The following is a 1,058,940-nucleotide window of genomic DNA, read 5'->3' as shown; positions in this document are numbered from 1 at the left end:
ACCTATCCAGCTTATAATAAATAGACATAAGGTTTGTTCCATAGGCAATTTGTGATTCAGTAGCCAATTGGTTTGTGATTATTTTGAGCGCATGTGCAATCCAAGAAGGTTTGAATTCTTTACGAAGCAAATAAGAGAGAGAGGAGAACCAATAGATATCTAACTTTAAGATTGGCTGTTCTAACCAATCTCACAAAGTAACTTAAATCAGAGCGGTCAGTAAACATAAGCTAAGTTGCTTACATTTGTTTGATTATAAAAGGTTACCAAAAATATTTTCAAACTTTGTTGGCATACAAAAAGTTATTAAAACATTCCAATATAATTTCAATTCAAACCAATCAGGGTCACAGAAACGCACTAAGGTAATAAAAAAAACAAATTAGGTACTAATCACTAACTGCTTACTGAAAAAACACAGTAAAATGATAATTGTGTTATACGACAGGACTAACATGGTGGCCAATTCTCCAGATAGATCTCAACTAGAAACAACTATAATCCACCCTAAATTTTGGCGTGTTATTTACTTTTAGGTTTCGGTCAAGTTAAAAAATAAAATAAATAAATGAAAATAGTAATTAATGACGTAAGAGAAAAGATGTTTCAGTTTTTTTTAAAACATATCATCGCAAGATTGTGTTGAAACTGTTAGGGCTTAGAAAAAAAAAATGAAATGAAGAAAGGAGCGTAAAAAAACCTACAATAAATCAGATTAGAAGGGACATATCCTTTGGAAGGATGTCAGGAGATGCTCAAGGAAGCCATGGTAGGCGGGAGAAGAACTTCAAGGCAGTTACGGACTGGGAGGATAAGTGAAGAACATCAACTTTCAGGCAATCTCCCTTGGTGGTTAGAAGAACGGCTGTGCTAATAAAAAAGTAAATAAATTCGTCTGTAAACAACGGAACTATTTAACGCCCATTCGGATGACCAGACGCCTCCAAATGGGGTTCAGCAAAAAACTAAGAAATTACATAAATCGTAAGCGCCCGAAGACAAAAAGCTTGTGTTAGTTCGGGTCAGACAAGGATGAAAACGGCATCATATATGGGGGAAGTTTGATTTTTCTTAAAAGAAAAACTCACCTGGCTAGCAGGCAGTTGTGACGATTAACTTCTCTAGCTCAAGCTTACGATTTCTCTGGCCAATCTTTATGTAATCTAATGAACGCAATAAGCAATTTGAAAGATAGAACCATCAAGAAAGATAATTGAGAGGAGTGTCGGCCATATTGATCCCATCATAAATCACCATTAGCAAAACGAAATATATCAAAATAATAACAACAATAATAAAACACATACAACAGATAACAGATTATCTCGTATATGTCGAGCAATTATATACATGACTAGTTATTGGGGTTTTGATTCGTGTTTTTTGATCTTTTCCTTTAAAAAAACAAAAAACAAAATCTGATAATTTTATCTTGAAAATAAAGGGGAACATTAAATTAAAATGATAATATTAAACAAATCGTTAGAAAAAAAAAACTGCCTCCACAAAATTTAAATTAAAATATACACCAACTTCGGGATCATTTATATTTAAGTTATTAAAAATTATTTGTAAATTCAACATTAGGCACTTTGTTTCTTTTTCGGTACAAACAAATAAGAGCGCATAAATTCGATGTAATTATTAGTATTTTAAAAAATTCAGAATTTACAGCAATTTCATTTCAGCTGCATTTGTTTTCATTTTTTTTAATAAATATAAAAAGCAACCAAATAATAGCACTAACCTTCTTTCTTTATTTTCCTGTAAACCTTTTATTTTTTTAGATTTAATACTAAAAATTACAAATAATATTATTGTTTATTTCTAAAAACCACCTTTAATAAAATTGTTTCTTATTGCACACGACTAATTGTAGTATTCGCTTTTTTTTACTTTGTATCCTAGAAATTGTTAAGTACGGAGAAATTTTTTTACTTTTTTAAATTTTATTATTTTGTTTTTTAATTATGTATATATATCAATATTTATATAGCTATTCTTCTCATACCACAATAGCAGCAAAATTTAGCCACTGCGACTGGATACTGTGTCCCACATTCATGGCAAAATCTGGATTGCTCAAGCTTAAATGTATCTTTTCCCCCTCCACCGCTAAAGCCTCCTCCTCCACCACCTTCTGATAAGACTCGTGTCAAGCTGTGGGATGAAAAAAAAAAAAAAATTAAATGAAGATCCAAGTTTATGCCCAGAATAATTGTGATTTCTTTTCACATAAGTAGTTTATGTAATGCCAACATCAGCAAAGCCGTTGTTGTAATGAGGTGTTAAAACAGTTCCTTTAAGTGTTCAACACGAAACTTTCTTCTAGTCCTTTCAATAAATGAAAAAGATAAAACTCCAAACACAGACGAAAAGGCCATCCCTTGAAAGTTAGGTAGATTATTAATCTTAGGTTAATCTAGAATATTGGCTTGAGATTTTAGATCTGTGATAATTGAATAAAAAAAAATAATATGAATTGATCTGTTTTTAACTCAGATTTTAATTGTTTAAATTTTCTTTTTAAATTGATATTTAATTTACTTACGATAAATTATTTCAATAATTGGCAAGGTAGGTAATCTTGAAGTTGATATTAGTCGCAAATGGTAAGTTTTAAGTAAGTTATCTACTTATTTTCCAGCAACTGATTTACTTTTAGGAGAAGTATTGCAGAAAAATATTTGTCACTATCACATGTAAATAACCCCCGCGTCGTTTGTCCAATATGTAGAAGAAGGTTTCTCTTAGGTTACAGAAGAGTGATGTGGAAAATTTCATGTATATAATATTTGAAAGATGTATAAATTTTATCTAATAACAATTAATATTCGTTCAACACTAAATATTTTAAATGACTGGTTTGCTAAGTACAAGAAGAAAAATAAAAGAATTACTTATAAATAGTGAATTTAAGTATGAAAACTCACTAATTAAGCACACGTATTAATAGTACAAAGTAAAAATGTATAAACAATTGTACTTCCTTCAACCATTTATTCAATAATGGGATCCAATATTTACCGAATGCAAATAAATTATTTTTTATAAGAACCGTTCAAGAAAAATACACAAAAAATCCTTTTATGGACACTCACTAGATTGTTATTTGCCCCTAAAACACTTCTAGTGAAAACGTTATCAAAGATTGGATGATGCACTGCTTCTAAGGCACAGGACATGTACCGAAATTAAATTTATATGTACTCCTCATTCTAACACTTCCCCAAAATTTGTTGTATTTAATATTTAATAGAAGAGGTTTTAAGAGATGATTTATGATAAAAATATGGTCATTAATTTAATTTACTTTGTTTTCACGGTTTCGTTTGTATCCTTTATGGTGTCACCTAGTAAAATGAAAAGGTATTTCACCTATTACCGCCTCTACTAAAAACAGAGGCAGTAAGTAGAAGGCCTTAGAACCAATTTTTTAAGTTAATAATGAAACTAAATGGTAGATAGACAGAACTTACCTACTATAAGCAGAATCTATAGTTGTATTGCCGACACTTCTCTTATCGCCAGAGAGTTTGTCCATTGTTTCAGGCTGATCATCACTGGAACAAATAGCAAAGGAAGATTGGATGGAAGGAAGCTGAGGAGAAGGTGGTGTAATGGTCGTTGATGATTGAGCAGTCAACATCTTTTCCAATTCTAACATTAATTCAGCTTCACATTCCTCTAGAAGCCCAACAGTAGCAGCGTTTATATCTTCAGAAGTAGGTTTGTCAACAGTTAAACTTAAATTACTATTACTAGCATGCGAGGGAGGTGGACTATCACCAAATAACATCTGTTGCATGTTCAATTTATATTTATTGGACGAACGCCCACTTCCGGCAGAATTTGATTTACCTACGCCATCACCAGTGGGTTTTCTAAGTTTAGGCGCTACTATATCACTATTTGAACGTAAATATTTCCCACCGGCTAATGACAACAAAGGCGCACTTTTATTGCTATCTACCACTGAATCTATACTAACCACTGAACAAGATTCCAAATTATTCAATAATAATTCTTTTTCTAATTCATCAAGTGGTTTGTTGATAAATGCAATTGGCGAAGATGGCCTGTTCTCATTAGCTTGATTATTATCACCGTCAATAGCTAATTCATTATCATTAATCTTTTTATTGTTATCATCATCAACAGACGCTGATAAATTATCAGTTGGGGTTGATTTTCTGGTATAAAGGGCAAATGCGGAAATAGGAGTGGGCGATTTTGTTGGAGTGGTGGAAGAGGATTTTTGGAGATCGGGGGTGATTTGTTCCGGTGAAACGGTCGATTGTTTGTAATCGTTGTTATTGTTGTGGATGGTAGTGCTGGAATTATCATTTTTACGATTTTTTCCATTGGTTGATTCTCGTTGGCTATCAGCACTAAACAATTCCATCATTTGCTGTTCGGCCGACTCAAAAGGATCATATTTATTGATGTCACTGTTACAAAAAGAAAAAAAAAAGAAAGAAAAGAAATAAATAAGAAATGTTAAAAAGTAGACAAAGAACATTTTAAAGAAATGTTAATTTCAATCAAAAATTTTTATATAATGAAATAAAATAAGAATAATATAGAAATAAAAAGTAAAAACTTCTGATTATTTAATTTTTCAAAATTGAAATCTAGATTCAGTGCATAAAGTGTCTTTATTTGCTTCGGGATACAATTTTTCTAGGACAGAAATTATAAAGGCTTATGAAACTTCAATTATACCCAGAGCGTACCAGGTATTACTGAAATATCAAAGTGTTTTACAAGTCAAATCAATTCTAGAAAAATCAATTGGTAATACTGTGGTCCTGCCTATATATTCTGTGTAAGTGTAGAGCGGTGAGCAATAAGTGCATTGACTAAGGGAACTTGTTCCGGCGTTGATTAGTGTCAAGCGACGGCGTGTTTATCTACATGGAAATACTCTTGAGAAACATTTTGAGATTCGCAAGCGACTCTCTAAATAACTAGCTGAATTCTACTTATATATTTTCTTGTGGTGTTACCGTTTCTTGGATTAATCTTTTGTTCTTTTTATTTAAAAAGATTGCATCTTCGAAACGTCTGTAACTTACATCGAAATAAGTTGCACAGCGATCGATTTCGTTAATAATCCCTTTCTTTCTAGAATAATGTGTTTCGCAATATTGATTCCCAGATTTTCTTTTTTTTAATTTTTTCTACACTTAATAGTGTGTAGTTTTTATGCCTAGTAAGAGGCATTTCTGCGCTAGTCACCAAAAAAAAAGACTAGAAATAAAATTTCGAAGTCCACTGAGTACAAAAAAGTGTTTATTTGGAAGACGCAATTAACAACCCAAAACATTGGTTCAAAAAAAGAAATGTGAGTGGAAATACTACGGAAAAAATTAGAAGAAAAAAAATACTTGAACACTTGTGCAAAAGAGAATTAAGTGCTAACTGGTAAGTGTTTTTTCTTTTCAATTTTTAAGTGCTAGGTTGTTATAAATCACTCACGCTAAAGTAATTTTTTTTGGAAGCACAGTAGCTATAACATGTCGAACGACTTGAGGAAAAATTCTAGAATATTAATAAAACAAAAAAAAAAAAATTAATTTAAATTAACTTTATTTGATCTTAAGATGTATAAAAAATAAATCTACAGAAGGAAATTATAATCGTGATAGCTACAAGTCTAGCATTTCCATGGAAACGGCGAACACTGGTCTAACGAAGGAGAAAAACAAAAGCATGGAAAAACAAAAATTTCGCTGATTTTATCCATCGTGGCGTACATGTTTTAGTATTACTAACTGGTTTTGAACGCCATGAACAGAGATTAGTAGTTTGTGACGGAAACATATCAAAATTTCGGACAATCTTTCAGTGTACCCTGGACAATAATCTATCGATACAGAAAACACTGCCAATCACCGGGCGGCAGCGAGCTGCAAGAGGCCCTAGGAAGTAAAGAAAAACCTAAGGGCAGGCAGATCTCTAGAAACCGGGATATCCGCTGAGTCCAGTGCACATTAATAGACTCAGATAATCCCTTTCCGAATTCATATTTTGATAGCTGTGGCTTAAACTAAACTAACACTGCAATGAAATGACGAACTTCAATTTTTTTATCAAAAACAACTAATAAAACTGAAAAAAAACAATAGTAATCGAATGAAAATTATGAAGAAAATTAATTATCACTGCGTTTTCTTTTTTTTAACAAAATTGACCACAAATTTTCGTCACCTGACAATTTTTCAGTGTACCCTGGACAGTAATCAATCTATCCATACAGAAAACACTGCAAATACAATAGCTCAAATTCAATTTCAAACTCAATTTCCCCTAGTAGTTTCCCCAGCAATTATCTTGTAATGGGCGACATTGTCTTCGTTGAGAACCAGTCCTCGAGATACTTCGGCGACATCGACTAGTTAGCGTCAAGATTTCATCCAATTAGTTTAGGAGGAATTTAGGCTGAGTGTCTGAAACTTCACAATCACAGTCCAAGGCAAATCCACTTTTTCCTATGAACGACAATAACGGTTTTGAAGAAAGTAGAATAACGCAGCAGCTGGATGATTTCGTGCTAACTAAATAACATTTTATTTATTTTAAGGAAGTATCGTGGCAATTTGAGAATTGAAAGCTGGAGTTGGAATACCTATCTTGATACGAAGATTTACATGAACTAACACTAGCTAATCCTTAATCTCGACTTAAGAACTTCGAATACGATCCTGGTGAAGATCAACATTTCCCCCAGAAGTAAGAAAACAAAATTAAAAAAAAAAAAATTATATTGTGCCTTTACTGAATTAATGAATAATCAATTTTAACCATTATTGCTACTGTAGAATTCATTATAGTATCCGAAAACTTGTATTTAGTTAAGATAGTATTAATTAAATTTAAATTTTCTTTATAAACAAACCTTGTAGACTGTTTTATTATCCTGGACACTAGTGGTGGCAATTTCTCAAAGGCTTTTGGTTTGGATGTTCTGTTCTTCTTTGGTACTCTACCGATGGGTGTTCTATTTTCGATCCATTTTGATGAATACGGAGGAGAATTCCAATTTCTCTTGTATTCTTTATTACTGTCATATTGATTGTTCAATAATGGTAGTTTTGCAAAATTTGTTTTTACAGTTTGATAATCTAAAGGATCTTTTTTATATTCAATTTTTTCATAATATTCAATTTTTTTCTTATGCACGGTGAAATTATCTTTATCTGTTGAATAAGTAATTGGATAATAATAATTAAAATATCTCTCAGGATTATAATCAACATCACTGTATGCTGCACTGCTACAACTAGCGAAATATTTACTCTCGTTATCGCCCCAAATTGACTCATCTGAACTATTATCACAAACATGATCAGTACTGTTGTATTCATTGTCAGAAGAGAGAAAATGCTCCATAGAAGAATCATTTCTGGGTCTCAGATAGAAACTACAATATTTGTCAATATTTTTATGTGGGCTGCCATTTTCTTTTTCAAAATAATACTCAGGTGTATCTAAAGAGAAACTGTCAGACTTTGAATCCTCTTGCTTAGCTATAACGTCTTCGATTCTTGTTGTCAGTGTGTTATCTTCTTCAGTATTTAATGGATGCAAGTTTAAGTAAAGTTGATCATCACTATTTGGTACAAGATTTGAGGACTGTTCTAATGAATATTCAATATTGATAGCATGATTACTGTGTGATTCTTTAAATATTAGATTCTCAGAAGACCTGATGACTGAATGAGTTTTATCTAATTCAGTTTTCATCTCACATTCAGCACTTATTTGGGAAAATTTCCTAAGCGGTAATAATATGAACTTTTTCCCAAAATTTGTATTTGTCGTAGTTTGATTCCTTTTCCTTTTATTTCGGTCACTTTCTCTGGAGAAGTTACAAATAGTTGACACTGCATTTAATGATATGTTCATTGTTAGAAACAATGGAACACAGAATAGGAATGAATGTAAATAATTAAATATTGTATAAACTGTTGATCTTCCATTATAAATGATTTTATATTGATTTAATTCTTTTTTATGAATGACACTTAATGATCCTTTGTTAGTATTTCTAACAATATAATTGCTTTCTTCGATTTGTCTCTCATATTCTGAATCAGATAGCTCTATGATTTTATTACTGTTAAATCTATTGCTTTTTTCGTGAAAATTATTGTTGGTTACAAAGGCTGCGTAATCTTCATCTATGTTTGTACTATCTAAATATGTCCAAGGAGAAAATTGACTATCATTATAATCACCACAGCTTTGTATATTTTCATAGATACCTTCCACATCATTCATAATTTCCAAAAAAGTTGTTTCCAATGACTCACATGGTAGTTTTGTAGCGCTTGAAGTATTTAAAATCCAATTACTTGTTTGTAATACATTTTGATTATAATTATTTTCTTTGTGTTCAGCATTGTATCTTTTATCTGACATATAATCTTGAATCAGTTGTGATTTAGTTTTTGTAACGGAGTCAAGGAAATCGTTAATTATATCGTTTACTTTTTCAGTATTAGTTGGCTTAAAAATATCTACAAACAAATCTTCGTTCATAAAAGTATGGTTTTCACTAAAATCATCATTATCTCTATCTGATTTTTCATCCAAAATATGGTCAGAAAGGTGATTAGAAGAGGGTGAATCTGAAGTATAAGTTACTTCTTCTTTGTTAGTTGAACTTTTAAGTACAGCATCATCTTCTTCTTCAGTTCTTGTCTGTAAAGTAAAATCTTCAATAAAACTGTGATTTTGTTTTAAACTGTACGTTAAAGTTGGTGATTCAAGATTTGATTCTTCATTTAAATGATCAATGGAAACAATAAAAGTTTCATTACTTGATTTATCATATTCATCGATTTGTGATGCAATTTTCATACTGCTAATGTTTTCTTGACTTACATCTGAATCATTAGTTTCTTTGTTAGTTTCAACAATAGTATTCATATAGATAATATTTGAATGATCATTTCCATATCTGTTACTGGAAAATGAAGCAGGTACCACAATGCTCGTTTCATCTACCAGCTTCATCTCAAATATTTCTTCAACATGTTCAATAGAATCTTCAATATCATTCAAAGAAACCACTTTTTTAGCATTATTTTTTAATCTTTTAGAATCTATACTAATCTGTTTGGTTACCATTTCTTTCATCTTAACATTCCATGATTCATCTTCTTTGAATTTAGCCCAGGCACTGTCGATTTCATGGTCAATATTGCTAGTAGATGGTGGAAAAATTGATTTATTTGTTTTTAAACTTTCATATAACTTATTAGTTGCTGATTTATTTACTGCATTTTGATGAGAAGTTATAGCTATGCTAGGGTTTACTTCAGTTTTTTCATTTCTATTCATTGGACTATCTTTGTTTACTTGAGAATTTTCATTTTTCAAAACATGCCTATTATTAATTCTTTTCAAAACATTTCTATCAATTTTTTTCACCTTTGGCACATTAACATTTTTACTTCTAAGTATGTCATTAGGTGTTGGCAAACGATAAATAATTTTATTATCTTTTTTTTTAAAAACATTACTGTTATTACTTTTATTATCACTTTTATTTATATTTACAAGCCTACCTTTATTTCCTTGATTATTTGACATTGATAATACATCTAAACGAACATCTGGGACATATGGTAAAACTTTTAAATCTGGTGATTGATTATTTACACTAACATCATTAAGTTTTAATTTCAGTTTTTGCTTTTTTCTTAAATAACGAGGATATTTAACACTTTTTAATTCTGAATCGTCCAAAAAAGAACACATAGTTATGTAGTCATTTAGAATTTTGTTCTTCAAAAGATTTTTTTTTAAAAAAAAATGTTACCACACAAATTCTTCAAATTTTATTAAAAATAGAAACTCATATAATGTACTAATTAAATTTTTCAAAATACACATGATTAAAGATATTACAAGGGCATTTGTGCAACGACTCGAAACACTTTCTGGATACAACCACATTAACTGGTCCACAAAGAAGCTCAAGATCCTGCATGAACCAACCAACTTTTGTCCAAATTAAATAAAAATTGATCATTTTTTTTTTTTGTTTGTTTATTCTTTAAATCCGTTTATCGAATAATTTACTTTGCAAGAAGTTTTCTTATGCTGTTTTACTATTTCAGATGTCATATGACTTTGGTTTCTCTGGTTACGTGATATTACGTGGTAAATTTTTAGGCTTCAATTTCGCCTATGAAACCGTGTTTGGTGATGATGTGGCTAGAGTCGATTTGAAAATAATTTTTAAGGTTTTTCGCTCTCTTTATTACTCTGGGGACCCTATTAATGTGTACGAGGTGTGTTCAAAAAGTAACGGGAATTTTTAAATTTCGCGGGTTTGGAGAGTCTGATTGTAAATTTTTTTTTTTTATTATGTTGGTACACATGCCCCTGAAGTACGATAAAATTTTCAGTAATATTCATTGTTTACTTCTTAAGTGGCAGCCGTTAAGGTTAGACGTGTTTTTCGAGCTTGGCGATTTTTGTTTGTTAAAAAAAATGGATCAAAGAATTTGTATTAAATTTTGCGTAAAAAATGAAATAAAGTGTGTGAAATGTTAATAAAGGCTTATGGTGAGTCTGCTATGAGTAAAACAAGGATTTACGAGTGGTATAAGCGTTTCCAAGATGGCCGCGAAAACGTTGAAGATGACGAACGACCTGGACGTCCAAGCACATCAACAACCGATGAAAACGTGAAAAAAGTGAAAGAAATGGTTATGAACGATCGCCGAATCACAATCAGAGAAGTCGCTGATGATGTTGCCATATCAATTGGCTCATGCCATGAAATTTTTTCGGATGTTTTGGGTATGAAACGTGTGGCAGCAAAATTTGTTCCAAAATTGTTGAATTTCGAACAAAAACAGCGGAGAATGGAAGTTGCTCAAGAGTCACTCAATGAAGTCGACAACGATGCGGATCTACTGAAACGTGTTATAACAGGTGACGAAACATGGGTTTACGGATATGATGTCGAAACTAAGGCTCAATCGTCCCAGTGGAGGCATTCTGGATCGCCAAGACCGAAAAAGGCTCGACAAGTGCGGTCGAATGTGAAGGTTATGCTCACTGTGTTCTTCGATTTTAATGGCATAGTGCATCATGAATTCTTGCCACAAGGTCAAACAATCAATAAGGAGTACTACCTACAAGTTCAACGCCGTTTGCGTGAAGCAATCCGAAAAAAACGCCCGGATTTGTGGCAAAACAATTCATGGATTTTGCACCACGATAATGCACCTGCTCACACTTCATTGCTTGTTCGTGAATTTTTGGCCAAAAACAAAACTTTAACGATGCCCCAGCCTCCATATTCGCCAGACATGGCTCCATGTGACTTTTTTCTATTTCCAAACATAAAGAGAACATTAAAAGGCCGTCGTTTTACAAGCATAGATGACATTAAAAGCGAATCGCTGAAAGAGCTGAAAGCTATCACAAAGATCGAGTTTCAGAAGTGTTTCGAGGATTGGAAAAAGCGCTGGCACAAGTGTATTGTATGCGAAGGGGACTACTTTGAAGGCGACAATATTAATGTAGATGAATAAATAAATATTTTTTTCAAAAAACGAAAATTCCCGTTACTTTTTGAACACACCTCGTATATTAAAGTCATAACATATTTAAGCAGTAAATTTTTTTTTTTTTTTATCAGATACTCTTAATAAGCAATTATTTAAACAAAATTAAAAAAGCTCAGCCTTTTTTTTATCCTTTTAGCCTTGAAAATTGGGAGGCTCCTTAAGATTTACAGAGGAAAACGGTGTTGTAGGCCGAAGCAAACCGGAAAATTTGTGAAGAAGAGGAAGCATAAACGATCTGTACGATACTTTCAAAAAATTAAGAAGTGGAAAACTCGGTCACTAGAAAGAAATTTTTTCAACAGAAAAACCAATATAAGCAGTGAACCAAGGGAAAATGCCTAGAAGCAATGTAACAAGTGAATTACCGACACCAGTTCATCTTAACCTTAACGCAACCAAAATCAAAGAAGCAAATTATAGCAGGACGACTGGAACACAGAACCTAGAGTGATATCACCTATTTGTAAAGGATTCAGGACCAATTAGGAAGATCTATGACTCTTGAATGCCTCAAATCTCTAAATCCAAATCACGCAACTACAGACCCCCAAGGCTGAAACTACCCAAAAAAATCTTTTTGAAACAAGAAAATGGCTTTCTTAATAGTTTTTCATCAAATAATTGAAACTCTTTTTCCACTACTACTGAATTAAATAAAGTCCAGCGTTAATTGTTCACAAACTACAACAAAGGCTCTGTGCCGCCTTAGTTCGGGCACTTCTTCAAGTTTATTTGCTCAAACAGTATGCGGATAAGATGGGCACCATCAGAAGCCTTTGGAAAGATAACCAAAAGCACTATGAAACGCGATGAACAAATAAAAATTACATATTTTTTTTTTTTTTACTTGAAACGTTTTTGTTTTTTGCCTTTGCGAACCTTTTAAAGCATCTTAATTTGTAAAAAAGTATAATTTGTGAAGTTCGAAAATATTACGTTACCTTTTCTCTAAAGAATTCGATTTTGCAAGCGGTAATACAACACTCTTCATCGGCGTTGAAATTGTTTCGTTCTCAACCTTAATTTTTCTCTTCGTTGTCAATGGTGACGTTAAATTCAAATTGGGTGTTTGATTTATTCTGCTGCAAAACAGAATTTTGCTTATTAGCAATAATTTGGATAAATTATTATATATATATATACAATAAAATACAAGTATATAACCTTTCAATGGCCTGTCCTCCAACTGGTGTTCTAGATAAATTAAACGTCTGCGACCTACTAATTGGTTCACTTACTTTTGATTTTGCAGAATCAGCTGAAAAATAATAAAACTAACTTTAAATAAAATGAAAAAGCAAAACAAAAATCTGCAAAAAATATATATATTAAGACATAAGCACTTTTGACCTTTTGTAAAAGGCGGCTAGTTTTTTTTTACCAATAATAGGCAATGCAACCGAAAATTCGATATAGTTTTGTCTCATCCCTCAAAAAATCGATTGTATAATGTTTGAAAGGACAAATTAAAACGTTCTCTACACTTCCATCCTTCTTGATTTCAAAGCATACGTAGTGTTTAAGATTCTAATTTAAAACCACTAAGAGTTCCAAAACTTATCTAGTAATCTTAAACTGAAGTTTACCTTTGGTAAGACTTGGATCTCGGCTGCGAGGCCCTCCAGGTTGGTACTTATCTCTTGTTAATACTTTATTTGGTAATGGTGCTCGATACTGGAAAATAGATCAAATCCACGATATTAGAGAAAAGCTGTTTTGAAAATGAAGAATTACATGTTACAATCCAACATCATCTGGAAGAATCCTGGGTAGAATTCTTCGACTCCTAGTAAAAGCTAAGTTCTCCAGGAAAGTTCTGGGAAGAGAGAGAAGCCCTCCCACTTACTATTTCCCTTACCAAAACTCCACCAGATATTCTGAAAACTGCTCTCAGATTAAGGGAACTATACTGCACAGAAAAGTTCATGGCAGAGATTTGATGGCTCTGCATCCCGATCCTGGTACATCTCAATGTTCCCAGCCATTGGCCCCTTGTAAGAACAGGGAGGCTAAAGGCATAACCTCAATGTAAAGGAAAACTTAAATAATTATCAAGTTTTCGTTTTTAATCTCTCAAATTTCAATCTTTTCGAACTTAACCTTATAAGTCCCTTAATAAATAACAAGTGTAAACAACTTCCAGCTCAAAGAGAATAAAATGTAAAAGACAAAAAATAAAGAATGTCCAAGTGAAACTGAATGGGCATTGGAATAGTTGGGGGGTTCACCGCTCTAAATGCAATAGAATGCACAAGCCTTTTCTTTCGTTTACTATTTTCTTGAGTAAGTGGAATGACAAAATGTCATATTTTAAGAAAGGAATGCAAAAGCAGTAATTGAAGATACGAGATAAGTTAAGAAATACCATAAAAGACTGGGATTAGATATGAGGGGAATCCCTTGCAAGGATGAAAAGGATAGTTTAGGACAAGGTCCGATGGAAGACTGGATTTAGGACAGCTTGACTACATCTAAACATGATTGAAAATATAAATAATTAAATTGACTTACTCCAGTTCTAACTTGTAATCGTTCTCTAGCCTCAATGTTGATATTAGTGTGTTTGAATTTGAGCTGTTGTCCTTTACACCAATCAACATGTCTTCCATACGCTTTAGGACCAAAATATCTTTCACAAAATGGACATTTCTGATGATCAGATGGTTTAGCTGTAACCACTGCACTTGGTGTTGTACTTAAAGACTTTTTTGCCGCTTGTATTGTCTTAACCACGTCTGATTGTTTTTCCTTCCATTTGCTTGGACTAGTTTTAGTCCTAATAACTGGATCATCCTTTTTTTTTGGCGTTTTTACTGGTGCTAAAGTTGCATACGCTTCAAGTTCTGTACCTTGTAGTCTTTGTTTGGAAGAATCAAAGGTTTTACGTTTTTTCATTAAAATCTTCTCACATACTTTCGAATGTTTGGCTAGTGCCTCTGGTAAGAATGTACGATTACAGGAGCCACATGCGAACAGTATTGGCTCTTTTTCTGCACCATCTGCAACAATTTTGGAACAGAAAAGAAAAAAAAAAAAATTAGAAATGCATTAAGTATTCAGTTAAGAAAATATGTACTTCTAACAGCTAGAAGTGGCTATAATTGGGTTCAAAGTAGTCTCAACGCATTCTAACAGTTACTACTTGACAAAATGCCAAGCTATCTTCTTCCATTAATAAAGGTTCAAAACAGGGGAGAGAATACAAACGTGATAAAGTAAAATATAAATCACCTATACACTACAAATATAACCAAAATTAAATGTAAATAATTTGATAAATAAAACCTTTAATTCTGGCACATCTTCTGCTTCTTTTTTTTGCAGTCTTTACAGAAATCATTCCCTTTTATAAATTTATTTCGTTTGATGCTACATCGATATTGATAAATAAACAAGATAAATCGTTATTGTTTAATAAAATAAATAGAACATGAAAAAAGCATTTCCCTATTTTGTTTTTTTAAATAGTATACAAGTGAAAAGTGATCATAAATTTGCTTTGTCTGAATATTCTTAAGTTTTTATAAATTAAACTACAACTTTAAAGAACTTTAAAAAAAAAGAATCAAAATAGTGGTAAGTTTTAAAAAAAATAAGTAACACATATGATCCAAATTTAAATTTTCCGTGTTTACAGGGTAAACAAAAATATATATTGTCATATTTATCTTCTTTTTTTTTTGAACTAGACTTTTTCTTTTTTTAAAAACCGTATATCCTTTTTACAAAAACTGTTTATGGAATTTCAATTTATTTATTTAATTGAAAATTTCGAAAATAAAACTATTGTGCAATGTATTGTTCAAGTTTGGTGTTATTGTTTACTTTTGGAAACAACTCCTCCCGTACAATGATAGTGTTCGTTTCAAAAAAGAAAATAAGGTAAAACAAAAACTATTACCAATTGTTAAAAAAAAAAACAAAAACAAAGTAAATTATTGAACACTAGTTTTGAGTTTAACATTTTCATAAATAAAACATTATAGATACATAATATTGTTTTAAACTTTGAATGTTTGAAAACATTCAGACTTTAGACTGTTCTTTGACTACTGGTAAAATACATGTTTTACTATTACTTTTTTTTAAACAGAATACCATTATCATAAACTGTACTCAATAATTTAAGAAATACTAATAAAACGTTTAATAATTGAAAAACAAATTTTGTGTCGAAGTAAGCCAAGGTTATAACCAAAAGAGAGAGAACAGAAAAAAAAAACACCTGTTTACAAAACATTTCGTATTTTAACCAACACAATAATATTATAGTTTTTATTTTTTGAATTCTAAATTTGTTTTTCGTATTGTTTTTAAAAAATTGAAATTTAACAAAAAAATATATTTTCATATTTTAATAAAATAGTTACTTTAAAAAGCTGGAACTCACCATTTAGATCGGCCATTCTGGTTGCTGTGGGCAACTGACTACTGCCCACGTTTTTTGTTTTGCACTTCCATATCAATAAATTTCTTAGTTTCTTATAATTAATCATATTTTTATTTATTTTGAAATTGTAAATAAATTTTAATAGTAGTAAAATAAATTCTATTTTTCTACGTTAACTATTTAAGAATTAATTATTCCTTAAAATACTAGTATACACTAAAAAAAAATGAAATTCAAAAGACAAACTTTTTAGAAAAGAAGTCACAAAACTAAAAAAAAACAAAAATAATTAAAAGAGCTTTTCGTAAAGTCCCTTCCACAAACTCAACCATCTATCTCTGGAGTCGGTTATATTTTTAGAGGCAAATATTCCAAGAGGGTTTGAACAAAAAAAGAATAGAATAGGGGGCCTTCCCTAGTTACATTGTCGGGCCGGCTGGAGCGCTGGAGTTGTAGCAGGTGTGATTTGGAGCCAAGTCAGGTGTAAATTCAACTGGTCAAACGCCAGGATCCATTCTCCATCGGATGGTCCCGTGGAGAAGTACTCTTAAAGTGAAGTAAGAAAGAGTTGTGCCCCAATTATTTTTTTTTTTTTTACGGTTTCGTGTTTTCTTTAGACTTTAAACGCAAAGAAACTTTTCTTCAAGTGTTTATAATACAATTAATACTAAATATTTTTTAAATTAAAATAAAATCTAAAATGCAAGAAAGAATTACTCAGTGTTTAATTGATGACAGCAATATTTCTGATGCAGAAGTACGAATTATTTATTTTTAACAATAATGTTTTTGGTTTTTAACAAAAAAACTAAAAAACTATTTACCAATTTCGCTTTCTTTTTTTTTAAAGGCAACCATAGAAGACAACTTGGATGTACTGATACCGACAGATGTTGAAGGTAAGCAGTTATTAAATTCAATTAATTATATTTTACAAAAAAAACATGGGAAATAAATGTTAAGTAAATAAATTATTGTTATAAAATGACAAAAATTAATTTTTTTTAAAAAAAAATTTTCTCTGTGAGGAGCAGATGGTGTTCCACACAGCTGATAAGATATTTCCCCCCTCAAAATGAGCGAGAGACACCTGCACCATTCAAACTTTTAATTTTTTTTAATCTATATATAATACAAGTGCATGTTTTAAATTATCTAATAAATCTAATTATCTAATTATTTTTAAACTGATATAGTCAAAAGTCACTTATCGAAAACGCACACTTTTTGCACTCAGATGACTTCAAAACGGATATTTGTCTTAACGAATTTGACAAGAAACAATTCTTATCTAAACTGCAGTTTGAATAAAAACAGTTAAACTGCAGTTAAAACAAAAACCAAAAAATTAAAAGCATTAATAGAATAAAAAGTTTCGTTAAAAGTAGCGTTTAATGAAATCGATTAACGGAAGTGCGATAATTTACGGTTTTTTTTTAAACATTCTTAGACAGGGTTCCTACAGAGATTTCCTCTTAATCTTGTCTTGAACTGTTGATTCCTTAAAGGGCAAAAAATGGAGGTTTTATCGTGCAGAATCCTGGACGGATTCATGCTGTCTTGGAGATCTAGTACTGACAAATGGACTAGCCAACATGTTAGTTAACCAATATTTACAACCCCACCATTCCCCATCTATCCTCAAGAAGAGAGATACACTCGTTTTAAGGAGATTGATCTATTCTAACTGAGGTAAGATGAAGTTGTATGTACGGAGGATTCTAGTAGATTCGAGGGTGAAGTTCAAGAACGGAGGCAGATAGCTAACCTACTCTAATACGAATTAACACACATTTCTTATCTTAATACGACAATACATTATCCAGGCTAGGACCGGAAATGGGAAAAATCATACTCTGAAATCAAATTTATCTTCTGTGTAATCTTTATTCCGGCGTTTCTTCGTCCTTAACATTTCTTGTAGATTGCGTAGGGATGCCGCAAATGTAGGCTCACCCCACTAATCTTTTTTTTTAAAAAATCAGGGGGACGACACAAAACGGATATTTCCGGCAGAAATTTCAAAATAGAAAATCTGCCCAATTGTAATGCCTTCTCTTGCTAAACAGAGTAAGGAAAAGTGAACAATTTCATTTCTCTAGTGATCACATGACCACCAATAAACCTCTGGCTACAACTTTGAAAAAGAGAGTGTAAATAAAAACTGTACAGGATTACCACCACCTTAATAAACACAGTCCGGTCCGCCAGATGTGCAGAATGTGCAGGCAGGTGAGAGATAGTAGACGCTGGGAATGGCCCAGAAGTGGAAGAGATATTCAAATGGTTAATATCCTTAAGCTTCTCTACTCGAAAGATGTTGACAAACTTCTCTGGTATCTATCTATTGGTGAGATGAATCCGTTCTTCATCTTAAAAACAGAAGAAAAAGATTTTTCAGATTTTCAATTTTTTTGGAGGTGGTCCATTGAATAACAGAAAAAAATGTTTTTCAAAAAAAAAAAAAAAAAATTGGAATGTGAGTGTGTGTGTAATCTGTCAATCAGTCAATGTGTGTAGTCTCAAAACTCAACTACGTCATCAACTTGCAGGAGGATGTGCCCGCTTTACTGTCTTGCATTATTTTTTTAAAAAAATAATATTTACGAGCATTAAATATAACCGGAAGAACATCTTTACAGCTTTTCTTTGATAATATAGTACAAATTTTTAAAATCTGATTGTATTATACTCGCACAACTACATCCCACTTCCGCTTGAACTTTGACGTCCCTTATAAGCCTACCACTTTTTCTTCGGAGAAAATTAATGGTAGATGGGCTTTAGTGCACAGCCCTTATATCTTTTCCTTACAATAGAATATAATATTGTACTAAAATTCCTTTTAAACACAATTTATTTTTCAAGAAAATGTAATATTACGTAAACTAAAAACTTCAATTTATCTTAAAAACACAACATTAAAAATTTAATATGGTATACTTCCACTTTAATAGCGTTAAGACAAAGTAAAGAATAAATGTTTTCAACAAAATCATTTAGAGACCCAATAAACAATAGCTTAGTATGAAGTTACAATAAGAGTTAACTAGGGGCTCGGTTATGCTATACAACAAAACCTTTATGAAATGTAAATAACATAAGTAAAATTCTGCTAGAAAGTTTATGTTGTAGAAAGCAATTAAAAAGAAAGATACTTTTATGTTCTTTTTATTACGTAATTAATTTAAACGAATAAGAAAAAAATAACGGGTAATATTTCTTTCTTTTTTCTTTTTATACAAATAATACAAAGGAGAGTGAAAAGGAAATTCTTCAGTATTTAATTACAAATAATAAAAGTAAAGGTTAAATTTTCCAGCAGCAGCAGAGAGCGCGCTGTTGTTTTTTAATTTATGCTTTAATTACGATGAGGAGAGGTGTGGGGGCCACAGCCCCCCCGTCATCCTGTGGCGCTTATTCTTCCTTTTTAATTAAAATATTACAAAGCTGTGAATATTTTATAGCTGGGGGGGGGGGAATAATCTAAAATGATTTATCTAACAATTTATCACTATTACAGCATTTATTAAAACCTAATCGCTTTATAACCCGATCTCATATAAAGAGGATATTTTTTTAAGGTATTTAATATATTTTATTAAATTAATACTAGTCGAATTAAATATATTAAAAGCTCTCATAAAGTTAATCAACTTTCTATTAGAAATCTTTTTCTTTGAAAATTGATTTCCTGTTGTGGGAGAGCTTTAAGTTTCCTTTTAAAACGCTCTTTCAGTACTGTTTTTTTTTTGCCACCTATTAAGTGCCAGACTTCTTAATTTAAAGGATAAGACATCAGGAAAAACCGGATGAGTGATTTTATTTGACTATCAAACAATTTTGTGTTCACTTCTTCTTCTTTGTCTAATGCTCTTATGCCTTCCAGCGTCGAGCTTTAGATAACTTAGGCCCTTAACAAACGGATGTACTCTTCGCTGTTGTTTGCCAATTCTTGGATAGAAGACCTTGTCTGACCTCGCTTTTGTGCCAATCGCCCGATGTAATCCAAATAGCCCAATCTTGGTCTACAGCCTTCTCATTTGGCCTCCATCAAGCACCTAATCTTCTCCTCTTCTCTTCTCCCTGCAGACGTGGCCAAACCACTCCCAATTGCCGATTCTCCAACTTGGTTACGAAGGTTTATACCTCTAAGCTGTTCCTTATTGTTTCATTTCTAATTTTTTATCACGCTTAGTTTTCCCTTCGACCCGGCGGGAGAAATCTCATTTCGGCAGCTGTAGCCCGGCATAGTCCACGATTCTGCCCCATACTGAAGAAGAGTTGAGTAGACGGTCTTGAAGACGGTCATTTTCACTTTTTTGCTGACCTCTCTTTTACCGACCACAGTATTCCTGATCAGACCGTAGGCCACCTATGGAGTGCCGGATTTTAATTGACGATCAAACAATTTTGTGTTCACCACAATTTAAAAAAAACGAAAACGTTTTTTGAGTTTTTCAAATTTGAAATTTGGATTACGTGAATCTTGGGATGTGCGGCTTTCTGATAAAATCATCAACCAACCGAAAGTGCCACTGTATTGAATTGATTTTTCATGAGGATCTCTCCAAAAAATCAATTTCTCTAAAGATTCTCTTTGGAGGTCTATAATTGAAAAAATTAAAAAAAAAAAAAAATCGATTAAAGCCAGTTTCAGGAGAGGAGAAGATAGATTTTGTTTCTCTTAAGCGCCACATTATTTAAGGCGCCACCTGATACCTACATTAATAAATAATTGACGCCATTATCAATAGAACCATTTTATTGAATAGATTTTACGAGGGTCGTTTGAAAAGTCCGTGCAAAAATAAAAACTACTTAATTTTTTGAGGTAAACCTTTTTTATTTTTCAACATAGTCTCCTTTTAGGCTTATACACTTCGTCCAACGCTGCTCTAGTTTGTTGATCCCTTCCGAATAATAGGATTTGTCCAAGTCTGAAAAATAGCCATTCGTTTCTGCAATCACAATCAACCTTTTCCAGGTAGTCGATGAGGATTATTCCTTGCGAATCCCAAAAGACAGTCGCCATAATCTTTCCGGCCGAAGGAACGGTCTTCGCCTTTTTTGGCGCAGATTCCCCCTTGGTAACCCATTGTTTAGATTGTTCTTTGGTCTCAGGAGTGTAGTGATGTATCCATGTTTCATCCACAGTGACGAAACGACGCTTAAAGTCCTGCGGATTCTTCTGGAACAGCTGCAAACCGTCCTTGCAACACTTCACACGATTTCGTTTTTGGTCAAGCGTGAGCAATCGCGGCACCCATCTTGCGGATAGCTTTGTCATGTCCAAATGTTGATGCAAAATATTATGTACCCGTTCATTCGAGATGCCCACAGCACTAGCAATCTCACGCACCTTCACTCTTCTGTCATCCAACACCATATCATGGATTTTATCAATGATTTCTGGAGTAGTAACCTCAACAGGGCGTCCAGAACGTTCAGCGTCACTTGTGCCCATATGGCCACTCCGAAAATTTTGAAACCACTTATAAACTGTTCTAATCGAAGGTGCAGAGTCACCATAATGTTTATCAAGCTTCTCTTTAGTCTCCTGAGGCGTTTTGCCTTTCATAAAGTAGCGTTTAATCAACACACGAAATTCTTTTTCGTCCATTTTTTGAAAATCACTCGACTTCCTCGATTCAAACGAATGCCAAACACAAAGAAATAGACCGATCTGGCTGAAACTTGGTGTGTGTTCTTCCAAGAGATGCTACTAACTAAACATAACCTCGATACGCGCCAGTGGTGCTATCTCTTGACTTTGCACGGACTTTTCAAACGACCCTCGTATATGTTTGTAGTATTTTTATTTATTTATTTATTTTTTTTCAAAGACTTTTTTTTTTAATTACTTTATTTAATTACTGTTAAAGATGTAGCTGAAATGGTGAGCGGTTATGCTGAATGTATGGCCGAAGCGGTACGCTATTTAACCCAAGTGGAGAACTACCCAGTGCACCATCCAGCCGTAAGGGCTTTGCAATGCCATCTGGCCGACTATAGAAGGAAATTACTACAGACAGCCTTGTATAATAGTAGTTATCAATTCTAAAGAAAAACTGTGACAATCCCCCCCTCTTGATCACCGGTCCATCCTCCCCCTTTCCGTCCTTGTTTGTTTCATTTTTTCGTTTGTTTACAAAAGAAATAAAAATAAAATAAACTAGTTAATAAGTATTTGTGGGGAAAAAAGTAACCTCCAATAAAAAGTTAAGGTTAGTTTACCAATCATCACCCTGAGTAGGTTATAAAAGAGCAGGTTATAATTCTAAAAAATTCTGTAACTATCTTTTACTGAAATCATTAAATCATAAATGATAAAAATAAACTTTAAACGTTTAGTCCCCCCCCAACACCTCAAATGAATAAATGATAGAAATATTAAAATAAAAAAAAATAAAAATACATTGTTTACGTAGGATTCTAAAATCCTCTAAATTGCAACCGATGGTTACATCCGCTTTCTAAAGAACGTAAAAAAAAAAGAAGAAAATCTGGACTCTCGAGAATTTCCGGTCAACTAATTTTGCTATATCGTAATTTGGAATTTCAGCAATATTTTTCTTCGATTTTTATTTGCGAAACTGTAGGAATGCTTTACAGGAAAGCTTAAAAAGGCCTGTTCATTCATTTATTTATTTTATTTTTTTGAACCGGAAGTTCCCACAAATTCAATATTTTTAAGAAAAAAAAAAAAAACTAGAATGCAACCACTGCTTCGCGAAGTTCGTAACCCGAATCATTTTGTGACATCTCTTTCCAATAGAAAATTTGGTTTCGAAAAATCTAACTTAATCTACGTAAGTAATTTTTTATGAGTCGTAAGAGAAATTAAAGTAGCATGATTAGCTATTCTTCGGCAGGCGTTTCCGGCTTTAAAAATTGCCACGACACAATTGTGAACATTATTAGTTTATTGGATAAGCCCTGGTAGGAGCCCTTTTCCGTTTTGTCCAAAGAAAAGAATAGATATTAAAAACTAGCTCTAGTACTATTAGATTCATTTCTACTCTCCCTTAAAGTAGGTTCCGATAGCGACAAATAGCAGATAAATATTCCATTAGATACAGTTTTAAAAGCATTTAGGTTTGTAAAAGAAAAATTTTAGTAAATAACTTTTTAAAAAGTTTCTTTGTTTTGGAAACTACAATTAAATTTTTGTTTAAAGAATTTTAAAAAATAGAAGAGCAAATAAACAGTGCAAAGAGGTTGCACTTTGTGATATATTATGTAAATTAATGATGTAAATATTTTTATATTAATTTTTTTTAAAATAAATATGTTAAACATGGGAGATTTTAGTTTATTTTTTCCACCTAGACAGTGTATTTGAATTTATTCTACCATGACCTTCCAGAAATTCTGAAGGATAACCAGAAGGGCTCCTGCAAGGATCCCAAAAGGTTCATGAAGCTTTATTGGTTCAATTGAACGCGAAACTTTCATTAGAATTTTTGAACATCTTTAATGTCTATTTTACAGGGAACTACATCGTCACAGATGGACTACTGGTGGTATTGACAGAACGGTGGTAAAACGGATGTAATCGCAAGAAAAACCAGCTGAAATTAATCAATTCTTTGGAAGTTCAACAGCATCACTTTTTTCTTTCTTCTTCTTCTTCTTCTTCTTTGGGTTACCGGGTATAGTCCGCTTGGTGAGGAATAGGAATTGGGGTGGTTCACGAGACCTTATTGTAGTGTTGTTCAGTTGAGGTTCGAGCTGAAGGCTCAACCGAGTGTCGAGCTTCGACTCGAGCCTTATAGCCCTCGAAGCTCGAGCCGTGAAGCTCAAGTTGGAGGCTCACAAACCTGGAGTTGAAGACGCTCACAAAGTGCAAGCCTTTTAAAATTCTTAAGGAATGACGAATTATCAATGAGCAACGAACATTTTAAAAATTATTGTATTCATTTATACAAAAATATGTTTGAAAAATTCATTAGCTGCTATAACTTGATTTTATTTTAAGAAATGAATTTATTAATTAGCACAAATAAAATGCTTCACATAAAAAAATAAAGCTCCAGCCTTTTGAGCCGAGCCTTGGAGGCTCACCGAGCTCTCTGTGAGGCTTCAGCTCCGAGCTCTCACTCGAACCACCCGCTGAGCCCTGAGAGCTCGAGCGCTCAAGGCTCGAACCTTATAGCCTTATAGCTCAGCTCTTGGAACAACACTACCTTAGGGTTCTCAAACAAAACTTATGACGACTTTAAATGAATAGATTCCATCCCTTTTAGCAAAATACGTATCCAAAGATTGAGGCCTTTTTTATTGCCACGTACGTTCCTAACTCTAGGAACTACTTATGTGGGATAAATATGTTCCTAAAAATTCTAAGTGTGAGCAAGTAAATTTGGGAATTAGAATCTTCAAAATAGCAGCAAGAGAAACTCGCATGAACTCGGCGGACTAAATTCATTTAAACATTTATTAAACTTAGAATAATAAATGGTGGCCTAGAAAGCGGACCCACTTAAAGTTGAGAGTAGCTCATAGGAGCGGAAGGTCGCGAGAAAAAAGAGCATTCCTGCCACTGCCTCAGTTATGGGGCTCTTTCTCTCGTTTCTGTTGAAAGGGAACTTTTTGTACCAATATAACGTACAAAAGGTAATTTGCAAATGCTTTTAAAATAGACACGGCGAAGGGAAACGAGAGTAGGCCAATTTGTGAGGGTAATTTTATAAAGAAGATGGCGGAGGAAGTGAGTGAATGAAATGTCAGTGGAAAGCACAGAGGAAAGCGCCCTTAGACTTGATTCAAAAGCATTTAAATAAGTTTGCAGATGAGCGGTGCTTTTTATCGATTTAGTATGTGTGTAGACTAGCTCCAGTCTGGTGTGAGGGAGCTCCCGCCTGTTTCTCTCCTCTTCTCTCCCGCGCGCGCAAACTAAACTGATTTCTCTTTCTCCAGCCTTACAGTTTCTCTTTCTCTCAGCCACCCCATTCGCCCGCACAAAGAGCTTTCTCTTCTCCTTATTTAACTTGAATTATAACAATGGATTCTGGTGTTTAGCTACGCTCCTCTCTTTCTCTCTTTTAAAGAAATTAATTTCTACTGACTCTGAAAGAGGAGAAAGACTGTGACGAGACTTTTAATTCATTTAATTCTATATAAACTTATTTACATATTCATTGATTATAAAGTTTACCCTCAAAAAAGAATCTGGTCCTAACACACTCACCTGACTCACCCACACTTCCGAGATCAAGTTTTCACAATTATATTCAACTTCCGGGCCATTCAGTCGTATAATATACCAAGTTGACAGGAAATTCTAGACGCCATTTTTGTTTTGTTTTTTTTGTAGAAAGTATTGAATATAACAGAATATATAATACAGGATGTTACCGAGGATGGGCCACAACCAACCAGCTCTCTCTAGGTTAAAAGGAACAGATTGGCAAGCTAAGAGATCGTGGAAGATTATCAGGACTGGAGTGGGTAGATAAAGATTGGACAAGAAGGTTCAGGTGTGATCTGCTAGATTGAGGTGGAAATTTAGGAATAAGCGTAGACTAATTCATTGGACCTAGGTACTTGAAGCGATCATTTCGGATACATTTACAGGGCTGCAAAACTCTTTAGACAGGAAGGATTGTCTAGGTTGAATGTTAAGACGGGTTTGGCGCAGCCCTACAATTCTGCTCCCTAAGGCTGGAAACATAGTGGGAGCGGCGTTGATAGCGGAAGAGCAAAGCGGCGAAAACAAACTCAAGCAAAGCGAAGATAGAGCAACGCTATCTATAGAGAGTAGAGCAACGCGTTGTGACATGTTTAAATTTCTTCGCTCTCATCGCGCTCAATTTTCTAGGTTAAAATGGCATATTGCTGCATTTATTGGTGTAGTTTTTTTTAAAGAAACCTCTGTGAGACCAAAAGGATCCTCTACATCAAAACCGATTTGTGTTGGATAAGAAATGGGACAGTATTAATGGGGTTAACATTGAAATTCGTCCTATTCTTGATTAACATGCCTTCAACACTGGTTAGTATGTAATCAAATGTTGAAATAGACATTCGAAAATACGCATGAAACTTGCCAGAATGCTCCCGAAGTTGTTGATACAAGTGATGGAATTCATCAAGTTCATGTCTAGTCCTGTTTATATCATGTACACTGCAGCTCCTGCTACTAAGCTGCTGTAAATACCAAATTTTCCAAGGAAGAATTTTCGTATAGAAATAATTCCTCCATCATGTCTCGTCGAAAGAAGAACGCGACTAAACTCGTCACTATGTGCCAGCGACTCTTTGCTCGCTGCAATGTCGGCCTCTTTGAACTGAAGCAGCTATCAACGCCGCTCCACTATGTTTCCAGCCTAAGTCCATATTGGATCAGTTCAGTTCTTACAAGTCATAAATAAGGATGTTTTGATATGTGTACGAGATGTGAACTACAAAACCCCGGGGAAGTCAAATAATAATTATTTGAAAAAATTTTTGAAAATTTAATTACTTAATCTGCGCAAAGAGGAAATCGTTTGTAAATGTGCATTACAGAATCTGTTTAAAAGGAACTATGCAGATACGATTGGCACAGTATACGTACTTCCCGTACAGCATCTCCACGGAATAATGCTTTATACCCACTTAAGTGAATTGCCACTCAAACCTTTCGATGTTAGCAAGATAGTTTTACTTCTGTTTTGGTAATGTAAATAAACGTCAAAATAAAAACTGTTATATTTCAGCTCCATTCATAAACAAACATAGATCTTACAATTTGGCACCTGTCCAAGTCGCTTGGCGAATTGCCAACACAGGAATAAACTGAGAGGTGAAGAGAGGGTGAGTGGGAGAAGCTCTCTCTCTCTCTCTCTCTCTGGATATAAATATAAATTAGATGGTCGTGGTAATGAAATTCACACTGACCAGTTCCTCGAGAATAACAGTAGAAGAGGAAGTCATGTGAGTTATCGCACCTGATGTTTGCCAGAGATAGCTGGGCAATGAATGGGGCTGAAAGTTAGGTAGGGTTTATAAAAACATTTTAATAAAAAATAAAATGTTATCGATACGAACTCATTTCTGTAGATAAACAAAACTTTATTAATAATTTAATTTTAGTTTTTATCTACTAAAACAGTGTTGACAATACACACACAAGGGGTGGAATGGCATGCGCTGTTGTTAAAAGTGTGGCTGCCAGATGTCTACCAAACCCAACCGTCATATAACCTCTTTGCTCTGTTAAAAACGCACTGAATTAGCAGCTGTTCAACGACCGCTAGAACTCTCGCTAGAACATTTTAGCTACCATATAGTCCATAATAAAGCAACAACCCTCCTCTAGACCCATTATACTTCATGCACATATGTGTACGTTTGTATATACATACATACACACATTTGGTGGACATAACTTAAGTTTTTTTTATTTAACTCAGTTGTGTAGAGTTCACGATTCAGTCAGCAACGAGCGTAGTATACTCGGACTTCACTTCATTCAATCTAAATCCAGCAGGTAATTTATCTTCAATTTCTTTTTCTTTTTTCTTTAGATTAGGTAACGAAATTTGGGTGGATTGCAAGTCATTTCTCGTAAAGAGGAAGATCGTGAATGAGTCTGTGCAGAAGTACGGTGGGTGTTAGAGAGTCAGAGAGAACAAAATATTCACAAACGTGCCTTCATTGTCTTAAAAACTTTAAATTTCTAAAAACTAATTAAAAACAGCTGATTTGAATGTCATCCAAGTCCACTTAAGGTAACATTTACATTTTAAAGGTACCATTTTCGAAAAAGAATTGTTTAAAGCTAAAATAAAACGGTGCACCATTTTCCTTGAATTTGGTATTTTGATAACATAAGAGCCGAAAACAATATATTTAAATGACACTTAATTGGAAAACCCAACCACCATACTCGTCCAGAATATTTCCTATTAATCGAATTATAAATGACTTAATCGCTTCTTTTTTCTCATTGTAGTACAATATATGCGCAGTAATTATATTAGATTTAAGAAAAATCATAAGATCTGTTTTAGAGAAAAGTCTGAGAAAAATAAAAAAAATTGGTTCAATAAGCATTTTCTTCGGTTCAAAGACGATGCCAAGACTAGTTTTCAAATTTCAACTTCCAGCGATTTTTCTTAGTTTAAGTTTCGCTTACCCCAACCTTGACCAAAAATTAGTCACAAACATACCAACCACATTTTTGGACTTAAGAACAGATTTTTCCGGTAAGCTCGACTCTTAAGAGAGAGTAGAGATGATTTATGTACAAACTGGATTTCAGATGACCAAATCAACTCTTGTTATGATTCAAAGTACATGCAATGGATCAATATTTTTAGACGAGAACATTTATGTAACAAAAAGAAAATACAAAGAGAAATAGTGAAGAGAAAATGTTGTAAGGGTTGGCATTACTGAGAAAACTTACTGTTTTATGCATTTAGTGATGGATTATTTAGAAGAGAAAAAGAAGTTTTGAAGTCGGTTGTCGGCTTTACATAATTCATGAATACTTGATAGACTCATATACAAACTTTTCACTACAAAAAATTAAGTTTTTTTTTTTTATTATTTGCAATTTATTATCTTCTCTTTCTAACATTGCCATAGTTAGGAGAGATGTTTCGCTTGTTTCAGAGGAAGGTGTATAACTTAAAATTGTATAACACAATTATAACTCGGCCAACTTAATCAAGATAAGCAAAATTAGTATCAAAATTCGTTTAAAGTAAATTTATCCTATTACTGCAAGTGAAATTCTGGTGTGAAAACACACGACGAGTTCTAACCCACAAATTTTCTTCATACTCCGAAAGTTTTGAGTCATCTACCCAGATACTTCCGGTGAAGTAACCGAAATTTTGACTTCCTCTTACGTAGCATACTAGGAGAAAGTAATAAATATCTTCACAAATATTGAATGAAACATTGCCATCAAAATGGGAATTATTCTCCATTCGGTAAATTGATTCAATTAGCCCAAGTGATATCACCATTCACAAAGATGACGTCAAGCCTAGTTAAGACAATTACTCCCATGAATGTGTCCATGTACTGTATCATCATCATCATCATCATGGAGATGTTTCTATGGTAACAGATTGTCCTAGTTGTAATACATGTGTACATAGTTATTTGGTTGACCAGAAAATGGTACGTAATTTTTTTAAATAGTTTTTTTTTTTTAATCCAAACCAAGGACAAAAATTGAGTTAATCAATTCTAATTAAGTTGAGGCTGTATCAATTAAAGCCAAATGTACTTTACTAATTGTGCTTCTAGACTTTGCACGTCCTTCCTGTAACTATTTTTTTGAATATTTCAAGGAATTCGTTTAATGGCACTCTAAGAAGAGATTGAGTTAATTTATATGTGTAATTTCAGTTTTTACGCACAGTTTTATACGTTATAAAGAATTTTTTGCGTTTTAAGATTTGGTATACATATGTAACTTACAAATTCGAAAATTGTAGTAACAGAAAATCGGCTGGGCGTTTACAATATTTTTTCAACATTTACATACAGAAATATACAAAAGTATTGTTTACTTACAATCTAATGTCCCTTTAGCAGCCCAGAAATACAGTTGGCATCTTCATTTTTTTAAGATGTTTACTTACACATCAGTTATCTAAAAACACATAAAAACAATACCTTTGATTTACCTTACAGTCGCAGGAAAAAAAGGTAGAGTGTAGGTTACAAGTGTGTTAATAATTGCAGGTTTGCCGACAGACATCTTCATATCTTGTAGGTTGTTAATAATAAAAAAAAAGGAGCTAAAACTAACAATCGAGTGAAGGGGGCGTTTATTAGATAGATTTTCATTAGATAGACATTTATTTGGTTTGTTAGTTTTGTTAAGTTAAAACCTATTCGAATAACACATCAGTTAGATGAACATATTTCTACAGAACTAGCACTAAATCAAAACTCTTTTCTAAAAAAAAAAAACTATGGTTGAGTTCATTAAAAAAAAAAATAACATCATCAGTTAAGGTGTGGACCATTTTTAAGGAAATGAATCAATCAAAAAAGAACGGAATTGAGAAGAACCCTGGAACTTGCTTTAACGTGCTTATGAGCCTCTGGCTATATGTGTCCAAACCTTGAAATGTAAACACTGCAGGTAACCTAATACAAACAGAATAAACAAACAAAAGTTGAACAAGACGAAAGAAGCGGGGTGGATGTGCGTGAAAAACAAACACCCATAATTTTATCTCTGATCAGGTGTTTTTTAGGGGGCGGATCCCTAGCGAGATATCACTCTGATTTAGTCATCCCTCTGGCTAAAAAATTAAATTTATGATACTCGACTGGAATAACATCTTAATATAGTTGATTCGTAAAGGTTTGATTATCAACTGTTACTTTTTCTTACTAATAAAAAGATGTATTCCGATCGTTCAAGTATTCCAAATAAAGTTTTAACTGGAAAACGTCTGCCGTAATTTTTAGAAAACGATGTCCGAAACCTATTACAAAAACATTCTTTAGAATCTTGAAACTTTTGAGTCTCGCCTTGGGATCCAACAGTGACTCAGCGATCTATAAATCCCTCAATCAGAGATCCACACTTTACTGGATGAATTTTTCAGTATATTTAGATTCCTCAAAAATTGTAGCAACAATTATCTTTAAACTTAGCACGCTAATTGCATCCGTAAAGTTCTTTCAACTATTAGAAACAATTTTTCACGGAAATTCTATCAACCACATGTTTAGAAAAGTTGATGGATAAAACTCCGTTTTCTTAATTCCAAACGATCGCAGTACTTCCTAGGAGTAAGAGGAAGTAAAACTTATAATAAAAATGCCCCGGAAAGTTTGCGTAACACAATTATATTGAATGCGTCAAAGGCGTACTTACAATCTTGTGGCTGGAGAAATTTACTTGTTTATATTAAATGTCACGTCCAACTATATCCATAACAACGGATTTTATGTTACTTTTGAGAACTTAAGATTTCTAGAGGGAACTGTTATCGTGTTTTTTCTTAAATTGAAACTGAGTAGAACAATCGCTGTTGGTATTTAGTTCTGAAGTTACACTCTTTAACCTTTCTTTACGTATGTATAACCTCTCTAAAGTGGTTTATATCAATTAACTTTAGTCGTTTAGTGTGTGTTCAGTATCTTTCTTTTCGATTATGGGCATCGAACTGGTGAGTCGTTTTAATAATTGTTCCTAATTATTCTTTACAAATTCCTTATACTCATCGTAACATTATGTATGATCACTACTTATGCTGACGATACCGGTATACTTTCCACACTCCCTGCCTCTCTCTCTTAAATCCTAACGAAATATGATGGATCATTTTGCTCTTGAAGTAGATCAGAGCTCTCGTTGAGAAAATTACTTTCAAACCAAAAAAAATCCTTTCCGACTGAACTGACATATAACCAACATACATACATTAACATCTAACCAATTCTGCTATCTGGGGTTCTACCTGGATAGAAGAACCCAAAACTTGAAGGCAAAACTAATCAGGCCAGTAGTCTTCTAAGACGGCTACTAGGACCGAATTTCTCTGTGACACTCATACAAAATTATTTTTAAAAAAACACTTTTACGGCCCGTACTGAGCGGACAGTCAAAGAGGGACTGTGAGGATCCGTTAAATCCTCTAAAATCCAGAAGTTTGCCTTCTAATCCATAGTCCTTAAACGAATCGTCAATGATTTTTTTTTCTATGTCTCCAATGATTCCTCGATGAAGATCTTAACAATCTTTTATTACCTAACTCACTTTTTCGCTTTATTAATAAGCTCACGTTTTCTTATTTTCCTCAATAATATCTCTCCAGTCATTCTAATCTTGCTGTACAAGCCTTCTTTGCCGCCACTTCCCGCTCCATAATTCACCTCGCCGCTTGAAACCGCGATGTCCTAAGCTACGCCTAATGTGGATTTTTAATCGACAAAGGAGATCTATGTGAGTATTCCCTCAATAATGAAACTCCAATAACTCACAAATTCACACAGGGCATGCAGAGGTACTTGCAGAAATTTGGGTTTAGCGAACCCATATATGTGACCCATAGTTGGGGACGTGCCAAAAACATTGCCTACAAAAGAAACCAGATCTTCTCTCGGAATAACAACCCTCTTCTGAAGTGACGCGCACCTAAGAAGTGTCGTGAACATTCCCAGAAAACCAAGTAGATGTTGAAGGAGTAGATACCCTCTCTTTTAAGAGTACGGGTGTTTAGGTCAAGAAAATGATTGTCCTTAACTGTTTTACCCCTCTACAGCGGGTTGGTAGTTACTATTGTATTTGAGTTTGATCAGTATTTATGACTCGTGAGAATCGTGTGAATGGTAATATTAATAATATAATGAATTGTACACCACATTTGTTTAAACATTTTTTTTTGCTCATATTATAAATAAAATTAGCCATTAATAGGTGGACAATGAAAATCCAGTTATTCTAGAATCACAATACTAATCGCTTTTTACCTACCTGAAACCATTCTTAGTCTCAAAATTATATAAAAGAAAAAAATTAAAACCTGACATAAACCTTCCCCTATGAAAACAAAGTGGGTACCGTTACCATAGTTTATAAGTGAAGTCTGTTCCAAATTTTAGCATTGTTAGTTGGTCCTGACTACTTACCTACATCGTTGTTCTTTAAAATTCAGTTAGTTAAACGTTCAGTTCTGTGGTGAGTTGTTCACTAGCTTGAAATTAAAGATTGCATTTCTGTACATCATCAGATTTATTTCTACAATTGCACCGGTTTTATCTGTTCCTGTTTTTGGAATAATTTTTTCAGTTTTCTCTCTTATAGATACTGATATAATGGACGCATATAATGTAGTTTGGTTTGGCTCGTATGAGGTAAACAATACTTTTATTAAAACTGTCCGGTAGGACAGTTGTATAAGGGTTGACCATCAAAAACTGCACGAAAAAGCGTAACGTTGAAAAACACCCAACTTTGACAATTTTTTTCTCTTTTTCTATAAAAGATAAAATTCCCAAATTTTCTTTAAATCTTACTCCAAACCCTCCTTCATAACTGTAATTTTTTTGCAACCACCCAGATCTAATAGGTTTCGAGAAATTATTAGAACGTTTACAATCAATGTTTCATCTAACGCTCATTCAGCCTTATTTGCTGAGTAAGACCAAGTATTTAAACGATCAAACGTTGAAAATAATTTTTCTTTGGAAATATATATTCCGGAATCCCCTAAAGTCAAAAAAGTTATAAGTAAAATTTCAAAATTGAAGACGTACTATTGAGGGGAATTGCTTCAAAAAATTTCAATTTTAATCTCTTTATTGAAGTTAAGGAAAGTCATTGTATGAATTTCAGAATCATTCTTGAGAACTGCTAAAAAGTCTGGTAAAAACTTTCAAATTAAAGTGCTTTGCTTTTGTATGAATGTTAAGTGATATACTCTGTGTAAAGAAAAAAAGAAAAACCTCCAAATTGTAAATTCTATTGAAAAACAAATTCGAAAAATTACCAGAAGTGTCCTAAAATTAATAAAGTTGTAGCTATCATGTAAAGATGTTCACAAAAATGTTTTAAAAATGCACTAATACCCGTTTTCAGAATAATCGTGGAATTTGTTTTGCTGAAAAAAATGGTTTTAAGTGTGTTCTGGGTGTTTGGAGAATCTATGTTTATCTCGTCAAGAAAAACATGTTAATGTAATAAATAGACGCTTTATTTAAGAAATCATCACTCCAAATTAGAAAAATTTAGCTTTTATGAAAATCTATCATTTATAATTGTATTTCGACTTAGAGATAGTCGTCTGAGAGTAAACGCCAGATTTATTTTTCCTCCATAGTTTATTGCTTCTGGTTGATTAATATTCGCTAATAATATGGTTCTTTTTTCTTTTTTTCCTCGCAGACAATGCGTGCCATCGAAGAGCCATTCGCTGGCTATAGAGAGAAAACCAGACTGCGTCTTCGTGAACTAATGCTAAAAGATGGTTACCATCCAGGACATCCTCTAGTCGTGGCTACTGGTCAACATCTAGAAATGGGCACAGCCGAGAAAACAGCGGAGAAATATTGGACAGTCCATCCCACACAATACTATCAAGGTTGTGACTTAATCTACAAAGTGCCCTGTAGACCGGCCTCGCCTATTTCACCAGCTCCGGCCAGAAATCCTAAAAAGACTTCGTAGTTCTAGTCCATAAAAGATAAAAGTCCCTTTGAGTTAGACGGTATTTTTGTTTTTAGGAAAATAATATCAGAATTTTAATTAATTGTATTTGTCAGATAGATAAATAAGCATCTATAATTTGATACAATTCTTATAATCCAACTAGCTCGATGCTTAGCCAAGTAGCTAATGCTTATTTTTAAAATCTACATAAAATTTGTTACATATACGTTAAGAAATTGATAGATATTTTTTAGAAAAACTAATTTTAAATATGAATTAACATTAAATAGTTCAATTATTTAAGCTAATAGCTTAGTATAAGTTTATATTTTATTAGTAAACCTAGAATGTTCTTAGTTAAAATATTTATATTTATATAACCTAAACTAGGCCGGTTAAAAGTTTGAATTTATAATCAATCAAATTTCAGTCATATTAAAAAACTTGTTAGTCTATTGTTTTTTGATCTAATTTTATTAATACAACTGAAGTTATGCTTCGTATCTTAACTGTGGATTCTATAGATTATACGCAAGCGCGAAGAAAATTCCCACAAAACAAGCATTTTTCCCGATTCTACATTTTGTAAGCTTTATATATATCTCTTTAACAAAAACTTACAGTTTAAAATGTTAAGTATAAGGGTTGATTAAACGCCAAAAGGTACACAAATCAGCTAGTACCCAACATTTCATTGATATTATTTTAAGTAATTTTAGTACATTAATTTTCATTAATATTTTTTTGAATTTATTAGATGTTTCACAGACCCTTATGCTGGCCATTTTAATCTACAAAATATTTGTTCAAGTAGAACACCATTTAACTTAGAATGACTGTAATAAGATAAATAAGATATGCATATTTTTATGACAGCTAACATAATTATTCCAGTATTTTACTATAAGTAAAATTAGAGGGACTACATTAAATTACAATTGAGAAATGAATAATTATTGTTGAATAATTTACTTGATATTACCTACGCGTTATTTGTGCTCACAAATACTTCGGAAAGACGAATTCTAGACTGAAATATTGTTTTAAATCCGTGATTCAAATTTAAATAGTAGCCGACTCTGCCTTTGTCTTTTTTTACTTTAACGTGCATGTACATACATACGATATATGTGACTATTCAGAATAAAGAGCATAATAAAGATAAATCAGAAGAATAATTTGGAATAAAGCTAAAATAAAGTACCTATTTAATTACGAAAATATAATATACATTTTATCATAATTATAACAAAAAAATAAAATATTATGAATGAACAAAGGGAAGGGATTAGCTATGCGGTTAGCATATTGGATTCCCACGTGGAGGTTCCGGGTTCGAATCCAGCTGCTGACCCTTAGATTTTCTCTTTCTAAGAGCTTCTTACAGCTCACTGTCCGGGTGATGGACAGAGTTGTCTGTAACGAGAGAACACTGTCCGGAGGCCGGCAGTGCACTGAAAAAAGCTCCGGGCGCCAATAACCTTGATGTTGACGCGACTTAAATCATAAAAGAAAAGAAAAAGAAAATGAATGAACTGGCCAGCATAAGGGTCTGTGAAACATCTAATAAATTCAAAAAAATATTAATGAAAATTAATGTAGTAAAATTACTTAAAATAATATCAATGAAATGTTGGGTACTAGCTGATTTGTGTACCTTTTGGCGTTTAATCAACCCTTATACTTAACATTTTAAACTGTAAGTTTTTGTTAAAGAGATTTTTGTACCTTTTGGATAGATTTTCTTTTTTGTATGTTTTGCAAAGTTACATATCTGCTTTTCAGATTTTATTAAAATTGGGAATAATAAATTTAATTTTATCATTATAACCTGAAAAGGTGTTAAGTCGGAGTTACTACCACTGGACAGATCTTTTTAAAGAATGATTATATTTGCGGTCCCCAAACCATCCTCAATAACAATTTTTTTGAGAAAGCGTTTTGAATAAAATAGGAAGGTAATTTGTACGTAAATAGCAAAATTAAACTGCGATTTCAGTACTTCCCTTTAAGAGGAGTAAGAAAAATAAACTGCGATTACAGTACTTCTCCCTAAAAGGCAAAGAGGCAAAGATTTTGAATCGAACTACAATTCATTGATGAAAATCGGTTCACTCATTGAAAATTTTAACGATTGCAATACTTCCTCTTAGTAGGTGTAAGAGCATGATGGCACTTCACAGCCACGTAGAGGAGCTTTAACCACTTCTTCTTACTAAATTTTATCAAAATCGGACTAACCGTTATAGAAATATTGGTAATAATAGTTTTAGAAAGGGCCTTACTTGGGTGGGGCAAACTCCCCTCCTTATGAGGCACAGCGTCGAGACTTTTAAAGTGCAAATCTGTACAAAATTTCGATTCGAATGACACTTTATTCATGAAAATCGGTTTACGTTTCGATAATTTGAAACGATTGCTATACTTCCCCTTAACAAGTGTAAGAGCAGATCGTCGCTTTAATGTTAGGTAGGGGAGCCCAAACCCTGTCATCCTACCAAATTTTATCAAAATCGGGCTAAGATTTACAGAGTAATTAATGATAATAATTTTGGAGGGGGCCTTACATAAAAGGGGCTAACTCCTCTCCCATTCCATGTACAGCGTCGCGACCCCCAAAAGGCACATCTACATAAAATTCCGAATCGAATGACATCTCATTCATGAAAATCGGTTCACGCGTTTAGGCGCTACGTTGTTTACAAAAAAGGTAACAACAACAACAAGAAGAACAAGAACAAGAACATTTTTTGAAAATGCCGTTTTTGCTCATTTTGAGCATCTTTTTTCTCAATATCTATCAAATCTAGCTTGTTGCAAAAAAATTACAGTCATAAAGGAGGATTTGCCCTATATTTTAAAGAAAATTTGGGAATTTTATCTTTTATAGAAAAAGAGAAAAAAATTGTCAAAGTTGGGTGTTTTTAAACCTAACGCTTTTTCGTGCAGTTTTTGATGATCAACCCTTATACAACTGTCCTACCGGACAGTTTTAATATATTTTTTCCGTCATTTTAACCTTTTTCCCCCGAAAAATCACTGAAATAGTTTTAGGGAAGTAATTTTCGTAATCATCTGTTCAACTTTTTCCAATTGTTCGATCTCAACCCTCATCTTAAAAAAAGAAACGCTTTTGTAACTTTTTAACCTTGTTCAAAGTTTCCTTAGAGTATTTTCCTGATATTGCTTTCATCGAGAGCTTGCTATCACCGGGATACTGGTAAAGACTGCGCACTGAACTGGAGCCATTTCATCTTGCTTCTTTCACAAACCCTGCATATTCTTCTGGAATATGCTGAAACACTTGCCGTTGATTTCAGTGACCAGTTCAACTGTAGGATTCATCCCCCCTCTCTTACATCTAGCGCCCCAGGCTCCTCAGGGGTTCTCACGATTCAAGATTAGTTCATATATCTCATTGTGTGGGAACCCAGTCTAGGCTCTAAGCTGCGCGTATTTATATATAATTGTTGTTTTCATTTTTTCAAGCAATAGTAATAAGTATGTAATTAACCTGGTAACCGAGCGTGTTCTATTCTGTCAAAACTTAACACTGTAAATACTTCTGCAATAATACTTTAAAAGCACAAACTGTTTCGAGAAGGTGGTGAATAGATATAAAGTTAAAGTATAATTTTAAGACACTAACATTGATAGAGTTTGGAATAATGGAAGTAAACCTTTTGATCGAATACCATTTGCAAGAACTTGGACAGTTTCTACATTATTTTGTATTGTTAATAAAAATGCAATTTCCTGTATTGATAGATCTAGTGCAATTGTTATTGCCTTTAAAAGAAAACTATTAATAGGTGTTTTGTGATTTATCTAGTCACCATGAAATGCTTATATAAATATTTATGAGGAATGTTTTAGTTAATAAAGAATATTTTTTATTTAGTTAGTTTTCTTTTTATTTATTTGTTTTTAAGAGGTGTAAACATCTATCATTGGCGCTCGGAGCTTTTCCGTGTGCACCCTCCAGCCACCAGACTGAGGTTGTCCATGACTGGACAGAAGCTCCTATGAAGAGAAAAAATCTAAGGACCAGCAGCTGCATTCTTTATTTTATTATATATAAAAACTTTTCTTGTTCCTAAAATTTAAATTTAGCATCTTAATTTTACCCTTAAAGCTTAACATTGCTGTAAGTACAGAATGCAGACTTTATTTAGCGGTGTGATCGCTTCTACGACAGCAATTCTCGACTTGTTGACAAATTTAATCAAAATTTGGGACATCAAAATGCCCAAATTAAATTTTTCCCAGGAAAAATTGTGGAAATAAATAGTTTTGATCAGTATCGATTTAATAAAGTGGCAGTTTTGAGCGGCAGCTAAACGAAATGTTTTGCATAAACACCCTGAGTTAGGGTGGATTCTATATTACACGAAAATCTTTAGAGGGGTTTGGAAAAAGTCAAAATTTCTCATTGATTAGAAAATGGCATGGTGGTTAATGGTTGAAAATCTTTGTGGCCTCAAAAACTATTTAGTGACTATGGTAGCATATACAAAGATGAACCACAAGGCATTTAAAAAAAACTCCAATTACCAAAACATCTTGTCCCGGGCCAGCAATAAATTAACGTTAGTAAACCGTTTTGAAACCTCTTCATTTGGAAGAGACATGAAAGCTGATAATGTTCAGTGAGGATCTAGGATGTCCAGCTGTGACAAAAGGTGTGGACCTCATGCCGAGAACTAATGTAAGTTCGCATTCATAACTCTTTTAAGTACATATTATGTATAATAAAGTTAATATATCCAGTCAGATATATTATGATTAGTTTCTGTTTTGACACATTATGTCCTGTTCGGTTTTGTGTTATACTTCAAAGAGATAGTAGTTATTTGACGAGAGCTAGAGAATGAAATTCTTAATATGTTTCTTCTTTGATCATGATTAATCTTCCTTGGTGTCTTCTGATTGGAAACTCTAGCAAAGCAAAAGGTAGTAAGGCGATCGGATCGTATTACGTTTTCACAGGTAATGTCTAGTTTTGAGGAGCTCTGAATCAATAAATGTGCTTTTTGAGTGTGAACAAAATATTTTTTTAAAAAATCCCTGGAATGAACTATGAATGAGATTAAAATCTCTCAACCGGCAATACCATTTCATTTTTTTGGAATTTTCTCGAAAACTGTGCTTGTCGTGGAAGTGCCTTTAGAATTTTTTTTAAAAAAACCATTTCCCTCGGCAAATGTTTCAATAAAAATGAAGTTTGTATATACTTGGTCAATGTACAAACTTTAAACAAAATCATGGGAGCCACTTAAGAGAAAAATTGAATCAGCTGCATTTCTACTTCATGGAGTTCAGCCAAAATTTAAGTATTGTTTGTTAGCGAAGTACCAAAACATAATATCAGAACGTTTTTGAGAAATTCCGTAAACCCAACCGCATTCACACTTGAAACATATATTTCCGATTATTATACTCAAAACAGAAACTGCACTATATCCAAACTTCCTCTTATGTGGAGTAAGAGAAAGCAAAATAGCCACTAGAATTTATTTTGAATACTAATTAAATATTATTATAGAGATTATTCAAGAAATCTGGAATATCTTAATGGTAGATATTGCAATGTAATGGTAATGTGGACATGCTAATGTTTCCATTTACTAAGAGGTATTTAACGAGTCGCCTTAAGGAAGGTAAAAATTACCGAAAAATATAAATAAAAAACACGACCTCGAGGGAATACCTGTAATTTAAACTTTCAAAAAAAAAGTAATAATTAAAGTAAATAATAGATTGAGATTTAATTCAATTTGAATAAACTTGGCTAGATTTGTAGATTAGGTAGCCTTAGGCATCAACTCTTCTTATCTTAACTAGCTGCATCTGCAGTGTATAGTCAGTTATATCATTCATTATTAAATATACGTCATTATTAATATCATCAACAATAGTAAGATCATCATTTAATTTGGAATTAATATTTCATTTTCTAATTCGCAGAGAGTAGGATAATTAGAGAGAAGAGATTAGCTCAGATGATTAGCATAGGAGGTGGATTCCCACGCGGAGAACCTGGGTTCGAATCCAGGATTTTCTCTTCATAGAAGGTTCTTACAGTTTACAGTCCGGCAGAGATCAGTGTTATCTGTAAGGAAAGAACACTGTTCAGAGGCTGGCAGTGCATTGTAAAAGCTCAAAGCGCCAATGATCTTTACAGTTGACGCGCCTTACAAAAAATAGATAAATATAAATGCGTTATTAGACCATGTTGAATCAAGACTTTGTTTATTCAATATTTTGTAAGGTTTTCGCAAGATCACAACAGTATTAATGTAAAAATAAGCACAACTCACACGACCTTTTAACTGCAAATATTTGCCGCAAGTGACTACTCACTTTCTGCCCACGTTTTTCCAATCATTTCCATGAATGTGGCTGGGTTGTGAAGAGGTAGTAAGTACTAGTAGCTATGTAAGGTTTCTAATCCTATAGGACCCAGAAAGGGTTCATAAAACATCTTCACAGGTATTACTCACAAGAGATGAGCTCAGCCTCTGCAGATGGTGGAAGTTGGTATTTTGTTTTAGCATTTTGTCACTTCAAACAATCAATTTTTGGCCAAAATCCGTCAACCAATATAACGACTTTATTCATGCGGTTTTTCATCTCGTGATTTTCAAGAAAATGATATCACTGATTACCTTTAAAATGCTGCAGATACAAATAAATGTCTATTAAATGAATTTGGAATTTTTTCAAGGTAAATGATTTTTCGGCATTGTGAGATTTCAAGTTAGCAATAGATTATTTTCTAAAACTCTAAAAACACACTTTTGTAGAACCAGTCTATCTCAAAAAACTTGCTTTTCTGGTAAAAATGTTATTTGTTAGAAATGTCACGATTCTCATACAAGGAAGTATAAGAGAAAACAATAATTAATCTCATTGATTTCATATGTAGCACCAGAATTTTTACTGGCAAAATGCTTTTTACACACACACAAACACAACCTTCTGGAAACCTATGAGAAGGTTACAAACAGCCAGAGGGGGAGGTTGGTTGCAACGGGAAAGGTTAATTGAATTCATGATTGGTTTAGCAAAAAACAATAATTGAATTTCCCCTTTCAAACAGCTTTCTGATACAGTTCTACAGGTGTATATTGTTTCTGCTTTTTTTTTTTGTCTGATTTTTTATTTTTTTGATTTATGGAGATTATTTTAGCTTTAAAGGTTCGCATTTTGAGTCTGCATAGTTCTTCGTTTTGTTTTTTTTTACTTTACTATTTTTTATTCTGAAAGAGTTTCAGCAAACAGGTGGATGTGCATATAAATGAACTCATCTAGGGACTCTTTAACCTTCCATCATTCCCTATCACCCACGGGTGGTCCTTTCGAGCCCGGAAATGGACAGCTTCTACTTCATTTCAAACTAATGAGTTTTATTTTTTTTGTAATAGCTGAACAATTCAATAGGCCTTTTTACTTTTTTTATTTAATGAAAAGGTATTGAAATCGTGTAAAAGTTTTCTTTTTACAGGAAATACATTTTTTCTGTCAGTCTATAAACAGTATGTACGGAATTCACTCCTAAGACGGTCAATAGTTTGCTAAAATCTTTCGTTAATGACAATAATATTGAAGTAAGGATAGAAGAATTGCCGGCAGTCTTAGCAATAATACAGACTAGATACTTAAGTTCTTTCTATAGGCTTGACGTATTTACGAAAATAAATGTTCATCCTTATATGACGCAATTAACGGCGTGAGCCACCCCAAACCCTCAAATAACTCTACCACTTTTTCCCGCACAAAAAGATTCAAACCCAAGTTTCACATATTAACCCAAGCTTTAATGTATTAACATTGACTGGAACTTCAAATGGTACCACTTCACAGAGCGGATTCTTGAGGTTTTCGAGATTTCATTTTCAGCAATGTTACCATCAATTTTCTTTGAACTTTGAACACGTTTTGTACTGTTGATGGTCTAGTAGTTTTACCCCAGACAGGAATCTCCCAGGAAAGTTCAATGAAGGGCACAACTGGGAGAAGGGAGTCGATAGGCGTTTTCCCTAAAGCTACATTTGAATATAATGCACGATTTTGAGGTCGACATATTAACATTTTACCGAATGGACTGTTCACTTTTCTGAGATTTTGTTTCAAAAATGTTCTTTTAAATTTTATATTTAAAGTTTTTATTTTTAATAATTTTTCAGTGAAAATTTGTCTTGGGCTTTTTGAGGTCCGTTAAAATGTTCGTAAATATTAACTTGAGCATTTTATTGAGGGACAGAATGTTCACACAAGATTAACTTTTTTTTTTTACTTCATTTACATGAAATTATGTAAGAGTTATTAAAAGGTTTGCTTCTATATGTTAGGGGAAGGACTCGGAGTCTTTTTTTTATTACTAAGGATTAAGCAACGCTCTAGGGATGATCATGCTGTGAAAAAGTTCCGACCTCAATCAGATTGCCTTTTTTTTCCACCATTAAGCGCCTTTAAGTTGCATCCATTTTCTTGGGTGAAGCAATTTATGTTTTTGTTGATCACTAAATTCAACTTGTCATGGAGGAAGACATGTTGATGGCAAGAAAAAAAAAACTTTTTAAATAAACTTGGAAGGAGGGGGTCTCTGAAACTTGCATAACCTTTTCTGCAGTACTGGTTTTTACTTTTTCAATTTTTTTACAATGCGCTTCTAGAGGGGTGGAAGTTAACTGAACCCTTTTTTTATCTAATGAGAATACTTGCCATTCGAGGAGGGGGTACCATTTTGCAATTTATCGAGAGAAGAGATCTGGTGAACACTCTTACAACTGTCTCTTAATGCATTCCTCTAGAACTTACAATTCGTACTAGCCGGAAGTAGACATCAATAGTGTACTTTTTCACTTTAAACGTAAAATCAAATATAAATAATTACTAAAATGGCATTTCCGGTTAGCCATTTTTCTCTGAATTTAGAGTTTTAGCTACATTTACTATCCTCAATAGGAGATAAGTCCATAAATTATATTGCGATTGCACTTTAGGAAAAAAAAGCTGTAACATCCCCTCGCAGAAAAATGGTTTCATTCGAATTTTAATGAAAATCGTGACAGAAAAATCTCGTGGAACTTCCGGTTTTATAGTGTAATTTATTCAAGAAGTGGGAGTACTTTGCTCCCACCCACCTTAGGATGGATAATCGCCAAATGAATGGAAATTAATGGGCAAATAATGAGACCTGCGAAGTTAGTATGCATTGTGGTACTGGGTTCAATTCCCGGTCTTAGCCTTGGATTTTATTTAATGATTAAATGAGAAATAGTAAAGTATGTTTGCTATTCGCCTCGGTCCACGACACCTAGTAAATGGTAGTTGTTGTAGTAAATAGATGTTAAGCCCCGCCTGAAAAAATAGGCGATTACTTAATTTTTTACTTTTAATAGGCAAATAAAAGCAAGGCTAAAGAAACCATATTGAAGCTGAAATCTAAATCGTAAGATTTTTCTTTTAATTAGTTCCATCTTAGCCCAGTTAGCCTAGGAAGGCTGTCTCAAGAAGGATCTGGTACCAGCAGACTTAACACCTCCTTAACAAATTCCTCCAACCAAACTGACCTTCCTCTAGCTAACCGGCAGTTTAATTAACTAAAGCTAACACATCTCCTGGGTACTAGTTAGCTCTTACCTTTAGCGCGCCGACCGCTAGAGTGTGCTCATTCGTGTGCGTGCATTCACACACTACTACTCGAGTATATAAATGAGATCAATGTAAGTAATAAAGTTCACTCTATTCACGAGAAGAGGCCATCGCTTTGCTCCTATTAATGGAAGTGTGAAGTGTTTTGTTAATGCTTGTCCGTAACACAAAGAGACGGGTTTAGGCGGGAGGTTTTTGCCGCTAAAAAGATTGCTCTTAGGACATATTAAGAGTAAAGGCTTAGCGCTATAAATTAAGAGTAAGAGAGGGTATAAAAACCCCTCCCCTCTACCGGTTCAGGGCGCTCCAACTTGCTGCATGCGGACACCTGCTCATTTATTAAGTTTTGTTCGCTGATAAAAAAAAAAAAAAAATCACCGTACATTTTACAAAATACGCACGTTAGAGAGAACCAGCAAAATTTAGGAAATTTAAGGTAATTAAGGCCCAAGTTAACCGAAATTTTTTAAAATTTGTATTGAATTTATCTAAATATTATTTCAATAAAAATATGATTTGATTTCCTGCGCTGGTTAATGTCTCTGATTTTATCCGCCGCATTTCGCACGTTTATTGCATTGCTAACCAGTTTCAGATTTTTATTCATCATCAGGGGCTAGACTAATCAGATTGATGTAGAGATTTGGACTATGTGGAAATTGGGAAACTTAAATGGAAAGAAACCTAACTTAAACTTACAATTTGCTAGTTACAATGAGTTTTTTTTTTAATTTATTTTGTAATTTTCAATCTGTATACAGTATACAATAAGTAAATAACTATGAAGACTCTGATGAACTGGTGCGTGAGGAGAGCAGGAGGAGAGAAACTACCCAGCGGTAGCACTCTCTATCTGAGAGAGGAGAATGTGAGGAGGAGAGAGGAGAGAGAAGAGATAGGAGAATAATTATATTTAGGTCTTCAGACTGTAAGGAAGTCGCAGGGCCACTGGCGATTTAGTCGGCAAGGAGTATTAGGGATGTCAGAAGAAGTGGGAGACAGTACAAGTGGATTAGAGCTGGTCGAGAGAGCAGTATGGAATTTTTGGTATTTAGTCTTAGCGAGTTGGTCTATGAAGGGAATGTTGAGGTCGTTGTGAAGAGTGAGGTTAGTCACCGTAGAAAGGAGCGTCAGCTATCTGTCGGAGGAGTTTTGATTGAAATGTTAGGTACTGTCCGTATGTTTGTAGGTTTAGCTGAATCCCACAGCTCTAGTCCGAAATGTCCACATAGGTTTGAGGATAGTGTTGTATGTTAAACGTTTGAGTTCTAAGGGCAATTTGGAGCGTCGTCCAAGTAATCTGTAAAGAAGTTTCGCACGTTTTGTCATTGCTAGTTACAATGCGTTGTTGAAATTCAAAATACCAATCCGAATAACATTATTAAACATTCAACTACCGGAAGTACCACTTTTCTGAATGGAATTTTTGACTTGTTTGGATTTTCTTCCGGATTCTATGTATAAGATAGAATCCTGAGAACTGTAGTAACAGAATATCCGGAGTGTTCGCCCTAGGTTTCCTTTTATTTTTATACATTAAATATATTTTTACAATTCTAAGAGTCAAGAAAAATTAATTTCGTAAATTATAGGAATCAAAAGGGTGATTTTTTTTTTTTTAATGTTTAATTCTGTCTGGTTAGGAGTAGTGATGAATGTGGCCAATGGAGAGATCAGAGAGAACAGGTCTTTCCGTTAAAAAATTCATGCGGTAAGCATTACTGGAGGATAGTAATAATTCATAAAGTATTATAAAGTGAAATAAATATAAAGTCCACGTAAGTGAGGGGGAGGTTTTGGCTTGTGAGGGGTGCCCCTCTCTCCCTCCCAAGGCAAAAAAACCTGGGTTTTGGCCGCAATGGGAGAGGGGAAGGGGATCTTCTCTCTTTTCCTCGGATATTTCTTTATTTCGTTGCATAATTCAGTAAGGAGGTAATATAATCTACACTGTTCAAGTTTCTTTTTTTTTACTACTCTAAGTCTATCTCAGCTTTATTTGAATACTAAAGAGCGTGTTTGCATGTCTGTCTGTGTGTCTGTGTACGAAGATGGGACCCATAAATCATAATGGCATCAAATAATCTTACTTTTTGCTCTCTTCAAAGCCTAGTGTTTGGGTATTTACAAGACAGCCACTGCTTTAAGCTTACAGAGGATGTCACCACTGTGCATTCAACTACATCATTAAAGTTTCGATGATGATACTCTACTGGAAGTAGTAGAGGGAAGGCCCGGCATGTACGGACAGTATGGAGAAGCCAGTTTGGATGAATAATATCCCGCTGACTGGGGGTTGAAAAAACCATCAACTTGGCTGTTGGGATGGATTAGGGAGATTTATGTGAGTAGTCTGAAGCAACCATCCCAGCTGGTTCTCTTAATTCCTCTTACTGCTAGTAACAGTTATCACCGGATGTACAGTGTATATGTACAGTACAAGCAGATATCTTGAACAAAATTTGACTTGAACCTCCAACCGACTTATTTTTTTCGACTGTTCTTGTGTAGTTTACTTATAGAAATATTTTAACACACTTCAAAAACACTAGGTACCTTTAATTAGTAGAATCGTAATCTTTTCTTTTTTCTCTAGGTAGGCAAACCTGTTAGTTATCCCGCGCATAGTGAAAACAAGCCCAATCAAAGAACAGACGAAAATTCCCCTGTTGTCCCTACTTCTACCGTTCGTGTAGGTTAAGTATGCACGCCAAGGTAGTCCCTGCATCTTGGGTGGTCTTCAAAAAAAAAAAAAAAAAAAAAAAGGAAAGAAAGAAAATTGCATCCCAGTTTGCCTTTCGAGATATTTCCTCTTAGAAAAGTAAAAGTCAGGTAAGAAATTTCTAAACTGTATAATTTTATTGATACTAATTGGTTAGCCAACAATCCGTGGACATTACTAGAAAACTTTAATTAATATGTCTTTAGTGAGAGAACACTGTCCAGAAAGACGGCAGTGCAGTGAAAAAAAGAAAGCTTCTGGTGCCAATAACCTTGGATGTTGACGCGCCTTAAATTTAAAATAAAATTGCAAGCAAATAAAGAAAGTGAATATGAAACTTGTTTTAAGTTTCATTGTGTTGACTAATGGCGCTAAACAGACAGGAATTCTAAGAGGATCCATTTCTCAAATCCGGGGAAGCTGGAATTATTGATTCGACTTTCGATTTTGTAGTCAACCTAAGCGATGATCCCTTATCAATCTTTCTTTTCGTTCGTCGAAAGTGAAAATGCAGTCGTGTCTTAAGCTTCATCGACTATAATCTCGGTAGATTCCCTCGGAGCCCCCTACCCTCGCTTTATTTTACGCCTCCCGATAACATATCGATTGATAAATCGATAATCCATTTATTGCCTTGCAGCGCTTTTTTTTTTGTCGCTGATCATGAGAAACTGAACTTTTTTTTTTTTGAAAAAACGCTATTCGTGTCTAAAGCCGTGTACAAAAAAAACTTACTTTGTAAATGAACAAATTAGATTTAGATATTTCTTTTTGGAAGCCAGGTTTGCAGAGCGGCCAGTTGATTATTGGGTTTTCAATTTTCACACCTCCCGTGCCCTGAACTAAAGAACTGAGTGTGAGAGAGAATGCTGCTCATTACCAACATCCCAAGAACGGACACAACTTCGGCGCTAATTCAGCCCTAGGGTATAAAGGTGTAAATTATAATTTTTACAAGTGTGTCTTTATATATTTTATTGTTAATTTTATTGCTTTTTTTTAAAGGTTAACTACCAATGGACCTTTCTACTCATCATTTTTTTTTTTGTTCTTTCTCTACTCTAACAAGAAATGGTGGTAGAAAGTGAAGGATACACTAACGAACTAACCTATAACCTGTAAAACTTACAAGGTGTAAACAAAAACTCTACTGTTGATTATTAAATCTATAAGTCACCTTCAGGGCAGAAATCGTTATTTATTAATAAAAATAGAAAAGTAGTTTTTATTATATTGCCTTCTTTATCCAAGAGCTAATACTTGTTTACTTTAACACAAAACGCAACTGACATGTGTGCGTTATATTGATTTGTTTTTGTGTGTATATTCCGACAATACTGTGGCGGCCATAAATGCTATCATTGCAAGGCAGTAAAGTTAACTAGCTTAAAGCTCATGTCAAACAGAATAACCATTAAATATACCCACCTTTAAGTATATAAATACACCCATGTGTTACAGTTGTGTGTGTACAGTTTAATTGGAGTCATTATTACAGCCGTGAATGTAACTTTTCATTGGAAAAATTAGGTGCAAACACCATAATGACCTTCTGGTGCATATCCAAAGAGTGTTAAAAGGCAAAGTCACCGAATCCAAAACATCGAACCCTCACAAGTCATTCGCTTACAGCAACTCTCAAACTATTAACCTACATTATATTCTCCAAAAATCATAATTTCAAAACATATGTTACACTCAGATTATACCGTCGTAAGATCAGAAAATTACATTAGAGTGTAACCCTGAAACCTCCTCTCTACAACTGCCCCCCCCCCAATTGAATATGCTAGAAAAATTCTTCAATTAAAAGTTCTAGATCTTCGGCCATGAAATATAAACAGGAAGTTTAGAGAAAATCTCCAAAAGATGGGAAATTCACTTGGAAAAATCACTTTTCAAATACTTAACTTCTTATGAGAATGTACGTATAAAACTGATCTTAACATGGTTTTATTACTTTGATGTTAACAAAATGAAATTTACCTTTACTTTGCGTAATGCTTACATTAGGTAACTTAAAATGCTGCACATCTTGCACTTATAAAGAAAAGATTAGATAAAAAAGTCGAGAAAATTGGGCAAAATTAAAATATTGAAGCGATGAGCTAGGTGATATCTGCACAAATTTTCCCCAAAACGGTATGTATTTAGTCAGAATAAGAATATAATTAATCAAAAAAGATAAAGCTTGAGGGGGTAATTAAAGAACTTCTTTAGTGGAAGCAGTAATGAATAACATTTTAGTACATGTTTATTATTTTCATAACTTTATTATGATACGGTTATAAAAGTAAAAAGAAATCATAAAAGTTATTAAGGTTTTATATTATGTATAATATAAGTGAATTATAGTTATACATAAAACTGATGATAACTTTCTGCAAGCTAAGAACATGGTACGTGTTTAGAATTTACCTGATCTGGCGGCGCTTATAGATGCGATTTTATGGCAAAGGAGAAAATAATATCGATTTCTTACATCGATCGTAAAAAAATGTATTTAGCTTTTATTAACTCTTGTAATCTTTATCTATGGTATTTTATTTGCTTTAAAGGGAGCTTTTAAGCGAATCTGCAATTTGTAGAGGCCACCCAGTATGTTTTTTCCAAGTCTTTGCTGGTAGTTAAGATCTCCTTTTTCAAACGATAACTTGCTGGATTGTTAAAGGCATATTTTAGTTGTCTACATATCTTCACAATAGGGACGATGTAGTGGCAAGAAGTCATACTGATACAAGTAAATGGTCAGCTAAATGGATGTTGCAGAAGAAGTTTTCTGTACCCTCGATCAGAGTATCCCGAGTAGGGTATTTATGTCCGTTGGCACCCTTCTCACTTTTCATAATGAAGCAGAAATTAAAGCAAAAATTATGACCGCTAATAAAAAAAATCTATTTCAGTGCACCTGACGACGAGGTAATGCACTAACCTGCTTGCTCTTCAACCTCTTCGGGGAATCAGTTTTAAGAAATAATCTTTTATTAAGAATCTTACAAGCTAATGGCGTGCCTGGATATCTGGACATTGTAGCAAAAACTACCTAAGAGTGAAGAATTCTTTGCCGGATATCGAAATCAAAGACTCCCAGGAGTAAGGTAAAAAAAAAAAAATTATTACCATGAGTTTTTACTTGCAGCAGAAACTTATAGATTAATGAAGAAAACTATGATTTAGTAACAATCTGTTCACTTTATTATAATTTTCAGTTGAGATATTTTAGCCACACACTGGCCATTTTCGAAAAAATAAAAATTTTTGAACTTCTCAAAATAGATTTTTCTTTGAGGTTTAGCTAATTCATTTAGTTTGTAATTATTTTTAAGTTTTTTAGAAGCCAATTCACTGTGTGTTGATCCGCATATCTGATAATAAATCAAAACTATGACTACATAAAATTTACAATTGATTTTCGGCTTTATAAAGAATACACTTCAAACAGAAAGTGGAATAAAAACTCTAGTTTGGAAACCAAATTACCAGTTAAGAATTTAAAATTGGCGATGAATATTTAAAGTTTAGAATTACCCACAATAATCTTGACAATACACTCACCATAGAAACAAAACGACCTTGAAAATATAAAATATGGGTGGGGTTCACATCGAACTATAATAAAATGAGCGGCAGCAAAAGTACACTCTAGTTGAATAGTTAAAAGTATGATAGAACCCTGCGGCACAAGACAAAGAGACCACCGCAGGTTAGTGAGGAGGATTCAGAGGAGTGAGGGAGGAGTTGCAGCTGCAAAACTGCACCTGTGATTAGAGAATGCATACAAGATGTCATGGAGACACAGTATTAAAGATACGTTGAAAAGCAAACATACAATACTTCTAATATGAGCAAACTTTTGTAATAATTCTATATCTCCTGTAATACAGAGGAGCTTTCTCAGACTTTAAATGACGAAGTATTAATGTCAAGTCAAATTTACGAAACTGAGTTAGCAGCGTAAGGTTTAAGGCCCCATAATTGAAATTACTTAAGACCAATTTTTTAGAAACTTAAAATTTCAAAATTATCAATATAATGATATTATAAAAATCGAACTATAAGCATGGTTTGCAATTTTTAAAGGCCAACGAGAAGTTACTTTTGTTCGAATGAAAAATTGTATGTTCATCTGTTAAGGAATCCTCGTTTTGTCTCTCAAGACAAAGTCATAAACAAACTAAATTACGCTAGAATTAGACTATTAATTAAAACTGACTAGAAAATTAAATTAACAATTTCAATATGTAGAATTATTTAATTAGAATCTGTGATTTTAATTAAAACTTTTTAAAATGCACACAAAAGAACAAAGAATATTTTATAAATGAAAGAATGAAATTAATTACTAATGACAAGTTGAAATTTGTTAGAACTAAAATTGAAATTCAATTTTAATAAGAGTAGAAGAGAGAGAGGTGTTAAATTAATTATTAAATTAATTAGTCGAAACGAATCTGATACAGCTCTTTACATTTATCTTGAGTTCGAAATAACGTTCAAACTTGATTCTAGATGATAGAAATGATAAAAAGTCCTGGGTAAATAATTATGTTTTTCTAATGTATCAGTATACGTAATAGAAATAAAATCAAAAAAAGGGCGTACATGGAACTGATGATGGAAGTAGAAAAAAAGAAAAGTCGTACAAAATAATAAACTAGAAGCCAATTAGTAGCGATGCTGTATAAAGCGCCCTGATCTGAAGCAGGTGATTTAATAACTGCCGCTGTTACAGTAAGAATTCGAAACCGATCGACCATCCTTCTATCTGTCCTCTTTTAACATGTCGGCGGTGCCTTTTTATGTTTCCTTATTTATACATTTATTTCTGTTATTTATTTTTTTACAATTTAATAAACATCACAGATACTTCTTTAATTTTCTTGAAAGGCTATTTTTTAAGGAGGATATCCTTTAAAGAAGTGGCTGCCGTTCATTTCTACTTTCTCTCGATATATTGCGACGGGTCAAAATTTTTGAAAGCGAGCGTACAAAGAAAATATCTGTTTTGAGATCTCTTCGAAAAAGTGGTTAATAAAAATTGATGTACATCACTGTAAGTTGAAAAGTAAAAATCGCAGAAAAATCAAATTTCACATTTTAATCAATTTCACCAGATTTTTAGAAAGTAATCTATGTGTGGGATCATTCCACCCTCCAATAGAATTAATGTTGTGGGTGAGACAACAAGCCGTGCTCTTAAAGTATTACATAAATGCGTCAATTCAACGAAAACAACAATTATTCTACAAAATTTCAAATTCAAATTAAGCAATGGACTACAAGTATATGGACATTATACGCAAAAAGTACAATCGCAGTTAACTCAAATAAATGGGTTGTTACGACCAATGAGCAGGCTGAGAGCGAACCACGCGGTGTGCGGATCGTATCTTCGCAGGATCAACAAAAAGGTCCTCTCTCCTCTTTGCGTAGATTGCAATGAGGAGGAGGATTTCAAACATATAATAATGATATGTCCACGTTATGTAGTAGAAAGGAAACGAATGTTTGACGACATATACAGGGTATTTAGATGCACCATTTCGCTACGAAGACATGATATTCTCCACCAACATCTACGTGCTTAAGTCTATAGCAGAGCTAGCAAAGAAATATGAATGTATTTAAAAGTTATAGCCGATTAGAATGAATGGTAGAAAATGATTAGAGAAGGATTACGGTGATTTTAATTTCAGTTAAGCTGTAAGGATGGCAGGAATATAGAGTACTGATGCATCCATTAGCTGCAGTTTAGTAAATGGTTGTATATAGTGGAGGGATGAATGTGTGAAGCGAATGTATTTATAAGTAAGAATGGAGAGCGAGTGATATTCTAGTGATAAGCACCTAGACGATGTTGGGGCTGTATGCGGAAGACAATGCCCCAAAAAAAACTCTCAAATTCCATATTACGTTTAGGTACCACCATGGGTCTCATCATAGCTAATTAGCGACCGAAAACATTCAACCATAAGTTAATTTTATGAGATTTCTGCCTAACGGAGCCCCGACGATTCTTTTTAAACTTAGAGAACTCACATTACTCTTGGTAGAATCTACATTTTATCGATAGATTTACCCTTGAAAAATAGATTATTTTTACTTGATAATGAATTTTACTTGAGTTAACACAGATTTTTATTACAGTTTACAACGGAAAGAAAATAAACTTTTAATTGCTAAATAATTTAAAATATTATTCCGAATTGTGCGTAGATAAAAGTCAAGTTTATTATTTTTTTTAAATCTTATAAATGGGCTGCAAATATAAGCGAGAGTAAGATGGCGTGCTTTGGTTATTATTTGTTAGATAAAGTATGGTGAAGTTTGCATGTTCTGGCAACATTAGTCAAATTTATTTAAATGGTAATAGTTTTGAAACTGGGTTAATTGAAATGGTATTTTATGAACTCACTATTAATTTATGTTTATTTAAATTTTATTAAATATTTAAAATATGATTTAACTTTTAACTATTTCAATTAAAACTGCAATTTTTGAAACTTTTAAGAATGATTAATAGCCGATTAGGCGGGGCGCCTCTTCGGTAATTATTAAAATGAGGGCCTCTTAACTAAACAATATGGTAGGTTGTTTATATTTCTTAAACAATTATTATTTACCTTTATACTGATGTATCATCACTTTGTACTTCACCCAATCATTGTCAAGGTAATGCAGTAGGTCTCCTTTTTTCTACCAATTAGCCTTTCCAATTTTCCATTGCACCACATTTGTTTGGGGTCTTTCATTTAGCTCTTCACCTACTTCTCTTTTGCCGACTCTAAGGGGCTGAATTTCAGATATTAATATCAATAAAAATTAACTTTTTTACACTTGAAAATATAACAAAGAGCTAGTTTTTATCCCAGCTTTATAGAAATAATAGATACTTTAATAAGTGAGTAACATTGTCAGAGAAAGATTTCACCATCATTCAAAAATCCGTTTTATTTAATCAAAATATGTTTTCCCCTTAATACAGAACAAGCACGCCTTTCGAAGCCATAGTCAACTAGTTAGCCAAACACCTAGATTAAAAAGAAATAGCAATTGTGGCTCCCATTCATCTCGTAAAACGTAATAAAAATAAACTTCATATCTATCTTTATCTGGCAGTTGATTTAAGATGCTGATAGTTGCAAAAAATTACAAAGGATAGCGCCTCACTGCATTCAAAGAGAACTAAACAATGTTACATTCAAATACCATTTTTTCTTTTTGAAACTCTTTCCTTTTAGACATATTCCTACCAGCTCGCCTGGCTAATTGTTATGCAAGCATCTTGGTATAATAATAGACCTTCGTTGTTGCAACAATACTATATTGTAGAGATATTTTTGCCTCAAGTAAACAAGGTGAATGTATACGCACTATAGTATGCATTCAACAAAATACGCAACACATTTTGCTAACAATACAATAACAAAAAGTAATGTCCTATTTTTCCTTCACTATTTGCAAAAAATTCAATAACCACATACAGTTTACAACAATGGTCAAAATATCTTTCCATTTTGTCATAATTCACCATTGTTAACACCAAAAGTGTCTGGCCTCCAATTTTACTCCTTTCTTCCATTTGACAAGGTTTTTTTATTTCTTGTTAAAAAAAATAATAAAAACAAGACGGAAACAGTATAATAAATAATTTTATGTTATTTCATCCACTTCCTTAAACTTCAGCACGTTTCATTTAATTTCATTATTTCTATACTATTTTGCTTGCCAACCACTGTCTTTTCAATATTATCTTCACCAATGAAGTTCTGAATACAAAATAAACCGGCTCCAGATTCTCAAGACTCTTTTACCGCATTATTACCATCGTAAATGACTTTATGTTCAACGAATACTGAATCTTGGTGTTCAGTAATGCTAAGTCCTCTTTTTACTTACAAGCAGGTGAAAAAGCTTTTCCATATAATCGGAACTGCGGATTTACTGCGTAGACGAAATTTTAACCAAATATTAGTTGATAGAAATATAAAAATAAAAACGGCACAATAACGTAGAGCCTTACTTCTCCCATCCCTAAGTACGCTGCGTAAATAAAGTTGCCTAAAATTCATCAGTAGCCCACCCACATGTAAAGTTTACTTATTTTTTGGAGAAAAGAGAACTTTTATTAAATGAAGTACAATAAGATCGCTTGAATGCTTGAAAATTAAGATCTTGACTTTGTGTAAAATAAACATGTAACCACAAAATGCGATTTATTTACAAAAGATTTGATACATCTGCGGTGGATACTGTGTGGACGGCATCTTTTGTTAAGCCCACAATGGGCACATCTATAATTTAATCTAAACAGTGGCCAGTCCCAAAACAGTAGGGGTCCAGCGAACCACCCACGTTTAGATGAATGTTGTGTTCAGAAGTTTGTCACACTCTATTCTTGTGAATTATTGTCGCTTTACCACTGAATGATCGTTTACCACTTTATCACTATTTGTGAAAATTAAACTAACCCCACTCATGTATTTTCTTATAAGTTCAAATTTTAAAAAGTATTTTTTTTTACGGTTTTTAAAGTGTACATTCGCTGAAATTACATTTAAAAAAGATCCGTCGTATTTTTAGTCAACCCTATAATGGACCCTTAAAAAAAATTAATCCTCCTTAATAGTATATATGCGGCAAGAATACGCTATATACTAAAAAGATGCTTTTGAAGGAAGCGAAAACAATACTCACATCTTGAAGAGCCCGAAGAAGAATTCTCTCAGGAAAATGTTGCAAATAGTTGAACATCTCAGGGTATGCAATGAGTGCTTTTAAAGAAAATAGTTCGAAACGTTTTCGAGAGAGTGTCAAAAAAAAAAAATGGGAGAAAATCCTGCAGTTAAATGCTACTTTTTAACGTTACTTTTTTGGTGGTATTTATCCAGTTGGAGCTACCACTCAATATTTTAATTAGGAAGGTGAAGCACAATTATTAGGAGTTACCAGAGTACCCAAAATAAAATTGTTTATTTATTTAAAAACACAAAGAATACATTAACTTTTTAAAAACACATGCAATTAAAGTTCTGAACGTTCGGAGCTCAAACAGGAAACTCTAATAGTAACTAAAAGAAGGTTGATGGCTGGTTATAAACCTGTAGCTTTGCCGCCACACTATCGCTAACTTATTGTCAAGAGTTTTTAGTTTTCAATTAGTCTATTCACCATAATTAAAAATACTTTTACAACCCCAGATATCCTCATATATTTGCAGTAAAAACTAAAAACACTATCGCATGCTTCTTGTACTCAAATAGTAAGAAATGTAAAAAATTAGCATCATTTATAACCGAGTAAGGAGGTTTTATAACTTTACTTCATTTAAACAAATTAATTTCAACAACTTTGACTGTAATTAGCCAATCAGCTGGTATGAACCAAAAGTTTTTTTAAAGGAATATTATTTTGTATGAACTGAAAGTAATATCAAATACATTCGATTTTAGGTGGATTTCAGGAATGAATACGCTACGTGGACGGAGCACCTTTTACGGATGGATTAGAATTCAATTCTGAAGAAACTAAACTATGCAGAGAGCTAACCAGAAAAAGAAAAGTAAGAATACCAGGGGGAATGCAATTTAATACCTACAATTTCCAAAAAGGTTTTTCCAATTTTCTTATTTTTATTTTTTTTCTAAAAATGTCTGTCGAGATTTCTGCATGTTGTAATTTAAACTCTTCTCACTTTTGCTTCATTTTTTTTTTTTTCCTTAAAAGGGTTTTTTAAGGCATTCTGAGAGAGTATATATAACCTCTTGAACTGCAGCAGAGCAGTTAGAGTTACAGTGTAGTTTCTTGAAGGATATAATTATTTGTTCTTTACTTCGTGCACATCCTCCATTTTTGTAATATACTACCTTACTTTGTACGTTACCAAGTCAGCAAGTATCATTGGGCCGTTTAGATGGATGTTTTTTTTTGGTCCACAGTCTTGTTAAGAGTCCATACATTCAACTAAATTGTAGCTCCTCTAGTATTATCAGGCTATAAAGTACCTACAACTTAACTTTTTAAAAGTATTATTGGTACTGTAAATAGTATGGTTACCTATTTCCTACTGTAAGGAATCCCTATTATAGGAAGGAGTGGAGTAGTAATGATAATTGGGCCAGTAAGTCCTAGACCACACTTCCAGGGTGGTCTACACCCTTAACTAGACCCCCCACTTTGCCACCAACTTGGAGGGTAAGTTCCATATCTAAGTGTATCCTTGGTCATTCCTTTTCTACTTCGCCATATAAAGCAATTAATGTGTCATTGAAAGGTCGGTTTGGTTCAGATCTTCTACATTAAAATGACCATTTATAAAGGTTGAGTTGAAGAAAAAAAAAATCGATCTTTATATACTCAAAGTACTTTCTGTTACACTACAAGTTTTCAAAATAAAATTTTCCTTAAATTAAGAATTTTTAATTTATTTTATACCTAGTGGAGGAAGGTTCAATAATTTCGATCAGTCACCTAATATTGTCAATACTATTTACTCAATAATATTAACCCTCATTTAGGATTCGACTGTCAGCTAAATAATGTTTATTCTACTTGCTATTCTGAAATAAATGTGAAAACAATATAGCTTCAATAAAAAAGTAAATAAAACTTGCTATAAAGGGTAGTCTACAATCACCACGGCATTAAGTAAATAATTCATTAATAATAACATATTTATTTTACCTAGTTTTACATATTTACACGTTAATAATAAATGCCAAATTATCTTCATTTAATTATTAATTTATACGGGTAAAATAAGATTGAATGACTATAAACTAAAAGCTGTTGACTTATTAATAACATGACTAAAATTTAAGTTAATATAATGAAGAAAATATGTTCATAATTATAAAAAAAATTATATAAAAGAATAGTAGTTAAAAGTAATGTAAATAAATATACATATCTAAACCAGAAAACTGGTTGAATACATAATAATTATTGTATTTTTATATCATATAATATACAACAGTAAAAATTTAATTAGTTATTTTTAAAATTTTGGAGGCAAAATTTAGAGAATGCCGTATTCTAGATTTTCGTTAATTCCATTAGTCTGGGAATAAGGCAATATTTTAGATAGTTTAGTAAATAGTTTTTAAAAGAGTATTTTTTCTGTCTAGTAAATAAACTTTACCACTTTGAAACTTTAAACATAAATTATGTGCACTTAAAAAGATTAAATTTTGCACTTTATAATATTAGGAAAAAAGGACGTTAAAAAAAAAAATCTAATACATTGTCAAACAAAAATTAATTTGCAATATTCTATTAACTTATTTTGTGTCTTTTTAGAACAGTCACGTTATTTGTATTATTAACTGGTTTTCAGCATACAGTTCTGTCTATACAAAGAATAAACCTATTTGCAGCTTCCTTTATGGTATCGCTAGTAGATCGTAGGCAGACCTGCCTTGTTGTGGAACGCGTATTAATGTGTATTTAGAGGTATCAGTTGTAAATCTCAAGAATTTGTTCTGGACTTTCTAGAGTTGGATACGAGTAATCCTATGATGTAGCAGGATTAGTTAATACTTTGTTCTCACTACTATCAAATATGTTAGGTGTTTTTTTTTGGCTGGTATTTTACTGGAAACTTCAATATAAAAATGGAAAGAGCAAAACAGTTTGTATCTTACAATGTCTGTGATGTCAGTCCCAAATACTTTTCTTGAGGCATCCAATTTTCTGTTTAGTTACCATTTTGTGTGAAAAAGAATTGTCTTTGTCTTGGATTCGTTGATTTTGATTTTCCAATGGAAGATATTTTTGCAAAATTCTGTTAAGGTTTTCTGTTTAGAGTAAAACTTGCTGTTGGTAGAATCATCTGAGTATTAAGGATAAAGAAATTCCCTCTTTTTATGGTATATCATTTTTAAAAATGAAAAATAAATAGATAAATTAAAAAGTTAAACATTTTTATTATATTTATTTAGAAAAACGCTTTAAAAAATATGCATATCAAAACCTGCAAAACTATCCAGTTTATTTATGTTTTATTATTTTTAATGTTTCTATTTTTTTTTTTAAATTTGGGGTGAACACTCTTAATACTTTTCCAACCTAGAAAGAGAAAGCATCTAAAAAATAAAAGAAATTTGGAAACATCTGATTTAATCACAAATGACATTTATTTTCTTAAAATTAATTAATTTTTAATTAAGTATAAACTTAAGGAAAGTAGAGGTAAACGTTTCCCATCAGGGTTTTATTTTTTTGGTAGTAATTTTCTTTCAGTAATTGGCTCATTTTATTTTTGGGTGATTTTTCCATTGTAAATTGGAAATTTTAATGCAGATAGAAACATAAAAGTACAATGGAATGAAGTAAAATTGTTGATTGAAGAAAGATTGTACAATTTTATTTTACAATAACTCAATGAATTTGTTGCAGTATACAATATTAACGTTACTCTTGTGTTACATAGCAGGTGAGTTATTTCTTGTTACTGAAGACAACATCTGGTGTGAAACACCCACTCGACTTTCTCTTAGTTGTGACAATTTTGGTTTTTCTTAACATTTTTATAAAAAACTTCTTCAAGAATGATATCTTCCTCGCATTATATAGCACACGAAAACCGCAAATTATAATTATGTAGGACTGGAGGAATGTATATGTTACAGTGATATATCCATACGTTATACTGAAATTAAAACTTTAGAGATAAGCCCAGTTTGGTTGGTCTTTATTTTGTCTAACAGCTTTCCATGTAAGTCTCCGGTCTCTGTGTTCATGTGATGTAGACACATTTCTTCTTCTACAGCTGCTGCTCGTAGAGTTTTGATAATTTCGTAAGGAGCGACAGGTACGCAAATGGCTTGGTAATTGATTCCCCTGTCCTTAGAGAGGTTCTTGAGCCTTGTAAAACTTGAAAGTTCTCTTTTTTTTTTTTATTGATGATCATTTCGCGTTTCTTTAAACGTTATATTATTTTTTATACTGCATTTACACCTAAATCTCCATATTCTCTTTCTAGAGTTTCATCTACCGTAACCCGGTCATCTTTCACTTCTTCTTTATCTGTATACTAGAAAAATCTGGTTTTGAATTAATTTCTTTGGGTTTTTCAATTTTTTTCGACTTTGGAGTTTTTGGTCTTCCAAGTCCAGTTTGATTACGTTTCCATTATTTTCTCCTTTTAATTTTTTACTATTATCATTTTTCGTTTGACTCTTTTTATCTTGAGCTTTGCTTCATATTGGTTCTCATCTGTGAAGTACCAAAAGTGTACCATTATTACCTTCATTAATGTCCAGTCTAACAATTTGAAGTCTCATGCTTCTGTTACAATTTGCTTACCTGGTTCCAGATAAGAGTTGATAAACTTTTGATTCTTGGGAATAAACAAATAGATTTTTGGATTATTTTAATTATTATTAATACACCATATAATAAAATATTCTTTAATTATGGTTAAAATATATAATTATGTTTATTATATTTTTCTATTTAGTCATTTACCATTTAATAAAAATTCTTAATCGTAAAGAAATCCAGCTGTAAGGAAAAATTAAAAAAATATTAAAGAAAATATATGCAATTGTGTGCTTGGAAAAAATCCAAGGGACGTACCCATGATGAATGAAATTGCAACTGTTGCATTTTGTAAGTTATTTTACATTTAACATAAAAATTGACTGTGTTTTTTATTTAATTTAATTTATTTATTATCATTTTTAGTACTTAATTTCTACTGATTATTTTATGTTTACTCTAATGACTGACGAAAACGCACTTGTGAGAGTTACCCAGATATCCTCTTAGAGAGAAATATACGCACTGGAAATACAGAAAAAGAATTACACAGACGCTACCTATTCAGGAGACTGCATATTTTTGGCGTAATCCAGACCAAATTCAAAATTACACCTAACCTTATGAATCAAGCGATCCTCTCGCAAGCCCAATCTAAAACTAATAATCATGCAATCCATTTAAAACAACATCGAGCTTAAGACTTCATCACTACCGCAGTCTGGATTACGCTTGTGGCCCACTTTTAATCATAAACGTTGATGATAGGGTCACCCAGTTGATAATTTTAGGTAAAAATTTGTCAAAAATAATTGTCACAATTACAGCTAGAGAAAGTCTTGTAAATTTTACACCAGATTTCTATGTGTAATGTGAAAGTTTCAAGCTCAACTTTACTCAACTTCTGGGTGGTGCATTTTTTGGCTCACAGTCTAGATGGTAGTTAAAAGTTTAATGCAACAAGCATTGAAATTATTTTCGCCAAAAAATTGGCCAAATTAAACTAATTTACAAGTAAAGCCGCCAAGACAGTGAAAATATTTTGATTCAAACTTTCGAGACGGAAGTAAAGTTGATGCCTATTACAAATTTTTCCAATTTCTTATAAGTAATAATCCATAATTTTATTTTTTTGAACAGTACCCACAACTATTTGCACAATATCTGATGAGTTAGCATTCGAAGGTCCAAGCACTTATGATGCGGAACCTTCACTGATCGATTTGAACAATCCGTTTGGTTTTTTCTTTGAGAAACTCAAAATTATGGCTCAGCCAAAGGAAATGTGGCCAATAGGTCTTTGTAATTGTGAAGCTGAAAATAATCTGTTGGCTGAGAGGCTGTTGAAACGGTTGGGATCTGGAGAGAACGGTGAGAGCAGTCGCTTGGAACATGTTGAATTGAAAATTGACGAAAATTTTGGTAAAACCAAGAAAGGAATGATTAAACAAGGAACAAACAAGACTTTGAAGGATGAACTTTGACCAGCAATAAGACTCTAAATTGAGTAATTTTGAGTAAAATTGAATGAATAATGAAATAAAGATAATAGTAAGATCGTGCTTTTTTTAAATTTCATTTATGAGAGTAGGGCACTACTCTTGCTGGCTGAGTAAGGAAGGTTACTTATTATTAGTGCAAGATGGAAACTTAAGTGAAGTCCAAAATCTCTACACCAAACTGAGTAATCTAGCTCTGATGATGGATGCAAGTCCGTAACCGGTCAGGGAATCACAGATATTATCCAGCCCTTCTTGCCTAACCACATTTTCAAAATCGAAACATTGTACTTTTTTGCAAAGTTCTATTATTTATTGACAGAGCTTTAAGGTTAGATTATCTCTAATTAGTAAAATGTAAAAATGCTCAAGTTTTGAGAAAATATTTTGAATTGCAAGACGAGAAATGATTGAAAGAAAAAAGAGGCATTATAGTTTTGATTTTTATTCAATTGCTTTCTTTTTTTTATCACTATTTTTTTTAAAAAGCCCTACTCTATATTTGACTAGAACTTTTTATTTTTATTTTTTGAGGCAGTTAGCGGCGGGCAGGCCTTGAGGGCCGATCCTCACCTTGTAAAGCTGTTTAAAAAAGGTGAGAAAATGGGCGTTGTCGTAATACTGTTGGTCCGGGCAGCCGGTCTGTCATTATCTGTCTAACAAGGTTGCTTACACTGTCAGATACATCTAGTTTGTAACATAATTGATAGTTTTCTGATGCGGCCGGGCTCTACAAAAAGGCACTGTATGTAGGTAATATAACCATAACATAAGTCCAGAGGCTTCTCTCGGCGAAACTATCTTCTGCGCATGGCCGAAAATCAAATCTTTTTTAAAACTGTAAAACAAAATCTAGCGTTGACAACTCACACAACTTTTTTGAAGATTATTTTCAGTTGTTACCAATATAGTATATATCTTATATATTTACTTTATACACCCCAAATGTTTGTTAACATATTTGTTCTTTAATAACATTCATAACCGTTGTAAAGCCCACCGCATATTCTTAATGAATGCAAGACATGCGATTTCATTTTGCACCATTCACAACTTGAAATTATACTCACCACATCTTTCGACTAAAGTTTATTCTATATTTTTGATGTCATCTTCTTTCTGGAATAACCAGGAACTCCTTCCACGCTCCAGGATGTTTATTGTGTTTCTTTTCACCCATTTTCATGAGACATCTTTCAATCTATAAATTTCCAAAAGAGAATATTTTCAAAAGTACATACCGGATGCTACTTTTTTTTTAATCTTCATTCTATGAAGTGCAGATTTACGACAAAATCTTTGAGGTCTTTTTTTTTACGTTGCATTTTATTTTTTATTTATTTTATAGTTTACCTTGCTCTTTGACAGAAAGTAGTGAATTCGTACAAGTTTATTATTTTGAAACGTCACAGGAGAGAGCTGTTTTGAAGTCCCTGAGTCTGAAATTGTGGTTTATAATTATGCGTGTTTGTCGGTCTATGTAAGCCCGCTTAAACAAACAAAAAACAGAAGTAAGTTCAAATTTGATCGTTCTAATCGGTGCCGCCAGTCCAATCTTAAACATGTCACTTTAATAAATCGATTTTGGAGTTTTACGAGTTTTCTCAAAGTCGATGTACGCATTGCAAAGTAGTTTTGCGAGTTTCTTTCTAGATAAAATTGATTTAGAGCATTTTCTGGGCGAGGAGAGTGGTTGGGATTTCATCTAGAACCCCATTTTAGTGACTCAAAGATTGAGAAACGCTACTCTACAATATTTACGTTGATACTGGCGTTGCCTCAGGACGGATGCTGAAGAGAATTCATTGGATGAAAGAAGTATGATGATATGCGAGAATGGTCATTGAAATAGATTCTTATACTGAACATATACACTGGAGTATAAATTATTTAATTAAATTTTGGCGTTTTTACTTACTGTTTATTGATTATGTGATGCTTATGCGTTAGAATGTGTTGTTAAGATTCTGTATCGTCACCAAATGATGGGTGAGAAATTTCTATTGTTAACATATAGATCAAGAGTCATAAAAAAAAAACTATGTGAACTGTACACCAATCTTTGTATTTAAAGAAAACAATGGATAAAATTTTCTTCTAGAATTTAGCAGCAGTGGAGGTTACGTAAGAAAACGTAACCAAGAGCGGTTATTATTCTTTCATTAGAGGACAGCTAGTGCGGATAGACAACGCCAGGTGGTTCTCTGGTAGCCGACCTATTCGAGAACTAATTCTGCGCCCTCCCATTAAGTGCTTAATTTCTAACAGAAATTAAGGATAAAGCCCCTTTCCATGTTGTTTACTTTCTCTGAACTTTACAAATTTGTCCAGTACTATATGTCTGGTTAGCTTCATTGGCTTCTTTTGAAGACCCCCAATACAAAGACTACTCAAAAAATATATATTTTTTTAAATTGAACATTGCTTTTATTAGTAATTTTGTGACAACCTATATTTCAGCATACAAATGCAGCTTTGTCGTCTTTGGCAGCCTCATGCAGTAGCGTAGACTGTCCAGTGTAGGTACGACTACTGCTTGGTAATGTTGAGGGTCTGAAGGCTAACCATTTCTTAGTGTTTTCCGGAAAGCACATCACTGCTTTCTAGCTGCATTAGTGTGAAATTTTTTCTTATTGGGAAGTTTCAAATTAATTTATGTTTCGGTTATAGTCAGGTATAGATATAGTGGAAAATGAAAATTATTTCTTTTTGAATTATTATATTATTTGCGTAAGAAAGAATCGTGGCTTGAATTGAAAATGAAAATTTGACTGAGACTTTAATAATATTTGCGTTTTTACGTGACTTTTTGTTTTTGAGTGACGGAGGATACATTCACTCAGATAGAATTGAATCACTTTTTCGAAATCAGGAGATCTTGAAATTATTTCTGGTAAAAAGTCAAAATTGAAAATCTGCACGCTTACAATAACCAAGGAAATCTTGAGAGTTGTTATGGCAGAGTGTCGAGTGAAGGTTCATAACAGATTTTTCCGCTTTTTAGGGGGGTGGGGGCAACAAAACATTTATTTCTGGAAAGAACGAAATTTCAAAAAATATATTGATACGGTCGCAATTCTTCCTTTTCAATTGAGAAAGTAGAAATTGGTTAGAAGAGGTTTTACATCATTAATCCCAGTTTTCATTTTTTACTATTTATAATATTTTGAGCTTAATAAGTACTGTACGACTATTTAGTGCTGGAGGCGACAGAATTCCGGCAACACTGAAGTCTTGTTCTCGGTGCTATATGATACACTGACGAACAGATATATACACTCATAGGCTAGCCAGCATACCAATTTAGTTGTTTAATTAAGGCACTAGTGACTTAAAGCAATGCCCGCCGGCAAACACCTTAGACCAGACTCACTGCGCTCCAACCTGCACATTATTATTTCATTGTCTGTCATTTCCTCCGTCTGTAGTTTTCCGACCGTTCGTTTTATATAGGATGGTAAATATAATCATCTTAAGATTGATTTGTATTTTTGTTATCATTATATTGTTGCTTCCATAGAGTTTTTTAAGTTTATCGATTAAGTGGGGTGATTGAAAAAAAAAGATTTTTTCCTGCTCTTTTACTGTTTTCTTGTCCGCTGTGTACAATCAATCGAATTTTTGTTGCTTCAACTCTCATGGTTCTAGTAGATAGTCTATTCAACGAGGTCCACAGTTCTGCTCACATGATCTTAAATCTCAGCATGCAAAAGATGCAAACAAGGAGCCCTTTAGCTTCTGTTCCTGATATAAACTGTTATCAATACTATCCTTTGAATAAATAAGTCTTCTCTTCTAATGTTACTAACATTTACAGTTCTAGTTGGAAAAACCTCGCCTGTTCACCAGGTACCTACCTACCGGTCGTTTTTGCGCAGTTACCTCTGGTTAGCAAGTACCTGATGTCATATAGCAATCTAGAGAAGACGTTTGCTATTCTTCTGTCTCAGTATCCAAAGATACTAGACCCAAACTAAATGTTTGAAGATGATATTTGCAACGATAACCGCAGTAAGAGATAGTCATATTAGTATTAGCACCAGAATCTTTAAAAATATCGAACAACAAAGCGCCAATTGGTACATATTACAGGAAGTAAAAAAGTATAGAACAAGGGTGGGGATGATGTTCGCTGTTATTTTCTGCTTATCCTATTAAGTGGAGGAATATGGTCGGCCCGGTCTCACCTGTACAACATGTTAAGAGGGTCGTGTGTTGAGGCACATGCCCGCCACTGCTGGCATGTTCGTCGCCACGATCGAGAGAGCACTCCATCTACATCCTGCCACGCGACAGCTGTATCCGCTCTCGTGTGCCCACAGCATCTGTTCCTCTGCCGCTGAACTGGGGAACTGTTGTTTCTTATTTAGCACGGCCACCACCTGACGGTCCCAGATCTCACTTTGTATTCTATAGATGGCCAAACACAATGAGCTATTTTTTTGTATTTTCCACCCTTTCTGTTTCTTTCCAAATAATAACCTTTATTTGTCTCTTGTTCTCTGGTTTTCTTCTAGAAAAGTAACTAAGAGGAAAATTATAGTTTTTCTATTGTTGGAAATTAACTAGAAATGTCTTATATTGTTCTTTGTTATGATTTCGAATTGTTGCTTTGAAATTCGCTTTCACTTTCTTTTAGTCAATTTGCTACCATTGTGTGCTTTACTTTGTATTTATTTCTTGAGATGGAGAACCAATTGTTATAGAAATCTAGTGAACACCCTCGAAAGACTTTCCTACAAGACAAGAGTTATATTCCAAGTTCAGAATGGCATTTAATGACAGATGGTGACTAAAGAGATTCACTTTAATCCAGAGACTTTAGAGGTAAGTGAGAGACCTTTCCAGTAGCACATCCTTAGGACCTATGCTTTTCATGAAGAGAACTTAAAAGCGATCTTAGTTTATTAAAAAATTTGAGTGAAAAGGGCACTTTAGTAGTAAGTAGGCCATATTGTTCGCACCCACATCTGCCATAAAATGACTCCCATTTTATTATTTCGATGCCATAAATGGTAATTTTTCATTTTAGTACGTTTGCTGCTGCGCAACTTGTTCAATAAAATGCCAAAAAATAACTCTGTTTTTCTTCTGTTTTTTTTGAGGGGCAAATTTTGCGATCTTGTTCCTTTATTTCATGTGTTGCTGATTGCCATATTAATTGCGTTCTACTTTTCTTCTATTTTCCTATTACTTTTAATGAGAATTTATTGTGATCGAGCAGATAATTGACATTAAGTTTTCAGAAATATACGTTTTGAGGTTTTTAAATATAAAAAAGAAGTTCAAAAAAATAAAATAAATAAATTAGTTTGTGTTGAAACGGGCTACCTGGAGCACCACCATTCTGAGCAGATTTTTCTAAGGACCTGTCTGTATATTACTCAGCCTCACCACCTGTCTAATATTAATAAAAATTAAAACTGGGACTTAATTTTCAAATTTGACTCGTTACATGTGCAGTTCAGAAAAATTAGCTTTATCCAAATGTTCTAAGTTGAAAAATAATTGATGAGTGGTAACCTTGAGAATAGTGGCAAGAGACAGTCATGTGAGTAGTCACACCAATTTTTTTTTACGTTAAATTTGTCTCTTCTCGTTTATGATAATATCCAGGAATAATTATTACAATAGATACTAAACAGCCTTCAAGTAGCATATTAAGTGGCGGCCAGGAATGCAGATGTCGTTGAATACAATAGTATCAGTTTTATTCAATAGGTCGCGTGCCGGTAGCATTTCATTCTCTGTTGGATCGCTAATAGATCAGTGTAAAGATTTGTTCGGAGATTCGAAGAGGAAGGGTAATAATTTTTGACACTAATATCATTGTTACCTGCATAATAGAACACAATGTGTGCATAAAGGAATGTATCATGTGTCGTGATGGAAACGTGATGTTTAATAACGTGTAGAAGGTTTTCCATCTGGAAGGTTATTTATGTTCGGAATTACCGGTTAATTTATATGGAACAAAGAGAAACATTATTTAGGGCAGGTTGTTTTTGGGTTACAAACTGTTATTTCTCGTTAAGACGTTTCTCAAAAATACCATTTCAATTAATTTACAATCTTATCACATATCTTTTAAGAACAGTTAAAGTATTACTAAAAATTCTGAATTTAAAACGAATTTTTAAACCATTCAGATATAGTGGAACTTACTGTAACAGTCCAGTAACAGGAATGGCAGGTTACTAGCAAATTTCACATACATATTCACTTGTTCGAACGTATGAATGGAGATCTTAATTTGTGTTTAACGGAGACCGCTAATAAATTTTTCTTGAGGGCATTTGCTTATCAAAGAATTTTTGGAAACATTTAAAGTGGTGGAAAATGAAATCTTTATAGAACTGGAAGTCACCTTGTAAAGAGGTATCTCTGAGTGAAATAGGCTTGTATAGAGATTTTGGTTGCAGTTGAATGAAACCATTAGAAATAAACACAACAATAAGTAGGCTCTCTGTATTTGAAGGTAATTTAGTTTATACATTTGTATTAATTATAAGGTTTATTCATTACATAAAGTTTCATTGTAAACAGTTATAATGAATCTAGAGAATTCTAGCGTAGTGTTTTTCTATTTGAGAAAAAATAAATAATTATTATGGGTTGCTTCTCACTTTTTAAAGTCTAAGCTCATCGTCAACTCCAACTTCGTACTCTTCATTTCCACGGCCCAACATGTAGCCTTTCTACATAACCTTTGGTAAGACCTCAATAAATTTGCTGTTTACTCCGCTCTTGTTTCCGCATGTTGCCCCTTGATCTCGGGCAATTACAGTTAAATTTTGTTACTCACAAAGAAAAGAAATGAGATTTTTTGTTTTATCTTTTCTTATTTGAGTGTAAAAGTACAATTTTTTTCATAACTTGCGATTTAATCATTTACACAGAATGGCAGCTCTGCGATCTTTTTTTTCCCACTTTTAATAATAGCATTCACTTCTGCCAAAGTTTTCCCCGCGGATTCTGGTAAAATTACGTAGATTACAACTGCGGTAATTAAAGCAAAGAATGAGAAGATAGCGTAATTAATATAAATTCCAACAGCAACAGTAAGAACTTGATACAATTTGAGTACAATAAAGGTAACCACAGCTGAAACAATACCGGAAATTGCTCCACCCTTACCGCGAGTATTTGATGGGAAGAATTCTGCTTGCACTACCATCACTAATTGGGCAAGGCCCATATTAGCAGCCGTACAAAATATGGCTACAGCCAGATACATAATCCATTCAGTGCCCGCTAAATTTAGGCTGACCTCTTTGTAAAGATAAAAGTAGACAGCTATCGTTAAATTGGCCACAGCTGCACCCAACGATGTCCAGATAAGCAGTGTTCTTCGGCCGAGCATGTCCGAAACCAATGAAGATATTAAAGCACTAACTGTAAGAATAACGCCCATCGCAATGGCCAATTGATCTGAAGCTAACAGTTGATTGGATGAACTGAGTGTTTGGAACATTTGACGGCCGAATGAGATATAAGTTGGTAGACCAATTGCACATTTCGCTATACATATTGATTGGACAATCAACAAAGCTTTTCGGTCGCTTTTTGTCGCTATCAAATCCTTCCAACCTCCTCTAGAGGCCATCTCATCCTGGACAGCTTGTTCGATCTTGCTCAAGTCACCATTATCATTTTTCAACCAATTATAACTCTTAACAGCCTCTGCCGTTTTCCCCACCATAAAATAATAATAAGGAGTCTCCGGCATAAATAGTAATAACAGAAAGAAACCAACCGGCAATACCATCAGAATCCTGAGATAGGTTACATAGTTCAGGTAGCTGCCGATTACATGGCAGAACAGTGTACCTGATGATAGCAGAACACAAAAATGGCCGCCTAAAAATCCACGAATTTTTGGATCGGATATCTCGGCCACGTACATTGGTGCGACGGTGAACGCTACGGCTGCAAAAATGCCTTGGATAAATCGAATCACATAGAGCACTACGATGTCTCTGGTCAGTGTTGCCAGTATCCACGATAGAAAGCATAATGGGGCTGCACTCAGCAAAACTCGTTTTCTTCCGTACCTGCAAATTATTAGTAGCATTACTATTGGAATAAGTTAAATAATTCTTCAATAATTACATTGTTGAACATTCAAAAGACTCAGCATTAATATTCAATCTATCGAGTGTAGAAGCTTCCCAAGTTAGTGAGAAAATGCCTTCGTGACAAACAATACCAAAAAGTAAAAGAGAAAGTGAAAATTTTCTTCGATCCCTAAATTGAGTGAAATTTTAAAATTTTGGAGAGTATTTCTCCTTTCGTATAATCTGCACGGCTCCCGCCACTCCATAGAGACAAACTTAGCATGTTTTATTAACATTAATAAAAAAAAATAATATTTAAATGATAAGGTTCACGATTTTATCTGTGTTCAAGAGTAGATACAAAGTAGACAATCTTCGCTTCCAAAAAAGATAAAACAAGTTTTTGACAAGAAAACGACTTTAAAATTATTGTAGGGTACATGCCCAAAATTTCCAGTCAACTCGATATGAATACTTGACTCGATTGCAAGACTTCCAACTACCGCAGTAAGAGGAACAATTGCTACATATGTTTATAAATATAAACTTTGTTTACCTATCGGCTAATATTCCAGCTGGTATTACAAAGGCTAATATACCCAACTCTATAGTCGCAGTAATCCAGGAGAAGTCCTTGTCCGTCATCTTAATTTCACTCTGATCAGAAGTCAACCATAACGCTATAGGTGCCAACCAGGTGGCGCATGTTCCGGTCACAAAGCCGGCTAGATTACCTTATACAATAAATACGAATATTAATGTAGTATAAATAGAAGGATTATTAAGGTATCTGATTGATTAGTCTTTAAATTAGATTTAACATTAAGACTGAAGGATGCAGTTGGGAGCAGAAGATTCTGCAAATATAAATTAATGAAGAAAACTAGAATACAGCACTCCTTTAGGATGTGTTTAGTGCGGGCCAAGACCGCCTCGTAAGGTGGGTAGAAAATAAACCAGAGAGGTGGGGCCACTGAAATTAAATATAAAAAAATTAACTTGCAAAATAAATAGAAAATGTATTTATAGTTAATTTCGTTCAGAAGAGGGAATTGATCGCCAACAAGGGTTTGTACCACCTACTACATGTACAAGCTTAGTCTGTTTACGCAATGGACATTATTTTTATTGAATTTATTGAACCGAGCAATACAAGCACTTCAGTGGCAAGTTCAGGCTTTATTGCTTTCTTAAAACTCCATTAAAATGAAGTTTCCAGAGAAAACGTGACAGTTATAAGTAATAAGCTGCGTGAATTTAGTGAATTTATCAAGTTTGAAGTAAATCTTTTCATCATTTTCGAAAAAATTGCAAAAATTTAAAAAATCTATTCGTAAAGAGTCAATTCCGAACAGTTTTCTCCGTGAGATAAGTTATTTATTTATTTTATTTTTCTGTGGCGCCAAAATATGGATATATATTTTTAACAAATATTTTCTATGTATAAGACTAAAGAGATGAATAATTTTCGGATTCAAACAATTTTTTTTATTGAGGTCAAAAAAATAAAAACCGGAATGATGAACTATATACAATATATCTAATTTCGATTAAGACCACTTAATAGACGGGTGACAGGTTGTTAACCAAAAAAATGTCTACCGTTAAAAAATGAATGTGATAACAGCAGAGCCTGAATACAGTCTCAGATTATTTGTTTTATTAACTACATAGCGAAACGTTTCGAACCAACAAAAGTTAAATTAAAATGTCTGAAAATTTAATTAACTAAGAATGAATGTTTAAGCACTATTTAGTTACATAAGCTTATCTACAAATTACATAAATCATTTATGTACTTGTATTATTTACCATTTTTTATTATATTAAATTAAAATAATTTTTAGAACCTAAGCACGGTTTTTATTCATTCTAAACATAATGAATCAGCAAGCGCCTGTGGTCCAAACAAGTTCATTATAACATTTAAAAAAATACTATTCACCACTGGGAACTTTATCTTTCGTTTCATACAGAATATTTTACTATCACAATAAGTCATATCTTAATATTTTCAAGAGTTAGACCAGTGATTCCCAAAGTGTGCGCCGCGGTGCCGTCATAAGGGCGCCGCGAAATATTCAATTAAACAATTCGGCAATTTTCTTGGAATTTCCAATTCACGAATTTTTGCGCCAACAATCGTGTATGCTGACAAAATTCCAAGAATTTAGCACCTTTCGAGTCTTTCATTGTTTTCTTTCCAATCCGCATCTTTTGAAAAAAAATCTTTTGAAAATCTTATGTATTAAGGGCGCCGCGGAAAAAAATTCGATTATTTAGGGAACCGCAAACCGAAAAAGATTGGGAACGTCTGAGTTAGAGTAAAAGCAAAGTAGACATTCATGTAAAGATTATCTAATACAACTGTCAGATTGGTAATGAACCTTTGATTGGTTCGAAATGTTTCACTAATGTAGTTTTTAATAAAAATAAATCAACCGAGATTATGCTTTTTTTACTCATATCATCTAAAACAACAATCTACAAATAACAGCATTGAATAAGAAATTAAAATTAACCCAGATTCTAACAAAAAAAAGAAAAGAAGCTAAATTCGAATTATTTTTCTCATATGAAAAACTTGTGAATTGAAGTGAAAGGAAATTCTGTCAAAATCACACCAGATTATTATCGAGTTTATTTCCTGTTAACGACCCAAATTTTTATTTAAAAAAATTGTAATACTTACAAGAGAATGAGGCTATAATTTGACGATAAGTTTTATGTAAAATTGCCGAATTACTAAAAATGAATGACATTTTCTTTTGTTTTGTTTTAGAAAATATTCATAAATTTATGAGAGTTGTTGGTCGACAGTTAACTGTAGTATGCACCTGATAAGTATAATGAAGTGAATGCAACTGAGTGTTGATTATTTCATTCTTTACCGGAGGGAAATAGGCTAATGATTATCTAGTGTTTGTTTGATTTAGTTGTAATGAGGAAAATCTTATCTTAAAGTAATACATTGTAAGAAATGGCGCCCAACCTTGAACCAAATAATTCACCGCAAACATGTCTGTATGGAATTAATTTATCAAGAAATCACTCTTTTTACCTGGTCAAAAATTAAGATAAAGAAAATTGAACTGTAATAATTCTACAAACGTTGGAAATGAACTTAAAAAAAAAAACTTGTCTCTGTCATCAATGTTAAAAGTAAGGAAACTCTTACTGTGAACGTGACCAAAATTGTACCCGGAAATGCAGATCTTGAGGGTTCCGGAATAAAATAATCTGAAGTGGACACTCCACCTAACTCTCAACATTTTCAAGGTTTTTTTAACTTCAGTTTTAGTTCGAATGTGCTTCCGCTCGACAACATCTAATTAATTCTTGGACGTTAAGCTCCGGCTGAAAAAGTAGGCAATTACTTTACTTACTTACGATTTCTTTTATTACCACCAGACTAAGAGAATAATATAGTGTAGTGTGAACTGTCTTTCTCTTATTATTTTTCATCTTTTCTCTCAACTCTGTGTTTAAACTAAATTTTAATTGGCTAAAGTTCGTTCTAATAGAATGTTGACAAGCAATTTTCTTCAATATTTTTAAATTTTTCACTAAAAAAGATAATATATTGTATAATTTTATTAAATAGCACTTTAGAGGAAAAAAAACATTGCCCAATGTTTTTGGTCCAATCACAGAACTGCCCTAAAGTGAATTTTCCGGGACGGCGGAAAAAAAAAAAACTTCGAACAAGATTTACATAATACAAGTAGGGAACATAAAATGTTTTTTTTTTTTTTTCTCGGAAAACAGAACAAATGTTATCATGAAAAACGCGGAAAACTGAAAGAACTTTTCAAGATATTCCCACTTCTACAGAGGTAAATTTTCTTTCATTATTTTCACATTAATTTTTTTATAAAATCTTTGGATAATTTCAAGCTAAGATGCCTGTGGTCTATTCTAAACTTAACATGTCTGCTATCTACCGGTTTCTTCTGGAACTAAATTTCTCAACATCTCTGAAAGTGCTTTAATTAATTAGTTACTTAGCGTCTTTAAAAACTATTAGTGTGTTATTAATTTAGTAATAATATTAATAATTAATCTAAAAATAAAGTTAAATTTCTTACAATTTATTTTTTTGCTTTTACATGGCTTTTTTTAAATCATTTTAATCGTTTCTTTCGTTTTCTTACACTGTAAGTAAGAGAAGTTATTGTTATCATTCATGTTATCGGTTTGAGTACAGGAAATAACTGTAAGGTTACATTTCAGTGAAATTAAAGGTTATACAAACTGTATAGTGACAAGAATTAAATTTAGGAGTTTGAAGAAATTTTGTTATTTAGAACCATAAGAATAGTAGTAAGAGTTAATAGTTTGAGTGATCTAACCAGATGCCGATAAGAAACGACTTCTGCCATTAATTTAGGTATTTGATTTGTTTTTGTTTCGTGAACGTTGATTTAAGAGTTACGCCAGTTAGAGAATGAAAATCATTCTTGATGGATGATTGTATTTAGTTGCAGTAGTTTTAGGGGAAATGGGAAATGTCTTATGTCTTTTCCAAAACATAGTTCTATATATATTCCTTTAATTTTTCTCATTTATCTTTCCACAATTCAGATCTGTCTTGTACGATAGAAATTCTTCTCAGTAACATTCAGAGAAACATCCCCACTCATGAAATATCGTATACATAAATGTTTATACATTTTTGTTTTCCAGTAAGCTTTTCCTGTTTTTCTTTATAAAATTTTGGCTAACTATTCAGGTGATAAGTTTTGTTTAAATTTTTTTTGATCTTGCAGTACTAGTGCCCTTTCTGGCGGTTACTTCTGAAACTATCATTTAAGAATCAGCCCAAAAGCTGCAATCCTAAATATATTTTATTAATCAGTGATTAATTTTATATTATATTTGTTATTAATATAAATTTAAGAAAATAAATTTTTTCCTGTTAACTAAAGGAAATAAAATTGGGTAAGAAACATTATAAGTAAGAGGAGTAATAGAAATCAGAGTGCAAAAAATATATATACTTTATATACATATACATTTTTATGTAATTTAATTTAATTTAAAAAAAAGTAATCACAGTTTTATTATTACAAAATTTATTTATTTTTTTACTTTATTATGTTGAAAGACAAATTTACAACACCATATTATCTAAATTCTCTAATAAGTACAGATCGATTATAAGATCAATAATTAAGTAAGAAGTGAAATCTTTAAAAAAAAAAGCAATTTACATTAAGTTGGTTGAGCAATAAAGTTAAGGAAGGAAATAAAGTTTCTAAAGATATGAAGTGGTAATAAGTTTATCTAGAGGGAACACTCACACGACCTCAAGAAAGACAAATTTTCTCAAACATTTAATTTCTCTCAAATTGGTCAAGATAATGTGGGACTATATAATTTGGACAATGCAACTACTCTACATTCCAGAACTCCCAAAATCCTTGAAAGACTTTCCATTACCTCACAAGATCACTATTTTTAATAGTCTCATTTCCATTTTTCCTCAAAATGTGACTTTCTAGCAATACTCTGACGTCTGACATAGGATTCATGTAAGAAAAAGGAGTTTCCACTCCATTTTATACATATAATACATTATATGTATACATTATACAAAATATGCATTATAGTCGTATCACTGAGAAGAGTTTAAACGATGGCGATCTTACATACAAAAGTTTCATGCAATTTGTCCTTTGAAAAATATCATTTAAGGAGATAATATCGCTAGCACCCACTAAAATTCTTACTGTAAAAGAGTTCATACTTTACATTAATATCAAATCAATTATAATAGCTCTATTTGATCTTCAATAATTTGAATCAGTAGCATCACAGTTAATGGTCAGATCTTCTAGTAATCTGAGCGATTATTTTCTACAAGAGGAGGACGAAATTTTTAGAAATTAAAATTGATTTTAAAAAAACTTTTTGTTTAAATTTTAAAAGGCTTGTATGAAATGATTAAAATAAGTTAGAATTAACTTCTTTTTTTTACAGCTGGTCTTCTTAGGAAACATTGCAAGTACAGACAAAAATACATTAAGAAGAGTATGGACCAAGCTAACAAGAGCAGAAGTGTGGATTATGTTTTCGTTCAAAGACAAACATTGTTATGAGTCAAGCATTCATTACTAACCAGCTAAAGACGGACGAACTACCTACGGGGACAACAAAATGAAGACAATAGCTTTGGAACTGAGTATGTGGCACAAAATACCTAAGAATTTAGTTACGTTAAAATTTATAATCGTCTGATTAAACTAAAACTAGGAATTAGTAACAAGTTGGAATAAAATCCACTGGCGTAGCTTCCGTTGAAACTCCTTTGCAGAGCCTATCCAAAATATTTTTAGAATTACGAAAACATTGCTTTTTTTACTTGAGTGTATTTTTTAAAAATTAATTCTTACTGAATTATAAATTTGTGAATGACAGAGATCTTAGCTTTAACTCAAACAAAAATGAATTTATACGTCACGTCATAATTAAGTTTCATTCGCATTTCGTTCAGAAAAAAAGAAAACGAACTAAAGTTTTTTTTAGGTTTTCTAAAACTTTATAGGTTGTGAAACAGCTAACAACGAACGTGGCTCGGATGAGTTCGTTAGGAGTTAGCCTGCTGAGCTACAACTTACCACACTACTCTACTGATAAGAACAAAGTAAATTTAGATTAGAATAATCCTTATCTTCTCGAGAAGTGAAATCTTCTCGAGATTAGGTGTGTTATCACAAAGAATCTATAAGCAGTTATCCTATGATGTTACACTAGAGTCTAGAGAGAAGGGCGAACTCGGAAATCGCATTTTTGGAAGTGGCCTAATGAAACAGAAATTACTCAAACTACCAGCTCAATTTTCTCTTCTATCTGCTCTGATTCAGCAACCCCACTTGATTTTTCCACCTTGACCAATGAATTAACTTCAGCCAAAGTTTTCCCAGCTGATTCGGGTAAATAAATATGTATTAAAAAAAGACTGACAGCAATCGATACTGCATAAAAGAAAAAATTCATATAAATACCAACTGAATCGATCAAGGGTTGATACAGTTTCAATACTAGGAATGTACTCAAAGCGGAAGTGATTCCGGTGATCGCACCACCTTTCCCACGTGTATGCGATGGAAAGAATTCCGCTTGTACCACCGTCTGTAAGTTCCCTGTACCTGTGTTTGCAGACATACAAAAGCCTAATACAGCAAGATACAGGATCCATATTGTTAGATTAACTGAAGTCTCCAGTTCTAGGTAGAAATATACACCAACGGCTAGATTCGAGATTATCGTGCCGACAGATGATAGAATTAGAAGAAATCTACGACCAGCAGTGTCTGAGAATAAAGCAGCTAGAAACGTGCAGATTAAGAGTACAATGACCATTATGAGGGCTAATACATCTGTTGGGAATATGTTCTTGGAGCTGGCGGCGAATATTTGCGTGCCGTAAGCTGCATATGATGGCATACCCGTCGCAGCTCTCATAAACGAGACCAGTTGGACTAGCCACAAGGCTCGTCTGTCGCATTTCCTGGCTATTAAGTCAACCCAACCTGTCTTGTTCTTCATATCCTCTTGGACGTTTTCTTCAATTTTCAACAACTCTTCTGTAGCTTGTTTGCCGGAAAGCCAGTAGTAGGAACTGTAAGCTTGCTCTTTTCTCTTCACCATGAAGTAGTAATAAGGAGATTCAGGCATGAAGCTAAACGTTGCCAGAAACATTAACGATAATATCATCTGTACATAAATATAAGTCTGATAACTTAGGTAAAGTCCTGCCACATAGGAAACCACAGTGCCAACTTGTAACATTAACGAAAACTGGCCGCCGAGGAGTCCTCGAACCTTAGGACTGGACACTTCAGCCACGTATACTGGAGCCACAGTGAACGCTATAGCAATGGTGATCCCTTGGATAAGACGGACTATAAATAAGACGGTAATGTCTCTGGTGGTCGCTACCAGAATCCAGGCCAGCAGGCTGAGTGGTGCTGCAGAGATCAGGACAGTCTTCCTTCCGTATCTGGTTAAAAAAATATATAATAATTAATAATTAAAAGGAATCATTGCGATTGTGCAAATTAAAAAATAAAAAATCAAGTGAGTTTTTTCCAGTTTACTCCCAGTCTCCGGACAGCGTTCTCTCGTTTCAGATAACAATGTCCACCAGCAGAACAGTGAGCTATAAGAAGCTTTTAGAAAGAGATAATCTAAGGTCCAGGTGTTGGATTCGAACCCGGGATCTCAAGACTTTTGGGGGGGGGGGGGAATACAAACCGGATATTTCCCTCGATAATCTTCGCTTGCAAAGCTGTGAAAAAAAAAACAACTTCTTCAATGTCACATGCATGAGTCATTCTACTTGGAATTGTTTTCATTCTTGTTACAACGCTTTAACTAGAGAATATTTAATTGATATAAGCAATAGGTTTTATTTTGTTATCTAAGAATGCTATTATCTATCTATGCGTTGTGTGTACCACGCGTGATGTTGTGTAATTTTTGTTATCATTTATTGTTCGTACTTGAAAAAAAAGTTTATACTGATAGATAAAATATGGAGCAAATAGAAACCATATCTATAACTAATTAAAAACAAAAATTCTCCAAGAATATTAGTCATTGATATGTTTGTTTGTATATCCCAACTGGGACTGGATTTCTGAACTGGAAGTAGCTGGGTTACTTCCTGTAAAGTAGCTCTTTGGCTTAACTGCAAACTTCGTATTGTACGGATTGAGTTTCCTGTAATATACGCTACGGTGAGATGTACGTTTTACAAACTATATCGTTGATGAGAAAATAAGAAGCTTGAAGCTGGTAGTAAAAGATAGTAGTGTGAGTGATCATAAAAGCTTTCTCAATAGCATGAAGTTGACGTGAAACTGGGCTAAGTAGAAGTATGCAAGCAAAGCACATGGGCATTCCCAGCACGGTGTAGAGCGGAATCCGGTATCTGCATCAGGGTTTTAGGTTCACCTTGCGAGCTAATCCACGAGAACAGGAGCACAGTTACAAACAAAGCCAAAAAAAAAACCTTTACCTGTCCGCCAGCATGCCGGAAGGTACTACGCTCAATAAAAACCCAATTTGTGGACAGGAAGTTAACCAAGAAAATTGAGTCAGTGTCATGTTGATTTCACTTTCCTCTGACGTCAGCCATAGAACTATAGGAGCCAGCCATGAAAATCCGCTTCCAGCAATTAGTGCTGATAAATTGCCTGGAAAATTAAAAGAAGTGATAAAACGTGTGAAATCTAAATTAAGTCGTGTATTGCAGCTATATTGTTAGGATATTGTGGAACAAGCGCACAAACAAGACTGACGCCTCTTTACATTACATTCCAGACATTAGTGTATTCTACATGTATGCAAGACTACTGTACATCCATTCTTATCTTAATACCTATTTTATCTATTCTCAAACAACTAGTTCTTCCACGCTTGGCCGGCCTAGATCGAGAGGGATTCTTACCAGTTTGTGAATTCAAATTTCCCGTAAATGGTTTTAATGATTTTCTTTTAATTTGGTGCCCAAATTTTACGACATTGACTAGTAACTTCTAATTTAGAACTAAAGTGACGTACCAGTACATTTTACGGATATACCATTATATAAAATCAAGAAGGGTTAAAAGTTTTGCTAAAGTTCCGGAATTAAAGATAATTTCTTGACCGAAAATGTCACTTTACGGACTGATTTTTATATTATTTTTTTCACTTAGAGATGATTACGTTACTTAAACTCTATAACTTTCATTCAATAACTTAAATCTGTATATTTCCTGTGAAAATAGATTTTATAAAAGTGTTAAGGCTAGCCTTCCCTGTACAGGTCAATTCAGCGTCATGTACGAGTTTAACAGCAGAATATTAGAAAAAAATTAAATATGCTTCTTGCAAGTTTGAATCCGAACAGAGTAGTTATTTAATCTAAAGATACAAGAACGCTCTAGCAACAACTAAACGAACGCAGAATGCAGATATTGTTCTCGCTCTTGGCTCTAGTTCTTAGTTTAAGACACCATCCAATCATCTTTAAAAAGTTCGTTAACCCCTTCAAGCACTGAACGGCGTCACAAAAGTTCTGGTCGCTGAGAACTTGACTTTACAGCCGCATCTAACACTCTTTAACATTCTTAAAAATCGAGGTGATTTTTCCTCATAAGATTAAAGTCGATCTCATGTCAATGGCAATACTCAAATAAATTTTAATTTACCATATATTTATAGATGTTGAAAAATTCAATAAATTAACTTACAAGACACCGTAGCTGCAATTTGATGCATCATCGGCACTCCGATCTGTGGTTTTTTCCACGTACAAAAAAACTTGCACATCTTTGCCTGAATGGTTTTCGTTTTTCACTTTACATTAAACAAAGATTTTAGCACAAAAGGAAAGGATAACCTGAAAATATAAGATACGAAATTATTCAAACATATTTATATTACATAATAATGAAATCTTATCTTATTAGACATATATACTTTTTTTTTTTTTTTAATCTTTTAACCTAGATAGCTATAATAACCTAATTTTATGTTCTACTAATATCTAATGGAAAAGCTAATACAAGCAAAATTATTTACTTTTCTTGAGAGATTGCAAAAATTGTTCATTGTTTTAAAATTTTCATAATTTAATACCACTTTATTGATTAGTGCAGATTGTTTCATTAATTTGCAACTTCTAAACAAAGTTATATTAATAAAATATACATTTTAATCATTGAAAATTACAAACAAACAAAAAAGTTGAAAACTATTGAAAATATCGTATTTCTCACGTAGATTTATATATATTGATTTTTTTTTAAAATGAAAATTCTGTTTACGGCCACTTCTCTGCGAGGAAATGTTTAGCATTTATTCTCCGAGATTCCCTCGGAAAACTTCGTAACAGGAAACAGTGGTTGCACAATTGTGCTCGCGAATATAATCATGTTTATAAGAAAAGCGAAGCCATTCGCTAAAAACATATTTTTTTTACTCACTCATGCGAACTGAGATAATTCTGCTGAGCTAAAACATGACCCGGATTCTAAAACATCTCTTTTACTAAGAGAGATGTAAAATAAAACTGATATCTGATATGGATTACATTAAAACAAAAACAAAAATATGCATTAATTAAAATTGTACTGGTTTAAATAGTTCGCGCTAGATGGACCCACCATTCAGGTTCGGTGGTAATGTTTTATTTCTAAGATTTGTTTTTTTCTTAATTCTATATCTTAAAAGTGTAAGAATAAAATTGATCTATCATGTAGGAACGATCGTGTCCAATGTTGAAAGATTATTTTTCGGAATTTCCGATTTTTGAGGTGGTTAAACCCTTTTTTGGTGTGTCTTCGAAATTCGGTACAATTATTTACTTACAATTTACAACCCTAAAAATTTCAGTGTTTGCTGAAAATACGATAAATGTAAACTTACAACGGAGGAAAAATTTTTAAGAGTAAATCCCATGCGGGTATTTCACTGACTTTTATTTTTATTTTATTTTTTTTAAAGACAAACATAATTATACTTCAAATGATGATTCATAATAAATATTACTATCCCAATTTATTGTTGTTTTTCATTATTTCTATTGTTTAACCTGATTGAGAAAAATAATTAGAAAAATATAAATAAATACAAACATAATTAAATACTTTATAATAGGATAAGATAAAATAAAAATATAATTAAAAAATAAAACGCCCGGCGGATATTTCCATTCACTTAAGTGTTTGTATGTTTCCGTTCGCAATTTAAAAAAAAAATTGTTCATAGAGTTTTTTAAAGAGAAATTTGACTTCATCTTTATAACTGAAAAGTTGAAGTCCTCTACCCAAACTTGAATGAACGATCTCTGAAGATTAATGAAGGATCCCAAGCATGTGAAAATGAAAAGAAGTGTAAGCTCCGAACGAAAGAAATCATTGATGTCATCCGCGTTGTATTGTAGAAGTAATGACTTTACGGCGAGCAGTTTAGAAAAAAAAAAAATCCTGAATTGCTACTGCGACTTCCTCTAAATTCTTGTATTGCTTCGAAGTGGAAATTCATTTTCTCGATAGAAGGATAACAATAGATAGAAACAAATTATTTGTGTAGCCAAATGCATGCAGTGAGCAGAGAGAAGTAACAGCTCAATTTCTTCAATATCTTGAGTTCTCTCGTGTTAATTTCAAAGAAAGGGGTCGTTCAAGAAGTCGGGGATTTTCTTTTTTTTATCCAAAGATGCTTTATATTGAAGTTGTGGTTAGGTCCGCAGGGCTGGATAAAATCAATGTTTTAGCTGGCAATGCTTTGATCATCAGCATGAGTATCGCAGCATACTTTTTGTACTCTTGTTGTTCAGCTCTTTTTTAAGAACATTATTCCAGAAAAAAAATCGTTTGAAAAGCTTTATTTGAAACTTTTTTTTTTTCAGAGAAAATGCATTTTAGGACATTTAAGGATAGAATTTTCTCTAAAAAGTATTTAAAGTTAAAAACAGTCATATATAAAACTGAATATCTAATCGCTTTGATCGCTGATCTGAATGCAACAGAATGGACTCTGTGTGAGATACATTTAATCAATCTCTTATTGTGTTGCCCTTATCTGTGTATTTTGAAGCGATGAAAGTGATAGAACAAAAGAGAGGAAATCAGCTCCACAAATGTTATATAATAATATTATTTCAAGGACATTTTTTTTATACAAAATATGACCAATCATCCATTCACGCGTATTTGCTTCAATGAAAATTTAGAAGAATTGAAATTACAAGGAGCCCAATTTTAGATAATGCGTGAGCTGTGTAAGTAAAATTCTGGCATAATCTCGAAGTTCCAAACGACTTCTTTTGCAGCAGTAATTACAGTTATATTACATTCATTTTTTTAAATAATTATCACCCTCAGTAAAGAGCAAGTATTACGATGTTAAACTTCTTAGGATAATGGGTATTTGTTTGGAAATTTACGTTTTCTGGTAAACCTTATGACGAGATATTCTGGTAAACAATTCTGACAAGTTTTATGTAAATTTAGTTCTTTCAACAAAAATTGAATTATTTTGCCAGAAAATTCGAATGAAGCAGTTATAGTGGAAGGTTAAGGTTAGCCATCCATCTAAAAGGTAATTTCTGTGCAATGTACGATTTCTCCAATTATATGGTTTGATAAATAATATATTAACCATGATTCTGATATATGTACGCAGTTTAGAAAAATTACTCAAGATTGAGTCGTGTGAGTGTTTACATGCTATATTTCTTATGAAAATTGAATCCATTAGCAGCGCTCTATCCTTGCATCAAATTTGATCTCAAGATTATCGGTCTTTTATTTATACTTATACACTCATGTGACTCGCCAAAAATAGTCCTGTTAGAGTAAACAGGAAGTAATTCGTTACGCAAACCATGGTTTTCATGCACTGTTACTATCTCTTACTGATGGTAAGGGGGGACTCTGCGTTCTTAAAATTTAAGATACGTAGTTTTAAAAAAAACTGCATGCCACGACGATTAAAATCCGCGATATTATCTGATCCTTTTCAACAGTTCAGCTAGTTTAGGCTGAGTTATATTTTTGGGTATAATTGGACCGATTTTATGAATATATGTACATATGTATGTGTTTATTATCAACATCTTTAAATTTTAGAACAGCAGAATTGATAAAATCATGTGATTTTTTTTAAGTTATAATTGCTCTTAATAATTCATCAATTGAAATTTTAATTAGTTATTTTTTTAGCATGCTTGATTTACATTGAATTTTACTATATCTATTAAATTTAACTTCTCTCACAATCTTGAGTAGCACCTGAACTGCTCTTAAGGGTTAACCTAACCTGAAGTGCTTTTTTGTATTTGTGTGTAGGTTACGTAGCAGTTACCATACAATTCTGTTGTGGCGTGAACGCGGCCAAAACATAGATCCAAGAAAGCCAAAGTTCTTTAATTGTAATTAAACATTTGTTTTGTCGATGAGTACTAGTGCTTAAAAAATAGTAAAGATTGATAATTAAATAAAAATCATTCAAAATGCTTTTTCAGTAAAGGTTACTATAATAGAATTTCAATTTCAATAAATTGTTATGACTTCTTATCATCAACTTGCGACCTTGCTGAGGAAGTCCTCTTCGCTAATTCCTCCAGTTGTGAAGTGTAACAAGAATGTTATAAATCAAGTTTTAGCATCATCTGTCTGTTAGTATATTATTAAATTAATAATTTTTAAAAGTTGTTTACGAAGTTATTTCGGTTATTAATCGCGAATTTCATGTCAGTTAGGCCATTTTTAAAGTTTAAGATTTGCAAAATAACGATATATTAAAGAAAGGTAAATTTTGTATTCAACAGAGAAACATAATAGAGTTTGAAATAGAAATACCTGTTTTATGTGTACAATAGGCTGGTGGCCTCGCGATTTTCTCTCACCTGAGGAGAGTGGTTAAATTGGAGATGACAGGGAGTGTTACCGCTAGGTAACTTCTACCCTCAGTTAGTAAATGCGTAGTGATGACAGTTGTTGATATAGTTACTAATAGTGTATCTAGCGCTTGTGTAACTTAACAAATAAATAATAGGAAAAAAAAAATATGTACGCTGTAATATGCATGGTTATATTGTACTTATATGTTTACGAAAGATAATGTAATTATAAACTCTGTGTACTGTTGTTGATTCCTGTTTTTTAGATTTAGAAGCTAATAATTCTTGAACTCCAGGTGTTCCAAATTATAGCAATTTAAAAGGTCATTACTCCGAATTTTATTGAATCGCTGGTCTTGAAGGAAAGTGAGCCATTGAACAAATGAGGTGATCGAGATTTTGTACTCGATTGAAGTAAAAGCTCAATTTCTTGAATTTTCTTCTGGCTTAATTTACATGTATGTGGCCTAAATTATCCTGTTGGAAGAGTAATCATTTTCGGTTCACCAAAGCCGCGTATTTTTGTGTCAAAAATTACACACAGAGGTAAAAATTTAACAACTAAATCCAATCTGATACAAAATACCTTGCAGTTAAAGAAACAAACAAAAAAAAACTTATTTATCTCGGGATTTCCTTAATTGTTCTGTGCGACGCTTATTAACACCTAGATTCAATGGGAATCGACAAGGAAGTATACGCTACAGAGGGGCCTAATGTGGCATTGATATGCACCTAGCAACAAGTTTTACTACTAAATCTGAAAATGCTCCTTGTACGTGACGCGTGTTACTTAAAATCCATTCCCTTCTGAACGGTTAATGTGTCAAATAAATTAAATGAATATCAACCTGTTGTAACCTGTGAATTATTGAAATTGATTTTAAATTTTGAAGTTAATTTATTATTTTTGTCTTTTTTTAATTTTTTTTTAGGTAATATAAATGTTTTGGTTGCATATTCGGGTTTTACCTTCTTAGAGCCATTAACAGTCTGGTTAACTTCAGAAGAAAGTGAAATCAGGATGACCTCGAAGGATGTTTCTTGGCTTTCAGCTTCCATTGAATTGGGTGAACTGATCATCGGTATACCTTCCGGATATTTTGCTGATTTGTAAATACTTGCAAATATTTGATAATTTATTAATTTTTATTTTTTCATGCTTCTTTCGTTTGTGATGTAATCAGAAATCTCAGTAGGAAAGATCGTTATTATGTTCTTTTGCCTTAACGCCACGCCCTTGAGTTGGCCTTACATATTTTCCGTGAATGCAAGACAGTTGTCTTATATTAAATTCGTATTTAATTAATTTCAGTCGAAATTAGTGCATGTTAATGTTGCTGAAACAATTCATTTCGCAACGTTCACAATATTCCAATATGTTAGACAAATATCTTGTAATTCACGCGAGATCTGTATTACGTATTCTCCATGCTGCCAGTAAATTGATTTTGACGCTAAATTGTGGTTGGGTTTCATGGTGGGGCCCAATAGACCTACATACATACGTACGTATCATTTTATAATAAAAAATTATTTTCTCAGACTCAGGGAGCCACAAAATGGATATCTTTTTATGAAAACTTATCTAAAATAGGGCACTATCGCAATCTTCCTATTGAGTAAAAGAGTGTTAAAGGGCTACTGCCCTTTATTCCGTTGAACAAGGCGACTTACTGTGCCTTTGGATATTGCAAGTTCTTTACCATGTTCATGTGTAATATTAAGGTTAGATTTGACTTGACCTGCTAAGTCCCATAAATTACTGCTTGAACTCGTCTTTCTTCCTAAGGTGGTATCACTATCTATTAAAATTTTTAAATCAACGCGGAACAGTTTTCTGATCAAGGACATCTGCCCCTTCGCTTCCAATATAGTGCAATTGGCTAGAGGCTGTACAGTTTGTTTTTCTTTAAGTAATGGAGTAAAATCGTGAGGTGCAGTCTTTTCTGAAGAAAAAAAGAAGCTCATAGATCTAATGAGTCCATTACGTTAACTACTGAGCTGATCCCTTTTCTACAGACTTGCTATTCTCTTGTAGATTTGATTTAATACTTCAAGGTTTTTGCCAAAAAGCTTATATCTCCACGACCCCGTGGGTAGCACCCATTTGTTATAGCACCAGTCATGTATTTTAACTTATTCTTGAATTTAATTAAATTAGTTTTCTTAGTCTTACTTTTCTTTGAAGATCCGTAAAATTTATTTTTTCCCTTGACTGGTCGTTAGCCCATTCTTCCGCTGTAGTTCTGGTACCTCCATCTTCAGATGATGTGTTGATTGCAAGTTTAAGCTCCTTTACAGTACAGCTCCCTTACCTGCTGCCGTAACATATCTTGTAGTCCATTTAGCCATAATTTGCTGTGTTACCAAAGACTCTACGAGGAAGTGGCCTAGCTGCATAACATTATTCCTCAGGATTATATTCAAATCCTCCTTAGATTAATTCCATGTCGCATGTAAGCGGTGTTCTACTCAAAGGGAAGTACAATTTCGTCATATGTTATAATTTTATTCTAATTATTAGCTACATTGTTATTTTTTGTAATTTAGTTGTTTTACTACCATTTCCAGACTTCACTAAATCCCTTATTACATGCAATTTGAAGTAAAAAATAAGTAAATTTGTTAATGAGCTTTTGAATGGAAACCAATTCAAATAATAAGTGTAGGCCACTTTTTTAACTTTAACTAAATAAATTCTGTGTTCCAGATGGGGCAGAAAACCATTGCTTTTATCAATTGCACCAATCGGTCTGATCACCTACCTCTTGGCAATGTTCACGAGGAATATCCCTGCACTATATGTGGTACGGGTGTTGCAAGGCATTAATTTAGGCATTAGTATGACTGTAACGCCTACATATATCGCGGAAATCTCTAGTCCTGAATTGCGAGGTGCACTTGGCGGATTCACCATAGTATCTATTTATTTGGGCTTCCTGTTCTCATACTCCACCGGACATTATTTAAACTATCGAAACTACATTTACTGTATGGCCGCCTTGCCCGTAATACTGTTCCTTACATATTTGTTTGTACCAGAATCTCCGTATTACTATTTCATGAAAGAAAAGGAGATGAAAGCTGTTAATGCACTCGTATGGTTAAGAGGTGGTCGAAAAGATACAAGAGTCATTAGAGAAGCCATAGACATACAGAAAGCCGTCAGAAGGGATATGAAACGTAAAAGTAATTGGAAAGATTTAATGGCCACGAAAAGTGATCGTAGAGCTATGCTTATTGTGCAGGCAGTGAACATTGCTACATATATGACCGGTGTACAATCTGTGGCCATGTATGCTGGACAAACTTTCATGACAACGTCATTATTGTGGATTAATTCTTCTGATTTAACTATTTTAATGAGTTTAGTGCTAGCTGGAAGTGCATTTGTTGCGGCTTTTGTCACGGACACCATTGGCAGAAGAAAGCTATTGCTGTTTTCTTCAGTAGGTATTGCAATATCAAATGTTGTAATTTCTGTATATTACTATTTAGCCGAGAATACCACAGTGTTCAAAGGTATCACTTGGTCGCCATCGATATTATATTATGGAATATTCGGCCTGTGTGTTACGACGAATATTGGGGTTGGTGAGCTGGTTCACACATTGCAAGGCGAATATTTTCCCTCTCATACAAGAAGTCTAGCTGGTGGCGTAACCAGTGCTATAGGAGCTGTAGCGATTTTCATTAGCGTGAAACTATATCAACCATTTATAGATCATTTTGGTGTTTTCGCAAACTTTATTATGTACACTTTAATCGCTATAGTAACGTTCGTAATTATTTTGATTTACATGACGGAATCCTCTTGCAAAACTTTAGCCCAAGTTAATGCAGATATAAGAGAAGCTGTACACGAGGTAGTTGTGGATGTAGATGTTGATTAATGGGAAAATAAATAGATTGTACTACTTTTAATTGTTTCATTTCATTTTATTTATTTAGCAATGTTACGTTACTATTGTTTCTAATATTGGATGTGTAAGCTAAAACTGATGAGTGAGGGATGTAAATAGAAAGAACTCAAAAGTTGACTAAGCAAAGGAATAGAAAATCTTTCAGACATAAATTATTTTATACTTCTATGGAATGTACGCCGAATTTGCTCGAATGTAACCGTGGTTGTTTTTCGTTTTTTTGCTTGCTTATTTTCTACCATTAATTGGAGGATCAAACTATCTTGGGAACGGACTATACGCGAGATATAAGATGTTGCCTTGTATTTGAATTCGACTGGGCTTTTCAGTTATTTCGCAGGTATTTTTGTTTCTATGTTGATGATGGAAAAATTATTTCAGTTTATATTTTTAATAATATCTGGTGAATGTTTTTAACTTTTCTATTTTTTGAGAAACTATGTATTTTTTATTTCATTTATTTGATTATTACTATTATTTTAATAATAATTAAACATTTATTATTAGTAGAGTAGTTAATGGAATCTTTTCTGTCTTGATGTAGTGACTCATCATCCCTCTTCTTTATTATCTACCTGCTTGTACAGTTGAAACTGTGAACAGTTAGGATTAGACAATATAAATACAGGCAAAGTAAAAATTATCTTTTACTTTAGATTTGGAAATTCTTAAATTGTCTTTCACATAGAGGTGTTAAACACATTTTATTTTAATTCATAACTGATATTGGATTGGTAATATTGTTATTTTATAAACATCTCAACTTTCAATTTATCGCAGTTTGGCTTGAAGTTACTAACCAGAAGGTTAATCTAATTGAACATTTTTGCTACTAATAAATGTTCATACCCTAAATTACAATCAAACAAGATAAAACCATTCATATCAGTGTGGAATTTATATACATCCTAGGCAATATAACCTGCTTAAATAATGTGGATTAGTACTAAAGTTTTCTCGCACCTTCGTAACCAATAAATTAAATTTTAAATTCATATAAACTAATTCAAATTTTCATTAACATGGAAGTGCTAGGGTAGCCGATTCCGACACAGAAGAAAGTGGCTTAAAAAGTGTAGGGAGATTTCCTGTTTGTCCAAAAGTGGCCGCCCTGGGAATCTCATGTTCCCCTCACCCTCATTCAATTAACTGCCTATTTGACTATAATAAATAGAATATACTTCTCATTTTAAATAAATAAATCCATGGATACTTCAGTTTCAAAAATACATACTATAAATAAATTAGGTGCAGAATATATAAAATCTTAGTAATTCTTGGACCTTCTCCCTAAGTTTTTACCATCCTTGAGGGTCTTTGGCTTTGATGCGCGATCTTTATACACCAGTCCGATGCAACCACCTAAGCCAAGGGCGCCCTCGTAACCTCTTTTCCTGCTGTTTTTCAACACAAAAGTTTTCTCGGGAACCTACTTTGAGGCATCCTTTCCACATGACCCAATCATCACAATCTTCCTCTCTTCATATGAGCAAACTAATATACGAGGTGTGTTCAAAAAGTAACGGGAATTTTCGTTTTTTGAAAAAAATATTTATTTATTCATCTACATTAATATTGTCGCCTTCAAAGTAGTCCCCTTCGCATACAATACACTTGTGCCAGCGCTTTTTCCAATCCTCGAAACACTTCTGAAACTCGATCTTTGTGATAGCTTTCAGCTCTTTCAGCGATTCGCTTTTAATGTCATCTATGCTTGTAAAACGACGGCCTTTTAATGTTCTCTTTATGTCTGGAAATAGAAAAAAGTCACATGGAGCCATGTCTGGCGAATATGGAGGCTGGGGCATCGTTAAAGTTTTGTTTTTGGCCAAAAATTCACGAACAAGCAATGAAGTGTGAGCAGGTGCATTATCGTGGTGCAAAATCCATGAATTGTTTTGCCACAAATCCGGGCGTTTTTTTCGGATTGCTTCACGCAAACGGCGTTGAACTTGTAGGTAGTACTCCTTATTGATTGTTTGACCTTGTGGCAAGAATTCATGATGCACTATGCCATTAAAATCGAAGAACACAGTGAGCATAACCTTCACATTCGACCGCACTTGTCGAGCCTTTTTCGGTCTTGGCGATCCAGAATGCCTCCACTGGGACGATTGAGCCTTAGTTTCGACATCACATCCGTAAACCCATGTTTCGTCACCTGTTATAACACGTTTCAGTAGACCCGCATCGTTGTCGACTTCATTGAGTGACTCTTGAGCAACTTCCATTCTCCGCTGTTTTTGTTCGAAATTCAACAATTTTGGAACAAATTTTGCTGCCACACGTTTCATACCCAAAACATCCGAAAAAATTTCATGGCATGAGCCAATTGATATGGCAACATCATCAGCGACTTCTCTGATAGTGATTCGGCGATCGTTCATAACCATTTCTTTCACTTTTTTCACGTTTTCATCGGTTGTTGATGTGCTTGGACGTCCAGGTCGTTCGTCATCTTCAACGTTTTCGCGGCCATCTTGGAAACGCTTATACCACTCGTAAATCCTTGTTTTACTCATAGCAGACTCACCATATGCCTTTATTAACATTTCACACACTTTATTTCACTTTATTTCATTTTTTACGCAAAATTTAATACAAATTCTTTGATCCATTTTTTTTAACAAACAAAAATCGCCAAGCTCGAAAAACACGTCTAACCTTAACGGCTGCCACTTAAGAAGTAAACAATGAATATTACTGAAAATTTTATCGTACTTCAGGGGCATGTGTACCAACATAATAAAAAAAAAAAAATTACAATCAGACTCTCCAAACCCGCGAAATTTAAAAATTCCCGTTACTTTTTGAACACACCTCGTATTTACGGCTAACCAAAATAGCTGCTTTTTTTCGTCATTTTCTATCGCATTTTCCATATTCCATTAACAAATCAAGGTGAAATCAGTATTTTTCTTTTCGAATACATTTGATACATTTTATTAATAAGTTATATAAAAAAAAAAAAAGCTGAGCATTTATGTATTTTTATTTTTTTGCTAGTTATGTAATTGTAAAAAGAATTTCATCAGCCTCAAACGGAATAGTCCGTGTGTAGATTCTCAGAAAAGACACACAAGGAAAGTACGTCAAGACTTGGAAATTATGCAAACTACTTATTCCTATGGATAAATACCAAACTGGTTCTTATGATACACACACATAAATAATTTAATTTCAAATAATTTTACAAACTTCTTCGAGGTAAGCAATTCACTAGATGAGGAAACTGTAATTTGGTTTGGTCACGTGATTATTTTTTTATTTTTTATCCATATTGTGACATTAATTTTTACTTTCTCTTCTAGCTTAAGGAGGAAAGTATCAAGATATCGAGTTCAATTTTTTTAAATGGATCGTTTTAATACTCTACATTTGATTAACTTCGTTTTAACCCTCAAACCACAAGATGCGGGTCGGATCCGACCCGAGGCGAAAATATATTTCCATTGTTCCCCCCACAATTAACTCTTAGCGATTAGACTCGGTATACCCTTTCTGTGAGTCCTTAGGAAGAGCCCACACTGTTTCCGCCGATTCGGTAAGTGTCACTTCGCTCTCTGGGTTCTTATTTTTGTCAGTAAGTCAGATTCTAGGTCGGATCCGACCCGACCTTGGTATTAACGTTATACGTTTCGTCCTGTACAAGTGGAACAAAAATGAAGAAAGTTACTCTGGAGATGCACGTTCGACGTTTCTCAAGAACCTTGCATTTTCCTTGACGCAACCTCTTGTAGGAAAAAGACTGAAAAACGAGCGTTTTCCAAAGGAATTTTTCCTTACGATTGGAAAATATGTCCTACTTGTTCCCACTGATAATGGCGAACAATCAAATGGTTTTTTTTCCATAACGATGCGATAATTTTGTTACCACACAACTATTTTACTTTAATTTTCATTCAAGCTTTTTGTAAACTGTTTTATTTTTATTGAGACAAGGTTCCTTTTTCAAGTTCATTTCTTCATGTATTAGTCTATTCTAAGTTAATTGTGCCATAAAATTATACAATTTATTAAAAAATTTATACATTTTATATAGAAATAAATGTGTTATTTTGAGTTATATTTGAGTTTTTCACTGTAAGCAAGAAAATATAGTATCGGGTCGGATCCGACCCTACCTTAGTGTTCGTGTCAGGAAAATTCATCATGTGGTTTGAGGGTTAAATAGGAATCTCATTGCCATAGGATGTAAAATAAAACTTACATATATCATACTCGTATTCTGACATTAAATAAAAAATTGATGTGCAAATTCATAACACTTTATTTTAATATTCTCAAGCTTTCCCACAAACTTACAATATTTTTGCTTCATATTTTAATTCTTACTCAAATTTTTTTTTTTTTTTTTTTTTTTTTTTTTTTTTATTTATTTGTAAAGTTACACCAGCGCTAGACACGCTATTAGTAACAATGACAATAACTGACATCGAACTAACTAATTGAGGGGAGAAGTTACCCAGCGATAACACTCCCTAAGCTTACTCAAATTAAACAGATAAAATCATATATTAACCAAAAATATAACCTTACCTATCCGTATTTCAAAAAGAAAAGGATAACCTATTAAATAAAGACTTCTTATTTTCTTCTTACTCCGACTTCTTTGACTTTTAGCCATACATTTGACCCTCCAAGTATTCATGTCATCCTTCTCTCTGAAGTGCCGTTAATCAAATTTTCAGGTAAAATAATTCAAATCAAAGTTTTAGATTTGTTTGTGTTTAATTGTGTAAAAAAAGTTTAGATAAAATTGTAGGAGGCATTTGTAAATCCCGTGATTGCGGTTTATTAATTTTAACGTAAAACCTTGCATTTCTATGTTGGCATCTATGCTAAAATATCAAACTTGAAGTTTCTGCGATTTTACTTATTGGAGTTACGGGTGGATACAAACGCACAAATGCAAACCCACACAGATCATTTGGTAAATCTGGTGAAAACTTGAAAAATCTATACAGTAATGTGGCTTTTTCCTGTTAACTAATTTGATTCAATTTTTTAATTTTACTTTATCGTTTAATTCCAAATAAAACCACCCAAGGAACAGACTATTATGACGGATGAAATCACTGTGATTAATTATTCACGTATAATTTAGTAATGAAAGTAAAAGTAGTGAGAGTTATTTCTTATGAAACTTAAATTTTATTTAATAAGGTTCGTAAAAGAGTTTAGTTATTTATTAGTATGTTTTGTTTTAGTTATGAATTGTGAAAGAGTTTCTGTCCCGAGGATAATGAAGACATCTGCAATTAAACGTTATTAGTCTTAATGAACAATTATGTATGTATGAACAATTACTGTACAAACTTAAATTAAAAACAAAGAAAAAATTTAACTTCTCGTCTCTGAATATACATAAAATCATTTGTTAAAAACAGTTATTTTCTTATTCAGGACTCCCAAATATTCGTAGTTTTTGTGGAAACTAATTCTAAAGTTTAATACATTCGCAGTATTTTCTCTTTTTTTTTTTGTAGTAAAACAAAAATCAAAAAAGTTACTGCTTCCTTGCATTCCAGTCCATCTGCTCACTTTCAAGCTTCTATGGTCTTCCAATACATCGTCTAGCTAGCCAAATCAACTTCCTCCTGTTGATCACCATTATTATAATTCCAATCGACAGCCAAACGGATAATAAGCGTAAAAACAGTTTTGCTTCTCCGTGGAATGCTTAAATTTAAACATAAAAAATCAATCACGACCCCATTCTTGAACATAATTCACATCTACGTTACCAATTCAGAGTATCATTTAAACTTAATGTAGTAAGTTCTGTGATTGCTACTTATACTTTATATTTTGGAGTCGTATTTAATCAGTGTACAGATTCAATATTTTACCTTTAGCATTAATCTTACCCTTACGTTTTCTTCCACAAGTCTAATTCAACTCTCTAATCTACATTTACAATCAAAACTATTGTATTTCACTAAACCTCAATGTTATTACTAATTTGTTCTTGAAATTATTTTAGGGTATTCGTGGGAGTACTCAAAGCATATTTTCCATAAGCCGTGGACGTCAGAATTTTAGAACCAAATCTAGGATACAAACGTTTTGTTTAAGGAGTAAGAGAATGTTAAACCATTTCTGCTATTTCAAGGTTAGCTAATGCTTGAACACTTTATAAAATTATAGAGATGTGCAGTCGTTGTCCAGCATCAACACTCACGAGTCTAATAATATTATTTACAAGCTAGGAAAATCCAGCCGTAATTCTATAATACTACGATACTATAGAACAATGGATACTTCGGCATAGAACACACACACACACATACATACATACATATGTTGACTGAATTATGTATTTTTGTGAGTGTTGCTGCATTTAATTACAATATTTTCCTAGTACTCGAGATTTATGAAGGACATCAATCTCTTTGTTATTTAGTTTTAAATAAAATCTCGTAGAACTGACCGAACTGTTTGACGATAAACGTTATATTTTAAATATTGTTTTCTTAGAAAATCTTTAAGAAGTTCAGAACAAGAACAAGAAAATCGTTGGAACTATTTTGAGAAAAACTAAAACCGCCAAGTTACTGTTAGGTTCTCATAGTTTGAGCTTGCTTTTTATGACAACAGTTTTTGAGGTAACTGGCACCAGCAAGTGGTCATTCCTGACTACCTGCTCCCCCGTTATTTCTAGAACTTACATAGAAACCCTAGGTCTCATTAGATTGTAGTACTTGTTGGTCTCATTCAGCACTAATGGGGCAAAATAGGATTAGGAATTTGGCCGCGCATTATTTACTCGAAAAATAGATTTTATTTTGAAAATCCTTTACCAGCAATATATGAAAAAAGCACAAACATTCGCCTCTCATTTAAGACCACACTTTTAGGCTCCTACCACTCGCAGTTCTAACCGGGCTGGCAAAAATGGAATAAGCAAGGGTCATGCACATCTAAATATGTGCTAAATTTTGATAGGTACAAGAGAAAAAGACTTAAACAGAAAACCTACTAATTAATGCTTATATCTGCGCTAACGTTTTATAGATTTACCTTCCATGTTTTCGAGAAATAAGGAAAAGCTAGTTTTTTTCAAGAAAATCAATTTTAATAAATCTATTAGGAAATAAACGTCTTTTGAAAAGAAGGAAAACATTGATTGGGGAAATTCTGCAAAAAGTTTCTTCAAGGTTATTGATTCTCCGCTTTAAGAAGATTATAATTACATGTAAGGCACCAGCGCATGTCTCGGAAATATGGTTAAATGCTAATAGGTAGATAAAGAAACATTTACCCTTAAATCGTTTCCTTTTTGAGTTTTTCGAAAAACAAAATATTTCTGGCGTAAAGATGATATAACTCTGATCTGTAGGAAATAGAAATATGTCACTTCCGAAGTTAATGGCATAGTAGAGGAGAAGTATCGTTTTTTAAATAAATGTTTGATCAGATTTGGTCCAAAAGGTTTGAACCAGGACTGTATAGAGGGTAATGCGAGACAATTCCGTATCATTGTCACTAACTTACTAGCCAAACGCCGATTAGAAGTCTGTAAAACTAATCTTAAAAGTCCGAGTGATTTTCATGTTCTCATGTTAAGACGTAAAAAGTGGATTTATTTTTGACAATCCGAACAACCAAAAACATTGGATTATTATTACAGGTCAACCTATTTTCTCAAAGAGATAGACTTAGGGTGTGAGAACGTTGTTCTTTTTGAGCTGGTTCCTAGTTGGCTCAAGGCTTTGTGCGAGCTATGTTTTGAGCTTCATCTTAGTGGGGGGGGGGGGGGGGGGGTTGAAGGATATTCAATAGTCTTGATCGTATTGCTAGAGAAGAAATGTGAAGAGACATGCTGGGGTAGAAGGCAGTAAGAAAATGAACGAGAAGATTAGGTTGGATTGTCGACACTGTTCTATTGTACCAGGAAGGTTAAAGACTGGAGAATAAACGGATAAAGCCTTAGTCAAACAAGGGTGACTCCAGGTTAAAGGTTTATAAAATGGATCTGATGGTGACCAACTTATTCCTCCGTTGGGGTACCTCGAGAGAACACCTATTCATCCATGCTTACTGCTTGGAGTGCTTACGATAGCAGAGTCCCTCCTCTCCACCGACATCTTTTTGGAAAGACCTATTCTAAAATAAGTTTTCCCTCCCACGAAGTGTTGCCGCGCGGAGTTTTTAATGTGAATTTGAAAAAATTACAGGAATTTTAAAACTCATCCAAATTATAGTGGCTTTTTACTTTACTTTTCCCTTTCTGTTGTATATTTCTTTTACAAAATACAAAACAACGTAATGTAGTTTATGACCGCAATATAATAAAATCAAACTCGAAAGGTTCATCTTATTTTATTTATTTTACTGCGATTTTGCTTTTTAAATATTATTTAATATTCTAAACGTTCAGGATCATTTGTTACCCAAGGTTAATGGAGACATTTCAATCCATATAAACGTCTTAATAAGTTTTTCGTATCATGGTTCAATTGTTCTTGCTGTGATCTTTTTTTAGGGAAAAAAAAAAAAAAAAAAAACCAATTACAAATCAAAACAATTATGTTAAATGGCAGATATCAAGTGAACATTCAACAGAATTATTGGGGCCAATATTAATTGAAACAATTTTATGACTGAAGTGAAAGATTAATGGAAAAAGAAGGCTGTTGACCTTGATTTATTTTGCTAAATTTATTTTAAATTTCTCTTCAAGAGTATGTTGCAATCTCCGGTTTGGTTCTGATCCAAGTATTCAGTCCACCTGTATACCTACTTCTACAGCTGTATCAAAAGGCTGCAATTTAACTATAGGATTTATTTGTTTGATTCAAATTTGTCGAAATTGCAGTTTTTGTATAAATTTCAGCATAATGAGGAATTCTGTGGATAACACTCGTGATTTTCACTTATGACCATTATTACAATACTAATTTTACTTACAATTTTCCACCAACACTAAAATTTACTGATGATGATTGTTAGTTAACCAAGTATCAGATAAGCCTGTAATCGGGGGAGATCCCTGGTTCTGAGATGGTTCCAGAGAAAGAATTTCTTCCGGTACTTTGTAATTTCTCTGTTGTCTGAATCTTGCGTGGATAAGCATCGCGGTCAGTTTGTAGATTTATTTGAAATTCTTCCAATCTCCCAACAAAATCTCTCGTGCCATCACGTTCTAGTAATCTCACTTAAGGCTTTACACGTACTAATACTGATATAAAATATGTGATAATATAATAGGAAAGTGTGCAGAAGAAAATGGAATCTTGAATATCGAATACTCAGTGAATTTGTGTTTCTGATGAACAAGGAACGGTTAGTGCTATATGAAATACTTGGTTTTGAAGTGTCTATAATCGCTTCGTCAGTGTGTTATTAGCTTTTATCTAAACTAGGCAGGCATAACTGTAAGTCTGAGGCGTGTCTTCAAGAGAAGTACAATGCTTGAGTGTTTCATAATTATTCATAACCTCAGTCGGGTGTATGCTTGTTGCATTTTTTGGTTTTTGTATAGATTCCTGTATAGCCTATTTTTTTTTGAGATATTTTTTTCACAGACCATTTTCTAAGACCCACTTTTTCAGAAGCAGCGATCCTCAAAACGGATATTTGCTGTGAAAACTCAATTTCGAAAATTTGGCAAATCGTAATTTCGCCTAGTTCCTCTACAAGTACTAGTAAGAGAAAGTTCAACTGTACAATTAAGTAGTTAGTAATTTTTGATAAGTCTACCCGAAGAATATAAAGTTTGGACTTGCGATTTTTCTCTAAAAACCATAATTTCGAACTCGGGGAACCACATAACAGAATATTTTTCGAATTTACTCGAACATTTTTCCCCCGTCATCGTACTTCCTCTAAATGGCAAAAGAGAAAGAAAAAGGAAATACGTTTGTGAGTACTTAAAAGTACTACGATTCGAATCTCGAATGAATTTGAGATTGACTTTAAGTGGCTTGGACGGAGGAGAGGAGCTACATCTGCAATGGTAGGGATATGGTGGGAGTTACTACCCTGTTTTAAAGAACCTCCCTCTTGGCGGCGGGTCGATTACAACAGTTAGTTTGCTAGCGTAGCATTATTCGTTTCCAGAGGGAATTATAATAAAAAGTATGTAGCAATTTTATTCAACCGGTCAGTTAATTGAGATTAATTTTTGTATTAATCGGCTGTACATTCACGTCTATTTTTTTTAAGTAATAAAGGTTTATCTTAATTTAATTTAAATATTATATTAACTTGCGTCATCAAAACCCAGTCCTTGAAATAATAGCTTCTTTAACTAGCCATGTTATCTGGGAGTTAGAGTGTATTACTCAAAACCAGTTTTATTAATTCGTCTTCCAAGAAAACAAGTGCACTGAAGAATAGTGTAGGAAGGATTCTTTTAGTCTGGCCAACGATAAGGTTATAACCAGATCTCGTCCTGGAGATCAGTATCAGTTTTACACGGTAGTAAACAATGCCAGTCTTTCAGTTCAGTATAGTGGAAAAGTGCAACAAGAAATTTTTAAATCAATTTTTAGCATCATTTTTATGTAAGTATTCAGTTACCTATTTGTTAAAGTTGTTCAGCTTGTATTTTAACTTTTAATAGATATTAAATGGTGTCTATAGTGAATATGGGTATTTGAAATTTTGTTTGTGTTATGTAATTTTGCAAATAAAAACACTTACCTATTCGGCAGACAGACAAATGTCCATTGTCTATAGTGTATTTGAATTTTCGTTAGTATTTTGTAAAACTAAACACTACTTATCTATGTATCTAGAAATTAAATTGTGTCAGTAAAGTATTTTCGATTTTTTCTTATTCATTTGTTTTAAACAATCATTACATTTTAAATCTCTAGCTGTTAAAGGCGGTGTTTATTTATTGAGTAGTATAATTAAAGAAAATTGACAGTACTACATATTTTCTAATTTTACGACGATACATAATTAATAACTAATATATTTTCAAAAAAATATATTAGAATTTTGAAATTATTCAAACTGTATTCGGTCCGTTTTTCGTGTTTTTTCTAACGTTATCTTAATTGTTTTAACATTTCATGACGTAACAGTTTAAGGGTTAACGAGATTTGATTGTGTTGTACAGCAATATTATTTTCTCAATTGATCTAATGGTTTGATTCATTGCAATTATCTTACATAAAATTGAGATGCAGGGGGTGTTTAGAGAGTATAATACATTTTTAATTTGATACTAATCTTTCTTATTATTTATAACCTAGTAAGATTGTTATAAGTTTCAACCTTAACCGTCATTTAAACCGTTAACCATAAGTTAGTCATTTGTTTACGAAAAGCATGGTATTTCTTGTAAATCTTACTTTTGTAATATCAGCTTTCTTTTGTCATCGTGATTCGTCAGATTAAACGGAGAGTTTTTCTTGATTTTAAATGCGAAGAGAAAAATCAGTTTGACGTTCTATGTGAATGAAAATTAAGTCTTCCGTTTGATTTTTAAAAATAATATTCAGTGCAAATTTTTAACAATTTCGATACGTACATTTGTACATTAAAAGATGGTTCGAGATAATTTCTCGAATTGCTTCAAATTAGTAAACAAAACAAGGGACCGACGTACTATTGACTGATGAACTACGTACCCTGAATTCAGGTACCCAACTTTGATCACATCTTCGCGTGAACTTACTACAGATCATAGTAGTACCATAATAGTCCCATCAACTTGATTTTCTCTTGAAGTACGCGTAATTTTAATCTATTGTTTGGCGCGATAATCCTGGCCTTTTTTATGAACTCTTTCATTGATGATGTTCAATTAGGACAATTCCTGTCATCGGCAACTACCCCATCTACCTACCTTAGTTTTGGTCTGCCGGTCCTTCTTATTCTGTATATCTTCTCTTCTCACATTTTTCAAGGGATCTCAGGTTCCTCTATCCTAAGTGGTGTGCACAACAATATCATCTTTTTTGATTCCACAGTTCATGAAGCACTTTAGCCTACTCAATAACTCTCCAGTTCTCTCGGCCCTGTGTCTCTTTTGCATCTTTTCATATTAAATATCTTCAAATCAGTCTCATTTTCTATCGAGGACTTCCTGAATTCTACCTCCCCTGAAACAGTTTTTTTAACTATTCTCACATTTTTCATACTCTCCAAACAGCCTTCTTTAACTAGAGGGAGGACTCTTTATTTTTCATAATTCGCCCGTCTTCTTTTATCTTCAGGCCGTACATCTTCAAAGGATAAATGAGAAATACTTTTCATCAGGTTTTCTCAGGATCCTAGACGCCATTCGTAAGCACTGGGCGGTTTAGCGAATTGTAAAGTCTGGCCGCAGTTTCTCATACAGTCTGCTTCTCATTTATTTTTTTTTTAATCCGAAATAGCGTTTGTCGCCTATAGCTGTTGCTTTATTAATTTCCTCAGGTGTGTCGTTAGATGAGTTAACCTGTATTCTGCGATGCAAAAAATTCATCCACTTTTGCAAAGACCTTACGAAATGTTACTGACCTCCAGTAAAAAAATAATTCGTCCTCGTCTGATTAACTTTAAGGTCTACTCGTTAAGCAGCCTTTTAAAAATCTTAGAATGCACTTTCTAATGAGGAGAAAGAACGCGCTATAAGGTCACGGTCGTCTGCTTAGCTCAGCAGTTAAACAAACTGTTCAGTAGAAAACTGCCTAATTGGGTATTAATCTTATTCATCTGACCCCTTCCCTACAAAAATCATATTCTTTATTTTTGGCCTGATATGAGAAATAGATTAATTAATTCGAACCCTCTATTGCAGACCTACAGTTTTCGGAAAATAATAATGTATGTGAAATAACGAACAAGAATATTCGCTGAAAGGTAATGAAAAACAATTTTAGATTAGTTGATTGGCAGACCTCACAGGAAAAAAAAATTGCAATTTTTGTAACTGATAAAACTTTATTTTGACGATAAAGCCCAGTCACGCATAGCCTTGAAGATTCAAACAAAAAATTATTACAATTGAGATGGAAATACTCATTCCGTACATTTTTCCGACCTTGTAGAGCTGGATTAACACTTTTTATGGTTTCTCTATATATTTTTTTTAATTAGAAATTAATTTGTCTTTCCTTTTTTTTAAAGGTAATTTAAATGTGTTGGTGGCATGTTCTTGTTTTACCTGGTTAGAACCATTGACAATTTGGTTAACATCAGATGAGAGTGAAATTAAGATGACCCCAGCGGATATTTCATGGTTATCCGCCTCAATTGAACTTGGAGAATTCGTGGCCGGCATACCTTCTGGATATCTCGCTGATAAGTAATATCTTTATTACAGTTAATTCATGCACTATTTATTTAAACATTAAGAACTCCGAAATTATAAAGTTTTCTCGAAATAAGTAAGAAGATTTTTGATCGGTTTCAAATATGCATGGATTAGTTTAAAAAAAACAACAAAAAAAAAACATTAACTTTGGATTTATTTCTTATTGTATTAATGTTAGTAATTCTGTTGTCATCAATAAGTGGACGAACAGCAAAGCTAAGATATGCCATGTCATAAATCCATATGATATTGGTTGGAGAGTAAATTTATAGTGCAGTTTCCGATACCAACCATCTTTCTAATCAGTAGTTGGACGAAAGCTCATCTGATTTTTAGGGAATGCTTTTATTAAAAAATGACTATGCTCCTAAGGGACATATGCCCTCGGTAAAAAAACTGAAATATTCTCGATTTTACACATCTTTTTGGGCCATCCACTTTCGGTAGGTCTTCATTAACATCGTTCAATCAACCAGTTCTCTCTCCAGGATACTCTTAAAACTTTTCTTGAGCAATGGTGCCCATCTTTTTCATGCAAGACCTTAAGTATGTCTTGACTTGAATCCCTTTTTTCAAGCTTCTTTTATCTTTATGACTTTCCAACGCAGTAGAGTAGATCCACGAGTCAGAACCAAAAGTAAAGACAGACCTGAGCAGTGCCGTTCAAGCATTCGCAGGGTCCGGGGCAAAACTAAAATGCGGGACCTCCTTTATAAATTATTTTTCATTTCTCACTAACTTGTTATTTCTTAGTTAGTTGAAAGTAGTTGTACCCGTCAACTATCACTACCAATAATAACTATTTCTGAAAGTATTGTGCGAAGCTAATCCTTTTCGCCTCTACGTTGTGAAAAATAATACATTTTTTTTCATATTTTTTTAATGGCAGTAAGGGCAAATAAAAAAGGGTTTACCTATGTTTAAATTGTGAAATTTGGATTCGACGTTTCGAACATCTTGGTTGTTCTTTATCAGAAACTTAACGTAAGGAAGCAAAATCTAGTGTGAACACTTTACGACTTTCCCTTGTCACACTTGTGTTTACATATTAAATTTAATTGCAACTTAATTTTTCTAAAAAGATAGTTGAATTCAGTATCAAATACTTCTCCTCTTTAATGGAAATATATTCTAAATTAATATCATCTTAATGCTACTTTCTTGACTTCTCACCTTATAGCCGCCTTGTTCCATAAAACAACTAGATATAAACAAGGTTCTAGTAAGATATGACACTTCGGCGAGTTTCGGTCGATGGTAAGCGCCGTAATTTACACTTCAGTGCGGACAAAATAGTTTGCATTTTAGAGTTGTAAAACTAGTATTCTATCTCAGATATATATCTATTACGTTTTTTATTTCTAGCTTATGTTAAGTATTTGCAAAAAAAAAGTTTTGTTTTCGATCTATGTACTGAACAAAGATGGAACAAAACAAGGTATACGAAACGTCGAATCAATTGTTTCATATTTAGTAGTAATTTGTTTTTGCCCCTTGCCTCCTTTAGGAATTCATTACTTATGTGTAACGTCCAAAAACGATTTAGTTTAGTTAAGAAATTTGATGTTTACTTTTTCTGATTAGGTATTTTTAATCCATAAACGTTTTGTTTTTTAACAAATGACAAAATTTTCTTTCAGATGGGGAAGAAAACCAGTCATCTTATCTATTGGACCAATTGGATTGATCTGTTGGTTGTTGGCGATATTTACTAGAAATCTACCTGTGATGTATGTAATCCGGGTATTACAAGGTATTATATTAGGCATTAGTATGACCGTAACACCTACATATATTGCAGAAATATCCAGCGCAAATATTCGAGGTGCTTTTGGTGGTCATACAGTGGTATTTATATATTTAGGATTCTTATATTCCTATTGTGCAGGATATTATCTTAAATTTGAACATTATATTTATGCGCAGACTGTATTACCTATTTTATTTTTTTTAACTTATATATTTGTACCTGAATCACCGTATTATTTATATATGAAGAGTAAAGAAGAGAAGGCGTCTAAAGCGCTTACCTGGTTAAGAGGTGGTAACGATGTGACTGAAGAAGCTACAGAGATAAGCGAATCTGTGAAAGAGGATATGAAACGAAAAGGCAGTTGGAAGGATTTGATTGCCACGAAAAGTGATCGTAGAGCTATGCTTATTGTGCAGATAGTGAACATTGCTACATATATGACCGGTGTGCAATCTGTGGCCATGTATGCTGGACAAACTTTCTTGACTACTCCATTGTTATGGCTTAATGCTGGCCAGTTGACCATTGCAATGGGGGTGGTGCTTTGTGTTAGCGCGTTCTTAGCATCCTTTGTCGCTGATACTGTTGGCAGGAGGAAATTGTTGATTATCTCTTCAGCAGGGATAACTATTTCCAATTTGATAATCACAATCTACTATTTCTTAGCGGAAAAGACTGATGTAAATATCGGCCAGGAATCCTGGATTCTGTTTATTGGTGTATTCGGTCTGTGTGTATTGACAAACATAGGTGTAGGAGAGCTGGTCCATACCATGCAGGGCGAATTCTTTCCCTCGCATACACGTAGCTTAGCTGGTGGTGTAACCAGTGCTGTAGCTTCTGTAGCGATTTTTATTAGTGTTAAAACTTACCAACCACTAATAGAAATGTTCGGTGTTTATATGAATTTTGCTGTATACAGTATAATTTCTTTCATTTCCTATGTACTTATAATAATTTACATGACTGAATCGGCCGGGAAAACCCTGTCGCAAGTTAATCAACATATAAACGAGGTAGTCCAGAATAAAGCAGGAAAAACGGAAACAAGTGCTTGCTAAATTAAAGTTATTATTAGCTATCTCATTCTTGATGTCTTTCTGCAACCCAATCGGGTATGGATGCTTTAAATAAAAACTATCTTTCTTGTAAAGAACATGGTATCACCAGAGCTTATGGTGCGTAAATTAGGCATTTTTACTTAAGATTGCTAGTTAGATTTTTCTCTCCCTAAGAATTTACCGGAGAGTTTATCTGTTGTTTCCTCTTCCTTTTGAGCCAAAAACTTTTAAAAAAATTGGTTAAATCGGAATATTGACGATTTTTATGCACAAAGTGCAAAATATACCTTATTTTCTTCCATTACTAAAATAAATTAAGTATGTATTAGTCCGTCTTAGTCATGGTTTTTCACGCTTCTTAGAATAATATTGTCTTCAATTTTTATTTGAAGCAAACAATTCTAGAGCTTTGAGTGAAAAATGAAACGTCTATATAAATTCGAGAAATTGTAAGGTTAAATGAAAGAAAAGGTACCCGGTGTATCTTAATTTATTCTTTTAATTTGAAGTTATTCCGGAAACTTAATGGACCAAGCCCTTTCGTGTTTTGCCTTAAAAGAGTTTTTTAAAAAAAAATCCATTTGTAAAAAGTTTCAAAGATAATTTTAATACACAGTCAGAGGAAAGGATTTAGCTGAGTGGTGTAGCAATGGATTCTCATGCGAAAATCCGAGGTTCGAATCCAGCTGCTAACTGTTAAATCATTCTTCCTAATCGCCTCTTACAGCTCACGGTCCGTTGTTGGACAGTGTTAATCTCTTAACGTGAGAACCTTATGTGCAGGACGTCAGTGTACTGGAAAAGACTTGGGGCGCCAATGACTTAAATGTTGATGCGCCTTGAAGTAAAAAAAAAAAATAGCGAAGAGCGCTTGCAGTATACTGATTTTTAGAAGTTTAGAACTGAATGTGACTTTGAAAACTATAGAGACAGAATCGAGTGTTACAGTTGAGGAATTAAAGGTTGCCTAAAGTTCATATGCTTTGAATTCTGCTGGGCGAATTATAGTAAATTATTTTTTGGTAATATTAGTTTTAAGTTGTTAAGAATCGGTTTTCCAGCAGAGGCACCTAAATACTCGGAAGAAGTGACTGGTTCCAATTCTCCTACAATTAGGTATGAGGCTTTTTTTTTTACTTTTCACCTCTTCACTGCTTCCAACACTAGGTAGAACTGTTTCATTATTCCTTTTTGGTTGAACACCTACCCCTTTCGTTTCGCACTGTACTTTTCTTCACAAATCTTCACTTTAAATTGAAATAAATGAATTCTCATAAGTAGGTCATTATCTAGTAATTATTAAGTAATTTTTGTACGAGCAAAGTACTTAGTGTATTAGAAGCACAAAGCAAGATGTTTCACTAATATTAGAACAATTTTTTTTGTAACAATAGCTTTTAAGTAGACATTTATTTTATTGGAGACCTCCAAGCTAACTGTTCAAAACATTTTTATTCATAACATCCACGATCCTAACCATCTACTTATTTTTATCTTTCTCACACCTGCTTCGCCATGCTCATGAAAATATAGAGAATATACGAGGTTGGTTTGCCAACAGTCCCTAATGACTTAATTTTATGAAACCAAAAATATTTATGTTAATGCAAGAAAAGTAAATATTTCAAATAAAAATATAAAGCGTGCCTTAAAAATGAATTTTTTTTTTTTGCTTTTTCATGCAAATGTTTGCAAATAAAAATATATTTTTGCAAATTTTCTTGGAAATTGATATTTTTCTATTTATTGCAATTTTATAACTGATGAGTTATGTGTTAACTGAGGGGCGTATCTGAGAAAACAGTGATATTAAGTAAATTGTAAATATACATTGTTCTATCTGATTTAGATCTTGCCATAGTTTATATAGATTTACCAGAAATGTTTAGGCATGAAGGAATGGTCCAGATATCTAAAATGAAGGAAGTCTTGCAAACAATACTATTCTCGATGCAACTGTAGTATTTCATTGAGATTGTTAGTATTGGAGTTTACAGTAACTGTACTTTCTGTCGATACATCAGCTTAACCATTGTCTTTTTTCTTTTGACAAAAACCACCCGTATTTCAAAAAAAAAGTTCAGTATTTGAGATCCTGTCAACCGTCCGAAAAACGCATCTAAAAAAAGTATTTTTCCCTCAATTTGTTTTTAACCGTACTGAGAAGAATTACATTTTTTTTTATTATTATTTTTGTAATGGGGTTTTCAGGTTTGGAGAGTAATTGGAATATTTATTTATTTATTTTGTGGTGATTAATTTCGTGTTTATATTTAAGAGAAAGGGTTTGTACGATTGCGGTATCATTTCACTGATAATGAACCTGTGTCGCTCAAGCTTATTTTTTTTCGTTCCACTTTATCACACAAGAGAAAACCAAATAGAGATCATTTACCATTAATTTCCTCGTCGTAGTAAATGAAGAATCGCAGATAAATTGATAAAAAGAACTTTGTTTTTTTGTAGTGGGAATTGCAGAAAAAAAAAAGTCAGAACTTCTTTCACTGATAGAATATATAGACAAATAGCAATCTATTATAGGTTTCTAAATCAGGAAGTAACAATGCAGAGACAACAAAAATTTAGCCACAAGGCGAAAATGCAAAAATATTTTTCTGTCATTTCAAGAAACCGTTTGAAATAGCTGAAGAAATGTCTTGCCTTTAGGTTTCCTTTTAGTAAGAGTGAGCTCTGCAGATCTTCAAATAATTAACAATCTTCGCCTTCCGAACTAATATCATCACGGTACCTGTTGTTTCTGGTGCAGATTTTCTTGAAATAAATTGCTGCATCTTCAGTTAGAATGCTGAAGAAATTGTTTTCTTTGTAATTTGTAAATATTGTAAATTTTAAATGTTATTAATTTTTGTTTTTTGTTGTATGTCACAAACTTAAAAAAATCTACCATCATTACTTAAGGTTCAAGCGATATTAAAAAAAAAAAACTGCAGGTCTGACCTGCATAACGTTATGAGGATCTGGAACATGCATGATCGCTAAAAAAAAAAATCTTTTGCATTTGTAAATCCCCTTTACACATAACTCTTCAATTATCATTGCTGATTAGCATAATTAAGATAAGCAACTTGAGAAAGCTTTATTTTTTATACAACATACATTGCATAAAAATGTTTTGTTTGAATTCTGTACAAAAAAAAAGTTACCGCATGATATAGGCAATCAGGTTCAATATTAAATATTTATTAAAAATAAATAATAAAGATTGTTCGGTTCAATACATTGTTTTAAATTAAAACAGTTAAAACTGTAATTACTATTTCAATTTAAAACTGGTGTGTTTACTTTTTGTATTTGTGATAATTTATTTTTATGTATAAATAAAAAGTGATCTTGTTTATTTATGTATTAATTTTTTGTTTTTCTATATTAATATTTAAGCCGTCTTAATAATTCCTTATTAAATTAAGGTATCACCTTGTTAAAAACCAGTCATTCCAGACTGTTCCTCAAGAGTAATGAAAAATTGTTGAAAAAAAATCTCTCTCTCTCTCTCTCTCAAATTCCTGCTTATTATTTTGAAAATAGTGTTTATATAAATATAAACTTTAATGCAAATTGCGGCTTGTACTAATATGCTAAATGCAAAGGCAGTCAGATTCCTTTGCACCAAGATAAAAAGAGGCTTATTTGCAAACTCCTTGTAGAGACCAGTACGAGAACCTCTTTTTTTCAAATGGTCCAGTCCAGGATTTTCCAACACGTTTTCTTGCGCAATCAACTCCTCTGTTCTCTTAGAGATAAGTAGGATTTAAGAGACTATTTCCTCTACATATTTTCTTTTTAAGGATTTGGTAAGTCCACTCCAGAGTTGGTGTTTACTGAGTCTATAATACCTTGTAAGTAGAACAATTGAGCAGGTTGAATTGAAGTGGGAGATTTAGTCTGGTTCAGGCGCGACACGCAGCCAGTCACCGACATGGCCTCAAGGAGGTTGGGTCATTTGTTTTGTAAAGTTAATAGGCTTACAAGTTCTTATGTCGCCTTAAGTTACTGTCTCTCTCTAGTCTTAAAAGTTCTAAGGGCTTACACAGCAAAGGTATCCTCTAGATCGGCTGCTTTTCATCTCTTGGTAGCAATAGGGACTGCTCAGATCACGCCTATACTTTGGTAACAGATATTCCGAACTATGAACCCAGTTTAAAGACTATTTCTTGCGTCCTGTGATGACCACAGTTAAAAAAAAGGAAGGAAAAAGGCTGGAAATAGTGAGTTTTCCTTCTTTTTTTTAGAAGGAAAAATTAGAGCAATTTGTTGCTTTAAGAATTTTTTATTAATTTTTTAATTGTAAATCTTTAAGAAAAATCTTTAGTTCGTTACCGCTCCGAAAGATAGCAGTAATTCCTTGGGAAAAGTGTGTATGTACTATTAGTTGTGGGTTGATCCCAATGCAAAAAATTTTTGAACTCTTGTTAGTAAACACTGACAATGTTATACCTCAACTTTTCCCCGAGAACTGCTTTAAAACAAATTTTTCGAGAAAAAGAGTATAAATTAAAGTTTGAGATCTAAGACTATGTTATAGTACGTTTAGATAAAATCGTCAAGGCCAGTTGCGAAAAAAATGAAAAATCCCATCGGTGAAGTGCTATTTCCTCTTGAATTTTATTTTAACTCAGAATTAAAGTTTCCCACTTAACTCTCTTTGAAGAATATGAGTCAAGAACGCACACATAATCTGAAAAGACATTTAAGAAAGTACGTCCGTATTCTCCTCTCCGAATAAAGTCATAAAAAGTATATTTCTATAAATATATTTTAAACAGAAGTTATAGATATACCCTTGGTCAAGTTACATGTTTAAAGATAATTGTAAAAACTATTTCAGAAAAATAAGTATGTATAATGGTTGAGAAATCTCTTTGGTTGAGATATTTTCTTCAAAATTTTTAGTTGGATGGATTGTTAGTTACAGATTTAACCCTCTTTAATGTGGATATTTCTGATGAAAACCCGAACCGAAAAATCGCAATACTTTCCTTTTCTATTGAGAGAAAGTAATAATAATTAAAAAAACGTTTGTTCATGCCAGTTAAGTGCATCATCAAAGGATGAATGTTAAAAAATCTAATTAAATTGCTGAAAAAAAACGAGTGTATCGGTACAGCTGACTGTGTCGAGATGCGTTTCTGAGTTTTAATTAAAATTGTTACACTCCAATCATTTATTTAACGTTTAGTATGTTGGAATACATTCTCTCTTAATATTACATATATGTATATGTTTATTGATGGTTAACTTATATCAGAGGTCTTTTATGGATAAGTCACATTGTTAGTCATTGAGAATCCCTTTTTAAGAGACTTATTTGATTGCAGAATAGTAAAATGCAAGAAATATTAGTGATGAGCAAAAATATAGCAATAACTTTGCAAATGGAGAAACCTAAATTTAAAGTCGAGTGAGTATTTTGATCATTCCAACTATAGTTTGTAAAAGAGCAATTATGGATTATTGTAAAGAAAATAATAATTTAATAAAAATTAGCAGCTTTAACCTGCAGTTCAAAAGGCTTCGTCTGATAACAGAAACTTGCGGTTATGTAAATTTTACTTTGTAAGTTAACAGCAATACCATTTTTGAGAAGCGTAACTTATTTATTGTAAAATGTTTGGTTATTAAGAATAGATTAGATGAGCAGGTATTTTTATTTTTTAACAATTTGCAATGGGTCGAAATATATAAGTGGTTGAATATTATATGCGAAATAAGGTAACCTAAAAAAACATCTAATGACCTGTATAACAAAAAAAAATTGCAATTAAAAATTAATCTATTTATTGACAAAATTTGAATTTTCGATTCTTGGCGCTCAACCTTACCGTGTTACCGTGCAAAGTGGTGGGGCAGTGAACAGTGCGCTGACATTTGTTGGGTATAGCTACAATACGTTTTCTTAAGGTGTAAGGACGAAAATGTCTCATGTTTTAAATTGTGTTAAATTGTCGTAAGGCATTGCGAGTGTTCTAGAAGAAGGATTACTACTATTTACCATCTTTTTAATATAGAATTTTACAAATGGAAGGCCCTCCATCATTGGAAACGGTATACCAAGCCGTATATACTCTACACCATAATCCAGATCCTTCGGAAAAAGAAAAAGCATCATTATGGTTGGGAGAATTACAGAAATCTGTAAGTAGTTTCATTTTAATTGAATTGTAATGTTTTTGTTTTTTTCATTAAGGATTGCCTCATATTAATATTTCTAACCTAACAAATAGATTGAACATTTGCATTTTATAAATCCTTCAGTAAATAAATATTAATTAAAGATTTTTTTTACTTTTACATGGTTTTAGCATCTGTAGCAGATGTTTTCGCTATTTAGTTTGCTGAATTACGATGTGAGGCAAACCCTTTTAACTTCTAATTCTTACACAATTCAAGACTTAAGAACTGTTATTTTCAAGTAATTTTCATCAAAGCGTCTTAATATTTCACAATGGGCTCTTTCTTCTTAGTTAAGTAAATTAAATAAATATAACTAACTTTAGGGATTGACCAGGAAATGTTTTTCTTTTGACATTAATGAACGAATAAATTTTTTAAGGTATACGCTTGGAAAATATCAGACGAGATACTTCACGGAAGCAATGAACTAGAATGGTGTTATTTTGCTGCACAAACTATGAGGACAAAAATCCAATTATCATTCCATGAACTTCCTCCTGAATCTCATAAATCTTTAAGGGATTCTTTAATGGAACATATTAGTAGGATTGTTGAAAATACGAATTCCGTTATCGTTACTCAGGTATTGTTTTTTATAAATAATGTTTTCAATAGTCCTAATTACTGCTCAAGAAGATTTATATTGAATATAATTAAACCAGTAGTGCATCCTACAGTTTCATAGCTTATCAAGGATTTGACCTTCCCAGTTTCAATTGATTATAATCTAGAAATTTGTTCTACACTTACCCGGTGCACTGTGTACTATCTAAACGTGTACCTTTTTGTTTTCTTGAGAAGTGATTTTGGAATTTATTACGGGTGAATTAATTTTCTTTAACCGCTTAAACTGTTTTTTTTTTTGTTTTTTTTAAGTACCATATAACATAGATTAACATTATATCTAATGCTATATAACATGAACAATTCAAATTTACTAAATATAGAACAGTGTATTAAACGAACGAATCAAGCAACAGTCTAGGTCTACGATAGAGTATATGAGAAGCCATTCAAATTTTTCTATTTTCATTAGGAAGGAACGAGAAAGGAAGTATACGGAATGCTCTTATTAATAGATGTTAATCTGGTAACCTTTTCTTAACTAATTGGTATTATGTATATTAACAAGGTTACGATCTAATTCCCTTATTTTTGTGTAAATATGAAATAACTGTTAATATACGGAAATATTAAAATAAATATGTACACATATGCAAGGTGTAAATTTCTCGGACTGGCATTCAAACTTTTGACTTTCGTGATTTTGATGTTTTCTGTGAAGTCGCTCATCAAGTTCAATCCGCTTTGAACTGTTTTTTTCAATAAATAGATTGCATTCCAGAAGGTTTGCTAAATTTCTATTACGTCTACTATCACATCTTCATTTGACACAAAACGTGGGGTTTGGCATATGTGACTTCTTCTTCTTCACCTAATTTGCTCTCATGATAAACATCAATTCTGTTTACAGTTATGTGCTGCGCTTGGAGATCTAGCTTTGCAAATGAGTTCTTGGGAAAAACCTGTCTTGGACCTGATAGAAAGATACTCTTCCACCGTTCCTCTGGCACTTCTTGAAATTCTTACAGTTTTACCAGAAGAAACAGCTTCAAGGGCTCTTAGGTTAGGTGCTAACAGGAGGAAACAAGTTCTTAAGCAATTTTTAATGTCATTATCCAATGTCTTACAATTCTTGGTTGGTACTTTTTGTGCGCCTTAAGTGATTAAAAACCAATTTTATGATATAATTTTTTAAACATCTATTTTATTGTTATTCAGAAAGCTTGCTTAGAAACGTCTGGCAACATACCACAGGTTCAAATAAAAGTTCTGAAATGTTTCACTTCCTGGGTGACTGTACCCATGATATCTCTGCCTGAAATGGTTGATAATGTGGTTGTAGCTACTGCATTTCATGTGTTGGCTAATAGATCGGTGAGATTTGTTTAATTGCTGGAGTTTCCCGTTAATTTTCTTCTTTACACTTCAAGCTAATAAAAGTTATATTTCTCGCAGGCTTCACCATTACTTCATGAGGCGGCCGCGGATTGTGTATGTGCACTTCTTCAATGTCTTGAGGATAATAACAATCAACAGGAAATCGAAATGCAACTATTTAATGGGGTGATATCGTTGGAACAACCTTTTCATTTGTCTGTGGCACATGAAGACCAAGAGAAGTAAGTTATGATGAATTTTTTTTTTTTTTTCATTTTTGGTATGTTGATAAATCTGTGTTAACTTTGGAATAACTTAAGAAGTGATCATGGTTATCTAAAATATTGAAATATCAAGATTGATAAGTGGTGTTAAAATCCACTCGTTCCACTTTTTACGAAAATTTTACTGATTTAGTGGTTAGGACATTGCGTTGTAGAATTTTGTATTAGAAAGGAGCAAAACTTGCTTTATCCTATGGTTCTTACTTTCTCTTGCTTTACATCTGAGAAAGAAAGTATTGAAATCGTGCTGATTTTAGAATTTTTTTGTTTAACTGGAAATGTTTCTGAGTATGAAAAAGTGGTTTTTTAAGTTGACCTGTTAATTGTTTTTTTGTGTGTAACTTCTGTTACTCTAGAAACATAATAGCAGATATTTGAAATTTAATATTTTGCTTAGATGCCACAATTTAGGTTTTAGTCTAAATCGGTCAATCTTTCGATATCACTGTATACATAAAACTTGTATAAGAAACATTTTTTCCTGAAAAATTCTATTAAGGGTATGGCTGGAAAAAAAGGTTGGATAGATTCCGTCTAAAGTTCTATTTTCTTTAACGTACTTGATTGATTGTTGTGAGTTTTAAAAGGATAAGTGTTGCTAAACTCGAGTAAGAGGAATTCCTCAATCTGAAACACTGTGGATTGTTATCTTTCTGGGCTGCAAACTCCGTACATACAAATAGATTTTTACTTTTATCAGTTTTAAGTGATATTCGCAGGAGCGCCAGGACAAGGCAGAAATTTTTCTCGTTGTACATTGTATCTGCATAAAATCAGAGAATCAATCTGGCTGGAAATATCAACTATTCGAAACCTGTCAGAATGAAGAAAAACAAGCTCTCTGACAGACATGCAACCTATTGCCAATAGTACTTTATGGTGGAATGTATCAAACCGGATTTAAAAAAAATAATAATAATAATAAGGAAAGGTTAGCGCATTGCATTTCCAAGCAGAGATAACGGCGTTCGAATCCAGCAGCCGACACTTAAATTTTCTCTTACTAGTTGTTTCTTACAGCTCACTGTCCGATGGTGGACAGAATTGCCTTTAAAGAGAGAATACTGTTCAGATGATCTCAATATTGATAGGTGCCTGGAATTAAATTTAATAATAATATAAAAAACTATTTATTTATTTTCCTGTTCTATGGGCAGCTGTTTAAATTATTGTCGTGTATTTACGGAACTGGCGGAATCCTTTCTGGAGAAAATTGTGAGTGGTTCAACTCCTGAAAATCCTCATTTTGCAATCAAAATATTTGATTTGGTACTAACTTGTGTTGGACACCATGATTATGAGGTAATATAATATTGTAAATTTTTAATTTGTAAAATATTTTTCTAAATACTATCAGAAACGTTTTGCATTGTTTTTCTTTTTTACTTTCTCGTTAATTAAGATTTGAACTTAATTTTTTTTTACAGGTGGCTGCAATCACGTTTAATTTGTGGTACCGTTTATCAGAAGAACTTTACCAAAAGAATAATGATAGGTTAACGTTATTATTTAAACCGTTCATAGAAAGATTAATAGAAGCTTTATGTCGACATTGTCAGATGGAACCTGACCATGTGCGTAAACAGTTTTATTATTTATTGTACATATGTATTTTTTTCCAATTTAAATAAGTCTAATCCATAAGAAAGTGTGGTACGCAGAGAAATGTTCTGTTCATTACGAACAAACCGTGCACTAAGCACAAAGCACATTGCTTTTACATGTTAACTTGCTAGCAGGAAAGTGTTCCGCTATTTCTATCCTAAACTGTCTATTTACTCCAAAGTAATGAAATTTTTTTTTTTATGGCAAAATTGTAGTAGCACGACCCTCCCACTAATTTCTTGTGCGCTGTGATATGCTAACGGGATCTTGATATCAGCAATTTCATCGGGAAAGAATGGTATCAAGGACTCTTCTATCTGTTTCCTTTGATAAGAGAATATAAGCAAAATCTCGCCTCTCCTGATTTTAATGCTATAAGAGACAGACATTTGGAAGCAATAAGATATTAAAATCATTAATTGTATTACGAGGTTGGAATTGCTGATGAGCCTAGTTCTTAGAGATTAGGTAGGAGAACAAAATTGGGGTGAACACTTATGACTTTCTCACACTATGTTTTAATTTAAAAATTTTTATCAATCACCGAATTTCGTAGCAGATATGCCGCTTATCAATATTTTACAATTTTATTAACATTCACTTCTTACATAGCTTTAAAAGTCCGAAAAAGTTGCATCCAAATATTCTTATAAAACATTAAAAATTGAGGCCAGCATTGCCTAAAGGGTCTTTAGGTACTTTCTCTTAGCCTATAATAATAGAAGTTATTATGGATTTTGGATTTTATCGGAAATATCTGTTTTCCGGAAAAAGTCTTTTCACTAATTGGCGTATGGTTTTGGTAAAAGGATAAGTTTGACAAACTTTATAATGTTGGCAAGAATTAATTGTGACTCTAATGACCGTACATTGAAGAAAATGTTTTTGAGGTAGATCCTTGAGATTAGGTAGGAGAACAAAATTGGGGTGAACACTTATGACTTTCTCACACTATGTTTTAATTTAAAAATTTTTATCAATCACCGAATTTCGTAGCAGATATGCCGCTTATCAATATTTTACAATTTTATTAACATTCACTTCTTACATAGCTTTAAAAGTCCGAAAAAGTTGCATCCAAATATTCTTATAAAACATTAAAAATTGAGGCCAGCATTGCCTAAAGGGTCTTTAGGTACTTTCTCTTAGCCTATAATAATAGAAGTTATTATGGATTTTGGATTTTATCGGAAATATCTGTTTTCCGGAAAAAGTCTTTTCACTAATTGGCGTATGGTTTTGGTAAAAGGATAAGTTTGACAAACTTTATAATGTTGGCAAGAATTAATTGTGACTCTAATGACCGTACATTGAAGAAAATGTTTTTGAGGTAGATCCTTGAGATTAGTAGTATTTCTTATACTACTTTCTTAGTCGTGTGAGTGTTCACGCCACTTTTTTTTTTTAATAGTAAAGGCAGAAATAATATACGAAATTTAATATCTTCAAATTTAAAACTAATTAAGAAGGCAGTGGCCATAGTCATCTGTATAGTCACCTGATGGTAACCACAATAGAGTATAAATTGCTCATACTTCCATTTTCATATCAGACCTTCATACAATTCCAATTAACCTTGAGAGTGCTCCAATTCATGCCAAAATTTGTGGAGCAAATAAAGAAAAAGTAATCAAAATATCTATTTAACAAAACATCATTTCAGAAATAATTTTTTAATTTTAGGAAGGCTTATTAGAAGAATTGGACGATTTTTCTGAATTCAGGACAAAAGTTGCTGAATTAATTAGAGACGTGGTTTTCGTAGTAGGCTCAGCAAATTGTTTCAGACAGATGTTTATGTCTTTACAATCTGGTCAGTCCAGCTGGGACACATGTGAAGCTGCCCTGTTCATAATGCAGGCTGTTGCAAATAACATTATACCGTAAGTATTACACTTATTTTTTTATAATTTCACGTTTTGCTTAGATAATATTCTGTATAATTTGGCCAGAAAGCGAATCTCTTCCAGTTATCACTTTAAGTCTTGTGTAGAGCTCGTGGTTCTTAATATAAAGGCATTAGTTTTTCTTCTCCGAAGAACTTCGAGCTTTCCAAGCTGGCATAATTTATGAAGTCTGAATTGTAAATTCTGGAGGGCTCTCCCCATAAAGGAAAGCTTAACCTATTTCTTATTAACTTATAGATTGAGTGGAACCATTTTCGAGAGACTCCAAAATTAAGTGAAAAATCCACTTACTTAGTAAACATACTTCGTTTACTATATTTCAGGAGAAAATTTAACACAATCGCAATACATTCTCTCACTCGCAATAAAAGAAAGTAAAAAGACAAGACATTTTGAGAAAGTTATTGATATCAAATAATTAAGATGATTTTGTTATTTGTTTCTCAGTACGCATTGTGTGTTATAAATTTAAAGAAATATATATTAACTATTTATTATAGTGAAGAAAACGATGTAGTACCAAAAGTTGTTGAGTCAATACTAAATCTTCCAACAAATACTCATATAGCGGTCAGACATACTTCGTTGCTCTTGCTAGGTCAGTTATCTGAATGGATAGAAAAACATCCGCAATATTTAGGTAATTAATTGTGTGTACTTTTTTTTTTTTTACTTTATTTAGAAGTTGTTTCTATTCTAAAGTATTAAATTTTCTAAAATCATAATTCTAGAGCCGGTACTCAACTCAGTAACGTATTCGCTACATCAAGACCATAGACTTGCTTCTGCAGCCGCTAATTGTTTACAAGGAGTTTGTGTTGCATGCAGGGGACACATGCCGCTTAGATTTTCTAGTGTTTTACAAGTATTAGAATCATTAGATAAATTGCAGATACCCAACACTGCTCACTGTGGCGTAATCAAAGGTATAGTTAGTGTTTGTTATCTTTTTAGTTATTTTTAATTAAGAAATTTATATAAGTTGTTTTGAGTGCCCAATCATACCTTTAAATTTTATTTAATCATTTATTATACGTACATAGTATACTTAATATTAATGGTATATTTCCTAATTTGTTACAAAGGGCAAAACTATGTTGAACTTTCAGTTAGTCTTCGCACTACTTTTAAAATCCATCAACACGACCAGCTGTTCACGTTTAAAACTATTCTGACTTCATTTTCTGTCTACGGCATTTCTTTCTTTCTTTTTTAAATTTATTTACACAAATCTGTCCTACTTGTATACACTTCTAGAGCTATTGCTTTAAACAGTTACAAAAGCTGCTTTATTTTCTTTACTTTTATTATGACTGCGTTGTTTACTCCGGTATTTAATGTCACATTATCATGTCTTATGTTCTTTACGCATTCTTACCATTTATAATTGTACATATTTTTCCAAGCTTAATTGTTCCGCATGGAAGAAATTTGCAGATGATAGACACATTAATCTTCAGCCACACCAACATCTTCCTCTCCTTAGACATCACGATCAATATTTTTATAAAGATGGGATGATTACTTCTTTATTTCAAGCATTTTTTACCCCATTATCTTCTTTTATTTATAACAGTTTTATTGGGTAGTTTCTTGAAACAGCTTGCTTGGAATAATATTAATTAATAGTGAAATTGACACAATATTAACATTCTAAAAAATTCCTCAGAACTCTCAGATAAGTGGGTTCGCTTAAATTAAGAGTATTTTTTTAAGGTCAACTTCATGTCATCATCCTTTTGCCAATTTTGAAGTAGAACTCTTAGATTAGTGTAATACGTGTGCAGGTGTAGCAGCTATATTAGAAAATATACCACCAGAACAAATACAGCAAGCATTGAAAGATGTCTGCTTAATCCAAGTGAAACCTCTCTGTCATCTTATAGAGGTAAGTTGTTGGTTTTTTATCTTTCTTCTTCCTAGTACATAAGAGGAAGTACTGCATCAAATTTTACTCTCCAGAAACATCCATTCAAAATACTATACTTTGGAGTTTTTATTTATATTCTATTTTAATACATCAGATCTCTTTTACAATAATAATTATCATTTTCCTTAGAATGACGTCAAACCAGAAAGAGGAACGAAAACTGATCCAGCTGTATGGTTAGATCGATTAGCTGCTGTGTTCAGGCATGTAAATTTACAGGCACAAAACGGTGGTGTACATCCTTGTCAGCCAGTTATTACTGAGGTAACATTGTTGTTTCTACTTCATCTAGTCATCAATATATCAACTCGATTTCTTTGTCAATTAAATTTTAATAGCCGTTGAAAGTCTCAGTTTTACTAATTTATTTAATTTAATCATGTACGAAGACATTTCAGACCAACTTGGGTTCATCTTCAAGTTGATATGTTCGTAAATGTAACCGACTTTTTCAAACTTGTCTACAAACTCTAGGATGGTTCTTATTAAAAAATTATAGGGCTTTATTCTCCTTATGCACTGCATGTTCTCCAGTCTAATAAAGGAAGCGATAAAGATGTGGCACAAAGATAGAAAAAAGGTACTAAAATCCAGAGTGATCGTATGGTTTTTGAACAAAGGAGATTTGCAGGAGTCTATGTTGCGCATAAGGAGATTGAAGCGTATAGTTTTTAGCCTTCATTTTTTTTTCTTAGAAAATATTGAAAAAGTTTTTCACGTGACAGTTTTAAACATCCTTGAGTGAAAATTGACTATTGACATATTACTCGAACGTCTCTATTTGAAGATACCATCATCATTTTTGCCATCATATCTGTATATAAAATTCCACCAAATTTGTTTGCCCTTTTGTTTTTTTACTCTTGAAGTTTTTTAATCATCAAAATGCCTGTTGGAATTAAAATGACATTTACAAAGTAGCTACGCATCATTCAGTGTGCAATGAATTATATTCCAAGAGTTGAAATGTAAAATTGTTACAAATTCTGTACATTATAGCTTGAAGCATTCATTTATTTTATATTTACAGACTTCCATTTAATATGAATTAGTCAGACTTCAATAATATTAACATGTAAATGTTTTTCCAAATAGATATGGCCAGTTCTGTCCTCAGCTTGCACAAAATATCAAGCGGACGGTCATATTACCGAAAGATGTTGTAGGTGTTTGCGATATATAGTACGATGTCTACGAAAACATTCGGCACATTTATTACAACCAATGGTAAAGCAGGTAAAAACACTCTTATTCATGAATATGACCCACATTAATTTCAAAACTGATTTAAGATATAAATAATATATATCTTCCTTTCTTTATTTTATTCTCTCCAGATCGTCACATTGTATTCACAACATCAGCATAGCTGTTTCCTATATTTAGGCTCTATACTTGTAGACGAATATGCTACAGATCCAGGTTGTACACAAGGTCTTGTAGATATGTTACAAGTGTTCATAGGTCCTACGTTTACAATTCTTCAAGAGCCGAACGGATTAAAAAATCATCCAGATACAGTTGATGACCTTTTTAGGCTCTGTGGAAGGTAATTAAAAAAAGAAAAGAAAGTATTTATTACATTTTTTTGTTTGCTAGTTAATTTTTTGAGCATATATTTCACTTTATTCTTGAAAATGAATGATTAGAAGTAACACTTCTTATCTGATGTTATACACCCACATTTGCAAACAACTTAAATTTTACAAGCGGAAATTAGCAAAAGTTATTTCAAATAATTATTTAATAGATGGTTTCATCAAAGGCTTATTTAAAATTGTTCAGAATAACATCAATAGTAGGATATGGTGTCAAGCAGCGACTTTGGAGCGTACGTCCAAGTTAAGTATATTAGGCCTTCCATAACTGCATTAGAAAAAGGTTAATTTTTTTAGTCTTTACGTATGGTTTTTCGTTCAAACCAACATCAAACCTCTTACTCGTTTTTCTACAACATTTTGTTCAAGAGATCCTTAGAGATCCATATCATTCGCGAATTATAAATTGTGGTATGATTATTATAGTTTCTAAGATCTTGAATTTTACAATCCTTCCAAAAAAAAAGTTATAATTTTGTTCAGGTTTCTTCAAAGAGCACCTGTAGCATTGCTTACAGCGCCCTGCATAGATTCCATATTGCAGTGCGCCTTAATGGCTGTTGCATTAGATCATCGGGACGCTAACGCTAGCGTTATGAAATTTTTTTTCGATTTAGTACACGTGGGAAGAGTATTAGAGGTAAAATTTGAAATTATATTTTTTTTTGTAATTAATTTTTTGCATTTTGATTATAATTCCACTAGCGAGTAATATATTTTCGATTACAGCAAGATAACGAAGACAAATTAAGGAAAAATCTTGGCCACAGACTGATTGAAGAAAAAGGACAAGAGCTAGTGACAAATTTAATTCAGGCTTCGGTATTCTGTTTACACACGTACATGTTATCAGAAGTAGCCGATGTTATCATGGAATTAATGATTACCCATCAACCGGTAAGTTTATAGAAAATTGGTATACATACTCCAAACCAATAAGTATGTAGTACTATTACTTCCATTTGAAATATTTTTCGTGAAAAAATTATTAGTGAGGTTCTTTGGGAGGATGAAGTTTAGCTCTACTCTAAAGGGCTATATTATTATGTTGTACGATTCTAATACCTGTATGTTTAAGAGTAAGAAATGTCTACCCAAATTCCGAGTTAGAATATCATTCTAGTGTGATTTAACAAAACTTTTTTTAAGTTTTTTGTAGATTTAGAATAATTGAAAGATTTGTTCTTGGAAAAGAAGATTCTTTAGTTAAAGATAACCATTCCCTGATGCCAATTCACCCCACTCCTAAACCCCAGTTATTCGAAGTTATCACTTCAAATTAAAAATTTTGGAGAGTTCCAAGAGAGTGTACATTCTTGTAACCTTGGTCATCATCCAGGTTCTCCAGAGATTCCCTGAGAAAAACAGGGAGCTAGTAATTAGGTAAGAATGACTACTCTAGTTGGCTAATCGCCTTCATCCTCTACACCTAATTTGGTAGTTGGTCGTACAACCCTACTGAAAAAATTGGCATTTTTCAAGCATTCTCTCGTGTTAGAATATATCCCCTTTATCACCTCGAAGTCCCAGACCTCTTGAAGAGAAAAGTCGGTAGAGAGGGATAACCATTCCCTGAACCAATACATCTAACTCCCCAACGACTTCCACTAGATGTTCTGAAGGTTGAGAGTTTCCTTTATCCCCGCTGTTAGATGCCCATTCACTGTAACTGTCAGTCTGCACCATGAATCAGTTGTCCAGGATACTTCTTGGGGAGCTAGAGATTTTGCCCCCAAAAAAGTAGCATCATTAAGAAGGTTCTCTCTTGAGGTGCCATTACAATAGTTACCACTATTCTATCGTTATGATTCCAAATTAAATGAGAAGTCGTGGGATGTGTGTTGAGAAGGGTGTTGTATGAAAACGTTCGAATGCGCTTTAGTCTTTATGTGTTACAATGTTATTATGATTATTTAATATTTTTGTAGTCGATGAGCCGTTGGGTAGAAGAAGCAATTAAAACAATGCCCACACAGAACAGCGGGGGCAGTGTTACTGCAACTCCTAAACAGTTAGAAGACTTCCATAGATCTGTTTTAAGGTATGAGATTCTTATTGAATAAATTAATTGTATTTAATATTTGTGTGTATCACTTAGTGTATTTTTTATTTGCCACACGTTGATGATTCTGAAAACATTTAACATGTGCTTGTGCCTTCTTCTATCTTCACTTGACAATACATTCGGCTGATGAATTCCAAGACGTAGAATACTCTATTTGAAATCAGCTACTTTTTTTTTGGCTAAGGAGTTGTGTCTGCACGAATACTTCATTATTAAGTTGAAGAAAAGTAAATAATTTTGTAACGAATATATTATACCTCTTAATTCAGAATAGAATTCAGATATCGCTTCTGAAGACATAATTGTTGAAACTTGTATTTAAATTTTTCATTTGCTGTTAGTTGCAATGTACAGAATTTTTAAAGCCAAAATTTAATGGGCGTGTTGTTCTACTTTGAAGTATCTTATCTGTGGTTGAAATCTGAATGAAGAGCATGCAACTGTTGGCAATTAGTAATAACATCATCATTTTTCTCTACCATTAATTTTGGGGACTGATTGAAATCCCTTGGTCCTAAACGTGGCTTCTATAAAAGAATTTTTGTCTAAAGTAGAAAAAACACTCCATGCTCTCGTTAATTCATTTCTTTAACTTCTAGCTACCGATTTTTTTAGCCAGTGTTATGTATGCCGCCGCAATACTCAATCTAATTACGTAGAGGTGGCCTAATAAAAATAGTACCATTAAAATTTGAATAATTCCAACTTACAAATTAAAACTATTTGGTAGGGCAGCTGTTTTTGATCGTCAAAAACTACGGAAAAGCGTAATGTCGAAAAACTTAAAAATACAGTGTCACAGAACAACAACATTGAAATTGGAAATCTTTTTTTATTGAGTGAGCGGCAGTGCAATGTGCAAGTAATGAAATAAGTATTTTCCTAACATTAGCTTCAGGCATCTTGATAACATCGTTTTAGCACAGACTGATCTTAAGAAAGTTGCCATTATGCCATTACCGATGTAATAACTTCCGAATTTATTATATTTTGCTTGAAGTAGGAAATGGTAATTAATTATTATTTAATATTTCAATTTATTCATCTCTTATACCTTGTTTTTATTTTCAGCTGTGAAAGTACCAAAGCAATGACGCATATACTAAGAGATTTCGCCAGATTATATCGCTGACATGTTATCTTAAGATAATAGCAACGTGTTTTTTTTTTTAATTAAAAAAAGTAAATACATATATTTTCATTGTACAGTGTGGAGTTTTGAAAAAGCAGAACAATAATTAAAATAACAAAATCAACTACTCTAACTCTTATAAACTATAACTTCTCAGAATTAAAACAATAATCTTAAAAAAAAAAACTTAAATAACCCATGACTGTTTTATGTGCAAGCAATTTTAAATTGTGACTTTTTTTTTTAAGTGAAGCACTTTTAAGTTCACGAATTATTGTTTATTTACTCAAAAGCAAAATGTTGTGATAATTGTGTACTAAAAAAGAGAAAGTATTTTCTGGTAAGTTTTTATTATTATTTTTATTTTGTATTAAAAGAGAGATTATCAGTGCGGGAATTGAGAGAAAATTATTGAAATGTTTTTATGAATTTGTGATATAACAAAAAAATTCATTTGTTTGATATGGGTTTTCGTAATTGCGTTTTAATTTTCTGTCAGTTATAAACCCTCTTATTTTTTAAAATTTTATTATTTTTTTGTTATACCCAATAATTTTGAAAAGTTAAGGGTAAATTTACACGTGGAAATCTCTCAGAGGTTTCCTGCATGTCAGGTTATACTAATGTGTGTGTTATAATTGTTTATGCTTCTCCGTTGCAGCCTTACAGTTTGCCGTATAACAATGTTTCTCAAAAGAGGTTGAAAGTGTTGAAAAAAGTTTAAGAGTAGTTAAAAAAGTGTAGAATAACTCATCCATTAGACAAAATCTTCATTTTTTGTTTCAGAATTTTGCTGAGTGTCTGTGGTTATCTTCGTTCGTACTACTCTTCAATGAGAGTTCTCTAATATTCCTCTAAAGGAAATTTTCTCCTACATTCCTCTGTGCCGTTTATTAATTTCTTCCAATGTTACTTCTTTAATCTATCTTTTTTAATTTGATGGAAGGCATATAATTTAGGATGGTCCCAGATAGGATTTATACTTGCTTACTTTAGTAGTTTTTGTAGATTGCATCAATTGTCGGATATAACAGTTTCTAACCCATTTTTTATTTATGCTGATTTTCCAAAAATCCATTTCTGTTGCAAACAGTCGTTCTTACTACTACTCCTGCTTTCTGTCAAAAAGGAAGTTTGCTGCATTTCTAATCTTTAAGTCGCCTCCTTATCATTTCTGGATGATTAGCGTATCACAAATCTAAGGTTGACAATGAATATGGAAAGCGTAAATATGAACGTTTTTTTGTTGTACAGTCAATTTTATTTTTATTTTTAAAAAATCAAGAGTGCATTACGTTTAAAATAGTTTTTTCTTTAGTGAAATAACAGTAGATACTTTTTAAATAAGTATTAAAATAGCAATAAATGTGTGAGTTATTCTACTCTTAACCAGAAAACTAAACCAAATGAGTCAGTTTGAAAAAAAAGAAAGAAGTGGCAAGCCTCAAATTAGTACATAAACAAACATACTGCCTGAATTTTGTTTCAGCAGAGATTGGAGCATCATTTTCTCACAATTAAGGTATGTCAATAATTTTACTAAGTTATCGGGCTAAACAAAAAAAACATTGGATTTAAAAAATTAGACAAATAAACCTTAATTTATTCATTTTAAAAAAAAAAAGAAATCACAGCGTAATACGAGTATATGTGCAACTGGTCACTTTTAACTAAACTCTTGTTTAGGATAAGCGATGTAAAAAAAAAAAAAAAAAATGTGTAAATATATATCATAACTTGTATTATAGTACGTATATATATAAATATATAATATAAATATTTTTCTTTTATTTATTTTTTCTCTTAAGTTTCCTTTTATTTCTGCAGTTTTACAGTTTTCGTTTTGTGAATTTTTTTTTAAATTTATTTATAAATTATTTTTTATTTTTATTTAAATATTATTGTTACCATAATTGGATAAAAAGTGTATATTAAAACAATAATTATTAAAACAGCTTGTATTTAAAATTAGCAACTCTTTTCCTAATGTTTTAATATTGATTTTTTTTTTTTAAAGTGGGAAAATTATCTTTATTTTTCCTCCATCTTTGGCTACCAGTTTTTCTTTTGTAACTTTGTAAAAATAAATCCTAAAATAAAAAGAAAAATTTAGAGTGAACACTCATCCGAGGACTTTCTCTATTAGCAAATAAATTTTGTTTTTTTTTTTACAAAAAAGATGTTGACTTCAATACATATTTTTTGTTCTTTAGTTTTAAAGGGTACTGTTAAAGAGTGACGTAGCAATAAAAAGGTATAGAACTTTACTCTTTCACTTTTGATTAATTTTAAATATTACTTGATTGTTTTATGACGGTCGAATCATACTATTTTTTTTATCTGAAACCCTAGTACAGGGATGGCGAACCTTTTTGAGACGAGGATCAAATTTTGTTCATTTTTTTTTTAGTACTAGCTCTTGGGTCACTAATGCCCATTTGCACAAGAGTTAAGTTTAAAAATTTTAAACTGAATATTTTCAAAACTAAACATCTTTAAAATTCAGTTGGCTTAACGGGTAAAACGGGGCGAAACAAGTGCTATGGAAGTCTCTTTTTACAAACAACTGAACAAAAACCTTACAAAAGTGTGTTTTATTTGAAGAAAAATTTAAATATGGTTATTTGCTTTGGGTTGTCGGATTTTTTTAACAAACAAAATATGAGTAAAATTATACATTTTATTTGATATTTTATAAACAGTTTTGCTTTATTTCAAATACTACAAAAGCATTTGTCGTCATTTGCGTTTTGGAACTGTAATGATCAAACTAAAGGTTTTAGATAGCATTTAAATTGCTTTTGTGTCAATGCGTGATTGAAAAAAATACAGATAGAATATAAATTATCCACACAATTAGAAAATCTAAATCAACCCGCGTAAACAAACAAATGGTTGCCTAGCAATAGTGGATCAGTGAAAAAGCTTGCGCGGGTCATAGGTTCGTCATCACTGCCCTAGTACAAAGGTAGTCAATCTGATCCCTAATGCCCCTAGTGGTGTGCGGTAAGGGTTTTGTCTGATTTCCTATAGGGGCGAATTTTTATGTTTAAAAAAAATGTGATACATCCAAGAATATGCTGAAAATTATATTTAATAACTTTTCCATACCTTGTATCTAGTAGAATGAGGCTTTAGTGGTATTAATATTTTCACCAAATAGAGAAACCGTCTGAATATTTCCAAAAGAGGAGACCTTCGATTGTACCTTACGTAAATTGAACCAGCTATAAAATAATTAGTTTCGCTCCGTCAACTTCAAGGATTTCATTAACGATAAATATAAGTTGTTTCCAAAGAGTAGTTTATTTTTGTTCCTCTCAATTTAACAGCTTCCCATTAGTAGGCGCTGTATGTATGAATGGAAACGCTGAAGGAAATCAAATTGAAATTTCTGAGCGATATAAACTTACGCAGTGTTAAAAAAGAAATTAAATTAATTACGTATTTTTACTAAATGTCTTTAATTAGATAGATCTTTTTACCTGCATTTTGTAAGTTCCCGCGGAACGGATGGAGGCGTTGAAGATTGATTGACTGTGATAGCTTCAGTGGCAGTTACATTAGAAAAACGCCCTTTTATAAGATTTTTTTAAAGGAGAGTATTCGCCAAATTAACTGCAGACAATATTCAAGATGCAGGATAACAAGAAAAAGTGAAGAAAAATGGATAGATGGAATAAAACCAAAACAAACACAGATATGGATAGATTATTCAAAGCTATATATATTTAAAAGCTAAACAGAATAAGCATTAATAAAATTACAAAGACTAGTGGTCTCGGAAGTCTTCTTTTTTTAAAATTAGATAATAACATCGCTTTGTCATTCTGTTTAATGATTTCGTTAGAATTCAAGTATCAAGAACTATATGTTTTTTTTTTTTTTTGCACAAAGATTGCACAAATTAATAAGAGAATTTTATCATAGTTATCCGTGATTTTGCATTCGTATAGATTTTTTTTTTTTTAAGGAACATATTACTTCCTTGTAAATTCGAATTAGTTATATTTTAAAATCATGTTTATAAACAGCAACGTCATTGTGAAAAAATTTTACACAATTTATTTTATTTAAACTACTGGTTAAATTTTTATTCAAAACTTTTTGATAAGTTACGAAGAAAAACAAAAAAAATAACACACCATCTTTTTATACAATATTTCTGCAACTCTGAACTCAGTAATGATTATACTTTAACTCACTGTTAAAAAAATAAAAAATAAAGATAGGTACCAATTTTTCAACTTCTAGTGTAAGATATCTTTTTTTATAAAACGATTTTCCTCCATGGTTAAAAAATAAATAAAATTCTATTATTAACGAACGAAAAATTGTTATCCTTTTTCATTTTTTTTGTATAAGAATTTTTTTTAATATCAATTCTAATTATGTTGGTACACAATAAAAAATCTATGTTAAAAGTAATTTACATACGTATACATTAGGAGCAATAAGATGAAAACCTATTTTTTGCTGAGTAAAGATTCAAATTTATCAGTTTTAAAGATGTATCTAATAATTAAAAAAAAGTAATGAATATAATATGTAAAATATATATTGAATAAAAATATAAATTATAAAGAAGAAAATAATATATCAGTCCTATACTTTAAATAAGTAGGACTGATTTATGTAATTGTTAAATCTTCCAGTTTGTGAAAGAAAATTTTGTTTTTTTCGCCCAAAAAATAAAAGTGTAATGTTAAAAAAAAAAAACAGTAAAAATTGGTAAAAAAAAACTGAAATATGACTTTGTTTTATAGGGGGGGGACTTACATCATAGACTTTAGTTTGCTCAAAAAAGAAGAATAGGATGATAAAGGGGAATAAAGTTTTCCAATTTTCTCTTCTTTAGTTTCCATTTCGATCTTTGGATTCACGTTCCCTAGATAAAAGAAAAAAAAAAATTATTAATTACTTATTTTCAATTTAATTTTAGATAAATTAGGCAATTAACTGTGAGATCCTCCACTAATAAGACCTAGACGGGGGCTACAATACGCTCTCCCTCTCTCTTACTCACACCCTACAACTCTCTCTAACAGGCGCAACTTTCGACAAATGAATTTTTATTTTATTTTTTTCAGAAATTAAGTCTTTGGAATGTGTACATATATACATATATGTATAAAATGAAGTAGGGCATCGCTGATGTTATGGATTTTCTTTCACATCATTTTATGTTAACACGGATGGTGGACAAAAATCTAAAACTGGGCAGTAAGTTTCAGAAGAAATATGCAATGACGGATAAGATCTTTATGTCCAGATTGTAGATCCAACATTCTTTTGACGTAACAGGAAAAAACGCAGACTGTAGTTACACCTTATCCTTTACATTGAACTTTAATTTATTGATTTTGCTGGTCTTTTTTTTAGACAATTAAACACTATTATTCAATAGTCGTCTTCATATAATTTTGAAGAAGACCTACATTAAAGTAACGAAATACGATTCAAATAAACATGATTTCCTTTACCTCCTAATTAAATTTTGTTTAAATAATTTTAAACCATAACTAACCTTGATCGAGATTTAGAATTGGATCTGGACTTTCTGTCACGTGATCTTGATCGTGATCTAGAATGTGACCGACTTCTTGACCTTCTCTCACGTGATCTTGAACGAGATCTTGATCTTGAATATGACCTGTCAACAACAATTTAAATATAAAAATAAAGTTAAAATTGTTTTAATAATTGAATAATAATAATTGAAAAGAATAATTAGATTGTAGACAAAAAATAATAATAATAATAATAAAAGTAGACAGAGAAGGTTGGAATTATTAGCAGAATTCAATCAATTTATTTTTTTAGAAATCTAAAAAGACTTCAAAGAGCAACATTACTATTTCCTTAAATTGAACTGAAATGCGCCTTTCTAAACTGCGTCAGTATTAAATTTAAGTACATTAAAAATGTAGGAAGAAAAAAATATAAAATTGATAAAGAATCGAAATGATTTCATATGTGTGAAATTAAGTGACCATTTGATTTTTTTTTTTTGTTTAAATAGAAACCGACATAATTATATGGCCCATGGAAATCATGATGAGATGATATAAAAAGCTCCAATTTAATGATCGTTAAACGACAAGGTGCTAAACTCATACAAATTGAATTCACGTGTTTGAAGACCAGCTGCTCTGGATCTCATTCAACAAGAACATGAGAAAAAGTCATAAGATGACGTTCTCTCGTTATGACGTATAACTGTGACGAATTAAGCTGATTGCTTTTGCTTCCTCCAAAACGAACGGTAAGCATTTAATAACATTGGACTTTATTTAACCATCACCATATTAGAGTGTAATCCCGTACGAGGAAAAACAGCCACTACCTACTAGCTAGCTTATCCAGGGTAACAAAAAAAAAAAAAAAAAAACGATACAATAATTAGCACTTAAAAATTAAAAATCTTGGATTACAGTTGTTTTAAAATATAAATTTTTTCGAAGGCATCAGTGAATGTCGGGTCCTCTTAATACTGCACATCAAAGGGTAGCCAGTTTGTTCCAGTAATTAGAGCGTTAATCAAAGGAAGAATTTTATGTTCGTTTCCGGAAATGAAATAAGGCTGGCCTACTTTTACTTTTATATATTTGTACCAACCCGTTCTTCCGGCAGCACTACGGCTAACAAATTAAAGCTGATAAAAGTAAGAGTGGAATTTTTAGCTTGAGAAAGGCTGTGGAAAACCGTACTGAAGACGGACAAGTTTTTTTATTTAAACTAAAGTATTTTTTAAGTACTACATGGCAGAACAAATCCAATTTTAAACGCACCCAACACAATTCAATTTTCACCTAACCTATTAAATCAGCAAAAGAGTGAATCCCAGAACTATAGAACTGGTTAGCTCACTGGAAAAATGCAAAGAAGCAAAGAGTCAAGACGAAGGCGTTTAATTTGATTGGGACGGGTAACTCGGATGCTACAAAACCACAAGCAGGTCGTTAAAGTAAACAGTCGACAATGATCAATCTTCAGGTAACAAATGTAATCCAAAATAATGCTTAACTTTTATGACTGATAAATGCTCATAAGAAATATTTCACACTGAACGCTTTTCTGAACTTCATTTGATCCAATTTCTGATTTTGATTTTCACCAGCATACAGAGTCGGTGATTTTAGCTACATTCTATATATAATTGATTTTAATTCCACATTATTATTTTTGAATATTCTGACAAACCACCATTCACTCAAAGGCGAGCCTATCTAGAATTTATACTATACATCAATCGTTGAAGAAAAAGAAGCAGGCCATTAAAAACGGAAACAATGTCAGTTACATCCGGCCACTGTTAACCCAGCCACCAAATGCCAAAAAATTCGTAATTATAATTATTAATAATCATGCAAATATTTATTTGGATAAATATTTGTTAATTCCAAAAAATGGACGGACAAAGGCTTTTAGAAACACAAAAGAACTAACTGCAACGAAATTAGTAGAGAAGGGTCTATACAACCCCACCATTTTTAAAGCTGGTTAGGAAATCGCAAAAGTAATGAAATTTTCTAATAATACAAACTATTAAAATAATAGAAATAAATAAAACATACATGAAAATAAAAATAAAATAAAACTTAACATAATAATAATGTTTGAAACAACATTATCTGTTGTTTTTATTATATGAGAGACTCACATTGTTCTCACTTGAGTGCGATTGGGATCTACGAGATTCTCTGAGAGGAGACACACTTCGAGAGAGCAGAAGAAGGCATGTGCGATTGAGTAGGTAGTTCACGAAGTTGTTGGAAGTTGGCTCGTTCGTCACAATGTTGTTACTCATCTAGGCGCAAACCTGGGTGATATTGTTTTGTGCAACTAGGAAGGATTCTCGTCTACATCACCATGGACGAAGATCGACGAAGTGCGAGCAGTAGTCCTGGTCGAGGGAGAAGCAGAAGCAGGGAACATTAGGGTGTTGTTCCCCTGCCGAAGCAAACTTTCTTTATTTTCTATCTCCCTCTCTCTCTTTGTCTATCTGTCTCTCATTGTGTGTAATATTTTTTTTTTTCTTACATCATTTGAAGCTGGACGATGGTTCAGGCCAAACGTTCAGGGAATTTATTTGTTGAAGAACGAAGAAGTAGATGGTGGCCAGCCCCCTTTCTCTTTATTGCACTATTTTTTCGGAGATAGGCGCAGAGACGTTCGCAGATGTCCTCCCCTCTAAAACTACCTGTCCATCTCCTCATCCTCTGAATCTCTCTCTTTCGCAATAGTACTGCTAGATTTTATCCTTAAATGATTTTTAACAGATATTCTTATATCCATTGACCTATTGATTATTCATGAAACTAGTTCAGGCAAGTGAATATAAAAATAGCTGTAAGCCGATTCCACACAGTGACTCCTATATTCAAGCGAGTTTGATACGTAAATGTATAAGAAAACGCGGCCATTAGATTTTGATCAAAATCCCTTAAAATCCCGTGGGGAGATGTGGAACGATCAACAACTTCATCAGGAACGTTGGAGATTAACCAGGCAACCTAGCAATATAACAAGCATTCAAACATGGCCAGTTTCGCAACGTTTATCTTTTGGAATTGCTTAATGAGTTATCAACTGTCAAAAGTAGTGATTTGTGATATGATCTATAGTGTATAGTGTAGCTCACATTCGAATCTTTTCTAGGTACTTGGATGTCTAACTGGACATTGAAGTTCAAAATGGGATGTAGAAATAGGAGCATTTAGCTTACGGAGGTAGAAATACCCATCATCATATGTATAGATTGCTTAACTACAAGGAAACTAGTTAATATTGGTAACACTGTGTGGAATTGCTTTTTAACAAAACAGACTAGCGAAAGCATCCATTGTTTTGCTTACACGTTTATTATTCCCCTTTTTCTGACGTAATTAACAACCCCCAAATTCTCTTGCTTATACAAACATATTTGTCTATAAGGACATCAAAATTAGCATCGGAGCAGTGTATAAAGAGAAATGAGAGAGATGGACAGGTACAGTGGCGACGCCGAAGCCGAAGTCTCGAGACCAGTGTGTGTGCGTAGCGTGCTGGCTGTGAGTTCGACGGAGAGCGGAACTAGCAGAAGACGACGAAGTTCGACGACGAACAGTGACACCGACAGAGTAACACAACCCGAAGTATGAGAACAACTTTACTAGCCGCATTCCCTACAAACCATACAGCTCTATTTATTATTAAATATATTATTTTTTTTTTAATTGATTTTATTTTATTAACACTCTTATAATTTTATTTCATTTTTTGTTTTTTATTTCCCTCATTTATATTTTATTTTTTGGTTAATTTTTATTTTTTTTATTTTAAAGCTATTCATTGTTTAAAAAAACCATCACCTCCTTCTTAATAGTACATTTATGTATTCATAAATGTATGAAATAAAAATAACGAAAACAAAAAATAAATAAATATGTATGAAAAAATCAAATCAAAATAAAAACTCAATTAACAATACCATAACAGTAATAACTACCAAGAAACTCTTACGCTTTCCTTTATCTTACACAAATTTATTAGAAAAATCAATTTTCAAAGTGATCTACTTTTGAAAATGTGGTTAGACCAGTTGCAGGATAATAAGTTTGCTTTTTTGAGTCATAACAAGCATCTTTCTTGTATCCCTGACCGGTTTCGGACTTTTATGCTAGACTTTTCATCAAAACTAGATTAAGATTGTTGAGATTTTGATTTCATTTATGTTGATGATTATTCATGATTATTGATATCAATAATGCACTTTATCTGTATTGGCGATTCACAAATGCTGAACAGAACTCGTGGTTAAGTAATGTTCTTCAAACTCAGAATTTAGTCAAGTATTTACTTCTCAAGAATATTCGGCAGGATATAATACCGTACCATTCTATTAACTGGCACTTTACGAGTGACTAAATTTAAATGAAAATTTAAACGAAATTTCCCAACGAATTTCCACTTGAATGAAAAAAAAAAAAGTGGCACTTTCGGCCACAGCTATCACTTTAAAACATTCCACATATTTCAATTAATAGTCCTTTGGAAAGTACAAAAATCAATCCTCCTTAGAATCCTGAATCAAATTTTCTTTAAAAAAAAAGTTCCAAAGAAAATTTGTACGCAATAAGTTTGTGGGATTTTCATTTTTGAGGCACACAATGAAAATAATTTGATCCATCGACAGCAAAATGAAAGTTATCTGTGAGAGGTTCTTGATAGTAAAATATAAATTAAAATAAGGGGAAAGTATACATATCAGTGGTCTAGTGGTTAATTTTCTGGCTTATATAGAAAATAAATTACAAAATATTAACGTTTTTAATTAATTGAAAATACAAATAACTAAAAATTTAAAATTCCAAAAAGGTCGAAAAATGTTTTGTCATTTAATTAAACCATAATACCACCAATATTAAATAATAATAATTAAAAAAAACATCAAAGGCAAATGGGTGCTTTTATGTTTTTATTTTTAAAAAATCAGTTGTTCACCCTCCATAGCTTACTCTTACTGCGGTTAAGGAATTAAGTTTTCTGGAACTTAAGAAAAGATAGCTAACTTGAAATTATTTAAGTTTCAATGAAACCATATTTGAAAAAATACTACGACTTCGGTGAAACGGTACTCAGGATAGTTTAAAACTTGATATTTAATTTTTGTTTAATATTTAAAAGGCGAGAAGTCCATGTATCAGAAGCAGACTAAGATATCAAAATTATACATTAATTGTGAGGTAAAAAAATTGGGAATCTTTTAAAATTGTAACATAACGAGGTGTGTATAACCAAAACTTTTGCACGAAAGACATTCAATTATTTATAGTATATGGCGGGGATAAAAATCATCCCTTAAGATATTGTGCAAAGTGAGCTTACGGTTGTGGAAAATATTTTGCCTCTCTACAAAATAATTTACAATACACACATTTGCCCTTTATTAAAAAAAATAAGACGGGGGAAAAAATGTTGAAAAATAAACTGAATTCTTCTTCGTAAAAAAATTATTATCAAAAGTACCTTTTATTACGTGAAGAACGCTTATTGTATCTCGAACAATCTCTTGCATAATGGCCCCTTTCACCACATTCGTAGCACTTGTCCTCCGGATGGAAAGGGCGCCCGCGTCTTACATTACCACGCCGGCTTCGAGCCCCGTTTGACATTTCCACTCTTACTCGTCGACCGCATACATTCCTTAAAAATAAAGAAATGTTTAGACTTTACTTCAAAACTTTTATAGAACTAACAAATGAATTATAAAAAATTACCTCCCATCCAAGCCCCTTACGGCATCTTCTGCGTCACGAGCATCTTCGAATTCAACAAACGCAAATCCAGGCGGGTTTCGAGCGATCCAAACACTTCTAATGGGTCCGTAATATGAAAATGCATCTTCTAAATCTTGCTTATTGGCAGCACTTCCTGTAAAACCATAAATTTATTTTTAATAAAAATCTTAAAGGATAACATGAAAATAAATTAATAGTCAAATCTTACCTAAATCACCTATATATATTTTACACTCAGGATTAGAATCTCTATACCTCGACATTGGTCTAAAAGAGAAATAAATTAATATAAAATTATGAAAAGAAACTCTAGAAGATTAAAGTACCGCCTAAATTCTTTTTTTTAACAAGCACACCGCATACACAATTGTAATTTCAATAAAATATGTAAAGTTGAACAGAGAGAAAATAAAACTGCTTACTTACTTTCTTTTCTTGTTAAAAGATATGTTTAAGATTATAAGAAGGTATCTCAAATGTTAAATTTTTCCTAAACTATCCGATGAAAACTGACGCCAAACTACTACTTAGAACAAAATGGTGACTGGTCAATGCGCATCTAAAGCGTCTCTTCAAACAATAAACAATCAATGCCAATGGTGGGGTGACCGTCAATAAACTGCTGGAATAATCAAAGAGCTTTTCAAAAATGAGTCTAATTTTACATTTTTTTAAAGTGTTTTTTTTTAAAGGAAATATTGGTTATATTTTGTTATTTTATGGGTATTTAAAAATCAATAACAGAGAACAAATAATTTAACATTTGTGAGTACTATGGTGTTATGGCATGTTTCATAAGAAATACCCCATACTTCATTTCTCTTTTGAAGATACCAATATTTTTTTTTGTCCCGTACCTACACAAATTAATTTTGTTTGTGGTGCCTTAACATAAAAATCATTCCAGCCGAGCTGGTTATAACCTCTACTCTTAACTAATGTTTTTGAGCGGGAGGAACCAATTACGATCCCAAGGTACCCAAGTCTAGCACTAAATGTCCAATCGGATCGTATTATGACTTTAAGTTCTAGAGTGAATTCCCGCTCATATTGTACAAGCTTAACAATACAGGCTAAATATATTTAGTTATAGCTGTTATAACCAAATTTCACTTTTGTTTGAGTTACATTCCTCATTAGATTTTATAAGAAGTGCTCTTATTTTTGTGATAGTTTAAAAAAAAGTATTTTCTTCACCAAAATGGTTTCTGAATCAAATAAAAATGATAGTCATATTAAGAGCAGGCTCTTTGTAATTAAACGAGGTATGTCTTATATGTATTACATGATTGTATAGACCTAAAATACACTCTTATTTTACATTCAAGATTGTTTCTTAGGGGGCCGAAAAGAAGATGTGCATTTCGATAAAATTACCTCAAGGATTCATAAACTTTGTTATGGACTCAATTCAGATTACATTGACCCAGTAAGTTGCTTACCCAGTTTAATACAATATTTTTATATTTTATTGATTGAAACAGTAAAAAAATATAAAAATAACTCGTATTATAAATGAATAAATATCGTTTATAAATCACTGAAATACTTAACAATTACCGGAGAAATTATCTTCCTTCACGATTAGAAATTTTACTTCTTTTACCCCTTTATTTTCAGTCAAATTTAGCTTAAGAAGTTTTAAATGTGTAATCGTTATAGGTTGAGATAACTATGAAAGTAATAAGTGGACTATACCCTGGAGTCACAACCGTGGAATTGGATAATTTAGCTGCGGAGACTGCTGCTACAATGACTACCAAACATCCGGATTTTGCTATATTGGCAGCTAGAATTGCAATTTCTAATTTACACAAAGAGACCAAAAAGACATTTAGTGGTTAGTAGAATAACGTAATAGGTATTACATTATGTCTCCTTCTTAATTAATACAGAACGGTCTTAACAGTTGTTTTAGATTGGTTGCATAAAAAGCAATTTTCAACTCCTAAACGCTTTATTTTTCTTAACAAATTTCGGATCAATCCAGACTGAGGCATCAGTTTTAACATATTTCTACAAAACAGACAAATGGTTTAATTGGTACATGTACAAATATGTATAAACTGATGATGCGACTGGGGTGGTACAAAACGATTTAGAGAAAATTTAGAAGAAACCGTTAAAAATTGCTATTTTATAATATAACCTAGCAAATGCTTAAGATCAGAGTACAGTACCCTAGTTATAATAGAATTAAAATTATTTTTGTTTTCATTATTTTTATTCTTTTTCCTTTCTGTAAAAGTTTTTTTGTTTAATATTAATCTGACTACTCACGATATTAAAAATATTATGAACCAATACTTTGTTTCAGATGTTGTTCACGACTTGTTTACATTCAAAAAATTTAAGACTGGAGAGTCTAGGCCTTTGATTTCTGATACTCATCATAAAATTGTTATGGATAATGCAGATCGACTCAACTCAGCAATCATTTACGATAGGGATTTTAACTACAATTATTTTGGCTTTAAGGTATAAGGCAAAATCTAATTTTTTTTTATACTTGTAGGTACGTTATTTATGCCGAGTTTAAAGGCAATTTTTAGAGCCATTCTGTCAAAAAACTAAGTAAAGTGAAACATTATCCTAGTAAAGTGGTATTTTCGATTAAGTTATTTTATTCACTAAGTTTCTGTCAATATGTTTGGCGGGACCAAATCTACAGTTTCAGCTTCCTGCATATTTTTGCTTTTGAGATATTTTGTTCACTTACAATCATTTTCTATAAACCACTTTTTCTGTCTCAGGAAAGCTTAAAAATAATATTTCCTGTAAAAACTGAATTTTGAAAATTTAGCATGATCTCTTATCAATAGTAAGAGAAAGTTAAATGAAAAAATTAGTGGAGATATTGCTAATGAAACTTCTGATTGTTTTAAGTATTTATTTCTTTTTTTTTTTAGACATTGGAACGTTCATATTTATTAAAAATCCATGATAAAGTAGTGGAACGCCCTCAGCATATGTTGATGAGGGTTGCTGTGGGTATTCACGGCGATGATATTGACGCAGCCATAGAGACTTACAATCTGATGTCGGAAGGTTACTTCACGCATGCATCACCTACGATGTTCAATGCAGCTACACCCAAGCCACAGTTGTCTAGGTGAGTATAAGATATCTTTTCATACTCCCAAGATAATTATCCCTTTTAATCGTATGGATTTATTGAATGGGTATTTGGATACCCGGTGGCTAATACGTATAGTTAATCTTTCAACAGTTTTGTTGATAGTAATTGAATATCAGTCTCATATTCTTGATCGATTTCTTTTTGATAAGAAGCTGTGATAAATATTTGTAAAGGTAAAAGATCTATTGTGGTTCCCTTCAGTGTTCGTGTATTTAGTCGTCGTTGTAACTGTGTATATTGTGCAAGTGTGAGAGAAGAGCTAGTGTTTGTGGGTTTGATTTTCTTACATCAACTACTTCCGCAGATCTTATTTACATTGTGTGTTAGAGAAAAGGATGGCATTGAAACATGTATCCTAAGGCCAAGATCCCCGAAGAAGTGGCTGGCCTACTTACATATCAACAATGAATAGAGTGCATATATGTAGCTTAGTTCTGTTTCATAAACATTAAAAAACACATCTTTTCATTCCCATCTGCGTTCTGCAGTTTCTACTCGTATGTTTATGAGCTGATACTGATAGTGACTATAATTTGTATTTATAATAGCATAATTATTATTGCTAGGTGATTAAGACAGTATTCATTAGTTTTAAATATGGAGTGGAAGAATGAAGAGTCAAACTACTCAATTGAAATTTTATAAAAATATGCTAGCTTTAAAATTTTGAACCTGGTGAAGGAAAAACCTGTGAGTAAAATCCGTTAAGGTTAACGCCAAACTCTCCCAATTTTTTCCAAAAAATAGTATTCCGTTTATTAATCAGGATATATTTATTTTGTACTTTATTATTATCATTTAATAATAATAAATGTGTATTTAAAAACACTCAGATATCGCAAATAGAAAACTTCGGTTTCCTGAAATATTAAGGCAGTAATGATATATAATAATTTAAAGTTTAAAGAAAATTGTTCTCAAACTAGTTTTTACAAGTTTTACTAGTAGTGCAATTTTTATTACAGTGAAAAAAAAACATTAATGACTATTTCACAATTAAATTAAACAATTTTTCTATTTCTACAGCTGTTTCTTGGTGGCCATGCGTGAAGATTCTATTGAAGGTATTTACGACACTTTAAAACAAACGGCTTTGATCTCCAAAACTGCTGGTGGAATAGGTGTCCATGTACATTGTATCAGAGCAAAGGGTACATTTATTGCTGGAACAAATGGTGTTTCAAACGGATTGGTTCCAATGTTGAGAGTGTTCAATAATACAGCAAAATATGTGGACCAAGGTGGAAATAAGGTGAGAAATACTTCAGTTTCTATAAAATAATAAAACTCTACTATGAGACTACGAAATTATAACAAAAGTCTCTAAATTTTTATCCTCCTAATCAATATGTGTATATCCAAGACCTTTGCTCTTTCTCATTATCTCTTCAATCTCCATAATCCACTTTTTAAGTGATAAAAATGAAAAATATAGAGCTTCGAAGTTTGTTGAACTAACTATGTAGCACCTAATATTGAAAGGTACATCATGTAATGTCTCATCTATAGCTTCAGTTACAGAATAAGATTTTCACTATTTCCAGAAGTAAAGTTAATCATTTTGTCGATGTGTGGGGAAAACCCCAGACTTATGTACACCTTGGTTACATATCCTAGTTGTATCATTTTGAAATTTTCAAAGAGAGTTATTTTTCTATAAATAAACGTGAATAAAAATCTATTTTCAGAGACCAGGGGCATTTGCAATTTATTTAGAGCCATGGCATGCAGATTTATTAGAATTTCTGGATTTAAGGAAAAATACTGGAAAAGAAGAGGTTTGTCTTCAACATTGTTGTTCACTTTATTTGTTTAATAATACTGTTCGATTAAAATTAATACATACTAGTTTTCTATTTCTAATGTTGGCTTTTTACCGGAAATGCTTGTTTCGAGGCCCGGAAGTAGTATGAAAAAGAAGTTACTCTCCTTGAGATTCACTCTTGTAAATTGAGTGAATGCACGGAAATTCAAACATGAAAAATCGTAGAAAGTTCATATTTCTTATTCAACAATCGTAATATTTGTTACAAATGATCTATATAATTTTATTTTCCTCTTTGTTTTCCTCACCAAGATTGCATATGTTATTCCTTAAAGTTTTAAGTTTGATTAATTACGTATGCCTCTGGCAGATGGATGTTTGTCCATGTCTGAATATTGAACCTGGTTCCTTTAATTTGGAAGAGCAAAACTCAGAACATTTAGGGAAAATAAATTGCACTATAAATCTGTCTTAAGATTTTCTCCGCTCTTATTGGATCTTTCCTAGATGACCTGAAAGAGTGGTTCCTCCATCAGATTGACTGAAGTTTGAATCAATTGAAACAATTACGTAGGAAGTATATTTCATTTAACTTTTCCACTGTAAAACCTATCACTTTTTATTTTTTTATTTTTGTTATTATTACATTGTGTTCAAGGCCATCGCTTTTTGCAGTTGAATATAAATATTTCAATCCGATCGCAGGGAGGCTATACTGGTGTGTAGTGGAACTAAGCCAGTTGCTGAAAGTACTGTAGGCATTACTCGTAAAGTCTCTACTTCCACAGCCTCTTTATTTCTATGCTAACTTCTGATGGATAAGTTTGGGCTCCTAGAGAACTTGCGAAAAGGTGCTCCATCGCCAGAGCTTATTATATGCTGTGTCACAAAATCTTCCGTCTCTGTTCACGAATTTCCTCTCGTGAGCCTTGCGTTCTCGACTTTTTATTATAAAATCGTAGGGAGGTTATACCGGTATTTAATAGTATATAAAGGAAAATGTATTTTTACGAATGTATGTTGGGAACATGCTTTTCTCAAATGAGATTCTAATTCCGTATACTTTTTAGAAGCCAGTAAGTTTTTAATTTAAATTACTGTAACAAAAAGTTGCGTGAATGTGTGAGAACTGTTTTTGATGTTTTGTTGATTTCTTTTTTTAAAATTTTTTTATAGGTAAGAGCTAGAGATCTTTTCTATGCATTATGGATTCCTGATCTTTTTATGGAACGAGTTGAGTCAAATGGTGTATGGTCGTTGATGTGTCCACATGTGTCGCCAGGCTTAGCAGATGTTTGGGGCGAGGAGTTCAACAAACTTTATATTAAGTAAGTGTATTATTGTAAAGTTGTTATTACTTTTTTATTTGAAATCCGCCAACAAAATTGTTGGCAACATATTTTGGTGATGGTAGTATTCTCAGTGAAGTTAATGTAATTTTTGTGGTGCTAAGTTAGTGATGTTTGTGATACAGAAAATAAGTTAAACTGATATCCTTTTAAAATGAGGTTTTGCACCAAAACTAAATGAAAATTGTACTATAGATAATGAGGTTTGGCTCGCAGTGCTGAATTAAATATCGATGATTAAAAAAAAGGGTGCCTCGATGGATAAAATCAACGAAAACTATACTGTTAAAATATAAATTTACTCTAAGAGAGATTACGAAAGTATTTTCATAATATAATTTGAAAGCAACTGAACAACTAAGAAAAAGTAGGACGAAACCAAATTATATTTAATAATGATTAAATAAATGGACCTAAAGTATAAACTAAATTACGAATTGGCAGCATAAATAATATTAATGATTACACGAAACAATTTATATATTTTTGCAAGAGATAAACTAGTTTGAAAATGGTTAGTATGCAGAATTATAATTTTCTTAGTTTTTGTCTTTTACTGAGAAAATATTTCGAAAAGATCTATTGGCAGTAAATTGAATGAGTCACTCCTTAAAGGAGTATAAGTAAGGAAAAGTTGGCGTAATTGTGATACCAAGTTTAAATATTTCTGTTTAAGCTGAGATTAGCTTTGTGTATAACTTCACCTTCATGTAGCAGCAACTGGCTACCCGACAATTCTAAGCAATTTTCAAATTTCCTGAAGTTCTGAGGAGTTCCTTGCTTTAATATGATTGAATCAGATTTCAATAAAATTGAATGACGATTAATTTCATCAGTTATGGCTGTGGTTTTCTGGGATGTAAAAAGAGATATTTTTTTAAAGAACGCTTTGCTAATGGTGAAACAGTAAGTGGCAAATACTTCTTCCGTTCTGTGGACTGGATGATAAGATTTGGACAAAAGGCCAGGGGAGAAAAAAATTCTTTCATCTGGACAATGCTCCTTTACACAAAATTGCTTTGGAAATTAATGACTTAAAAAAGTGTCGGATCAGACGAAGAGGATGGCAGACGCTGATTGATTCGGCACACCTTCCAAAATCGCATTTTAGGTGTGGAATCTTTAATTGGAAACATTTTTGGACAACATTGAACTAATACGTAGAAAAAGAAATGCTATTTAGAACTTGAAAAGTTTCACTTCACCCTTGTAAGAACTTAAGTAGGAACCCTAATTTCATTTCCCACCTCTACACTATCGCCCTTTAAAAACATTTTCTTGGTTAAATGTTCCAAACAATAGAGTTAGATATACGTATAGTGGGTTACTGTTTTCGAAAAAATCTTAAAGTATAAAAAAAAATCTTTAAAAATACTAGTATTATTTATATATGTACATAGACGATTGTAAATTCTATTGTTTCAACTTTTATCTTTATCTACGACAAATAGATAATTATAATTAAGTAAAAATGCATAAATAATTTTGAATTTGTTTATATTTTTAGATTAGATAACACGTTTTTTTTTAAATTTGCTACTTTTTTTTCTTGATAAGTATTAAGATTTAAATTAAATACACATTGTTCCATAAAATAAATAGAAGTGGGAGTTAAATAATTATTGATAACTAAGTTTATATAAATATTTAATAAAGAGAAGGCCGATATCAGTAGCTTCCTCTACATTGGAATTGTGGAATTCTCGTTCAAAAAATTAGATATGACATTATCAAGTTCGTCAATATAGTTAGGTACGTGGCACGGAGAAGTAGAATTACACAGAATTACTTTGCTTCTAAATTATTTTTAGTGATGTTCTGTGAGTCAGCAGGAAACATCTTCTATTCATCTCTCGTAGTTTTATTCTCAAGGCCATAACTAATATCTTTGATCTTATTATCTCAAGTGAATAAAATAAATTGAAGTCTATAGTTTATTTTCTCTTGCTGGTTATTATTATCAATATTATTAATAATTATGGAAAACACCATTGATCCATTGTCAAACGATTTATTTGAAACTTTTTTAAAATTTGATCAATATAAAAACTCCATACTTAAAGTGAAAAAAATCAATTTTTCTCAATTATCAAAAGGTGAAAATTTTATCGCCGAAGCATATCGACTAGAAGTGCAATATTTACGCGGTGATGGTGTCACAGTTACTAAATATTATTTTTTGAAGTTGGCTCCGACAACACCATTAAAGCGGAAATACGTCGACGATCTTGGTTTAATGCATAAAGAAATTAGGGTAAGTAATAGAATATAATGTAATAATGTACTTTAAAATTCAGGGCTTCTTAAATTTTCTGATATGTTAATAATTCGATAGAAAAGTGAAATCTGGTGAGAACATGAATTTCTCATATTTCTTTTTCTTAAGATTTTCTTTAATTCTATTTCAGTGTAATGTACAGTAAAGAGAATACCTATCTCCACCTCTATATTTCGAAATTACGCGAACCTAAGCGTGAAAGACTCTATTTTGCCGACCAGTTTTTCTTATTCTTACATTGCCTTCCATTCTCACTTCGTGGCCGTTGTGTACCACTTGTCGAGTCTCCATAATTTGCCATCCTGAATCTTATTTAGTTCGTCTTTAATTGCCATATTACTAATGCAATATCTCTTAGTTTTTTCCTAGGATACTTCTAAGAATGTGCATTTCCGTTGTTCTTATTTTGCTGGCTTGCCTAGCAAGTAGTGTCCAACATTCAGCACCGTGGAGAAGCACCGACAGCACCGGCTTGGCGTCAAGGCTCAACTCCCACGTTCCAATCAGAATAGTAAGACACCCTTTAATCTTCTTTATTATATTCAACATCTCTTTGTTACGGCTAGCTGGTCTTGCTCCGTTAAATTGCTCACCAGCCCTGTTTTATTGACGTAACTGCTTTTTCCAGTTGTCATTTGTCGGTTAGTACAATAGATACCTATGTTATATCCTCAGAACATGGATTTAAGTAGTCACCCTGCTTGACTCTTTGTAGGTTTTAGAAACATTCAGATTCCCCTCCACTGAGACTTACTTTGCAATTATTCCTGCTACACCCATTTAATGGCGTGCATTAGATTGTCTGGTATTTCCTTGCATTTCAGAGCTAACCCACCTAGGGACTGAGTGGAATACAGCCTGTAGATCCAAGAAAGTCAGATATTTGTTTTTATTTCTGTTTTTAGTTTCTTTTGTACTATCAGCATTCTGCAAGAGAATATGTGGACGTAGATTTGTTTAGTCTGAAGGCTGCTAGTTTCTCTTCTAACTCTTCTTCCACCAATATCCTAAGACTTACAATACCCTAGCATATTGTAATACTATATTCTACACAGATCTGTAATTAATGCAAGGCCGATATGTTGCCTTTCTCATGTAAGGGATTAAAATGTCTGAATGAATATTTAAGAAGCTCTCAATTTAGAACTTAGAATTAAATACTATTCAAGCCCTATAGGATAATACATTCTTTACTTTTGTTATATTTAAAGGTGTATATCGAACTGTTACCACAAATGGAACAGTTAGCACACTCAGTAGGTGATTACACAGAACTATTATGGCCGGTTTGTGTTGGTACACAATATTACGATCTACTGTTAATGGAAGATTTAATTTCACAAGGATATCATAAATGTGATAAAAGAATAGGTTTGGATTTGGAACATTCACTTTTAGTACTGAAAGCGATTGCAAAGTAAGAGATATGTGTAGTTTATATTTTGTATCTTTGTTTTGTCAAGTAAAAAAAATTGTTACAAAACTATTTAAAAATACTTTGGTCTAGGTTTCATGCAATAACTGTAGTATTAAAAGACAAAATGTTAATAGATTTGAAAAATTTTGAACCATTTGGTTTTACTCAAGAAAATGAAGACTTGTTTAAAGTTATAAAGAGTAGAATGAAAATTACTGCAGAGTTAATGAAAAACTGGGGAAATGAATGGTAAAAATTATTATTTATAATTTTTTCAGTAAAGTAACAATTCTAAATTTTAGAAACATCCACACTAACCGCTTTCAAAAAAATATTGCACCATCAATGATAAAAGTTAAAGGATTTAAGTTTCAGTTTATTTATGTTAAACTAACTGTAAATATATAGTATGTAGCTAGTTATTTCGATGGGGAAGGGAAGCAGCGATTAAAGTTGTTAAATAATGAGTTGTCTTTAACATGAATAAAGACACACTCAACAAGATCTCCTCCAAAACTGATCTCAAGATCTCCTTAGTATAAAAAGTGCATTGAATCAGTCTTATATAAAGATCAAAAGTGACCTAAACACAATGCTTGTTGCATTCTCCAAGCACTATAACAAGATGTAACGCCACTGTGTCCTCGACCAGCTAACTCAAAATTGTGCCTTTTACCCTACAACGTCTCATTATCAATCTACGATCATTTTTGTCACAGACAAAGTCTTGGCATTGTTGAATCTTTGCCACTTGTTAATTGTGACATTGGTAGCCTTCGACATGGTCGATAGATGTGAACAACTGACTACGTTATTTAGTTATGCGCAGGTAAATTGATTGCGTGGAAACTTTTTGTCCTAAGTCTTTTATGGAATTATCCCTAATAGTAGCTGAAGGATGAAGTATTTCTCATTGTCAGAGGCGCTTAATGGGCTGGGCATTGGTTACCTACTCTAGGACGTCTATTCCCAAAACTTCGAGATGGATGCCTTCCACATTTCTGACCAAAGTAAGCACGATTAAATTTTGTGATTACCAATATTCCTGTATATATAAACTTTTTTAATTATTTTTGTCCCAATTCGATATCATTTAATACTTAAGCGTACACGCTTAAAGCCTCTAACTTTATTGCTTCTGTGGTGCAATTTTTTATTTAGTTACTTATAATTTTTTTTTTTAAATCCCGATGGATTATTTGTTTATTATAGGCAGAATTTACAAAAATCAATGGAAGAAAATGTCGACGTGGGCCATCAAATGATAAATAACTCTTGTAAATTGAATGCAAATAATTTCAATGTAGTCTTACATGGCGACTTATGGACTAGTAATATTTTATTTAAACGTTGTGCTTTTACTGGTAATCTTTGCGGTGTAAAGTAAGTCGAATTAAATAAAAAAAATTCTTAACATAAAGGCAGATATAAAATTTATTCTAAAAGCAAAATAATGACTTAAACTTTACAGATTTTTAGACTATCAAGAAGTGCATTACAATTCTTTTGCAATTGATTTACAATATTTTTTAAATACTAGCGTACAAGGAAATATCAGAAAAGAATACTATAATGATTTAATGGCCGCATATCGTAAATCCTTAATTGATGCTTTTAAATTATTACGCCATGAACCGCAAAATCTGCCCACATTAGACGAAATATTTGTGGAAATGGAAAAGAAAAAAGTTTTTGGCATTATTGTTAGTTTATTTTTGCTGCATTTAATGCAAGCAAAACCAGAAGAGGCTATTGACTTAGAAGATTGGTTGGAAAATAATGAAGTGGATGCTATTACAGATTCCAAACATTTTGAGCTTAAAGCGAAAGAGATACTGGAACCATTTTTAAATGTTGATTTAAAATGTTTTATTTGATTATTATGTTGTATTAAATTTAGTTTGATATTTTAATATTTTAGTATAATATTTCATATATTATATATAGGAAGACTCCTATATATACTTTTTATCATATGATTAGTTCGGAATATTGTTTTTTTGTATGTTGCGCACTGCGACCTTCACAGATCTAATGTGGCTCTTATTGCTGTTGCTAAGCGAGACTTATTTAGCAGCACCTCCTCCAGATAGAGTTATCTGAGAAATCTCAATACGTTGGAAAGACCTAAACTGGTGCCCTCTCCTCTTTTAACTATCCAAGCATCCAGATATTAATTGAATGACATCATCGCTGTCGTCTAAAGCATTCTACTCATTTCTCAAAAGAATGTGCTGTCGCTTCCACATTCTCAGTAGGCCCATCTTTTTCAGTGTCCTCCGAGTCGAAAATACTATCTTGGAGTAGCCTTGAAGGCTCTTATTCATGGAAGGGTTCAGGCCTCATCAAATACTATTAGGCAGACGTAATTTTTACTAATAACATGTAAGAGCTACTGATTAAAAGTAATAAATAACTCTTATCAATTGAATTTTTTCAACTAACTAAACATTCCAGAATTAGTTATTAGTTGAAACCCTACAATTGGTAATTGAAGATATTAGACTACAAATTAAACTAAAATTCAGTATTTACGTATATATATATAGTCCTCGATTAAATTATTAGAATAGGAGTGCCTAATAAATTTAATAATAATAAAAAGAAAAGGGATTATTAGCTAAGTGGATAGCGAATACTGGTTCTATCATGGAGATCACAGGTACGAATCCAGCTACTGGCCCTTAGATTTTCTCAACCTAGGAGCTTCTCAAAGCTCACTCTCCGAAGGCTATAAAAAAAAAAAAGCTCCGGGCGCCAATAACCTCAGTTGTTGACGCACCTTAAATAAATAATAATGTTACAACTAAAAAAAAAAGTCATTAGATAGCATCTCCTACTAAATACACGTAAGATCCTGTGAGTGCCTATGAAAAAACCTGTTTGTTTACTTGGTAATGTTTCCATAAGGCTAACAACGTTAAAAGACATAAGTTGCAACAAATTTGACTTTGTAACAGGAGTGCATACTGTCGCAGAAGCTCACCGGGTCTTATGTGACCAGTAGGTTTTGAACTTTTTTTAAAAAAATTATGCTACTCTACTTTTTTTTTCGCTTACTGATAAAGTAAGTTTTTCGTTTTTATTTTTACTCTTGACAAAGATAATAAAACTATGTATATTTTCTGTTAATGTAGAAATTTATTTTATAAAAACTGAATTATAAAGTAAAATATGTACATGAATAAATAAATGCATTTAGATATTTCAAGTTTACTGTCCCGAGATAATAGCAATTATTTCTTGCACAATAGTTTTGTTTTTGTATTATATCGTAAAGAGATTACAAAGATGCTATATGTAATCATAATTTCATGAACATGTTTGTATAAGGGTAAGTGAAAATTTAATATCTTTTCATTATAGTTTAATAATTTACAAAATATAGTTATAAAGGTTGTTGCAATACATAAAATAAATTTTTCAAAATAAGTTATAAAAATTCCAGAATACTTAATTTTGTTTCTTTAATTTTTTTAATTTAGATACGAACAAGACGGACGATTTGTTCGCCAAGTAGATGCTAGAACCGTTTGGAGTGCTATAATTGATTCACAAGTGGAAACTGGAGTACCGTATATGTTATACAAAGATTCATGTAATCGTAAATCAAATCAACAAAATTTGGGAACTATTAAATGTAGCAATTTATGTACGGAAATTGTTGAATATACTTCACCGGATGAGGTGAGCCATAAATAAATATATACATTTTGTGAATTTCTTTTTTGTTTAATGAATCTAAGTTATTTTATAGCTGGTTTTATTTATTCTATAGTCTGTTATTTTCAACCAAATCTTCTTTAAAATTTGGCAATAAAAGACACTTAGAAAATTAGAGACAGAAAGGAGACGAGAAAGTAAGTCTTGTGATTTATAATTGGATTTTTCATTTTACAGGTAGCTGTTTGTAATTTAGCATCAATAGCATTAAACAAATATATGAATCCAAATAGAAGTTATGATTTTAAAAAATTGAAAGAAGTAACCAAAATTGTTACAAAGAATCTCAACAAAATCATTGATGTTAACTATTATCCCATAGTTGAGGTAATAATTAATTTTGTCAATTTACTGTAATTTAGTTATTAAAAATTTTGCCTTTTTTATATTAAGTTAGAAATTATTTTGTTAGTTGAAATTTTATTGTTAATAAATAGGCGAGGAGATCAAATATGTTGCACAGACCGATCGGTATTGGTGTACAAGGACTGGCTGATCTTTTTATCCAGATGAGGATACCATTTGAAAGTGAACGCGCTCAAGAGTTGAACAAACAGATCTTCGAAACAATATATTATGGAGCTTTAGAAGCTAGCTGTGAACTTGCACAAATACATGGAACTTATGATTCTTATGAAGGTTCACCGGCTAGTAAAGGGGTAATAAGAATTTGTGTAACACAGTTTTGATATCATCTGTAAAGTAAAATAGTCAATGTGACATCATCATTTTAATTTTTTATGTTTTTGAAACATAAATGTTTTTTCGATTAAATTAACAATAGTATTTAATCCCTTAGGATTTAAGGCCATTTTCATGGTATAAAAATCGTGAAGCATTAAAAGTTCTCGAAAACAGTAAAGCTTATTTTTAAATAGATTGTCCGCTTAATCATTTTTTCTATGGCCAAGTTTATCTAATTATACTTTGCATAACTTATCCACGGTTCATCTCTATCCTTTTTTTTTTTTTTGTCAGATATTACAGTATGACATGTGGAATGTAACACCAACCACACTCTGGGACTGGACTGCTTTGAAGCGAAAAATTGCCGAACATGGTCTGAGAAATTCCTTGCTACTAGCACCAATGCCTACAGCTTCTACAGCGCAGATACTTGGCAACAATGAATCATTTGAACCGTTTACTACAAATATGTACACAAGAAGGGTCTTATCTGGAGAATTTCAAGTAATTCGTTTGACTTTATTTATTACTTATCTAGTAGTGATCATATATATGACCATATCGTTATCGTTAATTTAACAGAGTTAAAATTTATTGTATAGAGAAAATAGCCTAACTATAATTGCGTATTTCCAGAGATAATCATTTAGTTGTCCGCGAATTTCCCTAAACCATTCGCGTTGATCTAAGTATTCATAAAAATAGTTGTAACTTTTTGAAAAACAAAGAAATTTTTGTCGTTTTTTATTTTGAGAATTTTTTACATCACATTTTTTTTTAAATTTGGTGACATCTGAAGCCATTAGCGCTCCGAAGCCTTTTCAATGCACTGTCAGCTTCTGAAAAGCATTCTCTTATAACAATCAAACACCATGTATTCTAAGTGTCTCGGGAAAAAAGAAAAAGATATAAGGACTTTCAGATAAAAACGAAATCGGGATTTCCCATTCTGAGACCAAGAACGATCTGGTGTCTGATTTGTCGATTTCAATGAGTTTTTAAATATATTTGTAATTCATAAAATGTAATTTAGCTGTGATGAAGGCTAGATCGTCTAATCTAAGAATCTGTTCTTTCACTTGAATTTGCAGTTAGATTAAGAAATTCTTATTACTTTTTTATGAACTCTTATCTACATCAATAGCACCAGCACTCATTTTTCCAATAATTTTGTTTGAATTAACGACTGTCTTATTTTCAATTAATCGGATGAGTGCTATTTTTTCTAATAGAATCGAGACGTGAGTTAAAAATTAACTCAAAATACTGAAGAAAAATGATCACTCAAAAGATATTTAAAAGGATAATTTCCTTTTTAGAAGAACATTCAAAGGATTGAAGGAAGAAATATAATTATTTATTAAGTTTATAATTTTAGCATTCATTATTTTATATTTTAATTTATTATATTTTCTTACGTAAATTTCTTCTTCTTTCTTGGCCTTTTGATATTTAAAATATTTACAATTAAATTTTTATTGTTATATTATTATTCATAATTACAGCTGACAAGATAGAATAAACTAACAGTATTGTCAGCTGATGTAGTCGAATTAATGGAAGTGGATTTGTTAGGGTGATGAGATTGTCAATGATATTATCACGATTTATTTAATTTAAATTTAGGCACTTAAATTAGCTCATTCTACAACATGATTTATGTCCTTCAAGTAATGAAGCTGAATACAGTTTTCCAATATTCTAAACATTGCGGTCTTCGTAATTGTTTTGCAGGTAGTAAATCACCATCTGCTCAGAGATTTAGTAGATTTGAAAATCTGGAATGAAGATATGAAGAATGAATTAATCAAAAACAATGGCTCTGTTCAGGTAAACTTAATTCACTACTTAAACTATTTAGATTCAAAATAGTTATTTGTTTAGCCTAAATTGACAATGCTAGGATGAAGTATTATTTGCTGTTTAGTGATTTTATTTTGATAAAAATGGAAAACTAGTGGAATACAGTGACAAAATAATTCAGTTGAATTGTAACTGAGGAAAAGGAATCTTATGAGTGGATTTTTTATGTAGTTGGCTGCCTCATTGGCTACACATTATTATCAGTGAAATCATAACAGATATTTTTACATGCACATTTTTGGGTTCGTTAATTCATTGTAACGAAATAAATACTTAATATCAAACAATTCCGAGGCTATAATGGGGGGGAAATAACTCGAAAAGGAAGTGCTTGTACAGCCAAATAAAAAAAAAATGAACCTTACCCAGATTAAGTACTACAATTTGTTTCGTAACTTGATTTACTTTGATAAAAGTATGATAGTAATTTTAATTAACTTTCAAGCGCTAATAACCTCAGCTGTTGATGCGCTAAAAAAAAAAAAAAAAAAAAAAAAATTAACTTTCAAGGTACCCAACGCTCCAAAATTGTCTGTCCTCTTAAAAAGTAAGAATTTTTCCTGTTTGAATAGAATAATTCTTCAAAACTTTATTTTGTTGTAGAACATCAAAGGAATTCCGGATGATTTAAAAGCTATTTACAAAACAGTGTGGGAAATTTCACAGAAAACTATATTAAAAATGGCAGCAGATAGAGGAGCATTTATCGATCAATCACAATCCTTAAATGTACATATTGCTGAACCAAATTATGGAAAATTAACTTCTATGCATTTCTACGGGTGGAAACTTGTAAGAACTTGTTGATTCTTTCTAGAGAGAGACACATTATAAAAGTTATTAATTTTGTTTTTGAGATTTGTATTAAAATTGTTACAATTTTAGGGACTGAAAACTGGAATGTACTATTTGCGGACAAAACCGGCCGCTCAAGCTATACAATTCACTGTTGATAAATCCAAAACCAAAGAAACCGTTGAAAATGGCAAGAAAATTGAAAAAAATGTTAGTCAAAGTGATACTACGGCAGCGTTCAACATGGCTGCAATGGTTTGTTCGTTAGAAAATAAAGACGATTGTGTAATGTGTGGATCATGATTTAGTTTTTAGTTAATTTAATTTTAAATTGACTTTTTCAAACGGGCATTTCATGCATTTTGCAGCTAACATTTCATACAAAATCATAAAAGAACTCTTATTTCTAAAATGAAAGTTACAATTTTTTTCGTGTTATGTTTTTGTTTTTTATAATTTCTAGGTTCACTGAATTAAATATATACTTAGAGAAAAAATTTTTTTTTTTGTTTTTGCAAAATTCCAACATTCATCATCTATTAATATTCTTCCAAGCTTTCTCCCTATCGTAAACACTATACAGATTCACTGTTCTACGCCACTCCAGATAAATCTATGGATGAAGGGACTCACGATTATTTTTTTCAAAAGCTATTAATAAGTACTCCTGCTTCTTCTGCCTCTGGTTCCTGAAGAAATGGCGTCTGCTGGCGTGTCTCCTCTTCTCAATGTGCAGTTGTTCGAACTTTAATTATTACCATTTGTTAGAATATTATGGTTTAATTATTAAGGTATTCAGTAATCTTTGGATCTCGAATTAATAAAAAAATATCAGATTTTTTTTTTATTTTAAAATAAGTTAGTCATTCATTTACTTTCAAGGTACCCAACATTCAAAAATTGTATCTTGGAAAGTAAAAATTTTTCCTGTTTCAATAGAAACGTTATTGTATTGTAGAACACCAAAGGAATCCGGATGATTTAAAAGCTAATTATAAAAAAGTGTAATTAATACCTTAATTGTACTTAATATCTTAATTTTACTTTAAACGTCTGTTTCAGAGGATACTTATGTTTGTTTTAATGATAACTATACTCAGTACAAATTATGCTGGATTCTAGCTGTTAAACAAATTATTCAAGTCGAAGAATTTTTTTTTTAATTTAATTTCATTTTATTTATTTTGTAATTTACAATCTGTGTACATGGTATACAATAGTAAATATGGAGAGAGTGATGAACTGGAGTTGGCCTTGGTCAGTTGCAGTGAACAGACGTACTTGTTAGTGCTCTATGTTTTTTGTGTTTTTCCTATGTTTAGTCAATAGTTTTGAACTTAATTTCGGTGAAAAAATAAGTGCTTTGATTTGTTTTTCTTTTTCATTGATTATCTAAAAGTAAATTATTAATTTAAAATAACAAAATAAAGAAAAAACTTTATAATTAAGCTTATATTGGTTTGGTGTGTGTTTACTTGATCTTCGAACTATGAGTTTAGACAAAGATAATGTCTCTGGTGTTAGTGGTAGTGGAATTGATATAAACAACTTGATTCTTGCAAAGTTAGATTCGCTGTCAACAGATATCGCTACTGTTAGAAAAGAGCAAAATGCTCTGTCTGCAGATGTAAAAAAAATTAAAACAGATTTTAAAAAACTAGCAGCTAATTTGGAAAAAGATTTAAAGGTTTGTAAGAACAAAATTTCCTTCTTGATAGAAGAAAATAAATTACTACGGAATGAAATTAATAATTTAAGTAAAGAAGTGTTACATTGTTCTCAGTCCGTTTACCAAAATTATGTTAAAATAGATAATGTTCATATAAATGAAAATGATAGTTTGTTTGATGTTCTCAAACATATCGGCAGTTTGATAGACTTGGAGTTGAGAGAAGATATGATTGATTACATTTATAAACGAAAGTTTGGAAATCAAAATGTTTCATCTATTATATGCAAATTCGTATACACTTCACTGAAAAATAAATTCGTAATAGAGGCAAAGAAAAATAAGGCGAAGCTAAAATCGGGGACGGGGCAGAATATTTATGTTAATGAATATCTTTCATCATTCACTTATAAGCTACTAAAGCAGGCTAGAGATTTGAAAGTGCAAGGAAGGCTAGTCTCAGTTTGGCATAGAAATGGCTCCATACTAGTGAAACAAGGAACGAACGATAAACCGAAAGTCATTCGGAATACTCAAGATTTGCTGTTTTTTACTCAGTCAGAAATACGTCAGTTACCAGGCAATGCTTCTGATGAAGAGGAAAATGGTGCTTACGATTCAGATATTTCATCCGTCTCTAACATCTCCAAAAGGAAACGAAAGGAAAAACTGCAACCGACAACTGCTTCAATTACTGATTTTTTATACAAGAAACCAAAATAACTTCATACAGTAGCGTTTCTGTGATCTCAAGCAGCCAGCCAAACACTGATAAAAAATCCAAAATAGTCAGGTATGTTTGTAATGATCATAATTTTATTAAATTTTTATTGTGGAATGTACACGGTTACAACAATTTTCTTACACACTGTAATGAATTCACTGGTTATGATGTAATATGCTTGAATGAGACATGGCTTACTTCCTCTTTGATCAATCCTCCTGTTTGTTTCAATGGTTTCACTGTATTTTCGTCTCGAGCAATTAAAGAAAAGAGTCGAGGGCGTGCAAGTGGAGGAAACTTGGTTTTAGTTAAAAATAGTTTAGGCCCGGCTGAGATAATTGAAATAACTGAATGGTGGATTTTTTTTAGGGTTGTTTTGACCATGAGCTCACTAGTAATCGGAGTAATATATTGTAAGCCTAATTTGTCAATAAGTGAATGGCTGGTTTGTTTGGATTCCACCTTATATGATATAAAAGATAGATTTACTAATTCTATTATTCTAATCTGTGGGGATTTTAATTCAAGAATGGGTTTGTTAGACCAATGTATTCAAGATTTTACTGTATATACAAATTTATCTGAAAATAGATCTAGTTTAGATATAAATTATAATTCGAAAGGAAGTCAGTTAATGAATTTTATGGATGAAAGATCGTTTGTATTATTGAATGGTCGAACGGTATCGGACAATCCTAGTCAGTTTACTTGTGTGACACCTCTCGGTAGGTCAGTCATTGATTTGGTTTGGATGGATGTTTGCAGCCTGTCATGCTTTCGTGACTTAAAGGTTCTTGATTTTGTTTCGCAATCGGACCATTTTCCTCTACAGTTTAGTTTAAATCTGGGGATACAAAAAGAAGTTGAATTGCCTGCAGAAAAAGCAACTTTGATACATGAATCGGTAATCAAATGGAAATCGAATTTGGTTGAGCGCTATATAAATGTCATGATGTTAAGCGGTAATTTAGCTATTAATTTTGGGGATAAAACTGTTGAGGACATCCATTGTAATTTAATTTCTACAATTAGGGAAACAGCAAAAGTGTTGGGAATGGTACGGAATAAAGTATCTAGTTCTACCGGTACTTCGGTTTATAAAATTAAAAGAAAAAATCCCTGGTATGACTATGACTGTGCCAGATCAAAGAAAGAAGTTAAGAAACTACTACTTTTATGTAAGAAAAGAAATTTCAACGATGAAGTAACAAAACGTTATCTTAATGAAAAGAAAGTTTATAGGTCACTTGTAAAATTCAAGAAATCCGAATTTTTTAATACTATTTCTAATCAACTTAGTAATTGTAAAGATATTGCCCAGTTCTGGAAAATTGTAAATAATATGAAAATAAAAAATAAAGATTGTAATAAGAATTCAATAAACGCGAATTCATGGGAGGCGTATTTACTTGCAAAATTAAGTCCAACTAATGTAAATCGTGAAATTTTTTTTGATCCTGCAAATGAAATTTTAGATAGATATATTACATCTGATGATATTTTACGTTCACTTAAAAAATGTAGGGAAAATAAGGCCGCTGGAGTTGATCAATTATCATATGAATTTTTCAAATACTTGCCTGGCAATTGGCTGCTTTATATTGAGGTATTTTTTAATAAAATCTTAGAAGCCGAACAACTGCCAGATGATTGGCAACATACTATTTTATATATGCTATTTAAAAAAGGAGATAGAAATTTGCCGGATAATTATAGATCAATAGGTTTAGTTAATTGTATTACAAAAATTTTCACACAAGTAATTTTATTTAGATTGGAAGAGTTGGATCAAATTTACAATATTATCCCACAGAGCCAAAGTGGCTTTAGGAAAAATAGGGGTTGTATTGACAACATTTTTATATTAAATTCAGTTATACAAATTCACTTTGGAATAAAAAATAAGCAATTCTACTGTCTTTTTATTGATTTTGAAAAGGCTTTTGACTCCATACCTCACGATCTACTTTGGAAAAAATTACGTTCCATAGGCTTATATGGGAAAATGTTTAGAATAATGCAGTGTCTTTATGAAAATATGAGGGTAAGCATAAGGGGCAATACGTTCAGAACTGGAGAGATGGTCCTTTCCAGAGGTGTCATACAGGGCGAGATATTAAGTCCGATGCTTTTCAACTTATATTTGGTGGATATTGAGACTTTTTTCAGAGAAAAGAACGTTGGTGGAATTAGAATAAATAACCAATCGGATGTAATATTGTTATCATACGCAGATGATTTGGTAATTTTTGGTGATAGTTTCACTGACTTACAACAAAAAATTAAGATTTTAGAGGAATATTGTTCTATTAATAGGCTTGTTGTGAATGTAAATAAATCGAAAATATTAAAGTTTGGTAAAGGTAGAAGTCCGGCCAGACATAGACAGTTTTATTATAATAATACTAAAATAGAATTGGTAAATCGGTTTACATATCTTGGTATACCATTTTTTAAATCTGCTTTGTACAATCAAACTTCTCAGGCGTTTATTTGTAAGTGTAACGCAGTAACCAGTGTAGTAATGCAAATATTATGTAGAGGTAAATGCAAATCGTGGGATTCCCAGGTGTATCTGTTTGACTCTCTGGTGAGAAATACATTGATATATTGTTCACCGGTATGGGCACTCAGGCATTTAGAGGACTTGGAAAGGGTGCAATTAAATTTTTATAAAAGACTATTCCAAATTCCTCGTAACACACCAGGTTATCTTGTTCGTTTGGAGACTGGACGGTTAAAGATTCATTATGCTATAGTTAAATCTGCTCTTAATCTGTTGTTAAAAATTGTAAACCTTAATACTCAGAACTATTCTAAATTGTGTCTTTCTCAGTTAGTTTTATTTAACGATAAATCTAATAATAAACTAAAGTATAATTGGTATTCGCAACTGTCAAATTTATTGCTGAATGTACTCGTAAATCTAGAAAATGTAAACGATTTGGTATCCTTTATAAAAGATAAGTCCCATGTTCGCACGCTGTTAGAGAAGTATAAAGAAAGTTTAATTTCCATGGACTATGACAAAATGATAAATTCTAGTTTTCTTACTTTTACTAAAAACTCTTATCTTAATAAACAAATAATACAACCATATCTTAATAACAAATTATCATTTCATATTATTAAATTATTCTTTCAATTCAGAATGTCAGGACCTTATGTACTGAAGTTTACTGTCAAAAATATTATATATACAATAGATTCAAATAAATTTTGTATGGTTTGTAATGGAGGTCAGCGTGAAAATATCGCTCATTTGTTTTTAGAATGTCCTGCATATAGCATTTATAGGCAAAGTTTAAACCTTGATAACAACAATTTAGCGAGAGAAATGGAAATATTAGCGAATGATTATTCTCAATCAAACATTCACAACGTGTACAAATATGTTAAAAATATACTAATGTTACGGTCATTTCTGTTGAATGAGTAAAGTTTGAATTTAGTTGTATGTTAGATTCTTATTATTTCGTTTGTATTTTTTGTACCAAGTTGTATTCATTGTTGTTAAGGATAAAACCAACTCCTTTTGTTACAGGTTTATAACCTATAAAACAAATAAAATGAAATAATAATATTCTTCCAAGCTTTCTCCCTATCGTAAACACTATACAGATTCACTGTTCTACGCCACTCCAGATAAATCTATTGATGAAGGGACTCACGATTATTTTTTTCAAAAGCTATTAATAAGTACTCCTGCTTCTTCTGCCTCTGGTTCCTGAAGAAATGGCGTCTGCTGGCGTGTCTCCTCTTCTCAATGTGCAGTTGTTCGAACTTTAATTATTACCATTTGTTAGAATATTATGGTTTAATTATTAAGGTATGCAGTAATCTTTGGATCTCGAATTAATAAAAAAATATCAGATTTTTTTTTTATTTTAAAATAAGTTAGTCATTCATTTACTTTCAAGGTACCCAACATTCAAAAATTGTATCTTGGAAAGTAAAAATTTTTCCTGTTTCAATAGAAACGTTATTGTATTGTAGAACACCAAAGGAATCCGGATGATTTAAAAGCTAATTATAAAAAAGTGTAATTAATACCTTAATTGTACTTAATATCTTAATTTTACTTTAAACGTCTGTTTCAGAGGATACTTATGTTTGTTTTAATGATAACTATACTCAGTACAAATTATGCTGGATTCTAGCTGTTAAACAAATTATTCAAGTCGAAGAATTTTTTTTTTAATTTAATTTCATTTTATTTATTTTGTAATTTACAATCTGTGTACATGGTATACAATAGTAAATATGGAGAGAGTGATGAACTGGTGCGGTAGCACTCTCTATAGGAGAGAGGAGAGATAGGAGAATAATAGCGTTTAGGCCTTCAGACTACAAGGTAGTTGCGGGGCCATTGGCGATTCAGTCGGCGAGGAGTATTAGGGATTTCAGAGGAAGCGAGAGACAGTACAAGAGGATTAGAGCTAGTCGAGAGAGCAGAATGGAATTTTTAGTATTTAGTATTGGCGAGTTGGTCTATGAAGGGAATGTTGAGGTCGGTGTGAAGAGTGAGGTTAGTCACCGTAGAAAGGAGCGTCAGCTATCTGTCGACAGGAGTTTTGACTGAAATGTTTGTACTTTTGTCTTGTAATTTGTAAGGAAAATATACTACGACCAAAAGTCGAAGAATACTTTTTTATTTCATTTGAACTTCAAAGTAAATTAGGTATTATTATTATTTAATTTAAGGCACGGTAATATCTGAGTTCCTTGGCATCCGGAGCTTTTTCCAGAACACTGTCTCTAAAAAGTGTTCTCTCGTTACAGACAACACATTTCTTAATGAAAAATGTAATGGCCAGCAGCTGGATGTGAACCCGGTATCTCCGGTTTAAAAAACAAAAAGGAGGGAATCCTGGCCTAGATTGTTATTGTCTATTAAACTAAATGTTGGATTTATTATGCACATATGTACTCGTGGCAGTTGTAAAAGAAAGTTACATGGTAAATCTAAAGATAACCTCACTTTTCGTGTTTTCTGTTTTGCCCGAAGCCTTTCAGTTAAATTGGGATGATAAATCGTTTTTTTTCGAGTGGCAATGTAGTTGTGTTCACTTTCTTCTTTAACTGTTTAATCTTAAACTTATTTTTTGTAACAAAGAATAGTATATTAGAAAGAAAAAAGAAATCACTTTTCAGTTAACGAAAGCAACTTGTTACAAGGTATAGTCAAATTTCTTTTTTTTATGTAGTTAAGGCAATGCATTTAACTTTAGATATCGGTATTAGAAGTGTTTATCTCAGATTTGGTACTAACAAAAAAGTCGGCTGACATCTAGCAAAGATTGACTTACTTTAATACTATAGTAAGTATTAAATCTTCTTTGTCTAACACTTCTTTATTCAATTTACTTACTTTTAATGAAATAATTACTTTTCTTAGAGTAATTACATTACGGCTTTATTCAAATCTGTACTCTAAGTAGACTATAAACAAATAATATTAGTAACTTATACTTTTGTGAAATACAAATAAAAACTGTTGCATTCGTTTAAGCTGAGTATTGTCCCCGTACTTAGTTATACTTTTTTGCAATTAAATCAAGAACATAAACTCAAAACTAATTTTTATTTGTCTTCTTCAACGGAATCTTTAAACTACAGCGAAGTCTACGAGAATTGACAGTTCCGTGAAAGGTCTGTCCTTTCCACCCTTTGTTACCTAATTCAACATCCCTTTAACATGCACCTTGTTACTTCCACTGATAAGCAATAATAAGGTAAATTATGAATTTATTTATACCTGAAAGTTGTAAGCTCTTCATGTATCTTGAGAGTTCTCTAAATAATTTCTTTTTTTGTAAAAATGATATTCAAACCAAATTGAATAAACCATCGAAATGGTTAGAGTCTGATTGAAACTTTATTTCTATCGTTCTAATTATGATTGGTTTTGATCAGGACTGAGGTAATTAGAATAATCTTAAAACATTTTACTAACTCTTTTGTATTTTAATTATTTCTGTTTTTTTTTTATAAAAATGTGAATGTTGAGCATTTTTTATTTATGTTTGAACTGTTTAAGAGATTTTTATTAAACGCTCCACTAGATCATTAGATCCACTAGAGTAAAAGGAGAATGGTTTTTGAAAAATCCTAGTGCAAACAGTGATTGCCCCGCTACCTGGGAGAGGCAGCATGAACTAAAGTTGATTAGTTAATAATTTTCTTTGTTTCTTTTAATTACTCTTTTACTTTGTGTTTTTTAAAAAAGGCATTATGGCATTTAGATGGTATTAGGTAAGTGTTAATTAATGATACCGGAAGTGAGCTGAAATAAATTGTTTTTCATTGGAGAATAATGCAAAAAAGAATCTTCCTTGTCGAGTGTGCAACAGTACATCCTGGCTATATAAGTAAGTGAAGTTTGCAGGGAGGGAGGGTGGGGCATATATTTTTATATATTTTTGATGGTTACTTTTGTACAATGTATGAAAAAGATGTTAGACGCATCACATTGTGTGTGGTGATACCTTCAAGTTTGATGATAGAGTTGTAGCACTAGATTAGTTAGGTTCGTTTGGAGAGACGAGCGACAAAGCGTCTACTCTCCTGCATAGCTGAAATCGTACTGAAGAAAAATAGTTTTCACAGGTATATAAAAATATGGATGTTTAGTGCTTGCTACCTCGTGGCGAATATTTGAACTAACTTACCATTTAGGTAAAAGGCGAATGGTTTTTGAAAAATACTAGTACCAACAGTGATTGACACCGCATCCTGGGAGAGGCTGCATAAACTAAAGTTGATTAGCTAATAATTTTCTTTGTTTCTTTTAATTACTCTTTTACTTTGTGTTTTTTAAAAAAGGCATTATAGCATTTAGATGGTATTAGGTAAGTGTTAATTAATGATACCGGAAGTGAGCTGAAATAAATTGTAGCACTAGATTAGGTTCGTTTGGAGAGACGAGCGACAAAGCGATCTACCCTCCTGCATAACTGAAATCGTACTGAAGAAAAACAGTTTTTACTGGGGTATAAATATATGGAGGTTTAGTGCTACCTCGTGGCGAATATTTGAACTAACTTACCATTAAAAGGCGAATGGTTTTTGAAAAATACTAGTACAAACAGTGATTGCGCCGCTTCCTGGGAGAGGCAGCATGAACTAAAGTTGATTAGTTAATAATTTTCTTTGTTTCTTTTAATTACTCTTTTACTTTGTGTTTTTTAAAAAAGGCATTATAGCATTTAGATGGTATTAGGAAAGTGTTAATTAATGATACCGGAAGTGAGCTGAAATAAATTGTTTTCTTTGGAGAATAATGCAAAAAAGAATCTTCCTTGTCGAGTGTGCAATAGTACATCCTGGCTATATAAGTAAGTGAAGTTTGCAGGGAGGGAGGGTGGAGCATATATTTTTAATGGTTACTTTTGTACAATGTATGAAAAAGATGTTAGACGCATACATTGTGTGTGATACCTTCAAGTTTGATGATAGAGATGTAGCACTAGGTAGGTTCGTTTGGAGAGACGAGCGACAAAGCGTCTACTATCTTGCATTACTGAAATCGTACTGAAGAAAAGCAGTTTTCACAGGTGTATAAATATATGGAGGTTTAGTGCTACCTCGTAGCAAATATTTGAACTAACTTACTATTATTTTGGGTATTGAGATAAAAGGAGTTGGTATATTTTTAATAGTTACTTAGATACAATTTATGATAAAGTTGTTAGACTAGACTGGTGCATACATTGTGTATGATACCTTCAAGTTTGATGATAGAGAGGTTTGGAGAGACGAGCGACAAAGCGATCTACTCTCCTGCATTACTGAAATCGTACTGAAGAAAAACTGTTTTTACTGGGGTATAAATACTATATGGATGTTTAGTGCTACCTCGTGGCGAATGTTTGAACTAAGGTCATTTTCTAGGTTTACGTTATTGATGATATTTTTATTTTGTTATTGTAAGGTTGGTGTGTTTTTCTGTCCTGACTTAATGGTCTCCAAGGGTCTCCTGTGACACCTGTTCTTACTGCTGATGAGTTAATGGAGATATCCCTTAACTTTACATCTGCATATACTGGGAGGAATCGTAAGTTTGTTAAATTATCTATATCTCGTTAGTTGTTATTTTTAGGTTGAGAGTAATAAATAAACGTAGACATTTATGAAGAATATTTTTGATAATAATTCTTTTGTTTAATAGACTGTTGAGAAATTGATAGTTTTTCGTTTAGTTTACGATTTAAGATATTATTCTAATTCGTGTTATAGTGTTCTCATTTGGTTGCAGGAATAAAATTGGTCTGGTTTGTATGAGTGCAGATTTATTATGTGGTGTCAAAATGCTGGAACAAGCATTTCAACTTTTTAAATGTTTCCAAGAATATTCTGTTATAACTCTCTGTTTCCACACTAAAACGGGTTTACTCAATATTATGAAGTAAATGTCTGCAGTAGATCACTGATCTACACTGGATGTATCGACAATCTCTTAGAATGTACAATGTTTTGGATCAGTTCTACTTTCACCAACACATTTTCTTTGAACCTGAATTTTGCAAGAGTAGTTAGAAGATAAGGAATGCTCCAGCCAGTGAGTAAAAGATTTAAGTCTAAAGCTATTTCTTTTTGTAAAATTATAAGATAATACTTTAAAAGCTTGATATTCAATTCTTGATAGATGAATATTTCTTTCTTTATGAGTAAAATTTTTTGGGGAGGAATAATTTCCTATTCATCATCTTGAATCCTCTTGAAGCAAGTTATTCCCGCCGTTTAAAAAAAATAGTGGGTGGAGCACATAACTCTGGTCACCCTGTATTATCTATAGCAATATTTTTTAGAATTTGCTTATTTAGTTAGTTTAATTAAAAGTATATTAAAGTACCATAAAGTAAGAACTATAAGTTTAATTATATTTTGTAGTTCAATAGCTGCTGAAATACTGCAGTCAAGAGCTCCCTATGTGAATCCAGTGCTTTCCAACAAACAATTTGCCAGGTAGCTGCTAAGCTTTCATCAGGAAATGGTTACCTCTGTGGCTCTTCTTTAAATCCAACTGAACGCCTATAATATTATTGGTGATGCACATTGAGTCTATTCTGGAGTTTAAAGAAGAAAAGGAAATGTACTTACCATTCTGTGCCTGTCACGACGGACTGTTCTTCAGGTAGTCTTAACTATTATTTCATACATTATAAGTATAACATAGACTAAAACTTTTTTCCCAAATATTTTCCTTTAATGTGAATAATGTTTTAATTTTTGTAAAAGTTGATTGAAATATTGACGAATGCTGTAGCGTTTTCAATCTAACAAGAGCAGTCCACAACCAGATTAAACCTTTTTCAAAAAAAAAAAAGTTTACGTTCATAAAAATTTATTTAAATCAATGCTTTATTTTAATTTTGGAGAATAATATTTTCCAGTGGTATACATTTTATATGTCTATAGCGTTTAGATTGAAATTGAATAATTCGGAACAAAATTGATTTTTTTTTGCATGGAAATTAAATGAAAACTAGTTTATTTTGATGGTAACAAACTAAAAAAGCCAATCTTTAAATTTATGGCTATAACACTAACTTTAACTAAGTAAATTTACAACGTAGTTATTTTCATTTTTTTAAATTTATTCCTTTCATTCCTTTAAGGTAAAAATGTATCTCTAAAAACGATTGATTTTTATTCCTAGTATCTTAATAGAATAGAACGTTTTTTATTCAAGATTAACTATTTTCATTGAATAATGATTTTTAGGTTGAAAAAACCCAATACCGGGATTACCACTGTTAATAAAATAAAGTTAAAAAGAAAAAGACGTAAGGAAAACATCAAATGTGAACAGTCAAAAAACGTTTGTTATAAATCAATGACTAAAAATGTATAATTTAGGAGCAGGATAAAAAAAAATCATTAAAAAAAGTATATTTATTGGTATACCAATTTATAATTGATTAACAGAATTAAAATGTATTATGTTAACAGAATAAAGAAAACGTTTTAATGAAGTGTTCATTTATTTCCTGAAAAAATTTCTGATTAAGACTTAAGAGCGGAAGAAGGTATCGATGTGTTCAGTTCGACAATTCACCCTATTGTAGCTGTAATAACTTATAATCAAAGCACAATGTAATAAATACATGAATCAAACAAGAATAGTATCTAAATTGTATTTTTATCAATAAAGTTGTACAATACAAACATGAAAGACTGTTTATTTCTACACCATTCCCTCGTAAGAATTTTTATTTTAATTATAAACCATATTACAGTATTTTAGAATGGGGTGTGTAGCATTCCGGTCGGCTTTAAAACTTATATTTTTCCACCAGTCAGCAACCAATAGGATGAATAGGTGTCAGACTGAATGAGTTTTGATATACAAGGAGTAAACTGCTGTTTATTTGTTATATTATTGTACTAAAACAAAGGTTTTAGGCTATTTGTTTCATCTCAATGTTTATTAAATGTTATAAATAAGCTAGTTCATCAATTTAAGAATTGTATAAATGTTTTCAAATTGCCATTTTAATATCCACATACAATATAACTTTCTATTACTATTTTACGTTTTAGCCGGCGAAACAACAATTTTAATTTTCTTTTCTTGCCGTATATGTAAGGAAATGGACCAACTTAACAACTAAGAAGAGCCTGCTAGTTGATAGGTCATTAATACATATTTATTTTAGCTGTAATAACTTATTGTCAAAGAACAATGTAATAAATACATGATTTAAACTTAAGAATAGTGGCTAAAGTGTATTTTATGCAATATTGTAGTAAAATACGATCTTAAAAGTCCGTTTATTTGTGTATATGTAAGATAATGAACCAACTTAGCCACTCAAAACTACCTGTGCGTTGTTAATACGTCATTAGCACTTACTTTTTCTGGCTGTAATACCTTAAAATCAAAGCACAATGTAATAAATGCATGAAGTAAACATAAGAATAGTGTCTAAACTGTACTTTAAACAATAAAGTTGTACAATACAAGCTTAAAAGACCGTTTATTTGAATACCTATCCCTTTTAATCATTTTAATTTTAATTACAAACTATATATTTTTTATTATTATGTATTTTGTAGTAATATATGGTTAATTAGACTTCTATTAACTCGAAAATAAAGGAAATAAAAGGAAAAACTCAAAATTCGATGTTTAAAAGTGCACAAAAAGTGGGTAAAATTGACTATTTCTATCCGGGTAACATAATACGGTAGGAGCTTTGCTTACAATCCTGTTCTGCTGGCTTGCACCGAATTGGACAATATGACAGCCAATCAGATTACAGTATTTTAGAACAGGGTGTGTAGCATTCCGGTTGGCTTTAAAATTAATATTTTTCCACCAGTCAGCAACCAATAGGACGAATAGGTGTCAGCCTGAATGAATTTTGATATAAAAGGAGTAAACTGCTGTTTATTTGTTATATTATTGTACTAAAACTAATGTTTTAGGCTAATTCCTTCATCTCAATGGTTGTTAAATGTTATAAATAAGCTAGTTCATCAATTTAAGAATTGTATAAATGTTTTCAAATTGCCATTTTAATATCCACATACAATATAACTTTCTATTACTATTTTACGTTTTAGCCGGCGAAACAATTTTAATTTTCTTTTCTTGCCGTATATGTAAGGAAATGGACCAACTTAACAACTAAGAAGAGCCTGCTAGTTGATAGGTCATTAATACATATTTATTTTAGCTGTAATAACTTATTGTCAAAGAACAATGTAATAAATACATGATTTAAACTTAAGAATAGTGGCTAAAGTGTATTTTATGCAATATTGCAGTAAAATACGATCTTAAAAGCCGTTTATTTGTGTATATATAAGGAAATGAACTAACTTAGCCACTCAAAACTACCTGTGCGTTGTTTAATACGTCATTAGTACTTACTTTTTCTGGCTGTAATACCTTAAAATCAAAGCACAATGTAATAAATGCATGAAGTTAACATAAGAATAGTATCTAAACTGTATTTTAAACAATAAAGTTGTACAATACAAGCTTAAAAGACCGTTTATTTGAATACCTATCCCTTTTAATCATTTTAATTTTAATTACAAACTATATATTTTTTATTATTATGTATTTTGTAGTAATATATGGTTAATTAGACTTCTATTAACTCGAAAATAAAGGAAATAAAAGGAAAAACTCAAAATTCGATGTTTAAAAGTGCACAAAAAGTGGGTAAAATTGACTATTTCTATCCGGGTAACATAATACGGTAGGAGCTTTGCTTACAATCCTGTTCTGCTGGCTTGCACCGAATTGGACAATATGACAGCCAATCAGATTACAGTATTTTAGAACAGGGTATGTAGCATTCCGGTTGGCTTTAAAATTAATATTTTTCCACCAGTCAGCAACCAATAGGACGAATAGGTGTCAGCCTGAATCAATTTTGATATAAAAGGAGTAAACTGCTGTTTATTTGTTATATTATTGTACTAAAACTAATGTTTTAGGCTAATTCCTTCATCTCAATGGTTATTAAATGTTATAAATAAGCTAGTTCATCAATTTAAGAATTGTATAAATGTTTTCAAATTGCCATTTTAATATCCACATACAATATAACTTTCTATTACTATTTTACGTTTTAGCCGGCGAAACAACAATTTTAATTTTCTTTTCTTGCCGTATATGTAAGGAAATGGACCAACTTAACAACTAAGAAGAGCCTGCTAGTTGATAGGTCATTAATACATATTTATTTTAGCTGTAATACCTTAAAATCAAAGCACAATGTAATAAATGCATGAAGTAAACATAAGAATAGTGTCTAAACAGTATTTTAAACAATAAAGTTGTACAATACAAGCTTAAAAGACCGTTTATTTGAATTCCTATCCCTTTTAATCATCTTAATTTTAATTACAAACTATATATTTTTTATTATTAAGTATTTTGTAGTAATATATGGTTAATTAGACTTCTATTAACTCGAAAATAAAGGAAATAAAAGGAAAAACTCAAAATTCGATGTTTAAAAGTGCACAAAAAGTGGGTAAAATTGACTATTTCTATCCGGGTAACATAATACGGTAGGAGCTTTGCTTACAATCCTGTTCTGCTGGCTTGCACCGAATTGGACAATATGACAGCCAATCAGATTACAGTATTTTAGAACAGGGTATGTAGCATTCCGGTTGGCTTTAAAATTAATATTTTTCCACCAGTCAGCAACCAATAGGACGAATAGGTGTCAGCCTGAATCAATTTTGATATAAAAGGAGTAAACTGCTGTTTATTTGTTATATTATTGTACTAAAACTAATGTTTTAGGCTAATTCCTTCATCTCAATGGTTATTAAATGTTATAAATAAGCTAGTTCATCAATTTAAGAATTGTATAAATGTTTTCAAATTGCCATTTTAATATCCACATACAATATAACTTTCTATTACTATTTTACGTTTTAGCCGGCGAAACAATTTTAATTTTCTTTTCTTGCCGTATATGTAAGGAAATGGACCAACTTAACAACTAAGAAGAGCCTGCTAGTTGATAGGTCATTAATACATATTTATTTTAGCTGTAATACCTTAAAATCAAAGCACAATGTAATAAATACATGATTTAAACTTAAGAATAGTGGCTAAAGTGTATTTTAAACAATAAAGTTGTACAATACAAGCTTAAAAGACCGTTTATTTGAATACCTATCCCTTTTAATCATCTTAATTTTAATTACAAACTATATATTTTTTATTATTAAGTATTTTGTAGTAATATATGGTTAATTAGACTTCTATTAACTCGAAAATAAAGGAAATAAAAGGAAAAACTCAGAATTCGATGTTTAAAAGTGCACAAAAAGTGGGTAAAATTGACTATTTCTATCCGGGTAACATAATACGGTAAGAGCTTTGCTTACAATCCTGTTCTGCTGGCTTGCACCGAATTGGACAATATGACAGCCAATCAGATTACAGTATTTTAGAATAGGGTGTGTAGCATTCCGGTTGGCTTTAAAATTAATATTTTTCCACCAGTCAGCAACCAATAGGACGAATAGGTGTCACCCTGAATCAATTTTGATATAAAAGGAGTAAACTGCTGTTTATTTGTTATATTATTGTACTAAAACTAATGTTTTAGGCTAATTCCTTCATCTCAATGGTTATTAAATGTTATAAATAAGCTAGTTCATCAATTTAAGAATTGTATAAATGTTTTCAAATTGCCATTTTAATATCCACATACAATATAACTTTCTATTACTATTTTACGTTTTAGCCGGCGAAACAACAATTTTAATTTTCTTTTCTTGCCGTATATGTAAGGAAATGGACCAACTTAACAACTAAGAAGAGCCTGCTAGTTGATAGGTCATTAATACATATTTATTTTAGCTGTAATACCTTAAAATCAAAGCACAATGTAATAAATGCATGAAGTAAACATAAGAATAGTGTCTAAACTGTATTTTAAACAATAAAGTTGTACAATACAAGCTTAAAAGACCGTTTATTTGAATACCTATCCCTTTTAATCATCTTAATTTTAATTACAAACTATATATTTTTTATTATTAAGTATTTTGTAGTAATATATGGTTAATTAGACTTCTATTAACTCGAAAATAAAGGAAATAAAAGGAAAAACTCAGAATTCGATGTTTAAAAGTGCACAAAAAGTGGGTAAAATTGACTATTTCTATCCGGGTAACATAATACGGTAGGAGCTTTGCTTACAATCCTGTTCTGCTGGCTTGCACCGAATTGGACAATATGACAGCCAATCAGATTACAGTATTTTAGAATAGGGTGTGTAGCATTCCGGTTGGCTTTAAAATTAATATTTTTCCACCAGTCAGCAACCAATAGGACGAATAGGTGTCACCCTGAATCAATTTTGATATAAAAGGAGTAAACTGCTGTTTATTTGTTATATTATTGTACTAAAACTAATGTTTTAGGCTAATTCCTTCATCTCAATGGTTGTTAAATGTTATAAATAAGCTAGTTCATCAATTTAAGAATTGTATAAATGTTTTCAAATTGCCATTTTAATATCCACATACAATATAACTTTCTAGGGAAGGGATTAGCTATGAGGTTAGCATACTGGACTCCCACGCGGAGGTCCCGGGTTCGAATCCAGCAGCTGACCCTTAGATTTTCTCTTCCTAGGAGCTCCTTACAGCTCACTGTCCGGTGAGGGACAGTGTTGTCTGTAACGAGAGAACACTGTCCGGAGGCCGGCAGTGCACTGGAAAAAGCTCCGGGCGCTAATGACCTCAGCTGTTGATGCGCCAAAAAAAAAAAAAAAAAAAAAAAAAAAATATAACTTTCTATTACTATTTTACGTTTTAGCCGGCGAAACAATTTTAATTTTCTTTTCTTGCCGTATATGTAAGGAAATGGACCAACTTAACAACTAAGAAGAGCCTGCTAGTTGATAGGTCATTAATACATATTTATTTTAGCTGTAATAACTTATTGTCAAAGAACAATGTAATAAATACATGATTTAAACTTAAGAATAGTGGCTAAAGTGTATTTTATGCAATATTGCAGTAAAATACGATCTTAAAAGCCGTTTATTTGTGTATATATAAGGAAATGAACTAACTTAGCCACTCAAAACTACCTGTGCTTTGTTTAATACGTCATTAGTACTTACTTTTTCTGGCTGTAATACCTTAAAATCAAAGCACAATGTAATAAATGCATGAAGTTAACATAAGAATAGTATCTAAACTGTATTTTAAACAATAAAGTTGTACAATACAAGCTTAAAAGACCGTTTATTTGAATACCTATCCCTTTTAATCATTTTAATTTTAATTACAAACTATATATTTTTTATTATTATGTATTTTGTAGTAATATATGGTTAATTAGACTTCTATTAACTCGAAAATAAAGGAAATAAAAGGAAAAACTCAAAATTCGATGTTTAAAAGTGCACAAAAAGTGGGTAAAATTGACTATTTCTATCCGGGTAACATAATACGGTAGGAGCTTTGCTTACAATCCTGTTCTGCTGGCTTGCACCGAATTGGACGATATGACAGCCAATCAGATTACAGTATTTTAGAACAGGGTATGTAGCATTCCGGTTGGCTTTAAAATTAATATTTTTCCACCAGTCAGCAACCAATAGGACGAATAGGTGTCAGCCTGAATCAATTTTGATATAAAAGGAGTAAACTGCTGTTTATTTGTTATATTATTGTACTAAAACTAATGTTTTAGGCTAATTCCTTCATCTCAATGGTTATTAAATGTTATAAATAAGCTAGTTCATCAATTTAAGAATTGTATAAATGTTTTCAAATTGCCATTTTAATATCCACATACAATATAACTTTCTATTACTATTTTACGTTTTAGCCGGCGAAACAACAATTTTAATTTTCTTTTCTTGCCGTATATGTAAGGAAATGGACCAACTTAACAACTAAGAAGAGCCTGCTAGTTGATAGGTAATTAATACATATTTATTTTAGCTGTAATACCTTAAAATCAAAGCACAATGTAATAAATGCATGAAGTAAACATAAGAATAGTGTCTAAACTGTATTTTAAACAATAAAGTTGTACAATACAAGCTTAAAAGACCGTTTATTTGAATACCTATCCCTTTTAATCATCTTAATTTTAATTACAAACTATATATTTTTTATTATTAAGTATTTTGTAGTAATATATGGTTAATTAGACTTCTATTAACTCGAAAATAAAGGAAATAAAAGGAAAAACTCAGAATTCGATGTTTAAAAGTGCACAAAAAGTGGGTAAAATTGACTATTTCTATCCGGGTAACATAATACGGTAGGAGCTTTGCTTACAATCCTGTTCTGCTGGCTTGCACCGAATTGGACAATATGACAGCCAATCAGATTACAGTATTTTAGAATAGGGTGTGTAGCATTCCGGTTGGCTTTAAAATTAATATTTTTCCACCAGTCAGCAACCAATAGGACGAATAGGTGTCACCCTGAATCAATTTTGATATAAAAGGAGTAAACTGCTGTTTATTTGTTATATTATTGTACTAAAACTAATGTTTTAGGCTAATTCCTTCATCTCAATGGTTGTTAAATGTTATAAATAAGCTAGTTCATCAATTTAAGAATTGTATAAATGTTTTCAAATTGCCATTTTAATATCCACATACAATATAACTTTCTAGGGAAGGGATTAGCTATGAGGTTAGCATACTGGACTCCCACGCGGAGGTCCCGGGTTCGAATCCAGCAGCTGACCCTTAGATTTTCTCTTCCTAGGAGCTCCTTACAGCTCACTGTCCGGTGAGGGACAGTGTTGTCTGTAACGAGAGAACACTGTCCGGAGGCCGGCAGTGCACTGGAAAAAGCTCCGGGCGCTAATGACCTCAGCTGTTGATGCGCCAAAAAAAAAAAAAAAAAAAAAAAAAAAATATAACTTTCTATTACTATTTTACGTTTTAGCCGGCGAAACAATTTTAATTTTCTTTTCTTGCCGTATATGTAAGGAAATGGACCAACTTAACAACTAAGAAGAGCCTGCTAGTTGATAGGTCATTAATACATATTTATTTTAGCTGTAATAACTTATTGTCAAAGAACAATGTAATAAATACATGATTTAAACTTAAGAATAGTGGCTAAAGTGTATTTTATGCAATATTGCAGTAAAATACGATCTTAAAAGCCGTTTATTTGTGTATATATAAGGAAATGAACTAACTTAGCCACTCAAAACTACCTGTGCTTTGTTTAATACGTCATTAGTACTTACTTTTTCTGGCTGTAATACCTTAAAATCAAAGCACAATGTAATAAATGCATGAAGTTAACATAAGAATAGTATCTAAACTGTATTTTAAACAATAAAGTTGTACAATACAAGCTTAAAAGACCGTTTATTTGAATACCTATCCCTTTTAATCATTTTAATTTTAATTACAAACTATATATTTTTTATTATTATGTATTTTGTAGTAATATATGGTTAATTAGACTTCTATTAACTCGAAAATAAAGGAAATAAAAGGAAAAACTCAAAATTCGATGTTTAAAAGTGCACAAAAAGTGGGTAAAATTGACTATTTCTATCCGGGTAACATAATACGGTAGGAGCTTTGCTTACAATCCTGTTCTGCTGGCTTGCACCGAATTGGACGATATGACAGCCAATCAGATTACAGTATTTTAGAACAGGGTATGTAGCATTCCGGTTGGCTTTAAAATTAATATTTTTCCACCAGTCAGCAACCAATAGGACGAATAGGTGTCAGCCTGAATCAATTTTGATATAAAAGGAGTAAACTGCTGTTTATTTGTTATATTATTGTACTAAAACTAATGTTTTAGGCTAATTCCTTCATCTCAATGGTTATTAAATGTTATAAATAAGCTAGTTCATCAATTTAAGAATTGTATAAATGTTTTCAAATTGCCATTTTAATATCCACATACAATATAACTTTCTATTACTATTTTACGTTTTAGCCGGCGAAACAACAATTTTAATTTTCTTTTCTTGCCGTATATGTAAGGAAATGGACCAACTTAACAACTAAGAAGAGCCTGCTAGTTGATAGGTAATTAATACATATTTATTTTAGCTGTAATACCTTAAAATCAAAGCACAATGTAATAAATGCATGAAGTAAACATAAGAATAGTGTCTAAACTGTATTTTAAACAATAAAGTTGTACAATACAAGCTTAAAAGACCGTTTATTTGAATACCTATCCCTTTTAATCATCTTAATTTTAATTACAAACTATATATTTTTTATTATTAAGTATTTTGTAGTAATATATGGTTAATTAGACTTCTATTAACTCGAAAATAAAGGAAATAAAAGGAAAAACCCAAAATTCGATGTTTAAAAGTGCACAAAAAGTGGGTAAAATTGACTATTTCTATCCGGGTAACATAATACGGTAGGAGCTTTGCTTACAATCCTGTTCTGCTGGCTTGCACCGAATTGGACAATATGACAGCCAATCAGATTACAGTATTTTAGAATAGGGTGTGTAGCATTCCGGTTGGCTTTAAAATTAATATTTTTCCACCAGTCAGCAACCAATAGGTCATGGATGATCCAAGATTAATTATCAATAATTCAACAATCAATCCACAATTCATGGGTAAGACGCAAGACGCTCAACTTACTGTCAAAATTAGAAAAGTATTACTAAAAGTTCCAAAACTGTTACCACCAATGCCATAACAATAATCGATATACTATTTACAATCGATATACTATTTACTATTAATATACTAATGCATTTATATCTGTACATAAGTAGATGTGCTGAGTTTAGTATTTAGTTTAATATTATTTTAAAAAAAATTGTCATATTTTACTACTTGTACTAATGGACAGTTTGACCAAGTTTTGAATGAAGTTTAAGAAATTTAATATAATCACATAAGAAGCCAATATTAACAGCCTCATGATTATTACATATTTTATTATTTAACATATTTAAAACTTTTTCAGTTTTTTATAAAATGTCTTAGATGTAATAAATAATAATAACACTACCTGTAGAACAATCAGCTCCTTAAACCTCAAAACAGCATAGTACTAAATTTGAATGGAATGCAGAAATGGATAAAAATCAACTCAATTTGCCACAATTCTTCCCCACTCCCGTGTTTGAATAATTCGAACAATTTTTGAAGCACCCTTTATATTGTTCCTTGTTAGTGTGGATATAGTTTTTAATTTCTACTTTGTAGTTTTAAGGTGTCCCTTGAAGAACGCAATATCGAGAATAAGTGAGGCTAAATGTAATGTTTGTGTTTTTTTTCAGTCAGGCTTTGGTGGACGGAAGAGAAACACTTCAATTTTCGGAAAGAACTAATACAAGAAATATAAAGTCAAAGATCCAGCACAGTTTCAAGGCCCGATCGTAACTATGTCCGCCCAGGGTGAGAAAGAAAATAAAAAAATAGAGAAAACGGAATTTTATATCTACTATACCCTAGCAACCGTTATTAAGCTAGACGTAATCTAACAGTCGGCCATTCAGAACAAAGAAAAATTTATATTAAAAATTGTATTTGTATTTTGTATTTCATGTATTATACTCTTTATAATAATAAAGTGAAATTGCGAAATGAATTGTTTCCTTTTTATTGCGCTTCTACTATTTCCTATAAACCTATATTGCAAATATTTATGTATATATTTAAAGTTGGTCTTCTAATAAGTCGATGGCAGGTCTTTTTAGTTGAAGTTAAAGCTGTGTTTTCGGCAATAAGAACAAGTGTAGCAAAAGGAATTTTGCATCACGCCTTAGTATCATTCTAACCAAAAAAAGTCAAAAAAGAGGATATTAGATGCGCTTTATTTTACAGTCACTAATACGTTTATCATCTTAATAAGTATGACTCTAGCTTTCTAAAACAAGCAATACTAGAATTTTATATAGGGTAGATTTTATTTCTACAACACTTACTTATTAATTGTGGTAACATCAGTTGACAGCAACTTACATATGTGCATTTCTATTTCCTAAGAATTTCTGTTGACGGCATTTCAGAACATTTCGAAGTAGCTGAACCAATAAAACATGTTTTTGAAAACTAAAATTGAAATTTGGGACACAATAACATGAAGTAGGTCCAATTATCATATCTCACTCTTCGGATGCATCTAATGAGCACAAAACCTATATAGAGGATTCAAGCTCTTTAAATATGTCTTAATCTAGACTCAGGTCAACTAATTATGAGAATACTTTTGTTGATATTTTGAATAGACTCATCACTTTTTCTAGATTAATAATAGATGCTTACAAAGTTAATCTTTCGTGGCTAGCTATAAGTTACACTGATCCACGATACTAGATGTAGTCAAAATAAAATTCGTAGTGAATCGATTATGATACCTCAATGTTTCAAAAAAATGAATATTCAAAATAGAATTTCAAATTATAAAAGTTAGACAATAAACTTTGAGAAATATTCGAGACATTACCTTATGCAGGTTTGAAAAGATTATGAAAAAGCTAAAATTGTTACATTCGCTTAGTACAACTAGGTAATGAACGATTATGTTCAGACACATCGATTGTTACACAAGAGAATTCTCTACACACTTCACTTTCATCGGTCGTTGTAAACTGTACGAAGAGGTTTCATTGTAAATTATCTGCTAACGGCGTTATCATATTTACCATAGACAGTGGTGATAATGTAAGTTAGTTACTTCTGTGTAGTTAATAATTAATTTTTTTTGTTAAGTAAAGTTATTCATTATGGAACGAAAAGATGACGGACGTTTGGAGGTAAGTTCCATACTTGATTCATCTGTTTTGTACCTTTTACTTGAAGTTGTATTTCTTTCATTATTTGGTAGATGTACGATGAAGGAAATGATTTAGGAGGATTGGATGGAACTTTAAGCGGTTCCCTGCCACAAAATGTAAACAACGGTCCGTTAGAATTTAACACACTTGATGAACCTATAAGTGATACTATTGTAAGTAACTGTTTCTTAATAAATAATTTTTAGAACCTTCTAGTTTTAAATGGCTATATTTTGTATTTTTTAGAAAAGAGATTTAAAAGCAGTTGGAACAAAATTTAAGCACGTGCTGTATCCTACGGAGAAAAAGGCATTACTTAAAGAATGTGAGTATACTAATGCTTTGCTTTAGAAGTACTCCTAACTTAATGACCTCCCTGACTGAATTCTCATTTCACATTTTTTTGACAAAGAAAATATTTTTTCTAATAAGTGTATGTAAAATTTAACCAAAACATAAATTACTTGTAATTCCTAGCATTGGATTCTGTGCTGGTTATGACATTCCACATTAACATTAAAGTTTTAACCTATTAAGAAAATGTAAATTTTAGAAAAACTGTATTTTTTACAATTCTAATTACATTTACATAAATGAATGTTGTTTATATTAATCAATAATTAATCGCGGATAAAGAATGGCTCAGGAGATGGTTAGAGCAAGTGTTGGAACGGTGCTGTAGGATTGAAGAAAAAGAGGTCACCCGAGACCTCCTGAGAAGCAATCTATTTACAATATTTAGTGAGTTGTTAACAATCAGTAGCGAGTCATTATTTTTTTGCCTAATATTACAGCATTCTTTTTATTGTTGTTGTTGAAGTTGTATGTCTTGCCGTTCTCCGAGGTTTTGAAAGAACGTTGTCATGTATACGTACATTTAAGTATTATTGAACAGTACTAGGAAAGCGCAAATTAGAAAAAAATGAAGGATAATTTGTATTGACCCTGGATCTAGTTTTGTTCTGGACTTCACGAATGCTAGGGTTGGCCCAGAATTAACATTAATCTGAATTACACAATGCATATTGTTTTTGTAATTTAGAAATAAGATTATTTATTTTTCTTCATTGTTTTTTTGTTAAATAGGGGACTTATGGGGACCTCTTCTGTTGTGTACGTTCATGGCCATGTAAGTAAGAACATATCAGTGAATGAATTCATATACTGAGATATTACTTAGATTGTTAAAATTTAATAAAATAATTCTTTGAATAGGGTACTACAAGGTAGAGAATCTGCTGGCACAAACGACGGTGGTCCAGAATTTGCTGAAGTATTTGTGATCGTTTGGTTAGGTGCAATTGTAGTTACAATAAATTGTAAACTTCTAGGTGGTAACATGTAAGTTACTTAAACCACAATTTACTTTTTAAAATTATTCATTTTTTTCTCTTATTTTTTCCCCCGGCGTATCGTCTATGATGGATAATATTTCAGTGCCAGTCCTCTAACTATTACTGATGAGAAAAGTATTTCGAAAGTATCCTATTTTCTCCGGATATCCTGAGTATAAAAACAGTTTTTATAAGTGGTCTTTTTGAGTGATCGTAATATTTATGTGGTGTTAAATGTACTTGTTACCCTTACGTATTTATAGGAAATCCAAAAATTGTGACACAGTTATAAAAACTGTAGTTGAAAGTTGTGTGTTAGTTGAAATCATATTTGGTTTTTATACCTTTATTTTTCTGATACAGATCCTTCTTTCAAAGTGTATGCGTACTTGGATATTGCCTTCTTCCGACTGTATTAGCGTTGGTCGTCTGCAGACTAATATTGATCATGCAACAAACTAATGTATTGTTTGCGCTCAGATTTGTAGTTACAATGCTGGGATTTGCTTGGGCTACCTTTGGTAAGTGTAAAATTAAAAATAAATTGTTTTTATAGTTTTTTTTTTTCAATTGTTTTCTAACACAAAGAAAATTAAACTCTGTACAAATATAACACCATTTTTGTTTTGTTTTGGGATCAACCCAATTTTCAGCTAGCATGGTGTTCCTTGGTGACAGTCAACCTCCTGGTAGGAAAGCATTAGCAGTATATCCAATATTTTTGTTTTATTTGGTCATATCATGGCTTGTTCTTTCCCATACTGTAGAATCTTAATTTTGTAATTAATTTATTTGCATTTAAAGAAATACCTTATTGCAACAAAATTAAAATGCATTTTAAAGCTATTCGATTTTTTGTTTTGTTTTGCAATAACTCATAATTATTTATCTGCTTTTTAATTCCTCTACTTAAATTATTAGCAATAATTAAGTAGAATACTAGGATTGCTTTTTTGTACCTTAGCATTAAGAAAAAACTTAATTGACATTAACAGTTCGGGTAAAAGCTTGTGATTATCTTTGCGATTTTGATTGAACAAATAGTACCAAAAAATAACAAAATAATAATTTTTGATAAAGTTCTTACCAAATAATTGTCAATGCCTGCTTATATTGTGCAGCTCTTAAGTTCAATCGAATATTGTTGAACATTTGCCAGTTTTTAGTTTTGTTTAGTGCAGGTCTTGGAAGCACGACCTCCTTATACGTACATCAAGTGCCCTTCGATGATAAAAAAGAAAGGTACCGTGAGATGAATGATCAATGCGGTTGCTTCTTACTCAGTTGTGGTTACATTAATGGCCCCTATTGCGTCTGCCTCCTTGAAATGAATTTTAACAATTTGTTTTAAAATTTCGAGTTATTCGTGTCTATTTAGATGTTTGACGAATGCTTATCACCTTGAATATATTTCTTTTGTTTTTATTTTTCATTTTTTTGCCCTCAATCATACAGTTTTGGGGTTGAATGTTTGGTTTAGAGTGTTGAGTGGAATATTAATTTTTTTTGTTTCTTTTGTCCGTTTTTCTAATGGAAGACAAAGCCTGATGGTAACCTTAATAATCTCCACACGGATCACACATCCTCACGTAGCATACTCTACTCGTAATTCATTGTAACGGAGTCAAATTTGTTATGCACCCTTATATTAATGCCAAAAAGGTTTTTCAACGAGCTTTACAAGACCTGTACTCAGCAAATTAGAGTTAAATACATTAGAAAAAAGAAAACTTAAATATATTGTATAAGACATACGTTATTTGCCGGGCAGAAATGGAATACATACTTACTTTTTTTCAGTTTATACTTATAGGCGATTCTCTAGAACTAATCGAATAGCTATTACATTTAATTTTTATTTTTAAAATGATGAATTATCGATTTTGATTAATGATCTTCGAATTCACAGAAAGCGTGATCTTAAAAATCTTGTTAGTTATGTGTGTATTGTATGTCCAAAATTAATTTTTATAGGAAAAAATATAAGAAATTATTAATTTTGTTTTTTAGTTTATAAAGAAAAAGCTATTACTTATATTTCAGTATTTAGCAATAAAAAAATTAAGGAAGATTTTTGTATATATGTGTACGAATTAAATGTAATTTATTTTATTAATTTGGTCTTTCATTGTGTCAAAATGAAATTAATTTACCCCAGTGAGAATTTGTGGTAATACAATTTTATCTTTTGATATAAATTTTGTTGAATACTGTATTTTTAATTTCCTCTACCTAAAAAAACGTATCTAATGTAATGTATGTCAATTAAGCATTTTTTTTAAAGTTTCTAATACTATTTTTTGTGTACTGGATTATGATACTAAGATCCTGGGTTTGAATCTAGCGACAGTGTTAACTGTAACGAGAGAACCTGACCTGAGGTACTGAAAATAGCTCCAAGCGCTAACGACCTCTGATTTACACGCCTTGAATTAAAAAAAAAGAAGTCTATTTTCATATTATTGAGAAAAATTAGAAAATCCTTTAAAGGTTTTCAGTGAACACTAGAATATTCTGGCGAATCATTTGGATGTAATGACCATTGCGATTATTGTTTGAAATCCATATTAAGGAGAAGTTCGTACGGTAGCTGTAGGGAAGCTGAGAACTATTGACTCGTCACTGCTGGGACGATCTAGATATTTTAAAGAACGGGGACTGGCCAACAAAGTTTCTTACCATTTAAGTTGTCAGTTTCAATGGAGATGATCTCTGTTTACTTCAGGGGATGATGGGTACATTTTGGCAAAAAGTTTTAATCAGAATCATTCCGAAATATCTGATGTTTGGATGAAGAAACTCTTTATTTATATCTGTATCGTAAAGATCACTCTGACCGTTAGGCACATTTCTGAAAGCTCTTTCAGAAACCATGTGCTATGAATACAAATTATATTGTAGGAAAATCAACTGAGATAGCATTGCATTGACTGGCCAGTTGGGATAGAATTTATGCTTTTTTGGTGAGCAGAGAGAGAGTCTTCGATAAGTAATTGTTTAAGACTACCTTTGAAGAAAAAGTTCAAGCGCTTTAATTGCCAAATAGAAGTATTCAGCCTTTCCTGTCCTAAGACATGGGACAAAATTATAAAGACCAAAGTGAGAAAAAAAAACGTAAGGTTGCAACAGGAGTAAATGGGTAGCAGCAAAAGTTAAGAAGCCCTAACAACAAACTGCAGCTCTAACTCAGGAAGAAGGCTCAGTCTATCGAATTTCATGGAAGACTCCGTAAAATAGTAATGTTTCGTACCCGTGGCTGGAGAAAAGGACACTATATGGGAGATATGGACGCCATATTCCACAGCTGTCAGTATCGAACTTTCACAGAAATATAATATACTAATTAATCTGTATTTGTATTTACAGCAAGATAGATATCCAAATTGGGCTCCACACCTATGGAGCTTTATAGGAAAAATAAATGAATAAAGGTTTTTGTTGGCAGTACGGTGAGGGGGAAGAATCATGACCGATTAAGCTTTACTGTATTGTAAACACCTTTGTGTGGAGAAGGAAATTCAACAGAAAAGCCCTGATAGATTCACGCAGGGCGAACATAACTCCTCAATCCATTGGAAGACCCTTCTTCCCTGTTGGGCCTACTTCAAAGATTTAATACCTATTTTCCCTCTCTATATGATGAACACTACAGCTAAGCTTTCATCATCGGCAATGACATCATGATTGAAGAATGATGCAACAAAACTAGTTGTATTTTTTTTTTTGTTGCATATATCTCCGAAATTGGGTCATCATCAAACGATGTAGGGGAATACAAGTTGATCAATTCTGGGTCCACCTTTGACGAAATAAATTAATGTAATATGTTGGAAGAAATGGAAAACATTTTTAACATTAATGAAATACAATGTTAAGCATCATACTTATTGATGTGTTCAATATTACTGCATAAAAATTAAGAAATTATATTTTTATGTATTATTGCTTCAGAACTTACAAAATAATCAGCCAAGTGCTAATGCAGGATTCACAAATAGTGACTCTTTTGAGTGCTCCCTATAACAGTCTGTACCCAAAATGCTCCCAGTGAAGGTTTTACGTGAAAGTTGAACGAACCTTAAGCATAACTGAAAGTTTAGAAAAGAGTACATATTAGAAGGAAAAATTGTTTTAAGTGAATTTTTTTTACAAATACTGTAGTAGAAAAACAAAAAGTAAGTGAGTATTGTAAATTAGCAAACTTTCGATTTTTAGTACTCAAAAGAAATCCGTTTTGGGTTATCCCTAAGTGTTTTTACTAATTTTTCCGTGAGTCTGTCTCACTGTGTACACATCCACGCCACTAAAAACTCAGAATAAAAATAAAAATTTATTTCATTTTGATGATACCTGGTGGTAATAAGGTTTTTTTTTGGAATCTAAAAACTTGATCCACTTTTATTTGTAACATATTTCCAGAATTTCTTAGGGTGGGTATAGAGATGTTAAACTTTCCTCATAACTATCGTTCCAATATATTGTTCGATTCTAGCACATGTACCGACAGTACTTAACATACTTCTATCAATTTCGTTTGAAACTTATTTCTGTACGAAAAAATTGTGACAAGAGATATAGTCATGTTCACTTAATAACAATATTGAATGTTATTTAAACCAAGTTCTTGTCTGTATGTTAGCACATTTGGTCTTCACTTACATTTATTTATAAGTCAAATACATTTATACTTTTTTTTTCCTTTTTCAACAAAAATAATACAAACAAATATCTATACAAAATTGGTATTTTAAATTCTAAATTATATTTTCTAATAGAATTTTTACACATTAAAACATTTTTTTAAAAATCTATACCAAAAATATACAATATATATTTATTTTTCAAAAAAAATAAAAAAATAAACATATAGAGGAGTTTAAATCATCTTTATGGTAACATTTAAAATGGAGAAAAGGAACTCAAGAATTTAAATTTGGTATTTTTTGATATAATCATTTAGTGTGCTAATAATTCGGGTCCCTTTTTTAAATTTTTAATTCTTTATAAACAAATTATAGCACAATTAAAATTAAAACATTTAAAAAATCCCATTATATGGAATAATAGTAATAACAAAAAGCCCAGTTTTATCCGAATCTTAAAACTTAACGTAACAAAAATATAATAATAGTAATATTACAGTAAGTCAGTCACAATAAAATAAGTTTCGTTTCTTTTTTTTAAATTACTACTTGTAAAATTTTTTTTCATAGAAAAAATGTGAATTTCTTCTTTGTTTTGATTTTTTGGTGAAAAATATTTGTTATTTTTCTTAATTATATAATTAAACTAGAATTTTGTTTGTACCATTACATAAAAAAATGTTAATATATACATACATATGGTAATAAAATAAATGATTCACTTTTTGAGTTCAATTAATTTCTTGCATTCCAGAACAAATGGTTGGTCCTTTGTTCAACAGACAAGAGTCAGCCTTTATTTCATTTACCTGGAAAAGAAACAAAAAAAATATTTATTTTGTTTTGTTACAAAGACTGTAGATAGAAAATTTTTATTCTGTCTCCAGGAGCTATTTTTATTTTTTTAAAAATGCTTTTTAGGAGTGGGAATTAGTAGAAAGAAAGATTTTATTTAATAGCTGAAAGTATATACATATGTTCATCGGAGTTCCAGTATAAATACTATAACCTCCAGCTAATTACATAAATTGTTACAAAATAAAAAAATTATAAAAGTAAGTAATGAGGGGAAAAAAACACAGAAAAACCCTCAGCCTCTAAGGAAAGTTCTACCTCTGGGAGTCCTTAACTCTTCTGTGCACCGTGTCCAAACTATAGTCCCCTATTTGCCTGCATAGCTGGTTGTGACTTGATTCACACTTACTGAAGAAACCAGTAGCGAGGTACTTGATATAGTGTTCTACATAGTCCATGTTGGTGTAAGTCTATAATACGGTCTGTAGCGGGGGGGAAGTTGTCACAAGCCTGAGAAAATTTATTTTGTATGATTGGCAGCAAGGCGGTTATTGGATCGACATGTCAGACTCCAAGAGGGACAAGCATAAAGTAACATGGGCCTGACCACTACCTTGTACAGCAGGAGTTTATTCTCTTAGAGACAGTTTAGAGTCCCTGCAGAACAGCGGAAATAACACTCGATTGGCTGCCTTACCCTTTATTGACTCTATCCTTTATGTGGGGGGTAAAGGTCAGCCCACGATCCAGTAATACTCCAAGATATTTGATAGTAACAGCCCACGGCACAATCCCTCCTCCGAAGTGAACATGTCGATAGGGAATTAGTAAGGCCACACACAAGCTATTGAAAAGTTATTGAAGTTTCTCCTTAAGTGATTCCCGTTCCGAGTAATATCCCAAACTCAGAAGGTTACTACGTATCAGATGAAAATAGCCACGAATTTCGGTATGAATATAATTTAGTTAAGGAGGAGAGTTATTTTATGAATACTGCATTGAATACTTGTGTAAAACCTTGTACAGTGAAATTATTATTTGTTAACACATTCATGTGCATACGATATTTTCACCACATTAGGCATTATTGGTGCTTAGGGCAACTAAACGAGAGTTGAGAGTTTTAGTAACATCTTTAAATGTAGGTCTAATTCAGTAACGGTACGTATATTAGAAATTAACTAGTTGTTTCAGAGAAAAATCGCGTAAACTGAGAAAGAAACTTTAGAGACATTCGCTTTTCCGTTCTAAAATCAAACTCAGGAAATTAACAACTAACTGAACTCGTAATTTAGTAACTATTAATTAATGATGGGAGAGGAGGTAGAGAATCCCTCTAAAGTAGGTACTATTCAATGTTAGTAGATATTTCAAAACATTAAACTTACAAGATTTAAACATCTTTTAAATTAATATCAATTTTTTTTATGAGAAATTAAACTTACTAAATGTGAATTGGTAACAGTTTTCGGTAAAGTAGGTCTCCTAACGTTGAGATCAGTTGGCACACTCGACATGAAGCTTGTCATGCAACTCTCTGCTGTACCTTTCAACAGAAAATTCAATATTCTTATTTCCATTCTTGAAACAATTACATTATTAATTTCCATTGTATTAAATGTTTCAATTATTCTCAAATGCTTTCTTTTTTTTTTTGGTATTGCTATAAAAAGTTCATTATATAATTGACAGAAATGATAATGGGCAAAATTGAGAGAGTAATAGAAATAATTTAGTTGGTCGCCCTAATCTACATCTAAATGTAACTAACTATTCAAGGTGAGGCCTCATTCATCTGACTAGCGCATTGTACCTCAGCTTAACTCTGGACAATAAATTCAACTACTCTGCCCAAAAACAGGACGAAAAGAATTCCAGTCAAGTGACTTCGTTTCCCCAATACTTCCCATGCGACTTGAAGAAATGTATAAAACATTCCTTCACCATCCAGTGGTCATCAGACCAATGTTTGGTTTAATGCTTGTTTCTGGCCCAATTAATATTATTTTATTTTTATCTTTTTATTATTAATTTGTTTATATTTTTTAAGATTAAAAAAAAATCAGCAAAGAAGTTTCTTACAAATAGAAACTTTTTCTTCTACAGAAGTCAAGAATGTGGCGTTAAAACGATTTTATTTGAAACCTCTAATCTTTTCTTCTGATAAAATAAGGACTGAACAGAAATTTACTTAAAATCTGTACATAATATGAGGACAAACCCGTTTATCTTATTGTATAAGAGTTTTAAGATAATATGTTAACGTTGCTTATCGTTATTTCTTGTATTTTAATTATTATTTGTAATAAAAATATTTATAAAAAAACTACTTGGCACGGGTCTAATGAACACTTTATTAATGATTGATAGCACTTTGAAAGTAAATGATTAAGTAGCTTATCATCGTGATTAATCTATAAGTTATTGTTTTCACAAGTGAAGAGGCTATTATTACCAACTGTTTTGTTTGGTTAATTATTTAAAATTACTGTTAAAAGTGGTGTTTTTTTTTAGAGTACAAGATTATGTAGAAATTTTTTATGGTTTTCCCACATAATTCCGTAACAAAACACTCGAAACTAAATTGGTTTGAATCGATTCTACCAGTTTAAATTCTCATAAATGGACTTATTTTCGAGCAGATTTTCGATTTATTCATAAAAAAAAAAAAAAAAAAAAAAAAAAAGGAAAATCGATTTTATATTGTACTACTTCCAGTTACGATATTTTGTTTAAACTCGTAATTTTAGCGGTAAATTTAATTTTCTTTAATCTACGCGCAAAAAATTAGTGTAACAAGTTTTAGTACCAAGAAAATAGTGGGGAAAATAAACAATTAAGTGTTAGGATGCAGAATAGTACTCACGAAATTCAAAGATTCTTTACTTTTGACTGATTGTTCACACCTAAACGGAAGGCTTTTTTTTTTTTTTTTTTTTTTTGAAAAACCACATTTTTTGGATTTGGTAAATCGCGAAACGGATATTTACTCTGACAAGACAATAAATTCGATCGTAATATTTTCCTTAAAGGGTATCTAGCTGCTGGGGAACTGTAAACATTTCGGAGAAGTCTTGTGAAAAGAAGGTTGTACCTCAAATCGCCCTAGATAATTGAAGAATATCAGCATGAATTGACTGAATAGTTGGATTTTATTTATATAAAATGGCAAGAAGCTATTTTCTTGTTTTTTTTTTTATTTTTTCATGAAGTCGAATTCTCCAATTATAAACTTAATAATCATCAAACAACTACTGATGGATAAAGTTCAAAACCGATAGGATACAAACAAACATGCGTTCTATAATGCATAAAATTAATGGTATTACCTAGTACTGCACACCTAACCACATTAAATTTCCTGCTTGGAGCCATCGGTGAAACAGCTGATCAAACCCTCTGTCTCCTTTAACCTTTACATTGAAGACTTCCCTTCTTTCCAGTTTGTCCTAGCCAATACCGACTTTTTTTCTCTTTTTTTTTTGTATGAAATCACACCATTAAATAGGTCATATCGCATTTGAAGACCACGATTTTCATCTCCTTGTTTAATTTGAAAGTTCTTCACGAAATCTTTTGACCTACTTTACCTAGCAAGTAAGCTTCTGCATCTACATCTCTGCATCTACACTATACATCTACTTCTTCTTCTTCTACCACTGTGAAGAGTCGCTAAAATGAGGTTATATGTGTTATGAAAATCCCGAACTTAAGACAGAAAGTGCGAATTTCCCAAAAGTTTTCTTTCTGGTTTTCGAGATTTCCTCGAAAAGCACCAGCTAGCTAATTTCTAAAAACGAGCAGACTAAAAGTGCCTTCTGCATTCTATCCTTCTTAACTTAGTTTCCTATCTAGGTTTGAGATAATTCCTTTGCTCCGAACAAGATTCTCCCTTTGGTATTTTTTTTTTATAGATCTTTAGAAAACGAAGATAACAAGACTTTGAAATAAGAGTCAATCCATGTTAAGAGTATTCATTAGATTGTGTTTAAATTTTTTTTTTTTTAAAATGATTTAAGGCGCGCCAACATCTAAGGTTATTGGCCCCCGGAGCTTTTTTTCAATGCACTGCCGGCCTCCGGACAGTGTTCTCTCGTTACAGACAACACTGTCCATCACCGGACAGTGAGCTGTAAGAAGCTCCTAGGAAGAGAAAAAATCTAAGGGTCAGCAGATGGATTCGAACCCGGGACCTCCGCGTGGGAGTCCAATACGCTAACCGCATAGCAAATTCCTTCCCTTAAAAAATTGTTCGAGAAATTAAGAAGAATAAGAGAAAAGTTTGTAAAGAATTCAATTTTGTAAATTTTAGGTTTTTAGAATGGGCCACCAATCAAGTTAAACAATTTCATGTAAAATCCATGAGTTAATAAGAAAAATTTAATTTAAACCGTTAGATAAAACAAAAAACCCAGTGACGTGTAAAAGTCCTCCTTTATTACCTTCAGAGTGTAATTTTGTTGACAAGCACTAAAAATACTTACTTCCCTATTATTAAATAAAAAACAATTTTACCGTCTAATTTAAGAATTTCTTATCTCTCAAATATTAATAAATCATAAAAAGAAATGAGTAAACATAATTAATACTTATAGGAAGAACAAAGGCAAAGTGTTCTCCCATTTATAATGTGAGATAATTTATTTTGATACTTTATAAAAATACGATAAAAACTGCAGGTCGTTAAAAACGAAATTAATTTGATTGGATAAAAAATTTGTACTTTTTTTTGTTTTGCATATAGATTGTTTGCTATCTAACTTGTATGTAAAGTCACGGATCTTTTGATTGTTTGTATAGTTTCATTGAGTCAAAAAAAAATGGCTCATTAAAGAAAAAAAAGTATTTTTTTGATTGTGAGAAATAAAAGAGTAAAGATTCTCACGCCTACTTTAGACAAATAGTTCCTTATCTAATTATTGATTCACGTAAAAGAATGAACAAAATGTTTATCAAAAAGTGGAGGCTGAAGCAATTGGAGATGGTCAGGACAAGAAAATTCTCCTGCAAAAGTCGAAATTCCTTCACCAAAATAAAAGAACATTTGCAAACCTAAAAATATGAATCCTAATTTGAACTCAGTAGGTTTTCTGCTGTCAGGGTCCAGGGTAAGGCTGATAGTAAAAGTTGATTCAATGTTTTACACTAACACCCCGGAGGCGTTCCTTACTGGAATCTCGAGGTTTAAGAAGAGAACAGGGCCTATTTTGTATAGTTTTTGAGATAATCACATTAACAACATGGTTAATTTATCCCATTTGTTTCGGGCAATTAACAAAATCTGATCATCGAAAAGAAAAAAAACAGATGACTTAAAGAGACTGGGTCTGGTTTTTGTCCTAGACCAGGTTTAGAGTAAAGTAAAGCCGATTCCAAGCAATCTCAGATTTGTTCTAAGCAGCTCTGTGTACAGTACAGCTACTTTCATTCTCCAATGTTTGCTCGGAATTATTGGATGGCAGGCAAATAGATGTCTTGATGAACATGCATATGTCGCGGACACTAAACCAAACTACGACTGAAAATAGTTCTAAGACTCGGACGTGAGATCTACTTCAAATAGTCGTTAATTTTGAGAGGGAATCACCCTTACTAATAGTCAAAATTAAATCAAGAAACTAAAGCTTAACTGTGAAACAAAAAAAAAAAATAAATGAAAAAACACAATAAACTTACTGCCCCTTTTCTGCCTTTTGGCCAATCTAAAAAAGCTAGATATTGGTCTGTCGGTGACACTATACTGGTTTTGAAAATATTGCGGACTGCGTTTATTCCAAGAGAGTTTGGAAATTTCGGTTCGAACTTCTCCATTCATAAAACAGTATAGGACAGCAATCACAAAACCCTGGAACAAAATATTGAACATAAATATGATATTTTCTCTAAATACAATTTTCGTAGTGAAATGCCCTAAATAGAACATTGTTTATAAATTAAAGAAATAACCTTATGTGTAACTTCACTTAAAGAATAATTTTGTTTAAAGCTGTTTCGAATAAGTTAAGATTAAGATTAAGATTCTAATAGGGCGGCCTTTAAGGTCTACGCCACTGCGACCCCTTTGGATATTGTGGCTCCCCTCACTCTAAAGCTCACCCTCCAGACCTGTCCTTTTGATCAGACTCTTAATGCTGGAGAGCGACTCTTAGGTAAACCTTATAGGCCTTGGTTTTTCCTCACCGAGATTCGAATAACCTTATGTGTAACTTAACTTGAAGAATAATTTTGTTTAAAGCTGTATCGAATAAATTGCAAATAATTTTCATTTAACTAATTAGTTAAGCAATCACACTTTCATTATAAACTATCAGCTTTACTGCAATTGATTACTATATAATGTAAAAGAGAAAAGTTGGGAATTTTGTTCGTAAGTTCATGTTTGGCTCGTCCAAGTGTAGCGAGTGGCATCTGGATGATGAAGTCAAATGTTTACTCCAAGTATTAAATTTGATGTGTTATCATTTCAACAATTTGAAACGCAAATACTTCGTAAATTTTAGACATAAAAAAAACTACCAATAATATAAGCATGAAGTAACGTGTAAAAATACATCCTTCTCTAAAAATATGTATAGTACCATAATATGTCTATTATTTAAGGATTGAAAAGTATTTTACACGGATTTCTGGGGGATGTTGAATTCCAATTTTATTCTTACAAATTACCAGACGGTGGCGCTCCAAATTGGTAGTTAGTGTAACTAGTCACATTAACATGCAAGTGTAAATTACGGCTAACCCTTTCTGCTGTATCAGTAAACTATACTAAACCGAGGTTTAGTTAACCTACTCGTTCATAGATGGCTATAAATTACAAAAAAAGTTTACAAATCTCTGGGAGTTTTAAGAAAAGTCAGTTTACAGAATCCCACTCAGTACCACCTAAGCCGCAGTTAACGTGTTAAATAGTTATGTAGTAATGTTATTTAAGGTGAAGCATGGTACCCTCAACTTTGTTAATTAATTAATGTTTATTTATTACCCATTAAAATGAATTATGCAAGCAAGGATTCATTGCCACCGGCCAACCACTAACTCATAAAGAGGGGTCAGCTGAATACATGTTATCTTAGGATACTTGGATAACAAATGCCCCTCGGTTAACTGCCCCTTAGAGAAATGGATCCGATTGGGCCAAATTTTCGGTAATGAGGAAAATTACCAAACAAAAAAGTCTTGAATTATACGATTCCTGTTTTTTTTGTTTTACTTGGAATTTTAAAAAAAATCTTTTAATCCTCCATATTGTGTAAGTGATATAAGGGGATATTAGAGGGTACCGCAACCGCCACCCGGGGATAAGGGAAAATTTATTAAACGTCTAAGTAAAGATTAGGTCCCGCAGTTTGTTTGTTTTTTCGACCCTTTTGTTTTCTCGGAACATCAAAAACGTTCCTTTCTCGGGAAAACTAAAAAAAAAAAAGGACAGTAAATCTTCTGGAAATTCTAAAAGGAAGGAACAAAAAAAAGGCTGGAAAACTGAGAGAAATATACAGGATCAGTATTAATGGGGTGGATAAATATAAGGATTATTTCTAAAATAAACTAGGACCCGGCCAAGGAGAAGTAAGAAGAGGAATAAAAGAGGAAAACAGACACTCAGGAAGTCAGTTATAGTATAGGAATCGAGATAAACAAGGATTGCAATGTGGAGAGGGGTTTTTAAGTTCACTTCAGCCAGGAAGAAAAACAAGTTGGCCATCCAGGGTCCCGAGATATCTGCGCTACTACGCTTTCGTATTCAATGGGCCCTTTTATAATCCCATTCCGCTGCTACTTTCTTGTCAGCAATCTGGTAACCTGCTGATCAATATCTTTTATCTACTTTGAAATGGGTCGAACTAATCTATCACGATTCTTTAGACAGAGGGATGGCTTCAAAATTTCCCTCTAGCCACTAACATGTTTTCTTAATTAATTATTCCCTTTCAAAGCAAACAACAAGAACGTTATCCATGTCCTGTCACGGTTATGAAATTAACGACTGACAAAGGCCCTGGTAATATCCATGGTACACTATCTAGTAACAAAGGCATTATTGTTTCCATCTATTAGTAACATCGCGGTTCTTGTTAACTAAAATTACTCGTGACTACATCCTTAGCACTTCCAAAGAACTGTAGTTAACTTAGGCTGAACCATTGTTTTTTTTCTCCTGGGTTACAGTGCACTAGTAACAGGATAGAAATAGGGAAAATTTTTAAACAGAATCCTGGTCTAGTGTCACCGAATTAGGAAACTATGACGTCTTAAAAAGTGGCTAGTTAAGCGGTCCAAGCATCTGAGAGTATGACACTAAAACCACTGTTCTGCATCGCATTCACTCTGCTCGCAGTATTTCTGTCGTTATTTCTACACGTCATCCGTTCAACCAATTGATATATTAACAGTTTAGTTTTTTTCTGCACCAAAACAAACTTATAAGAGAGTTTTCCCCTAAATACTTTCAACCAATAATCTCAAAATGGCTCTTTGCAATATACATTAGCAATGCCAAACCGTAGATCAGAGAGCAGCATCATTCAGAAAAACTAATCCTGAGGTTCTCTTTCCATGGAAGGTTATAATAGAAACTTCGCGAAATTCATGAAAATAATTTACCGAAGTTTCCAGGACGTACATTGTAAGTGAAACTTGTTGATGATCACCTGATTATTTGATAAATAAATAAATAATTCAGGAATTTCATACCGCACCACAAAAATGGTTCTCGGACCACGGGTTACACAGATCTGCCCAAAAGACTTTTCATGGTGCCCCTATTTAAATAAATAAATACACTTTAAAACTGTTTAAGATAAAATTAAATTTTTGAAAAGGGGACAAGTTGAATTTCAGAATAGTAATTAAATTAATGTTAGATCACTTTAACTAATAGAGAAATCTAAATTAAGGCAGGAAGTCCTAAAAGAGAAAATGAATTTACCAAAGTAAACTATCAAATTTGGTCAAAGCGAAATGTAAAATACATTTCGTGTTAGTGTTATATATGTCTGAAGGTAAATTCGATTATTCTTTGCTAACTGCTTGCGTTCTATGTCGCTTAAAATGACACTCCTCGCCCATTTGATCTCCCTTTCACGAACCAAAACCATTTTCAATATTAAAACATTACAGTAATTACATTTCTTATATACATATTACGACCATAGCACTACTTTAAATTGGGTTTAATTTCTTTTTCTCTGACGTAAATTGACAAAATGAGGCCATCAAAACTGCAGAAAAAAGAAGTTAAGTTCAACTTTCTTTCTCCTTATCTACGAGTCTACTAATCTAGTAAATAAATAATGGCTTTTATAATTTTTTTATTTAAAAGAAGAAGAAGAAAATTATTCATTTGTTTAAACTTTAAACGTAAGAATTTGTAAATAAAAAAAAAGGTAACAAACAAATATAATAAGACAAATGTTTTGCTCGTGAAATTTTAACTCATTTTCATCTATTATAAACTGAGAACCATATCAGATTCAGATAATTGGAGCATAAAATATAAAGACAAAGTTGAAAAATAAGAAAACTAATGAACAAAACGAACAGTTAAATTCTAAAAGTTTGAAACATAAAAACTGTTGATTCGATAAATAAGGTGATAATACCCCATCCGGGGATCTTTATCATCCTCATTTAATCACTTATGTAACTATTTCAAAAATATCACTCAATTGGCAAAAAACTCAATAAATAATAAATATAAAAACAATTATTCAGGAAGATCGATAACTTTTAGGATACTACTTACCTAAACTTTATTAGGGTCTTTCCTTTCTTTTGGACTTTTGTTTTTGTTGTTGTTGGATGTAAGACTTGAAAAAGCGACGTCGACAAAAAAAAAGTGTGCTTCTTTGCACGCTACTGTTACGACACTTAAAGTTTATGACGGTTCTACTGAGCGTTGAGGTTACAGTCTGCTTTGTTTATGATCAGGTTAAAAAAAAAAGTTTCGACAATAAAGTAGTTTATTAGCTAAAATTATTTTGTGTCAGCTCCATAATTTATTAAATACTAGAACTTTATGTATATTATCTCTAATATATATTTTTTTGTTGTTGTAGCAGCTGTATAACACTTGCAAATTGAAATATTGGAAATGGAATGGGTAAGAATGTGGAATCTTTTTTAATTTTTTTAAAGTTGAGGTTGCCTAAAAAGTGGTACAGAGCTTGTTGCTAACTGACGGGAGTAATAAGAAGCAGTTTCGAGTGATTTAAGTGTACCTTTATTAATAGAGTGTGCCCGGAAGAATGTCCGTCTATTAGCATCGACGTAATCTAAGCCTTCACGTTTACCGTGTGGTGATCCGCTGTCATGATTGATTTATCTTTTGTCTCGAAATCTAGTGTTGTTGAATTCAAGATATATTTCATTCCCCCCCTCCAAATACTGTGAAGTCTGTCCACTATTTGTGGAGGCTAAATCGTTACAGTCGAGTTTATATTCCTGACGTGGCCAGAAAAGAGTGGATTTACTTAAATTGTTATGTACTTAAAGATCTGTCCAGACATCTGAATTCTCTATATAATACTCCGGAGATAATAGGCGCCACGATAACCGAGCGGTTAGAGGCGAGACCTGCGAAGCTAATATGTATTGTGGTACTGGGTTCGATTCCCGGTCTTAAGGCCTTGGATTTTATTTAATGGTTAATAAAAGAAGTTTACAGTAAAGTATGTTTGCTAGTCGCCTCCGTCCACGACACCTAGTTGGTAGTTGGACGTTAAGCCCCGCCTGAAAAAATAGGCGATTACTTTACTTTACTTTTTACTCCGGAGATAGAAAACGTACTATTTTTTTGTTGTATGTCCCTGACTCAAGGAATCCAGATTTAAATACTTTAATAAGAATAGTTACTTCATAGAGGAGTAAACTATATATACGTTGGGTGGGAGCCCAATCTGTATTGGTGGTGAAATATTATTATTTTTGTCAGATTGTTCCCTGATCAAACTAACGAGCTTTCCGCTTTCCTCCTTTTTTTCCGATTGGCATATCCAAGTTGACTATCTGATTCAATCTTTTCTTTAATCGTGGCCATGTTCCAATTCAGTTACTTGATGCTTGATGAAGAATGTTGCTCGGTAAATCTGATGTGTTGGGAAAGTGCTGAATGCCAGGAGATTTCATATGTTTTTTTTTTCTTTAAAAATTCATTTCCAGAATGCAAAAGTACTGGTTTTCCAATTCAATATCCACACTAAGCAGCTGTATAGCGTCGCGCTCATTAACAGTACATGTAGTAGTTTCTTTTTTGGTATCTGCACAGTAATGCTGACGACTGCGGGTAATAAATTATTTTGAACCCCACTTGTGGATCTCCTTCCAATCGATATCTGGTCTCTGTATCTCTACATCTAGATGTTGTTTCCTTAAATTTATTTCAATTCCTCCACCAAATTCTTAGGTAAGAAAAAATAATAAAAGGAGAAAGTTCCATCTGTAAAACCTTGAGAATGAACGATCGTTTCAATTACGCCCATAAAGTAGAAAAATAAACTCTGTAAAGAAATACCTCTAGTATAGAAAGCTGAAAGTGAAATTGTTAGAGGTAGACCAAGATGATCCCTAGATAGTCGAGGATAATGGATTAGAAGGAGGTACTACGTATCAAAACCTTGAAGAATGAAGCAAAAAGTTGTGATAGTAGTCTGGGGTTACACTTTGATAAATGAAAAATAAACGTCCTCTCCGAACCTAAATTGTTTACCAATAGCATTTAAAGTTAACTTTACTACATCCTCGGTTCATCTAGGCCTGAATAAGATCTAGACTACATCATAAAACAATAGCATTGGAGAAAATTAAAGCTATACTAATAATAAAGATAAATCTCTCAGTTAGTTAAATACTACACAAAATTTCACCCTCTCGTTGATGATGATGTCAGTAAAGAAACGAAAACTCATTTTTTTAAAAATTTATTCTGTGAACCCTTTCTAGTGTGAAGTGAAGTGAAACTCTAAAAAAAGTTGATCAATCAAAATAGAAATATCGTATAATTCATTTCTCATTAGCTTTTTCTTTTAAAAAGTTTATCTCTCACAATCTTATTTAAAAAAAAATGTCAAAATAATTATTAATACAAAAATAAATAATTTAATACAGATAAGAAAATACAAACAAGGGCAAATCAATTTATTTTTTTTTAAAATAAATGTACCGTGCATCTGATAACAAAGATAATAATGAAATAGACACAAATTTGGAAATGAATATAACATCGGCTAAAAATAAAAATTAATTTAAACTAATAAAAGAATGAATTAACAAATAATTATTGAAAATTAATTTAATATAACCAAAAATAAGGTGATAATGAAACTGTTACGCGCTACCTCTATTACAATATCTTTGATTTTATCCATTATATTGTGATACAATGATTTCTTATTTCCCTGACCGGTTTTGGACTTCTTCATCAGAGATAGTAGATTAATAAGTTTAGTGCAGAGATTTCGACTGAGTTAGCAGCAAGTGTAGTGCTAGAAGCTGCCGTTAAAAGAAGTCGAAATCTCAACTAAATTGATTGGGCTACCACTGATTACTAAATGAAAATCCGAACCGTTCAGGGATTCAAGAAATGTGCGTGCTACGAAAGATAAAATAGAAGATATTATCCATCCAGCACTGCGGACCTTAATTACATTTTCAATATCTTTTAAGAAGAATTGCTATGCTGAAGAATTGCAACCGAGAGAATCTTTTGTACCAAGTTTTTAGAAATAGGACAAAATGCATGTTAGTAAGGCTAAATAAAAAGTTACAGGGTTCTTATTGTTGCTTCGTGTGATTTTTGTTAAGAGATTTCTTGTATGTAGGTACACATCTTTCACTAGGATTTATTGTGCATGTCTAACAGTTTCTAACGATCAAAAGTCTTTGAACGGCTCTTTTTATATGAACGTTTTTGTTTTTGAAAGTAGACTTTAGAAGGGTGAAGTTTTGTAATAAATGGACTCAACGAAGTTGAATCAAATCATGCGCATTTTACTTATCGCTTGATCCCAAATAAATTCTGTTAGCAAAGATTTTAGTGGTTTCTCTAATAAAGCTACTTTAGCACCATTCTTTTGCATAACTGTGGCAATAATCTTAAAATATCTCAAGACATTTATCGTAGGTCTTTTACTAGTCGGCTCTAGACATATTGCTCTGGGAATTGTAGAGAACGGTGCACACTGAGTGAGTAGGAGTTAATAAAGTAGCAGAGTTGAAAGTTGGCCCAGACAAGTTTAGAGAAAAGATAGATTCAAATAAATGACATGCTTGATTTCTGTTAAGCACAAGAATGTACCCTGAAGCAAAGGGCTAGACCGCAATACTGGTGCGTCAGTCAATTCCCACAACAATAACTGGGACCCAACTTGGTTTTCCTTGAGTGGTAGTTTTAACCATGAACAGTCCAGGGACAAGTAGGTCAAGATCTGCTACTTAATCTTCTCAACTATGAAATTCAATTAAATGTTGATTAAGTGAAGGAGATTTTTTTCCCCCCACTTTTAACTATGTAAATGAGAGCTGTTTCTTTAGAAGATAGATGGTTGTATGAATGGCAAAAAACACAAACTTGCTACGTTTTTCTAGAATTCTAGCTAAGCGATGTCAGGCCCATATATTTATTGTAAAGGTTGGTTAAAGTTGTAGCAACGAAAACACCCTCCAACTAAACTTTATAATAGAAGAAACTCCGACGCGACGGGGCAAAGGGATCCATTGAAGTTACCTCTAGCGCCTAGCAATTCTAGGGCAAATACTGGCTGTTGAAATGAGCAGTAGGGTGCTTACTGCTAGTCTATAATCTTCCTTTCCCATTTCGCAGCACATTGAACTACTGAAGATAAAACTTTATATATAATCAGTTGCAGATCTAACTTTCTCTTAAAACATTCAAAACAGCTTCTTTTCGGCCTGTCTCTTACTTTTCTCTTTTAGCTTTAGGGCAACCCTATTGTGAGTAATGTCATCATGGTTGTAGTTCCCAGTTAGAGCATTACCCCAGCGGAAGAGGAACTGTACAGTACTGTTTTCTCAAGTTTTCTTAGGTCAGTCGTCTAAGAAAAAGGCCTACTTTTTGGATGGAAACTTCTTAGGGAATTCCAACAACCTTTTTGTGATTTTTTAAAACATAATAATAATTATGTTCACTATGGTGAAACAAAGTCGTAAGAGGAAGGAATAAGTTGTTCAGTTCACACTAGATTCATTTAAAACATCAATAATTCTAAAAAAAAATATGAAATTTACAAAATGGAAATCTTAAATCACCTGAAAGCTGGCGAACAGCTGTTCACAGAATAACCACACCATTTCCACGTATTGATTTTTATTCATACTGGAGGACATTCCGATTAGAAGTGCGTAATGTACACCAAACAGCGGCACCAACAGCAGAGTAGATTTGGCCCAACGTCTGTTAAAACAAATGAATAATAAAATAATCAAATAAATTTGGAATTTGAATAATACATATGGCACCTTTTAACGTCTAAAAATTTGCAGTTAGAAACTCGAGGTTTTAAGAAAGATAAAGTTATGTGAGTATACACACACCAGATGTTTTTCCATTCAAATGGAAAACTGCGTTGATTTCAGAATAAGAAATTAGTAAAATTTATTCACACAGAAAATAAAGTTTTTAAAAAAAATTATAAAGCAGATGGAAAAAGTAAAAGAAAAAGTCGAGGTTGCAAAAATACAAAGTTATGATAAGTACATTAATCACATGAAGTCAAAACGGTGAACAAGATCAGCCCTATTTCCCTCTCTAAACCTCACAAAACTGCAAGAGAAACTCATGCAAGGAGAATAAACGGTGCTTACATATTGCTACATTCTAGTTTTCTAAAGAAGTTTAGTTATTTTATCGTGTCCAATCTAGAAGGGGTGGAATAAGACTCCTATTCGCTTAAAAAAAAATTTAACATTTACCAATAGCCAATGGCTGGCGTCTCTCATCATGTCTCAGCGAATGTGGTAATTAGAATATTCTAAATGTGTCAAATGCTACAAAAAAAAAGCACGATATATAAATTCATTTGTAAGGGCGCTACGATATCCAAGAGGTTAGAGGCGAGGCCCGCAAAGCTAAGATGTACTGTTGGTTTAGTGCAGCGTTTTCCAACCTTTTTTGGCTCGCGTATCACATGGTAGTACATCATGCTAAATTGTACACCACGTCGTAAAAATTATTGTACTTCCTGAAATTTGTTATTCCGAATGTGTTATTTTATTATTATTATCATCTTTATTTTCTATAGAAATACAAATGTATCTGTTACAAAGGAGTTCAAGTTCATGTTCCCTTTATAAACTTTGTAAAGTGTAAGATCTTAGTTTTAAAATGTTTTTTAAAAAATTAAAAATTGCGTACATATTTTTCTCTTCAAAATTATTCATTAATTCACAAAGTTCTTCTTTAGGTTTATTATATTTGAGCCCAAATCTTCTAAATTAATATCTTATAAGCATTCAACTACCTGTAAGTACCAGTGAAATTTATAGTTGCTTGGATAGAGCTTACTCATTACAATCAGTCTCTTTAAGCAGATCTTTTCATGATTATCATTGTAAGTTCTGTCACATGATAATTCTACTAAATTTTCCTTATCTTTTATTAATAATGATGCAGCTTCTCCTAAATTTTCTTTACAGAAGGGGTGTGAAATCCAATTATCAATTGTGTTTTCGGGTTTTGGAAAATACACCATGAAAGACAATTTTGATCTTGTTAAAATATGCATTATATTTTCTCGATTTACTCGTATATCTTAAAACAGACTAACCTTATTATTATCCATACATATTAACAACTTTACTATAAATTAATTTATTAATTAAATTTTTTTTTTTATGAATAATAAGCAAAAACGTTTCTATGATATCTTTATGATTTAATTTTTTAGGCCGCCATTGATTATTTTTCGCGGACTACCAACCAGCCACCTACGTACCACAGGTTGGGAAACGCTGCTCTAGAACATTGCAATTTGTATCAGTAAATTTCGTTAAAGAAATCATTGATATCTAATAGGTACGAAAAAAGTTATAAACATTTGAAATTTCACCGAAATCGAAACGGATTCGAAAACGTCAGAAATTTAATCTTAAAAATCTCATGAAATGTTATCACAAAAACATTGCCATTTATACCACCTATACAGTTTACTTTTCTCTACATTTTGGTAAAGAAATCATTGAAATCTGATAAGTAGGAAAAGAGATATAATCTTTTGAAATATGATCTAAATTGAAAACATCCAAAATTTAACCTTCAATATCTCGTTAACTATTATCACTGGAACATTGCTGCTTGTAACACCTATACTCCTTTCTTTTCCCTACAATTTGGTGAAAAATTCATTAAAATCGGTTAAGTACGAAAAGAAATATATACGTTTGAAATTCGAACGAATTAGAAAACGTACAAAAATTTTATTATAAACATCTCACGAACTATAATGATTAGAACATTGCCATTTATACCACCTATACAGTTTACTTTTCTCTACATTTTGGTATGGAAATAATTTTTTATGTTTGCCATTTTGATTATTTTTCGCGTACCACCTGTACGCGTAATACGCGTTCCTCAGGTTGGAAAATGCTGTTTTAGTGGATTGGTTTCACGATCTAAACTGAGATATTTCTTAATGAAGTATGTTTGCTAGTCGCCACTGCTCACAACACCTAATTTAGTAGTTGGTAGTAGAGACCGGTATCGAACTCAGCACCACAAATACTTCTTAGTTTTCTGGGACTCGGCTACCGTAACACCTTCAGGCACTCCAGGCGGCGGAAAGGATTCGAAGGAAGGTTACTATGGAACAGATTGTGTATGACTGGGATGTTGTAATAGGGCCCATTTGCAATTAAATCTGAAGTAACAAGATGGAGCTAATGCTATTATAAAGGACAAATGGGATTATTTGGTCAGTGTGGTAGTTTGATTGTTAACATAAATACGTTAATGTTAGTGTGAGCGATTTTGGATTGGAGTGATTAGAAACGTTCAATATTGGAAAGTTTAAATTATTAATTTTAATAACGCTTAGAAGAACCAGAAAAATCCGTGCCATTTCTTTTGAATCTGAGTCACTATGGTAACACAAACAAAATAATGTTAACTACCCTTACAGTAGTGCCTGAGTTTTTAGTGTTGTAAGTTTATTTTGAAGAACTATTGCCCTAAAGATTATACGAGTATATACGTCTGTGCCACAGTTGGTCAAAATAGACTTACGTTATAGGTGCCTATTTACATATTTAGTAGAGTTAAACCGCATGACATACGCGATTTGTGTTCTAGGTATCATAACTAACATATATATCAAAACAGCTGATTAGAATCACGTGATGCATGACGGTAATATATATACCGAATATTGATAACTGCAATAAGAGAAAATCTGAGAGTATTTTTACAGCATATTTTCTTCCAATGTATTTATAAGTTTAATACATGACTTGAAGTGCGAAAAACCTCCCAGCAAAGAATCAGTACCATTAAAAACCATCCTCCATGAATCAAATAGATATTTTTATTTTACCTAAAATTAGATTTGAGGAAGTACTAAAAAAAGGAAGTTATTGTGAAATCTCACTTAAGTGCACGTATACCGAAAATAGCAAAGATAACTTTGGCCCAGAATTTTTCACAATTTGCTAAAAAGGATTCTAAATGAAGAACAGCTGGTCGAGTGGAAAATACCCGTTAACTATTTCCAAGCTTTACTGTTTTCGTACGCCACACTACTCTTAAGAATCTTATTAACTATTTTTAGTTGCATGAAAAATGAAAAAAAAAAATATTAAGTGTTCTTGTGATATGGGAAATATGAAAGAAAATGAAGAACCGAAGAGCTTTCAAGACATTGATGTTAGCAAAATACTCTGTTTAAGTGGGCAATGTGTTATTTGTAGGAACAGTTCACTGTTCTCTAACAAAAATATGCAAGCAGCAATTCTAATTTTAAGATAACAACGAGATTTTATTCATTCCCTAATTTTATTTTATAGCATCCGAGAAATTTAATGTAAGCACTTGCCAATATCCTCTACTATTGTCAGCAGTAGCACAGTACGAGGTTATGGTTATTTTACTTCGAATATACTGGAGTTGTGGTCACTTTTCGATTGTTGGTTGCTATACTAAACCTTCGCTACCTTCTGAAGTGCTATTTCAGAAGTACAGTATTAATTAGATACTATAAAAAAAAAGATTGTTGCCAATTTGATTACAATTTGATTTTTTGCCAAGCTTTCGACTTAGGGACTAGGTCATCTTCATCTTCAAGGCTTATACTAATATTTGTTTTACATAGTTAACATTAAAAATGGCTTCTGTTCAGACTATTTCGATAGTTTATTATAATACCTAAATAACAGTGAGAGCAGAAGACATACTACCATTAATTCATGTTTATATCGTTAAACAAATTAGAGTATAAGCCCTGAATATGCCTAGTCCCCTTGGTTAAAAGCCTGGCCAAAAAATGAATACAAATTCAAAACTCTTAATACTTTTTTTCCCCTTTGGATAGATGAGTTACCAGAAAAAAAAGATGAACAATAATCTACAATTAAATGCAGATTTTGAATTAAAATCCCATTGATTTTTAAAATGTGGACATCATTAAGTTAGGATTAAATGTGTTTGGAAAAAAGGACCTCGAAAATGGTTTGAAATAAGAGAAAATTGTGGATTGAGGGTCATTAGAATACCCAGGTCGTGTTCTGATACAGGAAGTCATAATAATGGAAGAGTAAACTTCTTTATCTACCAGCAGCAACATCGTTAGAAGAGATAACTATGTGGCCGAAGGGATCACGAAGAGAGTGGCCAGAGATACTTTTTCGGGATTAGTCAACATGTAAAGAGGAAACTTGTGTCTGGTAAGGCCAATTAATTAGAAGGCCGATGGAAAAAATGTTTTTCTTTTGCAAAGAAGATTGCCTCGGCTTTATATATGGTTCTACAAAAAAAGCTGGAGAAGATTCTAATATGGATTTGATACGTCTATTTCAGCTACCGGACTTCATTAAAGTGAGTAGAGGCTGTGTTTGGCTGTCTACGCGGATTAAATGTTAGGATAATAATGCGATGCTCAGAAGGAGAATGGGAAGAAAATGTTAATGCTGGCTGGGATTGGTGGAGGCCAAGCTTGGAATTAGAATGAACTGTGATGGAAACAGCTGAGAAAGCAAAACGAAGAAACCAAGACCAAGATGGGCTGTAAAAATTGAAATTTCATAATATGGCATTTTTTTTTTTAATAGTAATAATGGAAAAGGTAAATTAGTTTGCACATGAATGCACTTAATCCTACCTGTACCTGTAACGTTTTTTCTCTTCTGATATCGATACAGTTAACTTCAACATCAGCACTCTTACTATATTTATGAAGAGTATAAAGTTCAACTGCAACAGATATGAATAAGACTGTTAGTATTAATAATATACAAAAAGGTAATTAAGAATTAAGAAAATAAATGCAGCATACAAATATCAGAGCAGAGAATCAACAATAGTTAAATCTTATCGCTTGAAATCGTGATCCTTAACATGATTTTTTTGGCAGGATAGTATTCATGATGGAGATGGTTACATTTACAGATGTAGGTAGTACTATTGTCTGTGTAAATCACATTAAGAGTTGTGTGATGGCGTAGTTGTGGATAATTCTTATAATAAGTATCAAGAAGAGCGAAAGTTCCATTGTGGTATCTTCTCCTTTAACAAAGAATCCGGTAGAGCGGTGGTCACCATCAAGAATTGAGGAATACTCACTTGATATTTATCTTGCGGAAACACACTAATATATTAAAATTTAAGGTAAAATGTGTTAAGTATTAGTGAGTATTATAAGAAAAAAAAAAAAAAATACATCAAGTTGCATTTTTACAGTTGCATGAACTATTAAAAAATATATTATTAAGCTAACATAACAGAATATGCACCTTATTTTCCATACAAATTAATTACTTTCTTTTATTGTCAAACATATTTCCACTTATCTGATCTTTTTTATTACATTATCTTTCACCTTTTATCTCTAAATCATTTGCAATCGTCTCTTCAATGTGTGTTACAAGTGCAGATGACTAAATTTTTTTTCTATTAAAGTCAATTCTTGAAAAGTTTGAGCGATCAATTGCTTTACTTGGATTCCTTGTTAAAGGCGAAGTTGCTACAGTGGAACCTTCGCTTCTCTTGACAGTTCATAACTAAAGAGTCTTCCACAACTACTCTATTTGCACAACTCTTAAATAAAAAAATAAAAAATCATGTTAGGGATCAGTGATTTACATATGTTTGTGAGGCACAGTTTACGTTTCATCACAAGTTTTTTTTATGAAAGATTAAAATGAAATCATAGATGACCAATGGTTCTTTCAACTCTATGAAGCTTTTGTTTTTGACGTCTTTGAATAAAATATCAATTTTACGTACATTAGAACCTATCTTTAGATTCTATCAGCTGATTGTTATCCTTAAAACATATTTATTCAAAACAATCGATCATCAACACTATAATACTCTCTTTATAATTTGAGAATAAAGTTGGATCTTGATATTCCTGCCTATATATGTATACATATACATACTTATATGGAAAAGAACACGTAAAACAAAGCTGGCAGCGTTAGTGGATCGCCGTAAAAAATAACAAACTCAGAGCTATCGAAAAAAAAAACAACTGTGCACACCTGGGACTTATCAAATAGAATTTATCCGTAGTCATGAGAGGCTAGGCTGCAAATTGGCCTATACTCAGCTAACACATAGAAACCTGACGAAATAAACAATAGGTTGAGCAAAATATATAAACTTAGAAATGCCTGGATATTGAATTAGCAGTATAATTTTTGTAATTAACCTACATTCCTTTATTTATCCCTTCGCGTCCAGTTTCGACAGGAAAAAAAGAAAAGCATTGAAAACAAACATAAGACTCATTAATAACAACAACAATTGTTTATAAAATTATGTTTGGATATCTAATCTATTAATACGTATGTGAGGGAACATGGGTAAGTAAATTAATTGAACAAACCACATTAAACTATCGCTATATATCTCTTTAGTTATTGCAACATTGGGCATTTTAGTTACCACAATTCAATATATTACAGTGAGAATAATAAATTAATATGTAAACATTTTTTTTTTTTAACCCAAAATTAACATTCATTAATCACTGGTGATTCATTATTCTACAGCGCAATAGTTTCGAGATTACATTGCAGCAATCTGAATATTTTTAAGATACAGTTTGGACCAAAATAAAAGAGAACATGAAAGTGTAGTGCTTTACATTTAACAGAAGCCAACAAAAATAATGTTTAACAATCAACTCTTGACTTTAATATCCAATAAATTTCTTCTTTGTAAATGAATTAACATTGTCAGCAGGTAGCTCTTCTGTGCGTGCTTTTTAATAGATTGTTTCTTAAATTAAGATTAGCACTTGTTTCGTATTTAAAGTTAACAATGAATAAATCATGAATCACTATGAAAGTATAAACAGGTGCACTCTGATTACTTTATTTCAGATTTTGCTTCAACATTTGTTTTTTCAAGATCTTGGAGCACTACTAAACTTTTCATTTAGCAATAAAATTGTGTAAAATTTTGGAAGTCAAGTGTTTACACCGTTAACATCTGTTTTGTGATTACAAAATATCGCTGGAAATTGGATATTTCGATTATCGTAGGCAATCGTAATATCCCTCAAAACTGAAGTACAACCCAGAGACCTTCATTTTGTGTTAACCTGAGACTCCCCGAGTTAAAACACGAAATCACGATTAGAAGAGAAAAACTTGACGTATGGATGTAATCGAGAAATCAGCCATTCTGTCGAAACAAAGTGACATGTATTTGCATCCAATGATCCACATATATGTATAACATACTAATGGTAAAGTACATACATATGTTACACTAAATCAAATAAACAGGCTCAATGGACTATATCCTTTGAATCAAGTTAATACATCGTACCATGTAATATTAGTATGGAGATGCTTACATATTCTGTATTATATATTGTGATTGGGGTATTTATAGTAGCAAAATTAACATCATTTAGCTTTTGTCCGTCTGTAGCATGCTGGTTTACTTAATTCCTCGGCTTTGCATACAAAATCAGAAGTCAATTCATCAGTATGTGTAGAGATTTTGCGTTACAATTTCTTAGTTTTTGTTTTAAAATCTAAATGAATATCTGACCATGTTTAGGGTTTTTAATCAGAACTCCAACAGAGGTCATCATTATGCAGAATCATGGAAAACTTTTTTTTTTTTAGGAAAAAGCGAATTTCCATGATGTACTTCAATGAATGGAGACACATTTTCTATGTAGCTTTTCATACTGCTCATGGTTTGGTAATTGGTAATTGCGGAATTTGAGGTATGAATTCTGATACTCTGATTTCCACCTCTCCAAACCTAAAAAGATGGGAGATGTTTTGGGTCAAATGAAGAGGTGATACTTAGCAGCCCTAATTAGACACCTTCCAGAAGTTCATTCTTTATAGGGATAGAATCTATTAATTGGAGAAACGTTAAAACTAAGCGCATTGACAAGGCTCACTTCCATTTTTAACGCAAGCCGTGCTGAAGGACTGGAGTCATCATCATTCAAGAGCCACAGTCAAATTTAGAAGTCTTCTTTTTACCTTAATGCCTACATAATGCTTTAGGATTAAGCAACTATAGTCTTAGGCGACGAAATCTTGGCGTCAATCGGAAAAACAACTTTACTTGAATCGATTTATCAAAACTAGAAAATTGGTCGAACGAATTCTTCAATTTAAATGAATGCCAATCATTTTAATTTGAAACTTCTTTTTCCCTCTAAAGATATTGTATTTTTGGGTAGGTTCTCAGGAAGGAGTAAGTGTGATGCCAACTAATCAGATCAGATCGTACAAAATCAGAGTATAGTGACACCTTGAACATCACGATATTAGTTTCAACATTCTCTTAATCCTAGCGAGTGGAAGTACTGCGATTAAGCAATTTCAAGACAAATCCTTTAATCAACCACTACTTAGAATAACCTAGACAACATATTCTTTAATGTAGTTACTAATAATATTTTATAGCTGGAAATCGTAAGTTCCTGAACAATTAAAAATATTTTTCCCTACTTGTATGATTAAAAAAAAAAAATTATACTAATAATCTGTAGTAAAAACTTACCACTACTGATGAAGCAATCGGTGCCCTAATAATCCAGAAATAATAGGGATTGTTGTTCACTGTCCAGCACAGGGTGTTTTCATAAACAGCTCTCACTATAACCCACGGTACCACGAACAACAGTGGCAATCCTGAAGAACAAGTAGAACATAAAGTTGATAATTTTATTCACTAAAACTCAATAACCAATCATCTTGCATAAGTTCAATGATTTCAATCAATCAGGTGCTTATTACGGCGACCGTACAGTTCCATACTATATTAGCGCGATGATACATCACTACCAGTCAATCAGCTGATAGTATCGTACGTCAGGTTATTGCCATCATATCACCTGTAACTTATGAAGTAATTTACTGAAAATTTAAATATTTTAATTATTAAAAAAATAATAATTAGAATCGGCGCTAATGTCCAAGTTGTCGATGGCCCAAGAAAAAAAAATAATAATAATAATTAGAATTCATAAAATAAATTATTTCTATATCGAAAATTATCGATTTGTCATTGTCAATTTAATAAATTCATTTCCTTACTTCAATCATTTGGAGTGTTTGTGAAATTATCGAATTAAAATACCATTCGTGCAATAATTTGTCTTCGATAATTTTGAGTAGACAGACTTTTGCCTCGTTTGTGTCGTGCACTTTTCGCTCAGATGAACGTTTTCGCATATTTCTAAAATAATAATAATAAAATCAAGACCTGAATGAGTGAGCACTCAATCGCTGACGAAATTCCATTTTATCTTTTGAAGAATCGAGAGCATTAATGCTTTAAAACGATACTTAATGTTCGGGCACCAACAACTCGGAGCCGAACTTAGGGGGTTTAGGGGTTTAAAATTTGTGGAAAATTCGTTCGAAATAATCTTTTTTTTGTTGAATAGAGAAAATAAAAATATCAGGACGGCCTTCTTATTTTTTTAAAAGAAGGTACATGACAAACAAAATAAACTTACCCCATCCAAGTAGAACATAGACCGTGATAGCACTGGTGTCCGAGAAGAGAGCAAGGAATATTAGATTGTGCAGGTAAAGTCCTTCCATGAGGATCCACGAGTAGTTTGCCACGATGCAGTACTGCCAGAGACCAGTCACGAATTTGCATATCCAATTGTCCTGTTTGCGGAAACATAAAAAATAAATAAAAAAAAAAATCTAAATGAATATCTGACCATGTTTAGGGTTTTTAATCAGAACTCCAACAGAGGTCATCATTATGCAGAATCATGGAAAACTTTTTTAAGAAAAAGCGAATTTCCATGATATACTTCAATGAATGGAGACACACATTTTCTATGTCGCTTTTTCTTTATACAGCTTTTCATACTGTTCATGGTTTGGTAATGGGTAATTGCGGAATTTGAGGTATGAATTCTGATTCTCTGATTTCCACCTCTCCAAACCTAAAAAGATGGGAGATGTTTTGGGTCAAATGAAGAGGTGATACTTAGCAGCCCTAATTAGACACCTTCCAGAAAGAAGTTCACTCCTTATAGGAATGGAATCTATTAATTGAAGAAACGTTAAAACTAAGCGCATTGAATAGTAAATATTTCTCTCAAACTCAACGTTCGTTAATTCTTCTCTCATACCCATCATTAGTAATAAAATTTAAATGGATGAAATCCCCAGTGTAATTTACTAAATCCATTTTAAAGCTTACATTCCCCTACACTACTTAACACGATTCAAAGCTCTCAATAAGTTTGGTTGAATGTTCAACCAAATGAATCCAATTAATTTGAAATTTACATGTTTTATAACAACATGCACTTTGGTGGCCATCATATCTTTAATGTACTTTTAATATCTTTTTTTTTTTTTAGCACAGAAATTTTAATTGCATTCATCGATTAGCATTTTTAAGGTGCCTTTCTATCGAGCGATTATTTTTACGATCGTGTTGAATTCTTTTTAAAGAAAAAATGATGTGTATGTGAAAACTAATACTTTATTAAAAAAAAAAAAAATCGATCTACTCGTTCGATATCGATCAAGGAATCTGACCAAAGCGATCACCGGAAGCATATCTTTATCAAAATGTTTTTACTTCTACAAAAGACTTTTTCACTGCATTCACTCCTCTTTGATTGAGATAAAAGATACCTTACCAGCATCCAAAATTTTTGTATACGTCCCTCATTGTATACGTACAACTCACAATAAAGGGCATGAATTCAAAGCATTAAACCAATGAAAGATGAAGATCCAAGTAATCAAGTAATGCGGTCACGGATAACAGAGTAAAAGCTTCATCAAAAGAAAATGTTTCTTTTACTCCCATCTTTGAAATTAAGAAGCTTTATTAATTCTTCAATGAATAAAAACCACAATTTTTGCTGCATACGAGGTGTGTTCAAAAAGTAACGGGAATTTTCGTTTTTTGAAAAAAATATTTATTTATTCATCTACATTAATATTGTCGCCTTCAAAGTAGTCCCCTTCGCATACAATACACTTGTGCCAGCGCTTTTTCCAATCCTCGAAACACTTCTGAAACTCGATCTTTGTGATAGCTTTCAGCTCTTTCAGCGATTCGCTTTTAATGTCATCTATGCTTGTAAAACGACGGCCTTTTAATGTTCTCTTTATGTTTGGAAATAGAAAAAAGTCAATGGAGCCATGTCTGGCGAATATGGAGGCTGGGACATCGTTAAAGTTTTGTTTTTGGCCAAAAATTCACGAACAAGCAATGAAGTGTGAGCAGGTGCATTATCGTGGTGCAAAATCCATGAATTGTTTTGCCACAAATCCGGGCGTTTTTTTCGGATTGCTTCACGCAAACGGCGTTGAACTTGTAGGTAGTACTCCTTATTGATTGTTTGACCTTGTGGCAAGAATTCATGATGCACTATGCCATTAAAATCGAAGAACACAGTGAGCATAACCTTCACATTCAACCGCACTTGTCGAGCCTTTTTCGGTCTTGGCGATCCAGAATGCCTCCACTGGGACGATTGAGCCTTAGTTTCGACATCATATCCGTAAACCCATGTTTCGTCACCTGTTATAACACGTTTCAGTAGATCCGCATCGTTGTCGACTTCATTGAGTGACTCTTGAGCAACTTCCATTCTCCGCTGTTTTTGTTCGAAATTCAACAATTTTGGAACAAATTTTGCTGCCACACGTTTCATACCCAAAACATCCGAAAAAATTTCATGGCATGAGCCAATTGATATGGCAACATCATCAGCGACTTCTCTGATTGTGATTCGGCGATCGTTCATAACCATTTCTTTCACTTTTTTCACGTTTTCATCGGTTGTTGATGTGCTTGGACGTCCAGGTCGTTCGTCATCTTCAACGTTTTCGCGGCCATCTTGGAAACGCTTATACCACTCGTAAATCCTTGTTTTACTCATAGCAGACTCACCATATGCCTTTATTAACATTTCACACACTTTATTACACTTTATTTCATTTTTTACGCAAAATTTAATACAAATTCTTTGATCCATTTTTTTTAACAAACAAAAATCGCCAAGCTCGAAAAACACGTCTAACCTTAACGGCTGCCACTTAAGAAGTAAACAATGAATATTACTGAAAATTTTATCGTACTTCAGGGGCATGTGTACCAACATAATAAAAAAAAAAATTTTACAATCAGACTCTCCAAACCCGCGAAATTTAAAAATTCCCGTTACTTTTTGAACACACCTCGTATAGGAGGAGGACTAATGTAATCCACATGGCAGATAGAATGAGCTGGGGTCCATCACAGAAATCTAGTGATTTTTTTTTTAAAGATACGTAGAAAGAAATGAGCGCACATTTAACATTCTTATTATAGAAAATTATATATTTATTAAGGAAAAGAAAAAAGGTTATTAAAATCTTTCCATTAAAATTTAGAAGATTAATCTAAATTGCAGGAATACCAAGCGTGTCTGGAACAATGTTACTTAGATTTAATTAAAATCTTACATTCACAGATAATTTTCCAAATTTTCTTGAAAGTAACTAGAATTATTTTCCTTCAATCTTCGCTTACAGATTAGAAGAAACCTTGAGGAAAAGTAAGGAACTATTCTTTACAGTATAGTTTCGAAACTTGGCACCCCTCATTGCACATATGTAGAGCTACCAGTTTTTTCTGTAACATTTTTCTCCAAGGCAATTGGATAAGGGCACTTCTGGAGCTGGGTGGACTTTTTTCTTACCTTCTCATTGTATCTCAAAGTACACTCTTAGTAAAAAAAAGATTTTGTAAGAAATGACCCTAACATTTCCTCTTATGTAAAAATGGTACGCACAAAGCTATATATAACTTTTATTGTAATAATTTATTTTTCATTTTTAGTAAATATCCTTTGGAGAGAAGTGGGGGTAAGGCGCCCTTTCTAATGTGTCATTTCAGTATGATGTATGGTTTTACAGTACAATGTAAAGAAGAATTTTTTATTTTGCTCTGTCTCTTCAGAAAAGTGGTTATCTGACCCTTCTAACTTGAATAGAAAGCTTGACGCTTAACACAAGTATTGCCTTTTCCATTTCTCTCTCTCTCTCTCTCTCTGGCTGAGGACCTCTTCTTCTCTGAATCCTTATTCAGCCATATTCTTTTATAGACCTCACTTATCCATGTTCTTTTCGTTCGGCATTCTTCATTCGTTTTACATGCCCAAACCAATGCGGCACTCCCTGCTTTTCACCAGTTCAGCAATAGAGTTTTTCTTTATTATTATTCTCAATATATCTCTTCTTTAGGAATATTTAATTTTCTCACTTCTTGATCCAATATCTTCGGTAACTTCTATAATAAATACAGTATTGGGTTCGAATTCTAGTCTTGACCTTTGTTTTATTTAAATTGTTATTTTGACAAATGTTTAGCTGTTAGCGTCCGCAATTTCTAATCTGGTTGATGAATGTAAAACTCACTTGAAATAACAGGCGTTACTCTACTCCAGTCTCTTTGCCCCTCTCTGTCTCTCTAAATATCCGCTGTCTGAATTAGAGCAAGTTATTTAAATAACAAAAGTTAATTCCAAAATGTGCTCCATTAGAGCGTAGGCTAAATAAAAAGTTACCAAAACAAAAGCAATGATTGTTGAAAGTACCATAAATGTTAACAATTCTTTCTGAAAATTAACTTAGATCAGAGATTTCTATTCCCTAAGTAAGTAAAATAATTGCCTATTTTTTCAGGGGGGGCTTAACGTCTAACTACCAAATTAGGTGTCGTGGACGGAGGCGACTAGCGCAAACATACTTTACTGTAAATTTCTTTTATTAACCATTAAATAAAAATCCAAGGCCTAAAGACCGGGGAATGGAACCCACTAACCAACAATACATCCTAGCATTGCGGGTCTCGCCTCTTAACCGCTCGGCTACCGTGATGCCTATTCCCCATGTAGTCTCCACAAAATGTTTGGGTGTAACAGCCACTAAGTTATTGTTTCAACTGCAGAGATAGATTAAAAATTGCATAAGCCTCTTTGATCGGTTTTATTTTGAATGTAAAGCGAAATGAACATATTACACTTCATTTCATCTTTCTTAATCAGCTGACTGTGAAGTTCAGCAGGAAGTATATTTTACCTTGGCAAAATTTCCTGTACACGCTCTTCAGAAATCAACACATTTATTTCATTTAATATGTTCATTATTATTAAAGCCCTTTATGATTAAGAAAACTCCAGAATACTTTTCAATTCCATATTTATCCATTTAGAATTGTGCCTACAAAACTTAAATCCTCTTTAATCCGGAATTCTTCACCACCATCTTAAATCCATAAAATAATAGTTTAATTTTAAAATGCATTGTGTAACCCACTAAATGCAGATCATCCAGAGATGTCTTTCAAAATAATAGACTTACCTTTACTTATGCATACAATAAAATGAACAAATAAGGGAAGGTATTCATTCAACTCAATGGTAAGAGCGCTGAATTCCCCCATGCAAATATCACGGGTTCGAATCCAGTTGCCTGGCCTTAGATTTTTCTACTTCTTATATCTTTCTGAACACCTCTATAGTTTTAACAATATTTACTAGGATTGGCAAGATTCTAATGTCCGGATAAGGTTTTGGAGGTGCCAGCGGAGCTTCTTACTTCCTCTTTCTTTTCTTTCTTCTTCACCAGAACTCGAGAAGTTCAACCACCAGACAACCTTCAATAAGGCCTCCGATATGGCAGACACCACCCTTACAAGATGGACTTAATAACATTCTATATCTTCTCATCACGTCCGTACTAACTCCAACTATTGTCCTTATTTCTCCGGGGAACTGACCATTTCTTTATAACCTCCTCCACAGCATCCTCTCTTGGAAAGTCATTCGTCCTCCACTCCAACTTTTTATTTCTTTTTAATAAATTCTAGTTCTTCTAGACGATTTTCATTAGCTACATTTTCTTCTTGAGCTGATATTTCATTTCTATCTTTTTTTTTAAAAAAAAAAGCTTTCAAATTCTCTGAGGTTACTGTACGCGTATATTTCATTATATTTAATAAGGAGTGAAGCAAAGCGGTGAATAAAGATTCATTAATTAAGAACATATTATTTTCAGGTTCTTTACCTGCAAAATAATCTAGGCTGGAGAAAAGCTAAAAAATAATTTAAAAGAAGCTACTTTAATACAAAAAAGAAGAAGAAGACAAGAATTAAGTAAAAATAAAGCCAAAGCTCGCTGGATTAATGAGCAAAGAGAAAAGTACCGTTCTTTAATAAAGTTGAAAGTCCTAACTTGCCAAGTATTAAGTTCGTTTTTATGCCAAATTTTCACTGATTCCTTATTTAAAAATATATCCGGTGCAAAACATAACTGATGAGCGTTGAAACGTTGGTGAAAAATCCACAACCGGAAGAACCATTTTGCAGAATGGATTTTTACACTTTTCTGATGGTTTTCCTCTCTGAAAGAGTATACCTTATAATAGATAATGTTAATAAAAAAAATTAGTTTTACGAATCGGACTTTTTTCGTATAAATGTACGAGTATACAAGCGCTCGCGCACCAATCAAATTGTAAAAACCACTTTTTTGAGGGGGAATATCTGGAATCTCTCAAAAGAGATATTTCAAGGATAGGTATATAACCTGAAGAATATCCGCTTGGGAATCCAGTGTATATCGTAATTGATAAAACACTTCAAAAAATCTTTATTCACCTAAAAAAGGGGATACCCCCTCTTTTTTTTAGTATAAAAAAGTTTATCTGGATGTTCAACGATATTCCAGTTACCCCGATGTTCCTGTCATGTACAAGAGATTGATGTGGGAACACTTTTCCTCTATTATTCTGATGATGTAGGGTATAAGGGGAAAATTATGTGTTGTTTACAAGTTTTCACCAACAACTTCGTGGCTATTCGTGTATATTCTCGTATATATATATTGAAAAAACAATTTCCTGAAAAAATAAAAAACTAGGGGAGAGAGAGGGAGAGAAAAATAACGGGAAGTTTGGAAAAACATGGCTCGCTATCTGCTGAAAAATAAAAACTTTTTTTAAAGCAAGTTTTTCACGATAAATAGCTTGTTTACTATTTCACGAGCATTTTTTTTTCTAAACCATCAAGAGTTTATACATTTATCAGCTTCAAGAAAACTGTTGTAGAAATAATGCAACATCAAAAATACTTGGGAAAATTCTTAATGCTCCTGTTTTGTGTATCTAACCTTATAGGCCATAAACAACCTTAATAAAATCCCTTCCGTCAATGTACTAGCAGAAACTCGTTTTCTCCAATTTCATTCCTTAACAGCAGCTCATCCTAATCCTTTAATCGAACACATCTATCCTCTTCCGCTTTACCAGGTAATCCTCCGAGAAGATTGAAGAGAAGATAGCCTCACGATCTACTCTTATCAAGAGAGCAGTATAGCATATGTTCACAATAAATTTATTTTAAGACTAAAGAATAAGAAAAATGCACCACTCCTGCAACTAATTAGCCATTAAACATCAAACAAGAACAGTGTAATAAAGTAGTGTTTACAGCACTAACTAACATTTTGTAACGAGTAAAACTGTTCAGCCCGTTACCCCGCCGCTCAGCCCGTGTATGTAAACTTAAAAAAGAACTTCCCAAGTCCAACCTGCCGCAACCAGCAGTAAACAAGGTTATATTTTCCAAACTACAACTACAACTACAAACTACTTAGCTAAAGAGAATTATTTTGCTGCAGAAAACAAATACCAAACTGTCACATATCATCTCTTATTTCAATTAACTTTAGTCATAATTTGTTTAAAATGGCGCTGTTGTTGTTCTCTGATAACTGATAGATAAAAAATATATCCTAGATTCTATTTTTAACACGGACATTATTGCAATAAATCTGTTTCTTTTTTTTTAAATTTATATATCTATTTTTGAAGTTTAATTTATGTACTTGTTTGCATTCTAAATTCTTGGTGTAAATATTGAGATGACGTCAAAGTTTGCATCCCCCATCGCCTTTAATCCTTAAGGATAACCTAAGGCACCTAACAATCTGAGGCACAGCCAAATGAGGCTAATAGTGCCGACCTCTAACCTTGAAAGTTCCAAAGATCCGGCAACGTAAACAGAGCGACACATAAGAAACTGTTTTCTTCTCCTTCTGTTCACTCAGTTCTATTATAAAGAGATGTTTTAAGATCTGTTTATCCAGTAAAAAAAAAGGTATAAGAATAGGAATGGGTACATAGCCTAGGGTTAGTCCTCGGCTTGTCTCCAATATTGTGGACCACTTCCCCAAGATGCGCCGATCCCTAGAATTTTCCCTAGAAATCTCTGGAATTATCGGCTTAAAGTGCTCAAGATCAAGAAGCTGGGGCTAAGAATGCGAAAACACCTGCAGATACTGGAGGAGGGCGCCACGGTAGCCGAGCGGTTAGAGGCGAGACCTGCGAAGCTAATATGTATTGTGGTACTGGGTTCGATTTCCCGGTCTTAGGCCTTGGATTTTATTTAATGGTTAATAAAAGAACTTTACAGTAAAGTATGTTTGCTAGTCGCCTCCGTCCACGACACCTAGGTGGTAATTGGTAGGTGGACGTTAAGCCCCGCCTGAAAAAGTAGGCGATTACTTTACTTACTACTAGAGGAGGGAAGTCCACTACTACTCCCACTAAGTGCAATTTACCTATAAACTGGAAAAGGATATAAGCCTCAGAATCTTGAGATTACTGAGATATCTTGAACTGAACTCTATCAAATAGAAGATAATTAACGTGAAGATGATATTCGAATTTTGAGATCTCATCAAAATGTATCCATCTTAAACTTCTTAGATATTATACACTGATAAGTAGTGTTGTTCAGTTGAGGTCCGAGCTGAATGGCTCAACCGAGTCGAGCTTCGACTCGGTTGAGCCTTCAGAGCTCGAGCCGTGAAGCTCAAGTTGGAGGCTTATAAACCTGGAGTTGAAGGCTCACCAAGTGCAAGCCTTTTAAAATTCTTAAGGAATGACGAGTAATCAATGAACAAGGAACATTTTAGAAATTATTGTATTCATTTATACAAAAATATTTTTGAAAAATTCATTAGCTGTTATAACTTGATTTTATTTTAAGAAATGAATTTATTAATAGTACAAATAAAATGCTTCATAAAAAAAAAAAAAAAAGCTTGAGCTTTTTGAGCCGAGCCTTAGAGGCTCACCCAGCTCTCTGTGAGGCTTCAGCTCAAGCTCTCTGACTCGAGCCACCCGCTGAGCCCTGACAGCTCGAGCGCTCAAGGTTCGAACCTTAAGGCCTTATAGCTCACAGCTCTTGAACAACACTACTGATAAGTCTCTTTACTTTTATTCTACCAGTAAAATTTATGAACAAAGAATTTTAGAAAAAGCATACGTAATAAACTGGGGGCGGATGTTGGTCTAGTGGTTTTAAGAGCGTGGCTTTGTAAGTGGGAGATCCGTAGTTCGAATTCCCGCGTATGACTACTTTTTATTTGTTAGAAAAAAAATTGTTTGTAGTAAAGTATGAGCTTCCGCCTACGTCACCTAATTTGGGAGTTGGACGTTAAGCTCCGCCTGAAAAAATAGGCGATTACTTATTTTTTACTTTACTGCGATAAACTGAAGTGTTAATGAATTGCCAGTCTGAATGAATTAAAGGAGTTTGTTGCTGCGGCTAGAAAAATGTTTACGCTAGAGTAATTCAGCGGGTAAATAGAGAACTAAATGGAGGGCAGATGGTAACAATAGTTCACTGCAACACAATCCTCTAGTTATTTAAATTTCAACAAACAAAAACAAGAACAGATGTTACCGACAGATATTTAGACAGAGTGTTTGAATTCTGTTTGATAAATGTTCCATTTTGGCGAGAGTTAAGGCAACGACGCGCAACAACATGGCGGCCATGGGCTAACTTCAGTATTATGCTATTTCACTACCGCTTGGACAATAAACTAGTTAGAGTCATGGAGGGTGGGAAGGGCGCGCGCGGCGAAACTCAGATTAATAATTTCCCAACTAACCTCCATTCATTTCTTAGGTTTACGTGATCTCCCTCCAAGTTCAACACAAAACAACACCAGTGAATACAAGAATAATCCTTATTCCCTCAACACAGCATCTACTCTAAAAAGGTGTGCTTGATTAATGAAGCCGTGAAATGAGAAGTTCATAATTGTTCTCTTTAATAAGAGTTAATCAAGTACCTGGATTTTTTTACTTTCTCTGATTCTATGAAATAGATGAGATAATTAACGGTGCGGATATTCGACTTCGAATCCTCACCGGATGTATCCATGTTAACGAATCCGTGAGTACGAAGAAGTGGTTTTTGAAAATTGGGGAAGGGGTATGTATCCGCCGTAACTCACTTTCCCAAAAAACTCTTCCAGATTTCCGAATATCTCAGATTCCAGGTGGTGATGTTAAAGGAAGAAGAAGAATGATGTGGCGCCATTAAAGGGGAGGTATTCCACTGGAGCCCCTCCATAAAAGTAATTTCACGTCTGAACCATCTGTGATGATCCTCATGAGTATTTATGGTTAAGCATTGCCCAATACTGTGCACAATACACACAAGTGGCATCTGAAGAAGTGGCTAATCCAATTCTATTTACCTTTAAGATCAGGAAAAGCAGTTAGGCAGATAGGAAAGGATGTGGAAGTTACAGATCTTGCGACAATTTCCAGTCCTTCATGGGTTTGGCGAAACATGAAATTCTCCATAAATGAAACGGAAAGCACTACGTAAATCTCCCATCCGGAATAATTTCTGTGTCCTCTTAAGTTGATTTCACCAATTGCCACATGGGAGAAGTGTTAATTGACCGGAATTCTTCCTGCTTTTTCTGCCTCTAGAACTTCTGTTTAGGGAAAATTCTATTGATGGAGCTTGTTTTCTTCTAAATTATCATCCCCAGTATCTTCACTGATGAAAGGGCTTGCAGCAAGAATCCAGGCAGACCCAGTCCAAACAGAAATACTTTCCTTCTAGCTTGATAAACAAATAAAACGTTTTCGTCTTAACTGTAAACCGTACGGATTCATTCCGAGAGGAATGCGTTAGACCAGTGATGGGCAAAGTACGGCCCGCGGGCTAACTCCGGCCCGCCGAGGGTACATCGGCATGGATTGTATATGGCCCGCTATATTACGTTTTGACGGTCGAGAAGTATAAAGTAGATTCTACTTAGTAGAATAATAGATGCATAACCTATAGGTGAAACTAAACTAGCCGCGTAGTTTACACAAGTGTGTAATGCTGTAATGTTTTTATAATATTATGATTAAAAGCTTTAACACAAAATGCATTTTTTCTATAATTCTGGCCCTCCTCTAGAATTTCTTAAACTTTGTGGCCCCCCCATTAAAAAAGTTTGCTCACCACTGCGTTAGATGTTAGAGGAATCTAACTTGTAATATTATGGATAAAGTCAAGGTGAACGCCCTGGGAGTCAGCAAAAGGAAAAGGGTTATTTTAATAAATTAACAGGATTAGACAGTGGAAAAGGGATTAGATCTGGAACATCTAGACGTGGAGAGAGATTTGAAGAAAAATATTTTCTTTTAAGACCAGAATTTTCCAATTATTTATCCTCCAATGAAAAATTTAGTATTTAATTGAAGTTGATTACGAGACATTTTTCTTGGAACTTGGCTAAGTACCACAGGCTATCCGAGCTAAAACCTTCTTCCTTTATATTCGTGGATTTTGGTGGGGGTGGCAGAGGTAACAAGGACTGCATTTAGAGTCAGGTACCTAGTTGGGAATGTTTGCTATCTTTAAGGGGAACCAACGAGGACTTGCAATCAGTAAAAGTAAAAAGTAATCGCCTATTTTTTCAGGCGGGGCTTAACGTCCGGCTACCCATTAGGTGTCGTGGATGGAGGCGACTAGCAAACATACTTTACTGTAAATTTTTTTTATTAACCATTAAATAAAATCCAAGACCTAGACACTGGGAATCGAACCTAGTACCACAACACATATAAGCTTCGCAGGTCTCGCCTCTAACCGCTCGGCTACCGTGGCGCCCCGTCATGCAATCAGTATGTGGTGTAGTTTGGGGGGGGCGGGAAGCTGTAGCGAGAGGATGCATCTTACACATTCAAATCTCTTTCAGATAGCCAAGGGTTTAAAAAATTATTTATATCAATAATTCAAACTAATATTATTCACAGAAGAAAAGAATAACAATGTGGCTACTTTGTCAGTGCTGGCGATTGTTCACCAATGGATACTCCTCCAACTTTTGGGTTGGAGAAGAAGTAACTTAGGGCTAGGATGCGGCGTATTAGCCGGGATAGGGATACTAAACGCATACGTGCTAGGACCGTTAAAATCGGCTATATTATTCAGCACTGTGGCCCTAATCACATTTTCCTGGCATAAGAGTAGTTCTACATTTATTTGAAACATTTTCCAGAGGAAATTCAATTAAGGTTCCTTCCAGTCAAAGCAAGTCCTCTCCATAACTCCCTTTCTAAGTAATGAATGGACTTATCTCAAATTAAATATTAATAAGGAATAAAAGTTATTTCCTTTTTCTATTAGGAATTAAGGAAATGCAATTTCCTGTATTATTTCTTTTCCTCTGTAGCGAGATTTTTAAGAAAAGAAAACCTCTAAAGTGGACATGCTTAATAAATTTAAGTCAGCGTTTCCCAACCTGTAGTACGCGAGTTGCTGGTCGATGGTACGCGAAAAATAATCAATAATGGCGGTCATAAATGACGGTCATTGATCTAGTACACTACCGGCTCAATCGATCTAAACTAAAAAAAAAAACCTGAGGCAACCCCTCTGTAGGTATCTAAGTGAGTGACATCACATTAGGACTTCCTGCATGTTATTATAACACAAACACACACACACGCATTTAGCAAAAACTACTTTTCCTGACCCCCCTCCCAAAAAAAGGACGTTTCCGGTGAACAAATTCAAAACGATACTACAATCGATTAAGAGAAGAAAAAGAAAAACTTATCTAACCAGCTGACGTTTTTCTGTCGAAATAAACTTGGAACTCCAGTCTCGTAATTCTACTTCGCCAGTATCCCTACTATAAACCGTAGGGTTTTATTTAATTTTAAGTAAAGAGGAAAGCACTTCTATTAAATAAAAGACGAGGTACTACTTTAAGTAAGGAAATAAAGAGTGTAAAGTTGTCCCCAGTTATTTTACTACACAAATAGGAAAAGATGAAAGATACCGACAAAGCAACGAAGAAGATACCGGACTAAATATAGATATACAAAATGACTCCGGAAAAAAAGAAGTAGAAAAATACCAAGTCTGATTGCTAACAGCTTTTATCTTACTAATAATATTATTTTTCAAATAAAGAAAGTTTGGATAATGGAGGAAGAAAATGGTGAAAGGAGACTAGCAAGTCTGGCCCTTGAAGGGACAGTTCTGATTGCAAAGGGTGTGCGTTGAAAAAATACGGGCCAAGGAAGTGTAAAAATAAAAAGGGACTAAAGAAAACCTAAAGCACTACCTCCAAGACTGCCTTCTTATTTATAGTTGAAAGTATTCAGCCCTTAAATAAATTCAAAGGGCAATAAATAACTGAGGGCAAAGATAATTAAATATTCATATATATTTTTTTTAAATATTTATTTATTAAATCAAAGATGGAAAAATAAGTCGAGGAAGACTTTAAAGAATATTATGATTATTACTTAAATTTGTCTGGTAGCGTATTAAAACGATTCTATAATTAAAATTGAAATGGGTGCAAACATTCATACAACTTCTTATAAAGTAATTAAATTTTAATGTAAATTTAGAATTAGCACTAAAAAGCACAGAATAATTCAATATTTAACTCGTACCATTTTATGTCCATTCATCCTAACCTTAATGTCATACTCATTCCAATCCTAATGTCCCGCTGCCATTTATGTTCCTCGCCACATTCTAGATCATCCTCTTAGGCGATTAAAACGCCAGTTACCTAGCGCGATTTTCTCTCTCTCTCTTCTGAAGAGAGTAGAGTTAATCCCTAAACGCTGGGTAACTTCTCCTCTCAGTTTAGTGAGAGCGTGTAATAGAGTCAATATAAGTTAACTAATCGTGCAGCTAGCTTTGGTGTGATAACTTTCAAAATAAATCAATACTCTCATTAACAAATATTAAAATTTTTGATACCAAGTTTAAAGAAAATCATTAAAACGGGTTTTGTATTTCTTCTCTTATTTGGTATAAAGAAAATGTGAGGGTTACCCTCCTCTGCTTTCTTAGGAAAAATTCGCTTTTCATCCACCCGCCACAAACTAAGGATGAGAAAATTATTAAAAATTTTCCTGGTAAAGAGACGAGTTTTTCGCACACATAATGACGACACTTTTGTTGTTGTCAAGTATTTAACCGTCTACAAGAAGCTGTAGAAGAATCTTGAATTAGTTCTGTTGTGATTAAGGACCAAGATTAAACGCTTTGAAAGCCGAATGATTAACGATAATGGGGTACCGCGTTAGCTAGTTAAAATTCATACTTGTCGCTCGTAGTCAACGCATGAGACTGTGGACCCCAGTTGCGTAATCCGTGGGGACGTCTGTTACGAGAGGATTATCGCTTAACACTACTCTGAAGTGTCGAAGAAGACTATTTTACAGAGAGACTATTTCCATTACCGGAAACACAGTGTTTTCTGTCCAGCTGTGCACTGTAAACAAAAAGCTCCGGCCCGCCGCTAACAGTCCTTAAATGTTGACTTGCCTTATACTAAAAATATTAAGGTAAAAAAAAATTCTAGTCTTACCGGTAAGTCGTTACTATAAGAGTAATTAGATGCATATTCAATGAGTGCCCTTATTTCATAATGAAATCCTAGGCCAGAGAAGAAAACGGTATCCCTTAATAGTTTTATCCCAGCTCGCATGATGAATGACACGAACAGATGCATGTGGAGCACGTTTCTGGGACATCTTAATTTCCTGAAACAAACAAGAAATTGAAATTAATTGAAGAAAATTTTAAAAAAAATCATTCGCAATTATTTGGGTAGACCACTCTCTCTAAAGCTTTACCAAGTATTTGCACAGAAGCATTTATAATGCTGTAATAAAAAATTGAAGTTTCCACATAGTTTTTGCGACTTTTCTGATGCTACAGTTTACTCTGGGTTAACTAACTTAAAAGCCAGCTTATTAATGCTTAATCATGTCGTACAGTTTTTAAGTTTTTGCTTTTGTTCTATAACAAATTGATTTAAAAAGTTTTATACAATAGAGTGTTATCTCTTAATACCTTTCTTCTGTTTTCACTTTTTTACGTTTTCTTGGGGGGGTCTTTTTGTTTGGCATACATCTTAAAGAAGCTTATATTTCTCTATTTGCCAAAAAACATTTTGCGTACTCTACGCACTCATTATAGTTGTTTAGATATGAGCAACATGAGAGGAGAGCATGATCCTTGGAGTAGGTTATAACTCTTTTACGATCAGGTGACTTCTAAGGCGGCAATAGCCACTGCCTCTTATAGCGTTCCAAGTCTTATTTATGTATTTATATATTTGGTAAAAGTTAGTGCCTATTCTGTAGGATCTTTGACTATTCCTGGATCATCACTAATATATTTCTTTTCGTTTTTTTTTTTGGCATTGGCTTCCGCCATACAGCCAGCATCGTCTAGGTGCTTATCACTAGAATATCACTCACTCTCCATTCTTACCTATAAATACATTCGCTTCACACATTCATCCCTCTACTATATACAACTATTTACATAAACCTTGCAACTAATGGATGGATCAGTACTCTATATTCCTGCCATCCTTATAGCTTAACCTAAATTAAAATCACCGTAATCCTTCTCTAATCATTTTCTTCCATTCATTCTAATCGGCCATAACTTTTAAATACATTCATATTTCTTTGCTAGCTCTGCTAAAGATTTAAGCACCTAGATGTTGGTGGAGAATATTATGTCCTCGAAGCGAAATGGTGCACCTAAATACCTGTATATGTCGTCAAACATTCGTTTCCTTTCTACCACATAATGTGGACATATCATTATTATATTGTCTTGAAATCCTTCTCCTCATTGCAATCTACGGCAAAGAGGAGAGAGGACCTTTTTGTCGATCCTGTGAAGATCAACGATCCGCACACCGGCGTGGTTCGCTCTCAGCCTGCTTATTGTCGTAACAACCCATTTATTAGTGACAGTTCCCCCCTTAAACCATGGTTGTCTAGGTAGGTAACTGATCTGCCATAGTTTTATTGTATCTCCCTTCATTACCGTTACTGTAATCTGTTTGCCATCCTGGCGGTTATTGGGGTTGCACTTGTGGTTAAGTGTTTCGCTGTGAAAAAAGTACGGTAGGCTTTCCCTTACTGTTATTCCCGTATCACGCTATTCATTTACTCCAACGAGTAATCATTTTTGTAACTGATCTGTTTTGTTGAGTGGCAACTTGAATTTGTTTTTTTAGTCACTGCTTACCTTTTTTTGGTATAGAGCGAATGTGATTGGTGGTTTTTAAAATATTCATCACCTGTTCCTGATGAGAGCCCGCTTGTCCAAGGTACTTTAATTCCATTTATTCGAGCTTTATTTTTATTTTTATCTTGGCGAACTTCAGAGCAAATGACCGTACTTTCGCAAACACTTTCCCAAAACACCATATTTGAGCCCCCTCCATATACTTTTCCATTTTCCCATTCACACGTATGAAAAAAAAATGCTATTGTTGGGCTAAGACTATTTGAAAATCAGTAGCCTGTGATGACGCTATTCTTAACTCTATTTGATTCTGTGGAATTTGCCACCAGTTCTAGGCTACAAAGAAGCCTAGACTACAGAGCTAACCACTTTTTCTCGAATGCTGTGGAAAGTTTTTTTTTTTCCTTAATAAGAGAAAGAATCAAGACTTCTTAGTTTTACATGTTACAAAGTTTCTAGATCTGAAAATTACTTTAGTTTACCAAAGAGATAATAACATAACAAATTGTAGAATATAATCTCACCTTGATAGACCTAGATTTTTTAATAGGAAAACTAATTCAATTTCAGGCCAGAATAGATGCATAAATTACCTAGTTTTGATTTTATACATCAGCTTATATTCAAAATACACGTTTTTCACTGTTTTATGTTCTTGATATATGTATTATATTTATTCAAGTTCATACTTTTGCCTCAAGCTTATTATTAACCATTATTCTATCATAATATACATTTTAATTGCATATAATTTCTATAAATAAGCTCTATTAACTTTGATACATATGAAGTAATGAAAATTTAAATATTTATTCTGTTCAAAACTCAAGAAATTATTTTTTTTTAAAAAAAGAGTTGAAAATATTAAAGTAAAACTTGATTTTGCAATATGAAATGAACTTTTATTAAACTTACTCTTACGAAAGTCATTGTGATCGATCAAGTTGCAAGATTTTTTTTCTTCTATTCGTTTTTTACTATTATGATCTCCTTTGGTCTCAAAGTGCCAAAGATCACAATGGCTGCAACGCAATCAAACAGAATATAAGAAGCTGCTCCTTTACTTATAAAGAGTACATGGTTTTGGAAATCCATCAATTGAATGCACAAATTATCCAGACGAAAGAGGGGAGCACACTCAAGTTCGAAACCACAGCAAAATATTCTTCCTCTTATCTGTACCATAAAAGTTAAGAAGTGGAAAACAATGGAATATGGTTTGATTTATATTAAGACATAAACACCTCTTCAAGAGTTTCAGAGTGTTATCAGAACATATAAAATAATTTATTTTGTTCTCTAGTTCAACTTCTTCTTCTTCTACTATTGTATCTGCACAAATCGTGAGGGGAGGGGGGCCTTTCTTAAACAATAACAAAAAGGAGAAGAACTCTCACTTCTCTTTGATACAGGAAGTACCCCCCCGCCATCAAGGAAGATAGACCGTGAGGGTAAGAAATGCACGAGAAACAAGAGAAGGAAGGAAGATTTAATTTGTAAAACAACGCATAACAACTGGGGGACATGCGCACAACAAACACACCCAGTTGAGTGCTACGAGTATTTGGGCAAGGCGGAAGAAGGTATTGTGCCCTAATGGAAATGATTACGTCACAATGGAAACAAGTTTCCTGACTGTGCAAAGAAATGAAAATTTAACTGCGCTCTTCACGAAATGTACAAAAGGATGTGATGAGGAGTTGCCATGGTAATATCATCTTTGAGAAGCCGTTACATAGAATATTCGGTACAAGTGGAAAAGTACCTTACTGCTTTACGTAAGACCAAGTGATTGGTAAGAGAGGAGTATGTTTTTTGTTTCCTCTTTAAGGACATGATTATAATAGTAAACAAACTTCTGCTTTCTAGACTTCTGTATCATTTCAGGCGTCCGGATGTTGCCTACCATTTTAGAAAGGCAATCTGGTACGATTCTTACAGTTTATTTTTCATTTCTCACTAATAAGAACGGTCATTGTTAGCCGGCTAGGAAAGTACCTTCGGTATGTTAAAAGATGTTCCTCCGGGCGGGCTACAAAGAATATGATTCCTAATATACAGTACGTATATACCAACAGGAAGATTAATTTCTTTTTGAGTTTTTCACTATCATAAACCAAGATAAAGGTTAATGAACCTTGTAAGGTAATTTATTAAAGAACATTTGAAGAAAGGCGGCTAAAATTGGGAACATATTTTGGGAATTAAAGTTGAAGCTGTGCCAACTAGTGGACTTGTTGAAAATGTTCAGTTAACAAACCCTACAACCCCCGGGGTTCACTTCGGAGGACATGACGGCGATTTATTGTCCTATCAGCCCCCACACATCCCCCCACACATCGATTACTGCTCCCAGTAATTTGGTACTTGCACAAGAATGGAATTGCGTGAAAAAAGCTTCCAAACCAATTTCCCTTCCTTCCTCCACGTTTTATAAGGTTCTCATTGACAATACACTGGGAATTTTCCTTGCCGAGTTTAGTTACCTTAAGTTTTGGAAACACTCTGGACTGGGCATTCGCACAATTTTCACTTAACAAGAAAAGTTAAGGGAAGATTATCCAAAAATCTCGGAATGTTTGTTATGTTTACTTAAATCACAGTGACATTAAATAACTTGAAAAATACACATATGTACTAGAGAAGGGAATTAGAAGAAGGGTTATTGCTGAATTCCCTGGATTTTGGATTCGAATCATCCAGTTGCCAGTCCTTAAAGTTTTTTTTTTTTCTAAAAGCTTCATAATCTAACTATCCAGTGATGGAGAATACATACTGTTAAAAACGAGAGAATTATGTCCTAAAGCCGGCAGTGCACAGAAAAGGGCCGTCCAATGACCACAGATATTGAAGCGACTAAAAATAAGAAGTTCACAGAAAAAGAGTCTCAGTTCCCACTAGGTTTAAAAAATCTCAGAGATTTCAGCAACCAATTTAATCTATATTGTTGATTCAAATAGAGATCCATATATTACACTTCAATGGTGATTTAGAAGAAATCTTCATTACAATCTTTTTCCGCGAATGCCTTAAAATGATGAAAGAATTCCAAATAAAGGTTGTAGATCTACTAAGTTTAAAGAAAATCGATAGTGATGTAATCGAGAATCACAAAAAAAACTATTATACCTATTAACTACAGGAAATTTGTCCAAAATCTTGCTGCAGGATCTTTAGTGGTAGACAACTTTTTTTTTGCGTTTATTGTGCTACAATCAGCGCGTTAGCGCTATAAGTAACAGTGATACAATAGAGTAGTAAATGATAAGTAACGAGTGGAGAAGTTACCCAGTGGTAACACTCCAAACATTATATGGTTAGTCACTCTCTTCACTTGAGAGGAGATCACGAGGCCACTGTCTCTTAAGGCGTCTTGTCCGGGTTGTCAGGAAGAGTTTTAGAAGAAAGATTTTGGAGCTAGAGGATTTATATGAGATTGCAAACTGAAGTGGAGTTATCTGTATCGTGTTTTCAGCGACTTGGGTGTCAAAAGGAATGTTAAGGTCAGTGTGTATAGTCCAGGTTGGAGACATAAAATGGAGCGTTTACGATAGTTCGAAGTATTTTAGATTGTAGAGACTGAATCCTTTGGAGATTGGAGCGTTTGGTTGAACCCTCTCTGCTCTATTCCATACGCCCAGATGGGTTTCAAAATAGAAGTATAAATTAGTCTTTTGTTGTCCAGAGAGAGTTTTGATCTGTCGTCTAAGAGTCTTTTAAGTAGTCGATAGCGTCTGTTTAGTTCTGTTCTTTTAAGTCTAGAGGGGGGGGGGGTAGAAAATAAAATTTAAATGTGAACGAACAATCTGCAACCGACCGATTTTTGCAATAATAATAATAATAATAGGGAAGGGATTAGCTATGAGGTTAGCGTACTGGACTCCCACGCGGAGGTCCCGGGTTCGAATCCAGCTGCTGACCCTTAGATTTTCTCTTCCTAGGAGCTTCTTACAGCTCACTGTCCGGTGATAGACAGTGTTGTCTGTAGCGAGAGAACACTGTCCGGAGGCCGGTAGTGCACTGAAAAAAGCTCCGGGCGCCAATAACCTTAGATGTTGACGCGCCTTAAATCATAAAAAATAATAATTATTATTATTATTACAATTACAAAAAAAAATACTGAATCAATTTCGAGCAATTCTGAAAAAAAAGTGATTTCCGGTTTTTTGGAATCATGGACTTGCATAAAAATCAACAATTTTAAAAAAATAATTTTTTCAAACGTGTTTCCCTGGTGAAAATTGAATAAGGACAATTTGAAACGATCGTATGATTTCCTATTTTCAGAAAAAGAATTTTCTTCTTAACTATAAAAAAGTAGAAATTAAAAAATACACATATATACGAGTAAGGTCAAAGATTTTTAGAAACTTGAAAGCACAAAAGCTTTCCTCTGTAAAAAAAGACACCACCCTCTGTGGGGGTGCCAAAGCAACAACCGATTTGGCAACTCATTCATCAATCACTCTCTCCATCCAGCTTCACACCTCACCATCACAGACATACCAAAAAAAGAAGTGAACTGCTAGTAAATATATCAGATAAAACCCAAAAGGGCTAATTTGGTTATCCAAGTGGGAATCAAACCACAGTTTTCAGCGTCATGATTCAAGGTAATCATTTTTATATTTCCTTGATATCTTGCCAGGAGGATTTCCGGATTTTTCCCGGTGAAAAATGAAAATCTGTACGATTATATTTCAGAGAAAATAATAACAAGGTTCATCAATCCTAAACTAAAAAGTAAAAGTAAAGTAAAGTAATCGCCTATTTTTTCAGGCGGGGCTTAACGTCCAACTACCATTTACTAGGTGTCGTGGACGGAGGCGACTAGCAAACGTACTTTACTATTTCTTATTTAACCATTAAATAAAATCCAAGGCCAAGACCGGGAATCAAACCCAGTACCACATTTCATATTAGCTTTGCAGGTCTCGCCTCTTAGCCCGCTCGGCTACCGTGGCGCCTCAATCCTAAACTATAAGTTTGGTGCAACAAAGTACTACACAAAACAAAACAAAAAGTACCAAATTTAAGAACCAAAAAAGATGGATAAAAACATTATTTTGTTTATTAAAAAACTATGAGCTAACATGGTATTAACAAAAGAATGGTTAACGGACTTTTTACTATCTCTAGAAAGATGGGAGCATAAAGATTTAAAAAATGATAGTCTTACTTGAAACTGGCCAATAGGATGAATGCAAATATGAGCGATATCAGCGACACACTGTAGCCAATCTGTGAGATGATCTTTAACGTTGGAAGATATTTCTGTAACAAATTTAAAAAAATATATATAAATTTACTTGTCAAAGAAAATAATCGGGGAGATGGGAAACGATAAGTTAGGGCGGCTGCTGGAGAAAAGAATAAAGAAAAATTTCATTAAACAAATGGCAAAGGAAAAACGCTTTCAATAAGGTGTTCATCCTCAAAAAGAAAAAAAGAAAATGGATTAAAAAACGAAACTGAATTCTTCCATCCTAAAATTTGAAAGTGCTCCAATTTAAACTAGACTGAACACTTAATAAATGTCCATATTTTGGCTCTATTTATAGAGAATGCTGCAGTCTTTGTATTTACTTCAAGTGTAGCTGGAGACACTTTTAGATTTACAATAAACTACTCCTCCCTGTCTAAACACTGGAGGAACTACAAACATCTGAAAAAGCTCTATAAGAGAGAAACCGGATCTCACTCGAAACTGCAAAAAGCTCCGCCGCACTAACCACCATCATTAATGTAATGGACGAACTGAACTTTTCTACAAATTGAATAACTTTGTAAAACAAAACACAGACTTTTGCAAGTTAGAACATGGAGCAAGAAGTTTTCATTGTGAGCCGACAAAATAAGTAAATAAATGTTTTTTTAAGACCTCAATAATTTAATATTAATGTCGAACATTATCGGATCTATAATCTACAAAGTAGGTTATTAAAGTTTTTTTTTTAAATTCATTATTTTTAAAAGCCATAATTTTTTCATAAAATAAATATTCTATTGTATGAGCAAGTTGATGTATTTTGAAACCATAGGAAACAAAAGAAAGAACAAATAACTTGACATTTTTAGCAAAGGTCGGTCGGTCTATAAGAAAATAATAAATTCCAAAAACGAAAACTAACTGTAAGTTAAAAGATTATATTTTTTATTTATTTAAAAAAAAGAAATAAAAAAAAACAAGCGAAATACTGTTATTGTTTTATTCCTTTTGTTATAAACAATGTAAACAACATATGGCTCGCATATCTGATATAAAAGAAACATTATAAACAAACGTTTTGCAGATAAAAAGCAACAAACTATAATTTACAACCTCAAAAAACACCCATTTTCTCTCTAAACACTGAAATTGAAAACACAGTAACCACTGAAAGGGCATCGCCGTTTTTACTTTAAAAAAAAACTTGAAACATGTAACGTACAAATAAGATTTCGGCTAATATTATTACATTGCATATACAGGGTGTTCATTTTAAGACGGCTCTTCACGCTTAAACGGTTGATCTGAGCGAAAAAATGGTAGAGGAAAAATTTGTTGCCCGTCACCTCTAGTTTCAGAATATGTGACTTGATTTAAGATAGCTGCCCGCATACGCGGGACCAAAAGTGAGGGTTCGCAGTTGATCCCCATTTTCATATACACACTTTTAAAGAGTATTAGATTAGATTAGATTAAATTAGGGTGGCCTCAAGGCCTGGGCCACCGCGACCCCTATGGATCTATTGTGGCTCCCCGGCTTTAGAGCTCACCCTCCAGACCCGTCCGTTTAATCAGACTCTTAATTCTGGAGAGTGGCTCCTGGGTAAAGCTCTCAGGCCTTGGTTTTTCCTCCCCGAGAAGTAACATCCTTAGCCCATATTTGAAAGAGTATAAAAAGTTATGAAAGAAACCGGAAACCGCAATTCGATATCTTAAAAATTAAAGGTGCTAGGCCGTTTCAAAATCTGGTATTTATTAATCATATTTCAATTTTTTAACTTGTTATCAATGAGAAAGAAGAGCACGCGATAGGTCATTTTTATGTATTTTTTTCATCCCCTTTCTACTAAGAATATTGCCCAGGCCGTAAAGCTAGTATTTTTCTTTTAATATCGGGAAATAAGTGTTTTCCCGAGTGATTTTCTAAGAAAAATCAAATGTTAAGAGCTTTAGATGTACTTAAGCATATACAAAATGACTAAAAATTAATTTTACATCTGTTACAAACAAGAAGGTTTAATAATTATTTGGTAATTTTGGGAGAGTTGCGTTTAATTACCAAAAATATTGGAAAAACCTCCTGCCACATATTTAAGTGATCAATATCTTTCATGTAAAGGATCAAACTTATTCCTTAATTTATCAAATAATGCACTTTACTCAACTTGTGAAGCATGTACTGTGCCTTCAAAGGTGCCTCCTCAGATACAGAGAGCAGTTGATAACCTCCAGAGGCTAACCTGGCTTGCAAGCCAGAGGAGGCACCTTTGAAGGCACAGTTGAATGCTGCACAAGTTGCATTAAAGTGCATTATTCAATAAATAAAATTCAATGGATTTGAACGTCGTACTCCTTGATAGAATGATTTTGATCGTTAAGTTACAATAATGGGATGTCTAATGGCCGCCCCGTTTCTTCTTCAAGAGATTTTTTTTCTCCATTTTTTGAGATATTTTTACTCCCACAAATAGACCATTTTGGAAAAAGTATTTTCCAAATTCTGGAGCCCTCAAAACGGATATTTCTGAGGGAAAATTTGTTAACAAAAATTTGACTAAGTTGGAATGTTTACTTTTACAAAAAATAGGTCAACAAATTTAAGAAAATATTTTGTATTTCAACTAAAAAAAATGAAGTATGGTGTAATGCCAAAGAATTTTGGGTTACAATAACAACAAATGCTAGGATGAAGAAATTCATCCAGAATATTTGTAAAGGAAATGGAAAAATATTGTTTGGAAATGATGAAGCGGAGAAATTAATCGAAATAAAAAAGTTACCCTTAAAAAAAACTTGTTCCTTTAACCATAAATGAAAATTTAAAATTTAATTATTTTATTGAGAAAATTGTTCTATCAACAAAGCTCAAAAAAGTTAAATTTTAGTAATAATTGAAGATTATTTATAAGAAAAATGGGTCACTTGATGATTTTTGTGTGCACTTGAGTTTGTGGGTACATGGGAAGAGTTTTATGCGGTGCTTCAGGTTATGGCCTAAAGTTTATTGTCTGGCGCAAAACACTGTTCCATTTAGTGTTTGTTCTGTTACCCACTAAAAGTGCGATAAAATTCCAAACACTCGTGCAAGAAATAAATTTAATATTAAACCCTTTTTTACACAGAATGGGTAAAGAACTAAATCTTGCCAAAACAAAAAAATTATAGTGACGTGTATGAAGTTTACAATGCAGAGATCACGACGCAACAGCATCCTTACAGAAGGTGAGGGGGTGTATTTGTTGGTAATAGTGAGTTTCTCATGGCATATCAGAAATCTATCATTGAATCTATTTTTACTGGCAATCTAATATGGCGGAATTTATTGCCGCTTAGTCGCATCAACTTTTAATATTAACAGAAGCATCATTTTTTTTTTTTAAATTTTTTAAATAAATAATTTTTTGACAGTCTTAAAACATCAACTACCATCTATCAATTTTAAATACTCTGATTACAGATAAGTAATTACGAGATCTGTAAATTAAGTAATGAGACTGATTTTTTTAAAAATTTTTTATTCAAAAAGAATTACAATTCTATATTGCCACCTTCAAAATAACTTCCTTCTGAAGCCACACAGCGCTGGAGACGTTTCTTCCACTCCTCAACAAATGCTAGGATACAAATGCTAGGTGTCGAACTCCGACACTGGAATAGCCTTCAGCTGGTCGGTTACAGCCGTTTTTGGATTTTTTTGATTCAATTGAAAATGACCCATATTTTCTGGAACGTATCATTTACTAGTGACGAGTCTTGGGTGTTTGAGTAAGACCCAGAAACTAAACGCCAGAGCATGGAGTGGCACACTTCAACCTCTCCAAAGCCCAAAAAAGCAAGGATGGCGAAGTCGAAGATCGTAATGCATGCTGATTTGTTTTATTTCGATATCCACGGGGAATCGTCCACAAGGAGTTTCTACCTCAAGGTAAAACGGTCAGTCAATCAACACTTTTACCGAGAGGTTCTTGAAAAACTTCGAAAAAGGGTCATTCGTATGAGACCAAACATCCAAGAACAAGTGGGTGTTGCATCACTATAATGCTCCTTGTCACACAGCAATTTCAATAAACAGAAAACATTCCTGTGGCTCCTCAGCCTCCTTATTCGCCTGATTTGAGACCTTGTGACTTTTTTTCTCTTCCTGAAATTGAAAAATCACCTCAAGGGAACTCATTTTGGGACAGTCGAAAATATTCAAACGGCTGTGTAACCGACCAGCTGAAGGCTATTCCAGAATCGGAGTTCGAGCTCTGCTATGAGAAGTAGAAGAAACGTCTCCAGCGCTGTGTGGCTTCAGAAGGAAGTTATTTTGAAGGTGACAATATAGAATTGTAATTCTTTTTGAATAAAAAAATTTAAAAAAAAATCAGTCTCATTACTTAATTTACAGACCTTGTATATAGATCATGTTTGATGTAGAATCTTCACAGCAAATATTCCTGCTGAAGTCTTTAAATTCTCCTCAAAACAATTTGGTGTCTATCTCAAACCGAGTTTTATGTAATTAAAGTTTCTGTGGAACTTAGAATTTGCATTCATCTAGATAAATAAGTGGCACTTGCGGTCAGTTGATTAACTAAAACAAAAAAAATGCAATTTTTATTATACGAGGGACGTTTGAAAAGTGCGTGCAAAGTCAGAGAGATAGCACCACTGGCGCGTATCGAGGTTATGTTTAGTTAGTAGCATCTCTTGGAAGAACACACACCAAGTTTCAGCCAGATCGGTCTATTTCTTTGTGTTTGGCATTCGTTTGAATCGAGGAAGTCGAGTGATTTTCAAATCGTGTGAAGTGTTGCAAGGACGGTTTGCAGCTGTTCCAGAAGAATCCGCAGGACTTTAAGCGTCGTTTCGTCACTGTGGATGAAACATGGATACATCACTACATTCCTGAGACCAAAGAACAATCTAAACAATGGGTTACCAAGGGGGAATCTGCGCCAAAAAAGGCGAAGACCGTTCCTTCGGCCGGAAAGATTATGGCGACTGTCTTTTGGGATTCGCAAGGAATAATCCTCATCGACTATCTGGAAAAGGGGTTAAACTATTACAAGTGCATATTATTCATCGTTATTGGACCGTTTGAAAACCGAGCTGCAAGAAAAACGCCCACGATTGGCCCACAAAAAAAGTCCTTTTCCATCACGACAACGCACCAGCTCACACCTCAGCAGTTGTGGTCGCAAAATTAATGGAAATAGGGTTCCAACTCGTTTCACATCCCCCCTATTCTCCAGACTTGGCTCCCTCGGACTACTATTTGTTCCCCCAAATATGAAGAAATGGCTGGCGGGAAAAAGATTTTATTCAAACGATGAGGTGATTGCAGAAACGAATGGCTATTTTTCAGACTTGGACAAATCCTATTATTCGGAAGGGATCAACAAACTAGAGCAGCGTTGGACGAAGTGTATAAGCCTAAAAGGAGACTATGTTGAAAAATAAAAAAGGTTTACCCCAAAAAATTAAGTAGTTTTTATTTTTGCACGGACTTTTCAAACGACCCTCGTATATTTAATTTAAAAAACAATCAGAACTCAGAGGACCTAAAAGTGGTTATTTCCTGGTTGAAGTGAAACAGAAAATTTGACATGTTCGGGATATCTTCTTCTAACCTAGTTATGATTGGAGTAACGAAAAATTAGGGCTTCAGTAAACGGTCATTGCCAATTGTTTTATCAATACAAGATGAAAATTACAGCAACGCCATCTCTCAGCACGTCCGAGAACTTTTCAACCTGCCTTAATTTTACAAAAATTTGTTGATTAAAAAAAAAGATTTTTTATAAACAATATAATGAATAATTCGTTTAAAAATTTGGTTTAACCTCTTTCCATAATACCTAGCTGCATCTATTTTCATAGCTAATCATTAAACTAGTCAATAGATAATTGTGCTGATATAAAATAAAGCAAAAAGAAAAGCTATAAAACTATCCTGGAACGGAGGTTTTTTTTGCTCCCTTTCCCTAATACCTAAATGGAGATAAAAGGCTCAAGTTTCCATAGAAACAGGTTCTACACCATTAATCTAAATAACTAAGATTATCCGCGCCAGTATAAAAAATATATTAGACAAACCTCGAGGATCAAAAAAAGAAAGGACATTTAAGGTAGATTTATTTAAATAAAGTAGATAATCTATTTGCTTATCTCTTACGTTGGCTTAGCAACAGAAAATAGAATTCTAGTGCAAATAATCTGATCTGGTGTGAATACAAAAGCATCTTTTTTTACCTCTCTTTACGATAATTTTATTATTTTTTTTATGGATTTGTTTAATTACTTTTAGTGGGATTCTACAAGATTGAGTTCTCACCAATTCTCCTGGCAATTCCCACGTTCTGGTGTCATTTGTCACCAAAAAAAAAGACTGCGGCTGTGTCATGGACACGGCCGTGTGTTGTAAGTGAATAAGTTTACGTAACGGGTTATATTTTTTATATAAAATATTTATATTTATGTATTTAGGATGAAATCAAGAAAACAAATCGACGATCGAACACAATCTACGCCTATACAGTCCGTCGTCGATGTAGAAGCGATTTCATCATCCACTTCCATAATTTCAACCGCCTCAGATGTACTGGACACCGTCGTTGATCCGCTCGGCCGCATTCATTCTTTTACGTTCCCGGCACAGCTTGACTCGGTCATATGGTGTTTTATTATTACCAATCGATTATTCTTGAGAAGCCCCTTCCAACCGTATACGATCTCTGTATTTGGTTTTGGCTTTTCGACGCGTATAGACCGAAATTATATATTTTTGATTATATTTTTTTATTCTAACACCTTATTATATTCACTGTCACTATTTTACACTAATGCTTTATATACAATCGATAGTTTGTGACTACAGCTGACGATTAAAACTTAAACGAACATCGTAGCTTCTCCGAGCCAAAAGTTATACTAATTTCAAATCTCGAAACGCAGCAAAATGGCGGCGCTTCCCCCTCGACCGCGCGCGATTCGTCACAGACTCGCTTAACGTAATGAATTCTTTGATTCTTTAGCTATCCAGTGGTCTAATTTAATTTTAGATGTAGACGATAGATTCGAAACTATAATGCCAAACTGTATCCCCCGATTTTGTTATCATTAGGTTTTTTTGGATTGCCTCCATATGATAGCAAAATTAAAGACGTATTCACGTGAAAAAAGTGCTGTTACAAATTGTTGTGTGGGTGTTAAGCTTAATAACATAATCACGGAGAATCGTCGAAAGATATTTGGTTTAGGCTCCTTTGGGACGCCGACAATGGAGAACTTTCAAAAAAATAGAAGTTATTCGGAATTGTCAATGCAGTGACTCTCATCAAACGCTTTACTAACAACATTAAGTGTAGATCTATAAATCTTACTCAGGAAAATTTTACTTCTTAGGGGAGGTCCCTAAGAGAAGCGAGATTACTTTCCCCCTTAGATGTAATAGTTGTTGAGACGTGCCTGAAACATTAAATGGTGCATTAGAAAAAAAGAACCTTAACAACCACCCTTTTCTAGAAGGAAATTAAAAGTTATACAACTCTTTTTATTGGTAGTTGCACCAAATTAAAATATACATATATATATAAGGAGCCGTTTTAACAGGAAACAAGACTACTAGCACAGCTGGGAAAAGTGAAGGAAAAAACCCGAAGAAAAACAAACGTCTGTGGGCATATTTGTTTTTTCCGGTGGATGACCGTATATTGCGACCTTTTAAGACCACTGGGCCCCCGTAACACGTGTCAGGCGAGTTTCTGCAGCACTCCTTAAGAGTCCAAGATGTCGGAGGAGGAATCCCAAGATTGTGGGAGGATTCCAGGTGGCTTCTTCTAGCACCTTGTAGTTTCCACAGGTTTCTAAATCTTGCTTGACTTGTGTGGCTAAGGATGTTACTTCCTCGGGGGAGGAAAAAACCAAGGCCTGTGAGCTTTACTCAGGAGTCGCTCTCCAGAATTAAGTAAGAGTCTGATCAATCAAAAGGACGGGTCTGTAGGGCTAGCTTTAGAGTGAGGGGAGCCACAATAGATCCAAAGGGGTTGCAGTGGCGTCCTAGTTTAATCCTAATTTAGATCTTGCTTGAATAATATGGTTACGCTTAGTTAAGTGGTGCATTTCAATTCCCTCCGTCTCCCTCCACAAAATCTACAAGAACCATCACATTGCGTTCAAGGTAACCCAGCTTCTTCAATTGCCCTATGCGGAATTTCTCTTTATTCATAGGCCAAGGTAAGCTTCAGATTGGTTCCGGTTCCAGATCTTCGCCTGTTTGCGGACTAGGAAGAAAGGTACTTCTGCAGACCTTTTTCTTTCAGCTCCTCATAATGAAAACCAACGCCTACATAACTAAATAAAAAAAGCAAGGCTTAGTTCCCATGAAGGAGGTTTTGGCAACAAACGCTCGCTAGCGCTAGGTCATCTCATTCCCTTCAACGCCAAGGTGCCCCCCACCCGAGCACCATCTTTTAATCTCAATTACTGGTAGTTCAGATTCCATTCACCGTTTACAATAAAAATCGCAATAATCTGGAATATCGATTACTGAAAGTAGTGCTACGATTGAACGTTCTCTTGTTGACTGAACCTGAACGAAATATCAATACTTCTGTTTTTGAGTTATGCTGATTGCCTTCGTTTATTGATTTTAGGTCACACAAAAAAATTAGGAAAGTACGCAGTATCTAGGAGGTCAGCAAGGACTGTGCAGATATATGGCCGGTACGTGTCAGGACGGAAGTCCTCCTGTCTATAGAGAGCCTAAGTGCTTGAATGTGAACACAATGTTAAGAAAAATAATAGCATTCTATTCGTGCCAGAATCGATACTTGTGCAATATCCAAATTTGCATAATGTTATTGGAGCAAGTAATGCTTTCCATTTAGTCAATTTCAGCAATTTTTTTTTACTTTCTCTTACTGTTCTTAAGAGGAAGTAATGACTGCAATGGTATGAATTTTAGAAATTGTAATTATTTCCTGGAAGTACATGTTCTGAAGTCTCTTGAACATAAAAGAAACTTTTTTTTTTTTCAGAGAATTTGTGAACCTCAAAAACGAAAAGTTTTTCAATTCAATCTTGGTATTCCGTTTGGGTACTGGTACCATTGTCGCTTCAAGTACTGAGTGTCTGGCGGAAATCCGTCAACCTAAAGTACTTCTTTAATGAAGGGATGTTTCTATTTTTAAATGACCCAAACGAATTTCGTTCGAATGCCTGAAGCTATCGAGAGAAAAAGTAGTAAAGTGCCTTTTTTTTCAGGCGGGGCTTAACGCCCAACTACCAATTAGGTGTCGTGGACGGAGGCGACCAGCAAACATACTTTACTGTAAATTTCTTTTATTAACCATTAAATAAAAATCCAAGGCCTAAAGACCGGGGAATCGAACCCACCAAATCAACAATACATCCTAGCTTTGCAGGTCTCGCCTCTAACCGCTCGGCTACCGTGGCGCCTTGAAGCTATCGAGATTTTTCCGTTTTTATGGGAAAACTATTTTTTTTCTCCCCCATGAGACGTCATGCACAAGAACTTCTTGAAAATTCTGTACATTGTGTGACATCCCAAAAAAAAGTATTAACTGATTAATAAATTTTGGGAAAAAGATGTTCCCGTTACTTAAGAAAACATAGTTGAATCAGCCTCTCAGTTGGAATGGCTGAAATTAAACCGACCATACCAGTTAAGTGTTGGCCAACGTAGAAATGAATTAAGAACAGTGTGCCAACAGTATGCCATAAATTGTTATCAACTATTAGCTGACATAAACGCAAGTGGCAAGTGTCTTATGTGGTGGAACTCTAGTGTTGCAAATAGTGGTGTGGGCTACTAAGTAAGGTTGATGAATGGTCTGGAGTATTGTGTTACTCCGTGGACTAGTTGTTCCTCCACCTAAGGGAGTGTGTAAAGGATGGAGATTGGTAGGTGGAGAGGCAGTGTCTCATGGTCTAGGTCAACTATGAATTACAGTAAAGGTTAATAATTTTATTTATTTTCCTGCTGAAATTTACTTTCTTTTATTTGATTAAAAACTAATAAATGTTTGTTTCGTCATAAAAACTAACTTCTAAAAACTATTGCAACAATAATACAACTAATTTCATCCAAGAAATGGCAACAGCCAGCAATATTATATTTCATAATTAAATTATTATTATTATTATTATTATTTCTTGTACAGTAACAAGAAACGGAAATATTAAAAGTTCAAAGGAAATACAATTAGCAGCAATGCTTCTTTTTTTAGGATGGTTTTTAATGCGGTTACCAACTACGACTCATGCGTTGTTTATCATTTTTTTGTTTTTGTGAATAAATGGTTTCCTTCTTCTTACACCGTTTAAACCAATAAATAGAAATAAGTTAATTTATTACGGCCTAAAATAAGGTTCAACTTTATTTAGTATGGATTATTATGAAACAGATGTTTCCTTTCAGTTCATAGTCTAACCTCTAAGAAATAGTTCGAGTTTTTTATTTATTTATTTAAGGCACGACAACGTCTGAGGTTACTGGTGCCCGGAGCTTATTTTAACGCACTGCTGGCCTCTGGCAATTTCTTGTTACAGACCAACACTGTCCATCACCAGTGCCAGTATCTCCTAAGATGAGCACATCTAAGGGTCTACAGCTGGAATGGAGAACCTTGGCATTTCCGCGTGGAAATTCAATATGCTAACCCCGCTAGGCTAATTCCTTCCAGAAGAATTTGATTAAGGGCCCAAAATTCGAATGGAGTGGAAATGGTCAGACCTTACTCTTAGGTGCTATTACTGTTCCATCGTACTTTGGTACGGAAAACCATCTTCACCTGTAATGGTGTGGTCAGTCCAAGCTGACACCTGGAGGATGTAGAGAAACCGTAAGTCATGAGCTGGGCATGACTGGGCTAGCAACCATTCTAGGCCTTTAAGAAGGAGTCTTAGTCTCTCTATTAAATGGTACCATGGGATCGTGAGTCAGCCCGCTGGAGTTCTGTCTTCAGGCTCACGAGTTGAGGAAAGGTTTCGTGGTGGTCGAGGTATTGCAAAGATGATGGTGGAGTCCCCCATGATCTATTGTGTGGGAGGAGGTTGGTTGGTTGGCCTTCGGGAATAGTTACGCCACCTTCTTTCTAAGTCTCCACAAGAACATGTTCCATCGTACTATCTAACCAACTACAGTCGAGCCTCCCATAAAGGACACTCTCACTAGCGGCCACCTCCATTTACGGATAGTTTTTGGATTTCCCCGTTTTACCCCTATACACTTTCTATATAAAAGAACCTCCGTCTGACGGACACTCTATATAGCGACCGCGGACATTCGATTTTGGGGAACGGATTAAATGTTTCACCTCCCACCAACGACCACCTTATTATTAAAAGTTCATTGGACGCGGAGATCAAAATAATTATCCCCTCTCAAGTTTTTCTTTTTTTCTGGTTTTTCCTAAAGTTTCCTATATAAGCTCCATACATCTTGTACCATTTTAATCATTTTTCAATATAACTTTGGACGAACAATATTATTTTTTCCGATATGTCTCTCAAACGACAGTGGTTAACTCTAGAAGAGAAAATAAATATGTTGGAAGATTTTGCAAAAATCAAATCGGATAATTAAGAAAAACTTGATGCATATCATATAGCTGCAATAATCTCCTTAACAAAAACTTACAGTTTTAAAAGTTAAGTATAAGGGTTGATTAAACACCAAAAGGTACACAAATCAGCTAGTACCCAACATTTCATTCATGCTTAGTTCATATAATTTAAGTAATTTTGCTGCATTAACTTTTCCTTCACATTTTTTAGAATTTATTAGATATCACAGACCCTTATGCTGGCCATATTTATCTACAAAATATTTGTTTAAGTAGCACTGTAAATTGACTTTAATATCTATTAATATTAATCTATAATAATCAAACTATTAATTACAGGTTAAAAAATTCAAAAACTTTTTGAAAAAATGCTTACATCAACATACATCAATGATTTTGTTTATTTTATTTATTTATTTTATTTTATTTATTTTTTTAAATCGTTTGTTTAAGTTCATTCTTCGATTAAAGTAATTGTTATTTTATGTAGTAGTCAAACGTTTATAATAATAGGTAATAATTACCTGGCTTTATCGCAAATAATATGGTTTTCTTCAATTACATTCTCAATCTAGGTGTTCTTCCCACAATGTTGTATACATGTAATATAAAATAAATGAGATATGCATACGTTTAGGACATCTAATTATTCCAGTATTTTACTATAAGTAAAATTAGGGGGTCTAAATTAAATTACAATTGAGAAATGAATAAATAATGTTGAATAATCTACTTGTTATTAACTGTGTGTTATTTGTGCTCACGAATATTTCGGTAAGACGAATTCAAGACTGAAATATTCTTTTAAATCCGTGATTCAAATTTAAACAGTAGCCGACTCTAACTTTGTCTTTTTCTACTTTTGCATATATCGTATATATGTGACATCTCAGAATAAAGGGCAAATTAAAGCTAAATCCGAAGAATAATTCGGAATAGAGTTAAAATAAAGTACCTATTTAAAAACGGATATAATATACATCTTATCATAATTATAACAAAATAATATTATGAATGAACTGGCCAGCATAAGGGTCTGTGATATCTAATAAATTCTAAAAAATGTGAAGGAAAAGTTAATGCAGCAAAATTACTTAAATTATATGAACTAAGCATGAATGAAATGTTGGGTACTAGCTGATTTGTGTACCTTTTGGTGTTTAATCAACCCTTATACTTAACTTTTAAAACTGTAAGTTTTTGTTAAGGAGATTTTTGTACCTTTTGGATAGATTTTCATTTTTGTCTATTTTGCGAAGTTACATATCTGCTTTACAGATTTGTTTAAAATTTGGAATAAGCAATTCTATCATTATAACCTGAAAAGGTGTTAAGTCGGAACTGTAACTACCACTGGAGAGATCTTTATAAAGAATGATTATAGTTGCCATCCTCAATAACAATTTTTTTGAGAAAGCGTTTTGAATAAAATAGGAAGGTATTTGTACGTAACTAGCAAAATTAAACTGCGATTTCAGTACTTCCTTTTAAGAGGAGTAAGAAAAACAAACTGCGAATACAGTACTTCTCCCAAAAAGGCAAAGAGGCAAAGATTTTGAATCGAACGACAATTCATTGATGTAAATCGGTTCACCCATTGATAATTTTAACAGTTGCAAGACTTCCTCTTAGTAGGTGTAAGAGCATGATGGCACTTCACTGCCACGTAGAGGACCTTTAATCACTTCTTCGTGCTAAATTTTATCAAAATCGGACTAAGCGTTATGGAAATATTGGTAATAATAGTTTTAGAAAGGGCTTTACTTGGGTGGGGCAAACTCCCCTCCTTATGAGGCGTAGCGTCGAGACTTTTAAAATGCAAATCTGTACAAAATTTCGATTCGAATGACACTTTATTCATGAAAATCAGTTCACGTGTCGATAATTTGAAACGATTGCTATACTTCCCCTTAACAAGTGTAAGATTAGATCGTCGCTTTAATGTTATGTAGGGGAGCCCTAACCCTATCATCCTACCAAATTTTATCAAAATCGGGCCAAGATTTACAGAGTAATTAGTAATAATAATTTTGGAGGGGGCTTACATAAAGGGGGCTAACTCCTCTCCCATTCGATGTACAGCGACGAGACCCCCAAAAGGCACATCTACATAAAATTCCGAATCGAATGACACCTCATTCATGAAAATCGGTTCACGCGTTTAGGCGCTACGCAGTTTACAAAAAAGGTAACAACAACAACAACAACAACAACAACAACAACAACAACAAGAAGAACAAGAACAACAACAATTTTTGAAAATGCCGTTTTTGCACATTTTCGGCAACTTTTTTCTCAAAATCTATCAGATCTAGGTTGTTGCAAAAAAATTACAGTTATAAAGGAGGATTTGCCCTACATTATAAAGAAAATTTGGGAATTTTATCTTTTATAGAAAAAGAGAAAAAAATTGTCAAAGTTGGGTGTTTTTCAACGTTACGCTTTTTCCTGCAGTTTTTGATGATCAACCCTTATACAACTGTCCTACCGGACAGTTTTAATTATGCAATTTATGTACGTTTTTAAATCTATTAATAATAAACAAGTTTTAAAAAGATGTTTGGAAAAAAAAAAACCATATTTTTTCATTATGAAACTTGCCTACCTCCTTCTAACGACCACCTCCAAATAGCGGCCACTTTGCTTTCCCCCGCCAGTGCCGTTACTGAGAGGTTCGTTATATAATCATCAATAAGAACCAAACTGTGCTACTAAATATCAAAATTTAAAAAGAATCACTGACTAATAAACGGTTCCAATTGTTTTGTTATTTCTTACATTGAAATACATACACAGAACCTTTATTTGAAAGATTTTGCCCAAGCAGCTTTGATTAGAGGTACGTACTTCAAGGAGAGGAGATGAATAGATTTCCTCTGTGATATTCTGTGTGATTTACAGTCCAATCTCTTGGGTTTACTCATAAGGAGGATCCCATTTGTTATTAAAATTACTTGTTTGAAGAAAATTCCCCAATCCGAAGTAGGACTTTAATCCATGGATTTACTGGAAAATGGCTCCCAGGATTTTCTGCAAACTTAGTGTATATATCGTACATTATATACATACATATATAATACATTTCTAGGTTGTACTTTGGGTGAGGGTCCCTGTAACGTTTTAGTGTAACATTTTAACAAACTACAAATTTATTTTTTTGTAATTTAAGGCGAGTCCAACATCTGATGTCGCGCGGAGCTTTTATTGAAAGCACTGCCGCCCTACAAAAAGTCTTCTCTAGGTATATACAACCAACACTATTCATTATCGGACAGTGGAGCTGTAAAGAATACCCTAGGAAGAGATAATCTAATAACCTACAGCTGGATAAGATAAGAACGGGATCTTCCAATGGGCTACGCAAACCACTAAGCTATCTCTAAAAAACATTTTGAGAGTAAGAACCTTGAGAGTAAAAGATTTTCTTTTTTAGTTTCCTCAATGTATTTCCGACGGAAACTCGATGACGAAAATTTGATTCCTAGAAGCAACATGACCATTATTAAAACATGGTGGAATGATATCCAACGAATATATAATTACATTTGTATAGAGCTGATCCTAACGCCATTAATTCAATTTTATTAATACAAATTCAAACAGTGTAATACGAGAAAAAATAAATTTATCATACGAGAGAGAGCTAGAGATAGAGAAAGAGAGAGTTTCCCAAGTATGAAAACAATGCCGGGCAACTTGAGTAATAATATTAAAATTAATTTTCTTAGAAGGAAAAGTAGAAAATTGCTGAGTAAGGTTGAATCCCAATTGGTAAACAGAATTGAGAAACTCGATCTTCAACAAATATAATTTGGCCAGCTGGAAGAGGACGAAGATGGAAGACACTGTTTGGTTTGTGAAGAAGATAAAGATGGTGACGTAGCAAGATTACCTTACCCAACTATACGGGGGGAGAGAGTAATATTATCTGGAAATTTTTTGCTCTTTGGAAGATGGTAACTCTTAAGAAAGACCTGTTTTAATTCTTATCACGAGCGGAGAAAGATTTCTAGACAGAGAGAATGATTGGAACAGCTTTCTTCCTTAGAATATGTGAACTATAAAGTTAAATAAAATTTCTTAAATTAACAATAAAAGAAGTTTATTGCTATCCTCTGATCCTGATGCAGTAATCTCCCCAGTTTAGAGAAATGCTTCTACGAAAATAACGACAAAGTGGAAGCAAGTGTCTGTCTTTTCGAAAAATTACACTGCCTCCTCTAAACTATGACCAATCTCCTCTCCCAATCTCCGCTGTTAGCCGCCCATGTCGATAAAAGACTAACATGGAACCCCTTCACACTCGTCTTAAGCGACTAGAATGAACACAAGATCCTGACAAATCAATATAGAGAAAAAAAAGCCTCTTATATCATATTCCATGGACCTATAACCTATGGAATTAAGAGGTTCAGCCATGTGTTTTAACACTAAACCTACCGCCATTTATGCATAACTATTCCTACCGTGACCGGTCAAATGACCGCACTTTAAAATCACTTAAATTTCTTATTTTAGAATGAAGATAATAATTATTTAACAATGAAAAAGCGTAGTTTCTTTTGTTTAAAAATAAATCTCGTAGATTTTACTCTTTATTGCATCATTTTTTATAATTATAGGCTTCTCAATTGCACATTTCCCGCATAAGCATTTTTTACAGTTTAGACAGCATTTTTTTAGTCTTATTGCCTTTGCAGTATCTTATATTTGGCTATTTTCCGACCACTTGTTCGTGTACTAATATTTGTCATGCTTTTGCAATGGTTAATAGAAAGTTTTGCCTTGAAATTTCACTTCCGGTAGTTTTTTTTTAAAATACAAAATCCATGCATTTATCCCCTGCTAAGTCTCTAGGATATTGGAAACTAATTTTTTTTTGAAACTCCTAAGAAACCAAACATTACAACCAAAAATTCTCCGCACTATGCCCTTCCTCAATATTCCTAACCTGTCCGACGTAACCTCAATCAAGGTAATCCCACAATCTGCACTTTAAAAAAATCCTTTAGTCTGTCGCCTCTATTCCCGAATAATTACTGCGACGTCCCTCCTAGACATCTTAAACGTCAATGGCCTCTTGATTTGCTCCAATGAATATATCTAGTTCAAGTCATGTAAAATCTCTCATGATGCGTGCTACCAACTCATATTAATCATTAATTATGTTGTAAAGAACAGCTGTATTACTTATTGCAAAGTTCTGCCATTGTAATCAAATAAAAAATTGGAGGAGCTTGAAATTCTTTAAGTTTGTTTTATACATGAATGACATATTGTATAAAGTAAAGTAATCGCCTATTTTTTCAGGCGGGGCTTAACGTCCAACTACCAATTAGGTGTCGTGGATGGAGGCGACTAGCAAACATACTTTACTAGAAATTGCTTTTATTAACCATTAAATAAAATCCAAGACCTAGACCGGGGCTTGAACCTACTAAACCAACAATACATATTAGCTGCGCAGGACTCGCCTCTAACCGCTCGGCTACCGTGGCGTGGCGCCATAACACATATTGTATATTTATATACATAAAAAAAGACCACCCAGAGTTTTGCGAATGGCACAGGTAATAAGATAAAAGTCTCTCCCAAGATAGAGGCCACGAAATAGAGGGGACTCCAAAACATTACACCGACAGAAGGAAGACGCTGAGCTCTCACCAAACAGGATTCTTCTACGTAATAGCTCCCACATTTTAAACAAAATTCCTGTTTAAAGCCTTTTGAAGGGGGGAAAAAATTGTGTTTGGGCTTAAATGTAAATTTCCCAAAGTATTTTTTTTTTCTAATTTTGGCTCAGTTTTTCGATCAGTTTATAAAGTGGGATAGGATTTAATATCCTAACATGTGATGTTGGTGAGCAGATGCTGTTTTACAAAGGAATAACACACTACTACAGGAAGAGAAAGTTAGTGTGAGCTAAAGTTTGCCAATATACGACAGCCAATCCCACAAAGTGGCATCTAACAGCTCATACAAGCTCTATTTTATATAATATATTAGAGCTTTAAGCGCTGAGAAAGATTGAATCTCGCCGGAATGCCAGAATCACTGAGTAAATAGCTAAGCCGTTTCACTTTTACAATAAAAAGAGGATATTACCTTTAAATGTAATAATAAAATGAAATATTAATCAAACCAGTACACTATATGGGACATCAAATGGATAAGATATTAAATATCGCTTTGAAATTAAATATCAATTTTTATATTATTCTGATCCTATATTCCACAATAACTTACATTTTCAGTTTTATCTACTACTAATGATCCCTTTTTCGATAACCGGGAGTTGGTGAATGGGGTTCTATTTTCTTGAACCTGTAGAATTAGTAATAAAAAAGCAGTGACTTCAATATTAAAAGTGTTCAGTTAAAAAGTCAAACAACCAATTTACCTCAAATTGATTTACATAATTAACCCTTATTAATATTTATATAAGTGATAAGTCCATAAATTTTTACCGAAAAGTAACTTTAAGGGCATGTCTAACACCTTGCTTCTCGGTGCTCTCGGAGAAGTGCTCAAAAAATTCGACTTTCACTGCAAAACAAAAACAATCCTGCGCCATATTATGCACATCTATAGTTTTGACGAAAATCGTGGGGAGCCATTTAGAAGGAAATCTATTAAAGAAAACTGGGAAAATCTTTACAGTGAAGTGCCACTTTCGGTACTTCAATGATTTTGTTTTCAAATTGTCCAAAGCTTAGTGTTCAATGGTAACAACTGAACCAATATTGAATCGGAATTTTCTAGCGGTTTTCAGTTTTTTTTGAGTTATTATGCTGATTCAAAGACAGTACTCAAAATATCCAAAATCTGCAAGATTTCATTTCTTCCTCAAGCTACTTTCTTCCGAGGGGGGTGCCACAGGCACCTTCCAGATTAAGATTGGCTGTTGTGTGGGGTTCCGCCCACTAAACCCCCCCCTCTTCAGACATAACTTCCACCCCGGAACCTCCATAAGCATTACTTTTCAGGGTGATGCCTCGTATTGAATGCAACGATCTTTGAATTAGCAAATTCTCTGGGCCGTAGATCTTATCGAGACGGTCTAGCTCCTTCTTCTTTGTTCTTAGCACAGACCAAGAACAAAATAGGAAACTTCCTCCCATAGGTCCTAGGCTAACCATCACAGTATCCACTATGCTGTGCCGGTGAAAGCGGACCAGTTCTTTCCTGCAGTCTCGCTCTTTCCTCCGCCTAATAATAGTAATAATAATAATAGAGAAGGGATCAGCTATGCGGTTAGCGTACTGGACTCCCACGCGGAGGTCCCGAGTTCTAATCCAGCTGCTGACCCTTAGATTTTCTCTTCCTAGGAGCTTCTTACAGCTCACTGTCCGGTGATGGACAGTGTTGTCTGTAACGAGAGAACACTGTCCGGAGGCCGGCAGTGCACTGGAAAAAAAGCTCCGGGCGCCAATAACCTTAGGATGTTGACGCGCCTTAAATCATTAAATAATAATAATAATAATAATGATGTTCTCTCCTTCAAGAATTACCACAACAACAAACCCCTAGGAATAATCCCTACGAAGAAGAAGCACAAATTTAACAAAAGTGAATTGCTTACCTCGAGATACATAATGTTGGATTTTGGTGGCAATAAGTCTTCTTCTGGATCATTCTCCATACAGGCGGTATAATCAGTCCAGGTTTGATTGAGTGAATAATCAAAATACCAGGTGCCATTCGACTGGCAGTACTTTGTGGCGTTCCTCTGGAAATAAAAAGAAAGAGGAAACTCATTTAAATATATGCTATTTAAAGTATTGTAAGTTATAATTGGTGAACACCTAGGTGCCATCCTTCACAATTCTTTTCTTGTTTTTTGTGCTTCCAGTTCGGCCAAGGTATGACAGTTTTCCAATGTAACCGAGATTTGTCCACAGTAAAGCGGCATTTTCGGTTGACCGTAAGCTAAATATCAGAATCTTACTTTCTGCGATTTTTTGTTTTTTAGTTACGGTAGCCGCCCCCAAAACACACACAGACAGGGAAGACCCATTCGAATTCAGGAACCTCAAAACGGATATTACTCCTCTTACGAATTCTTCAGGAATCATAAAACGGATATTACTCTTACGTACTGGAAACATAGTGGAGCGGCGAGCAAAGCGGCGAAAACAAACACAAGTTAACATATGGGACCGCGCATAGTGGCGAGCAAAGCGAAGATAGAGCAATACTATCTATAGAGAGTAGAGCAAAGCGTTATGACATGTTTGATTTCTTTGCTCTCATCGCGCTCAATTTTTAAAGGTTATGGATATTGATACATTTAGTTTAGTTTGTTTAAAGAATCCTCTGTGGAACATAGTATTTGCGAAGCTACAATAGTTTTTAACAATTAATAATTAATAGTTAAAATTAATTAATAATTAGTAGTTAATGGAGAATTCGGGTAATTTTTGCTACATTTAATTTGGTTCTCATTCCCTTAATGCTAACTTTCAACTAAATACTAGGCAAAATTAAATTACATTTTCACGTCCTACTACTTCTGATCAGAACGAATTCTCCAATCCTTCTTCTGTAGCGTCGTACTAATCCAGTTTTTCAGATGAACAACATTAATTTACGACAAATCATGGAGTAGTGATTTAATAAAATTATTGTTTTTTTTTAATTGACTAATTTCTTTTTATCTGTATATATTTCTATTTTGTTACCTCAAAGTAACTGCTAGGATTAATGGGGTAACACTGGGCTAGTATGTAATCAAATGTTAAAATAGATATTCTAAAATACGAATGAATCTTGCCAGGATGCTCCCGAAGTTGTTGGTACAAGTGATGGAATTCACAAAGTTCATGTCTAAATATGTTTGTACACTGCAGGAGAAAGGCAATCTCGCTAAACTCGCCACTATGTGCACACGACTCTTTGCTCGCTGTTCGTCGCTCTCTTTGATCTGAAGCAGCTATCATCGTCGCTTTGCTCGCCGCTCCACTATGTTTCCAGCCTTAGGTACCTCAAAACAGATGTTTCCGATATCTCAAAATAGATAATCCTAATTACGAGAATTATAATCTCCTACAATCAGTAAGAAGACACTAAAAAATAAATATGGCTGAGAAGCAAATTTGTGTAATAAAACTACATCCATTTTTTTTTCCCTTTGACCAGGGCTATAATTTATCAAATCAACCATCAAATTACCAATCAAAAATCACAGAGAGAAATCAACTACCTTCGCATTCCCCCCCCCCAACTCGAAAACTTATCGCTCGTTTTTATTGTACTACTGATGACGTGATTATTCAAATATTTGACTGGTTTTAGTACCATAGCAGCCCACGTGGTGGTGTTATTTATCGCGCTAGGAATAGTACCAGTAACAATAACTGCCGTATTATTCAAACTCCATTTCTTCGGTGAAATGAATAGCGACAAATACTTTGATTAACTAATTTAAGTTCCTTTTAAAATGATCATCAAAATATTGTTACTACACCATTATGACTTGCCCAGATTGTAATTACATTGAGGACCATGTCTGGTGACATATCGATTGAAGTAATAATAACACTGTCCAACTGTTAACTTGAAAAGTGAGACGACAGTCTATGTCGCTTTTGTTGAGGGAATTTGCGGAGGTGTGCATTGAAGCTTGGTAGCCATTATATGCAGGGATGTGTGAACAGTTCCAAGTGATTCTGATGAATGGAAGTAATTTATTGAATGAAAATGTCCTCCATGTGTGAATGGTGACAATTCATGTGTTTAGTTATAGTAAAGGTAGTCAGAGGTTTTTTTGTTTCTCTTGAATGAATGAAATTTATTGATTGAACGGAGATGAATGAAGTTGAAATTCAATGCTAAGTTTTTAGTTGTCAGAGATTCTCCTTGGAGGTTCAAGTATTAGAGGTGGAGTGGTAGTTTAAGCTGACGATATGGCTACTCGGAGTAGAATGAACTGCGATTATCCTCTCAGCTGATTTCTGGTAAACATATACATATATTTGCCATAAATTATCAGTTATGAGCGTGAGATCGGTTTTTTCGTTGAATTCTTCAAAAACAGTATAACTAGGAGAACAATATTTGGTTATTCAGGAAACCTTAAAGGCAAGGAAAAACACACTGACGTCTTAGGAAAATATCTTGATGTAGGAGCCATGTTTGTTGAGTCAGCACTATCTGTAGGGAGTGTACGAGTATAGTATAAACAACATTTGTAGCGATGGGCTCTCAGAGAAACACCGAAATTACCACCACTTTCTAACAATGCACAAAAGTTGTAAACCTAACAGTATCTCCTCTTACATACCCAATTGTAGGTAACTTAAAGCAAATATTTTTTTTTCACTTCATTAGCCATATGTTATTTACAACTACAACAAATATTGCATCAAGTAAAATTTGATCGTATAGGTTAAATTCACATGAAAGTCATGATAAGAGTAATCACCCATTGGTGAAACTCTTTCTCGGTGGATATTACACTCACATCAATAGGTCCCTAGGCCACTTCCGCTTCAAGCGACGAGGAGGATTGTCTGGAAGGATTGAGAAGAGGAGAGTTGTTGCACAAGAGGATTAGAATGGAGAGAGCTAGGAGGCTGTGAAAGTTGCGGTAGCGAGACTTTATTTAGATCGGTGACAAAAGGGATGTGAAGGTCCAGTGTGAATGGGTAAGGTTAGAAATGTAGTATGGAGCATTCAGGATTTTCCTGTAGAATTTTAGACTGTGTAGTGTCTGCAGGCGTTTTGGAGTTTGCAAGGGTTTGGTTGAGCCCCACACTTCTGCTCCGTATGTCCAGTAACAGTGTCTTGCAAATTGTCTGTCAGTTTGTGATTCAAGTCGAGTTTGGATCTGCGGTCTAGAAGACTAGTAAGTAGCTTGTAGCGTCAGTTCACGTCTTGTCGTTTCAGTCGAGTATATGGGGTCCCACGTGAGTCTCTCTTGTCAATGTACAGTCCTAAGTACCGTACTACGTCAGCTGGAGGAAAAAGTTACACCGTTCAGTTGAACTGGTGAATTCGCAGATTTTCGTAAAGTAAACGTAATGTGCTCATGATTTTTGCTCATTAATTTTTTATTTTCCATTTTCGGAACCAGGTTTCGAGAAAATTGAAATGGATTTGACGAATGGTGTGACTGGCTTGGACCGGATCGGAGTAGGCGATTACTTTACTTTACTTGACTTCCTTTCCATGCTTTTAAAGGAAATGGCAAGAGTCATTTCCAGGGAGACAAAAAAAAACTAAAGCAAATATACATCTCAAAATGGTTTTATTAACAGAATTACTCTAGAAATATTTCAGTGCAAATCTACCACAATTCATTGATTCTTTTATTTTGTGGATGCTTTTGAGTTTTGAGGACTTACAATTTTAGAATGGCTCTCTGAAGAGGATGCAATAAAATTCAAGACTAGATGGGTATGTAGATTTTTTAAAAAAGAGTAGTCACAGTCAAATTGACCATGATCCAGGGTTTGCCTGTGGGTACCTGAACTCAGTGGGTCGTTGCAAACAAATTAACTCTGCATGCCCTAAGTGAATTATTCAACTTCAAATTGGGGGGGGGGGGACGGTAATATCAGCTAGCAGAGGCATTTTTTTTTTAATTATTTTGTTACGGTACACATACACACATTATGACAAATTTTCTGGAAAATTGCTCCTATTTTCTTTTAATTCCGTACATACATTCCACAAACAATCTTGGCACCCAGAAACACGGGAGTGAACGTCTTTTTCTTACTCTAAATCGATCATCAATTCGATCCCATGACGTCCTTCCACAAACTAAAAAAAAAGAAAAAGTAAAGTAATAGCCTATTTTATCAGGTGGGGCTTAACGTCCAACTACCAATTAGGTGTCGTAAAAAAGTCTTTTCTTACTACAGCCAGGCGGCAATGAATAATTACAGTCTGAATTCATAAATACTTAAAACAATGACACAATAAATATATTTCAAAGATGGTGAATGCTGCCACCGTCAAGTTAACTTTTTATCAAAACTAATTTTGCAGAAAACTTTGGAAAACTTCTCCACCCGCCCTCCCCACAGTTCTAAATAAAATTAAAATTTAAATGAATTTTCACTTTCAAAAACTTTCCTCAATGTGTACAGAGTAATGGTTTTTATTTACATAATAAATTTTATTCATGTTTATTAATAAATGAACTTTTTACTAATTATTACTGGCTTCCGGCAGGAGTTGGAGTTATAAAGTGGTGGGGAGGAGTTAAGGGGGATTAGCAACTTCTTTAGAAATCTCGGAATGCCGCTATTGGTGGAGTGACACAAGAGATTCTAAAGAAGTGAGAATATTTCATGAAATCAGTTCACCTTAGGGCTCACAGCTGATTCAAAGGATATTAAGTTAGAGACTGTAATTTTATTGGTCAGAGAGGTAACGTGAATACACTGTGGTCACCTACAGTGACGTAGCTTCCTGTTTGGTTCCTACTGCTTCCACTAATGTCCAAACATTTTTTTTTTTTCTTGGTAGTCGCTGATTAGGTTTCTAATTTTTCACCGGAATACACATTTCGAAGTGTCTTGAGTATCCTGAAGGCACAAAAGGGATACTGGTAAGGTTTATTCGGGTCTTCTGGAAAGCCTAAATCGAAGCATAAAGTTTCGGCTTTCTGCCACTTTTTTCCACCAATATTTAACAACACAAACTAACATTGAGATGGGAATAGTTGGTAGAATAATTTATTGTCCAGTCGTTGAACAGACAGCCTCGATTAACTAATTAAGAACCATAAGTAAATATTAAGATAAACTTACGTAAATAGTTAGAAAACTTTAAATGAACGGTAGTTGAATCATAAGAAATTTGTTATACCAGATGTGGCTATTAAATACCGAGACTGATGCTGCTACAGTAGAACTATGCATGCGCCAAATCCTAACGACCGAACAGCTGTGCAGCGTAAAGCCTTCTCTTTCGATTACAGCGTCTCACGTGTTTGTAGAGAAATCTGTCTGACCGGAACCGTCGTTTGTGTAAGAGGTGTTAGTTTCGTTTTGCCGCAAAACATGATACTACACAAGTAGTAGAGCAACGAATTGTCGTGAAATTTCACATCAAAACTTGATAAAACCGCTACTGAAACCTATCTTTTATTAAAAGAAGTTTATGGCGATCAAATGCGCAAGTTTTTGAATGGTTCAAGCGTTTCCAAGAAGATGGCCGAGAAGACGTCGGAGATGATGACCGCCCGGGTCGCCCTTCCACGTCCAAAAACAGATGAAAATATCTGTTATAATTAATGAACATTACTACCGTGAGGTGCTCGCTCAACTCCGTGAAAGAGTTAGGAAAAAACGACCCGATTTGTGGAAGAACAAGTCACGGGATTCTCCATCAAGACAACCGGCGCCGGCTCACACTGCATTGTCTGTCAAGACGACGTTTCTAGCCAAGTACAACATCCCAGTTTTAGGCCATCCTAGCCTTATTCGCCTGACCTGGCCGCCCCATGTGACTTTAGATCTGTACCCCAAAGTCAAATCTGCATTAAAAGGAACACTGGATTTCAGACCGCTGTGAAGCTGTGAAAGAAAAAGCGGCACGCGGCCATGCAGGAGCTCACAGAAAAATACTTGCCAGCACTGTTTCGAACAATGGTAAATTCGCATGGAGCGTTGTAGGGATAGGGGTGGGGTGCATATTGAAGGTGATAATAACTAAATATGTATAAATTTAAAATAAAATGTTTTACAGCATCAGTCTCGTTATTTAATAGCCACACCTCGTACATCATAATCACAGCGTAAATGTACTTTTATTTAGTTACATCTGAGCTGTAAGTAAATCACAAGTAACTAAGCTATAGTAAATCCTAAATGAATCGTATTTAAAACTCACGTAGACTTGTATGTCATGTATAAGAGAATCGTAACTATAATTCGTAAGAGAATTATGAGCATATCGTAAATAAATGGCAAGAGAAACATAAATTAGATTAAGGGCCCCTTCAGAGCGTACGTCATTACAGTGAAGTACCATATTCAATTAAAAATTAGGTAAACGTAATTAGAAATCGACATAAGTAATCGAAATACGTAAACGTAATCGAAAGAGCCACTTAATACATTTTTAATAATATATTTATATCAACAATCAGCCAAAGTGGTTGAGTACGTACAAAAGACAAATCGATAACAGGTACACAAATAAAAGTCAGAGACTGTTAAGTATCAAGTGATTACAGCATACAAGAACTTCTTTTACCTTTTTTTTTTTTATATACATCAAAATGTTAATCTTCTTTATCTGATGCAAACATGTCCAGCTTTTCCAACACTTCTATAGCAAAAGCACCTGTCTACCAACTTTTCTATTCACTGAATGTACTCTGAATGAAGAAATGTTAAAGAAAACATTGCGAAACGTTTCAGCCTGACAGGTATGAAAGAAAAGTCACTCTAGAAGGCACAATCAACTTTAGTTATTTAGAGAATCTTGGAATACAAAAAGATAGATCATACCTCTGTCGCCTATCCATCCTCAAAGGAAATCCAAATTTATCTCACCGTCTTTGCACTAATTTTCTTTTCCATGATTTTTGTAAACCTTGATGTTCTTGCTATGCTTAAACATAAACCCCGGTAGATTTTTTTTTTTTTTCAGCTAACTTCTTACACAATTCATCAATGTTTTCCTGTAAGGTTTAACGTACTGTTGAAGAGGTAGTTACAATATATTGTTAAAATAGAGTTTGTGTTCTACAAGTTTGTTCAATGTAAAGGCAACACTCATTTTTTTACTTAAAAACGTTAATTTTTAACTGTTTCAAGTTTTAAAATAATGATTTTGGAGAATATCGTGGTGCGGTCATAAGTACAAGAACAAATTTTATTACTTCATACCAACGTTTCGGTAAAGATATCTTCTTCAGGGTATTGTAAAATTTGTGGAGTTAAATGTTTTGGCAACATCATCATAACTGTTGATAACTCCACAAATTTTACAATACCCTGAAGAAGATATCTTTACCGAAACGTTGGTATGAAGTAATAAAATTTGTTCTTGTATTTATGACCGCACCTTGATATTCCCCAAAATCATCAATCAACAACGGTCGAAAAAAACAAAACCATCATTTTAAAATAATAAAAACTGTACCAAATAACCAAGTACCTATAAGTATTCATGCTGATAAAAGTAATCATTGATCTCAATAATTATTATAATTAAACAAATGAATACAAATTTTTAGTTAATATAATGCTACCTGCACAAGATGTAACTGCGATAAGAACTGAAACTCATTCTGCCAGTTAACCAATTAACTTAAGCCAATTTAACATTATAATACAACACTACGCATAATGTTCATCCATAAGAATACCTTTAAAAAAAACACACAAAAATAATTTACTAATTTTATACTTTAAAAAGATTAATGCTAGTTTTACTACAATACGAACCTAAAGAGAAGTGGAGAAGTGGACAAAGCGACTGAGTAGAACAGCTGTTAAAATATAAAGCAGGATGACCAACCTAACTTCAAACAATTGAAATAATAATATCAACTGTCAGCTACAAAATGTTTAAGAGTACAACACTGTAAGCATTTAATACAATTATTAATTATGAACAAACAATTCTTCGAAGAAGTTTACTTTGTTTATACTTTCCTTAACTACTAGAATGTTCTCTTAAGAAATGACAAGTTCTGATTAAATAAGTCTTCATTTAGAAAAACCTTTCTTTTGTTTATTTCTTGTTAAAACTATAAAAACCTTTCTAATGTTTATTTTCAAGTAATTTAATTGCTTCAGTTTAGTTAGTACATTTTTTTCTATTACTTCTTCTGCTAACAAATAAATAATTTACTGGTGTATAGTATTTTGCAAATTTTTCTACTTATTTCAACCAATAATAATCTACATGTTTCGAAGTCTCAGTAGCCAGAAACAAAGTCTCTGGTTTAAACACTCACATGAAAAAATTCAAAATTCCGAGATCTGTGTTTGGCTGACGGTAAAAATAATTGCCTACCAGCACAACACAATTATATTTAAAAAATAATAATAAAAATGGCCATTTAACAATCTAATATCAAGAGATAAGATTATTGACCCTCACAATAAAACAAGTGTGTCTCATATAAGAGAATGTATTTCTTTCAAAACCAAGGGATGTATACTAAATCTAGCCGTTTCCATCGATCTTGTCATATGGAAATTCTTTCACGAATGGATGCAATAAATGAAATGTTAATATAAAAATGGCGTTATGCAAACATTACCATTTCTCATTTTCACCCAATATATTACAAAAAATTTCCATTTTCATCAGTTTCCTTTTACACACTTTTTTTCTCACAAATAAAATAAGATATTCAAAACCGAAGGAATTGCATTCGAATACGATTGGTGCATGAATAAAGAGAGTAATTTCTATATTTCATCTGTTATTTTGCAACTTTTTATCATATACATCTAAAAAAGGACAAAACTAACTTTTGGGGAACGTTTAAAACATGTATCTCTTAAGGCTGAAAAAAACCATATCTGCACTAAGCAGACCAATGGCAAACGTTGGAGGACCTTTGTCTAGCAAGAGACGGCTCCTGATGTCCGCAGCAAATGCGGTCATGTTATATGGCTGTGAGATTTGGGCGGAAGCCCTAAATAAAAGGAAATATAAGAAGTGGCTGGCGGCAGTCCAAAGAAAAGGAGCACTGAGGTCTGTCTATTAGTGCTTACAGGGCGGTTTCGGGGTCGGCGGCCCTGGTAATAGCAGGGGTTCCACCCATTGACTTGGTGGCAATAACCAGAAGACTGGCCTACCTGCTGAGGGCGTCTCTCGGTAGTATTGACGCCAAAAAGAGGGCGACTGCTCGGCTGGCACAATAATGAAGAGACTGCTGGGCGAATGACGACCAAGGGCGATGGACTACAGGGTTGATTGTTGTTCCGATGACCTGGGCAGATAGGAAACATGGAGAGGTGGATTATTACCTCACATAATTTCTTACTGGCCACGGATATTTCACAGGTTTCCTTAATAAAATCGGGAAAAGGCCGTCTGAGGCGTGCATTTACGGGGACTCGGACACGGATGACGCTCTGCACACATTTTTTGAATGTACACATTGGGTACAAGAAAGAAGAAGATTGCAGGAAGTTGGACCGGTCCGATAACTCCGGACAGCATCGTCGGACGGATGCTGGAAGATAACGAAGCCTGGGCGAGGGTCTCTTCCATGGTAAGGAGGATCCTAATTAGCAAAAGAAAGGACCTGGATCGTTGCAGGTACAATTGAAGAGTAGTAAAAAGAAGGAAAACCAAGTTTATGAGGCGCCATCCCGAAGTAATGCGGGATGGACATTTTACGCCTGAAGGGGAGGTTTTTTTTTAGTGGCTCGAGCCCCACACACCCGACAGATTGTCGGAAGGTGCCTTTGGCATTTTTCCCCCTCGAAGAAAAAAAAAAAAAAATCATACACATCTAAATGTCATTTCTCAAACAAAATTGTCACTGCTGTTACACCTTAGAACCTGCGATACAAGCATAAGGGATCTCCAATCTCCCAACCAGAAGGGTCATATTGGTTTGATATTTTCTTTAAAAATGAAAGCAAAAATTTTCTTTAAAAATGAAAGCAAAAATTTTCTTTTAAAATAGTACGTTCATATATACATAGATCTAAACTTTTCATTAAAAATATTTTTAGGAAAATGGGACAAGCGAAAGTGCCACTTTCCTAAAGGCGTTTCTACGAGTACATCCTTAGTTTCCTGCAGCTGTTAAGAGCGAATCGCATCAAGTGTTTTCCAGAACCTGTAGCATTACGTAGCGAACATTTTGATTTCCCCCCACACCCCGATTTATTGATGACTCCCAACTTACCCTACAGAAAATATTCATGATTATAAGAAAGCCATTTTTTTTTCTTAAATCTTGATTGTTTACAAATTATCCAGCCCTCTGTGTTAAACTGAATTCTGTGCCCTGAAAGTTTGGTTGTCAGATGGCTTCGGATGTCAAGAACAGAACTTTTTCTTCATCATTTTAACTTCTAAAACTTCGATCACACTTTTCTTATTGTTCTACTAACTTTTTTTTAACTCTGCTCATTTTCCACTAAATAACACCGGTGTTTCCCAAAATACTGTTGAAAGTTTTTCTTCTTTGTTTTGTTGTTGACCATTAATCGACCAAATACTTGATTGGCTCGCGCATTCTTCGATAATAATCGCTAAAAACATTTTTGTTGGAATTCGGTTGAGTGATTGGTTGAGATCGATAAAGAAAAGTTTTGAATTTTTTTTTTTTTTCTTACATGAGATGGAAATCCTTTAAAATATTCAGGACAGGGTAACGATGCCAAGGTGTTGGAGGGAGTGTTCGGCCAGCACAGGATACCATCCCAGATAGTTGGACATCCATCTGAAACATAGAAATCAGTCAACACTTATAGTAATGCATTTATTTTAAAACAGAGAATAAATACTGAAAATAAAGTAACAATAATAAGAAACAAATAATAACAACTGATGAGTAAATCTCACATCTTCTATTACTCCAAAATCCTCATTGAGATTGATCTATCTCAAATCTTATCTGGGGGGAAACACTCACAAGACTATATCCTGCAATTATTCTCGCATAAACTAAGCGGAAGTACAGCAGGTTTTTTTTTCGAGTTTGAGTACTCACCGGTAATGCACCGAAAGCTTGCTAAGAGGGTTTGATGACTTACCAGTGAGTACAACCTTTGCCCAATTCTGACCCTAAGCAGAATACCAATGCTGAACTATCTGCTACTTTGTAGACTCACCAAATCTACGAACAGAGAGGAAAAGGGGAAGAACAATTTGTTCTAAGACCACTTTTTCGAGTTCAGGAGATCTCAAATCGAATATTTCTGCACATAAACTGTGAAATCGCAAATATAGAAATGTGATCGATCACAAATTATCTTCCATTCAGCCCTTTGCCCTTCAATATACACGTCAAACCAAATCTCTGTTACGGTGCGTTCGACGTGTATCACTCGATGTGAAAAAATATAAAATTGCCATTAACTATAAAAACTCGAAAATTTTAATAAAATACAATAAGAATATTATATGGTGGGATGTCTCCTTTATCTTACCAGCAGAACTGCCTAGTATTTTATACGGAGAGGGTTGGTGGGAATCAACCAAATGATTAAGTGGTTGGTACATGTTTGGTCTCCGCATTAGAGATTGGGGAATTACCTCACACAAATAGAAGCTCTCAACCCTCTGAGCAATGCCCGTTTTTACCTTTTAGATAGAGATTCAGAGCATAATTTCATTTTGCACAGAGAATTCAAAAAGCTCTTTTCTTCCTTGTAAAAAAAAAAAGCCCTTGCGTCCCCTTGTTAACTAGAGCAATGCAAATGTGAAGCGGCGCAAGATTTTGTAAGAGCACAGAATGCTCTGTCTGTAATCTCAAGGCCCCCAGAGAGATTGCAGAAAAAAAGTGCTTGCAGTAACTATTATGACGTTGTAAACTTTTGGTTGTTTTGCGCAGTGTCATTGATTTTAATTCAGCACACTGTGTGTTGTTTTTTTTTTAAAAAAAAACTAAATTCCACGCTTAACTTTTGGTCCATGGCTGCACTCATCCAGCAACAAACAAAATCTGCAGCTAACAGTACTCCTGTCATTAAACTGTTCAATATTAAATCCATCTTGTTTATATTATCTCTTTCAAGTAGTCTATTAATTAAACATCATCTCCCTCGATTTACGTATATACAGAACTGACAGCTATTAGGGAATTCCATCAGGCCAAACTGAAGACGTACAACAACTGATATAAGCCGAGAGCCACGAGCCATGTATTCAAGGAACTGATACTAAGTTTCCCAAACCTGAAAAGCTTTACATCTCCCAAGTCCCACTTAAAACAGAATGAGAAGTTGTAATATAGGTAGCAGTGCTTTTACACTTACCTAACTTAATTTTGGAAACTTTACGACTAAAGCCATCACTGAATAATCCAATTACCATGAAATTTTCATTGAACAAAAAAAATACTGCAGACAACAAATCTAGTTTTATGTGGTTGGCGTTAACCATAGTTTGGGAACTTTGGCTTCCAAGTCCATTACTACAAACAAACCTTGGGCTCCACTCTAACCAAGAATCAATGAATTAATGAATCAATAATGAACTTTGCTCCCACTCTAGATGTTCTCTTTTCTCATCTCTTCTATCTCTCTCTCTCCAGGCCGCACAGAACGAAACCAAAAACACTTCAAAACGAAAAAGACTTACATAAAATAGAATTCAAGGACGAAGAAATGGTAGATTAAAATGTGCAGCGTAAAGCCTTCTATTTCGATTGTGCAGCGACTCAAGTGATTGTAAAGAAATCTGTCTGACCGGAACCGTCGTTTGTGTAACAGGTGTTAGTTTCGTTTTGCCGAAAACATGATACTTACACATGTAGTAGAGCAACGAATTGTCGTGAAATTTCACATGAAACTGGGTAAAACCGCTACTGAAACTTATCTTTTATTAAAAGAAGTTTATGGCGACGTGAGCGAGTTTTTGAGTGGTTCAAGCGTTTCCAATATGGCCGAGAAGACGTCGGAGATGATGACTGCCCGGGTCGCCCTTCCTCGTACAAAACGGATGAAAATATCGATTATAATTAATCAACCTTACTACCGTGAGGTGCTTGCTCAACTCCGTGAAAGAGTAAAGGAAAAAAACGACCCGAGATTTGTGGAAGAACAAGTCACGGGGTTCTCCATCAAGACAACCGGCGCCGGCTCACACTGCATTGTCTGTCACAAGACGACGTTTCTAGCCAAGTACAACATCCCAGTTTTAGGCCATCCTAGCCTTATTCGCCTGACCTGACCCCATATGACTTTTATATGTTCGCCCAAAGTCAAATCTACATCTAAAAGGACCACTATTTCACGGTCCGTTGAAGCTGTGAAAGAAAAAGCGGCACGCGTCATGCAGGAGCTCACAGAAAAAGACTTCCAGCACTGTTTCGAACAATAGTAAATTCGCATGGAGTGTTGTAGGGATAGGGGGTGGGGTGTATATTGAAGGTGATAATAACTAAATATGTATAAATTTATAATAAAACGTTTTACAGCATCAGTCTCGTTATTTAATAACCACACCTCGTACGGAGTACACTGACTTCCCAATCAAAACTAACATACTACCTGTGGTCTGTGGAGGGTGCTACTGCTGCATAGTTAATCTCCTCTTGCTCTTCTCGCAACATTTACATCTTCATCAGATTCACATACTGTATAGTATATTTATACAAAGATTGCAAATTGCTAAATAATTTTTATTTTAAAATCCAATTAGGACTTGATAAAAAATCATATGCATAAAATGTAGTTATACAGCAGAGTTTTAATCTCAAACGTGTGCACCCATAAACCGGTTCAAAATATGTTGTTCTTAGTAATAATATGAGAAAATACATGAAAAGTTAGTGCGGTGGAAAAAACGATTTCCCTCAGGAGGCGTGAAATGTAAATAATTTTTACTCTACCATCCCCACTAACTAACCCATCTGGCAAATATGTACCTGTATGAGGTTGGTTATAAAAGATTGGCCCGCCATTTCTGTAACGCCCTATGTATATTATTGTTGCATTAGCCCAACAAGCATAAAGACGTCTGTTGTTGGTGTTCGCTTTAAATGATACACAGCTTTGTGGCGTGGCACGTTCGCCTCAGACAAAGACGCGTCGTATTATTATCTACTAATTCGTGTCCAATAAACCCTATTCCTTACACCCACTTCCAATATCCATGTTATTATTTCTTGTCTTTAATTAATTTTGCCAATATAATCCTACAAGGAACATAACGTAGACTCAAATAACTGGACATGTCTGTACGTGTCAATTAGCTGACGTTCTATATTTAAATCGGAACATGTTTAAACAGGTTTACACTTTAACCATTTTCTATCACAATTCGTAAAGAATTTTAACTCATTCATTCACGTCAAACAGATTTTTATAATACATATACAGTACAACCTGGATTAACCGGGCTGACCTCCGGCTATACCCACCCCGGAAAACTGAAATACCGGTTAAACCGAATACACAGTATTACATAGTACATTTGTACCTATGAATGTACACATGTATATAAGTATGTATTTATTACACGGGTGCATAGGTAGACTCTGTAAGATGCCTATGTGAAAATATGTAAATTAAAAAACCGTTTCGTCCCAAAGATCAACTCCTATCTTAGGCGGCAATCCTTTTTTACAATTTTTTACATATGTACTAATAGCACCATATTTTGGGTTTTTACATACATACATACATAATTTTTTTTTTTTTTTTTTTTTTAGGGGCGGTCCCCGAGCGCTAGCTCATACCCGCCCCACGTATACACTCCTCCGTTCAACCAAACGACCACAAAATGAGCTCTCAACACTCACAAGTCCCGGCCAACAAAGCAACAAAGCCAACAGGCACAGACAATCTCAACAACAACAACAACAACAACAACAACAACAACACAACACAACAACAACAACAACAACAAATCATCAACAACAACAAATCATCAACAACAATCACACAATTACAAATAAATAAAACAAATAAAATCACACACACACTCGCACACACCCAACACAAACTCGAAAAATACGCACCAAATCAAACTCCCAACAACACCCTTTAACCAACCAACCAGATCTACTTCATCTACCAACCACCGAGGTCATCCGCCTCTCAAAGGCCGCCTGCGCGAATTCGCGGAAAGCCACATACGCAGACGCGTTCTCCAGTAACAAGGGGAAAACGTCTCCAGCCAAGCAGAACGGAAATCCCACTCTCCGCCACATAATACAGCGCAAATCATCATAAAGATCACATTCCATAATAATGTGCTCCGCTGTCTCTGGGTCTCCACAAGCGCAATATGGATCCGTTGCTAAGCCCATTTCGAACATTTTGGCGCGCAACATACCGTGTCCCGTGACCAATCGTGCAACTGCATACATAATGACCCTTCAAGAAAATCCAGCTATAAAAGAGTTGCTGCCACGCCTACAATTATGTTACATCGGAAGACAAAACATTTTTCCTGTCGCCACCGAAAATTAACTTTTGTTTCGGCGCCGATCCAGGTGTTCTTATGATGACTCAACATGATCCCGGTTAACCGATGGCCGGTTAATCGAGGTTGTATTGTATTTAATGCTTAACTCTTAGTTAGTAAAACCGTAAAAGGGAAGGGATTAGCTCAGCGTATTGGATTCCAACGCAAAGATTCTGGATTTGAATCCAGCTGCGGCCCTTAGATTTTTTCTCTTCCTAAAAAAGCTTCTTACAGCTCACTTTTGGACAGACTTTGGACAGTGTTGTCTACAACTATAGGAAGACGGCCTCTTAACAGTTCACTTTTGGACAGTGTTGTCTACAACTATAGGAAGACGGCCTCTTAACAGTTCACTTTTGGACAGTGTTGTCTACAACTATAGGAAGACGGCCTCTTAACAGTTCACTTTTGGACAGTGTTGTCTACAACTATAGGAAGACGGCCTCTTAACAGTTCACTTTTGGACAGTGTTGTCTACAACTATAGGAAGACGGCCTCTTAACAGTTCACTTTTGGACAGTGTTGTCTACAACTATAGGAAGACGGCCCCAGAGGCCGGCGGCAGTGCACTGGAAATTTTGAAGGAAGACCATCTGTTGCACGCGCGCGAGTACCTAGGTTTCCAGAAAACCCTTTTAATTATGAAAATTCCTCTCTCTCCTTTTGTTAGAGATACCCTAGTATCTCCTGGTATTAACTAGATTCTACTCTTAGAAAAACCCATTACCCATTGTCCAAAGAATTCCTTATATTTGCTGCTCTTATAAGTTATTTATTGAATATTAGATGAAGCTGAGCTATTCCAAATTTTATTCAGGGGAATTGAATTTCTATTTTTAATGTTACCTAAAAATCTTTATCGCACTTTCAAGCCAACTAACTGAAACAACTTTTATGCAGTGCTTTTGTCAACTTAAACTCACTTTACTAACAACAACGACAGTGAGCGAATGGTTTAAAGTTATCGCTTAGAATAGAAGAGAAGAATGTACGTGAAGAAGTGTGAATAAGTTAATAAAAATTAATGTAACCAAATTATCCAATAAAATAGTTTACCTGGATATAGGATGGTATCATTTTTCAGGATACATTCACTCCTTAAGCTATCCAAAAGTTTATCCTGTTCATCTTTTGAAAGTGGTATAGGCTGCAACAACAACAAAAATACACACTCAGTTAATTAAGGAAGAAGATGATTAAAACCATAAAAGAAATATTTGATATAAACCAATTAAACTGTGGATCTCCAAAATTATTTATGTAAATAATTAAAAATTAAAAATTGGCGAGGAATCGGTCCAGAAATAAAAACAAAGAACTCCGTCTTTTTTGCCAACGTTTCGACAAATATATTGCCTTCTTCAGGGCGTGGCTATGCGGGTCTGGAAACTGTAACTCAACCAAAGGGTTTCTGTAACTCGACCAACCCGCATAGCCAAGCCCTGAAGAAGGCAATATATTTGTCGAAACGTTGGCAAAAAGACGGAATGGTTGGTTTTTTATTTGGACCGATTCCTCGCCAATTTTGAATCCTTAATTTAATAATTTATGGCCATATATATATATATATGTTCATATATGTAAATAATTGAACATTTTGGCAATTTATATGGCAATCGAAGAATAAACAGATGGAATGGCTAGAAAAGTAGCCGAAGATTAAGTTTAAGAGAATATAAATTGCAGAGAGGAGATAGGGTGAGAAAATTCAAGATGTTCGATACAAAATATGTGCCCTTATCACACCCTTATCAACTTAGTTTCTCCTTTGTTCGCTGGACATACAATACCTCCACAGGTTGCACCCCGAAGATGATGGATCACATGCTTAAGCATGCTCAGTCAAAAAAAAGAGATAAAAAAAGTTACTTATGCAATGCAACCCCTACACTTGGAGAGGTATGACCCTTGGCAAGAAAATGACAAAAAATGACTGATGGAAAAAAAAAACTGATCTTTTCCCGAGAGGTTGGCTGGACGAGGAAAAGCTCGGCAGCCACCCACTTTTCAGCTACACAGTGCTTGAAGGATAGGAGAAAACACTGGCCCTAATACAGGAAATCTACCAACAACTCAGTTGGTGAGGATGAAGCGATATAATTAAAATACCTGGGACAGGCATGCGAGTTTATGACGAAAGTTTTGTAAAACAATCCTGTTTGTGAAAAGCTGTAAAAGCACTTTCAAACGAAATCACCCTTCCTGGATGAAGGGAATAGGACACCAAAACTTAAAAATTGAAGATGGTAGAGAAACAGGAGAAATAAGGCTTACGAACTTCATATTTGGGCAGAGTTTTTAAGTCCTTGTGACAAACTCTAAAAAATAATTAGCTTTTGCGGGCAAAAGTCTCCCCAAATTGGGGGCGTAACCTAATGAGCTGCCCTTGCAATAGCATAAAATAATAAAATAATAATAATATTACACAATCTAAAACAGTACGTACAACAACCCAATTAACAGAATCTTATCTCATAATAATAACGAAAACAAATAGATCTATTTACTGACAGAATAGTCTTCATATAACAACAGTTCAAATAACTACTATTAAAACAGTTACAAGTATTGTTAGTATTATAGATGTAGGAAGTAATTAACTACTTTACTTAAAAATTAAAAACAAAAATAATATGTTTTCCTGAGATACATATGTGTCTCATTGCTAATAAATAACCTCTTCCCAAAAGTCCAATTTCATGTGACTTGAGATATCATTAAATCAATTTGATTAACGATAAAATCTGAAAATTGAGTTCACTAATATGATTAAAAGTACGATTAATTTAGACGATTAAATTTATGATTACGTAGTACGATACTTAGGGCTGTACATTGACTAAGATGGGATCACGTGGAACCCACACACTCGACTGAAACGACAAGACGTGAACAGTCGCTACAAGCTTCTACCTGACCGCAGATCCAAACTCGACTTTGAATCACAAACTGACAATGTACAAGATACTGTAAAGACCGATATGGATCTACGGAGCAGAAATGTGGGGCTCAACCAAACCCTTGCAAACTCCAAAACGCCTGCAGACACTACACAGTCTAAAATTCTACAGGAAAATCCTGAATGCTCCATACTACATTTCTAACCTTACCCATTCACACTGGACCTTCACATCCATTTTGTCACCGATCTAATAAAGTCAAGGCTACCGCAACTTTCACAAGATTGACAAGAGACTCACGTGGAACCCACACACTCGACTGAATTGACAAGACGTGAACAGACGCTACAAGCTACTTACTAGGACTAATTGACCGCAGATCCAAACTCGACTCTGAATCACAAAGTGGGGCTCAACCAAACCCTTGCAAACTCCAAACGCCTGCAGACACTACACAATCTAAAATCCTACAGGGAAATCCTGAATGCTCCATACTACATTTCTAACCTTACCCATTCACACTGGACCTTCACATCCATTTTGTCACCGATCTAATAAAGTCAAGGCTACCGCAACTTTCACAAGATTGACAAGAGACTCACGTGGAACCCACACACTCGACTGAAATGACAAGACGTGAACAGACGCTACAAGCTACTTACTGGACTAATTGACCGCAGATCCAAACTCGACTTTGAATCACAAACTGACAATGTACAAGACACTGTAAAGACCGATATAGACCTACGGAGCAGAAATGTGGGGCTCAACCAAACCCTTGCAAACTCCAAACGCCTGCAGACACTACACAGTCTAAAATCCTACAGGAAAATCCTGAATGCTTCATACTACATTTCTAACCTTACCCTTTAACACTGGACCTTCACATCCATTTTGTCACCGATCTAATAAAGTCAACGCTACCGCAACTTTCACAAGATAGACAAGAGACTCACGTGGTACCCACACACTCGACTGAAATGACAAGACGTGAACAGACGCTACAAGCTTCTACCTGACCGCAGATCCAAACTCGACTTAAATTACAAACTGACAATTTACAAGACACTGTTTTAAGACCCATACGGAGCAGAAGAGTGGGTTCAACCAAACCCTCTAACTCCAAACGCCTGCAGACACTACACAATCTAAAATCCTACAGGAAAATCCTGAATGCTCCATACAACATTTCTAACCTTACCCATTCACTCTGGACCTTCACATCCCTTTTGTCACTGATCTAATAAAGTCAAGGCTACCGCAACTTTCACAGCCTCCTAGCTCTCTCCATCCAAATCCTCTGGTACAACAACTCTCCTCTCCTCACCTTCCAGACAATCCTCTTCGTCGCTTGAAGCGGAAATGGCCTAGGGGTCCCTACTGATGTGAGTGTAATATCCACTGAGAAAGAGTTCCATCAATGGGTGGTTGCTCTTACTTGACATTCATGAGAACCAGTTTCATCAAATTTACTTGATGCAACATTTGTTGCAGTTGTAAATGTTGCTAATAAAGTGAAAAATAAAATATTATGATTAACATTTAATAAATCAAAAAATGTAATCAATTGATTTTATGATTAAATTGTATTTTTAATCAGTGGTCCATCTCTCTAGCGAGATTGATTCAACACATCAACATTATGTAGCAATCATTTTAAATACGTACTTCCACGAAGTTATTAGTCTATGCAGAGTTTACAAGACGATCCCAAATTGCTGTTATTGAAGCGAACGTTCTTTAAGTATAACTTGGTATGGAAACACTTATATGACTTTCTCTTACAGCAATAAGAGGAAGTATTGCAATAGCGCATAGCTTTTCAGTATTTTAAGTTCTTACCGGATGTGACACGCTAGCACACGGGTTTTTGACAGTAAACTTTAATGATAATAAATCGATCGGATATGAAAGATAATTTAAACTACAAACTATGTTTATTTAATCTGCATCATGATAACTTATTATGCAGTACATTACTGTGCATAAATAATCAACTAATAGTCTGATGATCATACAACAAATGCAAAGTTTAAAGTTGCATATATTTAGTTTGCATAAATCATCTTTTGATGACAGACTCCCATGCTGTTGGCTGGATGAATTCGTTGGCAAAACTTTGAATACCTTTGCGTAGTATATAGACCGCCATTTCTAGGGCGGAACTCTATCCAGAGTAATAAACCACCTAGGGTTTCCTTGCATGTCATCCCCCCAAACAGACTGTGTCGTACTAAAAGCCAATGAATAATTAATACCACTGCTGTGTTCATCTTCATAAGCGGAAGAATTGTTTCGACTACATTACGTATTATCTAAAATGTTTGTTCACTTCATTCTCCATCGATCTATATCGTGAATTTACTTTAGTTGTTTGAATTAGGTGTGAACCCACTAGATCCAACAGAATTTTTTTTTGAAAAACAGCTACACTTGGCTTATCGACACACTTGTGTACAAATCAAGAAACGGACAGACTATTTAGATTAAACAGAAAGTCAACTCTTACTTTGAAACCATTAATCTTAATCTAACAGTAGCTAACAATTTTCCAAGAACCTAGGTGGCTTTATCAGCACTTTTTCAATAAATATTATCAATTATTTTCTTAGCAATCATCTTTGTTCTGCTTCTTTCTCTGAAAGCTCCATGGAAATTTAAGCTGCTCCATTAGCTTTAAATTGGAAGCTAGCATCGCCCGTGAAACAGTACAGCGACTGTAGAGAACGGTTTTTCGAGTTCTCTCCCTTCCGTGACCGGAACTTTGGTTTAAAACTTCTTTTTTCTTAGGAAATGGGCTTCCGGTGGGGTTACATGACGGTATGCTGAGTAAATTAAACGAAATCTATTTTATGCAACTTCTCTTTCATCATTTTCATTAATAGTGAATGAAGTTTGATTTAATTAAATCGATAATAACCATCAAATTGAATCAATATAAAAAAAAATATCGATATTTAAAAAATAATCAAATTACAGTTAAACTGTACTGCTACCATAATAAAACCGGAAGGTTGCGTGCGAAAGTTCATTCGTGAGACACTGAGAGAGAGAGAGAGAAATGTGGTGTGACAGGAGTGTGGAGGAGAGAGTAAGAGGGGGGAAGGAGATAACAAGTGACGTGTTACAGGACGTCAAAATATTAAACCACTTGAACATAGCGCCACCGTCAAACCTGAAACCACACCGCCACAACTCTAGCCACTAATACACGCGCTCACTACTGTCTACATTGTTCAGCATCCTTCACTTAATTCATCTGAACATATCCGATAATTTACAAATAATTATACAATACAAGACGAAAGCTAAGGAGGGGGGAGAGAGAGATAATTTGTTTATTTTAGATTAATGCTGAACTGAATCTCTGTTAATAAAAGATAACTTCCTTCCAATAATAGATAGATTATACGGGCTGAACGGAAGTGATTCTAGCAAATTTTCGAAATTATGCTATTTCCCGTTTACAATTCCTTTCTGAACATACAAAAGAATCTGTCCATTTCCTGCCATTCTCAAGCTTCTAAAGCATAAATACTTAAAGCTTCAAACTTCAAAGTCGGAACCTTCTAGACATATTAAATTCTTACCAACTTACGATTCTTACAGTTTGCAGAAGTCTGCCTACCCAACTTCCCGCTCGAGAAATGCTCTAAAATGCAATTTTTCTTTGTGTACCAATTTCCGGAAAATGATTTTCGAGAAAGCTCAAAAAAAAAGTGGAGAATCTCTTGAGTAAAGACGTAATTTCTTTCATAATCGATTTTAGAAACGCTTTAAAGCTTGCAAATATATACAGGGTGAACCAGTAAGTATTGTCCATAGGCCTACTGTGAGTAGTACATCTAAAGTGGAGTTCAATGACGTATTGGCCAACTTCATATTTCCCACTGTTCTTGAGTGACGTCACTTTAATTTTTGTTTTCTAAAATCATTACTCTTTTCCAATAAAAATGTTATTACTCAGAAAGATTTAGTCCGAATTCGATTCTGATGACACGGTTAGAAAGACAGATAAATTTCCTAAAAATTGATACCATTTTGAAGCATAAGTTATTCTCCCAAACAGACTCAATCTTCCTCCGGGATACTTGAAAAATAAGTTATTGAAAATTTTTGAAGAAAACTCATTAGGCCCTTACGTGATCATTATCAGACCTAGGTGCTGGGCACTTTATAAAAGTTTCCTAGTCTAAAACGGTATATCATTTTCCAGGATTCCTTTTATCTTCGTATGACAAAATTACGTTTGTTTTACAAGAAAACGTGTTCACGAACACTGTTAGTTTATCAAGTTACAGAAATAACATTTTTATTGGAAAAAAATTAATGATTTTAGAAAAAAATTTAAAGTGACGTCACTCAAGAACAGTGGAAAATATGAAGTTGGCCAATACGTCATTGAACTCCACTTTATATGTACTACACACAGTAGGCCTATAGACAATACTTACTGGTTCACCCTGTATATGCACACAAAAATAGCACTTTGAATCAAATCTAGTCAACTCCTCTCTCAAAAATATCCATAAATGAAATTTACTGAGCAAAAGGTTTCGAATAAATGAGGATTTATTTGTAAAGACTATATGAAGTTTCGAGCTAATGTCCATATACTGAAACATCCGGTACTCCGGTAACTCGGTACTTCCGGTTTATAAGTACTAAGCGGAAGTAAATGTTGAAAATCTAGCTCTCTGCATTTTGTAAGAGGGTCAACTAGTTTCTGCTCCAAACAGCTGGCCGTAATAACTAACTAGATTAGAAATAAGATCGAACTGTCATTAACCACACTTATCGATATCGAGGTTATTGGTCATTGAAGCAAAATACTGAAATTGTTGGTCTAGCCTCCACTCAAGTCGATATGTTTTACTGCTAAACAGAGCGTAAATTGAACCAACCACAAGTGACGCGACACTTTGTAATGGTGTGAGGGTGTTATGTGCGTAGATAAGGTTCTCAGGATTAGTTCTGAGAACGGCCGCTATCGGCTAGCCAGCTATATTTAGAATGAAGATGGGTTATTACCCCCCGCTAATGGACCAAGAATGAAGTTGATGTTCATGTTGGTGGTTGGTGACTGTTTGTCTCATATACATGTCTTGATGCCCTGTGCTCAGCTTTGTCACTAATGTCTGTAACAATATCCATCTGGTGTCTTGTTAGCGCAGTGACATATTGGATTCTAACCTACAATTCTCTCTCTCTTCACACCCTGTAATTGTTATTAACAGACACATTTCCAAGGATGTTCTTCCCCCTTAAGCTCCTGTAAGGACATTATCCTCGCAAGGTTCTTAATAACTAATTTTCTTTTACTCAGTTTTGTTTTTCTCAACTGTTATGCCGCAAACGTTACTCCCATTAACGGATAGGGTTTCATTCTACGGTTTTTCTTTGTTGGCTCATGATACTGTGAGGAAAAAGATTAGAGAAGAGGGAGGAGTGTTTGAAGCGGATATCACTGAGATACTCTATTGTGATTTCCAGCGGTTGGCTCAGACCTTACAAATGCTTTTGGCGGCCCGGAAGCGATGTGAGACTCGATTTCCTTTTTTGTTCTAAGGCACTTAAATTTCTTCTTTTAGTGGCCCTTTATCAGCACGTCTCCTCCAAATCTTCTTCATCTTATCGTGATCTCCCTTCTAAAAGATATCTGTATGCCACCATGGCCGCATTATTCAAGCCCAATCTATCCTCAACAGTTCATACAGTGCAAAGTGTGAGGGGGGATTTTGCCAGGGCTAAGTAACTTCCGGGTTCGCCACTCCTAAGAGTTCCTCACGTCAACAGCAATCCTTCCCCGACCATATATTGTCCGCTTAGGGGATATTTGGGTTTCTAGGCTATGATACAACCCCAAATCGTCTGAAACCCTGAAGAACAGATAGCCGACCACTACGAAACCTATTTCCTCTTTTGCCAGGTTGCATGGACGAACTTGTAACATCTCCAACCCTATCAAACTTGGTGTTCTATCAAAGCTATTTAATATTAAACTAAAATATGTTAAATTTGATAAAGCTATTTCTTAATTCAATATTTTAAGTATGTCACAGATTTTTTTTTGGTGACAAAAACGAGCCAACTCCAATAACTGTTAAGGGGATTCACGCCAGAAGGAACCATATTCTAAATATAACTGATTTAACGATGTCAAGTCTAAACAATGGACTTCTTGTCGGGAAAATGAAATCACCAAAAGCCCAAAGATTACAAACGGAAGCCAATTTTCTTGGAGAAATCTTTTTCCATGAAAATGATAAAACGTTTCCCTCTATCGGTAAAGAAACCGGACTTATTTACAGATATTTCAAGATTATTAATGACAGATAGACAGAGAGATATTGTGAGGGAGGATTACTGTAGAAAGGACTTCTTTTTCCTTGGCATTACAGCCCATGAAGGATCCTAGCCTCCTCAATTCTCTAATTGAGGTTTCGAAACGTGTTAAGGTTTTGCTGGATAGGGTTGCCCCAACCACAAACATTTTTTAGAATCTAAAGTTAAGAATAGTAGCATGAGGTTTTTTTTTTCTCTAAGTTGTTATTTTCACTGTTATTTTTTGTGATCTCCAGATCTTAAGTTTTGATCCTTTTGGTCATCAATTATGATCATAATTATGATATGAATTTTGTAAAATATGGGTAACGTTATACAATACAATAATTGAATAACATTAGTGGTGCACTACTATCGATCGACAATTTGGACAATAACATGGGATTAACTAAACCGTGGTCTAATGGTGTGTCCCTATTGGTGGCTGTACATATAATTTATACGCCCCCCCTAACTTACTAAATCGTCGCCCGCAACTTTACCAACTACAACTTTGTAATTAAAATTAACCTGTAATTTAGTAACCCTATTTAAACCTCCACACTGTTGAATTGAATTTCTTTAATTAAACAATATATAACGTAAAAGCTTTGAAATTTTAAAAACCAAATACCTATGAAATGGAAATAAAATTTCTAATTCCTGGGAAAATGGTTGACATAAAAAAATTTTTAGAACAAAAGTGTTAAAAGAAAACCAATTGGATAAAGTAGCGAAAAACTGAAAAATTGATCCCGTTTTCGGTCGATTGATTACGACTTAGACCTTATTTATTACCAAAATCTCTGTCGATTAAATCATTTGTTCGTGTCTAGCGGTCCACGAAACTTGTAAGCTAAAAATGAAAAAAAATCTACTTCATTACGATCTTTGCTAGAGGGGCACTATTTATATTTTGAGCCTAATAATAAAAAAACAGTAATTTGTCATTGAAAATGACTTTATTGTTTTTCAAAATATTCTCCTTTATGATCTATAACACTTCTGCATGCGTTCGAACCCACTTGTCAAAGCATTTTTTTCCATTCCTCTTGAGACACCTGGTTTTTGAATGCATCAACGGCTTCTTCTGCCGACGAAAATCGTTGTCCACGTAATTTATTCTTGCCGTTCGGAAACAAAAAGAAGTCATTTGGTGCCAAATCAGGACTGAACGGCGGATGACCCATTAATTTGATTTTTTGAGTGCTCAAATAGTCGGTTGTTAGACGAGATGTGTGGACAGCTGGCATTGTCTTGATGAATCAACGGCGCTTGCTTGTTTTCCTTATTTCATCCAAGACTTCCGGTTGTGTACCATTCACAATTGACCGTTCTACGTTCCTCTAAAGGCACTGTTGCCACATGACCAGTTTTTCCGAAAAAACAGGCGACCATTTGTTTCGAAGTGCTTCGAGCAACTTTTGTTGGATTTGGTTCATCTTGAAACACCCATATAGTCGACTGCTGTTTAGTTTCCGGCTCATGCGCATATATCCATGATTCGTCACCTGTTACAATCTTATACACGTCTTTTGAAGCACCGCCATTGTATTTCTTAAGCATTTGTTTGCACCAATCGACACGAGCATATTTTTTGAGATTTTGTCAGATTAAGTGGGCTCCAACGAGAACAAACCTTTTTCACGGCTAAATGCACATGCAATATTTTATATATGCTGGTGGAACTAATGCTTAAGGTTGCCTCAGTCTCACAGTATGTCACATGACGATCTTGCATTATTAGTTTTTGCACAGCATCAATGTTTTCTGACACAACAACTGATTTTTGGACGACATTCACGACTTTCGTCGGTGAGCAAACGACGACCACGATTGAATTCGTTATACCAGCCGTTTCACAGTGGCAAAGGATGGGGCTTTATCGCCAAAAGTGGAAGTAAGTTGATCGATGCACTCCTGTCTTTGATAATCCACGTCGAATATCGTAATAAATCATTGCACGAAAATTTTCACGAGTTAATTCCATTTTTTCGCTGAGACACCAATTTTCAAGTGACTGTAAAAACAACACAAATCGCGCTCAAATAACAAAACGTTCTGAAGAAGGTTATGGTCAAAAATGTCAAACTTTCAAGTGGCTCAGTGTTGCCAAAGCTCAAAATATAAGTAGGGCCCCTCTATGAGAGAAGAGAGAATCGCCCCCCCCCCCCAAAAAAAACCACTACTAGCGCAGGAAATCCTCTTTACAAGAAGTAATAGGAAGTAGTCACAATGAAAGCTTTTTGGGAACCTCTCACCTTTACAAAGAGAATAGTAATTTCAAGTTTATAAATTTAAACAACACTAGTCAAAAGATAAAACAACATTTTACAGCTTTAAAAATAAATATGTTTGTGAGTAGCACCAGTGCTGCTGGCAACTGCAATGACACAGAATTCCCCTGTGGCCGTGGGGGGAAGCCGTGTGACAACTTGTTCGTATCTGCAGATAGAGTGGGCTGCTGTTTGTTTTGGCCGGATAGTGTCTTATTACTGATCTCTGCGTAACCGGAACTCGACAAGACAGCCTATCCTGTTAGTTTTTCACGTCAAATACATTTATTTTTTTTTTTTTTATACGCTTTATTTACGTAATACATATTATTTTTTTCTCTTTCAAAATTAAATATTATTAGAAGAAGGATGCCATTGGGTTAAATTTTTGAAAGTGACTTCATCCTAGAACTAGGAATTCTTGGAAATTTATTTACATTTTTAAAACTACAGATCACTTCCGTTCGCCTGAATTTCTTTCACATTTGTAAAATGTTTACATCGAACCTAACACTTCAAGCAAGCTAAAAACGCTAAAGCACCATACCAAAGTGTTTGATGCTTTGATTCCCAGACTTGGTCTTAAAGACTCAAATGTTCCGAGTTTATAGAAAATTTGCGAATTAGAACTTAAGAGAATAGCAGTTATGGAATGCTGTGCCACTGCTCACAAAATAGATCTCTTTGTTTCGAGTTATCTCTGAACTTAGTACGAGATACAGTGATGAATTGTTTTAATCCCTACTTTGCTCTAGTTGCCAATTTTAATCATTCATGGCAAATAATGGATAAGAAGCGACATAATGAAACAAATTATTTGAAGAACCTTTTCAAATTCGCACAATGTTAAAGGATGAAATGTTTTCCCTTTGTTTCAAATTAAATTCAGTGATGTTTCCTGATTTAAATTTATTAAATCCTGAAAATTCCTATTAACACTTGCGTGTAGTTTAGTTGGCCGTCACGGGCTTATTTTATTTTAATTAAAAATGAAAAAATTGGGCATTAAAATGCAAGTGTAATTAAATCTAATTGTATCTTAGGGTTGGAGCCACTACAAACTGTCAGCTCTTTCAGCCCCCGCCCGTCGACTGGATTTGATGTCTAAAGGAGATAAAATGGAGACAGATTTGCTGCCAGCATCCCTCGGCTCCATATTACTTCTAAGCTATAATGGACCTCAGAGAGAGACAGGAAGGCACCATGCTACACGAGTATTTTAGAAGATTTGACGGTGCAAAGCTGTCCAAGCGCTGAAAAAAGAAACTGTAGAACAACTTCCGGCCGGCAGATTTCTATTAAAAAAAAACAAAGAAAGGAATACAGGAAGAATACTGCCCACTTCGCCCATTGTTTCCAAGTCCACCTCTCACTTCTAGAAAGGGGTGTCGAAGCGTCAAAGATCATCCAACCAAAAACACTGGAAATGAACTTGATAAGAAACTGGAAGAGAATGACTAAGAAGGCTCTAACCTTCCTGAAGAGAAGAACTCTGGTTCAGGCCTAAGCGGAAGTGCCCTCCTTAAATTGCAATAGACTTGCCTCAGTGAGAGCGAATCGACGTGACTGGGCAGGACCGAATTATACCGGATAATGTGCCGAAGTAGCGTTCCTGGATCAACCGGAAGTATGCAGCGTTATCCTGATTAGTTTCAGTGTCTCTTCGTCTTGACGAACATCCGGTGTGGGATCTCCCCACTTCTTTCGGCTATCTTTTAACTTCCGTTTTATAATGCTGATGGATACTCCTATACCAACTGTGGACAAACTACGCTACCTTGGACTGCACCTAGACAAACGGTTGACATGGAATCCCCCATACTAGACTGAAGAGACAAGAAACTAACCAACGCTACAAATCTTCTCGCCAGACTACTTGACAAACGTTCGAAACTTAACCTACATAACAAAAGACTCTTAAATCTACTGTTACTGCGACCCATTTGGTCATACGGCATCGAAGTATGGGGATCGACTAAGCGTTCCAACTCACTACGCCTCCAGGGACATTACAGTCCAAAAATACTTCAAAAACTTCTTAACGCTCCTTTCTATGTATCTAACCTCACACTATCCATTATGACCTCAAAATCCCTTTCACTACAGGTTCTTGCTAACACTCGTTTTCTCAAATTTCATTCCACTCTACAGCAGCTCATCCTAACCCTCTCATAGAAGACCTATCTTCCTCCACATTACCAGGTAATCCTCTAAGGAGATTGAAGAGAAGATGGCCTCGTGATCTTCTCTTATCGTGAGAGCAAAGCACGTACTGGAGTGGCACCACCGGGTGCCTTCTCTACTCATGATTTCCTTTTATTTCTTTTTTCTTTCACCATATTTGCTTGTTGCAGTGGTAAATTACAATAAAAGAAAAAAAAAAAAAGATGGATACAGGGATATCAGATTAGGGAGTCATTGCTATGAACATGCTTGTTCCTGCGCAAACCTCTATCAACTTACTCGTTCCAGTGTCAAAAAATTAGTACAAAAAATACGTCTTTCCTAAAGTAATATAGACAATTTGACAGAATCGTATTTATTTCTGCTTCTTCTTAGTGTTAAGGAGGAAGTAAGAATCATTTTTCATCGTGTTAAGAAAACAGAGCTGAAAACAATGGCGCCCTAAAGTGATGGATGCTGTGAAGGGCTGGAGTTTAGCCCACCACCAAATATATCCCAGTAAGACAAGTGAGGCGATGAAGTTCACACAAATATTAATAACCACGGATAAATCATTGTACGCCACAGGGTGGCGGTGGGAGGGTTACCGGAAGGTAAGAGGAATGTCAAGGACAGGATGGATGAACCGGAAATATGGGCTCCAAGTTGTTGTGCACACACTTGCCCACCACCACTAAATACCAAACTAGAGCCGCTTATTACAGCTCGGTTTTAGGGACAGAATGGCGGAATATAGACTGGAGATGGAGAGGAGAGACGGTCCAGCATGATGAATACATACAAGCATCTCCTGTCAAATAAATGTCAGAAGGACAATTTCAGCATGACTTTGCCTTTCAGACATAATAGGGGCCAAATGACAGTATGGCAAGGTTACACTAAGGTTGTCTTTTACTTCTCCATTCCCTTGGAAAGCAGGTTATCTATCTTTATTAAACAGACACAGTCCTTTATATATTCTACAATTTTGCATATACATCTTCCTATAGTCGACAACGGAATATACGGTCGTATTATTTATTACTTTCCTTACTCGTCTTGAATAGGAAATATTTGCAATCGAGTCAAAATATCGATTTTGAGCTTTTGAACTAAAATAAACGTTTTCGAGCCCCTCTCTGTGCGTGTGGTTATGTTAAAATATATAAAAGCGAAAATGAAGAGGAAGTAAGTAAGAATATACACAACCAGGCTGCAGGAATGAATCATATTATCGCAGAGATTGTAGAAATTATTGCCATTTTTAAGGAGAAGGGGTCTGCATTAATTTTTTGTGGGTAAAGGGTCATTGTGGTATAAAAGAAAATGAAATTGTTCATAAACTTGCAAAGAAAGCCACCAATAGTGGGGGAAATGGCTAATTATAAATTACCACACACCGATATCAAGTGCATAATTGCAAAAGCAGCACTACAAAAATGGCAGGCAGATTACAGTAATGGTAATAAAGGGAGATTCTATAAAACTATGGCAGATCAGTTACCTAGACAACTATGGTTTAAGGGAACTGTCACTAATAAATGGGTTGTTACGACAATAAGCAGGCTGAGAGCGAACCACGCGGTGTGTGGATCGTATCTTCACAGGATCAACAAAAGGTCCTCTATCTCCTCTTTGCGTAGATTGCAATAAGGAGGAGAATTTCACAACATATAATAATGATACGTCCACGTTATGTGGTAGAAAGGAAACGAATGTTTGACGACATATAGGCAGGTATTTAGATGCACCATTTCGCTACGAAGACATAATATTCTCCACCAACATCTATGTGCTTAAGTCTATAGCAGAGCTAGCAAAGAAATATGAATGTATTTAAAAGTTATAGCCGATTAGAATGAATAGAAGAAAATGATTAGAGAAGGATTACGTGATTTTAATTTCGGTTAAGCTATAAGGATGGCAGGAATATAGAGTGCTGCTCCATCCATTAGCAGTAGTTTATGTAAATAGTTGTATATAGTAGAGGGATGAATGTGTGAAGCGAATGTATTTATAAGTAAGAATGGAGAGTGAGTGATATTCTAGTGATAAGCTCCTAGACGATGCTCGCTGTATGGCGAAAGCCAATGCCAAAAAAAAAAAAAATGTTTGGACGCTGAACTGAAAAAATGTTCCTTTAGTTTAACAGTAAAGTTCGTAACAGCATTTGAAGCAAAAGAACAACTAAACGAACATGAAATACAGTTCTTCCTCTTCTATCGTTTGGTGTAAACGTGGATTTAGTGGAAGCCCAAATGAAAGTTAATGCAACTGATCGGTGTCACCCGCTCGATTTTGCTCTGGCCTTTGAGAGCTCGACTAACACTGATCGAGATAACCTGCACAAGGAAAGCGAGATAACCTCACGAAAAGATTGAGGAATTTATTTAATGAAAATCGATTTATAAGCTGATCGAACTGAGCGAGCGATTTCTTCTATCTTCTTCTTCTTTTTATTAAACCATTTCCTGTTCACAGGATAAAGAAACAAATAAATCTTCATTCCTTCCCCTCCCCCGCCACGCTTGTTTCCGCAACGTTGTGTGCTGATGTCTAGCTCAAAAAATAAAAAAGAAAAATCACCCTGGCTACGCCGCCTTTATGTTAGGCAGTACTCCTACAGGATCTGACAGTGACTTAGCGAAGGATATCCATCTACCGGAACTGGCCCCATTACAACACTTCCTCTTTTTTTTTTGGCGAGGAAGGGGGCTGAGATTTTCTCGAAAATAGCACTATCAATTTTTTTTTAAAATGTAGCACACGTGTATTTTCTTTTTTGTTAACATTTTACTGGGGAAAATTCTATCCTGTGGTGCCCATTAAAGGGCAATCCGGGACACGATGTATAAATTCTTTTTTGAATATTATTAAAGAGTGGTGCTAAAATTCCAAATTTGAAAATTTTAAGCAATACGTCACGATTTTCTCTTTTTTTAAAGATTTTCCTATCTTATAAAACAACTTTTCTTTGTTTTTTTTCTTAAAATAATTCTTAAGAAAAAGTTATTTTTAATACAAGTTCTGGAACATATTATTATTATAATTTTAAACGTTAAAAAATAGTACCAGTTTATGTCAAAGTATTGAGTAATAAAATGCAAAGAAAAGCAATTTTAGCAGTTTTTCCAGCCACTTACATAAAAACGCGAAAAACTTTTTTAATATGAAAAAAGCATGTATTTTCTACAAACATCAAAATTCCAGCATTGTTTTTCTTGGTTAATGTCCCTAGATGCGGAAAAATAGATTATTCAGAAATGTCACGTTTTTGACATTATATTTTAAAAATTTTAACAAGAAAATTGTTGGAGGCGATTTTTTTAAAAAAATATTTAGTAAAGTAATCGCCTATTTTTTCAGGCGGGCTTTAACATCCAACTGCCAATTAGGTGTCATGGACGGAGGCGACTAGCGAACATACTTTACTGTAAATTTCTTTTATTAACCATTAAATAAAATACAAGACCTAAGACCGGGAATCGAACCCAGTACCACAATACATATTAGCTTCGCAGGTCTCTTAAAAAATATTTATATGGAAAAATCGCCTCCAAATTTATCCTAACGAATACCCAAGTTTCAGCTTTTCCTTATTTTTCCATTTTTTATTAGCTAAAAAAACGTCTTAATCGTTTTCAAAAAATCTCTCCTGAGAAAATATACCCTTTTAGATGAAACATTAATTTCGGATAGCATGCAGTATGTAACTATCATACAATTTTTTGTTGAGGCGATAATGTTTTTATTCTCTGAGTTAATTAATAACGCTTTGACGCAGACCAAAATAAACTCACTGTTGTCAGACATGAACGTTCATCACTTGAGAGGTCACGCAGCGCCGTCGGACGACATTTCGGTTAAATTTGGGTTGTTGGCCATCTCTCCAGATTGGCCATCTCACCCTACTTTACCCTACATGAAATGATCACCATATTTGTTCGAACTAAGAAGATGAAGAATGAAAATCAAAATAAAAATCACTTGCTCTAGTTCAGGAAACGACAGCACGTGTATTTCCGGTGGAATACACGTGCATGAGAACAATATTATGCAATTATCTCCTGCGAGGAGTAAAAAAAGAGGTCAAAATTCTATTCTTTTTTTTTATTGGTCCGAGCAAAAATGTCTCAAGACGTAAGTCGTTTTGATTTCTAGAGAAAAACATTGGTTAAATTTAGAATGATATCTACAAGTTCATTAATCAAAAAGGGGCATCGAACAAAACGGAAATTCTGTCCTAAAAAAAAGCGCCAAAAAAAAGCGCACAAAGTCAAAGAATCTGTCTTCCTCTCTTTCTAATCCCCATGACCTCTCTCTCATTCTGTCATCGATCTCCCCCCTCCCCAGGGCTATCATCACTCTCTCTTTGTCACAGCGCCATCACTGTCTCAGTCGCTACTTCAAGGCTAAATTAAGCGTGCTTCTACTAAATGAATTACTCCAAGCGATAGGAAATCTGTAAACCACATAAACATCTTTACTGCTCTGGACCACATGTGTGAGATGTAAAAAAAAAGAAAGAAAGATAAAGATATTGCAGAAATCTTTAAATGATTAAAAAGAAAGCACCACCCATCCTTTTTATTTGCAATCACTGAAATAGTTCCGGTTTTCAAGAAAGTCGCATTTATTCCACGCTCCTTTATTCCTTGCGAGTGGAAGAACATTAAGGGTATTAAGGGAAAATGAAGGGATTCTGAGGGACGCTATGGTCTTGTGTCCTATAAATCGTAGAAGAAGGTGCTTCAGCGTTCCTGAAGACTGACCTGGGTGCCACGGTAGCCGAGTGGTTATAGACTAGACCCGCAATGCTAAGATGTATTGTTGGTTAGTGGGTTCGATTTCTTGGATTTTATTTAATGGTTTTAATCTTGTAAGGTGCTCCATTAGCTGAGTGGTTATAGGCTAGACCCGCAAAGCTAAGATGTATTGTTGGTTAGTGGGTTCGATTTCTTGGATTTTATTTCATGGTTTTAATCTTGTAAGGTGCTCCATTAGCTGAGTGGTTATAGGCTAGACCCGCAAAGCTAAGATGTATTGTTGGTTAGTGGGTTCGATTTCTTGGATTTTATTTAATGGTTTTAATATTGTAAGGCGCTCCATTAGCTGAGTGGTTATAGGCTAGACCCGCAAAGCTAAGATGTATTGTTGGTTAGTGGGTTCGATTTCTTGGATTTTATTTAATGGTTTTAATATCGTAAGGCGCCCCATTAGCTGAGTGGTTATAGGCTAGACCCGCAAAGCTAAGATGTATTGTTGGTTAGTGGGTTCGATTTCTTGGATTTTATTTAATGGTTTTAATATTGTAAGGCGCTCCATTAGCTGAGTGGTTATAGGCTAGACCCGCAAAGCTAAGATGTATTGTTGGTTAGTGGGTTCGATTTCTTGGATTTTATTTAATGGTTTTAATCTTGTAAGGCGCTCCATTAGCTGAGTGGTTATAGGCTAGACCCGCAAAGCTAAGATGTATTGTTGGTTAGTGGGTTCGATTTCTTGGATTTTATTTAATGGTTTTAATATTGTAAGGCGCTCCATTAGCTGAGTGGTTATAGGCTAGACCCGCAAAGCTAAGATGTATTGTTGGTTAGTGGATTCGATTCCCCAGTCTAAACCTTGGATTTTATTTAATGGTTTTAATCTTGTAAGGCGCCCCATTAGCTGAGCGGTTATAGGCTAGACCCGCAAAGCTAAGATGTATTGTTGGTTTAGTGGGTTCGATTCCTAGTGTAAACCTTGGATTTTATTTAATGGTTAATAAAAGAAATTTACAGTAAAGTACGAGTATGTTTGCTAGTCGCCTCCGTCCACGACACCTAATTGGTAGTTGGACGTTAAGCCCCGCCTGAAAAAAATAGGACTTTACTAGGACTGACCAAAAGTCCATAGCCGGAAGTATACTCCACTTTACGAAACAAAATAATTAAATTTTTTGAGATTTCTTTGAAACTTTTTCGTCTCATTTCCGCTGTTGTTGATCTACATCAAATATTTGAGAGATTTTTTCCGAGGCACTAAATTTCCAAATAGATTTTTCCCATTTTCTGATTTTCTGATTTTTTTTTTTGGGAGGGAATGCTGTCTAAATTTTTCTCTATGGTCCGCAAGAACTAAAATATGGTCCGCGAAACACTTTTAAAATAATATGTTTATTTGACATGCGGCGAGCGTAGTGCGCCTAAAAACAAGTCCCCAGGAGTCGACTAAAAGCAAATGATGATGTGCGTGTCGCTTTCAGATATCTCTTCAATCCCAAGATTACTAACCCATCTTGTTAATAAAATGCAAACCCAAAAAGCACATTAATATAACTGAAAACATAATTACACTGTTAATTGAAGTTTAATTTAAAAATCTTAAAGTAGTTTATTGTGATATTGAACCTTGTGGTCCTCCCTACTAAGAACAAAAATATAAAAATGGTCCATGGTCATAAAAAAGTTGGAAACCACTGCTCTAAACTTTGTATTTAGATCAAAAATTTTAGTCTGAAAATTTAACTAGGATTTTGAGCATTTTCAGGCGTGTTTCAATATCCTCTAGAAGTAATCAATTTGAGAATTGTAAAAAAGGAAAGATCGAGTGAATTTTTCACGCCAGGTTTTCATTTTAGCAAAAATTACTGGACGAACATCTGAAAATTATGTCAAGAGAAATTAAGAAGAGGCAAGTTATTTGAGAATCACCAGATCCATGTTTTTCTCCCAAGACACTTTGAACTGTCGGCAAGTAGTCCACCAAAGTGATAACGCTAAGTGACACAAATAGAACATTGTTATTTTACACCGGAAATGGGGCGCCAGAGCAGGGTTATCCAAGTGGAAAGATATGTGGGAGAACTGTAGGACTTTCCCAGAGATTTACAACTGCTTTAAAAGCCCCCTGGTAGAGGAAATGGAACACTTAAGTGACCACAAAATTGCCCTAATCCATTTACTTGTCAACACTGGACATAATTTTTGTGATTACTTTTCTCCTGCTTACGCTACTAATAAACTTTAACGCGTTTACAGTTTGGGAGGAAGTGGGGGGGGCAGGAAATTGGACTATTAGTATAGAAAGTAAGACGACCTTTAATCAAAACATTAATTCCGGAGTGGTCTAAGACTGAAAGGCATAAAAGATGGGGGGAGAAAGTATTTATGGTATAAGAAGTTATGTAGCTCCCGTTTGGACTCCTAAAACTCTGGAAAAAATTAAAAAACTATAAAAAGAATACGAAAGAAGATACGATACCTAAAATAAGATAACTGATACCAGAATAAAAATCTTTTATTGCTGAAAGGAAGTAAAGAGGTCGGCCAGCTGGAATTCTTTATTACATTCGTAACATATCCTCTTTTAAACGGACGTGATAAAGAATGCAATATCTGTGCATTTACTGGCCGGAAACTGTCTACTAACATTTTAAACTAAGAAATTTAATGCAAATATTTAAAATTTATGGAGAAAATTTCACCTTGATTTATTTATTTAAAATTTATGACTAGGTGGTGGTAAACGAACTATAAGATGTGAAAACAGTTTCTATAGTTTGCTAAAATAGTGAATTCACAGAAAAAAAATTTCTCAGTATTTAATTAATTCAAGTCATTTTAATAGTTTTGTGCTAATTTTGAGTTTAAAACATTTATTAAGTAAAGTAAAAAATAAAGTAAAGTAATCGCCTATTTTTTCAGGCGAGGTTTAACGTCCAACTACCAATTAGGTGACGTGGACGGGGGCGACTAGCAAACATACTTTACTATAAATTTCTTTTATTAACCATTAAATAAAATCCAAGGCCTAGACTGTGGGGAATCGAACCCACTAAACCAACAATACATCTTAGCATTGCGGGTCTAGCCTATAACCGCCTAACGTACGAGTACTTTACTATAAATTTCTCATATTAACCATTAAATAAAATCCAAGGCCTAGACACCGGGAATCGAACCCACTAAACCAACAATACATCTTAGCATTGCGGGTCTAGCCCATAACCGCCTAACGTACGAGTACTTTACTATAAATTTCTCATATTAACCATTAAATAAAATCCAAAGCCTAGAGACTGGGGAATCGAACCCACTAAACCAACAATACATCTTAGCTTTGCGGGTCAAGCCTATAACCTATTGGCTATCGTGGCGCCTTAAAACATTTATTATGTATATTTCTGAGACTGTACGTATCTGCAATTGAGTGCGGGCGAACCAAAGTCGAAACTCGATATTGTCAGTGCGCTGTGGTTTTATTTGTGTTTGTGTAAAGTTATTTTACGAGCATAATACGAGAGCCATTCTCCCCCAACAAGTGAGAAATGTCGGCAGACAGCGAGGGCCAAGGACCCCCGGATAATATCAGCTTAAATTTCTGACGTCACCTTTTAGTAATTCTACCATTAACCCAAATGTTACTAACACTAATCAATCAATCAATTATAATAATACTAACTTACTTGCTAACATGATGGAAGTGGTAAGTACTAATACTTAAGGATAATAATACAAACTTCACGGCTCAAGCTTCGAGAGCTATAAGGCTCGAGCTCTGAATGCTCAAGCCATAAAGGCTCAGACTTCAACTGAACAACACTATTCACAATCCAGTAAATTTGGGTACTCAACAGTATTGGAATTTTTCTGAAATCAAAAATTTTTTATCTAGGACATTTTAAACCCACTCTTTAAAATGTAAAAACACGCAAAAGCTGTATGTCCTTACAGGAGATCGGCCATTCCCAACAGTCCTCCTCTTAACCCAATTATCCTGGAAACGTTTCCAAAATAACAATATTGTGGTGATCAACACTAGTGCGGCGATAAGGGTTGCGTAGATAAAAGAAAAATCGTCGCGAGACATTTTGGAGAAAAATCTTTTTCTTTTTTTCCTTTTTTTAAGAGGGGATAAGAGGAGCTCCCTTGAGTAGATTGGATCTTCCCGGTTGTAAACTGTTCATATAACTCAAAATTTTAACATCCTCTTTTTGTAATATGTTGAACTCAAAACCGTGCATCTCACTCAAATGGTCCTTTTAGAGGGGGAAGACTAAGGAATGTCCTAAAATTGATTTTTCTTGGGAATACGAAAAAAAAGAGAAGTTTTAATAGCATTTTGGAGAAAATATCGATAAAGCTAGCGATCTATTAAAAATGGATGATATTTGGATTCAAGGATTTTGGCGATTAGATCTACTGTCAGTTGTGGTTCAGCTTTTAAAATTACTATCACGAGATATTATGTTCCGACAATAAAACATACCGCTTTCTAAAAAAAAATACATTAAAGAACACGCTCAAATAGTGTACCGCACTTCCGGTAAAATCAATTTCGTGACACGATCACGATGTCAATGTCACGTGGAGGGTCTCCACATATCCGGTCTCGTACAGGTATTATTTACATCCAGCCCAGCCTGTGTATTAATTAAAATTAATATCTCCAAATTTGAATTTACAAGTGGAGCATGCATGGTGAAGCGACGAGCGAATTGAGGTATAGTTTTGCACTATACTCCCTAGTCCCCCGGGGACAAGATCTATTTTGTAGTGGGAGGTATGTTTTAGTTGTATAAACTACAGGAATACTACCAGTTTTATGTACTATGATGTGCATACTACCACTACAAAGGCGAGTGTTGTGTTATGTATATGTCATGCGGCGACTGGTCGTGTCACTCTTGGTGGGGAGCCATGATTGAGTAGACCCAGCTTCACGACCACAGGCAGTACTCCTCATCTCTCGCCAAACTCTTCACATTTATCAAATTAACGTGGCTTTCTGTCTCTTTCTAAAACCCTCCTTATGCTTCTTTTTTATCATAAATTTTCAGTAATAATTTTTGCTGCCTTTGAAATGTGTACTTTAAATGCTCTAAGGTCTTAACTGCTACTTTTTCGATATTTCAACGGAAATACCTGTTCTCAGATCTCCTGAGTCGAAAAAAAAGGAGAGGAAGTTGAGACTTTACTCTTCGATTTGGGCATCAAAAAAGGACTCAATTTTTCTCATTCCACTACCGGAAGTCCCGGAATTGGCCTCCAACTTTTCTTTTTTTTTGAGGCAGTGTAACGTTTAAGTATCATCTTAGCGTGTATGAAGGACGAGTTACATGAGTAGCTAAAGCTCGAAACTTTGAGGAATATTTCACAAGCGGGATTTTTTTTTTTTTTTCTTAAGAAGTTCCATGAACTTTAAAAGGTCATCCAGGACCAGAACCAAGGGAGGTGTGAATTATTAGCACCAGACATAATAATAGGGTGCACAGAAATGCGAATCCACAAGGCCGGCAGTTGACGACCTACACCAAGGACGACGCCCTTTAACTTCCTCTTTGTTCGTGTAAGTGTGCATGAGCAGTAGGATGTTTAAAAAAAATGTTGACTTTTAAAGTTTAAAGAGCGCCGGACGGAAAATCAAAGTTCATTTAAAAACAAAAAAGTTTCGTTCGAAATAGAGCAAAATCGATTAATTTTTTAGAGTCGCTACCATTGATCTACCATTAATTTACTATTAATCAATCAATTTCAAATTACAACAATAAATGCAAAATATTCCCTAATTTAGACGTTCCAGTAACAAAAATTATTTGTTTTTTAAATTCTGTACGAAATATATAAAAATTGAAGTAATTTTAACGTTAATTAATAGAAATTTTTCAAAAATGTATATTTTTCTTAATATTTTTTTTAAAAAAATACAGCTTCTTTAATTATTCATAACTTCGAAAAAGAAAATGGCCATCAAAATGATTCCATCTGCATTGTCTTTATAGCAAATTATATTTAAATAAACTTTGTACAATTACATGTTTTGCTAATAATTTGAAAAGATACAAAACATTTAATTAAGATTTTCTATATAAAAAAAAGCAAACACAAAGTTGATCAAGGTAGCGACCTCTAAATATTAATCGATTTTGCACTATTTCGAACGAAACTTTTTTGTTTTTAAATGAACTTTGATTTTACCCGCCCGGAATTTAAAATTTAAAAGTCAACATTTTTTTTGAAACACCCTAATGTGAAGTGAACATCTCGAAAGCGAAAAAGTCGAAGAAAGCTTGATCTTTTAGCATCTAACTGATACTTCTGATACTAAACCTGAGAAGTGGGTATACTTTATTGATGCCACTTTTCAAGTTTTTCGTCGAAAGTGACTTCAACGATTCCTGTGGTTAGATCCACAGCGCTGGTCGAAACGATGAAAACCCGAAATCCATCTGGGTTACAATAAATGATGGATAAAGTCAAAGATATTGCCTTTAAAGTTCGACTTCAAATTGTGGCAGCTAAGAAATTGTCTTGCGACTGTTCGTAGTCGATTTTTTTTTTTAAATCGAAATAGATATCAGGACGGCTTTTAACCTATGATCCCCCCCACTGTCAATATGAATGAATAATTCAATGTACTCTCATGACCTTCAACCTAAAAAGCACTCCTCCTCAATGGTAAGCCCAAGAGATGAATGGTTCTTTCAGTAATGTGGTGTATTAAATGAAGATCGGCTAACCGACTGTTCAATAGGCTATCCCCATTACATTTACACCATGCCTGTTTTTTTTTGTGTAGCCCCTAAAGCAAGAGGATAAGTCATCCTTGAGCCAGTTAATGCTCATTTCCTCACAGCGATATTCTGATTATTAGGGGCATTAATCAACCGGATGGTGCAAGTAGCGGACTGGCAAGTGATTAAAAGAATAGAGCTTTGTATACAAAACACTCAACATAAAGAAAACCAAATTTTCATTTCCTTCTCTAGGGATTTATCGCATTTTCACCGGGAATTTTCCGTTGTGAGCTCTCCTGAGTCACCCGCTCCCGGGAAAAAGTGGTTTTCCAGAGAACGTTTTGTGTGTGTGTGTGTGTGTGTTTGAACTAAAAAATAGTAGGGACTCAGGACTGAGACCCACCAGAGAGCATGACCTACAACTTTTACCAACTTTTACTCGAAAATGAATCTACCATTTTATTTAAACTTTGTACATAAATAAACATGGTACTCATGACAGTACTTCAACTTCTATTTTCCTAAGGGAAAATCGATTAAATTCTAGGAGAGAGGCGTGGATAGGATTTCCTGTGAAGAACCATTTCATTAAAAACACGCGGTCTAGTGCTTATACGTATATTACAGGAGAAGGCTTAAATGCATTGCTAGGAATGCAATTTCTTTCTAGTTCCATCTCACAGCAGGAAGTTTCACTTTTTTAATAATGCATTTCCTGTTATATAGTCTATTTTTTTTTTATTCAACATTTTTTAAAAGGAAAGTACCATTAAGAGCACTTTCGGGGTTGGAGAAGTGGGTAGATTCGCCCCCTTTCTGTGAGTTATTAAGAAATTTAAAAAAAAAATACCAGTTCACTCCCGGAAGTAGCACTTAATTTCTACGCTATTTCGGGACTTTTCCGGATATGGTTCCTAGATTTTCACATATGAGTTACATAAATAGTTTTTTTTAAAATAATTTACCTAGAAAAATTCATTTTAGGCCATTCTGGGGGGTAAGGGGGGAAGGAAAACTTTAATTGTGCCCTTTCCGGATTTGTGCACAGCTTTTAACGTCTTAAATAAGCTATGAGTCTTATAATGGAAATTCTAAGTTACTTTGTTATATATTGATTAATTTATCAGTAAATTAATTCGTAACAAAGTCAATAAGATGTAATTATAATTCACGAAATATAATTTTTTTTTTTAAATTTATTTTGTAATTTACAATCTGCATACAGTTGTATACAATCAGTAAATAGGAGGTGAATGAGATGAACTGTTGCGGGAGGAGAGCAGGAGGAGAGAAGCTACCCAGCGGTAGTACTCTCTATAGGTGAAAGGAGAGATAGGAGAATAATGGCGTTTAGGCCTGCAGACTACAAGGAAGTCGCGGGGCCACTGGCGATTCAGTCGGCGAGGAGTATTGTTAGGGATGTCAGAGGAAGCGAGAGACAGTACAAGAGGATTAGAGCTAGTCGAGAGAGCAGTATAGTACTGGCGATTCAGTCGGGGAGGAGTATTAGGGATGTCAGAGGAAGCGAGAGACTGTACAAGAGGATTAGAGCTAGTCGAGAGAGCAGTATAGTACTGGCGATTCAGTCGGCGAGGAGTATTAGGGATGTCAGAGGAAGCGAGAGACAGTACAAGAGGATTAGAGCTAGTCGAGAGAGCAGTATAGTACTGGCGATTCAGTCGGGGAGGAGTATTAGGGATGTCAGAGGAAGCGAGAGACTGTACAAGAGGATTAGAGCTAGTCGAGAGAGCAGTATAGTACTGGCGATTCAGTCGGCAAGGAGTATTAGGGATGTCAGAGGAACCGAGAGATTGTACAAGAGGATTAGAGCAAGTAGAGAGAGCAGTATGGAATTTCTGGTATTTAGTCTTGGCGAGTTGGTCTATGAAGGGAATGTTGAGGTCGTTGTGAAGAGTGAGGTTAGTCACCGTACAAAGGAGCGTCAACTATCTGTCGAAGTACTTTTGACTGAAATGTCCTGTACAGTCCGTATGTTTGTAGGTTTGGCTGAACCCCACACAGCTCTAGTCCCGTAAGTCCACATAGGTTTGAGAATAGTGTTGTGCGTATATTAAGCGTTTGAGTTCAATGGGTAATTTGGGAGCGTCGTCCAAGTGAAATAAAATAATTATTAATTATTTGAAATTATTTGAATAATTTATAAGTCGCTACCTGGCGGCCCCAACTTCGTGAAAGTTGCTTTCTCTCCTTTGGAAGAAGCCGATATCAACAGATGGTTAATTAAGAAGTTTATTACGGTTGATTAGGGTGGCCCCATAGTGATCATTTTCTAAGCCAATAGTTACTAAAGTTAGTAATTTATTAACTGTAGCCATTGTAATCAAAGTTGGCTCACTTTCCGTAGTGTTTGTTGATGAAGGTTAATTATTTTGTACAGGAAAATAGCTAATTATTGTATTTTAAGTAAACATTCAAGGTGTAATTACAAGCAAAGTTATTATTTTTCTTTTCTTTAAATAAAAGTAATCAATCAAGCAATCAGATCCTCTTTCTACATTCTCTCACTAAGTAGGAGGAAGTTCTGCGATCGTATCTAAAAGAAACGGAAGTTTTCGTCTATCTGTGACGTGTGAAACCCAAAAATAATTACCAGGAAGTTCAAATTTAATATCTAAGCGCTATGATCGGAACTAAAAATAACCTTTTGTAGAAAAAAAATCAGCCGTAAACGGAAGTGTTCCATAAACCTAATCCAAAATTTTGTAAACAGGAAATTACAGCAGGTTCATCCCAAGAAGAAATGTGAAATTAAAAAATGCAAAAAAACGTTTTAGGTCAAAATGTTTCCCCTGGACTAGAGGTTACGTACTTCCTGACAACTTCATTTCGACAAAACAATAGTCTGACGTGCTATCATAGTCATTGGCTCCACTAGCTCGTTTCCTGTTGTAACTTTTTGATCAGTATCTCTACTGGGGGGTGGGCAGAGTTTTTCTTCTTCATTGTAGTCGTACATACAATACTTTTAAAGGTATTTATTTAAAAAATAACAATAAGCCTGAATCCATTTTTTACTTACTCATCTTTTTCTTACTGAAGTATCGATAAAATGTATCGATAATCGAGCAGGTTTTTGAGGTTTCTCCGAAAATATCAGTTTGTTTGATTACAGATTGGTCTCTCTCTGCCGCCGTATGTGTGTGTGTTTTGAATCCACCGTAACTCAAAAAATAAAAATATTTCAAAAAGTTGATGAAAACCAAAATATTTTGGTCAAAATCGAGTAACCGGAAATAGTACTTTATATTGAGTAGTTTTTTTGAGATTTTTTCTTAAATGACAAATTTTCTCAAAGATAATTCTCTTTAAAAGAATCAAAAAAATGGCGTACAAATTATATAATATCGTACATGTGTAACTTTCGATTAATAGCATTCCTGGAGGAAGGTATTTTTGGGTAGAATTCCCTGTTACGTTGAATTTCACAGAATTTTAAACTTATTTGAGGATATACCACCATTAAGGACACCCACTTGTTCTTGATGTTTGGTCTCACACGAATGACCCTTTTTCGAAGTTTCTACCTCAAGGTCAAACGGTCAATCAATCAACACTTTTACCGAGAGGTTCTTGAAAAACTTCGAAAAAGGGTCATTCGTGTGAGACCAAACATCAAGAACAAGTGGGCAGTTGCATCATGATAATGCTCCTTTTCATACAGCAATTTCAATAAATGAGTTTTTGGCCAGTAAAAAACATTCCTGTGGCTCCTCAGTCTCCATTATTCGCCTGACTTGAGTCCAAAGTGACTTTTTTCTCTTCCCGAAGTTGAAAAATCACCTCAAGGGAACTCATTTTGGGACAGTCGAAAACATTCAAACGGCTGTAACCGACCAGCTGAAGGCTATTCCATTATCGGAGTTCGAGCACTGCTATGAGGAGTGGAAGAAACGTCTCCAGCGCTGTGTGGCTTCAGAAGGAAGTTATTTTGAAGGTGACAATATAGAATTGTAATTCTTTTTGAATAAATTTTTTTTTAAAAAATCAGTCTCATTACTTAATTTACAGACCTCGTAGTTTCTGGATGGGTTGGGATATCCGCTATGTTTTTTTAAATTGTAGAATAGGATTGTATGGGATGCAATCAAGGATACTGGCTTGCGGGACATTCGCTTCGGCTGAGGGTACAGCGAAAAGACAAGGATCGACTTTCGAAGATAAGTACCGGTCGATCAAGAAGGATTTTAGGGAAAGGTAATAAGTGAATTAATAAAAGTAATAAGGAACGTTATCTTCTCAAGTTTCCAGAGCATCCCCGGGCGCCAAATTCATTTCCATCACTTTAATTTGGGATATTTTTTACTAGCAAAATTATTAGTGGAGAATTGAAAGGTAAAGAGGGGGGGAAGAAGACTCGGAGCGTAACTTGGACGAAGAGCAAGTCATAAATTCTGGTTAGAAACTGATAGCTACTCTTCACCGAGATCATACATTCCCGGTGTACACATTTTCCCATAATTTAAAGGAACAATAAGTTGTGATACATCGCAGAGGTAAGTGGAAGCTGTATGAAGAGCAAAAAGCCAGGAGGAAATGGGAGTTAGAAAGATAAGGGATGTGCGAAATATACTCCAAGCTAAATGACACTGCAGTAAACATGTCGAAGTTATAAAAATATTTCAACAGAGCAGACTATCAACTATCTGGTCTGCGGCGCCTGTCAGACAGGTACTTCTTTACCTAAGGGGGTGCAGCAGGTGTGTGAACAGAGAGTCTCCACCTCCCCACCTGGAGAGATAATACTGGGGTGTGTCCGCTGGATCTTCTATAGGGTGGAAGTAATAAGGATGGACAGCTTCTTCAGCCCGTTTCAAGATAAATCTAAATCAAGCACTGTGTAGACTCTCGCAGGACCATACTCTTATGCAATAAAAATTCACTATTTAAATTTATCGAGTTTTCGCGCGATTTTCTCCAAATTTGGGATTTTTCTATGTCATTAAAATTCTTCACTAAAATAGAGATTACGTACATCACACTGAAATGGTACTTTAGAGTCAAGTCTAAACCGTCCTCTAGTATCTGGAGAGCTCCTTAAATGTTTCAATTAGTAACAATGATTTACGTTGATTTATGGAAAAAATTATTTTTAAAAAAAGAGGCAAATCTCTCAGTAAAAGGCTGACTTCCGGTGAGAAATTTCGATCGCTAACTGTAGTTGATTTTAACCATTGCAAGCATGATTTTTTATATTTCTGACTTTCATGCATCATCAGAGGTTGATTAAAAATTAAGTAGGGTTAAAGCGAGAGAATGCAAATATTGATTTGAGGAGAAAGGGCTTAACTAAACATTTTTACACAGTTACCAAACTATGGTAATTAAAGTTGTACGGAAAACTTGCTAGGTGTTAAGTAGGAAAATTCAAACGGAGAATTAAGGGAGAGATGATAGCAAGGTCAGACGTGTTTACGATAAGGGCTAACGATGATAAGGGATGTTACTTATAGCCCTCCAGCAGGACTTAGAAACCAGTACCAAGATTCACTAATATATCCAACTTTCTCGGATATACTACTTTTAAGACTTTGTAACTTTTAGCCAAACTCCACTGAACTACCAATGATCCAGAACCTCCTCCACACTTCCCTTTCTCCCAGAGAAAACTTAACAGCAAATAGGCGTAGATAACACTTGGGAGTTCACTGTGTGCCTCTGAGACAGGGAATAAACCTTCTCCCAGCTTTACCCAAAAACTTCCTCCCCAACCTTTTTGAAACATTGCAAGAGAATACGCTTCGTAATTCCTAATTAACAGGATTGACAAGTCCGGGAGACGAGAAAGGGGGGGAAGATTTAAAGTTTCCAGAAGTGGAGCCGCCTAAAAAGTTGGGCACCACTTTTCTTCCCGCCCTTCTTCACGTGATCACAGCATCAGACGTGGCGTTGCCTTCAAATTAATTCGAATTATAAACTTTAGATTAGTTGATTTCTAAATTAAAATTAGTTCCGTAGTTTTGTAAGAGGATGTGAGCGAAGAGCAAGGACCTGGAACGTTCTAAAACATGGAACAAGAAACGGAAATACTACCTAAGCACTTCCGCCTTTTTTTTTCAAAAATTTGAAATTTTTGTTAAATATCTCTTATTAAGGCGGGCCTACACGAAGACACCTAGAGCAGCTAGACTATTTCTGTTTGTTAGAGCTGTGTCTCAGCTGTATCTCAGAATATCACTAGCTCTAGATAAAGTAAAGCAAAGTACCTTGGTGCCATATTGTGGTCTTAGTAGACTCGCGTGCGGCGATTCTAGCTATAGCTGGAGCGGGCTGTGCAGAGTCGGCAGTCATAGCGAAATGCAGAGCAGCAATTGAGGCTGCCAATGAAAGTAATGAAAGTAATAAGATTATAGTAGATTTAAAAAAAAAAAATGGCTGATACCGACAACAGATCAGCTGAAAATTTTCTTCGGATGTCAACCTCTAATTTTCAAGAACTTTTGATAAAAAAAAAAAGAAAAAGTGGCACCACTGATCCAAAAAGAGGACACAGTGATGAGGTGTTCCACTTCACTTGGGGAAAGATTTGGTCAGCGCCATTTCCGTTCTTCCTCTTCTTCCTTCAATTCAATTTTCCTCAATTCGTTGTTCGTGTAATTTACTCGTGATCTCGGTTAAACTCTGTTGCGAATTGGGCAACAACGTTTGCCTTTTAGTTGCGGTCCTTGTACAAATCACCAGACGCATCCCACAACTCTGGTAGCACTTCAAGCCCGCGAGATGAGGAGCTCTGTTTCCTATTTCGTCCACTGCCGGATCGAAATTGATGCAGGGTTTGACTCTAATCTCAAGACACTTCCCGACACTGGTGGTGGGGATGCAACTCGGACTAGGAGACTGCTCTAGGAACCGTCCACATTGCGACACCTGCTCTAGCTAGACGCTCTAGCTACTCTAAGTGTCTCCGTGTAGACCTACCTTTTTAGTACAGAAATTGCAGTAAAACAGTACAAAATGCGGATATCCGGAGTCTAAAACAAATTACCAGTTCCGGACATGATTAGCAACAGTCTAAAATCATATCAGCATTAAAAGAGCAATCAACTTAAGTTATTGGCAACTGTTATTGACCAAAAAACAAAAACAAATTAATAACCAAAATCATGAACCATGAAACTAGAACATGAACACTTCTTCGTACAGCCACCTGCTGAAAATACATGAACCTACACACCAACCCCCTGAATAACCACTTTAGTAGAATGATGGAGACGCTGGTAGTCAATTTCGCACTCGAGTGGTTATATTGTTAACAAAGAAAACCATCTATAAAACATGTTACCAGCATCATGTACGGTGTTGTTAGTTGTGGTTTTTTTTTTGTGGAGGGGATATAAATGTATCATCCAGAACATATGATGTTCTTTGTGGGTTTGAAAATAAGATTTAAAACGTTCCCTTTTATAAAACTAAATTAATAATTTCCATCTGCCATTTCTTTTTTTAACGACCGAATAAAAAGGATGTGAAAACAAACATAATAAATGAAAACTATGACGTGATCAGCACAGAACGGCATGAACATAAGTGACGCCATTAAATTTTCTTTAAACTTGAAACTTTTCACCCAAGAAAAAACGCTAGAAACTGAAAAAAAAAAAAGTATTCAAAAAAAGTATAGCACTTCTGGAATGACGATTTTTAGAATGAATGTGTTTTAATATTCTATAGATGACTTTTTATTGGCTTACGTTAAATTGAAATGGCCCCTTTTTTTTGGGTAAACATTTCCATATCTACCAACTCAAAGTGCCCCTTATCTATGAATTGTTATGGGAAAATATTTCAACTAGAATGTTATAGATCTAGTTGTTGACGTTTTTTGAACATCTTAGGAGCCTTTTTCGAGACAAGCGGAAGAAAGTAATACGATCGATTTAAAAATTTTTTTTTCGTAAACTGAAATTTCACCGGCATTGAATCTTTTCCAGAAAAAAAAAGGTCTCTATTAGTTGAGAGCTAAGTCAGAGTAACTTTATGCGGAAAATGGGCACGATTACGATAGTTCCAGTTAACTAATGCTGGAAGAGGGAGTCAAATGAAGGGGATAACTGTATAACTAAACTACTTCTCTTAATACAGTCAAAAGTATTTAATAGTAGATTTAATAAATATTACTGGCTCATTGTGTACGTAACAACGCTTCAACAGCCTTTTCTAACTTAGGCTATTGCCCCATTTTCAGGCAAATTTGTGATTTTCATGAAAGCCGAGCGGTTATAGGCTAGACCCGCAAAGCTAAGATGTATTGTTAGTTTAGTGGATTCGATTTCTAGTCTACACCTTGGATTTTATTTAATGGTTTTAATCTTGTAAGGCGCTCCATTAGCCGAGCGGTTAGAGGCTAGACCCGCAAAGCTAAGATGTATTGTTGGTTTAGTGGATTCGATTTCTAGTCTAAACCTTGGATTTTATTTAAAGGTTAATATGAGAAATTTACAGTAAAGTATGTTTGCTAGTCGCCTCCGTCCACGACACACCTAATTGGTAGTTGGACGTTAAGCCCGTCTGAAAAAATAGGCGATTACTTTATTTTACTTTCTTCATCAATATTTCCCGCTCAAGTTAATGCGAATTATTCGGAAATAAGTCTGTGACGTGTTAGTGCCAAACACTGATAAATATTTATATAACATAATGAACATAAATTAAAAATAATTTAAATTCCAAATTTGCAAATACTCTTCAGCGACTATTCCACACCAACTTGTGCAATTTTGAAGAGAAAGACTACAAAATTTATATACATATCTATTCTAGCCTGAAAACAATTTGTCATTAAGGGACGAGATGTGTCCGCCTTGTGGGAATGTCGCCTGGAGTGATCCGTATAGGGATATTTCATATTTCAGAATCTAAAGAATGACGTCAAACAATTGGTGTTTTCTAGGGAGGGGCATCCAAGGCAAAATTCCATGATGTTTGTACCACCTCCAATAAAAGGTGTAGAGAAATATTTTATTATTTCCCTATGGTACTATTCAATGGTATATTCCCCCCGAACATGAATTATTTATAGAAGTATATTTTCTGTTCCCTAAAGAAAGGAAGAAAAAAATATGATAAAAACGTTATATTTAGGGAATTCCCTATTAGAAAACCTTGACGACAACTTTTGGCTGTAGACTAAGATGAAGAAACATCCGGAGTATCATGGCAACCAACTTCCTCTTATCCGGAAATTACGTAATTAAAATTATCTTGAAATTTAAAATTTTGTACTGTAAAAAAAAAGTTAGCTTCAAAAAATTGTAATGATTCTACGACAGTTTAGTTGCAAATAGAAAGTTCATCAACGATTCCTTTTGTCTCAAAAGATTTACGGTGCCATTTGGCACTGATATCTTTCCTAAGTTCGAATAGTGAAGAACCATTTGAGGGATAAGTAAATTTAAATGGTTACTTATTAAGTGGCAAGAGAGGGGTTTTAAGTTAAACGTGAACTAAGCTCGCACTCTGCGAGTTGTTTCTTCAAAGTCATCAAGGGTGTAGACAGAAACTGTTGAATCTTTCTGCCGCAAAAGCGCAGTTATGGTCCACTGAACATGCCGCCAGCCACATGCTGGAAGAGTGGAAGGCACATTCAAACTTTAAGGAATTCCACGCCGTTGACGGTTTAACGAGATACGCTAATAGTGTTGCCAGGAAAGAGTAAAATGGCTACTGGATCCAACAGCTAGCCTTTGAAAGTAATGACGTGAACCTAGCGAACATAATTCACGAGGAAAAGTGGGAACATACAGTCCAAGAATATCTCCTTCAATAAAGAAAGCCATAAAGAGCAAATCGGCGACTGGGAGTTTAATGTAGGATCCGTAGTTTGCCCCCCTCCCCCGGGGGATATTGTACCTAAGAAGAGTACTGATCTTTTTTACTCTACGTTGGGTAATAGTCTTGGATCCAGATGATCCGGCTTCCCTAGCACTAATATTCTCACTGGGTAAATTGCATCAGCACATTTACGACAGCTGCGTCCCAGAAATCCGACTTAATGGTGGCAAAAACTACATCTATATTTGTTTTTGCTACCGTTCGGCGATCTCGTTAACAGAGCAGCTTTATTTTGGGGGTGGGGCCATGCGACTGACTGTTGACACCTCTTTTTTTAAGGGGGATTGGAAACGACGAACTGTGATAAGGCCTGCCGACACAGAAGAGGTGAGGAGGCAATAACTATAACAGACTTGTAGCTCGTAAAATTACAGGTATTCTACTGTAGTCTTTGGATCAAAATTCCCTTTTATTAGGCCTAAAAAAAGGGCTACAAACCACTTTTGACTGACAAATCTTCAAAGTAGAGGAGTACTTCCGTTTGACTTGTTCATGACGAAACTTTACGACGCTCACAAACACACATAGCTAATTTTATAAAAATGCCTCTAAACAGACACTTCCTGTAATGACGTAAAAAGGAAGTGAAATTAGCGCTACGTGTTTGCCATCAAGAGAGCATCATGCGAGCTATTCACAGCTGTTTATAAAGGATAAATAATTGCGCTAAACTGCTCCATTCATTCTGTATTCTAAATACGCAAGTCTTCATGAGCTTTATTAAGAGCGTTTAACCTAATAAACATTTATAAGGTAAATTAAATTTAAAGGAAATGCTATTAATCTAAAGGCGTTATACACGAGTAGCATGAATGTGGACAAGCACACACACACTGCAGTATTTTAATTTCCAAATAGGACACAAAACTCGGACGGCGATATCGCTACGATACCAACAGCTAGAACATAAAACAATCCACGCAAGTCCAACAGCTGTAACGGCCACCCCACCCCCACTCTAAAACTTTATTACACTACTGCTAACGACAGTAAATTTACAATCCAAGTTAATCCTAACGCCATAAACTTAATGGTAAATAATCACCGTTTTCATTCGCGGCACTCACTGCCGGACGTGGTTGTGTTTGGAAAACTGGTTTGAAAGAAAAATCAAGGCTTTCCTTTTGTTTTTTCCCCTTTTATTGGAACCAATTAAATTTTCTAATTATCATGAAGTGGCTAATAGTCCCCTCATAAAAGTGGGGAAAAACTTCATTATTTAATGTTACATCGTTAAACCATGTTTTCACTTTCTTTTTATGAGCTAATCCACAATTTATTATGATGTTGATTTTCTTTTACTACAATTTTTTGTAAAACTAAGAATTTTTACTAACAAAAAAACCAGTTTTGACTTTAGTGTGATAACATGTAATAATAATAATAATAATAATAATAATAATAATAATAATAATAATAATAATAATAATAATAATAATAGCAGGAAAGGGATTAGGGATTATCAAATAATGCACTTTACGCAACTTGTGCATCAAGTTCTGCGCCTTCAAAGGTACCTCCTCTGGCTCGCAAGCCAGGTTAGCCAGGAGGTTATCAACTGCTCTCTGTATCTAAGGAGGCACCTTTGAAGGTACAGTACATGCTTCACAAGTTGAGTAAAGTGCATTATTTGATAAATTAAGGAATAAGTTTGATCCTTTACATGAAAGGTATTGATCACTTAAATATGTGGCAGGAGGTTTTTCCAATATTTTTGGTAATTAAATGCAACTCTCCCAAAATTGCCAAATAATTATTAAACCTTCTTGTTTGTAACAGATGTAAAATTAATTTTTAGCCATTTTGTATATGCTTAAGTATATCTAAAGCTCTTAACATTTGATTTTTCTTAGAAAATCACTCGGGAAAACACTTATTTCCCGATATTAAAAGAAAAATACTAGCTTTACGGCCTTGGCAATATTCTTAGTAGAAAGGGGATGAAAAAAATACATAAAAATGACCTATCGCGTGCTCTTCTTTCTCTTTGATAACAAGTTAAAAAATTGAAATATGATTAATAAATACCAGATTTTGAAACGGCCTAGCACCTTTAATTTTTAAGATATCGAATTGCGGTTTCCGATTTCTTTCATAACTTTTTATACTCTTTCAAATATGGCTAAGGATGTTACTTCTCGGGGAGGAAAAACCAAGGCCTGAGAGCTTTACCCAGGAGCCACTCTCCAGAATTAAGAGTCTGATTAAACGGACGGGTCTGGAGGGTGAGCTCTAAAGCCGGGGAGCCACAATAGATCCATAGAGGTCGCGGTGGCGTAGGCCTTGAGACCACCCTAATTTAATCTAATCTAATCTAATACTCTTTCAAAACTGTGTATATGAAAATGGGGGTCAACTGCGAACCCTTAGTTTTGGTCGCGCGTCAGCCGCGTATGCGGGCAGGAATCTAAAATCAAGTCACATATTCTGAAACTAGAGGTGACGGGCAACAAATTTTTCCTCTACCATTTTTTGCTCAGATAAAGCGTTCAAGCATGAAATGCATTTGAGCCGCCTTAAAATGAACACCCTGTATAAGACGAAAGAATTAGCCTGAAAATAAACTCGAAATATGAATAAATAAAATAACTCTAACTGAAATTTTTATACACTAAAATAGGAGATTAAAATTAAAAATAATCAATAAGAATAAGAACAAAATGGTTTCATTGGTAACTAGGCCCATCTTAGGGCAAATGTCTCTCCTTGTTTCTTCCATGCAGTTTCATTTTGAGCCGCAGTACCCCACAAAAATTTATCCAGATCATCCTTCCATTTCAAGAACTGTCTTCCTCTTTACACTTGTTCTATCTAACAGGCTACATTCTGTTACTCTCTTCGCCCAGATAATCTCCCTCATCCAGGCCACGTGTCCAGCCCAATTCCATTTCAGCAAAAAGAAGAAGCCGCTTCTACTATATCAGTCATTCCAGCTTTACTTCTGATTTCGGAGTTCCAAAATTTTCAGAGCTCTTTGAATACACAACATGCTCCTTTCCATCGCACTCTGAGTAGCTCATTAAGACGACATTTAGCTTTCCTGGTCAAGATCCAGACTTGCGCTCCATAAACAAGGGAGGGGAGAATACACGCCTCAAATACACTGCTTTTTAGCTGGATGCTCATCTTACTTTTAACTTACGAACTTGAGGCGTAATAACAAGTTCCCAAAAATAAAACAAAGCTCAGTCCCGCTATGTCAGGCATCACACAAACTTTTACCCACTTCCGCAATCATCGCATACCCATTTCCGTTGAATACTCGTAAGGCTAGAGCGCTAGATGGTCTTAATGACTATTTTGGAAAATAATTTTCCCAGAGATGTTTCTTATTACGTAGAACACTTATAAAGCGTGGAGAGCTTTCCATCTGAAAACCTATTCCAGAATAACGGACCATTAAAAGAGTAAAACATTAAAAGAGTTATGAAAATTTGAACAAATACAGGAAAATACCAACTTTTCCTCGATAGTTTTTTTTAGTTTACAAGAGAAAACTATAGCTAACAGACCTAGTTTATGACTGTTAGACTAACTTCCTGAGAACGTGTGGTCCAGCCCCCTCCACTATTGGTATAAAATCAAAATTTTTTTGTTCCAAGCATTTCCTTCTGGCTGTTCAATAGAAAATTTTTTATTGACCCCCATAAAAAACCCTTTTTCTTTTTAACTGGAAAATTTTTGTCCATAAATAAAGATTACTCTTTCGGAGTTGGCAAAAAAGGAGCACGTATTATTTGTGGCTAAAGTTTGCGGAAGTTATTGTCAATAAAATGAATCTTACTTCCCTCTGTTTTCTTACTGCATTTGGAGAGATGAACTATATATTTGGCCTTAATTAAAATAATGACAGTAGTAAAAATTTATGTATTTACTGCAGTAATTTTCAACTATAAATTTTATCAAGGCCACGTAAATAAGGCAAATCGATTACCTCTCTGATAAGAAGATTTATCACGAGAAAGTGATATATTGGCGAAACAATTAACCTTGCACAGGAAATGAACATTTTGTGGCCACCTGAGAGCGTATTTACGTAAATGATTTTCTAACTTGTTCACATCCGCTCAGGAAGCAAGAATTTTTTGGTCCTCCCAAAACGAACAACAAAAATCTAGTTTGAACAACTACTACCACTTCCTGTTTAATTCAATTCTCCGACTTTGTAAACATAACCTAACCAAATTACACTTCCGGTAAATGGTACTTCCGGCAGAAGGATTTTTGATAGCTACGATTCGGTTAGAACCCCCCCCCCCCCACTGGTGAGTCTCTTACACTCCTGGTGAATCACACTTGACTGATGCGCAATTTGAAATCATCGTTACTTCCGACAGTCTGTGTTGTGAGACATCAATTCCAGCCGTTCTTAGATACTTTTTGGTATTTTTAATTTTGATAAAGAAACAAAAGGAAAAGTTTATTACATACGATAAGAAAATGCGCAATATGACCAAAAAATTAAAATTAACTTAATGGCTCTGCGTCATGTAAAACATATGTTACGTCAAAATATGCTAGTTTGGCTAGTTCTATCTAATGCCTAGTTAAATTATAAAATTCAAAAAAATTGCCTAAAATACTAGTTACTCTTCGTCTATTATTCGATTTGAATTGAACATAAAGCGGGTTAATAATTAGGCCTTTTATTAATGCCCAGCTCACAGGAAACACCCGCTAAATGAGGAATAAAACACATCCTCTCTATCCGCATTGAGTAACCAAGTCGGTTCAAAAAGATGAACAAGAAGGTTACATCAAAGTAAGTAGTATACGATTACTTTTATACGTGACAAGTCAATCCATGATTGGTTCAATGTAATATAAAGTGAAAGAAACTGTACGGTAGGCATAAGTCTGAAACAATTACTCACAAATTAACTGAGCAATGTAGCCTTACGTGGGATCTTTCTAGTCCTGAAACGTCCTACCAAACGCGGTTCCACCGAGTGGAATAGCAAAGGTGCAAAAGAAGTAGCTCAAATTACTTACTTCACCAACATGAAGATGTGTAGTAAGTAGATAGATTGACAAAAAAAATAGACTAACACTTGTACAGGTTACATCGTAATGAGGTAAAAAATAAATTGAATATGAGTGTAGGATAGTCTTATATAAGTCTAGTGAGTCGTTAACCTTGTTAAATGTAAGAGTAAGATAGTACTATATAAGTCTAGTGAGTCGTCAACATGGTTAAATATGAGTGTAAGATATTCCTATATAATTCTAGTGAGTCGTCAACATAGTTGCTTGTGAGTGTTAGATAGTCCTATATAAAGTCTAGTGAGTCGTCAACATAGTTAAATTGTGTCTAAGATAGTCCTATATAAGTTTAAAGAGTCTCCAAGATAGTTAAATGTGAGTGTAAGGAGGTCCTATATAAGTCTAGTGAGTCGTCAACACGGCTATATACGAGTATGAGTGTAGGATAGTCCTATATAAGTCTAGTGAATAGTCAACATAGTTAAATATGTGTCTAAGAAAGTCCTATATCAGTTTAGTCAGTCTTCAAGATAGTTAAATGTAAATGTAGAAATTGCATTTATGTTTACAGAAATTGCCACTAGAGTTCTCCACCGGATGGAGTATAAAGTAAGCTTATAGCCTATTTAATGGCGGCTATCTAGCCCATTCCTATTTTATCTATTTCACGATTAAACAATATAAATTCTCAACTTTTTCTGTTTCTGTTAACGATAATTGTGTAAACCTTGAAGTATTATTCCAAAAGCAATATTATTTATCGTATTTTTAAAGGAATTTTTTTTTTTCCTTAAATCGAAAGTTTATCAAATACCTATGGGAGAAATGTTGAAAATCAATTTTTAAATTAATTATTTCATTGAAATTATTGAGTTTAAAGTAGTGGCCAATCACAACGCAGTATAGTTACAGACTGTGGGCGGGTCTAGCCCACCTCTGTTGTAGTCACGCCCCGTCCAATGCGAACGAGTCATGGCTGGGCCAAAGCAGTATTAACAATGGTGCTTCCATACCTTTCACTTATTTCTCTAAATCTTTTCTAATTTTCTAATATTTTATTAACTTTTTATTGTAATTTTAGAAATAATATTAATGTTACATAGTTATTGAGATAAAATGCTAACAAATTATTCGGAAAAAAAAAATTATTCTCAATTTTCAAGACATTTTTCCTTAAGTTAAGACCTGTCCTTCAGATCAGACTTTTAATTCCGGAGAGCGACTCCTGGGTAAAGCTCCTCAGGCCTTGGTTTTTCCTCCCCCGAGGAAGTAACATCCTTAGCCATTTGATGGTACTTAGCCAAAACATCAAATTTGTGAATTATTCGTTTTGGTAATTTATAAAAAAACTACTTTTTCTTACTCAAAAAATTTTAAAATGGGTATTTCCGCTAAGAACCCTAAACCCAAAATGAAGAAGACCCCAATTCTTCTTTCTTCCTTCGAGAAATAAGTGAAAAATTAGTCAAAATAAAAACCTTTTAACATAAATACTTAAAGCTCGAATATTTAGCATTTACGTCATACAGATTAACCGGATACGACTAAAATAAAAGGGACAGGTTAAAAATATACATGTAGGTCAAACAGTTACAATGCTACTGTCATTTCCGTATCCCTGACCAATTATACGAATCCACCCTTGGTGCTAATTCAATTATGATCGTCTATTTTCCATAAATAGAACCTTAACTTCACTATCATAGTTCGGGAAACTGTAATAACAAATATTTGAAAAGTTTTTCTCCAGCAAACTAACCACTTAGAAACTCTGTGCTTCACGAGCTGTTTCATTATTAAGACAAAAAAAATATTGAACGGGATTCTTCCTTCTAAAGGACTTGAACCCACTTTTTGCGCAATCCAACGTTCCTATATCTAACAAATTTAGAGAAACTTTCAGCAAGGTCTCCTCTTTTCCAGCTGAAAGCCAATACTAGTCTCTTTCTCTCTCTTACACACACATTTCTAAATCGCTACTAAAAACTTTTATATTACTTTCGGCTAGCTAAAGAAAAGCAGAAGTATGACGATCATTTCCAATTTTTCTACATGGAGTTTTTACTGGTGAAATCAAGTTTTGAAAATCCCACGAGAATAAAAATAAAAATGAAGAAAATGTCAAGAGTTAGAAGAACTTAGAGAAGGGAAAAGAGTCATAGGGATGCTCAATCCAGGGCTATAGAATTAGAGTATTTCCCAAAGCACCTAATTTATAAGGCTATATTTGAAAGTATTGGAGGAGTATACGGAGCAGAAACCTGGACATCTAAATAAAAAAGAAAGAAATAGATTGGGTATCCAACCGAAATGGACTACTGGGAGGAGGTCAGCAGGTAGATCCAGAAGGGGGTGGGAAAGAAATGCGGACATTAGAACAGTTTTGAATGTCCAACAAAATATCCTTCAATCCTTTCGAGCTTAAGCAGGCTAAAATGGGTTGGAGCATTTGTTAAGGGATGGGAGAAGAGAGAATCCCAAAGTATGAGATGACGGTTGAGGGAAGAAGAAGAAGGGGAAGACCTAGGACCAGGTGGAAAGACTTAGTATTATAATCCCTGGTGGGATACGGTTTGACAGAGCCCGATGGAAGGATCGGCTCGGACAGTGGGTTGAGCGGAATCTACCACGTGGAGAAATAAAACCTCTCGCGGCATAATAAAAATATATCAAGACTGAAACTGGCATTTATTTTTTCATCCTATTGAATCTATGAATCAGGCACCAAAAATAACGAATAGTAATGAATAATAATAATAATGTCATTCTATTTTTCTTCCATCGTAGCATACGTTTATTTGTATTCCTTATCGATTGAGGACTTTCATTCATTATCAGAGGTAGATTACGATTAAGAGTCAGCAATGCGGAAACATTATGTTGAAATCGAAATCTCTACCCCCAAAATACGTGAAAGTTCCACTTCCGATCTAAATATATCGATAAAAATGTAATTGTTTTTAGTTGTTTTTTTTCTTGCTACGAAAATACCGGAAGCGACAATGGAGTTAAAAAGAAACAGTTACAGTATAATTCTATTCACACACACATGCACACTAAAGGGATTTCAAAATAAGTTTCCGCTTTTTAAAGGCAACTTTGAAAATAAGGTGAGAGAAATTTATTGACAAAAAAAAAAGAAATCTCAGAAATAGTGGGCTAATAGCTTTATGGAGTCATAAAACCATAAGCACGTACCATTTCCTTCCCCCACCCAAAAAAATTAAAAAGAAAAAAGTATACTTGCCATAAAAATATTGTTCTTTATGAAATACGTTCTACTCGTATTGTATAAACTACAATACGTTTGCGATAAAAGTCTAACTTTTGTGTGTACATGAATGCGACAACCAACTTAATTTCCGTTCCCGCTGGTTCATGATAGGTAAAAGCCTCAAAAATGTTGTGCTTTACTTGCAGTTATTGTAGATCAATAAAATGATGCACCACTGAGATCAAATTAGAACCCCAATTATTTGCTACAAAATGTGTCTTTAAAAAATTAAGTTAGGTGTAAAAACGACTACTTTTACTTAAATTAGAAATTATAATATTTTAATCTAAAAATATTCTTTTAATAAAGAATTACGCATAACTGCATAACTATACTGAATGCAGAATGCAGTAACAAAGATGTCTGCGAAGAGCACTGAGTACGTCAAACTTTTTTTTAAAGAGAGTTTAAATAATATATGTACATCTGCATTACATTTATAAGCATTGCCTTAACTGTGAGGCGGGGGAATAAGACAGTACAGCATTTCCGTTTTGATAACAACACACACCAAAGTAAACTACAAAGGAAAAATTTGATTTAATCTTGATGTAGATGTACCAGGTAGAAGAAGAACTCTTGTGACAGCATCCTCATAAATAATGCACCATCTAATCTTGTGAATAGAGTATTAGCCAAGCTTCTATGGTATTCTCTCTCACTCTCTCTCTGTCTGTCTGTGGGGAGTTTCCGACCCACCTGTCAGCGCACACAAACCCAGAGACTCAAGGAGAGCTCATGAGGCGGCTGAAGAACCGTTGAATCTTCTTCATTATCCTTAAGTAAACCCATCCTTCCAACATCTTATATTTACAGAATTAACTTAGGAGATACACTAATATAGAGTAGAGTAAAAAGTTCTAAGTATCAGATTTTCCTTCAAAATTATGGTTCTTTTAAAAAAAGTATCTCGCAAAATAAATTTAATGTGGTTAAAGTAGACCATACGGAAGTTGGAAGCAGTTTTGCGTAACGTTTTACCGAACACAACTCACGGCACTACCCAACGAGGATTATGGCGCGGAGGAGATCTTCCCAAATCGTAGAATAGAAGAATTCACATAAGAAAACGGGTGCATGGGTCTGTCAGTCATTATTTCTGCACCCACCGTAAATAAAAACAAAAAAATAAAATTGAAGAAAATTAAAAATTGGATCTTATATTTATCTCTGTCAACCGAGGAAATCCACAATAATGTTTTGGTCAAAATCGCTCCAGCGGAAGTGCCGCCTTTTACTAGGTAGATATCGCAGCTTTTATTACATTTTCTAAAACCGCTACCAACGATTTTCTTTAATTCCATAAAAGTGTATTTTTAGAACTGATTTTTGTATTAAAACTTAATTCTAAAAGAAAAAAAAAAAAATTAATCACCTAATAACGCCTACAAAAATACAGCTATAGAGGTGCAATTATACACGATTCTAGAGGTAAACTAGTACTATAATTGGGCATAGTTCCGAAGAGTTAACACCAATATAACAGAAGATAAACCGATTTAAAATTTGAAGCACTTGCAAAACTCCCAAACTTTATCACCTTAAATCTCCTTAATAATTATTGATAGAAAGCTGCAATTATGCACAATTGTAGAGGTAAACTAGTACTATAATTGTGCATAGTTCCGCAGGGTTATCATCAATAGAACAGAAGATAAAGGGATTTAAAATTTGAAGCACTTGCAAAACTCCCAAACTTTATCACCTTAAATCTCCTTAAGAAATATTGATAGAAAGCTGCAATTATGCACAATTGTAGAGGTAAACTAGCGCTGAAATTGTGTATATTTCCGCAGAGTTAACACCAATAGAACAGGAGACAAAGCGATATAAAATTTAAAGGACTTGCAAAACTCCCAAACTTTATCACCTTAAATCTCCTTAAGAAATATTGATAGAAAGCTGCAATTATGCACAATTGTAGAGGTAAACTAGCGCTGAAATTGTGTATATTTCCGCAGAGTTAACACCAATAGAACAGGAGACAAAGCGATATAAAATTTAAAGGACTTGCAAAACTCCCAAACTTTATCACCTTAAATCTCCTTAAGAAATACTGATAGAAAGCTGCAATTATGCACAATTGTAGAGGTAAACTAGTACTATAATTCTGCATAGTTCCGCAGTGTTAACTCCAATAGAACAGGAGATAAAGCGATTTAAAATTTGAAGCACTTGCAAAACTCCCAAAACTTTATCACCTTAAATCTCCTTAAGATATATTGATAGAAAGCTGCAATTATGCACAATTGTAGAGGTAAACTAGTACTATAATTGTGCATAGTTCCGCAGTGTTAACTCCAATAGAACAGGAGATAAAGCGATTTAAAATTTGAAGCACTTGCAAAACTCCCAAAACTTTATCACCTTAAATCTCCTTAAGAAATATTGATAGAAAGCTGCAATTATACACGATTGTAGAAGTAAACTAGTACTATAATTCTGCATAGTTCCGCAGAGTTAACACCAATAGAACAGTAGATAAAGAGATTTAAAATTTGAAGCACTTGCAAAACTCCTAAACTTTATCACCTTAAATCTCCTTAAGAAATATTGTTAGAAAGCTGCAATTATACACGATTGTAGAGGTAAACTAGTACTATAATTCTGCATAGTTCCGCAGAGTTAACACCAATAGAACAGGAGATAAAGAGATTTAAAATTTGAAGTACTTGCAAAACTCCATAACTTTATCACCTTAAATCTCCTTAAGAAATATTGATAGAAAGCTGCAATTATACACGATTGTAGAGGTAAACTAGTACTATAATTCTGCATAGTTCCGCAGAGTTAACACCAATAAAATAGGAGATAAAGCGATTTAAAATTTGAAGCACTTGCAAAACGCGACGCTTCGGGGCTGCGGATTGATTTGAAAATTTGAGTTCGTATCTAGAGCTTAGTAGTAAGAGAAAGTCATGCGGGTGTTCAAGTCTCGTGTTCTTTTTCTTTTTTAAATAAAATTTCTCCTGTGATGATATTATTTGTTTTAATTTTTTTTTTGTTTTCCAATTAATACCAGTGACCAAAATAATGCCCAATATAATAACTATATCATTTTTCATAAAGACCTTTGTATAAATACTTTGTGGGCGTAAACAGTGGGCACCCATTACTGAACCCTCATAAAGTTACACAGGAAATGGTGTTTTGTAATTATTCTGGTTTAAGGTAAAAAGATAGGTTTTTTGATGGATTATTATTTAAACAACAAAATAACTTTTGGTTGTTTTAGTTCGATAATAAAATAGAGAAAAACAGTAATTTTAATAATTTTCCCACATAACGTACAATGGGTATACAGCGGTTGAAGAATAAGAAAAGTAAGTGCCTAGTTTCTGGAAAATCCCTAAAAACTGTGGGAGGGGGTGATTGAAAAACCCTTTTCTTGATCCTCTCCCATGCAGAGAGTCCCCGGGTTCGAGGCTGCCTTTTAAAGCATTTTTCTCACTGATGGATAAAATGTTTTCTGTAACGAGACAACATTTCCTGCAATAAAAGGAAAATGCTTCAGCCGCCAACAACTGGTTGCAGACGGAAAACTTAAATTGCATAGACATTTAGTTTTTTAAAATTGTGTTTTACGACAAAATCGTTATTTTAGTTTTTTTTGGAAGGTGCGGGGCCCAACTTTCATTAAACTTTGCTTTAATTATTTGCAACTATTATTGGCAAGATTATCTCGGGAAAAATTTATTTTAAGGGCAATTCCGGAAAAGAGTTTGATTGGGAACAGGCTAAGCCCATTTATAGTCATTTAAGTTTTATTGTAAGAACAGTTTATACCAAGTAGGGCTTCAACATTGTAGGTACAATCTCCCAAATTTAAATTAATAGGTTGTGATTCTTTCCCATTTTCTTTTAACTTTAGACACACACATTGTACTCTCATGGTGATGGTAGATCACTTAGTTGCGACACTTCCACGATGTAGGGCCCTACTGGGAGAAGAGAGATTGGTTAGGGAGATTTCCTCTAAAGGGCAATTTGAATAAAATGTAGGGTTTTTTTTGGGCGCCAGACATTATTAAGAAGAGCCGAAATGTGTTGCTGAAATTCCAGAACTAATGGAACATTCCACTACACCAGAAATAGCCACTTTAGCTGAAAAGGGTTTATTTACTTCCTTAAGAGATTTTTCTTAAAAATAATTTTTCCACTTCCGCTGCAAGCAGTGTTTAGTCTACAACTTTTCTATTGATAATCTTTCCTAGGAGAATCCGATTAAAAAAGGGATTTTAGGGAGAGCGGATAGCCTAATTCTTCTCTCTAAAGAGAAGAATTTCTATATAATGAACGACTCTCTGTGGGTTTTTTTGTAATACAATTCCGGATTAAATAGGAAATTACAATACTAACGGAAGCATCACAATTAGTTGGGTGATTTTTTTTTTACTTTTCTGATTTTCTTTAAAAATTTTCTCTCAACTGCATATATCTAGATCAAAAGTTTTGATAGGTCAACAATTCGAGCTATGTAGTAATTAGAAAGTCGAAGACCTCAAAACATGTACTTCCGGAGAAGCCAAAATTTCGAAACTTTCTTATTAATTATATTACTTCTCTTAACAAGAATTATGGCTTAAAAAAAAGACGAAAACCTTATAGAAAATAGCAGCAAAGCTGATTTAATTTCTAAAAAGTGAAAATCAAATAATGTAATTAGTCATAGCTTTAATGTTAGGGAAAATTTGTTTTTAGACGTCACGGGGGAAACTGTGACGTCAGACTTTCCTCTAACCTACCAGTTGGCTTAGATTAATTAATTAGGTTTAAAAAAAAAGAAAAAAAGCTTGTTAATAAATTTCTCATTCCATTTTGTTTTTCTTTTTTGCATTATATGATTGGTTAATGTATTTGAACGTTCCCCCACTTCGGTCCACTAAAGATTTCAATGTGTTGTTCGATTGATCGTAATACGACAGATCGATAAGAAAATTGTTTGCATTAATAGAAATCATTACAATTAAGTCTAAAAAATTCTCGAAACCTGGTTCCGAAAATGGAAAATAAAAATTAATGAACAAAAATCAGTGCACATTACGTTTACTTTACGACAATCTGCGAGTCCACCAGTTCAATTGAACGGGGTAACGATTCCTCCAGCTGATGTACGATACTTAGGACTGTACATTGACAAGAGAGACTCACGTGGAACCCACATACTCGACTGAAACGACAAGACGTGAACAGACGATTACTAGACTACTTGACCGCAGATCCAAACTCGAATCACAAACTGACAATTTACAAGACACTGTTAAGACCCATATGGTCATACGGAGCAGAAGTGTGGGGCTCAACCAAAACCTTGCAAACTCCTAAACATCTGCAGACACTACATTCTAAAATCTTACGGAAAATCCTGAATGCTCCATACTACATTTCTAACCTTACCATACCACACTGGACCTTCACATCCCTTTTGTTATTGATCTAATAAAGTCTGGCTACCGCAACTTTCAAGCGGTAGATTTATTATTTCCGCAGGGGAAGGCTCTGCGGGACACTTTGTTGGCCCAGAGCCCTATTTTGGGGTCTCCAAGTGTCTTAAAACTGCGGCCATTAATCTATGGATGCAGACTAGGTCTCAGGAGTTGGTGGCTTGCCACCACAGGGCAGAGGCAGGCGAAAGAGTTCATAACGGGCTATTCGCCAAGGTTGACTGCACAATAATCCGTCAAGGCCGCGTGGGGCTATAAGGATAATTGTAGGCGGCCTATTAACTGGGCCAATGCAGGCTCAGAAAACACATGCATCGCATGGGCCTGGCAGAAGATAGCCTCTGTAGGTTCTGTCAGGAAGAGGAGGAAACAGCACTGCACGTGTTGTGTCAGTGTGAGGGGCTCGTATGGCTAAGGATGTTACTTCTCGGGGAGGAAAACCCAAGGCCTGAGGAGCTTTACCCAAGAGTCGCTCTCTAGAATTAAGAGTCTGATCAAACGGACGGGTTCTGGAGTAGGGGAGCCACAATAGATCCAAAGGGGTCGCAGTGGCGTAGGCCTTAAGGGCCGCCCTATTAGAATCTCATCTTACCGCAACTTTCACAGCCTCCTAGCTGTCCATTCTAATCCTCTTGTATAACAACTCTCCTCTCCTCAATTTTCCCAGACAATCCTCCTCGTCGATTGAGAGGAATTAGGTTTCACCCCATGTCGTAATAATTCTTAAAGCTCAATTCCTGAACTTACTTGCAACGAGCTTTAAAAAAGTTACAAGTTTAATTCCGTGAAAAGACCATATAACGTTTTAGGTTAACCAGCGTATCTACCAGTAATAAAATTTCCCCCAGCTGACAAATCTATACTATAACCCAAAGACCGTTATACTCGTACACTGTTAACCCAAATCCCACTGCTCAACCACTGGGATCTGTTAATCATGACGATATACGAAGCTGCTGATCTAACCGGTTGGAACATGTACAAACTTGTAAATTTTTGTTTGATTTTGTACAGAACTTGTAATCGCTCTATACCGAGATGGAGTTAGAAGAAGAACATTATATAAAGAGATATATTTTTTTGACAAATTCCATGATTTCGTAGACTTTGGATGGAAGTATTATTATTTAGGATAATCCTAGGCTTATACCACCACCACCACACACACGTATGTATGACGCACCTCCTGGGGACTTAGGCTTAACGAGCTAGTGCCACATTAATATTAATTTTAAGTACTTTGTACTCACTTTAATATCCATCTGGTGAACTCAACCGTTATCAATATCCATAGAGCGTCCTGAAGCGACACCTGTGGCAACAAAATGAATACAATTTACATTTATTTACTTTTTACTGAAATAATTATCACAATTTACAAAAAATAAAAATATAATTATAATCGATATTTTTATCAGTTTTGGAGGTGGAAGGGCGACCCGACGTCTTCTCGGCCATCTTGGAAAAACGCTTGAACCACTCAAAAACTTGCGCACGTGATTAAAATTCATCACCATAAAGTTCTTTTAATAAAAGATGAAGTTTCAGTAGCGGTTTTAGCCCAGTTTCATGAGAAATTTTACGACAATTCGTTGCTCTACATGTGTAGTATAATGTTTTCGGGCAAAACGAAACTAACACCTCTTCTTACATAAACGACGGTTCCGGTCAGACAGATTTCTCTGTCAAAAAGACGTGAGACGCTGCAATCGAAAGAGAAGGCTTTACGCTGCACAGCTGTCGGACGTTAGGATTTGGCGCATGCATAGTTGTTCTGTAGCAGCATCAGCCTAGTTATTTAATAGCCACACCTCGTAGAAAATAATTGGAATGATCGGAAGGTCCTATGTAAAGAGAAATGATAAAAAAAAACAAATTTTTTAGAACGTTCTTCCGTTATTCGTCTAGCCTAGACGTTTGCGAGAGCATTTTATCCAGTTGTGCTCTCATTTTCTTAATCTTTATTAATAGCAGTTTAATGCTAAGTCCATACATTTAAAAGGAAATGGAACTTCAGGGAAAAGCCCAAAACTCCCCTCCCCCAGCAAAAAGTGCCTTTAATCGAATTTTTCCGGGAAAATATTTTCAAAATATCCACGCACAATAAGTGTACAAAATTTACAAGGAAATCATACGAGCTGTTTTGGAGGAAATTTTCAAAAAAAAACCAACAAAAAAAAACTGAAAAATCGATTCTATATTGTGGCACTACTTCCTGTCTTGGCTGAATTTTGTCTTTATTATCGGGCTTTGGCTGGGGGGGGGGGGTACCCTAAGCCATGAAGAAATTTGAACTTCCTGCGACTTTTAGCTGATGAGATATACGCACCCGCAACGTAGACAGATTGACAAAAACTTTGACGTAATAAATTTTTTTTTTTTTTGGTGAGGGGGGAATTATGGGATCCCAAAAAGGTGTATTTCCGGTTGTGTACCATTCGAAATAAAAAATCTAGTGAAAAAAATTGGGCAGAATATTTTGTATTTTATTTTATTTATTTATTTTTTTGGACTAGCCAAATAATTCGCAACATAGACTCCAAAAGAATCATTAATTACTTTCTCAAATATCATTCGAAATTCAGTTTGAAACTTTGTTTAAACCATATTTCACCCTTCCCTTTATAAATGCGGCAAAACAAAAGTCAAAAAAAAAACCACCAAATTGTTAGCTCGCATTATCCAATTTAGCTTTAAGTGATCCAAATTGGTAGCGCCTCTACGACGCTCGTACACCCTATGGGCTCATCTTTCACATGTACATCTAATCATTTTAAATATATAAATCAATTTAATAAATGTTCGTTCTATATTTTATACTAGAAAACAAGGTCATGAACTCTGCCGAGTATAAATACTATAGAAAATGAAACACTGATAAATTAGCTACAGTATTACAATCTTCAATAATGTGATATGCAAAATGAAAACAAAACTTATCTTATATTTAATTAATATTTCAGTTTATAAAGTGACATATTTTCTTTTGTTATTTACAAATAACATGTGAGACTACATACGAGGGTCGTTTGAAAAGTCCGTGCAAAGTCAGAGAGATAACACCACTGGCGCGTATCGAGGTTATGTTTAGTTAGTAGCATCTCTTGGAAGAACACACACCAAGTTTCAGCCAGATCGGTCTATTTCTTTGTGTTTGGCATTCGTTTGAATCGAGGAAGTCGAGTGATTTTCAAAAAATGGACGAAAAAGAATTTCGTGTGTTGATTAAACACTACTTTATGAAAGGCAAAACGCCTCAGGAGACTAAAGAGAAGCTTGAAAAACATTATGGTGACTCTGCACCTTCGATTAGAACAGTTTATAAGTGGTTTCAAAATTTTCGGAGTGGCCATATGGGCACAAGTGACGCTGAACGTTCTGGACGCCCTGTTCGAGGTTACTACTCCAGAAATCATTGATAAAATCCATGATATGGTGATGGATGACAGAAGAGTGAAGGTGCGTGAGATTGCTAGTGCTGTGGGCATCTCGAATGAACGGGTACATAATATTTTGCATCAACATTTGGACATGACAAAGCTATGCGCAAGATGGGTGCCGCGATTGCTCACGCTTGACCCAAAAACGAAATCGTGTGAAGTGTTGCAAGGACGGTTTGCAGCTGTTCCAGAAGAATCCGCAGGACTTTAAGCGTCGTTTCGTCACTGTGGATGAAACATGGATACATCACTATACTCCTGAGACCAAAGAACAATCTAAACAATGGGTTACCAAGGGGGAATCTGCGCCAAAAAAGGCGAAGACCGTTCCTTCGGCCGGAAAGATTGTGGCGACTGTCTTTTGGGATTCGCAAGGAATAATCCTCATCGACTATCTGGAAAAGGGTAAAACTATTACAGGTGCATATTATTCATCGTTATTGGACCGTTTGAAAACCGAGCTGCAAGAAAAACGACCACGATTGGCCCGCAAAAAAGTCCTTTTCCATCACGACAACGCACCAGCTCACACCTCAGCAGTTGTGGTCGCAAAATTAATGGAAATAGGGTTCCAACTCGTTTCAAATCCCCCCTATTCTCCAGACTTGGCTCCCTCGGACTACTATTTGTTCCCCAATATGAAATGGCTGGCGGGAAAAAGATTTTATTCAAACGAGGAGGTGATTGCAGAAACGAATGGCTATTTTTCAGACTTGGACAAATCCTATTATTCGGAAGGGATCAACAAACTAGAGCAGCGTTGGACAAAGTGTATAAGCCTAAAAGGAGACTATGTTGAAAAATAAAAAAGGTCTACCCCAAAAAATTAAGTAGTTTTTATTTTTGCACGGACTTTTCAAACGACCCTCGTACATACCTACACGATACGCCGTGGTAAAGGCCCCGAACGGTTATATACACGTAAATAAGTGAAAAGATTAAATAAATAACAAAATAATTTAAAAAAATTATTAAAATACTCGTACACAACCATTTGTTTGCCGGAAGTCTTCGATGAAATAAGGAAAACAAACAAGCGCGGTCGGATCATTCTTCATCAAGACAATGCCAGCTGTCCACACATCTCGTCTAACAACCGACTATTTGAGTACTCAAAAAATCTAATTAATGGGTCATCCGCCGTACAGTCCTGATTTGGCACCAAATGACTTCTTTTTGTTTCCGAACGTCAAGAATAAATTACGTGGACAACGGTTTTCGTCGGCAGAAGAAGCCGTTGATGCATTCAAAAACCATGTTTTGAAGGTGTCTCAAGCGGAATGGAAAAAATGCTTTGACAAGTGGTTCGAACGCATGCAGAAGTGTATAGATCATAAAGGAGAATATTTTGAAAAACAATAAAGTCATTTTCAATGACAAATTACTGTTTTTTTTTATTATTATTAGGCTCAAATTGTAAATAGTGCCCCACTGTAAAAAGCAGTGATTCTTAACCACTGTTACCACTGTGTTGTGTGCCGCGAAAGTTTTGAAGTGTGCCGCCAAATTTTAGAAATGCATACAATAAAAATTATGACGCTTTATTTTTTTATTACGAGTAAAGTTTAAATTAAAGAAAAATACTTGTTTTTTGTAGTACAGTAAAAGCTCTTTATTCGCGGGGAATATGTTCCATAAATATGCCGCGAATACAGAAACCGTGAATACGGAATGGTAATTTACATAGGATTATAGGGGATACGTTCCTAGCTGACAAAATAAAAAAAAACAAATATATAAAAAAATCAATTTAATTGAAGTTTTTGAACATTTTGATTAATTATCTTAAGGCTTAGGCAATGGTTTGAAGAATTTTGTAATTTTCTCTTGCTTGGCAGTTTTTAAAAGCCTTTGTTTGCAGTCAAAGTTTGAACTTGCCACTACAACTACCATCAGGTTCTTTAAAATGAGCGTAAAGATACTTTGCCTTCTCCCGGACCATTGGACCACTCAGGGGCACCCTTTTTTGATTGCGGTCTTCGATCCATAATGACAACGCCACTTCCATTTTTTCTATTGCTGGATCACGAACAATTGCTTTCATTCTGTGCGTTTACATTCTCAAAATCACCGATCGCGGCGAAGGCGGCTTATGTCAAAGTCCTCGGCGATATCATTTAACAACATACTTTAGGCAAAGTTGTAATAAGATCTATTTTACTTTTTTTATTAGTCCATTTGACGGCATTTACAAAGGATATTGGGTTGGATACCTATTGGAATCCTTTTATTATAGAAAAAGACAAAGTTAGAGTCGGCTACTGTTTAAATTTGAATCACGGAGGATTTAAAACAATATTTCAGACTTGAATTCGTCTAACCGAAATATTCGTGAGCACAAATAACACACAGTTAATAACAAGTAGATTATTCAACAATTATTCATTTCTCTATTGTAATTTAATTTTACTTACAGTAAAATACTGGAATAATTAGCTGTCCTAAAAGTATGCAATACTTATTTATTTTATATTACATAACATATATATAACATTGTGAGAAGAACAGCTACATTGAGAGTGTGATTGAAGAAAACTATATTATTTTCTATAAAGCCAGATAATTATTACCTATTATTATAAACGTTTGACTACTACATAAAGTAACAATTACTTTAATCGAAGAATGAACTTAAACAGACGATTTTTATTAAAAATAAAATAATCGAAATCATTGATGTATGTTGGTGTAAGCATTTTTTTAAAAAAGTTTTTAAATTTTGTAGCCTCGTAATTTTTTTTATTTTTTATAACGTTTTCTTTTTAACCTGTAATTAATAGTTTGATTATTATAGATTAATAGATATTACAGTCAATCTACAGTGCTACTTGAACAAATTTTTTGTAGATGAAAATGGCCAGCATAAGGTTCTGTGACATCTAATAAATTCTAAAAAATGTGAAGGAAAAGTTAATGCAGCAAAATTACTTAAATTATATCAACTAAGCTTGAATGAAATGTTGGGTACTTGCTGATTTGTGTACCTTTTGGCGTTTAATCAACCCTTATACTTAACTTTTTAAACTGTAAGTTTTTGTTAAGGAGATTTTTGTACCTTTTGGATAGATTTTCATTTTTGTCTATTTTGCTAAGTTACATATCTGCTTTACTGTTTTTTTTAAATTTGGAATAAGCAATTCTAACATTATAACCTGATAAGGTGTTAAGTAGGAACCGTAACTACCACTGGAGAGATCTTTTTAAAGAATGATTATAGTTGCGGTCCCCAAACCATCCTCAATAACAATTTTTTTGAGAAAGCCTTTTTATATAAAATAGGAAGGTATTTGTACGTAAAAAGCAAATTTAAACTGCGATTTCAGACCTTCCTTTTAAGAGGAGTAAGAAAAATAAACGGGCGATTACAGTACTTCTCCCTAAAAGGCAAAGAGGCAAAGATTTTGAATCGAACGACAATTCATTAATGTAAATAGGTTCACCCATTGATAATTTTAACGATTTCAGTACTTCCTCTTAGTAGGTGTAAGAGCATGATGGCACTTCACAGCCATGTAGAGGAGCTTTAATCACTTCTTCGTGCTAAATTTTATCAAAATCGGACAAAGCGTTATAGAAATATTGGTAATAATAGTTTTAGAAACGGCCTTACTTGGGTGGGGCAAACTCCCCTCCATATGAGGCGTAGCGACGAGACTTTTAAAGCGCAAATCTGTACAAAATTTCGATTCGAATGACACTTCATTCATGAAAATCAGTTCACTTGTCGATAATTTGAAACGATTGCTATACTTCCCCTTAACTAGTGTAAGAGCAGGTCGCCGCTTTAACGTTACGTAGGGGAGCCCTAACTCTATCATCCTACCAAATTTTATCAAAATCGGGCTAAGATTTACAGAGTAATTAGTAATAATAATTTTGAAGGGGGCCTTACATAAAGGGGGCTAACTCCTCTCTAATTCGGTGTACAGCGTCGAGACCCCCAAAAGGCACATCTACATAAAATTCCGAATCGAATGTCATCTCATTCATGAAAATCGGTTCTCGCGTTTAGGCGCTACGTAGTTTACAAAAAAGGTAACAACAACAACAAGAAGAAGAAGAAGAAGAAGAACAACAACAATTTCTGAAAATGCCGTTTTTGCTCATTTTCGGCAACTTTTTTCTCAAAATCTATTAGGTCTGGGGGGTTGCAAAAAAAATTACAGTTATAAAGGAGGGTTTGCCCTATATTTTAAAGAAAATTTGGGAATTTTATCTTTTATAGAAAAAGAGAAAAAAATTGTCAAAGTTGGGTGTTTTTTAACGTTACGCTTTTTCGTGCACTTTTTGACGATCAATCCTTATACAACTGTCCTACCGGACAGTTTTAATCATAGTGTACTTCCGCGAATATAGGAATTGGGTCGCATTTTTTTAATCCGCGAATAGTGAAAACGCGAATGAAGGAAGCGCGAATAAGGAGCTTTTACTGTACAATATTATTTTATTTTATATTGAAAATAAACAAACTATTTTGCACAGTGCATTATGGATAAGTAAAATACTTTTAAACTAAACTTATTGTTAGTGTACCACCAAATTTTGGAATTGTTTAAAAGTGTGCCGCCGCAACAAAAGAAAACAAAAAAGATTGAGAATCCCTGATCTAAAATAGTATTACATTCACCTCAACATCTCAAATCAAAAGTGATCTCTACATTTTAACTTTATTTTCTGAACATAATTTTCTTTTATAATTTTACTAAGAAGGTGAAAGAAGAAAGTGCTTTTCCACAACAACAACAACAAGCTTTTTCCATTGAGAAAATTTTATCTCACTGAGTGTTTAATATTCAATTATGCCAAAATATCTTTATCATGTCAGCTTCTTCATTACTAGTGCTTTTTACAAAGCCAAAGTCATTTGCCATTCTTAGGCAGTAGATGAATATCTAAAGAGAGAGGAGAGAGAGAGAGGAGAGAGAGAGAGACCAATTAAAACCCTGGAAATCAGAATCCTAAAGGTGGAGAAATTCTCTTATTTCTTGCTGCCAAAGCTTTTTGCTTGGCAATAAGATGGTGAAAAAAGGAAAAGTAGGAGCAGCAGGAGAGGGTACGAGCGTTGAGGATGTTGATAAACACAAGCTTAAACCCATCAGATGGAAAAGAGAGCTTAAGCTTACTCCAGCTCCTGTTCAGAACAAAAAAAAAAAAAAAACTTTCAAAGAAAAGTATGAAAAATGATGAGGTAAACCGAACAAAATAAAGCTTTTAAGCCTCCTTAACTTGTATAGAAACCGGCTTCCATACACCATAATCGGCGGCTTCCATACACACCATAATCGGATGGGTTATAAGACTTTTTCAATTTATGTTTTCCTTCCCTTTTTTGTCAATACGAATGGAAAGAAAAACAAATACAAATTCTCCTTATTTACTTTTGATCGAATTACTACATTTTACTGTAACCCCCACCCAACAGTGTGCATGGCATGCACAATTTCCGCCCTAAATATTCAAATTAAATTGCTTTAATAATAATACACAGGACGATGAAATTAATAACCTGTTACGCCACTTCACAGGACAGCCCTTTCCAAAAATAATTGCCCCTCCAAAAAAATTTAAACTTAGAAAAATAAATCTGTACTTATTTAAGAGATTAAGCAGCGCCATTTTCAAGAAAATCTCAAAAACCAAAAAAAGAAATTGGACTACCCATTAAGTAATACTTAATTCCGGTTGAGTAGTTTTCTTATATCTCAAAATTTTAGCTACTCTAACTTTTTACTTAAAAGTAGAACTGTACATTGCCCAAAAATGACACGTTAGAGGACAAAACTACACAGCTCTTCACTTAAATTTTCGGGGAAAATTGTTTCTGATTAAAAGTTGTACGTTTGTATTTTTAAATTTACTACACGACATTTCGTGTAAAGAGGCATTTCCGGTCATTTGGTTTTCTACAAATTTAGTACTAATCGGCATGTCCCACTTCGGGGGGACGGATTGTGCCGTGGGCTACCACTATCAAGTATCTTGGGAGTATTACTGGATCATGGGGCTGACATTTATCCCCCACATAAAGGACCAGAGTCAATAAAAGGTAAGGCAGCCATTCGGGTTCTATTCCCGCTGTTCTGCAGGGACTCTAAACTGTCTCCAGAGAGAATAAACTCCTCCTGTACAAGGTAGTGGTTAGGCCCATGTTACTTTATGTTTGTCCCTCCTGGAGTCTGACATGTCGATCCAATAACCGCCTTGCTGCAGATCATACAAAATAAATTTTCTCAGGCTTGTGACAACTTCCCCCCCGCTACAGACCGTATTATAGACTTACACTCTAACACCAACATGGACTATGTAGAACACTATATCAAGTACCTCGCTACTGGTTTCTTCAGTAAGTGTGAATCAAGTCACAACCACCTATGCAGGCAAATAGGGAACTATAGTTTGGACACGGTGCGCAGGCACACAGGAGAGTTAAGGACTCCCTGAAGTGAAACTTTCCTGAGGGTTTTTCATTGTTTTTTCTCCTCATTTTTTACTTTTATTTTTTATTTTGTAACAATTTATGTAATTAGCTGGAGGTTATAGTATTTATACTGGAACTCCTTATGTACATATGTATATACTTTCAATTATTAAATAAATTTTTATATATCTATCTAAATTTAGTACTTTTCTTATCCCCCTTATTATATTAAATTAGGCTCATTTAATATAGTTTTGACTTTTCATTCCTCTTTTAGTTTCAGTAAGTTTCAGCAACTTACTACATGTCGTCATCATGCTAATACGTATAATTAAGCTGCACCCCTTATTTGTACATCATTTTGTCTGTGAATTTCCGGAAGATATGTTTTTTAAACGACGTTTAAGGGAGGGGGTGGATTCATATATGCGATTTGCAGCAGAAAATTAAGTAATAAAAAAAAACATGCAGGCACCGATGGACGTTCGAAAGATCAGATGGAAATGAAACGGAATAACTAGGAAGACAATGAGCGTATGGGTTAGTTCAGGTAAATGGGGCTTTATCAGATCAGAAGAAGCTCGATATCTGAAATTCTGCAGACTAGAACTGAAAGGAGCAACCAAGCGAGAAAAGACTGAAAATTGGTTCCTGATAAGGGCGGTGAAGGACAAGAAATGGTAAGTGACGCCTGACAAAAGAAAAGAAAACAGATTCTTTAGGCGGTAGCGTTTCTGAGAGGACCAATGGGGCAACGGAAACACGAATCTATATTGTTTTTAATGAATTACTTACCAAAAATATGGATATGAAAACGCAGACTATCGACACCAAATTAGAACGGAAGATATCGACTCTATAAATATCTCCATACAGTAGACCAACAGATACAAGAAACATAAACCCAGTTTGCATTATAAGTGAATTACAGCCTTTACTATATTTATGCCCTACAGATCGACAGTATAAATAAATACTTCTGAAACCAATTTGTAATAAATTTCAGGTTATATATATATATATTTACCGTTAGCATAATAAATCATGGTTTTTAATTCTTTAATGGTAGTAAAGACCTATTTTTTTTGGTGGGTTTTACGTCCAACAACCTAATTAGGTGACGTGAACGGAGGAGACTAGCAAACATACTTTGCTATAAATTTCTTTTATTAACCATTAAATAAAATCCAAAGTTTAGACTAGAAATCGAACCTACTAAACCAAAAATACATCTTAGCTTTGCGGGTCTAGCCTATAACCGCTCGGCTAATGGGGCGCCTTACAAGATTAAAACCATTAAATAATATCCAAGGTTTAGACTAGAAATCGAACCCACTAAACCAACAATACATCTTAGCATTGCGGGTCTAGCCTATAACCGCTCGGCTACCGCGGCGCCTAATGAGAGAAAATGTCCATTTATTCCGAAACTTTTGTTTGGGACTACAGTGGCTTCCGGTTTTAAGGTTTAGAAAATTTTTCATTTTGGCGTTTTTCCCAGTTCCCCCCCCCGGGGTTTTCATAAAAGCCAGAAACAGTGGTTTTCCTTTCTTTCTGAAATCTCCCTATATAGCCTGAACAGACACCAGGAGTTAGGGAACAGAATGTACCCTATTGAAAAGGCCATTTTGAGATAGACAGCATTGCACCCAAAAGTCGTTATCCTGACTCGTAGTGGCTCCCACTCAAAACTCATCCACCAAGCCTCAGCGAGGGTCCAGCTTTGGATCAGAGTGCTCACTTGGGACCAGAGAATGGCATAGTCCTTGGTTAACACGCAAATAAACAATACTAAATGTGCTAATTCCAGCTTTAAAGAATAGAACAAATCAGATTTCCATCTCCATGTGAATCCCCCCCCCTTCGAACGACCAAAAAGTTTGCTGACCAGTTAAAACTCTGACCAGACAAAAGAAACTTTGATAAAGGGTAGGCTAAAAAAGAGTAGAAAAGAGAGAAGTGAAACAAAAGGCTGTGTTTATTTATTCAACAGTAAAAGGAAGAATTGCGGGAATAAAGCAAACAAAATAACTCGACTAGTCAGCGAGGACGGAAACTGTCTGAGATCCTACAATTTATTACTTACGTAGTATCAACTATAATTTAGAAAGCACTAAAGCGCTAAAACGCCAGGGCGGCTCCAAAAAGGGAAGAAAAGAAAAAAAAAGTACGATAATTTTAGAATCGTTTCTCTACCTCAGCTGGTATAAACTACTTTAGCCGCCCATATTTATGAAACGTAATAAATTTAGGCGCGCCTCAGATGTACGTCAACAATCAAACAAATAACTGACGTGAACAATAACACGACTTTTTCTTGCCCCAGATTACGTAATTAAATTGTCCATCAACTTTTACAGCAATATGGATCATATTTCTTTCATCTAATGTTATTTGGTAAACTCGGTACAACTTTAGAAGTAATTAAGTACAAATAAATAATAATAGAAATTTATTTCAAATTCAAAAACCCTATACCAACTGTGGACAAAGTACGCTACCTTGGACTGCACCTAGACAAACGGTCGACATGGAATCCCCATACTAGACTGAAAAGACAAGAAACTAACCAACGCTACAAAACTTTTCGCAAGACTACTTGACAAAGATCGAAATTTAATCTACATAACAAAAGACTCTTATATCTACTGTTACTGCGACCCATTTGGTCATACGGTATCGAAGTATGGGGGATCGACTAAGCAGGCATTACAGACCAAAAATACAACGAAAACTTCTTAACGCTCCGTTCTATGTATCTAACCTCACTCTATCCATAATGACCTCAAAATCCCTTTCACTACAGGTTCTTGCTAACACTCGTTTTCTTAAAATTTCATTCCACTCTACAGCAGCTCACCCCTAACCCTCTCATAGAACACCTATCTTCCTCCATATTACCAGGGAAATCCTCTAAGGAGATTGGAGAGAAGATGGCCTCGTGATCTACTCTTATCGTGAGAGCAAAGCACGTTACTGGAGTGGCACCACTGGGTGCCTTCTCCACTCATGATATTCTTTTATTTCTTTTTTCTTTCAACATATTTGCTTGTTGCAACAACTGTTGCAGTGGTAAATTGCAATAAAAGATTAAAAAAATTCATCTAAGTGGCCATTTAATTTTTTAAAATGTTTTAGTGTTGTTGCCAACAGATACTAAAAAAAAAACAAAGATCTAATTTTAGAAAATGCATGAAAAGTGACTTTAGACTAAGTGACTTTAGATCTTAACACCAGCAATTGGCGCTAATAACCAAAATGGCTGCTTAACTACACAAAAGATAAACTCAATTTTCTTTTTCTCGTTTCCCAATAAAGCAAACAATATTCCTAAATTTTTCTGCTTCTCGATTATAATATAAATTATGTTAAAAGGAAGTAGAGGGTGATCGGTTTTAGAGACGTCATATTGTTCAAGTTACTAAGGGACATCAAGGGATTGGGACAACAAACTGAACGAACGAGTGAAGGAAAATATAGACACGGAAATGGCTGAAGGCGCTAGACCCACCATTTTATTTGGCCAAAGTCGTAATAGGTTCTTCCGATCATTCCAAGTTTTTATTAACTTTGAAAACTTGGTTAAACCTTTTTAAATTCTCTAACTTCCGGTGATTTTTTTTTGTTTTTGTTTTTGGAGAATCTTTTTGCACACACATACATACACCTAGCACAGATAGACACACTCACCAACAAAGAGAGAGGAACAGAGAGACCAATTTGTTGTAAATTTTTTTTTTTTCGGCTACTTAGTCATTCAAAACGGATATGGTCGGTGATAAAATCTTGACAATTACGATTGCAATACTTACTCTTACCTGGTATAAGAGGAAGTAAAAAAGCTGTAAATTCCCAATTTTACGCAAGAAATGCGAAGAAGACAACGTCAACACACTTGCTTTTCATTTACCACCTTAAATTGGTTACTTTTCCGCAAAATATGAAAGATTTTCTTTTCAGTTTTCTGCCTTTTCCATGCACTAATTAGCTCTCTCCCATTTTTTAGACACCCGCACACGATATACGTGGAGAAAGAGAGGTAGCTACGCGGATAAGTGAGTGAGTTATCACTAAAAATCATTTCATCCTATCTACGGCGTCCTCTAAAACAAGCATTTCTGGTACATACAAAATCAATCCCGACTATTGATTCTGCCATAAAAACTTACTTTTACAACCTTTTTATAGAAACTAGAGGATACTTCGTCAGCTAAATATAACGCCAGCCCTTGATTGCACATATTCACCCAGCATATCGAGAGGGTGGGAGTGAGGTGAGGTAAAGATGAAGAGAGAGAGAGAAGTAACCAAACTCGCGCTTATTCCCAGGATGACCCCATTTTCATTCAGGGGAAAATGGATTAGCTGTCTTTTCTAACAGAAAATTTTCCGCCAAATAGGGGTTTCCCCCCCTTGAACATAAAAAAGAGCTCGTTAGATTTTGTGATTTTAGTGGTAATATTTATGATTGGGTGGTTATACATCCTTTGGGATAACCGAGGCCTTTTTTTTTTTGTTAAAAAAAAAGGAAATTCTATGAACTTCAGTGATTTTTCTGAAAAAATGAACCAAATCTTTTCACAGTCTATTACTGTACTTAGTAAGGAAAAGTGTCAGTATATCTATCGATTTTCCAATTAGGAGATTTAGTTATACAACTTTTCTTTTTTTTAAACAATTTCCTCGGAAAAATTCAATTAAAGGCTATATTAAGGCCATGGGAGCATTCTCTTAACTGCAAGTATCATTTAAGGGCTTACAATTTACCAAATTTCCATTGAAATGGCCTAGCACCTTTAATTTTGAAGATATCGAATTGCGGTTTCCGGTTTCTTTCATAACTTTTTATGATCTTTAAAACTGTGCAAATTGAAAATGGGTGTCAACTGCAAACCCTCAATTTTGGTCGCGCGTTAGCCGCGTATGCGGGCAGGAATCTAAAATCAAGTCACATATTCTGAAACTAGAGGTGACGGGCAACAAATTTTTCCTCTACCATTTTTTGCTCAGATCAACCGTTGAAGCATAAAATGCATTTGAGCCGTCTTAAAATGAACACCCTGTATATTAAAGCATATATGTTTTTAGTAAACATACCAAGTTTCAAGAAAATTGATTGGGTTAGGTTTCCTCCCCTCCCTCTCAAACTAGATTTATAAATAATCAATTCTGGTTTAGTAATCAAGATACAATATCACACCCTGATTAGATTAAGTTAACTGTACAGATGTACTCGTATGTTGGTATAAAGCAAGGGTTGAGACTTATACAGTGTAAGCAATTCCGGTCACAAACCAACCAACTGTAGTCACCAGAATACTGAAACTGATTTCAGGTGCTAACCTGCAAAGATCCGCCGCCTCCAAACTCACACAGAGTGGCTGAATTTTAACCCCGTATTGCCAACTCTGAGGTCACAAACTCATGCACGTAAGTTTTACCGCTCCTTCTTATATACTCGATTACCATATTATCTGTTATCGATTCCAAGCATTCAACTACTTGTCTTATCTGACAACTACTTGATATTTTTAAATTTTAAATTTCACAAATAGTATGAGGTGTGGCTATTAAATAAAGATATTATTGCTGTAAAATATTTTATTTTAAATTTAAACATATTTAGTTATTATCACCTTCAATATACACCCCTCCCATATCCCTACAACGCTCCAAGCGAATTTACCATTGTTCGAAACAGTGCTGGAAGTCTTTTTCTGTGAGCTTCTGCATTACGCGTGCCGCTTTTTCTTTCACAGCTTCAACGGACCGTGAAATCGTGTTCCTTTTTAATGAAGATTTGACTTCGGGCAACAGATCTAAAGTCACATGAGGCCAGGTCAGGCGAATAAGGCGGATGGCCTAAAACTGGGATGTTGTACTTGGCTTAGAAACGTCTTGACAGACAATACAGTATGAGCCGGCGCGTTGATGGAGAACCCCATGACTTGCTCTTCCACAAATCGGGTCGTTTTTTCCTTACTCTTTTACGGAGTTGAGAATGCATCTCACGGTAGTAAGGTTGATTAATTATAATCGGTATTTTCATCCGTTTTGGACATGGGAGGGCGACCCGGGCGGTTATCATCTCCGAAGTCTTCTCGGCCATCTTGGAAACGCTTGAACCACTCAAAAACTAGCGCACGTGATAAACATTCATCGCCATAAACTTCTTTTAATAAAAGATAAGTTTCAGTAGCGGTTTTACCAAGTATCATGTGAAATTTCACCGACAATTCGTTGCTCTACTACATGTGTAGTAATCATGTTTTCGGCAAAACGAAACTAACATCTCTTACACAAACACGTCAGGTTCCGGTTAGACAGATTTCTCTACAAACACGTGAGACGCTGCAATCGAACGAGAAGGCTTTACGCTGCACAGCTGTCGGTCGTTAGGATTTGGCAGATGCATAGTTCTTCTGTAGCAGCATCAGTCTCGTTATTTAATAGCCACACATCGTACTCTTGATAATCCATTTGATAATACCTGAATTGACAGTGTAATGTCGGCCTACTGACTGTGTTCTCTGTCATTAGATCGGATCAGGAAACTAAAATATTACACTGGGTGAAGCTCTACTACACAAATTGCAATATAAATACGCCGGATGTTAAAATTCAGAGAATTTTTTACAATCCAAAAACGGAAATAAAAGCATACTAGATAGTAATGGGGCGGGAAACAGAAAAAAAAATCTTCACCATTAAACAAATGAAATGAAAGTATTTTTTCAGTTAAACTGAGTTTTAAAAGCTATCACCAAATACTACAGGGAATATAATTTCTGTATCCCAGGAATATAATATCCTAGAATATTATAATAGACTCCACACCAGCATCACTAATTCTCTTCATAACAAATAACACAGAACAATGAATAGAATTTAGAATGTCATCTGCAACTACCTCCGCGCTTCAATTTATAGTATTATTTTAATATACGAGTAATTTTAATATATGGTATATTAGGACCGTATTATCATTTAAATGAATTAAATATAAGGCACAAAGGAATATTTTAGCGGAGGAGAGAATTTATAGGGCATAGTAGTAGAAGGAAAATAATTTATTAAAATTTATCACAATGCATTTCGCCAACGGAAGTACTGATTTGGAATGTCCGGAGCAAAAATAAATCTGGTTTGAATTATTCTTATAATTTTAGAAATTACAAGCGTTTTCAGGAAAAATGTAGATGATAATGAGGACACTATGGAAATGGCATGAATGGAAAGCCTGGAATGAAATTTTCTATAACTAGATGCAAATAGATCGGAAATGACTTTTCATTTTAAAGTTATGATGTTCAAACAGACCAATTCGAAATAACAAAAACACTTTTATTACCGCGCAGTAAATTCAATTTCAACATTTTTTCACGATCACAATTTCGTTCCTTTATAGATAAGAGTTAAATCAATTCAAAGAAGTAAAAGTTATTAGAACACCTGGAACTATTTAAAAATAGAAAAATAACTAGGTATAACGATCCATTATTTAATAATTAGTAACATCTAATAATGTAAACCAATCGTAATCAGGAAATTAAATTATGAAGCAAGAGAAGAAATACAAACAGGCGCTCCAATCGGTCATTTTGAGAAGCATTGCTAGAAAAATGACTTTTGCAATAACTTGGTTGAAACTTTGTTTTGGAAAGAATTAAAACTGAGTAACTGAGAAACACAACAAAATAAGAAAACTACATCGTTTACTAAATTACTTGAACTAATACTTAAAAGCTGAGAAAACTGATATCTATCTAGTAACTCAACTAAATTAAAGCCTTGAAAAGAAATATTCTTCGAAATTACTTGGATGTACTTATTTAAAATGAATATTAGAACAAATTTACCTTTTAAGAGGGATGTAATACACCTGCAGTTCATGAAATCCATCGTAGAATTTCCAATCAATTTACACTAAAAATGGCACTTCTAACTTTAATCATTTCCCAATTTCAAATTACATCAAATATTCCACCAGAAAACAATAATGTCTCACAGAAATCATTAATATTATACATTAACACGAATTACAAAAGAAATTAACCATTAAGTTTAAAAATGTTCGAATAAAATTCATAGAAAATAAACCACCAAACGTTAAATTTATAATGGCGAACTTAACAGAGGAGACACACCAGTCTTTACGTAAAACTCAATACTGCCAACTTAATCTAATATTTATTTTGTTAGCAAGTGTTATAAAAATATTATACTTGTTAGCACTGCACATTCTAAAATTGGCGGGTTTTCATTGAACAGCGGTTTTTACATTATTGTTTTATTCAGGTTTTGGCGGACTTCTCCATATTTCTATTTCTTTATTTTTTTAAAGAAATTATTAAGGAATAAGTATTTTTTTTATTATTTGTAAAAATACATTGGTCAATTAATTTGTCATTACCCCTACTAATAAAAGTAAATATTACAAAATTTTTGGTTTTCTATAAGACAATTTGAGGGCCCCTAGAGCGCCAAACAAAATAATTTTATAAAAATGATACGTGCAACCATTGTTAACTCAGAAAATCTGATTCTGAACACTCGCACGACCTCCCTTAACATATTTTACGTAATTAAATTGCATAAAATTGAATTTCACTTTATATTAAAGCAACGTTTAATTGATTTTGTCGAAAAAGCTTAATTGCTGTCTTTGAAACCTAAACCGCAGACTTGTACAGACCATTTTTTTGCTCTAAGCAGATCTTAAAACATGTACTCCTAGCGGAAAACTTGGTCAAAATGGAAATTTTCTATATTTCAGGTGTAAACTCAAATGAGACAATTTGCCCAATTACAATACCAAAGTGGAGTAAGATGTAGTATTCACGCGTACAAGCAGAGAGATGTGCTCCGAAAATAGAAGAAATTTTCATAAAATTTCAACCCCACAATAATCCATAACTCGTAAGATTTGAAGGTCGAAGTTCTGCTTCACTCCCAAGACTCGCTAACGGATTATCACTTTCTTTTTTTTAGCATCTGGATAACTTTCAGCACGCAGGACCAAAACGGCAATCCTGGAATCCCTTAAATCCAGAGGATCTACTTTTTTTTATACTCTTGTTTAATACTTTTTTTCCTTGCTGACAAATATGTGCTGATGCTAATGGTGCTTATTTCCACTAAATGAATATTAGTTAAGTTAAACTATTTTGAAGTACACCTCCCTCTCCACTGAATCCTGCAAAACTTTCCTTCCAACCTAACTGACAGCTGAATTCCTCACCCATCGGAAGAATGACAGGTCTGCCACTCTAACTCCACAATATCGAGTTTTCCATCAAAGCTGTGAGCTTGTCATTGGCACACTGTCACCCAAGTTGCACATTGTTTATTTCCACGAGTTAGGTAGGACTTGAGTGCTTTGTGCATACAACAGAATATTGAAAGCATATCAAAAGTGAAGCCATGAAAGTACTGACAGGTGGTTTTTGTGGCTAACTTTAGCTTGTATGTGTTAATTTCCCACTAAATATAGTCTTTTTTTTACTTCCACTTACAGGCTGGAAAGAGAATGTATTGCAATTTTATATCGAAGATTCGATAATCGCAGAATCGTTTTGTAAGGTGCCATTTTAATCAACTGTGTTCGCAATCTATTACAAAAATATGGGAAAATGGGATAGCGAAGGAGTTAAGTTGAATTTCCCCAGCAATAGACACCATAAGACTATTTCGGTAGACTCCGACAGGTCGAAAAAGAAACCCCCACTACTCCTGAAACAAAGGCCTCTCACCACATTCGACCTAATCTTCAATTTCCTTTTCCCTCTTCATTATTCAAGGTCTGCCGTGAGAAAGAGCAGGTGAATGGCCGACCATTGCAGGAGACCTGGTAAAGTCCAGGCTACAGTTAGGAAGGACTCGTCCCAAAATAGAACATTGTGTAGCAGCGTCTGCGTTACCATTGCCTCCTCCAACCTGTACGGGCTGCCACAGAGGCAAATCTACATTTGAAAGTCTTATGCGAGACGGAAACAGCTGTTCAACATGGTTTCACAGCTAGCAAATCGATAAGATGGTTACTATTTTTAGATTCGGAAGCACCATATCATGTCTGTTCGAGTGTTCCTCTATTTTTTTTTTTAGAAAATCTGTTAAGAATTCTCTCTCGACTTTTTTCTTTGCCCAATTTTCAAGGTTTACTGCAAACTTGGAGCTTTTACTAAATGTAGTTAGCGTCAAAAAATAGGTTCATTTGAGGGAGGAATATTTTTATTGTAGTTCGTTCAGCCATTTTTGGGAAAATTAACAAAAAAAAAAAGTAATTTGAGCAAACTATTATTTCCGGTTGACCCAAACTTTATTATAGAGTCTTTCTGCTAGAAATTAAACGAAATATTAAATCTTAACTTCACGGAGTTTCCGTTTTTGTGTTACGGTAGTTACAACAGACAGACATTCACAAAATATTTTGTAAAAAAAAAAAAATCCAGATTACAATAGCTTTTTTTGCCTTTTTTTGGCATTGGCTATCGCCATGCAGCCAGCACCATCTAGGTGCTTATCACTAGAATATCACTCACTCTCCATTCTTACTTATAAATACATTCGCTTCACACATTCATCCCTCTACTATATACAACTATTTACATACAAACTTACAACTAATGGATGGATCAGTACTCTATATTCCTGCCATCCTTATAGCTTAACCGAAATTAAAATCACGTAATCCTTCTCTAATCATTTTCTTGCATTCATTCTAATCAGCTATAACTTTTAAATAAACTCATATTTCTTTGCTAGCTCTGCTACAGATTTAAGCACATAGATGTTGCTGTAGAATATTATGTCTTCGTAGCGAAATGGTGCATATAAATACCTGTATAAGTCGTCAAACATTCGTTTCCTTTCTACTACATAACGTGGACATATCATTATTATATTGTCTTGAAATCCTCCTCCTCATTGCAATCTACGGCAAAGAGGAGAGAGGACCTTTTTGTTGATCCTGTGAAGATTCGATCAGCGTGCTTATTGTCGTCCGTAACAACCCATTTATTAGTGACAGTTCCCCTTAAACCATGGTTGTCTAGGTAACTGATCTCCACATAGTTTTATAGAATCTCCCTTTATTACCATTACTGGCAATCTGTCTGGCCATTTTTGTAGTGCTGCTTTTGCAAATTGTACACTTGATATCGGTGTGTGGTAATTTAAAAATTAGCCATTTCCCCCACTGTTGGTGGCTTCCTTTGCAAATAAATAGCTTTTCTTACAGTTTTTAGAGTACGATAAAGTTAATAAAAAATAAAATTCTTATGTTTGGAAATTCGGAAACGGAAGTAGAATTAAGCGTTTTTAATTTACGCAAAATTTATTCAAAAAATATTTTAACGTAAACTGTGGTAAGAGTAAGTCATGTGAGTGGCTAACGTAACATTTTAAATTAATTATAGATTCAATTAAGTAAATAATTAGATCTATTCCGAGCTTTAATTAATTTTACCAACGAACAAAAGGAGAAGAAAAAAGAAGAATTAAAAAAATTATCTGATCAATGATAACGCTGGCAAAAAAATTTATTATACATCATATATTTTAATCATAATTTTTGTTATTAATTAAAATAATTTGAAACAAATTTCTTAGCTAATAACATAACTGTTTAATCGCCACAACTGTACTGCTACGTCATAAAAAATAATTGGTTTTTATTGCAGGACTCTCATTAAATCGTAAATAACAGAAGAATAATGGTAGACCACCTTCACAGAGTGGTGGAGGCTACACGCCCACTCTATTGTCCTACTAGTCACGTGACATAAATAACAGACTTCTTCCTAGATAAACATGCGAATCTCTCCAGAAGAAAACAAACCTTGATCCTTGCCATGCTAATATTATACTCTAGCCGCTCCGACACTAATGAGCCATTTCTTCACTTAGTTTACACAGACAGAGTTGACCTTTTCTTTTTTATTGGACTTTGTATTTATTGCTTATCAATTATGTGATATTAATAATAAAAAAATAAACTATTATTATGGGTTAAAAATGAATGAATTATGTACAATTAAATAAAGATAAGTAAATAGGTGGTAATAATTTGGGCAATCTTTTTCCACTCACAATGACTCCAGCTTCCTAACAATCTCATACAGAATCCCTTGAGACATTATTTTAGGAAAATGGTGAGAACACTCATAGGAGTTTCACATTTACAAAGAACAAAAAGAAAAAAAAATTAACGTGTGGCTGGGTCATGGACACGGCCGTGTGTTGTACGTGAATACGTTTACCTAACGGGTTATATTTTTTATTTAAAATATTTTTATTTATATTTAAGTATTTAGGATGAAATCAAGGAAACAAATCGACGATCGAACACAATCTATGCCTGTACAGTCCGTTGTCGATGTACGTAGAAGCGATTTCATCAGCCCACTTGCACAATTTCAACATGCAGATGTACTGGACACCGTCGTTGATCCGCTCGGCCGCATTCATTCTTTTACGTACCCGGCACAGCTTGACTCGGTCATATGGTGTTTTATTATTACCATTCGATTGTTCTTGAGAAGCCCTTTCCAACCGTATACGATCTCTGTATTTCGTTTTGGCTTTTCGACGCGTATAGGCCGACATTATATATTTTTGATAATATATTTTTATTCTAACACCTAATTATATTCACTGTCACTATTTTACACTAATGTTTTATATACAATCGATAGATTGTGACGACAGCTGACGATTAAAACTCAAACGAACATCGTAGCTTCTCCGAGTCAAAAGTTATACCATTTGCAAATCTCGATACGCAGCAAAATGATCTCAAAATGGCGGCGCTTCCCCCTCCACCGCGCGCAATGGGTCACAGTCCTCGCTTATCGTAATGAATTTTTTGATTCTTTAGCTATCCAATGGTCTAATTTAATTTTAGATGTAGACGATAGATTCGAAACTATAATGCCAAACTGTATCCCCCGATTTTGTTATCATCAGGTTTTTTGGATTGCCTCCATATGATAGCAAATTTAAAGACGTATTCACGTCAAAAAAGTTTTATAAACGAACGGGGCTACACACATTAAAAATTGGCACATTGCATTCAAATAACAGTACATATCTCGAAAACTAAACGTCACATCAACTGCCAAAAAAACATATGGTTATTAGCAACGCAATGCTGCCAACCGCATTACCACTCAAAAATCCCTATTGTAATGTAATTCAAAAAGTTTAATTATTTCATGTTCCTTCTTATATTTCTAATATTTCTTCTCTGGCTCCAAGGTTAAAAACAAAACAAAACTAGATTTTCCAACGTAAAACACAAAGCAAGAAAATAATTTCTCCAGCATACTACAATTGCAAAGTAAAGATAAAGATGGCGGCGTACTAGATAAACAGAATGTAAGTCACCACCAATGTTTCTACAGCCTGATGGTAAAGTAAACACCCAACAGATTGCATTTACACTGAATCTCTCATTGTTTATCCATTCTCAACTTCCAGTAGGAGAAAGAGGTAGCAATATTGTGAGATTATCATAATTGAGTTTTACTGCAGGAAGGAAAAAAAACTAGAATTCAATTTCAGCAAAAGGTTTAAGTTATTGAAACAATTACACGGTTTTCTCTAACTTCAATTCTCAAGGTTAATAGTTTGACATTGTTACAATATTTCCAATTACAAAAGTAAGTAACAATCTACAAAATCTATTACGATTGATCATTGGTTACTAAGAGCGAGATGTGGCAGTTTTAGTTTCAGTCATGGTCGATCTGTTGGCTGCCCGACTTGCTCCTGCTTCTGAAGAGTTTATACGATATCTAGAAATGTGTTCGTTGGCTTATAAATTGACTGTTGCCAAGACATAATGAAAAAGTTTAAGTCCTATCTGTGCATAAGGACTTACTCAAAAGCAGAAACCTTTCCACCCCCTGCTGACAAAAAGATGGACAAAGAGGACTGCCCTCAGAATAACTGGGAAGGGGGTGTGGGGGTGGGTAGCAGGAAGTGGATATTGCTAGTTCCCCTCACTGGAAAACATCCCCTACAGATGGAATGATCAAGAAAAATTTAGTTTTTCCTTAAACGTGAGATCCAAGAGAGAAAGGAGCAGCATATCCCTCTTCTTTTGTTACCAATGACAACACCCTATGCGCAAAAGAAAGAAAAGGATGTTGCCAACAAGTACTGTCAAGAAGTTTCGCAGTTTCTTTCTATCGTAAATCCACGCTTTTTTAAGAAAATGCATCTAGTATAGCTTAATCTCGACAATAACTATCGGAACTATGGAAGTGTTATCATGTCCGATAGTAGCTGCCATGAAAACGTTTAACTCCTGGGTTATCAGCATGAAGATTGTTTGGGAATGACTTATCAGATTGCTGGGCAGTGTTTATTAAAGTTTCAATACTCGGCTGTCAAGGCAAGGAGATACAACTCCTTCTAATGGAGACTGAACGTGGTAGGCAATGGTTTTAATGGTTTTCTTCTCTCTCTTTTGGAAGGAAGCTCAAGTGAGGGTTAGCAAGTGCGTGAAGCTACGCCGTGGACCAGTCTTTTTGGGCTGAGGCAGAGACCTGCCTGGGCAACCATAAAGAACTTACACCAAACTAAAACCAGAACAGATATGAGGAGTGTCTCTGTCGAGTTAAACTAAATTCTACAAATTGTGAAGATTCCTCTACGGGCACTGTCGACTCAGAGGGCCACTGAAAAACTTGGTTTAGTTCGCAAGGAGACGGAGAAAACTTTAATATTACGAGCACTCTCTGACGATCAAAAATATCATTATACAAAAGACTATTTAGTCATCTGGGAAGAGCTGTCGTCGGGTACCAAGTAAGGGAGCGCAATACATCTAGGAAGGCCGCAGGGCATTCTTGTGTCATCTCCTCCTCTCCCCTACCACCCAAGAAATCCCAGTGCTCCCAAGGCGATATACAGCATTTTATTCTAAAAATACCAGCTACTTGTTCATTGTGGTCTTGTTAGTCTACAACAATACAGGGCTAGCCCAAGTAGTAATAGTGCTACTATTATGGCTGTTGCCGAGAAGTTAGAAGCATTGTGGTTTCTGTGGCTGCTGTCGGTTAATCAGAGGAAGAGGTTGTCTAAGAGGGTTTCATCACAATATCCCAAGTTTGGTTTCAATGTTATTTGCAGAGTTCAGGATAGAATTGTCTCATTTTATTCAAAGGTATTTTAGTATTTCGTCCTTAGGACTTTACATTTTACTTCGCCATTGTTATTTCCAAAGTTTAAATAAGGAGCCATTCTAAAGTGAGTAGAACTTTTTGGCTAAGGGTGGTGTCTTTTCTAGTTAAGTTTACATCTAACTTCCATTGGTGAAACCAGAATGATGGTTTTTGCCTAACAAATGTGTATGTGTTACAGTACAGGACTGCACAGTTGAATTTATAATGTATATCTTGAAAGAAGCAGAGAGTAGTCTGCGTAAAATTGCAAGACCAAGAGCTTTGAAAGTAGGATAGTTCTCATGTAGTGTAGAACAGGATGCTAATCCAGGTATTGTGTTCCTGTAAAGGGAAATTAGTTTCGAAACAATTGTATGCATTCCCTAGCTTTTAAGATGTCACAATTTTTTTTAGAAAGTTTTGAATATATATTATATATCTAGAATTATTCGTAAAGTTTAGATTTAAACCAAAAAGGCAGAGCTTTGAGTTTACTTAAATTAATTACTAACACACAAACACAGAAACGTCAGTGACGCAACTCTCTCAGTGCCTAATGAATACAAACGAAAAAAAGAAAAAAAAAGATACACAGTGTTGATGAAATAAGTAGGATATGGACTGAGCTGAAATTAGACTAACTGACAGACAGTTAGATAAACATAGGAAGGTTATAATGAGGTCAGGTTAGAGGACGACTAAGTATGAATGATGTTGGCTGTTATTTTATTTATTTATTTATTTTTTTTGTAGCTTTATTTTTATTTATTTTTTTTGTCAAGTTACAAAACCTATTTAACATAATTTGAAACTGCAAAAGGTTTTATACCTGTTTCATTTTATACGAGTATATTGTAACAGTTCAGAGAAGGGGAAAATGTTGTATGAATTGTAATTTTCAAAATTTTATGTCTATTGTGTAAAAATGTTATTCAGATTTTGTTATTTATCATCCATTTTTTTTTTGCTTTTATTAAAATGCAGAACTACGATTACGACGGACCAAATGCAAATATCATTCTCGTTATAAAAAACTTGGCGGGACAAGCTTTCTCGCGCTAAAATTTTCGTGTTGCCAACTTTTAAATTTTAAAAAATGTCTTAGAGTGTCCTATAACGATTTTCCCAGAAAATAAAAAGCTTTTTGTTTTCTCTAATAACGATGGAATAAAGAGAAAATCGTTGGAGCCATTTTCAGGAAAAACTATAAGGAAAATGAAATAAAATATAAATACCCAGTCAGTACAATGGTATTTCCTGTTAAAATACTTTGATCGAAAAAACTATGTAGTCCGGATGCAGTGCTTAAATCAAAATCAGAAGTTTGCATTTCCGGTAATTTTTCTCCAGCAATTTCAAAATGAACACATCCGTTCAGGTTTTCATTTAAACTTTGACAAGATCCGGAATATTTTCTCAAAGCTGTAAAGGATACAAAAAGTTGTTGCACCTGCCGTAGAGTACAGAGTTTATTTTCAGGATGTTATGGTAAGATATTAAAAGAGTATTGTTAAAAAAGTATTTGGTGACTGATTCATTAATCTATACAGGAAGTAAGAATATTGCCAATTTCAGATAGAATTTAAATTTAAATTCTTATTAGAACAGAAAGGAAACAGAAGGAACACCAACCGTTAGAGGTAACAATTTAAACATTATTATAATTGTTAATAAGTACGCTCCATGCGAATTTACCATTGTTCGAAACAGTGCTGGAAGTCTTTTTCTGTGAGCTCCTGCATGACGCGTGCCGCTTTTTCTTTCACAGCTTCAACGGACCGTGAAATCGTGTTCCTTTTTAATGCAGATTTGACTTTGGGGTACAGATCTAAAGTCACATGGGGCGGCCAGGTCAGGCGAATAAGGCTAGGATGGCCTAAAACTGGGATGTTGTACTTGGCTAGAAACGTCGTCTTGACAGACAATACAGTGTGAGCCGGCGCGTTGTCTTGATGGAGAACCCCGTGACTTGTTCTTCCACAAATCTCGGGTCGTTTTTCCTTACTCTTTCACGGAGTAGAGCAAGCACCTCACGGTAGTAATATTGATTAATTATAATCGATATTTTCATCCGTTTTGGACGTGGAAGGGCGCCCCGGGCGGTCATCATCTCCGACGTCTTCTCGGCCATCTTGGAAACGCTTGAACCACTCAAAAACTTGCGTACGTGATTAATGTTCATCGCCATAAACTTCTTTTAATAAAAGATAGGTTTCAGTAGAGGTTTTATCAAGTTTTGATGTGAATTTTCACGGACAATCCGTTGCTCTACTACATGTGTAAGTATAATGTTTTGCGGCAAAACGAAACTAGCACTTCTTACACAAACGACGGTTCCGGTCAGACAGATTTCTCTACAAACATGTAAGACGCTGCAATCGAAAGAGAAGGCTTTACGCTGCACAGCTGTCGGTCTTTAGAATTTGGCGCATGCATAGCTGTTCTGTAGCAGCATCAGTCTCGTTATTTAATAGCCAGACCTCGTATAAGCCCTGTAGACGACCCTCGGTCCGGAAGCTTGGCAAAAAAAATAGAAAATTATGACTGAAACTGACAATATTCTTTCTTCCTATTGTTAGACACTAACTTTGCAACACCGTTTTATGAGAAATCTAGTTGAACTTTTAATTTTTAATAATATAGTAAGTTGTTGATAGTAAGTTGGGCAAATCGTATGCAAGGGGAGCAAAAATAATTTCAAGAAATTACCTGTTTTAATGGACTGTACATAAATGTTTAAAGAGGGAGAAGGACTTAAACTAACCAACACCTTAAGGGCACTTCAGCAGAAGGTAATAAGGATACTCTCTAAGTGTTTTATCACAAAGGGCCATTGTGTATGTGTGCGAGAAGGAGAGCTTTAACTTTAGCCCTTATCAAATATATATATAGCAAACTAATTAATTCAGCTGACTCCCAGTTATTATAATTAAACAGCTGTTAAATCCAAGCAAGGGTGTATTCGTGTAGCTGAAATTGAATTTTCTTTTTTAGTATTTAGTATTTCTTTATTAATATTAGTATTATTAGTGTTGTAATGTTAACTGTTAAGTTTAATACGAAATTAACACCATTAGTTAAATTCCGAGGATGATCAGATGATCGATTTGAATATTACGATCCGACACGGAACTGCTACAAGAAACAAGTGTGGAAAGTATTCGAAAACTGGTGAGGAATTCGAAAGTCCAGCGGAGGAAATAAAAAGTAATGTAAAGTAAAGTAATCGCCTATTTTTTCAGGCGGGGCTTAACGTCCAACTACCAATTAGGTGTCGTGGACGGAGGCGACTAGCAAACATACTTTACTGTAAATTCCTTTTATTAACCATTATATGAAACCCATGGCCTAAGACCGGTAATCAAACCCAGTACCACGATACTTCATAGCTTTGCAGATCTCGTCTCCAACCGCTCGGCTAAGGAGGAAATATATTTTTACCTGAAGACAGTGGCCAAGAAGATTGCAAAGGAAGTTTTAGGGAATGCAAAAAGCTAATAATGCTTAGAAAGAGTTGGTCTGAGCGGAAGAAATGTTGCTCCTCAGAGAAGAACGCCTTTTCTGGAAGTGGATATGCCGTCTGAACTGTTCCAGAACCAACACGGTGGTGCTGAAGAATAAAATGAGGAATGTGGGAATGAAATTTGGGAGGAAGGAACGCCGCCGCAAGTGATGTGCGCCGATATTGACAATAAAAGGAAGAACTGGAAGGGCAGAAGAAGGCTCTCGGGTGATTCTGAAGGATCTGAGGAAGAATACAAACAAGGGTCCCTAAGTTAGAGTGGAGTCACTCCCTAAGAAAAAAGTTCAAATATAATAATATACTATTTAAACCACCAAAGCTGAAGTGTCACTTAACTGATTCCATTTAGTTCCTCGCAGAATTTCTCAAAAGCGGATGAAGCGATTTTATTTTTTAAAAAAAATTATGCCACACTAACTGCTCATATTCATAACTTTTATTTGAAACATTTTCCTGGAAAATTTTGATTAAGGACATTTCCGGGGAGGACTATTTGAAGAGAAATTGGCTGACCGGAAATGCACTTTAATAATAGTGAAGTCGATTACTCGAGAAAAATTAAATACCTAAAATAGATATAAGAGAAGGTCATGCGAGTGTGCACACACCAGATTTGTTTCATTAAAAAGAAATATTAGCAAACTAAACAATTCCGCCAAATTGCGAATCCACCTAAAGATGCTTCTTCAACGGTTAATTAGTAGAGCTGAAGATTTCAGGATAGTAGAGGATAAGGGATACACGTCAGCCAGCGGTGATATCTTTTACGATGGGAAATAAGAAAAGCGCCCATCTAAAAGAGAATATCCGGTAAGAAGATTAGTGCTTGGATAGCTATCTCCACTGAACTGTGCAGCTATTTGGTGGAGATTTACTGCTTTACTTATTCCATTTCCTGTCTGTATGTCTATCTGCAGAATATTTTCTACTTTCTTATTCTAAAAACTTTCGGAAGCAATATTAATGCTCGCTTCTATATTTATGGCGGTGAGTTTTTTATATGATGTGCTTGGTTTAAAAGCCCCTAGTTACCTTTTAAGTACGGTGACACTTTTAAAATTAAACCTCTATCTGAACCACAAACCCCCCCAAAAAAACAAAAAAAGGATCTTGCAAAGAAGTTAGTATCCCAAGGATTGGGGAAAATTACAAGAAACCTCGTTTCAAGAACATTGCTGAGTCTCAAAAAAAGATTCCTAACTTGACGCTGTTGAAATCTAGCCTTTTCAAAAGCTGATAAACAAAAAAAGACGGTAGTCCTGATGAAAAGTAAAAAAAAATATTACGACAGATTTATAGATCAATTCGAATAGAACAGGAATAAAGTAGAAGAAGCAATGCCAAGAGTTTTACGATCTGTGTAAGGAGATACACGCGTTCGCAGTTGTTAAATTGAATTGGTGAAATAGTGGGGCAAAGACATGTGACGTCAAGATTAGCCAAAGTTAGGGAGGAAGTCTAGAAGCTAAGAATCCAGCGCAAGTTCTTGGAGGAGAACCCAAGAGTAGTTGAACCGGAAACTGGTGCTGCCTGTATAATTTGAACTTCTGTTTATAATACATTTTTCGTTAAAGGAAAAGATTGCAAATAAAACTGCGAGACTTATATGAGGAAGCACATCCGTTTGTACTGATTTCAATCAAAAAAACAATAAAGGTCATGGCTTTGATGAGGACAACACCTCCTAGGATTGCAGACAAAGAAAGAAAAAGAACTATATCTACCCCAATTAATGCTAGAACTACATAATCAAACTTCAATCATTAAGGCACCGGCAACTGGCCACCCACTTCTCTCATTTTAACTACAATGCAGCCAATTAACTTCGATACAATGCTACCAATTCCTCAAAAATAGTTGTTACATCAGAGCTAATGATGAAGGCAAACATGAGTTTGACAATTATAGAAAAAAAAAACTACTTCTTTTTAAACCTAGACCCTATAAATTTAAGGTTAAAATATAAAATTTCGTGCAGTTTTTGACGATCAACCCTTAGACAAATGTCCTACAGGACAGTAATAAGAAAAAGAGAAAGCACAGAAAGGAAGTAAAGCTTACACATCTACTTCTATTTCCGGACATCTAAATAACGTCAAATATGTCACAGTAAATTGGTACAGAAGCGATCTGAAGTCATCATTCAAAAATATAAAACATTTCAGTTCTTAATCTTAAATAGAAGAAAACTGATTGGCCATTGAAAGTTAAGTAATGAAATGGAAAAGATCTCTTTCTTTTGGAAGAAGTAGTAACAGCCCGACGACGGAAGTGAACGGATAATAGATGTGACAAAAGCACAACTATGTGATCAATATAGCGGCACAAAGACAATCAGGCTATATTATAGCTTCCACAAATATCTGAAATTCAGCAGCAATATCTTTAAAATTACTTGTGAGTGATAAATTTAGCCTTATTTATTTTTTTTACAAATACTGTATGAATATTAAGACCAAAGCATCCTGGTGAAAAGGAAGCAGAGCATTCCCGTCAAACATCTCGTAACAGGATAAAGGATTCTCTTTTTTCCAACTGGTTGGGCCACACACTATCCTTATATTCTAATTAATAGTATTAGTATTACAATTTAGAATTAGTAGCACATTACTAAATAGATTAGTCATTTTTATTCTCAATATTTTCCTAGGGGAATTTGATTAACGACCCTGCAGTGGCTGGGCTTCCTTCTGAACTGCCACTTCCGGACAATTTATGGACCTAACAACTATTAAATAAGAATTTAATGCGTAACCTAAAATCCTAATTTGAGAACAATTGGATGAGGATAAGCGCATTTCACTGAACAGATTGTAGCAATTTTTCCCCATGAAAATGGACAAATGTAGGTCTCAAGAAAAACTTAGAATAAAAACATTTATGGGTCAATAAGAATCAGTTGTAAAAAAAAAAAGAAGGAAATTAATAAAAAGAAATATAAAAAGCATCATTCTGTTGTTTTGATTGGCCCACGCAAGACGCATGATCACTGAACTTCTAATCGGAAGTAAGTTCCAAAACTTGGTAACTCCCATTCATGAAGTGCTATTAAAATAATTAACTGCGTAATCCCACTATCGCTAGACTATCAAAAAAAAGCAGCGTTCAAAATCAGCTGTTTAAAAAACATCATTTTTCACCGACGGGGGGGGGGCGGAAATCCGGTTCTAAACTCTTTAGGGATTCTATCTTACGAAAGTTTCTTCAAATTTTAGATATTTTACTAAATACTGCAGTAAATTTCAAGCTAGACGTTCTAGTCTCAGCTCTCTACCTTAAAAAATAATGTGTTTCATTCTTGAAGGTACTAAAGGGTAAGGTGAAGATATAACATCCCAGGGTGGGTTGTTACAACAATAAGCAGGCTGAGAGCGAACCACGCGGTGTGTGTGGATCCGTATCTTCACAGGATCAACAAAAGGTCCTCTCCTCTTTGCGTAGATTGCAATGAGGAGGAGGATTTCAAAACATATAATAATGATATGTCCACGTTATGTGGTAGAAAGGAAACGAATGTTTGACGACTTATACAGGTATTTAGATGCACCATTTCGCTACTAAGACATAATATTCTCCACCCAACATCTATGTGCTTAAATCTGTAGCAGAGCTAGCAATGAAATATGAATGTATTTCATTGCCGATTAGAATGAATGGAAGAAAATGATTAGAGAAGGATTACGAGATTTTAATTTAGGTTAAGCTATAAGGATGGCAGGAATATAGAGTACTGATCCATCCATTAGCAGTAGTTTATGTAAATAGTTGTATATAGTAGAGGGATGAATGTATGAAGCGAATGTATTTATAAGTAAGAATGGAGAGTGAGTGATATTCTAGTGATAAGCACCTAGACGATGCTGGCTGTATGGCGAAAGCCAATGCCAAAAAAAGGGACTCTAAAATTAACCTAAAAAGGGACATATTTTTAAAAGAAGGTTCAGCGTAAATCTATTGAGATAGCGCGAAGTCAATGTCCTCTCCAAAAGGATCCTTAGGCGCATTTCGCTGGAAAAATGTTTCAATTAAACGTTGACGAAACGGAAATGCAAAAGGTAAAGAAATCTTTCTTTTTTATAGAACTTCCTTGATCTAGTAAATTTCGATGATCTCAAAAATGTTTCCAATCTCAATGACGATAAAAAAAATAATAAGTCAATATATCTTTTAAAATGTGTTACAAAATGTTTACACTTTATCGCTCTTCAAATATTGAACGCAGTTTGTATGATTGTTCTAGTGGGAATAGATAACTCTTTGATTTTGTTGCATTTTGGAAACAATTAAAATTTGAATGTCTTTTAAATTTTCGGGCCTATTAATTACTGCACTCTGTTTATTATTAAGTATTTCATGGCCCTCACCCCTTTGTCAGTAACTTATCTTTCCAAAGATTCCCCAAAATTGTTGGTCCCGTTGGGATTCAAAACTGTTCCATATAACCCAAGCTGGGGACCCGGATACTTTTTAAAGTCCGTTCTAGTTAATATCCTGCGGGTGTTTCTCTGCATGTCTACTTGCCGATAGGAATGAAATGTAAAGAATAATTTTTTTTTTTTTTGAAAGGAGCATAAAGTTCGTATTTATTCTAATTCTAGATTAGATAATCCTCAAACAGATATATACTAGTCCATCATTTGCTCATTATTATCTATCAATTGCAATTTGAAAGAAGAGTGATTCGAGTGGCTCAAGGATGAGATTAGAGGAGACACAAAATTACCTCTGAATATTTCTCTTTGCAAGAAGTTCGCGTCTCTCTAAGAAAATATATTCGCCCCACTTCTCACAAAATATTTACTTTAAAAAACGAAGAGAAATTTTAAATCTATTCAAAGTTGTACTTTAAAGCTTCCTTGATTACATTCTCATTATAATGATACCCAAGGCATTTCCTTTCTTTTCTGTTTTTACTTATTTTGAACAGGAAGTAAGGATCAGTTTAATTTTTTGTACATTCTCTAATTAAACTGGAGAAAATATTGCAATCAAGGCAGATTATAATCAAAGACTGGAAACAGCTGATTTGGGGGTAAAAAAGTGTTCTTTTTTAAATAAATTGACTGTGTGTGTGTGCAGCATAACGTAACAATAACGAAAAACCACTGGTAGATGAAATTTAGTTTAGACGTCATCATCAGAGAGACCTGACAATACACTAATGCACCTTTCGACAATTTGGTCTAATTGTGCGTGGGTGATTACACTAGGACGAAAATTGAAAACTTGCAAGAATTTCAGGTTTTATAAAAATTAAACTATGGCATTAACCTAGCAAATTTCTCTACAGGAAGTGCCGGTTTACTAGGTGCACTTCCTGCGAAAGGTCTGATCAGGTTACGCTCTAAAGTGCTAATTTATAGCCTATGGTAATATTACGTTATTGTTACTCTTCATTTTTCGGCGTATGTCTCTAAAAAAAAACCACCTGATTTGAACTCTTTTTTTAAACTAATTAACTGATTAATTATGATTTAACAAAGTGGACAAAATTTTTTTAAAGTTTTTAAAGAGAAATTTGAAGCGTGATAAACGGAAGTGTGCATTTTAAAAATCTACTTTCCGTGTTTTCCAGCAACAATGGAAATTTCTATTTTTTTTTAATCGGATCTTTACGACTAATAGCATTTGAAGTCTCATCACTTTTATTGAAAATATTTGCCTGAGATCAATTTTAACGGGGCTACAGAAGAGGCTGCAATATTCCGCGAACATAACATTTGTTTATTATAAACAAAAATTATTTTCCGTAGATAAATACAGAAAATATATTTTTATGTAATGAACCAATACTTTTTTTAAGGAAAAAATATAAATTAATAATGGCGTTAAATTTAAGACTGAAATAAAAAATATTCTGTTTTTAATTAAAAAATAAATAAGGATTAAGATAAAATATTCATCTTCAAACATAGGGTACGTCATTTTGGTTAGGTATAAAATTTATTTTACATTTATTAATTTATTTTAAATTTTATTAAAACAAATTCTTTGCATTTTTAATTTTAATACTTACGCTAAATTTATTGAAGTCAGAGCGTCGAAGCTCATCACGACCGACCTTAACAAACAATACTGACCGTTGGCGGCATCAAAAGAGAGCCACTTGTTTACTAGCCACACCACGAGAGCGTAGAAACATCGCGCGCACAGTCACCGGATATACTGCCAACATTATATGTATTTTATTCGCCTTGCGCATGACTTTTTCCAAACACAACTGGTGCTTATCAATTGAGTTGGCAACTGATTACGTATATTCCATTCTTTCATCTTAATAATTTCTTATCTGTTGGGTTCAGTTATCAGTATCTTTTTGTTCATAGTGTGATATGAACTTCTATAAATAAAAATAAGTTATTTGGGGTTAAACTAGTGCAGATTGTGATTCCTTTTCTAACTAGTGCGATATATTGGGATCACAAAGTTAGCAACACTTCCGCTCTACTATTTACACACTATTTTCTCCGGCAATTGAAACAAATAAAATAAAAAAACTCATGTGTAATAAGACTTTATTATCTCCCAACTAATCTTAATGTTCCAACTCACTAATTATTTTCAAAAAAGCTCCAAAAGTTAAAGTCATAATTGTAGAGCTTGGTGCAAAAAGGAGTTATCTACTGCAGATAACTTTCTTTTGCTCCAAACAGAAAAGATGACGCCATCAATCAAACAAAAATATTTTTTTATTAGGTAAGGTAAGTGTGGGGGGGGGGGAGATGCCACACTTAACACTTATTTCCGTTCTGTAGCTGCTGCTTGTTGAAACAATTGCCATGTTGGAACCGCTGCTGCTTCTTGAAGCTATTGCCAGAGGTGCGTTGACTTCTTGGTTGTCATTCAAATTCTCAAAATGTAATAATGAATGAGCAATAATGACAATGAATGACATGGTGTTGTTTCAAGCTAACACGTACTCACCAAGATGCACACGACACAAATATCACGGAATTATTACGTTTAATCTAGTCAATCCGTCACCAAACCTTAAGAATCGACAACGAAATATTATAATATGTGTACTCGCCAAGTTCAAAGAGTTGAATTTTTAGTTTAACGACGATTAAACTAGATATAAATAAAAATATTCACAAGCACGGTATTCACAGTTGATGACTACACGATCTAACGTAGGAATTGCTGTCATCCAGTTGTACGATAGATATGCAAAGTCTGACGATACTTGCGTCTTCCCCCTACTTACCTTATATTTAATGTTTATATTAGGTAGATATTATTATTTTTCTTTTTGACAGGCATAATAATATATCTAACATTCGCTTCGACAAGACACAATACCAACTTAAAAGCTCAAAAACAAGAAATCTGTTGACTAAAGTGCTTAATATGTACTCAAGTTTTACTGAAAATTATTTTGGTGCAAAAAAAGAGTTAGCTGCAAAATAACTTTTGCTTATAGCAAGCTTAAAAAATACCCTAGAAAGTTCAAATTGAGCCCAAATGACCCCATCACAATATATTAACTAATCCTTACAGCAGACACAACATAAGGAATACATCTTAAAGCATATTTAGTTTTTTGTCCCTACTAAAAATTTTAAAAAAACTGTAGATAACTCCTTTTTGCTCCAAGCTCTTCAATTGATACTCAACATTTTAGAGGACAACTTCTACTCAGAAATACCATTTTAATAAAATTTTCGGGAAATTTTGTCTAATAAAAGTCGTAGATTTATGTGTTGGTAACACTACATCAAAATTAAAAAAAAAAATCGTAGCCGTTTGCGTGGAAATCCGGTAATAGCAGCACTTTCGGTTCCAGCTGAAGTTGGAAATTTAGTATCACATTTGATTCTTTTTCTAAAATTGTACTGGTGGCAAGCCTGCACAATAAGCGGAAATGGCCCATTAGAGGGAAGCCTAAATTAACGGCCGGAAGGGCCCTCAATCGACTTTTACTGGAAAATTGTTTTTAAAACTGTCCGGTAGGACAGTTGTATAAGGATTGATCGTCAAAAACTGCACGAAAAAGCGTAACGTTGAAAAACACCCAACTTTGACAATTTTTTTCTCTTTTTCTTAAATAAAAGTTATAGATGTACGTACAAAGAATTATCACAGAAACTCAAAATCGAGTATTTGGCACGATCGATATACTTCCTCTTAACTAGGATACAGCAAGCAGGAAGTAAAAAAAAATCTCTCGTGGATCCTCGCATAACTTTTTCTTACATTAATTTGGAAAATTGAAGAAGTTTTTTTTTATCAAATTTAGAATTTTGTACTGAAGCTATAGTTGTGCTGAATGCATGATTACGTCATAAAATAGTACTGGTGACAAATGATCTCATCGCTGCCACCTCCCACTACTACCAGGAGCACACTATATTTTCGTGAGAAACAGGGCTTTAATTCAAACTGACTGAGATAGGCCCGGCAGACGTTTTGTCTACGTTCAAATGACTTTGGCAATAGTCTAAAAAATTACAGGAAAAAGGCTAGAAAAGCTTCTCAGTAAGCTCGTGATTTCGGTTTACCAACATTTTTTCCCATATAGAAATTTTAGTTGGGCAAAATACTTGGAGGATAGGTCCCAAATTTCCTTTAATTATACAGGAATTGGGAATTTGCTCATTTTAAAGTTTGGTAGAATTGCAAATTGGTAGATCTGGATTCAATTCCGCTTCCCTTTTCTAACTTTTTAGCCTTTAACTTAGCTCATTGACCCATTAAGGGCAGTGTTGACTGCAGCGAGAAAATTTATTTATTTATTTATTCATTTTATTTTTGGAGATGACTCTTAGCGCAAGATTCTTGTTTTATTTATATAGGTCATGATGGACCAAGTAGCTGGCGATCTATCACTATTCACAGCAGAACGTTCTAGTAACTCTATGATTATGCAACAAGGGCTCATCATCTGCATAATAAGTTCATTTAAATAAGGCTGGACCAATGAAAAGAACAAATAAATTTGAAAAGAAACAGCTAAAGTGAAATTTACCATCTCTTTTAATTTACAAAGCATCTTAGAATGCAATAAAAAAAAAAAACTTAAATAAACTTTGCTGAAGTAAAACAGCAAAGAAACTGGAAGACATCCTTGTAGTGGCTGTACCACTGTATGAGATATAGATCTTCTTTGGCATCCTAGAAGAAGAGAACTTCAAGCTTCAAAGGAAGCTAAGAGACCACAAATACTCTTCAAAGTAGCTGACAAATATTAAGTTCCCAATTTCTGTGAGTATACTGGAGATTAGATACTTTTCTTATTTCCACTAACTAAAACATTCAGGAACTCACCATACTTTAACGTCACTTGTTTAAAAAATAAACGCATAAACCCAGAAGATTACCTGTGGTCCCTAGGTCGAAAGCTTTGCAAAAACAAATTATGACTGAAATTGGTAAAATTCTTTCTTTCTTTACGATTAATGAAATAGATCCAAAACGAGAAACAATACTCTAGTTTATTATTTCATTGAGTTACACCCTAGGCCTACTTGTCAATGTAAGAGGATATGGTTGAGTAGTGGAGTGCTGACGCATCCGAGGTGGTATATAAGCGGACTGAGTAAACACTTTTACAGGGTGCCAACGAGGACGCTGAGTAGTTTTTACTGAATATATGCACATCTACCTCGTATCGAGTGCTTACTGTCAATTTATAAAAGAGAGTTTCTGATTTCTTCCCATTCTGGACGACTCCTAACTTAGATCAGACTTAGAGGGTACCGCAACAAAACGATCCTCTGAACCGCACTGGTTTAGGCTGTCCTGTCAACCCTAATGCAATCTATATTAATCTTACGTCAAAAATTTTGGCATAAAGAAATGTGTTTTGTATACACTCCATAAATACAAAGAAAGGAAAGTAAACCCATTTCATTTTGCATTAAAGCGGGAATTGCTTAAATAATTGTGCTTCGCATTAAAATTACTGTTTCTTTTATTTTTCAAAGCAAAATAGTTTAACAAAAAAATTATTCATTTTATTACGAAGGGGGCTCCAATATCTAATCACCACCCTGAGCGCGCCAATATCTATGAGTACGTTTACATTTCGCGCCCTTTCAGTAAGTCACATACACATAAATTTTATTCACTATGATCTCTGAAGGTTAAAATGTCCTAAATGGATGCATTTAGACGTGGAAATTGATATGGTGTGAACATGCTGCGAAAATGGGAACTATAGTTGTTTTGAATTATTTTTTTTTCTCTTGTATAAGAAATTAATTTCATTATATTACCACAAATGAACGTTTTTTTCTAAATGAATTTGTTTTGTGAAGAACAAGAACATGGTTGTAAATTTTATAACTTATCAATTGTTAACAGTGTACTATGCAAATTATCAAGGTAAGAGTAATTTTTTTTTTACTTTTACAATAACTGCTTTACATTTATAAAAATAATTTCCGATGAACATTCGAATCAGAAGATCTGTCTTAAGAGTTTATTAATCTTCTTTCAGACAGACAACTTGAGGAAAAAACTTTATCAATTATAAAGGTGGAATATGTAATCAACATAATAACAGCATCAATTTAATGATGGATACACGTTCATATTCTATTATACCTCATTTTCATCTTAAAAGATTCACTTAATCTTATATGTATTTATATATTATGAATTTGATTAAATGTTTTCAACTAAAATACCAGAATATTAAAATCAATTTAATCAGTTAATTTGGTAAAGTGTTTCTACACAAATCAAATCAGATGTATAAGGTTTTTTGTTCAACAATTTAGTACATGTTAATTTATTTACCTTATTCATGTGTTAGAATTCAACAGAAAGTGCTTTTTCATTCCAACTTTGAAGTGAATGACCGATTTTTTGTAGTTTAAGAGTTACAGAAGACAATTTTTGATGAATATTAAATTCTGATTATAAAACATTCCGATTAAAAAAATAAATAAATAAAAACGTAAACTTAGTAGAATAAATTTTTCTTATATTCTTTTTTAAATATAAAAGCTCATAAATTAAAATTTGTAACCTTGGAAACTTTAGATAGATCAAAATGTCCACTTTTGCAATAAATAAGTCTGATACTGATATTTTCCAAAATATTGGTTTTATGTCAATTTTATGTAAATTATAATACTTTGCTTAAATAAAATTAAGTAATAAGTATTCATTAAATAAATACATACACTATATAAATGTGTTAATATTACATACCAGATATTTTGGGCATCTTTCCTGGAAACACAACCAAAACGAGTTGGCCATTTATCATGATACAAAATAAAATGACTTATAAGTTGTTGAATTTTTAAGAAACTTAAAACGAGATTAATTTCTTAATTTCTATAGAATAATTGATCAAATAAGATCACTATTTCAATTAAATACAAGATAAAGATTAGTACATCCAAACTTTCACTAGAAACTTAAGAAACACAGTGATGCTAACTTTAAACTGAATAAATTTTTGTGGTATCAACTAAAATTTTTAGAACATGCTATATAACAAAATAAATTATGTTTTCAAAAAAGCATTCTTTTTTTAAATCACTAAAATAATAATAATAATAACAAAAAGCCATATTACATATTAGACCTTCTTTATAACCTAATAACCTTGCAAGATGTACTTAGCCTATAACCCTATAAACCTTCCTAACTCTACAAAACACTCATACATACATACATATGGACTTCACACGTACAAATCAAAATAACTGCTAAATATACCAGTAATGAAGCTTCTAGCTTATTAAATTTAATAATAATTACAGCTAAAACATCCAAAAGTTGCAGTTATCAAAAATTTAATTTTCTATTTGTAATAAAATCAGGGAATAAGAAAGCAAACTATCAAAAAAATCCCTAGAAATACTGAAATTTTCCAATTAATATTAATTAGAATTTTATTTCATTACATTAAATTATAGCACTATTTTTTATTTAAATTAATTATTTGATTCCAAAGGAGATAAATTAACACCGTTTATAGGTGTTCAAATTTTACATACATTTGTATGTACAAATTTTTTCATAAAATTCCCCTTAGCCATCCAACTTGGATAATTTCGGAATATCTAACTTCTTATTTATAAAACTAATTAATATTTACATAATTAAAAGACCACACAAATTAAGGAAAGAAGTAAATGTTACAAAAGCGGTACAACTATATCTTATCTTCTGTTGCTAGACAGAAAGAAAAGTAAGAAACATTGAGCCAGTTTAGCAAGAAAACATGTACATTCCGGTAAAAAGAACAACTTACATATATAGACCAGCAATAAATGTTATCTTTTTATATTAACACACGAAGGAAAAATAAGGAAATCTGGGCCAGTTTAGCCTAAGAAATTAAGTTTTCCATCATTAAGAACCACAATACGTAGCAGCCTTTGATTATATAATAAGAGTGAATCTCTTTTTATTCACACATTGCTAAAATCGAGTGTAAAATAAGGAAAGCTGAGCTAGTTTATGCCGAAGAAATGGTGTCTACCGACATTAAGAACAACAATAAAAAGCAGACCTGGATGTTACAACAAGTGTTCATCATTTTCTATTCATTCACTGCTTAAAAAAAGGATTTATAAGGAAATCAGGGCAAGTTAGGCCAGAGAAATAGAGTTTTCCATTATTAAGATCCAAAATACAGAACAGCTTTCAATGTTACAACTAGGGTGGATCATTTTCTATTCACATACTGCTGAAGTCAAGGGAAATATAAGGAAATGTGGCTAGTTTAGCCAGACAAATGTATTTTCCGTCAATAAGAAACAAAATACTAAGGAGCCCAGGATGCTATAACTAATGTAGATCTTTTTCTATTCATTCTCTGCTAAAACAAAAGAAAACCAAGGAAATATGAGCTAGTAGGACTGAGAAATGGAGTTTTCCGTCTTTAAGAACCAAAATATAGTACAGCCCTGGATATTACAACTACGGCGTATCTTTTTCTATTCACTGCTAAAAGCAATGGAAAAATAAGGAAATGTGTGCTAGTTTGGAACAATAAATGGAGTTTTCCGTCATTAAGAACCAATATACAGAACAGATCTAGATATTATAACTATAGCGGATCTTTTTCTATTCATATACCGCTAAAAACGATGGAAAAGTAAGGAAACGTGGGCAAGTTTGGCAATATAAATGAAGATTTTCGTCATTAAGAACGATAATACAGACCAGACCTGCATGTTACAACTATGGTCGATCTTTTTCTATTCACACACTGTTAAAAACGATGGAAAAATAAGGAAATGGGTGCTAGTTTGGCTAAATAACTGGGGTTGTACGTAATTAAGAACCATAATGCAGAGCAACCCTAGATATTACAACTAGGGTGGATCTTTTTCTATGCATTGACTACTAAAAGCGATGGAAAAATAAGGAAATGTGTGCTAGTTTGGAACAATAAATGGAGTTTTCCGTCATTAAGAACCAAAATACAGAACCGCCCCAGATATTACAACTTTGGTAGATCCTTTTCTATTCAGACACCGCTAAAAACGATGGAAAAATAAGGAAAAGGGTGCTAGTTTGGCAATATAAATGCAGTTTTCCGTCATTAAGAACCAAAATACAAAACAGACCAAGATATTATAACTATGGTGGATCTTTTTCTATTCACAAAACGCTAAAAACGATGGAAAAGTAAGGAAACGTGGGCAAGTTTGGCAATATAAATGCAGTTTCCCGACAATAAGAATTGAAATACAGAGCAGCCTTAGATATTACAACTCATGTGGATCTTTTTCTTTCACACAATGTTAAAGACGATGGAAAAATAAGGAAATGGGTGCTAGTTTGGCTAAATAACTGGAGTTTTCCGTAATTAAGAACCATATTGCAGAGCAGCACTAGAAATTACCACTAAGATGGAACTTTTTCTTTTCATCACCGCTAAAGACGATGGAAAAGTAAGGAAATGTGTTCAAGTTTGGCAATATAAATACAGTTGTCCGTCATTAAGAACCGAAATAGCGGTCAGCCGTAGTTATTACAACTAGGGTGGATCTTTTCCTATTCATCGACTGCTAAAAGCGATAGCAAATTAAGAAAATGTATACTAGTTTGGCTAAATTAATGGAGTTTTCCATCATTAAGAACCAAATTAAACGAGCCGCATTAAATCTTACAACTCGTGTAGATCTTTTTCTATTCAAACACCGCTAAAAACGATGGAAAATTAAGGAAATGTTTGTAAGTTTGCTTAATGAATATACTTTTCCGTCAATAAGAACCAAAATACAAACGAGCCCACGATATTACAACTATGGACGATCTTTTTATATTCACACACTGTTAAAAATGATGGAAAAATAAGGAAATGTGTGCTAGTTTGGCTTAATAACTGGAGTTTTCCGTAATTAAGAACCATAATGCAGAGCAGCACTAGAAATTACCACTAGGGTGGATCTATTTCTTTTCACACACCGCTAAAGACGATGGAAAAGTAAGGAAACGTGTGCAAGATTGCTTAATGAATAGACTCTTCCGTCATTAAGAACCAAAATACAGAGCAGCCCCAGATTTTACATCTTCGGTAGATGCTTTTCTATTCAGACACCGCTAAAAACGATGGAAAAATAAGGAAATGTGTGCTAGTTTGGAACTATAAATGGAGTTTTCCGTCATTAAGAACCAAAATACAAAACAGACCTAGATATTATAACTATGGTGGATCTTTTTCTATTCATATACCGCTAAAAACGATGGAAGAGTAAGGAAATATGAGCAAGTTTGGCAATATAAACGCAGTTTTCCGTCTTTAAGATCCGAAATAACGGTAAGCCGTAGATATTATAACTAAGGTGGATCATTGTCTAATGATTGACTGCTGAAAATGATGGAAAAATAAGAAAATATGTGCTACTTTGGCTATATAAATGTAGTTTTCCGTCATTAAAAACCAAAATAGAGAACAGACCTAGATATTATAACTATGGTGGATCTTCTCCTATTCATATACCGCTAAAAACGTTGGAAAAGTAAGGAAATATGTGCTAGTTTGGCTAAATAAATGAAGTTTTCCGTCATTAAGAACGATAATACAGAGCAGACCTGGTTGTTACAACTATGGTCGATCTTTTTCTATTCACACACCGCTAAAAATGATGGAGAAGTAGGGAAAGGTGTGCTAGTTTGGCTAAATAAATGAAGTTTTCCGTCATTAAGAACGATAATACAGAGCAGACCTGGTTGTTACAACTATGGTCGATCTTTTTCTATTCACACACCGCTAAAAACGATGGAAAAATAAGGAAATGTGTGCTAGTTTGGCTAAATAAATGAAGTTTTCCGTCATTAAGAACGATAATACAGAGCAGACCTGGTTGTTACAACTATGGTCGATCTTTTTCTATTCACACACCGCTAAAAATGATGGAGAAGTAGGGAAAGGTGTGCTAGTTTGGCTAAATAAATGAAGTTTTCCGTCATTAAGAACGATAATACAGAGCAGACCTGGTTGTTACAACTATGGTCGATCTTTTTCTATTCACACACCGCTAAAAACGATGGAAAAATAAGGAAATGTGTGCTAGTTTGGCTAAATAAATGAAGTTTTCCGTCATTAAGAACGATAATACAGAGCAGACCTGGTTGTTACAACTATGGTCGATCTTTTTCTATTCACACACCGCTAAAAACGATGGAAAAATAAGGAAATGTGTGCTAGTTTGGCTAAATAAATGAAGTTTTCCGTCATTAAGAACGATAATACAGAGCAGACCTGGTTGTTACAACTATGGTCGATCTTTTTCTATTCACACACCGCTAAAAACGATGGAAAAATAAGGAAATGTGTGCTAGTTTGGCTAAATAAATGAAGTTTTCCGTCATTAAGAACGATAATACAGAGCAGACCTGGTTGTTACAACTATGGTCGATCTTTTTCTATTCACACACCGCTAAAAACGATGGAAAAATAAGGAAATGTGTGCTAGTTTGGCTAAATAAATGAAGTTTTCCGTCATTAAGAACGATAATACAGAGCAGACCTGGTTGTTACAACTATGGTCGATCTTTTTCTATTCACACACTGCTAAAAACGATGGAAAAATAAGGAAATGTGTGCTAGTTTGGCTAAATAAATGAAGTTTTCCGTCATTAAGAACGATAATACAGAGCAGACCTGGTTGTTACAACTATGGTCGATCTTTTTCTATTCACACACCGCTAAAAACGATGGAAAAATAAGGAAATGTGTGCTAGTTTGGCTAAATAAATGAAGTTTTCCGTCATTAAGAACGATAATACAGAGCAGACCTGGTTGTTACAACTATGGTCGATCTTTTTCTATTCACACACCGCTAAAAACGATGGAAAAATAAGGAAATGTGTGCTAGTTTGGCTAAATAAATGAAGTTTTCCGTCATTAAGAACGATAATACAGAGCAGACCTGGTTGTTACAACTATGGTCGATCTTTTTCTATTCACACACCGCTAAAAACGATGGAAAAATAAGGAAATGTGTGCTAGTTTGGCTAAATAAATGAAGTTTTCCGTCATTAAGAACGATAATACAGAGCAGACCTGGTTGTTACAACTATGGTCGATCTTTTTCTATTCACACTCCGCTAAAAACGATGGAAAAGTAAGGAAATATGTGCTAGTTTGGCTAAATAAATGAAGTTTTCCGTCATTAAGAACCGAAATAGATGTCAGCCGTAGATATTACAACTAGGGTGGATCTTTTCCTATTCATTGACTGCTAAAAGCGATGGAAAATTAAGGAAACGTGGGAAAGTTTGGCAATATAAATGCAGTTATCCGTTAATAAGAACTGAAATACAGAGCAGCCCTAGATATTACAACTAGGGTTGATCTTTTTCTATGCATTGACTGCTAAAAGCGTGGGAAAAATAAGGAAAAGTGTGCTACTTTGGAACAATAAATGGAGTTTTCTGTCATTAAGAACGATAATATAGATCAGACCTGGTTGTTACAACTATCGTCGATCTTTTTTTATAACATACCGCTAAAAACGATGGAAAAGTAGGGAAATATGTGCTCGTTTGGCTATATAAAAGGAGTTTTCCGTCATTAACAATCAAAAGACAGAGCAGACCTGGTTGTTACAACTATCGTCGATCTTTTTTTATTCACATACCGCTAAAAATGATGGAGAAGTAGGGAAATATGCGCTAGTTTGGCTAAATAAATGAAGTTTTCCGTAATTAAGAACCATAATGTAGAGCAGCCCTAGATATTACAACTAAAGTGGATCCTTTTCTATTCAGACACCGCTAAAAACGATGGAAAAATAAGGAAACGTTTGCAACTTTGCTTAATGAATAGACTTTTCCGTCAATAAGAACCAAAATACAGAGCAGCATTAGATATTACAACTCAGGTGGATATTTTTCTATTCACATACTGCTAAAAACGATGGAAAACTAAGGAAAAGTGTTCTAGTTTGGCTAAATAACTGAAGTTTTCTGTAATTAAGAGCCATAATGTAGAGCAGCCCTAGATATTACAACTAGGGTTTATCTTTTTCTATGCATTGACTGCTAAAAGCGAGGGAAAAATAAGGAAATGTATGCTAGTTTGGAACTATAAATGGAGTTTTCCGTTATTAAGAACCAAAATACAGAACAACCACAGATATTACAACTTCGGTAGATTTTTTTCTATTCAGGCACTGATAAAAACGATGGAAAAATAAGGAGATGTGTGTTAGTTTGGCAATATAAATGCAGTTTCCCGTCTTTAAGAACCGAAATACAGAACAGCCCCAGATATTACAGCTTCAGTAGATCCTTTTCTATTCAGACACCGCTAAAAACGATGGAAAAATAAGGAAATGTGTTCAAGTTTGGCAATATAAATGCAGTTTTCCGTCTTTATGAACCAAAATAGCGGTCAGCCGTAGATATTACAACTAGGGTGGATCTTTTCCTATTCATTGACTACTAAAAGCGATGGAAAATTAAAGAAATGTGTGCTAGTTTGGCTAAATAACTGGAGTTTTTCGTCAATAAGAACCAAAATACGAAACAGACCTAGATATTACAACTGAGGTGGATCTTTATATATTCACACACTGCTAATAACGATAGAAAACTAAGGAAATGTGTGCTACTTTGGCTAAATAACTGGAGTTTTTCGTCAATAAGAACCAAAATACGAAACAGACCTAGATATTACAACTGAGGTGGATCTTTATATATTCACACACTGCTAATAACGATAGAAAACTAAGGAAATGTGTGCAAGTTTGGCTAAATAAATGAAGTTTTCCGTCATTAAGAACGATAATACAGAGCAGATCTGGTTGTTACAACTATGGTCGATCTTTTTTTATTCACATACCGCTAAAAACGATGGAAAAGTAAGGAAATATGTGCTAGTTTGGCTATATAAATGGAGTTTTCCATCATTAACGATCAAAAGACAGAGCAGACCTGGATGTTACAACTATGGTCGATCTTTCTCTATTCACACAATGTTAAAAATGATGGAAAAATAAGGAAATGGGTGCTAGTTTGGCTAAATAGCTGGAGTTTTCCGTCATGAAGGACAAATATAAGATGTTACAACCAAGCTGGATCAATTTCTATTCAAACACGTCTAAAAAAGATAGAAAAATAGGAAAATGTATTCTAGTTTGGCAACAGAAAGAATGTTTTCCGTCATTAAGAACCAAAATACAGAACAGCCTCAGATATTACAACTTCAGTAGATCCTTTTCTATTCAGACACCGCTAAAAACGATGGAAAAATAAGGAAATGTGTTCTAGTTTGGCAACAGAAAGAATGTTTTCCGTCATTAAGAACCAAAATACAGAACAGCCCCAGATATTACAACTTCAGTAGATCCTTTTCTATTCAGACACCGCTAAAAACGATGGAAAAATAAGGAAATGTGTGCTAGTTTGGCTAAATAAATGAAGTTTTCCGTCATTAAGAACCAAAATACAGAACAGCCCCAGATATTACAACTTCAGTAGATCCTTTTCTATTCAGACACCGCTAAAAACGATGGAAAAATAAGGAAATGTGTGCTAGTTTGGCTAAATAAATGGAGTTTTCCGTAAATAAGAACCAAAATACAGAGCAGACCTAATTGTTACAACTATGGTCAAAAAGATTTTCGTCATTAAGAACGATGATACTGAGCTGACCTGGTTGTTACAACTATGGCAAATCTTTTTTTATTCACACACCGCTTAAAATGATGGAAAAGTAAGGAAATATGCGCTAGTTTGGCTATATAAATGGAGTTTTCCGTAATTAAGAACCGTAATGTAGAGCAGCGCTAGATATTACAACTAGGGTGGATCATTTTCTATGCATTGACTGCTAAAAGCGAGGGAAATGTATGCTAGTTTGGAACAATAAATGGAGTTTTCCGTCATTAAGAACCAAAATTGAGAACAGCCCCAGATATTACAACTTCGGTAGATCCTTTTCTATTCAGACACCGCTAAAAACGATGGAAAAATAAGGAAATGTGTGCTAGTTTGGCAATATAAATACAGTTTTCTGTCATTAAGAACCAAAATACAAAACGGATTTAGATATTATAACTATGGTGGATCTTTTTCTATTCATATACCGCTAAAAACGATGGAAAAGTAAGGAAATATGTGTAAGTTTGGCAATATAAATGCAGTTTTCCGTCTTAAAGAACCGAAATAGATGTCAGCCGTAGATATTACAACTAGGGTGGATCTTTTCCTATTCATTGACTGCTAAAAGCGATGGAAAATTAAGGAAACGTGGGAAAGTTTGGCAATATAAATGCAGTTATCCGTCAATAAGAACTGAAATACAGAGCAGCCTTAGATATTACAACTCATGACGATCTTTTTCTATTCACAAACTGTTAAAAATGATGGAAAAGTAAGGAAATTGGTACTAGTTTGGCTAAATAACTGGAGTTTTCCGTCATGAAGGACAAATATAATGACCAACCCTGGCTGTTACAACCAGGCTGGATGAATTTCTGTTCAAACACGTCTAAAAATGATAGAAAAATAGTAAATGTGTTCTAGTTTGGCAACAGAAAGAATGTTTTCCGTCATTAAGAACCAAAATACAGAACAGCCCCAGATATTACAACTTCAGTAGATCCTTTTCTATTCAGACACCGCTAAAAACGATGGAAAAATAAGGAAATGTGTTCAAGTTTGGCAATATAAATGCAGTTTTCCGTCTTTAAGAACCAAAATAGCGGTCAGCCGTAGATATTACAACTAGGGTGGATCTTTTCCTATTCATTGACTACTAAAAGCGATGGAAAATTAAGGAAATGTGTGCTAAATGTGCTAAAGAAATGGAGATTTTCGTCAATAAGAACCAAAATATAGAGCAGAGTTAATTGTTACAACTATTGTCGATCTTTTTCTATTCACACAACGCTAAAAACGATGGAAAAGTAAGGAAACGTGGGAAAGTTTGGCAATATAAATGCAGTTATCCGTCAATAAGAACTGAAATACAGAGCAGCCTTAGATATTACAACTCATGACGATCTTTTTCTATTCACAAACTGTTAAAAATGATGGAAAAGTAAGGAAATTGGTACTAGTTTGGCTAAATAACTGGAGTTTTCCGTCATGAAGGACAAATATAATGACCAACCCTGGCTGTTACAACCAGGCTGGATCAATTTCTATTCAAACACGTCTAAAAATGATAGAAAAATAGGAAAATGTGTTCTAGTTTGGCAACAGAAAGAATGTTTTCCGTCATTAAGAACCAAAATACAGAACAGCCCCAGATATTACAACTTCAGTAGATCCTTTTCTATTCAGACACCGCTAAAAACGATGGAAAAATAAGGAAATGTGTTCAAGTTTGGCAATATAAATGCAGTTTTCCGTCTTTAAGAACCAAAATAGCGGGCAGCCGTAGATATTACAACTACGGTGGATCTTTTTCTATGCATTGACTGCTAAAAGCGATGGAAAAATAAGGAAATGCACACATTTGTGCTATATGAAAACTAGCACACTAGTTTGGAACAAAAAATGGGGTTATCCGTCATTAAGAACCAAAATACAGAGCAGACCTAATTGTTACAACTATGGTCGATCTTTTTCTATTCACACACTGCTAGTGTGCTAGTTTGGCTAAATAAATGGTGCTTTAAGTATATAAGAACCAAAATCCAGAGCAGCCCTAGATATTACAACTAGGGTGGATCTTTTCTTATTCATTGACTGCTAAAAGCGATGAAAAATAAGGAAATGTGTGTTAGTTAGTCTATATAAATGGAATTTTCCGTTAATAAGATCCAAAATACAGAACGGATTTAGATATTATAACTATAGTGGATCTTTTTCTATTCATATACCGCTAAAAACGATGGAAAAATAAGGAAATGTGTGCTAGTTTGGCTAAATAAATGGAGTTTTCCGTAAATAAGAACCAAAATACAGAGCAGACCTAATTGTTACAACTATGGTCAAAAAGATTTTCGTCATTAAGAACGATGATACTGAGCTGACCTGGTTGTTACAACTATGGCAAATCTTTTTTTATTCACACACCGCTTAAAATGATGGAAAAGTAAGGAAATATGCGCTAGTTTGGCTATATAAATGGAGTTTTCCGTAATTAAGAACCGTAATGTAGAGCAGCGCTAGATATTACAACTAGGGTGGATCATTTTCTATGCATTGACTGCTAAAAGCGAGGGAAATGTATGCTAGTTTGGAACAATAAATGGAGTTTTCCGTCATTAAGAACCAAAATTGAGAACAGCCCCAGATATTACAACTTCGGTAGATCCTTTTCTATTCAGACACCGCTAAAAACGATGGAAAAATAAGGAAATGTGTGCTAGTTTGGCAATATAAATACAGTTTTCTGTCATTAAGAACCAAAATACAAAACGGATTTAGATATTATAACTATGGTGGATCTTTTTCTATTCATATACCGCTAAAAACGATGGAAAAGTAAGGAAATATGTGTAAGTTTGGCAATATAAATGCAGTTTTCCGTCTTAAAGAACCGAAATAGATGTCAGCCGTAGATATTACAACTAGGGTGGATCTTTTCCTATTCATTGACTGCTAAAAGCGATGGAAAATTAAGGAAACGTGGGAAAGTTTGGCAATATAAATGCAGTTATCCGTCAATAAGAACTGAAATACAGAGCAGCCTTAGATATTACAACTCATGACGATCTTTTTCTATTCACAAACTGTTAAAAATGATGGAAAAGTAAGGAAATTGGTACTAGTTTGGCTAAATAACTGGAGTTTTCCGTCATGAAGGACAAATATAATGACCAACCCTGGCTGTTACAACCAGGCTGGATGAATTTCTGTTCAAACACGTCTAAAAATGATAGAAAAATAGTAAATGTGTTCTAGTTTGGCAACAGAAAGAATGTTTTCCGTCATTAAGAACCAAAATACAGAACAGCCCCAGATATTACAACTTCAGTAGATCCTTTTCTATTCAGACACCGCTAAAAACGATGGAAAAATAAGGAAATGTGTTCAAGTTTGGCAATATAAATGCAGTTTTCCGTCTTTAAGAACCAAAATAGCGGTCAGCCGTAGATATTACAACTAGGGTGGATCTTTTCCTATTCATTGACTACTAAAAGCGATGGAAAATTAAGGAAATGTGTGCTAAATGTGCTAAAGAAATGGAGATTTTCGTCAATAAGAACCAAAATATAGAGCAGAGTTAATTGTTACAACTATTGTCGATCTTTTTCTATTCACACAACGCTAAAAACGATGGAAAAGTAAGGAAACGTGGGAAAGTTTGGCAATATAAATGCAGTTATCCGTCAATAAGAACTGAAATACAGAGCAGCCTTAGATATTACAACTCATGACGATCTTTTTCTATTCACAAACTGTTAAAAATGATGGAAAAGTAAGGAAATTGGTACTAGTTTGGCTAAATAACTGGAGTTTTCCGTCATGAAGGACAAATATAATGACCAACCCTGGCTGTTACAACCAGGCTGGATCAATTTCTATTCAAACACGTCTAAAAATGATAGAAAAATAGGAAAATGTGTTCTAGTTTGGCAACAGAAAGAATGTTTTCCGTCATTAAGAACCAAAATACAGAACAGCCCCAGATATTACAACTTCAGTAGATCCTTTTCTATTCAGACACCGCTAAAAACGATGGAAAAATAAGGAAATGTGTTCAAGTTTGGCAATATAAATGCAGTTTTCCGTCTTTAAGAACCAAAATAGCGGGCAGCCGTAGATATTACAACTACGGTGGATCTTTTTCTATGCATTGACTGCTAAAAGCGATGGAAAAATAAGGAAATGCACACATTTGTGCTATATGAAAACTAGCACACTAGTTTGGAACAAAAAATGGGGTTATCCGTCATTAAGAACCAAAATACAGAGCAGACCTAATTGTTACAACTATGGTCGATCTTTTTCTATTCACACACTGCTAGTGTGCTAGTTTGGCTAAATAAATGGTGCTTTAAGTATATAAGAACCAAAATCCAGAGCAGCCCTAGATATTACAACTAGGGTGGATCTTTTCTTATTCATTGACTGCTAAAAGCGATGAAAAATAAGGAAATGTGTGTTAGTTAGTCTATATAAATGGAATTTTCCGTTAATAAGATCCAAAATACAGAACGGATTTAGATATTATAACTATAGTGGATCTTTTTCTATTCATATACCGCTAAAAACGATGGAAAAGTAAGAAAATGTGTGCTAGTTTGGCTAAATAAATGGAGTTTTCCGTAAATAAGAACCAAAATACAGAGCAGTCCTGGATGTTGCAACAAGAGTGGATCTTTTTCTTTTCATACACCGCTAAAAACGATGGAAAAGTAAGGAAACGTGTGGAAGTTAGGCTTAATAAATAGAGTTCTCCATCATTTTGAAACAATATAGCGGTCAGCCGTAGATATAACAACTCAGGTGGATCTTTGTCTAATCATTGACGGCTGAAAATGATGGAAAACTAAGGAAATGTGTGCTAGTTTGGCTAAATAACTGGAGTGTTCCGTCATTAAAAGCCAAAATACAGAACAGACCTAGATATTACAACTGAGGTGGATCTTTATATATTCACACACTGCTAATAACGATGGAAAACTAAGGAAATGTGTGCTAGTTTGGCTAAATAACTGGAGTTTCTCGTCATGAAGGACAAATATAATGACCAACCCTGGCTGTTACAACTAGGCTGGTTCATTTTCTATTCAAACACGTCTAAAAATGATAGAAAAATAAGGAAATGTGTGCTAGTTTGGCAATATAAATGTAGTTTTCCGTCATTAAGAACTAAAATACAGAACGGATTTAGATATTATAACTATGGTGGATCTTTTTCTATTCATATACCGCTAAAAGCGATGGAAAAGTAAGAAAATATGTTCAAGTTTGGCAATATAAATGCAGTTTTCTGTCTTTAAGAACCAAAATAGCGGTCAGCCCCAGATATTACAACTTCAGTAGATCCTTTTCTATTCAGACACCGCTAAAAACGATGGAAAAATAAGGAAATGTGTTCAAGTTTGGCAATATAAATGCAGTTTTCCGTCTTTAAGAACCAAAATAGCGGGCAGCCGTAGATATTACAACTACGGTGGATCTTTTTCTATGCATTGACTGCTAAAAGCGATGGAAAAATAAGGAAATGCACACATTTGTGCTATATGAAAACTAGCACACTAGTTTGGAACAAAAAATGGGGTTATCCGTCATTAAGAACCAAAATACAGAGCAGACCTAATTGTTACAACTATGGTCGATCTTTTTCTATTCACACACTGCTAGTGTGCTAGTTTGGCTAAATAAATGGTGCTTTAAGTATATAAGAACCAAAATCCAGAGCAGCCCTAGATATTACAACTAGGGTGGATCTTTTCTTATTCATTGACTGCTAAAAGCGATGAAAAATAAGGAAATGTGTGTTAGTTAGTCTATATAAATGGAATTTTCCGTTAATAAGATCCAAAATACAGAACGGATTTAGATATTATAACTATAGTGGATCTTTTTCTATTCATATACCGCTAAAAACGATGGAAAAGTAAGAAAATGTGTGCTAGTTTGGCTAAATAAATGTAGTGTTCCGTCATTAAAAGCCAAAATACAGAACAGACCTAGATATTACAACTGAGGTGGATCTTTATATATTCACACACTGCTAATAACGATGGAAAACTAAGGAAATGTGTGCTAGTTTGGCTAAATAAATGTAGTGTTCCGTCATTAAAAGCCAAAATACAGAACAGACCTAGATATTACAACTGAAGTGGATCTTTATATATTCACACACTGCTAATAACGATGGAAAACTAAGGAAATGTGTGCTAGTTTGGCTAAATAAATGTAGTGTTCCGTCATTAAAAACCAAAATACAGAACAGACCTAGATATTACAACTGAGGTGGATCTTTATATATTCACACACTGCTAATAACGATGGAAAACTAAGGAAATGTGTGCTAGTTTGGCTAAATAACTGGAGTTTCTCGTCATGAAGGACAAATATAATGACCAACCCTGGCTGTTACAACTAGGCTGGTTCATTTTCTATTCAAACACGTCTAAAAATGATAGAAAAATAAGGAAATGTGTGCTAGTTTGGCAATATAAATGTAGTTTTCCGTCATTAAGAACTAAAATACAGAACGGATTTAGATATTATAACTATGGTGGATCTTTTTCTATTCATATACCGCTAAAAGCGATGGAAAAGTAAGAAAATATGTTCAAGTTTGGCAATATAAATGCAGTTTTCTGTCTTTAAGAACCAAAATAGCGGTCAGCCGTAGATATTACAACTAGGGTGTATCTTTTCCTATTCATTGACTGCTAATAACGATGGAAAATTAAGGAAATGTTTGCAAGTTGGCTTAATGAATAGACTTTTCCGTCAATAACAACAAAAATACAGACAAGCCCACGATATTACAACCATGGTGGATCTTTTTCTATTCACTCACCTCTAAAACCAATGGAAAAATAAGGAAATGTGTGCTAGTTTGGCTATATAAATGAAGTTTTCCGTCAATAAGAACTAAAATACATAAGAGCCCTGAAGTAAGGATTTATCTTTTTCTATAATTATCATGCATCGTTAAAAAACAAAGGAGAAATAAGGAAATCTGGGCGAGTTGGTCCATTGAAGTGGTGTTTTCTTTTAATAAGATCAATATAGATCAGCTCTGGATGTTACATGTATGGTGGATCTCTTTCTATTTACTCACTGCTAAATGCGAGTGAAATTTCTAGTTTTAATATGTATCTATGGCCCTAAAATTAGTAATCATGTCCTATTACACCCTTTTGACACCAAATCCAATTTTTTCCTCAGTTATTTTTATTAGTAAGTAAGTAAAGTAAAGTAAAGTAAACGCCTATTTTTTCAGGCGGGGCTTAATGTCCAACTACCAATTAGGTGTCGTGGACGGAGGCGACTAGCAAACATACTTTACTGTAAATTTCTTTTATTAACCATCAAATAAAATCCAAGGCCTAAGACCGGGAATCGAACCCAGTACCACAATACATATTAGCGTCGCAGGTCTCGCCTCTAACCCGCTCGGCTACCGTGGCGCCTAAGTTATTTTTATTATTTAGTCCTTTATTTGATATTTTACGTGATTAGATGTACTTTTCATCTCTCCCAACCTCCGTTTCTGTCTAAAGCAGTGCAGTTTCCTGTTTTTCATTTATTTATAATTTAGTCGACCTTTTTTCATGCATAGTAGTTGTCTCCTAGCAAAAAACAAACTCGTTTGTCTCCTAACAAACTTTTTTTGTTTTGGTTTACTATCATAGAGATTCTTGTTTTTCCTCGTTTTTTATCATTTATCTAAAATTAAGTCCATGCTAGTTTGTTCAACTATCTCCGGCAATCATAATATTTGTCACATCCAAAAAAAAAAAAGAAGAAGACATTTACTGGCGAAAATAGCTGAATTTTCTTGTTTTTCTTCAGTTTTTTAAATAACACATCGTGTTCCAAAATTATGTCTATTCTAATTGTATTATGTAGCCCTGACCTTAAATTTAGTAGTCGTCTTCCACATTACTTATATTTTAAATAATAATTATAATGTTATCACTTTTACCTATTCATTTTTATGTGTGGTTTCAAAGGTTCTTGATAATAAACTGTCAGTAAGTTTACTTCCACGGTTAATTCGTTTACTTTAGACGTCCCTGTGAGCTTATACTTCATTTTATCCATTTTATTTTTATTGATTAGTTCTAGGAATTAAGAAGAGCAATTATGAATTTTTTTTATTAGAAACTTAATGTAATAATAACAAATAACTTAAGATGAATTGCGCCTTTAAGAAATTGAATTTTGATACATGAAACCAAGGGCTGACTTAAAGGCCATATTAACTCATCCTATTTCTAATATTGTTGAAAGCGTTTATAAAAGGATAACCCATCATAAAGTCTTTATTACGTGTCCAAAATGAATGATGTACAAAACCTTTTATTTTATTAAAAATTCATTTGTATTTTGTAAATTTTATTTTTTTTAAATTATCTATTTATTTTAGTTTTTTTTTTTAATTTATTTTGTAATTTACAATCTGTATACATGGTATACAATCAGTAAATATGGTGGGAGCGATGAACTGGTGCGGGAGGAGAGCAGGAGGAGAGAACTACCCAGTGGAAGCACTCTCTATAGGAGAGAGGAGAATGTGAAGAGGAGAATACGAGGAGAGAGGAGAGATAAGAGAATAATGATTTAGTTCCTCAGCCTAAAGTCGCGGGGCCACTGGCGATTCAGTAGACGAGGAGTATTAGGGATGTCAGAGGAGGCGAGAGACAGTACAAGAGGATTAGAGCTAGTCGAGAGAGTATTATGGAATTTTTGGTATTTAGTCTTGGCGTGTTGGTCTATGAAGGGAATGTTGAGGTCATTGTAAAGAGTGAGGTTAGTCACCGTTGAAAGGAGCGTCAACTATCTGTCGGCAGTAGTTTTGATTGAAATGTTCTTTACTGTCCGAATGTTTGGCTGAACCTCAAGCTCTAGTCCGTTGGTCCACATAGGTTTGAGAATAGTGTTGTATATTGAGCGTTTGAGTTCTATGGGCAATTTGGAGCGACTTGATTTGAATTATTTTAAAAATGAAAAATACGAATTTGCAAAAAATGAAAACTTGCAAAGTGAAAGCACAAAATAGAAAATCAGCACGAATTACACTTTTAGTAGCATTAAGTTAAACATTTTCCAGGAAATTCCATTAATTTAGAGAAAATGCTAATTAGAATTTATTATTAGTGATATCAGAATTCCATTCAAATTTTCCTCAAGAAAGGCAGAGTTTTCTTTTTATGATTAAGAATGATTTTAGTTTTATTTACGAAAAACAGTTATATTTTGTCAACTCTTTTTATGGAGCTACACATTAATCTCAGTAATATTCAGAGCAAGGCATTAATGAGGATGATGCTGGAAAATTCGTACAAAATGAATTCTTCTCTATTTATTCATTGATTTTTTTATGCTAGGCAACGATATTTTCAGTTAAAATAGAATCCTTTGTACGTTGCTTCAATTGAAATTCCCAAAGAAACTAATTAAAACTAAACAGCATGATTTTCTCTTTCGAAGCATGAATAAGAAGTAAATCAAAATCAACTAGGAATTAAGAAAAAGAGAAAATGAACATTTATGTTTTTTTTTAATAATACATCTGTGTATATACATTTATTTACAAAACTCTAATTGTAAAAATAAAAATAAAATAAAATCATAAAAGCAAAAAATAAACTTTTGTAAGCCTTTATATTTTTTTAAACTCAAAAAAGGATCAAAGAAGAATCGAACTTTCTTGGTGGTTTCATTAAGAAAAAAAAAACCAAACGTTCCAATAGTAATCATTTTTCTTTTAAAAATCATCTTGAATTTTCTTTCTTTTTTTTTCGATTATTTACTGTTAAATAATTTAAAGAAATTAACATTACAGAACTGTATTTTGATGGTTATAAAAATAAAATAAATAATTAGAGATCAAAAATTATGGATATTAAAAATCAAATTAAAGATTATACATCTAATTTGTATAAACAAATTGTTTATAAAAATTAATTGTTTACAAAATTAATTAAACTTCATAGTGTTATATAAAATTTAAACGATAAATAATTTTTTTTTTATAAATGTTCCAATGAAAAACTATAGATCAAATAAATATTATTATTTAAAGGCTCTATACTAAAAGTATAGTATAAGTTTACTAAACATGTCAACAGCAAACTTAGGTTTCGTCTCCGAGACGTTTATGACGATGAACCTGCTTGACGATAGGATGATTATAGAGGGTAGTGAATTGTTACCCACGATTCCGGTATCAGCAGGGATGAGGAAAATGAATAGCTTATTTCACGTTGTTGGAAGCTGGGGGGGGAAAAAAAAAATCACCAGAAACATTTTCTAAGTTCTAAAATTAGAGTATGGTCTTCCAACTCTTCGCTACCACCTTAAACATCTCAAATATTCATACATTCCTTCATTCTGGCTAAATTCCTGAAATAATCATCTCCTTACAGCTCCGTTGAAAGAATCGAGCGCGGTGTTTCCTATCCCACAGCCAATTTTACGTCCTTTCGCCTCTTTTTTTGATTGTTTTGTTGCATTAAAATTACGAGCATAGGTAATACGGTATTTATTTTCTTCCTCCCTGTTGAAAAGCAGATCCATAATTCTAGGAGATCGCAAGACAGATTCCTAAATAAACTGGGATACACAGCTTATTTGGTTGAGTGATGTGGAGGCTCTAGCATTTTATTCTAGTTTGAAGTTTGATGTTTGGCATGTTTGTAATGTACTACTGAGTAGTAGCCTTTAAAAAATAATTTATATTGCTAACGTTTCGACAAATATTATATGTTATAAACTGTATACATGGATTTTTCTAAATACAGATTCTATAAAAATAATAAGTGAAAACTTAGTACATGAAATTTTGCTATTATACAAAAACTGATATAAATTAAATTTTCTACAATGCTCATGTTATACTAAAAGCAAGTTGTATAAAATTGAAATGCATAAAAAAGATTATTGCAGCGATGAATCTGAGAAAAACAAAACTTATTAAACTTGGTAACGGCAAAAAAGAAATTCCGTGTAATATTAAGAAGAAAATAAGGTCACTAACAAATAGTGGAAAATCTTTTTCAAAATCTGATTAGATAGTAAATAGAATTTGTGTATTTTTTAAAAAAAATGAATCATTTATGAATATGAAATTTTTATAAAAGTACATTCTGTAAAGGGTTTCAAAATGAAAAGTTTTATTTTTACCAAGAAAAATACCTTTGAAATGATGCATAAAAAGAAATATTTCAGGATCAGATATTGAAATATCTTTTCACAATTCCTACTACCCCTTACTTCTAAACTATACTTCCTCAAAACTTATTTTTTTTTTTTAAGCAAAGTAGAAGATAAGCATAAGTTAATTTTTTGTATAAGTTTCAAACATAAATCCAGAAAAAACAACGGACATGAAAATCGGATAAAAGAATAGAGGTTGGTCCTAGATTTTATTTTATTTTTTTTTTCTGGAGCCCACCTTAAAGAACAATACTGGATGGTTGGGAAAAAAATATATCAGGGTCAAAGAAGCGGCGAAGTCTTTTAAACGTTAACGAATATATTTTCCTGGAAAAAGCAAAAAAAAAAGAAAAAATGGATATAAAAATTTTACTTTTCTTCATTTGCGATCGTATCTTGGACTCCCTCCCACACAAGGTAGAAGAATGTACTCTAGACGACGGAATTGTTTACACTTTTTAGGCCTGGAAAATGTATTTGTCGAAAATTTATCAATAGTAAAATGTATTTTATTTATTTAGATATATTTATTTGATCAACCTCAATAAATAAAAAACTAAAAAGGAAATATTTTAAAATAAAATCGTTTACGAAGTTCATAAACGTTATGAAAAAGGAATTGTTTCCTTTATGTTAAGCACTTGAACATTTTTTGTTAAAAATATTTACTTTCTAATGGTTAAATTCTAGATACATACACTAACGAACATTATGTTAATTGTAAAAATGGCATTTTCCCCTTTGTACTGATAAGTTTTTAAACTGATGAATTTGTTTATGTTTTTGCCCATATATTATGTAATTCTTTGGGATTTCGAATAAAATTCCAAAATTGTCTTAGTTTTTTTTAGTGTTAAGTATCAAAAGAAATATGCCTGTTACCTTTATGGCGGCTATTATTAATATCATAACTACCTCTATGATTTCTACCATAATTTCTTAGTTGATTTACCGCATTTCTAATAAAAGATTTTTGTGGATTATGAAAATCAAACCCACCCCTTGAAGTGAATTTATCATCCTGTGGAGCACCTTCAGAAAATTTACTTCTTCGTTCTTTACCACCATCTTTATTTTTCTTTTTCTTCTTCTTTTTGATTTTATTTCGTAGATCTTCTTCTGTCTTTGATTGGTGTTCTTTTCTCATCTTGGTAACATCTTCATTATTACCAATTACACCATGAAAATCTAGGGAATCTGGTAAGGCATGTTTATCCATCAATTCATCCCTCGTTTTCTTACGATTTAACGTTGATGGCATCATGTGTATTGCTGTACGTTTTTTAGCCATATAAGGATGATAATGTCCAATCTTTGGTGGAGTTAAAATTGGCTCACAATCGTTTTCAAATGTTGGCGGACCCAAGTGTGTCATTATTTGTGGACTTGGTGGTGGCATTTGTTGCATCAACATTTGTTCATATGTTTGCGCACGTCCGTATTGTCTTGCATGTTTTAGATTTAACATTCTTCCATATAAGCATGTTTGATAGAAAAGACGGGCTGCATAAGGCACGGATACTTCATGCTTGAATTCCACAAAACCATAAGGCCGACGTCTACCATTTTGGACAGGTATTCTCACTGATTGCAATGGGCCAGCCTGTAAGAATTAAATTTATTATCAATTAAAAATTAAAAAAATTGCGCCGATTTTATAAAACAGATAGTGAGTATTGTGGCAGTCAATAGACTACACTGGCTAGATGGCTCTAGAAAGCCAAAACGTCTTATTTTTGAACATATATTCAATTGTAACAAAAAAAAAATGTTATCATTAAATCTATATTATTACTAATGGGTATAATTTTAAAGGTTCCTGTCCCAGACTCAAGAATATAGTTATTGGCTCGATTGAGAACAATATAATATCAAAATGGAATTGAACAAAATTTCAAGTAACATTAAGAAGAAGAATTGAAAGGACACAAACTGAATCGAACTCAAATTAAAAGAAACTATGGTTTACAAGATGACTTACAGCTTAGGAGTATACAAGGTGAGACTTAGAGATGGTCCTTCAAAGCATAAATATTCGCTTAAAGATCTTAAAGACGAAGAAAACTTGAGAAAACAATCCACTCTATTCATTTTTCCAGAACCTGTAGTAGGCATAATCGAGAGTATCATGCAAACGTCTTTTAAGCAATTGCTTTGGAAAGAGCATGAAAAATACTGGAGCACAATTCTAGCAATCATTCATGGCAAGAGAATTATGTCATCAAATTGAGCGAAGCCAGAATCGAGGAGACCTTAAACTAATTTAATCAATCTGAAAACTGACTCCTTAAAAGTGATTGTAGGTTCATAAAGTTTACTTCTCTGCTTCTGTGCAAACTAAGTCAACAAGAGGAGATATTATCACGAAAACGATTATTAGGAAAGAACTTAAAGAAGAGGAAGCTCCTCTATTGGACACCTAGCTTCTTCGACCATTAATACAGGTAAAATTATGATTGTATATACTTTTGCGATCCTAGAATGAAATTTTGCACAATATTAAGTATAAATCAGGTACTCTTGGTGTAACCTATTTAACATAAACTACTTGAAACAGCCAAATAAAGTTACAAATAACGAAGACAGTTAACAGAAACAAAATTCGTTAAAAACAGTACTTAGTACATAATTAAACAATTTTAAGTATGTAAAATTAAATAATCATAAAACGTCAGCAAAATGAGCTAAAAAATAAACCCCACTGTTTACTTACTGTTGGTTTAGACAAAATTCATCAAAAATAAAATCACCAAAAGACTATATCCTTTCTTTTTATTTAATCCACCTTACTGAAATTCTTAGGCAAAACATTTTACTAAAATTACTTAGAAAACAAACTTAAGTGATGAGGTAACCTTGAAGAAGGATACATTTTTGCTTAGGTGCAATTCATTTATAATAATTGTAAATCAGAAAAGTAAACAACAATTCACAGCAACAACAACAAAAATATACACTTTTCGAGAATTATGATAACCCAAACAAATGTATATTATGATTATGTGTAGGAGTGAACTTGATAATAACTGACCTGAAGAAAAAGTTCATAAATTAACTCCTCTGTAACCCTTTCACTTAAGTTACCAACATACAACGTACGATGATCATTCGATGACATTTCCTCACTAAATTATATAAAACTAAACACAAAAGTAAAATCAAATAATTTCAATAACAAGCCCCAAACTTCCACAATGAACCAATACACACAGTTTACTATACAGTTATTCGATTATTGTTGACATCAAACGAGACTTGAATAAATCGAAAGCATTCAATAAAATGATTTAAAACTAACTGATATAGTATCAACTAATAAAATTGATTTCATAACCTTATGAATAATTAAATATGTATTTCTCTTTAACAATTTGAGAATGGAATCGTAATAATAACTAATATGCTATAGTTTTTTTATAAATGTTTCTTCGATAGTTTGTATTATAGTTCGATGGAGTAGGTTACAGTACAACCTTTCCACTTCGTGTACCTAAGAAACAGTTGTTTTAACCATTGGCGGTAATTCGGTAATGGATTGGCAATTTAGAGGATTGACTAAAACAAGGAGAACAAAAGGAACTCGGTTTTATAAAATAAGAAATTATTTCGCCATTGGAATATTATCCACATGCGTGTTATTGGCCACTGCTTTCAAGTAAGAACATATTTTAATCTATTCTAAAGAGTACTCAGAATTCACAATGGATATCTTCGTTTGACATATTACCTTCATATCAACATTGTCTCTGGTTTTTAGTTATACACCATTTTTTCAAAAACGTGCCCATCTTACTGAAGATGAAAGGAAATCGCCAGAAACGGCTTTAAGAGAATTTAAATTTTCTTTACCATTTTCTGTTGTGCCCAGGGGTAAAGAACCTCCACCATATTGAAGTTGTTTAAATGTTAGTGAATGTATTTAAAACTGAGTACGTTATTAGAAATGGATAATAAAAAATTTATTGGTACCAAACGAAGGTAAGTACTTTTTCTGTACTGTATGAACTGTTTCTTTTTCTAGTTGAAAATGTAATGTAAGTATAAAATGTAAAAGATTATTGATAAGAATTTTCAAGCTCTTTAAAATCATCTTAGAAAGAAAGTCCAATTTCTTCTTTTCAATTTATAATTTCTGAAGTAGGATGATCGGTAATTTAATCTAGGAATTAAAGCGTTAGAAGAAAATGTTCTATTCATTGAAAAGTATTGTACATAGAAGTAGTCAATACAAATACATATATACAAAGATATTTTGGATACACTTTTATTCATATGTTTCTGCTGATGTAGCAAACAAGCAGAGCGGTTTTCACCTACCCAGGATGATTCGAGTGTAGTGAAGTCTTGAGCACATGGGCTACAATTTTTATGCCGGTTTTGAAGTTACATTCTTCAAAGTCGGTAATTAAGGTTCTCAATAATGTTTAGTTTATGACATTTTTTTTTTTACTTTCTATTCTAGTTATAAGAAGTACTTTCGATCGCGAGTTTCTATCAGAAACATCCGTTTTGAGACCCGTAAGTTCCCTGACACCAGAAATGTTATACAAAATTGTGTGTATGTAAACACTAGATTTCATAAAACGAAAAATCACTGTAACCCTGACATTTAATAAGAGGGACATAATAGTTTGGCATAGAGAACATATATTCTCGCTTTGGCCTTTTTTGGTTGCTACCAAAATACACCCAGCGTTAACAGAAGAAATATCAACTAGGTAGTCATTTCTTACTGAAGTTCGTGCTCAGTAAATATTGTAAATAACTTAGATAATTAGTCAGGGTCAATAAAAAATAACCAAACCCCCTTTTTATCAAACTCTTAAACCTAATAGTCCGGAACGATTATAAAGTGTAACCGGGTAACTATTCTGGACTTTTGGATTGCTCCACTTTAACCAAAAATTTGATTATAAACTTTTCTCAATTTTCATTAATTTGTTGCAGTTGGAAAGTAATTGATTGATGTTGTTTTTTTACTTACACCTACAAACACATTTAGAACTGCATTACTTTCGTTATTTGAAAAGGTGCGATTTAATCCTGGATGCAGTTGAACATAGGTGCATTATCAAGGTGTAAAACTCTCTTTTACAAACTTTTATTGCTTCAGCATCTCAAAAAAATGGTTTTGCTGGGTTATGATTTGCTCCTTTTCCGTACCTTTTCAAATAAAGGAGGTAAGTTAGTTCTAAATGTGATTGTGGATGTGAATTAATATCTGCATTCTATTTTTGCTTTGTTGTAACGATTTATTTATTTTTGCTATCTTACAGACGATAAATAATTATTTATTTCAGATCTCTAATAGAAGATCCATTTGATGATAGTTTTGAAATATTTTTACCAAATAAGTTGAAAGAAAAAAGCATAATATGTCAAACTAATCTTAGTTCCCGAAATAGCAACAGAAAGAAAAAATCAAGCCCTATATCTTCCACTTCTAGTACTTCACAAGAGGTACGATAAAGGATTTAAATAATTTTATAAGAATAACTAGGAGTAGTCAATGCTTAAAAGGAGCTCTATATGGTATTAATTAATATCTTGATTTGTTTAAGAGTTTTAACACTGAAATGGAACAAGTTGTGGCTCAAGTGTGCTTAGCCAAAGATAAAAGTTTATCATCAGCAAACGTAGCTGCTAAAGAAGTAAGGAATAAGAATTGGAAAGGTAAATTATTCGTTCTTTTTCTAGAATGAATCATATAATTTTTCATAACAGATATTTTTATTAACGTTTAGAATTCCATATTAGATTAGATAAGAACAAGGGGCTTGCTAAGCACCGCAGCCAAAAGAGGCTTATTATACCGACGCTTGTTCAGTTCGGGAAGTTGAATTCATCTTTTTTAAGGTTTTGATTTTTCTCTCTAGCCGTAATTGCGTATTGTCATGTCACAAACCATCAATTGTAAGCAGTCTTATAGGACAAAAGAGACCGTTTTCTCTTCCGCTGTCTGTTCAAAAATTGGACCCACTTCCGATGTGGGACTCAATGAGATAATACTGTCTAAGAGCTCCAATGGTTTTAAGAGCCAGTATCATTCGGTACAGCCGCCAGGAATTTGCTACTGGATCTGTAATCAAAGAGGTCTTCCACTTATCGGCCTGAATTTAGAACGTAAAGTATCCCTAACTAGATTCAAAACTCAACAAACAAGTCTCTGCTACCTCTTCACCTTAGAGAAGGTTCTGGCTAGAGTGTAACGACCTATGTAAACGTTCGTAATTCTCTGTATTCGTTTTTCTCTCCTTCTAAAAGTCTTGAGTAAATTCTCTCTAAAGTGTCATTTTTCCATTTTGTACGACCCGATCTGTTGAGTTAAGTGAAAGGTCAAATGCGATGCTAAAGTAAAAGAAAATTCCTCATCCAGAAGAAGGGTCTTTTTACTCAATGGATTGTTCAATTTCTGGGAAATGGCTCTTAAGCCTTTTCTGCACTTTTAATGTATTACTAGAGGATGAGTTGGGTTAGGCATCCTGTATGTTGGTTTAAGAAACTATAAAATGGTGGTGAAAATTAAATATGAAATTGTTCAAACCATATATTTAAATATCTGAGTTGTATTTTTTCATTGATATTTGATTTCTTTCTCCTTTTGTTGACGGTAGAATTAAAGCACAAAATGAAACGTCAACCATTACTTATGAGCAGGACTACAGCTGAACGAGAAGCTATCTTATCGCAGAAATTAGCAGTTATATTGGTTGAGGATAATGAGGACAATGATAGTACTAAAAGTAGTTATTCATTAGTTGATATGGAGAATCTAATCCAATCAGACCATCTCTTACAACTGTGGTGTAAGGTAATAATTATTTTGTGTAAGGTTTTTATTCTTAATTATAGTTGAAGTTTATTTGTGCATTCGATTGCAATTATAAATTCAAAATAGTAAATATTTATTTTGACTTTTTTTAAAAATGAATCTTAGCTTTTAATTTACTACAAAATTTAAAAGTCTGTTCCCATAAACTATTATTTCCTGTCCATCAAATCTGTCGAGTTTCCATTTTGTCATTTACTTGAACTTTCTATTACTTAAATTTAGCCGAATCCTGTTGGGTTTATCATTGCACTCACTTTTTTTAAGACTTGCTTTTCAAACTTATGTTTATCTAACCTAAGCAAAAAAAAAACTAATCCCTAAGCGTGAAGCTAATAGTTTTATTCTTCTTATATTAACGAAACGCAGTCAGATAAGACTTCAAGCCTAATATTCCTATTATTCTGGGGAAAAATTTGGCACAGATTCTCCTTGAAAAACATTTCATTGAAGTCTTTGCATGAAAGGGTACTGGCTTATTCTTCTTAAGTGATATTTATTTTTAAGTACTTCGGTACAACCTGCATAGTTTTACTAATAATTAAATGTGAAATTCGGAGGTAAAAAAAAAAGTTATGAGACTGAGTATCAAACAATATTTAAATTTTAATAAATCATCTTTTATTTATTTTTTTTATATTATTTATTTATATAATGTTTATTTTTTTGTTACAGTCTTGTCGATTATGGTCAGCAGCCAAATTACAATCATTGCAAATAAAAGATTATTATTTAGCTGGACTATCAAATTACATTAAAATCTCTGAAACATGGGCAGATCTTTGTAGTGCAAGTTACAAAGATGTATCATTCACATTCAATTTTGAAAAACCACGAGAACCACATAAAAGTAATTATGAAATATTAAAAGAAACAGCAACCATAGAAGATTCCAGTTTGGTAAAGGATGATTGTGCTGAGCGAAAACTGGATGATCAGTCTGTGGATATTTTTGATGATTTTCAAACGGAAGTAGAATCCTTTAATCCTGATGATGTACGGTTTAATAAATCAGAATTATGTTTTTAATATCACAATATTTATATAATTGTTATCATTACATTGTATAGTATCGTGACTTGTTTTCTCTCAGAGTGTGATTGATTCTTTAATTGAGTACATGAATTTGATGCACCATCCAATATCTAAAGAAGGGACAAATTCTGAAACTTGGCTTCAAAGAACACACTCTGAAAGATAGATGAATTCAACGATATTATTTAATAGAGCGCAACCATCTGTTGAACTTTGTTAAGGGCAAAATTAGTGTGAAATAACATTCTCATAAGTTTATATTTTCACAAGTTAAAACACTGATGTGTCGGTAAGGATCTAAATGACAACCTGCAAATTCTTCCAAAAACAATTTTTATATTGGGTGTTTGTCCTTTGTTATTATGCAATAAAGTTCAAATAGCTGGCGGAGCAAAAATTACACAATTATCTTTTGCAAATTATTTGGTAATCTTTTGTTCCTTCTTCAGGGACAGATGAGGAATTAAAAAAAAAAATTGCCTTCAAAATTTTGCCTCCCTCACAACCATTTTAGCGTTTAGAGGGATAGTCTTGGAATAAAAAATATTGGTTAGTTGTCGACGTTTCGAAAATATTTCATCCTAAGGCTCTAGGACAACATAGTAGCTTTATATTGCAGATATTGTACACTTTTGGATAACGAAAATTTCAGCCTAAAGACTGATTCATAAGTGCATTTCTTTTGGCTGATATTGATTTTTCTTTTATATTTTAACTTGTGAAAAATTCGAAATATCAAGATGAGATATTTGTCTCTAATTTTCTCAGAACAAAAAACTAAATTATCCATTAAGTTCCTCTTTTAACTAATTAGCTTTTTTATTGAAATGTTTAATCGTTGATTAAGAGTTAAATTATATATTTTTTTTTTAGATTGTTGATAAAATTATCTTTTTAGCTAATAATCGTTTGTTTCATTTACTCTCCTCAGTTTACAATTTAATATTTTTTTGTTAATTTTAAAATATAAACTCAATTTCGTTTTAAATTTCTATTTCAAATGTTTGGTGGAAACTGAAATATATAATTTCATTAGTTTAGATTTAGAATATTAACCACGCGTCATCAAAGCTTCAATGTAACACAATCAGTAAAATGTACCGTTATTTCCTTTTAGGTTGATCTCCCTGACATTACCAGTAAGATCGATAATAGTAAAATTATTGACAGCAGTAATGTAATTAGACCAAACTGCACTTCTGGAATTGAAGCCATACCTGCAGAAATTATAGAATTGGCCTCATCACCATCTTCAGATCGTTCAGTTCAATTACATCATACTTTCAAAAATCAAGAATCACCAGTTATTTACTCTCCAGCGCATAGTATTAGTAGTGTTGTTACAGAAAAATTCAATAAACAACTCGGAATGCTAGATAGGATAGGTGTAACATTTTTAGTACAACAGTGGGAAAATCTATTCAATACGAACGAAGGTGACATCACCGTTTTGCTAGACAATGATGCTACCATCAATGTGCATACATTTGTGCTGAACGTAAGGTAAAGTAAGTTATTTATCTTTTGGTCAAATATGTCAGAATTATCGTAAACAAAAGTAGTTGAAGAGAATTGAGAGTGGAACTAAAAAACAATCAATAAAGGGGAAAAAACCCTCTATTTTTGGGGAAGTTCTACGGAATTTTAGATTTTTTTTTTAAAGTGTGAGTGCCTTTCATATTCAATGAGAAGGAAGAAAATCAAGAACTCTTTTTACAAGTCATAGATCTTTATCACCGCCTCATCGCCTGCATTTAAGAGGTGTCAATTTTAAGTTAGTTTTTAGAAATAGTAGGAGAAAGTCGTCTGCGTTTCACTAGATTTTTATCAGAGGTAGATTTTACCATTAGGTAGACCAAGTGATGGTGAACCCGTGGGTTACTTTCGCTTACTGGGAAGGGTGATAACACCGTTCAAAGTATCCCAGCCTGTGCGAAATTAAAGGTAATGAAAGTTCTGATCAGTTGGCTAAAAAAAGATGCATACAGAACTTATATCATTTTAAGTTGCTCGTTGATTGGAGCCAACACAAAAAATAGCACAAGCTATCTTCGTAGATTAAACCAGACTTGTATGCACACAAGTCTACATGACCACAGAACTGGTCCAAAATAGATATGCCTCCTCGAAATCCACAATGATATTCATGATGAAACTGATGTTTTTGGTCAATAACTATTGTTGGTTCCTAGAGCGTCATTATTTTACGGATTGAAATATCCTACGAAAACACAAAAAGGCTGGGCTAGTATGAGAGGATTGTGGATGTTAGATTTTGACCATGCTAGAGTACTCTAAAAGTAGTGGCACCATATGTACAAGATCTTTGAGTGTTGCAAGAGATGCAATAATGTCATTTTGTAATAACCTACTTTCAATAATTCTTTGGATTTTTTTAAAATTTATTATTATTTTTTTAGATGCCAAACTCTTATCTACGAAATAAGTGAAGGTAGACTATTATGGGACATGTATTCTTTAGAAGCGGCTAAGGCATTCTTTAGGTATTTATTCATATTATAGATCTAGAATGAAAACGAAATTGTTTTATTTTTTACAAGTGTTTTCAAATTTCTTACAGATACATATACACTGGAAAATGTGACCATTTATGGTATTTAACATCTTTAGACAAGGCAACTGTAAAACGACTTGCTCGTCTTTATCAATTAAACCATTTAGAAGAAGTATGAATTTTAAAAATAATTTGCTGATTTACAAGTTTTATTGTTTTTTCAAGTTTTTTTTTAAGAAAGGGATTAGCTATGCGGTTAGCGAATTGGATTCCCTCGCGGAGGTCTCGGGTTCGAATCCATCTACTGGCTCTTACGAGCCCTTCCTAGGAGCTTCTTACTGCTCACTGTCTTCGTGATGGACAGTGTTGTCTGTAAAGAGAGAAAACTGTCCGGAGGCCAATAACCTCAGATGTTGACGTTAACATCTCTAACTAAATTGTATAGTTGGGGTGTTTCTTGGTAAATTTTAGTAATAAAAGTTTTGTTTTTGATGTAGCTTCTCTACGGTATCAATCTGAATGAAATCCTAGGCAGCTCGCCGCGTAACACACCATTGATCTAAACACCGAATTGAAATTTCTAATTAGGCACCCAATATAATATATTTTCAATTTTATTCTTGTTTTTGCCGCAACCAAAATGAGAAAATGATAACTATAAACTGGATTAATACTTTCTTTAATAGCTACTTCTTAATCGTTACAATTAAGTTTTAAGTTAACTTGTTTCAGGTTTTGATCCAGTTACATGGAGCAAGTTATTTTCAAGTACCTTTAGAAAGTAAAACTAATGAAGTGGTTGTCGAATCGCCTAATAAATTAAATGGCCCCCTGCCAGTTTCGCCACCAAGTAATTTTCTTTCAGAGATAAAGCCTCTGGTAATAGATTGTTAAAATTTGTTTATCATCTTTCAGTTCAGATTCTGAGAATTGGTCTCAAGAATCCATATATTTCTCTTGAACATCTTTTCTTTTTCAGAATTCGGTGACGAACTCTGTAGATCAACATTTAATTAAAAATAAAAAGGATGATAACAATGCAATAATAGAAGCGTCTAATGAAGAAATTTATGACGCCATAAATGATAATGATCCTTACGAATATGTCAGAAGATCACTATCACCTTACGAATGTGTTAATATTTCACAAAGTGATTTATCTGTTGACGAAAGTGTACCTCATTCTAATGTCAGGAAGTTAGTTTTTTTTTTTTTAATTATTTAAAAAACTTTGTATAATATTCCAAACTCCAAACTAGAACATCCGGCACCTCCCAATATTGTTTTGCCATAACGGCATTGTCCAAATTAATGGCATCCTCCGTCAAAGAGGGTGGGTCGTACGGTTAGGTATAGACCATCTACTTCACCTTGGTTGCACGGGAACATTCGTGTTTGTCCCAAACTCGTATTTTGTACCGATGACATAGTCATAGCCGATGGAAATAGTCATGTCCTATTATAATGAGAAACCTATTACCTCTTAATTGTACGTGGAATCGCTGATGAATCCAGATCGTTTGTTTAGGAAGCGCAAATCTACTAAGATAATGGGAGTTCCATTGTGAAGTAAACCGTACATAGACAATGTTATTGAATGTCACAATAATGCTAACATTATAATCGTATTTGATTTTAGGGGGTATAGGGGAAATAAATGTTCATTCTATTAAAGTCTACGTGATTAAATATTTTTTAAGCCGAAATTCGTGAGGAATGTACTTTTCTAAACTAATTCCATAATGAGATTTTTCGGCAATGGCCAAGACTGAAATGCAATTTCAGTCCTAATCGATACCTAACTTTACTCAATGAGTTGGTTAAATAAATTATCTTAAATTTCTAGTTATAAAAATTCACAAAACCTACCTAGTAAAAGGTTTGCTTTCATTTATTTTATGTAATAAAATTCGCAACGATTCAAATAAGATAACATAAATACTTACTTACATTATTTCAAACAAATTAGAACCTTTCATTTTTACATTTCAATTAAAGAAGCTATTTAAATTATACCTCTTTCAGTAAGATGAACTAAATTTAAAAGTACCTTAAGAAAAATTTTGAAGTAATTAAAATAATGTTATTTAAAGTTAAATAAAACCTTGAAAAATTGTTAATTGTCATGCACTACAATAATATTTCAAACATCCCTCATAAGCGACCGTTCGATGGCACCAAATTTTGTATTGTTAAGAGTAGTTGCATTAATTTGTTTTAAAAATGAATTTTTTTTTTAACTTTTTTCAGATCTCTAGAAGGATATTTTCAAGAATCGTTCCCAGATATGCCAAATTTATCCGGTTTATCTACTTCAGCTGATTTAAAGCTCACAGTCAAAGAAGTGAATATGCAAAAAGTACAAACTCAACAGGAATGTATTTCATTGTCCGAATCTTCTGATTCTGTCGGAGATGGCAGAGATATAATAGATTCACCGTTAATCTCTTCACAGAGTCCTGAAAGTTGGACATCTTTTTCATCAACCGATAAAATCTCTGCACCATCCTTTAGTCCTAATAAGAAATCAACTTTTTCAACCTCATTTTCTCAACCAAATTTTCAAAAGAAATCAGCTTCATTACAGTTGACGCCAAGTTGTTCCTCTTCAGAGATATATTTTTCTAAAAGTGTTACACCTTTTCCTGATTATGATTCCATGATAACGCCTCAGTTGAAGGTATGTTTCTCTCTCTCTCTCTCTCACTTTCTTTGTCATAGGTTTTTTTGTTTTAATACAAACTTGTTTTCCGATTTAGAGATTGGTTACCGTTTGTAAAGAGCATTTTGATTTCCATTTAAGAGATATAGTCACTTTTTTTTAATATATATATAACCTATCCAAGCCGCTGTAAGGGTTGTTATCTCTCAAAATGAACATGAAGGGCTTTAGATGCAGCTTTGAGTAATTTTTTTGGGTTTAAGGTACCCACAAGACTGTTCTGGCTCAATTTATTCATTCACATGACGTACACTTGAACCTTGGGCTTTTAAAAACCCTCGGCTTTTAGCTGGAAATCTTACAGTCGGTAGAAAGTGTAGGTTGTGAATTAGTATGAGGTCATCTCTCTACTGCTTTCTAATATTTATTTCAAACGGTCTAAAAATCAGATCGGTAACCGAAGATCATTTACACTTGTATATATACTGCTTATCATTTCTTTATTGATGTATGTATTTACAGTTCACACTTATCTAATGTACTCTCAAAGCTCAATACATCTAATATACCCATATTATCAAAGAACAATATTAATTATTCTGCGTAACATTGTTGCACCTTTTCGTTCCGCGAAGAATACAAGAACAACTCACAAATGAATTTGAGGTCTGTCATCATCTGTTTCTGGTATTCAGAATAATAAATACAATACTTTAAGTCTGCAGACTAATGTTTTAGTTAAAATTAACTTCTTCGTTAAAGGTGCTTGTTAATACTTTGGTTGATTCTCTTAAACCAAATGATCCCCCATTACTTTCAGTCATTTAATGAATTAAATTTTTATTAGTTTGTGACAACAATCACAATTATATTAACTTTTTTTCCGATTGCAGTAGGTATAAATCTATGGTTTGCTTCCTAGATTTCTGAGATCATTGGCACCTGAGCTTTTTCCAGAGATCAGACTTTGAAATATTTATGCACATATGGATAATTTATTATAATGTTACCTATTTCGTTAAAATGTGGTAATTTTTTTGTTTAACATTTTTATTTTAGAGAGAATTGAAAAAATACGGTCTGAAAGGAAACTTAGGCTCTACTAAGGCTAAAGTATTGCTGAAATATATTTATGATCAAATACATCCTGTAGTAGAATCTGATAAAGAGCAAGAGATTAATCCAACACAAACTCAATCATCAAGTTCTGGTGAGTGAAAAATTAAACGATTTTTATTGTTTAAGAACTGTAGATTCCATGATAATACTTTGGAATGTTAAGAATACAATGTACAATTAATTTGCTATTCATTCCTCCGGGAATTTCGCAATATAAAACATTGAAGGCAGACTTATTTTTTAGCTTATCGTAAAAATACGTTTGAATATACTCGTACATACATTGTTTCGTCTAGTAATTTTACCCAAACAATTCCTAACTTTTTTCTTGTTTGTTTTCTAGAAATAAAAGATTCATTAACTACTTATATTGGAAATATCATAAAGAGTAATCAAGAATTATACACACACATACTCTTATTTAAACCAATCTGGTTTGAAAATTTCTATCAACTTCTAAAAGAGCAAGGAATTGTTTGTTCGGCTAATCAACTTAAGGATGCTCTCAATACATTAGTAAATTTTTTCCTTTATTTTTCAGTTATTTGAAGTTTTATTTATTTCTTTAACAATCAGACTTAATTTCTTAAATTTTATCCTAGAAAATCATGAGTAAAAAAAAAATTAAAAGATTTTTGTTTCAATTTTTTTGAGAATATATTATAATTCTACTCTAGAACAAAATTGTATTTTGTAAGTCTCCGATTAGTGTAGAGCGAGATGGAAACTTAATGAATTCTCTACGCCCACTGATTAATCTACCAATTATGATGGGATGAAAGCCCAAAACCCATCAGGAATTCAATAAACATGCACGCTACACGAAAGATAAGATTAATGACATTGTCCAGCACTGCGGACCTAATCACATTTTTATTTATTTATTTGATATTGACTACTGCAGGGCCAAAAGTAAAAAAGCTTACTATAATAGCATATGTTTTTTTTAATATCAATTATTTAATATAGATCTAACATAAGAAATATTTTGTGGTTTTTTTAATTGTAGATTTTAAATACTACGTTATTTTGTAGGGTATCACTTATCGGACTAAAAATACCAGGAATATTAAACAGAGCAAGAAATCTAAGAGGAAAAGACGAGAGTGACCATGTCACAAATTCCATTTTTTAATTTTTAATATCAGACCCTATGGAATTTTATTTTATTTTCTTCAGTGAACTTTTAAAATGAATGGCTAAAATTAACAAAATAAAATGTAAATAAAATTAGGAATGAAATTGTAGTGCAGTAGTACATTTGGGTGCTTGAAAAAATATGTTTATTTTGTGTTGTGCATTATTTTAGTTAATTATATCAGAAGTTTTTTATATATATCTATATATATATATTTTTTATTCCATTATTTCATTAATCACGTTGCTTTTTTTATAGAGTGCATGACCATGAAAAAAAAATACGAAAAGAAAATTTAATAGCAAAGCACTCTTGGTGAAGTTAGGAATAACATGAAAAACAAATGCCATTATTTTTTCTTATAAATTAATAACGATGAACTTTAGAAAATAAAAAATGTAAATGAACAAAGTAGTGAGTGTTACGAAACAAACTCTCGAATGTTGTGGTGCTACAATATAAATAAGCTATTGCTACTTGATTTGACTTTCAATTGTACTTTTAGGTTTTTGTAATGAAAGGTTATACACACATAACCTTTTATTAATATGTGGTTTGTTGTCTGTAATAATTTCTGCAATGTCTTAATTTCTTTAACCTAGAACTTGAAGCGGTATCCCTTTTTTTAAAAAAATAATAAATACAAATTAGTTTATTTCTTTTTTAGTATTACGTGATTCCCTTAAGCGCATACACCGTACTTTGTATAAAGAGGTAAAAAAAAAAGATGTACGAAAACAAAATTTTGACATAGTTTCCAATTATAGTTATCATTTAAGGATAGTTTCAAATTTAAGGAAGATCTTGTACAATATTCACAGCAATGTCATCAACAGATCAGGAAATGTGTATCGGAAAATGTGATAAAACTGAATCAGAAGAGGATAATCTCTCAGCTATAGTGCTTCGACTTAAAGAATGGCTTAATAATCAGGAACATCTTCCAAATATTACGAGTTAGTTATTTTTCTAAAGATCTATTTCTTCTAATTGTATGTTCAAGGTTTTAATTACCAGTCAACATTAAATAAGACGGAAAATTTAACATATACATACTTGAAAATTTTGTTTTTAACTCTAATTCAGATGAAAAACTTCTGTATCACATTGCCGCTGCAACTAAGGGGAATTGTATGCGCGCTTGCAAGAGGTTGGACACATATTATACCATTAGAACGTTGATACCGGAATTTTTTGCACTCAGAGATCCCAGTGATGAAGAAATCAAACGCAGCTTCAAATGTCTGTAAGCAAATTTTGAAAATGTTAACAGAGGATTCCATTTAATTTAAAATAATTTTAAGGGGCATCCAGCCCCTCGCTTAGCTTTCCTACTAACAAAATAAACCCACTATTTTGTATAGATTTGCGTTCTTCCTCCTCACGTTTCTAAAATGCAATAATAAAGAAATAAATGCAGTTAGGAAAATAAAATTAGGTTATTTATAGACCAGGTGAGAGTCAAATTAATTTCAACCTCTCAAATGGCGTCTAGGCCAGATACTCTCCAAACTCCCTTCATAAGCGGCCAATTATGTGATAGAATTAATATTTTTTTGCAGAAGTAAGCTCCCAAATTGCATTTTTTCGTCCACTATTTTTTTTATCCCTATTTTGTTTGGTGGGCAACTGCTATGGTTGTTTATGGAGTTAAGAACTGAAAAAACATGGCTTAAAGAAACGGGCCCAAAAATTAAATTAAATTGTTTTCAAGATCGAGCTAAACGCCAAACTGCCTCGACACATTTAAATAGTAAAACTGCAGGGGCGGGCGTAAGCTCTGTTACTCTGATGTATGATATTTATTTTATTTTTAATTTTCTCCATCACCGGAAAGTGAGCTGCAAGAAGCTCCTAGGAAGAGATAAATGTAAGGGCAGCTAGTAATATCTCTTTATGGCAAAACAATGCGCTTACCAATTAGCAAATCCCTTTTTTGGGTTATAGGTTATTTCATCAAATAAGTCTATATGGTGTGGAAATGGAGAATAACAGCGAGATTCGTACTATTTGCTCTTCCCTAGAGCAAATCGGTTTGATTGGGTTTATAAATTAAGTAAAACCATACTCCAAACCCTGTTGAACTCGATCTGTGCTCCCGCTCAACTTGAATTAGTTACTTTGGTACAGCAAACAATTTATTTTAGACGGGCGTAGCGTCAACAACCAATTAGGTTTTGTGGATGGATGCCGGCAGCTAACATACTTTTACCTGAATTTTTCATATTAACCTATGGAATGGGAATTGATCTGATACCACCATAAATCTTAGCTCGGTATGCTGCGCCTCTAACCACTCGCCTACTGTGGTCTTTTTTGAAACAGGTAATAACGAAGGATGTAACATTTAGTTCATAAAAAAAAGTAAATATGGATAAAAAGTTTAGCCTTTGACTTTTACAACCCCATGTTTAGAGCAAATATTACAATCTAGCTTCTAGTACAGATGATGACTATTCTGTACTTAATACAAACTGGTAATCTCAAGAAATTGACTCAATGATCATATCCTAGATCTTAAAATTATTATTACGTATTATTTTTTTCCAGGACTGCCAATTTCTTACCTAACATCACTTCACCGGACGGATGTAGAATATTTGTCATAACATTGCTAGATCAAGATCCTAATGCGTTTGAAATAATATCATATCTGAGAAGAGTTTATATGGTTTTTGATTTATATTATATAAATGGAGAACTTAATCCACGTCAAGGAGTCTACTTTCTGATAGATGCCAAAGGTGCTAGCGTTGGACATGTGATGAAAATTTCACCAGCAGTGCTAAGAAAGGCTGTATTTTGTGCACAGGTTTTGTTTTATTCACTATTTATCCTTTTTTTGTGGTTTATCAAATTATAATTTATATGGGTAATGGTTCCCTTTGGCGATTACAGAAAATCTATTGAAATTCTTCTGAGAGGAAGATATGTACAACGTTACTAATGTTCAATTCCTTGCCCTTGGATTTTATTCATGCTTAATATAAGAATTCAATAGTAAAGTATGTTTACTAGTCTTCTCCGTCCAAGATGCCTAATATGGCAGTTGGTCAGGGTAAAGCCGGCCTGAAAAAACAAGACAATTTTTTCGTAGCTTGGTGTGTGTGCACAAAATCATCTCCTTTAAAGAATAAATATTATTTTTATATAATGTGACAATCAGGAATGTGATAAAAAAATATTTTCGATATTAAGTTGACTTGGAGACCACAAATTAAACCTTTTTCACGCGTTGGCGAAAATAGGATATTGCGTTCATTGCTAACTGTTGTGTGAAGAAGTACCTTAGGCAAAGTACAAAGCAAAGGCCTTTATCATCCTTTATTTAAGAATGATAGAGGTCGCCAGTTGCATTTAGGCAAGAGAATATAAGAGTAAGACCAGCTAGAAGGCTAAATTCATTTAAATTAGTTAACTATTAAATAAGTTTTCTTCCCATTTTAGGATGTATATCCAATAAAAGTGAAAGGACTGATTTTTATAAATGTTAATGACTTCATAAAAATGACAATTACTACCCTCGTCATACCCCTTTTCCGGTCAAAACTTAGAAGAAGGGTAAGTTTTATTAAACAGTTGTGTGAACTTTTATTATTTTTTTAAAAATTATTTGTTTGGTTTTTAATTTTATTTTCCCACTGAATCTTGACACAGTTCCACGTTTATGGAAATCAGTTCGATAAACTGTACAGCCTTATACCAAAAGATATTCTTCCCTTGGAATTTGGTGGCAATGGTGAATCAGTTCATGAAATATCTGGTTAGAATTTATCTGTAATCATAGATTAGTATTAGAGGAATGATTATTTTTGTTTTTTTTTACTCCTTGATATGTATTTTGTCTTCTTCCTATGTTAAATCGTCAGTCGCCATGAAAGGGAGTAGATTTCCTAGGCAGAAAAAATGCAACTGCAGCATTTCAATTAACTCCTTTGACGCTACACTAAAAGCCGAAATGGCCCTGCACTTCATTGATCACTGTTGCCCTGAAGTCTTTTTATTACTGTTCCGAGTTCCTGATATTTAAAGTTCTTTTCTTTAATAATGGATGTATATTTACTATACTTATTAGAGATTGCAAAATTAATGATAGAAGCTCTCTTTTATTCGTCTATTGATGTCTCATTAGGCTGGATTGTATAGCACTGAGTCTCCTTATCATTGAACACTGTCCAGTCCTGGTAACTCACTGTCATATGCTTAGCTTCAGGAGGATACACGTGTGGTAGTGGAGGTACTCCCACCAAACTTAGTCATCTCAAGAAAACCTGGTGGACCAGCTTTTGAGTAACATGACGCTTTCTATATTCTGTTAGAATGGGTTCTCGGCTAAATTACATTTGATCCTTCGTTGAAATTATCAGGGTTCCGTCTAAGGATAAAGCTAATCAGAATTACTGATTGACTAGTATTATTATTAAAGGCCCCTAACATCCGAGGGCATAGGGGCACCAAGAGCCTTTATTATTGCATTGCCGTCCTCTTGAGAATGTCATGTCCTTACGACGATGGGAATCACCGAACTGAGATCTTAAGAGGCTCCTAGAATGAAAAAATGTGTGATCCTGGATTCTCCGCGTGGGAACCTGGAGTTATCCTCATACGTCCTGAGTGCAAGTATTATTATTTTAAATGTAAGCAAGATTATTGCCAATTTCACTCATCATCTTTTTATTTGTTGTATTGCTAAGCTTTCGAACTATGCTTAAATGTTAAGTTTAAATGTAAAAACTAATGTTTTCTATGAAATACATTAAAGTTTCTATGCAGGAAGAAGCATGCAAGATTTAATCGATCACAGGACTTGGTTTCTAACTGAAGGTTCTAGCGCGTCTGATGAAAATAAACGCAGAGGCAAATGTAAATTATATTAAATTTAAGAATAAAATTAGCTATTTGAAATCATAAATCAAAAGGAAATTAGTATTCATCTTAGTTTTTCAATAGAGAAATTTAGTATTTTGTTAACAGCTTCTTTGAAATAAGAAATTGAAATGCTATGTTAGTTTATAAATCTTATTTTGGTTTTTTCTCTTTTTAGGTCCTGTAAATTTACCTGGCTGCTGCATAATGTGAGGACAACTACTACATATTTCTTGAAATATGTATATTTTTATAATTAAAAAAAAGGAACAAAGAAACTATTATTTTTTTATAATTGAGACTTAGACAATTATTTTTATTTTATTTTTAGTAATATTGCGATTGTAGACTTCACAGAATGGTAATAGTAGGAGAAGATTGGGATGTTTTATTTTTTTTATTTGAGTAATTAGTAATTGGTTAGGAAAACCGCTTCTATCTTGAGGCGACAATTCAGACTGAAAGTTAATTAAAATTGGGTTTATACAGTGCAAAAATTGTTTTATTTTGTTTACTCATTTTAATTACATACGTTAATAAATATCGCTCAAAAAGATTTAGTTAAATTATAATTGGTTTTTCTATATTACACCCATCATTTTCAAATGGTGCAATTGTGCAGAGTTTCTCTGACATTTCTAAATGAAAGGATTGCCGTGATTTTTGAAATAAGTAGTTCATTGAACAAAAAAAAATACGGATAGCAGGTAAGTCATTCGAGTTTAGTTCCTGTCCTATTTTATAACCGTCCATGGAGAAAGATGTATTCTGCTTTGTAAAATTAACCTACTTCCTTCAAATTGTGAATACTAGGTGTAGTATTAGGAATACCTAGAAATATCTGATTGTACATATTCGACAGAAAATAAATGTTTCTGAAGAGGTTCTTATGGGAGAATCAAGTAAGTTTTTTGAGAGTCCACAAAAAAATGTTTATCCAGGAATAAAAAAAAGAAGGTATCTAGGTGGATAATTTGCACGTTGAGTTAAAAGAATTTAAAGCATTCACATACGGAGAACTTCAAAACTACTATAGTAAAAATGGTAAAACAAAAAATTCAAAAGTCGGGAAAACTTCTTTCTTGGCGAGAGGAGTTGAAAAAAAAATCGATATTAAACACGAAATTCTAATACATCTTGCATTTTAGTTTTAGTTAGTTGCTATCTTAAGTATGTCTACAGAACTATCTAATAATACTAATCTATCTAATTATGAAAAATGTATAAGCAAGAGAATCAATCGAAAAAGCCTTTTGAACAGATTTCTCCTATGCCGAAGGCAGTGATTATCTTGGATTATATTTTATGTTTACTGCGAGGTTACTTTCTATCCGCTGTTTTCAATCACTAAAATCGAATTACCATATAGTTTTTTTTTAAATTTACTACTACCAGTTGAGTGTACATGATATGTGTTGCTAAATTATTGTGATATAACTATCAATCTGAGTAGAGACATATTATTTTTCATGATGTTACCGCAACTTTTTTTGGAAAGTTGCAAAATGCACCTTCGAAGACCTCTAACGTAACCTGTACACATCGCTTTTTTTGTTTTAACGAAATATGACTTTTACCATCATATTGAAGAAATCTTGTTCTATTTCATTTTTGCCTTACAAGTTCTTTTACAAGCATCACGAGAAATATGAGCTCTCCTTCTTACTATTATTATAAGCCTAAATGGCAGGACGGTTTGAATTTTTCCTGGGCATCTGAACGTATTGATACCATAGCCACTAGGGAAGGAGCTCAATTACTTTATGACAGTTTATTAGCTAATAAGGTAACAGATTTAATTTTTACAAGTCAATTTTGGTAATTACAAACAAAATGTGTAGTCTTATGTGTTCCTTATTGCAGGAATTAGTGACAGTAACTGCACCACAGTCAATAGTTAGCCGTCATATCGAATATATCTCTAGCTATACCTACGAAGAACTAGAAGAACATATTTCAACGTTGTTACAAGCTCAACAAAAATTAGCACGCAGCTCTAGAACTGAATCTACTTATTGTATAGTTTTGCATCAACGTTTAACTTTGCTAAAACGAATTCTTTACGCTTTTGCTGTTGTCAAATATGACTTCAAAGAAAAGGTATCTAATTTGAACATAAATATAATTGGGACAACAGGATTTCTTAAAGACGGGGCACTTTCGGTCCTCCAATTTTCTTTAAAATTTGGATTTTTTTTTATTGTCATTATTATATAGGTGACAAGATATCACCACAAACTGAAAAGTACTTTAGAAGGAAGCTTGACCTCCCTTTATCTCTTAGTCGAAAATTTTCTGGAGCAATGATTAAAACAAAAGTTTATAGATATAATTTTTATAAATTTTATAATTGTGACATCCTCTGTTAGTCCCTAAGCGAAATATTGAATTGTACTCTTTCTGTGAATTCTTCATTCTGAGCTATGTTTTTATTATATATATTTGTATCGAATTGATTTTGTTTAAGGAATCTTTTGTTTTATAGTGGAGTGCGGATGACAGAGGATCAGATGATAAAAGCCTGACGATATCAGAAGGTGGACAGAAAGTTAATGTTCTTCAAGACGATTCGTTACCATCATACGGTACAGATGCGCTGGTGGAAGTTGCAGTTAGATGTGGGCTAACTCTGTTGTTTAGCTTAATTAGGCAAAGTCGTCAATTAGCTGCTATGACAGGTTTTTTTCTTTTTTAGTGACTTGTTTTTAGTAATAATAATAATAGTCTAAACCAGCTGTTTTGCTGCGACTTGGGTGGTGGATAAAACAGCTCTAAGATGAAAAATATTCCAAAATTGGATAATAATAGACATTTATGAATTCTCATAAATTCTTTTAATTGGTGCAAAACTCTATAAAAGTTCCTTAGAAAAAACAGAGGCTACGAATTTTTTGGCGATCCAAGAATGCATTGAATTGTGAAATAGTCAGTATTTATTGAGAAATTCGCAATAATATTTTGATGTTTAGTATTTGAAACTGTGGCCACCTAAAAAAAGATATATTACGTTTAAAAGGGTATCCAAGTAGAGACAACTCTAAAAACATAGTTGGAATGATAGGAATAACTTAAATCAAAATTAGAAAATTAATACTTATTGAATATTTGTTAATAACACATTTGGAAGTTTCTTTCAAGTTTAAAGTCATTTTATCTTTATTGATCTTTTAAGTTTTATGATTAATATACTATTGGTTTTTAATTTTAATCTGAAGATGAGGTAAATGAGTTATGTTTATATTGTAAAAGTGAAAATGAACCTTTGCTTGTTTTTTTTAGTGATTTTAAAAGCAATTAAAATATATTATTCTAAAATATTATTATTATTATTATTATAGGGAACACTTATCCCAGTTTGTGTGGTGAAGTGCTTGTCACAGCTTTAGATGCAGTGCGTTCTCTGCCTCCTCTTTCGTTGACTGACAATTATAATCAATTATCACCTCTTGGAAGAGAAACTATAACAAGAGTATCGGAATTCCTGAAATCATCTGTTTCATTGCCAGGTTTCGAAATTATATTTTACCAATAAGCGGAAGGAGTAAATTATTTTTTGTGTAATGGAATTAAAAAAAAATTTGATTTTTTCCAGAAGAAACACCATCTGATCGTGAAATGTGTTGTTCGCTTTTGCTGGTGATCGCAGTACAGAGAGGAAGTTTGACGGCTATATTGGATTGGTCGAAATTAGCTTTATCAGTATCTTCTTGTTTTACAATTGAACTTGATGGTAAATTATTGATGGAATGTTTTGCAAGTATGACGCGAGTGCTGTCAGAACGTCCGTACAATATACTAGAGCTTTTGGTCTCAGATAGAATTCCTCTTTACAGAGCAGTACTTCTTCTTCTTTCATTTGTAAGTATGGTTTTTCCTTTAAGTTTATTTAGAGTTAACAAATATATATCGTAGTTAAATGATTGAGGAAAATCGGCATTATTAACTATTAAGATGTCTTACTAATATACAGGGTGACCAACGTTATATGCTCCACCCATTTTTTTTTAAACGGCGGGAAATTTCGAAAAAATAAAAAACACGTATTTAATCATTTTTAGTCTAGTTTATTTTCAGTGATTGACCCATTTTTTTAAACCCCTGAATCTCGAGATACAGCATCTAACTTTGTTTTTTCAAATGGAACGTTATAATTTTTTTTGCATATTTTTATAGTATTTGAGCTCCTAAAAAAAAACAAAAAAAAATTTTTGAAATCGGTTAGGTTTTTCAAAAGTTATGGTATTTAAAAATATGAAAAACAAATTTCAGTTTATTGTCAAAATTGCGTTATTTTGTTTAAAGAATCTGTTCAAACTGGGCACAATTAACGGATAGGCAAGCCAAAACTCTGGACTCCCATGCTTTGCTTGTAGCAGCACTTATGGTGGCGAAGTCAAGATCTAGGGTGGCTAGAGTTATTCGACGTTCAGGTTGTTTTTTCTATAAACGTTTGGTGTGGAGTTTTAGGAAATCAATTAATCGGCCCATTCTTCTACAGAGAGAACTTAACTGGTGTTAGGTATCTTTTACTTTTTTTAAGAGACATTTTACCAGTTCTGCTGGAAGATTTTCCTCTACAACATCGGCTAGATAAGTATTTTCAACAAGATGGTTGCCCGGCACATAATGCGAGAGTGGTTCGAGATTACCTGGACAGAAATTTCCATGAAAAGTGCTTAGAGACCCATTGTCCCATCCAATGGCCACCTCGATCTCTGAACTTAACCCAAATGGATTATTTTTTTGTGGGGATATCTAAAAAATAAAGTGTACAGTAACCTTAATCCCATGGCTTCAGTCCATGATCTGAAACGTCGAAAAACTCTAGCCTGCCTAGATCTTGACTTCGCCACCCCAAGTGCTACAAGCAAAGCGTGGGAGTCCAGAGTTTTGGCTTGCCTATCTGTTGATTCTGCCCAGTTTGAACAGATTCTTTAAAAAAAAATAACGTAAGTTTGACAATAAACTGAAATTTGTTTTTCATATTTTAAACCACCATAACTTTTGAAAAACCTAACCGATTTCAAAAAATTTTTTTTTGTTTTTTTTAGGAGCTCAAATCCTATAAAAATATGCAACAAAAAATATAACGTTCTATTTGAAAAACAAAAGTTGGATGCTGTATCTCGAGGGGTTTAAAAAAATGGGTCAATCACTGAAAATAAACTAGACTAAAAATGATTAACCACGAGTTTTTTATTTTTTCAAAATTTCCCGCCGTTAAAAAAAAAAGTGGGTGGAGCATATAACTCTGGTCACCCTGTATATTATATTTTTTCAAAGACAAATAGCATTTGATAGTTTTTGTACAAATAACGTTAGTTTGATTAAGGCCCAGCGATCTGCCCTAGGAAATAAGCATTATAGTTCCGCTTAATAACCGTACATCATAATCACTACTAGCTAGTTCATTTGCATAAAATAGACACGGCCAGCGATGATCAATGCCCACTATGCCGAGCAGAAAATGTTTACGGAGCAACTCGTCGTTTGCTCTAGCTGAATGATATTAAAGATTATGCAGACCATTTTAAATCGGTATTGCATTTTTATACATGTTTGGGCAACTCTTTAGGAGAGGCATCGGCTGAAAAAAAAAGAATTTGTCATTTTAAACGTCTGGGTTTGTACTTAAGGTCAGAAAACAACCAATGAATAGGAACATAAGTAAACACACAGCCTTGGCTCAATTCCCGATTTAATCTTCCCAAGCTACAACCTCTGGCTCCACGATTTACTAGACTTTTTGCCTACTGCTTTTTCTCGAATCCTAGTGCTCATACGTACATTCAATCTCCTCTCTCGTTAATCTCTGCCAGCCCTCCGGCGACCTAGGTTCTATATTTTCAGTTTTTTTTTTTGCACTCTGAACTTCATCTGTGCATAGAGTGTATGTAAACTTTTTCTCTATTTTTTTTTATTTATTTTGGAAGAATATTTCTAAAGTGTTGTCAGTTTTAATACTAACTGAGTGTGTTAGTATGTTCAAACTCGCGATTATGTACCTTTTTTTTTATTCTTTATAAACTAATATGTACTTTCTAGGCAGCAAATTTGGCTAGTGATTATACAGCAGAGGCAAGATTAAGTTGTGGGCCATCCGCCGCAATAACATCATCTCAACAGAGAAACGAAAGTAAACCTAAGAAGAAACAAGTGGATATTGAAATAGTAGATGAAAGAATGATCCATGGAGAAGTGTTCATCTGGCCGTTTAGGAAAGAGTTTAGAAAATCTGTGAGAGCGGAAGATACTGCAGATTATAGAGTTAGTGGATTAGAACCTTTCAACAATTTAGTGCAGGTAATGATTTTTTGCTAAAAATAATTAGGTTTTATAGTTCAATAGTTTGTGTAGGTATAAGGATGTAAGAATGGTCTTTTTTACATGCTTTTACTCCAATACTTTGCAAATTGTTTCAGATTGAAGCTGGCGAATGGAGTACTTACGTACTGAACACAATGGGAGATTTGTATCGATGTGTAGGTAGTAATAACGTAACGAGTATGTCTTCTTGGGTGGAAGAGCTGCTGCCGTTGAAGGTAATATGTGTGTCTACACCTAGAGGCGGCCTTAGAGGAAATTATACATTGGCCTTAACTAAAGGTGGTAGAGTGTGGGCCTGGCAAGAAGGTATTACTGCTTCAATTTTTTTGTTTAATTTGTTCTATCTCAAAATTAATGAATGAAAAAACAGAAGTGGCAATATTCTAATGATTTCTATCTTTATTAGGTTTGTTACTTTTCTTCCGCAAAGAAAATGTGCCATATAACAAAACAAATAGTAGTTAGATGGTGCCAAGTCTGGCCTTGTAAAAAAAAAAAAAAAAAAATCAGCGCTTTGTTTCAATTTTTTCTCTTTAGTACTCAACGGGAGTGTAAGTGACGATAAAGTCTGTTTTTTTTTTATAGTTCCAGAAAATGAATAATTTGACTTCTTCTCAAAATGCCCTTAGAAATGCCGTTTGATTGGTAGCAACTTTTATAAAATTCCCATTATTAATTTTTTAAAACCAATGTCTTGCATTGTTACAATGAAGAAAGACAATTTCCTTATTGAATTTTAAACAGAGCTCCCGTAGTTTCAATTGCTTTTCTCCCATTTACACCGTCTGAGGACAGGGTTTAATAAAATAAAATGAAAAATAAAAAACTCACTTAAACTATTTTAATTGTATAGGGGATAAAATATTCATAAATCAGATTATCACAGATTCTTTGATTTGTTCCACCTTAGCACGCCTATTTATTCTATTTGTACAATATGTGTTAAAATTTATAAAATTATGTTCACAAATGAAATAAGTGTACTTCCGTGCTTTCTGCTTAAATTCGCGTGCCCCTCCCGAATATAATATAACTCCGAACAACTGCAACTTTACAATTATAAAACATTCCATATGCACAGAACCCTTAAACACGTACTAAGTTTCATTAAGTTTTACATATATATTTTTGCAAAATGCTTTACGATTCATTAATATTCAGAATATTACATATGTAACCAAGTGTAGTAATAACACTATGTAACCTCCCTTTCTCAGTCAGTGAGTATAGTGTGAGATGGTAACGTAAGTGAAGTCGGTATTTATTTACTAAATTGGTAAATCTAATTCTGATAATGGATGAAAGTCTGAAACCGGTCGGAAATGCAATACCATATGTACATACAAGCTAAGATGTATAAAATCAAAGATATTATCCTGAACTGCGGACCTAACCACATTATAAAATACTAGAATCTAGATTGGGTTTAAGGTCTTATAAAATTTTCTTAGTTATAAAACATTTTTTGTTTTATCACCCCTTACATAATACGAATGATTATCTGGTTTTGACAGACGATACAACTGATCATGTCCAACCAAGGCCTGTTGGTGGTTGTCTTCATGGAGTAAAATGTGTCGGTATTAGTGTAGGTATTGACCACTATGCTGCACTTACAGAAAATGGATTTTTGTACACTTGGGGTGATGGTGCGGAAGGAAAATTAGGTTAGTACTTTCTTTTTCATAATTTTTCTGTTATTTGTTTGAAAGTAGTAAATTAATACTTTAAGAGGATGTTGTAAGATCGTATTGAAGGATTTCAAGTCTTTTTGAAAGTGAGATTTTACCGAAGATATAAATTTTAAAGCCTTCTGAATCCGAAAAAACACTTATCATAAATGTATAAACAGAATTTCTCAAAACTGAAAAGATTACAGAAGAAATTACTGAAAGGGGAAAAGCTTTCTCCTTGAAATTTCATGTACTTACAGTTAAGCCAATCATTTCTATTTGAAATATTTTCTATGAAAATTGATTTTATTTGGAGAGTTATCTGAAAAGTGCAGATTATATGGTTCAAGTTTTAAGAAAATAGGTTAGTCGTAAATGTGGTTTTTACGTACCTCATACTTTTTTTAAAATAATGAATTTAATTAAATTTAGTTCCTTGAAGTTAAGTGTATATCTTGGCCAACGGTTTGATCAAGTTATCCTTAATTGTTTAGAAGTAAACATATTTGAAATGATAGTTGATTTCTACTAATGGCACGCTTCTCATACTTTCATCTTCACTAACCATATAGTCTAAAATTTTTGTTGTAATATTTTTTTTTATAATTTATTTTGTATTCTTATTTTTGTGGTCTCTTGTTTTCAGGTTTGGGCGACTGTTTATCTAGAGAGAACCCATGTTTTTGTATAGCAAACATAATACATATTTCTTGTGGCCAGTGTCATACTCTAGCACTGGCCAAAGATAGGACTACTATTTATCAGTGGGGACGGTGTGGTGGACTGGTATTTACTACACCACAGAAGATTACACTACCTGATGGAGAATGCACTAAGCTCGTAGCCGGATGTGGAATTTCCCTGGCACTCACACAATCAGGCGCAGTAAGTTTGACTCTGTGCATTAATTATTATTACAAAATTTTCAGTTACTAAGTGGTAATACCTCAGATCCATCTGCGATGAACTGTGTTAGGGAAGGTGCATTACTTTCCTGAAAATTAGGTAATCTTAGTGCCAATATCTGAAATGTTTTTTTAAACATAGAACGGCTGATACTAGTCCTTGATCTGGGCGATCTTTTGGCTGACTCAGTGTCCACAAGTTTCCTCTGCCAACTTTTATACTATATTCATTACTTGTCTATGCTGATCAAGCCCTCTTTTGGCTGCAAGATCTTGGGAACAGAACTCACCCAATGGTCGAATCTTAATTTTTCCACTTTGAAACCTGATTATTATAGTGACTCGTTTTCAAGAGCTCCTGTTGAGGTTAAACTGATCGTATCTTCCGATTGAGTAGATTTCGGCCTGGAAACTTCCCATGTGTCTGTTTTTTTGGCCCAAAATCTCCAACCCTAGAAAAAATTTCCCTCCAGTATTCTTGATCGATCCTTATTCCCCACAATTTCGTGTTTCTTAATCCCAGAGATGAGTGCTCCTTTCTATATTTTCTCTGTTGAAATTATATTTCTTAGTCATTCCGCATTTGGGGAGGCTTAAACTTTGCTGTCCATGCTTCGCTCATTTCATTCTTTTCCCTTGCCAGCTTTGAACGGTTAGATGTGAAAGGAAAAAAGAAGGCAAAGAAGAAAGGAAATTAAGGAAAACCTCCTCGGCTCTGGGAAATCCTCACGGTGTCTCTCATTCGTAGGCAGTCCTAACGCTGCATATTCTTTGGCGTGTTTTACGAATGGTGGTTACAGCGTTAATCTTAAAATATCAATCTATCTTCTTCCGCTGAATTTAATATTATTTTTTGTCTTTTAAGGTATATTGGTGGGGCGAGACTCCAAAAAGTAGATTTACACTGACGCAGGTATACTGTGTAAAATCGTTCAAAGTATTAGATATAGCTAGTGTTGCCAATCATTGTCTAGCTATTGTAGAATCAGATGGAACTACGAACGCTGTACGTTTCGGTATGGGCACAGAATTAGTTGCTAATGTTTTGCCGACTCGTATAGCTTCAGTAAGTGGAGCTACGAAAATTACGGCTGGTAAACATTATTGTGCCGCCTGGTCAGTACTTCCAAAAGTGTACGCAGAAAGGTGAGATATACTTTTTGATTTTTTGTTTTCGGTCAAATACCAATAATTTGTTCTAATGAAACATTCCATTTTTTTCAGATCCATCAATAGTTCTATGCTGTGGCAAATACCTTATTGTGCAGAATTAAAAGAAGAGACATTCTCAGTGCTGCTTTACTTTTTAGAAACTTATTGCAGTTCTTTCGAGGAGGTTGTAATACAGGCTCCGTTTGCAACCAAAGTGTATGTATTGTTTTTTTTTTTTTTTTTTTTTTTTGTAAATGTAAACATATGAATTGACCTTTTTTTAAGCAGATGTAGTCTCTTTGCAAAGTTTAATCTGCGAAGACAGTTAGTTGAAATCGCTTCCAAGAAAATTTATATACGTAATAAGATGGAAAATGCATTCCTTGAAATTAACGTGGCTAAAGTTTTTTCGTTGTTTTAAAATGATAATTTCGATACAGAGGCAAAAATAATGGAGATGAAGTTTCAGAAACATTGCTGGACAATTAAAAGTTGATGTTCACCTCTAACACTCTGACGGACGAAATCATTAATGTTGCCTAGTATTGCAGATTCAGCTATTTATTTATTTATTGTTACAGCGAATCCGAAGAATTTGCAAGCGCATGTCTGCGTCTATTGCATACACATCTTTCTTTAGCACAACTTGCTGAGTGTGGTCCCGGACAATTGTTAGGAAAACAGGCTGATCCTATGCGACATTATTTATTTAAGTAAGTACAGTAAAAACTCCTATTGAGAGATAAGAGCATATTTAAGAGGAAGATAAATGATCAATGATTATTTATGATAAATAATTAAACTTAGTTGAAAGAAAATCACAGGATCTCTTTTCGAAAAAAATCTCAGAAAACATCAGACAAACACATTTATAAAAACTATATTTTTTTTTTCTCACGACCTCAAAATGGATATTTCGTGGGTTAACTGTAAAATTCGAAACGATGTAATACATCTTGTATAAGAGGTAGTAAAAAACAAAAAAAGGAAATATTATTTTATAGTACTTTACATTCAAATATCCAGGTTCTATAAAAAGATTTTGTTAAACATTTGTATTTTTCCCAGGTTGGTGGATCTCCAGATCCCTGCTTCTGTTTCTGTACTAGTAAACGAGTGTCTAGCCGTTGGAGCATCGTTATTGCTTCCACCTCTTAGGGAACGTTTACAGTTATTACAAACTTTATTACCGTATGGGTCTCATCTAACTAAAGGACAGGTAAGGTTTTTTTAATACTGAAAAGTTTTTTAAATTACTAAAACTTCATGGTAAGTTATTTAAGTTTATTTTAAACTCACTTTTTTTTTTTTTTTGAGCAGAAAATGCTTTTAAGTATTATTGTAACCAGCTTGGAAGAACGTACTCAACTTTCCAGTCTAATATCGATGTGTGGACTGACTGGTGCTGTCGATACTACATCCAGAGATTATAAATTAGTTGATGATCTTCTAGATACATTACTTCACAATCTTAGCAGTAATACGGTAATTTATTAATATTATTTTTTATTTTCCACTTTGTCGGCACTCATCGCGTCCTTTAAGATCTAGCTATCTATCTGATTAAATTTCATTTTTTAAAAATGAATGAATTTTTATTCTTCTATAGAAAATAGTAATAATAATAAATTTTGGTTAATTTTAGAACGAAATCTTAGAAATCCTGGAGGATCAATTAACTGTGGATGGTGATTTTGAGGATAATCAGTGGCGAACATCGTTGAACAGTACAACACATCTACGTGATTTACTTACATCATTGCACACTCATCTGTTAGCCCATTCCTACTTTAGAACTGAACAGCACAAAGAAGGCATGGGTTTGAAAGATCTGTTGCAGTTCTTGATAGCTCATCCACATGCAAATACTGCCTACCATGATGTGGACTACAATGTAATTAAAACTGTCCGGTAGGACAGTTGTATAAGGATTGATCGTCAAAAAGTGCACGAAAAAGCGTAACGTTAAAAAACACCCAAATTTGACAATTTTTTTCTCTTTTTCTATAAAAGATAAAATTCCCAAATTTTCTTTAAAATGTAGGGCAAACCCTCCTTTATAACTGTAATTTTTTTGCAACCCCCCAGACCTAATAGATTTCGAGAAAAAAGTTGCCGAAAATGAGCAAAAACGGCATTTTCAGAAATTGTTGTTGTTGTTCTTCTTCTTCTTCTTCTTGTTGTTGTTGTTGTTGTTGTTGTTGTTGTTGTTGTTACCTTTTTTGTAAACTACGTAGCGCCTAAACGCGTGAACCGATTTTCATGAATGAGGTGACATTCGATTCGGAATTTTATGTAGATGTGCCTTTTGGGGGTCTCGACGCTGTACACCGAATTAGAGAGGAGTTAGCCCCCTTTATGTAAGGCCCCCTTCAAAATTATTATTATTACTAATTACTCTGTAAATCTTAGCCCGATTTTGATAAAATTTGGTAGGATGATAGAGTTAGGGCTCCCCTACGTAACATTAAAGCGGCGATCTGCTCTTACACTAGTTAAGGGGAAGTATAGCAATCGTTTCAAATTATCGACAAGTGAACTGATTTTCATGAATGAAGTGTCATTCGAATCGAAATTTTGTACAGATTTGCACTTTAAAAGTCTCGTCGCTACGCCTTATATGGAGGGGAGTTTGCCCCACCCAAGTAAGGCCGTTTCTAAAACTATTATTACCAATATTTCTATAACGCTTTGTCCGATTTTGATAAAATTTAGCACGAAGAAGTGATTAAAGCTCCTCTACATGGCTGTGAAGTGCCATCATGCTCTTACACCTACTAAGAGGAAGTACTGAAATCGTTAAAATTATCAATGGGTGAAACTATTTACATTAATGAATTGTCGTTCGATTCAAAATCTTTGCCTCTTTGCCTTTTAGGGAGAAGTACTGTAATCGCCCGTTTATTTTTCTTACTCCTCTTAAAAGGAAGGTCTGAAATCGCAGTTTAAATTTGCTTTTTACGTACAAATACCTTCCTATTTTATATAAAAAGGCTTTCTCAAAAAAATTGTTATTGAGGATGGTTTGGGGACCGCAACTATAATCATTCTTTAAAAAGATCTCTCCAGTGGTAGTTACGGTTACTACTTAACACCTTATCAGGTTATAATGATAGAATTGCTTATTCCAAATTTAAAAAAAACAGTAAAGCAGATATGTAACTTAGCAAAATAGACAAAAATGAAAATCTATCCAAAAGGTACAAAAATCTCCTTAACAAAAACTTACAGTTTAAAAAGTTAAGTATAAGGGTTGATTAAACGCCAAAAGGTACACAAATCAGCAAGTACCCAACATTTCATTCAAGCTTAGTTGATATAATTTAAGTAATTTTGCTGCATTAACTTTTCCTTCACATTTTTTAGAATTTATTAGATGTCACAGACCCTTATGCTGGCCATTTTCATCTACAAAAAATTTGTTCAAGTAGCACTGTAGATTGACTGTAATATCTATTAATCTATAATAATCAAACTATTAATTACAGGTTAAAAAGAAAACGTTATAAAAAATAAAAAAAAATACGAGGCTACAAAATTTAAAAACTTTTTTAAAAAAATGCTTACACCAACATACATCAATGATTTCGATTATTTTATTTTTAATAAAAATCGTCTGTTTAAGTTTATTCTTCGATTAAAGTAATTGTTACTTTATGAAGTAGTCAAACGTTTATAATAATAGGTAATAATTATCTGGCTTTATCGCAAATAATATAGTTTTCTTCAATCACACTCTCAATGTAGCTGTTCTTCTCACAATGGTATATATATGTTATGTAATATAAAATAAATAAGTATTGCATACTTTTAGGACAGCTAATTATTCCAGTATTTTACTGTAAGTAAAATTAAATTACAATTGAGAAATGAATAATTGTTGTTGAATAATCTACTTGTTATTAACTGTGTGTTATTTGTGCTCACGAATATTTCGGTAAGACGAATTCAAGTCTGAAATATTGTTTTAAATCCTCCGTGATTCAAATTTAAACAGTAGCCGACTCTAACTTTGTCTTTTTCTACTTTAACATGCATGTATAAGATGTGACAACTTCAGAATAAAGGGCATATTAAAGATAAATCAGAAGAATAATTTGGAATAGAATTAAAATAAAGTACCTATTTAATAACGAAGATATAATATACATTTTATCATAATTATAACCAAATAATATTATGAACGAACTGGCCAGCATAAGGGTCTGTGACATCTAATAAATTCTAAAAAATGTGAAGGAAAAGTTAATGCAGCAAAATTACTTAAATTATATCAACTAAGCTTGAATGAAATGTTGGGTACTTGCTGATTTGTGTACCTTTTGGCGTTTAATCAACCCTTATACTTAACTTTTTAAACTGTAAGTTTTTGTTAAGGAGTTTTGATAATTGTTTTGCTTAAAATCAAATGCACGAGTAAAGAAATCTATCAGTATATTTAGTACTATCATTTAAATATTTTTTCTTTTAAATTTCTTTCTCTTTATGTTCATGACAGGACCCTCCACCATCTATGAGGTTGCTTCAAGGACATATGAAAGTTTTACTTCCACTGGCAAGTGATTTATATAAAAGAATGGGCGACATAATTAAGGAGCATACATCTCTTACAGACAGACTTTATGGTAAGACTAATTATTGATTCAATCCCAAAGTGGTCCTCATGTACATTTCTAATTTTTGCAATTATTGAGAATTAAGATGCTGAGAAAGTTTAAACGCTGCATTCGAGCAGAGAATTTATATTGGAACCAGAATTCAATCTACAGAATCTTCATTAGGGATGCTTATAAATGGTACTAGAAGTGAGTCATTGGAATAAGTCCAACATAGCACTTTTAATTTAAATAAGTTGAAAGATCAATTTTCAAATTACTTTTTACAATTCCTACAATTTGCTGAACTCTGAGGCTGAGAATTCCTCATGCAAGAGAAGATATCAGAGGTTGAATTCCACGTCTACTTAACACGCTATTATTCCGTTCTTTCAAACAGCTAACTCCACTAATACACTACAATATGTTTCTGCGTAAATCATCAACATCCTGGAAAAAAAAAGTCCTGAAATAGGACAACACACATTTTTAGAACATCATAATATTTCCAATAATTAAGAGCGGAACTAAATAGAAACTTCTTTATGGTCACTGGCGAACTCTACAGTTTACACCCTAGTACTAAAACCCCAAACACCTCTTGTTCGGTCGCGATCGGAGACGTTCGGCCAGTTCGGCTGGCTATGACTTCGCGCTGGTCGGCCCATCGCCCGCGCGCGTACTGACGTTCGCCTCCGCTGGTTGGACTTTCAGCTTTGTATATATTTTAACTTATTTTCGATGTTATTCTATGCCATTCTCACGCTGCCCAACTACCCCCTCTACCTTCTCTTAGACCATAGGGTCACCTCCTTATCTATTGAGGAGTCCGCTACTGACCAGCGTCCTGTACGGTGCTTGGTCTGCTGTATGTGCCTTTGAGCCTGCTGGTTTTACTGTGCTTCTTACCGCTTCTCTACGCTGCTACGCTTCGCTTCCGCCTTGGAGGTATACACGTACCAGCACTCGATTGACATCCAGGGACATCACCCCAATAATTCTACGCTTCGCGGGCCACTCCGTGGACCCGCTTCCGGTGCAAGGTTCGTCCTCTCCTTACGCCTTTCCTGAGATTTCCCTCTTCCTCCACGCTACGCTTAACCCTCAGACAAGTATATACAGTTACTATTTCCGCTTTCCTTCTAGACGCATATACATGTACTATTTCCGCTTTCCTTAGAGACGCTTATACCTCTACCATATCCGCTGTCCTGGCATTCGCCCTTATACTTCTAGCACTGCGCTTCAGGAGCTTCACATCCGGCCGCAAGGGTAAGTGTTACTCATTCCTACCTCTGCTCTACTCTATATATATATTTGCAGGTATTCAGGTGTGACCTATTCACGATTATTGTGACCCGCTTCGTCACTTCCGGTTTTATCCGCTGGCGCATAGCGCCCCGATTAACGCTACGCTTTGGGGTGTCAAAGTTCACGCGCTGACATTTTGGTCCTCCGGGCCGGATCTGACTATCTACCCTTATTCTGTGACCCCAAGAATTGCCCCGCATTGCGTGTAAACGTTTCGCTGTTTCAAGGTCAATGTGGAAAAATTCTTCCCTCTAACATATTTGCGTCCTTTTACTATCGCTTCTCCGTGTTGAGCGTGCTCCACGTACTGCTAACGCATCCGGGTAGGTTTGTTATATCTGGGCATACGCATTGTGGCGTTTTGGGGCCTAACGCACACCTCACTTCCGCTACACGAGGTGGTTATTTTACTCAACCGCTGTGCAGGCCGGGTACCTCAGTGACCGTTCAGCCTTTGTTAATTATTACGCGCCCACCTGTTAAGTAATTATTAAATAATACTTTTGGCATCGTAATTTTATTTTATCTATTTTACTTTCGTTGATAGATACTGCTTCGCCCCACACCCTGTGTACTTTGTGTTATAATTCGCTAAAACGTTTCAGTGAATTTAGCTTATTTCTGTTAAGCGTGAAATGGTTCACTGACACTGCTGTTAAGACGGAAATAACTCCCAAATAGCTATTATCCCAAAGTGTTAAATAAACCAGATCATAATAAAAATAATAAATACTAGCTGTGTTTGTTATGGCTAACTTTCTGATGATAATACAGATTTTGTTTTGTAAGTCCGCTCCGCTTAATACAGACACTTGAATCAAGTTGTGTGTACATTATTTAATTTCTATTTACCAACACAGAACCTTATACTCGTAATTATTTTGCGAAATAAGAAATAGGATCTTAGAAAATAAAACTTCCTTATCCCACTGCGAAAATATTTGTGTTTACTATTTTATTGTAACACACTTCATACAAATTAGGGTTTAAATGAAGGCTCAATTATTAAGCAGCAAGTTTGACAATAATTGCCTTCTTCGTAAATAGACGCCGAGTTTCTTAATCCCTTAATCGAAATTCTATGGGTTCTATTTGTGCAATTAATGCCCTCTACGCTTAACCGTGATGCATTATTTGTACAAATACTGAGGAAACCTCAGAGCTTCAATTCTTAAGAACACTTTGCATCAGGTTAAACGAATTTGAAATTATTTTTCTCTGTGTCTACTATTGTTATGGCCCCTTACAGCGAACAAGAAGGTGATTTATCACTCGCTGCTTTCACCCGCGTGATTAGCGACATTAAGAGGAAACTTAATCGCCATCTTGAGGCCTTTCTGCACTGCGGAAAGGACCCCGTTACAACTGCCTCGCTAATCTCCTCACTCAGCACCCTGGTCCAGAGCGATTTTGACTCCTTCCTGCTTTGCGCGGACTCGTATCTAGCCGCAGACCCGCTCCCGGCGGGCCTCTCGGAGGTTCAGTTAATAAACGAGATCTGTCAAGTGAAGAACCTTCGGAGGGAAATTCGTCACACCTTTGCAACAGCTGTGGCCGCTCCCCCCAGCATCGCATCATCACGCACTTCCGCTACTCGGTTGCGACAACTCCTCGCAACTCCTCCGCCTTCAACGAGTTCTCGCGCTCTTCTGTCGGCCAGTACAGCCTCGGCCGCCCTCCCCGCGCCTTTTGTTGCTGCATCACCGCCTCCAGCGCACTCGCAGCCTTCACTTCTTCTCAGGGTCTCTGATAAGGCCGAAGATATCCTTGCTGCCAGCCTCTGCACTCCGCGCGGTCATTGCGCAGCTTCGCCCTACCCCCGGACTGCTGTACTTGAACCGGAAGAAGAGGAGAATGCACTTAGTTGCTTAGTGCAACTGTTTTGGGAAGACAATACAGTCCCTAAACCCCTTCTCGCTTCTCTTTCATCTTCTTCGAGCTCACCTGCGCCCCCCGGTGTTGAGAAGCCGCACCCCACTTCGCCTCCGACTCATCTCCCTGGGGCTGAGAGGGCTTCTCCTTCTACTCACATCACTGGGGCTGAAGGTGCTTCGCCCACGCACTCACACTTACACCGTGCCTCTGATGAGGCACCCTTATCACCTCCCTTATCACCTCCATTGCACTTCAGCTTAGCTGAGTGTGCCCCTCTTCCACAGCATCACAGTGAGGCTATGTGCCTATCCCCTTGCTCCAGGGATCTGCTGTGCGTTGGTGGATCTCTTACTGCATCACCCCTGCTCTACGTGGTTCGCTATTCTTTAAGAAAGCGTCAGCATCAGTATCGCCCCCGTCTCATCCTCGATGCTATGCTTCATCGTCTTCTTCCTGCTGGCGCCTTAGCCCCTCATGCCTTCTACCGTGGCCACTACGACATCCCGGATGGGCGCAGGGGTTGCTGGCACTGCCTAAGCAACTGCAGCCTATGCTGCGCCGCTGCTACGCTTCGCCTCAACACGCCCTCTATGGGTGTCCTCCCGTCAACGCGTATTTTTGCGGTTGCAGCCTGCAGGGTGGCCGGTGTCAACTTCACCTGCCCCTTCGCCAGGGCTATCGTGCGATTGTGCGGTACCCCACTACCCAAGGGGCCTCTGGTAGCCTTCAACAGTTTCGCCACCACGACTGGGCAGTGCGGGAATATCTCCCCGCTGTTCGCATCCGCTGTTAGCGCGGCCTCTTCGCACTGTGTTGCTCAGTGTGGGCTACCCTTCACGGGGCACTCCGCTACCCAAACTAATTTGGTTGGTGCACCTCCCTCACTGCGCGAGTTGGACAATCCCCTCACTCATCCGCACCTTCCGCTCACCGTGAGGCGCAACCTCCCTGCCGCTATGAATGGCGGGCGGGTATACCCCCCGCGAGTCCTCACTGTGGGCGATCAGAGAGAGGCTGCCAATCAGACCCCCAGTCCTCACCTCTCGCGCTGCAGCAGTGATCTCCGCTTCTTAGGTAAGAGATTTCTAAACGTTGCGCCCAGAGTCGAGGCTACCCAGAACTCCCTACTGCTATGCACCCTCTCGGCCAACGCTGCAGATCCTGAACTCGAGACTCCAGGACCTCACTGGTTGCCTCCGCTACCTGCTGTTCCCCAGCGAGCCCCCACCACGGTCCATCCTAACCGCCTTCCCAAGTCCCAAGTCTGTGAACAGATCACGCAGGCCTTCGGGAATCAGCGCCCGCTTCAGCAGCGGTCGAAACGGCTACGTACTGCTGCCCACCGCTTCCATGGCCAGCCATCAAACCTAGCTCTGCTCCCTCCTCAGGCAATCTTTACTGAAGCAAGCCTTCAGGGTGGGCGGGATGTTCGGTCGCGATCGGAGACGTTCGGCCAGTTCGGCTGGCTATGACTTCGCGCTGGTCGGCCCATCGCCCGCGCGCGTACTGACGTTCGCCTCCGCTGGTTGGACTTTCAGCTTTGTATATATTTTAACTTATTTTCGATGTTATTCTATGCCATTCTCACGCTGCCCAACTACCCCCTCTACCTTCTCTTAGACCATAGGGTCACCTCCTTATCTATTGAGGAGTCCGCTACTGACCAGCGTCCTGTACGGTGCTTGGTCTGCTGTATGTGCCTTTGAGCCTGCTGGTTTTACTGTGCTTCTTACCGCTTCTCTACGCTGCTACGCTTCGCTTCCGCCTTGGAGGTATACACGTACCAGCACTCGATTGACATCCAGGGACATCACCCCAATAATTCTACGCTTCGCGGGCCACTCCGTGGACCCGCTTCCGGTGCAAGGTTCGTCCTCTCCTTACGCCTTTCCTGAGATTTCCCTCTTCCTCCACGCTACGCTTAACCCTCAGACAAGTATATACAGTTACTATTTCCGCTTTCCTTCTAGACGCATATACATGTACTATTTCCGCTTTCCTTAGAGACGCTTATACCTCTACCATATCCGCTGTCCTGGCATTCGCCCTTATACTTCTAGCACTGCGCTTCAGGAGCTTCACATCCGGCCGCAAGGGTAAGTGTTACTCATTCCTACCTCTGCTCTACTCTATATATATATTTGCAGGTATTCAGGTGTGACCTATTCACGATTATTGTGACCCGCTTCGTCACTTCCGGTTTTATCCGCTGGCGCATAGCGCCCCGATTAACGCTACGCTTTGGGGTGTCAACGTTCACGCGCTGACACCTCTAATATGTGTATCTTGTCTCTGACAGAATTTATTTAAGTCATCCTCTTCAGTCTATCTACAAAATCAATGCTCCAGCGATTGAAATCAAAACTTACAAATCCTTTTTAAGATTTCTTCAACATCTTGAATGCTCAACACATTCTTCTTACTATTATCATTTTTTTGTTTTTTTGTTTTCCAGATATTGTTTACTATTCGGTTGGAGGATTCTTGATGTCGAATCTTGTGCATAGTTTGCTACTGTTTCCAGCACAATTTGCCCAACCGCTTCTATCTGGTCTTATTAACGCTATGTCCTATCTTGATCGCCTTAACAGAATTTTACCACTTGAAGCGGAACAATCAGGTAATTAGTTTCTCTTTTCCAATATTGTATTTTCTCCCCTTCTTCATTTTTCCTTTTTCGTCCCTAAAATCATTTCCTGATTTCAGAGGTAAATACACCAACAGCCCAGTCACCAATACCACAAAATTCATGGCTATGGTCGGTAGACTTAGAACGTGCTTGCAGTTTACTGATAGGAAGATGTTTTGGTTGTATGCTATGTGGGCCCGAACTTACCGTAGAAGAAACTGAAGTTTCTGCAACTTTACGTTCTGGTATATTTTCTTTTGGATTAGATCGAACATCGTCTGGAGATGCTGATCCTAGAAGTGATAAAGAAATAAGTAGGTGGAAAATATCATTAACATTAGCATTAATTTGTTATTTAACATTAAATTTTTATAAGTTAAGAATAATTTTAATTTTATAGGACACAGTTTAGAAACATTGATCTCATTGTATAAGAAGGAAGACTACGTTGACTGCAGTCAGTTGTTTGATAAATACTATGAAGTGATGAATCTAGAAGGGAAACATTTCCTTTCAGCTGGTTCTAAAACGAATTCTTCAAAGAGGGATGTTGGAAAAGGTAATCTTTAAACTTAGTCCTACTTTCTAGGGTTCTTAAAAAGTGGACAAAATTCACAGTTTATATGTATAGCCGTAATGAAAAATGGTGAACTACCACCTCGATTTTCTCTGACTACGATTCTCGAGGTGCTAACTGATGCATTTTATCTTATAACTCAGAATGCTCTAAAGCTAATTCTCCTCCCCGCTCCAAAATACTCATAAAAGCTATTGATTCATATAGAAAGTTTAAATTAAATCGTAGTAGGCATTTTCAGACAAGGGTAATTCAATTCAATAATGCGGTGCTCCATTGTTCGAATTTTCTCACCCTCCGAACTTGAGCACCACATTTCTCTCTCCTTTAATACGTAGAACACAGCAGGACTATGCATTGCACTGAAATGACAAATTCTTCTGAAAGCTTAATCAAATTCTCCTTGGAAAATATTACAGATAAATGAAGTATTTTAAGTAATAATTCTGTAACCACTTAAAATAATTCGTTATTGATATTGTTTGTTCCTTAGATTTGCAGCAGTCTACAGCTCTAAATGACAGTAACGAAGATTTCCTGTTAACTTACCTCATGGAAACTGCTGCCATTAATGATCTCTCTGGTCTTTGCGAAAATAAAAGTCTAATTCTCTTAATGAGATTATTCCTGTTGGTGTTGATTAAACATACCGCAGTAAATCCATATTTAAAGTAATTTTTTTAGTCTTAAGAAATACTTCTTTTTTTTTTTATTTATTTCTACGCAAATATTCCTAATTTAATTGTTGTAAACTTGACTAATTATAAAATTGCAGACTTAATTGGAATGATTCAGCTGTACAGGAATTATTCAGATGTGCACTTCGTCTTGGTTGTATACTGTACTCGACAAACAGCCTTGAAGAGGATGACTTAGATCCGGGTGTATCTTTGAAAGGCAAGTAAATACTAGATTTTTTTTTTTTTAAATAGGTAGTTCATAGTACATAAGACCAAAAAAAAGTACAATTATCGTTTTAAATTGAAATTGGTGGTAATAGTAGATATTTTTCGATTCTTAAGATTCGTAAGTTAGAATGTAATGTAAACATTAGGTCTTAAAAATTAACTGGTGTAAAAACACGTATCTTTCTTTAACTGCAACAAACAAACAAAAAAATTATTAAAAAAAATTGTAAAACATAGAAAACCATGAAGAAGAGCTGTCACATATTATCACTAAGTTCTGTAGTAATTGATAATTAATTGTAATTACTCTTGTTTTTTCTAATTCAGATTGGAAAAATGCAGAATATGAAGCAAAGATAATGGAAATTGAAACGCGATGTGCTTTTCTGCTTACCGAAGTACGTGGACCAGACTCACAGTATTGGGCTGATGATAATGAACGAAATTGTCCGCATTCTAACATCGATTTCAACCCAACATTACCCAAGTGATTATCAGTTTTTAACAAAATAAAGTACTAATCTTTCTTAATTTAAAACATTAAAATTGGTTATTCCAGATTAAATGGTGAAAGATACAGCGGTTTTACAACGGAATGTAGACTACATGGTTTGTGTACTTTATTATTAGATTTCGTTGTTGGAAATCAAGTACCAAATGAAAATGAAAAAGGAACTACTGTACGTTCGTCACCCAATTCACCTGAAAAACAAAACGTAGAACCTCTAAGACTGGACAGTTTACTCACAGATTTGGCAGTTATCAAAACTGCGATGAGCACCCAACAGAAAAGAGCTGAGGTATTTTAGAAGTAGTCACTCAATTCTGTTTTCAATTTTATTTATCGTTTAATTTTACCAACATTTGGGATCCAATGTTGAAGTAATAAATCTGGTGTGAACTAAGACGTCACATGCTTTCCTAAGAACCTTACTGTTTGCTCTTTTGACTAAATAACAATAGAAGGTAGGCACCTTCATGATATAAGTTTGCCCAAGTTCTTATGAAAATCGTCAAAAAGATTTGAAACTCTTTGCGATTCTCTAGACAATTTCATAATAGGACAGTCTTACTTCCAGTGGACTGTTATTCCTCTCTTTCTTTTGTCTGTTTATTTCTTACAATTTCCTTTCAAACAGTGTAATAGATTTTAACTAAAGTATCTACTGAAATACGCCACAGCATCTTGCGGGAACTTAGGCTTTTTCAAGAGGGCCATTAAAAACCACTGTTCACACCTAAACTTGCTTGGAAGTTTAACATTTTTCCTGCACAGTTTTCGAGTGACATAAAACGTCGTTGTACTTTGTCCACCCTAGATGATTTTATTTCGATCTTTGAGTGTAATTTTATGAAGAGTTGAGCCATTAATGGAGAACTAGTAGGTTCAGGTGACTCTCAACTAGAAAAACTTATTTTTGTATTTTGTCCAATTTGTTACTGTAGTTCGTGCTTTAAGATAATAATTAGACGTTCGATTTGAACTTTGTCTTAAAAAATAGAAAGAGTTTCTTTAGCTAATATTTAATGATGGAATCTATTAAATTATGTTGGAAAGTACTGCTGTACGGAACAGAGTTTGCTAAGTAGGTCACTCTCGATTCACTAGATTCAAGACTTGTCGTCTAATGATATGCTGCTCAGGAATCCGACAGTTTTAAGTAAAACATTTTTGCGAATCATATATGTCCTACTGTTTACTGGAGCTAGATTTCAGAGACAACCTTAACAATTTGTGAAGGTATCCAGATTTCTAAACCTTCACTGAAGTTCCTATTGCGTTCTACTGATGATACTCCTTCATCTCTCGTAAGTGTCTGGAGGAGATACCACAACCTTGGTTGGCGAAATCCTTTAGATATCCTACTAGTTTATGATGCCCCAATCCTAATTGTGACATCATTTGCGACCTATTTCTACACAGATTGATGCAAACATATCTTTTTAGCTGCAATAATCCCCATAAGACAATCTCTTATAAACCTGGCAATCTCAGTTCTGGCGTTCTAGAAGTCTTAATCCTTGAGAGCTATGTTTACCTTATAGTTTCTTACTCCTTTCTAAACTTTAATTGATTTTCCAAAAATTATTTATTGATTTCAGATACGCTTGACAGCATTACATCAGATCTTAGAATTGTTGAGTACGTCTCAGTTACCTGAAGATTCCGCGACTGAAGTTTCTAAATCTAATACCGAAGATGGTAGTAGTACTACAACTCTTCTTAATTGCGTAAGTTATTTTTTCTTTTATTATACTGAAACCCTTAAAAAGTCGAGTCTTTAAATTTGTTGAAAAGAACTACGATACTACGATAATACAACGTTAAGGTCCTCCGTACATTTTACTCGTAATCGTTACAGCCCTCCCGACCAGAAATCCGTCGATGTATTCAGTCTTTTTTTCGCAAAACTACCCAGACGATCTCAATCGTCGGCTTAAAGTAATTCAATGAACGTTTTGTGGTTCAAGTGTCATCAATAGCCTTTTCTCTCAAGTGTTTTGAAAGGACAAATGCTTGACTCATGCATTAGGCCATTGTTAAAAAAATTAGAAGTTGAATTGGTTGTTTCAAAGTTTTCTTGAGGTCTGTATCTTAGTTTTTGTTTTTTAAATTTTACTATATTTCCACAGGTTCATGAACATCTTTTGAGTGGTTGTTTTGGTTTGTGCGCTGAATTACCAACAGTACAGTTGCATGACTATCTGGATAATATAAGAGCGGCTAATCTATTGACAAAAGCTGAAGTTACCTCGACATTACATTCTGTTTACACAATTCTTGTGAATTCCTTGAAATGGAGATTCCATAATGGCGATCAGAGTTAGTACTCTTATTTTATCAAGTTGTACAATCATTTATAATAAGATTACTTTCTCTTACTCGTAAGAAGAAGAATTTTAATTTAGACTCAGTGGATCCTAAAATACATTGTAAGAGATAGTTACAAACTAGGAAAACTCATTTCTCTTTTTTCCCAATAAATATATTATATTATTTATCTTCATAAAAATTAAAGAAATAAAACAAAAATTTTAACGAATCAATTTCTATAATTTCAGTAAAAACGGAAAAACTTCAGTCTTTAACGCTGTACATATTAAGCGTAAGATATTCTGCGTCCGATCTTACACATATCGTCAGAAGTGGACTTCTACCAACCTTGGTCGAAATCTCTACCGGTGGCACTTCAGCTGTGGAACAAACTTTTATACCAAACAATATTTGTTTAGCAAAACCAGCTACCAATCTGCTACATATAATAGCCATTAGTACAGCCTTATATGGTGTTCAATTAGAACAGGATGTAATCGTGACTGTGGTATCAGTTCTGTTAACGTATCTACAGAATATTATAAAATTGATTGGGACTTTAAAGGATGAAACTGAATATGATCTGTGAGTATTTATGTGTACTTATTTATTTGCTTTTGATTAATTACTCTCCGGTAGAAAAGAGAACGCAATATCTTATTTACTTCAGATATAGCCTTTAAAATCAAGTTTTTTAAGAAATTAAAAAAGGGAATTATGTTAATATTTTATTGAGTTTTTTCTGCTCAGTATACATAGCCATCATTGTGTACGTTCCAGTTATTGTTTGAAAAACTAAAAATACCTCTAACCTATAACTAAATATCTACCTATACCTAAATGTATCTAAATAAATACTTGTATATCTCTATGTTTGATGGGCATACTCAAATAAATCATGTTACTGATTGAGTTCTGCTGGCAGGTACCCATGAGTTTATTAGATTTATTTGCTCTTCTGAGATTCATGTATCTCGCGAAGGGATGGGGATAATCTTATTGCTGTTTAACAGAGGTTTCAAAACCTTTTCAGAAATCATCTTGGAATCCGTTCAAGAATAACGATAGCAGGCTTTCTGCTAGCTGTTAGCTACGCTAGTTTTTGTTATTAATTTCATCGTAACATGAAAACTACTTAGATAGTATTTTTCATTCCATGATTCCCTTAATTCTTTTTTAAGTTCAGAACCTGATATCCTTACCTAAATTACTTGCAGAGCTCCTAAACTATACATTTAATAGACGTTTTATTTTCTAAAACATTTGTGCCTTCACATTATTTTCTACAGAAGAAGATATTAATTTTTTAAGAATTTGTAGCCTCATTTCTTTCCCTAAAGCTCTAAAACAAGGCAGAATCAAATAATTTTGTTTTTAATTAATTGTGGCAATGTACCAAGGGCGATATAAATAAATAATTATAATACAAATAAATGATATTAAATTCCAAAATCTAAAATAATAAGCTGTTCTGTATTTTCTTCTACCTATTTTTATTTGTGACAAAAGTTTTGTTTATACTTATCATATACTTTCTTGTAGCCTAATCATTTAAGTTTCAGGGAGAGTTGTGAAAGTTGTGGTGATGCTGAAAATCAGCTGGGCGAACTGCTGTTACTCTTGACTTCCTGCTGTGTGTCACCGGCGTTGAGGGAAGCTGTTGCCAGTGATCCTGCATGGACACACGCTCTACTATCACTGTCTAATATGCACACAACGTTTGCTTTAACGCAGTCTGTAAGGTAAATAATATTTTTTTCGGTAATTTTTTTTATGGAAATTTTTCAACCAGAAATGTATTTTTTTGAGTTTCCTGGAGCTGGAAAAGTTTTATGTGTGAGAGGTGGTAAAAAGAGAGAGAAATCTTTCTTTGGGTCTGTTTGTCTATCTGAATGTGTGTTCAGTACAACTTAGAACGAAAATTTGCAGAAAATAAAAAGTGAATGTTTAGTTAAGGTGCCAACCACTGCAGCACCCGACAATAAAATTTTCGATCATCAAAGCGGAAGTGCCACTTCACTGAAATAGTTTTTTCGAAAACAGCTTGGCTTAACTTGAGTACTATTTACATACAAATCTATAACTTTTATCTTGAAACGTTTTCTCATCAAAAGTCTTAAAAGGGCATCCAGAGGGAAAGTGTTGGCAGAATTTCCTCTTAAGGGTCATTTCAATGTACTGTACGGCTCTTGGTACCACTTATAAGTAGTTCTGAGTTATCCAATTAATAGAACAGAAAGTAAAATTCAGACATTCACTCTACAGGGATTACATCTTCTTGTAACTCGTATGATTGACATACGTGAAGTCGATGATTTTCTATTTCAACTTGATGTACCGGATATGATGAATTGAATGATTCATACTCCTAAATTACGTTAGCACTTCCCTTCAAAAAACAATTTTGTTTTTTTCAGGTCTCGATTACTTCCATTACAGTTACTGACCAGTTTATTGACAACTCAAGCTGCAGCCTCAGCTCCACAGCACCATATTCAACAAGTAGTTCGAGTATTATTCAGCCAGTTGTCAGCTAATATCTGGGCCATACCGCAGGCTGTGGCTGAACGACAAGCGTATATTAAGGAGATGGAACTGGATGAACAGTTGGAAAGACTTACCAGTCCTCAGTCATGTAAGTTTCTTTATTTTAATTAAACATCATATCTTCCTTCAAAATGAAATGATTACCTTCAAACATTGGTAGTTGTTTATACACCTGTAGGCCCTGAAGTAATTTTAAATTACTCTTCTGAGTAAACAATTATAAAATAATTGAATTCTAATTTCAACAACTACATCTAATTTACCAGCTTCTCCAAAGAGTCTGAAGTGGTCTAGCAATTTTCCAGCAACCTTGAAGTCCCTGTGATTATACCAGGCGAATAGTGCGAAAAAACCTCCATGGAAAGTTCATAAGTTCAAATCCTCGTTTCTTTTTGCTGATAGTATTGTTTGAATCCGATTGGTGGAGTTGCTGGCTAAAGTCATGACCGCCCTTTAGCTTCCGAACTGCGTAGCCAGATGAAAACTGTTGGGGATGTTTCATTAACTGCTCAATAATTTCATATTTTATATTTTGTAAGAGGAATGATTGAGTGAATAAGAGTTAAAACTATTTAAAGTTGAATAAAATAAAACACTAACCTAAACTATACTGGTCATGTTTGTATTTAACAATACCGAGGTAAATGAACTGAAGTAATGGTAATGTAGGAAGATAGAAGCTTTTAGAACAATTAAATCCAGTTAGTTGTTAGCGATCCCATCATAGCTCGTCTGCAGGCGTCATGCTAGGGTTGAACAGTGTTCTGAGGCTTGGGAAGAAGCAGAATTATTTTTAGGGCAGAACGTTTTCTTACGCTACGCTGAGTTTGGGCAAGTTCTGCCTTTCATATCTACCCAAAGATTTCTGTGGAAAAGATTGAAACTTCTCCGGTGATCAAAAATTGATTCATTTGAAGAATCTCGAGTTTTTTTGACTGATTTCTTTTTTTTCTTTTTCTTTTGTGATTTATTTATTGAGGAAAATTTATTTATTTTTTACGAATACATAGTGTTTATATATTCTCTACTATATAGTTTCAGAAGATAATTACTTTCTTGGATACAGTGAATGTGTCCTCCTTTCACAACAATTACTTATTCAAGGTGACACCGGAGGAGTAATACCCGGTCCGAATGGTAATAGTAAAACATCGAATGAAGAATGTTTAATGGAAATTGGATTTGATCCAGAGAAACTTGTTTGTTGTACTGTTGATCAAAGTACTGGAGGAGATACTCTTACGCACGGTCCAGGTGGTAGAGGATACGGTCTGGCAAACGTTGCTATAACCTCAGGTTTGCATTTTGACTTTTTTTTTATTCATTTTACTGTTTTTTGTTAAATAAAGTGAAAAATGGCGTCTTTTTGAAAATGTCTTTTTTTTACGACAGGTTGTTATCAGTGGAAGTTTATTATAACAAAAGAACATAAGGGAAATGAAGGAACTTGTGTAGGAATATCTAAATGGCCTATCCAGGATTATAGTCATCGAACTACTAAGGATATGTGGCTTTACAGAGCTTACAGGTAAGTCAGTTATCTTGTAATTTATATATCTGAAATCAATTGGTTGGACATTTAACAATATGTGTTACTTTTTAGTGGCAATCTTTATCATGGAGGCGAATTAAGATTGTGTCTTCCATCTTTTACTCAAGGAGATGTGATTACCGCTGTACTTGATTCTGATGCTAGGACATTAAGTTTGGGCAAAAATGGAGATGAACCCACTATAGTATTCCAGGATTTGGATACCTCTACTCCGCTATATCCTTGTGTGCTTTTTTATTCCACCAATCCTGGAGAAAAGGTAATGTCCTCTTAGTTCTGTGATTATGATTTAGTACAGAGCGATGAAACTTATCGCTGGTAACAGGAAGATGATCGTGTAAAATTTTCGTAATTGACTTTATACCGGATATTGGTGGTTTAAGCGTATCCTGTTTAAAACTTCTCAAAATTATGAAAAACGTTTCTTTTAAATAAATAACCGCTTCCTATGTGTAGCATTCTACAAAAATTCATAATCAGAAATGCAATTTTAGTGAAATTTTTCCCAGTTTTCGCGATCACTCCAACATTTTTGTTCTGCTACATTCTCTTATTACCTAAGAATATAAAGTAAGGCCTAAGGCCGGAAGACCTTACTTTTGAATAAAAGAGTTCAATAAAAAATTCAGAGTTCAAAAAAAAAAATTGCTATGAACGCGTGAAATGATTGCGGTAAAAGAGAGTCTTGTGAGTTTACGACTGTGTTGTGTTTAGGTTAGAATAACTGAAATGCAGATGAGTGGAGGCACCAGGGAGCTGTTAGCAGGCGATCCTCAATGTGCACCTACACCCGTACTGTTAGCCGAGGCGTATATTATGTTAATAAGGACATTGCACAATATTGATGCATGGCAATCGCAGGTAATTGCATTTTTTTTTTAAACTAAACATTTTTTTTTGGGTCGCTCAGTTGTCAGGATGATCGAGTTGCGATCCCCTTTCACCTGTTTGTTGCAAGTTAAACCTCAGCTAGAAGAAGGTTCTTTAGTGTCGCCTAACCTTTGTTTTCTCATTATATAAATATCTTGTGAGTGACAGGAAACATTGTTTATGGAGGTCAAAATCTCTTAATGAAACATTTATCAACTTCAGATCCGGTTGAAACCGTTCAGGAATACATAAAACATGTTTTATTTACCTGTATACATGATAGACAAAATCAAATTTCATGTATTTCAGATCAATGAATGTCTGTTAGAGAGATTGAATCAAACTAAGGATATTCTACCGGAATGTAAATTTGATTATACAGAAGAAACTATGGAACCGCTCAAAGAAAGTACTGACTGTGAGTTAAATATTTACAATCTAAATAATTAAGACTAGAATTTTAAATAAATAATAAATCATAGATGGGAAGGGTTAGCTCGCTGATTAGCGTATCCTGGATTACCAAGTGGAGATCCCGGATTCGAATCCAGATGCTGGCCCTTAGGTTTTCTCTTACTTTTCTCTGTAATGAAAGAACACTGTCCTGAGACAGGCAGTGCATTGAAAAAAGCTCAGCTCGCCAATAATCACAAATATTGACGCGCTTTAAAAAACAAAAAGAATTGAATATAGTTATTCTAATATGTTTTTTAACCATAAGATTTCAATGCAGCTCCACTAAGCAACGAGTTTGAGGTGGGCGATGGTGAAAAATGTAATCCAGACAGCGATGATTTCTCTAATAATGACAAATTATCCGAGATAAATATTGATCAACTATGTAAAGAGGTAAATTTTCTTAAAGAAAAAAGCTTAGATTTCATGTTTTAATTTTTCATGTCCCCTATCAATATGATTTGTCGTAGGTATGGCCGGCTTTAGCTGTGATTGGTGGAATTGATTCTGGTTTACGAGTAGGAGGACCCTGTGTTGAAAAGCAGACTGGTCGAAGAGGTATTGTCTTGGGGTCATTGAAACAAGGCATGACCAATGTTAAAGTGAGAATATGTTCAAATGAATCTGATCGACATATTATTTGGTAAACATATTTTTTTAAAAATCAATTTAGCACCTATGTAAAATCAAATCATTTGTTTACTTTTACTGTTCTGAGAAAGAAAGAACTAGTGTTTTCACCAGAAACACATGTTTGTGGTCTCCCTGTTGTATTAAAAAAAAAAAAAAAGGGGGTTTTAACATTAACGCTGATAACGTTTTGGACGAAATCGATCAATAAAGGGCCATTTTTCAGATTTTTTTTCCAGTTTTCTCAAATTTTGTGAACTCATTGGTTTTTTTTTCATTGGAACTCCGAGAATTTCTTTTCGGGAAAGTTGTGGTTGATTAAATATATATATATTTATTATGCCATTCATTCAGGATGCAAAACAAATTCTTGTTGATGCTGGATGAAAGAATAATAAGAGCAGCATTTTTGCTTTAGTTAAAGCAATAAACAAACTTAAATAATTGACAATCATATCTAAGTAAGTAATTACATTAAAAATATTTTTCTTTGGGGTTCTAAGAAGGCTCCAAAACATAAGAAAAGGGGTGTATGAAGAAGGGAGGAATGGGTGTTGGGCGCTAAACCGAGATATGATAATCTAGGAAAACCAGCTACTATCTCAGTGTTAGTTGCGATATGTATCTCTCTGAATCCTAGCTGTGAGCTGCAACGAAGTTAATTCTAGAGTGGATTGCCTAATCATCTCGATAAATATCCGTACATATTGTGTGGATGACCGGACTTCCTGTCGTAAGGAATCACTCCCTTTCTTTCCCCTTATATGGCTAAATGCTGTCCTTGTCCAGCTAGGTTTCCGAGTAATAAAATCGCTCGTTTGAAGGGCCATATGTTTTTTGAAAGATTTTGTACTACCTTTTTTTTTTATGTAAACTTAAACAAAAAATATAATAAGTACAGTGAGGGACACTCTTGAGAATGCTCATCAGTTTGTAATTTAATTTAAAGCAATCAAATGTTTTTTTTTTTTTTATTGTTATATCTTTGTTCTTTCAGTGATTGTGCCATAAACGCAATAGAACCAATTGAAGAAGTTTCCTTTGCTACAGAACGTCTTAAAGGACTTGTACCAGAATTGTGGCTTTGTATAGCAAGACTTTGCGGTTTTACTTTTGAAGTAAGTTAGGTGAAGCTTACGTATTCTGTCATTGACAGTTTTTATGAAAGCAATAAAACTAAATCAACCATAACTTTCTAATTTTGTATAGTTAGAGTATCCAGAAACTAATTTAACACCAGCCGAAGAAGAACTACTCTCTCAATCCGATTCTAATGATAGTAAAGATTCGAATAGTATCAGTACAAGTGTAAACAACTCAGAAACTGTATCTTCAGGAAGTGGTTGTTCTAGATCGGTAGAATCACTCTCTAATCAAATGGTAACCAATATAATTGGTGAGGTTACTCGTAGGGGAAGTGGAGAGTTAACTCCCCATACTTCTGAAGAATTGGAAGAACGTAGAAGATTCAGGTAATTATTTTTTTTTTGGTGTTGTTAGTGCAGTCGAAGAGGCTTTTTACGATGTTTCAACCAGCGCTTTTTGCCTTACAGATGGGGCGTGGTTGGAAAATTATTAGAATGTGAGGATCGCACACTGAAACTTTCCATGGTACAACTAGCTGCAATCAAAACCTTAGCCACACTTTTCTCCAGTTCTGTCTATTCTGATCTTCTGCTTGATTCTGCTGGTGGTAAAAATTCACCGCTTTACAAAGATGAGGTATTGTATGAATATGGTAGTCGGTTTTTCTTATTACATGAAATTATTTAGCATGGAACTTATATTGTTTGTTTTGTTTCATTTTTACGACAGCTAACTGAAGAATCAAACAAAGAAGAGCAGCCTTTTGAACTTGATGAATCATTGAAGGATATGCTACGATATATCTTGAGGTTAGATAAATTTGTGATTCTTATTAGTTTATTTTACATTCTTTTGCTACTAATTAGAGAAAAAATATGTAGATTTTTTTTTTTTTAAATTGAAATATCACCGGAAAGAGTCATTGTTTTGAGGAAAAGTCATGCCTTTGTTCACAAATAATTTTGTTCTATTAGTAGCTTAACAATGCTGGCAGAGAACCTCTTCTTTGCCGTTCAAATTCAAATTACGTTGACCTAGTAATGAGTTAAGTATTAAATTTATTATAGGTGTTTCGTGGAACGAAGTATTCAACACTTGGATATGCCTTGGTTAAAAAATCGGCATGATTTAGAACGAGTAATGACAGTGATACATAGTAACTACGTAAAGAGTAAGGCAGAACATCAACACAGATTACCACAATTAGAGGCAAGGGTGAAATCATTGGACAGAGCTAGAAGATTTAACTATACCAGTGGTTCGCCGAAAGTGCCCGCATTGACCAATACAACCTATTACAGTGCCGAGGTTAGAGAATAAATAATTGTATGACTATTTAATATGCCTTTTAATTCTCTTACTAGTAGATCAGAGAAAGTATTACGATCGTATTAAATCTTCGATATCAATTTTTCAACTGGAATTCACGTTTTGAGGTCCTTTGAGACTAAAATATGGTCTGCTTGTGTGTATGTATGTAAACACTAGCTCATAAAATAATAATGTCGCTGTCATGGCACCTATGTTGTTTTGACTACCAAAATGGTGTTGGGTATATAAATAAATTAGATATTTGTTCTTCCTATTTCCAAATTATGGGTTTGGATATTCTGAATGATCATTTGTCCTGAATATATGTGGGAAAAGAGAAAGATAATATAGAGCAGAAGAAGACGGAGAGGAACAAAGGATGTTAGAGAGAGAAACACGCTTGAGTTGGGCAGTTATCAAGTTTTACCAATTAAAGATGTTCTTTTGTTTTAAGTAATACGCTGTTTTTGTTTTTTAAAGTTTACGGACATGTTTTTGGTTTATGTGCTAATGGAAGAGTTGAGCTGTATTTTGAAGGTTGAATATAGCGTGATTTGCGAAGTTATTTCCAATAAAAGCCTTCTTCTTTATCAAATCCCTTTACTACACTACATGTATATGTCTTTACATAGTTACTGTAGTTACGTTCTGGTAAAATTTAAATGCACCAAGTATTGCCAGAATAGATGACTCTTTGGGCAGTCATAAGTTTCATAATGTTGAGTGATTTGTGAACCAGTTTCTACATTGCTTAGGTTTTACCACACTCTGCCTCCATTTGGTCGAAACAGAGTCAGCCTCTACAACATCTGCAGCTACAACATCAGCAGCAGCAACAACAGCAGCAACCACCGCAGCCCCAAAATCAACAGCAATCTTCATCGGTCGCTTCGTTCACAATCAGTAGCCTGGACAGCGGTGGTAATTGTGTAGTGCGAGGTGGAGTAAACACATCTACTCACAGGAACCTATGTAGGACAACGACGGTAACCATGATACCTCCTCGTCATCGCCCTTACACGGAGAATCTTGATTTCAACCCTCCACCACCATTGGCACAACACATAAGACCAGGCGATCAACTGCTACAGTTATTAAATCCAACTCAAGCGGTGCAGGGTAACGTTAATGGAGGTGTGGGAGGTGTTGGCGGAGGAACATCCCCATCTTCGCCACTTCATGCGGACATGATGCTAGTTGGACCACTTCTAGATATGGGCTTCTCCTTGAATCACATTCATAAAGCTATGCAAGCTACAGGTAAGAAGTTTGGCATTTTAAATGTATTGGAGATGAAGTTAAGAAAACCTCCATAATTATAGAATACAACTTGAGAATCTTGGAGCACGTCTCTGGCTAAAGGCTGGTTTTCACAATTCAGTTATTTCTTTGTTCTTAGACTTATTGCGTACAATTAGTTTTATACCTTTATTTAGAACACTTCCCTGAGTAAACCCGGTTCGTAATTATTTGGCAAATTTTATCACAATAAAAAATTGTTTACGCAAAAGTTTTTGTTGTAAAAATTATAAGTTTCAAGTGATTTACTTATATACTCGTAAACTGCAGTGAAACTAAGTCGAGTGAGTTTTCACTAGAGATTTTTTATATATATACTCGTATATCCCTTTAATATTTGTTTAATAATTTTTAGTAAACATTCTTATTTACTAATAATAGAGAGTTATATGACATTATAGCCATCTAGAATTTTTATTTAACTTTTCAGGCAACACTGAACCCCGTGACTTTGCTTCATCCTCGCTAAATCAGCTGGCTATGTGGATGATCGAACATCCGTGTATAGATTCAGAAGTACCAGTAACATCAACAAGTGGTAATGGGGAACTGGATACGAGTAATGCAAGAAGTGGTGGACGTGCATCTATTTTGAGAATGACATCTCCACCGCCTAATATTCCTTCACAAAGCCTGTATGATGTTGATTTGCCAGTGGATAATAATACTTTGACCAATACTGGGAATATTAACGTTTCTAGTGGCCGTGGAACCATGATGATAGCATTACAGCGAAGACAGTCCTACAGTGGTGGATGTTCTCGAAGGCGTCCATCTTCGGATATTCGTAGTTATTTGGCGGATAGAGCTACAGGTTAGTGAACTTAATGCAAATAATTAAAAATCATTAATAGGATATTCCAAATTTAGAGAATGGGATTGCGTGCTAGTTCCAATGCCGGCATTAATGGGATTAATAGTAGTTCCTACTTTTGCTCTAGTGCGTTTGGTGCAAACGTGGCTTTAGAGAACATCTGTGAACTGCTTCCATAAGATTTTTTTAATTTATTTATTTATTTTTAATTTCAGTGAGCGGTCTGGACCGCTACAGAGAACGAGAGCATGTTCGGGGGGAAGCCGGGCCCTTATGCTCGCAAAGCACCCAAACCCTTGCTGATATTGCAGTGAATTCTTTATCAGCTAATTCAACTTCGGTTAGTTCTCACTCAAATTTGCTGAAAATTTTATTAACATGATTTATTAAGTAATGAATTCTATGATCTTTTATTTTAAAGTTATCCATCACAGCTGGAGGCCAGTGTGCACTTTGTAAGCGAAGTTACTCCCAGCTGGCCAACCACATGTTCTCTGTTCATCCAGGATGTGGCTCCCCGTGGACGCCGTCAGTCTGCGGTAATGTTTATGGTGAGTAAATTTCTTCTATTGTAGGTACCATTTACAACAAATATTTATTAATCACTCATTAATATAGCATATCCTATCTAGCCTACCCAACTATGATGTTTATTTTAAGTAATAACAACTGCAAAGTAACCACAAAATAAATTTGGCTTACTTACACATATATGAGTACACTACTTCAACTTATAAGATAATAATGCATTTACGAATTAATTTATTTTATTACATTTTTTCTAGTTTATTAGTTTTGGATAAGAAGTTTTCTTAACTTTGAAGAATTAATGGCGTTACTTTTTTATAATAAATAATTATAAATGTTTTATAACGTTGTAATTAATTCTGTGGCTTGGTGCAAGAAGTGCCAATGTCAAAAAAAGGATTACGAGGGTACGTCCTCTTTGGTTTACCTGGAGGGCGAGAAATATTGATGCTAAATTTTGACATTGGCACTAGTAAGTTTTAGTAACTCAGTTACTACTTTGAAATTGACTTCGGCACTGCTTGTAAGAAAAATTCTGATGGTTAATATATCAAAACAGATTTTTTACTCATTTTTACCAAAATCTGACATTGGCACTTCTTGCACTAGGCCACAGAATTAATTATCAGAAAGGAAGCAACGGTGATTGCGTAGAATTTTTGAAATAGATTTTAAAACTTACGCTACCCTTACAGCGCCTCATCTAATCAATCCCATCTTTTTCTATTTATATTTTTGTGATCGGTTTAATTTTTATTGATTAGAAAACATTTAATGTAAGACGGAATCTGCAAAAAAGTGCACCCAACGCGTTTAATTCTTAGGTAGTTTATAATATAAATTCCTACAACCTATAATGTGAAACCCTAATACAACTGCCCTACCGGACAGTTTTAATACATTTTTACTTTCAGTTTTAAGAAAGCATAATAAATAATAATGGAACAATAAAATTTTGTGTGAGAGTTTTTATATATTTCTACAAAATAATAGTAAATTTTCCTCAGGTACTGAGTACATCTTATGCACCGATTGTCTGGACTTGTACAACGGCGTTAGAGATGAACGTCATTCAAATAGTAACTACCATACACTTACACCGAATCTTATGGCCGATAATTTAAAGCATCAAGGTAAGAAAACAAAAATGTTTAATTTTCAAAGATTCGTATTTTCTATTTGTATTTCCACGTTTTGAGGTTTCCTTACCCGAAAAAGTAATTTTGTTTAGGTAAATAAGATTTTAGCCATTAATAAAATAGATTTTTAAATAAATAGATTTCATAGACTCCTATGAAACTTTTTGTTTCAAACTTTGCTGGAAATAAGTAAATCTATTTTTGTGACAGAGATTTGGCGGGGAGCGATAGGCAATTCCTCTTACGTGCTATTCCAAAGAATTATACGGCATTACTTACTAACGATTTCTTTTTAGCTTTTAGCTACTCGGCAATCAGATAAAACAAAAAATTTGGTTAATGTTTGAAATTATTTTGATGTGAAAGGATTTTAAAGTGGGTTTCCCTCAAAAGTCTTACTTTCAGTCAACATAAACATTAAAACCAAGTGATTACAGACAATGCTGAGCCGGTGTTTTTGGATGGCCCATTGGATGCTTTTAGACTTGAAGAGATCTATACCAAATTAACAACAACAACGGCAAATGTTGCCACTATCCCGGAACCAGTACCATTTTCCCGAGCAGATCCGCTGGGCGCTTCGTTTGTTACTACAGTTACGTCAACTACTACGTCAAATTCTAATGCACAAGGTTTTATAAAAATTATTTCTATTAGAGCATTTTATGGTTAGTTATCTACGAAATTATAACAACCTTTTTTTTTTTTTTTTTGTAGGTGATAACTTTGACAGACAAAATTTTGACATTCCGGCACTCGGAGAACAAGCGGCCACTCTTATAAACAGCAAAGATAGAATCATTGCTTTGCGTAGGGTTACAAATGATGCGTTGACTTCTTTAAGCAGGGATGTGGTCAGCAACGCATTGTCCAGACTTCTAGCATTTTCCAGGTAGAACTAACTAGCTATCAAACCATAAGATCCAAACTGCCCTAGATGGTTGACACATTTTATCTCATTTTTATCACTAATGAAAGCACGAAAATTAGTTTTATATAGTAATAAATTCGTTTTGCCAGGCGCTTTGGCAAAGGAGAAAGTAAAGACTTAACATTCGGGCTGATGGCAATAGGACTGATAGATGTGAGAAAAATTGTAAAGTTGATGACCTTGATGTCTGGAAGTAGATCTACCTCTGAGCAGTTGAACGACTTGAGTACTGCCATTGCAGCCGTCGTAGGTACTGATCAAGAAGCTGGAAGAATGGTGCTATACATGTCGGCCCATGTAAGAAAAAATAAGCAAATTTTTAATTGAATTAGTTGTTTTAAATAAGGCTCTACTGAGAGCTGAAACAAATTTTACAGGAACCAAAATATGTACACTTTGTATCGATATATTTAATATTTCCGTTGGGAAAACTCAAATTTCGAAACTTTTACTCGATTTTATGACTTCCGCTTCTATTAAAGATTTGAAAAAGTAAGGTTTCCAGATTTGTATTACTTGTACTTCAATCCTGGATTTGAAGACCTATTAAAAATTGTAGGTATAAAATTAGATGTTTCGCACTTGTCAGATTATCAAAGTGCTGCAGTGATAATAGTAATAAAAAAAAACATCGTTTCTTCTTGTTAAACAATGTGTATACGTATATACATATTTAACTCACGACAGTTAACGAACGTGCGATAGAACTGGTATTTTGATGGTCGTAGGTGTTACTTATCTTATAGCAAACATGTAGAAGAGGTGTGAAGTAAGTTTGCAAAGCACATAAAATTAAAGTTTGAAATAGATAAAATCTCGTTATTTTTTGTTAGCTGCAGTGATTTTTGGGAATATGGTGGCTTGAGCCCTTTTCAAAAGTATTCCTCTTAAGTGTAATTCAGTTCAGAGACATTATTTTCTTGTTATTATAGAGTAATTTTTATACATTGTTTGATGGTTGGTGTGGTATTTTTATTTGATAACTGTTCAACATGATAAATTTCGGCATCTTCTATGGGTCATCTTCTGCTCAAATTTAAAAAACAGTTTCCGTATTTTAGTTTTTTGGTAAATAAAAATGCCATTTAATTTTATTTATGTATAAAAACAAATTACATTTTTTATAAATTTATTGACTGAGGATAGCTTATAGAAGATGTCGAAAGTATCTTTTAAGCAGTAATTAAATAAAAATGGATTTCATAATTGAGTGATCAAGTTATTGTAAATTTGTTTTTCAAAAAACCATTTTATATTGTTATATATTCATATTATTTATATTGTTCGGTACAGGAATTGCTTAGATTAGCTACAATCGGTTCAGTAAATACACCAATTGCTGAGAGTCGTTTTGCTGTTACCCAATCGTTGGTGGAGATGTTAACTGCACATGGTAGTACGTTATTTAATTATATTAATAAAGGTATGCATATTTTTTAATGTTTATTCAGTTTTCTTAGAACAATGCAAATTGCAAACTTTATTCTTCTTTTGTTAAGAGTGTAAGAAGAAATGCGTTTTGAATAATCTCTTTTTCGTTTTCAACTCTGCAATTGAAGACTTCTAATATAAGAAACATATTATAGTGATTCATATTATTAATTTGCCCTTCTTTTAGTTTTATGTATGGTTAGGGAAATACTGCAAGGTGAAAACCATAATCTAGTGCATCATCAAGTTCCTTTACTCATTTAAGATGAGGCCATTCACCTAAGCACTCTAGGGAAAGTTTTTGGAACTGCTGGGTAATCGGCATTCAAGGATAAAAAACTCGCGGTTCTCTGACACATTTTCCCTACCTCATTTTGGAGCTTCTGAAGAAGACTTTCCCCGAATTGACAATAAGGGGTTGGAATCTAGGGAGGAAATATCCTTTTTAACAGCTGGAAGATTTCAGATTGAAGAGTAAGTGGCTAAAAAGCCCATCCCACTAAGAGCCCAATTGTTCCTCTGAACCTTAGTGTCCATAGTGCTGGACTAAAATGTTGATATTCTTTATAATCGACCGATTTCAGTCCTTTTACCCATTTTAAATATTGTTTTTTTTGTAAGAGATTAGTTATTTAAAAGTGTTTCTTATTAGAAGTTTTGTGCGTTGGAAATCAAATTCTCAGTACGAACCTAATGAACCAACCTCTGAGGCTAAAGAGCATTAGCATGATGGAGGATTCAAAAGAATTAGAGTTTTTTCTCGTACCATATTGAGGGGTTTAATATACATCGTGTAAAACCTTTACGTGTGGATACTTAACTAAAATATTCTTGCCTCTATAATGTACTCGTATAGCTGTAAAGTTCTTCAAAATACGGCCTGCTTCGCGTTCTGGACAACTTGCTAGTACCTTAGATCTTTGTTAAAAGCATTCAGTTGAACAATTCTGTTAGTATTTCCACATTCCTCAGGATCTAAGGCATTAAAGAAAATAATGAAAGAAATTCAGGCTAAGCTTTCAGATATTTAAATTCCTTGATATTTAATGTAGTAACCTAATTTTGCTTTGTCTTTCTAAATTTCTTATTTTAATTTTTCGTTGGAAGTTGCATTTTGGATTTTTGACTTCAATCTGTTTCTATCTTTTCTGATATATATATATTTTATTATTATTTTTCTTGTTTTAGTAATAAGAATAATGACTGTAGATTCTTTTGAAAAATTTTATTTTATTTTTATTGCCTATTCATTATTTTTTAGCTGGCACTTTCAAAGTCAATTTGTAAAATTGAGAGTTAATTGATCCTGATCGTAAAAGCGAGCGTTGATTAACTATTAATTTGATTTTACCCTTTCACTGTTTTGTTGACATAAAACTGAAATTACGTTTTCAAGTTAAACAAGAACCTTTTCTTAAGCTCTAATTAGAAGAGTGTGGTGTATGAATTTGATTAAAAGTGCTTTTATTTCCGACGTGCATCGGAAAAAAAACCAATACATCCTAAGAAAACATTCATCCAATACTGTTGTGCTTAACTGGAGTCACCTATGAGGAAGTGGACTATCAGTTTGTTGATAAAATTCGATGAATCATTGAGAAAATGCTTTCTAGATCAAATAAGAAGGAAGAAGATTGATTGAAAAAAATTTGTTAAATTTTTGCTTAAGCGTCAGCCTGGCTTCAAACTTGCTTTAGAATTTAGTTATTTTAATTTTATATAACTTGAATTCTTTTAAAGCAAATAAAAAAAATTTATTCATAAAAACAAATAACGTTGATTTTATCCAACGTTGTAGCATGACGTATTTTAATTCTGATCGATTTAGATGGATGAAAATGTGGTCGGGTTCGCAGTACTGGCTAATATAATAGATTTAGTTGCTATTGCACTTAGTATCTTTATATTCCTTACCTACCAAATTTCGGATTTTCATCTATTGTCCGAGGTTTATTAATTACTTTAATTGCTTAACTAACCTACTATGTAACCTCTTAGGTTAGCAAAAATGTTTACGTTCCACTTTCTTTTTTTAGGTTTTAATCAAACATTACACTTTGTAAATGTGCTTCGAAGATTGCATTACATTATAACGTACGCGTACAATAGTAGGTTTAGAATGCGTAGAAAAAAAATTTGAATTATTTTTTAATAAAATATTAATTCCTGCAGTATAGGCCAAGAATAAAATGTATTTAAAATATGGAGAAGTTTCGGTTCAAATAAGAATTTTTGCTTAAGTTTGGATTGTTTCTTTGCTTAAAATACGATTGCTTTGCAATTTAAAATCCCAATTTTCTATTTATTTATTCACTTAACCGAGAAATCTACGTAAATACACTAAACTTAGCTGAAGTTAATTTTGTTATCTATCCTATTGCTATGACTATTCTTCGAAAATGAATTAAACTCCTAAAGCGCTCAGTTTTAAAGAAAATTAGTATGCTATGATGGATAAAATCAGCGTTATTATATTACTAGCATGGTAGAACCAGAAAAGCTATTAAATGTAATATTACATCAAAATTCCGAGCTTTCTACTATTATGGAAGACTTACTGTTATAAGAATATAGTATTCATTATAAAAAAAAACAAAACTGAATTTAGAGGAGAGAAACTCAATGAAGAATTGGTTTAAAAATCACTCACAACTTCTGAATGTGAATACAGCAACGCCTCCAAAACCAGTAGATCAGAAATCTGTTCAACGATGGCCATTTTTTAAAAGGATAACACCAGTTTTTGGAAAAGCAGGTATAATTTTGTTTCAAACTCAACAGTTTTTTCTGCACAAAGTATTTGTCACATTTTATTTTTTAAAAAATATATATAAATATTGTATATTAATCTGGCAAATTTTTATACATAAGTGTATGCACTATTACAATAAAGTGATAATTGTTCTGCAAACTGAGCTTTGTATACCTTACCTTTTAGATTAGAATGTGGCTTGGGTTATTAAAAGCTTTTGCTTCTGACGTTGTTCTTAGGTATATTAAGGGGATATATAGACACAAAAGATTACTCTTTTGTGCCAAGACCCACGAACTTTGAATACTATGGAGTCATTTTGATTATCATAAATATCAGTCAGCACCACTTGTACATAAATGAAATTTGAGCATGTGTCAACTTCAAAATAACCAACCTCTTAAAATTTCACTTCATTGAAATTTTTTGCGCTTGCACGCTTCATAATATTAATAACAGTGGCTAAAATTGTTGGTAAATTTCTTGTTACAAAAAAGAAAAAGAATTTGGGAAGAGCAACTTTTATCTGAAGTGATTTAGTAACGTATTCATTTTTTATTCATCCTGCAATACAGTTACTTTAATTAACCAGCGTTACTCATAAGCTAATATTACATGAAAAAATGTCTGTCTGTCGTATCTGATTCGATGATATCGTTCAGATCTGCCTTTTCATTATTAATTTTCGTTTTGAGTCGTATCTTAATTATTTCGAATATGTGCCCGTAACTCTAAACGGAGACATATACATTTGTTTCTAACATCTGCGTTATAAGTAATAACATTTGATTATCAGAGAACGGTGGATGCTTATGGTACTCTCCAGGACCTAGGGAATCAGTCCTGTACCCAAAGTATTTTTTTTTTTTTTTGTTTTTTTAATTATTGTATTTGTGGATTGTATGCTTTATGCAAAATCCAGATTATGAGATCACACACTATATAATCGCTTGGAAGCATGCTTATACGTATATAATCACAAAGCAGCTGAAAAACAGAAAATGGTGAAAGTACTGTCGTTTTTTTGGCTAGTGAGAGTTATTTTTATTTTTTCATATGTAAACCAAAATCATTGTTTGTCTGTTGGTTTATAATTAGCAGAAGAGGATAAACATTCAGGCAGTCCGGTGGATGCACGATTGAGTCCACTGTTATTGGCGAACGCTTTGGCCGCTTGTGCATTGTCCAACAAGCTGGCACCACATTACCGACAGTGGGCTACTAAGCAGTTGGTAAGAATATTTATTTGATACTAGAAAATATAAAGCTTAGTTTTATTTAATTATCAACATTTCATAAAGGTTTGCAATCCAATAACAGTGTTATTTTTTGTCTACTTCCGTCTTAAGAATGAGAAGTATTACGATCGGGTCTAATTTTCCAAATTGATGATGGACTTGCTTATACGGGTTCGCCAGTTGCCTCATCTGTGCAAGCTAGATCCGTGTTTCAAGACGTTCTTGAAGACAGGACTACCAAACTTTCCTACAAAATACCGTTAATAAAAATTTAATTTAATGTCACACTCACAATAGCAGTAGTTCCAGAAATCGTGTTAAACACCACATCGTTTTTACTTAATAATTAAATCGAATACATACAATTTACATTCAAAACGAGGATAATCGTTTATCCTTCCTACATTTATTTTTTATGCCTGGGTGTTTCAATGAAACTCCCTTTTTGTCAATAAAAAAAAAAATCGATATTGCCGTTCAAAAATCTGCGCAACCACTTCCGTTCTTCTGAGGTATTAGAGGAAGTGAAAACTCACATTACTAATTTCATTGTGGTTAACTATAAGTAGTAGTAACTTTCCTAGTTTTCAGAAACCACTTGAACCATATTATCTATTAACTAAGTAAAAAACTTCCTATTAAGTTATTCTGTTAGTGATTGTTGTATTTTTAAAATTTAGGTCGTATGTTTGGCTATAAAATCGAACATATTGCCAAATCATATACTACAAACAATGAATATGGCCGATTTGTCAGGAATATTAAGTAAAAGTTTAGTAGTTTATTTACAAGGACATGAGAATCGGCTGTCTACTGTATGCTCTTTTGGATCTCATCTTGCATCTAGGTGAGTTTCGTTTAAAAAAAAAAAAAATAATAATAATCTCCAGTAAATAATATACTTGTAAGATTTATAATTAATTTTATTTGTGTGTGTTATGATTTCCAGTGCTTATGATGGTACCGTTCGTCTTTGGTCACCAGAAATGTGCAGTCTAGAACAAACTTTAGTTTACACAAAGACTTTAAATTTATATGGGAGTGCTTTACATGGAGAACCAATTACCCAGTTAGGATGGTCACCTACTGGAAGATATTTATGTGCAGCCATTGGGGCTTCAATGAATATATGGCATCTTACTGGTAAGATAAATAACATGAATATGGCAGATTTTTTAGAATGTATTTATTTGTTTAATACTTACTATATAAAACTTATGTCCGTACGTATGGTATTTTTAAATTAGTATGTTTGGAATGATCTTATTTATTATATTTCAACTACAACTTCTTGGCAACTTTTTCTTTAGTTCAAGAAAGTGCTCATTGTTTTACACAGATGACTGTAAGGTGAGCGGAGAGTGTTTTATTGACACCGACACAGATTTGATTACGTCACTGTGCTGGCCAGCCAAGGTTGTGGACAAGGAGTCATTTAGCGAAGGAGAGACATTGCTGGTAGGATGTGTTAATGGCGTCGTATCCTGGGTTACAGTCAAGGCGAATTCTTTTGTTAAAGAAGAATTGGCTCACTGTTCTCAACCGAATGGTAAGAATTGTCAATATAACTAAAATAATTAAAGCTCATTTGCTTTCACTTTAAAACGTTTCAACTTTTTTTTTATTTATTGTTATCAGCTTCAGTTGTACAAATTTCTTGGCCAAGTGACGACAGAGATTTTGCAATAGCATTTTCAGATGGCACAATTACACTTTCGAACAAATCAAATTTAAGTCATGTACTAACTGTTAATGCTCATTTAGTAAGTATTTCCTTAAGTTTTTTTTGGCCGCCATTGTACCATTTTATTTGTCGTTTAAATTTATAACACGACTTCCGTTTCAGAATACGATATTATGTTTGGAATGGTGTAGCGGAAGTGTAGAAGCTTTTGCATCCTGTGCTAATCAGGATAAAAGTGTTCATATAATCAGTAAGATGGATGGGGATTGGTTTTCAGCTAATTTCCTGGAACATCAACACGATCCATCTACTCTGAAGTGGTCACCATTTGTTGGTAGGCAGTTCGTTTTTTTTATGTTGATGAACAGAAACCTTTGATTGCCTACTTGATTATTTGAGATATCTGTTTAATTAGTTATTTTAATATTTCTGTTTCTTCACTTGAGATTTCTTGATCTAAAATCCTGTTTTGTTGTTATTAAAGTCTGATCTGCACTTCTTTAGTGAGGTTTATGGGATTTAAATGAGTCACTTCCTTTGATAAACACTCATTGGAAGTGAAATTCATTCTGTGAAGAGAACTATTTACATTAGCCATTATTTACCTTTATCTTTTTGTTAATAATATCTATTCTTATTTAAAAATCATATTATCCAACACTTCACACCTAACCACATTTTAAATTCATTAATGTACTGATACTTTACGCCCAACTTAGATTTAGGGCTATTTAGCTTAGGCCAGGGAGATTTATATGCAGAAAAAAGGAGTGAAAAACCTGTGGTGTTAAACTGAATTAAAGAAAATGACTAAGACATTATTTTTCAACTAAGAAATAGTGGACTAGAAATAACGGTATTAAGTCCTAGGATATTTTTGCATATGTTTATTGTAAATAGTTCTCTATATGGAAGAATGATTCTTTTAAGTTTGTTTTTTCTCATTTCCAAAATCTCTATTAAAAAAAAGAAGCAAAAACAGTCAAAATTTTAGTCGTTGGTGATATATGGAAAAATCAAGAAATTTGAAGGAAGTTATTAAACCATTGTCTCAAATAATGAAGGGCCTTTCCTTTTTTTTTCACCTGAGATGTTTATTTGAGTTAATCTTTTCAAAAATTAAATTGTTTATGTTTATCCTTCAAAAATGATATAAGGAATTCTAGAATCAAACTTAACATTAATCAAAGTTAAAATTTGCCATCCAGGTACTGGAGATTATCCCCTATTGCTATGCGTTGGCACAGTTTTGGGCTTGATCTACGTTTGGTTAGTGCCAAAGCCTCCCTTAAAGAAAAAAGATCGTCTAGAGCCGAAACTTCTTCACACCCTGCAAGGGCATTTGTACAATCCAATTACTTCTTTGGCTATAGACCATGAAGGCATAGTTCTTGCGTCAGGTATTTTTTGTTTTTCTTTCTTTGTAAAGATTTCTTTAATGTTGGTTTTTGTGAATATTAACTTACAGTTAACTGTCTAAATTGGTCACAGGATGCGGCAAAGGCACAAGCGGCGTGTTGAATCTGTGGTCCATTCAGGAAGGTTGTGTTATCCAGACACATACTGGGACTGGAGGAGTACAGTCTATGACTTTTATTAATCCTCATGGATTAGCTGTAGCATTCAATAGGTCTAAGGTGATTTTCTAACGCTGCCTAACTTTTCAGATTCTACTGGAATTAATTTCCTAATCGATTTATTTTATAATCATTATTAATTATTATATTATATTATTTTATTTTATTGCAAAACAGGTTGTCTTTGATTAAGTATAACTAAGTACTTTTTTAAATTACTTATTGCGTATAAGGTAAGGTGACCTTTTTCTTAAGTTGATTCCTTTTAAGTAAAAGTATTATGTAATAAAATTAAATATTTTAACAAAAAAAGACGAAAAACTTTATTTATGTAAACTTTTTAAACTATTCTGCAGATAAGTTATAAATATGTTACACAATATGATAATGATTAACTAAGATTGAATCTAAAATGAAAGTTGAAGCCAAAAGAAATGAAACATTTGGAAATTATACAAAGGTTTTATCTTTGAGAAAACAATAAATGGAAATAATTTTTATTGAACTAATGGTTTGGATGTTTATTTTAGGATGTCATGTTGATAAAGTACAATTCTGGTTCACTGATCGGCGGACGTCCAATACTAGCTGTATGTAGACATAATTTACTGCGTCGTGGTGTCATCGGTCTTTCATCTTCACTGTCCAATTTGATCGCCTTTCTGAACGCTCTACCACATTTATTGCGTTCCCAGCATCTTTATGAAACGCCAGATGTGTCAAGCGGACAACAGCTAATGTATAGTGCCCATCTAAAATGCTTACTTGGACTGGTACTGTCTCTAGGATTGGACAACGTTCTTTGTAAACAGGCTTCCCCGCCTAACACAGATCTGCCTCCAGTTTTAGGTAAATTAAATTTTTATTTACAATTTTTATATGTGTAATCTTAAGCAGACTCTATTTGAATTTACATATCACGTACTGGTTTGTGAATGGGATAAGATCAAGTCTCATATATCTATCTCAACATACCCTTTAGATTCCCCTGGGATTTTCCTAAACAGCCTACGTGGATACCAGGGTTAAAGGGATAGTGCACACATCTAAAACTCTTCTTCCAACTTCTTTATTTGTAATGTCATTTTTAGAAATATCTGGTGAAGGTGTTGGAGGGAAGGGCGCCCATTGAACACAGTAGAGTGTTTATCTTTCAATGCCGGCTTCCATTCTCCTTCCAAGAACTTCTTGGGATTTGGTTACTTTTGGCAAGGCCATTCTCAGAATATCTTGGAAGCACTGGGGAGGGGGAGGACTTGCGTTAGTTGGCCCCTGATAGTGATCATCTCAAATTGCCGGCTCTTATTCTTTGCCTAGAATTTGCCCAAAGATAAGTGGTCTCGCCTGACGCCAATGGAGACCCTATTTGGTCGCCTGCAAAATACCTCGTAAACAAAAATGTGGCTGTTGTGGTTGCGTACATTAGCTCTAAATTGAAAATGAAGTCACTAGCAAACCGTATTGGCTAACTAATGAACTGAAATCTGGGACAAATGGATATCCAAGGTAACTACGAGTATAAGAAATTGGCTAAGAAAGGCCAAGGTCAAGGATAAGAAAGGCTAAAAGAGTGGTTATCATACCACAACCTTCCAAGCCCTTTTTCGCAGACGATTACATTTATTTCATTCCCAGGAAATGAAGTCAGCCGAAGGAGAGACAATATTATGTTGAATTGGATGTTTCAGTCGCCGAGTGGTCTTGGTTGCTCAATGTTAGCATGGCGGCCAAATCAGCTGACTCGCTGGTCAGTCGTACTCCGTTTCCACTGGATTTCATTGCTCAAAAACCAGAAATCGCTAACCGTAAGTAATCTTTATCTATTTATCTAATTTGAAATTCTATCCTAATGAAGCTTTAGCCCACTCCGAAGAATTTGATTCGGGGATCGAAATCAGAAGTTGAAATTAATATCTAATAAGTTTAAGTTTTACTTTTGTTTTAACTTAACTACATAACTTAAACTTGAACATTTACGTATTGAAAGAAAATACTTTGAAAATGTAATTTGAAAACTTTTTTTCTAATGAAGTTTGTCCGTAAAAATTCAGAACAAATATTTTCTGAAACTTATTCCTAAAAAGGTTTAAGGAAAACATGAAGATATAAAAAGAAAAACCAATTGCAAGCTTAGCCTTCTCACTTTTCGTTTTGAACAAGGTAATTACAGCCGTCAAGCAGAGATCCTGGGTTCGAATCCAGTTCCCTTAGATTCTCTCTTTCTAGGTGCTTCTCACAGCTCCCTGAGCAAGTGTTGTCTGTAACGAGAGAATTCGTCCGGAGACCGTAATGCTCAGAAAAAATGGCTCCAGCTGCCAGTAACTCAAATTTTAATGCTATTAAAAATAAAATATTAATACAATTTTTTATTATTACAGTGAAGGCAAAAAAAAAGCTTGTTAAATTGATACTTGAATTTTAATTCCTAAAAAGTATGAGGTAAACGTGAAGGTTTTGGAAGAAAAACTTTTTATTTGAAGTATTTCTTTGTGTCTTTTTGTAAGCAATTCAAAAAAACAAAAATTGTTAATAAGATACAATTTTATAGTCACATTTTTGTGAACCTTATTAACCAAAATATACGTTTAAGAAAGATTAAGACTTTTTAGACTGTTTTACAATTATAACAATTGAGAAATACTTTTCTCAGTGTGTTAGAACTACATAATACGTATTCTGTTTACGATACAATGTGAGATTTTCCTATATTCTACAATTCTTTGAAGGCCTTTATCGCTATTCGAAGCCAGAAGTAAATTTATCTCTTATCACTTTCGTGAAAATTACATTAAGAAAACGTTGTGTTTTAAGTTTTCCACCAGTTTTTTTTTAAATCCTTTTTTCCGAGATTCTACAAAGGTTATAATCTTCAATGTTTTAAGCTGAATACTGGGAGATGGCCTGTGACAATACAGCTTGGACGTTCAAAGCTGATGAAGAGGTAATGGCATGGTCTACGTCACATCCACATGAATGGCAGCTAGGATCAAAATGTGATGCTTATCTCTGGGGCAATGGAAGACATGGACAACTAGCTGAAATCGGTATTCATAGAATAGGCATAAAAGTGTAATTTTTTAAATTTAAAATGAAATTTTCCTTAAACAATTTATTGTATTTCTACAGGACATAGTGCATCAAGACCTATATTAGCTGAATCATTTTCTAATGCTCAACAAATAATTTGTGGACAAAATTGTACATTCGTTATCCAGGCTAACGGGGTGGTACTTTCATGCGGAGAAGGTAGTTATGGCAGATTAGGTCAAGGGCATGCTGACGATCTTCACAGTTTGAGTGTAATTTCTTCTTTGCAAGGTAAAAGGAATGTTAATATTTCATAAATAGTATTGTAATTCCCAATTGCGCATGGCCAGGAAACACGCGATTAAAATTGCTGTCACTATAATTTCTATAAATCTTTGTAATATTTAATCACCCTTTATAATATATTCGCCAAGAATCTGTAATTATGCGCCTCAACTAAGATTAAATATATTACCTATTTTTGATTGTTTGTCGTAGTATATTAGTACTAATTATGACAATCCTCTCAGACGTTTGTAACGCTGTTGATCTAGACTGCAGAGATATATTTGATTGAGGAAAAAAAGTAAACAGTTTTTCTGATTTTTTCTTTTGTTTCAATGAGAAGATATTATTTACTTATCTTTTATGATGAAGAAATTTTGTATTTACTTTATTCTTTTGCGTATATAATTCTTGTTTGCATATTATCTATCCAAACCTTTTTTTTAAGGGGAAAGGCCCCTATTTAAAATATATAATTGAATTAATAACAAAATTACGCCTAATAATTGAATTATCTTCTGTTTTAAAAGTTTATTCCAATTTATACTTTGGTTTGTTGCTAGGTTTTGTTATTATACAACTCTCTACGTCGTGCGGGTCTGATGGGCACAGTATGGCTCTAGCAGAGAGCGGTGAAGTGTTGTCTTGGGGCGATGGAGACTATGGCAAACTTGGACATGGTAACTCTGACCGCCAACGAAGGCCAAGACAAATCGAAGCCTTACAAGGAGAGGATGTGATACAGGTAATTTTACTTATATTTAACCTTCTCTCAACTGCTGTGATTTCTCCATCAGAAATGATCCATTGATCTTGCAATGAAATTATTTTTTATTTTTTTAAGGTATCTTGCGGCTTTAAACATTCTGCAGTTGTTACGTCGGATGGTAAATTATTTACGTTTGGTAACGGAGATTACGGCCGGCTGGGACATGGTTCTACTTCCAATAAGAAACTTCCAGAACGTGTGACCTCGTTACAAGGTGTCGGCTATGTGTCTTGTGGGCTTAACCATACAGTGTGCATCTCAACCGATGGTACCACAGTGTGGGCGTTTGGTGATGGTGATTATGGGAAATTAGGTCTAGGCAACACGGTCACCTATCATACGCCACAGGTAAATTCAAAATATATATATATATATATATATGAATTTGTAATACTTGTAAATGTATGATAACATTTTTCTATTTCTAGAAAGTAGAAGCTCTTCATGGAGAAGTGATCAAGAAAGTGTGCTGTGGTGCGCAATTTACAGTATTTCTCACCCAGGACGGATGTGTGTACACTTGTGGTATAGAGAGACTTATCGGCCAGCCAGAATGTAGATGTACTGGACACTGCAGGCCTCAGCTGGTATGACAATATAACGCTTATCTATTCTCTATTGAAGAGATATTTTAGTGTGACTACCTCTTATATAATATTAAAGAGCTCTAAATGAGTTTTTTGGCTGTCTGAGATTTTTGGAAAAATAATCCAACAAAGTTGTTTGAACTTAAATAATCACGCTTATCAATTTAATGGTAGTCAATAAAAAAAAATTTTTTTACGACTTCTTGGACGTCAAGCACTGATAGTAGGCCTGACCTATCCAGACTTATGCAAAAGATTCATTTTTCACATCAAGTTAAAACTTTGATTATTATATATTACAGGTAGCAACTTTAGGACTATACTTCATAGAGGATATAGCTGTGGGAGCTGAACATACTCTTGTTCTAAGCTCTGAAGGATGTGTTCTCGGCTGGGGAAACAACACTGATTCTCAACTAGGACTCGGACAGTCATCGGTGGTTGTTAAACAACCGGCGCTCATTGCAGTACTTTCTGATAAAGGTATCAAACAGGTAAGCTTCATTTCAACTTGATTAATCCATTTCTTTGACATTCTTAGGAGATATTTAAAGAAAAAAGATGTATTTTGTTTTTTTCTAAAACGTACTTTGGGACATACGATATTTTGTGATTTTGTGATAAGTTTCATTGTATTAAGATTGAGAGAAAGTAAAAATTGGATGTTCAGTGAAAAAAAGTATTTTTTTTTCGATACAATTTTGTAATAGATTTAGTATGATATATTTATAAATATTTTGGGCTCACTTATACATCAAACTTGATTTCATTTTTAAGATATCCTGTGGAAGAAGTCATTCAGCTGCGTGGACAGCACCAATACCATCTAGCAAACGTTTAGTGCCTACTGCATCGGCGAGCAGCGCATCATGTTCTGGTAGTTCGGTGACCACTGTGGACATCTCTTCAACTGCTTCTACCAGCAGCGCAAGAACAAGGAACGTGAACAGCACACAACTTGGACTTCCTAGTGCTACACCTCCTCAATATGGCCATCTGGACGGTATACCTATTCCTGCAGTGCAGGCAAGGTTAAGCCTTCTTTACAGATTTTCTGATTTACTCTATTCATGTTGGACATTTCTTCCGTTGGCGTCAACACCAGCTCATGCGGTTAGTCGACCTCTAGAACGTCATTTATAAAGGCTTTTAAATAAACTTGACAGAGTTCTTTAAATCTTGATTTCTATGTATTTTCACAGGATGGCCACTCCACTAAGATGTTACCATATGATAGACTTTGTTCACCTTTGCTAAGGCCACTGCTTTCACCACGATTATATACACTCCCTTTGGTGAGATGTCTTGGCAGAACCATGGTACAAGGAAGAAACTACGGACCTCAAGTGACCGTCAGTAGATTAGCGCCGCCGGTCAACCGGCGATTGCATAATCTACAAAATGGGCCACTTCTACAACAGACGTCGTCGGCACCTGCAACAATAGTTGAACCTATTTTCACCCAGGTAGCAAGACAGGTCGTCAAAATGAAGCCTGCTGATCTTCGATTACCTTCCAGGGCTTGGAAGGTTAATATATTAATTTCCATTCAGATACTTCAATGATGAATCTCTCTGATGTTTTGGGTATATGTATGTCTCATAATTTGTTTTCTCTCAGGTAAAACTAGTTGGCGAAGGAGCGGATGATGCTGGAGGGGTATTTGATGATACTATAACAGAGATGTGTGAAGAACTACTGAACGGCAGCTCTGTACCTTTGTTGATTGTCACTCCGAACACGCTCAACGAGACTGGCTATCTGCGTGATAGATATCTGCTAAATCCTTCTCTAACAGAACAAAGGCATCTTAATTGGTTTAAATTTCTTGGTAAGTTTTATTTACACATTGTTTCATCATATGGATCTAGTTATCCTATAACCATACTCAGTACCATCCAAAAGCCGCGATTGTGGTTATTCTCGTTTTATATTCCAACATTATCTAAATGTGTTTTTTCATCATTTACAGGTATTTTGTTTGGTGTGGCAATTCGTACAAAGAAACCAGTCGCTCTTCCACTTTCTCCAATAGTTTGGAAATTAATTGTAAAACAGACGGTTACCTGGGAAGATCTTGAAGAGAATGATGCACTATACGCTCAGAGTCTGAGAGGAATACGTGATATACATTTAGCTGGTGTTACCAAAGAAACGTTTCATGAGGTAAAAAGAACATTTGGACTTTGTTTATTTAGTTTTACAAAGATGTAGTTTTCATTATTTCATAGCTTTTATTTCCACTCAATAGGTGATCCCGTTGGAATGCTTTGAGGGCACCAGTTGGACAGGTAAGATGGTGCCGATTGTACCTGGAGGAAGAAGTATGCCTCTTACATTTGAAAATCGACACGAATACGTAGAACAGGCTGTTAATTTCCGATTACATGAAATGGATCTCCAAGTAAATCTTAAAATCTAATTTTGTATAAAATATTAATAAAATTTATTACGTAATTTGACAATTTTGCTTCCTACTTACTAGATAAATGCAGTTAGAGAAGGAATAGCTTGGATAGTGCCAGTGCCTCTATTATCGCTCGTTACCTTTAGTCATTTGGAACTTCTAGTCTGCGGCCTTCCCCACATTTCGATAGCACTTTTAAAGAAAATTGTCAGGTAATTGCCAGTGTGACGGTCGGATTCTCAAATTCTAGCTCTGATAACCATCGTAGCTGATAAGCAAAAATACTAAATTTAAATTCGACTTTTATACAGATATCGAGACCTAGAAGCTGGAAGTCCGCTGATACAATGGTTGTGGTCAACACTCGAAAGTTTTACGGATGCTGAGAAAGTATTATTTATGAGATTCGTATCAGGCAGATCGAGATTGCCAGCCAACATTGCCGATGTTTCCCAAAGATTTCAGGTTTAAAGTGTTTTAGTTATTGATTGTTTTTTTACTTTCTCTTATTTTAAATAAGCAAATTGAAATCAATTGTTTCTGAAGTGCTGTTTCAGTATATTGTACGGGTTTAACACCTGGATTGTATTTATGAGGATGGAAAACAAAATTATGAGTTGGATGAATATCCGTTAATCGGTAGTGCTGCCTGTAACAGCTGCTTTTTCGAGCTTCTTCCTCATCTGAAATTCTTCTGTGTAGTCTCTAAAGTGGTTCATTTGAACTTGGATGTAATGAAGATAAATCTATAACGTTATTTTGAAACTTTCAGAGGCTTCACTATGTCTTCAAGCTTTCTTGAACCGTGGTGTCGTAGATAGTAATGACTTGTCATTACTTAACTTCAACTTAAGTTACTTTAGTTAACTTTACTTTTCTTTAATAACAACTTAAACTTCATTCCTTCAAGAGCTTAATTTATTATAGGATCAAAAATTGAATCATATTTACTTCCTTGTTTTAACTCGAACAACAAATGTCTTGATTGCAGGTGATGAAAGTGGACAGAGCAATGGATGGTCTTCCGACGGCGCAGACATGTTTCTTCCAACTGCGCCTGCCACCATACAGTAGCCAGGAAGTTCTGGCTGAACGCCTAAGATATGCTATAAACTCATGTCGTTCTATTGACATGGATAACTATATGCTCACACGGAATAGAGATCTTACTGACGAACTTTCTGATGAATATTAAATAAGGGGGATTCCTTTATTTAGATATTTATTTTGGTTTTTGTTTGATACGGCTTGATCATTCCCTAATCAGTGAAGCACAATTCCTAGTAAAAAATTTTTCTTATTAAAAGAAGGATTTTGTACTTCCTTTTGTAAATGGGGGTTCCAGTCATTTTAAACTGGCTTCAAAAATGGAATTCTCGATCATTGCCCAATGGGATTCCTTTATCTGTTCCTTTTTTTATTTTTAAGCAGGTTCCCATTATGGTAATTTTTGTTTTGTAGTTTAAATAATTTCAAAACCAAACCAATATAAACAATTTACAAAAAAAAATGTATAAGAGAAAACAAATTTATGTTATATCTTTGAAAAAAAGATAAAATAAATAATACTAAATTAATTTATTGCATAATTTTTATATTTGTATAGATTATTACAAAAAGAACAAAACAAAACGAGCTTTTTATCATTATATTATTGTATAAAACGTTATTTATTTTCTTTAATAAATTCTTCATATTTCCTGATTTATTTAAGAAATATCTACGTAGATACTTTTATAAGTTTCCCTTCAAGAAACATAGATTTATACTCTTTTCCATTCATATGTTTTGTTTATTGTTTTTTAAATGTATATTTATGAAATAAGGCTGATTGGTTAAAGGAAAGCAAGAAAATTCTGTTATTGTACATAAGTTGTATTATTTTCTAGTTTTCTTTTTAAATGAATCCTTGCGCTGTGAAAAAAAAAAGAAATATTAGTAATTTATTATTATTATTTTTTTATTGTATTTCCCACCTAAGCTACCTAATTAAACTCTCTTTCATCGGACTTGATAAAATCAAGAAATGGATAAGAAAAGAACTAGAGAATCACAATCCTAAACGTTGAAGGTATAGAATACGTAATTGCTAATAGAATTTTGCATCATGATCTAGCGATATAACGCTGCAATTTAGCGTGATTAATTAACACAAAAAGAAACATAATTGCAGATAAAGTATTTTATTGGATTTCGAATTCATTCGTATGGTTGTTTTATGAATTCGTACTATGCTGAGTGAATGTTAATTCGACATTTCTATAAATTTGTTTTTTTTTACCAAAGTCAGATATATATAGAAATTTATGTTGAAAAAGAAATAATTGGACAATAATTGATTGCATAATTTTTAATATACAAAAAGTCGAATTAGAAAATTTTTCATTTAACGGTAAAAAAAAAAACAGCTGCTCAAAAGTAATGATACAGACTATCCATTAGGCGCTGCTACTTGGTAGTCATAGTTTGAACCGATCTGTTTTTGATTTATTTTGTATCTTACACTTATTTTTATTTAACTTTGGTGTTAATTACCATGTTATTGTTAATAAATATTGGTAGATTGAAGCTATTGAAACTTAATTTGTGCTGGAGTTGTTGCATTAAATGGAACTCGCTTCCCGTACACTTGCAAGGATTGGTTATTACTGACTGGTATTGTAACGGTTTTGCTACCCAAGGTAATTGTGGTACCAGATATATTTATGTTTAAGATACATTTTACGTTAAAACTGCGGGATATATTCATTTTAGAGGATTCTAAAATCTATTTGAAAAAATAGAGTTTATTTGGGTGAATGCAACTGTGGTTACTGAATCTTCATTTTTTTTTGTAAGGTGATTAATTCAGTCGATTATGTTGGTGTTATTTCTGTTAAAATAGACAGGCTGCAATAGCTGTTTTTCCATTTGGAAAATTCCATAAAAATGCTGTTTGGTCAGCCGCTTTCGATTATTATCGCTAAGTTCCAGTACGTTAACTTTCAAACGCAAGCATAGGTATGTGGAATAATTGTCATAAATTTCACTTTATTTATTTCAATTAAAGTTAGAGATTATGTTGCATGAAACTCAAACTAAGTATCAATCTGGTGAAACCTACAAGTTCTTTCATTTTGTGTTCAATTATAAATATCTTTATTCTGCCTCTTCTTTTAAGTATCAATTTTTTCCATAAAATATGGAATTCTAAAATTATGGTTAATTCCACTTAGGTTGTGAATTTGCAAATCGTACAGGAATGGATTTACAACGCAAGCTAAACTTTTCAAGTCCAGACTAGACTACAAGAAGACTACTTGTATAAAAAGTGAGTACACTGTTTTTAAAAAGTAGCAGTCAACATTTATTTGTAAGAAATTATTCTTATTAGCTCCGTCAATAGCAATAACTTTTTCGCCGTCATTTTCGTATTAGCTTTTTCTCCTTTAACAGAATATTTCTACCTGCTTTGAAATTTTTTCAAAACATTCTGTCTCAAGCTACAATTACCCACTTGGATAATTGAAAAAGGTTGTCTTTGCTTGAATAATTTGTAGTTAGCTTGATAGATAATATATAATGTTATATATTTACGATTTGGTAGGTTTCTGCAGGTAGTGTTTAATAGATAATTAACTACGTGGAATAATTTTGTAACAAATTATCCATTTTCATAAAAGGTATGTGTTTTAAAAAAATTGAATTATAGTTTTATTTGGTTGAAACAGACATAAACCAAGTAAATAAAAGTTCCGTTGTACAAAAAAATGCTATAATAGCTACGATCTTATAGTAAGTGTAAAATAAATTAAAATAATGTACTGAGGTTTTAATATAATATTTTTTTCCCTTAGTGCAGTACTTTCATCCGTTGGCTCTTTCAGCCAATAAAGAGCTCATCAAAGCTGAACAGCTTTCATTTGGAATTGGCCATCCTTTACATCCTGCAGCATTCTATACGCAAGTTGAGGTGATTCATATCTGTACTATTCCAGGCAATTAAGGAAATCTACCTACCACCTTATTTGAAGAACTGTTCTGGTAGTCTTATCAATTATTGAATAATGTCAAGGCATTATAACAGAAAATAAAACCTTCCAGGTAAATCAACTAGTTCATATTTCATTCTTAATCAAATTTTGTATACAAATTTTTGGTATTTAAACTTTTTAAAAGAGGCTATTAATTTAATTGAAACACAAAGGCTCACAATGGAACTTGTGAATACTATTGCATTTTTCAATAAAATGAAACAGGAAAAGTGCTATTATTAAAACTAAATAAAAGTGATATTTTATTTTTTTAGACAAAATAATACAATTATTGTAATTATCAATCAAATCATGCACTAATCTTGGAAATTTAATTCACTTTTCTTGATAAAAAGGTATATCAATGACGTAGCTTTATTTCAGTTACACTGTATTATTTCGTTCGAAAATCACCTCTCAAACGTAGTGAAGTAATTAATTACCTATACTTTGTACAATATGATTAAACTACATTGAATTTTTTTTTTCCAAGAAATGCAAAATGGTTAATTTTGGTCGAATCAGAGGTTTGAATGGAAAAATATAAAAATTCTCAACGAAGTTTATTGTGCATTTAAACATTTTTAGCTTAACTGATAAAAGTTGCAATTGCCTCATGTTATTAGCATTGTTTCCCTAGTAAACATATACATTTTGGATTTAATAAAAACACATGCAGTCCACAATTAATGCAAATTTAAATAGCAGGCAAAAGAAAATCTGGACGAATAGTGGTAAAAAGAGGCAATAGCTGCGATCTAACGGCAAGGTCTTGAACTAAACAGCGCTCAGTAGTTCACAATACTTCCGCTAGATTGCATGGGTATGTAGAAATCATATATTTACTTTTGTAACATTAATGTTCTTTTCTTGACTTGCCAACATTGTTAATAACCTTAGTATCAGTGTACAGACTAATTATTGATTGTTAAGTGTGGTCAAAAATATTGTAAAATAATAAGAGTAATTAATTATTATTCAGGAATATTAAGTTTTTTAAAATATTAATTGAGTAAATTATATTAAATGAAAACGTGAAACACACAGAGCAATGATTCATTTTGTTTTACTTTCATTGATTCAGAGTTGCCTAAATTTATGTTTTTCATTGTAGACACAGTTCAATAATTCGTATGCCATTCTTTACTAATTACTTATACTTTATGTCCCTTTGGGTAAAATTATCTATTGTTTTTAGTATTTAATTTATCACATTTCACTAAATATTTGTTTTGGATCGCGGTTTTCATTCAGTATTCTGATTTTATTAGAGTATTTTTTCAATTAGACATAACATTAGTTTATATAGTTGTAATCTTTAATATTTTCATACATTAACATCCCATACTTTCATTTTTAACACATTAAGGCAATTATTGTGTGCTGTTTTCATTCAATGTTATTAGCTCAAATGGTAAAAATGGTTTATTATTAAAATTTAAGGTTTTAATGTAATTTCTCTCCCCTTTATCCAGTGCTTTCGTTCCTTTGCCAGCTCACAGCCCAGTAAGCTCAGCTTTCACCAGGAGATGATTACTTTTGACGGAAGGCCCTTCATCACTTTCAGCAGCACGTCCATACATGCACTTAGGTTGTGTGATCCCCATCCACTTCGGCATCCCAGGAAAGTGGGACTACCCAGAATTGGTGCTGTTATTTCAGGTATTTATCCCATTATTAAAACGTAAAGCATTTAACAGAAAAAAAAACCTTCTTTCAGATGAATTCAATCTTTCTATTTGAATTAGGTTGAGAAACCTTTTAATTTTTTGGAAAAAGGTTTTAATTTTGTTGATAAATACAATGGCACATAATTATAGTGCAATGGCATTAATTAATTTTCACTGATTAAAAAAGTTAACGTCATTTAGTAAATTATTTAACTGTACATATCAATAATCTAGCTTTATTCCATTTTAATGAAAATTATGTTAACAAATGTGTATTATAAGTAAAATACCTTCACTAGCTTTTTACATTAGAGCTTAGTGAACTAAATAGAAAGTTATTTCAAGCTAAAATTGATACAAAATGGTATATTTTGGTTGAAATAGACATAATATCAGTACAAAAAAATATTGTTAATCTGAACAGTAAGTTTAATTTGTTAGAAATATCGTTTAGTTCAACAGAAAGTACTGTTGATTGTTAAATATTGACATAAGAATGAATTAAGTTCTAATAATTTACTGACAGCAATGTTTTACATTGCTCTTTATTATTACTTTGAGATTTATTACTTTCTTTTTTCAAAAGATTTAAGATTTTGTTTCTTTCTTACATCTAACAATAAAACTGACATTGATTATGCTCATTAACACTTTATTTTATTGTATGATTTGGATTTCCAGAATAAAATCACCAGAAACTGGCGCCTGCCTAAAAACTATTCACCAGATTAAGCCAACATGAAAGTGACGTTAGAAAACATCTTCTCTGGCGAAAAAGTACTTACACTTTATTATAAATTAATTTTTCCTAAATCTTTAATAGAATTATAAAATTTATTATTCATTTTTTTCTTTTATAATCTAGTTAAATGTAAGAGTGTTTGCTACAATGATGTATGTATTATGATAAAGCAAAAATGTATAATTGATAGCAGAATAAATAAGAACAAATTTAAAAAAACATCTTCATTTATTTCCTTTTTTTAATCATAGATTTAGTATTTTTATTATACTTAAAAAAAAATACTGAAAAGATCACAAAAACATAGAAATTAATCAATCACATATACTGAAGGAACGATATAAAAAGTGTAAAAATTGTAGAAAAGAAATAAATAGAAATAAGACAGTTTTAAATATAACCTCATGAGAGCAGCACCTACTGGACCTATATATATAACAGTAGTTCCAATAATGGCCACTAGAATGCACTAAACTTCCATTTATATACACCTGTAATAAAAAATTTCCTTCAGTACCATTTATGTTGCCGAGGAGGGTGTATCTCTCTGTCGCTCCAAATAAATCTTTAGTTCCAAAAATGACCACTAGAGAGCAGTACCTACTGGACTTTTATATATACAACTGTAACCAAGAATATCCTTCAGTACCATTTATGTTGCCGAGGAGGGTGTATCTCTCTGTCGCTCCAAATAAATCTTTAGTTCCAAAAATGACCACTAGAGAGCAGTACCTACTGGACTTTTATATATACAACTGTAACCAAGAATATCCTTCAGTACCATTTATGTTGCCGAGGAGGGTGTATCTCTCTGTCGCTCCAAATAAATCTTTAGTTCCAAAAATGACCACTAGAGAGCAGTACCTACTGGACTTTAATATTTACAACTGTAATAAAGAATTTCCTATAGTATCATCTATCAATTAATGGACAGTCGCTTCAAATAATATGTTCTAAATTTTAAATAAAAGTTAATTTAGAAGCTAGAAAATATAAAATAAATGTAATGAGGCTTCCCTTATAACAAACATAAGGTTCTCATTTGAATTATTCTTGTAAAACTAGAAAATATCAAACGCCCCACCCTCCCACCCTGCGAATTTATCTCACTTATATAAACTACATGTCAAAATGCTCTCTATCGAAGGAACATTCATTTATTGCTTTTTTTTTAAACAATTACCATTTATTAATTACTAATTCTATTAGAATTCATTAATACAAACATAATACCACCTAACAGGATTTTTCTTTAATTAAAAAAAGCTAATTATAACAATTAAATGAGAAAAAACAAGAAAATATAATGAATTCATTAGTTAGTTCATTCAATCACACCCAGGTAGCAGTACCTATTACACAAATTACTGCTTTTTCCATTATTTCTTCTTCTATTTTCGTTTCTTTTAATATTTTTAAATAAAATAAATTTGGAAAGAGATAAGAATTGCACTTCTATTCATTGGTTATGGTAACAATTAAGTAAATAATCTATTAATTTGTTTTTGTTTAATTTAATGTTCTAACATAAATGATAAGGGTTCTTAAAATAGAAAAGTTATATTTTGAATGATTTATTAACCAAAAAATATACAGTTTAGTCGTATAATCTACATACATTATATAATAAAAATAATAATAATAATAATAATAATAATAACGTGTTTATTTACTTTCAGCTATATACATAAGTTACAAAATACAATAAATAATAACATTTACATGCATGGAGCGTACACCGTCCGCCGAGTTGATATTTATAAAATACAAGCTTCATATATTATATAAATATTCATTTTATTAAAATTACTTTTTTACACCTAGTGTACCAGAAATCTTTTTTTGCCTAAATAATACAATTTGGAGCTTTTATAAATTTGACATTTTTACATTATTATTTGAAATTAATACCAATTTACTATACAATAAAGTAAATACATAAAATACAATATTTTACAAGATAGGAACTAATAATAATCTATCAAAATCTATGTTTTTAAACAATATATTTTATATATCTGTACCAACATAATGTATGCTACATGTGAGCCACCAACATTTATATATATGACTCTCTAGACCTACATGGGTCCACCTTACACATATACGGATATCATCTTGTTAGTGACTCTCTAGACCAATATAGGACCACTTTGCCTACATATTAACCTTTATTGGTGACTTACTAGACCCATATAGAACACTTTGCACCCATATTTAACTTATGTTTTACCTCTTCAAATGAAACCTACTTATGAATTTGTCTTTTTTTTGACAATCTATCTATCTACTACACATAGAGAGTTATTCATTAAGGAATATATTTCATTTTTTATAATTGCCCATTAACACTAGATTGGGCAATATAGGTATATACAAAGTTTCAGTCTTTCTAGTGTTAAATATACTTAAAACACAAACACCCTTAACACAATATTGTTTATACTTATATGTATACATTATTTTTACGTATGTGTATATCATAATAAAATAATCGCATATTAATTATTATTATATATACATTTACGAATGTGTATATTTATAGCATATAAACCTATATCAATTTAGTGAGTTTCCAACAAGATTAAATATGAGTGGACCTAAATTCTGGAACTCAGAGAGATCGCCAGACTGTCCTATATAATTTAGAATGCATTGAGGACTTGCATCACTTCATGACTGTATGCCCCAAGTATAATGACTTGCGTCTTAGGTATTTTGGCAGTATGCAGCTTCTTACCTCTGACTGTTTGCGAGATAATGAATGGTAAGGATTGGTCGGCTCTTGCTGCCTATGTTCGGGATGCGTATCACCTTAGATCGAACATTATTAAAGAGATTATTTTATAATTTGATTACTATTATTATTTACAGTTTCTGTTTTGTAATGTAAAAATTGAAATTTAATTTGTTTATTTTTATACAACCTTATTGTCACCCATTATTATTTTATACCAAGGCTATACATTTTGTTAAATTTGTCAATGTAAATAAATAACTAAATAAAAAAATGTTTAATAATAAATATGAATGGACATGTATAGGTCCACAGAGTCAACCAAATGATTAAATTCTACGAGTATAAGATATAATATACGTCTAGTGAGTCACCAAGAAGGTTAAACGTCTTACTTATATGTATCTATATAGATATATATATTCTCACCAACAGTCTTCCGGCACTAATCCAATTGAGAAACATTCATTTGGCACCCAAAGGGATGCTAAAGTAATGAATAACATACAAATAAATTATTTCACTAGCGTCAAAAGGTTATTTTTCCCTATTTTATTCCTAAAAATATACATTCATCCAGTTAATATTTGTTATAAATGGTTATTTTTATAATAGAACAAATCAAATCTAGTTAAATATGTCAAATTAACTACAAAAAACAGAGAAATATAGGAAATATGTAATTACATGGAAATTGTCAAAAATTTCCATCAAAAAGTAAAGAAAAAGACAAGTTAAGTATCAGTAGAACATAATACAATAGGAGCTTAGTGTAGAAATCATGGTGAGGAGGTGGAGTTAAGTAAAAGAAAGTAACAGCCAATGAGAAAGCACTAAGGCTGCCTTCATTTTGCACCTCTAGATATAAGTACTCATTGGCTAACTCAAAGTGGGGTAAAATGGTATGGATCAGTCATAGTGTATTCTGATTGGCTGAGGTTTACCCAACCATCTTCACTCTCCTCTAGTGTATTCTGATTGGCTGAGGTTTACCACACCATCTCCGCCCTTCTCTGAAGTAGATTCTGCTGTGAGCTCCTAGACCATTATGTTCTACTGATACTAAAATTGAATTTTTCTACCGTTTTAAATGGGAATTTTCAGGAATTTTTCAAGTTTTCTTGCTATAACGTTTATTTTAGCCTTTAAATAAAATGTGTATGCATTTATTTTATTTAAATAATCTTTCTTATAAAAGAATATTATTAAATTTAAAATTTTTAAATGTTTTGCGTAATAAAAATGTTCGTTAAGGTTTATCCAACGTGTTTAGAATTAGTTAGGTGTAATTTGTGACCGCAAAAATCACGATAACAGCCTTCCGGGCACTAATCCAATTGAGGAACATTCATTTGGCACCCAAAGGGATGAATAACATACAAATAAATTATTTCACTAACGTCAAAAAGTTATTTTTCCCTATTTTATTCCTAAAAATATACATTCATCCAGTTAATATTTGTTATAAATGGTTATTTTTATAATAGAACAAATAAAATCTGGTCACATGGTCAAATGTAAGCTTCTTGAACAGAGAGCAACAGCCGACTGGGTTCATTACAATCCACTAGCGTAAGTTTGTTGTTTCTCCGTCAAGAGCAGGAGGTCATTCGGACAAATGTAGGCCTCTTGAACAGCCGAATGAGTAAACATCATATGGATCTATCTACAGATAAGATAGTCTTTGTAGATTTGACAGAAAGAAGAAGAAACCACACTATTCTAATATTTTCTGATTTTGAATGGCGAGTAAGCATAAGAGTTCGGCTCTAAAGCCTTTCAACTCTAATCAGGAGTTAGTCTCCAGACTCGTAATATAATCAGACTATTATGTATTATATTATATATATATTTAGAAAACCATTTATTTTTTTAAAAATATAATTTCGTGGGATGATATTGAACCCTAAATCCTCCCAGAATGCTTCTAATGGATACATATCCACATATATATTCATAAACAATACAAGTATATACAGTACATGCAACAAAAGCAATAAAAACAAGTCTAATTTTTTACTTTAAGGTCAAAAGAAAGCATCTTAACTTTACTTTAAAGACTTTCCAGATAGAAATAAAAGTTCTTTGGCTTACTTATGGTATAAACAGCACTGGAGAAGTTGAAAGAGGTGTAAATTTCCCAATAAACACTTCCTGACAAGCTGTAGAAAACACAAAAAAATTAGAAAATGCTTCTGTTATAAGAATAGCCTTAAGCTTGTAATGGGTTGTGATTGACAAGTTTCAAATCTATAGGCTACTTCCTTTGGAAGTAGCCTAGGAAAGCTGGAAGTACTAATAACATTGTGATGGTATCTTAAATTAAAGTAAAGTTCAGTCCTAGTGAACTAATATTGCTAGAAAGAAATGGCATATTTATTGCGATGAGGATAGTGAAAATATTTTACTGCACTTACTGTGAGGTTTAACCGACTTTCATGTGAATATTAGAGACAAATAACCTCTTCTAAACGGTAGTTTTAAAAATGATAATCTAATATAAAATCTGGTGATACTGGGAGTCAAATGAAACTGATCTTCAATGAATCTGAAGCCATCATTCAAGACGCGATACAGTTCAAAGTTATCATTGAGATGCCCACATGGACGACACAAAGAATAACCTAAAATAAGAAACGAAGAAACTAAAGTCTGCCAGAATAGATACTGGAAATATAAATTTTGCAAAAGTTCTTTAAAAACATAATTATTAAAGCATTAGCATTAGCAAAGCATAAAAATCCTTTTACATAATCTATTTAAGAAAATTTACGAACTTGCACATTAGTTGAAGGATGTAATCATGTACTCGTATGTCCATGCGGAAATCAACTAAGTTTAGAGTTAACTCGCCGTTATCTAAGAGAAAATTTACTTCTATATTTCGGTTCTGTTTTGTTTTTTAAAGCAGAAAGTAGCTACTAATGCAAGTTTCTTGCTTCTCGAATGTGCTGGCCACGAAGAAGTAAAAGAAACTAGATATTACGTTAGGTCTACTGGACTTGTAAACCTAGTTGTCTAAAACGACTTTAAAGTTTAATTCTTCAAAATAAAATAACTTATAAAAGATTTTTTTGATGGACTTACTCATGAAACTTCAATCTTCATAAACATAAGGCAATAAACGCAAACCATTACTTTATCAAATAAACTAATAATGGAATGAATTTAGCAAGCATTCATACCTAACTTAAAACTGCTTTGTTCACAGAATTAGCTGGTAACTAACATAATCTTTAGGGCAAATTTATATCATCTCTGTTACCTTCCTCTCTTTACAACCAATTCTGAAGAAAACTCGTCTTATCGTTTATCGATAAATCGAATTGCATTATATATGTTGATCTCTTTTAGTCTACTGCTATGATTTTCTTCTTTGCAATAATATTATTGACAATAAATTGATAATAATTTCTATCCTCTTTTCGATTACTTACCTATGATGATAATAATAATAATGTAGTATATACGTATTACTAAAACTGTCCGGTTGGACTGTTATATAAAGTTAATCACATAGATTTGTAACTGTAACCAGTATCATGAAGTAGATTGAAACAGCGCTGATTTCTGGGAAGCCGTTCAATAGTATCTAGCATGTATAGTGGTTATCTCAGCCGTTTATCTGAAACATTAGAAATCAAATTATTACTTAAGAGTCTCAAGTAAGATGATGAGCCCGCAGGGTTGCCACCCAATTTGGAGTCTTCTTAAGGAACTAGTACTAATATTATTTTTGAATGTGCCCTAACCTCAGTATGTTCACAATATTTTGTTCAAGTTGGCGTCCCTAACCTCTCATCAGTATCACAGAATTCTAAGCAAGTTACCCTGCAGAAAAGCCATTGGTAGGGAATGATTCTAGAAGGGAGATCCAATACTCGGGATAATTCATAACTTCACAAATTACTAATGATATAAGAACTGGAGTAATTGGAAATTTTACCACCACAGAGAGTGTTAAGTAGAATTCCCAGTTGAAGTTTTTCCTCCTCCGGGAGACAGAGAGAAGGAAAAGATTATTGCATAAATAATTGGAAAGATAAAGCTTCTTAAAGTAAAAGAAGATTTTTTATTTTATTTTGATATGTCGAGGGGGCGCCCCACACTCAAGAGAGAGTGAGTTAGAGAATCTATCAGTTCGTAAAAGCTCGTGCCAGTTCGAGCAAGTTCGGTTAACCACTTACCTGTGGCTGTAGAACTACCGCTAGAGGCTAGAGGCTGTTGGAAGCGTTTAGATTCTTTCGGCCAGTGTAAGACGACTGCTCGGTGCGTGTACTGCTTGTCCAGTTTACGTTCACCCGGTACGTCATTAAAAAGGTACGTCTACATAACAAAACAAAAAAATAATAAAATTTCAAAAATATAATATTTGTATTAAAAAGAATCCTTAAAGATTAAGAAAAAAAATTGCTAAAACTAATGAATCTCTTTCAAAATAAAACAAAATGAGGTGCAGACCCTCACTTGACTTTTATTTTTTTTGACTACGATTCTCAAGTTGCTGACTTTTAAGAGCTTTTTAACATTAAAATCACAAAATGAATTTTCGTAAAAAAAACTTATTTAAATGAAAACTTTTGAATAATGTTAGCGAGAAAATTGTAGGAGTCCTTTCCGGAAAAAAAATCTTAGCAAAGTAAAAAAATAGTAATTCTTTAAAGTATCTCTGGTTTTGGAATGAGCTACAAAACTTGATTTTTTTTATCGCCCTTTATTATATAAAACACGCAGCAAAAAAGTCTGTTTTAGTCTTTACGTCAATGTGTTGTATTCCAGATTGGGAAGGCTGGATTTTAAAAGAGGTCTACCATAAAATGGAGCAAATTGTAGAGCAGTACATTGCCAGGAGTTGTTTGAAAGGTTTTTGTTTCTGTTAATTGATTGGGTAAAAACTGTTTCAGTCGAGTTTTATGATGGCTGAAGTTTTTGGGTCTTCAGTAGTGGTATCAAGGATTACGGTCAAACTAGCGCACCATATTCCTTCCTTTTGTTCCTCGGGAAATTCCCTGGTTGTTCGAGTTTAAACAGTCGTAGGTCTTCATTCCAGAACTTACGAACGTAGAAAATATCAATTTCTGTTTAAAGAAGGATTCACACTTTAAGTTTCATCTTTACAACCAATTTTGATACAACAGACTCTACAGATGTTTGTAAGTTAATAAAGCATTGGTTGTTTACAATTAACCAGTTATACCAGTTATTAAGCGTGTTCTGAAGTGTATACACGTCAAACCAAATCTCTATTACGGTGCGTTCGACGTGTATACTCGTTTTGAAAAATAGAAAATTGCCATTACCTATAAAAACTTTAAAATTTTAATAAAATACAATAATAATATTATTCGGTGGTATGTTTCCTTTATCCTTACCAATAAAACTGCCAAGTATTTTATACGGAGCGGGGTGGAGGGTGTCAGCCAAATGATAAGTGGTTGGTACATGTTTGGTCTCCGCATTAGAAATTGGGGAATTACGCACACGAATAGAAGCTCTCAACCCTTGTGCAATAGATAGCGATTCAGATCTCAGTAAGAGCATGATTTCATTTTGTACAGAATTCAAAGCTCTTTTCTTCCTTGTAAAAAAGCTCTTGCGTCTCTAGTTAACTAGAGAGCAATGCATACGTGAAGCGGTGCAAGATTTTTTGAAAGAGCACAGAATGCTCTGTGTAATCTCAAACCCCAGAGAGATTGCAGAAAAAGTCGTTTGCAGTGACTATTATGACGTTGTAAACTTTTGGTTGTTTTGTTGCCCTGCGTTCGTCGTGTAAACACGTCATTGTCTGATTTCAATTCCGCACACTGTTTTTTTTTTTTAAACTAAATTCCACCGCTTAACTGGTTAATGCATATTTTGCGATAAATATACTTATATAAATAAGTCTTTATGGTCAAATAGAACGGTTACTTAAATAATTTTTTAGTTGTTATTAAAATTTGTAAGTCCGAACGATGAATTTATTTGAATGTATCGAACCAGAATAAGAAGATATCATGAATACTTAAAGAATAAAAATAGTTTTTAATTAGAATTCTAAAACTTTACTTGGGTCAATGCTGATGGCATGAAAAAATAATATATAAAATATCAATTCCTCACTAAGATATTGACCTGTTTTCGAGAGGTCACGTTCGGTGGTGAAATTGTAAAGCAAAAAGAAAAATTAATTAAAATGAAAAATAATTAGGTAATGGTTTTATTTATTTTCAGTTTTCCTTTCATTTTAATTTTCTTTCACCTCTAAAAAAATTAAAAATAAATTAAAAACGCAGATAAGAGGTCAAATCTGAATAAAATTTCGTGTGTGGAAGACATAAATTCAAGTTGTAACGAGTATATTTGGGGTAGCAACGCGAGTGTGCAGAATATACGGTACATTAATTATCTCAGATAATATTTTTTGTGGGCGTTTTTTTAAACCCAAGAGTTAATTAGATTGTTTATATAGAATTTAATCTAAAATTTAGTAAAAACCGCAAATTACAAGGAAATAGCACTTTAGAGGGTGTATCTACCTTATTGCCCTGTAGAATAGCCTAAGAACAGCTTCTTCTGGAAATATTATTCAAACAAGTAATAGCTGCGGATCTCCTTGAAACCTGTTTGAACTTGTTGAAGCGCTTAGATCTTAGGGGGATAAGAGTTTCTGCAGCAGATTTCTCTCTCCATGGGAGATCGGTGGCCTCTACTACTGTCTCTTCCGATCTGCTCCAAAATTCCTCGAGCTACCTAAAAATTGTAGCCCCCTCGAAGCTGTCAATCCCTGGGGAACTGGCTCTTTGCAAGTGATCCTACCCGTAATGGTGTAGGCTCCTCAACTACGTGTGATCTTGATCGTTGACCTGGATCCTCTTCTTCCCTCACTGGTTTCGTGGCTTACCTTTTTCGCCATATTCGGGGCTTTTTTTTGTCTATTCCAGACAATCCTCACACCTCCCTCGAATATGCTCATAACTTCCCAGTTCACTTTCAGCTGATGATTAGAATGCTCAACAAAACAACTGTCGAGTCTTCAATATTAAGTCAAAGTTAAGAATCACCTATTTAAGAGTTCCGCTCCTAAGATAGGATGGTATCAGGTGCCCCAGGATAGAAATCTAACTCTAAATGCAAGCAAGTACAATCTATTCGTGATAACATCTTCGACACAAAATTGAGAAACTTGGACAAAGAAGTGAAGTAGCTTTACCCTAAGAAAGTCGAAGATTTGAATATAGTTTCCGCCGTAGCAGTATTGAAAGCTTTGGACGACCAACACTTGGTATAACAGCTTTGTTTTCCCCTATTTTCCATATAAAAAGGAGAAACTCTTCCCTTTGCAAATATTATATTATATTTCCTTGGGAAAACAAGTGTTGTTACCATTTGATGGAAAAAAAACCATCCCAGAGCACCACTTTGCCAATTACTTCTGAGCTTGAACTTTCCTCAGTGAGCTTAAGAGCTTGCATACTTGGAAGTGAAGTTTGTTTTCTCTCTCTCTCTCTCTCTCTCTCTCCCCACGATTTACTTCTCCCCAAAGTAATATGAAGCCATTTCTTTAATCTTGAGATCGTCCTGTCGACCAGCTGGAGGTCTGTTTTCCCTCTTCACTTCACTTCATAAATATTAGTTCCTCCTTTTGTCGGTGCACTTCTGTATTTCCTCCTTCTTTCTACATCTTGCCCCTTTTTCTTTTTTTATCTTTAATCCATCTTTCGTCGTTCCTAGCTTCTATTGGAACTTTATTTCTTCCAATAGCTCTGTTTTGGATATATGTCACGCTAGAAATACCACTGTTATCCCTCTGATGTTGCTAACAACGTTGTACTAATGATGTTGATGTCTCTTCTGTGCTTTTCCTTCTTCTCTTCATTTCCAAGTATTCTGCCACTTCTGTTTCCTCCTGCACCACATTCGAGATAAAAGAAAACCTCAACTATCCAACAATTTCGCTGTTCAACTTTTGCAATATAAGAAGAATAGGTAAATAAATGATTAAGGAAAGACGAAGTCCTATCATGGATAAAACACGATGCTAAGATAAACTAAAGAAAATATGATTCTACCACTCTAGACTTAGACTAACTTACAATACGAAGTTAAATGAATGATTATTGATGGCTGATTGAAATAAATGATGGTATGATGGGAAAGATGGTATCGAATAGAGCCAAAGGTTTTAGTTAAGACTTCAAGCAAACGATTTGCTGGTAACCAAATCATCGGTCTCCAGTCTTCTATCAGTACCATAGCCGCCTACAGTTATAGAATTGGCTCCCGTCTTGTATTGTGAGGAAAGCTAAATTACAGTAATGAGACATTACAAGTTTACAGCTTACGGCAACGAAGACTGTAACATCTAGCCGGCCTAAGAAGAGCCGGATGATAAAAGAGCTTGAATACTTGCAATTTTTCACTTGCTTTGTAGTAAACTTTACTGATTTAAAGTTTTGCTTGGGCTATACCTTGACAGAAGACTTACAAGGAACCCTCATAGTCGACTTAAGAGAACAGAACTCAACAGACGCTTCCGACAACTGGAAAGACTACTCGACAATAGATCAAAACTCACTCTGGACAACAAAAGACTTGTATATTTAAGTATATTTAAAGCCAGTCTGGGCTTATGGCATCGAACTGTGGAGGTTCAACCAAACGCTCAAATCTGCAAAGGATCCAGAGTCTTTTCAGTCTAAAATTCTTCTGCTCTATAGTAAACGCCTCCTTTCTACGTCACCAATCAAACCATTCACACAGACTTGAACATTCCTTTCGTGCAACACAAGTTGCTGAAAACACGTTACAGAAAATTCCATCTTAACATTCAAATACAACACAATCCACTGGTACCAACATCTATCTTCAAGAACATTTCCAGACAACACTTCCAGACGTCTTAAAAGACAGTGGCCTCGGCGATCTCCTCTCTGATGAAGAGAGTCAGTAGAATTTAGAATGTTATTGGAGTGTTACCGCTGGGTAACTTCTCCATTCTGATATGTGTAATATGTTGCTTAATGTTGCCCTTGTTGCTTATAACTCAAAACGCGTCGATTCTAACTAAATAAATGATAAACAAATTTTGCGATACAATTTTTTTTTTAAACTGATACAGATTTTTAGTGAAAAACCAAAGTAAAGCGAGCTCTTTTCACAATCCTGTGTCCGCTCCCTTGAATTGTGGTTAAAGAAATATCAAGTCAAAAAAACCCAAGAGACTTTAATCAACTTTAGTCACACTTAGCGTTCCTCCCAAAAAGATTCAAACTAATTCCTTGCTGGTAAGTTCTCAAGTGAACTTAAAAATTCTTCAATGATCCTTTTTTTTATTTTAAAGTTTTCTTTCGACTTTCTAAACTTTATGCCTTTCTTTGCCACTTTTTTCTCCTTCGCCCCCTCTCTCTCTCTTTCTCTTTGCCATTAAAGAATTTCCCAGGGAGTTTTCACTTAAGTACAGCTTTTTAGTTCTTTAAGACAACAACATTAATAATTAACGAATCGTATAAAGCCTTTAAAAAGAGAAAACTCATCATATATTCATGCTCTCATCTTAGTAAGAGCATTTTACTTCTTTCTAGTTTTTTGCTTTCATTTATTACTTATTTTTCTTAAAATGATTTATACTGTTTTTATTATTTTATTTTTTTCTTGTATATTTGAATGTAATTTTTCTTTATTTATATTTATCTTAGACCCTCCCTTGTGTTTACTGCTTTGAAGCTTAATTTTTTTTAGATAATTAACTTTTTGTTTTTAAATCTTTATATTAGAAAAGATTCCGCGTAAAAAGTTTTCTCTCATTATTTATTAATGTCAAAGAAAATGTAAGAAAAAAAATTATTTTCTCGAAAATATTTTATTTTTTCCCTTAATAATAATTGTTGGCTCACGTGTTTAAGGTTGTAGAACTTGACTTTAATAAAGAGGAGTGGCCACCGGCAAAGCTAGAAGGATCTATAGTGGTCCAGAGCGTTTTGTGAGAATGCTATGTTCATTAAGGAGTAGCTTAGGCCCTTCAGCGTACAGTGCGAGGAACTTCGTAACAGCGGAAGACATTTAAAGGTATTTCTTCCTCCAGACAATCGCCATGGTTTAGACCCAGCCGGTTTCAGTTGCCTTCTGGAATCTATTCAGCAAAAAAAAAAAAACAAAAACGCAGTAGCCAATAAGTGAGAATTGGCTACACAGCGTGCTTGGTAACTCTCTCCAGCCAATATAGGCCACTATATTTGAGAAAGCAGGAAAAAACTGTACAGCAAGAGAGAAACACCTACGAGAAAAGTTAGCCAACTTTTTTCACACAATTCTCAAAAAATCCGCCACCCCCCTTCCTCGACTAGTGATGTCACATAACTTCACGCAGTTTCTCGTCTTGTGTAGTAGAATCGAGAGTATGATATTCTTGTCTTGTGATTCCTCTAAATTGCTCCACCAGTAAAAGAGATCACCCCTCCAGGGACCATTTCCCATTGGGAAATATCGACTCCCTCCTTTTTTCAATCTGATGTCACTGATTTCGTTTTTCTCTCTCTCTCTTTTTGTCCTCTGTATCTTAGATTTCTTTTTCAAAGTCCTGGAAATTCAACGCTAAATATTTACCTTCTTTTTGTTATTTTTCAATTTTCTGTTACTATCGATAACAGGAAGTACTTCAAATGTAGATTTTTGAATCTGGGTTTGCGCCGGAAGTAATCTATTCTTAGCAAGGGTAGAAGTTAAGCCCTATTTTATGGCGGCATTTCACTTAATTACGGTCCAAAACCTGTATAATATTAACGAGTATTAGCTGGGTTGTCCAAATTCTCGCTTTTCTTTTTTTTTTGCGTTATGATATAGGAACACGATGTTTTGTGGAATTCTGCGTGAGCTGCAACGTCACGCTTTATTCAATTAAATTGTTTTATTATAATGGAGAACATATGACTTCATAGAACTTCTATTTTTAGTATAAATACTAAAAAAGTGTGTGTGCGTGCGTAATTTTGTATTTTTCTTAAATTGTTGTGCATGTTTAAACTTGTTTCAGTCAGTTTGTTGTTCATACTATTTTCACCTTACTTCTTACATTTAGCTTTGTTTTTCTTGACGCTTTGACTAAGTTTGTTTGAAGGACTTAAAGGAAAGTCTGAAGAGGGTAGTTAGCTAGCAGCTGGAAGTGAGCGAACAGATGAACTTCTCAAGTGAGTAAATGAATGAGTAAGTTGGGGGAAACAAGAGCCGAGTGAGAGAATATTTCCTGCTCGCCGCTAGAGTGGGACACTCATTAATTTAATATTACACAACTTGTGCGCTCTCAAACTATCTCCTGTATTTTTTTTTTTTTTGATTGCAGCAGACTCGACTCAGTAGTCAGGGGGGCAGACTCGAGGGCATACACAGTACTTTGTGTTTATACAATAGAAAAGGGTGAAGTACACAGAATAAAGAAGAAATAGTCGGATGGGGCGCCAATTATAACCTACCCTAAGGGTTTTTCTTATCTCTTTTTTCTTTTTTGTAACTTCCGCTTTTATTCTTTTTTTTTTACTCGACTTCCGGTTTTTCTTTTTTGTACGCATCATGATGACGGGACAATAAAGAAGTCATTTCTGTTTAGCAAAGTATTGCTTATTACAGGAGTTAATAATTCTTCAGATCCTAAATCAGGGGTCCCCAAACTTTTTACTCAGGGGGCCACCAGTTCACTGTCCCTCAGACCGTTGAAGAGCCGGAACAAATAAAAAGAAACAAAACGGGAACAAATATGTAGTATATTTCAAATAAAGAACAAGTAAATTTAAATCACCAAACTGCCCAGTACTTCTGTGGGAACTATCACCACTTACGATTTATTAATGGTTTCTCGCCAACATTGTTGAAAACAAAAAAACAGTTCACAAGAAGTTGGAAGTTGAAGTTGGGGAATTGGAATAGAAGAAGTTGCTTGTACTCTATGGGAATTGGAATAGAAGGAATTGCTTGTACTTTATGGGAATTGGAATAGAAGGAGTTGCTTGTTCTCTATGGGAATTGGAATAGAAGAAGTTGCTTGTACTCTATGGGAATTGGAATAGAAGGAATTGCTTGTACTCTATGGGAATTGGAATTGAAGGAGTTGCTTGCACTCTGTGGGAATTGGAATAGAAGGAGTTGCTTGTACTCTATAGGAAATAGAATAGAAGTTGGAGTCGCTTGTACTTTATGGAAGTGTAATAAAAGAAGTTGCTTGTACTTTATGGGAATTGCAATAGAAGGAGTTGCTTGTAATCTATGGGAATTGGAATAGAAGGAGTTGCTTGTACTCTATGGGAATTGGAATAGAAGAAGTTGCTTGTACTCTATGGGAATTGGAATAGAAGGAATTGCTTGTACTCTATGGGAATTGGAATAGAAGGAGTTGCTTGTTCTCTATGGGAATTGGAATAGAAGAAGTTGCTTGTACTCTATGGGAATTGGAATAGAAGGAATTGCTTGTACTCTATGGGAATTGGAATAGAAGGAGTTGCTTGTACTCTATAGGAAATAGAATAGAAGTTGGAGTCGCTTGTACTTTATGGAAGTGTAATAAAAGAAGTTGCTTGTACTTTATGGGAATTGCAATAGAAGGAGTTGCTTGTACTCTATAGGAAATAGAATAGAAGTTGGAGTCGCTTGTACTTTATGGAAGTGTAATAAAAGAACTTGCTTGTACTTTATGGGAATTGCAATAGAAGGAGTTGCTTGTAATCTATGGGAATTGGAATAGAAGGAGTTGCTTGTACTCTATGGGAATTGGAATAGAAGAAGTTGCTTGTACTCTATGGGAATTGGAATAGAAGGAATTGCTTGTACTCTATGGGAATTGGAATAGAAGGAGTTGCTTGTTCTCTATGGGAATTGGAATAGAAGAAGTTGCTTGTACTCTATGGGAATTGGAATAGAAGGAATTGCTTGTACTCTATGGGAATTGGAATTGAAGGAGTTGCTTGCACTCTGTGGGAATTGGAATAGAAGGAGTTGCTTGTACTCTATAGGAAATAGAATAGAAGTTGGAGTCGCTTGTACTTTATGGAAGTGTAATAAAAGAAGTTGCTTGTACTTTATGGGAATTGCAATAGAAGGAGTTGCTTGTAATCTATGGGAATTGGAATAGAAGGAGTTGCTTGTACTCTATGGGAATTGGAATAGAAGAAGTTGCTTGTACTCTATGGGAATTGGAATAGAAGGAATTGCTTGTACTCTATGGGAATTGGAATAGAAGGAGTTGCTTGTTCTCTATGGGAATTGGAATAGAAGAAGTTGCTTGTACTCTATGGGAATTGGAATAGAAGGAATTGCTTGTACTCTATGGGAATTGGAATTGAAGGAGTTGCTTGCACTCTGTGGGAATTGGAATAGAAGGAGTTGCTTGTACTCTATAGGAAATAGAATAGAAGTTGGAGTCGCTTGTACTTTATGGAAGTGTAATAAAAGAAGTTGCTTGTACTTTATGGGAATTGCAATAGAAGGAGTTGCTTGTAATCTATGGGAATTGGAATAGAAGGAGTTGCTTGTACTCTATGGGAATTGGAATAGAAGAAGTTGCTTGTACTCTATGGGAATTGGAATAGAAGGAATTGCTTGTACTCTATGGGAATTGGAATAGAAGGAGTTGCTTGTTCTCTATGGGAATTGGAATAGAAGAAGTTGCTTGTACTCTATGGGAATTGGAATAGAAGGAATTGCTTGTACTCTATGGGAATTGGAATTGAAGGAGTTGCTTGCACTCTGTGGGAATTGGAATAGAAGGAGTTGCTTGTACTCTATAGGAAATAGAATAGAAGTTGGAGTCGCTTGTACTTTATGGAAGTGTAATAAAAGAAGTTGCTTGTACTTTATGGGAATTGCAATAGAAGGAGTTGCTTGTAATCTATGGGAATTGGAATAGAAGGAGTTGCTTGTACTCTATGGGAATTGGAATAGAAGAAGTTGCTTGTACTCTATGGGAATTGGAATAGAAGGAATTGCTTGTACTCTATGGGAATTGGAATAGAAGGAGTTGCTTGTTCTCTATGGGAATTGGAGTAGAAGAAGTTGCGTGTACTCTATGGGAATTGGAATAGAAGGAATTGCTTGTACTCTATGGGAATTGGAATAGAAGGAGTTGCTTGTACTCTATAGGAAATAGAATAGAAGTTGGAGTCGCTTGTACTTTATGGAAGTGTAATAAAAGAAGTTGCTTGTACTTTATGGGAATTGCAATAGAAGGAGTTGCTTGTACTCTATAGGAAATAGAATAGAAGTTGGAGTCGCTTGTACTTTATGGAAGTGTAATAAAAGAACTTGCTTGTACTTTATGGGAATTGCAATAGAAGGAGTTGCTTGTAATCTATGGGAATTGGAATAGAAGGAGTTGCTTGTACTCTATGGGAATTGGAATAGAAGAAGTTGCTTGTACTCTATGGGAATTGGAATAGAAGGAATTGCTTGTACTCTATGGGAATTGGAATAGAAGGAGTTGCTTGTTCTCTATGGGAATTGGAATAGAAGAAGTTGCTTGTACTCTATGGGAATTGGAATAGAAGGAATTGCTTGTACTCTATGGGAATTGGAATTGAAGGAGTTGCTTGCACTCTGTGGGAATTGGAATAGAAGGAGTTGCTTGTACTCTATAGGAAATAGAATAGAAGTTGGAGTCGCTTGTACTTTATGGAAGTGTAATAAAAGAAGTTGCTTGTACTTTATGGGAATTGCAATAGAAGGAGTTGCTTGTAATCTATGGGAATTGGAATAGAAGGAGTTGCTTGTACTCTATGGGAATTGGAATAGAAGAAGTTGCTTGTACTCTATGGGAATTGGAATAGAAGGAATTGCTTGTACTCTATGGGAATTGGAATAGAAGGAGTTGCTTGTTCTCTATGGGAATTGGAATAGAAGAAGTTGCTTGTACTCTATGGGAATTGGAATAGAAGGAATTGCTTGTACTCTATGGGAATTGGAATTGAAGGAGTTGCTTGCACTCTGTGGGAATTGGAATAGAAGGAGTTGCTTGTACTCTATAGGAAATAGAATAGAAGTTGGAGTCGCTTGTACTTTATGGAAGTGTAATAAAAGAAGTTGCTTGTACTTTATGGGAATTGCAATAGAAGGAGTTGCTTGTAATCTATGGGAATTGGAATAGAAGGAGTTGCTTGTACTCTATGGGAATTGGAATAGAAGAAGTTGCTTGTACTCTATGGGAATTGGAATAGAAGGAATTGCTTGTACTCTATGGGAATTGGAATAGAAGGAGTTGCTTGTTCTCTATGGGAATTGGAATAGAAGAAGTTGCTTGTACTCTATGGGAATTGGAATAGAAGGAATTGCTTGTACTCTATGGGAATTGGAATTGAAGGAGTTGCTTGCACTCTGTGGGAATTGGAATAGAAGGAGTTGCTTGTACTCTATAGGAAATAGAATAGAAGTTGGAGTCGCTTGTACTTTATGGAAGTGTAATAAAAGAAGTTGCTTGTACTTTATGGGAATTGCAATAGAAGGAGTTGCTTGTAATCTATGGGAATTGGAATAGAAGGAGTTGCTTGTACTCTATGGGAATTGGAATAGAAGAAGTTGCTTGTACTCTATGGGAATTGGAATAGAAGGAATTGCTTGTACTCTATGGGAATTGGAATAGAAGGAGTTGCTTGTTCTCTATGGGAATTGGAATAGAAGAAGTTGCTTGTACTCTATGGGAATTGGAATAGAAGGAATTGCTTGTACTCTATGGGAATTGGAATAGAAGGAGTTGCTTGTACTCTATGGGCATGGGAATAGAAGGTGTTGCTTGTACTCTATGAGAATTGGAATAGAAGGTGTTGCTCTATGGACCTGCTTTTGGCTAATGAGATGATCAATGTCTCCGGTTTAGTTATAGTGCTTTGCCTTTCTTCCTACTTCTGGCTGTTATTTTACCCTGTTTTCGGAGCCGTGACGCGTGCATCCCACGTCATCGGAAGTAGTACTGTACATGAGCGACGCAGCGCTTTGCGGCACCGCCACATATACGAGTGCTCCTCTCACTGACCACCAATGAAAGAGATGCCCCTTCCGGAAGTGCGGCGGGGGCTGGATAAATGTTCTCCGCATGTGGCCCGCACTTTGGGGACTTCTGCCCTAAATTGTGATTAGATTTTTTTTACAGAGTCTGTCCGTTTTTGTCATATAACCGATTCGACATCAGATGGATTCGTTTATGCCTTAAAAACTTAGAAAATGTCCCTTCCTACCTTTAAATCGTTTTTAGGGCACTGGAATCTCCATCAGAGTATTATTCCATCCAAGCTTCCTTTTTCCAGCCTTCAACTGGAGTTCATCTTCTGAAACCAAATAAATAAATAAATTAGATCTCAAATTTTATCATATATATTTTTTAAATTACATTAATTTTTACCAGTAATAAATCATTCTATATTTGTATCCAAATTTCTTTCGCAATGACCTTATAGATCTAATCATCTTTAATAAATTAAATATACGTGGATCTGATACTTTTATTGAAGTAATTAAAAAACAAAAGATAACTTTTGGATAGTTCCGTCGGAGGATCCAAGTTTCATTTCCGTTAACGTTATATTTTGGCGTAATTTACGGCATTACAAAACTACATTTCAGTAAGTATTGATTATTGTTTCAAAATTCTGTTTAGAAGAGAATGCGGGAGTTTTGCTTTACAATCTTTCCATTTTACTCATGATGAAAAAAAGTGATGTATGTTCGAAACAGATTTGACAGCTTTCTATTTTGGGTAAAATTAAATGTAATTATAATAAAAATCACCTGTTTCAAGCCCCCAACCTACAAAAAAAATTTAGTTCAACTCAGTGGTAAAACGTTTTTATTTATTTAGGTTATGTTATTTTGGTTATGAATTTTAGGTTATTTTATTGGAAGGTTATTTTGTTTAGTATGTTTACATAGCTAACTTGATTAATGAAATAATTTTCTACACAAATATATGTTATGTAATTCCATAGTGTTTGCTGTTAAATAACAAATCAATGTTTATGTATTTAACATTTACATATATTTTTCTGACTTTGATGTGTACACAGTTATAACAGGATGAATATAATATTACTGGAAATGATTTGCAGTTTAATTTTATCATATTTTAAATGTTAATATTATGAACATTTTAAAAATATAGTTTGAATTTAATGCTAATTTTATGGTAATTGGCCATGAGATATGTAAATTATGTTTTTAGGCAACACATTTATCTATGAAAAATACCATTATGGAATTGCAAAAGTTTTACGGATCTTAAAACCTATCTACGTAAGCTTGTAGTTAACAAAACATAATCTTATTTAAAGATCTTGACTCTTTGAAAAGAATCTATGCTTAGAATGGCTCTTACTTGTGTTCTGCTTAAGACAACCACCACTAACGATTTATTAATGGTTTCTCGTCAACATTGTTGAAAACAAAAAAACAGTTCACAAGAAGTTGGAGTCGCTTGTACTCAATGTGAATTGGAATAGAAGGAGTTGCTTGAACTCTATGGGAAATAGAATAGAAGAAGTTGCTTGTACTCAATGGGAATTGGAATAGAAGGAGTTGCTTGTACTCTATGGGAATTGGAATAGAAGGAGTCGCTTGTACTCTATGGGAAATTGAATAGAAGCAATAGAATAGAAGCAATAGAATAGAAGAATAGAATAGAAGAATAGAATAGAAGAATAGAATAGAAGCAACAGAATAGAAGCAATAGAATAGAAGAATAGAATAGAAGCAACAGAATAGAAGAATGGAATAGAAGAATAGAATAGAAGCAATAGAATAGAAGCAATAGAATAGAAGAATAGAATAGAAGCAATAGAATAGAAGCAATAGAATAGAAGAATAGAATAGAAGCAATAGAATAGAAGCAATAGAATAGAAGAATAGAATAGAAGCAATAGAATAGAAGCAATAGAATAGAAGAATAGAATAGAAGCAAGAGAATTGAAGCAATAGAATAGAAGAATAGAATAGAAACAATAGAATAGAAGAATAGAATAGAAGCAATAGAATAGAAGAATAGAATAGAAGCAATAGAATAGAAGCAATAGAATAGAAGCAATAGAATAGAAGCAATATAATAGAAGAATAGAATAGAAGCAACAGAATAGAAGAATAGAATAGAAGCAATAGAATAGAATCAATAGATTAAAAGGAATAGAATAGATATCATTTCCATAATGTGCCCACCTCTGGTGTCTATCATAAAACTAGCCTCGTTAAGAATTTTCCTTCCGCTGTTTAAAGTGGCTGGGAAGGGAATAGCGTCCTTTCTACATTAATATTTAATTCGGAAAATGGAACTTTGGTGAACTGGAAAACTAAGAGCCGGTCGGTGCTGAGCGGTGAGCGGGCGGACGGGCGGTCTGGAGTTGTGTTTGGGGGCGTTACAAACTGAAATGAACGTCTTACAAAGTGTGTACACTGTGAATGGAGAAGTTGGCGCGACGCTTCTGGCGGCGAGAGAGAGAGAGTAATAGCCAAACTGGTCCAGCAAACTCTTTGAGTAAGAGTAAAATTTATAACGCGTCTTTAGTTAAAAGCCTCAGACCTTTCCATTTCCCTTTTTTGGGTCCACCCCTGCTCTACCAGCCACTTCGCCCACCTAAAAATATATCTTATTAATAATTCCCCGGCTCTACTTTGAATATTTACCTAATCTATACAACCACAAACTTGGTTTTCATTAAAATATAACCGCGCATGGAGGTTTTTTTTGTTTTGTTTTGATTTGTAAATTTGTTTTTACTTCCGTCTTAAACACTGTTGCGTAAATCCTGCCGAGTTTTCCTTACATCACCATAAGGGAGCAGCTCTCTCCTGAGCGACTCCATACGAAATTACGCCCATCTGAAGATTCTAGACCTACTCTCCCTTCATCCATAAAGAGAACTCTCTCTCTCTCTGCCGATTCTCCAAAGACCTGGAGAAACTGGAGCCTGGCTAATTTTGTGAGCTGTGGTAATAAGAGGTCCCCACGGAGCTGGATATTTTCATTGAGTCTCCTTCTAATAGTCCTGTTGGAAATTTTGGACTTGTCTTACCAGAGTTTCTTATCTCATTTCCAAGTAATGTTGCGGTTTCTCACTGCCTATAGACTTAATCGTATATCTACGAGTAGTTCAATCAATCGTCTCACTCGTCTGTACGAGAGCCCATCAAGACTACGCACCGGCTCACACTGCATTGTCTGTCACAAGACCTTTCTAGCCAAATACAACATCCCAGTTTTAGGCCATCTGTCTTATTTGCCCTGACCTGGCCCCATGTGACTTTTATCTGTTCCCCAAAGTCAAATCTACATTAAAAGGATCACGATTTCACGGTCCGTTGAATAATAAATAGACACACCTCATATATCTAGTTCAACCCTGACTCTGAATCCCTCTGAAGCCCTCCTGTTTTTCTAAAGCGCCTAAAAAGCCTTCCTGAATTGATGTACCCTGCAGTCTCCTGGCTATCTCACGCTGGCTATTCCCTTTCTCTAATAAGGTTATGGCCCTAAAACTGTCATATGCACTCAAATGCCCGATTGCAGCCTTAGGAATCACATAAAGGTTTAGATTCAAATGAGATTCAACTGATACCAACTAAAAAAAAAATAAAAAAAATTTAGAAAACGAGTTGTAAGCAAAGTTGAATGAAGAGGCAGAGTGTAAATTTGATTAAAAATTCAGTAAAAACGTCAAGTATTATTTATTATTAAAATATATTTAATGTATTTAATTATAATATAATATATTTAATTATAAACTAATTGAATGAAATGATGCGTTAACTTTGCCCGCAGCTACGGGATTAGAAAACAAACTTTAATTTTAACTAAATATAAATACCTTTCTATAATAAAATAATATTTTATATAAACCACGACGCCCATTTTGTTTCTGTGTGGACAGGTTATATCAGCTGGGCTAAGAAAGGAGGTTATTTGAATATTATTATTTTTTCCATCCGTACAATGCGTAATTATGCAAATAAATTCTTTTTTTTCCAGCACTGGAAGCGCTTGGTTTTTCTTTTTATTAAGTTTTTTTTGGGAGGGTTTTTCTTTTGTTATGATTATTTTTAAAAAAATATAATTTCAGTAGATTTATGGAAATTATGTTAATGAACTGTTTGGGAAAATGATAATAATGTAATCATTTATGACAAAATTTTCCATAGCGAAAAGTTACAACTGTTTTATATAATTTATATATATATACAGGGTGTTCAGCATAAGACTACGGTAACTTCGGGAGGCGATTCTGGGCATCATTTGCAACAAAAAATTCCATATAAACTATGGCTCGATTCGGCTCCGTTTTGTAGATATTTTTAATTTTATGTTTTTTCAAGGTGTTACTACTTTTTAGCAAAAAGTTGCCTATATTTCTCAAACTATTAAAGCTAAAGCTATTTTAATAAGCTCATTAGAAAGAAGGTTAAATTTCCTTTTAAGTAAACTAATTTGAATTCCAAAATAATAATATTAAGTATTTTACTTTGTGGCCCAAACATAGGAAATAGCAAGTTTCTAATTTTTTCCAAAAACTTTGACTTCATTTTTCTCAAAAACGTTTTATATGAAAAAACCGTGCACTATTCAGGAAAAACATCTACATACGATCACCTTTCGAACGGTATACAATAATTGGGGTTATGTTAAAAATTGATGCAGAAATCTGTGATTAATTGCAAAAAAGTAGGCCTCAAAACAACGTCGGCATTATGAAAGGAATTCTCCTACCATAAGAATATAACTGAACAGAATCATCAAATCCAGTACGATTTTTTGCAAACGTGTAATTTAATAATTAATTTATTTAAGAACTATATTCAAAAATATAAAACTTACATTAAAAGTAATAAAATAAAATAAGAAGAAATTTTTGGCTTAGTTAATTGTCACTGAATTAAAATTAGTAAACTAAAACTTGATACTTCGTTTCCGTAAACTCAGGTGACCTGTTAGGACCTGAAAATAACTTCAACGGAAGAGATTGTTTTTCATTCGTTTAGATTTTCTTCAAACAGGAAATCCTTCTCTTTTTTTTCTCTTTTTAAAAGCTTTAAAGTTCTAAGTTTGTAGAAAATTCAAACTTTTCCACCATTTTCTTGATAACTAATTGAGCCAAATTAGTCTCATGTTAGGCAAAGTACGAGGGTCGTTTGAAAAGTCCGTGCAAAAATAAAAACTACTTAATTTTTTGGGGTAAACCTTTTTTGTTTTTCAACATAGTCTCCTTTTAGGCTTATACACTTCGTCCAACGCTGCTCTAGTTTGTTGATCCCTTCCGAATAATAGGATTTGTCCAAGTCTGAAAAATAGCCATTCGTTTCTGCAATCACCTCCTCGTTTGAATAAAATCTTTTTCCCGCCAGCCATTTCTTCATATTGGGGAACAAATAGTAGCCCGAGGGAGCCAAGTCTGGAAAATAGGGGGGGGATGTGAAACGAGTTGGAACCCTATTTCCATTAATTTTGCGACCACAACTGCTGAGGTGTGAGCTGGTGCGTTCTCGTGATGGAAAAGGACTTTTTTGTGGGCCAATCGTGGGCGTTTTTCTTGCAGCTCGGTTTTCAAACGGTCCAATAACGATGAATAATATGCACCTGTAATAGTTTTACCCCTTTTCCAGATAGTCGATGAGGATTATTCCTTGCGAATCCCAAAAGACAGTCGCCATAATCTTTCCGGCCGAAGGAACGGTCTTCGCCTTTTTTGGCGCAGATTCCCCCTTGGTAACCCATTGTATCCATGATTCATCCACAGTGACGAAACGACGCTTAAAGTCCTGCGGATTCTTCTGGAACAGCTGCAAACCATCCTTACACGATTTCGTTTTTGGTCAAGCGTGAGCAATCGCGGCACCCATCTTGCGGATAGCTTTGTCATGTCCAAATGTTGATGCAAAATATTATGTACCCGTTCATTCGAGATGCCCACAGCACTAGCAATCTCACGCACCTTCACTCTTCTGTCATCCATCACCATATCATGGATTTTATCAATGATTTCTGGAGTAGTAACCGTCCAGAACGTTCAGCGTCACTTGTGCCCATATGGCCACTCCGAAAATTTTGAAACCACTTATAAACTGTTCTAATCGAAGGTGCAGAGTCACCATAATGTTTATCAAGCTTCTCTTTAGTCTCCTGAGGCGTTTTGCCTTTCATAAAGTAGTGTTTAATCAACACACGAAATTCTTTTTCGTCCATTTTTTGAAAATCACTCGACTTCCTCGATTCAAACGAATGCCAAACACAAAGAAATAGACCGATCTGGCTGAAACTTAGTGTGTGTTCTTCCAAGAGATGCTACTAACTAAACATAAGCTCGATACGCGCCAGTGGTGCTATCTCTCTAACTTTGCACGGACTTTTCAAACGACCCTCGTACTCCCATTAGGACTTCCTTTTGCTCATGAAAGGGGATGAAAGGTAGGTAGGGATGAACTTGAGCTTCCCTCACTTGCGTCATTTTTAGGAATCGTCCAGTTTTATCACCAATAAATTGTTAAGGGCTTTGTGTATTTAGATAAAATTAAGGGTTTGTTAAAAAATATGAAGAATATTTGAAATTAAAAAGTATGAAAAAGAATTTAAATTACAGAATGAAGTGTGTGCATGTTTTTACGTGATTATAGACATTGATGAAGAGAGTATGTGTTTTAAAAGATCGGAGAGGGAAGCTGTCTGTTTGTAATGTAATCATTAGAATTGATCAGATGTTTTTTTGTACACAAAGAAAGCTTCGGTAAAAGTTTATTTTAAGTAAAGGGCCCTCAAAGATTAATTTTGAAAAGCTCCCAGTTAATACATATTAATAGGGACAAGGATAAGAAGGGTGATCTTGAGTGGTAATCAGAGGCTCCACCCGGAGTTTGTGAAAAAGATGCTGGGCTGAGGGTCTTACAGGATGTTCTTTCTAAATCCACCTCCACTCGAAAACACTTCCTTTATATGCGAAGATGCTGTTCACTGATTAAAGTATACTGGCTGCCCTAAATATGATACTAAGTAGAACAACATCTGTGGGCCCTTTGTGAAGCAAGAGTGGGATAAAAAGAAAAAAAAAAACAACCCTTGATAAAGCTGATGTGTACCACTAAATCTCTTTAATTTTCTGCAGCACCTTCAGCTGGAAAAGAAGCCTACAAAAGGAAATCTGAACAAGTGAGGAGAATAAGATTTTCGCTAATGGATACGGTCGCCTTTGAGGAATCCTACATCTTTGATATTGTCTCCAGTCATTGCTTCCATTTTCTTTGTAAGGAACACAATCATTTCTTCTTCTTGTTCTTGTTCTTGTTCTTGTTCTGTAAACTTTTCCACCTAGCCAGTGGATTATCCTTTATCGCTGCTTTTTTTCTCGCCATTGATTCTGGACCTGCCAAACATCTTTGCTACTTTTACTGAACATCCGTGGGGGCGCTATCCAGAGCTCTTCCCAAAAAAAAAGAGAAACAATAACACTAACATAAGTCAAGTCCAGGACAAAATCCAGAGCCGCTATCTATCGCACAGATTCTAAAAACAAAAAAGTCCTCCGAGCTCACCTACGTTAAGACGGCCATCTTTCACCATTAGAGCTACCTTTGCTATCTCCAAATAGCTCTTGGCTGGACTTGCTTTTTCTCTCTCTTCCAGGTGATGTCCAAACCTGAGTTCTTCTAACGTGATGAAGTTCCTGAAGAGTTCTTTTTTCAGAGGTTCCTCCACATTCATATCTTTCTCATCTCCTTCATGAAATGAGAGACGAATTTTAGAGAGGGTAGCTGCTTACCACCAATTTTCCAGTAAAGACGTCTTTCTGGTCGCCCAATTTTCTTCATTTTTAAATAATACAATGCTTTCATGAGTTCATCAAGTTTAGAGAAAAATCCTCACAGTGAATTTCCAATTTTCTTTTCTAATTAATGGATTTTATCTTGTGTATTTAGTACCTACTTATTAAAGTACCCACTATACATATTTCAGATATCCTGAAAGTTATTAGTTACGAATATAAGAGAACAAAGAAAGAATTCTCTCACTTGAAAAAGCCGCTCTCCTAATCTCTCTAATTTTCTGCCTTCACCTTTAGACACGATGGGAAACAAAAAAAACACAAAGGGTGTTCTCCACTCCTAACCCAGCCCAGTTATTGTAGCTTTCACAAGCAAATCTGAATAAGCTTTGGCAAAAGCACAAGCAATTCCTAATGCATGGTGAATCCATGGCCAAGGAGGACTTGTTGAGGGTTCCCACATCTTTTGATATTGTTTCAACCAACCATTCATCCGTCTAGCCACCAGCCTCATCCAGAACTCAGAAAAACAATGGTTTGGAGTTTGGAGTTTGGGGGGTGGAACAGATTACAGCGGAGAGCTTTTCTCTTGATTAGAAACATAGAATGGAGTTCCCCTATTACAACCATGAAGGCATGGATTATCTTATCCCTTGGCTATTGTCCTCTTTCTTATCTCTAGAAAATTCTTTCTTTATTTTTTTTTGGAGATGAGAATTGGATTCTGTAATAATGTTAAAAATAAGAGCCAACAATTCTCGTTAATTTACCATTTACATTTATTTGGATTAGTCTTGTTGGTGCTTTTATAAATTAGCTTATTAAAAATTTAGAGAACAGATTAGTCTCAAAATGAGACTTGTTCCTCGGGGTACCGACCCCCCAAAGTATGGAAACTAGGAAAATCTCTCCTTTTTCGCAAGTCCCCCAGTTTCACCACCACTAGTCTCAGGAGTCAAATATCTCATCCTGAAAGCTAAGATTTCAACTCAATTCTACAATGTTTCTTTCTCATTTCTACACTGGGACTGCAGAAAAAACTCCCTGTAGAAAAGTTTTTCCGAAGAGGTTGTACCGTCTTATCTAAATTCATGCCAAATTATAGCATGATTAGCCAATAAAATTCTTCCAAAATAACAGTTTAAAGTGCTCCTTTTAAGATTAAGACCAAGGACTGATAATATTTCAGACTGGACTACCACTTCACATAATGACGAATAACTCCTTTTGATTTCTTATTGTTCATGAGCTGCAATCTACGGGTTTTTTTGTAAGCATTTTACCTCCCAAAAATGTTTAGCGTTTGCCGAAATTCCTTGTTATCCCGAGTATGAAAACGGGGGCCTATCTGGATTAGTAGATTTAGAACACATCAGAATAATTTTATTTTGTTTTTGAAATTTCAAAAAAAAATTAATGAAAGAGTTTAAATTAAACATGCGCACCTAAGAACAGCACAAAGTAAAAAAAATCTTAAAATATAAAAACACAAAGTAACATCAGTCACTATATTTGATCTGTAATTTTAATTATCAGAAAAAAAAGGCCAAAGCAAGGTTCTCTCTGTCTCCCTCTCTCTCTCTCTGTAAGTAAACAAGTTGAAGTATTCATTATTTGTAAAGTCAAAGGGCCGCCCGCCGCTCGAGGGCAGGCAAGCGACGTTAGGGAATGAGATGTTAATAGGTTTTAAAATGTAATTTGTTTGTTAATTAGGAGGAAAACCCTATTTTTAATTATGTCTTTCCTTATCTTGTTGAAGGGCGTCGTAACTTCTGCCCCAAATCCTCTAATTTCCACACCCTTTTGGGAAAAACACCTAGTTGAAACTTTTAGTCACAAATCTTTCTTTTTAAAAAATTAATTAATAATTGGTCACATAAGATTCCTGATTAATCACCTGCCTAAAGTCGAGATAAGAAACGTGCTCATGAAAGCCTGAAAGCCTATATAATATAGGCAATGTAAGCGATATGAATTATTCTACTATCTATCGCTAGAAAAAATTTCAGGGGCACCCCTTTTGAATGTTTGCTTTCATCTTTCTTAAAACGTTTTGGATGTCTTCTCAAAGACAAGGGAACGTTCAATGTAATAACTGATAATTAGTTCAGAATTTTTTGGACGAAAGGTCCTGGAGTAGCGTTTCTTGTTTAAGAGAACAACTAGGAGAATACTCGGTCACGGTAGAATTAAACTGAGACAGATCCATTAGACCTTCAGGTGATCCTCCAGATGATGAACATGGACAGTCCACGTTCCCTCGGGAAATTTTAGGAAAGGTCCCTTGTACACCCTACTTCTTGCTTTCATCAGATATTCCAAAGATGGCAACCTAGATTAAGATGTTAGAGTGTTCTAGGTGCGGTACACAGCCTCCAACTCAGGTAACCACCTAGAGACATTCCAAGAATCGAAGAAACGGCAGAATCGAGGTAACCACTCCCCGCTGGTACCAGATATCCTTCCCCCGGCGATAATACACACACCACTTTAACAAACAGAAACAACGCAAGGCTTTTCTCCTTGGATCAATTAGTAGATAGATTATGAAGGGAATTGACTACAAAGCTACAAAAATTTACTGCAATCATAATGATCCATCACTCTAAAAATGCAGGAACTGGTGCATAAAATTTTTCTCGTCTGTATTTTTCAGGTGGGGCTTAACGTCCAACTACCAATTAGATGTCGTGAACGGAGGCGACTAGCAAACATACTCGTACTTTACTGTAAATTTCTTTTATTAACCATTAAATAAATAAAATCCAAGTTCTAGACCAGGGGAATCGAACCCACTAAACCAACAATACATCTTAGCTTTGCGGGTTTAGCCTATAACCTCTCGGCCAATGGGGAGCCTTGCAATATTAAAAGCATTAAATAAAATCCAAGGTTTAGACCGGGGAATCGAACCCACTAACCAACAATACATCTTAGCTTTGCGGGTCTAGCCTATAACCGCCTAACATACTTTACTATAAATTTCTCATATTAACCATTAAATAAATAAAATCCAAGTTCTAGACCAGGGGAATCGAACCCACTAAACCAACAATACATCTTAGCTTTGCGGGTTTAGCCTATAACCTCTCGGCTAATGGAGCGCCTTGCAATATTAAAACCATTAAATAAAATCCAAGGTTTAGACCGGGGAATTGAACCCACTAAACCAACAATACATCTTAGCTTTGCGGGTCTCACCTCTCGGCTACCGTGATACCTACCTGTTCGTCTGTAAAAAGATATTAATGTGAAAGTATAATGAATTTGTGTGCATGATAATTGATAAAAATGATTTTCTGTGAGTTTTTGATAAATCAAATATTTGTACAAATCAATTATATTTTGAGCTCTTACGTGTATAATTAAGAGTGTTTTGAGGTTTTAGTGTTTGTTGATGTTATGCTGGGATACCCGTAGGGACGCCATGATCTCTGAATAAGTGATTAATCAACTCCTATTTCGCTCAGTAATCTGCTCATTTTTAAATGTTTTTTAAAAAACTGGCAAATCTATCTCAGTTTTTAAAATTTTAATTCTGCTTTTAGCATTCTTCTAGTTATTTATTAATTTTTCATTTTTTTCATTAGCAAAAAAGTAATTAATTATAAATTAATTTAAATTATATTAATAATGCAAATGTTTTAACACTTAATTAATAATGCACTTCAACAAAGCTTGACTTTAAAGCTCCATATTAACAATGTCTAATTAATATGTAACTTAAATATTTTGACATCTAAATTATTCCACCGACTAATAGAATTTAGAATTTATGATGGCCTCTAAAGTAAATTTATTAATTCAAATGATGTACTTTAATAATTGTATGCGAACAATTTGATGAATTTTTAAATAATAATAAAACGAAATAAAACTATAAGCTTGTTTAATGTTTTTCACGTGAATACGTCTTTAAATTTGCTATCATATGGAGGCAATCCAAAAAACTAATGCTAACAAAATCGGAGGATACAGTTTGGCATTATAGTTTCAAATCTATCGTCTACATCCTAAATTAAATTAGACCACTGGATAGCTAAAGGATCAAAGAATTCATTACGATAAGCGAGGACTGTGAGGAAGGAAGAATTCATTACGCGCGGTGGAGGAGGAAGCGCCGCCATTTTGAGATCATTTTGCTGCGTATCGAGATTTGCAATTAGTATAACTTTTGACTCGGAGAAGCTACGATGTTCGTTTAAGTTTTAATCGTCAGCTGTCGTCACAATCTATCGATTGTATATAAAACACTAGTGTAAAACAGTGACAGTGAATATAATAAGGTGTTAGAATAAAAAAATATATAAAGTCGGCCTATACGCGTCGAAAAGCCAAAACCAAATACAGAGATCGTATACGGTTGGAAAGGGGGCTTCTCAAGAAAAATCGACTGGTAATAATAAAACCCCATATGACCGAGTCAAGCTGTGCCGGGAACGTAAAAGAATGAATGCGGCCGAGTGGATCAACGAAGACGGTGTCCAGTACATCTGCAGCTAGGGCGGTTGAAATTATGCAAGTGGATGATGAAATCGCTTCCACATCGACAACAGACTGTATAGGCATAGATTGTGTTCCATCGTCGATTTGTCTCCTTGATTTCATCCTAAATACATAAATAAAAGTATTTTATATAAAAAAATATAACCCATTACATTTAAACGTATTCACGTACAACACACGGCCGTGTCCATGACACAGCTACAGTTTGTTTTTTACGACCTGTAGTTCGAAATTGAAAGAAAAATCCAAGTCTGTCTAAAAAAGAAGCTGCTTCAATTTATTATCTCGTATTAAAAATAAATAAAATCAAAAATAAATAAGAAAGTAGTTTCTAATATTCAATTTTTTCTTGAATTTACAATTAATATATCGCAAGTTCATTGTTTTAAATAAAATTTCATTACGTAAATTTTGATAAGAAAAAGTCTTGTGAGTGAAAAAAACCGGAAGTTGTAAGTTAATTTTAGAAAATTAAGTGGTTCAAGAATATTATCCATCAATTAAGATGTTGGGTGTTTTTTTTAAATGTCTGATGGGGAGGAGTCACAATGCCAGAGTATTAATTACATTAATTAATACGTGGGTATGTGTGAGTGTGTAAGAGAGAGATAATTATAACTGAGAGTATGGCGTTGAAGAGGCTGGATGGCCGTCATCTCTGTCAGTTTGTGCAGCCATAACATAAGGACCATAGTGTACTATTATAATCACCTGTGATGTCATAGCCACGTCTAAACAGGCCCTTCAGCTGATCTGATCCGAACACACGGTCGCCCTCACGGTCCACAGCTAATTTTCTGTTGTCAAACACAATACAAAATCTATTATCTGGATACGCATGTGATTTGGTTATGGGGTTTCTGTAAATTCCCCAGATTGCCCAGCTAGACGACACTCATGCAAATCCCCATCGATTACGGTTCTAAGAACAATGCTGATAGAATTTCGTTGATATGGAGAAGCACGAGTATGTATTGTATTGAAAGTTAGGAGAAGACATGTGCTCTTCCGGAACATGGACCTCGAAATGGGGTTGCTTTTCACTTTCTATCTAGATAGCCAACAAACACAAGGGGCCTAAAATCTGAATCTCTAATTCAGTTGCCTTCCCTCTATTTTCCCCAAAGGTAGATCGTACATTTCTCGCTGACCACTAATGACCTAGACAATGCTGTTTCTATTAAATTCCAGCATCTCAGCACCACGCTCAAACGAAGCAAACCATCACGAATGGCGGCCAGAAATGCTGGGAGTTGGGGTTAAATATTTACATAATCTTTAAAAACTTCCTGCGAAAAAAAAATGTGTACGCATGTATTTGTATGAATTTTGACGGTGCCACGGTAGCCGAGCGGTTAGAGGCCGGACCAGTAAAACTAATATGCATTCTAGTACTGGGTTCGATTCCCTGGTCTAGACCTTGGATTTTATTTAATGGTTTTTAATATTGTTAGGCGCCCCATTAGCCGAGAGGTTATAGGCTAGACCCGCAAAGCTAAGGTGTATTGTTGGTTAGTGGGTTCGATTCCCTGGTCTAGACCTTGGATTTTATTTAATGGTTAATATGAGAAATTTACAGTAAAGTGTTGGGCGGTTAATAGGCTAGACCCGCAAAGCTAAGATGTATTGCTGGTTAGTAGATTCGATTTCTAGTCTAAACCTTGGATTTTATTTAATGGCTAATATGAGAAATTTGTAGTAAAGTGTTGGGCGGTTAATAGGCTAGACCCGCAAAGCTAAGATGTATTGCTGGTTAGTAGATTCGATTTCTAGTCTAAACCTTGGATTTTATTTAATGGTTAATATGAGAAATTTGTAGTAAAGTGTTAGGCGGTTAATAGGCTAGACCCGCAATGCTAAGATGTATTATTGGTTTAGTAGGTTCGATTCTCTGCTCTAGGCCTTGGATTTTATTTTTAATGGTTAATAAAAGAAATTTACAGTAAAGTATGTTAGGCGGTTAATAGGCTAGACCCGCAATGCTAAGATGTATTGTTGATTAGTAGGTTCGACTCCCCCGGTCTAGGGCCTTGGATTTTATTTAATGGTTAATAAAAGAAATTTACAGTAAAGTATGTTAGGCGGTTAAGAGACTAGACCCGCAATGCTAAGATGTATTGCGGTACTAGTATAGCTATTAGATTTTGTTTAAGGATTAATAAAAGAAATTTACAGTAAAGTATGTTTGCTAGTCGCCTCCGTCCACGACACCTAATTGGGTAGTTGGACGTTAAGCCCCGCCTGAAAAAAATAGGCGATTACTTTATGAATTTTTAAGGAAACATTAATGTGAAAAAATTAAATTTAGGAGGTTCTGGAGTTCGATTTTATGCTCAAGCACCATTTCTTAATAATGTACGTTTCAAATGTTCTTGAGAATTTAACTTTCAAAACCCTAAAAATATTTTGATTTAAAAAAAAAAATAATAATAATAATTTAACCGAAATACGAATTGTTAACTCTAAATCACATCTCCCATTTTTTTTTTATCTCGATTTATTTTTCAATTCATTCGATTTTTATTTTATCACCAATCGTATCTTCACAAAATGCGCGCCCTAATAGATACGCCATTTTTTTGTTTTTTTGTTTTGTTCACTTTATATCAAAGGCCATAAAAATGCTACTACATTTATCTCTCTCCACTCTCGATGACATGTTTTAGAAATAAATGTCACATCCGTTCAGTTTTGCTCGTGTACTATGTGTTGGATGGAGACGAAATTCATTCAATCTTTGTGCTGCGTGGAATATATAGCGGTCCCATTCTCACAGTTCTATCGATTGTCCCGTACTACTTCGATAGCTAAAAATCGTTTGCATTAATTTGTCTCCTTTTTATTTTTGTGTTTTTCCTCTTCCCCCCCCACCCTTTACAAATATTCTAGACCAGGAACTGCCAAATTGTTTGTTTTTACATACTTTATGTGTGAATAGAATTTGGTTGAATAAATGGGCAAGAAACACGCAGGTAGTAATTGTAGTTAATCTAATGTTACCATAAAATTCGAGTGTAACATAAATTTGACCAAGAGATAAACATCTGCCCAAGAATCACCATGAAATTGTGCTACGAGATGCTAAGGGGGAAGTTCATTCACCAGATGGTCAATGGGTTTTTTTTGTTTAAAAGGTTTTCCATCATTGTGCTGTTAGATGTAGATGAGGTTGATGTCGATGAGTACAGCCACGAAAAGGAGATTTAAGTTGCTATTAATTTATAGGCTCCAGCGGAATATTAATGATCTGATTAGGGGTGACTGAAGGGCTAAATAGAGTAAAAGATATTATTGGCTAAGAGTTTAGTGGCTAGCGTTAACACTAACTTAGGGACGAGCGTAAATTACAGCAACTAACTAGGGGGAAACTAAATATAAACTATTTCTAAAAGAATTGGTTGAACTGATTGGCGAGTAAAGTAAGGTCGTGAAGAGAGTGTAAAAACGAATCCTCTGGGAGTGAATGCAATGCCCGATTGCGATTGGGTGTCCTTATATACTCTTGTGGCAGCTTCTGTTGTTCTGAGCCCTATCTGGCTTAAATCCTTCTAAAAGAACTGGCTAAGCTGAATGACGAGAGTGTAAGAATGAATCCTCAGCGAGTGAATGCAATGCCTTAATGCGATTGAGTGTCCTTATATACTCTTGGGCAGCTTCTATTGTTCTGAGCCCTACCTGGCTTAAACCCTTCAACTAGAATTGACTGAACTGATTGACGAGTAAAGTAAGGTCGTGAAGAGAGTGTAAAAACGAATCCCCTGGGAGTGAATGCAATGCCTGAATGCGATTGAGTGTCCTTATATACTCTTGGGCAGCTTCTACTGTTCTGAGCCCTATCTGGCTTAAATCCTTCTAAAAGAACTGGCTAAGCTGAATGACGAGAGTGTAAGAATGAATCCTCAGCGAGTGAATGCAATGCCTTAATGCGATTGAGTGTCCTTATATACTCTTGGGCAGCTTCTATTGTTCTGAGCCCTACCTGGCTTAAACCCTTCAACTAGAATTGACTGAACTGATTGACGAGTAAAGTAAGGTCGTGAAGAGAGTGTAAAAACGAATCCCCTGGGAGTGAATGCAATGCCTGAATGCGATTGAGTGTCCTTATATACTCTTGGGCAGCTTCTACTGTTCTGAGCCCTATCTGGCTTAAATCCTTCTAAAAGAACTGGCTAAGCTGAATGACGAGAGTGTAAGAATGAATCCTCAGCGAGTGAATGCAATGTCTGAATGCGATTGAGTGTTCTTATATACTCTTGGGCAGCTTCTATTGTTCTGAGCCCTACCTGGCTTAAACCCTTCAACTAGAATTGACTGAACTGATTGACGAGTAAAGTAAGGTCGTGAAGAGAGTGTAAAAACGAATCCCCTGGGAGTGAATGCAATGCCTTAATGCGATTGAGTGTCCTTATATACTCTTGGGCAGCTTCTATTGTTCTGAGCCCTACCTGGCTTAAACCCTTCAACTAGAATTGACTGAACTGATTGACGAGTAAAGTAAGGTCGTGAAGAGAGTGTAAAAACGAATCCCCTGGGAGTGAATGCAATACCTTAATGCGATTGGGTGTCCTTATATACTCTTGGGCAGCTTCTATTGTTCTGAGCCCTACCTGGCTTAAACCCTTCAACTAGAATTGACTGAACTGATTGACGAGTAAAGTAAGGTCGTGAAGAGAGTGTAAAAACGAATCCCCTGGGAGTGAATGCAATGCCTGAATGCGATTGGGTGTCCTTATATACTCTTGTGGCAGCTTCTGTTGTTCTGAGCCCTATCTGGCTTAAGCCTTTCAACTAGAATTGACTGAACTGATTGGCGAGTAGAGTAAGGTCGTGAAGAGAGTGTAAAAACGAATCCTCAGGGAGTGAATGCAATGTCTGAATGCCATTGGGTGTCCTTATATACTCTTGGGCAGCTTCTATTGTTCTGAGCCCTATCTGGCTTAAATCCTTCTAAAAGAACTAGCTAAGCTGAATGAAGAGAATGTAAGAATGAATCCTAAGCGAGTCAATGCAATTGGCCTGAATGCGATCGGGTGTCTTAATATACTCTGATGATAGGGCAGCGAATTTTCTTCACCATACGCGGATAATGATGAACTATTATTGTGTAGAAGAACCTTAATTATGGAGCACCGTCTTTGGAATACTTTCACTGACAATTTGGTCAAGACGACAGAGGAAATCAGTAGTAAAGTGTGTGACGAAAAGAAGTCAGCGAGAAATCATACAACAGGGATCAGCTGTTTATATGCAATCAGCTGATATGGCTTTCCACCGCCTTCAATTTGTAGCCCGAGTGTAAATTTCTCGCTTAACTTTGTGAATTTAAAAAACGGCCCATATCAAGCGCAAATAAAAAAGAAACGAAAAGATTTTTCATTATTTTCCCATTTTTTTTTTATCAGAGGTGTTTTTTTTTGTCCTCACAGTCTCATTTTCAATTCAACGAGGAAAACTAAAATAAGAAATAAGAGCGAGAAAAGCGAAAAATACACGGTTGAGTTATAAATGTAAATAGAATCTATTCATGCAACACTGATGAGGGACAGATTCACTCTGTCGGCCGCAATTATAATTAAACCCGGTGGTCCAGATTCTTCTATCAAGTTACTCTTTATTTAAATACACTGCATTAAACAGCTCAAGTATATTGTGCAGTAACATCTCCATATTCTGTAAGTTAAATTAATGGAGTCTGCCACTACTTCTTCTACTCTATTTTACATCATGGACAAGTCTTTCTTAGAGATCGAGGCAGAAATTTAGTCACCACGGGATGCTGTTTAATTGGTGGAGCTTAAGCTTGATTTTTCAACCAAAACAGAGCTCTCAGTTTCCCTATAGCCGGAAGACAAATCTTAACAATTTCCTGTTGAAGATACGGTTAAGAAGGCAGTGCTTGATAATATCCGTCATAGTAGCCATCATTATTACGAGGGTCGTTTGAAAAGTCCGTGCAAAAATAAAAACTACTTAATTTTTTGGGGTACACCTTTTTTATTTTTCAACATAGTCTCCTTTTAGGCTTATTCACTTCGTCCAACGCTACTCTAGTTTGTTGATCCCTTTCGAATAATAGGATTTGTCCAAGTCTGAAAAATAGCCATTCGTTTCTGCAATCACCTCCTCGTTTGAATAAAATCTTTTTCCCGCCAGCCACTTCTTCATATTGGGGAACAAATACTAGTCCGAGGGAGCCAAGTCTGGAGAATAGGGGGATGTGAAACGAGTTGGAACCCTATTTCCATTAATTTTGCGACCACAACTGCTGAGGTGTGAGCTGGTGCGTTGTCGTGATGGAAAAGGACTTTTTTGTGGGCCAATCGTGGGCGTTTTTCTTGCAGCTCGGTTTTCAAACGGTCCAATAACGATAAATAATATGCACCTGTAATAGTTTTACCCTTTTCCAGATAGTCGATGAGGATTATTCCTTGCGAATCCCAAAAGACAGTTGCCGTAATCTTTCCGGCCGAAGGAACGGTCTTCGCCTTTTTTGGCGCAGATTCCCCTTTGGTAACCCATTGTTTAGATTGTTCTTTGGTCTCAGGAGTGTAGTGATGTATCCATGTTTCATCCACAGTGACGAAACGACGCTTAAAGTCCTGCGGATTCTTCTGGAACAGCTGCAAACCGTCCTTGCAACACTTCACACGATTTCGTTTTTGGTCAAGCGTGAGCAATCGCGGCACCCATCTTGCGGATAGCTTTGTCAAGTGCAAATGTTGTGCAAAATATTATGTACCCGTTCATTCGAGATGCCCACAGCACTAGCAATCTCACGCACCTTCACTCTTCTGTCATCCATCACCATATCATGGATTTTATCAATGATTTCTGGAGTAGTAACCTCAACAGGGTGTCCAGAACGTTCAGCGTCACTTGTGCCCATATGGCCACTCCGAAAATTTTGAAACCACTTATAAACTGTTCTAATCGAAGGTGCCAGAGTCACCATAATGTTTATCAAGCTTCTCTTTAGTCTCCTGAGGCGTTTTGCCTTTCATAAAGTAGTGTTTAATCAACACACGAAATTCTTTTTCGTCCATTTTTTGAAAATCACTCGACTTCCTCGATTCAAACGAATACCAAACACTAAGAAATAGACCGATCTGGCTGAAACTTGGTGTGTGTACTTCCAAGAGATGCTACTAACTAAACATAACCTCGATACGCGCCAGTGGTGCTATCTCTCTGACTTTGCACGGACTTTTCAAACGACCCTCGTATATCCCTGTCCTGTTTCAGACTTGTAGATTAATCTGTAACGTCAGTCGCTGCGGTTAGAAGGCGAAGTCCGCAAAGTTTAGATTTATTGTGGTACTGGGTTCGATTTCCGGTCTGGAAGACCCTGGATTTTATTGGTTAATCTGGATATTTCCATCAAAATGTAGAAATTCAGTCTCACATTTGATTTCACATCAATAATATACGGTACAACAAAACAATAAAGGCACTTTAGAGGTATGCCTAATCACCTTCTCTCCCTGTGGTGCCCTTCATTGAACTCTAGTGCAACAAGTGAAAAGATAATATTAGGAACAGTTGTTGAGAAAACTCTTTTTTCTTTTTTTAAAAAATATTTTATTGAATTTACTTGTTGCAACGATTCTTGTTGCAACAAGTAAATGTGGTACCTGATTAAAAAAAAATAACACGTGAAAATAACACGATTGGAGAAGGCACCCAGCAGTGTCACTCCATTATCTTGGACATATATATGCTCTTATGATGAGAGAAGATCGCGAGGCCATCTTCTCTTCAATCTTCTTGGAGGATCGCCTGGTATTGTCGGTAGAAGAAGCTCTTGAAACTGGAAAATTGCTCAAGTGAAGTGGTACATCCGGTTGGGCAATTGTGGAATCCTCTTTTAAGAGAACAATAAAAATGTTAATTTTCTACGATTTATAAAAACCCACTTTATTTGGTTTCCGGAGACCACAAAAACGATATTTTTGAGAGTTCTCAAAATCAGTAATCAGCTCGATTGCAATAACTTCTAAAAATTTATCTGTTAAATTTAATAAAATCAAGCATAATTTATGCATTCTGTCATGAAGTTTGTGCATGAATGAATCAAATTGTAATTTGTGTAGTGAATGGCCATGATATTGCCACGTGAATAGTGACAGAGGACTTTGTGATATTGCATATTATGGGGAAACAGTGTTATCTTCTTGCATACAAGTTTGCTAGTGTGAGTGGGTGGTATTTGAATGCAATGTTATGGCAGCCAAGCTCGGTTTGGGCATTTGAGATAAAACTTAGCTGATAACTAGTTCTCTTTGGTCTCTCCCTTGCTTTGGAGATAACGGGAGTACACTCTGGACCTTATCTTTCCTGGCACATCACAGTTTACCCCGCCTCCTCCACCATTCACTGACTCATGTACATTGAAATACAACTGATCTTGTAGATAAGTTTTGCAGGAAACTTCAATCTGGTGCGAACAACGTGCGCAACACTCATTCAAGCGCAAGCAATATCCTTTCTGCTCTCATCTACCAACCAAGACTTCACAAGGCTCTAGGTTGTCTCTGTCTTCATATTCTATGCGACGTGTTGTCTATTCGGTAGTAGCTAGAAATACGGCTTTATTGAATCCTATCAGGTCGTAAACATCTAGGACATTTTACTTCAAGTATCCACTCATCCGTCCCCCTACCCACAGGTAAGTTCATGGAAGGCTACCCCCTTAACAGCACACCTATTTCATTCTTTATTTTTTACCCTTTACTATCCAAGTATAAAAAACAGGTAACTTGCTAGCCATTTTGCTAGAAGTTGCTATTCTATTTTTGTCTTTAAAGGCAACCATACCTTCTTGCTTCAGCCACACCTCCACTTGTACTCCAATATCAGATTTAACCAGGACAGAGTTGACACTTCAACGCTTCTGAATCATCGCAGTTCTTATCACTTTTTCAATTCTCTTCTTACTAGTAACAAAGCGAGCTTGCAGATTTTAGATTTTCTGTTGTCCGCTAGAAGTACTCTAAGTGGTTCTCTGATCACGAAGTTGTGGTTTGTCATAAAAAAAATCTGTGCGTCAGTCCCTGGTAAGAATAACTAAAAAATAGAAAATTGCAAATAGTTTTTTGTATTTATCGCAAACGGCTCCATTGATTTTATTTAATTTGTTATAATTATTACACTTAGACGCCAAGTTAGCCGAGCGGTTATAGGCTAGTCCCGCAATGCTAAGATGTATTGTTGGTTAGTGGATTCTATTTCTAGTGTAAACCTTGGATTTTATTTAATGGGTTTAATATTGTAAGGCGCCCCGTTAGCCGAGCGGTTATAGTCTAGACCCGCAAAGCTAAGATGTATTGTTGGTTAGTGGATTCGATTCCTAGTCTAAACCTTTGATTTTATTTAATGGTTAATATTGTAAGGGAACGGCTATAGGCAAAACCCGCAAAGCTAAGATGTATTGTTGGTTTAGTAGGTTCGATTCCCCAGTTTAGGTCTTTGATTTTATTTAATGGTTAATATGAGAATTTACATTAAAATATGTAAATTGATTTCAAGCAGGTGTCCTGAGAAATCACGTTTTCTTAACTTAGTAAAAGCACTTTGCCACTAGCACAAAATCAATAGCAATTAGAGTGGAAGTAAAGCTTTAAAGAAAAGAGATATTACTTTAATTTTCTCGCTCTAGAATTCTCATTTTAATACGATTTTTAATATATCTAAAATAATCTTTTGCTCCAGACTCTCCCTAAAGCTAAATCCTGAACACTGTTTAACTAAACAATCAATTTACAATTATAAATAAGTTAGTCTAAATTTTCTCCAATCTAATTTAAGTTCGAAACGCCGCTGGGTAGGCTAGAAGCCTAAGTTGGAGACGGTAAAGAGGAGGAAGCACCTTTCCTGGAGGGAGGGTGCGCCCAGCCGAGAGGCGAGGAAATTAAGGAAATTGAATAAACAATGGAAAAAACTTTGGCAAACCGCTGGATTGCTGGAGTCCAAGGCCATGATTGCGTGAAATTACCATGTTCTGGAGAACTATAAAATTAGTCAGTCAAGCCTCTTTGTACCGGCAAAGTTGATTTTTAATCATATTTATAATTACTTTTTTTCTCCAGATAAACAAATCTATAAGAAATTAAATTGTAACATCTATTCTATATACCGGAAACTGGGCCTCCTCAGGCTAGAAGTGCCCGCGAAGTAATCAATTCCTATCTGTCCTATCATTCAAGGGACAGAGGCAGCGAAGACTTCATCCTTCTGGTCAACTCCCAGGATTGCAGGCGCCAAACGTGCATGATGCATACACATTCTCAAAGGATGTGGGAAGAAATTTCATCCTCCTGGTGGGAATCAGCTTTTTCAGAGATTTTTTACCGACTTAAACTAGCAGAGGTATAGTTCTAGCCCAAGTTCTACCCACGAGATAGGGATAATGACAGTGTGATATTATCTATGATAGGAAGAGAGGAAACGTCTCTTAAATCAGGTCAGTCCGTCCTACATGGAAAATGCATTTTCCTTCTAACTAGGTAAATAAATTTCAAATTAGATGATTAAAGTTTACTGTTTACCAATATTTAGAGTGAACAGAGGAAATTTGACATTTACAATGTGATAATGGGTATATAATTGTGTCTGTATGTGTGTGTATTTGTACAGGTACACATACAAGGATCAAAGTGCAGAAATGTATTTTAAGCAAATATGCACTCTCTATATATAGCGTTTACGGGGCCTCAATGTATAGAAATGACCATATTCTGTCCTAGCTTTGGCCAATTTCGCTAAACATTTCGTAAAGGTTTGAGTGTGTGTGTGTGTGTGTGTGTGTGTGTGTCTGTTTTGGTGTATAAATGGTTTTAACCAGTAACTTAGTATTTTTGGGTAGATACGTAAAGTCTATGATTTGTATTTGTTGATGAGCGAGGTCATCAAATAGCTCGAAAGTTGGCGAAATGATACGAATAGAGACGAGAGAAAACTACTCTTTGCCTCTCTCCCCTCTAGAGCTTCTAAATGGGTATGTACCCATGTTGTTATCACATTACCTGGTGGTAGCTTCAAACTCATTAGGAGGACGGGGGCGGCGAGAGCAGATGGTGTACGTATATATAGGAAATGTGGCACTGGTTTGTGATCGTATGACATCATCTGCCAGCAGACAGGACAGCTCTGTATGTGTGTTTGGGGGTGGAAGTGTGTGATGAGTGCGCCTCTTGTGAAGGGAAATGAGATACGAATGTTTACCGCCCCCGCCCAAACACATTCTGGCCCCTTCCTCAAACCAGCTAGCAAAGTCATTAGCAAGCTAGCAGCAATTACAGCCAGTTATACATGGCGTGCACAACACCTCTGGCAGGCTGCTATACATAACTCTTAAATAATTTTCACTCTAATTAGACCAAGTATTAAAAAATTTATACTTCATTTTTATTTACTTACCCTTAATACTTTATTTTTTATTTATTGATTTCTTTTATAAATGCTTCAAATTAGTTTATATCTGTACATACGCAAAATAAGCCGTGTGTTGTACATGAATACGTTTACGTAACGGGTTATATTTTTTATATAAAATATTTTTATTTATGTATTTAGGATGAAATCAAGGAGACAAATCGACTATCGAACACTATCTATGCCTATACAGTCCGTTGTCGATGTAGAAGCGATTTCATCATCCACTTGCTTAATTTCAACCGCCCCAGCTGCAGATATACTGACCACCGTCGTTGATCCGCTCGGCCGCATTCATTCTTTTACGTTCCCGGCACAGCTTGACTCGGTCATATGGTGTTTTATTATCACCATTCGATTGTTCTTGAGAAGCCCTTTCCAACCGTATAGGCCGACATTATATATTTTTGATAATATTTTTTTTATTCTAACACCTTATTATAGTCACTGTCACTATTTTACACTAATGTTTTATACACAATTGATAGATTGTGACGACAGCTGACGATTAAAACTTAAACGAACATCATAGCTTCTCCGAGTCAAAAGTTATACTAATTACAAATCTCGATACGCAGGAAAATGATCTCAAAATGGCGGCGCTTCCCCCTCTACCGCGCGCGATGCGTCACAGTCCTCGCTTATCGTAATGAATTCTTTGATCCTTTAGCTATCCAGTGGTCTAATTTAATTTTGGATGTAGACGATAGATTCGAAACTACAATCCCATTAGGTTTTTAGGATTGCCTTCATATGGTAGCAAATTTAAAGACGTATTCATGTCAAAAGTATAACTTGTTGCATAAGATGGTGTACAAAGAAGGAAAACATACAGGAAGCATGCAAAAAGCGAAGTATGACGAAGTATTATTGAAAAGCTTTCATAGGAGAGGAAAGCTTGGAAAAGGCCGTGATGACATCACTTCCGCAACTAATGTACACAATTATAGTACGAATCAAATATAAGGAAACGAACCTAATTTAGCCAGATATTATTGTAAGTTTTCATCAGACCCAGCTTGGGGCCTCCCCGTGGCAGAAAGCAGAAAATAAACTATATTTGCTAAATGTTAAATTAAGTTTGAAATTTCCTATTCGAGCGTTCAAAAGGAAGTGTTGAAGGTTGGCAGCAGTGGAGAGGGGCGTGGCTCTAACTTCATTAATAATCAACTTCTTACTTCCGCCGGAGTTCCTCCACCACCACCACCACCACCACCACCCTATCCTTCCCAACTCTTAAGCGAACGGCATAATGGAAACTTATACAAGGTACTTTTTGGCCAATCATTATTTAAAAGGGGGAAACTCCCATACTCCCTCTCTGGGATGCGAAGTTTATATTCCAAAAGGGTCGCGCAAGAGTTCATCGTCTAGTTTTGTCGTGTTTGTTAGCTACTTGTGTTCGCCCAATCCTTTGGGACTTCATGTTCTTCCTACACAGTTAAACTTTGCTAAACAGCAACTTCATTACTTCCACAGTAATCCTCCCTCTCCCAATTGGGTGTGCTAAAAAGCTGATCTAAAGACTCCGAGCAAGTGTTCAGCAAACCGTGGAATGTTTACATAATATTATTATTTTTTTTTTTAACATTGAGTTTTTACTGAAAGACTTGAGAGAGATTTTCTAAGTGCCCCAAACAAAAAAGAAGAAGTGTTTACAAATATAACACTTTCAGACGAATGCTCAAATTAACAGCACAGCGTTACCTCTCTCCAAATTTACTCAAAGCAATTGGATAACTTATTTCAGAAAATTAAGTTTTTCAAAAGTGAATTTACAACGGTATTTTCTCTGGGTTAAGAACTTAAATTTAAATTCAAGGAAAACCAGAAAGCCGTCCAAAAACAAGTAGCGATTGGTTTCAATTCGCTGACATGATTTGTACGATAAAAAAAACAGATGTTCAGCGCGATAAGCGCTGAAGTTTTAAGGCGCTTCAATTTGCGGCGCTTCAGAGCGTTTAAGGTGCAACATCTGTTCCTTCCGTTCTTGACCTCGTTTTCCGCCGCTATTCTTCACAATTACTTCCGGTTTCAGTTTGTCCGCTTGGCTTCAAGCTACTGGTAGCAGATGTGAACGTATCAATTACGGGTAACACCTTTAATTTCTCCCATACGGCTCCAAGCACAGAACATTGAGTTCTCAGCTCCTGAAATCCTTTAAGATTGTAAAATAATGTTTAAATGTGTGACGTAACCGTTTTTTTTATTTTCTTGAAAATGATAACAATTTTCTGTTAACTTATTTTGTAAATACGGATTAATTAAGTAAAAATTCAAATGATGAACAAGCAATTAACTCAGTCTTAAAATTATAATGAAATACTACGTTTAATTAATCGCTTTTCAATAGATTTTGAAACTCAGGTAAACAAAACCAGCTGGAAAAAGATGAGTTCATGGCGTTTGAAGATCTAGTTATACTGTAGCCCTGGGGTAGCCAATCTTTTTTTGATCATGGACTATATAATTTTTCGAAATCTCCATCGACCCCCTCCCATAAAAGTAATTTTCAGTTAATTAAAAATAAAACTATCTATTAGGTACTGTTGTGTTTGTACAATTTATTTTATCATTTATTGTAATTTACCACTGCAACGGTTGTTGCAACAAGCAAATATGGTGAAAGAAATAAAAGGAAATCATGAGTGGAGAAGGCACCCAGTGGTGCCACTCCAGTAACGAGCTTTGCTCTCACGATAAGAGGAGATCACGAGGCCATCTTCTCTCCAATCTCCTTAGAGGATTACCTGGCGTAATGTGAGGAAGATAGGTGTTCTATGAGAGGGTTAGGATGAGCTGCTGTAGAGTGGAATGAAATTTGAAGAAACGAGTGTTAGCAAGAACCTGTAGTGAAAGGGATTTTGAGGTCATTATGGATAGTGAGGTTAGATACATAGAACGGAGCGTTAAGAAGTTTTCGAAGTATTTTTGGACTGTAATGCCCCTGGAGACGTAGTGAGTTGGAACGCTTAGTCGATCCCCCATACTTCGATGCCCTTATGACCAAAAAGGTCGCAGTAACAGTAGATATAAGAGTCTTTTGTTATATAAGTTAAGTTTCGAAGGTTTGTCAAGTAGTTTGGCGAGAAGTTTGTAGCGTTGGTTGGTTTCTTGTCTTTTCAGTCTAGTATGGGGATTCCATGTCAATTTATGATTTTAAACATTTTTTTAAAAAGTAATTTTACATTGAGTAACAATAGTTTTATGAAAAATATCTTAAATATGTGGAAATTTAAATACCTTAATATTTTTTACAAAATAAGTAATTATAAATAAGTAAAATAACTACAGTATTGCTTCTTATCTAGTGTTTCTTTGCAAGGTTCCTCTATATTGGGTTCGAAATTGTTTTTCCTTTGACCCCCCTGGCTCAGATCGACCCCCTACTTTTGTTAAATAGGTCCCTGGGGATCTATGTAGACCACTTTGGCGACCTCTGCTGTAGCCAGAGATATTTTACAGCAGGTTAGTCCCAAGAATATGGTATACGGAAGAGAGAGATATTTCTAACATTTTGAACAGGAAGTGTGAAGAAGCGAATTTTCAGGATCAATAAACAAGAAAACTGTGTTATTACCGGGAATGTAAGTTATGAAGTCCCCTGAGCACCCCCCGCCCCAAATAGAAAATGGACTTAACGAAAAATCGCTAAAATATCAAAATTTATTATTCATTTGAACGTCTCTAAAGGTCATATTACAGAGGAGAAAATTCCGAAAATAGAATTACCTATTTATTTTTATTGTTTACAGTTTTTTGGTTTTTCCTCGAAAGGATTTCCTTTAAACATGGAAATGAAGGAAAGGAAAAGGCGGAAATGTGTTTCTTAAAACTGTTATGTATAAAAAATAAAAAAATAAAAAAGAAGAGTTACTTAGATAGATTGAGGAAAAGTAACTTATATATCACTGGAAAAAAGGATTTGATGTCGATTGACTTGGTCGATTGTAGTAAACTTGTCGAGTTGGAAGTACGAGAGTTGACAGACGATATAAAAAAAAAATATCTCCTCCCCACAGAGAACACGATAGCCATACACATACTACAATCTATCAGACATACATGTCAACCAAAAAAAAAAGTAAAGGAAGGACAAGCCACGTATTGTGGTGACGTATTGTGTGCTACAAACGGAAGAGCTTCTTTGAGAAGAAAAAGGGACACACACACACACACAGACAACTCCAGCAACATACAAGTCCTGAATCCTATGTAGCTTGCAAGACCACACAGTTGACTTGGGCTGGTGAACAAGATGAGATTCTCTAGCCAGGATATGAGCGCACGAACATAATAAAGGAAGGACGAAAATCTGGAAAGAGGAAGAAGGAAAAGTCAGTATCGATCTATTTATTGCGTGCACACATAGACACAAATGCACAAAAACTGCAGAAGAAAAATTTCTGTGTCTGTGTGCTTACAAAGATTCTTTCCATAAAACTTTCGTTATTAAATCAAGAAAAAAAAACTAAACAAACTTTTCCAAAAGTTTTCCTTCTTTTAATTAGGAAGTTCGGTCTAGAAAGATATGTGCCAAAGTTGGAACTGGTGTTTACTCAACGCTCTTGAAGATTTTCACAAGAACTTATTTTTAAAGATTACTGGATTAAGGTAATTTTTTCTTATTGTCATTGGAAGTTGGATCAAAGAGGCACTGAACAGGAAGGCTGCCCTTGGACATCCAGGTATTTCTAGCACTCCTTATCTTATACATGGCGATTAGGAAATATTTTTTCGTCAAGAACCTCTCTATAAAAATGGGACTCCCCCAACACTCTGATGATCATATCTACTTAATGTTAAAGCAACAGAATTACCAACCATCAACTGATAGCCTCTCTTAATAAGGTCAAATATAAAATTTGATAAAAAAAAATAAATTATCAAATTAGCTTTGTAAGCTAATTTGATGTAATCCAGCCATAATTCAAAGGCCCAAAATGTTTACAACCTTGCAGCTGTCCTCCAATAGTAGATCCATCATGTGGGGGAAAACCCCACTTGAATAAAACATTAACAAACTTGTTGCACTATCACGTAGAAAAGTGTTTGCAGCAAGATGAGGGCTTTTATTTCCTACATTATGCAATTATTTTAATATTTTTTTAAAAAATACACGTATTTATTAATTTCCCAAAAATTTGGATAACTATTATAATAATATAATCAAACATATGAACAAGTAGAATATTTCGAAAACCATTCTAATTTAAGTACTTCAAAAACAACTTCGAACAACCCTACTTATAATTTTGAACAGTTATCATGTTATTTTTAACAATAAAACCCTGTTTTACTGAGTAGTATACCATAGTTTTGTTGAGTACAGATCCATTAGTTGAGAAGATATTGAGAGTTGAAATTTTTTTGGTCATGGTTTTACTGTGAAATGGGGCCCTTATAATTCCCACAGTAAACAACAGATTATTCGAATGAAAGTTTGTGCTCTTACACACTCAGTTTTACTGAGTAGTATACTATAGTTTTCTTGAGTACAGATCCATTAGTTGAGAAGATATTGAGAGTTGAAATCTTTTTGGGTCATGGTTTTCCTGTGAAATGGGGCACTTGTAACTCCCACAGTAAACAACAGATTATTCGTATGAAATTTTGTGCTCTTACACACTCTGTTTTACTGAGTAGTATGCTATAGTTTTCATGAGTACAAATCCATTAGTTGAGAAGATATTGAGAGTTGAAATTTTTTTGGGTCATGGTTTTGCTATGAAATGAGGCCCTTATAATTCCCACAGTAAACAACAGATTATTCGTATGCAATTTTCTGCTCTTATACACTCTATTTTACTGGGTAGTATGCTATAGTTTTCTTGAGTACAGATCCATTAGTTGAGAAGATATTGAGAGTTGAAATTTTTTTGGGTCATGGTTTTGCTGTGAAATGGGGCCCTTATAATTCCCACAGTAAACAACAGATTATTCGAATGAAAGTTTGTGCTCTTACACACTCAGTTTTACTGAGTAGTATACTATAGTTTTCTTGAGTACAGATCCATTAGTTGAGAAGATATTGAGAGTTGAAATCTTTTTGGGTCATGGTTTTCCTGTGAAATGGGGCACTTGTAATTCCCACAGTAAACAACAGATTATTCGTATGCAATTTTCTGCTCTTATACACTCTGTTTTACTGGGTAGTATGCTATAGTTTTCTTGAGTACAGATCCATTAGTTGAGAAGATATTGAGAGTTGAAATTTTTTTGGGTCATTGTTTTGCTGTGAAATGGGGCCCTTATAATTCCCACAGTAAACAACAGATTATTCGTATGAAATTTTGTGCTCTTACACACTCTGTTTTACTGAGTAGTATTCTATAGTTTTCGTGAGTACAGATCCATTAGTTCACAAGATATTAAGAGTTGAAATTTTTTTGGGTCATGGTTTTGCTGTGAAATAGGGCCCTTATAACTCCCACAGTAAACAATAGATTATTTGTATGAAATTTTGTGCTCTTACACACTCTGTTTTACTGAGTAGTATGCTATAGTTTTCATGAGTACAAATCCATTAGTTGAGAAGATATTGAGAGTTGAAATTTTTTTGGGTCATGGTTTTGCTATGAAATGAGGCCCTTATAATTCCCACAGTAAACAACAGATTATTCGTATGCAATTTTCTGCTCTTATACACTCTGTTTTACTGGGTAGTATGCTATAGTTTTCTTGAGTACAGATCCATTAGTTGAGAAGATATTGAGAGTTGAAATTTTTTTGGGTCATGGTTTTGCTGTGAAATGGGGCCCTTATAATTCCCACAGTAAACAACAGATTATTCGTATGAAATTCCGTGCTCTTACACACTCCGTTTTACTGAGTAGTATGCTATAGTTTTGTTGAGTCCAGATCCATTAGTTGAGAAGATATTGAGAGTCGAAATTTTTTTGGGTCATGGTTTTGCTGTGAAATTGGGCCCTTATAATTCCCACAGTAAACAACAGATTATTCGTATGAAAGTTTGTGCTCTTACACACTCTGTTTTACTGAGTAGTATACTATAGTTTTCTTGAGTACAGATCCATTAGTTGAGAAGATATTGAAAATTGAAATTTTTTTGGGTCATGATTTTGCTGTGAAATTGGGCCCTTATAATTCCCAAAGTAAAGAACAGATTATTCGTATGAAACTTTGTGCTCTTACACACTCTGTTTTACTGAGTAGTATACTATAGTTTTCTTGAGTACAGATCCATTAGTTGAGAAGATATTGAGAGTTGAAATTTTTTTGGGTCATGGTTTTGCTGTGAAATTGGGCCCTTATAATTCCCACAGTAAACAACAGATTATTCGTATGAAAGTTTGTGCTCTCACACACTCTGTTTTACTGAGTAGTATACTATAGTTTTCTTGAGCACAGATCCATTAGTTGAGAAGATATTGAGAGTTGAAATTTTTTTGGGTCATGGTTTTGCTGTGAAATTGGGCCTTTATAATTCCCAAAGTAAAGAACAGATTATTCGTATGAAACTTTGTGCTCTTACACACTCTGTTTTACTGAGTAGTATACTATAGTTTTGTTGAGTACAGATCCATTAGTTGAGAAGATATTGAGAGTTGAAATTTTTTTGGGTCATTGTTTTGCTGTGTGAGTTATAAGGGCCCCATTTTATAACAAAACCATGACCCGAAAAAATTTCAACTCTCAATATCTTCTCAACTTATGGATCTGTACCGAAGAAAACTACAGCATATAACTTATAACTCAGTAAAGTGTAGCATATAAGTGAAGAAAATTTCATGCCATTAATGTGTTGTTAACTGCGGGAGATAGTTGTAGGTTGTAGGTCAAGGAATATCAATTAGTAAAGCTGCTAAAAAGCACCCAGTCGCTGGAGTTACCCTACTGTACAAAGTGAAAGGTAAATCTACAGTTAGCAGACGAATGGAGCCATGTACAGTACTCTCCTCTGCGGAAGAGGATTTTTTTTTAGTTTTGTGGATCACGTCCTTCGCCAGATCTGGGTATCCCATCACTAAAAGTCTTCTACTGATGAGTGTGTGGCAACTTATTAAAAAACTAGATATACCGAACCCTTTCAATAATAACCTACCAGGTAAATTTTGGTAGAAAGCATTCCGGAACCGTCATCCTATCATTGCAAGTAGGATAAGCGAACTGTTTCTTGAGCCAATGTAACCAATACTAGTTTGAACGTTTTGTATAATGAAGTTTCTCGATAATTGAATGACGCAGATGCCCTAGAAGGTTTGAACGAAATTAAAACTCTCCGGTAGGATAGTTGTATAAGGGTTGATCGTCAATAACTGCATGAAAAAGCGTAATGTTGAAAAATATTACATTATTTAGGTATGCCAATTTAAAAACCGATTGTTATTAATTATGAATAAGACTGATTTTTTTGTTAAAAATCTAAGTGGAACAGTGATTTAGGTATTTTGAATTTTTTAGGTCGTTTCAAGAATATACTTGTCAATCACTGGTCCCACTCTATGTCAAACACTGGTACCACCGAAAATTCGGTATGTCAATCACCGGGTCATTGAAATACTTTAAAAAAAGTAATAATTTTTGGTTGACATAAAAATCGAATTTACTGAATACATAATACAATCTAAAGGAGCGACACAATTGTACCAACCAACACCTGGAGCCAAAATAACGGAAGATATTCTAAACGAAACTCGAATTTTTTCTTAAGCTGTCAATTACCCTTCACCCTATTTGTTTTGTGTGAGTGCTTTTTTAAACTCATTTTTCGAAAAAAATAAGCATACGCTTAAAAAAATCCTTTAGTCTGTTGTTTATTTTAAACTTCTCTATCATAAACCTTTTTATTTCAAACATTATTCTGAACAAAATTATTATTTAACAGTTCTGAGACCTGAGTATATCTATACCGAATTAAATCTTTAGATCTTTTAAAACGATTCCTCTTTTTTTTGTGATGGTGCGTATTTCAGCCTCGTCAAATTCGATGATAGGTGGGGGTAGAATGGTGCTGATGGGTATGGCTTGCAGCTTCGTTGAACTCGATGATTACCCGGTCAGATTTGGAGGTGTTTGGATCTGGCACAATTTAGGTGCGCCAGAACCGCCATTTTCCCTCTACTTACGTCCAACTGCCTAATTAGGTGTCGTGGACGGAGGCGACTACCAAACATACTTTACTATAAATTTCTCATATTAACACATTAAATAAAATCCAAGGGCTAGACCGGGGGAATCGAACCCACTAACCCAACAATACATCTTAGCTTTGCGGGTTTAGCCTATAGCCGTTCCCTTACAACATTAACACCATTAAATAAAATATAAGTTCTAGCCTAGAAGTCGAATCCTCTAACCAACAATACATCTTAGCATTGCGGGTCTAGCCTATAACCGCTTAGCTAAGGGGGCGCCTTACAATATTAAAACCATTAAATAAAATCTAAGGTTTAGACTAGAAATCGAACCCACTAACCAACAATACATCTTAGCTTTGCGGGTCTAGCCTATAGCCGTTCCCTTACAACATTAACACCATTAAATAAAATCTAAGGTTTAGACTAGAAATCGAACCCACTAACCAACAATACATCTTAGCATTGCGGGTCTAGCCTATAACCGCTTAGCTAAGGGGGCGCCTTACAATATTAAAACCATTAAATAAAAACCAAGGTTTAGACTAGAAATAGAACCCACTAAACCAACAATACATATTAGCTTTGCTGGTCTAGCCTATAACCTTTCAGCTACCGTGGCGTCTCAATAAATTATTATTTAGTTGATATTATAAAACTGAACATTATTTTAATTATTATTTCTTTTTATTTTCTTTAAACTTTAAAATTTGTTTAATTGAAAGTTAGCGAGACTTGTGATTACTTTTTAGTCTTTTGTGAGTAGAAAAACTTTTTTAATAACTAGAGATTAGAAGTGCAAAACTTTATCCACTGATTTTACACGAACAACATTCATATTACTTAACCGTTCTCAAGTTTTTTATGATTTATTTTTGATTCTCCGTAGAATGAACAAATCAAGTTTGCTAATGTTGTAAATATCGCTGTAAAGTTTTACAAATATGTTGTTAATTTCCCGAGTAGACTTGGTGTGAGGGAAAGTAAAGAAAATCTGGTGAAGACTCGATTTTCTCTTACTGAAATTTAGGTAATTGAATTTTATTTTACCTTAAAATTTTTGCCGGAAATTGATTTTAATATTGAACATTTTCGCTTTAACGGAAATCTTCCCCTTCACGCAGAAGTCTTTTCATAGCATATTTCCGGAATAACGTTTCAAAATTGTAGACATAGGTGCAAAGTTCTGTTCCTTTCTGGTTGAATTAATCATTCATGATGATACCGTTCATGATGATGAGTTAATTATTTATAAATTTACGTTACTGGAAGGGGATTATGTAAATTGAAACTTAGAAGAAATATGATGTCATTCTTAAGCATGGCAGAATTAGAAATTCTCTACAAGAATCTGCTGAACCTAGACTCAGGAAATGGATACCGAAATAAACCATCTTTATCATTGGTTAACTCTTGTAAGTCAATAGGAACACATAAACGAATTACATTAGCTTTAAGAGCTGTGCTATTGGACAAAACCTTTTTTTCAAAAAACAGACCTTCTGATTGGCTTTATTTTCTTTGATGTAAATGGTTTTGATGTGAATCTTTGGTTTTAATATTGGAGGCACTGAAATTTACAGCAGTAAATCCCACAACACCCTATAGTATATCAGAACTCGTCAAAACATGTTTACGAGTACATTCAACCTTGCATAAAAAAGGGGCTTGTAAAATATATATACACCATATAAAATCCTCACACCCTTAACTATTTTGGCCATTAGTTAATGAAGTAGTCATGTTTAGGGCTTTCTTTGAAACAGTATACTTAGCCGCCCTGCAGTCCGTAACTTTACGATGAGCGTGTTAACGAGTATACACACTAATGTACTTTCTTGTTTCGACAATAAAACATGAACAAGTTCTAAAACTGGAATAAGAGAAATAGTGAAGGAGGGGAAGAAGGTGAGTGATACAGACATGTTTATACTTGTATATAATACCTTAGTGCACTGACGTCACCATACTCGTCATAACAAGGACAAAGAGGTAATTCTTAGGTTATAATGTTATACTATTAAAAGGAATTTTACTTGAGCAAACTTTCTATTCATTAACGTGTGGTAGTACGTATTAATCCAGCGGGAAATGAATGTAACACAAGAAAAGCATTAGCAAAAAAGAAAAAGCCATTGTTTGTCATTAATTTTCTCGCATTCCCTTAATGCCTCTTACTGCCGAAAAGATGGAGAGTTCTAAGCGAGCACGTTTTTTTTAGAGCTCTTCTAGTTTGTGTTCGAAAACAGAAAATATTGGGCCCAAAGTTCAAACTTAGTGTAATATTTTAAATTGCTGTCGTTTCATAATGAAGTCAAAAAAAACTCAAAAAAAGTTTGGACTTAATCTAGCTCTGTATTAAAACTGTCCGGTAGGACAGTTGTATAAGGGTTGACCATCAAAAACTGCACGAAAAAGCGTAACGTTGAAAAACACCCAACTTTGACAATTTTTTTCTCTTTTTCTATAAAAGATAAAATTCCCAAATTTTCTTTAAATTTCGGTAAGACGAATTCAAGACAGTAGCCTACTCTAACTTTGTCTTTTTCTACTTTAACATGCATGTACGTATATGTGATTTATCATAATTATAACAAAAAAATAATATAAATGAAGTGGCCAGCATAAGGGTCTGTGATATCTAATAAAATCTAAAAAATAACTTATTAATGAAAATTAATGCAGTAGAATTACTTAAATATTAATGAGGTATTAATGAAATGTTGGGTACTCGCTGATTTGTGTACCTTTTGGCGTTTAATCAACCCTTATACTTAACATTTTAAACTGTAAGTTTTTGTTAAGGAGTATTTAAAAGATATTGCAACAAATTTTTATGCAAACCAGATTTTCAAAAATTGAATGAGAACTAATTACCAAGAGAAAACAAAAATACAGGTCCACATTTTTTTCGTTTTTTTTTTTTTAATTGGCTAGCTCTATTTTCATTGGTAGGGGCGTGGCTCGAGAAGCTCCTCCTACATTTCACACATCCAACATTCAAGTTTTAATTGGTCAATTATTTATTGCTCAATATTTCTAATAAAACTATTTAAATTTTTATAATTTTTTTTTTCTCCGTAGGCATTTCATGAATTATTGAATAACGCAATAATTTAATAAAAAGTTACGTTAATACATCCAAAAATAAATAAAGATTTTTCCTAGACAATATTTCATGACTTGTTTTTTTATTAAATGTAAAGCAGAAGCAAAAAGGTGAGAAATAGTGTTATTTTATCGAAAAATGATTAAAAGACAATTGGGCTTTATTGTTCAATATAAATCCGCCAATATTTAAATTTATCTACAAATGGATATCGATTCGATAATTCATGGCCATGTTATTAAAGTAAGTAAGGTTGCAAATTTCATATTATTTATTCTTATTTTATTTATTTATTAAATGTATTAGAAGAAAAACACTTTAAATGCTTTACGAAAGTATAAATCTTTTCTTAAAAATTTAAGTTTAAATATTTTTCTGCAACCATGCAGGGAAGTTCTCATAACTCAATTAAAATCAGCTGTGTAATGCCCAACTTTACCTCACTAGTGGGGGGAAATTCCCATTAGTGTCACTTTCCGCACAAGTGAGTGGAAAAACTTTATTGTGCTTCCTTGATATAAGAAGTTTTGTTATTAACATAAATATTTTCTGTAAAACTCTAATAAGCTTATTTAAATTTATTTTATTTAAATAATTAAAAAAAGAATATTAAAAAATAAAATAAAAATTGAAAGGAATATAGAAATAAAAATAATACTTTAATAAATAATTAGATATTTTTAATTATAACAGTTAAAAAGGTAATAGTGTTACCTTATAGATATTTAAAATGGATTCTAGTGATGCCTGTTTAGAAAACACTCCTCCATCAATAAAAGAAACAGCAGAAAATGTAATAAGTAATGTAAATACGTAAGTAATGTAAATAATTGTAATATAACAATAAATGTTTATAATAAATAAATTACTTTTTGTAGACTGTAAAAATGAAATTTTTAATTTTATTAGTTAATAAATGGTTGCAGAAAAAATATAATATTTAACTCAAGTGTAAAGTATTTTCCTCACACTCGGCAATTTGCACTTGCACTCGCATCGCTTCGCTCGCTCGTGCGTGCAAACCCTGCCTCGCGTGAGGAAAAGTACTACTTTCCACACTTGTTAAATAAATAACTATTTCCAAATAAAAGCGGGAAAAATATGAAGAGATAAATAAATATTTGATTTCATTTTCCATGAATTTAAGTAAAAAAGAAAAAAATGAACGCCTTAAAAGAGTAATCTTGACAAAGTCCCATTTTTCTTTCTCATTTCACTTAAATTTAACAAAATATTTATAACGATAAAATTGAAATCAAGATTACAATCGATTTTTTACTCTTTTTTTTTTTCTTGTAATTGAAGTCAATGAATTTTTTTCTAAGTTTTAATCTAATTCTTCACTTAACTGAGAAATGTTCATTTAAATATTTACTTAAACTGATTGGATTAACTGATTATTTAATCATGAATTCTATTTCCATGATGGATTTTGCAACTACTATTTCAACTTCATTTAACTTTATTATCTAATTATTTCTATTAAACCCTTTATAAATTAATAAAATTACTTTATGTCAATTATCATAATAAAATAATTTTAATTTAATTATTTTTTGTATGATTAATCTAATTAACTGTAAAAACCATAAATTTATTTTAAATCAATTAACACTATATTATAAATTATAACGATAAATGAACCAGCTGATTGGAGTAAAAAACGTTTAACGATTATTTAAACAATTGTATAAAAAATAAAATCTCTTTTGCGGACTCACAGGACATTCGCGTGTTCCAGTACAAAAAAGAGAGAGCCAGCTTCACTTCTTCTACTGGGAAGAAAAAGTTTATAAAAACTGTTTTACGAGTTGGCCGCCATTTTAAGACTGTTTTATTGTTTCACGACTGTTCTATAAAAAAAAACGCACGACTAATTCGATTATTGGAATCGATTAATTGAAATGTAGATTAATTATTCGTAAAGGCTAGAGAAATAAATTATGAATAAAAGATTACGGGTACAAAATTTATTCTATATTATTCGGAATATAGTTCGAATCATTCAGTTACAGTAAATAATTATCAGTTACGTTTCAATTAACCGGTTGGTAATTATCAGTTATTGGTTATTGAAAATGTGATTATCAAGTTAACAAACTGATAAGTGTAAGTTTGCACATTACACTAACCTTGGCACTCTAGAAGAAAATCTGCTTTCACTCTGCCCCGACCCCATCTCCCCCGGAAAAGCCCTAACATTAATTTTCCCGGAAAAAGTTTTCAAATAAAAGTTGTAGATCCCAGAAATATTGCAATTAGTATGACAAATTTCGTGTGAAAAATCGGGAAAATTGGACTCAGTAAAGAGGTATTCCTGGTTGGATGATTTTATTGTCCTTAAGCTTAAGCCTTTGGTTGAGTCCTGTTGTGGCAATTTAATGAACTGTCAAACTTTTGAGCAATTTCCCATTTTTTTTAGTATTGGTGGATGGATATTTCTTGATCAAACGCGCAGTGAACCCCCTGTTTTCGGTGGGGGAAAAAATGGGACTGGATCGTGGTACATCCTGGAGAACAAGTAGGGCAACCCTGCGCTATGGAGTTCAGTGGAAAAGAAGCAGATAAGTTTAGATTGGCCAGGAATATAGGAACTATGATACAGTCAGAAGACTCTACTTTCTCTAGTTCTATCTAAGTGTCCAACACAGCCTTCTATATACGAGTATATATCTCTGAAAGACACTACTAAGAGGCTGTGGCAGTTTTGTAGTGGGTGTGTGCTAATTGTGTCAACAGATCTTACAGTCCTTAATTAAGAAGGCTCATTAATGGTCGCCCTGGCTTCAGCTATGCTCTGATGACAAGGGCATTCTCCGCTTCTCCCGGTAAGGGCTAAAAACCTTTCTCAGAACCTCTCTTCAACAAGCCAACACAAACTCCTCTCTCTCTTATCAACACGCCTCCATCAGACAGGGTTTGCAGTGGGCGGGTAAATTGTGCGGTTGTTTCTCAGGAAAATGTGTGTGGTGCCTCACACATACAAACGCTAGCTTTTCCACCCACCTGTAATGTATAACAACGCTCAAACTAACAACCTTAATTTGAGGTTTTCCACAGCCGGGTTAAAAACATACTCCTTCCTTTAGTATTTGCCACTAATTTACTAATTTCTATGGAAACTCATTATTATCCCCGTCCTACCTTCGGCAAGCCCTAGCTCATCACCGTCCCAATAGGAGTTCCTGCCGCTAGTTCTCGTCTGGTTGCAACCCTACTTTACAATTTTAGTTTTAACCAATTATAAAATCATGATTTAGAGCGAAACTGGAATCCAGCTGGTCATGAATCACATGTTTAATAATGCGAACATTCAGCGAAATGACATTACATCAATAAATCGTTTCCATTTTAATAACAAAACTGTGGTGAAATAACACCTAATCTTTTGCAATACTCCAAAATATCTCCGGCTAGCCACGATCTTATTTTGACGTGGATACGTCTTTAAATTTACTATCATACGAAGGCAATCCAAAAAACCTAATGATAACAAAATCGGGGGATACAGTTTGGCATTATAGTTTCGAATCTATCGTGTACATCCAAAATTAAATTAGACCACTGGCTAGCTAAAGGATCAAAGAATTCATTACGATAAGCGAGGACTGTGACGCATCGCACGCGGTGGAGGGGGAAGCGCCTTCATTTTGAGATCATTTTGCTGCGTATCGAGATTTGGAATTAGTATAACTTTTGACTCGGAGAAGCTACGATGTTCGTTTAAGTTTTAATCGTCAACTGTCGTCACAATCTATCGATTGTATATAAAACATTAGTGTAAAATAGTTACAGTGAATATAATAAGAAGTTAGAATAAAAAAATATTATCAAAAATATATAATGTCGGCCTATACGTGACGAAAAGCCAAAACTAAATGCAGAGATCGTATACGGTTGGAAAGGGCTTCTCAAGAACAATCGAATGGTAATAATAAAACACCGTATGACCGAGTCAAGCTGTGCCGGGTACGTAAAAGAATGAATGCGGCCGAGCGGATCAACTACGGTGTCCAGTACATCTGCAGCTGCTGGGGCGGTTGAAATTATGCAAGTGGATGATGAAATCGCTTCCACATCGACAACGGACTGTATAGACATAGATGGTGTTCGATCGTCGATTTGTTTCCTTGATTTCATCCTAAATACATAAATAAAAATATTTTATATAAAAAATATAACCCGTTACGTAAACGTATTCACGTACAACACACGGCCGTGTCCATGACGGGTGTGTGCTAATTTTTTTTTCTCCAGGTTATCCTGAAAATGGTTCCAGAGATTTCCTTTAAACTCCTTCAAGTAGTAGGCAAATTCTATAAAATACACAAAACTTGGAAAATCGTTTAGTTGTTTCCGGACAATCTATTTAATATTTAATTTTTACCAATATTATACAGGAAATGAGATTGCGGACGTTGCACTGGAATAGCACTTTAAAGAAACTAATTTCCTTCCATTAAAAGTGCCCTTAAATGAATTTTACAGAAAATAATGTTTCAAAATTGAATTATCAAAGTTGAATTTCATTTCGCCTTGATTTGGCAAACAGTTAGTAACTCCCCTAACATGTTTGCAACATAATCTAGGAAAATGCATGTTTAAATTTTTTGTAACAATATACTTATAATTATTGTTTAACACGTTTTAAGTATTGTTAAAAGCAGCAATCTTTTAATTAAACAATTTATATGTATTGGGTTAACTATGATGATAGCTGATTGCCATCAGAGAGTGTGTGTGTTAATGTGGGTTAGCTTTTTGCATCATTTACATAAGACAGATCGAAATTACCGCCTACTACCCATGGGTTTTCAAACATGATACCCATCCACCCACACAAATTCAGTCGTTTCAGTAGCGGCAGGAATTCTGTGATATTTACACAAGCTGGGGGTATATTGACGGTTGTCGGAAAACTCTTTGATGTTTGTTAATGGACACGAAAGCTATCTCTGTCTCTCTCTGTCTGTCGTTGAATTACGGGGAGGAAAAACACATTTCTACCACTCTTTTGGGACAGTTTTTATTTAAACTAGAGCACGTTGAATTTTTAGGTTGGCTAGTCTGTTTTTTTTTTTTTTTTTCTGCAACCTTCCTTTTATTTATATGATCATGTTAGCCGTGGATGATCCCTTTTTCCTTTTCTTTCTTCTATTTTTCAATTAAATTTACTATTTTTTCTCTTATTATTGTATGAGAAAGTTTTGACTCCAATGGACTGTGACTGGAATTTGGAGAACCAAGAACTGAATACCAGCAGTATACAGGATGTTCTTAAAAAAAAAAAAGACCTGAACTCCTATTGATTGAATGAGTCCGAATTGTAATGGAAGAAGTTAACGCTTACGAAAGTAAGAAAAATATGGCCGACTATAAACCAATAAGGTGAAGATTTACTCTCTCCCACCCACATCCTACAAGAAGTAGGGATCTTCCCACCAGTAGTACAATAAACAGAACATGGAAGGTTGTCCACAATAGTCACAACATTGTCACAACGAAGTCAGTTGTGTACAGAAAGACACGAAAACTCAGTTCTTCGCTATTTTCTTTTCTTTTAAGTTAACCTTTTGCTTTCCGCTTCAAGTGACGTCATTATGCACAATTTCATTATTTAAATCATTCATAATGTGAATTTGTAAAAATGTAAATCATTGTGTAATTAAGTTGTAAATTAGGAATGCTTAGTTCAACATCAATCTCGCATTCCTGTTATTCAAATGAAGTTGAAAGCAAAGGAATAAAAGGAATCGCCTCCTTAGAGCCGTTACTCCATCTACCAAATTAGGAGGCGGAAATAGAGGCGGAAGTTCCTACTTTATAACATTTTTCTAATAAAATAAAATGCATATTTCCGGGGGGGGGGAACGATTCAAATACTTGTTTTTCTTGTACAGAATTAGCGGATGTGAAATTTCAAGCAATTTAAAAAGGGAAGTTATTAAACGTCACACTACGTCAAATAAAGAAGAAGTCAAGAAGTGTTTAGTCTAAGACTACATTTAGTTTCTAATTTCCCATGAATTTTGGGTAATAAAACACACTTAAGTGTCTTTTTAGAATGCTTTATAATTCTATTATAAAGAATGTTTAATCAAGGAGATGTTCGTATGTCTGTCTATGACGTGTGTTGGATTCTGTGTACGTTTGAGTATATATGCATTTAAGAACGTTTAAGTATCCATAACAAGTTGCAGAAATCGTAACATACTGAACAGCTGATAAGCCTTCTTCATGTTATTCTCCTTGAGTATTAAAAGGTCTAATTCAATTCATACAATGGTACTGTTTGGGATTGCAAATGGTATTTATTATTAATAATATATATGTATAAATATACTTATATATATATATTTATATGTATTCATGTTCAGATTAAATATCATGATTGTGATAATTATTGTTGAGATGCAATAAATACTTCGTAAAGCATTAAGTTAGTTTAAGTGCACACTGCTTTGTTCAGACTTAGAATTCTTCATCAATCATTTCCTTGAACTTATGATAAATCTAGATATTACTAAAACAATTCCAGGATGGGCCTTAAGCTAAGATTTTTTTGTCCAGAAGACTATGTCTTAAAGAACAGACCACTAAGATAATCTTTACGGTGCATTGTCATATTTCGAAATAGTGGGTACACAAAACGTAGGCTTAAAAGAAGGTTTACAGGATTTAGGGTCTTTCTGCTGGGTAGTCTGTAACCTGAGGTTTTTTTTTTTACTCTTGAGTTTACTCTCAATTTTTTGCCGCAAAGCTGTTTTTTTGGACCATGTTGGAGACGTGACAAGGTAGGGAGATAAAATTAGCTTAAGTTGTTAAATTAAGGTTTGTAGATTGTGTAAGGCATGTCTGTAGAGTAGATTTTACTTGCACAGAATTAATTGTTTGCAGCCTTGCAGTAAACTTAGATTGTGTTCAGAATAAGGCCGCATATCACGTTCGGAGCAGTGATCATGCCAATTTGGATTACAGGGGAAGGTAAATCAGTGCAAGTTTTTCAATAATTTAGAGTGGCCGAATCCTGTAGAACTATGTTCAGCAAGAAATGGTATAGTTCGTGTAAACTTTGGTCTGGAAAAAGGAGATCCAACCAGGATCTAGGAAAGTAATAAATAGTAAGAAAGATGTAGTAAGAAATAATTACGACTGGGCAGACTACGCTTGGACTAGGGACATGTGGAAAGGTAACGTTCACCTGGACAGAGCAGAAAATGTTCAGAACATTCATCTTGCCAATCAGAAACTGGAAGGCAGCAGCACAAAACACAGAAAACTGGCGGGGGCAGAAGAAAACAATCTTTCGCAGGAGGAGACCAAGACTCACCACTGGGTGAGCTGCAGAGTCACTGATAAGATGATGTTGACTTCCAGGAAGAGATCCACGCAGCATTTTTTTTAGCTGAAGAAAAGCCAGAACTGGTGGAAAACTCAAGGTGGAGTAACTAATACCTACCCGTTTTCTCAAGGAAGGGCTGCTGATTCTAGCCCTTTCTCGTTTTACAATTTATGGTAAGATTTCTGATTTATACAGGAGCTTATCTCAATATAATTAAAAAAAATATATAAAAAGTAATATAGCAATAAAGCATAGCGAGAGAGAAAGAGATAGCAAGGCTATTCTCTGTCCTGGATATTTATTATCCGATAATTTATTGGGAAGATAGGTCGAATTTATTAGTCGACGCAAATTATTGGCTATTTTATTTTAAAGATCTTCTTATATATATATAAGAAACTAATAAAGATAAAAATGGGGATATTAATGTTTAATGGCTCGTTTAAACATTATATAAATATTTTTTTTTTTATATATAAATAAGCTCTATAATGATTTTTCACTGAATAGATTTATTTATTTATGTATTTATTTAACAGCCATTTGGTTAGTTAGGAAGTAAAAAGTTGAGATCAGCAGCTAATTTAAATTAAACATCGCTGAAGGGATGTCGATCCCTAATCCGTAATTAGGTTAGTTAGGGCACTTTTACAGATGAAAGGGATTTCAAAAGTCTTCTTTTTTTCTCCTGGACCAATTTCTGGTAATGTGAAAGATTTGATTAGCGTGTTATTTGGCAATAATAATCTAGGTTAAACTATTTTCCTTTTATTTTAAACTAATTTTCTAATCTGATTTTTCACCAAAAATTACAGATTATTGCCCAGCTTCCAGTCACTAAGGATATGATCTCCTTGGAGCTTGAATATTCCACCCTTTTACATAGATAGTGTATGTCCTTCATAATCTTAAAATTCTTCGGTATTTGGAGCTCATTTGATTGAGTTTCCCTCACTCGCACACTCACTCTACTTGTTAGACAGGGGAGGATGCTTTGCGTTCCCCCAGTCAACCTTCAACCATCCAATCCCCTACGAAATGTCACTTATGACTCCACAATTATTTTGAAATGGTGTTCCCCTAAAACCCTAATTGTTGAACCAATCAACTGTTTTTTGCGGGATGTTAGACAGGAATGATTCAAGAAAAGCTTTCGAACAGAACCCCTTAAACCGGAAGGGCCCCTTTATAGAATCGATTTTTCTTTTTCATTTTTCAAAAAATAACCACAATGATTAAAGTTGGTATATTCATTGCATTCACAAAGATTTATTTGGACAAAATGTTTCTAGCAAAACTTATTTAAGTGCATTTTCAGGGATATGGGGAAGTATGCATCCACCTAAAGTGCCATTTCAGGCTACTGTACGGCCTCATCACTTGCATCATAGTACGTAATAAGAATTAATCTTATAACGTAGAAAAGGGCGCCACGATAATAGGCTAGACCCGCAAAGCTAAGATGTATTGTTGGTTAGTGGGTTCGATTTCTAGTCCAGACCTTGGATTTTATTTAATGGTGTTAATGTTGTAAGGGAACGGCTATAGGCTAGACCCGCAAAGCTAAGATGTATTGTTGGTAAGTGGGTTCGATTTCTAGTCCAGACCTTGGATTTTATTTAATGGTGTTAATGTTGTAAGGGAACGGCTATAGGCTAGACCCGCAAAGCTAAGATGTATTGTTGGTTAGTGGGTTCGATTTCTAGTCCAGACCTTGGATTTTATTTAATGGTGTTAATGTTGTAAGGGAACGGCTATAGGCTAGACCCGCAAAGCTAAGATGTATTGTTGTTTTGGTAGGTTAGATTCCCCCTGTCTAGGTCTTGGATTTTATTTAATGATTAATAAAAGGAATTTACAGTAAAGCATGTTCGCTAGTCGCCTCCGTCCACGACACCTAATTGGGCAGTTGAACGTAAAGCCCCGCCTGAAAAAATAGGCAATTACTTAACTCTACTTTACAATGAAGAAAACTTCTCGAACACTGCATTTAAGCGAGCTTAAAGGGGAAGCGGGGTAAAGTTAACCGCCGCTTTATAAAGTTCTAAGCACCATTTCTAATATCTCTGGATTATTTTCATGAAGAGAGTTGCGAACCCGTCAACAGGGCAGCTTTTTCAGCTTTTCTAAAATTTTCCTTTGTCTGGGCAGTCGTCAAAATTTTTTTCTTTTATAAATTTAAAAGAAAATCGTTAGGGAAAATCGTTGCGAGTGTTTTACATTAGCTTAATTTACATTTTTGTTTTCACCACCATACTCAGAAAAAGAGCATTATTCAAAAAATTTGAACAGTATCAGTGGTAATGATACAGTATTCCATTAACTTATTAAATTTTCTATCAAGAAAATCGATTTGTTTGTACAGCTAATAAATTTAAGTGTAGTTTACAGATAATCCTTGGATTAGAATGGGGGGCGGTGACGACGGCAAGAGTTTAAGTGAAGCTTTAACTTCCAAACAATAAAGAAATTGCTGAAGGGCGAAAATTTTCCATTGACCATAATTCTCCAGAGCAGCTTCCAGAGCTCTCTTCCAATTAAACAACCCTCACCCCGACTAAACTCCAAATATATCACACTGGCAGGCACTGACGATGCTATAAAACTTAATCTAACAATGGTTATTAGGGCGTGTGCAATGCCTATAACCAAGGGCATACATTAGCTGATGAAATGTTTAGCCAATTATATTAATTTTATATAGTCTTCAGTCTTCTATTTAAGGTACAGCCAATCTCTTTTTTAAGATAAATTAATTTTTATCCAATTTTACTTAATTTTCTTTTGGAAAATGATAAACAATATTCCTTAAACTTTGCATTGTTCAAGGCCTTATCACTTAGGACTTATTTTGTCATTTACTGCTTTGAGAACTTCTTCCCCTTTAAAGTCAACAGTATGACTTAAATCCTGTCTCTTTCTCTGCCTCTCGAAAAACAGCATCACTGAGATGATGTACCTTTATCACTTTATCTAACTCTACAAGGATAAGGGATGGTATTCCTCCGATCATGTAGATTTTGCTGTTCAAATTTCATCGGAAATTTGATAAATTGCTTTTCTGTCTACAGAATCCTAATAACCATCAATTGGTCTTTGTGTGCATAAAAATAAGTAAAAAGAAAATGGATAATCCTAAGAAATAGAAGTTTAATATTTCTATTCAATATCACCTGATAAGATGATAAGACTGGTAATCAAGAAAAGAAATAGGCAATATGTACCTAGGTCGAAAGCTTGCAATTATTACAAATACATAAATTATTACCGGAATTGGCAATAATCTATTTTCTCTATAAGAAATATAGTTTAATTTAAAGAAGCGGATGCCCTTGGGCCCCACCTTTTGATTAAAAAAAAGAAATCTTTTCTTTTAATTTATTTCCTTATTTACAATCTGTATATACATATTTACAATAAGTAAATAGGGAGAATGAAAGATAAATGGATGCGTGAAAGGCAGGAGGAGAGAAACTACCCAGTGGTAGCACTCTCTACAGAATATAAATGATAATTATGGTCTTCAGACTGCAAGGGAGTCGAGGAGCCATTGGCGATTCAGTCGGCGAGGAGGTTTGTTAGGGATGTCAAAGGAGGCGAGAGACAGTACAAGAGGTTTAGAGCAAGTAGAGAGAGCAGTATGGAACTTTTGATATGTTGTCTTGGCGAGTTGGTGTACGAATGGGATGTTGAGGTCGTTGTGAAGAGTGATTTTAGTCACGTAGAAAGGAGCGTCAGCTATCTGTCGGTGGAGTTTTTACTGAAATGTTGGTACTGTCCGTAGTTTTTGTAGGTCAGAAATCTTAAAATTTAAACCATAACTTCTGAAAGTATTCAAATTTTTCATAGAAGAAACAGGTAATGATATCAATTTAAGATTTTCTTTCCCCTGGAGTCTTCAGCCATATAGGGCCTATTAAAAGGCAAAAAAAAAAAAAAAAAAAAAAAAAAAAATTGGAGGCGGTGAAAGAGCTACCAGTATCAGGTTAGTTGGCAATTTGAAAAGATTTACCGCCCCCAAAGGATCATTCTTCAATAGCACCCCCGAGGAAAGGTTACTTCTTCCCGTTGGGCCTTAAGAAGTGTGTACGTGAGTGTGCATCTTATCCTGTTCTAGGCCATTTTCCTCTTCGCTAAATATAACACCCACTGCTACCTCCTCTCATGGTAACCACTAGGTCAGGTTACTTTATTGAGTTACCAACTTTCTTTTCAACTAGTTGGTGTTTCAGTGTGGGCGTGTTCCGTTGGTTTCCATTTAAAAAGATTTCCACCCCTCCACATCCCCTCCACGCCATGAGCATACCTTGTAAGTGAACTTTATTAATTTAACTTTTTCTATTTCAAGATACAAATGTTAACCATTGTTTTGTTCTTAAAGTTAATCCAATAGATTTTCATTTGTTTTCCGGCCTTTTCCCTCTAATGTTTACCCAGCAGAGTTATTAATGTTTCTTCTTTTAAAAGAAAACAAAGAAAGGTTCCTTCAAAAAATCTTAGTCAAAATCTTGAGGTTGTCACTGTTCGGAATTTACTCCCCACTGTATTTTGTAGCCATTGAAGATTTTGAAACAGCAATTTCTGTCCCCAAGGGGTAAACCCTTATAAAAAAAAGTGTCTCGGGATTGCAAAGTGTAATAAAGTGGATAAGAAAATGGAATTAAATTTCCTTGAAACCCAAAATGTGTACACAAATTATTCTGGAAGAATTAGGAAGTCTTTCATAACCACTTCCCTTTTGATTTAAAATTCCATTTTGGCAGAAAGATCTTAAAAAAGTTTTTTGCGCAAAATTTCTTTGACCTATAGGCATACGTTTAATTGTGTGGGTCATCGGTTATTGATTATGTTATAAGGATGTAAAGGTACAGAAAGTAAAGTAAAGTAATCGCCTATTTTTTCAGGCGTGGTTTAACGTCCAACTACCGATTAGGTGTCGTGGTCGTAGGCGACTAGCAAACATACTTTACTGTAAATTTCTTTTATTAACCATTAAATAAAATCCAAGGCCTAAGACCGGGAATCGAACCCACTACATATTATCTTCGAGGTCTCGGTAAAGGTACAGAATGATGGGCGTATAAAGTAAAATCTTAAAGGATTTAAGAGATTAGATTAGATTAGACTAGGGCAGCCTCAAGGTCTGCGCCACTGCGACACCTTTGGATCTATTGTGGCTCCCCTCACTTTAAAGCTCGCCCTCTAGACCTGTCTTTTTAATCAGACTCTTAATTCTGGAGAGCGACTCTTGGGTAAAGCTCACAGGCCTTGGTTTTTCCTCCCCGAGAAGTAACATCTTTAGCCATACAAGCCCCTCACACTGACACAACAAGTGCAGTGCCGTTTCCTTCTCTTCCTGACAGAACCTACAGAGGCTATCCTCTGCCAGACCCACGCGATGCATGCGTTTTCTGAGCCTGCTGCAGTGTCCCAGTTATTAGGCCTACAATAATCCTTATAGCCCCACACGGTCTTGACGGATTAATTCTGCAGTCAGCCTCGGCGACGAATTAAAATAAACTTCTTCGCCTGTCTCGGCCCAGTGGTGGCAAGCCACCACTCCTAAGACCTATTCTGCACCCATAAGTTAATGGTCGCAGTCTTAACACACTTCGGAACCCTAAAACAGGGCTCCGATTTAAGAGATGCCCGAAAAGCCGAACGAGAGTCCTGTGAGATACATTTGTGGTACCTGTCTAGGGTATTTGAATTTTATTTAATAGTAAAGTACGTTAGGCTGGTCGCCTACGTCCATGACACCTACTAATTTAGGTAGTTGGATGTAAGAGCCTGCCTGAAAGAAAAAGATAGGAAAGGAACCTAAGGCTGCTATTACCGCAGACAGGATTAACTGAAGCCTTTGAAAATCACCTGGGGATAATGGAAGTACGCTCTCTATACACTTACTAGCTTTCCCTTAACCATTTTTTGAAAGGGTGGTTAGGTTGGCAATATTGGAAAGATCTTTGATTCTATCCGTCGTAGCAGCAGACATGTTTTATTGTATCTCTGAACTGCTTCAGACATTCAGTCATCATCAGGGGTTCGGTGAGTCGAAATCTCAACAGTATACTGATTAATCTACTTGTCGTGATCGATTAGAGCCCGAAATCTGTCTGGACTTTTTTTAACATGCGTGCAACAACAGATAAAATGAAAGTTGTATCTTTCTATACAAATATTCTGTTGCCAACGTTTTGTACTAGAGAACAAATAAAATGTATTTAAATTAACTGCAAAGAGGATGAAAAAGAACTAGAAGAAATATGATAAGAAAGAAAGAGAATCTATTACGTTACTGGCGACTAAATCGTAAAACAATGGCGCTGGAAAAGCGGCGAATTGGGTTTTAAATGTATTCACTGGATATATTCGACAAAGACTGAAATGAACTAACGGCAATACGCACTCCTAGCAGTCCAAGAGTAAGTAGAGAGTCGGTTACCTGTTCAACCTTTACACCGGAAATTGGATACGGTGTTACCGTCGTCGTGCACTTCTGCAAGCCGCCCTGACTTATATGTATATAAATATATTCCAGGTATAGTATATTATGTATTCCCAGTGTTTGGGTTATAAAGTAAATGTATTGGGTTTCATCTGGTGCTAGTAATATTATTAGGCCAGCTGGTTCGTGACTAGCAAGCTGTAAGCTTACCATACTAACAAACGGAAATCCGTTTTATGTCTCTCTCTCTCTCTCTCTCTCTTTGGTTGTGGGTTGCCACTTTTAGGTAAATTCCGTGTAAATATAATTATATTCAATTTACTTTCAGCGTTCAATAATCCTTCATTCACAAATAAAATCATGGTAATGTACTACTCACATGACTTTTTGTTGCAGACCAAATTTCCAAACCAAGGGAGGTGGGCCTTACCTCCCGTAAAGTCTGCTCAAGACTGCTGCTAGGGGGGCAAAAGACAACCTGACTATTGTAGGTAAAGAAAGTAATGTCTTCTTTTTTACCTAGATGCTCTAATATTCGGAATGTTGGATCGATAGAAACCCTTTTGAGAAGTCCCTACTTTTATAGAAATGTTTTTACTGTTTGTTAACATTTTAAATTCCTCTGTAACATTGCTCACACACCCAACGTATGCAGTTGAGACAGAAATATAGTTTAAGTATAATTCTCTCCCATAAACTTAATTAATCGATTTCTAATGATCGATAAAAAATCGAAACATATGTGATACGACCAATAAAGTTACTAGCATCTTATGAATTTTCGATTTTTCGCAGCTAAAATGTACATAAGCATTTTGGAGGGGGGGAGGAGAATTTGAATATCTAAAAAAGGTGTACACCAAACATCGATAATATTGAAGATATCGATAATTAGTAAGATAAAATAAAAAGAAAAAATGTCTAAACAATATCTTTTTTAGTACCACATTTAAGTGATTACATTGAACGTAAACAGATTGATAATACGAGAATTTTAAATTCTCGAGGTGGTTTAAAAAAATAAAACATTGAGTAAACAAAATAAAAAAAAATTGTGTGTTCAACACTTTAGTTCGATTAAATATTTAATCGATGTTTCACCCCTCTCTACGTACAAAAACACGCGTCTCTGAACTGGACATGCAAGCGGGCTTTTTTTTAAAAAAAGATATTTTAACCAGCAATACAATGCTGTTAAGCGGGAATAGTATACCTCAAGAATATAAGGAGAAGGATGAGAAGTAGCAATAACTAAATACAATCGCCTTGCTGTAAAACCCGTTTTAAATCCAAACCTTTATCTTCTAATCCCGATTTTCCTAAATTCCCCTTTTTAAAAATTACCCTAGTATTATACTGTACGGGCTGTAGAGGGTTAGTGGTTGCCCTCCTGCCAACAAATATTCTTTCTTTAGTTGCTGGAAAGGTCTAGGTTAGAAGATCACGAGGCTAACGTCGTTTTAGACGTCGTGGCGGGATTATCAGGATGGGTTGATGAAGGAAAGAGTTTCCGAGCTGTTGAATTTGGGATGGCAGGATAGGCTTTTGTGGAAATTGAGGAATCGTGAATGGGATTGTTTCAGTGTCAAAAGGGGGATATTTAGGTCTTTGTTGAAGGATGAGGTTAGGAGACATAATAGGGAGCATTCACAATATGGTGGAGGACTTTTGATTGGAAGGATTAGATGCGGGAGATTGGAAGGTTTAGTTGAGCCCCACCAGCTCTGATCCGTAAGTCCAGATGAAGGGTTGAAGTAACGTCTTGTAGAGGGTTAGTTTGTTAGAATGTGCTTAGTTTAGATTTAGGTCCAATCATACGTCTTAGTTGCCCGTACCTTTTGTTTAGTTGTAGTCTTTTTAAGTCTCGTGTGGGGATTCCACGTGAGTCTACTGTCCAAGTAGAAACCCAGGTACTACGTTCGAGCGTGTAAGTTACGTGTACGTTCTTGCTTTCATTAATTTTTATGGTGTCATTGGGTGCACCAGCTTTCTATTAGGTTGAGGTGCTCTTGAAGGAATTTTGGAGGTTTCTGATGGTTCTGAGTGGGTAGAGGGGAGAATTGCAGTATCCTCAGCATAAGTAGTGACTAAGGTGTTTGGGTGGGTGGCAAGGAATATCTGCAGTGAATACGGTGAAGATGGGACCAAGGATGGTGCCTAGTGGAACTCCGGCGGAAATGGAGAATATTCAGAGCCCACTCACACTTTAGATTAGATTAGACTAGGGCGGCCTCAAGGCCTACGCCACTGCAACTCTTTTAGATCTATTGTGGCTCCCCTCACTCTAAAGCTCACCCTCCAGACCCATCCTTTTAATCAGACTCTTAATGATGGAGAACGACTCTTGTGTAAAGCTCACAGGCCTTGGTTTTTCCTCCCCGAGACCACTCGCACTTTAACAAATATTCTAAAATTTTTAGCTCTTTTCCCACTGAAACTCAGTAAGTCAAAGACCTATCGTCAAATATGAACTTCTACCATCTGTGGAAAGCAAAAGTCACGTGTTAGTTTACTCCAGATTCATTTTTGTTTAAAATAAAGTAATTTAATAAATTTAAATTCTATGAATATAATCAGCTGTTATATTAACTCAAATAACATTAACAAGGTTGAATAAATATTTGAATTATAATATTAATATAATAATTAATCTCAGCCAGAACGGAACAATGACCCTTTATGCTAGCCAAGTATAATAATTATTATTAATACTAGAATACACCCAGCTAGCGTACATTTATTCCCAAAGGCAATATAAATCAATGCTAATCAATACTAATGTTAATTAGATGATACATTATTAATAATACCATATGAATTTATTAATTAGACTTGGATTGGTTAATGCTTGAGAAGTAGGGGACAGAGGGGACTTATAGAGCTGTTTTAGTAATGACGTCAAATACGTAATAATAATGCTATTAATAATTAAATGATTATATTCTCATGACGTAATCACGTTTTGAAATAGGCTGAAAACTGGTTTGTTTTTCAGGCTGAAAAAAAAGGCACTCTAATATCTGTGATCGCAGAAAACAATTTCAGCCCTAATTTAACCCTAAATCTGGTCGTGAACAATAACTCGGATTTTGTCGAACTTCAACATTAAATGTAAATTCCGAACAATTTGACTCTTTCTTACTAACAGCGTTTTACTATTTGTAACCGTACATTATACTAAAACCTTCCAAGGAAGCGTAAAGTAAAAAAAAAAGAAGGTAAAGTGTTGCCTAATGATTCAAATAGGCTTTAACGTCTATCTTTCAAATTTGGTGTCTTGGACGGAGGCCACTCTGTCTTGTTAAGAAGCCAACTGTACGCTGGTGAGGCTGTAGAAACTTAAGTATAAAAATCTCTACATAGACAAAAGACTCACGTGGAACCCACATAGTAGACTTAAAAGACAAGCAATGCAGATAGTAAATACGTAGGCTTAGATATAGGGCCAATTATAGGCCACAGCTTCAATTTAGGAATCAATGTTACAAGTTCTATTAGTAACGTGTTTGAGTCATCCGATGTTGTAATAGATTTTACAACTAAAGAATGTATGCTAGACTGCCTTAAGGCGGCTGTGAAATTTAAAAAACCGCTAGTTAGTGGTACAACTGGAATAGAAAGTATCGATTTAAAAGAGTATGCTACTGAAGTTCCAATATTATGGTCGGCAAACATGAGTGTTGGGGTGAATGTGTTACTGAAATTGGTAAAAAAAGCTGCTGGGCTTTTAGGTAACGAATACGACGCTGAAATTTGGGAAATGCACCATAACTTAAAAAAAGATTCGCCATCTGGAACAGCTATAGAGCTTGGTAAAGCAATTGCTAGCGCTTCAAAAAAGGATTTCGAGCTCAATCAATATTTACACAATAGTTCGAACATAAGAAAGAAGGAGAGTATAGGTTTGATGAAACGTGCTAAACTGCTTTACAGACTACTTGGACGACGCTCCAAATTACCCATTGAACTCAAACGATTACTATACAATACTATCCTCAAACCTATGTGGACTTACGGACTAGAGCTGTGGGGTTCAGCCAAACCTACAAACATGCGGACTGTACAGGACATTTCAGTCAAAACTCCTCCAACAGATAGCTGACGCTCCTTTCTACGGTGACTAACCTCACTCTTCACAACGACCTCAACATTACCTTCATAGACCAACTCGCCAAGACTAAATACCAAAAATTCCATACTACTCTCTCTACTTGCTCCAATCCTCTAGTACAGTCTCTCGCCTCCTCTGACATCCCTAATACTCCTCGACGACTGAATCGCCAGTGGCCCCGCGACTTCCTTACAGTCTGAAGAACTAAACGTCATTATTCTCCTATCTCTCCTCTCTCCTCCTCATATTCTCCTCCTCACATTCTCCTCTCTCCTATAGAGAGTGCTACCACTGGGTAGCTTCTCTCCTCCTGCTCTCCTCCCGCACCAGTTCATCTTATTTACATCCTATTTACTTATTGTATATATTTATACAGATTGTAAATTACTTAAATTATTTAAAATGCATAAAAATAATGGAATAATTCATTGAATTATCCTTTAAACTATCTTTCATCCAATGCAGTTCTCGTTAAAATTCAAAGATTGTCAAGTGAAAACGTCTCAAATATATATATATATATATATATATATATATATATAGTGTCTTAAATTGCAGTCAATTTGAATATAGAATGAAAACTTCTGATTTAGAATTTGCAGAACTGTAACTTTATAGAGAGTGAAAAGTAACTTGTGGCAGAGTTATTCTATTTAGATTTCTGTGCACATACGCTCGTATGATGGTGGGCGAATGATGCTGGCTGAATCGCTGACTTAGATACTACACTTCAGATCTCAGCTCACGTCCTGTCGGGGGAGCTATGGGGGAATGGTGTTGCCGCCAAACTAATCAGGTTCGCCACAATCACGGGGAGGAGGGCGGTTCATGTTCTTTATTTTTATTTTTTTTTATTTAGATTACTCCATATATAGAGTGTAGGTGTGTGAGAGAGAGAAAGAGTTCTTCTGGAGAATGCCAATTTTATTTTTCCATCGGAGATCAGCGCTCTGCGATCAAAAGATTGTTGGTTGTGCCTTCCTATCAGTGTCAGTATAGACCTCTAATATGTTAGTAGTGGGTATTTGGAGAAAAGCCTAGCTCCTACTGGAGGACTTGTATCACAGCCGAGATAAAGGATGTTATTCTCGATCTTACAGGATGCTCAGGGGGAAAGCACTGGTCCTTTAGCATCGTGGCATGGTATTCCTGACTGCTGTAGGACTTTTCTGAAGATATAAGAGCTTCAGCTTTGTAAGAAACTTCTTACTATATTCCAGGAACTGAGTAAAACAGTGGGGATTTAAGTATTAAGTGGACATGTAATTCTGGGGATTACGGACAAATCAAGGAAAAGACTGGGTGTTGGTGTGTTTGGTGCAAGAATATTGATCTTCTAAAAGGATCTCTTCCCAGAGAAGATAGCCCTAGGTTGGGTACTATTTGTACCCTTTTAATGTTGTGTGTATTGTGTGAAGTAAGTAATTGTGTACAGTTATGTTGAGTTGTGCATGGTGTACTGTGGCTGTGGTAACCCGTGAGGTCGCTACTTCCCAAGTGCCTGCATGTGCAACAGACTCCTCCTTGCGGGAAAGTAAAAAAACTCTACTTCAAAATTTGAAGCGCAAAGTAAAAAGTATCTGGAAATATACCCAAAAGTCATATAACTGAATCCCAGATCTAATCACGGTGATAAGTTTCCAGCCGAACCCAAATGAAAAGCTTTAAATTCAAAAAGGTTCTAGAAGAAAAACAATCCTCTGTACCTAACCAATAAGAATCGAGTTTGTACTACCACAGCCACCATAATCAATCCTAGATTTTTCACTTGAATCTTGTTCAAATCTCTTCAGCACTCGTTTTCCTCTAAAAACCATTCTTTAGGAAAATTGAACCAACTCTTTCACTCTAGGCATCCCTAATCTTTAATAACCCATTTCCAAAGTAGCCAAATACAGTCTGTGAAGTTTAAACGAGATGGGTCTATTATTTTGTAAGGTGAATTACCTTTACAAATTTCCTTAGATATTTCAGTAACGTTTCTTTCAACTTTGTATTTTCTTTGTCCATTTTCCAAGATATTATCATATAAATGGTTTTTTCCTAGACGCCACGGTAGCCGAGCGGTTATACGTAGGCTAGAACCGCAAAGCTAAGATGTATTGTTGGTTAGTGGGTTCGATTCCCTAGTCTAAACCTTGGATTTCATTTAATGGTTTTAATCTTATAAGGCGCCCCATTAGCCGAGCGGTTATAGGCTAGACCCGCAAAGGTAAGATGTATTGTTGGTTTAATGGTTTCGATTCCCCAGGCCTTGGATTTTATTTAATGGTTAATATGAGGTATTTACTCGTATAGTAAAGTATGTTTGCTAGTCGCCTCCGTCCACGACACCAAATTTGGAGGTTGGGCGTAAAGGATGTAAAGTAGTAAGTTATTAATTTTGAAGAAAATTCAAAGTTGAAAAACCAAGCGATTGAAATACCTCCAAAGAAAGATAAAAACATTCAAACACCTGAGCAGGAAACAGTTATTAATTTTCCTTGACCAAAATGGTAGAACCGGAAATCGGTGTGATGTCTTCTACACAGACGTGTACAGAACAGAAACATGGTGGTCCAAAAACATAGTTATCAAGTTGCCTACTGTTGGCTGTAAAGTTTAGAGGCTTTACATGAACTACACTGTCAAGTCAGGTTTTTCTGCTTTCTCTCTTCCATTGAGCTTGAGAACGGAAGAGAACGGTGGACAATTCTGTAGATTGAGAGGTTGATGAACAGAGAGTAAGGTAAAGAAAAAGAAAGCACGAAAATGTGACCCACGAAACCCTAGCAATAAAGCCCAAATACAGAATTAAGTAAACAGAGTAGACCTTCAAAGACCTTTGCAACACACCCGTTGGGCTCTTAAAAAAATGCTAAGCTTTTAAAGCATATTAAAGCATTATCTCTTCCTTGACCATATAATTTTAAATCTAACCATAAACTAGATTTACGAAATTATAATTGTAAAATTTTATTACATCATATAAAATTTTCCTAATTCATTTTAATTAAATGTACTTACTCCGAGATTAGTCAATTTCTAGTGTACAAACATAAGAAGTACAAACAAGAAGGAAAAACAAATACGTACTTGTTATTAAAAGGAAAAAGCACATAATTTTGTTATATTTTATGTACAAAGTGGAAAAATGAGGAAAATTTAAATTAATTAAAAGTCAGACAGTCAGCCAATTATATTAAAAAGAAGAAGAAAAAAACGTTCTGTCGGAAAATGTTGAAAATAATTTTCCTTATTAAAATTAAATTAAATTTCTGATTGGTCAATTTTTTTTAAAAACCTTTTTTTTAATTTAGCCTTCAATTTGATTTTTTAAATATTTAGAACAAAAGTTAAAGAATGTTTTAGGACAAAGGTTTTGGGTACAGCTGACTGTTAAGGAGTTGGTGTCGTTGCAAAATAGCCATTCTTAATTCACTAAATTGGACAATGATAACCAAACAGATGAATCTGACAGTATTTGTGAATAGGCAGTCGTAGAATGATTAAAATGGGAACTCATTGGGAAAAAGTAAGAGATTCCGTCAACAATTAATCCAGAACTTGCTCTGAACCCAGCAAATTTTTGATAGGCAGCTCCATCAGTTCTTACAGAGGTTCTTCATCAGGAACGTAGGATGAGAGAAAGATGTGGATGCAAATTTGGGGGGGGGGTTCTTAAACAAGATGAATCTGACAAAGGACTTCAGACTAATTAGATTGCAGATTGTATTAAAAAGGGGCGGTTCCACCAACAAGGGGGAAGGAACGCAGGCAATCCAAAATGGTTCCCATTGTTGCCCGCCCACCCATCATCTCATAAGAGATACCGGGGTTTAAAAACAACCAATCCGGCTAAAAGTTGCCAGATGCTAATATAATAAACTAATAAAGTAGTAACAGGACACTAGGGAGCATGGCGACTCAATCGCCACAGTGCACTGAAATAAACCTAGAAAGTTCTGGTAAAGATTACCAGATGCTACAATCTCCGGTAGAGAAATATTTGACCTTCCGAAGACGAGAAATCTAGTTTTAGAATAAACGGGGCACACCTCTACAAAGTGCCGCATAGTCTCTATTGGACTCACCAGAGCCAGCACAATTTGGCGACTGGATAAGGCCGCATTTGGAAAGATGGTACGCTAAATTCGCATGTCCATTCAACACCTGAACCAACTGGCGGATCCGGGACCTGCTAAAACCAACTACATATAGCCATTCTTAACAGGTCAAGAATTTCTTTAGCCTGACGGCAGTCAGCTCGGGATCTCCACCGTTTCCGATGTTCCTTCAAAATCCACTGCTCCACCTTTGTTCTACAACGTCGATAGGACACAGGGATAATGGGCTGAGGAGTCATTGTTATCATTGCAGCTCCTTCCTTTGCTGTTTCATCAGCACGTTCGTTACCCGGAATCCCAGAGTGACCAGGGGACCAAACAACCGAAACAGTATTCAAAGCTCCTAACAAATTGAGGGCAGTATGGCAAGAATTGACCGAAATTTGGTTCTTACTAGGAGAGGTCAGAGCTTTAATTGCAGCCTGGCTATCCGTGAAGAACCTAATATCAGTATCGGCAAATCCCTTCCAGCGAAGTAAAGTAGCCGCCATCTCAATGGCGGCCAACTCCGTCTGAAAAACAGATGCATTAACTAAAACAGACTAACGTCGGTTATCTAGCACAACGCTCAACAGAGAAACTCTCTAAACTAACCTGGACTTGTTAAAAGTATGATTTAGTAGGGTATGGAGACTACGAATAATAGAGAAGCAATATATTCAGTTGGCTGAGGATCTTGGAATAAAGTAGGAGCTGGTGAAGAGAATAAAAAAGAAAGAAGAAGCTGGGCCACCATTTTATCAATGTGCATGAATCATTACTGTAAAGGTGGACAACATGAAAAGATGGTATTAAACCGACACCAGGATGGTACGTCCGATGGTGAAAGATTAAAGTTTTGTCCAAGATATAGGTGGTGTACAAAACGCGCACGTGGGCGGGCGTGCGGAGAGTCCTCTGGTACGTCCACGTGTATAGAATTGTAAGTTGGCTTGCCAACAGTGTACTAAATCCATTCCCGTCTCTACATAGTTTATCGTTACATTGTCCAGTAACATTGTAGCAAAATAAGAGAGCAAGGGAACAAGCAGAATATCCGACGGGACTGTTCCACAAAGCTACCTACATGGGGGAAAACTCCCTATCCTTGTACTGCCGTCGATGAAAAGAATGGGAAATTTATTATTTCCACCTGGTAGAACTGGTTGCCAAAACTAGATAACCGTGATCAACAATACCTGATTTGGAAAACGGAATTTTCCTCTATCCCTGCGTTAACACTCTCATGATTTTCTTTTACTAAGGTTTTTCCACACTTGGAGTTTTTCACTATAAGTTAGTACTTAAATAGGATGAAAAAATAATTGCCATTTCAGTCGAGTAAAATTTATTTTGCCGAGCTTTCGACCTAGGGACTAGGTCATCTTCAGAGCTAGTTTAGAAAGTAATACACTTTTACATTTCAGGGTTGGTGTGTCTTCTGTCTTGTCTGTTCATGGACAGAGTCCATTTTGAGGGAATAAAAACAAATATTGATAAACTTCCGTGTATTTCCGGAAATGAGAGTCTTGTAAAATGTTTTCCTGTTGTAACACGCGTAAACTGATTACTCAAAAAAAGATGTCAAGCTTTTGTTGTTAAGTCAGTTCATGAAAGTTAATGTTATAGTTGGTGGTCTACTTTAAGTACTAATTGTTGTTCATTCTTTTTGGTGACTGATTCATAGTTTCAATAGGACTCTGTCCATGAACAGACAAGACAGAAGACACACCAACCCTGAAATGTAAAAGTATTACTTTCTAAACTAGCCCTGAAGATGACCTAGTACCTAGGTCGAAAGCTCCGGCATAATAAATGTATCACGACACTGAAATGGCAATTATTTTTTCATCCTATTGAAACTATGAATCAGTCACCAAAAAGAATGAACAACAATTAGTACTTAAAGTAGACCACCAACTATAACATTAACTTTCATGAACTGACTTAACAACAAAAGCTTGACATCTTTTTTTGAGTAGTCAGTTTACGCGTGTTATAACAGGAAAACATTTTACAAGACTCTCATTTCCGGAAATAAACGGAAGTATATCAATATTTGTTTTTAAAAACTCAAAAAAAAAAAAAAAAATAACCAACCCAAGAATAGTCTGAGTTGTTTTAAAATCTCTGCAGCACAACTTTACTAGCAAGATTGAAAAACGGAAACGCATACAGTTTGTAAAAGTTTTGACACGATCTTTGTAGCATTATTTTACACATTATTTCCGCTTTTTCTAGCAGTAAAAAAAAAAAAAAAAAATTAAGTGCCTGTAACATAAAAACATAATTGAAAAAGATAAAAAATAAATAGAATGACGTAATGAAAATTTTGTTTTACGACGGAAATGGGAGGAAATGAAAGTGAAAGGAAAGAAAATGTGTAGAAGAAGAGGAAGTCTGTTGACGTGCTTCTCAGCTAGGCACGCATTCATACCACCCTTCTCATTGGCCCTCTAACACCAACACTATTTAATATAGAGGGTGTTGAAAGCACACTCCAGACCTTTGGCCAGACAGGAATGGAAGAAAGAACCAAGCTTTTGGTGTTTTCTAGCCTTGGGGGGGGGGTCTGGATACAAATTCAATTAACTCAGCTTGGACTACTTTGGCAACGGGGCTTTGGCCACACACCGTTAATACCAAAAGAGGACGTGCGACATGGCAAGTGCCCATGGGTTATAAAGGAAGGAGATGGAAGATTGTGTGAACGTTCTAGAACGGATACGTCACACGAACGCACAGACAAACTGGAGTAGACTGATGCAAACACTGAATACCATCCAATCTGCCATTGCCACAAACACAGAGATCATTTGACGATGATAGTACCCCCATTTCGTGCGTTTGGGGCAAAGGCAGGCTTTCTCTCTCTGTCTATCCCCCCAACTCCTTTCCTGGCCGCCCACGGAACATCCTCTCTCCAGGATCTAACCAACATCGGCAGCCGGCTCTGTGGGGAGGGGTGCATTAAGTGAGAAAACAACAGTACCAAGCTTACTCTTCATCCATAACTGTACAAACACACTCTACACTGTGTACACGGCACTTGCCTCGCAGTTATGGTAATCTAAATACAAACACCAACACCAAAGTAATTTACAGTTTAAATCTTTTAAGTAGAAATAATTTGCTACAGACGTCTTTCATTACTTGCGATAGTCTCAAATTTCCTACTTCTAAGGGTTTTTAAGAGGAAGACTCGTTTTAAAGTCCCCGGAAAACAGGACTGACTAGCGGAAACTGGTTGAAGAGGCCCAGGCTCAGCAATGAGTTGTAGTGCTGTTGGATGATGATGATGATGGTGAGTCTCCGGAAAAAGTGGCTTTTAGAAAATCGTCTCAGGCTCTCAGGTTGGGTCTGAACAATATAAAGTAAAGTAAAGTAATTGCCTATTTTTTCAGGCGGGTCTTTACGTCCAATTACCACAAATTAGGTGTCGTAGACGGAGGCGACTAGCAAACATACTTCACTGTAAATTTCTCATATTAACCATTAAATAAAACCCAAGGTTTAGACTAAAAATCGAATCCACTAACCAACAATACAAATTAGCTTTGCGGGTCTAGCCTATAACCGCTCAGCTAATGGGGCGCCTTACAAGATTAAAACCATTAAATAAAATCCAAGGGCTAAGACCAGGGAATCGAATCCACTAACCAACAATACTTCTTAGCTTTGCGGGTCTCGCCTCTAACCTCTCGGCTACCGTGGCGCCCGTCTGAACAATATATCTCAATAACTAGAACTCGAAATAAGTTGAAACTTTATATTTAGATTGGATCCTATCAAGGGACTTAACTGTAACCTAGCGACCAAAGTCCATCCACCGGAAGTACCACTTCTCTGAGCTCATTTATTGACTCCTCCCGAACTCCCACCCTCAAAATAAATAAATAAAAAAATGTCCAAAGATTTCATCCCTCAAATCATGTTTCTTGCTGGAATTACCCAGCATTGCGGATTCAACTAATTATTCCAAAATATTAATTAAAACAAACGTAATTTCTCATACGAAGACAAAAAGGAATCCTGGAAAATGATATACCCTTTGAAAGCCCATTAAACAAGGAAACTTTTATAAAAAGTGCCAGCACCTGGGTCTGATAATGATCACGTAAGGGCCTAATGGAGTTTTCTTAAAAAATTTCGATTATTTTTATTTTTCCCAGTATCCAGGAGGAAGATTGAGGCTGTTTGGAGAATACTCGTAACTTATGCTTCGAAATGGTATCAATTTTTAGAAAATTTATCTGTCTTTCTAACCGTGTCATCAGAAACAAATTCGGACTAAATCTTTCTAAGTAATAACATTTTTATTGGAAAAAAGTAATGATTTTAGAAAAAAAAAATTTAAAGTGACGTCACTCAAGAACAGTGGAAAATATGAAGTTGGCCAATACGTCATTGAACTCCACTTTAGATGTACTATACACAGTAAAGGTAAAAAACTTGGCCTGATGTTAACTATTTAAAATATCGATTATACAAGGGAATTAGGGAAAATTGAGACAATGAAGGATCATTTAGAGGACAGCTTCCAGGGAAATTTGCAAATAAGATTTCCCCATCCCAAAATGTTAATTCTAACGAAATGGTGCCCAGGAGAATATCTCCTATTTTTCATTTTCTTTTTTTTTACAGATTTCCTCTGGGCTAATTTTCCAGAAGGTTAGACTTGAACTCTTCTAGCTGTACTTTCCCGTAAAAGAAATGGGTTTTAATTTGTTGGACTTGGTATCAAATATTCCCTGCAGGGGTAAAATATAGTTAAATACAGGGAGGGGAAAAAATCCCTTAAGCTACTTCTTCTGGGATTTCTTGTATTCTTGAGATAGATCACAAGTGCCCTTAACGCGTTCTGCAGTCTATGGAGCCTCTAATGGTGTCGGGCAGGAAAACTAAGCCTTAGATAATACTGGATAAAGAAAAGTCAATCTGTGTGCAATTTTCCTTGGGAGTGTGGAAAATTTTCAAGTCGTAAGTTAGACTTTTGCAAAATGTATATTTTTTAAAAATTTATTTTGTAATTTACAATCTGTATACAGTTGTATACAATTAGTAAATATGGAGAGAGCGATGAACTGGTGCGGGAGGAGAGCAGGAGGAGAGAAGCTACCCAGCGGTAGCACTCTCTATAGAAGAGAGGAGAATGTGTGGAGGAGTGAGGAGAGATAGGAGAATAATGGCGTTTAGGCCTTCAGACTACAAGGAAGTCGCGGGGCCATTGGCGATTCAGTCGGCGAGAAGTATTGTTAGGGATGTCAGAGGAAGCGAGAGACAGTACAAGAGGATTAGAGCTAGTCGAGAGAGTAGTATGGAATTTTTGGTATTTAGTCTTAGCGAGTTGGTCTATGAAGGGAATGTTGCGGTCGTTGTGAAGAGTGAGGTTAGTCACCGTAGAAAGGAGCGTCAACTATCTGTCGGAGGAGTTTTGACTGAAATGTTTGTACAGTCCGTATGTTTGTAGGTTTGGCTGAACCCCACAGCTCTAGTCCGTTGGTCCACATAGGTTTGAGGATAGTACTGTATATTAAGTGTTAATGGGCAATTTGGAGCGTCGTCCAAGTAGTCTGTAAAGAAGTTTCGCACGTTTCGTCATCGCTTGTCTTTTAAGTCTAGTGTGTGGGTTCCACGTGAGTCGTTCGTGAGCCCAAGGTAGCGCACCAGATCTGTACAAGGAAGAGGAAAAATGTAGTAAAATAAAAATTTTGCGAATATGGTCTACTTGATGTATTATTTCGAGTTAATTTAATTTTCCATTTTGTAGGAAAAGCTTGAGTAATGTGAAAAGAAAAAATGCATGTCACTTTGCTTGGAAAAATAGAAAATAAGGAAAGCCATTTTTCGCGCTCTTCCTCTCTTTTTCATGTACATATTTACCAAACATGCGCATCTATAAATAAATAAAATTCATGTAAACTGACAAGTGTTATAAATTGTTCACGATATTGGAAAATTAGTGAAAAAACAGAGATTTTCTAGTAGCGGAAACACCGCCTTTTCCGCTCTTACCCACTGAAACTTAACTGGTGGCTAGTTGATGTGGTGTTAGTATATTCAAAATTCTGGACTTTCGACATTACGACAAAGTGGGCAGGGGGTTATGATCGGAAAAGGATGCTCCTCTGTCCATTATCGACTACCCAGGCTTGTACAAGGGGCTGTGGGTAAGACCAGGAAGAGCTGTTGAGGTCCCAATGTTTTAGCCATTATCCTGGTGGCCAGGAAATCCGCGATAAAACCGGAAAAACGCTTCCTGACCACCGGGTGAGTGCTGTTTGGTTGCTGTTACCTATTATTGTTTGGCTATCTAATCCCTGGATACGGCTAATGTTGACAATGTTACCTATAGCCAATATATTGTTGGGAAACCATGCCATTTTCGTAACGTATATTTTGTGTTAGACGGTCCACTGGCCAATGGCAAGGAGGAAATTTTGTAGATCATGTTAATTTTCAAAACCGTTGTTAGTTTTCATTCATGTGGTAAAATTTCCCTAATTATTAAACATGATTGTTTGCATTACCTGGAGCTAACCCCTTCCCCTTTAGTATGAGGCAGAATTGAGGGACCAGTTTTAGGAAAACGCTAGAAAAAGGTTTTCCACCCTTATACAAACTCTCCTACCGTACAGTTTTAATAAAAAGAACGAAAAGCGAAATTCCTTGTTTCCTGTTTTTCCCGGTTACCAGAAGTTTCCTCGACCGAAAATTGAATGGAAAAGAATTTCCCTATCCATCTTCATAAATCTTGGTCACATAAGAATCTCCCTTCTTGTTATCCAAACAAATAGATCGCTCTTGTACAGTTAATGACCCGTAACGCACTTTTCTTTTTCTTTTTTTTTTTTTGTTGCTTTTCCAAACTAAACGGAAAGAAAAGTCGCACATTTTCTTCTTTTTTTTCTTTCCCCCACCCACCACAACTAGGAAGAGAGTTGGCTTTAGAAAACTGCCACAGTTTTCCCACCAGAAGGAAATTCACCACCATTTTTACCCATTGTATCCCTCCTACCATCTACTGAAAACAACTTCGTTATTTCTGTACTTTAACAAAAGCAGAATGAAAGAGTTAAGTAAACGAGTGGGAAGGGTTAGCCCCCCCGTGAACTCATCCCCTTGTGGAGAGGGAAGGGTTGGCCCCCCCATGAACTTATCCTCTTGGGGGAGGGGGAACAAACAAAAAATAAACTTTTTTTTCACACTCTGTTAAGTAAAACAATGAAATACAATTTTCTTATCGTCAAATTAAAAAAAACAATGAGAGTTTTTCCAGACAGTCTTTTATTAAAAATATAGAAAATTTTCCATTGTATTAAATTTCCCACCACCCCCAAAAAAAGCAACTTTTAATTTATTCGATTTTTCAATTTTATTTCTCTGTTTCTCTGGCCCTTTTAAGTGAAGTATTGCAATAGGGCCGATTTATTTATTTTTGTAAAGTTTTCACGTGGGAAAAGAACATGAAAATATAGTTTTCACAAAGTGATCAGTGAGTCTGTGACCTAGGGTCAATGTATGTCAAAAATGGAAAATAAAAGATAGTTCAAATCTAATATTTGGCTTCGATGCTACCGGGTGGGAATTTCATTTGTTTTTATGATGAAAATCGATCTACCATAACAATGCAACTTGATTTATATTCATCTTAAAATACATACCAATATTGGGACAGTAAAATTTCAAGTGAAATTTGGTCCAGAATTCTGAAATCAAGACTGAAAAATCACTGTTCTAGGACAGGGGTCGGCGACCCGCGGTAGAGCGAGCCGCACGCGGCTCTTTTATCCAAATTTTGTGGCTCTTCAGCCTGTCCAAAGTAAATTGTATATTTCAATTTTATTGAAACAAATGAAAATTTCATTTATTAAAGTAAAGATATTTTTTCAAAAAGAATTTCAAATGAGATAGGTTAAAAATTGAATAGAATTATATTAAAATACAGTACGTAATATATAGGACTGCCGCCATTTTGATTCAAATACAGGTTTAGTTATTATTTATTTGTTTATTTACTTTGCAATATGTGAAAATAAATATATAAAACATTTAAATGTTATTGAATATCATAAAATAATAATTTGTGAATCTACAGAGTTGTTTACACTATCATCCATACGGCTCTTGGTAAGATTTATTGAAATTATTTAAGGAGAAATGGCTCTCTACCTAAAATAGGTTGCCGACCCCTGGTCTAGAAGATACTGTCTGTTCTGTCCTCTCTTCTCCATTTAAGGGGCATAAATCCATTGAGGAAATAAGCATCAGGGAATATGTCTAGAGCTAAGTCAAAACTAGCGCAAAGCTTAGGCAACTATAACCATCTTGAGCGACATGAGGCCTGACTTAATCAGAGTGATGTGATTCATCAACCACAGCTTCTGTGTCGATTCTCTGGACAATTCTAGCAGCTGGCCTCTGCCTGGAATGTCCGACAGTGTCCTGCTGTAGGATGGTGAAGGAAGACCCCCAATTAAACCTTCGTCTATCATGGTTTAAACAAAAAATTTGGATGCTTAGTGACCAGATATTTATATTTTATTTTATTCCGTAACAGTCTGAGACATACAGAAGGGTTAAGGGCCCAGTTAAAAATGATAAATGTGTTGAATTAACTTCATTCTTATCAGTGACCAGGCTATAGGTGTAATTTCAGCACGCAAAATCTGATTAAGAAAGCGCAACAAATATTCCAACCAAGATGAATTAAGACATTTAAACACTTCATTAGGTATGAAGTCCACTCCTGTAGCTTTATTAAGTTTGAAGTTTGTTTATACTTAACAACACCTCATCTAAAGTTATGTCTATATCTAAAGCTAGGTCAAATGGTTCAAAAAATTTAAAATTGTTATTAAATTTAGGTGGCAATCATCATCATCATCATAATCATTCCCCCAGTTACCGCCTAAGCAGTGTTGGGAGTTTTTTGTAGAGTGCGGTCCAACTCTGTCTGTCCTCCGCCAGCTCCTTTCTCTTCTGCCAATCTATTCCTCTCCTCTGACAGGCCTCTCTAACACCTTCCTCCCATTTCCATCTGGGTCTACCTCTCTCTCTTTTCCCTTCCACCTGTGTGCCGTATGCAATCTTTGCTACTCGGCTAGGATCCATGCGCAGCAGGTGTCCCAGCCATCTTAACCTGTTTTCTTCTATCTTTTCTACAGCTGGTTTGGTTTCGAGCTTTGCCCTGATCGTTGTGTTGCGGATCCTATCTCTTCTCGTTTTACCTTCCACTTTCCTCAAGAACTTCATTTCGGTGGCATGAATTTTTGATTTATTTTTAGAGGTTAAGGTCCAGGACTCGCTCGAGTATGTTAGGATAGGAAGGAATGTTGTTTTATAAACAGCCATTTTTGTAGCCTTAGTCACCTCTCTGTGATTCAGGAAGCCTCTCTTGGTCGCCTCGAACATCCTGCTTGCCGCGCTGACTCTTTCGGTTATTTCCCGATCAAAAAAAGCCATTCTCCTGCAGGTGTGCGCCTAGATATTTGAAGGTCTCCACTCTCTCGATCACCTTTCCATTTTTAATCTGATGACCCTCATTGGTTTCCCGGATTTTTTGCCTATCTTCATGACGTTTGTTTTCTCCGGATTAATACTCATGTTTATTCTAGTTAATTCTTCTCCTGAAGATCTCTGTCATTTTCCGCGAGTATTACCAAATCATCGGCAAACGCCAGTACGGATAGGCTAACTGGTCTCAGGTTTAAGTAACCAAGATCGGTTTCCCTTGAGGGGCAGCCCCCCCGACCGAACTAGAATGGGATAGGCCGATTCCCTACCTATTCGAATTAATTTATCACAAGTAATCTTGGTTAGGTGGCAATATTGAGTTATAAAACTGTTCCCATTTTTGACAAATAATTTGTATAGGTTCAGGGGGTTTAAATCTAAACTTATTGATAGCAGACCAGAATTCTGTAGGATTATTCTCAGATTATCAAAATACATTTTTTTTACTAATACTAATTATTGCACGATAATTTTAGTAACCAGATATTAGAGAGGAAAACTAATTAGTTATTGGTAATAAGGATAAAGCATGCGTAGTTTCAATCCCCCAGGAGTTTTTGTTAATTTAAATTCAATAAAATAACAAATCCTAATTTTTGATTTAACCAAAAACAAAGCAAAAAAAAGGGGGGAAATTGCAAACAATTCTAATTTAATGTTAACTGAATTTTCCACCATAAAAAGGAAAACCAGAAAATTGTAATTAAAAAGTTTTTTCCTTTTATTGTCCAGAACAACGTGACCAGAATTTTGGTTAAATTATTTTAATTATTTTCTGACTACAATGATGACTAGAAACCGCAGACAGCAATGGCCAGGGGACTCTATGTTTGATGCAAGAGTTTGTGAATTAATACCTTTTAAAAAAAGGAAAACTTTATTGGCTGAAAAAAAACAAAACAAAATGTAACACATTTAATAGATATTTAATTATGTACATAGTCATGACGTAATTAAAATTGTTCAATCTCTCTGTCTCCCTATCACTCTAAACCATGCTTGTGTCCTCAATCACTTTAGCCGCCATATTGGTTGATTAAACAATTTGCTTTTTCCTTCCTCTCATTGTATTCGCGCCAAATTTCAATTTTGAAATTTAACCGGAAATAACCGTTTTGTGGTCTTCTAAATTCCAAAGAGAATTTTTTTTTTTTTTACAAATTGGTCTGTCTTTCTGTCTGTCTGACTGTCTGTCTGTCTGTCTGTCTGACAGCCTGTCTGTCCGTCTGTCTGTCAACATGTATCCACCGTAACACATACACACACACTCGCACAATAAACAAACTAAGAATCAAAAAGAATGTTGATAATTTGATATTTAGCCTTAGGTGCCAACAGAAATGCCTAAATATGGGTTGGATGCAATTTTTTTTTTTTTTTTGGTACACTCTAGCGGCCAAAACACCAGTTAAGCGTGAAATTTACTTTTTTAAAAAAACCCTCCACAGTGAGCGCGGAATTAAAAACAGACAATGACGTCGAACGCAGGGTGGCAAAACAACCAAAAGTTTACAATAGGTCGTAATAGTCACTACAAACTTTCTTTTTTTTCTGCAATCTCTGGGGGCCTTGAGATTACCAAAGCATTCTGTGCTTTTTCAAAATCTTGCACCTCTTTACGTTTGCATTGCCTAGTCAAATCGGCAGTACCACTTAACTCGGATTTTATTTAAACTACGACTTTTATCTTAACCAAATTTGATTTGGGGTACTTCTGAGAGATAATAGGGTGGATCGATTCCTTCCCTAAAGTGATGAGAATTGAATATAACTCGAAACGTTCGAGAATATTAGTGGCTTCGAACTTTAGGAGTAGTAGAAACAGGAAGTCGTGTGAGTGTCCTCGCTAGATTTTTTTCATTAAATATTTTGTTTATTTCTTTAACACATATTAATTTATCGCCAGAATTAAAATACAATTAAAGTGTTTGTATTTTAAAAATTAATCTGAGTTTACGTGATCAGAAAAATCATAATTAGAATTGCAGAAAGCTCTGATTGGAATATTGATTTAGGAACCGCAATTTTGTTGTCCAATGAGAGAATGTATTTACGAAAATATATTTGAATCAACAGAATTACTAATTAACTCAATTCTGAATTCCGTCCATTTAGGACATATTCATCTTCAACAATTTATGCTAATATGTATTAGAGTCAAAACGGTTTTATTAGAACCAGATTAGCATAACAAAGTTATGGGAGGCGTGTTTTAGTGTAGTGATTATAGGTTTTGACTGGTAAATGGTCGATTTCCAGTTGAGAGTCCAGCTTGTATCTAATTTTTGTTTATTTGTTATTGGTAAAGGATGGAGCTTAGTGAATCAGTTAAAAATATTTGAAAGGAAGATTTTAAGAAGGATATACGGTGCCACATTGGTGATGGGAGAGTGGAAAATAAGGAACGAACAATGAGCTTTATGAGATGTATCAGGAAAATGACATAGTGCAATACATAAAGGCAAGAAGAGTTGAAAGGTTGGGCCATGTGGCGCGAATGCCGGACAATCGGATGCCCAAAAGATACTATTTTTCTCCGAAATGGAGAGTACAAGAGGTAGAGGGCGGCCAACTAGGATGCAGGATGTGGAAGCAGACTTGTGGAAGCTGAGTGTGACTGGGGCGGAAGAGGAAGGCGGTGGACAGAGAGAGAGGTGGTTCGAAGTTGTCAAGGCTCGATGTCAAGACTCGGTTGAAGGGAGGCCAAGGCTCGATCAGAGTATTACTTTACTATTTAGTAAAGTAAAAGATGGAGCAGCTGCACCCCCGACTCTTGTCACCTAATTTGGTAGATCAGTGATGGCGAACCTATGACCCGCGGGTCAGACACTGACCCGCGCAAGCTTTTTCACTGACCCAGAATTGTTAGGCAACCATTTGTTTGTTTACGCGGATTGATTTAGATTTTCTAATTGTGTGGATAATTTATATTCTATCTGTATTTTTTTCAAACACACATTGACACAAAAGCAATTTAAATGCTATCTATAACCTTTAGTTTGATCATTACACTTCTAAAACGCAAATGACGATAAATGCTTTTGTAGTATTTGAAATAAAGCAAAAGTGTTTACAAAATATCAAATAAAATGTATAATTTTACTCAAATTTTGTTTGTTAACAAAATCGACAACCCAAAGCAAATAACCATGTTTAGATTTTTCTTCAGATAAAACACACTTTTGTAAGGTTTTGTTCAGTTATGTTTGTAAAAAAGAGACTTCCATAGCACATGTTTCGACCAACTGAATTTTAAAGACGTTTAGTTTTGAAAATATTCAGTTTAAAATTGTTTAAACTTAACTCTTGTGCAAATGGGCATTAGTGACCCAAGAGCTAGTACTAAAAAAAAAAAAAGAACAAAATTTGACCCACGTCTCAAAAAGGTTCGCCATCCCTGTGGTAGATGGAGGTTAAGCCCTACCTGGAGAAATAAGGCGATTACTTTGCTTTATATTATATTTGAAAACAAATAGAATGCAGAATGCTAAGGCAAGGATATCTTGACGATAATGCAATAGGGCTTTCAGGATTCATGGGGTATTCAACGGGATCAAAGAAACAGATCCAAGAAGACGTCATTGGAAAAAAAATCTTTTGCAGCTTCGCGAGCCAGTTAGGGCAACTACACAGGTGGGATCGCTAAGCTTCCCTAAGAACGGCAAGTCCTATTTCTTCTTTTCTTGAATCCTTATTTTTTCGGCTGAATTTCTGTTTACATTTCGCAAAAAAAAAAAATCTAAAACTTTTCACGAAGCTGATTGTTCTCTATCACGATAATCGTTCGCCGTTTGATGACGTACGAATGAAATGTGCAGTAAATTTGTTGTGACGTTTTAAGGGGTGGTGTTTTCGGATTACTGTTGCAATTACAATTGTTATCGTGATGTACAGGAAATAGAAAATACAGAATCACTTACATAAATCTTGCCATATTGGTAGAATATAAAGGACTTTGACTTCCTACCTGTGAACAGATACAAAAATAATGTATAAACAATTATGTTAACTAAATATTTACTCAAAAAGATGAAATTTTAGTCGCATTGCATAAAAATGTTGAAAATGTTAGTAATTTGACTTCCATTTCCTACTCTTCAGTTTACGTAATTAATTTTCAAAAAGCTACTGAAAAGTAATTAGTTACATGCTCACTTTAAAAGTAGTAATTTCGATATCGGTAGTCAGATTTCAGCACGAAAGTTTCGATAATAAAGCCCAAAGTAAATATCAAATTTGAAGTTTATGTACATTTTTTCCGTTTTTGAGTTATACTGACTACACAATGAACAGAAAGACTTACAAATAAAGAGTAATTTAAAAAAAAAAGACCAACAATTTCCGGACTCAAAGGACCCTAAGGAATGATTTGTAACGATTGCGATATTTCCTGTTTCCGAGAATAACAGGAGGAAGTGAACAAATTGCAGCAAGAACCTTTTTATTAAAAAAAATTTTGACGGCGAACTCTGACGTACTTCCTCAGGATCTAAAAAACTTTTGTAGTGATTTTTCAAAAATTGTGAAAAAATTTTAAGAATGTTTTATCTAAGAAATTTATCCCTGATTGTTCATTAACAATTTGAGAGAAAAAAAAACAAATCATTTTAAGGAAATCAATATTATCAAGAGGAGTCGTCTGTTGACAAAACGCTTTTCCTAAGCTTTTAATGTATTAACGATAAAGCAAACATTGGAGAGTAAGTTTTCCATCCATAATGGAGCCCTGGAATGAAAACGATACTAATATTCATTGTGCGGTCTACTGCTCACGGACTATGGTGGTTTAGTTGGGTTAGACCCAAGAAGACTATTTATCATAAAGGAGAAATTCGGGATAGCAAGTACGTAGGGGTGACAAACTGGGAGGAACTCCCCAGACTGGAGAGTTTTAGGTCCTAAACAAGCATTCTGTTTGGACAAGCTGTGAGTGGGGGAAGTGGGGGTGGAGGGAAAGAAGGATTTTGGGGCGAGGCCGGAAAATGAATCTTTTTGCCAAAAGCTTCACTAAACACACTGGGAACTCGCCTGAGATCGTGCACTGTTTCCGGTGCTGTGTATTATTGGTGACCATTTTTTTGTACTTTAACAACTTTAAATTGCAGGAAGCAGCGACACCCACAAAGCTAAGATGTATTGTTGGTTAGTGGATTCGATTTCTAGTCTAAACCTTGGATTTTATTTAATGGTTTTAATCTTGTAAGGCGCCCCGTTAGCTGAGCGGTTATAGGCTAGACCCGCAATACTAAGATGTATTGTTGGTTAGTGGATTCGATTCCTGGTCTAAACCTTGGATTTTATTTAATGGTTTTAATCTTATAAGGCGCCCCAATAGCTGAGAGGTTATAGGCTAGACCCACAAAGCTAAGATGTATTGTTGGTTAGTGGATTCGATTTCTAGTCTAAACCTTGGATTTTATTTAATGGTTTTAATCTTGTAAGGCGCCCCGTTAGCTGAGCGGTTATAGGCTAGACCCGCAATACTAAGATGTATTGTTGGTTAGTGGATTCGATTCCTGGTCTAAACCTTGGATTTTATTTAATGGTTTTAATCTTATAAGGCGCCCCAATAGCTGAGAGGTTATAGGCTAGACCCGCATAGCTAAGATGTATTGTTGGTTAGTGGATTCGATTTCTAGTCTAAACCTTGGATTTTATTTAATGGTTTTAATCTTGTAAGGCGCCCCGTTAGCTGAGCGGTTATAGGCTAGACCCGCAATACTAAGATGTATTGTTGGTTAGTGGATTCGATTCCTGGTCTAAACCTTGGATTTTATTTAATGGTTTTAATCTTATAAGGCGCCCCAATAGCTGAGAGGTTATAGGCTAGACCCGCATAGCTAAGATGTATTGTTGGTTTAGTGGGTTCGATTTCTAGTCTAAACCTTGGATTTTATTTAATGGTTAATATGAGAAATTTATAGTAAAGTTTGATTGCTAGTCGCCTCCGTTCACGACACCTAATTGGTTAGTTGGACGTTAAGCCCCGCCTGAAAAAATAGGCAATTACTTAACTTACTTTTTTTTTTTGCAGGAAGCATAAATTCGATATTTAGTTCACGACTCATTGTTCGGATCTGACTGTGAGTTCTTCGATTAAAACTTCTAATCTTAAGTGCCACTTCATTGGATCGATTTTCCAGCTTTTCTTAAAAACGACTTTTGCGATCTACTTTAAGTAGAGTAATCGCCTTTTTTTTTCAGGCAAAGCTTAACGTCCATCTGCCAATTAGGTGTCGGTGGGCAGAAGCACCTACTTAACGATTAACGACCAAACCACGCATCACAACTAAACTCAATTAAATCATTTTCGAATGTTAACTGTGATGAGTAAGGGGGGGGGAGAAGCGGGTGAAATTGATGTCCAGGGTTTAGGAAAACTGTTTCTTTTTTTAGGAAATGGTGTGTTTGTGAGTGATTGGGTCAACACCCTTGTGTGGTCCCGATTATAATGGACCACCAAATTTGCTGCACACCTAACCCATCCCCGCTGGGATGCAAAACGTGCATTGTATAAACAATATTTGTGTAGCTGACACAGAAGAGAGAGAGAGAGAACTGCTAAACACCCCCCAAAAGAGAGTTGGGTTTTGTTGAGAGCCGTTTAAAACCCACCCAGTACTGGTAACCCACCCAAAACTATATAACCTATATGTGGGTACAAACTCTCACCCAGATTTCCCCGAACACTGTGATACACCCCCACTTCAGTTTTACTAATCCTCCCATCAAAAACCCCCCAATTTCACATATTAGGCCAGCTGTTTTGTAACTTGTTCCAACTGGACGCTGTAAACCCTTCCTGTTTCGCTTAGGTATCCACTTCTGGGTTACAACTAAACCCTGCCACATTCTCCGCCCTCGCCTGGAGTTCCAAGTATGTACAGACGCGCTCTCATTTCCATACGCGTTCAAATACAAAAACCTACAGGTTTTCCAACCGGATCTACACGATGTTGTTCCCACTATAATATATATATTCCAAGAGTACTTTCCCAGAACAGGTCACTCATTGTTTACAGTTTTCCCATTTGTTTATGTTACCATTAGCTTAGCAAACCCATTTGTTGACGCATTTAGTGCAAGAGGCGGTTATACTCTAAACACTGCTACACAAATAAACACAAGGTTACACAATCGAGCGGCCGGATCAACATTATTATAGTTACTAACGCTGAAACTGTTCTGGATAATTTAACTGAAGTCAAATTTCCATGCTGAAATTTATATATTTCCCCCCTAAACTGAAAAAAAATCTATTTTGAACACTCACACGACTTTTTGTCTTACTATACCCAAGTGCTAGAACTCAAAAAAATTGTCTTTAAACTCAAAAAATTTGAGTAATATTTAAATTTTCCCAAAACAGTACGGTATGTGACCTCATATACGTAATACTGAATTTCACTCTATCCCAAGCCTATACCCAACTACATCTGGAGCACCACCCTAAAACGGATTTATCTAGAAAAATTATGGAAATCTACGGGCTATGTTATGTGAACAGGAAGTAAGTTTAGAGCTTCAGATATCTACGGAGGAAACAAGTACTTTCGGTCGAGAAATTTTCTTTAAAACTGGATTTTCTCAACACATATCACCGTTCCATAAAGAGGAAATTTCATAAAATAATGGCACTTTAGAGGGGGGAATCTATCTTCCTTCTTCCGCCAGAAGTTTTTCCTTAATCAAATTTACCGGGAAAGAAATGTTGCAAATAAAATTTATGGATCTAATTATGAGTAATTGGTGGACCGAGTTTCTGACAGAAATGTAGATTTATTATTTCAGAGAAAATAGACGCCATTCAGTTTGAATTTAATTAATTTAAAAGCTTTTTTTGATCTTCCTCTGGATTATTCAGACAAATATGGATTTGGAACTGTCTGTGATTTTTTTTATTTTAAGTGACGTGGGCGCCACGATAGCCGAGCGGTTATAGGCTAGACCCGCAAAGCTAAGATGTATTGTTGGTTAGTGGATTCGATTTCTAGTCTAAACCTTGGATTTTATTTAATGGTTTTAATCTTGTAAGGCGCCCCATTAGCCGAGCGGTTTTAGGCTAGACCCGCAATGCTAAGATGTATTGTTGGTTAGTGGATTCGATTTCTAGTCTAAACCTTGGATTTTATTTAATGGTTTTAATCTTGTAAGGCGCCCCATTAGCCGAGCGGTTATAGACTAGACCCGCAAAGCTAAGATGTATTGTTGGTTAGTGGGTTCGATTCCCCTGGTCTAGGCCTTGGGCTTTACTTAATGGTTAATATGAGAAATTTACAGCAAAGTTTGTTTGCTAGTCGCCTCCGTCCACGACACCTAATTAGGTTGTTGGGCATATAGCCCGCTTTAAAAAATAGGCGTTACTTTATTTTACTTTTTGAGTGATGCTGATCAAACAGGTGAGATGAGAAAATTCGAACTAGATAGAAAAAAAAATTATCTAACATTGGATTATAAAAATGATCAAGGGCCTTAAAAAATTGAGCTCATATCTACCCAAAATAATTGATGTAAAAAAGATTAGTCGTCATTATCATTCTCAGCTGGGATTTTTCTTTTTTTCTATTATTCAAGTCCACCTGTTACCTGCTTACTTTTAAAGCTCGCAAAGTTAGAAGAACGACCTCGCTGAAAGTGTATTCCAAGCAATTTACTCCACTAAAAGAACAGAGATATGATAAAAAGAAAGGCTGCACAGCATAAGTAGGGAGTGTAAAGTAAGGAATAGCTAGGAAAGAAAGCAGGGAGAAGCGGGAATATATAATCGTATTAAAAGTTGTGTGAGATAGGGAAGGGGAAAAGAAAAAACTGATTTTCACGACTAGACTTGATGGAGAGGAATATTTGTGTTTAGAAGTAGGAAAAGGAAAAATAAGACTGACACAGTTTGTCAGGATGGGCTAGGCGGGGAAGGGTTGAACCAAAGTGGTTTATGGCCGAAGTGGAGAAGATTTGTCAAGAAAAAGTAAGGATCTAATGCAGCAAAAGGGGAGAAAAATAATACTCTCTCAGTTGGTCTTAAAGAGAAAGATATAGAGCGTTTAGAGAGAGGAGAAGGAAAAACCTGTAAGAGCAGGAGAAAGCGTGAAAAACTGTTGGTGGAGAGAAAATTAAAGGTAATAGAGGGAGAGAAAGCGCGCGGACTGTAAGGATATTTTCTCCGCAAGAAGAAAAAAGAAAAGTAAAAAATAAAACACCCATTAAGAAGTCGGCCGTGCATGTTTTCCAACTTCCCGCCTTTTTTCTTTTTATTTTAAGCGCCTTTTTTGTTTTTTTTCTTGCCGCCATACTTACCAAATTTGCGCTTTTTTTTTTTTTAAGGATATCGCTACATCTTAAATTTATTCTAGTTTCGCATTACTGTATACTGGGAAGGATGTGGCTTCTCCCGGTGCTCTTAGGGGGAAGTTGAAGACACATTGTGACGCTATCTTATCACGGAATTAAAGTTTGTCAGTTTTTTTTGGCCAAGAGGTGGGCAGAAGTAGTTGTTTCTAAAACTGGAAGGCAATGGGAGTCAGGTATAATACATATATACTCGCACCAGGGAGTGATTGTTCTTCCTAAACTACTCCTGGAGAATTTGTGACCTTAATAATCATTTAAGTTCCCTAGAGTGACTCTTTAGGAGCCCGTGGTAGGAGATAAGAACCTCTGGGAGCAAGGAGCACCTCCTAGGACGACGTATCGCTCTTCAGGACCTTGATAACTCCACTTGACGAAGTGATATTTCTATTTTTTTGAAAAAAAGGTTTTATCTCAAAACTAGCAACTAAGATTTCCTCTATTCTTGATACACAGATCATAGTGACAGATCTTCAACTTTTTCCTTGAACCTTTTTTCATGAAAATTCTGTTTATGGTAGTTCTCAGGTGAGAATAGATGTTAGTTACCTTTAAACCAACAATTAAGCGGATTATTAGGGAAGCAGTCAAAGTGTTGACGTCAGATTTTTTAAAGATAAAACTTTGAGAAAGTAAGAGAAAAACTTTTGTAAATGATGCAAAATTTCTTCTTAAAGAATTCCTCTGAATAAGATTTAATTAAGAGAAAATTCTAATTTATTACCTTTCAAATAAATGGAAAATTTTGAAAATGAATTAGAATTGCAATTATTAATTAAGGAAGCCTTGAAGAAAACACTTGCCAACGTTTGCAGGAAGTAACCAACCACCTTCCACCTTCCTGGCCATCGAGACGTTCTCCCCCCCCCCCCCACAATCGGTTTTCTGAGTAATCTAGAAGGATAAACAGCTGGGCGTGTACTTCCTTCCTCACTTTCTCTAGTATTCTCAGAGAAAGTGTTAAGATCGTTAAGAAGAGATCACTTACTTCTTGAAGGGGAGTTCAACGTAGCTCTAAGCCGATTAGGAATTAATTGGTTGGCATAGTTTACCCGTAACAGTAGGCCAGGGGGGTGTTGGACGTGCCGCGATCGGCCGCCAATTCCTGCTCCCTGCGTAGAAAGGAAACCGCTACCCCGGAGGTGGCCGGGGGTGTCAAACAGCCAAAGGGAGCTTAAGTTAAGGCAAGTTTAGTTTATAAGGAGACATGTTTAGTTTCTCTTCCTCCTCACGTTATCATCCTCTCTCTTTCTCTCAACACACACCCACACTCTCTCTCTCTCTGCCTTAGCTACAGACTACGCTGCGTTAACTTCTACTATGAAACCCATGGGTTAGCTAGCCTAAAACTACTGCATCTATTCTCTTCTTGTAACTAAGAAGCGGCTAGATTTCTTGTCCTTGTTACCTAACTACATGATAGGATACACACAGAAGGGAGGATCCGTATAAGATTTATGTCTTTTGATCCTCTCTCTACCTTCTCATCCACGGCGATTCTGGAGGCTTGGAGTTCTTGTTGGAACCTAGTAAATCAGTTATTGCAGTCAATTCTGGAGTTTTGAATGTTTGAAGCAAAAGCTGGAAGATAAAGCACGGAAATCCTAGAGGGAGTGAGAGGGGTGACGTCTTTCACAACTTCCGGTCTACTAACAAATCACCTCTCTCTTTTTTCTTTCAAGCAAGATTTGCTGCCAACTTCCTCCTAACCTGCGAACCCTTCAGTATAGGGACAAAAAGGGTTGCTCCGCTTGCAATGTGATTAGCCCTACAGCTTTCTACATTTTGCACATACCGTGCTCGTTTCCTGTTTACTTCAACACCCCATCCTCTAATCTATCCTGACTTGTACAGATAAATTATTTACGTTAACAATGGAAATCACCTAAAAAGATCAAAGCTCAAAAATCAGTCAAAGAGAAGCGCTATCCCTTTCTCCACCTTTGTTTTCCACATTGAAAAGCTATATAATGAAAACTATTCCTCACAGAAAAAGTTGATCAATGACGTACATAATTACCATATTCGGGATCAACTTCACCAAAAACCTAAATTTTAGAGATAAATCAGAATTGCAGATGGTCGAATTAATGAAAAATGAAGTTACTATCGGAATGATGATATAGCAATTTATCGCAGAGGCAAGAGAAGGCAATTGGTGGTAGACTGTTTTAGAATGTTACTCAAAGACTGTTTTTATGGTTTAGACTTGATTGTAGTCAAGAGTAGACTGAGGTTTTGTAGACTGTAAGGTTTTGTAGGCTGTGAGGTTTGTAGGCTGTAAGGTTTTTTAGGCTGTGAGGTTTGTAGACTGTGAGGCTTGTAGGGTGTGAGGTTTGAGAATAATCATTCCCCTCTTTGAACATCAATTGTTTACTGTTAAGCATTCAATATCAATTAACCAGTTAAGCGTGTTTGACGTGTACGTATACACGTCAAACCAAATCTCTATTTCGGTGCGTTCGACGTGTATACTCGTTATGAAAAATAAAAATAATTGCCATTAACTATAAAAAACCCGAAATTTTAATAAAATACAATAAGAATATTATTTTTGGTGGGATGTTTCTTTTATCTTACCAATAGAACTGCCAAGTATTTTATACGGAGTGGAGGTGGAGGGAGCGAGCCAAATGATGAGTGGTTGGTACTTGTTTGGTCTCCGCATTAGAGATTGGGGAATTACGCACACGAATAGAAGCTCACAAACCCTTGTGCAATGCCCGTTTTTACCTTTTAGATAGAGGTTCAGACCTCAGTTCGAGCATGATTTCATTTTGTACAGAGAATTCAAAGCTCTTTACTTCCTTGTAAAAAAGCTCTTACGTCCTTAGGTAACTAGAGAGCAATGCATACGTGAAGCGGTGCAAGATTTTGAATGAGCACAGAATGCTCTGTAATCTCAAGACCCCCAGAGAGATTGCAGAAAAAGTCGCCTGCAGTGACTATTACGACCTATTGTAAACTTTTGGTTGTTTTGCCCTGCGTTTTACACTTGTATACACGGTCTGATTTTAATTCCGCACACTGTGGTTTTATTTTAAAAAAAAACTAAATTCCACGCTTAAACTGGTTAAAAGTGAAGTAGAACTTATTTCTTCTGATTTTTTTTTGGGCGAAAAAATATCCAGCTTTTTCTCTTGAAATTGTCCCATCCCGTTTCCACCAATAAAAGAGAACCGACTGTACGTACAGATTATGTTAATCAGATTTCTCAATATTTAGTTTAATAATCAGAGAAAAAGAGGCTAAAAAAAAAAAACGTTAAGCCTTTTATTATTGAACTTTATTCATGTTGAAGCGAGATAAGTCCGGGAATATATTTCCAGCCGTTTGAAATGGCGACATTAACAATAGGATGGTTTTCAAACGAGAGCACCCTGTAATGTTCAGATAGCATTGGAAAATATGAACAAAAACGTTATGTGAGCCTTTTTTTCCCCCAACTACTCGCACCATTTTCCATTACATGAATTGGGGAGAGGGGGAGAACTACTTTATTTTCAGTAAGGTACGCCCTCACCCTGATTCCTGAACCCAATCATTGATGTTTTCCATCACACCCGATTGGGTGGTTGGAATGTTTCTCTATTGATAAACTAAAGAGGACTAGCTGCTGATAGGCAAATATGCTTGCGTGGAAAGCACATGCTTAGTTACCTCTTTTTCCTAAAAGTTCTACTTTAAATGTGCTTGGTCACAATTCGTTGAAGGGAAAGATAGAATTACTTGGGAAAACAAAAATGGAAAGCTACATAAAACCATCGCTCTTCTGGGAAACTGATAATAATTATTTTTTTCCAATGAACGGTTATAAATAAATTTCTATTGAAATTTAGATGGATATTGGAAAATTTCCAAATGAAAATGGAGGAGAATATTGAAACATAATCCTCTGTTGTTTATAATCCCGGGATAAAATCCTTCAGGGTTAGTAAAAGAGTTTATTAATGTACCATTGTGAATATACGAGATGCACAGGGTGGCCAGAAGTAATTTCATCAGCATCACTTATGGAAACTGAAATCGGCTTTAAAATTTAATTTCGAAAGAATTTATTTTATTAATTTTCTCGCCTAAATTACAACACGGTCCCCCTCCCCTTTGGGTCATGTTCCCCAGGGGGACTGCAGACAAAAGTGGGGCTTATTGGGCCGTACCCTGTGTTCGAAATAAATGATCTAGGATTTCCAAAAACTGTGTGTACATAAAGTACTCGGTCGAATGAACAATTTATTAACTTTGACGAAAACCATAAGAAATCCAGTTGAGCTTTATCACCAAAAACACAAACGATCAAAACTAACCGTGACAAACAAACGAACACTATATACCGCTCTACTTGCCCCAAATATGGACTACAGCTCGCCAAAAAAATCGAACATCAACCGACTTCAGACCTTACAATCAAAAATTCTAAGAACAATAGTTAACGCTCCCTTCTACGTCTCCAATCATACTATACACTCTGATCTCAATATTCCTCTCGTATCTGAAATAGCCCAAACTCGATACACAAAACTCCACTCAAATCTACACAGTCACTACAAGCCTCTGATCCACAACATGTCTATTACAACACTTCCTTCTAATCCTCAACGCGGACTAAAGCGGGGTGGCCACGCGACCATCTCAACACAACGCCGACCTCCTAGGATGGTTGCTGCGTAAGCTTGCCCAATCTGGCGAACTAACGGCTTCCATCACTGGATGGTCGTCGTTCACTCCAATCACGCCCTTGGCGCACATGCATGTGCTCGTATATGTATGGATATGCATATGCGTGCATGTGTATTTGTGCCATCCCTTTTCACTCATCACTTTTGCTTATTGTACTGCATACAGGTGCAAAATAAATAAACAAAAAAAGAAAAAAATCTGCATAAACAAAAATAAGTCCAAAACGGACTTATCAGACCACAGAACAGACATCTTCTGGTGAAGATGCGAAATAGGAAAAATCTAAACTTTTTACCATTTTACGTGGAAACAACGATGCAGTTATAACTACGAGGGTCGTTTGAAAAGTCCGTGCAAAAATAAAAACTACTTAATTTTTTGGGGTAAACCTTTTTTATTTTTCAACATAGTCTCCTTTTAGGCTTATACACTTCGTCCAACGCTGCTCTAGTTTGTTGATCCCTTCCGAATAATAGGATTTGTCCAAGTCTGAAAAATAGCCATTCGTTTCAGCAATCACCTCCTCGTTTGAATAAAATCTTTTTCCCGCCAGCCATTTCTTCATATTGGGGAACAAATAGTAGTCCGAGGGATCCAAGTCTGGAGAATAGGGGGGATGTGAAACGAGTTGGAACCCTATTTCCATTAATTTTGCGACCACAACTGCTGAGGTGTGAGCTGGTGCGTTGGCGTGATGGAAAAGGACTTTTTTGTGGGCCAATCGTGGGTGTTTTTCTTGCAGCTCGGTTTTCAAACGGTCCAATGACGATGAATAATATGCACCTGTAATAGTTTTACCCTTTTCCAGATAGTCAATGAGGATTATTCCTTGCGAATCCCAAAAGAAAGTCGCCATAATCTTTCCGGCCGAAGGAACGGTCTTCGCCTTTTTTGGCGCAGATTCCCCCTTGGTAACCCATTGTATCCATGATTCATCCACAGTGACGAAACGACGCTTAAAGTCCTGCGGATTCTTCTGGAACAGCTGCAAACCATCCTTACACGATTTCGTTTTTGGTCAAGCGTGAGCAATCGCGGCACCCATCTTGCGGATAGCTTTGTCATGTCCAAATGTTGATGCAAAATATTATGTACCCGTTCATTCGAGATGCCCACAGCACTAGCAATCTCACGCACCTTCACTCTTCTGTCATCCATCACCATATCATGGATTTTATCAATGATTTCTGGAGTAGTAACCTCAACAGGACGTCCAGAACGTTCAGCGTCACTTGTGCCCATATGGCCACTCCGAAAATTTTGAAACCACTTATAAACTGTTCTAATCGAAGGTGCAGAGTCACCATAATGTTTATCAAGGTTCTCTTTAGTCTCCTGAGGCGTTTTGCCTTTCATAAAGTAGTGTTTAATCAACACACGAAATTCTTTTTCGTCCATTTTTTGAAAATCACTCGACTTCCTCGATTCAAACGAATGCCAAACTCAATGAAATAGACCGATCTGGCTGAAACTTGGTGTGTGTTCTTCCAAGAGATGCTACTAACTAAACATAACCTCGATACGCGCCAGTGGTGCTATCTCTCTGACTTTGCACTGACTTTTCAAACGACCCTCGTAAATATGTTGTGAACACACTATCGATACATGTAATCGAATAAACTGTTGCACGCAACATATCAGCTGATCTCTACCGATTAGGTTAATCAATATCAATACATTCCTAGCAGTAAATAATCATGCATCAAGGGCCTTGGATGTTAATTAAATTGAAATTATCCCAAATGATGGATGATTAAGCTTTAAGATACGTTCGAATATTATATTGAATACAGATTAAACTTATTGTTAATCATTTGGTGTATTTATCTTGTATTAAATCAATCGCGAGCATCATCTCAAGGCGCTTAAATCGTGAGCGTGTGCAACACTTCAGATTTTTTGTTTATTCGCTTACAATGGATGCGGTTTCAGCATTCTGAATCTGTTCCAAAGTCATATAGTATAGAATAGAATATACAGGGTGTTCATTTTAAGACGGTAGAGGAAAAATTTGTTGCCCGTCACCTCTAGTTTCAGAATATGTGACTTGATTTTAGATTCCTGCCCGCATAAGCGGCTGACTCGCGACCAAAAGTGAGGGTTTGCAGTTGACCCCCATTTTCATATACACAGTTTTAAAGAGTATAAAAAGTTATGAAAGAAACCGGAAACCGCAATTCGATATCTTCAAAATTGAAGGTGCTAGGCCATTTCAAAATCTGGTATTTATTAATCATATTTCAATTTTTTAACTTGTTATCAAAGAGAAAGAAGAGCACGCGATAGGTCATTTTTATATATTTTTTCATCCTCTTTCTACTAAAAATATTGCCAAGGCAGTGAAGCTAGTATTTTTCTTAATATCGTGAAATAAATCGTTTTCCGAGTGATTTTTCTAAGAAAAATCAAATGTTAAGAGCTTTAGATGTTCTCAAGCATACACAAAATGGCTAAAAATTAATTTTACATCTGCTACAAACAAGAAGGTTTAATAATTATTTGGTAATTTTGGGAGAGTTGCGTTTAATTACCAAAAAAATATTGGAAACCTCCTGCCACATATTTAAGTGATCAAAATATCTATTTAAAGGATCAAACTTATTCCTTAATTTATCAAATAATGCACTTTACTCAACTTGTGGAGCATGTACGGTGCCTTCAAAGGTGCCTCCTCTGGCTCGCAAGCCAGGTTAGCCAGGAGGTTATCAACTGATCTCTGTATCTGAGGAGGCACCTTAGAAGGCAGGAATCTAAAATCAAGTCACTTATTCTGAAACTAGAGGTGACGGGCAACAAATTTTTCCTCCACCATTTTTTGCTCAGATTAACCATTTAAGCATGAAATTCATTTGAGCCGTCTTAAAATGAACACCCTGTATATATTTGCCTGAACATATGTTCTACTTACAATAGGCTCGTCATAATAAACTTCGGACTACAGTAAATATTCACTATTACACAGTTCAAGTACATAGAATATATAGGGCCCAGTTGCCCATGCATGGTTTGTACCTAAATCCCGTTGCACTCCGTTATATTGTACCTAGCCATTTCCAGACGTTAGTAGGCCTCATTATCTAATTAGTAAGTGTTAAGGGGGGATGTAGCCTACCCTAGCAGCCTGTTAGGATCTACAGAATGGTTTTTCTCAGTTTATCCTCTATCTAATCCTATCTTATCTCTGGCTACCCCCTCTCTCTAGCTAGATATATTCCTTGTTACTTTGTTGTCCAGTTGAACAAAAAAATCTTTTTTATCCTGAACAAAAACAAGGAACAGGCAAGGGAATTTGGCAAGGGAATTGGGAGATTTTTAAAAGTAATATACAGCAAAAATAAAAAAAAACGGATATATCTCGATACATTTTCCGGGTTATATACGTATATTTATTCAGCCCGTTCGGTGGGCGGAGCAAAGTGTAACAGAGATGGGATATCGGGATGAATGTTTGTATGTATGAATGAATAACCAGTGTTTTGAGAGATGGAAAGTGGAAAATCAAGAAGAGACAGAAACTTTTCTCCTCACTCAGTTTTTTTTTTCCCCAAACACGCTAAGGTCCGATATACAGACAGAAAATTGTCCGGAAGTTAGCGTGTTAGTTAGGTGATATGGGATGTACGTTGATGGAGGAGTATTAGTTCCAGCGCTTAACATGGAGATTAGGATTTCAGGAATTTAATCCCAAGCAAAACATATATTTTTTCCCCACTTTTATTTTTCTTTAGCGCGCCATGTTTTGTTTTTATCATTGTATTTACTCAGGATCTCAGTTCTACTTTTCTCTCTGTTTTTTTTTTTTAAATCTCGGAGAAATATGTTTTTACAATGTGTTTTACCCTTCTAATACATTTTATTTTTTTTTTTCAATTTATTAGGATAACAGCAAAAAAAAGAGGCCTAATACTAGGCGTACAGCTTCATAAGAGCTCTATTCTATTAACAGGATTTATTGACGAGGTGTTTGTTTACAATAGCTCACTGTTTCGTATCCTTTACGTACGACATGAATGTGACAGACTGATAAAAATAATAATAAATTTAAAAAAACAAATGAATAAAATCAACCACCGCAACGGTTCATCAGGATATTTCCATCGCCATGAAATGAATCAAAATGGTGGCCAACAAAAATTAAAATCCGTCTTTAGTCTAATTAATGTTATTTCAAAATTAAAATCTGATAGGTACACTCACACGACCTACACTTTAACGAATTTTAGTTGACGAAGAGTTGTTTTTGGAAAACTATAGGTATAATTTAATTGCTAAAAAGTTTTAAACTATTTTTTCATTACTCTCAAAGGATTTCCTTCAAATTTAAAATTTTACTTCTCTTTTTGAATTCCCATTAATATTACTATGGTAATGAGAGCAGCGTACAATACCCTTAAATGAAACTATAGAGAGAAGCCTAACCTATACTCTCCTTAGAAACTTTCTTAACCAGTTAAGCGTGGAATTTAATTTTTTTACCCCCCCCCCCCCCCCACAGTGTACGGAATTAAAATCAGACAATGACGTGTATACACGTGTCGAACGCAGGGCAACAAAACAACCAAAAGTTTACAATAGGTCGTAATAGTCACTGCAAGCGACTGTTTCCTGCAATCTCTCTGGGGGGCTTGAGATTACGGACAGAGCATTCTGTGCTCTTTCAAAAAATCTTGCACCGCTTCACGTATGCATTGCTCTCTAGTTAACTAGGGACGTAAGAGGTTTTTTTACAAGGAAGAAAAGAGCTTTGAATTCTTTGTGCAAAATGAAATCATGCTCTGAACCTCTATCTAAAAGGTAAAAACGGGCATTGCACAAGGGTTTATGAGCTTCTATTTGAGTACGTAATTCCCAATTTCTATTGCGGAGAACAAACATGTACCAACTACTTATCAATTGGCTGGCTCCCTCCACCTCCTCTCCGTATAAAATACTTGGCAGTTCTATTGGGTAAGATAAAGGAAACATTCCCACCAAATAATATCCTTATTGAATTTTATTAAAATTTCGAATTTTTTGTAGTTAATGGCAATTTTATAAATTTCACAACTAGTTGAACGTTGAACGCACCGAAATAGAGATTTGGTTGGACGTGTATACGTAGACGTCAAACACGCTTAACTGGTTAATTGATATTGAATGCTTAACAGTAAAGAGGGGATTGATTATTCTCAAACCTCACAGCCTACAAGCCTCACAGTCTACAAACCTCACAGCCTAAAAAACCTTACAGCCTACAAACCTCACAGCCTACAAAACCTTACAGTCTACAAATCCTCAGTCTATTCTTGACTACAATCATGTCTAAACCATAAAAACAGTCTTAGAGTAACATTCTAAAACAGTCTACCACCAATTGCCTTCTCTTGCCTCTGCGATAAATTGCTATATCATCATTCCGATAGTAACTTCATTTTTCATTAATTCGACCATCTGCAATTCTGATTTATCTCTAAAATTTAGGTTTTTGTGATGTTGATCTGACACGTCAAACACGCTTACTGGTTAATATATCTACGAAGTTAAAAAAAAAATGCTTAGAATTTGTTTCCGATTAAATCTCCTGTCCTCCCTCCCCCAAAAAAGCTGAAATAAAATAAAGTTGAACTTCCGATTGGTTGACTTCCCCCAAAAACGTATTACCGGATATCATGATAGCACTGATTTGAAATATGTACTAAATTTGGACTTTCTTTGTTTTTGTGTTATTTTGTGATTTCCTTTAAAATTACAAAATAGGAAATCAGTACGATCACAACATTTTCCCTTACTAGTAAAGGAAAATCTGGTGTTGGTACTTAAATGAATTTTTTGGGAAATATTCATTTTCTTTAAAATGTTTAATAAGTCGTCCCAGAAACAGGCAAAATTCAACTAGCCTAAAAGTACCATTAATTGCATTTTTAAAAAAATAAAAATAAAACTTGTAGAATTATTACTTAAATGCGCTAAGTATACTAAGTTTTAAGAAAATCGAAGCAGCTGTTTTCGAGTAAATTTCGTAGACTTCCTGGCTGGCTGATTAAAAAGCTGATTTGTCAGTTCTGATATTGTGGTGCTTAACAATTGTACGTGCTATTTTCCGGTTTCGAGTGATGCTGATCACAGACTCCACAAACAAAGAGATACCTAGTAAAATACCTTTTTTTGGGTGGGGGGGAGGACCTTAAAAAGCCTAGAAATTGTAAAATTTACCACGATCTCAATACTTCCGCTTTTCTAGTACAGTAAGAGAAAGTAATTAATTATTCACTCGTTAATTAATTACAGGTGAGTAAGGTGGAAAACTGGGCTGAAGATATGTATGTCTGTTCACATTAATAAATGGTTTGCCCGAGAGTGCGCAGCACTGGCGGAGGAATATGATGTAAAACTTATAGGTGTCACATATGGTTAAATATTTGAACATGTTCAAACTTGCACAGACCATAATTTTCTTTTCCTTTTTGGTATTGTTTTAAGGCAGCACTACTAAAACTACAAAAGCTATTCTAAACAGAATAGTGAAACTACTAAATAGTTAATTTATTCCCTGATACGCTCGGTTTCCAAAGTTTCCAAACATGTCAGACAAACAACGTCCATAAAAATGGCCAACATGTTTAATATAATTAATTAACTCTTCCCTTTTTGGGATTACCGTTATATTATTCAAGTGTTTTGGAAGTTAGTTTGGCGTTCCCTTTATTCCCTTTAACCTAATTAAGAAATACTGGCCTGAGTTTCTAACTTGCGGGTAGTTTACGGGAAGTTTACAGTGCCTAGAATAGGGAATAGATCCCAACTGGGACATGATAGTTATACATTTTTCACTTTTACTAGCCAATGATCTCGTGTTGCTTGCCTTTTCTTATTTCTACCACTTCCCCTTTAACTAATTTAATTCATTCTCCCGAATTTTCCTACATTTCTCCCAGAAATCAGAGAAAGTGGAAAGAGAAAGAAATATGAATGAAAACCGAAATTGGTTCCTTTGGTAGTTATCCTAGTAAAACCAAGAATCGCGAGAGCTTCAAAGTTTCGAAATTGCGATGTATTTCTTGTTGATCGTTTATTTAAGTTACAATCAACGCATTTTATTGCGTTATAAGCAACAATGATAACAATAAACAACTTATAACACCGCCAGCGGTAACACTCTAATAAAAAGTTTTCTTTCTATTGACACACGTCATCAGAGAGAGGAGATCGCCGAGGCCACACTGTCTTTTAAGACATTTAGAAAGTGTTGTTTGGAAATGTTCTGGAAAGACAGATGTTGTACAAATGTGGATTGTGATGAGATTGTATCCGTGTTTCAGCAACTTGTGTTGCACGAAAGGAATGTTTAAGTCTGTGTGAATGGTTTGAGATTGGTGACGTAGAAAGGGGCGTCCAACTGTAGGGCGAAGAATTTTAGACTGCAAGAGACCTGGATTCTTTGGAGGTTTGAGCGTTTGGTTGAACCCCACAGTTCGATATATATATATATATATATATTTTTAATCGGAAGAACGTTTTGTGGCTTCCTGTAGAAGAAAAAGAATTTTTAATTATTTCCGCTTTGAATTTCTTTGGGACTGAAAATACTTATTATTTTTTTTAACTTTAAGGCGCGTCAACATCTAAGTTATTTGGCACCCATAGCTTTCCCTAACGCATTGCCAGCCTTCGGCCTATAAATAGTAAATAGTAAACTAAAGTAATTGCCTATTTTTTCAGGCGGGGCTTAACGTCCAACTACCAAATTAGGTGTCGTGGACGGAGGCGACTATCAAACATACTTTACTGTAAATTTCTTTTATTAATCATTAAATAAAATCCAAGGCCTAAGACCGGGAATCGAACCCAGTACCACAATGCATATTTTAGCTTCGCAGGTCAAGCCTATAACCGCTCGGCTATCTTTGGGACTGAAAATATTATTATTTTTTCACTTTAAGGCGCGTCAACATCTGAGTTATTTGGCACCCATAGCTTTTTCTAACGCATTGTCAGCCTTCGGACTGTGTACTCTCGTTACAGACCACGCTGTCCATCACCGGACACTGTGCTGCAAGAAATTCCTAGGAGTCTAATGGGCAGCCTCCACCAGGATCTCCACATGGGAATCCACGTAGTAATCCCTTCCCCTTAAAAAAAGTGATTTTTAAAAAAGGTTTTGGGTGAGCGAGTGATTTCACGGAAGTAAAATGTGGCAATCAAAATCTTAACTTAACTGAGATCTTTTCGAAAAAGGTTTCAACGATTTCCTTTGTACACATTTTGTTCAAGAAATTTAACTAATAACATTATTTTAAGGGAAATTTGCTTAAGGAGTTCCCTCTAGATGGAAGTGGGTCGACTATTGCAGTATCATTTTTGTGCCTTTTAGATATTTAAGCGATTTTTTCTCCCCCCAGATTCAGTGAATTCTAGTGTTCTATTTCCTGAATTTGTAACGGGTAGCGCCATCAAATATGTTGCAGAAATTCTTGAAAAAAGGAGAAGAATTTTAAATTCTTTCCATTTGTGAAGAAGAGGCTGAAGGGCGCTCAGATTTCTGCCTTCAGGTTCCGAGACTTTGGTTGGTTTCACGAAGAGAGAGAGCAAGGATTAATATTTAGTGTTCGGGTTCTATTCTGGGATGATTGCGGCTGATGTGGAAGGACGTTTAGGTTTCCCACATTGGGTGAGGCACTGCCTCCCAGTAACGAAAACCTGGCGGTAGTTCCGTGAGATGCCTTCCGGTTTACAATGTGCAGCATCCACTGAAAGAAAGAGGTACTTTGATCTTTCCTTCCCCTAGTGAGAAAAGTTGAAAGGAAGGAATGGAACAGCTGATCCCTGAAAGAGAGTAACCCTTATTACACTAGAAATTGCTTCAAGCTGAAGGCTGATTGTCAGATGTTTAACGTTTGCAAATTATTACGTCTAAAACGGAAATTACATGAAAATAGGAAAATGTCAATTTCCACAAAGTGATCCAATCGATTATTGTTGTTGATAATAAGTTTTGAATATCCATCTCTCCAATATGTATATAGATTTACATATATACATGAATGCATGTATAACAAGGACCATTATGCTAGATCAAATCGATGAAAATACATTACAAAGGGGGGGGCAACCATATTGTCTGACTAAATCTAAAGTGGCCTTGCCCCTACACCCCCCAACTACTATATTGGACGTCAATATTGAGTGACATATCCAATTTCAGTCTGTTGGAGACGTCAGTACAGTGCCTCATAAATCTTATAAAGTGAAATCATTAAATATTAAGTTGGGCGTATTTTATGTTTAGTGCGTGTATGGAGCGTAATCTTTTGAGTTTAAAACAGAGATTACAACGAGATTGATTTTTTAGCATTTTGGAGAGGAAAAACGACATGTAAGCTCTGGTGAGTGGTTGTCATATCTTAAAAAACGGAAAATCGCGCGGTAAGTTCAAGATAGTATTACTAGAAGCTAATGGATCCCGGAAATGAGCTTTCTGACAACATCAGCAATCCGGAAGTGCCTCTTTACGAAACGATTATTTTATTTTATTTTTTAAACTTCAAAAGCTCATTAGTAATTGCTTATTTTTTCAGGTGGACTTCACGTCTAACTACCAATTAGGAGACGTCTAGCAAACATACTTTACTGTATTAGTTTTAGTAACCATTAAATAATAAAATCTAAGGTCTAAACTAAGAATCGAATCTACTAACCAACAATACATCTTAGCTTTGCGGGTCTAGCCTATAACCGCTCGGCTAATGGGGCGCCTTACAAGATTAAAACCATTAAATAAAATCCAAGGTTTAGACTAGAAAACGAATCCACTAAACCAACAATACATCTTAGCATTGCGGGTCTAGCCTATAACCGCTCGGCTAATGGGGCGCCTTACAAGATTAAAAACTATTAAATAAAATCCAAGGTTTAAACTAGAAATCGAATCCACTAACCAACAATACATCTTAGTTTTGCGGGTCTAGCCTATAACCGCTCGGCTACCGTGGCACCTCATACGCTTATTATTTGAATCATTTCCCACCAGAAAATGCTTTTTAAAACTATTCCCAGGAAAAGTTGAAGTTAAATTTTCTTTTTAAGTGCTCCATCGGTTAAGTGTTCCATCCTCCTAAGTTGCAGGATATAATTAGAGATTAAATTAGTAAGTAAAAATTTCAAATTTAAATGGAATTCAGAGGAGCGGAAGTTATAGGTTTTTGGCAGATTATTTGCCAATTAATTCTTGTTTAGAGATCAAAGAAGATTCGAATTATACTGGACAGCATCACGTCAAATGGAAACAATTTTATTTGAACTAGAGATTGAACAAAGATTTTCCCATTTTCAATGTTACACCGACTGTAGACAGATTTGTAAAAAAATTATTTTTCCGATTTCAGAGGACTTTGAAACCGTGTGTTTGCGGTAAAAATTGCGGAAAAAACACACTTTTGCGTGGAAACTCACACGACTCCCTCTTCCTCGCAGTTTGCAGTTCCATTTTAAAATGGGCCGTTTTTCCAACCGACCCTGTTTGGAAATCGCACCCAGTTCTTTACTGTTGAACGTGAAGAAGCAGACTCCCAGACTTCCTTTATAAACCGCATTTTGGATGAATTATCCGTTGGAAAAACTGATGTGTGATAAAGTAATGTGAGTGTACCAGAACATTTTCTTTCTTCTTCCTTTTTTAAAAGGAAATGCTTTTCCTCACTTGTGCGAAAAAAAAAATGGTAGGAAGAAGGAAAATAAAGAAAAATAATGTTGAAAAGTAGCACAAGTTGTTGGTCAATACGTTATTCGAACGGTTAAACGTTGGCACATATCTTGGTGTTCGTGGACTATTACCCTCGGTTCCTCGAGCCAGAACGGGCCAACCTGCTCTCCCTCCCTCACTCCCTTTTACCTTCCAAGAAGTTTTCCAATAAATTTCCCCGTGAAAATAAGTATGTCAGGGACTAGTTTCGGGAGAAACCGGAAAAGTGGTCGCGCCTCTAATTCTTAAGTGTCTATGTGTGAAAGGAAACTAAATGTACTAAAACAAACTTTAGCCTGTGCTTAGTTGCTTTTCCGCCTTCCCACCACCACTCAAAAAGTAACAGTAAGTAAGTAGTGCAATAACCGTCTTTTCCTTTTTTTGGAAGGTAAAAAAGAAAAGAAAAATATGTCTATCTCACTTTTGCTGTTATTTACCCCGCTGTTAAAAAGTGAACTTATTCCAGTTTTAGTTTTAACTTTTACCAGTGAAATGTGCGGCCCAGAAAAGAGTTTAAAAAAAGAAAAGAAAAGGGAAAACTCAACAGAAAATAGAAATCTATTTTCCAGTTTCCTAAAAGCGTAACTTTGTTTTTTTCAAAATTGTTTAACTTACTTTATTCCAAAACTTTTCAAGAAGTATTTTATTTCAAGTCGTTGATTTTAAACGTCATAACAAGCATGTGTGTGTTTTTTTTTTATATATATGTTATAGTAAGCTTCCATCAACTTATTACTTGATTATACTATCATTTCTTACCGACCGCTTCTTTAAGATAAGTTGGGGATCTGCCTCTTCCGACTACTCTCAGGCACGGGCTGGTGTACCTCAAGGAAGTATACTCGGACAGCTTCTCTAAACTGTGCACCCATCTGACCTACCAACTGACTCTGCACACACTGCTCTGCACTTACGCTGACGATACAGCTATTCTCTCTCTTCTAACTCAGACGCCACTACAGCTTCCTCTCATATACAGTCTCATCTACACAAACTAGAACCCTGGGCCTACCAACTGTCTCTGCACACACTGCTCTGCACTTACGCTTACGATACTGCTATTCTCTCTCTTCTAACTCAGACGCCACTACAGCTTCCTCTCATCTACAGTCTCATCTACACAAAATAGAACCCTGGGCCTACCAACTGACTCTGCACACACTGCTCTGCACTTACGCTGACGATACAGCTATTCACTCTCTTCTAACTCAGACGCCACTACAGCTTCCTCTCATATACAGTCTCATCTACACAAACTAGAACCCTGGGCCTACCAACTGTCTCTGCACACACTGCTCTGCACTTACGCTTACGATACTGCTATTCTCTCTCTTCTAACTCAGACGCCACTACAGCTTCCTCTCATCTACAGTCTCATCTACACAAAATAGAACCCTGGGCCTACCAACTGACTCTGCACACACTGCTCTGCACTTACGCTGACGATACAGCTATTCACTCTCTTCTAACTCAGACGCCACTACAGCTTCCTCTCATCAACAGTCTCATCTACACAAACTAGAACCCTGGGCCTACCAACTGACTCTGCATACACTGCTCTGCACTTACGCTGACGATACTGCTATTCTCTCTCTTCTAACTCAGACGCCACTACAGCTTCCTCTCATCTACAGTCTCATCTACACAAACTAGAACCCTAGGACAAAAACTGGAGAGTCTAATTCAAGTTCTCGAAAGTGCCAACAGATAACTTTTACTCTGCGTCGTAATTCTTGTCCCTCTATAAGTTTCAACTCAATTCCTCTTCCTCTTCTGCTAATTTAGTTCGCTACCTTGGGATGTACATCGACAAAAGCCTAACGTGGTATCCGCACACTAAACTGAAAAGACTTCAACTCAACCGACGAAACAAATTACTGTTACGAGTAATTGGCAGACAATCTAAGCTGCCACTGGAACTTAAAAGACTAATATATAACTGCGTACTCAAACCGATCTGGACTTACGGATTCGAACTGTGGGGTTCAGCCAAACTTTCCAATTCACAAAAGATACAGTCCTTCCAATCAAAAATACTCCGTCAGATTAAGAATTCTCCATTTTATGTCTCTAACTCTACCCTCCATAACGACCTCAAAATCTCATACGTAACTGACGAATCTAAATCTAAATATAGCAAAATTCTTTGACTTTCTTCCATTCTGTACCAATCCTCTTGTTCGAAATCTCGCCTCTAAAACGATTCCAGATTGTGCTCCACGACGTTTGAAACGCTGTTGGCCTCGTGACCAGCTCTAATAGTGTAAGAAACTCCAGCGAGAGTGTTGCAGGTGGGCAGCTTCTCTCCTCAAGCTGATCCTGTCATGATGTGTTCGTTTATCGTATTCCCTTATTACATTTTATTCTTTGTAGATTGTGAATAGCAAATAAATTGAAAAAAAAAAAAAACGTTATAGTAAGCATGTTTTTTCATGTTTCATCTTTGTAGCAACCTGTTCTACTTGGAAAATTTCTCCTCTCCATATTTTTTGGGAGTATCCGGAAGGTAAATTTACATTAAGCTGCTGAATGAATGTTGTAAACCAAATTTCAAATAACCACCTATTTTCGTACTCAGGGGACGGATATTTCCGGCCAAACTTTGGCATATTCACAATAGATTTCTTTGCTTTGGATCCATGGTACAGAATTTATGGTATTTCGAACTGGCTTCACAAAGCCAAATCCAAAAAAGGACTGCCTTTAAGCTGTATGAAAAACAAAATAATGTATACATTTCCATTTATAATCGGTCTCTGGCCTTAATAGAATATCAAATGAGATACACTTCCTAAGGAAAAAATCTGAATAATAATGACGCCATACTGGAAAATATGTAAAAGAAAATTACCTTCTTCTCTGTTCATTGTTCAGATTGCAACAAAAGAAATTTACATCACAAAATGCGGGTTTTTTTTTACCCCCCTGTAAGCTGCTTGAATGAAGACATTCAACAAAATTGTAAAGACAGAAAAGGAAGCCTCTTGATCTTTATTTTTGTCTGTCAGTCTCACTCTTTATTGTTATTATAAATTTTGTATAAAGAGGAGGCAGTGGCTAATAATGGAATGCGGCTAAAGAAACCATTCTGCGGCAGGTCATGCACCTTTCGACTTCCGCCACTTTCTTAATAGGGCCATACCCTAAACAAGGTTTTATTCCTTCATTTTTTAGTGAGTAAGTGTTGAAGGAAATAAGAGAAAAGTCATTTCCTAAGATCTTTCACTTATGGCAATGAAGAGAAAGCCTTTGTAACCAAAAAAAAAAACGAAGAAGTAGGTAGAGAGGGGGAATCACCCTCTTGTCACAAACAGTGGCGCGTATAACCAAAGAGTTTCCAAATTGAACTTGCAAGTTTTCTGCTTGAACAATGCTACCACAAGTACGTGAAAGAACGTGATCGCTGGACAATGGCCATAATCGCTGTCAATCGCTAATCTTTTCCACTTAGATTCCTGTTGAAGGCCACAACGCCACCGCGAACCCAATGGATCTATTAGATTAGATTAGATTAAACCCCATCAAGGCCGTGGGGCTATAAGGATGATTGTAGGCCTACTAACTGGCCACAGCAGGCTCAGGAAACATATGCATCGCCTGGCAGATGATAGCCACGTGCAGGTTCTGACAGGAAGAGGAGGAGGAAACGGCACTGCACGTGTTGTGTCAATGTGAGGGGCTTATCTAGGGCTAAGGATGTTACTTCTCGGGGTAGGAAAAACCAAGGCCTTGAGAGCTTTACCCAAGAGTCGCGCTCTCCAGCATCAAGAGTCTGATTAAAAAGGACAGGTCAGGAGGGTGAGCTTTAGAGTGAGGGGAGCCACAATAGGATCCAAAGGGGTCGCAGTGGCGTAGGCCTTGAGGCCGCCCTATTAGAATCTAATCTAATGGATCTATTGTGTGGCTCAACATTTGCACATGTTCCACACAGTAGTGCAAGAAGATCGCGCACAAACAGTAGGCAATGATTTGGGTCTTCAACAACTTCCGGTAGATAACGTTTCCCTGTAGACAGAGACTTCAATATCGCCTTGCTGAAATCGCTATCCTTTTGCTTATTTAATTATCAATTAGTTTTTGTTTTTTGAAAAATAAGTTTATGAAGAACTATTCAAAGTTTAAGATACACTATAGTTGAAATAAAACCAGCTGTTGCTTCTAGAAAGTAGAGACAAGATGACCAACATATAGTAAAAAAAAAAAAAGATAGAAGTATACTTTGGGATCTTTCCTTCTTTTTTACTTCCCCCTCTTCTCTTTCTGTTCGTGTGTTCTTTTACTATTAAAAAGTTAAAGTCACCTTTACTTTAAAAATCGCCAAAAAGTTAGACTTAGCGAAGATGGCGTGCAAAAGAGGAAGTGGAACCAGTGAAGTCTTAGAACATTGCTTTTAAGCTACTTCTTTTTTTGTATCTCTCTCCTTCCGCTTCCTCTTCGCCCATGAACTTATAAAAATTCACTCAGCTTCAGCGGCTCTTTCTCTTGCCTTTTTGTTTGTCTCTTTGCTCCTCTTCCTACAGGATGCAGGAGGAAGAAAATAAAGTTGTGGAGAATTTTTTTTTTTTCAACTTGTAAAATATGGATAAGAAAAAAAACAACATCGTTTTTATACTTTCTCTAAAATAAATATTAAATACAAAAAATCACTTTCAATTTCTCTTACGTCCTTATAAGAGGACATTTTGCGATCGTATCAAATTAATTCCAAGTGTACTCCACAAATACAAATTTTGAGAGCTTTTGAGCATGAAACTCACTTTTTTTTTAGATTTCCTGTACAACTGAAGGAGAGATTTACATTTATGAATATGAATATGAATAATTAAGATATTTCCGCTGGAAATTCGACAGCAAAAACTTGAGATGATTGCTTCCTCTTTTGAAGGAAAGTGAAAAGTAAAAGGAAAAAAAAAGTTTAAATCATTTTAAGTCACTCAATTAAAAGAATTCCTTAATCTCCAGGACATTACTAGGAAGCCAAATAGAGTACGCTTGAGGATGCACATAGTACGATAGGACACTATTTATAGCTAGAGAGAAGTATGTCCTGGGTAAATGAACGGAGAAAGCGGAAACAAGGGACGACCATTTCTATAGATCCCAATGCGGTCATTCCATGGGAAAACCCCGCAACCCAAGGGACATGTTAGGTACTTTCAAACTTCCTGTGTGGACCGGAAATTGTGTCCCGCACACACACACACACACACACACTGTGCTGAACATATGGGTTACAGGGATTCTGGGCACCAGTAGAAGTGGCCACAGACTTGAGTACCTTGGCACTTTCCAAGCCATTATCCAAGTACATAATCATTTTTTATCCAGGCTAGTGACGTAATAGGGCTTAGTAAAATCATGTTCACGTCTTTTTTTCACATTTTCATTATATAACAGCATGTTTTCAAACAACATGTTCGCAGAAAGAACATAAAGCAGCAAATAACATCAGTATAACTTGATAATGTATAATAATCGCAGAAATGTATAAAGAAGGCTGTGATGTTTATAATATTAACAAAAAAAAAATGGGTGGCACCCACGTAAATAGAAATATTACTAATATTCATCGATATATATTTTTAAGAAAATATATCGATCAGGTTTTTCAATGATTAATTTTCTCTCATTCATTCTCATTCGCAAACGCACAATTTATAGTTCCTATCATATTTTCCATTTCTTATTTTCATTTTTCTTGCTCAATTTTTCCTCCCTTTTCCTTAACTGATCCATTACTTACATTCTACCACCATTGTTATCAAAAATATTACATTTCGATCGGGGTAGGAAAAACAAGTAGTTTTGTTTCCACCAATTCATTACTTTGCCTTAAGCAATAACCTTCCAAGAATGGGAAATAGTTTTTCCGAATGTAATTTTCTTCTTATTGAGGCTGTAACGTTTTCATTTCATTACTTTTTTCCCCCCCCGGCTCCGTCTTTCTCTTTCTTTCCTAACCGTACCTTTAAGCCTGGATATATCGATAAATCGTTGTTGAAAATCGATCACCGGTCGTTTTCAAATGTGACAGCTTCATTGTCACAATTTATGCTCCACTAAGCTGCTTTCTTTTATTGGCAGTTTTGGTAATTGAACCTGTTTGGTTTTGTATTTCTTTAAGACACCTGGCCTTTTAAAGAAATGACGTAATAATAATAAGAAAAAGGGTTCTTTTGGAATTACAGGAGAGTTCAAGTTCTACCCTTTTTAGTTTTATCCAGGTTAGGAAGTTCCGGGTGGAAGAAATCTTTGTAAGGCAGAAAGTAGCTTTACTTTTAAAGCAGGAGTAGTCTCCTTATAAGATAGTTTATCCATGCCATAATTTCTTCCTTCATTTCCATGATTAAGTATGATGGCATTTCGACGAAGTACGAAATCTCGTGCCTGCTACTAAATATGGGACTTTTGTGGAAGATTTTCTTGGAAGGGAACTTTAGTAAAAGCGACCATGATCTCCATTAATGGAAGTTTTGAACTGGAATTACTTAGACATTATTTACGCTTACCAACCCCCGTTGGTCATCATGACATCATGGCGCAATACCTGGGGATACCGCGGGTAACTAGAAGCAAGCGTTAGACAGAGGTTGATGAGTGCTGTGGTCCATTTAATCTAACCCGCAGCATTTTTACAGAAACCACGGTCTAAGAAAACATTTCCCCAGTATGCCATACAAGATGGAAAGAGGAAATGGCCTCTTTTGGCCTACTTAATGCGTAACAGTTGTTTATGTGCTACCAGACACAAGACAAGACATAGGAGACGCAAAAGTTGAGTAAGCACTAGACTTAACAACTCCTATTCACGACCACAAAAGATTTGACAGCAATATCTCAAGGTCCTCCCCGAGTCTTGTCTAATCTGAAGAGAGCCAAAACTTTAATATTCTAGTTAAATATTGCTTTATAAAGGAGTTTATCAAGAGTAAAGTGCCCAAAGAGTTATACGCTGACGAACTTGGAGGAAAGACGACTCGTATGCTACGATTCGATGAAGTCATAAAATTAGACCAAGAATATGGACTAAGATCAATCAGTTTTTCTTCAGAGATTAGTACCTCAGCATCTGTATCGTGGAAGCGGAATATTGATCAGAAAAGTTTTAGCTAAACGACAGAAGAACAGAAGAAGATGGAAATCCACATATTCTTAGAATGAAGTGAAAGAAGCATTCTAAGACCTTAAAAAATCATAATGATAATGTTAGATCGTAGAAGATGTAATCACGAAAGAAATTAAAAAGAGCCAAATTAAAAAGAAATAAATCGCTTTACACAAAAAAAATCGATTTTCTGGATTCTTGAATCAATCATTTCCCCGCGTTTAGGTTTAAACCCATTCCAATTTAAAATCCATTTAAATGTTTAAATCAAAATTTTATGATTACATATAATCAAAAAAAATCGTTTTGATTGTTTCAGATAAATCAATGTTAGCAGCAGCAACGATCTCTCTGCTGGTATGTTTGCTAGGTGAGTCAATTTACTTATTTGCTTTTTTTTTTTTTTTTTTTTTTTTTTTTATTAATTTTATGATTTTAGCTGAATACAAAATTGAAGTTTGAATTAATCAATTATGTAACTAGATCGAAAGACACAATTCAGTGACTCAGTTTTTAAATAATGAACATTTTGAAAATAGTGAACAAAAACCCCTTTTATTGCACTGCCTTTAGAGCGCAAATGAAATTGAAGATAAAGTAAGCAGAATTTTATTGAAATTGGATCACGTGCGAGATTTATAGTAAAAGTAAATTAAGTAAATTAAAGTAATTAACCCAAATAGTTGTGAATACTAAATCTATAATAGTAACTTTGCAGATTCCATGAATACTGATGAATGTTTAGGAGTTGGTACATAAGCTGGTTAGGCTGGGATAGCTCAGGGACTCCAAGATCGCTGAAGAAGTAGCTTGTTTTACTTCTTGTTGGTATCCAAAAAAAAAGGAAAAACCTCTAGTGGTTCAGGTTGGTGGTAACTGGTATTATTTTACAGTAATTTAAATCCAGTTAAAATTTTATCCAAACTAAAAAAGGTGTCAGTTAAATAGTTAGAAATGGAAAGATTATGAAACCTTTGGAACGTTGAGACCAAAGGAGATTGTAGCGCAAAAAGAACTTGTAGGGAAAGTCCTCAACCTTTTTAGAAGGGTTTCAACTACAAGACTCAAAAGGGGAAGGCACTAGAAGAAGCCTCTAGTGGCTGTGGTGCCGTGGGGCTAGGTCCCGTCCTGTTTCCAATCTTAAACTTAATCTTAGAAAAATGGAAAGAAGAAATAATGGTATTGTTAACTCAGTAGCACACGTTTTGTAAGCACAAATCAGGATTATGTTAAGATATATTCCTCCTGGAGAGGGGAATGGGCGGAGGGATGACCGGCAATTGGCATCCTATCTGCCAATACCACGATCCCTGGGATTGATGCCGAAGAGCTTGTGTGGTTACTAGAGACGGGGGAATAGAAACTCCCAACATTCTGATTTGGGTTGCCCATTTTTTATTTTGGGAGGGCGCTGCCCGGGATGGTGAAGCTTGGGACACTAGGGATAATTACAGCTGTTTATTGACTCTCCTCTTTCTTTGAACAACTTCTCAGGAGAAGTTCCTTCCCCCAAGATCTGGCAAAGAGGTTTTCAGAAAATGTATGGGGGTATGGCAAGATAGGCCACCAACTAGTGGATATCCCTACTGTTGGCTTCCACATCTCTACCTAAATCCTGGAGAGTTGTTTTATGTCCGGGGGAGGTACTTTTAGTGTTAGTAGGTCTTACGTAGCTCAATTGGGAGTGCTCAAATAGATTTAAATAAAGATCGCAGTACAGAATACTCTGTACAAAATAAATTAATCAATTGTTTCTACAACAAATGAACGCAGGCATTTTGACAAATAATTGCATCCTACGCAAAGAGCAAGATAGCTCTTATTAAGTAAGATGTAACAGGAGTTTAGATAAAAATAGAATCACTTACTTATTCTTGAAAAACTTGGCAGCATATGAAAGACTTTAATTCTTACCTGTGAACAGAGAAGTAACAATTATTTGGTGATTTATTTTATTATGATAATATTACCCCCAAAATGTGTCTGCATATAACTCTCCCAAGACTTGCTCTTTCTTTTGATGGCACTCATATGAGTAGAATGAAGGTGCCGAGTTTAAAAAACGTGATAATATTCAGGGTAAATTCATTAATTATTGATAAATCAATTAAACTTATTTAGGGATAAAGTTTATGCCTTAAAACATAATAAGTAAGACCCAGCGCTCAACAATAAATTTAGACTTGAAATAATAAATGAATGTTACGATACATTATTTCCTGCTCTACAATATAACAGTGAACAATGGATGAATTCGAAACAATAATGAACGATATATTATGCACAATATATTCTCCAGTGAACTATGTGACCTTAACCGTGGGGCCATTGAGAGATTGCCCACACAATCTGTGCCCTAGATGAAGTGGCGAACGTAGGAATCGAGGACATAGAAATGCCAACCATACCAAGTGTACCTTGTTTAACCAGGGCGCTATGGCTAAGAAGAAGGGACGCTCTTGTGCATGTTAGGGTTGACATGCAGAAGTGTCTCTCTAGGGCTGTCCCCTAAATCTACTAATACTACAGCTCCTCTTACACACACATAGAGAAGCTACGAATTTATTTATATATACTTTAAAATATATGTGTTAACTTGTATATATATATATGTGCAGTGATTAATCTGAGTAGGGTTTTTTTTTTAACCAGAGCGTGCTAGTGGCGCCCTCACAATGCTGTGAGAAGTGTAATTTATCACCAGTGAAATGTAAAACAGAGATAAGGGAATCACTGATATTTTATAAAATATATATATCTTTGAATAATTTATTCACTGATTGTATATAAAAAATTTAAAAAATATATAATGTACATTTTTGTATAATTCTACTTTTTTACATATTCACTATTTCTGGATTGTGAAATGTTTGCGTTCCCATATTTTCACAAAAACCTACGAAAATCAAACAGGAAAACTGTTTTTTCTTGGGCGTGAATTTCCTAATCAAGCTTTCTTAAATGCAAATTACAAGTAAATCTTCTGTTTTTCTTTTAGTTATTACTTCTAACTTGAGCAGTTAAGAAAGGCTCTTTTCAAGTTCAATAACGAATAACTTTAAATTCATAACTCATTGAACATCTTAAATTTGAATCTCATTCATAAAAAAATATATTGCATAAAACAAGAAAGCAAGATAGCCGAGCGGTTATAGACTAGATCCGCAATACTAAGATGGTTAGTGGATTCGATTTCTAGTCTAAACCTTGGGTTTTATTTAATGGTTTTAATATTGTAAGGCGCCCCATTAGCCGAGCGGTTATAGGCTAGACCCGCAATACTAAGATGTATTGTTGGTTAGTGGATTCGATTTCTAGTCTAAACCTTGGGTTTTATTTAATGGTTTTAATATTGTAAGGCGCCCCATTACCGAGCGGTTATAGGCTAGACCCGCAATACTAAGATGTATTGTTGGTTAGTGGATTCGATTTCTAGTCTAAACCTTGGGTTTTATTTAATGGTTTTAATATTGTAAGGCGCCCCATTAGCCGAGCGGTTGGTTATAGACTGGACCCGCAATACTAAGATGTATTGTTGGTTAGTGGATTCGATTTCTAGTCTAAACCTTGGGTTTTATTTAATGGTTTTAATATTGTAAGGCGCCCCATTAGCCGAGCGGTTATAGACTAGACCCGCAATACTAAGATGTATTGTCGGTTAGTGGGTTCGATTTCTAGTCTAAACCTTGGATTTTATTTAATGGTTTTAATATTGTTAGGCGCCCCATTAGCCGAGCGGTTATAGGCTAGACCCGCAATACTAAGATGTATTGTTGGTTAGTGGATTCGATTTCTAGTCTAAACCTTGGGTTTTATTTAATGGTTTTAATATTGTAAGGCGCCCCATTAGCTGAGCGGTTATAGACTAGACCCGCAATACTAAGATGTATTGTTGGTTAGTGGGTTCGATTTCTAGTCTAAACCTTGGATTTTATTTAATGGTTTTAATATTGTAAGGCGCCCCATTAGCCGAGCGGTTATAGGCTAGACCCGCAATGCTAAGATGTATTGTTGGTTAGTGGGTTCGATTTCTAGTCTAAACCTTGGATTTTATTTAATGGTTTTAATCTTGTAAGTCACCCCATTAGCCGAGCGGTTATAGACTAGACCCGCAATGCTAAGATGTATTGCTGGTTAGTGGGTTCGATTCCTAGTCTAAACCTTGGATTTTATTTAATGGTTCTAATATGAGGAATTTATAGTAAAGTATGTTTACTAGTCGCCTCCTAAATTTGGTATTTGGTCGTAAAGCCGCTTGAAAAATAGGCCTTTCTTTACGGCAAGAGAACTTGCCAGCAATTGACTTACGAATTTTCTAACTAAAAATTCCAAGTTTTCCGAAAATTTACGTGAATTGCAGAAAGTCGCGAGGCAATCTTTGCGGTAATCTTCTTCAAACCAGATTTTCTCTTTTTCTTTTAAAGCCCTAGTTTGCTTCAAAAAAACATGTGTAAGGATAAATATTGTATATGGTACATACATGGGCAAAACAGATCACGGAATATTCGTCGACCTTACATGACAGGGTGAGAGGATAAAAAGAAAAAAAGATGGATAGAGAAACTTTGGGGCTAGAAAAGAAGACAGCCAAACTGATTGGCTACTGCCAACACTGCGTGCAAACACAAGGCTGTCTGTATCCATCCACTCTGAAGCAACAACTTCTTGCAAACACTTCTCCCCAGTCCATATACTGTGACGAAATTTACTGTACAATCTTCACTCTTTGAATATTGCATGCAAACAGGATGTAAACACACGCGCTGTTTGTTTTCTTGATTGTTTTGTGCTGCTCGCTTTCTCTGTCTCACTCCTGCAACTCTTTATCACTTTCTGTCTCTCTCTCTCTCTCTCTTCCCCCGCCCCCCAAGAGAAGAAGTTTTTGCAACAACTGAATTTCCTAAATAGGAACAATTTAATTTTCAAAATGCCCATATTTATACTCATGCATGTATAAACATGTCTATTGTGTAATGGAAAACTAAGCAAAACTCTTGTCGCAGTTAACATAATTGAAACTTATTGAAACTTTTGAATTGTTAATAAAAAGTAATTGGGTCGGCTTCAATGTAATGAATGTTAACTGTGTTGAAAGTCATTTTCAAAACTATCCATTAAACATTATTACTTCTTTCAGCCCATTTTTCTCTTTAGAATAATATTAACATGTTTAAATATGATGATGAAAATGAAAATCGAGCGTAAAGAGAAGAAAGAGAGAAAGAGAGCCCAGCGGTAGCAATCTTTACAGGATATCGATGACGGCGATGATCTTGATGAAACCTGAAGGTAGTCTTGGGGCCACTGACAATCCAGTCGACGTAATGAATTGTCAGAGGAGGCGAGAGAAAGGAGTTGAACAATTAGACTGAGCATAGGTGCAGAGTAGGTCTCAGGAGTGGTGGCTCGCCACCACTGGGCAGAGTCAGGCGAAGGAGTTCATCAGAGGCTATTCGCCAAGGGTGAATGCAGAATTAATCCATCAAGGCCGTGAGGCTATAAGGATAATTGTAGGACTATTAACTGGCCACTGCTGCCTCAGAAAACACATGCATCGCTTGGGCCTGGCGGATGATAGCCTTGTAGGTTCTGTCAGGAAGAAGAGGAGGAAACGGCACTGCACGTGTTGTGTCAGTGTGAGGGGCTTGTCTAGGGCTAAGGATGTTACTTCTTGGGGGAGGAAAAACCAGGCCTGAGGAGCTTTACCCAAGAGACGCTCTCCAGCATTAAGAGTCTGATTAAACGGACGGTTCTGGAGGACGAGCTTTAGAGTGAGGGAAGCCACAATAGATCCAAAGGGGTCGCAATGGCGTAGGCCTTAAGGGCTGCCCTAGTTTAATCTAATCTAATCTAATTAGAGTGAGCAGTATGGAATTTGGGATACTTCGTCTTGGCGAGTTGTACGAATGGAATGTTGAGGTCGTCGCGAAGAGTGGAGTTAGTCACCATAGAAAGGAGCGTCAGCTATCTGTCGGAGTAGTTTATGATCGAAATGTCTGTACAATCTGTATGTTTGTTAGTTTGGTTTAGCTGAGCCCCTCACAGTTCCAGACTGTAAGACCTTGTAGGTCTGAGGATAGTATTGTATATTAAAGAATTTGAGTTTCTTTGGGTAATTTGGAGCGCCGTCCAAGTAGTCTGTAAAGCAGTTTCGCACTTTTTGTCATTGCTTTTTTCTTAAATCATGTGAGTCTCCATGTATTTTTATTTTCTTTATATTTATTATTATTAATTAGCGCAAAGCTTCTATTATGAGGAGGAATATGAGGTTAACGATGATAAATTTAATAAGGAATTGCCGTAAAAGTGGGAACAGGAAATCGGCAAGGATCCTCCAGCGATGTGTTACACGATGTTGATAAGTACAAGTTGAAGTATAAAAGTTATGCTTTCATTCAATTTTCATGCATAGTGGAAAAACTACCCGCTTTTCCCATCCAACGTAAAAAGGGCGGCCGTGAAGTTTTTCCACATTGCACACGCCAAACAGAGCCGCCCCACCTTTAGAGACCCTCTTTATAAAACCTAAGAGTAATAGATGGGAGTGTGGGACTTTTGATGCTAAGTGGGAAAAAAACCCCATTCCTTAAAGTAACGATACTGATGTTACTTCAAGCTGCGCTAGTGTTGCCAAAACTAAGTAAACAGTTTTTTTTTGAAAACAGCTTTTAAGTGACTACACATGTGAGTGTGTTTGTGCAAGTTTTAGGAATACAGGATGTGTTCCTTTATTCTCTCTCAGGAGTTCCATTAAGGTTCGGGTTATTGGGTTTCCTGTTTGGTGCAAGGAGAGAGTGGAAATTTATACTTCAATGTAAATGTTGTTTTATTGATAGAAATATTATTGATGGATGTGAAGTGGAAAAATTGGTTGTTATCAAGGAAAATGGGGATGAAAAAGAAAACAAAATGAACTAGCTTAATGGCTTACTTCCGTCAAGTTTTGACATTATCGGTTTAAATAAATGTAAACCCCCTTTACATTCTCTTACGGCCCCCCCCTCCTTAAAGAGGAAGTAAATGTTATCCAGCAAATTTTCGATGTTTAGAATTCCCACCGAAAGTACGTATTTAGAGTTCATTTTTTTATAGGTAAGCAAATTTCATAACTTTTTTGTTTCCACAGGAAATATCTTTCATGAAGCCCCCTGAGTCTAAAAAAAAAAAAAATTTTCATTTCATTTCGATTAGAGGAATCGACTGTATCTTATTGCCCAAAAATAATTATGTTTATACCTAATTATAAAAGATTAAACTAAATTCTATGTTTTTGAATTAGTATTCTATGTAGCTAATTTCACTTCCGTTCCACATTCATTTATTTTTCCTCCAAACACGTTGTCACGTAAGATTAGAAGTTTAGGGAGTGCTGTTGGTAAGTCCTGTTCAAGTTCAGTTTTTACTATCTTAAGCAAACGTGTTTTTTTTTAAGAAACTTAGCGCATTGTTTTGCAAAAACATTCTGTTTCTGTTTTCTCTTTTCTGAACTTTAAGCTTGTTTGCATGTTCACACTTGATTATTTTAACGTAAAGTTTCAGTCTTAAGTTCTAGGACAGCGTTTCCCAACCTGGTGGTACGCGAAAAATAATCAATAATGGCGGACATTAAAAATTGAATCATAAAAATACTAGAGAAACGTTTTTTCCGATAATTCATTATTATAATTAATAATATTATGCAGTAAAATTGTTAATATGTACACAGTAATAAGGTTAGTCTGTCTCAAGATATACGAGAAAATATAATAGCACATTCAACTGGGTTAAAATTGCCTTTCATGGAGTATTTTTCCAAAAACCCGAAAACACAAATGATAATTCGGATTTCAAACCCCCTTCTATAAAGAAAATTTAGGAAAAGCTACATCATTATCAATAAAAGGATAAAGAAAATTTAATAGAATTTATCATGTGACAGAACTTACAGTTTATAAAGTGAACATGAACTTGAGCTCCTTTGTAACTGATACATTGGTATCTCTATACAAATAAAGATAATAATAATAGTAAAATAAGTACCTTTTGGCGTTTAATCAACCCTTATACTTAACATTTTAAACTGTAAGTTTTTGTTAAAGAGATTTTTGTACCTTTTGGATAGATTTTCATTTTTGTCTATTTTACAAAGTTACTTATCTGCTTCACAGATTTTTTTAAAATTTAGAATAAGCAATTCTATCATTATAACCTGATAAGGTGTTAAGTCGGAACCATAACTACCATTGGAGAGATCTTTTTAAAGAATGATTATAGTTGCCATCCTCAATAACAATTTTTTTGAGAAAGCGTTTTGAATAAAATAGGAAGGTATTTGTACGTAATAAGCAAAATTAAACGGCAATTTCAGTACTTCCTCTTAAGAGGAGTAAGAAAAATAAACTGCGATTAGAGTACTTCTCCCTAAAAGGCAAAGATTTTGAATCGAACGACAATTCATTAATGTAAATAGGTTCACCCATTGATAATTTTAACGATTGCAGTACTTCCTCTTAGTAGGTGCAAGAGCTTGATGGCCCTTCACAGCCAAGTAGAGGAGCTTTAACAACTTATTCGAGCTGAATTTTATCAAAATCGGACTAAGCGTTATAGAAATATTGGTAATAATAGTTTTAGAAAGGGCCTTACTTGGGTGGGGCAAACTCCCCTCCTTATGAGGCACAGCGTTCAGACTTTTAAAGTGCAAATCTGTACAAAATTTCGATTCGAATGACACTTCATTCATAACAATCGGTTCTCGTGTCGATAATTTGAAACGATTGCTATACTTTCCCTTAACAAGTGTAAGAGCTGATCGCCGCTTTAATGGTACGTAGAAGAGCCCTAACTCTATCATCCTACCAAATTATTTCAAAATCGGGCTTAGATTTACAGAGTAATTAGTAATAATAATTTTGGAGGGGGCCTTACATAAAGGGGGCTAACTCCTCTCCTATTCGATGTACAGCGTCGAGACCCCCAAAAGGCACATCTACATAAAATTCCGAATCGAATGACACTTCATTCATGAAAATCGGTTCGTGCGTTTAGGCGCTACGCAGTTTACAAAAAAGGTAACAACAACAACAACAAGAAGAAGAAGAACAACAATTTTTGAAAATGTAGTTTTTGTTCATTTTTCGCATCGTTTTTCTCGAAAACTAATTAATCTATGTTATTACGAAAAAATTACAGCTATAAAGGAGGGTTTGCCCTTTATTTTAAAGAAAATTTGGGAATTTTATCTTTTATAGAAAAAGAGAAAAAAATTGTCAAAGTTGGGTGTTTTTCAACGTTACGCTTTTTCGTGCAGTTTTTGACGATCAATCCTTATACAACTGTCCTACCGGACAGTTTTAATTTTGATTTTTCCACGGAAGTACCTTATTTAAAGTGCCTTGGATTCCGACAAAGTGACTTTCTTTTTCTTTTTTTTTTCGAAAAACAATTTTCATTGGACCAGAAAATACAAGAAGCTTTTTGACTAAAATAAGCTAAACGGAAGTGTCTTTTTACTGAAACGACTATTTAGTTTGTTTTTTTTTGCGGGAGAGGTGTTTCCTTCGAAAACGGCTCTAACGACTTCCTTCAAAGGAAAATGCTTTCTAAAACAGTTCTGGAGGAGAGATGGCGGTTAAGATTTCCTCTTAAACGTTGTTTCATTGGAATACAAGAAATACTTTTATATTATTATGTAAAAATCAATGCAATATCACTCTGCAAGTTTGGAGAATATCCGATTGAGGCGGAAATGCCACTGGTAGTTTTGTAATTTTTACTTCGAAATAGGTTGTACCTAAAATTGCGGTATCAGGAAATCGAGTGAGTGCCCCACAAAATATAATCATTTTATATTTACAATTATTGGATATCGAATTAAAATTAACATTAATGTGGTCCACTTTTTATGGACACCTTAACAATGTATTAATTTATTACGTAACACTGAATTAATGTTATTTACAATAAATTATGTAACAATGTAATCTGTACATAACCAGCATTAAATGCATGGAAATAACCATGCTGTTCGGCCGTATTAATGGTACTGCTGCCCCCGCATCTACATTGCTTTCAGCCCCCGCCCGCCGCACTACCTAAAACCCTCATTCCATACCTAATGTTCCTATTATATACCACTACCATTATCTATCGATTAACAGATAGAAGCTCTCTGTCGTTCCAATAATCCCTCTCTCTCGCGCTTTCCATGTACCCAGTAGACAGACACTGGGTATATATACATGCATGCATGTATGTACACCACTGCTATAGCTTTGTGTTAAATTTATAGCATATACCCAATCCTATGGACATTAGTTTGGTCTTCCATCAACATAATGTGACATTCATCTGATACGATATCCATTTGAAGTGTATCGTAATTACTGTTGGAGCGCTCAATGAGATGGGTTCCTCTGTTTTTACTAGGGTTTACGATACAAAAAAATAAAAAAACCCTTTGAAAAAAGAAAAACCTGTTTCAAATCTTTACAAAAAGATTTGTAAAAGATTAAATTCAGATATTTGCAAATATCTATAACGATAACTAAATTCCATGAAGAGTGGGGGAAACCGGTAGTCAGAAATGGTCATCCCCCTTTCCGCAATGCTCTCCAACAGATATTACGATGAAGACAGTACCCCAAATTTGTGGAAGTTAAAAGGATTCCAAAGAGGGGGAATACAACACTGTGAATCTAGGAGTAGACCCTGGGTTTCTAGGAGAAATCGAAGGGGTGATACGAGGTGTGGCTGTTAAATAACGAGACTGATGCTGCTACAGGAGAACTATGCATTCGCCAAATCTCAACGACCGACAGCTGTGCAGCGTAAAGCCTTCTCTTTCAATTGCAGCGTCTCACGTGTTTTTGTAGAGAAATCTGTCTGACCGGAATCGTCGTTTTTGTAAGAGGTATTAGTTTCGTTTTGCCGAAAAACATGATACTACACATGTAGTAGAGCAACGAATTGTCGTGAAATTTCACATCAAAACTTGGTAAAATCGCTACTGTGACTTATCTTTTATTAAAAGAAGTTTATGGCGATGAATGTTTATCATGAGTTTTTGAGTGGTTTGAAGCGTTTCCAAGATGGCCGAGAAGACGTCGGAGATGATGACCACCCAGGTCGCCCTTCAACATCCAAAACTTATGAAAATATCGATTATAATTAATCAACATTACTACCGTGAGGTGCTTGCTCAACTCCGTGAAAGAGTAAGGAAAAAAACGACCCGAGATTTGTGGAAGAACAAGTCATGGGTTTTCCACCAAGACAACCGGCGCCGGCTCACACTGCATTGCCTGTCATGACGACGTTTCTATCCAAGTACAACATCCCAGTTTTAGGCCATCCTAGCCTAATTCGCCTGACCTGGCCGCCCCATGTGACTTTTATCTGTTCCCCAAAGTCAAATCTGCATTAAAAGGAACACGATTTCACGGTTCGTTGAAGCTATGAAAGAAAAAACGGCACGCGTCATGCAGGAGCTCACAGAAAAAGACTTCCAGCACTGTTTCGAATGATGGTTAATTCGCATGGAGCGTTGTAGAGTAGAGGAGGGGTGTATATTGAAGGTGATAATAACTAAATATTTATAAATTTAAAATAAAATGTTTTACAGCATCACTCTCCTTATTTAATAGCCACACCTCGTATTGTTGTCCAAAAATACCTTAGGGAGGACATATTCAGCTTCAACACCTTCTTAGTCTCTTGAATGTAACCACTGATGGAAAAAAGAAGGAGTCGACTGATTCCTGAATGCGCCTAACCTTCCTAGAGAATGGGAGACAATATTTAGGGACAGTTTATAACGCTGGGAAAATTGTTCTCCTAGAAAAGTGGAGTAAATTCCAAAAGAAAATTCCTGAGACTGTTTGGGACAAGCATTTTCTTTCATTATTATCTTTTCTCTTACTACAGTAGAATAAGAGAAAATCAGAAAAGAAGCTAAACGTGAAGGTGAAGTGGATAAAGGGTGGAAGAGGAATTATTTCCAAATTTTTAGTGTTAAGCCGACCCAAAACCCAAATTAATTGGAGATAGAATTAGTGTCACCCTATATCTAAGGATAATAATCCCTCTCGTTGATGCATCTGGATCTTTTCTAGGTTAATACTTCCATTACTGGCCACATTTAGATAATCCCTGGACGGGAGAAAATGTTTATTGCTTAATCCATTATCTCACACATTGATCGATGTACATTTAATCTTGAATTTTCGTATATTTTGAGATTTTCTCGCAAACAGCTTTTTTTTCTATTCTAATCTTTGTGATTACAAACACAAAAAGCTACAATTTTTCCACGTACAAGTTTTTCCAAAACTTTTATGTAGGGAATTTCGCAGTAATTGGGTAGATTTTCGTGTAATGACGGCCCTCTCTCTTGGGTACTGTTAAATGTGTGATTTAAAGTTCATGAAGGAAGAAAATAAGGTGCATTTATCTTATACGAGGTGTGTTCAAAAAGTAACGGGAATTTTTAAATTTCGCGGGTTTGGAGAGTCTGATTGTAATTTTTTTTTTTTTTATTATGTTGGTACACATGCCCCTGAAGTACGATAAAATTTTCAGTAATATTCATTGTTTACTTCTTAAGTGTCAGCCGTTAAGGTTAGACGTGTTTTTCGAGCTTGGCGATTTTTGTTTGTTAAAAAAAATGGATCAAAGAATTTGTATTAAATTTTGCGTAAAAAATGAAATAAAGTGTGTGAAATGTTAATAAAGGCATATGGTGAGTCTGCTATGAGTAAAACAAGGATTTACGAGTGGTATAAGCGTTTCCAAGATGGCCGCGAAAACGTTGAAGATGACGAATGACCTGGACGTCCAAGCACATCAACAACCGATGAAAACGTGAAAAAAGTGAAAGAAATGGTTATGAACGATCGCCGAATCACAATCAGAGAAGTCGCTGATGATGTTGCCATATCAATTGGCTCATGCCATGAAATTTTTTCGGATGTTTTGGGTATGAAACATGTGGCAGCAAAATTTGTTCCAAAATTGTTGAATTTCGAACAAAACGGCGGAGAATGGAAGTTGCTCAAGAGTCACTCAATGAAGTCGACAACGATGCGGATCTACTGAAACGTGTTATAACAGGTGACGAAACATGGGTTTACGGATATGATGTCGAAACTAAGGCTCAATCGTCCCAGTGGAGGCATTCTGGATCGCCAAGACCGAAAAAGGCTCGACAAGTGCGGTTGAATGTGAAGGTTATGCTCACTGTGTTCTTCGATTTTAATGGCATAGTGCATCATGAATTCTTGCCACAAGGTCAAACAATCAATAAGGAGTACTACCTACAAGTTCAACGCCGTTTGTGTGAAGCAATCCGAAAAAAACGCCCGGATTTGTGGCAAAACAATTCATGGATTTTGCACCACGATAATGCACCTGCTCACACTTCATTGCTTGTTCGTGAATTTTTGGCCAAAAACAAAACTTTAACGATGCCCCAGCCTCCATATTCGCCAGACATGGCTCCATGTGACTTTTTTCTATTTCCAAACATAAAGAGAACATTAAAAGGCCGTCGTTTTACAAGCATAGATGACATTAAAAGCGAATCGCTGAAAGAGCTGAAAGCTATCACAAAGATTGAGTTTCAGAAGTGTTTCGAGGATTGGAAAAAGCGCTGGCACAAGTGTATTGTATGCGAAGGGGACTACTTTGAAGACGACAATATTAATGTAGATGAATAAATAAATATTTTTTTCAAAAAACGAAAATTCCCGTTACTTTTTGAACACACCTCGTAGATTATCCATTTTTTTTAAATTTTCCTAAAAATGGCTCCCCAGGATTTTCGGTATCTATCTATCTATCTATCTAATTGGCGTTACAACCCTTGGTGGGTCCTAGCCCCCCTAATGAGTCCATTCCATAGTTCCCGGTCATTTGCAGCCGCTTCTTTCCAATTTCTCACCTTTAACAGATTTCTTGCGTCACTGATTGACACCATCCTCCCATCACAACTTTGGTCTGATCTACTCTTCTCTTTCCTCGCCTATCTCCATCTCGAGCGAATCGATCTGGGGATCGATCCGCCATCCATTCTCGCAACATGCCCCGCCCAGCTCAGTCTTCCCAACCTTATCATCACACGTACTACATCCACCTCTCCGAACAGTTGATATAACTCTCTATTTCGTCTCTCCTTCTCCACACAGGATTCTCCTTCAAAGGATTTTTCTTTCAAAGATCAGGAGCCTGTCGACTCATCGACTCTGGGAATTGTCCATGTCTGAGAGGCGTACTTCACCAGGATTTTCTGTAAGCTTTGTAAATTACTTTACTTACTACACTGGATATATTTATCATTTCCAGAAAAATGCATTTAAGTCTGTCCTCGGAGAGAAGTTGGGTAGGTTACATTTTTATTGCAATATATAATTTACAAACTGTATAATGATGGTAAATTATTTCGAGTTTGAAGAATATTATTAAGTTAGAACCATGAGAATAGTAGTTGGAGGAAGTCATGGGAGTGTTAAAACCGGATATTATTTGGCTGCTTTGGGTTCTTCGAAGCTTGGAACTGCGATTTTCATTGCTGATAACACAATGTCACCCAAAAAGAAACTCACAGCGAAAGCCCTTAGGCTGGAAAATCCTGTAAACGATTTTGTGAATATAGAGAGAGATGTAAACCCTCTTCAAAAGATTATTCATATGAAGGATAAGCCCATCCTAGCGGAAAAGTGGGAAACATTTATAAATGACTGACCGATCGGTAGGTTTTTACCCGCGTCTACATATTTTCCTAGGCTTGGCTCCGTCACCGAGAGAGAGCTCTGACGTTGGTCTGCGCCTCATTGTAGTTGGTTATATCCTGTATACGAGTATAGTATATACACAGTTATCCCATCCAACAGGATCACATTGCTACCGCTTCGTTCCCTCCCTTGGGGCCTATATAGTGTGAACATACCTAAAATCGTGTGCTGGGTATAGTAGATAGCTGTGGTAACATTAGTGTCCGTGTGGGTCAACATGGTAAACGATGGGTTCTTGTGTGAGTATCAGCGGCAGCAGTGTGGTTGTTATGTGTGGACATTGTGTGAATAACCAGGCAAAGTGTGAGTTATGGCCCGCTCAGTTCCCGTGGGTGTGGGTTAGTGATAAAGAGGAGATTGGGGGAAATTTCTCTGCACAAGTGTGCGCTAGTATAATACGTACTATCCAGTATAATATTATCCTGTATAGTTTTAGAGAATGTGTCCCATGTATTGGAGCGTAGTTTTACGGGCAATGCGGGTATATAGCTTGGTGTTTGTGTTAGTGCACTGGTCCCTATTGTAGTGCAACATGCAACACTTCCCCCCCCCCCTCCCTGTACTTTGGGGGCGGATGGAAACCAGGCGCAAGAACGGGTAAACCTTTCGGACATACAATGTAGTAACCATCCTCCCCGGGTTACTCTTACTCCCTCACCGCTCTGGCAACTCAACGCAACTTCCACGAGTACACACACACAGACACACGGTACCACCATCTCCTCAATGGTTACTAAGCTGGATTTTCATACACATACTCATCGTCAACTCCAAGCGGGTAGTCTAGGCCACCCGCCGCCGCTGCAGGCTGCAATGTTACTCTGTCCCAATTTTGTTCGCATCCCCCCTCTCTCTCTTATATTAAGCCGTTCTTAATCACCCTTTATCTGCGCTTACACTCATTCCAAGCTATTTATATTCTGATGATGGCCATCCATGATGATCATGCCAATGTTACAGTTGTTGCTGAACTAGCATTATCACCAACATTTTCCTACATATTTCACTATTTCCACAATAATTTATAAATTAATTTACACTATCTTTAGTTCTAAAAATGCCTTCCAAATCACTGCACATTTACCCCTCGCCAACTTTGTCCTGTACAAAAAAGAAAGCATTACGGACCTTACAGATGTACCGGAAGTCACATTTTGAGTTGTTTTTTCCTCCCAAAGTTGTATGCAAGATTGTGTGTGACGAATTTAAAAAAAAAAAAAAAAAACTGTAACTGCTGGAAAGATCAAATCAAAGGCAGAAATTTGGATTAGATATCATCTTGGAATACGATATATACCTGCATAGGTGATAGATGATTCTGCTCATCTTTCAGCCTCCCAGCTGATAAAAGGACTCTCCTAGATCCCCGAGGAAAGTTCTAAGATAAGCGTAAGCTTCTAAGTACCTAACTAACCATATAACCTATAACCTAATATGATAGATAACCTAACTATGCCACCACATTCCAGTTCTCACTAATGCCTCTTCCATCAATGTTATGCCAAAGAAATAGATCTCCACTTTAAGAAACAGGATTTCGGGAAAGATGTACAAGAAGACTACTAGATGCTCCAAGGGCGTTAAAAGAGGAGCCAGATAAAAACTCCTGATGTCAGTACCATTCAAATTCATATTTCATAGTATTTCTAAATGTACCATTGCTGTAAACATAATCGTGTATTAAGGCAATTTGGATTGTTTCTTTTTCAATATAAATTGAAACTGGCAGCGCTCGTAGGGTGTGAGGAGGATTCATTGATACTGCTTTATAATATGCGAGGAACATACTGGACCCTTCATTTAGAGATCTTGCCTTCTATGTGCGGGAATGTCAGGAAATAAATAACTGTTCATTATTTTTGGGGACTGAATCATAGTTTCAATAGGATGAAAAAAGTAATGCCAGTTTCAGTCATTATAAACTTTATTATGCCGCGAGCTTTCGTCCTAGGGACTACGGTCATCTTCAGGGCTTATTATTAACAATATATAGTATTAACAATTATATTAACGATTAATTATATTACAATGAATATGTATAATGTAACAAAAATTTACAAAAATATTTACCTAATTTATAATATACTGTTTTACATCATTAGAGGGTTGGTGTGTCTTCTGTCTTGTCTGTTGATGGACTGAATTCACTCATGAACAGACAAGACAGAAGACACACCAACCCTCTAATGATGTAAAACAGTATACTGTAAATTAGCCCTGAAGATGACCTAGTCCCTAGGTCGAAAGCTCGGCATAATAAAGTTTATCATGACTGATACTGGCATTAATTTTTTGATCCTATTGAAATAAATAACTTTCATCAGCTGAACTATTCTGCATTCATTCGCACAGAAGAAGAACAGAAAGGAGTAGCGAATGACCATTCCGTTAAGCCAAAACCTTCCCCCCCCCAATGCCTATCTGGATGGAATATCCCATTACTGTTTACAGGAGCCTCCTGCAACCAGAAATAACCACTATCTGATGCCCAGAAATACTTGTAATCCTCAAGATGTTAAATCCCTCTTCTTTTTTCTCTCTCCCTCTCTCTCTCTGATACGAGTTCTATTTCAAAAATAACAATAGATCAGGCTTCTATTCCTTATGTAGATTCTGCTAAATGTTTGGGTGTCACTATTACTAGTACTCTATCATGGAATAATCATGTTGGTGACATATCTAACAAAATTTCTAAAACTTTGTGCCAGCTTAAATACAATAGGAATATTCTGCCTATTTCGCTAAGAAAACAGCTGATTACCACACTTATATTTCCGCATTTAGATTACTGTTCGCTAGTGTACAATGATTTAACAGCTGAATTGAACATAAAATTACAAAGGTCAATAAATTCCTGTGTTCGTTTTATTCTAAATGTAAGAAGAGATGAGCATATTACTCCTCATTTTATTTTTCTTAATTGGCTGAATGTCAAGTATAGAAGGAAGTATTTATTGGGAAGGTTTCTGTTTATGCTTCTAAAAAATAAACGTCCTGAATATTTATTTAATCTGTTTATTAGGAAGGCCCAATTAGATTTAAAAAATACCAGAACTGCTAATTTCAAATTTTATATTTCTCCATATCGAACAGTTACCTATAAAAATTCATTTCTTGTGCAATCTTCTCTTTTCTGGAATTCTTTACCTCTTACATTAATTCATAAAAGTACAATAGCTTCATTTAAAAATGCATTGTATGATTTCTTAATGCAGTCCTTCATAGAAGACGCTTCTCATTAGAGAATTTATTATTTAGTTTTATATCTATTAATTAAGTGTATTTCAATGTAATTTTTGTTATAATAATTTTACTTTTATATTGCTTTACTTATAGAGAACTTATTGTAAATAATTTTGTAATTTAAATTTTGTTTGTTGTCCTTAAGGGATATTGTCCCAGGACAAAATAAAAGTTTCTTCCTTTCTCTCTTTCTTTCTTTCTTTCTCTCTCTCTCGTGATTACCCAATCTGGAAGTTAGAAAGAGGACGAACTAGGAAAGCGCAGGGTTTAGTTACACTCCCATAGGAAAATAGTAAAATTAAGGCGCAATAATAGATCATATAGGTCGAAGTGAATCTCCCTTATACCCCATTATAGGAGTAATCTATCTATTATAGGGTTCTGGATATCGACAATCTTCTTTGGCTCCTGATTTCCAAGCGATCGATTGCAGTTTTAATTAATGTTAATAAATTAAAATAAAAAATAAACGCCTAACGTTTCCATATATGGACAGGGAAAGCTCGAATTTTCCTCCTCCTTTTCTGGCCTTTTTTGATGATTTCACATTGGCCATCATCCTGAGGTTTGTTTTTATGTAGTGGGAGTAGTTTGTCTGTCAGTATGTATAGTTTTGCTAATTCACTAGCCGGTATAATAATAATAATAATAATAGAGTTTATTTAAAGAAATGTTTCCATCTTACAATACAATAATATTTATGAACAAATAATAATTCTAAATTCAATAGAAAAATAAATAACAACTCTTTGAAGGCAATGGATTACATCCGTCTGCCGAGTTGCGATTACAGATTATTATGGTTTAAAACTGCAACTAAATGAGGAACAAATAAACATCGGAGAAAGTAAAAAATAAAAATAATATTAAAACAGAACAAAAATAGAAATGAAAACGACTTATCATCAGAGATAAAATTCATTGATAATCAATCTTCTATAAGAGATAGCTGATTTTAAATATTTGCATAAGTCACTCCAGTTTTCTGTACCATTCAAAAAACTGGACACCTCCTCAATCGAGAGAACTGTTCTATTTAAATAATGAAGCCTATATGGCGCCAGTATGGGACAAACTCTTATAAAATGAATAACGGTTTCTATTTCATTTAGGTTACACAAAGTGCAGTTTTGGTCAGCTTCTGGATCAAAGGGCCTAAAATTTAAATTGAATGACTCTGATCTGGCTTTTATTATTAGGCGGGCATCTTCGACACTATAATTACAGAGGTATTCCCATTTATCGTAATCCAACCTCGGATAGATAACATGATGTTGTCCTTCTCTCGCCCTAGCTATATCATTCTCTCTCTCGTTCATCTTTAATATATCCAGAAAACTATTTAAATTACTTCTCCAGTTGTCATAATTTTCTAGATTGAACGGGGATATTCCCAGTTGACGACACATGTTATCCCAATCCTTGAACCACAAGATTTTTTTAGCGATAATTTTCTTGTCTATTAGTTTGAGGAGCCTACCGTCTGGAAGTTGAAGTATTTTGAAAATATAACTTATGTGCAACTTCAATGTATACCAAAACATACTCGTCAAATTCGTTTCTAAACTGATTATATAATTAGCCGTATTCTTTGGTAACTTGAAAAGCTTTTTAACAAAAAACCGTTGCAACCTTTCAACTGTTTGATACTTTTTATAACCCCAAACCTGCGCCGCATAACACATTATCGAACGCGAGGTTGAATGAAAAACTTTTATCTTAGAATTCATTGGGACATTATAGTTATCAATTAATTTGGACCACGTACAGTTCATGGCAAATTTAGATGCCTGAAGTTTTTCTTTCAGATGAGGTTCAAATGAGAGCGCAGGGGTAATAGTAACTCCTAAATAATTATATTTATTTACTATTTCAATATTATTTCCCTCGAAATTCCACTTTTCTTCGTTAGAATATCTTCCTCCTTTATTTCTACAGACCATCATCTTAGACTTTTCAAGATTCACTCTTAGACCCCAACTTTGGCAATAGCTGCTTAATGCATCTATCATACGTTGCATTGTTACAGGCTTATCTGCTATCAAAACAATATCATCGGCGTACAAAAGTACTCGAATATTTAACTCCCCAAGATAAATACCACCCCCAATGTCATCGTGAAGATCATTAAGGTAGATCGAGAATAAAATTGGGGACAATAAACAACCCTGTTTCACCCCTGATAAAGTTTTAAAGAATTCTGATATTCCCTGTTCGCCCCAGACTGCAGCTTTACTATCCTCATACATATGTTCAATAACTTTAATAAATTTACTTGACAGGCCCAGTCTAGATAATTTATAAAACAATAGCTAGATAATTTCTCGGTACGGAGTCAAATGCAGCTTTGAAGTCGACGAAAAATAAGTAAATCTTCTTTACTTTATTTTCGACGAATTGCAATTGTATTAAGTTTATAACACTAAAAATATTGTCAGTTGTTCCATACCCTGGTCTGAATCCCGCCTGAAATTCATTTAACACATTATAACTATCCAACCAAAGCCATAATCTGTTTAACAAAATTCCCGAAAACAATTTAGCTTCAATATCGATAAATGAGATACCCCTGTAACTGAATATTTGTTTCGTAGCCGGTATGGTTGCATGAGAATTATATTGAGCTCATATTTTACCATTAACATTTTACTAATTAAGTTACTTCAATGAAGATAACCTTCTTTCCAATGAAGGAACTGAGGTTATCCCACTGAACTGAAATCTGAACTTATGACAACACTATACCCGATCTCATAATCTCAGAATGTTTATCTGCTCATAATAAGACAGCTTCTTTGGTTCATCATGAAACAATCTGGTTAATTTAGTTCTGTACCCCAAATATTGAGATAATTTAATTACTAAATTAATTAATACTTGTATATTAGATAAATTATTGTTATATTATAATCATATTATTTATAGCATATTCAATGAACTAATTTATGATATTTACTAAGCTGAATATATAATTACACAATGGTATGTAATTAATTAAACATGGCTCCTTTTGAATAAATATGACACCATTGTTTTTAGTTCTATCGATATCCATGTTCTATGGTGGGTAACCAGAGCAAAACACACATATATACCCATAATAACATACATATTCATTTAATACTGTTTCCAATATAATTAATACACTCTTCAAAACCCCAGTATAAGAATTTAGATTTTAATAAAAAAACATGGAATTCAATAGAAAATATTCGACTTTCTCCTGGTATATGTATTTTTTGAAAATGCCGTTTTTGCTCATTTTTGGCAACTTTTTTTCTCGAAACCTATAAGCTATATTTTAAAGAAAATTTGGAAATTTTATCTTTTATAGAAAAAGAGAAAAAAAATTGTCAAAGTTGGGTGTTTTTTTGAACGTTACCCTTTTTCGTGCACTTTTTGGACGATCAGCCCTTAAACAACTGTCTTACCGGGCGGTTTTAATTTAACACAACTATTTTTCAGCTGACTGCAGAATTAATCCGTCAAGGCCGTGGTGGGGCTATAAGGATAATTGTAGGACTATTAACTGGGCCACTGCAGGCTCAGAAAACACATGCATCGCATGGGCCTGGCAGATGGCTAGCCTCTGTAGGTTCTGTGTCAGGACGAGGAGGAAACGGAACTGCACGTGCTGTGTCAGTGTGAGGAGCTTGTCTAGGGCTAAGGATGTTACTTCTGGGAGGAGGAAAAACCAAGGCCTGAGCAGCTTGGAGTCACTCTCCAGCATTAAGAGTCTGATTAAAAGGACAGGTCTGGAGGGTAAGCTTTAGAGTGGGGGGAGCCACAATAGATCCAAAAGGGGTCGTGGTGGCGTAGGCCTTGAGGCCGCCCTAATTTAATCTATTCTAACACAATTATTTATCTTCTTTCTTAATTATGGAATGCATCTTTGCGGCCTGCAAAAGCTATGTAGTATGTACGAGGTATGTTCAAAAAATAAGGTGAATTTTCAAATTTCGCGGGCTACGTACATTCGAATTTCGATTGTCTTTTTTTTTTATGTTGGTACACTTGTCTCGAACATATTTTCAAAGTTGTAACTATATAGCATGTTTAGTTTGTATGTTAGAGGCATAAATAAGACAAGTGTTTTGCGAGTTCGGCGATTTTCTTCTGTCGAAAAAAATGGATCAACGAATTTGCATCAAATTTTGTGTAAAAAATGGAATTAAGTGTTAAAAAACACTTGAAATGTTGAGAGTGGCGTACGGTGAGAGTACTCTGTGTCAAAAAAATGTTTACAAGTGGTACAAGCTTTTCACAGAAGGTCGAGAAGATGTGAATGACGACGCTCGCCCTGGACGCCCCAGCACATCAACAACCGATGAAAATGTTGAGAAGAATCGTCGAATCACAATTAGAGAAGTTGCTGAGGTTGTCGGCATATCGGTTGGCACATGTCCTGCAATTTTTTTCGGAAATTTTGGGCATGAAGCGTGTAGTAGCGAAGTTCGTTCCAAAATTGCTGAATTTTGATCAAAAAAACCGTCGCATGAGCATCGCTCAGGAATTGTTGAATGACATTATCATGTCTCAGACACCGTATTCACCAGATTTGGCGCCCTGCGACTTTTTCCTGTTCCCATGATTGAAGAGACCCATGAAAGGACGGAGATTTGCGACGATTGAGGAGATAAAAACCGAATCGCTGAGAGAGCTCAAGGACATACCAAAAAGTGCATATCAGAACTGTTCCGAGGATTGGAAAAAACGCTGGCACATATGTATTATATCTGAGGGGGACTACTTTGAAGGAGACAAAATAAAAATCGATGAATAAATAAATATTTTTTAAGAAAAATGAAAATTCACCTTATTTTTTGAACACACCTCGTATATCGTTTTTAATTTCATACGGGGCTTAACGTCCAACAACCAATTAACAATTTTTCTAACAAATAAAAAGGTAGCTACACACGTAATTCGAACTAGCGATCTGCCAATTAGAAATACACATGCTTTATAAGCGCTAAACCAACATCCGCCGCAATAAATACAGTATATATAATGGAATCACACACACGTCACATTATATGTATTTGTAGATAATGTAGTTTACAGAATCATTATCAATGTAAATAATTGGTGGTTTTGTAAGTAGTGGGGGGAGCAAGCTTTTAATTAACAGAGAGAATTCAGCTCATTGTAGATGTGTTTGTAGTGTGTTGAGATAAGCCGCAGGACTATTTTTTGGGGCCATGGTTTGAGTAAAAGTGAAATGGCTGGAACGAGAAAGGAGAGGAGTTCCAGTGGATCCGTTCCCGTTCTCGAGTTCCCTCGTACAGGGATTCTTCTTGTTCCCTATTGCCCAGCAGGAAAACCCTCTACAGCAACAACCCGTAGAGGTATTGTGTCAGTGTGTGTGTGTGGAGCAGGGTGCCCTTGGGGGAGGAAGAGGTAGATGGTGATGATGGCTAAACCTGGACCCTCTCCATTCTTCTACTAGCCGCACCCCAAAAACTGTTCGCCTCCTCACTAAAACAGCTGGGTTTTCACTAAATGGAAAATGGCTCACCCTTCTTCCACCTCAGCCCCTTTCTACCGACCCTAAAGGGAAAACCTTTTATTTGTTACTGTAACAATCACACACCATTACATTATGTGTCATTATATTTATATAAACTGCGTAATATTCCCTGATATTAAAACTTTTTTTATCTTTATCTTTTTATTTATATTTATTTCGGACAATTATTTTTGTTTTAATTGCTTAATTAATTTAAGACACGTCAACATCTGCGATTTCAGTGCTGTGCCGGCCGTCGGGCTTTTCTAACAGACACCACTGTGTCCAAAGCTCGTAAAAATAAAAAATCTAAGAAACAGCGCTGGATTCGAACCCGAATCGCTCTTCTATATTTTTATTATTATTTTTTTTTAATTTGTAAAAGGCGTTCGATAGGGAAGATTCTTCCTCATACTTACTACCTTATCCTTAAATCCTATCTGAAAGATCGATATTTCAGAGTGAATTGTGGAGCAGCAGATTCTGATGACCATCCTCAGGGCAGTGTCCTAGGTCCTCTTCTTTACTCCTTATATACAGCAGACATACCTCAACAACCAAATACTATCCTTTTCACCTTTGCTGACGATACTGCTATTTTATCTCATCATTCCGATCCTCTTATCGCTACACGAACTCTACTAACACACATCAACCACTTACAACCAGGACTGGCTTTTCAAATGGCGAATCAAAACTGACGTTACGAAATCAATACATATAGTATTTACTCTAAGACGAAAAATCCTACCTCCCATCATCTTGAATTAAACTCCTACACCAATTGTGGACAAAGTACGCTACCTTGGACTGCACCTAGACAAACGGTTGACATGGAATCCCCATACTAGACTGAAAAGACAAGAAACTAACCAACGGTACAAACTTCTCGCCAGACTACTTGACAAACGTTCGAAACTTAACCTACAAAACAAAAGACTCTTATATCTACTGTTACTGCGACCCTATTTGGTCATACGGCATCGAAGTATGGGGATCGACTAAACGTTCCAACTCTCTACGCATCCAGACATTACAGACAAAAATACTTCGAAAACTTCTTAACGCTCCATTCTATATTTCTAACCTCACCATTCATAACGATCTTACTAAAACTCGTTTCTTAAGGTTTCATTCCTTTACAGCAGCAGCTCATCCTAATCCTTTAATTGAACGCTCATCCTCTTCCACATTACTAGGTAATCCTCCAAGGAGATTGAAAAGAAGATGGCCCCGCGACCAACTCTCCTCATAAGAGCAGTATTGTGCATCTGTTCACGTTAATAGAGTGTCGCCACTGGGTGCCTTCTCCAATCATCAATCAAGACCCCCATATTACATCACATTTGCTTGTTGCAACAACCGTGGCGGTCGCAATATTTATAAAAAATTATAAAACAAAAATTATAAAATATTTTAGTTTTCGAAATTTTACTGGGAATATTCTTGATCCAAAAAAAGTGGTTTTTTTTTTTTTTAAATTATCTATGTCTGTGTAACATTCTGTCTATATCCACCGGAACTAACTCAAAAACAAAACGCCAAATGCTGTGTCTACTTTAAATGCCAATTTAAAGGCTCTGGTAATGTTTACGAACAAAATCAGCCAATCAAAATTGCAGTTTTACTGCAGTTTTTTGTAAAATTGTTTTTAAAAAAAAGAAAAAAAAACAGCTACTACGAAGTTTTTTTTTCAAAAACTTGGTATTACATATTATGTGAGAATAGTTCCGGAAGTATTAACTGAAAGGTTCTCATGATAAAATTTGATTGTACATTTTTGGGCGGTAGGCAATTTTGTTGGGAATGTCTGGAATACGCCATTTCAACGTGATATCTGAATTTGTCCTCCATTAAATATTAAAAAAGTATAAATACGTCAGAGATGGACCATTGATTAAAAATACGATTTAATCATAAATTTAATCGGCCAAATTAATTCATACTTTTAATCATAAGACAATTAATTAGTGAACTAAATTTTCAAATTTAATCGTTAATCAAACTAAACAAATTTTGATTAAATCTCAGAAGTTAATTGAACTTTAATTTTAATCATTGAATTGATTTAATTTCAATCGTTAATCAAATCGATTTATTCATTCACTATACGACTTTTCAGCTAATGGTTCAAACCACGTTTTAGCGAGACCACCTCTCTAACAGTATCTCTAAAAAAAACTTATCGTTTTACAGGCTTGGACTTTACAAGCATACGGAATCACTAAGCCAAGATAAAACAAGAGAAACTGTTTAATTTCCCAAAAGACGTGCAAAGCTAATATGCATTGTGGTACTGGGTTCGATTCCCGGTCTTTAGGCCTTGGATTTTATTTAAAGGATAATAAAAGAAATTTATAGTAAAGTATGTTTGCTAGTCGCCTCCGTCCAAGACACCTAATTGTTAGTTGGACGAAACCCCGCCTGAAAAAATAGGCGATTACTTTACTTTACTTTTAATGGCAAGGAATGCAATCGAATCAAATTATCGATATCGACTTTTCACAGGAAGTATCCCACTTTGAGATCTCCAAGGACCCAGCCAGTGGTTTTGACAAAAATTTGTGGGTGTGCGTGTGGTCAAAATACACCCAAAATGAAAAATACATTATCGAATTTATGTTTAGATTCAAATTTTATTCAAACTTATTTTGGGTTCATATTTCTATATTGAGACATCTAAGTCGGAAGTAGCACACAAAGGTTGTACATTTTTTAGTTAATTATTTGAATAAACAAATTTTACTTCCGCTGTTGTATACGTGTTTACGAAAGTTTGTTATCACATACAGTTTATACTTGTGACCTCATATATGACCTCAGTCATGCTAACCTTCCCATTTTAATAAATATTAAATTAACTATTTCTCGAAATACTATGACGTTATTCTCTCCGGGGATATCTGAGAATGTTTAATATAGATTGTTAATGCAAAAGAGAGAGATAGATAGATAGATAGAGAAAGAGAATCATGTTTCAGCTTTTAGAGCGCATATAACTGCCGTTTGCATACATAAGACTTAGTTAGTAGTACGTCTGACACACGACTAATCTGACATCATCATATTAACTTACCTACAGTCGGATTAATAACTACAAATTATTATTTTCCATAATAATAATCGCGATAAAATGTTAACAGATATACATGAGAAGTAGTGGGGATAGTAATTCATTTTGTCTGACGTATATGTTACTATATTCCTTTTTCATATTCTTGTAATAAATGCATTTACCCACAAAACATACAAAAAAAAAAGAAAGAGTGGGGAGATAAATGTTACCCTCAACGTTTAGAAAGAACGTTTGCATTTACGTGCAAAGAAAAAAAAAAGTCAATAACAATAAAGTCAATAATAATAATAATTATAACAATAGAAATAATAAAGTTGTTTAAAAATATTATATGGCCAGAGAACTATTGGCTCCGACCTGAAATTTGTACTGTAATGTCAAGGAATACATGGAAATTCGATGGAATACGGAAATGTGACGAGACAGTACATGGGAAGTTCGGCAGAATTAGTAAATGATTGCTAGGAAACGAGACGGACATTGAAATTGTACCTGCAAATTTATGGATATTCGATAGAATCCAAAAAATATGGTAGAAAATACATGGAAATTCGGCAGAATTTGAAAGTGTATCCAGGAAATGCAATAGCAATAACACTTAAATGCACTTAACACACTACTATGTGTAAATAAAATAGAATTTAAACTTACTTAAACTTGTAAGCTTGACTGAATATTACAGATATTGACTTCCTTACCTGTGAACAAATACAACAATAAATTATTTCCATAATTCAAATATTCGCGTAAAATAAAGTTAACAAATTATTGGTTATTAAGGGTTAACAATGTGGAATTTACATCTCAAATATAATAATCACAGAACTTAAGTTGCTACAAAACTCTTAGATTATCCTCACACTCCTAACTTTAAAAAGATATTTAAATCCGTATTAAGTTTACAGAGTTTTTACGTCTTTGGCAGCAGCAGGTTTTTCAGCCGACCTTTACCATCTTAACAGAATCTTCAGAACAACTAAGTTCTCGTATAAATTCAGCTGCCAAATTTTATTTTCTAATTAGTTGAAGAAAATATTAGTTGAATCAGCTGAAAAATAGGTTGTTTATGGAAAATGTTTTGAATTCCTACTGTATGCATGATCTTTGGGTATCCGGGAAAAATATCTCAAGAAGTTAAAAAAAATCAGCAGAAAGCTGTTAGAGTAACAACCTAACGATCAAAAATCTCTCTCCACCGGAAATACAAAAGGACACACACACATTGTACTCATAGTGGTTTTCACAACCTTTTATTTTAAAAAACGTTTTTGCCTGGAAAAGACGATTTTCCGGGCATTTCTAGAAAGGGCCAAAGGGTTGCTGAAAATTCTGGGTTTGATGAAAATTCACAAACCGGGCGGAATACCGCTTTACTGGGAAAAATATTTAATTTTGTAGATTTTCAATGAACTCTCTATTCTCGCTGTTATTTAGGGTTAGTTACGTATTTGTCGAAACATTGGCAAAGAGACGAGTTGTTTTATTTGACCGATTCCTCGCAAATCTTCCATCCTAAGTTTATTAGTACAATTATTTAAAGAAAATGTAGGTCATTTTCGAAGGCAAAATTGATCAGAAATTTAAAAAATAAATAAAGTCCATTGATCAAATTGATATTTTCAGGTAGTTTTAAGAATTTAGTACGAACTCATAATTTTAAACAAGATATTTAACCGCCCTTCATAATGTACGAGGAACTGGGCCGAGGAACTGGAAAGTATGGATGTCCATTGTTTTCTGTGGTCCATTGTTGTATCCAAAACAAAGGAAAGAAAAAATATACGGGGACTAATCCGAGCTTTGAACTCTTAGTAGTGCTCAGTAATGAAGCCTAGTGATAACTAATTCCAGGGAAGTCATCTTCTCGGAAAGTCAGATATGAAGTCTGCATAAGGCTTAAAGTGGGACTAGTTTAGAAATTCGGACGTGAGTTGTTTGACTTTACCATCTAGCCTCGTTTGCCTGGGCATTCGGGTTTTACTCGGAGAAATGAAGCGGCAGATCTCTTGGAGTTTTTATGGGATCTAAACCCATCTCTATTGTAAAAAAAAAATATTGGAAACCTAGCGAAACCGGAAAAGATTATTATTACTATCCGCCTGAACTTATTGAAATAGGGCCGAGTGACCGGATGATCCTAAGCCTTTTGTAGGGCCATTGTAGATGAAGAAAGTGGTACGTCGCATTAAAAGGCTAGTGTATATCGCCAGGGTACAGCTTTTCAATAAAGTAAAACGCCTCGATAGCTGAGCGGTTATAGGCTAGACCCAAAGATGTATTGTTATAAGCAAAGCTAAGATGTATTGTTGGTTAGTGGATTCGACTTCTAGACTAGTCCTTGGATTTTATTTAATGGTTTTAATCTTGTAAGGGAACGGCTATAGACTAGACCTGTAAAGATAAGATGTATTATTGGTTAGTGGATTTGACTTCTAGTCTAAACCTTGGATTTTATTGAATGGTTTTAATATTGCGAGGCGCCCCGTTAGCTGAGCGGTTACCCGCAAAGCTAAGATGTATTGCTGGTTAGTGGATTCGACTTCTAGACTAGACCTTGCATTTTATTTAATTGTTTTAATCTTGTAAGGGACCGGCTATAGACTAGACCTGTAAAGATAAGATGTATTATTGGTTAGTGGATTTGACTTCTAGTCTAAACCTTGGATTTTATTGAATGGTTTTAATATTGTGAGGCGCCCCGTTAGCTGAGCGGTTACAGGCTAGACCCGCAAAGCTAAGATGTATTGCTGGTTAGTGGATTCGACTTCTAGACTAGTCCTTGGATTTTATTTAATGGTTTTAATCTTGTAAGGGAACGGCTATAGACTAGACCTGTAAAGATAAGATGTATTATTGGTTAGTGGATTTGACTTCTAGTCTAAACCTTGGATTTTATTGAATGGTTTTAATATTGTGAGGCGCCCCGTTAGCTGAGCGGTTATAGGTTAGACCCGCAAAGCTAAGATGTATTGCTGGTTAGTGGATTCGACTTCTAGACTAGACCTTGCATTTTATTTAATTGTTTTAATCTTGTAAGGGACCGGCTATAGGCTTGACCCGCAAAGCTATTGTTGGTTTAGTGGGTTCGATTTCTAGTCTAAACATTGGATTTTATTTAATGGTTAATATGAGAACTGTACAGTAAAGTATGTTTGCTAGTCGCCCTCGTCCACGACACCTAATTTGGTAGTTGGACGTAAAGCCCGCCTTAAAAAAAAAAAAAATAGGCAACTCGTATCCTCATACTTTGCCGAGGTACCCCATATCAGACTCTGAAGTCCAATTAAACAGAGAGGACTGATGGAGGATGCTCTATCTAGAAGATCGTAAATAGGCCCTGTGGGTCGCCGAATCTGAAATTTATGTTTGAATAAATTCTTGCAGTATTTTTTAGAAATTCCCTAGTGAGAATTACACCAGTTTACGGTTTGATAAAGTTTATTTTTCTCCACTGGCCACTTCTCACTGAATTATTGACGAATTCTTTATTCTTTAAATTCAGAATATACCATGGAGTAGTTAAAAAAAAGAGAAGGGTATACTACAAAACTGAGAAATTCGATTGGTCGAGCAAAGATAAAGAGTACACAATGGGTGGTATTATTCTGTTGGTGTTATCTTGTCTGAATGCATAAAAACTGGATACTCCAGGTGAACAAGGTGGTTGTAATAAAAGACGAAGGCAACAATATAAATAAGAAGGAAGGAAAATAAATGGAGAAGAGGCTAAACTTTATGCTGGCAGCGTAATGCTAGCAAGTAACTATGCTCAATGTCTGAGCCGACTTGTGGACTAGTAAATCCCTTTTGTTCTCATCCATTTCTTAGGGAAGCATCAACTTTATAAAGAAAAAGCTTTCAATATTTCCAGTATTTTTTATTTCTACAGTTTAACTGGAGATTAAGTCTAAAGTAGGATGTACGAGATAACAACAAATATCTGAATCTAAAATTCTAGCAATACTACTCACTTTTATTGCAGCCTTTAACAGTTTTAATTTTTTTTTTTTTTAAATTTTGTGCTTTCTTTTTCTCTACTCGGGAAAAGGAAGTAAAGCAATTTCGATTTCATGTTTCCACCAAAAATTGAACTCAAAAAGTTTGTTTTGCTATTCTCTAAAACGTCAAATCTGTGAACAGAGTACGGCTTTATCAGCGTATATAGTATTAGTTTAAGACCTGCGAAGCTAATATGTATTGTGGTACTGGGTTCGATTGGATTTTTATTTATTGGTTTCAACATTGAAAAATTCAGGCGCTCCATTAGCTGAGCGGTTATAGGCTAGACCCGCAATGCTAAGATGTATTGTTGGTTAGTGGCTTCGATTTCTAGTCTCAACCTTGGATTTTATTTAATGGTTTTAATCTTGTAAGGCGCCCCATTAGCTGAGCGGTTATAGGCTAGACCCGCAATGTTAAGATGTATTGTTGGTTAGTGGATTCGATTTCTAGTCTAAACCTTGGATTTTATTTAATGGTTTTAATCTTGTAAGGCGCCCCATTAGCTGAGCGGTTAGAGGGAGTAAAGTATGTTTGCTAGTCGCCTCCGTCTACGACACCTAATTTGATAGTTGGACGTAAAGCCCCGCCTGAAAAAATAGGCGATTACTTTAGTATTAGTTTATATGGCGCTCAAATTTCAAATATATGCAGATTACAAAAAAAAAAAAAGTCGTAAAGTAAGTTAATTCAGTTTCCCCAGGAAGTACACTCCTAATTTTTAAAAGAATAACATATCCTGTGATCTCCAATTTATTGAAAACTGAGGAAAAAGAACATCCGCCAGTATCCTGGACCCAGTCAGCAGGGAATACTCCCAGTTTATGTTATAAGAGAGAAAATATTTTATCTTGTCAGATTATTTATTAACAGGGCAAAAAAATTTGGAAATAGGATCTAATGCGAAGATGAAAAATAAGATCAATGGAAAATAAGAAAATGTAGAAGGCTTTCATAAAGAGAAGGAGTAAGTTGGCTACAAGAAAATGGTGGTGCTCCAGTTCTGTTTAAATAGCCCCATTTTTTGGGTTTTTGGCCTAGAACATTAAGTCTTAGAGCTTTTGGCAAAGAACATTACGTAGATATAAGAAAATTACTTGTGGGCGAACAGTCCTTTTCTAAAACACCCTGAAGGAACGATCTGGACGTAAAAAGTATTATGTTCATTTATCGCCGCACGAATGTTAGCTGAACTCTTTAGGGCATGGCTCAAGTCCCTAGGCTAGACTCCTCACTTTAACAAGTATATGTTTAATGTAAGCTTGAAGAAATTGGTTACCGGAAACTGTCCAGATTTTCACCGGAACATTATTTTCAAACTTCCTGTGATGGTTGCGGAAATCTAATCTTAAGCTCTCAGCGTTCATTTATTTGTTATACTCATCGCACAAACATCGGAAAATTTAAGAGAAATGAGGGCTTGAAAATAAAAAAGGAGTAAAGGAAAATTTATGAATGAAAAACAGGTTGGCCAAAGTAAAAGGAGAAATATACATGTATATACGCTCCGGAAAAAAAAAGAAGAAAATAACCTATTATCAAGCAATAACAAGGAAAAGATTTAGAGGAAGAAAAACATTTTTTTGCTGTTTTTCTAAACACAAATATTATTTGAGAGGGGGTAGGAAAAAAAAAAGAAATGAGGAAAACTTCTGCGAAAAACAGCTACACAGGAAGAAAAATACCAAAATTAAAGGAAGTTTGAAAAAGACGTTTATTTCACTCTGGGATTGGTTTTTCTTTATTTCGTGGTGGGTGGGGGTGGTGGTAGGAAATAGAGCAGGCGTACCACAATCTCATTACGTACATATAGCAAGTAAAAAAAAAAAATATCCCTTTTTCAGTCCTCTCCTACTTTTTTTCCCCTTTTCCTGTAGAATAAATCATTGCCCGGACCCCAGGATAGGCTGACTACATTGTTGCTGACTGTAGTAGAACAAGTACTCCTTGGACTAGTGAGAAAGAGAGAGACAAAGTACCCACTTGTACCACTGACTTTCTCATGAGAAAACATTTCTATCTACTACTTGAACCTTGATAATAATACTCCTCTTGGAGTGCTTTAAATAACCATTTCCTGTATGTGTGTCTTTTGTTTTTATTTATGTTTTCCTACTATCTTAGAAGGGAAATGTAGGGAATAAAATATAACAAGAAGATATTTTACGAGGAACATGTACTTAATTTGTATTCCATGCATATAATGTCCAGAATGTTTATTTATATTCCAACTTCAAATCAAACAATAATTTATTTAAAAAAACAAGTATTTCTTCGTAGTTACGGAAGTGGAACAGATGTAAAAACTCTTTAACACGACGACTATCTCCTTCTAGGACTAGGAGAGAAGTACCCGGCGGAGCAGAGAGATGACATTACTTTCATTATTATTATTTATTCTTTTAATGCTATTTAAAGAAGATTTGTGGCGTGCATTTTGTAGAAAAGGATAAACCGGAAATCTACCGCTATCATCTTAGAATCCTTTATTTTGGAGGGTTTATCGCTAACGGAAATTCTTCCGCAGTTGCCATTGGGTTTACAAGGAGTCTGCTCCTAGATTTTCGCAAAATTGAAAAAATTTCCAGCATGAATATTCAAACGAGTTGTTTAACAATATAGCAACATTTTAAATGCGCTTCAAAAAGCTCAAAATGAACTTTATTAGTAAAAATATGAATTTATTGGTTTCGTGACCGTAAATTGTTCAGTTTCTGTAACTCAACCATCCCGCATAGCCACGCCCTGAAGAGGACAATATATCGTAAGATCTTTGAATCCCATATTCAATATTTCTCAATTCGGTGACAAACAGGAAACACGACAATAGAGTTTTGGTTACAATTGGTTTACCGGAAGAGCCATGTAATGGTATTTTTCAGTTTTTTCATTTGTGTTTTTCGATAATTCATAAAACATATATTATATTGTATATGTTAAATTAGAATCAATCCATATATTGAAAATACAGCAACGAAACTACAAATACGTTCTATAGGCCATAGTTGTATTTACTCGGATGTTATTGGTAAATGTATAGAAATATATAACATATATATATGATCGGATGGTAAGAGTGTTATTGCAGCCAATAATATGAAGTAAAAAGAAACGAAGTGAAATGGTTGAAGGAAAATATTTGGGAAATGAACTAACATTATATTTATGTTTTTCATGTTACTTTTCCTCTGAGTTTTCATCAACAATCTTTTAAAGAGAACATTTTTCCACTAAAGAAAATGTACTTTTTAATATACATATGTATGTATATCTGGATGTGTGTGCGTTTCAGCAAGTTCAAAGAAATTTATCTCAATCTGGCAACATCATTGGTATGTACACAAATATATATATTTTATATATATATATATATATATTTTATATATATATATATATAATATATATATATATTGCATACCAATATATGGAGATATAAAGAGATAAAGTTACTCTCCTTCTCTTCAAATAGTTATCTCTCAACAAATTTAATTTCAATGTTATGTATATATACCTGTATGTATACACACAAAAGATAGTATGAATTTTGAAACCTGTCTTAAATCTTGAAGCAAAGTAACTTATTATGTCAAGAAGATGTCAAAATCAAAGTCCGCCTAGAGGTTGTACGGTATAAATGGAGGAAATACTTTATTGTAGATTTCTTAAGTGTTTTTGGTATAGACTGTAGACGTGAGTAGAGTACACTGTGTAGATGAGGGTGCGTTGTTGTTGAGAGCAGGTTTGCCCTGGATATAAGTTTGCTAAACTTTGGGTAATAATTATCCTTTGATTTTCTCCTGTGTTAGGAAGCACGTTTATTGTGTACCTGACAGGAGTTTCGGGCACCTTCTAGGTTTCACAACCAAAAAAGACTGACTTTCATCTATCAACACTGGTAGATCAGCTTGGTGTAGAGATTTTAACTCTATTGCTTTACCGTCTCGTACTATACTTGTTGAAATGTCCGAAACCGGTCATGGATACAACCGGCTTCGTGCAACGATGGAAAAATCAAAGATATTCAGCGCTGCCATCCTAACCACATTTACAATACTAATTATCCCTCTGGATTCAGCTACCCTAAAGAAGAACTACAGCAATATGATTCGAAGACTAGAACCGGACTTGAGCCCATGATTACTACTGAAACTCTTCTAGGCGAGTACTGTTCCCAAAATATTGAAGCCAAACAGTTTTATTGTACCACCCAGTTGAAAGGTCGAGTAGATCAAGTCTACCCTCTTTACAAGGACACAAGATTCTATCTACTAGTCATTGTTGCGACGTGATCATCTCTGATCTCAACGGTCCAGATATCTCATGCAGCAAGCTATCTATTTCAACGCTAGCAAATAAGGATGCTGCTGCTTTCTGTGCTTCACCTCACAGTGTCTAGAGAGCTCTAAGGCAATCAACTTACCCTATGTCGCTTCTATAAGCCTAAGAAGAGGCTTATTATTTGTTTTTTTACCGTCGTAAAATATAAAATGGAAACATCGTGACAGAAATAGAAAAGGCTAGAGGAAAACTTCAATGACTGGAACGCATGGAAAAAGATCTTGGGCAAGAAATAGGAAAATCGTTGCAACATGATAAAACCGGAAGTGGAAAATTTTTAAAATTGAACTAACCGCCAAGTTTTTTTTATTTCCTTCTCTCTTCTTCTGTACAGAGAAGAATTTCAACCCCTTTAAAGATAAAAGAAAAAAAATAAAGAAAAGGAGATTGTTAGATAACAGTTAAAACGAGAAGAAGCGATCTAGCGCGGGGGTGCAGGCTTATGGATCAACAAAAAGAAATAGATAGAGGATGGATTTCATCCCGTTCAACCCCCTTCCAGGCAAAAAAAGATTAATATAATGGTTTGCGCACAGAAATATATTAACTCTCAGCAAGTCTAAATCCCTAGGATGATGTGGCTTTAACTGCTAACCTAAGCCCAGGGAAAACTAACCTAGGGAGTGGTTGAGGAAAGAGGAAATCCGTTTAAACACCTCCTTATTTTCCTCGTTTTCTTTTTAAAAAGTTTTTCTCCATTTTCTTCTTTTCATTTTTGTTTTTTGCCCCAATTTACTGTTTTCATTTTATATTGTTACCTTATCTTATTCAACTATTGTTAGAGAAAGATTATTGTAATTTTGCAGATTTTCGATTTTGAGACCGGTAGTTAACTGTTTTGAGGTCATTACTAGGAGTTCAGAAGTCCATAAAAATTTTTAAAATAATTACAATGAACATAGATTAGGTAAACTTTACATGATAATTTTATTTGCATGCTGATTGGCTGATAATACGAATAAAATTAATGATAACAAACTGTTAAAATCCGGAGGGTGGTCAAAACTTAATATCGTGTTTATGTGACTATGATAATCCCTTTACCCTCAAACGGGGCGTGGAGGACGAAGGGCAATGATGGTCCACAGTTCGGAGTCTGCAATTACACCACCATTACACCATTCGGCCAACAGGATAGTGGCCACCACAAATTCTCCCTTTTCTTGCTTCTCTCTCTCTCAGCCTCTATTCCTCTCTCTCTCTCTCTCAGCCCCCAAGTGGCCAACGTTACGTACACTCGCCCTAGAACAACACATACACACTTATTCAAAATACACACATTGGCAGCCACATAAACTAGCTCTATATAACCATCATTATTTACCATTGTTGCCTCTGATAATACAAACCAATTAAACATATGTCAATACAACCATTTCAATATTCTGCGACACATTGGAAGCATAATGGAAAATCTGGCGTGAAAAATAATTTTTTCAAGTAACGTTATTTGTGAACTATAATTTTCTCTTATTCCACGAAAGAAGGCGCCACGGTAGCCGAGCGGTTATAGACTAGACCCGCAAAGCTAAGATGTATTGTTGGTTAGTGGATTCGATTTCTAGTCTCTAGGTCTTGGATTTTATTTAATGGTTTTAATCTTGTGAGGCGACCCGTTAGCCGAGCGGTTATAGGCTAGACCCGCAAAGCTAAGATGTATTGTTGGTTAGTGGATTCGATTTCTAGTCTCTAGACCTTGGATTTTATTTAATGGTTTTAATCTTGTGAGGCGCCCCGTTAGCCGAGCGGTTATAGACTAGACCCGCAATGCTAAGATGTATTGTGGGTTAGTGGATTCGAGTTGTAGTCTCTAGGTCTTGGATTTTATTTAATGGTTAATATAAGAAATTTATTATAGTAAAGTAGGTTTGTGCTGATTGTTCGCGGCACTTACTTTGGGATAAATGGACGTAAAGCTCGCCCTGAATATATAGACATTACTTATAAACAAATTTTAAACGGAAAAGTTTGTCTAGTTATATCTCCTGCCTGTGGAGCGTGTAGATATAATAACTCCAAACACGAAAATTTGACATTTTTATTAGATACCAATGGTGGATTCGACATTATGCTGTTTAAGATATTTATCAAAAAAAAAGAAAAAAAAGCCGATCAGATTTGCCGTTTTGAATGGTTTCCAGTATACATGAGGCACTGGAAGCCCGAGAGATTAGTAGCATCGAGAGTCGAGAGTCTACTTTATGCTGATACGTTATAGTTTACTCGGAGTATGGGGTGTAATCAAGGCGACGTGGAAAATGCCTATTTTGGATACAGTTTTGTTTCGTACACATTGGGTTTTGCAACTATTTCCGGTGTTTTCATTTTCCAATATTTTATTGGCTTAATTTTTCAGTACGAGAAAGTAGTGCTACTTGGAACTATATGCAATTTGGAACTGCAAACTCATTGTGGAAAAGCAGACATCGTTGCATGCATTAAAAAAAAAGGAAGATTGAGTCAGGATTAGGACATGTGGAGAGGATGGTGGAGAATAGAGTTCCTAAAACGCCCTTTATATGGAGGAAGAAGGCGGTCAGGTCAAGACTAAGATGGCTTGATGACGTCGAAGGGAATTTAAGGAAAATGGGTGTTCGAAGAAGGCGATTAAAGGCTCTTGGATAGAGCTTAGTGGAGAGCCTTGATTGAGGAGGCCCTGGTCTTTTAAGGAACGTAGCGCTGAGAAAGAAGCAGAAGGAAGTAGTGCTCGTTGGAAATGTCAGAAAATAGGATAAGTGTAAACAGAGTAGAAAAGGAAAAACACGTATATTCTTTACAATATTGACTTTATATCCAAACCGGTGCAGAATGAAAGGTTATTGCAAACTTAGTTGTTGGTTTTCCTTCATCTTCTTCTTCTTAAAAAGACTAAGAAAGGAAAATGGAAGGCCAAAGAGTTTTTCTTTTTTTTTGTTTTATCTTATTCGGTAAGGATGGTTGCAACTGTCAATAAGTTGTGGAAATGTGGCGGTTAAAAGAAACGATGGCTCCAACACAGCTAACAATTTTCTTGGAGTTGTTTTTCCAGCCAAAACTGTTTGGTGCGTTTGTTTTCTCTGGTGTGGGAAATAGGTTAGTGGAAAATGTGGTATAAAGTGAGGATTTCAAGTGTTGATGATGTTGTTATTTGATAGGAAGTAGATACGTACTTTAGGAGGTAAAGATGTGTTTAATTCCAGTGGAATAGCTTGGGCACGTGATTCGAACCTTGTGTAAACTATACTGGAAAACATTGGGCCAAGATTTCCCCCCCGCCAAACTCCCCCTCTCCACGCACAGTCCCAAGTCTTGATACCTGTCTTAGCTGCTAGGAGAGAGAGTGAGTGTGACAGAGGGTGGACCATTATTGCATCTCTCTCTCTTTTACGCACACTTTAATCCCACAAACTGTGGACATTGTAAACACCAATATACTGCCGAGCTACTCGGCTCATTTTGTGGCCCCCCCGCTTAAAATTCCAAACCACATTCTAATCCCCCCCCATTCTAAGCCTCTACCCCTATATATATATCCTTATATTACGCAATAATACACATACGAAAACTCCTTATTCTTTGTTCATATCCGCCCCAAAATTAAACTTTTTTTTACTCGACCCAGAGTTATTATTTATGAATCCCAAGTCGATGTAAAATGAAAACTGTTTTGGGCACAAAAAAACAAAAGAAAACGGGAAAAACATTTTTTATTCTCAAATATTCGAACTTAATTTCTTCGTTTTTCTAACAAATATGGAGATGGATATGGGTTGGACCAATTATTATTATGTAAGTTCATGGGTACTTTAGGGCAATGGTTTTTTTTGACTAAGGCTATTATAAAACTTTATTCTACCTAATCTACATTTGTATTTCATGCATTTAAATTAAGCCCCTCTTTGTTAACCAGTTAAGCGCGAAATTTAATTTTAAAAAGCCCCCCACGGTGTGCGGAATTAAAATTAGACAATGATCGTGTGTACACGTGTCGAACGCAGGGCAAAACAACCAAAAGTTTACCATAGGTCGTAATAGTCACTGCAAGCACTTTTTTTTCTGCAATCTCTCTGGGGGGGCTTGAGATTACGGACAGAGCATTCTGTGCTCATTCAAAATCTTGTACCGCTTCACGTATGCATTGCTCTCTAGTTAACTAGGGGCGCAAGAGCTTTTTTTTACAAGGAAGAAAAGAGCTTTGAATTGCTGTGCAAAATGAAATCATGCTCTGAACCTCTATCTAAAAGGTAAAAACGGCATTGCTCAGAGGGTTAAGAGTTTCTATTTGTGTGCGTAATTCCCCAATCTCTAATGCGGAGACCAAACATGTACTAACCACTTAACATTTGACTGACTCCCACCAACCCTCTCCGTATAAAATACTTGGCAGTTCTATTGGTAAGATAAAGGAAACATTCCCACCAAATAATAGTCTTATTGTATTTTATTAAAATTTCGAGTTTTTTTATAGTTAATGACAATTTTATATTTTTCACAACGAGTATACACGTCAAACGCACTTGATTGGTTAAGAGCTGATTATCTTCTGGTGAGGAAACCTCCTTTATCCCTCAAGTTATCCTTCTTAAGGAAGTGGTTATCCAGATGTTTCTCAAAAAAATAAAATTTTACGAAACTACTTTCCAGAAAAAATGTTAAGTCCTTAAGAGATTTTTTTTAGTAAAAATAATTGACTTAGTTAAGCTCAGTTGGTTTTTGATAAGATCACTCTTCTGGAAATGTTATTCTTAATTTTGCTTACAAACTTAAATTTCCAGGCAATAACGGGGGGACATCATTGAAATGCGCATTCCAAGACCCTTCGTGCCTTAGAGGGCAAAATCTTGGATATAAATTCTATCATTCAGACTTATATATCATAATCGAACTAAGAGTGAAAGTCTTAAGTGCGGTTGCCCACACATTTTGTCTCTGTAGCTTTTCATATTGATTAATGACGAAGAATTATTGATAGAAAAGACACAGAACTAGATTTTGCCAATTGTTTGGCGCAGTAGTAATACAAGCTAACTGCATAAGCAAGCATGAAACTGAACTTACTCTAGCCTTGTCTGGAAGCACCGGATATTTAGTAGTTAATGGGTTCTCCCCATTCTACACCACTTCCTGTCTTAGTAGGGAACACATTGTTTGGACCATGTTACTCCCGGCCGTACACACGTAGATTAGAAACTGGAACACACCCTATCTATATACTCGTACACACACTGCCTCCAATCAAACTGGTGTTGGGATATGTTAAGCTGTTCCCCGGCCGGCCGGGATATTGGGTCTTTGGGTAATGTTCCTTTGTTTTGAAATACATAATCGTATATCTCTGGGTTTAGTAAGTTGTAAGGTTCAACACATAATGTGATAGGCTTAACATGTTATGTCCAACTTCAAATTAAACGCTTTAGTGCTGTTTAGTATATTACAGGAAACTTAATAAAGTTTTACTGAGACACTTCCGGAGAAGTGTAGTTCGTCTAACTCGTTCAGGCAAGAAAAAAAAAATCATAAAAAAGGTAAGAATTTAATACCCGTAAATATTATGAAGGAATTACGAGGGTCGTTTGAAAAGTCCGTGCAAAAATAAAAACTACTTAATTTTTTGGGGTAAACCTTTTTTATTTTTCAACATAGTCTCCTTTTAGGCTTATACACTTCGTCCAACGCTGCTCTAGTTTGTTGATCCCTTCCGAATAATAGGATTTGTCCAAGTCTGAAAAATAGCCATTCGTTTCTGCAATCACCTCCTCGTTTGAATAAAATCTTTTTCCCGCCAGCCATTTCTTCATATTGGGGAACAAATAGTAGTCCGAGGGAGCCAAGTCTGGAGAATAGGGGGGATGTGAAACGAGTTGGAACCCTATTTCCATTAATTTTGCGACCACAACTGCTGAGGTGTGAACTGGTGCGTTGTCGTGATGGAAAAGGACTTTTTTGTGGGCCAATCGTGGGCATTTTTCTTGCAGCTAGGTTTTCAAACGGTCCAATAACGATGAATAATATGCACCTGTAATAGTTTTACCCTTTTCCAGATAGTCGATGAGGAGTATTCCTTGCGAATCCCAAAAGACGGTCGCCATAATCTTTCCGGCCGAAGGAACGGTCTTCGCCTTTTTTGGCGCAGATTCCCCCTTGGTAACCCATTGTTTAGATTGTTCTTTGGTCTAAGGAGTGTAGTGATGTATCCATGTTTCATCCACAGTGACGAAACGACGCTTATAGTCCTGCGGATTCTTCTGGAACAGCTGCAAACCGTCCTTGCAACACTTCACACGATTTCGTTTTTGGTCAAGCGAGAGCAATCGCGGCACCCATCTTGCGGATAGCTTTGTCATGTCCAAATGTTGATGCAAAATATTATGTACCCGTTCATTCGAGATGCCCACAGCACTAGCAATCTCACGCACCTTCACTCTTCTGTCATCCATCACCATATCATGGATTTTATCAATGATTTCTGGAGTAGTAACCTCAACAGGACGTCCAGAACGTTCAGCGTCACTTGTGCCCGTATGGCCACTCCGAAAATTTTGAAACCACTTATAAACTGTTCTAATCGAAGGTGCAGAGTCACCATAATGTTTATCAAGCTTCTCTTTAGTCTCCTGAGGCGTTTTGCCTTTCATAAAGTAGTGTTTAATCAACACACGAAATTCTTTTTCGTCCATTTTTTGAAAATCACTCGACTTCCTCGATTCAAACGAATGCCAAACACAAAGAAATAGATCGATCTGGCTGAAACTTGGTGTGTGTTCTTCTAAGAGATGCTACTAACTAAACATAACCTCGATACGCGCCAGTGGTGCTATCTCTCTGACTTTGCACGGACTTTTCAAACGACCCTCGTAGGGCTTACAATATGCAAATTAGAAATGGTACGTTTGTAAGGAGTCCAGCCACCCTTCAGCCCAAGGAGAGACTTTATGCATATTTTCCAGGAAAAATCTTACAGATGAAAATTGCAGATATGTCTATAAATCACTGCATAATCTTTAAATGAAATCATAATAGCCATTTTCATGAAAAATCTAGAAGAAAATGACGAAACATTTTTTTTAATCAAGTAGACTTCCGGCGTTACAATATATGGGCAATCAATCAAAACAATTAAAAAAAAGAAAACTACTTAGGCTGGAAACATAGTGGAGCGGCGAGCAAAGCGGCGAAAACAAACACAAGTTAACCCGTTGCCGCAAATGACGGCTATAGCCGTCCGATCTTTGTTGATATGTAGGCAAACGACGTCTATAGCCGTCGTGCACATTTTAATTAATAAAAAAAAAGTACAGCGTTAGTACGAAGTGTACTAACGCATACACTTGTTAATTATTGAATAATACATTAAAAAAAAGGGTACAGCATGCCAGACAGCATATCAATTGTTTTTTATGCGTTTTCGCATGCCTTATCGATCCGAAATATTTGTGCATCTATAGACAAATGACGGGTATAACAGTCGAGAGTTTTTTTGGAAAAACTGTGGCCAAATGTGATAATTTTTACTTCCAAACATACAACTTACACTTGATTCCATCTGGCAGTCATAAACAATTGAGAAAAAAAAGTGTGTTTCTGAGCACGATCATCAAATTATAAGTGTGCGGCAACGGGTTAAAATATGGCATAGTGGGGAGCAAAGCGAAGATAGAGCAACGCTACCAAGAGAGATCTTCTATATCACAACCGATTTGTGTTGGATAAGAAATGGAACAGGATTAATGGGGTTAACAATGAAATTCGTCTTTTTCTTGATTAACATGCCTTCAACACTGGGTTAGTACGTAATCAAATGTTGAAACAGACATTCTAAAATACGCATGAAACTTGCCAGGATGCTCCCGAAAGTTGTTGGTACAATGTGATGGAATTCACCAAGTTCATGATTAGTCCTGTTTATATCAAGAAACACTGCAGCCTCCTGTAATTAAGCTGCTGTAAATACCAAATTTTCTAGGAAGAATTTTCGTATAGAAATAATTCCTCCATATGTCTCGTCGAAAGAAGAACGTGACTAAACTCGTCACTACGTGCATGCGACTCTTTGCTCGCTTCTCGTCGCTTTCTCTGATTTGAAGCAACTATCATCGACGCTCCACTATGTTTCCAACCTTAGGGAACATCGAAACTAATATTTCAGGCGAACATCCGAAACTGAAAATGTGCACGAATCGAATCCCCTTTAAATTGAAATACTTCGATATAAACTACTATCGAACGAACTGGAACTACGACCAGGATTTTGTTTTTTCTTTTTACTTAAGGAATTTAAATGAGAAGGGAGCTATAAAACAATAAAGCAAGCAAGTGATAAATGTGTAGAAAATTGAGCGAACAGATGAGAAATCCCATCATAATAAATTCCGCCATTGTAAATAAAGGAGTCGTATAAAGACAGTAAATGTTGCGTTACTAGGCAACTGAACTTGTACTAAACCAAGCCATGCTTACAAACTATTTTATGCTCTGAACTATAAACGACGACGATATATTGCATACAGGCTAGAAGTGGGGCAAGGCAAGTGACGGGGAATTGCATAAAATCGGAATGAAAATGATTTGGAAAAATTTCATTTTCTTTTTTCTTTCTTTTTCCTAGGCTAAGTTCTTTATTTTCATCATCAGGCTTATAGTCTTCACTGTGTGGGAGGGGAGAGAGGGAAAGGTTTTATGGAAAAAGGAAGGAAACATTTGAGAGATAATTTTTCAATTTTCAATTTATGACACTACTTTAGTTTTCCTATTCTTTATTGTTTGTTTCTTTTTAAAATGAAAATTTATTATCTTTCCTCCTCTTTTAACTGTATTCTCACAATGAGCGGTAGTATTAAAACTGTCCGGGTAGGACAGTTGTATAAGGGTTGATCGTCAAAAACTGTACGAAAAACGTAACGTTGAAAAACACCCAACTTTGACAATTTTTTCCTCTTTTTCTATAAAAGATAAAATTCCCAAATTTTCTTTAAAATATAGGGCAAATCTTCCTTTATAACTGTAATTTTTTTGCATCAACCCAGATCTGATAGATTTTGAGAAAAAAGTCGCTGAAAATGAGCAAAAACGGCATTTTCAAAAATTGGTCTTGTTCTTGTTACCTTTTTTTCTAAACAACGTAGCGTCTAAACGAGCGAACCGATTTTCATGAATGAGGTGTCATTCGATTCGAAATTTTAGGTAGATGGGCCTCTTGCTTTATAACGACGCAGTACAGGGAGAGCTAGCTAATGTGATTATAATCGTATAAAAAAGTCGATTTTGATTTTCCTCTGAAACCCTTCACGTCTACGTGCGTGTACGCTACTCTTTGGGTCTCATAACGGAAGTGTGCAGGTAGAAAACAATCTGGTTATCAATTAATCAACATGTACCTTTCACTCAAAGAGATCAGATGAAATATGTAGTCTTGAGCAAGCCAGCTGAACTCATAATAAATTTTTCTATTGATCTCGTCAATCATAACCACAAGAAAGTAGCTGCTATTGTTTTGGACTGAAATAGAGAAATTGATCGATCCTTGCAGTCTGGTCGAAATGAATTTTTAGACCTTTATTTAATACCCAACAATCGTTGGCAAAAAATATCAGATTAGCCTCCTAAAGTATAGTATCAACAGAGAAGCTGCTACGTATCAGCGTATCCGCAAAGAGAGAAAAAATAACCACCGGAAAAAAAAGAAGAAAAAGATCGAAAAACAAATGACAGAGGATATATTACAGGAAGTGTGGAAAAGTAAGAAAAATTGGAAACAAGCGCCGGTAGGACTGTTTAAAAAGTAAAGAAGACAAGTAGCGGACACGGAAATGAAGTGATGTACTATAGTGGAAGTGGTCCATAGTACAGTAGAAGAAGACTGGAAGCTAGGAGAGAATACGGCATGTAGCTCAATTTATCTATAAAAAAAGAGAGAAAAAATAGATGTATATATATATATATATATATATATATATTTGTCTCCAGGGATTCTAACATATTGTGGCAGCAATCGTAGTGGGGGTAAAAAAGTGTAGTTCTAGTTTTCCACTATTTCTCATTTCTGTATTTTGCGGTTCACTTTTTACTGAATTATAATTGACATAAAAGAAAATTTGAGTTTCCGGCGCTAAATGAGCAAACTGAGATTTTCCGTGAATAAATTTAGGGCTTCCTTTATCTCCGTGTTTAAAGCGCAATATTGTGGTCGTGTAAATTTAGGGTTTTGGAGTTTTCCTGAACAGGAAATCCCTGTCTTAAGAAACCTGTGAGCAGAATCAGATCTTCCCTTTAATATTGTCATGGAAACGGTTTAAAAAGAAATGGAACAAATTCGTTATCAGAAAGTATTACCGAACCAGCGAATACTTTTTTTATCCACTGTTAATTGTAACATCTTCATTATCTTTTATCTGATGGCAATCGAAGTGCAATAAATACATGTTGTGTAGAACTACATTAGAAAACATATTCTTATATAAAACAATTCCAACAAAGAAAAGTTGCGGGAAAACTCTCTATTCAAACCAGACTTTGATAAAGAATTTTTCTTTTTTTATTTTTTCCGGGACCATAATATCGTTACAAAACTTTGTTGTAATCCAATTTTAACCCCCCGGATTATTTTTTTCTCCCTCTCTCACTTATAGCAAAGAAAAATACCTGGTCCATGGAAGAGGCTGGAAAAGAATTCGTTTAAAGTTCACTCTTTTTGTTGGGGGAAAAACCGATGTATAAAAATATTAAAGGAACAATGTCATCTGTCGCTGGGTTATTTTTATTTTCAGAATTTTCCCGTGATTTTGTTTTGTTCGTGTAGTAGTGGACAGGGGTAAAAAATAAAAATATATTTACAAGCCATACAAGGCGCCACGTTAGGTTAGCCGAGCGGTTATAGGCTAGACCCGCAAAGCTAAGGTGTATTGTTGGTTTAGTGGGTTTGATTTCTAGTCTAAACCTTGGATTTTATTTAATGGTTTTAATCTTGTAAGGCGCCCCATTAGCCGAGCGGTTATAGGCTAGACCCGCAATGCTAAGGTGTATTGTTGGTTTAGTGGGTTCGATTTCTAGTCTAAACCTTGGATTTTATTTAATGGTTTTAATCTTGTAAGGCGCCCCATTAGCCGAGCGGTTATAGGCTAGACCCGCAATGCTAAGGTGTATTGTTGGTTTAGTGGGTTCGATTTCTAGTCTAAACCTTGGATTTTATTTAATGGTTTTAATCTTGTAAGGCGCTCCATTAGCTGGGCGGTTATAGGTTAGACCCGCAAAGCTAAGATGTATTGTTGGTTAATGAAATCGATTTCTTAATGGTTAATAAAAGAAATTTACAGTAAAGTATGTTTGCTAGTCGCCTCCGTCCACGACACCTAATTTGGTAGTTGGACGTAAAGCCCGCCTGAAAAAAAATAGGCACTTACTTTACTTTATTAAAACTGTCCGGTATTTAATAGTATAAGTCATACAAAAATGATGTATGAATGTATAGAGCCAAATACAAAAAAAATGGTTTTAGGGAGAGGAAAACAGACTATGTCACAGGAAAGAACTTAAAATGGATTTCCGGTTGAAATAGAAAATGAAAATTTACTAGAAGGAACTTCTCCAAAATTTGTTCGTTTTTTTTTTGGTAGTGTTCACATACACATTGAGAGTTAGTGATTTAATTCAAAATATGTACGTATTTTGAACATGAACGTAACATATTTAAAATAAAATTTAAACATATTGGTTAACTTCAAAATTAGTGTACGGAACAGTATTTTTCAGGATAAATTTTTCTAAAGACCCTCACGATATAAATTTCGTGTAAATCTTAACAAAATGAAAAAACTCTTTCAAATACTTCCGGTTACAGTGGTGAGGGGGTTCATCCTTTTCTTGAGAGATCGAAACATAATGTTACAATTTTTAATATTTTCCATTTTTGAGATATTTTCTAAAACTCACAAACAAACAAACACTTTTCCGGTGTAAAAAAAAGAAAAAGCTATTTCCTGTAAAAATTTTCATTTTCACGAACTTTTTATATTTTCCTCAAAAAATTGCAACTAAAAACAAACAACTAACTGTTGTTTATAAAAAAAAGTACAAAATTCGATTTATAAAAGTAAGATAGGCTAAATGTATATAGACATATGTGTTGATGTACGAGTATACTCCCAATATACAGAGTGAAGTTACATTTCTAGTAAAATCCTGCCAACTCGATAGTCTGTCCAATAGATCATCCGCGGACAAGTAACTGCTTTTTGGTCGGAAATAGATGTAGGAAACTGTAGACATATCCATCTTAGTTTTAGTAAATAATATCTTATTTACCATCCAAATGTTCTGACATATTACTTTTTCTAGAAATGGAATACCAAGAGTGCTAATACTAAATAATAATAATAATAATAATAATAATAATAATAATAATAATAATAATATTGGTTAACTTCAAAATTAGTGTACGGAACAGTATTTTTCAGGATAAATTTTTCTAAAGACCCTCACCATATAAATTTCGTGTAAATCTTAACAAAGTGAAAAAACTCCTTCAAATACTTCCGGTTACAGTGGTGAGAGGGTTCATCCTTTTCTTGAGAGATCGAAACATAATCATATACGAGATGCAGCAGGCTGTGGTTCTCCACACCTGCCGCATTGTAAGGGAAGTGTAAGGGAATCGCCCTCATCGCGATACAGGACCAGGTTGTTCCCACCAGGTACTACAGCAACCGCATCATGAACGATAGCGGTGTCGCCGACGTCAGGTGCAGACTATGCCGGGCTTTCACAGTTCACCACCTGCTAGCGGCGTGCCCCTTGCTGGCACAAAGAGACTATCTCCAAAGGCACAACAGTGTGGCCAGGATCCTACACAGAGAGTTGGCGCAGAAACTCGGTTTGATTCAAGATGCCCCCCCATACTACAAGTATGACCCCCTGCCTGCCCGTGCTGGAAGACGCGCGGTGTCTCTTGTACTGGGACAGAGAGGTACTGACGGACCATGCCGTCGCCAACACCCGGCCGGATGTGATCTGGCATAACAAAATAACAGGCAGGGTGTGGCTGATTGATGTATCTGTCCCGGATGACGCCAACATAGCCCGCGCGTATACCACGAAATTGGCTAAATACAGGCCACTGGCGGCAGAAATATCTGGTGTATGGAGAGGAGTCTCAGGGGTGGAGATAGTCCCGTTGATTATTTCAGCCACGGGACTTGTGCCGCGGTCGCTGGGGGAGGGCCTCTGCATGATGGGAATCAGGAGGACAATCATATACGAGATGCAGCAGGCTGTGGTTCTCCACACCTGCCGCATTGTAAGGGAAGTGCTAAGGGAAGACGCCAGAGACTAGCACGGACATATTTTTTTTGTTTTTTTTTTTGGTCTTTATCATAGGACAATTGTCCGGTTCCAGTAAGAACCGTAATACCAGATACAGAAAACAGGTTCCTCCCTTGCCTGCGGGCCGCGAGCGATTAAAAAAAAAAAAAAATAAAAAAAAAATAATAATAATAATAATAATAATAATATAGGGAAGGGATTAGCTATGCAGTTAGCGTATTGGATTCACATGCGGAGGTCCCGGGTTCGAATTCAGCTGCTGACCCTTAGATTTTCTCTTCCACGATTTTTTCTTCCACAAGGAGCTTCTTCTCCGGTGATGAACAGTGATGTCTTTAACGAGAGAACACTGTCCGGAGGCCGGCAGTGCACTGAAAAAAGCTCCGGGCGCCAATAACCTTAGACGTTGGCGCGCCTTAAATCATTAAATAATAATAATAATAATAATAAGTAAGTAAATAAGTGAAGTAAGTAAAGTAATTGCCTATTTTTTCAGGCGGGGCTTAAAGACCAAATACCAATTAGGTGTCGTGGGCGGAGGCGACTAGCAAACATACTTTACTGTACATTTCTTTGATTAACCATTAAATAAAATCCAAGGTTTAGACTGGGGAATCGAATCCACTAACCAACAATACATCTTAGCTTTGCGGGTCTAGCCTATAACAGCTCGGCTACAAGATTAAAACCATTAAATAAAAACCAAGGTTTAGACTAGAAATCGAATCCACTAACCAACAATACATCTTAGCTTTGCGGGTCTAGCCTATAACCGCTCAGCTAATGGGGCGCCTTACAATATTAAAACCATTAAATAAAATCCAAGGTTTAGACTAGAAATCGAACCCACTAACCAACAATACATCTTAGCTTTGCGGGTCTAACCTATAACCGCTCGGTGGCCGTGGCGCCTAATAATAATATTAAAAATAATAATAATAATGTGGCGGTTGTTGGTAAATGTCAACCTTTCCGATTCGTGTTCTCTGGTCTAGACGGATCTTTTTCCGGTCAGATCGTTGAAAGTGCAACCGTCTAGTTACTGTTCGACTAGAAATTTGTATTTTTCTTTTTAGCACAACACTTGAATAACATTCTAAATTTCATGAACATTCAGCTGGGTAAATTGTGGTAAAAGAATTTTTAAATAGATCACTAGTAAAGTTAAATAACTTTAAATATGAAATTTAAATTCATTTTCTAGTTTACTGGCAGTTTTATCACATTTCATTCAGGAGTTTAATGGTAATTCGAGAAGCGTTATTATTAAGGTAATAATAAAACTGATGTTACACGTACAGACGTACGTATGTACACAGTTACATTTGGAATTATTGTCGGGCGAGAAAGTTGAAAGCTCTACTTACATCTAGAAAGTTGCTCCTTAGGGGGGCTTGCTTTCCCCATACTATCTGCTTAACAGAGAGCTTTACTGCCGCTAATTTAAGCTTACACCCATATGCTTATTCAAGCCAAACTTTACTCTCAGACTCTCTCTGGTATTTTGGAGCAAAACTTTCTGAATTCTGTGTCGATAGAATACTAAAAGATTATTTATTTAAAAACCTTTCTAAAGTATACAAAATGCGTATATTGTAATTTTAATCGTTTTATGAGTATATTGTATATGATAATTTTGCTATTATTTGGATTAAAAATTTATCTAGATTATTTGAAATTATCACGTTAATCTTACAATCTTGATGAATTTAAGTATAAAATGTATATGGGGAATAGCGGAAATAGGCGGAGAAAGGGAAGGGAATGTAGCTGAGTGGTTAGTATCCTGGATTCCCACTCAGAGATCCAGCAACTCAGATTTATTTCTCCCTAGGACAACAGCTGGCTGTTCAGTGATGGACTTTGCCAATACATCCCTGATCTGAAGCCGCGGCAATGCACTTAAAACTAGCTTTTTTAAGTGCCAATGATCTCAGATGTAGGTACGCCTTAAATTAATAATAATAATAAAAAAATAAGGACTTGCTTTTCAAGAAGGAGTCGCATTCAGGAACACGGTAATTAGAGCCAGAGATTTAAGAAGTGCTACTGAGAATAATCAGCTTGCTAATGGTACTTGAACAGTGAAGAGACCAACAGGACGTCCTGGGATAGTTTTTTTCAGTCAAAGGGATCCAAAAATGATGAACTGTTTCCCAGACACGCAGCGCATCCTAGACTGGGGATGCACTAGAAAGTTACCGGACCTTGGAATAGTGCAGTGATGGGCTAAGTGCTCGTTGTATTGCAGAATGTTTAAATCGATGCAACAATTGAACTTGGGTTAATCAGCTTTTGGGTTAAATACTTCCCTGATTCGTTCCCTGACTGGTTTCAAAATTTCCTGTTGTACCCTATTTGAAACTAAGCAAATTAATCTTCGATTATAAAAAAAAAATAGTACTTGTTCATCTACATAGAACATCTAAAAGAGTTTTCAATGAATTAAACAACTTGATAAACTAACACTCTTGAGTGCTCGTGAACACGTTTTCTTGTAAAACAAACGTAATTTCTCATATGAAGGTAAAAGGAATCCTGGAAAAGTGATATACCGTTTGAAAGCCCATTAAACAAGGAAACTTTTATAAAAAGTGTCAGCACCTCTGATAATGATCACATAAGGGCCTAAAGAGTTTTCTTCACAAATTTCTATTACTTTTATTTTTCAAGTATCCAGGAGGAAGATTGAGGCTGTTTGGATAATAATTTATGCTTCAAAATGGTATCAATGTTAAGAAAATTTATCTGTATTTCTAACAGTGTCATCAGAATCGAATTCGGACTAAAACTTTCTGAGTAATAACATTTTTATTGGAAAAGAGTAATGATTTTAGAAAAAGAAAAATTTAAAGTGACGTCACTCAAGAACAGTGGAAAATATGAAGTTGGCCAATACGTCATTGAACTCTACTTTAGATGTACTACACACAGTAGGCCTATGGACAATATTTACTGGTTCACCCTGTATACAGGGTGTCCCAAGCTATATGGATAACGACTTTTTCTCGGAAACTAAGGTAGCTAGAAAAAAACTAAAAAATACGTGTTCCCTTAGTTTTTTGTTAGGAATCCAAATTTACTTTGTAAATTTTTTTCGGTGCTTCCAGAAGCGAGATACAGACACCAACTTCATTTTTTCAAATGGGGAGGTGCGGTTTTTATTTCAGATGTAGATTCCTCTATTTTTTTAAAGAAAAATTTACTTGAACGGTTTTTTTCTGTGAGCGATATTTTACAAGTTATGAATGAAAACATGATTCTTATAAGAAATTTCAAAATAATAATATTATAACGGTTTTTTTTGATTGAATATGAAGAAAAGTATTAAAAATTTGACTCCTCATTAATATTACAGATCATGCTCGAAATGCATCAGAGATGCATAGACATGCTCTTTCCCGCCAATTGTCCCTTACTGCCAAAGAAATAGATTCGGCTTTAACCGACTTACAGGCATCTATTATTCTCTGCTTTAGTTCATCTACAAATATAATCCCGGCTTGATTCTGATGCACCTAGATTTAGAAATGCTTTTAGGTAAGCAGAAATAAGGAAAGAAAGAAAAAAGTTATGAATAATCACCTTGTTTTTCAGGTAACCCCAAAGGAAATAGTCCATAGGTGTCAAATCCGGTGAGAGAGGTGGCCACTGAATTCCCCCGTGTCGATATAACACCATCAGGCATGTAAAGAGATACCACGATAGGTAATTTGATGGGCGTGTTATATCGACACAGGGGGCGATCAGAATCAAGCCGGAATTGCATCTGTAAATGAGCTAAAGCAAACAATAATAGATGCCTGTAACTCGGTTAAATTCGAATCTATTCCTTGGGCAGTAAGGGACAATTGTCGGGAAAGAGCATGTCTATGCATGTCTATGTTGGAGACCATTTCGAGTATGATCTGTAATATTAATGAGGAGTAAAATTTTTAATACATTTCTTCATATTCAATCAAAAAAACCGTTATAATATTATCATTTTGACATTTCTTATAAGAATTATGTTTTCATTCATAACTTCTAAAATATCGCTCACAGAAAAAAAACCGTTCAAGTAAATTTTTCTTAAAAAAAATAGAGGAATCTATTTCTTAAATAAAAACCGCACCTCCCCATTTGAAAAAATGAAGTTGGTGCCTGTATCTCGCTTCTGGAAGCACCGAAAAAAATTTACAAATTAAATTTGGATTTCTAACAAAAAACTAAGGAAATACGTATTTTTTAGTTTTTTTCTAGCTATCTTAGTTTCCGAGAAAAAGTCGTTATCCATATAGCTTGGGACACCCTGTATATATAAATAACTAATATTGAAAGCAATGAGTTAATTAATGTTTTAAAAAAAAATGAAAAATACTAATCCTAGGATTAAATGTAAATAAACATAAATCCTTCATGGTATGTTTTTTATGATAGTTATTAAATGAAAAAAGCTAACTGCTATATAGAATAATACCCTCTTTTTATAGTAGAAATAAATCTTATTTAATCCTGATGCTTTAAATTTAAATGGAATGGATTAATTAATGGCGTTTTTCCCGCAGCCTTTTAAATTAATTAAATGGAAATTTTTAGTTCGCTTTATAAAAAAAAGTCAAAAGGAAAAATCTTTATCATGGACATTGAAGTAGAAAACAATGATCTCATGTAGATGGCCAAAGGTAAAATAGCTGTTAATACAAATCTCGTAGGGCCAGGAAAATCCTTAATGACGTAACAGTGTTAGTGACGCAATAAATACAAAAAAATTAATTAATTAATTAAAACTCCATGTGAAAACTCGCTTGAATTTCTTTTACTACAAATTACAGAGATTTTAATTCATAATTTTATTTTTAATTGTAATTTAAAACATATTTAATTCTATTAAGATATCCCAATTTTTAAATTCATAAATTATATGGAAATAGCACTTTAGAGAGAGCCCTCCCCCTCAAAATGCCCTAAAAAAAAGTTTTTTTGTTAGCAAAATCATCCAAATGAAAGTTATTTGAAATTATCGTAAAAAATAGTAGCGCGTAAATCGTAGAAATCGTTGATGAAGGGCTAGTTCCGGTTTGAAATGTTCCTCAAACTCGTCATGTTATAGCAAAACATTTATCCTCCATGACCGCCTCGGCCATGCTTTACGAGCTGTGGCTATTAAAATAACGAGACTGATGCTGCTACAGAAAAAACTATGCATGCGCCAATACGACCGACAGCTGTGCACCGTAAAGCCTTCTCTTTCGATTGCTGCGTCTCACGTGTTTTTATAGAGAAATCTATCTGACCGGAACCGTCGTTTGTGTAAGAGGTGTTAGTTTCATTTTGCCGAAAACATGATACTACACATGTAGTAGAGCACAACGAACTGTAGTGAAATTTCACATCAAAACTTGGTAAAATCACTACTGAAACTTATCTTTTATTAAAAGAAGTTTATGGCGATGAATGTTAATTCACGTGCGCGAGTTTTTCAGTGGTTCAAGCGTTTCCAAGATGGCCGAGAAGATGTCGGAGATGATGACCGCCCGGGTCGCCTTTCCATGTCCCAAAACGGGCGAAAATATCGATTATAATTAATCAGCATTACTACCGTGAGGTGCTTGCTCAACTCCGTGAAAGAGTAAGGAAAAAAAAAAACGACCCGAGATTTGTGGAAGAACAAGTCACACGGGGTTCTCCATCAAGACAACCGGTGTCGGCTCACACTGCATCTGTCTGTCAAGAAATTTCTAGTACAACATCCAAATTTTAGGCCAATCGCCTTATTCGCCTAGCCCCATGTGACTTTAATATCTGTTCCCCAAAGTCAAATCTGCCTTAAAAAGAACACGATTTCACGGTCCGTTGAAGGTGTGAAAGAAAAAGCGGCACGCGTAATGCAGAAGCTCACAGAAAAAGACTTCCAGCTCGGTTTCGAACAATGGTAAATTCGCATGGAGTGTTGTAGGGATAGGGGAGGGGTGTATATTGGAGGTGATAATAACTAAATATGTATAAATTTAAAATAAAATGTTTTGCAACAATAGTCTCTCGTTATTTTAATAGCCACACCTCGTATATTGAATATGGTATTCGATATCGAAAACTTGTCACAAATAAAAGTTGAAATTTATTACAAAGACTTGACTTGTAATGGTAATTTTTTAATTATTTTGTCAATGAATGTGGATCGCGAGAGCTTTTTAATATTACTTTTTATGGATATTTATTGGGCGTAAAGGAAATTTAAATAAAATAAAAAAAGGAAACTATCATAAAATGGGAAACTCGAAAATACCAGAGCAGCCAATTTTATTCAATTTCCGGAAGCCCAATGGTATTGCTGTTGTACAAAGATCAAAGCTGCGAGTTTACTGTTAGACAAGCTTTAATAAAAGCGAGCCTTGTATCCACAAACCTCTTGGCCCTTTTAGTTCTGTCTACAGCCTGAGAGTGCCCCTGCATAGACATCATTAGATCCCTAACAAGACTCAAAAGCCTAGCTAGAGTTCAAGGAGCAATCCGTGTCCGCTGGTCTTTTATTCAGTTTCAAGAAATTAAATGTTAATTATTGCCAGGACTTAATATGTAGGACATACTTATAGTTAATTGGGTAAGTAGAAGACATTATCAAATGTATCAAATACATTTTTCTATTTGTGCTTAAAATTTCATAGACTCAATAGATTCAAACCTCAATAGACTACAAACACTGCAATCCAAAATACTCCGCCGCATACTAGACGCCCCATTCTATGTTAACAACCACACTATACATACAGATCTCCAAATTCCACTCATCTCCGAACTTGCCAAAATTCGATATAAAAATTTTCACCAAAAACTCTCACTTCATCCCAACTCCCTTTCGCTGCAAATTTGTCTACAACTACTACGCTACCCTCCAATACTCGGAAGACGGCTGAGGCGCCGTTGGCCCCGTGACCAACTGGGTGACTAATGGCGGCCATCACTGGATGACCGTCATTCACGTTTGCCACGCTATTAATATACGCTTATCGCATTTACTTATTGTACTCTGTAGGTACAGGTGTAAATTACATTAAAAGGATAATAATAAAAATAATTCGTAAAAATAGAATTATGAAAAAAAAAAAATTTGCTAACAAATTGGGCCCAAATTTGAAGACAGTGTGGGCTAAAAACAAGAGAAGGGCTGATAATCAGAAGACTGAGTCTTCGAAGGCTCCACAAATCTGGAGGAAACCCTAAAAATGATGCCCTAGTTTCGTTCAAATATCACTACAAAACACATTGTTGAGGATTGTAGCAAATGTATCCCAAAATAGAGTAAGACTTCCACTTAGTAAGACTTGTTAAAGCCAAGGCTTAAACTACTAAGTCAAATTATTTAAGTACTTAAATATATATTCCAGAATTTACATCCAGGCTAACAAAGTTTTTAGCTAACTCACTATTTAGAATAAACAAAATATTACTCACATAAAAATGTCTGAACTTAATACCAAAAGATTATGTAACGTTTCTGACATCTTACCTGTGAACAGAAACAATAAAAAAAATAACATTAATTATTGATAAATACAAAGTTAAAGTATTAAATAAGTTCCTAATTTTATTTACTCTGAATTTATTGTTTCAAAGTTGGATTGGTTAGAAGAACATCCAATCAGATGGTCAGGAATAACTGGTTAGGGATAGATAAAAAACTGCCATGCTCACTGAAACACGACTTTTTCTTAAATATGATTATTGTATATTTACACAATAAATGGGGTCCAGCTGACAAAGCTTTACACTAATTGATACATATTCCGAATGGAGTTCAGTTCTTCAAAGATCTTGATACAGTCTTAGTTTCAGTCTTCTGGAAGCTAAGGTCGATGGTAGTGTGAGGAAGAAGTGGGCTATTAGTAAGTCATGTGAGTTTGAAAGGCTTTGAATGTCGAGTTCTCTGGATATTTGTGTCTTTATAGGAGTAAAAAAACAGGCGGCGCCACGATAGCCAAGCGGTTAGAGGCGAGACCAGCAATGCTAAGATGTATTGTTGGTTAGTGGATTCGACTCCCTAGTCTTAGGCCTTGGATTTTATTTAATATGGTTAATTAAAGTTTACTGCAAAGTATGTTTGCTAGTCGTCTCCGTCCACGACACCTAATTTGGTAGTTAGACGTAAAGCCTGCCTGAAAAAAATAGGCATTACTTTACTTTACTTTAGTAGTAAAAAACTATGGGGTGTTCAATGCTATTCCGTGGACCTTAATTTTAAGGAGTCTGTAGTCTTTTCGTCAGTATTTTGCTAGCTGTACTCCAGAATAGGAAGGCTGGATGTTAACTAAAAATGGTCTAATGGAGCATCCTGTAGAGCACTATATTGCCAGGAGTTGTTTAAACGGTTTGTTTCTATTAATTGATTGGCTATAACTGATTCAGTGGATCCAGTGTATACTTGCTGAAGTTTCGAGTTGATACGCAGTCTCCGGCAATGTTTCAAGGACTGTGGCCAAACTAGCGCACTCCTGGATTCTTTTGTCCCTTTTCCAGGAAATTTCCTAGTTGTTCGAGTTTTATTAGACGTAGTTCTTCATCCCTGAACTTACTAAAGAAGGAAATTTTTGGTTTCTGTTATAGAAGGATTCAGCTTTATCCCTAAAATTCATAAAATTCTACTTTTCAGGCGCGCTTTAAGTTCAGCTTCCCTTTCAGTAATCTGCCCATTAAGTGGTTTCTGTTATAGAAGGATTCAGCTTTATCCGTAAAATTCTTAAAATTCTACTTTTCAGACGCGCTTTAAGTTCAGCTTCCCTTTCAGTAATCTGCCCATTAAGTACACTTCTTGTTCCACTTATAATAATCACTCAAAATTGTGAATCGTTTTTTTATTAAAAGCTGGGATTTTTAAATTGAATTGGGAAAATCATTATCTTTCTTTTCCCTTTTTTCTTGTTGATGAGGAAAACAGCTGCCATGAAAAAAAAGAAAGTACTTTCTTATTGAATAGTTGCAGGAAAATTTGTCCCACTCTAATGAGTTACAAAACTGTTATTAAATAGAGGAAAAAACTTTTCCATAATCAACTTGGTGTCCTTCTTCCCTCTTTCTTTGACTTTTCTCTCTTGAAATTTTTTTTTTTTAGAAACTAGGAGCTTTTCCAGACAGTTTTACTGTCTCTCTCTCTTTTTATTCCTCAGGAGATAAGAATAATTACAAGGAAGGAATAATTACAGTGACGTAGACAGGTTAACACTTCATTAACAATGTCCTTCTCTTTTTTTAAAAAAAACTAAAAACATCGTCTGGATTAAAAACTATAAATTTTAATTATAAATTAGAATTAAAATTTGTTTAATTTAAAATTAATTTTAAAGTTTTTTTTCTTAAAATTTAGCCTCATATTTAATTTACAGTAACAATATATTGTTGGTAAAAACAAATTCTTGCAAAACAAAAAGAGAAACCCAAATACCCTTTTATTTAAATTATTACGTACGAGGGTCGTTTGAAAAGTCCGTGCAAAAATAAAAATTACTTAATTTTTTGGGGTAAACTTTTTTTATTTTTCAACATAGTCTCCTTTTAGGCTTACACACTTCGTCCAACGCTGTTCTAGTTTGTTGATCCCTTCCGAATAATAGGATTTGTCCAAGTCTGAAAAATAGCCATTCGTTTCTGCAATCACCTCCTCGTTTGAATAAAATCTTTTTCCCGCCAGCCATTTCTTCATATTGGGGAACAAATACTAGTCCGAGGGAGCCAAGTCTGGAGAATAGGGGGGATGTGAAACGAGTTGGAACCCTATTTCCATTAATTTTGCCACCACAACTGCTGAAGTGTGAGCTGGTGCGTTGTCGTGATGGAAAAGGACTTTTTTGTGGGCCAATCGTGGGCGTTTTTCTTGCAGCTCGGTTTTCAAACGGTCCAATAACGATGAATAATATGCACCTGTAATAGTTTTACCCTTTTCCAGATAGACGATGAGGATTATTCCTTGCGAATCCCAAAAGACAGTCGCCATAATCTTTCCGGCCGAAGGAACGGTCTTCGCCTTTTTTGGCGCAGATTCCCCCTTGGTAACCCATTGTTTAGATTGTTCTTTGGTCTCAGGAGTGTAGTGATGTATCCATGTTTCATGCACACTGACGAAACGACGCTTAAAGTCCTGCGGATTCTTCTGGAACAGCTGCAAACCGTCCTTGCAACACTTCACACGATTTCGTTTTTGGTCAAGCGTGAGCAATCGCGGCACCCATCTTGCGGATAGCTTTGTCATGTCCAAATGTTGATGCAAAATATTATGTACCCGTTCATTCCAGATGCCCACAGCACTAGCAATCTCACGCAGCTTCACTCTTCTGTCATCCATCACCATATCATGGATTTTATCAATGATTTCTGGAGTAGTAACCTCAACAGGGCGTCCAGAACGTTCAGCGTCACTTGTGCCCATATGGCCACTCCGAAAATTTTGAAACCACTTATAAACTGTTCTAATCGAAGGTGCAGAGTCACCATAATGTTTATCAAGCTTCTCTTTAGTCTCCTGAGTCGTTTTGCCTTTCATAAAGTAGTGTTTAATCAACACACGAAATTCTTTTTCGTCCATTTTTTGAAAATCACTCGACTTCCTCGATTCAAACGAATGCCAAACACAAAGAAATAGACCGGTCTGGCTGAAACTTGGTGTGTGTTCTTCCAAGAGATGCTACTAACTAAACATAACCTCGACACGCGCCAGTGGTGCTATCTCTCTGACTTTGCACGGAATTTTCAAACCCTCGTATTTTAAGTAAAAGTGTTCTACTTGATTTACTTCCGTGAGAATATTTCTGAAGGTTGCACACTTTCCGGAAAGTAAAAAATAAAAAGAATCGGATCTCAGAACGCTGTTCATTAAACAAGCGGACATGCTATCGAAACTGAGACCCATAAAGGTTAGGTTTATGTAAATATTAATCGAACAGCTGACTGAAAAGTCTTCGCAAGGTTGCCAACTAACACCTATAAAAGATTAAATTCCCTGCATTGAAGCGTTTGCCTTCACTAAATTGATTTCACTGTTTATTTATTTAATGACTATTGTATTATTATATTTTAGGATGGGATCACCTTCTGCTAATGGTGAAAATTGAGGTCTTAGTGGTATTGTCGTTTAAGCAGTTTTTTTTTGGAACAATAATTATACAAGATATCATTACAGTGTATACCCTCGGAAAATGTACGAAGCTTAAACTTTTCTTCATTTTCTTTTGAGTACCTCTTACAGGATCCGATAGAAAATTAGTGGTACTTCTTAAAACGGAAGTCTGCGGCGATGTGCGTAATTACAAACAAGACCAACATGTAGAAAAACCACTTTTTCATACCTAATCAGATATTTCCGGTTCTGAATTTCTAGATTAAAAATCAACCCGAAAAATCAACACGGGGTGTGAAAAAACTGAAAAGATAAAACTATCGTCTTTTTGAAATTCCAGGTAGTGTACGTTCTACATTCCAGCGAGATAACCTCCCTAAGATGCTGGAAAATCTTCTAGCGAGATACTGTGTGAGATAGTAAACTTGAAGGTATGAAGATAGAGGAGTAGCGGAACAATAGGGAAGCAGAGAGAGAGAGAGAAGAGAAACAGAGATAAAGTATGAACAAAGAGGAAGATAGTCTAGTTAGCGAGTGACAAAGATGGTAAACGGAAGAAAGATAAGTTTGCACCGGAAACAGTGGTAAAAGTGACAGAGGAAACAAAAAAAAGAAAAATCAGTTTGTGAACTCTTTTTTCTACAAATCGACAATTAGGTGTTACAAAGAGGAGGCACTAACGCAGCTTTCATTTACGATAATTGGTATCTCAATATCGAATACCTTGATCCACTCAATATCTGAAATAACCCTTGAAAGGGAAGCAACCCACAGCAGTACTGGCCAATATTTCCTAGGTAATGATTTTGGGGAATATTGAGGTGTGGTCAATCAATAGATTCAAACAGAAATTTTGGTTTCATCTCACTAACTTTTCGGTTAAATCTATTACCTTCTTCAGGGTAGCGTAAACTTCACAAATTTTACACTACTAAAATTCGTATCTAATAGATTTATCAAAACTTTAGTGAGATGAAACACGGATAGTCACGGATTCTCGGATAGTCAGGCTGCTCTACGAGCTATTAGTTCCTACCAGGTCAACTCAAGGCTGGTTTGGAACTGTCTGGGTGCCCTGAAGGAAATTAGTGACCAAAATAAGGTCTTTCTGGTTTGGGTACCTGATCATTCAGGTCATAAGGGAAACGAAGTGGCAGATTTATTGGCCCGGGAAGTGCTCTGCAGGACACTTCGTTGGCCCGGAGCCCTGTTTTGGGGGTTCCGAAGTGTGTTAAGACTGCGACCATTAACTTATGGGTGCAGAGTAGGTCTCAGGAATGGTGGCTTGCCACCACTGGGCAGAGACAGGCGAAGGAGTTCATTAGAGGCTATTCTCCGAGGCTGACCGCAGAATTAATCCGTCAAAGCCATGGGGCTTATTAACTGGGCCACTGCAGGCCCCCAGAAAACACATGCATCGCATGGGCCTGGCAGATGTTACAGCCTTTGAAGGTTCTGTCATGAAGAGGAGGAGGAAACGGCACTGCACGTGTTGTGTCAGTGTGAGTGGCTCTTGTGGCTAAGGATGTTACTTCTCGGGGAGGAAAAACCGAGGCCAGTGAGCTTTACCCAAGAGTTGCGCTCTCCAGCATTAAGAGACTAATTAAAAGGACAGGTCTTGCAGGGTGAGCTTTAGAGTGAGGGGAGCCACAATAGATCCAAAGGGGTCGCAGTGGCGTAGGCCTTCAAGCCACCCTAGTCTAATCTAATCTAAACTCCAAAAATTTTTTCACTACTAAAATTAGTACCTAATAGATTTACCGAAACGTTGGTGAGATGAAACTAAAATTTGTGTTTGAAACTATTGATTGACCGCGCCTCCAATATTCCCCAAAATCATCAATTAAGAACGGTCGAAACCAAAAACTATCATTCCTATAGGTAACGATTGAAATAAAACTTATCGATCATGGTTTACTTTCGATTATATTAAGGGAAAAAAATTCATTATAGAGGGCCCTTAGCCACATTTTTTTTTGGGGAGTGAACTCCGCTCTTTTCCTGTCATCCTATCATTTCACTCACATCCTACTGACATACAAAAAGCAGAAGTCATATTTATTTGGAACCCAATATCTCTGACGTGAGTAATTCACGTTCATACGTTCGTGTGTATATATTTTTTTTTTTTTAATGCACGCTTGACTGCGAGAGAATGAGTTCGATGGGTTTCGATGTGTCCGGTGGTGGGTGGGTACGGATGGTGGGAATGCGGCGTGGGGTTTTTCGTTGTATAAAACGATGGGTCATAAATTTTCCAGATTATCCGCACACAGTGTGTATATATATATATATATATATACATACATGTATCTATCTGTGCTCATTGCGTCCATCTAACCCACAGTACCCACTTCCTGTTATCAAATACAACTAGCCACTTCCGCTTAAGGGATACATACTTCTCTCACTCGTAAACAATGTAAACCCCCCACCACCATTTAAATGTAAAATATAATGTCCGCAAATTTAATAAAAATATTTAAACTTTAAATTAAATAAAATTATTATTATAATTTTCTTTTGGATACATTTATATATTTGATTACTTTCCTGATTTACTTGCAAAGATTCTCTAGCAGTATCCGGTTAGTGAGATATATCTTTGATGTTTTTCGTTGTAGCGCGCATGCTCACTGTATTCCTGGCCGATTTCGGAGTTTCATGCTTCACCAGAAGTAGATTAATAGGTTTCGTGTGTTCAGAGATTTCGACTTTACTTATGTTTCCGTCTTCACTATACTTGCTGTCTGAGTGGGGGATATCGGTCACATTATGCCCACGGTGGAAAACATTATTTTACAAATGTGTGTTTTAAAAAGTAGAACTCCAACTTTTCTAAAACTTAATTCAAGCACAGAACCCTTAAACAAATACAAGGTGTTCATGATTTTTACCAATGGATTTACGATTTGTTAAGATTTTGAATAAGACACATACTCCCACTTCAGTAACCTCTCTCACTTCAGTCAGAAAATGTGTGCGAGTGAGAGAGAAAAACGATTTTCCAAAACCTACTTCTTTCGGATTTAAGAAAACCTCGTTTTTATATCCAATGAAAAACTCGAAAAAAAATTCATACAATTACTGAACCTAGTTAAGGGAAATAAAATCAATTATCACAAGAATCGATTTACGAGGTCTGTAAATTAAGTAATGAGACTGATTTTTTTTAAAAAAAATTTTTATTAAAAAAGAATTACAATTCTATATTGTCACACAAAAGGATCATTTGTGTGAGACCAAACATCAAGACACAAGTGGGTGGTTGCATCACGATAATGCTCCTTGTCACACTGCAATTTCAATAAACCAGAGTTTTTGGCCAGTAAAAACATTCCTGTGGCTCCTCAGCCCTCCTTATTCGCCTGACTTGAGACCTTGTGACTTTTTTCTCTTCCCGAAGTTGAAAAATCACCTCAAGGGAACTCATTTTGGGACAGTAAAAAAAACATTCAAACGGCTGTAACCGACCAGCTGAAGGCTATTCCAGTATCGGAGTTCGAGCACTGCTATGAGGAGTGGAAGAAACGTCTCCAGCGCTGTGTGGCTTCAGAAGGAAGTTATTTTGAAGGTGACAATATAGAATTGTAATTCTTTTTGAATAACAAAATTTTAAAAATCAGTCTCATTACTTAATTTACAGACCTCGTATCACAAAGTTATTCCAGTAAATTTACTAAATTGAACATATAAATTACATAAAGTGAAACCTGTATTTTGATATATGTATATATGTACAAATATAGGCCATAAATTTTGCCAAAACTTGTTACCAGTGTATATATCCAGACAGTATGTGAATGATGTCGACTTCAGAAGAGGAAGTCTACGTCAAACGCTGAATTAAAGAACATGTAGAAAGAAGAAAATTATGAGTAACTTGCGAAAGAAGAATAGCCAAGGAAGTAATTTGTCTGCCGAAGGATGAATTGAAGGAGGCGAAAAAAGATAAAAGATTGGACCCGAAGAATATAGGATGAAATACACGAAACTTGCCAAACAGGAAGTAATTGGTTCAGAATTTCATGTGTGAGTGTGTGTATATTTTATATACAGATACACTGTATGGATGTAAACGATATATCGTTTTTTATAACGATTTATTGCTGAAAACATGTCTAGCAGTTAAATAAGTTATTTTTGAAACACAGCGCTCCACCACACACCCCGCCCTCCTCCGCGTAGTTCTACATTGTCTAGAGAGCGGTTTTCTTTCTCTTCAACTACTCTACCAGGAAGTGAGCTAAGTCCTTAAGGAATACTTTACGCGATGCTTGAAAATGAATGTGGTGAACAAGGTGAATTTATGGGAGGGGTCACAGTTCCCTAGTTTGTCCCAAGTTATAGCAAAAAAAAAAAAAGAAAATGGACTTTGTAGGGCAGTTTCCAGAAATTTGTCCAGCGTTCGCCCTAATTTTTGGGAGCCCATAATTAAGTTACTTAAATAGTAGGCGTCCGGGCAATGGTTGCGCACTTAAATTGATAAGAAATTGCTGCAAGGAAGGAGGACACGATTGCTCCAATAATCAGACGGAATTTACTTAGGGGTGAGGGGGCACATTTGAACAGGGGGCACCTTTGAACAGTTTGAATTTTTCGCCAAATATTTAAAACATTTATGATTGGTAATTTTCTTCATATTTTGTGGTAGACCTGGTGCATAATTGATAGAGTTTCCCTTCCGTTTTCATTGTTTGTGAAGTCCAGAATTATTGAGGAATGTTATATTCTGTAAGGTGGAAGTAAAATTTTTGTTGCAGCCTTTGGAAGTGTATTGTGAATATTGTAGTGGACAAGGTGTAAGTATTGTTAGTCCATATTAACATTTGGAATTCGTATTTTTAAACCTAGTATTTACAAACGTCTATTTGCTTGCAAAAAGTGTTGGATATTATATTTTCTTTTATGGAAGGAGAGGGGGCACATTTCAATATCACAGTTAAAATGTGCCGCCCCACCGACCTGCAAGTTTGTGACTTTTTTTTTATTTGATCGCAGAGAAGGGGAAAGTGGGTCCGAAGCTACTACATTATGAAGCGCAACAAACCCGGATATTTTGTTCAAACTTCCGAAACCCATCAAACTTCGGGTACAACATCCCGAACTGAGTCATTCTTGATTTTTGAACTATATTTCAATGGTTTAAAGGAGAAAGTAATGTAGTAGTGAGAGAAATAACTGATAGAAGGTAGATTCAGAGTAAAGTAAATATCATTTCTTTCTATTTTATATTGTGTTCAAAGGTACCCCACCAGTGGGGCAGATATTAGCATTTGACACAAAAATTTTAAATTAAAAAAATATAGATATGTATGTAAAGTACCAACTGTTTATTGATATAGATCTGTTAAGAAGACTTGAAAGTTGTAGAAAACAAAATAAAAAGGTTCAATAATACGATTATAGTGCCCCCCTCACCCCTACACAAAGATGTATCATGAATCCATTCGACTAATTATCGGAAGTTAAATAGCTAATATCGATAGATTAATGGCGGACCGTATTAATTCATGACGTGAACCATAAACTGAATACCAAATTCGATATTTACTTGGGATTTTCCGTTTCCGGCTGGCCGAAAACTCCACCCTCTGAGAGTGAGGGAGAAAGAGAGAGAGAGATCAATACTTAGGAAACCCTTCTTAAATACTGGAGACCTTAAGACGGAAACTCTACTCGGAGAATTTGACAGATTGCATTACCACCACTCACCCCCAGTCCTGTAAGAGAGAGCAGAGATACAATCTAATGATAAATTAGTTCCGGTAGTGTGAGAGCCAAAGGAAAAATTAGGAATTTTTTCCGTCCAAAAACATAAATCTAGTAAATAATTTATGGGAGTTGCAGGAGCCGCTTTTCCTCGGCAGGAAAATTTCTGGAAAATAATTATTCCGCTTGAGTGACACCCGTAATAAAACAAGGAAGGAAAGAATAATGGCCTAATCAAACTATTTTTCTTTTTCTTTTTTAACCACCACAGGGAAAACTGCCTTCGTAATTCTGTCATCTTTTATGGATCATTATTTATTTCGTCTTTACAAATATCAGTTTCCAGATTGTTTAATGGGTAAACCAAGTACGGTTAGGCACGTGATTCAGAAAGTTAATTCAGAACTTTTATTCTAAGTTACCTAAACTTTCTATGTTGATAGTTTTCTATACGAATGGGAAGAACTAGTCACTGAAGATGGATGAAAATGAAAGAAAAAATAAACAAGCTAAGGCTGATAATCACCCATAAAAATCACTGAAATTTGGGAACCCGCAAAGCTAAGATGTATTGTTGGTTAGTGGATTCGATTTCTAGTCTAAACCTTGGATTTTATTTAATGGTTTTAATCTTGTAAGGCGCTCCATTAGCTGAGAGGTTATAGGCTAGACCCGCAATGCTAAGATGTATTGTTGGTTAGTGGATTCGATTTCTAGTCTAAACCTTGGATTTTATTTAATGGTTTTAATCTTGTAAGGCGCTCCATTAGCTGAGAGGTTATAGGCTAGACCCGCAATGCTAAGATGTATTGTTGGTTAGTGGATTCGATTTCTAGTCTAAACCTTGGATTTTATTTAATGGTTTTAATCTTGTAAGGCGCTCCATTAGCTGAGAGGTTATAGGCTAGACCCGCAATGCTAAGATGTATTGTTGGTTAGTGGATTCGATTCCCCAGTCTAAACCTTGGATTTTATTTAATGGTTTTAATCTTGTAAGGCGCTCCATTAGCTGAGAGGTTATAGGCTAGACCCGCAATGCTAAGATGTATTGTTGGTTAGTGGATTCGATTTCTAGTCTAAACCTTGTATATTATTTAATGGTTTTTAATCTTGTGAGGCACCCCATTAGCCGAGCGGTTATAGGCTAGATCCGCAAAGCTAAGATGTATTGTTGGTTTGTGGATTCTATTTCTAGTCAAACCTTTGATTGTATTTAATGGTTTTAATCTTGTAAAGCTTGAGGGACGAAAACTGGACACAATCTTTCATAGAGAGTTAGATGCAAATTTTTTTTTTGAAAAGGTGAAAATTTTCAATTTTCTAAGAACCATCTTATAATTCTTTCAGGAAAATTCATTTTAGGTTACACATGTATTCTGGGGGAGTTCAGAGCTTGATAATGATTAGAATTACAAATTTTTTTCAAGTTGGGAGTTCAAAATTCAAAAGTTTGAGAAAAGTAACAAAAGAAAGTCAGATAAATAGTTATAATGGGTATACCGTAGGACAGTCCCGAAAAAATAGTATTATTAAGTGTTAATATAGTAAATAGGTATTATTTATAGTAAGAAATAGGTCCTATATTTGTTGAAGGATTGATCGTGAAAAACTGCAAGAAAAAGCATCTTTAAAAGCACCCACTATTTGACAATTTTTTCCTCTTTTCTTATAAAAGATAAAGACTACCCCGAATTTTCTTTAATATTAAGAGCATTATCTTGTTTATAAGTGTAACTTTTTTCTTTTTCTTGCAACATCGTAGATTAAGTAGAGTTCTTGAAAAAAAGTTCATTAAGTTACGGAATGGAAAAAAATGTTAAAGAGCTTTCTTTAAAAAAAGAATTCAAGAGAGTGTGACTAAATAACTTTGTACTTAAGCAGGCTTTATTCAAAGTTCTTGTTTAAAGCCTTTTTCTTCTGTGCCCCCACCGCTGGTACAAATCTTGAACCAGCATCCAAAAAAGTCAGAAAAATCTTTACAGATACCTTTATATCTAATTAAAGTATTTGCGAAAAGGTTGACAAGAAGAAAATGGGGCAAAAAAAAGGAAGATTAATGAAGGAGAATTTAAAGAGAAAATTTCAAAGAAAGAAGGCTTATAAGAAATCCGGAAAGTTAGTGAGTTTTTTGGTGTGTGTGTGTGTGTGTGTGTGTGTGTGGAGTAGGGAGTAACTAAAAGGCCGGAAGAAGATTTAGGCGGGTAGAAAAGTGCGCAAGTATCGAAGTGCGCGGGGCCCCCCACGAGTTACTTTTTCCCCGAGCAGATGGTATTAGGTGCGAAGAAGCTTAGTAAAATTAATGGATCATTGGGAGGTGGGCAAGGTAAAGCAGTATGTTGTGGGATAAAGGACGAGTGGGGGGAGGGGAAGGGGGCATTTATATTTTAGTTAACAATGTTTTCCAGCACGCGGTCCTGGTGAAGGCGCTTTCAAAATAGGATAAAGGACATAATTTAGAACGTTTTGTGGCCGTGTTGAAAGGAATTTTTATCCCTTACTTTTTTTAAAAAATACTACCACCCTTCGTTGAGCTCACCCAACATAGGCCCTTAAAGAATTTTTTTTTTTTTTATGGGCATGCATTTTATTTTGAGCATAATTTATCTTCTGAGCATTTATGCTGCGGAGAACAGTATAAAGCAGAAAAGGACTTAAAATTAATTTAAAAAAAAAAAAAAACTAGTGAGAATACATAAGGCTCTTTTCCTTACAAAAGAATGTACGTTATTAAATTTTAATTTAAACGTCGAAACTTCTAGTTAAAAGGAATGTGATAAGCAGAAATGGATGCGAAGGGAAAATGAATACGTCAAAGTTGCAACTGATAAGAACAGCTGGCTACAAGATGGTTTACTGGGGTCCCGGAAGAAAAAATTGGTAAATTAAAGCATAAGAGGCAATAGCTTCAAACTTCTTTTAAGCTTACTTAACTGAGACAGGAAGTGAGCTGAGAGATAAGTTTGAATGGCAGTATCCTCTAAGTTTCAGGCGGAGCTTAACGTACAACTATCAAATCAAGTGCCGTGTAAGGAGCCGGTAGTACATGCTTTACAAGTGGCAAATAAAAAGTAGCAACACGCTGGATTCGAACTTGGGGAACCCTCACACACTAACTAAGCAACGTTCATTAGACCACTACATTGACACCAGCGCCCACAGTATTCTGGAGTTCCTCAAAGAGGAAGCTGCAATACACATCAAGGATCTGTGATTGGTCGCCATACGTATTTCCATATTTCTACCATAATACGAGAAACCATATTAGAACTCTTATTGTAAGCCATATTATATCAGAACTATCCCTCTTCTTAGACCAGAGACATGTATCGCTAGTTTCTACAAGATCTAGTAGTGAAAGAGAGGCTCACATTATTCATCTTGATGATGACATCTTGTTGTTTACCATCAAGAATCATCAAGGTGAATTTTCCTACAGTCTCACAGCTACCATATTTAATTACAAGTCTTGCAGGTGCCACAAGATTCAAAACTATTTTTATCTTAAAAAAAAAAAAATACTGTCTCCTTTTATCAACCAATAAAAATATTAGAAAATCGAATATTTTATTTTTAAAAGCAATAAACTCTTTTCAACGGAAGTGAAAATGCTTTCTTGGTACCGTATTTCCAGTTCTAAATTTGCTACACACGTACATCATAACAGCATCCCTTTCAAACTTGACAGCAATATTCTACTTTTTTTTTCATCTTTATGGCTGGGTTCAATACAAAAATGAATAAAGGTGAAGAAAATAAAGCAACGAGTTGAACTTATTAAATCGTTGAATATAATACATTATACTGCCGGAAATGGAGAGTAAAAAAAAGTATATTCTTGTATTCAGATAAAATGAGAATACGAGTATATTGACTTAATTTTATTCATTGAGATTATTTCAATAAATAAATAAATAATAATCTCATTTTTCATAAATAAAATAACGATATTCATTATTCAGAATTTTCATTTAAATTTTATGAATAAAATTGGCATAATTTAGCTTTATGCCTCAAATTTTTTTTAATGACTTTTCCAAATACTGAAATTCGGCTACGTACAAATATTATGACGTCATTAAATTTTCATTCACTGCAATTTTCCGTTTTTTTTTCCAAGCAGTTAAGCTTTTCACACGCTCGCACACAGACCAATTTTGTACGCTAATCCGCCAGGAAGAGGAAGTATATAAATATCAGTATTAATTATAATTTCTAAAAAATAATGAATTTTCTTGAAAAGGTTTTTCTTTTTAGTATTGTTTTGCATTTTTCAATAGAAATCGATCATTTTTTAATCATATTCCCAGCCAGCCTATCTTAGAAAAGATATTTTTCTGTTTATACTTTTCTCAGCGTAAAGTATAAAAGCAAAAAAGGAAATGGAAAAAATGCTAGGCTTGTACTGGAGTGGGTGGGGAGGGGGGTTGCTATTGAGAAGTAGAAGAACTTGAATGCCAAAAAGTGATGAGCGGGAGAGAGAGAGATGAAGAATGAAAGGGGGATATAACTAAGTTAACAGAGTACAAGGGCTGTTCTGACGAATATACAGACAGCAAAAGGGTCTCAATAAAAATGGTCTATATCAAGGATGTGATTCTCTGAGACATCGTCCTTCCATACAAAGACACTGCCATTGTGCGAAATGGATATATATCTATATACAGTGTTATTGTTAAATTCTTTTTCTATTCACAGCCGAGTTCTCACTGTTTCCTTTATTTCATACTATGATACTCCCTTCAATTTTCTTTTTTGTTGTTACTTCCTTTTTACACGAAAAAAAGAGGAAGTATTGTGAGCTCCGTCCAATTTGGGGTCCGTTTTGAGGCCCTCAAGAGACACGGAATGTATGTGCGTGTTTGTGTCTGTCAGTGGATGGTGTTGTCAGAATAACTAAAAAATATATAAAGTAAAGTAATCGCCTATTTTTTCAGACGGGCTTTACGTCTAACTACCAATTAGGTGTCCAGGACGGAGGCGACTAGCAAACATACTTTACTATGAAGTTGTTTTATTAACCATTTCCCTCATCAAAACCACTAAATCAAGCCCACTAAATCAAACCAACAATACATCTTAGCTTTGTGGGTCTAGCCTGTAGCCGTTCCCTTACAATATTAAAACCATTAAATAAAATAAACGTTCTAGTCTAGAAGTCGAACCCACTAAACCAACAATACATCTTAGTTAGCTTTGCGGGTCTAGCCTCTAACCGTTCGGCTACCGTGGCGCCCTTAAATATATATATATATATATATATATAGCAGAAATATCAAATTTAATATTTGAACAGTTTAGGTTCCTCTTCTGGACCCGACAATAAGTATTTCGTTAAAATCAGCCAATATCAGTCATACATATTAGTACATATTAGTCCTGGGTTCTGGTCAATCCGAGGTCCTTGAGGCGTAATTACACTGACCAACGTAACTAAAGAAAGTGATCATTCTAGGACCCTCGTCAAAATTTACGGCACACTTTCTTGAATACGACAGGAAGGCTGCAAGGGTTATTGCGGGAATTGTTGGACTGTTGCACTGCAAGCTCAGACAACATGTGAGTCATGATGTCGATGGTGGACATTGCTGGTTTTATTGACACAAGAAATGCTTTACGCTCTTGCGAAGGTGTGGTAGAGCCGAGATTCGTCAAACTGTGGCTTAGTGGTCAGCTCATGAGTCTCTTTATTTTGCGCAATATCCTGAGCTACAGGTTAAAATTGAATAGCTGGGGTTGTACAGCTGTGGACTGTTTCGTTAACAGCACCTTAGATGTTTAACAGATGATTTATGGCACATTTCACTGCTTATAATGGAAGTAGAGGCGATGCCCGCAAAGCTAAGATGTATTGTTGGTTTAGTGGGTTCGATTCCCGGTCTTAGGCCTTGGATTTTATTTAATGGTTTTAATATTGTAAGGCGCTCCATTAGCCGAGAGGTTATGGGCTAGACCTGCAAAGCTAAGATGTATTGTTGGTTTAGTGGGTTCGATTTCTAGTCTAAACCTTGGATTTTATTTAATGGTTAATATGAGTAATTTATAGTAAAGTATGTTTGCTAGACGCTTCCGTCCACGACACCTAAAACTGGTAGTTGGACGTAAAGCCCGCCTGAATAAACAGGCATTACTTTACTTGGACCAAGGTTACGCAATTAGCTCTAAGTTATTCAAACTTGAGGAGCTGCAAAAAAAAAAAAAAAAATGCTGGCATTAATTAAGTACCCAAAAACTTAGGTCAATAAATAACAGTGAAAACGTAAAGTCTCTAGAATAAGCACTCTAGAAAAATTAATTACACGAGTGTAATAGGTGGGGCATTAATTTTTCATCTTTAAATGACATTATTTAAAAAAAGAAAAACTTAGAAAATTTCAGTCACGAAATGCTTGGCTAAAATAAGTATAAGAAAACAAAGGAAATAAAGTAAAATGGAATTGGAGGAAAATGGGAGTAGAAGCGGGCGGAAAAATAAAAATCCAAAGTTTATTTGTTACAGAAAGGCGGAGTTGGCCCCCCCCCCCTCTTTGGTTTTTAAAATAACTAGTGTTCCGTGTTAGTAGTGCAAACTTGAAAACTACTACCAATTAAACTATCTAGTTTTACGATAGTCAGTTGGCTACACTGACAGTGTGGCGATGGCGGGGAAAAACATAAGCAAGTTTGAAGACCGGGTTGCAAACAAATAAAGTGGGCTGTAAAAACAAGTTTTACTACAGCGTGTTGTTGTTGTTACTGTTGCTAGTAACAAGTTATCAACTGTTAGTAACGATTGAGTGTTGATTATCACGCACTAAAGCTATGTAGTAGTTATTCACGAAAATATATGTACCCAAAAAACGAACGTACATTCATTTATATACATCCAATGTATGTATACGTTTTTCCTGCATTATTTACATATTTCCCTAAGGAATTTATCGCAATATACATAAAATATTTAATTACAGAAATTAACACAGAATACATAATGTGTATTGAATTATTAATAATTTAGTGTTGTGCAATTTTCACGACATCATCATAACATCATGCAATTTTAACATACACTTTGATGGGCACTTAGCCTAAATTAGGTAAGAAAACTTCCTTCAATTTTTTTTTTCGCTACTGCCAGGAAAATCGATTGTATACATTTTCCTTAAACGGAAGAAGAGTTGAGTCCATTTTACTGTCTGATTGATTCGAACGGCTGTGGGATTCTCTTACTAAGGCTCTAGTATGGGGTCTGCACTTTTTGCCTAAGAGCTTATTGTGCCATCTAGAAGACGAAACCTTCCCTACTAAAGAGGTTGAGGACTTTCCCTACTAGTTCTTGTTGTGCTACTAACTCCTTTGGTCTCAAAGAGCCAAGAGTTTTCATAGCGCAACCACTCCATTGCAAAGCAAATCGAACAACAAGTGAAAGGCCGTTTCCTCCTCATCCTTACACAATCTGCACAACTGTACCCTGAGCTAATAAGCCCCCACCTTGTACAGATGACCAATGTGTACTGTATAAATGTATTGGGGATGTACTCGTATGTTGCTAATGTTCATGTTGTTATGCTGGGATACCCGCAGGGACGCTAAGTACCCTGAAGATGTGGCTAATCCGCTTCCCCCCTTCGGGGAAGCAAAAGGTTTAGTTCTTTCCAGTAAAATAATAACCATCTATCATCTTTTAGATACTCTTTTGTGGTGCTGGAATACTACGTCTCGCTATTAACAGTAAACTGAGCTTGTCGCTTTGCTCTTCCAGGTGGTACTAACATGAAGTGTTCAGTAAAAATAACCCAACAGTGATTGGTTACCATCGCCCCAGTAGTGATGAAGGTAGACAAAGACAGATAGAAAAAATACGGCCCAATCTCTTTGCAAAGACATCAGAAAATTGGTCAAAGGCGTGAAAATTAGAAGTAGAAAAAAAAGGGGTTGTCCAAAGAAAAGTTAGAAGAAGATTTCTCCCACAAACTCCAGGGCAACAAGGGTGGAAAAAAATCTTTATACGAGTTTACGACAAACTGTCCTAAAGGGTTAAACAAGTTATCACCCCCGGTTGGAGGAGGAGGAAGGATTATAAGAGGGTAAACTTTTCATCTGTCATAATTTAAGAAAAACTTATCTTCCTTAGTGCTTTATGTATCTACGTATCCCACGTATGTCGGTGTTCGCTCAAGGCATTCCTGCTAACCTCTTTCAAGACTATCAAGATAAGAGAGAAGCTCTAAATACTTTGCTATATATATATATATTTATATAAAGCAAAGTATTAAGCTCAATTCTAAGTCCCCTTCTTCTTCTTCTTTTACACATTTTCCTTCTTAGATATCTTCTTTATACAGAGCTTTTTCCAGTTCCCATGAATACGAGTTCTCTAAGTTATTATTGTAGTGGTACTTGTATATATGTTTGACTCTAAACTTAAATCTGTACTAATCATACTTTATCTAAGTTGGTGCTTTCAGTATCTCTGACGTTAATCTTCAGAGCTTTTAGTTGAGAGTGGAAAAGAGATAAAGAAGCAAATATCCTCCACTTTTTTTTTGCTTTCAAACTCTTTTTAAGAGAAACTTTGTTTTCTCTTTTTTCTCTTCCTTTCTCTTATACTCATAACTTTCTCTTACTTACGACTATTCTCAGAATGTTTCTTCCATACTTCGATCATTTTAATCAAATCTAATTCATTCAGTTTGTAAAACTTGTACATCACACAGAAGTGAGATCATATAGGAGCTACCCACAAATAGTTTTTTTTTTAAATTCATAAATAATTTTTGCTATGCGTGTAACGGAAATCGATCAGTAAATTTTAGTCGCGTGCAAATAAAGGAAGTAAACAGCTACGGCCTTCATGATGTGTTCTTGTGTACATATACTCGTACATATACACACAACTTTGGGAGGCAGTGAACGAGCTTACTAACACCAACTATTTATAGTAGCTATAGTTTAATGGGCGAGCAGATGGTCCATTATGGTTTGCCCCAATACAGCCACAACTAACGTGGGCCCCCCCCCACCATAGTTAGTAGTTAGTTTAGGAGGATACTGTGACAATAGTAGGGGAGTAAGGGTGGGGTTGGTCTCGTTTCAGTTCCCCTCCCACACACACATACACACACACTGCACTGTCTCTACGGAGATCTCTTTCAGCTACAATTTCTGTTTTGCCGAAGGCTTTTAGCCTCCATTGTGATGGGGAGGGATGCTGCATGACTGTTTAATCAAGAGTATCTTTCCTTGTTTAAACACTCCATTATATCTCTTAGAACTGTTTGTTTTTTATTTTTACATTCACTTAATATTTGGTAAAGAGAAATATTGTTATCGTAACAAATTTTCAATATCGATTTTCCGAAGGACGATATATAACAGTAGGTATATACTATAACAGTAGATGTTTACAATAACAGTAGATATATACTATACTCGTAACAGTAGGTATACAGGGTGTATACGGAGGAGTGATCGAAGCTTCGGGAGGCGATTCTGGGCATCATTTGCGATAAAAAATTCCATATAAACTATGGCCCAATTCTGTTCCGTTTTATAGATATTTTTAATTTTATGTTTTTTCAAGGTATCACTACTTTTTAGCGAACAGTTGTCTATATTTCTCAAACTACTAAAGCTACAGCAATTTCAATTAGCTCATTAGAAAGAAGGTTAAATTTCCTTTTAAATAAGCTAATTTATATTCCAAAAATATAATATTAAGTGTTTCACTTTGTGGCCCAAACATAAGAAATAGCAAGTTTCTAATTTTTTCCAAAAACTTTGAATTCATTTTTCTCAAAAATATTATATAAGTTTAAAACGTACACTCCTCATGAAAAACATCTACATACAACATCTTTCGAAAGGTATACCATGAATAGTGGTTATGTTAAAAATTGTTGCAGAAATCTGTGATTAATTGCAAAAAAGTAGGCCTCAAAACAGCATCCGCATTATGAAAGGAATTCACCTACCGTAAGAAAATAATTGATCAGAATCATCAAATCCAGTACGATTTTTTATAAACGTGTAATTTAATAATTAATTTATTTAAGAACTATATTCAAAAATATAAAATTTACAATATTCCCCTCATCTGATCTCATGCAAGGGACTCCCGATTTGACACCGCTAGAATTTTTCTTATGGAGAGAATTAAAAAAATAAGGTTTATCCGCGCCCATGACATCAGATGAGTAGAAGAAGATCTGAGGTCTGCAAAGCCATTCCACCTGGTCAGATACAGAGGCCATTTCAGAATGCAGATGTGCTTACGAGCCAGAGGAGGTACCTTTAAAAGACATGGTACATGCTGCACTAGATTAGAGCGATAAATAAGTTTTCGGCTTATTCATTAGCTCTTTACAACCATGTTAATTCCAAAAGTTTATTGTCTAGTTCAAGGAAATCTGTGTTTTATTCACATATTTAGCATATTTTTCTAATTAACTGAAGAAAAACCACATCGTTAAACGGATGCTGTTTTGAGGCCTACTTTTTTGCAATTAATCAGAGATCAATTTTTAAAATAACCTCTATTCATGGTGTACCTTTCGAAAGGTGTTTGTATGTAGATGTTTTTCATGAGGAGTGTACGTTTTAAACTTATATAGTACTTTTGAGAAAAATGAAGTCAAAGTTCACCCACACTCCAATTTTTAATATGGAAATCTGTCCAATTGCAATATCCCCTCTTAGAAAAGGAGTTTTCCAACTTACAAAAAAATGAATTCATGACAGAAAAGTTTTTAAGATATATGAGTATGATGTAAGAAAATAAAAAATTATGAATCCATCATATAAGTAAACGAAGTGAGGGATGGAAATATAGGGAAGAAAAGCGAATGGAAAAGAGCTCTGTGGGCTTTTTAGTGAAACAGGGAACTTTGTATTCATCAAAATGGTTCAATATTACTAGAATATTGCAGCTTAAAGGCCCCTCTTCAAGTTGGCGAAGGGGTAATATTAGAGCTGAAGAACTGTGCACTAAAGCTGTAGTCCTCGGGGAATTCCCCTATCCCCCTCCTTACTTCCTTTCAAGAGGGAATCACAGATTGAAGTGGTGGGATACTGTAGTGGCTAGATCATTGTCCTTGCACTCTTGTGGTATTTTCCTCCCGGTTACTTGGATTATTTGATTTTCATTTTCCAATTTTTTCTTTTTTTCTATTCCTTACTTATTTCAGAATCTTCTTTGGTAGTTTATCACTGTTATTGTACCATTAAAATAGGGACCATTGTTTCCTTTCATGATTGAAGAGAATCTAAATCCAGGAATCCACTTGTTGCCAAAAAAAAAGCAGGAGTACAGTGTTACCGTTTAAAGAGGATTCCTGAGAAAAACTGGGATTGAACTGTTTGGGTCTTGATCCGTATATTGTCAGAAGCATCTTTTTTATTTATTTATCCATTAAACAAAAAAAACTCCAGGGCCTAGACCGGGAATCGAACCCAGTAAACCCACAATAAATCGCCTCTAACCGCTCGGCTTACAACTAGCGTCTCACTTTACTCATTCACAGGTTTTCTCAAAATTTAAATGTTCCAGGAGAAAAATAAAAATTATAAATCAGCACGATTGCATGACTTTCCCCTTAAGATAGTAAGGTGAAATCAAAATTAAATGCTTAATCCCATAGTAAACTAAATTAAGAGATAGGGAAAAGTCTGATGAAAAAGTAGATCTACCTTCTCTATCTAGAAGTAAAGTCAGAATGAAAAATTAAGTTAATTTCTCTCAGCCCATTGACCACCCCCTCCTTCAACCAATTCTTTCGCCCTCATCTTTATCTGTTTCTCTTATCTTTAATCTTATTCACTGAAAGGAAAGAACAAGTAGAAAAAGAAAACTGTAATAAGTTAGCGACGTTGAACGTTTAAGATGGAGGAATTATCTATGCACAAGTGACGCAGTCTACCCGGCGATAAGGGCAGTAGTTCTATTTTAAATAAAGTAGATTTTGACTAGGAATTTCCCCCCCCCCCATGTATCAGGACAGCGCTTTTTAAGATGAACGATAAAAACATGAAGATAATATTCAATCAATAATAAATTTTGGAAACCTTTTCTTTGAATGCGCTAGCCCTAGAAAGGGTTTTCCTCTTTTTTTATTGACTTGGAGTTTTTTTTTAAAGGAAATCTCCGCTTTTTTGGACCCCTGAGTTCGAGGAGTGATTTTGTAACTTACACTATGATTGTCACTATGTGTAAGTGAAAAGTCAATGTGATTCAAAAGCAGAAGGACGTGGAAAGTTCAAATTTGATATTTCAACAACAAGCCACCACGACGATTGGTTCTCAGCATTTGGGGGGGGGGGACAAAAACTGGCCAATTGGAAGAGCCTTTTTTTGCTGAATCGTTTTTTCAGTATTTTTTAGGGGGGAATTACCAACGATGGCTTCCACGATTTTCTTGTTTCTTTTCACTCGTGATTCTACTTGCTTATTGTCCATCTGTTCATCATAATCTCCTTAGAAAAAGGAGCTAGTGCAATTGAGTCTCCATAAAGACATTCAAGCAAAGTGTAAGAACTCATTATCATGACGATAAAAAGTACGTAGAAATTCAACATGTCAGAACGTGTCCAAATTTGAAGAAAAGCTGTAGAGCAGAATGGCCATAATGTATTTTTCTTAAAAAATGATTCTTCTTGGTCCTATACTTTATTCCATTTTCACTTCAGACATACCAACTGATCCTAACACTACACTTCTCACGAACGCAGATGACACCACCAACCATTATCCTGTACTTGCTCACAGAAATCGGCAGTCACATCTCTCCTCATTAGAACAGTGGTTCAAGAGATGGGCTGATTAAGCTTAATGAAACCAATTCTCAAAATATCACCTTCACTCTTCGTCGCGTTACTCTTCCTCCAGTCTTCTATAACCTAGTAGCCTTCTATGCCCGGCTACCTTGGGCTTTACTTAGACCTAAGACTTTCTTGGAACCCCCCCACACTAGACTAAGAAGAACAGAACTAAAGAGACGCTATTGACTACCTAAAAGACTTTTAGACGAAAGATCAAAACCCTCTCTGGACAACAAAAGACTAATTTATACTTCTATTTTGAAAAACCATCTTGGCGTATGGAATAGAGCCGTGGGGTTCAACCAAACGCACGAATCTCCAAAGGATTTAATCTCTTCAATCTAAAATACTTTTGTAAACGCTCCATTTTATGTCTCCTACTGGATTATACACACTGACCTTAACTTTCACCAAAGTTGCTAAAACACGATACAGAAAAAACTCCACTTCAGCCTGCAATCACTTATAAATCCTCTAGCTCAAAACCTATCTTCAAGAACTCTTCCTGACAACCCGGACAAGACGTCTTAAAAGACAGTGTGACCTCGTGATCTCCTTTCTAGTGAAGAGAGCGACTAATAGCCTAATGATTTGGAGTGTTACTACTGGATAAAACTTCTCCACTCGTTTGCTTCATTTGTTACTCTGTTATCACTGTTACTTATAGAGCCAACGTGCTGATTGGAGCAAAAATAAACGCCAAAAAAAAGTGATTTTTTTGGCATTGATTTTTAACTTAAATCAATTAAATTTTAAATTAAAGAGAGAGAGATAAAAGAAAGTCATGTGATTGGTCGCCTAAGAGTGTTGTTTTTTGTTTTAATTTAAATTACGCCTGAGAAGGGATTAGCTGAGGTGGTTAGCGAATACTGGATTCCAACGCGGAGATCCCGCGGGTTCGTATCCAGCTGCTGACCCTTTAGATTTTCTTTTTATAGGAGCTTCTTTACAGCTCACTTACGAGGGATAAGAAAGTTCAAAACACTAAAAACTTACTAATTATGGTTTTGGACTTTGTGGATTGTAACTTTTTTAATCACTAGTGATTGAAAATTAAAAATTTTTGTATTCAACAAATACATTTTCAAGGTGCAATTTTTAAAAAATAAAATGAAAGAAACTGCATATAATAACAATAAAGTAAATGCAAATAAATAAATAATAATATTCAAGGTGTGCACTAGAGAGGGGGGTGGGTGGTCCATGCCCAAGTGTTTATGATATGACTTAACAGGTTTCTAACGAGTTTGGAGATTAAGGCGGAAGAAGAAGGGACCCAACTATCTCCGGCATTAGACACCAGTCGTGCCACCACCACTTCCGTTCTACCTGATCTCTAACCACCCCCTCTACATTATTTTCTTTATTTCTTTATTGTATTTGCATATAACAGCTGACACTTCTATCCCTTATTTCTTTACCACGGCCTTTTTAATCATAAAATTATTTCTTTATAATAAAAACATTTTTTTTAAAAAATTATTTTGTAATTTACGATCTTTATACATTGTATACAATCAGTAAATGAGAAGATTATGATGAACTGGTGCGGGAGGAGAGTACGAGGAGGAGAGAAACTACCCAGCGGTAGCACTCTCTGTAGGAGAGAGAAGAATGTGAGGAGGAGAATACGAGGATGAGAGTGTGAGGAGGATAATACGGGGAGAAGAGAGGAGAGATAGCAGAAGGAAGAGAGAAAGGAGGGGTAGGAGATAGGAGGAGTGATAGAAGAGGTCTTCAGCCTACAAGGAAGTCGCGGGGCCACTGGCGATTCAGTCGGCGAGGAATATTAGGGATGTCAGAGGATACAAGAGGATTAGATTAAAAAAAGAAGTAATCTTCCTGAAATGTTGCAAATAGAAATAAATAATTCTATTTATGGTAATGACAAATACTTTGTATTCACAATTGGAAGATTGTATTCTATTTAGCAGAGTGTGGAGGTTTTTAGTCTGCTGGCAATTGGAATAACAATGCTGTTATGATCATGAAAATGTTAAAAAGGAAGTTGATTTTCACCGGAAATATCTATCTTCAGGTCCCAAGATTCCTAAAAAAAACGGTGGCAAGGGACGTGATTATTCAAAGTAGCACTTCCTGTGCGCGCGAAAGTTTATCCGATGATGGCTTCAAAATTACGCGTATCAAATGTCATTCCTGTCAGTATATTCTGGCATCACAACTGTTTTTTGTAAAATTTTACAGTTACAAATAAATGGATGATTAAAGATAAACATAAAATTTGGTCCATTAAAAGATATATCCAATTTAGTTCAGAAAATAAACTAGCCACTATATATAGTGAAGGTTCAGTAGAGGAGTTTATCTAAATTATGAGAGCGCAGGGCTTAAAGCCGCATTATGGAAATTAGTATAACTTAGGGCTTAAGATTTGTGCAGATCAAACAGAAGTTTTCCCTTTATATTATAAGAGATCTTTATAAACAGAGTTTAGGGAAGTAAATCCCTAGTTTATGATAGGGATGACTTCCGCTCTATAAGGGGTTTACATTCTAATTATACTTTTAGTATCCCATAAATCTTATTTTAGCGCTTAATCTAATTTAAATTATGGTTTTTAGTAAATTTTCAAATTTCCATTTATAATCTCTTAGATTTTCTTAGCAAATATTTGTAGAGGAGGAGGAGGAATTATATCTGCTGGAAAAGTCTAGTATTCCTGTATCTTCACCCAGAAATCAGGAGCTGGAATGCTCTAGGAGAAATTTCTCCTGACAAGAAATGTTCTTCATGTCTAAAGGGTCAAGATATTTTGGGAACTGAGGAGGGAGCCGAATTTAAGCTATTACTTTTATTGATTCCGTACCTAAGTTGTCTTTCCAAACGCTAGATTCAAGGGAATGGATAGCCTTATATAGCAGAAAGCTCATTTGGATAAGCTTTTGCGGGTTAGTTAGCAATTGGAAATAATGGTTTTTTTTCGGGTCCAGACAGAGCTGTTGGTAAGATGATTTTGTAACTGACGTGTTCGTCTCTAAAAGGTGGATATCTTCTTGGGCAATGTGGTTTAAGAAGACATCACTGTATATATTGGGGTCCAGGCCAGACTCTTTTGGTGTAGGGTTTGTGAGATGGCGCCACGGGAGCCGAGCGTTGGTGGGGAGACCTGCAAAGCTAATATGCATCGTGGTACTGGGTTCTATTCCCAGGACTTAGGCTTTGGATTTTATTTAATGGTTAATAAAAGAAATTTACAGTAAAGTATGTTTGCTAGTCGCCTCCGTCCACGAAACCTAATTGGTAGTTGGACGTTAAGCCCCGCCTAAAAAAAATAGGCGATTACTTTACTTACTTAACATACTTGTGAGATGGACAGGGAACACCTATTCCATTCATGGGGGGTGCTTTTAGGTTAGGAAGAGATTAGGTCTAGGGAGCGCTATTGGGCTAGGACGGCCCCTAAATCCAGGTCTGAATTTTTGTCCTACACTCGTCTTATGTTGCTGTTGTTTCTCTTTAGGGCCACTATAAGGGCTTATGATGTAATCCCTCTTCACTGACGAATAATAATAGGCATAGGGTAAGAGGGAGTAGATGCGTAGGTTACGCCAGGAGAATGGGGCTTCAGGACAAGTTAGTGGAAGTGATAGTGAACAGCGTGTCACCCCAACACGAGAGGCAATGAACATCGAAGAATAGAATGATATTGGGGCACTAATAAACCCCCATGTAGATTGCCCCTTCGCTGAGAAAGAAAGAGAAAATAACGAACAAATGAAAAACAATATTTTAGAGTTCGTAGATTAGAAAAGCTTTTCCAAAACACTGAATGTTTCTGTCCAACCATTTAAACCAAGATAAATAAATGTTATTAAGAAAATTCCACACATGGAAACTTAATTTTTAGGCTTGGAAAAATTGAAAATTGAGGAAAATTGTGTTTTTATTTTTAATTAATTTTTTTTTTGCGGTGAATAAAAAAAAAAAAAAAATTAATTAAATGGTCGCCACGAATTCATTTCGTAAGTTCATATTTAATGTGCGCTTTTCCTACCATTTTCCACATATTTTCCTCTCATTAATGGAAATATTTTTTTATTAAGAGGAAAATAAGTACTTTACTTTTTTTACGAGTCATTTTTCATTTATTATAAATGAAATATTTGATTTATTATTTATTCTCTGTTTTCGTTTCAGTTTTTTATTATTGATCTTAATCAATAATTGAATTAAGTCACAGATTAATTATATTGTTAAAAATCTCACATGTGTTTCTTTTACTAAAATGGCGAAGGTGCTAACCCCATAGAGTTCTTTAAACTCCTCATTTTGGAGTCACACTAAATCCCTACCAACTTATCCACTTGTATCCAGAATCTTATTATAGTGAAGTACACAAACTAAGTTTGAAAATTGAATTTTTTATCTTCCAGTTACAATAGATACGGATAAATGCAAAAATCTATTTGTAAAAAAAACTGTTACGTACGTAGGAGTCCCCAAAACAGGTATTTCCAATGGAAATAAAAATAAAACTAAAATCAGCACGATTACAATACTTCCTTCTTATCTACTAGGAGAAAGTATATGTCTGCTCGATCACCTTGCAAAGTATTAGAGAGAGTAAAAAGTAGAAAGAAAGAAGATCATTGGTTAGTAACTTGGAAAAAAGGAAAGAAGCAAAATCTGGTGAGAAAACATCTAAGAAAGGAGGAAAAAGGGAAGTTAGTGCGGAAATGGTTGGCAGGCTAAAAGTATAGTGTACACTAGAAACGGATGTAGGAAAACGCGAACGTAAGTGGTATGTGTCTAGTGAAGCGTGTGATTGCATCCGCGCCTAGTAAGGAGAGGAGGGCATGGAAACAATCGCAGTAGAGATTTTCTGTTAGTTCCCTTTCATGATCATCTTCTGGAGGAGAGGAGAAGGAAGGGTGTTACGGTTGAACGGGCTTCAGTACATTACTTCGGCGATTCTCTTTTGTCCTCGTTTTCTCATCCGTTTAGTGTTTTGAAATTGATTGTACATTGGAAACAGTAAAATGGTAAACTACTTGTATACTTTAAGCTTTACAGATAGTGTTACCCGACTTAAACAAAACACAATGAACAACAACAGTGACTCAGGTTTTGAAACCACATTTTGTGTGGCCCTATTTTCCTTCCTCTTAAATCTATCTTCAATGATGTGAACATAGCGAAAAATGGCGTCACGGTAGCCGAGCGGTTAGAGGCTAGTCCCGCAATGCTAAGATGTATTGTTGGTTCGTGGGTTCGATTCCCCCGGTCTAGACCTTGGATTTTATTTAATGGTTTTAATATTGTAAGGCGCTCCATTAGCCGAGCGGTTATAGGCTAGACCCGCAAAGCTAAGATGTATTGTTGGTTAGTGGATTCGATTTCTAGTCTAAATCTTGGATTTTATTTAATGGTTTTAATATTGTAAGGCGCTCCATTAGCCGAGCGGTTATAGGCTAGACCCGCGAAGCTAAGATGTATTGTTGGTTAGTGGGTTCGATTCTTAGTCTAGGTCTTTGATTTTGTTATGGTTAATAAAAGAAGTTTACAGTAAAGTATGTTTGGTAGTCGCCTCCACGACACCTAATTGGTAGTTGTACGTTAAGCCCCGCATGGAAAAATAGGGGATTACTTTACTTTTTTTTTACAGCGGGAAATGCACATTCGATTATTACTTATTGAACTGGGGATGAAGTAACTGTAAATGCTCACAGGGAACCTAACTTCCATGTCTTAAGAGTTGGAAATGAGGAGACAAATCTAATATCCGGCTACACAGGGTGATCCCAGGGCTACTGCTCCTAAAGGAAGTATGATAATCTGTCCAATGGGTAAAGGAAGCCTCGGGTTAACTGGAAGGCTCAATATCAGATTAACTCTAATTGGCGGCACTTCCCTAAAGAAACTGGACGGAAAGCGAAGGTGTTTCTGGAGAATGTAGCCTACCTAGTACTCTCCCACATTCTGGAATCCGACCATCCTTGGAATATTTGAGAAGAAGAGGTAGATTGGTATTATAAGATTCATCCATCCCTGATTGCAAGACTATACATTTACTCAGTATCAATATTCTTCTTTCTATAAGTACAACTAATGAAATGTATGCAGGATTTGAAGAGAGAAATTAATTGTTAACAAGCGGATATCCTCCTCTCGATTTTTGGCTGTACTTGGATGAAGTGGGCAAAAATAAAAAGAAACTTGTCACTTCCGAGGGGGGAAAGAACTTTTACTACGTAAAAGGAAGTATTGCATCTCGTTAAAACTTCAATTTCGTATTTTCAACCGGAAGTATTCCTTTTGAGACACCATTATACCAAAATAATGGTTTTTCCAAATTGGTCTCTCTGTCTGTGTGTTGAGTAGAGAGAGTTTCCGATCAGCATAACTCAAAATTCAACGAAAATTCAAAATTTCATGTCTGATTTAGATGTCACTGTTGGAGCCGATAATTTTTAATCTTGTCTAATATCAAAGCCTTCTACGAGGTCTGTATATTAAGTAATGAGACTGATTTTTTAAATTTTTTTATTCAAAAAGAATTACAATTCTATATTGTCACTTTCAAAACAACTTCTTTCTGAAGCCACTCAGCGCTGGAGACGTTTCTTCCACTCCTCATAGCAGTGCTAGAACTCCGATACTGGAATAGCCTTCAGCTGGTCGGTTACAGCCGTTTGAATGTTTTTGGGACTGTCCCAAAATGACTGTCCCTTGAGGTGATTTTTCAACTTCGGCAAGAAGAAAAAAGCATGGCGAAGTCGAAGATCGTAATGCATGCTGATTTGTTTTTTCGATATCCACAGGAATCGTCCACAAAGAGTTTCTACCTCAAGGTCAAAGGGTCAATCAACACTTTTACCGAGAGGTTCTTGAAAAACTTCGAAAAAGGGTCATTCGAGTGAGACCAAACATCAAGAACAAGTGGGTGTTGTATCACCGATAATGCTCCTTGTCACACAGCAATTTCAATAAACCAGAGTTTTTGGCCAGTAAAAAAAACATTCCTGTGGCTCCTTATTCGCCTGACTTGAGTCCTTGTGACTTTTTTCTCTTCCCGAAGTTGCCGAAATCACCTCAAGGGAACTCATTTTGGGACAGTCGAAAACATTCAAACCGACCAGCTGAAGGCTATTCCCCAGTATCGGAGTTCGAGCACTGCTATAAGGAGCGGGAGAAACGTCTCCAGCGCTGTGTGGCTTCAGAAGGTAGTTATTTTGAAGGTGACAATATAGAATTGTAATTCTTTTTGAATAAATTTTTTTAAAAAAATCAGTCTCATTACTTAATTTACAGACCTCGTACATTTCAGTAAAAATTCTGAGGTTAAAAAAAACATGTAATTAAGTAAACTACGATAAGTTCCATTGCGAGTGTTTTTACCATTTTATTTTTATTTTTTTTTTTGGTGTGTGTTTTAATTTTCTCTGCAATTGAATTACATAATGGAAATTTCCATTAGTACAGTTCAATTTAGATTTTAGGGTCACCGCCTAACCCTCAATTACACTCCCCAATACATCATTTTAAATGTAAAAACCTTGTTTTTTAACCCAGTACATATTATTAGTTCTACAATTACACCATAACCTTTTCAATAAAAAATTGTTAAAAAATGTAATTTTTATGGATTTTTTGTTTTTGTTTTTATAACACTAAATGTCCCATGGCCAGTCGATGCGCCAAAAAAAGTAATAATAAATAAAAATAACTCTATTTATTGTGTCAATTTTGTCTTTTATAATTTGATTTTATTTTCTATTTTTATTGTTCAAAACAAATCAAACAACGAATTCATGGAATAAAAAATGAAAAAGTATGAATATGCAAAATCAAAATATAGGTAAATGTATTATTACTTTCATTTTCAGAGGGGAGCCAATACGTTTGCTGATTTATTTGCATTTACAAGCCAGAATAAAAAGTAAAAAATAATAGAAAAACTTAAATAAAATGCTCTTCTTAATTGAATTTCAACTAATTCAATTAATTGAATTTCAATTTCCCTACAAAAACAAGAAAATGTATATATATAGTATTTCAAATAAAGTGTACGTAATGTAAATATAAAATTTAGAAGAAAATGTGAAAATTCGGGAAGAACCATTTTCCATTGAACTCGTAATTTTTAATTTTAGTAGCAGATTTCATTTATTTAATGGTATTGGTTAAAACTGAGATCAATTCAGTGAAATACTACTAATTAATTAATATTAAATTATCCTAAAAAAAAAATTGAATTCTAATTTTTAATCGAATTTAAAGTGGTGTGCACAACTCACAGGACTTTCACTTCCGTAGTTTAAGTATTTAAATTTTCTTGTAACTTAATATTCGTACTAAAAAGTAGTTCACAGAAATATTGTGTGTGTTCATTTGAACGGTGTATAGGTTATAGGCTAGACCCGCAAAGCTAAAATGTATTGTTGGTTTAGTGGATTGGATTCCCCAGTCTAGAGCTTCGATTTTATTTAATTGTTTTAATCTTGTAAGGGACCGGGTATAGGCTAGACCCGCAAAGCTAAGATGTATTGTTGGTTTAGTGGGTTCGATTCCTGGTCTAAACCTTGGATTTTATTTAATGGTGTAAATGTTGTAAAGGAACGGCTATAGGCTAGACCCGCAATGCTAAGATGTATTGTTGGTTAGTGGATTCGATTCCCCAGTCTAGACCTTGGATTGTATTTAATGGATTTAATATTGTAAGGCGCCCCATAAGCTGAGTGGCTAGACCCGCAAAGCTAAGATGTATTGTTGGTTAGTGGATTCGATTCCCCAGTATAGACCTTGGATTGTATTTAATGGATTTAATCTTGTAAGGCGCCCCATAAGCTGAGTGGTTATAGGCTAGACCCGCAAAGCTAAGATGTATTGTTGGTTAGTGAGTTCGATTTCTAGTCTAAACCAAACCTTGGATTTTATTTAATGGTTTTTATCTTGTAAGGCGCCCCATAAGCTGAGTGGTTATAGGCTAGACCCGCAAGGGGGGTGAGAATCTTTCCTAGAGCTACTTTAGTGTTGGAGCAAAAGTCGAGCACCATGAATATATTATATAGGACGCAGAAAACATCCACAACACTTGTAAAAAGTATTACGTAAAAGGCAGCACTTTGTAAAGATCCGCTTTTAACTTAAGGACAAAAAGAAAGGCAAAAAGAAAAAGTTGTATACAACGAGGAAAATATACAATAGATACCTCTACAAATATACATAAAAAGACGGTATGCGTTTGTATCAACTGGTTATTTAGAAATTGTTATTGTTTGTTGTAGTGAACAACAAAATGTACAAACAAACAGATAATCTGAAGTTTGGAGTAGGTATAAAAAAAAGTATATATCTATGTATTCTTTACACACACATATATATATATATATATACATATTGAATACAAATTGAAGGGTTGAAGTAAGTTTTGTACTTCTTTACGAAGTTTTTGCTAGCAAGAAATAAAATAAAGGGAAAAATAAAACGGAAGTAACTGTAACAATATATTGCAGAACTCGCCAAATACTAAAAGTGGTGTAAAAATATACCTGCCTTCTTTATATTATTTTTATATTTTGGTGAGTGGAGGGGGCGACAAAGCTCAAAAATAAAGATTCGAGCTTTTATCTGAATGAAGAGAAAGTTTGTTCATCATTTTATTGGCAACTTGCACGCCTAAGGGGAGCTTTAATGCGATGTGTGAGTGAGGAAAGAAAATTTACAGAAATGATACATTTAAAGAAAAGCCTGGCCACTTCCGCTGCCTTGATCGAATTTTCCTTTAAAAAATGTATCAAATAATCAAGTTTTTAGAAAATCGCGGAAGCAGTTTTTGAGGAAAGTTCCAAAAAAACAAAACCAAAAATAGGAAATAGGTATTTTTTTCCCCACTTCATCGATTTGGACCAAAACCTTTATTATCTCGTTCCCTGAAGACCGAAAATATCAATAATCCTACGATTTGGTGTTTTTCTTTTAGAGTTGCAGTGAACATATAGACAAACAAATTTTTAATAACCACTTTATTCGTATAAAAGCGACGTCCAAAACGGATGTAGCCGGTGAAATATCGAAAAACATAAATCTAATCGATTTCCCTTACTAAAATTTGTGTAAAAAATATGATTATGAGGTAAATTTTAGTAATTCACCTAAATATAGTTAATTTATTGGATAAAATTAAACATGAATTTAAATGCAACCTACTGTCCAAAGGAAATCGTTCTGTTTATTATAGTGCATACAGGGTGATCCATTTAAAACGCACCAATCGCTAATAACTTTTTTGGAAAGCGGAATTTCGAAAAAACCCACGAAGTAAACTATATGTTTTTCTTGGTTTAAATTTCAAATTTTCCATCCCCGATGCTGTATCTTCATTTTTTGCGGAGTTACTGGCAAGAGATTCTTACCCAATTGTAGGTCATGAAGTTTTGCATGCGAGGTACATTAAAATGATGTGATGGTTGCTTTTATTTGATGATAAAACAAATTTATTCTGACTCACCCACAACCATTACATTAGAACTACATGTTTTAAAAACTTCAATTATTATTATTTTAGTAATTTGCGTCACAAATAAAATTTTTTTGCAGCTAGAGGACCTCCAAAAACGCGAGTATTTCTGGTGGAAAATTAATATTGAATACCGTTCTCGAATAAGATAAAATTGTAACTTTGATCTTAAATATCTCAACTAATATTAGAGATATCGAAACAGGGTTAACGACATTTTTCACAGTTTTTTATGTAGTTCTTATAACCATTGTCAAAACCAGTGGTCCTTATGAAACCCTAATCGGATTTTTAGCCGTAACTCCGTCACAAATAAAGATACAGCATCGGGGATGAAAAATTTGAAAACTAGATCCAAAAAAACATATAGTTTACTTCGTGGATTTTTTCGAAATTCCGCTTTCCTAGAAAGTTATTAGCGATTGGTGCGTTTTAAATGGATCACCCTGTATAAGGATTTGTCATTGAGTTTACAAAATCCTTATATAGCAGATGATAATAATTTTATTTTAATGGAAAATGTATTTAAGGTAATACGACAGCTCTTAGGGCTGAATTTTAGAGTTTGGGAGTGGTGAGCGAGAACATTTTTGCAGTTTGTTTATGCAATCTGGGTCAAGTGGAAGATGTCTACCACTACATAGCCGTTTGTCCTGTTTTAGGGGGAGTTCAGAATTAAGATGTTTTGGGCCAAAAAAGTTAAGTGAACCCCTAGATTTCTTGAGTAAGGACTGGACACAGCTCAATTTATGTATTGTATATGCGCAGGTATACAGGGTGTTCATTTTAATACGGCTCAAATGCATTTCATGCTTAAACGGTTAATCTGAGCAAAAAATGGTAGAGGAAAAATTTGTTGCCCGCCACCTATAGTTTCAGAATATGTGACTTGACTTTAGATTCCTGCCCGCATACGCGGCTGACGCGCGACCAAAAGTGAGGGTTTGCAGTTGACCCCTATTTTCATATATACCGTTTTAAAGAGTATAAAAAGTTATGAAAGAAACCGGAAACCGCAATTCGATATCTTTAAAATTAAAGGTGCAAGGCCATTTCAAAATCTGGTATTTATTAATCATATTTCAATTTTTCAACTTGTTATCAAAGAGAAAGAAGAGCACGCGATAGGTCATTTTTATGTATTTTTTCATCTCCTTTCTACTAAAAATATTGCCAAGGCAGTAAAGCTAGTATTTTTCTTAATATCGGGAAATAAGTCGTTTTCCGAGTGATTTTTCTAAGGAAAATCAAATGTTAAGAGCTTAAAATGAACACCCTGTATATCGGAAGTTAATGATAGATAATTATTAGTTTCTTCTCTTAAATTTATGTATTTTTGTTCTATTTTATTTTTTGTTTTGAATCAAATTGGAATCTTAGTCAGGTGCTTCTCTGTTGATGGACCAAGTCCATACATTTGTGTTCTGTATTGTAATTTTTTCTTCAATATATGTTTATTGTAAACGGAAAATATACACCTTTTTATTATTATTAATTTCCCTTACTATTAGAAAGTGAAAAATAATTTAAAAATAATTTTTTTCAATAATTTTCCAATATCGAAATGAAAATGTCCGAGAAAAGAAGTAAACTCATGAAAATTATTTCCAAAACCAATTTTATGAAGATTAAATTTAATATTACTGAAAAGTTATAGACCACAATAAGACTTCTTCACGGACGGATATAAAAGAAATACGAAATCAGAGCAGAAGTATTGAAGCAAATGTTAATGACAGTAAAGAAAATAAAAAATTAAATTAAAATAAAATAAAATAAAAGGAAATAAATAAAAGACATCCTCCACTGCCTTTATTAATTGAACTAGGTCTCCGGTATTACTAATTAAGATGGCCCCACAGTTGGAAGAGAATTATGCCGGAAAGAAGAGAGGAGACCTTGCCGCGAGTATTGTTCAAGACAGTTTTCCTCCCTTTCTTATGCCATCTAAATCTCCTAAACCTTTCAGCGCTCATAAATATGCGAATGGACAAGATTATAACTTATAAATATGTAATACTTAAATTGGCTCGTTTCTAAATGCCTGGTAGATCTCTCCATTTTTGTTTCTTTCGTTTTGACACGGCCCGCTAGATCTGTATTTTTTTTTTTCCGTTACATTTTTATTAATTAAATATCTACCCAGTAGATAGGGTGAGTGGCAGTTATCTTGGGTAAAATGGAAATTCCATTTTCGTCGCTTTCTATTAAAATATAAAGTTTTGCTTTTAAAATCTCGCTTTTTAATTTTTCTGTACTTTCATTCTAATTTCACTTTTCTTTTTTTTTTTTTTAATTCTAAAGATTCTTTTTTCCTTATTTTTCCCAAGTTTAATTTATGTATTTGATGAAAAAGAAATCCTCTCCTCCCATCCTTGACGTTTTCTTCTCTAACTTCTCGCAAGAAGTGGAAGTACTCGGCGTACAATTGTGCAGCAGATTTTTTTTAAATTTTAATTTCTAACCGGCAGGCCCATCTTAAACATCCTTGAACCCTGGTTCCGTAAATGGGGAATAAAGGTAAACGGAAATAAATCCCGCTGCATATCCTTAACTCTCCTCTAGTACGAGGGTCGTTTGAAAAGTCCGTGCAAAGTCAGAGAGATAGCACCACTGGCGCGTATCGAGGTTATGTTTAGTTAGTAGCATCTCTTGGAAGAACACACACCAAGTTTCAGCCAGATCGGTCTATTTCTTTGTGTTTGGCATTCGTTTGAATCGAGGAAGTCGAGTGATTTTCAAAAAATGGACGAAAAAGAATTTCGTGTGTTGATTAAACACTACTTTATGAAAGGCAAAACGCCTCAGGAGACTAAAGAGAAGCTTGATAAACATTATGGTGACTCTGCACCTTCGATTAGAACAGTTTATAAGTGGTTTCAAAATTTTCGGAGTGGCCATATGGGCACAAGTGACGCTGAACGTTCTGGACGCCCTGTTGAGGTTACTACTCTAGAAATCATTGATAAAATCCATGATATGGTGATGGATGGCAGAAGAGTGAAGGTGCGTGAGATTGCTAGTGCTGTGGGCATCTCGAATGAACGGGTACATAATATTTTGCATCAACATTTGGACATGACAAAGCTATCCGCAAGATGGGTGCCGCGATTGCTCACGCTTGACCCAAAAACGAATTCGTGTGAAGTGTTGCAAGGACGGTATGCAGCTGTTCCAGAAGAATCCGCAGGACTTTAAGCGTCGTTTCGTCACTGTGGATGAAACATGGATACATCACTACACTCCTGAGACCAAAGAACAATCTAAACAATGGGTTACCAAGGGGGAATCTGCGCCAAAAAAGGCGAAGACCGTTCCTTCGGCCGGAAAGATTATGGCGACTGTCTTTTGGGATTCGCAAGGAGTAATCCTCATCGACTATCTGGAAAAGGGTAAAACTATTACAGGTGCATATTATTCATCGTTATTGGACCGTTTGAAAACCGAGCTGCAAGAAAAACGCCCACGATTGGCCCACAAAAAAGTCCTTTTCCATCACGACAACGCACCAGCTCACACCTCAGCAGTTGTGGTCGCAAAATTAATGGAAATAGGGTTCCAACTCGTTTCACATCCCCCCTATTCTCCAGACTTGGCTCCCTCGGACCACTATTTGTTCCCCAATATGAAGAAATGGCTGGCGGGAAAAAGATTTTATTCAAACGAGGAGGTGATTGCAGAAACGAATGACTATTTTTCAGACTTGGACAAATCCTATTATTCGGAAGGGATCAACAAACTAGAGCAGCGTTGGACGAAGTGTATGAGCCTAAAAGGAGACTATGTTGAAAAATAAAAAAGGTTTACCCCAAAAAATTAAGTAGTTTTTATTTTTGCACGGACTTTTCAAACGACCCTCGTATACCTGAATCAAATTCCTATTCCTGTAGCGGATACCGTTCGTTATCTTGGAATATACCTTGACAAGCGACTCACGTGGAATCCCACATACTAGACTCTAAACGACTAAACCAGAGATATCGAATGCTCAAAAGACTACTTGACAAACGGTCAAAACTGACTCCTACAAACAAGAAACGACTATACTCAGCCCTACTCGCTCCTATCCTGGACTTGGAACTGTACGGAACAGCTAAGCGTTCGAACCTAAACAGAATCCAAACCCTCCAGTCCAAAAATCCTTCGAACCATCACTGACGCACCCTTTTATGTAAGCAACCATAACCATCCACACCGACCTGCCTCTGACCTTGCCCAGTCCCGGCTACATCAAATTCCACTCCAAACTTTACCAACATCAAATTCCCTTAATCAGCAACCTGTCCTGCACTAACCTCCCAGTCAAATCCTCCTCGCAGACTGAGGCGCCGATGGCCTCGCGATCACCTGGTCGAACGATAAAATGGTCATCCTTCGTATTCAATCCATTCGGTATTTTACTTTAACCGACTTATGATGGTCATCGTTGGATGGCCCTCATCCAAGCCCTTCCCGTGATTTTATTTTATTTACTTATTTATTTATTATTTTATCTTGTTTTTATTTTATATTACTTTATTTATTATTTTTTGTTCTATATTTCGCATTTATGATGTACTATACGCTATCATATTTGCTTGTTGCGTTTATGTGTTACGCAGTTGCGAATTTAAGAATAAAGGACAAAAAAAAAAATTCTAACCGGAAATGCAGATTTTCTGGACTCCTGGATATATAAAAGTGGTTTTTACAATTAGGCGCGTCTACGCGAGGTCTCAATATTTAAAAAAATATGAAAATTTCCGAGGGTTTAAATTTGATTTTTCTCTTTGATAACCGCTAATATTGAGTAACAAGATAATTTCGTTGATTTGATTGGCCATCTAGCACGCATGTTTGTTGTATTCTTGACCTGGTTCGGACTTTTCAACAATAAATCAGAGATAGATTAATCAATTAGTGCAATCGAATTCTCTATAACCAAACTGTTTGAACTACCTCTGATGATGGCTGAAACTGTGAATCCCAATAAGGAATATACGAGATAAACATGGGTGCTATGAACTATAAAAAGTTGTGTTACTTTAGTTACTTAAGTACGAGGGAAATTCCGTAAACGGTACTACTAATTAATTAAACAGGTTTTTAAGAAAAACTTAATTAGAGCAGATACTGGAGGAGTGGTAAGGGTAGGCTTCCCTCTATAGTGTGATTTAAGGGTTATTCATTGCTTTCTAAACTATAAGCAGTTAAAAGAAAAATCGAAGTTTGAAGCAGAAAGTAAGAATTTCCACGATGAAAAGTAACTATATTTTCTTTTTTTTCTGTTTTAAATAAAATAAATCCAAACACTTAAAAGCACTTCGCTTGAAAAGGTTTTTCCCTTTTCGGACGGAAGTTGTGATGGAAAATGGAAAATTAAATCAAAAGAGTAAGTAATCTTTCTGTGGAAAAACTTAATGGAAAATGAATACATTTTTCCACTCTCGCTTTTTGGTTAGAAAATTTAAAAAAAAAAAAAAAATTGTGAAGTGGTAAGTCGTGCGCCTATTCAAGGAGGTGTCTGTTAGATGAAGTAATCGTAGAGTTATCACCGGCTGTCATTCTACGCTACTCTAAGTACTACTCACGTACACTTGCATGTTATTTAATATAATGGTGTCTGTTTAGAAAATATATAATTCTATCATGTAATTTTGCTTAATATTAAAAATAGTACGACAATCAGCGCTGAACTATTGGATAGATGAGACGACCATTTTGGGCATGATTGAAAATTAGATCTAACCAGAGAACGCAGCTGGAAAATTTGGTGGAGGTTATAATAAAATGAAAAAAAAGCAAGGTTAGACCAATTTAGAAAAGCCCTTAATTCAAACTCAACCTTGATCGAATCATCAAGATGACCCGGGCTGAGCCTGTGGCCAGCGTGATCAGTGGAGCAGTAACGAGGCAACAACAAGAAGATCAAGGCTTGCAGTCCTGGAAGTAGGGCCGCTTTTATAGGATGGGTGATTGGTTGAGACCGGTGATTACCGGCGATGGTAGGAGCATTCAAGGGGAAAAAGATTCTCCCCAGCTTCCTTGCAAGGTTTTAGGGTTGACTCAGATAAAACTAGTTGAAGGTTTTCCTAGACCCTACAGTCGATTTCCTCCCGCACACCCAAACTTCTTTTCCTCTCTTGATTGGATACTTTCTGGAAATTGGGCGCCAGGAATTGGGGGTAAATCAGTCAAGTTACTACATCCTGTAATATAATATTTAATAGCTGTCATGCTTACTACGATTATAATCCTTTTACTTCCGTTTATTGCGTATACATTTTAAAATTTCGTCATTGATTTTTCCCCATAACAACAAATGTTCTGCAAATGCAGGTTATTAAAAATCCGGTGGTATGTATGAGTCGTTCGCGTGAAGTCTAGGTAATGAATGCAATTATCTGATAAAAGAGGAAGATACATTTTGTATTTTTAAATCATCCGATTATTTTTATATTCAGCGATGTCCGAGAAATATTTTAAGGGCCAAGTTCAGTCACTTTAAAAAGCCATGATTGGTGAAGAGCGTTTTCTAGGCAGTACTAGATATATCTCTCTCTCACACACTCTCTCTCTCTCTGCCCTGAATGGGAAATCGGCTTGGAGAATTATGGCATCCTGGAATGCTTGCTATGTATTGAAATCTTTTGTAAGCATCGATGGAATTCGCTCCATCTTCTGGTAGATGACCAGAAGACGATGATCCCTAGCGGAACAGAAGAAGAAGAAGAAAAGAAAGACTGCGAATTAGGGGGAATTAGAACCCAGAAGAGGTCTGAGGCAGAAAGACTTTGTGAGAATTGGAGGAACAATGAAGAGAGGATAGACTGAATCGAAGTTGATGGGAAATCGCCGAAGAAGAAAATACAATAGAAATGAATAACTTAACTTCCGAGTTACATGGAAATTCCTTAGCTTCTTAAATGGATTTTTCCTTTTTCAGCTTTCCATCAAATAGACGAAAAGTGTCATGTACGACATTACAAACTATAAAATCTCAGTAAAACAGAAATAAGTTATCAAAATGCTGAGTGTAAAAAAAACTCATGAATCAGAATCTTTAGAATTGTTTTTAGTAATCATGTTTATGCTCGAACCAGTCGTCTTTTGTTTTGAAAAATTTTACGTTAACTTTTAAGTTCATTAATCTATCTTTTTCTGTTCTCAGGTAAGAAGACCAAATATCATCTTCTGCTGTATTCAGAAATTTATTTATGTAAGTAATTTTATTTTTAATGAATCACACGCGCATGGAACGAATCATTTCACTGAATAGGAATATTTCAAATGAATACAGAATCATATGAAGATGCATTTAACCAATCATTAAGAAAGAATCTTTTTTTGTATTGCTAGAAACTTATCATCAGTTTAAATCATAAATAAATCGTTGAACACAAAACATCATGTAAATGTTTGCAAGTAGGTATTTATTTCTAAAGTACTTACATAAAATAAAATAATGCACCAGAATTGAAGCCAAAGTTTGCCTCTTACCTAAAACAGAACAAAAATACAAAATTATTAAAATTAAATTTGTTCAAAAACAAAATTTTATTAATTATAACTTTTAGAAATTATCAAAGGAGCCACGGTAGCCGAGCGGTTATATGCTAGACCGGCAAAGCTAAGATGTATTGTTGGTTAGTAGATTCGATTTCTAATCTAGAACTTTTATTTTATTTAATGGTGTTAATGTTGTAAGGGAACGGCTATAGGCTAGACCCGCATAGATAAGATGTATTGTTGGTTAGTAGATTCGATTTCTAGTCTAGAACTTTTATTTTATTTAATGGTGTTAATGTTGTAAGGGAACGGCTATAGGCTAGACCCGCAAAGCTAAGATGTATTGTTGGTTAGTAGATTCGATTTCTAGTCTAGAACTTTTATTTTATTTAATGGTGTTAATGTTGTAAGGGAACGGCTATAGGCTAAACCCGCAAAGCTAAGATGTATTGTTGGTTAGTAGATTCGATTTCTAGTCTAGAACTTTTATTTTATTTAATGGTGTTAATGTTGTAAGGGAACGGCTATAGGCTAGACCCGCAAAGCTAAGATGTATTGTTGGTTTAGTTGGTTCGATTCCCGGTCTTAGACCTTGGATTTTATTTAATGTGTTAATATGAGAAATTTATAGTGAAGTATGTTTACTAGTCGCCTCCGTCCACGACACCTAATTTGGTAGTTGGACGTAAAGCCCCTCCTGAAAAAATAGGCATTAACTACTTTACTTTCATCAATAATATTGAAAATAATTATTTGGTTTTTCTACTTGGTAGTATTTTAAAAACTAACAAAATCATCAATACTCCCTAATACACTTCGATATTAACATCGATATCATAAAGTTTGTGAATAATTTTGATCGTGCAAGGATAATAAATTCAACTCGTTCCCGAACTAAAGTAAAAGGCCTATAAAAATAAATATGTTCGAGTCTCTTTTCAGTTCTGCGAATGGATCTTCCACTCAGTCGGAAGCGATAAACAAGATTGCTTGTTGAAATGATACAGTTTGTTGTTTAGTTTGTGGGACGGTTTGTTTCGAACGCCGAATAGCTAGATAGAATACTGGGTATTAAGGTGGCACTGGTAGGTCTGAGCACTGACGTAATTTACCCGCCACCACTGTAAAGTCTCCATTTTCGCGCCAGAGATGAATACTACGATAATAAAAAAAAAACCCCTAGGTACGTGTGGTCCTGCACAGATAAGAGCATTGGTGGAGGAGAGTGAGTAAGTCACGATGGTAACTGACATACCCGCCACGGTTCGTGAGCGGCTGTTTTACCCGCCACTGAAGCTTCTTCTCTCGTCTTCCCTCTGCTCCCATTGTCTCCCAGTTACCACACACACACACACACACACACACACACACATATATATATATATATATATATATATATATATACCCTCCCATATCCTTGCTACAATTTCCCATTCTAGTAACTCGTTTCATGGCCAATTGTTTTATCACCAACCTGCCATACAGAGGAGCGACGGTATTCTCCTGACGATACAAGTGAAGAGGAAGTGTCCCTCTCTCTTGCCAAACACTATTTGTCCTCCTTTTCTGTTTTACTGTGCCAGGAGAATCCCTCTGGCTGGCTCTAATATCACTGAGAGCTGTTAAACAGTTTTTCCACCTTTTTTCAATTTTCTCCTTCTACTATTTCTAGGTTTTGTTATTTCCCATCTATCCACTTTTCTTCTTTTTCAAGTTGGAAAAAAACAGTCACCAAAATAAAGTAGAAAATCAAACGAAGGAAAGCCTTATCAGATATTGTTTTTCTCCCAGAATATTGTTGAGTGAGACCGAAACCTTTTTGGCAAGTTATTATCCTGTTGTGATTCCCATTTGACATTATTTTTTTAAAACAGGATTTAATTTTTTCCCAGAAAAATCAATGGAGCCGCCACTTGCGGCTCAAGTTAACGAGAACGTGGAAATTCTTTCAATAAAATTTAAGGAAGGTCTGAAGAAAATAGCTTTTCCTCAAAAAGGCACAAAGTTTTAGAAAAGTTTTTCCGTTTTTCCTTTTAGCTTCCCCTTTCCCTGTACACTGTGTCGAGTCAATAAGTGGAGGGAGAGATAAAGTTTGTGTCAGTTGGCTGACATCATCATGAATCTGACAGTTTTCTAAATTTGTCTGATGCTTTAAAAAGTAAGTTTGTGTTTGGGCTCATCATCTTCAAACTCAATCAAATCATCAGCTTACTAGTTCTATGGTGTAATTCTGCCTTAGTCATCTTTTCTGAGATTCTGATTCAGCTTAATGTACAGTTCCAACTCCTGAGTAACATTGATGATTACGAAATATGTATAAGAAAAATTTAGAACTGAACAAAATACTCGTATCATCCCGCCGGAAGTGCGTGTTATACGTTTAAAAGAAATTTAATCTAATCATCTCTTGTAAGTGAAATTCCTGTATGTATTAACGTCAGATATTATTTATTAATTTTATTTTTAAATAAAGACTATAAATTTCAGTAATTTTAAAATTTCACAGATCGTTATCAATGATATATTTATCAACAGCTTCCGCAGCTTCCAAAAAAGCGGTTTAAAGTGCTACATTATTTTGTTCAGCTATAATTTCCGCTTCCTCACATACCTCTTCCACCTTTCGTTATGAATAGGTCCCAAGAGTCTAGTTTCGTTGTTCATAATTGTTGAGCTTAATTCCACTTGCTTCATTCTAGTACTCTTTATTTGTGCTTCATCAAGTTAGCTTTTTATCTGGAGCCTACAAATCATTTTGGTGGGTTTGTTTCTATTTTAATTTTTCTACAGTTTTCTATTTTCCGGATTTTTCTTCACTTTCGTATTGTTATCAGGCAGATTTTAGATTGTAAGTTATCACTGAAAATATATGAAGGTCCTCAGAGAAGGAAAAACTATTTTTATTAATCTCGTGTTTGTGATTGTGGTAAAAAAAAAAAACAGGAAATATAACAAAAAGTTCAAATTTAATATTTCGAATATGAAATCCACTATGGAAACCGGATATAAGTTTTTGAAAAATCGGAAGTGCTATTTCACTTTTAAATTAATTATTAATTGTCCCCAAAACTAACCCCCCAAAATGGGTGTTTTTCTGGAAAAATGTTTTAAATAACACTTTTAGATGTTCATAATTTAAGTAATTAGTGAACAAACATTAAGGAAACTGTTAGTGCCGTTTTCTAGACTGGAAAAGCCGCGGATCTTGAGTTCGCTAATCTTATCCTGGTCCCATTTTAGCATCTATCCCATGTAAAAAATGTTAACACTGTGATTTCATGGTTTTGTAGTTTCTTTAATTGATATTTCCAGACCGGAAAACCCAAAATATAGTGTCTAGAAAATAACTTTTTTCTTTTTTTGCAAACAGGTGTCCTGAAAACTTGTATTTACTGTTTAAAATTTCAAATCTAAATTTAAAATATTTGCAATTTTTTCTTTTTACAAGGGGTACGAAAAAACCATAATAAAGGGAATAGCACAAGCAAAAGGCTTTAGCTTGTCAGTCATTTTGCTAAGACTGCGAAGACCATCTAATGGTTACGCCCCTAACAGGGATGGAAAAACTTTACAGTCAAAATTGATGTGGTGATTTTTATTCCTAAATTGTTTTTTCCAAGCTGTCCATGCCATCAATTACTTTAGGCAAAAAAAAAAGAAAAGTGTAAAGGCTTTTCTCGTATGTGAATGGGGGCGTATTGTTAGGAGATTAATCGATTCCAGATTATCGATTCCCTATTAGTCTGCCATGCCTTATATTATTCTGTGTCGGCTTCTCCCTTAGCATTCTAGGTCCGAGATCTGCTCATCTCATCCTTAATAGCCCACTCTACATTGGGTTTTCCTGTTTTTCCCTTCCTTATTTTCTCCAAAGTAGGAGCCATTTAAGTAGATTTATTCGGGGAATGCAATTTATTTGGGAATCTATTTAACACTTTTAATTATGTCTACCATTGATTTAGAGTTTTTACTTTTCAGCATATAGATATAACAATTTAAAAAGTAATCGCTTATTTACTGACGGTTTTATTATTTTTATGTTGGTACAATTACTTCCGCTTATACGTAAATAAATATTTTCGATTGTGGAAAATTTTCGATATCGAGTTAACAACAGAAATATGTGGGAAAAAAACAAATATTTTTGGGAAGTATAAATGTATGAGATAATTCTATCCCAAAAATTGAAAATAAAAGGGATACTCCCATGGGACCAGACAGGAAGTTAGCGGAAACAATTCCTTACCGGAAGTAGCACTTTATTTAAAAAAAAAAAATGAATTCAAACTTTTCAGCTTTTTTTTTTTTACATTTTTCTCTCAAAAAAACAGTTTTTTCCATGATATTCTTTATAAACAAGAAAATCGCTCGGTATATTTATCCAAGGAAATACGATTTATGAATATTTTTGAGAGTAGGGCGGGCAATGGGAACGTTTTCCCGCTCAGTGACTATTTTCAGTTTTCCGTCCTGTCGTTTATAGTTTAAGGCAGCGTTTCCCAACCTTCTTTTTTGGCTCACCGTACCACTTGGTAGTACAATCATGCTAAATTGTACCACTTCGCAAAAATGATTGTATTTCGTGAAAATTGTTATTCCCGAGTGTGTTATTTTATTATCATTATCTTTTTTTGTATAGAGATACAATGTATTTGCTACAAAGGAGTTCATGTTCACTTTATAAACTTCGTAAAGTGTAAGCTCATAGTTTTAAAACTTTTTTTAAATAATTACTAAATTGCGTACATATTTTTCTCTTCAAAATTATTAATTAATTTACAAAGTTCTCATTTAGGATTATTATATTTGTGCCCAAAATCTTCTAAACTAATTTCTTTTAAGCATTCCACTACCTGTAAGTACCAATTAAATTTAATGTTGCTTGGATAGAGCTTACTCATTACAATCAAGTTTCTTTAAGCAGATCTTTACATAGTTGTCATTTAAGTTCTGTCACATGATAATTCTATTAAATTTTCTTTATCTTTTATCGATAATGATATAGCTTTTCCTAAATTTTCTTTATAAAAGGGGTTTGAAATCCAATTATCATTTGTGTTTTCGGGTTTTGGGAAAATACTCCATGAAAGACAATTTTAATTCTGTTAATTGAGCTATTTTTTCTTGTATATCTTCAGACAGACTAACGTTATTACTGTACATATTAACAACTTTACTGTATAATATTATTAATTAAAATAATTCTTATGAATTATAGGAAAAACCGTTTCTATGATATTTTTATTATTTAATTTTTTATGTCCGCCATTAATGATTATTTTTCGCGTACCACCAATCAGTAACTCGCTTACCACAGGTTGAGAAACGCCATTTTATAGGATCATTAAAAAGGTGGAGAAAATTCTGAAAATTAAAGGAAATTCCTCTACCGAATGGGTTTTTCATTTTTCTTTTACTATTTTCACGCAACTCTGGCCCTTCGTCGTTTTTCTCTAAATTTTTTCTTATTGAATAATGTTTCCAGGAGAATTCGTTCTAGGGCAGTTCTCCGTAAGGGTTAAACGGGAATGTTCACTTAGTCTATGACTAAGATGTACGCTGTGACATCACCTAGTTAAAGAAGAGAGATATAGAACCTAAACTGGGTGTCTGTTCTTTCCTATTTCTATGGATACCAAGTAAATAAACAGGCGGAAGGAAAATTTGAAACAAACAAATAGGAAACAAAGTTATAAACAAACAAAAACAAAGCATTCTGAGTTTGTTGAGAAGCAAAGAGTATCCAATTAATTGTCTGAGAGAGTAATTGTCCCATTTAAAGAGAATCTATAAGCACAAATGAATTAAGTAATACGAAATCAATAGTTACTGTGTAAGTTAATTAAAACCAAAAAAGAAATCAACTCCACTGCCATTGTGATAATTATTGTTAAAATGTTAATCGTTTACTAACACAGCAATCAATGGAAAGTACAAATTGGGACATTCATTCGAATTAATTGTTTGCCCGTTGACCAAGATTAGAATTTTTGATTGAATTCAATCAATGATTTCCGGTTTAAAGTTATTAGTTTTTATTATTATTGCTCATACTTTTTTAGGTGTTTTTTTAAGGAGATAGTAGTGATTTTAGGGCCCAAGATAAAATTGTTACTACAAATTTTTATTTTGTTCTGTACGTTATACTTGATGGATCGCAGTCGCGGGCCAAGAAAGGCGCTGGAGGGCAAGCCTGGGGCCAGGAGGCCCAGGAGCCGCCCACCAAATAGATGGATTGATCAGGTGGAGGAGGATCTGCGGGCGATGGGCGTAAGAAGGTGGAGGACGAGAGCCCAAGAAAGAGAGGAGGAATGACAGAGGATAGTGTGATGGAGGCCTTGGTCCTTTTTAAGGACTGTTCAGCCTTAGAGAGAGAGACTACGTTATCTTTGTTTTCCCTTTCTTATTGAGAAACGAAAGCTTTCGTAGGGATGTTCGAGTTCCCACAAGTGGCTCTCGAATAAAGTGAAAGAAAATAGCAGCTTAAGTCGAATCTAGGTCAAGATTTCTAGGCCTGGGGACCATCTACGATTCTCGGCAGGGAGTCCAGCCCAATTCCAATGAGACGATTGCAAGTGGCCTCCCTATTTATCTCACCAGTTCTTTCTACTAAATGGGAATAGAATGAGACTTATGATGTCAGTGAAAGACACGTTATCCATTTATTAGTTAGCTCTATCTGGATTTCCAGATAAAATCATCATTTAAGACTTCTGTGACGATGCTCAGAATAGGGTTAACGGCCATGGTGTAGGGACTATGATAGGTAAGCAACCCCACGGTCATCCAGGCAGAGCTGGTTACAATAATCATCTATCCTATTGAGTTTAAAAGAAGGAACGTAATCCCAGAATCTTTTTTTTTTTTAATATGGTTCTTCAAAAGAAGTCGAACATCTTATCAAATTAAGACAGCCTGCTTGTGAATTCCTGAAGTGCACATTCTAAAGAGATGATAGTTTTGGTTTTTTCGACCGTTATTATGGGGAATATTGAGGTGCGTTTGACAACAGTTATGATGTTGAAGCTTAAAGTTAAACTCCACAAATTTATACACAACCCTGAAGAAGGCAATAGATTTACCGAAACGTTGGTGAGATGAAACCAAAATTTGTGTTTGAATTTATTGATTAACAGCATCTCAATATTCCCCAAAAATCGTTTCTAAAGAGAATTAGCAGCAAAAAAAAAAAATGACGACTTTTCTCTAGTTCAGAATTGAGAACTAATCAGCAGAACGTGATGGAACCTTCAATAGGAACCTGAACATGTTTTTGCGACATAGCAGGTAGTCTTTTTTTTTGACTTCAGAGCGAGGATAACTAGTAACAGTTCCGGTAAATAGAAACCTCGAATCAGAAACGTGCAAAAAGCTGCAGTAAGGCCTCTAGGCTGAGAAGAGTCTAAGTTCCGAAATGAGGAACAGGAAACGGTACTGTAACAGGGCGAAGAGCTATAGCTCAGGATCGGCACTACAAAGAGAAAAAATATTCGCGCCTCAACTTTGTAAAGGAGCCCCTGAACAGACTTCTAATGTAATTGAAGACTTAGCTTAACCCTCGTAGAATCTAAGTTCTTTAAAGCCTAAGCTTGCATAGTATTAATATTATTAATGACAGCTCTAGGATTGAACCTGCGCCAGTTAGAGCAATAAATAGTTCTACATGCATTAAGAAGGGCGGAAGTTCTTGAAATTCTTCAAGCGGAAAACTGGAGACTTACGTATTTCGAAGTCCTGCGGATCACTAAGGGTGCAGTTCGTGTGGCTCTCAGAGACTGGATCTGGAGAGAACATTAAAAGTACTGGGTGATGTTTCCTGGGGTCAAACACGGTATAAGAGTGTCATGTGCACTTGGCTGTGTTTGAACCAAAGAAACTCTGGGCTTGGGCAGAAATGAGATTGCCCTGGTTACAGGCCTATTCACAGGGGCATGGCAGGTTCAGGAAGCAGTTCTGAACAAGGTGGAGCTTATTAGCTCGGAACCGTTGTGCAAATTGTGCCATGAGGAGGAGGAAACGGCCTCTAATTTGTTATTTGATTGCGTTGCAATCGAGTGGCTGCGCTACCGATATCTTTGGTACTTTGAGGCCAAAGGAGATTGTAGCGCAGAAGGAACTGGTAGAGAAAGCCCTCAACCTTCTTAGCAGAGGAGGTTTCATCTACTAGACTTAAAGGAGAAGGCACAATAAGCCTCTTGGGGCTGAGGTGCCGAGGGGCATGGGTTCCGTCTCGCTTTTTTAAATCTAAATCTACGTATTTCGAAACCCTTACAGTCCTAAAACTTGGCATGTGTTTTGAGTTTAGAGAACAAGTTTTTTATTGAGAATGGGGCCTTGGTAGCCTCCAGTTCCGTTAGCCGTCTAGTCAGCTAACTTCTTCATCTGTCTATGGGGGATTTATCATTTACTTAACCAATTTTGAAAGAGGAAAAGTCCAAAAATGTGATACTTAAAATAAGTTAATCCCAAGTTGAATTGGTTCAGACTTTATAAAAGAAGAATAATTGTTAATAACTCCCTTTTTTTTTCTTTTCAAGGATCCTTTTGAAAGGAGGAACAAAAATATCTTAAACCTATTGTTAGTGTAACGTCCTTTGTTTGCTCCCACCATCTTGAATTTCCGTTTATACGGAGACCGAACACACCTGAGTGAGAGAGTTAGATGAAATGATGAGAGGGCAGAGGTTTCCCCAGTCTTATGTTTACGTCACACCTTCAATAGAAGTTTTCCTAATTAAAAGCTGGAAAAATAAAGAGGTAATTAGCTTTCTTTCTTTTGTTTAAAAGAGAAAGGAGATCCGCTCTTAAATTTTTGTTACCGGAACTCCTGTTACACAGCATTATGACATTTCTGCTTAACTGGCATTTTTAATATTTGTAATTTAAGTTTTTAATTTTTAAAATCGTCTTAAGCGACTTTATGTCCTCGGGTTCCTACCTGTGGGAGGCCTTTTCTTCAAAGTTGCGTTTAATATTAAAGAGAGTTACTACTTCCGCAAAATTTATAGATTAGGTAATAAAATTCGCCCATTAATTTTAGACTTGATCTAATAAAACTAAAGAAAAGTTCTTATATACTGTTAATGGACGCTTAAAAAGATTAGAGCTTTGTTTTTCCTTGAATCTAAGCACCGCCGAAGGTTTTTCTTAGAAACCTTCTTTAATAATCTTAGTGGCTGCGCTGGGTTTTTGTTAGACAAGGCGTAAAAAGGGTCCAATACAATGGTCAGAAGTTGCTGGACCGGGATGAGAGGGAGAATAGAGAGTGAGATACGAGTGTCATGGAGGTGGTGGAAGTAAAACGCCAGGAAAACAAGAACAGCACCACCACCACAACCTCTTAATGCTCGTGTAGAGCCCATGTGTCGCCCGCCAGTGGTGGAGGATTGGTTGGTGGAGGAGAGAGAGAGCTCTAAGCTGGGTTACTAAATAGGTAAGTGGTTACCAGCTAAAAGGTTTCCCTATATCACTAGAGCTTTTCTCACAGCTGTATTTTCCACGAACCTACACACACACAGACAGACAGACAGACAAACACACACAGTTCCAGCAGACTCCGTTACTTCTAAAGGAAATACCTTAAGTAACAGCCTCCCTCAAACCTGCATCCTATTATGCCAACCAAAGGGAAATAATGGTATTGAAGTATTGTCCTGCCGATAAACGGAAAAAAGAATCACAGAAAGAATTGATTTTCCACTTAGATAGCAGCAATGACTAGCAAAATTAGAAATACAAGAAAAATTGAGAAATCATCGGAAATATGTACATTTTCTTTGTTTTTTCAAAATAGAGGCATCAATAGATTAGATTAGATTAGATTAGTCTAGGGCCACTGCATCCCCTTTGGATCTATTGTGGCTCCCCTCACTCTAAAGCTCGCCCTCCAGACCCGTCCTTTTGATCAGACTCGCTGGAGAGCGCGACTCTTGGATAAAGCTCTCACAGGCCTTGGTTTTTCCTCCCTCAAGAAGTAACATCCTTAGCCAGGACAAGCCCCTCACACTGACACAACACATGCTGTGCCGTTTCCTCCTCTTCCTGACACAGAACCTACAGAGGCTAGCCATCTGCCAGGCCCATGCATGTGTTTTCTGAGCCTGCAGTGGCCCAGTTAATAGGCCTACAATTATCCTTATAGCCCCATCTTATACCCCCCCATAAGTTAATGGTCGCAGCCCAAAACAGGGCTCCAGGCCAACGAAGTGTACCGCAGAGCTTTCCCGGGTCAATAAATCAGCCGCTTTAGAGACACCAATAGCATTCAAGTAAATTTTTAAGTAATGGAAAAGTTTGTATCATTTTTTTGTCGAATAAAAATGTAAGACTTTTTGTAAGATGGGAAATTAGAGACAGGCTTTTCTTTAATACATAATTTTTTTGTACGGAATTGTACGGTTACATCATCTGAATGACGTCATTCAGTAGTTTTAAAATAAGTAAATAATTTCCCAATTTAAAGAAAAAATAAATCTATTACCGGAAGTGTCATTATATTGAATCGATTATTCAGTTTTTTGAGCATTTTTTTTGCGAATGTCTCCCAAGAAACTCTGATAAGCGAGAGTTCTTAAGGAGGAGATAAGTAAACCTAACCTTAAAAGGGCCGTTTCAATAATTTATTGTACTAAAACCTGAATAAGGGACTTAAACACCAAAATTAAGTTTAACTCGATATCATTGCTGGTAAGTATTAAACCAGTAATAATAGGGCGACATTTGCGCAATAGAATCAATATTAATTATAGAATGGGTGTGTCTAATCTGATTTGGAGAAGATAAGGATTAGTATAACACATCTGGAGCGCGGTTGAAGGCGATTCAATATTCAAGTGGACAGCAAGTCGTCAAATGTCGCTAAAAATGTCATGAATATTTTGAGTAATTAAGTAAAAATAAAATTATTCTTTCAAGAGATGGGCTATTAAGCTAAACGAAAGCAAGTCTCAAAACATCACCTTCACTCTTCGACGCATTACTCTTCCTCCAGTCTTCTATAACCTAAACACCTCTACCAGTAGTCAACGCTACCTTGGGCTTTACTTAGACCCGAAGACTTTCTTGGAACCCTCTCACTAGACTTAAAAGAACAGAACTTTCCGGTCTTGGCCTTGGATTTTATTTAATGGTTAAGTGAGAAATAGTACACCTATCGCTGGGGTCTAATATGTATTGTGGTACTGGGTAAAGACCTGCGAAGCTAATATGTATTGCGGTACTGGGTAAAGACCTGCGAAGATAATATGTATTGTGGAACTGGGTAAAGACCTGCGAAGCTAATATGTATTGTGGTACTGGGTAAAGACCTGCGAAGCTAATATGTATTGTGGTACTGGGTAAAGACCTGCGAAGCTAATATGTATTGTGGCACTGGGTAAAGACCTGCGAAGCTAATATGTATTGTGGTACTGGGTAAAGACCTGCGAAGCTAATATGTATTGTGGTACTGGGTAAAGACCTGCGAAGCTAAAATGTATTGTGGTACTGGGTAAAGACCTGCGAAGCTAATATGTATTGTGGTACTGGGTAAAGACCTGCGAAGCTAATATGTATTGTGGTACTGGGTTCGATTCCCGGTCTTAGGCCTTGGATTTTATTTAATAGTTAATAATAGAAATTCATAGTAAAGTATGTTTGCTAGTCGCCTCCGACCCCGACACCTAGTAAATGGTAGTTTGACGTTAAGCCCCGCCGGAAAAAATAGGCGATTACTTTACTTTTACAACAGAACTAAAAACAGACGCTATCGACTATGTACTTAAAAGACTACTTAGACGAAAGATGAAAACTCTCTCTGGACAACAAAAGACTAATTTATACTTCTATTTTGAAACCCATCTGAGCGTGTGGAATAGAGCTGTGGGGTTCAACCAAACGCACAAAATCTCCAAAGGATTCGTATCTCTTCAATCTAAAATACTTCGAACTATTGTACACGCTCCATTTTATGTCTCCAACCTGACTACACTGACTGACCTTAACATAAGTCGCTGAAAACAAGATACAGAAAACTCCACTTCAACCTGCAATCTCATTATAAATCCTCTAGCTAAAAAATCTTTCCTCAAGAACTCTTCCTGATAAGCCGGACAAGACGCCTTAAGAGACAATGGTGGCCTTGTGATCTCCTCTCAAATGAAAAGAGCGACTAAAAATACTTCGAACTATTGTACACGCTCCATTTTATGTCTCCAACCTGGACTACACACACTGACCTTAACATTCCTTTTATCACCGAAGTTGCTAAAACAAGATACAGAAAACTCCAGCCTGCAACCTCATTATAAATCCTCTAGCTAAAAAATCTTTCCTCAAGAACTCTTCCTGATAACCCGGACAAGACGCCTTAAGTGACAATGGTGGCCTCCAGATCTCCTCTCAAGAGAAGAGAGCGACTAATAAGCCTAATGTTTTGGAGTGTTACCTCTGGAGTAACTTCTCCACTCGTTACCTTCTGTTATTTATTATTACTGTTATCACTGATACTTATAGCGCCAACGCGCTGATTGTAGCATAAATAAACGCCAAAAAAAATTATTCTCTTGCAGATAGTTCAAATATGGCTTTTTAGTAGAAAACTTAATGTTATAAATTTGGCACGATTAGTACATGTTTTCTTAAAACTTGTTTTAGTCATAGTGCAACCCCCCTCAACCAAAATGGACTAGTTGCTAATCTAGTATTTTTTTTTTTTTTAATGATTTAAGGCGCGTCAACATCTAAGGTTATTGGCGCCCGGAGCTTTTTTCAGTGCACGGCCGGCCTCCGGACAGTGTTCTCTCGTTACAGACAACACTGTCCATCACCGGACAGTGAGCTGTAAGAAGCTCCTAGGAGGAAAAAATCTAAGGGTCAGCAGCTGGATTCGAACCCGGGACCTCCGCGTGGGAGTCCAGTATGCTAACCTCATAGCTAATCCCTTTCCTGCTAACCTAGTATTAAGCTAGAAAAGATTAATTAATTTAAAAAAAAACATGATGATGATATGGTACGCAATGATTTCTCTTTTAACAGTAGGAGAAAATAGAAGAGAAAATAAAAGGTTGCAAAAAAACCCTTTGAAAAGTGCTACTCAGGTAACGCTAGCGTGCTCAAACTATTCACCTAACTCTCCGAGCATGGAGAGAGTGGAAAAGTTGTTAATTAAATTCAGTTTTCTTTTTTATGCAAACTACCCTGTAGGTTACTAAGGGCTTTTATTTTGTCCTATATTTATACCCGCCTGTGTTATTCCACCCTTTTGTATACAATCTGTTAGCAAACTGAAATCCAGTTATTACACGATCTAATTTGCATTTTTGTAAATCCCTCCGCAAGTTTTTTTGTACCTTTTACATAAAACCAAAACATGATCATCTATCTCATTATCATGTCAACATGTCCATGATTTACTATCTGCATGTCACAAAATATTAAATGATATTAAAAACAATTTTTCTTTGTCTAATTTACATTTTTTCACAGGGCGGAAAAATTAAAAATAATAATATGTTATTTTCAATAAAAGTCTTCATTTTAATTTTAATTAAATTATTTTACGAGAAAAAAGTAAAGGGCATCACGTATCCAATTAGGAGTCTTGGGCGGAGACGACAAGCAAACATACTTGACTATAAATTAACCAATAAATAAAGTCCATGGTCTAGAACTGAGGAATCCAACTCACTAAGCCAACAATACATCTTAGCTTTGCGGGTCTAGCCTATGACCGCTCGGCTAATGGGGCGCCTTACAAGATTAAAACCATTAAATAAAATCCAAGGTTTAGACTGGGGAATTGAATCTACCAACCAACAATACATCTTAGCTTTGCGGGTTTAGCCTATAGCCGTTCCTTTACAACATTTACACCATTAAATAAAATAAAAGTTCTAGTCTAGAAGTCGAATTTACTAAACCAACAATACATCTTAGCTTTGCGGGTCTAGCCTATAACCGCTCGGCCTTACAAGATTAAAACCATTAAATAAAATCCAAGGTTTAGACTAGAAATCGAATCCACTAAACCAACAATACATCTTAGCTTTGCGGGTTTAGCCTATAGCTGTTCCTTTACAACATTTACACCATTAAATAAAATAAAAGTTCTAGTCTAGAAGTCGAATTTACTAAACCAACAATACATCTTAGCTTTGCGGGTCTAGCCTATAACCGCTCGGCTAATGGGGCGCCTTACAAGATTAAAACCATTAAATAAAATCCAAGGTTTAGGCTAGAAATCGAATCCACTAAACCAACAATACATCTTAGCTTTGCGGGTCTAGCCTCGGCTACCGTGGCGCCTAATTATTTTATGAATTAGCGCATGTTAAATAACTAAATTCGGTAAATTTGACCATTTCTTCTTAGTTATGTTTCCTTGCTTTTGTATAAAAGGAGAGTATTCAAAAAAAATAAAGGGAAATATGACTGAAAACTGTAGTAAAGTATAGAAAACTCCGAATAGACATAGTACTATAAGTATTAGGCACACTGTCACTACCGAGCTCGTAAATGAATGATGCATTATGATTGACTGTAATGAATGATGGTAATCTTAGGAAGATGGCATCGGATAGAGCAGAAGCTGTGAGTTGTGGTTTCGAGAGGAGACGAGCTCTGCTGGAGAATGTCTTTTCTCTCCAGAATCCTCCGTTCCAGCCTTCCTTATTGGCTTATCCGACTGCGGGCGTTAGGATAATTTCAAGCATTAAACGGAAATGTAACAACGGAAACGTGTTTTCATTATCTTTATTTTTTAACTTTTTCTTTTTTTGGATATGTTATTTAAACAGTGATCTTAGAGAGCGGTGATGTTCAGTAAGTTTCCAACACCTGTGTAATATTACAGTTTGAAATGTCTAACTGACATTCCGTGATGAAGGAATATCAGTCAACCGGAAGTATAACAAATATTACAGTTTATTACAGTATACTGAAATTTAATTACAGTTGCCAAACGATTGCACTTAAACTTGGCCGAAACTTATCACGCCCATGATTCCTTCTATGTATATATATATATTATATACTCGTATATTTAATGAACAGTAAGTGAACTATATTTTTAGTAAAAATGCTAAATTTCACGAACATTTAATGAGTGATAAAAAAGGTTGGTGCCAGTGTTTTCTAGCCTGTGACGTTACTTAGTGAGCTACAACTGTCTATGTAAATTAATGATGCTTTCTGAGCAAAATAAAGTGAAGCTGCAAGTTCAGGGATATCTCCAGCTTGATTCCAATCTCCCAGTAATTAACAGGAAGGTTTCTCTTTGAGAGGTTAGCCCTGAAGGGCTTGTAATGTCTGTACCATCTTCCTTTTTTCTTTTTCTCCCTCTAATAACTTTCCCCCTGATCCAGTTGCTAACATCCGTACGCCATACGCTCCACTTTGTAAAGCTACCAACATCCCAATGGGAGTTCAATACATATGTAGTCAGCGCGTATCCCATAGGATTCCAATTTTAGTTGTAATTTTGCGCTTCTGTGCGCTCTGTTTGATGAACATGGAAAAAGGGAAAAAAAGAAAAGTGGGAAGAAAATTCATTAGTAGTTTTCATCCATTAAAGTGATTGAAGAGTTTTCATTAACTGAACCAGGTGAAAATCTCCCCCTCCTCACCTTCAATCCCGCCCTCTCGCCTACTTTATTTATTCCGTGATTTTAGTTGCAATATTCCGATGCAATTATATCGATAATCATTTTTATCATTTTTTCCCAGCTTGTCTTAAACAAAAATGGAATAAAAAGGCATATCGATACAATCGTAGTAAAATATATCGCATAATAAAGTCAACCAGTGACAACGTTTCAAATGAAAGTTACCGCCCTACACGTGCGTAATGTGTGTAAATATTTAAGAATCTGCGGCAAATTACCTCCAGGTCATTTTTGGTGTCTATGTGATTCAAAAAGGAGAGTTTTTATTGGCCTGTCCTTTTTAGAGGATTCGAAAAAGTATTCTAAGGAACTTTTGTAGCAGTAACAGGAAACCATTGTGAAGATTGAATGCGAGAGAGTTAGGAGGTTCCACCTATTTAGCTTCCTGGGTTTTCCAGCGGGTAGAGTGGGAGGACATGGGTCACATAGATTTTTCTCTTCTTCTCCCTTTTACTGGAAAAAAGAAAATTATCCTCGCTGAATATCCTACAGGGAAAAACTTCCCCCAAGGCAGTTCTAAGTAGGGTATGTTCCGCTCTCACCTGTTGATCTCCAGGAAGCGTGGTGGTTTTTCCACACAAACCATACCTCAAAGCATCTCCCAGATATTCCAAAATTTAGTGCCAGATTTAAAAATTTGGCAGTGTTTTAAATAGGATAAAAAACCTTTGTAGTATTGGTTACCGAACCAGGATCTCTGAGGGAATTCCAGGAATCAGGGTGTCGGTAGTTAAGGATTAAACCACTCCCTTGCTCTAAATCCCTTCATCCATTCCACGTCCCCAGAGGAAGGACATTTTCCGTTTAAATACTTATTAACCAACCGTGCTCTCAAAAGAAGTCTCCTTCTCTACACAAATACCCTTCCAACCCGCTTTGACTGGGAAAGGCTACTTATTCTATTCATCTTAAGGCGTGGGTCGAGTGACGTCTTGCATTAGATTAGGGAAAGAAGTGGAAAATGAGGGAGTGCAGCAGTCTGGGCAATCTTGGCTCTCCTACGTCACATCACTTCCTTCCTTTCTCCTATACATCTTCCCTAATGCCTTAAGTAACGCAAGTTTGAAATAATAATAACAACTAAGCAACATGAATCTATTTTTTAACAAAAACTCCAAAACAATGGGAAAAGTAATAACAAGAGAGAATCGCCAAGTATTAGGGTAAGATAAGCCTTCTTTAACTTCTTTGTATTATTAACTAATAGCATTTTAGATTTAACTGAATAAACACGTTGAAAGAGATTAAAATGGCCTGATTTCCAAAAATAAACTTAATCTTAAAAGCAACAACCACGTTCTGTTTCTGAAAGTACAGAAAAGTACAAAATAGGAACAAAATTGAACAACATGCCGAGGAATAACTTTTAATTATTCAATAGATTTGAAGATAAAATTCCCAAGCTTCTATTATTGTATATAAATCCTATTTACAGTGTGTCTGTGTTTAATAGGCTATCTGGGGACTCAGTGTTGCAAACGCAGTTTTTGCTTAAATATTTTATTATCGTATCCAAAGTTAGACTACTGTTGTTTTCCCATTCCTTGATCTCATTTAGTTTGGGCGCACCCTAACACTGAAAAAAGGAGTTATTTTCTACCAGAGGCAACAGAAAAAATAAGTTTATTCTGTTTATCGATTTAATTTTAAAAAAGTATTTTTTTTCTTTTTTTTATTCGCCATTCATTCTTTATACAGAAGGCCCTCCCTAACCTAAATAAAGATAAACAGCTGTTTTGTATAAAATAAGGTTACCGTAGCAACGACATTGTTTGATGAGAATTCTTCAGAGATACTGCTAAATAAATTTCAAATTCTAGTTTTCACCCCTTTCTTACAAAACAGATATATCTCGGAAGCAGAATCAAGAGAGAGAGAAAAGTGAGAGTTAAAAGAGAGAGAGAGAGAGAATCTTGAGTGATGTATGACGTCATTACACGTTAAAGAGGCTAGTATCTCTCTTAAGTCATTACGTAGATTGAACTGAAAATGTACATCATTACATTATTTTGCCCATTATCACAAACGCGGGGAGTCTGTCTGGTTATAGTAACACATTAAACTTTCCCTTATGCCTCATGAGAGGAAATACTGTGATAATTTTCAACTTGGAGTTTTCACTGAATATACATCCTTAATGATGATAGAAAATAGATTTCTGGACAAAAAGAAACTAAAGTGAGAGGAAGGAGGCCGCTTGAATTCTTCAGGAGAAGGGATAACCACAAGATTTGGGGAGTATCGAAGATGTAGAGAGTTGATTCAAGACAAAAAAGATTTGGTACTAGCTGAGTACCAACATCTTGATGTTCAAGTTGACTGTGACCACAGGACTTGAAACGATTTGCTTGATATTGCTTTAATTTTACAATGAAGCTTCAAACTAAGTGACTAAATTTGCTCTTTCAGTCAGCGTTTGCTGTCTCTTGCAATTTTTTTTTTTTAAATAAAGGTTTCAAAGAAGAAATATTTTCAGTCAGTACCTTAGCTGAACTGTTTCATAGCTGAAAATGGTTTGGAATCATTGGGGAAAGCTAAACTTTAAAGAAGCACCACACAATACTGAAGATTCATTGATGAGTAAAAGAGAGTAGAAAAACTTAATTTAAAGCCAACAATTAAGAATTAAAAATGTCTTTGTTCATTCAAACTGTTTTTTATACCATAAAAAGCTTAGCTTCAAAATGGCACAAGCTTAGCTTCAAAGCATACTCACTAAACAGAATACAGATTACAATATTCATTAATATGATTATGTGAAAAATAGTGTATAACAATTACTTACCTTATACTTATTAACAATCGTAACTTCATAAGTAGCAAACTAATAAGTAACAATTGTTAATGAGGTGTAAGGATAAACTATTGTTAAACACCATTTTTCATATTATCAAATTAATGTAAATAGTATTCTGTTACTATGCAAAATATGTTCCACACCCTGAAGATGACCTAGGTCCAAAAGCTTGCCCTTAAAACAAATTAAATTGTGACCAAAACTGTTTATCTTCAACTTGTTTTAATGAATCAATAACCAAAAAAAGGTGAACAGAATTCTCAGTGATAATTATATGATAATGAGAGAAAAAAATTGATAATAGCTTCAAAATGAGTTCAAAAAAATGAAAATTAAAATTGGTCTAAGCTATTAAAAGCGACTACAAACCATTTTAAAAAAAAATCAAGATCTTTAATTTGAAATTTAGTAACAATGAAAGCTGATTAAATGTGCCCAAATGAAGATGTAGAAAATTTAAATTAAAGAAACCCCCAGCAAAAATAAATTTGGAGAGAAAAAAAGGCAGTTATAACGTTTACCCATAGAGGTCACGCAGATTTCTTCCAATTAATTTCTTAGGCTAGAGCAAAACTAGAATAGAGGGGAGCTGGCAATGGCGTTGATAACTGTTACGAAGAGGTTGCATCATTGCAAATGTTGAAAGTGGTGCGTTTAAAAAGTGCATTACAGTGGTGTTGTTAGTTTTTTAAAATCAGTATAATTGTGTTCTCAATTTTTCAAGTTGGATTTTACAAAAATCAAGGCTTAGAAAGTTGAAAGTAAGTAAAGAAAATAGCATGTCGTAATCGTTTAAAAGGTTAAAAACACAGCAACGAACACGCTGAGTAACGCTAAGCAAAGAACGATTCAAACATGGCTGAGAAAGTGTTTAAAACAATTGATCTATTAACTTATTGCTTGCTTGCCAGTAAATCTTGAAAATTATTATTTTTTCTTAAAAAGTAATTTGTAATAATGAAATCAATTCTTGAAGCACAAGATTTTCTCTTGTCACTCAAGAAAATAAGACCTGCTTAAATCAATTTATCATGAAATCAAAGTTTTCTTAGATTAGATTAGGGCGGCCTCAAGGCCTACGCCACCGCGTCCCCTTTGGATCTATTGTGGCTCCCCGTGTAAAAGTTTTCTTAACATAACTGATAGCTGAATGAAGAGTTGAATTCCATGGAAATTGCAGAAAACTAGGAAAATATTTTTTGTAAGTAACAATCAGTTTGAAAAGACACTTTAGAGGAAGAATGCCTGATCTGCTCCATCTGAAAGTTATAGACATGTGTAATCGAAGCCTTTGTACCTAAAATTTCAAAAAAGATTCAGTAAAGTGCCCACAAAGTTATTGGAAGTTTCCTTCTTGGCTTCTAATAAACCAAACATCAAATACAAACCTAAGTTAGTACTCAGAAGAGCACAATAAATCTGAGTAGAGTAAAAACTAGAAATGGAAAAATCAGGACGATTTGATTACTTCTTGCGAGTGAAGAGATAAAAATAGGTTATGGGGGTTTCAGTTCGCCTAAAAGTAAAAGTCGTAATGAACTCTTAACCCAATTCATGAAAGCAAACAAGCAATAAGTTAATTTATGTTAAAATCTCAAATTAAAAGACCAAAAATTTATAGCAAGCTTTTACGTACCTTAATATTTCTGGCTGAAACACAGCATCTTCAGCTTTGTCAGCTGCATTCCGTTGCACTAAAACACTACTAAATCACAACACTGCACCTGTAATACAATTGCAAAAACATAGTTTATTAGAATGCTACATTGTAATGATTGCATGTTATTGCATTTAGAGGTAGTAAGCTAACTTTACCTTAATATTTTAGGATTGTAATTTCCAACTTTGAAACACTTCATACCACTGCACGCACTAAATTCACTGCACTACACCTGTAATTAAAATGCAAAAACATAGTTAATTATATATTACATTGTAGGTAATGCATTTTATTGCATGTAAAGTAGTAAGCTAATCTTTACCCTAATATTTTAGGATTAACATTTCCAACTTTGGAAAGCACTAGACACCTGCACTGCACACATACACTGCATTTCACACACCAAATTCACTGCACTTCACATACTGAGTTCAATGCACTACACCTGTAATTAAGAAAAGAAAAGATGAAATTAATTGCCCCATTTTTTTTAATGTTATAATGTAAAATACCTTTTCTTTTTGGTTAAGGAAATTCTATGCAAACTTATGAGCTTTATCTGTTATAACAACTATAAAGCTCATAAGATAAAACTGCACTCAAAATACACCCACCTTGAATGGTTAAAAAGTGCATATTTGAAATGTTAAGACTGAATTTAATGCACACAAACTTTGAGCTTTATCATTTTTGTTTTGTTTTTGGCCAAATTATTAATATTTTATGCTTCTTTAATTTACAGAGCTTAATTTTTTGTATAATTGATACTTGTTATCATGAGAGAAACTCAACGCTTCATTTTCTGAAGTTTCAGTTACCAATTTCACAACTTTTTCATGGTAATAAAATTGGATAAGAGACAAATTACAAGTGACAAATTTGAAAACAATCACAACTTAAGCCTAATTTGGTTCAAAATAACAGGTAAGAAATGTAATTTTACCTAATTTAAGTTAATAATCACTTCATTTTGATAAAATTAAGTGAATATTAGCTTACAATTTTGGGCAATTTGTCAATTATTAATAACTTTTTTTTTATTTTACAGAGCTTATTATATCTTTAATTTGAAGAATTTAGTAATTTTGTACTATACTGAAATTTGATGATTGGGTTGGAATGGAAGAGCTTGTGACCATAGATAAAATCAATCTCAAATCAAAGATGGTGGAAATTCTGCTTAGTTTTTTTCTCTCTTTTCTTAAACTTTCTGAATCTTTTAATAACCAATTTATCGATATCCTTTTCTTTAATTGCCTATAGTTTATTATAACATTTAAATCAATATAAATCGATTACTAATTAATGTTAAATTCATCGCCCATAAGTTGGATTGTTCATTTTCAAATTATTCACCCATAGGGTCTTCTTCAATAAAGAAGTAATCCATCTTTAAAATTTACAAAAAGAGAGACAAAAATACTATCTTCTGTTTAAATAATAATTTCTTTAAATAAGTAGAATATTTTGAAGATAGATTTTTAAAGATAATATTCTCTAAAATCCTATTATAGAATTAATTAAGTCTCTTAACTCGCCATATTGCTTAATGAACCTAGATCTAATTTAAATTATGTGTATTTAATTCGAGAAATCCTGACTATAATTGCATAAATTTTGTATTGTTTTATTGCTCATTATTTGTTTAAGTAATTCTATAATAAAATTTTATGAATATCTACTAATTTTTCAAATAATTTTTAAATTAAAATTACTTACATATTCTGAAAAAAACTATACGAAGAGATGACCCCGACACTGAATGTTGGGGGTCAAGTGCCTCCTTGTACTGGTAAATTTTTATTAATTAAAATGGTAATGAAAATTTGAAATATTAATTTAAAATAATATTTTTAATTTTTTGGTAATAGTATTAATTTCTATTTAAAAAATTAAAAAACATTTTCCTGTTTTACAGAATCCAGATATACCAAGCAACTGAATGACGTCATTTCTTCTTTTTGGTGTCCCTATCGCTAATGGCGTCGTAAGATTTCGATTAATGTGGAATTATTTTTTGAATGTTTTTAGAATGTAATGGTGGCGGATTTTTAGTTTTAAATTGTTGAGTATTCTATAATAATAAATTATATTTTGAATTTGTGGAAAGTGTTGTGCTTAAAACATTGTATCAAACTATATCCTTTTTCGATCCAGATCAATCTTCTAACTGTGATTAAGGTAAAATTTAATTGATTTCTTTTATTATCAAAATTTTCTTATAACTGAAATTAAGTTTCTGTAAAGCTGTAATTAAGAGATTTTTGGTACAGATTGTTCTGTGACTGAGGCTGATTTTTCAATCTTTTCAAATTCAATAAATTCTTTTCTGAAAATATGGCGTCCTTGATCATTGATTTTATTCTAAAATTAAGTATTTCCAAGACATTTTTTTGCCAGTTTTCTTGCTTTTCTTTTTTGTCTGTAATAATCACAATACAGATGTTAAGATTCTTGTAGTTCAAGTATTTTAAGAAATTATTTTAGTCTTTTAAATTACTTGCAGTTATGAACGCAGTCTAGTGTTCAAAACTATCTTTGGAGAGTACTTTAGTCAGAAATTGTATAATTTGGGGTTAATTATTGTTTAAATCATGATTTAATTGAACATTTTGACTGCCACATTGAGGTTCATCTCGAATTTTAGAAATGAGTTTTGGATTTGATATTTTATATTAACCATTAAATGAGTGTTTAAGTATAGAAATAAAAAACCAAAATTAGCAACAATAAGTCTATTCTTGCTTAAAAATACCTTCAATTGCTGAAATAGTGTAAAAGTGCAGTATCTTTACAAATTATCAAATCTCTTTTTTTTCTTTGTAGAACTTTACCGTCTTTTCCAAATAATCACTTACCTTTAAAGTAAGTAGTATTTCTATTCATAGTTAACTTCACATGCCTTGAGTTTTATTCGTTTATTAGGTTACCTTATAAAGGTAATTCTGTACTTAGGATGGTTTTTGGTTGCATTAAATAATTCAGAAGTTCCTTTCAGACATTTGGGTTAAATGAATGATTGCTTCATCTGCTTTTGTGCTGAAAAAGTTGGGGACTTGATGCTTCTGTCCTTCGTTTTTTTTTAAAAAGATTTTTCCTGTTAAACAGACTTCTTTCATTTTATGGAAATAAGAAAATAAGTTTATTTCAATAAGAACAACTTTTTTTTAAAAAATAAATTTGTACAGTAATAGTTTTAAGTCCAGCTTAACTCAAACTTGGCAAATATTCTTTACTTACATTCTTAACAAAAAAAAATTGGATTGCGCAAGGAGATGAGGATCAAAGGAGATAGTTAAACTTACAAATAGTAAAGTAATTAATAATTAAATTCAGAAGTCAGCCTATCTTAATGGCGGCAAACTTCTGTTACATTATGTGCATAGATTTCCATCAAGAATTGAAATTTAGAACATAAATGTGAATTCTTACTTTAAGTAGATGCTTTAAACAAGTTCTTTGATGTTGGAAGGCAATCTTACAGCAAAATTTCTGTTCTTAAGAATGTGCCTTTTTTTCGTTTTACTACTTTTTCTTTTCAAAGAAGCAATTTCAGACGATTTTCTAGTATCAAGTTCAAACTAGAACAAAGAGCTGCTGGGGATGGCTTGAAAAAATTAATGCGGTTATGGTTACCAATAGTTATAATGTTATAACTTTAGGCATTAAATTGGTACCTTGAGAGATCTCTGTTTCACTTCATTGGAGTGAAGTGAAATAATTAAAAGAGCATATTTAAAAACAAGAATTTAATTTAAAAGAATAATTAATAAAAATTTAATCATTTTCGGCCAAGAATAATTTCAATAATTTTTATAGGACATATTTAATGTAATAACACATAGATTAGTACCTGAAGATTGAACTCTTGGTAGTACCTGAAGATTCTTGGTCTGTCTGAATGGTTCACATTTCACTCAGCTCTAAAGCTCACATAATAGCATTACTATTTCACACTGGTATAATATGATAGCTAACTTCTGACCATTTTCGGGCAGCGTAACCCTCGACCATCATTAAACTTGCTTTAACACTCTTTATCATCACTTTTAAGTATCATTCTGAAAGCTGACCCTTTGGATAGCAGGACGTTAGGCACATTGCTGTTGTGGTTAGTAAATAAAGGTGTGTTTTTTTTAATGAATTGTTGGAAATGTCCCCAGTGCTGGGAACTATCTTTGATTTTATTCATTGTTTATTGTATTTCTGTCCGATTTCGAAATTTCATCTTTCATCAGAGGTAGATATATCATTTTTATGAAGTTTTCTTTTGTAAGATTTTACTTACGTATTTGTTATCTTATAAAATTACCCCAGCGATAAGTAAAGTAATCCCCTATTTTTTCAGGCAGGGCTTAAAGTCCAACTACCAATTAGGTGTCGTGGACGGAGGCGACTAGCAAACATACTTGACTATAAATTTCTTTTATTAACCATTAAATAAAATCCAAGGCCTAAGACCGGGAATCGAACCCAGTACCACAATACATATTAGCTTCGCAGGTCTTTACCCAGTACCACGATACATATTAGCTTCGCAGGTCTTTACCCAGTACCACAATACATATTAGACCCCAGCGATAGGTGTACTATTAGTAACAATAACAATAATTGTCACTACTACGTACTACCTATGGGTAGGAGTTATCCAGGAGATAGCTCTCAGTAAGTAACCTCTAGGATTAAACTTATTGTCTTCAGGAGATAGAAAATATCGAGGCCTAATCGCCTTAGAGGAATCTGTGGAATGTGAGGAGTTGATAAATGGTGGACACGGGGATTGAAATGAGTCTTTTTTAAGTTTTATTGAATGGCATTTAGCGTTAACGATAGTGAACAGTATTTTTGGTTGAAGAGATTGAATTAATTGAAGATTGGAGCGTTTCTTGAACCCGTACGTCCAGATGGTTGAAATCTCTGCAGCAAAATTGATTAATCAATACCTCTGATCATGGATGAACATCCTAAACTACTTGGTAGACAGATTAATTAATTTTTTTTTTTTACTTTTTAGACTCACATTTATTACTTAGGAAAATTAAAAGAAAAGCTTCATATGTGTGAAAAATGTTGCTGAAAAGCCTAAATTTAAAAAAAAAACACTCCCAACATAAAAGTTGGCCTAATTTAACGCCACATTGAAAGACTTTGTATGTTTTTTTTTTTTACAACCTTTTTGAATGAGACCTTGTTTACATTATGAATAATTATTACCATTCAAAGAAGTCTTTCAATTAGCGAAGACATTCGCATTTAAAACACATAAATAAAGGTAACTCTCTAGAAAAGAGAGAGTATTAATATTAAATTTAGTTGACAAACATTCTACATTCTATGTAAACCCGTCCTTATTTACGAACCCATTTAAGTATTAATATTCCATTCGAGTCCTTATATAAATTGTGGAATTCCCCGGGGATACCCTGTCCACAGTAGAACCGCCATCGCAGCAATTCACACTCTTACAACCTCTCTGTTCTCCAGTTATTATCTTACTGGAAGTAATTAATGTTTTCTTGTATTTAGTTATAATAATAATATTATTATTTCTGTATTGTGAAGGTAATTGTTCTTAGAGAAATAATTGTATACTAAGCTTACAATATGGTGGGTAAAATAGTCGCGTTTTGTTGATTCTCTCTTGAGATTAAAAAATATGTTTTTTTAAAATAATTTGCTTTGTTATGTTTGTGCTTATCATAACTCAAAAAACCAAAAGTCACAGGATATTGGAATTTGGTATATGGTTTTTGGTACCAACTTTGGGCCCGACAGTTATGGATAAATGCTTATGCATAAAAAAAAGCCGATACACTTTACTGATTTTGGTTTTACCAGGTTTTTTTTCCTCCCTACAGTATCTGCGTGTGTTCTTTATCTTTTATTAGGCCATCTAATCTAATTTGGCATAAGTAGTTCTACAAAGTTTTGGTATGAAACGTTTTCCCCTAGAAAATTAAGGAATAAAAGCACTTCTAGGAGAAAGAGGAGGTTTTTATTTTTGGCTTTCACCCAAAGTAACCTTATCCCAGTATCTTGTCCTATGGCTAAATATTATTTGGAAGGGATAAATGTTTTAATAAAATTGGGCATTTTGTTTTCATTCCATAACTGTAAGTACCACCACTTTATTGAATGTATTTTTGCACTTTTCTGAGATCTTTTTGAAACTTTATTTTTTTAGGCACTCTGAGATGGGACATTACTACTTAGTGATAACATAAATAAAATTATTTAAAAGAAAGAAAGATTATTACCAATTATTACACAAACTACGATTCCGGTCAGACAGATTTCGGTAAATGTAAAGAATAGCGCCCGGAGGTGTGGCCTAATTCGAAGTGATTCTAATTCGCTGATACCATATAACCCGCCAAATTCAAATGTAAATATAAAAATATTTCTTTATTTTATATTTACATTTAAATCTGGCGGGTTATATGGTAACAGCGAATCAGAATCACTTCGAATTATTAATTCAAGATTATTAAACATTTTTCGCCCCCCTGATATATTTTTTGTTTTTATGGGGGCTTCGCCCCCCCCCCCCCACTAATCCACTAACACACAACTCTAATTTGTAATTCAGACACATGGAAAACAAAAGAAAAGAAGCCTACCTTATTCAATGCAATCCCTATCCTTCTGTTTCTACACTTTATTCACTCCCTTAAATAATGCTCTCATTTGATCGCCCATGGAAAAATGACTCCTTTTCATACTTATCTCACTTCCACACTTCGGACCTACATATCTTTTACTAATTAAACCAACACTTATTCAAAATGATAAAACTTTCATCTCTTTATCCTCCCTCAGACTACATTCATGCTTTAAATTAAAGAAAAACTGTAAATTCAAAACGCTCATCTTTTATGAAGTTTCAAAAAAAAGGAACCTAAAGTTACACACTGGCACTAGCGGGAACTGATAATACGTTGAAAAGGAAGCAGTTACTGTGTAGTAAGTGTACTGCGCATGCGCGCTAAACATAAATAGGTAAGAAATTCAAAAAAATTATATACAGCACATTAGCGGAAAGTTGAGAAATTTAAAAAGAATATATTGAACATTGGCGGGAAGTAGTTTAAAAAGTCAACGGTAACTGTGCGGTACTGCGCATGCACCAAAAATAAACAGGCCACACCTCCGGGCGCTATTCTTTACATTAGCCCAGATTTCTCTGCAAACATGCTGCAATCGAAAGAGAAGGCTTTACGCTGTGCACAGCTTTTGGTCGTTAGGACGATTTGGTGCATGCATAGTTTTTCTATAGCAGCATCATTCTCGTTATTTACTCGTATAAAAGTGGAGAAGGCAACCAGTCCCCTATTCTCCATTATCATGGACATGTGTTAGTCTGCTCTTATGATGACAGTAGATCGCTGTGGCCATCTTCTCTTCAATCTTCTTGGTGGATCACCTGGTATTACAGAGGAAGATAGTTTTTTCGATTAGAGGGTTAGGATGAGCTGTTGTAGAGGAATGAAATTTTGGGAAAATGAGTTTTAGCAAGAGCTTTTAACGAAAGTGATTTTAAGATCATTATGGATGGTGAGGTTAGATACTTAGAACGGAGTGTTTAGAAGATTTCGAAGTATTTTTTGACTGTACTGTCTGGAGGCGTAGAGATTCTGCACCAATAAAAAAAAAAAGATAAAAAACGCTGAACTTTTTTTTAAAAAAAGAAATAGTGGGGGAACTAATAGTAAGAATTAACATTTAATTAAATACCAAAATCTTTACTGCGGGCTTTGAATAAAACACTGTCAGACATAAACATTGATTGACATTATTATTGGTGGGGGGGGGGGTATTTCTGTTGTTGGGAAACGTGAACAGACTTAGCAGGGGAAATAGAAAGCAGCTCGAGTAAATGCTCAACGTTTAAAATTCTACTCAGAGTTCCTTCTTCATTCAATGATGTAATAAAAAGGAAAATCGGGATGGGTGAATCTAGAAAGAGTATTTGAAATCCCAACTTGTTCTCTGATTGAATAGCAAAGGATTCAGGATTGTTTCTCTTCAATTTTATTTTTATTATTTTTTTTTTTGCTTATGTTTGCTGAAGGTACTTAAATGTGTTTGAGACGTGAAATTGAATTTGAGTTTTCTTTTATGGAAATATATATTTTAAGATCTACTGGGTTCTTTAATTAATCCAGGAGATTTAATTAATTTTTTTTTTTATGGATTTTATTTGTGGTGTTCTGTCAATAATTTTTATTGTGGTAACATTTTATAAGAAAAAAAAGAAAAAGTAGAACTACAGATAGAACTGGGATTGACAAAGCTAGGTTCAGCTAGGCTGAACTATGGCCACAGTCGCTCTTCCCAAGCGGACAAAAATCTCTGATAAGGAAAATCTCTAACTTCTTTTCTTCTCTTCAAGATTTTCTTCAGTTTGGCAATTTGTTTACTAATCACCATTTGACGTCACTGCTATAGACGAACTTTTGAAGGAACTGCAACAGCCAAGAATCACTTCTTAAGGTCAATTTTCCTTTATCGGATTTCCGGAGAGTTTTTTTTTTTTATATGAAGTGGTGGTCTCATTGATAATAAACGGGATTTCCAGGTAGTGGTGCAGTAATTTACCGTTATTGGAGGCAAAAATAAGGTTCTAGTCCCAAAATTTCTGGGCCCTTAAAGTAATAATTGAAAATATGATTAGATCCTTAGTGCTGGGTAAGACTCAGTTGATTTTATCCCTCGTTGCCCTAATTCCTGACCGGCTTCAGACCCTCATCGATTAATTAAAGGTAAATCACTTTAGTGTAAAGATTTCGACTTCACTTATGTTCTCGTCTCGTACAAAACATGCTGACTGCTCGAAATCTCTACACCAAAATGTGGTTAATCTTCCCCTGACCCTGGATGACACTCCGAAAACGTCAGGGATATGATAAAGCATGCTATAAACGGATAAAATCATATGCATTTTCCAGCAGTGCGGATCCAACCACACATTTTCAATTAAATATATTTTAAAATTCAGAATTCAAAGTAAAGTTGTAAGTTTGAAGATTGAGAATTGTGTGTTACCACCTCATGAAAGAAAAAATTGATAAAACCTCAACCCCCACTCCCCAAAAAAAGTGCATCCGTCCAGGGTCATGACTAGTTAACATCCTTAAATTTGTCCAATATCTGTCAGCTGGACTCCTCGAGAATGTCTACTTGGAATCATAAAACCACTGTACGGTGTACAATACTCGTACAACTTTATACTTTATTTGTTCTAGTTTTGTGTTGTAATTGTTATCTTTTAATATAGTTAGTGTTATTTTTTAATACTTTAAAAGATAAACTGTAGATTGTAAGCACCATTTAGTAGTTCTTAAGTATTCCGCTTGTTAAAACTAGAGCTAGCAATTGAGACTTCAACTTTCAAAAACTGCGTGCTGCTGCTTGATGTAGTACTTTAGAATTGCCTTCCAGTAGTAAATTCCCCCTTCTAGCATGTTCTGGTGTCCATTTTCTTCAAATAGTTCTCCACATCCTAGAATCATTCCATCTAGGGCTTTCCCCCCTGGGGCCTTTTTTTTTCTATCCTGATATTCCTGAAGGAGCCTTTTCATATTCCTATAAACTATGTAAATCCCTGCAACCAAAGAACTTGTTCAGCTTCTGTAAAAGACATAACTTCTCTTTATTAACGGCGGTTCATTGATGAATTCGTTATTGCAAAAAAATATATTTTCCCCAAAATGTATAAAATAAATATCGATTAGAATTGAAGAGAAGAGAGTAAATAAAAGAACAGGTGGTCAATAAAAAACCATGTTGGCGGTAAAAGGGTTCGCGCTTAAAAAAAAAAAAAAAAAAAGCGGAAGTGAAAAAAAAACCATAAATACTTTAATATAGCGTTCAGAACTATCAAAATAAATACATGTTTATATTTCCGGTCATAACTGTTCGATTTTTATTACCATTTTTCTTTATAAATCAATGATAACCTATATATTTTTGACTGTTTATTGCCTAACCTTATTTCGTCCCTTTTTATTTTTTATTGATTTCCGCTTAATACTTTGTTCTGAGAGGAAGTCACCAATTTTGAGAGTTTTAATGAGACAGAAATTTGAATGCAGCAGATTTTCCCCCCACATAATTATTAGCAAAATAATTGCACTAATTATAAAGCTAAAAGAAAATACGCAATTAAGCAGTGGATTTTTCTTTTTATTTCCATCAAATTGAGTTTGAGTCTTTATTCTAATATACGTAAAAATAATTAGTAAAAAATGTTTGAATAGAAAATAAATATTAAAACAAGCTCCAGTTTTTTATTTTTTATTTATCGTGACACCCGTTTCACTTTTTGTTTGAATATATATTGTATATATATATTTTGGAGCACAAAAAAAGAGGGAAAGGGGGAACTCCAAAGTAATCGGGAGAGCGCCAGTTTTTAATTGCTGCCAACTTTGTATCCGAGTAATTAAAAATATTCTCTTTTGACACGTTTTCCATCATACTACTTTCTGTCCCCTTATTACTTCCGCTTTGCGTTTATTTTTGTTTTTATTTATTAAATATCACCTTTTATGTAATTTTATTTTTCAAGTGCCCCCCCCCAAACACACATTGAATGTTTAAACTTTTTTTTTTTAAATTTCACTTCCTGTTTATATTTTTGAATTACACATTTCATTACTTTAGAAATGCGTTTTATTATTATTATTATTATTCATTCATAGTTATTAATTATTTTTAATGAATGAACACTGAATAAAAGGTTCTTACTATTTTTAACATTAAATTGGTTGAAATATGTTGCCGTCTATTCTATTTGATCTTAAAAAAAATTAAACACTTCATTTTAATAGTTTGTTATAATATCCATAAAATAATTGCACTATAGTTGCTGGACTTACACTAACCAAGTTATGAGAATGTAGAAAATGTTTTAAGTATGGTTATATGTACTTAACCAGCCTTACCTGTATGTGTTGCAATTCAGTATTTTGTGTTGCGTGAATATACTACATCTTATTGTATACTCAAATAAACATCTGAATACGCGCCACGATAGCCCCCGCGAGCGGTTATAGGCAAGGCCCGCAATGCTAAGGTGTATTGTTGGTTAGTGGATTCGATTTCTAGTCTAAACCTTGGATTTTATTTAATGGTTTTAATCTTGTAAGGCGCCCCATTAGCTGAGCGGTTATAGGCTAGACCCGCAAAGCTAAGATGTATTGTTAGATTAGTGGGTTCGATTCCCCAGTCTAGGTCTTGGATTTTATTTAATGGTTTTAATCTTGTAAGGCGCCCCATTAGCTGAGCGGTTATAGGCTAGACCCGCAAAGCTAAGATGTATTGTTAGATTAGTGGATTCGATTTCTAGTCTAAACCTTGGATTTTATTTAATGGTTTAATACGAGAAATTTACAGTAAAGTATGTTTGCTAGCCGCCTCCGTCCACAACCCCTAATTAGGTAGGTAATTACTTTACTGGGCTAGTTTGATTGTAACGAAATTGTGTAACAAGTTTATTTCCGGTGACGTTTCAATTTTTTTTTTTGAGAAACAGATTTTTTTTTTCTTAGGGGGCAATAAAACGTATCAGAATCTCCTAAATCTGGCTTTAATTTTCCCACAGACTTGGATTTTTTAACTATTTATAAAATTATCTAACATATTTATTGGACTTAAATAATTTTCGTAGAAATAATTAAGAAGATTCTGGCTTTAAAATTTTAATTATGCTAATGATACTTCTGCTTCTTCTTTAATCAATATTCTCGTTGCATTCAGCCGTGGAATATATTTATGGTTTTCCCATTTGGGATGGACATATTATATATATTTCATACGGGAGGAACATATGGATGTCTAGAGTCCCATGTCTTCTCTCCTGGCAACAACAGTATTACGCTCTCTCCAGAGACCTCTCTCTTCATAGTTTCTACTTGGTGCAAGGGAGAGAGATGGAAAGTTCAAATTAGAGAAATTGTCAACTTTGCCCGTTGAGTATGAGCGTTTCCTTCTCTGAGTGGGCCAAACCAATATGTCGAGTGGCTGGGAACTTGCCATTAGTTTATATGGTACATACCCCATACATACGCTCACAATACACACGCACAAACCTACCAACCACCATGCCAGCCATATTGCGCATTACAGACAAAGCGTAGGATGCCGGTTTATGTAATTACCTTAAATGGGATAACATGTGATTTCCTTTGGGTGTACCTTTCCTGTCCACACTTCCTGTACAAATTTCAAACACATGAGTTTGATGACTGTTTCTACACGTACGCACACGCACACATGGACACGCGTGTAAGAAGCCTTAACTGAAGGAAATTTTTGAGCAAATGGTCCACTAAGTAATACGAAACGTTTATAATATATACATATTTAATTGCACTTCCCTTTTTGTGGGAGAAAACTAATCAGGTGACTCGCACGATTTCCTCTTAATATGAAAAGCAACTTTAAAGATAATCGTTTGAGCCGCTTTCAAGAAAATGGATGTAATTAAAACTAAAAAATCTTGAATTTCCCGAAGAATTGAGAGCACAGCCATATTCTCGTAAATTAAGGTAAAGTAATCGCCTATTTTTTCAGGCGGGTTTTACGTCTAACTACCAATTAGGTGTCGTGGATGGAGGCGACTAGCAAACATACTTTACTATCAATTTCTCATATTAACCATTAAATAAAATCCAAGGTCTAGACCAGGAATCGAACCCACCAACCAACAATACATCTTAGCTTTGCGGGTCTAGCCTATAACCGCTCGGCTAATGGGGCGCCTTACAAGATTAAAACCATTAAATAAATCCCAAGGCCTAGACCGTGAATGGAACCCACAACCAAAGAGTTTTCTTTTTTTTATACGTTAGAGTCAATCGGGATCGTTTTTTGATCATTCGGTAACGTGAATTAAATTCAATGATACTTGAGGCGCATGTCGAGTTAGAGTCGGAGATATCGTGCTTTATATGCTGGAGGGCAGATCCTCGTAGATTGGAGGGTAAAGGCTTTGTTGACCTTTATTATCCATTTGCAGAACCAGGTTTCAAGTTCAGTAGATAAAGAATATTTGACTCAACTTTCGGGACCTAAACTCTCTTTTTCGGAAATATAAAATCGTTATGCTATTTTTGAGTTCCGCTTTGTCACCTGGGTAGAGTTAGTATTTCCGGTGATAGTCGCTAATGCGCATGATTGCAAATACTTACTCTCAAGAAGCAGCGAGAGACATCTGGAGCGAATCACTCACACGATCTTCTTTTAGTTCCTTTGGGAGGTCGTTAATTACAGAACAACATAATGCGCTTATCCGTTCTTAGTCTTGAGAATGTAAACAGGCGCCTACCTATTACAGAAACAATTTTTATGAAAACTTAAATAAGGGCTAGCAAGACGGCCAAAAACCATTACGTCATGCTTACGTAATAAATTACTGAGAATATACTGGTACAAACTCTGGCAGTGGAGCATGTAACCAAGTTTCTCCCAGAGCCAAGTTTACTGGGGGTACCACCTGCCCCCCAGAGCTTCCAGAACCTTTCACATCCCGACGTACCTATAAATAGAAACAGCCCCCTTGGGGGTCAGAAAAAGGTCTTCTTAATATTAGCCTTTAGTGCCGACTATAAAAGAGGAGAGAGCCAAACATTTAGGGGCAATTAAATGTATCATATATTACGAGAAAATATATTTCTGAACTTAGTAGCCCATTTAGGGAACCTTCCTGTAAGGTTATAAACCATGAAGTAGCTTTCATTTTATTGTATCAAAATATTAATCCTCTGATTAATATAAATTTTGTTCCAAAAGGGGTTTTCCCCCCCTGGCGTAATCTATTTTTAGGGCATTTTAGGGAAGACTTGAGAATAGTTTTATTTCTTAAGTGTCCTTCTAGTGCATTGTCTCGCTTTACCACCTACTAAATATTACTGTGGATTAAAAAGCTGCTGAAATTTCAAATTTGACGGAACTGAAATGATCGGAAGTTTAGACTTCTTGAACGATTTTTAGTTTTTTGGTTCTTTAGTTTCGCTCAGCTTCTACTCAAATCAAACCTGTAGGTAGAATTGAAATTCCTTTTTAGGACCCAAATTGATTTTAGGGACAGGTTTTGAGACTTAATAATAATAATAATAATAATAATAATAATAATAATAATAATAATAATAATAATAATAGTCTGCCACTAATGGCGGTAAATTGTCTAGCAGAAGCCGTAGGGGACCCCCTACAGGTTTCACTATACGTAGATGACCTCGCCATATACCTTTCAGGAAACAACATAACCGAGGTTGGGGAAACCCTACAAGAGGCAATAAACAGAGTGGCTGCCGAGGCTTCTAGAAACGGGTTCCAATGTTCCAATTTCTGTAGACTAAGGCACGAGCATAGTCCACCCACTTTATACCTGGACAGCACACCTATAGAATATAAAGAAAGTACTCGTTTTTTGGGCCTAACATTTGATTCAAGTTTGTCATGGCAAGAACATCTGCAGTCAACTAACTTTAAAGCAAAGAAGACCCTTGATGTATTGAAATTTCTATCGAGTTATAAATGGGGAACAGAATACGAAATTCTAAAACGTATATTTACATGTATCACCCGATCCAAGTTAGAATATGGTGCACCAGTGTATAGTTCTGCGCGCAAATCTCGCCTTAAGATACTTGACAATGTTTACAATGAAGGAATAAGGTTGATTACTGGCGCCTTTCGTACCAGTCCTCTTCAGAGCCTCTACGTTGAATCAGGGATGTTACCACCTAAGCTAAGAAGAGAACAGCTAGTACAGTGCTATGTCGCCGGAATATGGGGAAAACCATCACACCCTTTGTTTCACTCCATATTCGAGAGCCAATCCGATGAAGAATTTCGACAACAAAGTACGCGGACGCAGCCCCTAGGTGTTAGAGCTAAACGCCTCATGGAATCGGCGATTCTGGAATTTTGTCCTGTAGAGGGGTGGGGATTTAGCAACTCCCCTCCCTGGCTAATGACTCCTGCTTGCGTCCGTTTGGATCTGACAATATGTAAGAAAAACGAAACATCTCCCATTGTCTATCGACAGAAATTACTTGAGACCTTAAATTATTACTACGATCACCGACCTATCTTTACAGATGGGTCGAAGATAGACAATGGTGTAGGATGTGCCGTGTACACGGAGGGCGTTACCCTGCAGTGGACACTCCCTCCATACGCCACAGTATTCACGGCAGAAGTGTACGCGATTTGCCAGGCCCTGAAATTAATTATTGAAAAGAAGTATAATAAAGTATTAATATTGTCAGATTCCTTAAGTACTTTGATGGCTCTCCGGGATATATTCTCAGCTGATCCAATGATTATTAATATCAATAATATGTTGCACCAACTACGCACATATGGAGAGAGGGTGACATTCGCATGGGTGCCAGGCCACATTGGCGTATCTGGGAACGAAAAGGCGGATCAGGCGGCAAGAAGTGCCGCCTCTAATCAAATACAAAGTGTCATCCCTGTTCGACCCACTGATCTAAAAGCTCACATTAAAGAAAACATAATTAGAAAATGGCAGCATCAGTGGGACTACGTAAATGAAAAATTGAAAGATATTGAAGCACGGGTGCAACGTTCAGCAGCTGAGAATCTCCCGCGGCGAGAATCGGTAATAATTACGAGGCTAAGGATTGGACACACTCGAGTGACCCATGGGCATCTTCTCATTGGGGCTAGAAGACCTTGGTGCAATGAAAGGCTGACTGTGGCACATGTGTTGGAAGAGTGCCAGACCCTGCGTCAACATAGAGCTCAAGCAGGTCTGCCAGATGATTTGCGTGCAGTGCTAGAAATAGGGTCTTCCCACAAAAAAAGGCTATTTGCATTTTTGAAGAAAATTCAACTTTATCATAAAATTTAGGATTAGATTATCTAATAGTTAGGTTAGCTAATAAGTTAGTTTAACAAAAGGGGAGAGGAATATCGAGTACTCTCCCCTCTGGATGGACGATGTATGAATGTATTAGTAGTCATGAATGTATTTATCAGCGTGAGAGTATTTATCAGCGTGAGTGTATTTATCAGCGTGAGTGTATTTATCAGCGAGAGTGTATTTATAAGCGTAAATGTATTTATAAGCATGAATGTTTTAATTAAGAAGAATGTAGGTATAAGTGAGTGTATATATTGTACATATTGCTAGGCTTAATGTATTGTTAGGAGTGTAGGAATATTTATAAGAGTACTACACCCCAATGTTTCAAATCTGATAGCTAGGATTGTTTGGTTAAGGATATAAATGCAAATAGCCTTTAGGTGGTGAATAAAACTGAGATGAGACAAATGAGTTGGGTAAGAAGAGGATGGCACTACTGGGTACCCGCACTCCCTCTTGTCGGCTGGACCGATAACTTATGAAGGGTAGTGTGGACCTAGGTCGGATTACCCGGGGCTCCGCCATGCCTCACTGGTGAGATATTGGTAGGACGCTAATCGGGTGGAGAGACATGTGCCATCCTAGCTCGAGAAAAGAACACAGCTCTAGGGTCGCTAATGACCATGGTCGTCGATGCGCCAAAAAAAAATAAAATAATAGTGTTTATTCAAAAACTTATAAACATACAAAAAAAATGTATTTATCCTAACTATAGCAAAATATTTCAAAACTAAGCAAAACATTTCTGTAGTTCAAAACTTAGCACACTCCGAGCACGGACTTAGTCTGTCTGCCGAGTTGACTCTAATTTACATTACCATAAACTTCAGAACTAAACATATTTCAGTGTTAACAATTAAAATGATATATTAAAAATAGTCTATAACTCCAAGCGGATATTGCGTACTTATACAGCTTGGACCAAGGTTTTGAGACTTTCAACTTCCCAAATATCCTTTTATTTTTACTCAACCCATATTGGGTTTTGAGATTTTTAGAAAAAGTAAGTCAGAAGTAATGAATGTTAATAAAAGTAAAGTAAAAAGTTATCATTGGGTTTTATTTGCTTACAAACAAGATATAATTCGTTAAATCGATTTTGAAACCTTAAAAAAAACTTAAGATAGGCATCCCCCTGTTTTCCACAAGTAAGAGAAAATATCTTAAAAAGAGGAAAACAGAAAATTTAATACAAATAATTTTTTTTTTTTGAATATTTTGGAATGTATATTTTAATTAAATTATATAAAAATATCTATGTGTTATATAATACATTGACAAACATAGAAAATGGGGAAAAATTTCTAGGAGAGAGAAAATCGGGGGAAAAAACCTCCCTCAAATGTTATTGTAATAATGTTTATGTTTGGCTTTTCTTCGTGTGGGTTATCATTTTCTAGAGTGCTTTCCCACCAAGTGAAATGTTGGTAGGGAGTGAGGGTTTTTCCCTACACCTCTACACCTCTTCCATCGCCCATATAGTTCCTATTACTTTAAGAAAAGTAAAAGTTGGAGAGAAAAGCTTTGGGGAAGTCGGGGGTGGTTGGAAAATGGTGGAAACTAGGAATGAAAAAGTGGAGAAGACGTTGTCATAACGGTGGAAACTGCTGTCGGCCATATATATATATATATATTCTTCTGTCGCTGTTATGTTTTGTCAATCTTCATAAAAAATAAAAACCGGAAATCTGACGCCAAATACTCCACACACGCCTTCCTCTAACTGGACCGGAAGTGACTGCTTTCTCCGTGCTTTCATTTCTGTGACCGTTGTTGACGTAGATTTATAGCTGTGACTAAATTTAGGCAGTTGGGTTTCTAAATCTGGGATGCTAGGCTAGCTACTCCAGTAGCGGAAGGTCTCTGGATGCTCCATTCTGTCCGCCTGTGGTCTTTTGGAGCCCGGAAGAGTACCATACCACTAATGTGAGGAGACTCGCAAAACACGTATTTCTGCAGCAAACTTGATTTCGAAGTTTGACGCGCTCGCAGCGCTTTCTGTTGGTAGTTGGAAAAAGTAAAAATCTGTGGTGAACATTAATTCCATTTCTCTTATTATTGGATTGTCCGGAAAATAATGCAGGATTATGGTTTTAAAAGAAAATTAATGATTTATAACTGTTTTTATTAATCAAAACAGTCTCCATTACTTTCTATCACATTTCTGCCAACGTGTGGGTAACTTTTCCACGTAACCTCTGTATAGAATTTAGAATCCTTAGAATTTATAAATTCAGAAAATGCATTTTCTAATGTTCTTTGGTCAATAAATTTTTTATTTTGTAAATAGCGGTCCAGGTGGCTAAAAAAAATGGTAATCAGTAGGCGAGAAATTTTGGATAAAATTGGGCTCCTTTAATATTTCGAAAGTTTTATTTGAAAAGAGATTATCCGAAGTTAGAAGTTTTAAAGTTGAAGTCTTTGGATAACACCTCGGGCTATTGTTTGCACTGTTTTATTAAATTTCAGAAATAAGTTTTGAAAATATTATTTTTTTTCACTGTCTTTTTTTTTTGTGTATTTTGTAAACATAATTTTTGAATTATTAATTTACTTCGCCCATTTTTTAATAACTTTAATTTTTGCTTTTTATTTAACTTGTAATCTTAATCCTCGGGCGTTTTGGACTTCCGAATCCAGGTTTTACGCCTGTAGCATAACTTACTTTGTGCAAAACTTTACTGGGATTATGGATTAGAGGTTCAGGGTTCTGCTAAGCATTCTACTCTTTACCGAATTCAAGTATTACAATCGAAAATCTTTCGAAAAATCACCAGTATTTCTTATTAGGTTCCTGATAAAGCCCCTACATTTGCGACTGATCTGTTTAAAATTCTGTTATCAAAGATTCCACTAGGGCAGGGGTCGGCAACCTATTTTAAGTAGAGAGCCATTTCTCCTTAAAAATTTTTAATAATTCTTACCAAGAGCCGCAAGGGTGTAAACAACTCTGAAGATCATTTGTAATCACTAAGGAACGGATTTTTATGTATTTAAAAATGCCAAATATTTAATTAAAATATGAATTTATTTTCAATTATGTGGAAAATATGTGATTTTCTTAAAATATTTTCTGGAATATTTAAGTAAAATGGACATTTTTTTTTATTAAAATGGATTTTTTTTGGGGGGGGACAAGTTATAATTATTTATATAAGAAAAGAACATTTTTACAATTTATAATAATTTATTAGGAACAAAATAATTTGTTTTTACAAGTTATAATTATTTATGCAACAAAGAACATTTTTACTATTTATAAAAAGATGTGTTAAATTTTCAATTTTGAAAACTTCACTCTTCGAAATTGTTTGCAACCACATGAAATTTCAAATGTTGGAACGTAAAGTGACGACGATCTGGGCGTAAGATGGACTTGTAACGACTAAAAGATCGTTCAACATCTACAGATAGGTGCCTTGCTGAAAGAAGTTATTTCGTTGGTTGTAAAGGGTACACGATGTTCTGAGGTGACTTCTGTTCCACTGATGATATCAGAAATCTGGCAGAAGGTCTCCCACACTTTGTTCTTGCTCAGTACTTCTACCAGTTTTGATCTTATTTTTTTAAAAAAATACCTTTAATAAATGGAGTTTTCATTCGTTTAAATAAAATTAAAATATACATTATATTTTGGGTAGGCTGAAGAGCCACAGAATTGGGATAAAAGAGCCGCATGCGGCTCGCGAGCCACGGGTTGCCGACCCCTGCACTAGGGAATGGTCTAGAGTCTAGAGCAGTGATGGGCAAAGTACGGCCCGCGGGCCAACTCCGGCCTGCGAAAGTATTTAATCCGGCCCGCCGAAGGTCCATCGACATGGATAGTATATGGCCCGCTATAATTACGTTTTGACGGTCGAGAAGTATAAAGTAGATTCTACTTAGTAGAATAATAGATGCATAACCTATAGGTGAAGCTAAACTAGCCGCGTAGTTACACAAGTGTGTAATGCTGTAATGTTTTTATAATATTATGATTAAAAGCTTTAACACAAAATGCATTTTTTCTATAATTCTGGCCCTCCTCTAGAATTTCTTAAACTTTGTGGGCCCCCCCCCCCCATTAAAAAAGTTTGCCCACCACTGGTCTAGAGAGTACGAAAAATCAAAATATGCTAAAGGAAAATTTTACACCTCTCTGCAGCCGACAGTAACCCCCCCCACCCCCCACCCCCAAAAAAACGTGGTTCACTGACTTCTCTGATTCGACTGCGCTTTAATCATAATTTCTCGCCCCACAACCTCAGTCGAATAGGAATTTCAGTCCCTCCAATTTGCTCTTGCCCTTTTGATACTATCATCGACGCCAACCAACCTGATACTGGAATGCAATAGTCACCAGGATGATAGGGATAAACTGTGGAATGTGTGTTTTAAAAGCGAAATGTCCACTTCCTATCAATCTCATCCTCTCAGAACCAACATTCGAAATATGTTTAGCTATTTTCCACTTCATAACAGAGAATAAAATCTAACTTTGAAAAAAAAAATTTAAAAAATAACCATCCCCATACTAGACTGAAAAGACAAGAAACTAACCAACGCTACTACTCCACACTACTTGACAAACGTTAGAAACTTAACCTACATAACAAAAGATTCTTATTTCTACTGTTACTGACGACCCTATTTGGTCATAACGGCATCGAAGTATGGGGAATCGACTAAAACTCGTTTTCTCAAATTTCATTCCTCTACAGCAGCTCATCCTAACCCTCTCGTAGAACACCTATCTTCCTCCACATTACCAGATAATCCTCTAAGGAGATTGAAGAGAAGATGGCCTCTCGTGATCTTCTCTTATCGTGAGAGCAAAGCACGTTACTGGAGTGACACCACTGGGTGCCTTGTCCACTCAAGATTTTCTTCTATTTCTTTTTTTTACCATATTTGCTTGTTGCAACAACCGTTGCAGTGGTAAATTCCAATAAAAGATTTTAAAAAAATAAAATAAAAAAATAACCGTATCCAGAAGAAAAATAACAATAGTATTCATAATACATATCATTAAATAATACATTAGCACATCTCTGACTAATCTGCACAGACCGGAAGCAAAGCAAAAATAAAATAAAAATAAAGATTCCACATCTCCTTATCTCCTATCATCAAAATTTATCTGGTCCAACAGCTTTCAAGCCTAATTTTACCCAATACTCCTGTTAGATGTCTAAAGCACCAGGGATCTTGTGTTCATCTTCAGCAATTCCAACTCCCTGAAGTGATACCACTGGGTATCTTCTTCAAACGCCATTCATATCACTTTATTCTAGATCCACATTTTTGTTTGTCGCAAATTTCACAGATGCCAATAACTAGATAAAAAGTAAAACAAGGGTTTTAAAGAAGGTGAAGAAAAACAAAACACAAATAAATGAAAAACGATGCTGCGCCTTGCCGAGCCTTAAACCAGGTTCTCAGAAAACCTGGAGGCTGTATGTCAGTGTTTTGTAGTTTAGCCTGTTATCTCCCCTTGAAGGTATATTATTGATTGTCGTACAAGTTAATTGTACCGTTTCCAATTAACAGTGTCACACCTTGCCGCACATTGAGGCCAGCAGCACTAGCCCAACAATGAGGTCCATCTACTCGTAACACCATCTCTCTCTCTCTCTGTCTCTCTCTCGCTTCCACCCCCACCCCCCGTCACTTTAAAGAGCTTCCAACTTGATGGGTGTTTTAGTTAGTCGGAACATCAAGAAAACCGGCTCGTCCTCTAAGTAATTAAAGCTTAACTAAACTCCGCTAAAATAACAATTATTAATCTATTCTAACTACAAACTTACCGCTCAAAACACATAAACACTTACACCCACATTATATACAAACAAACACACATACAAATACAGTGTAAACACAAAATTTATAATTAATAATTCAAATAATTATAAAGATAATATTGACTTAATTATCTTTTTTTAATTAAAATTTCTTTGAAAAATTAAAAAAAATATTTTTTTTTACCCTTTTTAGCATTTGGTGCAAGGGTGTTCTTGCGCGCTTATTACGTCATTAGTTTTGTGAAAAATCTGTGAACATGTCTTGACGTGTTCATTTCAGAAAAATGAAACGTATATTTTCAAAAAAAATGTATACTATAATCTTTTTTTTTGCCTTTTAGTTTTGGCATTGGCTTCCGCCATACAGCCAGCATCGTCTAGGTGCTTATCACTAGAATATCACTCACTCTCCATTCTTAATTATAAATACATTCACTTCACTCATTCTGCCCTCTACTATATACAACTATTTACATAAACTACAGCTAATGGATGGATCAGTACTCTATATTCCTGCCATCCTTATAGCTTAACCGAAATTAAAATCACGTAATCCTTCTCTAATCATTTTCTTCCATTCATTCTAATCGGCTATAACTTTTAAATACATTCATATTTCATTACTAGCTCTGCTATAGATTTAAGCAAATAGATGTTGGTGAAGAATATTATGTCTTCGTAGCGAAATGGTGCATCTAAATACCTGTATATGTCGTTAAACATTCGTTTCCTTTCTAGCACATAACGTGGACATATCCATTATATTATGTTTGAAATCCTCCTCCTCATTGCAATCTACGCAAATAGGGAGAGGACCTTTTTGTTGATCCTGTGAAGATCAACGATCCGCACACCGCGTGGTTCGCTCTCAGCCTGCTTATTGTCCGTAACAACCCATTTATTAGTGACAGTTCCCTTAAACCATGGTTGTCTAGGTAACTGATCTGCCATAGTTTTATAGAATCTCCCTTTATTACCATTACTGTAATCTGTCCGCCGGTTTTGTAGTGCTGCTTTTGCAATTATACACTTACGTATATGTTACAATCTTGAAAATATTACTAAGGGAAGTCATGAGAGTGTACATCAAAATGTTTATATTCTGCGTCCTTTTTAATGGCGATATTAAAATACATCTTTATTGCAGAGTTTACATTTTATTATGCTGAATATTCGAGTATATATACATGTAGGGTGTATGAAATAAGGGAACTGAATGTATGTGAACTGTTAAGGTTCAAAGCGGAACGGGTTGGGTGGAGGAGAGTACAGGAACTACTATCCTGCGTATCCCATTGAGTGAATCCAGCCATGCGATAATATAAAGGACCAGATCACAGACTGTCTCCTGACCACGACCTAGTAAATACGAGTATACACGCATATTTGCTTCTCCCTACTCACATACATGCAAAGACAATCATGTGCAACCACTTCATTCATTGTTTCCCACTTCCGGCCGATTCAAGTTCCCTCTATTCTCTTAAAGCATACATTTTAAAAAAGTAATAATAATTAATAATTTAATTCTGAATTGTTCAATTATATATTGTATATATACAGTCGAAGCTCTCAATAACGGACACTGGCGGGGGAAAGCAAAGTGGCCGCTGTTTGGAGGTGGTCGTTAGAAGGAGGTAGGCAAGTCTCATAATGAAAAAATATGGTTTTTTTTTCCAAACATCTATTTAAAAATTGTTTATTATTAATAGATTTAAAAACGTACATAATTGCATAATTATTGCAGCTATATGATATGCATCAAGTTTTTCTTAATTATCCAAAACATTTATCAAAAAACTGCATATTATTGACTTAATTAATAATTTTTTTAACAATTTTTATAATAATCATCACATTTATTCATAACAATAATAATTTATGGTAAAATTATCATCATACTATCATCTATTATTAGAAAAATAGAACAAACCTTTCGGCAAGTTGACGATGGCTCGATTTGATTTTTGCAAAAATCTTCCAACACATTTATTTTCTCTTCTAGAGTTAACCACTTTCGTTTGAGAGGCATATCCAGAAAAATATTGAAAAATGATTAAAATGGTACAAGATGTATGGAGCTTATATAGGAAACTTTAGGAAAAAACAGAAAAAAAAAAGCAAAAAACTTGAGAGGGGATAATTATTTTGATCACCGCGTCAAACGAACTTTTAATAATAAGGTGGTCGTTGGTGGGAGGTGAAACATATAATCCGTTCCCCAAAATCAATGTCCGCGGTCGTTATGTAGAGTGTCCGTTGGAAGGAGTTTCTTTTATACAGAAAGTGTATAGGAGTAAAACGGGGAAATCCAAAAACTGTCCATAAATGGAGGTGGCCGCTAGTGAGAGTGTCCTTTATGGGAGGCTCGACTGTATATATATTACTTGATTTTCTATGTTAAGTGTCAATGAAAAATATGTAAAACAAGTCTCTAAATGTAAATTATTGGTTTCATAATTTTGGTTTTTGTATTTTAAATGGCATTAAACAAATAATTATAAATATTTCTAATTTTTTTTAGTCTTTACTTTTGAGATGTTTGATGACATGCCACGAAAATTATGTTTCTATTTTTCCAAATTTTGAGACACAACGAGAAATACAAAATTATGACGGAAATTGGCAATAATATTTCTTCCTTTAAAATATTAATATACATACAAACCATATTAAACAATGCATTTAGTACTAAAGTTAATCTACATATTTAATATTCAAACATTGAATGTTTACTAAAGGGGGCATGTTTCCCTTTATTATCACAATGTGTACACAATATTGTGTACGTTCGTATTATTGTTTAACCGTATAAATATTATTTCATTAAATTTTGAAGGGAAGTAGGAGAGCCCATAACATACAAATCGCACAAACAGTATCCAGACTGGAAATGAATTTTCAGACCAGGTTAATGTATGTTTTGGTTGTTATAGGAACAGTTAACTGTGTAAACACTAATACTGTAAACAGTGATAGTCTGCCGGCAAATTGATAGTATTCTGACCTGATCTGACCTAATCTCTGTGTGTGAATAGCTTTGCAAATAACTACACTTCACACTTCATACATGTGTGCTGCTGTACATGGACCCGGATATCAATCCTATTGTGTACATAGGTTAATTAAACAGATTAACTGGTCATTGTTAATATTATTACATATTGTGTGAGTGTGTGGGTAGTATTAATGTATTTACACAAATAATACACTAATACAGCCTACTCTATATCCGCTAACTGTAACTTCTGGGTCACAATGAAGATCATCGTTTGGTTGGTTATCTAAAATTAACCAAATATTTAGCAATCTATCATCAGCTGTCTAGTTTATTCCCACTTTTTTTTTTTGTAACTTCTTGACAAGTATATAACTATAAACTTCGATAAATTGTGCCCTAGGATACTCATAGATTTATTGGTATATTTCATTGTATTGTACAAACTTTTTTGTTGGGTGAGAAGTGTGCGGTTATATGAGTATAGTTATTCATCGTAGCCACGCATGCTCGTTGGAGTCCCTAACAGTTCTCAGTCGTTTCAACCATTGTCAGTAGTAGATTAAACAGTTTTCGACTTTCATTTTATGTTTCCGCCTCGCACTACACTTCGCGGAGGTCTGCGATATGGGGGGACGTCACACAGGACACGATACTTCTGTTAGAGCGGTCCAGTTTGGTCGCTTTCTTCTTGAGAGAAGTAGTAGTGCGTTTTTTGGTTATTTGTTTTTTATTTTTATATATTGTTTATGATCTAAGACGAAGAACGACTCCTTCTGCTATTAGCTTTGGCAAAGCAAAAAGAAGAATAGACGAAGTTGGGTGCTCAGAAATCAATAAGAAGAGAGAACAATTAGGGGAATACCACCGCTTATGTATTGAACTGGAGTCACATGAAGATAGGATCTTCTAGTATTTTCGTGAGTCGCAAGAATGAAATAAAAAAATGAGTAATAAAGTTTCTTAAGATTGGAATCTTTATTTCGTATTACTAGGTGGTGGCAAGGCGGTCACGTTGAAATCTGTAATTTTGTACTACTAGATCGCTTGTTGTCGCGACAAAGACCAGCCCGTGGCGGTAGACCGTGTTCTGTTTGACAGAGATGAAGTGTAATACAACTAGACCGCCTAGATCGGTCGGAGATCGTTGCCCGCCGCGACAGACCGCTTTCTGTGTGCCCAAGGCCTAACACCGGAAGTTAGTGTATTTTGGTTCCATATTTCGGTGCTCCCTGTTTGGCCAATGAGCATTTTATTGCCCCTCCCTCCAAAAAAGAAAAGGCGGCTTGTAAAATGGAAATATGCAATTAGCTTAAATGGATTGGCCACCCACACAATGATTTGGACACGTGAACAGCATTCAGAATTTGAAAATCTGCAGGCAAATAAAGAATAATAAAGCAGTTAGATGGCGGTGAGAAAAGAGAAAGGGTTGTGGCAGAGTGAAGGGGTAAATTAAGAGAAAACTCTGTGTTTAGAATTGGATCAACAAGATGGGGGACGATGCATCAAATAGAATGTTCTCATCAGGACGATCTTCTGTCTCTGTCTCTCTTCCGCTTTCTCTGTCGGTTTGTCTGTCCTACTTCCTTCCGGGTACAGGGCGGCTAAGATCGTCTTAGACACCTTGGGTTAGAATTAAACTTCCAGTTAGTCTGTACCTCTGAAGATGCCTGTATCTCCTTATCTCTCTTGCTCTCCCACCACTCTTCTTCTAGCCTTCTCCATTGCTCTCCATTATTTTCTACCAAACCACTCTCTCTCTCTTTCCATGTCCGCATTGCGTGGAGATGAAGACGACGTTGTCAACACTTACACCAAGTAAGTAGTAAAATTCCAAATCCTCCGCTTCCATATACAGGTCTGTCTCTCTCTGCAAATATTTACATAAAACTGAATTACTTCAAGCTATAGCAGAAGGGAGAAATGCTTGTTTATCCCGTGGTATGGCTGGTAAGACGTTAATCTTCAATTTAAAATGAAAAAGGGAACAAGTGGATTTTAATGGAGGTAGAGATGCGAGGGTTACAGCATCATCTGTTGAAGATGGAAAACCTTTTGGTGCCGCATAGAATTTACCATTAATACATTTAAATTAGAATGTTCAGGGGACGTGGAAATATTTCCAGAGTATTCTGTTATATTTCCATTTTTCCAACTGCAATTTATTAAAAAGCTGCTGCAGTCTGGTCTTGGTGCAGCCTACTGCACCAGATTAAAGCAGGAATGGGTGACAACACTCTCGTGACTTCCTCTAAAGAAACCGTTGCAACCTTTTCTGCTTTGAGTTTTCCGCAGGTAATATCCGGTTTACACACGAACGCACGCACGACTCCTCTTACCACAGTTTGCTGTGCTAACATTTTTCTTGGAAAATAAATTGTAAAAATCTCGGAAGAAACTGGATTTAGTAAATTCGCACTTTGTGATTGGCTGATTTTTCACCACAAAACTTGTTATCAATTCCGATCATGTTACCTTATCCCAGATATCAAAGTTTTTAATTACAAAGCATTTTTTTTGTATTTTGAGTTTATGCTGCGTCTACAAAATCCACAAATTGATTTCCCCCTCCACTTCCCAAAAATCATCACTGATTATTGTTTTCCTTCTAAATGGGAAGAACAGGATAGACTGTGCGTGCGTGAGAGAGAGTAGATAAAAGAAAATGGCCGTTAGATTGGTTTAATTGGTCTAATTAATTAGGAACAATGTCGTTGTTTCGTTAGTTTATGTTGGCAGTTTTGTTCAGGCTTGATTATACGTCCTGATTAAATGAAAATCATTTGGGTCATTAATGAGTTTAACTTTTACTCAATTTTACTTCAGAGCCTACAAAAGCCAGTGGCTGTTCATAAGCAACACGCATCACGTTGTGAAAGGCCCTTTTTTGCTATCCAAATAACAACAAGCACCTAAATCTAGGGCACAGTATCTGATTAGAAACTATTTAAACTGTTTCTCTTTATTACAAAATAGGAGCTTGAATTCTCTGTAATGGGCTAATTGTTTTTAAACTTTCAATTTCAACTCAAATAAAGCTCCTGGAGTTAAAATCCAAGACCTTCTTTAGGAAAATAAATGCTCTAAAGTTTTGATGGCAAAGGGCTATAAAACAAGTTTAGGCTGATAGCTTTCGCTATTGGAAATATTTTATTATTATTATTATAATTTTGTGGGAGAGGTTTCAATTGTGCTTTGCGACCTTAAACATTTATCGTGCACCGCTTTCTGGTGCCAGGAGAATCCCTATAGCAGGGATGGCGAACCTTTTTGAGACGTGGGTCAAATTTTGTTCATTTTTTTTTTTCAGTACTAGCTCTTGGGTCACTAATGCCCATTTGCACAAGAGTTAAGTTTAAACATTTTAAACTGAATATTTTCAAAACTAAACATCTTTAAAATTCAGTTGGCTTAACGGGGTAAAACGGTACGAAACAAGTGCTATGGAAGTCTCTTTTTTACAAATATCATAACTGAACAAAACCTGAACAAAAGTGTGTTTTATCTGAAGAAAAATCTAAATATGGTTATTTGCTTTGGGTTGTCGATCTTTTTTAACAAACAAAATATGAGTAAAATTATACATTTTATTTGATATTTTGTAAACACTTTTTTGCTTTATTTCAAATACTACAAAAGCATTTGTCGTCATTTGCGTTTTTAGAACTGGTAATGATCAAACTAAAGGTTATAAGATAGCATTTAAATTGCTTTTGTGTCAATGCGTGATTGAAAAAAATACAGATAGAATATGAATTATCCACACAATTAGAAAATCTAAATCAACCCGCGTAAACAAACAAATGGTTGCCTAGCAATTGTGGGTCAGTGTCTGACCCGCGGGTCATAGGTTCGCCATAACTGCCCTATAGCAACCCTTACAGTTCCCGACGATCAAACAAATCTCACAAACAAAGGCGATTCCTTCTCCAGTAATTGTGGTAATTGCCCAGTGATGTTTGAATCTTCCTTGAATAATGGCGCATCGCAGTCAGTTAGGAGGTAGAGTTATGAGTGAGTTTCACTCTCCTCTGTCTCTTCTCTCAGAATCTGCAAGTACCATTGCTTTGTAGACCCAACTACATCTTTTGGTACCCTCCGAGTTGATGAGAATGCTCCGTGAGTAAAAACCGGTTTCAGTTTGTGGAATATAGAAGTTTTTGGATCACTGTCCAATTTATGTTAGTGTCACAATTACAAAGATATGAATTTAATTTTTGACTTCCGGTTGTATAAAACTTCCGTCCCTCTGTCTTCACACTGCATGGCGTGCCCCGACTGCATGTCTTCGGTATCTTTGTAGCAACATTTTTGTCGTCATCTTCGTAGTCTCTTTCTTCCTTGTTCTCCTCGTTGCTGTATCTTCACTAGCTGAACACGACTTTACTTCATTATCTTTAACATTATTTTTAAGGGTTATTCTTTTCATTTCTTCAGTTTTATTATTCTTTATTTTACACTTTGATCTTAGCCAAAAGGCCGAGAAGCGATCTTTGCTGACTCTTTGCCTGATTTAGTAAAAAAAATAGATATCCTTGCTAGTTATGCCAAGACTAACTGCTTAGAGGTGAACTCCATCAAAACAAAAATTGTATATTTCCATAGGGGTCGTGCAAAAAAACTTAAAAAAATGAACTATTTGGGGCAGGAAATTGAACTTGCCCAGTCTTGGAACTACTTGGAAGTTAAATTCTCGGATTCTGGACTCTTTCACCTTCAGTCTAAATTTGCTGCTTCCAAAGCCTCCTCTGCTGTAGGATCTGTTCTGGAGTTGTGTCGAAAGGGAAAAATAACGTCTATGAAAAGCAGGATCAGAGTGAATGATGCTATTTCTTTGAGTACTCTTTGCTATGGAGTTATTATATGGGGACTTCGGTATCTTCCAGCAATAGAAAAAGCACATTTACACTTCTATAAAAAGTTATTTTCTCTAAATAAAAATACCCCTGCATGGTTGATCCGCACTGAACTTACGCTGGACAATTCCAGCTACCGAGTCTTAAAACTTACATTAGCCTGGATTAATAAACTGCTGAGTATGGAGGACAACAGGCTTCCAAAAATATGTTTTTCGCAGCTTAAACATGCTCACTTTAACTACCATAGTTCAATAAAATTTAACTGGTTCTCTCAAATTGATAACTTGCTCACCCAAATTCACTCTAATTCCATTTTATTAGAAACAAATCCTGTCCTTTTTAAAAAATCAATTACACCTACATTAAATAAGTTTAAAGATTTTTTAAAAAATAAAGATTTTGAACTGCTGCTCTCTGCAAAATATAGTCCATTTTATACTAATCTATTCACTCTTACTTATGATAAGGAGCCCTACCTTACTTGCCATTTGGCATACTAAAACTTTTCACGCAATTGAGGCTTTCTGGTACATATCAAGTTAAATTAATGGTTAAAAACACCACCTATATCATCAAACCTAAAGAGTTGTGTACAATATGTAATTATAAGGCTGCTGAGGACTTATTTCATTTGATTGTTGTTTGTCCGATATACGAACCACTTCGCAAGCATCATATACCACAGGTTATAAATGTTACCCCACAGCTGTTTCCTAATGTACTAGCCATTAATACTGAACAGGAAATAAAAAATCTATACTATTATATTGTAAACTGTTTAAAGATCAGATCGTTTATATTAAATGAATAATTATCAATTTTGATTACTGCCTTTCTTTTCTGAATTTAATTTTCATGTCAATTTTATTGTATTGTATTCTTTTTTTTTGTTTTTCAACTACTTACTCTTGTACAAGCTATTGTAATTTTTGTCATTGGCACTTCTTTTTGTATTGCTTCGCTGTTGCTAATTTCTTGTATTATCAATTTTCTAACTATTTTTGTTTTTCTGCAGTCAATCATTGTGGTCTCTCATTGTTGGATTATCATATGTCTGCTAAACTTGTAATGATGTAAATACCAAACTCTATTTGTATGGGGTTCACCCCGTTGACAAATTATAAATAAATAAAATAAATAAAAAATTCTTTATTTTAATTCCATCTTTATCTCATCGCTTTGAGTTATCCTTTTAGCTTTATTTCTATCCAGGCCATCACTGAAACTTCTACATCTTCGTAATTAACAGTCAACTCACGTTAGTTTTCTACAGTGATGTCATTTAGACTTCTTAATGTTACGAGCGGAAAAAACATCGCGAACGAGAAAGATGGTCATTGCTTTGCAGATTTCAGCTTATCAGCTTTTGTTGATGAGAAAATGACAGATTTATTGCACAATATTTTAAAAATATATAAACGATTTTAAAAGTTATTTTCAATGACTAAAGTTTAAAGAAAATGGACTATTTTCTGACTCATATGTGTGTCTGTTTGAAACCGAATTTTCCAAATATTTTCATTACTAAACTTGAATAAAGGCACCATATTAAAAAGAAGGATACAATGAAAGATGTGGGAGGGGCAAAAGTTTATCCTGGACAGTTAGAAGACTCTTAATGGCTACAGACGATTTAGTGGATACAGAAGGAGTAGGGGAATATAAAAGGGTCGGTTGGGGTCTAATGGGTTACACAACGGGTGGGGATGACCTGATTCAACAGTGAGTACTTTCTGCCAACCATCCCTAAAAGGTAGGAGAGGTTTTTTTTTTTTTTTCTGGTGGAAAGAAGGGATGAGGAAGCAACGTCAACACAAAAGAGGAAAAACTCTACCATTTCCCCTTAATTAAGTTATTTACAAAGAAAACTTTGTATACGTAGAAAGATATGTACTATGTATTAGTTTTTAGTTGGTTTTTCTTTTTATCACACGTAACGTTGTAATCAGATGGTACTTCCGGTTTTTCACATTTTGTTATATTATCTTCTCTTTTTTCTAACAATGGATTAGTGAAAATTCTGTGAAAACGTTTGTGGTGTGTATGTGTTTGGGAAGAAAATATCACACATTTCGGCAAAAAAGAGATTACCGCAGAGGATCTCTCTCAGAGGATCCAGCTTCCTGTCTGTACATCTCCTCTTAATTGGAGCCTCTTTCAGCTCACTGATTGATAGGGTTAGCTCTATTTTACTTGTTGTCCTAAGTTTACGCACTGACTTCTTGATTGTACTCCCCTTACTGTTGTATTCAACATATCTGAGAAGTTTCGGAATCTAGAAATGTTCTAGGGAGAGTAAATCTCTCACCCTTCACCTAGGCACATGAATCATCCTTCACCTAGGCACATGAATCTTCCTTCAATGATCAAACCGCTGCCAATTAGTAAAAGTATTGCCTTCTCCATCTTCTCACCAAATCAACAGATGCCATCTCGCTGGCATCTACCACAGCTTCTTCAGATGCCCTACAATATACCGACTACCGCCAGGAAATCCAACAGCATGTGAAACCTATTCAAAACCGGAAATGCTTCAAGATCGTTCCCGGTTATAGTTGTTGTCCATGCAAAAATGGTTATGTACCTCAGTCCTAGATGGCTGGTCCAGTATGTAGTTCCGTAGATTTCCTCCTCAATAGAGTGGACCAGTCGTCTACCTCGCAACAGAGTTTAGTGCCTACTTTTCCACCTGTTGCATACTCAGATGACTCTCTCTTACAATTCTTACTTCAAAATTTTAAATTACTCATTTTTCTCTCATTGTTCTATACAGGGTGAACCAGTAAGTGATGTCCATAGGCCTACTGTGTGTAGTACATCTAAAGTGGAGTTCAAGGACGTATTGGCCAACTTCATATTTCCCATTGTTCTTGAGTGACGTTACTTTATTTTATTTTTCCAAAATCATTACCTTTTTCCAATAAAAATGTTATTACTCAGAAAGTTTTAGTCCGAATTCGATTCTGATAACACGGTTAGAAAGACAGATAAATTTTCTAAAAATTGACACCATTTCGAAGCATAAGTTATTCTACAAAACAGCCTCAATCTTCCTCTGGATGCTGGAAAAATAAAAGTAATCGAAAATTTTTAAGAAAACCCATTAGTGCTGGCATTTTTTATAAAAGTTTCCTTGTCTAATGGGCTTTCAAATGGTATTCATTTTCCAGGGTTCCTTTTTATCTTCGTACGAGAAATTACGTTTGTTTTTACAAGAAATAACAGTGTTAGCACTCAACAGTGTTAGTTTATCAAGTTGCTTAATTCATTGAATATTAGATTGTCTTGAATAAGGAAGTCAAAGGTTACAAATTGCACTTTAAACATTTACTTCTGACTTCTCTGAAATATTTGAGAAAATGTTAAGAAATATTTTAAGCATTTATTTATTGTAATATTATTTAAATTAATTTGAAATCTCTATTTCTGTTTCAGGTAAGTTGCTGCCATTTTACTTAGAGCTAGTGATCATTACGGAAGTAAGTAAACCCCTGTAATTGAGAATAAACAAATTGGTATGAACCCTCACAGGACTTCCGTTTAATCTAACTCTCAAACTTAGAATTTAGAATAAGGCTTTTTTCTAAAGTGTCATTTAAGTTTAATGTACGGTTTTATTAACTGATGGGAAATTTGTTTTAAATAAAATTTTAGATATAAATAAAATCTTTTTAAACGGAAGTGCTAGTTTTTCTGAATAGATTTTCTAGTTTTTATTAATTTTTTTGTTTGCGTAAATTCTTTTAAGAAAATTTAATTACATGAAAATAACAAAAGAAAAAGCGGTTTTTCTTTAATTAGTGTTTTCACTAATGAAAACATTAAGCTGCAAAAATTGATTGAGGCATGGAATTGATTATAGATTTTCAATTTCTATTGATGATCAATCAATCGGCAAAGTAATTAATTTATATTAATTAAAGATTTTGCTAACCATATTCTTGATTGTTTCTGAAAGAGCGAGCAAGATTCTGTAACAGTGTTTAAACCTTCCAACTTATAGAAGGAATAACTTGTTAAAGCGGGCTGGGTAATATTCCGCTATAGTTAAATGGGTCACCCTTTAATAACGACGTTAGGCCCTTACACTCCCACCCTTACTCATATATACCTCTCTCTCTCCTCTCACTCTATCTCTGTCTCGCTCACACACACTCATATCTCTCTCAAACACGTACAGTCCAGAACCCAGAACTGAAGCTAAACCCATCTCTTTCTCTAATACGTGCACTTCCCGGCGCGCGCGGATGGTGGTAGGTGGAAACTGAAGGGAATATCCTTGGTATAACCTCCGTTCCTCGGAGGCGGCTGAGTAACTGCCCCATATATAATATTATACGTAATTAACAATTCGCTGTTTTAGCCTTCCCAGACATCCAGCCTTGTTGGTAGTGGAGGCTCAAACACTCCCTGGGTCCAGTCATCCCCAAACCACTATTCTAGCTACTCCAGAATCCTTTCCTGCAAACACTTAAATTACCTGTACCATTTTAATCCTCTGTTTATTTATTACAATTCTGGATATTTATCATTTATGGGATTAAAAAAAATTAATAATTAATTCTGGTATTCATTTCTTTTTATTCTTCATTCCCTCTTCTTCCCTCATCTTTTTTCACTCAATCTATCTTAAACTCCTGGAAAAGAAAAGTGGTTTGAAGATTGTGTCAGATTTTGCCAAATTTTGGTTGGTGAAAGAAATAACTACTCATCATTTTAAATCCACGAGCTGTACCTTAAGTAACTTTATCCCCTTTATAAGCAAGGAGAGGTTCCTGGAGGGCTGATACAATGTAAAGGGGGATGGATTAACACCCCAACATTTGAGGTCATCTGAGGAGTTTTATTCAGAGCACTCCTCTCGTTACAGAGACAAAACTGTCCATCACCAGATAGTCAGCTGTATGAAACTCCTAGGTAGAGAAAGAAAAATCTAACGTACAATAGCTGGATTCGAACCCGGGATACACTAACCACCGAGCTATTCTCCTTAACTAAATGTTCCTCATTTAAAGCAGCCCTCTGCTTTCCTCTTTTGCCTGCTTGCTAGCACCTACCCAATAAGCTGTCTCCCCTTAACAAGTGCGGTTTACATGTTACAATAACTTAAACATTTCAATGTATCGAATTATTCGATGTATCGAGGATTTACTTCCTCTTATATTAAGTAGTCGTTAAGTTTTAAACTTTTTTTTTTTTTAGAGAACAGGAAGATTAGTGGGATCAGGGAGACTGAGACGTCATTCAAACGTCATCATTTTAGTAAAAATTATCAGTTTCAATAAAAATTAAATTAAACTAAATTCAGTTTAAATCGATATTGGTGACTAAATCATAAGTTTCAATAGGATGAAAAAAATTAATGCCAGTTTCAGTCATTATAAACTTTATTATGCCGCGAGCTTTCGACCTAGGGACTAGGTCCATCTTCAGGGCTAATTTACAATATACTGTTTTTACATCATTAGAGGGTTGGTGTGTCTTCTGTCTTATCTGTTCATGGACTGAATGAAACACACACAGACCGATCACATTCAGTCCATAAACAGACAAGACAGAAGATACACCAACCAACTCTAATGACGTAAAGTAGTAGTACATTGTAAATTTTTTTGTAAATTTTCGTTACATTATACATATTCATTGTAAATATAATTAATTGGTAATATAATTGTTAGATTAGACTAGGGCGGCCTCAAGGCCTACGCCACTGCGACCCCTTTGGATCTATTGTGGCTCCCCTCACTCTAATGTTCACCCTCCAAGACCTGTCCTTTTAATCAGACTCTTAATGCTGGAGAGCGTCTCTTGGTTTTTCTCCTCTTTGGCTCCTCAGGCCTTGGTTTTTCCTCCCACAAGAAGTAACATCCTTAGCCCTAGACAAGCCCCTCACACTGACACAACACGTGCAGTGCCGTTTCCTCCTCCTCTTCCTGACAGAACCTACAGAGGCTAGCCATCTGCCTAGCCCATGCTACGCATGTGTTTTCTGAGCCTGCAGTGGCCCAGTTAATAGTCCTACAATCATCCTTATTGCCCCACGGCCTTGACGGAAAATAATTGTTAACCAACTGTTAATATGTTCCACAGCCCTGAAGATGTCCTAGTCCCTAAGGTCGAAAGCTCGCGGCATAATAAAGTTTATAATGACTGAAACTGGGCATTAATTTTTTCATCCTATCCATATTTATGTTTTCCTCAACTTGAGACTTTTCTTCGGTCGCCCAGGTAACTTTTCCTTTTTCCTTTTTTTTTTTTTTTTGTTATTGGAATTGAATTTAAAGAAAGTACGCAACTTTGAAGCTTCTTCTGGTCCATCTCTCTTTTTCTTACTCAAGAGTAAAACTTTATGAAGTAAAAAAGAGAGAAAACCCTAAATAATCTTTTGCATAAAGGAAGAAGAATTTATATAGATACATATATATAGAGAGAGAACTTCCAGTGGAGGTGTTTCCTGTCTAATAAAATGGATTCAAACGAAAAGTTTTCCTTTTTAATAATCACGAAGAATGGTTTGGTCCATTTCCAATTCTTCGTCTTGTTCTTCTCGCTTTTACTTTTATTGTTCTCCCTCTCGTTTCCATGCTGTACCTCCCTCCAGGGACTTCCGTAAAGTGGCTACGTCACTAAAACTATAGGAACACAAACTCCGCCCAAGTTGGTAACAGTTCGGCAAGTCATCCTCTAGTCGCGACGTCAATTCTTTTACTCACTTATTACTCAAAGAAAGTATAAAAAGGAACTTTATAATATTTTTTTTTCATTTTATACTCCGTGTCAACCATCCTCTCCTTCCTCAGGGTCCTTAACTTTGGACCCGAGTACAAAACTTTCTGCCCAAACTTTTTTTTTGTATCCGTCTTTGAGAGGAAAAAAAGATTTTTAGAAGCTGGAAAGGTCGCTGAAAGTGGAGCCTCATTCTGTGACATTCTTCACCTCTTGATATTCTACATGACCGATTCCATTTCCAACTTCTTCAGAACTGGTTGTAAGAAAAACACCAGCAGCAAAGAAGAAGATTATAATGTCTAATTCTATTAGGGTAAAAAGTTTCCAACTTCACTTTCAACTTACTTTGACTAAGCACTCGTCAGAAGTTTTTAATGTAAAGGTTTTTCCTTTTTTGTATTTTCACAACGTTTGGTTGAAAATGTTCAGAATGTTATGAAATTTTGCTTGATTAAAGATCTTATTAAACTTTACAATTGGGCTAAAAACTGAATTTACAATAAGTGACAAAGATATGAACGGGGGCGGTGAAATTTGTCAATAATACAAAACAAATACAAATAAAGTAAAGTAATCGCCTATTTTTTCAGGCAGGGCTTAACGTCCAACTACCAAATTAGGTATCGTGGACGGAGGCGACTTGCAAACATATAATACTGTAAATTTATTTCATTAACCATTAAATAAAATCCAAGGTTTAGACTAGAAATCGAACCCACTAACCAACAATACATCTTAGCTTTGCGGGTCTAGCCTATAACGCTCGGCTAATGGGACGCCTTACAATATTAAAACTATTAAATAAAATCCAAGGTCCTATACTAGGAGAATCGAAGCCACTAAACCAACAATACATCACAGCTTTGCGGGTCTAGCCTATAACGCTCGGCTAATGGGGCGCCTTACAATATTAAAACCATTAAATAAAATCCAAGGTCCTATACTAGGAGAATCGAAGCCACTAAACCAACAATACATCACAGCTTTGCGGGTCTAGCCTATAACCGCTCGGCTAATGGGGCGCCTTACAATATTAAAACCATTAAATAAAATCCAAGGTCCTATACTAGGAGAATCGAAGCCACTAAACCAACAATACATCACAGCTTTGCGGGTCTAGCCTATAACCGCTCGGCTAATGGGGCGCCTTACAATATTAAAACCATTAAATAAAATCCAAGGTCCTATACTAGGAGAATCGAAGCCACTAAACCAACAATACATCACAGCTTTGCGGGTCTAGCCTATAACGCTCGGCTAATGGGGCGCCTTACAATATTAAAACCATTAAATAAAATCCAAGGTCCTATACTAGGAGAATCGAAGCCACTAAACCAACAATACATCTTAGCTTTGCGGGTCTAGCCTATAACGCTCGGCTAATGGGACGCCTTACAATATTAAAACCATTAAATAAAATCCAAGGTCCTATACTAGGAGAATCGAAGCCACTAAACCAACAATACATCACAGCTTTGCGGGTCTAGCCTATAACGCTCGGCTAATGGGGCGCCTTACAATATTAAAACCATTAAATAAAATCCAAGGTCCTATACTAGGAGAATCGAAGCCACTAAACCAACAATACATCACAGCTTTGCGGGTCTAGCCTATAACCGCTCGGCTAATGGGGCGCCTTACAAGATTAAAACCATTAAATAAAATCCAAGGTTTAGACTAGAAATCGAACCCACTAACCAACAATACATCTTAGCATTGCGGGTCTAGCCTATAGCCGCTCGGCTACCGTGGCGCTAATATTCAGAATTTTCCAGCTATATTTTAATATTTTAGGGGTTAGTAGTTAGTACTTAACAATACTAAAATAATTCATTTCCTGTAATTAATTATTCGCATTACTGGATACTTCTTCGAAGAGTTGATGAGTAATTGAAATTTCAAATTTGAAGGAAGGCAGTGATCCGGTAAAGCATCTCTCTCTATAGTGTAGTCTTCTTCTTCCTTTGGCGCTGCAGCCCTGGCCTCCTTTAGCAGGAAGTTTCAACCATCTCTGTCCGTGGCTTTCCTTCTCCACTGCCTTGTTAGCTTCCATATCCTGGCAGCCAACGCTACCCTAGGCCTTCTACCCCTAGCTCTTCTACCTTCTGGGTGTCTTTCATAAACCTTTCGTGAGGTTATTTCCACACTCATTCTTTGCATGTAACCCACACAGTGCAACCTTACCACTTTTATGGCAGCCACAAAGTGCCTCTTTCTATTGTGTCCTTTCGGTAGTATAATAAACGTCTCCATTGCCTATATTTAGTAGTTTAAAAGAAATTAGGTGTGATTAGGAGTTGACTTTAGGTGTTTCTGGGGGCAGTACGAGTCTGGTTGAAAGAGTGGCAGAGTCCTCTAATCGCCTCTTGCCTCTAATACCTTGACTTTAAGCAGTCCATCTATTTCTTTTCCACCTCCAATATGTTGGAGCCAGTTGGAGTTGTACGTTCAGTAAACATCTGCACAAGGTGGGGGACTGTGTCAGGAAGAGGAGGAGACGGCCTCTCACCTGTTGTTCTATTGTGTTGCAAGCAAACGGTTGCGCTATGAAACCTTTGGAACTTTCGAGTCCCAAGGAGATTGTAGTGCAAAAAAAACAAGTAGGGAAAGTCCTCAACCTTTTTAGAATGGGAAGTTTTAACTACTAGACTCAAAAGGGGAAGGCACAATAAGCTGCGGTGCCGTGGGGCATAAGTCCCGTCCCGTTTTCTAATCTTAATGTTGGAGCCAATGATCGGCAACAATGAGATGAACATCATCAGTAGCCTCTTTGTTATACACCACTTCTTCTTCACCTCCTAGCAGCCTGTGCGCTTCTATACTCTATCAAGTTGTACTTCCTGACTTTTTCTTTATATATATATATATACGAGGGGGTACCCAAAAAAAACCGGAATTATTTTTTAAAAGCTATTTATTTACAAATTTTTTACAGAACAACCTTATCCCCTTCAAAATACTCTCCATTACAACTAATACATTTGTCCCACCGGTGCTTCCACTGTTCGAAACATTTTTTGTAGTCATCTTTAGAAATGGCTGACAGCTTCTTCTTCGTATTTTTCTTGACCTCTTCAATGTTGTCAAATCGGTGACCTTTCATGCCCTTTTTCATGCGTGGAAATAAGAAAAAGTCGCACGGAGCCAGGTCAGGCGAGTAAGGTGCGTGGGGCAGCGGAACCATGCCATTTTTAGCCAAAAACTGTGTAACAGAGATGGCTGTGTGTGCAGGTGCATTGTCGTGGTGGAAGAACCAGTCTCCTGTTTGCCACAAATCGGGTCTTTTTTGGCGAACACTATTGCGCAATCTTTTCAAAACTTCCAAATACAAGGTTTGATTGACGGTCTGACCTGGGGGGACAAACTCTGAATGGACTACGCCTTTGGCATCAAAAAAGCAAATCAGCATTGTTTTGATGTTTGACTTGACTTGACGACATTTTTTTGGTCGGGGTGAAGATGACGTCTTCCATTGGCTCGACTGTTGCTTTGTTTCTGGGTCATAACCATAGCACCATGACTCATCACCAGTAATGACCTTTGACAGAAAGTCTGGATCAGTTGATCAGAAATTTTGATTTGGTTTTCTTCTGGTCCAGATATTTAACTTAAAAAAATTATTTATTTCATTAATTATTTTAGAATAGATGTATAGATTAGATAAATGCTTTTATTACTACAATAATTCCCACGCGGAGGTCCCGGGTTCTAAACCAGCAGCTGACCCTTAGATTTTCTCTTCCTAGGAGCTTCTTACAGCTCACTGCCCGGTGATGGACAGTGTTGACTGTAACGAGAGAACACAGTTCCTGGTGGCCGGCAGTGCACTGGAAAAAAAGCTCCGGGCGCCAATAACCTTAGATGTTGACGCGCCTTAAATAAATAAATAAATTAACTCCAGTAAAAATATCATAAAATTTACAACGACTTACGCTTGATCATCAGCGAAAGATGATGTGCTTCTGTTTATACGTTTTTGTCATGAAATATTATGGTAACGATTAGTGTGATAATGGTAACGATTGATGTGATAATGGTAACGATTAGTGTGATAGTGGTAACGATTGATGTGATAATGGTAACGATTAGTGTGATAATGGTAGATTAGATTAGATAGTAGATGGGACGGGACCTACACCTCACGGCACCGCAGCCATAGAAGACTTATTGTGCCAGCTCCTTCTTAGTTCTAGTAGGCGAATCCTCTCCTCCTAAAGAGGTTGAGAAGGAGACTTATCTCCTTCGGCCTCAAAGCGCAAACGCTCGATTGCATCGCAATCGAACAACAGGTGAGAGGCTGTTTCCTCCTCTTTCTGACATAATCTGCACAACGTCTCCAAGCTGATAAGTCCCACCTTGCGCAGATGCTTCTCTTGAACCTACCGTGCCCCGTGAATAGGCCTGTAATCAGAGTAATCTGATTTCTGCCCAAACACAGAGTCTCTTTAGTTTTTTTGCTTGCACAGCTAAGGCATCATGTTCTTGCTGTGTTTCAGCCCAGGGACCCATTACCCAGTTCTTTTCGTGCTCCCGTCCAGATCCAATCTCTGAGAGCCGCACGAACCCCTGGTGATCCCCAGGACAGGCTCCGGACCGATGAAAGGAGTGTTAGCTCCATTCCCGGCCAGATGAACAGCTTTTTCATTCTCTTCAATGTGGGTACATGTCCCGGCACCCATTCCAACCGAACTTTGTTATTGTGCCGCGCCAGTAGTTTCTAGAGCCTTCATACATTTCCAAACCAGGGAAGAGAACATTCTGAAGGATACAAGAGCCTTCAGTGCAGCCTGGTTGTCCGAAAAGATACGAATCTCCCTATTTCTAGGTTCCATCCTCTATGGAAACGATTGATGTGATAATGATAACGATTGACGTGATAATGGTAACGATTAGTGTGATAATGGTAACGATTGATGTGATAATGGTAACGATTAGTGTGATAATGGTAACGATTGATGTGATAATGGTAACGATTAGTGTGATAATGGTAACGATTGATGTGATAATGGTAACGATTAGTGTGATAATGGTAACGATTGATGTGATAATGGTAACGATTAGTGTAGACACTACCACTCACTCACTAACTTCAAGAACTTCCCTTGCGGGAAAAATTCCCTAATTACTCTCTAGAATCAACTACTCTCTTCAGGAAATCCAAGAGGCCAGTGGCGTATTAATCGCCTAGGAGTATGGTCTGAAAGGTGATAAGATGATAAATGATGGACAAAGAGACTAGTCAGTTCTGATGAAAGTTCTTAATAAGAAGTTCGAGCTACTAGAGCAGGGCTTCTTACTTTACGGACTTTCTAAGTCTCTGTGTGGTTGGGCACAAAATGGAAAATCTACAACAATCGAAATGACTTTTCTTACTGATAATGAGGGAAAATGGAAATAGACTGTGTACGAGAATGTATTCATTAACTTGAATGGTTCTAATGTGCCTAGAGGCAAGCTTGTACTTACATTAGTAAAATTACATTTAAAGTTTTATCAGTACTATTTTCACTTCTTGTAGATTTGTAATTAAAATCCCTTGGATTGTTTTTCCTGGAAGGAAAATATAAGAGGAAGAGGAAGTTTTCACTTCATCTCCCTACATCGTCCTCTAGGCTTTCCCTGTTTGTTGTTAGATACTGGAAGTCGGCTAACGCTTTTTTGACATAGAATATTATAAGCAACATGGATTTTGAAGGCAGCCTATTCTCGTATTCTCTTGTTTTGGTTATCATTTTAGTAGAAGTGTTCCTCTCTGGGATGCTGGAGATAGACCAAGTAACTGGGTAAGGTGTTGTAGCACAACATCCCAGTGTTATCTTAAAATTGCAGGCACCTTAGGAATACTTAACAATCCTGAGGTCCCTGGGAAATGAGCTTTACTCAGCGTCCCCTCTCTGTTACGTCATCATACTCAAACTGACGCTGAATTTTAGTTCTCCTTAGGAGATTCAGAGGAGCAAGTTTTACTCTTTCTGGCCAACTTGTAAGCGCGTTGATGAGGTTGGGTTTAGATTGCTTCTTACCATCGCTGAGATACAACCCAACCATTTATTATTGCAATCCCCCCTCCTTTGACTCTTCCCCTCTACTTATTCTTCTCTTTCTCTCATACAGATTCACACAACCTAATCTTAATTATTTTCAACAGAATACAGCTTTCAACTTTTTATTGTATTGTACATAACTACCCTTGTTTGAAAGTTTGGTTACAAAATTAACAAATAGATTTTGATACCTTTACCTGTCTTTTTCACATTTTATACTTCCTTTTAATCTGCTTAAGAGACGGGAAGTAAGTACTTTACTTGGATATAGACAAACAGACACTTATACAACTATTAATAAAAACTACTTTTTCTCACTCAGGGTATCCAAAATCTGCTCGATTGCAGGGACACTTTACGAGAGGTTAGGATTAGAAAATTAGGATTAGAAAACATGGGATGGAATCTCTCCCCTCAAGGCACTGAGCCACAAAAAAAAAAGGTTTATTCTACCATCCCTGCGAAGATTTATTAGGTAAAGCTTCGCCTTATTTCAAAATGTTATGATATGATCTCATACTTTTTCTTAAGTACCAATTATCACACGTATAGCCCAGTGATTCCCAAAGTGTGCGCCGCGGCTCCCGCGAAATATTCAATTAAACAATTCGGCAATTTTCTTAGAATTTCCAATTCTCGAAGTTTTGGATATCAGTAAAAAAAGGAATATCCACTGGTTAGTGGTAAAGCTCTACGAATATTAATTCCATTTGCAACATCCTATTGGCGCGAAGCTGCGTTTTCGGCGGTCGCGTTAATAAAAAGTAAATATCGCTCGAAAATTAACGTTGAACAAGAAATGAGGGTAGCCATATCCAATTTTATTCCGAGATTTGAGAAGCTGTGTAGTGAACATCAAGCCCATCCATCCCATTAATAATTTTAATAATGTTAATCATCAATGGACGTTCAATAAATTGTTTGTGAATTTAAAATTCGTGTTTAATTTATTGTTTCAACTAACTTCTAACCAAATGGTGGTTGTCCCGTCTCGATATGGATATTACCGGAACAGTTTTTTTTTTTTTTTTTTTTTTGTTTTTTTTGAGCAATGAACCTTTCGGTTATTATGCTCTCTATCCCACTTCTCTCCTCATCCCTTCACGGACCACTCAAGATGTAGATCTACCTTCCAAGCTATATTTCATCAAACAGCCTGATTTGCTTCAAAAACCCGATCACCCTGTTTATCTGAGCTGGATCATTCCCAAGGGTCTCCGCAATGTCTTTTGGAATATTATTACTCCGTCGAGCCTGTTCATAGGACGGACACTCAGCAATGACATGCTGCACGGACAGACAGCTGTTACAAGCGTTGCACAACGGGGTAGGCTCGCCACACATCAGGTAACCATGCGTTAGCCTGGTATGACCAATTCGCAGCCGAGCCACTACTACCTCCTCTCTTCTAATTGACCTGTAAGCTGAGTCCCAGGCGTGCACAGGTTCCTTAATTACTCTTAATTTGTTTTCGGTTACTGACGTCCACTCGCGCTGCCAGCTACGCTTTACATACTCTTTTGCCACACGACTTATGTCAACTGGCATGCTCCTTTCTATATTTGCTGTCATGCTAGCGGCCTCTTTTGCAGCTAAATCCGCGTGGATATTGCCTTGTATCCCTGAATGGCCAGGAATCCATATAAAGCACACATTAATCTCTTCCACTCTCAAGTTAAAAAGCAATGCGTGTATATCTTGGATTATAGGGTGTTTGCAATAAATATGTTGCAACGATAGTAAAGAGCTTATAGAATCGGAGCAAACTGCAACATTACCCCGGATTCCCCCTATGATACTTAGTGCCATGTAACAGACGCAGCCAGCTAGCTTTAGGGTATCTGGTAAAATTACACAGCAAACCCCTCAACCCATGTCATAGAATTGTAAATCATTTACCTCTAGAACGGAAGTATGAAAGGGCAGCAACAACAACCAAACCTTTTGGTATACGAATGAAAATCCTACTAAATGAGTATTTATTCGATATCCCTCCCTTGTTTAGACACCAGCCACAAGCTACTGCACCGGAACAGTTGAAATTAGATATTTTATATTATCCCTAGGAAAATAGTATCTGTTTTTAATTTTTCGCTGTTAAATGGGTAATCGCTTTTGAAAAGGAAACGTTTTCCAATTTTTCAAGAAAGTCAAAAATTTAGAAAAAAATCTTATGTATTAAGGGGGCGCCGCGGAAAAAAAAATCCGATTATTTAGGGAACCGCAAACCGAAAAAGATTGGGAACCTTTGGTGTAGCCTAAAAAATATTTTTAAGGAACATAGGTTTTTAGGATCTGCGGGAATTTAGTAAATAAAAATCATAGCAGCTATTTTTTTTTTTTTTTTTAAAGAAAAAAGCTCTGGAAAAGAAGGAAAATCCATTTTAGTTCCGATTTGGTATTTTCTTTTAACCCAATATATTAATCACATATTTAAACCTTTCTTTTTAAAACAAACTGAGATGGTAAAAGGAAAGAATACCCACATTCTCTTCCAGGAGTCCACTAATCCGCTTAATCTGATTTTGCTGGAAAATTTTTGGAACTCTGTGAGTGTAATTTGTGTTCGTGGTTTACAGAAAGTCGTTGCTTTTTCCTAGAAAATCTGAAAAATTAAAATGAAATAATCCATTTTAAGTGGTACTTCCGTTCGAGGTATTTCGTTTGTTGCTTTACTTCCGGCCTCTTGCGCCCAATTTAATTATAAACTTTCAGCTTCCTGTAAATACCCGGATGAAAACCCAATATAGAAAATTTTACTCCATTTGCTACACTTTCCTTACCTTTTGAAAATAAGATTTAATAAAATCGAGTTGATGATTGCTCTATGCATGTGTATCGATTGGTGAAGTCTATGGCCCAGATTTAATGACACGAGAAATAGTGAAGTAAAAAAAGAAAAAAAGTTTGAAAGAATCGAGATCACGATCGCAGAATGTTTTCCCCGTGAGACAGAGCACAGGTGGTGACAACAGTCAGCCGGAGGAGGAGACGTATGTATTTCCTGATTTTCTCTTCTCCCACTCTCCCTCTCTCTCTCTCTCTCTCTCTAGCTCTGTGCACCCTGCAGGTCACGTCGTGGGGCCCCCACTGTGTAGACGGTTGGAGTTCGTGACTGGTAGTTTGTCGTCAAGTAGCGAACGCCTTTGGAATACTTAGGATAAAATTCACTGACTTACATCTTTTTCAATGAAATCTGCTCATCTGCTGTGGAAATCTTTTCCTTATTATGAACCCTTACTTTGATTTCTCTTGTATTTTGAATCTTTCATTGTGACGTTGATTTGATTTTTCAAGAATTTACGTCCTCTACTGCTAGAAAGAAACGGCTAGCCTTGCATACAGATGATCAATTATGAGCTTTCATATTGAAGTGCACATATTTTCTTGTAAGTCTTTCGAATTTATGGTTAACAGAGAACAGCCCTGACTGAAAGGCCCTTTCCGCTAGCACGTCTTCAGCAATCTCACCACGTTCTCCCTGCCCTAGCAGGTGCCCTTTACCCAATACAGTTTCCACAGTAGTAGTACAGTATGCCACGCGGAGGTCCCGGGTTCGAATCCAGCTGCTGACCCTTAGATTTTCTCTTCCTAGGAGCTTCTTACAGCTCACTGTCCGGTGATGGACAGTGTTGTCTGCAACTAGAGAAACACTGTCCAGAGGCCGGCAGTGCACTGGAAAAAAGCTCCGGGCGCCAATAACCTTAGATTTGACGCGCCTTAAATCATAAAAAAAAAAGAATAAAAAAAAAGTAGTACAGTATATATACGATATAACTTTTCTCACTCAGTTAGCAAGCGTCGTAAAACTCAGGGAAATGAAGTCAAATTCTCTGCTCCATTAATCCATCTCTGATAATGGATGAAAGTGCTAAACCGGTCAGGGATGCAATGGTGCTACGACGGAAAAAAAAAAATCTTAAGATATTATCTAGAACTGTGAACCTATTCACATTTTAAAAATTAGCGCTTCTATAATGTTTTGAGTTATTCACAAGTTTTTCTTACTAAACAACTGAGAGAGAGGTTTTTCATGAAAATTAAGAAAATTAAAAAAAGAAAAAATCTGCAAAATATTCATTCACAACTTCCGTTTATGTCTTACATTATTTTCCTTTTTTGCAACTCATTGTATTCTCGTTAATGTGAAGAAAATGTCCCTAAAATACGCTAACGCTCTTTTCTGGAATCTACTTCTTCTTCTTTTTTTTTTTTTTTTGATTCAAGGGATCTCAAGGGATCTCAAGGGATAAAACTTTTATCTTTTTTGGTGAAGAAAATTCAAATTAGAAAACAAAAAGAAAGAAAAAATCTAAAAAGCTTTGTAAGAAGCAAAACGAAAGCGAAACTAGTCATTAAAATTTCTTGTTGAATTTCGTAAACCACTGTTCACTGGTTTGTTTGTGGGGGTGTATGTAAGCATTTAGAGAGCATATGCATCTTTCTTTCGCCCCACCACTAATGGGTTAAGAAAGCTTCTGGAAAGCAGAGCGTTTTTTTTTGTATTTCGGACTAGTTCGTGGCTTTACGCTTACTAAACAATGACTGTCTTACGCTTACTATTACACGCACACAAAAACACACTACATATTACTGTCTCTCTCTCTCTCTCTCTTCCGCTCTGTGAACTGCCATTTTTCTTTATACGTCACGCTACAATAACCTCATATCCGTTCTAGGCTTTTTTCCCCTCTGTCGGCTTCTTCTCTTTCTTCTTCTTCTTCTTCTTCTATTCCAAGAGCAACCTCCTGCGGCGTTTCCTGAATAGATAGCGACGGTGAGGCTCAGAAGTACCCTCTTCCCAGTTCTTGGAACATTGTTATTCTGCTTCCTGGAGTTATATTGTTATTGCCCTTGTATTCAAAAAAAAAAAAAAAATTACTACTCCACATTTAGATTACATTTTTTTTATCTTGAATAAAATATAAAAAATAAATTACATTAATTACTTTCTCTTTAATGCGGAAGAGAAAACATGAATTATATTGTCAAAATTTATGACATTTAGTTTTCTCTCAGATGTTCCCTAATTTAAATTAAAATTTGGCGCGATAATTCATTACGACATGAGAAAACATCTGAGCTTACTTTGATATTCTCATCTAGATAGCAAACATCTGTTATTAGTAATTTCTCTGCTCTGCTACAAACTTATAATAGAGAACCTTTACTATAATGTGTATTACTGATATAGTTATCAGATGGCCTTTAATATCCACCAAGTACTGATGACAAAAGGTTCGATCTAAACAGCCAGGACACTTTGACAATAGGTTCAATAGATAGTGGAAGTTCTATTATATATCTATAGTTTCAAACTAAGTATTATTACTTTGCTAACTGTAATGATCTGCAACAAAGATACTACTAGCTCTCTCTGGTAACCTTAGCCTCAAGTCGGATATAGTAATTTCAACCTGTTCGATTGTTTTAGTTATAATCATATCTTCCGGTTTCTTGTGGGTGCAAAAAAGCAACTTCATCCAAACCACATCCTGTGCAACGATATTTATTGCATTTCTAATACAATAAGTATTTAGATAGATTAAATATGTAAAGTAGGTAATTTTTTTTTTTTAAGGTGTGACGTCGCAGTTTCTAAAGAATCTCGACTTAAATTGTTTCGCATAAAAAGTTAATGATCTGCTAGTATGCGATTTGTGTTCCAAGTACAACGGAAGCAGTTATTTTTGAGAAAATCGCTTTAGGAATAAAATAATGTACTCGATACTCCTGATTGGTCGACTTTTTGTCCTAAACTGATAATAATAATAATAAAGGGAAGGGATTAGCTGTTAGGTTAGCGTATTGGATTCCCACGCGGAGGTCCCGAGTTTGAATCCAGCTACTGACCCTTAGATTTCCTCTTCCTAAGAGCTTCTTACAGCTCACTGTCCGGGTGATGGATTCCAGGAAGCCTTTATTTTCAAACATCCTATGCAACGATATTATTGCATTTCTAATGCAATATTTAGATAATAGATTAAATATTTAAAATAGGTTATTTTCTTTTAAAGCAAGACGTCACAGTTCCTTAAGAATGGCGACTAAAATTTGTTTCGCATAAATATAGTGATCTGCTAGTATGCGAGACTAATAATAATAATAATAAGGGAAGGGATTAGCTATGCAGTTAGCGTATTGGATTCCCACGCGGAGGTCCTGGGTTCGAATCCAGCTGTTGACCCTTAGATTTTTTCTTTCTAGGAGCTTCTTACAGTTTACTGCCCGGTGATGGACAGTGTTGTCTGTAACGAGAGGAACACTGTCCGGAGGCCGGCGGTACACTGTTGACGCGCCTTAAAAAAAAAAAAATAATAATAATAATAATCAGTGGGACACCATTTTCGAAAAATTGAAAGAAATTAAACCACTAGTACGATGCATACCAGTCGAGAACTTCCCGCGGCGAGAATCAGTAATATTGACGAGGCTAAGAATTGGGTACACACGAACCACTCATGGGTACCTCCTCCTAGGTGCTAGAAAACCGAGGTGCTCACGGTGCAGAGAGAGACTTTCAGTTTGGAAGGGTGTCAGAGAAGCAGCAGGCCTGCCATATGATTTGCGCGCAACGTTGCAGGAAGGTTCTTAATATACAAAAAGGTTATTTGCTTTCTTGAAGAGGATAAATATGTATCACCAAGTTTAGATTAGATTAGGTTTAGGTTTAGAGGTTAAAGAGAAGAGGAATATCGAGTACTCTTCCCAAAGTGTAAATGTAGAGTAAAAGAATTTTATTGGCGTGAATGTATTTATTGGCGTGAATGCATAACTCAGAGTGAATGATTGTATGTATAACTGTATAGTATTTAGTTGTAGGTACGAGGGTCGTTTGAAAAGTCCGTGCAAAGTCAGAGAGATAGCACTACTGGCGCGTATCGATATTATGATTAGTTAGTAGCATCTCTTGGAAGAACACACACCAAGTTTCAGCCAGATCGGTCTATTTCTTTGTGTTTGGCATTCGTTTGAATCGAGGAAGTCGAGTGATTTTCAAATCGTGTGAAGTGTTGCAAGGACGGTTTGCAGCTGTTCCAGAAGAATCCGCAGGACTTTAAGCATCGTTTCGTCACTGTGGATGAAACATGGATACATCACTACACTCCTGAGACCAAAGAACAATCTAAACAATGGGTTACCAAGGGGGAATCTGCGCCAAAAAAAAGGCGAAGACCGTTCCTTCGGCCGGAAAGATTATGGCGACTGTCTTTTGGGATTCGCAAGGAATAATCCTCATCGACTATCTGGAAAAGGGTAAAACTATTACAGGTGCATATTATTCATCGTTATTGGACCGTTTGAAAACCGAGCTGCAAGAAAAACGCCCACGATTGGCCCACAAAAAAGTCCTTTTCCATCACGACAACGCACCAGCTCACACCTCAGCAGTTGTGGTCGCAAAATTAATGGAAATAGGGTTCCAACTCGTTTCACATCCCCCCTATTCTCCAGACTTGGCTCCCTCGGACTAGTATTTGTTCCCCAATATGAAGAAATGGCTGGCGGGAAAAAGATTTTATTCAAACGAGGAGGTGATTGCAGAAACGAATGGCTATTTTTCAGACTTGGACAAATCCTATTATTCGGAAGGGATCAACAAACTAGAGCAGCGTTGGACGAAGTGTATAAGCCTAAAAGGAGACTATGTTGAAAAATAAAAAAGGTTTACCCCAAAAAATTTTATTGTTTTTATTTTTGCACGGACTTTTCAAATGACCCTCGTATTGTAGCGAGTGTAGGAATATTTATAAAAGTACTTCCCTTCAAGAGCAAATAACCTTTTGGCCAAGAAAGAAACAAAATGAACGAGTTGAGTCTACATGATATACTATAGGGAAGCACGTCGATAATTTACTTTTAATTATTTTAATTCATCTTGCTGATACCTGAGTCATACTTGAGAATTTGGATAACCCCGAAATGAGGAAAATATAAGGGATGTATCCACCCTGCCCCTCGTCGCCTGAGTCGATGATGTAAGAGGGGATGTATGGAGGCATTGTTCGTTACCTGGAGCTCCACTAATCTTGCTGGTCAAGGTTCAGCGTCAAATGCGCATGGGTTACAAGAACAACTGCCATCCCAAGTAGTGGAGTAATATGTTCGAGAAAGAACAGATATAAGAGGCGCTAATAACCTGAGATGTTGATGCGCCCCCCCCCCCACCAAAAAATAATAATAATAATAGGAATAATAGTAATCTCATATTTTTTTTAATTTCTTAATTTCCTTTTGGCAAAACAGTTAATAAGTGGATATTGTTTCCCATCGCTTACTGCATATTTCCTGTATTTAAATTTATTAATCTTTTCAATCATTTTAAGATTATCCAAATGTTTTTGAAAATCTTAAATTCGTGGGCGCTTAAATTTAAGATTGTGTCCTTGTTCCGGAACGTAGGGCAGTATTGTTAGCATTTTCACTCCTACGCAAGATTTTCCTAGATTTGAATTTAAAAACGGACCATTATTTGGTGGTGTAGCTGGAAATTTGGAGTTGCTAATCAACTCGAGCTTGTATAGAACTTTGGATTGAGTTGTCTACCTGTTTAAGCGTTTAAAAGTGATTTAAAGTTTTGCAAATATTGTAGTGGTGGGGGGTTGGCCTCAAATTATCAAGTCTCAAATTATATTTGTTCCGCACAGAGTCTAGAGAGTGGGTGCGGACTAGGTTGGAGGTGTTATGAGGAGTAAAAGCGCAGTGGGTATATTGATTAGAGCCAAAGTTTTGGCCACCAATCTCAGTAGGAGTAACTACTGTCCCCCAAAATACACTCTCTACCACTTGTAACAAATCACACAACACTTCGCCTTCTAAGGATTGGCTTACCCCAAAAAGCCATTAACCTCTTAGCGAAGAAATTTTCCCACCTTTATCCTGCCTGCGTCTTGCCATAGTGAATTGGTTGAACCCAAGTGGTTTTTTGGCGGAGGGGGGGTGGGTAACTGTAGTGAATGGCGGCGAAGAACCAGAAACTTTCTACTCGAAGCAGACCACAGAAACCATACCATTCCTTGGTCCCGCAAACTACTAATTATGTGGTCTAACTAAATGCACACACCCCTAAATGGTTAGAAGGGCAAGTTTGCGAATTACTTTGGGGGGGCCGGGGGTATTGCTATTCAATTAGGGTACCTTTCTCCAGGTGTTTATAAGCAAAGCCCTTACTACCCTTCACGTTCTATAATCCCTAGGTCTATATTCCAGTCTATAGATATTACGTAATATTCTTTCCCCACTCCAAATCCTTTTGAGTAATTGTGAGCTCCCCCTTCCCACATTCCGCATTAAATTTCAACAACAAAATGTCAGCTGACATACAAGAGAGGCTTTTTTTTATTTTTTTAATAAGATACTTTTTACGTCATACCTACTCACACACCGGATGAGTGAATACAAAAGGGAAAATGGTATCAGATTTCCTTTTTTATTCGCCCTTATAAGGCCAAATTATGTATGCCATAATGGTAAAGCCTAAAGCTTTCTTCTGTTATTCCACGACTACCTCTGTCATAGGCTGAACATTTATTCAAGGTATCTTTTTGCTATGCCTACCTTTTATAAATCTTTTAATAAAATTAATACATCATCTTTTTGAGAAATATTGAAGGCACCATTTTTTTAAATGTCAAATATTTTTAGATGGTAATTTCTTTTAAGGGTAAATCCTTTATTGTATATCCAGTAATAATATTGGTTTTACTAAAATAAAACAACTTATTTGAAGCACTTGAACCACCATCTTTCACAACCAAATAGCCAATCAAAAGAGCCAATTTACTAAATCGATGTTTCAGTTTTTTATGGACTTACCGCTCAAAAAGAAAAGCTCCTAAAATTTTTTTTAAACTTATTACTGATTGGTTAATATCAATAACTTTTATTTGAACCATTTCCTTAGGAAAATGGGGACTTCTTGGAGTGAAAGAGGGGGAAGCTTGTCTTTAATGTGCTATTTCAGAATAATTTACGGTCTCATCACCTATAAAACATTATTATGTGTGTGTGAAAAATCAAATTTTTAATAAATCAGCTGATCGGAAGTCTATCGACTTTTTTTGCGGAAAATTGGTTTCCGTTTTCCTTTTAAAATTTTGTACACACACTGCATAAATGTAGGACTATTTATCTTTATTTAAGTAACTTGCATCTATGTGGCGTTCTTAAAGGGTTTGACGTAATCTTCTTCTTTAATGTGCTATATTTTAGATACTTGACGATTCTGATATCTAATTAACCAATGTTTAATGATAAAATAATTAATCAAAATTCTGAGCGGAAGGAAGTCTAGTACAGCATTTCCCCCACTTCCCTGCGATTTCTATAATTTTCTGAGTTTCCGTCGGGTTTCACACGAAAGCCAAACGTGAGATCGTCTTATCAATTTAAAATGTTTTCTTTGTAGTGAAGAAATTTGGCTCTGGGAGGAGCTGAGACGTATTCTTTCTTTCATCCGACATATCTTTATTATGGAGGCGCCCCATTAGCTGAGCGGTTACAGGCTAGACCCGCAAAGCTAAGATGTATTGTTGGTTTAGTGGGTTCGATTCCTAGTCTAGACCTTGGATTTAATTTAATGGTTTTAATATTGTAAGGCGCCCCGTTGGCTGAGCGGTTATAGGCTAGACCTGCAAAGCTAAGATGTATTGTTGGTTTAGTGAATTCGATTTCTAGACTAGAACTTTTATTTCCTTTAAAGGTGTTAATGTTGTAAGGGAACGGCTATAGGCTAAACCCGCAAAGCTAAGATGTATTGTTGGTTTAGTGGATTCGATTCCTAGTCTAAACCTTGCATTTTATTTAATGGTTAGTATGAGAAATTTATAGTAAAATGTGTTTGCTGCTATCTGCCTCCGTCCACGACACCTAATTGGTAGTTGGACGTAAAGCCAACCTGAAAAAATAGGCAATTACTTTACTTTACTATTTACTATGAACTGTATTAAGGACAAACGTTTTTTCACAATAAATTTTAAGTTACAAAAATTTAAAAAAATGCATAAATCGCATTAAGAGAATGACTGGTTTTATAATACATTTATCTTTAAAAAAGAGTTAAGACTTTTGACCGTCATGAGAGAGAGAGAGAGAATAATTTAAATTTCTTGTAAAATAATACAAAAAGAAGATGTATTGAAAAATCAGCAAATTTTAAACTACGTCATATAATACGTAATACACTTGGTCACTTGATATTAGCCTTTGACCAAACTATCAGGTTACCATCAACTACATTACTATAGCTTCCGTTTTGTATGCAGGAAGTTGTAGTTATAATTTGATTAATATTAAGTAACTCACCAAAAAAATTTAGTAGTAAGCATATCCTTTATCAAATTATCGATATTTGGAAAACAAAAAATGGCGTCAACTCTAACATGACTTCCTTTTCCTTCCGCTTCTACAACTCTAATTGGCTAATAGCCTTAAATGCGCGCAACACTCAAAAATATAGAAATTTGTGAGACATGAAAAATAAAATAAAAAAAAACAAACAGAAATCTGAATTTTTCCTTTTTCATAAACAATTTTCTAATAAAACTGAGGAAACCTCTAGCCGTTTTCCAAGAAAAATAACTCAGAATACTATTCAGTAAAATTGTGCTTACTGTTTATCAGCTGATATGCATCGAATTTGTAATTTGGACTGCATTTATTTTTAATAACATTTAATGTAACTGAAGTGGCATTTTTTAAAATTGAGTTCTTTCCCTTGAAAACTGGACGGGAGTGATAGTGGACTTTCCACCTATTTCCATTTTTTTGAGTTAGGCTTACCTACATGCGCAAGAACTTTTCTTTTTTTTTAAATTTGAGTAAAAAACCGGGCCCTTTAATAAAACTAGATTTTTCAATATTTTTGAATTTTCTTGAAAACTGCTTCTACAATTTTTCTTTAACTTGGATGGGGTAGTAATTTATGAGAATTGTATATCGATTATAACTTTTATTTGAAACAATTTTTCCAAGTAAATTCGATTAAAGGGGCATTTGGAATAAAAAGGGTTGGTAGATTCTAGATAGAAGGGTTGGTAGGTTGGCATCTAGAGTGCAAATTTCTGCAAGGCTCTAACTATTGTGTACTGTTAATTAGAATTCATTCAAAAAGTAAAGTAATGCCTTTACTTTTTCAGGCATGTTTACAACCAACTACCAAATTAGGTGTCGCGGTCAGAGGCGACATACTTTACTATAAAGTTCTCATATTAACCATTAAATAAAGTCCAAGGTTTAGACTAGAGAATCGAACCCACTAAACTAAACCAACAATACATCTTAGCATTGCGGGTCTAGCCTATAGCCGTTTCCTTACAAGATTAAAACCATTAAATATAAAATCCAAGGTTTAGACTAGAAGTCGAATCCACTAACCAACAATACATCTTAGCTTTGCGGGTCTAGTCTATAATGGGGCGCCTTGTAAAGCTGAATTAATGTATAATATTTCTAGTTAAAAAAATTAAAAGTACTTCAGTTTTATCCGTAAATTTTGTCACGTAGATTCGAAACTTTTACTTTCATCGTTTTAAAATCGTTTTAGAGCAGTTCTCAGGGTAGAGTTGGCTTAGAATTCTCTGTAAGATCTCATTTCTGGGAAATTTACGGTTAATAACTTGTATAGTATTTGTGAGAATTAAATTTGACACAAATTTAAGAAATTTTTCAGAAAATTTGTGAGTTATAACCTTGAGAGTGGAAAATCGTAAAAAATGTTCATCCCAGATTTTTCTTCTGCAAAACAAAAGAAAACAAAACAAAAAATCTAATTTATAGTTGATATAGGAAACTGTTGAAAATTTCCTATAGAATTCAAGCGGTTACCACAAATCGGATTTACCCCATTGATAGATTAATGGATTTCTGTGATGAACCACTGCGGCTTTCATGGTTTACCACAACTCACCAATGAAATTGTTCACATCATCCCCACTACGTCTTTGTTTTCATTCACAAGGACTGTCATTACCTTGCTCGAACTAGATATATGGGACTCCCCATATATTCTATATTAAATTAGTCAATGTTAAGATTCAGTTTGACAAAATAATGTGCAATTAGTATAATCATAACTATCAATAATTATAGTCCATCTATTTTTAATTATTTATTAAGTTCTCGCGCTGATCTTAGAGGAAGTAAGGTAATGAGGGCTTAGAATTCGGATCCGTGTAGATTGACGCAGGTAAAAATAAAACCGGAAACAAAGTCGCTGAATTAAAATCTTAACGCTTGATCTGTCTCTCAATGGCAGCTATCACGTGACACTGTTTACCCCCTCCTTTGAACTTTTCTTTTAATTAGATCCACCTATTTCCTTTTTTAATTATGGCCTCGTCTGTACGATTCTTGCAACCCAATTTTCCGCAATGTTATTTCCAATTGATGTCCAGTGCCATTCGGATATATTGTTCAACCTGGAGAATCCTCAACTCCTGGGAGATTTCTTTTAAATACATTTTAATTTCAAACAACTAATCTATTTATTCTTTCATTTTGTTCCAGGTGAGTTCAGAAATATAACCAATAAAGTTTTTGCAAACATCCTGTAAGTAAATATGATCTTTTCTGTATTTATGTATTTACAAAAAAAAAAACAAAAAAAAATACACGTCTTGTTTGGTAAACTTTGCTTTGATGACTCTCCTCTCGACTTGCGACTTAGTGAACAAACTTAAAAGAAAAGTTTTAGCCGGATGTGTTCGTTATACATGAACAGTATATCAAACAGGAAGTTAGCGAATCGCTGAGAATTCCACCATATTGATTTCACATCATATTTAATTCCAATATTTCCGCTTGAATAAACTTTACCAATTATATAAATGGAAGATAGTAGGAAGCAAATCTATCCTCTTGAATAACTCCTAGCAAGGAGCATTTCAAGCATTTTATGTAATTATAATTAATTAAAATTAAGAATCTATACTTTAATATTAGACACGATCACTTTAATGGAACATTTAATTACCCAAAGAAAAAACTTTAAAATCTGTAAAGTGGTACTTCCGTTCAGTCTATTTCCTTCCAAATTAGAAATTTAGTAACACAATGACACATTGAATCCATCACCGTTCGGTGAGCAGAAAAATTTCAATCTCTCAAACGTTAGCATCTCTTTTCTTATTTATGGTATCAGATTTCAATGAATTTTTTACCGAATTCTAGAGAAAAGTTAGGTGTATATGGGGCACAAATTGCATTGTTCTAGAGATAATAGTTTTTGAGATATTTAAGATTAAGTTTTGGACGTTTTCAATTTCGTTTCGAAGGCGTTTCGAATGCGTTAAAATTTCAAACGGTAATATCTCATTTCGTAATTACCAGATTTCAATGAATTTTTTACCGAATTGTAGAGAAAAGTTAGGTGTATATGTGGCACCAATTGCATTGTTCTAGAGATAATAGTTAACGAGAAATTAAAGGTTAAATTTTGGTGGTTTTCAAATCCGTTCAAATTTCAAACGTTTATATCTCTTTTCGTATTGATCATATTTCAATGATTTCTTTACCGAAATGTAGAGAAAAGTTAGCTGTATTAGGCATATAAATTGCAATGTCCTAGTGCTAATAGTTTGTGAGATAGTCAAGATTAAATTTTTGGACGTTTCCAAATCCGTTTCGAAGTCGTTAAATTTCAAACGCTTATATCTCATTTCGTAATTACCAGATTTTAATGAATTTTTTACCGAATTGTAGAAGAAAGTTAGGTGTATATGTGGCACCAATTGCATTGTTCTAGAGATAATAGTTAACGAGATATTGAAGGTCAATTTTTGGAGGTTTTTATAGTATTCGTTCAAAATATCCTTTTCATATTTATCCGATTTCAGTGAATTCTGTACCTAATTGTGCGTGGTATAAATTGCAATGTTCTAGTGATGAATAGATATACGAGTAGATAATATCTTTTTCGTAAAATATTCGAGATTCAACTTTGGACGTTTTCAAATTCGTCCCTTACTTTTAAAGGAAATATCTATTAAATTATTCATAAATTTTCCTAATTAAGGGGCGGAATAAATTAATATGGAATTTATGCTTCCGTTTAATTTAACTTTAAATTTGACAAGGCGCTATGAAATTTTTTATTATGGTTTTGAAACCATGGTTGTACTAACAACATTCTATTACTTTGTAAAACCCCTATTAGTATTAATGGTATAACTTAACCATTAATCTAGAAACCAGTTTACTGGCAAGTGAAATGAACTTCAAAATGAACTTTGTGCATCCATCTACGTCACATAAATACTTCATAAGTTTAAAGGAAGGGGACTTCACTTTAAAATATTAATCAACCGTTATTAAAACTTATAATGAGCTTTTTTTTAAAACTTTGGGTGTAGTATAAGTTTTCCTTTTTCTTTATTTTAATTTTTCTTTATAAATAAATAATAAATTCTCTGCAATTCTCATGGTTTTAAAACTTATTCATTTTTCTCTCAATTGTAATAAAAAATTTATTTTAAAATAACCTGTAAAAAAGAAGCCTTCCCAATTGTTAATATTTACATTATAATGTCTTTCTTCTCACTCAGTGTCATCTACGACCTTTTAGTTTATTTATTTAATAAATTATAATACTATTAGGGGATTACAGTCATTACTATGTTGATAATAATGTCAATAACATTAACAATAACGGCCTTCAATTACAGGATAATGTAATTAAGGTGCGGCGAATCGAGGCCAAAGTGGTCGATTAGTTGCTCGCTAAGAGTATGTTAGTATTGCTGAAAGCGTTTAGTGTACTGGTTGTCTCACATTGTCGCCGGGATCTGTAGATAGGACTTTTTGGTCCATTCCCCCTTGTAGTTCATGTGGAAATTTAAATTTAAAGTATTTTTAAAAAAATCTTAATTAATTTCTTTAAAAAAAAGAAAATTATGGAGAAATCTCTAAAGAAATCTCTTGGTATATTTAAATATTTGGGTATTTTCCCTTTTAATTATTTTAGTGGTGAAATTCTGTTTTCTGAAAAATGGTTTTTATACAGTTCTATGCTATTTTCCATACTTTTATTCAATAGTGTATGCATCACATATAATTTGCACACTATTGATTTACCAGTAACTCAGCTAATGAAATTGATTATCAATTATTCACTGTTGATTTCAATTTCACAATATATTCTTGGATTTTTTGCCAGTGTATATTACGTGGACGAATTGAACGTGGCGATTAATCGTTTCTACGATATAGAATTATTGATCGGAACAATGAATGTTGGCAATAATAAATTTCTAACGTTATACTTGTGCTATATATACAACACCTTTATCATGATAAACTCACCACAGATCGATTTATTCCCAAATTCCAATCGACTACAAGAATTTTTCGCATCAATACTAGTTTTTCAGATTATAAGTTTGAATTATTTATTATTTTATATGATATCATTTGTATACAGTTTATTAGATTTAATTGTCAAAAAATTGAACGAAATGAATCATATTAAGGACTTGGAGTTACTATTAGAATCATATTTTTTATTAAATGATTCTGCCAGTCATTTACAACATTATTTCAACATCCCTCTGATAAATATAAACGCTGGTTCATTTTTCTCTATACTGACTTATATATTTATGCTAATCAAATTGAAACCTTCCCTTAATTTGAATTTAGTTATAATCATCTGGCTAGTTTTAACGATACTAATATTGTTTGATATTGCATTTATTTGCCAAAATTTACAAAAAAAGGTTGGTACTAAATTATTACGAGGGTTGGCTGAAAAGTAATGCACTTATGCTAGGAGAGGGGGTAAGAAAAGAGTTATCAAGTTCGGACAGAAAGTATATTAAAGTACAATTCTTAAGCTTCACAATTATGTATTATTATTCAATGTATTCATGATTAACGCTGATACATTTCTCCCAACGTGAAACAAGTTTTTTCATTCTATCACTGAAGAATTCTTTTGACTTTTCTTGAATCCAGGAATTGACAGCTGCCTTCACCTCATCGTCTGTGCAGTAGTGATTACCCTTGATGTCTCTCTTGACTAGATGAAACAAATAAAATTCGCTGGGGGCAAGATCCGGGGAATAAGGAGGGTGTGGAATTGGTTCAAACTTCAGTTTTTTTCCAGAGCCTCTGCAGTTTCGCCGCGCGAGGTGTGAGGACGAGTGTGAGATTATTGGTGTCAAGCTGCCTCTAACATGACAAACTCGACGTCGGAGGTTTCTTAGAGTCTGTACGTACCGAGAAGTATTTACCGTTGCTCCTGGTTCCAGAAAAATCGGTTACATGTAAACTTGGTGAGCATCCCCAAAACACAGACAGAAGATTTTTTTTTTTTTTTGCGGACGGTTGTGTTTTAAACCTTTTCGGTCCAGGTGAAGACGCATGTCGATATTCAGAGTGCTCTGCCTTTTCTCTTCTAGGTCGTAATGATGGACCCATGATTCGTCCCCCTGTCACAATATTCTAAAAGAAAGTCGATAACAGCACGCTGTTTATCTCGCAGTGATATAGCACCAGTACACATGTCCATACTTCGGCGTCTAAAAATACACTGGCTGAACGCAGCGAGTTCAAACTGCGCATACGTAATAAGGGGAAATGTGACTTCCAAATGCCACCTCGCGCGCTTTTTGAAGCTCTTCGTTTGCGCTCTGCAAGCAAGTGTGCATTATTACTTTTCAGCCAACCCTCGTATTATTATTTTTTCATCATTTTCAATTACCTAAGTTTGAGCCTAATTTATGGGGGACCTAAGTGCTTAAAAACGAAATATTTACTTAGATTATGTGCTCCAACTCAAAATCTACACTCCCAAAAACTTTTTTTTTTGAGGTTCTCCGCCAGTTTTAGGAGGCACCTCAGGCACCTCATTGTTGGAGAAGTTTTCATCAAGAACAAATCAATTATCTCCCACAATTGTAATCATTAGAAATTCATTACATTAAGTGGTTAATCCCCTGACCACCCTCGGCCCCGATTGACAATTCAGTCTTGATCAATACATCTAAAGCGCAATAATTGTAATGCTCGCAAATAGTATTGATCAAATAATTGCTTATGTCAAATCAATTATGACGTTTAGCCAATTGTTCAAATTGATTAATTTGTAGTTATTGTTACTCAAATAACATTTTGGCTTCAGTTGTTTCCCATCTTCTTGTTAACTTAAAAGATTGTTTTTGTGTTTTCAACGCGGTGAAATGAACGAAAATATTTTAATATTTCAAAAATATTTACAAATTTTCCAATATTTAGGTGTTTTCCCATTTAAATTTCGTGAAAATCAAATAATTTTAGATTATTTGAAACTTTTCTTTAGTTTTCTATTAATTATTGGTTTTTCTTTGTTATTTTCTTTATATTATTTAAACATTGATGAATTTATTTTTACTGAAACATTATTAAAACAAATATTATTTTCAAACGCAACTATTTTATTAATTGTTACATATTTTTTACATTTAATATTTTTAATATTTAATCGTGTAACAATTAATTTTGCCATTCAATTGATTTTCAATATTAGTAATTCAATTGAATCTTCAATCAATTATCGCTTGAATATTGGAAAAAGTTGGATTCTATACACAATATTGTTTCTGCTCTTTATTACCTGTGCACCATTCAATTATATGTCCGGTTTTTGGAACAGAACTTATCCATTTTATTCAATCACGCTTGCATTCAACAATTGTATTATTGTATTATTAATTGAATTATTTTTCACGTATATATTTATATTGATTAAAAATATTAATACGCTTTTAACTCAACAAATAAATGATATTAATCGATTGGAAAATCTATTAAATTATTTTGGAAATATTATAACAATTTTGAAATCGATTGAACAGAGTTTTAGCTTGATTTTGTTAGTTTTATTGGGTGAATCTTTTAGTTTGGTTACACTGAATTTATTTTTTACTCTTCGAATAAGTTTTCGAGGAATTGAGTATTTTGCTGCCACATTGTGGACTGCAATATTTGCGTTTATCGCTTGGCACATCGCTTATACATGTCAGTCTGTGCTTTATCAGGTACGCTTTACGTAATCATCCATTTCCCGTTTCCAATCATCCTTAACTTTTGTAGCACGATCAGTTAGCACACTCTTTAATTCTGATTAATCAACGGCGACGTCACTAGCCACGAAATTTTCTTTCCCTGATCCTCCTGTCAGATCGTTGGGAGTTCCAGAGTTGGATGTTAACTCTCCATTTACTAATAAACTTAGTTGAATCGCCGAGACTAGGTAAATTTTTAATTAAAATAGGATTTCTGGTCTAGATTAATCCTGTGTTTGAAGAAAAAGTCGGAAATGCTGATTTCCTGTAGTTCCTCTCAAGTTATCCCGCAAGTCATCCCAATCTAGAATCAGTTTCCCATCCCAGCAACCTATCAGTCACTATGATCATCATGTGATCTCTTACTTTGGACCAAGGCGTACCACTTAACAGCTGGAGAATTCCAGCAATAGCTGGCGACTGATTTATACAGAATAAATTTAACCCATAATAGCCTTAGTGTGTTCACCATTAAAGGAATTACAAGGAAGTTGATGCCAGATCCTGTTGTAAATATTAAAGGTACTTTTTCCAAAGTGCATTCTATTCCTTTCCTTTTCCGCTTTTCTTCCTCTTAATAGAAGGAAATTTCCCCCTGAAGGGGGAAGAAGAAAAACCCCATACATTCTGCGCTAAAATTTCATGTCACTCGTAATTTGATTTATGCATCCAGGTCCTCTTCAGCCAATGCGATTAGTGGTGAAAATTTGCCATTCAATAAAGGAAAATGGGAAAATGATTTCCATGGGGGTCCCTGAAAAAAAAAACAAAACCCTCTTCTCTTATTCCTTCTCCCTTTCTTGTGTAACGCATTACTTAGTGACTTGACATCAATCTTCGTCGCTACGCTACCCAGCTTCCAACAGCGCTGCTTATCTCCCGGCTAGAGTTACAAATTTATTTCCGCTACAACTATTTCACCCCCCCACCAACCTAAAATCTCTTGACTTCATTTGCCCATTGATTAATCTACTTAGCTGTGTCCCAGGGTGACGCGTGTCTATTAATTAGATGACGTAGGTTGCAATATTTTTGCTTTAAGGGTTATTTCCACTGAGTTATTTCATCGTTTTTATCCTTTCTTTTTCTTTTTCTAGTGTCATGAGTTTGATAGAATTTTAAGGAGAAAAGTATTCGAGGATAATGTCGGCCATATTGCGAACAATGTAATAACCATTATTTATTATCCTTATCATGGCGACATTTTTGATTCTGAAAATCTAAAAAGAACTCATTGTTTTCCATATTGTTACAGTCTAAAGTATATCTACACTTTACAAACTGTAGGATTATCAAATTTTCCACTTTCAATTTCATTGATATAAATTACAAAATGTTAAGCTCGGTAAGTAGTAATTACACTGTAATTGATTTGTAATTTTAGCAGTTGATCAAAAAATATTTTTGCACGATTGTTTATTTATGGGCGCGTTTTAGCTTTTTTTCAGTTCACTGCCAGCCTCCGGACAGTGTTCTCTCGTTAAAGGCAACACTGTCTTTCGCTGTAAGAGTGAGCTGTAAAGAAGCTTCTAGAAAATAGAAAATGTTAGGGCTATAGCAGCTGGATTCAAATAAAACGGGATATCCGCTTTGAAATCCAGCACACAGCTAATCCCCTCTGTTGCACGATATAGTTTCTTTTTCTCGATAATCGATTAACAATATATGATATTCTTATATCGATATTAGTATCGATAATTTTTTTATTTTTTGATTATTAGTTTTATTATACTAATTTATGTTTGAAACATTTCAAACATGATGTACAGAGAGCTGAACTTTGAGCATAAGTGTATTAGCTATGTGTACGACAATAACATGAGCGATAGTGTTTGGATCATGAAGGCCAGAAGTGGCCTGTTGAATTTAAACTTTAAAATCTATCAACATAGCGAACACAGCTCACTCTGTAACTTATGTAACTTGTCTCAAACGGAAGACTCTTTCCACTTCATAGCTGTCTGTCCAAGATTAAAAGAAATAAGATTAAAATGTTTAAAGCAGGAGATATTGCAGAAAGACGTGTTAATAAAATACTTAAATGGAGAGTACGGCTGGAATTCAATTGTCAATTTCTGTAAGATTGCCTCAAGATTACGTCAAAATGTAAACACTAGTGCGTAGATAAAATTTGAGATGATTATCTTTCTGTATTACTATTATTTATTTTAGTTATTTATTTATTTTTATTTCTTTTCTTTTTTCTCATTTATCTTTTATTAATTAATTAAATTATTTTTTGCTTTATTTTGTTTTTATTTTTTGCATAAGCACACAAGTTTTCAATTTATTTTGCTTTTGCTTATTTGGAGAATTTTTTTTCTTTTATTTTCCCGTTTGTATTGTTTTTGTGTAAATTTTTCATCTCTTTTTTTTTTGTATTTTGTACTTTTTATTTGGTTTTTGTATTTTACCAGTAATGTACCAAATGTATTTCATTTAATGTATGAGATGACCGACTCCCCCGATGGTCGATGGCCAGGAGGCAGTCTTGAATAAAGACTATTATTATTATTATTATTATACTAATTTAGTAACCAGTTATACTAATTAACAGATGTTGGCTGCAATTACTACTTACCTCGTCATACTTCTGCAAATGGACGATGAGCATGCGCAACAACTCCACGAGATAGCCAATAATTATACTAATAATACCCAATGAATTTCCGTTATTCGGTCTTTTAACACATAAAACCAGTAACTGAAGGAAAGAAAGAGAGAGAGAGAGAGAAAATCTTTGGCGCATGCGCATTTCTGTCCGCATTCGGACTTCCTGCCATCATCAGAGGTTGACTAATAATTTTGGTGTTGCAATAATGAACGTTTACAGCGAGTGTAATGATTTAGAATTGTGATATTGGAGTTGTGTTTTGTCACGGGGTTTTATTTAATATTTAATATTTAATTTAATTGTCAAGTGATGTAAAGTTATTTTTTACAAAATACAATAAATATGGGAGAAAATATTGTGCTACATCGTCTGATATTTTTTTTTTTTTTTTGTTCTTTGTACTGATTTTGAGAAATTTTAAATCTTGAAATGGTGAATGGCGATTTGTGCAATACCTAAATTATTAACAAAAATATTTTTCCTATAAGGGCTTTAAATATAATCATTTAGGGAACAAAATCCTAGTATTGTTTATATGGACGTTTCGAATCACTCCGGGTTCATCTCCAGTGTTTATAATATATATCCCTATATCCCATATCCCTATACCCTATATCAATATATAGGCTTCATGACCGTAAATTATTAAACTAAGGATTCAAGATTGGCGAGGAATCCGTCCAAACAAAAACAACAACTCGTCTTTTTGGCCAACGTTTCGACAAATATATTGTCTTCTTCAGGGCCTGAATATTACAAATAGAGAAATACAAACAATTTAGAGAATCAGTAACACAGAAAATCAGTAAAAAAAAACAACCCTATGCGGGTTGGTTGAGTTACTGAAACTAAGAGCCAGAACTGGAGAAGCAGGTATATAGCGGCACTTACACGGGAATTTTGGTAAAGACAATGGGACAGATACAATAGAGTAATTACCTGCAAAGCTAATATATATTGTAGTACTGGGTTCGATTCCCGGTATTAGGCCTTGGATTTTATTTAATGGTTAATAAAAGAAGTTTACAGTAAAGTATGTTTGCTAGTCGCCTCCGTCCACGACACCTAATCGGGTAGTTGGACGTTAAGCCTCGCCTGAAAAAATAGGCGATTACTTTACTAGAGTAATTACAATGTTCAATTTTGACAAAAGAGTAAATAAAATAGATATTGGGAAATTTCTTTTAATTCAAAAACGTTAAAGACAAACAAAGGAAAAACCAAAAAAAAACTCTAGTGAGCTAAATAACATAAGAGGGTCATTCCATGTCAAATCAACACGGGGTCTGAACCTCACCATCTCGGATTTTCTTGAAATTTGGCACATGTGTACTATTGGTATAGACTTGGAAAAATATGAAATTTTACTGTGATATGTCAACTGGTTTATGAGTTAAAGGGCTGTAAAGTTGCCAAAAATGGGCCGAAAAACAGGGAACCCCGTGTTTTTGAATTACTGTAGAAGCTTTCCTAATTGAGCTACAGACTTGGGATTGGTGTCATTTTATAGCATATATAATGCCCTTTCCTGTGATATGCGACACCATATGGGTTAGGATAAATAAAGTTTGTTAAATTTAAATTTAAAATTTTAATTTTAATTTTTTTAAAAAGTACATATTTTAAAATTTTAAAATTAATTCTATGAATAGCTAGTAGTGTTATGAATCACTGGGCAAAATATTAATTTGGGACGACAATGGCTTCATTGTTAAAAAAAATTAAGACTAAAGCTCCAATCCGATTAATTCAACTCTGAATTCATGTTAATACAATAATGCTAATAATAATTCCACTAATAAGTCCAAAGTAAAACATACTATTAAGTAATAGGATCTCTTTATTATTTTAAGCTTGAAAACGCTTCATTTGTTTGACATGCGTCACTTTCTAGAGGGACATATGTAAGTTCTTCCAGTCAGAGTCACAGGATCAATTTTTATCAAAACATCCACTACTGAGACCCAAATAATATCGGCATTTCTTGGATGCGAGATGATTTAGAGGGTCCAGCTGGATGAAGAAAAGTTACTTTTACTTCATCAAGTTCTTCATTTTTCTCTAAAAAAATATCCAAGCCACCAGTTTCTTTATAGACTACACTGATATAACCTGATATGTCGGCTAATTTTTAGTTTATCAGGGAATTTTGAAACTTCCATTTCGCAAGCTTCTGAGTTCATAGAAAAGTTTTTAACCAATATTTTGGATTTACTTCTGGGAATGAAAGCATGGTATTGCTGTGTTCCTTTAATAGCCAATGCTTGAGCAAACCGATTTTTTAAAAAACACTCAGATTCAACATAGTCTTCCTGGGTTGAATATGCAAAGTCTCTGTTGGTGATGTTTTCTACTGCCCACTCAAAAAGTTGTAGTGAAGTTTGAATTTGATTTTCATAGGGTCGTGGCAAACTGGCATGAGCTGCCAGACTCTTTACCGAACCCCCTACGCAATCACAAGGCCCTTTGCCGACTTAAACCAACTTAAAGAGGCTGATATCTCAGCCAAAGAAGACTGTTCTTGAACAAAGATATTGAATTGAATTATTTTTGTACAATTTGATTAACTGCATAATTTCATTAAAATAATATATTCTAATTAATATGAATAATTACTGTAATCGTAATTATTAATTCCAAAAATGATTTCAAAATCAATATTTTAAATCTTAATAATTATTAATTATGATTCATTGATTCATTATTACTATTTTCAATTTATTTATCACTTTAATTTTATTAAAATATATTTTCCATGAAAAGGAGCTTTAGTCTTAAATTTTTTTAACAATGAAGCCATTGTCGTCCCAAATTAATATTTTGGCCAGTGATTCATAACACTACTAGCTATTCATAGAATTAATTTTAAAATTTTAAAATATGTACTTTTTAAAAAATTTAAAATTTAAATTTTAAATTTAAATTTAACAAACTTTATTTATCCTAACCCATATGGTGTCGCATATCACAGGAAAGGGCATCATATATGCTATAAAATGACACCAATCCCAAGTCTGTAGCTCAATTAGGAAAGCTTCTACAGTAATTCAAAAACACGGGGTTCCCTGTTTTTCAGTCCATTTTTGGCAACTTTACAGCCCTGTAACTCATAAACCAGTTAACATATCACAGTAAAATTTCATATTTTTCCAAGTCTATACCAATAGTACACATGTGCCAAATTTCAAGAAAATCCGAGATGGTGAGGTCAAAAATGGTCTTTTTTTGTGTTGATTTGACATGGAATGACCCAAGAACCAAATGATTACGAGTGAAGACGAGAACCAAATGAAGATAGTAGTAGGGAAATAGCGGTTCTGGCGCACCTAAAATGTGCACCTATTTTGTGCAAGATGGCCGCCATCCCCACTCCGCCCACACCTACCCCGCCCATCCTTATTGACTAATCATCGAATTGGACGAGTGTTTAAGCCACGCCCCTACCCCCTCCTTATTGACTAATCATCGACACACCTAAAATGTGCAAGATGGCTGTTCTCCCAGGCAATCATCGATTTCGACGACATCACCTTTACCCCACCCCTTCCTAATCGACCAATCAGCGAATTCGACGACACCACCGCCCCTACCACATCATTCTTAATCGACCAATTAGGAACTTGGATGAAGGCTTTAAGCCACGCCCCTTCCCCCCTTCTTAATCCATTAATCGGCGAATTCAAAGACACCACCTTCAACTCCCACCCAGCCCTACTCCTATTACATGACACCTACCTTTACCCCACCTCTCAGTCGTCATATTCATTGGCCTATCAATCTTCCTACAAGATGGCTTAACCGCTGTAGTCCACAAGATGGCGGACCTCGTATTAGCTGATGACGTCAATATGGCGGGCTTCATACCACCTGTAGTACTCAAGATGGCGGACCACATACTAGCTAATAAAACATACCTCCACCCCCTCGCCTGCTGATAGACGGGAAGGTGCATTTTTTTTTATTTATTTCTTACCTGAGATTCGACCCTACAACCTTCGTGTTGGAAGACACGTCATCCTCACCAGTCGAGTTATGAACGATCTCTTCTTTAACCTCCACCCCCTCACCCGCCGATGGGAAGGTTTTCTCACGTGGGGGTCGATCCTACAACCTTCGTGTTGGATATTACGTCATCTTCACCAGTAGACCACATAGTCTCGCTTACTCTAGTTTTGAATGTTCTCTTATGATTTACCTTGGAATTATTTTTTTTTAAATCTAACCCCTTACCAAGAATGTGTTATTTTTAATTTAGATTGCCCCCCACTATCACAAAAATATTCAAATTAAATAAAAATGGATAACCTCACTTTAGGTAATAGAAAAATTTATTTACTTACCCCTTCACCTGGACAGCTTCCTCTGCTGATGCCGCGACCTACACTCACTGAAAATTAAACGCTAACTAACACTTGGGATATCCTACCAGCTAGTTTCTAGCATTATCCCCCACCACAATTACGTCACGCTCTAACTAGCCAATAGAATTGCGTCTTTTTTTCCAAATGATTACCTCTCTGGGCATGCCTCTGTAGCAAGACCCCTTTCCCTTCAACTGCTTTATTATTTCTGTTAATTCATACATGTGCCAACAGCTGTTTTTTAAATAGGAAAATTATTTACACTGCTAACTTAATCAACTGCGCATGTGTAAACTTCAGTTGTGTGAGAATACAGAAGGCAGTTGCAATATCGATTATTCCTATCGATTACCACATCGTTATATGTATTGCTTAATATCGATACAATCTATAAGTAATATAAAATTGTATACTCAAACTCATATGCGCTGCACTTATTAATATTTTGAAAAATTAAAAAAAATAAGAACTTAATTAAGAACTTGCAACCTTAACTAATCACCATATCTCTTATTATTTCACATTACCAACCAAACAAACCTGTATGAAAATGTCGTTGCAGCCTGCTCAATAGGATGACTCATATTATTTCTGTTTGCCAACCAAACAAACCTGTATGAACATGCCTGCTAAATAGGATGACTCATATTATTTCCGTTTTTATTTCATTGTTAATTTGCCTGTACATGCTCCAAGTCCGAACATAAAGCCATCACACTATCACATTTATCAACTTTGTTGTATAGGTAATAATATATTATACGCGTAAAAAGTAACAAAATTAAATGAATATAAAATAAACTATGAAAAATTTCGCATATTAAAAGAGGGAATTTTCTCCCTACTAACACAAATTCGGACCTGTACTGAATAGTAAGTACAATAAGATTGTACCCAATTTAAAATTATAAGAGCTAAAACAAAACGAAAAGTGGAAAATGTGGGTATTTAGAAACATAAAAAAAATTAAAGTCCCAAAACCAGACCAGTGCTAGATTGTGCAAAGCAAAATGCCCCAAATCGATAGTAGAAGTGCTAAAACACTACAAAAACTAGAAAATGTGGGTATTAAAGTCCGAAAACCATGACCCAAAAAAATTTCAACTATAGTTTTCTATAAAGAGTAGTATGCTATAGTTTTCTTGAGTACAGATCCATTACTTCAGAAGATATTGAGAGTTCAAATTTTTTTGGGTCATAGTTTTGCTGCGAAATGGGGCCCTTATAACTCCCACAGTAAACAACTGATTATTCGTATGAAATTTTGTGGTCTTACACACTCTGTTTCGCTGAGTAGTATGCTATAGTTTTCTTGAGTACAGATCCATTACTTGAGAAGATATTGAGAGTTGAAATTTTTTTGGGTCATGGTTTTGCTGTGAAATTGGGCCCTTATAACTCCCACAGTAAACAACTGATTATTCGTATGAAATTCGGTGCTCTTACACACTCTGTTTTACTGAGTAGTATGCTATAGTTTTCTTGAGTTCAGATCCATTACTTGAGAAGATATTGACAATTGAAATTTTTTTGGGTCATGGTTTTGCTGTGAAATGGGGCTCATATAACTCCCACAGTAAACAACTGATTATTCGTATAAAATTCTGTGCTCTTACACACTCTGTTTTACTGAGTAGTATGCTATAGTTTTCTTGAGTTCAGATCCATTACTTGACAAGATATTGAGAGTTGAAATTTTTTTGGGTCATGGTTTTGCTGTGAAATGGGGCCCTTATAACTCCCACAGTAAACAACTGATTATTCGTATGAAATTCGGTGCTCTTACACACTCTGTTTTACTGAGTAGTATGCTATAGTTTTCTTGAGTACAGATCCATTACTTGAGAAGATATTGACAATTGAAATTTTTTTGGGTCATGGTTTTGCTGTGAAATGGGGCTCATATAACTCCCACAGTAAACAACTGATTATTCGTATAAAATTCTGTGCTCTTACACACTCTGTTTTACTGAGTAGTATGCTATAGTTTTCTTGAGTACAGATCCATTACTTGAGAAGATATTGAAAGTTGAAATTTTTTTGGGTCATGGTTTTGCTGTGAAATGGGGCCCTTATAACTCCCACAGTAAACAACAGATTATTCGTATGAAATTTTGTGCTCTTACACACTCTGTTTTACTGAGTAGTATGCTAGAGTATTCTTGAGTACAGATCCATTACTTGAGAAGATATTGAGAGTTGAAATTTTTTTGGGTCATGGTTTTGCTTTGAAGTGGGGCGCTTATAACTCCCCCAGTAAACAACAGATTATTCGTATGAAATTTTGTGCTCTTACACACTCTGTTTTATTGAGTAGTATGCTATAGTTTTCTTGAGTTCAGATCCATTACTTGAGAAGATATTGAGAGTTGAAATTTTTTTGGGTCATGGTTTTGTTGTGAAATGGGGCCCTTATAACTCCCACAGTAAACAACAGATTATTCGTATGAAATTTTGTGCTCTTACACACTCTGTTTTACTGAGTAGTATGCTAGAGTATTCTTGAGTACAGATCCATTACTTGAGAAGATATTGAGAGTTGAAATTTTTTTGGGTCATGGTTTTGCTTTGAAGTGAGGCGCTTATAACTCCCCCAGTAAACCACAGATTATTCGTATGAAATTTTGTGCTTTTACACACTCTGTTTTACTGAGTAGTGTGCTATAGTTTTCTTGAGTTCAGATCCATTACTTGAGAAGATATTGAGAGTTGAAATTTTTTTGGGTCATGGTTTTGCTGTGAAATGGGGCCCTTATAACTCCCACAGTAAACAACTGATTAGTCGTATGAAATTCGGTGCTCTTACACACTCTGTTTTACTGAGTAGTATGCTATAGTTTTCTTGAGTACAGATCCATTACTTGAGAAGACATTGACAATTGAAATTTTTTTGGGTCATGGTTTTGCTGTGAAATGGGGCTCATATAACTCCCACAGTAAACAACTGATTATTCGTATAACATTCTGTGCTCTTACACACTCTGTTTTACTGAGTAGTATGCTATAGTTTTCTTGAGTACAGATCCATTACTTGAGAAGATATTGAAAGTTGAAATTTTTTTGGGTCATGGTTTTGCTGTGAAATGGGGCCCTTATAACTCCCACAGTAAACAACAGATTATTCGTATGAAATTTTGTGCTCTTACACACTCTGTTTTACTGAGTAGTATGCTAGAGTATTCTTGAGTACAGATCCATTACTTGAGAAGATATTGAGAGTTGAAATTTTTTTGGGTCATGGTTTTGCTTTGAAGTGGGGCGCTTATAACTCCCCCAGTAAACAACAGATTATTCGTATGAAATTTTGTGCTCTTACACACTCTGTTTTACTGAGTAGTATGCTATAGTTTTCTTGAGTTCAGATCCATTACTTGAGAAGATATTGAGATTTGAAATTTTTTTAGGTCATGGTTTTGTTGTGAAATGGGGCCCTTATAACTCCCACAGTAAACAACAGATTATTCGTATGAAATTTTGTGCTCTTACACACTCTGTTTTACTGAGTAGTATGCTAGAGTATTCTTGAGTACAGATCCATTACTTGAGAAGATATTGAGAGTTGAAATTTTTTTGGGTCATGGTTTTGCTTTGAAGTGGGGCGCTTATAACTCCCCCAGTAAACCACAGATTATTCGTATGAAATTTTGTGCTTTTACACACTCTGTTTTACTGAGTAGTGTGCTATAGTTTTCTTGAGTTCAGATCCATTACTTGAGAAGATATTGAGAGTTGAAATTTTTTTGGGTCATGGTTTTGCTGTGAAATGGGGCCCTTATAACTCCCACAGTAAACAACTGATTAGTCGTATGAAATTCGGTGCTCTTACACACTCTGTTTTACTGAGTAGTATGCTATAGTTTTCTTGAGTACAGATCCATTACTTGAGAAGATATTGACAATTGAAATTTTTTTGGGTCATGGTTTTGCTGTGAAATGGGGCTCATATAACTCCCACAGTAAACAACTGATTATTCGTATAAAATTCTGTGCTCTTACACACTCTGTTTTACTGAGTAGTATGCTATAGTTTTCTTGAGTACAGATCCATTACTTGAGAAGATATTGAAAGTTGAAATTTTTTTGGGTCATGGTTTTGCTGTGAAATGGGGCCCTTATAACTACCACAGTAAACAACTGATTATTCGTATAAAATTCTGTGCTCTTACACACTCTGTTTTACTGAGTAGTATGCTATAGTTTTCTTGAGTACAGATCCATTACTTGAGAAGATATTGAAAGTTGAAATTTTTTTGGGTCATGGTTTTGCTGTGAAATGGGGCCCTTATAACTCCCACAGTAAACAACAGATTATTCGTATGAAATTTTGTGCTCTTACACACTCTGTTTTACTGAGTAGTATGCTAGAGTATTCTTGAGTACAGATCCATTACTTGAGAAGATATTGAGAGTTGAAATTTTTTTGGGTCATGGTTTTGCTTTGAAGTGGGGCGCTTATAACTCCCCCAGTAAACAACAGATTATTCGTATGAAATTTTGTGCTTTTACACACTCTGTTTTACTGAGTAGTGTGCTATAGTTTTCTTGAGTTCAGATCCATTACTTGACAAGATATTGAGAGTTGAAATTTTTTTGGGTCATGGTTTTGCTGTGAAATGGGGCCCTTATAACTCCCACAGTAAACAACAGATTATTCGTATGAAATTTTGTGCTCTTACACACTCTGTTTTACTGAGTAGTATGCTATAGTTTTCTTGAGTTCAGATCCATTACTTGAGAAGATATTGAGAGTTGAAATTTTTTTGGGTCATGGTTTTGCTGTGAAATGGGGATCATATAACTCCCACAGTAGACAACAGATTATTCGTATGAAATTTTGTGCTCTTACACACTCTGTTTTACTGAGTAGTATGCTAGAGTATTCTTGAGTACAGATCCATTACTTGAGAAGATATTGAGAGTTGAAATTTTTTTGGGTCATGGTTTTGCTTTGAAGTGGGGCGCTTATAACTCCCCCAGTAAACAACAGATTATTCGTATGAAATTTTGTGCTCTTACACACTCTGTTTTACTGAGTAGTATGGTATAGTTTTCTTGAATTCAGATCCATTACTTGAGAAGATATTGAGAGTTGAAATTTTTTTGGGTCATGGTTTTGTTGTGAAATGGGGCCCTTATAACTCCCACAGTAAACAACAGATTATTCGTATGAAATTTTGTGCTCTTACACACTCTGTTTTACTGAGTAGTATGCTAGAGTATTCTTGAGTACAGATCCATTACTTGAGAAGATATTGAGAGTTGAAATTTTTTTGGGTCATGGTTTTGCTTTGAAGTGGGGCGCTTATAACTCCCCCAGTAAACCACAGATTATTCGTATAAAATTTTGTGCATTTACACACTCTGTTTTACTGAGTAGTGTGCTATAGTTTTCTTGAGTTCAGATCCATTACTTGAGAAGATATTGAGAGTTCAAATTTTTTTGGGTCATGGTTTTGCTGTGAAATGGGGCCCTTATAACTCCCACAGTAAACAACTGATTATTCGTATGAAATTCGGTGCTCTTACACACTCTGTTTTACTGAGTAGTATGCTATAGTTTTCTTGAGTACAGATCCATTACTTGAGAAGATATTGACAATTGAAATTTTTTTGGGTCATGGTTTTGCTGTGAAATGGGGCTCATATAACTCCCACAGTAAACAACTGATTATTCGTATAAAATTTTGTGCTCTTACACACTCTGTTTTACTGAGTAGTATGCTAGAGTATTCTTGAGTACAGATCCATTACTTGAGAAGATATTGAGAGTTGAAATTTTTTTGGGTCATGGTTTTGCTTTGAAGTGGGGCGCTTATAACTCCCCCAGTAAACAACAGATTATTCGTATGAAATTTTGTGCTTTTACACACTCTGTTTTACTGAGTAGTGTGCTATAGTTTTCTTGAGTTCAGATCCATTACTTGAGAAGATATTGAGAGTTGAAATTTTTTTGGGTCATGGTTTTGCTGTGAAATGGGGCCCTTATAACTCCCACAGTAAACAACTGATTATTCGTATGAAATTCGGTGCTCTTACACACTCTGTTTTACTGAGTAGTATGCTATAGTTTTCTTGAGTACAGATCCATTACTTGAGAAGATATTGACAATTGAAATTTTTTTGGGTCATGGTTTTGCTGTGAAATTGGGCCTTATAACTACCACAGTAAACAACAGATTATTCGTATGAAATTTTGTGCTCTTACACACACTTTTTTACTTAGTAGTATGCTATAGTTATCTTGAGTACAGATCCATTACTTAAGAAGATATTGAGAGTTGAAATTTTTTTGGGTCATGGTTTTGCTGTGAAATGGGGCCCTTATAACTCCCACAGTAAACAACAGATTATTCGTATGAAATTTTGTGCTCTTACACACTCTGTTTTACTTAGTAGTATGCTATAGTTATCTTGAGTACAGATCCATTACTTAAGAAGATATTGAGAGTTGAAATTTTTTTGGGTCATGGTTTTGCTATGAAATGGGCTCTTATAATTCCCACTGTAAACAACAGATTATTCGTATGAATTTTTTGGTCTTACACACTTTGTTTTACTGAGTAGTATGCTATAGTTTTTTTGAGTACAGTTCTATTAGTTGAGAAGATATTGAGAGTTGACATTTTTTTGGGGGTATGTTTTATTAAGTGGTATGTGGTCCGCCATCTTGAGTAGGTACTATAGGTGGTATGAAGCCCGCCATATTGACGTCATCAAGGTGATGTCGTCGAAATCGATGATTGCCTGGGAGGGCAACCATCTTGCACATTTTAGGTGTGTCGATGATTAGTCAATAAGTAGGGGGTAGGGGGCGTGGCTTAAACCTTCGTCCAATTCGATGATTAGTCAATAAGAAGGGGGGGCTTGGCCTAAATTTTCGTCCAATTCGATGATTAATCAATATGGATGGGTGGGGTAGTGTTGGGCGGAGTGGGGATGGCGGCCATCTTGCACAAAAAAGGTGCACATTTTAGGTGCGCTAGAACCGCCATTTCCCTACTTCTACGAAGATGAGTTGTTCTTTTTTATTTTACCGATTCTTCGCCAATCTTAAATCCTTAGTTTTATAATATATGGTTATCAAGAGAGCTGCAAAGCTAATATATATTGTGGTACTGGGTTCGATTCCCGGTCTTAGGCCTTGGATTTTATTTAATGGGTAATATGAGAAATTTACAGTAAAGTATGTTTGCTAGTCGCCTCCGTCCACGACACCTAATTGGTAGTTGGACGTTAAGCCCCGCCTGAAAAAATAGGCGATTACTTTACTTTACTTTATATGGTTTTCAGCGTATTTATGTGCTTTTCCCATATTTATAACATTCAGCATTACGTCAGAAAACTTATTTTACACATTTGGAGTTTCTTATTTACAATAATATATTCAAAATCTTATGTCTTTCAAATGACTTAAAAAAAACTACGTATTGTTTTTGGTGGAGGTCCTTTGGGAGTTGAACCCTTCAAGGGCCCTGAGAAAGGATATATTTCCAATGAAAACTGGACAACCACAAATCCACTCTATGAGAAAACTTTTCTTCCTTCGGGAAATAAAAGAAAATAACCAAGAGAAAACAAAGTAAAATTAATCTGTAAAAGAAGATTTAAAAAAAAAATTTGAGTGCTTTTGACGAGGATGGAAAATAAATGAAAACAATATGATTTAGATAAGCGGCTCTAGAAACATACATATATATGAGGGGGTCTTAACCAGATTCCCTTATAAGTACTTTCTTAAGTCAAAGGTTTTCTTAGTGAATCTCTGGGAACGTTGTCTAAGCTCTTTTCTCCTTTATTTTTTCTGTTATTTGAAATCCTATTTATCAGACAAATTCGTAAAATTCATTATATAAGGATAAAGGTTACTTAAAGCATCATAAAACGAGTTATTTAAATTTATATATTATAAACCCTTTAGTTAGAAGCAAGAGCTGTCCAATGCGGTGACGTAGGGCAAAGTATCCCTTGTTAAGAGCAAAGAGAGGAGCTCAGCTTACTGAACGCCTCTTTACTAACACAAAGACAGAAACAGAAAGGCGGCCTGTTTTAGTACAAAGGGAATGCTCTAATAAATCTTTGGTTTATGGTATTTCTTTGATGTAGGATTTAAGCCGCAGTTTGTGTACATCAAATATTATAGAGCTGTAGAATGGTCTCCTTTGAAATGAATCTCCAAGCCCCTCCTCTACCAACACGGTAATATGTATAATTGTTCAATTAGGGGGTACTGGAGAAACGTTCTCTGTGGTGGATCTGTTTTCACCTGACTAAAACATAAAACAGTTCACTTGAACTGTTACTGCCGGCCTCGGTTGTGACAAAACCATCTAAAAATTTAGGCACAAAAAAGTGTGGGCAGTCCACATAGACTAAAAGTATCCTGGTAAAAACCTGACAGATATACAGGACACAAAATACAGGACACCTTACAGTTTTTTTCGAGAAAAATCTTAAAAAAAGTGAAAAGCCTGTTCAGTGAAATGGCACTTCCGTTTATAGAACACACATTCTTCCAACACGGTCATTTACGGTACTTAACTCGATTTTTTTTTTTTTCAATTTGGGCATGATTACATTACTTCCGTTACCCGGTGGTGAAAATCCGATGGCACCATTCATTTGAGATTTTAAGAGCAGCAACTCACAATATTAAGTTTGTAAATTTTTACACTTAAAGTTCAAAAAACTGCTCGTTAAAATTTCTCATCAAGTTGATATCAGTAAAGTTCTGTACTTAGGGTAAGTACTCCCAGGCTTCACGTAATCTCACTTGTGTTGCCTGTACATGACGGAAATCCCATTTTGCTTGATATCCATTTAAAAATATATATATATATGTATCGAAAGGGATTTACAATATAATCCGTCTTATTTTAATGATGTTCTCTCTCCAAAATGATTAGGGACTTACCTCCTTCCCTAAGGGGGATCGTGAAGGGTTATGGTTGTTTTTCTCTCGAAATAAAAATATTATTATAAAGGCAGGAAATTTATTTTTTATATAGCCCCCACAATAATAACACGGATCGTTGAATAGATTCGGCAATTGACAGATCTATTCCGCTTCCATGGACACGTTGTTATCGAGGCATGTTACGTCATAAGCATATTGTTACCAAGCCCAAAGTAATCGTGGAAAATTCCTAATTCTCCCAATATTGTGGGAGAAGAGAGATCAATATTTATTAAAAAAATATCTGTTGACTTCAACCACCCTTCTTACATTAAAGTAGCATACATTTTTTCTTCAATTTTGGAATTTTTACTTCTGCTCACTTTACAGGAAGTAAAAATTGCTGTAATGGCAAATTTTCGATGACGTGTGCGTGTATTTGTAGTGCAGGAAGTTGATAGAATTCCTCTTATAAACTTTCTCACTCTATTTAGACAGAAATGAACGAATACATCTTATTAATACTTAATAAGTAACAATAAAATATTTTTGAAATTCTCTATCTAAAAGAGGTAAGTTCCTTTTCTGTTCTTTGATGACTAGAACGAGGATCGACTCTACTACTTCGTTTCAACTCAAGATGATAGTAGTTCTGATTTATGGTCGCATAGTGTGATCTATATTGTGGATGTGGTAAACAATATTTAATAGACCACGAGCAGATAATATAGATTTTGATGAAAGCTACAAGACTAGTTAGAATAATAGCTAGAATTATAGTTTAAGAGTTTAATAGATAGCATTAACTAACTAAAGATAGATTCGCACTAAAATAAAAGTAAGGTAAACTAACTCTACAAATTGCAATGAGGAGGAGGATTTCAAGACAATATAATAATGATATGTCCACGTTATGTAGTAGAAAGGAAACGAATGTTTGAGGACATTTACAGGTATTTAGATGCTACGAAGACATAATATTCTCCACCAATATCTGTGTGCTTAAATCTGTAGCAGAGCTAGCAAAGAAATACGAAGTGTATTTAAAAGTTATAGCCGATTAGAATGAATAGTAGAAAATGATTAGAACAGAAGGATTACGGTGATTTTAATTTCGGTTAAGCTATAAGGATGGCAGGAGCACAGAGTACTGATCCATCCATTAGTTTGTATGTAAATAGTTGTATATAGTAGAGGGATGAATGTGTGAAGCGAATGTATTTATAAGTAAGAATGGAGAGTGAGTGATATTCTAGTGATAAGCACCTAGACGATAAGCACCTGTATGGCGAAAGCCAATGCCAAAAAAAAGGCAAAAAAAAAAAAATACAAATAAATAATACTTGAATTGGCTGTAGGGTCAGAAATATGAATGCTGTGGCGGGACCAGGAATATGTTCAAAATGTCCTGTCCTAATTGAATGGTGTCCTTAACAATATATCCTTAAGTTCCGAATCGAATGAAACCTCACTTTACGGAAATTGGTTCACAAGATTAGGCGCTATGTTGTTTACAAGAAAAGTTAACAAGAACAAGAACAATTTTCAGAAAATCCCATTTTTTGCTTTTTTTTTGAGAACTTTTTTCCCTCAAAATCCATTAGATCTGGGTAGTTGCAAAAAAAATTACAGTTATAAAGGAGGATTTTCCCTATATTATAAAGAAAATTTGGGAATTTTATCTTTTATAGAAAAAGAGAAACAAATTGTCAAAGTTGGGTGTTTTTCAACGTTACGCTTTTTCATGCAGTTTTTGGACGATCAACCCTTTTACAACTGTCCTACCGGGGCAGTTTTAATCAAAGAGTGTGGGACAAAGAGAGATAAATGCTTGGTCATCTCTCTCTCTTTTAGCTGTCAGACTTCCGCTTCCCTTCTTTCCGACATTACAGTGCCACAGATGTTCATCAAAACCGGAACGGGAGACAAATTTCCGATTTAAGTAACCAATTAAAATCAATAATAATAAATCTAATGAGATTTCCTAGTTATGTTTCAATCGAATAATTCCACTAATATCGATTATCTCAGGAATAAACTTTATTAACGAGTTACTAAGTTCTAATTGTTCAACGTTTCTAGTTAATAGCAAACTAACAATCCCCAATAAATTTGTAAATTCAATTAATTCTATTAATATGGCATAAACCAATCGACGAGGGCGAACTATCGATCTGCAGATTTTCTCAGAACTTGAAATTTTGGTTAGATTAATATATTTTTTTTTTAATAAAAAATCTAATTGAGCATAATTTCTTGCATTTCGCTGAAATTGCATTTTAAAAAGCAAATCTGCAGACAAACATTCGTCGTTTAGAAGTGTCTTTAATCTTTAGTGTTTCAAATAAAAGATGCAGAACTAATAGTAGGTTGCAGATTAAGTAGAACAATCGCAGCATGCAAAAGATGGACAAGCACCAAGGTGTTGCAACAAAAAATCACCTACAGTACCTTCAAGCATAAGTTTATCAATAACCATTGCTCCTCATTATCTTCATGCTTTTGAGACACTCGATTCTGGGTATTTTGGGTGCACCCAAGGTGCCATGAATCCCTTGATGCTGTAGCACGTATCCGTAACAACACAAGCGCAGCTCTTTGCCATTATGCGACTATCCAAAATAGCAAAGGGTAATTTAATCATTTAACGCTTTCACTAGATCGTAAATCATATCCGGGAAGCTAGTATTGTTGTCGGAATGTACATATATGCGATATCACTGGGTGTAATATATTAGGGAACGCATATATATTGCCCCTAACCAAATATTCCGCTAACAATTCATCAATAAGTTTTGCCTGTCTAATATTGTATCAATGCCATTAATAATGTGGTAAATATCGTTCTTGTACGTAAGATAGTTCTGTTAACGAGATTGTATATTGCGCAGATATCTGTTTCTGGGAGTTGGGGGTTCAAAAATCTAATATGAAGACATGGATGTCCTCTTCCTCCAATTCTTAAGTTACTAATTTGATTCATATATATTGTAAAGTTTTTCTTGTCCTTTTACTAAGAAAGAACTTTACTTACACAACTAGTGCCTGCCACTAGTTATTTTAATAATATGTGGGTTTGATTAAATAATAAAACTCGCTAAAGTTGTAAGTAATAACCTGATTTATTAACACATTACCTTTACTCACATTAACATTTACTAGCAACTAACGCTATTCATTACAGTCACCATTTACAACAGTCACAACAGTTTACTGTTACTTACTCACTACGTAACGCCACAAAACTGTTCCCCGACTGACCACTGGTCCGCACTGCACCGAATTGCACTAGTCTCTGCTACACAAACAAAGCTCTACTCACTAACTGACTACTTGCCCAACTAGCTACCACTGAAGCACTCCGCAACACTGATTCTCTCAAAAACTATCACTTCTAAAGTGTCTCTCCACAACTTGACTCTAAACTCTAATAACTAACTGCACTTGATTACAACTGACTAACACTCGTTAAGAAATCCTTAAAAACTCAATTGAAACTGATTAACACTCGTTAAGAACTCCTTAAAACTTGATTAAAACTGACTCCTCCAGCTGTGTCTGCCTCCTTTTAATGCGTGCCTCCCTCCAACTGGGACTGCCCTCCTCCAACTCTCTGAGCATAAGTTTCCACGCCCTCCTGACGTTCATTGGCTGGAGACAACATACTGCCACCACCTCAGCTGGGGCCGCCCTCCTCCTACTCTCTGTCTCGCTCCTACCTGTCAATCACTGGCTGGGAAAACACATATGCCACCACCCCAACTGAGGCCTTTCTCTTAGCTGGCTTTTACACGGATCACTAACTCTTTGAACAATCTAGCCCTTTCCTTTCTAGTTCAGATAGAGACCGGCCCTTTTGTCTACACAGTGGTGGCCTGATACCGACTTTGGTCGCTTAACCCCTAGTACAATCTAGGCCTTTCTTTTCTCCTCAGGTAGTGACTGGCCCTTTTGTTTACACAGTGGTGGCCTGTTACCGACTTTGGCCGCTCAACCCCTAGAACAATCTAGGCCTTTCTTCTCGCCCAGGTCAACTTCGTTACAATATACAATCAATTGGCGGAGAAAGGAATAGCTCAGTGTTTAGCGTATATTGGATTTAACACGGAGATCCCGGACTTCAAAATCTAGCTGCTGGCCCTAAGTAACGAGTGAACAATGTCCGGAGGCTGGTAGTGCCCTTAAAAAAGCTCCGGGTGCCTATACTCTCAGATGTTGACGCGCGTTTAATTAAACTAATGGCTTCAAAATGGATTCAATAATAATATAAAGGGTATTTATTTACTATTTTGGGTATTTTCTGGCTCCTACAGGACCCCTATACAAAATAAATGTACCGATACAATAATCTGGTTCGTGATAGATTACAAAAGAAATCTAGCCGGAGATTAGTTTATCCTGGTAACCCCTGAGTTCAGAACGAAAGGATGGGAATATGTTTTTGGATACTCAACAGCAAATATGAGGTAGAATATTTAATCTAAGGAGGCTTTTACGAAAGGAGAGAGTTTTGCGCATTGATGTTGTTTATATCTTCAGCATGTTAGCAAAGTACATATTCCTTGCGGGGCAAGAAAGAGTCCGATGAATTTGGAGTGTATGGTCTAAGAAGGATGCAGACAATGATATGAGCGGTATGGCTTGGATGACACCAAGGTGGTATCTACCTAGAAAACCATCGTTTTTCCCATGTATAACCCATGTATAGATTTAGAAACATTTCAGCGAGCCTCAGTCCATACATCAATCACAACTGAAGAATTCAATACAAACATTATTTGCTAACAGATGTCTTATTTATCTTGTTACAGCCGGTACAGCCGAGTGCATTCTAGAAGGTCCAAGATTCCTCTTAGAACCGCCACCCTGGTTGGAATATACCAATTCCAGCGGGGCGATACTATCATGTTCTGCAAGAGGCAATCCACAGCCAACTATCACCTGGTTAGATCAGATGGACAAATTAGTTACCCACATGCGGGGAGTCAGGTGAGTACATTTCTTCTCCTCCAAAAATATTTTGATGATCTATCCTAAAATATTTTGTTGTTTAATAATTAATTTCAGCAATTGATGGATTATTAACTGTTTTTTTGTAAGAATATTAAGCTAATGTTGACCAGAAAATCTTCTAAATTTCTGTACAAGGGGATTAGCTGAGGGGGTTCCGCGTTCTGGATCCTCCTCATGCGGAGATACCAGGTCAAATCAGGATGGTAAAGCAAAAAGGAGTCTGTCAGTGCACTGAAAAAAGAGCTCCAGATGCCCATAACCATAGATATTGACAAATTAAAATAAATAAATCATCTGTTCATTGATTAGATTAGGAATTGTCATTCTGCAAGAGTACATCCTGGCTGCCGTCTTCAGTGTGTACTCTTCTTCAGTTTTGCCAGCCGCCTGAGACCTGTGATTTCTTTCTCCAAACCTACCCTATCCACTAAGCTTGCGACCAACTTGATCGAACTGTCTTTCCTATTTTTACAGCTTCCTTTTTAAAACTACCCTACTATTTACTGATTCCTTAACCATCCTGTCGGTTTTCCTCGAGGATTTCTCCAGACACCATATCCACTTCACTCCATCTAAAGTGGAGTTCAAAGACGTATTGGCCAACTTCATATTTTCCACTGTTCTTGAGTGACGCCACTTTAATTTTTTTTTCTAAAATCATTACTTTTTTCGTTCAAATAAAACAACTCGTCTCTTTGCCAACGTTTCGACAAAGAGACGAGTTGTTTTATTTGACCGATTCTTCGCAAATCTTCCATCCTAAGTTTAACAATTTGCGGTCACGAAAAACTATATATTCATTGGTGTTATCTTCAAGTTATTATTCTTCCTATATTCACAAGAAATGGAATGGGCAAAATTTGCTTTAAATCATCCTCTTAAAGGACAAAACTTTAGTTTTAGGCTAAGAAATTCATTGATTTTTCACAGATTTCTTCTTACAGCATAGATCTAGCCGTTAAGAAATAGTTTGAAATAGTTTTTATGTTAACTTCCCCATAAAAGTCAATTCAAACAAAAGCATGAAAACTTATTTAAACAAAAAATCATTACGATGCAATATTTATTCTCACGAGGAACAAAATGAAAATTGTTCAATTTAAATTTGTGAAAAGTTGGTATAAAAAAAAAAGAAAAACAAGAAAAACAAGTAGAAAGTGTTTTGCAGAACGTTTGCACATAAATTTCCTTTACAGTGCACACTGCATTGCAATATATAAAAGCCTGGAATGTATTCTTTAGTATCATTGTAATTCAGTAAATAGATGGCTGGATGTGCAAAGAAAGCTGTAAACATTATGTTGCCAGTAATATATTTCCTCCCATAAAGTTCAATTATTCCTGACAGTTTCCTTCTATAATATAGATACTTCCTCTTCCCGGCCGATGGTATAAAATAATCATTGAAATAAAAACATACAAAAAAAAAAGTATCTACTTAGCTAAATTACCATTGTCACCTTAGGTATTCTGAGTTTTGGGACAATGGATCTTAAACTGAGATCTGTTTTGAGTATGATTAGAAGATAATTAACCAGTTAACCGTTTTATGACGAAGGTATTGAAGATGAGGTCTTTCTAGTTTGGGTACCTGATCATTCAGGACACAAGGGAAACGAAGTGGCAGATTTATTGGCCGGGGAAGGCTCTGCGGGGCACTTCGTTGGCCCGGAGCCCTGTTTTGTGGTTTCGAAATGTGTTAAGTCTGCGGCCATTAACTTATGGGTGCAGAGTAGGGCTCAGGAGTGGTGGCTTGCCAGCACTGGGCAGAGACAGGCGAAGGAGTTCATTAGAGGCTATTCGCCAAGGCTGACTGCAGAATTAATCCGTCAAGGCCCGCGTGGGGCTGTAAGGATAATTGTAGGACTATTAACAGGGCCACTGCAGGCTCAGAAAACACATGCATCGCATGGGCCTTCGCAGATGGCTAGCCTTTGTAGGTTCTGTCAAGAAGAGGAGGAGAAAACGGCACTGCACGTGTTTTGTCAGTGTGAGAGGCTTGTCTAGTGCTAAGGATGTTACTTCTTGGGGGAGAGAAAAACCAAGGCCTGAGCAGCTTTACCCAGGAGCCACTCTCCAGAATTAAGAGTCTGATTAAGCGGACGGGACTGGAGGGTGAGCTCTAAAGTCGGGGAGCCACAATAGATCCAAAGGGGTCGCGGTGGCGTAGGCCTCGGAGGCCGCCCTAATTTAATCTAATCTAATCTAATGCAATGACAAAGATACTCGTCATGAAAAAAGTGTAAAACTTTGTGCTATGACAGAGTATATTCGTCATGCGTTTTACGTTAGTGACCATCGGCAGTTAATTTTGCAATTTTAGTTAAAACTAAAATAGTATATTCGTCAATTTATTTTTGATATTTTTTGGTTCCTATTTATGTTAATATAAATAAATGTACATGAAATAAATAACGGGGAAAAAAATATAAAAGTCATTTCATTACAACCCCAATTTTATATCAAAAACATTCTGTGGGTTTGACGAATGTATTCGTCATCGCTTATTTTTTGTACGACGCACGAAGGGGACACATTTTCCAACCAGGTCGAAACAGTTAACTGGTTAATGAGAATGTCAGGTAGACATCATTAACCTGGGTGAGACAGCACGCAATTCACGTTAGCAATGTGAGAAGACTGGCTTTTTGGCTTCCATCGAACCTATTCAAGAGCCCTTGAACCCTTCTGGTTGTCTTCGTAGGGCTTTGATGAAACGGTCTTGTTGTAAGTCCTGGGGAGCAAAATTTGAGTCCTGATGGCATTATCCCTTCCACTGGCTTAATATATTGATGCTCCGCTACATGATTACTTAATCAACGCCACAAAGAGTTATGGTAGAGCTGTTAACTGGACCCAGTTACCCAGTCGCCCTCTTTGCTCTGGCTGTGTGCGGAACTTTGTAGAGGTGTGCCCCGTTTATTCTAAAATTAGATTTCTCGACTTTGGAAGGTCAAATGTCTCCCTACCGGAGATTGTGGTATCTGGTAATCTTAACGAACTTTCTAGGTTTATTCAGTGCACTGGGCGATTGAGATCGCCTTGCTGCCTAGTGTCCTGTTACTTACTTTATTAGTTTATTGTATTGGCATCTGGCAATTTTTAGCCGCATTTGTTGTTCTAAAGCCCCGGTATCTCTTATGAGATGAGGGGTGGGCGGGGAACAATTGGCTTTTTGGATTGCCTGCGTTCCTTCCCCTTTTTTGGTGGAACCGCCCTTTTTAATACAATCTACAATCTACAAGACTTTAGGCGGTTGATGGGATGGTTGCAGTAACGAGGTAGAAGTCCACTATCTTTCTGTGTTCAGCTATTGTGAGATTCCTGAAACCGGAGAGAGCGACTGTCAGGTGGCTTTTGGAGGTCTACTGTTTTTGAGCGTAGGCTTGCGTAAGAAATTTGAGGATTTGTTACTATTTATCTTCGTGAGTCACCGCAGTGTCTGTGTGCCGTTCGACTGTACTCTGTTGTAACAGAAACGACGGAAGTTGTGATCGAATTATCACAGTTGGAAGACGGAATAGGTTCTGTTTTCCAAGGCGATGCACCCTTAAAGGCTTCTTGTACCATCCCCTAGAAAAATCTAGTAGTTGAAGCCTAGTTAAGACTCTTCTGAGAGCCAGTTACTACTGGGAAAATTGTGTACCTTGTGAAGGGTGTCCTGGATAGAGAAATGAAGAAGTTAAAGTGAAGATTCTACCTTAGAAATTGGAATCCCTGAATAGATTTTGAAGTAATGTTTTTGATCTTTATTTATTTAATAGTTCTGTGAACGGAAACAAACTGTTACCACGCTCGTAACTATGCCAAACCCTTCCTCTCGAATCAGCTTCAACTATTTCCGCGAACCAGTGATCCTCTCTGCAGAATTAGTTTTGGTATTCAAATATTCCGTAGATACAAAATATCTGTCGCTATAGACAAACCATCTACAGTACATGTGTTACACTAGAGCAAAACAGGAAGTTAGTTAAACAGGAAGGCTGGCAATCATCGCACTAAGCTCGCAAAACTAACGGAAAGAGGAAATATAGTTTATTTTCCAGAAATACTACAACCACTGTTGACTGCTTGCCAAATCCCCTTCACCGATCTCTAGGGCCACTTGAATCCACGATAAGTAGTTTAAGAGGCAGATTTCTTTTTTTTTCCATGAAATTTTCTCACTTAAATATTTATTCAAGTGGCCTGAAGTGAGAAAGTAAGAGGTGGGAGAAAAAAAAGGAAAATAGCTTTTCACACACTGTTCGGTCGTGACTAACTTCCGACTCCCGCGGCTCAGTCTCGCGCCCGCGCGCGTACTAATGTACGCATCCGCCTTAATTTCCTGCTATCACTATCGCCAATTACTAAGTCTTATTTTTTATTCAATAATTTTCAGTATATTAAAATCTTAGTTTCCGTTTCTTATGCCAAATGCGTCACTACCTATCACTTCTATTTCCTTTATTTGTTTTTTCTATTCTAAGCCCTTTGCCCCACTACTTCCTTTAGGACCGTGTGGTCACCTTTCGAGCCTACACAGTTCTCTGCGGTACCGCGCTATTTACGCTTCTGTGCTTCTGTGCTAATACGCTTATATTCAACGCTTCACTCATCGCTTCACGCCTATCATTTTTCATCTGCATCTAGTGCCCTTAGTACGCTATTACTTTCATACTTCCGCTGACACCTAACAGTACGCATCATCCGCATCTAAACGCCTCTCCCGAATATCGCTTCACGCATATTCCACCGCTTATAGTGCACTTATTGCACTATTCCCCCTTTACTCTTCCGCTTACCTCATTTCCACTTCCGCTACGCTTCTCTGAGCCTGAGCCCAAATATTGCCTCCCTTTCTCAGAGCTCAACACACACACACACACACACACATTTACATAAACATATATACACGCTTCCGCTCCACAGCTTCCTTTCCTCTCATCGCTTCTCAGGCAGATTATCAACATACCTCACGCACATCGCTCCTTGCAAAGGGTAAGTACCTTCCCCTTTCTCTTTTATTTCTCTTTATTTTTTCTATTCTTCTTTGTCTACTATTATTTCGTACAGCGCCCACTTGGGCATTTGGGTGTAGGCGTACTCGAGCACCTACACACACGATTAGAGATTTACAAATTCTATTGTTTATGACTTTTCTTTTTGTATTCATTTTCATGATTATATGTAAGGATGTAATTGGAAAATTCTATTTCTAAGTGGTGGAAACATTTATTATCTAGTTAAATTTTCCCAATTGAGTTTTTTTTACCGGAAATAACATATTGCGAGGCCCCCCCGCAAAGTAATTTTTTAGAAAATGATCCACGGATTTGTGTGGGTGATTGTAAAACACCACACATTTCAAAAACAAAAAATTACTACTCCCTAGCGTCAATAAACTTCCCTTTGTTCCAACCCAACGTAGTTTCTTCTATCTTTTTAAGGTGGGGCTTAACGTCCAACTACCATTTACTAGGTGTCGTGGACGGAGGTGAATAGCAAACTTACTTTACTATTTCTCATTTAACCATTAAATAAAATCCAAGACCTAAAGACCGGGAATCGAACCCAGTACCACAATGCATATTAGCTTTGCAGGTCATCCAGCCCAACGTCCTTTCCAAGATACCTGGAAGATAGCTCTGCTTTATCACTCTCAACCGTAAGCTGAAGAGCTGTAAAGATTTGTGTATTAACTGAGACTCGATTTTAGGGACAAGTTGTCAGATCTCTCTCTCTCTAAAATAATTAACTGATTAAACTTTTGTGCCAGAGGGACTTAAAACAAATTTTTTTTTAAGGGAGCCCTAAAACGCCCCTCAAAAAAACGGATCCTCGAGATAGGAATTTTGGTTCAAATTCATTTAAAAATTGTAGCGTTTCTTGCAGAGAAAAAAGAGAACACTTTCAGATAATATCCATATCTGCAAGAATTTCAGCCATAATCTTAAAGTTTCTCCACTTCCCTACTTTTGCTTTGCAGGACGTTTTAGGGAACTTAGCCAATTTTCCTTTTACATTTACAGGGAAGAAAATAAATAAAATGAGAGAATGTTATAAATATATATATATATATAGAAACAGGAAACCATCAAATAAAGTTTTGAGATGATTGTGGAAGCTAGCCCTTAAAAACCGGATATTATATCGTATCACTTCCGGATGATATGAAATGAAACTAAATTTGGCCAATAGGCGATTAGCCTTGGGCAATGATGTTATGACTCCTACCCTCCTTAACACTTGCACCCACCCTAACCTTATAAACCTTCTAAACAACTTCCACCTCCTTAGCCGATGACAGTGTTCCTGCCCGGGCCATCCCCCACCAGTTCATTGGCCTCTAGCCATCCCTCAGAATGGAGGAGAAGACTGAAGAAAGCTCTCCCTTTTTGCTCCGTTTATCTGATGATTACTTTTTATTTAAAAAGTAAAACTTTACTACGTTCATTCTGAAGTACTTTTAGCACAAATTTTCCTCCTTCTCTTCTTCCTTCATCTCCTTCTTCCTTATTTATGACATCCATTTTATGGCAGTTACAGTAAATTTCCAACTTATTATCTCCTAACATTTTTATCCATATGTAGGTCTGTTATATTGTGATAATATCCTGTGTAATTTACGTTAAACTGTTATAATGTCAAAGCTCGTAACATTAAAGACTGTCAATAAAAATTCGACAGTAAACAACTTCTACAGGAAATGACTTTTATATTACTTGTAATCTCTAGAAATAAACTTTTATCCTTAACTCTTCAAGTTAAATATGGTTTTTTTGTTGTTATTCTGGAGGGGCAATCCGATCTCTTGGTGCCATGTAAGGAGTATAAGATGCTCTATCCTCTCGGCTGCTGTAAACCCTCTTGTAGTTACTTTATATATGCGTAATACTGAAGGTTCTAGTTGGACCTGAATCGCATTGTTTTATAAAAATCTCTCTTTCTCTCCTCTTCCGCCCCTTCCTACAAATCCCAGGCTTGTTAGGGATTTGGAGCTTACACATTGCCGTTGACTTTATTCGTCATGGCATGTTTATTGAATTCCTAACCGGTATTGAACTTTTAGAAGTAGATCAATATTTTTGGAGTACGGTAAAGTAGGGTGAGATGGCCACCATTTTATTTGGAGGGTGCCTGCAAATTTTTGGTAAGGGCTAGGCTTACTTTATTATTATTTTTGGAAACCTCATTCGCTCACAAACATAAGATAAGGGAAAACTTTCAGAAAAAATACTGAGGGAAACATTTTTTTATTCTTACAAAAAAAAAAAAATAGCAGTTGGCCATCTATTCCCACAGGGTTGGGTGAGTTGGCCAATCTAACTTGGGAGAGATGGCCACATATTGCAAATGAAATTGCACTAGTAAAACTTAAAAATAACAGAAAACAATAAATGGTTACTTAATATTTACTTATTATTCTTCTTTTTAAATGCGCTTTTACTACAATTTTGGCAAGCGTATGCAAAAGAAGAGCAATTTTCATGGAACCACTTCCGGCATATTATGCATTCCAACCAATCTTTTTTTTCTGGTCTTGTTGTAGCTTTCCCCATATCCTGTACATTCAGTTTCATCGATTTCTAAAATGGCATTTCTTACCACTTCAAATCGATTACTGTTTCGCCGTTTTCATCGGAACTTGGGGAAGGTGAGCCTTTTTCTTTTTCGGACAATCCTTTCTTTCAGAGATTGTCTCTTTGGGGATGGTATTTCTTGTTGGTTTGGATTTCTTTGCAACTCTGTTTTTCACAACAGTAATGTGCTCGAGAGAAGTTAATAAAGTGACAACATACTTGACTCGTTTTCTTGCAGAGACGACAGTTTGGGTGTGGGGTTAATACGATCTCAAATTTTCTTCAGTATAATTTCCGCGGTTTCCAGTTCAATTATGTTAGCTGTTACACACTATTGAAACCTCTATACACGCGTACTGCGTCGGATAAAAATCATGGATATTACCCAACATTGAGGACGGACCTTACCAAATTTTCAAGAATATTTGTTTTCTTTTTCAACTTTTTCTAATTATGCAAATCTTGAAAAATCTCTAATCTTTTTTTGCTCCATGTCCTTTCGAGATACCCGGAAGCTGAGCGCAACAATATATTCCTCTGAGTAGTAACCTGAACGGAAGTAATTGTATGACAATTTAAAGAACAGCAGCCCTATTGTCGAGAAAAATTACGAAAACTGCGCGCCAAAAACAGAAATGCACCTCCCGTTGTTGGTTTTTTGGCCTTACCTCCTAGAACAGGAATCGATCGCTAAATTACAACACTCTATCTCTACGATATGCAAGAGAATTGTAAAAAAAAAAATACAAAAGGATCCCCATTGTTATAAAAAGTTCAAATAAACCATAAATTGTGTACATAACATTTTATGTATTGTATAATAAACATACATTATCCGGTTGGATGTATTTTATGAATGAATAGATGGTTTTATAGCTGTGTAACATAGAGATGATATAATAATTTATTGGCATCCATAGTTGAATACATGGTGGCAGAGTGTATGTTGTATGTATGTAAGTTAGCCATGAACTATGTACTCTCTTGTTGCTGTTGTTTCACTTATAAACAATGGCAATATATGATTCTCTTTTGTATGTATTATTATTACATGAGTTCAGAATATTTATGCACCATTGATATATGCAATAAGCACATATATATAGAAGGAATGCACATATTGAACTCGCTCTACATGAGAAATTGAAAAATACTTTTTCTTATTCCCTCAGTTGACCCCACTTCCTGCTCTATTGATCTTCACCGGAACTCGAAGATAAACGACAATATTTTATTTCGTTTTATTAATTTGTTCTGCTTAAAAATCTGTATATCTATAATCGAACTGTCTATAATCGAACCCATATCGATAAGCATAATGTAACCTCCACAAATACTGCACCAACCACCGATGAAAGCGCTCATTCTTGCGGAAACGTTAAGCAATTAAAATTCAAAACCACTTTTTTCAAGGCCTACACACTAACACACCAATTTTCAATAAATTAAATTTATTTATTATAATGGAATAGATTAATACAGCCTTGGCGGCGGGGAAAAAAAAGCTGGAAAAATTCCAGCTTCTAAAAAAAATGCTTAATTTAATTCGTGACTGTAATTAAAATTTATTTTTATTACAGTCATAAAAAGAAAAAAATAGTAAATAAAATAACTGTAGAAAGGGCATAATAAAGGAAAACAATAAAGAATTTATTTTCCCTTTTTAGTACCTTATCTCTTCTGGGTTCTTTTGTTCAGTTAAATTTATATTCAGGTGAATCCTATGTTTTATTATTAAATGCGGGAACAGGTATTAGTTAATTACTTTTATGGACGTGTAGTAGATAAAGTTAGACTAGATTCTGTGCGGTTGGCTAGCAAATCTATAAACACAACTGCATGACCTATGGTCGACTAGTGAGTATCAAAAAATTAGGCCATCTAGCCATGGCTAGATAGACTTGCGTGAAATTTTGTAGCTCGACTTAAAAGAAGGGTTGTGCGTCAAAAAATTTCACAAGAAAGCTTGCAGAAGATTGGATTTTCCTCCTGATAAAATCTTCAAGGTTGCCTCAAAAGTCGTTATTATCTGTTTGTAGGGAAAAACCGAAGCTGTACGTAATCTAAAGTTCTACTGAACTGTGGCTACTCTAAAGACAAAAACAATAGCATCAGCTAATAGCAATAGAAATAGCTAAGGTCTAGGGCATAGTACAGATCCTATCTTCAGGAATTACCTGTAAAAAGTCAATTCTGAAATTTTTGACACGATAAAGAAGGGATTAGTTCATTGGTTAGCGTATACTGGATTCCCAGGCCGAGTTCCCGGGTTCGTATCCAGCTTCTGGCCTCTCTTCTCTTCCTAGGAACTTCTTACAGATCAATGTCTGGGCGACAACACTGTCCAGAGACCAGCGGTCCACTGTAAAGAGCTTCGTGTGCCAATGACTTCAGATGTTGACGCGCCTCAAAATAAAAATAAAAAAAAATGGGCCCAATATTGGTACTCCCAAGAGGAAGTAAAATTCGTCAAGCAATAGATGGCGTCATGAACATATCGCGTATCTAGCTACCAAATCAGCCTGTTTAATTCTGTAGTATGCTTTCAATTCCAGATCTAATGGAATCTATTACCGAGAGAACCTTTTTACCAAACGGCTGTTTACTTCTTACTTTTTATCATTTATTTCTATGATGATCTCTACAGTTTAAATGTATGAACATTAATAAAACGTTTTACGACGGAAAAAATTTTAAGGCACTTCCGGAGAATGGCTGGTTCTAATACACACGAACCTCTCAATGACGGTCACTGGCGGGGGAAAGCAAAGTGGCCGCTGTTTGGAGGTGGTCGTTAGAAGGAGGTAGGCAAGTTTCATAATGAAAAAATATGTTTTTTTTTTCCAAACATCTATTTAAAAATTGTTTATTATTAATAGATTTAAAAACGTGCATAATTGCATGATATGCATCAAGTTTTTCTTAATTATCCAAAAATTTATCAAAAAACTACATATTATTGACTTTATTAATAACTTTTATAATAATCATCACATTTATTCATAACAATAATTATTTTTTGGTAAAATTAACATCTTACTACCATCTATTATTAGAAAAATAGAACAAATCTTTCGGCAAGTTGACGATGGCTCGATTTGGTTTTTGCAAAATCTTCCAACACATTTATTTTCTCTTCTAGAGTTAACCACTTTCGTTTGGGAGACATATCGGAAAAAATAATATTGTTCGTCCCCAAAGTTATATTGAAAAATGATTAAAATAGTACAAGATGTATGGAGCTTATATAGGGAAACTTTAGGAAAAAACCAGAAAAAAAAAACAAAAACTTGAGAGGGGATAATTATTTTGATCACCGCGTCAAACGAACTTTTAATAATAAGGTGGTCGTTGGTAGGAGGTGAAACATATAATCCGTTCTCCAAAATCAATGTCCGCGGTCGTTATGTAGAGTGTCCGTTAGACGGAGGTTCTTTTATATAGAAAGTGTATAGGGGTAAAACGGGGAAATCCAAAAATCTGGTCCGTAAATGGAGGTGGCCGCTAGTGTGAGTGTCATTTATGGGAGGCTCGACTGTAAATCTATCGTATAAATTTCTTCATTTCCGTTCCGAAATTTGGATGTTTACGAAATTTCTTATTAAGTAAACCTCATTGCTTTTAAATTTAATAGAAAATTAAGTAGTAAGGATCGTTATCAGAATTCAAACCCTTTTCAAACCCTTATTCTGTATCCGTAAATGAAGTACTTTTTTGGTAATAGTACACACGAACACACTGACAGAGTGGGAAGATAGAGGGCGTAGAACATTTATTTACCGGGCCTGGAAATCTAGTTTTCTTCAGTGAACTTTTCCATTGGTTTTCTTCCACTTTCACGAGGAAAAAGGTTTTCCTCACTAATATTTCTTTATTTCCCTTTGAAGCCTACACACCAGTTTTACAGACTGACAGACTGCTTGTTAAACTAAGGGCATGCTTACACGCCTCAAATAAAGTTATGTATAGATCTCTTTCTCCCTATTTCTCCTTAAACTGAAGAAGGAAAAAAAATCCTTCTTTTTCCTTTCGTTCTCTCTGAGATTTCCTCTCAAGAGGAAAATGGGTGGTGGGGGGATAGAAGTATCTTCGACTTGGTCCTTCTGTTGTTCAACCGACCTTTTATCCATTTTCATTGAAAATTTTTCCAATCTATTTAGTGGTAAATAACAGTTTTAAACTAAACTGAAATTTTAATTGAAAATGTACACGTACGAGTAAAGTGTTCTGTGCCACCTAAATATTATTCTTAACTTTTACTACTGGAAAATTTAATGTAATTTTGCAGTTTTCTTACTCAATCGCATTCAGGGCATTGCATTCGCTCAATGAGGATTCATTCTTGCACTCTGTTCACGACGTTACTCTACTCGTCATTCAGTTCAGTCAATTCTTGTACAAGGGTTAAACTTGGTAGGGCTCAGAACAATAGAAGCTGCCCAAGAGTATATAAGGACACTTATTCAGCCGTTGCATTCACTCGCTGAGGATTCATTCTTACACTCTCTTCACGACCTTACTCTACTCGTCATTCAGTTCAGTCAATTCTTGTACAAGGGTTAAACCTGATAGGGCTCAGAACAATAGAAGCTGCCCAAGAGTATATTAGGGCACTCAATCGCATTCAGCCATTGCATTCACTCCCTGGGAATCATTCTTACACTCTCTTCACGACGTTACTCTACTCCGTCATTCATTTTAGCCCAATTCTTTTAGAAATAGTTTGTATTTAGTTTACCCCTGTTAGTTGCTGTAATTTACGCTCGTTCCTAAGTTAGTGTTAATGCTAGCCATTCTACTCTTAGTCAATAATATAATCTTCTATTCTATTTAGCTCTTCAGCCTCCCTAATCTAATCCCAATATTCCTCTTGTATCTATAAATCTCCTTGTAGTGGCTGTACTCATCTACATCAACCTTCACAGCTAACAAAACCTCCCTAATAATTCCACAGCATACTTTTGCATCCAATCTCTTTTGTTAAATACTGAAATTCTGTTCTTATCTAATATCGTACTTAGCTATGATTACCCGAAAATTTGTTGCCTCATAATCTCTTTCGGAATATCCACTTGGCTTTGGTGGTTTGGCTTTTCTTTGGAAGAAAAGGGATTAATGATCAAGATTTTATTAGGAAAAATTACGTGAATAAGCATTGCTAAAAGAAAAGTGGTTTCCCAAAATAAGTGGCAAAATTAGAAATAAAATTTCAAGAGTATTCAGTATTTATTCTACCAATTTCCCGACAACCTAGTTTGATTTTCCCATCTCAGTGATAACGGGGACAATTGTCTGTGCGTGAGAAAAAGTGACATACATAAAAATAAAAAGAAAAAAGTTGCTTTTGGCAAATTTAAATGCTGTAATTAAATTATCAAAGAAGTGAGAGTAGACTAGAGAGGCCCGCATGCTAGCCACTGAAGAATTGGCTATAGGAATACCCACTTTGGGCCCGCCTCTCCTATCAGATAGTGGGAATTTCCTGTTAGCGAAACATTTTGCTCCCCCGCCATTATCTCTCTCGCGCGCCTCTTTTTATGGGAAGGGGGCCCTAGGAAAAACCTTCTTCTTCTATTTCCACCGTCCCGCCTTTTAAGCGCCCTTTTGCACGCGGATATAAAAGGGCACCAACTCTGCCACCCCCTCCACTTACCACACTCTGTTAAAAGCAGAGTTTCCCGGGCCTCACACTCACTGTGATTTAATGGAAATTGAACTAAGATCTTCCCAGATACCAGCAGCTAAGGAAGAAAAACCCAGTCTTACCAGGGGTCAGGACACCGTGGAGTTGCAAGAGTTAGTCGTCTCCCTTTTTCAGCTCCGGCTTTGAGTTTCTGTAAAAGATCTAGTCTGTTCTAGATCACCCTGTTTGAGGAGAGAGAGAGCGCTGAACTAGGGTTATTTCTTGAGGTTGTCACAGGGACGAAGTTGTTGAACCCCTAACAACCCATCTTGGTGGTGCCATCCACAAACTCCAGAGGGGCTCCACCTCTCTCTGTCTGCCATGCAAAAATCTATTCTCTGTCTCTCTCCCTCACTTTTCCTTTTAAAGTGTCCTCCTCTTTTGCTCCTTACTCTCCCATACTCATTTGGGGCTGTAGTCTAGAACTGGAAGCCCAGTATATACTAGTAACCCATTTAACTATATCATTCTCTGGAACCACTTAACATTCTTTATCAATTCCATGACTCACTTTATTTTTTTATAAAGTAGACTTGCTGAAAATATAACTAGCCTAAAGGATGTACTGGAGAAATAAGCCAGCCTTCCAGATTATCAAAAGAGGAAAGAAGAATTGGTTACCAAAACCCAAACAAAAAATCTACTGGACTCGTTCTAGTGAATGGTTAGCCTAATTACTATTTTATTTTATTTTTCCTAACTTATGGCTCATTTTGGAAACTAAGTTCACACCGAAAGTATCTGTTATTTGGTCCTCTAAGTACGAAAAATGGGTTTCTACAAGTACCTCTATATTTTAATAAATTACAATAATCACAAAAAACACCAACAACTCAAAAAGACAATTTTTTTCAAAGCTAAAACACCAGACAGAAAAGGACAAACAATCAAATCTTATATACACGAAATTGAATGTAAAGACTGTCACAAAAAATATATAGACGAAACATCACAGTATTTAAAAAAAAGACTGTACCAACACTCTTACGACAGAAAACTAAAAAAGAACACCACAGCACTTTCCTCACACAGCACACAGAAAATCATCACACTTTCGATTTCCCAAACACAAAGATACTTAAATCAGAAACCAACACACCAAAAAAAGGAAAGAGCTAGAAATGATATATACATATCTAAGACAGAAAACAGTCTAAATTTCAAAACAGACACGAACAATTTAAACAACATACGAGGGTCGTTTGTAAAGTCCGTGCAAAAATAAAAACTACTTAATTTTTTGGGGTAAACCTTTTTTATTTTTCAACATAGTCTCCTTTTAGGCTTATACACTTCGTCCAACGCTGCTCTAGTTTGTTGATCCCTTCCGAATAATAGGATTTGTCCAAGTCTGAAAAATAGCCATTCGTTTCTGCAATCACCTCCTCGTTTGAATAAAATCTTTTTCCCGCCAGCCATTTCTTCATATTGGGTAACAAATAGTAGTCCGAGGGAGCCAAGTCTGGAGAATAAGGGGGATGTGAAACGAGTTGGAACCCTATTTCCATTAATTTTGCGACCACAACTGCTGAGGTGTGAGCTGGTGCGTTGTCGTGATGGAAAAGGACTTTTTTGTGGGCCAATCGTGGGCGTTTTTCTTGCAGCTCGGTTTTCAAACGGTCCAATAACGATGAATAATATGCACCTGTAATAGTTTTACCCTTTTCCAGATAGTCGATGAGGATTATTCCTTGCGAATCCCAAAAGACAGTCGCCTTAATCTTTCCGGCCAAAGGAACGGTCTTCGCCTTCTTTGGCGCAGATTCCCCCTTGGTAACCCATTGTTTAGATTGTTCTTTGGTCTCAGGAGTGTAGTGATGTATCCATGTTTCATCCACAGTGACGAAACGACGCTTAAAGTCCTGCGGATTCTTCTGGAACAGCTGCAAACCGTCCTTGCAACACTTCACACGATTTCGTTTTTGGTCAAGCGTGAGCAATCGCGGCACCCATCTTGCGGATAGCTTTGTCATGTCCAAATGTTGATGCAAAATATTATTGTACCCGTTCATTCGAGATGCCCACAGCACTAGCAATCTCACGCACCTTCACTCTTCTGTCATCCATCACCATATCATGGATTTTATCAATGATTTCTGGAGTAGTAACCTCAACAGGGCGTCCAGAACGTTCAGCGTCACTTGTGCCCATATGGCCACTCTGAAAATTTTGAAACCACTTATAAACTGTTCTAATCGAAGGTGCAGAGTCACCATAATGTTTATCAAGCTTCTCTTTAGTCTTCTGAGGCGTTTTGCCTTTCATAAAGTAGTGTTTAATCAACACACGAAATTCTTTTTCGTCCATTTTTTGAAAGTCACTCGACTTCCTCGATTCAAACGAATGCCAAACACAAAGAAATAGACCGATCTGGCTGAAACTTGGTGTGTGTTCTTCCAAGAGATGCTACTAACTAAACATAACCTCGATACGCGCCAGTGGTGCTATCTCTCTGACTTTGCACGGACTTTTCAAACGACCCTCGTACTTGGGCAATTGGCAACACTGACAACCTAACACATATCACACACAGACCGATCACACTCAGTCCATGAACAGACAAGACAGAAGACACACCAACCCTCTAATGTAAAAATATTACTTTGTTAACTAGGTAAATAGTTTTTTTGTAAATTTCGTTATATTATACATATTCATTTTAATAGAATCATTGTTAACGATCTGTAAATATGTTCCACAGCCCTGAAGATGACCTGGTCCCTAGGTCGAAAGCTCGGCATAATAAATTTTATAATGACTGAAACTGGCAGTTATTTTTTCATTTTATCAATAAATTACCTTTTTCATTTAAAAATTTCTCTGTTTAAAAAATTTTTCTTACGAAAAAGGGATATTTTTCCGGAAATGGCTTTATCGATTTCAAGAGGTATCTATTACGGAAAATTTAGTACCAAATTATCGATTTAATATTAATAATTATTAAATGTTTTTAGTATAATAAATTTAAATTTTGTACACTGTGAAAGGTTCAGTTTTCTGTGCTGTTTTGGTAAGTCTTGTAAATCTCATAGTCAAATGTGACTGTGCTTTGTTTAATCCAATCCCATCAAGTGACATGGACCAAAGTGGATAATTTAATCAATAGCTTACATGAAATCAATTACATTAATCATAATTAATGTAACCCAGTTCAAGGCAGGACCTACCTAAACAATCATAACTGCGAATATCACTGTGTGAAAAACGCTTAGATACTGCATTTAATGTGAACGTAGGAATGAAAAATCCGTTTTCCGTTCTGTGGTCTACTTTGCCCGTTATTCAGATAAGCAGATACTGAACACAGTTTCTAAAAGAACGTTGAAAGCAGTGAATTCTCGTGACATTATTCTTGAGATTTGTGCTAGAATGTTGTTGGAGATTGGAGGCCAAGGATATCTTGCTGTTCTGGACGCCCAGTAGTGTTTCTAGGCCCTAGTTTGTGACAAATGAACCACCTCTCTTCTGATCATTAGTTCCAAATCTGATCTTTGTACAGAATTCTGTCTGGCTTCCAGATATGGACAGCCTCCAGCATTAATCCTTTTATACCAAATTCGGTGAGTAACTTAAAATACTGATTGGCGACTAGAGGACGGATTGTAAGAAGATTATGTGCATGCTACGGTCATCTCTTAGACTATCATTAGATCACTTACTGTGAATTGTGGTTTTAGGAGGCATGGGATTGATTCCAGATCCATGGTTTTGTTGGGATAAGGATGGGGAAAAAAATCTTTCCATCTACAGGAAATGAGGTACAGGATATTCGATGCGACTCATTGTATCACTAGAGTGCATGGATAAAACATGTGTTTTTGCTTCGTTCCTTACAAAGTATTAAGGGATGATACGAGACTTAAGATTTGTAGTGGGGAACATGCTTTTAATTCCTTCCGTTTCAATGCATCCTTGTGTCAAAATCTAAAAACCCGCAGTAATAATGTGGGTATAGATCGACCAATTTAAGGCAACCCGTTGTAACGTACTTAATATTTCAGGATGTGATAAGCAACAGTGTTAAGGTATTAGTAGTAAAAGTCTAGGACCGAATTTTTTGTCCTAGAGTCATGCCTAATGTTGCTGTTATCTTGACGTGAAGGAAGAATCGAGACAAATCTCGATCTCGGTCTCGGTCGCTCAAATCTCGACGAGGCCGAGACGAGATTTGAGCGACCGAGACCGAGCCCGAGATCGAGACAAGACACTCGTCATACGAGACCAAGGCGAGATTTGCATAAAGTCTCGCCTTGTCTCAGTCTCGTGCAGCACTAGTTAGCTGTAGGGCCCAAAGGGTATTTGGGTTGTTAAAAAGGCCATTGAACTTAGAACCCTTCCTAAAGACAAACAATAGTTGTAAATCTCTCAAATCTTATTATTGGGGGCAGCTTCTTTTTCCCGTATTTGTAATAAATAAAGGGCCCTAAACGTTTAGTAAAAGCTCCATGTTTGAATTACATGGAACCAAGAGAAAGTGTTTCGCTAAAATAATGAAGGTTAATTAAAAAAAAAAGAAGCATTTAAATTCTGGGAAGGAATCCAGGAAAGGACTAACTTTAAACGAGATACCAGGAGTCCCTTCCCAATATAGTTTTTCCTGCCCTTTTTTCTTTTTTATAAAACCAACTTGATTATTCCTTTCTAGCTCATCTAGTCCTTATATAACCGGATTTTAAATGAGCAGGTTGGGAGAATTCAGGCTAGCGCTCACGTACAGATCTGACTCCTGATTTTTCTCCACAATACTCCTCATCAAAATTACTACCCTTAATACCTGCCCTACAGCGGTCCAGACTTTTCTTCTTTATTTTATTTTATTTTTTTGTTTTTCCTAGTTTATTTTCCGGTTGAGCTTAAACTTTATCCAATTCTCTGTTGTTTATTTTTTTTCCTTTTTCTATTACTTTTTCACTCACTCTCCTCTTGAAAAGGAAGTACTGTAATCGTGCAAATTCTCTTATTTTTTTCACCAGAAATATCTGTTTTCAAATTCACTAAATAGGAAAAAGTAGTTTTTACTGAAAGTATATCAGGCGGACACTCATGGTCAGAATAACTCAAAAGGGAATATCGATCTCATTTAAATTTAATATTTGGTTTTGATTTTTTTCAACCACCAGGGGTTGTCCATAATAATGTTTTTGTCAAAATCAGTGCATGGAAAGTGCTCCAGCATTTGCCAATTTTTTTTCTAGAAAAAATTCCTTTTGGAAGACTTTCAGAGGTAGCTGGAAGTTACGCTTCCCTCACTAAAATGCCAATTTAGTATAATTTACGGACTTAATGCTTATACTCGTATAATACCTGCATTAATCAGAATTAAATGATTAGCTGAAATTCTTCAATTAAAAAAAATGGCTTGACCGATTGTAAATTTTCCGTAGGTTTTTCCCTGTTTTTTTGCGATTTTCTTAAAAACCACTTCAGCGGAATTCCTTAAACTTGGAATGCTTACTATCCAACTGAGGAGATTTCAGTTTTTCCTAGAGGGCATTTTGAGAACATTGATTTTTTTTTGTTTTTTAGAAGCATTCGGTAAATTTTAGTAAAAGCAAGTCGTGTAAGTCGGCGGAAGTCGTGTTCAAATTCCCCACCAATTGGGTTAAAAAGGTGTAGGAGATCAATTTTGGAGATCGAGTTTTTATTAGACACATCCGTTTTCGAGCTGCTCTGAGAACAAAATGTACATTTTTGAAAATAATTTTAATGTATATGGTGCGGTGTGTGATTTTTTAAAATGGCAAATTTCACAATAACTTACTTTATATTTCGTTTAGCTATCATAATTCCAAAACCGGAAGTAACCATTTAATAATCGACTTTTCCCGTTTTTTTAAAATGTGTTTTTGTTTTTTTCAAAAATGGCTTCAATCGTTTCCTGCCATTTTTGATATACAAATAGAGATCTAGGCGCCACAGTAGCTATTAGTAGTATAGGCTAGACCCGCAAAGCTAAGATGTATTGTTGGTTAGTGGATTCGATTCCTAGTCTAAACCTTGGATTTTATTTAATGATTTTAATCTTGTAAGGCGCCCCATTAGCTGAGCGGTTATAGGCTAGACCCGCAAAGCTAAGATGTATTGTTGGTTTAGTGGGTTCGATTTCTAGTCTAAACCTTGGATTTTATTTAATGGTTTTAATATTGTAAGGCGCCCCGTTAGCTGAGCGGTTATAGGCTAGACCCGCAATGCTAAGATGTACTGCTGGTTTAGCGGGTTCGATTCCCCCAGTCTAGGGGCTTGGAATTCTTTTAATGGTTCTAATATGAGGAATTTATAGTAAAGTATGTTTACGAGTATGTTTGCTAGTCGCTTCCGTCCACGTTATCTAATTAATTAGTAAAGCGCGCCTTAAAAAAAAAAAATAGGCAATTACTTTGCTTTACAGAGATCTACGTATAACTTAATTAGTTTCAAGAAGAATTCGATTAAAGGCATTTCAAGGAAGTATGATGGTTAGGCTTCCTTCTCCATCTAAAGCCCAAACTTTTCCAGCATTGTGGGTTAGTGAAATAGCCTTGGTCCTAGACGGCCTAGTTCATAGAAATGAGGATCATCTATTTCCCAAAGCAAGACTTGGTTATTCTTGGTAGTTTTATGGCTACTTGTGAGATTTTACAAAGCCAAGTGGAGGTTGGATTTTGAAGCCCTTGCAGGTAGGTAGGGGGGACAGAAGTTTTGTTTTCTTTGCCGGCGTTTGTAAAGCAAAAAATAAAATTTCCCTATAAGTTCACTTTACTAAGTTAAATCGGTTTATTAAGATTTAGTTTAAATTTTGCCCAATTGTGTAGATGGACTAAAGTTACTTAAATGAAATATTACTATAGTTTACACACCTCACACTTTACACACTGCTCATATTTTGCACACACCGTTACCTGCTGGTCGTGTGTATTTGATATTCTAGTAAGAAGTCTGTTGTAAGCTCCATTTTCATAAACAACTAATATTTCATTGAAACTTTACAAAGTATACTTAATTACATTAAGTATTTGAAGCAGTGTGCGGGTGTCAGAGTTTGCTATTTAAATCAACAGAGAGCACTCCAAACAACTGCCCCCACCTGGTACGCAAACTTTATTACAATAAATTAAAGTTTTGCTACAAATTTTGTTAATGATACTTGGCACCAAGCAGCTAGCACTCTCAATTCATTTCTAAAAACTTTGTGGATATCATGTTTCCGGTTGAAAGTTGTAATCAAGTGAGAACTTACTTCCTGCAGGTTTTAGTTACGATTTTTGGATGTAAAATAGGTGTTTTCTATTGTTTTTTTTTTTGTTTTTTTTTTTTTTTTTTGACGGGGATAAAGTGCTGTAACCATTTTATCCAGGAACTTGACGCATCCCAACTTAGACACGATCGCGGCGCTTAATGAGCGGGAAGAAATTTTTATCTTAATTTTTTCTACTTCATTAAATATCTTTAAATCAATTTCATTAGAATTTCTAAGATTGACCATCATGAAATTTCACGGATAGTCTCTAGACAGCATTTTATTTAAACAACTTATATTTGTGTATTCAATTTTGGTTTATTAATATCTTACAGTTTTTTTAAAATATGATAGACTTGAAATCATTAATTCTCCACTTTTCGACGCTTTTAGCATGATGACGTCGGTTCATTAGTTTGCATTAGCTCTAATAGGAGCGCTCCCTTCTTTCTCATCTATCATTGAATCTCTGTAGGTGGCATTTATTAATTATGACTTCACTGCAAAAATCTTGATATCTTAACGGCGCAGATTTTCTGAATATTAATTTACGTACATCCAGCTGAATTATTTGCTGAAATATTTTAGCGAAATCTGTGGCCCTCTCTAGATTTTTTTTCTTATTCGAATTATTATTAGGTATTATGAAGGTTAAATTCTCTTTAAACTCTAGTGTTTCCTTTTTGGGAAATAATTATATAATATTGGGTATTTATATAACATTTTAAGTGTATATATACTACATGTAATACATGCTATATACTATGTATTATACAGGGTGAACCAGTAAGTATTGTCTATATGCCTACTGTGTGTAGTACATCTAAAATGGAGTTCAATGACTTATTGGCCAACTTCATATTTTCCACTGTTCTTGAGTGACGTCACTTTAATTTTTTTTTCTAAAATCATTACTTTTTTCCAATAAAAATGTTATTACTCAGAAAGTTTTAGTCCGAATTCGATTCTGATGACACGGTTAGAAAGACAGATAAATTTCCTGAAAATTGATACCATTTTGAAGCATAAGTTATTCTCCAAACTGCCTCAATCTTCTTCCGAATACTGTGAAAATAAAAGTAATCGAAATTTTTAAGAAAACTCATTAGGCCCTTACGTGAACATTATCATACCTAAGTTGTTTAAACATTATATTTCTATTTGCGATAAAATACTCAGAACCGGAAACAGTATTCTTCTTCTCAAAAGATTTCACTCATTTTTTGGAACTTTACTCGAAAATGATAACTAGTATATAGTTTTACAAACTGTATAATGTTGTTAAGAATTATAGTTATGGTTCATAGTTTTTTTTGGGGGGGGGGACTTCAAAGAAACTTTTTTGAGTTAAAAACCTCGAGTAAGAAATAGTAGTACTGTAACTGGTTGCTCGAGAATTTCTTGATTCAATCTTGTTACTATTATTTCGTTAATAACCAAGTTTTGTTTGTTATGAAATTTAAATGATCTTTTCCTGTTTTCTGTTCCAGGTAAGCCGTAGTTCTTGCTATTCTTGGTGAAGGTAATATTTTAATATGTATTTAATTACAAATAGAAAATATTTAAAACGATACAAACACCAATACCTCATGGTCCACATTCCTTCTGAGGAGTTACATTTATATATTGCATTCCAGTTCATACATTTAAAGATCCAATATGCCCCCACATACACAATACTCGTACATGAGCATATATTGTCCGGGATAAGTATCTCCTAGGATTCAGAGTTGTGTTAGTTTGTAATTCTATTGAAGTAGGTAAAAATCTAAATATATTGTGCATTTGATTTTAATTTCACAATTACCAAATGCATTGAGAATATATACTTTATGTATTTCTGGAATTGTATTCGGTTTTTTTAAAGACATTTTTTCGACTTTATAATAAGTATTTACAACCAACTTCTTCGAAAAATATTTATAATTCTTACACAAAACATGTCCATGACTTTACGTTTTATTTATGAATGAAAAACCAATTTATATTTCAAATTTCTCAGCTAAGTTTTTAAAATACAGGGGGAAAAAATTATACTGAGTAAACAGAAATTGAATTACGTTTGAAGTTCATTTTTTTTATTTATCCTTTTAATGTAATTTACACCTGTACCACCAGGGTGCAATAGGTAAATGCGATAAGTGTATAAATAAATAACGTGAATGATAGTCATCCAGTGATGGCCGCCATTAGTCACCCAGTTGGTCACGGGGCCAACGGTGCCTCAGCCATCTTCGAGGATTGGAGGGTAGCCGTAGTTGGAAGACAAGTTTGCAGCTAAAGGGTTGGGATGAAGTGAGAGTTTTTAATGAAAGTTTTTATATCGAATTTTGGCAAGCTCGGAGATCGAGTGGAATTTGGAGATCTGTATCGTGTTGTGTGGTTGCTAACATAGAATGGAGCGTCTACTACGGTGAGAAGAGCTGTATAGAGTCGTAGTTTGTTCTGTAGTGAGAGTTTTGAGCGTTTGTCGAGTAGTCTGGCTAGAAGTTTGTATCGTTTGTTTAGTTCGGTACGTTTAAGTCTCGTATGGGGGTCCAAGGTAAGTCTCTTGTCTAGATACATTCCAAGGTACCGCACATGGTCGACTGGTAGGATAGGTGTATGATGTACGAGGGTCGTTTGAAAAGTCCTTGCAAAAATAAAAACTACTTAATTTTTTGGGGTAAACCTTTTTTATTTTTCAACATAGTCTCCTTTTAGGCTTATACACTTCGTACAACGCTGCTCTAGTTTGTTGATCCCTTCCGAATAATAGTATTTAGACCATTCAGACTTGGAAAAATAGCCATTCGTTTCTGCAATCACCTCCTCGTTTGAATAAAATCTTTTTCCCGCCAGCCTTTTTTTCATATTGGGGAACAAATAGTAGTCTGAGGGAGCCAAGTCTGGAGAATAGGGGGGATGTGAAACGAGTTGGAACCCTATTTCCATTAATTTTGCCACCACAACTGCTGAGGTGTGAGCTGGTGCGTGTCGTGATGGAAAAGGACTTTTTGTGGGCCAATCGTGGGCGTTTTTCTTGCAGCTCGGTTTTTAAACGTTCCAATAACGATGAATAATATGCACCTGTAATAGTTTTACCCTTTTCCAGATAGTCGATGAGGATTGTTCCTTGCGAATCCCAAAAGACAGTCGCCATAATCTTTCCGGCCGAAGGAACGGTCTTCGCCTTTTTTGGCGCAGATTCCCCCTTGGTAACCCATTGTTTAGATTGTTCTTTGGTCTCAGGAGTGTAATGATGTATCCATGTTTCATCCACAGTGACGAAACGACGCTTAAAGTCCTGCGGATTCTTCTGGAACAGCTGCAAACCATCCTTACACGATTTCGTTTTTGGTCAAGCGTGAGCAATCGCGGCACCCATCTTGCGGATAGCTTTGTCATGTCCAAATGTTGATGCAAAATATTATGAACCCGTTCATTCGAGATGCCCACAGCACTAGCAATCTCACGCACCTTCACTCTTCTGTCATCCATCACCATATCATGGATTTTATCAATGATTTCTGGAGTAGTAACCTCGACAGGGCGTCCAGAACGTTCAGCGTCACTTGTGCCCATATGGCCACTCCGAAAATTTTGAAACCACTTATAAACTTTTCTAATCGAAGGTGCAGAGTCACCATAATGTTTATCAAGCTTCTCTTTAGTCTCCTGAGGCGTTTTGCCTTTCATAAAGTAGTGTTTAATCAACACACGAAATTCTTTTTCGTCCATTTTTTGAAAATCACTCGACTTCCTCGATTCAAACGAATGCCAAACACAAAGAAATAGACCGATCTGCCTGAAACTTGGTGTGTGTTCTTCCAAGAGATGCTACTAACTAAACATAACCTCGATACGCGCCAGTAGTGCTATCTCTCTTGACTTTGCACGGACTTTTCAAACGACCCTCGTAAGAAGACAGGTGGTGGAGTTTGACGTTTGAGTGTGAAGACTATGTATTTAGACTTAGTTGGGTTAATTTTTATACGCCAGTTTTCTTACCAAGGTTCTATTGAGTGAAGGTGGGACTGTAGTGAGCGTACTGCGAAGATAGGGAAGATCATTTAAGAAAGATCTTTCAAGCAGTGAAACTAAAAGAAACAAACACCGCCATTGTAGAACTGGAAAATGTGACGTACTTGCTGGGAAAATCTCTTCCGTTTGAAATAAAAGAGAAGAAAATATAGATAAACTTAAATCTATATTCATAAAAACCAAAAAAACATGACAATATTCTTAGAGAGAGAGTGAAGCAATCTCCTTAATAATAGTATAAGAATTTACTGGGAATGATGAGATTACTTTCTTCTTTTCTGGGATCCCAGAGTTGTTTAGATTATATCCCATAACCCTCCCCCCCCCTCAGCAAAACCACAAATCTTAAAAATAGTAAACAAAATTCAATTGTTTTTGTAACATTTATTTATTTTATCATCCCCTCTCCTCGCAAGAAATGAGTGGGTGGTAGGGATAGCTGGGAAAAACTTAGAAAACAAGATTAATGTTTTCACATTTTTTTTTTGAGGGGGATGCATAAAAACCTGTTTCCATTATCCATTTCTCCCAGGGGAGTGGCGTCCCAATGTTTTTGCACATAAATATCGGGTTCTTCTTGCTTTACGGTTTTTATTGTACATTGTGTTTTTTAACAAGCAAAAAAACAATATTGCTTCGGAAAAGCTTTGTTTTTCATCATGTGGAAATTCAGGATAATAATTTCCTTTTTTTTGTTTACTTCATTGTATTAAGTAAGGGAAGTATTATTGCGTTTTGAGTTGTTTTTACTCATTGGTTCAGCGTAGCCCTAAAGATCATGATTATGCGTAGCCTTTCTTTTCTAGGTCATCTTTAAGCTTCAAGCTTACACGCATAATTGCTAAGAGCATAAACGGAAGACCTACAAATACATTCGCTTCACACATTCATCATTCTACTATATACTGCGAGGAAACATTCGTTTCCTTTCTATCACATAACGTGGACATATCATTATTACATGTTTGAAATCCTCCTCCTCATTGCAATCTACGGCAAAGAGGAGAGGACCTTTTGTTGATTCTGTGTAGATACGATCCGCACACCGCGTGGTTCGCTCTCAGCCTTGCTTATTGTCCGTAACAACCCATTTATTAGTGACAGTTCCCTTAAACCATGGTTGTCTAGGTATCTGATCTGCCATAGTTTTATAGAATCTACCTTTATCACCATTATTGTAATCTGTCTGCCATTTTTGTAGTGCTGCTTTTGCAATTATACCCTTGATATCGGTGTGTGGTAATTTATAATTAGCCATTTTCCCACTATTGGTGGCTTCCTTTGCAAGTGTATCAACAATTTCATTCTCTTTTATACCACAATGGGTTGTTACGACAATAAGCAGGCTGAGAGCGAACCACGCGGTGTGCGGATCGTATCTACACAGGATCAACAAAAGGTCCTCTCCTCTTTGCGTAGATTGCAATGAGGAGGAGGATTTCAAACATGTAATAATGATATGTCCACGTTATGTGGTAGAAAGGAAACGAATGTTTGACGATATATACAGGTATTTAGATGCACCATTTCGCTACGAAGACATTATATTCTCCACCAACATTTATGTGCTTAAGTCGATAGCAGAGCTAGCAATGAAATATGAATGTATTTAAAAGCTATAGCCGAATTAGAATGAATGGAAGAAAATGCTTAGAGAAGGATTACGTGATTTTAATTTTGGTTAAGCTATAAGGATGGCAGGAGCACAGAGTGCTGCTCCATCCATTAGCAGTAGTTTATGTAAATAGCGGTATATAGTAGAATGATGAATGTGTGAAGCGAATGTATTTGTAGGTAAGAATGGAGAGTGAGTGATATTCTAGTGATAAGCACCTAGACGATGCTGGCTGTATGGCGGAAGCCGATGCCAAAAAAAAAATAAAATAAAATAAAGGGAAGAGAAGAATTCTATTTATTCAGGAGTTGTTCTTTAATATACCATTGTTAACGATGATTAAAGTAGCTGTAAAAACCAAACAGAACATAAGCTGAAAGATTTTTCGTGAAAAGCCAAAATGGAAAACAGAGAAACGTTTGTTTTGAAGTTAGAGTGTGGAAATATTTGGAATATGAAACTGTAATAGCTAGAGATTCGTTTATGGGAAAGCGGAAAACTCGCTGGGGAGCTTTTCTTTCTCCTGTGGGGGAAGCCGAAGGGAAAAACCAAGCAGCCTTCTTCTTCTACGCACTCATCCACAAACTGTACGCACATTAAAGTGACGTTATAATCATAAAAGCTTTTGTACTTGGATGCTTGCGTAACACTCACAGTGGGCGTGCTTTTTGTAAATAAAATACTGTCTGTGCTTTAACTAGGTCAAATAGTTTATTTTGTAGAAATTTGTAATTCTATTTGTTTGTGTCTGTCAGTGTGTGTATGTGTGAATGGCTTTTTTTAAGCATGTGTGCATATGTAAATGTGTATTTTTAGCTTACTATTACGCTGACACAAACTATATATTCACTAAACCCAAAACTGTGACCATCTCGTAAATATCTCGGACATAACTCTGGAAGTACCACATCGTAAATCGATACTTCTATCCCCACTAAATACCTTTAATCCCAATAATTTTGAATTTTCTTTATTTCTAGTAAAATTTAGTTTTTTTTTTCTGGAGTCAGATGTTTTGAATCAATCCTCCTCTACCTAAAGAATACGGGGATTTTATCAAGTATAGTTTTTTTTTTTTGGAGAGCCATCGAGCAGCTGTAGCCTCAGAACTAGTCGGCAGTCAGGGACTCATATACCATCCATGATGACATCCCAAATTAACTATTTTGAAGAAGCTTACTAGGAAGGATACATCTCCATCAATTTCTGGGGACCCCTGGGGGGGGGGGTGGCTTATAAAATAGCGAACTGTACATTTTCCAGGTAAAGGGCAAAGGATATACTTCTTTCTAAGGCGCCACGGTAGCCGAGCGGTTAAGGGGCGAGACCTGTAAAGCTAATATGTATTGTGATACTGGGTTCGATTCCCTGGTCTAGGTCTTGGATTTTACTTAAAGGTTAATATAAGAACTTTGTAGTAAAGTATGTTTACCTCCGTCCACGACACCTAATTTGGTAGTTGGACGTAAAACTTGCCTGAAAAATAGGCAATTACTTTACTTGTTTTTCCTTTTTCACTTCCTTCCCCTTACACTTTTCAAGACTACTCATTTTTCTTTTTACTTGTGATTCACTAATGAAAAGAAAATCTCTGAATGCTGCTTATATTTTCCGTGTTTTCTACTCGCACGACTTTATTTTGTTTCTTCTTATTATTATTATTCTATTTGATTTATTTATTTATTTATTTATTTTTGTACACCCAATTTCTACATATTAATCTTTCTGCCATTTTAGAAGTGTTCCTGGGAAGAACAGGAGCCGATAGTTAGTGATAAACCTGGATTCAAAAGTTTTTTTCTTTGTTGAATTCGATCTTCTAGAAAGAAGTAAAAGTAAAGTAGTAAAGTAAAGTAATTGCCTATTTTTTCAGGTGGGCTTTACGTCCAATTACTAATTAGGTGTCTTGGACGGAGGTGACTAGTAAACATACTTTACTACAAAGTTCTTATATTAACCTTTAAATAAAATCCAAGGCCTCAGACCGGGGAATCGAACCCAGTACCACAATACATATTAGCTTTACTGGTCTCGCCCCTTAACCGCTCAGCTACCGTAGCGCCTTAGAAAGAAGTATATCCTTTGCCTTTACCTGGAAAATGTACAGTTCGCTGTAGAGTAGCGAGTCGGCGGCTAGGCCAACGCTTTTGCTCCCAGCATTAGGAATGGAATATCCCCCTCATAATGGAGTGTGACCCACACCCAGCTGAAGAACAGTCTTCTTATAATTAAAGAAAAAATGAGAGTTGAATTTTCTGGAAGGTGGAATCGACTAACCTACAGGCCAAGTTAATTTATACAATATAATTCCCTGAAAGTGTTATTACACATCGATTTAGTGAATCGATTTTTTTTTTTTCCAGTAGAACTGTAACTGAAGAGTAATAGAATAGGGGAGACGATGATTTTCTTCCTTGGCAGACCGGAAATTAAAGTGATAATTGAAAGGAAATACTAGCCGGCCTGTTATCATTGATATATTTCAATCCAGTAACTAGTAACTATGGCAACCGGTTCTCGTGCTTATTGTTCAACTGGCAGGCCTGCAACTTCTCATCACATCATTGTGCTGCCCCTTTCAATTATATCCACATTGTCGATCGTTGATCCTGAAATCGTTAGTAGTCTTCCAATTATCGCTATTAAATTTTGATTATTATTCTTGGGGGGTTTGTCTGTTCGTACAACCAACAATTAAATGATAAACGTGGTCGTATTGCATCATAAAATTATCCCTTAATTCATTTTTTTATCAATAATAATCATCTTCCTGCCTCCAGTTTACATTCACTTCCTGTTTCTCCTGCTAACTTAATAACCTACCTTTGTAAGTCCATCAACTTAGGTGGAACCTGTACATGAAACTGAAACGACTTGACCTGAATAAGACGGTACAAATTTTTTACTGCATCTGAGCAGAACATCAATTTGTATAATGTTTTGGTCGAGGCTTATAGAAAATCGTTTTGTGAAATTTTCAAGAAAAGTTCAAAAAAAGTGAAAAATCCATCCTGTGAACCGGATGAGATTTCAGCTTCCGGCAACACGCACACATTACACTATCCATTGAGGCGCCACGGTAGCCGAGCGGTTATAGGCTAGACCCGCAATGCTAAGATGTATTGTTGGTTTAGTGGGTTCGATTCCCGGTCTCTAGACTTTGGATTTTATTTAATAGTTAATAAAAGAAATTTACCATTAAAGTATGTTTACTAGTAAAATTAGGTGTCGCCTCCGTCCACGACACCTAATTGGTAGTTGGACGTTAAGCCCCGCCTGAAAAAAATAGGCGATTACTTTACTGTTACTAACCATTGATATAAACTACTTTTTCTGACTCTGGAGCGTTTTACTTGTTCTCCATACTTTCCTTAACTAGTTGGAAAATAGAAAAGTGGTAACGTCGATGCCGTAGTTTGCTGTTAAGCTCGCTCGCCGGATAGTGCTGAGATTCTAAGTAAGATCAGCTTTTCCTAATACCTACAACTACATTCTTTAAATATCTTAAGTTACAATCAAAGTACCTTGTAATTGCGGACTCAATTGTGATAACAACATCATGATAAAAACTCTCTTATAGTACTATCTAAATGGCGTCTATTTTTCTGACTTCCTAGAAGCCGGACGAACTTGTTAAAATACATGAGTATTAAGCTATTAACTAATACTTAACTTTAGAAAGATAATTTCTACTTGGTACGGCTTAATTTTCTTCAATTAGTTGTAAAAATAAATGAGGCCAAGAGGAAACCTAGGTAGTAAGATTTTCCCAACTACCCTAGATAACTATAAACATATTTTCCTGTACTTTCACCAATTAGACGCGATAAGTTTGACCCAGCACTGAATGGCCGAGCCAGAGAATAGCAGTTCTAACTCCCCCCCAAGAAAGAGTATTAAGAGTGGAAAAGCGGGGTGAGGAGAGAGAGAGGAAAAGTTCTTACTAATTACCTACTTGAGCTGTTTCTGTCCGGAAAAAAAAATTTCCTTTTATTTCCCACCAAAAGCTCGATTTAAAAATCTAACAGAACATTTTTCCTTAATCGTAGTGGTCTTTTTCTTCCATTAGTTCCTAAAAACCAAAAAAAAGGTATTTTCCCTCTTTTCGAAGAAAATGGTGAAGGGTGGGATGAAGAAAAAGATTTTTTCCTTTTTCACTTCCTTCCTCGTACACTTTTCAAATCTACCCATTTTTCTTTTTTACTTGTGATTCACTAATGAAAAGAAAATCTCTGAATGCTCCTTATATTTTCCGTGTTTTCTTTCGTGTTTCTCTAGTTTATACTCGCACGACTTTATTTTGTTTCTTCTGCTTATTATTATTCTATTTGATTTATTTATTTATTTATTTTTGTACACCCAATTTCTACATATTAATCTTTCTGCCATTTTAGAAGTATCACAGAATTTCGTTCCGAATAGTCCACAAAACTCCTGTCCGAGCCCAAATCATTCTCTTGCACCATTCTATATTCATTTTTTCAGCACATCTCACATACCCCGTCCTGCCATTTCACTCTCGGGTTCTGCCCCTTCTACTACTTTCGTTCCGTGTGACTGAATCCGGCAATTCTCGATGAATCTGTCCACAGCAGCCGAAATTTCTTAGATTGCTCTCTTTCAACCTCATCATTTTGGAAGTTTAAATAATTCTTTATTATAGTGGTCAAACTAGGAACTGGATGGCGGCTGCAAGAGAGAGGGACGACTGGCGGATTAAAATCGAGGAGGCCAGGACCCAACTATTTGGGTTGTAGTGCCATTGTGAGTGAGTGAGTATTATAGTGGTGTTCCTAACATTTCTATCAAGGTCTTTCGTTTTGATTTCCTCAGATACATCACCTCAGTTACCTGACTTCTATTCTTCACGATGAGAGGATGAGAGGATTGATATCTTTTTACATTGATAATTTTTTTCTATTCCTTCTTCAATCCTTTCTCTCACTTCCTCCTGATGCTGTCCTCGCTAAAAATATCCAAAAGGTTCCAAAGTTTCGTCTTCAATCCTATTCGTTGTAACTTCCTTAACACCCTGATTGGCTTAATTTGTTTTTCAGTGTTCCCCAATCATGTTGATCCTTTCTAACTCCCACTACACTGAAAATTGAACTTTTTTTTTATCTCCCAGGTCAATGGGAAAAGCAACTACAGTCCATTTTGTAGGCGAGTGGTTTTTCTATCCCAAGAGAAAATCTTGCAACGCTTATATTGGTATTACTTGAATTCGATGTGTGAGATTTCACATCCCTCAGTGGTGTACTGTATAGAAACTGGTACATTATCTACCTCAGTAAAGTAAAGTAAAGTAATTGCCTTCTTTTTCAGGCGGGCTTAACGTCCAACTAGCAAACATACTTTACTGTAAATTTCTCATATTAACCATTAAATAAAATTCAAGGTTTAGATTGGAGAATCGAATCTACTAACCAACAATACATCTTATCTATGCGGGTTTAGTCTATAGCCGTTCCCTTACAACATTAAAACCATTAAATAAAATCCTAGGGTCTGAGAATCGAACCCACTAAACCAACAATACATCTTAGCTTTGCGGGTCTAGCCTATAACCGCTCGGCTACCGTGGCGCCATCTAGCTCAGTACCTAGCCCTTCAGCCTTCCTAATCAAATCTATGCCAATATATTCATAACTCCCTTCAAATCTCCTTTCCAAAGCTGTGCTCATCAACATCAACCTCAACTACAGCTTACAACTCATAATATTACGTAATTTTCCAAACAAACTCTCAAATTAAAACCCCTTTTTTTCGAACTTAATTACAAAAAAAAATCCCTTAATTGCAAATACTTCCACTTGTAAGTAGCTGTTAATGAATGTAATTTAAAGTTTAACTTAAAAGCAGAGAAAAAGTTGAAACGATAACCCAGTGCTAAGTCCATTAACAGACTATATCATGGCCGTCTAAGCACAAAGACTTGGCACACTAACACACACACACACACACACACACAAACACACACACACAAACACACTAATTAGAAACTGGGAAATCTTCTCCTTTGCGCTTTTCCAAGATGGAAATATCCTGCGTACAACCGGCAAGTACTTCACTCTCTATCCGCTTATAATTGAATGAAAATCCCCTAACATTTCTTTCTAATACCTAGAATTGAGTGGAAAACACTTGAGGAAAAACTAGTAACTCGGTTTTCTAAATGAAGAAAAGAAAAAAAACTCTTACTGAATACGGCTTTATTAAACAGTCTACTTATTTTTATTATAACTTATTTTTAAAAAGGCTGTACAAAATGAAGTAGTTTAGCCCAAGTAATTAACTCAGTACTTAAAATAAAACTACCAAGTACTTTTACACAAAATAAAATTGAATGGAACGGATACAGGCTACGAACTTCTTGACTGTAATTTTCACCATTTTGTTTTTCCAATTAAACCTTAAAAAATCAAAACCAATTCATTAAAATTGTTTCCCTCTCCACGCAATATTACGATATTAATTTCCTGTTTACAATTTTTCATTGGTTACTTTTGTTTTAGTTTATTCGGGAAGAAAAGCTCAGAATTAATTTGCAATATTGCAGCGGAATTTAATGCAGTGTTTTTTTGAAGAGAATGGTACAATAATGGTGCTTCCGCTCTACCACTTTCCTTAAAATTTAGAGTTTTTCTCGCATATTTAATTTCCATCAGCTTGTAAGGGTTATGGAACCGAAATTTTCACTTGAATTGCCCTTAAGAAGGAAATTTAATGCAACCTCCTTCCCTTGGTTTGTCTTAAAAAGTATTTTTCCAGGGCTAATTTTGTCCTGCTTATTTCCCAGATTCCTTACTGGCATCGTTTCGAAATATCCAGCTTAAACTTATGCGATTTGTTACGTCGTCATTGAGTTGCACAAGTTGCACACATATGCACGCCAATGTGTAACCAGTATAAACCCAAAATCGTGCAATACCTTCCGCATCAAATAGTTCCTGCAAGTATTAAAGAATTCCCATGTATTCCTGAAGAAATAAATCAAGGAATGTTGGTCCTTTTCCTTGAAAACTCCCCCCTCCCCAAAAAAAAGGAGAGAGAGAGAGAGAAATAAGGAAGAAGAGGAAAGCTTAGCTGGCACCACTTTAATAATATTACCAGTATTTACGTCTAGACAATTTTCTTTCTGAAAACCTAGCGGAAAATCTTATTACATTTTTCTTTTTTTCTACTACCAGCAGGAGGAAGGGGGATGAAAACTATTCTTTCCCTTTCTTCAACCAACTTTATTGCTTACATTTCCACACTAGGTGCAAATCTCTCCTCTCATTGGGGCTTTAAATAGGTATATATTATCAAGTCTCCATGTGTTTATACTTTCATTGTGTACTTGCTAATATTTATTTTCACTATTTTTTTATAGTGAGTATTGTGATAGGATCCAATTTTTTATATCGATATTTTAAATTATCGATATAATTTTGTAGAAATTGCCCTAGTCTCCGCATTGCCCTCTCCAGATATTCTAAAAATTCATCCCAAATTAAAAGGTTAAGCGTGCTCTAACCTAGGGTATATGATTATATACCTCAGTGTGTACAAAATTTGGATATCTATTTCTTTTTTAATTTTATTATTAAAAAATAAATAGATATCCAAATTTTGTACATAATTATTGCTGGGTTTTTTAAAATTTACTTCAAATCTTTTGGTTATTTGTTATTTAGTTCGTAAGGGTTATTTGGTTACTCTTGTGTTTTGTGTTTAACGGTTTTTGTTGTTTAAAGAAATTTCCCAATATTTATTGTATTTACTCTTTTGTTGTAATTAGTCTATTGTATCTGTTCTATTGTAATTGCCAAAATTCCCATGTAAGTCCCGCTATATCTGTATATATATATATACCTGCTTCTCCATTTCTGGCTCTTAGTTTCTGTAGCTCAACCAACCCGCATAGCCACGTAAGTTTCAATAATTATATAGAATTTAGTGTATTTTACTGTTCATTTTTGTATTACTGTTTTTTCTATGTTACTGACTCTGTAAATTGTTTTGTATTTGTAATATCCAGGCCCTGAAGAGGACAATATATTCGTCGAAACGTTGGCAAAAAGATGAGTTGTTTTATTTGACCGATTCCTCGCAAATCTTCCATCCTAGGGTATATGCTTCACCAATCCTGGTTGTCTAGGTTCCTCGTTGAAATCCCAGCCGGCAGATCGGTATAATTCCCAGCTTCCCCTAGCCTAATTCCCTCAGGGAGAGCATATCCAGCCCCCAACGCCCAGGTCTCTCTAGGGAGAGAACGAGAACAGCTGGCAGATTGTGTTGAACCATCCTCCACTCGACCAAAGATGTAGCTAAGTGACAATGTTCAAATAGAAATGCGAAGGTTTTTATCTTATTATGGAAATAAAAGTTTCCCTTTTTACCTTAAAAAAAAAAATTATATCACCCATTAATTCAAACAACTATTTTGACAGTTCGCTTAATTATTCCACCCTGTCTCACTCCTGGAGACCCGTCAATTGAGGAACACAATCTGCAACTACTATCTCCATTAATTATCTGATTCTGTAAGTGACATCTGTCCACTCTGTAGTTCATTAGCGGGTAAACAGCCTTTCTTAATTGTGGTAGACCAGTGCTTTCTACAGTATTTAATTGAAATAATCGAACTCTTCAATCGATTATAGGAGGAGAATACTCCCCAGAGCTTGATGTCATCAACCAGCCCACCAGCTGTCATCAGATCTCTTCCTTTTCTATTCATCCTACACATATTGTTCAAGTTGAATAATGAGTCTGTGTTGTTCTGTACTAAAAGATCTCACAAATATCACAAAAATGGCAATATACCTTTTGTAGATGTCCATTGAGTCTTCCGCCAAGATAGATGGAAAGACTAGACGGAGTGGAAGGTATATTGGACCCCTTCTGGACCCCTTAAGGAAACTGTGTTAAAAAGATTTAAAGATTTAAGATAAATCTTCCATAGATCTCTTCTTGTAAACGACAAAAAGTTTAGGTATTCCCCGCGGGATGTGTGCCCAACTTACCTGGCCCCTGAGTTGCCTAACCCAAGAAAGCGACAAGATAATAACTATCTCGCTGTAATAACGTCTTAAACATTTAACATAAATTAAATTTGTGCCTCTTAGCCATTAAAATCTCCTGACAGGAAGAGGAAACGTTTACAAAATAAAAAATAAACAAAAAAAAATAAATTGAAATAAAATGTAAACTCATTACTCAGTTAACAACCCTCGGGAGTTCACTCGGCTGAGAGCTCTGGCAGAGGAAGATGTATATTTCTGTACATTTTACTCCCTTCCACCTGCCTAATTTTTATATCTTGAGATTTACTCTAATGAGATGTACATATAACATACCATCAACTCTCTCAGAGAGAAGTAAAAATAAAAATTTCTTAAAAAAAGTCTTGTTAAATCTGACAAGATATTCCACTCACATAATGCTGCGCAGATTGTGGATTTAACAAACAATCAAAGAATTAATATGGAACAGGAAATGGAATGAAATGAGAAAACGGAAGAAAGAAATCTAACAAAAAATTTCCCATTTAAATTTATAAATTTGTTTTTTTTGATTTGGGTCAAAAAGTTTCATTTACGAGGGTCGTTTGAAAAGTCCGTGCAAAGTCAGAGAGATAGCACCACTGGCGCGTATGGAGGTTATGTTTAGTTAGTAGCATCTCTTGCAAGAACACACACCAAGTTTCAGCCAGATCGGTCTATTTCTTTATGTTTGGTATTCGTTTGAATCGAGGAAGTCGAGTGATTTTCAAAAAATGGACGAAAAAGAATTTCGTGTGTTGATTAAACACTACTTTATGAAAGGCAAAACGCCTCAGGAGACTAAAAAGAAGCTTGATAAACATTATGGTGACTCTGCACCTTCGATTAGAACAGTTTATAAGTGGTTTCAAAATTTTCGGAGTGGCCATATGGGCACAAGTGACGCTGAACGTTCTGGACGCCCTGTTGAGGTTACTGCTCCAGAAATCATTGATAAAATCCATGATATTGTGATGGATGACAGAAGAGTGAAGGTGCGTGAAATTGCTAGTGCTGTGGGCATCTCGAATGAACGGGTACATAATATTTTGCATCAACATTTGGACATGACAAAGCTATCCGCAAGATGGGTGCCGCGATTGCTCACGCTCGACCAAAAACGAAATCGTGTAAAGTGTTGCAAGGACGGTTTGCAGCTGTTCCAGAAGAATCCGCAGGACTTTAAGCGTCGTTTCGTCACTGTGGATGAAACATGGATACATCACTACACTCCTGAGACCAAAGAACAATCTAAACAATGGGTTACCAAGGTGGAATCTGCGCCAAAAAAAAGGCGAAGACCGTTCCTTCGGCCGGAAAGATTATGGCGACTGTCTTTTGGGATTCGCAAGGAATAATCCTCATCGACTATCTGGAAAAGGGTAAAACTATTACAGGTGCATATTATTCATCGTTATTGGACCGTTTGAAAACCGAGCTGCAAGAAAAACGCCCACGATAGGCCCACAAAAAAGTCCTTTTCCATCACGACAACGCACCAGCTCACATCTCAGCAGTTGTGGTCGCAAAATTAATGGAAATAGGGTTCCAACTCGTTTCACATCCCCCCTATTCTCCAGACTTGGCTCCCTCGGACTACTATTTGTTCCCCAATATGAAGAAATGGCTGGCGGGAAAAAGATTTTATTCAAACGAGGAGGTGATTGCAGAAACGATTGGCTATTTTTCAGACTTGGACAAATCCAATTATTCGGAAGGGATCAACAAACTAGAGCAGCGTTGGACGAAGTGTATAAGCCTAAAAGGAGACTATGTTGAAAAATAAAAAAGGTTTACCCCAAAAAATTAAGTAGTTTTTATTTTTGCACGGACTTTTCAAACTACCCTCGTATTTGGATTATGTAAAGTAAATAATTTTTTTTTTCAAAACTAATTTCCTGTTACGTAAGAGGAAATACGTAATTCAATTTTTTGTGTTATGCTGACCACAAACCGACTGATAGACAGACGCCATGAACAATTTTATTCTGAAGGTTAAGTATCCAATCGCAAAGTGAAAGGTTTACTTATTGGGTTTTAATGTTTATTTCTCTTATACACTGAAGCTCAATGAAAGGTAGCTTAAAAAAATATAGTTTGAAACTCGTGTAATTAATACGTACAACAATTACTATTTGTTTGCTTTTTGTTTGCCATTGGCTTTCGCCATACAGCCAGCACCGTCTAGGTGCTTATCACTACATAAACTACAGCTAATGGATGGAGCAGTAAGTACTCTGTGCTCCAGCCATCCTTATAGCTTAACCGAAATTAAAATCACCGTAATCCTTCTCTAATCATTTTCTTCCATTCATTCTACAACTTTTTAATACATTCGTATTTCATTGCTAGCTCTGCTATAGACTTAAGCACATAGATGTTGGTGGATAATATAATGTCTTCGTAGCATCTAAATACCTGTAAATGTCGTCAAAACATTCGTTTCCTTTCTACCACATAACGTGGACATATCCATTATTATATTGTCCTGAAATCCTCCTTCTCATTGCATTGTACGCAAAGAGGAGAGAGGACCTTTTTGTTGATCCTGTGTTGATACGATTCGCACACCGTGTGGTTCGCTCTCAGCCTGCTTATTGTCGTAACAACCCATTTATTAGTGACAATTATTATTATATTTAATGCAACCAAAATTTACCGCTAGAGTGTTACCAATATCCGTAATCAAAGAGCTGTAAAATAAGTTGAATTTCCATAAATTATACTTTCTTACGAAAGAAAAGAGGAAGTAAAAACAAAAACAAAAAACGACAAATGCTAAGTACTTCTGTCAGTCTGTATCTGGTAAATCCTACTTGGAAACTTGGAGAGAGATTAAATTATAATTTTCGCTTGGACAATACAATCTTAAAAGTGCCGAGCTGTCCTGTCTGTCAACCGGGGTAGACAGTCTTAATTCTTGACAATTTTCTATTTACTTAAATGAAATAATAAAAAAAAAAAAGTCCCGTTAAGTCCAAGTGACACTGAAAAGTTATAAAAACTTAATCGTTAAACTTAAAAAAATAAATAAATAAATAAAAAATCTTTTAAACTTTTGTTCCATTTTATTTTAATTAGGGAATTTTAATTACGTCTTGTTTCTGTAGTGCAGGATAACTCGTCATCCATACAATTTGCTTGGGAATTAGAATTTAAATAACCCATCACATATAAAATTTAATTAAAGTATATGTATATATCAGGCGCCACGGTAGCTAGACCCGCAAAACTAAGATGTATTGTTGGGTAGTGGATTCGATTTCTAGTCTAAACCTTGGATTTTAATAGTTTTAATATTGTAAGGCGTCCCATTAGCCGAGCGGTTATAGGCTAGACCCGCAAAGCTAAGATGTATTGTTGGTTAGTGGATTCGATTTCCCAGTCTAAACCTTGGATTTTATTTAATGGTTTATATTAAAAATTAACAGTAAAGTATGTTTGCTAGTCTCCTCCGTCCACGTCACCTAATTTGGTAGTTAGACCTAAAGTTAGCCTTAAAAAATAGGTATTACATTACATATATTTGTAACGTACCTTTGCACCGAAATCAACCAAATTTGGCACTTATGTACTTCAGGAAAGAACATTTTCTCATTTCCTTTTAACAGTACGTAAAAAATAAAAAAAAAATACATCCTGATACAAGTAGTACGTGAAAATGTTTCAGAAAGTAAGCATGGAAAACAGCATCTGCATACTTAGTAATGGGAAAACGTACATCATAGGCATATATAGGTCTGGGATGGGGGTTTGAAAGGAAAAGAGGGTGGCCGGGAATAAAATATGTTTGGACGGGTAGTAGCTGTGTTTTTTTTTTTTTTTTTATGATAAAATAAGCAGGTTAGGTAATAGTATCGGGAAGATACAGTGCCCTCAGCATGCATACTCGAGAAGGAGCCCTGCTTTTCCCTGGCCGAGATATATATTGCTACACGCTCTTCTCAGACACCGCGGAGAACAATGTGTTTAGTCGACCGTGTGCTTACTTCCAAACTCATCTTCCCAATTGCATCACAAATATCCTGGATTCTCCATTCGGATCTATGTTTATGGGTTTCTGTACACGGCTGTCTGCTTCTATGCTGGATACTTAAAATACAACTTTAATGGCTATTAACCTTTCATAGGGGTAATTTTCGACCAGAGGTTATCACATCCTACAAACTATCTACAGGGCAGAAGTCTGCTCTTGGCAACCGCTGATGATTTTAAGGGTGAAAAAAATCATTTAACTTACCTAGCAAAGATCTGTCTTAACAATTATAACTGGGAAGGACTAAGAAGAACCTTAATCCGAGTAAAAATATGCTTCGAATGCTCACGGGTTTTTTTTTAAAAGGGCAGTGTCAACCTGAATAAGCTAGGCTTACAAACGTCCTGGACTTGTTTTGCTTCGCTAGACTTAAGATCCTTCTCTAGCTGCAAAAATCAGTTCCTGAAGGACAACCGAGGTGTCTAAAAATCGCACTTAAAAGAATATTTAATTTTTAATTTAAAACAATACTTCCGCTTCGTAAACTTCGTAAGGAAGGAATTCTGTAAAGTATCTGATTTAAAATTGTACCCTTTAGGTCAAAATTATAAGTTACGCTACGGAAAAGTAGATAGATAAAACTAGCAAAATATACTCTGTGGAAACTGTTTAGAAGAGATTTCCCCTTCAAAACACAGTTGATATGTTTTTGCTGATTGTTGGAGTTTTCACGTCGTGATAAGACATTTATGTTGTCAAAAGGGAAAATCTCTTGGAGTTAAAACCATGGTTCCTATATTAGGACACATGGTACCACTTTTATGTATGTCAGTCTTCATACACTTAGATTACAACTATAGAGTCTTTTGTAGATATAAAGTTTGTACGGCTGGTTCTATGTCAAACTCTTGTGTGAATGTTTAAGTTCTATACAGAGGGCACTAAACTCCATTGAGTGTTTCCCCCGTTTTCTAAAAGACACCGAGTTAGTGCCTCAAAGTAGTGGGGATAGAACCCTCAGAATTACTATAAACCAACGACAACTGTGTCCCCGGTTCATTATTGTGGGCCCTGTTTATCTATTCTGCCCATCCTCCGGAGCCCACTATCTCTAGAAGAAGAACTACATTCCCCTCTCGAACCAGTTCTAAAGGAGGCGGTACTTCACTCTTACCACCATCACCTCCTGCAACCAATGTTTTGTTGTAAGTTTGGGACTTACAAACCCTTTCTCTCGTCGCTTTTACATCACAATTTCTACTCGCCTGTTCACTCTTGGGAAACCGCTTATCGTATCTGTCATTATACATCCTTATCTGCAGCTCTTTATGATGTCATCTTTCTAGTTCTGTGCGAAACATGGCTTCTGTTGGCTCAGATCTTCTACATGTTTTCTAAAGTATAAACCTCAGCGTTCCTTTTTGTCCTTTTAATCCTTTTACATATCCAGAATTTTCAACTTGTTAGTTAGTTCAATAAAGGGAATACTTTCATATTTATTATTATTGTTATTATTATTACTTTGACCTGCAAAGCTAATATGCATTGTGGTACTGGGTTCGATTCCCGGTCTTGGCCTTGGATTTTATTTAATGGTTAAATGAGAAATAGTAAAGTACGTTTGCTAGACGCCTCCGTCCACGACATCTAGTAAATGGTAGTTGGACGTAAAGCCTCGCCTGAAAAAATAGGCAATTAGGTAGGTAATTAAGACTGCTACTAGTTATTAAATAATAGTGTGGGTTCGATAAATAATAAAACTCGCTAAATTTATAAGTAGTCTGATTTATTAACACATTAACATTTACTAGCAACTAACGCTATCCCTTGCATTTACCATTTACAACAGTCACAACAGTACTGTTACTTACTCACTACGTAACGCCACAAAACTGTTCCACGACTTGTCCGTACTGCACTGAATTGCACTAGTCTCAGCTGCACTAACAAAGCTCTACTCACTAACCGACTAACCCCCTAACTGGCTAACTCTGGAGCACTCCGCAACACTGACTCTCTCAAAAACTGTTCCTATCCCCAACTGTCTTTCCAATTGTCCCTGCCTCCAACTGTCACTACTCACTCCCACCTGCGACTGTCTAACCCCCACTCCCTCTAATTTTCTAGAAACAACGTAATAAAAGTTGGATTTATAGTTGGGTAATCTCTAAATGAAAATTAATTAAAAGCCACAAGAGATGTAATCAAGAAAATCTAAACACAGATGAATACGTCAAAAAGAAAAAAAATCACTTTTCCAAACTTACGTGACCTCAACATGGATTTTTCTGGGGGAAAACGCTGCACGAAGATTCAGAGAATTCCAATTCGCTTTCCTTATCACTTTAAATTCTTCTCCAGTACCAATCACCAATTCTTCAAACATGATTTACATGATTCAACCCAAGCTGTGTGAAGCGTGATAAGAAAGTACAGGTGGCACACCAATTCTTGATAGTGCGTTAAAATTCAGAACTATGGAACGTAAAAAAAAATAAATATTATACACCAAAATATCAGGTGAAATAGAGTTTAAGGTAGAACTGTGACTGTTTGATATTAGCTTTTGACACGAAATAACCGATAGGCAGTTCTAACGTTATTGTAATCTTCCCTCTCATATGTTAAATATGCAGGAACTTAAACTAAGCTGGGCCAACAAACGAGCTTTCCTGGGTGTAAACAATAATTTCCGGAATTCTGCCAGTGAAAATCTGAGATCGACACTTCCTGGAGTAAGTTTAGTAAGAGGAAGTAATGCCCACCATCTCTTGCAAGGAAATGAAGAAGAATCCTAAAACTGCAGTCATTTTCCACCATACCAGGAGTAAGATGGTCGATAAATTAGTCTTATCGTATGAACATACGATATTATGAGTGACAGTAATTCCGCAGCGAGCGAACGTTTTTGATTCTGCACTACATTAGAAGTATGAAACCGGAAATATAATGTTGAAAACATGTTTATTTTGGACATTTTTACGATATCAATTTTTATAGCATTATTCGATAATTTATCAAATACCTATGGGGGAAAAATTAGTAAAAAAAATTAAAATAGTATTTTTCCTAGAAATAATTACCAAAAACAATTGGCTAATCTCATTGGCGAACGGGATGTGTGATGTAGGCGGAGTGTAGCTGATGACGTAGTGACACCGTAAGCCACTCCCTCACCAATAGAAGCACAGTAATCCAGTACGTAAAATGGTGCTCTTTCACTTTCATTCAATGATCTATATTTTACTTTCTTTTACTTCAGGAAAATATTTCATTAACGTTTTTGATTCTGCATTGCATTAAAAGTATGAAACCGGAAATATAATGTTGAAAACATGTTTATTTTGGATATTTTTAGGATATCAATTTTTATTGCATTATTCGATAATTTATCAAATACCTATGGGGGAAAAATTAGTAAAAAAAATTAAAATAGTATTTTTCCTAGAAATAATTACCAAAAACGATTGGCTAATCTCATTGGCGAACGGGATGTGTGATGTAGGCGGAGTGTAGCTGATGACGTAGTGACACCGTAAGCCACTCCCTCACCAATAGAAGCACAGTAATCCAGTACGTAAAATGGTGCTCTTTCACTTTATTAACGTTTTTGATTCTGCATTGCATTAAAAGTATGAAACCGGAAATATAATGTTCAAAACATGTTTATTTTGGACATTTTTACGATATCAATTTTTATTGCATTATTCGATAATTTATCAAATACCTATGGGGGAAAAATTAGTAAAAAAATTAAAATAGTATTTTTCCTAGAAATAATTACCAAAAACGATTGGCTAATCTCATTGGCGAACGGGATGTGTGATGTAGGCGGAGTGTAGCTGATGACGTAGGACACCGTAAGCCACTCCCTCACCAATAGAAGCACAGTTATTCAGTACGTAAAATGGTGCTCTTTCACTTTTATTCAATGATCTAGATTTTACTTTCTTTTACTTCAGGAAAATATTTCATTAACTTTTTTGATTCTGTATTATATTAAAAGTATGAAACCGAAAATATAATGTTAAAAACAGGTTTTTTTTGGAAATTTTTACGATATTAAATTTTATAGGTTTAAGGTAGAACTGTTGACTGTTAGATATTAGCTTTTGACCCGAAATAGCCGATAGGCAGTTCTATCATTATTTTCTAATCTTTCCTCTCATAAATATGCAGTATCTAAACTATACTGGGCCAACAAAAGAGCTTTCCTGCGTGTAAACAATAATTTCCGGAATTCTGCCAGTGAAAATCCGAGATCGACACTTCCTAGAGTAAGTTTAGTAAAAGGAAGTAATGCCGCTCTTCGTCCCACCATCTCTTGCGCGGAAATGAAGAAGAATCCTAGAATTGCAGCCACTTTTCACCATACCAGGAGTAAGATGGTGGAAAAATGGTGGAGAAATTAGTCTTATCGTATGAACATACGATATTACGAGTGACAGTAATACCGCAAAGAGCGGTAAAAACAAGACAATGATACCAACATGAGCAAGACCATTTCCTTTCTCTCTGTTACCACTCTGACATAAATACTGTAAGTTTTCATCAGTCTACGCTGTTATGTTCTCTCTGTTTCTTACGAACGAGCCAAGCAGGCTAGCCAACATTGCCACTGTCACAGTCTGGCCATCATAAATCTAAAGGGAGTCGTAGTGAGCGGTGCGCCGACCTCCTTGCCCTTTTTTGTAGAATTAAATGAGTACTTTCTTGTGTACACCGCTATCAACTCTGTTACGGCTCACTGCTGCTATCTAGCGTCACACCAGGACTGTCCTTATACATTATCTACTCCATTACACACAGCCACGTCATAAAAAAAATTAGTACTATTTATTTTTCTAAATTAAATAATTTTTATTTTATTTGACCTCCAGGGTGTATTCATTGTTCCGAATTGGAATGGAATAAAAAAACAAAAATTGTTTCAAGTTTTAAGACAAATTTAATAAAACCGGCAGGAAACTGCAAGCATTCAATGATGTATCGAAAGTGCGAAAGTTCAAATTTGAAATTTAGATACCATATGGAGATCCAACAATAAGTTTTTCCTAAAAATAAAGATTATCCTGAAGGTAACAAAACCAGAATCACTGAGAAAACCACAAAATCAGTACCTGGATACCGATAAGGGACAATGGAATCTGAAACAACCGGTTTCATGACTAGACTAGACCGTAAAATAAAGCAGAAGTATTTGGAGTCTACAGCAGCATTAGACTAGGTGGTACAGACTAACATAATATTCAAAATTAAATGTAACGTCTGATCTACCACCGACTTCCTGATATGAAACAACACGAGAGATACATTAATTATAAAAAAGGGAAAATACTGTTCCAGTTTTTCACGCCAAGACAGACTCTCTCTTAGGATTGCGGGAAAAGAAAAATTACTAAAACATAAGAATGAAATCAGTAAAAGAATAGACCGGATACAAAACATATGACTGTAGAAAAAGCCACTCAAGAAGGCAGTGACATAATCACCTGATTGTAACCACAGCAGAGTGTAACCTTCACATGGTTCATACTCCACTTACCTAGTTCTTACTTCGGTGTCTTCAAATAGTCTCTGAGAGCACATTTTAGTGTTGAAATGTTTGTCAAAAAAAAAAGATTTTTTTGAGATCCATCAAAATCAATGACGGAATTTTTGATGAAAATTACTTTGAGGAACAGGAAGTTATACGATTATTTCAAAAAAGGAAATTTTATTAATCGCTCAGATGCAGAAGAGTTGTGGAGAAAGAGAGAATTCTTTGTATGAGGTGGAAACTGTGTGGTGAAAAACTGGCTATACAGGAGTACAAGGAACAAAAAGGGAGTCGGGAAAATCTGAGGTCTGTGCGTTGAGCTTGAGGAAATGGAAAGTCATTAACAAACTTTTTCATCAGGACCAGCTCTCTAGTGGTAGTTGCGGTCGGAGAGGTGGTTGTGTTAACAACACCACTACCAGCCTAGACGGACGGCTAGCTTTGGAGGCGGCTGCTGGCCGAACAGGTAACTCGCTTGATTGACCAAGTTAGCGTGTAAAGAGAATGTTCCCACTCAGTTGGCGGGGGCGGCCAAAGATGCTGTTACTCCCTCTGAGTTGGATTCAGCCATGGAATGAAGTCCCGTACAGTGCGCTAACTCAACTTGTTAATTCCACACTAATCAAGATGAGCTCTCTTGTTGGCTTTTCCTTTTTTTCCCCCCCTAACCAATCCCATCCTCCGTTACTAAACACCATCACTTCCACAACGTTCACCACACTCTCGCATTCTTCCTTTTATTCACTTTTATTTCGATAGTTTTGCTTTACTTCATGCTCTTTCTTTTAAATTACTCTTTGAAAACTATTTTCTTTCTTTTTTCCTAAAACTTTTCCTTTTTCCTCGTCTGAAAAGACGTTTTGTGCGTGACGGCTACAACAATGCTGGACACTAATTCAGATTGTGTCTTATCGCCTTTTCTTCATAGAAAAAGGAGTCCCTTGTCCAAATAATCGTTTTGTTTTTTTGGTAGTTTTTTCCGGAAATCGTTTTATGGCTCCTAGAATCCAAAATAAGTGATTATTGAGGATACGGAAACGGAAATATTGAAAATGATTCCTACGTCTGTGAAAAATCGCGTAGTTCTCTTACTTGTTGTTCATTATTTTTGGTGACTGATTCATAGTTTAAATAGGATGAAAAAATAAATGCCAGTTTTCAGTCGTGATACATTTATTCTGCCGAGCTTTCGACCTAGGGACTAGGTCATCTTCAGGGCTAGTTTACAAAGTAATATTTTACATTACAGGAATGGTGTGCCTTCTGTCTTGTCTGTTCATGGACTGAGTCAAAACTCTTATTTTATATTTCACATTTTTACTCCTAAAACTTAGATTCGGAACTTTCCGGAAATCGTTTAGAAAACGATACAAACAGCTAGTTTGGATACGATGAAAACAGCTACAACGCCATAGATTTCCTGTAAACTTAATCTCAGTGTTGAATTCAAAATTTAGATACCACGTGGAGGTCCTGAAAATAAGTTTTTCCTAAAAAATGAACGTCTGATCTACCACCGACTTCCTGATATGAAACAACACGAGAGATACATTAATTATAAAAAAGGGAAAATACTGTTCCAGTTTTTCACGCCAAGACAGACTCTCTCTTAGGATTGCGGGAAAAGAAAAATGACTAAAACATAAGAATGAAATCAGTAAAAGAATAGACCGGATACAAAACATATGACTGTAGAAAAAGCCACTCAAGAAGGTAACAAAGACAGAATCACTGAGAAAACAACCTGGATACCGATAAGGGACAATGGAACCTGAAACAACCGGTTTCTTGACTAGAATAGACTGCCCTTTACGCGAGGAGGAAGGCCTGCAACAAAAAAACAGAAGTATTTGGAGTCTACAACAGCATTACATTGGGGCACAGACTAAACGTAGTATGTTGAATAAGATGAATAGATAATTGAAGTCAAATTATCTACTAAATTAATCAATCTCTGGTAATGGATGAAAGTTTGTAGCCGGTCAAGGGATACAAGGAACATGCGAGCTACGACAGGATAAGACCAGCGATATTATCTCCAGCACTGCGCGCACCTTCTCCAGTGTACATATTCTCTTCCTTTTTGTAGATATAACTTGAAAAGCTCTTTTGCCAAGAGCAATTGGGGTCAGCTAATAAAGTCGACCCTTCATGCTCTTCCTGCTTTATGCAAGATTGAGGCCCAAATCATCCCATGATACAGTTTTGATTATTTTTGGTCCCCCTGTCTGGGTCATTCACAGACCACAGGGATCAACCCAGTTCACAGTTGGCTGCAAGATAGCTTGGAGCTGTGGTTCTTTTGGGTTGAAGTCAACTATATATTCATGGGAATCCTGTGATCTTGAGGGGGAACTTGAGAATTGGTCTTAGAAGTAGGGAATTTTTCATTTTCTCCAGCTTCTTTTTCAGCAAAAATTATTGTATGGGAATACTGATTGGGTACACCTTCAATGTGTTAAATTTTCAGTTGACAAAATGGAAGGAAGTGCTCTCTAAAGTTCTAGGACTGGGGTTAGGGTGAGGGGTGGGCAGGAAAAGCTGAACATTGATTGAACGACGCTTTGTGTCATTGTGTTGGAAGTCTCGCGGGTTTGGGGAAATAGATTGTAATACAAAAGCAAAATGGAAACTATTAAGGCGAGGAAAATGAAGACAAAAGGCTTGGATACCCGGGGGGGTTACGGTTGCTCTCACAGAGAGAATTGAGAATGACTTTGTGTGTGTATAGGAAGACAGACAGGAAGTGAGGAGGAAATTCTACCGAACGGAAATTACTTAGCTCCGTTTTTGCGACAACATATTTGTGTCAATATTTCCTGTTTCTAAAATAATAAGTTTTGAGAATCAATAGTTTATTTCCTTATTGTGCAGATTGTTCCTTCACACCCTCCACGCCCCACCCAAAATAATATTTCATTTTCAAAAACTTTTTTAATAACGTCCTACTGTTTATTACTAGATTTATTGCATTCGTCCATTATTAAACTTATTTACTATCTGTCATTGCTCGTGAGAAAAATGTATTACGAACGTGTCCAACAATTTTAACAGGGTATTATTGGATTGAATTCTAAATTCATGTTTAACCTTAGTAAAATTTATTATGCCAGAATTAGGCACAAATCTCCACAATCTATTGGTGGATGATTGGCCCAATGTTTGGGATATGTGGAAAGCTTTCCTTAATTGAAATCTAATGTGAAAAGCTCAACCGATTTTCTTTCAATTCCATTCTTAAGATTTCCTTTAAAGTTCGAATTTTCATTTAAAATATATAGTTTGGCCATGATAGGAAAAGATTCAAAGAAAAATTGGAACTTTTCAGAACTACTGTTCAAGACTTTCGGTTAACAAACTTCCGCTCAAGTGATTTTCTGCAAAATTAGAATTTCAGCAGCTCTGAAAATCTTTCATAGATACCATAATCTCAAGATTCAGTAAAATTACACTTTATTTAGATCCAAAATGTAGCCTCTTATCATTTTTTCTATCCCATTTCCTGTTAAGGGTATTTTTAGGTATCAATGGATTTCCTTTATCTTGGGATTTTACTTTTTCTCTCAAATTTGATCGCAGCTAATGAACAGTATTGCAGCCCGTTGAATTAGTGTGTGATAATACTTGTGTGGTTTGCGCATGATGCATTCTAAGTACCATAGATGGGATTATTTTTTTTTTTTATATCTGATTTAAGTGCAAGTTTGGCGCAACAGAAGGAAGTTAAAATCGTCGGTTTAAGTTCATTGTTCAATTAAACTGATTGGTACTTTACTTTATGCAGTAGATAAGCGTGAATGTAATTAATAATTAATCTAGTTTTTTAATATTTCTTCAATTACATTGATAATCTAGGTGTTCTCCAAAAATGTTATACATACATATATGTAATATAAAATAGATATGCATATTTTTAGGTGGTTATAAAATTTCTTTACAACAAGCACTCAATTCAAGGGCTACTTTAAATTAAAGTTTGAAAATTAATGAATTTTAATTACAAGTATTAGTTATTTGTCATTAACTAGTATGTAATTTGTGTTCACGTTAGACGAATTCAAGACTGAAATTTCGTTTTAACTCCGTAATTCAAATTACAAGACCAACTCCAACTTTTCCTTTTTCTTCTTTAATATGCGAGTGAATGTGATGATTATTCAGAATTAAGATAAATCGCAAGAATAATCTGGAATAGAGTTAAAATGAAATGCCTTTATAATACTAACTATGGTGTTGAGATACATCTTTTATTATTCTAACAGAAAAATATTTATGGGTGATAAAAGGCCAGCACAAGGGTCTGTGACATCTAATAGATTCTTAAAAAATATGATACTAGAAGTATTAATTAAATGTTGGGTACTTGCTGATTTGTGTACCTTTTGGCGTTTAATCAACCCTTATACTTAACCTTTAAAACTCTTAAGTTTTTACCAAGTACCAAAGCTGGGATTAAGTATCGAATTAAAAGGCTATAAAACCGAATAGTAGAATCAAGGGAACTATTTTCGATCAAATTAATGGGTATTTCGTTTCTGAAATTTGTATTTCCGTCGGAATTGCGTAATTGTGCACATATGTGCATATTATATCCTTTTACTAATACTACCATCCGTACTCCAATAACAACTGTCCTTGGTGGAGAGCTTTTTTTTGTACTTTAGGTACCAATCGAATCTTTTTTAAAGTCAAGTTTATTACTTAATCATCAAAGGTTACTTAACAAAGATTGACTAAGTAATGGAAGTAGATGTAGTGTTTTCTTCGTTTTTAGGATGTAAAAGTAATTTCAAGTATAATACAACTTTGGTTTAGTCTTTAGAACAATGTGATTTAAGTGAGTAATGAAAATTAATGAGGAAGCAAGAAGGGCAAAGTCGGCCGGGGGGCTTGAAGGAAGAGTTGCTTTAGTCCCGGTTATACTCTATTCGCTGATTCTGGGTGTGAGTTAGGAAGAGAACTGCAACAAACCCAGCCTGCCTGAGAGCTAGTGAACTGTAGCGCTCTCTAGAGTACGTTAAATTGTACCCAGGAGTCGCAAAACCACAGCCCCTTTACAGGATGATGCGGCCTAACACCTAAACTTACTCTAATACAACCCTTTACGACGTGGATAGGTGCACATCCAACCTGTCCTTTCAGGAGGAAGAGGAGGAACCAAGGCTCTCTCTCTCTCTCGTCCCTTAACATAGCAACAAGCGGCAGAAACTCTCAACCAATTAGCTAGCGTAAACCTGAAGTCTGAAGTCTTGGCTAGACATTTCGTGGTTTCTAGAAACATACTTCTTCATTTAAGTACCAACTGCTCGGCCAAGAAGTTGTGCAAAGTGTAATTTTAAAACTTAAGTTGCATTGTTAACTGCCACAGACGGATTCAAACTTCTCTCTGTAGTCTTCTTGTTGACAAACGATCGAAACGATAGAAACATTGTTTCTAACCTATACCTAACCTAACCTATACCTAACCTGTAGCTAATGTCCATAAAAGTAAATAAAAACTCTCATGAAAAATAAGGGCTGTAACTTTTATTTGTAACTACCTTTTCTTGGCAGGAAAATTTATTTTAGGGCAATTTCAAGGCAGTTGAAATAGGCTTTTCTCTATAGTGTCATTAAATTGTATTCAAGGAGATTTCCCAGACACGCTGGCCTTAGATTTGTTTCTTTTCTTATAAGCCTCTACAGCTCACTGATGGGACAGTATTGTCTGTAAAACGAGAGAATATACTGTTTGGAAATAGAAAGTGCAATGAGAAGGCTCCTTTGTTAATGGCTACCTTCGAGTTTGAGGCTCCATAAGTTTAAGTACCGTGAAAATGATAAGAGTTTGGACAAATTCTCGAAAACCGGAAGTTACTAAGTCCCTTTTTAAGATCCGTACGTGAATATTTATCCTGAATATTTATTATTAAGAGTGCAAGATTCCAGGATATTGTTCTTTTATTGAAACTATTGTTTAATGCTATTCAAAATTAGTAAACATTCCAAGTTGGTAGAAAGCTTTTTTTTTAGAAAAGTAGCAAGAGAAAGACGTGTGGGTATCCAAAGCAATTTTTTTTTTGGGGGGCGGCATATATTTTGAAGGAAATATTTCACAAGTTATGCAAAGTTTTTAAATACAAACACAAAACATGAACTTTAAGCTCCATGCTTTCAGCCAAACGAAATTAACTACTGGGTCCAACAGGACACTATTATGTTCATATGTATATATTGTAGCTTTTCAAGCTTAAACTACTACAAAACTAAGTTTTTAAAAAGTTTTTCAACTGAAGTTTGAATAATATTGTAAAACTAAAAACTTTGTTGTAGAACATGTGTGTACAGGTAAATTTAAACTACGCGAACATATGGTTGTTGGATATTCCTTTATTTATCAGTTTATCAGTTTGTACATAAAAAAAAAGTTTGTTTTTATTATTTTAAGCTCGGGGTCTAGCCTATAACCGTTCGGCTAATGGAGTGCCTCACAATATTAAAACCATTAAATAAAATCCAAGGTTTAGACTAGGAATCGAATCCACTAACCAACAATACATCTTAGCTATGCGGGTCTAGCCTATAACCACTCAGCTAATGGGGCGCCTTACAAGATTAAAACCATTAAATAAAATCCAAGGTTTAGACTAGGAATCGAATCCACTAACCAACAATACATCTTAGCTATGCGGGTCTAGGCTATAACCGCTCAGCTAATGGGGCGCCTTACAAGATTAAAACCATTAAATAAAATCCAAGGTTTAGACTAGAAATTGAACCCACTAACCAACAATACATCTTAGCTTTGCGGGTCTAGCCTATAACCACTCAGCTAATGGGGCGCCTTACAAGATTAAAACCATTAAATAAAATCCAAGGTTTAGACTAGAAATTGAACCCACTAACCAACAATACATCTTAGCTATGCGGGTCTAGCCTATAACCGCTCAGCTAATGGGGCGCCTTACAAGATTAAAACCATTAAATAAAATCCAAGGTTTTTCCGAAAAAAGAAAATTTTTTTTTTGGCATCCTTTTTTATGAAAAAGTGGAGTTTTGAAACTCTCCCCGTGATTAGCGTTTTCAGTGCCAGCTGTCTGCCGTTAGAGATTCACTTTCCAGTAAGGGACAGTACTGTCAGTAACCAGAGAACACTCTCCAGAAGTTGGTCTAGCTTTTAAATTTTGTTTTAATACAATGTGTCTTGTACATTTTTAAGGAAGGAAAATGTGTTCTTAAAATTCCATTTTCTTATTTAAGTTTAAAACAAAATAATCCACAACCGGATGTATCGTTTAAGTGAATGGATTCTTTCGTAGTTTCCAGCGTGTGTTTCCTAAAAGGATTCTTATAAGATAACTTATATAATATCGATGTCAAATTCGGTAATTCGGAAACCTTCGTAAACTGCGGTAAGAGAAAAATCTTGTGACAGTCAAGATAAGATTTTATTTTCCGGAAATTGGCTCGATCATTGCCTCTAAACTTAAGAAAGAGGTTCATAGCTAATAAATCCCTCTTATTATTAAACCATTTTTTGGTTTAATTTTCAGAATATTGCTTAATATTCTGTAAATAATTTTACAATTCCAGATATAGCTTTTTTCTACGCATTTTTTCCCATTGTTAATACATTTTCCAACATTCATTCGCATTGTTAATAAATTTAACAATAAAATTAAAGGTAACGATAATATGGTAGATATTTACTCAAATTCAGTTAAATTTCTATAAAATAATTTAATTTAAGTCAATCGCAGGCTTGCCACAAAACACAAAATGAATTTACCACTTTTAATTAGTTACAGGATACTTGCAATTGTTGAGACATTTAATTAATTTTACCTTTTTATTCCTGGTGTTTTATTTCTAATTTTAATTTAGGAGACCTAAATTCTGTTTTATATAACCATAAAATCAGCTTACATAAGAATTATGCTGGCAGTCATAGAAATCCCAGAAATTATGCAATTTTAATTAAGGAATAAACTTATTGCATAGCTAATAAAATAGCTAATTGGGATTTCTAGCTAGGGTAAAATTTAATTAAATTGATCCCAATAATTTACAGAAGGTTATTACTTTATTTATGTAACAATCCAGGGTAATATCGTTGATTTTCAAATTACAGTAGATTGATATTTTGTTGATTTTGTCTATCCGTAGCATGTACAGATTGCCAATTTTGTACAGTTCTAGTAGCCGAACGGTTATAGGCTAGACCCGCAAAGCTAAGAAGTAATGTTGGTTTAGTGGGTTCGATTTCTAGTCTAAACCTAGGATTTTATTTAATAGTTTTAATGTTATAAGGCGCCCCATTAGCCGAACGGTTATAGGCAAAACCCGCAAAGCTAAGATGTATTGTTGGTTTAGCGGGTTCGATTTCTAGTCTAAACCTTGGATTTTATTTAATAGTTTTAATCTTGTAAGGCGCCCCATTAGCTGAGCGGTTATAGGCTAGACCCGCAAAGCTAAGATGTATTCTTGGTTAGTGGGTTCGATTTCTAGTCTAAACCTTGGATTTTATTTAAATGGTTTTAATCTTGTAAGGCGCCCCATTAGCCGAGCTGTTGTAGGCTAGATCCGCAAAGCTAAAATTTGTGTTGATAAGGCCTTCTCTTCTCATTACTGAGGAATCTCATCTCTGTTCCTGAAAACAACCTCAAGCAGTAATGTGGAAATGATACTCCGCTAACTGAAACCTAAAGGGCCTTCCTTTAATCCTTTAAGGATTGCCTAGCCAGTGGTGTTCCGGTTCAGGCTAACTGTAAGTTCCGCTCCTTTCTAAAACCTTCATCCTCTTCGTTTCGTAGTTTGCCATTGGGTTGTGACGTTCAGATGAAAGGGACAAAATACGAGTCGACTAACGATCTTTTCAGGTAAACTGGTGCCTTAAAATACTTTATCAAATCACTGCAAATCCTAAGGGTCCTTTGCTAATAAAATTTACAAGGCCCCTGGCTGGTGCAAGCCTATAAATAATTCTACGCGTAATAATACCGTTTATTAATGAAATCACAACCGTCGCAGAGCAGGCTCCTCCCAAACCCCTTAACTAACTCCCCCCCTCCTTAACCTATCTGGCCAAGCTGTGAGGTTAATTATGTAACAGGTATTACTGGACATACTGAATAACCTTCCCCGCTTGCCGCTCATATGCTGTCTAACTTATAGCGCGTGCGTACAACAACGTATACAGTAATCTTGTACATTGGGTTATTGTTTTCATCCTACAAGAGCAATACTCACACACTAGGTCAGTAATATCTTAAATACAGTAAAACTAGTTGAAAAGTAGGCCTCAAGTGTGGCTGTAAAATATGGCCAGATGTAACAACGTTGTGGCGGCTATGTTTGGCCAGTTTACACGTCCACAATCAACAACCATAACTTCTAGTACGCCATCAATCGCCTCTACTAAACTTATCATGAAATTAAATCGCCACTTTTTCTAAAATATCCCTTCTACTAAAACACCTAAACTTTCTGTAAAATTTGTGAAAATCATATTCTTTGATTGGTGCCAGCATCACTGAGGATTTACAAACTCTTGTGGCGATTGTCTCTCTCTCTCAGTGAGCGGCATGTCTGCCAATTCTCCATATCGTCAAACGCCAATTTCTTTAGTTTTAAGTAACTAATTTTTCTGAATTTACCAATAACTCTGCACTGCATCCAGGCTATTTGATCTCTTGTTCTGATTTCTAAATAACCGAAGGTCACACCAGCAGTTATACAGTACAACCTCGATTAAAAGGGCTGACCTCTGGCTAAACCCACTCCGGAAAACTGAAATCCCGGTTAAACCGAATACACAGTATTACATAGTACATGCTTACCTATAAATGTACATATGTATATAAGTATGTATGTATTATACGGGTGCATAGGTAGACTCATTAGTAAGATGCCTATGTGAAAATATGTAAATTAAAAAGCCGTTTCGTCACAGAGATCAACTCCTATCTTAGACGGCAATCCTCTTTTTTATTTAATGACCCTTCAAGAAAATCAGGTATAAAAGAGTTACTGCCACGCCTACAATTATGTTACATCGGAAGACAAAAGATTTTCCTGTCGCTACCGAAAATTAACTTTTGTTTCAGCGCCGATCCAGGTGTTCTTATGATAACTCAACATGATCCTGGTTAATCCGAATCCCTGGTTAACCGAGGGCCGGTTAATCGAGGTTGTACTGTAACACAGTCAGGACAGAATTCAAAGGGATATCACCCAGTTTGTTCTGAGGTTGGGGTTCCTCCCAGGAACGTTTGTAAGTGTATTTTTTTGTGTCTCAAATTAAGTTAGGATGGGCACTGGGCTTAAGTTTAAGATTTGCGGCCAGTTTAATGGTGGTTTCCTAGGAGATAAGCCATTTTTTGGGAGGCTCTAGCAGGGGCTAGTGAAGTTTAACTCATTGATTTTTTTTGATAGAATAAGGAGAACATTGAGAAAGTAGTCTTCCAAGCAAGTCTTATTATTATTATTTTTATTTTTTAATCTTTATTGAAATTTGCGACTGCAACGGTTGTTGCAACAAGCAAATGTGATGTAATACAATGTCTTGAATGAAGATTGGAGAAGGCACCCAGTGGCGACACTCCATTAACGTGAATAGATAAACTATATGAGGGGAGTAGATCGTGGGGCCATCTTCTCTTCAATCTCCTTGGAGGATTACCTGGTCATGTGGAAGAAGATAGGTGTTCAATTAATGGATTAGGATGAGCTGCTGTAAAGGAATGAAATTTTAAGAAACGAGTTTTAGTGAGGTCGACAAACAAGTGTTTCCGGTGCTTTTCACAACTCAAAAGTATAAAAAAAAAAAAAACACTATGCAATATTTCCTCCGGAAGAAGGTTATGAAGATGGGGATTTCCTAGAAAGTATAAAATAGAAGAAATAAGGACCATAAATATTGATAAGACTTTCGTGTATTTAGTGTAGAAGAAGTTACGCGATGTTCTAGTCTAGCAAATAAATAACTAGCATTAAAAATGTCGGCGAGTAAAGAGGGGGGTGACACTAATTTCAGAACTAGAAGAACCGAGAGAGAGAACGGAGAAAGATGTGAGTGAGACAGAGATAGAACTATGGCCGGCGGACTTGGGTTGCAAAGGTTGCAGCAATAAAATAACACCAGTTTACATTTTTAAAAAGTATTTAACTTATGATTTATTGTTCATTCCGATTTTAAAGCGCTGCAGTATTACGCCAGTTTCCACGGACTACTTGATCTTCCAAATGAATAGAAAGCAGCCCGTAGGGAGGGGGTCAAAAAAGTAACCTTATTACTGTTATAAAAAATAACCTTCCATTGCTCAAATAATTTTCCCTGCGGCCAACTTTTAATTTGCCCGCCTTTCTTTACTAGTTTAGAGAATAAAATATCTTCTGAACAAATTTTCTAAATATACTTTTCACCCCCGGAAATTACAATTTTAAGTCGTACGGTATTTTTGAAATTTTTATTTTTAGAAAATGGATCTCAGAGTGTCTTTGCTACTTCTCTCAAAAATAAAAATAAAAAAAAAATCACCAGAAGAGCTAAAAACTACTTCATTATCCGAATAATGGGTTTTCCCTAGAGACTTTTCCGTCTCCGAGAACCCCAAAACCGGAAGTAGATTTTTAGATTTTAAAGGGCGGGACAGGACCTATGCCCCACGGCACCGCGGCTACAAGAGGCTTATTGTGCCTTCCCCTTTTTTGAGTCTAGTAGATGAAACCTCCCCTTCTAAGAAGGTTAAGGAGCTTTCCCTACCAGTTCCTTCTGCGCTAAAATCTCCTTTGGCCTCCAAAGGTACCAAAGATGTCGTAGCGCAGTCTCTCGATTGCAACGCAATCGAATAACAGGGGTGAGAGGCCGTTTCCTCCTCTTCTTTCTGACACAATCTGCACAACGGTTCCGGAGCTGATAAGCCCTACTGTATACAGATGCTTCCTGAACCTACCATGCCCCTGTGAACAGATCTGTAATCAGAGTAATCTGATTTCTTCCCAAACCTAGAGTCACTTTGGCTCTTGGTTTACACAGCCAAGGCAAGATCCAATCTCTGATAGCCTCACGAACTGCACCCTTGGTGATCCACAGGACAGGCTCCGGTAGATCAGCTGTCTCATTTCCCTTAATCCCCACATGACCCGGCACCCATTCCAGCTGAACTTTATTGTGCCGAGCCACTAGTTCTAGGGCCAAAACCGGAAGTAAGTTAACCGGAACTTACCTTTAATATAACAGGATTTTTAACTTTTTTTTGTTTTGGCTTCAATTTTTCTTTAAACATAGCGCTGGATTGTGCCATATTTCATTGAAGGTCTACATCTTCATTGTCTACCCAAATAATTTTTTATTTATTTTTTTTAAAGCCGACTGTTTTTTAAAAGATTTTAAACATCTCCTTTCAAAAAGCAGCTGTTGATTTCATTTTTTTAAATGCTTTTAATAAAAATTGATTTTATTAAGGAGAGGATCTGAGATGTCAAACTTTTCCCTAAAGTCCTTTGAATAAAATGAAATTCTACAGAAAAAGTGGAAAGTTAACCACAATTGACAAATTTAAAAGAAAACATTGAGGATATCTTTAAGGGAAATTCGTGTGAATTTTAACAACAGATTTTCTTTTTTTTTAATGTCGTAAATCCGGAAAATTATTGTTACTGAAGGTAGAAAAAGGATAAAGGAAAACTGTTGGTGATTGCCCGCTTTTTTTTCTCAGGGAAATGAAGAAAATGTGACCACAATAAAAAAAAAAAGAAAATAAAATTATTACACTGAATCAAGTTAATAAAGTAGTTTGGTACCCCTGAGTGGAAATAAGCTGGTCCATGAAAGAAAAGCCACTATGGGCGTGGCTAGCCTCCCGTAATCAAATCTATGCCAGCTGATTAATTCACTTTATGTCAGCTGTTCTTGCCACTTTCCTTTTTATCAATTCTCTCATTCTATTTGAATAATTTTTAGTTAAGAAAAGAAAATATTATAGAATAACTTTTTTTTTCTATAATAATTATTTCAGAAGTCTTCTGGAGCTTTTCAGATGATTTAATTTAAACTAAAGTAAAGTAATTGCCTGTTTTTTCAGGCGAGCTTTAAGTCCAGCTGCCAATTAGGTGTCGTGGACGGAGGCGACTAGCAAACATACTTTACTGTAAAATTCCTTTTATTAACCATTAAATAAAATATAAGTTCTAGCCTAGAAATCGAACCTACTAAACCAACAATACATCTTAGCTTTGCGGGTCTAGCCTATAACCGCTCGGCTAATGGGGCGCCTTTCAATATTAAAACCATTAAATAAAATCCAAGGTTTAGACTAGAAATCGAATCCACTAACCAACAATACATCTTAGCTTTGCGGGTCTAGCCTATAACTGCTCGGCTACTGTGGCACCTCCTTGATTTAATTTAATGTTACCATATTATGGCTTACAGTTTTCTTATTAATTGATGTCCAAATTCTTGAGGGTTTGTTAGGCGTAAAGCATACTTCTGTAATGTTACGTTTTTGCTGATACGAGCTCTGTAATTGCCCAAAATATTAGTGTTTGATCAGTAATATTGATCAATGTTAATCTAATATTGATGTTAATCAAGGCTATAACTGAAAATCCAGTTGCACACTTCAGCAGAGTGAAAGGAAAGCCTTCTTACTTCATTTATTTCGTCTTTTTTTTTTACTGGGCTTCAAAATTTCAGGCACTGTTGCAGGGATAGCGTTACCTTCTGGGTACTTCCTGGTTGAAAGATTAGTAAAGCGTTATATTTTTCTCCGTAGGATCAGTATTGAATGTATCTCTGATCCTGAATGTTCTGTATATCTAAGTTGGTGTACAATGTAGCTGCGTAAAGTTTACCTGCAAGTCAAAAAGTTGTACCTTCTTTTCTTCTAGTCAACTTGCTTAACGTAGGAATACAAGTCCCTTTATATCTCCATCGTCAGTCATTCTCTTCCTGCGCAGCTATTCTTCCACTTAAAGCCTGAAATCCTATTGACAGCTACAAAATGGATGTGTAGTACCTTCGTAAAAGGGAAGAGCATTTTAGTTTCTGTTGAAAAAAAAAGAAGAATGTCAGAAAGTTTATCCAACTTCTGAACGTACACACACACACACACACACAACACTTTGATTTTCCAAGAGATCGAATCTTGCACTAGATATATCTTCACAATGGCTATGTCTTATCACGGGGAAGATGCTGGTTTAGAATTGTCTGGACAAAATGAGCCTTTGCTTTAAAAGATTGTGTGGCATATTTTGTTTTTAAGGCCTGCCTGAATTGAGTTCCTTTATTTCCAGATACAATATCCCAAGGGATAAAACTTCCCATAACCCTTGTTGCCTCTTTACAGTTCAGAAGAAAAATTATTTAGCTCAACACTTTTTCTGAGCCAAAGCTCTGTTTTAAAGATTTTTCTCGGGTCAGTTTTTCTTTATTAAAAGAAATAAATCTCCCCCATTTTTAAACTCTTTAACCACTCTTTTCTCCATATTTTCTTGTTGCCAGGTTTTTCCCAGACTTGAAAACTCAAGTTATCGTTAGTGTTTGGGAAAAAAAGAAAAGTTTAAAAAACAAAACTACTTAAAAATAAAAAATAAAACTTGTGCTGGTAGAAAGCTGATAATTTGCATCTCCATACTTTCTAATTCTGTAGAAAGAAAGCTGGTCTCTGTCAGATTGGTTGTTGATTAATGATTTTGAACCCCGTGATATTCATCGACCAGCTGAAAGCAAACCAGCGCTCTCTGTTTTGTTTTGTTTTTTTCTTTTAAAGTAAACAAATAGCAGACTGTTCTTTCAGTCGATCAGCTAGCTATTTTCCGACCTATTCTGGCGAGTTGATAAATGTAAACCATTTTGTAGCAAGTGACCTCCATTTTTTTTCTATTGGTTCTTGTGGTTTTAGTAAGTTTTGTTCGTTGTTTTCACACTAATATATTTTTTATATGTGTGTGTAAAGGTCTGTTAACACTTAAAACAGAAAAACGCGGAGGGCGATTTATAGTAATCCATTCTGGAACCAATAAGGACCTAGTTCTTCAGCAAAAATCATCCAGTATTTTTCTTCACTTATTCCAAATGTCCACCTGAATATTTAGGAATATTATCGCCTACTGATAATGTCCAAACAAGTTAATCTACTGGCCTGATCATCACCAATTTTCCTAATCAGATGATATCTCTTCTTCGTGCTGCGCTTCCTTTAATGATAAGCATTTAACATTAATTTCTCAACCCTCAACTTTGTTCCAATGGACGATAACCTCTACCTGCGATCCTCTGCAGGAAACTAACCTTCCAAAATACCAATCTTCTTAAGGAAATGTCTCAAATAAAGGAAAATTATTATGAAAGCAAACAATCTTTAAAACAAATTATTGGAGGCCATTTTTTGCTGCTAGGTCATTTTTCATTGCAGAAAGGTCAATAGATGTTCTATTTTTTTCTGAAGGGCGGGTGACATACGTTGCGTTAAGTTTTGTTACGATTACGTGCAAATTTGGGATTAGTTTAAAAAGCTATTATATTAAAAAAAAAAAAATCATAATCATTACGGTTACCATATCAACAGCCAATTACAGTGAACATGAATTCTATTTATAAAACGGAACAATGTACGTACATATAATTTAAAGCTTAGACAGTTTGATTATGGTGGCATGTTTATTTGTCACAAATTAGTCAGCTGTTAATTACTACAAACGAAATTTAATTTTGAAGGGAAGGGATGGTTTTACAGCTGGTTATAGAATTGTGTCATTTTGTAAACAGGACACATATTTCATTTACTAATAATAACTGGATTTTGAAATGATATTACCGCTTTAACAGCGTATTACATATGTTATATATATATTTCAATTTACGACAGCTTAAAATGTAATTAAATATGTCATCTACACTATTAAACATAATTTAATACCATCTTATAGCCTCCCTTCATGCCGTACTTGAATTTAATACGATATTAAACAGTTGACGAGCAAATGTGGTGATAAGGTTTGCGGTTAATTAGTGATAACACGTACAAAATAGTTAGAAAATGTTTCTTAACGTATCCATTCTTACTTTATATGTTATTAAAGTCATTAATGCTTATGGTTCTGCCATATTTTGGAAATTATATTTCCGTGGCACGGCCAAGAAAGTGAATATAGTTGGTTGTTAAGCGTATCTTCTAATAGCTGAGTCTATCTAAAATATTTTTCCAAAAAAAGATAACTGATGTAGGTATACAGATATGCGCTTCGATCGCGTCATACCACTTTTGTTTCTATGAATAAACGAAGTGTTTAAGTTCATAAAAGTACGAACTAGAAGGCTGTCCATTTGTCTCAGTCTCTGCATACTAACAGATAGTGAGTATTGTTTTAATTTAACTACTTGGAACTGAATGTGGCCATGAAGTTCAACCTTTGGAAGATTCTTCGAGGAGCAAACATGAGCTGTTTGGGGGAATGCTAAACAGTTGTCATTAGGCAATGTCTTTTGTATCTAAGAATTCCTTTGCTGTTCTTTGCTAGCCTTGGTGTGTCGCTTTAACTTAAACTTGACTGTCACCTTCAGAGCGCAGAAATTGCTCATTTGTCACTAAGGTTACACAGGATAAAACGCACTTTCTTTTACGCTTCTAAGTCCTTCCGCCATTACACCAGTAACTTATTCATAACGAACAGAATAGTGTACTCTCTTAAAGATGAAATTTAAGGAGTTGTCGCTAGAGTCTCAATAATGGGCCTGAAATATACTAGAATAGAGGAACAAAGTAAACTAACTGGTCTTACTTTGACATAAGTAAAAGCTGGAAGGTATACTTAAATAATGCCGTTATGTAGTGGAGTCGAATAAAGTATCTTCTGACGTAATCAGGTCTTTATTGACGTCATCTTCTATATAGAATATAGAAATTAATTCAGCCTTTCTAGTGAACCAAACCGTTATTTCTTTATCCTGTTAATTGAGAAATTTTCCGAGAAATAAAGGTTTGAATGGTGAAACATAAATGTAGGTGTGGCTAGTGACAGTTGCGCTACAGGATAGTCTTCTTCTTCCCTCTTCCCAGTATACAGTATCGATATTCCTGTTGGAACTGAAAGCGTTCTCCTACTTACAATACTAGGATCTACCTTTATCCTGATCCTGTAATCTCCTACAGAACCACCAGAGCTACAGACAACTGACAGTTTAAACAAAACAAAAAAATCCAAAACAATTAAAACTGAATGACCGAATTGTCTACAAGAAGTTGGGCACTTATTGAGAATGGAGGGTCTCAGGTTGTCCCGAAGGAGGAAGTGGAGTATAAGGAGGTGCAAAAAAAATAGGAGATACGGTTGTGTCTCTTATGCTGCGAAGGATGTAAACTGAACAAATTAACAGTAAGGGAAAGGAGGTTGGATGGGATTACTGGAGCTCAACCCTGGAAGGTGGCAAAGCCTAGGGTTAGGGTTAAGGGTCCCTTAGAAACAAGGAGAAAAAGGGTAAATCACGCTAAAAATAAATTTTTAAATATATTCAATTTTATTTAAAGTAATGCGCTTTTTTAAAACAAATAATTTTAGTCCATTTCCGGTTTAGATTGCAATGGTTTTGGGACGCTCTGCTACTGCATCGTTCGCACACCCGGGTATCCTGTATTAAAGTACCAAATTTTCGCATTAATTTAATTCATATCCAGCCTGGATATTTATAGTATCTGTGGGTTTCGTTATGGCACAATCCTGGGCAATGATTTCATATTTTTAATATAGGCCTACGAAATAATTATTCCAGAATTACTCATAAATTCCTAACCATTACTTTCTCTAATTACCAGAAACAAGGATAGAAAGGATAAATACTACAAATTTTACACCAAATTAACTGATTTGATTTCAGCGCTTTCATTACATTTTTAGTAATAATTTTTAACAACTGTATTGCCATAAATTCTATAAATTTTCTCCAGTTTGGGCGGCCATTACTGCCATATGGTATTTGTACATCATGGAGGCTGAGGAGCTAATATGGCTGCCCACTGTCAACAGCTGTTCGCTATAACCTCCAAGCTGTAAATTAACTTGGTCGGCCTATTTTCACTATCAGATCAGTTTTTACTTTTTCATTATGATTTTAAGAGGGGGTAACTTTTGAAAATTGAGGCTACCTGGGGCTACCAGAGGCCAAAAATGAAAATATCTGACGCTAGTCTTTTTTTTATCGCTGGCTTTCTCATGGATTTTTTTAAAGCAGAGTGCTGGAAATCTTGGTGCCGTCTATCAGCCTTAAGCGGCGATGAAATCCTGTTCTAAGTAAAGAAAGTAAAGTAATGCCTGTTTTGACAGGCGAGCTTTACACGTCCTACTATCAAATTAGGTGTCGTGGACGGAGGCGACTAGCAAACATACTTTACTGTAAATTTCTTTTATTAACCATTAAATAAAATCCAAGGCCTAAGACCGGGAATCGAACCCAGTACCACAATACATATTAGCTTTGCAGGTCTCGCCTCTTAACCGCTCGGCTACCATGGCGCCCGGATGAAATCCTGTTCTGAGGGAACTTCCTTAAAAGGGTCTGCGGCCTTCGTCTATGGTTCTTTTCCATCTGCCAACATGGCACTTCTCCCCTTTTTAGCTTGGCTTTAAGCAGGTGGATGTAGCTCGAGCTGCGGCAGGTTGTTGTACTTATGTTATCTTACCATTCTTTACATCATTGTCCTGAGACTGTATAACAGAAATTTGCATCCCTGATTATACTGTAACATCTTCTGCTGGATAATTTGTAGACTCTGTTTTTTGGGACCTAGCAAAAGTTCCAATAGCTTTTCTACAGGGCTGCAGTGTCATAATACTGATAGTTTTATCTCTAAATACAATAGTTAAGTCAAGCAGCAGCCAAGTTGCAGGAAAATCTTGATGGTAATATCTAGAAAAAAGTAAAGTAACGTTCTAATATGTAATTGTATTTCCTTCATGGTGCGGAAGGTGGCAATTGACAATTCCTTACCAACAACACATTTCTGTATCTTCTTCAGGAACAAAGGGCCTGTATAAATTTGAGAGAGCTCCTGAATATAAATACATCTGTACGGTTTATTCAGTACTCTAAGTGAACAAAAACCATGACACTAGGAATCCTCATATCGACCACTAAAAAGTACTAAGCTCACATGTTCTGTGTGTCGACCATCAACTGCTGCCCAATGTATATAGAAGGAGTATGGTTAGGAAAAAGGGGCAGAAAAAAAAGGAAGGGATGTGGTAAACCAAAGATAGAGCAAGAGAGAGGAACGGGCACGATTGGTCGGGTGAAACATACCACCAGGATAGATGAAGTGGATTGGTGATGACTGAGCGACCATGGCGAACTGAAGTAGTGGAGGAGTATGTGTCCATTGGGTTCGTGTAAAGAGTGGGAGAGTGGTTTACGTGATCGAGCTAGGCGACTACGTGATGCTGAACGCACAGAGCTATATAGCTTTTGATGGTTGTGTGAGTGTGTATTTGTAGGGCTCAGCTTAGGTTACACCACACTACCACAGCCCCAGGATCCTCTGTTCCCCCCCTTCTCACCAAAACAGTAAGCTAGTTGCGTGATATCGCGTGCTGCTGCTAGAAACAGAATAACAGCCCGGGTTTGGCAATACTGAATACGTTGAAACTGCCATGCGGGTTGGTAACACTGAACTGTGTTTTGTTGCTGCGAACGCTGTCAGACAGGAAGGCCCCCACACACTCTCCCTATCCACAATGTCACCTCCCAATCTCCTCATCAACTCTTTTATAACATTTCGTACCTCTTTTTTTATTTCTTTCCCCTACTTCCGTTGAGGCTGCCCCGTAAAATTGCCCCACTATATAACAATAACTGCATCTACTGTTATTACTCTATAACTTTACTAGACTGGGTTTTAGATAATCATAATAATACAATAACAACGCTATGGTTATGAGGTGGATGGTTGCTGTACCAATCATTTGCACATTCTCATTTCTCTGGCGGGAAAAAAGGTTGGTTTCCCGTCGTGCAGTTTCTATTGTCATTGTACCGGATATACTCCCTTTGCGGTCCCTGAGTTCGAAAAGAAAAACTGAGAAATCTGTTTATAGAGTTTATTTGTGCACCATCCTCTATTTAACGTAAAATCCCAAAAAGTTTCCAGTACTGGTAAGTATGTAATTCAATAAATAATACAGGAGTGCAACATAAGTGGATGAGTTGAAGTGGCTTTTTCCAGTCTATCGCCGCCAATATTTTTTGGCTTCTTTCCTTTTTCAAGTCATCCAGTCTCAAAGGCCTTCCTATATTTTTCAACTCCTTAAGATTAAATCCTCCATCCGTTCCCGTAATACTAGATCTCGCTCATCCGATCTCTATATTCCCTCTCATCCTCATCCTTTGACAAATCCTTCCTATTAAGTGCTACCTCTCTCTGGAACTCCTTGCCATCATCTGTCCGCCATGCTCCTTCCCTATCCATCTTTAAACCCCGTCTATTCAGTTATCTCCTTTCTATCCAGCTTCCTCCGAAATTCTAATTGTTTTAATTTATTTCCTTAATTGCTGCTGTTATTTTTATTTTCACTTTTTGTAAATACTTATTTATTTATTTATTTTCTAAACTATTAAGGCCTCTATTTGTACCTGTATTTATTCTTAGAGGACAATTGTCCCAGAATAATAAATTTCTTTTCTATTCTATTCTATTCTATAACTTAATTGTGTGTATTTAGAACAAGAACTTAAAAAAAATAAAGTAAAAAAACAATAACAAACCCCCTTTTTGTGGTGCAGCTTACGTAAGTAATAATTAAGTCACGTAGTGAATCTACTTTGAGGTAATAAATTTCTAGAATTTAAAGTTTAAAAGGAAACGGAACTAGAGAGAAAATTAAGGACGAAAAGCTGCCCCCCACTTTATAAATAAACAAACTTTAATGAGCAGAGATTTAACCAGATTATAAACACATAAAATACGATTACATTTGTACTGTCAGACAGACAGACACAGGCAGACCAACCAACTAAAGTAGACTGAGATAAATAGCTATTTTGCTGGATCTTTTTGTACAGAACTGTGGTGGGCTTCCACTTCATTTCAGCCATAATTGTGTCTGTCACATGTATTGTGCGATGCAGCTAGCAAGCAAACTGTCCTTGTTTTTCTTTTCTTTTTTTTTTTGCATCTTCTCATTTATTTAAAATAACAAGAAACATTCTAAAACTTGGTGGTTTGAAAGTTTCAGGGAAAAAGTCGCACTTCCGGTGGATTTCTTTTGGTCAAAATCTAATGGCGACAATTTTCATGAAACGGAAGACTTTAAATCGTTAATCCTAGAATTGAACGTTCATAGAAAATGGCGTAATTTAATTTTGTATTAAAAATATTTTTTTCGTAAAAAAAAACCTGCGCGTCTCTCTCGGTAACAATATCATTTTAATTTGAATAAAAGTTTATAATTAGAATTTTCACGTACTTCCTTCCATCGTGGAACTCTTTGTGTGACGTTTCCAATTTTGCATACGTTCATTTCCTGTACGGTGTACACACAAACACTTCTGGTGATGTAATATGGACTCCCATTCATTAAATTCTCTCTCTTTTTTTAATCACTCCCGCCACACGGTATATGTGTTTGTGAGTTCAGGCATTATGAACGTGTTATATATGCACACATACTCATATATACAAAGAGCCCTATATTTACGACAGCAATACTCCGTTATAAGCTCTCATTTAACAAGAGCGAACACTTTGTTGTCACTTCTCCTTCATCCCTTCTCTAGGGAAAATCCCATACCCATTCTTGTCCCCGCATTTACTTTTATTACACTCCTGCCAACTTCATTAAAAAAGAAAAAATAAATAAACAAAAAATGTCCCTCTATCTATCTTTGCCAGTGTTACCATTAGGCCTGCTGAATCCTTCTCTTACATTAACAGGGGTATATACTTTTTTTGTTGGTATTACGTAATATCACCACACTGTCACTTCTGTTCTTAATTTCCATATTCATATGTGATATTTAATTTATTTTTAATGATGACATTGATATTTCCCCCCTCCAAAAAATAAAAAAACAAAAAACGGGAGGTTTTGTTGGTGATTGTAACTTAACAGTAATCCATCCATTTATCAGTTAATCCATATAAAAAACAGTAATTGAATTTCAGCTAAGAAAATCCTAAAAACAAAATTGATTATTGAAACGATAATTTAAAGCATGACGAGAAAAAAAAAACCGCTATTAACCTGCTTGCGCCATAGGTAACCTCTTAGCCTGTTATGACCTCATTTTTCCTAGCACAAACAGTTTAACCTTCCTAGTGTTCAAAGAAGTACACATTAAAAGTGAAAAACGAACTTCATTTCCACCGAGCAGAAGATAGATAATCAATTTTCTGGACCTCTGATTCAGGTACGTATTTCGATTAATTGCTGCAGCTTCTTAAAGTAACAATGAGATGAACCCCCGGGTATTGGATCAGGTTTGACTTTCTCAGTGTTTCCTGCAACAAAAAAAGAATGTTACTCTTTCAGTTTTCATTCAGTTGGTAAGAAGAAGATACTCTGTAACTTTAATGGAACCTGCAGGACTAGTTTTCCAGCTTACTTGTTTTCTGGAACTCCAGAAATCCATTGCAAAACTATTTTTCTGCCCTAATAGTTCGAAGATGATTACATTGCACGGTTGAGAATCCTTATTTATAACGTGATAGCAGCTTGTGAGTCTTAAAAATAATTGACTTGAGTCCAGTATTTTGAACCTACCAAGATAACAAGCCATAGATTTTTTTTTTTCTCTCATCACTATACATATCTACGAAAATACAATTTGCAGAATAGTTAAGTGAACAAAATATATACACGCGGTGATTAGGAGAACAATAAATAGTTTGCGGTGGGCGAGACCTGTTGCTCAGTAGAATAGTTTATAATGGTGTGCTATACAGTAGTTGAAGTACATTAACCACCAGACGGCAGCAAAACTAACTTCATCTCACTTAAAACAATGCCAAACTAAACAGAATTACTAGTGTATAGTGTAACAAAAGGGAAACAGAGGGCTCTCTCTGAAAGTTAAGCCACTAAACAATGACCTAGCCGCTTAATATGGCTGAAAGATGTTTGTCAAGTCGTTTGATTATAGTTGTTGAACATTTCAACCGAATAGTAGTAACATTTTATTATTGCTCTTAAAATAAACTTTATGAACAAATTATTGGAAAATGATTGTTAAAACTAATTTATAAAACATTTTCTGCAAAAGTTTAGTAGCTTTTATTCGATTGAGAATGAACATCAAGGCACTGTTGAAGAGGTACGAAAGAAGATCGAAGTATTAGGGATGGCTTTAAATAGAATATCACTGTAGTATGGGTAAATGATAAAGAATGACGAGGTGAGAATGATGGGAATTGAGCAGAAAATGGTAGGGAAGATAATGAGGAAGAAACTAACACCATGAGGAGGATGAGTGAAGAGAAATGGCCGGAAATAGATGGCAGGAACGGAAGTGGAAGAAAAGAAAGATACAGAAGGTTACCATTAGTTCTGACTTGGACTAAGAATTAAGCAATACTTTAGCAATGTATTAAGAGCAACGCTTTAGCAACTTCTTCAGAGATCAAACCTGACACCAAAAACAGCCCAAAATGCTTTGTCACCCACAACGTTCTGGGTAAGTGCAACCGAGTTAAATAGTATTATATACGTAAGTGTCCAAGGTGTCAAATACTCCATGCCGAAGTATGGGATATGGACTGTGTTGTGAACGGAGTTTCTGAGACACCAAAAGCCCGCCCGGAATATATAGCTTTTCCGAACTAACTGAAACCTTGGGAAGGGTGCAGACATCTGGGAGTGGTTATTCCAATCAGCCGGCTCTCCACCTCAGATGATGCATGGTTACCTGATGTTGTAGAGGGATATAACCTCCCTGGAGCGCTGGAGGAACGATATCTAGTTGCAGGGATTGTGGTTATCTTTGACTCTCCTTTCTCATTTTAGTACTTCCCAAAGAGCCTGGTCCCCTTAATTTTGAAAAGACATCAAATGTAATTCCTCTTTGTTCTTTTATTGTAACCTATAAATCAATTATTTTCACTGATCTTCCAGGTGAGGCGCAGTTTAGGAAGAATTTGTTTCGGCATTACGATTGAAATGCGATTTTAGTCTAAAAAGTTATTTTGGTAACACATTTTCTCGTGAAAAAAATGTTTAAGAAGGGTTGCTGGCAAAGGCAGCACTTTTTTAATCTATTTGAAAAACAGATTTAGTTTTATCAAAATAAAACGGGAAATATTTTTCTGAATTTTCTTCTGGATAAGACTGTAAACGCGATTGTAGTAATACACACGTGGAATGTTTTTGAATATTGGTATTAGGGAGTCAGATACATAAGTGAACTTGGAACGAGAACGAAATCAAGAGGACAAGGATGAGAGGGGGGATTAGATACTGGCTGGGCCTCCGAACAGCAGCTTCTTGCAGCACTGCGCACTGGGTAGACTGCGGCATGGTGGGCTGTTCTGCTGGGTATGAATACAATACATATCGCCTGCAGGATACCTGCTGTATGTTGGTAGGATTTTTCTGTTTGTAGCTTTTGTTATAGTATGCTCTGAAAGAGGTGAAAAGTCTCCCATTTTCTATTTCAGGAATACTTACTTCCAGGCAGGGAGCGATCTCTTCCCAAAGGCCTAGGTTCTATCGTACTTCTTCAACGTTTCTAGAGCAATAATACAAAGAAGGTATTTCTCCCTTCCGAAGTGATACAACCTTCTCTTTTTTTTAATACTTTTTCATCAGTTTCTTTGTCAACCTCAGTCTGTGGTCTTTTGTTATTTGTTGTTTGTTTTGTTACACCTGCATTTCATTGTCTTTTGAGGTTCATCTAACCGAACGCTCTGGTATGAAACTAGGTCTTCTCTGTTTATTACTAACGTACACATTGTCTCAGCGCGCTGTCTTCTGAGGGGTTGCAGAAGGAAAAATACAAAGACTGGGAATATTAACTCTGCACTCCGTCTGACAACCTCTTCATCCGTCTCAAGCTTTGAAGATTAAAAGTCTGTCAAGTTCTGGTTTTATTTCAGCTTCTTTTTTATTTTATTTTTTAATTTTAGTTACACATTTTGTGCTCATAAATATTACATGGACGGAACGGATTGCCATTGTAGGCTCTGGATTATGGGACAGAATAGCCTCATCGCTGGCTGCAAAATGGCCGTAAATAAGTAGCTAAACTGTTTTTTTTTTTTTACTTATAAATAACTAAATAGATTGCGGTCTTGTGGAGAAACTACAATGTCTCTCAGAAAAACAGAGTAATGTAAGATTCTTGGCCACAAGAAGGTTGGTAGCATTGACCTAAAAACCGGGCCAGCTTTCTAAATTTCCTGTTCCTGTTTAAAATGAACTCTTGGTAAAAAAAAAGAAAAGAAATTTGTAGAGGCACTTAAAGGATCGGTGAATACACGGTCATACAGGGCGATGGAACTACAGAAAACATTAGGCAAGGAGTAAAATTATAAGAAAGGCTAGCATCCAAAGAAAAGACCACTTTTCATGCCCGGGAAAAACAAAAGAAAATGGAAAGTAGATGATCCGTAGGTGGCCATTAGCATGAAAGAGAAAATAGACCCATTTTTTTGCACACTCTGCGCATTTTCCACGTTCATGTTTTTTTTTTTTTTTTTAGTTGTTACTAAGTGCAGACAAGATTTATCATTCTTTCTTTGTTCGCTACTTCTAGGCCGTAAAACTTTGCTTTAATTATAAGGTCCGGAAATTTAGGAGGATGCTGTCCAAGTACAGTCTGGGAACAGAAAAAAGTGCTTCTCTTTTAGATACACAAAGACGAGTACAGTGTGATACTGTAAGCCTGTAAAGCAGATAGTTTCCTGTTTTTTTCAACCCAGGTCTTCGTATTAGAAGCACATCTGCCTTAAAGGACATCCATTCAGTGGTTCAAAATGGTCATTTTTGGCGGAATAAATAGGAACTAAAAATTTGTTTGTGTAAATACCCAACATTAAAAATCTGCAAGAAGACAGTATCTCCGCTTCTGTGGAGAGAAAAAGCAGAAAAAAGACAATCTTTTTTTTTCATTCAACTTTCTCTGGATTTCTTTTTGATTTTTCTTTTTTTTTCTTTTTTTTCCTTTTTCCTCCAGCCTCCATTTCAACTCATAAAACTGTGTTATAAAGTTTATATTTTCTTCTCTCTCCTTTGCAGCCTCTTATCTTTTGTCAGAATCACTCCTTTTTTTTTACCCAGGGGCTTGGGACCAGGGGAGTAAGAGACTAGGTGGTTAATCTGGTGGCGCCGCCAGACAGGAGTCATGAATACTAATGGGCAAATCTTATCCCTCTTCTTGGCTGCCCTCAAATAAATAACCGTAAAAAAACTGGTCTTATATACATTTTATTTTTATTAACTAAAAAAGGGAAATTTAAGATGTAGGTGATTTATTGTTACCTTCACTAAGGGTTATACTCTCTTCTTTAAAAAAAACACGCCTGCAGTCATTATTTAGGTACAAAAAAACCTGCTTACCACATCTTGCTACCCAACATAATTTTATTTTTATGTATATCTATACATACTAGGGGAAATAATGCACAAACACAAGAGTTTTCCCAGTTTTATTTCCTTTAATGTTTCGTAAAAGAAAATAAGTGAAATACGCCAAAATCTCTTGGTACTATACTTACTTAAATACCCATAATAAATAAATAATATTTAAAGGTAATGTTCGTTGTTTAAACTGTCTTCAACGTAAGCGACCGGGTGTCTAAATATTTTTTATTTTATTTATACTGTAAATATAACTCGAAGGTAGCAAACATGTACCCTCTAGTTGTCAGAAACAGAAAACATAAACGCTCCTTGTGGACAAATAAAGCTTATATAGGTAAAAAGAAAATCAGTGAATGTAAATAGAGAGAAAGAGCGAAGGAGGAAGAAAATATGGGGAAAAACAGCTAGATTTTCTCGTTTCGAAAATATAATATTGGTCTTTTTAAAATTCCCTTCCTCACAAGAACATTTTGTAATGCCCCCCCATTTTGAAAAAAAACAAACTCAGGTTGTACCCTGGCTCCACTTTTCTTTACTTTCTTTTTGATATTCCTTTACATCATTTTCTTTAAAGATTTAAACGAATAAGTTGGATGTCTGGCTGTTGTTAACATAAAAAAAAAAGCAATGGTTGGTTGCCTTATAAGACCTAATTTTTTTTTAAAATATTCCTCGCTTCGGACACCTTTTCAGGTGTCTTTCTTCAGCAACTGGTTTATGGAAATACGGAAGATGGAAGGTTGAACATTTAAGAAAAAGGCAATTATTTTTAAAATTATAATTAGTTTTTATTAATGCAACTTATATTTAGTTAACAGTTATTTTTTTTTCTGTACAAACGTTCGAAAACGCTTTGTGAAGAGCACATTTATTTCGCATAAAAATCGTTTAATGCTTGTACATCTTTCTGTAACTGCCATCTGAGATGTGTAATCTATTAAAAACAGCGTAGAGGGCACCCTACGCAAATATTTGAATTCCTCTCAGGTTGAAAGTGGCGCTTTTCTACGGCGGACAATGCAATCAGACACTGTTTTAATTGTGCTTACAGAGCCTAGTTATAACAGTATTTAAGGCTAATTAATGATAAATTATATCAATTACATAGTAAAATTGCATGAGCGTTGAAAATTACATTATTATTCGTTACTGTTTTAAGCATCAAAAAGTGTGAAACAAAAAACAAAATAACAGTTTTAGGTCAGCTTTAAGTGTGGAAGCGTAAGCCATAGGTTAAGAATTCTATCTCTAGCTGGCCAGGTAATATTTGATTAATAATTTTTAATGAATGAATCTCGTGAAATGTGAAGCATAAAGCATAAAGATAGTCTCCCTTAGGAGATACTCCAGGGCTGAGAGAGGCCTAATGAGTTGTTAGCATGCGTCATCATCCTAAAATTGGTAATTATTTATGGATGGCAATCAGTGTGAAGAACACATTACTACCAGTGAAAAGATGAAAGTACTCGAAAAAGTAGATAGGGTGTTCTATAAGTTGGTGGAAAGTGCTGATGTCAGAACCAAACGTCCTTTCCATATATTGATTCATTTTTGATACACACCTAATTTAGCTGGCTTTGCGAAAACATAAAACAATCATGTGCTGTTAACATGAAAGAATCAGGGCAGAAGATTACGTTGATAAAATATTTATTTAGGTCAGAAGTTAATTTAATGTGCCTCAATGGGAAGCTTGTATTCTTAATTAAAGATCTCTTTATATGAGTCTGCGATAAGAGTGTCGTTGTTTCTAATAGGATTTGAAGAAGCTTAATTAATTTGATTTAATAAGCTTCCACGAACTTTAGCTGTATTCTTAAAACCAAAGTGAGTTTAATATAACGTTATGAAATAATAACCTTGTTATCTGCACGGCCATCTGAAAGGAGAAAATTTAGATTAGGTCGTATCAGTTCTGCTATTTCAGCCGAAAGAGGCTTGGTTGGAGGTCGTGGTTCTTGATTGACTCTCCTTATTGGTAGGTCCATTTTTATTCCTCACAAGTCGTTTTGAGCTTTCGCATGTTCACGAAATGGCACAGGTTTTACATCGTAAACGATTGCAAAGAAACAAATCAACGAGTTTTTGTGAGGGTTACTTTGCCCTCCTCCTTGTGTCTAACTGCACAGAAGCACTTGAGTTAAGTGAATATCAACACAGTTACTTTGTATTCTAAGTCCAAAGTTCTTTGTAAAAAGTCAAGGCCAGTTGGCTAGCTTGAGATGCCATTCTTCTCAACCAGATACCGGGAAGGCTTCCTTACTGGAAAAACAAGAGGGTCTAATCCCACTCGGCCCCAGATCTACTTTCAGTTCTGCAATCAGGGCATGCGCTCTTCATCGAAATCGTTTGCTATTCTGTGGATTATTGCACTATCCTGGAACAATGTTTTTAAAATTCCATTATGGATGAATGGCCAGCACCATAATCTATTCTATTTGATGTCCAACATGAGATCTGGTATATGAAGTAAGTTTTTATAAGTCTTCATTTAAGATTTCCCTTTTCTGGATCCTTCTAAGAATCGTGCACAACGCTTTCCTCTCTCTCTTTAAGCCCTAATTCCTTCGCAGATATCAAAGTCCAGGTTTCCAACGGTAAAGCTCTGTATATTGTGCTCTTTTACACTTTCAGTTATTTCTGTACACGATTATGTTGATTTTTCCGAATGCGAAGTATGTGACCTTTGAACTGCAGTTTGCTTACGGATATGGTAAACTCTAATAGTTGCACAACTAGCGTTACAGATTCAAGTTTGGGCGAGTGATTAGGGCTGGCGGTTTTCGTTCTCAAGTGTGATTTCCGCCAAGCTCTCTGTTGTAGTTCCTTCAGCTCGAGTCTTTAGTTCATCATTTTAACATTTCTAGGCCCACAGTTGAGATTGCCGTTGCTAAAATGTTTAGTTTGGAAAGTGTAGCTTAGAGTTGGAATTATACTTCTCGCCAAATATTATTTCTTGGTAAAGATAATTTGATGGTGTTATCTTTGTAAATAGTTTGTGCTAAGTTACATAAAGGATGGTTTACCAGAGGGAAACTTTGGGTAAATCCAGTTTTTACGTATGTAAGTGTGTATAAACATGTTACCAGATACTGCTTAGATTTATGGTATTTATCTTTGTATAGTTTGACTAACAAACTTATTAATTATCGTTTCAAAGACTTGAGTAGTAGCATTGCATATGTTTAGATTAAATTTTTGACTATCGATTTCCCACTGGTAATACATACATATAAACTTCTACACCACGATGTAGCTACCTCACTATACACCTTCGATGTACTACTAATACTTGATGTGATTAAAGGTAACACACTTCAAGTTTACTCTCCGCTTCCTGAATCAATTTTTATGTATATATTTTTTTTATTGAACGGTTTAGGACCTACGATTACACAAAATTAATTAATATAATCCAACATTTGTTACAGGGAGATCCTGTCCAATGGAAGCCTCTACTTGCCGCCGTTTCCAGTAGAACGTATGGCCGATGAGGTTCACACAACGACGTACCGCTGTTTAGCTAGCAATCCGGTTGGCAAGGTGGTTTCAAGAGAATGTAAACTAAGACCAGGTTTGTTGCAGTAGACCTGCATTTTAATTTAGTTTTATTCGGTATTTACAATTCTATATGTGTGTGTATTTAATCTTTTTACAGAAATATTGACTGAATATCAAGTATCCGTTCAAAGTGATTATACTTTAGAAGGTAATGTTGGCGTTGCCAGATGTGTAGTTCAGGGTGGTGGCGCCAGAGTACAAGTAGTAAATTGGTTGCGCCAAGAACCTGGCGCAGAAAGAAGAATACTCACTCAAGGGCATAAATATTTATTAACAAGTAATGGTGCATTACATGTTAACTCGCTGAACCGAGCCGACTCAGATGCTGCTTTCTATTGTCAAACACTGCAACCAACCACGGGCAAGAAAAGGCTCAGCTCACCTGGAAAGTTGTCTATTACAGGTAAAGAACAATTTTTGTGGGTTATATTCCCATTTTCTTTGGTTGTGTTTTGTGAACATCGGCTTTTCACCAACCCAGCCATCGTCATTTACTCATATCTGTGATCACTCACATATAATCTAAATTTTAACATCTATGCGCTAATCTGCATTTACATCTACTCATTTTAAGCCTATTACTACATAGGAAGTACTCTCCATTTTATAGCCTCATGGTGGCAGTACATAGACTTCTTGCTGTATTTTTTAGTTGAGTCTCTGTCCCGGATTGAAAAGTTGCACGACTGGAGAAGGCAATGTCTACGTACCGTATGGCACCTCTGTTTATTTTTATATTGTACATAGAGGTGAAGATCTTTTATTGATCTTAAACAGATATGAGCTAAATCATAACCTTCTTATTGTTGTAACGACTCTTTTACTCGAAACCTGATTAATTAACCTTGGTAACCAAGGTAACGTTTTCTTTGCCTGCCATTACGGCAAGGCTTACTTTGTAATCTTGGATCTTGTATTGGTAGTTCTTCCATTTTACTGTTGTCGGCAGTTTTCCTTTGCACTCATGTCTACTATTTCGTTGGCGGAACTTCAGATTCATTTTCCTGAATTCCTATTTAAATCTTTTTGTAAATTGCCTTTGTTTCACTTTTATTAATGTTTTCAACATCATTTATAGAAGGTGGAAGAAGTTCAAGTCCGCGTATAGAACATTCCAGTCCAAGTACTGTTCAAGCAACAGTTGGACAACCTGCAGATTTAATATGCAGAGCCCAAGGATTACCACCACCTTCGTACAGGTATTTCTATAATGTTTAGACTAAAGGAAAGCTAGGGAAAGGTAAATAGTTCTCGGCCATGCACAGAGATAGCGTTGAATTTTTGGAACACCAGATTTGTACACCCTTTGGCTTTTAATTTAAAGAAATGTACGACTGAAAAACGTTGAAGTCAAATGAAGAGGTTATGTCAGCCGTAGATGGATATCTTACACACATTTCCAAGATCACACTTCAAGATTGGAATCTGTTCTTTGAAAAAACGAACAATGCTTAAAAACATTCTCAACTAAAAGTGGACTAAGATGAAAGTGCTTTTGATCTTACAAAAAAACAACAACAGTATTTCACCGTCACAGTATGTCACACCGCAAAGCTGAGAACTTCTTACCTTGATGTTATTATTGTTAAAGTACCTCTACTGAAGAACTTAAAATCTAATCATGATTACTTTCCCAGGTGGTATAAGGAAGATCGAGGTGGAGTTATGACTGAATTGAACCGTGGAACTATGCTAATGGCTCGTCCTTTAGATTCCATTCTTCAGTTTGCTCGAGTGCAATTACATGATGCTGGCAGGTAGGCTTTTCTTAAACTTTTATTTCTATTTATTTGAAATATCCAGCAGCTTTTGAGTAAAATATGTCTATTTATTTCACTTATTCACAACAGCACTTTTTTTTGTTAATTGTTCATTGGTTTGAGAGTTAATTATTTGTGTTAAGCCGGTTTTATCCAGTGCAGGAGATCTATGAAGGCTTTCTTAGCTGATGAACTGGATTATATGTTGTTAGATAGCGATTTAGTATATGTCGCCGTACTTCAGTAAGTCAGTTATGGTTGCCTAGATAACGGTCAGTTATTTTCGTCTTCCATACTTTATTTGTAAGACAGATTTAATACATAGTATGGTGCGTTCATATAAGTCTATACAATCCACTGCACACCTGAAGTCGAGCTATATTTGATTTTTCAGCTGTTCTCAACATCTCAATGCCATTTGCGCAAACAGGTTTCAATATTATCTATTGCTAGTTTGGTAGTAAAGAAAAATACTTATCATCATCCTTATTGTACTGCTTTCTGTTTTCAAAATTGACTTTTATTCGAACAATCGTTTGTTCTGAATATGTTCCTTCTACGTTAGACTTTGGTCCAACGTCGGTTTTTGATAACGTACAGAATTAGATGTAAGTAATGGATCACTGATTAAGACACGAATAAGGTATAGTAAGACATGAATCTCACCTCACTGTATTTGTCAATATACTGATTTTTTAGCGTTGAGTTTTACTTTCCAGGGTTAAGCTCTGGTGGTAAGTGAATTTAAAGTATGAATTAATATTATTTATGTTGCAAATTGCGTGAAGCTTGTTGGGCGTTAGGATGTGATGGTGAGAGTGCTGTCTCCTCTGTAAAAGTTGCTATGAATAAAAGAAATAAACTTAAATCATTTTGTGAGGACAAAAATTATCTCTAAAATTTAAATATTGTTCTTCCTTCCACAGGTATGTCTGTGTAGTAACGAACGCTCTGGGCGAAGATCGTAGAACATTTTCATTAACCGTCAACACACCTCTGGTGGTAATTGTCAGACCTCAACATCAGGTCAGTTTTTCATTTCCTTAAGAACTATTTTCGAAATTTGTCATTATTTCATGTTCATCATAAGAGTTCTAAAAAGGTTTTGTCAGTAGGAAATAGAAAGTTGCAGGTGGTAAAAAGATGACTCTCCATTGCCTGAATTCTCCTTTTATTGGTATACTTCTTTTACCTTCTGTTAGGCAGGGTAGGCTCACAACACTGTTTCACAGTGGATGGGTCCAGTTACTTTACATTTTTGACCATGGGTTTGTTGCGGCATTGTAATTGGACAGATGTATGCTTTTTGATTAATAAATAAACGTATTAAATAAATAAAAATACTTTACATTTTATGCCAGGACTTTAGGAAGGAAAGAGTTATTTATAATTTGTAAGTGATAGCATTGCAGCTACTGAATAGCGATATGAGACCTCTGGTACTTGGAAAACAGAGGAGAGATTTTTTGCTAATAGATCTACAGGAACACCCGGTGATCAGGTTGCACAGCATGTCTTATCTAATCTAGTAGGCAAAGTACTAAAACAATTATAGCAGTTTACCTTTTTTGGGACTTCGAAAAATGTTAATTTTCTTACAGAGCCATTTAGTTCGAAATAATTGAACCGTTTACGCATGTCCGAGTTTCTAGTGAGAATGGACGAAAGAGTAGGCCTAAAATTTAGGTAGAGGACAACTGGTTGGCAAAAGATACATATTTATCAAAGGGAAACTTGGGCTTTGCTCTACAAAATCCAATTCCGACAGTGCATTTCAATATCTTGTTTCCACATTCTCCCCAACATTCCGCAGGCCTTTTAAATTTTTAAACAACCTGCATTTTCAGTTCCAATTTTGATTTGCACGGGAAGGTTATTGTGTTCATAATGTTGGAGGTAAAGATATTTTTAATCGCCTTTGTACATTAAATAATTTATTGCTTAATTATTTCACACAGTGAAATAAAGTTAAGTTTTTCTGAGTTTGATTACTTACTGTGAATTGTTATCTTCTGTGGTGTTATCGAAACATTTTCAAAAGATGAAGATAAAGAGTATGTAGTCATCGAAACTTAAGGAAAAATAAATAATTTTAACTAAATGCTTTTTTTTAAAAAATGGTTTATTTATATATTTGTTTTATCAAGAATTATTAACAATTTACTTGAATTTATTTATTTTTCTTCTTCTTCTGTTTTCTAATGTTTAAAGACAGTAGATGGTGGTTCTTCGATATTTCTAAATTGTACAGTTCAAGGAGGTTCTAATCAGTACAGACTTGCTTGGTTGAAGAATACACATCCTTTAGATGAGGATACGAGGATAAGATTTCTGGAGAATGGTAAGGTGCTGTCGATAACCGAGGTGTCAAAAGAGGATGGTGGAATGTACCAATGTTTGGCCAGAACACCCTTACAAACAGAACAAGGAACTGCGCAGATTACATTAGAATGTTAGTATTCAAAGAATATGTAAAAGTTTCTCTCAGAAACTAAATTGGGTACCAAATGAGAACACCAGTTGAAAAAGACACTTATCCTTTCCCAAAAATAGGAATAGTTCCAGAATTATTCATTAAGTGAACAATACGAGGGTCGTTTGAAAAGTTCGTGCAAAGTCAGAGAGATAGCACTACTGGCGCGTATCGAGGTTATGTTTAGTTAGTAGCATCTCTTGGAAGAACACACACCAAGTTTCAGCCAGATCGATCTATTTCTTTGTGTTTGGCATTCGTTTGAATCGAGGAAGTCGAGTGATTTTCAAAAAATGGACGAAAAAGAATTTCGTGTGTTAATTAAACACTACTTTATGAAAGGCAAAACGCCTCAGGAGACTAAAGAGAAGCTTGATAAACATTATGGTGACTCTGCACCTTCGATTAGAACAGTTTATAAGTGGTTTTTCGGAGTGGCCATATGGGCACAAGTGTCGCTGAACGTTCTGGACGCCCTGTTGAGGTTACTACTCCAGAAATCATTGATAAAATCCATGATATGGTGATGGATGACAGAAGAGTGAAGGTGCGTGAGATTGCTAGTGCTGAGGGCATCTCGAATGAACGGGTACATAATATTTTGCATCAACATTTGGACATGACAAAGCTATCCGCAAGATGGGTGCCGCGATTGCTCACGCTTGACCAAAAACGAAATCGTGTGAAGTGTTGCAAGGACGGTTTTCAGCTGTTCCAGAAGAATCCGCAGGACTTTAAGCCTCGTTTCGTCACTGTGGATGAAACATGGATACATCACTACACTCCTGAGACCAAAGAACAATCTAAACAACGGGTCACCAAGGGGGAATCTGCCCAAAAAAGGCGAAGACCGTTCCTTCAGCCGGAAAGATTATGGCGACTGTCTTTTGGGATTCGCAAGGAATAATCCTCATCGACTATCTGGAAAAGGGTAAAACTATTACAGGTGCATATTATTCATCGTTATTGGACCGTTTGAAAACCGAGCTGCAAGAAAAACGCCCACGATTGGCCCACAAAAAAGTCCTTTTCCATCACGACAACGCACCAGCTCACACCTCAGCAGTTGTGGTGGCAAAATTAATGGAAATAGGGTTCCAACTCGTTTCACATCCCCCCTATTCTCCAGACTTGGCTCCCTCAGACTACTATTTGTTCCCCAATATGAAAAAAAGGCTGGCGGGAAAAAGATTTTATTCAAACGAGGAGGTGATTGCAGAAACGAATGGCTATTTTTCCAAGTCTGAATGGTCTAAATACTATTATTCGGAAGGGATCAACAAACTAGAGCAGCGTTGTACGAAGTGTATAAGCCTAAAAGGAGACTATGTTGAAAAATAAAAAAGGTTTACCCCAAAAAATTAAGTAGTTTTTATTTTTGCAAGGACTTTTCAAACGACCCTCGTACATCATACACCAAATTTAATTTGTAATTTTTTTCGGTGCTTCCAGAAGCGAGATACAGGCACCAACTTCATTTTTTCGAAAGGGTAGTTGTGGTTTTTATTTAAGAAATAGATTCCTCTATTATTTTTAAGAAAAATTTACTCGAACGGTTTTTTTTCTGTGAGCGATATTTTAGAAGTTATGAATGAAAACATGATTCTTATAAGAAATTTCAAAATGATATCATAACGGTTTTTTGATTGAATAAGAAGAAAAGTACTATTTTATCATAAATTTGACTCCTCATTAGTATTACAGATCATGCTCGAAATGGCCTCCACCATTAGAGATGCATAGATATGCTCATTCAAGCCTATGGGGGAAAATTTAGTAAAAAAATTTTAAATAGTATTTTTCCTAGAAATAATTGCCAAAAACGATTGGCTAATCTCATTGGCAACCGGGATTTGGGTAGTAGGCGGGCTGTAGCTGATGACGTATGGTACCGTAAGCCACTCCCTCGCCAATAGAAGCACAGTTATCCAGTACATAAAATGGTGCTCTTTCACTTCCATTCAATGATCTAGATTTTACTTTATTTTACTTCAGGAAAATATTTCATTAACGTTTTTGATTCTGCATTACATTAGAAGTATGAAACCGGAAATATAATGTTGAAAACATGTTTATTTTGGATATTTTTAGGATATCAATTTTTATAGCATTATTCGATAATTTATCAAATACCTATGGGGGAAAAATTAGTAAAAAAAATTTAAATAGTATTTTTCCTAGAAATAATTACCAAAAACGATTGGCTAATCTCATTGGCGCACGGGATGTGGGCTGTAGCTGATGACGTATGTCACCGTAAGCCACTCCCTCGCCAATAGAAGCACAGTTATCCAGTACATAAAATGGTGCTCTTTCACTTCCATTCAATGATCTAGATTTTACTTAATTTTACTTCAGGAAAATATTTCATTAACGTTTTTGATTCTGCATTACATTAGAAGTATGAAACCGGAAATATAATGTTGAAAACATGTTTATTTTGGATATTTTTAGGATATCAATTTTTATAGCATTATTCGATAATTTATCAAATACCTATGAGGGAAAAATTAGTAAAAAAAATTTAAATAGTATTTTTCCTAGAAATAATTACCAAAAACGATTGGCTAATCTCATTGGCGCACGGGATGTGGGCTGTAGCTGATGACGTATGTCACCGTAAGCCACTCCCTCGCCAATAGAAGCACAGTTATCCAGTACATAAAATGGTGCTAAATCACTTCCATTCAATGATCTAGATTTTTCTTTATTTTGATTCAGGAAAATATTTCATTAACGTTTTTGATTCTGCATTACATTAGAAGTATGAAACCGGAAATATAATGTTGAAAACATGTTTATTTTGGATATTTTTAGGATATCAATTTTTATAGCATTATTCGATAATTTATCAAATACCTATGGGGGAAAAATTAGTAAAAAAAATTTAAATAGTATTTTTCAGTATGGCAGAATCGCCCTTCGTGTCGATATACATAACACCATCAGGCATGTAAGGAAATCTCTTTATGAAGAAATTTCTCGATAGGCAATTTGATGGGCGTGTTATATCGACTCGGGGGCGAATCAGTGGTTACCTCGTTCACTAAGGGGACACGTATTTTTTAGTTTTTTACTAGCTATCTTAGTTTCCGAGAAAAAGTCGTGATTCATATAGCTTGGGACACCCTGTATATGTGTATTTGATTCATTACCAAATAGTTAATCCTAGTTAATAGTAACATGTTTAATGCGCAATGAGTGTGATTTAATGATATTTTTACATAAATGGGCATGTAATTGAGTGCAATTAGCTGGAAAATTGTTCCGCAGTGATTAAACCTCTCAGGTTAATTGCCTCCAAGAAATATATTTTTTCATTTCGTTTGTAAGTCATCTTCTATTAGTTTCCGATTGAAGACAAGCTTAAATTTGCAATGAAACCAAAGATTAAAAATGCTAATGTCTGTTTTTTTTATTTTGTTACAGCGTACTCACCAGAATTACGATCCACTTTCATAGAGCAAACGGTCAGGACTGGTGTAATAGTCTCGCTAGAATGTAGGGCTACTGGGAGCCCACCTCCTAGTATATTTTGGAGTCTAGACGACATTCCACTTTCACCCCGAGGTGAATATCTAATTAGTTCGCAACAAGATCCGATCACGGGTGATGTAGTCAGTTTCTTGAATGTTTCACACACTAGAGTACAAAATGGTGGCCTTTATGCATGTACCGCCGTCAACAATCTGGGCAGTGTAGTACACAGAGCTGCGCTCAATGTTTACGGTAAGTTTTCCTCTTGTTTAAGATTTAAGTAAAATACTTTAGATAATACTTTTTTTTTTTTCTTAATGATTGTTGATATTCTTCAAAGTGTAGGTTCACCAACTCCTCGTCAGCCAACCAATCTGACGGCAGTAGACGGCGGTTCAGCTCTTCTACATTGTCCAGTTGCTGGATATCCACTGGCAAATACCGTTTGGATGTTTAAAGGTGGACAGATTCATTATAAACACAGTATACTTTCCAATGGTACGCTTTACTTGAACAGTCTGGTTAAAGGTACAGACGATGGGCCATATTCTTGTACCGCCAGTAATCACCAAGGTCATTCAGCCAGCGGACACGTGTATTTGAACATTATGAGTAAGCAACAACTTTATAATTGGTTGTAGTAAATTAATTGGCAAGTTTACTGTAACTAATGGCATAGATGGTTCCATTTAAAAAGGGCCAGAAGTTACTTAAGCTGCAAGTAACTAATGATCTCGAACTCTGCATTCTATGTGTCAAAGCACCTTAACACGATACGTCCGTTTCGTATGTTAGGATTTTAGGAAGTAAAGAACTCTGGTTCAAATCCATGTAATCGTAGGTTATATATGTATATATTATATATACATATATATATATATAATATATATATATAATATATATATTCGGTACGATACAATTAGCCAGAGGTCACACCTAAATTAATTATTAAATTAATAAATAACTAGGAAAATATACTACATAAATTCAAGACAAGAAGGCCGTGACAATAGAACACCATTATGGTTATCTAAAGCAAACAGTAACCTCCACACGTTCGTGCAACTAACACCATTTAAACTCCAATTTTATGTTGGAGCCAGCGATTGTGTTTAAACTTCATTGAAAAACGTTAACAATTACTGAGTCCAAGCATAAAAATCATTTTTGATTTGAATCAGCCCTAGTATATTTTTAAACAGCATCGAGTTTACAGATGGATATCCACGACAAAGATCATACGGTTTCGTGCTATCAGAAAATTAAAATTCTGAAATTCCTCTGAATACGTCGTGCGATTTTTTGTTTTGTTTTTCACAAATAGACGCTTTTTCACCAGTCATACAGTTCTAAAACTCTAAAGCTAAAAATTTCTATGTGAAACTGCATGGTGAACTTCAAAACAAATATACTTAAATTGTATTTAAGTTCTTGTTTTTTATGTCTCAAAAATATTTATCCCTTGAATCAATAATTTTTTTTTTAATAACCAAATTATTGTCATTTTTTTTTAACCATAAAATTAAAAATCCACAGAACCACCGGAAATTCAAGAATTTCATTTTCCATCCAATCTACAAGAAGGACACCGAGCTCATGTATCTTGTACAGTAATCTCCGGTGATCTACCGATCCAGATGACCTGGTTGAAGGATGGCCGGCCAGTCCCCAGAGAACCAGATCTCCAAGAACAACATCATCAGTTTGTTAGCAACTTGTTATTTGGGAACCTCGCCGGCAGACATTCTGGTAGATATACTTGTATTGCGAGTAATGCGGCTGCTCAAACGAATTTCACTTCAAATCTTGTTGTTAGAGGTTAGTCTTTGTTCTATTAGTAACAATTATTTGTTTTTAAATAATTCGATTCTGTTTTACTGCAGAATGTTTTACGTATATTTTTATACTTCTTTCAGTGATATCCCTTGTTAGTATTACTTGTCTCAGTTTGTACCATCAGTACAAATCGAATAAAATAACTACAGCTAGTCTTCTCCGTTGATTTAATTAAGAATAACGTGTACAAAAATTGTGATAAAAGAAGAGATAAGAACTGCAGTAACTTACTATAAGCGTGTTGAAATTTAAATAGATCAACCAACAAAAGATTAATATTCTTCAGGTTGTATGAGAAATTACCTTAAGCAAAATTCTGTTCAGAAATAACATTAACAGTAATCGTGTAAAAAGAAGTAATTTTCAGTTAACTTCTTTCTGATAAATCAATTCAGTAAAATCTACTGATTAAATTTAATCTGTAATCCATTTAAAACGTCTTTAAAAGCTTAGACTCGCTTGTAAAATAGTGAACGTTGGTGTTAGTGTGTAAATAGTGAAGAAACAGTGGTCTGTGAGTGTGTTTGTGTGTTCTCTTTGTATTGGAGTGTTTTGGGGCGTTTACTATTCGCAGTTACTTATGTTTTGAAAAGTCTGTTGTCGTTTCATCAGTGTGTTGCACAGCTGTAATCCAAACTGGTCGGCGTACGTCACTAGGTGTGTCTTCGTAAAACAGTACTGTGCTGGTGTGTTTGAATGCAATGAAAATGTATAACTATTTCAGTAGAGTACTTTGGTGTAGTTTTGATGGATGTATAGTCTCCAGGTGAGTACGCGGAGAAAGCGTACTCCTTGATACTTTAGTTTCTAGGGGATTTCATACTTGTTAATAGATAAGTCTGCTATCTTTGGTTCTAATTTCTTGTAAGACAAAGAAAACGTATGTATTTTCAATCCTAAGATAAATATGACAAGGCTGAGGGTTTTTAATTGTTTTTCCCCTCAATATTTATTTGTGCTTTTTATTTTTTATTTGATTTTGTAATAATAGATTGGAGGTTATAGTATTTACTGGAACTCCTTATGTACACATGTATATACTTAAAATGTTAATAAAGTTTATTCTATTCTAAAAAAAAAAGATAAATATGACTATATTAGTGCGCCTTCTGTAACAGTGGTAGTAACTACCTCTACATTTAATGTTTTAAAAGATTGATTACGAATTCATATTTTAATTGAACAAGTACAAATCATTTAAGGTTTTATTAAGTAACTGTTTAACACTGTTTTCTGTTTTTTACTTCTCAATATTTGCGTTAAAGTTCAAAATCTTACCTATTGGGACCACTTAAAATTTGTCCTTATCTTTATAATTTAAGACATCAATGAATATATTCGGGTATTTACATTTTAACTCGAAAACCGAATTATGTTGTAACTAATTTGTGCCTATTTCTTTCAGTCGGACCGAAATGGATGACAGAACCCCAAGACACCTCAGTACTTCATCAGCATTCCGTATATCTCCATTGTCAAGCTTCTGGCTATCCACCACCTAACATAGCTTGGTCTAAATCAAAAGGTGATTATAGTTTTGGTAAATAAATTAACTAATCTTAGCATGATGGACATAATTAAATTGGCAAATTCAACAAATTTAAAATACTCACAAGTAATCCTTACGCTTGTGTCGAATTTTCATAGAATTGCGCTAGAAATCGCTGGACTCAGCAATTTTCATGGAGCATAGTAAAAAAACTAATTTTTTGTTGGACAAATTTAAGAAAAATTGCGTATTTTGACAATCTGGGCGTTCTTTATAATACCGGCTCTTAATACATTGATGCTTAACATATACAAATTAAGATCCTTAAAATCTCCTGGTTTTTTGAAAGAATCTGTAGAATAGGTTATCCCCCAAAAGTAGGATTGAAAATAGATCAATGGTTTTATTTTATAGACTGAGTTTTTTAAAAATGGCTAAGCCTTTTAAAAAATATGCTGTCTTTTTTCTTTTTTTTTAAAAAAACAATAAACTAACAGATTTTTTTCTATGGTGATGGATGGCTATTGCTGGTGGCCACGAATGTAACGTTGCGACCATACAGAAGGCCGTGGCTCTCACGCCACTTCTGTGGAGATGGACGGCTACACGGAACTGGCCGAAAATGGAACATTAATTATTACCCGGGTGATGCACACCCACAAGGGATACTACACCTGCGACGTTAACAATGGAGTAGGCACCAACTTGAGCAAGACTGTTTTACTCACTGTTAATGGTAAGTAATCTTTTTTATTTATTACCTGCAATTTTAACTTGTTTATATTTTTTAATGCAATATTTATTATTAATATGTTTAAATTATCAATATTTTAATAGAAATAAACTCATTTTTTTTTCCATTATAAGGCGGTCACTGTCTGAAGACATGTTGTATATACTTATTCTCGCTGAAGTTTTTCATTGCGTTCAGCAGTATATAATCAGCTGTAGCGGCAACTTGTGCCCAAATAAATGAAAAGTTCTACCATTTTCAGTGTTTGAATTGGAACGGTACAAAGAGGTACCGCTTCTTTAGTGCTTTTATTGAAAATGATGTTCCCTGTTTTGTCAGTGTCTTAACGATACAAAGCGTCACCACACTATTATTCTTTTGGTTTTTATTGATTCTTCTAAAGATTAGTATTATTGATTTTATTTTTATTGGTATTATTTATTTTTATACAAGATAGGTCACATGTAATGAGGTCACATCACGTAAGCTGACCGGGGCATTTTTCTAATCTAAAATTCTTGAACTTAAGTTTTCCAGTCTTGTAAATAAAATTTCTCATAATTCAATCCAGTACCAGCTCATTTTTCACAACATCAGCTGCGAGAAAGCGGCACAGCTGGTGGGGCAGCCAGATTGTCCTGCAGCGCGGAAGGAGATCCTCCATTGGATATCGTCTGGACGAGCGGACCTAGTGGTTTGCCAAGACCCTTGCCATCACCAGCGATTTCCTACACAACAAGTGGCATTGTATCCGATCTAATTCTGGAACAACTTACACCTGCTCACCAAGGCGAGTACGTTTGTCAGGCTACGAATCGTTTCGGATCGGACATTATGGCTATATTTCTTACCGTTCAAGGTATTGTAGATTTATTTATTTTAAATTAGAATGTTGGACTTGATAATCCATCTAGTAATTTATTGAATCAGAAGTACCAGCACCTCCAATAGGCATTGAGGTCGTAGAAAAAGGAAGTCGATGGGTGAACGTGGGTTGGACCACAGTCTCCAACAGTCATCACCTACCCACACATTACCTGGTGCAGTTCAGAGAGGCAAGCCGGCCTCTGGGTATGAATTCTGTTAGTGTAAGTCTTACTGAATGATTCGTTTGAGCTTAAAAATTCGCAGTGGAAGATCTTGAGCTTTATTCTCTCTCTTACATTTTCTACAGTTAACCGGCTCCGCGATACCGTCCCAATGGAACAATATGACTGTGAGTGGAATCGCCCGGGCAGCTCGACTCGGCACTCTATTGCCAAATACTGAGTACCAACTGAGAGTGCTGGCCATTAACAAAGTCGGCCTGGGGCCGCCAAGTCAGATTATTCATTTCCATACTCTGCAGGAAGGTGAGTACTAGTTTTGCCGTTTATTGTTTTCAATATCGAATAAGACTATATCATCGAACCAAGTTTGTCTTATATTGCAGCACCAAATGTTGCTCCCGAAGATATTACCGTTGAAGCAACAGCTCCTCGAAGCCTTATCATCAAGTGGAAGGTAAATTAAAAGAAAAGGATGAACCAACAGTTCTGACTTAAAACTTAACCTAAAGAATTTGGTACAATTTATCTGCACAGACTTATCTAGCTGTTTATATCCATAATGGTGGTGAATAGCAGTGTTCGCTGTACTTCTGTTCTCTAAGCTCTTCGACATATATTCTCTTATTAATTATAAATTTAAACTTAACCAAAAAACATGATAATACAGAAAGTTTTGTTCTTTTATAGTTACTTCAATGTTTTGCTTGTGAGGAATGATGAAAAGAGATTTTTAGTCGATTGAAACACTTGTCATCTCGCAGTAAGCTTTTTATAATTAACATATTCAGTTAAATATTGTTCCAGCCTCTGGTTCATTCAGCGGGAATAGGCGAAGAAACAGATGTTACCGGATATCAAGTACTGTACAGGGAACTTGATGGTTCCAGAGTTGTCAAAACTGTACGAGGTCGAAACCGACATTACGCTGTAATATCTGGCTTAAGACAGTTTACAAAATATGAAATAGTAGTGCGGGCCTGCAATCATATTGGCCATGGGCCTCAATCAGCACCAAAATATCACACAACCTTGGAAGGAGGTAATTAGTTTAGTTGTCTATAAAAACCAGACAAATTATAGCAGAAAACCTTTTTTTATATTATAATCTTGGAGTTTTGGACAGTTCCAGACGCCGCTCCAAGAGATGTTCGCTGTTTGGGTGAAACACCTCAGAGTTTGACCATTAAATGGGACACACCGCCTCCGAAATCTCACAACGGAATCATCCTTGGTTATAAGATAATGTACAACAGAATAAGACCTATTAATCAACCCACCACAGGTAACGCATCTTACTTTTGAAATATTAGTTTTACGAAATTTTGTACTAATTGTAAAATCCTTTTTACACGACAAACTTTCTTTATACAAGACAGAACTTAACAGCACTTACCATGCAGTTATACAATCTACGAAATGATAGAATTGTTTTGTTTGAAATTAAAAGAAGAATTTAGTATAAGACTGAATAGCCTCGCCATCAATATAAATGTCAGTGAAAGTTAGTTGCCTCAAGAACTTTTTGTTACGAGAGACCATTAACAAATAGTTATTGAGTGCGGAGAACTGGCTCAAAATGGAAATTTGTTCAGACAACCACATTACTAACGATTTGTCAAGGTAGTGCATCAATCGTTTTACTTCAATTCCTAAGAATTTCTTATTGGAATTATAGCTCAGACCGGTGTAATCGAATTCGGTTAGGCCCTCTTAAGTGAATTTTGAATGTATTATTTTTTATAAAAAACTTATTTTGTACAAATCTGTTATTTTGGACCGACCAGAATAGTACGGAAGTGTTTACATTCTCAAGAAGAGATTAGGTGACATGTTTGCTTCTCCCAGCAATGATAATATTGTATAAAACACTTCGGTTTCTTAAGGTAATCCTGTTAAAATACTTACCTGACGACTAAATATTGAACTAAACTTAAACTAGAGTTAAACTGGCTGAAATTTATAACAAAAAACCACGCTAATTACATAATCCTTCACATTACTGATGTACTAGACTCGAACAAATACCTGACAAAAGTATTTCAGGTATTTTAAAGTAAATCCTTTCAGACGCAATAAATTTTAGTCATTCAGTAATATATACTAAACTAATTAATTTACTAGGTAATTTTTTCTTATGCTTTATGTTAATTATTGTCCGCATTACAGTGTAATTCAGAAGAACCTACAATTCAAAACTGAAACCTCAACTTCATTAACATTTTTGAAGAAATGAAGTTCATTTCATCATTTATCGTATTATGCAAAGTTCTTAATGAACTGGCATTCAATTTCACTTTACAATTAAATTAAGTAATTCGGTTTTATTTATTTGTTTTTAAACTAGTTGGGAGAGATGAAACTGAGAAAAAGAAGAGTACAAATCTAGAAATCCATCTGCATTCTTTGATTCCTTACACGAACTACAGTATCAGTGTGCTGGCCTTCACATCGGCTGGAGAGGGCATTCAGTCCAAATATATCTACTGTCACACACAAGAGGATGGTAAGTTTAGTGTAATTAAGTAATTAACTGAGGACTCAATCTTAACTTGAGTCTAAGATGTTAGAGATCGTTTCCCATTAACCTGTCAGTCTGTGTATGGGACGGAATAGAAATTGTTTGTTCCACTGTGATATACTCTGTAGAACTGAGTCGTGTTACAGCAATGGATTTAAAAGATCTTTTAAAACATGACTCCTGCTATTCAAAATTTAGATCTCATCTTGTTAGCATGTGGAAAGGTCAAAACTCATCGTTTCTATACCATCTGTTAGTCCAGTGTCTATTGTTATTTAAGAATTTACTAAATTCCTTCATAAAGGAATAAAATTAATTAATTATGTTTAAAATATACTATATAGTAACTGTAATTTTTGTGGTTATATAATTAACCAGTTCCTGGGCCTCCGGCTGACATAAAGGCTCTGGTGGTGACGTCAGACAGCATTCTAGTATCCTGGGTGCCACCCCATGATCCGAATGGTGTCATCATCAAATACTATATCTACATCTTCAGTGGCAACAGTGTCAGTCATCTTACATATGTATTCACCTTATTTTCATTTTGATTATTTAATTGGGAGTATCACAAAAAAAGTATATATATGATAATAATAAAGCTGTTTATTTCCAGAAAAAGAAAATAAATACAAAATAAATTTCATTCTTTGTACATGATAAATAAAAGACATTCACTGGGTCCAATAGACCATCCTTGAGATTGTTGCCTACAATAATATATTTAAACATCACAAAAAAAATGGCTTTAAACTTTAATTATAATTAATACTAAATACGTTACGATATGTATACGACACCCTGAATCCAGGGCGTTCTGATTGGCTAACAAAAATTCGTTTAAAAATTAATATGGTTCTTAATTAGTTTATAAAAATGAAATTATGTAAATTCGCCAGGAAGTGAAAGAGACACTCTTCGGCGGGAGAACGTGCATGTTTGAATGCAGGAAGCTGAAAGAGATGCAACGTTATGAATTCTGGGTGACTGCTTCCACTTCCGTCGGTGAAGGCAGAAAGAGCAAAATAGTTTCACAGATTCCATTATCTAAAGGTAACTATTAAAATGTTTTTCTCTTCTTATTTTAAGAATTTCAAATTCCTCTTATTGCTCTTAATATTCTCTTTGATTAAAGAGATCTAAGAGATTAAAAAAAATTAATTCAAAAAATGAAATTTAAAGTTTCCGGTTTCAATTAAGTGAAAATTATTTTCATCTTTTTTGGAAAATGCGAGCATCAAGTTTGCAAATGTTTTTTTTTTTTGCAAATTTATTGCCGATCCTGGGGTCTGAAATTTCCTTCGCTGTTCTCAGGAGTTTTGAGTCCATCTTTGGCGTCTATAATATATCCTTACATAGATAACATTGTTATTTGTGCAGCTCCAGCAAGGATAGCATCGTTTTCCAGTCGAACCATAGCTGGCTATGGTTCAAGCCTAACTCTGGAATGTCATTCAGTCGGTCTTCCAGCACCTGTACACTCTTGGAAGCATGGAGCTGCGCCAGTTGTCCCAGATACAGATCACAGGTTAATAATTTTCGTTATTTTAAATTTTCGAATTAATAATTAGGTTTTCCCAAAATTTCTTGACACAAATCAGGAAAATAGACTGATGGCAATCAAAAAGTAATTATTCCTTTTTAAATGTTTAATCAAAATAATTATTTCTTTCATTAACTTATGTAAGGAAAGTATTACGTCTCAAATTCTCTGTTTTTGAGTTTTTACGAGAAAAACGTCTGAACAAAATAACACAGACCAAAAAATCGTTGGAATGTGAATTGTGGTTGATCCCACCACGGCACCCAAATGAAATTTAGCGAGCAAAATTGCACTGCTATTTTACTGAATGCAATTTTCACATTTTAGTGTAAAAATAGTTTCTGCTACTTTTTTTAACATTGTATACTCGTTCTCTAATTGGCCTACAAACTTTTATTTGCCACATGTTTCTAGGAAAACTTCTTAAGTGTACTTCCGTGAGAGGAAGTCATTAGAGTTGTTCTTTAAACTTTCATTTCTGTAATTTTTTTTAATTGTAAACATTTTAGATTATCAGGCGTTACCAGCCTTATACTTAGTCCGCTGACACGTGACCTTGCTGGCAATTACACGTGTACAGCTGAAAATGTCTTTGGAAGTGATCATATAATCTATGAAGTGGTTGTAGTTACTTCTCCAAAAGCACCAGATATTGTGATTTTGGATACGACAGGTGATATGATTGATTTGCAATGGAAAATCGATCCTGATGATGTTGTTTACATTACTGGTGAGTTTATAGATTGAATTATTTATTATTTATTTGTCAAACTCTCCAAGATTCAGAATATTGCCTATATTTTAATGATTTGTTTTTGCTGTATTATCTGTGTATTAGTATTTCGTATTTTAAAAAACAAATTTAAATAATATTCTCTGTGTATTTGTCTATCTGTAGCTGTTAGTGCAGTTATCGCCACTAAATTAGTTAAGAAGGGTTATTATGCTAAATTCGCAGTGAATAAATATTCACTATTGATATAAATATTGGTCTTTTAGTTTGAGCTGTGTGAGAAAGAAAGAGATAGTAATTATCTACAGTAGTTCAAAAATGAAAAGTTAAAGCAAAAAGAAATTCTATATTTCGACTAGGGTTCATTAGAGGATGCCGGAAAAAAATATTTTCTCTGAAAACTGCTCCCACTATTTGCTTTTAATTTGGAGTTACTAATTGGGTATATGTTCGAGTCAATAACTTTATTTGAAACATTCACCCGGAATATTGTAACTATCCTTGTGAAAAGGAGGATGATAGATTCCTTGTGAAATTCCTTTTTTTTTTCCTCTGTAATTATGGTCCCATCTTTTGTGTACTGTTAATGTGTTGCAAAAATCGAGTTTAGAAAACATTTTCCAATCAGAAGTACCATTATTCTTATTATTCTTTGATTCTTATTATTATTATTTTCACATTTTGTAGATTCTCTTGAAAATGGTTCTAGGCTTTCCTTTAAACTTTAAACTTCGCGTATACATTACAAACACAAAGATTATTAAGTTTATTTGAACCATTTTCCTAGAAAAATACTTTTTAAGGCAGTTCTTTGGTAGGAATTAAGGAAGGCTTGCCTGCAAGGATAAACTTCAGTGTTATATATGCTTAAAGTTTGTTTTTAAATACGCGACCTAGATGTTCTGAATTAGATTCAGATGTGAGCTAGAATTTTCAGTAGATTCAGGAAGTCGTGAGAGTGTTCCAACCAGATTTCTGTGTTGTATTTTAAATAGATTTATTCTTAAAAGTGTTGACGCTACTCTCAGACTTTTTTGTTTTGTTTTAATATATTTATGGATTCTTATTTCCTTACTTGTTCAGCTTCATCATTAATATTAAAACATTTATGCAGGATTTGTGTTGAACTACAAAGCGGGTGAACGCGGCGAATGGCAACATGAATATTTAGAATATGGTAAAAGAAGGCACAAAATGAGAAGATTGAAATGCGGAACTGAATACCATGTAGCCGTACAAGGAGTAAACATGGTTGGCCGAGGTGAAAGTAGTCGAATTCTGAAAGCTGCAACTAAAGGTGGTCGTAAGTAATTATTATCCATTCCAGGATTGGTCTAATTCCAGGTTTGGTATTTATTTTAAAGGAATAATTCATAAATTTCTAAAGAAATAATATTGTTTCACCAGCACCTGGAAGTCTAGACGCAAGAGATCTATTATCTGTCAACTCAACAGCAGTCACACTGTATCTGGACCAATGGCCAACTGATCTGTGCCCAGTACTGCATTTCATGATCTCTTACAGAAGTGAACCTGCCAGCGTTTGGACGAATATAGGTGAAAGGCTGCGTGCACCAACCAGTGAGGAAGGATTAACCGTAGCCGGTCTGTTACCAGCTTCCAGATATCGTCTAAGAGTGACAGCAGTCTCGGAAGCTGGATCCGTGTCCAGGGAATATCTCTTTGCTACAACCACTCTTAATGGAGGCAAGTATATTGGTTAGATGTATTTGATTTAATTTTGTTTTCACTAAATTTGTTTAAAAAAAAAAAACCTTGTTCTTGATAACCTCTCAGCGTTTATCTGTTTCTGTTTCAGATATAGTACCACTGGATTCCGTTCAAGAGCTGCCGAACACGATTCTCAGACATTTGAATCTGATAGTGCCAATAACTTCTGGCATATTGTGCACTCTGGCATTCACCATTTGTATTTCTTTAATGATAAGAAGAAGGTAGCAAGTAATATCAAGTTATGGAATCTATATCTTTGATTTGTTTTTAATTCTTTTTTTATGTAGATTTTGAAGGTCTTTTAAAGCACCATTTCTAATTATAAATTGTAGGATCTTCATAACATTAGAGAGATAACCGACGTTAGAATCTATTACTTTTGTCAACATTTTAGGACTTTTGGTTTTTTTTAATATTTCTGCAGATATCTGTCAGGAATGAGCGGACGAGGTAAAATGTTGATGGAGTTGGAAAATCAACGAAATAACATACAACAAGGACAGCACGCGTATTCTCCATCGCCCACCTTACGCAAAGGTGGTTCTTCACTCACTGCTAACAAGGGAAGTGACACTTCTGGTTAGTTTAAAATCTTATCTCTTCACTAATTTTTCACTATAAGGTTTTGTTTAAAACCGGTCTACTGAAAGTACTACTTAACCAAATTGTTTTTTCGTTTTTTTCAGATTTTTTTTTTTTTTCGTAATACGGTTCCAAAGGTTTTCTTAACTTATACTAATTCTATAATTTGTAGATCTATTCCATTTATTCGTAAAATTTTTCCAGGAAAATAGGAGAGGGGAGACAGTTAGGCTTCCATAGGCACATGCCATGTCTTGAAGTTTGTTTAAAAATAAGCAGAATCAAATGTGAAACGTAATTTCTCATCTTTATGTTTTCTAAAAACCACTTTTTTGAACTCAATAGGCCTCGATGAATATTTCCAGTGAAAACCCAATTAAATCATTAATTTGCTTTTCTTTTTAATGTAAGGTAATAAAAATATACGTTTTTATAAAATTACAGGTGGAGACTATGAAATATGTCCATATGCAACGTTTAGTCTTCCGTCAAAACAGGGCAATGGACAGCAAGTGAAATTTCCTACATTCGGCCAACCAAGAGATTGTTATCAACCGTCCAATAAGGCTGACTATCAAAGTAGCAGAGTTCGTACGGCTGGTGGAAAATCTTCTAAAAGTCCACCCGATGGACTTAGTTTAGGTAGGGTTCGGGTATTTAAGTAGTAACTTTAATGTTTAAACAGTTTTGACGTAGAATAAATTGGAAAATGTAAAGGTTGAGCTTAGCGTCCCCAATTTTCACTAGTTTTTTAGTCGCCGTCTTCAGTCGGCTGAAAAAAAAAAGAAAAGATAAATGAATCGGAAATTATTAGTTTCACTAGTTTTTTAGTCGCCGTCTTCAGTCGGCTGAAAAAAAAAAAAGAAAAGATAAATGAATCGCAAATTATTAGTTTCACTAGTTTTTTAGTCGCCGTCTTCAGTCGGCTGAAAAAAAAAAGAAAAGATAAATGAATCGCAAATTATTAGTTTCAATGATTCTGGAATATGTAGTTAGCTTTGCAGTCTGCAATTAATAGAAAGACTTCTAGTCTTTAGATGTGAGTGAGAGAGAGAGAGAGATTGTTGTTTTAAAATGCAACTTCTGACGCAATTTAAAAGAAGTGTTTGTGATGAAATAGATTTCTCAAAATTTTTTAGTTTTTTCAACAACTCGAATTGTTTTCTATGGTCGGCAGGTCCCTGTTTTTGACATTCACCACTTAATACCTACTTTACTTTCTTTCAGTTGCTCGATCGGTAGAGTTCCAATCAATCTAGAGGACTTGGAAGTTTCTTGCAGATTGCCTTGTAGCCTAATAGCATGAAAACCGATTTGTAAATACATATTTTTTTTTTCAAGAATTTACTTCCTTTAGCTTATCATTTACTTTCTTACTACAATAATTCCCTGCTCGAACAAAATAAGTTCGCAATTCTAGTTGAAAGATTGATTCTTCACTTAAACATGCACGAGACGTTCTTTGGGTCTTTTCATCCATAAGGTGAAGTAGTCCAGTAGAAAAGATTAGAGGCATGTTTAGCAATTATTAAATTGCTAAGTATGTGGTGGAGCTAGAGTCTAACAGTATACAGTAAGACAAGACACATATATGTTTTAATAGTAATAAATGAGGACATATAAAAAAAGTAACAAAACAGATATTTTACTAAAAACCACTGAACTCTTTCCGTCGTTTATATGTATATAAAGCACAAAGAGAGGGTCCTTCAGATTAGGGGCTCTTATCATATTCGTCCAGGGCATCGTTCCCCATAAAAAGCAAGGCTCTTTTCTACGTGAGCTATCCAGCTCTTGATTAAAAAATTAGGTTGAATGAATTCAGAACTTCTACCAGGGTATCCTCTGACATAAACTGAAGAAAGGTATCCTACTTTCCCTTAAATCAGTAATGTTTTTCAAGTAAGTTGTACGCTTTTGTGGAATTAGTAAAAATCATTTTTTTACTATCTTGTACGAGCGGTTTCCCATTTGAAACACAATTGCCAATGATCCTATCTTAATAATCGTTTAGAACATTGTACATTAATTTAAATTATTAACTAATTCAAATATACATCCACAAAATAAAAATTAATTAACAAGGCTGTGGCAAGAAGGGCTGTAGCAATATCCTGATGTATAACAGAGTATAACCTCCCTTACTTTTATTTGGTGAAACACGTCTTGCCACAACTCTTTGCGTGTTTTCTTCATTTTATAAGAATGAACCGCTTACAAGTACATAGCGTTAAAATTATTCTTAAGCCTCTTATTACAGATTACTGTATCAGTCATTTTTCCGTTTCAAATATTAATTTATTTTTGAGCAGCTAAGTTAATTAAAAAAGTTATCAATTGAAGAAAGTGAATTAATTCAGGCATTATTAGAGCGTATTTTTTACTTCGGTGCAATTACTTCAACTTGAGAAACTGTGTAAGTTGCTTTGTCAACTCGTGCTGTTCAGTACATGGAGGTTTTAAAATGATTAGATTTATCTTTAAAGCAGGAATTCTCGCTTCCGTAAATAATCTTCATAATACCGAACAGGAATTGAATAAAAAGATGAATAGTAGTGATTAATAACGTTGGATTATACTTGAATAATAATCTGGTGAGTGTCATTTATTCATTACTCATTAAAGTGAAGCAACCAAAAACCATTAGATTTTTGTTACGAGCCGGTACCAGATTACCAGAGTGCCTACATCTGTGACGAAACGTTTGGCAAATATTTAAAGACGAGTTTTTGGATACCTACATCCTACAAACCAACAAAAAGTTCCAACTGCAGGTTTTGTTTGTTAGTCGCCGTACTGTGTCCTCTTGCAGGGAGATTTATCTAATTGTATCCACTCACTAAGCTCTTTTTTGTGTGTTTTGTAAATCTTGGGCAGTCTAGATTTTTTCAACCTCGTTCATTCGATCTATTTTACTCTACATTTTATGGGTACTCAATTGAATCCAACTCAGCTATTCACACGTGAATACTCGTTCTATTTAACTACCAGCGTGTTCTCTAGTTTCATTAAGAATTGGTATATACTAGAGTTCTTGGGCCTCTAGATTTGGGAGTTCGATAGAAAGAGGGGTTTGGTTATTTTTTAGAACAAAGCTCAGTGCGGGCATCCCACCATCTGCGCTAGTGGTCCGGGAACGATTCTAAAGTTTACCGAAAATAGTTATAGGTATTTTAGGTGGAATAGATTAATTTTTGCAATTCACATACACCTTCACAGCTACTGGAATTCTCAGACTTTTTTCTATTGACTGTTTTATTTTATTTTGTGCCTGAGCCTTTTTCAGTGCACTGTTAGTTTACGGACAGTATTCTCTCTTTGCAATCAACACTGTCGATCAACAGATCGTGAATTGTAAACATCTCCTAGGAAGATAAAATCTAAGTATTGACTGTTTAACAAAATTGTTATCAAGGTTGTTTCGTGGTTTTTCACTTTCAAAGGAGAAACATAATGAACTGTAAGAAAGCTGTTCACTTTTTTGGTATAAAAAAATGTTTAAAGCAATAAGAATTCAACATTTTGAATCCAACATCCTAACTACATGGATTTATCTTTCGATTTATCATGGCTTCTAGTTGAATGTGTTGTAGTTGACTCTTTTTAAATTATGTTAAACGATTCAATCATCTCTAAAGAAGGGTCTGGTCAATTGAATGATTGTAGATAAATCCGTGTTTGTGGCTGTTTGTGTTCAAAAAACGTAACTTTTTGAACTTTGGCGAATATGACGTTTTGGGGGCGTCTCCCGCGTTTGTCTTGAGCTAACTCTGGGCAACAAGTCTAGAAGCTAAAAGATTATAAGGGGATTGTTGATATGAATTCTCAGAAATCTCGTGCATCTCTAGTCAACAAACGTTGCCCGTAGAAAGAAAACAACATCCCCATCCGCAACGAGAAGCAGAGGAAGGTGTGATGATGGTAGTGAGACGAGGGTTTGTTTCCGACTCGGAAAGCAGTGGTGGAGGCGGAGGCGGCCATCTGACGCCAGGTGCTAGAACCCAGCAACACCGTGCAAGAACAGGTAATTTTTTTTTTATTTTTCTTAAAACTATTAACAAGTTACATGAATGTTCCATTTTAGTCTTCTTTCTGATTTTTTTATTGCTGGCATCGCTCTGATTTCTCTGCAGATTGTTTTTCCACAATACACATTTGTATCTTGTTTAATGAAAAAAAATCTTTACAGTTGCATTTGATTGTATCTAGACTTCTAGATTCTAATTGTTATTTGTGTTTTTAAGCACATATTTATTATAGTGATTTATAAATTGTTTTTCTTGAATCTATTTTCTTATCTAGTTCATTTTTTAGTTAGGTATGTTTAGTATGTAACATTTTTAGTTTCCTTACATTTTTACTACACCCTGTGCAGTTTGTTTTTACAAATATGCAGTTAAAATTTTTATAAGACTTGAGTTTCTGATTGAAAATACCTACTAGAAATACAATGCTTTATTGATAAAAAAAAAAATAAGGAAACTTTAAAGAACGCCAATTTCAAATATATTGCATAAATGCCTATTATCTAATTTGCATCATACATAAGTTTTCTAAGTAAGTAGTGAAATTTAATATTTCAAAATTTCGAAGTATGTAAGACCGCAGTAAGAGAAAGTGTAAGAATATTTATTTATATAAGTGGAAGCAATAATAAATTTAAAACTTAAAACAGGAAATTAAATTATTATATAATAAACGGCTTGTAAATAAATATTTTCTAGAATCAACTGTATTTGAACTTGATTCTGACACAGAATCGGCTGAAATGTCACCAGAAGTAGCATGGAGATCAATTGTCCGCCAAGGAGTGTCTTCCAGGTAGCCCAGGTAAAATCACGTTATAAATTTTTAATAAATGGAGCTAGAAAAATAAATTTAAAAAAAAAACTATGCTTTAAAACAAGGATAAAATTTGATTTAGGGCTGAACCAGAACGTACAACTTGGAACTCCTTTTCCGGAGGTGAACTTAGTGAAGCAGAATGTGATCGTAGATCCTCAAAAGGAATAAAATTTGAAGATGTTGATCTCCATTTGTCCTACATCACTAGCAGGTTAGTAGAAGTATATTGTTTAGAACCGATTTTCTGATTATTGCTTCTTTCTATCTAAAAGATTTATTGTTTAGTTGTAATATGTAACATGCATGTTTATGTTACGTTGCAATTATTTCATTTTTGATTAAAGACTTAAGTGGGGGGGAGGTTATCGATGTGTTCAGTTCGACGGTTCTGGAAGGTTATCGATGTGTTCTGTTCGACGGTTCTCCCCACCCTACCCTACCCTTTTAACACACTTGGTTATATAGGGAAAAATCCATCATGGCGGACAGTCAGACCATATGTTTTAGTAGAGTGACATGTGTTCACCTCGACGGTCTGTATGCAAATGTTCTCCCCACCTCTCACTCTCACTTATATAGGCAAATCCATCAGAGGGCGCCACTTATCATTCAGGCGTAAAAATAGTTCCAAAAATAGCCACCAGGTAGCAGTGCTGTGACTTTCCTCTATATATACGTGAACAGCACAAATTCTCGTCAGTACGACTTGAGTAATGCAAAGGACAAGGTCGCTCCAAACATATCTAGTCTAGTCTAACATTCATCACCTCTCTCCCAAAGAAGCATGATGTTGTCCAATAGTAAGGGAGAGATGTTGTCGCTTGGACGGTCGGAGAACAACTATTCTTTAGGTTAGAGAGGTAAACTGGAGTCTCAGTAAAATAAGTAGTAACCAACGTCAAGAAGTACGCAGTTATTCTTAACTTCCTGACACTACCTGAGAGAGAAACTATAAGTGCAAAATTGGTTGAAAAACAAGTAAGTTTTTAATCTTTCAAAAAATTGCATGTGCATGGCTGGAACACCACCTCCAAGTTCACTGGTTTTCTGTACTCAATATTTCTTTGCTGTGTAAAGTATAAATGGTAAATCCCTTTTAGCTCATACTTTTTACTCTTCATTTTGCTCCCCTTCCTCTTCAGTCTTTAAGTTTAATTATTTATTATTTCACAGAAAAATTAAGATGTTTTAAAATAATTTTTCCCCATAGGTATTTGATAAATTATCAGATTTCAGTTCTATAAAACTTAAGTTAAACTTTTAAATTTAAGTAAGTTAATGTAAGTTTGCTTCAAAAAAGGTCTAGTTCAACAATAAAATGCTATAACATTACCTGAAATTTTCATCAATACAAATAAGACGATGTTGCCAGAATAAAGAAAAATCTTTTAGTAACTGTCTTTATTTATTACATAGAAATACATAGATTTTACATTTACTTTTGTCTCTATATAGATTTTATATTTACTTCATAAAAGTAGGAGGTTAAAAAAAAAAGCCTTTAATCAAAACAACTTTTATTTATTAGCACACCTATTTTGTCTTTACATACGTTTTACATTTACTTTTGTCTTTACATAGGTTTTACATTTACTTCATAAAAGTAGGAGGTTAAAAAAAAAAGCCTTTAATCAAAACAACTTCTATTTATTAGCACACCTATTTTGTCTTTACATAGATTTTACATTTACTTTTGTTTTGACATTTACTTTTACATTTACCTTATAATATAAATAAGAATTGCTAAAAAACTTACGAGTAATAAAGAAATTTCGGATAACCTGACCGTAACCTTCCTCTTCGGATGGAAGGTTATGATAGATGTGTACGTGACAAAGGTTCTCCCCACCCTGCCCCACCCTTTTAACACACTTGGGCAAGTAACCAATATGGCGGCCACTACTAACATATGTTCAGAGCGATGTGTTCCCGACGAAGGTTCTCCCCACCCTACCCCACCCTTTTAACACACTTAGTTATATAGGCCCAAGTTCCAATATGGCGACCAGTCATATGTTTAATCCACTGCCACCAGATGTCTCCCACTGCCTTCTGTTATAACCTTCCCTTAATACCTTGTCCCCTACACACTCTCAAGACTCTGGCGGCCATGTTTAACCTTCCTTTTCGGTTTTCCTTTTTGTTTCTAACACTCTCTAGACCTTGGCGGCCATTTTTTAGATTCCCTTTCTATTTTTTTTAAGTTTTTTCATAATAATTAAGAGATTAAAAGGAGAAATGAATACAATATTATAAAGTAATTAGTTTTTTATTTTTTAACAATTATTTATACACTTCTTTACAATAAATTCATAGGACATCTTAATAATCATTTTCCAAAATTTTATTTTGTTTGTAGTTTAACATTATCATTTTACAAAGAAAACATGCACTCTTAACGATCACTACAACTCACTAGACCTGTATAGGACTATCTAACACTTACATTTAATCAAGTTTGTGGCTCTCTAGACTTACATAGGACCTCCTTGTACTTATATTAAACCATCTTGGCGACTCTCTAGACCTATATAGGACCACTTTGCACTCACATTTAACCATTTATAACCTTCTTTGTAGGTGTTCCTTTTTATTTCTTCCACTCTTTAGACTCTGACGGTCATTTTTAACCTCTGTTTTAAGTTTTCTTTCCTAATAGATTAAAAGGAAACAAATACAATATTATACAATAATTTGTTTATTTTTTAAAAATTATTAAACTTAGTTTTAGATTTGTGTACAAAGAAAACATGCTCCTTATTGTAAATTAAATTAATTGTTTGTGAAATAAACATGCATATTACCTACAATTCTTGTTTAATTTAATTTTAGTGTTTGATTAATTAATGTCTCTAAATACCGCATTTACATGCTATTTTATTAAAATGAAGCAGTCTTTGTTTTAACTGCTGTATTTAACTGCAAAAAGATAACGTCAGTGCTATCTAGCGGCAATCTCTAAAACTATTAGCGTCGTGTAGTTTCAGCTATCGCCGTAAGATGGCATGCAAATGCTCTTAAGTGTTATTTGTAACCTTGTACTACCTTCTAATTTATAGAATGTGTTGAATAATATCTATAATTATTTCAATGTATTTTTCATTTAAAGAGAATTTATGTTTTGTTTAAGGAACAGAACTCGATTTGGACAAGAGAAAGAAGATTTTGCCATACATGTATGAAACATAAAATTATTTTCGTTTATTTCAATTAACACTTTCGGAAATGATTTTTTTGATGTCTTGAATTTCTAATCAGATTTATTAAGTTATCCAGTTGGTCATACGACCAAAATTACAAAGTATTTACTGTTAAGAAGAAAGAATATTGATAATGTTGATTGTAGTATATTTTTAAAAGAAAAAGAGGAATATTTAAATATGTTGTGCCAAACAGATTGAAGATAAATACGGATGTTCCAAACCAATTATCCGTCATTTTAAATAGAGTATCCAATTTAATTAAAATAAAAAGTTTAATGCTTTTGTAAAGTTACATTTTAAAACAATTTAAATAATAATTGTATATCAAAAGGAAAATTACTTTATAACTACAAATTAATTATTTGATTATCACAGAATTATTTTTCTAATTCTTTACAAATTTTTTATGTAATTTTTAAGAATTTATTAATAAAAAACAGAAATTAAGTGCAAGTGCATATTTATGGACAAAGAGAAACGAAAATTAATAAAAGAATTTTATTAAGGTTCATTGTACTTTTTTTATCCCAAAAAATATCTCTTATTTAAATCTCATGTTTCAATACGAAGCTACTATTCGTTGGATTAGGTCTACGGAGAAAACATGAGCATTAAGAAGCTGCATGAATAGAAGAGGTAGTTCTACAAAATCACTTGAAATGGATGCATGAGGTTTCTTGCTACTTGATAATAAGTGCAGATGTAGTTAGATCAATTTAGAATATTATCTTTTTAGTTCATGTAGGGAATACTTAAATAAATATAATCTTAGAATGGAAATTTTGTTGCTAAATTTGGGAATCTAGATCTGACCGGAAAGATTTTATAACTTATCAAAATGTAAAGTAATATTGCTGTAACGAAATTCTAGCAGTTTAAGGTAAGTTTCATTTTTCATAAGGGTTGAGAATGCCCTAGGAAGTGTTATAGTGTTAAATATCTAAGTGTAAATGTGACGATGAGCTAGAGAATCCCGTAGGATGCCAAGAAGTGGCTGTTGCTATCCCTACAGAAGGGGGTAGCCGTAAGATATTTAAAAATTCAATTTCAAAGATCTAAGAAATGTTTATATCATGCTTATAAATTTTCTAATTCTTAACTTACCTCTCACAACTGACAACTTCAAAGGGAGGCATACACGATGTAAAGCTCTTTGTCAAGTAATACAATACTTCTTGTAGTGGATTTTGATAGCTAACATTCAGCTGAGATTCAATAGATTGGCAAAAATAAGAACCCCTTTCTTTTTTTGAAGTAAAATACGTCTTTCGCATCCTTCTTTCGAGGAGTAGTAACACCTCAGCAAGGAACTACAGAGCCTGTGGTGAGGGGGTTGGGAGTTGAATGAGACCAAAAAAAGAACAGTTGGATTGGGTAAATCAATAGCATTTCGTGAAAATTGATAACATCACCCAACTCGCCCTGTAAACAAAAATTGAACTTCAAAGCAATCATGACAATACGATAGTTCTTCGAGGAGATAAATTTAAAGCTATAATTTCAGCACAATATAAGTTATTATAACTTAATTCTACTAAAATTTATTATCAATAACTTATACCAAGCATCGCTAATAATTTCAAATAAAGAATAGTTGAAGATCGTTCAAAATAAATGGGAAAACTGCAACCTGACAACTGTGCTATCGTGGGAGAGTGACTAAAATATGACGGGTGAGTGTTTTTAAGATTAAAGTGAACACTTTTTAATTATTAGATGTAGAAATGAATTTATAAATTTTCTAATTTGACCGCAAAGTATTAGCTGTGGCCATAAATTAATGAAAATTTCAAATAAACATGTACTTAATAAAGGCAAAAATTCAAAAAATATAAACACATAAATAAGTTAAGATTCAATATAACATTTTTAACAGCAACTGTATCAGTTTTAACGCTGACTTTATCCGCCTTAGCACGAATGTTGTACGCAAGATTTGGACTTTCATAGTCACATTAATTTAATCAAAATTTTAAATAAAATTTAATTAAACTGCTGTATTTTAACTGCAAAAAACCGAACGTCATTGCTCTCTAGCGGCGTTCTCTAAAACTATTAGCGCTGTGTAGTTTTAGCTATCGCCGTAAGATGGCATACAAATGCTCTTTTTAAGGTAACCTGTACTACCTTCTAATTTATAGAATGTGTGGAATAATATCTATAATTATTACAGTGAATATTTTTAACTTTCATTTTTTAACAATGTTGCTAATCATTTAAAGAGACTTTATGTTTTGTTTAAGGAACAGAACTCGTTTTGGACAAGAGAAAGAAGATTTTGCCATACATATATGAAACAAAATTATTTTCGTTTATTTTAATTAACACTTTCGGAAATGATTTTGATGTCTGAATTTCTAATCAGATTTATTAAGTTATCTAGTTGGTCATACAACCAAAATTACAAAGTATTTACTGTTAAGAAGAAAGAAAATTGATAATGTTGATTGTAGTATATTTTTTAAAAGAAGAAGAGAAATATTTAAATATGTTGTGCCAAACAGATTGAAGATAAATACGGATGTTCCAAACCAATTTATCCGTCAATTTTTAAGAATTTATTAATAAAAAACCAAAATTAAGTGCTAGTGCATATTTAAGGACAAAGAGAAACGAAAATTAATAAAAGAAATTTATTAAGGTTCATTGTACTTTTTTTATCCCAAATAATATCTCTTATTTTGAACTCATATTTTAATAGGGAGCTATTATTATTCGTTGGATTTGGTCTACCGAGAAAACATGAGCATTAAAGCTGTGCATGAGTAGAAGTGGTAGTTCTACTTAAACTCTTAAATGGATGCACGAGGTTTCTTTCTACTTGATAATAAGTGCAGAGGTAGTTAGATCAATTTAGAATATTCTCTTTTCAGTTCATGTAGGGAATGGAAAGTTTGATGCTAAATTTGGGAACCTAGAGCTGACCGGAAAGATTTTATAACTTATTAAAATGTAAATTAATATTGTTGCATCGAAATTCTTGCAGTTTAAGGTAAGTTTCATTTTTCATACGGGTTGACAATGCCCTAGGAAGTGTTATAGTGTTAAATATCTAAGTGTAAATGTGACGATGAGCTAGAGAATCCCGTAGGATGCCAAGAAGTGGCTGTTGCTATCCCTATAGAAGAGGGTAGCCGTAAGATATTTAAAAATACAATTTCAAAGATCTAAGAAATGTTGAAATTTAATTTAATATGCTTCTATGCTGCAGTAACATGCTTACAAATTTTCTAATTACTTTCTTAACTTACCTCTCCCAACTGACAACCTCATAGGGAGGCATACACGATGTAATGCTCTTTGTCCAGGACTGATACACCTTTTTACCTTAATTCCTAAACCCTAAGAGTTTAAAACAGCTTAATCAAAGTTTTTTTGGCATCATCTTGGTCTCAAAAATGTTAATTTGTTTATATGAAAACTGTAATCCATTTTCCATTTAATCTAATTCCATGGCACTCATTGCCTTTTTATTTAATGCCTGTTAACAGTACAAAAAACATAATATTAAGGGAAGTACAAAGAATATATCGCCCGGAAGCTTTCATTAGCTGCAGAATAGTGATTTTTTTTTAAAAAAATCTCAAAAAGTATAAAATATTACTGTGATGGTTTTTAATGCAGCTTAGTATAAAAGACAGATCTTTCATGATCTCCTTAAGAATATGATTAGGTAATCAATCACTAAAATAATCCACAATCAATATTTCAACAATTTTATTTAACAAAATTAGAAATTTCAAAATAATACTCTTTGTTTTATAATTTAAATAAGTTTACGACCTAGAAAAAATTAGAATTTATAGAATAAAATAAAATATTTGAACTAACTAATATTTAACTAATAATAAATATATTAATTTTTCCTTTGCATTAAAGAATTTAAATTTTAATTCACTTTAAGGTTAAAAAAAGGAGTATTGCACGTAATGGAATAGTAGTCTTAAGATAATTCAGTTTGGTTTAGATAAGTAAATAAATAATTAACGTGTCGATACTTTGGAATAAGGAGAACTAATTTTATGTCTTTTGCAAAATACAATCTGTGTAATCTAAACGATTTCGCATTATCATTAAACTACTCTCTCTTTAAAATAAATTAAGAGGAAGTATTGATAGCAATGTAACGTTAACGAAATAGATTTTGCAACGGAGATACACGTTTTGAGCAAGAAAACTAACAAGACTTTCTCATACTACCATTTTCGAGAGGTTTTCACAATACCATTTCCTTGAAACTCAAGAATTTCAATACCTGAACTTAAATTTCCCGAATTCGATGTGTCTGAGAGAGTGGAAAAACCAAAACAAATTGTACGATTTGTTTAATACTGTATTAAGTCGAAATTAAACATTAAATCGAAGCGTACTTACTCGTTCTATCTGAATAGAATACTTCTTGTAGTGGATTTTGATAGCTATGATTCAGCTGAGATTAAATAGATTGGCAAAAATAAGAACCCCTTTCTTTTTTTGAAGTAAAATACGTCTTTCGCATCCTTCTTTCGAGGAGTAGTAACACCTCAGCAACTACTGAGCCTGTGGTGAGGGAGTTGGGAGTTGAATGAGACCAAAAAAATAACAGTTGGATTGGAAAACCTTTGCTAAATCAATAGCTTTTTCGTTAAAATTAATAACAACACCCAACTCGCCCTGTAAACAAGAATTGAACTTCAAAGCAATGCTTTGACAATACAATGATTCTACGAGGAGATAAATTTAAAGCTATAATATAAGTTATTATAGCTTAATTCTACTAAAATTTATTATCAATAACTTATACCAAGCATCGCTAATAATTCCAAATAAAAAATAGTTGAAGATCGTTCAAAAAAATGGGAAAACTGCAACCTGACAACTGTGCTATCGTGGGAAAATGACTAAAATATGACAGGTGAGTATTTTTGAGATTAAAGTGAACACTTCTTAATTATTAGATGTAGAAATGAATTTATAAATTTTCTAATTAGACCGCCAAAGTATTAGCTGTGGCCACAAATTAATGAAAATTTCAAATAAACATGTACTTAATAAAGGCAAAAATTCACAAAAAAAATATAAACACATAAATAAGTTTAGATTCAATAAAACATTTTTAACAGTAACTGTATCCAGTTTTAACGCTGACTTAGCACGAATGTTGTAAGCAAGATTCGAACTTTCATACTTACATTAATTTAATATTTAATTAAACAACTAATATTTAATTTAAAAATCCATATTCAAAGATTTAAGTTAAAACTTTGTGAATTACAGTAAAAAAAAAAAGAGCAAGTCATGAGTGAGCAGTTTCTCCTTATAATCCAGATATTTTTGTTCATTAAATCTGAACTTATTTACATATGGTACATTAAGTATTTACAATAATTTTTTTTTTTTTGTACGCTACATTTCTCTTTTACAATTTTACTTTGTACACATCAAAACTTTTTTAAACAACTTTAAAAAAAAACAAACGAATGTAGTGCTCAGATTCTGTACCATTTATCTTTACTATAACTGAAAAAGTAAATTTAAATAAACTCACATCATAGAATAATTACGAGATTACAACGTAAATCTGCATTTACTTTATTACTAGAGAATAAAAATTAGGTAAGCTTACAAAAATGCATAATGGAATGCAAATTAAGTTGTGTTATATACTTAAATCTATTTTCTCTTACCCTATTATCGGTTTACATAATGTTCATATGTTCAGAATTAATGAAATAAAATTGTTCAAAATCTCTTTATGGATCTTTTACCAAAAGAAGTAGTGAAGAGAAGTATGGAAAGTCTTTTACCTTTTTATTCATCTTTTGTTTCCAAGAGATAATCTCAGTATGCAGAAAGAAGTGCCTGGAGCTTTGCAGGCGAACTTCCAAGGGCATAGGAGCTGCTTGTACAAGTAGTTACTTAGTAGTACTAGTAGTTGGCTTAGTTAAGCTAAGATTTCCATAAACCTGACACATCTCTCACTTACTCAAATCATAACCGTACAATTTTAACATTTAAATAATATTCTTAATTTAATGAGTATTAGGGTGTTTCATTTTTTCGAAGTTGTGAGTATCACACAACTTTACTTGGCCCCTGAGTCTAAGTATTACAAAAGATATATATGCCAAATTTCATGAAGATTGGACAATGATTAGAAGTTGCACACATTAGTCACTATTATCTCAAACTAGCTAATATTTCTAATATTGAAGTGTTGTGTTAATGTAAGTTTTCTTTCTATAATTTCATTTACGTTTCTTTGTTCATTACAGGTTAATAATTAAACTTGAAAATGGGAACTAAAAGTGGTATTTGGCTGTTAGGAAAATTGCCCAGTGATGAGTTTTTAAGAGCTAGGTTTCCTTCAAAAGAACAAGTACTTTTAGCGTTTATTTTAGGGTTGGATCAATGTTGGATGAAGACACTTCTGTTCAAGGATTTCTAGAGGGACAACGCGTGTCAATGGTTAACTACATCTAAAATGTTCTAAAAGATGGAAGCCATCTAAGAGAAGACTACAAAGAGTTATTAAAACTCTCACTCCTTTATTTAGGAGGTTGGAATGAAAACAATTTCACTTTCAGGGTCCCAGAAGCTTTGCATCAAGCAAGGTTGATGGCAAAGGCATTATAAGCACTTAAAATAGCTCTTTTTGCTAAATAATTGAATATGTCTCAACGAGAATTGAAAGGAATTAAAAGCGTAGCCGATTTTGTCAGTCTCATATATATGTTCGATTTTGGTACGAGGCACTGTAAGTCGATGGACTCCAAAGAATGATCTGGATTTGCTACAGCTTCTGGACACTTACCCGGGATACAGACGTCAAAAACAGTGCAGTCACAGTTGCCAAAAGACATCTTTGGTATCTGTCGGAAACAAACGTGGGATTGGCTTTTTTGGATGAACGTATTACTGTAGAAGTTAAACAAAGTATGGTTCAAAATTTGGAAACCAAACCTGCGAAGAAGAAGGAATTTGAAAAGATTAGAGGGAAAAAATCTAGACTTTGAAGGAAAAGACGTGAGCCATTTCGTTACCAAAAAAAAAACCAAGACGTTCTTTGAGTTATTTGAGATCTACGACGTGATAGAATACTGCAGCGATTCTCGAAGAAGCCACATAAATGCTCTTAAAGTGGTCAATGATGCTGCAGAAAGAGGAATAGCTCTGATAAGAAAGTTTAAAGAATCGCTTAGAGACGAACAACAAAAACAATTCTTGTTGAGGGTAGTCGAGTATCACAGAAAGGTCGACACTAACCGAACAAAAGAAGAGATTACATCATATAAAACTGATTAATATATAAATGCCTTACATGTTCATAACGCCTGCTAAACCTTGTATTTAGAGTTATTATAATTTTAAGTTTGTAATTTATAGTTTTTCCAATAAATGTCATAAATATTGAGAATTTCGTATTTTTTCCTAATTCTATAAAAGTGTTCAAAGTTTGCAACCTCTAAATATGATCAAATCTTCTCGAAATTTGGTATGCATAATTTTTGAATTACTGAGACTCGGAAGGCGAGCAAAGTCTGCCAAAATTTTATATTAATTTCTTTCCCCCTGCAAAATGAAACACCCTATATTGCCGGAAAAATTGAGAAAAACCGAACAGTAAGGTGCAAGAAATTTGGAAGGAAAATTTCAATTTGGACAAATAAATGATTAAACTAGGGTAAGAGAGAATTTAAATCTTTGCCAATTCTGGACGCTTAGATCGCCCTAATAGTATACACAATAAATACAGATTCCAACGAGTAGAAGAAATATGATGTCATTATTTTAATATCTTATTGGTGCGATATACTTAATAGAATGTGAACCATTAAAAAAAAAAACAAATAAATATCAAGTGCTAAAACAAAAAATATTTGTATAACTAACAGAGCAACGTGTATAAAAGCTCATTGCTTTTGTAACCATGATCAAGTGCAAATAAATTAATGATTAATTAACTAAATAGAAAGCCCTTAACCCCACTGTTAGTTATTTTGCTTTTTACATTATAAAACTTATTACATTAGGAACTAGAAAAATGGTTCTTTTTTTTTGGTCAAAATGTTTTGCTCAAAGTTTTTCTATTTTTCCTATCATTTTCTTGCTGACAAAAATGCAAATTCTAGACTTCAAGAGATGTTTTTTTTTTTTTTTAGTAATATTTAACATCGGACGGATCTAGGCGACTTCCAAAATTTTCTTATAGCCTAAAATTACCTCAATTTGGAAACAATATCAGTTTGGTAACGTTATTAATAAAACCATGAACACGCTTGTGAGTTCTCAAGAGAGTACTTTTAATAATAATAAAAAAGAAAAAGAATTAAAATATCAGCCGCCAATTTTATTTTCAATTCTATAAATTAAGTAAGAGATCCCCTCAATGGGAATGAACTTGATTAAATCTATAAACTTAAGTATTCAAGGCCAAAATTGATTTATAATACTTCTTTATATAAAATAATTTTTATCACAAAGGCTGGAATTTTCTTATACTTTCAATTTTTTTCAAATAATCTTCGCGTAGATTTTTAACATTGTTCATGCACACATTTTAATCCCGTAAAATTTAAGGGACTTAATGTACATAGATCTTTCTTTTTTGTTCATTATTTAGTGAAAAAACGAAATAAATAAATACTAATAGAAATAAATTATAACAAAAAAGAGAGAGACAAAGCTGTTAAATCTCTATTATATTATAAAATAAATAAAGTTTAAATTAGTTATGATTAAAACATTTCCGCAAGATAATGTCCACCAGTAAATTCTTCATATAAAGTCGTTTTACTAGCCGGAAAATCCGCAGTTGTTTGCTGAAATATGTGACGTCTTGATATGTGTTTCTTTAATAGTTGTGTCCTGTATAAAACAATAATTACAATGTGATCATAATTAATACATCATACATATACATTTTTAAAAAAGAAAAATCTAATGCTTAAAGTATAATTAATCAAGGTTTGATAATGTAAAATATACTTTAACTGCCGTTACTAACTCTAGATTAAATGTTTCACTAGTAGATTCACATATAATGTGGTAACACACAACGATTTTTCCTTACTACAATGCTCAAGATCACAACTTCTTTAAAAACCCCGAGCTTCAAAACATATTTCAATCTAACTAACATTATACCGATTGTAAAGTAACATTTTACAGGGGTACCTCTAGTAATAGATTGCCCTAAAGAAATGTTCTCAAACCAGCTATTCAAATAATAATTTAATTTTACCAGCTTAGCAGGTGGACAGCTGAAACAGAAAACTGTAAACACTTCCCACAAAAAGGTGCAATATTTTCAATAATTATAAGAAAACAAAAATATGACAAAAAAAGCTACCAGCTAAAAGTTACGATTATTGAACTTATAATATTTGATTAACGTAAAACTTATGAAACAAATTAAAATAGCAACGATATACTTAAGAGTTACTGTAAAATACTCCTATCCGTCTCTTGTGACAGCTTGCTAACGTTAGAAGCCAGACTGGAAGGTTATTTTAGGTTACAGTACAGGGATGACTTAATATTTAAATAGAATTGCTAACTTCTAATTTTAATTTTTTTAAAATCTTTTATCGAAATTCGTAACTGCAACAACTATTTATAATTTAAAATTATATTTATTAAAATGATTTTTTTTTTTATGAATTTAAAAATAAATTTATAGTATTAATTTTTTTATGATTAACGTTAAAATAAAAACTTACTAATTAAACACAAATAGCAGTAAAATGAAAAATTTGCAATGACTGCTTTATACTTTTAATCATTTGAAAATGGAATTTCCTTCAATTTTACATAATAATGGATACTTTCCTTACAGTAATTTATAATAAAAAGTTTGGATGAATTTTCTAAAAACTCTAACAAAAGTAAAAAATCCATTTTGTAAAATGACTTTTCCAGGGGGCGAATTTTATTTAAAATCGGAATTTTAGCAAAACAGTCCCTCCTTTATAACATAAAGTTTTAACTATAAGTGAGTCTAAGTTTATATTTAAAATATATCTTAAATTTCTTAATTAACTAAAACCAAGGCAAAAGAAATTAGGAAAAATGCCTCGTAACTTCATTGTGAAACGGTCCGTCCCGGGTAACAGAACGCAATCTGATTCACCGAGCACGATGATGTAAACCATCTGACATTCGCAACGTTGGCGAAGTGATAACATCACATTCGATGCAATCACTCTGATAGCATTTTAAAGTCAGGATAGCTTACTAGAGGACGAACAGGTTTTATTTTTGCGAACATTATGAAAACTTTTACAATAAACATTTTTGAATAAGGGAAAAGATTAGTTTCGCATCTACCCGATGTATTTTATCTCCTAATAAGTATGTACCTCCCTGCCACTTCTTTCTAGGTCGTTTTCAACGAAAAACTCCCTAATCCTTCAATAACACCTACTTAATCCCTTAACTCTATCCCTAAGAAAGAAAGAACCCTTCTCCGACGGAGACGCACTGAAGAACCTATTCCACAGAGACCCCTTTTTTCGATTCTTTCCAGTGCTTTTTACAATTTCCTATGCCACAAAAGTACTTCAAGAAATCAATACTAATTTACACATCTTATTTCAAAGTTAAATATTCAATGCTTACATTTTCTGAGGAGGAGCCCGTTTAAGTTGTCTACTAGCATTTATTAGTCAAATCGATCAAAGAATTTGAATATTGCGAATTGTTTTCAATCTTATAAGACTCATTCTAGAAGGTAGATTAATTCTTACTAGATCAGACTAAATTGTTTAATAATAATGGACTTGATAACCCACACCTCACAGAATGAGCACTACTAGGTTGAAAAAGTATAAAGTGAACTCGCACAATTATACATCATACGTCAAATCAGCAATAAACAAAGTGACATACCTGTTGGAGCGATAAGGACAATGTGGACATGCGAACGGCCGTTCACCGCTGTGCAATAATTTATGCCTTTTTAAATCGCCTTTTTGCCTACACCTATGATGACAGACTTCACATTCAAATGGTCTTTCATCAGTATGCGCCATCATATGCTTCTTTAGGCTATCCCGTTGTTTCGATCTATACGGACATAGATTGCAAGCAAACGGACGATGATCATTGTGCACTACACGTTGATGCCTGTACAACATTGATGATCTGGTTGTTTTAAAATCGCACAACGGGCAGGAGAAACGTTTATCACTGTCCAAAGATGTTTCTTCATCGTCGTCTAAACTGATATCTAGGTTGTCTGATGGTGTTTCAATTTTTGGTTCTGGAAATCAAACAATACGTGGATTATGGGTATAAAAAAAGCTCCGGTTGCCACTGACCTCATAAGAAGATACCACTTAAATTAAACTAATAATAATAATAATAATAATAATAAAGCGCAACTTTTAAGGGTGGGCTCTCAAATTCTATAAATATTTTCAGGCTATGAGATATAAAAATTGGCATTTGACAGTAAGAAAACGTTTCAACATATCTCTCAACTATTTCGTTGGATAATTCTACCTTCTTCTCAAAAGGGGTTCGAGAAGAGAGTGAACAAGACTGTATCTTGGAAGACACAACCATAAAAGCCACTTTTCTTTATTTCCAAACGAAGGATGAGAAAGTTTTACAAGCTGATTGCGCTTTTAGTGCAGCCTGGCTATCAGAGAATGTGAAAAAAAACACCTAATGTCTTAAGGTCTCTTCTCAGGTTCTCTTCAGATCAGGTTTTAATAAAAAGCATTTCAGACTGAAGAACTGTGTGGAATAAACTGCCAAGAGAAATTTAAATAACTATCTCCATAGCCACCTTGAAGTTATCTGTGAAACAGATGGTTCCTTTTTGTTAAGTGAAAGGGCCCCAGTCTAATGCTCTATTAGTCCTTGGTTTTAAGGGTACTTGAAAATAGTGTTCAAAATAAAATATTGAGAGAATTTAGTCCATCAGTTATGCTTTAAAGAAGGATCTAGATCAAGCAGGGCTGGCAACTCCTTATTCCAGAGTTAAGATCTTTTAAGGTGACGCTTCAAAAGTTTACAATGAGATGAAGCTAATTAATAGTAAAGCTAAAGAACTTCAGTTTTACACATACCAATAGTTGTTCCTCCTCTATTATGACACAACATATGTTTCTTCAAATCTTCATGATGTTTACCAGAATATTTACAAAGTGGACATTTATGTGGCCGTTCATCAGTATGTGTGCATAAATGCCGCTGAAAATTACTTGTTTTCCAAGTACGATAACTACAATATGGACAATTATATCTCAGTTGTTGATCATTTTGTAGTATCACTTCCAACTCATTATTTACAGACACTTGGGTATTATTGAATTGTCTAATGGGTTTCACAGAATTCTGCGGCGTGGCAATCTCTAAATAAAATATAAAATGAAAGACTGTTGAAATATTTAGTAAAATCTATAGCAATTATTTTAATGTGATTATTCGCTAACCTATATTTACAGCAAGCGGATAAAAATCTGATTCGTAATCTTCATCAAGCGAACTGTCCGGAACACATAAATTATTGCTCTGTTCATCCAAATATACTTCTGCAATTTACAGAAATTTATGAAACATATCTTTGTATGTGAGTATTTAGATTGATTGTCTAGGACGGCATTCATCCATTGCCGAGCACTATTAGGCAAGTTAAAAGGTCGCGCGGTCATCGACACCACCGCAATCGTCGTTGTGAATTTCCAGCAAAAGCAGAAGAAGGGATTGTCCGTGTTAAACGATTAGAGAGAGCTTGAAGTATCAAGTGAAATCTGTTCGTAGAAGGATGTGGCAATGGTGGTTACTGAAGAAAATATTAAGATTGTAGAATTGTAAGGTTGGATACTTAGCAAGAAACATCCGATAATATCGCAGAAGATGTTAGTTTAAAAGTTTTGGATAAGATTCAGGTTGGAATATTTTGTTGTGTTTTAGTTCGTATGTCCCATAATGGTCTTAGAAAAGAAATGTAAACAATGGCTTTTATTATGAAGTGACAATTTAGAACTGTTATGTCTAGAGAAAACAGGTTTCAGAGTTTCGCGCGTACTGTCTTTTGTAAAGATTCACGTAAGTCTTTTGTCTATACAGATTCCCAGATGGTATACTTTGTCGCAGGTAGGACGGATATTCTGTTTTATAATGTTAAATATTTACATTCGTCTACACACTTTTATCTACAACTTGATTCTTACTTTTCTAGGAACCATTTGAGAGGGAAGGGTTATGAATAGAAAATGAGTATATTTTTATGAACTTTAGCACGTTTTGAAGTGTTTCATTTGACCATAAATGTCACTCGAATGCTAACACAATAAAGTTCGTTTATTAAATAAAGATGGTCGTTTTTTTTTTTGTTTTTTTTTCAACAACCTATTATCAAATGAGCCAAAAAGAATCTTCTATAAAAGAAATTTTTGGCGACATTGAGTCTTCCTTACAAAGCTAACGACGTAATTTTTCAATAAAAGAAAAAATGTTATTTACTTACCAACGGGCGGAAACAATTCCGCTTCTTCCTTAATTTCACGTTTAACTTCCTTATTGTTGTTATTAACAACTGGAATTAAGTTAATTTATTAAGGCAAAAATGCACAAAAGGTTATAAACATAAAAAAAAAATACAAACCAGAGTAAGTCCAACGTGGTTCGATCGTTACCTCATCTTTCAATGTGGCAAATCGTTTATCATCTGCAAGTAATGAACTATTTGTTAGATTGTTCAAACTAATATTATTTTTCTCGAAGTCTTAAGATAGTTCTACATTGCAAAGACAAAATTACAAATTATTAAATTACTTAAAGGGGAGGTTAATAGCTAATCTCCCCAAGACCCAATTTTTTTTCCTTCATTTCTGAAACTGAGGTAGTGTAACAAAAAGGTTTCAGGCTGGTTCCCTAATTAGGCTGCTGGTTCATGAACAAATCTCTGACTTTGACACTGTGTTGAACCACTTCACCTTCGAACCTTACTGCTTTTTTTTTTTCAGGCAGGAAACGCAATTACCTACAGCAAGGGACGTAAAAACTCATTGCACTGTCAATCTGATGGGATAGGGAAGTGATCCCCTTTTACATTCTACAGTAACTGACTGTGGGACTCAACAAAAGATCAAGCTGTAGCGGACTTCCTATCCTTATGCTTTATTTTAGGTCACTATTTTTGATTTTTATTCACTACTTGGCTCCTCTTCCTAATCTTTTCCTTTATAATACCCCAATAAAATATTGTCCCTCTGTGAAAAACCTTGGTATCACTTTCGATCAAAACCTATCCTGGAAAAACCATGTTTCCCAAATCTCTCGCCGTTCCATCCATATCTTAAGCAGTTTAATAGTTCCCGTCACCTTTTTCCAATTAAGACCCGGCAACTCCTAGTTTCCTCTCTTATATTCCCCCATTTCGACTATGGTTGTTTAGTGTATGGCGGTCTATCTGGTGATATTGAAGCTAAGCTTAAGCGCCTCATGAACTGCTTCATAAGATTTATTTTCAGCATTTCCAGAGACTCTCGCATTTCGCACTGCTACGATGAGTTGAAGTGGCTTTTTCCTGTCTATCGCCGCCAATATTTTTTGGCTTCTTTTCTTTTTCAAGTCATCCAGTCTCAAAGGCCTTCCTATATTTTTCAACTCCTTAAGTTTAAATCCTCCATCCATTCCCGTAACACTAGATCTCGCTCATCTGATCTTTATATTCCCTCTCACCGTACCTCATCCTTTGACAAGTCCTTCCTCGTACGTGCTACCTCTCTATGGAACTCCTTGCCTTCATCTGTCCGCCATGCTCCTACCCTATCCATCTTTAAATCCCGTCTATTCAGTTATCTCCTTTCTATTCAGCTTCCTCCGAAATTCTAATTGTTTTAATTCATTTCCTTAATTTCTGCTGTTTTATTATTTTATTTTTACTTTCATTTTCACTTTTGTAAATATTTATTTATTTATTTAATTTCTCTATAATCACAGGCCAAACTATTAAGGCCTCTATTTGTACCTGTATTTATTCTTAGGGGACAATTGTCCCAGAATAATAAATTTCTTTTCTATTCTATTCTATTCTACTTTAAAAAAAAATAAAAAATAAAAAACTATGTGCTAAAAAAAATGAACCTCAAGAAGAAGTATAGTTACAGAATTGGAACTTTTACAATTTGTTTAAATTAAACAATTTGGAAACTAGTAACAACGAAAGAAGACGTCATTAAAGGAACAAAGATATAATCTAATCTATATGATCTATGTAACATATTGGAAATAAAAACTAATTTTTTGTGCTTTTACTTAATAAAATAATCAACCTTTATCTGGACTTATATGAGAGAGTAGATCACTGAACTTCCACTATTTCTCTAAGAATTTAAGAAAAGAGGTTAAACACTTACCAAAAAGTTGCATAGTTTCCTTTTTTAAATGGTAAGCCGTATGCTTCTTTAGATCTTCTGCATTTTTACTAGAATATGAACATAAATTGCATTTATCTAATTTCTTTTTATTATGAGTTCCTAGATGGCGCTGGAAGTTACTTTTCTTCCAAGTTCTATAATCGCATTGAGTGCAGAAAAATCTAATTTCTTTTCCCTTCACGGTAAGCTTTTTCTTACCCCGTCGTTTTGAATTCTTTTTAACTGATGTGCGAGTAATTCGGCTCTTAGTAACAACATCATTGCGCAAAGTTGCAACATCTAAAACATGGAAGATACGATAGCAATCAAAAACGCACCATAAGAAACCAAATTTACACAAACATCTTTACCTATATAGTCAGGATGTGGATGAAAACCCGAATCGTAACCATGTCCTACAGTACCTTCAGGAACTTGTGTATTACTCGTTTGATCATCAACATATTCTTCTATGGAAGTCATGAAACATATTTTAAGTAGTTTATTTTATGAAAAATTTAAAGAGGAACCTATTTAAAGAATTTCGTTCTTTTAAACGAAAATATCCTACCTTCTTGCGAATAATGTGAATCTTCTTTGAAGGCGCCATTTATGTCCATAAGATTACCAAAAACTAAACAAAAAAATAAGTTACTTATTTTATATTAACGAGAACAAAATAATGAGAAAAAATGATAGATCATGATTTCGTACTAACTTGAATGATCCATCTGGAGTACTCGTTTAACATACTCTTCGAAAAAGTGATCATCTTCTATAAAAACAAAGAAAATGATTATTCACGAATTCAAGAATCCTATTTTAAGTAAAATAGAATAACTATCATGGAAGCACTAAGTTCGTTCGTAAGTGGAAGCACTAACAGAATCGCTCCGCAATGCAGTCAATAGAAAATATCAATCATCTATCTACTAGAATAGAATCATGAATATTAGATGAGATATTTGGCTTATGATAACATTAAATGACTTTAGAGTTTAAGTTTTGGGTTTAGACCCCGCTTGGTAACATGGTAACGCCGCTTGATTCTATGAACGGGTAAAGCAAAGCTTCGTTACGTATAAAAATAAAGATACATACAAGGCAGCGTAGTTGAAAGGGGCTCTTCCTTTTTATAGGACTTTACCATTAAATCAAAGAGATGATCACGTGATGTACTTCACGTACTAACTGTGAAGTTTCTTGGAGCAAATGAAACTGGTCAGCACATGATAAGATACAGCTCAGAAGACATTAATCTTCTTTTGTTAGTTCTATCGTTATAAGGTGCAGATTATGGTATGTGGCGGAGTCAGCTGCTCGAGAACTAATCGAAGAACGATTAGTTCTTCGAAGAGTTGAAACTCCTGGCGATTAAAACCTGTTACAGAAATAAACCGGTAAGTTTTTTGCCATAGTAAGCCATGAAATCGATCATTCTACTATCAATCGGAAGATGATTTTTAAGGTTTCTGACATGGATTTTCGTTGTCATAGTGACAGAGGTTTGTTTTTCAATCATTTTTACATTAGACTGACTTCAAGAGAGAGCTAGTCAGCGATAGGTACGACTAGTGTGACTTCTGATGATTAATTCAAGTGTTTCATGATTGAATCCGTTACAGTACGTTTACTCCTGGCCATAATTTCTGTCACATGCTGCATTATAATAAGAGAAATTAATAATTGCAGAAGTTATATAATAAAAAAAAAGCTTGCATTAAGAAGGAAATCATTCTGCCAAGGATTATAAAAATAAGTTTCGAATTTGAGAATTTAAAAGCTAAAGAGATCAAACTTAATATCACTTATAATCCAGTTAATAATGTAGCTTGGAGAAGATTTAAAAAACATTTTAAAAATGTGCCAAATATAACCCTAGACAAGTAGCGTAGTGTAATTATTTTAACTTGCTAGGCTGTAGTTGACCCATCAATTTTCTTCTTAAACATTCCTTACGAACTCTTCCAAATATAGGACTCTTTTGCACCATTGTCATAAAACAGAATTCATGAAGACATGAAGTTGAGGAAGATTTCTCACATTAGATGAACTTCCAATAGAATATAATTTTGCCGAGAACTCTAAATTATTTTTCCATTTCCTGATATGCAAAATTGTTTATAAAAAAGTGAATAAAGCGAGTACCTGAGCAGGCCTGAATCACTAAGAAAACAACGTTGTTTGTTTACATAATCTCAGCCTTGAAGACAAATAAAAAGTACGCCACCATCCTACATTGAGAACAATTAAGGACTCACTCTACCCCTCATGTACCTAAAAAGTAATTATTCCAAAAAATGAAGAGGAGACACAAATAATGAGAAAAGAAGACAATCTTCCCCACTTCAGGTATCTTGCTCTTATATCAAGAAAAAATTATATTAAATACAATGTAACGAAATATTGAATAAATGCTCATCTCTTTACCAACAGAATGGTTTCTTTGGATTCCTTGAATTACGCCATGTTTAACTTCTGATAAATGATCACCTAAAAAAGAAAACATAGAATTAAGATTCTGCATGAATAGCTTTATCAATTCAGCCACATAATTAAATTACGTGGCTTTCTGAAACTGCTTCGTTAATAAAAAAAAATAGGTGTTTTTCTATCAATATCTCAATTTTATGGAATAATTTCTTTCATATCAAGTACAGATCATGATAAAATAAGACACTGAAAGTGGCCTAAATTTTTACATTTCACATTATTCAAAATAATCTATAAACTTTCTTAATAGGAGGGAACTGTCTTTTTCACCTTTCATTGCTCAATAAATTTATTTTTATATTCATACGATTAAAGAACAGTGCCTTTATAGAAACTTATTTGTCACTGATTATTTCTAATGAAATAAATTATAAACAAATATTGGCAATGTTAATTTTAAAGTCAAGGTAACGATATAAGTTTACAAAACTAGTTTATTCATCCATATGTGTTATGATAATATTTTAAGAATTCATACATTTCATTATAAATAAAAACACATTTACAAATTAAAGAACATTTCGCAGCAATTTGGTATGAAATAAGACAAAATCGAATCCTAGTTAAAGTTTTAATTAAATAATTCCAAATAAAACACAAAATAGAAAACTCACGAATTTTATATGAGATTAACTGCTGAATCCATCATGCTGTTGTGCTCGTTTCTTAACTTCTTACATAAACGATAATGAAACAAAAGAACTTATAAATGAACCATACTTTTACGAATTAGTCTTCTGTTCTACTATCTGCATTGTAACAGTGCATTTAAGTGTGTCAAAACACTCCTTCCTTAGTTCATCATTGTGTAATGGGAAATCCTGTTTTCCTAAAATTTACCCACGAAAAATGTTTCCAGAATTCAATTAATATTAAATGCAGATAAAATTTTTATATTAAATCTTTTCTAGTCACACATAAAATCTCAGTTAATTGTCAATCTGGTTAACTAATAGAAAGTTTCTCTTCAACTGAGAAACAGGTACAAGGACTTAAATTCTAACACTACCTATGAGAATTAAAGGCCTTGAATATTGGTATCAAAGGAGTAAATTAATTCACATCTAAATCATTGATAAATGAAAAACCATTTCAAAAAATTTCACTTTCGAGACTCACAAATTAAAAGGCAGAAGTGATTACAAATGGTTTCGAAATTTCGCTCTTTCCTAAATCCTTGTCCTGCTATCTTTACTTAAAACATTTTCAATGTTTGTGATTTGCTTGAAGGCCAACATTGGAAATTAACACATTGTTGTTTTATTTTATTTGGTTAACTAACATTTTCCAATTATTTGGGTTTTCAATAAATCCTCCAAATCGATATTAATCTGTCGATGTTGACTTACAACTCATTTATGTTAACCTGCACAGTACACATCAGACATCAAATAATTATAACCTTCATAGTAGAAGTGTACTAAACTGAATAGAAAAGAATCACTCGCATAAAGTTATTTCTCTTTTGTTACTAAATATACATACACAGAGTGAAATTAAGTGCAAAGTTGGCTAGAGTTAATTAAAAAAAAATCAACGAACAAATGTGATATAGAATATTAATTGTTTTGCCGGTAATGAATTTCACAAGTGTGATTAAATTGTTTTCAAATGTAACTTAAGTATTAATAGCCGAACTTTATCCAGTTAAAAACTGGAAAAAACTTTATTTCAAGAAATGCTTTCTTACTAAAGTATTTAATAATTTACTCTTAAATTTCAGAATTGAGCAAGTTGGTTATCAGTTTCACAAGAAGAAGAGCTTACGACAATAATCACAATGTGGTTACCTTCGTTATCTTTCATTTGTTCGTCATTTTTCATTATTTATGTAGGGCATTCAATTTTTAGCCTAGCAAGACTATTTTTTCTACCTGGATGTGAGCCTGGTGATCGATGTATTAAGTACTACTTACATCATAAGCCCAAGTTGAAATTAATAACTTACGCATCAGTTGATCCTATACCAAGAACTTCGAGAGACCAGTTTTACATTGGAGAAGTATCACCTTTCAACTATAATGAAGAATTTGAAAAAGTGTTGAACATTAAATTACCACAAAAAACTGTTAAAAATGGTACACTATACTTTCATTTATTTATTTTAGATGAGAATGTGAATTTGATAAAATGGAATGATTTGATTTCTTGGCGAGATCATGTATATACTAGATTACCAATTACAAGTTTTCAAGTTCCAAAAATATCAACGTTTGATCTACTAAAAGGTGGTGAGTCCCATATGTTACAAGTGCCAGTCACACACATTAAGAAAGAGATTGGTTTTAACGTGTTGACAGGTGTCAAGGAAATCCCAGCAAAAGAGATACCAGTAGAGCTATACAGGTTGATAAAAGAAGCACGAGATGGTACAATCTTACCATTATTACATTATGATTTCTTAAATGATCGAATTGATCATCTGGAACAGATAAATGAGGACACACCATCAACTTTCCAAATAACACTTAAGTATACGCCAATCAACGTTGGTAAACTAAGACTTATGATACATACAGAAGCTGCTTTAAAATCTTTGAAAAAATATGGTGTTTCAGATAAAGATATGGATCAATTGAAAGGTGTATTTGCTGATACAAATATCTATTTGTTAGTTGTAACATTGTTTGTATCATCTGTGCATTTGTTGTTTGATTTTCTCGCTTTGAAGAATGATGTGAAATTTTGGAGATCAAGGACTACACTGGCAGGACTTTCACTGAGAAGTGTTCTTTGGAGAGCTTTCAGTCAAACTATTATAGTCATGTACTTGTTTGATGAAGAAGCTTCTATTTTAGTGCTTGGTCCTGCTGTTATTTCATGTTTTATAGAATTTTGGAAAGTGCAAAAAGTAGTGCCTATTGATTGGAAAAAAATGAAATTTAAACAAGTGGAATTGTCAGATGAAGAGAAAATGACCAGATTAATTGATGCCGAAGGAATGAAATATCTTTCTTACATTTTATATCCATTATGTATCGCTGGTGCTGTTTATTCACTATTCTATCAACAGTACAAAAGCTGGTATTCTTGGTTGATACACAGTTTGGTGAATGGTGTTTACGCTTTTGGATTTCTGTTTATGTTGCCACAATTATTTATTAATTATAAATTAAAATCCGTAGCGCATCTACCTTGGAAATCATTTATGTACAAAGCATTTAATACATTTATTGATGATCTCTTTGCATTTATAATAACTATGCCGACTGCACATCGTTTAGCTTGTTTCAGAGATGACGTTATCTTCATAATCTATCTATATCAAAGATGGTTATATCCTGTCGATAAAACAAGAATTGACGAGTCTTCACATCTTAAAATAGAATAGAATGTATGCTATTTCTAAATTATTATTGAATAAAAACGAATTATTTTATTTTTACTGTGATTTTAATTTTAAATTTGGTGTAAGCATTTAATGGGTATTATGAAATATTGCGTTATAAAGAGAAAATAAGTAATAATAATATAAAATATATTATTAAAGGATTAAATATTTTTTTTAAATTTGTAGTTTTTATTTTTCTACAATAGATTCACTTTGAAAAAAATGAAATAAAATGTAATGGATGACCAACTTTATAAACTATTTTAACTTATTGAACGGATTTGAAAGATCTATTTTATTTTCGTTGTTTCCGAAGGCTTAATTTAATTTTATAAAAATTCTCATCAGTATTGAATATTGCAACAATATTCAACAATTTAACTTTCTAAAAAACATTGTATCTGATATAACGTTATTTCAGTCTTTCGAGATTTTATTTTCTCTTCAATTTTGCTTACTTCATATCTTACAGAAAATTTTGTATTTAATTTTTGTATGTACAACGTTTATGCACAAATATATCATTCCAAAGAAAAAACAAATTTGTTCTATTTTTTAATCCTTTTATGCATGTTTTTCTGCTAGAAATTCTTCCAAGTTGTTTTACGAACAGCATTATAAATATAACTGTTTATTAAAAAGAAAAAAGTTTGGAAAAACTTGTAGTTTTAATATTGAATAACAATGGATTAATAATTAGTAAGTACTCCCTCATTAAGGCTATCCTTTGCCGATACTGTGCTGTTTCATCATGGATATTTGTTGACAAGGATGAACCGTAGGGACTTCGGAACAAATAGTGATGGTAATGATTAATGATGATAATGACTCTATTGATTACATTATTAGCACGCTGTTTATATACTACTTTAAATTTACTGCAAATGCCCTTAATATTTTAAACACACTTGTAGACCCCTTAACATGGATACAGAAGTGTTTCCATGAAAAAGTGTTTTTTTTTTTGCTATGAACACGTTAGACTCTGGTTATTAGTTTACTCTTAGCAGGAAGATTTTAACTCTTCAAAGGCTGTTGGGCATTTATTTTCATATTTGTTTTCTGCAAGATAAGCGAAACGATCTTTTACCGTAAGATATTAAAAATCTTCAGTAAAAGTTTACCATCTGGTACAAGTGGCTTTTCCAAGTTATACCAACGGAGTTGTTTTCAAAGGAGAACTGGTTTAGGGGTCTCCTTGGTATGGTTTTCTGATAAGTATCTGTGTTGACTGACACTCATCATCACTAAATTGAATTGAGAGATGTTGCAATCATGTTCCGTATGATACCGAATGCTTGTACTAAGTTACAAACCTGGAAATATCAATGGCGATGAGTCAAATAAAAATAAATCACAACAAATTAAAGTGCATTAACTATTTGAGACATTACTTGATTTATTTAATTCTGCTATTCATCACTATTTTTTGGGCGAAAAAATTGAGAACGTCTTGTTAAAAAGAGACTAGAATTTTAGAAAAATATTAAGCATAAGTTCCAAGTTTTCCTACCCTATTCTTACAACTCATTCTCTTTCCAAAAGATAATGGCAGCACTAACGGACAAGAAACTAAAATACATAATATGAAGAAGAAATATTACTAATTTTTAAAATATAATTTATTATTTCTCAATTGTTTTCTGATCAATTTCTATGTTTAACCGTATTATTAATTATTTATTTATATGTGCATAATAACCACCATTATAAGTTCAGTTTAAGCCAAAGTGAAATCATCTAATGATAGTTTTTTAGAAGATTACTGATGAAGAAGTGAGTCTCGTGTAGAGAGTACCTTAAGGGCCTTTTTCTAGATGAGTATACTCTATTCCCAATGATGCATTTAGTAGGAACGTCCATTTTAGCAAAATGAAATTTCAATTATTATTTTTGAATAGTTTATTCACAGTGATTTCTTTGAGGAATTTTTTTTTCCAACATCTAATTACATAGTTTCAAAGTCTTGTATATAATTAATTAGTTTTTTTAATTTAAAAGTTATCATTAAACGTTAAAACTTAAAATTTATTCCACATTTTCACAAAAACATTCTCCCAGCCACGAAATTAAAATTTTTATATTAATCCCACTGTAAACTTGACTAGATTACTGTAAATTACACTATACATTATTATTAAATAATATTAAAAAAAAAAAAAAAGTATTCGTTAAAAATTTAAAACAATGCAACATTACATCAAGAAAATAAATTCTTTTTCTACATTCAATAAAGAAGTATAATGCAACATTAAGAATACTATTCAAAGTGTAGTCCAAAACATTTAGGAACTAATTCTGATTTGAATTGATTACTTCGATTTTCAAGAAATTTATTTTTGTGAATAGCTCTTTAAAAATACTTCTTTTTAAAAGTTTATAGCTTTTCCAGCATTTATAGATATACAATTTTACTATCCTCTTACACAATGTAATTTTATTAATTTACGTAATTTTATGAATACCTAAAGATTCTAATACTATTAATAAGAAGACTTATTGAGAGAGAGTTTAAATAAACTTTAAAGTTCTCTAATGATACAATAAAAAAATAAAATTGTTAATATTTACTTCTCTAACAATTAAGAATATACAATAAATATTTACAATCTTATTCCTAGAAGAGTGGAAAATCACAATTAACATCGAAATGAAAATTTTATTGTTCTTTTCCACCAATTATTAGCAAGTTCTTTACATTTTTTATATAATTAAATTCTATTCCCTTTAAATTCTTGAAGTTTAAAACACAGATTCAAAAATCTTTCTCTCCGAGCATTTGTGGGTAGGACTATCGGAGTCTTATTTACACTTTGAACATTTGAAACGAGGCCGAATAAATTAAATATGCTAAGTTGTATAGTAAATACGAAATTAATGGAAATAGTTTAAATGCCGTAAAAAAAATAAACACTACACAGTACAGAGAAACAATTAAAGCAAGTCTAGTACAGTTACAGAATTCAGTTTCATATGTATACTAGTGTTTTTACCTTGTAATTGTTGCTAGATGTCCTAGAAGTTTTTCTGTCCAGAATTACTTCTAGATAACAGCTCATATAATTACGCAGGAAATGAGAATGAAGACCAAGTTGTTAGCCAAATTAGGCACGCCGCTTTTCCGTGTACTGCCGAATCTGCTGTTGACATAACTCCGGACATTTTTTGGCTAGCATCCAGGAATGATTGGGACTGATTATTAGATGATTTAGTGATTTCTCAGTACTCAGGATGGATACATTGCCCGCTTTATGGTTCAAGGAGACTACTTTACAAAATGAGGTATTATATCTAATGTTTTTTTGAGCTGATAAGATAAACTTTGGAAAAACCAATTTTCATCTCGGGACAGTGTTAACGTATAGAGATTATGTTAAGGTTTACTGGTTAAGTTGAAGTGGAAAGAATTTATTAGCTGCTGCTTCTATTATTGTTATTGTTGGGCGCCTGTGAATTTTAGCTCGCTCAAGTCCAGGTCTGTATTTTTGTCTTGTCTCAATTTGAGTTGCTGTCATTGTTTTTTATAGAGGAAATTAAATACGTCGAAACAATAATAATGAATGGACGATTTGATCCTTATGGAGACCAAAATGTTGATGAACTGATGAACAAAGAGGAAGTGGGGAAACGTATGACGGCTTCAGGGGGGGGGGGAATAGAACTATAATGTTCACAAACTACTGTAAACATTACAAATACCTTGTAGCTTTAGTGGCGAAGAAAATTATGCGAAAATCACGATGTGTGGCTGTAAATGGCAGTTTTCACCCAATTAAGTAACATAGGATTTAAGAGTGAAGCCATGAGCTGCTATCAAAAGAAAGTATTCAGACTGTCGCAGCGAATTGAGATAGATGGGTTCTATCAAAGAACCGAGAGAGTTTGGACAAAATCAATCTCGTAGCAGTGGTGACTTTCTTAAGGTGCATTAAATGTGAGTATTAGGCTTCTAAAAAAGCCAGGCCAGGGGAAAGAAGAGTTAGGCTAAGAAACTCAAGAAGAAAAGGATAAGCATGGAAAAGAATAGCCTCCATACAAGAATGACTATTTGTAATCCTCTGATCTTAATGTTAGAGGAGGTCCGAGCCTAACTAGGGCTGGATCGCCGTAGGTAGGAAAGTTAGTATACAAAGAGGATTCATTTATCCAGCTTCTTTGCTTGTAACAGTTTTGATTTCTTCATGTATTTCTGCCAAACTTTTACCAGCCGGTTCAGTCACATAATTTAGCACAAACATAGCGCTAATAATGGCAAAAATAGCAAATATTACAAAATTCAAATAAACCCCATACATATCAGTGATTGTAGTGTACAATCTTAGTTGTAGGAACGTGCATAGCGCAGCTGTTAAACTGGTCACAGCACTTCCACGGCCTCTTGTATGTGAAGGAAAAAATTCCGCTTTTATTGTGTGCATCAACTGGACTAGTCCTACGTTCGACATTATACACAATGCAACTACACCAATGTACATAATCCATACATCAGACTTCATGCTTACAGAAGTTTTCTCGTCGAGAAAATAGTAAACAGCTATAATTAGATCAGAAATAGCTGTACCACTTAACGAGAACAATAACAATTTCCTACGACCGACTGTGTCAGAAAACGAAGAAGCCAGAAACGCAGTGACAGCAAATACTACACCCATCATTACGGAAAGTTGATCTGGTGATATCAAACCTTGAGTGCCCCTGGTAAATGTGTCTTTAGAATAAGCGACAAACGCGTCCATTCCGGTCAAATATCTGGAAACGCAGATGATTAAAACAATTAAAAGAATTCTCCTATCGCTTTTATCCGCCACCAAATCCTCCCAATTTCCCCAATTGCTCATATCTTCTTCAACAGTTTCTTCAATTTTTTTACATTCTTCTTCAATATCTTCACCATGTCTCAGCCAGGCCAGCGATGCCATAGCCTTGCCTTTATTTTTAGCCATGAATAGATAATATGGGGATTCTGGCATGAATAGATACGTTACAAAGTATATCAATGGGAGAAAAGTTAATGAAAGAATATAATGTTCATATGATAGAAAGTAGGAAGTACAGTACGCATAGAGTAAGCCTAAATTCCAGAAAACAGTAAAATAACCTCCTAAAGTACCTCTTCTATTTGGACTAGATATTTCAGCTATATAAATGGGCGCCACAGTAAACACTAATCCTTGTGCTATTCCTTGGATCAGTCGCACGATGAAGAGAACGACTATGTTTCTGGTAAAAGCTGTAATCAACCAAGTGATTGCGCACATTGGGCCGACAGACAGCAGCACTGTTTTCCTCCCCATTCTAGAACAGAAAGAATACTTTTAGATGAAGACTACCTCATAAAGTAGATAAATGAAATTCACTCACACGACTTTCCCTTAATCAAATTTATTACAATTTAAGCCAGCCAATTATAATCCTTACTGAACTTTCTGACCTTTTATCGTAGAATTTTGGGTGCACCTGCCTGAATCAGACGATAGGACCGTAGAAATTAGATCACCTAGACCAACCTATCTACGAGAGTAAAAGAACTTTGGCTACCTCAATCAATCTCTGACTAACCTCCTTCAAATTGGCTTTTCTTGCTTCCAATTCCTTTCAATATTTCTTTTAGTCACCTCAAGAAAAGTCTTCTTTTTTTTTTGTACTCCAACAGGCTAATCTTCCTGGTCTTGTTAACTGTAACCTCACGTCATGCTCCAGCCATTAAAAATAGCTTTCTCTTTTTTACCAGCTCCAGCAGTTTATAATTTTTAAAGTTCCGTGTACTTCTTGAATATTTCCCTTTCCTTTATATTCTACAATTTTCATTTGATGGGTAATACCCAGAATTCATCAAAATGTGTCATTCGGCCTAATATTGGTCTAAAAACCTTACATATCTCTACTATTTCAGCTTTAGGTGTTTCAAATATACGAAACTATTCCGTCTATTCTTCCAGCGCAATGTTTGTACTATTATTACAAACAGGTTCTTCAGGGGATACGCACGATCCTATTCTTTTGGTCTCTCCATCCAGTTTTTCTAATGAAACCAAATCAAATTCCATCTGTTAATATCCCATTATATACTCAAACAATATGCAGGTACATTCTGCAGATTAGACTAGTGCGTTTGCTCGAGCAATTGTTTTCCAGCAGTTTGATTAAAAAGAATAGGGGGGGGGGGACAGAGGATCACCTTGACTTAGGCCTTGTTTGATTGAGAATATTCTAGACCTTTCACTTAGCAGCCATTTTTCAATAACAAGCATTTTTGTAAGCCTGACTATCTACTTTGGAATATTCATTTTAAGCGTTGCTTTCAAAAGTATTCCCATATTTGTAGGCTATTAGTCAAGTTAACTGAAATGGGTAGTTTCTTTTATTTATCATACTTTTTTCTTTTGAAGCTTGTGAAAGTTAAAGAAGCGGTTTAGAATCAGGGATGGCTAAAAATGGAACAAAAATAGTTTATAATCAAATCAATCATAAATGCATTGAGAGTATTTTGTCAAAACCTTAAAATTAAGTCTCTGCAAAAGTTTTGCAAATAAGACTAAGTAAATGGATTTTATATTTTGGCTAATCGCAGGAAAAAAGGTACCTGTCAGCAAGGATTCCAGACGGTAGGGAGCTGATAACCTCTCCGATTCCAACTGTGGAAGTAAGCCAAGCAAATAATGAATGCGACATATGAATTTCACCATTACTTGATGTAAAAGAGGTTGCATATGGTGCCATCCACACAAAACAAGTGCCGACCATCAAGACGCTTAGATAACCTGAAATTTGATAATATTAATAAGCTTGTGAAATACTGCTTAATTTGGATGACTTGTAAAGTGTAGAATAGAGAGGCGAAGCTTGACTTTTTGTGTCAGGGGGATATTGACACTCCTCATTTAAACATGTTTGGGTAAAATGTATGTTTATTTAACATATGCTTTTCTGGACGCCTTCTACAGCAGTTCTGTAACTAATCTGCCACAGCGTCGTAACTGAGACTGATCTGTCCAGATCAGTGCTCAGATAACATAGTATACAAGCATTTGTCAACGATTGAACGCTTATCGAGCATAGATGGTGAAAACAATTTAACTAGAAAACCAACTCAGGCCGATAAACTGAGGCGTTCTAAAATTATTTGTAACGACTAGATAATATTTGAAAATTACAACATTGCTTTCACGGAGCAGCACCTACTAGAACAGTTATTTTAATTTTTTTGTTAACGTTAAATAAAATATATTTTCAAATTAAGTAGAATTTTTTTTAATTAGCTGTGATATTAAAGTAAGAAACATACAGGGTGTTCATTTTAAGACGGCCCAAATGCATTTCATGCTTAAACAGTTGATCTGAGCAAAAAATGGTAGTGGAAAAATTTGTTGCCCGTCACCTCTAGTTTCAGAATATGTGACTTGATTTTAGATTCCTGCCCGCATACGCGCGACCAAAAGTGAGGGTTCACAGTTGTGCCCCATTTTCATGTACACAGTTTTAAAGAGAATAAAAAGTTATGAAAGAAACCGGAAACCGCAATTCGATATCTTCAAAATTAAAGGTGCTAGGCCATTTTAAAATCTGGTATTTATTAATCATTTTTCAATTTTTTACCTTGTTATCAAAGAGAAAGATGAACACGCGATAGGTCATTTTTATGTATTTTTTCATCCCCTTATCTCTGAAAATATTGCCAAGGCAGTAAACCTAGTATTTTTCTTAATATCGGGAAATAAGTATTGATTGACCAATTTTGACAAAAATCTTATTGATGAGTCCCCTTTTTCGCACTTCAGCGAAATATTAAATTTGTAAGTTCTACGATTTTTCTTTTTCGAGTTACGGTGAGTACATCTGGATCCACTCAAGACCGTTTTGTAAAAACCACATTTTCGGAGGACTTAAGCTGACTTCAAAAGACACTTTAGAAGTGTACTTACTAATACCCCATCTTCCAATCGAAATTTGTTGTTTGAGCTTCCTAAGCTTTTTCGTTTTAAAGCTAGTATTCATGACACAATCAAGGATTACATCCCCCCCAAAAAAAACAGTTTTTCGAATTCATGGGACTTCAAAACGTAGATTTTCAGAGAAAACTGAAATGTCGAAAATTTAACATAATCACAATATCTCTCTTACGAAAATAAACAATAAAATAAAAAAACTAGAATCTAGTAAGGTGCTACGGTGCCGAGCGGTTTGAGGTGAGGCCCGAGAAGCTTTAAGATGTATAGTAACACTGGGTTCAATTCCCGGTACTAGGTCTAGGCCTAGACCTTGGATTTTATTTAATAGTTAATAAAAGACATTTATAATTAAGTAGGTTTGCTTAGTCGTCTTCTTCCAAACACCTAATCTGTAGTTGAACGTAAAGCTCACCTGAAATAATACGCATCACCACAACTAGAGTGGTTTTCTCTTGCAGGGCCCTACAAGATCAAAATTTTGGAGGATACCTCTTCTTCAAATCCATTTTCTTAAAAAGAATTTAAAATGGAAAAAGAAAACCAAAAGCTACTGGTAAGTCTTTAAATGTGTTAATTTATGAATGCTAAATAGAAATACTATTATTCGGGGTTTTCAAACTCAGAATTTGAGCAAATCATTTAATTCTGGTTGTGACGGATCCACACAATATGGCACTTTCAATAGAATGTTGATAAAACCTTATTACTGGGATGCCTAATCGAAATATCAAATATGATCTAACTACGATTTTCCATTGAAATAGAAAATCAACACGATTACAACTCTTCCTTTAACGAAGAAGTAAGAGAAAGCAATAACGAACCAGTTATTTTTAGGGGTGCCACATGTTGTCTCTTTTGCCTTTTAACAAAACGCTCTTCACAATAAGAATTCATTAAAAGTATAAATTTAAATTCTCTGATTTCAGAATTTATAAAACTAACACCAAAAAAATAAAAACCTAGAAATCTATTACAAAAATTAATAAATATTGAATTCAACCCCTTGGAAAATGAGTACAAAAATAAGACGTTTTTTCACGTCACTACACGATTTAACTGTATATTACTTATTAAATTCTTTTTTGAAGCTCATAACATTGCTTTCTTACAGTTAATAAATTTTACTAATTAAAACTTACATGATATTGTTGCAAATAGTTGGTGCGCAGAACCATTTCTATGCCATCTGTGCTGTGAAGATCCAAACGTGTTATAATTCCACACTTGTTCTAAATTCCACATTATCTCATTTATTCTAATCGCACTAAATATATAAAAACATAAACCCGCACATGGACAAAGTAACTCCAATTATTTTACATTATTTTTTTTAGTTGTTATTTCACTTCATTTTTTGTTGAATTGAATTGAAGAGTAAGTTTTGACATTACATAACATAATGTACTATTTATTCATAAAAAAAAAAAAAACTATTTATATTATCTGAAAGCGATAAAACTTAAATGAAATTTTCAAAAGAAATCGATAGAACTTCAATACGCAACTAGTTACTTAAGTGGAAGGTTAAACCAGACTGAGTTGACATTAACTGAGCTAAAACCTGTATTAAGTATAAGAAGTGGGATTGAAGATGGAATACAACTTCTAATCTTTTTATTTTTTTTATTATAATTTTGTTTATTTTTTAGCTTCCTTTAAGAGATGTTTTTTGTGTACAATTGAGGGAGAAATATTTTTATTCGTCTCATGGTGGACAAGGTTTTTTTGTTTTGCTTCAAAGATATTTTCAAGATTTGTCATGATAAAATAACATTGAGGTAGGTTTTAAATAAACACTTTTAATATTTGTGTTTCACCTCTAATGTCAAGGTTTCCCCTTTTTATTTTTTTTGAATAAAATAACATATAAATAAAAGTAATAAGAAAACAATACCAAGTTGGAGTTTCAGTGTTTTTCTTTTTATGCCTTTCAAATTTTTATACGTTTCATAATTTAAAAATATAATGTTCTGATTGTTCGTCTAGGTGATGACTTTTGAAGTACTTTAGAGTCGACAACAAAATGAGTCCAGAACAACAGTCTTGATCTAGAACTAATCTACCTAAAGAAGTACCGAAAGAAACCAGAGATGTTGATGAGAATTGATGGACAACCTAGCGGTCTATCTTTCCTTCCTTGCAGTATATACCTTTCAAGAAGTTAATCGAGTGGGATGAAAGAGAGTCACTACTTTCTGACTTTTAAGGGTCTACCTCCATATATGTAGTTTTTTCTGATTTCGTAAACTTAAAGACTATTTCAGAAGGTTGAGTTGCTGTCTCGCCGCAACATTTTACTTAACAGATAAGGTTGCCTTCGCGGTCATTGAGGCTTAAAATGATTGAATTGTAGTGTATGAAAGTGCATAAATTTCGGAATTGAAATTCTCTACACCAAATTGATGAATGATCAATATCTGAAAAACATGTGCATTAAAACGGGTAGTCAATGATAGTTTTAAGTGTGCAGAGTCGATAAGAGTAGCCGTGTGCGAAAATATATTTCAGCGCCTTCTCATGTGAAATTTAAAGTTAGGGAATAACTTTCTAACTAAAATATTTGAATGCTTTTCTTTAAATTTTTGTATTTTTATTATTACACGTAGATTAATACTTCTATCTGTTACTTTTCCTTTTCAATTCAAGTGAATGTGGTTCTAACGGAAGAGAGGAGTGAAATTAAACTCTTCTTAAGTGTCGTTTATTAAATGAAAAAAAAATTGATAATAATCCAATGTCAAAAAAGGTTAGAACAAATTTACCTTGCATTCATTACCAGCGCCCGTCAAAGCTGCGTTGTATCCATAAATACAAACAGCTGATGTTGGCGACCAATACCTTCTTTATAACAAAAGTAAAAATATTTATAATTTTTTTTTTTATAAATTTATTTTGTACGTTAAATTTATATTTAATTCGTGTGCCTTTCCTCAAAAAAGGCGCCTCAATGTGGCGCACATTTGCCCATCCTCTTACGAATGCTCTAATGGTGTCCACTTCTGTGGATCTAACTACATTTTAAAAAGACAAAAAATGTTAAAACAGAATCTAGAAAGCAAAAAATTGAGTTAATAAACTTAAATGGACACACCTGCAAGGATAAAAAGTAAGCTGTAAAAAAAAAAAAAAAAAAAAAATCAAGCAATTAAAGAATAAAAAGGGTATACGAGTACGATTTGTAGATCAAGGCTAGTGAAAGAGATTAAATTGGAATTAAATAAGATTTGTAATTGTGATAGAAATGCAACAGTTCGCTTATCACAATTAAGTTCTACTCATTTAAAACTAAATTAATTTAAATATTGCATTCATTTATTTTTAATTTTTCTATGCCTTTTTAGAAATATTGATTCCATCCTCGGCTACTTTGATCCCAGGTAAGTTTCTACATCTTCTCTTCCAAGTTATGGGCTCTGAGAAGTCTTAGAATATAAAAAGATACTTGAGAGGATATGTCCTCTATTACTTGATAAGTTCCTACCAAACTTATGTTACATTAAATGTTGGCGTCGCTTAATGTTGAGAGGGGTATCGGTGTATTTAGCATCTTCCCACAAAATCTGCAGATACTATCACGTTTCAGACCTTTCACGTTCTGGTGCCCATTGAATCATCGGATTCTAATTTTCTACTTAGACTTAGGCACACCTCAGTTCTCTTACGGTTATAGATGACCAGTCAAGTCTTAGCTTGCTTCTGTCTTTGGACTGAATTGCAGGCTTTGCCTCTACTTACTTCTGGAGCTTCTCCTGGAGAAATCTATCTCAACGAAGGATTCACGTAAGAGGTGATTCGTCTTACCCGTGCCATGTGGCAGTATGATTCATTCCATAAAACATTTCCTAGCCGGAAAAGGTAATTTTATAATCTTCGTCCAAGATATTGAGTTAGCCGAGGCAATTCAAAACCTATCATGAACCTGCTACTCACTCCATCCGGGTGTTCAGCTTTTTAGGCAATTTCTTGAAAAAACTATATTTCTTAAACGTTCCAACTCAAGGTATTTCCAAAAAAACAAGGGAGTTGGCTTTCAGGCCTTTATAAAATTAACCTCTTTAAATTCTGGGCGTTATTCTGAGGCTACCAATGTCTACTTTTCGACTACAAGGTGGAGATTACCTCAATTCCTAAAAACAATATTCACTTTATATTTAAACATGTACAATACGAAGTTTTCGGTCAGATATTCCAATAAGTCCAAAATGTACGGTATAGGAGTAACATTTCATTGAAGAAATTAGACTATTCTGGTTTGTAAAAAAGAACCTAGCAACGTTTAGCACTGCACTATAAAGTTTAAGGTCATACCTAAACTAAGAAGCTACCTCGTATTTAAAGCAAAACTACTCCGTAAAAATGAATTTTAAGTTCGAAATGGAAACGATATAAAGGTCGTAATGAGCAAACTCGACTAAATCAGATTCGCCGAGATATTTCTATTGGTCTCTCCATAGAAAGAATGACAGCGTGTGTGGAAAATACCAAGTTTAATGTTCAATAAATTGCTCTTAAAAAGTATTTTTAACATCAGTACGTCTGGAGATACAGATCCGCAGTTAGCTAGCCCATTAAATGTTTTGCTGCCTTTGAGCATAATTATGGACTTATGTTAGGAATCTCGAGAAGTCTGTAAAAAATTTATCTACAGGACTTCATCGACCTTGATGCTACCTTCAACTGGTTTATTTTATTTTTTTAATCTATTATTGGACCACATTCTAAAAAAAGAAGATTCCTCAGCATAGAATGCGTTTAGCTACATAGCATTTTTAAAGTTGTGTTAAAGCAATGGAAAAATATTTATGAAGAGAGAACTGACATTTAATTGGGAACTTAAATTGACAGTACATTTGGATACTGACAATAAGATTGCTGGATATTGACAGTAATGCTGAAAAAACTGACATTCAGACATCAATATTGAGGAGAAAAAAGCTTTTAGGCAGAGGTTCTGCAACATCACAATTCTCACGAATATCCTTTCTATTATTGTGTACAACAAACCTAAGCCAACTATATTTCATTGCAGCTCAAAGTAAACGTTGAGTTTTATGCAAGAAAAGATCGTGTGTGACTGTTTACAACAGAACTCTTACCGATTAATTTCAACTTCGAATAATATCCACCTTGGTAAGGAGGTATAAAAACCTTAATTGGATTTATCCAGTGCAAAGTTTTTCGTCATTTTCTCGAAACCTGTTCAGGAAAAATTGAAGTTCAAGTTTTGAAGCCATATGGAAGGTTGTAATTAGAATATAAACTTTCTTTAAACTGAACTTACAATTTAAAATCCCCATCTTTTTTTTTGATAAGGTGATTCTCTATTAAAAAATTTTTTTAAAAAAAGTATTACTAATTTTATGCATGTGGCAATTGACAAGAAATGCAGTTTTGTTTTCAACTGATCAAGTCCCATTTATATTAAAACTTTTAATTTTTGATGGCGCTTGAATGAATGTATTGGGTCAAAAATTAGAAAAACCATGATGGAATCGGAGTACAAGTTTCGGGTTCCAATTGTGGATTTATTTGCATCGCAAGGGTCTGGTAGGGGATAGCCAGTGAAGGTTTTGTCAGAAACAAGGGCGCTGACCGCACAGTGTCTGTGGAAAGGGCTAGTTTAGCTTAAGGTTTCGGCTTTTCGTTGTAAACAAAACCATGCTTTCATACTTTACTCAACAGACTAAGTTAGATTAGATTAGATTAAATTTTGGGTGGCCTCAAGGCCTGCGCCACCGCGACCCCTATGGATCTATTGTGGCTCCCCGGCTTTAGAGCTCACCCTCCAGACCCGTCCGTTTAATCAGACTCTTAATTCTGGAGAGTGGCTCCTGGGTAAAGCTCTCAGGCCTTGGTTTTTCCTCCCCGAGAAGTAACATCCTTAGCCATACGAGCCCCTCACACTGACACAACACGTGTAGTGCCGTTTCTTCCTCTTCCTGACAGAACCTACAAAGGCTATCATCTGCCAGGCCCATGCAATGCATGTGCTTTCTGAGCCTGCAGTGGCCCGTTAATAGGCCTACAATTATCCTTATAGCCCCACGGCCTTGACGGATTAATTCTGCGGTCAGCCTCGGCGAGTAGCCTCTGATGAACTCCTTCGCCTGTCGCAGCCCAGTGGTGGCAACCCACCACTCCTGAGCCTTACTCTGCACCCATGCATTGATGGCCGCAGACTTAACACATTTCGAAACTCCAAAGCAGGGCTCCGGGCCAACGAAGTGTCCCGCAGAGCCTTCCCGGGCCAATAAATCTGCCACTTCGTTCCCCCTTTGTCCTGAATGACCAGGTACCCAAACTAGAAAGACCATATTCTGGTCACTAATTTCCTTCAGGGCACCCAGACAGTCCCAAACCAGCCTTGAATTGACCTGGTAGGAACTAATTGCCCGTAGAGCAGCCTGACTTTCCGAAAAAATTACGACCTTAGAGTTAATAATTCTTCGCCCTTTAATCTCGGTAGCACAGAACCTAATTGCAGCTAGCTCAGCCTGAAAAACTGTAGCTAGTTTTCCTAGGCTAACCGAAAAGCTACATTTCGGTTTCGCCTTGTACACTCCCGCTCCTACTCCCTCCTCCAACTTGGAGCCATCTGTGTACCACATTGAATCTCCCACAACTGGGGGTCCACTTTTCCAAGCCTCCCGGTCCCCAATACAGACTTTGAAAGGCTTGTTGAAGTTATATTTGGGAGTCATAAAGTCCTAAGTACATTTAACTTAGTCTAATTAAATACCAGTACTAGCGGGGGTGCTCTAATTTATTAGTGGGTGCCCCAATAGATCTTCTGGTCGCGCGTCGACCCTCTACGAATCTAATCTAGACCTTCCCAATAAAATTTACAGATAGCCTCATCGCATTTAGAATTGTTTACAAGTATGGACCGTATGATAGTGTTCACCACATATAATTCCTATTCAGTACGCCAAAAAACTTGCGTTTCCGATAAAAATTACGATTCAAAATCATAGTAATTTTTCACAAAAATGTAAAATGTTGAGTAAAAATTTGGTAAAAGTTTTTAACACAATTTATTATTCAGACTAAAATGAAGAAGACCAGTTTGTTATTTTGAACTTGTCATTTCTAAAATCTGTTTTTATGTTTTTTTCTCTCTATTTTTTAAATAAAAACCTGTATTTCTGCCCCCCCCCCCAAAAAAAATCATACTATATAGTTATACTTGCCCAAAATACATAATTTTTTCAACAAAGTTACACAACAGCATTATAAATTAAGACTGATTTTTTTTTTATTACTAGTCCAAATAAATTAGCATTAATGACGTTAAGAAGAAAATTTGTTTGCTCATAAATTAAATATTTCTGAAAAACAGATATTTATATGCATTGTTATCTTATATTTATTTTATTTTATAAAAAATTCACAATATATTTACATTAGAAAATTTATGATCAAGTTAGGTTAGTATTTTAATTATTTATTTAGCTGGTATTCATCTTTTCTTCAAAATATTGATTAATTTGGTTCTCTCCTCGATCAAAAAAAGAATGAAATCGAGTCAAATTTTCGAAATTTGGTTCTCTCCTCGATCAAAAAAGAATGAAATCGAGTCAAATTTTCGAAATTTGGTTCTCTCCTCGATCAAAAAAAAGAATGAAATCGAGTCAAATTTTCGAAATTTTATTTCTAACAGGAGAATTTAGATTTAGAGAGCTCCTGAGTAAGAAAAATTGGTTTACTAGGTTTTCTAATCGGTGTGACCAAGTAAATGAAGATAAAGCATCAACTATGAAATGTCGTGGACAACTGAAATTTGTTTTTTGAAATGATTAGACGATACTGTTGAATCCATTACGTTGAAATTTCCTAGCAAAGTTCTTTTCAGTGTTTTTTTTTGTCTGAAATCAAAGACTTACTCTGGAGCCTTTCTCAGTGCTCGGTGCTGCACTTCAGGACGGTGTTAGTGCAGCTACGTGGGATAATTGGTGCTTTGAAGCTTTCCTCTAAAAGCCTTTTTCATATATTTTTCTTTTTTCTGGCATTGACGCCTGGAGCTTTAGTTTTTCTACGGCATTGTCCACTTCAGGAGTGTTCTGTCTTGTCACAGACAATACCATATTACCAGGGCCGAATTTTCCTATAGGCTAATTAGGCTTCAGCCTAGGGCCTCAAGATCAAGAAGAGCCTACATTCAAATTGTTAGCAAAATTAAAATTACACTATTCTAAAAACAATACCAATAACAACATCTTTCATTTAACATATTGGATATATTATATATCACAGAAGTAATGTATTTTATTACCTCTCATGTAATTTACAAAGTTAAAAATGAAAGGTGAAAGGGCCTCATAAGTGGAATAGCCTAGGGCCCCTTTTCTTCTAAATCCGGCCCTGAATGCAGAATCAAAAAAGTTAATGAAATATTTTCCTGAAGTATAAGAAAGTAAAATATAGATCATTAAATGAAAGTGAAAGAGCACCATTTTATGTACTGGATAACCTGTACTTTTATTGGTGAGGGAGTGGCTTACGGTGCCATACGTCATCAGCTAGAGTCCGCCCACTTCACAAATCCCGTTCTCCAATGAGATTAGCCAATCGTTTTTGGTAATTATTTCTAGGAAAAATAGTATTTAAATTTTTTTTACTAATTTTTCCCCCATAGGTATTTGATAAATTATCGAATTATGCAGTAAAAATTGATATCGTAAAAATGTTAAGAATTAACATGTTTTAAACATTATATTTCCACTTTCATACTTCTAATGTAATGCAGAATCAAAAACGTTAATGAAATATTTTCCAGAAGTAAAAGAAAGTAAAATCTGGATCATTGAATGAAAGTGAAAGAGCACCATTTTATGTACTGGATAACTGTACTTTTATTGGTGAGGGCGTGGCTTACGGTGCCATACGTCATCAGCTACAGCCCGCCTACATCTCACATCCCGTTCTCCAATGAGATTAGCCAATCGTTTTTGGTAATTATTTCTAGGAAAAATAGTATTTAAATTTTTTTTACTAATTTTTCCCCCATAGGTATTTGATAAATTATCGAATTATGCAGTAAAAATTGATATCGTAAAAATGTTAAGAATTAACATGTTTTAAACATTATATTTCCACTTTCATACTTCTAATGTAATGCAGAATCAAAAACGTTAATGAAATATTTTCCAGAAGTAAAAGAAAGTAAAATCTGGATCATTGAATGAAAGTGAAAGAGCACCATTTTATGTACTGGATAACTGTACTTTTATTGGTGAGGGCGTGGCTTACGGTGCCATACGTCATCAGCTACAGCCCGCCTACATCTCACATCCCGTTCTCCAATGAGATTAGCCAATCGTTTTTGGTAATTATTTCTAGGAAAAATAGTATTTAAATTTTTTTTACTAATTTTTCCCCCATAGGTATTTGATAAATTATCGAATTATGCAGTAAAAATTGATATCGTAAAAATGTTAAGAATTAACATGTTTTAAACATTATATTTCCACTTTCATACTTCTAATGTAATGCAGAATCAAAAACGTTAATGAAATATTTTCCAGAAGTAAAAGAAAGTAAAATCTGGATCATTGAATGAAAGTGAAAGAGCACCATTTTATGTACTGGATAACTGTACTTTTATTGGTGAGGGCGTGGCTTACGGTGTCACTACGTCATCAGCTACAGCCCGCCTACATCTCACATCCCGTTCTCCAATGAGATTAGCCAATCGTTTTTGGTAATTATTTCTAGGAAAAATAGTATTTTAATTTTTTTTACTAATTTTCCCCCCATAGGTATTTGATAAATTATCGAATTATGCAATAAAAATTGATTTCGTAAAAATGTTAAAAATTAACATGTTTTGAACATTATATTTCCGCTTTCATACTTCTAATGTAATGCAGAATCAAAAAAGTTGATGAAATATTTTCCAGAAGTAAAATCTAGATCATTGAATGAAAGTGAAAGAGCACAATTTTATGTATTGGATAACTGTGCTTTTATTGGTGAGGGAGTGGCTTGCGGTCAGGGCCGGATTTTCTTATAGGCTAACTAGGCTTCAGCCTAGGGCCTCAAGATCAAGAGGGGCCTACATTCAAATTGTTAGCCAAATTAAAATTACACTATTCTGAAAACAGTACCAATAACAACATGTTTCATTTAACATATTGGATATATATCACAGAAGTGATGTATTTTATTATCTCTCATATAATTTACAAACTTAAAGATGGGAGGTGAATGGACCGCATAAGTGGAATAGCCTAGGGCCTCTTTTCATCGAAATCCAGCCCTGCATATTACCATCAGGTTACAGGATGGTGGGCTGTGAAAGAGAAGAGAACCTCCAAGAGGTGGTAGGATGGATTCAAAACAGGGATCACCGTGAGCAAATCCCATACATTATCGTATTAAAAACGATGATTAAAAACGCTGTTGTAATTCTGAGTTTTAAGGAAATGACGTAGTTTGTTTTTTTAAAAAATATTTTCTCGTAAACCACGTTAGCTACCTTTTTTTTTTTAAACTTGTCACTGATATTATGTAAATATGAATATATTGGTTTCTTGACTGTAAATTGCTAAACTTAGGATGGATGATTTGCGAGGAATTGGTCAAATAAAACAACTCGTCTCTTTGCCAACGTTTCGACAAATATATTGTCCTCTTCAGGGCCTCTGGATATTACAAATACAAAACAATTAACAAAGTTAGGATATTTTTCTATGTTACTGACTTTGTAAATTGTTTTGTATTTGTAATATCCAGGCCCTGAAGAGGACAATATATTTGTCGAAACGTTGGCAAAGAGACGAGTTGTTTTATTTGACCGATACCTCGCAAATCATCCATCCTAAGTTTAAATATTATATAAAGTTTTATTACTTTTGCTAGGAACTTTTAAAAAGCCTAAGAGAGAATTCTAATGTATAGTTAGACATTTAGGTTTATCACTGAATGCCATTTTACAATTACAATAAGCAAAAAAAAAGTTTAGATACTTTTAATCGATCCCCGGACACACTACTCAAAGAAAATTGTGTTTATTGTAGCAGCAAACATTTGCTACAAGTTTTGTTTATACTTTATTTTTCCTTTTTATAGTTGTTTATTCCGGCTACTATCTTTAATATCTTTCTATCATTCTCGCACACATTAAGTACAATTTGTGTTTACATTGTAAGAAAATACAATCATATCCTTTTATTTTAACCAACTTTCATTAAATGATGTTTACACACTCTAACGGCTCTGAATTCTTAATACTAATTTTGCGAATCACATTCTTTATACTAAGTTATCACGGTAAATTTATATTTTCTAAGATTCCTTCAATTCGACATTGGATCCAAAAATCAACCAAATTCTCAATTACTTCCTTCCCGTATTATTTTCATTGCTGAGCGTGAATTTTTAATAATAATAAAAAGTACTGCTTAAATAGATTCAGTATTTTTTGGGGGGGACCACATCATCGTCAGTGGTTATACTTTCTTTTTTTCTTGCAAAGGATGTATTTTTCTGCAAAGTGATTGCATTAAATTAAAATCACATTTTAAATTAATTTTACCACATGTTTTATTTTTGTGATTTTATTGCTTACTCTCTAAACCAATAAAAAAAATTCAAAAATACAAATACGTATTAATAATTTAGTAAAAAGTTGATTAGATATTTATTTTAGGATCTTACTTTAAGATTAAAAATAATCAAATTTTAAAAAAAAAAATCTCACAGTCACAATTTACAAAGTTAATCATCACATAATTAAACCTCATATTAGATCATAAATTAATTAAACTAATATTCATTAATCCTAATAATATATATTTTTCTTTACTTTTCCGAACTTTACCAGTTTTCACCAAGTTTTACAAATAATTTGTTTACTTAATAATGTGTATTAAGTTAAACAATTGATTCCTCTTTAATGTCAAAGTGCATTTTCCTCTTGATACATAAACCGTTTTTTTTTTTTGGCAGACAATGGATGCAGGGAGTTCTTAGAATTTTAAGATAAATCTTTACAGGAGAACATTCCAATCAAGGAACTCACGAAATAGCTGGAGACAAGATACAGAGAGAGATAAGAGGAAGTCTTTCACAAAATGCTGCATCAAACTGTTTATATCTTAATTGTTAACATAGTAAGTAGAAAACACTTATACCCTACGCACGATTTGAAAAAATAACAAGATCGTCGCCAATATCCTTTTTTTTTTTTTTTGTAAAACTTGGTGTTCATTCTATTAAATTAACAAGTTATAAAAAACCAAAATTCTATCACATTGTTTTAGGGTAAAACGTACACTTTATTATCAAAAAGGTATACTATATACAATCAGTAGAATAAGGACGTTTCTAGCTCTGTCACATGAACAATCAGAATATCCATAAATAGTTGCTTGTAAAGTTCAACTAAGATGAACTAATTCTTCCAACACCCAATCTCTAATAAGCTTTAAAAGAATCAGATTAAGAAATCGTAATGTGACTGAGCCAGAAACATCTATATTCCAATCTCTTGCTAAAATATAACCTAGAATTTGTACGTAAACTTGAGAAAATTAAATAAAAAATCACAGTTACTTGGATTCAGTAATGTCTTTAATTTCTTTATTAATTTCAGCAAAAGTTTTACCAGCTGATTCGGTTAAATAGAATACAACTAAAAATATAGAAATTATGGCAAAAACCGCGAAAATTATAAAGTTCATATAAATACCTATGGATTCATTTATTGAAGTATATAATCTCAACTGTATGAAGATACATATAGCCGAAGTTAGGCTGGTGATAGCGCTTCCTTTACTTCGGATATGTGTGGGAAAATATTCAGACTTGATGGTTGGCATCAACTGAACAAGACCGGTGTTCGAGAATATACAGAAACCCATCAAGTTCAAGTATAAGACCCACACATAGGGCAGCACATCAATTCGGCTATGCTCCAACAGGTAGTAATAAACTGCGACTATGATATTTGTAACAGCACATCCGGCCAGCGAGAACAACAGCATGGCTTTCCTGCCGACGCTGTCCGAAAAGAATGAGGAGATGAAAGCTGTTAGTGCGAATACTATGCCCATAAATATTGATAGTTCACTTGGTGTAAACATATTATTGCCGACCTTACTTAAAGCTTCTTCTGCGTATACTGTAAACGTTATTATACCAATCATATACCTAGAAATGCACACCATCTGTACAATGAACAGGGCACGCCTATTACTTCTTGTTGCTATCAATTCTGTCCAATTTGCTGAATTCTTCATATCATCTCTGACAGCCTCTTCAATCTGTTTATATTCCACTTCAATGTCTTTACCATGTCTTAGCCATTTCAACGAAGATTCTGCTCTAGCTGGTTCGTTTATCATAAAGTAATAGTATGGCGATTCAGGCATCAACGCGAAACTAACACAAAACAATAATGGTAAAGCTGTTAAAGTCAGTATATAATGATCAAAGTTCAGATAATTGCCTAAAGTGTACACATATAAAATTCCTAGATTCCAGAAAACAGTAAAATAACCGACAAGAGTACCTCTTCGTTTTGGATGAGAAGTTTCAGCCACATAAACTGAACATACACAGTCGGCTATTGCTAATAAAAATCCTTGTAATATACGAGCTATGTAAAACACAATGATATTCTTTGTAAATGCTGTCAACAACCAGATGGCGAGGTAAATTGGTCCAGAAGACAGTATTAAAGATTTTCTTCCCCATCTGTAAACAAACAAACAGAAAATACTTAAGTCCAAGCAAACTCCCGAATAAGGTATGCTACAGTAACAGCTAATAACCTACAATGAAGAACTATTTCGTCTAAATTCTGAACCTGTTGTTTGGCCGCAGGTTTTGCACTAGCGAAGAGACGGCTCTACGATACTGTTCCAGCTTATCGATCATCAAGAATCGATCAGAAAACGATTTATTGCTCTTGGTAGTAATTGTTTATTAAAAGGACTTAGCTTTTAACGTAGAATTAGCAATGATGATTTTAGCCTATACGCGCGTTCCAGTTCTTAAATTTTCTTAAGTTCCGGAAATTATTAAATGTTTATTGTAAATCATCGTTATTCCTCAGATGATCATTCCCGCTCATTACAATGTACAACATAACTCTCGGCGCAGCAATAAGGTTTTATTCAAAATCACAGAGTACATAATATAAAGTGAACAAATAATTTTAATGTACTCGTAAGTAATAGTTGCAAAATACTTTTTTTTTTAGAACTCATTTTCTATACCTGTCTGCAATGTATGCTGAAGGAATACAACCAATAATTGCTCCAACTTCTATGATTGAGGTTAACCATGCAAATTCTGAGGTTGTCATCTGTAGTTCATGATTTCCTTTGATCAACCAGATGGAATAGGGTGCCATCCAGTAATAACAGGTGGCTGCTATCATTATGGAAAGGTAACCTGCAAAAATAAATTTTCATTAGAAGTTACATTAGTTATTGATACTTAAATTTAATCTATGGTCAGCATTATTATGGATAATAAAGTGCCACAATCAATTAGAATCAGGTATAATCAGAAATCGTTTAGTAGACACCATAAAATCCTCGTTTTAGCTGGTCCAATATTGTCATAGGGGTTTCCCTGGATTTAGACCAGAATTTTCGCATCCTGGTTTCCTGAGAAACTTTTAGTGCATATTTCCTCTTGCCTACTAACTCCCGAAGACCTGCTAATCCATTGGAAAGTATTCTCCAGCCTTCTGGCACCATGCTCTACAATTGTACAGGTGTTCCAGACATCTGTCCATTAGCCAATAGACACTGCCTCTGGTTTCTTTCCATGGCCATCTCAATACCATTGTAGAATGGTCTGATTGACGTACAAAATTCAAGTTCAAAAAAGCAAATTCACCCGTAAAATGAAGCGTCATTTCAATCCATCGAATAGGGATAAGATTTTTCCATGCTTATTATTTAACGAATTAAAATACTTTTTCTATGATGATGTGCAATCAATACTCTCGCCTATCTCTCCAATCATCTAATCATCCATACAAATCTTGAGCCCTTCCAAAGGGCCTGGAACATTCTTAGCTATCAAAAATCCCTCAAACGGATGTCCACTAAACTAATCATTTTTTGTTCACTAACAGCATGGCGCAGTTAGAGCGTAGTGCATTTAAGAAAATACATATTTAAAATAAAATAAAATGTTGTAAACAGGAAAATAACTATTCTAGTTATTTCTATCAGAGGTGAGACCAAGTTTGGACGTTTTCCCAATTGGTTTTATTTCTGTAAATATAAGAAATATATTTATATTACAGTTGGCAATGAACTTTCTTATGTCAGCTGTTCACTAAAGCAGCTATGTATTTTTTTCTTTAATTTAAAATAATGTTTTGTATTAGATTACAATTTATCAACAACGTTTCATATTACAGTACTTGTTTCCTTTCCTCTTGTCTTTAAACCTTTATTTATGTAACGATATTTATAATTAGAATCGATTAAATAAATATATGTAAATATATTTTTTTTAAAGATTTCTCCCATTTAAAATGAAATCAACAATGAAACTCTATTTATAACAGTTACGAAATATTTAATGCGCGATGTTGTCATTGGCCCCACATAATTTGGCACGTGGCAGCTTCCTATGTTTGGTTGTTCGTAGAAAGAAAAAAAAAACAATTAAGTCTTTGCTGTGAGAAAACAACTCACACGACATACTCATAAATATGAAAAAAGTTTTGCGTTTTTTTTTTGGCTATTTTGATTGGTTAAAAGACAAATGACTTACCACTGATTCATTTTTCAAAGCTCAACACCTATTGAAATTAATCATTTTAAGTCAACTTTGCGCCAGTAATTCAATTTATCATTCTTTGGTAGCAAAGAATTCTATTTTAATGCAACATATTTTTATCTTCTAAAAATTTTTACTACGCGTAAAATGAGCTATGGATCTGAATAATTAATGTTTGAAAGAGCTAGTTCTGTAATTTGGACAATGTTTGAAAGAACTAGTTCTGTACTTTGGACAATGTTTGAAAGAGGTAGTTCTGTGCTTTGGGCAATGTGAGAAACAGCTAGTTCTGTGCTGTGGACAATGTGGTGAAAGAGCTAGTTCTGTGCTTTGGACAATGTGTGAAAGAGCTAGTTCTGTGCTGTGGACAATGTTTGAAAGAGCTAGTTCTGTGCTTTGGACAATATTTGAAAGAGAGTTCTGTGCTGTGGACAATGTTTGAAAGAGCTAGTTCTGTGCTGTGGACAATGTTTGAAAGAGCTAGTTCTGTGTTTTGGACAATGTGCGAAAGAGCTAGTTCTGTGCTGTGGACAATGTGTGAAAGAGCTAGTTCTGTGCTGTGGACAACGTTTGAAAGAGCTAGTTCTGTGTTTTGGACAATTTGAGAAAAAGCTAGTTCAGTACTTTGGACAATGTTTGAAAGAGCTAGTTCTGTGATTTATTTGAAAGAGAGTTCTGTGCTGTGGACAATGTTTGAAAAAGCTAGTTCTGTGCTTTGGACAATGTGTGAAAGAGCTAGTTCTGTGCTGTGGACAATGTTTGAAAGAGCTAGTTCTGTGTTTTGGACAATTTGAGAAAAAGCTAGTTCTGTGCTTTGGACAATGTGAGAAAGAGCTAGTTCTGTGCTTTGGACAATGTGTGAAAGAGCTAGTTCTTTGCTGTGGACAATGTGAGAAAGAGCTAGTACTGTACTTTGGACAATGTGAGAAAGAGCTAGTTCTGTGCTTTGGACAATGTGTGAAAGAGCTAGTTCTTTGCTGTGGACAATGTGAGAAAGAGCTAGTACTGTACTTTGGACAATGTGAGAAAGCCGACAAAAACTAAAAATAGAAAAATCGATCACTCATTTTTTTTTTGTAATAGAAGAGAGTATCGATATATATTGTACTTTTCTCAAAAAGCATTCATGGACAAACAGATTGATAGCAGAAAAATCGTTAACTTGTAGCATGCTAATTCTTTTTGTTTACAAGCAAAAATTTAAAAAATGGTCGCATAATGTATTACGTAAATATTTTTAAATTAAAAAAAAAATTTTCAAATAATGAAATGCATCAAACTCGGTTATAATTCTTATACAATTGTGTTTTATTTCGCCATATACTGGTTGCACACACCCAGTTTTTGTCGTGCTTTTAAAAGGTTTATCAAACCGGTTCAATAAAGCAAAACAACTTAATTCTACTGAATAAACTTCAAAATATAATAATAATACATAAGATTTTTATTAACCAAATTTCTCTTATTATTTACTTTGTTGCAAACTTTATGAAAATTGAGGTTACATTTGTGAAATTTATGTCTTAACGATATCTACTCATCCATAGAAAGATACAGATGTGGAAATATGCTCTTGGTATAATTGGTCCAATTGAGGAGATTCAGAACGTGGGAATTAGAAGGTTTTACATGACTCTCGAGTTTGAGTACTAATATTTCAAGTTTAGTAAATGATGGACAGTATAAAGTATTACACCCATATGTATCCTGATACGTGCATATAAAAGATTGTAAATGGATGAAGTAATTTGAAAAATTTCTAATCAAAATGTAGTAAAAGATAGAAATAAACAATTGGAAGTAAATTGAGCTAGTATATGACCCAAGTCATAAGAGGACCTGGTGAAAATAGGAATAGCAAACTGGAGAAGACATCTAGATGGCTGGAAATTAAACCTTTAGGAAGGCCAAAGTTCATCCAGGGTCTGTAGAGCCTGGGTATAAGTAAGTAGTATTATAAGTCCCCAAGTACTGGGGCATTTGGCTTTGTCCTGTCTTGCTGCCGGCAATTATGTGATTGGATAATGGTTGCCTACTTTATAATGTCTTAATAAAGGGATTTAAGGGCAGCTTAGGCGATATATTTTATTTTATGCTTTTTTTTAAACCATTGTCCGTTGTGAAAAAAAAAAAGGAATGCAGAAGAAAACGAGTCATTTTATGCAGTTTATCCTGGCATGGGACCAGACTTTATTATTTGGAGATACAGGAAATTCCAACGTATCATGCTAAAATGTTGCCTAAATTGATCATTTTCCTACCTAGCATTACCTAAGCATTTACGTATAGTCGGCTTAAAGTTTAATTCGAATCGAATAATTGTCATAGTTGAGTAAAATTGTAGGTAATTGAATATTTTTATGCAAATAGACATTAGATAAATTTACAGGAGTTCATAATCTGTCGGTAATACGATATGTTCATCACATATTGTAAACGTAGTGTAGCCGACCTCAGGAAGGAAGTCAGTATTCTATTATTGATTACTGCATCTGTAGAAAGAAGACCTCACTTGTGGTGGAAGACATACAGATACATGGAATGTGGTACAGTCCATTTCCTACTCGAAATCTCTTCCTTGCAGAAATCTCTGAATGATGCAAAATTGCATCCAATCCTGCTCTTGAATTATGTACAATATATAAAAAAAAATTAAACTAGAAACTAGAGCCGGAAATGCAGAGAAAGAGGATGAATAACATATTGTGAAATGGTGTTTACATGAGGTAACGTAGTACCTTGGCCCTGAACTGGTAACCCTTAAGGAAGGGAGAAGACCATATAAGTAAGGGGTAACCCTTAAGGAAGGGAGAAGACCATATAAGTAAGGGGTAACCCTTAAGGAAGGGAGAAGACCATATAAGTAAGGGGTAACCCTTAAGGAAGGGAGAAGACCATATAAGTAAGGGGTAACCCTTAAGGAAGGGAGAAGACCATATAAGTAAGGGGTAACCCTTAAGGAAGGGAGAAGACCATATAAGTAAGGGGTAACCCTTAAGGAAGGGAGAAGACCATATAAGTAAGGGGTAACCCTTAAGGAAGGGAGAAGACCATATAAGTAAGGGGTAACCCTTAAGGAAGGGAGAAGACCATATAAGTAAGGGGTAACCCTTAAGGAAGGGAGAAGACCATATAAGTAAGGGGTAACCCTTTTTTTTTTTCTGTTTTAAGGCAGTTTGTAAATAGATAGGGATAAGCTCCCTCCTAAAGATCATTTCCGGGTAAGGTTAGGTTTTTGTGGGTAATGCTAATAAGAATGGAGTACAGATCTTACTTTCACAATTTGGTGTAAATGTTCATGTAGAGATCTTAAAAATTTAGTTAGAGGAAGTCAAGAGAGGAGATTCAATTTAAGATTATCTTTTCCGGACAGCTGTAGGAATGAGAAATTAGAGAATTAATAATAATAATAAAAAAAAGAAGTAGTTGAACGAACTGAGAACGCAGTAAAAGATGTTGGTCTATTTTCAAAGTTAAGATTTAACAGCAAATTTTTGGCGTCTACAATGAAAAGTCTTATGTTAATTAACAATCATCCGGCTACTTACAAGACAAAGAGGTAAGCACTTGACGAAACAATGGATTTCTAGTCCATTTGAAGAAAATATCGTCCAACATAATGGTACACTAGACATTTAAGTCCCGCTAGATTGGTTCGTAGATCTTAGAGCCCGGCTCTTCGTTAGAACTAGAATCACCACTCGACGAGCAATTAGAAATAACTGGCAACACTTCATGTATATCTTCGCCAGCCGTCTTACTTTAGGAGGTAGTACGTCACACACACTGTAATGACGCTTTAACCATGATGTCATGGCATTAATTTCTTCTAAATACTATTCAAGCTATACTCTTGATACAGTTTTTTCTTACCCTCCTCCAAGAGGTAGTACTGAAATCTTTGAAGATATATTTTTAAACTCCCATTATTGGAGCACCGCCCTTTTTTGGGAGAAAATTTTAACTTACACCTCAAAAATGCCCAAAAATAATTATTTAAATAAAATTTTTTTTAGCGTTCGCAGTTTTGATTAAATTGTTGGAGATATTTATGTACAATAACAAAAAAAAAATCACTGTCAAATTAATAATCAAATTAGTAAAGTGATATTCACGGTTTAAAAGCAGTAGAAAAGAGAATAGAAATTTGGCAAAGAAGCGTTGAGAGGAGCATGCTAAGCATAAAGAGAAGAGACAGGATCAGAAGCCAAATTATAAGGGAAAGAACTTCAGTGAGAGACGCCGCTCGGTGCTGTAAGAAGTTATAGTGGGAGTGGCCAGAACAGATACCCATAGATGGACAAAGATGGTTACTGAGTAGTTACCTTTAGAAGGAAAAAGGAAAAAAGATAGCGCAAAAGATGGTCCAGACGAGATGAAAGAAGAAGAGGGAGCCAGCTGGATGAGGAAAGCGGAAGACAGAGCCTACAGGAACCAGAAATGTGAGCAGATGGAGAAATCAGGGAACTCTTATCCTTAGGTACGGCTGGTTACCGTCAAAGGACCAATACTCCCATAAAGGAAGGCCTACATATTTACAGCAGAATGGTTCAATGAACAATTATTTATATCAGTGTAGTTTTATTTTGTCTTATTTAAACTGAGCAATGGATATTTATTAGTGTTATTATTTTTCTGTAAAATATGTAAATAAAGGCTTATTATTATTATTCACGTTTTGGTATTTAGTAAAGTGGTATCCACGGTTTTGGTATTTAGTAAAGTGGTATCCACGGTTTTGGTATTTAGTAAAGTGGTATCCACGGTTTTGGTATTTAGTAAAGTGGTATCCACGGTTTTGGTATTTAGTAAAGTGGTATCCACGGTTTTGGTATTTAGTAAAGTGGTATCCACGGTTTTGGTATTTAGTAAAGTGGTATCCACGGTTTTGGTATTTAGTAAAGTGGTATCCACGGTTTTGGTATTTAGTAAAGTGGTATCCACGGTTTTGGTATTTAGTAAAGTGGTATCCACGGTTTTGGAATTTTCTACAAATTTAGCTTTATGCTAATCGAGCTTTACGCCAACTACCTAAGAGTGTCGTGAACGGAAGCGACTAGTAAACATATTTTATTATTAATTTCTTATATAAAAATATTTTTTTAAAAAAAAGGTAAATCTTAAGAATAGCTCCCCGGAGGCGTGGCCTAATTCGAAGTGATTCTGATTCGCTGTTACTATAGAACCCGCCATATTCAAATATAGATATAAAACTATTTATTTTATATTTACACTTAAATCTAGCGGGTTATATGGTAACAGCGAATCAGAATCACTTCGAATTATTTATTTACGATTGATATTTCTATTTAAACACCCCCTGATTTATTTATTTCTTAATGGGGGGCTTCGCCCCCACACCCCCTGATTTTTCTTAATGGGGGGCTTCGCCCCCATACCCCCTCCTAACCTACCTAATCACCCTCAATTTTTTAATTTGTGTCACAAGATTCATTACAATAATTACACAGAACAACACAAAAGAAACTTACCTTATTTTGTGGAGTCCTTTTCCTGAGGAGGGTATACTTGTCGAACTCCCTCCAGAAAATCGAACAAAATTTCATAACATTCATTACTCCATCCTCACTCACACTACAATCATGCTTTAATTTAAAAAAAAAACTGCAAATTTAAAACGCTCATACTAATAAAGTTACAAAAAAAAGGCACCTCAGGTCACAAACAGGGCACTCGCGGGAACTTTTAATACATTAAACAGGAAGCAGTTACTATGCAGTAATTAAGTGTACTGCGCATGCGCGCGAAACATAAGAGTTACGAAATTCGCACAATCCGAAACAGTTCATTGGCGGGAAGTAGTTTAAAATCTCACCGGTAGGTGCGCTGTACTTCCCACCCCCTAAAAATAAACAGGCCACGCCCCCGGGGCGCTATTTAGAATAGCCAAAAAAAATTATCAAGAAGGTATTCGAGGTAAAAAAAATTAACAATTCAATATCGTCTTTAACCTATTTTCCTTAAATAATTGCCCAAAATAATGAGAGGCAAATTCGATTTCTAATTTTTGATATTTTCACATGATTACAAGGTGACATTGGGGTAAAGCTGCTGAACAGAAACGGGAATTTTGCGGAACTTCACATTTTTTTCTTGAAGGCAATACGTAAGCAGGTCTCGCATGAAAAATCTATCGTATCAATTAAATTGAAGGCAATTTATTTTCACCTTGAAGATAAGAAATATCGGTTTTCTTCCTTAAATGACTTCTAACATTTAAAAAATAAAGTGAGGGAATTATATGCATTTCATTTAGCATAAAGTGTTTGGAGTAAGCATAGTGAAGCATTTGAAGTAAGAATAGTGTTCACGTCATGATTAAATTTCAAATTTCAAGCAATTGGCTGCAAACATCGAGAGCTCGGCAGATATGTGCAACGATTTCTTGTAAGTTACACTTGTTAAGTTTACAATTTTCATTTATTTCCTCTATTATTCTCCGCTTGCTCAAAGAGGAAAAATTAAATGTCGGGGTAACCGAAATCTTAAAAGTACTTCAGAGCCACTAATATATTATCTCAAATCCGTCACTGACTTAATCATGACTTTGATGTAAATGTGTTTTTTTTACCCAAGTCCCCAATCAAGTCACGTCTATGTCCGTAATTAAGAGTTGGAAACGGATTTACTGCATTGTTTAGGATATATATACAGGGTGATCCATTTAAAACGCACCAATCGTTTGATCTGGAATCAGAAGTGTTGGGAAATCACCCTGTTGGAAATCTAAAGACTCCCAATATGATTCCACTCATTAATTGTCAATAAGATTGATCGTATATCCTATGATTTATCATACAGAGGAAATAAACGTTCAAACTATTAAGTGACGCACTTAACAGGTTGATTTAAGGTACCTTTTATTGACCACCTAAAAGAATCATTCAGCCCTTGATTGATTGATCAAGCAAAAAAAAAAGAAAAAAGGGCCTTGTTCCCTCTTTGACAAGCTACATTCTTCATTATCAGCACCGGAAATGAACGAATAGATCTGACTTAGGTTAGGTTAGGTTAGGTATCGATATAGTCATACATAAAACGATTCAAATGTAAGTTTCTCTAATTGCTATTCCATGTTACAGGTTACATTTCTGCCATTTTTGCGTCCATTTGCTTCAGCTGGTTGTCACCCTATTCATTAAAATTAACTTCCGGAGAGAATAAATTGTTTACTAAATCTCAAATGGCCTTCTTAATCTCTGTGATGGAATTTGGATCAATAGCTGCCTGTATTCCCGCAGGAATAATGGCTGACAGGTTGGTAATTCTGCAATCGTAGAACAGTAATGAAGGAATTTCAACTTTTAATTAAGAATAGTTGAAAGAACTTTGAATAATTATTTGTTTTCTTAAAAAAATAACACAATAATACGCTTTTGGTTACTAACTATATTACTGAGATATTTAAAAAAATTAAAAATTTACAATGATATACATATTTTTTTTTTTTTTGAAGTATTTATTACAATTAACTATTGTACTTACAGTTGACGATTACCTGCTATTTAGAGTATTATCGCTAAGTTTCAAATAAATTATCAATTTGCTTTCAATTATTGATAAGTCAAGTGTTTAGATTCTCTTCCCGTTTTTTTCTTAGATCGTTCCCTTTTTGATAAGCAAGAAGTTTTCCTTTTTCTTAGCTTCTTTTCACGATTACTTTGCTGAGCAGCGTTTCTATAATCTGTAAACTGGAGGTCCAGGGAGGCTGACTGATTGCCGCCGCAGCTTCAGACATTTTCAGTTGAAATTCATCAACTAGAAAAATATGACTAAACTAAGATGTTCCTTCCAACTAGCGTCCTTTTACTAAGTTTCGTCAGCGAAAATCCACGAAAACTAGTCCTGATCATATATTCAGAACATTTTGTAGCCAAACAACATGGATAACAAACTTGAAATCTGTAATGAACTTTTTCAACTAACACAAATAATTGTAGATGACGTTGCACAATAAAAAACACAGTGACATGTTTTGAACTCACTCTGGCATACTCGAAACTCTCTGCTGCTCTCACCTCATGGCTGTGTGAATTTCGTTAAACCCTTAACTGAAATCTTAACTGAAAGGTAGATCTGCAAATTCATCTCTTGTGATTATATCTGTTCGTAACTTCCGTTGTGTAGGTTTCCATTATTGTAGTTATTTAGTAAATTGTCTAGAGAATATAAAGACAAATTTCAGGAGGCCATGGTTTCTTAGGCCAGCATCACCCTATCAATGCTTAAAATCATAATAATAATAAATATTTTACAGATATGGAAGAAAAAGGGTCTTGCTATATTGCGGAATTCTTGCAGCAGCTGTATGGTTAATTACAACATTTACCAAACATATTGTAGTTCTGTACATCGCTCGACTAATACAAGGTGGCTGTTTGGCATCAGTAGAAATTGTAGCTCCAGTGTACATAGCGGAAATATCCGGTGCTAATAGAAGAGGCACCCTGGGCGGATATTATGCTGTGTTCTGGTACTTTGGCACGCTGGTCGCTTTCATCATTTCCGATTTCCTATCATTCGAAATCTACACACTATCATTGATTTCGTTTCCATTATTATTTTTTATAACTCTCACATTTATACCTGAAACTCCGTACTATTATCTCATGAAAAACAAAGCCGTGGATGCTAAAGAATCACTACAATGGCTAAGATATGGCGAAGATATTGAAGAGGAATATAAAGAGATGGAAAAGGCCGTGCGAGAAGATATGAAGAACGCCGGAAGTTGGAAAGATCTAGTAGCAACAAAGAAAGATCGGCGAGCTTTGTTCATCGCGCTCATAGCTTGTCTGGCTAGATACTTGGTCGGCATGGGTACAGTTTCAGCGTTTGCAGAAGATATTTTTGCTGAAGCTGGCCAATTTTGGTTCACAGCAAATCAGCAATCCATTTGTTTAGCATTAGTGTTCACTCTAAGCACTTCTGTAGCTTCACACTTCTCAGATACAGTCGGCCGCCGGAAACTGTTAATATATTCACTGATTGGTACAGCAATTAGTAATGCTACTGTAGCAGTGTATTTTGGTTTATTACAGTTAACCTCTCTAAAGGTTATACCATATGTTTGGATAATGTATGTTGGTATTTTCGGATTTTGCTTCTTCACCAGTATTGGCCTGGGACAATTAGTGCCAACCATTAAAGCTGAATTCTTTCCTTCGCATACCAGAAGTAAGGGAGGCGCTTTTCTGAACTTAATGGCTGCCACAGCGGTATTCGCACAGATGTATACATTTCCAATAATCACTGCTGAAATTGGCATGTATTTCAACTTTCTTTTATTTGGAATTGTGGCTGTGATTGGCTGTATATTTGTAACTATTTATATACCCGAATCAGCTGGTAAAACCCTTACCGAAGTCAATCAAACTGTTAAGGCAATTACTTCTAGGTAGTTGGTGTTACGCTATCTAGCGTGCTTTTCCCTTTATCCATTTCCTTTTTTCCCTACATAAGAAGATGAACAAACGAAAAATCTCGCCGAAAACAAAGTTCTGCGCTTCACCTTGAGCATCTGTAACTTTATTATTTATTATATTTTTTGCTTTGAAGAACATTATGCCCCTTATAAGCAAGGAGTTGTGTTATAAAAGAAAATGAAAAGAAAAACAATATTCCAATTATCTCATAAAAAGAAAAACAATAAACTTCTTATTAAAGCAGCTGAAACTTAAAAATATCACTGTCGAAAGACATTATAGACAGGACGACATAAAGATTTATAGATCGAATAGACAACTGTTTCGAAGACCACTTGAACTTAAATTACCAAAGGACATTGTTTACTAAACAGTCAAAAAATTTAGTTACAATTTCATACGAAAAACGTGCCTTCAAATAAAAGCAAAAAGAAATAGATAATAAGTTATAAGATTCTAATCATAAAATGAAGGGCTTTTCAAAGATATCTCTAAAAAATAAAAGTCAAAAATTTATTATAGAGGTACTAATCAGGTGTTTTAGACCACATTAAGTACAATGTGTGAGTAAAAAGTTTAAATAAAAGCTGTAGGATACTTGTTTAATTTTATGGATACTGTGTATAAGTTATTATTATAAAAGCAATTAATCAAAAAAATAAATGTATGGCATAAAAAAAGAGTAAAAAATAAAACGTTTTGCAAATCAAAAAAATGAATCAATAAAAGGATTTGGTTGAAACTAAAGATTTGATTATGATACTAAGTACGCACTACTTGCATGTATTGCGGGTTAACATATTGCAGAATATATTATATAATTAAGGCTCCAATATCCGTTCATTGCTTAGAATTCCACAAATTTGAGTACCGTAAGCACGTTCTTTACGACAGAAGTAAACAAAAATCTGGTTATAACACTCTTACGACTTCCTGCTAGAATAATATATAAGATACAAATTACGAAGTTTGGTGAGTAAAAATTGATTGTCGAGAAAAAAAGAACTCAGAAAAGTAAAAAAAAACATTCAGCCAAGTGGCTACTTCCGGTGGTGGATTTTTCATCAAAATTGTGAATTTCAGCCCCACATTCAGCCGTCCTTTATGATATCTAGGACATAAAACCTCAGTTTATATTAAAAAAAAAAAGACCTTAATAGGGAAAGTCTAGCCAACCACTTCTTCCAAAAAATACCCTAAATGGAATTCACCACAGAAAATTTTTTCCAATAAGATTTATATGTTAGACCAGCATCAGTACCATTCGCGAGCAAAGATCAAAGAGAATCGTTAGAGCCATTTAATCTATTTTGGTTTAAAGAGATGGCAGAATTATGTAATAAATAAAATTGTAACGCCAATAACAATCTACCAAGGTTGTGACTCTGTACATAAATTGTTAGATTTTTAATGAAAATAGATTTTTTAAAATCGATTATTATGTAAAAGGGCTGATTCAAAATTTTATAAAATTTACTAAAAGATCTAAATTTGCAAGAAGCAAGTAAAAGATATGTCTGTGATGAGAATTAAGCTAAGATTCATGTCGCTTATAATGAAGATCAGAGGGGATGTGGTTTCCATTAAACTACTCTGTGACCCCGGACAGGTTGATCGGCATAAGTGTTCGCTTTGTAAAATGTCCGGCTATAGAGGATGTCGTTTGTCCCAGTTCTGAGTTCGGTTTTCGGCGGAAATGCTTTGGGATGGATGTAATGGCTCAGGGCTCAGTTTCTATTGTGTCTCAATGGTAACGACTGGCAGGCCATTATACAATCACACAATATTAGCACTAAAGTCCAGGAAGGAATGGGTTTTTGAGTTCAATTATTGAAGTAAGCTTTAATTTAGAAGAATTTCTATTATTTTATTGTTATTTTTAATTTTTTTATATTCAGGGAGACTTTTGTTTTAATATTAGCAACATTTCGGCAGACGGACTGATATCCATGTCTGTTGTTTGTAATGATATACAATAATATTTTAAGTACACCCTGTACAGGGTGTATACAGAGGAGTAGTCGAAACTTCGGGAGGTGATTCAGCAGCTCAAATGCAACAAAAAATATTCTATTCACTTTGGCCCGATTCTCAATAGTGTCCAAGATATTTGCAATTTTTAACTTTTCCGTCGATATTCGCGTTTTTCGCCATAAAAACGGCCGTAACTTTTCTATCCTTTACCCTACAACAATTCTGCTTATTCCAAACGAAAGAGCATTAAATTTCCTATAAATACGAGGGTCGTTTGAAAAGTCCGTGCAAAAATAAAAACTACTTAATTTTTTGGGGTAAACCTTTTTTATTTTTCAACATAGTCTCCCGTTTAGGCTTATACACTTCGTCCAACGCTGCTCTAGTTTGTTGATCCCTTCCGAATAATAGGATTTGTCCAAGTCTGAAAAATAGCCATTCGTTTCTGCAATCACCTCCTCGTTTGAATAAAATCTTTTTCCCGCCAGCCATTTCTTCATATTGGGGAACAAATAGTAGTCCGAGGGAGCCAAGTCTGGAGAAAAGGGGGGATGTGAAACGAGTTGGAACCCTATTTCCATTAATTTTGCGACCACAACTGCTGAGGTGTGAGCTGGTGCGTTGTCGTGATGGAAAAGGAATTTTTTGTGGGCCAATCGTGGGCGTTTTTCTTGCAGCTCGGTTTTCAAACGGTCCAATAACGATGAATAATATGCACCTGTAATAGTTTTACCCTTTTCCAGATAGTCGATGAGGATTATTCCTTGCGAATCCCAAAAGACAGTCTCCATAATCTTTCCGGCCGAAGGAACGGTCTTCGCCTTTTTTGGCGCGGATTCCCCCTTGGTAACCCATTGTTTAGATTGTTCTTTGGTCTCAGGAGTGTAGTGATGTATCCATGTTTCATCCACAGTGACGAAACGACGCTTAAAGTCCTGCGGATTCTTCTGGAACAGCTGCAAACCGTCCTTGCAACACTTCACACGATTTCGTTTTTGGTCAAGCGTGAACAATCGCGGCACCCATCTTGCGGATAGCTTTGTCATGTCAAATGTTGATGCAAAATATTATGTACCCGTTCATTCGAGATGCCCACAGCACTAGCAATCTCACGCACCTTCACTCTTCTGTCATCCATCACCATATCATGGATTTTATCAATGATTTCTGGAGTAGCAACCTCATCAGGGCGTCCAGAACGTTCAGCGTCACTTGTGCCCATATGGCCACTCCGAAAATTTTGAAACCACTTATAAACTGTTCTAATCGAAGGTGCAGAGTCACCATAATGTTTATCAAGCTTCTCTTTAGTCTCCTGAGGCGTTTTGCCTTTCATAAAGTAGTGTTTAATCAACACACGAAATTCTTTTTCGTCCATTTTTTGAAAATCACTCGACTTCCTCGATTCAAACGAATGCCAAACACAAAGAAATAGACCGATCTGGCTGAAACTTGGTGTGTGTTCTTCCAAAAGATGCTACTAACTAAACATAACCTCGATACGCGCCAGTGGTGCTATCTCTCTGACTTTGCACGGACTTTTCAAACGACCCTCGTATACTTAACCCAGAGCCTCAAAACGATTCTTATAACAATGAAATTTTTACTTGAATGTCTAAAAATTTCGTTCTCGATGATTTTTGTTAAAATTTTTAATAGCATTTTTTCAATGGTTAATGAATCAAGTAAATTAGTGGTGAAAAGTCGGTTACGCAAAATCCCAGTTTTCTGCATTTACACCCCTCTGTTCGGGGTAGTGTTTTATTAAAAACCAAAAAAATCCATATGGTCTTGAAGCTCAATAAATGCGCAACTTTTTCTGAAATTATGTGACTCCTTGATTCATTAATCATTGAAAAAAATGCAGTTGAACGTTTTAACAAAAATCATCGAGAACGAAATCATTAGACATTCAAGTAAAAATTTCATTGTTTTAAGAATCGTTTTGAGGCTCTGAATTGAGCAAATTTATAGGAAATTTAATGCTCTTTAATGTTTGGAATAAGCAGATTTGTTGTAGGGTAAAGGATAGAAAAGTTACGGCCGTTTTTATGGCGAAAAACGCGAATATCGACGGAAAAGTTAAAAATGCAAATATCTTGGGCACTATTGAGAATCGGGCCAAAGTGAAGAGAATATTTTTTGTTGCATTTGAGCTGCTGAATCACCTCCCGAAGTTTCGACCACTCCTCCGCATACTCCCTGTATAGAATTATTAATAATCATTATTATTATTATTATTATTATTATTATGATTTCCAGAATTAGTTTATTTATTTAATAATTTTTTGGAAATAATTTCAAATTTATGGTTAAAATGAACAATAACTTTTTGGTAAACCCAACAGGAAATCTAAACCTCGATCGTAACACGTTTATTTCATTAAATTAAATGAATTTAATTCAATAGTTTCCTCTTAAAACAAAAAATAAATAAAAATTTAAAATAAAGTAAACCTTGAAGATAAGAAGTGCTTTTTTTCTGTTTTTGATATTAGTTAGGAATTACGTTACTTTAATAGAAAATACACAAAATATTCAGCCGAAGTAACATTCTAGTATTTGGAAAGAATAAGTTATTTAAAGTGACAATAAAAAGTTTGAACAAAATGTGTTTAATTGAAATAGAACTACTTGTGAACTCATTTAAGGGAAGTGCGTCAGCGAGCGAATGGATTGCGACGTTCTCTTGTAAGTTCGCTCTAATTTACATAATTATAAATGTCTTATAGATAATTTTAAATGTTTTTGAAAGTGGCTAAATCCAGAGACTAAAACTTTTCTTGATACTTAGCACTACTTTACAACTAGAAAAAAGTAGAATTGTCTTTAATAGAGCTAGCTTGATCAACAGGTTCATTAGTGGTAATCATAACTGGTGAATGATGCAAGTCACAACTTCCCAGTAAAATCAAACCTATCTTGAGAAACAATTTAAAGCCAAAGTGGCAGCCAAAGCGGCAGCCAAAGCACACTCTAAGTCTAAAAGTAGATTTGTTCCGTTCACATTTTTTTTTAATTATTAATAATAATTTTTATAATCATTGTAGAGGGACCCTATTTCCTTAACAAAATATATGTACAGGGTGTCCCAAGCTATATGGATAACGACTTTTTCTCGGAAACTAAGATAGCTAGAAAAAAAACCTAAAAAATACGTGTTCCCTTAGTTTTTTGTTAGGAATCCAAATTTAATTTGTAATTTTTTTTTCGGTGCTTCCAGAAGCGAGATACAGGCACCAACTTCATTTTTTCAAATGGGGAGGTGTGATTTTTATTTCAGAAATAGGTTCCTCTATTTTTTTTAAGACAAATTTACTCGAACGGTTTTTTTCTGTGAGCGATATTTTACAAGTTATGAATGAAAACATGATTCTTATAAGAAATGTCAAATTGATATTATAACGGTTTTTTGATTGAATAAGAAATAAATTACTATTTTATTATAAATTTTACTTGAATGTAAATACCGAGCTCTGAATGGCCTTAAGAATCCGAAAAATATATCCAGTACAACCTGGATTAACCGGGCTGAGCTCCGGCTATACCCAACCCGGAAAACTGAAATCCCGGTTAAACCGAATACACAGTATTACATAGTAATACATTACTGTTTCGATGTCGATTTTATCTTCGATAGATAAACAAATACGTTTACGTTTACGTACCAGTTTTCTTAACGGGATTTCATTGCGTAAGTGAAATAAAAATTCGACCGAAAGGGGGCAAATGAAAGATGTTTTTTGTAGGACGGAACTGATTAACACTGAAGTCTAGCTTGAGATTAAGCTACTCTCTGGGAAGATTAAAATAATGCCGGTAATTATCCATAAAAATATTACATACGAACCGTGAAGTTGAAAATCAACCATTTACGACACGTAAATCCCATTGTCTTTTGTAAGACCGTGGTAAATCCCAAGAAATGCAGTGCTAATTGCACCATATTTTGGGTTTTTACATACATACATAATGACCCTTCAAGAAAATCAGGTATAAAAGAGTTGCTGCTACGCCTACAATTATGTTACATCGGAAGACAAAAAATTTTCCTGTCACTACCGAAAATTAACTTTTCTTTTGGCGCTGATCCGAAGTGTTCTTATTATGACTCAACATGATCCCGGTTAATCCGAATCCCGGGTTAACCGAGGGCCGGTTAATCGAGGTTGTAATGTATTTCCGGTTAAATCTAAAAATATCTAAATCTGTTAGAAACAAGAGAAAGCAAAAAATAAAAAAAAATCATAAATCTTTCTTGACTCAACACAATGGTGATTGCTAAGAACGGAAATTGTGTTTGATATTGTTACAGGTTATATAGCCGCCATCTTTACTCCCATCTGTGTCTACTGGATATCGCCCTATTCATTTTATCTAAATTTCGAAGATTATCCAAAACTGGCACCACACGAACTTGTTGCAATGATTTCTGGGACAGATATAGGCTCAGGCCTTTTTTGCATTCCTGTAGGAATTCTAGCTCAGAGGTTGGTTAAAAAAATGAAATTACAATATTTTATGTTCTAGTTATGAAATATTTGAAGGGAAAATAAAGAAAGAGAAAAAGGAAACCTAGTTGAAACCTTCCTTTACGGAATATTGGTGTTAGCCATTGAATAAAATTGTCCAGCAAAATGTTATAGTAACTGTAATGGACCTGTTCTATTTGTCTGGCCTTAAAATACTGGAAGAAGTAAGTTAGGCATTAGCCAGAGAGATATGTTATATTATCAAAACTTAGTTATTCGTGGTCTCGTTTCGGGTACCACTGGACTTTTTAGGAAATCGATTACTGAGTCAGAATAAACAATTAAGGAAAACTGTGCATACTTACTTGCTTAATCCCCGGATATCCGCTTTATGGGTTTCCGTCTAAGTCTCCTCCTGTTCCCAAAACTCTTAACTCCAGCTGTCACATCCTCTCTCAGATCTCGTCTCGCGATCTTTCTCCGACTATCTTTCAGCTTTCTCTTCTTCTCTGTCCCCACACGTACATTCCATAACTCGCATCTCTAGCAATCTCTCGGGTGGCATCCTCCAAAGGGCTCCATCCATACCCCGCTTAAACAAATAAAAAAACAAAAAAAAAATAAATAAATAGATATTTTAGACATTTTTGGGAGCTGAATGTTTGTGAACATAATAACTTTCGTATATAATTCTGTTTTTAAAAAATGTATTTCAGTTTACATTTTTCAGTTCTTTGGGAATAATTTTTGTCAACAATATAGAAGGTCTTTTAAATATAAGGTAAGTGGGGGGAAGATGCCACACTTAACACTTATTTCCGTTTTGTAGGAAACTGGGTTATCGAAAAACAACACCAAATGTATCAACGTTTAGGTTGTTTTTTATTCTTTAATTACATATATTTATTAGTATATTTAATTAAATGCAAAACCATTAAAAATGCATTTCAATGAAATTTGTCAAAACTGGCATCTTTCCCCATCATATGGGGAAGATGCCAGTTGATGCGGGGGAAGATGCAAGAATATCTTAAGATATAAATTGAGAAAGAAAAAATTACAAATTTAATGTTAGGTAAACAGCAAAATATTCTCATTAAACACTGAGGGGAAGGAACACCGAACAAAAGACATTTTTTGTTTAATTTTTAACATTTTTTGCAATGCAAATTGTCTTTGCTGCAAATTTCATGTAGCCATCTCTTGCATGTTATGCATTGAAGCCAATCGCATTTTGGGCCCTTCCTATCACAAAAATATCCTTTACACTCAATACAAAAATCATCGTCCTCCTCTTCAATGTCACTCTCACCACTGGTCATTACCAAATTATCGGGAGCGGAGGATGATGAAGATGAACTGTCCTTTCTTTTCTTTTTCTGCAGTACTTTTCCCCCTTTTTTTTTTGTCGGCAGAGTAGCCTTTCTACTCAATGCCTCCCGTTTCTCCACCGTCGTAAGGACTTCAGCAGTTTGTTTCTTTCTTCGAGTTTGCTTGGGTTTCTGAAATCTGGGGATAAGACTAATTTCTTCAAAAGAAGTGATGGCACCGCTGCTGCTTGTTGAAGCTATTGCCAGAGGTGCGTTAACTCTTTGTGTGGCATTCAAATTTTCTTTCATATTGTCAGAAATGGTATAAGCATGTTCTGGAATTTTTTGCGGATCGTATGGATAAATTCCGCATGCAGAAAATCCCACGCTGCCATTTCCAACAGTGGCTGCCCTATTCCACGCGGCGCTCAGCAAAGACCCAAATTGAAGTCTGGTGATTCTGCGTCCCGGGTTAGAATGGATCCAGTTGTTAAGGGCCTGCTGCCAAAAAGTTTTGTCTTTGATTTCTATTCCCTATAACATGATATTAGTTAGTTTTCCTTTTTATTTAATAGTTTTTAATGCTGGGTCAATATGGCCCGAGGTGACGGCTTATGGCACTTCACATAAGGTGAAGGGTTAATAATATTAATGTATTATACAAAAACTATATTTCGTGTGTCATTAATTGTTTTATATTGATTTAATATTATAAAATATATCATTATAATGTAATAATGAACGAGAATCAATATGAAATTGAAACACTTCAAAAGGTGGCATCTTACCCCAAGCACTGGAGGAAGACGCCACATAGGTTTATTTTTGTACTAAGGCTTCAATCATGTTGTTTCAAGCTAACACGTACTCACCAAGATGTACACGACACAAATATCACGGAATTATTACGTTTAATCTAGTCAATCCGTCACCAAACCTTAAGTATCGACAACGAAATATTATAACATGGGTACTCACCAAGTTCAAAGAGTTGAATTTACAGTTTAACGACGATTAAACTAGATATAAATAGAAATATTCACAAGCACGGTATTCACAGTTGTTTACTACACACTTTAACGTAGGAATTGCTGCCATCCAGTTGTAGATATGCAAAATATGACGATACTTGCATCTTCCCCCAACTGGCATCTTCCCCCCACTTACCTTATATGTAATGTACATAAATAAAGGTCAGGCTATAGATCAGTAAATAAAGCAAAATAAATAAACCAGGCGGGGCTTAAAGGGGGCGGAATCACAGACTTTAGTTTTAACATTTTTCTTAAAAAAAGAAAAGTACCTGCTCAGGGGGATTCGAACTAATGATCACCAACATACGAGTATAAATCCATAACCACTAGACCAAACCACACCTGGGCGAGTAAACGATTTACATTATTTGGCTCGGTTGAATATCAGTATTACACTAGCTTATAATGTATTGATTTGAAATTAGTAAACTAATTAAAAACTTCTAAAAATGTTCAACAGATATGGAAGGAAAAAGGTGATGCTTCTTTCCGGAGTTTTGGGAGTGGCTGTATGGCTGATTACCATATTTACCGATCATATTGTAGCCTTGTACATCGCTCGGCTGCTGCAAGGAGTCTGTATAGCTATAGTGAACATTATTTCGCCAGTGTATGTAGCTGAAATATCAAAAGCTAAGAGAAGAGGCACCCTATGCGGATTTTACACTGTTTTCTGGAATCTAGGCATACTGTATGCCTTCATCAGTGCGCAGTATCTCCCCTTTAAGACATACCTATTGTGTTTTATAGCTCTACCAATTATATTTTCCTTTACTTTCATCTTAATGCCAGAATCTCCGTACTATTACTTCATGAAGAACAATCCAGAAAAAGCTAAAGAATCATTGCAATGGCTAAGACATTATAAAGATGTTGAAGAGATTGAAGAGGATGTGCAAAAAGATTCAAGAGACGTCGGAAGTTGGAAAGAGCTAATAGCCACAAAGAAAAATCGCCGAGCTTTGTTGATCGTGCTGATAGTTTGTTTTTCAAGATATTTGGTCGGCACGACGGCAATTATAGCTTATTCTGACACGATATTAACAAAAGCTGGCCAAAATATATTCACAATGAATGAACAACTAATTGGCATAGTTCTGTTGTTCACTATATGTTCCGCTGTAGCCTCTTTCTTTTCAGATATAGTTGGCCGCCGAAAGCTGTTAATACATTCACTGATTGGCACAGCAATTAGTAATGCTATGATAGCATTGTTCTTCGTCTTATTGGAGTTAACCTCTCTCCAGATTACCTCATTTGGTTGGATAATCTATTTTTGTATTTATGGCAATTGTATTTTCACCACCATTGGCCTGGGACAACTAATGCCAACTGTTAGCGCTGAATTCTTTCCATCACACACTAGAATTCTAGGCGGCATTATAACAAATTTACTGGCAATACTTTTTTCCTACATACAATTGTACACTTTCCCAATAATCGCTGCGGAGATCGGCATATATTTCAACTTTATTATATTTGGAGCTATGGCTACGATTGGCTATATATTTGTTACAATTTATGTACCCGAATCAGCTGGTAAAACACTTGCTGAAATCAATCAAGTTGTAAAAGATATATCTCTATGTAGCGCTTTATTCTTGGAAAAGTTTACGCTAAAGAACATCCGGTGCCCTTAAGGGTATTCCACAGGAACAAGAAGCCATTTATATACGCATTTTCCATTCATAAGAAAATGGATGTGCGTGTTCACAAAAATGGATGTTTTTCAACGTTACTTAAATTTTTGCCCCGTTTCTGACTATCAACCCCTTATGTTACTGCTCCTCTATTGGGCAGTTTCCATTAAATGGTGATCAATGACATTTTACATGAATAATTACTCCAGTAAAATACTTTTCTATGGAACGGATCAGCTGAGTGGTTAGCGTATACTGGATTCCAGCGCGAAGATCCCGAGTTCGAATCCAGCTGCTTTCCTCTTCCTATGGAGCTTCTTACAACTCACTGTCTGGTGATGGGCAGCCTTGTCTTTAACGAGAAAACACTGTCCGGAGGCCGCCAGTAATCTCTAATGAATTTCACCAAATATAACATTAATGAATGAATTATAATGCTAAATAATTGCACTATATTATTTTAAAACCATTCTAAATGAATGATTAGAGATATAAGCAATAGTTTTATGTCAAAACTGTGATAAATGTTATTAATTAAGAAATTATTATTTATAAAAAGTGTAAAATGCTAGTTAATAAACGTATGATTTTGGTTGTAAACAGATTTTAGATTTAATTTCATGCTACCGGCCGCATTTACAGCATGGGTTTTTTAAATTAAGAAACCATAAATTTTATGGTAAACATGGAACATTACGTGAACACCATAATCTTCAATATAAAGATATTGATGTCTTATATGTTGTCTTATAACACGAATCTCTTCAAATTAAAAAGATCTTGGATTCTCATGCACTAAGCAGGTTCTTATTTTGAAATTCCAAGACATTTTTAAGCAAATAATTGCTAAGATATAAAGCTGTCAGATTTCAAAGATCTAAGTAGACGTAAAGCAATTAAATAAATAGATATTGATTTATTTTTCTCTAATTCGTCTGCCGTTTTTCTTTTAATTAGATTATCTTATCATATTTATTGTAGAACCTACACTATCCTGGCCTGAAAGCCCTTATAAAGGTTCAGTATTATGTTCCCTGTTTCAAGTATGAGAAATCTGAGATGAGCTTCTTGTACATTCCAGGACAGCTAACCTGGCCATCTGTGGAAATTAGTTGAGATACACCAGCTTCCGCGGAAGGTGCATTTTTAATGTGTATCAATTTTGCTGCATCAATAATTTTTCATAAGGATCGATCGTCAAAGATTGCATGAAAAAGCAATAATTTTTTTTTCCTACAAATGATTTTTTGTATTTATTTATTTAGTAATTTACCATCTGTATACATGTATACAATAAGTAAATATGGAGACTATGATGAACTGTTGCGGGAGGAGAGCAAGAGGAGAGAAGCTACCCAGTATTGTTAGGGATGTCACAGCAGGCGAGAGACTGCACAAGAGGATTTGAGCAAGTGGAAAGAGCAGTATATGGAATTTTTGGTGTTTAGTCTTGGCGAGTTGGTCTATGAAGGGAATGTTGAGGTCGGTGTGAAGGGTAAGGTTAGTCACTTCGAAAGGAGCGTCAACTATCTGTCGGAGGAGTTTTGACTGAAATGTTTGTACTGTCCGAATGTTTTGTAGGTTTGACTGAACCCCACACAGCTCTAGTCCTGTAAGTCCACATAGGTTTTGAGGATAGTACTGTATATTAAGCGTTTGAGTTCTATGGGCAATTTGGAGCGTCGTCTACTGTAGTCTGTAAAGCAGATTCGCCCGTTTCGTCATCGCTTGTCTTTTAAGTCTAGTGTGCGGGTTCCATGTGAGTCGTTTGCCTATTCAGAGCCCAAGGTAGCGCACTAGATCTGTACAAGGAAGAGGATTGCTGTTGAAGAGGACAGGTGGACAGGAGCCCCGCTGGAGAGTAAACGTGACATTTCTGGGAGTTCATTTTAATTATGCCACTTCTTTGCCCAGGATTCTATTTTATGTAAGTGTGTCTGTAAATTGTATGAAGCTGATGAAGGATATGTACTTATGGCTCCTTCAAATGATAAAATTCTGTTCCTTTAAATAAATAAATAATTAAATGGCGTGCCATCGTTTTTAAAGGTTCATCTTTTTTTGCATCAACGCAGTACAAGTTGATTTTTTTTATAAGAGATCAAATTGTTCCAGTAAGGTAAGTAAGAAAATGACAGGATGTGTCATTGTTGCGGGAATAAAACTACAGTTTTTGGCTTTACGAGGGTCGTTTGAAAAGTCCGTGCAAAGTCAGAGAGATAGCACCACTGGCGCGTATCGAGGTTATGTTTAGTTAGTAGCATCTCTTGGAAGAACACACACCAAGTTTCAGCCAGATCGGTCTATTTCTTTGTGTTTGGCATTCGTTTGAATCGAGGAAATCGAGTGATTTTCAAAAAATGGACGAAAAAGAATTTCGTGTGTTGATTAAACACTATTTTATGAAAGGGAAAACGCCTCAGGAGACTAAAGAGAAGCTTGATAAACATTATGGTGACTCTGCACCTTCGATTAGAACAGTTTATAAGTGGTTTCAAAATTTTCGTAGTGGTCATATGAGCACAAGTGACGCTGAACGTTCTGGACGCCCTGTTGAGGTTACTACTCCAGAAATCATTGATAAAATCCATGATATGGTGATGGATGACAGAAGAGTGAAGGTGCGTGAGATTGCTAGTGCTGTGTGCATCTCGAATGAACGGGTACATAATATTTTGCATCAACATTTGGACATGACAAAGCTATCCGCAAGATGGGTGCCGCGATTGCTCACGCTTGACCAAAAACGAAATCGTGTAAAGTGTTGCAAGGACGGTTTGCAGCTGTTCCAGAAGAATCCGCAGGACTTTAAGCGTCGTTTCGTCACTGTGGATGAAACATGGATACATCACTACACTCCTGAGACCAAAGAACAATCTAAACAATGGGTTACCAAGGGGGAATCTGCGCCAAAAAAGGCGAAGACCGTTCCTTCGGCCGGAAAGATTATGGCGACTGTCTTTTGGGATTCGCAAGGAATAATCCTCATCGACTATCTGGAAAAGGGAAAAACTATTACAGGTGCATATTATTCATCGTTATTGGACCGTTTGAAAACCGAGCTGCAAGAAAAACGCCCACGATTGGCCCACAAAAAAGTCCTTTTCCATCACGCACAACGCACCAGCTCACACCTCAGCAGTTGTGGTCGCAAAATTAATGGAAATAGGGTTCCAACTCGTTTCGCATCCCCCCTATTCTCCAGACTTGGCTCCCTCGGACTACTATTTGTTCCCCAATATGAAGAAATGGCTGGCGGGAAAAAGATTTTATTCAAACGAGGAGGTGATTGCAGAAACGAATGGCTATTTTTCAGACTTGGACAAATCCTATTATTCGGAAGGGATCAACAAACTAGAGCAGCGTTGGACGAAGTGTATAAGCCTAAAAGGAGACTATGTTGAAAAATAAAAAAGGTTTACCCCAAAAAATTAAGTAGTTTTTATTTTTGCACGGACTTTTCAAACGACCCTCGTACTTCTGGTATAAAGTCAATTTCGTAATACTTCCTCTAACTGAGAGCACGAGCAGATAAATTCCTAGCCCTTCTAGCAGGCATTTAACTTCTGGTCAGCATCATATATTAATTACTGTTAATTATTTTTGGTGACTGAATCAAAGTTTTAATAGGATGAAAAATTAATGCCATTTTCTCAGTCATGATAGATTCATGTCCATGAATAGACAAGACAGAAGACACACCAACTCTCTAATGATGTAAAACAGTATATTCGTGTCCATGAATAGACAAGACAGAAGAAACACCAACTCTCTAATGATGTAAAACAGTATATTCGTGTCCAAGAGTAGACAAGACAGAAGACACACCAACCCTCTAATGATGTAAAAACAGTATATTGTAAATTAGCCCTGAAGATGACCTGGTCTCTAGGTCGAAAGCTCGCGGCATAATAAAGTTTACAATGACTGAAAATGGCATTAATTTTTTCATCCTATCACATATTTAGGAAATAACTGAAGACTAATTTATTTACAAAGTTAAACCTTGGAATGTAACACAATTTCTGTTTTTGTACATTAATAAAAGCACTCCCTCAAACTTACAAAAAAAAAAAAAAAAAATGAAAAGATAAAAATATAAAAATGAAACCTTGAAGATAAAGAAAAAGGAGTCTATTGCTTAGTTAGATAAAAATTTCAATTTTGCTGAAAACCAGTCAATTAAAGTTAAAATAATGTATAGAAAAGTTTTGACAGCCGTTTAGTGAATATCTAACAGTTTTGTTTGTTCAATAATGTACAAATGGACAAAAACAGCAATTGCTCGGCAAATATTTGCCACCATTACAAGTAAGTATTCATTAATATCATGTTGAAACATGCACGAACAAATCTTAAACTCACTTTCATGAAATAATTCTCTAATTTTGTTTTTTTTTTCACCGAACGGAATTTTTACTAAAAAGTTCCTAAATTGATATAAAAGAACTTCTAAGCTAAACATGACTCCCAAAATCTATGCAATAAGAACATAGATTTTCGTTCAAAAAAAGCCTCTACAAAATTGTTAGATTCTTATTCTCAGTAATCGCTTTACGAAAGTTTAAAAGGAAGTGGTTCACACTTGAAGTTAATTCTGATCAAACGATTTCCTTTACATTTTCAATTTTAGCAAAAGATTTTAATTAAAACTAATATTTTCGTATTGTTAGATCTACAGCATGCAAATTTATTGTATCTTTTGGAATTTCATCCCCATAATTAGAAGTAGGTAAATGTGGTGTACAGATTTCGTCTACCTTACTTTAGGTGCCCATCTCGCAAAGCTTGCTGAATTAGCAAATGTAAGATTTGCAACGTTTAAGAACCATCTCCTTGCAGTATTTCCTATCCTCTTGTAAGCCCCCCCAAAAAATGCACTAAAAAGAATTCCCCCCTCTGAAATTAACCAGTTAAGCGTGGAAAATTTAGGTTTTAAACCCCCCACCCCCACCCACAATGTGCGGATTTAAAATCAGAAAATGATCGTGTGTACACGTGTCGAACGCAGGGCAAAACAACCAAAAGTTTACAACGTCATAATAGTTACTGCAAGCGACTTTTCTTCTGCAATCTCTCTGGGGGGGGGGGGGCTTGAGATTACCAGTGCATTCTGTGCTCAATTCAAAATCTTGCACTGCTCTCTAGTTAACTAGGGGACGCAAGAGCTTTTTTTTACAAGGAAGAAAAGAGCTTTGAATTCTCTGTGCAAAATGAAATCATGCTCTGAATCTCTATCTAAAAGGTAAAAACGGGCATTGCTCAGAGGGTTGAAAACTTCTATCTGTGTGCCTAATTCCCCAATCTCTAATGCGGACACCAAACATGTACCAACTACTTATCATTTGGCTGGCTCCCTCCACTCCCCTCCGTATAAAATACTTGGCAGTTCTACTGGTAAGATAAAAGAAACATCCCGCCAAATGATATTCTTATTGTATTTTATCAAAATTTCGAAGTTTTTATAGTTAATGGCAATTTTATATTTAAAGACTAAATATCAAAAATTTCATACTGCTCTCTCTACTTGCTCAAAACCTCTTGTTCAGACTCTCGCTTGCTCTGACATCCCTAATACTCCTCGCCGACTGAATCGCCAGTGGCCCCGCGACTTCCTTACAGTCTGAAGAACTAAATCTCTCCTTTCTCCTCCTCGTATTCTCCTCTTCACATTCCCCTCTCTCCTATAGAGAGTGCTAGCGCTGGGTAGCTACTCTCCTTCTGCTCTTCCCGCACCAGTTCATCTTATTTACATCCTATTTACTTATTTTATATACTTATACACATTGTAAATTACAAAATAAATTAAAAAAAAAAAAAAATTCACAACGGGTATACACGTCGAACGCACAGTAATGGAGATTTTGTTTGACGTATATACACGTCAAACACACTTAACAGAGTAAAGTGGGAGCAACTGATCTATTTTTAGCTTTTACTGGGGGAAGAGGCCTCAAAATGGATATTCCCGTCAATAATTCGAAATCAAAACTCCCGCAAAATGGCAATCCTCTTATCTAGAAATGAGGAAGTTATTATAAACTTTCATGATTACAGCAAGATTTTGATTTCTCTGTTGCAGGTTATATAGCTGTCCTGACTGCTCCAGCTTTATTATTCTGGTTATCCCCATATTCATTAAAGTTAACTACTGGAGAGAATCCAGAACTGACACAATTCGAAATGGCCGCATTAATTACGTTAATAGATTTTGGTACATGTGCATTCAGCATCCCTGTTGGCATGCTGGCTGATAGGTTCGTAATATTAGTAAAGTCAAGTTTTTTCTTTTCATTAATACTTTATACTTGTTGATTCTCTCAAAAACGTTTTTAGAGCCTACTTCCGGAGTTTTTAAATACTAAAGAATAATTCATAAGTATAAATGCAGTTATTTGGAATGAAGGCGCCACGGTAGCCGAGCGGTTAAGAGGCGAGACCTGCAAAGCTAATATGCATTGTGGTACTGGGTTCAATTCCCGGACTTTAGGCCTTGGATTTTATTTAGAGGTTAATAAAAGAAATTTACAGTAAAGTTAGTTTGCTAGTCGCCTCCGTCCACGACACACCTAATTGGTAGTTGGACGTTAAGCCCCGCCTGAAAAAATAGGCGATTACTTTATTTTACTTTATTTGGAATGAGAGTAATTTATTCTTAAAACTAATATAAACGTAAAAAATTTGTTCACAGTTACGGAAGAAGAACGACTTTGCTGATATCCGGTATTTTGGCGGCAAGTGTTTGGTTTGTTTGTTTATTTACCAAACATATTGTGGTTCTGTTCATCGCTCGGCTATTACAAGGAGCTTATCTAGCTACAGTGGACGTTGTCTCACCTGTCTACATAGCTGAAATATGTGGCGCCAAAAGGAGAGGCACTTTTGGCGGGTTTTTCAATGTATTCTGGAATTTAGGCACCCTTTACGCGTTTATCAATTCAGATTACCTTCCGTTCGATGAGTACACGATCACTTTAATGTTATTACCGGTGTTGTTTTGTTCTACGTTCGTATTCATGCCTGAATCTCCGTACTATTATTTCATGAAAAATGAACCGGATAAAGCAAAGTCTTCATTGCAATGGGTAAGATGTGGTGAAGATATTGAAGTTGAATATAAAGAGATTGAAGAGGCTGTGCGAGAAGATATGAAGAATGCCGGAAGTTGGAAAGATCTAATAGCGACAAAGGAAGATCGGCGAGCTTTGTACATTGTACTGATAGTTTTAACAACAAGATATTTGATTGGTCTTACAGTAGTTGTAGCTTATGCTGAGAATATATTTGCTAAAGCTGGCCAGCAAATGTTCACACCAAATCAACAATCAATTGGCCTGGCTCTGTTGTTCACAGTGAGTTCCGCTGCAGCCTCTTTCTTTTCAGATATAGTCGGCCGCCGGAAACTGTTAATATATTCACTGATTGGCACTGCAATTAGTAATGCTATAATAGCAGTATATTTTGGCTTATTAGAGCTAACCTCCCTACAGGTTACACCATATGTTTGGATTATGTACGCTGGTACGTTAGGTTATTGCATATTTACCACTGTCGGTCCGGCCATGTTAGTGCCAACTATGAGAGCCGAATTCTTTCCGTCGCATACCAGAAGTAAAGGCGTCGCGATGACAAATTTAATTGCTCTTATCTTTTTATTAGTACAAGAAATAACCTTTCCAATAATCGCCGCGGAGATCGGCATTTATTTCAATTTCATTATATTTGGAACTGTGGCTACAATTGGCTGTATATTTGTTACAATTTATGTCCCTGAATCAGCTGGTAAAACACTTGCAGAAGTCAATCAAACTGTTAAAGATATTGTGCTTCATTAGTAGGAAAATTTACCTCTACCTGTTATTGTCACAGCTTCAAGGTAATCTTAAATGAAATTCAAGATTGAATCATTTAGAGTCTGTTTGTGATTTTGTATAATAAATAATCAGGTGTGAAAGCTAATATGAGTTTTCTTATGTTTTCCTTCGCACTTGGAGTTTTTATTGAAAGTTATTTGGTATTTTTTTTTTTTAAATGATTTAAGGCGCGTCAACATCTAAGGTTGTTGGCGCCCGGAGCTTTTTTCAGTGCACAGCCGGCCTCCGGACAGTGTTCTCTCGTAACAGACAATACTGTCCATCACTGGACAGTGAGCTGTAAGAAGCTCCTAGGAAGAGAAAATCTAAGGGTTAGCAACTGGATTGAGATCCCGGGACCTCCGCGTGGGAATCCAGTACGCTAACCGGATAGCTAATCCCTTCCCTTCTTTTATTATTATTATTTAGAGAAGAAGAAGAAAGAAGAAATGTCTTTCATTTACAAAAGATAAAAATGTAAAAATTATTTCTTTACTTATTGTTGGTCATTCTTGTTGGTGACTGATTCATAGTTTCAATGGGATTGAAAAAATAACTGCCATTTCAGTCTAGTAAAGTTTATTTTGCCGAGCTTTCGAACCTAGGGACCAGGTCATCTTCAGGGCTGTGGAACATATGTACAGATTGTTAACAATGATTCTATTAAAATGAATATGTATAATGTAACGAAATTTACAAAAAAATATTTACCTAATTTACAATATACTGTTTTACATCATTAGAGAGTTGGTGTGTGTTCTGTCTTGTCTGTTCATGGACTGAATATGATCGGTCTGTGTGTGTGATTGTGTTTGGTTGTGTGGAAGTCAGTGATGCCAATTGTCAAGTATTTTCTAGTAAGTTGGGGCGTATATGTTGTTTAAATTGTTGGTGTCAGTTTTTGAAATTTAGGCTGTTTTCTGTCTTAGATATTTATATCATTTCTAGCACTTTCCTTTTTTCGGTGTGTTGGTTTCTGATTTAAGTATCTTTGTGTTTCGGAAATCGAAAGTGTGATGATTTTCTGTGCTGTGTAAGGAAAGTGCTGTGGTGTTCTTTTTTAGTTTTCTGTCGTAAGAGTGTTGGTACAGTCTTTTTTTTTAAATATTGTGATGTTTCGCCTATATATTTAGGCAAAATAAACTTTATTAGACTGAAATGGCAGTTATTTTTTCAATCCCATTTTCTTTACTTAGTTTACCATGTAAACAGAGTATCAACCAAAATCAATCCCATTTTACAAACAACTGCATATTTTATTAGGCTTAGGAAGTATGATCAGAGGCTCCTGGGCCAAATAAGAAGGCGTGGGTGGTTGTATTAATCTTGTATGAAGAGCCGAACGCTGAGCCAAATTTTCCCCATTGACACTGGACAAAATACTACATTACCGTTTCATCAACTTCTTTATTGATTAGATACTGCACAGGCTCTATCAGTTTTAAGTGTTTTTTGTTCAATCTACAATGTCTATAATCTTCTCCAAAACAAATAATACAATACTTTCTACTTACACTTTTGACAGAAAATTGAAAAACTGTTATTTATAGGCACTGGTTGGTGTCCTGTTCTAGAAGTTTTACTGAAAATTATCGGAAATGCGCTGGCAAAAAAGCGAACTACGTCATATTCTAGACATTACCTTAACTTTTGTGATAAACTTTTCTTTAAATATTTTAACCTTGAGGGTAATATATGTAAGTATTATTACCAATTTTTAAAGATAAGTGACGTTGGATTCCTATAATTATATTTATTTAAAAAAAACGGGTACCTATTTTAGTTGAATCAGAATTAAGTTACAGCTAGCGTAATTCGACAGGTGCGACGATATGACGCTTGATTGGTTCGATCCAAGCCATAAAAAGTAATAAAATATTTAACAAATAAGTTTTATTAATACCCTAATAATATTAAATGAACAATTATTAAACATAAGGTAGTCCGAATCACAAAGCATCTTCTTTTTGATAAAGTTCCACACTTACCTGTCTCTCCATTAATCACAACATTGTACCAACTTACAATATCTCTTCTCTTACTTAAAATATTAGCATATTAGAGGGCTTGAATTATGCTTAAAGTGGTCTACAGTGGGGCCCCACTCTCAAATTAGTCAAATCAATTTTCTTTAATTACAATTTGACCCAATTTAAGGGAAAATTAATTCTAATTTGGATACATTAGATACATTTATAATGCTTCTAAGGAAAGACTCTGATAATAAAACTAAAAGATTTGTGAGTTCTGATAATAAAACTAAAAGATTTGTGAGTTGTTTTGGAACTGTCAGTCAACAGTTGCCAAAGAGATCTAAGATAATTCATATTCTTGTAGTATTTTTCCGGAAAAAATATTTCAGATTATTGGTATAAAGTGTGGATATGAACGTGGGTAAGTTGTGTATGTAGAAAGTTCAAAGAAAATCTATAGAGAAATTTCCGGAAAATATGCTTTCAATAAAACAGCACTTTAAGTACAAACGGAAACAAAATAAATACTCCGGATCTTACTTCATAGGCTGGCAAGAGTCAGACTTCTTCAACTTGAACAGCCACCCTTTAAGACAACCTTAGCCCAATCAGTGAAGACTTAGTGAACGTTTCGTATCAACAGACTGTACTACTTCATGAAGAGTTTTGCCGGCTGATTCTGGCAAAAAAATGATTACAAATATACAGCCAATCACAGCCACAATACTGAATATAACGAAGTTGAAATACATGCCTACGTACATGGAGATCACAGGAAACATTGATATCTGCACAAATACGGCCAATGAGCAAGCTAAATTTGTAATGGCGCCTCCCTTACTTCTGGTATGAGAGGGGAAGAATTCCGCTTTAATTGTGGGCATTAACTGTCCTAGACCAATACTAGTGAATATACAGAAGCCTACAATGCCAATGTACATTACCCAAACATAGGGTGTAACCTGGAGAGAGGTTAACTCTAATATACAGAAATAGACTATAATAATAATATTACTAATTGCTGTGCCAATTAGTGAATATATTAACAGTTTCCGGCGGCCGACTGTATCTGAAAAGAAAGAGGCTACAGCGGAACCTATTGTGAACAAAACAGCAAGACCGATTGCTTGTTGATTTGCTGTGAACATATGTTGGCCAGCTTTAGCAAATATATCTTCTGCAAAGATTACAAACACGGCCGTGCCGATTAGATATCTTGATAGGCAAACAACCAGAACAATGAGCAAAGAGCGCCTATCTTTCTTCGTTGCTACCAGATCTTTCCAACTTCCGGCGTTCTTCATATCTTCTCGCACGGCCTCCTCAATCTGTTCATATTCCTCTTTAATATCTTCACCATGTCTTAGCCATTGTAAGGATAATTTCGCATCATCCAGTTGGTTGGTCATTAAATAGAAATACGGTGATTCAGGCATAAATATGAAGGTGGTAAAGAATAGAATTGGAACTACAATGGAAACTAACGTGTACATATCAAACGATAGATATTCTGAGTTAATGTACACGCCCAGGACGCCTAAATTCCAGAACACAGAGTAATATCCACCAAGGGCGCCTCTTCTTTCAGCTCCAGAGATCTCGGCCAAGTAAACGGGAACTACAGTTTCTATGGCAGCCATTACAACACCTTGTAGTAAGCGAATGATGTACAGTACAACGGTATTCTTGGTGAACAGACTAAGTATCCATAGAGATGCTGTCAATGGACCAATCCATAACAAGCTTATTTTCCTCCCAAACCTGTAAACATTTATATTTGATAAATAATAATTAATTATAAAACAAAAACAAAAAAATCTAGAAAACCAAAATATCGATTTTAAAAAAAAAAAAAAAATGATCTCACAGAAGTATCGATTACTGTGAGCGGCAAAGTGTGTTTGACAATCATTTAATATAAATATGTTATCGGAACATATTATCGGAAAATTGTTACGCAAAACTGCGGATAGCTGATTAACTTTTTTTACTTTTTTTTGCCATTGGCTTCCGCCATACAGCCAGCATCGTCTAGGTGCTTATCACTAGAATATCACTCACTCTCCATTCTTACTTATAAATACATTCGCTTCACACATTCATACCTCTACTGTATACAACTATTTACATACAAACTTACAACTAATGGATGGATCAGTACTCTATATTCCTGCAAAAATCTCGTAATCCTTCTCTAATCATCTTCTTCCATTCATTCTAATCGGCTATAACTTTTAAATACATTCATATTTCTTTGCTAACTCTGCTATAGACTTAATCACATATATGTTGGTGGAGAATATTATGTCTTCGTAGCGAAATGGTGCATCTAAATACCTGTATATGTCGTCAAACATTCGTTTCCTTTCTACCACATAACGTGGACATATCATTATTATATGTTTGAAATCCTCCTCCTCATTGCAATCTACGCAAAGAGGAGAGGACCTTTTGTCTTCTCCATCCATTAGTTGTAAGTTTGTATGTAAATAGTTGTATATAGTAGAGGGATGAATGTATGAAGCGAATGTATTTATAAGTAAAAATGGAGAGTGAGTGATATTCTAGTGATAAGCACCTAGATGATGTACATAGTTAACCGAGCATAGTTAACTTGCTGATTAACTTATTCTGTATAATACAATAAGACAGTTTAACTGCGACAATCTTTTGTACAAATTTAAAGGAGATAAAAAATGTTGTTGTCCCCTACCTACGATTTTTTTTCCCACAGCTTTTACAGGATGTTGAAACGTCTGGCTGATGTAATCTAAATAGCAGTTTAGATCGCGTGTTCAGCTCTTGTCATTCTCTAGTCTTATGTGAGGCGCCTATGTGTGAACACCTTGGCATTTCCACAAGGTCAATAACACAGATAAGAGAATATTGTAGCAAGAGTGGGGGGAGGTCAATTTTCTTGGCAAGGTGAGAGAATACTGGTTCGATGCTACTGCAGTCATTGGTTTTATTTTTTTTTTTTACCATTGATGGTACTTTGTTTCTACTTCCGTTAAGAAAACATCTGGGTGGAAGAGCCGCGGGGCAAGGATATCATCTTTGCCATTCACCCAATATGCAAGAGAATTTAAAGAGTGGTTTAATTTTGGTAAAATCTTTTTGCCAAAGGCAGGATTGGAGGCTTTGATGGTTCACCTTAAGTTTAAAGAACAGTACTGGATACCGCCAAGAGGGTCCGGTATGTTCCCGTACACCTTAATGTGCTTCTATACGAGTACGTCTTCTAAAATAGACGATAGTTATGAAATTATTGAGTGTTGTATACATGAAATATACGTTTTTAATAATAAGATTCAGTACAATTGAGTAGGAGTCAACTTCTGCTGACGGACTTCGATCCATGCAGTAAGTGCTTACGTTTAAAATTAAATTGTGTTTTTTGTAAATTAAAAAAAAAATTTAATAAAGTATATTATTGTTATTATTATTACTGGAGACCGCCAGAACCCATCGAATGCCTATGAGGCCACAAGAAAATACTTCGTTCATTGAAGGCTATAGGATAGTGCCTACTGAGCAATCTACCAAGCTGGTGCTTCTTTTAAGAACTGAAAGCTGAACTGAAGATTCTGTAACTGCCGTCCAGTTATGGTAGAAACTCGCTTGAGCAATTTGGACAAGAAAAGAAGGAAGGCTTCTTGGTTTTCCTAAGAGAATGGTAAAAATATTTAAGTTTTACTTGCTTCCTGAATCTCTACAAAAAAAACGAACCACATACAAATAAATGCAAAAAAAAAAAATAGCTACCTATCCGAGAATATTGCCACAGGTATACAAGTCACTGCTTCGCCAATTTCGATAACGGAAATCAATGTTGCCAATATTGTTGGTGTCAGTACTGGACTTTCTCCGGATGTTAGCTTTATGGTGTACGGTGATAGCCAGTTGAAGGAAAAGGAAGCAGTCATTACACAAAGGTAACCTGTAACAGAAAAATTCTTTTTTTTTTTTTTTTAAGAAACAAATAAACAGGTGCGGCCACTCACATGACTTCCTGTGGACTACACCTAACGTAGTAAGTAAAGTAATTGCCTATTTCTTCAGGCGCGCTTTACGTCCAGCTACCAATTAGGTGTCGTGGACGGAGGCGACTAGCAAACATACTTTAATGTAAATTTCTTTTATTAACCATTAAATAAAATCCAAGGCCTAGAGACCGGGGAATCGAACCCATTAAACCAACAATACATCTTAGCATTGCGGGTCTAGTCTCTTGAACCGCTCGGCTACCGTGGCGCCTACTACTCCAAACGTATAGTGCGCATTATTCAATGTGACGTTTAAATCGGAAATACAATTTTTCTTAATTACGAAAAACTTATTAAGAAAATGCCAAAAAAGAAGTGGAGTCCTAATATAAGTAGATAAAAGTATTATAGATAGATTTTATAGTTCAAATATTAAATAAAAAAAAAATGAAAACAGATATTTCTTAGGAAAAGCTCTAATCTGCAAAATTGGTTTTTTTCTATTAAAAGATTTTCTTGAAAATTTAAAATTTTCGCAATGTTTTCAATTATATTGATATCTAACCTCTTATAAGTCATTAATTAATTTTATGTACGTATGTATGTACGTACGTGATTCTCGCCGGTTATTACTATTGTTTTGTGTTATATTTATATTAAAATTACACATCAGTTTTTATCTTATCAAAATTTTTTTAAAAAAAATCAAACATCATTAAAAATAGAAACATGACGTAAATATATCTTTAAAAATGATTGAGCAAGTAATAATTTAAATATGTTCATTATCAAATGTAATAATATCAACATAAAGCATCCACTCATCTGACTTCCTTTCAATAATCTAGTTCGAGAATACAAATATATTAAATTTTCTTTTAAGAAAACAACATTGAAACTTATTTTATTCGTTTACCTACAGCTTCTTGAGATTAATAAAAAAAATGGTTATAGCCATTTTCCGGAAATACCATAATAGCGACGAGAGAAAAACAATTAGTTTAAAGAAATAGTGGCACTTCCGTTTACCGGATTATGCAGTTTCGAAACCAGAGGAGTTTGAAAACAGTTCTTAAAAAAGCTTAAAACTTAAATTTCCTAGTTTTGCAATAGAATTTCGAGTAAAGATGGCGAGCCCCCGTATGTACACAATAAGTGCTACATTGTGAGGTGTTTGAATTATGGTTGAATCTAAAACCATGGTACGGTAAAATGATCTATTTTTTTTTTCTTCTGAATATGCTGTAAACCATGGTTTTTATTTTTTGATGGGATGGAGGAGTAGAATGTTCCTTTGACGGTTTTTCTTGATGTGATGGAAGAGTAGAATGTCCCTTTGACTTTTTTTTTTGATGGGATGGAGGTGCAGAATGTCCCACTGACGGTTTTATTTTTGAAATCGAGTACACGAACGGTTGTGTCCGACAATGTTACGGACGAAGTGCCCATATCCAAACAAAATACTGACTTTACCCAAGAGCATTTACCCAGACATATACGAGTATAACTACGTATACGTATAACTACTAGTTATACTATACGTATAACTACAAAATGTTCCAAAATGACCAAATATCACGCATCCATACTGAAAATTATTTTTTTAAAAACGCATATTACTGGCAGACAATCCACCATTTAAAGAAAGACCAATAAATACTGGCGAGGGAACGTATGACCAATAAAGAAAAAGAAGAAAGAAAAGAATATGTCTCTCTAACATGTCATTCCAGTGTAATGTACGGTCCTACCACCTGCATAATGCAGGACTCAGAGTTTAAAAGAATTTTTAACATTCTCTTACTCTACTTGTAGCAGTCATCAAGCTTATTTCCGATTATGTGATTTAGCGGGAAACATCCCTTTTGAAGTCTCCCTTGAGCTGTTACAAAATGGCGTGTGTCTGTCTGTACCCAATTGTAACTCAAAAGTTTTATATTTCTCTTAGATGCCAATAGATGACGACATTAACACTGCATTGCCATTGCTCGAACTTAGTTATTGCCCAATGTGGAGTCATATTGACTCCATAATTTATTTTTATCTTTTTTTTTATATATTGATTTCAATTTTAATAATAAAATTTTGCATTAAATGATGAGAAAGGACAGGCATTAAGAACGAAAAAACAAATTTTGTCCACAAATCGGCTTTAACATTTCACGCAGAAGGAATTAACTTCAACTTAAGATCGCAGTAATTTCAGTATTTTCTAGAACCCTGGATTGGCTGCCTTCTGTTCAGAGACATTTTGATTTCTGTGCGCTGTTGACACGGATCGGAAATTACACAATTCGCTGCAAGTTTTTGCTGCAATTCGGACAGAAAATCAATTCTAGAAAGAGGCTTTTTTGCCTTGATACTTTCTATGAAAATTATGTAAATTTATCAAGTAAGCATTTAGACAATAATCTGGAGGCAAGTTAATAACAGAAAATCTACTTATATTACCAATCAGGAGTCAAAATATTTATTTTCCGTTATTTATTTACGTGTAACACCAATCTGGAGTCAAAATGACTCTTATGATTCAAGTAAACTAATCTGCAAAAAAGAAACTAAGAATTCCATGGTCTTCAGCTCCGTGACTATCAAATGGTGAGAGGTGTGGTGATAGCATTTCGGGATAGCTTTGTGATGTGGGTAAGAAACAGAGGCCATTCCTATTTTTTTGGAGTCAAATTGACTCCGGATTGGCAATGCAGTGTTAATAAGATTATTGTCAAGATCCATAAGTGCAACTTTACAGAATAGACTTTTCCGGTTTTTTTTTTCGCTTAAGCTCAGCCTGGAAATGGCTCCTCCTGTAAACTTGGCTATTACACTAAATGGGAAATAAGAAGATCTATAACTTTTGTTTGGAATATTTTCTCTCGTGAAGGGGAATTCAATTAATTTCCCCCATTTTTTGAGGGATAGTTGTTAAGCTTTCCCCTAAAATCCCAGAGTTTCATGGAGTGTGCTGACTAGCCATCAATAAATTTGATTAAAATCATAAGTAGCACTAAAAATCGCAAATTTCTGAAAAAAACAATTGGCTAACCCCATAAGTGGCCACTTTACAATAAAATGGTTGTTCAGTATTATTAGATTTTCAATTAACCAGCTCTTGGGATTTAATTTTAAATTTAATTTCAAAAACAATCTACTATTTATTGATTTCTAATGGTTTGAGAAGATGGGGGAATGGATTCCCTTTATAGGGGCCATTTAAGGTATTATCCTGATTATCCTGACAAAAAAAAGGGTGTTCCCTCTGGATTGTTAAAGTCCAGTTTTTATGAAAATTCCAAAACCTGAAGTAGTTCTTTATTCAATGAATTGTTCACTCTTTTTTTGGGTAATGGCTTCTAGACTATTCTGTTAAGTTAGTATCGTTTGAAATTAAGCTTCTCTCTAAGTAACTGGTGGTCTTTCACGTGGATCTGGATAGAAGTGTCGGTTGGCTTCGCTCTAAAGTGTTATTCCAGTACACCGTAAAAGTTAGTATACATAATGCAATCTTAGTAAACATTGAAAATATTTTCAAATTCTCAAAAATGAAAAGCTTGGAAAGTTGTAAGGAAAAATGAGCATCAAAACCAGGTTATATCTCAAGTACATATATTTTTTCTCCTCTTCAAAAATTTTTTGCTCCCCCCTTATCAGTTCAAAATAATATTATTTATAAAAATTTAAACAGATAGCGAGAATTAATTATGTATTTACTGATGCTGTCAGTGGACCCTTGAAATTTATTGGCCCTTTATGCCCGACTGTTAGGTCGCCTGTTGCAATTGGGTCTGACCTGAATCTATGCATGAAATATGTTTCTAGAATTTGATATCTACAGTATTTGAGTTAGAAAATTAGGAATAGAAGTAAGAGCAAGCAGGTAAGGGCAAGCAGGTAAGGGCAAGTAAGTATGGGCAAGCAAGTAAGGGCAAGCGGGTAAGGGCAAGCGAGTAAGGGCAAGCGAGTAAGGGCATGCGAGTAAGGGCAAGCGAGTAAGGGCAAGCGGTAAGGGCAAGCGGGTAAGGGCAAGCGAGTAAGGGCATGCGAGTATTAACACAAAATAGTTATTCTTTTTAATTCACTTCCTCCCACACACATTAAATTTAATAAAAAAATTTTCACAGGTCAACTTACAGGATAATGAGGCGAACAGTTGGCGAGCTAACGATGTTTGCATCCATTTGGGCTTTTCAAATATGTCTAACATTAGAGCAGAGCTAATGAACTAAAAAATTTTTAAAAAACTGTTTAAAACTAGCATTTACCAAAAAATATAATGCATTAGATCTTCTAGGGAACAATGTTCCTCTCTTTATCTCTAAGATTATAAAATTTAGTTGACAGAGCGTCATTTTTCCCCGTGTAACAACTATAGATATGCACGAGATCACTATTTCATTATATAATCTACAAAAAGTTTTTTAAAAAAATCATAAAAAATTAAAAAATTAACTTTAATATTCATTTAGTAATTTAACCTGAAAAATGAAATGCATTTATTGTTTTGGATGTTGAACAAACAATCCTATTTGTTGAAAAAAAAGGGACACTAAAGGATGCTGCAAAGAGGATCTCATCAAATGTGCTTCTGGTGGAAAATAGGAAATTAAAAAAAATCTGTGCGCAAATCAATGAGATCCAGCGAGAACATTGTAAAGAGAAGGCTGTCCTGCAGGAACTCTGTCCTGGCTTCCAAGAGAAATTTAGGTGGGAAGTAAAAAAAAAAAAAAAAAAAACTCTTCTAGTAACGGAAATAGGCTTTTAGAGGTGAAGCTGTAGGACTAGCTTGATCACATTCCGGAAATACTGCGTTAAGTGTAGAGGAACACCAACATACTTGAAACGAAATCAAAAGTAGGTCAACTCCTTAAAAAAAGGTCGGAGAAGAGAAGACGCCATGGCAGACCAAGAAAGAAATTGATGGTGTGATACAGAGAGCACTGGGATGGGCGAACTGGCAAGGCTGAAGTAATTGGGGGGGAAAAACCATCTTTAGGGCAAAGGGATACGTTATGTAGATTGTGAGGAAAGATTTAGCTCAAATATGGATAGTGGCCCTTTTCTGCAACAACCTTTTATTTTGTTTTGCCACCCGCGTCCCTGCCTGCCAAATTGGTCTGTCAATTCGTCTGTCAAACCATAACGTTCGTCAGTTTGTTGCAATACACGCATTTCCCAAAATTTAGTTATATGTTTTTTGTTTTTTGTTTTTATGCTTTGATGATGTTATTTCCGGTTGTATACGTAGAATTCTCTGCATATAAATGAAGTCAAGAATTTTTATTTAAAAACTTCTAGGAGACCAGCGTGAACCTTGGAAATCATGTGTTTAAATCCGCATGCCAGTTTAAATATCTGGGAGTACCTCATGACTGGAAAAGAAAAACGAAACTTCAGAAGAAATAAAAGCACTGGAGTGGCAGCAGGCTACAGATGTTTCTTTCGCTCTCCAGAAGCCGTTCAAATTCAGGAGTTTGTCAAGCAGAGAGCCTAAGATCCCTTATATACAAAACAATCATTCGTCCTGTGTTTTACGTATAGTTGTGAAAACGTTGGGTACTTACAAAAACTACCGGGAAAACTTTTCAATATATGGTAAAGAAAATACATAGTACTTCGACGAAAATTCGGGCCTGTCTGCGAAAATGAAGAACTTCGGCAGAGTTTCGGAGAAACCCAGAAGAACTGGTATCTTTTTTTTTTGTAAGAAAGAACCGTGTTAAGGTGGCTTTGGACATGTTGAATGAATGTGCCAGAAAATAGGATTCCAAGGAAACTTTTGGTGGGAAAGCCGGGAGGAGGAAGCGGTAGCAGAGGGGAGGTCTCGTATGAGATGGTTAGATGGCGTGGAGGGGAGTTTTGAGAGGGATAGGTGTTAGAAGAAGTACGCCTATGACAAAGAATAGTGGAGGAGGCCCAAGTCCTTGTAGGGACGTAGCGCCATGGGATAGGTAGGTAGGTATAGAATTCTCTACTGCTGAGAGATGTTCACTGATCTGGAGCACCCACAGCTGATAAAAATCTTTGTCTACAGTCAGGAAGCCAACAGCTGAGCCAACATACGCGTTCTTTCCTCAACTTCCTTTCCAAAGTATTCTGAAGCTGATCAAAATTAAAAGAAACTGAATGGATGCTAATTCAAAAATCCAGTCTCTTCAACTGGAAATTTCCAAGAAGACCACTCCCAGATAGCAACACCTTCTTCCAAAACACCAGCAATGTCCCTGGAGTCCAATTTTCTGTTCTTCTATTTCAAAAAAAAATTAACACGGACAACTTTTCACCAAGAAGTGGCGCACGCACACCAGAGTGCTTGAACATAACTATGGTCGTTGAACTATGGTGTTCTACAGCTCATCTGCGCTCAAATTTCCTATGACAGCCTCTTTCAGGTTACCGTCCAATGATAATCAGAGAGCTCCTGTAAAAGAAAAGCTCCAAGCGCCGTTGACCTCTGTGTTCACGTACTTTAAATTTGAAAATAGTAAGGGAAAGCCAAAAAGAAAAAAAGTTAATCAATTTTTTTTTTTGGGGGGGGGAGAGGTCTATTTATAAGATTGCACTTTCTTGGCCTTGGAGATAAAAATATAAATTAATTAATTTCATTGAATAATATAAGGAAAAAATCCTTATCAAACTTAAATTTTGCTATCAATACCTTATTATCGGACTCGACACACGTCCAGTTTGAGAAAGGTAGCTCTTGTGTGATCATAGATCATATCTTACCGAAATGGGGTACACATCTCTTGTTCGGCAAGTGCTTGCCTCACTATCTTGTAAGTATTCAATGGTGTGAACTGTATATTGTAACTTTGAATTTTTAATATTTCATTTGTATGACGACATATTCGTATAACTTAAATCTATTAGCACTCCCTGATATGAATGGCATAATCTAAATTCTAACACAGCATCTACTTGCCCAATCTATAAACAACACAGCAATTACTCTCTAGATTTTTTGTATATAGCCCCACGATGGCAGTACTTCTTGCCTTCAAGGCAATTCATCGCGTTCGTCCCTTTCAGTTTATTATTGGAGCCCTAGCACAGAGGAAAGAACGTAAACGTTTCTAGAGAACTCAATAGCCCTCGTACTGAAACGATGGCTCCTAATACTTGTACAAAGTACTGAACGTTGTTTTTGCTTGTATCATGGACATGCTATTAATTATTACACTCCTCAGATCCTACTTCATCTTCATCTTCCTCTTCTTTGCATTCTGGAAAAAAAGTTGCAAGTCCTCTTATTTGATTCTGTACACATAAGAAATGAGCTAAATCTCTTACTGTCCTATCTAAACTATTTTACTCAATAACCTGTGTGAGCTAAGAATCATGGATCGTTAGGATGAAACGACTTAGGATAAATTCGGAAGGTATCGCTATCTGGGACTGGTTTTACCATGCTCTTCTTGGGAATTACTAGGTGAAGAAATTGAATTTTTTGAATTAGCAAGTATTCTTTTAATTTTTATGAGCTTTTCCTTTATTCTGTTTTCGTCAATTTTTGTAGTCGGTTCCTGCAAGGCTTGTTTGGTAATGTTGAATCTTTTATCGGTAACAGATCGTTTAGAATCTTCTATTTTTGCCAATGATGGGGGACTTCTTTGTAAATATGTCAACAATTTTGTTGGCTCCACAGTGTGCCCAAACTAATATGGCTTTTTCGGCCTTTTTCTTGATTTGATTAATGATTAACGATTTGATTAATGATTAACGATTTGATTAATGATTAACGATTTGATTAATGATTAACGATTTGATTAATGATTAACGATTTGATTAATGATTAACGATTTGATTAATGATTAACGATTTGATTAATGATTAACGATTTGATTAATGATTAACGATTTGATTAAAGCATACATTTGATTATTTCTATAGAGCTCACTGACTGATCACTAATAATGTTAGTTACTTTAGAACAGAGTTCTTGTAAATTACCATGTTCTCAGAACAGCTAACAATTCTGATGCATTCTGAGTGCTTTGTTATGATCTAAAAATCATAATCAATAATCATATCAATCAAATCATCGTCAGTAAATAAACGTCTTAAACGTTTCTTCCGTTTCTAGTTTGTTTCGCTGTGAAGTGCCTTTATTGGCTCATTTAATCTTATGTAATTATGTAATTCTTATGTACTTATGTTAATTATGTAACGATTTTTTTTTTTTTAAAATTCCACGACCAAATTCGGAACACCTGTTATTTACAACATTCTTGTTAACTACACCCTACACTAGTTGCCAATAAAAGTATTCATATAGTTCCATTAAGTCAAGTTAAGGAAATATTAAAACCTAATTTCTTGTTGCAGGTTACCTATGCGTGATGACTGGATCATTTTGCTTCTATTGGCTGTCACCGTACACCATAAAGCTAACTTCTGGAGAAAATCCAATATTTGCTACAGAAACTTTAGTAAAATTGATTTCGATAACGGAAATTGGAGAAGCTATTGGTTGCATTCCAACAGCACTTTTCTCTGACAGGTAAGTTCTTTACTGACAGTTTCCTGTACAGTATTGCTTTTTCCAGTGTAAAAGATATTGATGGCTTGATGACGTCGAGGGGGATTTGTGGAAAATGGGTGTGCGAAGGTGGAGGACTGAAGGCTTTCGATAGAGCTCAGTGGAGAGCTTTGGTTGAGGAAAGCCTTGGTCCTTTTTGGACTGTAGCGCCGAAGAGGAAGGAAAGATATTAATGTTTGGAAAGAAAGGACATTTCTTCAGAGGTTGGACGTCAGTTTCAAGTGACCTATCCTTGGCGAAACTGGATGTCGGGAGACTGAATATCTGGGCACAATTTCCGTTTAAAGAAGCGTGTATTAATTTCAAAATTTTCGGTTTTCCTTTTTCTCATCTCTAAAGAAAACTCTGTCTCAACCGGATGGTTTCGAAATAATTAAGATTTCTGCCGAGCAAGAATATATTTCACATAAAATTTGACAGAAAGTCTAAGCTACGACTCAGGGTGATATCCACTAGTTAGTGTGTTTAGTTAGTCTTAGGAGTCTGGTGAGGAGCTTTTGAGCGAATTACAAGGGAACGGGTTTTCTACTTTCGAAGAGCCCAAACTCTGAACCACTTAAGACCAAGGCACTGACAAAACGGTGTAACAGCGCCGTTTCCTCTTCTTCCTGACAGAACCTACACAGTCTAGGCTATGCATATGTTTTCTTAGTCTACAATGACCCCCAGGAAGTCTTGCTGAATTTCGCCAATAGCAACTTCCAGTCACTTACAAGTCTCAAAAATAATATTTTAATCATAAAATATTTTTGAACTTAAAATTGAATATTTATATTTTTTCATAGAATATAGGTTTCTATAAAGTGTAGAATGAGAATGTGCGTGCATGATAATGAAGTATAGTGTAAGTGTTGTTCTTGTTAGGCTGGGTTACCTGCAGGGACGCCAAGATCCCTGAAGAAGTGGCTAGTCCACTTCCTCCCTACAGGGTGGACCTGTAGCGTAAATTCAAAACCTAAATCATGTTCCTATGTTCACAGATTTGGAAGAAGGACCAGCTTGCTGTTGATTGGACCACTAACTGCCATTCTATGGATAATTAGCCTCTTTACCAAGAATATGGTCGTACTTTACATAATACGGATACTACAAGGTGTGGTTGTAGCCGCCGTAGAAACTATTGGACCAGTTTACTTGGCGGAAATATCCGGCGCTAAGATAAGAGGTGCTCTTTGCGGATATTACACTGTGTTCTGGAATTTTGGTATAATGTGTGCATTTATGGTCTCAGATTATCTACCCTTTGATCTGTACACAGGCGCTTTAATAGCGGTGCCAACCTTATTCTGTATTACTTTCTTCTTTATGCCTGAATCACCGTACTATTATTTCATTAGAAACCAATCTGTTAATGGTAAGAAATCTTTGAAATGGCTAAGACATGGTGAAGATATTGAAGTTGAGTGTAAAGAGATTGAGGAGGCCGTGCGAGAAGATATGAAGAACGACGGAAGCTGGAAAGATCTAATAGCCACAAAGAAAGATCGACGAGCTTTGTTGATCGTGCTGATTGTATCTCTGTCAAGATATATGGTCGGCGTTGGTACGTTCCTGGCGTATGCTGAAGACGTGTTCCATAAAGCTGGCTCTGATATATTTACACCAAATCAACAATCAATTTTCCTTGCTTTAATATTCGTGGTAGCCGGTGCGGTTGCCTCTTTCTTTTCAGATACAGTCGGCCGTCGGAAACTGTTAATATATTCACTAATTTGCACGGTAATTAGCATTATTATTATAGCAGTATACTTTGGCTTATTAGAGCTAACCTCTATACAGGTTACACCATATATTTGGGTAATGTATGTTGGCATTTTAGGCTACTGCAGTGCCACAACCGTCGGCCTAGGACAGTTAATGCCAACTGTTAAAGCGGAATTCTTTCCCTCGCATACCAGAAGTAAAGGTGGGGCTGTTACCAATTTAATCGCCTCTTTCGCAGTATTTTTGCAATTATTCTTGTTCCCAATGATCACTACCTACATAGGCATGTACTTCAACTTTGTCTTGTTTGCAGCCTTTGCCCTTATAGGGTTTTTCTTAGCCCTTATCTATATACCAGAATCGGCCGGGAAAACCCTGTCCGAAGTTAACCAGACTGTTATTAATATAACTTATTCTTAGATCCAGTATTAATGGAGTTATTTATTCTTTGGATGAAGTATCTGCATCTTTGCAGACGCAGTACTGCAGTACACTCCTCCAATTCCGATTCAATTAATTCTCACAGAAATATATTTGAAGCCATTTCATTGTTTAAGGAAAAAGAAAAAGGTTTTTGAAAATGGAGGATTAAGCTGAACGGAAAGATAATTGTACGCACGTTAGTTTTAAGCTTAAATGATTTTTTTTTAAAAATTTTTATTATTACCGAAAAGAGGGGCCCTCTTAGGCAAAGGGCCTAAGCTATATGTGTGCCCCTATCCCTATGCCAAATTTTGTTCTTTTCCTACTTATTTTTGAACCTACCTACATTTGGATGTACATCAACAAGGGACCCTACTGGGAAAGAGAACTGTGGGAGCTTCAGGAAAACGAGCCAACTTTAACAAGCTCCTGTCCCTCAAAATCCTTTCAAAACTAAGAGAGATACCAGAGATTCCCTCATATTCCAATCTCCACTGATCTCGGTCTTCCCAAACTCTTTCCCTGACTATCGCTCCTAGACGGCTGAATCGTCAGTACCCTTGAGACATTCTTTACTAGAGAAAAGGCAGGTGTCCAGTGAGTGAATCACGTTTCAGGAGTACTACCACGCTGGTCGCATTGGTATTTATGTGAAAGTGGCACCAGGGTGCCGGTGGAAAAATCTAAATGAAAACACTTTCGTTTGTTTGATGCTGTTGGAAAACTGATTAGAGTACAAATTTTACATTAAAGTTTATTATTTTTTAAATAAATTCAATAAATTATTGAGGAATTAATTTTTTCGCCCTTTAACCCTAGATCTTTATTCTTTTCAAAGGAGAATTCTAAGGGAAGTGATCGAGTTCCATTCCTAATGTTGTGTTATTAGAATACCAAATTAGGTCCACCAAAAACGCCAGACATAGAATTGTATTTCACCAAATTCTTGCAACTTATTAGATCCTAGATTAGGTATTCCAGGTATAGGCCCCCTTATTCCAGGAACCAAGGCCCCTTATCCTGACCAGCTAATCGTTTTTTTGCGGCATCATCTCCTCTATGACATGACATAGATCTCATTTGGGCAGCCTAGCAATTACAACGCCATAACACAAGGATGAAATTCTACTCTTCGAGACATAGTATCCTGTGGTAACCCTGGGAAGAGAAGAGGTTCATCGTGTTTCTTTGTAAGTAAAAAAGTAAGACATCCCCCCTCCAAAAAGAAATAGGCTCGACCTCAATGAATCAAAAAGAAACCCACAAAAAACAGGGATTCGAACCCAAATCGCTAAACTAAAAAGAGATTTCACTTTTTGGATAGCAACACTTTTCTCCAAAGAAAACATGGGTTTTAATGTTCCCCACCAAAATTAAAGTCAAGATTCTAGACATGGGATATTTCCCACAAACCACCCTTCACCTGGGTGAGAAAAACATGAAAAGGATACATTTATTATTATCATTATTATTTTCCAATTCAAGACACGTCAACATCTGAGGTCCACTAGCAGCCGTAGCTTTTTTTCAGTTTTTCCGAAACTACCGGCACCTCACCGGAAACTTCAACTGTAAGACTGGAAAGCAAAAATCTTTGGGAGGGTCAGCAACTAGATTCGAACCTGGGTTCTCCGCGCGGGTATCCGCTAATCACTGAGCCTAATCCCTTAAAATTATAACTATATTATACAGCTAAACGCTGGCCTAATTGTTTAGCCTTAACAAGTGTCTTGTTTCCGCCCAAGCCATATATACTTAAATGACCACTTAATTGCTCCCTTGGCGAAATGAATAATTGGTGCATATATATTAGTATCATATATATATATATATATATATATATTATATCATATATATTTATATATATGATACTAAATGTCTACTTTTTATCTCACTTCTACGTGTACTAAACAAATAAGATTAATTAAAAAACCAAATTAATTAATAAACAAATAAATACATCTATACTTAGATAAATAAATATTTATTTTAAATAAATAACAATTAAATGTACAAAACTTCTAAAAAAAAAACAACATTATTTTACTAGTAATTAGTTGAACAGTCTAAAATCGAGCTGCTACATCTTTAGTGGAGATACGATCGATCGTACACAGCTGATTCAATTCAAAATGCAACATTTATCGTTTACATGCACAATACATTCTAGATCTTTGTAAAAACCTCTGCTGACCGGAAAGTCTTACTCTAAATTTAGATTAGGTTAGATTAGTAACAATGTGTAATATCATACACGGCCTTATCAATGAAAAGTATAATCTATTTCAGCCTTTCAAGGTACATGAATAATGGAACGCAATACGCTAATGTAGAATGTTGAATTTTGTTAGCGATATTCTCTCTATAGTGATTTCATTAAAGTGAACATGTATAATAAATATTAATGGCCACTTTTTATTAAAAATTCCATGTAATAAGAATTATAACTGTCCGGTATGATAGTAGTAAAAGGGTTGATCGTCAAAAACTGAAAGAAAAAGATTAACGTTGAAAAACACCCAACTTTGACAATTTTTTTCACTTTTTCTATAAAAGATAAAATTCCCAAATTTCCTTTATAATATAGGGCAAATCCTCCTTTATAACTGTAATTTTTTTGCAACAACCTAGATTTGATAGATTTTGAGATAAAAGTTGCTGAAAATGAGCAAAAACGACTTTTTCAGAAATTGTTATTGTTCTTGTTGTTGTTACCTTTTTTGTAAACTGCGTAGCGCCTAAACGCGTGAACCGATTTTCATGAATGAGGTGTCATTCGATTCGGAATTTTATGTAGATGTGTCTTTTGGGGGTCTCGACGCTGTACATCGAATGGGCGCGGAGTTAGCCCCCTTTATGTAAGGCCCCCTCCAAAATTATTATTACTAATAACTCTGTAAATCTTGGCCCGATTTTGACAAAATTTGGTAGGATGATAGGGTTAGAGCACCCCTACGTAACAAAAAAGCGACGATCTGCTCTTACACTTGTTAAGGGGAAGTATAGAAATCGTTTCAAATTACCGACACGTGAACCGATTTTCATGAATATTTAATTCGAGTCAATCGTAGTGAAATAAATTCTTGTTAGTGTTTGCATCAGTGACTCCATATCGATTCATGTATTAAAATAAAATTGAAATTAACATTAAAAAAACCGTAATAAAAAAAAAATAATAAAAATTACAGATTTGCGACAGAATCTCCGTTCTGTCAATGTGGACAAAAAATGGTTAAGACCTGCTGCCAATTAATGATGAACTAACAAAGTCACCTAATGGTTAGTTACATCGCGAACAGTCTTCATTAACTTTATCAACAGTTTTACCAGCCGATTCAGGGAATATAATTGAATACTAAAAAAGTACAAAATAGTGCAACGGCTGCAAATGTAATAAAGTTGAAATACATGCCAATATAGGCTGCAATCATTGGGAACAAGAATAATTGTACAAAAATGGCCAAAGAAGCGATTGCATTAGTCAGAGCGCTGCCTCTATTTCTAGTATGCGAGGGCAGGAATTCAGCTTTAATAGTTGGAACTAATTGACCAATACCAGTGTTTGTAAATATGCAACAAACTGTACTGCCAAGATACATTATCCAAATATGTGATGTAATCTGTAAAGAGGTTAGCTCTAATAAACAGAAATACACAGCTATAATTACATTACTAATTACAGTACCAATCAGTGAATATATTAACAGTTTTCGGCGGCCGACTGTATCTGAAAAGAAAGAGGCTACAGCGGAACTCACTGTGAACAACAGAGCGTAGAAAGTGGCTAGATGATTTGGTGTGAACAGATTATTTTGGCCAGCTTTAGCAAATATATCTTCTGCGTAGGCAATAAATGTACTAATACCAATCAAATATCTAGCCATACAACCAATCAGTACAATCCACAAAGCACGGCGGTCTTCCTTTGTCGCTATTAGATCTATCCAACTTCCGGCGTACTTCATATCTTCTCGCACAGCCTCCTCAATCTCTAGATATTCCTTTTCAATATCCTCACCATGTCTTAGCCATTGCAGCGATGATCTTGCTCCATCCGTTTCGCCTTTCATCAAACAGTAATAAGGAGATTCTGGCATAAATATAAAGGTACCACAGAACAGAATTGGAACTACAGTTAAACTTAGCGTGTACATATCAAAGGACAAATATTCTGATACGAAAAACACAACGACTATGCCTAAATTCCAGAATACAGAATAATAACCGCAAACTGTGCCTCTTATCTTAGCTCCAGAGATTTCTGCCAGATACACTGGTGCTACAACCTCAACAGTGGCTGCAACGTATCCTTGGAGTATGCGCATTACGAGTAAAGCGATTATATTCTTAGTTAACAGGCTGATTAAGAATGAAAAAATGATCAGCGGTCCAGCCAGCAATAAGGACTTCTTCCTCCCAAACCTGTGAACAATAAAATATATTTAATAGAACTGATTGAACAGACTGAGAGAGCTTTATATGTGCAGTTATTGGTTAATGGTTTTGTTTTCTTTAATTTTGATCCGCCAATAATGTGAGGCATCATTCAATGTGATGCTAGGATTTCTCTGAAAAAGTGGTGCTTAAAACCGAATGGCCGTCTGAGCAACAATCTTATCTTCCATTACACAGATTAGGTAGTTCATGACATTATCTATTGTGGCTTGGGCACGAGCAAAAAGGAAAATTGTTAATAACTGGAACTTTAGGGGCTCAAAGAAGCGCATTAGGAAAGAACTCTGCAGCGGTTACGCAGTCCCTAGAAACGCACTGAAATACATTTGAGTGCAATTGTAACAAATTGAGCGCTGAAGATACAGTAAAAGTACCAAAACTTTAGAAAAAAAAATAGTATCTCTATTTTTGGGAAGCCTGAATTCCATTAGGACTCTGCTTTCTCTAAAAAAACAAAGCCTTAGGCTCCCAGGCCGATATGCTAGACTGGTTTATAGACCGATTTATGAAGCCGGGGCTATTTGTTACAGCATTCTCAGAAGAACTTCACGCATCCCTTTCAAAGGTCTATGGGTGCCCTACCCCAATTCTTCTCCATTTTATTTTTTACACTTACACGACCTCCTTGCAAAACAAAAATAAGAACAATCCTCCATGAACTTAAAACTACCCAAGAAGAAGAGATATATTACCTGTCAGAGAAGATTGCAGAAGGAATACTACCAGCAGCTTCGCCAATTTCTGTTATTGAAAGCAATGTAGCCAACATTGATGTAGTCAGTATTGGATTTTCCCCAGTGGTCAGCTTTATGGTGTACGGTGAGAGCCAGTAATAGCAAAATGGCCCTAACATCACGCATAGATAGCCTGGAAAAGTATTTAAAAAATATTACAAAATAAATATTTACTTGAATAAAAAACATGTGGCTCCACTTGGTACATCTCATATCCTGGATGATTTAGATACCCATGCAAGGAAGAGCTCCCTTATGGGAGCATTTATGTATTTATTTACTACAGGAATTTAGGCACAATTAAAAACATATTTACATTTAAAAAAAAAAAAACTAATTAAATAAAAAAAGCTACTAACAGGATATAAGTTTCAGGAAGAGCTCAGTGAGAACAGGATGACAGCAAAGCTGGGCAAGCACAGGGCAATAAGGTTTTAATCAAAATCTCCCAACCGGAAGTTAACCTTTACTAAAGACCTTTTTTTGGGTCTTTTTTTTTTTTAAATTTTCACCAAGACCGCTTTGACTAATTTTAATATCAGTTTGCACATTGCACTTTATTTTTTTTTCTCGATTTTCCTTAAAATGATAATATTTGTAAACTTACAGGAGACTGAGGCGACCACTTGGCGAGCTAGCGATGTTGATATCCATTTGGGTAGCATTTTACGAGAAACTATCATGTCGCCACACTATTAAAGAACTAACTACTCGATTTTTTTTAACTATATTTAAAATAAATAATGTATTTAAGTTAGTTTTGATAAAAACCAATGACAAATTTTCCTAAAGACAGTGTTGGTTTTTTGACCTTACAAGTTATTAGTGTGCTTGCTGTTTCAATGTAGTTCATTTCCTCATTAGAAAGTGGTGAGGTCACATCAAATTTCCGTTACAAAATTTTTCCACCAGAAATACCTATTGAGTTTGCCTATAGTTTATTTATTAATTATTATTATTAATAATGTTTATTTAGTAAACGGCGTATTCCGTATACCACGATCTTTTGTGTTCCCCACAATAAGGCAATTTATCTTCCAGGACGTCCAGGAGATGGAACAACTTGGAAAAATATAAAATAAAACACACTAAAGTTGCTAGAATGATCAATGGATGACATAGTTTATGGATAACCAATCCCTCGTGTCAACTCACCTAATTTTTGCCCTCAAATATCCTCGCTAGATATTCTGATAGATAGATAGATATGTAGTTAAAAATTTATTTAATCAGTGAAAATAAATACATATATATATACATTGGAGTGCCAGTAATACAATAAATACTATAACCTCCAGCAGACATAAGATTCAGAAAGTGTAAAAAAAAAAAATTTAAAAGTAAATAATGAGAGGTAAAACAAATGAAAAACCCTCAGCCTCTAAGAAAAATTTCACTTCAGGGAGTCCTTAACTCTTCTGTGCCTGTGTACCGTGTCCAAACTATAGTCCCCTATTTAGCTGCATAGGGTTGTGACTTGATTCACACTTAGGCTGGAAACATAGTGGAGCGGCGAGCAAAGCGGCGATGATAGCGAAGAGCAAAGCGGCGAAAACAAACACTCTCTATAAATAGAGTTGCTCTATCTTCGCTTTGCTCCCCACTATGCCATATGTTAACTTGTTTGTTTTCGCCGCTTTGCTCTTCGCTATCATCGCCGCTTTGCTCGCCGTTCCACTATGTTTCCAGTCTTACTGAAAAAAAAAAAACCAGTAGCGAGATACTTGATGTAGTGTTCTACATAGTTCATGTTGATTATTGGCCTTTGTAAGTCTGTAATACGGATGTAGCGGAGGGAAGATTGTGACCGGGTCTGAGGAATTTATTTTGGATGGAGCTAGAAGATATTCTGAAGAAGTCTTTCTCCCTCCCCCCCCAAGAAGAGATTTGATAGGGAACAAGCCTCTTCAGAAACTGGTAACTATTCACCATCTCATTGAAATCTTACGAGGACAATCTGGAGGCAACCACTCGCTGGAGCAATACTGGAGAAGTTCAACGGATCATTCTCTAAAATTAAGTGGGCTGTGGCAGTAAAGAAGAAATTGTATTGAGGCTATTTCTTATTCGATTTTTTCCCCCCTTCTCACCATAAGAGAGGAAATATATCGCCATAAGACTTCTTACCGGAAACCCATTTCTTACAGCACCAATGCTAAGCGTGGCAATCACTTCCTGAAGATACTTATCATGCAATGGTTAATGAGTAAAATCATCTATTTAAATAGGAAAAATAATGTTTACACCAACCTTTCGAACTACATTTAGATCTTCATCAGGATAACTCCACACTCACTTTACGCACTAATCACATAAATAACTGTACCAACTTATAGGAGAATGAGGCAAACACTTTGCGAACCAGCAATTTATTTTAATAAAAACTATTATTAATTAACAAATTAAAAACTAACTAACTGTAGAAAGTTGTAGGATCAACTGAATGGAAAATTTAACTTTTTAAGGCATTTTCTTTATCTGTAAGGCTAAAAGTAATTGAATACAATATGCAATTAATCAATTATTAAAAATACAATAAACAAAGATTAAGTTATAATTAATGGCAATTAATGATAAGCAATATTTAATATTTAATTTAATAGCCTAATTAATAAGCTAATAATTATTATTGTTACATAATCAGTAAATATTTGTAAAGTTTGTTTATTTTTATTTTAGCATTAGTTTAGTTTTAGCATTAGTTTAGCAAAGGTTTACCGCTGAGGTTATCGTGTAGTGAACTCTTTTCTATTGTCCTTAAGGGATATTGTCTTAGGGCAAAGTCTTGCTCGCTCCCTTTCTATCGCTGCGGCCCTTTGAAAATCAAGGCTTGTTCCTCCACATCCATCAATAGTCTCCCTTCACCACCATTCAACTCCAATCCTCCTCTACCTCTTCCAGCTACCTCGACAAACCTGTGGCCTTCCATTCTTTCAAGATTTTTCACAGCGATTCCCTTTCAGCAAATTATTACTTTTATTTCCGTTCTAGGTATGTGAATCCTTGTGCGATTAGAAATTCACTCAAGAGGAATCTTTATTATTGATTGTCCATTTCTAGGAGATGCCAGTGAGATTGTCACTAAATGGTTTAATGGTCAGTAATAAATGGTTTTTAAAGAAATTCAGGGAAGTGAAAACCAGATATTAACTTTTTACATATTGTGCTGACCACACATATTATTACACAAAATATTTTGAATGTAAGAAAGCTAATCGATTTGGTAAATTTTATTAATTTCTCCCAAATTCCAGAAAATATATGACACAATCAGAATTTAACTTTATTTTATTTTAATTATTTTTATAGTTTTAAGAACCAATAGAAAGAATTTATTATTTGATATCTCTAGTTTAAAAGATCAAAATCGACAATAATACTGTAACGAAGTTGATCCGGGCAGAGAAGAAAGGTCTAGATTGTTCTAGGGGTTGAGCGACCAAAGTCGGTAACAGGCCACCACTGTGTAAACAAAAGGCCGGTCTCTACTTGAGCCAGAGAAGAAAGGGGCTAGATTGTTCAAGGAGTTTAGTGACCGTAGCCTGTAACGGTCCACCGCTGTGTAAAAGCCAGCTAAGAGAAAGGCCCCAGTTGGGGCGGTGGCAGTATGTGTTTTCCCCAGCCAGTGAGTGGCAGGTGGAAGTGAGACAGATGGAGTTAAGAGTGAGACAGATGGACAGACGGAGTTGGAGAGGGGCAGTCGCAGTTAAAGGGAGGCAGACACAGCTGGTGTCAGTCAGTTTTTGGAGAGACACTTTGGAAGGAACAGTTTGAGAGAATCAGTGTTGCTGAGTGCTTCAGAGTGAGCCAGTTAGGCGGTTAGTCAGTTAGTGAATACAGCTTTGTTAGTGCAGCTGAGACTAGTGCAATTCAGTGCAGTGCGGACCAGTGGTCAGTCGTGGAACAGTTTTGTGGCGTTACGTAGTGAATAAGTAACAGTAAACTGTTGTGACTGTTGTAAATGGTAACTGCAATGAATAGCGGTAGTTGCTAGTAAATGCTAATGTTAGTAATGTTAATGTGTTAATAAATCAGTGTTCTTACAAGTTTAGCGAGTTTTATTATTTATCAAACCCACACATAAAGTAAATTAACTAGTGATAGGCACTAGTTGTAGTTGTGAAGTTTTTAGTATAAAAGGACAAAAACTTTACAATATAATAATAAAGGACAATATTTAGAAGATCTAACTCGTAATCCTGCGGTACGATTATCGAATAGACACAATCCTCTGGTCTCTTAACAGAAAGGCTCTTAACTTTAACAAGCAGGTGATGTTGGGGGAAGTTATAATAACTATTTGGGGTTCTCCTCTGCCACATTACATCTCATTGAACAGCTGAAATCTATTCCAAGTGCTTTAAAAAAAACTAACAGGAAGTAATCTTATCAACAGTCTCATTAACTTCCGCCAGAGTTTTACCAGCTGATTCAGGCACATAAATCAGGGCAAACACATAACCAATCAGAGCAGCGGCTGTGAATAAAATAAAATTGAAATACATGCCTATGTATTTAGTGATAACCGGAAATGCGGCTAACTGAGCGAAAATGGCAAAAGCAGAGATAAAAGTTGTCAAAGCACTTCCTTTGCTTCTGGTATGCGAGGGAAAGAATTCCGCTTTAACAGTTGGCATTAACTGTACAACACCAATATTTGTAAATATACTACAACCTAAACTGCCAATATACATTATCCAAACATATGGTGTAACCTGTAGGGAGGTTAACTCTAATAAGCCGAAATATAGTGCTATGATAATATTACTAATTGCAGTGCCAATTAGTGAATATATTAACAGTTTCCGACGGCCGACTATATCTGAAAAGAAAGAGGCAACAGCGGAACTCACTGTGAACAACAGAACAAGGCCAATTGCTTGTTGATTTGGTGTGAATATATATGAGCCAGCTTTGGTAAATATGTCTTCTGCGTAAGCTGCGAAGAGATTAATACCGACCAGGAACCGTGTCAGAGCAACTATTTGCACGATAAGGAGGGCTCGTCGGTCTTTCTTTGTCGCTACAAGATCTATCCAACTTCCGGCGTTCTTCATATCTTCTCGCACGGCCTCCTCAATCTCTAGATATTCCTTTTCAATATCCTCATTATATCTTAGCCATTGAAGCGATGATTTCGCTTTATCCGGTTTATTTTTCATGAAATAGAAGTACGGTGATTCGGGCATGAATATGAAGGTAGAGCAGAACAGTATTGAAATTGCAATTAAACTTAGCGTGTACATATCAAATGACAGATATTCTGAATTAATGAACGAGTATAATGTGGCTAAATTCCAAACAACAGCGTAATTTCCGCAGAGTACTCCTCTTCTATTTGCTGCGGATATTTCAGCCAAGTATACGGGCGCTATGCTTACTATTGAAGCCAAAGCAACACCTTGTAGTATCCGAATTATATGAAGTACGACGATATTCTTGGTAAAGAGACTAATTGTCCATAGAGTTACAGTTAATGGTCCCGCAAATAGCAAAGTCGTTTTTCTTCCAAATCTGTAAACAAAGAATTCTGTTGTTAATACAGTCTATTTCTGCCAAAAAAGTGGGACTAAGTCTTGTTCGTCGGAAGTTGGAATTGTGATGTTATACATAATGAACTATACAGGGTGATCCATTTAAAACGCACCAATCGCTAATAACTTCTTAGGAAAGCGGAATTTCGAAAAAACCCACGAATTAAACTATATGTTTTTTTTTTATTTAGTTTTCAACTTTTCCACCCCCGATGCTGTATCTTTGCGGAGTTACGGCCGAAAACCCGATTGGGATTTCATAAGGACCACTGGTTTTGACAATGATTATGAAAACTACATAAAAAACTGTGAAAAATGACGTTGACCCGGTTTCGATACCCCTAATATTTGTTGAGATATTTAAGATCAAAGTTACAATTTTATCTGTTCGTGAACGGTTTTCGATATTAATTTTCCACCAGAAATACAAGTTTTGGGAGGTCCTCTGACTGCAAAAAATGTTATTGGTGACGCAAAGAACAAAAGTAATAATAATTGAAGATTTAAAAAAATGTATTGCAATGTAATGGTTATGAGTGAGTCAGGATAAATTTGTTTTATCATCAAATAAAAGCAATCATTACATCATTTTAATGTACCCAGTATGCAAGACTTCTTAACCTATGATTACTGTAAGAATGTCTTGCCAGGGTGTTGGTCTAGTGATCAAGAGCGTGGCTTTTTAAGTGGGAGGTCCCCATTTCGAATCCCACGTTTAACTACATTTTATTTAAAAAAGTGTTATGATGTATTAAGTATTGTGAATGGCTGCACCCTCGGGATTCGAACTGGGGATCTCCCACTTAAAAAACCACGCTCATGACCACTAGACCAACACCCTGGCAAGATATTCTTACCGTAATCATAGGTCAAGAAGTCTTGCAAAGTAGGTGCATTAAAATGATGTGATGATTGCTTTTATTTGATGATAAAACAAATTTATCCTGACTCACCCACAACCATTACACTAACACTACATGTATTAAAATCTTCAATTATTATTATTTTTGTTCATTGCGTCACAAATAACATTTTTTGCAGTCAGAGGACCTCCCAAAACGTGTATTTCTGGTGGAAAATTAATATCGAAAACCGTTCACGAATAGTTAAAATTGTAACTTTGATCTTAAATATCTCGACTAATATTAATGATATCAAAACAGGATTAACGTCATTTTTCAAAGTTTTTTATGTAATTTTTCTAATCATTGTCAAAACCATTGGTCCTTATGTAACCCCAATTGGGATTTTAGCCGTAACTCCTCCAAAAATGAAGATACAGCATCGGGGGTGGAAAATTTGAAAACTAAACCAAAAAAAAACATATAGTTTACTTGTTTTTTCGAAATTCCGCTTTCCTAAAAAGTTATTAGCGATTGGTGCGTTTTAAATGGATCACCCTGTATACACATTGAGAGTAATGTGTCCATACATAATGAGGTAAATGTTGATTTAACATTAATTTATCTACACCAATACATGAACGCATTTACTTTTATCTGCAGTAGGCAAATGTGGGGTATTCTAAAGTGCAGGTCTAACTTGAAGGTCGTCACTCTACATGCGCCGTTTAAGTCACGTTCAAATATCGTTCTCTGTTTTGTTCATATTTGTGTATGAAGTAGTTGTAAAGTAATCGCCTATTTTTTTAAGGCGGGGCTTAACGTCCCTAACTAGCAATTAGGTATCGTGGACGAGGGGCGGAACCTCATACTTTACTATAAACAATTTTTTTTTTTACTAACAAATAAAAAGTAGTCATACACAGGGGATTCGAACTGGGGATCTTCCACTTACAAAGCCACGCTCTTGACCACTATACCAACACCTGCCTACAATTGTTTATAGTAATGTATGAGCTTCCACCCCCGTGCACGACACCTTATTGGTGGTTGAACGTAAAGCTCCGCCTAAAATTTCATTTTTGTTTGAATATGTGCTTCGTGCTTACAAAAATAATTATTCTATTAAAACTATTCATTTTTAGATTTAAAATATAAGCACGATTCATAACATTAGTTCCGTTTATGAGTGACGATTGATCATGATGAAATTTTATACAAATAAATGTCTGAAAATATTAGTTATCTGTTTAAAATGGTTACTTAACAACTAAAAATATTCTATACAAAACTAGGGAAAGAAGAGACCTATCTGAAAAATATGGTGCACCCAAACTGGTTGCTGCGTTGCCAACTTCCACCATAGCAATCAATGTTGCCAACCTTATTTTAGTGTACGTAGGAGTTTCTCCGGATGTTAGCTTTATGGTATAGGGTGATAGCCAACCGAGACAAGATGATGCTGTCATTATGCATAGATAACCTGGAAAAAAGAACGAAAATCTTGTTTTTCCTTTGTTTTTTAAATTATTTGAAAATTTTCAACCACTCATCATGACCTCGAAATCAGCCTTTCAGTAACGACCTTACTAAAACTCGTTTCTCTGAAATTTCATTCCTTTACAGCAGCAGCTCATCCTAATCCTTTAATTGAACGCTCATCCTCTTCCACATTACTAGGTTATCGTCCAGGGAGATTGAAGAGAAGATGGCCCCGCGATCTACTCTCCTCATGAGAGCAGTATAGTGCATCTGTTCACGTTAATGGAGTGTCGCCACTGGGTGCCTTCAATCTTCATTCATGACATTATATTACATCACGTCGCAAATTTCAGTAAAAGATAAAAAAAAAAAAAAAAAAAAATACAACAGTACCCAGGGAAGGGATTAGATATGAGGTTAGCGTACTGGACTCCCTCGCGGAATCCAGCTGCTGACCCTTAGATTTTCTCTTCCTAGGAGCTTCTTACAGCTCACTGTTTGGTGATGGACAGTGCTGTCTGTAACGAGAGATTCCGAAGGCCGCCAGTGCACTGAAAAAAGCTCCGGGTGCCAATAACCTTAGATATTGACGCGCCTTAAATCATAAAAAAAAAAAAAAAAAAAAAAAATACAACAGTACCCCTAGTGCTACAAGTAATCATGTAAAGAATTAACGTAATTACAAATGGAGTGAGAAAAATATGTACTAGTTTCGGGAGAAATAACAATAATCTTCAAATGAAGACAAGTTAGCTTAGGGCTGGAATGAGGAACAACAAACTGTACTTTGAGGGGGGGTTAGGATGTCTGGGAACTTCTGAGAGGATTCCTTCCTTATTGGATGCTGCAGCTGTTGTTGAAGATGTTGCTGCTCTTGTTCTTGCAAGATTTTATCATGAATTTAGGGTAGGTAAAACCTTGTTGAAGCCCTTCCCCGCGCTGGTTACTTTTTTGGGAAAGAGTGGGAAATTTGGCTTTAGGATGACTTTGGATTTTGGGTGGGGGGTGGGGGTGGGGTGGGGTTTGAATCAGTGGCGTAGTCCTCTAGAAAAATTAGTTCATTCTTCAGATATGGGTAGCGCTAAAAGTGGTAGCTAGCTAAGTACGCATAACTCTCTCTAGAAGGCTTATCAAACTGCTCTCATTGGTGAAAATTTCAGTGCATTTCATAGGCTAGTTGAAAGTAGGCGCCGTTTGAGTCCATATTTCAAGTGCATCATTCATACTGCTCTATTTCTCTAGCTTCATAATGGTTCTCCTCTTCTTGGGTAAAAGAGCACTTAAATTATCAAATGATACAGAAAATGGACTTAGTTTTATATCTAAATAAAAAAAAAGTCGTTCAGAAATCTTTCTGAACAATCTAGCCAATCAGCAAGCAGTAGCTCAACAACGATAGCCAATAAAGAGGCAGTACTTCTAGCCAGGCACTTAAAACCTTCCCATACAGAGACAAGTTAGTTAATTAACATTTAACTGAACAAGATTTCCGAACCAGAACGCCAAAACGAGCCACTAAGTCTAACCCACTTTCTACGTACTTTAGATAGGGCAAGACGGAAGCCTACGATTTATATATAAGGCAATCCAATTTTATATATTTAAAATCACGAGTAGGATAATAAGTATTAAGTACTTCAGTAATGCACTGTTCAAGTATTATAATAATTATTTGAGCCGTTCAATTGCACAAATCGATTAACCCCACTTTGTTGAAAGGTATCTTAAATTTAAGTGTCAAAGCACTTGGACTCAGTCATAGCTTTTTATATTTATATTGAATTTCCCGAAATAATAAAGATTTACAATGTTTTTGTACATTTAAAAATAATAAATAATTTATTTCAGAAGCCATTTCGAGTAATTCCCGAACTGTAATGTAAATCGTCGCTATAATTCAACTCAAATTCAAGTAGCAGGCACCTGAAAGTTAGCGATAAATTTATTTGAATTTATATTATAAACAGGAATTTCAAAAAAAACAAACAATATATATCGCATTTCTTCGCTTTTTTTTAGTTTTATGAAGTTTATATCGATTTGTGCAATTGAACGGCTCAAAATATACTACGTAATGTACTTTTTTGTATGTACAATTACGTAAAAATAGTGACATAACTTAGATTAAATTGTCCTGCAATACTATTACATTTAATATGTATTATCATTGAATTTTTCAACTACTTAATTAATTTGCAATGTATGTTAGTAATGTATATTTTATAATTCTTCGTACTTTTGCATTTTTATGTACATCAAGAGTATCGATATACAGGGTGACCAAAGTTATATGCTCCACCCACTTTTTTTTTAACGGCGGGAAATTTCGAAAAAATAAAAAACACGTATTTAATCATTTTTAGTCTAGTTTATTTTTAGTGATTGACCCATTTTTTTAAACCCTTGTATCTCGAGATACAGCATCCAACTTTTGTTTTTCAAATGGAACATTATATTTTTTGTTGCATATTTTTATAGTATTTGAGCTCCTAAAAACAACAAAATATTTTTTTTTTGAAATCGGTTAGGTTTTTCAAAAGTTATGGTAATTTAAAATATGAAAAACAAATTTCAGTTTACTGTCAAAATTACGTTATTTTTTTAAAAGAATCTATTCAAACTGGACACAACCAACGGATAGGCAAGCCAAAACTCTGGACTCCCACACTTTGCTTGTAGCAGCACTTATGGTGGCGAAGTCAAGATCTAGGCAGGCTAGAGTTATTTCGACGTTTCAGCTCATCGACTGAAGCCGTGGGATTAAGGTTACTGTACACTTTATTTTTGTAAGTATCCCCACAAAAAATAGTCCATTTGGGATACGTCCGGAGATAAGAGGTGGCCATTGGATGGGACAATGAGATCCCCTAAGCACTTTTCATGGAAATTTCTATCCAGGTAACCTCGAACTACTCTCGCATTATGTGCTAAAATTTATTTTGTTGTTTTTAAAAGCTCAAATACTACAAAAATATGCAACAAAAAATATAACGTTCCATTTGAAGAACAAAAGTTGGATGTTGTATCTCGAGATACAAGGGTTTAAAAAAAATGGGTCAATCACGGAAAATAAACTAGACTAAAAATGATTAAATACGTGTTTTTTATTTTTTCGAAATTTCCCGCCGTTAAAAAAAAAGTGGGTGGAGCATATAACTCTGGTCACTGTATATTCAGGGAGACTTTTGTGGGCGTTCAGAATAAATGCTTCTCTTCTAGGTTTAGTAGAGAAGAGAAAATAAATAATAATAATAGTTTTATTATTGTAATTAGTAATTACAATAACCACCAAAATATTAACTTTTATACAGGTAATTAGGCCGTACATTACGCCTGAATGATACTTTAGAGATAAGGTTAACTTCCGCCATTTCGCCAGAACTGCCTTCCTGGGACGACAATTTTTCGAAATAAAACTTACAGATCTGGGTAAGATCATATTTAAAGGAAATTATTTTTCAAGATTGAAAAACCATTTTCTAGTAAAAAGAAAAGGTGATAGTTCCGGTTTGATGATATTAATCCTAAAGCTGATGGTCCAGGGTCCCTCCACGAGTCGAAATAGTAAATTTGAATTTGCGATTTATGCCTACACACAGACAAACAAACACAATAAAACACATTCGATTAGAAGACACTTCTAAGCATTGATAAGAGATCTAATTCTAAGGAGCCACTTCAGTCTATTGTTCCGTCTTTTTTCTTTTTTTTATTCAAACAATATTAATTTCCTTAATTGCAAGATTAAAGTAAAATCCAAACCGGATATACCACTTTAGCGAATGCATTTGACACTTTTCTGATATACGTATTTCTGAAAATTCCCTTTTCGTTATTTTTTTTTTTTTATTTATTTTTATTTATTTATTTATTTTTATTTTTTGACGATTTCCTGTAAACGTCGTATTTAATGGAAATACGTATTTAAAAGTAGATCTATAATAGGATGAAAAAAAATAACTGCCAGTTTCAGTCATGATATATTTTTATTATGCTGAGCTTTCGACCTAGGCACTAGGTCATCTTCAGTCTATGAGCAGACAAGACAGAAGACACACCAAACCTGTAATGTACACGTAAAATATTACTTTGTAAATTAGCCCTGAAGATGACCTAGTGCCTAGGTCGAAAGCTCGGCAGAATAAATGTATCATGACTGAAACTGGCAATTATTTTTTTCATCCAATTGAAACTGAATCAATCACCAAACATGATGAACAGTAAATCGATAAGTTTATTTGAATAATCTCCACCCCCTCCTCAAATGCATTTCTGTGCAGTTCTAGTTAGGGCTTTTCTCTAAACTTCCGTTTCCAGTACAATGTACAGCTTTACAAAAAAAAAAAAATCATGTAACGTTACTAATTTTTGAAAGAAAATATGCGCGTTATAACTATAAAACATTTACTGAGGGGAAACTCATGAAAAGTGATAATGCCATAATTTTTCTTTTTCTTTTTTTTTTGAAAATCTCAGTGAAAAACCTTACATGAAAGAGAAGCGGACACTTGGCGAGCTAGCGATGTTTGCATCCATCTAGGTACTCTACTAAGAAGTAGCATTATTACCACAAGTGCAAAACTTGAAAACTGATCGAAATTATCAAATTCACGTACTAATGTTATGTCACGTTATCATTCCAAGGCCATAAGTTTACCATTTTTGAATTTTTAACCTCATCATTTTTTTTTTGTAAAAAAATTCGTTTACTTTATTTCATTTATTATTTATTGTTTTTCTAGTGAAATAAATGTTAATTTAAAACTGGTAAATATTTCCAACAAAAAAATTTTTCTTCTCCTTCAAAAACTTTTTTCCAGAAAAACTAAAAAAGGGGTTAAGCGGAAAAACTGATGAAAAGTTTGCCAGTTAAAAGTACGAGTAAGATAATCAACTCAAGATTACCCAAAACCTAACTGTAGAAGAGAGATGGTATCAGTTAACAGTTGTTCGCGTTGATAAGCTAAAAATTCTGATCGATTATTCTTTGCTATTTATTAGTTTTAAGGCAATTGCCTTAAAATATTTCGAAGTTCGGAGAGTTTGGAGATCGTACCAAAGTTTTACATAAATAAATTTAAATTTCATAGACTTGGAGAATTATTTAGGTAAACTTAGGATGGAAGATTTGCGAGGAATTGGTCAAATAAAACAACTCGTCTCTTTGCCAACGTTTCGACAAATATATATTGTCCTCTTCAGGGCGTGGCTATGCGGGTTGGTTGAGTTACAGAAACCCGCATAGCCACGCCCTGAAGAGGATAATATATTTGTTCGAAACGTTGGCAAAGAGACGAGTTGTTTTATTTGACCGATCCCTCGCAAATCTTCCATCCTAAGTTTAACAATTTGCGGTCACGAAAACTATATATTCATATTATTTAGTGTGAGACTAACTAATTGGTCGGAATGTAACAGTATCATTCCCGAAGAACAGTTCGGCTTCAGGAAAAATAAAAGTTGCACGGATGCTTTATCTTCAGCAATTAATTATCAGTTACGTCTAACAAAAAGAAATATTTTTGTAATTTTTGTTGACTTTAGACGAGCTTTTGACTCTATACCGCATAATCATTTATGGGAAAAGTTATTTAATATAGGGGTTAGCCCGAAATTTATCCGGGTAATTAAACAGATTTATGATAAAGCCACGTTGTTAATAGAGGAAGACTACCGTCTTTCTAATGAAATAGAAGTGTCGCAGGGGGTTCTGCAGGGGGAAAAGCTCAGTCCGCTGCTTTTTAATTTTTACCTGAGTGATTTTTTTAGGGAAAGAGGTATGGAGGGTATTCACCTTAAGGGTGGTAAGGATGTCACGATCTTAATGTATGCAGATGATGTGGCAATAACCTCTTATTCTTGGTATGATGCACAAAATAAATTGAAATTGCTGTCGGATTACCGTGAAATTAATCAAATTAAAGTGAACCCGCAAAAAACGGTAGTGCTACACTGTCACAAAGGAGGTAGAACGAAGAAAGTAAGGGATTTTTTATATGAAGGAAGTAAGCTAAGTTTGGTAAACAGTGCTTCGTACTTAGGGGTCCCTTTTTCCGCCTCCGCCAAGTTTATCTTAGCGGCCAAGCACTTTGTAAAAAAAAGTTCTGTCGCTATGGCTTCCGTGTTGAGTCTCATAGCCAGATCCGGGTGCAACTCTTGGAGGGATAAGATGTACATCTTTGACAGTATGGTTTCGAGTGTTTTACTATATGCTTCGGAAATTTGGAGCCCTAATTATTTCGACCTTCTGGAAAGAGTGCATTTAAAATTCCTAAAATCGTTACTGCATCTTTCTCGCAATACGCCTGACGCTTTTGTCCGTTTGGAAAGTAATCGGCTGCATATTAAAGCTCTAATTTTTAAACGAATGTTGGGATTCTGGTCAAAAATCTTAAATCTACCTCATGATAGTCTACCAAGAGTCTGCTATAATGGTTTGTCTGAACAGTCAGATACTATTCAATTGCCTTATAACTGGGTAATGGAATTTAGAAGACTCTTATTGGCTATAGGTGGCGACGATGTGTGGCTAGCGCAAAGTTCGGAGGAATTTAGAAAAAGGAAAAACTCCTTGATAGAAAGTTTTAATAATAATTTGTTGAGTAAGGATGTACTTTCTGTGACTCATGCTTCCTTTAATAACTATTTTAGAAGCATAAGCCTTCTTGGTTTGCCTGAACCATACATCTACTTCAGATGTGATCCTAAATTTATTCGGACTTTGTCACAAATCCGCCTAATGAGCAAAATCAAACCTAGAATTTATCTAAAGGGAACTGTGCATAGCTTCAATCCTGATAATGTTTGTTCTTTATGTAAATGTTCTAAAGATGAATTTGCACATTTTTTGTTAGAGTGTACTGTATTATCTTTATTTAGGGACACTTATTTAAGAAGTTATGCGCGATCGAATGTAAATTTTCAAGACCAAATGGAAGATTATCCTTTTTGTTGATAACTTGAGTAAATTAAAAAGTATATATTTTTATGTTTATAATGCATTAAGGCTAAGAGCTATACTTGTGGGTTGATATTTCTTATTTGTTTGTTTTTTAAACGCAGATTTGTTTACTTTTTCTTTCTTTTTATTTGTATACTCTCTCTAATAGTTATTTAATTGTGTATAATTATTAGCAAATATATTATAAAATTGTATGTATCATTCTATTGTGTGTTGTATATATATACGAGGGGGTACCCAAAAATAACCGGAATTGCGTTGCCGCGCATGGAGCTTATGTAGTACGCATTTCTGCCGCTAGACGTGTATAGCGCAATTCCTTGCCAGTTCAGTCCTGCCTGTGTTGTCTGCCTGGCTTGTTCTGTTCATCTGCAGTGATTGTTTTTACCAGCGCTGTTTTGTTCTTTTTTCGTTTTTTATGATGGCAAGTTTAAGTGAACAACGTGCAGCTCTGAAATTTTGTTTTCTACTCGGCAAAAATGCTGCTGAAAGTGTTTTAATGTTGAAAACAGCTTACAAAGATGACGCTATGGGAAAAACTCAAGTATACGAGTGGTTTACTCGGTTTAAAAATGGCGACATGTCGATTGATGACAAACCTCGTTCTGGACGTCCATCAACTGCCCGAATCGACGAAAATGTTGAAAAAATTCGAGAGCTGGTGTTCACAGACCGTCGACAGACAATTGATCAACTGTCAGAGAGTAGTGGGTTATCTTGGAGCTCGGTTCAGCGAATTTTAACGGAAGATTTGGAGATGAAAAGGGTTGCTGCCAAGTTTGTTCCTCGAGTTCTGACTGACAATCAAAAAGAACATCGAGTTGAAACATGTCGTGCTTTGAAACAACAGCTTGAAACTGATCCAGACTTTCTGTCAAAGGTCATTACTGGTGATGAGTCATGGTGCTATGGTTATGACCCAGAAACAAAGCAACAGTCGAGCCAATGGAAGACGTCATCTTCACCCCGACCAAAAAAATGTCGTCAAGTCAAGTCAAACATCAAAACAATGCTGATTTGCTTTTTTGATGCCAAAGGCGTAGTCCATTCAGAGTTTGTCCCCCCAGGTCAGACCGTCAATCAAACCTTGTATTTGGAAGTTTTGGAAAGATTGCGCAATAGTGTTCGCCAAAAAAGACCCGATTTGTGGCAAACAGGAGACTGGTTCTTCCACCACGACAATGCACCTGCACACACAGCCATCTCTGTTACACAGTTTTTGGCTAAAAATGGCATGGTTCCGCTGCCCCACGCACCTTACTCGCCTGACCTGGCTCCGTGCGACTTTTTCTTATTTCCACGCATGAAAAAGGGCATGAAAGGTCACCGATTTGACAACATTGAAGAGGTCAAGAAAAAAACGAAGAAGGAGCTGTCAGCCATTTCTAAAGATGACTACAAAAAATGTTTCGAACAGTGGAAGCACCGTTGGGACAAATGTATTAGTTGTAATGGAGAGTATTTTGAAGGGGATAAGGTTGTTCTGTAAAAAATTTGTAAATAAATAGCTTTTAAAAAATAATTCCGGTTTTTTTTGGGTACCCTCTCGTATATATATAGTAATGTGTAACCGAGACCAACCCTTGCTATGAATTGTACAAAATTTAAAAGCAATAAATAAAATAAATATATATTCATATTATTTAGGTATTTGTAATTACTTAAAGAAAGCATTTTGAATTATATAAAGTAAAAATCCAACTATCGGTGTATAACTTCTATACAAAAAGAAAAGAAAATCATTTATACATTAAAATAAAGAATTTAAAAATAAAATTGTCAACTACAAAAAGGAAATAAAAAATAAAAATAAATAATAATAAAATAAAAGTAGAAATAAATAAATAAACAAAAACTGCATCAAATTGTTATCTTCAAACATAACCAATGACCAATAGCTTGTTTTCTAATTATCTAATTCCTAATTTTAGTTACAGAATCACCTAATTCAGAATTTTTGAGCACCTTCTCCTGTTCACCGTCACTATCATTATCAAAAGAAAAAGTTTAACTCTATAAAAATTAAATGCTTCTTCATTCTAAAAGATAATGGAGCCAATAGTGTCCGAAAAGTAGAGGTTTACATAGCTTACAGCTGACTGTTTTTGCATCCCCCGCACAACCCCAAAAACGCCTTTCTACCATGACTCCAAACTCTAGACGGTCCCCTAGACTTTAACAAGGCAATCTTTTGGACCATACTCCAAATTCGATGAAGTTTGCACGAAGGATAGAAGTAATAGAAACAAAAGAAGAAGAGGAGATCACTAGGGTGGCTGTGGAGAAGTGCCTGTTGCTATCATGGACCAGGTACGGTCCAGAATTACGGATACAATGAAAACACCTATTTAGGACTAGCACTAAATGCTACTAACATGGGTTGTCCTTTTTTCGTTTCATTCAATGCGAAAAAATGAAGGAATAATTCAAAACTATCAGCTAGCTGTCGGTGACTCTCCCAAACGTAGAAGATAGTTCGAACTCGTCATCCACGGAGGACAAGAACCGAATTAAATACGATGAATTGGTCATCTTAGGTAATAATCGCTCATACCCTCAAGGTGACAAAGGTCGTAGACGTAGTAAATTGGTATTATACAAAATGAGTTCAACGAACGGTATTAAAAGATCCAAACATTATGTGGTTAAAACACCGCATTCTACCAAGGCCGTTTTGGACACCAACCAACATTCAATATCAAAAACTATCAGCTAGCTTGGACAGGAAATTAGTGATAAGACGGCGGAATTTGAATCAAGCACGTTTCTCATACATTTAACGTCTAAGCATTTAACGTAAGATCTGGGTTGTTGCATAAAATTACAATTATAAAGGAGGATTTGCCCTATATTATAAAGAAAATTTGGGGATTTTATCTTTTATAGAAAAAGAGAAAAAAATTGTCAAAGTTGGGTGTTTTTCAACGTTACGCTTTTTCGTGCAGTTTTTGATGGTCAACCCTTATACAACTGTCCTACCGGAGACAGTTTTAATAATTGAATCATAAATTTTCTTTTACCGTTAGAAAAAGCACAATACGTCTTAAATATACTCTATGCTTAAGTTGTTTTCATTCAAACATTCAGATTTCTTAATATTGGTTAATATTAACACCGCTCTATGCGTAATAACATTTTTGTCGATTTTAACAAAAATGCCAAAGAAAAGTCTAGCGGATGAAAATCTTTAGGTAAGTTTGCTGCTTTTCACGATATACGAGTATCTTTGGTCTTACTTGTAATACAATTGGGTTGGGGGGATTTCGAGGGATGGGGGTGTACAATCTGGCTACATTCAGTCGAATCATAGTCGAAGGAGAAGATCTGCTCTTGTTTAATAAGTTAACGGCATGATCTCCCTAACGGATTTACAAACTTTAAGACTATTATCATATCCAAAGGCTACAAAGATACCTTAGAAAAATTTGAGAAGATTTAGGAACTGGCTCTGTTAGCCTGCTCAGAGGAGCAGTTGCCCGGGGGGCACCACGTGGAGGTAGAGCTCAGAATTTGGCCCCCCAAAATAATACCATTCTTGCCTTTAAAAAACCGCATTCCAGCCAGTTTTGACCCCCTTATAAAGCAGGCTTATTAGCAAATGTCAATATTATATTGGCATCCATCGCCTGCGAACGCAACGGGGTGAAAACCAGTGATTTTTGGAATACGGTTAGCCGCGGAAAAAATTTGGCATGAATGGCGGAAAATAGATTTTCGCGTTTTGGGGGAAACAACAGAAATAGAACAAGAAAAACCAACAAAACAACCAACAACAACCAACAACAACAACAACAACAAACAACTGAAAATCGAAAAACAAGAGGAATGAAACAACAAAAACAACTGAAACCAAAAAAAAACAATATAAAAACCTGAAAATACATAGTAAAAATACATAATTTATATAAATACATAATATATAAATAATATAAATATGAATAAATATTTAAAATAATCATGTAGAGAAAGAAAGCATGCTTAGTAACAAATGAAACAAACCTTTGCTGCTCTACTTGGACTTGAAGTTCCGAAGAAGGATATTAGTAGTGGCCATATAAATGAATAATTATGATTCTACTTATTTGTAAAATGACTAGTGTCATTTTGTCATGCACTAAATCATGTATCATGCACTAAAGAGTGGCTGGTTGATGTGTAGCTGAAAACCCTAACTAAAAAGCAAAATCTAAACTTTAATTTTGAAATTACTTTAACTATCTAATGTGTTGTGTCATCCTTCTTCTTGAAGTTCCTAACATGCCCTAATAAATGGAATCATAATTATGGATAAACTCGAAGTATTTATTGTTGACGGAAAAGATAGTTCGCAAAGAAGAGTAATTATTAAGTAAAATTTGTCTAAGCCTAAAAAAATAAATTTTGATAAGAAGATTTTAGAGTGCCACTCGCTGTAGGCGAGCCTAGAGCGAGTGACACGCTACTAATCGCGTCCGGACGTCATCTATATAACCACTATAATTCCCCAGCCTACCTGGTCTACTGTAGGTTGGGATATGTAACAATATCTTGCAGTTACATATCCATCGATGTAGCTTCTTCTTCTTCTGCACCACATCAGAGTGACGCAAAAATATAACGCAAAAAATTATAGCGCATTACATTGCGGAATTTAGAAAAATGTAAATAAATATAAAAGTAATGAAAATAAAAAAGTTGAAAGCAATCTCCGGTAAAAACACTCCCGGAATTTTAACACTCCCGGAACTTTAACACTCCCGAGCTGAAACAGAGAAAAGAAAAAAAAAAAACAGCCTGAAATATAACAGTTTATTGCTTCTGTTATAAAGTGTGCATGGTATTTTGAGCTGGGGTAACCGTGGGGTCGCTACTCCCCAGGTAGCTGCATGCATCAGCTACCCCCTGCGGCGTTTATTGGCAATGTTACCGGAACCACCAAAAAACTGCCGGAAAGTAGTAATAGTCAATCGTAATTTCTGGATAAAAGAAAAACTAGTCGCAAGTGAAGAATAAAGGTTTTTTATCCACTATTTTACCGAAGAGCAAATAGTAATGTTCTTCTAAGGATGGAAGCAAATGCGAAATTAATATTAAAGGAAGTCCATTCTACTATTTCCGGTCTGCAATAGTTGTTTTAAAACAGTATAGCGGACAATATGAACCTGGAAAGCTGGAGTGAAGTATGGTCCTTTGTCTATTCACAGCTCTTCTGTTGGCAGTCCAGGTTGAAATTCCAGGACCAGGACTTCAGGACTGCACCGGGTTAAAAAAAATATAAACCATTCCATTAACCCATCTTACCAAATCCACCTAATTCAGAGCAAAACTGAACTCTCCACTTTGAAAAACACAAGATACAAACAATGAAATTCCTAACAATTAAATATCAATGAAATAATAATTGAATTTTTTTTTAATTTGAAAAGTAATTAAAATTACTAATTTAATTCTTCTGTTTATAGCACCTTCTAAATTATACATTTACTTTTAATTGCAAATTTAGGGTACAGGTCGAACATTAATGGGTGTAACTGCTAGATGTTTAATCTTAGTTTGAAATGTGAAAAGTCTAAAAGCCGTTTGATACCAAAGCATCAAGTTCTTAAAAAAGAAATGAAATAGTAGCAAAAAGTGTTTCAGGAAATCTGTTACTAAAATAGTAAAAGAATTGGATAGAATTCTGCTTCGTCTAGAGTAAATTTCTAAAGAAGAAAAGAGACTTCAATTCAAAAATAAATATAGGCACCATTTTTGTACAACTAAAAACAAAAAGATAGTCTGAACGATTACTACTGTCCAATCTAATCCAGTTCATCTATCCCATCTAATCCAGCTTCTAATCCTCCGTCTAATCCAGCTCATCTATCCCCTCTAAACCAGTACATCTACACCACCTAATCCATCCCATCTAATCCAGTACATCTATCCCATCCAGTTCATCTATCCCATCCAGTTCATCTATCCCATCTAACCCAGTTCACATATCCCATTTAATCCTTCATCAATCCTTCGAATCCGGTAATCTATCCCATCTAACCCAATGCTTATAGCCCATCTAATTAAGTACATCTATCCCACCTAATCCAATACATCTATCCCATCTAATCCAGTTTATCTATACCTACATAATCTCTAATCTCTAATCATCGTATATTTCAAAATAAAATTTACCCGACGTGACAAATGATTATTCCAAATTACTTGCATTTTGAATTTAATATTTAGCCTATTAGAATGCAAATCTTCAGCCTTAAATGTGTGCACTAATCAAGCTTTCTTTGTGAAAGGCAAGCATGATTAGGTTAAGCACAATTAGGCCTTACTTTTCAAAAATAATGAAGGTAAAATTAAATGAAATCAAATTCCAAACTAGAATGCATTTTCGTAAATTATGTTACTATCAGAAAACCGAAAATAGTATTTTAGTTATAGCATATTTATAGTTATATATCTATAGTTATAGTATATTTCCGGAACAGTTTGTCTGTGTGTTAGAGAGTTTTCTGTTTGAATGTGATAAAATTAATAATGACTGAATTTGTCGGACAACTTTTGCATAAATATTGGACGTGATCTTTTATTTCATATTTAAACCAAAATTTATAATTGCTACCAGATTGAAACTTGTATTTGATCTTTTAAATAAAACCTTTTACAGAATTTTCCTAATTTGCCTTCTTATTAGGCCGGGTCTAAATGAACAAGAACTAACGCGAACGATTCAGTACGGAACGGAAGATCGCAGAACGGCGTATAACGGTAGCATGCTACCTAGAAGAATTACGAAACCAATAAGGCGACTAGATTCGTGAAAAAAACGACCGGCCCCTCTTCACGAGCGACGCGCTGTTCTCCGACGAGCTAAAAGCCGACGCGATTTAAATTCGTCGTTCTTTTAAAAGTATCGCCGCGCGCAACAAATCACAAATTACGCGCCGTATCTCGTCGAACGATAGACCCAGCTTTAAGTTTACAGAGATTTCTCAATTTCATTATCTTTGAATTCGATCTCAGAAAATAAGATTCTCAGAGTCTTATTAGAACTTACAGATCGGTTGAATCAGATCATATGTGAAGTTTTAAGACATAGTTTTTCTAATAGTTATCATTACTGTTTTTGTTTAGTGATTTCCATTCCACCTTTGTGAAAAACTTAGGATGTATAAAAGGTTCATCAACTCATAATCACATTTTTCAAGAAACACATCTTATTTTATCTTTTAACGATTTTCCCATTTAGAGCTTTAAAAAATTATCCATTTATTTTTACTCGCAACTGGAGTAACAAACAGCTCGCGAGTAAATCTGTTTCTGGAGAAAATTAAATTGATTTTCCAAATAGAAAAACCTTTTTGAGCGAACTTTCAGCCCAAGAAGTAAAGCTGATTAAAAATTACCATAGATACGGTTGCTACACTATTATAGTTAATAACTATTATTCTCTAAATTATTCCTTCCTATACTCGATTCTAGATTAAATTCACCAAGATTCTAATTACGATTCCCGTTTTTTAATTTGCACCTTTTGTACTAAGTGCAATACTTCATACATTAAATGGTGGTTGTCCTTAGATGGAAAAAATTTCTTGTCGAATTCAACAAAATATTTGTTTCCAGGACTCAGGACTAAAATAAACAGTTCAAAGATCAAAATACTGAGCAAATGATAAATTATTTTAGAAAATATTATTTTGAAATAGTTTCTCTTAAATTAAAATATTTAATTTTATTAACGTAAACTACAATAGTTTTTTTTTTATTTAAACTCGAAAGTTTATTTTTCGTATTTATATTGCAAACTATACTAGTGCCGACTTCTAATAGCTTTTCGAAGAATGGCAATTCTTGTAGACTGACTTTAAGATTACAATAAAGTGATCTTGATTTTATTGAAAAATTGAATAATATTCAATAAAAATTAATAAGAAAAATGAAATTTAGCACCATTGCAAGAAGAATTGGCTTAAAAGCAAATAAAGATAACATAATATAGCATTTTGAGATAAAAATTAAACTTAATTTCAGTTGAGTTTCACGACAAATAAAACAGAAAAGTAAATGACAGTAATTAACATTAAATGAATTTTAATAAAATAAATTGAGCTCATTTCATTGACATAAAACTTAAAATACAATATTATTGCATTTTGCTTTTTATCAAGATGAGCTTTGTTTGAAGTAAGTGATTATAGCTTAATCTTGAATGAACAAATAATGGATGGATTTTACAAAAAGTGAAGGTACAAGCATGAGCGATCTTATTCCGGTAAAATGTTAAATGTTTGGCTCTTTGTTGTGTATTATTTTAGATCAAGTCGAGTAAATTCTACTGAATATGTCTCAATGACTTGTTTAGTTTTTGTTAAGAATTTACTATTTGGATAAATTGTTTACCACTGTTTTATTGCGTAGTCTTGAGTTCATTCAGAATTATAGATTTATCGGAAGTGAAATTGCGTGCCCAAAAGGTTATTTTAAATCACAAATTTTGTATTTGAGTATTCTAATTTTTAAATGTTACATCTGTATACTGTGAACAATTATCAGACCTTTTATTCAACAATCCTAATCAACTCAATCGTACTGCTTTGATTTCATGTTACTAAAGTCAAATATAATACATATTCCTTATTTCTAAACTCCTAACAACAAACATCACCACAATCTGTCTTTTAGCTAACAATATCCATAATTCACTTTCTTTTTTTCAACAAAACATCTTGAACACCTCGTATCTGAGATGACTCAGGACTGGCTGCAGTCCAGCTTCTGCAGTTACCTCGATACTGGTGTGTTGTTTTGTTAGCAGATGAAAAAAATTATATTGCATTTTTATAGCGTAGACTATAATTTGTGATGCTTGCTGCTTAAGTTAAGTTAAAGAAATTTCTCATTAAGTAACATGAAATAAAGAAGTCCAATCGTGTGAGGAAGTTGACATTTTACTGATTGTTCTAAAATATACAATACAAAGGTCACAAATAATATCTATTTCAAAATAGAATATGTAGTCACAAAATTTGGCTTAAAAATAAATAAATAAACCTTCTGTGAAAGCCACAACTTACTTTCCCTAAAATCACTACCTTAATGAACTCAAAACTAGGATATAAATGACAAAGCAATGGTGAACAATAACCAAACAGAAACACAAAACAAGACAAAGACAATCATCTCAGCAGAGTGTTTTAATCGACTATTTCCCATTAAAATAATACAAAACATAAATCCACAAATTTATAGATATATATATAATCTCGTTGCTTGTACATTCCTTTATCAAAAACCCGAAATACACCATTATTAATTTTGCTAGAGTAAAGATTAAGCAAAAATCATTACCTAAAACACAGTTCTCCTCTTTAAAATGTAATTTTTGTAATTTTAATTTAATATTTATAGTTTTTACCCAATTTAAATAAACTCTTTTATTTTATTAAAATTTGTATTTGTTGCGTCATTTACTTTAATGTAATTTTGTAATTCATCTATTTTATCTCAAAACATTTTTACAAATATACGTATTATCTCAATTTCTCGCAGCATATTTTTCTTTCATGCTAAAATATATTAATTTATTGAATGTAAATAAAATATCTACTTGACATAAATATAAGATCATCTAATTTTAATCTACTGCCAAGTCAGAAGAACTGACAGTCTGTACTTAGAAGTCAATAGCTGTGTAGTTCATAGCAATAATCTGAAGTAATAAACTTTTACGTTTAAAAAAAAGTTGTTTTTAAGTTAACAACGATGACAAAAATTATTTTAATTTCAAAATAAATCATTCAAAATATTTGTTATTGACTCAGCATTTAGTGTACCGCGGAATAAAGTACTAAATAATGTACGAAGTAATTTAACGGAAACTAAACCATTGGTGAAATTAATCAAAGGCGTTCTAAATTGATCAAGTATAGTATAGGAATCGAATAACGATAGAAAACTAATAGTAATAATGCAGTGTATCAGCTGGAAACTATGCAATATTTTATAATCAGTCTTGTTAGAAAATTTCTGGCAACCTAAACTATGGAAACCGAATTCTAATCATTTGGGCAAAAATTGGAATTGAAAGTACCGCTTTTTATTCAAGAAATACTATTTTGTAACAATAAAACTAGTGAATATAAAGCTGTTTGTTACTTTTAGAAGCAAACTAAATGCAAAGCTCTAAATGTGAAATGTTGTTGTCACTGAGCTGGTTTCAAAATTGTTAGACCTCTGATAAGGCCACTATGTCATAGAAATGGGTTTATGAATTGAGAAAATCGATTATACACTTTAAATACCGTAGAAATGGGAACGGCTAAACTAAGATCAGTAATAAATTTAATCTTTAAGTCTTGATGAAAAACAAAGAGATAAACCCCCACAAATAATCTGATTTACCTTTCTGTTAGTTCACGTAAGTCTATGAACCTTTCTACGATTAAAAATATAATGAAATTAAGATTTCTTTCTGCAAATTAAGAAGACAAATAGAAATTCAGCAATGTTTATTATTTAAAACTGAAGTTTCAGTCTCGTAAACGATTTTAAAGTTTGGTTTATTGCTGAAAAAGATCACATACTAAATATGCAATAAGGCCTACTCCACAACTTAGAAATTTTAACACATTAAAATAGAACATCTCATGCTAAACAAGACCAGCAGATTTAGATGGTAGTAATGGACCTCTACCTGAGAAGTTGAACCGATTGTTTTTTATAAAAAATATTTACTTAGTTTGTAAGAACATAAGTGCAAGGTTTGAAATTTTAGTCAGTATATATGTTCAATTATTTTTTATCTATTTGTAGCCAGTTAGTTATATATTATGTAAGTTTGTAAAAAGTTCTGTTCAAAGGAAATAATATTGTTCAAATCAGAGAATGAAGGTTGCATTCCTAATTGGTTAAATATAAATTTAAAACTTACCCCAGTTTTGGAATAATCCTTTAAAATTTACCAATTTGCCACACGTACTAAAGAAAACTTCACTTGAAACTTGTTGATTCAGGGGTCCAAGAATGGCATTGAAATCGATTGAAGAAGTTGGCTTAAGAAAAAATGGATCTTCTGAAGATGTTAATGACAGAGGCCAGTTGTGCCATTTGGATCTTGCTTTCATGATCACTTCAAAATTGGTAAGGAAGATTATGGCCTCGAAATTAATCCTCCCTGATTGAAGAAGTAGGCTTGAAGATAGTTGGATCGTGTAAGGATGTTATTAGAGAACTAAGAAAGGCTGAAGTTCAGTCATTTGAGTCTTGCTTTCTTGAATTCTTCAAAATTGGTAAGAAAGATTACTGCTAAAAAATGAATGTTCTCTGCGAGCTCAAGAAAAAGATGAATCTTGACGGGATGACCTTAATTTGTTGAGTGGGGTGCGGATAAACAATAGAATAAAATAGCATGAAAAAAGTGTTTCTCAGAAATCTGTTATAAAAAGTCTCGAACAATTGGAAAGAATTCAGTTCCGACCAGAGCTGAGCTCAAAAGAAGGCAAATATACCAATTCGAAATGGAATAAAAGTAGCTTTCCTGTACTACGCCGAACAAACGATAGTCTAAACGAATATTACCGATCTAATCCAGTACATCTACCCTATCTAATCCAGTTCATCTACTCCAACTTATCCAGTACATCTATCCCATCTAATCCAGTACATCTTTCCTATCTAATACAATTCATCTATCCCATCTTATCCAGAACATCTATCACATCTTATCAAGTTCATCTATCCCGTCTTATCCAAGTCAGCTATCCTATCTTGTCCAATTCATCTATCCCATCTTATCCAATTTTGCTATCCTATCTTCTCCAATTCATCAATCCCATCTTATCAAAGTCAGCTATCCCATCTTGTCCAATTCATCTATCCCATCTTGTCCAATTCATCTATCCCATCTTATCCAATTTTGCTATCCTATCTTCTCCAATTCATCTATCCCGTCTTATCCAAGTCAGCTATCCCATCTTGTCCAATTCATCTATCCCATCTTATCCAATTTTGCTATCCTATCTTCTCCAATTCATCTATCCCATCTTATCCAAGTCAGCTATCCCATCTTGTCCAATTCATCTATCCTTTCAACATCAGTTCGTCTAACCCATCTACTCCAATTCATCTATCTCATCAATCCAGTATAACTATCCCCGTCTTATCCAATTCATCTACCCCATTTTATCCAAGTCAGCTATCCCATCTTGTCCAATTCATCTATCCTTTCTACATCAGTTCATCTATCCCATCTTATCCAATTCATCTATCCCCGTCTTATCCAAGTCAGCTATCCCATTTTCTCCAATTCATCTTTCCCATCTTATCCAAGTCAGCTATCCCATCTTGTCCAATTGATCTATCCTTTCAACATCAGTTCGTCTAACCCATCTACTCCAATTCATCTATCCCATCAATCCAGTATAACTATCCCCGTCTTATCCAATTCATCTGTCCTGTCTTCTCCAATTCATCTATCCCATCTTATCCAAGTCAGCTATCCCATTTTGTCCAATTCATCTATCCTTTTAACATCAGTTCGTCTAACCCATCTACTCCAATTCATCTATCCCATCAATCCAGTATAACTATCCCCGTCTTATCCAATTCATCTACCCCATTTTATCCAAGTCAGCTATCCCATCTTGTCCAATTCATCTATCCCATCTTATCCAATTTTGCTATCCTATCTTCTCCAATTCATCTATCCCATCTTATCCAAGTCAGCTATCCCATCTTCTCCAATTCATCTATCCTTTCAACATCAGTTCGTCTAACCCATCTACTCCAATTCATCTATCCCATCAATCCAGAATAACTATCCCCGTCTTATCCAATTCATCTACCCCATTTTATCCAAGTCAGCTATCCCATCTTGTCCAATTCAGCTATCCTTTCTACATCAGTTCATCTATCCCATCTTATTCAATTCATCTATCCCCGTCTTATCCAAGTCAGCTATCCCATTTTCTCCAATTCATCTTTCCCATCTTATCCAATTTAGCTACCCCATCTTGTCCAATTCATCTATCTTTTCTACATCAGTTCATGTACCCCATCTACTCCAGTTCATCTATCCCATCAATCCAGTACAACTATCCCGTCTTATCCAATTCATTTATCCCTTGTACTCCTGTTCGACTATTCCATGCCATCCGATTCATCAATCCCTTGTACTCCTGTTAGTCTATCCCATCTTATCCTGTTCATCTATCCCTCCTAATCCAGTTCATCTAACCCATCTTATCCAATTCATCCGTCTCAAGTAATCCTGTTCATCAATGCCCACCGACCTAACATCTAATCATTATATACTACAACAGAGGATTCACCATTTAAATAAGATACAATTATCCCTAACTACTTGTAGTTAGATGTAACTTTTAGCCTTCTAGGTTGCAAATCTTTAGCCTTGAAAGTGTACATTAACAAAGCTCCTTTACACAAGACAAAGCATGAACTTTAACAACTGATTCTTGATGCATAAGAATAAAAAAGATAGAACTATAAGAACTATGAACTCAAATTCCTAACTAGAACTCACATTCTTAAATCATGTGAAGTTCAGGAAAACAAAATACTACTACATTGCAACAGGTAGTCTTGGTGTTTGTAGAATTTCTGTTCGAATGTCTAAAATTTTCTACTGACTGAAAATATGGGGAAATTTTCACATAAATACTAGTCGTGATCTAGTTATTTAAACCGAAGTTTATGATTGCTATCAGTCTGAAACTTATACTTAGTTCTCTTAAATAAAAACGTTATAGAATTTTTTCTATATGTCTCCTTGTTAGGCCGGGTCTATAAGAACACGAACTAACGCGATCAATTCAGTAAGGAACGGAAGATCGCAGAACGGCCTATAACGGTAGCATGCTACCCTAGAAGAATTGCGAAACCGATTACGAAAGCGACTAACACCGTGTAAATCGACCGCCGAAGAGCGAAAAGCCAACGCGGATTATTTTCGTCGTTTTCAAGGTCGTTTCAAGCGCGGCAAATTACAAAATACGCGCCGTATCTCGTCGACCGATAGACCCAGCTTTAAGTTTACAGAGATTTCTCAATTTCATTATTTTTAAATTCAGCCTCAGAAAACAAGATTCTCAAAGTCTTATGAGAACTTTTAGAACGGTTACATCAGATCATATGTGAAGCTTTAAGTCTTTATTTTTCTTAAGTTATTACTGTTCAAGATTTAGTGATGTCCAACCCACTTTTAAGAGAAACCTAGCTGAATAAAATTTTTCTCATTTCAAAATATTTTCAAAGTAACACAGCTTTAGAACATGATTGAAAGCACAACTTTATCTCTCACCGATTTTCCTATTTAGAGCTTAAAAACATTATCTATTATTACTTCTCACAACCTAAAGTAAAAAACAGCTCGTGAGTAAATGTAGTTCTGTTTCTAGAGTAAATTGATTTCCCGGAAAGAAAACCCTTTTGAACCAATTTACTTTTTTTACCATCTTCAGGACTATAATTAACAGTTGAAAGACAAAAATACTGAACAAATGATAGATTAGGTTTCCCTAAATCAAAATATTTGTTCCAACTTAAATAACTTAAGCAGTACCTAGTTTTTATTTATTTAAAGTTGCTAAACTGAGCTTATTTCATTGACATAAAACTTAAAATACGATATTAAATGAATAATTGCATTTTATCGAGGCAAGCTTTGTTTGAAGTTAAGTGATTTTAGGTTAATCTTTTATAAGGAATTAAAGAACAGATATTAGTTAGACAAAGGTGAAAGATGCAAGCATTGAGCGATCTTCTGCTGGTAAATTTAAATGTTTGGCTCTCTGTATGTATTATTATTATTTATTAAGTTGATTAAATTCTACTGATTTTGTCAAGTGACTTGTTTAGTTTTTGTTAAGTATTTACTATTTGGATAAAATGTTGACCATTGTTTCATTGTATGGTCTTGAGTTCATTTAGAATTGTAAGATTTATCGGAAGTAAATTGTGGGCCCAAAAGGTTATTTTAAATCACAAATTTGTGTTTGAATATTCTAATTTTTAAATGTTATTACATCTTACCAACGTATACTATGAACATTTTTTCAACAATCATTCTCAGCTCAGTGGTACTGTTTAGATTTCATGTTACTAAAGACCAAAGTAATACACATTTCTTTCTACAAACTCCTAACAACAAACATCATCACAATCTGTCTTTCAGCTAACAGTATCCATAATTCACTTTCTTTTTATTTAACAAAACATCTTGAACGCCTCGTATCTGAGATGACTCAGGGCTGGCTGCAGTCCAGCTTCTGCAGTTATCTCGATACATGTCTGTAGTTTTGTTAACAGATGGAAAAAGTGATATTAGATTTTTGTAGCGTAGACTATGATTGTGATGCTTGTTGTTTTGGTTTAGTTGAAGAAATTAAACAGGTAACATGAAATTAAAAAAGTCCTAATTGAGCGAGAAAGTTAAGATTGTATGTCCTGATTGTTCTTCTAAAATATACAGCGGTTACACATAATGTGTATTTAAAAATAGAGTATATAGTCACCAAATTTGATGCTCAAATAAATTAACCTTTTGTGAAAAACCACAATTTTACTTTTCGCAAGTAATGAACTCAAGACTACACAGGTTGTACAGAACAATGGTGAACAATAACCAAACAGAAACACAAGACAAAACTTGAACGTCTCAGCTGATTTTTTCTTCAACAATTTCCCATTTAAATGATACAAAACATACGTCCACACATATAAATTTATATAATCTCTTGTTACTTGCAAATTCCTTTTCCAAATACCCAAAATACCCATTCTTAATTCTGCTCTTGTCAAGATTAAGCCAATACCTCAAACACAGTTCTCCTCTCTAAAATGTAATTTGTTATTTAAATATTGTTCTTACAGTTTTTATATAAGAAAATAAACTACTTTATTCTACTAAAATTTATTTTTGTTATTACGGCCTTCAGTTTACTGGTTATAGTTTAATGTAATTTTGTAATTTAATATTAGGCTTAGAAACGAGCAATAATTCAATCAAATTTTCTAAATAAAAACAGATGTTAAATTACCCGCGAGCTGTTTCTTACGTTTAGAAGTGATTAGAGTAAAGCTCTAAATGTGGAATGTTGAGAGATGAAATTGGTCATCTGACTCTATTGAGTTGTTTTCAAATTATTGGACTTCCGGTAGAGCCCATTTCTATGTCATAGAAGTGGGTTTATGAATTGAAAAAGTCGATTATAAACTTTAATTTCTCTCAAACACCGTGCTGCTGGAAACGATTAAACTAAGAACAGTAATAAATTTAAACCTTGTCTCGATAGAAAAACGAAGAATTAAACTTCACATATTTATAAGATTTACCGTTCTGTTAGTTCACGTAAGTCTATGAACCTTTTTAACATAAGATTAAAAATGTAATGAAATTAAGATTTCTTCCTCCAACTTAAGATGACAAATAGAAATTCTATAATGTTTATTATTTACAACTGAAGATTTAGTCTGTAAACAAGTTTGGTATATTGCTAAAAAAAAGATCACGTACTATTTATGCAATAAGGCCTACTCAGGACTTAAAACAAATTCAAAAAGAACATCCAATGGAAAACAAGACTAGCTGAATCAGACATAGCAACAGAACTGCCAAGTTGAAAGATCCTCTTTTTTATGCAGCTGTTAGTTAGTACAAACAAGTTAGTGTTAGTTAGTTAGTATTAAATATACATACACGTTAACTCTTTGTTATTCCTATATAGTCATTTTGTCTTTTAAGTAAGTTCGTTAAATGTTTAGTCTTTTTTTGCAGAGGAAACAATATTTCTCAAATCCCAGGGTGAAGGTTGTCTTCCTTTCTACGAACATCAAGCTTACTACGAAGTTTCAGAATACTCGATTAAAAATTAACAAGTTGCCACTACCAAACATAGAACAAGGAAACTTGACTTAGATCTTGATTGGGAGGTTCAATAAATTGAATTGAAATTGATTGAAGAATAGACTTGAAAATGGTTGGATCTTGTGCGGATGGTGTTTATGAGTTGAAACAAGTTGTGGAGCGGTCGTTTGAATATTGCTTTCTTGATCTCTTCAAAGTTTGCAACGAAGTTGAAATGAATCGTCTCAGATTGAAGAAGGAGGCTTGAGAAAAGTTGGACCTGGTACGGATGTTGTTTAGGAGCTGAGGCAAGTTGTGGAGCGGTCATTTGAATCTTGCTTCCTGAATCACTTCAAAGTTTGCATCGAAGTTGAAATGAATCGTCTCAGAATGAAGAAGTAGGCTTGAGAAAAGTTGGATCTGGTACGGATGTTGTTTAGGAGCTGAGGCAAGTTGTGGAGCGGTCATTTGAATCTTGTTTCCTGGATCTCTTCAAAGTTTGCATCGAAGTTGCCCCAGATTAAAGAAGCAGGCTTGAGAAAAGTTGGATCTGGTGCGGATGTTGTTAAAGAGCAGAGGCAAGTTGTGGAGCGGTCATTTGAATCTTGTTTCCTGGATCTCTTCAAAGTTTGCATCGAAGTTGAAATGAATCGTCTCAGATTGAAGGAGTAGGCTTGAAAATAGTTTGGATCTTGTGCGGATGTTGTTTAGGAGCAGAGGCCAGTTGTGGAGCGGTCATTTGAATCTTGCTTCCTGGATCTCTTCAAAGTTTGCATCGAAGTTGAAAAGAATCGCCCCAGATTGAAGAAGTACGATCTGGTACGGATGTTGTTTAGGAGCAGAGGCAAGTTGTGGAACGGTCATTTGAATCTTGCTTCCTGGATCTCTTCAAAGTTTGCATCGAAGTTGAAATGAATCGTCTCTGATTGAAGAAGTAGACTTGAGAAAAGTTGGATCTGGTACGGATGTTGTTAATGAGCAGAGTCAAGTTGTGGAGCGGTCATTTGGATCTTGCTTTTTTGATCTCTTCATAATTGGTAATGAAGATTATCGCGTCAAAATTAATCTTCACTGGATGAAGATGTAGGCTTGAAAGTATTGGATCTGGTACGGATGCCTTAATTTGTTAAGTGTGGAGAGGATAATTTTTGCGACATGATATTTGATTATAAGAAGGATTTGCAAAAAGAAGCGCAAGAATACTTTGAAAACAATGAAATCACTGCCATACTATTTCCTGATGAAGCGTTATTGACGAACTAACTGGAGTTTATGAAGAAGCAGGAAAACCACAGTTGCCTCACTATGTATCCCTTGGTATAGATTTTTTACAGCTGGAATCGCACTAAAATCCTTAGATTGCAATAAATAACTAATCTACACCTTCCCATAGATTAAGGAGAAACACTAGTTTAAATTATTATTTTATCGCAACTTTACGTTGGCAAGATTTATTATTATCGAAGTTTTTAGACCAATAATCGAACTATGAAAAGCAACGGACACCTAAAACCTATATCATTTCAACATGTGCCCTAAATTTACTGGAATTTAATGTACAATTTAAAAAGCATTAATTATTAAAAAAAATACTTTAATAACTTTCTTTCCTTTTTATTTTTAAATAATCTATTTGCAATATAATGATAATAGCAAATGTTACTAATTTTAATGGATGTGTATGCAACATAGAAATGCTCAAACAAAACTCAATGAAATCCTCTGAACTTCTCAAAAAAGACTGCTGACACAATCTGCACAACGGTTCCGAGCAAATAAGCCTCTCCTTGTACAGATGACTATGCCCTATGTGTAACATGTAAATGTAATGGGGTGTAACAGTATGTATTGCTTATGTTCATGTTGTTAGGCTGGGGTACCCGCAGGGACGCCAAGTTCCCTGAAGAAGTGGCTAATCCACTTCCCCCTACGGGGATCGGATTAGGAACTGGCAAAGAACTCTTTTCTCCCATTGAAAATATTTTGTCAGAAACCAACTTTGCAATAATTTAGGATACAAAAAAGTCGCATTATTACAAAGAAGCTGTTAAGATCGCCGTCAGTGTATGAGTGTTGTTTGTGTAAAACAGCTAAAGCCTGGGAACCTGAAAACCCTAACTAAAAAACAAATTCTAAACTTCAATTTTGTAATAACTTTAATCATCTAACTATATATTGTATTTATCCACCTGAAAACCCAAACTAAAAAACAAATTCTAAACTTTAATTTTGAAATTACTTTAAATATCTAACTAAAATATTGACTATTTCCAAAGTAGGTATTTGATGTGTACCTGAAAACCCTAACTAAAAAGCAAACTCTAAACTTTAATTTTGAAATAACTTTAACTAATGAATTGGTCCACCTGAAAACCCTAACTAAAAAGCAAATTCCAAACTTTATTTTTGAAATTACTTTAACTGTCTAACTAATATATTGTATTTGTCCACCTGAAAACCCTAACTAAGAAGCAAATTCTAAACTTTAATTTTGAAATTACTTTAAAAATCTAACTAATTTATCCATCTGAAAAGCCCTAACTAAAAAGCAAATTCTAAACTACAATTTTGAAATGACTTTAAAAATCTATCTAAATATATTTTCTGCTGTAAATAGAAAAATAATCATGCAAAAAAAGCGAAGATGCTTAGTAACATGCAGAATGGACTTACCCCTCTGCTCTACTTGGACTTGAAGTTCCGAAGAAGGATATTAGTAGTGGCCATATAAATGAATAATTATGATTCTATTTATTTATAAAATGACTAGTGTCATTTTGTCATGCACTAAATCATGTATCATGCACTAAAGAGTGGCTGGTTGAAGTGTAGCTGAAAACCTTAACTAAAAAGCAAATTATAAACTTTAATTTGGTATTACTTTAATTATCTAACTAATATATTGAATTGGTCCACCTGAAAACCTTAACTAAAAAGCAAATTCTAAACTTTAATTTTGACATTACTTTAACTATCTAATATGTTGTTCCTTTTCAAAGTAGCTGGTTGATGTGTAGCTGAAAACCCTAATTAAAAAGCAAATTCTAAACTTTAATTTTGAGATTAGTTTAACTATCTAATATGTTGTATGGTCCACCTGAAAACCCTAACTGAAAAGCAAATTCTAAACTTTAATTTTGAAATTACTTTAACTATCTAATGTGTTATGTCATCCTTCTTCTTGAAGTTCCTAACATGCCCTAATAAATGGAATCATAATTATGGATAAACTCGAAGTATTTATCGTTGACGGAAAAGATAGTTAGCAAATAAAATGTGGCCAAGTATAAAAAAAATAAATTTTTGATAAGAAGATTTTAGGGTGCCACTCGCTGTAGGCGAGCCTAGAGCGAGTGACACGCTACTAATCGCGCCCGAACGTCATCGATATAACCACTATAATTCCCCAGTCTACCTTTTTTTGCTGTAGGTTGGGATATGTAACAATAACTTGCAGTTACATATCCATCGATGTAGTCCTTTGCGTCTTCGTCTTGGCGGAGGGGAAAGAGCAGGAGTCCTCGTCAATCGTCAATTGGCACTGGACACTTGACACTGGTTAAAAATATTTTAATCGCAAACAAATACTTCGCAGGCTTTACTTTAGCGGAATTTGGAAGAACCCGAAGCAATTACTTTTAAATACGCACAAGTTAAAATATCAATGATAATAGTTAATAAAAGGTAAAAAACGTTCCGAAGCAATCACTCCCGGGGATTTTAACACGAACTCGGTTCCTGTAACAATAAGGAAAAAAGATAAGTACATATATATCTTAAATGAACACATTTTTTTGAACTAAATGTAGACCAAAATATTCAAATAATAAAACTCATTCTTGTTAGTAAATTCATAAAATACTTTTGAAACAATTTATAGGCATTTGAATTAGTTGGTTTCTACAGCTAAAAGGACCAATATGCCCAAAATTAATTAAGAAAAGTTTCAATCCTTATCAAGACGTTCATACTAGTGGACCTAAAAATGTATTTATATTCCAGACATTTAGTAAAAGAATCTAAAACTTATCTGTACAGCTTAATTTTTCACCGAATTAAAAAAAAATTGGACTTTGAATTCATTCTTACGAATTGAAGTGGTATAAATAATTCGTAACTACGTAATAACTACGTAAATATCTACCTCAAATTCAATAAACTACCTAATGTCTTAAAGTTTACCTATTTACTTAAAATTTTTGAAAAAAGTTGAATTTTACCAATTTACTCAAACCTTATTGAAGATAGTTTTATTCAACAAAATCTAATTTTAACATGCATTCAATTGAGTGTGTGTTCAGGCATGTGAGTTCTGGTCAATTCTATTTCTTTAAATTAAAATTATGAAAACAATAAATTCTTCTTTCTTTCTAAAACTCTATTAATAAATATAAAAAGTTGATGGAATATTCATTTAAATTAAGAAAATGTACTTACTGGTAGAAGTGATGTTACCTCCATCAGAACCTGAGTTGAACTGATAACAGCAGTGAAAAGGTTATAACAGCCGTTACAAAAACATATGGTACTTTTTTTTTTAATTATTAGAAATAATTTAATAAATGTAGATTTAAAAAAAAATAATAATTCTAGTATAATGTTGACTCAAAAATCAGTTTTCTACAGTTGAATTATTTTTTAAATAATATTAATATATAATCTAGTAGGGAATACTTTTATGACGTCACACGCAGATGGTTACCATCTGGTATTTAGAAAATAATATAGAATTAATAAATTCTTCAATAATTCTAGTTTTTTTTTTTTACTTCAATCAAAATATTACTGTTAAGATTAAGTTTTAGAAATATATTATATATTTTTATACTTACATACATACACACACACGCACACACGCACACACACACACACACACACACACATACGAGTATTATAACTAAAAAACATTGCAATTTAGACCAGTTATAGAGCTAACTTTTCCCAAAGAACCTTCAATAACAATTTTCATGAGAAAACGTTTTGTACAAAGTAGGTATTTGTACCATAATTAAACTGCTATTACTAAAAGACAAAGAGTCACGTAGAGAAGCTTTAATTACGTCTTCGTGCTAAATTTTATCTAAATCAGACTATGCGCTATGGAAATATTAGTAATAATAGTTTTAGTGTGGGCCTTACTTGCGTGGGGTAAACTCCACTCCTTGAGAGGCACAGACTTCTAAAACTCGAGACCTGTAAAATGCAAATCTATGCAACATTTTGATTCAAATAACACTTCATTCATGAAAATCGGTACAAGCGTTGATAATTTGAAAGGATTGCCATAATTCCCCTTAATATGAGTAAGAGCAGAGCGTTACTTTAATATTACTTAGAGGAGCCCTATCCCTTTAATCCTGCCAAATTTTATCAATATCGGACAAAGATTAACAGAGTTATTAGTTATTAGTAATAATAATTGTTGTGGGGCTTCACATATATGGGGCTAACTCCTCACCCCATTCGTTATACAGCGTTGAGACCGCCAGAAACGTACACCTACCTAAAATTCCGAATCGAATGACACCTCATACATGAAAATCGGTTCACGCGTTTAGGCGCTACGTTGTTTACAAAAAAGGTAACAACAACAACAACAAGACCTACTTTTAAAAATGCCTATCTTGCTTATTTTCAGCAACTTTTTTTCCCAAAATCTATGAGATCTTGTTGCAAAAAAAGGTTACAGTTATAAAGCAGGATCAACCATTTATACAACCGTCCCACCAGACTGTTTTAATTATTAATGAAACTAAATTCAATTATATCGTTAACATTTTGACCACAATCAACAAAATCAAAATCGAAAACAAAATCATTATGTGTTAGAAATTACCATCTACTACTATATCCCAACAGAATAAATCTATTTAACACTAACCCTAAAGTATATAACAATGAGTTATAATCACAATCAGAATATTATTAATACTAAAAATGATTATTTATACAAAATTAAAAGAATATTATTTAAAAATAATGTAAATCATAATTGTCACAGATTAGGATTCTGGTTAATAAATGTCTGTCTGAACGAAATTGTGATTCAGTTTCACGAACTAGTGTTTATGTTGTACAACATTTACATTGTACAATAATTGTAAGTAAAGAGAAGAAAAAGATTAACTTATACACTTGTATCTTGTATTATTTGTTGGCACCTGTAATTATTAAATGTGGAAATATACATAGGTAGGTGTTAAAAGTGAGCAGTGAAAAAAAATGAACATTTTTACAATGTTCGCATAGTTTATAAAAATACAATAAAACTTACCGTCATCAATTGGTTTCAATAAACGTAAAAATAATTTTCTAAAAAGTAATCTTGTAATACTGAAGAATAAAATAAGAAATGGTAAAATCAGGAAAATGTATTCAAATGAAAATGGTCAAAAGTGGTTACTCGTTAAATTGCAACAGGTCATTTAGTACTTTTACTTGAACACTGTAATAACTAAATAATATTTGATAAACTAAATCAATTGTTTAAAAAGAAGTAATAATGAAAAGTGATTTAGATGTACTGCATTAGATTGTATTGTTGCCTTCTAACTATTTGTTTTCTAAACAAGAGCTTTGAAGTTAAACAATTACTGTTTTTAAATAAATATCAGCACTTTGATTTCTCTTATATAAATAAATATAACCATGTAAAACGTTATTACCACTCTTGGTTTGAAGATAAAGTAACCATATTTGAGAATGATTTATATAAGATCAATAATGTCATTTTGTTGAATAAAATAAAACAAATATAGTAAATAGATTTTAAATACTGTTAAAAGTTGATTGGAAATACCAATAACAAGTTATTTTAAAGAAGCTTATCATTTAGAAACCAAATACAATTTAATACAGCTATAATCTTGATGTTTGATACATAATGTGATTGTAGGATATATTCAAGATCAATCTAAAAAATAATTTAGACTATGAAAAAGATTTCCCAATTAAGATCTACAATAAATTTTGAACCCAAGTTATATTTGAGTAATCTTATCTTATATTTCAATAAAATAGAAAACTTACCTTTCATTTCTCAAAAGAAAAGTTATTAATTACACGAATTAGATCTATAGTAATTAGGAGTTAAACACGACCGGTCATTGGAACTTGATTTAAATTTTGTTTCTCCAACTTTAAACCTGAAAGTATAAAGAATTCAAGCAACTTCAAGGAGGAACAATTAAGGAGCTAACGCATTCTAGTGTCTTCACCACTTACTAACCATCAAAGTGAGACAATAATAAAATTTTCTTACTTAACTTTTTGTTAAAATTAATTTTAACTGCCTCATTTTAGACGCTATTGGAGATTCGTTTTAAAAAATATTGCTTAAAATAAATTAAATTCAATGAAATATATATGTAATAACAATTGTTTTAAATCTTAAAACTATATTTAACATTATTATTGGCCTAATAAATGAGTGGAAAGAATTAATGATTTTGAAGCTATTTAGAGGTGTTAACATTGCATAATAAAGAATTTTTCTAATAGTAATAGTTAAATTTAACTAATTTGAGAAAAGTTTAGCTATATTAATAAATTACTTTCAATAATAACAGCTAAAGATTTTAATATTTCGTCAACGACAGTCACTTCGGTTGGAAGGATGAATACCCTATTAAAAATCTCTTAGTGTTTGAAGGGCTTATTCTGAAATATCTTAGAAAGGATTTGTGGGTAGTATACTAAAATGGGACACCAGGGAATTTAGACCTGATCATCAATACCCATTTTCTTTTAATATTTTCCTGGAGAGCATTGTTTTTCTTTTAATTTGTACTATGGAAGTTATTTTTTAGAAATTGTAGAGAACATTAGGGACGTGAAAAAACCTCACGTTCCTGGAGAGTTTGATAGCTAACAGGTGTTTGAAAGGAATAAACATTAACAAGAATCCTCATCGAGAAGCTACCTTACACTGAATATTTAGGAAAGGCAATGTTGTGGAGTGGGAAGAGTTGGTTCCAGGGGATTCTCAATCTTCTCAACCCTTATTGCCGGCTTCCCTAAATTCTTTGCTTAAGAGGATCTGGGTGAATAGTTTAAATCACTTAAGGGCTGCCACAGTTGCATTTAGCAAGAATGGAGGAACAATAGATCTTATCGTGCTGAATTGTAGTGGCCAAACAATCAAATTATCCACAAATTTTAACATTTAAAACTAAATCATAGATTATCCTCAAGTTATGTAATAATGATAAAATAATTAATAATAGCTTTAGACTAAAATTAATTAAAATGTACAATTAAAAGAATGTATGAAATGTCAAAATTGTTATCGTCTTATTACACACAATAAAAAAATGCCTAAAACATTATTATTTTACATTCTGAAAATAGAAAACAAATATCGAAAAACTTCAAAATGGCATCAATATCAAGTTAAAACAAGAAGTAAAAAGAAAAGAATATTCTCGAAAAAATGAAAGATGAAACGATGCCCAAAGCACTTACCTTATAATATTTGAAGTTAAATAAGTTCTAATTTTATTTGGGTATTGCAGAATAAAACGAAGAAACAACCGGTTATTAGGACTTAATTTACATTTTTTCAATTTTAAACCTGGAGGTTTCAATTTTGCTTCCTCACCAAACCAGAATCAAAGAGCAAGCGCATTCTAGCGTCACCTCTACTAACAAAACTTTCCAGAGTAATAGAAAACTAAGATTCATATTATTCTTATTATTACTATTACAATATTCTTTAAATTACCACTTTCTAACATCCTTTTATACTAATTCTGTAAATATTATCACGACCACAATTTTATCTAAAACGGCAGATTGTTAAGGCTAACAAAAAACTGTACTAAATGGGCATAAGAAGATACAATTCTGGCACCTCGACCAGTTACAATTTTGTCCTGGCTATTTGATAAAAATGAAAATTTGATAGATTCGCCATAACATTATATACATATACAGAAAAATAAGGAAATGTCAGCTAGTCAGGCTAGATAAGTGGAGTTTTCCGTCATTAAGAACTAAAATACAGAACCACCCTAAATTTTAGGTCTAGGGGGGATCTTTTTCTATTCACACACTGCTAAAAACGAAGGAAAAATAAGATAATCTGTGCCAGTTGGGCAACAGCAAGAGAGATTTTCGACATTAAAAACCAAAATACATAGCAACCCAGGATGCTACAACTACGTTGGATCTTTTTCTAATTACACGCTGCTAGAAACGATGGAAAAATAAGGAAATGTCTGCTAGTTAGGATTAATAAATGGAGCTTTGCGTCATTAAGAACCAATATAAAGATCAACCCTGGCTCTTACAACTAGGATGGATGTTTTTCTTTTTACTCACTGGCAAAAACAATGGAAAAATAAGGAAATGTGTGCTAGTTTTGCAACAGAAAGAGAGTTTTCCGTCATTAAGAACCAAATACAGAGCAGCCCTGGATGTTACAGCTACCGTTGATCTTTTTCCATTCACACACTGTAAAAAACTAGGGAAAAATTAGGAAATTTGTGCAAGTTTGTCCAAATAATTGAAGTTTTCCATTTGCGGAGGACCAATATAATGAGCTACACTGGCTGTTACAATTATACTGGATATTTTTCTATTCATACACTGCCAAAAACGATGGAAAAATAAAGAAATGTGTGCTAGTTTGGCTAAATAAATGGAGTGTTCCGTTATTAAGAACCAATATAATCAGGAAACCCTGGCTCTTACAACTAAGCTGAATCTTTTTCTATTCAAACTTGTCTATAAACGATAGAAAAATTAAAAAATATATTCTACTTAGGTAACAGAAAAAGCATTTTCCGACATTCAGAATCAAATACAGAGCAGCCCTGGATGTTATAATTACAATTGATCTTTTTCTATTCATAGACAGCTAAAAACGATGGAAAAAAAAAGGAAATGTGTGCTAGTTTGGCTAAATAAATGGAGTTTTCCGTCATTAAGAACAAATACAATGACCAACCCTGGCTCATACAACTATTCTGGATCATTTTCTATTCACACACTAATACAAATGATAAATATTAAGGAAATATGAGCTTGTTTGAAAAGAGAAGTGAAGTATTCTGTGATAAAATAAAGAACAGCCCTAGATGTTACAACTACGGTGGATATTTTTCTATTCACTCACTGCTAGAAGCGATGGAAAAATAAAGAAATGTGTGCTAGTTTGGCTAAATAAATGGAGTGTTCCGTTATTAAGAACCAATATAATCAGGAAACACTGGCTCTTACAACTAAGCTGAACCTTTTTCTATTCAAACTTGTCTATAAACGATAGAAAAATTAGAAAATATGTTCTACTTAGGTAACAGAAAGAGAGTTTTCCGTCATTCAGAACCAAATACAGAGCATCCCTGGATGTTAAAGCTACAGTGGATCTTTTTTTATTCACTCACTGCTAGAAACGATGGAAAAAAAGGAAATGTGTGCTAGTTTGGCTAAATAAATGGAGTTTTCCGTCATTAAGAACAAATATAATCAGAAAACCCTGGCTCTTACAACTAAGCTGAATCTTTTTCTATTCACACACTAATACAAATGATAAATAATAAGGAAATATGAGCTAGTTTGAAAAGAGAAGTGAAGTATTTCGTGATTAAGGACCAAAATAAAGAACAGCCTTGGATGTTACAACTACGGTGGATATTTTTCTATTCACTCACTGCTAGATACGATGGAGAAATAAGAAAATGTGTGCTAGTTTGGCTAAATAAATGGAGTTATTCAGAACCAATATAATGAGGAAAACCTGGCTTTTACAACTAGGCTGGATCTTTATCTAATTATACTTCTCTATAAACGATAGAAAAAATAGGAAATATGTTCTACTTAGGAAACAGAAAGATAGTTTTCCGTCATTCAGAACCAAAATAAAAAACAGCACTGGATGTTACAATTACGATGGATCTTTTTCTATTCACACAATGCTAGGAACGATGGAAAAATTAGGAAATGTGTGCTAGTTTAACAACAGAAAGAGAGATTTTCGACATTAAAAACCAAAATACAGAGCAGCCCTGGATGTTACAACTACGTTGGATCTTTCTCTATTCACACACTGCTAGAAACGATGGAAAAATAAGGAAAGATGAGCTAGTTAGAAAAGAGAAGTGAAGTTTTCCGTTGATAAAACCATAATACAGAACATTCCTAAATCTTTCAACTAGGGTTGATCATTCTCCATTCACACACTGCTAGAAACGATGGAAAAATAAGATAATCTGGGCCAGTTGGGCAATAGGAAGATAGTTTTTCGACATTAAGAACCAAAATACAGAGCAGCCCTGGATGTTACAACTACGTTGGATCTTTCTCCATTCACACACTGCTAGAAACGATGGAAAAATAAGGAAAGATGAGCTAGTTAGAAAAGAGAAGTGAAGTTTTCCGTTGATAAAACCATAATACAGAACATTCCTAAATCTCTCAACTAGGGTTGATCATTCTCCATTCACACACTGCTAGAAACGATGGAAAAATTAGATAATCTGGGCCAGTTGGGCAATAGGAAGATAGTTTTTCGACATTAAGAACCAAAATAAAGAACAGCCCTGGATGTTACAACTGCGGTGGATCTTTTTCTATTCACACACTGCTAGAAACGATGGAAAAATAAGGAAATCAGTGCTAGTTCGGCTAAATAAATGGAGTTTTCCGTTATTAAGGAACAATATAATCAGCAAACACTGGCTCTTACAACTAGGCTGGATCTTTTTCTATTCAAACTTGTCTACAAAACGATAGAATAATTAAGAAATATGTTCTACTTAGGTAACAGAAAGAGAGTTTTCCGTAATTCAGAACCAAATACAGAGCAGATCTGGATGTTACAACTACCGTCGATCTTTTTCTATTCACACACTGTTAAAAACGATGGAAAAATTAGGAAATATATTCTAGTTTGGTCAATTAAATTTAGATTTCCGTCATTAAGAACCAATATAATGAGCAACCCTGCATCTTACAACTATACCGGACCTTTTTCTATTCGAACTTGTCTATAAACGATAGAAAAATTAGAAAATATGTTTTATTTAGGCAACAGAAAGAGAGATTTCCAACAATAAGATCAAAATTCAGAGCAGCCCTGGATTTTTAATCTACAGTGGATGTTTTTCTATTCATACAGTGCTAAAAAGAATGGAAAAAATAGGAAATGCGTCCTAGTTGAGACAAGAAAGTGAGTTCTCCGTCATTAGGAACTTAAATATAGAGCAGCCCTGGATGTTACAACTACGTTGGATCTTTTTCTATTCACACACTGCTAGAAACGATGGAAAAATAAGGAAAGATGAGCTAGTTTGGGTTAATAAATGTAGATTTCTGTCAATAAGAACCAATATAATGTTCAACCCTGGTACTTAAAAACTAGGATGGATCTTATTCTATTCAATCTCGTCTAAAAACGATAAAAAAATAAGAAAATGTGTGCTAGTTTGGCAACAAAAAGAGAGTTTTCCGTTGTTAAGAACCAAATACTGAGCAGCCCTGGATGTTACAGCTAACGTGGATTTTTTTCTACTCATAGACTGTTAAAAACGATGGAAAAATTAGGAAATGAGTGCTAGTTAGGCGACAGAAAGAGAATTTTCCGTCATTAAGAACCAAATACAAAGCAGCCCTAGATGTTACAACTACCGTGGATCTTTTTCTATTCACACACTGCTAGAAACGATGGAAAAATTAGGAAATGAGTGCTAGTTAGGCGACAGAAAGAGAGTTTTCCGTCATTAAGAACCAAATACAAAGCAGCCCTAGATGTTACAACTACCGTGGATCTTTTTCTATTCATACACTGCTAGAAACGATGGAAAAATTAGGAAATGGGTGCTAGTTAGGCGACAGAAAGAGAGTTTTCCACCATTAAGAACCAAATACAAAGCAGCCCTAGATGTTACAACTACCGTGGATCTTTTTCTATTCATACACTGCTAGAAACGATGGAAAAATTAGGAAATGAGTGCTAGTTAGGCGACAGAAAGAGAGTTTTCCACCATTAAGAACCAAATACAAAGCAGCCCTAGATGTTACAACTACCGTGGATCTTTTTCTATTCATACACTGCTAGAAACGATGGAAAAATTAGGAAATGAGTGCTAGTTAGGCGACAGAAAGAGAGTTTTCCACCATTAAGAACCAAATACAGTGCAGCCCTGGATGTTACAGCTACCGTTGTTCTTTTTCTATTCCCACTCGGTTACAAACTAGGGAAAAATTAGGAAATGTGTGCAAGTTAGGCCAAATAAATGGAGTTTTCCGTCATTAAGAACCAAAATACATAGCAGACCTGGATGTTACAAGTATGGTGGATCTTTTACTAATCACACAGTACTAAAAACGATGAAAAAATAAGGAAATTTTTGGTAGTTTGTCTAAATAAATGCAGTTTTCAGTCATTAAGAACCAAAACACAAAGCTGCTCTGGATGTTACAACTACGGTTGAACTTTTTCTATTCCCACACTGCTAAAACTGATGGAAAATTAAGGAAATGTGTGCTAGTTTGGGTTAATAAATGGAGATTTCCGTCATTTAGAACCAATATAATGAGCAACCCTGGATCTTACAACTATACTGGACCTTTTTCTATTCGAACTTGTCTATAAACGATAGAAAAATTAGAAAATATGTTCTATTTAGGCAACAGAAAGAGAGATTTCCATCAATAAGAACCAAATACAGAGTAGCCCTGGATTTTTAATCTACAGTGGATGTTTTTCTATTCATACAGTGCTAAAAAGAATGGAAAAAATAGGAAATGCGTCCTAGTTGTGACAAGAAAGTGAGTTCTCCGTCATTAGGAACTTAAATATAGAGCAGCCTTGGATGTTACAACTACGTTGGATCTTGTTCTATTCACACACTGCTAGAAACAATGGAAAAATAAGGAAACATGAGCTAGTTTGTAAAGAGAAGTGAAGTTTTCCGTTGATAAAAACATAATACAGAACAGTCCTAAATGTTTCATCTAGGGTTGATGTTTTTCCATTCACGCAATGCTAAGAACGATGGAAAAATTAGGAAATGTGTGCTAGTTAGGCAACAGAAAGATAGTTTTGCGTCATTAAGAACCAAATACAGTGCAGCCCTGGATGTTACAGCTACCGTTGTTCTTTTTCTATTCCCACTCGGTTACAAACTAGGGAAAAATTAGGAAATGTGTGCAAGTTAGGCCAAATAAATGGAGTTTTCCGTCATTTAGAACCAAAATACATAGCAGACCTGGATGTTACAAGTATGGTGGATCTTTTACTAATCACACAGTACTAAAAACGATGGAAAAATAAGGAAATTTTTGGTAGTTTGTCTAAATAAATGCAGTTTTCAGTCATTAAGAACCAAAACACAAAGCTGCTCTGGATGTTACAACTACGGTTGAACTTTTTCTATTCCCACACTGCTAAAACTGATGGAAAATTAAGGAAATGTGTGCTAGTTTGGGTTAATAAATGGAGATTTCCGTCATTAAGAACCAATATAATGAGCAACCCTGGATCTTACAACTATACTGGACCTTTTTCTATTCGAACTTGTCTATAAACGATAGAAAAATTAGAAAATATGTTCTATTTAGGCAACAGAAAGAGAGATTTCCATCAATAAGAACCAAATACAGAGTAGCCCTGGATTTTTAATCTACAGTGGATGTTTTTCTATTCATACAGTGCTAAAAAGAATGGAAAAAATAGGAAATGCGTCCTAGTTGAGACAAGAAAGTGAGTTCTCCGTCATTAGGAACTTAAATATAGAGCAGCCCTGGATGTTACAACTACGTTGGATCTTTTTCTATTCACACACTGCTAGAAACGATGGAAAAATAAGGAAAGATGAGCTAGTTTGGGTTAATAAATGTAGATTTCTGTCAATAAGAACCAATATAATGTTCAACCCTGGTACTTAAAAACTAGGATGGATCTTATTCTATTCAATCTCGTCTAAAAACGATAAAAAAATAAGAAAATGTGTGCTAGTTTGGCAACAAAAAGAGAGTTTTCCGTTGTTAAGAACCAAATACTGAGCAGCCCTGGATGTTACAGCTAACGTGGATTTTTTTCTACTCATAGACTGTTAAAAACGATGGAAAAATTAGGAAATGAGTGCTAGTTAGGCGACAGAAAGAGAATTTTCCGTCATTAAGAACCAAATACAAAGCAGCCCTAGATGTTACAACTACCGTGGATCTTTTTCTATTCACACACTGCTAGAAACGATGGAAAAATTAGGAAATGAGTGCTAGTTAGGCGACAGAAAGAGAGTTTTCCGTCATTAAGAACCAAATACAAAGCAGCCCTAGATGTTACAACTACCGTGGATCTTTTTCTATTCATACACTGCTAGAAACGATGGAAAAATTAGGAAATGGGTGCTAGTTAGGCGACAGAAAGAGAGTTTTCCACCATTAAGAACCAAATACAAAGCAGCCCTAGATGTTACAACTACCGTGGATCTTTTTCTATTCATACACTGCTAGAAACGATGGAAAAATTAGGAAATGAGTGCTAGTTAGGCGACAGAAAGAGAGTTTTCCACCATTAAGAACCAAATACAAAGCAGCCCTAGATGTTACAACTACCGTGGATCTTTTTCTATTCATACACTGCTAGAAACGATGGAAAAATTAGGAAATGAGTGCTAGTTAGGCGACAGAAAGAGAGTTTTCCACCATTAAGAACCAAATACAGTGCAGCCCTGGATGTTACAGCTACCGTTGTTCTTTTTCTATTCCCACTCGGTTACAAACTAGGGAAAAATTAGGAAATGTGTGCAAGTTAGGCCAAATAAATGGAGTTTTCCGTCATTAAGAACCAAAATACATAGCAGACCTGGATGTTACAAGTATGGTGGATCTTTTACTAATCACACAGTACTAAAAACGATGAAAAAATAAGGAAATTTTTGGTAGTTTGTCTAAATAAATGCAGTTTTCAGTCATTAAGAACCAAAACACAAAGCTGCTCTGGATGTTACAACTACGGTTGAACTTTTTCTATTCCCACACTGCTAAAACTGATGGAAAATTAAGGAAATGTGTGCTAGTTTGGGTTAATAAATGGAGATTTCCGTCATTTAGAACCAATATAATGAGCAACCCTGGATCTTACAACTATACTGGACCTTTTTCTATTCGAACTTGTCTATAAACGATAGAAAAATTAGAAAATATGTTCTATTTAGGCAACAGAAAGAGAGATTTCCATCAATAAGAACCAAATACAGAGTAGCCCTGGATTTTTAATCTACAGTGGATGTTTTTCTATTCATACAGTGCTAAAAAGAATGGAAAAAATAGGAAATGCGTCCTAGTTGTGACAAGAAAGTGAGTTCTCCGTCATTAGGAACTTAAATATAGAGCAGCCTTGGATGTTACAACTACGTTGGATCTTGTTCTATTCACACACTGCTAGAAACAATGGAAAAATAAGGAAACATGAGCTAGTTTGTAAAGAGAAGTGAAGTTTTCCGTTGATAAAAACATAATACAGAACAGTCCTAAATGTTTCATCTAGGGTTGATGTTTTTCCATTCACGCAATGCTAAGAACGATGGAAAAATTAGGAAATGTGTGCTAGTTAGGCAACAGAAAGATAGTTTTGCGTCATTAAGAACCAAATACAGTGCAGCCCTGGATGTTACAGCTACCGTTGTTCTTTTTCTATTCCCACTCGGTTACAAACTAGGGAAAAATTAGGAAATGTGTGCAAGTTAGGCCAAATAAATGGAGTTTTCCGTCATTTAGAACCAAAATACATAGCAGACCTGGATGTTACAAGTATGGTGGATCTTTTACTAATCACACAGTACTAAAAACGATGGAAAAATAAGGAAATTTTTGGTAGTTTGTCTAAATAAATGCAGTTTTCAGTCATTAAGAACCAAAACACAAAGCTGCTCTGGATGTTACAACTACGGTTGAACTTTTTCTATTCCCACACTGCTAAAACTGATGGAAAATTAAGGAAATGTGTGCTAGTTTGGGTTAATAAATGGAGATTTCCGTCATTAAGAACCAATATAATGAGCAACCCTGGATCTTACAACTATACTGGACCTTTTTCTATTCGAACTTGTCTATAAACGATAGAAAAATTAGAAAATATGTTCTATTTAGGCAACAGAAAGAGAGATTTCCATCAATAAGAACCAAATACAGAGTAGCCCTGGATTTTTAATCTACAGTGGATGTTTTTCTATTCATACAGTGCTAAAAAGAATGGAAAAAATAGGAAATGCGTCCTAGTTGTGACAAGAAAGTGAGTTCTCCGTCATTAGGAACTTAAATATAGAGCAGCCTTGGATGTTACAACTACGTTGGATCTTGTTCTATTCACACACTGCTAGAAACAATGGAAAAATAAGGAAACATGAGCTAGTTTGTAAAGAGAAGTGAAGTTTTCCGTTGATAAAAACATAATACAGAACAGTCCTAAATGTTTCATCTAGGGTTGATGTTTTTCCATTCACGCAATGCTAAGAACGATGGAAAAATTAGGAAATGTGTGCTAGTTAGGCAACAGAAAGATAGTTTTGCGTCATTAAGAACAAAATACAGTGCAGCCCTGGATGTTACAGCTACCGTTGTTCTTTTTCTATTCCCACTCGGTTACAAACTAGGGAAAAATTAGGAAATGTGTGCAAGTTAGGCCAAATAAATGGAGTTTTCCGTCATTAAGAACCAAAATACATAGCAGACCTGGATGTTACAAGTATGGTGGATCTTTTACTAATCACACAGTACTAAAAACGATGGAAAAATAAGGAAATTTTTGGTAGTTTGTCTAAATAAATGCAGTTTTCAGTCATTAAGAACCAAAACACAAAGCTGCTCTGGATGTTACAACTACGGTTGAACTTTTTCTATTCCCACACTGCTAAAACTGATGGAAAATTAAGGAAATGTGTGCTAGTTTGGGTTAATAAATGGAGATTTCCGTCATTAAGAACCAATATAATGAGCAACCCTGGATCTTACAACTATACTGGATCTTTTTCTATTCGAACTTGTCTATAAACGATAGAAAAATTAGAAAATATGTTCTATTTAGGCAACAGAAAGAGAGATTTCCATCAATAAGAACCAAATACAGAGCAGCCCTGGATTTTTAATCTACAGTGGATGTTTTTCTATTCATACAGTGCTAAAAAGGATGGAAAAAATAGGAAATGCGTCCTAGTTGAGACAAGAAAGTGAGTTTTCCGTCATTAGGAACTTAAATATAGAGCAGCCCTGGATGTTACAACTACGTTGGATCTTTTTCTATTCACACACTGCTAGAAACGATGGAAAAATAAGGAAATGTGTGCTAGTTATTCAGCAGATTGAGTTTTTTCCGTCATTAAGAACAAAATACAAAGCATCCCTGGAAGTTACAACTGCGGTGGATCTTTCTCTATTCACACACCGCTAGAAAGGATGGAAAAATAAGGAAAGATGAGCTAGTTTGAAAAGAGAAGTGAAGTTTTCCGTTGATAAAACCATAATACAGAACAGTCCTAAATCTTTCAACTAGGGTTGATCTTTCTCCATTCACACACTGCTAGAAACGATGGAAAAATTAGGAAATGTGTGCTAGTTTGTCTAAATAAATGCAGTAATCCGTCATTAAGAACTAAAATACTGGGCAGCCCTGGTTGTTACAACGATGGTAGATCATTTTCTATTCACACACTGCTAGAAACGATGGAAAAATAAGGAAATGTGTGCTAGTTAGGCGACAGAATGTGAGTTTTCTGTCATTATGAACCAAATACGGAGCATCCCTGGAAGTTACAACTGCGATGGGTCTTTTTCTATTCACACACTGCTAGAAACGATGGAAAAATAACGAAATGTGTGCTAGTTAGGCAACAGAATGAGAGTTTTCTGTCATTAAGAACCAAATACAGAGCATCCCTGGAAGTTACAACTGCGATGGATCTTTTTCTATTCACACACTGCTAGAAACGATGGAAAAATTAGGAAATGAGTGCTAGTTAGGCGACAGAAAGAGAGTTTTCCACCATTAAGAACCAAATACAGTGCAGCCCTGGATGTTACAGCTACCGTTGTTCTTTTTCTATTCCCACTCGGTTACAAACTAGGGAAAAATTAGGAAATGTGTGCAAGTTAGGCCAAATAAATGGAGTTTTCCGTCATTAAGAACCAAAATACATAGCAGACCTGGATGTTACAAGTATGGTGGATCTTTTACTAATCACACAGTACTAAAAACGATGAAAAAATAAGGAAATTTTTGGTAGTTTGTCTAAATAAATGCAGTTTTCAGTCATTAAGAACCAAAACACAAAGCTGCTCTGGATGTTACAACTACGGTTGAACTTTTTCTATTCCCACACTGCTAAAACTGATGGAAAATTAAGGAAATGTGTGCTAGTTTGGGTTAATAAATGGAGATTTCCGTCATTTAGAACCAATATAATGAGCAACCCTGGATCTTACAACTATACTGGACCTTTTTCTATTCGAACTTGTCTATAAACGATAGAAAAATTAGAAAATATGTTCTATTTAGGCAACAGAAAGAGAGATTTCCATCAATAAGAACCAAATACAGAGTAGCCCTGGATTTTTAATCTACAGTGGATGTTTTTCTATTCATACAGTGCTAAAAAGAATGGAAAAAATAGGAAATGCGTCCTAGTTGTGACAAGAAAGTGAGTTCTCCGTCATTAGGAACTTAAATATAGAGCAGCCTTGGATGTTACAACTACGTTGGATCTTGTTCTATTCACACACTGCTAGAAACAATGGAAAAATAAGGAAACATGAGCTAGTTTGTAAAGAGAAGTGAAGTTTTCCGTTGATAAAAACATAATACAGAACAGTCCTAAATGTTTCATCTAGGGTTGATGTTTTTCCATTCACGCAATGCTAAGAACGATGGAAAAATTAGGAAATGTGTGCTAGTTAGGCAACAGAAAGATAGTTTTGCGTCATTAAGAACCAAATACAGTGCAGCCCTGGATGTTACAGCTACCGTTGTTCTTTTTCTATTCCCACTCGGTTACAAACTAGGGAAAAATTAGGAAATGTGTGCAAGTTAGGCCAAATAAATGGAGTTTTCCGTCATTTAGAACCAAAATACATAGCAGACCTGGATGTTACAAGTATGGTGGATCTTTTACTAATCACACAGTACTAAAAACGATGGAAAAATAAGGAAATTTTTGGTAGTTTGTCTAAATAAATGCAGTTTTCAGTCATTAAGAACCAAAACACAAAGCTGCTCTGGATGTTACAACTACGGTTGAACTTTTTCTATTCCCACACTGCTAAAACTGATGGAAAATTAAGGAAATGTGTGCTAGTTTGGGTTAATAAATGGAGATTTCCGTCATTAAGAACCAATATAATGAGCAACCCTGGATCTTACAACTATACTGGACCTTTTTCTATTCGAACTTGTCTATAAACGATAGAAAAATTAGAAAATATGTTCTATTTAGGCAACAGAAAGAGAGATTTCCATCAATAAGAACCAAATACAGAGTAGCCCTGGATTTTTAATCTACAGTGGATGTTTTTCTATTCATACAGTGCTAAAAAGAATGGAAAAAATAGGAAATGCGTCCTAGTTGTGACAAGAAAGTGAGTTCTCCGTCATTAGGAACTTAAATATAGAGCAGCCTTGGATGTTACAACTACGTTGGATCTTGTTCTATTCACACACTGCTAGAAACAATGGAAAAATAAGGAAACATGAGCTAGTTTGTAAAGAGAAGTGAAGTTTTCCGTTGATAAAAACATAATACAGAACAGTCCTAAATGTTTCATCTAGGGTTGATGTTTTTCCATTCACGCAATGCTAAGAACGATGGAAAAATTAGGAAATGTGTGCTAGTTAGGCAACAGAAAGATAGTTTTGCGTCATTAAGAACTAAAATACTGGGCAGCCCTGGTTGTTACAACGATGGTAGATCATTTTCTATTCACACACTGCTAGAAACGATGGAAAAATAAGGAAATGTGTGCTAGTTAGGCGACAGAATGTGAGTTTTCTGTCATTATGAACCAAATACGGAGCATCCCTGGAAGTTACAACTGCGATGGGTCTTTTTCTATTCACACACTGCTAGAAACGATGGAAAAATAACGAAATGTGTGCTAGTTAGGCGACAGAATGTGAGTTTTCTGTCATTATAAACCAAATACGGAGCATCCCTGGAAGTTGCAACTGCCATGGATCTTTTTCTATTCACACACTGCTAGAAACGATGGAAAAATAACGAAATGTGTGCTAGTTAGGCGAAATAAATGGAGATTTTCGTCATTAAGAACCAAAATATAGAGCATCCCTGGAAGTTACAACTGCGATGGATCTTTTTCTATTCACACACTGCTAGAAACGATGGAAAAATAAGGAAATGTGTGCTAGTTAGGCAACAGAATGAGAGTTTTCTGTCATTAAGAACCAAATACAGAGCATCCCTGGAAGTTACAACTGCGATGGATCTTTTTCTATTCACACACTGCTAGAAACGATGGAAAAATTAGGAAATGAGTGCTAGTTAGGCGACAGAAAGAGAGTTTTCCACCATTAAGAACCAAATACAGTGCAGCCCTGGATGTTACAGCTACCGTTGTTCTTTTTCTATTCCCACTCGGTTACAAACTAGGGAAAAATTAGGAAATGTGTGCAAGTTAGGCCAAATAAATGGAGTTTTCCGTCATTAAGAACCAAAATACATAGCAGACCTGGATGTTACAAGTATGGTGGATCTTTTACTAATCACACAGTACTAAAAACGATGGAAAAATAAGGAAATTTTTGGTAGTTTGTCTAAATAAATGCAGTTTTCAGTCATTAAGAACCAAAACACAAAGCTGCTCTGGATGTTACAACTACGGTTGAACTTTTTCTATTCCCACACTGCTAAAACTGATGGAAAATTAAGGAAATGTGTGCTAGTTTGGGTTAATAAATGGAGATTTCCGTCATTAAGAACCAATATAATGAGCAACCCTGGATCTTACAACTATACTGGATCTTTTTCTATTCGAACTTGTCTATAAACGATAGAAAAATTAGAAAATATGTTCTATTTAGGCAACAGAAAGAGAGATTTCCATCAATAAGAACCAAATACAGAGCAGCCCTGGATTTTTAATCTACAGTGGATGTTTTTCTATTCATACAGTGCTAAAAAGGATGGAAAAAATAGGAAATGCGTCCTAGTTGAGACAAGAAAGTGAGTTTTCCGTCATTAGGAACTTAAATATAGAGCAGCCCTGGATGTTACAACTACGTTGGATCTTTTTCTATTCACACACTGCTAGAAACGATGGAAAAATAAGGAAATGTGTGCTAGTTATTCAGCAGATTGAGTTTTTTCCGTCATTAAGAACAAAATACAAAGCATCCCTGGAAGTTACAACTGCGGTGGATCTTTCTCTATTCACACACCGCTAGAAAGGATGGAAAAATAAGGAAAGATGAGCTAGTTTGAAAAGAGAAGTGAAGTTTTCCGTTGATAAAACCATAATACAGAACAGTCCTAAATCTTTCAACTAGGGTTGATCTTTCTCCATTCACACACTGCTAGAAACGATGGAAAAATTAGGAAATGTGTGCTAGTTTGTCTAAATAAATGCAGTAATCCGTCATTAAGAACTAAAATACTGGGCAGCCCTGGTTGTTACAACGATGGTAGATCATTTTCTATTCACACACTGCTAGAAACGATGGAAAAATAAGGAAATGTGTGCTAGTTAGGCGACAGAATGTGAGTTTTCTGTCATTATGAACCAAATACGGAGCATCCCTGGAAGTTACAACTGCGATGGGTCTTTTTCTATTCACACACTGCTAGAAACGATGGAAAAATAAGGAAATGTGTGCTAGTTAGGCAACAGAATGAGAGTTTTCTGTCATTAAGAACCAAATACAGAGCATCCCTGGAAGTTACAACTGCGATGGATCTTTTTCTATTCACACACTGCTAGAAACGATGGAAAAATTAGGAAATGAGTGCTAGTTAGGCGACAGAAAGAGAGTTTTCCACCATTAAGAACCAAATACAGTGCAGCCCTGGATGTTACAGCTACCGTTGTTCTTTTTCTATTCCCACTCGGTTACAAACTAGGGAAAAATTAGGAAATGTGTGCAAGTTAGGCCAAATAAATGGAGTTTTCCGTCATTAAGAACCAAAATACATAGCAGACCTGGATGTTACAAGTATGGTGGATCTTTTACTAATCACACAGTACTAAAAACGATGAAAAAATAAGGAAATTTTTGGTAGTTTGTCTAAATAAATGCAGTTTTCAGTCATTAAGAACCAAAACACAAAGCTGCTCTGGATGTTACAACTACGGTTGAACTTTTTCTATTCCCACACTGCTAAAACTGATGGAAAATTAAGGAAATGTGTGCTAGTTTGGGTTAATAAATGGAGATTTCCGTCATTTAGAACCAATATAATGAGCAACCCTGGATCTTACAACTATACTGGACCTTTTTCTATTCGAACTTGTCTATAAACGATAGAAAAATTAGAAAATATGTTCTATTTAGGCAACAGAAAGAGAGATTTCCATCAATAAGAACCAAATACAGAGTAGCCCTGGATTTTTAATCTACAGTGGATGTTTTTCTATTCATACAGTGCTAAAAAGAATGGAAAAAATAGGAAATGCGTCCTAGTTGTGACAAGAAAGTGAGTTCTCCGTCATTAGGAACTTAAATATAGAGCAGCCTTGGATGTTACAACTACGTTGGATCTTGTTCTATTCACACACTGCTAGAAACAATGGAAAAATAAGGAAACATGAGCTAGTTTGTAAAGAGAAGTGAAGTTTTCCGTTGATAAAAACATAATACAGAACAGTCCTAAATGTTTCATCTAGGGTTGATGTTTTTCCATTCACGCAATGCTAAGAACGATGGAAAAATTAGGAAATGTGTGCTAGTTAGGCAACAGAAAGATAGTTTTGCGTCATTAAGAACCAAATACAGTGCAGCCCTGGATGTTACAGCTACCGTTGTTCTTTTTCTATTCCCACTCGGTTACAAACTAGGGAAAAATTAGGAAATGTGTGCAAGTTTGGCCAAATAAATGGAGTTTTCCGTCATTTAGAACCAAAATACATAGCAGACCTGGATGTTACAAGTATGGTGGATCTTTTACTAATCACACAGTACTAAAAACGATGGAAAAATAAGGAAATTTTTGGTAGTTTGTCTAAATAAATGCAGTTTTCAGTCATTAAGAACCAAAACACAAAGCTGCTCTGGATGTTACAACTACGGTTGAACTTTTTCTATTCCCACACTGCTAAAACTGATGGAAAATTAAGGAAATGTGTGCTAGTTTGGGTTAATAAATGGAGATTTCCGTCATTAAGAACCAATATAATGAGCAACCCTGGATCTTACAACTATACTGGACCTTTTTCTATTCGAACTTGTCTATAAACGATAGAAAAATTAGAAAATATGTTCTATTTAGGCAACAGAAAGAGAGATTTCCATCAATAAGAACCAAATACAGAGTAGCCCTGGATTTTTAATCTACAGTGGATGTTTTTCTATTCATACAGTGCTAAAAAGAATGGAAAAAATAGGAAATGCGTCCTAGTTGTGACAAGAAAGTGAGTTCTCCGTCATTAGGAACTTAAATATAGAGCAGCCTTGGATGTTACAACTACGTTGGATCTTGTTCTATTCACACACTGCTAGAAACAATGGAAAAATAAGGAAACATGAGCTAGTTTGTAAAGAGAAGTGAAGTTTTCCGTTGATAAAAACATAATACAGAACAGTCCTAAATGTTTCATCTAGGGTTGATGTTTTTCCATTCACGCAATGCTAAGAACGATGGAAAAATTAGGAAATGTGTGCTAGTTAGGCAACAGAAAGATAGTTTTGCGTCATTAAGAACCAAATACAGTGCAGCCCTGGATGTTACAGCTACCGTTGTTCTTTTTCTATTCCCACTCGGTTACAAACTAGGGAAAAATTAGGAAATGTGTGCAAGTTAGGCCAAATAAATGGAGTTTTCCGTCATTAAGAACCAAAATACATAGCAGACCTGGATGTTACAAGTATGGTGGATCTTTTACTAATCAAACAGTACTAAAAACGATGGAAAAATAAGGAAATTTTTGGTAGTTTGTCTAAATAAATGCAGTTTTCAGTCATTAAGAACCAAAACACAAAGCTGCTCTGGATGTTACAACTACGGTTGAACTTTTTCTATTCCCACACTGCTAAAACTGATGGAAAATTAAGGAAATGTGTGCTAGTTTGGGTTAATAAATGGAGATTTCCGTCATTAAGAACCAATATAATGAGCAACCCTGGATCTTACAACTATACTGGATCTTTTTCTATTCGAACTTGTCTATAAACGATAGAAAAATTAGAAAATATGTTCTATTTAGGCAACAGAAAGAGAGATTTCCATCAATAAGAACCAAATACAGAGCAGCCCTGGATTTTTAATCTACAGTGGATGTTTTTCTATTCATACAGTGCTAAAAAGGATGGAAAAAATAGGAAATGCGTCCTAGTTGAGACAAGAAAGTGAGTTTTCCGTCATTAGGAACTTAAATATAGAGCAGCCCTGGATGTTACAACTACGTTGGATCTTTTTCTATTCGCACACTGCTAGAAACGATGGAAAAATAAGGAAATGTGTGCTAGTTATTCAGCAGATTGAGTTTTTTCCGTCATTAAGAACAAAATACAAAGCATCCCTGGAAGTTACAACTGCGGTGGATCTTTCTCTATTCACACACCGCTAGAAAGGATGGAAAAATAAGGAAAGATGAGCTAGTTTGAAAAGAGAAGTGAAGTTTTCCGTTGATAAAACCATAATACAGAACAGTCCTAAATCTTTCAACTAGGGTTGATCTTTCTCCATTCACACACTGCTAGAAACGATGGAAAAATTAGGAAATGTGTGCTAGTTTGTCTAAATAAATGCAGTAATCCGTCATTAAGAACTAAAATACTGGGCAGCCCTGGTTGTTACAACGATGGTAGATCATTTTCTATTCACACACTGCTAGAAACGATGGAAAAATAAGGAAATGTGTGCTAGTTAGGCGACAGAATGTGAGTTTTCTGTCATTATGAACCAAATACGGAGCATCCCTGGAAGTTACAACTGCGATGGGTCTTTTTCTATTCACACACTGCTAGAAACGATGGAAAAATAACGAAATGTGTGCTAGTTAGGCGACAGAATGTGAGTTTTCTGTCATTATAAACCAAATACGGAGCATCCCTGGAAGTTGCAACTGCGATGGATCTTTTTCTATTCACACACTGCTAGAAACGATGGAAAAATAACGAAATGTGTGCTAGTTAGGCGAAATAAATGGAGATTTTCGTTATTAAGAACCAAAATATAGAGCATCCCTGGAAGTTACAACTGCGATGGATCTTTTTCTATTCACACACTGCTAGAAACGATGGAAAAATAAGGAAATGTGTGCTAGTTAGGCAACAGAATGAGAGTTTTCTGTCATTAAGAACCAAATACAGAGCATCCCTGGAAGTTACAACTGCGATGGATCTTTTTCTATTCACACACTGCTAGAAACGATGGAAAAATAAGGAAATGTGTGCTAGTTTGGGTTAATAAATGGAGATTTCCGTCATTAAGAACCAAAATATAGAGCATCCCTGGATGTTACAACTGCGATGGATCTTTTTCTATTCACACACTGCTAGAAACGATGGAAAAATAAGGAAATGTGTGCTAGTTTGGGTTAATAAATGGAGATTTCCGTCATTAAGAACCAAAATATAGAGCATCCCTGGATGTTACAACTGCGATGGATCTTTTTCTATTCACACACTGCTAAAACTGATGGAAAATTAAGGAAATGTGTGCTAGTTTGGGTTAATAAATGGAGATTTCCGTCATTAAGAACCAAAATATAGAGCATCCCTGGAAGTTACAACTGCGATGGATCTTTTTCTATTCACACACTGCTAGAAACGATGGAAAAATAAGGAAATGTGTGCTAGTTAGGCGACAGAAAGAGAGTTTTCCGTCATTAAGAACCAAATAGAGAGCAGCCCTGGATGTTACAACTACCGTGGATCTTTTTCTATTCATACACTGCTAGAAACGATGGAAAAATAAGGAAATGTGTGCTAGTTAGGCAACAGAATGAGAGTTTTCTGTCATTAAGAACCAAATACAGAGCATCCCTGGAAGTTACAACTGCGATGGATCTTTTTCTATTCACACACTGCTAGAAACGATGGAAAAATAAGGAAATGTTTGCTAGTTTGGGTTAATAAATGTAGATTTCTGTCAATAAGAACCAATATAATGTTCAACCCTTGTACTTAAAAACTAGGATGGATCTTATTCTATTCAATCACGTCTAAAAACGATAAAAAAATAAGAAACTGTTTGATAGTTTGGCAATAGAAAGAGAGTTTTCCACCATTAAGAACCAAATACAAAGCAGCCCTAGATGTTACAACTACCGTGGATCTTTTTCTATTCATACACTGCTAGAAACGATGGAAAAATTAGGAAATGAGTGCTAGTTAGGCGACAGAAAGAGAGTTTTCCGTCATTAAGAACCAAATAGAGAGCAGCCCTGGTTGTTACAACTACCGTGGATCTTTTTCTATTCATACACTGCTAGAAACGATGGAAAAATAAGGAAATGTGTGCTAGTTTGGGTTAATAAATGGAGATTTCCGTCATTAAGAACCAAAATATAGAGCATCCCTGGATGTTACAACTGCGATGGATCTTTTTCTATTCACACACTGCTAGAAACGATGGAAAAATAAGGAAATGTGTGCTAGTTTGGGTTAATAAATGGAGATTTCCGTCATTAAGAACCAAAATATAGAGCATCCCTGGATGTTACAACTGCGATGGATCTTTTTCTATTCACACACTGCTAAAACTGATGGAAAATTAAGGAAATGTGTGCTAGTTTGGGTTAATAAATGGAGATTTCCGTCATTAAGAACCAAAATATAGAGCATCCCTGGAAGTTACAACTGCGATGGATCTTTTTCTATTCACACACTGCTAGAAACGATGGAAAAATAAGGAAATGTGTGCTAGTTAGGCGACAGAAAGAGAGTTTTCCGTCATTAAGAACCAAATAGAGAGCAGCCCTGGATGTTACAACTACCGTGGATCTTTTTCTATTCATACACTGCTAGAAACGATGGAAAAATAAGGAAATGTGTGCTAGTTAGGCAACAGAATGAGAGTTTTCTGTCATTAAGATCCAAATACAGAGCATCCCTGGAAGTTACAACTGCGATGGATCTTTTTCTATTCACACACTGCTAGAAACGATGGAAAAATAAGGAAATGTTTGCTAGTTTGGGTTAATAAATGTAGATTTCTGTCAATAAGAACCAATATAATGTTCAACCCTTGTACTTAAAAACTAGGATGGATCTTATTCTATTCAATCACGTCTAAAAACGATAAAAAAATAAGAAACTGTTTGATAGTTTGGCAATAGAAAGAGAGTTTTCCACCATTAAGAACCAAATACAAAGCAGCCCTAGATGTTACAACTACCGTGGATCTTTTTCTATTCATACACTGCTAAAACTGATGGAAAATTAAGGAAATGTGTGCTAGTTTGGGTTAATAAATGGAGATTTCCGTCATTAAGAACCAAAATATAGAGCATCCCTGGAAGTTACAACTGCGATGGATCTTTTTCTATTCACACACTGCTAGAAACGATGGAAAAATAAGGAAATGTGTGCTAGTTAGGCAACAGAATGAGAGTTTTCTGTCATTAAGAACCAAATACAGAGCATCCCTGGAAGTTACAACTGCGATGGATCTTTTTCTATTCACACACTGCTAAAACTGATGGAAAATTAAGGAAATGTGTGCTAGTTTGGGTTAATAAATGGAGATTTCCGTCATTAAGAAACAATATAATGAGCAACCTTAGATCTTACAACTACACCGGATCTTTTTCTATTCGAACTTGTCTATAAACGATAGAAAAATTAGAAAATATGTTTTATTTAGGCAACAGAAAGAGAGATTTCCAACAATAAGATCCAAATACAGAGCAGCCCTGGATGTTAAATCTACAGTAAATGTTTTTCGATTCACACACTTCTAGAAACGATGGAAAAATTAGGAAATATGTGCTAGTTGAGACAAGAAAGTGAGCTTTTCGTCATTAAGATTCAATATAATGAGCAACGCTGGATCTTACAACTACGTTGGATCTTTTTCTATTCACCCACTGCTAGAAACGTTCATATAATAAGGAAAGATGAGCTAGTTTGGAAAGAGAAGTGAAGTTTTCCGTTGATAAAACCATAATACAGAACAGTCCTAAATGTTTCAACTAGGGTTGGTCTTTCTCCATTCACACACTGCTAGAAACGATGGAAAAATTAGGAAATGAGTGCTAGTTAGGCGACAGAAAGAGAGTTTTCCGTCATTAAGAACCAAATACAAAGCAGCCCTAGATGTTACAACTGCCGTGGATCTTTTTCTATTCATACACTGCTAGAAACGATGGAAAAATTAGGAAATGAGTGCTAGTTAGGCGACAGAAAGAGAGTTTTCCGTCATTAAGAACCAAATACAAAGCAGCCCTAGATGTTACAACTACCGTGGATCTTTTTCTATTCATACACTGCTAGAAACGATGGAAAAATTAGGAAATGAGTGCTAGTTAGGCGACAGAAAGAGAGTTTTCCGTCATTAAGAACCAAATACAAAGCAGCCCTAGATCTTACAACTACCGTGGATCTTTTTCTATTCATACACTGCTAGAAACGATGGAAAAATTAGGAAATGAGTGCTAGTTAGGCGACAGAAAGAGAGTTTTCCGTCATTAAGAACCAAATACAAAGCAGCCCTAGATCTTACAACTACCGTGGATCTTTTTCTATTCATACACTGCTAGAAACGATGGAAAAATTAGGAAATGAGTGCTAGTTAAGCGACAGAAAGAGAGTTTTCCGTCATTAAGAACCAAATAGAGAGCAGCCCTGGTTGTTACAACTACCGTGGATCGTTTTCTATTCATACACTGCTAGAAACGATGGAAAAATAAGGAAATGTGTGCTAGTTAGGCGACAGAAAGAGAGTTTTCCGTCATTAAGAACCAAATAGAGAGCAGCCCTGGATGTTACAACTACCGTGGATCTTTTTCTGTTCATACACTGCTAGAAACGATGGAAAAATTAGGAATTGAGTGCTAGTTAGGCGACAGAAAGAGAGTTTTCCGTCATTAAGAACCAAATAGAGAGCAGCCCTAGATGTTACAACTACCTTGGATCTTTTTCTATTCACACACTGCTAAAACTGATGGAAAATTAAGGAAATGTGTGCTAGTTTGGGTTAATAAATGGAGATTTCCGTCATTAAGAAACAATATAATGAGCAACCTTAGATCTTACAACTACACCGGATCTTTTTCTATTCGAACTTGTCTATAAACGATAGAAAAATTAGAATATATGTTTTATTTAGGCAACAGAAAGAGAGATTTCCAACAATAAGATCCAAATACAAAGCAGCCCTAGATGTTACAACTACCGTGGATCTTTTTCTATTCATACACTGCTAGAAACGATGGAAAAATTAGGAAATATGTGCTAGTTGAGACAAGAAAGTGAGCTTTTCGTCATTAAGATTCAATATAATATCATAATTACATTATAAAAGTACTAAGTATGCCAAATTATAGGTACCCTAAGATAGTAGCATTAGAGACAATTAAAAGACAAATTTATTGGTATAAGGATCTTTGTAATGTAAATTCTGAAAATGGCTCAATAATAAAAATCAATTTTGATAATGTAGATGATTGTAAAAAGGAGTTAAATTTATTAAGAGAACAAATTCACAGAAATCATATAGAAGCATGCATAATTAGAGCACAAAATTCTCAGTTTAGTATAATTTATAAATATCTAAATTTCAGTTTCGGTGATGAATCATTCTATTTCTGCGATAAATATACAACTGACAATATTAGTTGGATAATTAAAATAAGAGGAGAACTATTGAATCTAAATTATAAAAGATACAATAGTAATGAATCACAAGTCTGTTCGCTATGCAGTAGGGAAGAAATAGAAAATATCATTCACTTCATTTGTATTTGCCCTGCTTATAGGGATCTCCGATTGAAGTTTTTAAATAAGATTATATTGTCCCAACAAGAATTAATACAGTATCTAAATGGTCATTGGATTTCTTTATTGAATTACACCAAGCGTGCTTGGATCTTACGATATGAAAAGATACATAATTAATCGATTAGTGTAAAATAAAGAATTTATTTTATTTAATATAAAAAGTATTAGTTTATTATCGATCTACTAAAATACATATTATTTACTCGTATACAATGTTTTCCATACTTATTTAGTTAAGAATATTTATTTATATATATGATTTATTATTGATATATTATGTATATTTATATATTATTTATTTATTATTTGTCCTTTATTGGGAATTGTATATTATTAAAGAACATTTATTATGTATTTGCTAGCTAGCACCCCCGCTGATGGTTTTGTACCAAGCGTATGTCCTTTATTTGATAATTATTGAATAAGTTGATCTGTTAATTTTGAAATTTATGTACATATTTAAATAAAAGACTTTATCTATCTATCTATCTATCAAAGCAGCCCTAGATGTTACAACTACCGTGGATCTTTTTCTATTCATACACTGCTAGAAACGATGGAAAAATTAGGAATTGAGTGCTAGTTAGGCGACAGAAAGAGAGTTTTCCGTCATTAAGAACCAAATAGAGAGCAGCCCTAGATGTTACAACTACCTTGGATCTTTTTCTATTCACACACTGCTAAAACTGATGGAAAATTAAGGAAATGTGTGCTAGTTTGGGTTAATAAATGGAGATTTCCGTCATTAAGAAACAATATAATGAGCAACCTTAGATCTTACAACTACACCGGATCTTTTTCTATTCGAACTTGTCTATAAACGATAGAAAAATTAGAATATATGTTTTATTTAGGCAACAGAAAGAGAGATTTCCAACAATAAGATCCAAATACAAAGCAGCCCTAGATGTTACAACTACCGTGGATCTTTTTCTATTCATACACTGCTAGAAACGATGGAAAAATTAGGAAATATGTGCTAGTTGAGACAAGAAAGTGAGCTTTTCGTCATTAAGATTCAATATAATGAGCAACGCTGGATCTTACAACTACGTTGGATCTTTTTCTATTCACCCACTGCTAGAAACGTTCATATAATAAGGAAAGATGAGCTAGTTTGGAAAGAGAAGTGAAGTTTTCCGTTGATAAAACCATAATACAGAACAGTCCAAAATGTTTCAACTAGGGTTGATCTTTCTCCATTCACACACTGCTAGAAACGATGGAAAAATAAGGAAATGAGTGCTAGTTAGGCGACAGAAAGAGAGTTTTCTGTCATTAAGAACCAAATAGAGAGCAGCCCTGGATGTTACAACTACCGTGGATCTTTTTCTATTCATACACTGCTAGAAACGATGGAAAAATTAGGAAATGAGTGCTAGTTAGGCGACAGAAAGAGAGTTTTCCGTCATTAAGAACCAAATAGAGAGCAGCCCTGGATGTTACAACTACCGTGGATCTTTTTCTATTCATACACTGCTAGAAACGATGGAAAAATAAGGAAATGTGTGCTAGTTAGGCAACAGAATGAGAGTTTTCTGTCATTAAGAACCAAATACAGAGCATCCCTGGAAGTTACAACTGCGATGGATCTTTTTCTATTCATACACTGCTAGAAACGATGGAAAAATAAGGAAATGTGTGCTAGTTAGGCAACAGAATGAGAGTTTTCTGTCATTAAGAACCAAATACAGAGCATCCCTGGAAGTTACAACTGCGATGGATCTTTTTCTATTCACACACTGTTAAAACTGATGGAAAATTAAGGAAATGTGTGCTAGTTTGGGTTAATAAATGGAGATTTCCGTCATTAAGAAACAATATAATGAGCAACCTTAGATCTTACAACTACACAGGATCTTTTTCTATTCGAACTTGTCTATAAACGATAGAAAAATTAGAAAATATGTTTTATTTAGGCAACAGAAAGAGAGATTTCCAACAATAAGATCCAAATACAGAGCAGCCCTGGATGTTAAATCTACAGTAAATGTTTTTCGATTCACACACTTCTAGAAACGATGGAAAAATTAGGAAATATGTGCTAGTTGAGACAAGAAAGTGAGCTTTTCGTCATTAAGATTTAATATAATGAGCAACGCTGGATCTTAAAACTACGTTGGATCTTTTTCTATTCACCCACTGCTAGAAACGTTCATATAATAAGGAAAGATGAGCTAGTTTGGAAAGAGAAGTGAAGTTTTCCGTTGATAAAACCATAATACAGAACAGTCCTAAATGTTTCAACTAGGGTTGATCTTTCTCCATTCACACACTGCTAGAAACGATGGAAAAATTAGGAAATGAGTGCTAGTTAGGCGACAGAAAGAGAGTTTTCCGTCATTAAGAACCAAATACAAAGCAGCCCTAGATGTTACAACTGCCGTGGATCTTTTTCTATTCATACACTGCTAGAAACGATGGAAAAATTAGGAGATGAGTGCTAGTTAGGCGACAGAAAGAGAGTTTTCCGTCATTAAGAACCAAATACAAAGCAGCCCTAGATGTTACAACTACCGTGGATCTTTTTCTATTCATACACTGCTAGAAACGATGGAAAAATTAGGAAATGAGTGCTAGTTAGGCGACAGAAAGAGAGTTTTCCGTCATTAAGAACCAAATACAAAGCAGCCCTAGATCTTACAACTACCGTGGATCTTTTTCTATTCATACACTGCTAGAAACGATGGAAAAATTAGGAAATGAGTGCTAGTTAGGCGACAGAAAGAGAGTTTTCCGTCATTAAGAACCAAATAGAGAGCAGCCCTAGATGTTACAACTACCTTGGATCTTTTTCTATTCACACACTGCTAAAACTGATGGAAAATTAAGGAAATGTGTGCTAGTTTGGGTTAATAAATGTAGATTTCTGTCAATAAGAACCAATATAATGTTCAACCCTGGTACTTAAAAACTAGGATGGATCTTATTCTATTCAATCACGTCTAAAAACGATAAAAAAATAAGAAACTGTTAGATAGTTTGGCAATAGAAAGAGAGTTTTCCACCATTAAGAACCAAATACAAAGCAGCCCTAGATGTTACAACTACCGTGGATCTTTTTCTATTCATACACTGCTAGAAACGATGGAAAAATTAGGAAATGAGTGCTAGTTAGGCGACAGAAAGAGAGTTTTCCGTCATTAAGAACCAAATAGAGAGCAGCCCTAGATGTTACAACTACCTTGGATCTTTTTCTATTCACACACTGCTAAAACTGATGGAAAATTAAGGAAATGTGTGCTAGTTTGGGTTAATAAATGTAGATTTCTGTCAATAAGAACCAATATAATGTTCAACCCTGGTACTTAAAAACTAGGATGGATCTTATTCTATTCAATCACGTCTAAAAACGATAAAAAAAATAAGAAACTGTTTGATAGTTTGGCAATAGAAAGAGAGTTTTCCACCATTAAGAACCAAATACAAAGCAGCCCTAGATGTTACAACTACCGTGGATCTTTTTCTATTCATACACTGCTAGAAACGATGGAAAAATAAGGAAATGTGTGCTAGTTAGGCAACAGAATGAGAGTTTTCTGTCATTAAGAACCAAATACAGAGCATCCCTGGAAGTTACAACTGCGATGGAGCTTTTTCTATTCACACACTGTTAAAACTGATGGAAAATTAAGGAAATGTGTGCTAGTTTGGGTTAATAAATGTAGATTTCTGTCAATAAGAACCAATATAATGTTCAACCCTGGTACTTAAAAACTAGGATGGATCTTATTCTATTCAATCACGTCTAAAAACGATAAAAAAAATAAGAAACTGTTTGATAGTTTGGCAATAGAAAGAGAGTTTTCCACCATTAAGAACCAAATACAAAGCAGCCCTAGATGTTACAACTACCGTGGATCTTTTTCTATTCATACACTGCTAGAAACGATGGAAAAATTAGGAAATGAGTGCTAGTTAGGCGACAGAAAGAGAGTTTTCCGTCATTAAGAACCAAATACAAAGCAGCCCTAGATGTTACAACTACCGTGGATCTTTTTCTATTCATACACTGCTAGAAACGATGGAAAAATTAGGAAATGAGTGCTAGTTAGGCGACAGAAAGAGAGTTTTCCGTCATTAAGAACCAAATACAAAGCAGCCCTAGATCTTACAACTACCGTGGATCTTTTTCTATTCATACACTGCTAGAAACGATGGAAAAATTAGGAAATGAGTGCTAGTTAGGCGACAGAAAGAGAGTTTTCCGTCATTAAGAACCAAATAGAGAGCAGCCCTGGTTGTTACAACTACCGTGGATCGTTTTCTATTCATACACTGCTAGAAACGATGGAAAAATAAGGAAATGTGTGCTAGTTAGGCGACAGAAAGAGAGTTTTCCGTCATTAAGAACCAAATAGAGAGCAGCCCTGGATGTTACAACTACCGTGGATCTTTTTCTGTTCATACACTGCTAGAAACGATGGAAAAATAAGGAAATGTGTGCTAGTTAGGCAACAGAATGAGAGTTTTCTGTCATTAAGAACCAAATACAGAGCATCCCTGGAAGTTACAACTGCGATGGATCTTTTTCTATTCACACACTGCTAAAACTGATGGAAAATTAAGGAAATGTGTGCTAGTTTGGGTTAATAAATGGAGATTTCCGTCATTAAGAAACAATATAATGAGCAACCTTAGATCTTACAACTACACCGGATCTTTTTCTATTCGAACTTGTCTATAAACGATAGAAAAATTAGAAAATATGTTTTATTTAGGCAACAGAAAGAGAGATTTCCAACAATAAGATCCAAATAGAGAGCAGCACTGGATGTTACAACTGCGATGGATCTTTTTCTATTCACACACTGCTAAAACTGATGGAAAATTAAGGAAATGTGTGCTAGTTTGGGTTAATAAATGGAGATTTCCGTCATTAAGAACCAAAATATAGAGCATCCCTGGAAGTTACAACTGCGATGGATCTTTTTCTATTCACACACTGCTAGAAACGATGGAAAAATAAGGAAATGTGTGCTAGTTAGGCAACAGAATGAGAGTTTTCTGTCATTAAGAACCAAATACAGAGCATCCCTGGAAGTTACAACTGCGATGGATCTTTTTCTATTCACACACTGCTAAAACTGATGGAAAATTAAGGAAATGTGTGCTAGTTTGGGTTAATAAATGGAGATTTCCGTCATTAAGAAACAATATAATGAGCAACCTTAGATCTTACAACTACACCGGATCTTTTTCTATTCGAACTTGTCTATAAACGATAGAAAAATTAGAATATATGTTTTATTTAGGCAACAGAAAGAGAGATTTCCAACAATAAGATCCAAATACAAAGCAGCCCTAGATGTTACAACTACCGTGGATCTTTTTCTATTCATAAACTGCTAGAAACGATGGAAAAATTAGGAAATATGTGCTAGTTGAGACAAGAAAGTGAGCTTTTCGTCATTAAGATTCAATATAATGAGCAACGCTGGATCTTACAACTACGTTGGATCTTTTTCTATTCACCCACTGCTAGAAACGTTCATATAATAAGGAAAGATGAGCTAGTTTGGAAAGAGAAGTGAAGTTTTCCGTTGATAAAACCGTAATACAGAACAGTCCAAAATGTTTCAACTAGGGTTGATCTTTCTCCATTCACACACTGCTAGAAACGATGGAAAAATAAGGAAATGTTTGCTAGTTTGGGTTAATAAATGTAGATTTCTGTCAATAAGAACCAATATAATGTTCAACCCTTGTACATAAAAACTAGGATGGATCTTATTCTATTCAATCACGTCTAAAAACGATAAAAAAATAAGAAACTGTTTGATAGTTTGGCAATAGAAAGAGAGTTTTCCACCATTAAGAACCAAATACAAAGCAGCCCTAGATGTTACAACTACCGTGGAACTTTTTCTATTCATACACTGCTAGAAACGATGGAAAAATTAGGAAATGAGTGCTAGTTAGGCGACAGAGAGAGAGTTTTCCGTCATTAAGAACCAAATAGAGAGCAGCCCTGGATGTTACAACTACCGTGGATCTTTTTCTATTCATACACTGCTAGAAACGATGGAAAAATAAGGAAATGTGTGCTAGTTAGGCAACAGAATGAGAGTTTTCTGTCATTAAGAACCAAATACAGAGCATCCCTGGAAGTTACAACTGCGATGGATCTTTTTCTATTCATACACTGCTAGAAACGATGGAAAAATAAGGAAATGTGTGCTAGTTAGGCATCAGAATGAGAGTTTTCTGTCATTAAGAACCAAATACAGAGCATCCCTGTAAGTTACAACTGCGATGGATCTTTTTCTATTCACACACTGTTAAAACTGATGGAAAATTAAGGAAATGTGTGCTAGTTTGGGTTAATAAATGGAGATTTCCGTCATTAAGAAACAATATAATGAGCAACCTTAGATCTTACAACTACACAGGATCTTTTTCTATTCGAACTTGTCTATAAACGATAGAAAAATTAGAAAATATGTTTTATTTAGGCAACAGAAAGAGAGATTTCCAACAATAAGATCCAAATACAGAGCAGCCCTGGATGTTAAATCTACAGTAAATGTTTTTCGATTCACACACTTCTAGAAACGATGGAAAAATTAGGAAATATGTGCTAGTTGAGACAAGAAAGTGAGCTTTTCGTCATTAAGATTTAATATAATGAGCAACGCTGGATCTTACAACTACGTTGGATCTTTTTCTATTCACCCACTGCTAGAAACGTTCATATAATAAGGAAAGATGAGCTAGTTTGGAAAGAGAAGTGAAGTTTTCCGTTGATAAAACCATAATACAGAACAGTCCTAAATGTTTCAACTAGGGTTGATCTTTCTCCATTCACACACTGCTAGAAACGATGGAAAAATTAGGAAATGAGTGCTAGTTAGGCGACAGAAAGAGAGTTTTCCGTCATTAAGAACCAAATACAAAGCAGCCCTAGATGTTACAACTGCCGTGGATCTTTTTCTATTCATACACTGCTAGAAACGATGGAAAAATTAGGAAATGAGTGCTAGTTAGGCGACAGAAAGAGAGTTTTCCGTTATTAAGAACCAAATACAAAGCAGCCCTAGATGTTACAACTACCGTGGATCTTTTTCTATTCATACACTGCTAGAAACGATGGAAAAATTAGGAGATGAGTGCTAGTTAGGCGACAGAAAGAGAGTTTTCCGTCATTAAGAACCAAATACAAAGCAGCCCTAGATGTTACAACTACCGTGGATCTTTTTCTATTCATACACTGCTAGAAACGATGGAAAAATTAGGAAATGTGTGCTAGTTTGGGTTAATAAATGTAGATTTCTGTCAATAAGAACCAATATAATGTTCAACCCTGGTACTTAAAAACTAGGATGGATCTTATTCTATTCAATCACGTCTAAAAACGATAAAAAAATAAGAAACTGTTAGATAGTTTGGCAATAGAAAGAGAGTTTTCCACCATTAAGAACCAAATACAAAGCAGCCCTAGATGTTACAACTACCGTGGATCTTTTTCTATTCATACACTGCTAGAAACGATGGAAAAATTAGGAAATGAGTGCTAGTTAGGCGACAGAAAGAGAGTTTTCCGTCATTAAGAACCAAATACAAAGCAGCCCTAGATGTTACAACTACCGTGGATCTTTTTCTATTCATACACTGCTAGAAACGATGGAAAAATTAGGAAATGAGTGCTAGTTAGGCGACAGAAAGAGAGTTTTCCGTCATTAAGAACCAAATACAAAGCAGTCCTAGTTGTTACAACTACCTTGGATCTTTTTCTATTCACACACTGCTAAAACTGATGGAAAACTAAGGAAATGTGTGCTAGTTTGGGTTAATAAATGTAGATTTCTGTCAATAAGAACCAATATAATGTTCAACCCTGGTACTTAAAAACTAGGATGGATCTTATTCTATTCAATCACGTCTAAAAACGATAAAAAAATAAGAAACTGTTTGATAGTTTGGCAATAGAAAGAGAGTTTTCCACCATTAAGAACCAAATACAAAGCAGCCCTAGATGTTACAACTACCGTGGATCTTTTTCTATTCATACACTGCTAGAAACGATGGAAAAATTAGGAAATGAGTGCTAGTTAGGCGACAGAAAGAGAGTTTTCCGTCATTAAGAACCAAATAGAGAGCAGCCCTGGATGTTACAACTACCGTGGATCTTTTTCTATTCATACACTGCTAGAAACGATGGAAAAATAAGGAAATGTGTTCTAGTTAGGCAACAGAATGAGAGTTTTCTGTCATTAAGAACCAAATACAGAGCATCCCTGGAAGTTACAACTGCGATGGATCTTTTTCTATTCACACACTGTTAAAACTGATGGAAAATTAAGGAAATGTGTGCTAGTTTGGGTTAATAAATGGAGATTTCCGTCATTAAGAAACAATATAATGAGCAACCTTAGATCTTACAACTACACCGGATCTTTTTCTATTCATACACTGCTAGAAACGATGGAAAAATTAGGAAATGAGTGCTAGTTAGGCGACAGAAAGAGAGTTTTCCGTCATTAAGAACCAAATAGAGAGCAGCCCTGGATGTTACAACTACCGTGGATCTTTTTCTATTCATACACTGCTAGAAACGATGGAAAAATAAGGAAATGTGTGCTAGTTAGGCAACAGAATGAGAGTTTTCTGTCATTAAGAACCAAATACAGAGCATCACTGGAAGTTACAACTGCGATGGATCTTTTTCTATTCACACACTGTTAAAACTGATGGAAAATTAAGGAAATGTGTGCTAGTTTGGGTTAATAAATGGAGATTTCCGTCATTAAGAAACAATATAATGAGCAACCTTAGATCTTACAACTACACCGGATCTTTTTCTATTCGAACTTGTCTATAAACGATAGAAAAATTAGAAAATATGTTTTATTTAGGCAACAGAAAGAGAGATTTCCAACAATAAGATCCAAATACAGAGCAGCCCTGGATGTTAAATCTACAGTAAATGTTTTTCGATTCACACACTTCTAGAAACGATGGAAAAATTAGGAAATAGGTGCTAGTTGAGACAAGAAAGTGAGCTTTTCGTCATTAAGATTTAATATAATGAGCAACGCTGGATCTTACAACTACGTTGGATCTTTTTCTATTCACCCACTGCTAGAAACGTTCATATAATAAGGAAAGATGAGCTAGTTTGGAAAGAGAAGTGAAGTTTTCCGTTGATAAAACCATAATACAGAACAGTCCTAAATGTTTCAACTAGGGTTGATCTTTCTCCATTCACACACTGCTAGAAACGATGGAAAAATTAGGAAATGAGTGCTAGTTAGGCGACAGAAAGAGAGTTTTCCGTCATTAAGAACCAAATAGAAAGCAGCCCTAGATGTTACAACTGCCGTGGATCTTTTTCTATTCATACACTGCTAGAAACGATGGAAAAATTAGGAAATGAGTGCTAGTTAGGCGACAGAAAGAGAGTTTTCCGTCATTAAGAACCAAATACAAAGCAGCCCTAGATGTTACAACTACCGTGGATCTTTTTCTATTCATACACTGCTAGAAACGATGGAAAAATTAGGAAATGAGTGCTAGTTAGGCGACAGAAAGAGAGTTTTCCGTCATTAAGAACCAAATACAAAGCAGCCCTAGATGTTACAACTACCGTGGATCTTTTTCTATTCATACACTGCTAGAAACGATGGAAAAATTAGGAAATGAGTGCTAGTTAGGCGACAGAAAGAGAGTTTTCCGTCATTAAGAACCAAATACAAAGCAGCCCTAGATCTTACAACTACCGTGGATCTTTTTCTATTCATACACTGCTAGAAACGATGGAAAAATTAGGAAATGAGTGCTAGTTAGGCGACAGAAAGAGAGTTTTCCGTCATTAAGAACCAAATAGAGAGCAGCCCTAGATGTTACAACTACCTTGGATCTTTTTCTATTCACACACTGCTAAAACTGATGGAAAATTAAGGAAATGTGTGCTAGTTTGGGTTAATAAATGTAGATTTCTGTCAATAAGAACCAATATAATGTTCAACCCTGGTACTTAAAAACTAGGATGGATCTTATTCTATTCAATCACGTCTAAAAACGATAAAAAATAAGAAACTGTTAGATAGTTTGGCAATAGAAAGAGAGTTTTCCACCTTTAAGAACCAAATACAAAGCAGCCCTAGATGTTACAACTACCGTGGATCTTTTTCTATTCATACACTGCTAGAAACGATGGAAAAATTAGGAAATGAGTGCTAGTTAGGCGACAGAAAGAGAGTTTTCCGTCATTAAGAACCAAATAGAGAGCAGCCCTGGATGTTACAACTACCGTGGATCTTTTTCTGTTCATACACTGCTAGAAACGATGGAAAAATAAGGAAATGAGTGCTAGTTAGGCGACAGAAAGAGAGTTTTCCGTCATTAAGAACCAAATAGAGAGCAGCCCTAGATGTTACAACTACCTTGGATCTTTTTCTATTCACACACTGCTAAAACTGATGGAAAATTAAGGAAATGTGTGCTAGTTTGGGTTAATAAATTGAGATTTCCGTCATTAAGAACCAAAATATAGAGCATCCCTGGAAGTTACAACTGCGATGGATCTTTTTCTATTCACACACTGCTAGAAACGATGGAAAAATAAGGAAATGTGTGCTAGTTAGGCAACAGAATGAGAGTTTTCTGTCATTAAGAACCAAATACAGAGCATCCCTGGATGTTACAACTACCGTGGATCTTTTTCTATTCATACACTGCTAGAAACGATGGAAAAATTAGGAAATGAGTGCTAGTTAGGCGACAGAAAGAGAGTTTTCCGTCATTAAGAACCAAATAGAGAGCATCCCTGGATGTTACAACTGCGATGGATCTTTTTCTATTCACACACTGCTAGAAACGATGGAAAAATAAGGAAATGTGTGCTAGTTTGGGTTAATAAATGGAGATTTCCGTCATTAAGAACCAAAATATAGAGCATCCCTGGATGTTACAACTGCGATGGATCTTTTTCTATTCACACACTGCTAAAACTGATGGAAAATTAAGGAAATGTGTGCTAGTTTGGGTTAATAAATGGAGATTTCAGTCATTAAGAACCAAAATATAGAGCATCCCTGGAAGTTACAACTGCGATGGATCTTTTTCTATTCACACACTGCTAGAAACGATGGAAAAATAAGGAAATGTGTGCTAGTTAGGCAACAGAATGAGAGTTTTCTGTCATTAAGAACCAAATACAGAGCATCCCTGGAAGTTAAAACTGCGATGGATCTTTTTCTATTCACACACTGCTAGAAACGATGGAAAAATAAGGAAATGTGTGCTAGTTTGGGTTAATAAATGGAGATTTCCGTCATTAAGAACCAAAATATAGACCATCCCTGGATGTTACAACTGCGATGGATCTTTTTCTATTCACACACTGCTAAAACTGATGGAAAATTAAGGAAATGTGTGCTAGTTTGGGTTAATAAATGGAGATTTACGTCATTAAGAACCAAAATATAGAGCATCCCTGGAAGTTACAACTGCGATGGATCTTTTTCTATTCACACACTGCTAGAAACGATGGAAAAATAAGGAAATGTGTGCTAGTTAGGCGACAGAAAGAGAGTTTTCCGACATTAAGAACCAAATAGAGAGCAGCCCTGGATGTTACAACTACCGTGGATCTTTTTCTATTCATACACTGCTAGAAACGATGGAAAAATGAGGAAATGTGTGCTAGTTAGGCAACAGAATGAGAGTTTTCTGTCATTAAGAACCAAATACAGAGCATCCCTGGAAGTTACAACTGCGATGGATCTTTTTCTATTCACACACTGCTAAAACTGATGGAAAATTAAGGAAATGTGTGCTAGTTTGGGTTAATAAATGGAGATTTCCGTCATTAAGAAACAATATAATGAGCAACCTTAGATCTTACAACTACACCGGATCTTTTTCTATTCGAACTTGTCTATAAACGATAGAAAAATTAGAAAATATGTTTTATTTAGGCAACAGAAAGAGAGATTTCCAACAATAAGATCCAAATACAGAGCAGCCCTGGATGTTAAATCTACAGTAAATGTTTTTCGATTCACACACTTCTAGAAACGATGGAAAAATTAGGAAATATGTGCTAGTTGAGACAAGAAAGTGAGCTTTTCGTCATTAAGATTCAATATAATGAGCAACGCTGGATCTTACAACTACGTTGGATCTTTTTCTATTCACCCACTGCTAGAAACGTTCATATAATAAGGAAAGATGAGCTAGTTTGGAAAGAGAAGTGAAGTTTTCCGTTGATAAAACCATAATACAGAACAGTCCTAAATGTTTCAACTAGGGTTGATCTTTCTCCATTCACACACTGCTAGAAACGATGGAAAAATAAGGAAATGTTTGCTAGTTTGGGTTAATAAATGTAGATTTCTGTCAATAAGAACCAATATAATGTTCAACCCTTGTACTTAAAAACTAGGATGGATCTTATTCTATTCAATCACGTCTAAAAACGATAAAAAAATAAGAAACTGTTTGATAGTTTGGCAATAGAAAGAGAGTTTTCCACCATTAAGAACCAAATACAAAGCAGCCCTTGATGTTACAACTACCGTGGATCTTTTTCTATTCATACACTGCTAGAAACGATGGAAAAATTAGGAAATGAGTGCTAGTTAGGCGACAGAAAGAGAGTTTTCCGTCATTAAGAACCAAATAGAGAGCAGCCCTGGATGTTACAACTGCGATGGATCTTTTTCTATTCACACACTGCTAGAAACGATGGAAAAATAAGGAAATGTGTGCTAGTTAGGCAACAGAATGAGAGTTTTCTGTCATTAAGAACCAAATACAGAGCATCCCTGGAAGTTACAACTGCGATGGATCTTTTTCTATTCACACACTGCTAAAACTGATGGAAAATTAAGGAAATGTGTGCTAGTTTGGGTTAATAAATGGAGATTTCCGTCATTAAGAAACAATATAATGAGCAACCTTAGATCTTACAACTACACCGGATCTTTTTCTATTCGAACTTGTCTATAAACGATAGAAAAATTAGAAAATATGTTTTATTTAGGCAACAGAAAGAGAGATTTCCAACAATAAGATCCAAATACAGAGCAGCCCTAGATGTTACAACTACCGTGGATCTTTTTCTATTCATACACTGCTAGAAACGATGGAAAAATTAGGAAATGAGTGCTAGTTAGGCGACAGAAAGAGAGTTTTCCACCATTAAGAACCAAATAGAGAGCAGCCCTTGATGTTACAACTACGGTTGATCTTTTTCTATTCACACACTGCTAAAACTGATGGAAAATTAAGGAAATGTGTGCTAGTTTGGGTTAATAAATGGAGATTTCCGTCATTAAGAACCAATATAATGAGCATCCCTGGATCATACAACTATACTGGATCTGTTTCTATTCGAACTTGTCTATAAACGATAGAAAAATTAGAAAATATGTTCTATTTAGGCAACAGAAAGAGAGATTTCCATCAATAAGAACCAAATACATAGTAGCCCTGGATTTTTAATCTACAGTGGATGTTTTTCTATTCATACAGTGCTAAAAAGAATGGAAAAAATAGGAAATGCGTCCTAGTTGAGACAAGAAATTGAGTTCTCCGTCATTAGGAACTTAAATATAGAGCAGCCTTGGATGTTACAACTACGTTGGATCTTGTTCTATTCACACACTGCTAAAACTGATGGAAAATTAAGGAAATGTGTGCTAGTTTGGGTTAATAAATGGAGATTTCCGTCATTAAGAACCAATATAATGAGCATCCCTGGATCATACAACTATACTGGATCTGTTTCTATTCGAACTTGTCTATAAACGATAGAAAAATTAGAAAATATGTTCTATTTAGGCAACAGAAAGAGAGATTTCCATCAATAAGAACCAAATACATAGTAGCCCTGGATTTTTAATCTACAGTGGATGTTTTTCTATTCATACAGTGCTAAAAAGAATGGAAAAAATAGGAAATGCGTCCTAGTTGAGACAAGAAATTGAGTTCTCCGTCATTAGGAACTTAAATATAGAGCAGCCTTGGATGTTACAACTACGGTTGAACTTTTTCTATTCCCACACTGCTAAAACTGATGGAAAATTAAGGAAATGTGTGCTAGTTTGGGTTAATAAATGGAGATTTCCGTCATTAAGAACCAATATAATGAGCAACCCTGGATCATACAACTATACTGGATCTGTTTCTATTCGAACTTGTCTATAAACGATAGAAAAATTAGAAAATATGTTCTATTTAGGCAACAGAAAGAGAGATTTCCATCAATAAGAACCAAATACATAGTAGCCCTGGATTTTTAATCTACAGTGGATGTTTTTCTATTCATACAGTGCTAAAAAGAATGGAAAAAATAGGAAATGCGTCCTAGTTGAGACAAGAAATTGAGTTCTCCGTCATTAGGAACTTAAATATAGAGCAGCCTTGGATGTTACAACTACGTTCGATCTTGTTCTATTCACACACTGCTAAAACTGATGGAAAATTAAGGAAATGTGTGCTAGTTTGGGTTAATAAATGGAGATTTCCGTCATTAAGAACCAATATAATGAGCATCCCTGGATCATACAACTATACTGGATCTGTTTCTATTCGAACTTGTCTATAAACGATAGAAAAATTAGAAAATATGTTCTATTTAGGCAACAGAAAGAGAGATTTCCATCAATAAGAACCAAATACATAGTAGCCCTGGATTTTTAATCTACAGTGGATGTTTTTCTATTCATACAGTGCTAAAAAGAATGGAAAAAATAGGAAATGCGTCCTAGTTGAGACAAGAAATTGAGTTCTCCGTCATTAGGAACTTAAATATAGAGCAGCCTTGGATGTTACAACTACGTTGGATCTTGTTCTATTCACACACTGCTAAAACTGATGGAAAATTAAGGAAATGTGTGCTAGTTTGGGTTAATAAATGGAGATTTCCGTCATTAAGAACCAATATAATGAGCATCCCTGGATCATACAACTATACTGGATCTGTTTCTATTCGAACTTGTCTATAAACGATAGAAAAATTAGAAAATATGTTCTATTTAGGCAACAGAAAGAGAGATTTCCATCAATAAGAACCAAATACATAGTAGCCCTGGATTTTTAATCTACAGTGGATGTTTTTCTATTCATACAGTGCTAAAAAGAATGGAAAAAATAGGAAATGCGTCCTAGTTGAGACAAGAAATTGAGTTCTCCGTCATTAGGAACTTAAATATAGAGCAGCCTTGGATGTTACAACTACGGTTGAACTTTTTCTATTCCCACACTGCTAAAACTGATGGAAAATTAAGGAAATGTGTGCTAGTTTGGGTTAATAAATGGAGATTTCCGTCATTAAGAACCAATATAATGAGCAACCCTGGATCATACAACTATACTGGATCTGTTTCTATTCGAACTTGTCTATAAACGATAGAAAAATTAGAAAATATGTTCTATTTAGGCAACAGAAAGAGAGATTTCCATCAATAAGAACCAAATACATAGTAGCCCTGGATTTTTAATCTACAGTGGATGTTTTTCTATTCATACAGTGCTAAAAAGAATGGAAAAAATAGGAAATGCGTCCTAGTTGAGACAAGAAATTGAGTTCTCCGTCATTAGGAACTTAAATATAGAGCAGCCTTGGATGTTACAACTACGTTGGATCTTGTTCTATTCACACACTGCTAAAACTGATGGAAAATTAAGGAAATGTGTGCTAGTTTGGGTTAATAAATGGAGATTTCCGTCATTAAGAACCAATATAATGAGCATTCCTGGATCATACAACTATACTGGATCTGTTTCTATTCGAACTTGTCTATAAACGATAGAAAAATTAGAAAATATGTTCTATTTAGGCAACAGAAAGAGAGATTTCCATCAATAAGAACCAAATACATAGTAGCCCTGGATTTTTAATCTACAGTGGATGTTTTTCTAATCATACAGTGCTAAAAAGAATGGAAAAAATAGGAAATGCGTCCTAGTTGAGACAAGAAATTGAGTTCTCCGTCATTAGGAACTTAAATATAGAGCAGCCTTGGATGTTACAACTACGGTTGAACTTTTTCTATTCCCACACTGCTAAAACTGATGGAAAATTAAGGAAATGTGTGCTAGTTTGGGTTAATAAATGGAGATTTCCGTCATTAAGAACCAATATAATGAGCAACCCTGGATCATACAACTATACTGGATCTGTTTCTATTCGAACTTGTCTATAAACGATAGAAAAATTAGAAAATATGTTCTATTTAGGCAACAGAAAGAGAGATTTCCATCAATAAGAACCAAATACATAGTAGCCCTGGATTTTTAATCTACATTGGATGTTTTTCTATTCATACAGTGCTAAAAAGAATGGAAAAAATAGGAAATGCGTCCTAGTTGAGACAAGAAATTGAGTTCTCCGTCATTAGGAACCTAAATATAGAACAGCCCTGGATGTTACAACTATGGTTGATCTTTTTCTATTCACACACTGCTAAAACTGATGGAAAATTAAGGAAATGTGTGCTAGTTTGGGTTAATAAATGGAGATTTCCGTCATTAAGAACCAATATAATGAGCAACCCTGGATCATACAACTATACTGGATCTGTTTCTATTCGAACTTGTCTATAAACGATAGAAAAATTAGAAAATATGTTCTATTTAGGCAACAGAAAGAGAGATTTCCATCAATAAGAACCAAATACATAGTAGCCCTGGATTTTTAATCTACATTGGATGTTTTTCTATTCATACAGTGCTAAAAAGAATGGAAAAAATAGGAAATGCGTCCTAGTTGAGACAAGAAATTGAGTTCTCCGTCATTAGGAACCTAAATATAGAACAGCCCTGGATGTTACAACTATGGTTGATCTTTTTCTATTCACACACTGCTAAAACTGATGGAAAATTAAGGAAATGTGTGCTAGTTTGGGTTAATAAATGGAGATTTCCGTCATTAAGAACCAATATAATGAGCAACCCTGGATCATACAACTATACTGGATCTGTTTCTATTCGAACTTGTCTATAAACGATAGAAAAATTAGAAAATATGTTCTATTTAGGCAACAGAAAGAGAGATTTCCATCAATAAGAACCAAATACATAGTAGCCCTGGATTTTTAATCTACAGTGGATGTTTTTCTATTCATACAGTGCTAAAAAGAATGGAAAAAATAGGAAATGCGTCCTAGTTGAGACAAGAAATTGAGTTCTCCGTCATTAGGAACCTAAATATAGAACAGCCCTGGATGTTACAACTACGGTTGATCTTTTTCTATTCACACACTGCTAAAACTGATGGAAAATTAAGGAAATGTGTGCTAGTTTGGGTTAATAAATGGAGATTTCCGTCATTAAGAACCAATATAATGTTCAACCCTGGTACATAAAAACTAGGATGGATCTTATTCTATTCGAACTTGTCTATAAACGATAGAAAAATTAGAAAATATATTCTATTTAGGCAACAGAAAGAGAGATTTCCATCAATAAGAACCAAATACATAGTAGCCCTGGATTTTTAATCTACAGTGGATGTTTTTCTATTCATACAGTGCTAAAAAGAATGGAAAAAATAGGAAATGCGTCCTAGTTGAGACAAGAAATTGAGTTCTCCGTCATTAGGAACCTAAATATAGAACAGCCCTGGATGTTACAACTACGGTTGATCTTTTTCTATTCACACACTGCTAAAACTGATGGAAAATTAAGGAAATGTGTGCTAGTTTGGGTTAATAAATGGAGATTTCCGTCATTAAGAACCAATATAATGAGCAACCCTGGATCATACAACTATACTGGATCTGTTTCTATTCGAACTTGTCTATAAACGATAGAAAAATTAGAAAATATGTTCTATTTAGGCAACAGAAAGAGAGATTTCCGTCATTAAGAACCAAAATACATAGCAGACCTGGATGTTACAAGTATGGTGGATCTTTTACTAATCACACAGTACTAAAAACGATGGAAAAATAAGGAAATTTTTGGTAGTTTGTCTAAATAAATGCAGTTTTCAGTCATTAAGAACCAAAACACAAAGCTGCTCTGGATGTTACAACTACGGTTGAACTTTTTCTATTCCCACACTGCTAAAACTGATGGAAAATTAAGGAAATGTGTGCTAGTTTGGGTTAATAAATGGAGATTTCCGTCATTAAGAACCAATATAATGAGCAACCCTGGATCTTACAACTATACTGGATCTTTTTCTATTCGAACTTGTCTATAAACGATAGAAAAATTAGAAAATATGTTCTATTTAGGCAACAGAAAGAGAGATTTCCATCAATAAGAACCAAATACAGAGCAGCCCTGGATTTTTAATCTACAGTGGATGGTTTTCTATTCATACAGTGCTAAAAAGAATGGAAAAAATAGGAAATACGTCCTAGTTGATACAAGAAATTGAGTTCTCCGTCATTAGGAACCTAAATATAGAACAGCCCTGGATGTTACAACTATGGTTGATCTTTTTCTATTCACACACTGCTAAAACTGATGGAAAATTAAGGAAATGTGTGCTAGTTTGGGTTAATAAATGGAGATTTCCGTCATTAAGAACCAATATAATGAGCAACCCTGGATCATACAACTATACTGGATCTGTTTCTATTCGAACTTGTCTATAAACGATAGAAAAATTAGAAAATATGTTCTATTTACGCAACAGAAAGAGAGATTACCATCAATAAGAACCAAATACATAGTAGCCCTGGATTTTTAATCTACAGTGGATGTTTTTCTATTCATACAGTGCTAAAAAGAATGGAAAAAATAGGAAATGCGTCCTAGTTGAGACAAGAAATTGAGTTCTCCGTCATTAGGAACCTAAATATAGAACAGCCCTGGATGTTACAACTACGGTTGATCTTTTTCTATTCACACACTGCTAAAACTGATGGAAAATTAAGGAAATGTGTGCTAGTTTAGGTTAATAAATGGAGATTTCCGTCATTAAGAACCAATATAATGAGCAACCCTGGATCATACAACTATACTGGATCTGTTTCTATTCGAACTTGTCTATAAACGATAGAAAAATTAGAAAATATGTTCTATTTAGACAACAGAAAGAGAGATTTCCATCAATAAGAACCAAATACAGAGTAGCCCTGGATTTTTAATCTACAGTGGATGTTTTTCTATTCATACAGTGCTAAAAAGAATGGAAAAAATAGGAAATGCGTCCTAGTTGAGACAAGAAAGTGAGTTTTCCGTCATTAGGAACTTAAATATAGAGCAGCCCTGGATGTTACAACTACGTTGGATCTTTTTCTATTCACACACTGCTAGAAACGATGGAAAAATAAGGAAATGTGTGCTAGTTATTCAGCAGATTGAGTTTTTTCCGTCATTAAGAACAAAATACAGAGCATCCCTGGAAGTTACAACTGCGGTGGATCTTTCTCTATTCACACACTGCTAGAAAGGATGGAAAAATAAGGAAAGATGAGCTAGTTTGAAAAGAGAAGTGAAGTTTTCCGTTGATAAAACCATAATATAGAACAGTCCTAAATCTTTCAACTAGGGTTGATCTTTCTCCATTCACACACTGCTAGAAACGATGGAAAAATTAGGAAATGTGTGCTAGTTTGTCTAAATAAATGCAGTTATCCGTCATTAAGAACTAAAATACTGGGCAGCCCTGGTTGTTACAACGATGGTAGATCATTTTCTATTCACACACTGCTAGAAACGATGGAAAAATAAGGAAATGTGTGCTAGTTAGGCGACAGAATGTGAGTTTTCTGTCATTATGAACCAAATACGGAGCATCCCTGGAAGTTACAACTGCGATGGGTCTTTTTCTATTCACACACTGCTAGAAACGATGGAAAAATAAGGAAATGTGTGCTAGTTAGGCGACAGAATGTGAGTTTTCTGTCATTATAAACCAAATACGGATCATCCCTGGAAGTTGCAACTGCGATGGATCTTTTTCTATTCACACACTGCTAGAAACGATGGAAAAATAACGAAATGTGTGCTAGTTAGGCGAAATAAATGGAGATTTTCGTCATTAAGAACCAAAATATAGAGCATCCCTGGAAGTTACAACTGCGATGGATCTTTTTCTATTCACACACTGCTAGAAACGATGGAAAAATAAGGAAATGTGTGCTAGTTAGGCAACAGAATGAGAGTTTTCTGTCATTAAGAACCAAATACAGAGCAACCCTGGAAGTTACAACTGCGATGGATCTTTTTCTATTCACACACTGCTAGAAACGATGGAAAAATAACAAAATGTGTGCTAGTTAGGCGAAAGAAATGGAGATTTTCGTCATTAAGAACCAAAATATAGAGCATCCCTGGAAGTTACAACTGCGATGGATCTTTTTCTATTCACACACTGCTAGAAACGATGGAAAAATAAGGAAATGTGTGCTAGTTAGGCAACAGAATGAGAGTTTTCTGTCATTAAGAACCAAATACAGAGCAACCTTGGAAGTTGCAACTGCGATGGATCTTTTTCTATTCACACACTGCTAGAAACGATGGAAAAATAACGAAATGTGTGCTAGTTAGGCGAAATAAATGGAGATTTTCGTCATTAAGAACCAAAATATAGAGCATCCCTGGAAGTTACAACTGCGATGGATCTTTTTCTATTCACACACTGCTAGAAACGATGGAAAAATAAGGAAATGTGTGCTAGTTAGGCGACAGAAAGAGAGATTTCCGTCATTAAGAACCAAAATACATAGCAGACCTGGATGTTACAAGTATGGTGGATCTTTTACTAATCACACAGTACTAAAAACGATGGAAAAATAAGGAAATTTTTGGTAGTTTGTCTAAATAAATGCAGTTTTCAGTCATTAAGAACCAAAACACAAAGCTGCTCTGGATGTTACAACTACGGTTGAACTTTTTCTATTCCCACACTGCTAAAACTGATGGAAAATTAAGGAAATGTGTGCTAGTTTGGGTTAATAAATGGAGATTTCCGTCATTAAGAACCAATATAATGAGCAACCCTGGATCTTACAACTGTACTGGATCTTTTTCTATTCGAACTTGTCTATAAACGATAGAAAAATTAGAAAATATGTTCTATTTAGGCAACAGAAAGAGAGATTTCCATCAATAAGAACCAAATACAGAGCAGCCCTGGATTTTTAATCTACAGTGGATGTTTTTCTATTCATACAGTGCTAAAAAGAATGGAAAAAATAGGAAATACGTCCTAGTTGATACAAGAAATTGAGTTCTCCGTCATTAGGAACCTAAATATAGAACAGCCCTGGATGTTACAACTATGGTTGATCTTTTTCTATTCACACACTGCTAAAACTGATGGAAAATTAAGGAAATGTGTGCTAGTTTGGGTTAATAAATGGAGATTTCCGTCATTAAGAACCAATATAATGAGCAACCCTGGATCATACAACTATACTGGATCTGTTTCTATTCGAACTTGTCTATAAACGATAGAAAAATTAGAAAATATGTTCTATTTACGCAACAGAAAGAGAGATTACCATCAATAAGAACCAAATACATAGTAGCCCTGGATTTTTAATCTACAGTGGATGTTTTTCTATTCATACAGTGCTAAAAAGAATGGAAAAAATAGGAAATGCGTCCTAGTTGAGACAAGAAATTGAGTTCTCCGTCATTAGGAACCTAAATATAGAACAGCCCTGGATGTTACAACTACGGTTGATCTTTTTCTATTCACACACTGCTAAAACTGATGGAAAATTAAGGAAATGTGTGCTAGTTTAGGTTAATAAATGGAGATTTCCGTCATTAAGAACCAATATAATGAGCAACCCTGGATCATACAACTATACTGGATCTGTTTCTATTCGAACTTGTCTATAAACGATAGAAAAATTAGAAAATATGTTCTATTTAGACAACAGAAAGAGAGATTTCCATCAATAAGAACCAAATACAGAGTAGCCCTGGATTTTTAATCTACAGTGGATGTTTTTCTATTCATACAGTGCTAAAAAGAATGGAAAAAATAGGAAATGCGTCCTAGTTGAGACAAGAAAGTGAGTTTTCCGTCATTAGGAACTTAAATATAGAGCAGCCCTGGATGTTACAACTACGTTGGATCTTTTTCTATTCACACACTGCTAGAAACGATGGAAAAATAAGGAAATGTGTGCTAGTTATTCAGCAGATTGAGTTTTTTCCGTCATTAAGAACAAAATACAGAGCATCCCTGGAAGTTACAACTGCGGTGGATCTTTCTCTATTCACACACTGCTAGAAAGGATGGAAAAATAAGGAAAGATGAGCTAGTTTGAAAAGAGAAGTGAAGTTTTCCGTTGATAAAACCATAATATAGAACAGTCCTAAATCTTTCAACTAGGGTTGATCTTTCTCCATTCACACACTGCTAGAAACGATGGAAAAATTAGGAAATGTGTGCTAGTTTGTCTAAATAAATGCAGTTATCCGTCATTAAGAACTAAAATACTGGGCAGCCCTGGTTGTTACAACGATGGTAGATCATTTTCTATTCACACACTGCTAGAAACGATGGAAAAATAACGAAATGTGTGCTAGTTAGGCGACAGAATGTGAGTTTTCTGTCATTATGAACCAAATACGGAGCATCCCTGGAAGTTACAACTGCGATGGGTCTTTTTCTATTCACACACTGCTAGAAACGATGGAAAAATAAGGAAATGTGTGCTAGTTAGGCGACAGAATGTGAGTTTTCTGTCATTATAAACCAAATACGGATCATCCCTGGAAGTTGCAACTGCGATGGATCTTTTTCTATTCACACACTGCTAGAAACGATGGAAAAATAACGAAATGTGTGCTAGTTAGGCGAAATAAATGGAGATTTTCGTCATTAAGAACCAAAATATAGAGCATCCCTGGAAGTTACAACTGCGATGGATCTTTTTCTATTCACACACTGCTAGAAACGATGGAAAAATAAGGAAATGTGTGCTAGTTAGGCAACAGAATGAGAGTTTTCTGTCATTAAGAACCAAATACAGAGCAACCCTGGAAGTTACAACTGCGATGGATCTTTTTCTATTCACACACTGCTAGAAACGATGGAAAAATAACAAAATGTGTGCTAGTTAGGCGAAATAAATGGAGATTTTCGTCATTAAGAACCAAAATATAGAGCATCCCTGGAAGTTACAACTGCGATGGATCTTTTTCTATTCACACACTGCTAGAAACGATGGAAAAATAAGGAAATGTGTGCTAGTTAGGCAACAGAATGAGAGTTTTCTGTCATTAAGAACCAAATACAGAGCAACCTTGGAAGTTGCAACTGCGATGGATCTTTTTCTATTCACACACTGCTAGAAACGATGGAAAAATAACGAAATGTGTGCTAGTTAGGCGAAATAAATGGAGATTTTCGTCATTAAGAACCAAAATATAGAGCATCCCTGGAAGTTACAACTGCGATGGATCTTTTTCTATTCACACACTGCTAGAAACGATGGAAAAATAAGGAAATGTGTGCTAGTTAGGCGACAGAAAGAGAGATTTCCGTCATTAAGAACCAAAATACATAGCAGACCTGGATGTTACAAGTATGGTGGATCTTTTACTAATCACACAGTACTAAAAACGATGGAAAAATAAGGAAATTTTTGGTAGTTTGTCTAAATAAATGCAGTTTTCAGTCATTAAGAACCAAAACACAAAGCTGCTCTGGATGTTACAACTACGGTTGAACTTTTTCTATTCCCACACTGCTAAAACTGATGGAAAATTAAGGAAATGTGTGCTAGTTTGGGTTAATAAATGGAGATTTCCGTCATTAAGAACCAATATAATGAGCAACCCTGGATCTTACAACTGTACTGGATCTTTTTCTATTCGAACTTGTCTATAAACGATAGAAAAATTAGAAAATATGTTCTATTTAGGCAACAGAAAGAGAGATTTCCATCAATAAGAACCAAATACAGAGCAGCCCTGGATTTTTAATCTACAGTGGATGTTTTTCTATTCATACAGTGCTAAAAAGAATGGAAAAAATAGGAAATACGTCCTAGTTGATACAAGAAATTGAGTTCTCCGTCATTAGGAACCTAAATATAGAACAGCCCTGGATGTTACAACTATGGTTGATCTTTTTCTATTCACACACTGCTAAAACTGATGGAAAATTAAGGAAATGTGTGCTAGTTTGGGTTAATAAATGGAGATTTCCGTCATTAAGAACCAATATAATGAGCAACCCTGGATCATACAACTATACTGGATCTGTTTCTATTCGAACTTGTCTATAAACGATAGAAAAATTAGAAAATATGTTCTATTTACGCAACAGAAAGAGAGATTACCATCAATAAGAACCAAATACATAGTAGCCCTGGATTTTTAATCTACAGTGGATGTTTTTCTATTCATACAGTGCTAAAAAGAATGGAAAAAATAGGAAATGCGTCCTAGTTGAGACAAGAAATTGAGTTCTCCGTCATTAGGAACCTAAATATAGAACAGCCCTGGATGTTACAACTACGGTTGATCTTTTTCTATTCACACACTGCTAAAACTGATGGAAAATTAAGGAAATGTGTGCTAGTTTAGGTTAATAAATGGAGATTTCCGTCATTAAGAACCAATATAATGAGCAACCCTGGATCATACAACTATACTGGATCTGTTTCTATTCGAACTTGTCTATAAACGATAGAAAAATTAGAAAATATGTTCTATTTAGACAACAGAAAGAGAGATTTCCATCAATAAGAACCAAATACAGAGTAGCCCTGGATTTTTAATCTACAGTGGATGTTTTTCTATTCATACAGTGCTAAAAAGAATGGAAAAAATAGGAAATGCGTCCTAGTTGAGACAAGAAAGTGAGTTTTCCGTCATTAGGAACTTAAATATAGAGCAGCCCTGGATGTTACAACTACGTTGGATCTTTTTCTATTCACACACTGCTAGAAACGATGGAAAAATAAGGAAATGTGTGCTAGTTATTCAGCAGATTGAGTTTTTTCCGTCATTAAGAACAAAATACAGAGCATCCCTGGAAGTTACAACTGCGGTGGATCTTTCTCTATTCACACACTGCTAGAAAGGATGGAAAAATAAGGAAAGATGAGCTAGTTTGAAAAGAGAAGTGAAGTTTTCCGTTGATAAAACCATAATATAGAACAGTCCTAAATCTTTCAACTAGGGTTGATCTTTCTCCATTCACACACTGCTAGAAACGATGGAAAAATTAGGAAATGTGTGCTAGTTTGTCTAAATAAATGCAGTTATCCGTCATTAAGAACTAAAATACTGGGCAGCCCTGGTTGTTACAACGATGGTAGATCATTTTCTATTCACACACTGCTAGAAACGATGGAAAAATAACGAAATGTGTGCTAGTTAGGCGACAGAATGTGAGTTTTCTGTCATTATGAACCAAATACGGAGCATCCCTGGAAGTTACAACTGCGATGGGTCTTTTTCTATTCACACACTGCTAGAAACGATGGAAAAATAAGGAAATGTGTGCTAGTTAGGCGACAGAATGTGAGTTTTCTGTCATTATAAACCAAATACGGATCATCCCTGGAAGTTGCAACTGCGATGGATCTTTTTCTATTCACACACTGCTAGAAACGATGGAAAAATAACGAAATGTGTGCTAGTTAGGCGAAATAAATGGAGATTTTCGTCATTAAGAACCAAAATATAGAGCATCCCTGGAAGTTACAACTGCGATGGATCTTTTTCTATTCACACACTGCTAGAAACGATGGAAAAATAAGGAAATGTGTGCTAGTTAGGCAACAGAATGAGAGTTTTCTGTCATTAAGAACCAAATACAGAGCAACCCTGGAAGTTACAACTGCGATGGATCTTTTTCTATTCACACACTGCTAGAAACGATGGAAAAATAACAAAATGTGTGCTAGTTAGGCGAAATAAATGGAGATTTTCGTCATTAAGAACCAAAATATAGAGCATCCCTGGAAGTTACAACTGCGATGGATCTTTTTCTATTCACACACTGCTAGAAACGATGGAAAAATAAGGAAATGTGTGCTAGTTAGGCAACAGAATGAGAGTTTTCTGTCATTAAGAACCAAATACAGAGCAACCTTGGAAGTTGCAACTGCGATGGATCTTTTTCTATTCACACACTGCTAGAAACGATGGAAAAATAACGAAATGTGTGCTAGTTAGGCGAAATAAATGGAGATTTTCGTCATTAAGAACCAAAATATAGAGCATCCCTGGAAGTTACAACTGCGATGGATCTTTTTCTATTCACACACTGCTAGAAACGATGGAAAAATAAGGAAATGTGTGCTAGTTAGGCGACAGAAAGAGAGATTTCCGTCATTAAGAACCAAAATACATAGCAGACCTGGATGTTACAAGTATGGTGGATCTTTTACTAATCACACAGTACTAAAAACGATGGAAAAATAAGGAAATTTTTGGTAGTTTGTCTAAATAAATGCAGTTTTCAGTCATTAAGAACCAAAACACAAAGCTGCTCTGGATGTTACAACTACGGTTGAACTTTTTCTATTCCCACACTGCTAAAACTGATGGAAAATTAAGGAAATGTGTGCTAGTTTGGGTTAATAAATGGAGATTTCCGTCATTAAGAACCAATATAATGAGCAACCCTGGATCTTACAACTATACTGGATCTTTTTCTATTCGAACTTGTCTATAAACGATAGAAAAATTAGAAAATATGTTCTATTTAGGCAACAGAAAGAGAGATTTCCATCAATAAGAACCAAATACAGAGCAGCCCTGGATTTTTAATCTACAGTGGATGTTTTTCTATTCATACAGTGCTAAAAAGAATGGAAAAAATAGGAAATACGTCCTAGTTGATACAAGAAATTGAGTTCTCCGTCATTAGGAACCTAAATATAGAACAGCCCTGGATGTTACAACTATGGTTGATCTTTTTCTATTCACACACTGCTAAAACTGATGGAAAATTAAGGAAATGTGTGCTAGTTTGGGTTAATAAATGGAGATTTCCGTCATTAAGAACCAATATAATGAGCAACCCTGGATCATACAACTATACTGGATCTGTTTCTATTCGAACTTGTCTATAAACGATAGAAAAATTAGAAAATATGTTCTATTTACGCAACAGAAAGAGAGATTACCATCAATAAGAACCAAATACATAGTAGCCCTGGATTTTTAATCTACAGTGGATGTTTTTCTATTCATACAGTGCTAAAAAGAATGGAAAAAATAGGAAATGCGTCCTAGTTGAGACAAGAAATTGAGTTCTCCGTCATTAGGAACCTAAATATAGAACAGCCCTGGATGTTACAACTACGGTTGATCTTTTTCTATTCACACACTGCTAAAACTGATGGAAAATTAAGGAAATGTGTGCTAGTTTAGGTTAATAAATGGAGATTTCCGTCATTAAGAACCAATATAATGAGCAACCCTGGATCATACAACTATACTGGATCTGTTTCTATTCGAACTTGTCTATAAACGATAGAAAAATTAGAAAATATGTTCTATTTAGACAACAGAATGAGAGATTTCCATCAATAAGAACCAAATACAGAGTAGCCCTGGATTTTTAATCTACAGTGGATGTTTTTCTATTCATACAGTGCTAATAAGAATGGAAAAAATAGGAAATGCGTCCTAGTTGAGACAAGAAAGTGAGTTTTCCGTCATTAGGAACTTAAATATAGAGCAGCCCTGGATGTTACAACTACGTTGGATCTTTTTCTATTCACACACTGCTAGAAACGATGGAAAAATAAGGAAATGTGTGCTAGTTATTCAGCAGATTGAGTTTTTTCCGTCATTAAGAACAAAATACAGAGCATCCCTGGAAGTTACAACTGCGGTGGATCTTTCTCTATTCACACACTGCTAGAAAGGATGGAAAAATAAGGAAAGATGAGCTAGTTTGAAAAGAGAAGTGAAGTTTTCCGTTGATAAAACCATAATATAGAACAGTCCTAAATCTTTCAACTAGGGTTGATCTTTCTCCATTCACACACTGCTAAAAACGATGGAAAAATTAGGAAATGTGTGCTAGTTTGTCTAAATAAATGCAGTTATCCGTCATTAAGAACTAAAATACTGGGCAGCCCTGGTTGTTACAACGATGGTAGATCATTTTCTATTCACACACTGCTAGAAACGATGGAAAAATAAGGAAATGTGTGCTAGTTAGGCGACAGAATGTGAGTTTTCTGTCATTATGAACCAAATACGGAGCATCCCTGGAAGTTACAACTGCGATGGGTCTTTTTCTATTCACACACTGCTAGAAACGATGGAAAAATAAGGAAATGTGTGCTAGTTAGGCGACAGAATGTGAGTTTTCTGTCATTATAAACCAAATACGGATCATCCCTGGAAGTTGCAACTGCGATGGATCTTTTTCTATTCACACACTGCTAGAAACGATGGAAAAATAACGAAATGTGTGCTAGTTAGGCGAAATAAATGGAGATTTTCGTCATTAAGAACCAAAATATAGAGCATCCCTGGAAGTTACAACTGCGATGGATCTTTTTCTATTCACACACTGCTAGAAACGATGGAAAAATAAGGAAATGTGTGCTAGTTAGGCAACAGAATGAGAGTTTTCTGTCATTAAGAACCAAATACAGAGCAACCCTGGAAGTTACAACTGCGATGGATCTTTTTCTATTCACACACTGCTAGAAACGATGGAAAAATAACAAAATGTGTGCTAGTTAGGCGAAATAAATGGAGATTTTCGTCATTAAGAACCAAAATATAGAGCATCCCTGGAAGTTACAACTGCGATGGATCTTTTTCTATTCACACACTGCTAGAAACGATGGAAAAATAAGGAAATGTGTGCTAGTTAGGCAACAGAATGAGAGTTTTCTGTCATTAAGAACCAAATACAGAGCAACCTTGGAAGTTGCAACTGCGATGGATCTTTTTCTATTCACACACTGCTAGAAACGATGGAAAAATAACGAAATGTGTGCTAGTTAGGCGAAATAAATGGAGATTTTCGTCATTAAGAACCAAAATATAGAGCATCCCTGGAAGTTACAACTGCGATGGATCTTTTTCTATTCACACACTGCTAGAAACGATGGAAAAATAAGGAAATGTGTGCTAGTTAGGCGACAGAAAGAGAGATTTCCGTCATTAAGAACCAAAATACATAGCAGACCTGGATGTTACAAGTATGGTGGATCTTTTACTAATCACACAGTACTAAAAACGATGGAAAAATAAGGAAATTTTTGGTAGTTTGTCTAAATAAATGCAGTTTTCAGTCATTAAGAACCAAAACACAAAGCTGCTCTGGATGTTACAACTACGGTTGAACTTTTTCTATTCCCACACTGCTAAAACTGATGGAAAATTAAGGAAATGTGTGCTAGTTTGGGTTAATAAATGGAGATTTCCGTCATTAAGAACCAATATAATGAGCAACCCTGGATCTTACAACTATACTGGATCTTTTTCTATTCGAACTTGTCTATAAACGATAGAAAAATTAGAAAATATGTTCTATTTAGGCAACAGAAAGAGAGATTTCCATCAATAAGAACCAAATACAGAGCAGCCCTGGATTTTTAATCTACAGTGGATGTTTTTCTATTCATACAGTGCTAAAAAGAAAGGAAAAAATAGGAAATGCGTCCTAGTTGATACAAGAAATTGAGTTCTCCGTCATTAGGAACCTAAATATAGAACAGCCCTGGATGTTACAACTATGGTTGATCTTTTTCTATTCACACACTGCTAAAACTGATGGAAAATTAAGGAAATGTGTGCTAGTTTGGGTTAATAAATGGAGATTTCCGTCATTAAGAACCAATATAATGAGCAACCCTGGATCATACAACTATACTGGATCTGTTTCTATTCGAACTTGTCTATAAACGATAGAAAAATTAGAAAATATGTTCTATTTAGGCAACAGAAAGAGAGATTTCCATCAATAAGAACCAAATACATAGTAGCCCTGGATTTTTAATCTACAGTGGATGTTTTTCTATTCATACAGTGCTAAAAAGAATGGAAAAAATAGGAAATGCGTCCTAGTTGAGACAAGAAATTGAGTTCTCCGTCATTAGGAACCTAAATATAGAACAGCCCTGGATGTTACAACTACGGTTGATCTTTTTCTATTCACACACTGCTAAAACTGATGGAAAATTAAGGAAATGTGTGCTAGTTTGGGTTAATAAATGGAGATTTCCGTCATTAAGAACCAATATAATGTTCAACCCTGGTACTTAAAAACTAGGATGGATCTTATTCTATTCGAACTTGTCTATAAACGATAGAAAAATTAGAAAATATATTCTATTTAGGCAACAGAAAGAGAGATTTCCATCAATAAGAACCAAATACATAGTAGCCCTGGATTTTTAATCTACAGTGGATGTTTTTCTATTCATACAGTGCTAAAAAGAATGGAAAAAATAGGAAATGCGTCCTAGTTGAGACAAGAAATTGAGTTCTCCGTCATTAGGAACCTAAATATAGAACAGCCCTGGATGTTACAACTACGGTTGATCTTTTTCTATTCACACACTGCTAAAACTGATGGAAAATTAAGGAAATGTGTGCTAGTTTGGGTTAATAAATGGAGATTTCCGTCATTAAGAACCAATATAATGAGCAACCCTGGATCATACAACTATACTGGATCTGTTTCTATTCGAACTTGTCTATAAACGATAGAAAAATTAGAAAATATGTTCTATTTAGGCAACAGAAAGAGAGATTTCCGTCATTAGGAACCTAAATATAGAACAGCCCTGGATGTTACAACTACGGTTGATCTTTTTCTATTCACACACTGCTAGAAACGATGGAAAAATAAGGAAATGTGTGCTAGTTATTCAGCAGGTTGAGTTTTTTCCGTCATTAAGAACAAAATACAGAGCATCCCTGGAAGTTACAACTGCGGTGGATCTTTCTCTATTCACACACTGCTAGAAAGGATGGAAAAATAAGGAAAGATGAGCTAGTTTGAAAAGAGAAGTGAAGTTTTCCGTTGATAAAACCATAATATAGAACAGTCCTAAATCTTTCAACTAGGGTTGATCTTTCTCCATTCACACACTGCTAGAAACGATGGAAAAATTAGGAAATGTGTGCTAGTTTGTCTAAATAAATGCAGTTATCCGTCATTAAGAACTAAAATACTGGGCAGCCCTGGTTGTTACAACGATGGTAGATCATTTTCTATTCACACACTGCTAGAAACGATGGAAAAATAAGGAAATGTGTGCTAGTTAGGCGACAGAATGTGAGTTTTCTGTCATTATGAACCAAATACGGAGCATCCCTGGAAGTTACAACTGCGATGGGTCTTTTTCTATTCACACACTGCTAGAAACGATGGAAAAATAAGGAAATGTGTGCTAGTTAGGCGAAATAAATGGAGATTTTCGTCATTAAGAACCAAAATATAGAGCATCCCTGGAAGTTACAACTGCGATGGATCTTTTTCTATTCACACACTGCTAGAAACGATGGAAAAATAAGGAAATGTGTGCTAGTTAGGCAACAGAATGAGAGTTTTCTGTCATTAAGAACCAAATACAGAGCAACCCTGGAAGTTGCAACTGCGATGGATCTTTTTCTATTCACACACTGCTAGAAACGATGGAAAAATAACGAAATGTGTGCTAGTTAGGCGAAATAAATGGAGATTTTCGTCATTAAGAACCAAAATATAGAGCATCCCTGGAAGTTACAACTGCGATGGATCTTTTTCTATTCACACACTGCTAGAAACGATGGAAAAATAAGGAAATGTGTGCTAGTTAGGCGACAGAATGTGAGTTTTCTGTCATTATAAACCAAATACGGATCATCCCTGGAAGTTGCAACTGCGATGGATCTTTTTCTATTCACACACTGCTAGAAACGATGGAAAAATAACGAAATGTGTGCTAGTTAGGCGAAATAAATGGAGATTTTCGTCATTAAGAACCAAAATATAGAGCATCCCTGGAAGTTACTACTGCGATGGATCTTTTTCTATTCACACACTGCTAGAAACGATGGAAAAATAAGGAAATGTGTGCTAGTTAGGCAACAGAATGAGAGTTTTCTGTCATTAAGAACCAAATACAGAGCAACCCTGGAAGTTGCAACTGCGATGGATCTTTTTCTATTCACACACTGCTAGAAACGATGGAAAAATAACGAAATGTGTGCTAGTTAGGCGAAATAAATGGAGATTTTCGTCATTAAGAACCAAAATATAGAGCATCCCTGGAAGTTACAACTGCGATGGATCTTTTTCTATTCACACACTGCTAGAAACGATGGAAAAATAAGGAAATGTGTGCTAGTTAGGCAACAGAATGAGAGTTTTCTGTCATTAAGAACCAAATACAGAGCAACCCTGGAAGTTACAACTGCGATGGATCTTTTTCTATTCACACACTGCTAGAAACGATGGAAAAATAACGAAATGTGTTCTAGTTAGGCCAAATAAATGGAGATTTCCGTCATTAAGAACCAAAATACAGAGCAGAACTGGATGTTACAAGTATGGTGGTTCTTTTTCTTTTCACACACGGCTAGAGTTGAAGGAAAAATACAGTTTTATTCGCTGCCTTTACTCTACTTTATTATTTTCGGTTACAATTAAATTATTTACTTCATTTTACAGCTTCTTCTGGTCAATCTAGTGTTATTTTGCTGGGAATAAGTTCCACGGAAATGTCTCCTTTGATACCTTCTTCCACTTCTCTTTAAATGATCCTGGTTACTTCTAGATTGTTGGTTATTGCTGGTAGTTCCTAAACGATTGTTTAAGTTGATCATGAATGATATCTGTTTTTGTTAATTTATATTTTTGTGGTTTTATAGGTTTTCATCTATCTTGCGGATTACTCTAAATAATTTGTTTTATTTTTCTGTCTGCTTAAGATTCATTAAACATACTTTACCTGCGTAGGACATATTCAGCTGGTGGGTACAAATTATTCGGTTTAGAGTCGAACTTTAACTGCCTTTTACCACCTATTCATTCTGCCTAATTTTATGCAATAATAGATTTCCTTTATATCCTCTAGTAAATGGAGATAGTTGATATTGAGCAATTGGCGCTAATGTACCCAATTAGTTCTATTCCAGCTCCCCTTCACACTGCTTGATGTAAATTATCTTGATGTAAATGTATAAGTTTGTTGTACAATAGTAGATTAATGGTTACAGCAGAACAGCATTATCAAGCCTTATCAGCAAGTATCCATTGTGATAAACGATACTTTGTAAATATGGAAATGTAGTCGATTTGAAGGGAGAGGAATTTATTCTAGTATTTCTTAGCTCATCCAGCGAGTGCAATGATTAGCCCATGCTGAGCTAATTTGAGCAATGTTTTTTTGAAAGATACGGAGCATGTCCTCTTAACTTTGCTGATTTCCGGTCATATTAAGTGCTTTAGTTAGAGCAAATGGTCGAGTTTTTGCTCAGATATTGAGAATCATTTATTGATTGAGTATTATTCAGAGAGATTTTTGATTTTCACATCTAATTAATCTAACTATATTTAAATTTAATTAATTTTATTACATACATTAAAAAAATTAAATCATAAAATAGAGGCACACATTTAACTAAATATATAAATGCTACCCCCTGCTGATCTACTTATGCTGAAATTGTAATTTATTTGTATATCAATAGTAAATAAGTATACCAGTGATTATTAAGGCAATTATTGTCTTGTGAGTCTCCAAGATGGTTAAATGTGAATGTAAGAAGGTCCTACATAAGTCTTGTGAGTCGCTAAGATGGTTAAATGTGTGTAAAGAGATCATACATAAGTCTTGTGAGTCGCCAAGATGGTTAAATGTGAATGTAAGGAGGTCCTACGTAAGTCTTGAGAGTCTCCACTAAATTTTCCCCAACTCTGTCTCGTTACATTTTTGTAAAGAGTTCACTTAAATTTATTATATATATATATAAAAAAATGTGTTTAGTGCGAATATTTGAACTCATCATATTGAGAATTGAGATTAAAGAAGAATGGTTTTGGAAAAATGCTGGTAAAAACAGTGATTGTACCGCTTCCTGGAAGAGACTGCATAAACTAAAGTTGATTTGTTAATAATTTTCTTTGTTTCTTTTAATTACGCTTTCCCTGTGTTTGTTTTAAATAAGACATTATGGCAGTTAGATGGCATTAGGTAAGTGCTAATTAGTGATACCGGAAGTGAGCTGAAATAAATTGTTTTCTGTTGAGAAAAATGCAAAAAATGAATCTTCCTTGTCGAGTGTGCAGAAAAACATCCAGACTATAAAGCAAAGTGAATTTTGCAGGGTGGGT

The 1,058,940-nt window shown here is 34.7% G+C and overlaps 29 protein-coding genes and 8 long non-coding RNA genes across 97 annotated transcripts; 22 read left to right on the top strand and 15 right to left on the bottom strand.

Moving 5' to 3' along the window:
- Window positions 1-1,926: 1,926 nt before the first annotated feature.
- LOC141451743 (uncharacterized) lies at window positions 1,927-55,538 on the bottom strand. Of its 12 annotated transcripts, XM_074123363.1 has the most exons (11): window positions 55,182-55,538; window positions 53,108-53,276; window positions 29,509-29,587; window positions 18,172-18,359; window positions 14,109-14,596; window positions 13,184-13,271; window positions 12,762-12,855; window positions 12,539-12,679; window positions 5,482-5,544; window positions 3,480-4,451; window positions 1,927-2,160 (listed from the first exon to the last, which is right to left on the bottom strand). In XM_074123363.1, exons 5-11 carry the CDS (start codon window positions 14,490-14,492, stop codon window positions 1,989-1,991), a joined length of 1,914 nt encoding a protein of 637 aa, XP_073979464.1. In that variant the 5' UTR covers window positions 14,493-14,596; window positions 18,172-18,359; window positions 29,509-29,587; window positions 53,108-53,276; window positions 55,182-55,538; the 3' UTR covers window positions 1,927-1,988. The 12 variants fall into 12 exon arrangements, with proteins under 12 accessions (XP_073979464.1, XP_073979469.1, XP_073979467.1 ...); XM_074123368.1 differs by lacking the exon at window positions 5,482-5,544; XM_074123366.1 differs by lacking the exon at window positions 18,172-18,359.
- On the top strand, window positions 10,158-12,643 carry LOC141451770 (uncharacterized). Its single transcript, XR_012457100.1, has 2 exons — window positions 10,158-10,259; window positions 11,734-12,643. It is a non-coding gene; the product is annotated as an uncharacterized lncRNA (long non-coding RNA).
- LOC141451764 (uncharacterized) lies at window positions 26,878-47,897 on the top strand. 8 transcript variants are annotated; one of them, XM_074123419.1, is made up of 3 exons: window positions 26,903-26,969; window positions 27,387-27,463; window positions 33,842-38,005. In XM_074123419.1, exon 3 carries the CDS (start codon window positions 33,845-33,847, stop codon window positions 34,121-34,123), a length of 279 nt encoding a protein of 92 aa, XP_073979520.1. In that variant the 5' UTR covers window positions 26,903-26,969; window positions 27,387-27,463; window positions 33,842-33,844; the 3' UTR covers window positions 34,124-38,005. The 8 variants fall into 8 exon arrangements, 5 of the variants coding, with proteins under 5 accessions (XP_073979521.1, XP_073979520.1, XP_073979517.1 ...); XR_012457091.1 differs by lacking the exons at window positions 26,903-26,969; window positions 33,842-38,005 and adding exons at window positions 47,267-47,411; window positions 47,490-47,896 and having other exon boundaries at window positions 26,998-27,463; XR_012457090.1 differs by lacking the exons at window positions 26,903-26,969; window positions 27,387-27,463; window positions 33,842-38,005 and adding exons at window positions 38,716-38,813; window positions 47,267-47,411; window positions 47,490-47,880.
- Window positions 55,539-55,936: 398 nt separating the features above from the next.
- On the top strand, window positions 55,937-61,306 carry LOC141451763 (uncharacterized). Of its 3 annotated transcripts, none has more exons than XM_074123415.1 (2): window positions 55,937-56,046; window positions 60,885-61,306. In XM_074123415.1, exons 1-2 carry the CDS (start codon window positions 56,019-56,021, stop codon window positions 61,226-61,228), a joined length of 372 nt encoding a protein of 123 aa, XP_073979516.1. In that variant the 5' UTR covers window positions 55,937-56,018; the 3' UTR covers window positions 61,229-61,306. The 3 variants fall into 3 exon arrangements, with proteins under 3 accessions (XP_073979516.1, XP_073979514.1, XP_073979515.1); XM_074123413.1 differs by lacking the exon at window positions 55,937-56,046 and adding an exon at window positions 58,785-58,917; XM_074123414.1 differs by lacking the exon at window positions 55,937-56,046 and adding an exon at window positions 59,955-60,095.
- On the bottom strand, window positions 58,784-63,448 carry LOC141451768 (uncharacterized). 3 transcript variants are annotated; one of them, XR_012457097.1, is made up of 4 exons: window positions 63,162-63,414; window positions 62,314-62,444; window positions 59,790-62,081; window positions 58,784-59,699 (listed from the first exon to the last, which is right to left on the bottom strand). It is a non-coding gene; the product is annotated as an uncharacterized lncRNA (long non-coding RNA). The 3 variants fall into 3 exon arrangements; XR_012457096.1 differs by having other exon boundaries at window positions 58,784-62,081; window positions 63,162-63,448; XR_012457098.1 differs by lacking the exon at window positions 59,790-62,081 and having other exon boundaries at window positions 63,162-63,437.
- A 4,436-nt stretch (window positions 63,449-67,884) lies between these two features.
- Window positions 67,885-72,295, bottom strand: LOC141451754 (facilitated trehalose transporter Tret1-like). Its single transcript, XM_074123401.1, has 3 exons — window positions 71,993-72,295; window positions 69,857-70,034; window positions 67,885-69,297 (listed from the first exon to the last, which is right to left on the bottom strand). The coding sequence occupies exons 1-3, from the start codon at window positions 72,060-72,062 to the stop codon at window positions 68,127-68,129; spliced, it is 1,419 nt and encodes a 472-aa protein (XP_073979502.1). The 5' UTR covers window positions 72,063-72,295; the 3' UTR covers window positions 67,885-68,126.
- Window positions 72,296-74,276: 1,981 nt separating this feature from the next.
- LOC141451751 (facilitated trehalose transporter Tret1-like) lies at window positions 74,277-125,916 on the bottom strand. 2 transcript variants are annotated; one of them, XM_074123398.1, is made up of 4 exons: window positions 125,465-125,916; window positions 79,545-79,693; window positions 78,326-78,503; window positions 74,277-77,305 (listed from the first exon to the last, which is right to left on the bottom strand). In XM_074123398.1, the coding sequence occupies exons 2-4, from the start codon at window positions 79,621-79,623 to the stop codon at window positions 76,123-76,125; spliced, it is 1,440 nt and encodes a 479-aa protein (XP_073979499.1). In that variant the 5' UTR covers window positions 79,624-79,693; window positions 125,465-125,916; the 3' UTR covers window positions 74,277-76,122. The 2 variants fall into 2 exon arrangements, with proteins under 2 accessions (XP_073979499.1, XP_073979498.1); XM_074123397.1 differs by lacking the exon at window positions 125,465-125,916 and adding an exon at window positions 80,280-80,415.
- On the top strand, window positions 75,345-87,623 carry LOC141451750 (facilitated trehalose transporter Tret1-like). Its single transcript, XM_074123396.1, has 5 exons — window positions 75,345-75,484; window positions 83,148-83,230; window positions 83,324-83,476; window positions 84,637-84,814; window positions 86,415-87,623. Exons 3-5 carry the CDS (start codon window positions 83,365-83,367, stop codon window positions 87,595-87,597), a joined length of 1,473 nt encoding a protein of 490 aa, XP_073979497.1. The 5' UTR covers window positions 75,345-75,484; window positions 83,148-83,230; window positions 83,324-83,364; the 3' UTR covers window positions 87,598-87,623.
- On the top strand, window positions 92,094-107,057 carry LOC141451753 (facilitated trehalose transporter Tret1-like). Of its 2 annotated transcripts, XM_074123400.1 has the most exons (5): window positions 92,094-92,318; window positions 92,838-92,919; window positions 93,614-93,742; window positions 100,699-100,876; window positions 102,526-107,057. In XM_074123400.1, exons 4-5 carry the CDS (start codon window positions 100,788-100,790, stop codon window positions 103,697-103,699), a joined length of 1,263 nt encoding a protein of 420 aa, XP_073979501.1. In that variant the 5' UTR covers window positions 92,094-92,318; window positions 92,838-92,919; window positions 93,614-93,742; window positions 100,699-100,787; the 3' UTR covers window positions 103,700-107,057. The 2 variants fall into 2 exon arrangements, with proteins under 2 accessions (XP_073979501.1, XP_073979500.1); XM_074123399.1 differs by lacking the exons at window positions 92,094-92,318; window positions 92,838-92,919; window positions 93,614-93,742 and adding an exon at window positions 97,635-98,138.
- Tnpo-SR (transportin 3) lies at window positions 108,886-124,143 on the top strand. Of its 2 annotated transcripts, XM_074123372.1 has the most exons (19): window positions 108,886-109,118; window positions 109,726-109,852; window positions 110,271-110,474; window positions 111,366-111,590; window positions 111,674-111,829; window positions 111,911-112,074; window positions 113,274-113,418; window positions 113,544-113,690; window positions 115,405-115,604; window positions 116,129-116,268; window positions 116,360-116,554; window positions 117,416-117,516; window positions 117,688-117,822; window positions 118,654-118,794; window positions 118,896-119,107; window positions 119,640-119,796; window positions 119,886-120,053; window positions 121,085-121,197; window positions 122,293-124,143. In XM_074123372.1, the coding sequence occupies exons 1-19, from the start codon at window positions 109,045-109,047 to the stop codon at window positions 122,351-122,353; spliced, it is 2,865 nt and encodes a 954-aa protein (XP_073979473.1). In that variant the 5' UTR covers window positions 108,886-109,044; the 3' UTR covers window positions 122,354-124,143. The 2 variants fall into 2 exon arrangements, with proteins under 2 accessions (XP_073979473.1, XP_073979474.1); XM_074123373.1 differs by lacking the exon at window positions 108,886-109,118 and having other exon boundaries at window positions 109,266-109,852; window positions 110,020-110,474.
- Window positions 125,917-126,060: 144 nt separating the features above from the next.
- Rbp1 (RNA-binding protein 1) lies at window positions 126,061-134,222 on the bottom strand. The gene is made up of 6 exons (XM_074123412.1): window positions 134,062-134,222; window positions 133,844-133,902; window positions 133,615-133,768; window positions 133,364-133,540; window positions 127,881-128,006; window positions 126,061-127,241 (listed from the first exon to the last, which is right to left on the bottom strand). Exons 2-6 carry the CDS (start codon window positions 133,896-133,898, stop codon window positions 127,208-127,210), a joined length of 546 nt encoding a protein of 181 aa, XP_073979513.1. The 5' UTR covers window positions 133,899-133,902; window positions 134,062-134,222; the 3' UTR covers window positions 126,061-127,207.
- On the top strand, window positions 128,050-151,148 carry RnrL (Ribonucleoside diphosphate reductase large subunit). 2 transcript variants are annotated; one of them, XM_074123375.1, is made up of 15 exons: window positions 128,050-128,618; window positions 134,976-135,064; window positions 135,298-135,475; window positions 135,953-136,113; window positions 136,545-136,747; window positions 137,801-138,026; window positions 138,463-138,552; window positions 139,716-139,867; window positions 147,069-147,270; window positions 147,484-147,633; window positions 147,744-147,965; window positions 148,285-148,497; window positions 149,728-149,823; window positions 150,460-150,648; window positions 150,742-151,148. In XM_074123375.1, the coding sequence occupies exons 3-15, from the start codon at window positions 135,310-135,312 to the stop codon at window positions 150,952-150,954; spliced, it is 2,283 nt and encodes a 760-aa protein (XP_073979476.1). In that variant the 5' UTR covers window positions 128,050-128,618; window positions 134,976-135,064; window positions 135,298-135,309; the 3' UTR covers window positions 150,955-151,148. The 2 variants fall into 2 exon arrangements, with proteins under 2 accessions (XP_073979476.1, XP_073979475.1); XM_074123374.1 differs by lacking the exon at window positions 128,050-128,618 and adding an exon at window positions 134,575-134,900.
- On the top strand, window positions 141,532-146,794 carry LOC141451756 (uncharacterized). The gene is made up of 5 exons (XM_074123404.1): window positions 141,532-142,142; window positions 143,378-143,583; window positions 143,674-143,832; window positions 144,796-144,966; window positions 145,055-146,794. The coding sequence occupies exons 1-5, from the start codon at window positions 141,867-141,869 to the stop codon at window positions 145,458-145,460; spliced, it is 1,218 nt and encodes a 405-aa protein (XP_073979505.1). The 5' UTR covers window positions 141,532-141,866; the 3' UTR covers window positions 145,461-146,794.
- A 9,776-nt stretch (window positions 151,149-160,924) lies between the features above and the next one.
- On the top strand, window positions 160,925-163,017 carry LOC141451765 (uncharacterized). Its single transcript, XR_012457093.1, has 4 exons — window positions 160,925-161,100; window positions 161,302-161,604; window positions 161,937-162,180; window positions 162,771-163,017. It is a non-coding gene; the product is annotated as an uncharacterized lncRNA (long non-coding RNA).
- Window positions 163,018-164,345: 1,328 nt separating this feature from the next.
- Window positions 164,346-173,900, bottom strand: LOC141451766 (uncharacterized). The gene is made up of 3 exons (XR_012457094.1): window positions 173,448-173,900; window positions 164,944-173,295; window positions 164,346-164,737 (listed from the first exon to the last, which is right to left on the bottom strand). It is a non-coding gene; the product is annotated as an uncharacterized lncRNA (long non-coding RNA).
- A 139-nt stretch (window positions 173,901-174,039) lies between these two features.
- On the top strand, window positions 174,040-176,484 carry LOC141451761 (protein YIPF6). 2 transcript variants are annotated; one of them, XM_074123411.1, is made up of 7 exons: window positions 174,040-174,186; window positions 174,350-174,472; window positions 174,546-174,624; window positions 175,386-175,428; window positions 175,515-175,640; window positions 175,997-176,154; window positions 176,287-176,484. In XM_074123411.1, the coding sequence occupies exons 2-7, from the start codon at window positions 174,350-174,352 to the stop codon at window positions 176,406-176,408; spliced, it is 651 nt and encodes a 216-aa protein (XP_073979512.1). In that variant the 5' UTR covers window positions 174,040-174,186; the 3' UTR covers window positions 176,409-176,484. The 2 variants fall into 2 exon arrangements, with proteins under 2 accessions (XP_073979512.1, XP_073979510.1); XM_074123409.1 differs by having other exon boundaries at window positions 174,102-174,278.
- Window positions 176,485-179,942: 3,458 nt separating this feature from the next.
- On the bottom strand, window positions 179,943-349,633 carry LOC141451748 (secretin receptor-like). Of its 8 annotated transcripts, none has more exons than XM_074123381.1 (14): window positions 349,415-349,633; window positions 310,954-311,015; window positions 262,053-262,143; window positions 256,196-256,302; window positions 245,503-245,649; window positions 226,318-226,412; window positions 219,454-219,628; window positions 205,236-205,395; window positions 204,275-204,405; window positions 200,394-200,485; window positions 195,334-195,478; window positions 186,748-186,916; window positions 182,517-182,617; window positions 179,943-181,085 (listed from the first exon to the last, which is right to left on the bottom strand). In XM_074123381.1, the coding sequence occupies exons 2-14, from the start codon at window positions 310,963-310,965 to the stop codon at window positions 181,008-181,010; spliced, it is 1,503 nt and encodes a 500-aa protein (XP_073979482.1). In that variant the 5' UTR covers window positions 310,966-311,015; window positions 349,415-349,633; the 3' UTR covers window positions 179,943-181,007. The 8 variants fall into 8 exon arrangements, with proteins under 8 accessions (XP_073979482.1, XP_073979480.1, XP_073979483.1 ...); XM_074123379.1 differs by lacking the exon at window positions 349,415-349,633 and adding an exon at window positions 344,271-344,429; XM_074123382.1 differs by lacking the exon at window positions 349,415-349,633 and adding an exon at window positions 344,271-344,429 and having other exon boundaries at window positions 200,400-200,485.
- Window positions 349,634-366,808: 17,175 nt separating this feature from the next.
- On the bottom strand, window positions 366,809-371,733 carry LOC141451740 (uncharacterized). Of its 5 annotated transcripts, XR_012457073.1 has the most exons (4): window positions 371,517-371,733; window positions 369,485-370,088; window positions 368,859-368,949; window positions 366,809-367,079 (listed from the first exon to the last, which is right to left on the bottom strand). XR_012457073.1 is itself a non-coding variant. In XM_074123341.1 (3 exons), the coding sequence occupies exons 1-3, from the start codon at window positions 371,601-371,603 to the stop codon at window positions 367,042-367,044; spliced, it is 729 nt and encodes a 242-aa protein (XP_073979442.1). In that variant the 5' UTR covers window positions 371,604-371,733; the 3' UTR covers window positions 366,809-367,041. The 5 variants fall into 5 exon arrangements, 4 of the variants coding, with proteins under 4 accessions (XP_073979442.1, XP_073979443.1, XP_073979441.1 ...); XM_074123341.1 differs by lacking the exon at window positions 368,859-368,949; XM_074123342.1 differs by lacking the exon at window positions 366,809-367,079 and having other exon boundaries at window positions 367,275-368,949.
- A 204-nt stretch (window positions 371,734-371,937) lies between these two features.
- Window positions 371,938-383,983, top strand: LOC141451738 (uncharacterized). Of its 4 annotated transcripts, XM_074123332.1 has the most exons (15): window positions 371,938-372,140; window positions 372,243-372,463; window positions 373,786-373,945; window positions 374,047-374,158; window positions 375,100-375,296; window positions 375,990-376,310; window positions 377,467-377,852; window positions 378,770-378,853; window positions 378,931-379,036; window positions 379,597-379,743; window positions 379,844-380,061; window positions 381,115-381,544; window positions 382,586-382,736; window positions 382,989-383,161; window positions 383,681-383,983. In XM_074123332.1, the coding sequence occupies exons 2-15, from the start codon at window positions 372,399-372,401 to the stop codon at window positions 383,753-383,755; spliced, it is 2,625 nt and encodes an 874-aa protein (XP_073979433.1). In that variant the 5' UTR covers window positions 371,938-372,140; window positions 372,243-372,398; the 3' UTR covers window positions 383,756-383,983. The 4 variants fall into 4 exon arrangements, with proteins under 4 accessions (XP_073979433.1, XP_073979434.1, XP_073979435.1 ...); XM_074123333.1 differs by lacking the exon at window positions 379,597-379,743 and having other exon boundaries at window positions 371,939-372,140; XM_074123334.1 differs by lacking the exon at window positions 382,989-383,161 and having other exon boundaries at window positions 371,939-372,140.
- Window positions 383,984-384,319: 336 nt separating this feature from the next.
- Window positions 384,320-389,221, top strand: LOC141451739 (alpha-tocopherol transfer protein-like). Of its 3 annotated transcripts, none has more exons than XM_074123339.1 (8): window positions 384,320-384,497; window positions 384,581-384,739; window positions 384,870-385,029; window positions 386,334-386,595; window positions 387,231-387,344; window positions 387,441-387,546; window positions 388,557-388,646; window positions 388,828-389,221. In XM_074123339.1, the coding sequence occupies exons 2-8, from the start codon at window positions 384,607-384,609 to the stop codon at window positions 388,860-388,862; spliced, it is 900 nt and encodes a 299-aa protein (XP_073979440.1). In that variant the 5' UTR covers window positions 384,320-384,497; window positions 384,581-384,606; the 3' UTR covers window positions 388,863-389,221. The 3 variants fall into 3 exon arrangements, with proteins under 3 accessions (XP_073979440.1, XP_073979439.1, XP_073979438.1); XM_074123338.1 differs by having other exon boundaries at window positions 384,320-384,512; window positions 384,605-384,739; XM_074123337.1 differs by having other exon boundaries at window positions 384,322-384,497; window positions 384,605-384,739.
- Window positions 389,222-389,969: 748 nt separating this feature from the next.
- Window positions 389,970-448,011, top strand: LOC141451737 (probable E3 ubiquitin-protein ligase HERC1). Of its 3 annotated transcripts, XM_074123328.1 has the most exons (79): window positions 389,970-390,435; window positions 390,513-390,749; window positions 391,135-391,327; window positions 391,988-392,155; window positions 392,242-392,507; window positions 394,695-394,952; window positions 395,072-395,282; window positions 396,491-396,643; window positions 397,296-397,534; window positions 398,420-398,700; window positions 398,779-398,922; window positions 399,288-399,419; window positions 399,775-399,925; window positions 400,027-400,191; window positions 400,352-400,600; window positions 403,205-403,331; window positions 408,943-409,107; window positions 409,194-409,430; window positions 409,517-409,675; window positions 410,187-410,364; window positions 410,469-410,590; window positions 410,929-411,088; window positions 411,161-411,401; window positions 412,705-412,833; window positions 413,236-413,425; window positions 413,665-414,001; window positions 414,973-415,158; window positions 415,834-416,051; window positions 416,999-417,259; window positions 417,356-417,491; window positions 417,567-417,774; window positions 418,230-418,376; window positions 418,695-418,803; window positions 419,119-419,234; window positions 419,312-419,484; window positions 420,469-420,589; window positions 420,681-420,943; window positions 421,025-421,193; window positions 421,287-421,366; window positions 421,625-421,865; window positions 422,624-423,128; window positions 423,598-423,981; window positions 424,197-424,321; window positions 424,403-424,532; window positions 425,517-425,642; window positions 426,086-426,280; window positions 426,366-426,540; window positions 426,669-426,876; window positions 427,873-428,002; window positions 430,619-430,765; window positions 431,861-431,994; window positions 432,681-432,847; window positions 432,950-433,143; window positions 433,340-433,549; window positions 433,639-433,763; window positions 433,847-434,018; window positions 434,893-435,084; window positions 435,176-435,321; window positions 435,792-436,110; window positions 436,950-437,066; window positions 438,144-438,305; window positions 438,388-438,579; window positions 439,137-439,318; window positions 439,418-439,690; window positions 439,771-439,929; window positions 440,232-440,423; window positions 440,707-441,042; window positions 441,132-441,458; window positions 441,550-441,760; window positions 441,902-442,095; window positions 442,181-442,333; window positions 442,415-442,548; window positions 442,648-442,801; window positions 443,328-445,017; window positions 445,221-445,336; window positions 445,552-445,646; window positions 446,173-446,419; window positions 447,055-447,172; window positions 447,825-448,011. In XM_074123328.1, exons 1-74 carry the CDS (start codon window positions 390,298-390,300, stop codon window positions 443,529-443,531), a joined length of 14,232 nt encoding a protein of 4,743 aa, XP_073979429.1. In that variant the 5' UTR covers window positions 389,970-390,297; the 3' UTR covers window positions 443,532-445,017; window positions 445,221-445,336; window positions 445,552-445,646; window positions 446,173-446,419; window positions 447,055-447,172; window positions 447,825-448,011. The 3 variants fall into 3 exon arrangements, with proteins under 3 accessions (XP_073979429.1, XP_073979432.1, XP_073979430.1); XM_074123331.1 differs by lacking the exon at window positions 430,619-430,765 and having other exon boundaries at window positions 431,864-431,994; XM_074123329.1 differs by lacking the exon at window positions 430,619-430,765.
- Window positions 448,012-450,343: 2,332 nt separating this feature from the next.
- LOC141451735 (uncharacterized) lies at window positions 450,344-454,791 on the bottom strand. The gene is made up of 3 exons (XR_012457069.1): window positions 454,586-454,791; window positions 453,593-453,660; window positions 450,344-453,164 (listed from the first exon to the last, which is right to left on the bottom strand). It is a non-coding gene; the product is annotated as an uncharacterized lncRNA (long non-coding RNA).
- A 920-nt stretch (window positions 454,792-455,711) lies between these two features.
- LOC141451733 (cell adhesion molecule Dscam2-like) lies at window positions 455,712-870,220 on the top strand. Of its 10 annotated transcripts, none has more exons than XM_074123321.1 (34): window positions 455,712-455,818; window positions 567,048-567,098; window positions 764,644-764,821; window positions 839,470-839,612; window positions 839,697-840,002; window positions 840,678-840,798; window positions 841,237-841,356; window positions 842,286-842,385; window positions 843,571-843,811; window positions 847,262-847,561; window positions 847,655-847,921; window positions 848,846-849,127; window positions 850,551-850,670; window positions 851,197-851,370; window positions 851,939-852,226; window positions 852,298-852,455; window positions 852,542-852,719; window positions 852,800-852,870; window positions 853,221-853,455; window positions 853,540-853,698; window positions 854,761-854,919; window positions 855,313-855,443; window positions 855,834-855,987; window positions 856,315-856,462; window positions 856,987-857,207; window positions 858,325-858,513; window positions 858,618-858,917; window positions 859,030-859,165; window positions 859,369-859,523; window positions 859,971-860,168; window positions 863,356-863,550; window positions 864,251-864,356; window positions 864,451-864,582; window positions 869,824-870,220. In XM_074123321.1, exons 2-32 carry the CDS (start codon window positions 567,056-567,058, stop codon window positions 864,349-864,351), a joined length of 5,571 nt encoding a protein of 1,856 aa, XP_073979422.1. In that variant the 5' UTR covers window positions 455,712-455,818; window positions 567,048-567,055; the 3' UTR covers window positions 864,352-864,356; window positions 864,451-864,582; window positions 869,824-870,220. The 10 variants fall into 10 exon arrangements, with proteins under 10 accessions (XP_073979422.1, XP_073979420.1, XP_073979423.1 ...); XM_074123319.1 differs by having other exon boundaries at window positions 869,818-870,220; XM_074123322.1 differs by lacking the exon at window positions 869,824-870,220 and adding an exon at window positions 867,502-868,083 and having other exon boundaries at window positions 852,298-852,449.
- On the top strand, window positions 681,319-685,328 carry LOC141451736 (uncharacterized). Of its 3 annotated transcripts, none has more exons than XR_012457071.1 (4): window positions 681,319-681,711; window positions 683,353-683,534; window positions 683,659-684,425; window positions 684,529-685,328. It is a non-coding gene; the product is annotated as an uncharacterized lncRNA (long non-coding RNA). The 3 variants fall into 3 exon arrangements; XR_012457072.1 differs by having other exon boundaries at window positions 681,325-681,711; window positions 683,419-683,534; window positions 683,659-684,402; XR_012457070.1 differs by having other exon boundaries at window positions 681,325-681,711; window positions 683,659-684,402.
- Window positions 870,221-870,328: 108 nt separating the features above from the next.
- LOC141451732 (uncharacterized) lies at window positions 870,329-882,596 on the top strand. Its single transcript, XR_012457068.1, has 2 exons — window positions 870,329-870,566; window positions 881,533-882,596. It is a non-coding gene; the product is annotated as an uncharacterized lncRNA (long non-coding RNA).
- Window positions 871,275-886,678, bottom strand: LOC141451728 (uncharacterized). 2 transcript variants are annotated; one of them, XM_074123313.1, is made up of 13 exons: window positions 886,540-886,678; window positions 886,035-886,249; window positions 885,358-885,420; window positions 883,646-883,702; window positions 883,499-883,561; window positions 883,299-883,397; window positions 882,928-883,227; window positions 881,172-881,234; window positions 881,034-881,102; window positions 879,997-880,095; window positions 879,631-879,915; window positions 878,444-878,816; window positions 871,275-876,421 (listed from the first exon to the last, which is right to left on the bottom strand). In XM_074123313.1, exons 4-13 carry the CDS (start codon window positions 883,656-883,658, stop codon window positions 876,292-876,294), a joined length of 1,494 nt encoding a protein of 497 aa, XP_073979414.1. In that variant the 5' UTR covers window positions 883,659-883,702; window positions 885,358-885,420; window positions 886,035-886,249; window positions 886,540-886,678; the 3' UTR covers window positions 871,275-876,291. The 2 variants fall into 2 exon arrangements, with proteins under 2 accessions (XP_073979414.1, XP_073979413.1); XM_074123312.1 differs by lacking the exons at window positions 886,035-886,249; window positions 886,540-886,678 and adding an exon at window positions 885,691-885,844.
- Window positions 886,679-886,823: 145 nt separating this feature from the next.
- LOC141451729 (lipid scramblase CLPTM1L) lies at window positions 886,824-889,009 on the top strand. Its single transcript, XM_074123314.1, has 2 exons — window positions 886,824-886,994; window positions 887,144-889,009. Exon 2 carries the CDS (start codon window positions 887,201-887,203, stop codon window positions 888,749-888,751), a length of 1,551 nt encoding a protein of 516 aa, XP_073979415.1. The 5' UTR covers window positions 886,824-886,994; window positions 887,144-887,200; the 3' UTR covers window positions 888,752-889,009.
- A 1,626-nt stretch (window positions 889,010-890,635) lies between these two features.
- LOC141451730 (putative metabolite transport protein YwtG) lies at window positions 890,636-897,975 on the bottom strand. Of its 2 annotated transcripts, XM_074123315.1 has the most exons (3): window positions 897,843-897,975; window positions 895,335-895,512; window positions 890,636-894,046 (listed from the first exon to the last, which is right to left on the bottom strand). In XM_074123315.1, the coding sequence occupies exons 1-3, from the start codon at window positions 897,943-897,945 to the stop codon at window positions 892,894-892,896; spliced, it is 1,434 nt and encodes a 477-aa protein (XP_073979416.1). In that variant the 5' UTR covers window positions 897,946-897,975; the 3' UTR covers window positions 890,636-892,893. The 2 variants fall into 2 exon arrangements, with proteins under 2 accessions (XP_073979416.1, XP_073979417.1); XM_074123316.1 differs by lacking the exons at window positions 895,335-895,512; window positions 897,843-897,975 and adding an exon at window positions 894,311-895,317.
- Window positions 897,976-898,352: 377 nt separating this feature from the next.
- LOC141451731 (uncharacterized) lies at window positions 898,353-899,322 on the top strand. Its single transcript, XR_012457067.1, has 2 exons — window positions 898,353-898,481; window positions 898,690-899,322. It is a non-coding gene; the product is annotated as an uncharacterized lncRNA (long non-coding RNA).
- Window positions 899,323-908,222: 8,900 nt separating this feature from the next.
- On the bottom strand, window positions 908,223-916,184 carry LOC141451726 (facilitated trehalose transporter Tret1-like). Of its 2 annotated transcripts, XM_074123309.1 has the most exons (4): window positions 916,002-916,184; window positions 910,926-911,103; window positions 910,217-910,401; window positions 909,944-910,086 (listed from the first exon to the last, which is right to left on the bottom strand). In XM_074123309.1, the coding sequence occupies exons 1-4, from the start codon at window positions 916,069-916,071 to the stop codon at window positions 910,076-910,078; spliced, it is 444 nt and encodes a 147-aa protein (XP_073979410.1). In that variant the 5' UTR covers window positions 916,072-916,184; the 3' UTR covers window positions 909,944-910,075. The 2 variants fall into 2 exon arrangements, with proteins under 2 accessions (XP_073979409.1, XP_073979410.1); XM_074123308.1 differs by having other exon boundaries at window positions 908,223-910,401; window positions 916,002-916,181.
- Window positions 916,185-918,428: 2,244 nt separating this feature from the next.
- Window positions 918,429-922,202, top strand: LOC141451727 (facilitated trehalose transporter Tret1-like). Its single transcript, XM_074123311.1, has 3 exons — window positions 918,429-918,861; window positions 919,557-919,731; window positions 920,732-922,202. Exons 1-3 carry the CDS (start codon window positions 918,789-918,791, stop codon window positions 921,873-921,875), a joined length of 1,392 nt encoding a protein of 463 aa, XP_073979412.1. The 5' UTR covers window positions 918,429-918,788; the 3' UTR covers window positions 921,876-922,202.
- A 4,002-nt stretch (window positions 922,203-926,204) lies between these two features.
- On the top strand, window positions 926,205-932,330 carry LOC141451725 (facilitated trehalose transporter Tret1-like). Its single transcript, XM_074123307.1, has 3 exons — window positions 926,205-926,564; window positions 928,189-928,363; window positions 931,150-932,330. The coding sequence occupies exons 1-3, from the start codon at window positions 926,483-926,485 to the stop codon at window positions 932,327-932,329; spliced, it is 1,437 nt and encodes a 478-aa protein (XP_073979408.1). The 5' UTR covers window positions 926,205-926,482; the 3' UTR covers window position 932,330.
- Window positions 932,331-936,481: 4,151 nt separating this feature from the next.
- LOC141451722 (probable metabolite transport protein CsbC) lies at window positions 936,482-940,288 on the top strand. 2 transcript variants are annotated; one of them, XM_074123303.1, is made up of 3 exons: window positions 936,482-936,640; window positions 938,412-938,586; window positions 939,021-940,288. In XM_074123303.1, exons 1-3 carry the CDS (start codon window positions 936,586-936,588, stop codon window positions 940,162-940,164), a joined length of 1,374 nt encoding a protein of 457 aa, XP_073979404.1. In that variant the 5' UTR covers window positions 936,482-936,585; the 3' UTR covers window positions 940,165-940,288. The 2 variants fall into 2 exon arrangements, with proteins under 2 accessions (XP_073979404.1, XP_073979405.1); XM_074123304.1 differs by lacking the exon at window positions 938,412-938,586 and having other exon boundaries at window positions 936,510-936,640.
- A 149-nt stretch (window positions 940,289-940,437) lies between these two features.
- On the bottom strand, window positions 940,438-950,467 carry LOC141451720 (uncharacterized). Its single transcript, XM_074123300.1, has 3 exons — window positions 950,270-950,467; window positions 945,921-946,095; window positions 940,438-943,916 (listed from the first exon to the last, which is right to left on the bottom strand). Exons 1-3 carry the CDS (start codon window positions 950,340-950,342, stop codon window positions 942,764-942,766), a joined length of 1,401 nt encoding a protein of 466 aa, XP_073979401.1. The 5' UTR covers window positions 950,343-950,467; the 3' UTR covers window positions 940,438-942,763.
- A 2,343-nt stretch (window positions 950,468-952,810) lies between these two features.
- On the top strand, window positions 952,811-958,601 carry LOC141451723 (facilitated trehalose transporter Tret1-like). Its single transcript, XM_074123305.1, has 3 exons — window positions 952,811-952,914; window positions 954,464-954,638; window positions 955,658-958,601. The coding sequence occupies exons 1-3, from the start codon at window positions 952,869-952,871 to the stop codon at window positions 956,799-956,801; spliced, it is 1,365 nt and encodes a 454-aa protein (XP_073979406.1). The 5' UTR covers window positions 952,811-952,868; the 3' UTR covers window positions 956,802-958,601.
- A 194-nt stretch (window positions 958,602-958,795) lies between these two features.
- On the bottom strand, window positions 958,796-964,378 carry LOC141451724 (probable metabolite transport protein CsbC). Its single transcript, XM_074123306.1, has 3 exons — window positions 964,244-964,378; window positions 961,952-962,126; window positions 958,796-961,226 (listed from the first exon to the last, which is right to left on the bottom strand). The coding sequence occupies exons 2-3, from the start codon at window positions 962,110-962,112 to the stop codon at window positions 960,140-960,142; spliced, it is 1,248 nt and encodes a 415-aa protein (XP_073979407.1). The 5' UTR covers window positions 962,113-962,126; window positions 964,244-964,378; the 3' UTR covers window positions 958,796-960,139.
- Window positions 964,379-964,450: 72 nt separating this feature from the next.
- LOC141451721 (putative metabolite transport protein YwtG) lies at window positions 964,451-974,787 on the bottom strand. Its single transcript, XM_074123301.1, has 3 exons — window positions 974,341-974,787; window positions 969,678-969,852; window positions 964,451-967,507 (listed from the first exon to the last, which is right to left on the bottom strand). The coding sequence occupies exons 1-3, from the start codon at window positions 974,411-974,413 to the stop codon at window positions 966,364-966,366; spliced, it is 1,392 nt and encodes a 463-aa protein (XP_073979402.1). The 5' UTR covers window positions 974,414-974,787; the 3' UTR covers window positions 964,451-966,363.
- Between the last annotated feature and the right edge of the window lie 84,153 nt (window positions 974,788-1,058,940).

Source organism: Rhodnius prolixus, unplaced genomic scaffold, assembly GCF_049639745.1.
Source record: "Rhodnius prolixus isolate KJV_2025 unplaced genomic scaffold, Rpr scaffold_14, whole genome shotgun sequence".
Taxonomy (NCBI): domain Eukaryota; kingdom Metazoa; phylum Arthropoda; class Insecta; order Hemiptera; family Reduviidae; genus Rhodnius; species Rhodnius prolixus.
This window is presented reverse-complemented; position numbering and strand designations above follow the sequence as displayed.

What these genes read in the sequence shown, in the direction of transcription:
- LOC141451720 (XM_074123300.1), bottom strand. Translation starts at nt 950,342, where the DNA reads ATGTTAGACATATTTGAAAAGCCCAAATGGATGCAAACATCGTTAGCT. An exon ending in ACTGTTCGCCTCATTATCCT is followed by an intron (nt 946,096 to 950,269) that starts GTAAGTTGACCT and finishes TTTCTGTTACAG; the next exon opens with GTTACCTTTGTGTAATGACT. An exon ending in GTGGCAATATTCTCGGATAG is followed by an intron (nt 943,917 to 945,920) that starts GTAGCTATTTTT and finishes AAATGTTTACAG; the next exon opens with GTTTGGGAGGAAAATAAGCT.
- LOC141451733 (XM_074123321.1), top strand. Translation starts at nt 567,056, where the DNA reads ATGTTAGCAGCAGCAACGATCTCTCTGCTGGTATGTTTGCTAG. An exon ending in TTACCACCACCTTCGTACAG is followed by an intron (nt 840,799 to 841,236) that starts GTATTTCTATAA and finishes TTACTTTCCCAG; the next exon opens with GTGGTATAAGGAAGATCGAG. An exon ending in TTTCCATACTCTGCAGGAAG is followed by an intron (nt 852,720 to 852,799) that starts GTGAGTACTAGT and finishes CTTATATTGCAG; the next exon opens with CACCAAATGTTGCTCCCGAA.
- LOC141451761 (XM_074123409.1), top strand. Translation starts at nt 174,249, where the DNA reads ATGGAACGAAAAGATGACGGACGTTTGGAG. An exon ending in AAGATGACGGACGTTTGGAG is followed by an intron (nt 174,279 to 174,349) that starts GTAAGTTCCATA and finishes ATTATTTGGTAG; the next exon opens with ATGTACGATGAAGGAAATGA. An exon ending in AAACTTCTAGGTGGTAACAT is followed by an intron (nt 175,641 to 175,996) that starts GTAAGTTACTTA and finishes TTTCTGATACAG; the next exon opens with ATCCTTCTTTCAAAGTGTAT.
- LOC141451724 (XM_074123306.1), bottom strand. Translation starts at nt 962,112, where the DNA reads ATGTTAGGGCCATTTTGCTATTACTGGCTCTCACCGTACACCATAAAG. An exon ending in TCTGCAATCTTCTCTGACAG is followed by an intron (nt 961,227 to 961,951) that starts GTAATATATCTC and finishes TATTGTTCACAG; the next exon opens with GTTTGGGAGGAAGAAGTCCT.
- LOC141451764 (XM_074123416.1), top strand. Translation starts at nt 29,047, where the DNA reads ATGGTAACAGATTGTCCTAGTTGTAATACATGTGTACATAGTTATTTG. An exon ending in ATTTGGTTGACCAGAAAATG is followed by an intron (nt 29,110 to 33,841) that starts GTACGTAATTTT and finishes TTTTCCTCGCAG; the next exon opens with ACAATGCGTGCCATCGAAGA.
- LOC141451748 (XM_074123381.1), bottom strand. An exon ending in ATCCTATTGGCCAGTTTCAA is followed by an intron (nt 219,629 to 226,317) that starts GTAAGACTATCA and finishes TGTTTGTTTCAG; the next exon opens with GAAATTAAGATGTCCCAGAA. An exon ending in CTATGTTCTACTTGGATGGG is followed by an intron (nt 204,406 to 205,235) that starts GTAAGTTTATTT and finishes CTTGTTCTTCAG; the next exon opens with GATTGCCACTGTTGTTCGTG.
- LOC141451756 (XM_074123404.1), top strand. Translation starts at nt 141,867, where the DNA reads ATGGAAAACACCATTGATCCATTGTCAAACGATTTATTTGAAACTTTT. An exon ending in GTACTGAAAGCGATTGCAAA is followed by an intron (nt 143,584 to 143,673) that starts GTAAGAGATATG and finishes ACTTTGGTCTAG; the next exon opens with GTTTCATGCAATAACTGTAG. An exon ending in GGTAATCTTTGCGGTGTAAA is followed by an intron (nt 144,967 to 145,054) that starts GTAAGTCGAATT and finishes TAAACTTTACAG; the next exon opens with ATTTTTAGACTATCAAGAAG.
- LOC141451728 (XM_074123312.1), bottom strand. An exon ending in ACTCCAGATGGATCATTCAA is followed by an intron (nt 883,562 to 883,645) that starts GTTAGTACGAAA and finishes TTTTTTGTTTAG; the next exon opens with TTTTTGGTAATCTTATGGAC. An exon ending in TTCACATTATTCGCAAGAAG is followed by an intron (nt 883,398 to 883,498) that starts GTAGGATATTTT and finishes TGACTTCCATAG; the next exon opens with AAGAATATGTTGATGATCAA.
- LOC141451763 (XM_074123413.1), top strand. Translation starts at nt 58,866, where the DNA reads ATGAATTTGTTGCAGTATACAATATTAACGTTACTCTTGTGTTACATA. An exon ending in ACTCTTGTGTTACATAGCAG is followed by an intron (nt 58,918 to 60,884) that starts GTGAGTTATTTC and finishes TTTTTTGAACAG; the next exon opens with TACCCACAACTATTTGCACA.
- LOC141451754 (XM_074123401.1), bottom strand. Translation starts at nt 72,062, where the DNA reads ATGTCATTCATTTTTAGTAATTCGGCAATTTTACATAAAACTTATCGT. An exon ending in AATTATAGCCTCATTCTCTT is followed by an intron (nt 70,035 to 71,992) that starts GTAAGTATTACA and finishes TTATTGTATAAG; the next exon opens with GTAATCTAGCCGGCTTTGTG. An exon ending in GCTGGAATATTAGCCGATAG is followed by an intron (nt 69,298 to 69,856) that starts GTAAACAAAGTT and finishes AATAATTTGCAG; the next exon opens with GTACGGAAGAAAACGAGTTT.
- LOC141451721 (XM_074123301.1), bottom strand. Translation starts at nt 974,413, where the DNA reads ATGCTACTTCTTAGTAGAGTACCTAGATGGATGCAAACATCGCTAGCT. An exon ending in AGTGTCCGCTTCTCTTTCAT is followed by an intron (nt 969,853 to 974,340) that starts GTAAGGTTTTTC and finishes TCTTTTTTCCAG; the next exon opens with GTTATCTATGCATAATGACA. An exon ending in GCACCATATTTTTCAGATAG is followed by an intron (nt 967,508 to 969,677) that starts GTCTCTTCTTTC and finishes CTTTGTTTACAG; the next exon opens with ATTTGGAAGAAAAACGACTT.
- LOC141451739 (XM_074123339.1), top strand. Translation starts at nt 384,607, where the DNA reads ATGTCATCAACAGATCAGGAAATGTGTATCGGAAAATGTGATAAAACT. An exon ending in ATCAGTTCATGAAATATCTG is followed by an intron (nt 387,547 to 388,556) that starts GTTAGAATTTAT and finishes GTTTCTATGCAG; the next exon opens with GAAGAAGCATGCAAGATTTA. An exon ending in AAATAAACGCAGAGGCAAAT is followed by an intron (nt 388,647 to 388,827) that starts GTAAATTATATT and finishes TTCTCTTTTTAG; the next exon opens with GTCCTGTAAATTTACCTGGC.
- LOC141451723 (XM_074123305.1), top strand. Translation starts at nt 952,869, where the DNA reads ATGGGGTACACATCTCTTGTTCGGCAAGTGCTTGCCTCACTATCTT. An exon ending in AGTGCTTGCCTCACTATCTT is followed by an intron (nt 952,915 to 954,463) that starts GTAAGTATTCAA and finishes TTCTTGTTGCAG; the next exon opens with GTTACCTATGCGTGATGACT. An exon ending in ACAGCACTTTTCTCTGACAG is followed by an intron (nt 954,639 to 955,657) that starts GTAAGTTCTTTA and finishes CTATGTTCACAG; the next exon opens with ATTTGGAAGAAGGACCAGCT.
- LOC141451737 (XM_074123328.1), top strand. Translation starts at nt 390,298, where the DNA reads ATGAGCTCTCCTTCTTACTATTATTATAAGCCTAAATGGCAGGACGGT. An exon ending in GCTCCGTTTGCAACCAAAGT is followed by an intron (nt 398,923 to 399,287) that starts GTATGTATTGTT and finishes TTATTGTTACAG; the next exon opens with CGAATCCGAAGAATTTGCAA. An exon ending in TTGATCAACTATGTAAAGAG is followed by an intron (nt 419,235 to 419,311) that starts GTAAATTTTCTT and finishes GATTTGTCGTAG; the next exon opens with GTATGGCCGGCTTTAGCTGT.
- LOC141451750 (XM_074123396.1), top strand. Translation starts at nt 83,365, where the DNA reads ATGACTTCTTATCATCAACTTGCGACCTTGCTGAGGAAGTCCTCTTCG. An exon ending in AGTTTTAGCATCATCTGTCT is followed by an intron (nt 83,477 to 84,636) that starts GTTAGTATATTA and finishes ATTTTTTTTTAG; the next exon opens with GTAATATAAATGTTTTGGTT. An exon ending in TCCGGATATTTTGCTGATTT is followed by an intron (nt 84,815 to 86,414) that starts GTAAATACTTGC and finishes TCTGTGTTCCAG; the next exon opens with ATGGGGCAGAAAACCATTGC.
- LOC141451751 (XM_074123398.1), bottom strand. Translation starts at nt 79,623, where the DNA reads ATGTGCAAGTTTTTTTGTACGTGGAAAAAACCACAGATCGGAGTGCCG. An exon ending in AATTGCAGCTACGGTGTCTT is followed by an intron (nt 78,504 to 79,544) that starts GTAAGTTAATTT and finishes TTAATTTTCCAG; the next exon opens with GCAATTTATCAGCACTAATT. An exon ending in TCCGGCATGCTGGCGGACAG is followed by an intron (nt 77,306 to 78,325) that starts GTAAAGGTTTTT and finishes TTTTTTAACCAG; the next exon opens with ATACGGAAGGAAGACTGTCC.
- LOC141451727 (XM_074123311.1), top strand. Translation starts at nt 918,789, where the DNA reads ATGATTAAATTTCAAATTTCAAGCAATTGGCTGCAAACATCGAGAGCT. An exon ending in GATATGTGCAACGATTTCTT is followed by an intron (nt 918,862 to 919,556) that starts GTAAGTTACACT and finishes TCCATGTTACAG; the next exon opens with GTTACATTTCTGCCATTTTT. An exon ending in GCAGGAATAATGGCTGACAG is followed by an intron (nt 919,732 to 920,731) that starts GTTGGTAATTCT and finishes AATATTTTACAG; the next exon opens with ATATGGAAGAAAAAGGGTCT.
- RnrL (XM_074123374.1), top strand. Translation starts at nt 134,837, where the DNA reads ATGGTTTCTGAATCAAATAAAAATGATAGTCATATTAAGAGCAGGCTC. An exon ending in AATATACTTCACCGGATGAG is followed by an intron (nt 147,271 to 147,483) that starts GTGAGCCATAAA and finishes TTCATTTTACAG; the next exon opens with GTAGCTGTTTGTAATTTAGC. An exon ending in ACTATTATCCCATAGTTGAG is followed by an intron (nt 147,634 to 147,743) that starts GTAATAATTAAT and finishes GTTAATAAATAG; the next exon opens with GCGAGGAGATCAAATATGTT.
- LOC141451726 (XM_074123308.1), bottom strand. Translation starts at nt 916,071, where the DNA reads ATGTTGGACGATATTTTCTTCAAATGGACTAGAAATCCATTGTTTCGT. An exon ending in AGTGCTTACCTCTTTGTCTT is followed by an intron (nt 911,104 to 916,001) that starts GTAAGTAGCCGG and finishes TTATTTTTGCAG; the next exon opens with GTTACCTTTCCATAATGATA. An exon ending in TCAGCATACATTGCAGACAG is followed by an intron (nt 910,402 to 910,925) that starts GTATAGAAAATG and finishes GTTTGTTTACAG; the next exon opens with ATGGGGAAGAAAATCTTTAA.
- LOC141451730 (XM_074123315.1), bottom strand. Translation starts at nt 897,945, where the DNA reads ATGTGGAATTTAGAACAAGTGTGGAATTATAACACGTTTGGATCTTCA. An exon ending in ACTATTTGCAACAATATCAT is followed by an intron (nt 895,513 to 897,842) that starts GTAAGTTTTAAT and finishes ATCAAATTTCAG; the next exon opens with GTTATCTAAGCGTCTTGATG. An exon ending in TCTGGAATCCTTGCTGACAG is followed by an intron (nt 894,047 to 895,334) that starts GTACCTTTTTTC and finishes TTTCTGTTCTAG; the next exon opens with AATGGGGAGGAAAACAGTGC.
- LOC141451740 (XM_074123340.1), bottom strand. Translation starts at nt 371,603, where the DNA reads ATGTCATCGAATGATCATCGTACGTTGTATGTTGGTAACTTAAGTGAA. An exon ending in TTTATGAACTTTTTCTTCAG is followed by an intron (nt 370,089 to 371,516) that starts GTCAGTTATTAT and finishes TAATTCTTACAG; the next exon opens with GCTGGCCCATTGCAATCAGT.
- LOC141451722 (XM_074123303.1), top strand. Translation starts at nt 936,586, where the DNA reads ATGTACAAATGGACAAAAACAGCAATTGCTCGGCAAATATTTGCCACC. An exon ending in AATATTTGCCACCATTACAA is followed by an intron (nt 936,641 to 938,411) that starts GTAAGTATTCAT and finishes TCTCTGTTGCAG; the next exon opens with GTTATATAGCTGTCCTGACT. An exon ending in GTTGGCATGCTGGCTGATAG is followed by an intron (nt 938,587 to 939,020) that starts GTTCGTAATATT and finishes ATTTGTTCACAG; the next exon opens with TTACGGAAGAAGAACGACTT.
- Rbp1 (XM_074123412.1), bottom strand. Translation starts at nt 133,898, where the DNA reads ATGTCGAGGTATAGAGATTCTAATCCTGAGTGTAAAATATATATAGGT. An exon ending in GTAAGGGGCTTGGATGGGAG is followed by an intron (nt 133,541 to 133,614) that starts GTAATTTTTTAT and finishes TTTATTTTTAAG; the next exon opens with GAATGTATGCGGTCGACGAG. An exon ending in CGTTCTTCACGTAATAAAAG is followed by an intron (nt 128,007 to 133,363) that starts GTACTTTTGATA and finishes TGTTGTTGACAG; the next exon opens with GTCATATTCAAGATCAAGAT.
- LOC141451725 (XM_074123307.1), top strand. Translation starts at nt 926,483, where the DNA reads ATGTGTTTAATTGAAATAGAACTACTTGTGAACTCATTTAAGGGAAGT. An exon ending in ATGGATTGCGACGTTCTCTT is followed by an intron (nt 926,565 to 928,188) that starts GTAAGTTCGCTC and finishes ATATTGTTACAG; the next exon opens with GTTATATAGCCGCCATCTTT. An exon ending in GTAGGAATTCTAGCTCAGAG is followed by an intron (nt 928,364 to 931,149) that starts GTTGGTTAAAAA and finishes AATGTTCAACAG; the next exon opens with ATATGGAAGGAAAAAGGTGA.
- LOC141451753 (XM_074123399.1), top strand. Translation starts at nt 98,063, where the DNA reads ATGCCAGTCTTTCAGTTCAGTATAGTGGAAAAGTGCAACAAGAAATTT. An exon ending in ATTTTTAGCATCATTTTTAT is followed by an intron (nt 98,139 to 100,698) that starts GTAAGTATTCAG and finishes TTTTTTTTAAAG; the next exon opens with GTAATTTAAATGTGTTGGTG. An exon ending in TCTGGATATCTCGCTGATAA is followed by an intron (nt 100,877 to 102,525) that starts GTAATATCTTTA and finishes ATTTTCTTTCAG; the next exon opens with ATGGGGAAGAAAACCAGTCA.
- LOC141451729 (XM_074123314.1), top strand. Translation starts at nt 887,201, where the DNA reads ATGTGGTTACCTTCGTTATCTTTCATTTGTTCGTCATTTTTCATTATT.
- LOC141451738 (XM_074123332.1), top strand. Translation starts at nt 372,399, where the DNA reads ATGTATTTAAAACTGAGTACGTTATTAGAAATGGATAATAAAAAATTT. An exon ending in TTTATTGGTACCAAACGAAG is followed by an intron (nt 372,464 to 373,785) that starts GTAAGTACTTTT and finishes TATTTATTTCAG; the next exon opens with ATCTCTAATAGAAGATCCAT. An exon ending in ACATTTGTGCTGAACGTAAG is followed by an intron (nt 377,853 to 378,769) that starts GTAAAGTAAGTT and finishes TTATTTTTTTAG; the next exon opens with ATGCCAAACTCTTATCTACG.
- Tnpo-SR (XM_074123372.1), top strand. Translation starts at nt 109,045, where the DNA reads ATGCAAGAAATATTAGTGATGAGCAAAAATATAGCAATAACTTTGCAA. An exon ending in GTCAGATGGAACCTGACCAT is followed by an intron (nt 113,691 to 115,404) that starts GTGCGTAAACAG and finishes TTTTAATTTTAG; the next exon opens with GAAGGCTTATTAGAAGAATT. An exon ending in TCACTGTGGCGTAATCAAAG is followed by an intron (nt 116,555 to 117,415) that starts GTATAGTTAGTG and finishes ATACGTGTGCAG; the next exon opens with GTGTAGCAGCTATATTAGAA.
- LOC141451743 (XM_074123357.1), bottom strand. Translation starts at nt 9,771, where the DNA reads ATGTGTTCTTTTTTGGACGATTCAGAATTAAAAAGTGTTAAATATCCT. An exon ending in ATAATAAAACAGTCTACAAG is followed by an intron (nt 4,452 to 6,901) that starts GTTTGTTTATAA and finishes TTTTTGTAACAG; the next exon opens with TGACATCAATAAATATGATC. An exon ending in ATAGATTCTGCTTATAGTAG is followed by an intron (nt 2,161 to 3,479) that starts GTAAGTTCTGTC and finishes TTCATCCCACAG; the next exon opens with CTTGACACGAGTCTTATCAG.